Source organism: Orcinus orca, chromosome 5 (genome assembly GCF_937001465.1).
Source record: "Orcinus orca chromosome 5, mOrcOrc1.1, whole genome shotgun sequence".
In the NCBI taxonomy this organism is placed as follows: domain Eukaryota; kingdom Metazoa; phylum Chordata; class Mammalia; order Artiodactyla; family Delphinidae; genus Orcinus; species Orcinus orca.
This window is the reverse complement of record NC_064563.1, coordinates 31,997,678-33,151,110: the sequence shown is the minus strand read 5'-3', so window position 1 is coordinate 33,151,110 and position 1,153,433 is coordinate 31,997,678. Positions and strand designations below refer to the sequence as shown.

At 38.9% G+C, this 1,153,433-nt stretch overlaps 4 protein-coding genes and 1 non-coding gene across 10 annotated transcripts; 3 read left to right on the top strand and 2 right to left on the bottom strand.

The window, feature by feature from the left end:
• Positions 1-292,263: 292,263 nt before the first annotated feature.
• PPP2R3A (protein phosphatase 2 regulatory subunit B''alpha) lies at positions 292,264-514,005 on the top strand. Of its 5 annotated transcripts, none has more exons than XM_033404081.2 (15): positions 292,264-292,396; positions 323,632-323,786; positions 347,500-349,962; positions 377,666-377,932; positions 386,246-386,349; positions 392,592-392,694; positions 423,888-423,962; positions 431,781-431,867; positions 435,742-435,898; positions 447,408-447,456; positions 447,915-448,004; positions 486,164-486,339; positions 487,622-487,740; positions 489,419-489,525; positions 511,380-514,005. In XM_033404081.2, exons 3-15 carry the CDS (start codon positions 347,968-347,970, stop codon positions 511,504-511,506), a joined length of 3,456 nt encoding a protein of 1,151 aa, XP_033259972.1. In that variant the 5' UTR covers positions 292,264-292,396; positions 323,632-323,786; positions 347,500-347,967; the 3' UTR covers positions 511,507-514,005. The 5 variants fall into 5 exon arrangements, with proteins under 5 accessions (XP_033259972.1, XP_004278985.1, XP_033259973.1 ...); XM_033404082.2 differs by lacking the exon at positions 292,264-292,396 and adding an exon at positions 303,774-303,920; XM_004278937.4 differs by lacking the exon at positions 323,632-323,786.
• Positions 514,006-515,759: 1,754 nt separating this feature from the next.
• On the bottom strand, positions 515,760-552,550 carry MSL2 (MSL complex subunit 2). The gene is made up of 2 exons (XM_049710100.1): positions 551,232-552,550; positions 515,760-519,126 (listed from the first exon to the last, which is right to left on the bottom strand). Exons 1-2 carry the CDS (start codon positions 551,371-551,373, stop codon positions 517,535-517,537), a joined length of 1,734 nt encoding a protein of 577 aa, XP_049566057.1. The 5' UTR covers positions 551,374-552,550; the 3' UTR covers positions 515,760-517,534.
• A 32,051-nt stretch (positions 552,551-584,601) lies between these two features.
• Positions 584,602-675,182, top strand: PCCB (propionyl-CoA carboxylase subunit beta). The gene is made up of 15 exons (XM_004278939.3): positions 584,602-584,859; positions 587,550-587,669; positions 588,662-588,730; positions 591,477-591,533; positions 593,601-593,714; positions 608,196-608,306; positions 623,057-623,165; positions 624,431-624,551; positions 626,201-626,282; positions 646,018-646,141; positions 671,983-672,090; positions 672,331-672,431; positions 672,844-672,942; positions 673,772-673,871; positions 674,892-675,182. The coding sequence occupies exons 1-15, from the start codon at positions 584,671-584,673 to the stop codon at positions 675,011-675,013; spliced, it is 1,626 nt and encodes a 541-aa protein (XP_004278987.1). The 5' UTR covers positions 584,602-584,670; the 3' UTR covers positions 675,014-675,182.
• TRNAE-UUC (transfer RNA glutamic acid (anticodon UUC)) lies at positions 643,856-643,928 on the top strand. The gene has a single exon. It is a non-coding gene; the product is annotated as a tRNA-Glu (tRNA).
• A 3,754-nt stretch (positions 675,183-678,936) lies between the features above and the next one.
• Positions 678,937-1,107,249, bottom strand: STAG1 (stromal antigen 1). Of its 2 annotated transcripts, XM_033404083.2 has the most exons (34): positions 1,107,019-1,107,249; positions 980,138-980,255; positions 973,447-973,549; positions 953,934-954,098; positions 924,680-924,776; positions 877,429-877,505; positions 844,326-844,530; positions 828,716-828,867; positions 826,433-826,506; positions 803,970-804,093; positions 780,099-780,197; positions 779,504-779,583; positions 774,000-774,107; positions 770,924-771,038; positions 756,173-756,290; positions 746,909-747,012; positions 731,003-731,095; positions 730,814-730,903; positions 730,450-730,653; positions 729,390-729,460; positions 727,866-727,953; positions 719,127-719,207; positions 704,794-704,886; positions 702,614-702,788; positions 700,756-700,895; positions 697,340-697,441; positions 694,525-694,673; positions 693,631-693,759; positions 689,526-689,731; positions 685,596-685,770; positions 683,310-683,420; positions 682,642-682,756; positions 681,061-681,141; positions 678,937-680,973 (listed from the first exon to the last, which is right to left on the bottom strand). In XM_033404083.2, the coding sequence occupies exons 2-34, from the start codon at positions 980,164-980,166 to the stop codon at positions 680,950-680,952; spliced, it is 3,777 nt and encodes a 1,258-aa protein (XP_033259974.1). In that variant the 5' UTR covers positions 980,167-980,255; positions 1,107,019-1,107,249; the 3' UTR covers positions 678,937-680,949. The 2 variants fall into 2 exon arrangements, with proteins under 2 accessions (XP_033259974.1, XP_033259975.1); XM_033404084.2 differs by lacking the exons at positions 844,326-844,530; positions 877,429-877,505; positions 924,680-924,776; ... (2 more) ...; positions 980,138-980,255; positions 1,107,019-1,107,249 and adding an exon at positions 841,309-841,452.
• Positions 1,107,250-1,153,433: the final 46,184 nt, after the last annotated feature.

The window sequence follows — 1,153,433 nt, the reverse complement described above, 5'->3', positions numbered from 1 at the left end:
AATAGGAATAGGAACATACATATTGATAATTACCTTAAATGTAAATGGATTAAATGCTCCAACCAAAAGACATAGACTGGCTGAATGGATATGAAAACAAGACCCATACATATGCCGTCTATAAGAGACCCACTCCAGACCTAGGGACACATATAGACTGAAAGGGAGGGCATGGAAAAAGATATTCCATGCAAATGGAAATCAGAAGAAAGCTGGTGTAGCAATTCTCATATCAGACAAAATAGACTTTAAAATAAAGACTATTACAAGAGACAAAGAAGGACACTACATAATGATCAAGGGATCAATCCAAGAAGAAGATATAACAATTATAAATATTTATGCACTCAAAGTAGGAGCACCTCAATACATAAAGTAAATGCTAACAGCCATAAAAGGGGAAATCGACAATAACACTGTACTAGTGGGGGACTTTAACACCCCACTTTCACCAATGGACAGATCATCCAAAATGAAAATAAATAAAGAAACACAAGCTTTAAATGACACATTAAACAAGATGGACTTAATTGGTATTTATAGGGCATTCCATCCAAAAACAACAGAATACACTTTCTTCTCAAGTGTTCATGGAACATTCTCCAGGACAGACCATATCTTGGGTAACAAATCAAGCCATGGTGAATTTAAGAAAATTGAAATTGTATCAAGTATTTTTTCCAACCACAATGCTCTGAGACTAGATATCAATTACAGGAAAAACACTGTAAAAAATACAAACACATGAAAGCTAAACAATACACTACTGAATAACCAAGATCAGTGAAGAAATCAAAGAGGGGGCTTCCCTGGTGACGCAGTGGTTGAGAGTCTGCTGCCGATGCAGGGGACACGGGTTCATGTCCCGGTCTGGGAAGATCCCACATGCCGCGGAGAGGCTGGGCCCGTGAGCCATGGCCGCAGAGCCTGCGCATCCAGAGCCTGTGCTCTGCAACGGGAGAGGCCACAGCAGTGAGAGGCCCACGTACCGTAAAAAAAAAAAAAAAAAGGAATCAAAGAGGAAATCGAAAAGTACTTAGAAACAAATGACAATGAAAACACAACGACCCAAAACCTATGGGATGCAACAAAAGCAGTTCTAAGAGGGACGTTTATAGCAATACAATCCTACCTCAAGAAACAAGAAAAATCTCAAATAAACAACCTAACCTTACACCTAAAACAATTAGAGAAAGAAGAACAAAACACCCCCAAAGTTAGCAGAAGGAAAGAAATCATAAAGATCAGATCAGAAATAAATGAAACAGAAATGAAGAAAACAATAGCAAACATCAAAAAAACTAAAAGCTTGTTTCTGAGAAGATAAACAAAATTGATAAACCATTAGCCAGACTCATCAAGAAAAAAAGGGAGAACACTCAAATCAACAGAATTAGAAACGAAAAAGAAGTAACAACTGACACTGCAGAAATACAAAGGATCATAAGAGATTACTACAAGCAACTATATGCCAATAAAATGGATGACCTGGAAGAAATGGACAAATTCTTAGAAAAGCAAAGCCTTCCGAGACTGAACCAGGAAGAAATAGAAAATATAACAGACCAAACACAACAGACCTATCAAACTACTAATGGCATTTTTCACAGAACTTGAACAAAAAGTTGCACACTTTGTATGGAAACACAAAAGACCCTGAACAGCCAAAGCAATCTTGACAAAGAAAAGTGGACCTGGAGGAAACAGGCTCAAGGACTTCAGACTATATTACAAAGCTACAGTAATCAAGACAGGATGGTATTGGCACAAAAAGAGAAATATAGATCAATGGAACAGGATAGAAAACCCAGAGATAAACCCACGCACATATGGTCACCTTATCTTTGATAAAGGGTGCAAGAATATACAATAAAGAAAAGACAACCTCTTAAGTAAATCGTGCCTGGAAAACTGGACAGCTACAGGTAAAAGAATGAAATTAGAACACTCCTTAACACCATGCACAAAAATAAACTCAAAATGGATTAAAGACCTAAATGTAAGACCAGACACTATAAAACTCTTAGAGGAAGCATAGGCAGAACACTTGATGACATAAATCACAGCAAGATCCTTTCTGACCCACGTCCTAGAGAAACGGAAATAAAAACAAATATAAACAAATGGGACAAATGAAACTTAGAAGCTTTTGCACAGCAAAGGAAGCCATAAACAAGACCAAAAGACAACCCTCAGAATGGGAGAAAATATTTGCAAATGAAGCAACTGACAAAGGATTAATCTCCAAAATATACAAGGAGCTCATGCAGCTCAATATCAAAAAACCAAACAACCCAATCCAAAAATGGCCAGAAGACCTAAATAGACATTTCTCCAAAGAAGACATACAGATTGCCAACAAACACATGAAAAGATGCTCAATATCACTAATCATTAGAGAAATGCAAATCAAAACTACAATGAGGTATCACCTCACACCAGTCAGAATGGCCATCATCAAAAAATCTACAAACAATAAATGCTGGAGAGGGTGTGGAGAAAAGGGAACCCTCTTGCACTGTTGGTGGGAATGTAAATTGATATAGCCACTATGGGGAACAGTATAGAGGTCCCTTAAAAAACTAAAAATAGAGCTAACATATAACACAGCAATCCCACTACTGGTCATATACCCTGAGAAAACCATAATTCAAAAAGAGTTATGAACCACAATGTTCATTGCAGCTCTATTTACAATAGGCAGGACATGGAAGCAACCTAAGTGTCCATCAAGAGATGAATGGATAAAGAAGATGTAGAACATATATGCAATGGAATATTAATCAGCCATAAAAAGAAACAAAACTGAGTTATTTGTAGTGAGGTGGTTGGACCTAGAGTCTGTCATATAGAGTGAAGTAAGTCAGAAAGAGAAAAACAAATATCATATGCTAACACATATATATGGAATCCAAAAAAAAAATGGTTCTGCAAATTCTTAGAAATGCACAACCTGCCTAGACTGAACCAGGAAGGAACAGAAAATATGAACAGACCAATCACAAGCACTGAAATTGAAACTGTGATTAAAAATCTTCCAAAAAAAAAAACCCAGGACAGATGGTGCCACAGAAGAATTCTATCAAACATTTAGAGAAGAGCTAACACCTATCCTTCTCAAACTCTTCCAAAATATAGCAGAGGGAGGAACACTCCCAAACTCATTCTACGAGGCCACCATCACCTGATATCAAAAACAGACAAAGATGTCACAAAGGAAGAAAACTACAGGCCAATATCACTGATGAACATAGATGCAAAAATCCTCAACAAAATACTAACAAACAGAATCCAACAGCACATTAAAAGGATCATACACCATGATCAAGTGGGGTTTATTCCAGGAATGCAAGGATTCTTCAATATATGCAAATCAATCAACGTGATACACCATATTAACAAATTGAAGGAGAAAAACCATATGATCATTCAATAGATGCAAGGAAAGCTTTCAACAAAATTTAACACCCATTTATGATAAAAGCCCTGCAGAAAGTAGGCATAGAGGGAACTTTCTTCAACATAATAAAGGCCATATATGACAAACCCACAGCCAACATCATCCTCAATGGTGAAAAACTGAAACCATTTCCACTAAGATCAGAAAAAAGACAAGGTTGCCCCCTCTCACCACTATTATTCAACATAGTTTTGGAAGTTTTAGCCACAGCAATCAGAGAAGAAAAAGAAATAAAAGGAATCCAAATAGGAAAAGAAGAAGTAAAGCTGTCACTGTTTGCAGATGACATGATATCTACATGGAGAATCCTAAAGATGCTACCGGAAAACTACTAGAGCTAAAAAATGAATTTGGTAAAGTAGCAGGACACAAAATTAATGCACAGAAATCTCTGGCATTACTATACACTAATGATGAAAAATCTGAAAGTGAAATTAAGGAAACACTCCCATTTACCATTGCAACAAAAAGAATAAAATACCTAGGAATGAACCTACCTAAGGAGACAAAAGACCTGTATGCAGAAAATTATAAGACACTGATGAAAGAAATTAAAGATGATACAAACAGATGGAGAGATATACCATGTTCTTGGACTGGAAGAATCAACATTGTGAAAATGACTCTACTACCCAAAGCAATCTACAGATGCAATGCAATCCCTATCAAAGTACCACTGGCATTTCTCACAGAACTAGAACAAAAATTTTCATAATTTGTATGGAAACACAACAGACCCTGAATAGCCAAAGCAATCTTGAGCACAAAAAATGGAGCTGGAGGGATCAGGCTCCCTGACTTCAGACTATACTACAAAGCTACAGTAATCAAGACAGTATGGTACTGGCACAAAAACAGAAATACAGATTAATGGAACAGGATAGAAAGTCCAGAGATAAACCCATGCACATATGGTCACCTTATCTTTGATAAAGGAGGCAAGAATATACAGTGGAGAAAAGACAGCCTCTTCAATTAGTGGTGCTGGGAAAACTGGACAGCTACATGTCAATGAATGAAATTAGAACACTCCCTAACACCATGCACAAAAATAAACTCAAAATTGATTAAAGACCGAAAAGTAAGGCCAGACAGTATCAAACTCTTAGAGGAAAACATAGGCAGAACACTCTGTGACATAAATCACAGCAAGATCCTTTTTGACCCACCTCCTAGAGAAATGGAAATAAAAACAAAAATAAACAAATGGGACCTAATGAAACTTAAAAACTTTTGTACAGCAAAGGAAACCATAAACAAGAACAACAGACAACCCTCAGAATGGGAGAAAATGTTTGCAGATGAAGCAACTGACAAAGGATTAATCTCCAAGATTTACAAGCAGCTCATGCAGCTCAAAAGCAAAAAAACAAACAACCCAATCCAAAAATGGGCCGAAGACCTAAATAGACATTTCTCCAAAGAAGATATACAGACTGCCAACGAACACATGAAAGAATGCTCAACATCATTAGTCATTAGAGAAATGCAAATCAAAACTACAATGAGATATCATCTCACACCAGTCAGAATGGCCATCATCAAAAAATCTAGAAACAATAAATGCTGGAGAGGGTGTGGAAAAAAGGGAACCCTCTTGCACTGTTGGTGGGAGTGTAAATTGATACAGCCACTATGGAGAACAGTATGGAGGTTCCTTAAAAAACTAAAAATAGAACTACCATACGACCCAGCAATCCCACTACTGGACATATACCCTGAGAAAACCATAATTCAAAAAGAGTCATGTATCAAAATGTTCATTGCAGCTCTATTTACAATAGCCAAGACATGGAAGCCACCTAAGTGTCCATCAACAGATGAATGGATAAAGATGTGGCACATATATACAATGGAATATTACTCAGCCATAAAAGGAAACGAAATTGAGATATTTGTAGTGAGGTGGATGAACCTAGAGTCTGTCATACAGAGTGAAGTAAGTCAGAAAGAGAAAAACAAATACCGTATGCTAACACATATATATGGAATCTAAGAAGAAAAAAAAAAAAAGGTCATGAAGAACCTAGGGGTAAGATGGGAATAAAGACACAGACCTACTAGAGAATGGACTTGAGGATATGGGGAGGGGGAAGGGTAAGCTGTGACAAAGCGAGAGAGAGGCATGGACATATATACACTACCAAACGTAAGGTAGATAGCTAGTGGGAAGCAGCCGCATAGCACAGGGAGATCAGCTCAGTGCTTTGTGACCGCCTGGAGGGGTGGGATAGGGAGGTTGGGAGGGAGGGAGACACAAGAGGGAAGAGATATGGGAACATATGTATATGTATAACTGATTCACTTTGTTATAAAGTAGAAACTAACACACCATTGTAAAGCATTTATACTCTAATAAAGATGTTAAAAAAAAAAGAACAAAATAAAACCAAAAAAAGATTAAAGTAAAAAATAAAATGGTTCTGATGAACCTAGGGGCAGAACAGGAATAAAGACACAGACATAGAGAATGGACTTGAGGACACGGGGAGTGGGAAGGGTAAGCTGTGACAAAGTGAGAGAGTGGCATGGACATATATACACTACCAAACGTAAAACAGATAGCTAGTGGGAAGCAGCTGCATAGCACAGGGAGATCAGCTAGGTGCTTTGCTACCACCTGGAGGAGTGGGATAAGGAGGGTGGGAGGGAGAAGCAAGAGGGAGGGGATATGGGGATATACATAGGCATATGGCTGATTCGCTTTGTTGTACAGCAGAAAGTAACACAACACTGTGAAACAATTACACTCTAATAAAGATGTTAAAAAAAATATATGAGGTCCGTGGACCAGCAGCTTTAATGTCACCTGGGAATACGTTAGAAAAGGAAAATCTCAGCCCCCTTAACAGGCCAACTGACTAGGAGTCTGCATTTTAACACAGTAAAGTTTGAGAAGCATCACTATAAATGTCAGCCCTGACCAAAATATCCCCCAGTTAGCCAGAGTGCTTTCCCTTCCCCACCTGAAATTCTACCATTCAGAAATCTATTGTGGTTAACAAGCCTTTAAAAAGGAAAATACCTCTGAGTGGGTTAATGGCCCAGGCCTAAGGAGAATTTGTTCAAGGAGATTGCTTTCTTCCCTTCGAAGCTTTACCTGAGATGAGATGCACAGTGCTTACAGAATAGAGGTTTTATTTGGAAAAGACGGGGCCAGTGAAAGCAGGGAGAGGCCAGTCTCTCTCTAGGATCATTGCAATAACCTTCTAGCCTGCTTCTCACTTCCTCCTTCACCCACTACCGTCTAGTCGCCACTTAGCAGCTAGAGGAGCTTTAAGAAATGCAGATCAGGTTATGGAATTCCCTTCCCACTGCATTTGGAATAAAACCTGAACTCCTGATATGGAAAAGAAGACCCAGGAAAATCTCCCGCAGGTTGGCCGAATCCCACTCTTGTGCTCCCAAACCCAGCCCCGCTGGGCTGCCTCCTGTCTCCAGGCTTCCTCTGCCTTCAAGCTCTGTGCCTGCTATTCCTTCTGCCTGGAACCCTCTGCCCTGGATCTTCCCTGACCAGCTGGCTCCTGATCACCCAGTCTACACTTAAACGTCTCCTTTCTGAGAGGCCACTGCTGACCAGACCCAAACTATCATTCTATCCCATCATTTACTCTCTTTTCTTCATTGTAGTCATCATGATTTGAATCTGTCCAACTTACTTATTTGCTTATTTATTTTCTGTACACCTCACATACAGACACACACACACACACACACACACACACACACACACACACACACACCACTCATCCATAGACACAAACTAGATGTAAACTCCATCAGAACAGCTCGTGTCAGCACCCAGAGTGGTACCTGGCCCAGAGTAAATGCTCAATAAACACTGTGGGGCAACTGCAAGTGTGAATGAAGGTGAATGCATGGCAAAGTGCTTCACCACACACCGCCACCACCAAGATCAGCCCTGCACCCTGAAAAGGAAAAGAAGCCCTCTCACTTTTCCTTATTCTGCTCCCCACACTCTGTGGCCTGTCCCCACTCCCTCCCTGGGTACACTCCTGTTTTGGGTACTACGGGTATCCAAGTGTGAAGAAGTTTGCAGAAGACCCATGAGGGCAAGCTGGTCTGAGGGCTTGGAAAGCCCACCGATGACAGGTCCTAGGGTGAGTCTGAACTGAGGATGACAAGCACACCTCTAGAGATTCATAAAGTTGCCAGATATCAATTTGTCAAACCGTTAGATGCTCGTGAGCATCTGCTCAGGGCAGAGCTTCCTGTGAGGGGCCACATTACTGAAAGTGTGCTTGCTCCGCAGGAGGTCCAAGAAAAGAAGGCTTTTGGACACAATGCCCAGCCTCCACATATACACGCACCCCAGGCCCATGCAGGTGTGGATGACTGCCAGGCAGACGGAATGACTGTCAGGGAGGCAGAACCCCACTGCACTGCTCAGCTCTGGGATGTGCCCCACTGGGTGACCCCTCTCCATCTGGGATTGCACTGTAAGCAGGAGCCCACATAACTGCTGGGTCATTTTCTAGACACAGGCTCAATATGTTCAGTCAAGCCACCAGGTCAGGAAGTTTCTTTGCCAGCTATTTTCTACACAGGTCTCCCCTGTGGCAAAGGCACCTCTCCAAGGATAGCACCGTGCCCCCATGTCTAGGTTCCTGGGGACACCTTGCTGTATCCCAGGACCACCCAGCTACCTGGGCCATGATGGGACCACTTGTCTTTTGTAGGCTGACCTGGGAAGCCATCCTCCACATATCACATTATTTTTATGGGAGCAAGGACTCTGGCTTCACAAAAATCCATTGACAAGATAGATCATGGGGCTGCTGTACTCTTGCCATACCTGCTAACAGTGCATCCCAGAGGCGGAAGTACTGTGGGGCTTTTTTCCTCCTTCCTCCCCATTAAGTATCCTTCCTGTCATCTCCTTTCATATTTACCGTTGTCTTTACCAGTGTGGACAAATCACTTTTCCTTCTTCCAGCTCTTTCTCCATTTCAGGCTCTTGTCTCATACTTTGCAGGTGCCTGCCCAGCCCTTCCCATCCCCCACTTCTTAGACTTGTCCCCTATCTCTGAGAATGTCCACTAGAATGGTGAGAGAAGAAGGAGGCTGCAGGAGAGGAGACCTGCAAAACAATGAGAAAGCGTCATCCTGTCCTGTTCCAGCTCCTGGCTCTCCACCCCTGGGGAGCTTCCCTGGTGTGAGGCCCGCCCATCACTGCACATCTGGTAGTAACGGCCCCTGCTTGAAAGGGTTTTCTCACTCGTGACCAGAACCAATCTAGGGAACCGCTTCTACATCCTCTGGCCCTCTTTGCTTTTTTTTAATGTTTCATATTTTTTTATTGAAGCATAGTTGATACTGATATATAAGTTACAGGTGTAGAATACAGTGATTCACAATTTTTAAAGGTTATGCTCCACTTATAATTATTATAAAATATTGCCTTATATTCCCTGTGCTATACTATATATCTGATATATCCTTATAGCTTATTCTGTACATAATAGCTTGTACACCACTTAGTCCCCTACCCCTATCTGGCCCCTCCCCTCTCTGCCTTGCTTGGACTCACTTTTTATTCCCTCCTCATCATCCACCCTCAGCACTTCCTCTGGTCTTTTTGCAGCCATTGTAAGACCCCTGAGATTAACAAATCGGCCCCTGGGTATCCTCACCTCACAGGTCCCAGCTGCCAGTGGGCTTGAAGCAAAGGCCCAGGAGAGAGGGGTCAGAAAGGGCATATGTGGGGTCTTAGGCCCAATCTCAAGGAGGGCCTTTGCCCACTTGTGGCAGGTGACAGATCTGGAGGACCTAATATACTCTGTGTACTGAATTCAGTGGCAGGGACATCGGGGCACAGGGGTGGGCTCTGCTCCCCTGGGGACCTTGGCAGGCTCAGACGGCCCTCTGTTCAGACCCGACCCCAACCCCTGCTCCCTCCCACCTCAGCAGCCTCCTTCCACAGCCTCCAGGCTCCTCTCCACATTGGTCCTCCACTCCTTCTCCCCAGTCCCAGCTCCCTTTAAACACAAGCAGAAACAAATTATTTATGAAGAGCCCTCATTTATGATGCATCCATAATGCCAGGGAAGACACCGATAATTTATTTAATGAGCCCAGACATGATGGTTCACAAATGATGATTCCAGTCAGAAATGAGCTTCATTAATTTGCTGTGAGCCCTCCGCTTTGATTTAGAGCCTCAAGTGTAACTCAGACCCACAAATCTCCTCGGCGTCTGTGTCACTCCTGCTTGAGGCAGGCTCAGGTGAGGCTCCAGCACAATCACCTTGCACTGTGGTCCTTCACTCCCAGCCATGCAGAGCAGCCACTTCCCATCACCCAGCCATGCTTAGCTGTCTCCCCACATCCTCCCCCTGGGCTGCCGACTCTGCCCTGCAGGAACCTCCCCAACCCACAGTGTACCTGGCCTACCTGTGTGGGATGGCAGAAGAGCATCCCCAGCCAGACTTTCCTGAGGGCCTCACCACAAATGGCCACCCCACCCACAAGTGACAGCCACACTGGGGTTTGTGTCAATCACCGTTGGCACCAGGACAGGTCGCAGACCTGGATGCCGCTGGCATAAGCCCAACTGTAGTAAGTTAACAGGTGGAGATGTTTTCCAACTGCCAGTGTGCACCTGTCCACATGCCTCAGGGTGTACCCCTGGGGGTGGAGAGAGGCCGCTGGAAGTGGTTAAAACTCTGTCTGAGCTTCAGCATCCCAAGTCCCCTCCTCCTGCTATCCCCGGTGACCTCATTGTTCTTTATCAGCTAAGCAAACATGGATTACAGTTTGCTGCCCGTGTGTGAGTTTTAATTATTTTAATTTTTTAATTTAGCTATTTTTACACAAGTTACACAAACACATGGGTTAAAGAAACAAACAGTTCTACAAAGCTCATATTCGTACAATAAAGAGCAGTCTCCCACTATGACCACCCCCATTTTCTTTTGGTTTTTATCTCTATATCCCGAAAGTAGATTATTACTTTGGGGTTTTTTTTTTCAATTTCAGGTATGAACTCTTGGCTTTCCCTTATGAAATATGACAGCTTAGTTCTCTTTCACCTCACCTCCTCTACACAAATATTTCTAGTCCAAGGGTCAGTACACAATGGCCCCTGGCCTGCCTGTTTTTGTAAATAAAGTGTTATTGGAATATGACCACGCCCACTTGTTCATGTGTTGTCCATGGCTGCTTTAGTGCTGCAACAGCAGAATTAAGTAGTTCCCACAAGGACGATCTGGCACACAAAGCTTAAAATATTTATCTGGCTCTTTACAAAACAGTTTGTCGATCTCTCTTTGTCTTTGCATCCTACCAATACAGTTCCATTGAATTTTGTTTATAGATCAATATCCAGGGTTTCCATCATTAAAACCATCTAAATGCCATGCTCAGCTGAGCCATAGAGCGTACTATGAGTACTTTTTCTTTCCTGTACATTTTATTTTCACTTGCATTTGTAATTGCCTTTTTTGTCTGTTTGCTTCAATTTCTTTGTACTTAGTACTAACTCAACAAACTCATCATTGGGTGTGTAAATATGTTTGAACAGAAGGTATCAATCTTATCCACTTGAAGATATTGCTCTAGGAGCCCGCTGACCTGCTCCAATCTCGACTGGTTACCCTGAAATGCCTGCTTCACAGCCACCATCCTGCTGCAAAAGGGGTTCCTTTTGCATCTATACTGTAATTAATTCCCTATTTCCAGGATCTGGGTCTTTCACTTTCTTGATTTAACCTAATTTTAAAGGAACACATAGATTAAAGGAACATTTAATCTAATTTTAAAGGTATATATATATATATATATTCCACTATCATCTCAAGAAAAAATACAGACGTGGTACATTTTTTGAGATTGCATCTCTGAAAATGTCTTTATTCTATCCTGATAGTAATTTATTGTTAGAATGAAAATAGAACTAATGGGTGAAAATTTTTTTCCCTTGGAAGTCTAAGGGCCTTTTCCACTGTCTTCTATCAGTCTTGCTGTTGAAAAGTCTGATGCCACTTTGATTTCTGATCATTTGTGGGTTTTGTATGTTTCTCTCTTGGGAGTATTTCACTAGTGTTGTCAAGTTTCACAGTGTGCCTTGATCAATTTCTACCCTGTAGGCAGGGTGCTAGGTAGGCCCTTTCAGTCTGGAAACTCACCTTCTTTCATTCTGGAAAATGTTTAAATTATTCCTTTGATTATTTCCCTCCCATCAATTATCTATTCTTTCTTTCTGGAACTCAAGTTATTTTTATGAACCATCCTGTAATCTTCTTATTTTTTATTTCTTATTTTTCATGTTGTGTTTTGCCCTTTGTTCTGGGAAATGAACATGATGGGCAGGTAAGAAACATCAGTCTGTTGAGTAAGTCTAATATGACAGTCTGAGACCAAAACACATAAACCTAAAGCTACTTGGAAGAAGCAGAATATTTGCAAAACGAAAACTTGGGGGAAATTATTATTAATGTTCTCACAGAAGTAAGAAAAGAATAGGAGGCTATGAAAAAGTGGCATTCAGAGAACACAACAGCACAATGACAGCAAAACTAAAATTTCAATGGAAGGGGAACATTCAGAAACCAATGAAAGTTCTGGGTGGACCCAGTCAGCCATGACAGTGTGGCTGGACCATTTCTAGAGGCACCTCTGATGTTGTTATCTTTTGGTCCTTCCTTTTGGAATGAGCAGAATCTACAGCAAGGGCAGGGATGAATCTGGCTGCCGGTGGGAGGGAAGGTTGGGATCTTAATACCCAAGGTGGGAATATTCATTTAACCACCCTATATTCACAATGGTACCCCCACCTTCAACGTGCCTGATGTTACTCCAGTCCAGAGACCTTCTGTTTTTAGTCTCTCCAGAGAACAAATCTATGACCCTCCAGTCTATTGTCTTGCTGTGTGCAATGGTAAAGAGGATGGAGAACAAAAGGCGTGCAGCTTTTAATCTCATCTTAAACTAGACTTTCAACCAGTTGTATTTTAACTCTACCTTCAGCTCCACTTAGGGGTACCTTGCATTCCCAATTATAGAGACTTTGTGGGTCCTGGGACAAAAGTTGAGTTACTTCTTGACTTTTCCTACTTCTGACTGAGGATTTTGCTTTATTGCAGCTGCTAAGTCATTTATCACTAATACAGTCTGCCCAGCTGCCACACAGTAGGTAGTTCTCCTGTTCTCCTTGTCCTTATAAGGATTTTTTTCTCCTTTTGGGGATCCTTTTTTAGTGTCTTCTGAGTGATGTTTCAGGATAGATAAAAACTAAGTGCTTATGTTCAATCTACCACCTTTCAAAGAAGTCTCTCAGTATAAAATGTATGAATTCCACACCTTTCTCTATGTCACAGACCTTACTCCACACAATGCTCATAGCAGCTACTTAGAAAATGGTAAGCTGGCCCAAAATTACCACTTAAGGTACATTTGTGGAATGGCTGATGAATCTCCTCACACTCTCATCATTTTTAAAATAATTTTTAGTCTTCACTTTATCTTGTTTTATTATTTTTTCCAGGTGCACAACATAGTGATTTGATATTTCTATACCTTACAAAATGATGACCATGATAAGTCTAGTTACCATCCATCAACATATACAAAGTTATTAAAATATTATTGACTGGATTCCCCACACTGTATATTTTATTCCCGTGACTTATTTACTTTACATCAGGAAGTCTGTACCTCTTAATCTCCCTCACCCACTTCACTCATCCCTCTACTCCCTCCCCTCTGGAAACAACCTGTTTGTTCTCTGTGTCTATGAATCTGTTTCTGTCTTGTTACATTTGTTTTGTTTTTTAAGTTCCACATAGAAGTAAAATCCTATGGTATTTGTCTTTCTCTGCCTCACTTATTTCACTTAGCATAATACCCTCTAAGTCCATCCATGTTGTCTCAAATGGCAAAATTTCATTCTTTTTTATGGCTGAGTTGTATTCCATTGATATATATATATACCATATCTTCTTTATCCATTCATCACTCTATAGACACTTAGGTTGCTTCCATATCTTGGCTATTGTAAATAATTGTGCTGTGAACATAGGCGTGAATATGTCTTTTCAAATTAGTGTTTTTGTTGTCTTCAGAAGAAATACCCAGAAGTGGAATTACTGGATCATATGGAAGTTCTATTCTTAATTTTTTGAGGGAACTCCATAATGTTTTCCAGAGTGACTGTACCAATTTACATTCCAGCAACAGGGCAAGATGGTTCCCTTTTCTCCACATCCTCACCAACACTTGTTATTTGTAGTCTTTTGAATAATAGCCATTTTGACAGGTGTGAGATGGTATCTGGTGGTTTTTATTTGCATTTCCTTGATGATGAATGATGTTGAGCATCTTATCATGTGCCTGTTGGCCATCTGTATATCTTCATTGAAAAATGTCTATTCAAGTCCTCTGCCCATTTTTTAATAAGGTTGTTTGCTTTTTTTTTTGAATTGTTTGAGTCCTTTACATATTTGGGGTATTAACCCCTTATCAGATATATCGTTTGCAAATATCTTCTCCCATTCAATAGATGGCCTTTTCATTTTGTTGAGAGTTCCCACTGCTGTGCAAAAGTTTTTAGTTGGATGTAGTCTCATTTGTTTGTTTTTGCTTCTGTTTCCCTTGCCTGAGGAGACACATCCAAAAAAATATTGCTGAGACCACTGTCCAAGAGCTTACTGCTTATGTTTTCTTCTAGGTGTTTTATGGTTTCCGATCTTACATTTAAGTCTTTAATCCATTTTGGGTTAAATTTTGTATGTGGTATGAGAAAGTAGTCCAGTTTGATTCCTTTTCATGTAGCCATCCAGTTTTCCCAAAACCATTTATTGAAGAGACCATTGTATATTATTGCCTCTTTCATCATAGATTAATTAACCATAAAAGTATGAGTTCATTTCTGGGTTCTATTATATTCCATTGACTTATGTGTCTGTTTTTGTGCCCATACTATATTGTTTTGATTAGTGTAGCTTTGTAGTATAGTTTGAAATCAGAAAACATGATACCTCTAGCTTTGTTCTTTCTCAAGATTGCTTTGGTTATTTGGGTACTTTTGTGTTTTCATACAAATTTTAGAATTATTTGTTCTAGTTCTATGAAAAATGTCATTGATATTTTGATAGGGATTGCATTGAATCTGTAGGTTGCTTTTGGTAGTATGGTGACTTTAACAATATTAATCCTTCCAATCCATGAGCACAGTATATCTTTCATTTTGTTCGTGTCGTCTTCAATTTCTTTAATCAATGTCTTATAGCTTTCTGAGTACAAGTCTTTTACCTCCTTGGTTAGATTTATTTTTAGATATTGTATTCTTTTTGATGCAACTGTAAATGAGATTGCTTTCTTAAATTCTCTTTCTGATAGCTCATTGTTAGTGTATAGAAACAGAACTGATTTCTGTAATTTTGTATCCTACAAATTTATTGATTCATTGATTAGTTCTTATAGTTTTTGATAGTGTATTTAGGATTTTGTATATATAGTATCATGTCATCTCCAAAAAGTGACAGTTTTATTTCTTCCTTTCTAGTTTGGATTCTTTTTATTTGTTTGTCTTGTCTCATTGTTGTGTCTAGGACTTCCATACTATGTTGAATAAAAGTGATGAGAGTGGGCATCCTTGTTATGTTCAGATAGTGCTTCCTGGACCTGATTGTCTGTTTCCTTTCCCAGGTTAGGGAAGTTCTCAGCTATTATTTCTTCAAATACATTCTCTGCCCCTGTCTCTGTCTCTTCTCCTTCTGGAACCTCTATAATGCAATGTTTGTATGCTTTATTTGTCCCAGATGTTTTTTAAACTATCCTCATTTTTTAAGTTCGTTTTTCTTTTTTCTGTTCAGCTTGAGTGATTTCCATTACTTTGTCTTCCAGTTTGCTAAGCTCTCCCCCTGTACATCTAATCTACTGTTGATTGCTTCTATTGTATTTTTTATTTTAGTTATTGGATTCTTCAGTTCTGTTTGGTTCTTCTTTATATTTTTTAACTCTTTTTTTAAACTCCTCAGTGTGTTCAACTATTCTTCTCCTGAGTTCATTGATCATTACCTTGAACTCTATTGCAAAGATTGGTTATCTCCACTTCATTTAGTTCTTCTTCTGGGGTTTTACCTTGTTCCTTCATTTAGAATATATTCCTTTGTCACCTCATTTTTGCCTAATTTTCAGTGTTTATTTCTATGTATTAGATAGGTTGGTTATGTTTACTGATCTTGGAAAAGTGGCCTTATGTAGGAAATTTGTATGGGACCCAGGAGCATAGGAATACTCTATGGTTACCATGGTTACCAAAGCTATATGCTCTAAGGTGCCCCCTATGTGGACTGTGTTCATCCTTCTCTTGTGGTTGGGATGACTACTGTGGGCACACTGGTAGGTAAGGCTGGACTCCAGCCAGGTTTGCTGCCAGGCCCTGCCTCATGCAGAGGCTGCTGGCAGGCAGGGCCAGGTCATGGGGTGGCTGTGTGCAGAGCCAGGGGGGTCCTGGAGTTGGGGCTGGCCCACTGATGGGCAGGGTCGGGTCCTGGAGCATCTGGATGTGGGATCCAGAGGGTTCAGGGCTGGTACCAGCCCATGGGTTGGTAGGGATGGGTCCCAGGGCATCTAGCAGTGGGACCCAGGGGGTGTCCTGGACTGGTGCCAGCCCACTATTTGGCAGGGTCAGGTCCCTAGGTGGCTGGCTGCAGGGGCTGGAGGGTCCCAGGACTGCTGCCAACTGGCTGGTGGGCGGGTAAGTCCTCAGAACTAATAGACTATAGGGAGGACTTAGTACCAGTGTCCCTGTGGCAGAATGAGCTCCCAAAAATTGCTGCCACCAGCATCTATGTCTCCAGGGGTAGTCATAGACATTTGCCTCCTACCTCTCTGGGAGGCTCTCTGTCTGACCCAGGCTCCTTTCAATTTACTGCCTCTGCACTGCAACTTGGAGTATGTAAGATTTTGCCTGTGCCTTTTACCAGTGGAGTCTGTTTCCTGCAGACCACCAGCTCTCCCATACATAAGTCCCATTGGCTTTCAAAGCCAGATATTCTGGGGGCTCATCTTCCTGGTGCAGGACCCCTGGGACAGGGAGCCTGATGTAAGGTTTGGACTCCTCGCTCCTTGGGAAAAACCTCTACAATTTTATTATCCTCGCACTTGTGGGTCACCTGCCCAGGGGTGTGGGTCCTGACTATACCACATCTACACTCCTCCTACCTTTCTCTTTCTTCTTTAGACCTTTAATTGTGGAAAATCTTTTCTGCTAGTTTTTGGATCATTCTCAGCAATAGTTGTTCTGTAAATAGTTGTAATTTTGGTGTGCCCATGGGAAGAGGTGAGTTCAGGGTCTTCCTACTCTGCCATCTTGGCCACACTGTCATCATTTAAAACCTCATCTTTTCCCCTCTTCAATCTTCCTTTCTCCAGTCCAGGTTCCATCCACACTGAACTTGTCTCTGTGTTGTCCAATATGGTAGCCACTAGCCATATATGTCTAGTGATAGGTCTCCAGATAGAGCCCTGCCCTCTCCCGCAACTTTTACATATGTCTTTCCTTCCATCTGTAATGTGATCTTTTTCGCCCTCTCATTTTGAAATTAAGGTCTTTTCTGGACTTTCTATAAATCACTCATCCCTCTTCAAAATTCTGGGTTAGATGTCTTTCCTTTGTACACTCAGAGAACTATAAATTTATAGTTCCCTTTTATAATTTTGACATGGTTGTTATAAATATATGTTTACAATTTTTTTCTGCACTAGGCTATGAATTCATCCAGGATGAGTATTCATATTATTTACCTCTGTTTCCTCAAGACTTATTTCAGTGTCTAGAATTGGATACACTTTTGTGGAGTAAAGAATGAAGGAGGAAGCATGCAAAAAATGAAGAGGGGAAGAGAAAGGTAGAAAGAATGAGAAGGATAAGTCCTGGCATTCACTTCCATTTGACCTGTGCCTTCATCACAACTCATTTTCCACTAACATTTGACTTCTTTCCATTAACTTGTGTGGTAGATTTTATTATTGCTCTCAAGTATATGCTGCCCACCCTTATAGGAGGATTATAATTCCCACCCCACTGACATCAGATTTGGCCATGTGACTTGCCTTGTCCATTCAAATGTGAGTGGAAGGGACGTGTGACATTTTAGAACTGAAGATTCAAAGCTATTGTGTGATTCAGCCATATTTCCATTTATTTTGCCACAAAATCAGTGATGTCCCAGATAAGAGCTGATTCTTCTTCCTGGATCTCAAAATGAAGACGATGTGGAACAGAGCTGTAGCTAACGTGCAATGGAACTGACCTCCATGTGGATGGAGAAATTAGTCTTTGTTATTATAAACCACTGACTGAGGGTTGTTTATTATTGGCCAATAAGTTAGCCTAAGCTGAATGATAAGTACAACTGGTGATAATCCCATGGTATACAATGCAAGAAGAGCCATAGGATTTGAGAATATAATAGAAAGTCATCCTATTAGCCTCCTCGCCAACACAGAAATCTTCTGTCCAGCACCCTGGGTCTTTGAAATTCTACCTGAACTCCTTTGGTGCCAGGGAAGGGAACTCATTAGATTATGTGTCAATTCATTTCATTGTTGGAATTCAAATTGTTAAAATATTTTTCAGTTGGTTCTCCCACACAGTTCTAGTCCTGCCACCTGTAACCATACAGATCAATCCACTCTGTATTCCACAAGAACAAACTTGAGTTATTAGATGCTTAGTCAAGTCCAGGCTAAACATTGCCAGTTCTTACTTTATTGTAAGATTTGGAAGATGAGACAGAAGCTATTCTGACTCTTTATGACAAATAAAGACATTCTTTCTAGTCCAAAGATACCATAATTCTTTGTATATTCCACAAATGGAAATGGTACTTTTTAAACAAATTTTCCTATTTTACATCTTTAAAATTAACAGAAACATTCAATCAATGAGCTTGATGCTTAGTAAAATATACTATCAGTATTTTTCCAGCATGCTTTTTAAAAATACACATGATTTGGTAAACAGGTCTTGAAAATAAAGCGTATTTTAAATGCTTCCAAGTAGTCAAGAGATGAATGTAGCCCTACATAGATGCCACTACATTTCCGAAATCCATCATGGTTTTATTCCAATGAGTCTTTCACTGATTTATGCATTGTGTTGCTATTAAAAAATCAAAATGACAGTTGTTAGGAGAAGTAGATTCTGAGTGACTACAGAGGGTAGAAGAAAAAACACTATGGTCAATTAGCAGGGGGTGAAAAATGATTTCCACTTGGAATAAACAGTTTTCTTTTTATATCATTGATCCTTCTTATTTAATTACAAAAGTAAATCATGAATACATACATATTATAAAAAATTCAAACACTATTGAACCCTACAGAGCACATGTCCAATAGAACTTTCTGTGATGATGGAAATGTTCTATACCTATTCTGTTCGGTAAAGTATCCATTAACCACCTGTGGCTATTGAGCATACTAGAAATGAACTACTGAGATGGAGAAACTGATTTTCATATTTATTTACTTTTAATTAAGTTTAAATATTTATATGTAGCTAGTGGCTACCATACTGGACAGCACAGATACAGAATAAAAAATAAAATCACATACATTTTCAAAGCCCATAAGAAACCATTATTAATGGTTTGGTGTATTCTTAGGACAATTTTGGAGGAGGAGGTATGCTATATGTCATATGTAATGAATACAGTAGTTTACAGCATGGCCTCTGGAGGAAGATAGCCTGGATTCAAATCCTGAGTCTGTAGCATACTACATGCATGATCTGAAGCAGGTCCATTAGCTTCTTAGTTTCCTCATATGTAAAATGGGCCTAATCATGATAACTACCTCTTAGGGATCTTTCAGGAAGCAAATTATCTAATACATTTAAAGCCCTTAGAGCAGTTCCTGATACATCATAAACATTCACTAAATGTTAGTTGATGGTATTAATATTATTTTATGCATGTTATTCTGTGACTTATTTTGTATTTCTTGCCATAGAAAGCTTTCCATGTCACAGTGTATAGATCTTCCTTACTTTTTAAAAAAATAAATTTATTTATTTGTTTGTTTGTTTATTTTTGGCTCTGTTGGGTCTTCGTTGCTGCACACAGGCTTTCTCTAGTTGTGGCGAGAGGGAGCTACTCTTCGTTGTGGTGCGCAGACTTCTCATTGCGGTGGCTTCTCTTGTTGCAGAGCACGGGCTCTAAGCACGCGACCTTCAGTAATTGTGGCGTGTGGGCTCAGTAGTTGTGGCACATGGGCTTAATTGCTCTGCAGCATGTGTTTATCTGCCTGCCAATGCAGGGGACACGGGTTCGATCCCTGGTCTGGGAAGATCCCACATGTCACGGAGCAACTAAGCCCGTGTACCACAACTACTGAGCCTGCGCTCTACAGCCTACAAGCCACAAGTACTGAAGCCCACGTGCCTAGAGCCCATGCTCCACAACAAGAGAAGCCACAACAATGAGAAGCCCACACACCGCAACGAAGAGTAGCCCCTGCTTTCCGCAGCTATAGAAAGCCCATGCACAGCAACAAAGACCCAACACAGCCAAAAATAAAAAAGAAACAAATAAATAAATTTATTAAAAATAAATAAATAAAAACAATAAATGCTCCATGGTGACCTAAATGGGAAAGATACCCAAAAAAGAGAGGCTATATGTATATGTATAGCTGATTCATTTGCTACAGTACAGTAGAAACTAACACAACATTGTAAAGCAACTATACTCCAAAAAAAATTAATTTAAATAAATAGTAAATGTACATGGTAAAAAAATAAACAGAATAGTAAGAATCTACTGATTTTCACTTGCTGAAATGATAGACTAGGTAATTCAGATTAATCCTCCCCTAAGATACTCTAAGAATTGGACCAAACATTTTTTTAAAAACTGATTAAAAGAATTAGAAAGTTAACAAAATAGTGAAGAATTGCCAAGAATTAGGGGAAAACAGAAGGCCAGGAGGCTAGCCCTGTTCTCCATCTGATTTTTCCCTGACAGAATAATAAGGGATCCAAATATTGGGGTTATCAGATACAGACTTTGAAATAACTGTACTTATACTCAAGTAAATAAAAGGTAAAATTGAGAATTTCAGAAGAGTACTAGAATCTATAATTTTAAAAAATGGAAATCTTAACACATGAAACGTGCAGGGAATGTTTCATTGTTTTCAATTATCTAGAAAATTTTATAAAATCAATATTATCTGTTACTTTAAAATTTATAATAATTCTCCTATAAAACTGCCTGGGTCTGCTTATTTATTTTGTGGAAATATTATTTTCTGTTGTCACTGATTCTGTTTTGTTTAATTATGTTTCCTAGATGTTTTAAGAAAGTAATGTGATGGGCACAAGCCATCCGTATTATTCTCTTACTACCTTTTTACATATGTGCTATACCTTTAAATTGTACCTCTTTTCAATTCTAAATTTGTTTTTGTGTGTGTACTTTATTATTTTCTGGATTCATTTCAGAGGACAAACTTTTGCTGTGTTGATCTTCTTTCTCATATATTTGTTTTCTGCTTCTTTAGTTTCTGCTTTTATTTTTTTTATTATCTCATTACTTCTTTATTTTGTATTCTGTTCTTTTTTCCTAAGTCCTTAACTTTGTATAACTTTGACAGGTCATTAAACTTAAGCCTTTCTTCTAATATAAGGCCTTTTTAAATATTTATATAATTTCTCTTTAAGTACTGTTTGAGCTATCTCATAAGCTTTTTTTTTTCTTTAACATCTTTATTGGAGTATAATTGCTTTACAATGGTGTGTTAGTTTCTAATAAGCTTTTATATGTAGTATTTTCACTACAACACTGTTCCACTTTAAACAGTGTAATATTGTTTTTGTTTCCCCTTGTGGTCTTCTTCTGATCAATTTAGAAATGTCTTATATTTCCAAAGACACAAGTTTTTATCCTAAGTTTAAATTGTGGGCACATAAGGTGGTGTGCACGATACAGATTCACTGGTATTTCCGAGTTAGTTTGCAACCTAGAACATGGCACCGATATTTATAAATGCTCTGTGTATGCTTAAGAAAAATATGCATTCTAGAATTAATTGGTAAAAGTTTCTAAGCACATCTATATTAAGTCAAATCTGTTAACTGTATTATTTAAAGAACAATTTACAAAATCAATTACATTGCCGTACACAAGCAATAAACTGTTAGAAACTGAAATTTTTAAACGACACTAACCACTTACAATAGCATTAAAAAAAAATCAGGTCCCTAACAAAATGTGTTAAGACCTCTATGTTGAATATTATAAAACTTTATGGAAAGACAGTAAATAAGATTTAAATTAATGAAGAGACATATATTACTCATACTTTAGAAGACTCAGTGTTATAGAGATTTCAGTTCTCCCCATTATGGTTGTGTGTGTGTGTGTGTGTGTGTGTGTGTGTGTGTGTGTGTGTGTGTAAATTGACAAATGGCTCTAAAGTTTACACAAAAGTACAAATAATCAAGAATATCTAAGACACTTAAAGAAGAATCAAATATCAAGATTTATTTTGAAATATGATAATTATAACAATATGGTTCTGATGCAGGGAGAGACAAATTAAGCTAATGAAACAGTATAGAAACCCAGAAATAGACCCATTCATATGTGTATATTTGCTTTATGACAGAGATGATGCTGTATATCAGTGGGGAAAGGAAATTTTTTTTTTTCAGTAAATAGGGCTGAACAAATGGGTTATCCTTATTGGAAAAAGAAAGAAAGAGATTAAAACAGAGTTTATAGTATATACAAAATTTATTTCCAAGTAAATTAAAATACCAACTAGAAAAGTTAAACTGTAAAACTTTAGTAGAAAAATGTCTTTATTACCTCAGGTTAGGAATGAATGTATTAAGATGCCAAAAGAAAACAAGACAAAGTTAAATAAATTCTACTAAATTAAAATAAATAAATTCTGTTAATCAAAAGATAGCATTGAGAAAGAAAAAAAGATAAGCCACAAATGGAAGAAGATAGTTGTAATATATATAACTAATAAAGAATCTGTATATAAAGTACTCTTACAAATAAACAAGAAAAAGGGAAAAACCTGATGGAGAAATGAACAAAAGATGTGTTAGTCACTTCATAAAGGATGAAATCTCAATAATCAATGAGCACATAGAAAGATGCCCACCCTCATTAGTAACCAGAGAAATAAAAATTTAAACCACATTGATATACAAATATTCATTCAACAGATTGAAGAAATTTTAAAGTCTAACAGTGCTAAATGCCAGTGAGGATGTGAAGCAAAGGGAGCTCTCATATACTGTCAGTAGACATAAAAATTGGCTCCGCCATCTTTGACAATGGGGTTTCAAAGCTGAACATGTGCATATGTCATGACCCAGCATTTCCACTCCTAGATCCATACCTTAGAGAAAGTCTTGCACACATGCACCAAAAGATATGCACAGGAAACTTTCATACAACTCAGATAGCCGGCAACATGGGAATGGGTGAATAAATTATGATACAGGCTAATAATCTTTTATACAAAACACAGTGAGTTTTTTTTAATTTCAAAAAGACAGTAGACTATTGTGTATACATATATATACACATATATAAACATGTACAAATATACACATATACATAGGTACATACATATACATGTGTAATATACATATATGTACCTATGTATACATACATTTATATATACATAGATATATGATGCAACACCCCAGATTCAAACACATAACATTTACTGAAGCAAATACATGAATTTTCACACTAAATTGGATCAATAAATACCATAAACATCAGTTCAAGTTTTTTACTTTACGAATTTCAGAAAAAAGATATTATACATTCACATGATGAAATAGCATAGAGCAAAGAAAGTGAATAAACTATAGCTACACGATCATCATGGATGATTCAGAAACATAATGATAAGTGGAAGAAGTTAATCAAAAATAGCAAAACTATATTATTTAGGGACACATAATTGTGGCAACATCATAAACAAAGCAAGGCAATGATTAACAATGGATATTACTAGGGGGAAGTCCGGGACATGATCAGGTAGTACTCTATTTGTTACTCCCTTAATTTTAAATTTTATATATATATATATATATATATATATACACATATATATATTTAAATCATATTTATACACACACATACTTTTGTATATATCATACATTAAGACATTAAGACATTAAGGCTATTGATTTTTATATATTGATTTTACAACTAAGCCACCTTATTATTCTTGTACTGTTTCTAATACTTTTCCCACCAATTCTTTTGGTTTGTATATGATAGTATCAACAGCCTATAATGATAATTTTGTTTTCTCCTTTCTAATATTGATAGTTATTTCTTTTTTCTTATAATTGCATTAGCCAATGCTTCTAGATCAATGCTGAAATAACAGTGATGGTCTTTTTCTCGGCACCGTTCATGGATCTCCCCTGCAGTGTTCCCCCATTAAATGTGTAAGGAACTTTTGCATGGTCAGAATAGTCTGGGGATGAACTAAACCACTTGGAAATACAGGCAGTGAGCCTCTGTGAACTAGAGCTTTAGTTTGTTGCTGGTTTGTCATTGCACAGTTGTGGGAGACCCTGACATCATCCCACAGCTCCCCATGGAGCCAAATGGAAGGGGCCAAAATGAAACAAGCACGGCCAATGGGCAGGAAGGCAGACACACCATCAGTGATGAGCTCATGCAAAGGCCAGACTGAGTGCCCTGCAGAGCCCAGGTTCACATCCGGCTCACCTTCAATCACAAAATTTATCACAAACAGGCTGGAGGGAGTCCTCCGCCTCAAACCAGACACCTGCCTGCCTGTGACAGATCTATCCCCACAGGCCATTCTCTGAGCTGAGCACAGCTGAATCCAGAACAAACACGTCTCTCAAAGGGCCTGTGTTTCACTTAATAGAGTTCAAATTGAGTGTCCAGAAACTTTGATGCTTATTTCCTTGATGTCTTCTGCGGCAGGTGTAGGGATTCCCCGTTCCCCTTCCCGCCCACATCTCAGGACCTCCTAAACGGAGAAGGCTGCCTCTACCAGAACTTAACCAATTATTTAAAAACAGTGCCCGAGATGAGTTGCTGAAAGGCTGGCTGAAAACATTAGGGGTCTGTATATATAATACACCTGCAGAACTTCCAGGTGGGAGGTGTGTTAATAATTGCTTCCAGAGCCTGGGTGGGCAACAACACTGAAACTTTAAAAACAAAAAACAGCTTTGGGGGCTTCCCTGGTGGCGCAGTGGTTGAGAGTCCGCCTGCCGATGCAGGGGACATGGGTTCGTGCCCCAGTCTGGGAAGATCCCACATGCCGCGGAGTGGCTGGGCCCCTTAACCATGGCCACTGAGCCTCCGCGTCCGGAGCCTGTGCTCCACAACGGGAGAGGCCACAACAGTGAGAGGCCCGCGTACCGCAAAAAAAAAAAAAAAAAAAAAAAAAAAAAAATACAGTTTTGGGCTTCCCTGGTGGCGCAGTGCTTGAGAATCTGCCTGCCAATGCAGGGGACATGGGTTCAAGCCCTGGTCTGGGAGGGTCCCACATGCCTTGGAGCAACTGGGCCCGTGAGCCACACTACCGAGCCTGCGCGTCTGGAGCTTGTGCTCCGCGATAAGAGAGGCCACGACAGTGAGAGGCCCGCGCACCGCAATGAAGAGTGGCCCCCGCTCGCCGCAACTAGAGAAAGCCCTCGCACAGAAACGAAGACCCAACACAGCCAAAAATAAATAAATAAAATTTAAAGAAAAAGAAAATAAACTTGTTTTTTAAAAATAAATAAATAAAAATACAGTTTCAAAAGTCCCATCCCAGGCTAATGGAATTAGAATCTCAAGATGATAGGGCATGGGAATGAGAGTTTTTAATAAGTGATATTAGTTAGCTATTACTACAAAATAGCTCACTATTTTGAAACCACCGCAAAACCCAGTGGCTTAAAGCAGTAAGCGTTTATTATTTCTCATGAATCTACAGGTCAGCTGAGCAGTCCTCAGCCTGACTCACGCATGCATCTGTGGTCATCTGTACTTTGGGTTGGTGGTTTTACTGACTTGGATGGGCCCTCTCATTTGAGGATGTTGGGCTGCCTAAGGCTGGTCTACAATGAGATGGACTGAGACAACTGGGTTCCCATGCCTATGGTCTTTCCTCTTCCTGTAGGCTAGCCTGGGCTTGTTGAGGGCTCTGAGAGAGTTAAAGCAAGCAAGACTTCTTGCGGCTTAAGCTTGGAACAGGTACACTGTCACTTCCACCTCATTCTATTGGCCAAAGCAAGTCATAAGGCCAGTCCAGATTCACAGGGAAAGGGTGTAGCTGCTACTTCTTCATGGGAGGAGCTCAAAGTTCCACTGAAAGAAGCTTAGGTGTTGGGAGGGATGAAAACTGGGGACAATTTTGCAATCAATCTTCTATACATCTCCTCTAATGAGCCTAATGCAGACAGCCTGGCCTCAATCTACACACCGTCCGTGTATTCCAGGCAATCAATGCCTACAGAGAAAATACCTACAGGGAAGGCTACTCAAGGCCTTCCATTGTATCATGCATCCATGGGGCTTAATTAATTCTCACAATCCAGAGCCTGTGCCTTGTTACTAGGACCAGAACCTCAACCTTGTCAGCACTGCAAAGGTAGTCTTAGGCCTGGTTGACCCCAACCAACTCACAAAAGCCTCAATTCTTACCAACCAAAGGCCAATCAATTCCTTTACATAGAACATGTAAGCAGCCGCCCAGACATTTGGATCAGTGTTCTTTTCCTATAAGCAGAGACATGGGAACGCAAATGAGAATCAGAGAGTTGCTCTATGTATCATGTAGGGCCATTGATAGAAAAACCAGCTCAAACTGACTGAAGCAAAGAGAGAAGTATGGGTCACACAGTACATTTATGTAGGTCTGGCTATAGGTCCATCTTGACCTAGGAGCTCAAATCATGCCTTCCTGCTCAGCCACTCTACCTTTTGGCTCCGGCTTCTGTTATCTGGGCTTCAATCACAAGCTGCATTAGGATACTCAGCAAAGCCAGGCTCACAACTTCATAGGCTCAAGGTCAACTGAAAAATAGAATATGCTTATCTCTCAATATTCCAGCAAAATCTCGTTTCTTCCTAGTGACTCTTACTGGATCATATGCCCATCTCTACACCAATCCCTGTGGGGGGAGAATGTGCTCTTCTATATTCTAATGGGGAGAGACTGACAATAAATAAGAACTGCAGTACGTTAGATGGTGATATGGTTACAGGGAAAAATACATAGACAGAGAGTAGAGAATGTTGGGCTAGAGGCCCAATTTTACATGAGGTGACCACAGAAGACGTCCCTGAGAAGCATGGAGTGAACATGGGGCTGGGAAAGATGTGCAAATGCCTGGAGAAGGGCATTCCAAAAAGGGAACAGCTGGTGCAAAGGCCCTGAGGCAGGAGTGGCTGGTCTCATTGGATAAGACAGCCAGCGGCCTCTGTTAGATTCTAAGGGCAGACCTACCAAGAGGTGCAGACACTGAGCTGGCCTGACCCGAGTCGACCATGGAGGCACTTCTCACATGTAAACTCTCTGGTCCATACATTCTGAGACACCTTCCTGGCCCTTCAGAGGGACTATGGTTGGATCAAATGTTTTCACCTCCTCCTTGTATAGAAGAAACCAGAGACACTTTAATCCTCAGTCTTTCTTAGTCTTTGTCAATCATAACATTGAGATTTTTGAGGATCATGCACCAGGTATTTTGCAGAATATCCCTTAAATTGAGGTTTATCAGATGTTCCTTATTATCAGATCCAAGTTACACATTTTGGGTAGAAATACCACAGCAGTGATGGTGTGTCTTGCTGAGGGTGTCATATTAGGAGGCCCATGACATCAACTTGTCCCATACAAGATATTAACTTTGATCACCTGGTTAAGGTGGTGTCCATCGGGCTTCTCCTCTGTAATGTTTCTACTTTTCTCTTTATATCGTTAGGTATCTTGTTGAAAGATACTTAAGGATTATATTAATACCCTATTTCTTATCAAACTTTCACCTACTACTTGTTTCTTTATTGGAGTAGAATTGCTTTACAATGTTGTGCTAGTTTCTGCTGTACAATGAAGTGAATCAGCTATATGTATATATATATCCCCTCCCTCCTGGGCCTCCCTTCCACCGTCCCCCCATCCCACCCATCTAGGTCACCACAGAGCACCGAGCTGAGCTCCCTGTGCTATACAGCAGGTTCCCACTAGCTATCTGTATTACACATGGTTGTGTATATATGTCAATCCCAATGTCCCAGTTCATCTCACCCTCCTCTTCCCCACCATGTCCTCATGTCCTTTCTCTACATCTGCGTCTCTATTCCACCCACTACTTTTAAGAACTTGTTTGAATTTCCCAGGTGATTCAAATGTGCAACCAGGGCTCAGGACATTCTCTGGAGCTTCCCTGGACCTGGATCCCACTTTTAAAACTAAGAGAGAGAAATATTACACAGTGTCCTCACAGAACTCTGGCTGCTGTGGGCACAGAGAAATACAGACTATTGCAGCATTACCCACTATGGCTTAGCATTGTGGGAGCACTGTGGGGAGAGGCATCTGACCCAGACAGAGGACCAGAGTCTACAACACTTCTGGCCCAGTGGCTCTTAGCCTGGGACACTTCCTCATCAGAGTCTGACCTGCCACAAAAGGGGGCTTCGTGCTCACTGCCCTGGGGAATCGCCCAAGACCTTGTGCCCTTCTGGCTTCAGCAGGTGAAGCAGGACAGAGCAGCCAGGAAGTGGGTGCCATATAGGGTGACCAACTGTCCCAGTTCTCCTGGGACTGATGAGATGCCCTGGACATGGCATCTGGTTTCAGTGCTGAAACCAGGAAAGTCCCCAGCAAAACAGCATAAACTGACCACCCGAACAAGCTACTTTAGCTTAGACATACCTGGTGCTCGGCAACCAAGATCTATGCCCAGAGGCGATCCAGAAATCCAGATTGAAAATAACTGACCTAAGAGATTGGGACAACTCTGACTGCTTTTTAAGAAATTGATAGAAAGTACATGGCAAGATTGCTGGGAAGGGTGGGAGTGTGTGTGTGTGGGCGGTGTGGGGGGGTGGTCTGTGTTGGAGACAATTGGGACGCAGAGGCCAAGTGAGACTGAAAGAAATTCATGGACCCAAATTGACCGATGACTGATGTGAACCAGAAAATGGAGATGAGGTGCCCTCCTTCCTCCAAGTTCCCACAGGCTTCTCTCCTCCAGAGCTCTGGCAGCTATTAGAGAATTTAGGCACTAAAATGATTATGGTATCCAGCCCTCTACCCTCCTCTGCACACATCCACACACAATATATGATTCCAAAAAATAAAATGTAAGGAATTCCAATAAAATTTGCATTTCTCCCCCTTTGTCATGGCACATCTGCCGGTGTTCTAAAGGTGCACTGGACCTGCCCACAGGGTCATCCAGCCCTGCCCCTCACAGTGTAATGGCCTGCTGACCTAGGTGTCTTCTGCTCAATACTGGAAGTTCCCACTGGGCAGGCATTCTGCCTAAATCATCTTCATAGGCCCAGCCAGGGCTGGGCATAAGCACCAACTAGATGGCATTCTCCAATGAGGTGATGTGAAGAGAGTTTAATAAAGGGTTATTTACAAAGGTGTGCAAAGTGGTTCTCAACCTTGCCACACATAAAATGTCAAGAAGAGTCTTAAATATTACTGCTGCCCAGGTCTCGTCCCCAGAGAATCTGATCCAATTTGTCTAGAGCTGCACTGTTGAAATTGAAATGCATTTTAAGTGTAGGATATGCACCAGATTTAGGAGGTTTTGTAGAAAAAAAAAAAAAAGAATGCAAAATATCTTATTAATAATTTTTAGAATGACTTCTTGATGAAATGAAAATATTACAGAAATTAATTGTATCTGTTTTATTTTTTACTTTTAATAATGTGGCTACTAGAAAATCTAAGATTACATATGTAGCTCAGATTCTCTTTCTGATGGACAGCACTGGTCCAGAGCACAGCCTGGGCATCAGGCTGGAATATTTGAAAAACTCCTCAGATGAGTCTAATGTGCAACCAAGGTTGAGAAGCATTGGCTCAGAGAAATCAAAAGAGACAATGCAGTAGCCTGTGACTAGCAACAGCAAGGAGCAGTTAGCCTGCAAGGGCAAGGGGAGGAGGTGATTACAGGAACAGAAGGAGGGTAGCTCTATGAAGAGAACTGCTTGGCAGGAGCTGTGGTCTTTAGTGGAGGAATGAGGTAGCCTCCTGTTCAGTAGGGGAAGCCAGGGAAATAAACACCCTGATCCCTCTCTCCTCCTGCCTTGATCCTCCACTGGTAATCCCCATTGTCTGAACCCAGTTGACAGCCAAATGACAGGGAAGCAAAGTTGATGCAGCCCATCCAGGTCAACCTCCCTGGCCAGAAGCAAGACTGGAAACGGTGGAGAGTGTATTTGAAGGGGCAAAGCGAAGAGATCCAACTCAGGCACTTAATGCATGTTCTGGGTATAAATGAAGAGCCCACAGATAAAACACATAAACACTTAGAGTACTAATACTGACCACAGGTAGACTGCATACCTTCCATCTCTCCAGTCCTGAGCTCTGGATTAATATCTAATGGGAAATGCAATCAGCAGCATTTGAGTTGCTCAGAAGAGTTTTCAAAGCTAAGAAATTCCTAGTCATCCTCTTTTCTCAAAATCTGTAATTTTGAAGTTCTTGGTTACTTCAGTTCCTGCAGGAAAAAAAAAAATGTTGACTAATAATACTAATAACCACAAGAGGTTTCTATGTATTGAGTGCTTACCATGTGCCAGGCCCAGGGCAGGGCACGGCACGTAAATCATAGCACAGTGTGCCTCTATGCCTCATCTCAGTTTCACAGTGGAAAATACATATTTTGCATCAGGATGTAAAAATGGAACTGTGTTTGTCTCAATTCATCCTGAGGTCCCAAAGATGGAAAAGAAAAATATTTAATACAAGTTATCCTTGCATTCAAAAGGATGCAATGTTTTTATAGGGTATACTAAGTTATCATTAATAGGGTCTGCCTGTATTCTGGCTGCAGGGACAGTGGACACCGGGGCATGGCCTTCTCCCTGTCATCACAAGAGTGCAAGAGACCAAGCCAAACCATTCAGGCACCTATGAAGCCCTGCTTGTGTCATAATTACTATTGTTCCATTGTCAAATCCAAGATCAACAGGGTAGCAAACTATACTCTGCCCATTCTAATGCACTGAAGGAACACATGGCAGAGGGAGGGAATGCAGAACTGTGATCAGAAGCCAATCCAAGTGATCATAGTAACAACCCAATAACCAAAGAGAAAAGAAGCAGTTGACATCCCCAACCCCACATCAGGCCCCCAGCTCAAAGCAGGCTGGGAATATTCACAGAGAGGAGATGCTTTCAACTCGATAAGAGTGTGAAGTTATTTGATTATGGCACTGGATGGGACATTGTAATGATGGAAATGAAAACTTCCTTGAGATTAAAACTGGTCAGAGGACATGTTGTCATCTGAGAGTGACCTACAAAGAAAAGAGTACAAATTTATCCAAAATTCCAGCTAAGGCGAGGGAAAAACACACCTGCATGTCACGTTGAAATGCGCCATGGAGGAAAGTATGAGTTTCCTGCTAGAATCCCCGCTGAATCCAGGTCATGCGGCAACCAACCACATACGCTATATTCCAACCTGCAACTTGACCATTTGTTTGACGTTATTCACATAGAAAAACCAACATCTTTGTCCTTAGAATATTTATTTAGTTTAATACGCTATAAACACAGTTTGAGAAAGAATATTCCTAAGAGCAGCCTTTAAAAATTGTCTTTACCCACCTCCAAAATATTTACAGAAAAGATGAAAATCAGAATGTTTTCAACCATGCCTAAAAGAAATCTGTCGTGTTCTAGTTAAGATTCACAGAAGGGGAAAGAAAAAGTCTGTCACAATTAAATTCAAAGCAAAAAAAAAAACAGCCCACTCCGCTGTTCAGAAGCCAGAAACTATGAGGTTCATTCTTCATGGACTCGGAGAAACATTCCCTCCTCAGCAAAGCTCTTTTTAGGTGAAAGGAACTGAGGCCCTTCTGGGACTTGTCTGATAAGACACAGATTGTGAGAAAATCAAGTTACTGGGCCGTGTCTCTGCACAGGCCTGTGTGCAAAAGACCACCCTCCCCATGTTCCTCCCCACCCTGCCAGGACAGTCGTCCTGAGGTGGAGGCCACTCCAAGGAGGCCACTTGGTAGCCATTGTTTCACAAATGGCACCATCACAACTGCTAGGAGTCAGATTCTAGGAAGTCGCTGAGCCCCTTCCCCAGCAGAGCCCACCTTCCTCTGAGGGTCTTATAGTCTTGACGTGTTAAGGTCAATTTACTTTTCCCTACCCACTCAAACCCTTTACTAAAGGGTTTGTGCCTTTTCATGTGACCCTCATCCCTGAAAACGGATGTCAACTGAGCTGATATTTTGTTCTATCTGAAAATGACAACTCACATTCCCCTACTTTCCTGCATAAAATGTAACTCTGCAATTTCTCAGATAAAAGTCAAGTTCTCTCATCTTCTCAGGGATGAATACCTTGTCTTGTTCATCTCCATGTTCCCGGTCTCTGGCACAGTGCTCAGCACTGTATGCATTTAGTGTTTGAGATCACATGAATAAGTAAAGGATCCAGGGGTCAGAGGAGACTCCTGCATGTGTAGTTGACTAAGGGATAACTGAGAAAGAAGGACAAAGCAAGGCATGATATGATTTCTGCATGTGCTTTCCCCCTTCTTTCCTGTGTGCCCAACATCTTTGGGGCCCCAGGGCTGGTAGTAACCAGTAAGAAGAGTAAAGAGGTCCTAGTGTAAGACAGGTTGGAGCCACTGTAGTCCCTGCTTTCCTCTTTATAGTCGGGCCTGGCTTCATGGGCAGTAGCACAGGGCCCTGTATTCAGAAGGCCCCCGTGCTTGGCTTAATGCTCTGTGCTGCCTTCTTGAAATTATTAATAATTTTGGATAAGGGGGTCCTGCCTGCAGTTTCATTCTGGGAGCCTTGTAAATTATGTAGCTGGTCTCTTTATAGTATAACATAGGGAGGTCTGGGGGAGGGAGTGGGGGAGGGTGGGTAATACTAAGTTTCTGCCCAACAGGGATGTTCCAAGAGTCTGTTGCCTTCACTTGCCTCCTAAAAACAGATGCAGGCATCCCCCAGGGGACGTCCTCAGCTCAGCACCACCTCCCTCCCTCCAGCATGTGAACTTGAACTGTGAACTGATTTTCAGCATCAAACCCACAGGCTTGAGTGGAGAACAAAGAAGTCTAGTTACCTTACCTTTGACTTTGATGCTTATATTTATTTATTATCATTCTGTTTCCTGCTGGATAAGAATACTCTATTGGAATTTTTAAGGTCAAAACATTTCCCCAAAAGTGTATACGTAATACGCAAAAAAACTTCCATTTTTTTGGTTAAACTCTGCCAACAATCCCACTTCTCCTATATCTATTTTGACTTCATTTTTCTTAGAATTGTCATAAACAATTTTAAATAGAACTTGTTCATTCTCAGTAATTCTTTGTTCTTTAACTGTTGCTTCAGAGAATCATATTTCCAGGGCAACTTCTCATGTGGTCACCCTTACAATAATGTAATCAATCAAATGTAGGCTCACAGAAAAATTTATTAACTCAGCAGAGAGAAGCCTCCTGCCAGGTGCTTAGCTGAATTATTAATATTGGAAATGAATGCTGAATTGATCACTAGAAAAACTTCTAAGTAGACATTGGTTTTAAAACTTGATTTCCCCATCCCTAATGAAAGAACTGCTCACACTATATTTCACTGTATAGAGATGTGTCGAAGCTGTACTTTCATTCTAATATCTGCTCTCATGAAAGCCCAATATGTCTTTATTTGCTCTGGGGTGTTTGAGCCCTGCTATTTTAACATATCAGTCTGGAATCAGAAGCTACATGGTTAATATTTGTTCAAAAATCATTGTTGCTGTTATTTGTGCTTTCATTCGGCTTAATGTCCAGAGTAGGTGATTGATATCCACAATTGGCAATACATACACACATTGGTTTCAAGGAGTTTTTCTCTGTTTTGGGGCTGGTGTTGTGAAGGGCTGTAGCCATGAGCAGGCGGCCCTGGGGCTCTGTTCAGCCATCTCTCCACTGCCAGGTCTAATCAGGCAGGAAACTGTGGCCATTTCCTCCCCTTCCGGAAGGGGCAGCCATGGTCTAGGGCAGGCAGAGCAATGGGGGTTAAGGCCAACGAGGCCACCTGAGGAGCTCAGCGCTCTGAGGGAAGGCTCCGAGAAAGGAAGGGCTAGGCTGTCCTTCAAGTTCATTGCCTTCACAGCAGTCCAGGCCTAAGGGTGACCACGTGGAACTGGAAAGACTTGAGCGAATGTGCACCAGCCCATCTGTTACTTTTCCCACCTCACCTCATGCCAGAGTCTCAGATCCACTCAGTTTCCAAGTCCTAAAGCCCGTTTATACCCACAGAGATTGTAGGAAGTTAGGGTCAGCATCTCACGGAAAAATACTTTGGGGAAAATGTATCCATCATTATTAGTTTCTGGACATCATTCCTGTCTCACACATTGGTTATGTAACCCACCTATATGGGTCTCACTGTCCCAGTTTTCCCAGCCCAGTATGAATTCATAGGAATATTTTGTTATCTGTAAAACAGTCGAAGGCTCTCCAAAGTTTCCTGTGAGCCTTAAAATGCTATGATTCTGCGATTCGAGGGGAGAGGAAGAGGTTTTTCTGTCATTTTCTCTTTCTCGGGGAGGAGAGGGCACATGGAGAACAGGCTGGGGCAGAGACAGCCAGGAGAACCTGCAGGGGCAGCTGTAGTGAGGTAAGGAGAGTGTGGGGTTTGACACTTGGTGTGTGCCGCGGTATGTTATTTTATGCACATCTTGACGAAACTGCCTCAGGTGTTTCTGTGCATTGGAGTTTCAGAAGATCTGTTTCCCAACTGTTTTCTAATTTTGACAGCTCTCCAAAAGTTTACTTCAAATTGCCAGAATTCCTTTTGCTTTCTTTCAGCAAGTGCTTCAGCAGCATCACTTTTATCAACGAAAGTGATAACGACAACAATAATAATAATTAAGGATGTGTTGTCCATAGAATTTTTAAAAGATTTTTGTGTTTTATGAGTCTATGAATCTGTGAGTTCTAGAACCCCTTTGTTTTGCAATCTTTCTCCCTTCCTCTCTCTCTCTCTGATGGTCTCCCCTCTCCCCCACCCCTCATCATTCTAAGGAGAGGGAGTTGTCTAGAACAGAGGTGGCCAGAATTTGTAAGCCATTTGCTCTCTCTTTCTGTAGCAGCTGAGGTGAGGCTTAGAGAAAAGAATCTGAGAGAAAATTTTGACCAGCATTTTACAAAGAAACTGAGGCCCAGAGAGTTTATTCTTCCTTAAGCACTGTTCCCATCCTCCACTGCTCACCAGCCTCCCGTGCCCACATTTCATAAAGATGCAATGAAGCACAGCTGCAAGTAGCATGTTTGGGGCTCTCTGTGATTCAGCTCCAAACTACCTTTCCAGGGCTTTCCCCAACTACAGCCCATCATGTACCCTTAAGTTTCCCAAGCTAACTTTCTCTCTATTCCTCATGTATCTATCATATTTATCTCTTTTGATGACATTACTTACAGAGTTTCTTCTGATGAAAATGCCCTTCCTCCTTCCCCACATCCTGCAGTTTCAACTTTGTCCATCCCTCAAGGTCCAAGTCAAGGGCTTTGTCTCCCATAGGCCATCTGTGTCTCTCCAGACTCCCTGGAACGGCTCTTCCTTCAACACGTGCCAACCCCAGTGCTGGGTGGGTGGATTCAGAGCTGAATTGCGTGCTGTCCTTACATGTGACACATTCCCATTTTCATAACAAAGAATACCAGCTGGGCTCCCATGAAGTATCTGTAAAATTTTTAAATAAATAAATAAATAAATCCATGCTCTTCTAATCCTGAAGCAGCCTCCATTGGGTTGTCCATGTACGAAGCAGCTTGACTTCAAAACAAAACCCAAATTCAGTTTCAGCCTTTGTAGTTTTCACTGTGGACTCCCATTGGAATCATTTTCCTTGGTGCATGATTGCTGAATACAAATGTCTTGTCGCTCCCAGTCAGCAGTCATACAGGCCTCTTTGGAACCTCAATTTCAGCTTCTCTGGAAGGTGGCTGCCCATCAGTGTGAAGGGCCCAAATCTGGCTTCCCAAAGTGCTCTTTGCAGGTAGCCTCGATGTTAAGTCAGACCATCCCAAACACGCCCTGCAACATCATAAATTTTGAGCCACCAAGTGGAACTTTAGAGAATGCCTCTTGCCTGGGTGAATTGTAAAATGAGTGCTCTCCAGTGCAGAGGGCCCAGGGAGGCCTCCAAGGAGAGCAGGTATATGTTCTATCTTGGCACCAGTCCACCTGAAAGGGTGCCTGCTGCCATCTGGCACGTCCAGGCTGCAACAAAGAGATGGGTTCTTGTTATGTCACAAGCCATCAAGTATTCTGTGTTTAGCTTTCTCACCTGGAGCCTTAGATGCTCTTAACCCCAGGATGTAGTCACTAGTGGTTTAAGTGATAAACCATATTATCCACCATGGCCCCATTTGGCTCTTTTTTCTGGCCAGTTATTTTTTTTCCTTTCTTTCTTTGTGCTTCAAAGAAGACAGGATGGAGAGTCGGTATTATACCTCCTAAACACCCAGGGGACCACAACAAACTTTCCTGGTCTGTGTTCCATTATCCAAAAAAGGAACAGGAAGGAAAGGACTGTAAAAATAAATGCATACCCTTCTTTCAAAATTCATGAGGAATGTTCATGATTTTTAACCAAAAGATGGCAAAATGTGATAAGTTGATAAACAATGCAAACAGTACTGTTAACTGTTAAAGAAAAAAGAAAGAAAGAAATGCAAAGAGAAAAAGGAAATTCAACTCTAGGAATCTTAAATTCTGAAAAAAAAAAAAAAAGAGCTCAAAAAGATCTAGCAGGGAAAAGGCCTTCCAACTGTTGTCATCCTGCTATTGTAACCTGAGCGCCTCCAAGTTTTCAGACTCCCAAATCAGATCTAATTAAAAGAAAATGGAAAAGGACTTGGAGCCTTTTCAGCTCTGGAGAACATGCAGACAAATAAATTAAAAAGTGGGAGAAGTGGAACTAACCCAATAATCCATGAAAAGCTCATTTCCCTCCCCGCCGCCACTGATGCAACAGTGTCCTTCCTCCCTCCCTGTTCTCTGGTTCAGGGGCAGTGAGTGAAGAAATTGGCTAACAAGATCAGAAAATTTAATTACAGTTTTGCCGTCCCCTTCCAAGAAGTTGGCTGTCACACTTCCCTTTGCCGATCTTCAGAAGGCGCTGTCTCTGATGAGCTTCCCCTCTGCTCCGTCCCACTTATCTCCCTACTTCGGCTCAGGACGGTGGACACAGACACTTTCATTTGGGGCTTTAGGAGGATTAGATACAAAGATTAAAAGGGGCAGTTGGAAAAGAGAATGTCATTATCCCCTCATTTCCTTTGGTCTTCCTGAGCAACTTTGACTTGGTCTTATCCCAAAAGAAAGGCGCCCAAAAGCTTAGCATCCTTGCCTTCCAGACCTAAAGAAGGCCTGAGACCTTTTAGAAAAAGCACAAAAACCTGCATTCAAGTGTCATTTTGCAAACCAACTCAGAGGTACAAGAAGGGCTTCCTTGAGCGAGATTTCTAACAAGATTCTGAAGTGCTCAGGTCTCAAAATGAACAAACAAAAGAATAATGTGATCAAGTCATGATTTCCAGCAGGTATTAGAATGCAGAATGGTGTCAAAAAAAAAAAAGCTATTTACCTTTTCCGTCCTAGGGTAGCCAGAGATGTATGATCAAATCCAGGATGCAAACCATGGGAGAGTGACATGGAAAAGATGTCTTCAAAATTCAAAATTCAGCTTATTAAAAAAAAAAAAAAGACTTTGCTTTTCCGTTACTAGGTAAAGTAAGGTAGCCAGACAAAATGTGTAGAGCTTCCTGGCATTCATGGGACTGAGATGCTATTTCTCTTCACAAAATGTAGTAATCCCTGACATAATTGAACCACCACAAATCACCTCCTAGATTAGAGCAAGACATATAAGCCCAGAAAAGGTAATAAGGGCAGCCTGCCTGCAGCAGCTTTAGGGATGTCTTGACTTGGCTTGGTCAGTGGTGGTGGGAAGACAGTGTGTTGGCAAGAAGAGGAGCCAGTCAAGGGCAGACAGGCAACAAATCCATAACTATAATCAAGAAAGATGAGAATGTTTCTTAAACTCTCCTTCTTAAGAGGTTGTATCAGTTTGGATTACATTTGACTGCATACAATGGAAACCCTCCTTGCAGGCAACAAGGAGTCCAAAAGCAGGCAATCCAGTGCGGCTGCAACGGCTCAAGGAAGTGTTCAAGGACTCAGGCTCCTTCTGGCTCCCTGCTCCTCCAGTTTCAGCTTCTGATTTGCATCCTCAGAGTCACAAGGAACAGTGCAACCCCTGTGTTCCGGACAGAAAGAAGGGGAAGGGCAAAAGGGAAAGGTCAACTGTTGGCCCCATTGGTAGGAATAAAATAGCTTTCCTGAAAGTCCCAGCCAGTGGACCCTGCTTACATCCCATCACCTAGAACTGGGTCCCATGGCCACCTCTACTTCAAGGGGTATGTCTTATTAGTCACATTGTTGTCCTTCACTAATCGGGGATCTGTCCGTAAGGAAAGAAAAAAGAGCATGGAACTATTCACAATAGCCAAGACTGGAAGCAACCTAAATGTCCATCGACAGAGGAATGGATAAAGAAGATGTGGTACATATATACAGTGGAATGTTACTCAGCCATAAAAAAGAATGAAATAATGCCATTTGCAGCAACATGGATGCACCTAGAGATTATCATATTAAGTGAAGTCAGAAAGAGAAAGACAAATATCATATGATATCACTCATATGTGGAATCTAAAAATAGATGCAAGTGAACTTATTTACAAAACAGAAACAGATCCACTGATTTAGAGAACAAACTTATGGTTACCAGGGGGGAAGGGTGGGGAGGAGGAATAGATTGGGAGATTGGGACTGACATGTACACACGGTTATATTTAAAATAACCAACAAGGACCTACTGTAGAGCACAGGGAACTCTACTCAGTATTCTGTAATAACCTTTATGGGAAAAGAATCTGAAAAAGAATGGGTATATGGGGCTTCCCCGGTGGCGCAGTGGTTGAGAGTCCGCCTGCCGATGCAGGGGACACGGGTTCATGCCCCGGTCTGGGAAGATCCCACATGCCGCGGAGTGGCTGGGCCCGTGAGCCATGGCCGCTGAGCCTGCGCGTCCGGAGCCCGTGCTCCGCAACGGGAGAGGCCACAACAGTGAGAGGCCCGCATACTGCAAAAAAAAAAAAAAAAAAAGAATGGATATATGTATATGTATAACTTAATCACTTTGCTGTACACCTGAAACTAACACAACATTATAAATCAACTATACTCTAATATAAAATAAAAATTAAATTTAAAATAAAGAAGAGCATGGATGTGGACCGGATGACTAGCAGCATCTGGCACTGAACAAGTAGTCTAACGTGCCAAGTGAAGTGAGAAATAAGGAAAACAAAGGAATATGTCAGTCAGGGCACAGGTAGGCTTCTAATGCCATTGTCCACTAGGAACAAGGAGTGAATGATGCAGAAACCAAGGCTGTGAGGTGAGCCCTGCATCCTGGAGGCCTGGATCCTTGCACCTGGCATAGAGGTCTACCCTGGCCACAAGCAAAATTGACTGTTTCCTGGACGTACTGCTTCCCACCCAACTGTATCAGTGCACGGTGGGGAAGACACAGAGATGGTGAAGATCCTGACTGAGCTGGAATGTCACAGCTACAGCCCATGTCTCCGGGAACTTCCCCTTTCCCTAGAGAGTGCCCTTAGGACTGGGCTGCAGGCCTGGAAGGGCATCACCTTGCAGATAGAAATGATAGTGAAAAGCAGACAGAGAAACCAAAGCAGAGAGAACCATTAAACAAAGGTCTTCAAAGTCCCCTGACGTCCCCTTGGCCTCCTCAGACATTTGCGCCCAAAGCACCCATTGGGCCAGAATACGGTCTGAAGCTGAGTGTCTGCCACTCCAGGAATGGGCTCCTCGTGGTGGTCTTAGAGTTGTAAAGGCCAGGGCGGGACACCCTCTCAAGGACAGTAGATTCCCTCATCTCCTCTCTTGGTGTGAGGGCAACTGGACAGCCACATAATCTCATGCACAGCAGCTCAAACAGCACTTGGAGCTCCTGTCACTATGGAGGTCTGTGGCCTGACCCACCTTGAGTGTTTGTGCCTGGAAAAAAGAAAATACAGGGAGTGATTTATTTTTCAAGAACTTGACAAAGGGGCATAAACAAGTAAATATGAACTGCTGGGAGATGTTCTTCTGATTCTTTCCACAAAGATAAGAGTAGCCTAGGACCACCTCCTTCCATCCACACTCACCAGGGAACAGACTTAAGACTGAGATCTCATCAAGCAGTGGCTTGTTTGCACATCTGTGTTTCATTCCACTGTCCCAGTGTTCATTGCCATGAACTGAGCTTGCTGTGTACTTGACAATATGCTAGGGGCTGCCAGATGGAGTTCAGTTATGAGACTCCGTCCCAGAAGGGTTGCTTATGGAAGTACCCAAAAGGCAAACCATTAATAGTAATGATACCTCAGAGCCATAGAGGTCTTCAGTGTGCACAGAATGTTTGCAAATCCATTACCCCATTCATCCTGTACCACAGCACTGTGAGATAGGCTGAGCGACAACATCTTGTGTGGTGGCTAAAGCTCAGACTCTGGATCCAGGCTGCATGGATTCAAAGCCTGGCTCTGCCACTGACTAGCTGTGTGACTTTGGCCAAAGTTATTTAATCTCTCTATACCTCAGTTTCCTCATCTGTAAAATGGGAACAGAAACAACTGCTATCTAATTGGATTGTTGGGGGGATTAAATTGGTTATTCCACATAAAGTACATTCAACAGTACCTGGTACACAGTCAACTTTGGCTACATGTTAGTTCTTAATACTCTCATTTTCTAGATACAGAGCCTATGTGATGCTCAGGGTAGAACCTTAGAGCTAAAGGAAACTTAGCTGTCATCTTTTATGGACAAAGAAATTGGGGCACATCATTCATCAGGGATACAGTCCAGGCCAGGGTCCTTGTCCTCAGGGTGACAAGCAGCAGGCGTAAAACCCCAGTATGCTCCCTCTGATAAGGTGTTCTGAAATCCTGTCCAAACCGCAAGGAAGCCATATGATGCACCTTCCAGTCGCCTGCAGACTCCCAAAAAGTTCCTGCAGGGGTTAATTGTACGTGTCACCTTGGCTAGGCTATGGTCGCAGGTGTTTGGTCAAAAACCAGTCGACGTGTTGCTATGAAAGTCTTTTTCAGATATGATTAGTATTTAAATTGGTAGACTGTGAATAAAGCACATTACCCTCCATGATGTGGGTAGGTCTCAAACAATCAGTTGAAGGCCTTAAGAGCAAAGACTGAGGTTTCTTAAAAAAGAAGGCGTTTTCTTTAAGACTGCAATGTCAGAACCCTGCCTGAGTTTCCAGCCTGCTGCCCTGCAGAATTCCAACTCAAGACTGCATCATCAGCTCTTCCCTGAATTTCTAGCCTGCAGTCCTGTCCTACAGATTTCAGACTTGCCAGTTCAAACAATTACATAAGCCAATTCCTTAAAGGAAATCTTGCTTTCACTCAATAGAAAGATAGATAGATAAACAGATGGATAGATGATAGATAGATAGATAGATAGATAGATAGATAGATGATAAATGATAAATAGATAGATAAACTGTTTCCCTGGAGAACCCTAATATAGTTTCCTTCCTAGAAGGACAGGGTAGTAAATTTTCCCAGTGATTTCTTGAGCCCAGAATGCTACTGGTGTTGTCTGCTGTCAATTTTGCACCTCTTGCTACTGTTTAAACATAATTAGCCACTCCAAAAATATGAGTCAACCTCAAAATATGTAATGGATGCCTGAAAGATTCCTGTCCTGCTAGATCCCATAAGGGACATGAAAGACCTGTGGAATGTATGGTGCCCTTCCCCAAAAAGTTTATACCCTAGTTAGGTAGTTAGGGACTGAGAGCACTGTGGTGACAGTGGACAGGCCAGCTGTGGGGTGGTGTTAACCTCTGGGGGAGAAGGGGCAACCTCCATATGAAACCCTCAGGGGAGAGGGATTTACACCTGGCTTTCAAGCCCTAAACTAAGGAGTCTTTTCTCAGTCTGGAGGCCATGTGGAGATTCAGGTGATGTGAGTCCAAGCATGAAGTGTGCATTTGGTTCCATGGGCACAAGGAAGACATGGTATGTTTTGAAGAAATGTGATGAAGGAGATTGTAACACAGGTGGGTATAGCAGCTATGTGCTAGAAATTCACAAATATGGTGCTCATCCGGGGAGCGGCAGATGTGTGGCATGAAGCAGCAGGAGCCTGGGACTGAGTCCTAAGAGAGGATGGAGAGGAAGAGGGCCAGAGATTGTATCAGGTTTGGGCATTTCACTGTTGAAAGGATAGAAGAATGTCCACAGGGTAAAGGGCTCTGGAAATCTAGGTCCCAGCAAGAAGTCAAGGCTAAAGATGTTAAACTAAGCTGTGTGGAAGTCCTGGTTTAAGCCTGACAATGACGAGCACACAGAGGGCGCACAGAAAGAGTTGAGGACCTGTTTTGGACCCTTAGTCATCCCCACAGATAGAAGCTGAGGGGGGAAAAGGAGGTGCAAACTATTGTCCGAGAGCAGAGGAACCAGGACATGCTTGTGCTCCTGAAACCTGGGAAGAGATTTCAGTGCAAGAAGGATGGGTTGGGAAACAATCACACGTACTTTTGTGATTGTGGCCCCTGGTCATTCACAAAGCACATTCACATAGCAAAAGATGTGAGAGGTTCTGCAGTGAAAGAACTCATTTAACTTGGTTTAGCACGACTCTCCCCAAGCTCACTGGACATAGCAGTCTCCTTCCAGTATTCTCAGAGCACAGTCAGAAACACTGGTCCAGCCCAACCTCTATTAACCAGCAGAACTAGACTTAAATCCCAGGTCCCCCACCAATTAACACAGCGTTTTCCAATGTATCACACCGAACGCCTTGAACTCTGCAGGAGAACAGCGTCATATAAATCTACATGTCGGGAATGCTAAACAGCCTGGACAGCTGGAGCCCAAAACCACCATGAGGTCAGGCCACATCTGGTCTGTCTCTGAGTCTCCGGGAGCAGCTACCCACGCCCCCTCCCCAGACTCTCAGGAAGAAGAGCAGAGAGATAAATAACTCCTTGAAAGCATTCCTACTTTCTCCACTTCTGCTGTCTTCGGCCTCTTCTCTCCCGGGCTTTCCTTGATGAATCCACCATGTGCCTCAAATTATTTATTTCTCTTTCCAGAATTTCAACAACAGATGGATTAGAGTACTACATTTTTTTACAGCAGACTCTTGCAATGCCAGAGGTCAGAGTCATTATGTGCTGGGTCAAAAGACAGGGCCAGGGGCTGGAGGGGAAGCCTTGCACCTGGAGTGGGGTGTTCCCCAGGAAGCCCTGGCAAGCTCCAGGCAGGGGCTGCGCCCTGCACCTTGCTGGCCAGCTGGGTCTGGGTGGCCTGCATGCATTCACCACCCACCTCACCCCATCACCTACCCAAGATGAAGTAGTCCTTCTTGGTGCCTCCTTCTTTCTGGGAGAAGTGGTGTCAGCTTTTGTAATCTGGAGGAAAGGACCACCCAGCAGCCATGATCCTTGTAGGACTTAGAGGTACCGTACCTTGAAGATCCAGAAGAGACACCCCAGTTTATTGACTATTTAGAGCTGGGGTCACAAACTATGGCCACTGGGCCAAATCTGGCCTGCCACCTGCTTTTATAAATAAAGTTTTATTGGAACACAGTCTGCCCAACCTTTAAGATATTGTCTGTGGCTGCTTTTGCTCTCAACAGCAGAGTTGAATAGTTGTGACAGAAGCCAAATGGCCCACAAAGCCTAAAATATTTACTACCTGGCCCCTTACAGAAAGTTTGCTGACCCTGGTTTAGAGGGAATGGCTTAGAATACCACCCTTGCCCTTGTTCCCATCAAATCTACACACACACACACACACACACACACACACACACACACTCTCTCTCTCTCTCTCTCTCTCTCTCTCTCTCTCTCTCTCATCCTCCCATCTCTGGGCCATGGCTTATCTTTGCTTCTACTCTGGGTCTCTCTCTGTATCTCCCAATCCTCGTGTGTCCCTGTCAGTCTTTACTTTTCCATCTCTGGCCCTTCCTGGGTCAATTTCTCCCTACCTCTCCCTGCCTTATCTATTTCCATTAATAACTGATTATATATAAACAAAGGGGTGTTCTTTTCTCATTTGTCAGACTTACTTAAGGACCTGCTCTAATTATGAAAGTGAATGAGTAGGAGCTTTGTATTTCTCCGGGAGAAAAAAAAATCTAATTGCTCTTTAGTTCCATGGTCCTCAATCTTCCCCATTGTGGTTGAATGGCTCACCATAGAAAAGGTTCCTCCCACACACATCCTTATAGTTTTTAAACCATCCTTAAAGAATGTCATTGTGCATAGACTTCAGTTCCAGTTACTTGAGAAACAGTTGGCAGCGACCCTGAGAAATTCTAGCCCACATACGTAATCCAAGTTAGGAGACATTAATTGGAAGCATGATCCTGTAATATCTTTGTCTGGGAGGTTTTTGGTCACTTGAGAGGTTTTTCACAAGTGAGCAACTCTGGGGTCAGGAGAAATTCAGCTGCGGTGGTTTCATTTATTACAGCACTCATCACAGCCTGACTTACGTGATAATTGTGAAGTTATGAGCAAAATGAGAACTGAGAGTTTATCTTACTCATTTTCATAAACACCCCACCTAACCTGTCCAAGGACCTTGATTGGTAGCCAGCGCGTGGTGATAATGAGCCACTGTTAATTAGAACTGTTTCTTTGTACCATGAATGTGTTAAATGATTTATAGAGCTTCCTTGACAAACAACGCAGTTATGTCCCAATAAACCCATCGTAAGTTGAAAATATTGTAAGTGGAAAATGCATTCAATACACCTAACCTACTGAATGTCATAACTTGGCCTAGCCTGCCTTAAACGTGCTCAGAGGGCTTCCCTGGTGGCGCAGTGGTTGAGAGTCCGCCTGCCGATGCAGGGTATGCGGGTTCCTGCCCCGGTCCGGGAGAATCCCACATGCCGCGGAGCAGCTAGGCCCGTGAGCCATGGCCACTGAGCCTGCGCATCCGGAGCCTGTGCTCCGCAATGGGAGAGGCCACAACAGTGAGAGGCCCGCATACCAAAAAAAAAAAAAAAAAAAAAAGCCTGCTCAGAACACTTACATTAGCCTACAGTTGGGCAAAATCATCTAACACAAGCCCTATTTTATAACAAAGTGTGGAATATCGCATGTAATTTACTGAATACTGTACTGAAAGTGAAAACCAGAGTGGTTGTCTGGGTACAGAATGGTTGTAAGTACATCAGTTGTTCATCCTCGTGATCGCAGGGATGACAGGGAGCTGTGGCTGCTGCTGCCCCAGCATCACAAGAGGATCAGACTGCACATCACCAGCCCTGGAAAAGATTAACATTCAAAGTGCGGTTTTTAGTGAACGCATATTGCTTTTCCACCATCATAAGGTCAAAAAATCGTAAGCTGAACCATCATAAGTCAAGAACCACCTGTACATTCAATTCCTATCTGACAACTACTCAACCAAGTAGAAGTTATTAGTCCCATGTAATAACATATGAGGAAACAGAGGCTCAGAGATGTTAAGTGGCTTGTCCAAGCTCTTGTCATGCCAAGGCAAGAGTGGCAGGGCTTTCTGTAGTAGGCTGGCTCGGTATCTGACTTCGGGTCCCCATGTCTGAGTTTGCCCTAGATGGTCTGACACTGACCCCTGCTTCCCCCGCTGGTCTCTGGCCCTGCACTCCTCTCCCACCCCATGCTCCAGTCACACCTGGTCCTGGCTCCTTAGAGAGATGGGTGCCTCTGGGCCAACCAGGCAGATCTGCTCAGTAGAGCATCATGCCGCTGCCCTGGGAGAGGCTGTCAGTGTGTGGGAAGGTGGTGGAGCACACCCTCTTTCTACATTTCTAGAAGGAGAAAAGAAAGGAGTCAGGATCTCACCCCAGGAAACCCATCTTGGGGTGCAGCCTTGTGAGGTTTTCCCAGCCTGGCTGGTGACAATCTGACAGGTTGGGAAACAGAGGTTCCGTTCTTACTTGACCCATCCTTCTCTGACTTTTAGGGCAAGATGGACATCCCAGCGGCAAGACACGCTCCACCCCTGAGGAAGCGTGTCTGGGAAATTTTCTGCTTCCCAGAGGTCTTCCTGACTGCTGCCCCCCATGCTCAACCACCAAGCCTCCATGCCCTGTACAAACACAACCCTGATGAGCATGGTCCACTAGGTGTCCTACGTGTCTTCCTACTCCCGCTCCAGGAGCTTTGCCCAAGCAAGGTCACATGGAGTCCCACGGTGTCAGCTGCTAGATGCAAACCATGCCGGAACCTCGTGGGCCCCCAGATGCATGCAGCAGATATTTTTGACTGCAGGCAGGCAGTCTCCCCACCACTGGATCAGCTGCAGCCCACACTGGTACATGTCCCGTCTCCGGGGCGTTCTTCCTCCAAAACTGGCAGAGAATGCTGCCTGCTCTGCACACCTGCCAACCCCATGCCCAGAGAATCTGAAAATGGTTTATTGCTCTCATCAATCTGCATTCTAACATTCCAGTACCTCGTGTGGATGTGGTGTGGCTGCCAGGGACAAGCACTTGGGGTTCTGGCCGCAGACGCTGGCTTCCATTAAGTAGATCTACCCCCAACCAGCCACCAACCACCAGCCGTCCCTTCCTCCATCCTTCCCACCCTTTCTCTATAGGAGAATCAGAGAAACTGAAATTTGGAGGAATGTATACATCACCTAATGCTGGGGTTTTGTGCATAAGATCCATGGATGGATTTCAGTAGTTCATGAATCTCTCAAAATCATATGAAAAAATCTACCTACCTACATCACACACACACACACACACACACACACACACACACACACACACACACAGGTGTGAACTGTTCTACGGCAGGTGTCCATAGTTTTCAATGACTTTTCAGAGGAGTTTATAACAAAAAAGAAAAGAGTTAAGAACCAGTGACTTAGTGTGGTCTCCTCATTTTGCAATGCAAAAACTAAGACCCAGAGTTGCTAGAGATTGTGATTTACTGAAGTTCTCTAGCTTTCTTTCCTCTTCCTTTTTATTCCTACCTTAGATGTCAAAAGGGGATGCAACAAGAGGAGATCACTGAATCAGGGTCTGGGCAGAAGCTGTCCCTTTCTGCAGGGAAGCTCCTGACCCTGAAATATGCTCCTTTGGTCTGTAGAAAGGCCTTTGGACCATGGGGCACCTGCAAAGGGCCCCTTGTCCATCAGACCCAACTGGCCAGCTTGCCTTGTCCTCACCAGCTATCACTTTCCTCACCATAAATGACACTACCCTTGGGAAATCAGCACTAGGATGAAAGAAAATAGAGAGGAGAGGACTCTCCTGCCTCATAGGAAAACAAAGTCAGGACACTAAGCTTCCCATACCTAGTATGTCTGGTCTGGCTTCAGTTGGCCTTGAGCCAGAGCAGCCCTGAACTCACTCCCACGGGCAGCAGCCATCCTGCGCTGCTCCTGTGGGCCAATCATTTGCTCCAATGCTTCCCGAGGCTGGCTGGTGCATCCCAGGATGCAGCAGTTCTCTGGATAGGAGGACCATAGGAGGCTACCTCCTGCTAATCCTCCCCAGGCAAGACCAATTTTGGGGGGTGCACCCCAGGCTGCAGCTGTCCTGCTGGTGCTCCCCAGGCCAGAGTTTTACCTTCACCCTTAGCTCATGGCTAAGGTGCTTCTGAAATTCACAAAGAAGAGATAAAGAATATTCCTTCAGGAAGTATACAGTTTTTGAATTAGAAATTCTTAGAGTCAAATGGAATATGGGAGATTAACTAGATGAACCCCCTACATTTTATAGATTCTCAGAGAGGCAAGCTTACTTGCCCTAGGCGGTACAGTGACAGAAGAGAAGATGGATGGATGGATGGATAGATCAATATAGATAGATAGATAGATATGAAATATATGAAATGGAGGAGGGAGAGAGAAACAGATGAAGAAAAGTAAATACGTTTTTTCCTAGCTTCACCCCTCTGGCATCATCGTGAGTTTTGGTCGTAGTGGTGTTGTTGCTGCTTTGATACTTGCATTCGTTTTTTTCTTCATCACATCTCCAAATGTGTTCTTTGGAGAAAAACAGCATATCTGTAAAGGAAAGATGGAAAGGACATTCTAGTGGGCAGGACAAGATGGAAAGGAGAACAAATTCAGTCTTACTGAGCAGCCACCCTGAACATATGTCCTGAACCCCACTGCTTGGTGGTCACGGCAGTAGCTCATCCCTGATCCACTTGTTTATTGGACCCTCTTGTCAAATGGCAGAAACTCAGCTCTCCTCTCTTGTGTCTCATGGGTGACCTCAAGGTGGGGAGGAGGGCTTTTCACATGTAGTTTACACCGCTGTCTATGCATCTCCTGCCCCCCACTCCAGCTGCTACCCTCCTTCTTGGCCACTGCTGGGGCCACCCTCCTCTTCACTTTGATCCTGTCTACATTTGTCCATCAGTGCTTCCCTTGACCAATGCAACCTCAGGGCCATCTCTCCTCTCATGACTCCCTCCTGGAGACCCCTCTCCACCTGGCACTGGATCCCGATCACTCCAAGGCTTCCACTCCTGGTGCATCATCACTGCTCTATTCAAGTGGCCCACACCACGGCTGGCACCAAGCCTTGACTGCTTTGAGCTCTCTATGCCCACCTTAGACTCAGTGAGGTTGCCAAAGAGGGTGACCAACTGTCCTGGTTTGCCTGGAACTAATGGGCTTCCTGTCATGAGACTTTCAGTGCTAAAACTTGGACAGTCCTGGCCAAATCAAGATGGTTGGTTACCCTATGAGGTCAGGCTGTAAGTGGAGGAGCTGGAATGCAAATGCAGGCCTACTCAGCATCTACACTTTGTTCTTTCAAAGCATCAGCCTGAAAAATCCTGTATATGTGTTCAACACACAGAACAGAAACACGTAGGAAGTGACGCTCAACTGACACCTGCTTTCCTAGGAAGAATGATATGTGGAGTGAGCCTATTCCATGGGCTTCTAAGAATTAATTGATAAGGTTAATATATTACCTTAGGGTAACCCTATGTCCTGGTTTGCCTGGGACAATCCCGATTTACACCTGTTCTCCCGACATCATTATTAATAGCATTCTGTTTTCAGTCTCAAAAGTGTCCTAGATTGGACAATAAATCATATGGTCACCCTCACCGTCATATCACAGAGCCAGCTGATTAGCCTCTTGATTAATGGGGTGCTTCCCCATGACTATAACTAAAGCCCAGCATGGCTTCCCTGCTACCGACCGGGCAAGTTTGCTTTGCAGACCAGTCACCTTGAAAAAAGCAGCGTTTCTCCAGCCCCGTCTCTCTCAGCCGATTGGAACTTGCTTGGCCAAAGGAGCAGGCCCTCCCCTGGCTGCCAAACAGAGCCCAGCCTGAGGAGTCAGTCCTCACATCACTTCAAAGAAGCAGCCCAGGCATTAATTGGCACTCTGCGAAGATTTATGCACCATACATCAATATCTCCTGCCGAGAAACAAGACAGATATAGGGCAGAAGGCAGGTCCTTTAGAAAAAGGTGTCTTGACAGAGCTTTGAACCTAAAATACCTTAAGTAATTGGGACACCCACTCAGGGATGTGCAAAATAAATGACCCAGTTTGTAAAGTACCCACGCCCTTAGCTGCCTGCCCCACCCCCTCCACTTCCTCCTCTTCCGCATCCAGTCCTCCTCGAGAGCCTCCTATGGCCTCTCCCTGCTCATTAGTAGCTCCACAAAAAGACAAATTGGGGCGGGGAGAGGAAGGGCATATCAGTCACTGGGAGTAGGTTGGATGGGAGAGGAAATGAATGGCTCGAATGAAGCTGGAGTCGCTGGTAGATTTCACTGCAGGCTCTACCTGTTATCTCGTCCTCTAATTAGCAGAGGCGAGAGCTTTAGAATTAACATACAGATGCGCAAGTCACCCAGTGTGTGGTTGGAACACAGTAGGTACTTAATACATGGTGGGTGGCAGCAGCCTTGAGCCCTGTTAAGGGAGTAACAAGATCAGAGGAGCCCATCACACCGGGCACGGAGGGTCACCTGACACTTAGTCCAGCTCACCTGTCTGATCAGAGCATCCAGAGCTAGCTTCCACTCGTCTCTGTACTGCGTCCCTCCCCAGCTCTTCTCTGTCTCTGTGCCTCTGTGTCTGTCTCTGCCTCTCTCTCTCTCTCTCTCTCTCTCTCTCTCTCTCTCTTTCTCTCTCTGTCACACACACACACACACACACACACACGCACACTTTCTCTCTCTGTCACACACACACACACACACACATGCACACTTTCTCTCTCTGTCACACACACACACACACACACACATGCACACATGCTTCTCCCCAGGGGGCTGTAAACTCAAAAGACAACTTGGGGCAGGGATGGGAAGAGCACCATCCCAGGAAGTCGCAATCCTGCTCCCACTGCAGTTCCACAAATATTTTGGCCGTAGGATGTGCGCAGGATACAAAGCTGAGGGCGAGGACACCATCACGGTCTGCTGGGATCTCAAAGTGAGGTGGGGAACATATTCAAGTCAACAGCCAGTCTCGGTCTGAGCTCATAAAGGAAATAATAGAGGGAGCACAGGGCACTTCGGGAGACAGAGGCAGGGCCCCAGGCCTCCTGAGCCGCCGTCTGGGACAACCTCCTGGAGGAACTGGAGCCCTTCAGCTTGAAGACCTGTAAGAATGAGCCAGACGAGGGGTAGGAAAACAAACATCCCAAGGCCCAGAGGTGGGACATTGCATGGCCTTATGGACAAACCAACATTCTGCGTGTGTCTGAAAATTAACCCAGCAGATATTCTTATTGTTTTACTTGTAAGATGTTTCCAAAGAGAAAAGCCCTTAGGCTCATTCCTGGTTCTTAAGAGGACCTTTTATAATGGTTGAGTTCATTATATTTAATCAATAAGGTCATGGTCACAGGTTAATTATCACAAGGTTGGTGAAAAAATCAACGTCCTATAGCAATCATAGATTACAACTCTCAAGAAATAATTGCAATGTTTTACATAAGCGCTCTGCTATTCTAAATGATTATATACTTTTTCAAGGTTATCAGGTAAGAGTCAGCAGCCCTTAGAACAATTGAACAAACCTATTAGTACGATAGGAACGCTAGTTTTTGCCTCTTTTAGTAAACAAACTTATTTAGAAACTCAAGTTTATGATAAGATACAGAATAAGAACAGATTAACTTAAAAATCTTGGTAACTGGTATATAAATATTCACTAATCATCTGACCTTTCTGAATGAAGAGTCATAGTCTTTCCACTGATTTACCTTTTCAAAAACACATATCAAGAACTTACCACCCTCTCAAAGTCCCTATTAAAAAATTCTGTCCACTGGCAGTAACTTAATTTTAATCAAAGCTGAATCAAAGATCTGGGGGACTTACACTAATTTTTTTTTCCATAATAGCATAAACAGGGACACACCTGCTCACTTGCCTGGCCCTCTGCTTCCTCCCTGTGAGCTAAGGATAATTGCCTGCCCCTCCCTTTCAGAGGGCCTTGTGATGATCCAAAATGCCATGACATAGGAACTTGAGCCCTGGCTATCTCCTGGCCTGGTTATGCCCTTGCCCTATGTTAGGAGTGGGGAGAACACCTGGCACAAGGCAGGCCCTCGGTGGGAAAGACAGGACAGTTCTGTGGGCAGTCAGAATTCCAGAAAGCCATTCTCTTGACTCCCAGAGCAAAGCCACTAAGCAGCCCTTGGCAGATTCCTACTCCAGACACACATTCCTCTCTCCCTACCATGGCCTGATCCCTTCTCTCCACTCCCTTATCCTGGGTCCACTGTGGCTGAAACCCTCCAAAAATCCCTCTCCCCTACTGAGTGCTCCTCACTGTCAGAGCCCTCCCACCATTCCTCAACAGTCCTGCTGTTCTCAGCTGTCTTCAACGAGAATTAACCAAACCACCAGCCCTGCCTCTTGAGTCCCAGGTGTGTGAACTCAGTGCCCACATTTTGGAGCCTTTTAGCCCTTAGAATTGGGGTACTGCTCTCTGGTGTGTCCCCAGTGTTACCCTCACCACTTACCTCTGTGGGGAGCTGGGAGCCAGTGCCAACATATGATTTGTTTCCATAGTTCAGAACCTGAGAGAGCCTGCAAGCCCAGAGAAACTCCAGGTAGAAAATTTATTTCTCTGTACTGCTTTCACAGGCCTTTACAACTCTGACCAATGAAATCCATCCAGGGCCACTGAGGTTATCTTCAAACTGAAGACACAGGGACCCAGAAAATGTTTTAGAAATGAAAAATAAAAAGGCAAATGGATAAAGTGGAGGAGAAATAGGTGGACACCAGATGGATCACAGTAACAGTGGATGTGAGAACTGGAGATCCAGCTTACCAAAAGATGGAAAAGAAACCACAATGAGAACAGCACAGTGGGTTGGGAGTTTCAATGAGGGAAGCCAAGCTAACACAGTCTTCCTGCCTGCAGGACAGCTTGGGGCCACACCGAAAGCTGGACACCAACAGCCATGCTGTCATGTTTAAAGGCCGACTGTGGGGACTGAAAATGTTTTTATTGAGATCAGAAAGAAGACACTGCAAAGGACCCTACCTTCAGGGAAACCTACAGCTGCTATGGTTAATTTCATTAAGTCATGCTTAAGCAGTACACGCAGTTCTTACGTATGTCTGGTGGACTCGAAGGTGACTAACTGCACGCTCCCATAAGAATCCCATCCTGATTGAAGGAAGTCATTGACAGGTGGGAGACAAGTTGTCACAGTGCGGAAAAGAGATACAGCATAATCTTTTTCTCCATCAAGTCTTCTTTTCTGGACAAGGAAGGATCAGAGAAACCACCTGAGGAATAGGAGCTACATGCAGGGTACAGATAACCTAGAAATGTAATGAGAGCAGCGTTAGGAGGCAAAGGTCTTCCCTGTGCTGGGGCAAACAAGCAGGATGTTCACACTTCCCAGAGACCAGGTCCTTTGTAGAGCAGGAACCAGCAGGGCAAGGCAGAAGCATGAGCCTGAACACAAAGCCAAGCTGGTATGTGGCAAGGACTCGGCGCTCTAACTGCTTGGGCAACAAATATACAGCCCTCCCCACCAGGCCCGCAGGATATTATCACTCTTCCCATTCTCACTGGCCCATAGAACTTTCTTGCTTTGCCTTATCTTTGGGTCAGTGGCTCTCAACCTGTGTCACCATATGCCAATAGATACTGTCAGTTATCAGGTTAAGTAGAAAGCATTTTGCTACTAATATTAAAGTACCTAAGTGTGTGTGTTTTCTAAATATAAATTGAAGGAGACCAAGGTGATTTCCACAATAATATCACTTTCACTCTTTAGCTCTATTAGTCAGGTCTTATTGATTGGAAAAGACAAAAATTAACACAAACTAGCTTAGGTTGAAAGGGAGATTTGTTGGAAGGTTACAGAATATTCCAGTTACTATTGCTGTGTAACACATTATCCCCAAAGTTAGTGACTTAAAACAACCATTTTATCATGTTTATGACTTGTATGGTTCAGGACTTTGGACAGGGAACGGTGAGGATGGCTCTGCTCCATGATGTCTGGGGCTTCAGCTGGGAAGACTCTATGGCTGGGAGTGACTCAATGGTTGGGGGCTGGAATTATCTGGAGCTTTCTTCACTCACATGCTTGGGTGGCTGATGTTAGCGGTCATCTGGGACCTCAGCTGGGGTCATCAACCTGACCTTCTACACACAGCCTCTCCATATGGCCTGAGCTGCCTCATAGCATGGCAGTCTCAAGGAAATGGGGCTTCTTACATGGTGGCTCAAATTTGCAGGTCTCCAGTGCAACTTTTCCAGCTAACAACATTGAAATGTATCACATTTTATGACCTGCTGTCAGAAGACACATTATGTCTCATCTGCTGTCTTCTATTGGATATAAGCAAGTCACAGGCACACTCAGATTCAAGGGAAGGGGAAATATATCCTACTTCTCACTAGGAAAAGTATCAAAATAAATTGTAGTCATGTTTTTAAAACCACCACACTGAGCTATCTTGTGTAAATGTGAGAAGTAGGGACTCAAACAATGCCAGGACTCTCTGCTTCTCTTTGCATGATGAATTCTTTGGTTTTCTTCTCTCTTACTGCAGACTGGCTTCATCCAGGGAGCAGAGAGGGGAACATCTAGAGCCACAGGCATGGCCCCTGGAGGCCCCTCTTTATATTTCCAAGCCATTCTCAGAGGGTAGATAACAACTGAGAGATAAGCAGCATCTGCAAAATTTGTGATCTAGTACATGCTCCTAAGTACGAGAGCAACGGTGGACTGACTGCCAGCTACTATGGAATTACCCTTATACTATAGTCTACCTTATTTATGTCCAGGTAATATGCCAATGGTGGGAAAATAAAAGGAGAGAAGTTGAAAGCCCTGCTTCTTGGCACTAATTGAATTTTACCCTAAAATGTAACTGTGTATATGTTATTTCCTTCTCTAAACTTTGAGTGTCTTGAGGAGTGTATGGCACGAGAGTTTAATATACACTTGATTGAATGAATGAATAAATAAATATTCTAAGTGAATATAAATTAATTACAATTTAACATGATAGAAAACCTCAAGTTATACAGATGATAAATATGTTCAGAATTAGATAAAAAGATATCAGTGTATACCTAAATATTTAGTATATTTCTTTAATATCATTTAAAATGGTATTTTCTTTAATAATTAAAAATTTTTAATGACTAATTTGTGGTTTATATACTTATTTAAGTTCACTTTTAATATAAAATACATGCAACTTGGTTGCAAGTCATTACAGTGCCTGGCTTTATCTCCTAGCAGAAGAGAATGTAAATCCTCTGGAGAATTATAACATCAACATAAGTTCATCAGAATATTCTAATCTAGTAATGAAAATTAAATAGAAATTACTTGTAAAATCAGAATATATAATATCTCAAAATAAGTAACACATTAGATGGACTTACCAAAGATTAAACACAGCAGAAGAGTGTATTACTGAACTAGAAGATAAAGTAGTAGAAAATAAGACTCAGACTTGAAGAGAAAGAAAGAAAACGGACTTAAGAAAATTAAATACAGATCAATAGAAAATCTGTAAGTACATAAATGAAAAACTCAGGAAAATACAGAAAAGATCATTAGAGAAATGGTGAGAATGTTCCATATACATGCAAATGGAGGGTAAAAAAGAGAGGATGGGACAGAACAATATGAGAAGAAATAATGACCAAAATGTTTCCATAGTAATGAAAGACAAATTCACAGATTCTAAACACTCTACTAATTCTTAACAGGAAAACGTCAAAGAAAAGTACACATAGGCACTTCATAGTAAGACTGCAGAAAGAGAGGGAGAATATCTTAAGAATGGCCTCATCCATGAGCATGATATATCTTTCCATTTATTTGTGTTATTTTCAATTTCTTTCATCAGTGTCTTATTGTTTTCAGAGCACAGGCTCTTTGTTAAAATGTCCATACTACCCAAAGCAATCTATCGATTAAATGCAATCCTTATCAAAATGTCAATGGCATTTTACACAGAACTAGTACAAATAATTCTAAAATTTGTACAGAACCACAGAAGACCCCAAATAGCCAAAGAAGTTTTGAGAAAGAAGAACAAAGCTGGAGGCATCAAGCGTCCCTGATTTCAAACTATGCTACAAACCTATAGTAATCAAAGCAGTATGGTACTGGCACAAAAACAGACACCTAGATCAATGGAAGATAGTAGAGAGCCTAGAAATAAACCCATTCTTATATGGCCAATTAATCTATGACAAAAAAGAAAAAGGACAAGAAAATACAATGTGGAAAGGACAGTATCTTCAATAAATAATGTTGGGAAAACTGGACAGCTATATGCAAAAAAAATGAAACTAGACCACTTTCTTATACCATATACAAAAATAAACTCAAATGGATTAAAGACAAATGTAAGACCTGAAACTATAAAGCTCCTAGAAGAAAACATAGGCAGTGAGCTCTTTGACATCAGTCTTAACAGTATTTTTTTGGATCAGTCTCCTCAGGCAAGAAAAACAAAAGCAAAAATAAACAAATGAGACTACATCAAACTAAAACCTTTTGCACAGCAAAGGAAAGCACCAGCAGAAGAAAAAGGCAACCTACTGAATGGGAGAAGATAGTTGCAAATGATATGCCCAATAAGAGATTAATATACAAAATATACAAAGAACTCACACAACTCAATATAAAAAGCCAATCTTATTTAAAAATGGGCAGAGGACCTGAATAGACATTTTTCCAAAGAAGACATATGGATGTCCAATGGGCACATGAAAAGATGCTCAACATCATTAATCATCAGATAAATGCAAATCAAAACCACAATGGAAAAAAAAAACACACAATGGTAAATGGCTATTATCAAAAAGAAAATAAATAGCATATGTTAGTGAGGATGTGAAGAAAAGGGAAACCTCCCCTACACTGTTGGTGGGAATGTAAACTGGTACAGCCATTATGGGAAACAGAATGGAGGTTCCTCAAAAAATTAAAAATATAACTATCATATGATCCAGCAATTCCTCTTCTGGGTATTTATCCAAAGAACATTAAAACACTAATTTGAAAAGATATATACACCCCAATGTTCATGGTAGTATTATTTACAATATCTACTTAGGAAGCAACCTAAATGTCCATTGATAGATAAACAAATAAAAAAATAAAATGGATATTTATATTATATATTATATGCATAATTTATATATTCAATGGAATATTACTCAACTACAAAAAAGAATGAAATCTTACCATTTATGACAATGTGGATGGACCTAGAGGGTATTATGCTAAATGAAATAAGTCAGAGAAAGACAAATATCATAGGATTTCACTTATATATGGAATCTAAACACAAAACAAATGAACAAAGATAACAAAATAGAAACAGACTCATAGATACAGAGAACAAACTGGTGGTTGCTGAGGTCAGGAGTGGGAATCAGGGGAGATGGGAATGTGTGAAATACGTGAAGAGAATTAAGAAGTACAAACTTCCAGTTATAAAATAAATAAATCGCAGGAATGAACTGTACAGCATAGGGAATATACTCAATAATATTATAATAAATTTGCATGGTGACAAATGGTAACTAGACTTATCATGGTGATCATCTCATAAAGTATAAAAATATCAAATCACTATGTTGTACACCTGAACCTAACATAATATTGTAAGTCAATTATACTACAATCAAAAATAACAAAAGAAAGAATGGCCTGAAAAAAAGGCACATTACCTTCAAAAGAGTAACAGTAAGATGGACATTTGATTTTGTAACAGAAATGATAAAAGCTAGAAGAACAATGGAATGATTTTCAATTATACCAGGAAAAAAAATTTTTAAGTGAATAAATAACGGCCAACCTGGCATTCTAAACCTTGAGAAAATTTCCCCGCAAAATTAGCACAAACCAAAAGTAAGAATAATCATGGATATCAAACCTGCATAAAAGAAATAAAAAAGAGATTTCTTCTACAAGAGTGAGCAGTGGAGGAAAAAAATAACCCTGGATTACAAAAGCAAAGTATAGACCTCTCTGGAAGAACACATTTTTAACACAGGTAAAAATGTTAGAGTCCCACATATAAAATGCTGCCAAATATGAGTTCACACAAGGAAATAAGCCACAATTTGAAATAATTAGAAATAAAAAGCAGTAGAATTAGACAAGCTATTAATATAGATAACTAAGAACTGTGGGCTATAGACTTATAGAATAAGCATGTATAAAACAAAGAAATAAAAGTTGAAGCTTTTAAGAAGAAATAAAAAACAAGACACTATAAAATACTAATTTTTTTAAAGAATTAAAAGGAAATTTTGGAAATGAAAAATATCACTTAATCTAAAATTTTAAGCATGTGTTAAACAACATATTAGACATAGAGAGGATGAGAGAACTGAAAGATAAATCTAAAGAAATTACCCAGAAACTACCACAGAGGAATTGACAAGTGAAAATATTAGAAGTGAAGTTAAGAGAAATGGGGGATAGAATGAAAAGATTTAACATAGCTCCAAGGATATCATACATGAGAAGAAAGAGAATGGGGGAAGGCAATATTCAAAAAGATAATGGCTTAAAAACTTCTAGAACTGATGAAAGACATTAAACCTCAGATTCAGAAAGCATATGAAAGACATTAAATCTCAGATTCAGGAAGCATAATTTATTTCAAGCAAAATAAATAAAGATGAATCAACAAGCTGACTTATCAAAGGGAAACTGTAGAAAAGGGGGGAAAAATATCTCGAAACAAAAAGAGATAGAAGACAGGTTACCTCCAGAAGCAAGCAAAAATGTACTGACTGTACTATCAGCAGCAGAAGTCAGAGACAATAGAATAGTATTTTCAAAGTTCTAGAGGAAAATAACTGTCTGTCTAAAATTTTGGACCATGTTAAAATTTGTTAATGCTCTTCAGCCAAAGACTCAAAGAATATATCTTGAGTAGTAGAATAAGTTGGGTTTAATACTTGTGGCAAGAGGGGGACCATGGTGTATCTCAGTAAGAGGGTGCTAGACATGACCTATTATAGCATCTGGGCTATGATTGAGTAATCTTGGGGAGGGTCTAAAGAATCAGAGGACTCTTTTTGGATGTGGGTGTTTTCAGCAAGTGAGAGCAATTCTATGATTGTGTATCTCAATAATTATCAGGAGGGAGGACTAGATTGAGGATAAGCTGTAATTGGTTAAAAGTTTCAGTCACTCTTTTAGCAAGAGAGGGAGATGTTTGGGGTTTTGTGAGCTGTACAGTGACCTTGTCTGAGTGAAGTATCTGTGAGACTGTTTATGTTCAACAAGAGAACAGCATGGCTTAGCTGTAAGCATCAGATTTGTCTATAATAATATTGAGACCTAACTGTGAAGTTAGATCAGTCCCAGATGTCAAGAGCTGCCTTTTTTATCCTTAACGTCTATTCATAAATGAGGATGAAATAAATAAGAATGAATTAGTGAGTTTGACACTCACAGTCCCTCACTGAAGGTAATTCTAAAGGGTATAACTTCAGGAAGTAGGAAATTGAACCCAGAAGGAATGGGATATGAGAAAGAAGAGTGAACAAAGGAATTGGTAACCATGGCTGTCAATCAAACCTCACATTAACAGTATGAAACAATAATAACAATAGTGATGGGAGAGGTTAAAAAATAAGGTTGGACCACAATTCTGAACAATATGTAAGATCAGAGGGGAAAGATTAGGCCAAGCATTCTATGACTCCTGCATTAAGGAAGAGGTAGCAATTCTGATTAACCATAAGGCTTTGCTAAGGCAAGAATGCATGTTAAAATTTAAGAATAACTCCTAAAAAAATAGAAATAGGCCATATAAATTTGGTGGGGGAAGGAATGAAAAAATTCATAAGGAAAGAAAAGGGAGGGCTTCCCTGGTGGTGCAGTGGTTGAGAGTCCACCTGCCGGTGAAGGGGACACAGGTTCGTGCCCCGGTCCGGGAGGATCCCACATGCCGCGGAGCGTCTGGGCCTGTGAGCCATGGCTGCTGAGCCTGCGCGTCCGGAGCCTGTGCTCCACAACAGAAGAGGCCACAACAGTGAGAGGCTCGCGTACTGCAAAAAAAAAAAAAAAAAAAGAAAGGGGAAAAATGATACCAAGAAATATCATGAAAAATGGAATATAAAAATGAATCCAAACATATCAGTAATGACTACAGATGTAATCAGATTAAATTTATCAGTTAAAGGGCAAAATTTACCAAAGTGGATTTTTTTAGTGAGCTCTGTGCCTTTGCAACTGGCACACAAAACATAAGGACAAGAAGGTTGAAAGTTTTTAAAAGGATAGAAAATGAGCAAATATCATACTAGTAAAAGGAAGCTGATTTCTCTAATTAACCATCAGTCTCAGATCCTCTCTCTCTCTCATCACTGCCTACTGCTCCATTTTTTTTTTGTTTTTTAATTCAAAGCAATTCTTTCTACCCATCATAACATGTCCCCAAATGGGCCTTCCAGCCGTTTTTACAATATGAACTTTCAGTTCCAGATACAACCACTAACAGATTCCCAGTCTCTTAAAAAAGAAAATCTTATTGATTGGAGTGAGGAAGGTTTAAGACATTAGAAATAACCCTTAGAAGAGAGTAGAAGGGTGGTTGCCCGGGGCTGAGGAGGGAGGAAACGGGGAGGTGATGGTCAAAGGGTACAAAATGTCAGGTACCTGAGATGAGTAAATTCTAGAGATCCTCACGACAAGGTGCCTGTGATTCATAAAGCCATGTTATATACTTAGAGCTTGGCTAAGAGGGTAGATCTCCCATTAAGTGTTCTTATCACAATAATAGAGAGGGTGGAGGAAACTTGGACCTGATGGATGTGTTTATGCTGTAGACTGGTGATGGCTTCACAGATGTATACTAATCTCCAAAGTCATCGGGTTGTATATATTAAATATGTACAGCTCTTTCTACATCAAAAAGAAAATGGAAAAGAAATATGGGAAGGCTCTGAAGAACTGGAAAAGTACTTGCCGATCCCGATTGCAATAATTATTTAAGTTAGCTACTTTGTTTGATGGTCAGAACAATGTCATTAAGTCATCAAGAAAAGCTTAAATGATGTTTATAAAAAACTGTTCATTAACACATTGTGTCAATTCAGTTCCTGCATGAAGCAGACACCAAGATGGAATTACACATGTAAAAGATTCACTAGGAGAAATACCTGTGAAGGATAAAAGGAAGAAGGAGCAGAAGAAGGCAGAGAGAAGTTTAGACCAGGGATCCCCAACCCCTGGGCCACGGACCGGTACCAGACCGTGGCATAGGAGGAACCGGGCTACACAGCAGGAATTAAGCAGCAGGTGAGAGAGTGAAGCTTCATCTGTATTTAGAGCCGCTCCCCATCGCTCGCATTACTGCCTGAGCCCCGCCTCCTGTCAGATCAGCAGTGGCATTAGATTCTTATACGAGTGCAAACCCTACTGTGAACTGCGCATGCAAGGGATCTAATTTGCGTGCTCCTTATGAGAATCTAATTCCTGATGATCTGAGGTGGGGCTGAGGCAGTGATGCTAGTGCTGGGGAGTGGATGCAAATACAGATTATCATTAGCAGAGAGGTGTGACTGCACAGAAACCATAATAAATCAATTTCTTGCAGACATATTAAAATCCTATCAGTGGGAGGCAAATGACAATTAAGTTGCATCTGATGGCAGGTTTTATAGTGGCAAGTGAGTTGATGTACTTCAATTGTACAGCTGCATCTGATGGCAGTCTTTAAGTCAGAATCTGACACTTATTTTAGTCTGTGCATGACTTGCCCATTATTTTATTTACCACTTCCATCCTCACCTCTTTCCTGCACTGCGTGCTTGTCTCAGTCACAGTTTTGATAAGCTCACAAGCTAACCATAACCAAAATGAGTAAAAAACAAATGTCACTGGAGAGCTTCTTTGAAAAGGGGGAAAGACCCAATGATGAGACAGCAGAAGACTCTAAGACTGACAACAAAAAGAAGCTGCGTTTAAAAGAAAATACCAAGACTCCTACTTAAATTACAGGTTCATTGCAACAGGTGATTCACATTCTCCAAGCCTGCTTTGTATAATATGTGGCAACTGGCTACCCAACAAAGCCATGAAACCTTCAAAACTGCTTCGCCACATCATCATTCTAGTGGCTAACCGCATTGCTGAGGCTAAGAAGCACTTTACTATTGGTGAATATTTGGTCCTGCCTGCTGCTAAGGACTTTTGTGGTGAACTTTTAGGAGTGGCTGCAGTTCAAAAGGTGGCACGTGTTCCTCTTTCGGCTAGCACCGTAGATAAATTGATGAAACAGCAGAGGATATTGAGGCACAATGTTAGAGAGGATTAATGAGTCACCATTGTATGCAGACTCCAGGTTGACGAGTCTACCGATGTTGACAACAAGGCAACAATGCTTGTTTTTGTGCGATATATTTTTCAGGAGGATGTGCATGCAGATATGTTATGTGCACTTTTGTTGCAGCCAACACTACAGCTGCAGAACTATTCAAGTGTGAATGATTACATATCAAGAAAATTGAATTGGTCATTTTGTGTTGGTATATGCATGGATAGAGTGGCTGCCATGACTGGACAGCTTTCTGGTTTCATTGCTTGGGTCAAAGAGGTCGCTTCTGAATGTGAGTCTATGCACTGTGTCATCCATAGAGAAAGGCTGGCTAGCCGGAAAATGTCACCTGAACTTAACAATGTTTTGCAGGATGTGATTAAAATTATCAGCCACATTAAAGTACATGCCCTTAACTCACGTCTGTTCGCGCAGCTCTGTGAGGAGATGGACGCAGAGCACACACGTCTTCTCTTATACACAGAAGTGAGATGGTTTCTAAAGGTAGATCGCTGGCCAGAGTTTTTGAGTTACGAGAGCTGCTCCAGAGATTTCTTTTAGAAAAACAGTCACCACTGGCAGCACATTCCAGTGATACAGAATGGGTCTCAAAACTTGCTTACTTGTGAGACATATTCAACCTGCTCAACGAACTCAACCTGTAACTTCAGGAGAGAAAAACAACTGTGTTCAAGTCGGCAGATAAAGTGGCTTCATTCAAAGCCAAACTGGAATTACTGGGGCGACGAGTGAACATTGGGATTTTTGACATGTTTCAAACATTAGCAGAGATTTTGAAAGAGGCTGAGCCAGGGCTTTCTTTTCTCCCATGTGGTGCATGATCACCTATCTCAGCTTTCAAAAGAGTTTGAGCATTACTTCCCAACCACAAAAGACCCCCGTACTGGGAAGAAATGGATCTGCGACCCATTTGTGAATAAGCCAGGTGAATCAACTTTGTCCATGCAAGACGAGGATCAACTGCTTGACATCACAAATGACAGTAGCCTGTAAAGTATGTTTGAGTCAACTTCAAATCTCCATACAATCTGGATTAAAGTCAAGGCGGAATATCCTGAGATTGCCACAAAAGTACTGAAAAGCCTGCTTCCATTTCCAATATCCTATCTTTGTGAAGCAGGGTTTTCTGCCGTGACAGCAACCAAAACAAGATTATGGAGTAGACTGGACGTAAGCAACACACTTCAGGTGTCACTGTCTCCCATCACCCCCAGATGGGACCATCTAGTTGCAGGAAAACAAGCTCAGGGCTCCCACTGATTCTACATTATGGTGAGTTGTATGATTATTTCATTATATATTACAATGTAATAATAATAAAGTGCACAATAAATGTAACGCACTTGACTCATCCCCCGACCCCAGTCCATGGAAAAACTGTCTTCCATGAAACCAGTACCTGGTGCCAAAAAGGCTGGGGACCGCTGCTTTAGATCATGAAGCAGATCTAACCCCTGTGTAAGGAGAAAGGGATGGAAGTATTGAGTTGGAAGAGTCCCACACTAAAGCACATTTCTGAAAAGATCTCTTTCAGGCCAGTGGAGTTTCCAGGCAAAGTTGCCCATCAGAGGAATTCCTTGTGGGACAGGAATGGGTTGGCACTATTCCAGAATTCCTGTTCCAGAATTCCATACTGGATAAGAATGAGCCTGCCATGCTCATTCATTGGCTAGAAATGGTGCCAGGGAAGCATGGACTCAGTATTTATAGGGCAGCAGCTGGAGGCTGTCTGTCAACTATGCCCCTATAGCAGGCTCACATGAAGGAAATCTGAATGGCATGACCCATGGCCACCACGTGCATAACTTACACCACACAGATTCATTCCTCCACTCATGTTCAAGGGACAGCTACTCCATGGTCCCCTTGGGTCTCTCTTTATAAGAGAAAACTTAGACGAGGGAGGTTAGTGAGATGAACCATAGTTCCTAATACTGTGGTTAATCTTGGGGCCACAATTGATCCTCATCCTCTCCCCTCTACACCATTCATCCTAAAGTCTCCTCATCCTCACCATTGCCTTAGCAAGCCTTGGTGGCTTACGTGGTAATATGACCCAAATCTTCGTTCTCGAGAGGCCTGAACAAACCACTGGTAGCCATACAGTTTTCAAGCTGGAGTTGCTTCACAGGTCCATTCAATGGGAAGTACCAGGATGCACCTAATTGAATCAACTGGGTTCCACAAGTAGTCCCCCCTGCCCCCATCACGTAAAAGCAGCCTTCCTGCTGATCAGAGCCAATTATCCCAGACTCTTCTTCCTGCCTGCTAGTCCCTGGGTACAGGAGTCCAGAGTGCTCTGACTACAGTATAACCTATAGTTTAATGGAATTCTTACTCTGTCCACTGACAAAGTTTACTATCTCCACTGGGGATAAAGATTTTTATCTCACAGTGTCCATAGTTCCAAGCACATGAAGCACAAAATTCCCACAGGGTCATTGAGAGTGATGTTGAGTGCAGCCACCCATACTTTCAGGCATTGGTTCCTAGACTCATGTATCCTTCCCACTGAGGACATAGCACCACCTCGAGGTCTCTGATTTAATACATTGTGCGTTGTGTCCTGAGGAGGGCATCCCGCCATCCAGACTGCTAACTCTGCACTCACAGGGCAGCAGCTGAGCCTGCCACTGATCCACACGCCCAGCAGCAGTTTCTCTTGAAGGGGGTCCAAGGGGGTCTCCAAGGGGGTCCATGACCACCATAGACAAGGAAAGGTCAAAAGTGATGTAGAGGAGTTTCTAGGCGAACACCTAAAATCTAACTATTTCCACAGTTGTTCCAACTATCTTGCTGTATAACAAATTATTCCAAAACTTAGTTTCTTGAAACAAGTGTCATGTTATGATATCTAATGATTTTGAAGGGTAGGGATTTGGGCAAGGTTTGCTGGGTGATCGTTCCATTGTGCAAGGTGTTGATAGGTCACTTGGTGGTATCAGCTGGGGTGTGGTCTGGAGGGTCCAAGATAGTTCAATCGCCTGCCCTGGCACCTTGTTATGGATGAATGGAAACCTGGGCTTAGCTGGGACAATTGGCCTGAGGGTCCACACATGGCCATTCCAGCATGGCAGCTCCAGAGTCGGAAGACTGCTTCTGTGGTGGCTCAGGACTCTGGTGAACAAGGCAGAAGCTGCATGGCCTTCTCTGATCTAGCCTCAGAAGTCACGTAGGATCTCAGTCACTGTACCCTATAGGTTGAAACAGCCAGACTAAAGGGGAGGGAATATAAAATGCACCTTTCAAGAGGAAGAGAGTCAAAAAATTTGTGACCTTGTTTTAAATGTATCCCAGAACTAAACTTTCTGTTAGCTGGGATAATTTCTTACACAGTGGACCTCAATTTCCATCACTGCCGGAAATGCAGTATGTCACAATAATTTACACAAGGTAGGAACAAAATTATCTATTGAATGATTGCATGTTTAAATGTTTATTACAATCTGGAAGACAAGAAATGAACTAGCTGGAGACAATAATGCCTGCCTCTTTCATGGCAAGAAACCCCCTCCCCCACTTTCCCTGTTCCCTTGAGTGAAGGAAAGACTCATAACTAGCATCACCCCACCCCCACTCCCCCACCTTCTCATACATATGCCCTTGTAAAGCAGAGCTGCAGAGCTTGCTCTCAGATGGGACTCCCTCAGTCTGGCCGTGCACTCAGGGCCTGAGCCTCTTCCACTGCTGTGTGCACAGCCCGAACACAAACACACTTCATTCTCTGATTCCCAATCCTCCCTCAGGAGAGGCTGCTGTCCTCAGGTACTCCAGCTATTGCTGTTGAATTATTATTCAAATTAGTATTCTTTTAATAATTTGAATATTTAGATAATGTTAATTATTTGAACTAAATAATTTGAGTAATTATTAAAATTATCATTGTTATTTTTATTCCTGGGAGATGAGACCTGGGAGGTAGTTTGCCCAAAAGGCTGATAGCTCTCCCTTGAAGAAGTGCTCTCTGATCTCCCACAAAGTTCTCTTCACTGCAGGGCAGGGGGATTGTGGGGAGGAGAAACCAAACTCAATATTTGTCAACTTACATGTTTTCCACCGTCCATGCTGCCTTGCACAGTCTCTTTTGGGAAGTACATGCTCCAGTTTAACATTCTTTCCCCTTCTCCTTCTCTTCTCCAAAATGGTGCCAGTTTGTAGAGGGAGGGCTTAGTCGACCTGTGGGTGTGGGGAGAGGAGATGATCCACTCACCAGGTGTGAAAAAACTCAAGAGTCTTTGCACTGAGCATGTCTTCACATTGCCCTTACACTGGAATGTAGCTAAGCATCGGATGTGTATGTGTTGGGTTCCTCCAACAGCTGATCCTGAGATAAGGACCTGGGTGGAGGTAGTTTATTTGTGAGGTGATCCCAGGCAGCAGGATGGAGGGTGGAGCGATCTCAGACAGGGCAGGGAGTGAAGTCCGTGTAAGGGTATGATACAGAGGAAGTTCCTGCAGGTTGGTGGCTCCACGCTGCCAGGACCCCCTAGAAGTGTGTAGAATACCCTTCCAGAATTGTCCCCCTGAAGAACACTGGGCTAGGTGGTTGTCCCCCAGCTCCCATTACCAATCAGTTGAGAGTTGGAGGGTTGCCCCCGGGGGCAGTAACTCACCCCACTGCAGGCTGAGCTTCAGGGTGGCCATCAGAGAAGACCCTGGGGCAGGAAGAAGACTCACAACTTGAGCTTGAGGAGGGAGGCTGGTAGCAGGAGGTCAGTGAGCTCGTGAGAAATCTCCACTGCAGCCTCACGGGGAAACCAGAGGTGGGCAGAGGGACGACGTGGCCACAGACACCTGCACAATGCAAAGGAAAATGATTTCCCCTTAGAAACTAGAGATATGATACCACTGACTTTGAGCTCCCAGGATTAGCAAAGAAATGTAATGCCCACCTGTTCCCTCATAGGCAAATTGTTACCTTTCTCTGCGGAAGCTTTTAGTATTTTCTTTTGTTCTTGATGTTCTACAATTTCACGAGGATGTATCCGGTTGTGAGTTTTGGGTCCTTTATTTTGCATGTTTCTCCGTGACCTTTTCCAATCTGAAAATCTGCAGAGTTTTTTCAGTTCTAAGTTTTCTCATATTGTTTCTTTATTTTCTCTTTTCCATGCTCTCTGATCTTTTTTTTTTTTTCTAACTAATTCATGGATTCTGTCTTTATCTGTGCCCATGCTGCTATTTGGCACATCTATTAAATTTTCAAAACTAGTTGGTGATCATGGAATCCTAATTAATTCTTTTTCATACCACTTGTTCTTAATTGATGGTGTACCAGCCTTTCATATCTGAATATTAATTACACTTCCCTTAGCTATTTCTCCCTTCTCATGGACATTAGCTATTTTATTTGTTGATGTTGGTTCTTATTTTTAATGATGTTTGTTTTTCTTAAATGTTTGGACATTCTTAACTATTGTTTGCGCTTGAATCTGAAACTCCTGTTTGCCTGAGTACATAAGTGCTGGTTCCATCTTCCTTCGGTGACTTGGGTGGGAGAGGGGCATGGAGGTGGAGGACAGAAATTGCAAACTAGTAGCTTGTTTGCCTTCTGAGAAGGGAACTAACTAACCCCTCCAGGAGTGTAAGTAAGTCATCTGGAGTCATTTCTCTCCTTCAGTGGCCCAACTGCCCTTCTGAGTTTCCTGGGTCAGGACTCCTCCTGCTTCAGATAGCTATGCTCAGAGTTTATTCTGGGGACAAATGCATGAATCAGCCACCCTCTTTCTTCTTCCTTTCTTTCTTTCTTTCTTTGTTCCTTGGATGTCTGGGGTTACTTCCAGTTCTGTTCTGCCTCTCTGGGTTGTTTCTCCCCTTCTGGAGCTTTTATCCTGGGTCTGAACCTCATCCATGCTCTCTGTTCAGTAGGTGTGAGGAGGGAAAGGGGCCTGGTGGGCTCAGCTGTTCCGAATACTGAGCTTTGTTAATTAACCTGATGGTTGCCCCAAAGCCCCTCCTGGTCTCTCTGTTGACTCTGAGCTTAAAATATTTCTGAAATTTCTATTACTTCCCTGGTAGTTTTCTGTTGTCTGTGTGCTATGGCTTTTTATTCTGCCCTTATATTTCTGCAGACTGATCCCATCTGCTTTCTATCTTCCAAGAATTTTTCAAAATCTGTCTAAGGATAGATCCTTTTCTTGCCGTGGTGGATTCCTTTACCTCCTCCTCCTTTCATCCATTTATCTTATTTAATCCTCACAATAATTCAATGAAAGATGTATTCATGATGACCTTATTTTTTCAGAAGGAAAACTAGGGCTCAGAGAGGTAACTTCTCTGAAGTGTCACAGCTAGAACTTGGTGGTGTTGGAATCTGAACCCTGGTTCAACTAACTCCAGGTTGTAATTACAAGTATTCTCACCACTTGTCAGGGACTTTCTCTATGTCTGCTTCTTACTTCCTTCCCCCTGTGGCCTAAGAGCTCCTTGAGAAGCCAGGGTTGTTCTGGAACCCCCTTTGGGTCCTCTGCAGCACCTTGCACTGTGCAGAGAACACCAAACACTGGGAGCATGGGTCGATGGCAACCTGCCCAAGGTCACCTGACTAGGAAGTGGCAGATCAGGATTTAACCCAGGAAGTCGGGCCCCAGGGACTGTACCCTGATGCGATCTTCCATTCAGATCTGAGGTCTCATTCACAAACTTCCTCTCAAGCATCTCTTTCCTGTCACTAGGCCAACAGACAATTTATGCTGAGGGAAGACTGCCCTTGGGGAGCTTCCACTGCTGTATTTCATGACAAGCATCATGGCACTATTTGACTCTCAAAACCAAGACCAAGTATCATTTTAATGAAACAGAAGAGAAGAGAAACAAAAAGAAAAGAAGAATCAGAATATGGGTTGTATGTCAGAGCTATTAACAAACTACACAGACACAACAGAGACTGAGAAAGTGGTAGAGACCGTGTCTGGGCAAGGAAGGGAGTGGGGACTGTGGAGGTGGCAAGACCAGGCTAGAGGAGGCGAGAAGCTGTTGTTCATGACCTGCCCCTAATGAGTGGTGTCACTTTCAGAAGTGGACCTCTGTGGGCTTCAGTGTTTCCATTTGTAGGATAAGGTCATCTCTACAGTCCCACTAACACTGATATGTAAGGTTCTAAATAAATAGCAAAGTCACTTTTATCAGAACTAAAAACTTAACTCATGAATCTTCCTAGCCTCTCTACTTACCCTTGTCTTTCAGAGCCCTGGGTACTTCTCCAATGCTATGCCTCATTATCCTTCACCTTACACTTTTCCCCTCTAGCCCACAGACCTAGGCATGGCTTTCTTGTGTTAAATGTCATTATATTTTCTGCACCCAAGTCCTTTCTCATGTCAGGTTGCACCATCCCCTTTCTGACCACCCACCCACACACCCACACACCCACACATGCCCATTTTGGGCCAGGCTAATTATATTTGCTATTTTTAAGACTCTGTTTAGGTATAATTTCCTCCAGGAAGACCTTTCTGATACCCCTCCCCAGGCTCTGTGCTTCTCTCTGCTGCCTGAGGGGGGCCTATGATGGACCACAGCACTAATCTAATTTAAACCTAACATCCTGGGCAAGCAAACATTAGCTCTGTTTTTACAGATGTGGAAACTAAGACTCAGCAAGATTGAGGAACCCACCCAACACTGCACACCATCAAGTCTCAGAGCCAGAAGTCAAACCCAGAGTGTGTGCTCTGGCCATCTTTGTAGCATCCGTGTCATAAGGCTGGGGCACAAATGGGATGATGCCCCAACACCCCAAGCTGGGGTGGTGAGGATGGCAAACTTGCAAAGGCCAGTGCACAGGTCATGGAGAATAGAAAAAGGCTGGGCTGAGAGACTGATGTAGGGAGGACCTCAGGCCCCACCCTGAAAGGGGAGGGGAGCACAGGGGCAGCCTGCGAGTCCCACTTCCTGGGCACATAAACTAACCATCACAGTTGGGTTGGAGGAAAGGAAGTATGTCCTAAGAAAGGGACAGTGGGTGCCAAGGCACAGAGAGAAGCTACAGAACTATGCATGTTGGGATGTGTGTGTGTCTGAGTGTGTCTAAGTGTAAGTAGGTCTACATGTGTGTATGTTTCTGTGTGTGTGAATGTGTGTGTGTGTGTGTGTTTTGGTGGAAGGGCAGGGGAATACACAGAAGCAAAAGTGTGCCAAAAGACAGCAGAAGCTGAGTCTACAGAGGTGGGCAAGGTCTTACCTGCCACGCTGAGGAGCTTTACTTTACACTGAGACCCAAATCAGGTTGATCATCAGAATCATCTAGAATCTCCTAGGCATCATTTTTGAAAACAGATTGTGTGGCCCCCTCCAAGGTCCAATTAATCAGATTAAACCAGAAACTTATATTATTAAAAAGCCCCATCTTGTCCCCCAGTCTTATGACTATGTTTGAGAATTCCTTCTTTAGACAATGGAAGCCACTGAAGTATTAAATGGCAAGGTCCAAATTTTGTTGACATTTAACTCTCTTCCTGGTTTAAGTGTTTGTGATTTTCACATGAATAGGATAACTTTTCCATGGTGGCTCCAAGTATCAACGCAAGTAGAATGTGCCTGGGATTAACTTGGCTGAGATCCTCCCCGGTATGCTTATCTTTGCAGACACAACCTAATTGGGATCAGAAGGGCCAGGGAGCTGAGAGGCAGAAAGATGGAGTTCTCTGTCACTGTCAGCCCCATTTCCATAGAGATCCATTCATTCATCAAGCATTTATGTGAGGCTCACAGAGTACCCAGTCCATGCCAGGCTCAGTGAGGGACAGGAAGACAGCAGAAGCCAGCTTACAATTTTGCAGACTCGTGTACCTGAAACACACAGTTTTGAAAAGAACAGAATACAGAGCTCTTTCAAGCCAATGTTTAAGATAAGTGTGAGGCAAGATGGTACAGATGCAAAACATATATGTCAAAGACCTCATCTTATTTAACAAGGCAACTCACACAAAGTGGCTAATACACACCTGGCACATAGGCAGCATTAAATAAATGTTGGTGCCTTGCCTTCCTGAGTTATTATTAAATCTAGCACCCCCTTTTCAGGAGTGATAGTTCTTGAGATCCTGAAATAAATTTTTAAAATGAAATAGCATGTCTGGCTTCTAGAACTGTAGGAGATTTTATTACTATCATGGTATTCATCTGGTTAACATAGTAGACAGGACACTGCATGGGTGTAAGCTGAGCTCCAAAACAGATATTCCAGATAAGACTTCCATAGGAAACAGAAATATCCTTTCCTCAGGATATTTGTTAGTCCTCTTTCAATTTAGACCCTTTGAAGCACACCCAGGGAGACGATCAGAGTCATCACCACCACCTCCAACCCCAGAGAAAAATGTTTTTCTGAGGGAGGCCCTTCTTCTTTGTGAGCTTTAAATGCCTTGTGACATTCAATACTAAAGTTCTTTAATCATCTCTCACATCCAGTCTCAATAGGTCAAATGCTCAAATTCACATGTATCTTGCATGTCAACTAGGGGGGAAGTGAACCTTTCTTAGAGAGTAGGCTGCAGGTTATCCAAGGATGGTTTTTAAGATGATAAGAAAGTACAGGAGCTAAGGATGGAAAATGTCTTCAACCTGCAGCAGCTCTGACCTCAGACACACCCAGGCCCAGCGTTGCTCTCTCGACTCTAGAGGAAACCATTCTCAAAACAGAGGTCCTGGGCTTCCCTGGTGGCACAGTGGTTGAGAGTCCGCCTGCCAATGCAGGGGACGCGGGTTCGTGCCCCGGTCTGGGAAGATCCCACATGCCGCAGAGCGGCTGGGCCCGTGAGCCATGGCCGCTGAGCCTGCACATCCGGAGCCTGTGCTCCGCAACGGGAGAGGCCACAACAGTGAGAGGCCCACGTAGCGCAAAAAAAAAAAAAAAAAACGGAGGTCCTACGTTATGAAGTGACGCTGTGTTGTGTTTCTGAATTTCCCCATCTTGTACAGAGTGTGTAGATATGCCCCCTCATCTCTCACGCTTAGTTAGTTCCTACCACCACATACTAAAAGGGACTTCACTCTTCCACTATTGGGTAAACCAAGCATCACCTTAGCCAACTGGTTTGCAGCCCCGTGACCTGTACTGGCCCTCTTCTGACCATGTTCACATTTACCCTCCCCTCCACATAGCTGTGATTCTTTGAGGGTCCAACATAGTGAGCCTGAATTAACAGAAAGTAAGAGTCCAAGGACTGAATTAAATGACTATAATTTAGGAAATAACATCAGCTAAAATCTGACACTCAAGAAAAGAAGAGAATAAAACCCTGATAAATTTTAAATCTTGATAAATTAATTCTTGGCTGTTACTCTTAGAGAGATACACCTTGAAACACAAGAGAATTCCCCCAATATAATATGTAGGCTTTTTGCTAAGATGCACCTGAGCTTTGGCCTGAAAGCTGGACCAAAGGAGGATTCAGACGCTAAGACTCAGATATGAGTACATATGAACCACATTCTCTTCTCAGAAGAGCAGGTCCCTCAATGCCTTGAGCAAAGTCCTGGTCAGTGAGAAAGGCCTAGAAACACTTACTGTGAAAGGAACCCGACTAGCTGACAACACAGCTGTGGCTACCATGACATAGAGCTGTGTCCTATATTATGAGGAGACTGTCCCTCCGCTGGTCCTCACTGAGAATTCCAGCCTTTATCTCAAAACTGCATTAGATAGATATGGAGAGACATATGCTCTGTTGTAGCACACCAACTTTCCTGCCAAGAGCAGCTAAAAATAATAGGGGAAAAAATCAATTTTAAGACACCAGAGACCCATCAGGCCCTAGGACTTAAAGGTTCATGATCCTGGAGAGAAGAGAAATTCACTGAGGTGAGTTCTAATATTCTATTCCAGTTTTTCCTTCAAGGCATTTGCCACTTCTTAAGTGATGTAGCAAGTCAAGCAGAAAGCAGCTGGAAGCACCTGAGAACCTGAATAGAACTTTAGGCAGTGTCCTGGGCATGAGGAGATCACATTGGGAGTTCAGGACTACCAAGATAGGCAGGACATATGGTTCCAGAAACACAGAGAATAAAGAAAAGAAATGCAGACTGTGAACCCAACATCAGGTACAACTTTTCCACTCAAGGCCTTGCTCATTCCTGAAGAAGGCAAACTGGGCAGAAAGGAGCATCAAAGAGGCTCAGAAGGTAAGCAGAGCTTTGGGCAGGCTCATCGGGCAGGGAGGGGAGGGGAGATTAAACATCACCAGGATTCCTCCACAGAGGAAGCTCCTCTCACTTGAGATGCATGAAGGGCTAAATTCTAGGGGCCAATGCAGTCAGGGATTAGGCTTTTTAGAGGTTTGGTGTCAGCCTTCCACACTGACAAGAGAAGAATTAGTAATCTAAAAGACAGATCAGTTGAAAATATTCAGGGAATTCCCTGGCGTTCTAGTGGTTAGGACTTTGAGCTTCCACTGCAAGGGGCATGGGTTTAATCCCTGGTCAGGGAACTAAGATCCTACATGCCGCAGGATGCAAATATATATATATATATATATATATATATATATATATATATATATATATATATATATATATATATATATATATGAATAAATGAAAAGAAACAGACCCCTCACCACCAACACCCTTTCCCCACAAAAAAAATCCTTTCCCCTAAGTTTGGGAAGAAAGCAAGAGTGTCTGCTTTCACTTCTTTTAACATCGAACTGGGTGTCCTGGCCAGTGCAATAATGCAAGATAAAAAAATAAACAGCCTACAGATTGGAAAGGAAGGAAATCTTTATTCCTAAATAACACGATTATTTACAGAGGAATTTCTCCACCCATGTCCTCACTACAGAACCTGCATGGCACCCTTTTCCTCCACACCTCCAATACCTCTCCTTTTTAAGGACCAGCTCAAATATATCTGCCTCATTAAAGCCTGCCCTGATGCTTCCAGCCTCAAACTCTCTCCCCTTCTCTTAAGTTTTTACTTTAGTGCAATTCAGTAAACAATGTACTAGGCACTGGGGACTCCCATAGAATTTTATTTACCCATTTCTGTGGTATTTACCACTCAAGAAAAATTTTAAAATATAAATACATTTCCTTAAAAAAAAAATGTCAGTTAAGCTAAGATTTCCTTTCACAAATATCCTCAATCCCAGCTCCTCCAAACCTACCCAGCAGTAACCACTGTTATCACTTTCATTTGTAGCCTTTGGAACTTCTGGTCTTTCATTGTTTTGTATTTTACATAAATATCTTTGTCCCCTAGAAGATGTATAAAATTATTTTGTGTCATGCTTTCTTTTCCCGTTGCTTTACATTTTTCATAAAAGAAAGGACAACATACATAATTACTTGTCACTTACTTAATTCTAAAGTGTACCCTAAAGATCTACTGATAGATCTAACTCCTTCTTCTTAACCTTTGTATAATTTTCATTGTATGGCTTTAACCGCTGTTTATTTAGATACTCACCTATTGTGCATTTGCAGTATTGGTTGTTTGCAGTATTATGATATTATGAACATCACTGCAATTACCGTAATTGTATATGCCCTTTCTGTGCACATGAATGAATGTCCATCTTTGGTACAAACCAAGAAATGAAAATTCTGTATCAGAGTATGTCCACTTTTCTTCTTACTAGATATTTCCAGATTGCCTTCCAAAACTTCCTTGAAAGCAGGATCTTGGTTAAGTACATCTCAGCATTCTGCCTCTAGCCCTAAACTGTTCACACAGTAGGCACTCAGTAAGTATTTTTAAGTTGATGGATGAAAGAGTGCATGGTTATACTGAAAATATTCTGAATCATTTCTCTGACCCCCCATGTAAAGACTTGCAGTATTTTTTTTTCATTAGGTCTGTCACATTTGGGTGTTTCTCTGTGTGAAATTTTTTTTTGAATTTTTAAATTTAATTTTATTTTTTTTTTATACAGCAGGTTCTTATTAGTTATCCATTTTTTGCATATTAGTGTATATATGCAGTATTTAACTTTTTATAAATGCCTTGTCTAGTCTTCAATTTCTAAACCATAAATGCTATGTCTTCTATTTTTCCACATCACACATAGCAACTAGCACCTAGATGGGTGTTTAATAAATATAGGTGTTTGCTAAATCAGTGAGTAGATTCAATTTATGTTTATAGTGAAATAAGTTGGGGAAATAATCATTGTGATTATAGCAACACACAGTGAACATCAAGTAAGAGTGACACTGCACAGGCCAATTACTGTGAGAAAAGCTCTAGGCAGTGGACATGTTTCTCTAGACCAAATGACACAGTAATGGTGGTCATTAACTGAGAACACAAAACGATTGGCTAAGGGCCATTCCTCTTCAGTAGCAATATGTCAGCACTGAGAGATGGTGGAATTGTACTAAGGAGGGGAATGTGGTTCCATTCCACATTAACAGAGCTCTCAATATTCTGATGATGTGCAAATGTGCCACATAAAACATTTCAAGGCAAGGACATTGGTGAGAGAGAGACCTAAGCTTGTCCTGCTTTAAGGATCTTAAGAAGCAGTGTCTCAGAGCTTGGTGATGAGTCTGACTTGTTTTATGCCCAGACGAATAGGGCTTGGGGCCACCACACATCTCCAAAGTGGCCTCCAAAAATCCATCATCTGAACCTACCTCATTCTAATAGCATCGCTTCTCAGAAACCTCATCCTCAGAGGTGAAATAAATCCCAATCATTAAAGCAAAAGAAACGCTCCCCTCTCATTTCCACAAGTGTCCATTTCTCCCAAGTTTTTCTAATCATTTTCTCATTAGTCTCATTCTCTATCGCACTATCATTATTATTCTGTTTATGTAACATCATTCATTGAGCACCTTCCAGACTCCTTCCCACCAGCATGCACAATACATTCAAATTATGTAATTATGCCATTGTAATCAAATCATTAAGATTCACATTAAACATGTATTAAAGTTCATAAGAAAAAAAAAAATAAGCACTAGACACAGGCAGTAAGAGGGAGGGAAGCAGACAAACATGCTTGTAATGGTAACTTGCTTTTAAAAAGCCCATGACTGCAGATTTAGGGTCTTGGAAGGATTGTGTAACTGAGAAGAGGTTGTTGATTTTTAAAAATGAAAAGCAGCTCTCCTCTTTCTACCCCTATGATTCCATTGAGTTAATCCCTTGATTATAAAATAACTAATAGAAAACAACTCAAGATAAGGTCACTGCATTTGGGGCACACACACACACACACACACACACACAGTGAATAAAACAAAAAGGGCTGTACAAGAGATTTGCAAGTACTCACTGGCTTGGGAGAAATAATACCATACCTGTGAAGAATGTCAGTTTACTAATGGATTTGAGTCATGTGTGATATCTACACAATAAATTTAGGAATACAAGACCAGACTTACTGATGTTGGTTATTTCCTATTAGAGATGGCTCCTACAGTGCTGCCAGCTGAGAACAGCCAGATGATAATTGTGCCCTGAGTTGGGTTGTGTGGTTGTGTAAGTCCAGTGGTAATGCCAGTAATTTGCACCTCATATTAGAGAGATTTGGTGGAGGAGGGCTTTAAAATAATACTCAAGACTACAGTCCAGGTCCTGCCCAGACCTACTGAGTCAGAAACTTGGTGTGGAGCTACCAATCTGTTTCAACAAGCCCTACAGGAGATTCTCAAGGACACTGTAGTTTGAGGACTACTGGGCAGGACCATGCCCAAGACTGGGTGATGGAAAGAAGGAGAAAGACACATTTAAGGGGTACTCACCGCGCTGTGGCCACTGGGTTAGACACTTTAGGTATATGATTGCATTTAATTTTCTAATAATGTATTTATTCACTCAATAAATATATCCTGCCTAAGTCAAGATCTTGTTAGGGTCTGGAAATATAAAGATGCATAAAGCATAATGCCTACCTTCAAGGAGACGTGCAGTAAGTCAATAATTATAAAGTAGTAACAATAATTGTCATCACATATTGAGTGCTAATTGTGTGTCAAGGACTCTGCCAAGTGCTTTACCTGTATTATCTCTAATCCTCACAGCAACCTTAAGGATGCTAAGGTGGTGTTACTGCCAGTTCCCATTTGAGGAAGCTGAAGACTTAAAGAGGTTAAATAACTCACCCAAAGGCACATAGCTCACAAGTGGTTAAGCTGGGATTGAACCGTATTCTTAATCACTCCAGCACTAGTTTCTAACCTACAGGTCCAATTCTCATAAGTACCATCTCATGAGGAATCCAAAAAAATTCACAAGTGCCCAGGCATTTTCTGCAGCCTGATTAAATTACAGGTCCAGCTCTTATATATAATGTTATTTTTCAAGTGTTACTAATGCTATTGCATTTAATAAAATACTGGTTACATAGTCATTGTTGTCGTTTGTAATTTTCTAAAGATACTACAAGTAGAGTTACTATTTTGTGGGATAAAATGTGGGGCTGTCAAAGAGAGCTCTTATTTGGAAACATAGGGAACCATATGTTTCCATATGGCACTATACCATACAACATTGAAAGGGTCTGAAGTCTCCTCCAAATTTGAATAATGTATGATCTAATCTCCATTAAAATAAACAAAAGGGTATGTGTACTCCCAAAATCTATGGATACTCTCAAAATCTAGTTTGAGAGCCACTGCAATAAAAACTAAACACTTTCACATAATGGGACCAGTTGGTGACAGTTTTATTTTAAACATAATTACCAATGTATTTCCACTAAAAATTCACTTTAAAAATTACCCAGGGACTTCTCTTGTGGTCCAGTGTCTTGTACTCCATGCTCCCAATGCAGGGGGCCTGGGTTCAATCCCTGGTCGGGGAACTAGATCCCACATGCATGTCATGACTAAGAAGTCTGCGTGCCACAACTAAAAGATCCCACATGCCACAACGAAGATCCCATGTGCCACAACTAAGATCCAGAACAGCCTAAATAAATAAATAAATAAATAATTTTTTCATTACCCAAATTCTATGACAAAGAGACCACGCAAATGATTCAGAACACTCCTGTTGCAAGACCCTTGTTTTTGCCTAGGAATTCTTTGAGGAACCATCCTTTACTTATTGCTGTTGTGGTTCAAGTGGTGCTGACACCACCCTAAATTTCAGGTTTGGGCTCATGGCCCCAACCTGGTCAATCAGAGAACCTGAACCCCAGACCCTGGCCACAGTGTTTCATTCAGGAATGGGCATATGGCCAAACTGAGCCAGGTCAGTCAGAGCCTTTCCCAGGGCTTCTAATGGAACTGTTAGAAAGAAGTATTCTATATTTGCTGTAGTACCAACTATTACATAAGCATAAGCCAAGAACTACAGATGACCATCTTTCTACCACATGGAGAGTCTGCTTGAGAATGAAGCCAACACTGAGGACAAATAAACCAAGAGATAAGAGAAAAATATGCAGATTCCTAATGATGCTATTTGAACTTCTGGATCCAGGATCACCTAAGGCCACCTGATGCTGAAAACTCAGCCTCTGTGCACTGGTGCCAAACCGAATCTCAGAGACAGAGTTTTGGGTGAAGCAGAAAAGAATAACTTTATTGCTTTGCCAGGCAAAGGGGGACACAGCAGGCTCGTGCCCTTAAAAGTGTGTGTCCCAACCCAGGAGGATTTGGTGAGGAGTTTTACAGCAAATGGTTCAAGGGTGGGTTGCTGATAAGATTAGAGTGTGTGCAGGGCCTGCACTCCTTTAATCTGGTCTCAGATAATATCTTGATGAGCTTCTCTGGTTCCTTTAATCTGACCTCCAGTGGTTTTCTCTGGAATGAAGAATGCTAACATCTTCCATTTGTTGGGTTTTTTTCTTCTGTAAAGAGCTCAAAGATATTGTTGTGTGTATCCCTTGAGGCAAAACCAGGACCTGCCCCAAGGCTGCACTGTTGTTTCTTGGCTGCTCCTCCCTTGTCTCTGCATCCCCTCCCTTCCCTGATTAGCAACAGTTCAAATCTGTGCTTTGGAACTCAGGGAAGGTCATGGAGGCTGGATTCTGTTCCCTACAAACAAGAAATGGGGGACATGGGAAGGTTTCTGTGCCCAGGAGCCCCACAGAGTACGGCTTGGTTTCACACCTATACTTCTTTTACTTACTAAACATGGGTCAGTATCGTCCCTGGGGCTTTTTTAAACTAGTCTGAATTGTTTTTCTTTCTCTTACAAGTGTCCTAACCAATACATCAGTACTAGGTGTGTGATGCTGTGAGTTACAGACCTACAGGGAAGTGGCTGAATTTAGGTGGACTGAGATATAGTGAGGATTCCCCTTCCACATATTCAAGTTGGTAATTGTTTTTATGGATTTACAAAAGAGCTGGTTAAACCATCATGTTATGCTTTGAGATTCAGCTTAGAAGAAAATATTATCATGATGTTAGAGTGAGTTCCTATTTCAATGCAGGCTGGCCAAACTACAAGCAGAAAGGGAAGGCTAGAGAGCCTTGCTAAGAGACAGTGGCCAGCAATATAAGAGGGCTAAGAGTCAGATACTGTCTTCCTAAAGCTAAAGTTAGTGTAAGTCAAGGTAATTAGATGGGAAATGCAGAGGCAATTAAGATTGAGACCTAGAAGAAGCCAGGAATGTGGAGTGAGCCTAATGGCCCAGGCCCCTTCCAACACCTCCAATGGTTCGCTTGCTGCTTGAAAAATACAATTACCCCCATTGCAAAGAGCTCCAGAATGAGGGTCACATTAGCCTTGCTTCAATCCATTGTTTGAGAGGACAAGATGGAAGCAGTTAAGCCCAGGGCTAGGAGCATGAACAGAGCTCTTGAGCCTGTTGCTAAGAGACAGACACTGTAAAAACAGGGTCAGAATTCATAGACCATGACTCCATAAGATCTCTGGCTTTGGTTAATATCCCTTGAAGGTTCTGGAAAGCTACCAACTGGCTAATTGGTCCAACAACAAGTCCTGAAAATAAAGGCCCATGATTGCTCTGTTCCTAAGGTCAGCCCCAATGCCCTTGACTCCCTACAACAAGAAATGAACTATGACAATAAATACAGCTCCTAGAAAAGAAATATATCCCACTGCCCACCTCACATGTGGTTGTGGAGAGCAATAGATAAGGGAAATGCTTTCAAACCAGATCGAGGACAGCTATTTTGACCCAGCAAGGAACTCCCTCCTCCATCAGGGTGTCCTTGGAATGTTCATCCAGGAAGGCATGGTACATGATATTCACTAGTGCCAACAGCATTATTTCCTCATTCCCTATTTTTTTCCAAAAAAGAAATCTCTTATTATGGCTATATTCTTCTGCCTTCACCACTTCCTTCCTGGTATGTTGGGAGTGATTAAATGTATGATTTGACCTTGGTTTGCATTTGAAGAGGCAACAGACAGCATACAAAAACAAGGGAGTGAAGGGTGGACAGAATTGATATATAAATGAAGCTTCAATGGATTCCATAATGCATTGTTTCTTTTTTTAAAAATTTACAGAAAAAAAATATTGGGGGAGGGTTTTTATTTCCATAGTAAAAAACAAAACATATTGGTTTTCAGGGAGTCCATATGGTATAGCTTTAGTATTGTACTGGTTTAAGAGTCAGACCTAGATTTGAATCAAGTCTTTCACCTTCCCTACCACACAAAAGGAAGCTACTTTTCTTAGACTGATATGTTTTTTCCCTGTTTTTATACTTTTACTACCATTGCACATGTTCATAAATAATACATAGTATTTACATAGCATTTATTGATTATTTTAAATTTACATTAATAGTATGCTATACTTGTCCTTGAGAAACTTGGCTTTCACTCGACATCATGTTTTTAAGATTTATACATTTGGATATGTTCATTCATTTTAATGACTTGATAGTATCCTAACATACAGATAAATCACCCTTTACTTATTTATTCCCACTCTGACCTTTTGGAGTTTTTCTATTATTATAATTTGTTTTTACAAACAATGGGACAGTGAACATCTTTGGGCACATCTTATATACGTGTAAGAGAATTTTCTAGAGCAGGGGTCCCCAACCCCCAGGGCCGTGGACCAGTACCAGATCACAGCCTGTTAGGAATCGGGCTGCACAGCAGGAGGTGAGTGGCGGGAGTGAGTGAAGCTTCATCTGCCGCACCCCATCGCTCCCGATGGAGCGAATTCCTAGGCTCGAATTACTGCCTGAATTACTGCCTGAAACATTGCTCGCATTACCACCTGAGCCATTCCCGCCCCCACCATCTGTGGAAAAATTGTCTTCCATGAAACCAGTCCCTGGTGCCAAAAAGGTTGGGAACCGCTGTTCTAGAACATATACCTATACAGGAGTTTGCTGGGTGTAGCACGCACCCATCTTCAAATGTACTGGGTCTTCCCCTGGTGTGGTTTTACCATTCGACACTCCAGCCAGTAGTGGACAGGAATTCCTGTTTGTGGTGTCTCCTGAGCCTGATGTGTGGTAGTTTGATTCATGATGTTTGTCTGTTTTTTATTATGAGCCCCTCTTCATCAGGGGTGTTAGGTCTATGGAATTCTGTGTGCCCTGGATTGTGAAAGAATTGCTGCTGAGAAGTTTTATATTTGCTTTTACTGTAGCCTATAGGGTTTCAATGGTCCTTGACCAGGTTTATGATAAATTCTGAGCTTGGGCGTCCCACACCAGACAGGTAGTGTAAATTTGGATCACATACCTCTATGTAGTTCAGGCCTAGGAATTAGGTTTCTCAAATGATTTTTTTTTTTTTCTATCTGCCTAAGTCTCTGGATATATGACAGGCTTCCACGTTGCTTTCCTCGGCCAATGGGTACAATTTTCCAGTCCACATTTTATGAACAGGGAAGCTCTGATTTTTCAGGCTTTATACAGAACTCCTCCTCCTTCCATTACCTGTGGTTTGGAAGCCACATAACTGATCCTCATGTAGACACTATAGGCCAAGGCCCAAGTCTCATGTGGAACCCAAACCCCCATGAGTCTCCTGGGTGTGGGCTTCCCCTTATCCACCCACTCACAGTAGCTTTCATTTCCCCTTCTTTTTCCCTACATCTGAGATTAGCTTTGCTTTCAAGTTCAGCAATGCAATTTCACCAAAATTTTGTTGTTGTTGTTTTTTAATCCAGCATTTTTATGTATTTGAATTAAAGCAGGATGGTCAATTCCATTAACATAGTCTGTCATGTTACTAAGAGTCCTCTGAAGTGATTAGGGTCACTTCCTATTTTAAAACTCCACAATTTTAATTAATCACTTTATAAGCAACAAGTGAAAGAATAGATACATTGTGTAGCAAGATCCAAAGAACCAAGCATACCTAGGTATACATAGTACCTGGTTCCCCTTAACATTCCACTCCTGTAATCTGTTACTTAATCCTATATTCAGCCCTTCATTGTAAATACACTCTTAGGTCAGAAGATTTCCCAGGGCAGGCACTTCTTGATTCTTCAGTCTTTGGAACCATAGGGGTGCTGCAGAGTGAAAGCTAACATCTTATGCTCCACACATCCACCCCACCATCAATACATATGCACACTCTCTCGGGAATGGTCAGTGTGTAGGGAAATGCTTTACTCAGGTTCTTCCACCCAGGACCTTACTTCCTCCTGAAACCAGAATTAATCTTATTTCAGTGAAGGTGCCACAATTGACTTCCTACTCTGTCCTCCACCAACCCCTTGATCATACCAAAATGAAGCTTGAAAGCATGGCGCCTGATATGCAGAGATTCTTCTGCGAGGGTTTATATTGCTGGCATATTGTGATCCCTTTTTGCCCTTCCTTCTGTCTTTGTAACATTTATTCAAAGATCTGTCATTTCCCAACAAGCTGTAAGCCCTTTTATAGTAGGGTTTACCTCTGTATATCCCATCATACCCATCACGTTGGCTAATACACATAAGTACTCAATAAATTATTCTTGGATCTATTATAGTCATTTAGACACATCAGTTGTGGGGATCTACTTTTCAAATCCCCCTCCTAGGACCCTGGTTGGCCCACAACCCTTTCTCTCATCATTGCCCTCCTGTCTTCAACATCTGCTGAACTTCCACTGTGGTGAAGGACCAAAGACCATCTCTTTTAAACACATCTGCTACAGCATGGAGACCATTTGCAAGATAAATGAGGCTTTTCTTGGCTTCAGACTGGGGACAAATGATAAGAAATCTATGAGGGGAGGCTGTTCTCTACCTTTGTGGAAGGAGAAAAAATGAGGGGGAGAACCACAGTGAGGGTGTGCAGTGGATCCTCCAACCTGGGTGATGAGGACTCCATGGGCACAGGTGCGTTTAGTTCAAATTGTGAATCAGGCACCTTAAAATGTCCACGGGTTTTGTCTGGTCATCTGACTTCTGCAAATAGAACCTCATAAAATAATGCAAAAGTTGGGGGGGGTGGGAACATATGCTTTGAACAGTATCAATTCCACGATACAGTGAAATTTTTCAATTGCAAACAGTCTAAATATCAAAACAATCAAGGAATGGTTATTTAAATTGACATTTTTTTCACTGGAGGAAACATTATGCAATCATTAAAAACTATGGTTTTAAAGGCCACATACCACCATGAAAAATACTCGTGGCTTAATGTTGAGTGAAAAAAAAAAGAGAGAGAGAGAAAATTTGTATATACAATAGGATTGCAACCAGATTTTAAAAGTGGTGCTAAGCAGAAAGACTAGAAGAAAATATTCCACCCTGCTAATAGGAATTCTGTTATGTTGCTAGTATTATGGGGGTATTTTTCTTTTCCTTTTTCCAGCTTTTCTGTACTGTGATTCTATTACCTTTATAATGAGCTACGTTACACATAAATGTCCAATTTTTCTTTTAACTGGGAAAAGATTCAATCCTAGTGAAAAGCAGAAATGTGTTCCTCTGTCCTCACTCCTTTCTTTCTCTCCTTCTTTCCTTTCTTCCTTTTTTCTTTCTTTCATGGGACAAAGAGGAACAATTGGAGTTTTAAGAAATCAGAAAGAAGAATATTCTATTTTACTAAAAGTTTAAATTCTTGGAATAATTCTTCTTCCCTTTTCTATTGACAAAGGTGGGAAAGGAACCAAGAGGGAAACAGGCAATGAGAGGACCAGAGGAAAGATTGTTCTGGGAGGTGGCCAGAGAGCACAACAGGTACAATCAGGCAGTTGCAGGGAAATGCAGCAATCAGCCACTTTGTGGAAACCAAGTTTCATGGGTATGCAAGATGATGGCAAAAGTTAATTTGGGAAAATGAGGAGCAAACATGGGCTAATCAGCACTGACCGACCGGGCAAAATACTATTTACAAAATACCAAGGATACCTTCCTGCTTCATTTAACCAGAGTACAAAAAAAGCCCCCACTGAATTTTTCTGGACTGTTGTTAGCCACCAATATGGCTTAAAGGATGAAGTGGGGATTGATTGTTGTCTCTTGTGAGTCTCAGGCTTGTACATGTGAACTGCCCCCAGACACTTAGTTCAATCTTTGGTCATCAGTAGGGTCATTCGCACACCTGGAAACTGATGTCTGATTAACCGCTCCCCAGTGGTGCTCCCATAAGCTCAGCCTGGATGCATGGCAGGCCCACAGCTAAACTGTGGTTAGTTTGGGGATTAACTCTTTCCTGTCCATCTGCCTATCAATCACCTGTGTGTCCTATACAGCTCCATATCCACACAGGTTTCCTGAAAGCTCTGCAAGAGAAGAGACCACATGTCCAAGGTAGCTCTTCTATGGTATATAGGGCTATGTTTGGGATAGTTGGCCAGAGGTCTTCACCTAGTCACAAGATGGTAGAACCTCAGGGACTGGCCAGAGCAGGAGAGATCATCACCTTAAAGTCTGGCAGTCCTTGTTCAGGATAATCACCAGAAGCACAGAGCCAGAGACTGGCATGGAAGAGGTTACTATGGCAGAGCTCTGGGTGCCTGGGATTATAGGTACCTAGAAAAGCTCAGAGCAGAAGTTTCTCTGACAGCTGTCAGGGGCCTTTGCTACCTCTAAATTAATGCTTTTCAGCCCTAAACGCTCAGTCTTGTTCATCTGATTTTGGTTGTGGGGTTTTGTTTTTGCATTTAAAACAACATATATAAACACATATAAAGTGGATTTATAATGGAGCCACTTTTCTTCGGTGAATAAGATAGTCTTGACAGAAGGCTTATTTCTCCAACACTTGACACTTGCCATCTTGGGCCATACTCGCCTCCTCTTCATGATGCTGGTTGATTTGTGTTCCTGACCAGTATGGACACTACTGGGTTGAACACAATCTTGTGTGTGGTGTCTATTGGGATACCCCCCCATGAGGGTTGGTTCTCTCTGAGGGGTCCATGCTGTGAGCCAGCATAGAAGAGGCAAGAAGAACCCTCATCCCATAGTCATAAGTGGCTAAAACCACAAGTTTCTGAACATATGCTATGGTTCATGGTCTCACAGGGGTCCCGGTGCTCCTCTAGTCCTAGATCTCACCCAGAAAGGTGGTAGTCAAGATGTCTCTGGCTCCATCTTACTCATCTAAGTCTGGCCAGGAAGAGATGATGCCTTGGACAGGACTGCTCCTCACCTCCCTCTCACGTCTCCTTTCTAAACGTTTTTATAGATTTTCCTCCCTACCCTTTCCAGGGATGTGATTGTCCATCAAAAGCAGCCACCAAGAAATGATGTGTGCTAGCAGTGTATACTTCAGTGAGAACTACTCTAATGGTTTTCAAACAGGATGTTTCCTAAATATCCATAGGTATCACTCAAAATTATTTTAGATGGTGCTCAGAAAACAATATTAATTGTTATATTTTTAAATCTCAACTACAGTAAGTCCCCTACATATGAATCTTCAAGTTGTGAACTTTCCAAGATGCAAATGTGTATCTGATTCCAGCAAGGAACCAAAACCTGTACCATCAGTGTCAGGCATGAGTGAAATTGCATCTTGCCCTCCGTCTCCTATTGCTGACGATCCTTCAGCTCTACCATCTCCCACCTCCTCTCCCTCCTCCAGTCAGCAACTCTTCCTGCCTGTTCACTCGATGCCAGCCCCTGCATGCCAGCTATTGTACTGTACTACTGTGCTTTTCAAGGTACTGTACTGTAAGATTAAAATTATTTTCTTTATTTTTTGTGTTTGTTTTCTATGTATTATTTGTGTGAAAAATATTATAAACCTATTACAATATAATACTATATAGCTGATTGTGTTAGTTGGGTACCTAGGCTAACTTAGTTGGACTTAACGAACAAATTGGACTTACAAACGCGCTCTCAGAACAGAACTCTTTTATATGTAGGGGACTTACTGTAGATATAATAAAATAAAAGAAGCATAAAAAACGTGTGATTTTATCACTTTTATTAGTTAAGATAAGGCTAAGATAGGTAGTTAAAATAATTTAAAGAAAAGTATTAAGGACTTCCCTGGTGGTGCAGTGGTTAAGAATCCGCCTGCCAATGCACGGAACACGGGTTCGGTCCCTGGCCCGGGAAGATCTTACATGCCACAGAGCAACTAAGCCCATGTGCCACAACTACTGAACCTGTGCTCTACAGCCCGCGAGCCACAAGTACTGAGCCCGCATGCCACAACTACTGAAGCCCACGCACCTAGAGCCTGCCCTCTGCAACAAGAGAAGCCACTGCAATGAGAAGCCCATGCACCACAACAGGGAATAGCCCCTGCTCGCCGCAACTAGAGAAAGCCCATGTGCAGCAACGAAGAGCCAACGCAGCCAAAAATAAATGAATAAATAATAAATTTCTTTTAAAAAAAATTAAACTACATTTTTTAAAAGTATTAATTCATAATATTGATATAACAAAAATCATAAAAAAGTGGAACTTGATAACTGAAATTTGGGAAATACTCTATGGATTACTTCCTTTAAGTAACCTCACATTAAATCTAAATCTGGTTGGGAATGAAAGGATTTGCCCTTTATTAATTCACATCAAGCAGCTTGGGAAGGTGGTCTTAGGGGAGGGTGGTCTTCTGGCCCTGCTGAATTGTGCCCTCGGACCGAAGCCCACACCGCTGAGATGCAAGGATAGCCCTATTTCAGCAGCACAAAGATTGGGAGTTCTGCCAAGAATGAAACAGACTATCCTGCAGCTGTTATCTCATTTGTATGAGTAATATGAAAAATGCTGCACAATTTAATATGCCATCTAATGCTTTTATTCTTATCTCACCAGTAGGGCAGGTGGTAGCATACATGTTTGAAAGCCAGTGTAGATTGGTACGGGGGAGGGCCCCAAGAAATGATGTTAGCTGCTATCTGAGCTGAGTAAAATGATATGAGCACAGATATTATTTTATAAAGGCAATCTCACTTGTATCTTCGCCAGTGAGATCTTAATCACAACACGAAATGGGAGTGGATACCTCCTCTCCTAGTTATCTAGGTGTGGGATGACAGCATTGTTATCACTGGGAGAATGGTTATCTGTTATTTCACTTGTGAGATACCAACAAGAACAGTATCAGGGTGTTTGTAACCACACGTGTGCAGCTCAGAGTGATAAAAGAGTAAGGAGGAGGCTCATCGCCAAGGGTGTGGAGATAATGCCACTTGCACGGGGATGAGATTGATGGTATTGTTGAAAGTGGTTTCAAATATTGGGAACTGACTAAAAATCTCTCTCAGATGCTCAAATTTTGGCTCAGGAGCAGAGGAAAATAAATAAATAAGAGGACGTGGGTGAAGAAAGGGAGCCTGGATGAGAGAGTGATCATCTCAACTCCTTCGACCTTAAGAGAAATGTGGGTAAATAAATCTTTCATGACTCTCTGTATTTGAAGATGAACTACAGCAATCTTCAAACTACTGAGGGGCACAGATAATATTTTTTTTCTTTCCCACATTCTCCGTCTTATTTATCTTTTCTGATTTTCTGTTCTTTTTAAACAACCAAGATCTCAGATAAGCTTCAACAAACAAAACTAAGACATTAACAGCAACAAAAATCAGGGCACAAATTCTTCAATGTAAAAGAGAGACCAGGGACTTCCCTAGTGGCACAGTGGTTAAGAATCCACCTGCCAATGCAGGGGACATGGGCTCAAGCCCTGATCCTGGAAGATCTCACATGCCACAGAACAACTAAGCCCGTGAGCCACAACTACTGAAGCCCACGCACCTAGAGCCCATGCTCCGCAACAAGAGAAGCCACCACAATGAAAGGCCCATGCACAGCAATGAAGAGTAGCCCCTGCTCTCCGCAACTAGAGAAAGCCCACGTGCAGCAATGAAGACCCAATGCAGCCAAAAATAAATAAATAAAAATAAATAATATTTTTAAAAAAAGAGAGACTAGAAAGAGCCTCACTACTGTAACACTGAACATTAACCCCAAAATAGTCCATATCTGTAATTTATAAGAAAAACAATGTCAGGTTAAAGAGGCAATATTCTATAGTGGTGTTTCTGTTAGCTCTAACAGCCTTTGACTTTTTTTTCTTTTTTTTGATGAAATTCATTATATCCAAACACCTATTTTAATTAATTTATTTATTTTTGGCTGTGTTGGGTCTTCGTTTCTGTGCGAGGGCTTTCTCTGGTTGCAGCGAACAGGGGCCACTCTTCACCGTGGTGCGCAGGCCTCTCATTGTGGTGGCCTCTCTTGTTGCGGAGCACAGGCTCCAGATGCGCAGGCTCAGTAGTTGTGGCTCACGGGCCCAGTTGCTCCACGGCATGTGGGATCTTCCCAGACCAGGGCTCGAACCCGTGTCCCCTGCATCGGCAGGCAGACTCCCAACCACTGTGCCACCAGGGAAGCCTGGCCTTTGACTTTTGACCACTTTTTCCTGTGGTTGGCAAAATCATTTTCTTCTTTCCCACGTGAAGACTGACGTCTATAATGTTAATGCTCTACCCCACTCTCTCTCTCCCTCTCTCTCTCTGTCTCTCTCTCTCCCCCTCTCTCTCTTCCTCTCCCCCTTTCCCTCTGTCTTTCTCTCTATCTCTCTGTTGGAGGACAAAAGTAATGAAAAGTGCCCACCAAACTGAGAAGGCATATTGAAACTGAGAAACGAGCAGGCAGCTCCACAAAATCAGTGGGTCAGTTTATTTTAGGGCACTTACTCACAGGGTAGGATGGGGGGGATTGGGCGGACAACAGACCGGAAACATGCGCAGCTGCACTCTGCACCACCAAGGGGCTATGGGGACAATTTTATAGTTAACCTAGGGCATGGGGGTAGGTGCTTGGAAACAGGATGTACATTCCTAAGTCAAAATTTATGAATGGGTAACTAGTCTTGTGGGTACCAGGAATACGTCAGGGAAGGTTTTCATCATTGTTTGGGGACCAACAGAGCATAGAGGCTACCCGGTCCTAATGATTATTAAATAATATCTATTAACTACAAAGCCCTTGGTGACAGAGAAGTGACTCACTGAACAGTACAGTCCTGGGTAGGGTCAGGGGAAGGACAGGGGAAACTATAAGGGCCCAAGATGGCGTCAGTAATGCTAACAGCCACTCATCCTCTCTCTCTCTCTCTCTCTCTCTCCCCCTCCCTCCCTTCATTTTTGTTTTTTTAACTTTACTTCAACTCAGTGAAATCATTAATCATGAAGGTATTGCTTGTAATGCTTTCAAACAAAACAGAAATGTATAACAATGACAATTATTAGTCTCCTATCCTCAAATTCACCCCCTTTGAAATAATCAATCTAAATAGTTTGAGGTTTTTGTTTCCATAGCTTTTCCTAGGCCTTAACAATATACACACATTGTGCCAAACAGCTATAATGTGAATACTTTCAAGGCAATAAATATAAATCCAAGTCATGCTTTTTAATGGCTTTATAATGTTTCATATTATATATATATATATATATATGTTATTCAATTATTCCTAAATTGATGAACATTCACATTTCCTACTCTCCAGTCTCTATTTTTTACAATCACTGCTGCAATAGTTACCTTTATACATCTCCCCTTATGTATTAGCACTTTATTTGCTGAAATAGTGGGATTATTGCATCAAAGAGTATGTGCATCTTTTATTTGTTAAATATGTTTAAATTACTTTCCCAAAATGTTATAGCTACTCACATTCCCACAAACAACAGATGAAAGAGCCTGTTTCCCCACATCAACCCAAGATCTGGCAATCCTCAACCTCTTCATGTTTTGCTGATGACTGAGTAAAGATGCTATTCCATTCTTTTAATTTTCATTTCCTAACTTCCTTTGAGGCTGCACATCTTTTTGTATGTTTACTTACTTTTGTTTCCTTAGGTATGAGCTGCCTTTGTGTTTCCTTCTAATGGCTGTATGCCTTTTTCTTAACATTCTATAGAGCTCTTGAGATACGAACCTTTTGTCTACCACATGGGTTGTGGGTATTTTCCCCCATGTTTTGTTTATGAAATCATTTGACATAGAAGTTTTAAATATTTATCTCATCTAATATGTCAATGTTTTCTTCTTTGGATTATGGGTTTCCAGGCTTATTTTAGAAAGTCTTCCCCACCTCAAGGGCCAAGGGTATATACTCTTCTAACATTTGGGGTTTTTTTTTAATTCTTAATTTTACTTTGGTAACAAGGAAAAATAGGATATACCTTAACATAATTAATTACTTTACTGTTTGAGACAGGACTTCTTGATATCACTTTGTCATAACCTGGTCTTTTTCAGCCCCAACAAATGATCCTTCCATCACCACCACCACCCAAAAAAATTCAATTAGGAATTATCAATAAAATAATTGAACTTAATAAAGTATACAATATTTAATGAATATGCAAGAAGTAACATCCAGAATAGAAAAAGCAAACAGTCAAGTGTCCAGGAGGTTGATCCGCAGCCTCTGAAATAGTGCTATACCTGATTCATGGCTGCAGTCCCCCAGGACCTCTCCCAGGCACTTGTACAAATTAAACACTTCAACAAGTATGCTTTTACTGGTTGGATGGGTGGATGCATGGATTCATGGGTTTCAAACAAGCCTTTAACAAATACATCTCCAATCCAAAAACTAACCAAGGGCCAGTGTGAAAGCATTAGTGATCAAAATTAAACTCCTACAGGTATAGCCCATATGCAATTAGTAGTTTACATTTCACTCATCTGTATAATGAAATACCTCTTTTAGTTTAACCACAGAGTGATTAAATTGCTTTCAAAGAAAGTTTTTCAGCTTCAAATGCCAATCAAAGAACCCTTAAGTAGTAATTATCTGAGGCAGAAACTATTGAGCTCAGAGGAAATCAACTTACCGGCATCTGGTCGCTGGAAGGCACAGATTAGCTGCTCCTAATGTGATTTTCATGACAATAATTAACAACCATGACTTTACAGATGACAAGGAGCTCTCTATACATTATCCCATCTGATTCTCACACCCATTCTACAGATTTAAAAAAAAAACTGAGTTTCAAAGAAGATAAGTAAATGTCCTGACAAACTAAGATTCAAACCAAAAGTCCTCTCCCTCTAAATCCCATTCTGTTGTCACTAGAGCAAATATATCCACCACCACCACCTTCATTCCCCACAAAGATGGAAAGCAAGACTATATGATTAGGGACTTCCCTGGTGGTCCAGTGGTTAAGATTCTGTGCTTCCAATGCACAGGGCGTGGGTTCGATCCCTGGTCAGGGAACTAAGCTCCCACATGCTGTGGCCAAAAAGTAAAAAAAAGAAATTATATGATTATTGTCCCCCAAAGGAGCAGTTACTCCTTACCTCCCAGGGATCTACACATTGAGATATCTTCTCAAAGATTTTGTTTCATAAAACCCACAGACTATCTTCAGACAGCCCCAGAATCTTCATCTTCCAAGAGATGAGCATAGCTGGATTATAAGCAGCAGGGATTTGTGCTTCGGCAATGTGTCATCAGCCATAGACATCAGGGGAGGTGGGAGGGAGGCCAAACTCAGGCAAGTGAGGGAATCTTCTGAACATCATTGCAGCGAGCAAAAATGACTCCATTTCTATCAGTGAGCTTTGAGCAGGGTGGGGTTGGGGTGCAGCTCTATATCTACACCGGCATCTGCTGAGACAGCCTCACTCCTTCTGGTTTGAGTGGTGAGGACATGCAGGTCACTGATGGGCCATTCTTCACTCCCAACACAAGGCTCTTTTGGATCTGCCTTCTCTTTTCCACCTTCCAGCCCCTCTGCCACATCTACTTCGTGATCATGTCCCAGATACGCAGCGTGACCCTGCTACATCCCAACTCTGCATTTGGCAGTTCCGAGGACCCTCATGAATGGACTCTTTCTGCAGGTTTCCCTAGGCCCTTCCCAACCCATCCCACAGCTACTCCCGGTCTGGGGTCATGCCCTTTCTCGCTTCCTATCCAGGAAAGAAAACCCCTAAACCAGTGATTCTCAACCAGAATTGGTCCCATTCCCCATGGGGTACTTTGGAAATCTGTGGACATATTAAGTGGTTGTCACAACAGCAGGAGTTACATTAACCATGAATTTCATTTTATTTCAGGATAGTAAAGAAGACTTCACAAAATATTTACTACATAAAGCAGTCATTAGTTTAAATAGGACTGAGGATCACTGTCTTCAACTACCTCCCTTCCCTTCTTCTCAGGATGAGTTGAAGAAGGGTGGCCACAGAGTACTGTGTTATTGGGACCCTCATCTCTTTCCTCTTCCTGTTTTTCTGGCTCTGCCTTCCCTCAGTCCAGGAAAACACTATCCAATCCTAGGGTTCAGAAAACCTGTCTGTGACTCCCTCTGACTTCACTATTCCCTGAGATCCCTCACAGTCTCAGCTTTTTACAGCCAAAACCTGAAGCTAATGCTTCTGCTGTCATTGCCCTTCCCTGAAGCAAGGATGCTCCAGAGTCCAGCTGCCCATATATGATAAGGGTGACCAGGTAAGGGATGTACTAGGGAAAACACATCCACTAGTATTTCCAAATGTTATCCCAACACATTATCAAGAAAGACCCGCTTACTAAGTGGTCATTTGAACCAGCCTCCAGAATGGTTTTGTTACACCGTCATAGGCCACAGAACAAGGCAGTAATTCCAGAGTGTACAAAGCTGCTAGGTGGACCTCACTACTGCTCAAAGCTGCAGCACCATCAAAACACAGCAGACCCCTAAAGAAGAGGATTCTACTCAAGCATCTGCTTTACGCCTTCCCACCCTCTACACCCAGAGAGCTCTACTCACCTTATGGCTTTGCCATAAATTCCCCTGATTCTGTTTGTACAGAACCAATGGCTCCTGCTTCTGCATCTCCATGGTGCATTTTACAGATTTCAGTTCTAATGTGCTACGTAGGGTAAGAGCTGTGGGTTACCTCCACAGGTCCCACCAGACTCTGAGCTTCCTCTGGGGAGAGGCCTTGTCATATTCAGTCCTATATTACCAAAATCCGGCACTGTGCCCTCAGTTCATCCAAGGGCTAAAAAAAGAAAAGCACAATCAACCTAGTCCAGTACCTAAGACAGCTCTGCACTGATCCAAAAACAACAGGTTTCTTAGTGTTCCTGACCATGTGACTCTGAGTCAGCCCCACCCACAGAGTTTGGTGGGAAATTTTGAAGGATCCCTCTTCACAGTCCTTGGTATTGCACAGGAAGCCCTGTGAAAGGTTATGCAGCCCAGAACAATTGGGGCAGGTCTCTGGTTGTCAGTTCCCAGTGGACAGGACCGGCTACATCATTGGTACAGCCCAGTCAGTGCAAAATCAAAATACATGTCTCTTTGTTCAAAAATTGTTAAGAATTTCAAAACAGTGTGAGCAGAGCGTTAAACCAAGTACAATGCACCGGTCACATGATGTCAGTCCTGCCCGTGGGTGTTTCTCCCATGCTCCCATCCCCAGAGCACAAGTGGTCTGCTCAGTAATATGTAACTTCCCTATGTCCTTGCCTAACTTTCCTGAGGCCCCCAGGCTTCAGTGCCCAGGGTTCACCCCATGGACATACAATTAGGACACTGTGTAACTAGGGGCTGGGTATCTGCCACACAAGGGATTCATATCTCCCGCCTCCCAGAATGAACTCTTCCCCTCCTTGGCTCAACCACATACATCTAGCCACCCTTTCGCCTAGCACAAAGCTGACTTTCCCTTTCTCCCCTTCAGAGACAATTTTGATGAGGCTATCCTTCCAAATGAAGGTCTAGGGTAAGGGGTTTTCTTCATAGAGGCCCCTGTAACACAAAGAAGTTATGTAAGAATATCCTAAACTCAGGATCTAAACCCTGGGAACAAGGCAGGCAACTCAGCCTCATTGTAGGGAGCTGATGGGGAGGTGCAGCTGTGAAAATGCACACCCAGCACACCCATCTGCAGGGGTGGCCACAGTGGTGTGCTGGTAAATATTTAACAATGGGGTCCCTGAAAGGATAAAAAATAACTTGTAACATTTGCCGGTTTTCGTGAGATATGTACCTCCACTATGGCTGAACTCAGTGATCTCAAGCTACCACCATGAAGTCACTGGACAGAGGTGAGAAGATAAGCACACAGGCCCTCTCCCGAGCTGGTGCTAGCCCATTCCTGCACACCACAAGAAGGCCAGCGCTGGCTCCAGCCCAGTGTTGCCATGTGGGCCGGGCTCGGCAGATCTTCTGAACTTTCAAGAGACTGGAAGTCAAATTTTCATATTTGATGTCTCCATTTTCAAGTTGTGCAGGCCCATGAGTCCCTGAGTTCGGAATCCTGGCCGAGGCCAGAGAACTCTTGTGGTGTTGAGGTGTGGAGGGAAATTTTGCCTTTTAGGCCTTCATATCTCCTACATCATGAAAATAAAACAATAAATTTCAGAAGGTCACCTACCCTACCAGCCTCTCTCTCGTGCATTCCCCCATTAGCCTCATAGAACATTCTGAGGCTTATGATTGCTCACCCAGGACATTTCCAGTAATTACACTGAAAGAGTTCAGATAGAGACCAGTTCTTTGGTACCTTCTCAGTGATATCCCAATATCTGGAAAGTATGGAAATAACTAATGGCAACAGTTGATGGTGATGATCAATGTTGATGATATACTTTTAAAAGCATGGGCTCCAGGTTTGCTGGACCATTTAGGCCTCTGTTTTACCCTTTTCCTCCTCTCCTGTTCTTTTCGATGATACTTTATGTATATTCCATGTCACTCAGCAGCTACAGGAGACGGATGACTATGGAAGCAAAAGATAACAGGCAGAAGCAGTGAGAATTTTCTCTTGCCTGCGGCAGGCAGTTGAATACATTTTTCAAGCCTGAAACATCATAGAAACAATGATTTTAAGTGCCCTTTCTTTTATTTTCATTCGTTTGCTTTGTGTGTGTGTGTGTGTGTGTGTGTGTGTGTGTGTGTGTGTGTGTGTTTAATTGCTCATTTTGCTTAAGGAGCCTCAAGGCATGAGCACAGCAAAGTATCATTAATTAAAATATTTAAAATTACAGCAGCGGTAACAAAGCTTCCGAAGAAGCCCAGGCAGCACAGACAGCAAACACAATTATTATCCATAATAACAGCCAAATCATCACTACTGCTCTCTACTCAGAGACAATGCATGCTTCCCGGAGCGCTCAGTGACTGTGACAATGAGTAAATCGTGACTACCTAAAATGGGACTAGGTGGGATTTCTGGGGCTGTTCTCAGTCTACACACAAACCTTGCCATGCCTCCTCCCCCAGCCTCACCGCTTGTGAGGGTTTTCTAGGCGAGAGCTGCTACATGGCAGCCACTCACGCCCCGTCCCCAGCTCATCTCCCAGAATCCAGGGGGAGGTTCAGCAGTGAATCAGCCAGGGCCTGATGTGCCAGCTGCTACACCATAAACATGTTAGTGCTCTTCCTGCACCTGGAAGAACCCTCTGTAGGAAATTATTCCCCTAAAATAAGTCCACAAGAGAGAAATGGTAATCACTTATGATAAAGCTTTTAGACACAAGAACACATAGAGCATTACCCATGCTACTCCAAATGATGAAGAGAAATCCTTATTCATTCATTCATTCATTCATTTAAGATTTATTGAGCACCCACCATGTGCCAGTTTCTGGGTCAGGACTTTCTCTAGGGATACTGAGATAGAAGACAGTCTGTATCTTCAGTTTGCTCAAATTTTAGTGGGAAAGATGCAGACAGTTACAATAAAGTGAAGGACAGCTGGGATGGGAGCAAAACAGGGAGACATCCAACCCACTGGGTGAGAGAAAATGAGGGGCCATGGAGTGCTTCTCATGGGAGATGATGCCTGACTTGAATTCTAATGGTACTCACAGAAAATGCTATTGGTGCCCCTCCCATATCTCCTTGGCACTTAACATGTCCCTGCAGGCCCAACTTCCAACTTCCGACTTCAACTGCTAGCACCTGAAACTCTGAGGCCGAGGACTTCATCCAATTGCTGTATAAGCTCTGCCTGCTTGAGTGGCAAGCCAACATGCCAGAGAATTAACTCCTCCTGGCAGAGCCCTTGACCAACAACAGATGGAATTTGGTAGATAAGTACTCCAGGAATCTCATCTCTCAGGTAGGATAACTCAGAGACCAGTTCTTCACTGCTCTACTCTATCTCCCAGAGTTCTCCAGAGGGATTAAGCTAGTCACCCATAGGACTAACCTGCACTTCCCTCATCTCCTGCCAGAATCTCATGGGATCACCTTCCAAATGAACTGCTTGCACTAACAAGCCTTGTCTCATGGGCTGCGGCTAGGCCATCTCAAACTAAGACAATGATCCAGTTAAAGAGAACCATATGGGAAAAGTCCAGAGGCAGGACAGTTACCCACTGTAAATAGTTATCTGGGTAAGGTTAAAGCACAGAGGTGGGTAAGGGAAGAGCTAGTCTCTGCAGTGGTGACAGCCAAGATTACAGACCCCTCTTAAGGTCTTTTTGTGTTTGGATCTCTCCACAAGGAATACTCATACACACACATTCAGGTTAAATATACAGTACTTACTCTGCTCCCTGTACCACTCGGGGTCTCATCTTGGCTTCCGCCTCTGATTTTGTCTTCTTTCAATTAAGTGATCTGACTCCAAACACTTTATCTTGGCACAACTGACCTGGAAGCCGCATAGCATACTCCCTATAGCCATTGTCTCAGTTCTAAAACCAGGGGCACAAAAATGGTACCTGTGGTCACCAGTCTCCAAGATGGCTCCAAATGACCCCTCCTTCATCCCCATAGTCATGGCTTTGTGTGTGACTATGTTTCAAGGCTTTGTGTCCACTTTGTTTCAAGGTTGATCTGCATGACCAAAAGAATATGGGAGAAGTGATGGCATATGACTTTCAAGGCTAGGTCATCAAAGACATTGCAGTTTCTGCCTTGCTCTTGGATTGCTCACTCCAGAGAAAGCCAGCTGCCATATTGTAGGTTGCTCAAGCAGCTCTCTGGTGAGGTCCATGTGGTGAAGAATGGAGGCCCTCTTCCAACAGCCATCAAAAACCTGAGATCCAGCCAACAACTATCTAAGTGAGCCATCTTGGAAGCAGACCCTTCACCCCCAGGCAAGTCTTCAGAATACTGCAATCCCAGACAACGTCTTGCCGGTAACCTCATAAGAGACTCTGATCCAGAACCACCCAGATAATATATTCCCACATTCCTGAATCTCAGAAGCTGTGCAAGATAACAAATGCTTGTTGTTTTATGCCACTAGTTTCAGGGTAAGTCGTTTCCCAGCAATAGATAACAAATGCAGTGTCACATGCCCACTTCCCACCCAGCCTAGCTCCACCTCTGAATCAAGGCAAATAAGAAAGAAGGAAAAGATTGTAACAGGAGATGATAAACTTCATTTTGGACACCTAAGTAACATCAAAAAGGAGATAATAGGAGGTGAGCAGTTGGAAATATGAGCCAGATGCCTATGCAGGGAAGAAACTAGGGCTAGAGGTCCAATGAATATTAATGAGTTGTCAGGATATGGAGGTTAATGAAGACCTGTTGTGAAGGGAAAGGACCAAGAAGTGTGTATGTGGTTCAAATTATCCCTCCATAAATACTGGTAGAGTTAGTCAGTGCTAAGAGTTGGGTTACAAGGAATCAAACTTGTGGTAGGTTTTCCTACTTTAAAGGTGAAAAACCCAAAAGTCCCAAGGGGTCCTGTATTAGCTACTAATTGCTGCATAAGAAATTTTCCCATTACTTAGTGGCTTAAAATAGTAAACATTTGTTATTATCTTACACAGTTTCCATGGGTCTGGAATACAGAAGATGCTTAGCTGGGTGGTTCTGGTAACATACACAAGAACATTTATCATAGTATTGTTTAATAGAAAAAATTAGAAACAATCTAAGTGTGCAATAATAGGAAATGGACAAAAAATATATATCTATTAAAAATGAGGTTTAAGAAAAACTTTCAGTAACATACGAAACTGATCATAATGTCACCCAAAACTCATGATGTAAAATCAGAGTATGATTCCAATTTCATTAAAATATTTAAATTATATAAAAAGACAAAAAATGTATCTACCAAAATAGTTATATAAGTTATCTCTTACAAAGTAACAGACCACACCCAAAAGTAGTGGCTTAAAACAATAACCATTTATTTGTTTATGATTCTACAGTTTGAATAGTTCTTCTCCTGGTTTATCCTGGGGTCACTTACACAGCTGCAATCACCTGGTGGCATGACTGAGACTAGAAATCCAAGAGGGCTTCACTCACCTATCTGGCCCCACAGCCAGGATGACTGGAACAGTTAGGGGCTGCCTGAACCTCTCTCTCCCTCTCCCTCTCTCTCTCTCTCTCTCTCTCTCTCTCACCATGGTCTTCCAGCAGGGCAGCCAGATCTCTTCGCATGGTGGTTCCAGGCTCCAAGAGGAAATGTTCCAAAATAATAACCTCTCATATGCAAGTATTTATTAAGTCTGTGCTGTGTTACATTTTCTAATTCCCCATTAGCCAAAGATGGCAAGTCTGAAATGAATAGGGCAGGCCGACAGACTGGAAATTAAGGTAAGAGTTGACGTTGCAGTCTTGAGTCTGAATTCCACAGGGCAGCAGACTGGAAACTCAGACAGGGTTTCTATATTGCAATCTTGAGGAGAATTCCTTCTTCCTCAGAAAATCTTCTTCCTCAGAAAACCTTCGTCATTGTTCTTAAGTCTTGCAACTGATTGGATGAGGCCCACCCACAAAATAAAGGGTAATCTGCTTTTCTCAAAATTGACTGATTTGAATATTAATCACATCTTTAAAAAATGCCTTCACAGCAACAGCTAGACTTGTATTCAGGAAAAAAAAAAAAAAAAACTGGGCACCATAGCCTAGCCAAGAGGGCACATAAAATTAACTATCACACATGGCCAAGCCCAGAGTCAATGTGGGAGGGGACAGCACAGGGCATGAAGACCCAGAAGCACTGTCTATGGGGAGCCACCAATAGAACAGGCTACCATGGTAGATATATGTATATGGCAGGCTTTTTCCTTTTTTATCTGTATGCTTGAAATTATCTGCAAAGAGCATGTATAACATTTTGGAAAAATAACAAATGTTTTATAATGATTCATACTCTTTATTTTTAAATGCAAGACATGCAGAAAAGTACAAAAAAGAAATCAAGTCCCTGGAAATCTTACCAATCAGAAATAATCAATGTTATCATTTTGTGATCATCTTTGCAGCCACTCTCTGATATTTACACAGGTCAGGAAAAAGAGAGAATAAGAAAGATGGGGAGATAGAGACAGACATTTCTAAAAATGAGAAGATTCTATGAATGTTATTTGTAAATCTAATATTTTTCTTGAATTTAGCAGAAGAGAAAGAAGCTGAAAGAAATTTGAAAGATTCATAGTACATCAAATGTTTCTTCATTAACTTAAAAATTAAGGCTAAAGAAATATTTTAAATGTTACAAAAACCCTGAAGAGGTTGTACTCATATTTAATAAGAATTTGAAGTAGTATTGGCTAACTCGCTGCTCCAAGCAGCATGGAGGTGATAATACTCTCACACTTCCTCTCACCTTCCCTCCCCCACCCCCCAGTGTCTACTGATTAGGTTGGTTCCCTTTGCCATAGTTTATAATAGTGACATTCGATGCTGCAACCACACTCTGCTGAGAAAAAATAGTTTTTTATCCTAATGAATTCATTGCTCACTACTAGTCCCTTTTTACAGCCTCACCAAACCTGATCTCATCTGCCAAAGAGCTCTGGATTTATGCAAGCAGGTCATATTTAAGACTTGTGTCTGTTGCTTTCATATGTGGGCAACTCCTTGGCTGCATATACTTTTCTTAGGTCTCAATTTCCAAAGCTCAGAACTTTATAAACAGTGTGCCATCATCTTTGAACACAGGAAGTTATCACAGAGTATAGGAGGGTAGCCTACTCTTTCCCACTGTCAGGAATTGCTTTGTGCGTAGATGCCTGGGGAATTCCTTCTTTATTCTTTAAGTTCAATCATTTAACCATGAAAAATCTTTGCTGTCAGTCATTCTCCATCTTTTTTCCTTGGCGTGTGGTACACCCTTCCACATGCGGATTTGCGGGTTGGAATAGTCTCTGAATTCTTCCTCTTTGTTGGATTCTCTACTACCGGGACACCCATTACCTTGTTTTGAATCATCTTTGTCTCACTTCCTCTTCCTTCTAATTATTTAATCTTTTTTTCTTCTTCTTCCTCTGCATTCAGTATGATTATCTCTAGCTTTCCCTTCATGCCATTAATTTATTTTTTAGCTATGACTACTCTGTTCCTTGTTATTTTGTGTTACTTTATTCAAATCATTTCCTTAGGTCTGCAATCTCCTTTTATAACTCATTCTGTTGTTTTATCATCTCATCTTTCAGCTCTTGTTCTATCACATTTATAATCCTACTAATTTTTCTCTAAAGGAAAACATCGGTGGGGAAGCCACTTCTTATCACCTGATTAGTGTTTCTTCCAGGCTGGGTTCTTCACCTGACTTTTCCAAGGCCACACCTGACTTTTTGACTAATTGATTTTCCTGTGGTATTTTTGCCTATCTCCTCTTGCTTGTGCCTAATGTGAGCAGCTCAATCCATAACACTGTTCCCTCCTTACCTGGGGCCAGTTTGCCTTCCCCTGGGTATTGCTGGTCCAGACACTTTTCTGTAGCCTAAGAGAGGACAGAGCTCAGGCAGAAATTACTTCAGCCCTTGTTGAGGAAGCTTTGCTCCAAGATCTCCTTTGAGAAAACATTAATGCCTAAGGCTAGGACCCAACCCTCAGAGCTGAGAGCATGGCCCACTTTGTGGGCTAAGGTTCATCCTCCAATCCAGTCCAATGTCTTGGCAGATAACAAGCTCTTTACCCTACTGGTGGGACCGTAAACTGATATCACCTTTCCAGAGAACAATTTGGTAATAGGTATCAAACCTTTATATATGACAATCTTATATATCATGATCCATATTTATAAATTTGATTCAATAATATCTCTTTTGAAATTCTAGTTGGGAAAAAAAAGGGAAACAAAGACTCATTTGCAAAGAAACTGTTTGGAGCATTACGTATAATAGCAATAAACTGGAAATACTTTAAATGTCCAACACAGAGGCATGTTGCGGTAAAGGTTGTAGCAAATAAATATAAGGTTCATGAAGAGATTTTAATGATATGATTAGATGCCTACAATATAATATTAAGTAAAAGACCAAACTACAGAATTAAACATACAGTAATATCTCAATTATGTTTTTAAAATGCATAGGAACCACACCTAGGAAGAATCATAGACCCAAAGCTCCAGGAGGGCAAGAACCAGGACTGTTTGGTCATTCCTATGTAACCAGAACCTAACACAGTGCTTGGCACATAACAGATGTACTATGAATAAATGATTTAAATTAATTCAACAAAATTAATTTATCTCAGGATTCAAGAACAGGAATAGTTGCATTTCTGAATGACTGATTTTATAGATCTTCTGTCACACTTTGACTAGTAGAAACCGACACATTGGGTCTAACGGAGATAGAGGTTCTCAAGAAGGCATTTTGTATATCACTATCTCATTCCCCACCCTTATTTATTCTTTGACAGGGATTTTTTTAAAACAGTTTTATTGAAGAATAATTTGCATACTGTATAATTCACCCATTGTAAGTGTACAATTCAATAATATATGGAAACTTCCTATGGAATTATACAACCATCACCACAATCCAGTTTTAGAACAGTTTCATCACCCAAAAGAAATACCTTCAAGCTCATTTGCAGTCAGGCCCCATCCCTACACCAACCTCTAGATAACCACTGATCAGCTTTCTGCCTATATAAATTTGCCTTCACTGGATACTTTGTATAAATGAAATCATACGATACAAACTCCTTGGCAACCAGTTTATTTCACTTAATGTTTCAGAGGTTCATCTATGTTGTAGCAACACTTCTTTTTCTTGATGAATAGTATTCCATTGTGTGGATAATACAACATTTTACTTATCCATTCCTTGCTAGCCAGTTGATGGATATTTGGATTGTTTCCAGTTTGGGGCCATGAATAAGATTGCTATAACCATTCTCACATAGGTCTTTGTATGAACACATGTTTCATTTCTCTTGGGTAGACTGCTAGAAGTGGAAATGCTGGGTCATAGGGTAAGTTTTTGTTTAACTTTTTAAAAATGCCAAAGTGTTTTCCAAAGTGGTGGTACCACTTTGCATTCCCACTTGGAATGTATGAGGGTTCCAGTTTCCCCACATTCTGGCCAACACTTCATATAAACTGCTTTCTTGATTTTAGCCATTCTAGTGGTTGGTACAGGTATCACATTGTACTTCTAATTTGTACTTCCCTAATGACTAATAATGTTGACCACTTTTTCTTAAACTTAATAGACACTCATGTATGTACTGTTTAGTGAAATATCTATTTAAGTCATTTATCCATTCTCTAATTGACTTGCTCTCATTATAAACTTTTAAGAGGTCTTAACATATTCTGAATAGAAGTCCTTTATCAAAAATATAATATGCAAATACTTTCTCCAAGTCTGTAACTTGTCCTTGCATTTTCTTAATGGTGTCTTTTGAAGTGAAGAAGCTTTTAATTTTAATGAAATCCAATGTATCATTTTTGTTCATTTTTGCCTTAAGCTTTTGATGTCATATCCCAAAACTCTTTGCCTAACCCAACACCACAAAAATATTCTCTGATGTTTTCTTCCAGAAGTTTTCCAGTTTATCTCTTACATTCAAGTTGTTGATCATTTCAGTTAACTTTTCTGTGCATGGTATAAGGTAAGTGTCTAAGTTCATTTTTATTTTTCCAGATGGATATTCAGTTGTCCCAGCATCATTTGGTGAACGGACTGTTCTTTCCCCCATTAAATTATCTTAGCATCTTCTCTGAAAATCAGTTGACTCTAAATGTAAGGAGTCTCAATTCTGATCCGTTGATCCATATGTCTTTCTTTATTCCAATACCACACTAGTTTGATTGCTGTAACTTTATATTGAGTTTAGAAATCAAGTGGTATAAATTCTCCAATTTGGTTCTTCTTCTTCAAAATTCTGTTTGCTATTTTAGGTCTTTATATTTCCATATAAATTGTAGGATTAGCTTGTCAATTTCTACAAAATTCTGCTGGGTAATTAATTAGGATTGCATTAAATCTATAGGTCAGTTTGGGGAAAATGAGATGTTAGTAATATTGAGTCTTTCAATCCCTGAGCATGGAATTTCTCTCCATTTACTAAGATATGTTTTAATTTCTCTAAGCAATACTTTGTAGTTTTCATTGAACAAATATTGCATTTCTTTGCTAAATTTAGTCCTAAGTATTTTATCTTTGTTGTTGTTTCTGTGACTGGTATTAAGAAAAATTTCATTTTGGGGATTGTTCATTGCTAGGATATATAGAAATACAATTAATTTTTATATCTTGATCTTGTTTCTGTAAACTTGCTAAGCTTGTTTATTAGTTCTAGTAGTTTCTTGGTGGATTCCTTAGAATTTTCTACATATGGGATCATGCCATCTGTGAACAAAGACAGTTTTACTTCCACCTTTCCAATTTAGATGCCTTTATTCATTCATTCATTTGTCCTTTCATTAATTCTTGCCTTATTGCACTTGTTGGAACTGCCAGTACAAAGTTGAACACACAAGGCAAAAGTGAATATTCCTGCCTTGCTGCCAATCTTTGGGGGAAAGCATTCAGTTTTTCAGCATTAAATATGGAGTTAGTTATAAGTTATTTTACCCATTATAAGTTTAAGGCAGTTCCTGTATTTTGTGGAGTATTTTGATCATGAAGAGTGTTGGATTTTGTCAAATGATTTTTCTGTATCCATTGAGATGATCATCTAGTTTTTTTCTTGTAATATATTAATATGATGTATTACATCAATTGATTTTTGGATGTTAAACCTTGCATACCTTAGATAAATACCGTTTGGTCATGGTTTATAATGCTTTTTATTTATGTATTTTTTTACATACTATATTGTTCCATTTATATAATATTTTTTCTTTTTTTTACAGTAGGTACTTGTTGGTTATCTATTTTAAATATAGCAGTGTGTACATGTCAGTAATATACTGCCAAATTCAGTTTGCTACTATTTTGTTAAATTTTTTTCATTTATGTTCATGGAGGACATAAGTCTTTTCCTTTTTTGTCTTTCTCTGACTTTGGTGTTAGGGTAATGGTAGCCTCATATAGTGAGTGGGGATTGATTCTCTATTTATTTTAAGGGTTTGTGAATTCTTTAAATATTGAATAGAATTCACCAATGAATCCATGTGGACTTAGGCTTTTCTTGGTGGAAAAAATGTTTTATTACTAATTCTATTCCTTTACTTGTTTCTGGTCTACTCAGTTTTTCTATTTCTAGTCTCAGTTTTCAAATTTTGTGTCTTTCTAGGAATTTGTTAATTTTACCTAAGTTGTCTAATTTGTTGGCATTAAGTCCTTCATAATATTTCCTTATAATCCTGTTAAAACCTTTATGGTCAGTAGTGATTTCACTTCATTTACTCATAATTTTGGTAATTTGTGTTTTCTCTCTTATTTTCTTGATCAGTCAAATTAAGGGCTTGTGGTAGGCAAAATAATGGTTCCCCCAAGTATGTCTACATCCTAATCCCTGGAACATTTGAATATATTGTGTTACATGGCAAAGAGAAATTAAGATTGCAAATGGAATTAAGGATACTTATCAGCTGATTTTAAGATAGGAAGATTATCCGAGTAAACAAAATGCAATCACAAAGGTTCTTAAAAGTAGAAGAGGGAGGCAGAAGAAGGAGACCCAGAGAAAGGATAGTGTGAGAAGGACTTGGTCTGATGTTGCTTACTGACTTTGAAGATACAGGAAAGGAGCCATAAGCCAAGGAAAGAAGGTGGCCTCTTAAGTTGGAAAAGGCAAGAAAATGGATTCTCCCTAGAGACTCCAGAAATGAATGCACTCTATCAACAACTTGATATTGTCTCAGTGAGATCCATGTCAGACTTCTGATCTCCAGAACTGTAAGATAACAAAATTGTGTTTTTTAAGCCACTAAATTTGTGGTAACTTGTCACAGTAGCAATAGAAAACTAATACAGATTTTTTTCAACTTTTTTAATCTTTTCAAAGAACCAAAGTTTAGTTTCATTTATTTTCTATTTTCCATTCCATTGATTTCCACTCAACTCTTTATTATCTACTCCCTCTGTTTGCTTTGAATTTAGTTGCTCTACCTTTTCTAATTTCTTAATGGGGAAGCTTAGGTTATTGATTTTAGACCTTTCTTCTTTTCTAATATAGGCATTTAAAGCTATAAATTTTTCTGTAAGTGCTGTGTTATTTTCATCCCATAAACCTTGTTATAAAATGTGTCTCTATTTTCATTTAGATCAAAATATTTTCTAATTTCCTTTTCTGATTACTTATTTGACCCATGGGTTATTTAAAAGTATGTTTAATTTTCAAACATTTACCATTTCCAGAGTTCTTCATTTCTTTTGGTGAATTCAAGTTACTGTCTGCGGTCACTTCTTTTCAACCTGAAGGACTTCTTTTAGTACTATTTGTAAGACAAGTCTGCTAGAAACAAAGTCTCTCAATATTTGTTTATCTGGGAATGTTTTTATTTCACCTTCATCTTTGAAAACTAGCTTTTTTGGATTTAGAAATTTTTTTCTTTCTTTCAACACTTTGAAAATGTAATTCCATTGCCTTCAGACTTTATTGTTTCTGATTAAAAGTCAACAATCATACTGTTTCCCTGTACATGAGAAGTTGCTATTCTTTCTGCTTCCAAGATTTTCTCTTTGCCTTTGGCTTTCAACAGTATCACAGTGACATGTCTTGTTGTGAATTTCTCTGTGTTTATCCTTCTTGGCATTTGATGAGCTCCTTGAATCTGTAAATTAATGTTTTTTAAATCAAATTTGGGTAGTTTTAACCATTATTTCCTCTCTTTCTGAAACTACCATTACATGTATGTTGATATACTTGATATTGGTCCACAGATCTCTGAGGCTCTGCTGATTTTTCTTCAAGCTTTCTTTTTTCCCTGTTATTCAGTTTGGATAATTTACATTGATTTATCTTCAAATTCACTTATTCTTTCTTCTGCCATCTAATATCTGCTATTTAGCCCTTCTGGTGAATTTCATTTAAGTTATTACACTTTTTCAACTCCAGAATTTCCTTTAAAAAATTGCTATCTTTTTCTTGAGATTTTCTATTCACTGGATCCTTGTTATTCAACTTTTGTTTAATTCTTTAAATGTGATTTCTTTTAGTTATTTTAACATATTTATAATAGCTAATTTGAAATATTCATCTGTTAATTCCAACATCTGGGGGAAGTCAGAGACAATTTCTACTGACTTTTTTTTCCTTAGTATAAATCAGACTTTCTTGTTTATTTGCATGTCTTACAATTTTTACTGAATCCTGAACATTTTAGACCATATATTTTAGCAATTCCAGATTCTGATTCCACCCCCTCCCCAAGAATTATTGTTGCTATTTTTTAATTTGTTTGCTTGTTTGTTGAGTAACTTGTCTGGACCAAATCTATGAAGTCTGTCTCCTCCACAGTGTCTGGCTGCTGCTGTCTCTGCTCAGTTTTATTTTTAAGCCTAGCTTCCTAGAGTTCACCCTAATGTCTATATACCTTAATGTTCAATGAAACATTAGTTAGAGGTTGTGCTTCAACACCCTGAGTCAGGGATTCTTGCACACTCTTCTGATGGATCAGTGTATGGGCTAGGGAGCTCATTCAAAATTAAGGTCATTTTCATGTCTCTCCTGGAGTTTACTTTCTGCCAAGCCCCATTGGTATATTTCACATACTCTTCTGTGCACAAGCACAGTCTCTATTGACCAGAGATGTGTGGTGTGCTTCTGCTGTTCATACTCACAGTCAACTGTGGTAGGTGGAGAGCATATCAAGCCTACTATGGTTGCCTCACTCCCAGAAAAATTAATGTATATAGTCTCCCTTTCAGTCTTTTAAGCCATTCATCCAATTCTTACTCCATCCTTCTATAGGTAATTTATTTTTTTTAATTTTATTTATTGTGTGTATTGCCTGAATCTCTTTATGTAAATAGAAGCATATATGAAAATATGTTCTTGTTTCTCCTTTTTCTAATAAAAGTCAAAATATAATATATCCACTGCTCTGCTCTGTTCTTGCTTTTTTTCACTTAATAATGGATCTGGGAAAGCTTTCCATATCATTCCAGAGTTTTCTCATGATCTTATATAGCTGCATTGTATTTCATTATAGATGTAGCATGATTTATTTGAACAATCCTTTACTGATGAAACATACACAGGAAATCTCTGCCCACAATCTATGTGAACCTAAACAAAAACCCTTCTGCTTCCAATACTCCCCTAAGCCATTGTTCAATTATCTGGAAGAGGGAGTGTCACTCCCTCCAGTTTTTTACCCAATAATTTTACCCCAGCCCCAATGTTATTGTCCATTAGAATGTAATAACAATGGGTGGATTAAGAGAATCCTGAGAACCCACCGTCTCCAACCATGGAGAGCTTACTTCTTGGTAGCCTAGCAAATTTGAGATTGTCCAGTTCCTGCGCACGCCTGTGGATATGTTTCCTGATTCCCAATTATAAAAGAATAAGGATCATATTATAAAGGAAGAAGACATGTTAAGATTTTTAACTTTATAATAATAATTTTTTAAAATATGCATTTCATCCCTGAAGTTTTAAGTTGAAGGTTAAGATAGGGGTCTTAAAGCAAAGGTATTTGGGGTAGCCTGACACTGTATCTCTTTCTCTCAGAACTTATCCCAATCCATATTTGTTATTGAGGGGGTGGGTAAAGGGTCATGTTAGAACCATATGTACTTGGCCACACACCCTTCATCTGATCCAGGAATAGATGATCAACCCACAGGAGCACCAAGCTTTGATTGGTCAGGGACAAGTAAATTTTTCTTGATTGATAATTTACTCCAGGGACTTCCCTGGTGGTGCAGTGGTTAAGAATCTGCCTGCAGTGGAGGGGACATGGGTTCGATCTCTGGTCCGCAAAGATCCCACATGCCATGGAGCAACAAACCCATGTGCCACAACTACTGAGCCTGTGCTCTAGAGCCCACAAGCCACAACTACTGCATCCCATGTGCCTAGAGCCTGTGCTCTGCAACAAGAGAAGCCACCACAATGAGAAGCCCAGGTGCCACAACGAAGAATAGCCCCTGCTGGCTGCAACTAGAGAAAGCCTGCACAGAGCAACAAAGACCCAATGCAGCCAAAACTAAAAATTAATTTATTAATTAAAAAATAATAATTTACTCCAGGCCATACTACCTAAAGCAATCTACAGATTTAATGCAATCCCTATCAAAATACCCCCATGACATTTTTCACAGAATTAGAACAAGTAATCCTAAAATTCATATGGAAACCCAAAATACGCAGAGTTGTCAAAGCAATCCTGAGGAAAAATAGCAAAGCTGGAGGTATAATCTTTCCAGACTTCAGATTACACTACAAAGCTACAGTAATCAAAACAGTGCAGCACTGGCACAAAAACAGACATATTGATCAATGAAACAGAATAGAAGGCCCAGAAAAAACCCACACACCTACAGTCAATTAGTCTATGACAAAAGAGGCAAGATATACAATACAGAAAAAACAGTCTCTTCGACAAGTGGTGTTGGGAAATTTGGACAGCCTCATGTAAAACAATGAAATTAGAACATTCCTTCACATCATATACAGAAAGGTACTCAAAAGGGTTTAAAGACCTAAATGTAAGACATGACAGCATAAAATTCCTAGAAGAGAACAGGCAAAATATTCTTTGACATAAATTGTAGCAATATTTTCTTAGATCAGGCTCCCAAGGCAAAAGAAATAAAAGAAAAAATAAACAACTGGGACCTAAATCCAACTTAAAAGTTTTGCACAGCAAAGGAAACCATCAACAAAATGAAAAGACAACTTACAAAATAGGAGAAAATATTTGCAAACAATACAACCAAAAAGGGGTTAATATCCAAATTATACAAACAGCTCATACAACTCAACGTCAAAAGAAAAAAAACAACGCAGTAAAAAATGGACAGAAGACCGAAATAGACATTTTTCCAAAGAAGATAAAAACATGGCTAATGGGCACATGAAAAGATGCTCAACATCACTAATTATTAGAGAAATGCAAATCAAAACCACAATGAGTTATCACCTCACACGGATCAGAATGGCTATCATCAAAAAGTCTACAAATAGGATGCTTTGTGGAAGGGCTGGAAAAACTTGCTGCTGCAGGTGACCTGGCTTTAGGAAGATTACCATGTGGCTGACAGGGTCTTGGTGCTCTGGCTGGGTGTTAGGCCAGAGCCTCTGAGGTGGCAGAGCCGAATTCAGGACATTGGACCACCAGAGACCTCACAGCCCCACATACTATCAATTGACAAGAGCTCTCCCATAGATCTCCATCTCAACACTAAGACTCAGCTCCATTCAACGACCAGCAAGCTCCTGTGCTGGACACCCCATGCCAAACGACTAGCAAGACAGGTACACAAGCCCACACATTAGCAGAGCGGCTGCCTAAAATCACACTAAGTTCACAGACACCCCAAAACACACGACTGGATTTGATCCTGCCCACCAGAAAGACAAGATCCAGGCTCATCCACCAGAACATAGACACCAGTATCCTCCACCAGGAAGCCTACACAACCCACTGAATCAACCTTACCCACTGGGGACAGACACCAAAAATAACGGGAACTACGAACATGCAGCCTGCGAAAAGGAGACCCCAAATACAGTAAGTTAAGCAAAATGAGAAGACAGAGAAATACGTAGCAGATGAAGGAGCAAGGTAAAAACCCACCAGACCAAACAAATGAAAAGAAAATAGGCAGTCTACCTGAAAAAGAATTCAGAATAATGATAGTAAAGGTGATCCAAAATCTTGGAAATAGAATGGAGAAAATACAAGAAACTTTTAACAAGGACCTAGAAGAACTAAAGAGCAAACAAACAATGATGAACAGCACAATAAATGAAATTAAAAACTCTCTAGAAGGAATCAATAGCAGAATAACTGAGGCAGAGGAACGGATAAGTGACCTGGAAGATAAAATAGTGGAAATAACTACCTCAGACCAGAAGAAAGAAAAAAGAATGAAAGGAATTGAGAGCAGTCTCAGAGAGCAACATTGAACATTAAACACACCAACATTCAAATTATAGGAGTCCCAGAAGAAGAAGGGGAAAAGAAAGGGTCTGAGAAAATATTGGAAGAGATTATACTTGAAAACTTCCCTAACATGGGAAAGGAAATAGTCAATCAAGTCCAGGAAGCGCAGAGCCCATACAAGATAAATCCAAGGAGAAACATACCAAGACACATATTAATCAAATTATCAAAAATTAAATACAAAGAAAAAATATTAAAAACAGCAAGGGAAAAGCAACAAATAACATACAAGGGAATCACCATAAAATTAACAGCTGATCTTTCAGCAGAAATTCTGCAAGCCAGAAGGGAGTGGCAGGACATATTTAAAGTGATGAAAGGGAAAAGCCTACAACCAAGACTACTCTACCCAGCAAGGATCTCATTCAGATTCGACGGAGAAATTAAAACCTTTATAGACGAGCAAAAGCTAAGAGAATCCAGCACCACCAAACCAGCTTTACAACAAATGCTAAGGGAACTTCTCTACACAGGAAACACAAGAGAAGGAAAAGACCTACAATAACAAACACAAAACAATTAAGTAAATGGTAATAGGAGCATACATATCGATAATTACCCTAAATGTAAATGGATTAAATGCTCCAACCAAAAGACATAGACTGGCTGAATGGATACAAAAACAACACCGGTATATATGCTGTCTACAAGTGACCCACTTCAGACCTAGGGACACATACACACTGAAAGTGAGGACATGGAAATAGATATTCCATGCAAATGGAAATCAGAAGAAAGCTGGAGTAGTAATTCGCATATCAGACAAAATAGACTTTAAAATAAAGACTATTACAAGAGACAAAGAAGGACACTACATAATGATCAAGGGATCAATCCAAGAAGAATATATAACAATTGTAAATATTATGCACCCAACAGAGGAGCACCTCAATACATAAGGCAAATGCTAACAGCCATAAAAGGGGAAATCAACAGTAATACAATAAACTAGGGAACTTCAACACCCCACTTTCACCAATGGACAGATCATCCAAAATGAAAATAAATATGGAAACACAAGCTTTAAATGACCCATTAAAAAAGATGGACTTAATTAATATTTATAGGACATTCCATCCAAAAACAACAGAATACACATTCTTCTCAAGTGCTCATGGAACATTCTCCAGGATAGATTATATCTTGGGTCACAAATCAAGCCACGGTAAATTTAAGAAAATTGAAATCATATCAAGTATCTTTTATGAACACAATGCTATGAGCCTAGATATCAATTACAGGAAAAAAGTTGTAAAAAATACAAACACATGGACGCTAAACAATACACTACTAAATAACCAAGGGATCACTGAAGGAATCAAAAAATCAAAAAATGCCTAGAAACAAGGAAAATCAAAAAATGCCTAGAAACAAATGGCAATGAAAACACAACTACCAAAAACCTACAGGATGCAGCAAAAGCAGTTCTAAGAGGGAAGTTTATAGCAGTACAATCCTACCACAGGAAACAAGAAAAGGGCTTCCCTGGTGGCGCAGTGGTTGAGAGTCCGCCTACCTGTGCAGGAGAAGTGGGTTCATGCCCCAGTCTGGGAGGATCCCACATGCCGCGGAGCGGCTGGGCCCATGAGCCATGGCCACTAGGCCTGTGCATCCGGAGCCTGTGCTCCACAACGGGAGAGGCCACAGCCATGAGAGACCCACATACCGCAAAGAAAAAAAAAAGAAACAAGAAAAATCTCAAATACACAACCTAACCTTACACCTAAAACAATTAGAGAAACAAGAACAACAACAAAAAAAAAACCAAAGTTAGCAGAAGGAAAGAAATCATAAAGATCAGATCACAAATAAATGAAAAAGAAATAAAGAAAACAATAGCAAACGTCAATAAACGTAAAACCTGGTTCTTTGAGAAGACAAACAAAATTTATAAATCATTGGCCAGATTCATCAAGGAAAAAAAGGAGAAGACTCAAATCAACAGGATTAGAAATGAAAAAGGAGAAGTAACAACTGACACTGCAGAAATACAAAGGATCATGAGAGATTACTACAAGCAACTCTATGCCAGTAAAATGGGCAACCTGGAAGAAATGGACAAATTTTTAGAAAAACATAACCTTCTGAGACTGAAGCAGGAAGAAACAGAAAATATACACAGACCAATGATAAACACTGAAATTGAAACTGTGATTAAAAATCTTCCAACAAACAAAAGCCCAGGAACAGATGGCTTCACAGGCAAATTCTATCAAACATTTAGAGAAGAGCTAACACCTATCCGTCTCGAACTCTTCCAAAATATAGCAGAGGGAGGAACACTCTGAAACTCATTCTACGAGGCCACCATCACTCTGATACCAAAACCAGACAAAGTCGTCACAAAGAAAAAAAACTACAGGTCAATATCACTGATGAACATAGATGCAAAAAACCTCAACAAAATACTAGGAAACATACTCCAGCAGCACATTAAAAGGATCATACACCATGATCAAGTGGGGTTTATCCCAGGAATGCAACGATTCTTCAATATATGCAAATAAATCAATTTGATACACCATATTAACAAACTGAAGGATAAAAATCATATAATCATCTCAATAGATGCAGAGAAAATTTTGACAAAATTCAACATCCATTTATGATAAAAAAGAAAAAACCTCCAGAAAGTAAGCATAGAGGAAACTTACCTCAACATAATAAAGGCCATATATGACAAACCCACAGCCAACATCGTTCTCAATGGTGAAAAACTGAAACCATTTCCACTAAGATCAGGAACAAGACAAGGTTGCCCACTCTCACCACTATTATTCAACAGTGTTTTGGAAGTTTTAGCCACAGCAATCAGAGAAGAAAAAGAAATAAAAGGAATCCAAATAGGAAAAGAAGAAGTAAAGCTGTCACTGTTTGCAGATGACATGATACTATACATAGAGAATTCTAAAGATGCTACCAGAAAACTACTAGAGCTGATCAATAAATTTGGTAGAGTAGCAAGATACAAAATTAATACACAGAAATCTCTTGCGTTCCTATACATTAATGATGAAAAATCTGAAAGAGAAATTAAGGAAACACTCCCCTCTACCATTGCAACAAAAAAAGATAAAATACCTAGGAATAAATGTACCTAAGGAGACAAAAGACCTGTATGCAGAAAACTATAAGACACTGATGAAAGAAATTAAAGATGATACAAACAGATGGAGAGATATACCATGTACTTGGACTGGAAGAATCAACATTGTGAAAATGACTATACTACCCAAAGCAATCTACAGATTCAGTGTAATCCCTATTAAACTACCAATGGCATTTTCCACAGAATGAGAACAAAAAAAATTCACAATTTGTATGGAAACACAAAAGACCCCGAATAGACAAAGCAATCTTGAGAAAGAAAATGGAGCTGGAGGAATCAGGCTCCCTGGCTTGGACTATACTACAAAGTGGCAGTAATCAAGACAGTATGGTACTGGCACAAAAATAGAAATATAGATCAATGGAACAGGGTACAAAGCCCAGAGATAAACCCACACACATATGGTCACCTTATTTTTGATAAAGGAGGTAAGAATATACAAAGGAGAAAAGACAGCTTCTTCAATAAGTGGTGCTGGGAAAACTGGACAGCTACATGTAAAAGGATGGAATTAGAACACTCCCTAACACCATACACAAAAATAAACTCAAAATGGATTAGAGACCTAAATGTAAGGCCAGACACTATAAAACTCTTAGAGGAAAACATAGGAAAAACACTCTGTGACATAAATCACAGCAAGATCCTTTTTGACCCACCTCCTAGAGAAATGGAAATAAAAACAAAAATAAACAAATGGGACCTAATGAAACTTAAAAGTTTTTGCACAGCAAAGGAAACCATAAACAAAACGAAAAGACAACCCTCAGAATGGGAGAAAATATTTGCAAACGAAGCAACTGACAAAGGATTAATCTCCAAAAATACAAGCAGCTCATGCAGTTCAGTATCAAGAAAACAAACAACCCAATCCAAAAATGGGCAGAAGACCTAAGTAGACATTTCTCCAAAGAAGATATACAGACTTCCAAAAAACACATGAAAGGATGCTCAACATCACTAATTGTTAGAGAAAAGCAACTCAAAACGACAATGAGGTATCACCTCACACTAGTCAGAATGGCCATCATCAAAAATATCTACAAACAATAAATCCTGGAGAGAATGTGGAGAAAAGGAAACCCTCTTGCACTGTTGGTGGGAATGTTAATTGATACCGCCACTATGGAGAACAGTATGGAGGTTCCTTACAAAATGAAAAATAGAACTACCATATGACCCGGCAATCCTACTACTGGGCATATACCCTCAGAAAACCATAATTCAAAAAGAGTCATGTACCACAATGTTCATTGCAGCACTATTTACAATAGCCAGGACATGGAAGCAACCTAAGTGTCCATCAACAGGTGACTGGATAAAGAAGATGTGGCACATATATACAATGGAATATTTCACAGCCATGTGGCACATTTATACAATGGAATATTACTCAGACATAAAAAGAAACAAAATTGAATTATTTTTATTGAAGTGGATGGACCTAGAGTCCGTCATACAGAGTGAGGTAAGTCAGAAAGAGAAAAACAAATACTGTATGTTAACATATAAATCTAAAAAAGAAAAAAATGGTTCTGAAGAACTTAGGGGCAGGACAGGAATAAAGATGCAGATGTAGAGAATGGATTTGAGGACACGGGGAGGGGGAAGGGTAAGCTGGGACGAAGTGAGAGAGTGGCATGGACACATATACACTACCAAATGTAAAATAGATAGCTAGTGGGAAGCAGCCGCATAGCACAGGGAGACCAGCTCGATGCTTTGTGACCACCTAGAGGGGTGGGATAGGGAGGGTGGGAGGGAGACAGAAGAGCGAGGGGATATGGGGATATATGTATACGTATGCTGATTCACTTTGTTATACAGCAGAAACTAACACAACAATGTAAAGCAATTATACCTCAATAAAGATGTTAAAAAAAAATGTCTACAAACAATAAATGCTGGAGAGGGTGTGGAGAAAAGGGAACCCTCCTGCCCTTTTGATGGGAACGTAAATTGGTGCAGCTACTATGGAAAACAGTATGGAAGTTCCATTAAAAACTAAAAATAGAACTACCATATGATCCACCAATTCCACTCCTGGGTATATATCCGGAACAAAGAAAAAATCTAATTCCGATAATTTACTCCAGAAGACACAGAGCACATAAGAGTATAGTGGGCATTTGAACTGAAAAGTGATATACAGCATGTCTGGGGAAGGCATCTGCCCAGAAGCAACATTTCTGAGCCCTGAGCCCAAACTGAAGAAAAATCCTTCTCCTTGATAGCAACCTAAAGGCAGCTCTCCCATCTGGATCAATTTCAAAGCTGTTCTCCATTAGCTGAAGCCACAAATGACCCCACTGCTCAAGGCAAAGGGTGTTTGTACGGACAGTAATATCACAAGCTATCACTGAACACAGTGTTTGTTCTGTGTATCAAGATCCTAGTATAGTGAGGGCTTCTTAGATGTAGCCTCTATCCCTCACCCCAACCCCCCCAAAACACCCTCTCACCAAAGTGGTCCTCCTCTGCCCTTCAACTGTCTCTCCTTTTTGCACTCCTTTAATTACACTTGTTTTTGAAGCCCATAGAATTTATTATTCAGAAAACAACCTTCTCTGCAATATCAACCTTAATTAACTGTGTTCTTTTTCTATCGCCTCCCACCCTCCACTTCATGCATTTGAATTAAGGCACGCCAGAGCCCCCGGCCAGTACCCCTCCCCCATCGCAGACCCATCAGTGTCTACCAGCCAACCATGACCAGATAAGGGAAAATGGAATTCCTTATCTCTGGCTGCCAATGTGAAAGGGTCAAGGTTACCAAGGAGAGACCTTCCAAAACGAAGGAGAGGAAGAAAGAAGCCAAGCCTCTCTGGTTTCCATGGAAACGGAAGGGTGAATCATGGCGCATCCCCGAGAGCCTGGCCCACTTAGCTCTGCTGACATCTTTCCACCTCATTAGCCTCTTTATCAAGTGACTCTGCATAGGACTAAGTGTATTTTGGTGTCAGGGTGCACTGGAAATGATTCAGAAACAGAGTGACCTTTTCCGCAGATCCCCAGTGCCTCCTGGGACCCCCGATGTCTGCACCCCTCCCCTCTCTGTCCTTTTTATGGCTCCGCTCGCTCACTCTTTCTAATCAAAGCTCCGGCACCACGAGGCCGGGAGGTGCCCCTACCCAGCAGCCCAAGAAGCCGGGACCCTGGCTGTCAGTGACGCACAGCACCCAAGCCAGGAGGAAGATTAATGACTTTGCCCACAGAAAGTAGATAAAACGGGCCCCAAAAAGACAATAAACGAGGGGTGGATGGAAGAGGAAGGCTCTGACAGTAACAAATACTGACTGACATCACATTGTGTTCCTATTCTAGATGACTCTGAGCTGCCAGTGGAAACACAGATTCATTTAATAAGCACTTCAGTGGGACAGAGGGGCCTTTGGGGGTTAGAATTGATCTCCATCGCAGGCATGTATGTATGCACTGAAGTCTGTGTGTGCGTGAAAAGGAATGTCCGCGTTCAGTATCTGTCCCTTTGGAAATCCAGGAACGTGCTGTAATTTCCCAATCTTGTTTCCACGCTTCAGCAGATTTGTCACTAGCAGGTCCTCTCAGCCATGAAAATTCTCCTGCAACCAAGAGCCTGGGGCTGAAAGGAGATCAGTTAGGGGACTTAAAACTCCTTTGATAAGGTTGACCTCTCTTTCAGGAACCCTTACAGGTTGGTGTCCAGGGAGGGGATGCTGTGGCTCTTGTACGCAGGCTGCAGTGACCTTTCCAGGAAGTGTGCTTGCCCAAGGAGCAGGCAGGGGAAGCTGGGAGCTGCAGGAATGAAACTGACCAGTTTCTGGGAGGGCTCGGGGCTGCCTCCTTTTTATTTTGTTTTCTTCTTTCCAAATTAACTTACAAATGCTGTGTCGTGGAGACCAGGGGATCTGAGTCCCAGGTTCTGGTGGCAGCATCAAGTCTGTGTGATTTTGAAGGGGTCATTTGCTCTCTCTGGCCTCACACTGCCCATCAGAGGAATGAGAGGTCTGGACTACGTAATGGCTAAGGTCCCTCGCAACTCTGTCATGACAGGTCATCCTAATGCTGTCCTGCCTCATACACCCACACCCCAGCAGTGCCTCCTAAGTCTTTACCAAATCTCATCCACTCCATGCTCACAACCCTGAATCAGAGCCTCAATAACTCCTGTTACACTGGAACCATGGCCCCCTTCGGGTGCACAGTCTTGCTCTCCTCCATTCATTCCCCAGAGCAGCAGTTCTCAAGGTGTGGTCTCAGGCCAGCAGTATCAGCATCACCTGGGAACTTGTTAGAAATGCAAATTCTTGGGCCCCACCCCAAATCAGAAATTCCAATCTCAGCCCAAAGATCTAATTCCTCCAGTTGGGGATGGTAAAGTCCTCTTTGACTTGACCCCTCTGGGCCTTGTCATGTCTTTGTCTGACCACCCCCTCCCCTGGAATTTACTCTCTAGCAAACCCAAGCTTTCTGTTTCCAAATACACCGTGCTGTGTCATAACCCCAGCCCCACAGGAGTCATTCGTTCTAGCGAGAATGGTCCTATGGCTGATCCTCACTTTGCAGGACTAAGTCCTTCTCAACCTTTAATATAGTGCAGATGATACCCCTGCACAAAGATTTCCCTGACTTCTCCTACCTCCAAAACTAGGATCGGTATCCCTCCCTTGTACTCCCGTCATTCCTTGTGTATACCTCCATACTTTGCACATGTCACCTAGTGCAGGAGATAGGATTCTAAGATATCCCTTAAGGTTTCCCACCCGACCCCAGCCCTCAGTGTACACACCCTGCATAGTCTCTGGGACAGTGAGTATGATGGGTTTTACTCCCATAATTCTTTATTGTATATGCTAAATGGTTGACCTTAAAATAGGGAGATTAACCAGGTAGTCCTAACCTGATTACAAGAGCCCTTTAAAAGCAGAGTTTTCTTCAGCTGGCCAGAAAACAGGAAGTCAGAGAAATTAAAGCATGAGAGGATTCAACCCAAGGAGGTTCTCCACTGCTGAGATGGAGGGCGGCGGGGTGGGGGGGGGGTGCCCAGGGCAAGGACCGAGGAGCAGCTCTAGTTGCTAAGACCAGTCTCCAGCTGACAGTCAACATGGAAATAGGGACTCTAGTCCTACAACCTCAAGGAATTGAATTCTGCCTGCCAGGATCAGCTTGGAAGTGGATTTTTCCACAGAGCCTCCAGGCAAGAACTCAGTCCAGCCAACAACTTTCAGCCTTGTGATATGCTGAGCAGATGGACTTCTGACCTACAAAACTGTGAGCTAACTTTATGCCATGAAATTTGGAGTAATTTGTTACACAGCAGCAAAAAAACGAACATACCTTATACTATAATTGCCTGCTTATATAGCAGCTCCCCCACTGACTGAGCTCCTTAAAGTAGAAACTGCCTTATTGGTTCATTTCTGCATCACCAGCACCTGTCTGGGGCATGCCCAGAGGAGGTGCTTAGTAAATGTTTGCTAGAGGATGGATGGGTGGATGGATGGATAGATAGATCTTAAAGCTTTAGATTTAGGAAAAAGAAATACACTGTAATAAAAGGGATAGAATATGCAAATAAACAATGAAATTGTGGTGGGAAAGAATGAGTTTTTGTCTCTTCATTGATTTTTGCAGCATGAACACCTCTTCATCTGCTAGGTGTTTGTCCTCCATTTATCTCTTGCAGCTCAACACCTCATAGCACCAGGAGCTAAGGATATGTGCCTGGATACAGACGTCTATTATTGTTCTATCAAATGCCCCTTCTCTTTGAGGTAATGCTGCTTTGTGTGTAACACTGGTGGGCTATACTGCCCAGCCTCTCACTTCAGAAGCCCACAGGGGGTAGATTCTCCCTGGCTCTACTCCCTGAAAGTTCAGACAGTTGGACTCTCCCATCCAGATGCTGGGAAGTGGTATGACGACACTGGGACAAGTCATGTTTATTCCTGAAAGCCACAGGGGTGTCTAATTCCTGGTGTCTAATGGCAGGTCCAGTGCTATCCTGGAGGAGCAAAGACTGTGCCCTGTTTTAGCAGGACTCTTGACTCACGCACTTGATTCCTGCACATATTGCAAGCTGCTTCTCTAGCCTCCCATTGAATCTCTGAGCCTCCAATAAATTCTTTTTCTGCTTAAAATACCCAGGGTTGGTTTCTGTTGTTCACAACCAAGAACACTGACTGATACAAATTCTGATCATGCTGAACTGCCAGCTGAATGCTTTTCCTGTTTCTAAAAGTCTCAAAGACTTATAAGCTCACTCTGTAACCTGTTGTACCAGTCAAGGTTCTTAGTTGTGAACAAAAGAACCCTCCCTAGCTGATTTAAGTGGGAAAGAAATTTATGAAAGAGTACTGCTAGCTCTCAGCATCTCTGGGAAGTCCTGAAGCCAGGAACAATAGTCAAATCATGCCACCCTCCAGATTGCTCCCACAGGGTCCACACCAGCACACCCACCCCACCCCGGCGCAGAAACCACATGTCCCAGCCGCAACACTTCATACCATGTATTTCCACCAGACTCTGACATAGCCAACTCTGGATGCTAAATGGCTCTGGTGTTTCCCTGGTCACAGTGGACTCCTTTGGACACCTGCTTTCTAGCATCCCTGGCTTCTTAACTGAATCCTGACACAGGTTCATCTAGTTGGAAGGACCTTAAGCCTACACTCTGCTCAAGAGAAACTGGGAAAGCCCATTTCTGGCTTCTTTCTTGGGGAGACACAAACTCAGAGGTGAGAAATTCTCCAAATATAGGAAAGGTGTCCAAGAGTGCTGGGTGCCCAGATATCAAGTTATCAAGTGGCTTGACAGATATCCTATTGACTACAAGTAGCTTGACTACATCTGTTACTGTGTTAGAAACACCTTGCATCCAAGAAATCCTTCCTAGAGGCTAACAAAACTCCCACTTGCTGCAAAGCCCTAAGTTAGCCAGAGTCCTCTGTATGCTGTCTTCGGTGGAATTCTACAAGAGCTTGCCACCACCTTTCAAATGTTTCAACACTGACCTTGAGTCCCCCTGCAATTTCTTCTTATGCTGGTTAAGAAGCAACAATTGTTTTCTCCTTTCCTCTTCCTTATGACTCCTTGGAGCTTTAGTTGCTTCTAAAGCCATCCTCTCAAATATTCAGACCTCCCTCCAATGCTCTAAAAGTTTCGTTCCTTGTATTGTTCTCCACGAGATTACATAACTGTTCTCATTTTCCCTCTTCTTGCTGTCTCCCCAGTTCAGACCCTTAGCTACCTGCTCCAGTGAACAGCATCCCATGTTCCCCAGGCTCATCCAACACAGTGAGGCATGCTGTCCTGTGTTCAGACCACAAAGGAATTTTGCAGTGACCTGGTATTATGGGGGGTCCAGAGCTAAAAGCTCAGCAGCCCACCCACCCCTTTGTCACCACATAGCAGTAGCCCATGCCCAGCTCAGAGGTCGCTGGCATAATTAGGGTTCAAAGAAGATGCAAGTGAGCACACTACTGCTGTGGAACTGAATCCTCCCCCAAAGACTTATGCTAGCTGTGTGACCTCAGGCAAGACACTTTACCTCTCTGACCTTCAAATTCCTCATCTGAAATGTTTAAACAATAATAGTATTTGCCTCATAGAATTATTGAGAGGGTTAAGTGGAGTGACGCATCTAAAGTACATACAGTAAGTTTCGATATATGCCACCTCATAGACATGACGTAGAGAACCAGAGTGATCAATGTGTAAAAACACTGTGAACTGGAAAAATCCCATATAATTTCAGAGTGTTATTGACATCATAGTCACTAATATTATTTTCACAAACTAATTTAAAAAATGTGGGTATAGCCTTGATAAAATGCACTTCATGGGAGGATGCTAGTGAGTTTCCATAAATCACCAAAGAAGGAAGAGTGAGTATGATAGTTAATTTTATGTGTCAACTTGACTGGCCTAAGGGATGCCCAGATAACTGGTAAAACATTACTTCTGGGTGTGTCTGTGAAAGTGTTTCTGGAAGAGATTAGCATTTGATTCAGTAGACTGAGTAAAGAAGATTTGCCCTCACCAATGTGGGCACCTGGAAGGTACCTGCCTTCATGGATTTCATAGCATTCTGAGCCTCCTCATCACGGTACTTCCATTTCACTAGCTGTAAGCTCTTTGAGGGCAAAATTAGGTCCTGTTGCATCCCCAACATGCAACAGAGGGCCTGGCAAAGACTACTGACTGCTTTATGGAGAACACCTCAAGTCCAATCGATCTGCCTTAATACATTCGCAAGCCAGACTTGGAATAAGGCCTTTTAAGCCAAGGCTATTCCTCCTGAGATCTAGGACCCCCACTGTCCTCATAATTCCTGTAAATCCAAAGACAAACTCATGGAGTACATCAGTAGGAAGATGAGAAGACCAGAAGCCCTCTTCTCTGGTTAGTCCAGGAGCCTAAAGCTCAGTTGCAGAATTCTGAAGTTCTAAATAGAGAATGGATAGGAAAGTGTGGCAACCTGTGTGAAGAGGGGCTGGGCCACTTATCATGGAGCTAGCTTTGCATAGCTGGCATTCAGTTTCTAATGGAATCACATGTTTCAGATCAATTTATGTAAACAAAATCTTATTTTAAAATTTCTTTTGTTAATACTTAATATAAGATCAGTAGTGCCTCTCAAAGAATACATATGTATACATAAATGATGCCTACTGAGGGAGGGAAGAGGTCTGGGAAGCCCCTAGGGACAAAGGGAAGGCTATGCCCCTGTGTCCCCACTACAGAACTGCCACTTCTGAGGACCCCCAACCTGTTCTCAAGTCCTTGTCTCCCACTTGCTGCCTTTTACTTGAGTCACAAAGAATCTTCCAGCTCCACCGTGGAAGCCCATGGCTTTTCACTAAGACCTCACAGCAGGGTCCACACAAAGGAAAACTGAAGCAGAAAGAAAACATCACATTCGAACGTGGACTTTTCAGTGAGCCCTACTGTCTGCAACGCCAATTCAGGAAGCTGCTATGGATTGATTTTTCCATGGGAAAGAGAACTAAGGAAATAAAAACCTTGCGGCGGAGGCAGGCCAGACGGAGGCTCATATCTCATCTCTCTGTGTTATCTTTTTCCACAGTTCAAAAATCAATTAGTGATGAATTTCTCTGGAAACTTCTTAAACAATGTTATTTCATTAAAGATCGGTGCCAGCGCCATCAGATTTGCTTTCCAGGTGTGAATTAGAAAATTAGCCTCGTCCTTTTAATAATTTCCTCCTTGGTAACATTGCATCAGTCTACACAATGTCTAGTACCAGCAGAGCTGGAGCCAGTGGGAAGCACATAATTCCTTTTTCCCTTCCAGTAATAGAAATAAAAGTAGGCAGGATGGAATATGTGGACACTTCCTAGGATAGGAGCAGGAAATAAAATAGGGGAAGGCCCTAGAGAGACCAGGAGGAAGAGACTCAGAAGACAAACCTTCATGGCTCCTGGGAATAACCTGCCGGCAAGTAGCAAAGGAAAGGAGAGGAGGGTCATTAGGGAGATGGCAGTACTTGCAGAGGCCAAAAGGCAGGCCTGGGGACAGCCTGATGCCCCAGTCACGGGCTGCCTCGGCGAGGCCAGTTGGGGCACTTTCTCACGCTGTGTAGCTCCTGACCCCAGACCTCTCCATCTTGATGGGCAGCATGTGCCGCAGGTGATAGGCTGGAGAGGCGTGTGCTGCTCTGCCAGTGGGGAGAGCAGTGAATGTGGCAGGCACGGCACCTGGCCAGACACAGCAGCAGGCAACTGCCTATGCCCTGCTTCCCTCAAGAGAGGGAGATGAACCCTCATTAATTCAGACTCATTTGCTAGAAGGCCAACCCAATAGACAGTACTCAGATGCTCTTAAAGGATTCCATTTTATAGCTTTCATTTACACATAGTAAAAGGAACTGAGTTTGCCTTGGATGAATAGATAAAAATGATTCGTAGTTAGCTCATTAAGGCACAATTTAAAAGCAAATTAACTAAGATTTTATCAATTGAACACAGATACTTTAAAACTACACTGTGCCAGGTGGAGAAAACAACCAAGTCGCCATCCCTGTCCTCAAGGATTGTGCCATCTGGATACAAGGTCCGTACCCAGGACAGGAAGTAAATTATGGCAACGGAGCAAAATTTGTCTTATTAGAGGTCAGTGATGGAGCACAGAGAGGGGCACCTTACCCAGAGGTAGCAAGCTGGGCAGCCAGGGAAGACTTTTTGGAAGTGCTCCTGGAATGGGGTCTTGAAGAACAGTTAGAATTCAGCCAGGAAGCAGGGAGGTAAGAGGAGGGGGGAAGGGAGATGGGACGGGATGGGCCCACATAGTACTCTGTAGTTTGCAAACCTTATAGTTTCCCTGTATTTCTCATTTTGACTTCAGAACAGCCCATTATAGATGAAGACAGAGCTCTAATGTCTCCCCCAACCCAGCTGACAAAGAAAGGAAGCAAGGAATGGAATCAAGTCCCCTGCACTTCAGATTCTGCACCTGTCAGGAATCTGATGATAACCACAGACCCTCTTCTCAAAAAAAGAAAAAAAAATGCACATATGCTCACACTCACAAAAAGAAAATTCACGTGCAATTGGGTGGCACTCAGAAACCCTCTAAAGCTGGGATCAGCCCAAGGTTCCCAGTGAAAACCTTCTTCTCTGAACAGAGCTAGTCTGTGCTTATACTCTAATCACCCTACCTTGTTTGTAGGTCAGTGCAGACTTCTGAGCCACCCTGGTGATTCCACTTTCAAGCAGGTAAAGGGCTACTGCTCTTGTAAAGCTATTTACACTAGTGCTTGTGAACCTGGTGTCCGTGGATCAAGCTGAGGAAGCCTTCAGCCCTGCAACATCTGAACGATCTCAGATTCAACAAGACTTGGACGGAGCAGGTCATATCTTATGATGACTGTGTCTGCTCAAAATGGATTCTGTCTACAGGGGCCCTAGGGATCCAGAGTTCCAGGCTCACAGTTTGAGGGGAGGGTCTGGGTAAGAAGAAATAAGAAATCAGGGTTGACAGGGCTGGAACTCTGTGAGAGAGGCAGGTGGGCATCTGAGGAAAGAAGACCCTTAGCTCCTTCTCCCAACTTCTATGTCTTATAATATTGAGGTCAGTTCCCAGGCTGATCTCCCAAGCTCTGAGACCCTGCAGGGAAAATTCTCTTAGCAGCAAAAGAGAATTCTGAGTGTAATCTAAAAATGTTGGGTGTAACAGTCTCTCCCCCTCACCCTAACTGCAGGGTCAGGGCAGGGGCACACCTTCCTGCCCACCTCATTTGCAAGATGTGGCTTGGTACCTGGCCCACATCAGGTACTTACTAAATATATACTGAAGTGATGTATGAATGATGTTCCATATCTCCCCATCATTGATTCAAGATCATCTCTGGAAGTGACAAAGAAGAAAAGGAATAGAAAAAAAACCTCTCCTCCCCTGCAGGTTACATGTCAACACAGCACATCTTCAAAGGCTCCTCTCCCTTACCTGGGTGTCCACAGACACAACACTCTAGTGGGCTTGTTCACGCACCTGCTTACTTGCCGCAGGACAGCCCTCTGCCCACAGCTAACGAGGTCCCTGTGGGTCATGTCCAGGCTCCCAGGAGACCAAATGGCCATCCTTTGCAGCTTCTGGTGAAGCAGCAGCCAACAGGCCCCGCCCATAGCCTTTCTCCCCTCGAGTAAGGGAATCAACTGGGAAACTGAAGACTTTAAATGATCCCACAAGAAGAAAATCAACATTTCTTAGAGACCAAATTCTAGGACCAGAGTAGAAACTGAACATTCTGGACGCAATAATTAGTCTCATTTATCTAAATTTAGAAGGTCTAGAAAGGGAAAGAGTAACAATTAAGACATGTTATTTAGAAGATAAGCCTTTAATCAGAGATGAGTTAAACCTAAACTCAAACCAAAATCCTGCTCAAATCAGGGGTTTGAAATATAAGTTCTTTCGGGGATAAAAGTCAGATCTTATTTAACTTGAAAACGAATAAGAACTTTCACAGAGAGCTTCCCCGGTGGCACAGTGGTTGGGAGTCCGCCTGCCAGTGCAGGGGACACGGGTTCAAGCCCTGGTCCGGGAAGATCCCACATGCCGCGGAGCAACTAATCCTGTGTACCACAACTACTGAGCCTGCGTGCCTAGAGCCCGTGCTCCGCAACAAGAGAAGCCACTGCACTGAGAAGCCCACGCACCGCAATGAAGACCCAATGCAGCCAAATAAATACATACATACATACATACATAAGAATTTCACAGAAAAAAAAGAACTTTCACAGAAAGAATAAACTCCACCAACAAAAATAGGCCATCTGATAACCGTGATAACCACCAAAAATCATTAGCTGCAAATCAGAAGTATTTTGAACAAAAATGATGCCTGTGGGCTGAGAGACTGGCTGAGCACTGAAAGTTCACAGTGCTTTGAAATCAGTCTAGATCAGGGGGATTAGGTGCCCAGTACCTTGCACTCTGATATCAGCCTCACTCAGCTCTCCCCGGATAACATTAGTCATGCCACCCACCCTCCCCAGCATGCCTTCCTCTTACCTTCCTCGGTCTCCTCAACAGCAAAATGAGGTTGATGACGCCTCATTTTTCCCCATCTTCAATTCAGTTTAGTTTATTTCCTGAATGTATTTATTTCCTGAACATATTTCCTGAATGCCTGCTCTGTGCCTGGGACTGTACTAGGTGGTATAGATACGAAACCGAGTAAGACATTGTTACTGTCACGTTGGAATCCCACCAGGAATATGTAAGAGGGAGGCTAGGGAGATGTCCAGGGTGCTGAAGTAAGGCACCCCGCCTGAGCCTTGGAGGAAGCAGCACCTAAGACAAGTCTAAGGCCTAAACAAAAGTTGGAAGGTGAAGACAAGGGAGGAGGACATCCCACTCAGAAGGAACATCAGGAGGACAGAGAGGTAAGACATAATCTAGTGCAAGAAAGTAGCATAGGTAATTTGATCCTCTTAGAACCCAAGGGCAGAGCAGAGCAGGGCAGGGCATAAGGCTCGACAGCTGGGAAGGCAGCAGACCAGGAGGCTGTGAGAGCTGGGCTCAGCATTTGTACTTGATCCTGTGGATAGAGGAGTACCATCTTAGAGTTTCCAATATGAAAGTGACTTAGTAATTTTGACATTTTGGAACCATCATTTCTCCACCAAAGAATGTTATGAAGATAAAATGAAATAAATAGAGGAAATAGAGATTAATCTAAAAATAATAAACAGCCATCATGAAATTTACTGCACAAGTGACCTCACTTAAGGACAATGATCCCTGTTAATAGTAGCCCAGAGAATAACTCTGGACTGGGGAAGAAGCTGAGGTCCTCCTAGCTCTTCTATCCTCAGCTCAACGGCCACTGCAGATCCACTGCAGACCCATGCCTGGATATCCTTTGCTGGGTCTGGATACTGTGGTCTCTGGCATGTATCTTCATACCTAGTTGACCACTTGGTAATCTGTTCCTGGTGCTGTCCATAGGGTGAATTCAGTGTTCTCCACCAATTCTTAGCCTATCTTCATAAAATTCAGAAAGATAACACTCCTTGAGTCCTGTCAAAGACACCTGAACTGGGAGGGTCCCAGGAGCTATAAGAGTCAAAATTCTGGCCCAGCAGGGACACATCTTCAGATGCACACACAATAGGTCTCAAATAGAACATGGTTAACCACTTGTTATAATGAAATTCTAAGTTCTGTGGTAGTCACTATTTCTACCCATGGAGCTTCTAGAAACTCTACATCTTCCCAGATATGACATTCAGAGCTGAAAAGTAGATCAGTCATTAAAAAAACAAAAAAAGCTCTGAATGCTACAAAATCTCAGTGTCTTTATTTATTCCTCTTTATTTTTCTTCATAACACTCATCAAAATCTGATACATCTGCATCATCTGTATATTTTCTCATTGTCCATCTCATATCTGCACATTTGCTCATTGTCCATCTCATATCTGCACATTTGCTCATTGTCCATCTCATATCTGTATATTTGCTCATTATCCATCTCATATCTGCACATTTGCTCATTGTCCATCTCATATCTGCACATTTGCTCATTGTCCATCTCATATCTGTATATTTGCTCATTGTCCATCTCATATCTGCACATTTGCTCATTGTCCATCTCATATCTGCACATTTGCTCATTGTCCATCTCATATCTGCACATTTGCTCATTGTCCATCTTTCAAACTGTGTAGAAAGAAAAATATTCTTTCTGTTCATCTCAATAGCCTCAGAGCCTAGAACAGTGTCTGGTCAAAGTAAAATCTCAATAAATATATTTGGAAGAAATGAATGAATGATAAAATATCTTCCATTAGCAGCCTTGATTTTTTTTCTACCTGTTCACTACTTCACAGAATGAAGCAATGGTGCAGATTAGGGGAAAGCATGAATGACTGATAGATTTCTATATTGTTTTCATTTCACCAACAACAATAACAAAATATTTCTTCAGAACCCATGATATACCAGGCATTTAAAATATCTTCAAAATGTGTGCACAGGTTAAAAAAAAATACTCAGATGGTTTCAAACAAGAGGAAGGAATATTGGGGGAATCCATAGCCTTCCAAATAGAAGGTTCAGATCTCATGCATCCTGGAATGTGAAGGAATTTCACCAAAATTACTTACTCAACCACAATAGCAGACATGAGAAAGATGAAAGCTATCGATTGCCATAAATAGCTCTCCAAATTCTTTCTTTTATAACATCAATCATTTCAAAATAAGCGAAAAATTAGGAGAAAGTCCCTAGTCAGTACAGAGGATACAGTGACTTTTAAAGAACTAAAATGCCAGGCAGAATTGAGAGCTTTCAACCTGAATACCAAATAGAAACGTAGTGGGACACTATTGATGAAATGCATGCAACTATAAGAAAAGCATTTGATATAGTGGTATAAAGTGTTACACTCAAAATTAATTCAAATTGGCTTAGTAAGGAGTGCTGCCACATAAATTTAAAACTGACTCCAAGTCTGCAAACAAAGGGTGATGGCAAATGGAAATGTATGGAGTTGGGGGGAGGACGGGTAAGGTACACAGGGGGTCATCTTTATTAATGATCTAAAAGAAGTAGTGTAAACAGCATGTTAATGAAACTTGCAAATGATGCTAATTTGGAAGGTGTTGCTCTGATCACTGTGGACAGAGAGGGAATGTAAATGAACCTTAAGTCGTAATAAATATGAAGAGGAAACAACACAATGAGATTCAAGTGAGAAAATGCAAAGCAGGCCCAGTTCAGTGACTCGCCCACTCCCACCCCAGAACTCTTTGCCCCTTGCATTTCTGGATGCAGCTGTGGAGGAAAAGAATATAACCCTAATTCAGAAAGGTTTAATCTAACAAAGTGTTCCTCACTTGTGCAATTTTCTTTCACTGGTCCTTTAAAATTCCACAAAAGGCTTTCCTGGGACTCAGAGCAGGAGTGGTGCTCGCCTTTGGATGATGGGGTCCCATAAATTACAGTGCAGGAGAGGCTGTTAAAAGAAAACAACCAAATAATGAGGGGAGCTGAGAGATTGATTTATGAGAAATGACCCAAAGAGGTAGACTTTTGTTAATTGATGGCTAAGTGGTAACACGATAATGACCCACTGAGATCTCTCCATGACAGATAACCAAGGGAATGAAATGTTTAGTACCAGAGGAGAAACTTCTTCATTCTGCCTAGCAGACAGTGCCTCTCCCTTGGAGCTACCCCTCCACTGAATTTCACTGGCGCAGTTCTGATGGGCTTCCCCTCTGAGCAGCATCTGGGCACTCCTCACCCCACCCCACCCCCACTAGCGCCACACCGCTGGTCACGCCCTCCTCACTTTTGCCCCTGACCTGATCAATAGCATGAGTACAGGGGCCAGAGGAGCACACACTGGAGTGGACACCGACCCCCACAGAAGGGCAGGTGGGGGAGATGAGGTCTAGAGATGCACTGCTCTTCTCAAACAAGTCTTTTCCCACTGCAAGAAAATGAATGCGGTGGCTCAATGCAAACAGATATGATTGTATGTAAATTGGAGTATTGATACTATGTTTATTTCCCCAGCAGGTTCAGCCACCCAGATTTATGACTTCCAGCCAAAGCTCTGTCTGGGGCTGCGCCAGTGGCAGCTTGTGCCACCAGAGAATGTCTCAAGCTTCAGTTCAACCCAGAATCCTAGGATGTCAAGGTGGAAGGAAGCTTCGAGCCTGTCCATCCCACTTCCTTACTTTACACATGAGGACATAACTTAATAAAAATCTGTGAACATGTTTGCTTAAGAGAAGCTGCCCAAGGTCACATCACATTGTTTTAGTGGTAACAGTGAGAGCTTAACAAATGTCTCAGTTCACACCTTGGAGATGAGAAACTGAGGCCAGACTGATCCAACTCTTGTTCGGGTCACAGAGCCAGGTCCTCTGCCTTGGGTTTGGTCCCCACCTGGTTCTCTCAGCCTACCCAGGCCCTGCCCTATCAGGTCAGAAAGGACCCAGACACCTGGGCTGTTGACACGGCTTAGGTGACCAAGCCCTTCAGGCTTTCTCACAATTCAGGGTCTCACGGATCTCTTTGGTGTCTGAATTCAAACAGGAACCTGAGACTCTGTAGGACTAGGACCCCCACTGCCATTCTAAACCTCCAAATTTGTACCGGCCTTATGCTTTCAGACAGCAGCCTTGTGAGTCGATGCTGAATCTCATGGCTCTTTAAAAATCTGTCCCAGGATTTGCACTGGATCTGTAAGAAACTGAGAGAAGCAGCCTGTGTTCTGGACGGGGCATCTCCTAAGGCCAGGGCATCACATCACCTTAGGCTGGGTCAGCTCATCCCCTCCAGAATCCTCCGGGAAGTTGGAGGCAAACCAGAGAGAAGGTTTTACAGTTCCAGAATTCTCAATTCCAGAAGAGCTAACCTCTTTGGTGAGCTCTGGGGCTCCAGAAAATCCAGTGCAGACACTACCAATGGTCCCACAGCGCCAGCTGGGCAGCAGAATCAATTGCGTTCAGAAATATCAGCCCTTTGAAGCACACTGATCCCATAGGGATGTCTGCACCCAGGTCAGAATGTAGCAGTAGAAGGCCTGGAGTAGCATGCACCAGCCTTCCCTGGAGTATGACGGGAAAGCGACCTTGAACCCTGAGTACTCCATGAAATGAGTCACAGGTTAACAGCATCTTCAGCCCTGGAAGTGAGAATGGGTTCAAAACAGCTATCTCACTGCAGAGCCCCCAGCCTCATCTGCCTCACCGCCCCCTGGTTAGGCCCCTGCAAGCTCCCTGACATGAGACTTCCATTTCATCAGAAGCCACCTGTCAAGTTCCAGGGCCCTTCTTGCAATGTGCCCATGGTCACCTCTCTAGCAGGAGCTGCAAGACCCAGCCAATTCCTGGCAGTAGTTTCAGACCTTGGCTCAGGGACCGGCACCTCCTGGAACCTAAATAAATGCCTAGTGAGTGAATGGGTAGTTGAAATAGCCATTTGGCCACCGTCTCTTATCCATGTACCCTTATCTGCTTGCCCCTGGTAGGGGTGCTCCTGAGGTCAGATGCAGCAACGGTCAGAGGTGCTCACACCGCAAAGAATCCAACAAGGCCTTCATGACTGGGGAACACAGGCTGGGGGCCAGGGGGCAGTCAGAGGACTTGAGTTCTAATCCTGATGCTGCCTCTTATTCCCTGTTTCTGAGCCTAGGCAAGTCACTGCCCCACTCTGAGCCTCAGGCTTCTCACCCATAAATTGGAATGAGATACTATTTCTATAATTCCTGATATATTACAGGTGCCCCATTCATGTCTGGTCCTTTCTCAGACCTCCCCATTTTGGAGACTGAACACCTTTTTCTGTGCCCCATCTCAGGGCTCATCACTGTTTAGGAGTTGACAAGTAGAAACTGGCCACAGAAGCTGAGCTTAGACCTTTCTGAGAATATAGGGATTGAGGAGGTTGATGGGACCTCCAATATAGCAGCTACAAGTTGAATTTCTCATGTCTCCTGGGCTGAATGCTCAGAACAACTCTCAGGTGGCCTCATTCCCATCCCCTCTAGGCACCTGGACTCTGGAGAGGAAAGGACCTTGAATTATATCACAGCGTCACTAGCACTTGCCTCATAGAATCATAGTGAAGGTTAAATGAGATACTGCGTGCAAAGCATCGCACCCATTGTGAATGATCAATAAACATTAGCTCGGATCATTTCCTTTCCAACTTCATTTCCCTGACACACTTTCTCCAACTCCCTCCTCTGTTCATCCCAGCACTCTTGGTCTTCTATTCTTGTGTGTCATACTACTGTTGTGACAGCACCAGTTTCCCCTTTGGGGCCCTTAGACTTAAGGTCAAGGGCAGCTCCTGGTTCTTCTCTGAGTCTCAGGCCCAACCCAGGGCTCAGCACTTGAAGGAGATGCTTTTTCTTGAGCCTGTCCTGCTTCTCACCTGCTTCCCTAGTCATCACACCAGAGGAAGGTGAAGGTTTCAGAAGAGGAAGGAGAACTGGCATTTTGGTTGTCCATCTATAGGCAAGACCTGTACTTACTTTATGCTTTCACACACTTTATCTTTTTCCATGCCAGGGTGAAGGGACATGTGACCAATGGCTTCATTACAGCCCCACACCTAGAGAAGCTTAAAACCTGCAGCACGACCAAAGAAGATGCACAGACAGCAAATACCTTTCTGGCAGGTATGAATCTAGTCCACAAATTTGGGTGTATTGGAAATCATACTCTATTTTCTGCAGTGTGACTTAATTTCTAACTTTTCCAGGTTGGGTTTTGCTGCAGTGAACAAATTAAGCCTGAAATCTCAGTGACTCAACCCACCATTGACTTATTTCTCCTTTTGTTACAGGACCAGCACAGGTCAGCTGGAGAGTGTGCTTTCCACAGTCACTCGGGGACCCAGGCTGTGGAAAGCTATGTCACAAGACCTTGTCATCTCAACACGTGATGGGAGAAGTAAGAAACCAGAAGGTGTAACATAGGGGCTTTCCGCAGCCTTCGCACAGAAGTGATTCACTCCACTTCCACTCACAACTCTTTGATCAGAACTAATCATTTGTCCAGCCTTAAACACAAGTGTGGAAGGAAGTGTGGTCTTCCTTATGTGCTTGGGAGGGAATGAGACAGGACTCAGTCTCTCAAACACTAAGCACACCTCAGGCCCTGGGACTATTTCAAACATAGATTGTGACACATTTATATTTCATTTCTTACCCTGTGCCAAGATATTGAAAAGGGAGATTCGCACTGGCCCTTGATCATCTGTATACATTGGTCAGCAGCAAGATGGCTATTAGCCCTGTCCGTGTGGCCCCTTCATGATTCACAGCTCCCTATTTCTATTCCACGTGTGGTACATGAGCCTCTTCCTTAAATGTGGCCAATGATCCCCTTGGTATCACATGGCTGCTTTCACTGAGACATCTCACCAAGGTATGGCCAAGAAGTTGGGCCCAGCTCTATGTCCTTCTGGGCTCCATCAGCCTCTTTCCCCTCCTACTCTCCAGACTGAGGAAATAAGTTCTAGACTAAGACTGGGGGCGAGGAGCTTCTCCCCTTTTGTTTTTTTCAAGAGACTTTTTAATCTACTCTCTCCCTTTAAGAATTAGTTTCTAGAACAATGTCCTAGAAGAGTTGTTTTGCCGTCATCTCCCTTTTACTCTGCCCTAAACATTCTTTTTTTTTTTTTTTTTTTTTTTTTTGCATATGTGGGTCTCTCACTGTTGTGGCCTCTCTCGTTGTGGAGCACAGGCTCCGGACGCGCAGGCTCAGCGGCCATGGCTCATGGGCCCAGCCGCTCCGCGGCATGTGAGATCTTCCCGGACCGGGGTACGAACCCGTGTTCCCTGCATCAGCAGGCGGACTCAACCACTGCGCCACCAGGGAAGCCCCCTAAACCTTCCTTGAGGCAATAAACATAGAGCTAGTATGAATAAAGAGAAGAGATAGGGGAAAAATACAAGAAGGAAAAAAAAAACATAAATTAGAGCCTCAAAATCTTATCCGTACACACAAATAGCACCTTTCTGGGCTTGAAAAAGAGAAGCACTGCCCCACAGGTCAGCCTTGGTCTTCGGAGACAATGAGTATGTGCCATCTGCCCCTCTGCCTGCCCAGTCCAGCAGTGGCCAGAGGTATATTTCAGCAGGCTGATTCCAAGGCAGTCATGGACCCACAAGTAATGGGAGGCTCAGAGCTCTCCATCATCAATGGATAGAACACAAAACACACAACACTGACCCCTGGGGCTGGGAGCACACAGTCAGGTTCTCCCAAGAGCATCACCAGCAGCAGAGATAGCCACATAGAGATCTCAGGGGTACGAACTCAGTTCCTCTGGTCGGAAAGGGTGAGGTTTTAGCTGCAACACACAGCATTAGAACCCCCCCAAAGGAGAGTACCAGTGAGGAGCAGCTAGGATATAGGAGGCAAGGCACAGGGTCAAGAGGGAGGGAGCCCCAGCCAGAAAACCTTATGGCTCTTTGGTCCCTAAGAGCACTCTTACTAGAAGAGAAGGAGGCCTCCTGCCCACAGTGGTCCATGGCTGCCCATCAGAGGGCCTTTTGGGTACTGAATTCTTCCCACAGGCCTGGAAAAGGGATGACTAAATGCATAGCCACTGAGATATTTCAGCTAAACCTAGTTTGTTATCCTCACAGGAATTCGGTTTCTTTAAAATTCACCTTGGATGGCTTAAATTCCCACATCTGTTTTATTATTGACATGGAGTTCTGGGTGTGGCAGTGGCTTTTAATGTTGTTTTGTTTATTTTAAACTCACAACTGGCTTTCGTGTGGATTTAAATTGAATCACTCTACCCAACAGTGCTCCTCTTTATTGTTTAAAAGCTGATCACATCTCTTTCTGAAATGTGCAGTGTACTTGTTACCCTTGCTATGAAGCAACCACAATTTACTGGGCTGAAAAATCAATATCTGATTGAATCCAACTCGTGCTCCTCTCTGGAATTCTTATTGTCTCTCAACTGGCAGCCTCACATCACTGTCCCACCCAGGCATTTACTTTCAAAATCTGGAGGGAAAAGAATCCATTTTCCAATGAATGAAAACAACACTAAAGGAATGATTTTAAACACCAAAGAGAAATTCAGCCTTACTTGGGAGCTGAGCAGATGATCCTTGGGCAAGAAAATAAATGACAAGTTTCAAACTCAACCAGAGGTCTATTCTGTAATGCTCAGATAGCTGCAAGGAGTCACTGTTTGGAACCCACTATGAATTTGCTTTAAAGATGTGTTATCTCTTCTACATGTTTTAAAATACATGATCTGGAAGAATTAGCATCCCGTCTATAGAGACATCCTTCTAGAACCCACCTGGTACAGAAAGTGGAGCTGTTGAGAAGTGCTGCTCTCTCCTTTGGCCATGAACTTCAGAAAAGAGGAAGAAGAAATTAGATTGTCATCATCTGGGTGGCCCCAGCATTTGGAGACAAACCCAAAGTCAGGCAGATTCACCTGTACTCAGCCCCACTTTCACTGAATGAGAGGTTTTGCAACAGAAGAGCAGGACTGGAGAGTTGCCAGATTTGACTTTTTTTTTCCGTGTGTGTGTGTGTGTGTGTGTGTGTGTGTGTGTAGGTTGCCAAACCTCGGAAATGTCTGAAGGAAAAGGTTTTGCTCCCTCTCCCTCTGTATGGGATGGGAGAATTCCCCTGAGAGGTCAGCTAGGCAAAGAAGAGAGTGTATTTAAAGGACATTGAACCAGTATACATCATTTCTGGCTAATTAAAGAGCCAAAAGAGAAGACGAAAATGCATGAGGAGAGTTTTTGAAGACTCCTGACTTTTGAATGTGTGTGTTAAGGCTGGGGGCAGGCAGGGGAAGAATTTAACTCAGGTTGGCAAACATAGTTAAAGGCCAAATAGAGAGCCAGTGTGTTGAGGAGATAACATGACAAAAGTGCAGAAATTGACGGTTTCTAATTCCTGCATGGTATTTCATGCCAAGTATGCCTCATATAACTATTGTTTAATTTATAGTTTTTCACTCTTCTTTTTTTCAACATATAAAACCAAAAAGTACCTCTAACTGATATGCAGTAGCCACCGTTTGAGGAGGACTTTAAGACCTTCACCACCTAGGGAGAGATCACCTTATGGAGATGACTACTTCAAATTGTCTATAGGTCGCCCAAGTTGTGTAGATGGAGCAGGGAAAGATAATTATGGACATTGCAAGAGAATACAGGCAGAGTCGGCCAGACTACTTAAGTTGAGGACACAGAGTTGAAAGTTCAAGAGACCAAGAAAGTGAGAGCTTACAGTATCAGAGAGGAAAGAGCAGCAAAAAAAGAAAACACTGGAGATATGCAGAAGTTCCCCTGTGAGTGTTCACCAGAGTACTAATCAGCAAGTGCATGTGAAAAAAAACTATCTGAGGCCAGGAAAAGAGCCTTTCAAAAAGATTAGAAGGGGCAGTATTTGGTGGTCACACAAAGCCAGGAATAGTGCCTGTTCCCACCAGTCAGACTGGAAAACCTCATCATCCCTGAAAAATTTGGTAGAGTACTCAGAAATATCTTGCCTCAGTGGGGGTGAGGAGGTGGGGAGGGATTAGCCCTAGGTTAAATGATGCTCTGATTTTGTCTGACAAATCTTAAAAGTGAGAATGATCAAACTGTTTCCAAGTGATTTAACTGCATCTCAGATAAAGAAAAGACTATTTACAGAAGCATAAAAATACCAACACCTTAACAAGGTAAAATTTACAATGTCTAAAATCCAATAAAAAAATAAGTATGAATGCAAAGAAGCAGGAAAATATGACTTATAATAATGAGGAAAAACAGTTAATTGAAATGGCCTAGAACTAAAACAGAACTGAATTAGCTTAGAGGGTCATTAAAACAGTTGTTTTAACAGTATTCCATATATTCAAAGAGCTAAAGAAAAGAGTAAGTATGGAAGATATTTTAAAAGACCCAAATAAAACTTCTAGATATAAAAACATCAGTGTCTGAGATTTTTAAAAATAATAATGCTGGATGGGCTTAATGGCAGATTAGATGTGGCAGGAGAAAATATTAGCTAACTTGAAGATGTTGAAATAGAAACTATCCAAAACGAAACCCAGAAAGAAAACCTATTTCACTAATCATATTAAATGTAAATGGTCTGAAAATCCCAAACAAAAGGCAAAGATTGTCAGAGCAGATAAAAATATCAAGACTGACACGTAACTGCCTACAAGAAATCCACTTTAAATGTAAAGACACAAATAGGTTTAAAAAGGTTTTTTTCGGGCTTCCCTGGTGGTGCAGTGGTTGGGAGTCCACCTGCCGATGCAGGGGATGCGGGTTCGTGCCCTGGTCCAGGAGGATCCCGCATTCCATGGAGCGGCTGGGCCTGTGGGCCATGGCCGCTGGGCCTGCGCATCCGGAGCCTGTGCTCCGCAGCAGGAGAAGCTGCAGCGGTGAGAGGCCCACGTACCGTAAATAAAAAAAAACAAAAAAACTTTTATTTCAAGGGAAAGGATATACTATACGAAAACTAATTTAAAAAAAAAAGCTAGAGTAACTATATCCATAAAACATATTTTAGAGGGAATAATATAACCAGAGGTGAATACAATCACTTTATAATGACAAAAGGGTCAATTCATCAAGAAGAATTAACAAGCCTAAACATTTATGCACCTGATAACATAGCTTCAAAATATATAAAGCAAAAAATGATAGAAAAGCAAAGAGAAATAGATAAATCCACAATTAGAGTCAAAGATTTTAACAGCTCTGTTTCAATAGTTGATAGAGCAGTGGACAAAAAAGTCAGTAAGGATATACAAGACTTGAACAACATTATCAACAAACTTGACCTAATTGACATTTATAGAACTCTCCAAGCAACAGCAGAGGACATATTTTTTGAGCGCACACAAAAAAATTACCAAGATAGATCATAGACAGACCTCAAAACATTTTAAAAGATTAGACTTATACAAAGTATGTTGTCTGAACATACTGGAATTAAATTAGAAATCTTTGTGTCATTATTCAGTATGCCTGCCAAGAAAAATAGTGTGGCCTGAGGTCAAGGGCTAGAGTGGGAATGATGAAAAGGAAATGCTCACCAGAGATCACTGTGGTGACTAGTGACTGCAAACCTATAAGTAGGGCATTATCCAGAGAGGCAGGGAAACTATGAAGAGTTTGAAAATAGATAACTCCCATATGAGTCAGGTTGAGTCTGAGTAAGCATGAAATCTCTGAAAGGAAGTAAACAGACTGCTAGAGGTATGCAACTAGAGACTCAGAGATTAGGTCCAGAATTTTAGATATGAAAGTTACTAGTGTGGTTTAAGCTCTGGGAACAAGGGATGGGCCAGAGTAAAAACAATAGGGAGAGAAGAGAAATGGGTCAAGGATAAAGGCATCCAACCACAGCTGAGGTCAAAGAAGAAGCTGTAAGGAGGTAGGAGACATGCAGATTGTGTTATTGTGAAAGCTAAAGAGAAAGGCAAGAGTTTCAAGAAAAAAACTGAGCAATATGTGGGTCAGTATCAAATAACACAGATCAAGAAAATGAGGGTAGAGAAAACTATTGGCTTTGGGACCAAAGAGTTTATTTGTGTCCTTTAAGGAGATCAGTCCCAGCAGAGTGGTGAGAAGAACTCTAGAATGCAGAGAGCTTAATACAAGAGGATTGGAGCCACAGGTGTGGGTCATCCATCCTGGAAGTTTGACAAGGCATGGAAGAATCCTGCCTGCCAAACACATCAGTCCTTAAACCCATCAGGTCCTTTCACTTCTCACTCTCTTCCCACTGCCTGTAATCTTATGAGAAAATGAAGTTCTTCCCCTGCTTAGTAATCCTTTCACCTTCTGAGTACTGAGTCTTTTTTTTCTTATCACACATCCATCCTACTGGACAGAGTAGGTGTCCAGGGATGGGCACATGGATATATAGAGTCAACTGGAAGATGGATTGAATCTGGAAGAGTCCATCTCACCTTGTGAGACTGGAAGTAGAGCCAAGACAGAGGAGATGAGATGAAGAGAGAGATGATCAAGTTGGAGATAGAGTCAGAGGCACTTTTAAAAGAAAGATAGAGATTCTCAATAACATTAGTTGAACCCCTTGTTCCAGCCATGCCTGCAACCACCCCCCTTCCTTATGACATGAGCTAATACCATCCTTTTTTTCCCTTGAGTTAGTTTGAATTAAGTTTATATCACTTGCAACTGAAAAAGCCCCAGCAAAAAAATGTCCTCCACAGTTTCCTCTCCCCACTTTCATTACCTAGAAGTCTGCTGCCTATCTTTCAAGTTCCAAGAAAAATGTTATTTTCTCTGTGATGCCCTAGAGGTGTGCTGGTAAACCGGCTTTCAAAAAAAAAACAAAACAGGGCTTCCCTGGTGGCGCAGTGGTTGAGAGTCCACCTGCCAATGCAGGGGACACAGGTTTGTGCCCCAGTCCAAGAAGATCCCACATGCTGCAGAGTGGCTGGGCCCGTGAGCCATGGCCGCTAAGCCTGCGTGTCTGAAGCCTGTGCTCCACAATGGGAGAGGCCACAACAGTGAGAGGCCTGCATACCACAAAAACAAAACAAAACAAAAAAACCCTCAGTTTTTGTAGTGTTTGCTGATTTCCCTGATGTAAATATTTCCACGATGGCTAATTTCAAGCTACCAACATGAAGTCACCGAACACAGAGTGGAGAAAATATGGACAGAATCAGAGTAAACTGTGTCACATCTCCAGGTCCTGAGGGCAGAACTGGATATAGGGTGGTAGCTATAAGAAGTTGCCTTACCTTGACAGGACACAGTGCAAAAGTGTCTATGTCCTGAATGACAAAGCCCACTTGTCCTCATTGGGTTTTCTCAACTGATCTGTCCATCCACCAACCTCACCTCTGCCCCTCCGAGTCCGTGTTTACTGCTATCCCAGCATATACCCTGTGCATCATACCCGCTGGCCACATTTTTTGTCCCAGCGCTCAAGTGTGAGCTCCTCAAGGACGGAAACTATGTATGCTTCATCTTTGTCTCCTTGGGGCTGGACTTCCAGAAGGTGCCAGGAATATGTGTAGAATGAGGAAGGTAGCTCTGGTGGCAACAGAGTCAGGTGAAGGTGGAGGAAGCCTGTACATATCTGAAGGCAGAGGATTTGCTAGTGGAGAGGAAAATATTAGGAAACATTCTCAAACTTTGGAAAAGGAAGGAAGCAAGGTGCTGCAGAGGTTAGGAGAGACAGTAGGAAGAGGTAAGATGGGCAATCTGGAAGGGAATGATAAGAATTCATCTGGGCATGGAAACAAAAATATGCCAAGGTGAGGAGGGAGTAAATGCAAAAAAAACTGTGCCCCCTTCTTCCAGGGAAGTCAGAGACAGGGAGAGGGAGACAGAGGCGAGGGGCTGGAATCAGGACATCAGATCCAGAGGAGCTACAGGGGTTCCAGATAGGATAGAGCAAACCTTCAGCCTAACTGAGCATCTTCAAAGTCAGCCTTTCCCACATGTGTGCTTCTGCACCATGTTCAACCTCATGATTTCCAGCAATGACCCATGAACCACACTAGAGGCTGCAATTACTCTCTGAGAATAAAGAGCTAGGCAGTTTTCCATCTCTTCCCTCAAACACATCTCATTCTCCTGACTTACTTTTCCAGGGCCATGACCGACATTGCTTCCGAAGCAAGTACTCGGGGTGACCATGCCCAGCCAGCAGGGGCAGCAGGGGAGAATTAAACTCAGCCAACTGCAGCAGGCCGGGAGTTACACCATGTTGCCCTGACAACTAATGGGCAGAGTTTGGGAGAGATAGATGGAGATGGCTGAGGTCAATGTGTAATAAAATCCTAGTTAAAGGCTGGTTTTTCTCTCCTTCATTTCTGCTGATATAAACATGAGAAAAAAAGAAAAAGTTAATTGGGAAGCATATTCCCTTAGAGATGTGCCAGGGCAGGAACCGCAGATTCTAAGCCTAAGGCCCTGAGCTGAGCTGAGGGTCAAACCAGGACATATCTAGAAACTCAAAGAGCCTTCTTGGAAATGATACCCTGAAAATAAAAACCAAAGGCATGAAGAAGGAAAGATCCAAGCTTTTTCTGAGAACCTACTGTGTGTAGAATATAGCCCCAGGAAAGAGGTATAAACAAGAAGCTTCAAGAGACAGAATAGGCTCTGGCTGTTCAGCCTTAAATCTCATCTCAGACATTTACTGTCCAAGGAACCTGGGGCCACATGCCAGTGACAAGCCCTAGATCTGATATGCAATGGGATGTCCTTGCTTTACAGGATTATTGGGTGATCAAGGAGTTAATGAGCATTAGCAATGGATGAATGGCAGCCCATAATAATAGCTGAAATCACTGTGCCCTTCCTCTATGCAAGCAGCATTCTCAATGCTTTATACACATTTCCTCATAACAATCCTACGGGACAGTTACTGCTACATACCCATTTTACAAATGAGGAAACAAGGCACAGAGAAGTTAAGTAACCTGCCCAAGATCACACAGGTGCTAAGTGGTCGAGCCAAGGCCCGCACCCAGGCCATCTGGCTCCAGAACCTGAGCTATACAACTACATCAACAACGCAGACAAGTCATCAAAAATGGAGGAGCAAAAAGAAGATTGACAGACTATTTATATATCTTTGCGCACTCACACACGAATAATAGTTCTGGAAGGAAACACAGTTTAAAAATTATAACATCGCTTGCCTCTGGGGAAGAGAAAGGCAAAGAAGGGAGAATTTTTACTGTATATTTACTGTGGAGTTTGAACCACAGGAAGGCAGTGCCTGTTTTAAAAATGAATAAATTAAATTAAAATTTAAAAATAGAGGAGCAGCGCAGGAGAAGCCATTTTCAATAGACTTATTTCAAGCATTCACTGAATGCAAAAGAACAGATTCCTGCTCTCTAGTCCCTGACATGACCATGGAGGAGCAGGTCCACAGACAGGTGATAAATGTCCATACATGTGAGTATAACATGCTGCACAGGCCCCAAGGAGGACAGGAAAGATTCTGCACGTAGAGAAGTGTGAGAGGCTTCACAGCGGAGGGACTTCCAGGCTGAGATCTTACCAGAACCCATGGCCTTGAGTCCAGTCATATGTAAAATAATAACGGCCCATGTGATGAGCCCTTACTGCCAGGCACTGTGCTCCGGCCTCCATACAGATGATCCAACTGAATTCAACATCCTTATGAGGTGGGTACCATTATCATCGGTTCCCTTTCTTTTCCGGATGCGGAACTGAGGTTTAAAGAGGTTGAGTAACTGCCCAAGGGCACACAGCTGGATGACAAAGCTAGGATCTAAAGACAACCTTCCCCAGAAACCACTGCCCCATCACCCTAATCCCCCGGCGGCAGCTCCTAGAGACTGAGGAAAGAACGGGTGCACTGAGGCAGTCCTTGAAGGCAGGTGTGGTCCCTGCCGAGAGTTTAGGCAGCAGGCGGGTTGCGGCCAGACGCGCTGTCAGGGAGGGGACACCAAGTGCAGGGTCAACCCCGTCCCTGTGTTCCCACTGTGTGATGTCAGGGCCAATTTTTCCAGGCTTCACTGTCTGCTCCTACAGAGCAAGGAGATAAAAGAGATGCTTTCTAAACAGCCTCACTGCTTATCCTACAAAAAAAAGCAATTTCTGGTTGCTTTATAGGCTTTCTGACGACAGGCCTGATGGGTTCTGGCCTTGGAAAACTCATCTGATTCTGGGCCTGCATCCTCAACTCTGCAGCAGCCCCTCATACCTGCCCTGAGAGTACCTGCTGGGTGCAAAGAGCTGAGCTAGTTGCAAAAGCAACAGAACACCTGGACCCTGCTCTGGTGGGGAGGAGGGGGCGTAAAGGACTTAGCGTCTAAATGAGAGAAGAACATCTGCAGAAGACGCTGCAAGTTCACCTGGCTGTTTGTGAACACACTCCAAGTGGTGTCCACAAGGCTAACGTGTGTCATTCCCAGAACACCTGGGTGATGCTCTCCAGAGGAGCTCTGAGTCTACTTTTGAAGGTGAGAACCTGGCTTTGGTGAGGACAGGTGGGAGGACATCACAGGTGGAAATGGGAATGAGACAGATAAAGACAAGACCTAGACCCTATTCTGGGATGTAACAGAGAGTCTGTGCTGGTGCTGCATACGAAAGAATCTTGATGACACAAGCCTGGCAAGAGGCAGATGGGGGAAATGAATGCAGGAGGGAGGCTCAGCAGAAAAGGGGATAGACAGCCACAGCAGGTTCTTGAGAGAAGGAATAGCTTGAGAAGAATCACCTAGAAGGAAGACTAACAGTTATTCATGTCCTAAATGGATGACAATCAAAATGTCTGAGCCAAAACCCAAGGTGAATGAACTAATCACAAGGAGAACTCTTTGAAATTATGGAAGTATATATTGAACACATCCTATACTTCCTTCTCTTGTCAGGATTCCTCCACATCGGCATTTCCAAAAGTAGCATTTACATAATACTCATTTCAGAGAATGAAAATAGGTGTTATCAAAAAAACAGAAAAATTAACAATAGCAAACTACAAGCCAGACACTATTTTAAGTGACCCACAAACATCCTTTATTTAATCCTCTCAGCAAACCATGAGGTAAGTCCCATTCACATTCCATTTCACAGTAGAAAAAACTAAAGTGCAGGTAGTGTTAGTAACTTGCCCAAGATTACTATGAAGGAGCACAGTTTATTCCACGGAGTCTGGCTCCCAGCCCTGTGCTCCTAACCATCAGGCTATACCACCTGTCACAGTTTAGAAATACCCGTTTAAACAAAATTCAACAGTTTCCCTTCGCAGAGGCTGTCACCCATTCTTCCTCCCTCCTTCCCGCCTCAGCTGTGAACCAAAGGAGATGGAGGGAGCCTGGGGGCGGCTGAGGATGTGAACAACCCCATAAGGCACCAATAAGAGCAGCAGGAGATATTACCTTTGCCCCTCCCCCCACCCGGGGCAGGCCACCTCCTGGTGAACACTGGGATTTAGGGAGGGCAAAGACAGGTAATGGGGGAGAGGAGGGCCATTCTGGGCCCGTAGGAAGAGGTGGGAGATGGGGGCAGCTGGAGCTGCAATCATTTCCCTAGGTGACCTTCTCTCCTGTGACCAGGGTCAGGCATTGCTCCTCTGCTTGCTGGATTGAGGGGAGGTCCCAGAAGTTCCAGGCCCAAGGGCTGTGGGGAGGAACCAGAGAGGTGGTAAGGTGGGCAGAGGTGGAAGCCGTTTACCACCCAGTATGGAAAAAACTGCATCACTATTTTAATAACCAGCCCTGGTGACCATCACATTTTGCACGTCTTCAGGTCTCTACCATTTCCAAAGCCCATTCCTTCTTGATGTCATTTGACTGACAGGACATCTCTGGGATCTCAGCAGGACAGGATTCATCATCCTCATTTTGCAGATGAGGAGGCTGGGACTCAACTGGTGAGTAAAAGAATTGGTTCTGGAAATGAAGTCTGAATCGAGCGCTCACGGTATTGCCACAATACCAAGGCTGCTCCCAACCAAGGGCATTATCATCACCTTATAGGAAGCAGCGGGCCCAAGGGGTATGCAGTTCGGCCCCACTTTCTAGCTGTGTGACCTAAATACAGTAAGTCCCTTCAGTCCTCATCTGTAAGATAGGTGCGCTGGTACCCAACTCCTAAGGAGGTTGTGAAGATTCAGGAGATAATTTCAGGACTGCCCTTGGCCCAGGACCTGACATACACAGAAAGTAATCATGCACAGCTTCATTCCCTCTCTGAGTCAAGGCCACATTCACACCAACGGGAAGCCCTCAGTCAAGAGGAAGAGGCATTGGCTGTGTCTGCTCACCCTCCACTGGCCCCTCTGGCACCAGCACCCCAAAGGTCCTTTGGGGATGGCCCACTCTCAGAGGCGCTGGACCTCACACACCTGGCTGGCAGCTGAGCATGTGACCTGGGCAGCCAACCAAAGCTTCCTATCTCAAGGCTACAGGGGTTGGTTCAGAGACAGACACACGACCCAAACCCAGCCAGTGAGATTCATTCTGGGTTTTGTGTTGAAACTATAGGTACAAAGAAGTTCTCCTACTGGGCTTGAGGCTGGGAAGTTACAAACCTGGGCATATCCTCCTAAAAGCTGTCACACACTACCACGCAGACAGAGCCTGCGTGTGATCCAATAGCACGACGACAGAGCTGGAAGACCAAAAAGGCTACATCCCAACAGCACTGTGTGAGTTCCTGAATGCAGCTATACCTGGTTCTGAGTTAAAAGTGTGTGTTAAAATGTCTGTTTTTATTTAACTTGGTTAAATAAATCCATGATCCTACATATCTAAGACTAAAAGGGTTAACACGGGACAGGGTGTATTGAGGGAGAGGGGGAGTGGACTGTGCCTTTCCACAGGTAAGAAAAGACAGAATACCATAAACCTGCAACTAGCAATTTTCTGATGTGCCTAGTACCCTATCTGAACATACACACCTACATCGCACATTACACACTCCCTCAGCCACAAATACCACACACACCCTCATCCCACATACACACACACACACACACACACACCACTCACATACACACCCAGACCCCCATGTACACACACACTCACACACACACACCATACACACATACCCCACATACGCACATACACCACATACACACACACACCATACACATACACACCCGGACCCCACATATACACACACACTCACACACATACATCACATACACACACACATATACCACATAAACCCATACTCCAAACACACACACACACACACACACACACACACAGCTCTGGCCCTGGAGACAGTTAATCAGGAAAAGGCCTCCCTCTCCAGTTCCATCCTGCTGTCTCCTTGCTCCTGTCCACAGCCCACCACTGCAGGGGCTGCATGGTGTGCCCCCTGCCAGGCCTGCAGTTCCCCCCCATTGCTCCCCTGCCTGCTGTGCTCCCTCTCTCAGCCCCACAGAACAGCTCTCCTACCTCACAGAGCTGTGCCTGCCTATGCCCTCATGCCACTCCATCCTGCCAAGCTCCTGTCACCACTTGGCTATTTTGCACTTCCACAGAAGGAATAATTTGCACTTGCACACTGTATCACTGATATGTATTTTAACATTATTTTAGAGTCAGCATGTTGAGGGGGGTGACGAGGGTTCAAATCCACCCGCACCATCTCATGCTCTGGGAACTTGGGCAAGTTACACCCATGCCCTGATCCTTGGGGTACCTCATCCGTGGGCAGGATGATCTGACCACTTCCCACCCTCCATCCTCCTGAGCTTCCTACCAGGAAAGAAAGAAAAGGTGTGGAAGCTCCTGTCAAACAGCAGAGCTGCCGTTGTCAGTGGTGAGGACAGGCGAGAGTACAGCTGTGTGGCAGGACTGTGACCTCCTCCGGGCTCTCTCCCAACTCCTTCACCCTGTCCCTCTCCAGGCACTTTCCTCTGTCGCTGTATTGAAGGGCCCCGTCAGGAGGCTGCCTGGTCAGGAGCTGGCTCAAACCACCACACTCTGCGAGCTGGGAGGGCCCAGGGAGCTGCTGACTCCTGGCCACCAGGTGGAGTTGGAAGGCTGAGCTTCCCTCTCAAAACCTGTTCGGGTCAGGTCCTTGGAGCATGGAAAACACACAGGAACCGGAAGGAGACACTTCCACCTTCTGCCCTTCGCCTTGCTAGCTCTCCATGAAGAAAGTAGGAATTGTCCACCTGAAGAGAGCACGTGTTCCCTGTGACTTTTATCTGGAGTGAGGTGCTCATGTTGCTGGCCAGGGAAATGAAGACACCAATGACCTGTTGGGGATATTAAGGAAGTGACCAGCAGTGCTCTCCCATGGGACAGTGACCAGAGGGGAGTCCTTTGTCTCCCTTCTTGGGGAGGAGACCACCTCCAGGAAGGGTGTGGCTGATACCCTGGGCTAGAAGAAGGGGCCCTGGTTCTCAAGTGTGTCTGCATTCATGACCATCAATCCCTGGTTCCTGTATCTTTTCACTCAACAAACGAGTATCTACTCGGGTGCCTGCTCTGGGCTGGCATTGTCCTAGGAGCTTGGAGTACAAAATCAAATAAGACCTGGTTCTCTATTCCAAGAAAATCCACATATAGTGAAGGAGGCAGATAATACAATCAACAACTGTGAAGTGATGGGATCAGAAAGTAGGAACAAGGGAAGGGTGGGGGTTGGGGGGGCGGAGTGCTACCCTAGCCTCAGGGATTCAGGACGGGCTTGGGAGGCTTGGGGAGGGAGGTAAGGTTTGAACAAAGCCAGAAGTAGAAAAGGGTGGAGCAGAAAGAGATAAAAAATAAATAAAAAGAGACTCCTTTCCTGAGGGAATTCTAATCTAATCTTGCTGAGTAGGAGCTGTGAAATGAGGAAGAGAAAGGGCTCAGACTCCTAGCAGAGGCAGGGAGGTACAAGAGAGCAAAATTCACTAAGGATCCGCAAGTAGGCTGTGATGCCTGGAGCAAAGGTTCCGGGGAGAGAGGAGGGAAGGAGGCCAGCCCTCTGCCTCTACCCTGCAGGGCCTTGTGTGCTGAGCTAAGGCATTTGGGGGCTTCATCCTGAATGCAGGGGAGGGTGCATGTGGATGATCAGATATAAAATTTCCAAGCAGTGGTTGTTGAGAATCAGGGGTGCTGATTTCTTCACCAAAAGAGGGAGACAGGAACAGGATGAGATAAAGCCTCCAGGTGTTAATAATCTGGGGGAAAGACCCCAGAAAGAACCCACTGATGAAATAGAAATTTGTATTTTGGGCTTCCCTGGTGGCGCAAGTGGTTGAGAGTCTGCCTGCTGATGCAAGGGACATGGGTTCGTGCCCCGGTCCGGGAAGATCCCACATGTTGCGGAGTGGCTGGGCCCGTGAGCCATGGCCGCTGAGCCTGTGCGTCCGGAGCCTGTGCTCCGCAACGGGAGAGGCCACAGCAGTGAGAGGCCCACGTATCGCAAAAAAAAAAAAAAAAAAAAATCATATTTTAAGGCAAGACAAGAAAACTTTAAAAATAAAATTTTTCTCTGCCCCTTTGGGCCTCCTCCCTCCCCTCTAGCGTGCACTGTGTATCTGCATTACATGTTAACCAGACCTCCGCAATGGCAGAAATACCTGCTCAACCATAAAGATCAATTTTTTTTTCCTGGCGCCAGCCATGCAGCTCCATAGAAAACATTCTTTCTCAGACCTGTAAAGGGTCATGATGACCCACCACTCGCCTTGTACATGCAGACATCTTTGGTGAACTTTATGTACAATGCTAATATATCATTTCCTTTAAAGATAGAGATTGGTGCAGAACAGACTGAGTCAGACGGCCTGGAGAGACAGGGGGCCGCACCTAATGGAAGTTCTTAGCTTAAATACTTCCTTATGGCCTTATTAATGTTCCTAGCTGTATTACTTGTATTCTGTCTATTTTACAAGATTATTGTTTCCTGCATCACCACATGTGTGACTGAGCCTCTGATAAAATGAATGATGACTAGGCGACTTGAAACGATTGACCAAATACATAGTTCTGTAAGACCAATGATTGTAATAGTGTAACTCTAGATATGGGAAGAAGCAACAAGAGGGAACCATTTCCTGGACCAAAACAGACTAGTAAAACAGGTGGTCCAGAGGCTTTGGGCTATTGTTAACAAGGCCTAGTCCAGAACATTGAGTGTCTTACCAATGAAATCCTCACCTGACCTGGGAATGACCATTCCTAGCACCATGGGACAAATCAGTCACAAAATGCCTCCCAAACCTTGGTCAAAATTAAGACCAAAAGGGAAGGGATTGTACAATAAACAATGTTGCCCACCATCCAGGTCTGTAAGAATCAAGTCACCAGCCGCTGCAGTCGCTGACCTATAACACACCAGGGCGGAGATCAGGGTGTTGCACTTGGTGCTCTGGGAAAACTGATAGAACTGGCCCTCAGATAGTCTGACATATTCAGGAGAAAATTTTAACCCAGTTTCTTGCATCTTCCCAGACTCAGAAAAGCATTAAAACCGTTAACTAATATATCTGTTACTCGTGGGTCAGAGTAACCTTCTACCAAGATGTGTCCTTGATTGCTCATGCCCCTTCTCCAAAATTACATATGTACTGGCCTCCCGCTCCTGTTCAGAACAGTCCTCAGAGCTCCCTGTGAGACTGCCTCCCAGGTTATAATCCTCAGGTTGTCGCGAATAAAATCTTCCATTTTTTTCTTAGATTGACTACTGATTAAATTTTTTTGTCAATACCACTTTCCTGGTTTGCCTCCCACATCTGAAGCCTTTCCTTCCCTTTCCTGGCTCCCTCTGCTGACCTCTAACTGTTGGTTTTCCTTGGGATTCTAGCCTGGCCAGTGGTTCTCAAAGTGTGGGCCTGGGACTGGCAACAGCAGCTGGGAACTTGTTAGAAATGTAAAAGTTGTAGGTCCCACCCCAGGCCTACTAAATCAGAAACTCTGGGTGTGGTGCCCAGCCATTTGTGTTTACCAACCCTCCAGGTGATTCTAGAGCTCATTCACATTTGAGGACTGATTCATACTAACCCTGGCTGCACATTAGAATCACCTGGGAAGTTGTTTAGAAAATAATAAAGTCTGGGCCACACCACAGGCCAATTGACTCACAGCCCAGGGACAGAGGATTTTAAAGAGCACAAATCTGGCCTTGAGCAGTGGCTTTAATGTGCAAAGGAACCCCCTGGGGCCTTGTTAAAATGCAGATTGTGATGCCCCAAGCCTGGCTGGGGCCCATGATTCTTCTTTTCTAATAAGGAGATGTCAGTGATGCTGGTCCACAGACCGCACTTGGAGGTCTGTAAAGAGGGTCTACCTTCCCAGGCTCCTTGGACAGTCAGCTTCAACTACCACCTGTGTGTTAGTAACACCCACCACATCTAGCCACCACACCCCACCCCATCTTGAGCTCCTAGCCTGTAAGAAAGATTTCCAGCTGAAGGCCCCACCCAAGCCTCAGACTCAGCACTTCCCAAACTGACCTTTTCCTGTCCACCCTCCCAAATTTCTTCCTACCTTCTGTGTTCACTGTCTCAATGAGTCAGTTGAGTCATCCCAAACCAAGAAAGACCGTGTCCTGAAGCCAAAGTAGGACAACGTTTTAAGAAGACATTACCCAAAAAGGGCAACCCAAATGCTCAGGCACTTGCCCCATTCCCTTACCTGGGAACTCCAGCTCCCTGCAAAGGACCCCCTCTCTTTTATTTGGGGGGTTGTCACAAGAGGCCTTGCGTGTGCTCTGTCAAGACTTGGGGGGCTCTGTCACGGCTCAGGGTGATGACGAATCAAAAGGTCATTGGATGGGAGAGTGGAAGGGTCCCAGGATACTTTGGGGGCAGCTGGCCATGACAACTTTCTTTAACTTAATCATACTTCCTGCTACAGTACAGACAGCGCTGAGCTCAGACTCCCTGGTTCTGTGGGATTTCTGAGGGTGGCCTGCAGGTGGCCCCACCAACCCAGCCCCTGGCAACTCTGAGCGAGCAGAAGTGTCAGTTAAGTGGCCCTAGTTCCAGCCAGGACCTCTCACTGCTCTTCACACACATGGTTAGAGGTCCATCCTCGGGGCTCCCTTCTCTAGGGTTCTTGACTCAGTCTCTGTATTTGCTTCCTAGGGTTGCTGTAACAAAGTACACAAACAGGGTGTACTGTACACAAACAGGTGTTAAAGCAACACAAATTTATGATCTCACTCTTTTGGAAATCGAGGTGTCTGCCAGGCCACATACCCTCCAAAGGCTCTAGGAGAGAATCTTTGCTTGCTTCTTCCAGATCTGGTGGCTCCTGGCCTTTCTTGGTTGTGGTGGCATAACTCCAATCCCTGTCTCCCTCTTCACATGGCCTTCTTCCCTTGTCTGTCTCTCAAATCTGCCTTTCCTTTCTCTTATAAGGATACCGGTCATTGGATTTAGAGATGACCCTAAACCCAGGATGATCTTGTCTTAAGATTCGTAACTTAATTACATCCGCAATGATCCTATCTCCATGCAGCATCACATTCATAGGCACTAGAGGTTAGGACTTGGACATATCTTTTGGGGGACACAATTCAACCCATTACAGTCTCCATCTCTGTTAAAATATGGTGACCAAAAGAAAGCTCAATATTCTACTTCCAAGATAAGGGTAAAGGGGTCCATAGGGAGGACCCTCACTTCCTGTGATCTGAATGCCATCTTATCAATGCAGCCTAAACTGTGTCCCCTTGTTCCCACCTCCTGTCTCCTCTGATTGATCTTATTACCAATAAACTGCATTCAGGCAAGGTCTTCCCCACCTGGCACATCTGCAGTTGATGCTTTCAAACCTAAATATAAAACCTTACATACATCTCTATTAACTTTCATCTTATTGGTTTCAACCAGCATTCTAACCTGTCAAAATCACTTTGAACCACTATTGTACCTTCAATTGTGGAATTTTCCTTTCCAACTTTCTATTATCTACAAATTCAATAAGCATGTCTGAGACATGCAGCAGGGAAAAAAAGCACAGAATCGGGAGTCAGGGAGCTAGACATTAGTCCTAACGTTGGACATGACTGTAGGAAAGTTCTGTTACTTCTCTGGATCTCGATAAGATGACCTCTACAGTCCCTGCTAGCTCTAAATCCTACAGCTAGTGAAGTAGTTAAGAGTTCTAGCCCTGGAAGCAAACTTCTTGGTTTAAAGCCCAGGTCTGCCACTTATATAATGTATGACCTTGAACACGCCACATAACCCCCTGGGTACAGGTCAGTTCCCTCACCTATACAATGGGTGACATTATAATATCAGTATTTTGTAATTATATAAGCACATAATTATACTATGTAAGTATATATTATATATTTCTATACTATATACAGGTATTTTTATAATAAGTAATAAGCATAAAGTATATTATAATTACAATAGTAGTATCTACCTCATGAGGTTGTTAGGAGAAGTAAATGAATGGATTCATGTAAAGTGCTCAGCTCATGGCTGGCCTGTTAACAAGTGCTCCGTGCACGTTAGCTAGTTTATTCAAGACAAGCAATTAGTTACAGAAAAAAACCTTAACAGGAAAGAAGCAGGATAGAATAACAATCAAAGACTGAATCCTATAGAAGTTCTCTGGAAATACAATGGCCGATGTCCTGGTTTTGGAGGGAAGGTCCTGGTTTACTCCTATGGTCCCAGCATAATCATTAACAGTGCCCTGAGTCAGCCACAGAGGCATGCTCCTTAGGTGCCCACTCATGGAAGGACACGCTGTCCCCCTGAGAGGACTGTGGTTAGCTGACAGCCTACATCCCTTATGTCCTCAGGACCACTTCAGCTTTTGAGCCCAAGTCATCCCAGCTGATGACTGAAGCAGGCGGTGGTACAAGGGTGCAGCCATCTCTACCCAACATAAGACCCCTCTAATGGTCAACATTGTCTCCCCGTTGGACTGACATACTCTGGCAGGTCTGCATCATGGTTTCCCAGCTCCCTCTATCCGATCCTACTTCCTTCTCCTTTCTCCTTTCACAGGTGTTCCTCCAGAATAAACACTTTGCCTTCCTAACTCCTTCTCAGAGTCTGCTTCTCAGAGGACCAGCTGACTCAAGTCCTCTTTCACTTTCAAAAGTGAACCCATTTAGATGACGGGCTCGCCTTGACTTTGCCCCCCACCCCCTGCTTCAACCGTGATGGCTCCCCCAGTGATGCCTTCACGTACAGCACACATTTTATCATCTTAACCACAGATCTAACAGGAGAACGCAAGGTCTCGGACTTGCTCCAGACAAGGCCACGTCGGGATCTCATTTCTGCTGATCTATCTGGAAGATGACCTGACTAGCTCTGGCCAAAATATGAGGTGAATTGACAAAACTCAGTGAATCTGTAATAAGTTCAAATGATCACAACATCTTTTCTAAGTTTTAATAAACCAAATGTCTTATACTTTATTGTGGGATTTTTTCCTGGCTTCTGAGTCTGTGGCCTGAGTTCACATTTCCCCGTACTCTCTGCAGGGCGTGCGGAGTTGTCCCGGCTGCAGGCTCCCACCACCTCCTTAACCTCCAGTCCTCAGTGCCAGCTTCATACCTTCCTCTTCAGTGTCCTGCATCTCCATCCCACAGGGAGGACTGCCCAGTTCCAAGCCTCTGGAATCACAGCCCATCTCCACAGCCCTTCCTCAGGTACAACAGACCTGCTCTCAATGAATCTTCTCTCTGTCTCCTTTCCCCTGAGCCCCTGTGGCCCCTCCTCCATCCCGTCCTTACAGTCTGCTCTCCCCTTCCAAGCTCCCCTGCCCCTCTGATCCTCCAGGATCCTCTCAGGGCCCAGATCAAGCCCCATCCCTCCTCTTGAGGGCTTCCCCACACCCAAAACAGCCATGGTGATGGAATACAAGAGATCCAGCCCAGCAAACTCCACGAAGCCCTTCTTTGTAGGTCACACGTCCCCCTGGGCAGTTTCTCTGCCACCCACACCTATATTTCCTAGACTCCCAGTAGGCTTCTCTCCGACTGAGGCCCTGCCCACTGAGACCACGTGTGCAGCGGGCCCCAGTGGAGGAATGGTCCAGGGGACGGAGAAGCCTTTCTTGCCCATAAACTCCCGGTAATCTCCTTTTCTGGAGGGAAGGTAGTTCTGCCGATGGCTCCTCCAAGAGTTTCCCTCTCCACACCCCAGTACTGACTCGTTATGCTGTCCAGTCCCACCACACCTGGAGCCCAGAGCGATGGCCAGACACCCTGGCTGCTTCCTTCTGGAAGGTTCTGAGCCAGTAGCTGGTCGCCTCAGGCCAGAGCACAGGAAGGAGAAGGCAGGCTAGGGAGTTGAATGCTCCACTTCTGGAGGTGGTGAAATGACCTTGGGAACACGGGGACGGTGATCAAACTCTCCCGCTCCCTTTTCGGCAGGCTCTGGCAGCTCTCCTCCCAGCCTCACCTACTTTGCTGTCCACAGAAACATTCTAGCCTTTCTAACCTTTTCTCATTCACTTATTATGTAAGTGTTGAGTGCCCACCGTGTGCCCGGCACAGAGTTGGCCATCTGGGCTTCAGGGCCCAGAATCTATTCTGTTGGCCTCTGAAAGCATTTTGGGGTCCTTCCTCCCTCTTTCCAACCTTAAATCACCAGCTAGCAAGCCCATCATGAGACACCCTCTCAATAGAGCCTGAGGGAATTGTTCTCGAGGAGAGAATGACCATCACTCGATAACGATATTCATTCATTTGTGCACTCAACAAATATCTATTGGGTATTTGTTATGTGCCAGGCACTGTGCTGATGCCTGGAATACTGCCACACAAAACAAATATCACCCCTGTGTAGTCTCGGGTCTGAGAGAGACATTAAACCAATAGACCCATAAATAAGTTTATCATCACAAATGGAGAAAAGTGCTGGGAAGGAAAATAACGGGTTGAGAGAGAGAGAGTAACAGGACTGGAGGGTCAGGGAAGATCTCTTGCAGCTGAGATCCAAGGGAGGAACAGGCCTACGGGGACAGGATGGGGTGGCCTCCCCCCCCGACAACTGACCTCTCCCCCACAGGCCCGGCAAGCTCCCTTCTTCCATGGCACTCAGGACCCAGAGCAGGCAACTTCCTACCGCCGCTGCCTGGAGCACTCCCCACTCCACCCAAAGTCCTGATCTCAACCCAGGGGAAAAGGATCACCTTCAAAGTAGGTTTTATGGCATTACTTGTCTTCTAAAGAGCCAGTCCATGGCACCCGCAGAAGTGCACTATCGGGCCAGGAGGGAGGGCTAGATGCCAGTGGCCCTGCTCCCCACACCCAGGGACTGCTGCCCCATCGCAGGAGCTGAGCTTCCAGACAGGGGCTTTGGAATGGTCACATTAAGGATAATTGTGGCAATAAAGTTCTATTAGCCATCTGGAGCAATGGCGCACTCTCCAGGGCCAGCGCTGGGTCGCCGATGGCTGCCGACAGATGCAGGCAGAGAGGGGCTCTGAGGGACAGGGGCGGGTGACTGTCTGGGATGGAGGTCAGTTAGAGGGGGACGTCAGCCATGGCCAGTCTGGGCAGCAGGGCACCAGAATACCCCAGCCAAAACCCCTGGATGAATTCTGTTTCTATTTTAGATATGATCCTCAAGAAACATTAGGGATATTATCATTTAGAAAACAGCTTGCCTCTCCTTGAATAAATGTGAAAGACATACATGAGGTGCCAGGGATAATTAAGAGGAAAGCTCCCTCCTCCTCCCCAGGCTGTTGCTCTCTGACTCTCCCACAAAGGCTACACCTTGTGGGAGTCATTCAAACCCAAGTTCAAACTCCAGCGAGGCCACTTAACCAGCTGTGTGATCTTGGGACTTACCTACAATCTCTACGCCTCAGTTTCCCACTTGTAAAATGAATACAATAACGCCTCTCTCCACCAGCTTCGATGGAAGAGATGAAGTGCTTAGCAACACCCCTGCCCCACCTAGACTCCTTTAATGGGCGTTATGAGTACCCATAATCAGCAGCCCCTTTCAGGATGAGACTGCAGCCGAGGCTGAGGAGGACGGCGAGGGAGAAGCACCGTGAGCCCTGGTGTCCCCGTCCCATTTCAGGTCCCTCCGTCCCACAGCTATGAGCCCAGTTATTCTTTGGCTGTGAGCTTCCATCCCCCACCTTGTGAGAGTGGATTAACAGGAGCACAAACACAGGTGTCACTATGATTTATGGAGTAATTAGTAAACAATTAAGGTGTCTTGGAGCACAATTACACATTTTATTTCAGCCGTCTCGCATGGGGACGACTTGGCTTGCCCATACTCAGCATTGAAGGCAGCGCCCGGCCCGTGGTGGTGGGTGATCGGAAAGGCTGTGTGGGTTTTATGTCAAACCAGCACATGGGGCAGACACTGCCTGAGAGACATAATGTCACATGTGTTGCCCTAAAAGGCAGCCGGCCCTGAACCTGCCTGGCCCGTGTCAGGTCTCTGTATGGCTTCTGCACCACCCAGGAGCAGGAGAAGCCTCTGGGGAGATCAGCTCACAGGCTCCAGGGCTGGCCTGGAGCTCCTGAGGCACCCAGAACCACACTGTCACTGCCTGTCACTGCTGTGAGTGGACTCTCAAGGCTGGCATGGAGCCCTGTGTCTAACCCACCACCTGTCTGTGCCCTGCGCAGGGAGAGACACCCCGTCCCCTCCTCTCCTGAGGGCAATAGAGTCCCCAAAATCGAAGCCATCAAGGCTCCTCCTCTTCACTTCCTGGGTTCCCTCCACTCGGGGGCACTGCCCCATGTTCACTTCCTGGGTTCCCTCCACTCGGGGGCACTCCAGTTCACTTCCTGGGTTCCCTCCACTCGGGGGCACTGCCCCATGACCCTGCTGGGCATGCTTCCATCATCCCCTCCCCACACCCATCTCCGTTGCCGAGTCCCGTCTAGTTACCTTCTAAATGTGGCTAGAACCCACCCCCTCCAAACCCAGCCCCTTCACTCCTATCTCAAACCCTTTTGTGGCTTCCCGTTGACCTTAAGACAAAGACCAAAAGCTGACACAAGACGATAAGCCATGCACCCTGACCCATGCACTGTCAAATCATGACAATTCACCCATCCTCTCACCTGTGACGTGGCTCCTGCCCTTGTCTTTGGCCTTACGGTGCACCTCTGTCTTGGTAACTCTGTGGACACAAACTGGACACAAACACTCTCTCGGGCTAGGCCGACTCAACTCTCCTGTCTCTTCGGACCTGTTGGGGCACCAGCTGAAAACCTACCCCACCCCTACCCCTACTGCCCATCCCACCAGGCTCCCTGCCCCCACTAGCCCAGGCTGATGGTCTCACCACTCACTCCTTTCGCCATCCCAAGTCCGAACCCACCAGGGAGAGCCCAGTTTCTCAGTTTCTTTTTCCAAGCAGTTTCCCTGGTTGATGTGGCCAACGCTGACTCCTCCCCGGCCACCTCCAGTGCCTCAACGCCTGCACACAGCGTCAGCTTTTTTAGTTTTGCTTTGCTTATTTTTGGGTTTTGCCTGCTGTGAGGTAGCATGGCATAGAGGGCAGGAGCACAGCTGCCAGAGTCAGGCAACCCTGGGTTCAAGTCCTGGCTCTGCCACTTGCTGGCTGTATGACCTTAAGCAAGTAACTTAAGCTCTCTGCACCTTTTTCCGCATCTGTAAAATGGGGGTTATTGTTCTGAAAAATAAGTGAGCTAAAGTGCTTAGCACAGTAGCTGGTGTAGGAAAAGCTCAGTGAAAATTGACCTTTATTATCACACACACACACACACACACACACACTCTTTATAATGAAATTCTAAATGCCACAAAGGCAAGGACCTGATCAAGTACATTTCAAATCTCTCTAGAGAGACAAGTTATCTTTCAGAAACTACTCCTCTGTCTCCCACATTTGCACTCACCCCATTTTTCTCTTCAAGGTTTCCGTTTTTTCCTTCCATTGAAACTCTGGTCTTAAGCATCCATCTGTAGCCCATGTCCCAAGCTCCCTGACAACTGTAGCACTCTATGGGTCCAGGCTGAGCGTGGAGGTGAGAATAGAGTTGCCAGGTAAAACACAGAGTGTTCATGCAATACTGGGGACATATTTTTACTAAAAAAAATCATTGTCTACATGAATTCAAATTTAACAGTGCATCTTGAATTTCTGTTTGCTAAGTCTGGCAACCGTAGAAGTCTGGGAACTTCTCAGGGACCTCCAGCCATGCAGCACTGTCTCATTTCGCCCACTGGAAAATTCCACTGTGACCAAATTGGTTTCCCTGGGGCCTCTTGTACAGACCTGGGATTATGTTTATTATGGCCAACCCGATTCTTCAGTAAACACTTCTAAATGTGAATAAGCATTAAATCTCATATAGTGGTTTTAACAGTCTTCCTGACTTTCTCTCCACTCCCTGCCCTTACAATCCCTGCTTTTATCACACCAGGAACACACACCAAGGAAAAATAAATACGATGGATGGGGGGAGAGAAGTGGCTACAATAATCTCTAAGTTCCCTTCCAGTTTTTGACCTTGCATGTAGAATGTGGGTAGAATGCTCACTGGCAGCTTGTGTGTCCAAAAATGCCCTGAGAGGTGATCATTACCTTCACTGGAAATAGAATTCTTAGATCATAATCCTTTTCTTTCAATGTTGGTAAATGTTGTTCCGCGCTCTTCCGGCTTCCTGTTTTGTGAATGAGTCTAAAGGCCTTTCCTGTGGAAATGACCCACTTTTTCCATCAACAGCCTGTAAAATTTTCTCTTTTTCTTCGGTACACAGTGATGCCACCTGATGCTGTCTTAGGGTACGCCTGTTTGCAACTATCCTGGAACTTTCTGTGAGCCCTTCCACACTCAAGACCTTGTCTTTCTTTAGTCAGGATATGTTTCTTCTGTGATTTCTTTCATTATTATTCCTCCATCTACCCTTCTAGAACCCCTGGTTTGTTTGGGTTTTTTTTCATATTATATTACTTGGTTATATTTCTTAGCTTTTGTGTTCCTGATCGCCACATCTTTGTGGTTTTATTTTGTTTGTGATCCATTTCTCCCATATCCATTCAGAACACAAATTTGGTTCCCAGCAGTGACCAGTCTCTGTTACAGTTTGCCTATCAATTTTTTAAATCCAGAAATTGCTTTCTGTTGTTTTAGAAAATCAATGTTTTCCCTAGTTTTCCTTGAGAGTTCTTCCTTCTGTTCTACAAAAGCTCTCTACTTCTATTCTGCTAAAGCTTCTATTCTACTAAAGCCTCATCATTTTGTTCTACCTCAGTAAAAGCCACCTGTTCTAGTTGTTTACTAAATTCCCCTAAGTGGGTGATGAGTTCTCTTTTTCTACTCATGATTATATGTTCCCTGGGCATTCAGACAGTTGTAGCTGTTGAGGGTCTCTAGAATCAGAAAGATGGTGGATTTTTGCCTCCTAGTGGGCTGGCAGTGAATGAGCTGTCAAATGATGACCAGCTCCCTCTGCGCAGTGCGGGCAGGAAGCAGCCTTGCCCACACGTCTCCCCTTACAGGACAGAGTGGTGGTCCTCTCCTACCCCGCACCACTGCTCAGCAGGCTCAGGCTACATTTCCAAGGACCACACAAATCTAGCAACCAGTACAAGTAGCTCTCTGCAGGTCCCTCTGGTCCAATTAGCAGTTGGGCCTGTCAGAGATTTGTGAAATCTTCTGTCTTCACCCTGAGAATAGAGGGCCTTCTCTACCCTGGTCACTCTGCCCTCACCTAAGCCAGATACCCATTGTTACACCTGCTTGGACTCACCAGCTGGCCCACCCACCGCTCCTTTAGACCACGGAGGGAATCGCTATGGAAAGGGCCTGCAGGCCGCAGGGCCGGAGGCTATCCTCAGGAAAGCAGCTTTCCCAACCTCCACTGTAAGTATTACTATTCCAAGACCTCCTCATCACTGTCCTGGAAGAAACCAGAATTCCTCTGGGACGGCTGCATGAATAGTTCCTTTAAAGGCAGTTATGGGAGAGCAGGAAGTGATCTGAGCTTGGAATCAAAAGACTTGGGTCTGAGATCCAACTCTAAGCATTTTGTAAGTGTTAAAGTGCGTATGTCACCATGAATTATCTCTGTAATCATATTACTGAGCCAGACTCATTCCAGGCCTGGGTCCTGAGCCAGGCCCTCCCAGTGCTTTCCAGGGAGGCAGACAGTTTTCTGCCAAGCACTCCACTCAAACTCTTTAGGGAAAGGGAGCCATGATAAATCAAGACTAAATAACAGTAGCAGAGGCTAGAGCATATTTTCACAGTGTGTTGATGAGGACATCATATGGAACAGAGCTAAAGGGCTGACTGAAGTCAGGATATTTTACGTCTATTGCTTTTGCCTTATCTTCCAGACCTGTCATTCTGATATTGGAGGAAATTAAATTGGTCTGATGTGATTGGTCCCTTCCACAGTCACGCTGGTTTTCATCCAGTACCCTCTGGTTTTCTGGTATTTGTAAATTACTTATTGAATGGTGTGTTGCAATATCTCCCATAGGATAAAAGTGCCTGTCACAGCACGACATTTATAATATGCTTTTGAGTTTCTTGGCAGTGCATGCTAAGTAAATGTGAACTATTACTGTTGGTCTCTAACAAGGTGTCAGATGACCAGGCATGAGGATGAGTGGACAGGTTGGGCTCTCCCTCTGAGCACGGTATCCCGCTCATGGAGAACTCCCTCTGGGAACAGGAACTGTAAAAATTATCCTTATCCTCATTTAATTTGCCAAGTTAAGCCACTTGTCCCTTCTTCCTTCCCTTTTCTCATTCCTTTGGTTCACCAGGTAATACACCTGTCCAAGAAATATTCATTCAGAGGGAAGATACCTTAGAACGCACCTGACCATTGACCCAGGAAAGATGTAAGACATCTTTACCTTGCCCCGAAACCTACTGTCCAATTCAGGGATGCGAGAAGCCAAGACCAGAGCCCCAAGTTCCAATCAGTAACCACAGACAGTAGTTTGTGGCACCTTTTGGGGGTTTTTTATGAAAGAGGGAGATAAAAGTCAAGGCAATGGGGTCTCAGGCTCAATGGCCCATTGAATGCCTGGAGGAGGTCACAGAGTCTCTCAGGATCTCACCTGTCCAATGAAGAGACTTGACTAGATGAATTCCAGAGAGTGGCTCTGCCTGATACCAGGTTCTTAGGCCACAAACATGGCAGACACACTCTTAGACCAAAGGAGAACCAGATTCTCTGACCATTGACCTAAAAGCTTAATGACCATAATGCCTGCTGAGACACCCCATGGATTTAGCCAAGAATGGCAGCAGGGATGAACCCCAGAAAAATTTTGAACTAGGCAGTGAAGTTCTTTGGTGCTGCTACTCCTTGCCACGTCCATTTTTTGGTGGTTCTCTCCCTCCTCCTTCTTGCTTCAGGCTCTTGGTGCCTTTATATTACCTCTGATGGCCCATAAAACTCCCAAGTAAGTCTTCTCCAGGCAATATTCACTACTCACATATTTCACAATCCCCCTCCAGCCATCAAACTTACCTGTCCTCTATCCTTATCAGAAGATCTGCTTGTTGATTCAAATTCATCAAGAAAACAAAATTGGAAATATATATGGCCAATATAGCTTATTGCTTTACATCCTAACTAGGAACACTGGGACCTTATAAACAGAGGTCATTTTAGCTGTGTGGCAGGAAAATGGTTTGGGTGTTTCTTCAAGCACACAAAGCTCACCAGCCCAATTGTAAGGCATTCTATTTTAACTAACAGCTCATCCTCCCACCCATGGAAGCAGTATGGGATGGGATTAAAAAAGAGGTTTAAAATTGAAAACTTATCACATTAGAAGTGAGAAAATGCCTAACCTCTATTTGCATTCTGGGTCCCATGTTCCAGGGAGCTGCAAGGTGGCATGATGGCACAAGCCCAGACTGAACAGGAGGAGCCCTGGGTTCTAATTCAATTGCTGCCACTTATTCACTGAGTGATGCCAGACAAGTCTCTTCCCTCAGAGCCTGGCTTTTATGTTGTAGATCGTGGGGGACCAGAGGGGTCTCTTAACTCTTACAAGTGGTGTTCTCACCTTCACTTGCCTCCTCCCACATGAAGAGCTTATACTGTCAGTTATCATCAAAGGGCTGCAGGACTGGGGGATATTCCGTTAGCAGTCACTTTTCCTGCTGGCTGAGGATGAAATATGTCACTCCAGAGATCCCCTTGTTCTTTCTATCAAAAAGACACATCCTGGGCTTCCCTGGTGGTGCAGTGGTTAAGAATCCACCTACCAATGCAGGGGACATGGGTTCGAGCCCTGGTCCGGGAAGATCCCACATGCCGCGGAGCAACTAAGCCCGTGAGCCACAACTACTGAGCCTGTGCTCTAGGGCCTGCGAGTCACAGCTACTGAGCTTGAGTGCCACAACCACTGAAGCCTGTGTGCCTAGAGCCCGTGCTCCGTAACAACAGAAGCCACCACAATGAGAAGCCCATGCACCACAACGAAGAGTAAACCCCACTCACTGCATCTAGAGGAAGGCTGTGCACAGCAACGAAGACCCAACATAGCCAAAAAATAAATAAATAAAATAAAATAAATTTTAATTTTTTTAAAAAAACTTAAAAACAAAAAGACACATCCTATTCTCCACACCTCTCCAGCATCTATTGTTTGTAGATTTTTTTGATGATGGCCATTCTGACTGGTATGAGGTGATACCTCATTGTAGTTTTGATTTGCATTTCTCTAATGATTAGTGATGTTGAGCATTCTTTCATGTGTTTGTTGGAAATCTGTATATCTTCTTTGGAGAAATGTCTATTTAGGTCTTCTGCCCATTTTTGGATTGGGTTGTTTGTTTGTTTTTATACTGAGCTGCATGAGCTGTTTATAAATTTTGGAGATTAATCCTCTGTCAGTTGCTTCATTTGCAAATATTTTCTCCCATTCTGAGGGTTGTCTTTTGGTCTTGTTTATGGTTTCCTTTGCTGTGCAAAAGCTTTGAAGTTTCATTAGGTCCCATTTATTTATTTTCGTTTTTATTTCCATTTCTCTAATAGGTAGGTCAAAAAGGATCTTGCTGTGATTTATGTCATAGAGTGTTCTGCCTATGTTTTCCTCTAAGAGTTTTATAGTGTCTGGCCTTACATTTAGGTCTTTAATCCATTTTGAGTTTATTTTTGTGTATGGTGTTAGGGAGTGTTCTAATTTCATTCTTTTACCTGTAGCTGTCCAGTTTTCCCAGCACCACTTATTGAAGAGGCTGTCTTTTCTCCACTGTATATTCTTGCCTCCTTTATTAAAGATAAGGTGACCATATGTGCGTGGGTTTAATCTCTGGGCTTTCTATCCTGTTCCATTGATCTATATTTCTGTTTTTGTGCCAATACTATACTGTCATGATTACTGTAGCTTTGTAGTATAGTCTAAAGCCAGGGAGCCTGATTCTTCCAGCTCCATTTTTCTTTCTCAAGATTGCTTTGGCTATTCGGGGTCTTTTGTGTTTCCACACAAACTGTGAAATTTTTCATTCTAGTTCTGTGAAAAATGCCATTGGTAGTTTGATAGGGATTGCATTGAATCTGTAGATTGCTTTGGGTAGTGTAGTCATTTTCACAATGTTGATTCTTCCAGTCCAAGAACATGGTATATCTCTCCATCTGTTTGTATCATCTTTAACTTCTTTCATTAGTGTCTTACAATTTTCTGCATATAGGTCTTTTGTCTCCTTAGGTAGGTTTATTCCAGGGTATCTTATTCTTTTTGTTGCAATGGTAAATGGGAGTGTTTCCTTAATTTCTCTTTCAAATTTTTCATCATTAGTGTATAGGAATGCAAGAGATTTCTGTGCATTAATTTTGTATCCTGCTACTTTACCAAATTCATTGATTAGCTCTAGCAGTTTTTTGTAGCATCTTTAGGATTCTCTATGTATAGTATCATGTCATCTGCAAACAGTGACAGCTTTACTTCTTTTCCTATTTGGATTCCTTTTATTTCTTTTTCTTCTCTGATTGCTGTGGCTAAAACGTCCAAAACTATGTTGAATAAGAGTGGTGAGAGTGGGCAACCTTGTCTTGTTCCTGATCTCAGTGGAAATGGTTTCAGTGTTTCACCATTGAGAACGATGTTGGCTGTGGTTTTGTCATATATGGCCTTTATTATGTTGAGGTAAGTTCCCTCTATGCCTACTTTTTGGTGGGTTTTTATCATAAATAGGTGTTGAATTTTGTCGAAAGCTTTTTCTGCATCTATTGAGATGATCATTTGGTTTTTATCCTTCAGTTTGTTAATAGGGTGTATCAGATTGACTGATTTGCATACACTGAAAAATGTAAATTGATACAGCCACTATGGAGGTTCCTTAAAAAACTAAAAATAGGGGCTTCCCTGGCGGCGCAGTGGTGGAGAGTCTGCCTGCCAATGCAGGGGACACGGGATTGGTCCCTGGTCCGGGAAGATCCCATATGCCATTGAGCGGCTGGGCCCGTGAGCCATGGCCACTGTCCAGAGCCTGTGTTCCGCAACAGGAGAGGCCACAACAGTGAGAGGCCCGTGTACCGCAAAAAAAAAAAAACCACATTTTGGGCTTCCCTGGTGGCGCAGTGTTTGAGAGTCCGCCTGCAAATGCAGGGGACACAAGTTCGTGCCCCTGTCCGGCAAGATCCCACATGCTGCGGAGTGGCTGAGCCCGTGAGCCATGGCCGCTGAGCCTGCGTGTCCGGAGCCTATGCTCTGCAACGGGAGAGGCCACAACAGTGAGAGGCCCGCGTACTGCAAAAAAAAAAAAGAAGATGTGGCACATATATACAACGGAATATTACTCAGCCATAAAAAGAAACAAAATTGAGTTACTTGTAGTGAGGTGGATGGACCTAGAGTGTGTCATACAGAGTGAAGTAAGTCAGAAAGAGAAAAACAAATACAGTATGCTAACACATATATATGGAATCTAAAAAATAATGGTTATGAATAACATAGGGGCAGGATAGGAATAAAGACGCAGATGTAGAGAATGGACTTGAGGACACGGGGAAGGGGAAGGGGAAGCTGGGACGAAGTGAGAGAGTGGCATGTACTTATATACACTACCAAATGTAAAATAGCTAGTGGGAAGCAGCCGCATAGCACAGGGAGATCAGCTCAGTGTTTTGTGACCACCTAGAGGGGTGGGATACTGAGGGTGGGAGTGAGACGCAAGAAGGAGGAGATATGGGGATATATGTATATGTATACGTATAGCTGATTCACTTTGTTATAAAGCAGAAACTAACACACCATTGTAAAGTAATTATACTCCAATAAAGATGTTTAAAAACAAAATAAAGAAGAAAGACACATCCTGGGCTTTAAAAGTTGGCTCCAGCCAGATTCACTTCCAAGCAGCAGGCCAGCCTTCCTCCCTGGGCAGCACTTTTGAAATGTAAAATGAAGGTTTGTTTTGTTGTTTTTTCACCACTGACCTACATTTGGAGGAATGGAGCCTAGCTGTTGCATTTGGAGATGTGCTGTGCATCCTTAATGACCTCAGCATTCCCACCAGAGGATGTGTCACCTTCACAACCCAAATTCAGCTGAAACTTACAAGCTATTCAGACAGGACAATGTCCCTATGTACACAGAAGGTCCCAGCCCCAGAATCTCCCTGTCCCAGACCCTCTGGACCATAAAGCTACCAACACAGTCCAACCAAACATATGCCAGTCACAGCCTCAAGAATGCCACAGTGAAGGGAGTGGCCATGAGATCTTCACAGAAAGGAACATGCCTAATGATTTCTAGAGCAGTCAGAAATTCCTGGTTCCATGTGAGTCTGTCTGCCTAGTTACTTAACCTCTCTGTGCTTCAGATTCCTTCTCTGTGAAACAAGTGTACTAACACCTACCTTGCCCTTTGCAAGAATCAACTGAGGTGACAGATGCAAAATAAAACACTTGTAAACCAGGGGTCTTTGGGGAAGGTGCATTGTAATTGTCAGAGAATTGTTTCAAAATAGCCATGCCAAAATCCTTTCCTCACTCTGGCCATATGTATTCTGGAAAGGTCCACAGAAGATTCTTTGATCCACACTGCCCCATCCTCCTACATGACTGGGCTCTCTGAACCCCCTCCTTATGTCAGAGATGCCTGGGGCTCAGCAACCAGCCAACCCCAGACTCTGGACCCTTGACTGTTGTTCACATTGACTAATAAATCCCCAGCTTGCTTGTGGTCTCCCATATTCACATATGCATCAACCCAACACAAGGCCCTTAGCAGCCATCATGTTCATCCAGCAGGGTCTTTAGACACTTTCTCAGACAGCTTCCCGTGAACATTTGAGTATCATTGATAGTGATTTGTCACTAATATCATGCAGACCATGCTCACATGTAAAATATCTTCTTGTCAGTTTTCAAAAAAGGCCCCAAATCTTTGACATTTCTCCCATTAAAAAGTAGAGTCTATGTCCCCTCCACGTGAATCTGCACAAATGTATGAGTGCTTCAACCAGTAGAGAATGGTACAAGTGATGCTGTATGACTCCCAGTTTTGGTCAGAAAAGGCAATACAGCTTCGACTTGGATCTCTTGGAATACTCACTCTGGTGGAAGCCAGATGCCATACAAGAAGCCCAACTACCCTGAGATCACCACGCTGGAGCAGTCCCATGTGGGACTCCAGTTGACAGCCCCAGCTGAGCTCCTAGGCAGCAGCGAGCGCCAAGAACAGCCATGTGAGTGAGCTGTTTTGAACGTCCAGCCTTATCAAGACTTCGGTGATTCCAGCCCCAGCCAGCTTCTGACAGTAATCACTTCAAAGACCTCGTGGAAGAAACGCCCAGAAAAGCCCTTCCTGAATTCCTGCCTCACAAAATTGTGAACAAATTAAGTGGTGGTTTTAGATTGCTAAGTTTTGGAGAAAGTTGCTACAAAGTGAAACACCTTCTAATTCCAATTTTTAAACAATACGGTGGTGAACATGAGAGGTGGACATTTGCTCGGGTTGCTGGATCCCATCACACGTAGGCAGTCTTATACTCCATGGATGGGAATAAAAGTTGGTGAACTTCCCGGAAGCAATTTTGGCAACACCCAGAGAGAGCTTTGTTTTTTTATTTTTTTTTTAGGTGGTAAATTTTGTTATTTTTTTAATTGTTATTGGAGTATAGTTGCTTTACAATGTTGTGTTAGTTTCTTGCTGTACAGCAAAATGAATCAGTCATACGTATACATATACCCACTCTTTTTTAGATTTCCTTCCCATTTAGGTCACCACAGAGCATTGAATAGAGTACCCTGTGCTGTACAGTAGGTTCTCATTAATTATCTATTTTATACTTGGTAGTGTATATATGTCAGTCCCAATCGCCCCAAGGAGAGCTTTAAAAGACACATGTCCTTTGACCTCTCAACTGCAATTTAGGACTCTGCTCTAGTGAACTGATTACAGATATACACAAGGAATTATCTGAATCAGCTGTACAGATGTTCATTCGGTACAAAATGAACAAAATAGCAAAACACTGGAAATAACCTAAGTGTTCCACTGAGAGATTGGTTAAATAAACTTTAATATATTCAGTCAAGAAACTACTTTACACCTGTTTAAAATTATGTTTTTGAAGTATATTTGATGACAAGATATTCATGACCTATTGGTAAATAAAAGTTGAGATTACAAATGGTATCTTCCTTATGTTAAAACTACATGTATCTGGAAGAAAACATCTCAGATTATAAAGGTGAAATGTCTGAATACTGGCATTGTGCTCAGTTTTTACTTATTTTTTCCATATTTTCTACATTTTCTATTATCAATATGCACTACTATAATCAGAAAAAAAAAGATATTTCAAAGAGAAAGAAAAAAATGTGATGTTCAAATTGCCAAGAATGTGAAAGAGGCTGTGTACCTAAGTGCCAGTGACTTCTAGAAGGCTAATAGGACCGCCAATCATAGCTACAGATAGAACTGAGCTGGCAAACTGGAGACAGATTGAAGATCAGAAACCAAAAGTTAAAGGGGAGCTGGGAAAAGAAACTACCAGATGGAGAACCATCCAGTCCAGCAAAAGAACCCAGGGCCCTGGCCATATCTCTATGAGCAGAAGGTGACATACAGTTTACTACAGAACGATAAGAAGGCAGCCACTCAGTGTGTATACGTGGTGGTGAGTTGGGAGGAGCTTGAGTGGGGGCCATAGATTACAAGCTCCTGGGGTCTCCTGAAGACTCACCCGAGCAAAATGCAGGCTCTGGCACTGCACTGTCTAATAGGGCAACCACTACCCACGTGAGCTATTTAAATTTAGAAATTAAAATGAAATAAAATACAAAACTCAGTTCTGTCACATTAGCCACATTTCAAGTGGCTAATGGTTATTGTATTAGACAGAGCAGAGTAGGAATTTTCCATCATCGTAGAAAACTTTCTAATAGACAGCACTGCTCTAGGGAATCACTTAACTTGGATTCTTTGGTTTCTGCAGGGACAGCAATGCATGGTGGAAAGATGGAATTGGAAGTCAGAAGGCCAGTTGAAACTCAAATCTCACATTTATCAAATGTGAGATTTTGGACCCATTATTAACCTCCCTGAGTCTCAGTTTCCTTATTCATCAAATGGGAATAAAAATATCTGCCTCGTAGTGTCACAATAAAAATTACAGGACACACACACACACAAAAAAAAATTACAGGACACAAAGAATGCAATAGATCAGTGTTTACTCCAGAAGGTGCTCAAAAAGCAGTAGCTATAATACTGATGAGGATCCACGGGATCATTCTAAGAACACCTCAGAATATCCTACCCAACCAGACCTACTCAGAAACCAGGACCCTTGGCACCCAGGATCAGCTTAAAACTAAGAGGTTCTCTGGCTTTTTGCAAGGTTTCTGTAAGGTCACGTGGTCTCAAACCTAATATAAGCCCAAGCACATGAACACTGAAAGAAACAGGTTTGAAGATTCCTAGAGCTCTGTAGCTGTCATCCCTCCCCACAGCACAGCCTCTTGTCCCCATTCTGTAAATAGGGAACTGGGGGTCAGCAAGGTTATCATTGGTGTAGCTTGGGACTCAAACCCAGGTCTCAAGTGCCCTACACCTCCCCTGCCACCTGCTAAAATGTCTTATGACAGTGGCATATTCAGGAGGCTTTGTGAAACTCAGTCTAAACCCCTCCCTGGGCTAACATATGACCCAGCAATACCACTCCTGGGCATATATCCAGAGAAAACCATAATTTGAAAACGTGCATGCACCCCAATGTTCATTGCAGCACTATTTACAATCGCCAGGACATGGAAGCAATCGAAATGTCCATCAACAGAGGAATGCACGAAGAAGATGTGGTACATATGTACAATGGAATATTACTCAGCCATAAAAAAGAACAAAATAATGCCACTTACAGCAACATGGATGGACCTAGAGATTGTCATACTGAGTGAAGTAAGCCAGACAGAGAAAGACAAATATGTGATATCGCTTATATGTGGAATCTAAGAAAAGGGTACAAATGAACTTATCTACAAAACAGAAATAGAGTCACAGACATAGAAAACAAACCTATGGTTACTGGGCAGAAGCGGTAGGGAGGGATAAGTTGGGAGATTGGGACTGACATATACACACTACTATATATAAAATAGATAACTAACAAGGACCTACTGTATAGCACAGGGAACTCTACTCAGTACTCTGTAATGGCCTATATGGAAAAAGAATCTAAAAAAGAGTGCATATATGTATATGTGTAACTGATTCACTTTGCTGTTCACCTGAAACTAACACAATATTGTACATCAACTATACTCCAATAAAAAAATTTTTTTAATTAAAAAAAAAAACAACCCTCCTTGGGCAGGACAATCCTGACTGCTAGAGGAAATGAGATGAGATTCCTGGTCTGCGGGGAGTGGGCAGCAGACTCCTGCTATTCGCACGGAGGATGAAGAATCAGAACAAGCCGTCAGTGGTTGGAGGACATAAAAAGCACTCCCAGGCTTCGCTTAATGGCTAAAGAGGAAGAGAACTAGAACACACAGCTTGTGGAAATGGAATCGGGTGTCCACTCCGATGGGGATAGAGTACCAATCTCAGGATGGTGGAATGAGGAAGAATCGGCCTGCCATGGGGCAGGCAGCATGCGTAAACACCCAGACCGCTCTGCCCACTTAGCTCCGACAAGAAGCACAGTCACAGAGTGAGGGAGCCAACTTCAGCCTGACAGGAGTAGGCATAAAGGAGCAGGACAGGAACAAAGACGCAGATGTCGAGACTGGACTTGAGGACATGGGGAGGGGGAAGGGTAAGCTGGGACAAAGTGAGAGAGTGGCATGGGCATATATACACTACCAAATGTAAAATAGCTAGCTAGTGGGAATCAGCCACATAGCACAGGGAGATCAGCTTGGTGCTTTGTGACCACCTAGAGGGGTGGGATAGAGAGGGTGGGAGGGAGACGCAAAAGGGAGGGGATATGGGGATATATGTATACGTATAGCTGATTCACTTTGTTATAAAGCAGAAACTAACACACCATTGTAAAGCAATTATACTCCAATAAATATTTTGTTTAAAAGGCTATGTGGAACTGGATGCCTCCTCCCCAGCACGGCACAACCACGCTGTAACTACACAAAGTGCTCAAAAGGGCATTGCAGCTAATCAACAGTGACCCCTTTAAAAAGAGAGCTCTGCTTACTTTTATGGACGTGCTGAACATAACCAGCAGGATTTAAAATCAGGCTCCCCTAACTCATTTACTTTTCCATATAACTTGAACTGTGTTTTCCCCAGGTTCCAAACTAATGAAATGCTAATTTAGAAGCTGTGGTCATCTGCGGCTGGTGTTCCTGTGTTTATTTCTGCTCGCGCCTGCAGGGTGGTGAGCTTCTGGGGCATGGGGAATTTCCCTGGATGCTCAGTTGTGTGGAAAGGGATTCGCTGGGAAGAAAGGTGGGGCACCAGCGCTCCACTGCTCCAAAGGGCTCCGGGCTCCTCTGTCGGGAGAAACTGACATCTGGCAGGCTGGCGGCCTCACCTGCTTCTGGGCATGTTAAGCTGCACAGGGAACTGGAAGCCTCGCTCAGCACCAGCTACAGGCAAAGGCTCTGCACGCCAGGGACCCGAGAGGCCCAGGGTACCACTCCCATCTGCCCCCCACCTTACTTTCTCCTTCCGTTGAAGGGAGGATGCAAACCTGTGATGCTTCATCCTTACTGTTTTATTGTATGCTCAGTGACGGTTTCCCTCCATTTACCAATGTGATATTAAAGAATCCAGTGCATTACACTCCCCTCAATTAGTAAAGTCGGCACCAGGGCCTCCTTGCCACTGCTGTTCCATGTGTGCCCTCCTGATAACCATTCTCCCTCCCAGAGACCTGTGTCTGTGCACAGTGGTGGCTGGTATAAACGGCTGGCAGGACACTTGCAGCCACACCCTTGGGTGAGCCCTGCAGAGTTCAGGCTTCTGGTTAATGCTGTCCCTGAAGCAGCCTAACCTGCTGGACCCCGGCTCCAGCCCACCTCAGCCTCCTTGTTTCTGCTCACCTCTCTCCCTTCCCAGTACTGGATGTTAACAATAAGACATCAACTCCCTAAATGTGCCTCCATCTCCTGGCCCCCTTCTCTGCCCAGCCTCTCCAAATACCACACCCTCAATTCCACTCAATGAACATTTGATGTGAGCCTACTGTGTGCCTGGCATTGTCAAGGCCATTCATCCTCCCACTTGGCTCCATGATGGCCTTTCTTCACGCTTTCCCACACCTGGCAAAGATGCTCAATGAGTATCTGTGGGATGAATGCCTATATAGGAGGAGACAGTCATGCAAACAGCCAATAAAGCACAATGTAATCAGTGCTATAAAAACCTGAGTACAACGTCTTTTGGGAACTCAGAAAAGAGAGCAATTAATTCTGCCTGGGTAGGATGCGTTCCAGGCAGAGGCCACCGGATGTGCAAAGGAATGAAAGCGCACTAGTGCCGTGAGGCTGGTGAGGTGGGCAGCTCTGCTGTCCATGATCATGCTCAACAGCAAAGTTATGAAGCCACAGAAGGGCTGACCTTGATGCCTCCATGCAGGGGTCCATGTGGACCCCGGTGAAGGTAGCACTGGGCTCCTCAAGAAGACCAGTCCCTGGGCTCTGCTCTGTGCAGTCTCCTGGGATAGGCCCTGGGGACACCAGGATGAATCAGACCAGTTGCTGACCTCAAGGAAGTGAGTGCAGAGTGATGGAGAGAGACAGGGTGGGCAACTGTCATACACAGTATGTAGTACAGTAAAGCCTGGTGGTTCTGTCGGCCCTGGGCACCAGCTGCTGTGAGCTCTGAGATGGCGGGAATGGCCAGAAATGGGAGATGGAGACACAGTTAGGGAGTTGATGTCTTGAGGGAATATACTCAAGACACTGGTTTGTTGTTAGAAGGATTGAGAAGGCCAGAGAAGGGATGGAATACATCTAGCTCAGGTCCCACTGCCACCAGGGAATAGCCTCTGGTGTTCCAGATGGTCTGCACCCCAACCCAAAAACTGCCACAGCGGGTGACCTGCAGAATACGGCTTATGCAGGAAGGCAGGTACTTCTACGGGCACTGGGTAACCTCGTCTAACTCCCCTTCCCTTCTACCCACGATGGTTTCTACTCCATTCCTTTCTTCTAGTCTTATTCCTCCTGAAAAAAGAGGCAAAGTAGAAAGAGATAAGGACTAGAAAGCAAGACTGAAGAAAAAAGAAAGAGGAGAAAGAAACAAGGGTGGGTGGGAGGCGGTAGCATCGTGAAGACCCCTTGGCATTAAATCAGTGACACAGCTTGGCTTTTCCAAGGGTACAGTGGAGCCTAGAGGCCTCTGCTCCAGGGTCAGGCCAGGAGAGGGTCTTCCCAAGAGCCTGCTGAAAGGTCCTGGGGAGGACCAAGGTCTCTGCCCTGGGTTCTATCCCCCAGGCCCACAGGCCTCCTTCCCAGTACAGGTGACATTCTGAGCCCAGAGGGCCAGCCAGGAAGGGGCAACGGCCAACAAAGCCTGCTTTGGATTTCTCCCCTCATGAGGCACCCATCCTGCATAAATATTCTAGTGAGGCTACTGGTCTCGCTTGACTCTGAGTCTGGGAGGATTCAGAGACCCAACTGTTTACCGACTTGTCTTCTGCTTCAGACGATTCTGCACTTCAAATTGCTTCGGTTCAAACTCCTTGTGATTTTTTCTGGGCTGCTGGGAGGAGAGTATATCGATTCTGTGTTTTGATAAGGTCAGCAGTGATCAGCTCTGACAGTCAAGTGGATGGCCTGTCCCCTTCCCCCTCCACTGGATGTGGTTCCACACACAGAAAAGGAGTGAGAGCAACAAAGATGGGGGAGGAGGAGGCAGCGTCCTTTGTCTCAGTGCTTTGGAAAACCTCTTCAAGCCCCATCAGCAAAAGTGGGCTCCTCTCAGGTTGCAATCTCAGAGACACAGTAAGGACACACTTGGTCTTTTCCATGTGCAATGTTGTTTTCCATTCCCTCTGTGCATTCCTTCCCCCCAGCCTACCCTCCTAGGTGGTGACTCACTTTCCTCCAAAGAACGAATTAAGTGCCACATAACATCGGCAGACTCCCAATGACACTGATAAACGCTCTGAACCTGCAGGGTTGTTCAGACAGAGATGACTAGGAGGCCACAGGGAAGTACCCTCTGAGGTTTACACAGCTGATTTGAGCTTGATGAGAAAAGTGCTTGGATCGTCCTCACTTTGCTAAGGCCACAGGCACGGAGGTTGCCTGGAGCATCCTGTCAAGCAAGAGTCCACAGCTCCCCAGGAAGAGCAGGCATGCTCCCAGCCCAACCCTGCCAGCCAAGGGCCGATTCTCTTCTGAGGCCTTCCAAATAGTACGCAAATCACTGCGTCTATAGGTGTCTTGATATCTTAGTAGAAAGAAGATCCAGAACTTCCATCAAATTCTCCAGAAGACCCAAGATCCAAGAAAGGTGAAGAATGCTTCTTCTATAAAATCCTTTCAAAGATCCTTTAGAATGTGCCAGGCTCCCCAAAACACCTCCCAGCTGGCAGTGCCATGGGAGGTACCCCGAGTTGTTAAGACCTAGGACAAAGAGTGATGTCTTAAGAAGACCAGGTGTGTTGGTACAATGCTACTGCCCTGATGGTCTGAGGGTCCAGCTGAGAACAAGCTCCTTGACAGGCCTGCTAACCAGAGGAAAGGAGCATGAATACAGTACCCACTTCACAAGAAGCAGACGTCCCATGCACTGATGTCAGTTGGATACCAGCTACAGAACTGTTTTCAATCCAAGTTCCACGGGATTTGAACCAACCTCAGTATATTCAGAGCCACTCACCAGGTTGGTGAAAGGCCTGAAATCACAACAGCAAACACAACAGAAATCACAGCTACAGCTGAGGAGACGCCGACTCTACCAGGCACATTGTTGGGTACTTCAGGCACTGGATCTCGTTAACTACTCACAACAACAACCCTGTGAAACACCTCCATCTCCAATGGACAGATGAAGACGTTGGGATTCAGAGAGAGAACGATCACAAGGCCACTATGTGGAGATGGTTGAATTTGAGCTGATGTCGTGTAACTCCAAAGCCTGTGCTTCAGGAACTAGGCCATCAAAGGAACCAAGTCAGAACTGGGGAAGAGCTGGGAGAAGAGAACCCCTAGAAACATGACAACAGAGAAGAGACTAAACTATTGCTGCAAAGAGAAGAACGGGGAATAAGAAGGGAAGTTACCAGAAGGCAGATTTCAGTTATATAGAGGTTTTTTTTGTTTTATTTTGTTTGTTTTGTTTTGTTTCCCAACAGCATTAGACAGTAAGTCATGGTAACTGCCATGCTGTCGGTCCCCTTCCAAGAAAAATTTCCCCACTGAAGCCCCTGCTGAGAGGGTATTTCTTCAGAGATAACCATGGTTTGCTCTATGCAGCCCCATTACCACACTGTCTGGACAAGAAGTAGACTCCTGATTCAGCACAGTTAGACCTGACTAGGGGAGAAACTCAAGACTAACAGTGTTTCAGTTAAGGTACTACTTGCTGCTGCAACAAACAAACCCGAACAAGTATGGTGGTTCAGACCTGATATAGACTTATTCTTACTTGTGTAAAGCCCCAAGTGGAGGTTCCTAATTGCCAAGCAGATCTGCTTTGAGTGGTGATTTAGGGACCCAGGCTGTTTCCATCTTGTGTTTCCCTACCTTCAACATGTGGCTTCCAAGATCGCCATGCTGATCTATATCAAGCCAGCAGAAAGGGAAAGGTCATGGAGCACTGTACTTGGGATGTTTTATGCCAGGCCTGGAAACGGTGCACATCATTTCAGTTCTCATTCCGTTGGCAGAAACTTGGTCACATGGTTACACCTAACTGCAAGGGAGGCTGGGAGCTGTAGTTTCGGCATGTGCCCAGGAAGAAGAGGAAATTGGCCTCTGCTAGGAGGAGAGAGAAGCCAGGTGCTCAGCCGAGGTACCGCTGCAACAGTATTTACGGTCCTCTCACACTTTTGTAATTCTCTCCCTGAGGCCCTGAAGAAGGAAACAAGTGTTCCTTTTCTGAAAACAATAATCCTCCTGAGAGCTGTGTACCAAACAGGAAGCCCATATGACCCAGGTCCCCACTAAATAGTGAATCATACATATGGCCATTTTACAAGTTTGTCCCCAAGTCCCCTATTGGTAGACCAATAGGCCTCCACTTACAAAATAGTAACACTTCCGATGTCTCTATTTTGGTGCTTTTCTAGAAGCCTCCCAAAGGAACTGGTCTGTCTTATCTCCATGAGTTCTTGCTCATTCTCCTGTTGGCTACTGTCCACCATCACCCTGCTTGTCACATTAATGTCTGGCAATGCCATTCTGCCATGTCAACAACACACAACCCACCCCCCTGCACTGACTCATTCTGGACCTCCTATACCACTCGGAGCATCTCTTCCCCTCCTGCCTACCTCCTAGAATTTAGTCCCCACTTGCCTCCAAACACCACCCTCAGAGCCACCTGCACCAGGGCTGCCTAATTGCACAGCTCAGAAGCACCATCCACAATGTAATCTATGTAAATGACGCCCCCTGAGTTGTGCCCTAGGCAGCCCTAAGTAAGATACCAGGAGAGGAATCACCAATCTCACGTGCCAACATCTCCAAACCTTAGCTCTTCCTATGTTAGGACCTCTGAAAAACACAGAATATTCTAATTGTTCTGACTGAAGTTTAATATGGAGAAACTAAGGCACAACCTTAAAAGCACGGAATGGAGTAGATTAGATTGCATTTCTTTTTTTTTAAATTTTATTGGTGTATAGTTGATTTACAATGTTGTGTTAGTTTCAGGTGTATAGCAGAGTGATTCAGTTATACATATACATATATTCTTTTTCAAATTCTTTTCCCATATAGTTTATTATAGAACATTGAGCATAGCTCCCTGTGCTATACAGTAGGTCATTGCTGGTTATCTATTTTATGTATAGTAGTGTGTGTATGTTAATTCTAAGCTCCTAATTTATCCCTCCACTAGACTGCATTTCAATTGGCCTGTCTGTTCTCACCTGGGAAGGTGAAACACTGGCCTTAGTTTCAAGACCAGTTGCTATGGGTGTCCGTCTGTCTCAAACCACCTTTGACATAGTAATCAAAGTCCCTGATAAAAATAGAAAAGTTATAACTGTTACAATAGAGTCATTTGCTGAAAACACTTACTTTATCTGTGACCATATATTCATTCTGGCATCCTGGTCCCTAACTATTTGCAAGAAGGCTGTATCCTCAGGCCCTACCATAGTGCCTGACACATTTTTTTTTTTAGTCTTAGGATAGCCATTTATTCAACAAATTTGGGTGCCTACTGTATGCCAGGGAACGTGCTCAGGGCTCTTAATAAGTGCCTGACACATATTTTTGATGAATGAGTGAACAAGTGAAGCCAATCTTTTACACGATGTGTCGAAACCTGCCCTTGATGGATGGAAAGGAATTATCAGTGCTCTTTTTACCCAATGGAGAAAAAGAAGACAGGTAAGATTGCTGTACTCTGAGACTAACTAGAATTCAATTGGTCCACACTGATGGCCTCCTTCAAATCATAGATGTGCTCAGATCCCCCCACTAGCCAAAGTCTCCTGTAAGCTACCCTAGTGCCCAACTGCACTCCAGCGCCACCTGTACTCTCTCCATTTCCTGCTTCTCCTCCCCTGCCCCAGCCGGGCAGCCAGAGCTGTGTGGTCTCTCACTGCCAAAATTGGCTCCCAGGAGCAGGCATAGAGCCCTGTCTACTCCTGTCTGAGGGCAGGGTGTCCTGTGAGAAGGTATGAACACAGTGATCTTGGAGCCTTCCCAGGTGAGCAAATATATCCTTGAGGAACTTAACCACCAGGAGCCTATCAGATCCTCATTTAGAAAATGTGTCCTCGGCACAAAAATCAGGCAAAGGACCAGAAGTGGCCAAGAAGCACAAGAGTCCACACTTCTGGGCTCCAGCTTCATTGATCTGAAATATCAACTCCGAGATGTCACCCCATTTCTTTTCAGACAGAATGTGTTATCCACTCTACAAGATGCAGCAGATTAGGAAAACCAGAAAGGATTGGCATGTCCATTTCAAGTGGACTCTCTGGGGCAGCCAATCTAGAGACTGAAAACATTTCTCTTTCATTTACGGTTCAGTTTTTATTTAAAGAGAAAGTCCCCAAATAGAATTGAGAGTGTGCAAGTTGTTTTGAGGGCATCTTTCCTTTCTGTGACATGGTGAGCCTGATCTCCATTTTTCCAAGCTCCAGAGAGAAACTCTGCTTGCCAACACTTGAGTGATTTCACCTCTAGCGTTTCCATGGTGATGCACATCCCCACACAGCCTGGAGAAAAGGTGCAGCTCCAAGTGATGATGAATATGAACGAAGCTCAGCAGCCTCCCTGGGCCTGGGGGGCTCTCCTGGAAGAGCTGGGTTGCAGGGAGCACTGGATCCATGTGGCCTCTGCTTCAGGTAGCCTGAGATGAATTTCTTCTACCTAGGAGAATGTGGGTGTATTCCTGGAAAACTCAGCTGGCAGGGGCCCCAGGGCCCAGGAAGGAGAGGAACCAGTTGTCCGGGAAACATGCACAGAGCATCTCAAACAGAGTAAGCTCTAAGCAGCATGCATTCAGGGACCATTCAGGGTCTCCATGGCCCCTTGAATCTATGGGGCTTTGGTCTTCCTCCTTGCCCAGCCCAGGCCAGGTGACCTGCAGACTGCCATTACATTGTCCAAACTTAGCTATAAAGCAAAAACAAAACAAAACAATCCCTCAAGAAGTTAGCAGGCTGACCCCTGCTACCTGGTGAGCTCTACAGGTTGGGGTAGGGTTTAGGGTGGGGATGCCCCTCTTACCCTCCCTCAAATAATAGTAGTAATAAAGCTACCATTTACTGAGTGCTTGCTATGGGCCAGACATGGCACTAAGTGCAATTATACATTCTCTTACTTGAGCATCACAATAAAAGCAACTCTTTGTGGTGGATAGTATTATTATTTCCATTTCGGGATGAAGAAACTGGAGCTCAGAGAGGTTGACTTACTCAATGCTACCCAGCTAGTAAGAGATAAGCCATGATTTGATTTCAAGCACCTAACTTAAAGCCCAGCATCAGGCATGTTCCTAGGTCTCTGTGTCTAGAGCTAGGCTGATCTTAATCCAAAAATGAACAGTGGCTCACCCATCTTCAGACCTCACATCTGTTCAGCCCTCCACTGTCTCCAATAAGACCACAGATTCCACTTCTTCAGCATCTTTATATGCTCAACATTTTATATACTTGATATAATCTGATCTGCACAAGAAACTTTTTTATATAAATATTTATTTTATTTATTTATTTTTGGCTGTGTAGGGTCTTCGTTGCTGCGCGCGGGCTTTCTCTAGTTGCAGCAAGCGGGGGCTACTCTTCGCTGCAGTGCGCATGTTTCTCATTGCGGTAGCTTCTCTTGTTGTGGAGCACGGGCTCTAGGTGCTCGGGCTTCAGTAGTTGTGGCGCACAGGCTCAGCTATCGTGGCTCATGGGCTCTAGAGCTCAGGTTCAGTAGCTGTGGTGCATGGGCCTAGTTGCTCTGCAGTATGTGGGATCTTCCCGGACCAGGGCTCAAACCCGTGTCCCCAGCATTGGCATGTGGATTCTTAACCACTGCGCCACCAGGGAAGCCCTGCACAAGAATCTTATGAGACAGACATCAATAGTTTCACATGTCATTTGAGGAAACTCAGGCTCTGAGAGATAAGTCTGCCCAAAGGCAGATGAGTGTCAGAGGCTAGTTTTGAACCCAGTTCTGACTACAAAGCCAGAGCTTCTACATCATGCTTCACTTTTCACATTATCTCATTTAATCCATACCTACCAAGTCCTAGGTTGAGTGCCCAGCTCTCCAACTTGGGGAGGCAATCCATGAGCCTAAGCAGGATGGGGACACTAAAGGCAAGGCCACTGCCCCTTTACTGGTCACATTTAGCCGATTCCCATGGGTGCAATTATCTCTATCTTAGTCTAGTGATTCTTTCTCCTCTTTCACTAACATCAATTGAATACCTACTGTGCACAGACCCTGTGCCAGGCACCCAGGACACAGAGAACAAAAGGTCCCGTCCCTGCATTCCCCTCCGTACCAGTCCCCACGTAGGGCCTGAAGGGCAGGCTCTCACTGAAGTCTCTCAGCAACCCTGTGGGGCAGATCCTGTGATCACACTCACTTCATCAGCAAGGAAACTGAGGCTCAGCATGGCTCATCCATCAGTCCACAAGGTCACATGGCAAGTAAATGGGGAAACAAGAACAGGAAGCTGGGCAGCAACTGCACTCCTGACTCTGGAGACTAAGGCTGTGTCACCTGCCATGCTTTGCTGTGCAGCCAGGCTCCGTGCATGTGAGCGCTGGGGAGGGAGCCATTCCTCCCAGGGCTTCCAGGGTGAGGCTGATCCAGGAGGGGACTTTGGTGCAGGAAGGACCAGGAGCGACTAAAAGTGGGGATTCCTTCTCAGCAGTCCATAGGCTTCTATGGGTTAATGGATAAACTTCGGTGATTTCATAAAGCACCTGAAATGAGACCAAAAAGTATGCATCTATGGGAACTGTTCCTTTTTCTGGGGAGAATTACTATCATTCTCTAGGATTCCCAAAATGGTCCCTGATCACCTGAAATAGATGAAGGACCACTGCCTTAAAGTGATGCATTTGGTCTGAGGGGTGGCTGATGGGAGAAAGCGGACCCTTCGACAGGTGCAACGTGGGGATCTGGCTTCACAAGGGATCAACGTCCACACAACTGCTCCAGGAAGCTCAAACTTTTCCTTGTCTGTCTCCTGGACCTCCCCTTCCTGATGCATCCTGGACAGGCCAGGAGCCGCAACTACAGGAGGCAGGGAGGTGGAGAAGTGTAGCTCTTTTCAGGTCACGCAGTAACATTTCTTTGCTCTGTTTTCTCTTAGCATCTGCAAGTGGGCCCCCAGTGGCCTAAAGACCAGTGTGCCCCTCAGCCTCTCCCTCTGCTTTGATGCATTTCCAGGTGCATAGCTAATGCTCTGTGCTTTCAAGTCAGGACCGCTGACTCACCTGGACGTCACTCACTGGGAAAGGCTTGTACCTGGAGCACTTGGCACAACACGTGACTAGTCTGGATGCAACGGTCTCCAGGCAGAGCTGATCCTCCCGGCAGGCTCTCACCAAGAGCGGCATGGCAGAGTTCTGCCAGGTTCCCAGGAGTGCAGGGTCAGGCTGCTTAGCTGGGGGAATCAAAGCATTTTCAAAACGATTCTGTTTGAACTGTGCTCTGCTCACTGCCTGTGCACACATGTACAAGGCCAGTCAGACCCAGTGCCGTCATCCAATTAGCACATGCCAGCATCCACCTCCCCAGGGCTGAAATGAAACAAGCAGGATGAGATCAAACCCCAGTCCCACTACTTGTAGAGTAGATGTCCAGATGCACATGAAGAGGCAGAATACACCTGCTCCAGACACAGTGTCACTGTAGCCCAGCAACCCCAGCAAAGGCAGAGCTGGTTCTCCCCCATCAGGACGTCATGACTACGCCCCTCCTCCAGGACTGGCAGTCAGAGATGAAAGGCAATCTGTCTTTTGAACAAGCTCACAGTCTAGCGGGAGATGCAGCCTGGTAAAAAGGCAATTACAACACAGTGAGATAAGAGCTGTGACAGAGCGAAGCACAGGGGACTTGAGAGCACAGAGGAGGGGGTGCCTATCTCAGCTAGAGAAGTGGCAGGGAAGGCTTCCTAGAGGAGGTGATATACTGGTTCAGGAGTTAGCAGAGGGAGTCCTGTAATGACCAGAAAAGCTGCCCAGGGTGAGCAGAGCAGGGCAGGAGGCAGATGTGCTATCAGGACAATTGAGGGAACTACAGATGTGAATGGCTTCCTAAGCCACTGATACTCACATTTTAGCCCACATCACCTGGAAAGCTTGTTAAGCAGATTGCTAGGCTCCACCCCCAGAGTTTCTGATTCAGGTCTGGGCTGGTGCCTGAGAATTTGCATTTCAAGTAAGTTCCCAGGTGATGCTGGTGCTGCTGTTCCAGGGACTCTTCTTCCCCAAACCATTCTGAGATGTTTGGATTGAAGGGTAGAGGGAAAGCTATTAAAAGGGGCTGGTCAGGAGAATTATACCGATTTGTATTTCAGAATCACCCTGACAACGGGTTCAAGGATGGATTGAATGTGGTGGGATTAGGAACAGAAAGACCAGTCAGGAGGTGACTGCAGTGACCCAGGCCAGAACAAAGGCAGCTCCAGCAAGAATGGAGACAGTGGTCACATGAGACTGGAGATTGGCTGTGGGTCGTAGAGCAACAGAGGGCAAAAGAAGAATCAAGAACAAAACCAAGGTTTCTGGCACAGAGATTTTATCCACAGTTAGGTACCATGCCCTAAGACAGAAAATACAAGAGGACATTTTTTTGGGGGGGGGGTAAGGATTTGGGGTTGATGTGGGATTTTTGCACTTGTTAAGTTTGAGATGCTTACAAGACATCCAAATGGAGATATTGTCAAAGCAGAGGTACACAGACTTGAAGACTGGAAAGTAATATGATCTGAGAAAGAGATGTGAATTTCTTCACTAGTTGGGGGGTGGGAGAGAGAGTGAAAAACAGGGAGGAGAATAAGACAGTGACCCAAGAATAGTGGGTAAATTGAGAAGAGAAGAGGGCCTATACCAACACTTTTGAAACATCATCATGTAAGAGGCTGGCAGGGCTTCCCTGGTGGCGCAGAGGTTGAGAGTCCGCCTGCCGATGCAGGGGACACAGGCTCATGCCCTAGTCCGGGAAGATCCCACATGCCATGGAGCGGCTGGGCCCGTGAGCCATGGCCACCGAGCCTGCACGTCCGGAGCCTGTGCTCCGCAACGGGAGAGGCCACAGAAGTGAGAGGCCCGTGTACCGCAAAGAAAAAAAAAAGAGGCTGGCAAACAGGAATGCAACAGAGGAGTAGAAGGATTGTGTCATTTGGGTCCTCCAGGAAACAAACACTGAGACAGAGTTAGAGAACAAAAGGTTTACTGGGAGCAACACCTATGAAAGGGGAAGGGAAGAGGCAGGATTGGGCAGGGCGGTGGTCAGATGGGTGCATACCTAAATCTCCACCACCCAGCTGGGAGCTGCGAGGCAAAGATTCCTGTTAGAGGGTCCCAGGTTGCAGGCCAGTGGCTGGGCCCTTCCACGGCTTTGCTCAGTCATTGGCCAGGGGCCGCCCAAGAAGACCTTGACCCACAGACGAGGGGAATCCTGAGGGAGCCTCAGTTAGGCAGGAAGTCCTTTCTCAAGGGGGCGGTCTGAGCGTTGCATCTCCGTAACTGCCACAAGGGGTAAGTGGGAAAGCAACTATCAAGAGCTGTCACAAAAGCCAAAGGAGGCGATATGAAGGAGGGAGTTAATGAACTTATTTACAAAACAGAGGCAGACTCACAGACCTGGAAACACACTTATGGTGACCAAAGGGAAAGGGTGGGGAGGGATAAATTAGGAGGTTGGGATTAACATACACACATTACTCTATATAAAATAGATAACCAACAAGGAACTACTGTATAGCACAGGGAACTCTACTCAATACTCTGTAATAACCTATATGGGAAAAGAATCTGGAAAAGAATGGATATATGTATATGTATAACTGAATCACTTTGCTGTACACCTGAAACTAACACAACATTATAAATCAACTGCACTCCAGTATAAAATAAATTTTTTTTAAAAAAAGAGTTGTCACAAAAGCCAAAAGAGATGACATGAAGGAAGGAGTTATGGACAATTTCCAAAGCTTCCTGGCAGGAAGTTGTATCACATGATTGTGGATTAGATTTACCCCCCAGAGGAGTGAGATGAGTTTGTCACCAAGGAACAGCTACAAGTGAATCATGAAAGCCCGGACTGGGAAGTGTCAGGACATAGGAGGGGAGGTAGAGATGGTGGGTGTAGATGATTCCTCCAAGGAGCTCTGCAGAGAAGAGACGGAGAGAAAGGGGGTGGTACCTGAAGGAACACATGGCAGGGAAGGGGACTGGGGCAGGATGAGAGATGGGGAAAGGTTTGGGACACTGAGGCAGCTACTCATCCCATCTTGATGGCTCTCCCTCCCACCTGGGTCCACCTGGAGACCTTGGGTGGGGGAGGAGTTGGCTGGCTGGTGAGTGGGGATAGGAGCAGCAAAAGTCCCACCGGCAGAATGGCTAAGACCACTTTCTCTGTCATTGATCCAAGCTCAGAGCTTCTGCTAATGCCCCCACCTTTGCTCCCAGAAGGTCTCACTGAGCCTCACAATCATAATTCATTTTTCTAATAGCTTTATTAGAAAAAAAAAAAGCATTAAAATCCAGCTTAATGAAGAGAGGACTAGGAAGGCAGCAGGCAGCCCACTCTCATCTCCCGCTTCCTCTGGCCTATTAGGAGTCCACCAGAAAATGCTTGCATCTTCAAGTCTGGGGTGATTAACCTCGGACAGAAGCACTGCGAGCCATAGACACATTGTGAGCTTGTTTCGCTCCTTAAAGGCTTTATAATAGGAACAAGTGTCTTGTGGTAACATGTCATCATGGGGCAAACATGGTCTGGTTGGAGTGAGTGCCTGAAGGCTTCCTCCTCTCAAATCTCTGCCTTGATCAATAAAACATCACAATGAGGCAGCTTAGAGCTTAATTATTTACTATTTCTGTGCTTTCGTGTAACAGAAATTTTCTAAAGAAATCAAACTGCCTGCTCAGTGCCACACGGAGTCAATATCCTGTGCTCTACTAGGTGTTAATGAAATAATTAATCAACTAATGGCAGCAAAGGTCTTGAGAGACCATGGAGGCTCAGCTCCCAAAGGGAACACTTTTTCACTCATATTGGTGATAATTTTTAATCATTCTTTATTTCCTAATAACCCTGGATAATTTCTTAGCCAAGAACTGCATATTTTCAATGTTGATTATGTGGATAATGTCTTTCTATTTTGTTATTCTTGTCATTTCCACTTTATATAGCCAACTCCCAATTATCTGTGTAAAGAGAAGAATGTGATTCCACAGAGAATGGAAACACCTCATTTTAGCCAGTCAGAGACAACAACTTCCCCTTGGCCGAGTCTTTGTGCTATGTCTCTTCCCGGGCTTCTCTTTCTCCTTGGGTAGGATCAACAAGGAGCAGGGAAATCACAGGGGGAATGCAGGAAACACAAGGAAAAGAATCAGGGAGCCAGGTCCAAAATACTCCACACACTAAGTTATGAATCCTCAATATAGTATCAATAATAACCAAAGGCAAGAAGCATAGTTTAAGGTCTTCCTAAGAGCAGTAAAGGGCACACAGGGAGACAGTTAACAGGGTAACAGGAGAAATGAGAACTTGCTTTTAAGCAAAAGGGGTGGGATGGAACTTGCTATCAAGGAAGTCTACAAAACCTGGTTGGGAGATTTTTTTTAATATAAGAAATAAAGTGATAGTACATTGGATGAGATGCAGGCCCACTGGAGGCCTTGAGACAGCTTGACTGATTGTACAGGATTCCCAACACTTTCAGAAGCAGTAGAGAAAGAAGAGATTAACCTGGTGGGAAGAGGGATGGCAGGTCTAGATAGATATCTCTCTGTCTCTCTGTCTCTCTGTCTCTCTGTCTCTCTCTCTCTGCTATTGAAAAGAAAATTAGAGAAATTGGAAGGGCAAAGGGGGACTTTAGCTGCCAGGGCTGAGAGATGTGATCTTGGCATTGCCATTAGAATTTGGAATGCATTTTTTCACAGAAACATTGATGCAGATGGTGATTGAGACCCATCAGGAGGGCAGAGTGAGTGTGAAAACAACAAATTCTAGGGCCAGAGAGACCACAGGGTCCTTTTTTTTTTTAACTACATACATGCTGTGTGTCCTTGGGCAAGTTACTTAAGCTATCTGAGCTTTGGTTCCCTTCGACACAGATTTGTTGTGAGAATTAGATCAAGCTAACTTATATAAGGATGGAGTAAAGAGGCAGCCACACAGTAGTGGCTCAGCTAGCGTTTAATTGTATTAGTATGGTTAGTAAATGACAAGTCTGCAGCACATTATGAAGCGTGTGGGCTTTTGCAGTCTAGACTTGGAACTCAGCTACCATTGTTTCCGTAAGAAAAAACATTCTGAGTTCAAGCAACTACTTAAAGAAGTTACACCCCAAAATCAATTGTACAAATTGGGCACTGTCTGTTCTTGTTTTTTAGCATCCTGTACAGATCTAAAATCACTTGATACATTTAAGAACATAAAATGTATTATGTATAACTTGGTTATTCATAAAATTTATCATGATCCATATATTTAGAGATGTGAGGACTAGGGAAGAAAAGAAAATCAGAAATATGCAGAGGATTTATTTTCCTGTTTATTTTCAGTTTGGGGAAGAAAAAGCAAAAAGTTCTAAGAAACAAAAATTCTTTAGGTCGTCTGAATCTTACAGTGACCTAACTCCCCTTTCCCAGGCAAGCAGCATACTGCAGTGTGAGACAATGTTTCCCCTTTCAGAGGACCAGATGGGTAGACAAGCGAAAATGGGCCACCATGAAGAGCTCTGCCAAAGAGCCCAAGTCCTTGTCATTTTTCTGACGTTTCATGAATGTCCACTCCACCCTAAAGGAAGAATGGATCTGGCATTTATCAGGTTGCTGCTTTAAAGGTGTTCCTTTCTAAGCCATTGAGCAGGTTTCAAAGAAGGTTTGGAGAACCCCTGTCCCATACAGGTACTCAGAGGGGACCAGCTGTTGTGGAATCTACATGGATGCCTGAGCTTGTAAGCCACAACTATCTATTAAGAAATAAGTCTTCACATACAGCAACATGGATGGACCTAGAGATTATCACACTAATTGAAGTAAGTCAGACTGAGAAAGACAAATATCATATGATATCGCTTATATGTGAAATCTAAAATATGACACAAATGAACTTATGTATGAAACAGAAGCAGACTCACAGACATATAGAACAGACTTGTGGTTGCCAAGGGGGCATGGGGGAGGGATGGATTAGGAGTTTGGGATTAGCAGATGAAAACTATTATATATAGAAGGTATAAACAGCAAGGTCCTGGGATATAGCACAGGGAACTATATTCAATATCCTGTGATAAAACATAATGGAAAAGAATATGAAAACGAATGTATATATATGTATAACTGAATCACTTTGCTGTACAGCACAAATTAATACAACATTGTAAATTAACTATACTTCAATAAAATAAATTTTAAATAAAAGAAAGAAGTCTTCATAAAAGAGGGTAAGATTAGGAAAGGGGAGGCAAAGATGGTGGAGGCAAAGTTTGGAATCCTTTCAGCCACATGTAATGGAAGACACAACTCAAAAAGTCTTTTGAATAAATAAGAGCAAATCAAATAAGGGCGTTTATACCACATATCATGAAGTTTGGAACTGGGGAAAATTCAGTTTAATTCAGTGGCTCAATCATGTCACTGGGGATCCAGGTTCTTTCTATCTTTTGGCTCTGACATCCTCAGCTCGTTGCCCTTTGTCTTCAGGCTTGAACTCTCATGGCAAAATGGCTGCAGCAGCTCCAAGCATCATGTCCTCACACAAAAATGTCTAAAGGCTTAGAAAGAACATGCTTTCCTTGTGTCAGCTTTTAAGAGTAAGGAAAACATTCCCAGAATCACCACCACCCTCATTCACTTCTAACTCATTGGCCAGAATTCTGTCACTGGGAAGCAGAATGTCTGGTCAATTTGTACTGATAGAGATTTACCTCCTAGGGCTTAGATGAGGCTCAGTGCATGACAACTGGACACCTAAACAAAATCAGTTCTGTCATAAGTCAAGGGATGCATGTGGAACCACTCCCAAGCAATCCAAAGATGTGAAGAGAGCCAGGGAAAGATGGCTCACCCCATTGGAGCATGGCTCCTTCTGTAAAGTCACTGCAGAGGAGAAAAACCCTTTCTGAAATGTTCATTCAGGGCAGGAGACCAGAGTGGGAACTGATTCCTCACAAGCCTGTCCCTAGGACACTGTCCCCGGTACTGTATGATCTGAGGGTCTCGTTCAGCTAGAAAGACCCAGTCCCTGGGTTGTTCCAGGATCCATTACTACAGGCTAAAAGGTCTGAGAGCATTTAAGGGCCAGCGCACAATATTTTTTGCTTCACAATCAAAAATAAAGATTCAGTAGTTTCAGAGGCATTTCTTATTAAGGTCTGAACTCATTCTTCCACACATCTTTCAGAGCCATTAAATCCTCGGAGATGAGGCATTGAATGATAACTGCTTTCCCTGGATGGTTTCTGATGTCACTGGCAGGAGCAATCCTGCACTTCCAGCCACTCTGTTCATTACTCTGATAGGCATCATATTTAAGACTAATTCATTAGGATGATATTTCATATTCCATTAGAAAATGCACTATATAATCCGAATGTGAAGGCAATGAAGATTTCTCCTCCTCTCTTACCTGCTGCTGCAAAATGAAAGAGTGCCATCGACGTGTAAAAGGCAACGGCCTCATTCACTTTAATAACCTCTCCCCTTTTGCCCGTGGTATGTTCATTCTAAACCAGGGCAGAAGAATTTATGGGTCCACTTAGGTTCTAGTACACCATCACCTTTAGCAATCTCAATTAATCTCTGAGATAATCATTCCCGTTGCTTAAAAATGGGCCAAGTTAATTGGCATGACGATCTCTTAAAAATTCTCTCCCCCTTCAGATGTTCTACATGTTTCTGAAAAGAGCCGCTTAGCATGAAAATGAAGATCTGAGGTTTCCCAGCTGGTGGAGATTTGAAAGAGACTCTAAAAGGTGACATAGATTTATTTTCTTTAGAGTTGTAGGTTAGTACAGCTTTATTTGAAGAGACTATGGATTGTTTAGAGTTGGGGAAGGGCACCAAGGAGGCAGCCATCAGCACCCCTCCAGTCAGATAGATGGAGAAGTGTTGTGGTCGACGTGGCACAATGCCAAGAGCGCCAGAAACTACGTCCAAATACCTCTGCCTGCTCTAAAATGCTGTAATTGTCTTCCATGCGGAAGAGTCATTTTTTTCCGAAATGCAGCTAGGGTTCAAAGAATGTTCCCTGAGAGATATAAAACACTCCAATAATGTAAATTAACACTAGGGGGTAACTGACCATTGATAGGTTCTTTCATGAAAATGGGTTTTCATTATAGAAAGGGGGCATCTAGGAAAGAGAAAAGGACACAAAAACAGGATTCGAAAGGAGATGACAAGTTTTCCTGAATCCCTCCCCGCCATGGCAGCCTGGCCTGTCCCTAGCAAGACTGAAGATAGGTCAAGCAAAACTACTTTTTTTTTTTTTTTTTGCGGTACGCAGGCCTCTCACTGCTGTGGCCTCTCCAGTTGCGGAGCACAGGCTCCGGATGCGCAGGCTCAGCGGCCATGGATCACGGGCCCAGCCACTCCGCGGCATGTGGGATCTTCCCAGACCGGGGCACAAACCCGTGTTCCCTGCATCGGCAGGCGGACTCTCAACCACTGCGCCACCAGGGAAGCCCAAAACTACTATATTAAATAAGGCAAGAAGATAGGGCTAAGTCTTGTTTCATATTAAGTGAAAAACTTTCTTGTGACGCCTAGAGACAGAGTGATCTGGCATGGCCATGCCCCTGTGCTCTTCTGTCCTTCCCCATGGTTTTGACCTGCTAGGGCAGGCCTTTTCTGATCTGTCACATGCCCACGGCCTTCTTCACACTCTCTGGGCCAAGGATGGAAAATTAGTTTCATCTTATGTGCCAACTCCAGCTTGGTAGTGGCTCCTTGGAGTGCGTCAACAATTGAACAGTGTCTGAACACAGACGTAGAGAACAAACGTATGGACACCAAGAGGGGGAAAGAGGGGGTGGAGGGGTGTGGGATGAATTGGGATATTGGGATTGACATATATACACTACTATGTATAAAATAGATAACTAATGAGAACCTACTGGATAGCACAGGGAACTCTACTCAGTGCTCTGTGGTGACCTAAACGGGAAGGAAATCCAAAAAAGAGGGGATATGTATAGCTGATTCACTTTGCTGTACAATACAAACTAACACAACATTGTAAAACAACTACACTCCAGTAAAAATTAATTTAAAAAAAAAAGAATTGAACAGTGTCTGAGATTTTCTCTTTCTTGCAAGTTAGTAAGTTTGTCTGCCACAGTTTTATGGAATTTAGTAGAAAACATGACACTCCTGGGTCAGAGATGAAGGATCATTTATTACTCACAACAATTGTAGCCAAAGTATCAGCATTTTGCACCAGTTCCCCAAGCCTCAATTTTCACAGCGTGACATGAAGAGGGCCAGGTGACCACTGCAGACATAATGGGTTACATTACAAAAGAGGAACCCTGAGCTTAGGGAACCCAAATCTTTTATAATGAATTTAAAGCATGCCTGCTTTTTGCTCTAGAGAGAGGCACAATTTTCCTTTTTTTTTTTTTTTTTTTTTCCCAACAAAGGATCAAACCCGTGCCCCCTGCAGTGGAAGCATGGAGTCTTAACCACTGGACCGCCAGGGAAGTCCCGAGAGACACTATCTTCTCTATCTTCCAAGAAGGTAAGCAAACTTGTCCTTTGCTTGGAAGGAGACACTCTATCTTGCAAGGCTGATCACTATACAGGCATCCTTGAAAAGATAGTCCAAAGCAAAGGACAGTGAGTATCTTTCTCAGGCAACATACAGAATTACAGGAGACCCATGGAGGATTGTCTCAGAAAAATATCCCTTATTTACACAGCATCTTGTCTTCTGGAGATCTTCCTCACTCTGTTGGCCACTTCAATCAATCAGACGAAATGAGGCTGATTCCAAATCCATTCCATTTGTCTCATACAGCATTAATTAAAGCCAGTATCCATAGGACTCCAAGTAATAGACCCAGCCAGCTGAGCAAATCCCATAAACCAGCAGGGTATACCTTAGAGAATCAGGTGGCTTTCTCCTTAAGTTTTTGTGTTAACCTTTCAACTCAGGTCAAGATATCGATCCAGCCATAGAAAGGTAGTGATTGTTCAGACTCGATCTTGGCCTACAAGGAGGAAGACTAAAACAGTTCTACCAACAACCCTGGCCAATAGGCTGAGTCTAACCCCAATGCCTTTCAGGGCCGAGGTAGGGTCACTAATCACTTGAGCTAACATCAGGGATGGGGTTTATCCCAATTGTCTTTTGGTGACTCCCATCCTAGGGATAAATACCCGCAGGGTGTGCAGAAATAACCAGTCAGCTGTCCTCTGGGAAGCTCCCCCTAGTGACCTAGGCTAGCTTTCCTGTGGAGAAATCAGTGCAGTTGCCTGGGGTCTCCATTATCTACTGGTGATATTTCCTTAAACATTTGAAGGTCTCTTATGACCACTCATAAGGTGAAAGTCTCTGAGTACAGTAGGATGCTGGGCCTTCTTTTAATGATGGGAGGCAGAAGAGACAGCAATCTTCCCTTTACTGTTCCCCTCGACAGAGAGATTGAACACTGTAAATCCACCAACACAGTCCCAAGAATCTTTACTTTGGAGAACACCCCTGACTTTTTCAAGGTTCATCATCCACTCCTGCTGACAGAGATGTAACAGTCATGGCCTTTGAGTCTGAGGCCTCTGACTTGCCAACTGTATTAGTCTACTAGGCTGACATAAAATACCACAAACTGGGTGGCTTAAACCATAGAAATTTATTTTCTTACAGTTCTGGAGGCTGGAAGTCCAAGAACAAGATGTTGGCAGGTTTGCTTTCTCCTGAGTCTTCTCTCCTTGGCTTGCAGATGGCCACCTTTTTACTCATCCTCATGTGTTTTTTTTGTTCTTGTTTTTTTCTGTACACATTGACCTGTGGGGTCTCTTCCTCTTCTTATAAGGACACCAGTCCTATTGGATCAGGGTCACACCTTTATACCTCATTTAGCTTTAATTACCTCTTTAAAGGCCCTCTCTCCAAATACAGACACTTTGGAGGTTAGAGCTACAACATATGAATTTGAGGGGAACACAATTCAATCTATAACACCAACCAATGGGACATCATCCAAATAGTGAAAGCTGTGGTTATGGAAGGGAAGGGGTACATTCACTAAATTCTGGTAGCAAATGGCACAGGGTACACCTGGGGAAAAGGAGACCTAGACGTGGTAATAGGAGTTGATCTTAATCCCCAGATATCAGTGGTAGGAAAAAAAAGTTTTAACAATATCCAAGACAACGTACCAAGTGCGAAGTCTGTGTAATAGATACAACTCTAGCTGAATCTAGGTGCCTTTTCCTCCCACAGGTCTAAGTGACTTGTGCACTCTTTCAACAGAGTCATAAAATCTTGAGTCCTTCCTCTTCCTGAAATTCCCTGGCTTGCTCAGGTGGGTGTGTATGATCTTTGATCCCCCTTGAAGACAGAGAGATTTTGGCCCTACCTTTAATCATGTTTCTCCTTAAAGGAGCTGAGGTCAGGGTTGATAGGGAGAGGGGATCAGGGAGAATGGAGGGATAGAATGGCTCCATGACATTAAATAAGGTTTCTTACTTACTTTTGGTTTTGTGCATCATGGTAGCAGCTCATGGCTCCACCAAATGAACTTCCAATGTTTTCTGCCCACATAACACCTCTGTGTCAGGCAGCCAGGTCCTCATGGCTGACACCATCCATATCAGTTTTGGGAACCTCCTCGCTGAGAAGCTTCTTTTATTTATTTATTTATTCATTTATTTATTTATTTTTGGCTGCATTGGGTCTTCATTGCTGCACACTGGCTTTTTCTAGTTGCAGTGAGTGGGGGTTACTCTTTGTTGTGGTGCGTGGGCTGCTCATTGCGGTGGCTTCTCTTGTTGTGGAGCACAGGCTCTAGGCATGCTGGCTTCAGTAGTTGTGGCACGTGGGCTCAGTAGCTCTGGCTTGCGGGCTCTAGAGCGCAGACCCAGTTGTGGCACATGGGCTTAGTTGCTCCACATCATGTGGGATCTTCCCAGACCAGAGCTCAAACCTGTGTCCCCTGCATTGGCAGGCGAATTCTTAACCACTGCACCACCAGGGAAGTCCCTAGAAGTTTCTTTTTGACGTCGCTTTTTGGCTGGAGTCACAGGGTTTGCACACTCTTGCTGACTCGGGCTTGGCTAGCACAGAAGCAACTTTCTTTGAAGATGCCACCTTTATCCAAGGCATCTGATATACTAGGGGTCAACAACCAGCTATGGATCAAATCCAGCCTGCTGTCTGCTTTGTAAATAAGGTTTTATTGGAACAAAGTCACATACAATTGTTTACATATAGCCCGTAGCTGCTTTTGTGCTATAGTGGAAGAGTAGACTAGTTGCAGCAGAGACAGCATTGCCCACAAAGCCTAAAATATTTACTATTTGGCCCTTTACAGAAACAGTTTGTTGATCCCTCTGCTACACCATTACCAGGGTAACATCCCTGGAGATCTTGCCCAGTTTCAACAAAAGGGCTAGGGAGATTTTTCCAGGGTGCTGGAGCTGGTCACAAGAATCTATCTAGATTTCTCTGGTTCAGTTTCTCATTCTCCAATGGGTCATCTTTATTAGCATTGTAAACCCAAATCAGGGCAGTAAGAGCTGAAATACTAGTCAAAAACTAGGGTTTTCCACAGCAATTTGTCTTTCTCAGGAAAGTCTCCCTAAGAGGGTGAAAGCTCCCTTATAGCAGCCAGAACCCATTGCAAAAAAAAAAAAAAAAAGAACAAGCAAACAAAAAAAAACCTCTAAGACCTTTCACTCTTGTCTCCAGTGGATCTGTTTGAAATATAGCCAGCAGGAGAGCTTGAGCCATAAGGGTCTCCGCTATTGCCATTCTTCCTAATACACACCAACCCTCCTCTTCAAAGTGGCCAGCCAAAATTTTAATGATTTCTGCCCATAGCAATCATAAATTTCCCTCCTTTAATGCTCAGTGTAGATGTGCATCTCTATAACTGTTCTCTGAAAGACATGAAAACTCTCCCCACTCAAACCTTAGCTGTTAAGTGAGGTGGATGTGAGGCTGACCACTGGTTTAGTGACAAAGTCCTGAGGGAGAATTAGGAACAACCAGACACCATTCGGGCTGGTATTTTTGAACTTATTTCCTGGTACTTAACCTGCAACCACCGCCCCAATTTTTCCTAATGGAAGACTATTTATTGTCCACTTGACCATACGATTTAAGTGAACATGTTTGCTACCAATTCCATGGACTTTCCTCAGATCCCAGTCTTAAACACATAAGACTCTCATATTTCCTCTTCCAGAAAACCATGTTTCTGGAACATCCCATCCTCATCACCAAAACTGTCAAGAAACAAGAGAGTCTGAGATTTTACCCTACTTATAAGCTAACAAGTTAGCTTAACACAGTTTCACAGATGCTGGTAGAAAACAAGAGACTCCTGCGTCAGAGATAAAAGACCATTTATTACTCACATCAGTAGCAGTAGCCAGAGCATCAGCATTTTTACCATTTTTACCAATTTCCAGGTAATGTGAAGAGAGCCAGAGGACACCAGCACATGCAATGAGATGTGTTACAGAAGAACTCTGACCTTAAAGAATCTGTCTTTTATCCTTCCTAGCAAATCTTCGCTTTGCTCACAAGGGAGACACTACCTCTATCTTCCAAGGCTGTTTGCTATACAAACAACTTTGAAAAGATAATTCAGAACAATGGGCAGTGAGTGCCTCTCTCAGAGTATGTGCAGGCACATGACAAAGCCATAGAGAATTGTCTCCCAGCAGATGCAGATTGAGGATTTACGGTACCCAGCCTCGATCAGATGACCAATTAATGATTTCTGACACTGACCTTGGAGAAAGTACTTGCAGCATTTATGCACATTACATATCTGTATATGTATATTTGTATAAGTATATTGCACATTACATCATTAGTTACCAAAAAAGATATAAACTATAAGAACTATAAGAGAGTTCAGTGGTAATATACAAAATCAGTATATATGAAATCATGGGAAACTTTTGAAAATTGTAAAGCACTACAGAATTTAAAGAATCATTCAATTTTTTAAAATTAGCTTTCTAATATACCAGTAAGAACTAGTTAACTAGTTGGAAATTATAGTAAAAAAGATGACATTCAAAATAGCATTGAAAAATATGTACTATCCAGAGACAGAGTTAATAAGAAATATGCAGGACAAGATAAAAAGGGCCATAAATTTTCACTGAAGGACATAAAAATTAGAATTGAATCAGCTGAGAGGCACCTTGTGTTCCTGGGTAGGAGAATTTGCTATAATAAAAATGTCAATTCCCCCCCAAATTCATTTATACAGTTAATGCAATTCTTGTCCCAAAGATTTGGGTGTTAGAGTTTGCAGAGGGAAGGGGTGATTTTCCAGGGGAAACACTTGCTTTTGTTGCTTGAGACCTAGATTGATGGGTTGTTCTAATCATTAGTTGGCCATCCTATCTAGTTTGCTGAGTTTACAGAGCAATTTCTTGATCTACAAATCTCTGTGACTTAGAGTGGACATTAATACAATAGATTCCCTTGAGTTCCGCTTCCTCTCCCACTAAGAGCAAGTTCCATAGCTGCAGTCTCTGAATCCTTTGCTAAAAGGCCAAAGCCAAAGTGCAAAGACAAAGCCCTAATTTTTAAAGCTTGCTTTATTGGACTCTCCCACTGTACCCAGAGTCCCACAGTTGAGACCTCTGCAGCAGACCGTATTTATAATGAATAAAGGAGCAATAGAAATAGAATTAATTATGGTTCCAGCACCAATGAATCTCTCGGAGAGGTTCAGTGAGGTCCTTTTAGTAGCTTTGCAGCATCCTCTGTTTTGATCTTGTAGTGCCAAATGAAATGCATCTGTAAAACTGTTCTGATGCCCAGTGCACACCCAACTCCTCAGCAACTCCAGAGTTTGCTGACCTGAAAATGATCAGGGAAACATTTGAGTCTCGTGGCTCTCCTACCCGTGGGATGTTTTCTATTCTCCAGAATCCTCTCATGCTAACACAACAGCTGTCCCCACAGTTAATGCCATGCCCACCTGCTCCTCCTTTGCCTAAAAGCTAATGCTGATCCAGCACCTGAGACAAGAGAGAAAAGCCTTGGGAAGTGGACACATCATGGAAAATTGACCCTTTCCCCACCCTCTCTACTCAACACAAAGCAGAGGAGAACATCCTCATCTTTCCTGATGGTCAGGAAAGCATGTTCCTGCTCCCTGATTTTCGTGGGTATTTCCTCAACTCACATAAAAGTGTAAACTTATCTACTTGTAGCAGGTTCTGACCTACCCCTCCACCTCTCCTACCCCCACCCTGCAGAAAAAGAATTCCACTTATGTGGTCTGGTTCCAACTCTGGTCACATTTATGCAGGATGGCTATATAATTTGCAAGGCCCTGTGCAAAATGGAAACACAGGACCATTGTTCAAAAAAATGTTAGGAATTTCAAGACAACAAGAGCAGAGCATTAAACCAAGTGTGGGCCCTTCTTAGCGCATGGCCCTGTGCAAATGTATAGGTTACATTACCAGGCAGCCAGTCCTACATTTACGTTTTAGCAACATCCAGGGTTTGCTTCTTCAAGTTGACTCCTGTTTTCTGCAGCTTTTAAGAGGTTAAGCCCCAGCTTGTGTCAGCAGTTAGGTTGTAAACAAGAGGAACACTAACCCCCCTAGTTGCTCCAACATGAGTCCAAACCTGAGGTAGTGATGCTGGGTAGAGGATAAGAATCTGTGTCCAATCCAGTTATTGTTGAAACAGCAGGTAAGCAATAGCAGGTGGCTACAGTTACACACCTATCGACCTGGCCCTGTTTCAGATTTGCAACTTCAGAGACTTGTAACACTGCCATACAGGTAGGACATAGAAAGGACAATCAGGCCATCCTGCAGGGACTTCACTGGATGACCATGGGGCAGGAGGGCCCTAGAAGGCATTCTTGCTTCAGAGAAGAGCATCCCAGACTGACACTGAACAGATCCCATACAGCCTACAGACACATTTTGTTTGGTTCACTGTATTTTTTTTTTTAGCTGTCATAAGCCAGTTTATTCATTAAAGAACATTTTTTAGGTATGCAAATTGGGGTAAATGTACACACATAATACTGAATGGTATGGGATTGTCATTAAGTCAGTCAGAATGCAAACTGGCCAACTGTCACACTTTCACATAATCAGCCACCATTCCAAAGGTTTAATTTGACATCAATCATTTTAATAGAACATTAGAGAAGAAATTATATTAGAATATTGTCACTGGCTCACCATATTTCTGAAACTATAAAATTTTACCTTAAAATCTGGACTTCTGTCTTTCATAAATGATCAGAAGAGCTAGAATCCCTGGGCCCACATCTCTGCCTGGCAACAACTAACTAGAGTTGAGGAGCCACTGTCCTTAGACCTGGCATATGGCCCCCGGGCCCCACAGTCCCCAGGCTTCTCTATTATTCTACACCAACCTAAGTAACACCTGAGCCCTACCTGCCTAGTCCTGATCTTGAGTATATGCCCCCCAGTTCTTCATGGGCTCTTCCAACTCTGGGAAGCCACTAATGGCCCAGCCTCTACTATGGACCAACAGTGGACTGAGTACAATTATAGAACAAGTTACTGTAATTTCTATAGCCAACAATCAGATTTTCTGAAAGCAACGTGAGCATAAGTGTAAAGTACTATGCAAGATGACAATGAGGAGGAGAAGGATGGTAGCGGTTGCCACTGTTAAGCACTTACCAGGCGGAGTATAAAGGCTATACTCTATATTATCTTGTTTCCTCCCGATAAATGGTGTGGAGCCCTGACACAGATACCATCTGACTTAGGCGTCACATACTTTCACCCAACTTCAGCCACCAGGTGAAAAACTCCCTCCCTCCACTTTACCAGCACTCACCAAACCCTGCCATGCCAACAGGACACTATATAATGCACTGCCTTAAAAGCCAGGCCACCCAGCTTCTACCCCTTCCCCACCTGTCTGGGTTACTGAGTGCCAGCAAGCCAGAATCCTGGGTCCACTCACTGGCTCACTTAGTGACCTCTTCATGATGGAATCTCAGAGAGCTCCATCCACTGAGTAGGGATCTACTCCCCCAACCCAATCTATCTCAGTGCGTTGCCCACAATGGGTGGGAGTGGGGAGGCGTCCTGCCAAGGCTAGGTGAGCAGACCATGGGAAGAATGTCTACAAGGAGCACCTGGAGCCAAATCTGACTGGCATCCTCACCAGCCAACTTCCCAGCCTCCAGACCAGCAAGAGATTCCCCTTCTCCTCCCCCTGTGCTGCCTCCTGTCCGTCTGCCCCAGGCCCTGACAAGCTGTTGCCCAAAAGATATACTTCCATGTTGCCTCCTGAGACGCTGCTCTGTCCCTTCAAGCTACCTATGTGAATTGCTTCCTTTAAAGCCTCAGGACACCATAGGCCCAAAGGGGCCTCTCAGGCACCTGTCCTGGTAGTAAGGAGGCTACTCCATCTCTATCTGAGGTACAAACCTGAGTAAGTTTGAGTCCCTCACAGGAGGCTGTGTTTAGGAATGCTTCCGCAAGATTCTTGTTCAAACACATACCCATGTTCTTCAAAACATTCTTTGAAGCTTTAGGACTAGAAGGACACGCTAAGTGCCTGGACAAAACAAGATTATGGGCCCCAGAAGCTACCAAGGCCACATAATGAGTTTTCTTCAGGTGAGGGCCTCCCAAGTATGGCTGCACCAAAGTAGGGACCCAAAGCCCCAAATCTGCTCAATATCTGAGCAGACTCAGGGTCTTATCAGTTCCAGCAGAGGGGATCAGACAACAAGAGACTGAATCATGGGAGCTGAACTCACCAGGGAGTGACTGATAGACTAATATCCCTTATTAGTTCCCAGAAGGAGGGTTCTCACTGAGAAAACCCACACTGGTCATCAGCACTCAGGATGCCAAGTTGCAAGTTCTCTGCTGGGTGAGCAGAGAACATGAGCCAGGCAACTGGATGTTCTTTCAGAGAATTACTTTCCAGCTCTGGTTGCCTTTCTCCACTGGAGGGATATTTCAGTCTGAAGAAGCAGTACAGGTCATCTGAAGTCAGGTCACGCTCTCTTCGGGCAGCATTAGAGGAAATCTTTCAAAGTCTTACCCTCCTGTGTTCCTTTCTCAATATTCCTTATCAGTTTCCTTAACTTTCAAAAGCCACTGCCATTATGTGATCTCATGTTACAATTTCCCAGATTACTGCTTGTTCTACATTAGCTACGTTTGTGATGGCTCCTTCCCAGAACATGAGCGAGGAAAGCCATCTCCCAATCACAATGACGTATGGCTTACTGCTCCAAGACGTCATGGTTTCATTCTTATAGCTTCGGTTTCCCAGAATGGCATTGCTTAACCTTGTTCTCCAAAAGAGGCAGCTAGAAGGTAATAGAAAGAGACTGGGTACCAGAACTGGAAGACCTGGTAAGACAATTTTCCTTGAAAAAATTCTGTGTCCACAGTTGTAAATGGACATAGAAATGTCTTGCATGCCTAGGTTATTATCAAATAAAAAACTCTTTGTAAAACAAATGTGCTGGGCTTCCCTGGGGGCTCAGTGGTTAAGAGTCCGCCTACCGATGCAGGGGACACGGGTTTGTGTCCCGATCCAGGAAGATCCGCGGAGCAGCTGGGCCCGTGAGCCATGGCCGCTGAGCTTACGCGTCCGGAGCCTGTGCTCTGCAACGGGAGAGACCACACCAGTGAGAGGCCCGCGTACCGCAAAAAAAAAAAAAAATGTGCTAAATAAATGTTGGGGAAGCTCGATGGATTCCAGGTTGAGCACACAGACTCTGAGGCCCTGGTTTACATCATAATCTTTTACTGCTTCTCTTAAGTCTTGCCAGCAACAAAGTATGTGCTCCACTGCCAGCCCACACTATACTCTAGCAGTTAAAGGGGCCAGAGGTAGGCAGCGATGGGAGAGGGGATGTAGGGGACGTAGAAAGTAAAACAGCAAGCCCAGGGCTAGCAAGTTCTCCATCATGACCTGTTTGGAGAAGCAGGTCTTAGCCAGCACCCCAAGACACAAACAGAAAGTAACAGAAAACCATTGGATGTTGGCATCTCTCAAATCTGGGCCCCACTACGTATTACCTGTGGGACATTGGAAAAGCCAGTTAACTTCTCTCAGTCTCATAATAAAGTAGAGATAAAACACCTATCAGGCTCTCCTGAGGATTAGATAACTAATGAGCAGCCCTGAACCACAGGGGCAGTGCTCCCTGTTTTAGTTAGAACTAAAGTCACCTTCCCAGGGTCACAAAACCAAGCACTCGAATTCCCACAGGCTTCTTTAACAGACTCCAGTGTCTATTGTTTATAGTAACTAGGAACACTCTAAAATGGCACGCAAAGTGTTGTGGGAGAATGGGTGTGTTCATTTTTCTGGAGAGGAGGTCCACTGCTTTTAAAAGTATCCATCAAAATGCCCAGAGTCTCTGCTACAAATAATGTCCCTTCCAAAAAACAAAGACACCTCCAACCAGGGAAGGGATGGACCTTTCTCTCCAGACTTGAGGCTGTGCCACAAACCAGCCCACCCAGTGGGCTCTCTGTTTAATATCTGGTCTCCATGCTTTGCAAATTTCCTTAGACAAATATAACCATGGTGAGAGTTGGAGTTGTTTCTTGTTTGTTTGTTTGTTTTAAATTAACCGTATTTCTTTTTTATTTTTTGTAAATTTTGAGATAATTATTTCTTTAAATGCAGTAGCAAGACATAATACAGAGCAATCCCTTTTACCCTTACCCAGTTTTCCCAAAGGTCACACCTTGCAAAATGAGAGTAAAATAACACAGGTAGAACACTGACATTGATACAGTTAAGGTACTTAACATTCTATCCCCAAAAGGATCCTTCACGTTACCCTTTTATACCCACTCCCATTTCCCTTCTAATTTCAACCCCTAATTTGGATTTGGTTTTGGTTAGTTTGCTTTGATTTGGTTGTTGCTGTTGTTTTCCAACCTCATGCAGTGATGGATGGGCCATAAGGACATACAGTCATTTATCCAGCAGAGAACAGACGGTATGTGTGCACCCACATACACACCAAACTCCCTCTAAGAACACTACGCTACTCTCAGAGCAATGGGCTTTGGACAAATGGGAAACTGAGGTTTGGGGTTAAATAACTTGAATCTGAAGCCTTCTAACACTAATTAACATTTATCTAGGAGAGTCTTCCTGTGTGCCAGGTACTTTCCCTACAGTACCTCTAATCCTCTTAACAATGCTGTAAGGTAGATTTGACTCTCATTATCAAGGCAGCTGAGACTCAGGGTTAATAACTTGCCAGAGAGGATTTGAATCCCAGCCACTTTCAACTGAGATTGAGCGAAATTTTATTAAAAACCAGTAAACACAAAGAGTGTAGGGTAAGACATATAAGTATAAAATAGAAACTGAAAAAGCATACGAAAGGGGAAAAAAATAGGAGGTGGATATTGTATAGATCCTTAAGGCAAGGAGGGAAAAGGCTTTCCTCCAATTACTATTGCTACTTCATAAACCAAACCAAATTGAGTGGAATAAAGCAGTAACCATTTTATTATGCTCACAGCTCTTGCGGGTCAGAAATCTAGAAAGGGCACAGCAGAGATGGCTTGCCTCCACTCCAGCATGTCCGGGCCCTCCTCCAGGAAAACTTGAAGGCTGGAGGTGACTTGGTGCCTGGGGTCTAGAACCATCCTCGGGCACTTTCACTCATGTCTGGTGTGGTTGCTGGCTGCAACCTGAGATCGCAGCTGGAGCTGTCAACCAGAGCACCTCTACTCGCCTTTCCATGTGACCTGGGCTTCCGCACAGCATGGCGGCCTCAAGCGGGCTGACAGTTTTACAAGGCAGCCCTGGTACTCAAAAGCAGGTGTACCAGTGGACAAGGCAGGAAGTGCAACGTCTCTTTTGTTTTAGCCTCAGAAATCACACAGCATCATTCCTGGTACATTTCATTGGTTAGAAGCAAGTCGCAGCCATTTAAAATAAACCCACAGCATTCTATCCATTATCTAGGCTGTGAGATAGATAACTAGAAAAGAAAAGTGATCTGGATGGGATTTTGACATTTTCAAATCTACTGAGGTCCTGGGTGGTGGCTGAAGTCAGGAATGGGGGATAACGGCAGGAGGACGACAAACATACGTAATTTAAACATTTTTTTAAAGTGTTGATTTGGAAAATCAGATTATAATAAATTCTTCATAAATGGTGCTCACTTATTCCAAATCAGGGCTATCCGACCAAGGCTGAGTTAAATTTCCTCATGTGACATCTATAAAGCAAGCCTTCCTCAGCAATATAATCATGTAAACAAGATGCAGGGTCAGGGAGGGTTTGTCTACAACCTACTTAGGAAAAACTGTTCTTAAGAACTTTAGCACTTTAATCATTTTAATTGTTTGCATGCCAATTAATTGGCACTGCTAATTATAAATGAGTTATCTGTTCATTAAAGCAGACTTAAACGAATGTCAGCTTAAAAGCACTTAGCCGTTAGTGTGGATTGCTTTGTTATCTGCAAGTAAAAACTGCATCCTTTTAAAAATGTCTATATTATAAGCAAGAAACTACAAGTTATTTTTCACAAATTCTGATTCATTCCACTATGGTCATGTAATAAGATCTTAGTAAATAAGATGTGATAAGAAAGGTAAAACTTCCAATGAGAAGAATAAAAGACAAATTTCAGTAGACTGAGGCAAAAGCAAAACCATGGGGAAAATGTGTTGAGCCGTGTTTGTAATCTAAGGGTAAAAGTGTGAAGAATAAAGAGAGAGAGAATTTTTAAAATACTAGAAAAGACAAAGGAAGCTAAGTGGTGATGGGAGGTCCTAACAGTGGCTCTGGGGTCCCTGTAGTGATTAGTCTTTGAAAGAAGCAGTTGTGTTCTGATTCTCTATTGCTAGGTAACAAATTACCCCAAGATTGAGAGGCCTAAAACAATCTTCTTATTCTCCTCTTTTTCAGTACTGTGGATGAGGAATACAGGAAGAGTAAGCTGAGCCATTCCCCTCTGGTCCACTTATTTTCAGCTGGGGCACCTGGAACAGAATGAATCACAAGATAGTTTCTTCACTCACATGAGTGGCACCTCTGTGCTTCTTGGTATCTCTCTCTATATGGAGTTTCATCCTTCATGTCCTCTCCATGGACCTGGTTTTAACTTCTCACAGTGTAATGATCTCCAGATAGCTGGACATCTTGCATGGTGTCTCAGGGCTCCAAGAGAACAAGGCAGAAACTGCCAGTCTCCTTAAGCTCTAGACCTAGAACTGGCGTAGTGCCTCTTATGCCCATCTCTATTGGTCAAGGTTGTCACAAACAAGCCCAGCTTCGAGGGGAAGGAAATGGACCTCATCTCTTAATGAGAGGAATATCAAAAAATTGGCAGCCTTGATTTGCATTTCTCTAATGATTAGTGATGTTGAACATTCTTTCATGTGTTTGTTGGCTATCTGTATATCTTCTTTGGAGAAATGTCTATTTAGGTCTTCTGCCCATTTTTGGTTGGGTTGTTTGTCTTTTTGATATTGAGCAAAAACTAAAGACAGAACTACCATACAACCCAGCAATCCCACTACTGGTCATATACACTGAGAAAACCGTAACTCAAAAAGAGTCATGTACCACAATGTTCATTGCAGCTCTATTTACAATAGCCGGGACATGGAAGCAACCTAAGTGTCCATTGACAGATGAATGGATAAAGAAGATGTGGCACATATATACAATGGAATATTACTCAGCCATAAAAAGAAACAAAATTGAGTTATTTGTAGTGAGGTGGACAGACCTAGACTCTGTCACACAGAGTGAAGTAAGTCAGAAAGAGAAAAACAAATACCGTATGCTAACATATATATGGAATCTAAATTTAAAAAAAAAAAAGGTTATGAAGAACGTAGGGGCAGGAGGGGAATAAAGACACAGATGTAGAGAATGGACTTGAGGACACAGGGAGGGGAAAGGGTAAGCTGGGACGAAGTGAGAGAGTGGCATGGACATATATACACTACCAAATGTAAAGTAGATAGCTAGTGGGAAGCAGCCGCATAGCACTGGGAGATCAGCTCGGTGCTTTGTGACCACCTAGAGGAGTGGGATAGGGAGGGTGGGAGGGAGACGCAAGAGGGAGGAGATATGGGGATATATGTATATGTATAGCTGATTCACTTTGTTATAAAGCAGAAACTAACACACCGTTGTAAAGCAATGATACTCCAATAATGATGTTAAAAAAAAATTGGCAGCCATTTTTCATCCACCACAAGTCCACCATGAGTCTGGATGAATATGATATTTAAAGTAGAGGAGAAAAATAATGGTATCCTTTTTTTCTTTTTAATAACGGTTCAAAACTCCTTTTTTATTTAGAAAATAAAGTTAGAGTAGTATAAGTGATGACACACTAAGCATTTATATCCATCAATAAAAAGACAAGCAGTGACTGATGTAAACCAGGTCTTTGGAAGGAAGTTCTATGTCTTCTCCATCTTAAAGGTTCACTTTAAATATGGCCTCAATGCAAACAATCCCCTCTATTAGTCTCCCCAGAGTTAGTCTCTCTTTCCTCCCTATGCTTCCCAAACATGGACACCCACATTCAGTCCTCTGCTCTTTCTTCTGCTCTCTCTATCCTCTTCTTAGTAGATGGTCTGATTCCTTTCCACTTTTAACAGTCGGTTGCCAAACATTACTACTTAAACACTATCTCCAAATGTGTGAAACCAGTTTATCAACTACTCCTAACGTCTGCCCAGCCCTTTGACTTTGAACTTTATCACCCTCATTTTCCTTGTTGGCCTGACTAAATACCTTGTAGTGCTATGTTTGGAGTGGAGTTGTCCTCTCTCTGTTATTCCAAATACATACCCTTAGCAAATTAGCCACCAGATCACATTAGTTCCTAACTTGTAGCATCTCCTGCAACTGCCCGACCCCCTCCTACTTCCACTGCCCTTATCACCAAGTGCCTGATGCATGTCATTAAATTTGTTATAGACCTCCCTACATTCTACATCCCCTTTTCATAATCCTGCCAAATTAATGTCTCTTCCAATTTACAAAGTACATATTACAGTCCTATTCATTTAGTGTAATACCTTACATTTTTAACCTGTTTACTTAAAATTAATCAATATACCTACCCTCCTCCTGAGTAATAAAAGGACCTTACATGCCCTGAACTTCCAATTACCTCCCTCTCTTCTTACATATTATTTCTGTCCAGAAATCTAGTTTGATGATGATTTCATATTCTCCTAGCCAATACTATTATTTCTTTATTCAGTTAATAAACATTTGGATTTATCCACATACTTAACAAATATTTGTTCATCATTACTTCTTGGGTTCAATTTCACTTTTCATGAAGTGCATCCTTTTTATACCAGTGGTTCTCAAACTTGATACACACTAGAATCATCTAGGGATAGTTTTAAAATCCCAATTCCCAGTCTGTACCACAGAACTATTACATATAAATCTCTGTGGGTATAAGACAGGCAAGTCTCTCCTGATGATGCTAACATGCAACCAGATTGGGCAACTTATCTTAGAAAATCCTTCAGCAAAGTTCTCTTAACAGTAAATCATCTATGTTTTTGTCTGAAAATGTTTATAAAAATATTCGCCTTCATTATGAAATTATAATGAAGCTGAACATAAAATTCTAGATAAGCAGTTTCTTTCTTTTAACGCATAGAATATATTATTCCACTGTCTTCTGGTTTCTATAGTCCCTATAGTAAGGTCTTCAGTCAGTTTAATTTCCTTCCTTAGTAGGTAATCTTTATTTACTTTATGGTTGCTTTTACAATTTTCTCTTTGTCTTTGAGGTTTTCAAATTTCTTAATATGTATCTAAATAGGGAATTAGTTACTATAAAATAAAAATGTTTGGAATTTACTGTATTTCCTGAGTCTGAAAATTCATGTCTTTCAACATTTTGGAAAATTCTCAAGGCCCTTGAGAATTATCCCTTCTAGTATTACTTTTCCCTCATTCTTTCTATTACATTCTCAAAAAATTCTAAAATTCTATATTATGCATCTCAGTCTTTCTCATTCTATTCTCCATGTCTCTTAATCTTTCTTTCATATTTTCCTTATTTTTACCACTCTTCAAAGATCTTCCAATTCACTTGTTCACTCTTCATCTCTGCCTAATCTGCACTTACCCTGTCTTTTGAGTTTTCATTTTCAATTATTTTATGTTTTAACCTCTAGAAGTCCTATTCTATTCTTTACAAAACCATCTGATAATTATATAGGTACTATTTATGTATCATATTTTTATTTCTTCTTTTGTATGTTTAACAAATTTGAAGAACTTCATTTTTTAGAGAATGTATCCAATAATTCTGTTATCTGAAGCTTTAGGGACTTAATTCTTTTGTCCCTTGTAGTGGGTTGTCCACTTGTGGTGCATTGGTTCCTTGTGTATGTTGTAATTTTGAATCATAATCTTAAGGTTTGGCAGGGCTTTCGCTGTAGGAATCTTGTGCAATTTGGATTTAAAGGATGTCCTTCCAGAGTGGTGCCCCATAGGTTTTACTAGTCTGGGATCAACCTCATGTTAATGCTTCTGCTTGAATTTCCTGGATCATGCAAGTAAGGATAATAGGATGGCCTTATGAATTCTCATGGGACATTTTTTTCCTTAGGTAAAGCAAACCAAGTATCCATATAAAGTTTTGTTTTGTTTTGCTTTGCTTTGTTTTTTTGCCAGTAGGGGGATATTTTCAACCACTATTTCACTGAGAGTATAGCCGTTTGAGGTCTTTATATGGGTGAGAGGGGTCTCAGTTCAAACATCCTGCCACAGGAATGTCCAAGGCCTCAACTCCTTGTGGTCTTTAAACTGAAGCCACCTGCTTACTTAGACTAGCAACACATCCTAGGGCAGCTGAAGTGAGTACCTACATGCCACTCTGATTTTCCATTTTATTTTCATGTTTTGGTCCCAGAGTCTTTTCTTTCCTAACCTCCTGAAAGCTCTGCTATGCACTTAAAAGAATTTTCATTTCATTTTATTCACTGTTCTAGTTTTGTTGTTGTCATTGTCAGAAGAAGCTTTTCAGGGTAATTAGCTCACCATCCTGCCATAAAAGGAAATCCCCATGCATATTCCTTCTAACTTCTGGGAGGAATGGATTGTAATTTATACTGTTGCTCACATTATTGGACATCAACATTATTTATTAATTAGTGTTAGTTAAACAAGTGAGTAAGGACATTATTAATTCACAAAGTATATCTCTTTTTTAAGAATCTACCAAAAATTGTTTTAGTCTTGACACCAAAAGTTCTTTTCAAACTACATTAAATACTGACAGATTTCTTTGAAAGGGAAATTGTGAACTTTCCTCCTGTCCTTTATTCTTTAACAATCAAACAAGGTATCTATTGGGCCAGTGCAGTGAAATCACTCTCAGAGTTAAAGCAACATAGGAAATGATCTTTGAGCATACATTCTATTCTAGTATTAAAGCTCATAAAACCAGGATAGGGTTTTTTGTATATTTTGTTAATAACCCATGATTAATAGCTCTGATCAAATTTAACTTTATATTGTTGATGGTGAGATATAAACCTGGGTGGACTTAATTTATCTTCTATTTCATAATTCATTTAGTGAAACATCAAAAGTGCAAATAAAATTTAAGGGAAAAGTAGTGATGTGAGCAAAAATGAAGTTCTTATAATAAAAATATGTGGATTTCAGTTGTTCAGATTATTTGTCATACATATCAACCTGGCCCACTGGAAGAAAAGAAAAATATTCTAGTTAGTCAAAGCATTCTCTGAGTTATTGATAGCTCCCACGTTCCCCTTTCATCTTCCTGTTCCTCACTATAGCCATATCTTCCCTTTTTGCACTATCATATCTTCAGCTCCAAATTCTATAGGGTTTCCCCCCTTTTCTTCCCTCTGATATGTTAAAAAAGCTAGCCTCAGCACTGAATTAAGAGCAAAGATAAATTGCAATGGGGCTGTGGAATTTTACCCTACAGAACCCATGCAAAAGTGTGGCACAATTAATTCCCCATTGCTGTCTGTGTACTGTTCCTCCAACCAAACCCTCAGCCCTGTGAGAAAGGAAGCCAGGTTCTCATGCCTCCTGTAGGTCCCTGTGCCTGACCCAGGACTTGGTACAAGCTCCAGTCTAGATGAATAATTGATGATAATGTTTGTCTTGGTCATAATCATTATTATCATCAAAACTCCTGCCACCTATTGAGCACAAGCTTTTCAGATTCAGTTTTGAGTCCACAAAATAATCCTGAGAAGGAGGAGGAGGAGTGTCTTCTTTAACATGGGAAAGCTGAGTTTCAGAGAGAATAAGTAATTTGATCAAAGTCACACAGAGCAATTAAATAGTGGCCTATATGACATCTTTATAAAATATTCTGGGCAGATAAATTTTATAAATCATTCCCATGGAGTAGACAAGTTGGAAAAAAAAGTACCCTTCCCCTGAGTGGGTGCAGCCCGTGAACACACAGCTTGGTCTGGGGCACTGGTGGGATGTCAGCCTCGACTTGTCCCCTCAGTGGGGACAATTTGTGCAGTATACAAGCTGCACAATCATATGTTCAAACCCACAAGTCTCTGATTCCAAACCCCACAGTTTGGTCTTTCCAGCCTCTGTGATCGGTCAGTGATGATGATTCATGATCCCTCAGTGTTGGTCCTAAAATAGGTGGATGATTCTTGCTTCCACTCAGTCATTTCCAAACAACTTGAATTTTTCCTTGTGGATACTTTGAATTGCCTGAGCTTTGGATTATGATGCTCGTCTCTACTCATTCATTCATGTCAGCTGCTAAAAAGGACTCCCAGTGCGCTCTGTCCTTGACCCCTGGGTCTTTTGGTGATTGGGAATTGGTAAGAAAAGCACAGATGGTACCACACCAGCCTTCGCCACCATAATGCTAAGTTTTTTTGTTTTTTAACATCTTTATTGGGGTATAATTGCTTTACAATGGTGTGTTAGTTTCTGCTTTATAACAAAGTGAATCAGTTATACATATACATATGTTCCCATATCTCTTCCCTCTTGCATCTCCCTCCCTCCCACCCTCCCTATCCCACCCCTCTAGGTGGTCACAAAGCACCGAGCTGATCTCCCTGTGCTATGCGGCTGCTTCCCGCTAGCTATCTATTTTATGTTTGGTAGTGTATATATGTCCATGCCTCTCTCTCACTTTGTCACAGCTTACCCTTCTCCCTCCCCATATCCTCAAGTCCATTCTCTAGTAGGTCTGTGTCTTTATTCCCATCTTACCCCTAGGTTCTTCATGACCTTTTTTTTTTTTTCCTTAGATTCCATATGTATGTGTTATCATACGGTATTTGTTTTTCTCTTTCTGACTTACTTCACTCTGTATGACAGACTCTAGTCCATCCACCTCACTACAAGTCACTCAATTTTGTAAGTTTTCACACCATTATTACAATGAAGCAAACCACGCCTGCCGCCTCTCTAGTACAAACAGTGGCAACTTGGCTGCACAACTCCAGCCCTAAACAAGCATGTGCTAACAGAAACCCCAACAAATCACAAAGCATAAGTAGCAATAGCAGGCACCAGGGTAATAATTTATTTCTAATGCCATGCTGTCTTTAACAGTGCAGTTTCCTCCAGGGTGTTTGCTTTGAAATTGCAAGATAATTACATCTCAGAAACCAGGCTAATTACAGTTAATAGCCTGAAAACCAAAGGAACCCTTCCCTCCACCCCCACCTTCTTTTTTCCACTAGAATACTACAGAAATTCCACTTAAAACATGCAGCATCATTTAGGAAACCAATATGACTGCGGCTTAGAGGTTCATTTTCCCCTCCTCACAACACATGTATAACTCACGTTGATGTTTATCAGAGGGACCTGAGTAACACAGCCTCAGTGATTAGAATAAATAATGGCACTATAGAAAGGAAACGACAGCAATTTACCAATGGAGAAAAAGTCTCAATGTTTCTGGTGGAAAACCAGGGTGTGAGTGTGGATATGTGCTGCAAAAATGAAATTACTTGTGGCCTCTAGATACTCTGTAGGGTGTAGAGTAAATAATCAACCAATTTGGGCCATTTTTAGAATAAAAGAGCTGGAAGGGATGCAAGAAATCATCTGGTCAATTTTCATGATTGCTAAATATCAAAAATGCAAAGCAATGTGTGTTGGTTGTAAAAGTTTTCAAGAATGATTCCATGACCTGATCTCAAAAAACATTTTTTATCACCACATAGGCACCACACTCTGGGGTGAGGATATGCAAGTGGATTTCCTGATTTTTTAATAATCCTTATCAGAAAGTTCCCCCAACCTGAATTTATCTTGATGCAATTTCAGACCTTTTCCTCTGCTGTGTTTTAGCTGAAATAAAGACTTCCCCAAATAAATAGAGCTGTCCCCACCATCTCCTTTGGATGATGGCATAACTTCCACTCCAAGTACTTCTGAACTTTTTATTCATTTGCATATTTTTTCCTAATTTGTCTCCAGTTTCCATTAGCTTTTAAAATGCGTAAGCCAAACATCACAACTAGTTCAGTTTGGCATCTCATAGGAAGTAGGGCCTAGCTTTTCTTTCTTCCATTTGTGGGGAAAAGGAGACCAGATTGGAGAAGAGAATTGGAAATCAAATATTCTGAACTTTCACATGAAATCCATTCCTGTTTCTATAGTGCCTCCGGAACTTATCTACGTGACATCACAGTCTTAAATGTAACATAACTAAAGCCAAGCTTCTCCTTCAGGCTCTGCAGAATACCAGCGGTGTTCCTCTCCATCCATGTCTTATTCAGAAAAGCAACATATCGGCCCTTCCATCAGGCTCCTTGCTAGAGGCTCCTAGTTGCTAATAATGAAAAATTTGCATGCAAATTGTATTTCTCATAGTAACAACTCCCTAGCAACACTGCCTGACTTCATTCGTTCTTTTAACAAACACTACTGAGTTCTCACTCTGGGGGTGGGGACTCTACCATCTTTGTTCCCATTCAACTGCTCCTTTTATTAGCTCTCCCCTTAAAGAGGAGGAATTGTTAATCTTGATTGATCGGGACATTCGATGGGGCCACTTTTTTCTAGCAGGCAGGTTTACTTTGCTCTAAAAGTCAGCCTCCAGGCATACTACTTACATTTCTGCCTCAGACCCAGGTAGGTCCTGGTGCTAGATGTGGGTCAGCCATCCTTATTAGTCTTCCTCTTCTACTCTGAGAACTGGCTGGGAAATGTTCCCAGAGACTCTCTTGGGACAAGCCACCTTTCTCTGCTCTTTGTCTGTATCTCTTCAGGGGCATGCCTGAGCATTACAGTCCTAAGATTCAGGTTAGGGGGCGCTGGGGAGATGAGAGGCCCCATTTTCTCCTTCCCAGTTTTATCAGAGAGTCCTAAATTGGGACTTATGTTGCTTATCTGAATAGTACTTTCAATTAACATCCCCAGGAAGACCTTTGGAAGATAGGGAAGACTGGCAGAGTATGACTTGAGTATCCAGGCTATGAAATCATCACATTACTCAACCATCTCACCTCCAGTCTGTAAAATTTACTACATATCATGCCTGGAGCTAGGTGCCAATGAGACAGTCATACAAAGCATAACCCTGTCCTCCAGGGGCTTACAATCTAGTGGAGCATTTTATCTGCCTTGGAAATGGGGTTTCCATTGTCATTATCTAAAAAAAATTAATCCTTTACAAGAGAACATTTAAAATGAAATCTAAGATTTTAAAGGGATTTCACTGAAGAAATTTGGGAATTTGCCACAGTGAAGTCAGGCACCTGTGTCATGCACAGTTAGGATTCTTTTGCTTTTTGGTACTGCCCCAGAAACTTTACTAACTAGTGAACAGGTAGAAATTAAATAGGCAACTAAAGGATATAATTCTACCTCAACCCCAAAATGCCCAGGCACAATTCTGGAGAAATGGAAACTACCAGCTGGTGATTGGCTGGATTTTTTTTTTTTAATGGGAGAAGAGAGCTCAGAACCAATGAATGTGTGGCTATGAGAATGTCCAGACCCAGGAAGGCGTTCTGACCCCCAACACACACAGCATGGTCCCCACCCCCCAGCACACTTCAGCCTCAAAATGGGAGGGCGAGAGCAAACGTGTGTGAATAAACTCATCAGAGTACATCTCAGTCATAAGGAGAAAAGTTCCTACTTGAAAGGAAGCTGTGGGGACAAATGACAGGAGGGATGTTTAAAGCTGTTTCTTTCTAAAGAGTTTTCCTTTCTAGTTCTTCATTCTTTTGAACAACTCATTAGGGCTAGTAAAGGGCCGATATCACTGTGTAACGAGAAAACTATTTCTGAATTGTTCTCATAAAGTTGGGTCAACAGTCAGCCATAGCTAGCCTGTACTTCCATGAGCTGAGACAATCCCATTACTGGGGTCTCTGCTGGTCACATGAAGTGGGCAGGCCACAGCGGGGGGTTCAGATGAAGCAGCCTAACTGCAACATGACAAGATTCAGGAAGAGAGAGAAAGAAACAGTCTAATAAAACACTAGGGATAGAATCTAAGTTGGTTTAAATTTTAGTTGGTAATTGTGGTGTAAAGGAAAGTGATTTGTATAAAATTTAAAATACTCTGAAAGTACCGTATTAGAAATGTGGGGTTTTGTTAATTCTCTGGATGCTTTCACTATTTTAAACAATCAGAAATAGAAAGATCATGTTTTAAATATATCTCCTTTGGTCCACATGACTTAGATCATATAACTCAATTGCAAATCATCCAATAGCAGTTCACTTTAATTTCAGGGCAAAAACACAGGAGGAAGTGTAAAAGGACTGTATCCCTAAAGCTATACAGGGATGACAAATGGTATCATCTTTAAGAATGACCCAGGAACATTTTTAGACAAGTCATAGCTTACCTAATAACTTGTTTTTCCAAAATTTCCTCGAGTTTACTTATAATCCCCTAAAGAGATGCCGTAACAAGGACATTCTATTATAGAATTCAGTAGTGTGATAAAGATCTGCCTGTATCAGGTTTCTCTCTGATCACTGTCACTGATGATTTTCTCTTCACTCATTCATTCAAGAAAATCATTTTTCTCTAATTGGACCTCAGATGCACAGTATTGGATTCATCATAATCCTTGATCGATGATTCTCTCATCATTGGTCCAGGCCTGAGCTACTTTTATTTAGTTATTTTTAATAATGTATTAAACATTCATCAATGCACCATCCAAAAAATAAAACTAGAACCTTGACAAAGATCTACTTCTAACCATGTGCTTTCCCCCTTATTCCATCCTCCTGCTTCCTTTCCCGGCCTAAGATAAGCATCCTTTTGAATCCCAGGTTCGTTCCCTTCCCTTCCTTTGTATATAGTTTTACTGCATTTATATTTATTATATACGTACATATATAATGGATATTATATGTAAAATGTATACTGTACCTACGCATTGTGCATATATATACACATACAATATATAGAGAGATATACATATATATCAGTATTTTTACTTTACTTTTTTAAGGAGGAATCATAAATAACCTTTGGAGAATTACTTTTTCTCCTTAAGGTGATGTTATTTAGATTCATCCATACTGTTGCAAGTTACTATGGTCCATTTATTTTTGGATAATAACAGATAATAATCTGTTGTGTGAATATATTACCATTTGTTCTCCCACTCTCCTAATGTTAGACATTTAGGTTGTTTCCAGGTTTTTCCTATTGTAAACAATGCCACCATGATCATTCTTCTACATGTATCCTGTCATACATGTACAAGAGTTTTTCTGGGGTATACACTTATGAGCTGAATTGCTGGGGCTACAGGAAATGTGAATATTCTACGTTAGAAGAGAATTTACACTCTTTTCTGAACTGATCACATGTTCCACTTTAGGAGATAATGTCAAACTCTTTTCCAAAGTTATTGTACTCCAACTTGGCATTATCAAACATTTTAATTTTTACCTAATTAATTGAATGTAAAATGACACTTCATAGTGGCTGTGATTTGCATTTCCTTGATCACTAATGATGCTGAGCATCTCTTCACAAGTTTATTGGTCATGTGGTAATTTTTCTGTTTGCGTATTTTTCCCATTTTTCTACTAGGGGATGTGTGTGTGTCTGTGCTTTTCTTACTGATATGTAGGAGTTTTTTTTACATATTTTGATGTTAATCCTTTATAGTTCTGTATATATGAATATTTACCTAAGCTTATAACTTGTCTTTCAGTTTCTTTAAGGATATTTAAATCTTTAATCCATTTGGAATTCATATAACATGAGGCAAAGATCTAATTTTATGTTTTTCCACATGGATAATGGATAACTAATTTTTCCCAACTCCATTTATTGATTGCTCTTTCTTTCTTACTGATCTGATAATGTCACCTCTGTCATATGAAAGCAAAGTTTCATCTGTGTTTCTCTAGTCTATTCTTCTGGTCTATTTTCCTATTACTGTACCAATTCACACAATCCTTCCTCTCCACTCTTCCTTTTTCAGAAATATCCTGACTACTTTTGGCCTTCTATCCCTTCATGTGAATTTTGAAATAATTTTATCAAGTACCATGAAAAAACCTGGGATTTTGTTTGGAAATACACTGAATCTGTAGATAATAATTGAAATATTTATAATATTGTCTTATTCATAATATAATATCTTCCTCTCTTATTTAGGTCTTTTTTAGTTGTTCTTAATAAGCTTTTATAATTTTCCCTGCAGAGGTCTTTCATGTCTTATGTTAGATTACTCCTAGATACTCAATATTCTATGATAATTTTTGTAGATTTTGTTTTCTGTTTAATTTTGTTTTATAGTTTTTACTGGTATAGAGAAATGCAACTGATTTTTATATTAATCTTATACCCAGTCACATTACTAAACTCTCCTATTATTTCTAATAACTTATCTTTAGGGTAATTTGGATTTTCTATGTAAATTATTATATGATCTGCAAATAAAGACTGTTTTGTTTTCTCCTTTCCAATCCCTATGCCTCTAATAATCTTTTCTTACCTTACTGAACCACCTAGAACCATCAATATAGTGTTAAAGAGAAGTGGTAGTAGAAAGCATGCTTTTCTTATTTCTTTTCATTCTACACTCATCCTCAGTGACCTCTTCTAGTTCCACGGCTTCAATCACTGTCTAGATCTCTATCCTAACTCATATATCCAACTGTGGTTGTTGGACCTTTTGATCTGAATGCTCCACAAACTCAGCACGTCCAAAATTCATCATCTAGTCTCCTCTCTCAACTCATGCCCACTCCTCCTTTATTTTCTGACTTTATAAATGACACCACCATCATGTGGCCCAAGCCAAAAAATGTGGAGTCATTTTTGAGCCTCTCTCTCTGACCACACACCCTCTCAGCCAATCAATCCTATTGATTCTAACTCATTGATATAACTTTACCCCAACCCTTCTTTCCACCCACTCTACCAAGGCCTGTCTTCTCTTACCTCTCTTACTGCCATAGGTTCCTAAATCATTACCTGATTCCAGTCTTGCCTTCTACCAAACCCTCTTCCAGGCCGCAACCAGGAATAGTCTGTCTAAACTTTAAATATTCTCACACAATACCCATGTTAAAATCCCTTAGTGGTTCCCCATAACTTGTAGAAAAAGCCTAAACCCTTTGCATGGGCAAATGTCTAAAAGTTAGGCCTCTTTTGACCTGGCCGCCATGACACCTCAGCCTCATCTCCTGTTTTACCTGTCCTAAGACTCTATCCTCTGCCATCCTGGGCCCTTTGCAGTTCCACAATCACCTGGTTCTCTCTCTCTTCAAGGTTTTTGTACCTGCTGTTTCCTCTCTCAGTAGTGTGTTTTCCCTTCCCCACTTCCTTCCATCTTTTTCTGAATAAGCCCCACTCATTCTTTAGGACCCAGCTTAGGACTTCCTCCAGGAAGCCTTTGCCGCACTGTAATTTACCTTGCCTGTTTTCCCCATTCCTTGAAAGCAGGAAAAAGTCTTACTCATGTTTATATCCCCAGAACCCAGTGTAGTGCCTTTCATAAGGTAAGGGCTCAATGAATGCTTTGAAAACATATAGTGAATCCGTTCTGCTCCCTTTACCCAAATTTCTGATCTCCATTTGCAAGTATCTTATCTTCCAATGCCTTCCCAGTCTCCCCCCTGCCCCCATGATGTGCCCCACCACTTTGTCTACATCTTTCCCTGGCGTGTGTCCCACCCGACTTGGGCTTTTATCTGATCCTCTCTACCAGCTGCTTGAAGGCTGAGGTTGTGCCTCATCTATCTTGGTGTTCCTGTCACCTGTAGCCCAGAGCCTAGCACATGAGGGATGCCAGATAGATATCTAAAGTAATAAAACTGAATTCCCTCCTGGAGCCACAAAACAAGTAGGGAACGTGCTTTCAATTCTTCTGTGAGCTGCACTCACGTTCAAAGCAGAAGGACTTCTGCCATCATATCCACCTGCACCGCCTTCCACCTCCACCTCCCCAAATGTTTCTTCAGTCTTATAAGGGAAATCTCTGGAACAATGTTATTCATTTTACGTAATGTTATTCATTTCACAAGTGATGCTTCGTCATCTTCCTATCCTGTACTGGGAGGTGTACTGGGCGTGTTTTCTTGGCTTCGTTTAGGGCGTTTTTTAAGGAAGAAGACTTGAGGTGGCATTTAGTCCAGGTTTTCCTTCCTAGGAATATTCCTCTCCTCTGTAGCTGTTTATGAGTATCATACTCTGCCATTTAAATATTAATGCTATGGAAACAAAGGAGAAAAATCGCTCTTTCATCTGATATGTGATGTTGAGGGGAATTACGATTAATAAATGGTGACAAGCTCTATAGAGGAAATAAAAGTTAAATTGCCTTGGACTATTTTCATAAGTTGTTTGAGCAATGAGTATTACACTGAAAGCCCCATAACTGTGATCATTCTAAAACCCTGATTTCTGACTGTACATCTAAAATGATAACTCAAACCTTAGCACTTCCCTCAGAATACTTGCATGCTGCAAGTTCATATGTAGGAGAAATCCTTTAAGGGGCAAAACTGAGAAATATCTGAAAATTAGGCTTTCTTTATCAAATCTCAAGCAGCCACTGTACTGGGGAAAGGCAAATTTTAAGTCTAAAAATTTAAGTAATAAACATGTCTGGCAGGTAAAAATATCTAGATAATTAACTACAATTTTTCACATCTTCAGCAAGATAAATCATGTCATAGGCACATTGATATATCAGCTCGACTCAGTTAACTGCAGAGGGAGGGGCCCTCCAGCTCCCCTCCAGGTTTGGTTCCACAGCCTTCACTCTGCTTAACCTGCTAGGGCTATTAGTGAACATATAAGGCAGTGATTCCCAAAGTGTGATCCCTGGACCAGCAGCCTCAGCATCATCTGGGAACTTGGAGATACAGATTTTCAGGCTCCAGCCCAGACCTGCTGAATCTAAAACTGTGGAAGTGGGGCTCAATAGCGTCCATTTAACAAGCTCCCCAGGAGATTTTGATGCATTTTCAAGCTTGAGAACCACTGATTCTTAACCCTAGTGGCACATAAGTATCACCGGGGGAAATTTTTCTTAAAAAACTGATGCCAGGGTTCTATCCCCCCCACAGAGATTCTGATCTAATAGGTCTGGGGTGAAGCCAGTGTGATGGTATGTTTTAAAAGCTCCCCAGATAATTCTAAAGTGCAGCTCATGTTGCGAATCTGATTTCAGGCTCTGAGTTCTCATTCTGGCAATGGCAACAACCTCAGAAATGGGCTGCTGGCCTCCAGTCTTTCCCTCCGATCTGGTCTCCACCCCTTCCTCCACACACACATGCACCCCGGGTTGTATCTCAAATCCGATAATTCTAAACTTTACTATGCATCCGAATCACCCAGGGGGATTGTGAAAAACAGTTTGCTGGGCCCCAACTCCAGCGTGTCTGATTCAATAGGTCTGAGGCGGGGCCCCAGAATCTGCCTTTCTAACAAGTTCCCAGGTGATGTTGAAGCTGCTGGTCAGACTTCTAACCCATATGTTCTCCAGTTACTCTGGCCTTGGTGAGTAAAGAAAAATTATGACAGTAATGAACTTACCCTGCAGGACCTCCAGCCTCTGCAGATCCCCCAGGCTACTGCATAGAGCCCCCTGCTCTGGACCAGAAAGCAGTGCAGGGTGGCAGTCAAGAGTGCAGCCCCAGGGTCCAGGCTGCAATGTTTGTTTAATCCCATAAATTCTCTATGCCTTAATATCCTATTCATAAAAAGGGAGATGATATAGGACCTACTTGAAAGGGTTGCTGTGAGGATTACATGCACTAATACATGTAGCATAAAAGGTGCCTAGACATATTAAAGTGCTCGAAAAGGTTTATAATTAATCACAAACTTATAAAGGCATAATTAGCTTTAACTGTTAAGTAGTCATAATTACAGACAAAGACAGTTCTTTCTAATTATTGTACAGCCCCTCCCTCCCTAGAGTTTAGACACTAATGCCTGGGGGTCTATGCAAACAGGGGAATCAAAAGGACACATGCTTTGCCATCAATATTCAGAATCATTTGTCCTTCTCCTCCCCTCAAAAATGGAGGGACCTTAATTGCCTGCCATGAGTTGAATAAAAGGTTCTCTCCAGAGAGGCCCCACCCACTAGTCATGCTGAAATATAGCAGCATCTCTTGGAAGCAAATGCACACAGCCCCTAAACAAGGTGAAAAATCCTTCGCTACAGTTGTTAAAATCAAATATGATCACATCACTCTCCACTTAAAATTATTCTGTGATTTCCAACTGCCTTAAGAATAAAAGCCAAATTGTTTATCCTTATGTAATGGGTCCTGGCCCCTTTCTGGCTTCTCAGCCCATAATGAACCACTTAGACTTTTCAAAGAAACACCTTGCCCTATGAAGTCACCGTGCCCTTCCCCCTGTGCTTTCCTCTGCCTGTGTGCCCTTCCCCCTCCTTGCACTCCTTACACAGAAATTTGCTAATTAATATTTATTTTTCAGGCTCCCACACAGTCACCTCTGCCTTAAAGCTTTCCTGACACACCACCCCACGTCCCACCCCCCTGGGCAGTGCTGATCATCCCCTTCTCTGCATCATTTCCACACCCTCTACAATCCACTGTTGTGCTGAGTGTCTGGGCTGCCGCTGCTTATTCACAGCCTCTCTCCACTGTTCAGGTGTGAGTCAAACCAAAGTAGACACCGTGTTCTGGTCATCCTTGACCTCCACACCTAGCACAGCCCTAGCCCGTATTAGGGGCTTCATTATTGAGTGAATGGATGAAGCAATGAAGGATGAAGGAGGAGGGAAGAAATACTCAGTGGATTCTGTGTCAACTGAAGTCAATTCCTGGAAAATCAAAGGACACCAAGGAGAGAAGAGAGCAGAAGCAGTGTGCAGAAAGACGAAGGAGTGGCAGCCACCCCAGCTGATCCCAAAACGACAGGTGCACAAGACCTGGAGCTGGTAACTGTTGATGAACAGCGAATGTCTAGCTGTCTGGATTAGTTAGGACAGTGGTTCTCAAACATTTTGGACTTTGTTATCAGCAATTCCTAAGTGCTTTTATATATGTGGGTTTTTTCTCTCCATATTTACCATTAGAAATTAAAATGGAGAAAAATTGTTTCTTCATGCATTTGTTTTAAAATAGCAATAATAAAGATGTAAACATAAATATTTTCAGAAAAATTTTATTGAGAAGAGTGACTTTTTTTTTTACTTTTGCAAAGCTCTAATATCTGGCTTAGTAGAAGACAGCTGTATTCACATATTGGCTTCTGTGTTCAGTCTGTTGTGATATCACTCATCATGTAGCCTCTGGAAAACTCAGCTATATACTCATGAGAAAATGAGAATAAAAAAGGCAAATAAAGTGTCAGTACTGTGATGAGTCTAATGAAAGAGTCTCAGAGACACAACCCCCTGCCCCAGGGGTTCTGGAACCACACTTTGAAAACTACTGAATTAAGATACAGTATAGGTCATCTGTTGTTGCAGAGACTAAAATAACAGTGACTGGAATAAGATAAAAATATATTTCTCTCTTGCTTAACTTTCCAGATGTAAGCAGTCCTCATCAGTCATGATGCTCTTTCTGGTTGTTTTGCCATCCCTGGTACACATGGTCCAAAACAACTCCCCAGTACCACCTCTATATTTCAGCCAGCAGGAAGGGGAGGGCACTCCCTGTTCTTTCATGTTCATGTCCAGATACTGTAGGGACTTCCCTAGCGGTCCGGTGGTTAAGACTCCACTCTCCCAAGGCAGGGGGCACGGGTTCGATCCCTGGTCGGAGAACTAAGATCCTGCATGCCGCATGGCACGGTCAAAATAAAACAGAAACAGATGTTGTATGTATCACTTCCCTTCGAATTCCATGGGCCAGAACTTGGACAAAAGCCTATTACTGAACTGCAAAGGAGACTGGGAAATACCTCTAATCTAGTTGACGGTGTGTTCTATGACCGTAGAAGAAGGTGAGAACAGATATGGGGATAAGTCCCAGTCTCTGCTCCGCTGACCTTTCCCCCTAGGCTCAGCTGGGCCCAGGCCCAGAGAGCAGCTTGGACAAGCCAGGGCTCACCTTATCACTGCCCGGAAGGACAGGGAAGCTGGTCCTGGCATAGAACAGGACATAGAGCAGGACTCACACAGCAAGCCTCACAAAAACAATGGCAACAGAAAATGAGGAGTTCTCAAAGCAGGTAGGCCCACAGATAGGCTGTAAGCAGCTCACATAAAGAGGAGCAGACAGGAGCTGGAGACCAGTCACAATGGAAATGTACTAGTTAAGAAGAAAACTCCCAAGGATCAGCCATAAATGATGCTCTGGTTAGGAAAAAGGCCAAAATCATCAACACAGCTCACAAGGCCTTGCAGGATCCCAACCCTCCCTGCAAAAACCCTATGTCCAGCCACATCTCAAGCCAGTCTCTCCCACACCCTCCACATTTCAGTCATGTTCTACTCATCAATTTGAAAAGTGTGTCTTAGTCATTTTTTAATATATAAATTTATTTACTTATTTTATTTATTTTTGGCTGTGTTGGGTCTTTGTTGCTGCCTGTGGGATTTCCTCTAGTTGCAGTGACCAGGGACTACTCTTTGTTGCAGTGCACGGGCTTCACATTGAGGTGGCTTCTCCTGTTGCGGAGCACGGGATGTAGGTGCGCAGGCTTCAGTAGTTGTGGTGCGTGGGCTTCAGTAGCTGTGGCTCGTGGGCTCTAGAGCGCAGGCTCAGTAGTTGTGGCACACGGGCTTAGTTGCTCCGTGTCATGTGGGATCTTCCTGGACCAGAGATCGAACCTGTGACCCCTGCGTTGGCAGGTAGATTCTTAACCGCTGCGCCACCAGGGAAGCCTGCCTTAGTCTTTCTTATCTTAGAGTCTTTGCATGTGCTGTTCCATCTCCTGGAACACTCTTTTCCCCACCACCATCTGGCCCACACGTGCTCATTCTTCAGGTCTGTGGAAAAAAACAAAGCCCAACCAAATGAGAACAAGCTATGTATCCAGAGCTTGCTACAGCAAGAGAGCCACTACCTCTTGAGTTTTGACAGTCTCAAAGGCAGGCAGAGGAGTAGGAAAGCTTTATAACAGAAAAAGGGAAGGTTTCAGGTATGCCCTTATTGGAGGCTGTTGGCAAGGGAAAGCTGTAGGTGGGAAAACTAGAAGTAGGGCATTCTATGTGATTGGTTAGGAGTACAGATTTGACTTTCTCTGGTTGATCCTACGTTGGAAGTAAGGACAAAAAGTAGGGAAGCTGTCAGTTATTAATCAAGTCCTGGCCATTTGGGGCCAATTGTTATATGAGTTATTGTTTGGCTTCCTGGACTGGTTGTTAGAGAGAGTGGTCTGACTTCCTATAAGTATGACATAGATAGCAGGCTGGCCGCCCAGGCTGGTTACTGTAGATAATAGGCTGGTTTCCTGGGCTGATTGCTGCAGATGATGGGTCAGAGTTCTATTTTACATAGGATTTGACAATGGTCTATTTGTATATTTAGTCTCTCAGGTCTCAGTTCACAGCATCTCCTCCTGGAAGACTTCCCCAACCCCCAGATCAGGGTAGGTCCACCTGTAATATGTAACTGCAGCTTCCTGAATTTCTCTTTCCTAATTCTCAGCAAACTTGTAATTAGTACTTGCCCAATAGGTTATAATCTCCATGAGGGTAGGGACTATATTTTTTTATTATTCATTTTCTATGCTCAGCACCAAACAAAGGGCTTAGCATAGAGTAGGGGCTCAATAAAAAAAAATTATTACATAGATGGATGGATGGATGCACGGATGCATGGCTAGGAGGATGGTTGAATGGATGTCTGACCTTTGCAGAGCTGAGGGCAATGTTCTGCTGCTTATCAGCTGACAAATTTCCAGAACTTTCTGCAAAGAGTCGCTGAAGGCATGAGTTCCATATTGGTTCTGCCCCCTGAGCCATTATGCCATTCAAACAAAGCCACCTAACAGCAAAAATAAGGTCCCATTCCTTATTGAGCCACCAAAGGTGTGACATTCAAGTTTAGCTATCAATAATTTTCCAACCATGGGTCCAACCTATCTGGGATCTGACATCTACCTTGGTGTCTCCATCTTAAGCTACATTTCCTCCTAAGCATGGATCACCGACAATATCCTACAAAATACTCCACTGGATCCTGGTGCTCCTCATTTAGGAAGGCTACCATAAACCTGCCAGCTGTAACATATCTTGCTGATCTGACCAAATGGTGACCCACAGTGCTCTCTGTATGTGCTGTTTTCTTTTATTTTCCAACCTCTGAAGATTGTCAGAATTCTGCCTGCCTAAGCAATAAATCCATCGTTTCAGGGATCAATTGCAGTGGCTGGCTGCAAAAGCTGGAAATCCAATTAACTGCAAAATAAATAAAAAATGAAAAATACACTGAAGCCGTGGCATAAATCAGCTAGAAAATGTTCTGCACATTAAAATAAACAAGGAGAAATTTCAACTTCATTTGTCTTCTTTTTTTAAACCCCATTATTGATAAATTTAGCCTTGGTTCCAATTTTGTCATAGCCACGATTTGCTCAAGTGTAGATCTGTGGGGATGGCTATCTCTGTTCTAATTATACCCTGCAGGCGCTCTCCGGAGAGGAGCCAACTCGGCTAGGATTACCTTGGTGCCATATGTAAAACTTTAGGCCCTCTCTCCCTTCATCTTTTTGCACCACATGTGTTCTTAAAGGGGCATAAATCTGCTCTAACGTTGCGTGGGAAATATGAGTTATTTTAGCTTTCTGGGACATTTTGAAAAGGACAGAGTTTTCATCAGTTGGCTAAGTGAAAGGCCTTATGCCTCACTGCTACTAGGTCTGCTGGGCTGCAGCCGTGACACACAGAGCCCATGGGCACTGGACAACCTTCTCAATGTGGACAAGTGGGTTGAGTGTCTCATGGCAATTAACCTCCCTCCAGGCTCTATCCCCAGGCTTCTTGTCAATGTCCTGGAAAGGGGCCCCCCAAGGTACCCAGCAACCTGAAGAAGCCACTTGGAGAAAACAGACCAGCAAAGGCATGGAGGGAAAGGCCACTTGAGTCCCATCTGTAACTGGAACACAGATTTGTTTCCTGCGGATGTTCTGATAGAGGACAATCGAGGGTGGCGATCCCTCTTCACAACGTGTGGCTGGAGTCCAGAGTGGGAGGGCTCTGTCACTGACTCACTGTGTGACTTCAAACAGTCCTGAGCTGCTCTGGATCTGTTTCCTTGTGTGTAAATGAGCAGATTGAAAGAGAGGCTGCCAAGGCCCTTCCAGGTCCCAATGTCTGTGATTCCATATTTGGTGAGTTAAAGCACATGTTTTATTCAAGGAAGATAAGAGTATTCTTACTTTGATGAACTATAAACTAGCTCTTCTATCCTTCCCTTTTCCTTGATACCCTGCTGTGTCATCACTGAATTTGCCATTTCTGAATTCTAAGCATTATACAGACAACAGGTGTTTGTCAGTGATGTCCCCATAGAAAAGAGGAAAACCAAAAGCCGACTGTTTCTCAACATTTCTTATCAGAAAAACAAATGACTCAGCATCGCTCAAAACACACACACACACACACACACACACACACACACACACACACACACACACACACACACACTTTCACTTCACCCTACCTCCAAATGCTCCTTGGTTAAAACCAATGATATCAACAAATGTGAGAAGAAACCTCTGCCATCCTTCAAAATGCACCCATGTGAACAGTTTTCTATTCAAATCACAAATTTTCTGTTATCCTTAGCTGGTTATTGATTTGGTTTTACTAAAAAATATTGCCTTATTTTCTAAACTTATTTAGAAAATTCTATTTACCCAAAAACAAAACCAAAAGAAAATGAATAGGTTGATGGGAAGCCATAACCATTGGAAACACAGTCATTACTACCTAGAGGTATTTCCACGGTCGTAAACTAAATTTGCTGCCGTAGTAAACACAAAACACACAGGACCGGGGGTCTCTCCTTAACTGTAGCTGGAGAGATCAAAGTTATGCAAGGAAATTCCTAGAAACAAGTCTCAATATAACAGAGACATAAATTCACCCTCTTATCGTCAATCCTGATAGCTCTGTTATTTTTTCCTTAACACTAACTCTAGGCTAGGCACTGTGTTTGGCACAAGGCAAACAGCCAAAGCCTGCCTTCTTGAAGTTTACAGAGGGTGATACATATATCCAGGGAACAAGGAAACAATGGGTTAACTTCATGCAAAGCAATCGGTTATTTAGCATAGTGTAGTCAGTAGTTTTGTTAACCTATGACTGCATTTTTCTATTTTCATCTATTGGTGTTGCCATCAAGAAGGCAGCAGGAGGGACTTCCCTGGTGGCGCAGTGGTTAAGAATCTGCCTGCAAATGCAGGGGACACAGGTTCAAGTCCTGGTCCAGGAATATCCCACATGCCGCGGAGCAACTAAGCCCGTGAGCCACAACTACTGAGCCTGTGCTCTGGAGCCCACGAGCCACAAGTACTGAGCCCACACACCTAGAGCCTGGGTTTTACAACAAGAGAAGCCACCACAATGAGAAGCCCGCGCACCGCAACAAAGAGTAGCCCCCTCTCACCACAACTAGAGAAAGCCCACGCAACAACGAAGACCCAACACAGCCAAAAATAAATAATAAATAAATTTATTTTTTTAAAAAAAAGGAAGAAGGCAGCAGGAGCCTAAGGCTCTTATCTTTCCAATCCCTCTCTCTTCTCCAAGGCAGGTAGTTACAAGTACCAAATAAGTTTCTATTCTCACTGTGGAGTTTTTTGGTTTAAAACTGTTTATTGGGGGCTTCCCTGGTGGAACAGTGGTTGAGAGTCCGCCTGCCGATGCAGGGGACACGGGTTCGTACCCCAGTCCGGGAAGATCCCACATGCCGCGGAATGGCTGGGCCTGTGAGCCGTGGTCGCTGAGCCTGCGTGTCCGGAGCCTGTGCTCCACAACGGGAGAGGCCACAACAGTGAGAGGCCCGTGTACCACTAAAAAAAAAAAAAAAAAACAAAAAACTGTTTATTGATCAATAAAAAAGTAGAAAATCAAAAAGTCATTGTCTGGGGGAACTGTACTAGTAATTTTATAGCCGGCTAGATAGTAAGGAGAGATTACAAATGTTAGTAGGCGGGAGACCCAGCTCCTGCTGAAAACAAGTCAATTCTGACAAAAATCCAACCACCATTATTGACCTTGGAGAGCACTGCGCAAGGTCAGTGGCAGAATGAATATGATTATATTGGTCCTGATCCCAGTCTGTTTACCAGCTCTAAAAAAAAGTGGACAGACATCATATGTACTCCCATATGCTTAAAAGTAATAAACACTGTAAATAACAGACTCGAGTCCTCAAAAGAATGCAAAAGAAAATGCACATAGGATTTAGAACAACATTTTTAAATAGATTTTTAATTTAATTTTTAAAATAGGACTGTCACTGGGACATATTGTTGCCACCGTAACTATTTATATTAATAACTCTGACTCACCCAGCAAGTCTTCGTAAGCTCAGAGAGTCTACTGGCAGTGTTCATTCATTCTTTCAGTCATCCTTCCTCCCATCTGCTCAAAACAAGGACTGCTGGGAGCATGAGTATCTGGAACTTCCAGAGCAGTCCCTTTGCCCTTGTCCTTAAATCTAACAATGACCTTCACCTTGATTCCTCCAAGGAGAACGTTCATTCCAATCTACTCAGTACCTTTCCCTCCACCTGCTTGCCTTATTTCTCCTTAAACCTCTCTGTGTCCATAACCCAGATCTCCCTAAAATAACTGGGCTCAAATGTTTCCAATACCCTCTTCTGTCTGTTTGTATCCTCACCCACTTCTCTTGCCTCCATGGCTTCCACTAGTCACCATTTTAATTCTATTATATCCACCTTCAACTCCTCTGTTGCCTACTGAATGAAGCCCCAGACTTGATCTCTTCTGTCAGCTTTCCTTACTCTATAGCAGACAGATTACATGAATTATCGTAAATATCATCAGGCACAAGTGCCTTCCCAGAGAGGCAGCACGCTCTGGGTCTAAACAGTCAGCCAGGGCCTTCCCTTGTGGCCCAGTGGGTAAGACTCTGCGATCCCAATGCAGGGGACCAGGGTTCAATCCCTGGTCAGGGAACTAGATCCCACATGCTTCAGTGAAGATCCCACATGCCATAACAAAGACCTGGTGCAGCCAAATTAAATAAATAAATAAATAGTCATCCAACCATAAGTTTTAGTTATAACGATCCCTGGAGGATGGCAATGGGATAAGTGAAGGGCCACCTCTGTGGATTGTCTCAACAGGCAGGGTTCCCACCTATTCCCAGGTGAGCTATCATCTTCACGTTTATGGCAAGGCTCTTGGTCTTCAGTGCTGAAACCCAAGAGGTAGGTATCACCTCTCGGCTCTGATCACATTCCATCAGGAATAGCTGGCTAAAGAGGTAGGGTATAGTCATGATCATTATCCAACATCTCAGCTTATCATTTTCCAGGAAAGATCAGCTCTTGATGGAGTGGCACCCTGGACAGATGGGGAGGAAAGGAAGAGGAGAGGCTCCCAGCACAAGGCCCTGTCTATGGCGGCCAGGCCAAGATAGGCAGCATGATGGAGAGTCCTAGCAGGCATGTGGAGCTTAAGGACACACCATACTTCCAGTAACAGGCATTGAAGAATTGAAGAAGAAGAGAAAGATGAGAGGGTCATTACAGAGGCAAGTTCTCCACTTTTTTCTTTGGTCAAAGGGAGCCTGGGATGTGTTCTGGGAGGGCAGCAAGCCACAGAAGTGGGGACCAAATACCTTCCTCTCCTCCTGTCTCACCAGGGAGACAGGCTGTCCCATCAGGGGGAAGAGCGAGCTAACTGAGGGTTCTCCTTACTGTCTTTGGGCGTCATGGACCCTGATATCAAGAGCTCGAGGGCAGCTTTGACTCCACATCTAGAATCCATGGAGGTGAGGACTTCAGCTTGAGCCTGAAGATTCAGATATGAGGGGTCTCTTCATGTGGAGAACTAAGGACCCTCTAAAGCAAGTCCTATCCTAGCGATTGTCATACTGAGTGAAGTAAGTCAGACAGAGAAAGACATATCAGATGCTATTGCTTATGTGTGGAATCTAAAAAAATTTATTTACAAAACAGAAGTAGAGTCACAGATGTAGAAAACAAACTCATGGTTACCAGGGGGTAAGAGGGGGTAGGGATAAATTGGGAGATTGAGATTGACATATACACCCTACTATGTATAAAATAGATAACTAATGAGAACCTACTGTATAGCACAGGGAACTCTACTCAGTACTCTGTAATGGCCTATATGGGAAAAGAATCTAAAATAAAGAGTGGTTATATGTATGTGTATAACTGATTCACTTTTCTGTATACCTGAAACTAACTCAACACTGTAAATCAACTATACTCCAATAAAATTTTTTTAAAAATCAATATAAACATTAATGTAAACTATAATTAAGGATGATAAAAAATGAAATAAAGTAAGTCCGACCTGAGAAAAGAGAGAAAGGAGGTACAGAAGTTTGGTTCAAGCGTAATGGACTGCAACCAGAGATGACACTCTCAGTCATCCTTAGCTCCAGGCCCAGCGACTTACACCAAGACCTAGAACGGCAGTGACAAGAGTCAGCAACCTATGAGTCAGAGCTGGAGAGAGAAAGTGGTGAAAGTATCAAATACCCATGTACCAGTCATACCTGAGATTCCCCCAGGAGCTCCCAGAGCCATTGGCAGGACTTGTGGCAGGGACCTGGAGCAGAGAATACTGACTGGTGGGGACAAGAAACATGGGTGGGAGCTGCCAGCCAAAGATACATCCTTGCAAAGGGCCCCAAGTTTTCAGCCCAATATGTCTCTTCGCTCAGACTTTGGAGACAGCCCTGGTTGGGAATGTGGAGAATGGGTGTCAGAACATCCTCCAGGGAAGGAAGTTTGTGATATATGAGTTGTCCCCACATACGCAGGTACTCACGTCACATCCCTAACCCCACAGATATAGCAAAAGATGACATCACTCACATCCTGGTATCTTTAGCTACAGCTACTGTTGATGGACTCTGGTCAAAGAACAAAAAGGCCAGAGAGGCCTGATGAGGAGATGGAAAGACCCATATGACTGAGTTGATGTGACGTGGTTAATTAAGGAAGACACCATACATCAAATTCCATCAGAATCTTTATCATTTTCCATGCAATTTGGGCCTGAATGTCTTAAGCTCTGGGCTGAAGTCAGGAGTACAGCTCTTTATCTTCCTCTGAAAGATGGCAAGGTCACCTTGTGCCTGCCAGTAAACTTCACTGACTCTCCATAACTCCAACTGCAATAAGAAGAAACTAATACCTGTGAATTATAGAGAGGTTTTAAAGGCTGACAGCATTTTCCAAATTATTTAGGGGTTAGAAGAGGAGACATTTTCTGAATCCAGAGTATTATTACAGCAGAATTGAGGCTTTTTAGAGCTGGAAGTGTTCCTTCCATTTTACAGATCCTAGGATACTGAGGCTCAGAGCAAGAAAGTGACTTCTCTGAGATCACCCAGTCTGTCAGTGACAGTCTGAGAATAAGGAGCTGAATCTCCTTATTCAGCATCTGAATAAGGATGCATGTCTCCTGGATTCAGCTGGGGCATGCAGATTGACCTGCTGGATTTTTTGACAATGAACAAACACACAAACAACAAATATGAACCATTTACTATGCCCAAAGAATGCAGCTCTCCAGAAAAAAAGCATCTTCTTAGAAGCCTTTCAACATTGATTTTCCAAACCCTTCTGCCACTGAAACTTCTTCAGGCAGGCCCACATCATTTTTTTGGTCTTTTTTTCCAAAGGAATAACAAGTTCTTTCTTCCAGTTTCTACTTAATAATGCTGCAGTAGTGAACTTTTTCCTTCCCTCATTAAAGTAGCCCTGGGTTGGGTCAGAGGAAAGCTGATTTGAGGTCTCCGCCTTTGTAACCAAGCCCTGGTTTTTTTGTTTTGTTTTGTTTTTTTTGTGGTACGCAGGCCTCTCACTGTTGTGGCCTCTCCTGTTGCGGAGCACAGGCTCCAGACGCGCAGGCCCAGCCGCTCCGCGGCATGTGGGATCTTCCTGGACCGGGGCACGAACCCGTGTCCCCTGCATCGGCAGGCGGACTCTCAACCACTGCGCCACCAGGGAAGCCCCCAAGCCCTGGCCTTTAACTGGGATCTCCTCGGCAGCATCCCTGTTGCCCGTAGCAGGAAGACATCTTCCACTGGGTTATGAATTCTGATTTTTTTACCTTAAGTCTTGAGCACTCCCTACAAATAAAATTTTAATATAATTGGTTTCGGTGCACGTAGGAGCCTTTTAATTACCCTCTGAAAGATGCTTAGGCAACAGCTTGCTATTAGGTTAAACAGTGTCAGCATCTGTACTGTAAATACAAACTTTGCACACCCATATTTGCCTTTCACTGTTTTTTCTCTAAGGAGCCTTCTTTGGGAGTACAGCTTCAATCCAATGGACTGAGTGGACATCATTCCCTTTGGAACACCATCTTTTCTTCTCCTGACTCCCCTCAAAGCTGGATCCTGGCCATTTCAGACACCTTCATAAAACCATGGGGCACCTTGTGATAATTCAGGAGCCGATTACAAAGCGACAGGCTCCCCAGGCAGAGCGTCCTCTCCTCTGCAGCTCATGCCTGGCCATTTCACTGCTCATTAGCCCCTTTTCCAGAGAGTGAGCAGGGAAAACAAAAAGAGCTGAAATTCAAACCCATCCATTTGTTTCCTATTAGCTGCTCTAGTTAAAAGTTTAGTGCAGGAGCAGGCTGAAATGATTAATTAATATAAAGTTTGAGGATCGTATCTGCAGCTCATTTGTTTAAGCTCGTCCTTCCTCTTGGAATCATCTATAGTACAAAATGTACTGGCTGCAGGACCAGGCTAAGAAAGTTACTATGATCATTTTGGCCCCAGGAAAGATAATCATGGCAAGCAACTGAGGGAAAACTGACATCAGACTTTCTAAAGCATCCAAAACTTTATGTTATCTCATATAAACTTTTAGAGTTTTTTTAAATTAAATTGTAAAATAAACTATCCCATGGCTAGTAAAAACCAAAATAACTGCTTCCCTCTTTGTCTATTCCACTTACAGAAACCCAACTGCAGAGAAAGTCATACTTATAGAAATAATAAATCTTAATAATGCTATCAGGAAAACTGACTTTTAACGACAACGAATTTACACAAGATACTAAGCAAACATTGCAGCAAGCTAATCCAGGCTGTTAAATAAACAATTAAAAGTAATCATGCAAGATAAACCCCTCAGAGAGCAGAAAGATTTTCAAGAGGAATATTTACCTGTGGATAGAGAAAAATGTATATTCAATTTAAAGAAATAGGCTGTATCTTCCTTTAGACAAAAAGATTGTTATCTCACGCATTAATATGTGTTGGTTTATTCTGAACATTATTTGAATATTTCATCAGAAAATTATTTTCCCTCTAAGCACATGGGTTTTTTCTATTATATCCATGTGTATACCCAAGGCTGAAAGCTTTTACAGAAGGAATACATCTCTAATCTTTGCAAGACATGATAGAATATATAAGTTACTGAAATTCACTTTATTATCAAATTTGCAAGAATATACCCAAGGCATGCAATGAGGTGTCTCTACACATATGATACAGACTCTACTTCCTGAGTCATTTTAACCAAAACTCAAGGACAATTCACTCATAAAGCATAGAGAAATTGAGAGACTGAGCTGTTATAGAAGGCAGCTGGGGACTTCCCTGGCAGACCAGTGGTTAAGACTCCATGCTCCCAATGCAGGTGGTGCAGGTTCGAACCCTGGTCGGGGAATTCAGATCCCACATGCCATGCTGCGCGGCCAAAAAATTAAAAGAAAAAAAAAAAAAAAAGAAGGCAGCTGGGTTCTAGCCCTGCCTTGTCACCACCAACTGTGGAACCTTGGACCAGCCCCTTCCCTCCCTGGGCCTCTGCAAGAAATGGTCTCAACATGTCCTCTAACTCTAAAGTTTTGTGGTCTGTGAGATAGAGGATCACGCAAGATCAGAAGAAAGCCCAGTCAAGTTAGAGAAGTGCACATTCAAAGTTCAGCTGAGGATAGGAATGATCCTACATGACAGATCCAGGGCTGGAAACCTCTAATTAACTGGAGGTGATGAGGGTGGGTGTGGAGAGGGCATGCTCAGCCCCGAGACTGCAGCTCAGTACTGCTGTTTTATGAATTTCATTATTTCACCTAGATATCATCAGGCTCTAAAAACTCTTTTGTAAGGTGGGGAAAGGATTTAGAAGCCATAATGCTCATCTATTAACCTACAACTGAGGATAGATATTTATAGAAACTGAAATACTCCCCCTAGCTATTCAGAGTAACTGTTCCTGTCATGAGGTAACTAGAGCCCTCAACCAGTCATACAAACATTGCCCAACAAGTACAGAATTAGTTAGAGCTGAGCTGGTGCTGAGAGAGTAAGGAATAGCATATAAAAACCTCTAAGGTCAAATTAAAGAACGTGTTCTTAGCCAAGGCTCTCAGACCTGGGCCTGGGCTTCAAGGGATCTGTGACCTTCCCAAAACAGTCAGCAAAACTACATAATGAATATGGCCATGTGCATTTTCCTAAGAAGAGTGTCCATAGCATTCATCAGCTTCTCAAAGAGGTCTGTGATCTCTAAAGGTTCGTGAACTATTGGGATATACGGAAGAATAGACTCAAGATAAACAGGGAGGAGACTGAGGCAGCTCTGAAGAGTCTGAAATCAGAGCCAGCTCTGAGGATTCTCTAAGAAAGGTCAAGTTTGGAAGGAAGAGCCAAGCAGAGGCTTGGTCCAGGCCAAATGGGATGCTATAGCACCATCTCCAGGGATCCCTGAAAGGGTCAGGTCCACGGGTCGGACACAATGACTCAGTGGCCACCACAAGAGACTTCACTCACATGTGAGGCTGTAAGGCAAGTAGGTCACCAGGGCTCCTGTAAATCCCGCTGAACAATGAAGACAATTCTACAGGATTACTCACAAACAGATGGAAGGCATCAGACTGATTCCCATTCACCCCAGCTTCAGTCTAGCTCATACCCACCTCCTCTGATTGAGCACTGCCCCTCTATCCCATGTTTTCCTTTTTTTCCAAAATCCACCCCTGATTTCTCTATGGGCAAAAGGGACACCATGGGAAGAGAAAATAGGTTTGGCCCCAGGAGGCCAGTGGGAACACATGAGTAGTACCTCTTACAAGAGCTTTTATCAGGGTAGATGGTGGACACTTTGGGCCAAGGTGCCATTCAAATGTAAAGTTGAATTACTTCACTCAGTATGACAATCTCTAGGTCCATCCATGTTGCTGCAAATGGCATTATATCATATGATATCGCTTATATGTGGAATCTAAAAAAAATGGCACAAATGAATGTATTTACAAAACAGAAATAGAGTCACAGATGTAAAAAACAAACTTATGGTTACCAGGGGGAAGAGGGGGAGGGATAAACTGGGAGATTGGGATTGACATACACACACCACTATATATAAAATAGAGAACTAATAAGAACCTACTGTATAGCACAGGGAACTCAACTCAATACTCTGTAATGACCTATATGGGAAAAGAATCTAAAAAAGAGTGAATCTATGTATATGTATAACTGATTCATTTTGCTGTACACCTGAAACTAACACAGCATTGTAAGTCAACTATACTCCAGTAAAATTTTTTTTAAATGTAAAGTTGAATTAATTAAAATGAAAAACAATTTAAAATTAACTCCTTTAATAACACTAGCTGCATTTAAAATGCTCAGTAGCCACATAAGTTTAGTGGCTACTTTTTGGACAATTCAACTATAGAATATTTCCACCATCACAGAAAGTTTTTCTCTAATCCAGTACCAAACTCTGTGACACAAACAGTAATTACAACAGTGATTTAGAGAACAGTAGAGCCTACAGTGAACAGAAATGGGCTCACTGTAAAGGGCTTCAGGGAGGAAATGGGACTTACGCTGAGCCTCAGAGGGTGAGATGAAAGCATGAGAAGGGGCTTTTCATCCGGAAGCCATAGTAAGAACGAAGGCGAGAAGGAGAAGAAACGGGCACAGGCCTAGCTAGAGACAGGTGCAAGTTCACGATGAACAAATACAGCAGGAATAAATGGATGAATGGCAGGAAACAAGATAAGTAGGCAGGCTGGAGACAGATTGCACAGGCATTTCAATACCAGGCACTGTAATTTAGGCATGACAATAATAGCTCCTAACACTGGCCACCACTTATTTAATGCTTATTGTGTTTCAAGCTTTGTACTATGAGATTTACATAAATTATTAAATTTACTCCTCACAGCACCAAGAGGTAAGTGCTATGAACTCTATGATGAGAATGGCAAAAGCAATGACTGGAGAGTTTAGGTAACTAATACCCGAGATCACGCAGCTTGGAAACGGTGGGCTACAATTCAAACAATATGGCTGTTGTGGCCAGTGCTTCCACCTTACACTTTCCTGCGCCCTGCCTGGCTTCCAAACAGCTTTCTTTTTAATTAAAAAGGGCCTTTCGGACTTCCCTGGTGGTGCAGTGGTTAAGAATCCGCCTGCCAATGCAGGGGACACAGGTTCGATCCTGGTCCGGGAAGCTCCCACATGCCATGGAGCAACCAATACTGTGTGCCACAACTACTGAGCCTGCGCCCTAGAGCCCGCCAGCCACAACTACTGAGCCCGAGTGCTACAACTACTGAGCCCACACGCCTAGAGCCCATGCTCTGCAACAAGAGAAGCCACCACAATGAGAAGCCCGCGCACTGCAACGAAGAGTAGCCTCCGCTCGTTGCAACTAGAGAAAGCCTGTGTGCAGCAACAAAGACCCAACACAGCCAAAAATAAATAAATAAAATTTAAAAAAAAAAAAAAAAAAAGAAGGGCTTTTGCCTCCACCCTTTGCACTGTATATCAACGGTTTCTAAGGCATCTCTTCTGGAAGTCTCTTTACTTTTTCTAACACTTTGGGGAAAATACTTTCTTAACGGGGCCCCAGTCCTTAGTAGTTTAGACTGTGTGGCATCAGCGAGGACAGGAACATGGTGGAAGGGATTTGGAAAATGGCACAGATTGGCCCAATTATGAAGATAAGAGACATCTAGAAGAAGAGGCTGGTGTATTCAAGGCCTCACCAACTTTTCAATTGATCTCTAGGCCACAAGTCATCTCCCTGACTTCAGAGCCCCACACACCCATCAGGTGCAGGGCAGGATTCCTGGCTCCATGGGCTCCTGGCCCCTTCATGGCCCCTGTCATCATCTCTCATTCCTCCAAGGAACTTGTTGGCTACCTTCTTTTGCAGGTTTGGGTTTCGGAGTTTGCACATATGGACCCTTCCCTCTTATAACCATGACTACAATCTGAGCTGGCTGCTCCTGGGCCGACCCAGCCTTGGACTGTGACCATAAATTGGAACAAAAGGCTTCCCACGGGAGAAAGACGTTAACATGCTTTTCCATGCCTCTGTGCTTTTTCTATAGAAATAGAATACTTTATTATGTTAACAAAGCGTGACAATTCATCTCAAATTATTATAGATAAAAATTGATTACAGCATTTAGAGCTAGATTAAAGAAATACATATACCTCATTGCTACTTTTAACAGCAATCATTCACTACTTAATCTAATCTTGGCACTTGCCCAAAACTTCATCTAGAATTCAACCTGTGTCTTTCCTGAGAGTCTAAATCCTGTTTAGGGTTGGTACTTGGTTTTTTTTTTTCTTCAGGGCGTTAGAGATTTGGGCACCAGTAAATATTTCACGTGGTTTCTCTCCAGCTTTCCACAATCTTAGCTGCCTTCATACAGCTTCTCAATGAGGTGGTGCCCTGCTATGTTCTAACATCCTAATTAACAGTCTTGCTGTTTAATTATTCTGCTCTTCTGTGTGAGAGACTGATCTTCTACTCCACACCATTTGCCAACAGCCAAAAAGAGAAAGTGGTTAGATTCATGCCACATACCCATGGTGTGGAGCATACACACACACACACACACACACACACACACACACGAGTAGTTTTTCTTTTCATCTAGTGAGAAGGGTATGATTTCACACAAAGAGGAAGTCCTTCTTCAACCAGCCCTTCTGTCCATGAAAGTCAAATGTTCGTTTTCTTACTTGCTTGTTTAATAAGGGCTAAAGACCTCCAATTCATTCACAATCCTTGTTCTACCTAAACCATATTTAAGCAGAATATAATATTTTAAAACCAAGATGGAGATGTTTTTCTTTAATATCTTATTTTAGTAGGTTGTCAGGTATAAGGGTAAAACATCCTATTCCTATATACAAAAATAGAATTCAAATTTGTACATCATGAGAATCAGTTCCTTCTGAGTTCTATAAAGAAAGGTGCTCTTATAACAGAAACAGAATCACAGGGTGTGCCAAATTCTGACTGACAAATGAAGGGCTGGAGGTGGGAAATCATCATCTTGCAACCACCAGAGCAAAAATTGGTCCAAGCAAGAATCATCAATGGTTGCTAAATCTGGAGGGAATTGTTGATGAGGAACAGAATGTCTTCATGGTCTTAAAGGGTCTCCTGAGAGGTGGATGGGGAACAAAATTACCATCACCAGTGAAAGGCAGCTGGATTTTGTGTGCCTCCAGATGTGATGCTATCTGAAGATTATGCCTGTATTATAACCTGAAGCTGACCATCAAGAAACATCAGACAAAGTAAAAATGAAGAACATTCTGTATACATATATTAAAAAGGACTGAATTCTTCAAAAAGGCCAATGTCTTCAACAACAAAGAAAGGCTATAGAAATGTTCCAGATAAAGAGACTAAAAACATAACAACTAATTGGAATGCTAGAGCCGTGGGGAGAAAATGCCACAAGGGACATTACTGTGTCAACTGAAAAAATCGAAATATAGTAGGTAGATTAGATCAAAGTATTGTATCAATGTTAAATGTCATGAAATTGATAACTGTATTGTGGTTACGAGGCTATTCTTAGTCTTAGGAAATACACACTGAGGTATACCACCTTCATTCAAATTGTTCAGAAAAGAAATTATGTCTGTGTATTTATGTGTTAGAGAGCACATCTGCACTCACAAGCGATAAAGCAAATCCAGCAAAATGTTAAGATACGTGAATATGGGGAAAGAGTATATGGGTGTTCTGTGTTCACCCCTTATTCTTGCAACTTTACTATGAGTTTTAAATTATTTCAAATAAAAAGTTAACAACCACACACACACACACACACACACATGAAAATCTTGTGAGGGAATACTCAAGGAGAGAAAGAGGACAAACCATCTCCATCCTTAATGTTCTCCCAGGGAGGACCACTGTCTTCACTTACCCCATCCCCCTCCCTCCTCTAGGAGAGATGACCACTGTCACCACAACTGTTCTGGTGGCAGTTTACTCTTCCTACCAATCTTGGCTTAGATTTTAATAAGTATCTTTTTTATCTTGGTCTAGCTGAGACAAAAGTGAAAATGTTTTTTGAATTTTTGTCTTCAAAAATATTCTATGGAAAAAGAAAAAGAGTAGAAAACACAAGTACAAACACAAGTGAGGTTACAAGCATATTTCTCATCTTTAAATTACGAAACACTTGTCAAAAGTTTGATGTCATCATTTACTACACTCACCTAAATTCACCTCAGCTCTAACATGTTTGACTTGCCCAGAGTTAATGTGCCTTCATCTATTTTTCTCAGCTAAGTCTGAGCCCAGATTCACTAGTGACCATTTGACCTTTGTGGCCAGTGTCATCAGCCCAGAATTCTCTGCCTCATACAAATAACCACTCTTTCCATAACAGCTGGTTTATGTGATCAAAAATGAGGTATAGCACCTCACTCCCTGCCCTCAAGAGCTAAATAATTATCTTAACATCCTAATGTAAGGTGATGGGAGTTTTGCCTTAACTCGTGAATTGTGCGAGAATGAACTACTGTTCTGTTTGATTGATCATGGCTTGATTTTGATGAGGTGAATTTGAAAATTATTTAATGCTGCTTACAGTGCCTAATAAAAATCTTTATTCTTTTAGTTCAAAAAAAAGTCAGTGTGCTATTGAACCAATAAGTTCCCATTTACAGTCTACTGAGGGGTCTGCAATCCTAAGCACATTGGAAGAACAGAGATGATGGACAAACTCAGGACCCAGTGACCCTCGCCAAGTCAGGTCCCATCTCAAGCCACTTGTCCAGGTGCTCCTAAACACACATTCAAGGGCTCATCCCCTGCCCCATTACCACTGCCACACCCCCACTACCACCCACACCTACCCCTTCACCTCTACTGTCAAGGGCGCAGAAAAAATGGAAAGATCTTTAGCCATGCAATACCAATGCATATGACCAGAGAGGGGAACCATTCGATCCCAGACCTCCTCAGTCCAGATGTCTCTTTCTCAGATCCCAATTTAACATTGTTCTCAACCCTAGTCCCCTTAAGTCTGGCTTTCCAAGTAGTCTATTTTTTGTCTTTCTAAGTTGAATTTATATTAGAGTAAGTCCCCTGCATATGAACGAGTTCCATTCCAAGAGTGTTTTTGTGAGTCCAATTTGTTTGTAAGTCCAACTAAGTTAGCCTAGGTACCCAACTAACACAATCAGCTATATAGTACTGTACTATAATAGGTTTATAACACTTTTCACACAAATAATACATAAAAAACAAACACAAAAAATTTTAAAAAACATTTTTAATCTTACATTACAGTACGTTGAAAAGTACAGTAGTGCAGTACAAAAGCTGTCATACAGGGGCTGGCATCGAGTGAACTGGCAGGAAGAGTTACTGACTGGAGGAGGGAGAGGAGGTGGGAGGTGGTAGAGCTGAAGGATCGTCAGCCATAGGAGACAGAGGACAAGATGCAATTTCACTCACGCCTGACGTTGATGGCACAGGTTCTGGTTCCTTGCTGGATTCAATTCTATCTACCTTCTTGAAAAAACGATCCAGTGATATCTGGGTAGTAGCTCTTTTTTTTCTCGTCATAGATGACACGGTAGCACTGGATTGCATTCTGCACAACTGCTGCTACCTTTGTGTACCATTCTATGTTTGGGTCCTGTGCCTCAAAAACTAACAGTGCCTCCTCAAATAAAGAAAATCCCCTTGCCATTTCTTGCGTCGTGAATCTCTTCAGTTCTTCAGTTACTTCTTCCTCTTGTCTCTCTTCATCTTTCTCTGCGTCTCCAATTCCATCAGGTCTTCATTAGTAAGCAGCTCATGTTGCACAGCAAGTTCCATCGTTATCGCTTGGCACTTCTTAGCAGTAGCAGCTACATCACTGCTGCTTTTACTCTTGCTTCCGAACATCCTGGGCTTGAAATAAAGATGCCATACTACTGTACCTCTATACAGTACTGTACAGTAAAGTACACAAAAGCACAACCACTTGTAGAGGATGCATGCACGTAACAATGTACACCAGACACGTGAACTAACTTACGTGATTGGACATGCAAACGCACATTTGTGTCTTTGAAAGTTTGCAACTTGAAGGTTCGTATGTAAGGTACTTACTGTAGTTATGGTAGGTTAAATTGCTTTAGCAAATGTATTCACGAATGTAATAGCTCAAATCACATAACAATCCAAGGCAAGAACTTCTGAGTCAGCAGGAAGCTCTTCATCACATAATGACTCAGGGAATCCAGGCCCCTTCCAGTTTGTGGCTACACCATCCTCTAGAGCCCCATCATTCTCTGCAACCTCTGCATCCAGCTGGTGTAAAGGGAAAGAACCTAGAGAAGTTTCACCTGCCTCTTAAAGGCCACAGCTTAGAAGTGGTTCACATCACTTCCACTCATATTCCACTGCTGAGAACTGATCACATGGCCCAAACTACTGCAAGAGGGTATGGGAATTGCAGTCCCTGTCTGGGCAGCTTCCTATTACCCAGTTGTAGAGGAAAGATTCTTTGGGCAGCCTGCAGACCTGGCCATGGACCTTAAACAAAGAAAATGGGAAGGTTTGATTAATGGAAATCACATTGGAAAACAAAGAAGGACTCTGAAAGTTTATTTCAATTACTTTTTTCTTTTGAATTATTTTAATGTTTGTCTGTTTATTTATTTCCAAGGAAATCTATGCCTTAGAATTATGTTCATACAATTATTTGTATTCTTTATTCTTAATTTTTTAAAATATTTATTTATTTATTTAATTGCACCAGGTCTTAGTTGCAGTTCGCAGACTCCTTAGTTGCGGCTCCAGGGCTCCTTAGTTGCAGCTCGTCAACTCCTTAGTGCGGCAGGCAGACTCCTCAGTTGCAGCACACAGGCTCCTTAGTTGTAGCATGTAAACTCGTAGTTGTGGCATGTATGTGGGATTTAGTTCCCTGAGCAGAGATCAAACCCGGGTCCCCTGCATTGGGAGTGCAGAGTCTAATCTGCTGCACCACCAGGGAAGTCCCTATTCTTAATTTTTTTGCTAAAAGTTTTGAGGCAGGTACTAGATTCATTGGGGAAGAAAGAATGGTATTGATTTTTGTTCAAGGTCAATGCAAATATTGTAGGGAAAAATGCATTCTCAGACAAAAGATCAGAAATTTGGGGAAGTCTGGTTTTCCCATGACTACCTCTCCAACATCATTTTCCACGCACCTTCCCCTCATGTGTCACACTCTAGCCTCACTGCCTTACTTACTCTTCCTAGAAGAATCCAAGCACACTCTCACTCCATGACATTTGCATTTTCTCTTTCCCTGCCTGGAACACGTCTTCCAGATATTTACATGTCTTGCCTCCTTATGTAATTCAGGTCACTGAAAAAATGTGGCCAATTTGGAGAGGGATTCCCTGACTTTCCTACTCAATATAAAACAGCATTCTTTCCCCAGCCGTCACATCACTTCTATCCTTCCACTCTGCTTTTTCTTCATGCTTATCACTACTGCAATATACTATATATTTATTCATTTATTTTGCTTATGCTCATCTTCCTCACTAGCAGGTAAGCTACATGTAGGCAAGATCTTTGCTTTATTTGTTGCTGTATCACCAGGAACTTAGACATGCTTGGCAAAAAGTAGATGTTCTGAAAGTATTTATTAGAGGAATAAATGTACTTGATCAGGTATGAGCAAAGCCACAAAAATAAATACTGTTCAAACCACATCAATATTCAAAAGTTCCCACAAAAAAAAGAGCTCTTTTGTTGTTCTAGTTTTTTTTTTATTTACCATATTTTAAACGGGTGACAACTGGATACCCACATGCAAAAGAATGAAGTTGGACCCCTTCCTTACACCATACACAAAAATTAACTCCAAATTTATCATAGACATAAATGTAAGAGCTAAAACTATAAAATTCTTAGAAGAAAACACAGAAATAAATCTTCATGACATTGGATTAGGCTGTGAATGCTTTCTTAGATATGACACCAAAAGCATAAGTGATAAAAGACAAAACGGATACACTGGACATCATCAAAAATTTTAAAAACCCTTGTTCTTCCAAAGGCATCATTAGGACAATGAAAAGACAACACACACATAGGGTGAGAAATGTTTTTGAGTCGTATCTCTGATAAAGGATTTTATATATTATAGAATATAAAGAACTTTCACAACTCAACAATAAAAAGATTAATAACCTAATTTAAAATGGACAAAGGATCAGAATAGACATATCTCCAAAGAAGTTACACAAATAGCTGATAAGCACATGAAAAGATGCTCAACATCATTAGCCATCATGAAAATACACATGAAAATAACATAAGCTACCACTCAAGGCCCACTAGAATGGCTTTAATCAAAAGACAAGAGTTGGGCTTCCCTGGTGGCGCAGTGGTTGAGAGTCCTCCTGCCAATGCAGGGGACACGGATTTGTGCCCCGGTCCAGGAAGATCCCACATGCCGCGGAGCAGCTAGGCCCGTGAGCCATGGCCGCTGAGCCTGCGCGTCCGGAGACTGTGCTCTGCAACGGGAGAGGCCACAACAGTGAGAGGCCCGCGTACCGCAAAAAAAAAAGACAAGAGTTGGTGAGGATGTGGAGAAATTGAACCCTCACTGCTGATGGGAATGTAAAATGTAAAATTTCAGCCACTTTGGAAAACAATTTGGCAATTCCTCAGAATGCTAAATATAGGGTTATCATATAACCCAGCAAATCCATTCCTAAGTATATACCCAAGAAGGATAAAATTATTTATCCACACAAAAATTTGTACATGAATGTTCATAGCGGCATTAATCATAATAGCCAAAAAGTAGAAACAACCCAAATGTCCATCAGCTAATGAATGGATAAATCAAATGTGGTATACACACATACAATTAAATATTATTAGGCAATATAAAGAAATGGAGTACTGGTACATGCTACAACACGGATGAACTTTGAATACATCACGCTAAGTGAAAGAAGCCAGTCACGAAAAACAACATATTGTATGATTCCATTTACATGAAGTGTCCAGAAGAAAGTATTAAGTGGTGGCCTATGGCTCAAGGAGTTGGGAGGAATGGGGAATGATTGCTAATAGGTATGGGGTTCCTTTTGGGGTGATGAAAGTTACACAACTCTGTGAATATACCAAAACCTATTAAGTTACACACGTTCAATTGGAGGAATTGTGTGTTGTGTGAATTATAAGTTTTTCTTTAAGTAATGAGCCCTCAACTAGTTTTCTGTTTCAGGGACAGAATTAAATCCATGTCACACCTACATTGTTGATACTTGACCTAAACCACTTACAGTGTTCTAGAGCTGTGGTTCAAAAAGCATGGTCCCTGAACCAGTGACATCAGCATCCTCAGTAATTTGTCAGCAGATTCCTTGGCCTCACTATAGCCCTTCTGAATCAGAAACTGAGGTGGAGCCCAGCAACGTGTGTTTGCCCCCTAGGTGATTTTGATGCTCACTAAAGTGTTAAACTCACTTCTCTGGAAAAGGAGGAACCTAAGATCTCTCGTCCCGGGAAAAGTTTGACTGTACAAAATTCCTACCCACCTCCACTCTCATGATACTGAATGGGACACTTTCTTTTTAAATAATAGTCAGGGCTACTCTGCTCTTTTCCTCTCTTCTCTCCCCACACATACAGTTAAGCCATGGCTTCCTCTGTGTGATGCTACCCACCCCCACCTCTCTGAATTCCTTTCTCTATGTGTCCATAAGTAACAAACAAATATTTAGGTTCAGAGGGAGCTAGGAGAGCCCATTTCTTTGTCTTGAGACCTCAAGCACATGAACAACTTGGTCTCTTACCAAAGCATGCTGCATTGTCATTATTGGGTATTTGAGTCCCAAATTGTTATTGTTCTTTGCGAATACAGCTCCCTTGAAACTCTGTGGGGATAAGGCGTGCGTGTCAGGCCAGGATGGGGGCATGACCTCATAATAGCATCAAAATTTCACTCTTAGTCCTGAGCACCTACCAGCATGATATTTACCATATCCCCAGGGCAAGTACCACATTTACTTAACTTACCAAACATCTACCCCTCTTACACCAACCTACTTTGTTTACCCACACCTCCACCTACATGATCAGCATGGTCAGGGCACAGCTGTGTATAATGGCCTTTACGTGCTCACTGAGGTTTTCTGGGAAGCTCAAGGGCATGGGCGGTTGGTCTAAGGTCTCAGAGAGTCAGTGGCAGGACCCTGTGGCCTCAGGCAGCATGGCTCCACGCCCTACAAGAAAGTAAGCCCCTTGTCTAAGGGCTAAATATAGGTCACCGGCCCTCACGTGGGTCACACCAGGGATGAACAGGTGACTCTATCAGCCATGCTAGATGTGCACGCATACGTGTGTATATAATAGATCCAGAGATATAGAAATATATCCTCTCACAGGCTCCCTTTCTTTCTGCAACAGAAAACAGAAATAGAGAAAAACTTAACAACTGCAAACCCAGAGCCAATTTATCAGAAACCAAATTAAAGCTGTTGGGTATTTTTGTTGAAACATCTCTACGTCTGAAATCTAATTTCTTGCAACTTTCCATATAGGATCCTATGTTGTATTATTTATAAGAAAATAATATTCTGCCCTCCCTTGACAGCATCTCCTGGCTGCAGAAACTACTGCAGCCATGAAGTAACAGAATGATTTGGGTAATGTTTCCATAGCTACCTTGCTTCGAAGTGAGGTTTATTCTGTTTTAAAGTCTACTGACCTGTTCACATCCCTATTTAGAATATTTTTCAATCTAATCCCTTGTCTGGCTATTATTGTATAATGTTCCTGTTATTCCTACATTTAAGGAGGTTCTGGATGCATAAATAAAAACCTGGTAAGCAGGCCTTCCAGTTAGACATAACAATATGATGAAATTTTTTTCTTTTTTCTTTTTCTATTCCTTTCGAATCCAATGTGTATTCATTCTATCCTACCCTTGCACTGGGAAACCTTCCCAGGGTTTTTGGAGGTAAAGGCTGTTGAAGGTGCACTGGTGCCCTCTTGTGGTCATTTTGGCCTTATGGTTTCTTCCCAGAAGCCTATTCTACAGACAACTGATTTTGCCAAGAAGGTAATGAGAAAGCCAAATGCCATTGCTAATTGTCATAGGTGTCCTTGTGTCTGTGTCTTTTGACCCCTGCAGGCATGAGGGTCTATCTAGAAGGACAGGCAGACTCTCTCGAGTGGCAGTGTAACAATGAGGGTTACAGACCTCTGCTCTTTCTTCCAAGGCAGAGGCCTCATTACTAAAGAATACTGGTTCAACGGGTAAGCCACAGGAAGTGAACTGGGACATACCTCCAGGAAGATGGCACACCAAACAACTCTCGGAAAGGCCTTGTAATGAAGGCAACCCACAGAAAGAGGAGACGGCTTCATCTCAAGAGAACACAGGGACTTCCCTGGTGGAGCAGTGGTTAAGAATCAGCCTGCCAATGCAGGGGATATGGGTTTGAGCCTTGATCTGGGAAGATCCCACATGCCGCAGAGCAACTAAGCCCATGCGCCACAACTACTGAGCCTGCACTCTAGAGCCCATGAGCCACAGCTACTGAGCCTGCATGCCACAACTACTGAAGCCCGTGCGCCTAGAGCTTATGCTCCGCAACAAGAGAAGCCACCGCAATGAGAAGCCTGCGCACCGCAACGAAGAGTAACCCCTGCTTGCCACAACTAGAGAAAGGCCGTGCACAGCAACGAAGACCCAATGCAGCCAAATTAAATAAATAAATAAATTTATTTTTTTAAAAAAGAACATAGACCATCCTTAAAAAAGACAGCAAGGAACAGGTAGTACCACATGCCTTTTTTAGAAGCTGAAAATATAAAGCTCCAGTTCTGGGTGAGAAATCAAGATAAAATAACCAGTAAAATTCTAGTTAATTCAATGTAACTGACTTTTATTCAGTAAGTATAACAGAGGGACGTCCCTGGCGGTCCTGCGGTTAAGACTTCGCCTTCCAATGCAGGGGGTACGGGTTTGATCCCTGGTCCGGAAACTAAGGTCCCATACGCCTCGTGGCCAAAAAAACAAAAACATAAAACAGGAGCAATACTGTAACAAATTTAATAAAGACTTTAAAGGTAAAGGTGGTCCACATCCAAAAAAACCTAATAATAAATAAATAAATAAACAAACAAATATAAGAGGGAGTGAATGATATATGGTCCCAGTGTTGTCCACTAGAACTTTCTGCAATAGTGGAAATGTTCTCTATCCTTATTGCCCAATACAGTGGTTACTAGCTACATGGGCTATTGGATACTTGAAATGTGGGAAACTAAATTTTAAATTTTATTTCATTTTAATTAATTTAAATAGCCACAAGTGGCTAGTGGCTACCATATTGGACGGCACAGGTCTTGAAAGACAGATAAGACTAAGACAACTACAGTATCAGTAGAGTTTGTAGTACAGGGAAGTACAAATAAAGTTCCACAGTGGGAGGGATGAGTAGAGATGACCATAGAAGTTTCCTAAAGGGGAGGCATTTGAGCTGGCTTTGAAACATGGGTTGATCTTATTAGACAGAAGCGGTAAGGAGATCATTCCAGGTGGCAGGAACTGCAGGTACAAAGGCATGGAGATGGTGTACTGTAAGTAAATGTCCAAGGAACAGAGGTGTGGAGTATGAGGTACATGTGGCTGGAAAGAACACTAGAAGCATAGGTTGAAACAAGGACTATGAAGCCTTGAATGTCTTGTAAGATATTTTGGTTAAAATCTATAGTCGATGGAACATTTAACAATCCTTCCACTAAAAGAGGCTTGGAGGGCACATGAGAGCCTATATCACTAGGGAATCTGAGGTGCCAGGGGACCAAGGGCTCTATGGCAGAAGCCACTGAATGCTAGCTATTGTTATCAGAATTCCAGTTTAGGCTGATTAGCCTAATGACTGTGTGTGGAGGAAGAGGGAAGAGGGCCTCAAGGTGGGGTAACAAGAGGAAACCATTGCAACAGCTGGCCCAGTGAGAAACATGGAGGGTCTTAATGAGGATGAGGGACTGGGTGGTCCCACCTGGGGCCCCCAGTGTCGCAAATGTGATGCATCAGAACTATCATGCTATTGTAACCCTAGTGAAGCCAAAGACTCAGAGCAGTGTCACACCCTAAGACATGCCATCCAACAATCAAAAGGTAACTTCAAAATAACTTGAGTTATTTCCTGCATTTCTCAAATACCTGTGGGTTGCCTCAGATCACACTCTGGCACCCTGAGGACTAAGGAACTCAAAGAAATTCCTTTCTTCTCTCATCCACTTCCCTCATTCCCCACAGCTACTCCCACATCTCTCCTCAAAACTGCCTAGAAAACTCGTCCTCCATCACTGAGCCCTAAGCCTCCTGTCTCTCCACCCTTTCCCTCTCCAGCTCTCTCTTCATCCCCTGGTCTTCAATTTCTGCCCCTCTAAACTCTAAGGAACTAGTCCCCTCAGTGTGCAGGGGATAGCAAGAAGCAGGATGCAAAGCCAGAACAATCTTTATGTGGCAAGGGAGAGTAAAAGTTGGGAATTTTCATAGATTCACCCACTCCCCCCCAGAAAAAAGAAAACTCTCTCTCATATACAAATACATGTCTCTCATATACAAATACATGCTGTAGGGACTCTGGCAGTTCAGTATCTCCCTCCCTCCACCACCACCCCCAGGCTCCCACTTTTTTTTCCATCTTTTTTTATGGTAATTTCCAAGTCAGATCCTCAGACCAGTGGCACTGCATCAGCCGGGAGCCCCACTCCAATCTACTGAATTACAATCTCTGGGGAAAGGGTCCAGGAAACTGTCTTAATGTGCCTACCAGGAGAGACTACACATTAGATGTTAGGAATCACCAGTCTAACAGAGTTGAGAGCCATTACTCTCTTGTACCTGTTTACAAGAGAGTAAACAGCCAACTGAACTTGCCTGGATTTATCAGCCCCTTCTAATAAATCTTAGGACTAGGTAATGGGAAATTTCCCAGGCAGAGATATATCCATATTCATATAAGCCTCCTTCACTAAAAGAGACTTGGCTTGGGTAATGTTTCATAACTTCTTGCACATCATGGTTCATGAGGAAAGTGAGAGGATATGGAGTCACACCAGAATTAACATAAGATGATCTCCAGCAGAGGGGCTTGGCTCTGGACTAGAGAGAGGACAGTATGTCTGGAGATAAACAATCATAAGATTTCCCTGTTTTCCTTAAAGGAAGCAAGTGTGAGGCCATCTCCTAACAGCAAAACATTAGGTTCCATCTCACCCATACTGGGGCCCTGAAACACCAGGAGAAAGAGGCAAAATTACTGCCACCATCCTGCTGGTGGCCCATTCTGCCTTATAAGCAGCACATTAGATGGATGCAATTTCTAGTTCATACCCTAAGCTGCCTCTGAGGTGAGAGAGGGGGTCCTTGGATGTGGATATCATAATCTGCTTCTTTCCCCCAAATGTGAGCCCAGTTAAGGACTTCCTCTAAGTTATGGATGAAGCCATAACCATACCACTTTCTGCATCTAAATATAGCCTCAGGCTCTCAGATCTGTACTTGGTTACTTAATCCTGTTCCATGTTAACTGTTAATCTACCATTGTGTTCTAGTTTCCATTGTAATGGTTGAGAAGTCTGCTGTCATTCTAATTATCATTTCTCTGTAGGTGAAGTCTACTTTCTGCATTTATGACATTTTCCTCTCTAATGTTTTTCATTTTCATATGTCTAGGTGTGGATTTTTCTTTTTGTTTATCTTATCAAGACTCATGATTCCTGAATGAGAGAATTCCTGTCTTTTATCAACACTAGAAAATTGTCAGCCATTTTCTTCAAATATTGTTTTTCTGGGCTTCCCTGGTGGCGCAGTGGTTGAGAGTCCACCTGCCGATGCAGGGGACATGGGTTTGTGGCCCAGTCCGGGAAGATCCCACATACCGTGGAGTGGCTGGGCCCGTGAGCCATGGCCGCTGGGCCTGTGCGTCCGGAGCCTGTGCTCTGCAGCGGGAGAGCCCACAACAGTGAGAGGTACTGCAAAAAAAATTTTTTTTTAATTTAAAAAATAAATAAATATTCTTTTTCTACAATTTTTACTTTAGTCTTTCTTGTTGTGTGCACACGTGTGTATATATGTCTGTGTGTGTCTTAAACTCTCTTTCATGTTTTCTATGCCTTAGCTTCTCTGTGCTGCAATTCAGTTCATCAATTTCCCTTTGAGTCTGTCTGATTTGCTGTTTATTCTGTCTGTTAGGTTTTTTATTTTAATAACTATAATGTCATTTCTAGAAAGTATATTTAATTCTGCCTTTTGGGTTTGTCTGCCTTTTTAATAGTGTCTCATAAATTTCTCATGTTTTTTGTTGCTTGTTTTTTATCTTTAGTCATAATCATCCAGGAATTCATTCAACACTTATTGAGAGCCTAGTATATATCAGTTACTGTGGGCATTGGAAAGTGGATAAGACATAATTTCTATTGTCAAGGAGGTATAAGGGTGAAAACACAGTACATAAATTATGACACAATATGTAAGGACTAGGATAGCTATTTGATAATTTGAAGGGAGAATCTGATCCAGCACAAGGGGATCAGAAAAGATTCCAAAAAGATGTAAGGCCTGAACTAAGTCCCAAAATATTAGGAGGTATTAGGCAGGTGATGTGAGAAGAGACAATATTAGCAAAGAAGGTGAATATATGCATAAGAGTGCCATGAACCACCCTAGCTCTTATGGCTGAAACTTAAAGTTTAGAAGCTAGAATAGATGGAAGAGTGGGCAGGGGCAAGAGAGGAAGATGGAAGTGTGATCATGGGCCAGGTCATGGGGGACCTGGTAAGCACTGGTGAGAAGCTCAGACAGTATTATATGTTCAATGGGGACCTAGGGTAAGAGAAGAGTTGCAGAGGAGCATGTAGCCCACCATAACAAAAAAATCTACTAATGACAAATAAATGCCAGTATTAGGTGAAATTGTTGGTGAGTTGAATCTAGAATAGGGACATCTGTCTGCTCCAGCAAGTAACAAATGTATCAATAGATTGCACAGTACATGCCCTGACTAAAAGTATTGAAATTCAGATAGATAGATAGATAGATAGATAGATAGATAGATAGATAGATAGATAGATAGATAGATACCACCAAATGGATAACATGCTGGCCAAAGAATCTACTTACTGGCTTTGGCTTAGATCATTTGTAATTAGTGTGTCTAAGAAAGTACTGAACTCCAATTGCTGAATTTTCTAGGACTAGCTTACCCTAGTCCTAGAACATACCATAAGGTATGTTCTTGTGTGTGCTTTCAGGTGCCTAGGAATTCTTAGAGGATCCCAGGCTTACTGAAAAGAACTGCAGACATTTTCTTCCATGTCTGCAATTGGAAGGCAATCTAAAAAAGATAGTCAACATTTATTAAGTGCTGGCCATGGGCCAGGCTCTGTTCTATGCACTTTACATGCATTATCCCATTATATGTTCACAGCATCCCAGTGGGTTAGGTACTTTTATTATTCCCACTTTACAAATGAGGAACAGCCCATGCTCTTAACCTCTATGCTCTGCTGCCTTCCAAAAATTCTACAGATGAAAAGTAGTGACATCTATGTCATAGCATTTGTTGGTCTTCATCTGTACCACTCCAGAGGGCACATCTCCTTGTCTACAGAAAAACTTCATCTAACCTGTACACTCAGGTGTATGAAGCCAGGAGGAAGCAGCTTGATCCTGTCCATGTATTCTCTGGAGGACATCACTGGGAGAACCCTTTCTCCCACTACCACTTGGTGCAGTCTCAAAGCTGTGGAAATTCAATCATTGATTAGCCTGAGAGTATAAAAAGCTGTAATGGGGGAAAGTACTATTGAATTTTCATTTTTGACTTGTTTCAAAAATACTTCAGTTCTGAGTGGAATCTTGGTTTACTAAGCTTGATGGAGCCACAAATGCTACATCCTATTGCATCAAAGCTCTGCATTTATCCTCCCTTCATCATCAGGTGTCAACTTCAAACCACTTCTCTCCATCTCTATGATTTTCTCCTTCTCTCTTCCCTCTCTTCTTTCTCTCAATTATTCTCCCTTTCCATTTTTTCCCATGGGTGAAAAATGTCTACTACATTAGCTGACATGGAAAGAACACCAAACTTGGAATCCAACTCCATAGATTGAAATGTCAGTTCTCTAATGATATGTCTTTGAATGGAGATAATAATGCTTTTTCTCAGAGTTCATATTTAGTAAACAGCTACAATGCATTAAGCACTCTGGTAGGTATTGGGGATACATCAGTGAACACTAATAATGATATGCCAACAATTGCAAGAGGTGCTATGGAAGATACAGTGTACTATCACAGCATCCAGCATGAAGGTCCAACCTTTCTGGAAGGGGACTTAGAATTTCCACAAGCGTATGAAAGAACACTGTAAACTGTAAAATCATACATAAATGTAAAGTATAATAATTCATATTCTGGGACTTCCCTGGTGGTGCAGGGGTTAAGACTCCATGCTCCCAATGGAGGGGGCCCGGGTTCAATCCCTGGTGAGGGAAATAGATCCCACACGAAAGCTGCAACTAAGAGTTCACATGCCACAACTAAGGAGACCATGTGCTGCAACTAAGGAGCCAGTGAGCCACAACTAAGGAGGCTGCCTGCTGCAACTAAGGAGCCCACCTGCCACAACTAAGACCTGGTGCAACCAAATAAATAAATAAATATTAAAATAAATAATAAATAAAAAGACTTCACTGTCAATTCACACACAAAAAACCTTTATATTCTATTATATATCTCCTCTCCCTCTTTCTTTTCCTCATTCTTTTTCCTTCTCTTCTTCCTTTTTTGGTGCCCTAAGGTCAACTCTAGGTTATCAAAAGATGATTAAGAGCTGCTAGATACCCAAGACCACCTATAGATTCAATGCAATCTCTATCAAAATGCCAATGACATCTTTTACAGAAATAGAAAAAACAATCCTAAAATCCTAAAAATCCTATAGAATCACAAAAGACCCTAAATAGCCAAAACAATTTTGAGAAAGAAGAACAAAACTGGAGGTATCACATCTCCTGATTTCAAACTATACTACAAAGCTACAGCAATCAAAGCAGTATAGTACTAGTACAAAAAAAGACACACAGACCAATGGAACAGAATTGAGAGCCCAGAAATAAACCCATGCACATATGATTAATTAATTTACAAAAAATGAGCAAAGAACATACAGTGGAGAAAGGACAGTCTCTTCAATAAATAGAGTTGGGAAAACTAGAAAGCCACATGCAAAAGAATTGAAACTATACCATTATCTTGCACCATACACAAAAATTAACTCAAAATGGATTAAAGACTTGAATGTAAGACCTGAAACCATAAAACTCCTAGAAGAAAACATAGGAAAAAACTCCTCGACATTGGTTTTGGCAAGGATTTTTTAGATATGACATCTAAAGTACAAGCAATAAAAGCAAAAATGAACAAGTGGGACAACATCAAACTAAAAGCTTCCATGCAGCAAAAGAAATGGTCAATTGACAAAATGAAAAGTAATATACAGAATGGGAAGAAACATTTGCAAATCATACATATGATAAGGGGTTAATATCTAAAATATATAAGGAATACATACAACTTGATAGCAAAAAAGAATAAAAAACCCTCACATAATCCAATTTTCAAATGTGCAAAGGACCTGAGTAGACATTTTTCCTAAGAACATATATAGTCAACAGACACATTATAATGTAATCACCATCACTAATAATCAGGAAAATGCAAATCAAAACCACAATGAGATAACACCTTACACCTGTCAGAATGGCTATTATCCAGGAGACAATAACAAGTGTTGGTAAAGATGTGGCAAAAAGGAAACTCTTGTGCACTGTTGGTGGGAATGTAATTTGGTGCAGCCACTATGGAAAACAGTATGGTGTTTCCTCAAAAAAATTACAAATAGAACCATATGATCCAGCAATTCTGCTTCTGAGTATATATCAGAAGGAAATGAAATCACTATTTCAAAGAGATATCTACTTTCCCATGTTCATTGCAGCATTATTTACAATAGCCAAGACAAAGAAGCAACCTAAAGGTCCATTGATGAATGGATGGATAAAAAAAAGTATATACAGGTATGTATATAATGGAATATTATTGTCATAAGGAAGAAACAAATGCTGCCATTTGCAACAACATGGATGAAAACTGAGGGCATAGTGCTAAGTGAAATAAGTCAGACAGAGAAAGACAAATACTGTATGATCTCACTTTTTATTGGGTTGGCCGAAAAGTTCGTTCAGGTTTTTGTGTAAGAGCTTATGGAAACCAAATGAACTTTTTGGCCAACCCAATAAATCTTAAAAGTTCTCACCACAAAAAAACCCCACCAAAATATCTATGTGAGGTGTTAGATGTGTTAACTAAGCTTATTGTGATAATCATTTTACAATATATAAATGTATCAACTCATCATGCTGTACACCTTAAACTTACACAATGTCATGTCAATTATACCTCAATAAAGCTAGAAAAATAAGATTAAATAAATAAATAGAACTACAAGATGCTTATTTAATCAGAAAAACTCTCAGTAAATGTTTAGGGGGAATAGGATAGAATACACGGTATGGAAATAGAGGTGAACATTCAAGAATTTTTAAAATAAAGTAAGCATGTATTCAGCATCTATGGAATGTCCACATCTGCGAGGTACAGCATCAGGCACTGAAGATACAGTGGGAAAAGGCACACGCCCATACCCTCAGGGAGCTTACATCTGGAGGGGAGGCAGCAGAGCACACAGTACAATGTGACAAGAACTTTGACAGGGAAAGGACTGAGGGGAGTAACAAGGCGAGGTTCTTAAACTAGACTGGAATGTCAGAGGAAGCTTTGCAGAGAAGACAAGGTGTGAGCTGAGTGCAGGACAGGGTTACTCAGCTGGTCAAACAAGGGGGACCCATATCACCTCAAAACAAACTTAGAAACAACTACGGAGGAGTGAAGATCTTCAGAGGAATGTAGGGAGAACGTTTCAAATAGTCCAGGGACCAGACGTTTCCTCTCTCCTAGAAAAGCCACAGAGGGAGAACACAAGATGGCAGTGGTGCGATGGGATTGCACAAAGCAGGGAGGCCTCTCAGACAGAAACTACAAATCTAATAGCAGTTGACAAGAAATGGGCACTGGCTTGCCCATTGGGGGAGTGTGAAAGGACACAGCCTTCCTGAAGGACAAGGCTGCAATATGTATTGAAAGTCTTAAAAACGTCCATGGTCTTTGAACTAGAAATTCAACCTTTAGAAACTGATCCTAAGTGAAGATTTCCATGTAAGGCTGTTTATAATGGCATTATTTTCAAATGGTAAAGAAGTGGAAAGAAGCCAGATTCCAACACTCCAGTCTAATGGTTAGATGAACTGTGGCTAATTCATCTGGTAGAATAGCAGGTGACCAATTATAATCATGTTCTTGAATAGCAATTAATGATAAAGAAAATGTTCATGATATAACATTAAGTACAAAAAATAGGATACAAAACTACATATACTATATGATTTACATTTTGTTTAAAATTTACGTGTGTGTGTGTAAAGAAAAAAGACTGGAAGGAAAAAGATTAAAATATCAGTAACAGTGGAATTACAGGCAATTTTATTTTATTCTGTAAGCTTTTCTCTATATTCCAAATTTGAATCCTATGTATGTCCCACTATTATCAGAGAAAAATAATAAACATTATAAAAGAAAGTATTAACAAAGTCTATTTCTAGAAAATGAGGTCAAATTTGGTTTTTTAATTCTGTGTGTTTTCCAAAATGTTTCCCCAAATTTCATACTATGACTATGTATGTCTCTTTAAAACAAATCATTGAAGAGCCTTTTTTTTTTTTACTGGGAACCCAGAATGCTTAGGGAACACGCTGCTATTTTAAGGGATTAGTGATTAAGTCACCTGCTGAGAACAGGTGTCAGCTTAGCAGAGAATGACATGGTAGCCCCCTCCCCTGCCCCCAGAACCAGAGGACCTCCTATCGCTCTCCCACTGTTTCTGCTCCTACCTTTGAGAATGGGAAGTTGGCAGGAATTTTAACCTTGATCGTAAGGTGCAGTTTTAACTCTGTTATGCCCTTTCTCTGTAATCTGGCATTAAGAGGGTTTGCAGTTGGGAGGGCAAGAACACCCATTGAGCTTGGCAGATATTCCTCAGAGTGCTAGGAGAGGATAGTCCACATAAAGAGAATCTTCTAAAATAAGTACTCAAATCCCTTTGTGTAAAGGTCTCTTTCATCTCCTCGCCATGCTTCATCTTTTGCACCAAGTTAATTAACAACAATTTTTCATCAAGCACAACCCTGACAGGTAAGTATATGGAGACTGTATCATTTCTCTTATCTTTCCTTCTCCTCTGGGTATTGTTGGGCTCTATGAGCTTGAAAAGCGTTCTCTTGTTGGAGGACACGGAAGCAACACTCAGACAGTGTATTCTTCCGTGGTTGTTTTTTTAAACTAAGAATGAGTTTATTTCAGTATTTTAAAATCGAACCATTAAACTCATTCTGCTTTGCCTGATCAATTTTTAAAGTGTATTTATTTATTTGTTTGTTTGGTTGGTTGGTTATTTTGGGCTGCACTGGGTCTTCTTCGCTGCATGCGGGCTTTCTCTAGATGTGGCGAGAAAGAGCTGCTCTTCGTTGTGGTACATGGGCTTATTGTGGTGGCTTCTCTTGTTGCGGAGCACGGACTCTAGGTGCGCGGACTCAGTAGTTGTGGCGCACGGGCTTAGCTGCTCCACACCATGTGGTATCTTCCAGGACCAGGGCTCGAACCCGTGTCCCCTGCATTGGCAGGAGGATTCTTGACCACTGCGCCAACAGGGAAGTCCCTAAAATGTATTTTTAAATGTTTCTTTCAGTTAAGTAATATATAAAACACATTCTTGTAAAAAAAAAATTAAAGAATATAGAAATATGTAAAGTGAAAACCTTCCCATACCCTTCACCTTCCAATTCAACTTGTCTCCCTGGGATTAACCTCTTTTTTATTATATTAGTTTCAGGTGTACAGCATTAAAATTCAACATCTGCATATACTACGAAGTGATCACCACCACAAGTCTAGTTACCATCAGTCACCTTACAGTTGACCCTTTCACCTGTTTCACCCACCCAACCCCCTTCCCCTCTGGTAAACACTAATACCTTCAAAGTCCATCCACAAATGTCACAAATGGCAGAATTTAATTCTATTTATGGCTAAGTAGTATTCCATTATATATATACCACATCTTCTTTACCCATTCATTTATTAACAGACACTTAGGTTGTTTCTCTATCTTGGCAATTGTAAATAATGCTGCAATAAACATAGAGGTGCATGTATCTTTTCAAATTAGTGTTTTCATGTCCTTTGAATACCCAAAAGTAGAATAGCTGGGTCATATGATAGTTTTTTTTCTTAAGTTTTTGAGGAATCTCTGTACTGTTCCCCATAGTGGCTGCACAATTTACAGTCTCACCAACAGTGTACAATGGTTCTCTTTTCTCCACATCCTCTCCAACATTTGTTATTTCTTGTCTTTTTGATAATAACCATTCTAATATGTATGAGGTGATAACTCACTGGGTTTTGATTAGCATTTCACTAATAATTATTGATGTTGAACATCTTCATGTGTCTGTTGGCCATCTGTGTGTCTTCTTTGGAAAAATGTCTATTCAAATACTCTGCCTTTTTTAATTGGCTTTTTGTTGTTCCTGAGTTGTATGAGTTCATTGTATTTTTGATATTAATCCCTTATTGGATATATGGTTTGCAAATGTTTTCTCCCATTCTGTAGGTTGCCCTTTTGCTTTGATGATGGTTTCCTTTGCTGTGCAGAAGCTTTTTAGTTTGATGTAGTCCCACTTGTTTATTTTTGCTTTTGTTTCCCTTGCCTTTGGAGTCATATCCACAAAAACATCACTATGACCATTGTAAATGAGGTTACCACCTATGTTTTCTTCTAGGAGTTTAATGGTTTCAGGACTTGCATTCAAGTATTTAATCCATTTTGAGTTAATTTTTGTGTGTGGTGAAAGATAGTGGTCTATTTTATTTCTTTTGCACGTGGCTGTACAGTGTTCCCAACTCCATTTATTGAAGAGAATATCCTCTCTCCATTGTATGTCTTTTGCTCCTTTTTTTTGTAAATTAATTGACCATATGTGCATAGGTTTATTTCTGGGCTCTCAGTTGGTCTGTGTGTCTGGTTTTGTGCCAGTAGCATACTGTTTTGATTACTATAGTTTGTTGTATAGTTTGAAATCAGGAGCATGATGCCTCCAGCTTTGTTCTCGTTTCTCAAGATTGTTTTGACTATTCAGGATCTTTTGAGGTTCCATACAAATTTTAGAATTATTTGTTCTATTTCTGTTAAATATGTCATTGGAATTTTGATAGGGATTGCATTGAGTCTGTAGATTGCTTTGGGTAGTATGGACATTTTAACAATATTAATTCTTCCAATCCATGAACACAGATTATTCTTCCATTTATTTGTGCCTTCTTCAGTTTCTCTCATCAGTGTCATAGTTTTCAGTGCACAAGCTTTCTCTCCTTTTAAATTTTTTTGAAGTGTTTGAGAAGGATTAAATGTTCTTTGAATGTTTTGTAGAATTCTCCAGTAAATCCATCTGGTCCTGGGCTTTTGTTTGTTGGGAGATTTTTGATTACTGTTTCAACATCCTTACTAGTAATCAGTATATTCAGATTTTTTATTTCTTCATGATTCAGTCTTGGAAGATTGTATGTTTCTAGGAATTTATCTACTTCTGGGTTGTACAATTTGTTGACATATAATTCATAGTACTCTCTTATGATCCTTTGCATTTCTGTGGTATCGGTTGTATCTTCTTCTTAATTTCTGATTTTATTTATTTGAGTCTTCTCTCGCCTTTTCTCTTCCCTTACCTTCTCTCTCTCTCTCCCTCTCTCTCTCTCTCTCTCTCTCTCTCTCCCTCTCGATATAGCTAAAGGTTTGTAAATTTTGTTTATCTTTTCAAAGAACCAGCTCTTACTTTCACTGATTATCTTCTCGTTTTCTTAGTCTCTATTTCATTTATTTCCACTCTGATCTTTTATTTTTTTTAACATCTTTATTGAAGTATAATTGCTTTACATTGTTGTGTTAGTTGCTGCTGCATAACAAAGTGAATCAGCTATATGTATACATATATCCCCATATCCCCTCCCTCTTACGTCTCTCTCCCACCCTCCCTATCCCACCCCTCTAGGTGGTCACAAAGCACCAAGCTGATCTCCCTGTTCTATGCAGCTGCTTCCCACTAGCTATCTAGTTTACATTTGGTAGTGTATATATGTCAATTCTACTAATTTTGAGCTTCATTTGTTCTTCATTTTCTAGTTCCTTTAGGTGTAAAGTTAGATTGTTTATTTGAGATTTTTCTTTTTTCTTGAGGTAGGCCTGTATTGCTATGAACTTCCCTCCTAGAACCACTTTTGCTGCATCACTTAGATTTTGGTATGCTATATTTCTATTTTCATTTATCTCTAGGTTTTTTTTCATTTATCTCTAAGTTTTTTAGGAGATTAATTTCTCCTTTGATTTCTTCAATGACCCATTAGTTATTCAGTAAAATGTTGTTTAATCTCCACATTTTTGCGGTTTTTCTTGTTTTTTCTTGTGACTGATTTCTAGTTTAATACCATTGTAGTCAGAGAAAATACTTGATATGATTTAAATCTTCTGGAATTTATTGAGACTCTTTTTGTGACCTAACATGTGGTTTACCCTGGAGAATGTTGCATGTACAGTTGAGAAGAATGTGCATTCTGCTGCTTTTGGATAGAATGTTGTGTGTGTGTGTGTATGTGTGCATGTGTGTGTGCATGCATGTGTATAAAGTCAATCTGATTTAATGTGTCATTTAAATTCCATATTTCATTATTGATTTTCTGTCTGGATGATCTATCCATTTGGTGTAAGTGGGGTGTTAAAGTCTGCAACTGTTATTTATTGCTTTCAATTTCTCCCTTTAAATCCATTAATATTTGCTTTATATACCTTGGTGCTCCTCTGTTAGGTGCATATACATTTGTAAATGTTATATCTTCTTTCTGGATTAACCGCTTTATCATTAAGTCTTTTTTTTTTTTTTTTTTTTTTTTTTGGCGGTACATGGGCCTCTCACTGTTGTGGTCTCTCCCGCTGTGGAGCACAGGCTCCAGGCGCATAGGCTCAGCGGCCATGGTTCACAGGCCTAGCCGCTCCACGGCACGTGGCATCTTCCCAGACTGCCTGCATCGGCAGGTGGACTCTCAACCACTGCGCCACCAGGGAAGCCCATTAAGTCTTTTTTTTAATGTTTATTTTGTCTGATATGAGTATAGGTACTCCACCTTTCCATTTGCATGGAATATCTTTTTCCACCCCTTCACTTTCAGACTGTGTGTATCTTTTCTTCTGAAGTGAGTCTCTTGGAGGCAGCATATAGATTGGTCTTGTTCCTTACCCATTTAGCCACTCTATGTATTTTGATTGGTGAATTTAGTCCATTTACATTTAAAGTAATTATTGATAGAAATGTGCTTATTGCCATTCTGTTAATTGTTTTCTGGCTGTTTTGTAGTTCTTCTTTGTCCCTTTCTTCTTCTCTTTTTCTCTTCCCTTGTGTTTTTGTGATTTTCTTTAACATTATGTTTAGATTCCTTTCTCATGTTTTGTGTGTACCTACTATAAGTTTTTTCCTTGTGGTTACTGCATGGTTCACATATATCATTCTATGTAATTAGTCATCTCTTTTAAGCTGGTAGCAACTTAAATTTGAACACATCCCAAAAAGGTGATGGAACACATTCCATCATTTTACCCCCTCCACATTTTATACTTTAGATGACATATTTTACATCTTTTTATTTCATGCATCCCTTAACTAATTATTGTAATTTTAGTTAATTTTGCTACTTTCATCTTTTAACTTTCGTGCTTGCTTTATAAGTGATTGATCCACTATCTTTATTATATATTTTCCCTTGGTCTTTCTCATCTGCAAATATTGCACTAAATTTCCCAAACAGCAAGCCTACACCCTCTATATACTTCTTGCTCCAAACATCATTCTTTAAAAAATATCTTGCTTGTCTTTAGTCTTTTTTTCCAACACGTTTTGGCTCCTTCTTGGCCTTAGCCTTTCTGACGCTCTTCTCATGGGTATAACAGGCCTGGACTAGCCATTGGTTCCCACTGCAGCTCATATCTATGGGATTATATTTACCTCACTGTTTACAAATGTTAACTACATTTTGTTTGTTTCCCTGATTCTGCACTTTACGGACTAGATCTCAAGGTCTATGGACACTGCTTCTAACCCATTTACTGGATACTTCCACCTGAAAATTTCTCTGATTTCATATTCCCTTTGTGCTATACTGGTTATCTTCCATGATACTTGGTTCCATGGTGTTATTAGACCAATTTCTCCCCACTCTTTCCAATTTTGGGTGGAATCTCTCAATTAAGTAGGCATTTCCTGTCAAACAGGTCTTCCCAGATTTAGTGCAAAGCACTCAAAATCTCTGCCAGAAGTTCTGGTATCAAAAACCACAATCTAGAAAACTAAAGCCTGCTACTTAATACCAGGAATAGCCAATACTTCAGTTTTCACTCCTCATTATTCTTCACAAGTGGCAACCTTTAAAATGCAGTGTGACATGATTATGACCTCTGCCTACCTCTACTTTAGCCTTCCATGGATTTTATAAGGGCCTTCAAAGCCAATAAAGATATACATGGCAGGGTTCTTCCGCCTCACTCACTCCTTTATATATAACTCTGTAGGTATGAGTATTGATCAGTAGGACTGATATATACTGGTGGGTGTCAACCATGTCCTGCTTGCCTGAATGCTCCAGCATGACAATTCACCCCTGCTGTCTGTGTCATGCCACAGGGTTGCCCCAAAGGGAGTTGTTCACCAACATCTGTGACTCATCTCTTCCTTACTGGGTAGGAACAGCCTTGCTCACTCCTGCTCCTGCCAGGGCTTGGCCTGCCATCTGACTGCAGATAAGTGTGGAGCACTGCTGGGCAGGAGCACAAAACTGCCTCCTTGGCCCCAGGTAGAGATGTTTCTCCTCCACCAGCCCCTCCACTGGATCACTGGTTTTTTTGTTGTTTTTTGGGTTTTTTGGCTGCTTTAGGTCTTCGTTGCTGTGCGTGGGCTTTCTCTAGTTGTGGTGAGTGGGGCCTACTCTTCGTTTCAGCACACGGGCTTCTCATTGTGGTGGCTTCTCTTGTTGCAGATCACGAGCTCTAGGTGCATGGACTTCAGTAGTTGCAGCACATGGGCTCAGTAGTTGCAGCACGCAGGCTCTATAAAATGCAGGCTTCAGTAGTTGCAGCATGTGGGCTCAGTAGTTGCAGCAGGCAGGCTCTAGGGTGTGCAGGCTTCAGTAGTTGTGGCTCATGGACTCTAGAGCACAGGCTCAGTAGTTGTGGTGCACAGGCTTAGTTGCTCTGCAACATGTAGGATCTTCCCGGACCAGGGATCGAACCCCTGTCCCCTGCACTGGCAGGCGGATTCTCAACCACTGCACCACCAGGGAAGTCCCTGATTACTGTTTTTCTATCAAGCCTCCTGAAACTGGCTAAACCCCTGCCTCTCTTAGGAAGGTTTTCCTTCTGACTTCCTGCCTGGTATGTGTCTTCCCCACTGTCTAGGTAAACTTTCTCCTCTACAGGGATCAGGAAGCCCCAGATGAAGCCTTTCACCTTCTCTGGAAGCAGGGGGAACACCCTGTGCTTGCAGCACATACTGCTTGCTTAAGCAGGAAGCTGAACATGGTGTACTCTGCAGCAATTCCCTCGGCTTTCAGACTTCCTGGGTCAAGAGTCCTATGTGGCTCTCCCTGTAAAAACATGCTTGTTCACCAGTTGGTTCCCTAGAAAGCCTGTTCATAGTTCTCTTAAGAAAACAGCTCTTAAATCAGCTTAATCAGCATAAATCAGCTGCCTCTCACGTTAATAATAATTAACTCCAGCAAGTTCTCAACTTTAAATGTTTAAGAAGTAACAAACTCAAAACACAGGGACAGCTTAAACACACAATGGTTATGATTTTCCTCAAGCCTCTTCCCACTCAGGCTCATTTGCTGGGTCTCCTGTAACCAGGCACTCAATAGGGGTTTTGAAATATTCTCACTGTTGTCTAGCTCGTGTCTTACTTTTCCTTTCAGGGCCTCAAGCCTCATCTCTATAGCTATGGAATTGTCAGTGCAGAAGGGACCTTGGAGACATTCTCATCAGTCCCGTTTTTTAATCTGTAGTAGGAACAAATTTTTACTCCCAGACTTAGATGTGAAAATGTGACTTGATTACATTATAAATGAACTTATTTCTTAAATTCTCATGTCTATGCAATCTTGCCAATGCAGAATAACTCAGTCACTTTCATGTTTCCCCCCCCCGGGTCTTTTTGGGTTACTACCCACCAGTTAAGGATTCTCTCTCTGTTCTCCTCCCCCTCCCCGCCCCCCACAATCTAAGTTCAGGTGTAGTTTATGTCCCATCCTGACAACAGGAATGAGGATATAGAGGTTCAGCTGGGCCCACAATCCTCTCTCCGTGCTGGTCTCTGCCGAGATAGCCAGCTTCTTGCTCAATCCTTATTGCCATGCACTGGGGTCCACTGCTGCCACCAGGGGTCCTTCAAGGCCTCCACTCACCACAATCAATTGGTTGCATTCTCCTTACCTAGGGATGCCAGATTTAGCTAATAAAAATATAGGATGTCCAGTTAAAGTGGAATTTCAGGTAAACAATGAATGATTTTTTTTCTTTTTCTTTTTCTTTCTTTTTTTTTTTTTTGGTCCAACTAACCACCAGCCTTCTCTCAGTACTTTCTCATAGAAGTAGAAGTGGAGGGACCAAGATGCCCAGGCCTCCTCCAGGGACGGGGCCTTGACTCAGCCCATCCTCTTGCTACGTGGGTGGAAGGAAAAGCCAGAGAGAGAGAGACACCCCTTTGTGTATGACATTCAAACACACTGTGACCTCCTCCTCCAGGAAGCAAGAGCCCAGTCTATACCCTGGAATCCAGTGGGATTAAAAGTCCCTTTTCAGGAACCCTCCTACACTGTTGGTGGGAATGTAAATTGGTGCAGCCGCTATGGAAAACAGTATGGAAGTTCTTCAAAAAACTAAAAATAGAGTTACCATATGATCCAGCAATCCCACTCCTGGGCATATATCCAGAGAAAACTCTAATTCAAAAAGATACATGCACCCCAACGTTCATAGCAGCACTATTTACAATAGCCAAGACACAGAAGCAACCTAAGTGTCCATCGACAGATGAATGGATAAAGATGATATGGTACATGTATACAATGGAATATTATTCAGGCATAACAAAATGAAATAATGCCATTTGCAGCAACATGGATGGACATAGAGATTATCATACTAAGTGAAGTCAGACAAAGAAAGAGAAATATATGATATCACTTATATGTAGAATCTAAAATATGATACAAATGAATTTATTTACAATCCAGAAACAGACACAGACATAGAAAACAAACTTATAGTTACCAAAGGGGAAAAAGGGGAGGGGGTGTAAATTAGGAGTTTGGGATTGGCAGATACACACTACTATATATAAAATAAATAAACAACAAGGTCCTACTGTATAGCACAGGGAACAAGATATCAATATCTTGTAATAAACCATAATGGAAAAGAGAAAGACTATATATATCTATATATTTATCTATATAGGTAGATAGATAGATAGATGTAAAACTGAATCACTTTGCTGTACGCCAGAAACTAACACAACATTGTAAATCAACTATACTTCAATAAAAATAAATAAATACATACAAACACACATACTATATAAAAGTCCCTTTTCATGTTTAACATGTATAGAGTTTCAGTTTGGAATGATGAAAAAGTTCTGGAGATGAGCAGTGGTGATGGCTTCACCACAATGCAAATGAACTTTATGGCATTGAATTGTACACTTAAAATAGTTACCATGGGAGAAAAGGGAACCCTCTTGCACTGTTGGTGGGAATGTAAATTGATACAGCCACTATGGAGAACAGTATGGAGGTTCCTTAAAAAACTAAAAATAGAACTACCATACAACCCAGCAATCCCACTACTGGGCATATACCCTGAGAAAACCATAATTCAAAAAGAGTCATGTACCACAATACTCATTGCGGCTCTATTTACAATAGCTAGGACATGGAAGCAACTTAAGTGTCCATCAACAGATGAATGGATAAAGAAGATGTGGCACACATATACAATGGAATATTACTCAGCCATAAAAAGGAACAAAATTTGAGTTATTTGTAGTGAGGTGGACAGACCTAGAGACTGTCATACAGAGTGAAGTAAGTCAGAAAGAGAAAACAAACACATATGTAAAAAAACAAACAAATATGTATGCTAACACATATATATGGAATCTAAAAATAAAAAAAGAAAATGGTCAGAAGAACCTGGGGCCAAGATGGGAATAAAGATGCAGACCTACTAAAGAATGAACTTGAGGATACGGGGATGGGGAAAGGTAGAGTAAGCTGGGACAAAGTGAGAGAGTGGCATGGACATATATACACTACCAAACGTAAAATAGATAGCTAGTGGGAAGCAGCCGCATAGCACAGCTCAGTGCTGTGTGACCACCTAGAGGGGTGGGATACGGAAGGTGGGAGGGAGATGTAAGAGGGAGGGGATATGGGGATATATGTATACGTATAGCTGATTCACTTTGTTATAAAGCAGAAACTGACACACCATTGTAAAACAATTATACTCTAATAAAGATGTTTAAAAAATAAATAAATAAAAAATAAAAGGTTACCGTGGTAAAATTTTACGTTGCGTATATTTTACGGTAAGTTTTTCGTTCACTCTTCATGGAGGAAAGGAGGTAGGAAAAGGACAAAGACTGCCTTCCCAAATTATGGATGAAAAAGCAGGGATGCCTTCACCTCCTCTGCCCTCCATCAGTGTGCTCCTCCGTGCTTTGACTTCCTCCTCAGGCTGGAGGTCTCCCAACTGTGAGTAACAACAGCTGTAGGAACAGAAAGCCAAATGCTGCTAGGAGCTCTTCCTGAAATCGAAGAAGTCCTTCCCCAGAAGTCACAGTAAACCTCATTGGCTCACTACCCACTTCCTGACACAGGGGATGAGAGTCCCATTGGGCCAATCAGGTGCAGCCCTGGAACCGAAGGAGGGTCAGCTTCCTTGAGGCAGTGAGCTGTGGGGGGAGTGGGGAAGGAGAGATGGGTGCCTAAATGAAAGTGGGCCTGTGGGGAATGGGGAAGGGAGAAATGGATGGACAATTCAGCATCTAGTACATAGGCTGTGAGTAGGACAGAACTACACTGTCTGGCACTTACATGGGTGTTCCCAAGGTCCTCAGGAGAGAAGCTGAGAGGCAGAAGCCAAGTGCTCCATAATGTGGCACGTCCCATGACCACCCTCCCTCGCCCCAACAAAGTAAGAATGTTGAGTAAATTCTATTGACATTTCAGAAATCGATGTAAGCTCTTCCTGGCTGTACTCCTCAGATGCTCTAGCCCTGCTCATTGTACCCCATCCCTACCCCAGCCACCAGGAGCCCTTTTGGCTCGGGGTCTGTAGTGGTCCCTGGTAACACGCCCTGCTGGAGTGATGCTTTCTGTGTCCTCAAGCTCGAACATATGTTAGGCCAATGTGCTAGTTAAATAAAGGAAGTGCTTTTTAACTCTAAAAATACCAACATGCAGTTGGATTGATGGATGGTCACTAAACATTTGGAATGAAGTCTGAGTCAAAATTGTATGGATTTGAGAGACTTAAAATGAATGTAGGAAATGAAAAAGTTATGACCCACTAAGAAGCAGTAGGACAAACTGGAAGATGAAAGTATAATTGAGTTTAGAGGGTTTTTTCAGGTCTGAGAGCCCATGATGGAAGAAGTTTTATAAGAAGTTTTGAAAAGCCAGAGAAAATTGTACAAGTGCATCTAATCCAACAGAGATTCTTTCTAAAATAAGAAGTGAAAACTGTGGCTTCCCTAGGGGAAGGATGGAACCTTTCTAATAATATTGGAGTTTAAGTTCACAGGTGCAGAAATGGGAGGGGGTCTGGAAAAGGTGGTTAGAATTGACATGCTGTGCAACAAACAGATGTGAGGTCACATTTGTCTGAGGACTTTGTGCCCTACTCCCTTGAGTAAATATGCCATACATCATTAGAATACTTTTTTAATGTTTAAAATTCCATGATTTTTAGAGAGTATGGGTATGACATGATAATGTGCACTTATTTGCTTGATAAAGTGTATTAATCCCTTATCAGCAAACATTTCCTAAGTACCTATTATGTACCAGGATATGTGTGCTCATACTTAAATATGGTACTATAAATATTTAAGAATCATCTGAAGCAAGAATATGTTTTTCCACCCATACACACTCATTAAATATGTTCATACTGATGCATTGTGATTAGTTTTACCAGCTTGTTTCTTTGTTTACTGAAAAATTGAACATCAAATTGTTTCTAAATTAATTTCAAGGTTTGTAGCAAAAGTAAATCTTTTACAGACATCAAAGCAATAACACAGCGATTGTAAAATAATAAACAAATACACTAAACTAGGAAAAGAATATGGCCATTTTTAATTGCATGTTCTTATTCATTATTAAATATAAGAAGAGGTTAGGGACTTGCCTGGTGGTCCAGTGGCTAAGGCTCTGCGCTCCCAATGCAGGGGCCCCAGGTTCGATCCCTGGTCAGGGAACTAGATCCCACATGCAGCAACTAAGAGCCCGCATGCCACAACTGAAAAAAAAAAAAAAAAGATCCCGCATGCCGCAACAAAGACCTGGTGCAGCCAAATAAATAAATAAATTTTTTTAAAAAAAAGAAGAAGAGGATAAATAATATAAATTCTCATATCAGTCAGTTTTATTTATGAAAAAATTATTGTGATAATCTTCAGTTCTGTCTATTGATCAGTTTGATAAGCTGGTATTATATCATATTACTTGTATTAAGAATTTCTTTGCAAACTATATAAGCCAATTTCCATGTGTTATCTGATCTGTACTTATAAATTTGCCTCATTTTACTGTGCTTTATTAACCTTTCATAAATTGAATTTTTCATTTTCAAATTTAATCAATTCGAATTATTTATGGTTATAATTGTGTTGAGTAAGAAAGTGATTGAAGTGAGGATTTTGTAAAGCTGGCCATCAATTGAGCAACATTAGTTTTAAATGGAACTATCCCATCGTGGATTTTACTATTCACCCATATGAATAGGGCCGATAGAAATCATCCATGGTGAGCGTAATCGTTTTTATTTAATTACATTTTACCTTCGTCAATACACAATGGCCACTCCCGTTTAAATATAATATACTTATAAAACATACTATTCTCGGGAGGGCTGTGGATGCAATTGTGCAATCTTCATTGCAATATCAAGCCAGGGAAAGCAATGTGGAGTATTTTTTTTTTTTTTTTTTTTTTTTGCGGTACGCGGGCCTCTCACTGTTGTGGCCTCTCCCGTTGCGGAGCACAGGCTCCGGACGCGCAAGCTCAGCGGCCATGGCTCACGGGCCCAGCCGCTCCGCGGCATGTGGGATCTTCCTGGACCGGGGCACAAACCCGTGTCCCCTGCATCGGCAGGCGGACTCTCAACCACTGCGCCACCAGGGAAGCCCAGTGTGGAGTATTAAATACATGGAGTTTTGATGGATACTTGCAACCAGAATTAAATTGTGCTTATTGGGTTCTTGTTGGCAACAAAAGCTTTCATACCTACAGCTTTAAATGTAGTTCTGGGATATACCACTGGTGTCTGGGAGTGCAAGCTAGCAGGAATCAGAACACTGGGAACAAGAGCCCCAACCTCAGGATCCTTGGAGTAGAGAAAATTGCAATCTGGTGGAGGCTGCAGTTGGATTACTTAAGGATTCAGTTTTATCCTCACTTTGACCTGTGGTTAGTAAATGATGAAAGGGGATCAACAAAGATCTATTAGATATAAAAGGTCTGGATTTTCCATCATACACTACCTTGGCTATGTTTGACCAAGAATTCAATCCAGGTCACAAACAACACAGATCTGGGGTCCATCCTTCCTACTTTGCCTGTTCCCAATGATTCTAGACCCAGTTTGGACTATGTGTGCAAATAACTTTCATTTTCATCTTTCCCTGTTAATATATATCCCTCCTGTTCTCCATATCTCTCAAATCGTCCTCTTCTGCCTCACTCCTCTGATTATTTCTAATTCAGTGGAAAGTTAACTTTTCTCAGTTAAGTATTTATTGGCAGTGAGGTGTAGTAGAGACAGCACAGACTTTGACTTTTTATCATTAACACCTGGATTTGGATTTCAGTCCCTCCCACTTGATCTTGGGCAAATTACCTAACTTCTTAATTTCCTCGTTGACAAAATAGAGATAAACGACAACAGTAGTATTGGGGGATGATACTACCACCAGCCTGTGGTAGAAAGGAGAACCCAGACCCCAGTAACACTAGCCCACACCCCACCCCCTGATATCATGCTCCTGTGTCACCATGCTGAGTCAGGGAGACTTTTCCCAGTTTGTCTATTGCCTCACAAATGTGCTTATAGTGATTTTTGATGCATAATTTTTTTAATATAAAAAATGCAACCAGGGCTCCCCTGGTGGCGCAGTGGTTGAGAGTCCACCTGCCGATGCAGGGGACACGGCTTCGTGCCCCAGTCCGGGAAGATCCCACATGCCGCAGAGCGGCTGGGCCCGTGAGCCATGGCCACTGAGCCTGCGCGTCCGGAGCCTGTGCTCCGCAATGGGAGAGGCCACAACAGTGAGAGGCCCGCGTAGAGAAAAAAAAAAAAATGAAACCAGAAAAAAATGAGAATAATATTTCATGGCTGTCAGAATTAGGAAGTCTTCGAATCATAAAAACATTGGAAGAAACAATAAGGAAATTACTTTTGTATAATCCCTGCCCTCATAAAGCTCATATTCCAGCTATTCTCACTTGTGCCTTCTTCCAGATAAACTTTAGAATAATTTTGCTGTCATCCCCACACACATTAAAAATCCCATTAATACGCCGACTGAGGTCATGTTACACTTAAGTAGTCCTATGATCCAAGGTGAAGCTGAGGCCTTTATCAGGAAAGCAAAGATTTTTCCAGAAACCCCCAGCAAATGTCTGCTTCCATAACGTTACCCTAAACTGTCCCACACATAACTACGCTCCCCTGAAAAGAAGGCTACAAAATGATGTTTAGGTTCCAGCCTCTGAAATGGAGGTGGGAGAAGGAAGATGAGAAAGGGGAGGGAGCCCACCTGCAGGGACTCCCACAAAGTCACCATGGAAGAGGGATTAGAGGCAGGAGCTGCAGGAGCTGTTTCTGGGAGCACATGTGCAAGACTGGTCGCAGGAGTGTTGCCGTGGGATCCAAACAACACACTGCACACTGCTGAGAAGGCCACCCTGCCCCTCCTTGCTTCAGGTGGCCATGCAGCCTGGACACTCCGACTGGGAGCAACCACTTGGGAGAGTGTGCCCTGCAGATCCAAGAAGAGTCTGGAGAAGCCAGCAGAGCAGTGCTCTTGTGAGGGGCCTCTCTAAATGCCTGTGGGTATTGATTCTTTGGGCAAATGCTGTTGGCTGCCTACCCAACAGCCACAACCCGTCCCCTTCTTCATAGCTTACAGAACCACAGTTTTGTTCCAGCAGCCATGCTCCCAGCAGCCATGAATAAATCATGTTTGGTCAAAGCCCATCACAGCAATTGCAGTCCACCTTGGCCAGTGATTGTTCTATTCTGACGGGCAGCATGACCCAGCTTTAGGCAATGAGATGTAAGGGGAAGTCTGCTGGGAGTGGTTCTAGAAAATTCTGTATGTCTGATAAAAAGACACAGTCTTGTGAAAAGAGATTCCTTGTCCCCTGACCCTTCTTCCTGCCTTGAACATGGTTACGTGTGGACATCTTGCTTGGAGCTGTGGTTCTTCCAACAAAAGCAATTTTCGCAGGTTGGCAAGTGTGGAAACAGAAAAAGCCTAGGTCCTTGACGATTTTGTTCAGTAAGCCAGTGCATCACACCTGGAACTGCCTGTCTCTGGTCTAATGATGGAGATGATGAAAATCTTTATTATTTAAGCCACCGTTGGTGGGGTTGTTTTAGTACTTGCTACTGAAAGCATTTCTAAATGATAGAGCCCTTGAAAAAGGAGATCAAGCAGAGCATTGTAAGTTGGTTTATTCTTCAGTAAAGACCTGGGAGGCAGAAGATGTCAACAGGAGGCTAGCAAATCTCAGTAATAATAAGAATGTGACCTCTTTCCAGTACCTACAGGCAGTGAGGCTTAGAGGCAGTCAAGTAATGCTTAAAATGTAATTTGAGAAGAAGTGACATTTTTTTTACAATACGGTTTTCCTTTGTGGGAAGAAAATGTATTTCTCTCGATTATTTAAATCTCTTCTATCCCTAAGTTTTATATTTTTGTCGTATGTGCCCCACCTATTTCTTGTTAGGTTTATTCCTAGGTATTTCATGTTTGGGGCTCTCAGGCGGTTAAGGTTTCCTAAGGATCAGTCTTTTGCCTCTTTTCACCCCACAATTGCCTGAATGACACCTCCTTTCCTACCCTTCCCCTAAATACTACTTCAAGCTACTATTTCTCCATTCTGAGCAAATACACTTAACCTCCTAGGTACACAGACTTTTGCCTGGACTGTTTTTTGGAGGTCATCCAACCCTGATTGACAGGAAAAGGTAACATTTGGAATCCAGTGAGCTTGAGGTTAGAACATGTCATGTCAGCAATTGCTAAACAACAGTACATCAGATTAGGTCAAGAATTTGTGAAATGTTTGTGCCAAGTGAAATGTCAAAGCACATAGTGTGTGAAGGAAAAAAACCTCTGTTCCAGTCAAAATGTCATTCTGTCTTGCAGTGAGTAATTTATTCCTTTCTGTCTTTATTGCTGTTCTTGTTTCACACTTATTAATGTTGCCTCTAAATAATTGAAATTAATAGTGGCATTATCAGTGGCTAAGGGTAAAAACTATGGAGCTAATTTAGAATCACTCAGTCAGTTTGGGCTTGTTTTGAAAATGGAAGTTGTTAACCTTAAAAAAAAGCCTTTACCTGAGTATCCAAAGCGTTTACACTGCAGCCATTATTTGTTCTGCTAATTTCTGTAACAAGTAAAAAGAAGGCACAGAGATAGTGGAGAATAAATGTTTTTTAAATGCTGTATCTGAGGAATTGCAAACAAGATAGAAATGCCATAGATAGAATGATTAGATCCAGGTAGCCCTCAACAAATGGAATGCCAGTGGCTGTTGAGTGGATTACAAAGCAAAACTCCATAATGTTTGTCACCATTTTCCCACTGGTTTTAATGTCTAAATTGGCAGAGCTTCCCAGAACATGGCTCCTCTCCATGCCATTTGCTTTCTCTGAGAGCAGATTTCTGTTGCACAGTCATGGCCAAACAGTGGGGAACTGGTTTTGCTCTTGATGCTACAGCTGCCTGGTTAATAAACCAAAATGCTTCTCTGTAGGCAGAAGGGCCAGGACTGGAGTGAGGTAATTGAGGTGCCCAGATCACAACGTCTCAGGTGGCCCTCATTCCCATGTGCCCACCTGCACTTACGTGACCTTGAGAGTGAGCAATTCCTTAAATGCTGCACCCTAGGTTCCTCACTTACCTCACCCTTGTCCTGGCCCCGGTAGGCATTGTTGCTGCCCTTGGAACTGAAGAAAAGGACTTGGAAGTAAAGAAGAACTCTATAAATCTCTGATAATGATAACTGGGTTTCTACCCAATAATATTATTCCACATATTAGAAATTTAACAATATGAGTTCGAAGAGTCATGAGAAGCATGTATTGCTAAAATGAGAGAAGCCTCTCAACAAGGATTCCAATTAATGGGTCAGAATGGGCCGACGGTGTAAAAGGACCGTGTGGGACCACCATGCTCCAGAGTGTGGGCTTCAAATTTTCAGACTTGGAGCTCAACTTTATCAGCATAAAGAGAGATGGTCCAATTGAGGGAAACTGGCAAGAGAATTACAAATATACAGAATCCCAATTTACTAAGTTAGAGTTGTAGATATTTTCCAGTGACAATATCCCAGTGTTCAATGTTTAGGACATCCCTCCCTAGAGTCAGGGGATGTGGAACAAAGTAGTCATCAGAGGGCTGCAGATAATCATGGAGAGAGAGCAAAGGGTGTGGGTGTCAATGGCCAGGATATTTCATCCAGGTCAGGGAAAAGTCCTGCCTCACCCCAGAATACACTGTGTGTATCCGTCACTCAACAAATATAAGTTGTGCACCTACCATGTGTTCAGCAAACCCTGTCAGCTCTCCCTTCAAATGAATTTTAAATCCAGTACTTCCTGCTACCTCCACAGTAACCATTTAATTCAAGTACCATCTTCCTGCACCTGGATTAATGGACTAGGCCCCCTAATTGGTCTCCTGGTTTCCACTGTCTCCCTGCCACAGATCGGGTTGTCAGGCTGATCCTTTTAAATGTAAAGGACCATCATGTATTTCCACTCAAAACACTCCATTGGCTTCCTACCTGTTAGAATAAAAGCCCAGATGTCTTTCTTGGGCTGCTACACCTGCGTGCTCTCACCCCCACTCTCTCTCTGATCTTGTCGTGTCCCACCACTACCCTCCTCACTCACTCCGTAGATTCTTTCATCCTGCTCCTGGGACACCCGAAGAGTGCTTTTGCTTAAGGACCTCTGCACATTCCCCTCCTGCTTGAATAATCTATTCCCAGATATTTGCAAGGCTCACTATGCTGAATGCCTAAATATCTATGCCTAACTGGAATCTTATTGCAGGAGTCATAGATGACCACCCTACCTGAAACAGCACCCTGACTTCACTTTATGTCCCCTTACCCTGAAGTATTTTTCTTTAACCATCTGACAAGTTTTCTGTCTCCCTGCAGTAGAAGCTAAGCTCCATGAAATTTTTTGTTCATTGTTAAATCCCTATCACCTAGAACATTGCCTGGAATGTGGTAAATGTCCCAAATATATTTGCTGAATTAAGGCTGAAGACACCTAAGTTATGTATGTAATAATTCTAATCACTGGAGGGGAGTATTCTCTGGTGACTCAGGACTTTTCTCTGGCCTGGTTGAAATAGCCTTTCCAGATTCTTGATCTCCCTTTGATTTCTAATGCACTACATGAGGTATGAGAGAGAAAAAGAGGGACCAAGGAGAAACTGAGATTTTTAATATGCACAAATGGAAGAACAGAGTTCCATTTATTGATTCACGGACAACTATGGAAGGAGTAGATTTGGGAGTTGAGGGATGAAAATCCACAGTTCACTTTTGAACATATTAAATTTAAGATGCCTAATGGGTATCCGGTAGAGATGTTAAGAAGGCAGTTAGATATAAGAGTCTGCAGTTCAGGGGAGAGGTCCAGGCAGGACATACAAATGCAGCAGCACATGGAAGGTGTTTAAAGTCATGGAACTCTGTCCATCCCCCGGGAACGAGTGTAGGCAGAAAAGAGTGGAGTTCCGAGGACCAAACAGTGCAACACTGACATTTAGAATTCAGGGGGATGAGAAAACACCAGTGAAGGACACTATAAAGCAAGCAGAGAAAAGAGGTAGCAGCTGAAGAAGGATAGGGATCTAGGAAGGTTTTTTTTTTTTGAAGTACGGTTGATTTACAATGTTGTGTTAGTTTCAGGCATACAGCCCAGTGATTCAGTATGGATGGATGGATAGATAGATTCTTCTTCAGATTCTTTTCCCTTATAGCTTATTACAAAATTCTGAGTATAGATCCCTGTGCTATATAATAGGTCCTTGTTGGTTATCTATTTTATGTATAGTGGTGTGTATGTGTTAATCCCAACCTTCTAACTTATCCCTCCCATCCTTTCCCTTTTGGTAACCATAAGTTTGTTTTCTATGTCTGTGGATCTATTTCTGTTTTGTAAATAACCTCATCTATATCTTTTTTTTTCAGATTCCACATGTTAGCAATATCATATGATATTTGTCTTTCTCTGTCTGACTTCACTTAGTCTGATAATCTCCAGGTCCATCCATGTCACTGCAAATGACATTATTTCCTTCTTTTTCATGTCTCAGTAATATTCCATTGTGTATATATACCACATCTTCTTTATCCATTCATCTGTTGATGGACATTTAGGTTGCTTAGGAGGGATTTTTTTTAATATAAGAAATATTAAGGTATATTTGATGCAATGGAAATGATCCAGTGAAAAAGAAAAAAAATTAAAGATATAGGAGAGAAGGATAATTGCAGGAGTGAAATTCTAGAGTAGGGAAGAGGGGCTGGATCCAGTGCAGAGGTGGTGAGGCTGACTTAGACAGAAGCACACACAGTTCACCCATCACAACAGGAGGAAAGGCAGAGTCTATGTGCACAGATGCCAGAAGGTGGGAAGATGTGGTGGTAGGAGCTTGTGGAAGTTCTTTTCTGGCTGCTTCTATTTTTCCAGTGAAATAATGGACTGGAGGTATTAGTGATATGCGAAGACCATAGGGAATCAGATGTTCAGAGGAATGCATTGAGTAGAGGTAAGCGAGTGGGGTGTTTGAAATTGTAGGGTTTTTGGTGAGGAGTACAATTGTCAAATTGCCTCATGTGAGGCTCTAGTCATAGGAGCAGTGATTGAGGTGGGAACAGAGACAAGACCACATATGTAACTGGCCGGGGTATTGGATGAAGGGTCTTTCCTGATGTAACCTGGGGCTGACACACGTGTGAGTAACCACATTGGCTACTATTCCCTGAGCAACTCCCGTGTCCCATACAATCTATGCAATTCTCTCCTTTAATCCTCACAATAACCCTACAACAGCCCCAAGAATCAGAAGTTGTTACCCTCCAATTGTTTCATCTGTGTCCCAGATGAAAAAAGTGAGGTTCACAAAGGTTCATTAACTAGCTCAGGGTAACAAGCAATATGGATACAGGATTCAGACTCAGGTCTTCTAACCCCAAAGCTAGGTCCTTTCCCTTGGCCTGTACCGTACCTCTCCAACTGCATCACCTGCAAGCTTTAGTCCACAACCACCAGTTACAAGGGAGTTTGGCCACGAAGTCTTATGGCTCAGCTTTTGTTGTCTGAGCCTGAGGCAGAAGATGCTTCAGTCTCCTGAGAGAATAAGGCTCTTTTTCCCCTTTAGGTTAGTGTCATTTGGGGGCATTGCAAACCAACAGAAGGAGGAGAGTCTAACAGCTATAGCCTTTTGGGGTTTATTTGTTTCAGGGGGTATCTTATTGGCCTGCCCCAGCAGCTACCTTGTCTTACTATACAGGAGACGCTTAGAAAATCCTGCAGTCAGAGCCAGGGGCCTTCTGGCTGTCTGTCTCACGGTAACCCCTCCTCCATCCAGAAAAAAGTGAGGCCTAATACCCTGTCGTTAATATACTTAAAGTGTTCTACTGAAAGTCCAGGGCTTTTTATCTCCAGGAGATAATTTATGCAAGTGATAAGGAGAGTAGAGACATGAAAGTTTTCACAAACTTCATCCATTTCTTGCTGCAGTTGGGAGAAATTTGCATGCATCTACTTTGTGGTAATTCTACGAAAGAGGAGAGGAATCCTACTTCTCAGTGCTCCAAATGAGAAAAAGAACAGTTGCAGTTGAATGTCATCACTGTTAATCATCTAGACCAGAACCGTCCAATAGAACTTTCTGCAATAAAGGAAATGTTCTGTATTTGTGCCTTCCAATTCAGTAGCCATTAGCCACATAGGGGTATCAAACACTTAAAACACAGCTAATACAACTGAGGAACTGAATTTTAAATTTATTTAATTTCAATTCATTTAAATTTCAGTTTAAGCCATCTATGGCTAGTGACTACCATATTGGACTGCACAGATCTAGATTATAAAACAAGAGGCCAAGCCACCAAGCCCCTCTGAGCATGGTAACCAAGTCTGCCCACAAAACCTTGCCATGAAGACCCTTGCTTAGTCAGCTCCTCCTAAGAAATTAGAGTCCTCACTGCTCACAACTTTTGAACAAAAAAACAGAAACTCCATGTAATCATTTTCTATTTCTGCAACAAATTTCCACCAACTTTGAAGGTTAAGCCAACACATATTTGTCTCACAGTTTCTGTAGGTCAGAAGTCTGCATATGGCATGAGTCAACTGAGTTCTCTGCTTAGGGTCTCACAAGGCTTAAGTTAAGGTGTGAGCCAGGCTGCATTCCTTTCTGGAGGCTCTGGGGAAGAATCCACTTCCAAGCTCATTCAGGTTGTTGGCAAAATTCAGTCTCTTGCCGTTGTAGGACTAAGGTTTCTCTGCTGACTGTCAGCTACCCTTAGCTCTGAAAGGCCTCTGCCTGGTCCTTGCACATGGCCCCTCTATCTCAGAGCCAGCAGCAGCACATTAAATCCTTCTCATGCTTGGAATCTCTCTGCCTTGCCCTTCTGCCTCCAGCTTTTAAGGGCTCCCATAATTACACTGAAACTACTCAGATAGTATCCCTATTTTAAGGTCAATTGATTAGTAACCTTAATTACATCTGCAAAGTGTCTTTGGCCAATTAATATAGCATAACCACAGGAGTAATATCAGGGAGCAAAAATCTGGGGGCCAAAATTCTGCCTATCACAACCAGACAGCAGAGGATGGAGAAACCAGCGAGGCAATAGCTGGCAATTACTTAGTGCTTTCTTGAGTAGATAATAGAAAGGACTTGTTGGAAAAAATAATTTTTAAAAACCTCTTTCGACTATTTTCTGTCTCTTAGAATCTTGAGGTATTTGTCTTACTTCATGATTACAAGAAACTGGCAAAGTGGTGGCCATCCCTGATCTCTGTTAAGGATCCCCAAACATTTCAGGTTACAGTCCTTGGAGAGTCTTAATCTTCAGAATAGCTTCCAGCCCAGAAAAGAGAGCTGCTACCACCTTAGAGGTCCTTCCCAGCATAGCAGCAGCTGCGAGCAATTTCCAGCACTCTTTCTGGTTTAGCCAGTGCTGAGTTAGATATTAAGTACTGATAAGGACAACCTGGCCTGGAGGCTGTTAATTAATGAACAACTCAGTGTGCAAACTAAGCTCCTCAGCTCCAGTTAGCAAAATTTCCAATGAGAAAATGAAGTGAACGGAAAAATACTTCCTTCCAATTAGGTGAAAAGAGACACTGAGTTTTCAAGCCTTAAACAAAGAGCTGCTTTGTGTCTGTCCTCCTGGAGAGAAAGGAGGAAGATATCATTGAGCTAGGAGTTCAGAGAAAGAGAGAGAGAGAAAACTGAGGGAGGACCAGTCTGCTACCTGAAAGAGAGTGAATAAAAGACAAGCTGATGCATTTCCCAAGAGTAAGCACACAGGTGGTCTGGAAGTTCCCATGAGAGAAGTCGCTCAGGGGGCCACAAAGTTGAGAACGTGTAAGAGCCAATCCCTGGTTGAGAAGGTCACGGGAACAGCCCAGCGCTAATAACCCCTCCTCTGCCCATCATATCAGGAACCACTTAACATGTACCTGTACGTTAAGCCCCATTGCAGACTCTGGGAGCCAGGTGTCTTTCAACAGGGGCAGTAAAAATAGAGAAGTAAGGAAAATCTTTTAGCCAGCTTTCTGCAGAATTCCTCTTAGAGAACCAACTACCTCGTTTAGGAAAATACCTTGAAAAGCCAGGTGGTGCTAAAGGGTGAGCCCTGGGACAGGGGCTGGCAGGAGTTAACAAGGAAGCAGATAAACATCTCTGCTTAAAAAAAAAAAGAACAAAAAGGGACTTGGAGTGGGAGAGAGTGAAAGAGAAAGGAGATGGGAGAGAGAGGGGAGGAAAAAGAGGCTTAGGCAATGCGGTAGGAAGTCTAGAATCTGGGAGTTGGGAGAAAAGGCAAAGGGGATTTTTCAAACAGCCCTATCTGATGTTAACTCTGTGTCACCCACCATCTAGTGCTGATCTGGAGGGCCACCAGGAGTTCTCCAACGTGCTGCTAACTTCTATGAGTAGTACTTTAGGAGGGAACCAAGGAAAAGGAGCTAGATCCCGTGACTAGGTCCACTTGGGGGTGGAGAACTCAGCCAAAGTTGGGCATCACAGCAGGAGGGGCTGTGTAGAAACCCGAGGAGGGTGCTGAACTTCCCCAGGATGGGCTTGAGACAATCCTAACAGATACTACGTGGCAGGGTGACTACAGCTGATGTCTGAGTTACATAAAGATTAGATCAGCCACTCGCCAATTCAGCACTGCATTTATCTTGCTGCTTTTCCTGTTTTAATTTAATATCAATTTTCCCCAAACCTGAATTTACAGTTTTTCCCTCTTGGACCAAATTCCCAGTTTCATACCTAAATCCCCAGCAACTGGCCCCCTACCCACTACAGGGTTGGGTGAGGTGTGGTCACCCTAGCAAAGGGAAGCAGTGTTGGGGAGACCCACTGTTATCATGATGAAAACTCTTGGGAGTAGCTTTATTTTCTGGTCACCTGGTCAAGTTGGGTTGACCAAGGAGTTTAGGTGCTGATTTCTTCTCTCTCCTAAGCCTGAAGACTCTGTAGCTGAGGCCCAAGGCTTCTGAGGGGACACCAGGGTTGAGGGTGTGTCACCAACATGAGGAGAGGCTTAGCTAATTTGTCAGGACCCATGATTAGATGCGCTTCAAAGGCCTGGGAACATGTATAGTTCTATTCCTTTGATTCAGGTCTAACAATTCTACCCTCTTTATTTGAGGCTGGTTCATGCAGAAACACAAACAACCGTATAGCCATGTTGCAACCCTTTGGTGCCCTGGGCAGAGGCCTCTTGTTGCTGACAAGACCGAGAGGGTGGGCAGCACCTAGCCTCAGACACCACCTGGCACCCTCTCTGCATGGGCTTAGAAACCCCTTATGCCAGAGGCCCAAACAGATTCTCCAGGCTAGTTAATTCTGCTTTACCTATCTCTCCACTACTGGCAAGCTTGCTGCCACCCTGAATACTAGCCCCTCTGATGGCCTGTCTTTTTCTGTTACTATTACCTCCAACCTCCCTTGGCTCATCCTTACTTTTCCCTCCCCACAACCCCACCCTTTCCACTGGCCCTCTGGAACCCTCATTCATTGACAAACTCCCTTCTCTACAATGTAAGGCTTTCCTTGGGCTCCTTCTCCCTCCTTCCTGGACTGAAACACAACACTTGTTGAAGGATACTGCCTTTCCCGCAGGCCCCTGGGAGTGACGTTTTATTCTTCCATTCTTCACACACCCCATGGCTATTTGGGAAAAGGAACATATTTATATCTTCTGGCTCCCTATGACACTTATTCAAACACTTATTCTTCATTCAGTTAGAAAAACTCTCTACCCTTTGTTGTGGCCATCATTGTCATCTATCCTTCTCTTGGTCACTCCCTCCACATTCACTGGACCTCAGTCTAACTCTCTTCCCCAAGTCTTGCCAAGGTTACAGGTGACTTTCACCTCCTCTCTCTTCACCAGCCATTCCTGTGGCTTCACCCTGAATGTAACCATTACCCAGAGCTCTTTCAATTCTGCCAACTTAAAGTCCAATATCCCACCAAAACCCATTACCAGTCCATTTTCCAGTTCCCTCTTTTAAGACAACTTCTCTTTGACCTCCTTTAGTGTGCTAACCCATGGGTTCCTCTATTTTATTCTAATCTCTCTCCCATCTGCGTTCACTGTCTCACCTACTTGGGCCCTATGTGCTGTTCATTAAACCAGTATTTTACCACTATCTTTTATCGGTCCATTCAGAGATAGAAACCCCTGAGAATCGGCAAGCTTATTTATAAATGAAACACTAAAAACAATGAACAGTGTTCTACATAAAATAAATATTAATAAAATAACACTTCTACTAGTATTGACATTATCCAGGTAATCTTAAACTTTTCCACAGGGCTCTGGCTAATATTTAATGACTAGTAAGTCTGAACAAAAGTCAGAGGCCTATAGGTAAACTCTACTTGGATTTAAATAGAGCCAATTCACCTCCCAGTTGGATTTTGAGCAGTGTTGGAGCAGTAGAACTCAGAGGATTCTATCCAGGAACAAATTAAAATTTTATTATCCAACAAATGTTTCTCCTCTCAGCACTATCCTGGTGACTTGTCTTTTTAAAGAATTGTCATAATGTCTTCAGAGAATTATTGCCATTTCAACCTAACTCTCCATCCATCTTATATCACGTCTCTTCTTTTATCATAATGTAGAAACACTTCTTAACGTCAAACTATGAAAAGTCACTTATATCCAATATTCTTGCAAAAATGTATTAATACTAACCTTCAAATCAAGTCTCTGCAGGAAGTCTTGGCCATAACAGGTGGGCCTTGCTGTTCAGATAGCAGGCACTGTTTTCTTCTTCCTTCTCCACTTCAAGCCAGTGGAGTTGACACCCACAATCTTATAAGAAGACTGTCAACGTTTGCATCCAGCAAAGGGTTAGGAAAACGGTTGCCAGGAGATTGTAAAAAGGAAAAGAAATTGCAGGCAAAAACAACAGAGATGGATGTAGAGGTAGGTCAGGCAGAGATCAACAATAAAAGACAGAAATCTGAGCCTAATGCAACAGACTCAACCCAGGTACAGACAGGGGTTGAGGGGCCACAGGAAGAACCCACTCAAAGAACTGGGGTCAAAAGAGTGAGGGGCACCGGGTAGAAGAGGTGTGTTGAAGCATTCTGTTCACTGAGGCACAGGGGAGATAGGAGCATGGGCCCAGTCTTAGGAAACAGGGCTGGCAGGATCAAGGTGTGAAGCAGGCCCCATATACCTGGCAGACATGTCAGGACAAGGGTTTTTTTTTTCTCTCTTCTTTTTTTTAACTTTTTTTTTTTTAATTTTAGAATCTTATTTATTTTTTTATACAGCAGGTTCTTATTAGTCACCTTTATTTTTTATTTATTTTTTTTTTTTGCAGTACGCGGGCCTCTCACTGTTGTGGCCTCTCCCGTTGCGGAGCACAGGCTCCGGACGCACAGGCTCAGAGGCCATGGCTCACGGGCCCAGCTGCTCTGCGGCATGTGGGATCTTCCCAGACCGGCGCACTAACCCGTGTCCCCTGCATCGGCAGGTGGACTCTCAACCACTGTGCCACCAGGGAAGCCCCTCAATTCTTTATTATATCATCTCCCCTCAATTATTTCAATCTTCTTTCTCACCCATTCTCCTGATCAACACAGCACAGCTCCAGAAGTGGAGTATGTGAACAGAAGCTGCCATAAAGGAGCTGGGAGTGAAGGGGAGGTGGAGGCTGTGAATACACATATGTTAATCTTTTTGAGCCAGAGATGATCAGAGGAGAGGAGAGCAGAGATACAAAGGAGCTGAAGAAGGGAGGGAGGGAGAGGGAAGGGTAAGAGGAGAGATGGAGAGAGAGACAGAGAGAGAGAGAGACACAGAGAGAGAGAGAGACAGAGAGACAGAGAGAGAGGAGAGAGAGAGAGGAGAGAGGAGAGAGAGAGAGAGAGAGAGAGAGAGAGAAGGAACTGAATGAGGCTGGAGTTGAGGTGGTGAGAAAACTGGGAGCGGGTGGGTCAATGAATGGGCCTGGGAGACAGACCTGCAAAGGCCAGAATAGCACAGGGTGTGTGTGTGTGTGTGTGTGTGTGTGTGTGAGATTGTAATTTCTGCCCATGGTCTCTTGGAGATTTTATGAACTTCTTTGCAGTTGGAATCGTGTTTTACTCTTGGATGCCACACAATGATAAAACTGGCTGCAAGGTGGCCCAGATCTCAGGGGATTACAGTATAAGACATGGCCCCTCCTCTCTAGATGTTCATAGTCCAATAGGGAAAACAGCCATTTAACATAAAAGAACACAATAAAACATTGCTGAGTGCTGTGTCACACCTCTCTGTAGGGCATGGGGGTGGCAAATGGGGAAGAGGTCATCTAGTTTACCCCTAGCTCAAGAAAGGTATGTGCTCTCTCATCAGTAAGGTCAATGGAGCTTAGGAGGGGATATTTTCTAGCTCCCAAATTGATTACCAAGAGCAACCTATGCCTCAGTCCTGGACAAGAAGAAGCAGAAGATCCAAATTCCCTCCTCAGACTGATCAAAATTCTGTCACCTCTAAGGCTTACCTGGGTGTCAGGCAGCCAGCAGCCCACTTGGGCTAATTGAGGGCTTCCTTTCCTTTTCTAACTAAGAGCTGTGTGGATAGGGCGTGTCTTCCTTTCTACTCCAATATCACCTAAACAAAGGAAAACGTGTGTAAACCGGGGTGTTAGCATAAGAGAACACTGTACCAAATCACATAAACATGGAAGGAGAAAATGGGTGAATGCTCAACGAAGCCTGAAATTATGTAAGTGAAACACAAAGTCAGCCCCAGAGCAGCTGCAATATTATAGCTGTGGTTTTCATTGAGTTTGCTTCCCCCAGGCCAAGGGAGTTTCCAAGCAGGGCTGAAGCAATCACTTTGCTGCTTTGTGCCAGCCAAATGACTCACTCCCAAACCTGTTTAATATGAAACAGCATTAGGAGACTGGAGATAGCCTCAGGGAGATCAGCTGCTAACCAGCTCAGATTATAGCTGCAATCCCTCAGACACGGCCACTTAAGAGTGTCTCTCCGTATGTCTTCAGGGGCATACGACACTAAAAGAAAGGGACTGTCCTTGAAGCAGAAAGATCAGGGTACTGGTTCCCATTCGGTAGCAGTTCATCATGTGATTTAGGTCAGCCTCACCTGAAAAATGAGACTGATACCTTGTGCATAAAATAAGTCAATACCTACCCCCTGTGGTAGTTTTTGAGAATTGAATAAGAAATATTACGAGAATTAAGTGAGATGAGGGAAATGGTAGAGACCTGTAAACCAGGTATTATCATTACACACAGGTGTCATAAATCTCTTTTTACACTTTCATTGGAACTAGAGGGAATTTCCTTAAATAGCAGGAATGAGGAGATAAACACAACAAGAACTTTGCTTCCTACTTTAATATCAGCGGCAGTGAAAGCACCAGTTTAGTGGGTTATTGTGAACTTTTGTCATCCAGGCAGTAAACTGGAGTCTTCTCAAAGAGATTAGAGCTCCTCTCCTCAGTGTTATCTGGGGCTATCAGTTAGACCATCTCTGATATTTTCCAGCCAGAATTTTAATGAGATGTCTGAGAAATTTATGAAACTATTTCTCCCATTTATAATTACATGGGCAAGAAAATAAGCAAAAGGATCTTTCATTCTTTTTTTTCTTTCTTTCTTCCCTTCTTCTTCTTTGTTTTCTACCCCAGAGGAACTGAGCGAAGCAGGTAAGATGAGTGAGGCACTTGTCTCAGATGAAAATTTTTTTTTAATTTAATTTTATTTATTTTTTATACAGCAGGTTCTTATTAGTTATCATATTAGTGTATACATAATACACTAATTACATGTATATATAGTAATTTATACATATTAGTGTATATATGTCAATCCCAATCTCCCAATTCATCACACTACCACAACCACTTTCCCCCCTTGGTGTCCATACGTATGTTCTCTACATCTGTGTCTCTATATCTGCCCTGCAAACCGGTTCATCTGTACCATTTTTCTAGGTTCTGCATATATACGTTAATATACGATATTTGTTTTTCTCTTTCTGACTTACTTCACTCTGTGTGACAGTCTCTAGATCCATCCATGTCTCTACAAATGACCCAATTTCGTTCCTTTTTATGGCTGAGTAATATTCCATTGTATATATGTACCACATCTTCTTTATCCATTCATCAGATGAAAATTTTAACTGAGTGCCAAAACCCTCAAAAATCAACATAGGGACTTCCCTGGCGGTCCAGTGGTTAAGACTCCACACTTCTACTGCAGGGGTTGCAGGTTTGATCCCTGGTCAGGGAACTAAGATCCCGCAAGCCGCAAGGCATGGCCAAAAAACAAAATCAAGATAAATATACTTTAATGAATATTTTCAAAAATAAAATTAATGCCAAAAAAGATGAACAAAATATCACATTTTTAGATAAACATCAGTGACAATGCCATACCAAGACATATTGAAGCCTGAGGCAAAAGGAAAAATCAGCACTCCTGATCCTGTCTGTTTAAAGCTTGGTATTTTGTTCATCATTGATTTTTGCCTTAATCTTGATGTATCATGTGTAGCAATTTTGTTTCATTCTTAGTGGCATATAAAATTATAGTTTGCCTTAGTATTGATGGCATCTTAGATTTGGCAAAGTGCTTTCCATGTGGTATGTGGAATAAGCATGACACCTGGCAATGAAATTCAACTTGGCTTTGTTTCCCTCTGTTTCCTTTACACATTTATCCAGTGGAAGTCACCTTCCCTGTTCCTGAGCAAAAACTCTGTGAGTCCCATGGCTTTTCTGTTCCCTCTTAAATAATGAACAATCCCACAATCATTTTAAATCACAAATACAGTCTCAGTTTAGCAATCAGAATACATAATCCCCTGAAATAATCAAAACTCACAACTTCACTTAGTGGTAAACCTTCTCCCCTCCACCAGACCCGGGGGCTGGCAGCCTGCAGTAGGAAAGAGGAATAGGGTCTTCTGCTCTCTGCTCTCCCTGGATTTCTTCTTCACCAACTAAACACCTGCTGTTTTGTTCTCCTCCCATATGGTAGGGGGTTAGCAGCAAGGATAGGAAGGGGATAGAACAGTTCTTACCTGGCTGGGTGGCTTCACACTCTCTGAGCCAGGAAGATGGTTAACGGTGACTCTTTCTCTTTGGGCATCTTTCTTGGCTCATCAGAGTTTCCCTCTCCTTTCAGGTGTCTGTAACACTTGTCCCATCTGGGTGGTGACTCCATGGATGTTTATTATGTAATGAACTCTGCCCTTCTGTATGCTTTATATATTCTAAAATTTCTTAATTTAAGAAAAAAGAACTGTGAGAGAGAATAAGGGGGAAGAAAACTAAATCTACATGAAAACAACCTTTACTGGATAGAAACTTGCCTTACCTCTCTCTCTCTCCCCCTCCTCTCTTGTTTTACTACCAGCCATATCTTCTCTCCTGGTCTTCATTTTTATCCCCTCAATAGACCTATATAAATAAAAGTTTGTCTAGATGAAGATAAACTTCCTTGCCCTTGTCACATGCTAGTTTATTTCTTACTCCTTTTGAATAAGCAGAGCCATATCCCGCTGGTTTCTAATTTCTTCAAGAATAAATGGCCATGGCCAGAATCCAGTCCACTCTCAGTCCCCTGGGAACTCCTCAGGAGAGCTGGAACATGTCTGCCCTCGACCTCTAGGGCAGAAATCAACAAGAGTCCCAGAGCAAGAAAAGCACTGTAAAAACAGCAGTGTCACCAAAGGCAGAAAACACATCTCATTCTCACCATTGAGAGTCCCACTGTACTGCTGGTCTCCAAGCACTGGAACTGAAGAGAGAAGAATGTTGCAGAGGCTAAACAGTTGTCCCCACTTTAACAAAATAATTGCCTTCATTGTTTAACTTCACAGTACTGGCAATATATTACTTATGTCCTTGAGGGCTCATTTTCCATAGCAAATTCTTCAGTGTTCTGCTTTTTTGGTGGTATTTAAATGTGTGGTTCTATTTTGCCTTCTAGGATCTATAGAGGCTGGAACTGGAAAACACATTCTCACACATTTCAAAGGGCCTGCCCAGATTCAGGATGTCTGAGTCAAAACACTTTTCCAACAGGACAAGTTTCGGGAGGATAAGGAGAGAACAACTTGCTGTGGGTAGGTCTTGCAGATAAGTCAACAAAGCACAGAGGGGAATCAATGCAGAGTCCAAGCCCTCTGTGACTAGGGCTGGTATTTATGATTGAGGAGTTGCTTGCAGCAGCCAGCTAGGCTTGGGGGTGGGGGGCTTGGGGGAAGGCATCCATTCCAGGAGGCAAATCTGTACTCGCTGCTATCCCTTGCTCCCTTCAATCTCCTTCTGAAACTCATCCCAGAGGGGTTAATAAAAATGAACAGAAAATGCTGGTAGATGAGACAAATAAAGTAAAATGTGAAAAGGGTGAAGAATCTCACAGAACAGAAATGGGATTCCATTAAGCCATGAACTCAGAGGAAGAAAAAGAAAATTGCATCTTTATTTTCACCAACCTCTAACTGAAAATCTAGCATTTCCTTCAATAATGAATGGAGGCAATATACCAGAGCAGTTTCACGCCACCAATGACTTTGTCACCAATAGAATTCACAGATATCTTCAATTAGCTTTATGGCTGTTGCCAGTATCTTGAAATATCATTTTTGTTCAACGTTACTTTGAAATTGTGATGGCAAATAAATTTGTCACTAGATCTTAATATTTAACCTGTTAATAAAGAAGTGTATAGAAATATACTGTACATCTGTTTTAATATTTTGATAACTATATTTCAATACTTGGTTTCCTTTGTGATCCTATGTATTTTATGAAATAGATTTTAGAACACTATTCTCAGAAGAGACCCATAGGCTTCATAAACTGCCAAAGGGGAAAAAGGTGCAGAATCCTTTCATAAGGCAGTTGCAGAGTAGTTGGAGGGTACAGTTCCTTCCCATCAACCCAAATTCAAAAACATTTGAAAAAGACTTTGGTGAAAAAAAAGGAGGAGGGGATAAAGATATAACTTTAGCTATGCCTAGGGACTATGCAATTCACTAGGGTATGAAAGAGGTTAAAGGCATGGACTTAAGAGAGTCTCTTGGTTAAAAACAAACAAACAGATGGTTCAGGAGGAATAACCTAGGTGACCCTAGATCCAGTGTCCTGTGTCCTGATAACCCCAATCTGGAATATATGGTAGACCCACAACTTCTCCAAGAAACTGATGTTAATTCAGTTGGGCGTCCTTACAACCCTGGGAACCAATGTAGAAATAAATAGAATTAGAAGCTTTTTTTTTCTTTTTTTTTTTGCGGTACGCGGGCCTCTCACTGTTGTGGCCTTTCCCGTTGCGGAGCACAGGCTCCGGACGCGCAAGCTCAGCGGCCATGGCTCACGGGCCCAGCCGCTCCGCGGCATGTGGGATCTTCCCGGACCGGGGCACGAACCCGTGTCCCCTGCATCGGCAGGCGGACTCTCAACCACTGCGCCACCAGGGAAGCCCAGAACTGAAGCTTTTACAGCCAAGTTTCACTTCTCCATTGATTTACAGAAAAATTAAGCAGATAGTCCAAAGAGTTCCCATATACTCTGCACCCAGTTTCCCTTATAATTAATGTCTTACGTTAGGATGGTTCATTTGTTACAATGAAGAAACCAATATTGACACATTATTATTAATTAATGGTCATAGTGTATTCAGATTTTCTTAGTTTTTGGTTGTCATGTCTCCTAGGCTGTTCTTAGCTGTGGCAGTTTCGCAGACTTTCCTTGTTTTCACAACCTTGGCAGCTTTGAGGAGTACAGGTCATATATTTTGTAGGATGCCCCCAAATTGGAATTTGTCTGATGTTTTTCTCCTGATAAGACTGTGGTAATGGTTACTAGGAGGAAGATAACAGAAGTAAAGTGTTGTTTTTATCACCTCATATCAAAAGTGCATATTATCAGCATGATTTATGACTGTTGATGTTGTGTTTGATCACCTGGCTGATCTAGTGTTTGTCAGATTTCTCCACTATAAAGTTGCTCTCCTCCTATCTCCAGACTGTACTCTTTGAAAGGAAGTCACCATGCACAGATCACACCCAAAGAGTGAGGAGTTATGTTCCCCTCCTTGAGGTCAAAATATCTGCATCAATTATTTGGAATTCTTCTGTATGGGAGATTTGTCTATTCTCTCCTATCTATTTATTATTCAATCATCTACCTCAGTATGGAATCATGGGTATTTATTTTGTACTTTGAGCTTTAATCCAATACTACTTTATTTATTTTCTTGCTCAAATTGTTCCAACTTTGGCCACTGGGAGCTCTTCCAGTTGGTTCCTGTGCACCTTTGACGTACCCCCATCAGTGTGTTTTGTTTTGTTTTTTAATCACTTCCTTACTTTCTGATACTATAATATTCTCCAGTATCATCTTATATATTTCCTGCCACAGCCCTAGAATCAGCAATTTCTCTAAGGAGTCCTATTCCTTTTATTGGAGAGTGATATTAGAAACCACATTCTGGACACTAGGTGTACTCCTTGTTACTGGAATGCCCAACTGATTATTTACAAACATGTAAAAGGTAGTCAGTGTAGGAAGGATTACCATTTCAACAAATGGTGCTGTAGCAACTGGACATACATGGGGGTGGGGGTGGGGCAGGGAGGAATAACCTTAACCTAAAATTCACATTCTGTGTAAAAATTAACTAAAAATGAATCATAGATGTAATGTAAAACATAAAACCATAAAACTTTTGAAAGACAATACAAAATCTTCAGGATCTAGGATTCGGTGAATAGTTCTTAGACTTAAAACCAAAAGTATGATCCAAAAAAGAAAAACTGATAAATTAGACCTCATCAAAATTAGAAACTTTTGCTCTAAAAAAACCAAAACTCTATTAAGAGAAAGAAAAAACAAACCACTACAGACTGGGAGAAAATATTTGCAAACCTCATGTCCAATAAAAGACTACTATTTAGAATATACAAAAAATCCCAAACTCAACAGTGAAAAAATAAGCAATCTAATTAGAAAATGGGCAAAAAACATGAACAGACATTTCACCAAAATGGATATACAGATGGTAAGTAAGCATATGAAAAGATGCTCAACGTCATCAGCCATTAGGGAAATGAAACTTTAAATCACAAAGACATATCACTACACAGAGAAATGAAAACATATGCTCACACAAAAACCTATACAGGAATGTTCCTAGTAGATTTTTGCATAATAACCCCAAACTGAAAACAACACAGATGTCATTCAACAGGTGAATAGTCAAATAAACTGGAGTATATCCATACCATGGTATACTACTCAGCAAGAAAAAGGAACAAAGTAATGACATACACAGCAATTTGGGTGACCCTCCAGAGAATTACACAGATGTCAGTGGTTGCCGGGAGCTGGAGCTGAGTGATGGGGTGGGCAGTGGGAGAGGGATTGACTATAAAGGAGTGGCACAAGGGCATTTGGAAGGTTGATAGAAATATTCTATTCCTTAATCATTGTAGTGGTGGTTACACAACTGCAAACATTTGTCAAAACTCAGGATTATACACTCAAAAGGGTAGATTTTATTGTCTGTAACAATTCTAACTCAGGGGACTTCCCTGGTGGTCCAGCGGGTAAGACTCCGTGCTCCCAATGCAGGACCCAGGCTCGATCCCTGGTCAGGGAACTAGATCCCACATGCATGCTGCAACTAAGAAATCCACATGCTGCAACTAAGACCCGGCGTGGCCAAAATAAATAAATAAATATTAAAATAAGTAAAAAATAAAATTAATTTCGATGATGATTGCACAACTCTGTGAGTATACAAAAAATACTGAATTTCACATTTTAAATAGGTGAATTATATGGTCTGTGAATTATGTCTCAATAAAATTGTCACAGGAAGGAAGAGAGGGAAGGAGGGTGGGAAGGAGGGAGAAAACAAAAAGAAAACCAAAAAAGAAAATCAAACACAAACTTCAAACTTTTCAGATTTCCCAAAGTAATCACATTCCCCCTGCAAGGAAACAATGTCTCAAGAAACTTCTGCACATATATCTAATGATTTTATTCTGTTGTAGATGTCCTGCTTCTGCATATTGTGCTCTTCTAATTAAAATCTTGTGTGATACATCTGACTGAGCCTAGATCATACCCTCCCATAGCTGCAAAGAAAGTGGGGAGAGTGAGTTCTGGTTTCAGCCTGGGAGTCAGAACTCCTAAAGATGGAGATTCCCCAAATAAAGGAAAGCTATTCACAGATGCTAAGAAACTATAAGAATATGATATGATATGATAGAATGTTCACTATGCTCAACCACATGCGGAAAGTGAGTTAAAGCAGGGCAAGGTGGGAGGCAGAGGGACCAGTTAGGTGGCTGGTTCAGGCCCACAAAAGAGAGATGGAGATGATCTGAACCACTGATGGCTGAGGCAGCAGTAATTGAGGCAGAGAGGAGCAAACAGATTTGAGAAACAGTTTGAAAGAAAAGTCAGCAGAATTTGGAGATTTATTCCACAAGAGAGATGAGGAAGAAGGAGGAATTAAGAATTTCTGTCTTATGTTAAAAAAAAATTTCTGGCTTATGTAACTGGGTGGATAATGGGATTTTGATGGAGATGAGCAAGAAACATGGGGGGAAGAGCAGGTTTGGGAGTTAGGGGAAAGAGGAGGGAGTACCCAAATTCTAGATATGTTACTGGTTTCTGGTATAATTCCACTGTGGTCAGAGAACATACTTTGTATGACTTGAATACTTTTACATGTATTGAGCTTTGTTTTACAGTACAAAATCTGGTCTATCTTGGTAAGTATTCCATGTGTATCTAGAAAGTATGTGAATTACTTTATTGGATGGAGTGTCCTACAAATGTCAATTAGGTGAAGCTGCTTGATAGTGTTATCCAAGTCTTATATATCTTTGCCAATTTTCTGCCTATTTGTTCTACCAATTACTAGGAGAAGGGTTTGAAATCTACAACTATGATTGTGAATTTGTCTATTTCTATGTTTGCTTCATGTATTTCAAAGCTCTATTATATTAAGTATATAAACATTAGAATTGTTAGGTCCTCTTGATGAATTGACCCCTTTATCATTATGAAATGACTTTCTTTACTTCTGATAATATTCTTTGCTCTGAAATCTTTTCTTCTGGTTAATTTTTCTTTTGTTTGCATAGTAAATCTTTTTCCATACTTTTACTTTTAACCTATTTGTGCCTATGTATTTAAAGTGCATTCCTTGTAAGCAGCATACGGCTGTGTCTTCTTTTTAATCCAGTCTCTTCCTTTTAACTGGGGGTGTTCAATCCATTTACATTTAATGTGATTATTGATATGGTTTGGTTAAAGTCTATCATCTTGTTAATTGCTTTCTACCTTTCCAATTGATTATTTGTTGCTTTCTCCTCTTTTTGTATGTTCTTTTGGATTAATTTAAAAATTCTGTGTTTACATTTTAACTCCTTTGTTGCTTTGTTAGCTCTTATTGTCTGGTTATTTTAGTAGTTGCTTTAGGGTTTATAGTATGAATCTTTAGCTTATCAAAATTTAAATTCGAGTGAAATCGTACCACTTCATTTATCCATACAGTATAAGAAACTTACAGCAGCATACTTTTATTTCCTCTCTTAGCCTTTTTGCTGTTTTTGTCATACATTATAAATCTCAAAATTGGGTTGCCAGATATAGCAAATAAAAATGAATGACACCAAGTAAAATCCAAATTTCAGATAAATAACAAATAACTTCATTAAATAAGTATGTTCCATGCAATATTTTGAAATACTAAAAAGGTAACAATTATTTGAAATTCAGAGTTAACTGGGCACCCCATATTTTATCTGGCAATCATACCCATAATACATTGTATTTTTTGTTTAAATAATAAAGCATCTTTTAAAGAGATTTAATAATAACTTTAAGATTTTATGTATTTATAATGCAGTTACTATTTTTTGTTCTTCCTTCCTTTCTGTAGATCCATAATTCCATTTGGTGCCATTTTTCCTTATGCATGGAGACTTCCTTTAGCATTTATTGTAGTACAGGTCTGCTATGATTAATTTTTTTAGACTTTGTACATCTGAAAAAGTCTTTATTTTGCCTTCATTTTTGAGATGAGAATATAATTCTAGATTGATAGTTCTTTTCAGTACTTTGAAGATGTTATTTCACTATCTTCTTGCTTGCATTGTTCCTAACAAGAGATATGCTGTCATCCTTTCTTTGTTCCTCTATATATAACATGTCTCTTTTCTCCTGCTACTTTTAAGATTTTTCTCCTTACTGATTTTGAGTAATTTGATTTTGATATGCCTTCATGTGGCTTTCTTTATGGTTTTTTGTGTTTGGATGTGTTGAAATTCTTAGATCTGTGAGTATATAGTTCTCATCAATTTTGAAAATTTTAGGCCAACATTTATCCAAATATTTTTGTCACCATCTCTCTCCTTTGGAGACTTCATTTACATATGTTAGGCTGCTTAAAATTGTCCCACAATTCACTGATTCTCTTTATGTTTTCAAAATATTTTTTTCCTATGTATGCTTCATTTTGGAAATTTCTATTGGTGTGACTTCAAGTTCACTAATCTTTTCTTTGGCAACATCTAATTTGTCACTAATCTATCCAGTATATTTTTATTCAGACATTGTCATCTTCATCTCTAGAAGTAGAATTTGGGTCTTTTTATGCATCTCATGTCTCTGCTTAACTTTTTGAACATTTAAAACACAATTAGAGTAACTGTTTTAATGTCTTTATCTGCTAATACTAACATCTATGACAGTCCTGGGTTTGTTTTTGATTGATTGACTTTTCTCTTTATTATGGATTGTATTTTCCTAAATCTGATCAAGTTGCTAGTTCTATTATCTGTTTATGAGAAATACAGGGGTAGAGGAACATGTTAAACAACACCTCAGGGGTGTAATCAGTAAAGTGCAGAATGTGGAAAAATCCACAAGACCAACTGTTGATTTCTTCAGTATATAAAGTGCACAGAAAGAAAAAGGTTTAAGAGTTTTCACTAAATACAATGTGATGGGAATTCCCTGGCAGTGCAGTGGTTAGGACTCCTTGCTTTTACTGCCAAGGGCCCAGGTTAGATCCCTGGTTGGGGAACTAAGATCCCACAAGCTGCTTGGTGCAGCCAAAAAATAAAATAAAATAAAATTTAAATTTAAAAATAAATAAATATAAAAAAGAAGCATTATTTTTTAAAAAATACGATATGAGGACCTTGTCTGAATCCTGATTTGAAGAAGTAAACTATTTAAAACATTTATGAGAAAATTGGGGAAATTTGAATACTGACTAGATGTTAAGAAATCATTAATTTTTAAAGATAAATGATTTTGTTGTTTTTAAACATAGACCTTAGTTTTTAGCGATACATAGTAAAATATTTATGGGTGAAATAATACGCTGCTGTGACTTGCTTCAAAATAATCCAGGGAGGGAAAGAGAAGGTGAGGATACAGATGGAACAAATTGGCCATGGGATGGTAACTGTTAAAGCTGAGTAATGAGAGCATGGTAGGTCACATATTATTCTCTCTGCTTTTGCAATATTTGATATTTTTCCATAATTAAAAAAAATCAGATGTTCTCTTCTCTGAAAAGAATTGCCATACTGTCTCCCTACACCTAATAGAATTAATTGTGCTCAGGAATGTTCCCCTACCATCCAAATAAATTAAACTCTCATTTATTTTCAAATTGTTCTCCCTAATTCGCCCATAAACCCCTTGAGAGCAAAAATGATGTCTTACTCATTTTCTATTCTTTGTATTTCCATCACCAAACCACAGAGCTGGGATGCTCAGTAAACAGTGGCGAATTGGCAGCTCTCCACCCTAATTCGCCAAGGTGTTTACGACAGAGATGCTGACTCTGTCGTACTGAATCAAATTTCAAGTTAGATGTTGTGTCCTTTATAAATTCAAGTCATACTGCATATAAATGTATGGCAAAGGAGCCCAAAAAGCTCTAATGTTAAAAATTCAGGTAGTAAAACTGTCAAGGCAAACCAGGAATCCAGCAGAGATTGTCAGGGTCAACAGTACTAAAATTGTTGTATAGTTCATTGTGTACTTCCCTTCCTTACAGGTATGCATTACACTGTGACCTTTGCAAAGTCCTTCCGTCCTGCCCTGCCTTTCTCACATGACTACTCTAAGTCTCAAGTAAGATACACTAATGCACACGAAAGGGCTTTTTTTAAACTGGAAAGCAGTATAAGGTTTAAAGTATAATGACCTCTTTCTAAGGCATGAAGGCATCTTACAGAGCACATCATTTTAGCTATTGGAAGATCTGACCTTAGATAAAATTGTTCAGTAGGCAAAGCATGTTTTGCGTGATTATACAGTTGACCCTTGAACAACAAGGGTTTGGACTTTGCAGGTCCATTTATATGCAGATATTTTTCAATAAATACAGTACTTGGATTTTCATGTTACAGACCTTTAAATGTGGGGAAAAGTTTTGTTTGATTAGAGATTGCAGTATGTGGAGTCAAAACAACTAGGGTTTTGAGTCCTGATTCTATCCACTTTTTCAGCTTCCTGCCCTTAGGTGAGTCATTTATCAATTCCTTTGTTTTTGAGGTAGAGATAGCAGTACAGAGGACTTTCCACTGCAAGGGAGGTGGGTGGGTGGTAGACGCCCCTAACCTGCCCAACCTTGTTCAAGGGTCAACTGTGTATATATATAATATTTTTCTTTCCTTGAACTATAATACACACACAGCACCTATTATATGCCTGGTGCTGTGCTACGTGCTAGTGACACAGAGTGAGGACAGCTAGGTGTCCAGGACCTGTCCTTGCAGGCCACCTAATCCCTGGCTATTTTTAAGTCTTCACATACCCACCTACCTCCCACCCCTAGGTGCTCCTTACTCATGCTGTTCAATCTCCTGATTGACTTATTTTTTAAGTTGTTTACATATTTATGTATTTATTGATTTACCTTTTTAATTAAGAATTTCACTGTTTCACATTTTTCATATGTGCTCTTAGCACATGATTGTGGGCAGGTGGCCTATGAGTTCCTGTGTCAGTTACAAGGAAGGCAATTTTGGGAGGACCTTCCCAAGTTGAGTCCCCCCAGCGCGCGATGAGATTTATGTTTTAAACCAGACCATTTCACATGGTGTTAAATCTCAGGAGTGGTTATAAGGGTGTTATGTCTCAGGATAATTCATAAGTTGTACATTGGTTTTATACGGCTTTCTATATTTGTGTTATATTTAACAATAACTGTTAAAAATAAATATCTCTTCTTTCAAAATTCACACAACTTGTTCACTATATCATAATGACATGTGGCGCAGGTGCTGGCCACAGGTAGGTAGGATCGGAATGACAGGGAGTGTCTGGTCAGCGGTGAGGGCTACCTGTCCACCGCCTCTGGCCTCAATGGAGCCATCCAGTCGGCTACAGGAGGGCAAAACAACTAAATGAAGATAACAACAACGATAACAGTAATAATAAATCAGAGAGTGAAACTCTCATCCGCCAAATCGTAGTAAACACTACGAATCGCATCCCCGCAGGCCCACCATACAGGGGACTGCACGGACAGCGGCCCTGGCGGCTCTTGCGGCGCCCCTGAGTGCCCCCTTTCACTCTCTGGCCGGCAGAGTGGGCGGGGTCCGCTGGGAGGGGCGGAGCCTGGCGGGAGGGGCGGGGCGCCGAGCCCACAGCAGAGGGTGGGGCTGAGGGATGGGAGGGGGTGGACGGGCGGCTGGGCGGGGCGCGCTTGGGCCTCAGCTCCTCACGCGCCGCTTTCCCAGCCCACATCCCGCGCCGCCCGGAGCCCTGGCGGCCAAGGCTGTGCGCGAGCGGAGGCAGCAGCCAGAGGAGGAGCCGCGGGCGCTGAGGTAAGCGTGGGGCCGCCCGCCGCGCGGCCCGGAGCCCTCGCGTCCCGCGTTCGGCCCGCGGGTTGTGGCGAGGGAGGGGGGCGGTGCGCGGAGGCCCGGGCGGGCGGGGCCGGGGCCTGAGGGCGGGGACCGGCCTGGCCCCAGGGGCCGGCGGGGTCGGCTGGGCAGCGCGGCGCTGGCCTTGCTGGCTGAGCCGCGCAAGTCAGGGTTCGAGGCGGTGCGGGCGCCGCCGCACGACCGGCTCGGTCCCGGGCCTTGTCAGCCCGGGAGGTGTGGAAACGGCCTGTCCCGGGGGCGCCCACGGAGGAGGGAAGGCGGGGGACGGCCTGGTCCCTCCCACTTTCGGGGGGCTGGGGGGCCAGTTCGCCCGTACAACCCTCGGGAACTTGTTAATAGGAAAGCTTGGCAGAGAAACAAATGCCAACGTTTTGGAAGAACTGAGAGTCACGTCGTTAGGCGCTGAGCCTTTATTTTCCTTCCCCGCCCCCTGACCAACCTCGGCCCGACTTGGCCAAAGAAGGATGTGTCACCAGCTCGCGGCCTCGGGCGGGATCCCGGGCCCGGCTGGGAAAGGGAGTACCTGAAACAAAGGTAAACAGGGGTCGGGCTGACCCCGGCCTTGCCCCGCGGCCGCCGCTGGGCCGCCCCGGTGGGTCTCACTCCCGCGCCGACCCCGGCCGCCGCCTCGGAGGGGCTTTCTCCTGGGGGACCTCTCGATGGAAACCAGCTGGCCGGCCTTGGAGTTGATGTTGCATATGAACTCTGCTATGCTCACATTATTCCCAATCCTCTGACTCTGGTAAAGCTTAAGGAAACTGTATCCAGTTTTAGTGGTCAGCAAATGTAAGGGAGGATAAATTGCTCTTTGTAAATTATAAGGTATTTTCTTATTAGGAAGTGGTCTGGAAACACGAAATAAAAATTTTTAACACGTAAGCAAAAAAAGTGATTAGTATGCCTTCCAAAATCTGAGGAAGTCTTCCTCCTCAAATCTTTTATGTACAAAACATCGCCCAAACCTTCCGAGCCAAGCATTTTTCTTTGTTCTTCGTTAGTCTCAGGCCTCAGTTTCTCATAGAGAGAGCACCCAGTCTGAGACCCTAAGAATAGCCGTACTAGAGCAGAGTGTGTTTCCAGCTCAGTAGGCAACAGGCTTGTGTTATAGTAAAACACCGTTTTCTTTTTTGGTCATACTATTTTAAATTACCTCAATTTCATTTCTTCCAGGAGTATCCATGACTTTTAGTGAAAGCCTTTTAAAAAATCTATAGACTAATTTATACATACAGTTTATTCACACTTATTGCATCCTGTCCTCTCTGGCAGAAGAACTTATAGCATGAGATACTTGTGGAAAAACTTGAATCTTTTCTAACTCTGGGAGCTCAGAAATTGAGGACAGAGGAAAGAAGTTTTTTTTTAAATGGAAAGCTTTGGAGAAGTCTTTACCAGGACCAACCTGGCTGTTGAGTTCAAAAAATAGCTTTATCTACGAATAATCTGAACTTTAAGCAGTTAAAGATTTATGTGTATTCATAAGTATTTGCATATTTTAAAATACAGCTAACATTCTGGAGATTGAAAGGGCTATACGACTTTATCTTAGTCTGACTTAATTTGGCCTTAATGTTTAGCTGAAACCACTGCCCTAAGAGAATGAAAGGTTCGTTTCAGCAAGAAGGGAATAAAGGAGATGAGTAATATTGGGGTATGGGCTACTTGAGGTGGGTACCTGTTCAAACCATAACTTTGCTTTTAAACGCTTCAGAGGCTTCGCATTACTTCTGGCAAACAGTCTACACTGATATGGTCCATACCACCCTTCAACACACAGCTTAAAGCTTTACTTCCTCTCTGAAGTTTTTCTTGACATCCTCCTCACCCCACCTCCCCCCCCCCCGAAAAACCCCATTGCCTGGAATAGAATTGATCACCCTTTTGAGTATGACCGTCCTCTAAATTAGACGTACCACTGACATTTTGGACCAGATAATTCTTCTCGTGGAGGCTATCCTGTGCACTATAGGATGTTTAGCAGCATTCCTGACCTCTAGTTAATAGTTACCAGTAGTCCGCCTGCATACACACACAGTTGTGACAGTCAAACAGTCACACACCCCACACCACCCACACTCAAAAATGCCTCTAGACATTGCCAGATGTCCCCTGGGAGGGCCAAAATCACCCCCAGTTGAGAACCACTGTTCTAAAGGGACTGCTTGTCTTAACACTAATGACACTGCATTGTCCTCATTTGCTTCTGTGTCATTTTTTCTACTCTGCTGGGTTTGAAGGTAAGAGCAGTCATTCATTTAACAAACATCTGAGAGAGAGCCTACCTTGCCAGCCAGACCTTAATTTAGGGCTGGGAATACAGTGGTAAAAGCCACGGATGTGGTCTCTAAACTCCTGGACCTTACAGTCTAAAGAGAGTGACAGACACATACATGTATAATTATACAGTTCCTCGTTACAATTGTGATAGATTCTGGAAGTACAGCGTTCTCTGAGTACATCAAAAAGGGGTACTGACCTAGTTTGGAAACTAGGGGTTTCTTTGGGAAGTAACCTATAAGGGGAGGTAGACTGAAGAATAAATAGAAGTTACAAGGTAAAGCTTTGGGGGACTGTATTCCAGGCAGAAGGAGCAGGACCTTTTCTGGGCATTCAGAGGCCAGTATAGCTGGAAGATGGAGAGTGATAGGGGCCGGATGATACAAAATGAAGCTGGGAAAGTAGGTGAAGGCACGGTGAGCAGCAGTTCTCAGTCCAGCCTGTTTATCAGAATCACTAGAGGAACTTAAAACAATACTAGTGCCTGGGCCATGCTCCAGGCCCATTAGATCAGAATGTCTGCAGTGGGTCTTATTTCCTCCCCCAGCTGCCACTTTCCTCATACCTTCCAGCAGGATAACCACTGTTAGTAGTTTTATGTATCATTCTAGACATTTTCTGTGGCATTCAAGCAAATGCATATTCTTTCCTCCTGTTGTTTACACAAATGGTAGCATACTGTACACACTGTTCTGTTCCTTGTTTTGTTCTCTTAACAATATCCTGGAAATCTTTCCATTCTAATATATAGTTTTCTTATTCTTTTGAATGACTGTATAGTATTCCATTGTATAGATACACAGATTGTTTAATGGCTCCTCTACTGCGGGACATTTAAACTGTATTCCTCTGTTGAGGGACATTTAAATTGTTTCCAGTAATTTACTATAACAAATCATACTATGCATATGCTAGTTCACATGTGTGTGAATATATTTGTAGGATAAATTCCTAGAAGTGGAATTGTTGGGTCAGATATATACACACACACATTTGTAAATATTTGTGGTTGTAAAAGATTACTCTGGTCATATTGGAGAGAATAGCTTGGAAGGAAATGAGTGGATGTTGGAGAAAACTGATTCTAACTAAGATTACAGTGTGTTATAAAGTGAATTGTGTCCCCCTAAAATTGCTCTTTGAAGCCCTAAGCCCTAATGTGACTATATTTGAAGATAGTCTTTAGGAGGTAATTAAAGTTAAATGAGGTCATAAGGGTTGGGGCCCTAATCCAATAAAATTGGTGGCCTTATAAGAAGAGGAGGAAGGGAAGGCCATGTGCTCACAGTGAGAACATAGCCATTTACAAGCCAGGAAGAGAGTCCTTACCAGAAACCAACCTTGCTGGACCTTGATCTGGGACTTCTATCCTCCAGAACTGTAAGAATGTTAATTTCTGTTGTTTAAGCCACCCAGTCCATGGTATTTTATTATGGCTACCTGAGCTGGCTAATACAGTCAGCCTTTGGTATCTGCTGGGGATTGGTTCCAGGACCCCCCTGGATACCAAAATCCACGGATGCTCAAGTCCCTTATATAAGATGGCGTAATACAGTCAGCCCTCCGTATCTGCAGGTTTACATCCATGGATACAGAGGGAAAACTACACTGTGGAAAGGTAGAGAAAAACTGATAGCTGGGACCAAGTTGGTAGCAGAGGAGATGGAGAGAAGTAAATGGATGCAAGGGATATATTTAGGAGGCATAATTGATAGGATTTGTTGATTGATACAGTACAAGCAGTGAGAGGGAGAAATACGTGTATAGAATAAAGCCCAGGATTCTCACTTACCCAGCCAGGTGAATGGTGTTACCTGAGCTAGAGGACATTGGAAGAATAAATGGTTGAGGTGGTTTAAATTACAGTTCACTTTGGGACTGGTGAGAAGTGGAGATGTCACATAAGCATTTGATAATTCAAATCCAGAGCCCAGAAGGGTGTGATGGACTGGGGATATAAATATTTAGGTGTAAATTGAAGGGTGTAGATGGAATTACCCTGCACAGAGGTTGTACACCCACAGCCCAGAGCTGAATCTGGTTTACAGATGTGTGTTGTTTTTCACATACAGTGGTTTTTGTTGTTGTTGTTTAATTTTGAGTTAGTTGCCAGTAATTTAAAATCTGAAGATTTCCCATGAAAATCCAGACTTTGGAGGTTTTCTTTAAAAGTGAGAAGATGTAGCACTACTGAGCTGGCTTTCCCATATGAGAGCAGTTGATTGGAGCTCTGTCACAGCTGATCCCAGCTGCTTTCTAGTCCACCAAAGAGCCTACCACTCCCTAAAACTTATTCCTGGCCTGCTTTGTTTATTTTCCTCTCTGACTGTGTAGGCATATGAGTGTGTGATGCCTGCTGTAGGGAGAGAGTATAGAATAGTGATTCTCATTTTGGCTACACATTGGAAACATTGAATGGTTAAAAAATACTGATGCTGGGGCCTACCTCAATTTCTCTTTCTGTTTGCTTGCTCTGAATTGCAGCCTGGGATTTTTAAAAGGTCCTCAGGTGATTCCACTGTGCAGTGGAAATTGAGAACCATCTACAGAGATTAAGAAGAGAAGAGGGCTCAGGCCCAGCATTTCAAAGTTGGGTCAAGGAGGGTAACCCCAGGAGAGGGATGAGAAGTGGCCAGAGGTACAGTGGAATGACACCTTGCTTGCCCTTAAGGTATGCAAACTTAACCGAATATATTTGAAGGTGTTTCTAATTCGATGAAAGAAAGTGTTCTATTTTGCAGGTATACTTACTGTTGTTGTTTTTTTTTGCATGCATGCATACATATATGCTGTTCATTACTGTATAGAGTTATGCATACAAAAATCAGTTAGGCTTTACTTAATAGGCCATTTAAAGAATTTTCGAGAGTAATTTAAATATACTCGGTTTTTGTCTTAGAAACTCACTTTCAAATTTAATTCCAGTTTAAGATGTGTCATGAAAGGCAAGGGAAGAGAGTATTTTAAAAAGAGGAGTCATCAAGTAAAGATGTAGACATAAAATGATGTACTGAATTTAGCAAATGGAGTCTTTGACCTTAGCAACAACCGTTTTAGATTGAAAAAGGCAGAAACCAGATTGAAGTGGATAGAAAGTAAGGAAATGGAAATGGTGAATGTTGGAAAAATCTTTTGAGGTTTTTAACCAAAAGGGGAGTGATGAGGCAGGGGGAGGTGTCTTACATGTCTCTATGGTAGGTGCTTAGTCTGTGTTGGTTACCCAAACGCTTCTCCTGACTTTTCAGGGACGTATCTCAGTCGTGCCTGATTACCTGTCTACCCCATTTCAGGGAGGTCTTGCTTATATTTATTTTGGAGACTTTGTGCTTTTCACTGAGGAGATATTTTGCCAGGACCCTTGAGGCTCAGATGTTGGTGATTAGGCCCTTAGTCTCTTTCTTATCTGGAAAGCCATAGAACTCCTAAGGACCAGCAGGGCTCCAGTGACCCTGACATCATCCTTTCAGTGAACTGATGAACAAAGACCAGATTGTTGGCATGTTGAAAATGGAATACTTGGCTATGTCAGGGAATATGTATCTAGCTGTCATTCCTAGGGATAGTTTTTTTTTTTCTTGCGGTACGCGGGCCTCTCGCTGTTGTGGCATCTCCCGTTGCGGAGCACAGGCTCCGGACGCGCAAGCTCAGTGGCCATGGCTCACGCGCCCAGCCGCTCCGCGGCATGTGGGATCTTCCCAGACCGGGGCACGAACCCGTGTCCCCTGCATCGGCAGGTGGACTCTCAACCACTGCACCACCAGGGAAGCCCCCTAGGGATAGTTTTTGCAGCTGTGTTTTTTTCTAATTAACTTGATATTGCAGTTTGGTTTTCCAGTTGCGTGTATGTAACATTTCTCATACTTTGAAATCTTTATCATTGATGGTGATTAAAGGGTATGGATATAAGTTGGAGAATTAGGCCCTCATTGAGCTCAGAGAGAAGCAGAAGAAGAGAACACCAAACAAACTTTGGTTTCCAAAAGGTTGTATGAATGCTGTTACCTTGAAGACTTTGGATTAGAATGACTCTCTGGAGTGGGTTGTAATGCAGATGTTCACTACCAATCTGTCAGTTATCCATTTCTGCCTCACTGGCAACCTTAATCTGGCACAAGAGAGTTTAAAGGTCAGTTTTACACTTCATGTTTCTAAGAGTTGTGATCTACCAGCAAAACAGAAACCACAGGGGTTGGAAAATGCCAAGGATTATTAGTGAAGAATGGTATTTATTAGTTGAAGGCATAAGCCCCATTGCTGTACTCTTTTTGCAAACAGGAGTATCATCTTGTAAGGGATTGTCCTTCATAGCTGTCATTGGTTCATCAGGTGCATGATGGTTAACTTCTAAATGAAGGATGACTTTGTGACATGAATAGCAGACTTTGGTTTAAGGTTTATACTGGGAGTTTATGATAAGAAAATACTTTGTTTAGAAACTTTTATGTGCTTAGGCAATTGTAGGAATTCTTTTATCGCAAATATAGTTAGGTACTATGCCTGATGGTGATAGATGGAGGGAAAAGTTCACTGCCAAAGTTGTCCAGAGCTCCTTTGGTTTGTAAAGGAGACAACAGTGGTTGCATGGTAATAGGATTTAGAGTCAGTTCGTGGGTGCATGACCTTGATCTGTCAAGTGTGAGCTGTGTAACTTGCTTTTATTGAGTTAAAATTCACATAACATAAAATTAACCATTTTAATCATTTTAAAGTGTACAATCAGTGAATCTCAATACATTCACAGTGTTGTGCAACCATAACCATTATCTAATTCCAGAACATTTTTTATCACCCCAGAAGGAAGCCGTGTACCCATTAAGCAGTTATTCCCCATGCCTTTCTCCCCCTATTTCCTGGAAACCACCAGTTTGCTTGCTTTCTCTATGGAGTTGTTTATTTTGGACATTTCATATAAATGGAATCACACAAAATGAGACTTCCTGTATCTGGCTTCTTCTTTCATTTAGCATGATGTTTACAAGGTTCATTCGTGTTGTGGCATGTGTTCCTTTCTTTGAATAATATTCATTCCTGTCTTTGAATAATAATTCCACTGAAAGGATATACCACCTTTTGTTTATCCGTTTATCAGTTGATGGACATTTCAGTTGTTTACACCTTCTGGCTACTGTAGATAGTGTTGCCAAGAGCTTTCGTGTGCAAGTTTTTACTTGAATACCTGTTTCAATTCTTTTGTATATATACCTAGGAGTGGAATTGCTGGATCATATGGTGATTCTATGTTTAACTTTTTGAGGAACTACCAAACTTTTCCACAGCAACTGCACCATTTTACATTTCCACTATCAGTGTTTGAAAGTTATAGTTTCTCCACGTCCTCGTCAACACTTGTTATTTTCTGGTTTTGGTTTGGTTTTGGTTATGGCCATCCTCGTGGTTGTGAAGTGATATCTCACTGTGATTTTGATTTGCATTTTTCTAGTGACTGATGATGTGCATCTTTTAATGTGTTTGTTGGCCATTTGTATATTTTCTTTGGAGAGATGTCTATTCAAGTTCTTTGCCTGTTTTTTAATTGGGCTGTTTGTCTTTTTTGTTGTTGAGTAGTTAAGAGTTCTTTATATATTGATTACTAGACCCTTGTCAGATACCACCAAGAGTGGTATGATCCTTCAGCAACCACCAAGGGTCTTCCATTCTAGTGCATAGTGAGTCATGACATAACTAGAGGGCTGGGATCCAGCCAGTCACAGAGTCCCAGGTACAAAAGGTATTTGGATATGTTGTACCCATCCAGAATTAAAGATATATTTTCTTGTAGAGCATGCATTTGTCAAATTCTGTTGCTATTCCTCTCAAATTTATTTATTTTTTAAATAAATTTATTTATTTATTATTATTATTTTTTTGGCTGTGTTGGGTCTTCGTTGCTGCATGTGGGCTTTCTCTAGTTGCAGCGAGAGGGGGCTACTCTTCGTTGTGGTGCATGGGCTTCTCATTGTGGTGGCTTCTCTTATTGTGGAGCACGGGCTCTAGGCACGCAGGCTTCAGTAGTTGTGGCACATGGGCTCAGTAGTTGTGGCTCTCGGGCTCTAGATTGCAGGCTCTATAGTTGTGGCACAGGGGCTTAGTGGCTCCGCGGCACGTGGGATCTTCCCGGACCATTGCTTGGATTCTTAACCACCACGCCACCAGGGAAGTCCCTCTTCTCAAATTTAGGGATAGCTGTTCTAGGTGTGTGAGTCATAGTTTTCAAAACTAAAGAGTTTTCAAGCTTTGAAGGAGAATAAAGGCAGTTCTTTTTATTGAACCAAGAATTCTCACATATCAATGTATCAGCCTTTAAACTTCTAGAACTAAGACTATTTCCTGATTCAGTGGTTAGTGATCTCATTCACCTCCATCAACAAATATTTATTGAGTTACCACTATGTGCTTCGCACTTTGCTAGATACTAGAGATACAGTGCCTTATGATACAAGTCCAAACTCTCTCTTGACCCTGCATCCTCCTCCAAATCTGTTCCTCTCTGTTGTCTAACTGACTCAGTCCAGTTCCTTTCCACCAGTCTCTCTTGAGTCCTCTCTCTTGAGTCAGGCCTTTACCCTCCACATTGCTAACTCCAGTGAGTAAGTTTTCAGTCTTTTTCTTACTTGACCTTTCAACAGCATTTTGCACAGTTGATTATTCCTTTCTTTGAAATGCTTTCTTCACTTAGCTTCCAGAGTACTACATTCTCTGGATTTCCTCCTACCTTACTGGTGATTCCTTCTCAGTCTTTTTGTTTTCATCATCTAACTGACCTCTGAAAATTGGAGAGCTGTTTATTCCTCAAACCTCTATTCTTCCTTATCAACCCTATTTTCTTTTCATTTCACCCAGTCTCATGACCTTAAATATACACCAATCCTACCACCAAGGACTACCAATTTTTTTCTCCAAGTTAGACCTCTTCTCTGAATCTCATACTCTGATATCAAAGTGCCTACTTGACCTCTCCATTTGGATATCTAACAGACATCTCAAAACGGAACTCCTCTTCCCCTCTAAAACCCACTCTTCCCACAGCCTGTCCCATCTCGGTAAATAGCAGCTCCATTCTTCCAGGAACCCAGGCCAAAAACCTTGGCAACATCTTGACTCTCTTCTTTCTCTTTCACCCCACATTCAGTCTATCAGCAAACCCTCTTGGCTCTACATTCAGAATGTATCTAGAATTGGTCACATCCCAATATCTCTACTGCTTCTACCTTGTCCAAACCACCATTGTATCTCACCTGGATTACTGTCATAGCCTCTTTTTCCCTGCTTCTGTCCTTGCTCTCCTAGCAGCTAGAGGGACCCTGTTAAAAGTAAGTTCTCTGATCAGAGGCTTTACACTTACCTACAAGGCCCTATATAATCTAACCCCCCTTTTACTTCCCTGACCTCATCTCCTACAACTCTCCCCTGTGCTTACTTTGTCCCAGTCACAAATGGTTCTTGTTCTTCCTTCAACAAAGCAGCTACATCCCTGCCTCAGGACCTTTGCTTTCCCCTAATATCTACAAAGCTCCTTCTCTCAGGTCTTTGTTAAAGTTCATTTTCCCCAGCACTCCCTTTCATTTCAAACTCTTCTTCCCAGATCTGTCAATAATCTGGGTGTTCCTCCCATCCCCCCAAGACTGAGTATTGAGGCTATTTCTCTCCCATGCCCCCATATGTTTATTCATCTTTAAGCTTTCTTTTGAACTGAGTCCCTCCAGTTTTGTTTTGTTTTGTTTTGTTTTAAGCAGTTTGAAAACTGCTTGTCTGTGAGGTTAGAAATAAAAAGCAGAGATTAGTGTCTGTGAATGGGTATGTCATTAAGGACTTAGAAATCATAGCAAAGGCACACTGAGCCCTTCCATTTCGTGATCACAGGCATAGTCCCTGTTTCACAGCCTTGAGAATGGAGCCCTGGAATGCTCCTGCTATGAGTACTGATGAACACAGCACTCCTACCAGTGCCAAGCCCCGAGCACTGTGGCTCAGGTGTCAGCATTTTGTCTTCTGTCAGCATGGTACGTCTTGGCAATCTTGGCATTCTCCTGGCATTCTAGTTGATACCTTTTTCCCATGGCAGGCCCGGCTCAGTGAGTGGAGGTTCACTCAGTGTTGGCAGCAGTATTGAAATCCATGTATTAAAGGCAGTTAAGGGTTCCACATAATGAAGAGAGTGTGTTGATTCTACTGTGAAATGCCTCAGAATCTAAAGAAAAGGGCAACAGATCATGTCCAATGACGGTCTCTCTGGATAGCAGGTTAAGAGGTTTCATCTGGGTCATTGTTTCTCAGCTTGTCTGTAAACCTGCAGGCCTTCATGAGGGCCTTCTGGCGGGATCATGTTATTAAAGGCTGGAATGGTGTCTGTTTTGATTCATTATTTTAAAAGACAATGCATTATTTCTAATGAATTTTTAACCAAATAAGTATTATATAAATATGTTCTCCTTGCCTCTACTCTTTTCCTAGATGAGCTAATTTCCTAGATGACAAATAAGTAGATAAATAAATAATGTAATTTCAGATAGTGGTAATAGTGCTATGAAAAAAATTAAGTAGGTCTATTCCCCTGATGATGAACACTTGGGTTGTTTCCAGTTTTTCCTCTTTTAAACATTACTGTAATGAACATCCTTGTACTATGCAAATGTGTGAATGTTTATATTGTATAAACAACTGAAAGATGGAATTACTGGGTCATATAGTCATATAATCAAAATTTTAATAGATAATGCCAAATTGGTCCCCAAGGTATCTATACTAATATTATTTAACTATATAATATGTAATATAATTAAAAGCAGTAATGTGTTTATGTTTTTTAATAAATAAAATATTTTTATTACTTTTAGTTACACTAGGAATATAGAATACATTCTCTTTGTTAAAAGTAAAAAATTAACAGAGGACAAAAATCCTCATGCCTTCACCAACTTGCAAATTTTTGCCTCTCTCAGAAGTTTTTTAAACTCCTCTCTCCTTGTTTTAATTTTTATTTCCATGTGGTTGAGCATCTTTTCTAGTTTTTGACCATTTGTATTTCTTTTTTTCTTTTCTATTCGGATTGCATAGCAAAGACTGCTGGTTACCTCCTGTGATCCATTCTTCCTTCATCTTTAGTAATAGGAACCCCAGTTTTTAGCCAGGTCCATTGCTGCCCATCCAGAAGACTATATTCTTTGGCTTCCTTGGAGCTAAGTATAACTAGGTAAGTTTTAGCTAACAATACATAAGCAGAAGGGTTTGATATGACTTTCTGAAGGCTCCTTCAAGAGAGGAGGCACTCCCTCATCCCTTCACACATTCTATATATTGGAACACAGATGTAATGACTGGAGCTTTACCAGCCATCCTAGACTATGAGGACCATGGTGGTAGCTCAGTGAGCCAGAAAGTCTGGGTCTCTGAGCATTTGGTCAAGCTGCTGCACCAGCCCTCAACTTCTTTTGCATAAGAGAAATTTAACTTCTGTTTTGTTTAAGCACTCTTATTTTTGTTTTTTCCTGTTATATGCAGATAGTGAATACTTTTTATTTATTTATAGGAGTTCTTTGGCTTCTAGATATTCATTCTTTATTTATGAAAATGGTACATTTTCCTCCAATCTGTTGTAGTCCTCTCCCTTTGTTAGTAATGGTTTTTAATTTTGATGTCAGATTTACCTATCTTTGCTTTCATGGCTTTTGACTTTACTTTTTTTTTTTTACTAACTTTTTTTTTAACTAACTTTTAAATGGATGTCTTTCCTGCCTTAAGATATAAACATAGTATCTTACATTTTCTTATACTTTTATATAAAATTTAAATCTTTAATTCATCTGGAATTTATTTTTGTGAATAGTGTAAGGGAGGACTCTTGTTCAGTTGGCTATCCATTTGAATAATAATTTTTCTAATAAGTGCCATGTCAAATTATCAGTTAATAGATTCTCATATATGTATGGGTTGGTTTTAGGACTCTATTTAGTTCCATTGATCTTTGCTTCTGTGACATTAACACACTTTTAATTACTATAGCTTGATAATAAATTGTGATTTTTGGTAGGCAAGGTCTTCTTTCTTTGTTCTTTTTAAAAATATTAAACATCAGGCTTCCCTGGTGGCGCAGTGGTTGAGAGTCCGCCTGCCGATGCAGGGGACAACGGGTTCATGCCCCGGTCCGGGAAGATCCCACATGCCGCGGAGCGGCTGGGCCCGTGAGCCATGGCCGCTGAGCCTGCGCGTCCGGAGCCTGTGCTCCGCAATGGGAGAGGCCACAACAGTGAGAGGCCCGCGTACCGCAAAAAAAAAAAAAAAAAATTAAACATCTACAGCACAATATTTATAAAACATATGTAAGATGTAAAGCATAGCAGTACAATGAACACTTGTTATCCACTGCTCAGTTTAAGGAAAAAATATTGCTACTACTTTGTCTTTGTTGCTCCCGCCCCCCCGCCAAGGTTCTCTTGGCTCTTTCACATTTCCACTTCCATGTGAAATGTTAGAATTAGCTTATAAATTGATCTTAGAATCAATTCATATAATTGAAGGCAATAATAGTTTCTGTATCAGTAATTGCTTTTTGGAAATTAATAAACCAGTTATTTAAATGTTTTTCCCATTTAAAAAGCAACTTGGGTTGTTTCCATGTCTTATCTATTACAAAGCTTCAGTGAACATGGGAGTGCAGATACCTTTTCAAGTTAGTGTTTTCATTTCTTTCAGATACATACCCAGAAGTGGAATTGCTGGATCATATGGTAGTTCTATTTTTAATCTTTTGAGGAACCTCCATATTGTTTTCCATAGGGGCTGCACCAATTTACTTTACCTTGCACAAGGGTTTCCCTTTCTCCACATCCTGGCCAATGCTTATTACTTGTTGTCTTCCTGATAATAGCCATTCTAACAGGTGTGAAGTGATAGCTCATTGTGGTTTTGATTTATATTCCTCTGATGATGAGTGATGTTGAGCACCCTTTATTCCTAGGTATTTTATTCTTTTTAATGCAAGTGTAAATGCTGTTGTTTTCTTAATTTCTCATTCTGATGGCTCATTATTAGCATATAGAAGTGCAGCTGATTTTTGTGTATTGATTTTGTATCCTACAAGTTTACTGAATTTGTTTATTAGTCCTGACAGTTTTTTAGTAGAGTTTTTAGAGTTTTCTATATGTAATACTGTGTCGTTTGTAAATATAGTTTTATTTCTTCCTTTCTTTTTTTTTGGTACGTGGACCTCTCATTGTTGTGGCCTCTCCCGTTGCGGAGCACAGGCTCCGGACGCGCAGGCTCAGCGGCCATGGCTCACGGACCCAGCCGCTCCACTGCATGTGGGATCTTCCCGGACCGGGGCACGAACCAATGTCCCCTGCATCGGCAGGTGGACTCTCAACCACTGTGCCACCAGGGAAGCCCTATTTCTTCCTTTCTGATTTGGATTCCTTTACTTCTTTTTCTTCCTGAATACTCTGGCTAGGACTTCAAATACTATGTTGAATAAATGTGGTAAGAGTGGGTCTCCTTGTCTTGTTCCCGATATTAGAGGAAAAGCTTTCAGCTTTTCACTGTTGAATCTCATGCTAGCTGTGAGCTTGTCATATATGGCCTCTCTTATGTTGAGGTATATTTCCTCTATTCCCAGTTTGATGAGAGTTTTTATCATGAATGGATTGTGATTTTTGGCAAATGCTTTTTCTGCATTTATTGAGATGATCATATGCTTTTTATCCTTCATTTTGTTAATGCAGTGTGTCATTTTGATTGATTTGTGGGTGTTGAACCATCCTTGCATCCCTGGAATAGATTCCACTTGACCATGGTATATTATTCTTTTACTGTATTGTTGATTTCAATTTGCTAATATTTTGTTAAGGATTTTCATCTCATCTTTGTTCATCAAAGATATTGGCATGTAATTTTCTTTTTTTATAGTGTTGTTGTCTGGTTGAATTAAGGGTAATGCTGGACTCATAAAAAGAGTTTGACCCACGTACCTATGGTCTTCTAATCTATGACAAAGGAGGCAAGAATATACAATGGAGAAAAGACAGTCTCTTCAACAAGTGGTGCTGGGAAAACTGGACAGCTACATATAAAAGAATGAAATTAGAACACTCCCTAACATCATACACAAAAATAAACTCAAAATGGATTAAAGACCTAAATGTAAGGCTGGACACTATAAAACTCTTAGAGGAAAACATAGGCAGAACACTCTTTGACATAAATGACAGCAAGATCTTTTTTGATCCACCTCCTAGAGTAATGAAAATAAAAACAAAAATAAACAAATGGGATCTAATTAAACTTAAAAGCTTTTGCACAGCAAAGGAAACCAGAAACAAAACAAAAAGACAACCCTCAGAATGGGAGAAAATATTTGCAAATGATGCAACTGACAAGGGATTAATCTCCAAAACATACAAACAGCTCATGCAGCTCAATATCAAAAAAAGGAAATAACCCAATCAAAACATGGGTGGAAGATCTAAATAGACATTTCTCCAAAGACATACAGATGGCCTAAAAGCACATGAAATGAGGCTCAGCATCACTAATCATTAGAGAAATGCAAATCAAAACTACAATGAGGTATCACCTTACACCAGTCAGAATGGCCATCATCAAAAAAATCTACAAACAGTAAATGCTGGAGAGGGTGTGGAGAAAAGAACCCTCCTACCCTGTTGGTGGGAATGTAAATTGGTACAGCCACTCTGGAGAACAGTATGGAGGTTGTTTAAAAAACTAAAATTAGAAATACCATATGACCCAGCAATCCCACTACTGAGCATATACCCAGAGAAAACCATAATTCGAAAAGATACATGCACCCCACCCCGGTGTTCATTGCAGCACTGTTTACAATAGCCAGGTCATGGAAGCAACCTAAATGCCCATCAACAGAGGAATGGGTAAAGAAGATGTGGTACATATATACAATGGAATATTACTCAGCCATAAAAAGAGCAAAATAATGCCATTTGCAGCAACATAGACGGACGTAGAGTTGTCATAATGAGTGAAGCAAGTCAGACAGAGAAAGACAAGTATCATATGATACCACTTATATGTGGAATCTAGAAAAATAGGGTACAAATAAACTTATTTACAAAACAGAAGTAGAGTCACAGATGTAGAAAACAAACTTATGGTTACCAGGGAGTGGGGGTGGGGGGGGATAAATTGGTAGATTGGGATTGACATATACACAGTACCATATATAAAATAGATAAGTAATAACGACCTACTCTATAGCACAGGGAACTCTACTCAGTAATCTGTAATGGCCTATATGGGAAAAGAATCTAAAAAAGAGTGGATATATGTATATTTATAATAATTCACTTTGCTGTACACCTGAAACTAACACAACATTGTAAATCAACTATACTCCAATAAAAATTTTTTTAAAATAATAAAATAAAATGAGTTTGGAAGTATTCCCTCCTCTTCTACTGTTTGGAAGAGTTTAAGAAGGACCATTATACTGTTTTTAAGTGTTGTTCTTAGTTTTAAGTATAGTTTAATTTGTACTCATAATGGATTGTTGGTTAAAGATGGAACATGTGTGAAACACATGTCAAGATATCATAGATTAATGAGGAGCATGAAAAATGATAGTTCTGCAAAACTATTTCAAGATGCTCTTTATGAAATACGTAATTTGCATTCATCTGATCAAAATTTTTATGAAATATCAAGATGTTTCTAATACTTAAAAAACTACATGATTAAAGGAAGCTGGGTGAAGGGTATAAGGGAATTCTCTTTGCAGTTCTTCTGGAAATCTATAATTAACTCAAAATAAAAAGGTTTTTTTAATCATTTTAAATATAAAAACATTAGCCAGGCATGCCTTAGTTTAAAGTCATGTGTATTCATACATGCTTATAATTGGCATTTGCTATTTCCTATTCTTAAAGCTACTCTAGAGAAAATAATTTCAGGTTGGTTAACCAAATACAAATAGCAAGGTAAAGATACTGTATTGAATATCATGAAACATAGAAGGGGTCTAATCAAATTCAGATGATTTCATTTCTAAAATGAATTGTCAATTGAGAGACTCCATGTGGTATGAAATAAGGAAGAGGTTTGCTCTAAAAAGAATTCATTTTCAACTTACTATACAACTAGTGTTATAGATAGCTGGATGTTTATTTTATTATCATTGATCTTATTCTGTTTAGGTACTCCAGATTCTCAAAAGGAAAGATTTAAATACTTGAAAATATGAAAAAGAAAAAATATACAGGGTTATTCTGTCCAACTGGCTTTTTGTTTATTGGTGATAAAGATCTGAAGTATATGTTTGCTGAGAACTTCTCTCAAAGAGCAGCATGAAACCATTTCTTCTACCTTGATTAAACTAAACCTCCAGGGCTTCCCTGGTGGTGCAGTGGTTAAGAATCTGCCTGCCAATGCAGGGGACACGGGTTTGAGCCCTGGTCCGGGAAGATCCCACATGCTGCGGAGCAACTAAGCCCGGGCACCACAACTACTGAGCCTGCGCTCTAGAGCCCATGAACCACGACTACTGAAGCCCGCATGCCTAGAGCCCGTGTTCCGCAACAAGAGAAGCCACCGCAATGGGAAGCCCACACACCGCAACATAGAGTAGACCCCACTCGCCACAACTAGAGAAAGCCCGCACTCAGCAACAAAGACCCAACTCAGCCAAAAATAAATAAATGAATTTATTTAAAAAACAAACAAAAAAACCCCTAAACCTCCAAATTATCAAAATAAGAGTTGATTTTTATAAGCTCAAAATGGAAGAATTCCAAGTATCAGGTTTTTAACGTTTGTTTGTTTTGGCTGCTATAATGTGGATTAAATTTCTGCCTACATCTCAATGTATACTTGGTGCCAAGTCCATTTATTAAATTTAATTTTTATTTTATATTAGAGTACAGTTGATTTACAGTGTTCTTTTAGTTTCAGGTATACAGCAAAGTGATTCCGTTATACATACATCCATTCTTTTTTAGATTCTTTCCCATATAGGTTATTACAAAATATTGAGTAGAGTTCCCTGTGCTATACAGTAGGTCCTTGGTGATTATCTATTTTATATATAGTAGTGTGTATATGTTAATCCCAAACTCCTAATTTATCCCTCCCTGCACCTATCCCCTTTGGTAACCATAAGTTTGTTTTCGAAGTCTGTGAGTCTGTTTCTGTTTTGTAAATAAATTCATTTGTATGTTTCTTTTAGATTCCACATGTAAGTAATATCATAGGATATTTGTCTTTCTCTGTCTGACTTATTTTGCTTAGTATGATAATATCTAGGTCCATCCATGTTGCTGCAAATGGCATTTCATTCTTTTTTTATGGCGGAGTAATATTCCATTGTATATATGTACCACATCTTCTTTATCCATTCCTCTGTTGATGGACATTTAGGTTGCATCCATGTCTTGACTATTATAAATAGTGCTGCAGTGAACACTGGGGTGCGTGTACCTTTTCGAACTATGGTTTTCTCAGGATATTGGTTGTTAATCCATCTTTTAATTTTTTGACAATTTTATTTGACAACATGTGATTTTCTTTCCATGATAAAACAGTTCATCTACTGTGAATAGAAGTCAAAATTTGTCCTTAAATATTAACAGTATAATTAAAGACTTTGCCACATGAGCTTTATAATAAAGCTTTAATAATATGCTGAACTAAAACTCCTTTATCTTGTGTCATAAGAAATTTTTTAAAATAATTTTTTAAATTCCTAAGGAGGTTCACAGTATTATTTTTTAAAAAACATTCATTATTCAAGAAAGGTTGGGAAACACTGATCTGCATTGTAGGCCTGATCACTGAAATTGTACTGATTGATGTCAGATTGGGCCTGGATCCAGAATGGCCAGCCTGGAAAAGACATACCATCCTCAGAATGTAGGGACAGGATGTGTCATGGGATGAGGCCCTTTAACTGAAGAGCACAACATTGCCACTCACTTTCAGAAGGGTAATGATTTCCCCCTTTCAATATATGTTGTTGCTTTTGTCTTAAAAGTAGGCAGATGGACACATGTATTGCTCAACTGCCCCATTATAATCAAAGATTAGAATGTCCAAAAGACTCTAGGCTGCTAAAAAAAAAACCAAAAAAACACATTACGTATCCATTACATATGGTGAAGTTTTTTTGGTTACAGATTAAATGAAGAAAGACCAGGAGAGGGAATGCAGTAGAGTATTATGAAAGCAAGAGGAGAAGAAAAATGGAGAGAGAATATCAATGAAGGTGTATGTTTTCATGTCATAGAAAATGATTGGTTGTAAGGAATAAATATCCACTTAAAGATATATTTGTGGGCTTCCCTGGTGGTGCAGTGGTTGAGAGTCTGCCTGCCAATGCGGGGGACACGGGTTCGTGCCCCGGTCCAGGAGGATCTCACATGCTGCGGAGCGGCTGGGCCCGTGAGCCATGGCCGCTGGGCCTGCGCGTCCGGAGCCTGTGCTCTGCGGCGGGAGAGGCCACAACAGTGAGAGGCCCACGTACCGCAAAAAAATAAAAAATAACATAAAAAAAGATATATTTGTAAAAAGTTTATTTATAGGAAAAATACACAGGGAGCACATCAGTTCACTGCAATTTTAGAAACTGAACATACTCCTCTCTCTCTTTCTCTCTGTGTTATATGTGTTCTGTTTTCTTGACACCAGCTTCTCCTGCCACGTTGCTCATTGTGGGATGCCCCAAAACAGTGGTCTCAGCCATCAGTTCTGTAGGACTTTAAGACCCAGAGCTCTCACCTAATTGACAGTATTCCAGTGCTTCAATTCCAGGTTCCTAGGAGAGAAAACATGATTGGCCTACCTTGAGTTAGTGTCTCAACTAAACTTGACCAGGGATTGGAAAACAGTTGTGACTCAATAAAGTTGTGCCGCCTCGCCTGTGAACAAGGCAGGTCCCTAAGAAGTAGGGATATCTCTTGTTCAGTACATAGGAGAGAAGACTTGTTTAAGAAGGAATGGATTGGTGCCCTGAGCTCTGAAAAAAAAGAGATTATAAAATATGTACGCCCCCACAAAAAAAAAGACAAGAGTGTAATAGTCTCCTAAATGTAATCTTCCTAGGAAGATTAGGTCAGTTTACATAAATCGCAACAATATCTTTTTGGATCCATCTCCTGGATTAGTGGGAATAAAAACGAAATGAACAAACAAAAAAACAAATGGGACCTAATTAAACTTAAAAGCTTTTGCATAACAAAGGAAACCATAAACAAAACAAAAAGACAACCTACAGATTGGGAGGAAATATTTGCAAACTATGCAACTGACAAGGGATTAATCTCTAAAATATACAAACAGCTCATACAGCTCAATATCAAAAAAACAAACAAACAACCCAGTCAAAAAATGGACAGAAGATCTAAATAGATGTTTTTCCAAAGAAGACATCCAGATGGCCAAAAGGCACATGAAAAGATGCTCAACATCGCTAATTATTAGAGAAATGCAAATCAAAACTGCGAGGTATCACCTCACACCAGTCAGAATGGCCATCATCAAAAAGTCTACAAATAATAAATGCTGGAGAGGGTGTGGAGAGAAAGGAACCCTCCTGCACTGTTGGTGGGAATGTAAATTGGTGCAGCCACTATGGAGAACAGTATGGAGGTTGTTTAAAAAACTAAAAATAGAGCTACCATATGATCCGACAATCGCATTCCTGGGCATATATCCAGAGAAAACTATAATTTGAAAAGATACACGTGCCTCAGTGTTCATTGCAGCACTGTTTACAATAGCCAAGACATGGAAGCAATCTAAATGCACTTCAACAGAGGAATGGGTAAAGAAGATGTACATGTATACAATGGAATATTACTTAGCCATAAAAAAGAATGAAATAATGCCATTTGCAGCAACATGGATGGATCTAGAGATTATCCTAAGTGAAGTAAGCCAGACAGAGAAAGACAAATATCCTATGATAGCACGTATACGTGGAATCTAAGAAAAATGATACAAATGAATATATATATAAAACTGAATCACTTTGCTGTACACCTAAAACTAACACAACATTGTAACTCAACTATACTTAAATTTTAAAAATTTTTTAAAAGAAAGAAAATAAATAAAAACAAATGATACAAATGAACTTATATACAAAACAGAAATAGACCCACAGACAAGAAAAACTTACTGTTACCAAAGGAGAAAGTGGGGGGAGGGATAAATTAGGAGTTTGGAATTAACATATACACACTACTGTATATAAAATAGATAACCAAGAAGCACCTACTGTATAGCACAGAGAACTGTACTCAGTATTTTTTAATAACCTATAAACGAAAAGAATCTGAAAAAGAATATACATATATATATATATATATATATGTATGTATAACTGAATCACTTGAAACTAATACAACATTGTAAATCACCTACACTTCAATTAAAAAAATCAGGTCAGTTTACAAAGTGAACGACCCACTGTCCATTCTATAACCTTAGGCAACTTTGTTTCCCCAATAATCTTTACAGCTGATTCCCATCCAACAGGAATGAGGGCCCTAGAAGATGAGATAAAGTAAATGATTAAAACTTTAGGAATTTAACCAAAATTTTTCCTAAGACCTGTACTGTAATTTCCGTCAAGGTATGGATAGATACCTTGGTCTGCAGTCTGTTTCCCAGCTACAGTCATGATAAAAATCTGTTTAGGCAGATGACAAATCAGACTGGGGAGCTCCATTAAGTTCCATCCAGCTCACCTAGCTTGGTTACCGCCAACATTCAAATGGCCTAGTCCTCCCACTCCAAAGTGGTGGGGTTGGGTTTGTCTTGAGCCATTCATGCGTAGCACAGGTGAGTAGTAGCAAGGGCATTCATAAGGAGGAACACCACTAGGGGTAGATGTACTGAGTGGCAATACTACCAGCAGAAGCTCTTAATGGTCCCCATTTATCAGTGTGGATGTGTCACTTTTCTTAAAGGACTAAGACCTGGTTGACAGAACGTTCTCAGATGCTTTGGTAACCAAATGCCTATACAGGAATACATTTTCTAGGGATTTGGACATGTGTCAGCTAAGTTTGGAGATCAGGGTAGTACAGAGCCCCCTTACAGGTGAACCAGAGATATATTGATGAGTAGACTTGTATAAAAGAAATTTCCTAGCCATAGTACACAAATAATCAATCCTCCTTTGGTAGGCAGTCTTTCTCAGTGTGTATTGGAAGGGAGTCATGCAGTTCTAGTGGATCGTCTTCTGTATGTTGCCTCTCAGTGCTAGGGCATTTGTGATAGGGGCCAGGGATACTGGTCTTAGGTACAAGGCATGTGCTAAACCTTCTCATTAAGTAAAATGAAGGTTAGGATAAGCAGTTATCAGAAATGTCCAAGAGGGCCTCTTCATCCTAGATGGTGTCAGTCAGTCTGTCCTGAAACTAGTTTTAAAAGGTGACTTTTTTTCTAGTCTCATCTAAAGAATCAGAAATGGCAGTATATTAGCAAATTGCTTCCTTCCCTTTTCCCTTTCCTTCCTCATTAAGTTCTTCCTTTATACCAGGCACTGTACTGGTGTTGGGATACAGTTATGAACAAGCAAACAGGATCCTTACCTTTGTGGAGCCTACATTCTATTGCAGGGAAAATACAGTAAATGTGTAAACAATAAATAAAACAATTACAGGTACTGATAAGTGCTGATACAGACAGTAAACTGGGTAATGGGGTAGAGAGTAATGAAACAGGGCCTTGGTCAAGGGAGAAGAGTCTATTGGAGGAACCAAAACAAAGGCCAAGGAAGAGCAGTACAAGATGAGGTGAGGGAAGTGGTAGGCAGATTCTGGAGCTATATTAGGCCATGGTAGAGGAGTTTAGATTTTGTTCAAAATGGAGTAGGTAAGCACTGGAGCATTTTAAATAGGAGAGTGATTCACTCTGGTTTGTTTTCCTCTAGTTGTGCTGTTTGGAAAATGACTGGAGTATGGAGGGGCTAGAGTGGAAGCAGAGAGACCAGTTAAAAGGCCATGATGATAGTGCAGGAGAGAAAGCTGGATAATTTGGGCCAAGACTAGCAGGATTCTAATGAGAAGTGGTCAAAATTGAGAGAGATTTTGGAGATAGGGTTGATAGCCCTTAGTGAGTTTATATCCTGGGTATGGCCTACAAATATGTCAGATGGCCATTCCACTTTTGGGGCCTTACAGACACCTACCAAGGTATCTGTAAAAAGATCTATTGCCCCCATAAGGTACTCTGGTTGTGTATATACCAGGCTATACTGGGTTGTCTGTCTGTACAGTAAGTAATTAATAACAAGTAAACCCTTGCTAGACCTCATCTACAGGAACACAGAGGTCCCTTAGTCCCACATGCAGAATGTCAACTGAATGAAGAACTTTGGGAGTGTCTCAGGGTTCTCATCATATCCCTCAAGGTACTTGAGGCTGAATGACAGGTTGGTGAGGCAGGCTTGGTGGCTGCCCTGACCCTAGACTTGGACCTGTCAGCTCAGTCTGACATACCACATGTATGACTAGCAAATACAAAGCAAGTCATGAACAACCTCACTTGTTCTATTATAGCAGATAACTCTGTTTATTCTCAGCTCTCCTGCTCTCAAATTTCTGACTCTGTGCTCAACCTCCATACCTGCTTCTAGCCTTTTGGTTCGGATGCCCATCATGTCACCCTTTGAACCTTGTTCTCAGTTCTGCTTTCCTGTCTGATCTCAGCATCCTTTTTTCCAGCTCCCTGCTCTCCCAAACACACCTATTATTATATTGAATGAAAAGTTTTCTGCTGAAATTGTAGCCACAGAGCCCCACTAGAGGTGGTGACTCAGACTTGTACTCCAAGGGTTGTTTTATTTAGTTAGGTACTACTCTTGAGCCCACAGGGCCACAACCTTTTGCCTTAAATTGTCTTACAGACAGACAAGTGCTTCCTACGCTCTTCCATTGGGCAAGCTCAGAGATTCACTGGATTGGAGCAAAAGTGAATGAACTAATGATCTTATTTGTGATACAACTTCAGCTAAGATAGGTCAAGGTTGATTAAATAGAAGGGATCAGTTGGCTCAATAAGTAAGATACCAAAGCTGTATCCAGGGCAGAAACAAAGAAATGGGGAAGCAGTGCATTCTGTTGAGGGACATGTGAAAACCGTGAAGGTTGTCAGCTCAAAATAGTCTGCATTTCCTTCTTGCCTGTAGATATTTCCATTGGGCTTTTGCCCTGTTCCCCTACCCCAGTTGAATTTTGGGGTGCTTCACAGCATCTGACACTTCATACATTAAGAAAATAACACTGAATTCCTATCTTATGCTGTGCACTGGCTCCACATTGGGGATATAAGGATGAGTAAATTGCAGTGGCTTTCTGACTCACCTCTGCTTCTGCTTCCCTGATCCATCCCCCTGCCACCTGAATCCCATCATTTCCCTTCCTGAGAAACTGTAGCAGTGCTATAAATGCTTAATAAATACCTCATGAATAAATGGAAATTATTTCTAAGTTCCTTTTGTTCAGAGACTCTTTGCACTAAATCTTTGTATTTATGTTTCCTCCAAATCAAATCTCATGTTTTACACTTACATTAATTTTTTTCTTGCCCTGATGTTTGCAGCTCTTCCATGTTTAGAGTCTTCTGCATTTTTTATTTCCCTCCTGTTGATTTAATCTCATAGGTCACTTGTTCTAAAATAATAAAAGTTAAGCTTTGTGCTTGGTTCTATGGCATGTCTTGTATATAGTTCTATTTCTGGATATGATGCCATTTGTGAATATGCTTTTAATTATTTCTCAGTTTTATTATTGAACAAGCTCATTGTCTTAATTATGCTTACAAAGTTTGGTAATATATTTATAGTCTGACGTTCAAATAAGTAGCATTAACATTATTCATTGTTTTTTAAGGGTCTAAATTTTACTCAACTTATCTGTTATGATTTTATTTTATATGGCTATTATATGTGTCACAATTTAATCATTCACTAATAAATTTATTAAGTTTTCAAGGTTTCTGAAACACAAAATTGGGGTTAAAAAAAAACTTGTGTTCTTGCTGTCCAGGTTACTACAAAGAACTTCACTGTTCTGTAGATTTATATTCATCCGTCCTTCCTTCCTTCTGTCCTTCCATCCTTCCTTTCTTTTTCTTGTGCCTACTGAGATTTGAGACAATTCCTTCTCTAGATGTTGAGAAATATGGAATTATGGCAGGGACTCAGGTACTGACTATTCCAGCTCCTTTGGCTTTAATATGGACAGAGGGGCTTCCATGTTAGAGAAAATTGTGCTCAAATCAGTTTTTCCACTTTCTAAGTATGTAATATGAGCAAGTTTTTTTTTAACTTCCCTTAGCCTCAGTTTCCTCATCTGTGAAATGGAGATAACACTGTGCTCAATGCTGGCATAAAAATTAAATTAGATAATGTGTTTAAGTGCTCAGCACAATACCTAGCATATCAATACTTTTAAAATGATGGTGTAGTAATGCTAATCTTCCCTCTGCAAGCCCAGTACAAGAAGGATCAGTCAGTATAGCAGCATGCCTCTGCCTCTCCCACAGTCCTTCACACACACCTCTCCCCTGCATCTAAGGAATACAAGCCCAAGATAAGAGTCCTCAAAGAGGAAACATGTCTAGTTCTCCTCCTTGCGCTCTCATTATCTGCTGATGATGCTGGCATGAATTCCTGCAGAGAATGGTCTTATGCCGTATGTATGACCATTTTCTTGACTCTGCCAGTGGAGGCCTAGGGAGGGTATTCTTACTCTGACTCACCAATAAACTTTTGGTAAGTGATAGGCCTTGAGATGTGTGGTTATTAAAATATACTTTTAAATGTTCTAAAGGTGTAGGGTAGGATCATGGGAGAAAGTGGCTGAGACAGGGTAGTAAACAAGATCAACATATTTAACACTGTGGAGAAAAGGTCAAGAACCTAAGAGGCCAGGACATCAGACGGACTATCTATTTGAATGTCAAAATCAATAAGAATTACGCTAGAAATAGTGTTGGAGTGACAGTGAACCAAAAGGTAAAATCAAGGAATGAAAGGGAGTGACCTTGGGGAGCCTTCAATCCTGCAATAAGGAAGGGTGGTGGGTGGTAAAGTCTAATGTTATGTGACTCAGAGCAGGGGATTTGGGTAGAGGGCAGGTGGAGAATGGTGTGAAAGTAGCAATGAGGAACCAGAATGACACCAACCAGGCCTCATGTTTGAAGGGTGTGGAAGAGAAAAAGAGTTGTCATCTAAGAGAGCTACAGGGAAATCAGCATCCTCAGGGGAAAGTACAGTTTCAATTTAAATAAGAAGGTAAAGGAAGTTGAAGAAAGCTTCAGAGAAGAGACCCAGGATCTGGGGATCCAGGATCTGGGGATTTTGCTGTTGTCTACCCATGAGTCCACAGGGCTCAGTGGAAGGGTTAGGATTTCTGGAGATGGTATAGAGGCTTGGAGTTCCCCCTCCTCCTCCTCTTCATCATCATCATCATCATCATCTTCATCTCTCCCTTGCATACATCCTCAGTTCTTTTGCCTCTTTCTCACTTCAGCAGCCTTGCCTGGCTGAACCACAGCACTGATTAAATCCAATTCTTTGCCTATTCCATGCCTGTAAAATCATGCTGCTGAGCTTGCATTAAATTAATGATCATAACCTTGAGTGGGCCCATAATGCTGCCTGGCAATCATACTAGATTTCTCCAGTCATTTTCTGTTTCATTTCCTCCTAGATGATTATTGCATGTCTTCAATCTCCTTACATGTTCACCATCTCCTCCCCAGTCTTCACTTTCAATTGATGACCTTGATTCCTAGTTACAGAAAAGAAATAGAAGAAAAAGAGCTTTCACAGGCTTTTACAACTATACCTACCTACTACTTGTAGTAGTATCCGTATCCTCTGCTTTCTTTCCTCTTACTGTGAAAGAGCTAACCTAATAAGTGCTTCGTAATTCTTTGTCTTATATCAGTTTTACCCTCTCTGAATCATTGTCTTATACACGAAAATATGCTTGTATTTTCCCCCATCTTAAAAATAATCCTCCTTGACTCCACTTTCCCCTCTTACTATTGCCTTGTTTCAGTTAAACTTCACAGCAAAACTTCTTGGAAGAGTTGTCTGTAGTCTGTTGCTAGTTTTTGTCTTCCCATTCTTTTTTTGTACTCAAGCCAGTCATATTTCTGCTCCCAAAATTCCATCAAAACATTTCTCTACAGTTATCTGACTTAACATTCAGGAGCAGAGTTAACCACTGTCTCCTCCTTGTAATACCTTCTTCACTTTATTTTAAAATACTTGTCAAGAACTATGCAGATCTAAGATTTTACCCTATTTGTAAGCTAACAAGTTAGCTTGCCAGTTTCATGAATAGTGGTAGAAGACACAAGACTTCTACATCAGAGATGAAAGACAGTTTATTACTTACAGCAATAGCAGTAGCCAGAGTAGGAGTCTTTTTGTACTGGTTCCCTTAGCACTAGTTACTCTGAGACAATGTGAAGGGGGCCAGACTACACCTTTCCACATAGTGAGTTGAGTTATTAGAAACGAAACCTGATCTTAGAGAACCCAAATATTTTATAATGGTCAATAAGCATGCCTTCTCTTTGCTCCAGAGGGAGATAGTACCAAGTTTTCCAAGGCTGTTTGCTATACAGACATTCTTGAAAAAGATCATATGGAACTATCATATCATATAAAATATTATATCACTGACTATCAAGACAGGCAGTGCCTTGCTTGCAATGTGTACAGAAACACGAGAGACCCATGGAGAACTGTCTCACAATTCCTCCCTCTCTGACCACTTCTTTTCTCTCTCCTCTCCTTCACTTCCCCAGACTCTAGGTCTGGGCTGTCTAGCACTATAGCCACTAGCTCATGTAGCTATTTAAATTAAGTTTTCAGTTATTCAGTTGCATTAGCCATATTACAGGTGCTCAATAGCCACATGAATGGCACAGATATATAAATATTTCATCATCTTAGAAAGTTCTATTAGACAGCACTACTCTGCATGTTTGAGTGCTCCTAAGCTCAGCCTTTGGATGTTTCTTTCTGTATTCTATTCCTATATAGAAATAGAGATTTCTATAGAATCTTGTAGAATAAGATTTATTATGGAATAAATATTTATATATATTTATTTCCTTTCTATATTCCCTCCCTTGGTGATCTCATCTAGTCTCAAGGCTTTAAATATAACTCTCAAATTTGTATAATCCTAAATTTCTCCCCAGAAGTCCAGATTTAATTCTTTAATAGCATTCTGCACACCTTTACCTGACTGCCTAGTAGGCACCTCAAAAGTAACGGCCAAAACTGAACTACTGACCTTCTTGCCACAGCTGCTCCCTCTCCCACCAACAAATCTGTTCCTCCTGCAGTCTTCCCAGTATGAGTTAAGTCAGTTCTCTTCTTCCAGTTGTTCAAGCAAACAAACAACAGTTTTAAAAAAATCAACCCTTAGATTCATCCTTGACCTCCCTCTTTTCCACAAAACCGACACATCTGTCCCACTGGCTCTTGTTTCAAAATATATCCAGAATCTGACTTTTCACCCTTCCCCTGCTACCACCTGGTCCAAGCCAACATCATCTTTTACCTGGATTATTCGAGGCAAATTTGGCCCCCTTTTTGGTCTCCCTGCTTCTACTCTTGTCCCCTGTGGTCCATTCTCATAAGAGCAACTAGAATGGTCTTGTTTAAAAAGTAAGTCAGATCATGTATTTCTCTGCTCAGAATTCTTTAGTAGCTTCCTATCTCACTGAATAAAAGTCAAAGTCTAGTCACACTGGCATTCTCACTCTTGCTAAAATATTCAAGACATGCTCCCACCTCAGAGCCTTTATAGTTGGTGTTCTTTCCACCACTTCCCCCCCCCAACGCAGCTCCACACATGTGCTTTTTCCCTCATGATACTGACTTATTGAAGAGACCAGGCCAGTTGTCTTATAGTGAGCCATATAATGAATTTCTCTGTTTACTTATGGTGGTGTGTAGCTTATTTCTCTATTGGCCTGTATTTCCTATAATTGGACATTAAATCTGAAAGTTTGATTAAAGCTAAATATTCTTGGCAAGAAAAATCCATACATGATATTCAGTCTTCATATTACATCGAATTGGAAGGTACATATCTGATTATCCCACCATTAGTGATTCTAAGTTTAACCAAGGTGTTAAGGTGGTAACTTTCAGATCCGTCCATTATAAATTTATATTTTTACCTTTGTGATTAACAGTCTGAAGGGTGAATGTTATTTTTTTAATCATGTGATTTTTAATAATGTTTTTTAGCTATATAAGTTTGTTTTTTCAAATAAAATATTTTTTAGAGATCCATCCAATATATAAAACAGATAACAGCAGAACTATTCTAGTTGCAGTGGGAAATGGCTAGTATTGGCAGCTTCCAAGGGAACTGTGACGAGCGCAGTTTGTAATTCACAGAGCCCAGCCAAGTGCTGGAGGAAACAGAGGCCCAAAGAGGATCCATGAAGTCTTAAGGCGGCCTAGCATCTCATGAGAAAGGCTCAGTGCGCTTTGTGTTAGAGCACAGTGTGGGGAGCTCTCACTTCCTGGGAAAGCCGTGGTTATGGATGATCACTAGAATGGCACTTGGTTTTTCCCTGGCAGTCCACCCACTGTTTTTAGTTGTCTGAGTGCTGTCTTTGACATTCTTTCTATCTGTTCTGCAGATGTGAAATTTGAAATTACTTCATTTTTAGCGTGTGTTGGGCTGCAGACTCTTTTTGTTTCCCTTTTGGAAATTCTTCATCCACAAAGAATTCCAGAATCAGACATTATTCATCTTATGTCTGGAACACTAAAATCTCATGAGCTTCCATATGTCTTACCTCTTTCCACCTTTAGAATATTGAAAATGCTGCCACAACTGAAGTCAGTTTTATCATTTCCTTGCTGCTTGCTTCCTTTCTGCACCTAATTTATCGTACAGCCTTAATGTGCCTTTGTAAAGAATTGAACAAGTAAATTTGGTATATCCACAGAATGTATCTAAGATGTATGGTATATATTTTTATTTTCATGAAAAGAGGTCTCCCTATATTAAGTGGAAAAAGCAGATAATAAACTATAATTGTCTCACTTTTGTTAAAAAATTAATATTCACAAAAATCCCATGTCTATTTCTGTGAATGTTTATGTGTGTGTTGGAAGTCAAAAAAGGCAAAAATGTTCATATTGATATTATCTCTGGGTGTGATCTTTATTTTCCTCTTTGTATTTCTCTCTTTTTTTTCCCCCAGCAGTCGTGTCTTATTTCTACAGTCATTACTTTTATAAAGATTAAAATTGTTTTTTTAAAAAATAAGCAATAATAACTTTGATCTGTCAAATCCAAGCTATGTTGAAGGCGATTCCAGGCTCATCCTCTGCTTACTCCATCCATGCCATCTGTTGGGATTTTTCCCTGTTCTCTTATTGTCCCATTCAAGCAAGTTTTCCCCTGACCCAAGCTTGTATTTATTTTACTCCAGGTTCCTGGTCCTCTCCTAGAATTGCTCACTTGGCTCTGGAGAGATTCTCTGTTCTCTTGTACCCAAATAAACTTGTCAGAAAAGGAAAGGAGGATGCAAAAATTATGTTCTAAAAGGAACTGTCACTAGAATGTGATCAAGGCCCAGAAGTGCCCCAATATACACCTGTTGAATGAATTGATCTATTCTTTTTTGTCTCATTTATTTTATAAGTTCCTATAATCAGGAGCTTTGCTTGTTTTCTATAATGCCCTAAACATTTTGGGTACTTAATATACATTAATGAATAGTCCTTTCTTTTAAAGACCCATAATTTACCTAATAAAAGTGAATGTAGGATCTGTTGTCAACTTTGACCAGAATTTGTGCTTGCACAGGGTTACAGAAAAGGACAGGATTTAAAGATAACTTACATTCAGCTCCTACTCATAGATTTGTGATCATGGGTAGTCACATAAGCCTCTGAGCTTCCTTCATTTATAGCCTTACTGATTCTCTTCTGGACTGTTTCTGCAGAGGCCTTCTGCCTGGTCTGCCTGGCTTTGGTCTTGCTTCCCCAACTCTGTCCTCTGCAGTGCTACACAGTGATACACCCACAGTGTAAATCTGACCTGGTCCCCACCACCCCCGACTGAAATCTCTCAGGGACTCTCTGATGCTACATTGCCTCCCACCCAACCCCCACCATTTAGCGGTAGCACCTAGAAGCCTCTCTTCAAACTTGCCACTGGAATAACACCAAACTCCCAGTAGCTCCTCACACCTCCCAGGCCTCCTGGGGCTACCTCCTGCCTTGCTCCATTTGTCCACAAGGTATCTTTCTGCAGCCACTGCTTCTGCTTAACTCCAGGCTGGGCTTGGCAGCCCTCCTCTCTGGGGTGCCTTCCTTGATGTAAAAGATACTCTGTTTCTCTGCCCACTCACACTGCAAGCTGTTTGAGGCAAAATTATAGGATCTGTAGTTCCCTTGTCTTGAAGAGTACCTGGCAGCATTCAAATGTTTATTAAACTGTATTGTATATATGTTCTTCTAAACCATCCAAATGATTTTTATTTACAGAATGTGATTTCATTTTTATATAATCTCCTCCAAAATAAGAAAAAGGCTTAGAAAAGGAAAATATATGAATTAAAGTAACTTAAAATACTACCAGCAGTCAGAGATGACTATTTTTTGGAATATATTATAGAGAATTTTTTTAAATTATAAAATGGTCAAAGTTTAACCTCCTGATTTTCCTTTGGAGCCAGTACTCCAAGAAATCAGTAGCTTTGCAAATTACATGCATTAAAAATTAATAACCAGTTCATTGTGCTTTCCACATCAAAGAATACAAAATAGTTTTCTGGTAAATATATAGCTTTTTTGTAATTCAAAACAAGAAAGAATTTTTTGCTTTTCTCGTGTTCCCTAGACCCCAGAGCCATCTTTTGTCCTATTTTTCCAGAAGAGAAGGCGAATCCCAGTGAGGGAAGTGACTTGACCATCTTACTGAGCTGGTCAGTACAGAAGCAGAAGCTGGGAGGAGGAGCCCCTGACTGCCCACCTGGTGCTTTTCCCCTCAGGCACATTTCCTCTTTCTCCACTGGAGTAAAGATAAAAGTAAGTTTTTAAGCACTTCTAATTCCTGTATGCTCAAATTAGACCTGCTGCTGAGATGTTCTTATTTTACTTTTAGTCTCATTAAGACATTAGCCCTAAACCTAGAGCATTAATTGTTCTTTCATGTTCATATGTATAATTTCTTTGAGCACAAGAAAAATATTGCCTTCTAAGAGATTTCTTAATTTGTTTTCTCAACTATTTTTGAAGAGAACACAACAAATAAAATATTCCAGGTCTCCTTTCTTATCCTGCAAATACATATAGTATATGTTTTTGTATTCCTCTAAATTGTACTCTCGGGATCAGTTTCCATACTGAGTCATCCACCACCGAGCACCCGTGTTTTCCAGGCAAACTGTTTTATTATTTCTAAATGACTCATTCCTTCTGAATCATCACACCTATGTATTCTGTTAAATAAAAAGTTTTAGGCACTTTTCTACAATTTTTCTTCTTCCAGACTTCAAAATGTCCATTTAAATGACATGGCTATTCAACCAGTTTTACCTTGCATCTACGATTTATGTGGATCATTTTCTTCTTGAATCCTTTCATAATTTGAGATAAGCAGAGGAAGTTCTTTACCTCATACCCTCTGCTCCAGATGTTTCCTGAAATAGAACACATAAATAGCAACATAAAAATATGTGTAACATCATTCTCTGTTTTCCATCATCATATTTATGCTGTTTAAGGTTTTATTAACTTCCCAAATTTCTACATGAATTTAGGGAGAAACACCTGTAAAAGAAAAGTATAGCTTTAATGTTTGTTGGTACACAAAATCTTTGGAATTCAGCTTGTTGGAAGAATGTAGCACTTTCCTCCCTTGACTTCCATGTCATATTTGGCTGGTTCTCTTCCTGCCCTTTGGAAGTTCATTCTCTATCTTCTTCCTTGAATCATTCTCCTCACCCTATACATACCAGCCTTCCTCAGAGTTTTTTTTTGTTTTTTTGTTTTTTTGTCTCATTATTCTCATATTCTTTTTTTTAATTTTATTGGAGTATAGTCGATTTACAACGTTGTATTAGTTTCAGGTGTACAGCAAAGTGAATCAGTAATACATATACATATATCCACTCTTTTTTTTTTTTTTTTAGATTTTTCTCCCATATAGGCCATTACAGAGTATTGAGTAGAGTGCCTTGTGCTATATAGCAGGTTCTTATTAGTTATCTGTTTTATGTATAGTAGTGTGCATATGTCAGTCCCAATCTCCCAGTTTATCCCTCCCACCCCCACATCCCCTGGTAACTATAAGTTTGCTTTCTACATCTGTGACTCTACTTCTGTTTTGTAAATTAAGTTCACTTGTACCTTTTTTTTTTAGATTCTACATATAAACGATATCATATAATATTTGTCTTTCTGTGTCTGACTTACTTCACTCAGTATGACAATCTCTAGGTCCATCCATGTTCTGCAAATGGCATTATTTTGTTCTTTTTTTATGGCTGAGTAATATTCCATTGTATATATGTACCACATCTTCTTTATCTGTTCTTCTGTTGATGGACATATAGGTTGCTTCCATGCCCTGGCTATTGAAAATAGTGCTGCAGTGAACACTGTGGTGCATGTATCTTTTTGAATTACGGTTTTCTCAAGGTATATGCCCAGCAGTGGGATGCTGGGTCATATGGTAGTTTTACTTTTAGTTGTTTTTTTTTATGTCTATTCTTATGCTAATACCACATTGTATTGAGTACTGTAGCTTTATAGTAAGTTTTTTTTTTTAACATCTTTATTGGGATATAATTGCTTTACAATGGTGTGTTAGTTTCTGCTTTATTAACAAAGTGAATCAGTTATACATATACATATGTTCCCATATCTCTTCCCTCTTGCGTCTCCCTCCCTCCCACCCTCCCTATCCCACCCCTCCAGGCGGTCACAAAGCACCGAGCTGATCTCCCTGTGCTATGCGGCTGCTTCCCACTAGCTATCTGCCTTACGTTTGGTAGTGTATATATGTCCATGCCTCTCTCTCGCTTTGTCACAGCTTACCCTTTCCCCTCCCCATATTCTCAAGTCCATTCTCCAGTAGGTCTGTGTCTTTATTCCTGTCTTACCCCTAGGGTCTTCATGACATTTTTTTTTCTTAAATTCCATATATATGTGTTAGCATACGGTATTTGCCTTTCTCTTTCTGACTTACTTCACTCTGTATGACAGATTCTAGGTCTATCCACCTCATTACAAACAGCTCAATTTCATTTCTTTTTATTGCTAAGTAATATTCCATTGTATATATGTGCCACATCTTCTTTATCCATTCATCCGATGATGGGCACTTAGGTTGTCTCCATCTCCAGGCTATTGTAAATAGAGCTGCAATGCACATTTTGGTACATGATTCTTTTTGAATTATGGTTTTCTAAGGTTATATGCCCAGTAGTGGGATTGCTGGGTCATATGGTAGTTCTATTTGTAGTTTTTTAAGGAACCTCCATACTGTTCTCCATAGTGGCTGTATCAATTCACATTCCCACCAGTAGTGCTGGAGTGTTCCCTTTTCTCCGCACCCTCTCCAGCATTTATTGTTTATAGATTTTTTGATGATGGCCATTCTGACTGGTGTGAGATTATATCTCATTGTAGTTTTGATTTGCATTTCTCTAATGATTAATGATGTTGAGCATTCTTTCATATGTTTGTTGGCAGTCTGTATATCTTCTTTGGACAAATGTCTGTTTAGGTCTTCTGCCCATTTTTGGATTGGGTTGTTTGTTTTTTTGTTACTGAGCTGCATGAGCTGCTTGTAAATTTTGGAAATTAATCCTTTGTCAGTTGCTTCATTTGCAAATATTTTCTCCCATTCTGAGGGTTGTCTTTTGGTCTTGTTTATGGTTTCCTTTGCTGTGCAAAAGCTTTGAAGTTTCATTAAGTCCCATTTGTTTATTTTTGTTTTTATTTCCATTTCTCTAGGAGGTGGGTCAAAAAGGATCTTGCTGTGATTTATGTCATAGAGTGTTCTGCCTATATTTTCCTCTAAGAGTTTGATAGTTTCTGGCCTTACATTTAGGTCTTTAATCCATTTTGAGCTTATTTTTGTGTATGGTGTTAGGAAGTGATCTAATCTCATACTTTTACATGTACCTGTGCATTTTTCCCAGCACCACTTATTAAAGAGGCTCTCCTTTCTCCACTGTATATTCCTGCCTCCCTTATCAAAGATAAGGTGACCATATGTGCGTGGGTTTATCTCTGGGCTTTCTATCCTGTTCCATTGATCTATCTTTCTGTTTTTGTACCAGTACCATACTGTCTTGATTACTGTAGCTTTGTAGTATAGTCTGAAGGCAGGGAGCCTGATTCCTCCAGCTCTGTTTTTCATTCTCAAGATTGCTTTGGCTATTCGGGGTCTTTTGTGTTTCCATACAAATTGTGAAATTTTTTGTTCTAGTTCTGTGAAAAATGCCAGTGGTAGTTTGATAGGGATTGCATTGAATCTGTAAATTGCTTTGGGTAGTAGATTCATTTTCACAATGTTGATTCTTCCAGTCCAAGAACATGGTATATCTCTCCATCTGTTTCTATCATCTTTAATTTCTTTCATCAGTGTCTTATAGTTTTCTGAGTACAGGTCTTTTGTCTCCTTAGGTAGGTTCATTCCTAGATATTGTATTCTTTTTGTTGCAATGGTAAATGGGAGTGTTTTCTTGATTTCACTTTCAGATTTTTCATCATTAGTGTATAGGAATGCAAGAGATTTCTGTGCATTAATTTTGTATCCTGCTACTTTACCAAATTCATTGATTAGCTCTAGTAGTTTTCTGGTAGCATCTTTAGGATTCTCTATGTACAGTATCATGTCATCTGCAAACAGTGACAGTTTTACTTCTTCTTTTCTGATTTGGATTCCTTTTATTTCTTTTTCTTGTCTGATTGCTGTGGCTAAAACTTCCAAAACTATGTTGAATAAGAGTGGTGAGAGTGGGAAACTTGGTCTTGTTCCTGATCTTAGTGTAAATGGTTTCAGTTTTTCACCATTGAGGGTGATGTTGGCTGTGGGTTTGTCATATATGGCCTTTATTATGTTGAGGAAAGTTCCCTCTATGTCTACTTTCTGTGGGGTTTTTATCATAAATGTGTGTTGAATTTTGTCAAAAGCTTTCTCTGCATTTATTGAGATGATCATATGGTTTTTCTCCTTCAATTTGTTAATATGGTGTATCACGTTGATTGATTTGCATATGTTGAAGAATCCTTGCATGCCTGGAATAAACCCCACTTGATCATAGTGTATGATCCTTTTAATGTGCTCATGGATTCTGTTTGCTAGTATTTTGTTGAGGATTTTTGCATCTATGTTCATCAGTGATACTGGCCTGTAGTTTTCTTTCTTTGTGACATCTTTTTCTGGTTTTGGTATCAGGGTGATGGTGGCCTTGTAGAATGAGTTTGGGAGTGTTCCTCCCTCTGCTATATTTCGGAAGAGTTTGAGAAGGATAGGTGTTAGCTCTTCTCTAAATGTTTGATAGAATTCGCCTGTGAAGCCATCTGGTCCTGGGCTTTTGTTTGAAGATTTTTAATCACAGTTTCAATTTCAGTGCTTGTGATTGGTCTGTTCATATTTTCTATTTCTTCCTGGTTCAGTCTAGGCAGGTTGTGCATTTCTAAGAATTTGTCCATTTCTTCCATGTTGTCCATTTTATTGGCATAGAGTTGCTTGTAGTAATCTCTCATGATCCTTTGTATTTCTGCAGTGTCAGTTGTTACTTCTCCTTTTTCATTTCTAATTCTATTGATTTGAGTCTTCTCTCTATTTTTCTTGGTGAGTCTGGCTAATGGTTTATCAGTGTTTATCTTCTCAAAGAACCAGCTTTTAGTTTTATTGATCTTTGCTATCATTTCCTTCATTTCTTTTTCATTTATTTCTCATCTGATCTTTATGATTTCTTTCCTTCTGCTAACTATGGGGTTTTTTTGTTCTTCTTTCTCTAATTGCTTTAGTTGCAATGTTAGGTTGTTTATTCGAGATGTTTCCTGTTTCTTAAGGTAGGATTGTATTGCTATAAACTTCCCTCTTAGAACTGCTTTTGCTGCATCCCATAGGTTTTGGGTCGTCGTGTCTCCATTGTCATTTGTTTCTAGGTATTTTTTGATTTCCTCTTTGATTTCTTCAGTGATCACTTCATTATTAAGTAGTGTATTGTTTAACCTCCATATGTTTGTGTTTCTTACAGATCTTTTCCTGTAATTGATATCTAGTCTCATAGCATTGTGGTTGGAAAACATACTTGATAAGATTTCAGTTTTCTTAAGTTTACCAAGGCTAGATTTGTGATGCAAGATATCATCTATCCTGGAGAATGTTCCATGAGCACTTGAGAAAAATGTGTATTCTGTTGTTTTTGGATGGAATGTCCTATAAATATCAATTAAGTCCATCTTGTTTAATGGGTCATTTAAAGCTTGTGTTTCCTTATTTATTTTCATTTTGGATGATCTGTCCATTGCTGAAAGTGGGGTGTTAAAGTCCCCTACTATGATTGTATTACTGTCGATTTCCCCTTTTATGGCTGTTAGTATTTGCCTTATGTATTGAGGTGCTCCTATGTTGGGTGCATAAATATTTACAATTGTTATATCTTCTTTTTGGATCGATCCCTTGATCATTATGTACTGTCCTTATTTGTCTGTTATAATAGTCTTTATTTTAAAGTCTATTTTGTCTGATATGAGAATTGCTACTCCAGCTTTCTTCTGATATCCATTTGCATGGACTATCTTTTTACATCCCCTCACTTTCAGTCTGTATGTGTCCCTAGGTCTGAAGTGGGTCTCTTGTAGACAGCATATATACGGGTCTTGCTTTTTTATCCATTCTGCCAGTCTGTCTTTTGGTGGGAGCATTTAATCCACTTATATTTAAGGTAATTATCGACATGTATGTTCCTGTTCCCATTTTCTTAATTGTTTTGGGTTTGGTATTGTAGGTCTTCTCCTTCTCTTGTGTTTCTTGCTTAGAGAAGTTCCTTTAGCATTTGTTGTAAAGCTGGTTTGGTGGTGCTGAACTCTCTCAGCTTTTGCTTGTCTGTAAAGTTTTAATTTCTCCATCAAATCTGAATGAGATCCTTGCTGGGTAGAGTAATCTTGGTTGTAGGTTTTTCTCCTTCATCACTTTAAATATGTCCTGCCACTCCCTTATGGCTTGCAGAGTTTCTGCTGAAAGATCAGCTGTAACTTTATGGGGATTCCCTTGTGTGTTATTTGTTGTTTTTCCCTTGCTGCTTTTAATATGTTTTCTTTGTATTTAATTTTTAACAGTTTGATTAATATGTGTCTTGGCATGTTTCTCCTTGGATTTATCCTGTATGGGACTCTCTGTGCTTCCTGCACTTGATTAACTATTTCCTTTCCCATAGTAGGGAAGTTTTCAACTATAATCTCTTCAAATATTTTCTCAGTCCCTTTCTTTTTCTCTTCTTCTTCTGGAACCCCTATAATTCGAATGTTTGTGTGTTTAATGTTGTCCCAGAGGTCTCTGAGACTGTCTTCAGTTCTTTTCATTCTTTTTTCTTTATTCTGCTCTGCAGTAGTTATTTCCACTATTTTATCTTCCAGGTTACTTATCCGTTCTTCTGCCTCAGTTATTCTGCTATTGATCCCTTCTAGAGTATTTTTAATTTCATTTATTGTGTTGTTCATCATTGGCTGTTTCCTCTTTAGTTCTTCTAGGTCCTTGTTAAATGTTTCTTGCATTTTCTTTATTCTATTTCCAAGATTTTGGATCATCTTCACTATCATTGTTCTGAATTCTTTTTCAGGTAGACTGCCTATTTCCTCTTCATTTGTTAGGTCTGGTGGGTTTTTACCTTGCTCCTTCATCTGCTGTGTGTTTTTCTGTGTTTTCATTTTGCTTATCTTACTGTGTTTGGGGTCTCCTTTTCGCAGGCTGCAGGTTCGTAGTTCCCGTTGTTTTTGGTGTCTGTCCTCAGTGGCTAAGGTTGGTTCAGTGGGTTGTGTACGTTTCCTGGTGGAGGGGACTGCTGCCTGTGTTCTGGTAGATGAGGCTGGATCTTGTCTTTCTGATGGGCAGGTCCACGTCTGGTGATGTGTTTTGGGGTGTCTGTGGCCTTGTTATGATTTTAGGCAGCCTCTGCTAAAGGGGCTGTGTTCCTGTCTTGCTAGTTGTTTGGCATAGGGTGTCCAGCACTGTAGCTTGCTGGTCGTCAAGTGAAGCTGGGTATTGCTGTTGAGATGGAGATCTCTGGGAGATTTTCACCATTTGTATTACGTGGAGCTGGGAGGTCTCTCGTGGACCAGTGTCCTGAAGTTGGCTTTCCCACCTCAACGGCACAGCCCTGACGCCTGGCTGGAGCACCAAGAGACTGTCCTCCACACGGCTCAGAATAAAAGGGAGAAAAAATAGAAAGAAAGAAAGAAAGAGGATCAAATAAAATTAAGTAAGATAAAATAAAGTTATTAAAATAAAAAGTAGTTATTAAGAAAAAAATTTTTTAAGTAAAAAAAAAAAATGGACGGACTGTACCCTAGGACAAAGCAAAGCTATACAGACAAAATCTCACACAGAAGCATACACATGCACACTCACAAAAAGAGGAAAAGGGGAAAAAATAATCTATCTTGCTCCCAAAGTCCACTTCCTCAATTTGGGATGATTTGCTGTCTATTCAGGTATTCCACAGATGCAGGTACATCAAGTTGATTGTGGAGCTTTAATCCGCTGCTTCTGAGGCTGCTGGGAGAAATTTCCCTTTCTCTTCTTTGTTTGCACAGCTCCCGGGATTCAGCTTTGGATTTGGCCCTGCTTCTGCGTGTAGGTCGCCTGAGGGCTTCTGTTCTTCCCTCAGACAGGACGGGGTTAAAGGAGCAGCTGATTTGGCAGCTCTGGCTCACTCAGGCCGCGGGGAGGGAGGGGTATGGATGCGTGGGGAGCCTGCGGCGGCAGAGGCCAGCATGAAGTTGCACCAGCCTGAGACGGGCAGTGCGTTCTCCCGGGGAAGTTGTCCCTGGATCCCGGGACCCTGGCAGTGGCGGGCTGCACAGGCTTCCCGGACGGGAGGTCTGGAAGGAGACCTGTGCTCGCACACAGGCTTCTTGGTGCCTGCAGCAGCAGCCTTAACGTCCCATGCCCGTCACTGGGGTCCGCGCTGAGAGCCGTGGCTCGCTCCCGTCTCTGTAGCTCCTTTAAGCAGCGCTCTTAATCTCCTCTCCTCGCTCACCAGGAAACAAAGAGGCAAGAAAAAGTCTCTTGTCTCTTTGGCAGCTCCAGACTTTTCCCGGACTCCCTCCCGGCTAGCCATGGTGCACTAACCCCTTCAGGCTGTGTTCACTCGGCCAACCCCAGTCCTCTCCCTGGGATCTAAGCTCTGAAGCCCGAGCCTCAGCTCCCAGCCCCAGCCCGCCCCGGCTGGTGAGAGACAAGCCTCTTGGGCTGGTGAGTGCTGGTGGGCACCCATCCTCTGTGCGGGAATCTCGCCGCTTTGCCCTCCACACCCCTGTTGCTGCACTCTCCTCCGCGGCGCTGAAGCTCTCCCCCTCCGCCACCCGCAGTCTCCGCCCGCGAAGGGGCTTCCTAGTGTGTGGAAACCTTTCCTCCTTCCCAGCTCCCTCCCACTGGTGCAGGTCCTGTCCCTATTCTTTTTGCCTCTGTTTTTTCTTTTTTCTTTTGCCCTAACCAGGTACGTGTGGAGTTTCTTGCCTGAGGTCTTCTGCCAGCGTTCAGTGGGTGTTCTATTGGAGCAGTTCCACATGTAGATGTATTTCTAATGTATGTGTGGGGAGGAAGGTGGTCTCCGCGTCCTACTCTTCTGCCATCTTCTTCTAGCTCTTCTGCCCATTTTTTTAATTGGGTTATTTGATTTTTTTGGTATTGAACTGCATGAGCTGTTCGTGTATTTTGGAGATTAATCCCTTGTCGCTTGCTTCATTTGCAAATATTTTCTCCCATTCTGAGGGTTATCTTTTTGTTTTGTTTCTGGTTTCCTTTGCTGTGCACAAGCTTTTAAGTTTAATTAGATCCCATTTGTTTATTTTTATTTTTCCTCAGAGTTTTGTCCTTGACTCTTTTCTCACCTATGCAGGTTCAGTCTTGTCCTCTCTTGTGGCTTTAAAACCTTTATCTGGTGCTTACTCCCAAGTCTTTATTTTCAACTCCTATCTCTACTGAATGGGAATTCAGTATATTCATCTGAATGGGAAATATGTCTCCTGGATGCCCCACCAAAATAACACATGCCTGCAGCTGAGTCTGTCTCCCCTAGACCCTTGCCCCCCATGCCTTAGCACACAATAATCAGCCGCAGCGTCATTTTTACATCTCCCTAGAACCCAGTTTTTAAAATTTGTTATCAAATATTACATATTCTCATATTTAAGGTGTCAATCCTTAAAAGACCTTTTGAAAATATCAGTTTCTCCTCCCAACTAGGCCTGCTCCTTAGAGACGACTGCCAATTTTTTCTTAGCTATTTCTTCCATTATTTACCTTCATATTTATAAATGCATATATATTGCAACTTCATCATTAATTAATTTTAAACCTTATGTCTTGCTTTCCTGATATGAATTTCAGTTCTCTCACCCCTGTTCCACCACATTAACAAAATAAAAGGTAAAAATTATGTGAGCATCTCAACAGATGCAGAATAAATATTTAACAGTATTAAACCACCTTATGAATGGATTAAAGACCTAAATGTAAGACCAGACACTATAAAACTCTTAGAGGAAAACATAGGCAGAACACTCTTTGACTTAAATCACAGCAAGATCTTTTTTGACCCACCTCCTAGAGAATTGGAAAGAAAATCAAAAATAAACACATGGGACCTGATGAAACTTAAAAGCTTTTGCACAGCAAAGGAAACCATAAACAAGATGAAAAGACAACCTCAGAATGGGAGAGAATATTTGCAAATGAAGCAACTGACAAAGGATTAATCTCCAAAATACACAAGCAGCTCATGCAGCTCAATATCAAAAAAACAACCCAACCCAAAAATGGGTGGAAGACCTAAATAGACATTTCTCCAAAGAAGACATACAGATTGCCAACAAACACATGAAACGATCCTCAGCATCACTAATCATTAGAGAAATGCAAATCAAAACCACAATGAGGTATCACCTCACACTGGTCAGAATGGCCATCATCAAAGAATCTACGAACAGTAAATGCTGGAGAGGCTGTGGAGAAAAGGGAACCCACTTGCACTGTTGGTGGGAATGTAAATTGATACAGCCACTATGGAGAATAGTATGGAGTTTCCTTACAAAATCAAAAAAAGAACTACCATATGACCCAGCAATCCCACTACTGGGTATATACCCTGAGAAAACCATAATTCAAAAAGATACGTGCACCCCAGTGTTCACTGCAGCACTATTTACAATAGCCAGGACATGGAAGGAAGCTAAATGTCCATCAACAGAGGAATGGGTAAAGAAGATGTGGTACATGTATACAATGGAATATTACTCAGCCATAAAAAGGAATGAAATTGGGTCATGTGTAGAGACATGGAGGGACCTAGACTCTGTCATACAGAGTGAAGTAAGTCAGAAAGAGAAAAACAAATACCATATGCTAACGCACGTATATGGAATCTAAAAGAACGGTACTGATGAACCTAATGGCACGTAGGGCAGGAATAAAGACGCAGACGTAGAGAATGATCTTGAGGACACGGTGGGGAGGGGAAGCTGGGATGAAGTGAGGGAGTAGCATTGACATATATGCGCTACCAAATGTAAAGTAGATAGCTAGTGGGCAGCTGCTGCATAGCACAGGGAGATCAGCTCAATGCTTTGTGACCTAGAGGGGTGGGATAGGGAGGGTGGGAGGGAGACTCAAGATGGAGGGGATATGGGGATATATGTATTCTTATAGTTGATTCACTTTGTTGTACAACAGAAACTAACACGATGTTGTAAAGCAATTATACTCCAGTAAAGATACATATTAAAAAAAAAAAGCTTATGAGATTTTTTTTTAACTTAACAAACTAGAAATAGAAGAGAACTTTCTCAATCTGATAAAGGGTATCTACCAAAAACCCTGCAGCTATCATCATATTTAATGGTGAAAGACTTTTCCCTAAGATCAGGTACAAGGCAAGGATTTCTGAACTCACCACTTCTATTCAATATTGTTCTGAAGATCCCAGCCAGTGCAGTAGTCAGTAAGGCAGTAAATATTGGAAAGGAAAAAGTAATAACTCTGTAGTCTCAGATAATATCATTGTCTATATAGAACATCCCAAGGAATTTACCCCTCAAATACTATAAGTGAATTTAGCCAGGTGGCAAGTGACAAGATCAATACACATAAGTCAAATGTATTTCTCTATACCAACAACAAACACAATGGAAAATGAAATTAAACTAACAGTACCATTTGTATTAGCATCAAAAAACATGAAATACTTGGGAGTAAATTTAATGAAAGGCTTACAGACATTGCTTAGAGAAATAAAAGAGCATTTAAATAAATGGAGAGATACACTACATTCATGGATTGTGATGACTGGAGACTTGATATTGTTAAGGTCTCCATTGTTACCAAATGGAGATTTAGATTCAATGAAATTCCAATCAAAACCCCAGCAGGTTTTCTTTGTGAAAATTGGCACACTGATTCCAGTATCGATATGGAAGTGCGGAGGACCTAGAATAGCTAAAACAAAAAGAAAAAAATGGAGGATTTACATTATTATTTTAAGGCTTACTATAAAGCTACAATAATTATGACAGAATGGCACTGGTGTTTATAAAGACAAAAGAATAGAGAATCCAGAAATAAATCCATATATATAGTAATTTGCTTTTCAGCAAAGGCTCCAACATAATTCAGGATAGTCTTTTGAACAAGTGGTGCTGGGTGATGTTCAAACTCAGCTCATACCATACATAAAAATTAATTCAAAATAGATTGTAGACCTAAACATAAAACTTGAGACCCCCAGAAAAACCTTAAGAGAAAACATCTATGTCCTTAAGATAGGCAGAGATCTTAAGACAGGATACAAATGTATTAACTATAAAAGAGAATTTGATTAATTGGATTAATAAAATTAGAATTAAAACCAAAAGCTACTGCTAAGAAAATGGAAAGGGAAGCCACAGACCAAGAGATATCTACATCTAAAATATGTAAATGAACTTTAGAGCTCAGTAGTCAAAGACAACCCAAAAGATTTGAATAGAAACTTCACAAAAAATGATACATTTGAATTGCTAATAATAAGCATATGAAAAATACTCAATATCATTAGTCGTCAGGGAAATGCAAATTAAAACCACAGTGGGGTACCACTTCACACCTGCTTTAAAATGGGTAAAATTAAGGAAACTGACGAGTATCCAAAAGGTTGTAGAGCCACTAGAGCTCTCAGGTGTTGCTGATGAGAGCGTAAAATGGTAGAACTACTTTGGAAAACTATTTTACAGGTTTTTTAAAATTAAAGTACACTTCTCATGACTCAGTATTTCCATTGTTAATTACCCAAAAGAAATGAACACGTATGCACAAAAAGACTTTTACTTGAAGGTTCACAGCAGTTTTAATTCATGATAGTCCAAACTAGAAACAACCCAGATGTCCGTTAACTGAATGGATAAGACAAATTTGGGTATATTTAATTATACATCAATAGAATATCTACTAAGCAGTAAAAAGGTATATACAAATGATGCATGCAATAACATGGATGAATCTCAGAACCATTGTTTGAAGTGAGAGAAGCCAGACTAAAAAGTATACATCTCATGTGATCACATTCATGTGAAGATCTAGAACTGGCAAAATGAATGTATCGTGATAGGACTCCGATCAGCAGTTGTCAGATATTGCAGCATAGGAGAACTGATTTGGGAAAGGGCACAGGAATAGTTTTAGGGTGATGTAAATGTTCTTTCTTTTTTAGGACAGTGGTTACTATACAATATGAACATTTTTACTGTATGTAAATTATACATCAGTAAAGCTGATTTAAAATAAAAGTGAGGCGCTGAAGAGCTGAGAGGAAGCTCTCTGTTTTAGAGTAGCATTTGTCAATTAGTGGGCTTCATGAAAGGTGATCATGTGGATAGATGGGATTTCCAATCTCCAGAAAAGGATTCTTTAATCCATAGTGGGGACTGGGAGCTGGAGGTAATAAGCCTGGTTTCTGGTGACCTGGACTTGGGCAGGGGAAAGGGGGCTGGTGGACTTACTCAGAAAGTAGACTTTTACTCAACTTTAAGTCCTTTACCACCCTCTCCTTCATATACAGCCCTGGGGTTGGTGCTTTTCTGGTTCAGTTTTTTTCACCAGCAAATAAGATTTCTGTCTTAGCAGGATGAAGGAGGGATGATTTTCTGAGTTTGTGGAGTAGTGGTGGGGAGAACTCTATTCCTTTGCATACTTTCCAACAGTCCCCTGTGTTCAGTCCTCTACCCTAGCCCATTTTCTGTGGTACTTGGTACCTCCTAACCTGGGCCTTTGGGGGTTGTGCAGGGAGAATTGGTTTGTTTGTCATTAGTATCCTTTCCTCCTCTAGTCTGCTAAGTCATTGACCATTCTGCTGCTGTTTTCTATCTTCATATACAGTGATTTGGGGTTACAGGTGTCGCTTAGGGTCTTTGAAGACAGAGTTTACATTCCTATTTTTGTTCTTACTGTTTGGAGGAGGACCTTAGAACAGTAAAATCCATACTGTATATTTTCAACTTCAGCAATACCAAACTCCTGCTAAGTCTCCAAACACACAAGGTTTTTTTCATATCTCTGTACCTTTGTAGAACTCTTTTTTGCTTATAAGGTCCCGTTTAATTTCTTCTTCACCTGCTAAGGCTTTTATCTTTCAAAATCCAGTTCTCCCTCCTAACTTTTCTTGTCGGCTGCCTCTGTACCTTTATTTCACAAGAAATCCACTTCATCAGGAAGTTTACTCTGGAGGAATACCAGGAGCCACTGGAAAGTACTTGTTAGACTAATCATACACTGATTAAAGTGAAAGTGATAGGAAGGGTTGAATGAACTCTGAAATTGCATATGAACCACTTAGATAGAAATTGGGAAAACAGACTCTGGCCCATTGCAGGGATGAAAGAAGCAGGGAAGATGAAAGCCTTGGGGGAGGTGGGCAGGCAGTGTGCAACAAGACCGGAGGAGGAATAAATGTAAACATTCAATATTTATTTATTTTATTTTATTTTTTTGGCTGCATCAGGTCTTAGTTGCAGCACGTGGGATCTTCGTTGAGGCATGCAAGATCTTTCATTGCGGCATGGGCTTTTCTCTAGTTGGGGTGTGTGGGTTTTCTCTCCCTAGTTGTGGCACGCGAGCTCCGGATCACGTGGGCTCTGTAGTTTGCAGCATGCGGACTCGTAGTTGTGGCGCATGGGCTTAGTTGCCCCATAGCACGTGGGATCTTAGTTCCTGACCAGGGATCAAACCTGCATCCCCTGCATTGGAAGGTGATTCCTTACCACTGGACCACCAGGGAAGTCCCATAAACATTCACAATATAAACTAATTTCCCTTTCTGCTTTCTACCCCTGACATACATGTTTAGACCGATATTTCGTCAAATTGAAGATTGTAAAACACTCATTGCATGTGCCATTAAGAAAAAAAAAACTCAAACTATGATACAATGCTTTCTTATTATTTAGAACTTTTTTACTTATTAGAAGAGTTCTTTTCACAGATATCGTTTAGACAGATATTTTTAATTATACATAACTCTTGTGCATACATAGTCTTTGGGACTATGCCATAGTCTTTGGGATTTTTTTTTGAAATCTCACTTGCCAAGGTTACCAGTGACCTTCACATTGGCAAAGCCAGTGGGTAATTTTTGTTTTTCCTTAACCTCTCAGCAGCATCCAACACTAGTGACCTCCATTTTGAAAGTTTCTCCTTCAGCATCCTTGAAATTGCTTCTTAGGATCCCTCTAAGAATTCTGTTCTTCTCTTTAACCCAGAAATGTCAGTGATCCTCAGCCCAGAGCCCTTCTCACTTTATGCACTCACCCTGAGTGACCTCTCAGGGCTGCCTCTTCAACCCAGATCTTGCTGCTGACATGCAGGTTTTTATATTCACACTTCATGCAGTCATCACCACTTGGATGTTCCACAGGTTCCTCTTCAAACAACACATTCAGAATAAAACTCTTATCTTTTCTATGGCCACCTCCCATAAGACAAAAAAAAAAGTCTGTGTTGGAAGTGACAACATTAGTCCCCCAATACCCAAGCGAGAAACCCAAGATTCCTCCCTCTTACTCTCTTCTCCTTTTCTGTGAATTCTTTCTCACTATCTAATCAGTGCCCTTCTCTTTGTTAGTTACTGCCACCTTCCTGGTTTAGGGTCTCACCACTTCTTGCATGGATTATTACAGCCTTCTAATTGATTTCCATGCCTCCACTCAGCTACTAGAGTCGTCTTTCTCAAACATAAACCTCATCATGTTACTTCCCAGCCTAAATGTCTTTGTTTCTTTTCCCATAGTTTTCCAAATAAAGTTCAGACTGCTTAGGTTAGCACACGAGACGGTCTGTGGTCCAGTTCCTGCTGCTCTCTGGTTTCCTCCCCTCTTGCATGTCTGTACACTTCCTCCGGTGAAATCAGCTGGAACTATCATAGTTCTGAACTCACTGTGCCATGTTAGGCCTCTGAGCCTTCACATGTATGTCTCCCTCTGCCTAGAGTATTCTTCCTTTCCTTTTTGTCTAAATAATTCTCATTAATCCCTTAAAACTAGGTATATACATCCCTTATTTGGGGAAGCCTTTCCTTACTCTTAGATCTGATTTAAATACTCTCTTTCAAAATGGACAAAGGGCATGAAGAAAGGCTTTGTGAATGAACAACACAAAATGCCTACTAGGTAAATAAAAAGATGTTCAGGCTCAGATTAAAACTGTACTTCATTTATTCACCTATCAAATTGGCAAAGATTTAAAGAGTGGTATCACTCAAGGAGAACGTGGGGAGATGAGCCCACTCCTACACTGACATTGGAAGTATAAATTTGCCATTCTTCTGGAGCACAGAAAATGGATGTGTATATTTATCTAAGAACCATTAAAAAGTATATGCATACACATACACCCCTTTTGACTCAGCATTCTCCTCCTTGCAATATATCCTAAGAAAATAAGTTTTTTTGGTAAAACATATTTTCACAAGGAAAATTTCAGGATGTTCATTCATAAAAATATTAACAGTGGTTATTTCTGAATGGTAATATGAGTAATTAAAGTGTTTTTCTAACTTTTCTGAGAAGAACATGTATTAATTGTGAGAGCAAAACGGGAAAACAGAGGCCCCAGCCTAGTGCTCCTGATACCCTGTTGTGCTTGCCTCCCCTGTTGCCCTCATTAAACAGTGAGTGTGCTGAGGGCTATCACCATGAATTATTCAGTATCATCCCACCAGCCCCTGGCTCAGAGTAGAAAATGCTGGATGAATGAGTTACACCAGTAACAGCTAACAGTTATTGAGCATTTCCTGTGTCTTGGGCATTGTTCTAAGCATTCGACATATTAACCTCACTCTCATGAGATGGGTACTATTATTATCTCTGTTTTGCAGGTGAAGTAGGCTGACAAAAGTTAACCAACTTCTGTAAGGCCACACAGCTGTAAGTGGCGGGGTTGGGATTCAAACCCATGCAGACTGGCTTTTACTAGTGACACAAGATAGCATCGTGGTTCTGAGTTAGATTGTATCTCTGATTGAGAATAGTTGGATTAGATTCCAGGTCTAGGATTCCAGCCAGACAATTGGGCATCAGTTGAATCATGGTCTAAATAAAAAGGCAGAATTTGACACCCACAGATCTGAACCAAATACCAGGGAAGTAATCTTCATTTCTTTGGCCTTTAAAAAAACAAAAATCATTTTAGACTGTAAACTTCTCATTGAAATTGGTATCACCCCTTGGGATTTAGCTTTGTTATATGTTCCCTCTCTCTGCTATTCATGTCCCTTCAAAACTTAAAGACCTAAATTTTTAATTAGTTCTTTAACTCTTCTTCCCACCACTTCTCTTTCTCAGTAAGATTACTTATGACACGTTCATCAAATTATATTTTTAAAACCTATCAATCTTCATTTTTACCATATCTTCTCTTTTTTTCTTTTAAAGTCTCAGAATTTCTGAAAGCTGCATTCCTATTATCTGGAACTGTACTGAATAATATGATGGCCACTAGCCATATGTGGCTTTCTAAGTTAAAATTAATCAAAATTAATTTGAATAGGCAAAAGATTTAAACAGCGCTTCTCCAGGGAGATACGGGGCTGGTCAGTAAGCACAGGAAAAGATGTTCAACATCATTAGCCATGTAGATGTAGGTTAAAGCCCCAATGAGATAACACTACACACTATTAGAAAGGCTAAAACAATCACAAATGTTGAAGAGGATGAAGAGGATGTGGAATCAACCATATCTCTCATACATTACTGGTGGGAATGTAAAATGGTATAGCCACTCTGGTAAACAGTTTGGCAGTTTCTTATAAAAATACACTTAACGTTCAACCCCACAATCAGACTTGTAAATAACCTGTGGTTAATTACCATAGAGAAATGAAAAACATGTTCACACAAAAACCTGCACACTAATACTCACAGCAGCTTTATTTGTAATAACCCAAACTGCAAACAACATAAATATCCTTTAATAGGTGAATGGGCAGACAAGCTGTGGTATATCCATACAATAAACTCAGCAATAAAAAGGAATGAACTGTTGATACATGCAGTAAAGTGAATGACTCTCAAAATCATTGTGTTCAGTGAGAGAAGCCAATCTCAAAAGTTTACATACTGTGTGATGCCACACATAAAACATTCTTGAAATGACAAAATCGTAATGATGGAGAACAGTTCAGTGGTCTGTTGACTGTATGACTACAAAAGGGTAGTATGAGGGGTTTTGAGGGATGATGGGGTAGTTCTGTATCATGATTGTGGTGGTACTTACTATAAAAGGAAGGGAAGAAGGAAAGAAAAGGAAGAAGTGATTCATGTAAAACTGGTGGTATCCAAATAAGCTCTGTTAATAGTCAGTTTCCTGGTTTGGGTCACTGTGGTGATATAGGATGTTAACATTCGAGGAAACTGGGGGAAGGGTACACAGGAACTCTCTATATTATTTTTGTAACTTCTATGTGAGTCTACAGCAATTTCAAAATTAAAATTTTTTAAATAAAGTTACAATTCAGTGCTTCAGTTACACCAGCCACGTTTTAAGTACTCAGCAGTCCCATGTGGCTAATGGCAGCCATATCAGTGCAGATATGGAATGTTTCCATCAATGCAGAAAGTTTTATTAGACAGCACTGGTCTAAAAGCATACGTCTGACTCTGGCCAGTGTTCTCTCCTCCTTGAGTATTTCAGATTCTAATATCACATGAATATTTTCTTGTATTTTCTGTCATGTTACTTTATCAACTTGTTGTTTTGCTTATTTTCAAACCTAGAGAAATACTTCTCTTTACTTTCTCAAATTTCATGTCAATTTAGGAATTTATTTGACATGGGTTATAATAGGTATCTGGATATTTAAATTTTCTAACAGTTCTGCATTTTGCTTCTGGACCAATTTTATCACCTGTATTAAGATATAGTCCTGGGACTTCCCTGGCAGTCCAGTGGTTAGGACTCCGAGCTTCCACTGCCAGGGGCATGGGTTTGGTCCCTGGTCAGGGAACTAAGATCCCGCATGCTGCACGGCGCAGCCAAAAAAAAAAAGATAAAAAAAAAAAAGCTCTCATACAGTTATTCTAATATACTTTCTTGACAGTATCCATTGTATTTTCCTTCTCTTTTACCCTTACCCAAAAGCTTTTTCAAAATGTTGGATTTCTGAAAAGGTGCGTAGTTTTTCGTGTTTGGTGCTGTTTCTTCCCTGTCTTCTGGGTGTACCTCTTTTGCAAAGGTAATTCCTTCGATTGCCATGTTCTAGTCTTTTGTCCCGTAACACTTATTCCTCTTCGGCACCTTTGTATTTTCACTTAAAAATTAATGGGTACTCACTTTATTGTGGAACTTTACTATGGAACTTTATACTTGAGCTTCATCCACCCTGCAGGATACTTTGCTTTATAGTTTTATATGAGCCACCATCTGGGATTTGAAGACAAGGCAGTAGAGGATGAAACAACAGCTCAAGATCCATTCACATAGCAACAAAGTTGAGACACTGAAGGAAAAAAAAGAATAGGGGTGACTCACCTGAAGAAAGCCACAAAAAAAGAAAAAGAAAGGAATATTGGAATTAAGATTTATATATTTGTGGAAGGAAAATCTGAATATTATAATGATATCAGTGTTCCTTCAAAATAATTCACAAGTTTATTACAATTATAATCAAATTCCTATAGGATTTTTCTTAAAACTTGACAATGCAGAAACTCATCTGGAAGACCATCAAAGAATATTTGAAGTGTAAAAACAAATCATAATTAGAAATAGGAGGGAAAAAAGCCAGGTAGTAAAACTTAATAAGACAACAGTAATTATGATAGTGTAGGCTTGGCATAAAAACAGAGTAATAATCATTGAATCTAAAGAGCCAGGAAATATACCCTAAACAGTAAAAGAATTCAACAAAAGAAAGGGTTCTTCTTGAATTAATTGTATAAATTATATCTGATTTCACTGTCTCTAATACATAAATAAACAAAGGATATGAATAGAAAATTTACCAAAGAAGAAATATAACAAATAAGGAAAATAAACAGAATTTTCTAGGATTGAAGAAATAAAAATGAAAACAATGAAGTTCTGTTTCTCATTATTAAATGGATAAAGGTTTTTATCATTAAAATGCAGATGCAATTGATGGTACAGTTAAACTCATGCTCTCCTTCTCTGCTGTCATCATCTCCTTCCTATCGTGGCCTTACTGCACCTTTCTTGGTGCAGTAATATTGCACATTCTATCATTCAACAAATCATATCAGCTCTACCTTTGAAATACATACAGTTTAAATGTCTCCAGTGTTCCTCTCCTGGTTCAAGCCCCCAGCCTTCTTGCCTGGTTTATTGCTATAGCCCCTGACTTGTTTCTTCTTATCTTGCTCCTCTGCAATCTCCTCTGAACACAGAAGCCAAAATTACCAATTTAAAATGTAAGTCTGCCAGCAATCCCACTACTGGGCATATACCCTGAGAAAACCATAATTCAAAAAGAGTCATGTACCACGGTGTTCATTGCAGCACTATTTACGATAGCCAGGACATTGAGGCAACCTAAGTGTCTATCGACAGATGAACGGATAAAGAAGATGTGGCACATATATACAATGGAATATTACTCAGCCATAAAAGGAAACGAAATTGAGTTATTTATAGTGAGGTGGATGGACCTAGAGTCTGTCATACAGAGTGAAGTAAGTCAGAAAGAGAAAAACAAATACTTTATGCTAACACATATATATGGAATCTAAAAAAAAAAATGGTTCTGATGAACCTAGGGGCAGGACAGGAATAAAGACACAGATGTAGAGAATGGACTTGAGGACACGGGGAGGGAGAAGGGTAAGCTGGGACGAAGTGAGAGAGTGGCATCAACATATATACACTACCGAATGTAAAATAATTAGCTAGTGGGAAGCAGCTGCATAGCACAGGGAGATCAGCTCAGTGCTTTGTGACCACATAGACGGGTGGAATAGGGAGGGTGGGAGGTAGATGCAAGAGGGAGGGGATGTGGGGATATACGTATACATATAGCTGATTCCCTTTGTTATACAGCAGAAGCTAACACAACGTTGTAAAGCAGTTATACTCCAATAAAGATGTTACATAACTAACTAAAAAAATATATAAATCTGATCATGTCATTTCTCTGCTCAGTAGACATCAGTTGTATCCCAGCTCACTCAGAGTAAAGCCAAATTCATCTTAATAGTCTACAGACCCTGCATGGTTTAGTGTCCTACCTTTCCTTTCTGACCTCATCACTCACACTGCCCCCCTTGCTTTCTCTACTCTGGTCATGTTAGTCTCCTTGTCATTCTTGTAGTAAGTCAAGCATACTCACACCTCAGAGCCTTTTTACTTATGGTTATTCTGCCTGAGATGTTTTAGCCCAAAATACCTCCTCAACCTGCTCTCTCTCTTCTTTCAGATCTCTGTTCAGATGTCAGTGAGGTCTTCCCTGACTGCCCTTTGTAACACAGTACCCTCTCATCCTTTCTAAGCCCTTGCTCCACTTCATTTTTCTCTATTGCACATATCACCATCTAAGTTATATGTTTACTTATGTGTTGTTTTTCTTTTTCCAGCTAGATTGTCAGTTCAGTAGGTACAGGGACTTTATTCACTGCTGTATCCCTAGCACTTAGCAAGTGCCTGGCACATAGTAGGCACTCAGTATTTATTGATTAAGTAGGAACATTGATTGAACCTTTCTGTTTTGTTTCTTTAATTTTTTTCTTTTATTCTTTTTTCTTTTTTTAATTAACTTTTTTATTGGAGTATAGTTGATTTACAATGTTGTGTTAGTCTCTGCTGTACAGCAAAGTGAGTAAGTTATACGTATTTTATGATAGTTTGTGTCCCTCCATCTGGCAGATATAACAATTAGAAACATATACACATCTAACAACATAGTATCAAAATACAGAAAGCAAAACAAATTAAGGGAGCAATAGAAAACTCAACAATAATATTTGGAGACTTCAATAGCCCCACTTTCAATAATGGATAGAACTACTAGGCAGAAGTTGATTGAACCTTTTTGGACGTCAACTTACAGCATGGTTTAAAAGCCTTTTTTTTTTTTTAAATAAGAGAATGTTAAATTCTATCCATTGATGACTAGAGAGAGAGGTCTGCATGTAGCAGGGTCTGAGAGGATGAGATCAAGAGCAGTAATAAAGGTTGTTTTTCTCTCTCTCTCTTAGAGAGTAAGAAAAGAGATGATGGTAGTGTAATAATTTCCAAGTATAGAGGAAGTTATACAATCAAGAACAAGCACTATGTGTTGGCCATCTTTAATAAACTCAAAATGGATCAAACACCTGAACATAAGGCCAGACACTATAAAACTCTTAGAGGAGAACATAGGCAGAACACTCTTTGACATAAATCACAACAAGATCTTTCTTGACCCACCTCCTAGAGTAATAAAAATAAAACCAAAAATAAACAAATGGGACCTAATGAAACCTCAAAGCTTTTGCACAGCAAAGGAAACCATAAACAAGATGAAAAGCAACCCTCAGAATGGGAGAAAATATTTGGAAATGAAGCAACTGACAAAGGATTAATCTCCAAAATATACAAACAGCTCATACAGCTCAATATCAAAAAAACACAACCCAAACACAAAATGGGTGCAAGACTAAACAGACATTTCACCAAAGAAGACATACAAATGGCCAACAGATGAAATGCTCAACATCACTAATTATTAGATAAATGCAAATCAAAACTGCAATGAGGTGTCACCTCACACCAGTCAGAATGGCCATCATCAAAAATTCTACAAACAATAAATGCTGGAGAGGTTGTGGAGAAAAGGGAACCCACTTGCACGGTTGGTGGGAGTGTAGATTGGTATAGTCACTATGGAAAACAGTATGGAGGTTCCTTAAAAAACTAAAAATAGAACTACCATATGATCCTACAATCCCACTCCTGGGCATATATCCAGAGAAAACTATAATTTGAAAAAATACATGCACCCCAGTGTTTATTGCAGCACTATTTACAATAGCCAAGACATGGAAGCAACCTAAACGTCCATCAGCAGAGGAATGGATAAAGAAGATGTGGTAAATGTATATAATGGAATATTACTGAGCCATAAAAAGGAACAAAATTGGGTTATTTGTAGAGACATGGATGGACCTAAAGACTGTCATATAGAGTGAAGTAAGTCAGAAAGAGAAAAACAAATATTGTATATTAACGCATATATGTGGAATCTAGAAAAATGGTATAAATGATCTTATTTGCAAAGCAGAAATAGAGACACATAGAGAACCAATGTACAGATACCAAGGGGGAAAGGAGGGGAGTGGGATGAATTGGGAGATTGGGATTGACGTATATACACTATTGATACTATGTATAAAATAGATAACTAATGAGAACCTACTATATAGCTCAGGGAACTCTACTCAGTGCTCTGTGGTGACCTAAATGGGAAGGAAATCCAAAAAAGATGGGATATATGTATACATCTAGCTGATTTACCTTGCTGTACAGTAGAAACTAACTCAACATTGTAAAGCAACTATACTCCAATAAAAATTAAAAGGAAAAAAAAGAAAACTAGGTTGATGGAAGCAAAATGTTGATGCAGGTCAGTAGCAGAAAATAAGGCTATAGGTGACGAATAGATGTTAAAAGTGTTGAAAATGAGTCAAAGGAGCTAGGCCTGCCATGATGCCTGATAGAGATCAGTAATGTGAATTCTTGAACTATGAGAGGTGTGAAAGCTCTCTAAATCCAGGCTAATTAGTGTCATGTAAGATAGCAAGGAGGGTAGGATAAGAAATACCAATTGAGAGGCAGTTGTAACAAGGCAGAGTTGAGGTATCACTACTCTAGGTTAGTAAGGAGTGTATGAAGCAAAGGCATGAATCAAAGATAAGCCATCAGTGATGTGGCAAAGAATGAGGTGATTAACTGCATATGGGATGCAAAGGGAGAGGAAATAAAAGGTTCTCTCAGTATTAAGAGATCATATTCCCTTTTAATTATTTTCTTTTTTCATTATAGGTTTTCCTGTCATTCACAGAAAAATGGATCATTTAAACCTTTGGAGGACTCAGTTATCACAATACTTCTATACTACCAACTGAGATTCATGACAGTAAATTTATGACCATAAATGTCTGCATCATAGAACTGCTGAAGAACTAAAAGAGAATATTCTTTAATCTTCTTAAAATTTATTCCTAAAAATAATCCTATAGTGTCATGATATTACTAAATTAAACTAGAAGGCACAGTTATTAAATTATTAGACTTGTTAATAAGAGCACACATGTGCAACGGCTACTGTATCCTGACAGTTACCAAACCTCAAATTTTGATGATTTCCCTTTGTGGGAAAGGTCATTATATTTGCAAGAAACCACTGAACATTGTCATCAAATATATTTTCAGCTGAGTGTCTTTTAGGAGAATTTACTTGAAACAAGTTCTAGAAAATTCCATGCCCCACCACTAAGTGGATTTGATATTATGGCAGCAACTTACAGACTTGTGGTTAGTACTGTGAACCACTACAGCAGTGTGGTGATAGACCGGCGTTTTGAGCAAGCTGTACATTATTGCACTGGAACCTGCCACACCTTCACCCATGGAGTTGACTGCATTGTGGTCCATCATAGTGTTTGTGCAGACCTCTTACACATCCCTGTGTCTCAGTTCAGAGATGCAGATCTGGACTCTCTGTTTCTACCCCATGAAAATGGGTTTTCCTCAGCTGAAGGTGACTATCCCCATCAGGCCCTCACAGGCATACCCAGGGTCAGGAAAGGATCTACATTTCAGAACACCTGTAACTTAAAGGACATTGCAGGAGAAGCAATCAGTTTTGCCAGTGGGAAAATAAAAGAATTTTCCCTTGAAAAACTCAAAAACTCTAACCACGCAGCTTACAGAAAGGGAAGGAAAGTTAAGTCTGACTCATTTAACAGGAGGTCAGTTGATTTTGACTTGCTCTGTGGCCATTATAACCATGATGGGAACTCCCCATCCTTTGGTTTACTCCGGAGTTCCTCAGTCGAGGAAAAATCTTTATCCCATAGAAACTCACTCGATACGAACCTGACTTCATTGCTTCTTCACAACTTCTCTGAAGAAGACCTGGTTACTCAGATTTTGGAAAAACATAAAATAGATAATTTTTCTTCTGGAACAGACATAAAGATGTGCTTAGACATCTTGCTAAAATGCTCTGAGGATTTGAAAAAATGCACAGACATCATAAAACAATGTATAAAGAAAAAGTCAGGGAGTAGCATCAGTGAAGGAAATGGTAATGATGCAATTTCTAGCTCTGAAACTGTCTATATGAATGTAATGACCAGGTTAGCATCCTATCTGAAAAAGCTACCATTTGAATTCATGCAGTCTGGGAATAATGAGGCTATAGATTTAACAGAACTGGTCAGTAATATGCCTAGTTTACAACTGACTCCCTTCTCCCCAGTATTTGGCACTGAACAGCCCCCTAAGTATGAGGATGTTGTCCAGCTCTCAGCCCCTGACTCTGGACACTTTCAAACTATAGAACTGCAAGATGACAAGCACAGTTCTAGGAAAACAGACACTGTAAAATCCATTCCAAACAGCTCTACAAATTCCTTGTGTAATTTAGAGATAAGTGATCCCAGACCTCTAAAAAATGTCCAGCTTCAATCACAGTCATTAACCATGAACGCTTTAGAAAATGTTTCTTCTGGTAATCTAATGGAAACCCTTTATATTGAGGAAGAGTCAGATGGAAAGAAAACATTAGATAAAGGACAGAGGACAGAAAATGGACCCAGTCAGGAGTTGTTAAAAGTAAATGAAGATAGAGCAGAATTACCAGTTCGTGGTACTCATCTTAAAAAATGCCCTGCCTCAATGCAAAATGAAATTGGTAAGATATTTGAGAAACCAGTTGTTAATCTACCTGAGGAAGATCTTAAATCAAAAGTTCCTAAAGTTGAAGAGGGAAACCACAGAGATTTTATGAATCCTAACAGTCAGGAAGAGATAGATAAATTGTTAATGGATTTGGAATCTTTCTCACAGAAAATGGAGACCTCTCTAAGAGAGCCACTTGCCAAAGGTAAAAGCTCTGTCTCTCTAAATAGTCATAGTCAGTTGACTGGTCACCTCCCTGTAGATCTTGAGCCTGAATCTAAAGTTTCTTCACCCACGGAAAAAGTCTCACCTTCCTGCCTAACAAGGATTATTGAAACCAACGGACACAAAATAGAGGAAGAGGATCGAGCCCTCTTACTGCGAATTCTAGAAAGCATTGAAGACTTTGCTCAAGAACTGGTTGAATGCAAATCAGGCAGAGGGAACCTATCACAAGAAAAAGAGATGATGCAAATTCTACAAGAAACCTTGACAACTTCCTCGCAGGCCAGTTTATCAGTCTGTAGAAGTCCTGTTGGTGATAAAGCCAATGACACTACCTCAGTGGTTTTGATTCAGCAGACCCCAGAGGTGATCAAGGTAAGACCCGACAATCTTCAGTTCTGAGATGTCGCCAAAGAAATGTTCTAATGTTTGCAAAATTTATAAACAAAAACTTTTTTTGTTACTCATTTTATGTTCTACTAAAGCTCCTGCCCTGCACTAGGCACGGTCTCACTAAGTTCAGTGGGGAAAGCCAAAAAGCAAAATCTTTAGAGTCAGTCAGACTAGTTTTAGTTGCCTTCCACACATCCTTTATCATCTTCCTAGCTCTGTGACCAAAGGAAAGTTACTTAGCCTTAATATTCTCATCTATATAATGGAAATAATAACGATCAAGATAACTTATGTGAAGCACAAGCAAGGTGCCTTACACAAAGTAGGCATTTAATATTAGTTCTTACCCTCAGTCAACCAGTAGGCCACTTATTACTGAATGCTGTGTAGAGTGCAAGCCAGTGTAGAAGTTAAAATCTAGTTGGGGAAACAAAGCTAACATACCAGAAACAGTATGTGAACATGTAAGCATGTCTCTGAAAGTTTTGTTAGTGCAGTAGGTCTTCAAAGAAGGTAAAGACTAGAGGATGTGAGATTTCCTTCATCATGCAAGTGGGAATAAATATCCATCTACAGTCATAGGGTAGAAGTATTTTCAAAAGGCTTTGAATCTACCCTGCTAGTGATAGCATTGTTTTTGAATAATCCCATAAAGGGAGTTATCTGCCCACTTGTAGGTATGTGTGTGTGTCTTAGCACAACAGGATTATTTTTGTTCATTTTACATGTCCAACGCAGTTGGTAAGAGGCTCTGCTCCACCTCACTCAGGGACCCAGGCTGATAGATGCTCCATGTTCCTACAGCTGCCCCATTGCCCCATCTGGAATATGTGGCCTGTGAGTTCACCAAGGAAGGCGAAGAAAGGGATGGAGCTTTTAACTGCCTTGTCCCACACATGACACACTTCCCATCTGCTCACAATCCAGTGATTCCAACCTGAAGTCTAAGAATCATAGGGGAGCACATAAAATATTTGGTGAGCACTGTCTCTACCATATGAATATACCATACATGCCAACATGTATGAATTCAGACATGAAGCCAAAGCAAGTTGTAAAATAATGATATGAATTATTTAGAGATATTTACATTTGTCCAAAAAGTATGAATAAATACATGGATACATCAAATACAGTATTCAGAACGATGATTAATCCCTAGAGGAAGGAAGAGAGATGGAACTGAGGAAGGGTGTCCAGGGCCTCAGTAAAATTAGTAATGTTCTATTTCATAATCTGGTGATGGATCGTAAGTATTTTGTCATATTATTTTATGCCATGTTGTATATCTTTAATGTAGTAAATTTAAAAAACAAATGGATATTAGAGATGGCATAAATATGGCCAAGTTAAAAAACAAGTTACTTATTATTTTAGCATTAATGTTTTCATTGGAACAGGAAAAAATGCATATTGTGGTCAGAATAAATTTTACCTCGTATTTGTTTTGTGGCTGTTGTTCTCCTGTGCACGTTTTTAGTTACTAGTGACACTAAAGTTTAAAACAATAACTACTTAAGGTTATTAAATAATTTAGGTCTAAAGATCCTCAAGTGTTCACTGAGGATTTCTGTGAAGTCTCTGTGTGAGCCTCCTCATTCATTGATTCACAGATGGTAATATCTTTAGTTAATGTGAGTCAGTGCTGGGGGGAGGAACTATGGAAATTAATTATAAAAATAAGAAAAAAATCCTTTCATGTACATAAGCAATTCTGATATGCTTAATATTTTATAAAGAAAAGAAAATGCCTATATAGCAACCTCAAAATGGTAATAACAGAAGATCTAACAGTATTTGTGATCTGAGCCTTGCCAAGATATTTAGATGTATTTTCTCACTATTTCCCCATTAAAAAAAAAAGAGTCTACTTTCTCTGATGACATATTCCAATGTCTCACAGCCACTCTAGCCAGAAACTCTTACTGTAACATAGTGTTTTGAATTTTATTTAACCCTCTTGCCCCATTATCTTCTGTGAAAAAAGGAGACAAAATTCTTCTAGGAGAGGTGGGCTACAGAAAGCAGAAAATGTGAACTTGAAGCCAAGAATAGGTCCTGTGCGGCATCTCTCCTGTGTCCCTGGTTGACAGCTCATAAGTGGGTCTCCAATCTACGTACAGCTACCTGAAAATGACACAATGGCCTCTAATGAGCTCCCCAGTTTTTTGACAAGTATGGACTGAAGTCAAAATCATATTAAAAGACTCTCCCATAGGTCTTTTAAATAAGTTCCATTATCATAGAATAAAATTTGATGAGATTTCTTCTTTTTTTCCCCCCAGAGGTACATAATTTTTTTTAATTGAGGTATAATTGACGTATAACATTATATTAGTTTCAGGTGTACAACATAACAACTTGATATTTGTATACACTGAAATAATCACCACAATAAGTCTTATTACCATCCATCACCATTATAATTTTTATTTCTTTATTGAGATATTGAGATTTCTTCTTAATGAAAGTTGAAAAAGTAATTCATGAAAAGCTAATTTAAAGAAACAGGTAATATAAAATTTTTAATTCAGGAATGTACTTAATGCAAGAAAACAAAACCATTCTTCCTTGCCTCCTACCTTTTCATTTTTTTTATCTTTCTTTTCTTCTTATGAAATATTTTAAATCAGGAGATGGCAAACGTTTTCTATAAAGGGCCAAATAGTAAATATCTTAGGCTTTGCAGGTCACAAGTTCTCTGTCACATAGTCTTCTTTGTTGTTTGTTTGTTTAAACAACCTTTTAATAATATAAAACCATTCTTAGCTCCAAGTCTTAAAAAATGGGCAGTGGGCCAGATTTGGCCCACAGACTGTAGTTTTTCAACCCCTATTTTAAACAAATAGAAAAGTATTGTGAATGGTAGAAAAAGCATTCTTATTACTCACCACTTAGCTTTGTCAAATCTTAATGTTTTGCCATAGCTTTGTTTCAGATCTTTATTTTACTTAATATTTTCATTAATATTATCATCAGCGTTTAATAAAAGGTCATCTCAGATATAGTTGAAATCCCTAGGGCTCCCCTCCCCAGTATTCTCTCCCCTTTCCAGAAGTAACCACTTCCTGAAGTGTCAATATTTATCTCCTGCAAGCTTTTTTTTAAAAAACGTTTTTTAAATTTTATTTATTTATTTTTGGCTGCATTGGGTCTTCGTTGCTGCGCGCGGGCTTTCTCTAGTTGCAGTGAACGGGGGCTACTCTTCATTGCAGTGCGCGGGCTTCTCATTGTGGTGGCTTCTCTTGTTGTGGAGCGTGGGCTCAGTAGTTGTGGCACACAGGATTAGTTGGCTCGTGGCATGTGGGATCTTCCTGGACCAGGCTCGAACCTGTGTCCCCTGCATTGGCAGGTGGATTCTTAACCACTGTGTCACCAGGGAAGTCCCATCCTGCAAGTTTTTATACAGTATTGTTGGTCATGTTTTTATTCTTGTATAAAAAAAATGAACAGAAAGTAGCAGAAAATAAAATCAGAGAGGTAGGTTAGGGCCAGCTTACGAATGACCTTCCTTGTATGCTATGCTAAAGAGTTTGTTCTACAAAAAAGAAGCAGACTCTGGGCCTCCCTGGTGGCGCGGTGGTTGGGGGTCCGCCTGCCGATGCAGGGGATGCGGGTTCGTGCCCCGGTCCGGGAGGATCCCACATGCCGTGGAGCGGCTGGGCCTGTGAGCCATGGCCGCTGAGCCTCTAGAGAACTAGTGGTTGCCAGTGGGGAGAGGGAAGCAGGGAGGGGCAATATAGGGTTGGGGGAGTAAGAGGTATAAACTCCTAGGTATAAAATAAGCTACAAGGATATATTGTGCAACACGGGGAATATAGCCAATATTTTATAATAACTATAAATGGAGTATAACCTTTAAAAATTGTGAATTACTATATCATACACCTGTAACTTACATAATATTGTACAGCAACTATACTTCAATTTTTTAAAAAAGAATTTGTTCTAGGGGAGTGAGGAGCTAAAGAAGACTTTAAAGCAGAGGAGTCCCACAAGTACAGTTTTTTAAGAATAATAATTTTTTAAAGAATAATAAATTAAGGCTTTTATTTTTTCAACATTTTGGACAGTCAGAAATTTTCCAGTTGTTCAAAACATTTCAAGTAAAAGACTTACGTAAGGGGCATGTAGGAATTGCTTTTATATGACATTGATGATTATCCCTGAGAAGAAAGATTGACTTGACAATATTATATATAATTAATATTTTAATACATATGTATTTCAAAATAATTTCTCACAAGGAACAGTATTTGTTGTCCAGAAATACTATTCAAACCTATATTGGGAGAGGGAGTCAAATAGAAAATACTAGGAGGATGTTGAGAGATTGATAAAGAGGATATTGGTCTAAATCAGGGGTCAGCAACCTGTGGCCCATGGACCAAATGGGACCTGCCACCTGTGTTTGTAAATAGTTTTATTGGAACACAGCTACAGTCCTTCACTTACATATGGTCTATGACTGCTCTTGTGCTCTGCCTACTAAGCTGAGTAGTTACAACAGAGACCTTAAAGCCTAATATATTTACAATCTGCTCGTTTACAGAAAATGTTTGCTAATTCTTAGTCTAGATATTATTTCATAGTAGATCAGCAAAACAGACTTTTGATAAGGTTCAGTGTGATATTTTGTTAAAGACATTGGAAATCTTGGAAACATCATTAAATATCAATAGCAAAAACTACCAATGATGGATGGCAGTAAAACAGTGTACCAGTAGAAACAGAAAAGTAAGTAAGCCCAGAGTTTCAGAATCCTTCATCATGGGTTCTGATCTACACAGCTTTCTCCCCTTTCCTCTCCAGCCACTACCTATCTCTGACTTTTCCACTTAAGATAGATTCCTTTTTTTTTTAACGTCTTTATTGGAATATAATTGCTTTACAATGTTGTGTTCGTTTCTTCTGCATAAAAAAGTGAATCAGCTATACATACACATATATCCACATATCCCCTCTCTCTTGCATCTCCCTCCCACCTTCCCTATCCCACCCCTCTAGGTGGTCACAAAGCACCGAGCTGAACTCCCTGTGCTATGTGGCAAAACAGATTCATTTTCATCCCCTGTCTTATTGCCTGTTCTTTTTTCCTTTCTTTGGTCATGAAGTCTCTCACTGTGTCAAGTTATCTATATCATTGGTCAACAAATGAGTGTTTGCCTGTGTACATACATTTTTCACAAAGACTCTAAGTGACAGGAAACAATCCTGTAGGTCCTAGAATAGCTGAGATGTTATTCAGATGGGTCTGAAATGAGTTAAACAGAAGAGAACAGTATGTTTTCACTTATATGTAGAATCTAAAAAATTAAAGCAAATGAATGAATATAATGAAACAGACTCACAGATATAGAGAACAAACTAGTGGTTACCAGTGGGTGGAGGGGTGGGAGATAGAGCAAGATAGGGGAAGGGGGTTAAGAGGTACAAACTACTAAGGAGAAAATAAAGAAGCTACAAGGATATATTGTACAGCATCGGGAATGTAGCCAATATTTTATAATAACTAAGTGGAGTATAATCTATAAAAATACAAATCACTATGTTGTATACCTGAAACTAATATAATATTGTAAATCAACTATACTTCAATTTAAAAATAAAAAGAACAGCTTGTAGAGGAGAGAAAGGAGGTGTGGCTGAGGTTTCAAAGGGTTTCATAATAACAAATGGGTGAATTACTTAGGACATGTTTTGACATGGGACATTAAAAATTTTTTTAAACACTGAGAAAAATTGTACTGCTTTGGAAGTTCACGTAATAAATGATATTTTAATTCCATGTTTTATTACCTCCAGCAGATGGTATTACAGTTGTTTCTGGTCTGTTTTTAGCCTTATGGGGCAATAACCTGTTGGCTATTATTCACAGGTTAAAATAATAAACCCTAGCCTCCCCTGAAAATTATTTACTTTTACTTAATTTTAGTAAAAACAAAGCCGGGGAAAATTTCCATTACTGCTTGTCTCAATGGAAAGAGTGGAGGGCAAGGGGAAGAATTCTTCAATGAAAGAGGAAGATTTTTTTTTAAGCTATACTATAATATTTAAGTCTAGTGAAACCTTACAAATTTCACTAATTGAGGGGGAAACCTGTCTGAATTACTAGAAAGTACAAATTAAAATTTTAATGTTTAATTTTTTTAAAAAAACTATTAATTTCAAGATTAAAGAGTAAAACTATTATCAGAGTATTGCCAGGTGTGAACTTTAGCTGGATCTATCTTAATAATGTGGTAAAGATCATTCATAGTTGTTAAAAATTGATTAAAGAAGACAATTTAGGTGATCAAACAGGCTTTATTTAACACTTCATGAAGTAGAATCTCCTTTTGGAGAGTGGCAAAATGGAGTGGAAGGCAGGAAGCTTTTATAGGATAAAAAATGAAGAAAAAGGAAGAGGCAAATATCTGATTGGCTGGGGCCCCATAGTCAACCTTGTTTGGGGTGAGAAGGCCCACAGTTGGCTTGGCATTTGGGGATTAGCTGACTGAATATACAACATTTTTGGTCAAGTGGACCATTTACAGGGACACATAAGTTATCCAAGTTTTGGTTTGATGACATGGCAGAAGCAGCTCCATCTTGAGCCTAGAAGTTTATTTCAACATAGTTAATACATTATTGGTATGCAAAACGGAGGTTGCTAAAATGCTTTAAAATGCTTTTAAAAAGATAGTTTCTAAATAGCTTAACATGTACTGTGTACAGCACACAGTTGGGGATAAAGATAAATCAGACATCATAAGCTTTGTGGAGCTCACAGTCTAGTAGGAGAGATGAGCTATTTACTGTGATGCAAAGTAGAAAGAATGGATTCCATGAAAGAGATAAGTGAAGTGCTACAGAGTTCAGAGGATGGAGAGAGAGATCCCAGCTTGTGGAATTCAAGGAAGTTTCTCTGGAGGAAATAGCATTTGGATGTGGATACCCTACTCTTATCCAATTAATTTACTTAAGGTCCTAAATGTTGGTGTTATTACAGTGTTAATGATACTAAGGGTAGAGGTTTATTTCTCACATTGGCTTAGACCATTTCCATACTGTTCCAAGACATCAAAATGTACCTTAATCTTCTCCATCTATCTTACAAATATAAGCCTTTGGTCCTAGGAGAATCCAGTAAGGGAGGCTAGATGGATAGATCGTAAATCCATTGTTTCTCTCAAACCCAGGCTCTCTGGTAGTCTAATCTTGATGATCAAGGGCAAACGAAATGGTCTTAACAGAACTCCCCTTCCAAGAGAGTATAAAGGGAAATATCAGGCCGCTGTGCTTATATTATTTCAAATTCCAAGTTAGTAGAATTCACACTAATAAAGTAAAGGGTTAAATGGGTGGGACCCATCTCCCATCATTTTTCTGCAGTTTTTAAGTCAGACTTTAAGCAGACATTCTATCTCACAACCTAATTCGTACCTTATCTTCTCTTTTACCACTTCAGACTCCAAAATTGTAATCTCCGGCTCCCAAACATACCCCTATTAAAAATGTAAGCACATGCAGAGAGATTTATGAATTCCTCTCAAGTTTCTTTGCCTGAGCCACTATCCTCTATTGGCCTTTATTTAGCAAATGGTAGTGTTAAATAAGTATTTATTGAATGAATAAACAAAACAGTGAATGAATAATCAGGTGAAGGGATTTTTGCTTGTCTGCTTTGCCCCCTTCTCAAATGGAAACTCTGCCCTCTTGCCTGAAGGCCATCTCTTTCCCGGCCCTTGGCTTCTCAAGGGTGCATGCAAAAGGACCTGACATAAGGTTCCCTTCTAGGACTTGAGGGTGGTGCCTCAGCAAGACTCAAATATCTCACCCAGACCTCTGGCCTCTTAATTCCTCTAGCTTTTAACACCTAAAAACCTATGGTGTTCTGGGGAAAATCCCATCACCTTCCCTGGCAAGAGGGGAGAACCCCATTAAAAGTGTAGATCATTTTACCTTATCGCAGGATGGAAATTTCTTGATTATAGACTGTAGGCATTTTGAGGAGAGGGTGCTCCCTTATTAACCATTGCACCCTCAAGCCCTAGTGTAATACCTCCGTATACAAGCTGTTTGTTTAAATCCTGAAAATTCCTTTTCCCCATTCTTAGAAGTCCCATCTTCATCCCCATGGATTTAGGTTGGAAAAGAACTTTTCTGGACACTTAATTTCAGTACAGTTGTTTGTTTTTGTTTGTTTGTTTTTGGATGCCCAAGAGGGTCAGAGTAATCTTTTAAGGTGGGAAGGATTTACACTTATTACTAGCACTCACTTTGTTTTTTCTGACCCTGATCAGGAATATGTGTCTGAGATACCATTCCAGGGGCAATAATGGGCCTTCCTAGGTTAATGATCTAACATTACGGGTTTTTTCAAAGTTTAGATATTATATTCTATAATTTCATATATATATTTAAATGCAGAATAATTATGTAAATAAATAAAATTGTATCAAAGCACACTTTTGGAACCTTATTAAAAGTTTCTTCTGGAGCATTTCTCTTTTTACTTTCTAGGTTTATATCCATGCCTTCATTAAGATGAACCAGCCATGTCATTGAGGGAAAATGTTTCTTCTCCCCCAGCTTTATAGGTGCTGATGGTTTCTTGAGTTCAGTGCTGGGAATGTTTGACTAGAAATCAAAACACTCAAATAGGAAACCATTCTCCCTTCTACTTCATTAACCACCATGTAGATTAATAAAAGTAAAAAGGGATCTGGCCAGGGGCAAATATAAATTTGCAGAATGAGTTCAACCAGTGCTCCCCCTCCACCTTTAATGTCTTCTGAGATCAGGTCCTTTTGCACCTCCATCCGTTCTAATTAATCAACATCACTTATCTCAGATATGTCCCCACCTGTATTCAAAAGAATATGATAGATATGTATGTACTAATGTAGAAAAATGGTCAAGATAAATAGATAAAAATATAAATTGCAAAACAGATGTACGAATGTGATCCCTTTTTGTTATTGATATGTCTGTGTGTACACAAAAAAATGGGGGGGGGTAAATATACTCCCAATTATGCATGTTCCTCTAGAAGTAAAATGCGAGACCCAGATATCCAGGTACTTCTGCTAAGTATAGCCCCCCCTACAGCCTCCAGAACAGGAGCAAAAAGGAGCTCCCAGAGCTCAGATTGCTCCTGGTAAGCAGTCCTCGGTTCCCCTCACCATTTCTGCCTTAAGACCATCAGGACTAATCTGATATGCCCTTCATCCCTGTTTACATTAGTCACCAGGGAAGTCTAGGAATCCAGATCATCACTTTCCTCCTCACCCTACTCTTGTACATCCCCTTTTCTGAGCCCAGCCCTGAAATCCTTTCACCATGCCCTCTTGATCATCCACTGGCAAAACGTCCTAGGTCATCAAACTCTTTTCTAAACATTCCCTTTACCTTCTTGTTCTAACTGAAACCTATTTCTCCCTAAGAGTACTATAGCCATGTGAAATGATGGCACTTTTCTTTCCCACTCCACCCCCTGTCTCACTGGATCTAGAGGGAGCAGTAAATGTTCTTATGTTTCATTGCAGCTTCCAGGCTATTCTTTTTCCCACCTCTCTGAAACTACCCTCCCCCAACTTTGAGCTAATGTCATCAGACTTGCCACCCACTACCCCTCCTTGATTTTAGTCATCTACCACCCCCAGGTCCCTTCCCTTATTTCTTGAAGATTTTAACTCCTGGCTGTACTTTCCAATACTACTTGCTAACATTCTTGTGAGTTTTCAGTAGATGAGGCATTCAGTACATGGGCTTCTCAGTTCTTTGATCTCTCCTCCAGTGAGCTTGTCCTCTGCCCTTCTTTAGCTACTCATTCTCTGGTCCTTTGTTTATGTCAGTGGCTTTAAAAGTATGGTTCCCGGGCTTCCCTGGTGGCTCAGTGGTTGGGAGTCCGCCTGCTGGCGCAGGGGACATGGGTTCGTGCCCCGGTCCGGGAGGATCCCGCGTGCCGCAGAGCGGCTGGGCCCGTGAGCCGTGGCCGCTGGGCCTGCGCGTCCGGAGCCTGCGCTCCGCAAGGGGAGAGGCCACAGCGGTGAGAGGCCCGCGTACCGCAAAAAAAAAAAAAAAAAAAAAAAAGTATGGTTCCCAATTAACAGCCTTAGCATCACCTGGGAAGCTGGATAGAAATGCATATCCTCAGGCCCCGGCCCAGGCCTACTAAATTAAAACTCTGAGGTTGAGGCCCAGCAACCAGTGCTTTAACAAGCCCTTTAGGTGATTCTCATACATGATCTTGTTTGAGAACCACTGTCATAGTTCATCATTAAAATCACTCTCTGAATGTACTCTGTTTCCATGCCTTGCCTTCATTTTGTGGTACTCATCTGGGAAAACTCCAACTCATGTTAAATGTGTTTCTGTCTACTCTGGGCTTTTATTTGTGCAGCTGACCTTGGCTGGAGAATATCACACAACCATACTGAGTGGTCTTGTGTTAAATTTATGACTGCCAACATACAGTGTGCCTTTAGCACTCTGGCAGTCCTACTACATTTCCCTACTCCCTCACTTTCCCGCTCTGCAAATGACTCTTTCGTAGTTTCTTCTCTGTCCTCTAACATCTCCTCTTCCATCCTTGCCCTCAGCGAGTTACTTTGGTTCCTGTTTTACTGAGAAAACTGAAGCAATACGAGGAGACCTGTAGCCACCCACCTAGCCATATCAGTACCTATATACTTTCCCTTCCCTTCTGTTGCTGTGCATATACAGTCCGGGCACCTTTCTAAGACCATCCTCTATACTTGTGCTCTAGATCCCCTCCTTTCCCATCAACCCAGGGACACTCCTCCAGTGATTGACCCTTTTCTCCCCTGAAGTCATCAGTTTTTTCCCTTTGATCATTCTGTCAGCAGATAAACATACAACAATTCTGCCCTCTTTATAAAACCAGGCTTCCAAAAGGCACTTTGACATCCAAGAGACACAGCTCCATCAGCTGTTATATTTGCAACATAATGCTCAGCCCTAGGGTCCTTGACCATCAATTCTAGCCTTCTCTTTTTTTTTTTTTTTTTTTTTTACATCTTTATTGGAGTATAATTGCTTTACAATGGTGTGTTAGTTTCTGCTTTATAACAAAGTGAATCAGCTATACATACATCCTCATATCTCCTCCCTCTTGCGTCTCCCTCCCACCCTCCCTATCCACCCCTCTAGGTGGTCACAAAGCACTGAGCTATGCTATGTGGCTGCTTACCACTAGCTATCTATTTTACATTTGGTAGTGTATATATGTCCATGCCACTCTCTCACTTCGTCCCAGCTTACCCTTCCCCCTCCCCGTGTCCTCAAGTCCATTCTCTATGTCTGTGTCTTTATTCCTGTCCTGCCCCTAGGTTCTTCATAACCTTTTTTTTTTTTTAGATTCAGATTCCATATGTATGTGTCAGCATACAGTATTTGTTTTTCTCTTTCTGACTTACTTCACTCTGTATGACAGACTCTAGGTCCATCCACCTCACTACAAATAACTCAATTTCGTTTCTTTATATGGCTGAGTAGTATTCCATTGTAGTATTCCATATATGTGGCACATCATCTTTATCCATTCATCTGTTGATGGACACCTAGGTTGCTTCCATGTCCGGGCTATTGTAAATAGAGCTGCAGTGAACATTGTGGTACGTGACTTTTTTTTTTTCTTTTCCTATGGTGTTAGGGAGTGTTCTAATTTCATTCTCTTAACGTAGCTTTCCAGTTTTCCCAGCACCACTTATAGAAGAGACTGTCTTTTCTCCATAGTATATCCTTGCCTTCTTTGTCATAGATTAGTAGACCACAGGTGCGTGGGTTTATCTCTGGGCTTTCTATCCTGTTCCATTGATCTATATTTCTGTTTTTGTGCCAGTACCATACTGTCTTGATTACTGTAGCTTTGTAGTATAGTCTGAAGTCAGGGAGTCTGATTCCTCCAGGTGCATTTTTTTCCCTCGAGACTGCTTTGGCTATTCGGGATCTTTTGTGTCTCCATACAAATTTTAAGATTTTTTTGTTCTAGTTCTGTAAAAAATGACATTGGTAATTTGATAGGGATTGCATTGAATCTGTAGATGGCTTTGGATAGTATAGTCATTTCACAATATTGATTTTTCCAATCCAAGAACATGGTATATCTCTCCATCTGTTTTTATCATCTTTAATTTCTTGGATCAGTGTCTTATAGTTTTCTGCATACAGGTCTTTTGTCTCCCTAGGTATTTTATTCTTTTTGTTGCAATGGTAAGTGGGAGTGTTTCCTTGATTTCTCTTTCAGATTTTTCATGATTAGTGTATAGGAAAGCAAGAGATTTCTATGCATTAATTTTGCATCCTGCAACTTTACCAAATTTCATTGATTAGCTCTAGTAGTTTTCTGGTAGCATCTTTAGGCTTCTCTATGTATAGTATCGTATCATCTGCAAACAGTGACAGTTTTACTTCTTCTTTTCCAATTTGTATTCCTTTTATTTCTTTTTCTTCTCTGATTGCCGTGGCTAGGACTTGCAAAACTATGTTGAAGAATAGTGGCGAGAGTGGATATTCTTGTCTTGTTCCTGATTTTAGAAGAAATGCTTTCAGTTTTTCACCATTGAGAATGATGTTTGCTGTGGGTTTGTCGTATATGGCCTTTATTATGTTGAGGTAGGTTCCCTGTGTACCCACTTTCTGGAGAGTTTTTATCATAAATGGGTGTTGAATTTTGTCAAAAGCTTTTTCTGCATCTATTGAGATGGTCTTATGGTTTTTCTTCTTCAATTTGTTAATATGGTGTATCACATTGATTTTGAGGATATTGAAGAATCCTTGCATCCTTGGGGTAAATCCCACTTGATCATGGTGTATGATCCTTATAATGCATTGTTGGATTCTGTTTGTGAGTATTTTGTTGAGGATTTTTGCATCTATATTCATCAGTGATATTGGACTGTAGTTTTCTTTTTTTGTAGTATCTTTGGTTTTGGTATCAGGGTGATGGTGGCCTTGTAGAATGAGTTTGGGAGTGTTCCTTCCTCTGCAATTTTTTGGTAGAGTTTGAAAAGGATGGGTGTTAGCTGTTCTCTAGATGGTTGATAGAATTCACCTGTGAAGCCATCTGGTCCTGGACATTTGTTTGTTGGAAGAGTTTTAATCACAGTTTCAATTTCATTACTTGTGATTGGTTGGTTCCTATTTTCTATTTCTTCCTGGTTCAGTCTTGGAAGGTTATATACATTTCTAAGAATTTGTCCATTTTGTCCAGGTTGTCCATTTTATTAGCATAGAGTTGCTTGTAGTAGTCTCTGATGCTTTGTATTTCTGCGGTGTCTGTTGTAACTTCTCCTTTTTCATTTCTGATTTTCTTGATTTGAGTTCTCTCCCTCTTGATGAGTCTGGCTAATGGCTTCTCAATTTTGTTTATCTTCTCAAAGAACCAGCTTTTAGTTTTATTTATTTTTACATCTTTATTGGAGCATAATTGCTTTACAATCGAGTATTAGTTTCTGCTTTATAACAAAGTGAATCAGTTATACATATACATATGTTCCCATATCTCTTCCCTTTTGCGTCTCCCTCCCTCCCCAGCTTTTAGTTTTATTGATCTTTGCTATTGTTTTCTTTGTTTCTATTTCATTTATTTTTGCTCTGATCTTTATGATTTCTTTCCTTCTGATAACTTTGGGTTTTGTTTGTTCTTCTTTCTCTAGTTCCTTTAGGTGTGATGTTACATTGTTTATTTGAGATTTTTCTTGTTTCTTGAGCTAGATTGTATTGCTATAAATTTCCCTCTTAGAACTGCTTTTGCTGCATCCCATAGGTTTTGGATTGTCGTGTTTTCATTGTCATTTGTCTCTAAGTATTTTTTGATTTCCTCTTCGATTTCTTCAGTGATCTCTTGGTTATTTAGTAGTGTATTGTTTAGCCTCCATGTGTTTGTGTTTTTTTATGTTTTTTTCCCTGTAACCGATTTCTAATCACATAGCGTCATAGTCAGAAAAGATACTTGATATGATTTCAATTTTCTTAAATTTACTGTGGCTTGATTTGTGACCCAAGATGTGATCTATCCTGGAGAATGTTCCGCGTGCACTTGAGAAGAAAGTGTAATATGCTGTTTTGGATCGAATGTCCTATAAATATCAATTAAATCTATCTGGTTTACTTTGTCATTTAAAGCTTGTGTTTCCTTATTAGTTTTCTGTTTGGATGATCTCTCCATTGGTGTAAGTGAGGTGTTAAAGTCCCCCACTATTATTGTGTTACTGTCAATTTTCTCTTTTATAGCTGTTAGCAATTGCCTTATGTATCGAGGTGCTCCTTTGTTGGGTGCATATATATTTATAATTGTTATATCTTTTTCTTGGATTGATCCCTTGATGATTATGTAGTGTCCTTCCTTGTCTTTTGTAACATTATTTTAAAGTCTATTTTATCTGATATGAGTATTGCTACTCCAGCTTTCTTTTGATTTCCGTTTGCATGGCATATCTTTTTCCATCCCCTCACTTTCAGTCTGTTTGTGTCCCTAGGTCTGAAGTGGGTCTCTTGTAGACAGCATATATATGGATCTTGTTTTTGTATCCATTCAGCGAGCCTGTGTCTTTTGGTCAGAGCATTTAATCCATTCCCGTTTAAGAGAATTATCGATATGTATGTACCTATTACCATTTTCTTAATTGTTAATGGGTTTGTTTTTGTAGGTCCTTTTCTTCTCTTGTGTTTCCCACTTAGAGAAATTCCTTTAGCATTTGTTGTAGAGCTGGTTTGGTGGTGCTGAATTCTCTTAGCTTTTGCTTGTCTAAAGCTTTTGATTTCTCCATTAAATCTGAATGAGATCCTTGCAGGGCAGAGTATCTTGGTTGTAGGTTCTTCCCTTTCATCTCTTTAAATACATCGTGCCACTCCCTTCTGGCTTGTAGAGAAATCAGCTGTTAACCTTCTGGGAGTTCCCTTGTATGTTATTTTTCCCTTGTTGCTTTTAATAATTTTTCTTTGTCTTTAATTGTCAGTTTGATTACTGTGTGTCTTGGCATGTGTCTCCTTGGGTTTATCCTGCCTGGGACTCTCTGCACTCCCTGGACTTGGGTGGCTATTTCCTTTCCCATGTTAGGGAAGTTTTTGACTATAATTTCTTCAAATATTGTCTCTGGTCTCTTAGGCTGTCTTCATTTCTTTTTATTCTTTTTACTTTATTCTGTACCACGGCAGTGAATTCCACCATTCTGTCTTCCAGGTCAGTTATCCGTTCTTCTGCCTCAGTTATTCTGCTATTGATTCCTTCTAGTGTAGTTTTCATTTCAGTTATTGTATTGTTCATCTCTGTTTGTTTGTTCTTTAATTCTTCTAGGTGTTTGTCCTTTAAGTCTTCTAGGTCTTTGTTAAACATTTCTTGCATCCTCTCGATCTTTGCCTCCATTCTTTTTCCGAGGTCCTGTATCATCTTCACTATCATTATTCTGAATTCTTTTTCTGGAAGGTTGCCTATCTCCACTTTATTCAGTTGTTTATCTGGGGTTTTATCTTTTTCCTTCATCTGGTACATAGCCCTCTGCCTTTTCATCTTGTCTGTCTTTCTGTGAATATGGGTTTTGTTCCACAGGACACAGGATTGTAGTTTTTTTGCTTCTCACATGACTTTTTGAATTATGGTTTTCTCAGGGTATATGCCCAGTAGTGGGATTGCTGGGTTGTATGGTAGTTCTATTGTTAGTTTTTTAAGGAACCTCCATACTGTTCTCCGTAGTGGCTGTATCAATTTACATTCCCACCAGCAGTGTAAGAGGTTCCCTTTTCTCTACATCCTCTCCAGCATTTATTTTTTGTAGATTTTTTGATGATGGCTACTCTGACTGGTGTGAGGTGATACCTCATTGTAGTTTTGATTTGCATTTCTGTAACGATAAGTGATGTTGAGCATTCTTTCATGTGTCTGTTGGCAATCTGTATATCTTCTTTGGCAAAATGTCTATTTAGGTCTTCTGCCCATTTTTGGATTGGGTTGTTTGTTTTTTGATATTTAGCTGCCTGAGCTGCTTGTAAATTTTGGAGATTAATCCTTTGTCAGTTGCTTTATTTGCAAATACTTTCTCCCATTCTGAGGGTTGTCTTTTCATCTTGCTTATGGTTTCCTTTGCTGTGCAAAAGATTTTACGTTTCATTAGGTCCCATTTGTTTATTTTTTTCTTTCCATTTCTCTAGGAGGTGGGTTAGAAAGGATCTTGCTGTGATTTATGTCATAGAGTGTTCTACCTATGTTTTCCTCTAAGAGTTTGATAGTGTCCGGCCTTACATTTAGGTCTTTAATCCATTTTGAGCTTATTTTTGTGTATGGTGTTAGGGAGTGTTCTAATTTCATTCTTTTACATGTAGCTGTCCAGTTTTCCCAACACCACTTATTGAAGAGGCTGTCTTTTCTCCATTGTATATTCTTGCCTCCTTTATCAAAATTAAGGTGACCATATGTGCGTGGGTTTATCTCTGAGCTTTCTATCCTGTTCCATTGATCTGTATTTCTGTTTTTGTGCCAGTACCATACTGTCTTGATTACTGTAGCTTTATAGTATAGTCTGAAGTCAGGGAGCCTGATTGCTCAAGCTCCATTTTTCGTTCTCAAGATTGCTTTGGCTATTTGGGGTCTTTTGTGTTTCCATACAAATTGTGGAATTTTTTGTTCTAGTTCTGTGGAAAATGCCATTGGTAGTTTGATAGGGATTGCACTGAATCTGTAGATGGCTTTGGATAGTATAGTCATTTTCACAATATTGATTCTTCCATTCCAGGAACATGGTATATCTCTCCATCCGTCTGTGTCCTCTTTGATTTCTATCATCAGTGTCTTACAGTTTTCTGAGTACAGGTTTCTTACCTCCTTAGGGAGGTTTATTTCTAGGTATTTTATTCTTTTTGTTGCAGTGGTAAATGGGGGTGTTTCCTTAATTTCTCTTTCAGAGTTTTCATCATTAGTGTATAGGAATGCAAGAGACTTCTGTGCATTAATTTTGTATCCTGCTACTTATGAAATTCATTGATTAGCTCTAGTAGTTTTCTGGTAGCATCTTTAGGATTATCTATACATATCATGTCATCTGCAAACAGTGACAGCTTTGCTCTTCTTTTCCGATTTGGATTCCTTTTATTTCTTTTTCTTCTCTGATTGCTGTGGCTAATACTTCCAAAACTGTGTTGAATAATAGTGGTGAGAGTGGACATCCTTGTCTTGTTCCTGATCTTAGTGGAAATGGTTTCCGTTTTTCACCGTTGACAGCGATGTTGGCTGAGGGTTTGTCATATATCAGCCTTCTTTTTTGACATCTCTTAATTCAGCCCTCACCCAAAATTCCTGAGACATCACACACATGTAAACCGCCAACAAAGACATTGGAGCAATTGATTTTATAGTAGTGTCACCATGCATTCACTGATATTCAACATGGCAGTGTTGGTGGATTGGAAACCCTCTATTCCTTCTAACTTGAGTTGTCTAACATGTTTATAGGCCAAAATTGAATTCTTATGCTCTATAATGAACAGTCTCTACTTGAAGTAATTACTGAAGGAAGAAGAAAGGCAGACTAAGAAGTACAGAACTCTATGAACCAGAAATTCCAGTTATCCAAGAATTATAATATGTAATAATTTTAGGTTCTTAATTATCTCTGCCTGCCCCAGATCCTAGAAGAGCATCTACCCCTAAGTATTAGGAACACTGAGAGTTAAAAATATTAGATTTATGGGTTCTTTTTCCTATGGAATGTGTTCCTGTCATTTGGAGGAGTTGAAGCAAGACACAAAAATGCTTAATTAGATGTCCTCCTGTTTTGCTACAACCAATGAAGTTAAGGCTAGAGGAGCAAAGAAACCATGGATCACCAGCAACATCAACCACCAGCCTCCTTCCCCCACTCCAGTGTTGCATTACTAAAAGTAAAATAACATTCGTGACACAAAGCAAGCTATTAATAAGACAATGAGAAAACACCAAGTTGGAGCATAAAGGAGGATATAAAAATTTAGTATTAAGAGTAATTAGCTTATAAGCAATTTCCTCTATTAAAGCTTATTTACAATGATATTTTAAACAAAGTCTATGATTCCAAGTTATTATTAGCTTTTTTAACTGCTCTGCCAGTTAGAGCCAAGATGAGAAAGGCTTTTTTAAGTTGAGATATAATAGTATAAAATTCACCCTTTTTAAAATGCCTAATTCAGAATCACTATATTTGATACCCGTTACTTATATAATATTGTACATCAGCTGTACTTCAGTTAAACTACATGCCCTATAGTGTTCATTGTATCACTTTATGTTTCTACATCAATAAAATACAATCACACACACAAAAACTGCATAATTCAGTAGATTTGAGTATATTCAACAAGATTTTGTAACCATCAGCACCAACTCCAGGACGTTTTCATCATCCCACAAAAAAATCTGTATTCATTAGCAGTCACTCCCCATTCCCCCCTCCCTCCAACCCCTGGCAATCACTAATCTTTCTTCTGTCTCCATAGATTTGCCTGTTCTGGACATTTCACGTAAACAGAATCATACGATATGTGGTCTTTTGTGTCTGGCTTCTTTCACTTAGCATAATGCTTTAAAGATTTATCATGTAGCATGTATCAGTACTTCATTCCTTTTTATGGTTAAATAATATCCCATTGTATGAATATACCACATTTTGTTCATCCATTAATCAACTGATGGACATTTCAGTTGTTTCCACTTTTTGGCTACTGTGAATAACACTGCTCTGAACATTCATGTACAAATTTTTGTGTAGACAGAAAAAGCCTTCTGATTTAGCTTTTTTTTCCAAAACAGCCAGCTTCCTTTTTAAAATCAGAAGTACCCTGTTGATGTAGCGTAACTTCCTCTTTCATATGTAACTTTTTTTTCCCCTGTAGCATCTTATGAGCAAAATCTTTTGATGTCACTTCAGAGTGACTCTCATGTCTTTCTGGACCTGATTCTTCTCACCTCAACACAGGTCCTCACAGCTGAGCAGATTTCCCAGGCTTGCTATGCTACGTGTTTCTGTCACTCACTCAGATGTTCGCAGTTTTGCTGCCTTGTTTATCCCAACGGGTCTTCTTAACTCTGTGGTCTTGATCAGTGCTATTATCTCAGTCTCCAAAGTCATCGTCACCTGAGGCTGGTATGACTTTACATGTTAGTTTATAAAATAAAGGCTAGACTTATTTTAGGACAACACATTGCATATATCGATACAACATTAACTGTTTAGCAGTTTTATACAAGTCAAAATAAGTGATTCATGTCTTCAGCAAATGTTCAAAATTTTCTCTATCCTGTGTAATCAACCCATTTTTTCCTTAAAACATCCCATAGAGCTGATGCTTTCCGAAGAGAGTGAATTAATATTGTATATCACCACTGTCTTCATTTTCAGAGGGGGAAGGGCAGGGAGTTATGAGAGGATTTGGAAAGCTCTAGAAAATCCATTCTGAGTTCCAAACTAAACTTCAAAGACTGAATCCTACAAAAACAATATGTTGGGTGTCACACACAGTTTTATCCTATCTCCTTCCCACTGTCACCTTCCTTTAGGGTATAGGCTCTTTCTGGACTCACGCCTCAGTTCTGTAGGTCATTTCAGGACATGATAAGGGAATATCTTTTCTTGCTTGATATATTGGAGGCTATCCTTAAAACAGTTCTATAGTTTTTAGTCATTTCAGAGAGGCCAGTCTCTCTCGTATGTACCCCTGCCAGGGAACCTGTAAAACCCTGTATACCCAGGAATCCACCACTGAGCTGGTTCTCTTAGAGAAAGGTTATCCTCCTTGCTCAAGCATGGAACATATACGGAATGGTAACACAAGAAAGGAACCCCAGTCAAGGCAGCTGGATCTTAAGGTAACAACTGATATATCCCAGTCATTCCCACAGCAAAAGAGCACCCATCTTTTCCATCCTGTAGTCAAGCTGTCTTAACACAGTTGCCCTGAAGACCAGGTTGGGCCCATGGTCCAGACAGGACATCCTCTGTCTGCAGGCAGTGTATGTGCATGAATGATCTGCAGGCCAAAAAGAGATGCAGGTTGCTGTGCAGGAAACACCTACTATTGGCTAGCTGTCTTGTTAGGATGGACTTCATGTATGCTGCAGAGGGCAGGAGAGAGTATCGCACGGTTTATTCCAGAAGGACATTGGGAAGACCCTTACAATCGACTCTTTCCATTAAAACTGACAAACTTTCCATCTTTGCAAATTGAATTTATTAACTATATGTTTATAGTTTTCTATTCTTCCTCATTCTGTTTAGTTCCTCCCTGGAAAACCTCTCACCTAGAAACAGCTTTTCCCTTCCAGCCCCCAGCCCCAAGGATTGTACCACTTTCTCTGTGACTAAAGTAAAGAGAGAAGAGAGTATATCATAGGCCGTGTTTGTGTCAATAGTGAAATTCCTTGTTTGATCTTTTTCCAGTAAAGAAGAGGTCACTCTAAAAGCCATGTTCTTTGCTGCTATGTTTCAGTTATCATATACTTCTTGAAACTAACTCACATTCTCAGACTCTTTCTTGAACCAAGCAGGTATACTTCCATATAGACACAAGTAAATATGTAAAAAGCAAATAAACAAACTTCATAATAATCTTTCTCCATCAATAACTCATTGCCACAGACCAGTTCTTTCCTAACCCCCTTTAGGGGACCTGGCCTTTCTCCCTGTGAATTTTTTGGAAAGCCATTGGATAAATAAAAACTTAGAGCTTATTTCACCATCAAAGGACATGGAGAAATGTCTTCTTCCTGCTTAAGAGGGGTAGCAGGACAGCCTCTTAACCACTGTTCTGACTTTGAAACTCCAGAGATTTATAAGAAGTAAATGAAAGTATTTGCTGTCCTTTGCTCTAAACCAACATTGTGCTAGGTGCAATGAAGAAAAAAAGGGATCACTTCTTATCTTCTTCGTATCCTCAGCACCCAGCAAAGTAACTGCACATAATAAGTGTCAGAAATATATTTGTTGAGTGATTGAATGACTTTACAATTGACCTCACCCTGAAAAGTTTAGACACTGTTGGAAAATATTGCTGGATTATAAAATATTGCAGTAGAAGCCCTTTTACCTGAACATGATTGGGATGGATAGTTACTCAGTAGGGAATTGTAAACTCTATCCATGTATTCTGTAAAATGTGTATCTTAAACATTTTATTTTAACTTGGAACATTAATTATTCAGATCTTTTAATGTAGAGCCAAGCCTTTTCTTTGGAAATGAGTGTCATAATTGGAAATTGAAGTTTCATGACATCTTTTTGTAGTAAATCACACTCAGTATATTTGTTAACTGATTTCCAGGAACTTAAGTCAGTAGTGAAGCAATTTGAATGTAGTTTACCTTCTAGATTTTAATGACTTTTCTCCTTTATCTCACCGATAACTAATTTTACAGCAGAAAAATTTTAGTAGTTTTTTGCCTTTACTGAGTCTTTATAAAATATTCAACTTAGGGTTTTAGTTTTAGAAATATCAACTCTCTTTTTTCCACATTCATATTTCATTAGTTTATGTAATTGAATTGAATTATTACTGTAAAAAGTACAACCAGTATAAACAGATGGGGACAAATACAACCAACTCTTAGTAAGCATAGATAGAACTCAACTACTGAGATAAGAAACATGAGAGCATAACAGAAACTAAACTATTAGCCATGAATCAGTGTGTCCCAGGCATTGGTGGTTCTCCTATAGGTAAAATGGAGAACATTGGTTTGTCCAGAGAATAAGTTAAGTGGAAGTCATTCAACAAAGACTCTACAATATTTTATTAAGAGAATTGCAATAAGGGGGCTTAAATAGATAATCCTTCATGAAATAGGTAAAATTTGAGTTGAATTTCGAAGGATGGTTAAAGTGTGTATAATTTGAGGAGAAGGAGTATTCTCAGGAAGGGGATGAAAAGTCACACCCCTGAAGCCATAGGTTGTTGTAGGAAGGGGAGAAATACAACTAAGGTGTGGCTAAAGTGAAAAAGCATTAAATCACAAGTCTAAAAACCCAGCTGCATTCATAACAGACTTTTTTAATGTTTTAATTTGGTGGTAAATAATGAAGGAGGAATTAGAGCGTTATAGACAAGAGTGTAGGGAAAGCCACCTAGCTCAAAGAGTTAACCTGAATGAGAGAAAATTGGGGAGACAAAGGAAAGGCCCAGGTTGAAGCATTAGACCAGTGGTTTCAATGTAATCCTCTTTCAATCATAGTATATATTGAGAGCTTTCAGGTAAGATTTTGTATGAGTGGAGAATTCTACAGCTTAAAAAGAAATTTGAAAACTACAGGTTTAGGCATATAAGCCCAATATACATGTTATAAAGTGTTACCAGAATGTCTTAAAATCGAGAAAAAACTTAAGTTGTAGGAAACAATGGAAAACCAAAGAATTTAATTCCCAGTAAATTAGACAGAGGTTCAGCAGAAGAGAATCGTAAGCTGTTATTGGTTTTGGGGTTTATTTGGTAATATTTGGTTTATATTTTCTAGAAGTAGAAAATCAGTATGGATTGAATAATATGGATGACTGAAAATAAATATTGAATTCTAAATATTAAACATGAGATAATACTTGAAGATTTGCTTGTAAATAACTATGAGGCAGCTATTCAATATATGATAAAATAATAGAATTTTTTTAAAATCTGAGATTTCTTGAAAGCTTAAGAAAAACGAGTCTCACAAATTCAAGATGTATTATGTCATTGCTATTTGATCATCTTTTGTACCTTTATTATAACCAAATGTCATTCACTTCTGTGTATCTAAATCTGCTTTCTTTTAGCATTCCATCATTCCTCTTTCTTAACTAACCAATGCTTTGACAATAAATTTTCAAATGTATCCAGATTCATAATCACTTCAAAAAAGTATGCTTGATCACTAGATGGTCTTCTGCAAACTAACCAAAAAAAAAAAAAGAAAAAAAGATTTGATTTTAAAATCTGAGACTAACAAATCTCTGTATATTCCTGTTTGAGGATGATAGTGTTTTTCTCCATATTTTGACTGGTTATATCTAGAAGGTTTTAAACATTTGCTTCCCTTCAAATAAGAATTTTTTAAAATTATTCTTAAAATAATAGTTTCAAATTTGAAGTGCAGCATGTTCTTTTTTTCATAAAATATTAAATAGCAAAATCAAAAATGCTCTACATGTTCTCTCCTAGCTTGAGGAGAAACTGTTTTATGTGGCTTGACACCTCATGTACTCTGAGTTTAAGAAGTTAGCATTATCTGAGAAGTCACTATTTTTAGGTCCAGCTGTAATGTTTCTAACTTTGGTGCTCAGAGTAGTGGGTGCTTCCTTTCCCAGAAGGCTCTGTATTCTCCACATGGGCAGGTCAGTTTGACTTAAAGCTACCTACAAGGAGCAACAGGCCCATTGCAGCCCGTGTTTCTTACTTGAAAATTATGAGCAGGTCTTGGGAGCCACAGGCTGTATTTGGGAAGCAGCTGCATGTCAGTACAAGCATGGATTGTGGTCCCTGGAGGCTGGGAGAGCACAATGCTTGAACTTAATTTCTTTGGGAGATAAGAAGAAAAAAAATACCTTTCTACCTGACGAGATTGACAACTTATTAAGTCTGACTATCTTCAGAAGTGTGCTGGACAGTTTGATAAGTAAACATCCACTTTTCAAAGATGATGATCAAGGAAACATCTCTACGAAGGGACCCGGACTTAAGGGGAGAGTTAGCTTTCCTGGCAAGGGGCTGTGATTTTGTTCTCCCGTCACGGTTTAAGAAGCGGCTGAAGTCATTTCAGCAGACACAGGTTTGAAACTTGGGTGTTTCTTTTAAAATATTTTTATTACTAATAAAACCACCCAGTGAACTAACTTACAAATAATTTTACAGCTCACTTGATATTAGATCAAGGAATTAATCTGTGTCCTCTATTCAGCTATTTCCAGAAAGCTATTTGTAGAGAGATTCCAACAGGTTTAAAAATAGACCTTCTGGACCTGAAGTACAGTACTCACATTTTTCTCTTGTAGAGAGGGAATCCAGTTTTAGAGACAATTAAATACAACTTAACAAATATTTTACAATTTAGAATTTTTCATAGAAATATCTTTGAGAAGTTAGAATTTCCATGTTAAAATCCTTGTTTGCACTTTGATTTAGTAGACTAAATTTGTATTAACATACATATATCTGTAATGAATCTTTTTTAAAAAAGAATATTGATCCTGATAGTCTTTTTTTTTTTGAAAGAACTATTTTTATACATATAGGCAGTTGTGTGTGTGTGATATACTGTGTGTAGGGAGCAAAGGATGGCAGTTACTACTGGGTTGTGAAAGAATGTCTTCCCTCAGCTGTGAGGTTGAGTCATTTCTGCCTGCAGGGGCTGCTTGCAGAGATCGTGCTTATTTGCTTACAACTGTAGAGCCAGTGTCTCATCAAACAAGTTACCTAGCACTGAATGCAATACAGATCAAGGGCCACATCAATGATGGACATCAAGAATCCAGCAAGAAACCATAGTTTTGTAGTTATTCTGACCTAAAGTAATTTCAAATTATTTGAGTGAATGATATGAAATTGCATTTTTAAAAATAGGTCAAAAATGGTCAAATATTGGAAATGCTACAGTAACATAAGGGTACTGTTCAGAATGAATATCTAAATGATACTGTATAGGGAAAGACTGTAATGGAGAATTGAGATACTTTACACAGCTAATTCTGTTTTAATGCTGTTCCTAGATTTGAATGAAATAGTTTTATTTAAAGTGGGCAGATGCTAAACTTGGTAAATCTGACGAACTTTATATTACTGTTTTATTCTATAATGTTGTAAAGCGTCAGTTTTATTAAACTACTTTAAGACTTAAATTATATGTCTCCTATTGAACCCAGTGGAAAGTAAATCAATACACCTGAAAAGTTCAAAGTAAATGCATTCTTTTTATCTTCCCTTTAAGTATTAACATCAGTTTTATTAAATATGGACTTAAACAGTGAATTAGTAAATACTTCCCTATTAGTGAACTGCTCTGTGTAAAGTACACTGATGAAAGCAAAGTAGACTATTATATAATTGAATATTTTCCCATTCAAATTAAAACTTTGACAAATAGCCAGGGTTTCTTCTGAATGTCACTTATTTCTGTCAAAGCAAAAGTGTAGAGTTAACACTGAAGGGCTTGCTCTAAACCTTCTCCAGTATTGTGTGTTCACTAGAATATTGAGTTTCATTCCCAGTGGCACCAGTGGTCTCAATCCTATGGTTATAATTGCCCTGAAGTTATCCATAACTACCCTGGATGTCACACCATGGGAAACATTTTTGAGAAACAAAAAAGAATTTTGGTAACTGTATATTTGTAGTCTCACAACTCTCTTTCAGCATAGAATAATAGAAAGGAAATGACACTAATACAAGTGACCTAAGTAAAGCCCCTGAAGAATTATATGCCTTATTTTAGAAATTTAAGAACAGTTTCTACTGTTATTGACTCATAGGACTATGTAATAATAATTGCAGATTTAGCACTAAGGCAGAGACAATTGTTTACTTAGAAGAGATTATCAGTTTGTTAAATCAAAAGTAGTTTGTAAACTTTAAATTGCCTTACAAGTGTAAGTGATTATTTTATTTATTATTGAATCTGAAGAACCATGCCAAGTTATGTTTAATCTTTTTTTTTTTTTTTTTTTTTTTTTTTTTTGGTGGTACACGGGCCTCTCACTGTTGCGGCCTCTTCCGTTGCGGAGCACAGGCTCCGGATGCGCAGGCTCAGCGGCCATGGCTCACGGGCCTAGCCGCTCCGCAGCATGTGGGATCTTCCTGGACCGGGGCACGAACCTGTGTCCCCTGCACCGGCAGGCGGACTCTCAACCACTGCGCCACCAGGGAAGCCCTGTGTTTAATCTTTTGAGAACCCCATCCTTTGGCCTTGTGACTCATTTTCTTAAATAAGACATATCTCTGCCCAGCACAGTTTTGAGCCTCTTCCCTATGTTACATCCTGTAATTTCCTTTAATCCTCACAACAACCTTCTAAGAAGAAGGTTGTTGTGAGGATTAAAGGAAATTAATTGGTGAGGATTAAAGGAAATTAATCTGTTTTATTACTGAAATTCTAAAAGGTTAAGTAACTTACCTGAGGTCACAGAGCTAGTAAGCCATCACTGATTTTTGTTAAGTTTTTCATATTTCATTGGCATCACTTCCCTCTGCAATGTCTTCCTTGACTATTGCTTTATATGAGTGATATCCTGATACTGCAGCAAAGGCTTGGTGTGACCAACTGGCCTTCGTATCCCCAACAGTATTAATATATGAGCAGATTCCACTCTGTATTAATGTCAGATATTAACATGAGAAATGGGCCGTGTTTAATAAAAGTAGGAGATTAAATCATATTTATCACATATTTGTATGAATGAAGCCTGTCTTCCTATAATACTTATGCTTTTCAAAGGTAGCTAAAATTTTTACCCTGAATTTAAAAATCATGTTATAAGTCCATATGTCAAAAGGGAATATGATATTCAGATCTACTTCATACTGATAAATCATTGTTCAGACTTTAGGAATGGCATTAGGATATAATTTAAGGAAGAAGAACACTCGAGTAATATTTTGTGTTCACAGTGAATTTAAAATAAATTTAGCTAGTCAACAGTCATGTCCATCTTTCATACCTTATGTAGCATTTAATAAGGCCATGCTCATGAGCCTTGATAGATAATTTGGTCAAAATTAAGAATAGAAATTAAACTCTGAAAATCTTCATTGAATCTTTTTTGCTTTTTCTATTATGAATCTCAGAACTAAATTTAGTCTTCATTGCTAAAATAAACTTCTACCTGAATATTAGTGTACCTCCCTTCCCCTTTCCCTAAATCATGGTTACCCTTAGTCTCCCTGTTGCCCCCCAACCTTTTAATACTGTCCTTTCTATGTCTCTTTATGGTACACCACATCAAATCCTTTTTGGAAAAAGGAATGATATAAACTATTAAAGAATTAATAAACTGTAAAGAGAGTTTGGCTGTGGTGAAATTAATGACCATGATCCTTGTCTATTAGAGTATACTAAAAATGAGAGAATTGTGTATCTCAGAAAAAATAGCATGCCTCTCAGTCAGCCTGGTAGAAGACATTCTAAAACTAAAATGCTTTAATTTTCTTAACAAAGACTTTCTTTGCATCAGGGACTAGCAGTGATTTTACCTAGATAAAGTCAAACTAGGGAAGAAGGTAGAAGGACAGCCCCCACAATACATTTTAGATCTACATATTTAAAAAGAACTCATTCTGTTTGCCTACTGAAGGACAGGTAGAAATGCATAGAAACACCAAGAACAGTCTTCAAGAAGAATTTACTAATCCAGGTCCAACAGACTGAGAATTCACCTTAAGGTCCTTAATATGTCAACTGACCTTGCTCTTAAATGTCTCGCTCATCACTGGTGGGAAAATGTACTGTAGGATTTTTTAAGCACAAATCTATGTAGACTCTAGTATTGACAGATGAGTAATGTACTGATTGATTCAGTGTAGATAAGCATTCCCTCAGAGCATGCTTACCCCTGTCTATAGTTGAGTGAGCTCTTCATCTGTACTGCTTCTAATTGTGGTTTCTTGTATTTATACCCAACTTCCTATTACTGGTGAGGACTTTCCAGTAATATATACTGTTTAGAATATTTGTGTCTCATAATCATATTTTCTTTCCAGATTCAAAATAAACCAGAAAAGAAACCTGGGACACCACTTCCACCTTCAGCCACCTTTGCAAGTAGTCCCCGACCTCTCTCCCCTGTTCCTCATGTGAATAATGTTGTGAATGCAACATTATCCATAAACATTCCACGGTTCTACTTCCCTGAAGGACTCCCCGATGCCTGCAGTAATCATGAACAGACTCTAAGCAGAATTGAAACTGCTTTCATGGATATTGAAGATCAGAAAGCAGACATTTATGAAATGGGAAAAATTGCAAAGGTAATATAACTACTAAATGATGTATAATCTCCCTTTCTCTAGCAATCCCAATCTCCCTCTCTTTATTGCCTCCTTGCTCTCTGTTTGTAAGCATACATCTTTTTTTTCCATATTAGAAAAATGTATTTGATACTGATATATTAGCTATGGTTCTACTTTATGGAACTCTTAAGTGTGAAAAAAGCCTTAGTGGTTTCGTAGTCCATCCTCCCATTTAATACAGGAATTCCATCCATGGCATCACCAACACATAAATTCATTATCTGCTTGAATGCCTTCAGTGACAGGAAACTCACTACCTTGTCAAGCAGCCTGTTCCATCATTAAATAGCCTTCCTTGTTAGAAAAATTTCCCTTGTGTTGAATACAAATCTCTCTTTTTTGTTCTCATTCATTGATCATAACTCCTTGCCCTCAAACCAGACAAGGAACAATTAGGCCAGCTCAACACTGTAATTCTTCTCAGAAATAAATGGATTTGCCACCAGGAAGCAAGTCTGTGATACTTTTCAATATATCCAACTGCTTCTAATTTAAGGTCTTAGTCCCTAATGCTAAGACTACTGTAATATCTTTAGTAATGGATTCTACACCTCCAGCCTCCTCCTAGAACAGTTACTACTGAGCATAATCATCAGTTTATATTTGATCATGTCATTCCCCAGCTCAGCAATATTCAGGGATTCCTACCATCTATAGGAGTGCTTTGTTTCGTTTGGGTTCTGTTTTTATGATGCATGTATACTGAAGAGTCAGATCATACCTCAGGATTTAGCAGTGGTCTCAAGCTGTGCTTCAAGAGACAGAGGGGCTTTAGTAGGCTAAGGGCTGCATGTGGACAACTAGACACCAAGTGGGAGTTCCCAAGACCCCATGCACCCTTCCACTGGGAATGCTTCCTCTGCTTTCAGGAATAATATTTGAAAGTTTGAAGACTACTGCTTTTGAGGATAAAACCCAAACTGCTGTTCCCTGCGTGGGCCTGACCCACCTGCCCTCCCACAGGCTTGCCTCTGCATTTGGGATCTCATAGTTCTCCCCTCCAAAGTGGGCTTCCACTCTGCCACTCCCACATCACCCATCCTCTAAGACCTAGCTTCCATTGTGTCCTGAGAGACGTCCCTGAATCCCTGCCCTGTCATGTCCCATCTTCTCTCCTACCTCTAACCTCAGAACATTTGTTACTGCTGTTAAATAATTTGTAAGTAGAGTGATTTTAAGGAAAGTGAAAAAGAATCCTTTTTTTATTCCTTTTTTCATCAACCCCCCCAATCTTAGAACTTGCTTTTTGACCCCTTAGAATGTTTCTAGTGAAAAACAACCTCTTTCATTCCAGAAGTAAGAGCTCACCTTCTTCTCCTCTATTGTACGTATGAGGAAACTGAAGTCCTACAAGTATGTACGTGAAGACACAGAGTTTGTCCATGTCAGGAGACATGTCCTCTGACTCCTGCATCGTGCTGTTTCTACCCTATCTCCCCTGGACGTATGCTAACATACCATCAACTGACTTCCAAGCTATATCCACCCAAATAAGTTATAAGTTCTTTCAGGACATTGGCATTTTCTTACCCCAAGCTTTGAGAGATGACTATTTTATGAATCAAGTGATAAATTATCTGAGTGGACTAGAATAATGAATCTAAATCCAAAAGATAGAATTTAGCAAGGATGAATGAAGTCTAATTTGGAGATAACATGTTAATCACATAAATGCCAAACAGGGTATATCTAACATGGTAACAATTTGTGTGAGAGAGACATGAGGTTTCATGGACCACTTCGGGCAGGCAAACAGGAGAGACTGCAGATTGCAGGACATGGTAGTTCCCCGGTGGTCTGCTGGGCTCCCCACATCTGGAGAGCCAATCAGTGACTAGTGCTTCACTGCCAGAGACCTGCAGCCTGCTCTGTCTTGAAGGTCTCTGGGTCGACCTTCATCTAAGTATTCCCAGAGCCTGACTGAGGAGCCTTCCTGCTGTGCTGCCTCCACCCTCCTGCTCTGGCTCTCCCACCTGGCTGGTGGTAGCCCTGCCCTGCCTGTGGCTCAGTGGCCGCCAGCACTCCCCAGTGAATGCACAGTGAGAGGAGAGCAGAGAGCCTGAGGACTCCACATGGTCACGAGATGTGTAGGAGAGAGCGTAGTCAAGTCAGGGAAGGGGTTTACATGCTGGGGAGTCAGACGGAGGACTTTCCTATTTACAGGCAGTGAGGATCAATCTGTAGGTGGCATCAGGAAAAACTGCCAGTGTGGAAGCTGACAACATAGAGAAGTTTAAAAAGATAGAAAACTATTTTTTTTTAGTAGCCATAGTAACAGGCATTTACGTGACAATTTACTGTTTATACCAAATTATCATGTGGCACAATAGCCAGTATACACATACATGTCTGATTAACTTGTCTGAATTGTACTTGATTATAGCCCTAACTTCCATTCGGGGTGCCAAGCATTTGTGTTCACTGCTCTTAGACCTTAATTGTCAGCTCAGATAGCAAGGTGAACTGCTCATACTTTTTAAAAGTTAAAACTAACATTGCATATAAAGATGAGGATGTGTGTATAATGACCTCGGAAGTACTGTATCAGCTCGTTTTATTGGATTTTGCCTCTTTATTCTTAAAATCATTTATTTTTTAAAAAATTCATTTAATCATGTCTTCCAGTTAGCTAGGCTCATGTAATCCAGCTTTTCCTTGGCTACGGCCAGTCTTTTAGCACTCACTAAATCAGTCTTACTTTCCACCGTTCTTTGCTCTACAGACCGTCCTCATCCTTTGGCAGTGCCTGTATCACTGACCCTCGTGTGCTTGTGTTCTCACGACAGGTTGGCTATAGGAAAGGAGAAGACAACCCCTGGGGGACAACAAAGGAGGATGTGGTCAGAGCAATAAATGAACGTTTTTATGGATTCTTATAGTTTATAAAGCTACTTGGAGGACCTTCCCTGGTGGTCCAGTGGTTGAGATTTTGCCTTCCAATGCAGGGGGTGCGGGTTCGATCCCTGGTCAGGGAGCTAAGATCACACATGCCTCACGGCCAAAAAACCAAAACATAAAACAGAAGCAATATGGTAACAAATTCAGTAAAGTCTTTAAAAATGGTCCACATCAGGGCTTCCCTGGTGGCGCAGTGGTTGAGAGTCCACCTGCTGATGCAGGGGACACGGGTTCGTGCCCCAGTCCGGGAAGATCCCACATGCCGCGGAGCGGCTGGGCCCGTGAGCCATGGCCGCTGAGCCTGTGCGTCCGGAGCCTGTGCTCCGCAACGTGAGAGGCCCGCGTACCGCAAAAAAAAAAAAAAAAAAAGAAGTCCACATCAAAAGAAAAGAGAAAAATCTCTCTCTTATAAAGCTACTTGGAAGGCCAGCTTGAGTTTACAGTCTACTCTCCGTGATGCTTAAGTGTAGCTGTAGAGACTGGGGTCTGTTTTTTAAGTGCAAAGAAAACTCTGTTTATGAAATCTGCATCTGTTGGTGAAGTTTAGCTCATTCATCTTCAACCTCAAACAGCGTGGAGAGATTAATGTCCATTTCTGATTAAATTCTCAGTGTGTAGTTTGTACTTTTTTCCACAGCTTTAAGTAGTGATGGAGAAGAAATGACTAGAGAATGAATCTAAGAGGAACAAAAGCAGCAAAGGATGGGCTTCCCTGGTGGCGCAGTGGTTGAGAGTCCGCCTGCCGATGCAGGGGACACGGGTTCGCGCCCCGGTCCAGGAAGATCCCACATGCCGCGGAGCGGCTAGTCCCGTGAGCCGTGGCCACTGAGCCTGTGCGTCCGGAGCCTGTGCTCCGCAACAGGAGAGGCCACAACAGTGAGAGGCCCGCGTACCACAAAAAAAAAAAAAAAAAAGCATAGGAACAGAAACTGAGGAACAGCAAGGGAAGTATTTGTCACCACTGAGTTTTAGCCTCTAATTGAAAGTTGAGAGAAAAGAATGAAAGTCTTCCGAACTGAACAAAGCCCTCCAGCTCCTCTAATTGGCTGATACAGTACCATCTTGACCCATTGTTCCTGTGGCCTGTAAGCTAGCCTCTCTGTACCTTTTTTTCTTCATCTGCAGAACTGGATAAAAATACCCACCCTCTTCTGTATGGGATCATGTCAGGGCCAAATGAAATAACGAGCATGAGACATTTTAAAAATGTTAAAGAACATTACAAATATTGGGTGATCATCTCTTCCTGTGTATCATTAGACAATCTTGCTTTCAGTTCTTTATGTTGTTGGGCCATTTTTAGATCTAATTATAGGTGTCAGTCAAGCTTTCTTTGCTCCAGCAACGCTGACTCTTGTCTCCTCCTCTAAACCTCAGTTTCCTAAACCCATTTTCAGCACGTCCTGTACTTCCTTACTTGTCATCCAGTCTTTTCCTTTGTAAAAAGCCTTGACATGAGCTTGTTCTCTCCTTCGTTATAAAAGTTTCTATTCTGTTGCACTCAGGTTGATATCATTTACTTTTTTTTTAGGTTCTTATTGATCTCCTGACTCCCTTTATCTTTTTTTTTTTGTCTGCAAGAAACCCACTTAATTTTTAAAAAAATTTTTTAACATCTTTATTGGAGTATAATTGCTTTACAATGGTGTGTTAGTTTCTGCTGTATAACAAAGTGAATCAGCTATATGTATACATATATCCCCATATCCCCTCCCTCTTGCATCTCCCTCCCACCCCTCTAGGTGGTCACAAAGCACCGAGCTGATCTCCCTGTGCTATACGGCTGCTTCCCACTAGCTATCTATTTTACATTTGGTGGTGTATATATGTCAATGCCACTCTCTCACTTTGTCCCAGTTTACCCTTCTCCCTCCCCATGTCCTCAAGTCCATTCTCTATGTCTGCATCTTTATTCCTGTCCTGTCCCTAGTTTCTTCAGAACCACTTTTTTTTTAGACTCCATATATATGTGTTAACATACAGTATTTGTTTTTCTCTTTCTGACTTACTTCACTCTGTATGACAGACTCTAGGTCCATCCACCTCACTACAAATAACTCAATTTCGTTTCTTTTTATGGCTGAGTAATATTCCATTGTATATATGTTCCACATCTTCTTTATCCATTCATCTGTTGATGGACACTTAGGTTGCTTCCATGTCCTGGTTATTGTAAATAGAGCTGCAGTGAACATTGTGGTACATGACTGTTTTTGAATTATGGTTTCCTCAGGGTATATGCCCAGTAGTGGGATTGCTGGGTCATATGGTAGTCCTGTTTTTAGTTTTTTAAGGAAACTCCATACTGTTCTCCATAGTGGCTGTATCAATATACATTCCCACCAACAGTGCAAGAGGCTTCCCTTTTCTCCACACCCTATCCAGCATTTACTGTTTGTAGATTTTTTTGATGATGGCCATTCTGACTAGTGTGAGGTGATACCTCGTTGTACTTTTGATTTGCATTTCTCTAATGATTAGTGATGTTGAGCATCCTTTCATGTGTTTTTTGGCAATTTGTATATCTTTGGAGAAATGTCTGTTTAGGTCTTCTGCCCATTTTTGGATTGGGTTGTTTGGTTTTTGATATTGAGCTGCATGAGTTGCTTGTAAATTTTGGAGATTAATCCTTTGTCAGTTGCTTCATTTGCAATTATTTTCTCCCATTCTGAGGGTTGTCTTTTCGTCTTGTTTATGGTTTCCTTTGCTGTGCAAAAGCTTTGAAGTTTCATTAGGTCCCATTTGTTTATTTTTGTTTTTATTTCCATTTCTGTAGGAGGTGGGTCAAAAAGGATCTTGCTGTGATTTATGTCATAGAGTGTTCTGCCTATGTTTTCCTCTAAGAGTTTTATAGTGTCTGGCCTTACATTTAGGTCTTTAATCCATTTTGAGTTTATGTTTTGTGTATGGTGTTAGGGAGTGTTCTAATTTCATTCTTTTACATGTAGCTGTCCAGTTTTCCCAGGACCACTTATTGAAGAGGCTGTCTTTTCTCCATTATAGATTCTTGCCTCCTTTATCAAAAATAAGGTGACCATATGTGTGTGGGTTTATCTCTGGGCTTTCTATCCTGTTCCATTGATCTGTGTTCCTGTTTTTGTGCCAGTACCATACTGTCTTGATTACTGTAGCTTTGTAGTATAGTCTGAAGTCAGGGAGTCTGAATCCTCCAGCTCCATTTTTCTTTCTCAAGATTGCTTTGGCTATTTGCTCACTCTCTTTATCTTAATCCTTTGTTTTTAAGCAGATGCAGACCAGCCATACATTTTTTAAAAATGGTCAAAGTGTATTGTCTGAAGCCCTTGCCATCCACTGCCCTTCCAGTTTTTTCTTTTGGCATTTTCTCCAAGGGCCCGATACCCTCATGTTGACCAACCTTTGGCTGCTCAGGGTGACCCACTACAAGAAAAACAATTCAGCCCTTTCCCATCTACTTCAAAACATATCTATTCTGTACTTTATCTCTTAGGATTCTGCCTTTGGGTCATAAAAAATTTGTAAATGTTAATCCCAGTGATTTACTACTCTTTATGAGCTGATGTGTACACATTTTAACCGGAGTCTTCTGAATAAAAGACTGTAATCTAAGGAAATGAAAGTTTTTAATAGTGGAAGTAGCCCCACCGGAGATAGTAAGTGCACAGTCCCTGGAAGTGTTTCGCTGAGCTGGTGACCACTTCCCAAGGATGAACTAGAAGATTCCTGATCCCTTTCAATTCTGAAAAATCCGTAGTGGCTCTAGTGGTGGGAGCTTCAAGCACCTTGGCAAGCCAGTTCCAGTCTCTCCTTGTATTTTCTCCCTTTTTGTGGCTCTGCACCCCCCACCTCCATAATACAGGCTATTCTTCCAACTTTTCCAGCAGTTACCAACAGCCTGTCATATTTAAGAGCATTTTCTTGGCAAACCACCATTCTGCATGAAAGGAAGGATTGGGATTGGGGAAAGTGGATTTGACAGTTACCACCCAAAGTATGTTAATTGTAAGCTTTGTACCTTGGCAGTCATAATTTATACAATAAACAAAATCCATTTGTTTGCTAAGCAACACCTTTCCCTCATTCTTGACCTCAGTGGAGGTATTTGACCTCTGGACTTAAGAAATCTTAAATTCCATCCTGCTTGCAGAACATGCTTTAGTGGCCCTGGCAGAAGCAATCTCATTTCTGCCCTGTACTTACCTCCCTTGGCCTGAATCTCACCATCCATATCCTCATCTCTGACATGAACCCAGCAGCCCTGGGCATTCTCTCAGCATAACTGATCTCAGATGAGGTACTATGCAGGCTTCTGTGGGGATCCCCCATGCACCGAGGCCTCACATCAGGAGCAGCTTCACTTCAACCTATTGTGGGTTCACATCCAGTCATCTGTCAGAGGGGAAGCTTCCCTTTGTAGAATAAGGCTCAACAGATCCTATATCTAATATGAATAATAAGAATATCTTTATCCAATGACAAAATGTGACTCTCTGAAGAGCTTCAGATTTGGGAATACATTTTATGTGTATATATAAAATTGGGATCATTTAGAGACTATTTCTCTGCTAATATTTAGATATTATTATTACTTGGAAGAATTTTCCCTCTAGAAAAAAAGCAGGTTAATTTGGTACAGACTGTCTCTTATAAGAGTATAAGAATAATTTTTCTTAATTGAAAGAAAGAGCTTTTTTATTGAGGAGAAAAAAATTATTATCTTTTAGGGTATTGTATTTAATTCTTTCTAAGGCTTTTATAATATGTAGCCATTTGTGGTATCTTCTAAATAAATAATAGCATTTTAATTTTTGCCTTTCAGCTTTCACCTGAATTGTATCCATTTAAATAGATTTATAGCTGTTTTCTTGAACAGTCCAGGCTTTTCTGGTTCTTTTTGCACCTGGGGCTTAATAACACAATAAGCAAAGGAGAGAGAGGGAGAGAGGTGATAGAGTGTATTGACACCAAGTGAGTGAGCAATAAAGGTGGCTGTATTTTCCTGCCATAGGAGGGAAGGGCATATACAACCATGATGTTCAGTCACTTCTTTTTTTTCCTAAAGGTAGAAAATATATGATGTAAGAGTGGTAGGAAGGGAGGGAGACTCGTTGCTTTTTCAGGTTAGGGGAAAGAAACATCACTATAAATGCACTTGAAGAAAAGGCAAATGGATTTTCATTTTCTTCATTAAACATGTCATCTTCTTATTTTGTTTCCCCTCTGTCTTGCTGAATCTACCCCAGCTGATGTATCTGCCTCTGCCCCAGTTTTGCTCCTCCAAGGGCCCTTCTGTCCACTGTGGCATGAAGGGTAAAAGCCACAAAGGCCCTTTCTTCGGTCATGTCATCTCTTCACTGCCCCTTGGCTTACACTGTATTTGTGCTTTATCTGCAGGTCTGTGGCTGTCCTCTTTATTGGAAAACCCCCATGTTCAGGGCTGCAGGGGGAGAGAGGACAGGATTTGTGTCAGCCCAGTCATTCATTGCCATGTGGAGAAAGTAAGTATGAGAGCAGTTACTCTGGGGCTGGGCAAGGAATTGTCTGGCCCTCATGACATGCTTTATAAAAGTCACTTATTTTACTCATTTATTAATTTTCCCCTTATCCTTTGTTTCAACAAGTAAAATTCAATGACTCACAGTTTATTATGCCCACACACAAATTCTTTCCCTAAGCCTTTATCTTACGTCTCTAATCAGTAAAACAGACCTTCAGAAATACTTCTTTAATAAGTATTTGGTAGTTCTTAGTTTCACTTGTTAACAATTTGAGTCTTAGGATTTGACTCTTGCAGCAGTGACATAAATGCTCCTTTAAGGGGAGCAGACCACACTTGTCACATGCTTCCATTCTCATGTGATCAAATTTAGAATTGTATGTAGTTGATTTCTTAAAAATAGCTGAATTCTAGTAGATTTTAGTTACTACTTTTTGAAAGCTCCAGTTAAGTAACAAAGGAATAGAACATCTATCAAGATACTCCTGGATTTTAACATCCTGACAAGTTTTCTTAAACTCAAATCCAACTTTCTTCTCTCTTTTATTTTTTTCTCCCTTCTTTCTTCTTTAGAAGTTATTTCTTGATATATTTATCAATTTAAGAGACTGTTATAGCATGCCCCTTCTACCTCTTTTAACTGATCAGCCTTCTTTAAATATGCTTTTCTCATCTTTTCTGGGCTAGATACCCTTCCTGATGAACTATCGGGAAATGCTGTTCACCTGATGTCACTATCATCATCATCATTATTTAAAATCAACATATAATAGCAGCAAAATTCAGCTTACAGATTCTTCTGATTCTTTCATGCCACCTCAAAGCCGTTAGTAGTATAATGCTTGAGAACATGATAGGTGATGAATAACTGTATTCTTATTTTGAAAAATCTAGCAGCAAGTTGAGTTCACCAAGTTCTTCTTGCATTACAATAGAACTAAAGTGATCAGGGGATATAAGACTACCAGTTAATGGACTTCTTTTAAAGAACAACATCAAAGCTAAAAGTTATAAATGCTTCATGTTTTTCAGGTGAATTTTAGTCATTTTGTTACAGGGAATAGTTCTAAGTTGTTCAAATACCAAGGACTAGAATGGCCCTAGGACTAGAACCACTCCTCATACACCAGCAGGATGACTCTCCAAAGTCAGGGCCATGGTCACCGTTCCACTTCTCCTATCGCAAATAGGAAACAGCTAGATAAAAATCTTAAAAAAAAATTTTTGTGTGTGTAGTCGTAAAAGAAGAACTCCTTGGAGTCTAGAATTAGCAAAAAAGCACTAATTAGGAGTAAACCAGTAAAAGAATTGGCATTTGCCATTCTGGCTGTCTCTGGCACCCTAGAACCTGAGGGAAGAAAATAGAGCCAAGGGCCTGAACAATAGGGGGGTCAGCTTGGATTCCCTCTCCTTTCCCTACCAGTAAAGCCAGGACTTCAGCTGGGTGGTCTGCTTGTCTATTATTAATTATTATTGTTGTTATTAGAAATCAGTGTATAACAGTAGCAGAATTGAAGATCTTGAAATGTGTAGATGTTCTAGCTTTCATTCAGCTAGCTTCTCTCCCCCTGGTAGGTGCCAGGCCCTGAAAAATGCCTCAGGTGGAGTGTGAACAAGGGTTAGAAAGAATAGGGATGTTACACAGCTCTTGTCCTGGGTATCTTCAGCCATTGAGTTCAGCATTGTTGGCAAAAGCCATCTAACAATCTGGGAAAGCAGCAAGAAGTGAGTTATGATTATTTCAGAGAACGTGTTGAAGAAGCTGGGAGATTAAAAAGGGGTGGGGGGAGTAGTTCATTCTATAAAAAATTAGAGCCAGAGAGAAGAACTATAACTACTTACATTCTAAGTTACTTTGAATATGCTAGGACCGTATGTTTGTGAGCCTGAGGCTGACTATCAAAGAAAAACTAGTAATCAACTTGTTTATCGGCAGTTAACTGCATAATATTAAGGAAAGTAACAGCCAGTTTTTTTGTCTTAGACTTCATGTCACCGGGATAGGGTGGACATTTCTGTTGGTGGACAGAGCAGCAGCACCCGCAACAGCTATATTCCTTTATTGAAATGAATCATTTTCATTTTATCTCTAAGAAAAAGAGATTATTTCTGCAAAGGCAAAAGGCAAAAAGACTTGAAGCACAAGTCTTCATTTTCAGTTACTATAGGACACTGCTTATGAAGTTATACAGTATGAGCAACTGTCCCTGTCTTTTTTCATTAAAAAATTTTTTTTTAAAATTCTGTGAACAGATAACTGATGTCTCTGTATCAAAGCTTTATTTTCTGCCCAGATACTATAACGACTGGAGCGCCCTCTAGCGGGAGCTCCTTTTTCAGCACTTAAAATGCGTGCTTTAAAGGAGACTCAAGTATGGCTATTTTGGGAGAAAAAGCAACTAAGCAGGATGGTTTGAATTACCACACTGACCTTAAAGAAGACGTGTGTTTATTTTTATAATTTTTTACAAATTGTACCCTTTGCATAAAGTGACTTGGGTCCAAGTATAGTATATAAAACTTTCAAGTACAAAAAAATAACTGGCAGGACTTCCCTGGTGGCGCAGTGGTTAAGAATCCGCCTGCCAGTGCAGGGGACACGGGTTCGATCCCTGGCCCTAGAAAATCCCACATGCCGCGGAGCAACTAAGCCTGTGCGCCACAACTACTGAGCCTGCGCTCTAGAGCCCACGAGCCACAACTGCTGAGCCAACACACCACAACTATTGAAAGCCCGTGTGCCCTACAGCCCGCACACCGCAACTACTGAAGCCCGTGCGCTCTAGGGCCCGTGTGACACAACTACTGAGGCCCACATGCCTAGAGCCCATACTCCACAACAAGAAAAGCCACCGCAAGGAGAAGCCTGCGTACCGCAACAAAGAGTAGCCCCCGCTCACCACAACTAGAGAAAGCCCACGTGCAGCCAAAAAATAAATTTTTAAAAATTAAAAAAAAAATAACTGGCAGATAATGACACAGAATTAAAACATATTGGCATATACATACACATGCTGACTTGCTCCAATAATAGGCTCTATATAATCTTGGGGGGAAAGTCAAATACAAAAGTTAACAGCAAAACAGGAAATAGTTTGCCTCCTGTCCCAGTGTTTATGGGGTGGAGGCTTCTGAGCCCTCCTCTGAGTGGTCTGAGCATGAACACCTTAACAGGCTCTTGTTCCCCTGCCTCTGCTCCCCTTCCCTTCCCTGCTCTGCTGCCCATTTCGTATCTGTACTTTGACATCTGTTTCTCTTGCAGTCAAGACATTTTTAGGGGAAAGGCATTGCTCCACAGCTTTTCTTTTTGAGTTCCCAGTTTACCAGCTTTGTGACAGAGCTCCTCTTACACAGAGTCAGTTATATTGTCCCAGCTTTTTTATGCTTTACTTCCTCTTACCTTTTCATGTCAAAGTGTCATTTTTCCACTAACAAAACAATATTTCATCCTAAGAGCTCTGGATGATAGTTTAGAATAGCTATGTTTACCTTCTTTCTCCAGCTTTCACGACTTTTTTTAATCTCTTTCTCTCCTGCCTTATAGAGTTCACCAGCCACTAGCATTGGCTGAGAATCAGAATTCACCTTTTCTCTCTGATTCATGCTTCTGTCGCAAAAGGCCATACCTAATTTGACTTTTCCCTCTTAGAGAGTCTCTCATCTGTCAGTGTCTGTGCAGTTTGTACTTAGAGGTGCTATACCTCACTGCCTTTTGTTGTGATCATCCCACCCATTTTCTTATCCTAAGAGGTGATTCCCATCAACACCTATTTCAGTAATCTTTTTCTGAAATATATATTTATTTAATTTTGGGGGTCCTGAGCATGCTGAAAAATGATAAGGAAAATAAATATAAAGATCATTCTATGGCTTTAATAATCACAAATGAAGTCAGTTAAGGGTATATCTGTTAGATCACAAACATTTTTTGAGAATCTTCAATGTGAAAGTCACTATGTCTATCTAGTGTTAAGGGAAAAAAAGAGCTATAACTTTGCCTGCCCTTTAGGTGCCAGAGAAATAAAAGAAAGTTCGTGGTACAATGGTGTATGTAATACATACAAATTAAATAGTACAAAGATCAGTAAGGAATTTAGTTGTCAGAGAAGGTTTTTTGAAAGAGGTAGTTTATTAGCTGGACCTTAAAGAATAGCCAGCGTTCAGATAGCAAAGTTGGGAGAGATGGTATTCTAGGAGAGTAAAACAACATGAGAAATGGCACCGAGGCAAGAATGCACACAGCACGCTCAGAGAAGAGTGGTTCAGGCCAGCTGCCCGGAGTGGACGTTTCATTTAGCATAGTAGTGAGATAGGCAGACTCTAGCCTAATTAAAGAGGGCCTTAAATGTCCAACTTAGACATCCAGACTTACTCATATAAGTGGTAGAAAACTGTTGAACATTTTTGGAAAAGGGAATTATATAATCAAAGAATGTTTTAGAATGATGAATTGTCCATGATGTGAGGTTGTATGGACACTGAAGCCTGTTATGACCCTCTTCCCTTCTAAAGGTCTCAGCATGAAGTAATAAGACCCCGGACTTGATGATAAAACAGAAATAGGAAGGAAGGAATGGTTGTCTAAAATGTTTTGAGGAAATATTCCTCAGGACTCTAGTATTCCCATCCCAAATTCCAAGCACCTAGTGATCTAAGATAGAAAGCTGGGAGTCATCATGGACTTCCCCCCTTTTACCCCTCCACACCTATCAACTACCATTTCCTTTCACTTGAACCATATTTGCCCCTTTTTCTTCGTCTCCCACTGCCAGTATCCATGCTCAGGCCCTTGGAAAGATTTCTGCTTGATATTTATGAAAAACACATCTGATCATGTCACAGTCCAAGTTAAAATTCTTCTGCGAGTAGGCGAAAGTCCAGGCTTCTTGACCTAACATAAAAGGGCCTCCAGGGTCCAATCCTACCATGTCCCCTTCCCTTACCACCCCAGTGCTTGCAGCTGCTCAAATAATCTGTGCAGTCTCACACCAGGTCTTTGTACATGCATCCCTCTTGATCTGCAGTAGTCCACTTTCCTACTTCACAACACTTAAGGGAATTTCACTGGTCCTCCTGTGTCTTTCCATGACACCCTGAGTTTATTACTTCTGTAATAACATTATACAGGATTATACATCTTATTGGTGTAGCTCTTTCACTAGACTGTAAGTTCCTTACAGGGCACAAAACTATGTCTTGGGCTTCCCGGTGGTGCAGTGGTTGAGAGTCTGCCTGCCGATACAGGGGACACGGGTTCGTGCCCCGGTCCGGGAAGATCCCACATGCCCCGGAGCGGCTGGGCCCGTGAGCCATGGCCGCTGAGCCTGCGCGTCCAGAGCCTGTGCTCCACAACGGGAGAGGCCACAACAGTGAGAGGCCCGTGTACCGCATAAACAAACAAACAAACAAAAAACTATGTCTTATTTTCTTTGTATTTCAAGTATTCACAAGGCCAGACAGTATCTGGCACACAATTAGCATTCAGTAAATTATTAAGGAAGAAAAGCAAGAAAGGTTGGAAACTAATTGGATGTGGAGAATAAGGAAGAGAAATAAGTTTAAAATGACTTCAAATTTTCAAGCCCAGATAACTTGGAGTGGTACCACCATTAACAAAAATAGACATCCATGACTTTGAGGGAAGATTTTAAATTTGGTTTTCGCTATTTTGACTTTGCTGTCAGAGTATAGCATCCAGATGGAAATGTCCAGCAATTAGTTGGATGTGAGGAATTCTTAGAACTTGAAGATTTAATAGGGCCTTCATTTTCTTCTTAAGCCTGGTGCTTCAAAGTCTAATTTCAAAAGCCCCCTATCATGTTAGTCCTGAATATGTCTGCCAGCCTGGACAAGCAGAAGTTCATGTCTTACGTGGTATGTAGTGGTCCATCAGATGTGTTCCCTCCTAGTGGGCAGCTCTGGAGTTCTGGTTCCAGATGCCCTAAGCTAACCTGAACAGACATTCTCCTTCAAGTGTATTTTTACATGCATTAGTTCAGTTGACTCTGTGGTCTCAGAAGCATTCTACAAAAATAATGTACCGTCTTGTTGTTGAGCTTTTATTAAGATGGCCCTTTGACAAAATCAAGAGCATGGAAAAATTTCCTTGTTTTTAATCACTGAAAAGAGAGCACTTGATTCTTGATCTAAATGGCCTTCAGATCAGACTGAAATTACCAACTATTGATGTTGTAGTCATTGTTCATAGTAGCCAGTCTTCCTAAGCAATTGTTTCTTTTCTAGGTTGCTGAGTAACCATCATGATGATGCCTCTAAGTTTATCTGTCTTCTTGCAAAGCCCAGCTGCAGCTATCTAGAACAGGATGATTTTGTTCCTTTACTTCAGGTAATTTTCATTTCCTTTTAAAAATGGGTTTTATTTTTAGAGTTTCAGAGGCTTTTAAAATTTTTTCAACTGTGAGATATGTCAACTGAGATATACAAATTTAGAGGTCAGATTTCTAGACGAGTTGTTTCCAAGCTTGTTTTAGCAGCAAAATCCTTTTGTTTAGAGAAAATTAACACTGATAATAGTATAAACAGATAATAGTATGAAACAGATAAAACAGGGCTACTCCCACTGAAGCAGAAGAGAGAGGCCTTACTCAGCCTCTCCTCTTGCCCACCCACAGCAGTCACAGAAGCACCTTCTGAAACCAGGAAATTGGCCTAGTTGAGTAGACCTTTGTTAAGGTTAAAGAGAAAGAGATCTCCAACAGAAAGAGCCCACTTGGGGAATATTTATATCCAGGCCTTCTGATGAGAATCAATTGCATGCCAATACTGGATCTGTTTTTATTATAGCATTCTTCATAGCCTGATACATTACTTGTGAATATTCTTAATTTCATATTTAAATATTACATTTTTCTAAGTAGTTCACAAATTACTTGAAGCTGAGACCTGCCTTTCATTTCTGTTGAATGCACATCATTTTTTTAGTTGTTCTAGTAAATCCTTGTTTACTGTTAGTTAGGATACCTAAAGAAGGGCAGAAAGATGCATTAATGTAGTGCAGGTTTTTTTAAGTTGTATTCGTGGCTACCATCAATTTTTTAATAGATTTTTGTTGAATTGCAACATACATACACAAAAAGACACATTAATCACAGTGCATCAATTAATTTTCACAGTGTGAGCACATCTGTGTAACTAGCACCCAGATGAATAACCAAAAATTACCAGTACTCCCAAAGTTCTTCATGCTCCCTCCCAGTCACTGCTGCCCTAGGGGAACCACTATCCTGACTTCTAACACTGTATGACATAGATTTCTAGTTGTTGGAACAGTTTTACATGTTCAGAAAATGAAGTTTGGTTGTAATTTATTTTGTGTGCAGGGTTTTGAGCTTGTCTTAATTTGCATGGTAGCCTTGATTATCCTTAGACTCATCTGCTACATGTTTTTGTTCCCCTTTAAAAAATGTTCATGGGAATGAGGATTGTTAATCGTTTCTTACATTTAATCAAGATCATCATACATAATATCCAATATTATGTGTTCCTATTTATGTTTTGTGAAAGTTCTCCAGCTACCCCTCACCCTCACCAGCTCAATCCATTCGCAGTCGTGCTCTGTCTCCTACAAACTGCATCTTTTTGGCCCCCTTCCCCTAAGAGCTTCTGGTTGGGTCTGGCAGATGGATAGCACCGCCAGGAGGTGGGAGGGCAGAAAAGAAAGAAGTTAGCATTTCTTCCCAACTCTTTGCTTCAGCACAGTAATGTATTTCTCTATAATACAGCTTCTGCTGGATGGCCGCTTCTCCACAGTTGTAGTGCCTACTGGGCTCCTGTAGCTCTGTTCCTCCCCTTGCCCTTTGGCCCTAGGGATTGAAACAATATCTTTCTGTTGCTCATCCCCGGTGCCTTCCACTCCCTTGTTTGTTCCCTTAACCTCCCCACGACTCCACACATAATTGCTTCGTGAAAGGTTCATATGGGTGAATTCTTTTTCCTATGGGGACCTGCCTTGACTGAGTTTTAGCAGAAGCTTTAATAAAAGCTTTGACAGGAATATAAATGAAGCTGTACCAAGAGAATTATGAACAAACAACAAAATTATGAATTAGTGGACATTTTTACTTCCGTCCCTTAAATGTAAGGAGAAGTTTTATTTTCATATAAGAAGTGGACGTATGGAGTCTTCTGGTAAAAGATGACAGACTGATACATTCTTCTCCCATTCTTTTCCAAACTCCTCCAGTTAAAATATATTTAAAAGGAATAAATCCATGAAAGTTAATGGAATGGCATAGAGGAACAGAGGAGGAAAAAAATCAGTATACAAGATACGTAGTATTCCTTGGAGATAGAAAGCAGAAGCAGGCTAAGGAGACCACAGCCTGGAACGAGGGGCTGTGTATGGGCTGCAGTGGAGAAGTGAGCTACTCTGTTCCACTCTGCTCGTTAGGATCCCAGAGAGGCTGTAAACTTGGAGTTGGCAGAGCTGATGAGAAGTATTAGAAATGGGGAATCATTGAAGGCTGGTATACAGAGCAGTTGACCAGTTGACTCCTTACCTGGTTCCCAAATGTAAAGTGCAGCCTGACAAATTAACAAACAATAGAGCATGTTAAGACAAATTCCAGTAGAGGAACATCCTAGATAGTGTCTGGCCAGTACTCATCAAAACTGTCAAGATTGTCAGAAAGAAGGGAAGTCTGAAAAACTGTCTTAGCCGGAAGGAGCGTAAGGAGGTACAACAGCTAAATGTAATATGAGATCCTAGAACAGAAAAAAATACATTAGGTAACAACTAAGGAAATGTGAATTAAGTATGGCCTTGAGTAATAGTAATAATAATGTATCAATATTGGCTTATTAATTATAGCAAATGCTAATGTAAGATATTAATAATTAGGGATCTGGGTGCAAATATATGGGAACTTTATACTGTCTTCTCAATTTCTCTGGAAGGCTAAAACTGTTCTAAAAAGGCATTTTTAAAAAATAATTACTATATTCAGGGAGATTATATAAAACAAGAATAGATGCTGACACAAGAAAGAGCTGTTTGAATTTTAAAATGTAAGTGCCAAAATTTTAAATTTCAACATAAGGCCTGGAAACTAAAGTTAAGGATATCTCTGGCACACACAAACTCACAGATGGGGGAGAAAGAGAGAGACAGAAGAGAAGACATAAAGGACCAATTCAAGAATTTCAACATCTAACTAACTGAAATCTGAGGAAGAAAGAAGGGAAAAAACGGAGAGAAGGAAATCATCAAAGAAATAATATAAGAGTCATCAAGGAAATAATACAGGATGGAGAGAATTGGAAAGACTGGAGTGATAGGATGGGTCCAGAGAGCAGGAACCCAGTGGGATTCCTGTTTCCTTTCTTGAGGAAGTACAACATGCCTGTGTAACCATCATCTGATCAAAAACAGAATGTGACCCTCCCATCCCAGCCTCTCATGTTCCCTCCAGTTACTGCCCACAGAACCAGAATACACAGAATATAAATCTTCTGGTTGAGAGGAGCCTCTGAGTGCCAAACACAGTGAATAAAAAAAAGATATACATAAACCAGTCCTGTTGAAATTTTAGAAAGCCACTGGAATCCCCCAGAGAGAAAAACCAGGTCACCTTAATAAGAATAAGAATCAGGATGGTATTAGATTCTCATTGGCAACTCTGGGGAAATGGATTTGAATTCAGATTTCTACATCCTGCCAAGCTATCAATCGGATATGAGGTTAGAATAAAGTCATTTAAAAATTCAGAAAGTTTATCTCCTGTTTTCTTAGAGAGTTATGGGAATATATTCTACAGCAAATTAAGTAAAACAAAAAAGAGAAATGCATGAGATACAGGAAAGAGTGGATTCGATCCAGAGAAACAGTGAAATAAAGTCCCAGGTTGGCAACTGAAGAACAGCCAGTCCAGAATAGAGAAGGTGGAGGATTTCTCTGGAAAGGGAGGTAGAAGGGGATAGTTGTTACATGTGAGAACAGGGAAACTGGAGAATATGATGAAGATGCAGCATCGTGTATCAACAAGCTAAAGAAAAGCAATTAGAAACTCCTTGAAAAATGAAAAAACTGTGTAAGACAGTCATGTATAAACACGAAGCAAACTGAAATGTGACATGATTATAAACAACTGATGGAGGGTAAGAAAAGGAAGTTCATCTAACCTCAATGCCTGGAACATTCTCCTTTGAATGCCCCCAAGGGACATGATGTTGGACCAATAAGAAATGAAATGCATTCCTTATATGCTGCTTAACTTAGCATTCAACAGTATTTATATAATCAAAATGTCATAAAATATTTTGATGTATAACACCTAAAGTCACTCTATGGATTAACTGTAGAAAATTTTATTATGGTTGCAGAACAGTATTTAAACAACCTGAACAATGTAAAAGTCAAAATATTGCCAACAAAATGTGAAAGAGAAAAAGAGGGAGAAGAGAAAATAAGGGTAGGGGTGCTATAATCATCATCCTATGTAAAAGGAAATTAAGGCACTAAGATGAATGGGGTGAAAAATGTATAAATAGATTATTTGCAGTTTACAAAGATAACCAATACAAGAACTAAAAATCATAACCTCAAATATTGGGTAAGGTGAGTAAAGTGGGACAGTTTAAATGAGCTAAACCCTCATCTTCCCTAGCAAAGAATAATAGATATTGTCTAAAGTTGATAGAGCTATAAAGAAAAGTAATTGTAGGGACTTCACTGGTGGTGCAGTGCTTGAGAACCCACCTGCCAATGCAGGGGACACGGGCTTGAGCCCTGGTCCAGGAAGATCCCACATGCTGCGGAGCACCTAAGCCCATGTGCCACAACTACTGAGCCTGTGCTCTAGAGCCCGCGAGCCACAACTACTGAGCCCATGTGCCACAATCACTGAAGCCCACACGCCTAGAGCCTGTGCTCCACAACAAGAGAAGCTACTGCAATGAGAAGCCCGCACGCTGCAATGAAGAGTAACCCCCGCTCTCCACAACTAGAGAAAGCCTGAGTGCAGCAATGAAGACCCAGCACAGCCAAAAATAAATAAATTTTTAAAAATAAATTAATTTTAAAAAGTGATGCCTATTAAAAAAAAGTAATTGTAACATAGTATTTAATTATACTTAAATAATAATTAAATTTTATGTTTAATTATAGAGCTAAGCAGCAAAAGAAATAAAAATATAAATGATTCAAAAGAAGTGGGGCTAAAGGTGCATGGATGGGGTAGGTTGGTAGAATGGTTCTTCCACCATAAGTTCTTATATACTCCTTGATTTTATACCATGTGTATATGTAATTTCTCTTATTTTTATTATGGATAATTTTGAGCATATACAAATGCAGGCAGAGTGATCTACTGAACCCCCATGTACCCATCACCCACCCCCAATAATAATCAGAAACCAAAGAGATAGAGAATTTTAAAAACAGTAGCACTTTCAGTAAGTTGAAATCTTGGTATGGGGAAAACTTTAACAAAATAGACGACCAATTAACTAATTTCATCAAGAAAAAGGAGAAAGAACTAATAGACAAAATAAGAAATGACAAGGAGGAACAGAAGAAATTTTTTAAAAATCATAAAAGACTATTTTGCAGGCCTCAAATTTATTTGGAAATAAATTTGAAAACCTAGCTGAAATGGAAAATTTCCTAGGAAAATACATCTGACCAAAATTGATCCCATTTTATTTATTTATTTATTTTATTTATCTATTTTTGGCTGTGTTGGGTCCTCGTTGCTGTGCACGGGCCTTCTCCAGTTGAGGTGAGTGGGGGCCACTCCTTGCTGCAGCGTTAGGGCTCCTCATTGTGGTGGCCTCTCCTGTCACAGAGCATGGGCTCTAGGCACACGGGCTTCAGTAGTTGTGGTGCATTGGCTCAGCAGTTGTGGCTCATGGGCTGTAGAGCTCCGGCTCAGTAGTTGTGGCGCACGGGCCCAGCTGCTCCGTGGCATGTAGGATCCTTCCGGACCAGAGCTTGAACCCATGTCCCCTGCATTAGCAGGTGGACTCTCAACCACTGCGCCACCAGGGAAGCCCAACCCCATTTTATTTAGAAAGCTTAACAAAGTAATTTCCTTAGAAGAAGTAGAGATCTTTATTAAGGAACTACCCCACAAAAAGCACCAGGCCCAGGTAGTTTCACAAGGGAATTCTACAAAACCTTCAAAGACCAGATAGTCCTAATGCTTAATAAATTATTCCAGAGAATTGAAAAGGAAGGAAAACTCTATAGCTCCTTCTATGAAACAACTGATACATAAACCAGGTACAGACAGTACAAAAAAGAAAATTGCAAATGAATATAATTCATGATTAATAATAAAAAGTAATAAATAAAATATTAAAAAGATGCATACAACCTGGTGGGATTTATTCCAGGAAGTCAAGATTGCTTCAGTATTAGGATCTTTTTTAATATCACATATTGTTTCTAAGAAAAAAATTATGATTGTCTCAATAGATGCTGAAATCACTTTGGACAAAATTTAACACCCATTCATTAAAAAATGCTCAAGAAAGTAGATATTTGAGATACTTTCTTAACATGATTATAATATATATACCTAGCGCTAAAGCCAGTATAGAAAAACATTAGAGGCATTTCCATTAAAATCAGAGACAGGGCAAGGATGTCACAATATCCATTACTGTTCAGCATTGTACTAGAGTAATTATACTGTACAAGAGAAAACAATTAGAGGCATAAGAATGGCTGAAGAAGTAAAGTATTCATAGATGACGTGACAGTAAACCTGGAAACCCAAGAGAATCAGTGATAAAACTCAAAACAATAAAATAATTCAGTAAAATAGTAGGAAATAAAATTAACATATACAATCATCAGATCTTCCATTTCTGACCAAAATGGAGTAACTGGGATTGGATTTGCCTTCCTACCCGAAACAACAAAAACGTCAGGCAAGAAATACAAAATAATGGTTTTCAAGGTGCCAGACATCTGGCAACAAAAGATAGTGATTCCTGAGAAACAGTAAACAAACAAAGTGATCCTTATGATCGCCTTGAGAGAGTTTCCAAGCCACAGTGTGTTGATGGGGACCCTAGGCAGAGTTCAGGGAACTCCCTGAGTTTAGGAGACAGAGCTGAGAATCTAGAGGGACCAAAGTAGCTAGAATTCTTGGGACAGAGCACCAAAGAGGAAAGAAATGCACAGAGAGAAAACTCCAGAGAGCTTCAGAACTCCTCCATGAGTATTCATCAGAGGTACTGATCAGCAGATATATGTGAGGAAAGTAACCAAAGCTGAAGAAAGAGCTACCCCAAATTAGAGGGAACAGTACCCATAAGTCACACAGGGCCAATCAAGAATAATATCTGTCTCTACCATCCAGACTGGAAAACCTCATAATACACGGCACTTTAGGTAGAGTAGTCATAGGAGTCTTGCCTCAGTAGTGGGGAATAATTAGCCCTAAATTAGATAGCACTCAGTCCTGTCTAACAGATCTGAAAAGCAAAATCTAGAAGGATGAGAGGGTTTTTCAAAGTAACTTAACAGCATCGCAGAACATAAAATATTTATTCTATTCAGAACTTGAGAATAAAAGAATATAAAAATATCCAGCACTCAAAAAGGTAAAATTCAAAATGGCTGGCAACACCAGGCATGCAAAGAAACAAGAATACAATTGATGATTAGGAGAAAAATCGATCAATTGAAACTGACTCAGAACTGACACAGATGTTAAAATTAGCAGACAAGTATATTAAAACAGATATCAAAAACTGAATACTTTTTTAAAGACCCAAACTGAACTCGTAGAGATGAAAACTAAGGTGTCTGGGGTGAAAAATATACCAGATTAGATTAACAGGAGATTAAACATTGCAAATTAAATGACTAGTGAACTTGAAGACATAGAATAGAAACTATCCAAAATGAGACATAGAGACATAAAAAAAGAAAGAAAAATGAAAAGAGCATCAGTGAGCTGTGGGGCCTAACTTCAAGCAACTTAACATACTTATAAATGGAAGAGAGGATGTTGTTAAATAAAGAATTTGTCAGGTCTTAGTCGCAGTTTCCTAGGACGGAACTTCTAAAGCCTCGGAATTTCCCGAATGATGAGTGTCTTTGTTTTTCATGGTGGGCTCCTGGGACATGCCTGAGTTTATACTAATGAGGTGACTCATTGTGGGCCCCTATATAGTTCCAGGATGAGGGCTTCCCATGCCAGAAAGGCCAACCATGTGATTACAGGTTGAGACTTTCAGCCAGGTGATATCAGCCTGACCTCCAAAGAGGCAGGGAGCCTGGAGATTGAATTCAGTCGTGTGACCAGTGATTCAATCAATCATGTCTACATAATGAAACCCAATTAAAAAGTCTGGACACTGAAGCACAATTGAGCTCCCCCTGGTTAACGATACACGGTAATGTGCTAGGAGGGTGACACATCTTGAGGACACAGAAGTTCCACATTTTAGACCTTCCCAGACCTTGCCCTATGCATCTCTTATTTGGCTGGTCCTCATTTGTATCCTTTATAATAGAATAGTAATCATAATACATTACTGTCCCCAGTTCTGTGGGTCATTTGGGCAAGTTGTTGAACCTCAGAGGATAATGGAAACCCCCAAATTCATGGCCAGTTAGTCAGAAGTATGGGTAGCCTGGGAACCCCAGAGTTATGGCTGGTGTCCGAAGTGAGAGGAGTCTTGTGGGGGACTGTGCCCTTAACCTGTGAAATCTGCACTAACTCTGCATAGTTAGTGCTGAAATTGCATTCCAGGGGGACAGAAAATTATTTGAAGAGATAATGGCCCAGAATTTTCTGTACTTGGTAAAAACTATAAACCCATGAAACTAAGATGCTCAATAAGCCCAAAGCACAAGAAACACAAATCTATACTAGGGCACATCATAATAAAGTGGCTCAAAACCAGTAATAAAAAGAAACTTTGAAAAGTAGCCAGAGAAGATAGTCACATTTCATAGAGTGGAACAAAGATAAAGATGACAGCGGATTTCGTGTTGGAAAAGTCCAAGCCAGAAGACAGAGGAGCAACATCTTTAAAGTACTGAAAGGAAAGAACTATCAACCTTGAATACTATACACAGTGAGAATACCATTCAAAAATGAAGGTGAATTAAGGATTTTTTTGGACATAGAAAAGCTCAAAGAATTCATCACCAACAGAAATGCACTACAAGAGATGTGTTTTGTTTGTTTTTTATTTGTTTGTTTGTTTTAAAAGTTGTTTAGGCAAGGAAGAAAGTAATACCAGATGGAAATGCAAATCTACACAAAGGAATGAACTCCAGAAGTGGTAACTACATGTATGTGATTTTTTATTATTCACATCTCTTTAGAAGAAAAGTAACTCTTTAAATGAAACTATCAACAATGCATTATGGTGTTTCTAATATATGTTTAAGTACAATTTGACAACAATAGCATAAAGACTGGGAGAAGAGAAATGGAAGTATATTGTTATGACTTGCATGTAATCCATGAAGTTGTATAACATCTCTTGAAAGTAGATTGTAGTAAATTAAAGATGTATGCTGTAACCTCTGATGCACCTCTAAAATAAGAGTTATAGCTAATAAGCCAAAAAAGGAAATAAAATGAAAGAATCATAAAGAACACTCAGTTAACACAAAAGGAGGCAGAAAAGGAAGAAAAAAAAAAGAACAAAGAATGGATGGGACAAATAGCAAGATGATAGATTTAAACCTAACCATATCAGTAGTCACATTACGTATAAGTGGTGTGAATACCCCCAAAAGCAAAGATTAGACAAAAAACCAAGACCCAAATATAGTATGTTGCCTGAAAGAAATATAAAGACACAAATAGGTTAAAAGTAAAAGGAGGGAAATATATATACCATGCTAATATTAATCAAAAGAAAGCTCTTACAGAAATGCAAATCAAAACTACAGTGAGGTATCACCTCACACCAGTCAGAATGGCTATTATCAAAAAGTCTACAAGTAACAAACGCTGGAGAGGGTGTGGAGAAAAGGGAACCCTCCTACACTGTTGGTGGGAATGTAGATTGGTGCAGCCACTGTGGAACACAGTATAGAGGTTCCTTAAAAAACTAAAAATAGAGCTACCGTATGATCCAGCAATCCCACTCTTGGGCACATATCCAGACAAGACGAAAACCCTAACTTGAAAAGATACATGCACCCCGGTGTTTGTTGCAGCACTATTTACGATAGCCAAGACATGGAAGCAACCTAAATGTCCATCAATAGATGAATGGATAAAGATGTATATAATGGAAGCCATAAAAAAGAATGAAATAATGCCATTTGCAGCAACATAGATGGACCTAGAGACTATCACACTAAATGAAGTAGTAAGTCAGACAAAGACAAATATCATATGCTATCACTTATATGTGGAGTCTAAAAAAATGATACAAATGAACTTATTTACAAAACAGAAACAGACTCATGGACATAGAAAACAAACTTACAGTTACCAAAGGGGGAAAGGAGGTGGGGGTGGGGGGGAGGATAAATTAGGACCTTGGGGTTAACAGATGTACACTACTCTATATAAAATAGATACACAACAAGGACTTACTATATAGCACAGGGAACTATATTCAGTATCTTCTAATAACCTATAATGGAAAACAATCTGAAAAAGTATATATGTATAAAATAAGTAGCAAGAATATACTGTATAGCACAGAGAATTATTAGCCATTATCTTGTAATAATCTATAGTGTAGTATAATCTGCAAAAATACTGAATCACTATGCTGTACACTTAAAACTAACATAATATTTGTAAATCAACTATACTTCAATAAAAAATTAAATGAAAAAAAACTGATTCAAATTTGTAAAATAAATATCTATATTCCAAACGATAAATAAGTAAAATACAGGACTAATCCCATAAGGGACATACAGTTAGTAGACAAACAGTGGGAAAATGTTAATTCTCACTAGATATCAAAGAAATGTAAATGAAAGCAGTCTGAAGATGACAATTTACACATTCTAAAAGAAACCCCCAAAAAAGTTGAATGTTTATATCCAGTGATGGTGAAGTTGCCCAGAAATTGACTCATACATTCTTACAGCCATGTTGTTCCCACCCTTTAGCCAGAAATGTTACCACTAAGAACTTAAGAAAGCAACAATTTGGCAAAAGTAGAAAGGTCCCTCCTCATCCTCCTGACTTCTAAATGTTGGAACTCCCACAGCTGAGCCCTTTAACACCTTCTCTTTTCCATCCATATGCACTGTTTGGAGGATCTCACCTATATACCCAGATCTCTCTCCTCGTGGATCTCCAGGAAGAAAGCAGACCCCAGCAGAGATTTTCCTGGGGGTGGGGTTTGGGGAATTTTTTAAGCACCTCAAGGGCTCTGAACTCAGTCAGAAGGGGCCGTGAAGACAGGAGGGGCCAGAGAGACCCCTAAAGCAAGCTTCTTCATAATATTACTCCCTTACGTTGTTAATAACCAAATGTCCCAGGCTTTATCTGATGGGGAGTAAGGATGAGGTCCCCAGGAATTCCCTCATTGCAGTAGCCCTTAGCTCTCCTGCAGGCCACCAGATCTCAGCTGCCCTTGACCCCTGCCTCAAGTCTGTGAGAATATTTTTGTGAGATAGCCCATTCATATTTTGACTTCCTCACTGAAGCCCATGTAGGAGAGCAAAATTTGCCACCCCAAAATGTCTCTTTGGCATGTAGGTTATTTCAGGCTGAACACAAAGCCCAAAAGACTCAGGAAAAAACTTTGACCTTCTCCCTAATTGCCTAAAAGAATTTAGATAGAGGGACTGTTCCTGGAAAAGAGCTATCAGCAGAGATCTCTGCAAAGAATATGGGCTAAGTATGGTGGGGGAAACTGGGCAGGGCCTAGAAATCAGAGTCCACTCTGTTCTATTGTCTCTGTGTAGCCCAGCGAACATTTGTTTATCAAACACTTGCTTTTCCATCTTCATGTGAATTGCCTTCCTCCTCTTTGAAGTCCCAAACCACTACCCACAACATCCACTTGTGTCTTTAGCTGAAGATGGTATTTAAGGTAAGGGCTTTGGCCATTTTGGCTAGTTACTCAGTTTTCCTGGGTCTCTCCCATGTATACACATTTAACTTTTGTTTAATTTTTCTCCTGTTAAAAAAAAAAAAAAAACTCTTACAAATAAATGGAAAGACATTCCATATTCATGGATTGAAAGACTTACTATTTTTAAATACCCATACTATCCAAAGCAATCTATAGATTGATGCAATCTCTATCTAAATCCCAATGGTCCCATTCCCCCATTCCCTGGCAACTACCATTTCTGTTCTCTGCTTCTCTGAGTTTGACTATTTTAGATACCTCATATAAGTGGAATCATGGAGACGTTGTTCATTGGTTATAAAGTTTCAGTTATCCAAGACAAATAAGTTCTAGAGATCTGCTGTACAACATAGCACCTATCATTAACAATACTGTATTGTGCACTTAAAATTTTGTTAGAAGGTAGATCTCATGTTAAGTATTCTTACCAAAAAACAAACAAAAGAAGCAGCACAGGGAAAGTGTTGGAGATGAAGTATATGTCTATTACCTTGATTGCACTGATGGTTTCCTAGGTGTATGCATGTGTCCAAACTCATCAAATTGTGTATATTAAATAGGTGCAGTTTCTGTATATCAGTTATACCTCAATAAAGTTGTTTAAAAATACCAATGGTATTTTTTGCAGAAATAGAAAAAACAATTCTAAAATTCATATGGAATTTTTAGGACTTGGAATAGCCAAAACAATCCTGTGAAAGGAGAACAAAGCTGGAAGCCTCACACTTTATGACTTCAAAACATACTACAAAGATACAGCAATCAAAACAGGATGGTACTGGTATAAACACAGATATACAGACCAATGGAACAGAATAGAGAACCCAGAAATAAATTCTTGCTTATATGGTCAAATGACCTTCAACATGGGTGCCAAGAATAATAATGGGGAAACAATAGTCCCCAACAAATGGAGCTGGGAAAACTGGATATCCACATGCAAAGGAAAGAAGTTAGAATGTATCTTACACCATATAGAAAAATTAATGCAAAATGGATTAAAGACCTAAACATAAGACCTGAAACTATAAAACTCCTAGAAGAAGACATAGAGGAAACTTCACGATATTAGATTTGACCATGACTTTATGGATATGACACCAAAAGCACAGGCAACAAAAGCAAAAATAGACAAATGGGATTATATTAAACTTTAAGCCTTCACAGCAAAGAAACAGTCAACACAGTGAAAGGCAACCTACAGAATGGAAAAATATTTGCAAACATATCTGATTAGGTTACTATCCAGACTATATAAAGAACTCCTGTGACTCAATAACAACAACAACAAACAACCTGAATTTAAAATGGGCAAAGGACTTGAGTAGATATTTCTCTAAAGAAAATAAAACGTCTGATAAGAATATGAAAAGATGTTCAACATCATTAAATAAGTAGGGAATGCAAAGCAAAAACCACAGTGAGATACCATCTCACATCCATTAGGATGGTTACTTTTTTTTTTTTTTAAGCGTTGGTAAGGATGTGGAGAAATTGGAATACTGGTAGGAATGTAAAATGGTACAGCCACTATGGAAAGTAATATGGAAGTTCCATATGATCAGCAATACTACTCCTGGGTGTACATCCAAAAGAATTGAAAACAGAATCTCAAAGAGATATTTGTACACCCACGTTGATAGCAGCATTATTCACAATAGCCAAGAGGTGGAAGTAACATAAATGTCCATCAGTGGATGAATGGATAAAGAAAATGTGGTATATACATGGAATGGAATATTGTTCACCTTTTTTAAAAAGGGAAATTCTGTCACATGCAGCAACATAGATAAACATTGAGAACATTATGCTAAGGGAAATAAGCCAGTCACAAAAAGACGTATACTGCATGACTCCACTTATATGATGTATCTAAAGTGGTCAAATTCATACAGATAGAAAGAATGGTGGGTGCTAGTGGCTGAGGGAGGGTGAGGTAAGGATTCATTGTGTGATGAGTGTAGAGTTTTAGTCGTCCGGGATTGAGTGGGTGGGGAGTGGGGGGAATCTGGAGATCTGTTGCCCAACAATGTGCAAGTCGTTGACAGTATTGTACTATATGCTTGGAAATTGTTGGGAGGATGAATCTTATGTATTTTTTTTGCCACAAAAAGAAAAGAAAAGGCAGGGTGGGTGGCTATATTAATGTCAGACAAAGTAGTTTTTAGAGAAAATAATGTTGCTAAGGAATGATAAAGGGATCAATTTATCAAGAGGATATAACAATTCTAAATGTTTACACACCTAATAACAGACCTTCAAAATGCATGAATCAATATCCGATAGAACTGCAAGGATAAATCCACAATTATAGTGGTAGGTTTCCACGTGCTGCTCTGAATAATGAATAGAACAAGTAGAGAGAAAATCAATAAGGATATAGAACACTTAAACAAGACTATCAACCAACCTGACCTAATTGACATTTGTATTACACTTCACCCAACAACAGCAGAATACACATTCCTTTATTTTTTTTCTCTGAAATCTTGATATATTTGATTATATTTTTCCCCACATGTTATCTTTTCTACTTTATATTGAAAACCAGAAAGGGTATTAGGAATCTGAGTAAGAAGGTATGGGTTCACACATACTTTTGTCATACAGTATACACATTCCTTTAACATGTACACAGAATATTTACCAAAATAGACCATATTCTGGGCCATAGAACAAATCTCAACAAATTTTAAATATTCAGCTCACAAAATATATTCTCTGAGCATAATGGAATTAAATTAGAAATAATAAAAGATCTGTGAAAAATTCCTAAATATTTGATAACTAAATAACCTATGGGTCAGAGAAGAAGAAATCAAAAGGAAAATTAGGAAGTATTTTGAAATGAATGAAAATGAAAATACAACATATCAAAATTTATGGGATTCTGCTAAAGCTGTATTTATTTTTTTACTTCCTATTGTACTTTTTTTTAATTTAAAAATTTTTTTATACACCAAGTTCTTATTAATTATTTTATACTTATTACTGTATATATGTCAATCCCAATCTCCCAATTCATCCCACTCACCCACCCCCATGCTTTCCCCCCTTGGTGTCCATACATCTGTTCTCTACATCTGTGTGTCTATTTCTGCCTTGCAAACCAGTTCAACTGTACCATTTTTCTAGATTTCACATGTATGCATTAATATACGATATTTGTTTTTCTCTTTCTGACTTACTTCACTCTGTATGACAGTCTCTAGGTCCATCCACATCTCTACAAATGACCCAATTTTGTTCCTTTTTATGGCTGAGTAATATTCCATTGTATGTATGTACCACATCTTCTTTATCCTTTCGTCTGTCGATGGGCATTTGGGTTGCTTCCATGACCTGGCTATTGTAAATAGTGCTGCAGTGAACACTGGGGTGCATGTGTCTTTTTGAATTATGGTTTTCTCTGGGTATATGCCCAGTAGTGGGATTGCTGGGTCATATGGTAGCTCTATTTTTAGTTTTTTAAGGCACCTCTATACTGTGTTCCACAGTGGCTGTATCAATTTACATTCCACCAGCAGTGCAAGAGGGTTCCCTTTTCTCCACACCCTCTCCAGCATTTGTTGTTTGTAGATTTTCTGATGATGCCCATTCTAACTGGTGTGAGGTGATACCTCAGTGTAGTTTTGATGTACATTTCTCTAATAATTAGTGATGAGCAGCTTTTCATGTGCCTCTTGGTCATCTGTATGTCTTCTTTGGAGAAATGTCTATTTAGGTCTTCTGCCCATTTTTGAATTGGGTTGTTTGTTTTTTTAATATTGAGGTGCCTGAGCTGTTTATATATTTTGGAGATTGATCCTTTGTCTCTTGATTCATTTGCAAATATTTTCTCCCATTCTCAGGGTTGTCTTTTCATCTTGTTTACAGTTTCCTTTGCTGTGCAAAAGCTTTTAGGTTTCATTAGGTCCCAATTATTTATTTATTTTTTTATTTCCATTACTCTACGAGGTGGGTCAAAAAAGATCTGGCTGTGATTTATGTCAGAATGTTCTTCCTATGTTTTCCTCTAAGCGTTTTATGGTGTCCAGTCTTACATTTAGGTCTCTAACCCATTTTCAGTTTCTTTTCGTGTATGGTGTTAGGGAGTGTTCTAATTTCATTCTTTTACATGTAGCTATCCAGTTTTCCCAGCACCACTTATTGAAGAGACTGTCTTTTCTCCAAGGCAAGGTATCCTTGCCTCCTTTGTCATACATTAGTTGACCATAGGTGCATGGGTTTATCTCTGGGCTTTCTATGCTGTTCCATTGATCTGTTTTTCTGTTTTTGTGCCAGTACCATATTGTCTTGATTACTGTAGCTTTGTAGTGTAGTCTGAAGCCAGGAAGTCTGATTCCTCCAGCTCCATTTTTTGCCCTCAAGATTTCTTTGGCTATTCGGGTTTTTTTGTCTCCATACAAATTTTAAGATTTTTTGTTCTAGTTCTGTAAAAAATGTCATTGATAATTTGATAGGGATTGCATTGAATCTGTAGATTGCTTTGGGTAGTATAATCATTTTCACAGTTTTGATTCTTCCAATCCAGGAACATGGTATATCTCTCCATCTGTCTGTGTCATCTTTGATTTCCTTCATCAGTGTCTTATAGTTTTCTGAGTACAGGTTTTTTATCTCCTTAGGGAGCTTCATTCTTAGGTATTTTATTCTTTTTGTTGCAATAGTGAATGGGATTGTTTCCTTAATTTCTCTTTCTGATCTTTCATTGTTAGTATATAGGAATGCAAGAGGTTTCTGTGCATTCATTATGTATCCTGCAACTTTACCAAATTCACTGATTAGCTCTAGTAGTTTTCTGGTGGCATCTTTAGATTATCTATGTATAGTATCATATCATCGGCATGATAGTTTTACTATCATAGAAAACAGTGACAGTTTTACTTTTTCTTTTCCGATTTGTATTCCTTTTATTTCTTTTTCTTCTCTGATTTGTGTGGCTAGGACTTCCAAAACTATGTTGAATAATACTGGTGAGAGTGGACATCCTTGTCTTGTTCCTGATCTTAGAGGAAATGCTTTCAGTTTTTCACCATTGAGAATGATGTTTGCTGAGAGTTTGTCATGTATGGCCTTTATCATGTTGAGGTAGGTTCCCTCTTATGCCCACTTTCTGGAGAGTTTTTATCATAAATGGGTGTTAAATTTTGTCAAAAGCTTTTTCTGGATCTATTGAGATGATCATATGGTTTTTATTCTTCAGTTTGTTAATATGACGTATCACATAGATTGACTGGCATATATTGAAGAATCGTTGCATCCCTGGGATAAATCCCACTTGATCATGGTGTATGATCCTTTTAATGTGTTGTTGGATTCTGTTTGCTAGTATTTTGTTGAGGATTTTTGCATCTATATTCATCAGTGATATTGGTCTGTAATTTTCTTTTTTTGTAGTATCTTTGTCTGGTTTTGGTATCAGGGTGGCCTCGTAGAATGAGTTTGGGAGTGTTGCTTCCTCTGCAGTTTTTTGGAAGAGTTTGAGTAGGATGGGTGTTAACTCTTCTCTAAATGTTTGGTAGAATTCACCTATGAAGCCATCTGGTCCTGGACTTTTGTTTGTTGGAAGATTTTTAATCACAGTTTCAATTTCATTACTTGTGATTAGTCTGTTCATATTTTCTATTTCTTCCTGGTTCAGTCTGGGAAGGTTATACCTTTCTAAGAATTTGTCCATTTCTTCCAGGTTGTCCATTTTATTGGCATAGAGTTGCTTGTAGCAGTCTCTTATGAGGCTTTGTATTTCTGCAGTGTCCATTGTAACTTCTCCTATTTCATTTCTAATTTTATTGAATTTAGTCCTCTCCCTCTTTTTCTTGATGAGTCTGGCTAATGTTTTATCAATTTTGTTTATCTTCTCAAAGAACGAGCTTTTAGTTTTATTGATCTTTGCTATTGTTTTCTTTGTTTTTATTTCATTTATTTATGCTCTGAACTTTATGATTTCTCTCCTTCTGCTAATTTTGGGTTTTGTTTGTTCTTCTTTCTCTTGTTCCTTTAGGTGTAAGGTTAGTTTATTTGAGATTTTTATTGTTTCTTGAGGTAGGATTGTATTGCTATAACCTTCTGTCTTAGAACTGCTTTTGCTGCATCCCATAGGTTTTGGATCGTCGTGGTTTTTTGTTATCATTTGTCTCTAGGTTTTTATTGATTTCCTCTTTGATTTCTTCAGTGATCTCTTGGTTATTTAGTAGTGTATTGTTTGGCCTCCATGTGTTAGTGTTTTTTACGTTTTTCTCCCCTGTAATTTTTGTATGTTTCTTTTTTTTTTTTTCTTTTTGCGGTACATGGGCCTCTCACTGTTGTAGCCTCTCCCGCTGCAGAGCACAGGCTCCGGACGCACAGGCTTGGCGGCCATGGCTCACGGGCCCAGCTGCTCCGCGGCATGTGCGATCTTCCCAGACCAGGGCATGAACCCGTGTTCCCTGCATCGGCAGGCGGACTCTCAACCACTGCACCACCAGGGAAGCCCTCCCCTGTAATTTATTTCTAATCTCATGACGTTGTGGTCAGAAAAGATGCTTGATATGATTTCAGTTCCCTTAAATTAATCAAGGCTTGATTTTTGACCCAAGATGTGATCTATCCTGGAGAATGTTCCGTGTGCACTTGAGAAGAAAGTGTAATCTGCTGTTTTCTGATGGAATATCCTACAAATATCAATTAAATCTATCTGGTCTATTTTTTCATTTAAACTTATGTTTCCTTATTAATTTTCTGTCTGGATGATCCGTCCATTGGTGTAAGTGAGGTGTTAAAGTCCCCCACTATTACTGTGTTACTGTCGATTTCCTCTTTTATAGCTGTTAGCATTTGCCTTATGTATTGAGGCGCTCCTTTGTTGGGTGCATAAATATTTATAATTGTTATATCTTCTTCTTGGATTGATCCCTTGATCATTATGTAGTGTCCTTCCTTGTCTTTTGTAGCATTCTTTATTTTAAAGTCTATTTTATCTGATATGAGTATTGCTACTCCAGCTTTCTTTTGATTTCCATTTGCATGGAATATCTTTTTCCATCCCTTCACTTTCTGTTTGGATGTGTCCCTAGGTCTGAAGTGGGTCTCTTGTAGACAGCATGTATATGGATTTGTTTTTGTATCCATTAAGTGAGCCTGTGTCTTTTGGTTGGAGCATTTAATCCATTCACATTTAAGGTAGTTATTGATATATATGTTCCTGTTACCATTTTCTTAATTGTTTTGGGTTTGTTTTTGTAGGTCCTTTTCTTCTCTTGTGTTTCTCACTTAGAGAAGTTCCTTTAGCATTTGTTGTAGAGCTGGTTTGGTGGTGCTGAATTCTCTTAGCTTTTGCTTTTCTGTAAAGCTTTTGATTCCTCTCTCAAATCTGAATGAGATCCTTGCCAGCTAGAGTAATCTTGGTTGTAGTTTCTTCCCTTTCATCGCTTTACATATATGGTGCCACTCCCTTCTGGCTTGTAGAGTTTCTGCTGAGAAATCAGCTGTTAACCTTATGGGAGTTCCCTTGTATGTTATTTTTCCCTTATTGCTTTTAATAATTTTTGTTTGTCTTTAATTTTTGTCAATTTTATTACTATGTGTCTCAGCGTGTTTCTCCTTGGGTTTATCCTACCTGGGACTCTCCGCACTCCCTGGACTTGGGTGGCTATTTCCTTTCCCATGTTATGGAAGTTTTCGACTATAATCTCTTCAAATATTTTCTCTAGTCCTTTCTCTCTTCTCCTTCTGGGACCCCTATAATGCAAATGTTGTTGCGTTTAATGTTGTCCCAGAGGTCTCTTAGGCTGTCTTCATTTCTTTTCATTCTTTATTCTGTTCTGCAGCAGTGAATTTCACCATTCTGTCTTCCAGGTCACTTATCTGTTCTGCCTCAGTTATTCTGTTATTGATTCCTTCTAGTGTATTTTTCATTTCAGTTATTGTATTGTTCATCTCTGTGTGTTTGTTCTTTAATTCTTCTAGGTATTTGTTAAACATTTCTTGCATCTTCTCAATCTTTGCCTCCATTCTTTTTCTGAGGTCCTGGATCATCTTCACTATCATTATTCTGAATTCTTTTTCTGGAAGGTTGCGTATCTCCACTTCTTTTAGTTGTTTTTCTGGGTTTTTATCTGGTTCCTCTATCTGGTACATAGTCCTCTGCCTTTACATTTTGTCTATCTTTCTGTGAATGTGGTTTTCGTTCCACAGGCTGCAGGATTGTAGTTCTTCTTGCTTCTGCCGTGTGCCTTCTGGTGGATGAGGCTATCTAAGAGGCTTATGCAAGCTTCCTGATGGGAGGGACTGGTGTTGGGTAGAGCTGGGTGTTGCTCTAGTGGGCAGAGCTCAGTAAAACTTTAATCTTCTTGTCTGCTGATGGGTAGGGCTGAGTTCTCTCCCTGTTGGTTGTTTGGCCTGAGGCAGCCCAGCACTGGAGGCTACAGCCTCTTTGGTGGGGCTAATGGCAGACTCCTGGAGGGCTCATGCCAAGGAGTACTCCCCAGAACTTCTGCTGCCAGTGTCCTTGTCCCCGTGGTGAGCCACAGCCACACCCCCGCCTCTGTGAGAGACCCTCCAACACTAGCAGGTAGGTCTGATTCCGTCTCCTATGGAGTCACTGCTCCTTCCCCCTGGGTCCTGATGTGCACACTACTTTGTGTGTGCCCTCCAAGACTGTAGTCTGTTTCCCCCAGTCCTGTCAAAGTCCTGGAATCAAATCCCTCTAGGCTGAGAAGTCTGATTCTCTGGGAATTCCTCCTCCCGTTGCCTGACCCCCAGGTTGGGAAGCCTGACATGGGGCTCAGAACCTTAACTCCAGTGGGTGGACTTCTGTGGTATAATTGTTCTCCAGTTTGTGAGTCACCCACCCAGCAGTTATGGGATTTGATTTTATTGTGATTGTGCCCCTCCTACTGTCTCACTGTGGCTTCTCCTTTGTCTTTGGATGTGGGGTATCTTTTTTGGTGAGTTCCAGTGTCTTCCTCTGGATGATTGTTCAGCAGTTAGTTGTGATTCCGGCACTCTTGCAAGAGGGAGTGAGTGCACGTCCTTCTACTCCGCCATCTTGAGCCAATCACTTTAAAGCTGTATCTAATAAGTGAGTTTAGCAAGGTTACAGTTACATTATCAATGTACAAAACTCAATTTTCTTTCTATATGCTAGCAACAAATAATTGGAAATTGAAACCTTTTAAATACCATTTATAATACTACCCCAAAATATCAAATACTAGAGGCAGATCTGACAGTAGATGTGCAAAACATGTATACTGAAAACAGTAAACATTGCTGAGAGAAATTAAGATTTATATAAATGGAGAGATTGTCTTCTTTATTGATGGGAAGACTTGATATTATTAAGATGTCAGTTTTACGTTAGATTTGACTCTTAGAACCATAGTAATGTTTTGCATACTCTCCCTGCAAAAAATAATGAATTATAATCAACCAAGACCTGTAGGCAAGAAACCCAAAATAGAATATAAACAGTAACAAATGAACTGAACTGTATTACAAATGGACAGCACAACCACATTAAAGAGGATAAAGGAAGATTAGGAAAGAGCTAACCTAAGTAACCTTGGAAAGAATATGTTAACTGGATACTCTTAAGACTAAAGACAAAAGGTACTATACACAAATACTGTAGCCTACTTAGTAAATTACTTTCTCAATAGGGTAGGTGTTGGCAAGTCTGTTAAAGTTACAAAGGAAAGGGGGAAGTCATGAATGAACCTTGTGGTATTGAATTGAAATCAGTTATCTGTATGATTACATAGTTTTTAATATACACAGATAGAAAGAGAAAGAAATATATGTGTACGTGTGGACTGATATACACACATATATATATTCCTAGTTCTGTCTGCCAAGAGGGTCCACTAGCAATGACACCCTAGTAGTAACAAGCAGCCCCCAGATGTGGTTTCTCAATACCATTCTGCAGTAAAAGGAATCAGGGCTGCTTGGAGAAAAGGTTGATTCTAGGGCTGGAGCATCAAAAATATAAGATGAGACTGGACCATCTTGTGATACCAAAAAATACAGAAGTGCTTACAAAAGGATGGGACATGTCAAGAGGACACAGGAGCCAATTTAAAAGAGTTCCCAGTGACCAAAGCTAGCTCATAAATTGAACAAATAAGTACACCGGAGAGAAAGGACAGATCTTCCTTATAGAAGGAAGGGGGAGACTTAGGTAGGGGGAGACCTTCAAGATGGCAGAAGAGTAAGACGTGGAGATCACTTTTCTCCCCACAAATACATCAGAAATACATCTACATGTGGAACAACTCCTACAGAACACCTGTTGAGTGCTGGCAGAAGACCTCAGACCTCCCAAAAGGCAAGAAACTCCCCACGTACCTGGGTAGGGCAAAAGAAAAAACAGACGAAAGAATAGGGATGGGACCTGCACCAGTGGGAGGGAGCTGTGAAGGAGGAAAAGTTTCCACACACTAGGAAGCCCCTTTACTTGTGGAGACGGGGGGTTGGTAGGGGGGAAGCTTGGAGCCACAGAGGAGAGCGCAGCAACAGGGGTGCAGAGGGCAAAGCAGAGAGATTCCCACAGAGAAGATTGCTGCCGACCAGCACTCACCAGCCTGAGAGCCTTGTCTGCTTACCCGCTGGGACGGGTTGGGGCTGGGAGCTGAGGCTCGGGCTTGGAAGGTCAGATCCCAGGGAGAGGACTGGGGTTGCCTGTACGAACACAGCCTGAGAGGGCTAGTGCGCCACAGCTAGCCAGGAGGAGGTCCGGGAAAAAGTCTGGAACTGCCTAAGAGGCAAGAGACCATTGTTTCGGGGTGCATGAGGAGAGGGGATTCAGAGCACTGCCCAGATGAGTGCCAGAGACAGGTGCAAGCTGCAGCCATCAGCACGGACACCAGAGACGGCATGAGACACTAGGGCTGCTGCTGCAGCCACTAAGAAGCCTGTGTGCGAGCACAGGTCACTCTCCACACCTCCCCTTCCAGGGAGCCTGTGCAGCCCACCACGGCCAGGGTCCCAGGATCCAGGGACACCTACCCCGGGAGAACGCACGGCACGCCTCAGGCTGTTGCAATGTCATTCTGGCCTGTTGTGGCAGGCTCACCCCGCATTCCTTACCCCTCCCTCCCGCCAGCCTGAGTGAGCCAGAGTCCCCTAATCAGCTGCTACTTTTAACCCTATCCTGTCTGGGCAGGAACAGACGCCCTCAGGTGACCTACACACAGAGGTGCGGCAAATTCAAAGCTGAACCCCAGGAGCTGTGTGAACAAAGAAGAGAAAGGGAAGTTTCTCCCAGCAGCCTCAGGAGCAGTGGATTAAATCTCCACAATCAACTTGATGTACCCTGCATCTGTGGAATACGTGAATAGACAACGAATCATCCCAAAATTGAGGTGGTGGACATTGGGAGCAATGATATATATATTTTTTTTCCTTTTTCTCTTATTGTGAGTGTGTATGTGTATGCTTCTTTGTGTGATTTTGTCTGTATAGCTTTGCTTTTACCATTTGTCCTAGGGTTCTGTCTGTCCGTTTTATTTATTTTTTTTACTATAACTTTTAGCGTTTGTTATCATTCGTGGATTTGTTTTTTGGTTTGGTTGCTCTCTTCCTTCTTTTATTCTTTTTTTCATTTCTTTTTCTTTTTCTTTTTTTTTTTTTTTTTGCGGTTCGTGGGCCTCTCACTGTTGTGGCCTCTCCCATTGCGGAGCACAGGCTCCAGATGTGCAGGCTCAGTGGCCATGGCTCACGGGCCCAGCCGCTCCACGGCATGTGGGATCTTCCCAGACCGGGGCACGAACCTGTGTCCGCTGCATCAGCAGGCGGACTCTCAACCACTGCGCCACCAAGGAAGCCCTATTTTTCATTTTTTTATTTTCAATAATTGTTTATTTTAATAACTTTATTGTATCTCTCTTTTTTCTCTTTCTTTCTTTCTTTTTTTCTCCCTTTTCTTCTGAGCCGTGTGTCTGACAGGGTCTTGGTGCTCTGGCCAGGTGTCAGGCCTGTGCCTCTGAGGTGGGAGAGCCAAGTTCAGGACATTGGTCCACCAGAGACCTCCCAGCTCCACATAACATCAAATGGCGAAAGCTCGCCCAGAAATCTCCATCTCAACGCTAAGACCCAGCTCCACTCAACGACCAGCAAGCTACAGTGCTGGAAACCCTATGCCAAACAACTAGCAAGACAGGAACACAACCCCACCCATTAGCACAGAGGCTGCCTAAAATCATAATAAGGTTACAGACACGCCAAAACACACCACCGGATGCGGATCTACCCACCAGAAAGACAAGATCCAGCCTCATCCAGCAGAACACAGGCACTGGTACCTTCCACCAGGAAGCCTACACAGCCCACTGAACCACCCTTAGTCACTGGGGGAAGACACCAAAAACAACAGGAACTACGAACCTTCAGCCTGTGAAAAGGAGACCCCTAACACAGTGAGTTAAACAAAATGAGAAGGCAGCAAAACACACAGCAGATGAAGGAGCAAGGTAAAAACCCACCAGACCTACCAAATGAAGAAGAAATAGGCAGTCTACCTGAAAAAGAATTCAGAGTAATGATAGTAAACATAATCCAAAATCTTGGAAATAGAATGGAGAAAATACAAGAAATATTTAACAAGGACCTAGAAGAACTAAAGAGTAAAGAAACAATGATGAACAATACAGTAAATGAAATTTAAATTCTCTAGAATGAATCAATAGCAGAATAACTGAGGCAGAAGAATGGATACGTGACCTGGAAGATAAAATAGTGGAAATAACTACTGCAGAGCAGAATAAAGAAAAAATAATGCAAAGAATTGAGGACAGTCTTAGAGACCTTTGGGACAACATTAATTGCACCAACATTCGAATTATAGGGGTCCCAGAAGAAGAAGAAAAAGAGAAAAGGACTGAGAAAATATTAGGAGAGATTATAGTTGAAAGCTTCCCTAATATGGGAAAGGAAATAGTTAATCAAGTCCAGGAAGCACAGAGTGTCCCATACAGGATAAATCCAAGGAGAAACACGCCAAGACACATATTAATCAGACTATCAAAAATTAAATGCAAAGAAAAAATATTAAAAGCAGCAACAGAAAAACAACAAATAACATATAAGGGAATCCCAATAAGCTTAACAGCTGTTCTTTCAGCAGAAACCCTGCAAGCCAGAAGGGAGTGGCAGGATAGTTAAAGTGATGAAGGAGAAAAACCTACAACCAAGATTACTCTACCCAACAAGGATCTCATTCAGATTCGATGGAGAAATTAAAACCTTTACAGACAAGCAAAAGTTAAGAGATTTCAGCAGCACCAAACAGCTTTACAACAAATGCTAAAGGAACTTCTCCAGGCAGGAAACACAAGAGAAGGAAAAGACCTACAATAACAAACCCAAAACAATTAAGAAAATGGTAATAGAAACATACATATTGATAGTTACCTTAAATGTAAATGGATTAAATGCTCCCACCAAAACACATAGACTGGCTGAATGGATACAAAAACGAGACCCGTATACATGCTGTCTACAAGAGTCCCACTTCAGACCTAGGGACACATACAGACTGAGAGTAAGGGGATGGAAAAAGATATTCCATGCAAATGGAAATCAAAAGAAAGCTGGAGTAGCAATACTCATATCAGATAAAATAGACTTTAAAATAAAGAATGTTACAAAAGACAAGGAAGGACACTAAATAATGATCAAGGGATCAATCCAAGAAGAAGATATAACAATTATAAATATATATGCACCCAGCATAGGAGCACCTCGATACATAAGGCAACTGCTAACAGCTATAAAAGAGAAAATCAACAGTAACACAATAATAGTGGGGGACTTTACCACCTCACTTACACCAATGGAGAGATCATCCAAACAGAAAATAAATAAGGAAACATAAGCTTTAAATGACACATTAAACAAGACAGACTTAATTTATATTTATAGGACATTCCATCAGAAAACAGCAGATTACGCTTTCTTCTCAAGTGCACACGGAACATTCTCCAGGATAGATCACATCTTGGGTCACAAATCAGGCCTCAGTAAATTTAAGAAAATTGAAATCATATCAAGCATCTTTTCCGACCACAACACCATGAGATTAGAAATCAGTTAAAGGGAAAACAAACACAAACTCATGGAGGCTAAACAATATGTTACTAAATAACCAAGAGATCACTGTAGAAATCAAAGGAAATCAAAAAAAAATCTAGAGACAAATGACAACAAACACGTGATGATCCAAAACCTATGGGATGCAGCAAAAGCAGTTCTAAGAGGGAAGTTTATAGCAATACAAGCCTACCTCAAGAAACAATAAAAATCTCAAATAAATGAACCTTACACCGAAAGGAACAAGAGAAAGAAGAACAGACAAAACCCAAAATTAGTAGAAGGAAAGAAAACATAAAGTTCTGAGGAGAAATATATGAAATAGCAATAACAAAATTAATAAAATAATAACAAAAATTAATAAAACTAAAAGCTGGTTCTTTGCGAAGATAAAGAAAATTGATAAACCATTAGCCAGACTCATCAAGAAAGAGAGGGAGAGGACTCAAATCAATAAAATTAGAAATGAAGTAGGAGAAGTTACAGTGGACACTGCAGAAATACAAAGCCTCATAAGAGACTACTACAAGCAACTCTATGCCAATAAAATGGACAACCTGGAAAAATGGACAAATTGTTAGAAAAGCACAACCTTCCAAGACTGAACCAGGAAGAAATAGAAAATATAAACAGACCAATCACAAGCACTGAAATTGAGACTGTGATTAAAAATCTTCCAACAAACAAAAGCCCAGGACCAATTGCCTTCACAGGTGAATTCTTTCAGACATTTAGAGATGAACTAACACCTATTCTTCTCAAACTCTTCCAAAATATAGCAGAGGTAGGAACACTCCCCAACTCATTCTATGAGGCCACCATCGCCCTGATACCAAAACCAGACAGAGATGTCACAAAGAAAGAAAACTACAGGCCAATATCACTGATGAACACAGATGCAAAAATCCTCAACAAAATACTAGCAAAGAGAATCCAACAGCACATTAAAAGGATCATACACCATGATCAAGTGGGGTTTATCGCAGGAATGCAAGAATTCTTCAGTATATGCACATCAATCAATGTGACACAGCATATTAACAAATTGAAGAACAAAAACCATATGATCATCTCAATAAAGTCAGAAAAAGCTTTTGACAAAATTCAACACCGATTTATGATAAAAATCCTCCAGAAAGTAGGCATAGAGGGAACTTATCTCAACATATTGAAGGTCATATATGACAAACCCACAGCCAGCATCGTCCTTAATGGTGAAAAACTGAAAGCATTTCCTCTAAGATCAGGAACAAGACAAGGGTGCCCACTCTCACCACTGTTATTCAACATAGTTTTGGAAGTTTTAGCCACAGCAATCAGAGAAGAAAAAGAAATAAAAGGAATCCAAATTGGAAAAGAAGAAGTAAAGCTGTCACTGTTTTCAGATGACATGATACTATACATAGAGGATGCTACCAGAAAACTACTAGAGCTAATCAATGAATTTGATAAAGTAGCAGGATACAAAATTAATGCACAGAAATCTCTTGCATTCCTATACACTAATGATGAAAAATTTGAAAGAGAAATTAAGGAAACACTCCCATTTACCACTGCAACGAAAAGAATAAAATACCCAGGAATAAACCAACCTAAGGAGACAAAAGACCTATATGCAGAAAACTATAAGACACTGATGAAAGAAATTAAAGATGATAGAAACAGATGGAGAGGTATACCATGTTCTTGGACTGGAAGAATCAACATTGTGAAAATGACTATACTACCCAAAGCAATCTACAGATTCAGTGCAATCCCTATCAAACTACCAATGGTATTTTTCACAGAACTAGAACAAAAAATTTTACAATTTGTATGGAAACACAAAAGACCCCGAATAGCCAAAGCAATCCTTACAAAGAAAAACAGAGCTGGAGGTATCAGGCTCCCTGACTTCAGACTATACTACAAAGCTATAGTAATCAAGACAGTATGATACTGGCACAAAAACAGAAATATAGATCAATGGAACAGGATAGAAAGCCCAGAGACAAACCCACACACATATTGTCACCTTATTTTTGATACAGGAGGCCAGAATATACAATGGAGATAAGATAGCTTCTTCAGTAAGTGGTCCTGGACAGCCACATGTAAAAGAATGAAATTAGAATACTCCCTAACACCATACACAAAAATAAACTCAAAATGGATTAAAGACATAAATGTGGGGCTTCCCTGGTGGCGCAGTGGTTGAGAGTCCGCCTGCCGATGCAGGGGACACAGGTTCGTGCCCCGGTCCAGGAGGATCGCACATGCCATGGAGTGGCTGGGCCCGTGAGCCATGGCCGCTGAGCCTGTGCATCCGGAGCCTGTGCTCCGCAACGGGAGAGGCCACAACAGTGAGAGGACCGTGTACCGCAAAAAAAAAAAAAGACATAAATGTAAGGCCAGACACTATAAAACTCCTAGAGGAAAACATAGGCGGAACACTATGACATAAATCAGAGCAAGTACCTTTTTGACCCACCTCCTAGAGAAATGGAAATAAAAACAAAAATAAACAAATGGGACCTAGTGAAACTTAAAAGCTTTTGTACAGCAAAGGATACCATAAACAAGACGAAAAGACAACCCTCAGAGTGGGAGAAAATATTTGCAAATGAAGAAACTGACAGAAGATTCATCTCTAAAATTTACAAGCAGCTCATGCAGCTTAATTTCAAAAAAACAAACAACCCAATCCAAAAATGGGCAGAAGACCTAAATAGACATTTCTCCAAAGAAGATATACAGCTTGCCAACAAACACATGAAAGAATGCTCAACATCACTCATTAGAGAAATGCAAATCAAAACTACACTGAGGGGCTTCCCTGGTGGTGCAGTGGTTGGGAGTCCACCTGGGGAGTCCGCCTGCCGATGCAGGGGACAAGGGTTCGTGCCCCAGTCCAGGAAGATCCCACATGCCGTGAAGCAGCTGGGCCCATGAGCCATGGCCGATGAGCCCGTGCGTCCAGAGCCTGTGCTCCACAACCGGAGAGGCCACAACAGTGAGAGGCCCGCGTACCGCCAAAAAAAAAAAAAAAAAAAAACCTACACTGAGGTATCGCCTCACACCAGTCAGAATGGCCTTCATCAAAAAATCTACAAACAATAAATGCTGAAGAGGGTGTGGAAAAAAGGGAACCCTCTTGCACTGTTGTTGGGAATGTAAATTGATACAGCCACTATGGAGAACAATATGGAGGTTCCTTGAAAAGCTAAAAATTGAGCTACCATACGACCCAGCAATCCCACTACTGGGCATATACCCTGAGAAAACCATAATTCAAAAAGAGTCATGTACCACAATGTTCATTTTAGCACTGTTTACAATAGCCAGGACATGGAAGCAACCTAAGTGTCCATCAACAGCTGAATGGATAAAGATGATGTGACACATATATACAATGGAATATTACTCAGCCATAAAAAGTAATGACACTGAGGTATTTGTAGTGAGGTGGATGGACCTAGAGTCTGTCATACAGGCTGAAGTAAGTCATAAAGAGAAAAACAAATACCATATGCTAACACATATATATGGAATCTTAAAAAAATGGTTATGAAGAACCTAGGGGCAGGAGAGGAATAAAGATGCAGATGTAGAGGATGGACTTGAGGACACGGGGAGGGGGAAGGGTAAGCTGGGACGAAGTGAGAGAGTGGCATGGACTTATATATACTACCAAATGTAAAGTAGATAGCTAGTGGGAAGCAGCCGCATAGCACAGGGAGATCAGCTCGGTGCTTTGTGACCACCTAGAGGGGTGGGATAGGGAGGGTGGGAGGAAGCTGCAAGAGGGAAGAGATATGGGGATATATGTTTATGTATAGCTGGTTCACTTTGTTATAAAGCAGAAACTAACACACCATTGTAAAGCAATTATACTCCAATAAAGATGTTTAATAAATAAATAAGGTAAACACCAGTATATCAATGCCACAGTCAGTTTCCGTCAATGGCTGCTGAAATCTGTGGGCACAAGTTTTCAGAGAAACAGGATATTAGCAGTGTCTTAAAGTATCTCCCCCATGATATTTATCAGTTATTAAATGGTAATAAATTTATGGTGGCAACCCAGCAGATACCACTTTAACCAAGTGTGTTCTAAAATTAACACAAGTTGTAAAACATATCAGCATCACATACTCCTTGTAAGACTGAAAAGGACACAACATCACTTCTGTGGTATACCCATTAAAAGTGTGTAACTTTAATGATGAGGAAATACCAGACAATGCCACATTGAGAGACATTCTACAGAATAACTAACCAGAACTCATAAAGTGTCAGAATCATGAAATAAAAGGAAAGACTGAAGAACTGCCACAGATTGGAAGAGACCAATGAGACACAAGAACCAATGCAGTTAGGATGCTGGAACAGAAAAAACAGATTAGGGGAAAAGCTGGAAATTTTTGAATAAGGTCTGTAGTTTAGCATTACATCAATGTTCATTTCCTAGTTTTGATAATTGTACTATGGTTTGTAAGTTGTTACCATTATGGGAAGCTGGGAGAAAGATGTAGGAAATCTCTCTATAAAATTTTTGCAATTTACTGTAAGTCTAAAATTATTTCCAAATAAAATTTAAAGAAATAGTAAGGTCCATTGGTTTTAGACTGTATTGGTAGGTATGAATAGCTAACTGCTCTGAAGAAACAAAGGAAAGAGATATAACTGATGTCTGTCCATTCATGACTAGCCAATTAATAGATTATATCTATGTTAGCATTGCTGTTGCCTCTGGTTATTAAATTAACAGTAATTATCTCCATTAGGTTCTCTAGGCTCATTCAAAGTGCTTTTAAAACCTAATTAGAAAATAAAAACAGTATTTCAAGGATTTAATATTCTAATAGTCTTCCATGAGAACAAAATATCAGATTTTAAAATAAATAAAATCCTAAATTGGAAAACAAATTTGTCAACACAGTTATTTTGATGAACATTAGCTGGTTCATAGAACTTAACATAGATTTAAAGCTATTTGGCTACAAGGCTATTTTTTTCCCCCCAAATTTCCCATGTCTGTAGTTTGAGAAAGAATCGTTCTAGTGGGCTTGTGTCTATCATCCTTTCTGTGTAAATTTCACTTAGCAATCCCTACCAAGATCTGTGGGATGAATTTCCCGGAAATACATGTTAGAATTACAGTATGTACCTGTAAGACATTTGATTCATAAATCACCAAATATAGCTAAATTAAAATTTTAACTTTTTATTGACATATACTGTGAAAAAACACACATAAGTATGCTTGTGAAATATTTGAATTTAATAAAGTACTAATTAAATTTTAAGTACATTGTTCAATATTCTGAAACAGCGAGTTTGCTCAACTGGCAAGTATTCTACAAGAGGGAAAAAAATTCTGTAGGTGTCTTGGGGTTTTTTGGGGTATGTTTGTTAATTTAGTTTGGTTTTGTTCTTTTTCAGGATGTGGTAGATACACATCCTGGCCTCACGTTCCTGAAAGATGCTCCAGAATTCCACTCCCGCTACATCACCACGGTAGGCCGAGTCCCTTTTTGTCTTAATATAACTCTATAAGTCTCCTTTTTGTCATTATCTAGTATCCAGGCTTTCAGATCTTTATGCAAAATGGGCTATAATGATTATTTTAAGTGGAAGGAAGTAAAATTGAATTAATTATTTCTATCTATTTGCCTTCTTATATGTGTCCAGCGCTTAAGAGGTCTCTTGTATATAAAATTTAAGTGATATGCTCATTCGGTCTGGTATTATGAGGTATACCTTTTTCTGTATCATTAATATTGATACCCAGTTGATCTTTAGCATTTGCAAATAATACTGAAAAGAATCTTCAACATCCTTTTCCAAAAAAAGATGTATCTATAGTGCCTCAAAGTTAGAACTGAAATGATAATGAAAAATAGATTGTATGTAATCAGAAAACAAATCATGTAAGAATTTAAAATAACATGATCACAATCTCCTATTTTGTGGGGTGTTCTCATTCCATGTTTCTCATACACAGCCTCATTTGGTCAGTCACAGGCAGGGCATGCAGTATGAGTGAGAGCACACAGGCCTACAGCTCACACTGCAGCCACACCAGGCATTCTCTGCCCTAGCTTCCAGATTATCTTTGGAAGAACTCCACAGCTGAACCAACCTCAGGGCACACCTCACATTCACAGCCATACCCGGGGGAGATGATCCCTGCCTCTGGTAAATAGAACAGTCTCCTCTGAGGAAGGCCCTCTCATTCTTAGGGCATTTTTTGTTGGCTATGAATTTGTTGGTTTCTGTTGAGTTACAGAATACCACCATTCTTTTTCTACTGTAGGAACTTCATTATTTGCTTTTACATTGATTCTCTTCTGTCATAAAACTTTATAAGACTTTATTTGAACCATAAGGTGTCACTGTCATCCAAGACTATCTCAGAAGTTATTTTTGCCTGTTAACCACAACACTCTACTAAACTACCTCTACTACAATCACCCTGGCCCAGCCACTCATCCTTGTTTTTCACATGGATTCCTTCTAATTGGTCTCCCTACTTACACCCTCATTGCCCTACAGTCTAGTCTCCACAAAGCAGAGTTATCCTTTGAAAATATAAGTCAGACCATGTCATTTCTCTGCTCAGACCCTCCAGTGTTTCCCCATCTCATCACTCTGCTTCAGCAACAACAGCCTGCCTTCTCTCTGTTCCTGGAATAGACCAAACCTGCTTCTGCCTCAGGTGCTTTGTTCTTACTCTTTCCTCTGCCTGGAATGCTCTTCCTACAGATTTCCACATGACTCACTCCCTCACTTCATCCAGATGTGTGCTCAGACATTCCCTTCTTAGTGAGACCTTCCCTGATCACCCTCTGCCTTCTTCACCCTTCTTCTCCCTGTCCCCTCCCTCTACACTTCTGTTCCTTTGTTCTGCTTTATTTTCCTTCTTAGCGCCTATATCACTGATATGTAATTTTTTTGTTTATTGTCCATCTCCTTCTCTATAACATAAACTCCATGAGAGGAGGGACTTTGTCTATATTTAGATGTTGCTATATCTCCAATACCTAGAATAGTGCCTGGCACATAATAGATACACAGTAAGTATTTATTGAGTGAATAAGTGAAGTTATTCATGCTTAAGAATTCTATACATAACCCTGGTTTCAATTCCAATAGGAATTATTGGGTTCTGATTGCTGACTGTTCTATAAACTAAGGACGTATTAATAGTATATTAGAATCTCAAGAATTAGAAAAGATGTTAAAGATAATCTAGTCCAACCTTCTACCAATTCAGAGAATGCTGTCTACAGAGCAACCTTTTATTGGAATTTGTTCTTAGAAAAGATATTAAAGAACAGAATTATAAAAGAGATAAATTTTCCTTCTATACACTTTCTAGTTTGGTATTTATTGAAGTATGATCGCTGGACCTATGATGGTCTATAGTCATCTAGCAAGTGGCCCCCAGGAAGTTTTAGGAAGAGTGCAAAGCCATGAAACCATTTTGTTCGCATATAATTCACATTTTCTGAGAAATGCTAGTATGTTAGTCGTTGAACAAAAAGAACTACATAGGTCAATTAACAGGATCCAATTAATTATTGCTGCTGACATATTTGCATGGCATTTGCATATTATTGTTTACATTTCTTAAATTTATGCTTTATTGTTAGTATTCTGCTGCTTTATCCCCAGTTCACAAAAATGAATCCAGTATAGCTGATTCACTTTGTTGTAAGCAGAAACTAATACAACTTTGTAAATCAACTATACTCCAATAAAAATTTTTTTAAAAATGAATCCATTGCTCAGTAGTAGTCATTAAAGTGTAAAATACTTGTGAAATAATGATAATGGGGCAACTCAAAACATCATAACGTAAGTAGTAAATAAGATCTAACTGAGAATACAGAATGTGAATCTGTATGTCCTGAGATAAGTGTACCTACTGTTGTGATAATCTCATACTACCCTCCAAAACAGAAAGATGCAAATTAAAAGCATCATACTGAATACCTAGAAACAATTTTATTGGACTGGTTATCTGTTCTACCCAGTGCCTTTTCTATTATGAAATTTGGTCAGATAATGACATGAAGTCATTGAAAGTTTTAGGTTATTTCAGAGTACAGTGAATTTTTCTATAAAAAAATACAAAATAAGCTTTCTAGTATGAAATTAATTAATTTTGTGGCATAGAAGTAACCAAATTAGAGAAGTGTCATTCTCTACCCTGCTCATGGCAAAGATAACAGTATTTCCAAGAAACTTACAAAGATCAGCCTCAGAATTAATGACAGATATCTCAAAAAAAGCAAAATTAATTTATCATATGACCCTATTGAATATATACTCTCAGTGGCATACAGTATAGGACAATTAACATATTTTGTTTGCATGGTAGAGTTATTCAGTTATTTCACTTTACAGTTGGAAGAAACTGCTTACACAGTGTATGACTCAAGTATTAGCTTATGTGTGGCACATATACAATGAAGAAAATTTGGGCAACTTTTATTTTCCATTTATCACTGAAAACCTATGCTACAGGAAAAGACTTTTTATTTGTTTGTTTAGTTAAATATTTTGTCAGCTGTTTTAGAATGGAAAGGCAGAACACCAAATTTACATATAGCGAAAAAGGACATCACTACCTAAATAAGGGATTATACCCAGAGTCACTCCACGTTCTCCTTTATTTCCAGAGAAGAGTTGGCAAGTGAGAAATAAGCCTCTTGATATCAAATGAAAATGAGAATTGGAAATACCAGCAAATTGTAGCCCTTGAGTTTGCAGGTTTGCATACCATGCAAAGAAATTGCCAGTGAATAAGGCTCTGCTTATCCTTACTGGCATATGCTGACTTTTGAGGAAAGAGGTACTCATGTGAGGTTTTAAAATTAGTGATAATATTGAAAATACTTTTTTGTGATATTCGTGCTGGCAGTAAAGATATTTCTGTGGCTTGCTCAGATGGTGTCTTAGTGGTGTATTCAGTGTCTTGATTGGCCTGAATCTATCACTCCAGGCTGAAATGTCAGGATTTTCATTGTTGAGGACAAGGTAGTGATATTTCCTAAAATGGCTAAACTGGTGGAAACTGCTCATCACTAATAGCTTAACTCTTTCCCCTTGAGAACGTTTCCTCTTGACAGAGAAAGAAATCATTTTTATTAGATAATTTTGTTTAAGTCCAAGTTCTGCAGAAGACCATGAAGAAATACTTTTCAGAGCCATAGTAACTAGAGTGGATCAGTAACCCATTCACACACACACACCCACACCCACACCCACACCCACACACACACACACACCGCCTAATAGAAGAGCCAGGCTTCCAGCATTGAGTTGTTCATGTGCATTAAAGTCATCTACAAAGAGCAATCTCTCTGTAATTTCTGTGTCTGCATTTGATCTGCTTATCAAAAACTCTGACAGAACCACCAAACACATACTTCTATTCCTGGTGACCTCTACTTGTGAATTAGAGGTTTCCACTTCAGTAGATATAAAGAAAAAGAAAGGAGACTGACTTACAATTCAAATTGTCAAGTTGACTAGAGATTCCTTGGTGAAAAATTATCAAATTTCATTTCTCTCACTGATAGTAAACAGTTATTCTTAGTATTATTAATTTTTACATTTTTTTTGATATTTTTAAATTTTTGATTAATTTCTTTTTAAAAACCTAAAACTGGTAGACCAAAAAAGTTAGGGGGGAAAAAAACAACTGTAATTAATGTAGAACCAGCAGTTACATGCTCTCACCACTAGATGGTGCCCCTACCTCGATAAGCTAAAATGCTGAATCAGTTGTGTGGAAACCAATAAATGTGCTGATGTAAGGGGCCACTGAATAAGGAGATTTAGGCTATGGAAAAATGGAATACAGGTACATTTTATTACAGTATGAGACAAATAGGTTAGCAGAGGCTAAAAATAGGAAATTACTTAACATTCAAAATGTTTATGAATTTTAAAAATTCTGTCAAAAGAACAAAAGATGAAGAAAAGAATAAAATAAAAATAAATACAGATTAAAGTTTTATAATTTTAAGTGTTATATAGTACCTCCATAAGTAATATAAAATATTTGAGGGGTATATATATACAAAATTTAGACAGACAGGAAACTTAGACTTTAATATAAATTTACGTTCAAAATCAAGAAATAAGGACAAAAATCTAATAATGTGCAACAAAGAAAAGTTTGGTGTAATAATATGTATTGAAATTGACTTTAACTTGAGAGCGAAGACATGGAACTATGATAAGAGATATTCTTAATTTTTATTTTCATATATATAATTTCTGGCCTAAAATCCTCCATCTTTTTTATAGGAACTTTTGTGAAGCTAGTGCTAAAAATACAGTGTTGAATAAAACACATTCTCTGCCCTGAAGCACCTCACTCAGAGTCTGAGTGACTGGGGCCAGTAGAGAAGTTGTAGACACCAGCTAGTCCCAGCTCCCACCTAACACGGAATCCTGTGAGCTTCTGCCTAAATAATTATGGTGAGAAGAAACCTCACTACTTCATACAACCCATTGCTTCATAAGGCTAATGTTAGGAAACTCTTGTTTACATTGAAGCATTTCTAACCAGTAAGGGCATTTCTATCCAGTAATTCTAGTAGTTCCAGTTCTATTTCTACCCTCTGATGCAGTACAAAACAAATCAACTTCTTATTCCACCTGATAACCATTCAGATCATGGTCACATCCATACTGTAGTCTTATTTTTTCCTCAAGAGTAAACACAACTACATTAGTAGTATCTTTCACAATAATTTTGTATACAGTTCCCTGTTTTATATTTTCTGTACATCTTATATGCAATCTATCTATAAATCATAGACAACAGTACTGATTTTATGTAAAATATTAATTAGAGAACTTTCCTAGGTTAGTATCCATCTGCTGTTCAAAACTCTGGATAGAGTTATTCAATTAGCTATGAATCCAACCCATATGTCTCTATCACAAATATAACATGAAAGTCTTTGTCACACAGCTTTCCAATCTCATTAATTTATCAAGCAATTTTCCAAAGAAGATATACAGATGGCCAACAGGTACATGAAAAGATGTTCAACATTACTAATCAGGGAAATTCAAATCAAAACTAAAGTGAGATATCACCTCACACTTGTTAGAATGGCTATCATCAAAAAGACAAGAAATAACAAGGATGTGGAAAAAAAGGGAACTCATGTGCAGTCTTGGTGGGAATGTAAATTGGTGCAGCCAATGGAGGTTCCTCAAAAAAACTAAAATAGAATTACTGTATGATCCAGCAATTCTGCTTCTGGGTATTTATACAAAGGAAATGGAAACAGTAACTTGAAAAGATACATGCACCCCTGTGTTACTGTGTCATTATTTATAATAGCCAATAAATGGAAACAACCTAAGTGTTCATCCACAGATGAATGGATAAAGAAGATGTGGAATACAATGGAATATTGCTCAGCCATAAAAAAAGAGTGAAATCCTGCCATTTGCAACACCATGGATGGACCTTGAGGGCATTATGCTAAGTGAAATAAGTCAGAGAAAGACAAATACTGTATGATATAAATCTTAAAAAAAAAAAAAAAGAACGCTCACAAACACAGAGAACAGATTGGGAGCTGCCAGAGGCAGGAGGTGGGGAGAAGGGAATCAAAAGGTATAAACTTCCAGTTGTAAAATAAATTAGTCATGGGGATGTAATTTACAGCATGGTGACTATAGTTCATAATACTGTACTGAATATTTGAAAGTTACCAAGAAAGTAAATCTTAAAAGTTCTCATCACAAGAAAGAAAAATTCTGTAACTGTGGAAACGGATGTTCACTAGACTTATTGTGGCGATTATTTCACAATATATACAAATATCAAATCATTATGTTGTACACCTAAAACTAATATAATGTATGTTAATTATACCTCAGTTTTTTAAATTATCATGCAGTTATTGACCACCTGATGATATAGGCAGAGCAACATATCAGGCACTGGGATGCAAGTGAAAAGAGATCAGGTTCCTTAGAATTTGGAGGTGATGACAAGCAGGTGTACCTGTGTTGAGAATATAACCACAGGATGACCGAAGGAGACTCAGGTGACATCAGGAGCACAGAAGACAGCTCGACCCAAGTGCCTGTGCTGGGGCTTCCTATGGAGTTGGTAACTGAGCTAGATGCTGAAGGGTCGGGGGGAGTTAGCACTGGTAGCGAGATGGGGTGAGGCGTGCCGGGCAGCACAAGTCTGGACCTTCATCCTGAGGCTACTTTTTTCCTGTTATTTTTGGGAATCACTCTCTTTGATAAGGAATCCAGAAACAGAATAGTGGTTTGGTTCCTCATTAGGCCTACTCTTAGGATAGATGTCCAAATGTCTTCTCTTTTTTGTTCTTCTTGCACTAAAATAGCCTAAAAAGGGGATCTAACCTCTTCTATGATTAAAAACCACCAAGGTTACAGGATTTCCATATCATTAGATAATCAAAACTAAAGCCGAAGTACTAAAAAAGCTGCTTAACTGCTCTTCTCACCCTTGCTTCCTTTCGAAGAAGAAAAGAAAAAAAAGAAAAAAACCCTAATAGGTCAAGTGCAAATTAAATGGGTGGAAATAACCCCAGGTAAAACTGTTAAGAATGCACTGTGGCCTCCTACCTCCAGGATTGCAGCCTGTCTTCCTTCTCCAGTCCTCCCCTACACAACAGCACATACATCCTCAATTTCAGACACCTTTGCTACCCATCCTCCTTCTCTCCCATCTTGTCCAGGGTCTTCTCCAGAGTTTCACCTTTGTTAAACTTATTAAAACACTAGTTAGTAACAAAACTGTTCATGCCTAAATAAGGACTCGGGATATAAACTATCCCAGATGTATCTGAGTTTCCAGAGAGAGTTCAGAAGTCTTCAAAACTCCAATGGATAAGGCTATAATAACCAGAATATGCCCTCTTGAATCATACCATGTTGGCAGCCATTCTTCTGACCCAGTAATTGTTAAGCCACCCCAGTGCAGATTTCCCACCTCATATGCCTTCCAGAAACATCTAGCCTAATAAGCACTACTTGAATCCCTATATGAGAGGTAAAAATGAAAGTGACATGTAGGCACCTGGGAAATGCCGACTTGTGAGCAAAGAATTTTTTTATTCTCAGAATTATAAGGGCAGATGCAAACTATATGGATGTAGACTTTTTTAATATAGTATTAATTTTTACTAGAAATTACACTTGATATAATCAAAAGGCCAAAACTTAGCTTGGTTCAAAGAATGTTCATAAGATGGCCTTTGATAAAGTAATAGATATCTTTAATGTTTTTATTTGGTTTTGTTTTCCTTTTGGAACCAGGTTATTCAGAGAATATTCTACACAGTCAACAGATCTTGGAGTGGAAAAATTACTGCAACAGAGATAAGAAAAAGCAACTTTTTGCAAGTATGCCTCTCATTGAAATTCATACATAAGGAGCAATTTAAATAATAATCTTACTTCATTTAACAAATATTTGAGTGCTTATTATGTGCAAAGCCCTGTCACTACTTTCAGTCATTAAGCAGTTATCAGATACCTGGAAGGTGTTGGGGGAACAAAGATGAATAACAAGAAATTTTTGCATCAGGGCATGCACTGTGGAGCAAAAGAGAAAAGGGCACAGACAGCCACACCTGACTTGAAAAATTCCACAGAAATATATCATAAACATGCAGTGAAGGCTTCACAGTAGGACTGGCATGTGATCTTGACCTTAGAGATATCAGGAGTTTACCAAGATAAAGAAATCAAAAGAAAAGGGGATTCCAGATAGAGGAAGCAGCATAAACAAAGGCCCAGAAGCATGAAAGTGGCCCGTTCAGGAACTGCAGAACAGTCTTAAGTGGCCACAGGCTCCAAGGAGAGTGACCAGTGATGAGGCCTGAGGGGTGAGACAGGGCCAGGTTGGGAAGGGCCTTGCAAAAGAAATGGAGGAATTTCAACTTGTTCCTTTTAGCAGTGACTCTTTATCCATCTCCTGCTAGAGAAAAATACTAAAAATTCCTTTTAAGAAAGAATGCATTTCATTCAATTATTTTATTTATTTTACCAAATGAGAAAGTACTGACCACTAGTGGGAGCCTTTAACCGAGGCAATCTTCATGCCTGATTGTTCAAGATCTTCTATTAACCTAAAGAAAGTAGAATTGGTCACACTTGAAAGGAAATGAAATATTTTACTTTAAGTAAATCATACTAAATGAAGCTTAAGCAAATAATACAACCTTATTTACACTCTGTTTTTCCCATCTTCATCTGGGACAGACAAAGTAATGAAGACTTGGCAAAATTAGCAAACCATAATAAATATGCAAACACTTTTTATTCTAATAAATGAAAAGTCATCATCACGGTCATTATTAATATTTACTGAACACCTGGTGTCTGCCTGGGCTCTCAAGAGGTAATGTGGTATGGGTTGAGATGGCAAGAATTCCATTAAAAAGGCCTTCCTTACACCTTAAGAATGATAGGGGCTTCCCTGGTGACACAGTGGTTAAGAATCTGCCTGCCAATGCAGGGGACACGGGTTTGAGCCCTGGTCCGGGAGAATCCCACATGCCGCAGAGCAACTAAGCCTGTGCGCCACAACTACTGAGCCTGCTCTCTAGAGTCCCATGAGCCACAACTACTGAAGCCCGCATGCCTAAAGCCTGTGCTCCACAGCAAGAGAAGCTCACACACTGCAACAAAGAGTAGCCCCCACTACCCACAACTAGAGAAAGCCCACGTGCAGCAACAAAGACCCAATGCAGCCAAAAATAAATTAATTTTTTAAAAATGATAATAATCCCTCACATTCCTGAAGCACATTAGAGTTTTGTATTTCTAGATCATTATTATAATCCATATTTTTTTTACTGATGGTAAAATTCATATGGTTGAATGACTTGGATAAGATCACACAGCAAAATAAGTGGTTGAACTGGAAATAGAACTCAAGTGTTCTGCTTCCCTCTATTTTCTTCCCTACCCCTCTCCTTAGTCTTCCTCTTAGTACATGAAGGTATGCTCATAAAATATTCAAATAACATAAACATATATAGAATAATAAGCAGAGGTCACTATCTCTTCACCCTGCCATTTCACTCCCTTTACCAGAGGGAACCCATGTTATCTGTGGTTTTATTCCTCTGTATATGTGTGTGTGTGTGTGTGGAGTATATATTGTATGTGTGGAGTATATAGTTTTGTTCTGTGTGGCTGCTTTTTTTAATTATTTTTAATATGTGAGACCATACTTATTATTCTGTTAACTTTTTTTAACTTAACAGTATGTCTTGATGTTTTTTCATTTCCATTCATATAAATCTATCTCATTCCTTTAACTATTGTGTAATCTGGCATGGCTGTACTGTAATTACATACTTCTCTACTGAAGATGTTCAATTCGCTTTCATTATCTCCCTATTACAATAATGCAGTGAACATCCTTATACTTTCCTCTTGTGTGTATATGAGTAAGAATTTCTCTAAAATAGAGTACTGGAGGGAAAATCCTGGATCAAATGGCATGTGCTTTTTTTTTTTTTTTTGCAGTACGTGGGCCTCTCACTGTTGTGGCCTCTCCCATTGCGGAGCACAGGCTCCGGACGTGCAGGCTCAGTGGCCATGGCTCACGGGCTCAGCCGCTCCACGGCATGTGGGATCTTCCCGGACCGGGGCACGAACCCATGTCCCCTGCATCGGCAGGCGGAGTCTCAACCACTGCACCACCCGGGAAGCCCGGCATGTGCATTTTTAATTTGATAGATCCTGCCAAGTTACCCTACTAAATGCCTGCACTAGTTCATACTTAAATGTACATACTCACCAACAGCAGAAGTTATTCATTTTTTTCATTTTATGACAGTCCAGTAGATGAAAATGAGAGCTCCCTGCTTCTCAAGATATTTGTTTTATTGTACATATTCTGTGTGTACATTTATACACATTAAAGAGCATCTTATAAAAAAAAACATTACAAGCAAGTTTGGAAAACAGAAGAAAAAGCATATTTTACCACCCTAATAAAACTAATATTCTTGTATGTGTTCGTCTAAGTCTCATTCATATGCATATTTGGATTTTAGAATATAATATAGTTCTTAATGTGTACAATCTTATATCCTGTATTTTGCACTTACCATGTCATGATTTTCCTTTGTTTCTATATAGACTTTGTAATTTTTACTGGCTGCAAAATCTTTCATTGAGTGGCTTTTACCATAATTTGGAATTCAAGGTGAAAAACATTATAAGAAAGATGACTATTTCATAATACAAGAGTATTACTTTGATAAAAATTATTTTCTAAAATGTAAATACTGGAAATCCAAAATTCCATTTTATTTTCTTTTTAAGATTTAGCTAGTACATGTTTTAACCTTGCTTTTAAATTTTACTTCAGACTTCTCTCTTAATGGACAGCATATACCTAGATCTGCTTTTGGGGTTTGGGTTTTATTCTCAATCTGAAAATCTTTTAATAGGGAGATTTAACTCATTTACCTTTGTTGTGACTGTTGATATATCTTGTCTTATTTCTGTCATCTCACTTTGTTTTTTCTATTTCCTAAGTTTCCTTATGGTTTATCTTTTTTCTGACTCTTCCTAAAAACATCTTCATTTATCTGCCCACTTACATGATAATTTGGCTTATTATAAGAATTCTGGGCTCAAAAATCACTGTTTCTGGTGTTTTCCCTAGGGGCACACAGTGAGTCAGGGGAGACCGAGGCTTATTTCCAGCTCAGGGCCCTGCAGCTCTACCCTCCATGCCTTCTATGCCAGGCTACCCCACACTATCACAGTGGTATAAATAAGTCACCTTTATGGTAAACTTGATGCCATTACAAAACCAAACCCTGCATGTGGATGCCCACTCTTCATAATAGAATAGATAGAAGATCAGTCTTTTAACTTTGAAAAGTTAAAAGTAATGTGAGTTTATGGCCATGTAATTAAAAGTCTGTTGTCTGATTGTTCTGTGCTTGCTAGTCTGGGGACCTCTGATAGGCTGCAGTCCCCTTGGTGATAGCTCTTCCCTTTCCCTGCTTTTAAATCCTCCGTAGCATCTAAGTCTTTGCTAAGAATATTACAGAGCACGTAAATGCTTATAGGTTGATCAATTGATTAAAAGGTAGGATGAGGTTGCCTACTAAATTTCCTGGTTTGGTACCAAAACCAAAATTTTTAATTCAGTTTAGAGTAAAACTTAACTGGGATCTATATAATGGCCAAAGCTGGGTCTTCATATTTTTAAAATAAATTAATCCTTCTATTCATACCATTTCAGACTCTAGCACTTTTGGAAGAAGAGGAAGATATAAACCAAATCACAGATTATTTCTCCTATGAACACTTCTATGTTATTTATTGTAAATTCTGGGAACTAGATAGTGATCATGACCTCTACATCAGCCAGGCCGATCTGTCTCGATACAATGACCAGGGTGAGTGTTTCTATGGATGTTGACTTTACTATTTTGAAGAAGGCAAGAGTTAAATTGTGCTCATTCATTATGGGGAATTCCCATTTCTTAAATCCTGTATCTAATCAAGTCCTCTTGAAAGGGCCAAGAATTTTTAAGTAGAAGTGAGTGAAGGTACTAATTTTTTATTTAGAAACCAGATTTAGGAGAAGGGGTTTGGAGGTAAGTAAGAAATTAGAGTCTTAGTTTTGATGAATGGGTGAGTCTTTATAGTGATGCTTATTTTCTGATGATGAACTGAATAAGAACCACATCTATGTAAAGTTTATTTGAAAGAGAATGTATATACACCTTTATAAATTCTCATTTTACAGTATTTATAAACCACCAAGGATGAAAATGATGTTTCTAACTTGCCAGTGTTTTAAAGGATTCAAAAAACCTTTTCTGGCATTTAGTTCTAGAAAAGGTATTTTCTCTGCAGGTGAATTTTGTGTGCTTTCTTTTGTCAGAAAACAAAAAATTACATATTACATGATATTACCCTTCTTACTTCATTTTGATCAGTAGTAAACTTAGAACCTGTTTCCTGCTGATTTAATATTCTTAACCAAGCACCAAGATACATTGATTCATTCTTCTCTCATAAGATTGTCCCTGTTCTGTTCTTAAATGTCTTCTCAGATACTGTGGATTTTTTTAATAAGCCCTTAGCCTTTTAGATGTAGCAAAGTACAAATCTTAAATAAATACTTTGAATTTTGCTTCTGATATTTGGTATATCTGTGACTAGTAGTATACATCTTAAGAAAAGGTTCATTCTATATGTCAGTTTTCATAGAACTTTCCATTTTAAGAAACAGAGTTCTAGCTCACAAAACTCAGGTGCCAACCAGGCATCAAGAGGAAATACTAAATTGTACTTATTTGATAAACAAGCATTTTAGTATTGTATTCTTCCTTCAAGGACAGATGTACCTCGTTTTATTACACTTTGCTTTATTGAATTTTGCAGATAGAGCATTTTTTACAAATTGAATGTTTGGGGCAGCCCCGCATTGAGCAAGTCTATCGGTGCCATTTTTCCAGCAGTATTTGTTCACTTCATGTCTCTGTGTCACATTTTGGTAATTCTCACAATATTTCAAAACGTTTTCATTATTGTTATATTTTTTATGGTGATCTGTGATCAGTGATCTTTGATGTAACTATTGTAATAGTTTTGGGGGACCATGAACCACACCTGTATGACAGCAAGCTTAATTGATAACTGTTGTTTGTGTCGGGCCTCCATATTCCCTGAGACACAACAATATTGAAATTAGGCAAATTAATAGCCCTACAGTGGCCTCTAAGTGTCCAAGTAAAAGGGAGAGTGGCACATCTCTCACTTTAAATCAAAAGCTAGGAAGCTTAGAGGGGAAGGCACGTTGAAAGCAAGGACAGGCTGAAAGCTAGGCCTCTTGTGCCAACAGTTAGCCAAGTAGTGAATGAATGTGAAGGAAAAGCTCTCAAAGGAAATTAAAAGTGCTATTCCAGTGAACACATGAATAAGAAAGTGAAACTGGGAATTCCCTGGCTGTCTAGTGGTTAGGATTTGGTGCTTTCACTGCCCAGGTTCAATCCCTGGTTGGGGAACTAAGATCCCACAAGCTGCATGATGTGGTTAAGAAAAAAAAAAGTGAAACAGCCTTGTTTGCTGATACGTAGAAAGTTTTAGTAGTCTGGATAGAAAAACACACCAGCTACAACATTCTCTTAAGCCAGAGCCTAATCCAGAGCAAGGCCCTAACTCTCTTCAATTCTGTGAAGGCTGAGAGAGGTAAGGGAGCTTCAGGAGAAAAGTTTGAAACTAGCAGAGGTTGGTTCATGAGGTTTAAGGAAAGAAGCCATCTCTATAATATGAAAGTACACGGTGAAGCAGCAAGTTACCCAGAAGATCTAGCTAAGATAATGAAGGTGGCTACACTAAACATCAGATTTTCAATGTAGATGAAACAGGTTTCTATTGGAAGCAAAAGCCATCTAGGACTTTCATAGCTAGAGAGGAGAAGTCAGTGCCTGGCTTCAAAGCATCAAAGGACAGGCTGACTCTCTCGTTAGGGGCTAATGCAATGCAGGTGGTGACTAAGTTGAAGCCAGCGCTCACTTACCATTCCAAAAACCCAACAGCCCTTAAGAATTATGCTAAATCTCTTCTGCCTGTGCTTTACAAATGGAACAACAAACCGTGGATGACAGCACATCTGATTACAACATGGTTTTCTAAATATTTTAAGCCCACTGTCGAGACCTACTGCTCAGGAAAAAAAGATTCCTTTCAAAATATGACCCTGATTGGAGAGGACTGGCGGTGTGAACACAGCATGAAGGGGTTAGTGCACCACGGCTAGCTGGGAGGGAGTCCAGGAAAAAGTCTGGACCTGTCGAAGAGGCAAGAGACTTTTTCTTGCCTCTTTGTTTCCTGGTGCGCGAGGAGAGGGGATTAAGAGCGCTGCTTAAAGGAGCTCCAGTGACGGGCACAAGCTGCGGCTAAAAGCGCAGACCCCAGAGATGGGCATGAGACGCTAAGGCTGCTGCTGCCGCTACCAAGAAGCCTGTGTGCGAACACAGGTCACTCTCCACACCTCCTTCTGGGGAGCCTGTGCAGCCCGCCACTGCCAGGGTCCCGGGATCCAGGGACAACTTCCCCAGGAGAACGCACGGCGCGCCTCAGTTTGGTGCAATGTCCTGCCAGCCTCTGACACCGCAGGCTCGCCCAGCATCCACACCCCACCCTCCCCCCGGCCTGAGTGAGCCAGAGCCCCCGAATCAGCAACTCCTTTAACCCCGTCCTGTCTCAGCGAAGAACAGACACACTCTGGCAACCTACACGCCAAGGCAGGGCCAAATCCAAAGCTGAACCCCGGGAGCTGTGTGAACAAAGAAGAGAAAGGGAAATCTCTCCCAGCAGCCTCAGGAGCAGCGGATTAAATCTACACAATCAACTTGATGTACCCTGCATCTGTGGAATACCTGAGTAGACAATGATTCATCCCAAATTGAGGAGGTGGACTTTGAGAGCAAGATTTATTATTTTTTCCCCTTTTCCTCTTTTTTTGAGTGTGTATGTGTATGCTTCTGTGTGAGATTTTGTCTGTATAGCTTTGCTTTCACCATTTGTCTTAGGTCCATTTTTTTTTTTTACTATTTAAAAAATTTTTTTTCTTAATTGTTTTTTTATTTTAATAACTATATTTTATTTTACCTTACTTTATTTTATTTTCTTTTATGCTCTTTCTTTCTTTCTACTTTTTCTCCCTTTTATTCTGAGCCATGTGGATGAAAGGCTCTTGGTGCTGCAGCCAGGAGTCACGGCTGTGCCTCTGAGGTGGGAGAGCCAACTTCAGGACACTGGTCCACAAGAGACCTCCCAGCTCCATGTAATATCAAATGGCGAAAATCTCCCAGAGATCTCCATCTCAACACCAACACCCAGCTACACTCAACGACCATCAAGCTACAGTGCTGGAAACCCTATGCCAAACAACTAGCAAGACAGGAACACAACCCCAACCATTAGCAGAGAGGCTGCCTAAAATCATAATAAGTCCACAGACACCCCAAAACACATCACCAGACGTGGACCTGCCCACCAGAAAGACAAGATCCAGCCTCATTCACCAGAACACAGGCACTAGTCCCCTCCACCAGGAAGCCTACACAACCCACTGAACCAACTTTAGCCACTGGGGACACACACCAAACAGAACGGGAACTACGAACCTGCAGCCTGCAAAAAGGAGACCCCAAACACAGTAAGATAAGCAAAATGAGAAGACAGAAAAACACACAGCAGATGAAGGAGGAAGATAAAAACCCACCAGACCTAACAAATGAAGAGGAAATAGGCAGTCTACCTGAAAAAGAATTCAGAATAATGATAGTAAAGATGATCCAAAATCTTGGAAATAGAATAGAGAAAATGCAAGAAACATTTAACAAGGACCTAGAAGAACTGAAGATGAAACAAGCAATGATGAACAGCACAATAAATGAAATTAAAAATACTCTAGATGGGATCAATAGCAGAATAACTGAGGCAGAAGAACAGATAAGTGACCTGGAAGATAAACTAGTGGAAATAACTACTGCAGAGCAGAATAAAGAAAAAAGAATGAAAAGAACTGAGGACAGTCTCAGAGACCTCTGGGACAACATTAAACACACCAACATTTGAATTATAGGGGTTCCAGAAGAAGAAGAGAAAAAGAAAGGGACTGAGAAAATATTTGAAGAGATTATAGTTGAAAACTTCCCTACTATGGGAAAGGAAATAGTTAATCAAGTCCAGGAAGCACAGAGTGTCCCATACAGGATAAATGCAAGGAGAAACACACCAAGACACATATTGATCAAACTGTCAAAAATTGAATACAATGAAAACATATTAAAAGCAGCAAGGGAAAAATAACAAATAACACACAAGGGAATCCCCATAAGGTTAACAGCTGATCTTTCAGCAGAAACTCTGCAAGCCAGAAGGGAGTGGCAGGGCATATTTAAAGTGATGAAGGAGAAAAACCTACAACCAAGATTACTCTACCCAGCAAGGATCTCATTCACATTTGATGGAGAAATTAAAACCTTTACAGAAAAGCAAAAGCTGAGAGAGTTCAGCAACACCAAACCAGCTTTACAACAAATGCTAAAGGATCTTCTCTAGGCAAGAAACACAAGAGAAGGAAAAGACCTGTAATGACAAACTCAAAACAATTTTAAAAATGGGAATAGGAACATACATGTTGATAATTACCTTAAATGTAAATGTATTAAATGCTCCCACCGAAAGACACAGACTGGCTGAATGGATACAAAAACAAGACCCATATATATGCTGTCTACAAGAGACCCACTTCAGACCTAGAGACACATACAGACAAAGTGAGGAGATGGAAAAAGATATTCCATGCAAATAGAAACCAAAAGAAACCTGGAGTACCAATTCTCATATCAGACAAAAGAGACTTTAAAATAAAGACAATTAGAAGAGACAAAGAAGGACACTACATAATTATCAAGGGATCAATCCAAGAAGAAGATAAAACAATTGTAAATATTTATGCACCTAACATAGGAGCAACTCAATACATAAGGCAAATACTAACAGCCATAAAAGGGGAAATCAACAGTAACACATTCATAGTAGGGGACTTTAACATCCCACTTTCACCAATGGACAGATCATCCAAAATGAAAATACATAAGGAAACACACGCTTTAACTGATACAGTAAAAAAGATGGACTTAATTGATATTTATATGACATTCCATCCAAAAACAACAGAATACACATTTTTCTCAAGTGCTCATGGAACATTCTCCAGGATAGATCATATCTTGGGTCACAAATCAAGCCTTGGTAAATATAAGAAAATTGAAATTGTATCAAGTATCTTTTCTGACCACAACGCTATGAGACTAGATATCAATTACAGGAAAAGATCTGTAAAAAATACAAACACTTGGAGGCTAAACAATACACTACTTAATAACGAAGTGATCACTGAAGAAATCAAAGAGGAAATCAAAAACCACCTAGAAACAAATGACAATGGAGACACGATGACCCAAAACCTATGGGATGCAGCAAAAGCAGTTCTAAGAGGGAAGTATATAGCAATACAATCCTACCTTAAGAAACAGGAAACATCTCGAATAAACAACCTAACCTTGCACCTAAAGCAATTAGAGAAAGAAGAACAAAAAACCCCAAAGTTAGCAGAAGGAAAAAAATCATAAAGATCAGATGAGAAATAAATGAAAAAGAAATGAAGGAAACTATAGCAAAGATCAATAAAACTAAAAGTGGTTCTTTGAGAAGATAAACAAAATTGATAAACCATTAGCCAGACTCATCAAGAAGAAAAGGGAGAAGACTCAAATCAATAGAATTAGAATTGGAAAAGGAGAAGTAACAACTGACACTGCAGAAATACAAAAGATCATGAGAGATTACTACAAGCAACTCTATGCCAATAAAATGGACAACCTGGAAGAAATGGACAAATTCTTAGAAATGCACAACCTGCCAAGACTGAATCAGGAAGAAATAGAAAATTAGAACAGGCCAATCACAAGCACTGAAATGGAAACTGTGATTAAAAATCTTCCAACAAACAAAAGCCCAGGACCAGATGGCTTCACAGGTGAATTCTATCAAACATTTAGAGAAGAGCTAACACCTATCCTTCTCAAACTCTTCCAAAATCTAGCAGAGGGAGGAACACTTCCAAACTCATTCTACGAGACCATCATCACCCTGATACCAAAACCAGACAAGGATGTCACAAAGAAAGAAAACTACAGGCCAATATCACTGATGAACATAGATGCAAAAATCCTCAACAAAATACTAGCAAACAGAATCCAACAGCACATTAAAAGCATCATACACCATGATCAAGTGGGGTTTATTCCAGGCATGCAAGGATTCTTAAATACACGCAAATCAATCAGTGTGATACACCATATTAACAAATTGAAGGAGAAAAACCATATGGTCATCTCAATAGATGCAGAGAAAGCTTTTGACAAAATTCAACACCCATTTATGATAAAAACCCTGCAGAAAGTAGGCATAGAGGGAACTTTCTTCAACATAATAAAGGCCATATATGAGAAACCCACAGCCAACATCGTCCTCAGTGCTGAAAACCTGAAAGCATTTCCACTAAGATCAGGAACAAGACAAGGTTGCCCACTCTCACCACTTTTATTCAACACAGTTTTGGAAGTTTTAGCCACAGCAATTAGAGAAGAAAAGGAAATAAGAGAATCCAAATCGGAAAAGAAGAAGTAAAGCTGTCACTGTTTGCAGATGACATGATACTGTACATAGAGAATCCTAAAGATGCTACCAGGAAACTACTAGAGCTAATCAATGAATTCGGTAGAGTAGCAGGATACAAAATTAATGCACAGAAATCTCTTGCATTCCTATACACTAATGATGAAAAATCTGAAAGTGTAATCAAGAAAACACTCCCATTTACCATTGCAACAAAAAGAATAAAATATCTAGGAATAAACCTACTTAAGGAGACAAAAGACCTGTATGCAGAAAATTATAAGACACTGATGAAAGAAATTAAGGATGGTACAAATAGATGGAGAGATATACCATGTTCTTGGATTGGAAGAATCAACATTGTGAAAATGACTCTGCTACCCAAAGCAATCTACAGATTCAATGCAATCCCTATCAAACTCCCACTGGCATTTTTCACAGAACTAGAACAAAAAATTTCACAATTTGTATGGAAACACAAAAGACCCCAAATAACCAAAGCAATCTTGAGAACGAATAACAGAGCTGGAGGAATCAGGCTCCCTGACTTCAGACTATACTACAAAGCTACAGTAATCAAAACAGTATGGCACTGGCACAAAAACAGAAATACAGATCAATGGAACAGGATAGAAAGTCCAGAGATAAACCCACGCACATATGGTCACCTTATCTTTGATAAAGGAGGCAGGAATGTACAGTGGAGAAAGGACAGCCTCTTCAGTAAGTGGTGCTGGGAAAATTGGACAGGTACATGTAAAAGTATGATATCAGATCACTCCCTAACACCATATACAAAAATAAGCTCAAAATGGATTAAAGACCTAAATGTAACGCCAGAAACTATCAAACTCTTAGAGGAAAATATAGGCAGAACACTCTATGACATAAATCACAGCAAGATCCTTTTTGACCACCTCCTAGAGAAATAGGAATAAAAACAAAAATAAACAAATGGGACCTAATGAAGCTTCAAAGCTTTTGCACAGAAAAGGAAACCATAAACAAGACCAAAAGACAACCCTCAGAATGGGAGAAAATATTTGCAAATGAAGCAGTTGACAAAGGATTAATCTCCAAAATTTACAGCCAGCTCATGCAGCTCAATAACAAAAAAACAAACAACCCAATCCAAAAATGGGCAGAAGACCTAAATAGACATTTGTCCAAAGAAGATATACAGACTGCCAACAAACACATGGAAGAATGCTCAACATCATTAATCATTAGAGAAATGCAAATCAAAACTACAGTGAGATATTATCTCACACCAGTCAGAATGGCCATCATCAAAAAATCTAGAAACAATAAATGCTGGAGACGGTGTGGAGAAAAGGGAACACTCTTGCACTGCTGCTGGGAATGTGAATTGGTACAGCCACTATGGAGAACAGTATGGAGGTTCCTTAAAAAACTACAAATAGAACTACCATATGACCCAGCAATCCCAGTACTGGGCATATACCCTGAGAAAACTATAATTCAAAAAGAGTCATGTACCAAAATATTCATTGCAGCTCTATTTACAATAGCTAGGAGATGGAAACAACCTAAGTGTCCATCTTTGGATGAATGGATAAAGAAGATGTGGCACATATATACAATGGAATATTACTCAGCCATAAAAATAAACGAAATTGAGGTATTTGTAATGAGGTGGATGGACCTAGAGTCTGTCATACAGAGTGAAGTAAGTCAGAAAAAGAAAGACAAATACCGTATGCTAACACATATATATGGAATTTAAGAAAAAAAATGTCATGAAGAACCTAGGGGTAAGACAGCAATAAAGACACAGACCTACTAGAGAATGGACTTGAGGACATGGGCAGGGGGAAGGGTAGGCTGTGACAAAGTGAGAGAGTGTCATGGACATATATATACACTACCAAACGTAAAATAGATAGCTAGTGGGAAGCAGCCGCATAGCACAGGGAGATCAGCTCGGTGCTTTGTGACCACCTAGAGGGGTGGGATAGGGAGGGTGGGAGGGAGGGAGACGCAAGAGGGAAGAGATATGGGAACATATGTATAGCTGATTCACTTTGTTATAAAGCAGAAACTAACACACCATTGTAAAGCAATTATACTCCAAGAAAGATGTAAAAAAAAAAAAAAATGACCCTAATTGACAATGCATCTGATCACCCAAGAGCTCTGATGGAGATGTACAATGAGATTAATGTTGTTTACATGCCTGCTGACACAACATCCATTCTGCAGCCCATGGATCAAAGAGTAGTTTCAACTTTCAAGTCTTACTCAAGAAATACGTTTCATAAGACTATAGCTACCATAGGTAATGATTCCTTTGATGGATCTGGGCAAAGTCCACTGAAAACGTACTGTAAAGGATCACCATTCTAGATGCCGTTAAGAACATTCATGATTCATGTGAAGAGGTCAAAATATCAACATGAACAGGAGTTTGGAAGAAGTTGATTCCAGTCCTCATGGATGTCTTTGAGGGGTTCAAGATTTCAGTGGAGGAAGTAACTGCAGATGTGGTAGAAACAGAGAGAACTAGAATTAGAAGAGGAGCCTGAAGATGTGACTGACTTGCTGCAAATCTCATGATAAAACTAACAGATGAGGAGTTGCTGCTCATGGATGAGCAAAGAGAGCAGTTTCTGGAGATGGAATCTGCTCCTAGTAAAGATGCTGTGAAGATTGTTGAAATGACAACAAAGGACTTAGAATATTATATAAACTTAGTTGATAAAGCAGCAGCAAGTTTTGAGAGGATTGTCTCCTATTTTGAAAGAACTTCTGCTGTGGATAAAATGCTATCAAACAGCACTACATGTAACAGAGAAATCATTTGCGAAAGGACGAGTCGATCTATGTGGCAGATTTCATTGTCGTCTTATTTTAAGAAATTGCCACAGTCACCCCAGCCTTCGGCAGCCAGCACCCTGATCAGTCAGCAGCCATCGACATTGAGGCAAGACCCTCCGCCAGCAAAGAGATTACAGTTTGCTGAAGGCTCAGATGATGGTTAGCATTTTTTAGCAATAAAGTATTTTTAATTAAGTTATGTGTACTGATTTTTTAAGACATAATGCTGTTGCACACTTAATAGACTATAGTATAGAATAAACATAACTCATATGCAGTGGGAAACCAAAAAATTCATGTGACTCACTTTATTGTGACATTCACTTTATTGAGGTGGCCTGGAACTGAACCCACAATATCTCTGAGGTATGCCTATAGTCATACCTTCCTGTTACAAGAATAGCATAAAGATGGAGATATTTATAGGGTTGTCAGGCCAACCTTGTTAGCTATGCACCTTCTAATTACCAGTGGCCAGATCATCTGTATAACGTGAGCTAGTCTCCAGAGGTCATACAAAACCTGTGGGCTCTAAAGCGCCTTCTCTGGCTGGCATAACCAAGTTCTCATTAAGCCCTAAAATATTGTATATACACATACAGTAACTCATTAGAGGCATGTTAAAGGAATGAAGTCCAGAAAAGCAGGCATCTAGGCCTGCATAATGCAGGAGCCACTGAAACTCTGTGTAATTGCCCACCCACTAATCTGTCCTTAATAGGACAACATGATCTTAAGTTTTAGGAGCTTAAACTTTCCAACTCTAAAGAAATATGTTCAAAAAGACTTTAGCTTCAGAATTAAATACCATTGCCTTTCCTATATAGCCCTCTTCTGTTCTATTTCCTCTTATTTTCAAATTATTAACCCCATAAACCAGTGCTCAACAAACTCTAGGGGGCCCTTATTCAACATTTGGTATGTGGCCAGGAATGGCAGTTCTGACACTCATATTCTCAGCATTCTTCAACCAAATTAATTAACCTTTATGTTGACTGTACCTAACGCTGTGCAGAAGAGTTAGAGCTGGTAGCTGTTAACTCTAATGATACCAACACTGGTTCTGAAGTTTTAGTGTGCATGCCATTGCCTGGGGCACTTGTTAAAAAGAACAGATTCCTATCCTCACTACATCCCTAGGTCTGAGATCCACTGTTATCTCCCTTTTTTTAACTAATGATTTTGGTTACTTTGAACTCACAATGAGGTATGCTGATATAGATTACCTAGGATCTATCATCAAAAGCAACATACTATCTTAAGATATAATCATCCCTCTGAATAAAACTTACTGATGGAATTTATTTAAAAATTGTATGTTATATCATGTTATATCCTGGATTTTTATAGGATGAGAATATAAGAAAAGTATTTGTGGTATGTTTTAGTATCTTTTATAAAATTCTACCTGAAAAACAGTTCTCCGTTGTTTTACTCAAATTCCCCAACAATCAGTTCCCCCCCTTGGATTTAATGCTAGGATAAAATCTGTCTTGTTTTAGGGGAAAAGTTGTCTGGTCTCATTAGATAACAAGATCAATACAAATTTTGTACATTTTTGTCTTAGTTCTCAGGATATTCGGAACCAATTCGATGCTCAACTATATTAATATATCCCACCTGTCAGGCACATCCATTTGCCTGTTCTTTTTTAAATGATTGATTGATTGATTGATTGATAGAGTAAGCCATCTCAAATTCCTGCTTTCAAGAAGTATGTTATACATAAGTAAAAATTTACTCATATTCTCATCATGGAAGATTATTAAGTTTTAGCTTGTGGCTACTTGAAAATAAATTTGCCAAAAATATTGCCTTTTGGAGCATGTTTTAACTAGCTTTGTACTTTTTATTTACATTTAGCTTCATCAAACAGGATTATTGAAAGGATATTCTCTGGGGCAGTAACAAGGTAAGAAAAAGCATCTGAGTTTTAAAATGAACTACAAGTAATGCTTAACAATGTCATTTTAGCAAGGCTTCCTGCATAATTTGTCAGTGCTGTAGGTCAGATAATACCCTACAAAACATGCAGTTGTGGCTTCATACAAGATGGCGGTAATTCTTTAATACATGGGCATTAGTCCTTTATCTAAATACAGGTAAAAGTATTTAACCTGCTGATTATTTGTATTCAAATTAGAAACCAGATTTCTTTCTTCATATCTACAAATACTTTCTGATTTCATCCTCTAGGCATTTGAAAATAAGATAGGCAATGCAAGGGGTTGCCCTTTGTGAGGTTTCCAGCATTCTATTTTTTTTTAACTTAATTTCCAAAGAAATGTTACTTTATTTCTTAGTCTCTCATAGTACTAAATTTACCTGAGTAATTGCTCAGGAAACTTTATAACCATGTGTTTTCTTCAGGGGAAAAACAGTACAGAAAGAGGGAAGAATGAGCTATGCAGATTTTGTTTGGTTTTTGATTTCTGAGGAAGACAAAAGGAACCCCACCAGGTATGACTTCTGAGTTTCCTTTGCCAAGATTTTAAACCCATGAGCAAAGCTTGAAAAATTCATGGTGTATACGAGTGAGTGCCAGCTCAACTAGGGGTGCCAAGATGGGTTTGACTTAGTCTCTGCCCTCAGACTGAATGTAACCACAGTGTATCAAGAGAAGTGCTCTTACCCCTGGAAACAAAGGTGAAGTGACATGTGAGCTGGCCCTGAAGGATATTAAGCATTTATATGGAATATGGGAATAGATGCTGTGGATTTTAGTTGTTTCATGATATTCCTTGTTCAGTAGTAAATTGGACAGGAAAGAAGAGCAAACTGTGGATGACTAGTATATGAGAACATGCCCTCATTCTCCCAGTTAGAATCATCTCTCCCTTTGCTTGGCATACCTTGATTTGTCGCTGTGAGTTTATCCATCTGTTTCTTACACCTCTTTAACACTGTGTTACACAAGCTAGGAACAAGAAGAAAAGAGGGACATAGATTTTTGTGTCCCTCTCTTCTTTTTATTCCTAGCTTGTGTAACACAGTGTCCTGCACATAGCTTCTGCTCAGTACCAAGGGAGGGAGAGTCTGCAGTCCCTGATGCTGCCTGCTGGTATTACTGACTCAGCTGTCTGCATGTTAGTTCAAAAAGTTATCTAAATGTTGGATATATGGTTTTTGGAAATCATTGAAATGGAAATAAAACTAATTTATTTCATGGCCAGCATGTTGTCCATTTCAAAGATAGTAATTTGTTGTTCATGTAGACAACTTAGAAAACATGGCTAAAGCAGAAGAAAATAAATTTTAATACTAATAATTCTAACACTCAGAAAAAGACACTTAAAAATTGGTATGTGTTGTACAGTCTTTTTCATATAAACTTTTACATTCTCTTTGGACATGTAGGTTAATTAATTCCATAGGATTAGATTTAATCCTTTGGAATGTTATCTCCTAATATCCTCTAGTAGTTTTAGCTAAATAGTTGTAACATCCACTATATTTTTCCTTAAAATAAATTCCGCAGGAAAGGAATTGCTAGGTTAAAGGATGTAGACATTTTTAAGAGCATTTATAAAAGTATTAAATTGATTTTCAGAAGAACTATCATTTTGTACCTTTATCAACAAAGTATTGAGCATATTTTCTATAACCCTTATTCACACTGGGTATCTTCCTCTTAAAAATATTTTCAAATTTGATAAGTAAAGAATTCAGTATTATCTTTTTTGCATTTCTTTGATTGCTAGTGAGGCTGAATTTTTTTTAAGACATACTGAATTTTTTTTTTGGCTGCTTTGGGTCTTCGTTGCTGCATGTGGGCTTTCTCTAGTTGTGGCGAGCGGGGACTACTCTTTGTTGCACTGTGCGGGCTTCTCATTGTGACAGCTTCTCTTGTTGCGGAGCACGGGCTCTAGGCACGTGGGCTTCAGTAGTTACAGCATGCAGGCTCAGTAGTTGCAGCATGCAGGCTTCAGTAGTTGCGGCGCATGGGCCCTAGAGTGTGCAGGCTTCAGTAGTTGCAGCACACAGGCTCTAGGGCATGCAGGCTTCAGTAGTTGTGGTGCACAGGCTCAGTAGTTATGACACACAGGCTTAGTTGCTCTAAGCAACATGGGATTTTCCCAGACCAGGGATTGAACCCATGTTCCCTGCATTAGCAGCAGGATTCTTAACCACTGTGCCACCAGGGAAGTCCCGAAGCTGAATTTTTTTCATACATTTTTGGCCATTTTTATTTCATCTTAGGTGACTTGCCTTTTCATGTTTTTTGCTCATTTCTGCTGGATTAATTTTTTAAGTTTATCATTTTATCACAAATATACATCAAGTATTAAAAATTTTAAAATACATACATTCAGAAACCTTAATATAAAATTCATTCATAATTCTTTACTCCATAGTTAACATTTAGGTATATGTCCTCCTACCTCCTCCTCCTCCTCCCTCCTCGTTCCCCTCCGTCCCCTCCTTTCACTCCTCCTCCTCTCTCTTTCTCTCTGCACCAAGTGAGAAATCATTGTATCATTTAGTGTACAGTTCTGTGATACACTTCTTCATGTAAGAGTATATTTCTATGCCAGTAAGTGTGCATGTTTATAATTTACCATTAATCCATTATTTCGAATGTTTAGATGTTCTTTTTAAATTTATTTTATTTATTTATTTTTGGCTGCTTTGGGTCTTCATTGCTGCATCGGGCTTTCTCTAGCTGCAGCGAGCAGGGGCTACTCTTCATTGCAGTGTGCGAGCTTCTCATTGTGGTGGCTTCTCTTGTTGTGGAGCATGGGCTCTAGGTGCCTGGGCCTCAGTAATTGTGGCACATGGGCCCAGTTGCTCCGCGGCATGTGGGATCTTCCCGGACCAGGGCTCGAACCCATGTCCCCTGCATCGGCAGGTGGATTCTTAACCACTGCACCACCAGGGAAGCCCTAGATGGTTTTAATTACCTAAATTTCCGAAGATTTGAAGGCTGTGCATCTTTCCGTTTCTTGCCTTTTTGGTGTTCTGTTAACGCTCTCAATTTCAATCTTTTATCTTTCATGTTTACTTAATTATGAAAAAGCTTTCCTCAAATAGTTCCCATCTTTTCCTCCTATTATCCCATAGGAACAAATGATATAAATGATAATAAAGAAACTTTATATAACAAACATGAATATATACTTGTTCGCCTTTCTTCTATCAGCTTCTTTAAAAAACATAAATTATATACTATAATAATTAGGACAATATATTATTGGGTTTGTAGTATATAGAGATGTGATATACATAACAATAGCATAAAAAAGAGGGATGAGGGAATAGTTATATAGGAGTACCGTTTCAGTATCTCACAGGAATTAAGTATAAATCTGAAGTAATTCTAAGAAGTTAAAATGTATATGGTAAGCCCTAGAGCAACCAGCAGAAAATTAACTCAAAAATACATAGTAAAAAAAAAATCATTAAAAGAGTTAAGTGTCCCACTTAGAAAATATTCAGTTAACTGTAAAAGAAAGCAATAAAGGAAAAATAGAGGAAAAACTCCAAGACACATAAAAAACAAAAAGTAAAATGGCAGACATAAGTCCAACTATAACAATGATAACATTAAATGTGAATGGATTAATCGTTTCATCAAAACGCAGATTTTCAGACTGGATTAAAAAAAAAACACGTTTTCTGGATACAATTCTGTGCTGTCTATATGAGACACAGATTAGATTTAAAGATACAAGGGGGGAAAAAAAGGAAAAGGAAGGATCAAGATATGCCATGCAAACAACAATCATAAGAAACCTGGAGTGGCTGTATAAATATCAGAGGACATAGACTTCAAAACAAAAACTGTTACTAGAGACAAGGACATTCTATTTCATAAAAGGGTCAATCCAACAGAAAGACATTAAAATTATAAACATATATGCATGTAACAACACAGAACCCTAAAAACATGAAACAAAAACTGACAGAATTGCAAGGAGAAGTAAATAATTCAACAATATTTGGAGACTTCAGCACCCCACTTTCAGTGATGGACAGTCAGGAAGAAGATCAACAAGGAAATAAAAGTCATGAACAATACTATAAACAAAACTATAAATCAACTGGACCTAACACATATCTATAGAACTCCCCACCTAAGAACAGCCGAATATATCAATATATTCTTCTCAAGCATATGGAACATTCTCCAAGATAGAGTATGTGGTAGGCCATATAATAGCCTCAAAAAATATAAAAAGTGAAATTACACAAATTATGTTCTCTGACCACAATGGAATAAAATTAACAGACAGAAACTTGAGGATTCACAAATATGCAGAAACAACGCACTGCTTGAATAACCAATGGATCAAAGAAGCATACCTAAAGGAAATTAGGAAATAATTTGAAATGAATGAAAATGAAGGAACAACATACCAAAACTTTAAGATGAGCAAAAAGGAAAACATAGTATACCAAGACTTATGGGATGAAGCTGTAAATCCATCTATTGAAAAAGAAAAAATGTCTTAAATCAATAACCTAACCTTCCATTTTTAGACGCTGGGAAACAAGAGCAAATGAAGTATAGCAAACAGGAAAAAAAAAGATTAAAATTGATAAATGAGAGAATAAGAAAACAGTAGAGAAAGTCAATGGAGCCAAAAGTCAGTTCTTTTGAAAATATCAGTAATGTTGATAAGGCTTTAGCTATACTGATCAAGAAAAAAAGAGAACATACAAATTATTAAGGTCAGAATTAAGAGGGAACATGACTACTGACCATAAAGGAATGAAAAGGATTATAGTATATATATATTATATATAACAACTTTATGCTAACAAATTAGGTAGCAGACAAAATGAACAAATTCCTAGAGAGAGCCAAACTACTAAACTGGTTCAAGAAGAAATTAAAAATCTGAATAAGAAAAACAGTCCTGGGCTGAGGTAGCTTCACTAAAGGATGCTACCAAACACTTTTAAAAAATAACAGTTTTTTACAAACTCTTTGAAAAAATGAAAGAGGAAGGAACACTTCCAAATTCATTTTATAAGGCCAGTGTTACCCAGATACCAAAACCAGACAAAACATTACAAGAAAACTGTAAACCACTATCCTTTATGAATATAGATACAAAAATACTCAACAAAATTAGGAAACTTAATCTAGCAAAATATGAAAAAGATTATATACAATGATTAAGTGAGACTTATCCCAAAAATGCAAGGTTAGTTTACCATCTAAAAACCAAGCAATGTAACACATCATATTAATAGAACAAAGGATAAAAACCACATGATTGGCCCAGTAGTCTCAGCAAAAGCAGTTGAAAAAGTTCAACATTGCTTCATGATTTTAAAAAAAAAAAAAAAAAACAACACAGATTAAACATGGACAGGAATTTCCTTGACCAGATAAAGCATAATCTATGAAAAACCTACAGCTAACAACTAGTTAATGGTGAAAGTTTGAATGCTATTTTCCAAAGATCAGGAAAAAGACAAGGTTGTCTGCTCTATTCAACATTGGATCCTAGACAGGATTATCAGGCAAGAAAATGAAATAAAAAGCATACAAATTGGAAAGGAAGAAGGAAAATTATTTTTTAATGTAACTTTTAAAATTTATTAATTTATTTCTTTTTGGCTGTGTTGGGTCTTCATTGCTGTGTGCAGGCTTTCTCTAGTTGTGGCGAGCGGGGGCTAGTCTTTGTTGCGGCATGCAAGCTTCTCATTGCAGAGCACGGGCTGTAGGCTTCTGAGCTTCAGTAGTTGTGGCACAAGGCTCAGTAGTTGTGGCTTGCGGGCTCTAGAGCGCAGACTCAGTAGTTGTGACACACGGGCTTAGTTGCTCCACAGCATGTAGGATCTTCCTGGTCCAGGGCTCGAACCTGTGTCCCCTGTGTTGGCAGGCGGATTCTTAACCACTGCGCCACCAGGGAAGTCCCCAAAACTATCAATTTAAATATGATATTATATACAGGAAATCCTAAGAAATCAACCAAGAAACTGTTAGAACTTAATAAAGGTTAATTTCAATTTACAAAATCAGTTTACAAGATTGATAAAATACATAATATCAGTTTACAAAAATCAATTGTTTCTGTGCATGAAAAATCCAAAAATGAAATTAAGAAAATAATTCCATTTATAATAGCAGCAAAAAGAATAAAATACCTAGGAATAAATTTAACAAAAGAAGCATAAAACTTACACCGTGAGAACTATAAAATATTGTTGAAAGAAACTAAGGAAGATCTAAATGAAACAAAGATATCCCATGTTCATGGATCAGAAGGCTTAATATTGTCAGCATGGCAGTTACTCCCCAAACTGATCTGTAGATTCAAAGCAATTCCTAACAAAATCTCAGCTACTTTTTTGTTGTTGTTTTTGCAATAATAGAAAAACTGAATCTTGAATTCATATGAAAAAACAAAAGGATCAGGGTAACCAAAACAATCTTGAAAAAGAATAAGATTATAGGACTCATACTTTGATTTCAAAATATACAAAGCTGAAGGAAAGACCACGTAATACTAGCAATAAAGACAGACATACAGACAAATGGAATTGAATTAGGAGTCCAGAAGTAAATCCTCACATTTATGGTAACTGATTTTCAACAAGGATCTTAAGTCACAATTCAATGGGGGGAAAAACGTCTTGTAACAAGTGGTGCTGGACACTGGATATCTACATGCAAAAGAATGAATTTGGACCCCTACCTCATGTTATACAAAAACATTAGCTCAAATGGATCACAGACCTAAATGTAAGAGCTAAAACTATAAAACCTTTCAGAAGAAAGTATAGGAGTAAATTTTCATGACCTTGGTTAGATGCAGTTTCTTGGATGACACCAAAACCACAAACAACAGAAGAAAAAAATGAATGAATTGGACTTCATCAAAATTTTAAAAATTTATGCTTCAAAAAACAACATCAAGAACATGAAGGATAACCCACAGCATGGGAGAAAATATTTTTAGATGATATATCTGATACATAACTTGTATCTAGAATATATAAATAACAAACTCAATAATAAAAAGACAGATTACTCAATTTTAAAATGAGCAAAGGATCTGAATAGACATTTCTCCAAAGAAGATACCTATACAGCCAATAAGCACATAACAAGATTCTTGATATCACTGTCATCAAAGAAATGCAAATCAAAACCACAGTGAGATACCACTTTACACCCACTGGGATAGCTATGAATTAAAAGTCAGATAATAAACAAGTGTTGGCAAAGATGTGGAGAAATGGGAACCCTCATACACTGCTATTGGGAATGTAAAATGCAGCAGCCGCTATGGAAAACACTGACAGTTCCTCAAATGGTTATAGTGTTACCATATGACCCAGAAATTCCACTGCTAGGAATATACCCAAGAGAAATGAAAACATATCCACACAAAAACTTGTACACCCATACAAGTTTCATAGCATCACTATTTTCAGAGAGAGGGGGAAGATGGCGGAAGAGTAAGACACGGAGATCACCTTCCTCCCCACAGATACATCAGAAATACATCTACACGTGGAACAACTCCTACAGAACACCCACTGAACGCTGGCAGAAGACCTCAGACCTCCCAAAAGGCAAGAAACTCCCCACATACCTGGGTAGGACAAAAGAAAAAAGAATAAACAGAGACAAAAGGATAGGGACGGGACCTGCACTATTTTCAGTAGCCAAAATATGGGAACACCCAAATGTCTATCAATTAATAAATGGAAAAACAAATGTGATATATCCATATAATCTAATATTCAGCAATAAAAAAATATGAAGTACTACATACTATAACAGTTGAATCTTAAAAACATTATGCAGATTAAAAGACATCAACCACAAAAGACTACATATTGTATGAATACATTTATATGAGTTGTCCAAAATAGGTAAATCTATAGATACAGAAGGTATGTTAGTAGTTGCCTAGGCCATGAAGGACGTGGGAGAGGCAGGGGTGGGGCAGGGAATGATGTATAAGTGCTACTAGGTATGGAGCTTCTTTTTTGGATGTGATAAAAGTTAATTGTGGTGATGGTTATACAACTCTGTGGATATACTAAAAAGCATCTGACTATACATTTTAGATGGATGAATTGTATGATATGTGAAATATATCTCAATAAAGCTGTTTAAAAAGAAGAGTTGAGATAATACAAAGTATATTCTCTGACCATAATGGAATTAATGTAAAGATCAATAAGAGAAAGATGACTGGAAATTAAACAACACAATTCTAAATAATCCTTGGGTCCAAAAGAATTTTTCAAGAGAAATTAGATATTCAAAAGATAAAGGAATACTATGAATGACATACACACACATGTAAATGTGGTGACTTAAATGAAATGGACCAATTCCATTAAAGTCACAAGTTAACAAAAGTTGTCCAAGGAGAAATACATAACCTTAATAGTCTTGTATCTATTAAAGAAAATTGAATTCATAGTTTAAAACTTTCTGAAAAAGAAATCTCTCAGCCCAGATAATTTCACTACTGTATTCTTCCAAACATCTGAAGAAGAAATATCAAATTCTGTACTACTTCTTCCAGAAAATACAAAAGGAGGGAACAATTTCCAGCTTATTTTATGAAACCAGCATTACCTTGATACCAAAACCAGACAGACACATACAAGAAAATAAAACTACAGACCAACATCCCTCATGAAGATAGACCCAAAAATCATTAACAGAATACTAGCAAGTGAAAGCTCAACTTCTCAACCTCTCAGGCCCGGCCCCTCTTCCAAAATCAGCAGATGCCCCAAGGGAAAGATGGTCACAAATGCTAGGCTCCTCCTTTCTGGATTTCCTTCTACATCTGGACACCATAGTTCTTCACTGCCCTGTTAATAGTCCAGTGCCTTCAAAAAGGATTTTTACTGCAGATTTTCTCAGTGGGAGGGTTAATCCAAAACACTTAGTTCATCATTACCAGAAGCAGAACCCTTCAGATCAACTTTTCATATCTCGAGATACATAACTGGATCTTTACTTATAGAAATATTGCCAAAAGAGGTTTTTAAGTCAAAAGCTTTCTTTTCTGCCTTGCATGTTGCCTTTCTCCTACCTAACAGCTAACATGTTGCTGAGGCCTTATTCTTTGCCAGGTAACAACTGTTTCATATGTGATGGCTTGTTTAATCTTCATATCACTATGAGTTTAGGTGTCAGTGTTCCCATTTACAGTTGAGGAAACAGACGCTCCGAGAGATTGTACATCTACAAAGTGACCTAGCTTGGATTCAAGTCCAGGTCTGTATCACTCCAAATTCTGGACTGTTTATCACTATAAGGTATGGCCTATCATGTGAGACAGCATGTTTGCATGTCTGTCTTCTTACCAGCTAGGCTATGGAATCCCTAAAAGAGCATTCTCTTGGTGTCCTGAAATTCCTTATTGCTTAAGAGACTCAAAATTAGGCATTGGCCTAATTTGTCTCCTTGGCTTCTACAGGCACTTACTAGGCACCCAGAGTATTTGTTCTCAGTGCTTCACATTATCTTACAAAAGCAGAATGTGATCAGAAGACAGTTAAACCTCACTGTTGTAAAGTAATGAAGAAAATATCTATACATCAAAATCAAACACTTATTTAAAACGTAGTAGAAATCAGATTTGTGGCTTACGAATGACATGGGTAGAAAAAAATGTATTTCATGAAAGAAGTAATATACTCACTGAAGTGTGATAAGTGCTGTGTAAAATACTACGTAAAAAATTGTGATCTTGAGTCTTTCCTGTGCCTGGTTCTGTCAGGGTTAGATATGGAAAGTGTCTTTGGATAGATTATTTTTTGTGGACAGGCTTTTGCAACCAACCCTCTTTTGGTATGTCCTTTAACCACCCCTCTGGTCTGGCTGTTTATCCCGTTCTGCTTCTGCCTTGGTCTTCTGACTAGGTGTCCTCTCCAGCAACTATCTCATGCATCTTTATGTCTGAGGACACTAGGCCAGTGCCCTTGAAGGTAGTAGGTGCTAAAATATGTATACTGAATATGCAAAGGAATATACATTTAGTTAATCCCTAAGTAATAACGAAGTTCCCCGTAACTTGTTTCTGCAATAGCTTATAGGAGTTTATATCAGGAATAAGACATTTCTGGTCCAGAAGTTAATTTCATTCAGCCTGAGAACAAGGCCAAAAGGTAATCTTGTTTATGTCTATAATTGTACAAATACAATCTTTAATGAATATAATTATGCTTTAAAACCAAAAATTGGTGGCAAATATAGCAAAAATTTAACACTGGTTCTCTCTGGGTAGTTACTCCTTTTGTGTGCTTTTCTGTTTTCCAGTTTTCTTGCAATGAATAGTCATTACTTCTAGACCTAAGAAAATATTACCTTTGTTAAAAAGAACAGAGGAAAGAAAAAAAATTAAATCTGCATTGGAAAAAACTTTAGAGAGTATCTATTATTTTCAATAAGAAAATTCCCTCTGAACATGTCCTATAAGTATTTAACCATCCAGTAGCCCCTGCTTCTAAACTTCCGGGGACAAATAGCTATCTACTGAGGTATATTATTTTATTTTGCCAGCTCTGAGCCTTAAAACATTTTCTCTTCTTTGTGCATTGATCCTTTTTATGCTCTCTAATACTCACAGAATTACATCAGATTCATCTACCACACGATATTCTTCGAAACATTATATTTAAAGGCAGCTCTTATGTGACTTTGGCAAATATTGAGGCAGTTTATTTGTCTCTTTCTTTGTGTTCTAGCTTTGATTCTCTTTTATGAGCTATTACAAAGAACTGAAGTATATGCTTTAGCTTTATTTATTTTATAGACTCTTTTATCTTAGTTCTTAATTGAAAATGCAACTGACTTTTATATTTCTTAGTAAAGTAAGTTGCCTTTCACTAAAGTCCTATTAGATAATTGCCAAAATCAAGAGGTACTTCCTTCCTATTGTCCTAATTTCTATTATCCTAAGATACGTAAGCAGGAATTTCAAGACACCAAGAGGCCTTAAAGACCACAGGACAGTCTACTGCTTCTTTCTGTACTATTCAAAACATTACTTAAAAAGTAATGATACAGTGGCAAAAGAGCCACATATTACCACATTTATTGTAGCCCTCTGCTCATGAAGTCTGTGTCCTCAAGGTTTTTCTCACAATCAAGATATCAGGTCTGTCTCCTCAAGGTTTTTCACAAATCATGAAATCACGTTTCAAAGTGGGACAATATTAAAACCCTGAGAGTAGATGTGATATGACAGCCAAACTCTATTACCTCATGTTCATTGGCTCCAGTGAATGTCTCCTCTGTTCTTTGATGGTAATGTTAAACATCAAGCTGGTACAATTTTAAAAATAGATTTCTCAAAAGAATTTTGCAAGTATTACAGTTTAATTTGTTGCGGTAATGTAAACTTTATCTTTTGGAATACAGGTGCGTTACAGATCTTAGTGTGGCTTACTTGAAACAATTAATAGTGATAACTTAGTTATTTTCACCTTTTTCTCCTCAAAAGAGATTTTTTAAAACCATTAAGTGTATAGAGTTTCTCAGTATAGCTTAAGGCCTACAAATGGTAATTTAACCAAGAGTCTCTTAGAACCTTCTCTTGAGAAGTTTTAAATTACCGTGAATCAGTGGCTCTTTATAGAAAAATATTGTTCCCTGTTACCAATTAATGCTATTAGCTTCATATTCTATGATGAATTAGTGACATGGCTATACTTGCTACTGTAAGTGACATTGCTAAATGATAAAGTGGCCATAGTAGAGTGTGGGTAAGCTTCTAAATGAAGATAGCAACTTACCCACATATAGTACTTTTAGTCCCTCTTGAAATTCCACTAAAATGACAGTACAGAGATTTTTTTAAGGAATAAATCCATAATAACAAAGGAAAAAAGGAGAAAAAAATAAGGATTTGGAAACCAGAAAGTAAATAAATTTAGCACACTACCTGAAACCTAAGCCACCATAGGAAAAGACAAAGAAGCAACTGGATATATCGCAAAAACCTCCAAACATTCAGGACTTTGGGGTACCGGGAACATTGGAAGTAGGGGTGGGATAAAGATAGAACCAAAAATGAGGAGAGTTTATAGAAAGTTTCTTTAAGGAAACAGCTGATCTCCAGATCATCTCCTCTACCCAGGCAGGAGACTGGTGCTTTATTCCCTCAAGAGTATAAAATAGAGGGCCTCTGGACTGGGGAGCACTGGGCACAATTGAAGGTAGGGCTACCATATTGAAAACAGATGAAATGAGTGTATGCTTACTGAAAGCTAAGGTGCCCAGTCTTCATTCCTTACTCAACTTTCAGAATCTTGGCAACCTGTCCTTAACCTCTAGGCAGGAGACAAAAAGATGCTTTTCTGGAGAATCTGGCCAGCCCACGAATAAAGACCTGAAAATTTGACATTGGCTCAGCTCCAAGGAAAGAACTCAGGCAGATCGTTTTACAGTAAAGCTCAGAGTCAACAAACCCATAAGCCAGAACTTCCAGTCAGCTTTTTAGCATCTACTCTTAAATATGAGCAGAGAACAAAGGATCAGTAAATACCTAAGTAAAGCTTCTTACATAAAAGATAGAGACCAAACAGATAGAAGTGGGAGGAAAGTAACTTGGATGAAACAGAATTCAGGGAGAAGAAACCTTCAGCAAAAACAACAAATACACTGTTACTAGTAGCCTCAGAGATAAGAGAAAAAATGAAATTCATAGAACATGAACAGAATGGTACTTTTTATAAAAGAAACAGCGTGGAACCAAAAAAAGAACTCTGGAAAATCAAAATTATGATAGCAGGAAAAAAAAAATGTTCAGAAGATAAAGCTAGGTAGACCTCCCAAAAATAACCCCAAAATTGAAGTAATATAGAGACAAGATATGAAAATTAGAAAGCCAATCCAAAAAGTCCAACATAACTAGAAATTGAAATATAAGATTTACATGGTAATTTTAAAATTCAGCCATAAGAGAGTGATGGCAGCAAGATGGTGAGTTATAAGTTTCCATTGCTCATCCCCTAACAGAAATACCAATTGAACAACTATCCATGAACAAAAATACCTTCACAAGAGCTAAGGATTCCAGGGCAGCACCAAAAGACCCAACCTTTGGGCCCACCTCAGCACCAGTTCAGCCCCTGTGTCCCCAGGCTTCAGACTCAATGCTGTATTCGAGTTCCAGCCTTACCCCAGCACCAGGCCAGCCCCTGCAACCCCAGACTCCAGGTAGGATATTGCCAACCCATCCTCCAGACTCACCCAGCACCAAGCCAGCCCCTGTGGCCTCAGACTCATCCCAATGCCAAACCAACCCTGGAAACCCAGGTTCCAACAAACCCCAGTAGACCTCAAAATTGGCCAACCCCCAGAGACCCAGGATCCAAACTCACCCTTGCAGATTCAGGTTTTAGGTACCACAGGCCCATCCCAGCACTAGGCCAGTCCCTACAGGATCAGGCTCAAGACCCACCTCTTACCATCAGCGCCCATGGACCCAGGCACAGGCCCCACTCACCTGCTGACCCAGGTACCTGAGCAGCCTACCCAAGTACTCCAGCAGTAAACCTGCTCACAGACCCCCACTAGACAACCTGTCCAAAATCTCTGAATAAGGAGACTGTTGAAAGGATTTCCCTGCCAAAGCCAATCTGTAAAGACTGAAATAAATGCCTACTTCTTCAGAGGCAGAAACACCAATGCAATGTGACAAGAATCACAAATAATCAGGGAAGCATGACACAATCAAAGAAACAAAATAAAACACCAATAACTTACTCTAAAGAAATTGAGATCTGTGAATTACCTGACAAAGAATTCAAAATAATCATCTTAAAGGATCTCAGTGAGCTACAAAAGAACACAGACAACTAAGCAAAATCAGGGAAACAATACATGAAGAAAATGAGAAGTTCAACAAAGAGAAATCATAAAAATGAACCAAACAGAAATTCTAAAACAAAAGAACAAAATTACTGCACTGAAAAATTCTATAGAAAGCTTCAACAACAGAGCAATTAAACAAAAGAAAGAATCAGTGAGCATGAAAACAGGTCAATTGAAATTACCCAGTCAGAGAAAAAATAATGAAAAGCCTCCAAGACTTACAGAAGACCATGAAAATAAACAATATATGCATTATGGGAGTCCCAGAGGGAACAAAGAAAGAGAAAAGGGCAGAAAACTTATTGAAAGAAATAATGACAGAAAACTTCCCTAATCTGGAGAAGAAAATGAACATCCAGATCCATGTAGCCCAAGGAACCTCAAATAGATAAAAATATTAAGAGATCTTCACCATAGCACATTACAATCAAATTCTCAAGTCAAAGACAATTTTGAAATCAGCAGGAGAAAACCAACTCATCACATACAAGGGAACTCTTATAAGACCAGCACTGTATTTCTTAGGATACACTTTGCAGACCAGGAAAGAGTGGCATGATATATTCAAACTGCTGAAAGAAAAAACTGTCAACCAAAAATGCTATGTTTGGCAAGGCTATAGTTCAGAAATAAAGGAGAGATAAAAACTTTCCCAGACAAAATCTGTGGGAGTTCATCATCACTAGACCTGCCTTACAAGAAATGCTAAAGAGAGTTCTTCAACCTTTCCTTAAAGGATGCCAACTAACATAAAAACATAGGAATTATAAAACTCACTGTAAAAGTAAGAATATAGTCAAGTTCAGAATATTTTAATACTATAAAGATGATGCATAAATCACTTTTAACTCTGCTATAAAAGTTAAAAGGTAAAATAATTTAACAGTAACTACAATAATTTTATAGTGAATACACAATCCATGAGTTATAAATTGTGACGTCAACAACATAAAATGTGACAGGAGGAAAAGTTAAAACATAACAGATTTTGTATGCAGTCAAATTTAAGCTGTTGTCAACTTCAAATACTTTTATAACTATAAGATGTTTCATATAAGTCTCATGATAACCAAAAATAACCAAAACAGTCAGAAACAAATTAACAAAATGGCAATAGTAAGTCCTTACCTATAAATAATTACTTTAAATGTAAATGGATCAAAATCACCAACCAAAAGACACAGAGTGGCTAAATGACTACAAACAAGATTGTACAGTATGCTGCCTACAGGAGACTCATTTTAGCTTTATGGACACACAAAGCCTAAAAGTGAAGGGATGGAAAAAGATATTCCATGCAAATGGTAACAAAAAGAAAGCTGGGTTAGCTCCTTATGTCAGACAAAAGACTTTAAAATAAAGACTAATAAAAGAGAAAGAAGGACATTGCAGAATGATACAGAGATCAATCCAACAGAGAATATAACAGTTGTAAGTATTTACACACCCCAACATGTAAGAGCACCTAAATATATAAAGCAAATATTATCAGACTCAAATGGAGAAATAAACAGTACTACAATAACAGTAAGTTTCTTTACTACTGCACTTTCATCAATGCATAGATCATACAGACAGAAAGTCAATAAAGGAAATACCGGCCTTAAACAACATGTAGACCAAGTGGAACTAACAGACCTATACAGATCATTCAGATCATTCCATCCAATAGCAACAGGATACACATTATTTTCAAGTGCACATGGAACTTTCCCTAAGATCATATTTTAGGCTACAAAAAAGTCTTACTAAATTTTAAAAGATTGAGTTATATCAAGTATCTTTTCTGACCACAGTGGTGTGAAACTAGAAATCAATAACAGAAGGAAAATTCACAAATGTGTGGGAAGTAAAAAACACTCCTGAATAATATACAATGAAGGAAAATCAGTTCTAAGAAGGAAGTTTATAGCAATAAATGCCTACATTAATAAAAAAAGAAAGATCTCAAATAACCTAACTTTACACCTCAAAAAAGTAAAAAAGCAGACTAAACCTGAAGTTAGCAGAAGGAAGGAAGTGATACAGATCAGAACAGAAATAAATGAAATAGAGACTAGAAAAGATCAGTGAAACTAAGAGATGTCTTTTTTAAAAGATAAACAAAATTGACAAACATTTAGCTGGACTAAGAAAAAGAGAAGACTCAAATAAAATTATAATTGAAGAGGAAGCATTACAACTGATACAGAAACACAAAAGATCATGTAAGACTACTGTAAATACTTATATGCCAACAAATTGGATAACCTAGAAGAATGGATCAATTCCTAGAAACATACAACCTACCAAGACTGAACAGGAAACCTGAATAGACCAATAACAAGTAAGGAGATAGAATCAGTAATCAGAAACCTCCCAAAAAAGAAAAGTCTGAGACCTAATGATTTCACAGTTGAATTCTACCAGTGAAAGAATGAACTCAAATTATTCTCAAACTCTTCCCAAAAAGTGAAGAGGAGGGAATACTCCCAAATTCATTTTATGAGACCAGCATTACTCTTGTACCAAAGTCAGATAAGGACACTATAAGAGAAGAAAATTATAAGCCAAGATCTCTGATAAACATAGATACAGAAATCCCCAACAAAATACTGGCAAACTGAATTCAACAACACATTAAAATGATCATACACCATGATCAAGTGGGGTTTATGTCTAGGATACAAGGATGGTTTGACATGCAAATCTATAAATGTCGTATACCACATTAAAAGAATAAAGGACAAAAGCTATACGATCAACTCAATAGATACAGAAAAGCATTTGACAAAATTGAACACCCTTTCATGATTTAAAAAAAAAAAAAACTCTTATCAATTTAGGTGTAGAAGGAATGTACCTCAACATAATAAAGGCTATGTATGACAAGTCCACAGCTAACATAATATTCAATGGTAAAAAGGTGAAAGCTTTTCCTCTAAGATCAGGAACAAGACAAGGATGCCCCACTCTTGCCACTTTTATTCAAGTGGAAGTCTTAGCCAGAATAATTAGGCAAGAAAAGTAAAGAAGAAGTATCCAAACCAGAGAGGAAGAAGTAAATTTTCTTCTTTGCAAATGGCATAATATTATATACAGAAAACCCTTAAAGACCACAAAAAACTGTTAGAAAAAATAAATGAATTTCAGAAAGTTGCAGGATACAAAATGAACCTACAAAAATCAGTTGCATTCCTATACAGTAACAACACTGAAATATATAAAATCTTAATGAAAGAATATGAAGAGGACAGAAGAAAATGGAAAGATACCCCATCTTCATGAGTTGGAAGAATATTGTTAAAATATCCGTGTTACTCAAAGTGATCTACAGAGTCAGTGCAATAACTATCAAAATTCCAATGACATTTTTACAAAAATAGAAGAACAATTCTAAAATTCATACAGTACTAGAAAAGAACATGAAGCAATGTTAATGAACAAAAACAAAGCTGGAGGCATCACACTACCTGATTTCAAAATATACTACAAAGCTATAATAAAACAGCATAGTACTGGCATAAAAACAGACATATATACTAATGGAACAGAGTAGAGAACCCAGAAATAAATCCATACATTTATGGTCAACTGATCTTTTTCTTTTGGCTGTGTGGGTCTTTGTTGTTGCATGCAGGGGCTACTCTTTGTTGTGGTGTGCAGGCTTCTCATTGTGGTGGCTTCTTTTGTTGTGGAACACAGGCTCTAGGCATGCAGGCTTCAGTAGTTGTGGCATGTGGGCTCAGTAGTTGTGGCATGCAGGCTCTAGAGCACAGGGTCAGTAGTTATGGCACATGGGCTTAGTTGCTCTGCAGCATATGGGATATTCCCGGACCAGGGCTCGAACCCATGTCCGCTGCATTGGCAGGCAGATTCTTAACCACTGCACCACCAGTGAAGTCCCTGGTCAACTGATCTTTTTCAAAGGTGCCAAGAACACACATGAGGAAAGGACAGTCTCTTCAATAAAGGGTGTTGGAAAAAAATAATAAAAGGTGTTGGAAAAACTGGTTATCCATATGCAGAAGAATGAAATGGGACCATTTTCTCACTCCATATAAAAAATCAACTCAAAATGGATTGAAGACTTAAATGTAAGACCTGAAACTATAAAACTACTAGAAGAAAACATAGGGAACAAGCTTCTTGACATTGATTTGTGGGGGTGGGGGAATATATCCCAAAAGCACATGCAACAAAAACAAAAATAGACAAATAGAATTGAATCAAACTAAAAAGCTCCTAGTAGGAAACAACAGAGTGAAGAGAGAACCTATGGAATGGGAGAAAGTATTTGCAAACCATACATCTGATATTGAAAATATTATAAGGAACTCTAACAACACAATACCAAGAAAACAACTAATTTTAAAAATAGACAAAGAGGAGACTTCCCTGGTGGTCCAGTGGGTAAGAGTCCATGCCCCCAATGCAGGGGGTCCAGGTTCAATCCCTGGTTGGAGAACTAGATCCCACATGCCTGCCACAACTAAGAAGCCTGCAAATGCAACTAAGAAGTCCACATGCCACAACTAAGAAGTTTGCATACTGCAACTAAAGATCCTGCATGCCACAACTAAGACCCGGCACAGCCAAAATAATAGAAAGAAAGAAAGGAAGGAAGGAAGGGAGGGAGGGAGGAAGCAAGCAAGAAAGAATAAAAATAGACAAAGGACCTGAATAGAATTTCTCAAAAGGAGACATACAAATGGCCAACAGATAAATGAAAAGATGCTGAATATCGCTAATCATCAGGGAAATACAAATCAGAACCACAACAAGATTTCACCTCAGAATGGCTTTTATCAAGAAGACAAAAGGTAACAAATGAGGATGTAGAGAAAAGGGATCCCTGGTACACTGTTGATGGGAATGTAAATTGGTACAGCCATTATAGTAAAGAGTATGGAGGGTTCCTCAAAAAATTAAAAATAAAACTAACTTATGATCCAGCAAATCTACTTCTAGGTATATATCCAAAGGAAATGAAATCAGTGTCTTTTTTTTCTTTCATTTACTGAATACTGTTTTATTTCTGAGCAAAAATGGAAATATGCTAGTGGCATGTGACATTTTCTGGGCTCTAAAGAAACTCTCCTTTCTCAAATGATGACTGATTTAGAACCAAATGTAATGGTCTTTTTAACCACAGTAAATTATTAAGATAATTTTTGTTTCTAACTCCAAGCCCTTAAAAGTACAGGCTTCAAAGACTAGCCCCTTAACTTAAGCAAAATATTCTCTGACATAAATCGTAGCAATATTTTCTTAGATAGTCTCCCAAGGCAAAAGAAAGAAAAGCAAAAATAATCAAATGGGACTTAATCAAACTTAAAAGCTTTTGCACAGCAAAAGAAACCATTAGCAAAATGAAAAAACTTATGGAATGGGAGAAAATATTTGAAAAGGTGGGACTAACATGGGGTTAATTTCCAAAATATATTTTACATACAACTCAAAATCAAAAAAACAAACAACCCAGTGAAAAAAAGGGTAGATCCCGAAATAAACCCATACATCTATGATCAATCTATGACAAAGGAGGCAAAAATATACAATGGTGAAAAGAAAGTCCTTCAATAAGTGGTGCTGGGAAAACTAGACAGCTACATGTAAAAGAATGAAATTAGAACATTCTCTAACACCATAAACAAAAATAAACTCAAACTGGATTAAAGACCTAAATGTAAGACCGTATACCATAAAACTCAGAGGAAAACATGGGCAGAACTCTGTTTGACAGAAATAGCAGCAATATCTTTTTGGATCCATCTGCTAGAGTCATGGAAATAAAAACAATAAACAAATGGGACCTAATTAAACTTAGAAGATTTTGCACAGCAAAGGAAACCATAAACAAAACAAAAAGACAACCTACAGAATGGGAGAAAATATTTGCAAATGATGTGACCAACAAGGGATTAATTTCCAAAATATACAAACAGCTCATACAGCTCAATATTAAAAAAATAAATAAACCCAATCAAAAATGGGCAGAAGACCTAAATAGACATTTCTCCAAAGAAGACATACAGATGGCCAGCAAGCACATGAAAAGATGCTCAACATCATAATTATTAGAGAAATGCAAATCAAAATTCCAGTGAGGTATCACATCACTTTGGTCAGAATGGCTATCATCAAAAAGTCTGCAAACAATAAATGCTGGAGAGGGTGTGGAGAAAAAGGAACCCTCCTACACTCGCACTGTTGGTGGGAATGTAAACTGGTACAGCCACTACAGAGAACAGTCTGGAGGTTCCTTAAAAAACTGAAAATAGAGCTACCGTGTGATATGATCCTGTAATCCCATTCCTTGGCATATATCCAGAAACGATGAAAACTCTAATTCAAAAAGATACACGCACCTTAATATTCATAGCAGCACTGTTTATACTAGCCAAGACATGGAAACAACCCAAGTGCCCATCAACAGACAGTTTAAGGAGATGTGACATACATATATATGTATATGATTTAGCCATAAAGAAAGAATGGAATATAGCCATTTGCAGCAACATGGATGGACCTAGAGATTATCATACTAAAAGTGAAGTAAGTCAGACAGAAAAACACAAATATTGTATATGTGGAACCTAAAAAATAATACAAATGAATCTGTATACAAAAGAGAAACAGACTCACAGACATAGAAACAGACTCACAGGTTATTTGTAATAACCTGTAAAGGAAAATAATCTGAAAATATATATATATCTGAATCACTTTAACACAATATTGTAAATTAACTATACTTCCATTTAAATAAATAGATAGATAAATAAATAAAATAGTCACTTTACCCACCTCCCCCAAAGAAAAAAGACTGGCCTTTTCTCAAATTACTACAGTTGCAACTTGTGTCTTTTCTTTCTTTTTCCTTTTCTACCTCTTTTTTCCCCTTTTTTAGGTATAACTGACATATAACATTATACTAAATTTATATTAGTTTCAGGTGTACTTCATGATTTGCTGTTCATATGTATTGCAAAATGATCGCCGCAATAAGTCTGCTTAACATCTGTCACCATACATGGTTACACTTTTTTTTCTTGTGATGAGAACTTCTAAGATATACTCTCTTAGTAACTTTCAAATATGCAGTACAGTATTATAAACTATAATAACCATGCCATACATTACATCCCAGGACTTATTTATTTTATAATTGGAAGTTTGTAGTATTTGACCCCCTTAACCCATTTCACCCACCCCCTACCCTACTCTGGCAAATACCCATCTGTTCTCTGTATCCGTGATCTCTCAGTTTGGGGGTTTGGTGGTGGTGGTGGTAGTTTTTAAATTCCATGTGTAAGTGAGATCATATAGGATTTGCCTTTCTCTGACTTACTCACCTACATAAAGCCCTCAGGGTCCATCCATGTTGTCACAAATGGCAAGGTTTCATTCTTTTTTATAACTGAGTAATATCCCATTGTGTATATATACCACATTTTCTTTACCTATTCATCCATTGATGGAAATTTAGGTTGTTTCCATATCTTGGCTATTATAATTAATGCACAGTGAACATGGGGGTGCATACATCTTTTTGAGATGTTGCTTTTTCTTTTGATAAATACCCAGAAGTGGAACTGCTAGATCATATGGTAGTTCTATTGGCAATTTTTTAAGGAGTTCCCTGCTGTGTTCCATAGTGCTGCACTAATTTACATTTCACAGCACACAAGAGTTCCCTTTTCTTCACATCCTTGCCAATATTTGTTATTTCTTGTCTTTTTGATAACAGTCACTCTGACAGGTGTGAGGTGTCTCACTGTGGTTTTGATTTTCATTTCCCTGATAATTAGTGATGTTCAGCATCTTTTCACGTACCTGTTGGCCATTTGTATGTCTTCTTGGAAAAATGTCTATTAAGATCCTCTGCCATTTTTTCAGTTTGTTTTCTTACTGTTGAGTTTTATAAGTTCTTTATATATTTTTAATATTAACCCCTTATCAGCTATATAATTTGCAAATATTTTCTCTTATTCGGTATGTTGCCTTTTTATTTTGTTGATGGTTTCCTTTGCTGTGCAGAAACTTTTTAGTTTGATGTAGCTTACTTGTTTATTTTGTTGGCTTGCTTTTGGTGTCAGAGCCAAAAAAATTCATTGCCAAGACCAATGTCAAGGAGCTCACAGCGTAGAAGCTAGAAGTTTTACAGTTGCAGGTCTTACATTCAAGTCTTTAACCCATTTTGAGTTGGTTTTTGTATGTGATGTAAGACAGTGGTCCAGTTTCATTTTTTTGCATGAAGCTGTCCATTCTTCACAACACCCTTTATTGAAGAGACTATCCTTTCCCCATTGTATATTCTTGGTTCCTTTGTTATAAATCAATTGACCATATATGTATGGGTTTATTTCTGGGCCCTATTCTGTTCCACTGATCTGTGTGTCTGTTTTTATGACAATCATACTGTTTTGATTATTATAGTTTCGTAGTATATTTTGAAATGAGGTAGTGTGATGCTCCAATTTTGTTCTTCTTGCTCAAGTTTGCTTTGACTATTTGGAATCTTTTATAATTCCATACAAATTTTAGGATTATTTGTTTTATTTATGTGGAAAATGCCATTGGAATTTTGATAGGGATTTCATTTAATCTGTAGATTGCTTTGGGTAGTATGGACATTTTAACAACATCAATTATTCCAGTCCATGAGAATGAAATATCTCCATTTATATGTATCTTCAGTTTCATTCATCAGTGTCCTGTGGTTTTCAGTGCACAGATCTTTCACCTCTTTGTTTAAATTTATTCCCAAGTATTTTATTTCATTCTTGATGCAGTTGTAAATGGGGTTGTTAATTTCTCTTTCTGTTAGTTCACTGTTACTGTACAGAAATGCAACAGATTTTTGTATATTGATTTTGTATCTTGCATTTTTACTGAGTTTATTTATTAGTTTTCTTACAGTTCTTTGGTGGATTCTTTAGGGTTTTCTATATATAATATTATATCATCTGCACATAGTGACAGTTTTACTTCATTTCAAATTTGGATGGCTTTTATTTCTTCCTCTTGCCTAATTGCTCTGGCTAGGACTTCCAGTGCTACATTGAATAAAAGTAGCAAGAGTGGGTACCCTTTTCTTGTTCTTGGTCTTAGAGGAAAAGCTTTCAGCTTTTCACCATTAAGTATGATGTTAGCTGTAGACTTGTTATATATGGCCCTTATTATGTTGAGGTATGTTCCCTCTATACCCACTTTGTTGAGCGTTTTTATAATAAATGGATGTTGGATTTTGTCAAATGATTTTTCCTTATCTGTTCAAATGATCATATGTTTTTTACCCTTCCTTTTGTTAATTTGGTGTATCATGTAGATTGATTTGCAGATGTTGAACCATTCTTGCATCCCTGGAATAAATCCCACCTGATCTTGGTTTGTGATCTTTTCACTTTATTGTTGAATTCAGTTTGCTAATACTTTGTTGAGGATTTTTTCATCTATAGTCATCAGGAATATTGGCCTGTAATTTTCTTTTCTTGTGGTATCCTTGTCTGGTTTTGTTATTTGGGGGTAATGCTGACCTCAAAATTAGTTTGGATGTTTCTTCCTCTCCTATTTTTTAGAAGAGTTTGAGAAGGATTAGTATTAATTCTTTTCAGATGCTTGATAGAATTCACCAGTAAACCTGTCTGGTCCTAAGATTTTGTTTGTTGGGAGGTTTTTCATTACTGATTCAATCTCCTTACTAGTAATTAGTTCAGATTTTCTTTTTTTCATAATTCAAGTCTTGCTAGGTTGTATGTTTCTAGGAAGTTATCCATTTTTTTCTAGGTTGTCAAGTTTGTTGGTGTATAATTGTTCATAGTAATCTCCTATAATCCTTCGTGTTTCTGTAGTATCACTATTACTGTTTTTTCTGTCACTTCTGATTTTATTTGAGTTCTGTCTCCCTCTCTCTCTCTCCTGTTTGGGAGTATAGCTACAGGTTTGTCAATTTTGTTCATCTTTTCAAAGAACCAGTTCTTAGTTTCATTGACTTTTCATTGTCTTTTTAGTCTCTTTTTCATTTATTTCTGCTCTGATCTTTGTTGTTTCCTTCCTTCTACTACTTTTGGGTTTCATTTGTTCTGCTTTCTCTCATTGCTGGTGGAGTAAAGTTGTTTATTTGAGGTTTTTCTTGGGTTTTGATATAGACATTTATTGCTATGAATTTTCCCCTTAGAACACTTTTCACTGTATCCTCTAAGTTTTGGTATGTTGTATTTCCATCTTGATTTGTCTCAAGGTATTTTTTTACTTTCTTTTATTTCTTATTTGACACATTAGTTGTTCAGCAGCATGTTGTTTAATCACTACATATTTGAGAATTTTCCAGTTTTCTTCTTGTAATCAATTTATAGTTTCATACAGTTGTGCTCAGAAGAGATGCTTGATATGATTTCAACTTTCTTAAGTATACTGACTTGTTTTATAGCCTAACGTATGATCTGTCTTGGGGAAAGTTTCTCATGCACTTGTGAAGAATGTGTATTTTGTTGCTTTTGGATAGAATGTTTTGTATGTATCTGTTAAGTTCATCTGATCTAACATGTCATTTAAGGCTGATGTTTCCTTATTGATGATTTTCTGTCTGGATGATCTATTCATTGATGATAGTGTGGTATCTAAGTATCTTACTATTATTGTATTGCTGCTTATTTGTACATTTAAGTCTGGTAATATTTGCTTTATATATTTATGTGCATAAATATTTCCAAATGATGTGTCCTCCTGTTGGATTGATCTCTATATCATTCTGTAATGCTCTTCTTTCTCTCTTATTACAGTCTTTATTATAAAGTTTTTTTTCTGACACAAGTATAACTAACCCAGCTTTCCTTTTGTTTCCATTTGCATGAAATCTTTTTCCATCCCATGACTTTTAGTCTGGGCGTGTCTTTACAGTCAGTGAGTTTTTTGTATGCAACATACAGATAGGTCTTGTTTTCTTATCCACTTAGCCACTCTGTGTCTTTTGAGTGGAGAATTTAGTCCATTTACATTTAAATTGTTGATAGGTATGTACTTATCGCCATTTTTTAACTGTTTTCTGATTGTTGCTGTAGTTCTCTGTTTATTCTTCTCATGTTCTCTTTATGGTGTGATGACTTTCTTTCATGGTATGCTTAGATTCCTTTCTGTTTATCTTTGGTCTGTCTTTTATGGGTTATTGCTTTGTGAGTACCATGAGGCTTACATATAACAAATTATACTGAGTCAATTTTAACTTGATAGGAACTTAAGCTTGAATGCATTTTAAAGCTCTACATTTTTGCTGTCTCCTGCCATGTTTTGCTTTTGATGTCACATTTTACATCTTTTATCTTGTATATATCTTAACCAATTATTATATAGTTTTACCACTTTCATATTTTAGCTTTCATACTAGCTTTATAAGTGATTAATTCACCATCTTTACTATATATTGGCCACCACCAGTGAGATTTATACTTTCATATGTTTTCTTGTTACTAATTAGTACCATTTTTAAAATTTTTTTATTATTTTTTTTAATTTTTGGCTGTGTTGGGTCTTCGTTGCTGTGCATGGGCTTTCTCTAGTTGTGGTGAGCAGGGGCTACTCTTCGTTGTGGTGCACGGGCTTCTCCTTGAGGTGGCTTCTCTTGTTGCAGAGCGCGGGCTCTAGGCACATGGGCTTCAGTAGTTGTGGCACGCAGGCTCAGTAGTTGTGGCTCATGGGCTCTAGAGCGCAGGCTCATTAGTTGTGGTGCACGGCTTAGTTGCTCCATGGCATGTGGGATTTTCCCGGACCAGGGATAGAACCCATGTTACCTGCATTGACAGGCAGATTCTTATCCACTGTGCCACCAGGGAAGTCCAGCACTGTTTTCTTTTTTTCAATTCAAAAAAAAGTACCTTTCTTTTATTTCTTGTAAGGCAAGTTTAGTGGTGATAAACTCCCTAAGCTTTGCTTGTCTGGAAAACTCTTTATCTCTTCTATAATTCTTGATGAAAATGTTGCCTGGTAGAGTACTCCTGGCTAGAAGTTTTTTCTTTTAGTACTTTGAATATACCATCCTGCTCCCTTCCAGTCTACAATTTTTCTGCTGAAAAATCAACTTATAGGGGTTTCCTTGTATGTAGCTAGTTGTTTTCCTCTTGCTGCTTTTAAGATTCTCTCCTTGTCTTTAACTTTTGACACTTTAACTATAATATGTGTTCCTGTGGATCTCTTTGGGCTACTCTCTTTTGGAACTCTCTGGGCTCCCTGGATCCAGATGTCTGTTTCTTTCCCCATGTTAGGGATATTTTCAGCCATTATTTCTTCAATTAAGTTTTCTGCTCCTTTCTCTTCTCCTTTTCAGACCCCTGTAATGGGAATGTTGGTCTGTTTGCTGTCCCATAAGTCTTTTAAGCAGTCTTCACTTTCTTTCAATATTTTTGTTTTGTTTTTGCTCCTCTGATTGTGTGAGTTCCACTACCCTGTCTTTGAGTTCACTGATCTTTTCTTTGCTTCATCTAGTCTGCTGTTGAACCCCTCTAGTGTATTTCAGCTCAGTTATTGTATTCTTCAGTACTGTGACTTCTATTAAGTACTTCCTTATACTTTCTGTCTTCGTTGAAGTTCTCACTGTATTCATTCTTTTTTTCTTCTGAGTTTGGTGAGCATTTTTATGACCCTTATTTTGAACTCTTTATCAGGCAAGTCAATTATCTCCATTTCATTAAGGATTTTTTTCTGAGATTTTTTTTTCTTGTTCTTTAGTTTGGAACATATTCCTCTCTTTCTTCATTTTGCTTGACTCTCTGTGTTGGTTTCTAGGCATTAGATAAAACAAACACCTCTCCCAGTCTTGAAGTAGTGGCCTCACATAGGAGATGAACCTTATGGTTCAACCCTGCCCCAGCTCGTGGTTGTCTGTCAAATCTCTGTACTTATCCAAGCATCCTATTTTAAGTTTGATGGTTCCCTGTAGTTGAGGGTATGCAAAGACCGGTCAGTGTCCCAAAAGGAAGGATCTCAGTCAGCACCTAGATTCAGGCTGATTACAAGCCAGACTCTCATCAGCAGCTCTTAAATTATGCAAATATATACAGTCCTGTGGAACCACAAGTATAAGCCCCACTGGCCATCAGAACTAAGTAATTGGGAGGTATTCCTGGGCAGCAATCGAAAAACATCAGGGGTGCCAGATGACTATATAAACTCCTTTCTGGGAGATGCCAGCAGGCTGATACAAGGCAAAGTAAGAGTGCAGAGATGGCATCCATCAGCCTGTGTTCCCTGAAAGCACCTCCATAGGGCCCTAGATGTGAGCCAAACCTGAGGCCTGTGACTAAGGCCAGTGACCCAGCACACACAACTAGGCCTCTTTCACAGAAAGACTAGGTGGGGTTATATTTCACTCTGTTGTTTGTGTAGTGCTCTGAGCATGGTCGCTTACTATGAACTGTCTCTCCAGTCGTTACAGCCTCATGGTACCTGGGAATGCAAGCCTCTCTGGCCACCAGAGCCAGGTGATCAGAAGGTGTCCCCTGGGTGGCAGCCACAAAAACCAGGGCTCCAGACGTATATAAAAACTCCCCTCCAGGAGATACTGGCATGCTGGAGTGCAGCAGAGGGAGAGTATGAAGGGACTTTGAGGTCTCTGGAAGGGATTACCCTTAGATCTGTGATTAATTAAGAATTCTACCTCTCTGACTGCAGCTTTGATGGTAAGCTAATAGGCTTCTTTAACAGAGAGACTGGGCTCCTGGGTGTGTTGCCTCTTGCTGTGCCCTGGGATTGGTAGCTCTTTAAGAATTCTTTCTCCATTGGTTACAGTCCTGTGGAACCCGTGAGTATAAGCCCTGGTGGCCACCAGAGCCAGACAATCTAGAGATGTCCCTGGAGGCAGCCACAATAACTAAGGAGTCAGACAAGTTTATAAGCTCCTTCCTGGGAGATACTGACCAGCTAGAATATGGCAGAGGGGAGCTCGAAGACTGCATCCATCAGCCTTCATTCCCTGAGAGCTCCTCCACAGGCCTCTAGACGTGTGCCAAACCAGCAGCCTGCCCCTTAGGCCCAAGTTCCTGGATAAGCAAATAGGCCTCTCACTGAAAGACAAGGAGTGTGTTTCAGTCTGCTATGTGTGCTGTGCCCTGATGTGGTGGCCTGCTAAGAACTGTCTCCAATTGCTATGGTCCCATGAAACCCAGAAACACAGGCCCTGCTGGCCTCCAGAGCCAGGCAATCAAGTGGCATCCCGTGGGTGGCAGCAACAAAAACTGGAGCACCAGCCTTATGTAAAAGCTTCCCTCTGAGAAATACTGGTGCTCTGTAAGGCAGAGGTAGAGTGGGAAACTGGTGCCCTGTGGCTGGAGTGAGGCGCAGAGGGAGAGTGTAAACATGGTGCCTGCTAGTCTGTCCTTTCACAGTAGCCCAGCAGGCCCCCAGATGTGTGTTAAATAAGACCTTGCCCCTTAGGCCGAGGCTTTAAGATAAGGAAATTAGCCTCCTTAACAGAAAATCTGGGCACCTCTATAGCGGCTGCTTCTGTACTTGGCCCTGGGGCAGGTGAGTCCAAGCATGCAAGCCCTTTAAGAGCCTTTTCTCACTTCACTAGAGCATTGTAGATCTCATGGACTCAAGCCTCATTGGTTTTCAAAGCTAAGTGTTTCAGAGAGAGTCCGGATCAAGATGGCAGAGAAAGAAAATCTAAGCTTATTTCCTCCCACAGAGCCACTAACACTACTTCATATGGAACAACTGTCTCTGAGAACAGCCTGAAGACTAGCAGGACAGATCTTCTACAACCATAGATATAAATAAAAGGCCACATCAAGACAGGTAGGAGAGGCAGAGATGCAGTCCAGCAGAACCCATACCCCTGGTGTGGCAATCCCACAAGCAGGAGGGATATCGTAACCAAGGAGGTTTCCCCTGAGGAGCAAGGGGCCCCAGCCCCATGTCGGGCTTCACAGCCCACAGGCCTGCTCAGGGAAGATGAGCCCCTGCAATGTCTGGCTTTGAAAATCAGCTGGGCTTATGTCCAGGAGAGCCTAAGGCTCCACTCTCTGTGTGTGTGTGTGTGTGTGTGTGTGGTGTTAGGAAGTGTTCTAATTCCATTCTTTTACATGTAGCTGTGTGTGTGTGTGTGTGTGTGTGTGTGCGTGCGTGTGGTGTTAGGGAGTGTTCTAACTCCATTCTTTTACATGTAGCTGTGTGTGTGTGTGTGTGTGTGTGTGTGCGTGTGGTGTTAGGGAGTGTTCTAATTCCATTCTTTTACATGTAGCTGTGTGTGTGTGTGTGTATGTGCGTGTGGTGTTAGGGAGTGTTCTAATTCCATTCTTTTACATGTAGCTGTGTGTGTGTGTGTGTGTGTGCGTGCGTGTGGTGTTAGGGAGTGTTCTAATTCCATTCTTTTACATGTAGCTGTGTGTGTGTGTGTGTGTGTGTGTGTGTGTGCGTGCGTGTGGTGTTAGGGAGCGTTCTAATTCCATTCTTTTACATGTAGCTGTCCAGTAAGGCTCCACTCCTGAAGAGCTTGCACAAACTCACTCTGAGTCCCAGCACAGAGATAGCAGCTTGGAAAGAATCTGAATCATACAAGAGGGAGATTCATTGACTAATTTTAGGGCATGTGCCAGAGGGGCAGGTTTCTGGTGAAACTTTCTCCAGGGATAGAAGTGCTGGTGGGCTCCCTTTTTGTTTTTGCTCTCCTTCCACAGCTGGCCTGGCTCTGGCAGGCACCATTTCTGTCATTCTCCATCAACCTACCTAAAACCTGGCATCCATCCCCAGCATTCCTCTGAGAACTCACCCCACCCAACCCACCAACCTCAGCCATCCCCTCCAAAGCAACTCCCACCCTGCCCCACCTGGCAGGTGGCCCCAACCAGCACCAGTGCCCCTCAAAAGTGGCTCCTGCTAGAGGGGACCATCCTTGCACACTAATGTGCCCACAGCAATCGCAGCCAGGCCTCATGAATGGCCAGGCTGGGGACTAGCCCTGCCCACCAGCGTGTCAACAGCAGTTGCGGCCAAGCCACTCAGCTAGCCAGACCAGGGACCAGCTTCATCTACCAGTGCACCCACAGCACTTGCAGCCCAACCACAACAAGAGAACATACACAGCGCATACAGGGGATAACCAGGAGCACCTCGCTCTGGTGACCAGGGGTGATGTTGCCACTGGGCCCCACAGGACACCTACATAAGACCAGTCTTTCAAGACTGGGAGATGTAGCTGATACACATATTATGTAGAAACAAACACAGACAGTTAGGCAAAATGAGGAGACAAATAAGAAAACAAGACAAAACCAAAAGAAAAAAATTAAACAAAATGGAGATAAGCAATTAACCAGATAAAGGGTTCAAATCAATAGTCTTAAAGTTGTTCACTGGACTCTGGAGAAAAATAGATGAACTCAGTGAGAACAGTAACAAGATAGAAAACACAGAAAAGAACCAATCAGAACTGAAGAATAAAATAACAGAAATTAAAAATACACCAGAGGGAATCAGCAGACTAGAGGATGCAGAAGAATGTATCAGCAATCTGAGACAGGGTAGTGGAAGTCACCCAATCAAAACAGCAAAAAATAATAATAATAATTTGTAAAATGAGGATAGTTTGGGACTTCCCTGGTAGTCCAGTGGTTAAGACTCCACACTTCCACTGCAGGGGGCCCAGGTTTGATCCCTGGTCAGGGAAGTTCCCCATGCCACATGGTGTGGCCAAAAAATAATAATAAATAAAATTAGATTAAATTTAAAAAAAAACTAAGGATAGTTTAAGGGGCCTGTGAGACAACATCATGTGTACTAACATTCACATTACAAGGGTCTCAGAAGGAGAAGAGAGAGCAAAAGTTTTCTTCAAAACCTATTTGAAGAAAAATGACTGAAAACTTTCCTAACCTGGCTAACAAAACAGACATCCAAGTGCAGAAAGCATAGGGAGTCCTATATAAGATGAACCCAAGACACCCATACCAAGATACATTATAATTAAAATCTCCAAAGTTAAAGACAAAGAGAGAATCTTTAAGGCAACAAGAGAAAAGCAACAAGGGACTCCCACATAAGACTGTCAGCCAATTTGTCAGCAGAAACTTTACAGGCCAGAAGGGACTGACATGATATTTAAAGTACTAAAAGAAAGAAAGCTTACAAACAAGAATACTCTACCTGGCAAGGTTACTGTTCAGAATTGAAGTAGAGATAAAGGGTTTCCCAGACAAGTAAAAGCTAAAGGAGTTCATCACCGCTAAATAAGCCTTATTAAGAAATGTTAAAGGGACTTCTTTAAACAGAAAAGTGAAGGCCATAACTAGAACCAAGAAAATCATGTAAGAAAAAAATCTCATTGGTAAAGGCAAACATATAGTAAAGGTCAGTCACCTACAAAGCTAGTACAAAGGTTAAAAGACAAAAGTAGTAAAACAAAAAGATGCAAAATATGTCAGAAACATAAAATATCGGGGGCAGCAAATGTAGTGCTTTTAGAATGCACTCAAACTTAAATGACCATCAGTTTAAACAGACTGCTGTATACACAGACTGTTGTATATGAACCTCATGGTAACCACAAACCAAAAACATATAACAGATACACAAAAAATAAAGAGAAAGGAATACACACATAACATGGAAGAAAGTAATCAAATCAGAAAGAAAGAGAACAAGAAACAAAAGAAGAAAGGAACAGAGAAGAACTACAAAAACAGCGGAATGGCAGTAAGTACATACCTGTCAATAATTACATTAGGGGCTTCCCTGGTGGTGCAGTGGTTAAGAATCTGCTGCCACAGGGGACACAGGTTTGAGCCCTGGTCCAGGAAGATCCCACATGCTACAGAGCAATTAAGCCTGTGCACCACAACTACTGAGACTGCACTCTAGAGCCCACGAGCCACAACTACTGAGCCCACGTGCTACAACTACTGAAGCCCGCGCACCTACAGCTGATGCTCCACAACAAGAGAAACCTCCGCAATGAGAAGCCTGTGCACCACAACAAAGAGTAGCCCCTGCTTGCCGCAACTAGAGAAAGCCCGCACGTGGCAATGAAGACCCAACACAGCCAAAAATTAATAATAATAAAATAAATATTTTTTAAAATAATTACATTAACTATAAATGGACTAAATGCTCCAATCAAAAGACAAAGCGTGGCTGAATGGATTAAAAAAACAAGACCCATTTATATGGTTCACAGAAGACTCACTTCAGATCTAAAGACACACACACAGAATGAAAGTAAAGGGATAGGGACTTCCCTGGTGGCGCAGTGGTTAAGAATCCACCTGCCAATGTAGGGGACACAGGTTCGAGCCCTGGTCTGGGAAGATCCCACATGCCGCGGAGCAGCTAAGCCCATGAGCCAGAACTACCGAGCCCACGTGTCACAACTACTGAAGCCCGCACACCTAGAGCCCATGCTCCGCAACAAGAGAAGCCACTGCAATGCGAAGCCCATGCACCATAATGAAGAGTAGCCCCCACTCGATGCAACTAGAGAAAGCCCACATGCAGCAATGAAGACCCAACACAGCCATAAATAATTAATAAATAAATAAAATTTTTTTAAATGGAAGTGAAGGGATAGAAAAATATTTCATGCAAATGGAAATGAATACTAATGATATTAGTATTAGATGGAAATGGAAATCTAATATTAATGATATTAGTATTAGAATACTAATATCAGGCAAAACAGACTTGAAAGCAAAGACTGTAAGAAGAGACAAAGAAGGTCATTACATAACGATCCTTGGGGTCAATCAAACAAGAGGATATAACACTTCCAAATATCTCTGCACTCAACATAGGAGCATCTAAATACATAAAGCAAATATTAACATACATAAAGAAAGAAACTGATAGTAATACAATAATAATAGGAGGCTTTAATACCCCACTTACATCAATGGATAGATCATTCAGACAGAAAAATCAATACGGAAATATTGCCCTTAAATGACACAGGTGCACTTAACAGAACATTCCATCCAAAAATAGCATAATACACATTCTTTTCAAGTGCACATGAAATATACTTTGGGTAGATCACATGTTAGGCCGCAAAACAAGTCTCAATAAATTTAGAAAGACTGAAATCATATCAAGCACCTTTTCTGAAAGTAGAAATCAATTACAAGAAGAAAACCGGGAAAAACACAGACACATAGAAGCTAAACAACATGCTTCTAAACAACCAATGATTCAATATAGAAATCAAAAAGGAAATTTAAAAATACCTTGAGACAAATGAAAATGGAAACACAGTGTTCCAAAAACTGGAGCACAGCAAAGCAGTTCTAAGAGGGAAGTTTATAGCACTACAGGCCTACCTTAGTAAACAAGGAAAACCTCAAATAAACAATTTAAGCTTATACCTAAAGAAACTAGAAAATGAACAAACAACACCCAAAGTTAGTAGAAGGAAATAATAGAGATCAGAATGGAAATAAATGAAATAAAGACTGGGGAAAAAAAGATCAGTGAAAAAAACTAAATGAAAGAGAAGTTACAACTGACACAACAGAAATACAAAGGATCATAAAAGATTACTACAGTTATTTGCCAGCAAACTGAACAGCCTAGGAGAAATGGATAAATTCCCAGAAACATGCAACCTTCCAAGAGTGAATCAGGAAGAAATAGAAAATCTGAAAAGATTACCAATAATGAAACTGAATTAGTAATTAAAAAAAAAAAAAAGCCCAACAAACAAGCCCAGGACCAGACAACGGTAAATTCAAACAAACTTAAGGAAGAGTTAATACCTATCCTTCTCAAACTATTCCAAAAAATTGAAAAGGAAGGAACAATTCTAAATTCATTATACTGATATCAAAACCAGATAAAGACACTACAAAAAAAATTACAGGCCAATATGTCTGATGAACATAAAATGCAAAAATCCTCAACAAAATATTAGCAAATTGATTTCAATCATATAGTAAAAGAACCATACACCATTATCAAGTGTATTCCACAGATGCACGGATGGTTCTGTATGCACAAATCAATCAACATGATATACTACGTTAACAAAGTGAAGGATAAAAATCACATGATCATGTGACTAGATGCAGAAAAAGCATTTGACAAAATTCAGTATCCATTTTTGATAAAAACTCTCCAACAAAATGGATATAGAGGGAACATGTATCAACATAATAAAGGCCATATATGACAAACCAGCAGCTAAGAAAATACTCAACGGTGAAAAGCTGAACGCTTTTCCTCTAACATCAGGAACACGAAAAAGATTTCCACCATTGACACTTTTATTCAACATAGTATTGGAAGTGCTAGCCACAGCAATCACCCAAAAAGAGATAAAAAGTATCCACATTGGAAAGGAAGTAGTAAGACTGTCACTATTTGCAGATGATATGATAATATATATAGAAAACCCTAAAGACTCCACCAAAACACTATTGGAACTAATAAATGAATTCAGTAAAACTTCAGGATACAAAATCAATATACAGAAATCTATTGCATTTCTATAGACGAATAATGAATTATCATAAAGAAATTAACATAACAATTATATTTATAATTGCAACCAAAAGAACAAAATAGCCAGGAACAAATTTTGCCAAGAAAGTGAAAGACCTATACTCTGAAAACTATCAAACACTGATGAAAGAAACTGAAGACAATATAAATGAATGGAAAGATATAAGAATTAATATTGTTAAAATGTCCATACTATCCAAAGCAATCTACAGATTCAGTGCAATCCCTATCAGAGTATCAATGGCATTTTTCATGGAATTGGGACAAATAATCCTAAAATGTGTATTGGAACCACGAAAGACTGTGAAAACCAAAGCAATATTAAGAAAGAACAAAGCTGGAGGTATCATACACCCTAATTTCAAACTATGCTACAAAGCTACAGTCATCAAAACTGTATGGTCTTGGCAGAAAAACAGACACATAGATCAATGGAACAGAATAGAGAGCCCAGAAAGAAGCCCACTCTTACATGGTCAATTAATGTACAGCAGTGGAGCCAAGAATATACAATTGGGAAAGGACAGTCTCTTCAATAAATGATGTTGGGAAACTTGACAGCTACATGCAAAAGAATGAAACTGGATCACTTTCTATGCTATATACAAAATATAAACTCAAAATGGATTGAAGACTTAAATGTGAGACCTGAAACCATGAAACTCCTAGAAGAAAACATAGGCTGTATACTCTTTTACATTGGTCTTAGCAATATATATTTTTTTGGATCTGTCTCTTCAGGCAAGGGCAACAAACAAAAATAAACAAATGAGACATCAATCTAAAAAGGTTTTGTGCAGCAAAGGAAACCATCAACAAAACATAAAGGGAACTTACTGAATAGAAATACTTGTAGATGATATATCTGATAAGGGGTTAATATCTAAAATATATTTTAAAACTCACACAATATCAAAAAAAACCAAACAGTCTGATTAAAAAGTGAGCAGAGGGCATGAATAAACATTTTTCCAAGGAAGGCGTACAGATGGCCAACAGACACATGAAATGATCTTCAATGTCACTAATCATCAGGGGAATGCAAATCTAAACCACAATGAGATCCTCACATCTTTCAGAATGGCTGTTATCAAAGAGACAACAAATAACAAGTGTTGGTGAGGATATGGAGAAAAGGGAACCCTTATGCACTGTTGGTGAGAATGTAAATTGGTGCAGCCACTACAGAAGACAGTGTAGAAGTCCGTCAAAAAATTAAAAATAGAACTGCTATATGATCCAGCAATTTTACTTCCAGGTATTTACCCAAAGAAAACAAAAACACTAATTTGAAAAGATACATGCACTCCAACGTTCAGTGAAGCATTATTCACAATAACCAACATATGGAAGTAACCTAAGTGTCCATCGATAGATAAGTGGCTAAAGATGCTGTGATACACACACACACACACACACACACACACACACACAATGGAATTTTACTCAGCCATAAAAAAGGAATGAAATCTTGCCATTTGAAACAACATGGATGGGCTTTAAGGGTATTATGCTAAGTGAAATACGTCTGACAGAGAAAGACAAATACCATATGATTTCATTTATATGTGGAATTTAAAAACCAAACAAACAAAATAAGACAGAAACATACTCACCAATATGGAGAACACAGTGGTGGTCACCAGAGGGTAAGGGGGTGGTTGGGTGAAATAGATGAAGGGAAATTGAGAGGTACAAACTTCCAGATATAAAATATATAAGGCATATGGATGCACTGTATTGCATAGGGAATACAGTCAATAATACGGTAATAACTTTGGTGACAGATGGTTACTAGATATGTTGTGGTGATCAATTCATAATATGTATAAATGTCAAATCACTATGTTGTACACCTGAAACTAATATAATATTACATGTCAACTATACTTCAATTTTAAAAAAGGAGGGGAAAGAATCTAGACTTGGGGGGAGTGGTCTCGGTTGTATGTCTTTAAAAGTTTGGGTGCACAATGTGGGGTTCAAACTCTTTGCTCCTCAGGGAGAAGCTCTGGATTTTGAGTTTCTACCTGATTGTGGGTCACTGTGCTGGGTTGGGGTTTACAGCAAGATTGTGTCTCAGCATCTCCTACCCACTTAGGTGTGAGTTTTTTCTCATTTGCCCAATATGTAGGAGTCACTCAGCTAGTTTTTAGTTTTTTTCAGAGGAAATTGGTCCATATGTAGCTATAGATTTGGCATGTCTTGGGAGGAGGTGAGTTCAGGATCTTTCTACTTGACCATCTTGAACCATAACTCTGAAGTCAGTCTCTTGAAGAGATATCTGTACTCCCTTGTTCATTACAGCATTATCACAATAGCCAAAATATGGAATGAACCTAAATGTTCCTCAAAGAATAAATGGATAAAGAAAATGTGGTATATGTATACACACACAGTGGAATATTACTCAGCCTTTAAAAAGAAGGAAATCCTATCATTTGCAACATGGATGAACCTGGAGGACATAATGCTAATTGGAATAAGCCAGGCACAGAAAGACAAATAGTGCATGATCTCACTTATATGGGAATCAAAAACAAGTCAAACTTATGGAAGCAGAGAGTAGAATGGTGGTTACCAGGGGCTGGAGGTGTGAGGGAAATGGGGTGATGCTGGTCAAAGGGTACAAAGTTGTAGTTATATAGAATGAGTAAATCTAGAGATCTAATGTACAATATAATGACTATACATTTAATATAATATTGTGTTAAATACTGGAAATTTACTTAGAGAGGGTAGAGTTCAGGTCCTCTCATCCCTACCCCCCCCAAAAAAAAATGGTTAACACTGTGAGGAGATGATATGTTAAGTATCATCTTTACTGTAGTAATCGTTTTTACTGTAATCGTTTTTACATCTTTACTGTAGTAATCGTTTACTGTGTAATCGTTTTTACATCTTTACTGTAGTAATCGTTTCACTGTGTATATCACATTATTTTGTTATATATCTTAAATACATACAATTTTTAGTTAAAATGTTTTAAAATTTTTTAATGAAATTAGCTACAGTAAAAAAGTAAAAAGAAACATAAGATTTAAATTAATTATGTATCTTATTTAACCCAATATATCTAAAATGTTATTTCAACATGTACTCAGTATAAAAGTATTGATGTTTTACTGTTTTTTTTCTTCCTAAGTCTTCAAAATCTGTTGTGTATTTGCACTTAAAGACATCTCAGATTGGACTAGCCACATATAGCTAGTGGCTACCATATTGGACCATGCAGATTTGAATTATAAGAATGCCACAAAAATAGAATGGATAAGGGGAAACAGAGGCAGGGAAGAAACAAAATAATTTGAGAAAATGTCCAAGAACTAAAGAATACTAGTTTCCAGATTGAGCCCAGCAAAATAAGTGAGTTAGATACAGACCAAGGCACCTCATCATATTATTTCAAAACACCAGAAACCTCTATAGGCTTCAAAGGAAAAAAACAAAAAAAAACAGGTTACAGTCAAAGGATCAGTGGGTTTAGACTTCTCAACAACAATGGATAAATGGAAGACAATGGATCAGTGCCTTTAAAATTCTGAAGGAAAAGAACCACCAACCTATAATTCTATAAATATCAACTACATTGGGAGTAGATAAAAGGTATTTTCAATGATCCAAGATCTAAAAATGTAGCTTTTAGGAAGCTACTGAAGGATGTGTTACACCAAACAAGGAAGTAAACCAAGAATGAGGAAAATGTGATATATAAGAAACAGGAGAAAGGTGAAGGGAATTCCTAGAGTGAAACTGTGAACCAGGCCTAGAGATCAACCAGTCTAGATGAGAGTAAGTCAGAAGGAACCAAGAAAGACTTCAAGGAAATGCAATTGATAGAATACCTAATGGGACTGATTATGGATGTAGAAAACTGGTAGAGGTTTTGGGGTTGAATTAGTAACATGTACTGTACCCCAAAAACTAAGCAAATAAAAGAGAAAAGGAAAATGTAGTTATAAACTCTGAATGTTGAGTAATTTATCTATATATTAAGAGGCTGGGGAGGGCTGTGGGTAAGGTGGAATGAGTGGCAAAACAGCTGAAACCTCATCTTTCATAGTGCAAAATTAATCCACTCCTTAAAACAGAAATATGAGAAAGGAGCAACATAGACATCTTAACTGAAATGTAAAGATAAAAACCAAAATCAGGTGTTGAAAATGGTTGGATCTGGGGAAGAGAAAATAAAGGTCTGCCATTTTTTCTGATAAATTTTGTAAAACTATGTCTAAGTCTAAAGTATACACATATGTAACTTTTAAAAGAAACATGAACAATAATAAATCTGAGTGAATAAAGGACCTTTAACGGGCCATTGCTAATGAGTATCCTTATCTCCTAGCATTGAGTACTGGTTCCGCTGCATGGATGTGGATGGGGATGGTGTGCTCTCCATGTACGAGCTGGAATACTTCTATGAGGAGCAGTGTGAACGGATGGAAGCCATGGGCATTGAGCCCTTGCCATTCCATGATTTGCTGTGCCAGATGCTTGACCTGGTGAAGCCAGCCAACGATGGTAAGATTGAATAAAGAGCCATTTGCATTGTACACCTAGGTGTACAATGCAAACTCCGTTGCACTGTAACGGAGTGTGGGATATAATCCTGGATGGTCCTAAATTATTTAACTTCCCAGAGTCTTCCATACAGGCTTTCCAAATACAGAAGTATTTAAGTTTCTCCTTTATTGTTAGCATAGAACCAACAATTGATGGCAAATTCTGTTTAAGAAATAGGCTTTTTCAACTTAAAATAGAACTACCATATGATCCAGCAATCCCACTCCTGGGCATATATCCAGAGAAAACTGTAAGTTGAAAGGATACGGGCACCCCCGTATTAATTGCAGCACTATTTATAATAGCCAGGACATGGAAGCATCCTAAATGCCCATCAACAGAGGAATAAATAAAGAAGTTGTGGTACGTGTATACAATGGAATATTACTCAGCCATAAAAAGGAATGAAATAATGCCATTTGCAGCAACATGGATGAACCTAGAGATTATCATAAGTGAAGTAAGTCAGACAGAGAAAGACAAATATATGATATCACTTATATGTGGAATCTAATTTTTTTTAAAAAAGATACAAATGAACTTATTTATAAAACAGAAGCAGACTTATAGATATCAAAAACAAACTTATGGTTACCAGAGGGGAAGGTGGGGAGGGATAAATCAGGAGCTTGGGATGAACACATGCACGCTACTATACTTAAGCTAGATGACCAATGGGGACCTACTGTATAGCACAGGGAACTCTACCCAATATTCTGTGATAGCCTATATGAAAAAAGAATCTAAAAAAGAATGAATACGTGTGTATGTATAACTGAATCACTTTGCTGTACACCTGAAACTAACACAACATTGTAAATCAACTATACTTCAATAAAATTAAAATATATAAATTAAAAAAATTGTTTAAAGAAAAAAAAAAGAAATAGGCTTTTTCCATAGAAACAGAAAGCAGATTAGTGATTGCCAGGGGCTGAGGATTTGGGAGGGGAGATGGAGTTGGACTGCTTGATGGGTACAGTTTCCTTTGGGGGTGAAGAAAATGCTATGAAATGTGACAGTGGTAATGGTTCTGCAACATTGTGAATGTACGAAAAGCCACTAAGTTGTACCCTTTAAAATGGTTAAAATGGTGAATTTTATGTGAACTTTACCTCAAAAAAAAAGAAATCAATTTTTATAATCAAATAAGCATATGCACATACTTTTAAACTTCAGTAAAAGTTTTTTTCACTTGCCAAAACAGCTCTTGAAATTTACCAGATTTGTTCTTACACAGGCAAAATAACTCTACGAGATCTGAAGAGATGCAGAATGGCTCACATCTTTTATGACACTTTCTTTAATCTGGAGAAATACTTAGACCATGAACAGAGAGATCCCTTTGCGGTCCAGAAGGTACCAGTATAGTTTTAACTTCTATTTGAGGGCTGCAGTATCAGGGGTTGTGTGCTACAGATAAAAATGGTCTCTGTCTGCAGGAATTCTGGTATTTAAAGAGGTAACATTTAAAACATTTCATCACATACTGAAATGAGAGAATAAAGGACCTAGAGCACATATCTTCCCATAGTATTAGAAAGTATATTAGGCTTGATTTAACTGTACCATTCAATTTCGGGATGACAAGGTAATAAAAACTAGATGCTCTCCAAAATAAGACAACCTTCAGATAACGTAACACTTTTTCAAGTAGTAATGATCACTGTACATGACTATCAGTTTGAAGACATTCTACAGCTGAAGAGGGGTGAGCTGCCTTCCCCATACACAAAAACCTGTGGACTCTCAGAAAACCCATGTCCAGAAAAACACCAAACAAACAAAAAGCAGAATATCACCACTTCTTCTAATCTCCTGTTTAAAGAGTAAAAATTATATTGATGGAAAAGAACTGTTTCAGTTGAGTCCTATAGGAGTACAAGTACAGGAAACTTTCTCAGTCTTTTCTTTGTCTTCCATATGTTGCATAACTGTACTTGTAAGAATATAAAGATCAGCTCCTAAAACCAAATACTCTGCACTGGAACTTGGGGCATATCAAGATGCATTATCACTAGCCTGAAGTCAGTATTATATCATTGAGTTTAAGATGCCCCATTATTTTATATACCTTTAAGCAAGAAAAATTATTGCCAATTGTAAGTCTGAGATGCATGCCAGTTTCAGAGATGTTAAAAGGGTGGGGTGAAGTTCTTAAAGTGGATTAAATACAGTAATTAAGGCATTGTGTAGTCAATATTTAGGTACTTGCATTCTTCTAGGCATAACTAACCTTACACCCTAGGGCAATACTAACTCAATTTCATCATGGAAAAACATCATTTTACCTAGAACATATAATCCAGGATGCTGCCTGTATTGTAGAAGGAAAAGAAAATATATGCCCTTTTTCCCCCTTCATTTCTTTTATTTATGTTATAAATTTTACTTTAAATTTTTTACCTTTAAATTTTCCTTTTTTTTCTGAGAGGTGGTAATTATCAACATTCTGAAAGTGCAGAAAGTGCTCAGTAAATTCCAAGCACTGTGTTGAAAAGACACTGGTTATATAGAGATGATTCAGTATATAAAGAATGGGTATACAGAGATGAAAAAAGACAGAAGAGCAAAAGGTGGCAACCAAGCATAGTATAGCGAAGGAAATGATTGGGGGGAGAAGGGCAGTTTCTAAAAGATAACACAGATAACACGGTATCTGAGCTGGCTTTGAAAGAAGCAATAAAAATTTGTCAGAGGAAGGATGGTACATTTCAGGTGGGCATAAGCAAACCACAAGTCACTCCAGATAGCTGCTGTGCAAAGTGCCAGAGGAGAAGGGGCTAGAGAAGAGCCTCTGATAACAAGGCTGAAGAATCTAGACCTAAACAGTCTAGCTGCTGAACAGCCTTATAATTTTGTAATTCACGGTGTAGAAAATCACTTTAGGAATGTTACTTTAGCACCACTTTTAACATGTTTAAATGAAACATTTTTCAGATAGGTTTTTTTTCAGTGATGTAAAACATTTGTAATGACCTATCTCCAATTCTTTGTCTTTGATTTTGTTTCCTGTGGCTGTCCTCTTCCCAATCAGGATGTTGAGAATGACAGTCCTGAGCCCTCTGACTGGGACAGGTTTGCTGCTGAGGAATATGAGACCCTTGTAGCAGAGGAGTCTGCCCAAGCACAGTTCCAGGAAGGGTGAGTGAGTCTGCCTTGGTCTTGTAGAACTTTTTTTAACAGGGGTAATAACCACATTAGGACCACCTTAAAAAATCAAGCTAGTAATCCTTTCCTATTTCTACCATTTTTGAATATCATAAAAATGAGTGATTTTAACCAACTTCAGTTAAATGAATATTTCCCCAGCAGTCTTCTCTTTCCTTCTTCACTAATTTCCTGAAAAGTCTTCTCATGTGCCATTTCCTTTAATGGAGTTGTACCTTTCACTGAAAACTGAGATCATTGTGCAGTCATACTACTTTGCTAGGGATGTTAGTACACCCTGTTTATAAATACAGGAGGAGGCTAGAACTGAAGCTGTTTTAAGTAGTAAAGATCATCATGTTTAAAACAAATCTTTATCAGACATGGTTTGGTGCTTTCAACCCTGAACAGGAAGTAACTTCTACAAGGATTTATAATAGGGTATAATTCCATAAAGGGACTGTGGTAAGAAATTAAATTATTCAAGACTTTTACTGCTTAGAACATTTCAGTAACTATAATTTGCTGGCTCTTTTCATCTTCTGGCGATTCCTTTAGCAGTTCCTATGATTCTTCCTTAGTCATTGTTTCTCTAAGCCTCTCAATTAATCTTTATTATTAATGTAATGCATTGTAATGCATTTTGAATAGGCAGTATATTAATTTGATTTAATATTCAAATAAAAGAATAAATAGTAAGTTTCCTGCTACCCAGTTGTCCCCAGAAGCAACCACTGTTATCATTTTCTGTGCACCCTTCCAAAGACACTCCATCCCCACTCCCTCCCACGTGTTCTCACACTCTCTCTCTCTCATACACAAACACACATATATACATACATATGTGTATATGTATAAAAGCAAATACACATATACATTCTTTTATTTCTTTCTTCCTCTTACACATATGGTACCATACTCATTATTTAGTTTCCTGCTTTTTCCACACTTTTATAAAGTTTCTGTTATAGAAGATGAATAAGTTCTGGAGATCTGCTGTACAACATAGTATCTATAGTTAAAAAATGGTATTGTGCACTTTAAAATATGTTAAGAAGATAGATCTCATGTTAAGTGTTCCTACAAAAGAAAAAAAAAAACACAAGGAAATGTTGGAGGTAATGGATATGTTTAGTACCTTGGTTGTGGTGATGGTATCACAGATATAAGCATATATCCAAAATCATCAAGATGTATTCACTAAATGTGTACAGTTTTTTGTATCAAACTTCAATAAAGCTAAAAATGATAACAACAAAGATTGGGAGAGCAGCATGGTGAACCAGATACTTGTATTTTATGATCATTGAGGTATAAATGAGGCATCACAAATATTTGGGGGGCCCTGAGGTATATGAAAAAATTAATAAAAGAATAACTGAAGGTTGGAGAAAAAACAAATCAATAAATTGGAGATTATTCCATAAATATATTTAATGAATGTGCTAAGCTTTTTATAACTGCATAATATTCCACTATATAGTTATACCATTATTTTACATTCCTCCGTTCACAAACATTATAGTGAAAATAGTGAAATATTAGAGATATAATGTTGCAGTGAATAATCTTATGTGTCATTTTATACATATGCGGGATAAATTTCTAGTGTGTAGCAAACAGATAGCAAACTTGCAAAGACACAGGAGGATTTTAGAGAAACCAACAAGAAATGATGCAGACACCCAGAACTAGGTATGGTGGGAGCATTTCATCCCTAGGCCTAAAAGGACAAGTAGGTGAAACCATCATCAGAACCCAAAGAGAAGAGCTATATGGAGAGGGTCACCTGACAGAACTTGTGACCTTCGTAATGGGATTTAGCCAACCTGTGACAACCCAGCTGAGGGAGAGCTGCTAGAATATCCCGTTTCATTCTCATATCCTTCAGTATCCTGCAGGCACTTCGCTTTAGCTTCCAACCAGAAACCAGAAGACAAGAGAGCCCAATGGTGTGGTCCATTTGGGTCAGCCTCCTGGGGCACAGAGCTAGGGGAAGAGTAGATCTAGAGGGATAAACAGAAAATACCCAGCTCAGTAGATAATGTCAAATAGTCCTCCATAGAGATTGTACCATTAAGTCTTGAATATCTTTTTTGAGAGTACTGAAGAAGCCATCACCAAACCACCTTCTTTAATCTAGAGATTTCCTTAATATGCTTAGCCACAAAACTGGGACCTCATTTTTATGTCAAAGACCCAGAGGAAACCCTTAAAATCATTCATCATTCATTGATTATCTTAAGTCTGAGTGCATCAGAAAAGACAGGCAAGTTGATTCACAGGCATGATTTAGTTTTTTGGCAGGGAGCTTCATTAATACGAATTGGGGTAAGTGTACTGATCTTATGAAGCAATATCACTACTGTTAAGAAGATGTGTAGATGTTTATAATAGTGAAAACTGGAGACAATCTAAGTATTTAATAAGAAGAAGATTAATAAAATTATCCTACATATACACAGTGCAATCCCATGTAACCATTAAAAATCATTTTGTGGATGTATAATTCTTAACTAGCAAAGAAAAAACAGAGATGTGAAAGAAGGCTTTGAAATATCAAGTAAAACTGAATAGAAAGGAACAAAATAAAGTTATCAGAAAATTAGGTATATATAAGGAAAACAAAAGGGATCTAACTTAAACATACTAGACAGTGGAGCAAATGAAATAGAAAAAAATATTCAAAGATAACAGAAAAGCTTTTTTGAAATAAAAGAAGACCTGAATCTGAAAGGTCAGAAGTCACACCATATCCAGGAAATACTGATGATGACTGGCCCCATAGATGTGTGGTGAATTTAACAGAATTCAAAGATAAATAAAAGTTTACTTTGGGGGCTTTTTCCATTTTTAAAAAATGCAAGTCACCAGACAAAAGAGGAAAAAAAAATCAGCCTTGCCTCAGGTACCTCCACAGTAAAAATAAATACTAGAAGATCATAAAATAATATTTATAACTTTCTCAGAGAAAGAAATTCTATATCCTAAAATTTTATACTAACCCAAGATGGCATTCAAACATGAAAACACAAATGGATATTTTCAAACATACAAGAACTGAAAGGAATAAAGCACCCATGAGCTCTTCTTTAAAAAGGACATAATCATAAAACCAAGAGATGAACCAAAACAGAGAGCCCAGAAATGGAATGGCCATGGTGGAAAAGAAATAATAGTGAGTGTTCAATCCATTTAAATATAAAAGGATAGAGGCAGAACATAATATTCTGGAAAAAATAATATAACTAAAAGTGGGATGTAGAGAGGAGGAAGAAATATATGTGTAAGTTTCATTAGCAGGGCCTCAACAGCTACCCTCTAAAGCTGATAAGTCAAGTTGAGGGTTTAAGGCTATTAATTAAACACTTGAAAAACCAAAGCCAGACTCTAAATATTCTAATTCAATCAGAAAACATGTACACACAAAAAAGAAAAACACAGACCACGCAGCATAAAGATGAGAGAACTAAAACAAATACTTTTAAGTCAGTGAATATAAATGGAACAAACTCACTTATTAAAAGTATTCAACTACAGAATGACAACAAAAGCTGAATTAAAAAAGACTAAACACCCCAAAAAAGCTGTCCTGATAACATCAGATTCTTGAAGCAGAAACTCCAAAAGGAATAAAAAGGAGAAATTGAAACCTGTTATTTGCAGCCATAATAAAATATTCCCTGAAAATGGATACCTTTGTGGTTTATTGTCCAGAGACCATTTACAAAATACATATTAGGCCACAAACAAAACTTCAGTGGACTTCTAAAAAGTAACAGTAATACAGACTAGCTTCTCATTTCAAGGAGGTAAACAAAGCATCCTGTAGTTTTCAGTCTCTGATACCATATAAAAATAAGAAATACAGAGCACCACTTGAAGTAATAGGAGAAACTTTCAGTGGACTAAAAGAAGGAAAGCAGATGGAATCGGATTGAAGAGGGAGCCAGAGCTTAGGTTCTATGCAGGAAGATGAGGAAGATAATTGCCACAGATAAAGGGAGCAGTACTTACAGATGATTCATACCTTAATTTGACTGAAACCAAGAGCAAGAGAGAAACCAGAAGAAGAAGCATCCCGGGACGTTGAACCCTGTACATCCCATCCTACCCATAAAGGAAAGACAAAAGCAGTGAGTATGGGATCTTGGGGCAGCATGGCCCATCCATCCCCCCATTCCCATTTAAAACACTAGCAACCCCACATTGCTCTCTCCTAAGCAGCCAGTGCAGAGGCAACAGTCTGTTCTCTACTACATAGTAAAGTGGACAAATATCAACCAATAAAATACTCAACAAATGGAAGAACTTTCAACCCTGGAAGGAGACTCACTACAACAATCAGAACAAGACATCAAAATGGGTATATTTACTTTTTTTTTTTCCTGCACCGCACAGCATGTGGGATCTTAATTCCTCAACCAGGGATCGAACTCGTGCCCCCTGCAGTGGAAGCGCAGTCTTTAATCACTGGACCGCCAGGGAGGTCTGACTATTTTTAGAGAGATAAGAGAGAATATTACACTCTTCAGGCAAGACCAGCCAAGTATCTTTCCAGTATCTGGAAATGAGAAGAAAAAAAATCTTAATGAAAAAACACAATCATTGGGCTAAATAATAGAATGGACACATCTGAAAAGTTTTTGATTTGGAATATTGATTGTGATACAGGAGTAAGAAATCCTTGTAGAAACCAGTAGAAATAATAGCCAAATAATTCCCAGAATTTTAGCTGTTTAAACAAATAAAAATATACACAGAAACAGGAATCAGCAAATTTTTTCTGGCCAGGTAGTAAATATTTTAGGCTTTGCAGGTCTCTGTCACAATTACTTAGCTCTGCCATGGTGGTGTGAAAGTAGACATAATGTGTAAGCAAGTGAATGTGGCTGTGTTCCAATAAAATTGTAATAATAGACACTGAGATATTAACTTCAGATCATGTTCACATCACGAAATATTCTTTTGATTTTGTTTTCAAATTTAAAAAGGTAAAACCATTCTTAGCTCATGGGCTGTACCAAAACAGGTGGTGAGACAGATCTGGCCCACCGATTGTAGTTTCCCAATCCCTGTAGTAGAGTGAAATTTCAGAACATAAAAGATAAAGAACTGAAAAGCTACCAGAGAGGGAAAAGGAAAGATTACCCACAAATTAAACACAAAAAGAAATAGATACACTAACTAATATGTATAAAATAGATAACTAACAAGAACCTGCTATATTGCACAGGGAACTCCACTTCACTTCACTATACAGTAGAAACTAACACAACATTGTAAAACAACTATACCCCAATTTAAAAAAAAAGAGAGCACTTCACTGAAATACTGAAAAGAAAAAAACTTTGAACCCTGAATTCTGTTCCTATTTAAATGTGAGGGCCAGATAAAGACATTTTTAGACATTCAAAGATGCAAAATGGTTGCCACCCACAGATGATCTCTGAAAGAAATATGAAAGGGTATTCTTCAGCAAGAAGGTAAATATATCCTAGAGGAATAGTGGGATACAAGAAACAACAAAATTAGTAAAATTTATCCTTAGAATTAGGGAAGTATTGATTATAGATACTGTTAACAGAGAGAGTAAAAGAAGGTCGGGGTAATATGCTATGAATCTTTATTAGAGTGAAGAATATAGACACTGATAAATTTATATTTAACAATGACTAGAGTTAAAGTATGTCTGTTGGGCTTCCCTGGTGACGCAGTGGTTAAGAATCCGCCTGCCAAGGCAGGGGACACGGGTTCGAGCCCTGGTCCAGGGAGATCCCACATGCCACAGAGCAACTAAGTCCATGCACCACAACTACTGAGCCTGTGCTCTAGAGCCCGCGAGCCACAGCTACTGAAGCCCGCGTGCCTAGAGCCTGTGCTCCACAACAAGAGAAGCCACTGCAATGAGAAGCCTGCGCACCGCAACGAGTAGCCTCTGCTCTCTGCAACTGGAGAAAAGCCCGCACGTAGCAACAAAGACCCAATGCAGCCAAAAATAAATACATAAAGCAAATAAATTAAAATTTATTTATATATGTCTGTTAAAAAGTTTAAGGACGGGGCTTCCCTGGCGGCGCAGTGGTTAAGAATCTGCCTGCCAATGCAGGGGACACGGGTTCGAGCCCTGGTCCAGGAAGAACCCACATGCCATGGAGCAATTAAGCCCATGCACCACAACTACTGAGCCTGCACTCTAGAGCCCGTGCTCCACAACAAGAGAAGCCACCGCAACGAGAAGCCCACGCAATGCAACGAAGAGTAGCCCCCGCTCACCACAACTAGAGAAAGACCACGCACGGGAACTAAGACCCAATGCAGCCAAAAATTAAAAAAAAGAAAGTTTAAGGAAAACCACTAAAAGAATAAATATTAAATAGAAAACTTTCTAATCATTTTTAGAAAGACAGTAGACTATTAACTGGAAAAATAGTTGTATAAAGAAAACTCAATCTACTAAAAGACAATGTGTTTATCAGTATTCTTTTGGTGAGAAGTGACTTTAACTCAAATTGGCATAAGGGGGGAAAAGCATTAGCAAAAAGGAAATTATTGAACTTTTATTGAATTCAATAATTATTGAATTATAGAACTGAGAAGTCTAGGGATAGTACTGACTTTAGAGACTTTGATTTTATCTCTTTCATCTCTTAGATAATGCTTTCCTTTCACTCTTTCACTCTTCAGCAAGTTTTTTATATGTGGTGGCAAGATGATACCTTCAAGTTCAAATAAAAGAGAAAATCCCTTTCCCACAAGGTCCAACAAGCTGCCCAGGACTTGTGTTGGCTCTGATTGGCTTGGTTTGGGTCTAGTCCCTGAACCAGCTCCTGAAGGAGTTAGGCCTAGAACTTAGCTTGGACAGGAGTCAAGTTCATCCAAACCATGTGTATTCCCAAGGAAAATTTGGGAATTTTGAAAATACGGCCCCAAAAAAGGAAATGCTATACTGGTAAAGGAACACCAGATGTCCACTACAGTAAGAAAGGAGACAAGAAGACAAAGACAGACAAAATAAATGGACAAAGTAAGTCCAGATAAAGTATGAATCACAAAACTCAGAATGGATTAAAAATCCAACTGTACACCATTCTTTTAGATTCATACCTAACACAGAGGTAACAGTCAAATAAATAGTAAACAAGAGGAAATCAGGTATAGCAATGTTAATGAGACAAAGAGAATTGAAACCTTTAAAAGAAACTTACCAGTATTTCAGCAGCTGGCCATGAAAATAAGTTACGAACTTTATGCAATACATAAAACAAATCTGATATAAATACAAGGAAAAATTCACAATCCCATAGTCATATAAAAACCAACAAATCAAACAGGCTAAAAAATTCATAAAGAATATAGAATTAGTAAACTTTCATAGAGGTACTCAAAAGTATACTTGGTACCCAACAAATACACATGGAACCATCACAATAAAGTACCTATTTATTAAGGCATGAAGGAAACTGCAACATTTTTTAAAATTACTAGCATATAGGGCACATTTGTTACTTAAAATGTAACCTGAAATTAACAATAACAACAAAAATGCACATATCTGGAGAGTTAAAAATAAAATTTTGAAAAATTAAATATATCTTAAAATAATTGTTAAGCTAAAGAGAAGATCAAAATACCAATTACAGTTTCTTTTAGAATCAGGCAATGAAAGCATTATATTTATTAAAATCTGTGGGATATGGACAGGGGAAAATTTGTAACCTGTAGACAGAAATAAATGAATTAGGCGATGCATGAAAAAGGATGACAGAATAGACCCAAATAAAGTACATGAAAGGAAGAAGTTCAACAACTGTATTTCAAACAAAAATAAATCTATTAACTTATCCATACATACCCATATTCTGTGCCAAGCACTATTCTAAATATTTTAATTCATAAAACTTCTATTTTGTAGGTGCTGTTATCCCTAGTTTACAGATATTAAAACTGAACTACAGAAGATTAATTTGTCAAATCTACCAACATATATAAAAGAATACATCATCAGTAAGGGGGTTTTATCCCAAGATTGCAACAGTGGTTCAACTTTACAAAATCTGTCATTAACAGATGAAAGGAGTAAAAAAGGAAACAAACTATAAACTGATTCTTTGAAGGCATGTGATAAAATATATCTTCTGGTTTGGAAAAAAATCATAAAACTAAGCAAACTTAAGAGCACCTCCTTAATGGGTAAAGGGTATTAATCCCATGCCCCAGAAACAACCAGCTAAAAATATAATAGAAAAAAATCCTATTTGTGTATCAACAAAAAAAGTGACTCCAAAATATATGTGAAGAAAATATAAAATTTCACTAAAAATTATAAAGATCATTCCCCATGTTAAAATTAATTTATTAATTTGATATAATCCCCCCAAATATGTTGTAGAACTTGATCAGCTAATTCTAAAACTCATACTGAACAATAAATACAAAAGACTTGCAGTGAGTTCTGAAAAGAAACAAAGGTATGGTGGGGCACAGGGGACATGTACTATAAAGCCATAGTAATTAAACTCATTTTAGAATCCATGCCAAAACAGAAGATTTATGCAAAGCAATACAGTATATGATAAAGATAGTGTGTCAAGAAAAGTCTAGTCAGTAAAATGTTGGCTCTCTGGTGGAGTGAAGAAAGTACATATTAAGCTAATATCTGCATGCAAATAAAGAGTTTAAAAGCAAAAAAGTGATGGGAGAAATTTATAGGGAAATTATTTATAGATTTGAGTATATTTTAAAAGTGACAAATTCTACATCACAGTCAAAAGCAAACACATAGGGTTGAATAGTCTTTCATAAATTGGATTCTTCAAAATCAATAGTTAAGAACATGAATATTAACCAATTCTACAACATCAAAAGATAGAAATTTCACCCAGGAAATAACAATGAAAATTCCCACTTTACCAACAGTTAAAACGTAGTAGCCAGATATAACAATTTTAAGTGTTATCTGTACCTAACAACAAAGCCCCAAAATACATGAAACAAAAATTGCCAGACAATTCAACAATTATAGCTGGAGATTTCAACACTCCTCTTACAGTAACTGATAGAACTAGAGACAATCTCTAAGGATACAGAAGACTTGAACAACACAGTCAATGTATTTGATCTAATCAATATATACACTCCACAAAACAGTAGCAAAATACACATTTTTCTCAAATGCACATGGAACTTCTTCAGGAAAGACCATCTGTTAGGTGAATAAAACAAGATTCAGTAAATTCAAATCAAGTATGTTTTCTGACCATTATAGAATAAAATTACAAATCAATAACAGAAGGAAATCTGGGAACCCCAAAATGTTTGGAAATTAAATAACACACTTCTAAAGACGCATGGGTCAAAGAAGACACTGCAGGGAAATTTAATACTATCTTGAAACGAATGAAAATAAAAGAACATATGAAAATGTATGAGGTGCAATTAAAGCAGTGCTTAGAGGAATATTTATGGCCCAGAAAGGTCGAACATCAATAATATAAGCTTCCATCTTAAGAAGGTAGAAAAAGGAAGAGCCAAATAGACCCAAAATAAGTAGAAAGAAGGAAATAACAAAGATCACAGTAGAAATCCATGAAATAGAAAATAAGAAAATAATATGAAAGAACTGATGAAACCAAAAGTTGGTTCTTTGGAAAGATTTTAAAAGAGATAAAGCTTTAGAAAAAACGAGAGAGAGAGAGAGAGAGGAATAAATTAAAATCAGGACGAAAGAGGTTGCATCACTATGGACACTATAGAACTTAATTATAAAGGAATATTATGAACAACTTTATCCCAATAAATTTGACATCTTAGATGACATGGGACAAAATCCTCAAAAAACTCAAATTACCAAAACTGGCTCAAGTAGAAATGGAAAATCAGGATAGACTATATCAAGATACTAAAGTTATTAAGTTTTCCCCAAAAGAAAAGTCCAGGTCCAGATGGTTCCAATGGCAAGTTCTGTCAAATATTTAAGGGAAAAAATAATACCAATCTTTCATTAATACTGTCAGAAAATAATAGTAGGAGGGAACACTTCTAAATTTATTTTAGAAAGCCAATATTACCTTTATACCAAACCCAGACAAAGATCACGAGAAATGAAAACTACAAACCAGTATCCCTCATGAACATCAATATAAAACTTTTCACAAAATATTTATCAAATCCAGCAACATATAAAAAAGATTATACACTCCAAGTGGGGTTTACCTCAGGAATGGAAGGCTGTCTTAACATCTGAAAATCTATTAATGTAATACACCATATTCATATAATAAAGGACAAAAACCACATAATTTCCACAGACACAAAAAAAGCATTTGACAAAATCCAACATCCATTCACAGTAACTCTTACCCCAGTAAGGATAAAAAGGAACTTCCTTAACCTGATAAAAGGCATCTATAATTAACATCATACGTATAGTGAAAAACTGAATGCCTTTCCACTAAGATCAGGAACAAGGCAAGGATGTTTCTGTCCCTCCCCGTTTCTACTCAGCACTGTAACTGAGGGTCCTATCCTGTGCAGTAAGACAAGAAAAAAAAAATTAAAAGTGTTCAGATAGATTGGAAAGAAAAAAGTAAACCTATTCCTAGATTATATATCCTTTAAGTAGAAAATACAAAGAAATCTCTGTAAACGCTACCAGAACTAATAAATGAGTTAGCAAGGTCTCAGAATACAAGCTCAGTATACAAAAATCAGTTGTATTTCCATGTACTAGCAATGAACAATCAAATAGTGAAATTCAAATAAAGAATTCTATTCACAACAGCATCAAAAAGAAAAAATACAATAAATATAACAAAAGAACTATAATACTTGCACGCTGAAAACTGCAAAACAGTGCTGAGAGAAATTAAAGACCCAAATAAATAGAATTAGAAAGCTCAGTATTGTTAAAATGTCAGTTCTCCCCAAATTGATCTACAGATTTAACCCACTCCCTATCAAAATCCCTGCAGGCTTTTGTTATAGAAATTGGCAAACTGATCCTAAAATTTATATAGAAATGCAAAATACCTAGAATAGCCGAACACTTTTTTAAAAGAACAAAGTTGAAGGACTTAGGCTACCTGATTTCAAAACTTACTACAAAGCAAACAACCATCACGGCATTGTAGAATTGCTAAGTATACACAATCAATGAAACACTCTAGAAACAGACCCTCATATATACAGCCAATTAATTTTCAACCAAAGGAGAAAGGGTGGTCTTTTCAGAAATGATGCTGAAATAACTGGATGTCCATGTGCAAAAACAAGAACCTCAATCCACATCTCACACCATATACAAAGATAATTATCTCGAGTTCCCTGGTGGTCTAGTGGTTAGGATTTGGCACTTTCACTGCCATGGCCTGAGTTCAATCCCTGGTGGGGGAACTGAGATCCTGCAAGCCGCATGAAGTGCCAAAATAATAATTATTATTATAATTATTAATAAATATTAATTAATTATTATCTCAATAAATTTAAGAGCTGAAACCCTAAAGCTTCTAGAATAAAATATAGAAAAATCTTTGTGACCTTGGGTTAGGCAAGAGCAATAAAAATATTGATAAATTGGACTTCCTTCAAAATTAAAAACTATTGCTCTTCAAAGACACCATTAAGAAAATGAAAAAGACACACTGGGGGAAAACATTTCTAAAACATCCTGATAAAGGATTCTTCCCAGAATATATAAAGGACTTACAGCTCAATAATAAAACGACAACCTAATTTTTTAAGTGAACAAAAATTTGAATATTTAACTAAATTAGAGGTACAAACAGCAGATAGATATATGAAAAGATGCTTTACATCATTAGACATTAGGAAAATGTAAATTGAAACCACAATGAGATACACTACACAGCCACTAGAACATCTAAAATCACCAGTTGGCAATGATGTGAAGAAGCTGGAACCCTCATATATTGGACTGATGTGGATGTAAAATTATGTAGCCTCTTTAGAAATGTTTGGCAATTTCTTAAAAAGTTAAACATACATTTATCATATGAATCAGCAGTTCCACTCCTAGGAATCTACCCAAGAGAAATGTTTACCCAAGACTTGTACATGAATGTTTACAGCAGCATTATTCTTAGTAGCCCAAAACTGAAAATAATCCAAATATCCACTAAACTGGTGAATTGAGAAACAAAATATAGTATATCCATGTAATGGAGTGCTCTTCAGCAATTAAAAAAAAAAAAAGGAATGAACCATTGACAAACACAACATTGATGAATCTCAAGCCAAGTGAAAGAAGCTAGACAAAAAGAGTATATTCCAATCTTGTCTGATTCCATTTATGTAAAATTCTAGAAAATGCATCCTAGGGACTTCCCTGGCAGTCCAGTGGTTAAGACTCCATGCTCCCAACGCAGGGGACACAGGTTCAATCCCTGGTTGGGGAACTAAGATCCCGCATGCCACACAGCACAGCCAAAATTAAAAAAAAAAAAAAAAAAAAGGCAGGCTTGCCAAAGGGGAAAGGGGCAGGGAGGATGGATTGGGGGGTTTGAGATAAGCAGATACACACTACCGTATGTAGGGTAGATGACCAACAAGGATTTACTGTATGGCATAGGGAGCTCCATTCAGTATCTTCTGGTGACCTATAGTGGACAAGAATCTGAAAAAGAATATATATGTATAACTGAATCACTTTGCTGTACACCTGAAGTACACAGTATTGCAAATCAACTATATTTCAATAAAAAAGAAAATATCACAATTTTTTAAAATTTTCTAAAAAATTCTAGAATGACAGAAACCAAATCAGTGGTTAGCTGGGGAGGGCAAAAGTGATTCTAAAGAGGCATGAGGAAACTTTCGTTGGGGGGGGCGGGGGGTGGAGATTTACATGATCTTGAGGTGTTGGTTTTACAGGTGTATACAAAAGTCAAAACTTATTAATTATACACTTTAAATATGAGCAATTTATTCTATGTCAAATATACCTCAATAAATAAAAGGAAAGAACTACTAATACATGCAACAACACGGATGAATCTAAAAAAATACCATTCTACATGAAAGAAGCCGGACACTAAAGACTACATATTATATGATTCCATTTATATGAAATTTCTAGAAAAGGCAAAATTATAGAGCCAGAAAACAGATCAGTGGTTGCCTAGTTCCAGGATTGAGAGTACAAAGTGAATGCAAACAAGCACAGGGAGAGGAAAGGCAGATGGAGAGATGAAAGTATTCTACAATTGAATTGTGGTGATGATTTCACAATTACTAAAACACATTAAACACTTGAGATCAGTGAATTCTATGATATGTAAATTAAACTTAAATAAAACATTTGTAAAAAGCAAGCACCCAAAAAAGTTTAGCTTATTAAATTGGCAGGAATTTTTTAAGAGATGGTATGAATTCAGTACATTTGCATTCCTGCTGTATACTAAGCACTACTGGATATTGGTGAACACAGACAGGATCCCTGCCTTAGCAGGTAAAAACAGGCAGGTACAATTAAAATAAAGTGTCTTAACTGCTCTCTCATAGAAGCAGCACATTGTAGTAACATATTGCTGGTAGAAGCAAATTGGCCCAACCTCCCTGGAAATTAATTTGACAATATGCTGTAAAAGCCTGAATTCATACCCTTTGACTCCCAATTCTAATTCTGGGTATCGATTGTAAATAATCAGAAATTTAGATAGAACTGTTCTATCCAAACAGTTGGCATTGGTCACAGGTAATTATAAAATTAAAAAATTCAAAGCAACACAAATGCACGATAATAGAATAGTTAAGTAAGTCATGGTATCTATGTGTCATATTTTGCAGACATTTAAATTATGTGTTGCACAAAAATGTAACATGGAGAAATCAGGGTTACAAACTTGTGATATAATCTCAATATTAAAAATGTGTATCTATATAAACATGCTAAATGATAAGCCTCCAAAATATTAACAGTGGTTAACTCTGGGCTGTGGGATTGCAAGTACTTTGGTTTTTTATACTGTTTTATAATTTATAATGTTTGTATAATGAACATGTACTACTTTAATAAACAGGAAGAAGTTATTTTTCTCCTTTATCTGTTTACATAGCTGATATGTATTCACTGCAGAACAGTTAGAAATGAAGATAAAAATCTTCACCTAAAATCTACCACCCAGAGATAGTCTGACTTATCATTTGGGAGTATATCCTTCTAGACATTTCTTTGCAAATAGATAAGTAATTTGTTTTACAGAAATGGAACTTTATACTACATATTGTTTTATAACCTGATTTAGAGGAAGGAGAAAATAGAGATAGCAGGTCTAAACACTTAGAAGTTTATTAGTCTAAAAAGGAGAGAAAATAGATGGCAACTAAAGAGAATAGGTAACTGGCTCAAGCAAAAGTTTTTCTCAAGTTGTGGTAGTGCTCAAAGAAGGTGCCAGTGTGTGTGGAGGGCAGAGAGGGGAAGCAAAGGGATACAGACAGAAATACAGGTGAGGGGTCATGAGAGGAGATGCGGAGACCAGCTGTAGTGAAATTTGACCAGTGCATATGAGAGGCTTCTGCTGGACACCCATCTTCTCATGTTGTGGGAGATAAGATAAGGCCTACACAGAGCACATGTGGGTGATGAGATCTCAAGGGGAGAGGAGAAGCCTTACAACAGCCATGGCCTGTAGGGTGAGCACTAGAATGTCAACAAAGGAAAAGAAAGGCCTCTTTATTACAGTTGTTAGTAACTGACTGACATGGTTCAAAAGCAAAGCCAGACCCAGAATTCCAAGGCTACATCCCCTAGGGCTTCATCTCAAGAGGAATTACAAATAAATTAGGGTGAGTTTGCCAAACAGAAATTACCAGAATCAAATATTAGAAAGGGAGGAAGCATGGTAGTGCCATGGAAAGAGCATAAGCTTAGGAGCCAGACAGATCTGGTTCTACCTCCCACTCACCAGCTGGGCAGGTTATCTGACTCCTGAGGCTAAGTTTCAGAAGATACCAGCAACTACCTTCCAAGGTGGTTGTGAGAATCAAAGATAATACATATAAACACCTGGCACATCGTAGATACCTGACAAATAATAGCTATTACTGCTCCCTGAAGGAGAAGAGATACAATATAACATCATGGTTAAAAGCACAGAATTTGGATTTAGACAAATTTAGTTGCACAGAAATTGGATTTAGACAAATTTAGTTAACTTCAAAGCCTTGCTCTATCAATCACTAGAGCAAGCCTCAGCATCCCCTATACAATGAGGATACCACCTGCCACACCAAGCTGTTTCTGGATTAAATAAGACAATGTACATAATGTATTATGCCCTTAGGCATAGTGCCTATGTAATCAATAAACAATGGCTATTATTACTACCACTTCTGTGATCTTGGCCACATTACATAACCTCTCTGAATTATAATTTAGTCAGGTCTTACATTAGCATTCCACTGTCTACCTTGTTCCCTTCATTCCCAGGGCACAGAACATGGCACACAGTTGGCAACAGTAAATATCTGTTGCATGAACAACAGGACTGTACTGAGAATTAAAGATAATGTATATAACGTATCTAACAGTGTCTGGCATATAAATCCTGGGAAAAATGGACCTATTTGTGTTTCCACTGGAACATGGGCTCCTTCAGGGCAGAGCACCTTGTTTTATTCATCTTGTAATACCAGCACCTGGCAAACTGTTAGGGATGTAGGAGATCCTCAGCAAATGTTACTGAGTGGCACAGAAGGCAGCAGTAACCTGGCAGCCACCCTCACTACAAGGATAACGCAGGAGCCCAAACAACTTGACCCTCCAAAATCAACTTGAAATTCTCTATCTACTTTACTATCTAACATCATAGGTCACCTCTGGGCCAAGTGCCTGTACCTCCTGATTCAAGGCTCGTACTTAGGTAATGCCTTCAATAAGCAACCTAGTAATTAAAAAATAATAAGTAATCTGGTAATGACTCCATATTTTAGTGAGGTGAAAGAGGGTAAATGGTCTCCATAAGTATGAGTTTGCAAACATTGTGAAGTATCCCATCTAGCATCAAAGTAATGAACGGTCATAGGGGAAGCCAGGGTACCAGTTACATATACCTAGTCAACTAAATGACCATGACTATGTGTCACCTATATGAAGATAACAGGTTATGACACCAAACTTATAGTTAACATTCTTATGGTTTCTGCAATAAAGTTTAAAACTCCACAAAAACTGTGAAAAGCAGGCTAAAGGGTCCTCTATGTTGCTATCTTAAGAAAACGCAGCCTGTAATAATTAGAAACAAGATTCTCTGCCAATCTGACAAATACTTGATTACTTCAGATTTTTAGTTAAGAGTCTTTTACATTATCTCAAAAATACTTTCTTACCGTATATTCTGGTGTTTCACCAACAGCTTTACATTTGATTAACTTAAACACAATTTTCTTTTTCATTCTGAGAGTCATTATCTGATTAGTAGAGAAAGATAAGCTTACTGCAGAAAAATTGCAAAATATAAAGAGATTAAAATCATCCTCGGTTCAGTCATCCAGAGGTAACCATTATTTATACTTTGGTATATTTCTTTTTGATGCTTAATGTTACTAGTGTATTCAAAAACATGACTTTTAATGCTTCAGAGTATTCTCTCAAGCAATAACACATCCATTTTCCCTATCATCGGACATTTAGATAATTTAGAAGAACTGTTTTCTACTGAATGTTTTTAAAGGTGGATTTCTCCTTTATACTAAATATAAACATGTACTGACTTACACCTTGTATGAGATCTACATTTACTTCATTCAGCACTGGAAAATAAGACACTGTAGGCAAAGAAGGCCCATCAGAAACCCACTGGAGCAGTCCTCCGGGAATGTATGCTATTGAGAGTCAAGTCTGGGGTAAGGGGCTGTATGGAGCCTGGCTGTCCTGAGTGAGGTGGGAGAATTTAGCAGAAGAGCAGGGATCGTGGCGGGTGGGGTACGTGTGTGTATACATTGGGGCATGAGTTATAATCTTACAAGTCCAATAGTTCTGAGTCATTATTTTATAATCTAAAATTTATTCTAAAATTTTATACTATCTACATCCAAAATAAGTAAGAATTAATAACTGATGACTCATGACCCTAGAACTGCAAGAGATCCCCAGCCATCAAAAATGTAGTATCAGGACTTCCCTGGTGGTCCAGTGGTAAAGAATCCGCTTTCCAAAGCAGGGGACGCGGGTTTGATCCCTGGTCGGGGAACTAAGATCCCACATGCTGCGGGGCAACTAATCCCACGCGCCACAACTACTGAGCTCGCGTGCCTCAACAAGACAGCCCACACGCCCTGGAGCCCACATGCCACAACTAGAGAGAGGAAACCCGGGTGCCGCAACGAAGAGCCCACACCTCAATGAAAGATCCCGCACGAAGACTCCACGTGCCGCAACTAAGACCTGATGCAGCCAAAAATAAAGAAAAAAAAAAATGAAGTAGGATCAACTTTCTGAGGCAGGAAAGGAGGTGGTACATATTAAGAAATTTTAACAAAAGTTGAAGCAAAAGATTTTCTATAATAGTTACTGAATGGGTCAATAAGGAAATTCTCTGAACCAAATATCTAACTTCTAAAGTACTGATATTTCAGGTAATCCATTTTATATAAATGACTTAGGTTATCTGTTCTTAAAAGTATAAAGGTAAAATTCATCCACTCCTATTTCTAGTGTTATAGACTCCAATTCAGAGAACTATTTAACAGTTTATTTTATACATATAGCCAGCATATATCTTAGATTTCCTCAGATAAGCCCTGAATCAAATATTCTATCCCTTTGCCCCTGTAGTCAGAATCCCAGAAGTGGAATCAAACCACAACTCCCAGACAACACCCTGAAACTGCATACAAATTCTTTGTCAGACCACATATGTGCCAGTCATTATTTCTGCTCATTCCAGCTATTATACTTCCATCCCAGGAATCTGCAGAACTAGCCCTAATACTTTTGCCTAGAAATTGCTCATCTGAAAGGGGAAACTTACTTAGGGAAACAGGTTTCTAAAGGCTATCATATTGCTAGCAAAAATATGATATTTGATATTTTGCAAATTGCAAAAGTATATGAACCATCATTTTCCCTTATGCTAACTATGAAGTTACTAGTAGTTGCTACTATGTTACTACTAAGTTAAAGAATTTGTTCTCAATTTGATATCTAGGGTTTCTTAGTGAACTGTTTGTGAACTCTATGAGTTCTGCTTTAAAGCTCTGACCACTCTACTCATTTAAAAATGGCCAATTAACAGAGAATACCTCATAAAATAATTTCATTTGAGCCCAGAGGAATCCCAGTGACCTACGAGTAAACCTGGAAGTGGTCATTTAGAAGGAATCAGTAAACATTCTCTCTCCCTCAGGAATTCCTGGAGAGCAGGATAAAGATTAAGGCTCTTGCAGTTCTGACTTTAGTGACTTCAAGGTGACTTCTGCACCCTCACCATTTTACTGACTCCAGCCTTCCCCAACAACTCAACACATAGTTTTACAAAAGCATTAGGACATCATTTTTCATTCAACAGTACATTTTAAGCACCTAGCACCAGGCACTAGACTATATAGCCCAAGAAAATTAGTGAGTTATAAAATGGACACTTTACAGTTGAGTAGGGATGACATTTATTTAATTATACAGTTATGAAAGAAATAAACAGGGTAAACCGATAATGGAGACAGGCTTGCAACTTAGGATGCTGAGGGAAGAAGAATCTCCTAGGGAGGTGATGAGAACCTAAAATGTGAGAAGGAAAGTTATACAAAAAGCAGGGAGCAAAAATGTTCTAGGCAGAGGGAAAAATATAAGCAATGGCTCTGAGGCAGGAAACTGTGTTGAGGACATTTTAAAAGGCCAGTGTAGCTGGAGTATAGTGAGCAACAGAGGGAAATGTGGCTGGAAAGATTAGCAGGGGCCAGATCATGCAGGGCCTAGGGGAGAAACTGAAAAAAGTTAAACAAGGTAGTAGTGTAACCCCACTTGTGTTTTTTGAAGATTACTCCGCTACATTGGTAGAGGGGCAATAGAGGCAGGAAGACAAATAAGGAGGCCATTACAGACATCTAAATAAGAGATGGTGGAAGCTCAGGCACTGGGAATCAAGAACCTTTTAAATGACATCTCAGATTAAAAGATGAGCACAAGTTAACCAAAGGGGGAAGGGCACTGCAGGCCACTGAAAAACAGGTATTGTACCGTGGCATTAGGTCCCAAGACCTATTCTGACACTGTAAACAGTCTGGTATGGCAAAAGCAAAGGGTATGTGATAGAAGCGAAGGCAAGAAGACCAAGTGTTAGAAAACTATTGCAATAATCCAAGCAAGAAAGTATAGCATCCTGAACTAAATCAGCGGCAATGGAGAGGAAGAAGCAGGACTGCATCCACGTGGTATTGAAAGTGGTAGGAGAGAGTGGCTGGATTTGAAGAGGGAAGGGGAAAGGCAGGAAGAGGAGCTTGGAATAACAAGGTTTATGGCTTTGAGTAGGTAGATTATGGTGCTATTTGCTAAAATAGGGAGAACCAGGGGTATGGGAAGGACGAGTCCAGGTTTGTACACGCTGCCATATGGGAAGAGCCACATAATAGACAGCTGGATATGTGGCAGTCTCCAACTTAGAAAGAGGCTGAGGCTAGACATGTACATTTAGAAACCACAGGTGAACAAGTGGTGGATAAAGCCATAGAAAGACTGATTGCTCAGGGAAGTACAAAATGAGAAGAGCTTAGTCCAGAATGCTGGGATGCACTAACCGTAATGGGGCAAGAGTTAGAGCAGGGTTTCTCAACAACAGCACTGATATTTTAAGCTGGGTAATTCTGTTGTGAGGCACTTTCTGTCACACTGTAAGATGTTTAGCAACACACCTGGACTCTACCCACTAGATGCCAATAGGACCTACCCAGTTGGGACAATCAAATATGGCTCCAGACACTGCCAAAAGCCCCCCGGAGTGGGGGGAAGCACCGCCAGCTGAGAACTACTGAGTTAGGGTAAAAGGACTCACCAGGGCACCGACAAGAGGTTCTGAATGAGCTCCCTCCAACTTAAGATTCCTCCAAAGTCTCTGTGTATATTACTGCTCTTGGTGCCTTGAAAGTACAAAAGAAATGCAGGTGACATTCTACTACATCCAACCCACAAAGCATTGGAATACTTTTAGGTACTAGACTGGATCAAATCCATTGCTGGAAATCCCATTTCTGTATGAGGCTACAGTGGGGGAAAAATACATACTCTTTTGTAAAAGATTTTTTATTCACAAATTACAAAAAAAATTGTGACCCTGCCCCCCAGTATAGGATGAGGTGTCACCATCCTGCTTCAGTAAGCCCCAGCACTTCTCCATCACGAGAATAATATGTGATATTTTCCAAGAGTTTATGATGTGTAGGCCCTCTCACCTAATCTCTTTTCAACCCTTATAAGGGGTAGGAACTGCTATTAGTCGAGGAGGCTGATGCAGGGGGGTTAAGTTACATGCCCAAAGTCATATTAAGTGACCTGAGATTAGAACTCAACTTCCAAAGTCCATGCTCTAAGGCTAAACCACTTAGCCACTATTCCAGATGACTTCCATTAGGCTACAAGCTTTGTGAGGAAGGGGCTGGTCGGTCTTTTTCACCATTGTATCCCTAGCATTTGGCTCATGCTTAGCAACAGGAGCTCAAATAGTTACTGTGAATGAGTCTCAGTTCAGACTTCACTCTTTAATTCATTCCCAGATCTGCATTGAGAGCTCACAGACAGCAAGTTAGGTTACCAAAAGGAAGAAAATGCCTTCCATTCTGACAGGAAGTAAGCAGCCAGTGTCTGACACTGCATTTCTAGAATTAACTTTTGAGAGTTTTTCCGCCCAGAAATGAAGCCTCTACCATCAACCCTGCTTCAGTTGCATTAAAGCAAACTTACTCTCCTTATTGCCTCCTTATTCAACATACACCATAACTGGCGTATAACTATTGAGGCCTCAAGGAGATGGGGGAGGAGTGGAAACAGAAATTAAGTATGGAATATTTTTGCAAAATGACAGTTAAGTAATTTCTGACAGGATCATAAATGGTACTCAGGGCAACGTTTTCCAAACATCAGATAAGCTTTTTAATAAAAATGTAATATTCTCTACTCTCTATGAATAGGTGCCACCTACTAGGTATTCCTGCCTCAGCATATTTTTCATCACCAGGCAGTCTTGGAACCTTTTTTAATAAAAGGACTATATATCCAGAAATTTCTGCACAGATGAAGCAGCCATCATTCTGAGATAAAATATTTTGTCATCCCTACCTGGAATAGCCAGGAGGGGTGGCCTGGAGGATATGGAACTCAGGAAATACAAGTAACCTCTAAAGAGGGAATATGCTGTGGAGTTCTGCAAAGAATGGAGGGAAACCCATGAGTGGACTTTAATCTGCTCTATGTACACACAGATATACATCTTCAACGTACTTCTTGGAAGCCATGGAAGCTATAAAACTGTTTGAGAGAAAGTTCCCCACTCCGCATGGAAGCCACTTCAATGAAAGCATTCATGTAAAATTCATACTTTCCAGACCTCATACCCTCCCTAACCTAGCTTCATCCATAATGCTCTCATTCCCATCAAAGCCTCTAGGGAAGGCTTGATTCAGCCCGTTTTCAACATAAGTAACAGGGAAGGGAGAAGAATGTGTTTTCTGTTCCAGAGCACTGTCCCCTCCAGGGTGGCTCAGTTGTTCACAGCTACCATTTAGCAACTCAGGGTATTTCTGCTAGCTGGTCTTGTCTCTAGTTTGCTATACTGACTTCTACCCAAACATTAAAACTTTCTTTTAAAAAAATCAGTAACTCACTTTTGCTGTTCTTTCAGCTCCTTTGAAGATTATATAACAGAGGAACCTGCCTCTCCCTCTGAAATTGGAAACAAAGGCAATAAAATAGTGACCTCAAGCCTTTCAGAGAAATGTGGAAAGCTTCAGTCGGTGGATGAAGAATAGCTGCCAATGTCTACATGAAAGGGAGATATGTATTTTAAATGTTTTTTTCTTGTGAAGAGATGCTGTAGTTTGCATATTGCTTTTTAAAGGCTTTGATTTCTGCAAGTGCGTTATCTGCAGCACTAGGAATTTTTTTAACGTTTTTGAGCAATAGCTCTGGATACACATACCCAGTTTGGGAGACTCCTCCAATTTGCCTCAAACCTCTTACAGAGCTTTTCCTCAGAAGCAAGTAAGATATACATCACCTTCCAACGTCTGTGAATCAGCACTCTTCACCCCTGAATGTACCAAGGATCTCTTGGGGACAGTGCCAAGCACAGTCTCTGCACAAAAGCAGGCGTTGCCTCTGTTGTCCAGCATCCCTGAGGCCCATCAGGGCTCCTATGGAGCCCAGAAGAAACCTTCACTTGCAGAAAACTTGAGTCAAAAAATTCTGGAACTTGAAAAAGCAGTCAGGGCCTCCAGCACTGGATTAGCCCTGGTAATAAAAGCACTGCCAAAACATCTCAGAGACTTCTTTTAATTGTATGTGTACTGGAGTTCAAAGATCTTGAACTTAATCTAATTTCACAATGACCTGCCAAACTGCTAGTCACTTTACATCCTCAGGTATTGTAACCACTGGGCCTTCCAACCTTGCTGGCAAGCTCTAAATAATCCCTCCCCATCCTGACTGTGGATCTTATATAAAATCTGAAGAAAAACTTGTTAACTGAAGACACGTACAGAATATGACTCACACTTGGGGGGGGAAAAGTTTCCTTTTAACTCATCTAACATTTGTAGAGAATTATTGAGTGATTAATCTAAAAATTAGTTGATGTCCCATCTATACTTCATATCAGAAGACCTACTTGAAGACTTAAATAATTATATATGAAAATTCTTACTAGACATATTCATCACTAAATATTAGACTAGGCCAACAGTAAAGGCCTCAATCTAAACATTATTCCTTAACTTCATGTTGAAAAGAAACTATTTCAAATATTGCATCCACTTCAGTATTTATCACAAAAATGGAAGAAAACAGTGATGCCACCCATAAAGGAAAGCAACTTCATGTTTACTATAGTGGTAGATGTGGTCAACACAGAATACATTTTTCAGCAAGCCACAATGCAGCCAAGCCCCGCAATACTGTTGAAGATAAAATTGAAAATAAACTATTAAAAAGGATGGAAATTTGACACTATAAAAGAAACCCCCAAGAAACTTTTTAATATCCACTTCTGTCAAAGTCATCAAGTTTGCTCCTGGATTTTTTGTTTTAACCTCAAGTCCTAAATGTCAGAGTAGCTTCCTTTGCACCCCACATTGGTTCCCTTGCTGGTGTGATGGCCAGACTTTGAAACAATCAAACCTTGGGCTGTGGTAGGCAAAAAGTGGAGAAAAGGAGAATTTAGGAAATGCACCATCAACTAGTATAGTTATTAATAGAGTTAGCAATCCTTCCTGTCAGTATCCTCCCAGTTTCCTGTTATTTTACCTTCATGATCAGAACTGACCTTCCATTTAACTATTACAGAAAGTATTAAAAGTTAGTTTCTAACAGTTCACAAAGAATAAATAGAAGCTTAAAAGTGACTAAATTTTTTGGAAACACTACAAAAAATAATCTAAACACACTGGTAAATTATTAGGATTAAAAGTGTTTATGTGGTACATGAAATTTACCATCTATCCCATCCAACCTTTACCAGGGAACAAAAGCAACTTTACATTTTCAGATAAAAATGCTAAAAAGGTAAATTTTGTTAGAAGCCAGATATGGTTTAAAGGTTTTATTAGCCATAATGATCTAAACTATTTCTAAGACTCAGCAAAAATTCAGTTTTCCAATATACATTTGATTTTGGTTTTTTTACTACATAGCTGTACTTGACCTTGTTTCTACTTACTGAAGTCCTCTTTCACTTTGGTCAATAATTGGTTTCAAAAGTCTACAGTTATTATAAAAGTACAGCTAACAATATCATTCCACTTAAGATAGTGCTTTTAATTTAGGTTACCCAAAGTATCACATTTTCAGACGTAAGAATGTGTTTCACTGTACTCCCTTCTTAGTATTGAATGTAAGAAATGTGAATTCTGAGGAACTAAGATAGTATATATTTGACTTTCTGGTAAAGATCATGCAGAATATAATCATTACTGCCCAACTGGAAATTTCAAGTTATTACAATATCCAAGACTCTTGATAAAAGTTAAATTGAGGGTATGATCTTAATGCTAGTCAATGAAAAATGAGTTTCATAGCATAACATTGCCAAGGTAATCGAACTAATGAAATTCTGTATATTTTCCCTGCATCTTATCTATGTCATTGTGTACTGTTCAAAGTGTTTATAAAACTCTAGATTGATCAAATGAGAGAAGTCATTTGCTCAACTTTTGGAAATGTTATGGTGTGTTTGGGTGGAGAAGCCTGCATGATTTAACTTTTGTTTTTGTTTTTCCCTTTTTGCAAAACTAAATAAAGTTGTCAAATATGAACTAAGATAATCACTACACACTTTTGGTTTTAATCACACTTGCAATTCATTTTTATGTTTGAAAGAGTAGCATTAGAAACAAACTTGAGTTTCAAAGAGAATAACTCTTTGAACCCCTGGGAAAACTTTATAAAGAAAGATCTGGGGGCTTCCCTGGTGGCGCAGTGGTTGAGAGTCTGCCTGCCAATGCAGGGAACACAGGTTCGAGCCCTGGTTTGGGAGGATCCCACATGCCGCGGAGCGGCTGGGCCCGTGAGCCACAATTACTGAGCCTGCGTGTCTGGAGCCTGTGCTCCGCAACGGGAGAGGCCGCGATAGTGAGAGGCCCGCGCACCGTGATGAAGAATGGCCCCCACTTGCCACAACTAGAGAAGGCCCTCACGCAGAAACGAAGACCCAACACAGCTATAAATAAATAAAATTAAAAAAAAAAATTCACTTTAAGAAAGATCTGGAAGGATAACACCTCATAATGAAAAGTGATTTCCTCTGGGGATAGGAATTTGGGTTTGGAAGTGAGAAGTTCACAGGGATCAAAGGAGACTTTAAGCCTTATATATAGTATATTCTTTTAAAAGAATGTGTAATTGTTATTTGGATACCTAAAACTTAATTTTTTAAAAATGAGGGAGAAAAAGTACCATCCACACATTAGATTCCCATTCTATACTCTGAACTTAGTATTTTCTAAAGCATTTTATATTTGTTGCCTATGATATGGGAAAAGAAATTTTACTTTTCATCGGTTGTTAAACTTTTACTTTTCTTCAGCGAGGTCACCAACGAGTTATTTTAAGAAAACTAAGAACACAGTGAAGGAATTCTTTATCCTAGAACTGTATTACATCTCTGCTTAGAGATGTAGACCTATGGAAACTAATCAAAAAGATTAGCTCTAAAACTGTCAGCTTTAAAACTTCTGTCACCTAAGGTGAAAGATCATTGGATCATTTATGGTAATTACAAGGACTCAAAAGAACAAGTGAAGATGAGTCATATTAAATGCTGTTATTGTTTTGGTGGTTTCAAATCCTGTTGAAGTAAATCCAGTTACTTCAGTAATAATTTCTCAATCATCCCTTGTTAGCCATTGGTCAGCATTCCTAAAATAACTCACGGTATAAAGAAAAACAACGCAAAAATCAAGGCACTGTAATTAATACTCTTCCCCAAATGCATATAATACAGGCCATTCAGAGCGTGCTATCCCAAACTCCTCAGTATTCTACAACACAGAATTACAAAACTAACATTTATTGATAGATTTAAGGTGTAATACAGGTTTCCAAAAGTGTGGCAGTGAGAATACCAGCATAAAAAAGAGAAACTTGTGCTAAAAAAAACCTGAATTCATCATTGGCAATATTACATAACAATCAAGGCCCTCACATACTAATGATTTTCACTTTATCTATATTGCCAACCTCCCATGCATCAAAAAACACAAAACTAAGATTTTCAAACTTGGGAATCAATAAAGTACTCAAGGAATTTTAAAATCATAATATTAGGAAAATTTGGGAGATTTGCAAAATTTATCCTAATCATCCATGTGTACAATCTCATTTCTAGTCATTTTTGCAGTGATCATTAGTGAATAAAGAACAGATTTACAAGTTTATATAGCAGGGCATCTGCGTCCAACACAAAATTGTTACAAACTTTAGGCAAATACATGTTTCATAAGACACTGCTAACACTTAGAGGAATTAAATAAAATTCCGAAACTTGGAAAGCAAATAAAGACAAGACAACTAAGAAGCATTTTCCACCATTTACTCTTGTTATCAAAAATAGTTCAACTCTTCTCGCAAAACAAAAACAAAATAGTACATACTGGACACATACATCACATTTTTCTTCCTATGGCTTTAGCCCACCCCCACCCACCAAAAGAGACAAAAAAAAAAAAAAAAAAACCCAACAACAACAACAAAAACAACTCTACCTGACCACATTCACAGAAAATGACACCAGGATACACTACAAAACAGAAGGTGTCATCTGCTCTGTGTCCAAAGGTTTCTTCTCCATGTCTTGTACTAGGTGAGTAACCATCATTGAACATGCTGTGTGCCAAATCAAAACATAACTTCAACATATGTCAGATCTCAGGAGAGATGGTGAACGTAGTAGAAACTGAAAATTTTCCAGCAGTATTTTTCTTTAAATAAGCACTGTCAAAGCAGCAACTCTTCTTTTAAATCATAAGGTCATTTCTTTACAACCTAGTCAGTCCTTGTTTTATTTGGGCTGTGCTCTTTCAAGCAACTGACTAGATTTCCCTTCAACAGAATGTTGTGACTCACTTATCTCCCCCATAAAAATTACAGGGAAGAAGTGCATTTAAACTGAAACATAGTTTGTGCTTTACATGCAAAAGAGTATTCTAAAGAATATCCTCCTAGCTTCAAACCCAACTAAACACACAGGCTTCATAAAAAGGCATTTTTATTAGGCCTCTATAAAGAAGTCTCCACAATGAATAGCACCCTAAAAAAAAAAAAAAAAAGGAAAGAAAGAAAAAAGCATATTCAAAATAAAGTCTGTGGCAAACAGAGGAAACGAAAATCACTTTGAAGTGGCCAATGGCAATAGGTATAATGCATAAATCTGAGTAACTTTTGGAGCAGTATTCTAAAATTATTTTAAATAAATCCCAATTTCTAAATAAAACATTTAAATAATTTTTTAAAAATTTCTGTCACATACCATAGTCTAAATTCAATTACCTTCAGAATAGAACTGTTCTTCTCCACTTCATTTATCTTATTAGAACATTGCTCAAAGTGAAGGATTTGTTTTTTTCCCTAGAAATGAGTCAGACTTAACTAAAAATGGGGATCAACTCAGAAGAGTTTTGTGGCATAAACAGCTAAAAACATCTGCAGTCTGACAGAATTTCAGTTTGTTCACTTTTAAAAGACAGATTTCTTCAACATTCTAATGAGGGGCAATTTTTCTTTCATAATACTGCTGATTTAAGAACTGCTACATACACCAGTAGCCAATTTTCATGATTAGAAATGGTATTATGTCAGCACAAAGGTTGAGCTGGACACATCAGCTTTTCAACAGGAGAAACATCAATGGCATCTGAAGGTAGCACTGAGTCTCCTGAACAAACTAATGGTTACTTTTTCACAAAATATGAGCACAATCTTTATGGACTGACTAGATACCACTTCCTTACATTTAATCATAAACTTTGATTATGCACAAAGCATGACCATAAACAGTGAGGTTAATGTTATTTTCCTTGCCAAAGTTCGTTTTGTATAAATCAGTTGCATCAGCATTTGTTCTCAAACTATGAGGTTCTGTAAGAACTAAGGACATATAGTTGTAGGGTTACTCCTCCATTATCTGCAAACTATTTCCCCGACACTAACACATATAACTTAGCAATGAAAACACTTGATACAAGTGATCTATATGCAGGAGCTCCGGCAAGTTAAACCAACAAAACCATAGCTGCCGTAAAACTGTAGCTATTTCCCTACCAGAGGTAGGTTTAAAGACCCACTGATTTAACAGTCGAATCTCATGTCTATAGCTTCATCCAAACTTTTATCATCATGTGTACTGGCAGCTAAAAACGTTGTTACTGGGGACCCTGTGACATTAATTACACTGGTGCTGGTACTAGCATTGCGCACAGCAATGCTAGTCACGTTAATGCCCAAAGTGAGCCTGGTCTGCTCCAAGGCCTTTTCTGGCACAGCAAATGCCTCCAGCTTCTTCTCCCCATTGGCCATATAGGAGTTTTGGCAGCCACGACATATACAATCTAAGCAGGCTTTGCGGTTAGAGTAGCAAGGGCAGCGTTGGCCGCGGCATGTAAGAACACTTGGATTTTGAGTAGCACGCCCACATTTACACCCTTTCTTTTCCTGGGGTTTTTTATACACAGTCTTGGTAGGACTTCCTGGCATAAAATGATGACTAGGAATCTTTTCCTTTACTGTTTTGTCTTTTTTAAGAATACCTGGCTTGGTTTTAGAGTGAGATTTCTTGGATCCATGTTCATGACTCTTTTTCATGCTTTTAGCAGATAAAAGTACAGTTTTGCTGATTTTGGGTGTTGTGCCTCCATTGGGAACAGTTGCTATAGGTTGAAGAGAAATTTTGCTCTCCCGTTTCACTGTCACAGGAGCAGATGCCCCCAATGTTGGGCCTCGGATAATGGTAGAAATTGGAAGTGGCTGAACTTTCTCACTGTCGCTTTCTGATCTGGATCGTTTTCTATTCAATTTTGCTACCTTCGGAGTTGCTGCTGTACATGATAACCCATGAAGTGCAGGACTGGTGGACATAAAAACATTATGGCTAAGAGACTGGGAAGAAAGCTGCAGAAAAGGTCCATTGGATACAGTGGCTTCCAAGTTGGGCTGCAAATTAGGGCAACAGACTTCTGTGTTTGAAACAGTTTCTAAGCTGCGGAGTACTTCCTCAACACTCAGTAACAAAGAGTCACCAGGTTTTATATCTTCACTGAAACTGCAAATATCAATGCCTGTGGAGCATAAGTCAGTGGCTACCGTGTCACAGACAGGTGGCAAACTGTCAGACAGATCCTCAGTTTTTATGTCAACAGTGTTACATACATCAATTGTATTTGAATGTTCAGGTGAAGGAATATTTATACCAAATCTATCTATTGAAAGCCCATTATAAGTAGGCAAACCATTGATAACAGAACTGCCAATAGCAATGCTGAGGGTGCTTTCAGATACTGGAGATAAACTAGCTTGAGGATCAGTTGTGGGTTCTGAGGTCGAAGGTAAAGGGGAATGTGTCAAACACAAAGTAAAGGATGAATCTGAGGGTTTTTCCGTCTCCTCACAAAACAATGATCCATCATTAAGCAAAGCCAAAATATCAGAAGAACAGTCGACTGCTTCTATTATATCCCGTGCCAATGTAGTCTGTGTTATATATTCACAGAGTTTTTTGTAGCAGTTCACTAGGATGCTTAACTGCTTGTTTTCCTCAAACTGCTCATAGTCTTTGCACCAGCTACATGAAGGCTTCATCATCATTTTCTTGCCTTTACAACTTTTGCAGACATAGTGTTGGCAGGTGGAGTTGGTGGGTGCAATAGGATCTTGTAGCAAATGTCCTAAGAAGGAAAAAGGAGGAAAGCAAAGATTTTAGTAAAATAAATTTATAATTTCATATACTGAAGTTGAGATTATAAGTAATCTATTAAAGTTAAGATGGATTAAACTCACCAGACCAGATAACAAAACATGTATCTTACAGGAAACAGAAAAATACTCAATAGCTCACTTCACTTCCATGCCATATTCCCCATTCCTTTATCTCAAACAGAATCTTCCTCAGTCTGCGTTTCTCCCCCAAATCAGTATGTTCTGGTCCACTTTCTTATTCTCTTCTCCAAAGGCTAGAAAGAGGTGGTGATCAGTCACTAAAAGCACAAACTAGGCTTAAAACCCTTGGGACCTCAACCTAACCCAACTGTTGGTAATGCCACAACATACTGAGCACAGTCATACTGTTTATTTTGTGTTAGACATGGGAAAAAGATAAGAGCAAGAGAGAGTTAGTCCCTGCCCCCATTAAACATCCTTTGAGGGCATTAATCATTTAGTACAATGGCATCTTCACAGAAAAAAGTACAATTTCAAACCATTTCATTGTATATACCAGTCATAAACTAAGAGAAGACCAAAATATAGTTATGATGGAAAAGAACTATATTCATTTATTAAAAAAGGAAATATTACTAAATTCTTTTATAGAAAATCAAAATACAATGACAATGGAAAGAAGTGTTTAAATGTAGTTAAAAAAAAAAAAAAACAGAGTATAATACTGGGCTCAAAGTCTTCTGACAGAATACACAATGACCGTGGTCATGAACCACAAGTATCCAAAGTATAGCAATATAGTATAAAAGTGAAAGTGATCCCCCAACTTGATATAACTCCTAAACTATAAATGATCTATACATATGAATTAAAAAGGAGAAAACAACTAGCTCCCCAAAGAAGCAACTGCTCATTGGTTCCCAATTCAGGACAAATAGTAATTAACTCAAAGCAGCACCTGTTTTCTTATATACATTACATAATTTAAGACTGGGACAGAAAGTACTTCTGGTTATAGCTAGTGAAATCAGCAAACCCTCTCCCTTAAAAGCAACTATAAACCTGAAAATTTTTGACAAAGAGTCGTTTTCACAACCAAAGACATAAAACCATCTGAGAAGCATTTATGTTTGAAAAACTGATTTCAGGTAAGGACAGTGGGAATCTGTGGTGTTCTGTTCCAGGGCTACCCAGGTTCTACGCTACCACCCAGCTCTATCAGTGTTACCCTGTGAGAACCGGAAGCTGCTGTGATGGAAGGGGACTCATTCCACTTAGTACAGAAGACAATGCATAAACATGGAGGCATTATCACTGGAAGTGACTTGTCAGAAGCTGACCAGTTGGGGAGGACAAACGGCTCAGCTCTTACTAGCCTGAGGTTACACAAGCTCAGGTTAGACAGAGAGGCCTCACACAAGATGGCAATTTTCCCCTAAGTTGATCTATAAATTCAATATAATCCCTTTGAGAATCCCACATGGCTTTTTCTTTTTTAAGAAATTAACAGAATGATTCCAAAATTCATATGGAATCACAGAGGACCTGGGACAGCCAAAACAGTGTTGAAAAAGAACAAAAAAGTTGGAGGACTTACACTACTAACTTTACAATCTTCCATAACCATAGTAATCAAGACAGTATGGTAATAGCAAAAGGATAGGTACATAAATCAATGGATCAGAATAGAGAGTCCAGAAAGAAATTTACATTTATGGTCAACTGATCTATTTGACAAGATTGTCCAAATAATTCAACAGGGGAAAAGAGTATTTTCAACACACTGTGTGAGACACTTTGATATCCCAATGCCAAAAAATAAACATATACAATATACACAAATAGTAATTCAAAGTAGATCATACACATACACATCTAAGAGCTAAAATTCAGAAGCAAAGCAAAATGCAGGAAAAAACCATGACTTTGGGCTGGGCAGTATTAGATGCATCATCAAATGCACAAAAGGGGAAGAAAATTGTAAAATGGATATTCACAAAATAAAAAACTTGTGCTTCAAAAGTCACCATTAAGAAAATGAGAAGATAATCCATGGACTGAGAAAAAATATTTGCAAACTGTATATCTGATAAAGGGCTTACAACATGATACATTAAAAACACTTTATGCAAATCAATAAAAAGACAACTCAATTTAAAAATTGAACAAAAGATTTGAATAAACATTCCACCAAAGAAAATATATAATAAGCACATGAAAATATGCCAGTATAATTAGTTATTAAGGAAAGTGAAACTATGGCATACTGCTACACACCTACTAGTACGGATAAACTCAAAATGAGGGATAATACCAAGAGTTGGCAAAAATGTGGAGAAATCAGAACCCTTCTATATTACTGGTGGGAATAGAAAATGGAAAATCACACTGGGAAACAGTTTGGTAGTTTCTTTAAAAGTTAAACAGGGCTTCCCTGGTGGCGCAGTGGTTAAGAATACGCCTACCAATGCAGGGGACACTGGTTTGAGCCCTGGTCCGGGAAGATCCCATGTGCCGCAGAGCAACTAAGCCCGTGAGCCATAACTACTGAGCCTGGGTGCCACAACTACTGAAGCCTGCGTGCCTAGAGCTCCTGCTCCACAACAAGAGAAGCCACCGCAATGAGAAGCCCGTGCATCGCAACAAAGAGTAGCCCCCGCTCGCCACAACCAGAGAAAGCCCACGCACAGCAACAAAGACCCAATGCAGCCAAAAATAAATAAATTTATTTTTTTTAAAAGTTAAACATTTACCATACAAACCAGCAACTCTACTCCTAGGAGCCTATTTGAAGACAAATGAAAATATACATCCATATAAAGAGATGTTTGTGAATATGCATAGCAGCATTACTCAGACAAAAACAATCCAAATGTCCATCAACTAGTGAATAAACAAAATGTAGTATATTCATACAAAAGAATACTGCTCAGCAATTAAAAGAACTATTGGTACAAGCCAAATCATGATGAAGTGCAGAAACACTGTGTTAAGTGAAAAGCCAGATGCAAAAGAGTACATATTATCCCATTTATATAAAATGTCTAAAAATGACAGAAAAGCAGAAATAGTGATTGCCTAGGTCTGGGGGCAGGAGCATGGGTTAATTGTAAATGGGCACAATGGAACTTTTGGGGGGTGATTAAAATGTTCTAACATCATATCGTGCTGATGCTTGTACAACTCTAAAAATAAATAAATAAAAACGCCTTAAGACAAGGCCCCAGTAGTTACAGAGTCCAACCTTCTTTCTACCCAATACAGGAATCCCTTAAAGTACCCTTGACTTAATCTAAGGAAGGCTGTAGGGGATATTAATACATACAGAGAGATGTGTACACGCTTAAAAGGATAAACCGTAAGGTTAAAAAGAAATACGTTATCTACTGGAAAGGAGAGATTGAACGAAGTGAAAAGGGACAGACAGCATTTCACTATTCTAGGTTTAATCTGTTTGGTAGCATTTAACTTTTAAACCATGTAAATATTTTACATAATTATATAACAAAACTAAAAAATTTAAAGGAAATTCCTACAGATCAAAAGTAAAATGTACCAAAACTGTAATTTCTTATCAAATTGATGGTATAACTATTCAGTTAACTACTTCAAATGACTTTAAAACAGAAAATTGACTCTAACGTTACATCCTTGTTTTGTTTTCAGAAATTACATTTATTGGTGGTAGTGCTGATAGTTATTATAAAGTGTTAGTGTCTAATTGTAGGATAAAGTAAATGCTGATGTCCTTGAGAATCTAGATATTTTTTTTAGTAGGAGGAAGGAAGTCATAAGATGTGAAAAGTAAAAAATCCTGTAGTCCTGAATTTCAATTGGATTTATCAGTATGAACTCATGTTTTCATCTTAAAAGTACATATTATACACTGAAAAGGCGTGGCAACAGTGGCAATAAACTCAGATAACCATGTTGAAAAACAATTTCTTGTTCAAAGGAATCAGAGCTTCTTGGACAAATGGCTGATTCTAGATCTGTGGCATAAGTTAGACGAGATGAGTTTTGATTACCTTCTTATGCCGGAAAGCAAGGAAACTATCAAAGATCCGGATAACATTAAAGGGACTCAGGAGCAAACCTAAGAGGTTTCCAGTGACCAAAGATGAGAAAATCTGAGCATGCATAAATGCAATGGAATATAAAGCACACCTAAAATGTTCAAATCTCTAGAGTTCATTTAAAAAAAGGAAAAAAAATCAGACGCTAGTGAACCAGCTCATTAGTTTGAAAACTGGTAAATAAAGAGCAAGAAGCAAGTATTTATTCTGATTTACCTTACCTATATATAAGCTAAACCACCAAATAACCAAATCACAGATGAGAAGTTTCTCTTTATGGGAATAATGTAACTAATAAATGAAGAATGACATAATTTGAATGTCATCATTTTATAAGCAAACTGTACAAGCTAAGTGATAAGTAAGGATTACCTCTTCTGGCCTTCATTCCATCACTGATTTTCTTTTCACCAGTCATGTCAATCAAAACCTCCCGGGAGGTACCAAACATCTTTAAAGGACTTACACCCTCCACATCTGTGTATTCTTCTACGAGATTTTAGGAGACTATGCCTAATACTAAGAACTGAAAATAGGTTAGAAAACACAAAAATTATCACTTATTGATTCATAATTCCACCACCAATGAATTCCTAAGAACTTCCACTATGTGGTCTCATATTACCTACTGGATTGCCCAACCATTCCTCAACACAAATATTTGAAATTTTAATCTATCATTAAAGATGCCTATAGGCAAACTTGTTTTATGCACTCAGCTAAGTATCCTAACCCTCAAAAGCGTCCCAGAGGGTTCTCTTTACACCTCACAACAAAGGCAGCTCCAGTGATACAGGAACAAAGAAAAAGTTCAGAGGCTTCTTAGAGCTGGGGTAAGTGTTAGCCATATACTTACTACATGTCCCTAAGGAAACTCCTCCCTGCAAAATTAAGAAATGTCAGATAACACTTTTAAAATTGTAAATATACATCTTATACTAGAAAGTAAAATGGATGGGCAATCTTAGTCAAGCGGAAGTGCATCACTTACTGGCAGACTGTACTATAAAAACTGGGTAGTATTTGGGGAAAGGTTTAATTTGCTTTAGCTTACATCATGTTCGCTATAGTTTCACACTCAAGTACAAAAAGACTTGCTCAAAACACATCTTCAGACCTTAAAAATTTATAGTTCATGACAAAAAGTTTTCCCACTGCCCTGCCTTGAATTCTTAATCTGCAATATATCACAGGAATTATCTTCCTTTACATAATATCAATACAAGTTGTCTTCTAACTAAATGAATTTGATATTATGTGCCCTGTTTAAGTAATACTAAATGATGCTATACTGACCCTAAAAATACTAAAGACTAAATTTCATTTTTACTCTTCACTTTAATAGAAGTTACTAATTCCTTTTTTATTCTCCCTCTCCTTCACTTTTCCCATCCCCAAATCACCCAATTATAATTTGAGACTAAAATTTCATTTTAGATTACCACAACAGTCATTCTGGGAATTTCTGGGAATACATAAATATTGGCAAGAAATTTGCTAAGATATTTAATATCAGATTTTTTTAATGCTCTTACCTTGGTGAAACTTTTTATTATAGTAGTTTCATAAAGTCAGAAAGTAGTGTAATTAATCTTCATATACCTATGTATACCAGATTCAATAATTATCTAGATTATGCCACATTTGCTTCATCTACCCATCTTTTGTTCTTAAGTATTTCAAAGCAAATCCCAGCAAACCTCTAAATACATCAGTATATATCACTACAAAGTACATTTTCTTATGTAATCGCAATGCCATTATCACACCTAACAAAATCAATTATTTAAATAAATTTTAAACCAAATTTAGGTTTAACTTAAGGGAAAAAAATCTTAAAGCCCTAGAAAAGGGCTTTAATTCTGACATTAAAAAAAAACCATTTCCAAAGTTATGTTCTTCTCAGTAAACATACTTTTTAGCCATAAAACGTTCCTTCTATTAAACAGATTTAACATAGACATTCAAATCACTACTTTACAGTATTAATAGACCAAAGGTAGCACTTGGAGTGGTTGCCACGCACTTTATCCTTACCCCTGCGAAGAATAACTGACAGCATCAAGAATTACAAAGCAGCCTAAGTTTGAAAGAGAGACCCACAGCACCAAAATAAATAAGCAAACTGTAAGTAGGTCTCAAATCAGCTTTCTCCATACAAGGGATAGGCACAACTCCTTAGTATAAGCAAACAAAGATATGATTAGTTTTGGCAAACTCTTCTAAATACATAACTGATTCCAACTTCGAACAAAGCCACTGGTAATTCATTCACTTCAGAATACCATTGGTAAAAGTGGACCATACTATAAATGTTATGCTGACATGCAGACTACCAAGTAAATTATGCCTTAACTGCTTCTGAAACAAGATCTTTTATTCTCCTTTGTACAGTGATTGTGTTTAACCCCACTAATATCCTGACCAGATGACTGGGGGAAATTAAGTTTAAGAAGTGAGGAGAGAGGACACAAGAAAAAATAAAACCAATAATGGCTAAAATGCTTAGCAAAACTTAGTGAATGACTAAAAAACGATCTTGTGAACACTGGACCTGGCAATAATAATGATCATAAAATAAAACCTACAAAAGGTTAAAATCTGACAGGGACAAACTAGATGTGAACAGCAACAGAGAGACTACAAAATCAATTCCTCATTCTAAAGCTTACATGGAAAAGAAATGATCCCAATGAAAATAATTTCAGTAAAATGAAAACTGAAAAAAGTAGAAAATGGTTTAAGGAATTAAACTATCTCAATGGCTTAATTTTGTCATTTGACCAAAAAAAGCATTATATAATTCTAACAGGCACAAAAAGAGCACTGATCAGAATCAAAACATTCTGTATTTACCACCACTCGTCCAGAATTCCTTCTCCTGGTAATGCTTCTATTACAGCAACAAGCAATGCCTAATCAAAAACCTCAGATAATGCAAGTAATTTTTTATAAGCCTTATTTGTTGGTGATGAGATGACACTTCAGGATCAGGGAAAATTAGCCAAGTCTCATATAAACAAATCCTAACGTCACTATCAGAAAGCAAAAAATGCACACAGGCAGGTCACGGTTAATAATTAAAACCATCATACCATTTCTCCAAGAAGCATTCTTGGAAACCAGAGTATTAAACAGTCGAGGAATTCACAAAAAGAAATAAATCTTATGATACTCAGATATATGGTATATACGGAAAAGTATCTGGAAAGGGAAAAAAATCAGTATAGAACTCCACAGCTGTCAAATATGTGGTATCCTACAAAAGAGAGAAAGCAGTTTTCTGCTTTTACTGATAATGTAAGCAACATGAAACAGAAGGGATATCATATAAGATACATTTCTACATACTAACTCAATAAAATATGCTTTCCATCACAGCTTAAATTTGCTTCCCAACAAATGGACCCACATCAAAACTGATTAGCAAAATTAAAGGTTACCAGATACTTATATTAAAGCTCTAAGGCAAAAGGAGGAAAAGAATAAAAATGAAAAATTTCACTTGCTAAAATATAATAATTATATTCATTGAGATTTTCTTAAAATCATTACTAAAGGAACTTTAAAAAAATAGTACTAACTGGTTATCTTAAAATACTCAAAAAAGTAGAATTCTTAAATAAGAAGTTTCTAGGTTCACTTATGTTACTGATTCTAAAGCCGATTTCCTCAGCAATCACTACTGAATAAGATAATGTACTTTTCATCAGCCACTCCTTTCCAAATGGCCTAAATAACTGTACTGACCACCTAAATACAGACAGTCACACAGAAAGAAATACAGAAAAAGAAGAGGGAGGGGGAAAAAAAAAAGCTTTATTAGCAGCAAAAAGAATTTTGTTGCCAGCCAGATCACATTGCTGTGAAACTCCTGAATCCAAGAGAGGACAGTAACTTAAGCAATGACAAAACATTTCAATGAATGATGACAAGTAGCACACTTGGTCTTGGAAAGGCACTCTCAAATGTTGCAGACATAAAAACTTCAAATATTTTGTTCAGACATGCAGTCTTGGATTCTTCTGCTATGCAAATCTCTCCTGCACCATAAGGGCAAGGCTCTTTTTTTATAGACTCAATCTGACTCAATTTGTTTCAAATATACGTCATACGTTTCCATTTTCTACAGTATGACCAAAAAAGAAAAAAATTCTTTGTCCAGATTTTAAATTTTCTCAAGAGAAGTCAATAAAGGGACTTCCCTGGTGGTCCAGTGGTTAAGACTCCATGCTTCCACTGCAGGGGGCATGGGTTCAATTCCTGGTCAGGGAACTAAGATGCCACATGGCAAGGCCAATAAACAAAAAAAAAAATCAATAAAAACGTGTGAGCCTGATCTCAAGGCGGGGCGGGCAGCGGGTGGCCTTTAATTTACAAAAGGTGATAAAAATGAAACTGCAGAAACACTAGTAATGAATGATTGGGCGGGGAGAGGTCAATTAAATGCCAAGATCTTTGTTCAACATGTTTGAGAAGGTTCCTTTTTGTTCCATTACAAAACATGTTCTTTCTAATAAGAATTTTTTTCTGTATGTTTGGCACTATACAAATTGATCATTTTCTTTCATTATATTATTACGTGACTCTTTCAACATTTACCTGAATATTTCTCATAAACATGAAAAACTGGTAGATGTTAAATCCTTTGAAGCCTGCTAGGAACCTGGCCACAAAGCAAGAGGTGATCAGCGAGCGAGCGAAGCTTCATCTGCCGCTCCCCATCACTCCCCATCACTCGCATTACCATCTGAACCATTCCCCCCTGCCCCCAACCATGGAAAAACTGTCCTCCCTGAAGCCGGTCCCTGGTGCCAAAAGGGTTGGAGACTGCTGCTTTAAACTTTACAAATCTGTTACAAATCAAAGAAGTTTTAAAGTTCATCATTGTTGGAAGTCAGGTTCCTAGGCAGTGAAACTCTTGGGAGAGAGGTCAGTGTGCTGAAAGTTTATCAGGTGAGGAAGGAAGGGGCAGAAGAACAAATTAGGCTGGGATGTATCACAACAAAGGCCTCAGATGACCCCACAGGGAGCTCTGAAGCTGGGAGGGCTCTTCAAGGTTGTCCTATGGTGGGATATGGGAGCCAGGTCTTTAATGGACTAGTCTTTGAATGCAGGCTACTCCAAGGAAGGGGATGTGAGCTTGGGTGAGTGGCTCTCTTCAGCCAACAGCAATTCCCAGGGAAGTCTGACAACCCCAGCAACACTCCCACTAACTAAGAAAATGAAGTCCTTCAGTCCTGAAGTGGGGATTTGGGTAGTGTATACATAGCATCCACTACAATTAGTAATTTTAACTGTCCAAATCTGATGAATATGAGTAAAAAAAAATGTAATAATGATGATGTACCTTTAAAAATGACTAGCCCTTGGGCTTCCCTGGTGGCGCAGTGGTTGAGAGTCCACCTGCTGATGCAGGGGACATGGGTTCATGCCCTGGTCCAGGAAGATCCCGTATGCCGCAGAGCGGCTGGGCCCGTGAGCCATGGCCACTGAGCCTGTGCGTCCGGAGCCTGTGCTCCGCAACAGGAGAGGCCACAACAGTGAGAGGCCCGCGTACCGCAAAAAAAAAAAAAAAAAAAAAAAGACTAGCCCTCCATTCCTTGAAGCTATAAAGTGACTAAATATCTAAGTTCTTTCTAGCTCTAAAATTTGATGATGCTAAGATTTTATGGCAAGATCTACAATGTATCAGAAGTCTTGCATTTGAATACCATTAACTGTTTAGGTGATAAGTATTATCAATATATTAGAGTTCTATCTTGTATACTGAAATTTTCGATAAAAGTTTCATAATAAAATCCAATGAAAGCCTGCATATTTCCACTTCCCTGTATATTTTCATAATTTCAAACTTACCGACTTAACATATTTAAATATTCTCAAGTCTGATGATCTTTCTTCTTTTCAAAACCCTTCCTAAAGGTACAACTAAAAACTGTCCAAACAAACCAAAAAACAAAAAATACCTTCAACCTTCAAGCAGCCTTTAAAACCCAAATTCTTTCGTTTGTTTTTTTGTTTTTTGTTTTAAATATTTATTTAGTTATTTAGCTATTCATTTGGCTGCGCTAGGTCTTAGTTGCTGCGTGCAGGATCTTCATTGCAGCGTGTGGGTTCTTTTTTTTTTTTAAGTTGTGGCATGCGGGATCTAGTTCCCTGACCAGGGATGGAACCCAGGCCCCCTGCACTGGAGCACAGAGTATTAACCGCTGGACCACCAAGGAAGTCCCTAAAACACAAGTCTTTGGAATGACATACGCGGCCTTTCAGAATCTAGCCCACACCCACCTTCCCCCCAAAATTTTGTAACATTAAGCTTTCTCCACAAACTCCATACTCCATTCTCACCTGGCCATTCCAAAACAAGCAATGCTTGCTTACTCATTCCTCTGTGATCTGCTCTTCCTAGAATGTCCTTCTTCCTTCCTTGCATGGTAAACTATTTATTTATTTATTTATTTATTTTTTTCTGCGTTGGTTCTTCGTTGCTGCACGTGGGCTTTAGTTGTGGTGCATGGGGGCTACTCTTCATTGCGGTATGCGGGCTTCTCACTGCAGTGGCTTCTCTTGTTGTGGATCACGGGCTCTACGCTCGCGGGCTTCAGTAGTTGTGGCACGCAGGCTCAGTAGTTGTGGCTCCTGGGCTCTAGAGCACAGGCTCAGTAGTTGTGGTGCACGGGCTTAGTGACTCCGCTGCATGTGGGATCTTCCCAGACCAGGGCTTGAACCCGTGTCCCCTGCATTGGCAGGCAGATTCTTAAACCACTGTGCCACCAGGGAATTCACTATTTACTCTTTAAGGATTGACTCAAATATGACCTCGGAAAGGAAGCCTTCCTTAATTCCTAGCCCTCAAGTTTGTTCAAAAAGCACTTTGCACATTCTCCTATTATAGCACTTATCACATTATATCGTCACCATTCACTGGGTCTCACTCAAGGCCGGAAACTTATTTATCTCTGTATCCTTAAACCAGTGTTGGCACATAAGCCAGCAACTAATAAATGTACAGTGAATGAATCATAAAAAGCACACTAGAGTTGGGAGTGACCTTGGAAATAAACTTGTCCCATGGCCTCATTTTAACCAAGATGGCCTTTCATAAGATTACATAGCTAGTTACTAGCAATGAGAAATAGTAGCTTAGTCTATTGATTCCCAATCTAGTATTCTTTCTACTTAACCAGCAGCATCCCTACTTCCGCTACTAAGTCCATGGCATCCACTGAGACAATTTTAGCTTCTTTTCACTTATCAAAAAGAATGATCACTGAAACTGGACCATAACAGAAATCAACATATTAACCACAAGATGTAAAACCTTTTGGGGGAAGGAGACAGAAGAACAGGTACTGGCAGTAACGAATAGTGAGTGGGTCAGGAAGAGTGAAACGAAGGGGAGAATGGATGACCAATAATAGTTTTGTGAGGGTCAGGAAATCTTTACTGCATAGAAATTGGAGCTACAAGAGTCCTGCCTGGATTCTCTACACACCAAGCTCAATTTTTAAAGTCAATCTTAAATGTTTTAAGTGAACATATATGCTATAAAGCACTGTACTACCTCCTCTGTAAAGAAAGCCCAACAAAAAAACCCTCAGCCTGCATATCAGTCTATGAATTTACAGCATGAGAAATCTTAGCTAAAGACTGTATATATATGTGTATATATATATACATATATATGTATATATATGTATATATATACATATATGTATATATATGTATATATATATTAAATGGGTGTTATATATATAATATTAAGTATAAAATAATTAAAATATGTACAGTTGGTTTTCGTAAGTGATATCACTTTAGAAAGCATTATTAGTAGTAGCAGCATTAAACTGATGCTGATCAACCCCAATATATACATACACCTTATTCTTCCTGTGGTGTGATAGTAACTATGCTGACTCCGAGTCATATCCATTCAGCTTAGATTCAATCAATCTGTAACAGCATTATCAAGGCACATATAAAGACTGGGAGAATATACTTCTACTGATGTCAAAAGTCTGACATAGGGCCTGAACAATAACCCTTCCATAATCCAATCCATTGATCTAAATATCCCCATTCTCCAACTTTTCCAAATGAAGAATTGTTTAGGCTATCGTCATTTAAGAAAATATTCCTCTTTCCTCAATCACTTCAACGAGTAACTTCTGAGGCCCTGCTATATGCCAAGCACTGTGCATTTAACAAAGGATACTTGGACCTTTTTTACATCACCGAATTACAGCACCAAAATTACACCTCAAAATTAAAGATGTAAAGTATGTCTTGAAACAATAGTAAGAAATCTCCTAGATACATAAACACATGGAAATAATAATCTGGATTCAGCTAAGAACAAAAATGACAATACCATAAAAAGATCTTATGTATCACTTAGCAAATGGGCATAGATGAATCAACTGTTTTAGACAATTTAAACTGTCCTTTTTAAAGCTTGTTTTTAGTTTTACAAAACCTGTGCCCAATATACTTTTTTGCAGACATACGTTGAAGTCTAAACCTCTTAAAAATCTTTTCATTAGGCGAAATTCATGAGTATGAATGCTACTCATTGGGTTTGACATATATACACTAATATGCATAAAATATATAACTAATAAAAAACTGCTGTATAAAAAATAAAAAATTCAAAAAAAAAAGAATAAGCTCAAATCAAAGAGAAATGAATTTGAAATCAGAGAACCCTCTTAAGAAGACAGCACTATTTTCCTCTTGGCAGAGCTTCCTAACCCAGGTCTGTTCTTTTTAAATTTTTGACTAAGCAGCACTTTAGAATATGTTCCTTTAAACTTTAACACAATTTATTTTAGTAGTAAACCAAAAAGCAAATACATGCCTCAAAAAATCAACAGGTCCAAACAACAAACTAAAGTTTCAAGGAAATTATTAGCTCTCTAATTAAATATTCAAGCAGCTATGTTCTAACCCACTATTAGCCCCTGATCATCTGGATTCCACAAACCTGTAAACTTTTCTTTAAAATATCTAGCACAAATAATTTCACAGTATGACAGGAAAATGTGCATTTTAATTTAAAATAAGGGAATATTATAATATATATGCTCTGGTCACTAAAAATGGTGACACAGAGAGGTATTTTGACCACGTGACCCAGTAATTATTTTAAAGTTCATTGCATCACTTTAAATAACTAAGCACTACTATACTGAGAGACCAGTGATAGCTAAACATGTATACCAGGGGAGTGGGTGGTGAAAAAAAAAGACAAAATCCGTGTTTCCAGTTTGGGAAAAAGATTACAACCAGTCTGCAGAAAAATGAAAAATGGAAATTGACTGTTAAATATCGCAATTTTAAAAGTATGAACGTTACTCAAGCCAAGCTATTTACTGCACATCTGAATGGTTAAATTTCAGAGTTTAACTTTTATGTCTTTGGTCAACCTACAACTATGAAAAATACTTCCTGATACTCTTGGATGTATCAACAGTTTATACAAAGTAAGCTTCACCAGTCAAGTACTATTATAACTAAAAAACCAAACACTGACCGTACATTATTAAATGGATGATATATAAACCACAACACATTCATAAACTCAAGTCATGCCTCATTTCACATTCTAGTAAGAATTAAAAGAGAATGCCAGACACCATTTATCTTAATAATTATGCAGGGGAGATTTTGTACAGTGTTTTGTGGTTACAGAGCACTTCTGTAATATTCTGTTATTTTCATATTTTAGCAAAGCCATGACGGTCTCTCGTTAAATTATTACCAATACGATAAAACAGGCTAGTCAATTAGGCACAATTAAATCGATTCTCAGCTGAACAACAAACGTTAATTGAATAAATCAATATTAAGCTAGTTCCAAATTTCCCAAACTGGTGTTCCACTGTACCAGAATGCATTAACAGGTTTGCTTTAATATCCTCCTGGAGAGTCATCCCCAAATTTACATTAGTGTCTTAAAACTGAAAACTACCAATGTCAAGAAACTTGCTTAACACAGCATTACTTAAATTTATTGGCACATGTTTTTTCGTTTAAGTACACCTATAAACCTCACATAAGGAGTATTCAAAGACAGCACTACTGTTATCCATGGATTAGTATTAGAATCACCTAGATGGCCTGCTTCAGACTGACTCAATAACTGCAGATACTGCCCAGGAATGTGTATTTTTAAAAAGCTTCCCAACAAATTCTGATCCACAACTGGGATTAAAGTTACTTTAACCTTTTTTGCCTTGATGAACTGGGACTTTTTTTTTTTGCGGTACGCGGGCCTCTCACTGTTGTGGGCTCTCCCGTTGCGGAGCACAGGCTCCGGACGCGCAGGCTCAGCAGCCATGGCTCACGGCCTAGCCGCTCCGCGGCATGTGGGATCTTCCCGGACCAGGGCACGAACCCGTGTCCCCTGCATCGGCAGGCGGACTCTCTCAACCACTGCACCACCAGGGAAGCCAAAACTGGGACATTTTTCTAATCAGTTAAGTAAGAAATGTGATTAAAAGATTTCAAGAAATTTTTAAAATAAACGTATTATCAAAGATTATACTATAAAGTTCATTCTAATAAAACAAAGAAATTTTGACTTTCCACTAACAAGGGCTACATCTTGCTTTATTTAAATAATGTAATAAACGCATTTTGGCAATATATCTATTTTTAAATGACCTCTCTTGTTTATAAACTCATGAATGTTAAAAACATAGGCTAAAATCGAATATATTATGCAAGGACAAAGCTGTAAATGTGACTTGGTTATCTGTAATTCTTGTATCTTTTACAAAAAAAAAATTTTTAGTGTTCTGTTACTAAATGATAAACTAAGGGTGGCTTTAGACTGGTATTTGCAAACACTTCAAATAACACACAGCAAGTGGAGTTAGTCTTTATTCTCTAAAAATAAAAGGCCATACTGTATATCACTATGTATTCTCCTGCTAACACTGCTTTTTGGATAATTACCTACACCTTGTTGATATGGAGAATATTAAGAGAACAAAGACAATTTACACAGAAGGATAATAATAATCATGAACCAGATATTTGGAATCATTAGTATTTTTATGTTCCTCATTACCTAGTATTTCAATAGCAACCTAATTTTCTTAATGTTTCTTGTCCCCAACCAATGATCCATTGAATGGATATATGAAGAATTGAGAAAACTAAAACAATACGACTAAGAATTAATAAAATACGTGACTGAGTATTAAAACAACTTAAAACCCTCACGGCAGAAAGGATTTGGCAGAATTATTAACTGGTATGGCATGTGATTTGGTCCAGTAGTCATTTGACATCTCAAATTGCCTCACTTTAGAGGAAGAAAAATAGTTAAATTATCTTCTGTTTTTTAAATAACGGAAACCTTTTACTACATGAACACTATGGAACACCTTCTTGAACCCAATTCACTAACACTGATTTGGGGGAGTTGTTTTTCAAGTCTATAGTGGTGAGCTCCAGTGATCTGTTCATAACTCTATCCAGCTCAATGTTTTAAAATCAAAACCTCAGATGCAAACACTGAAGGCATCTTTCAATGCTCCCACAGGTTTCAGGAACAAATCTAAGTTCTTTAGTTGTTATAGCACTGTCCAGTAGAACTTTTTTATGCAATGATGGAAATCTTTTACATCTACAGTAAGGTAGCTATTACCCACATGTGGCTACTGAGCACTTAAAGAAGTAGCTCAGTATAACTAAAGAACTTTTTAAAATTGTCACAACAGCTAAGTGGCTGCTATATAGGACAGTGTAGGTTTAGAATATAATCTGATTCTGCTTCCAGACAAAATGGAATAATTATATTTTGTTTCATTTTTGTTTCAGTTGGGAGACTTACTCTCCCAACTGAAACAAAAACTGGACAAAACAATGGTTTTCAGATATACTGGGCAACAGACACCACACATCAGTGATCCGTGCATGGAGGAACAAATGAGCTAAGCCCTACAATTGCCCCAGCTTGCTGTCTGGAGACAATCTTCAGGCCACAGCACAAGGAGGGAGAACCAAGACAAAGCCCAGTAGTCTCCCGGAGTTGAGAAGACAGAGTCGCGAAGACAAGGCAGCTGGACTTCTCAGGGCAGAGTACTAGAGATGACAGAGCCGCACAGAGAAAGAACACCGTATTTATAGATGGTCTCTTTCAAATCTTCAGCTGAGTACTGAATGATCAGCACATGTTTATAAGGAAATTACCCCAGGATGGAGAAAGAATCCCCAGAAAGGAACAAAAAAAACAATCCCTATAACTCAAAGGCAGCAGAACAATTCCTATTCCCACCACCTAGTGTGTGAAACCTCATTAATTCACGAGGCATCAGATAGAGTAGTCAAAAGGTTCTTGCCTCAAGTAATGCAGAAAAATTATCCCCTAAAGGCTGCTCTGGTTCCACCTAAAAAAACACTTAAAAACAAGCCTTGAAAGGATCAAGGATCAAACTATCTGCAAGTAACTTAACCAAATTCCAAGAACAAAGCTCAAGAATATTTATAGTACAAAAATACCCACCCACAAGGTTAAAATTTTACCAACAAGGTACCATTCACAATATCTAGCATCCAATCAAAATTAACTCGGTATGCAAAAAAGTAGGAAAATATGACCCACGCAGAGAAGAAAAACCAAAGAGCAACAAAACTTCTACAGGATTACAGCAGAACAGTAAAAATTAACTATGTGACTATTACATTATACATTCTCACTATATTCCATATGTTCAGAATTATTTTATGCACCTAAAAACAGAACTTCAAAATACATGAAGCAAAAAGTGATAGAAATTCCGAAGAGAAACTGATAAATCCATAATTACAGTTAGAGATTTCAACATCTCTCAAAACATGAAAATAGAAAATCAGTAATGACACAGAAGATCTAAACAACACCATCAACCAACTTATGAAAATGTTTTAATTGACCATAAACACTGTGAACCAATAACTATTCTGACTGCAAACAAGATAAATTAACGCTGATTCTTATACAGGTAAGGTCTCATAAAATAATTCAAGATCCCAACGACATTAGAATTCTACGGTTAAAAATAGATAGGGCTATTTCGCAGAGTAAAATTTAGCTCCCTACCCCAGAGGTATTCAGGAAAAGGCTTAGGTGAACTTTCAAGAATATTACAGAAAGAGTTATTTGATGTGAAGAAATGACTGTATGATTTATGGTGCTTTCTGTCTAAAGCTTTATAAATTCTCATCATGAAGAATAATCTAGTAATACCTTCCTTGTAAAACATATGTAAAAATTGAGCTGGCAAGCTCAATGACGCTATAAAAGGATCCCTGAAACAGCTCACAGCTTCTGGTGGATAGACTATGCCAGTCATATCCTATGTCACATCCTGAATAAATTCACTCACAAGCTGGACAACCAACTGATTAACTGTAGAGGGGATTCAGAAATCCAACACAAAGATACCTGAATTGGAATGCTCCCTTCTAACCCTAGAATCCCATATTATATATGGCCAGAGTCCCAAATTTCAGAAGAGCAGACAGAGATTTAAACTTCAAGGGAATGGCATTTAGCAGGATTGAGAGGAGGTCAAAAGCTATACCCCGGACCGCCCACCCGCACATGCAGGATCTTAGTTCCCCAACCAGGGATCAAACCCACACACCCTGCAATGGAAGTGCAGGAGTCTTAACCACTGGACCACCAGGGAAGTCCCTAGGTATGCCTTTAATTGTTGCAAAAAGAATTTTAAAACTACTTGACTTTGCCAGAAAACCTAAGTTATTTCCAAATTTGACGCCAGACAACATTTTAAGTGCACATTTTTTGTGGTTTGTAACAATAAAAATAGACAAATGCTAATTGATAAGACAAACTAAATTCAAAACACAAAATATATGCTGGCTATAAAACTAGATTAAATACAGGTTTAGATAGGCAGATATTCCAAGTCTGCAAAGATTCAACATTTCTGAACAGAAAGGCAATGAGCTAGAATAATTCTGTTAAAATATTACGGAGTCAGAAAAAGGAAAAGATGAGGAAAATGGTCAGACATACACTAATTAAGGTGAAAAAAATTATCTGAATTAATTTCCTAACATGGGAACAACAAAAAGAAATCTTTAAAAGAGGAAAGCCAATAACAGAAACTAAACAGTTAAGAAAAAAAGTCAAAGGTGATGGACAAAGAGAAAAATATAAATTAAAATAAAGATTCTGAAATACCACCTTTTAAATTAAAAGATAAAATTTAATCAGACCTCACAAAAACAGATTAAATCATACATTAAAATGTAGCCAGGTGGACTCTGAGGGAAGGTGTCAACTGAGAAGCTAATACAATAAGGCATTAACCAATTAGTGATAGTATGCTATCAATGCAATGAAAACAAGGAGTGCAAACACAGGAGGAGGACTAAATGTTCAAATTAATTTGAAAGAATGAAAACCACAACCCCAAGACTCAAAAAATATGTTGTTTGTTTTACTATATCAAACAGTATATCCTATGATTTTAAAATCAAGGTTTCCAGGAAGGGGCACAAAATTAAAGTTTTTAGATTTTAGCCTTTCCTAAACATATTTCCAATAACATTTCCTCACTAATCCCAACTCCCAGGCACCATCAAATTACTAAACACTGTCTCATCCTTCTCTTCATTCTCCTCAGGCCCACACTAGATCCGGTCTATTTCCTCTCTTAACTGAATCCTCTCCCAAGCAACTGATAAGCCAGGTTTTATCGGATCTTCCATACAATTCAGTACTTTCTGTCAAGTATATACCCTGTGAAAGCACTGTACTAGACATGTATATAAATTTAAGGATAGAAAATATTTAATCTATTCATAGTGAAATACACCTAACCAAAGACAAATTGTAATACAGTATACCAAAAAATTAAGCTGTTAGATAACCATAAAGAGGACAAAATTTTCCCTTTGCGTTATCTTATGTTGTTTCCTTTTCACTACCACCATTATTCCGGCCTCTATAGTATGGATACATCTGATATCCTTCCTAACTGGGTTTCACCACATTCCAATAATCAATCCTATATTCTATCCCAAAACTAACCTTTTTTAATACAAAATCTATGTATAACATCACTCTCCTACTTAAAATATTTCTCAAACACAACAGGGATTTGCAAATTCCCCTACCCATATCAGGACAGGGGGGAGGGGAGCGGGGGGGGGGGCATAAAATGCACATTACAAGGCCCTGCCCACAGAGATTCCAATTCAATCAGCCTGATATGATAATTGGGAATCTGAATTTTAACAATCCCTTTAGGTTTGATTTAGGTGGGCTATAGAGCACACTTCGAAAAAGAACAGGTCTACGAGGTAAATGTCAAATTCCTTAGCCTGGCATCAAGGTTCCCTGTAAAAAGGCCCCGAGTTACCACTATAGGGCAAGAATGGACTCTCTTCATTAGAGATAAACTTGATTTTCTGCAGCCTCAACAAGCCAATGTTCTCTCCCTCAAGTCTTGCTGAAAATGTTCACTTTTTACCATTCCTCCTGGCCTAGCTCAAGCACCTAGCTTTTCACCAAATTGTGAAAAGGAGATTTTTCTTAGGAAAAGAAACCAACAGTTAAATTAATATATCTGACATAAAAAAAGTAGCTGCCAGAACACAGTACTAAATAATGTTCTTCCTTAACCAACCTACTAGATAAATGTTCCCTAAAGAATTCTTCCCAGATCAGAGAGAACAGGTAAACTTAAGTCCCAAGAAAAAACTGGTAAACCAAACTGCTTTAACCCCAAGTGAGGGTTGCCCAAACTTTGACCCAAACAGTTATTCAAAAACGAGTTACGTGGGGGGAAAATCTCACTTACTGTTAATTTCTGAAATTTTTACACATGTGACAAACTTAACTTACGAGTAAGTTAATATTACATCAATATTGGTAATAACATAAGTGCCTCTAACACACAATAACTGCTGGTTTACTTATGTCTTCCCCATAACACTGAGCAACATATGGGTAGGGGCCATGTGTCTTAATTCATCTTTTTATTCCAGCACTGAGAACACCACAGTGATTAATAAAGATTTTGTGAGCAAAAAACAAAATTTTTTTCAAGATAAAAAATGATAGTGATTCTCCAAAGATGATATACAAAAAGCCAAGAAGCATATGCAGGAGACTGGGGGAAGATGGCAGAAGAGTTAGACGCGGAGATCACCTTCTTCCCCACAGATACATCAGAAATACATCTACACGTGAAACAACTCCTACAGAACACCTACTGAACGCTGGCAGAAGACCTCAGACCTCCCAAAACGCAAGAAACTCCCCACGTACCTGGGTAGGGCAAAAGAAAAAAGAACAGAGACAAAAGAATAGGGATGGGACCTGCACCAGTGGCAGGGAGCCGTGAAGGAGGAAACGTTTCCACACACTAGAAGCCCCTTCGCGGGCGGAGACTGTGGGTGGCAGAGGTGGGGGAGCTTCGGCGCTGCGGAGGAGAGCGCAGCAACAGGGGTGCGGAGGACAATGCGGAAAGATTCCCACACAGAGGATCGGTGCTGACCAGCACTCACCAGCCTGAAAGGCTTGTCTGCTCTGGGAGCTGAGGCTCGGGCTGTGGGTCGGAGCACAGGGAGAGGACTGGCGGCCTGAACACAGCCTGAAGGGGTTAGTGCACCACCCCTAGCCGGGAGGGAGTCCCGAAAAATGTCTGGACCTGCCGAAGAGGTAAGAAACTTTTTCTTCCCTCTTTGCTTCCTGGTGCGAGAAGTGAGAGGAGAGGGGATTAAGAGCGCTGCTTAAAGTAGCTCCGGAGACGGGCGCGAGCCGCGGTTAAAAGCGCGGACCCCAGAGACGGGCATCAGAAGCTAAGGCTGCTGCTGCCGCCACCAAGAAGCCTGTGTGCGAGCACAGGTCACTCTCCACACCTCCCCTCCCGGGAGCCTGTGCAGCCCGCCACCGCCAGGGTCCCGGGATCCAGGGACAACTTGCCCGGGAGAACACACGACACGCCTCGGGCTGGTGCAACGTCACGCCGGCCTCTGCGCCGCAGGCCCGGCCCACACTCCGTACCCTTCCCTCCCCCCGGCCAGAGTGAGCCACAGCCCTCGAATCAGCTGCTCCTTTAACCCCGTCCTGTCTGAACGAAGAAAGGACGCCCTCCCATGACCTACATGCAGAGGCGGGGCAAAATCCAAAGCTGAACACCAGGAGCTCTGCGAACAAAGAAGAGAAACGGAAATCTCTCCCAGCAGCCTCAGGAGCAGCAGATTAAATCTACACAATCAACTTGATGTACCCTGCATCTGTGGAATACCTGAATAGACAACGAATCATCCCAAATTGAGGAGGTGGACTTTGAGAGCAAGATTTATTATTTTTTCCCCTTTTCCTCTTTTTGTGAGTGGGTATGTGTATGCTTCTGTATGAGATTTTGTCTGTATAGCTTTGCTTTCAACATTTGTCCTAGGGTTCTATCTGTCCGTTTTTTTTAAAAAACTTTTTCTTAACAATTATTTTTTTATTTTAATAACTTTATTTTACCTTACTTAATTTTATTTTATTCTCTTCCTTTCTTTCTACTTTTTCTCCCTTTTATTCTGAGCCCTGTGGATGAAAGGCTCTTGGTGCTGCAGCCAGGAGTCAGGGCTGTGCCTCTGAAGTGGGAGAGCCAACTTCAGGACACTGGTCCACAAGAGACCTCCCAGCTCCACGTAATATCAAACGGCGAAAATCTCCCAGAGATCTCCATCTCAACACCCAGCTTCACTCAACAACCAGCAAGCTACAGTGCTGGACACCCTATGCCAAACAACTAGCAAGACAGGAACACAACCCCACCCATTAGCAGAGAGGCTGCCTAAAATCATAATAAGTCCACAGACACCCCAAAACACACCACCAGACGTGGACGTGCCCACCAGAAAGACAAGATCCAGCCTCATCCACCAGAACACAGGCACTAGTCCCCTCCACCAGGAAGCCTACATAACCCACTGAACCAACTTTAGCCACTGGGGACAGACACCAAAAACAACGGGAACTACGACCTACAGCCTGCAAAAAGGAGACCCCAAACACAGTAAGATAAGCAAAATGAGAAGACAGAAAAACACACAGCAGATGAAGGAGCAAGATAAAAACCCACCAGACCTAACAAATGAAGAGGAAATAGGTAGTACCTGAAAAAGAATTCAGAATGATAGTAAAGATGATCCAAAATCTTGGAAATAGAATAGAGAAAATGCAAGAAACATTTAACAAGGAACTAGAAGAACTAAAGATAAAACAAGCAATGATGAACGACACAATAAATGAAATTAAAAATTCTCTAGAAGGGATCAATAGCAGAATAACTGAGACAGAAGAACGGATAAGTGACCTGGAAGATAAAATAGTGGAAGTAACAACTGCAGAGCAGAATAAAGAAAAAAGAATGAAAAGAACTGAGGACAGTCTCAGAGACCTCTGGGACAACATTAAGCGCACCAACATTCGAATTATAGGGGTTCCAGAAGAAGAAGAGAAAAAGAAAGGGACTGAGAAAATATTTGAAGAGATTATAGTTGAAAACTTCCCTAATATGGGAAAGGAAATAGTTAATCAAGTCCAGGAAGCACAGAGAGTCCCATACAGGATAAATCCAAGGAGAAACATGCCAAGACACATACTCATCAAACTGTCAAAAATTAAATACAAAGAAAACATATTAAAAGCAGCAAGGGAAAAACAACAAATAACACACAAGGGAATCCCCATAAGGTTAACAGCTGATCTTTCAGCAGAAACTCTGCAAGCCAGAAGGGACTGGCAGGACATATTTAAAGTGATGAAGGAGAAAAACCTACAACCAAGATTACTCTACCCAGCAAGGATCTCATTCAGATTTGATGGAGAAATTAAAACCTTCACAGACAAGCAAAAGCTGAGAGAGTTCAGCACCACCAAACCAGCTTTACAACAAATGCTAAAGGACCTTCTCTAGGCAAGAAACACAAGAGAAGAAAAACACCTATAATAACAAACCCAACACAATTAAAAAAATGGAAATAGGAACATACATATCGAATATTACCTTAAATGGAAATCGGTTAAATGCTCCGACTGAAAGACACAGACTGGCTGAATGGATACAAAAACAAAATATATATATATATACATATATATATATATATATATATATATATATATGCTGTCTACAAGAGACCCACTTGAGACCTAGAGACACATACAGACTGAAAGTAAGAGGATGGAAAAGATATTCCATGCAAATGGAAACCAAAAGAAAGCTGGAGTAGCAATTCTCATATCAGACAAAATAGACTTTAAAATAAAGACTATTACAAGAGACAAAGAGGGTCACTACATAATGATCAAGGGATCAATCCAAGAAGAAGATATAAGAATTGTAAATATTTATGCACGCAACATAGGAGCACCTCAATACATACGGCAAATACTAGCAGCCATAAAAGGGGAAATCGACAGTAACACATTCATAGTAGGGGACTTTAACACCCCACTTTCACCAATGAACAGATCATCCAAAATGAAAATATATAAGGAAACACACACTTTAAGTGATACATTAAAGAAGATGGACTTGATATTTATAGGACATTCCATCCAAAAACAACAGAATACACAGTTTTCTCAAGTGCTCATGGAACATTCTCCAGGATAGATCATATCTTTGGTCACAAATCAAGCCTTGGTAAATTTAAGAAAATTGAAATTGTATCAAGTATCTTTTCCGACCACAACACTATGAGACTAGATATCAATTACAGGAAAAGATCTGTCATAAATACAAACACATGGAAGCTAAACAATACATTACTTAATAACGAAGTGATCACTGAAGAAATCAAAGAGAAAATCAAAAAATACCTAGAAACAAATGACAATGGAGACACGACGACCCAGAACCTATGGGATGCAGCAAAAGCAGTTCTAAGAGGGAAGTTTACAGCAATACAATCCTACTTTAAGAAACAGGAAACATCTCGAATAAACCACCTAACCTTGCATCTAAAGCAATTAGAGAGAGAAGAACAAAAAAACCCCAAAGTTAGCAGAAGGAAAGAAATCATAAAGATCAGATGAGAAATAAATGAAAAAGAAATGAAGGAAACGATAGCAAAGGTCAATAAAATTAGAAGCTGGTTCTTTGAGAAGATATACAAAATTGATAAACCATTAGCCAGACTCACCAAGAAAAAAAGGGAGAAGACTCAAATCAATAGAATTAGAAATGAAAAAAGAGAAGTAACAACTGACACTGCAGAAATACAAAAGATCATGAGAGATTACTACAAGCAACTCCATGCCAATAAAATGGACAACCTAGAAGAAATGGACAAATTCTTAGAAATGCACAACCTGCCAAGACTGAATCAGGAAGAAATAGAAAATATGAACAGACAAATCACAAGCACTGAAATGGAAACTGTGATTAAAAATCTTCCAACAAACAAAAAGCCCAGGACCAGATGGCTTCACAGGCAAATTCTATCAAACATTTAGAGAAGAGCTAACACCTATCCTTCTCAAATTCTTCCAAAATACAGCAGAGGGAGGAACACTCCCAAACTCATTCTACGAGGCCACCATCACCCTGATACCAAAATCAGACAAGGATGTCACAAAGAAAGAAAACTACAGGCCAATAGCACTGATGAACAGAGATGCAAAAATCCTCAACAAAATACTAGCAAACAGAATCCAACAGCGCATTAAAAGGATCATACACCATGGTCAAGTGGGGTTTATTCCAGGAATGCAAGGATTCTTCAATATATGCAAATCAATCAATGTGATACACCATATTAACAAACTGAAGAAGAAAAACCACATGGTCATCTCAATAGATGCAGAGAAAGCTTTCGACAAAATTCAACACCCATTTATGATAAAAACCCTACAGAAAGTAGGCATAGAAGGAACTTTCCTCAACATAATGAAGGCCATATATGACAAACCCACAGCCAACATCGTCCTCAATGGTGAAAAACTGAAAGCATTTCCACTAAGATCAGGAACAAGACAAGGTTGCCCACTCTCACCACTCTTATTCAACATAGTTTTGGAAGTTTTAGCCACAGCAATCAGACAAGAAAAGGAAATAAAAGGAATCCAAATCAGAAAAGAAGTAAAGCTGTCACTGTTTGCAGATGACATGATACTCTATACAGAGAATCCTAAAGATGCTACCAGAAAACTACTAGAGCTAATCAATGAATTTGGTAAAGTAGCAGGATACAAAACTAATGCACAGAAATCTCTGGCATTCCTAAACTTTAATGATGAAAATCTGAAAGTGAAATCAAGAAAACACTCCCATTTACCACTGCAACAAAAAGAATAAAATATCTAGGAATAAACCTACCTAAGGAGACAAAAGACCTGTATGCAGAAAATTATAAGACACTGATGAAAGAAATTAAGGATGATACAAATAGATGGAGAGATATACCATGTTCTTGGATTGGAAGAATCAACATTGTGAAAATGACTCTACTACCCAAAGCAATCTACAGATTCAACACAATCCCTATCAAACTACCACTGGCATTTTTCACAGAACTAGAACAAAAAATTTCACAATTTGTATGGAAACACAGAAGACCCCGAATAGCCAAAGCAATCTTGAGAACGAATAACGGAGCTGGAGGAATCAGCCTCCCTGACTTCAGACTATACTACAAAGCTACAGTAATCAAGACAGTATGGTACTGGCACAAAAACAGAAAGATAGATCAACGGATAGAAAGCCCAGAGATAAACCCATGCACATATGGTCACCTTATCTTTGATAAAGGAGGCAGGAATGTACAGTGGAGAAAGGACAGCCTGTTCAATAAGTGGTGCTGGGAAAACTGGACAGATACATGTAGAAGTATGAGATTAGATCACTTCCTAACACCATACACAAAAATAAGCTCAAAATGGATTAAAGACCTAAATGTAAGGCCAGAAACTATCAAACTCTTAGAGGAAAACATAGGCAGAACACTCTATGACATAAATCATAGCAAGATCCTTTTTGACCCACCTCCTAGAGAAATGGAAATAAAAACAAAAATAAACAAATGGGACCTAATGAAACTTCAAAGCTTTTGCACAGCAAAGGAAACCATAAACAAGACCAATAGACAATCCTCAGAATGGGAGAAAATATTTGCAAATGAAGCAACTGACAAAGGATTAATCTCCAAAATTTACAAGCAGCTCATGCAGCTCAATAACAAAAAAACAAACAACCCAATCCAAAAATGGGCAGAAGACCTAAATAGACATTTCTCCAAAGAAGATATACAGATTGCTAACAAACACATGAAAGAATGCTCAACATCATTAATCAATAGAGAAATGCAAATCAAAACTACAATGAGGTATATCACCTCACACCAGTCAGAATGGCCATCATCAAAAAATCTAGAAACAATAAATGCTGGAGAGGGTGTGGAGAAAAGGGAACACTCTTGCACTGTTGGTGGGAATGTGAATTGGTACAGTCACTATGGAGAACAGTATGGAGGTTCCTTAAAAAACTACAAATAGAACTACTATATGACCCAGCAATCCCACTACTGGGCATACACCCTGAGAAAACCGTAATTCAAAATGTTATAACACACCATTGTAAAGCAATTATACTCCAATAAAGATGTAAAAAAAAAAAAAGCATATGCAAAGATCACCAACATCACTAATCATTAGAGAAATTAAAATCAAAACCACAATGAGATATCATCTCACACCCATTAGGATGGCTACTATCCAAAAAACAAACAAACACACACACACCCCAATAACAAAAACCAAAAGAGGAAACACAAGTGTTGGCAAAGATATGGAAAAACTAACTGGAAACCTTGTTCTGCTGGTAGGATTGTAAAACGGTGCAACCACTATGGAAAACAGTATGGAGTTCCTCAAACAATAAAAATAGAAATACCACACAGTCCTGCAATCCTACTTCTGGGTATATATTCAAAAGAACTGAAAGCAGGGTCTCAAAGAGTGTTTACACACCCATGTTCTTAACACTATTCACAACAGCCAAGAGGTGGAAGCAACTCAAATGTCCAACGTTGGATGAATGAATAAACTAAGCATAGTGTATACATACAATAGAATATTATTCAGCCTTAAATAGGAAAGAAATCCTGTCTCATTCTACAACACGGATGAACCTTTAAAACATTATGCTGAAATAAGCTAGTCAACAAAGACAAGTATTGCATGATTCTACTTATATGAGGAATCTACAATAGTCAAATTCATAGAGGCAGAAAACAGAATGGTGGTTACAAGGGGTTGGGGGGAAGGAAGAAAATGGTGGTTGCTTGTTGGGTACAGAGTTTCAGATTTACAAGATCAAAAAGTTCTGGAGGGGCTTCCCTGGTGGCGCAGTGGTTGAGAGCCCGCCTGCCGATACAGGGGACACGGGTTCGTGCCTCGGTCTAGGAGGATCCCACATGCCGCGGAGCGGCTGTGCCCGTGAGCCATGGCCACTGAGCCTGCGTGTCCCGAGCCTGCGCTCCGCAACAGGAGAAGGCACAACAGTGAGAGGCCCGCGTACCGCAAAAAAAAAAAAAAAAAAAAGTTCTGGAAACCTGTTTCACAATAATGTAAATATACTCAACACTACTGAACTGTACACTTAAAAATGGTTAAGATGATAAATTTTACATTATATGCTTACTACAATAAAAAATTTAATTATAGTGATTTTAAGTACAAGAAAAATAAAATCTTAAGTATCAAATGAACTCACACTTGAGAAGAATATAAATGTAAAACATTAGTATAACGCTTAACGTACGATTAAACAAATGGCCTTTTAATTTAGCCTCTAAAAGGTATGTGGTTTAAAATAAATCACGCTAAATGTTCAAATTTCATTTTAGAAGATTCTTGCTATTTATAAATTGTTTGCTCAGTCAAAAACAAAGTATTTCTGCTAAAAGAATCAGAACTCCAGAACTGGAAGAGATTCTTGAGATAATCTACTGCACTAATTCCAAAGTGGGCCCACAAACAATGCCAAAATGAGAAAAATAAGGAAAATGAAAGTAGTCTTTCATAAAGCTAAATCTATTTAATTTTAAGGCATATACTTTATTCTGAGAGCACATCCTTCCTACTTGGAACCTTGCTCTTTTTATCGGCAGCTTCGTCCATTCAACAATGCTTGTTCAGCCAGGAACTGTCAAGTGCAGGGCTACAACAGTGAACAAGACCAGCAAGACTCTCACCCTCAGGGAACCACGTACCTTGTAGTGGAATGTGAGAGTAGCAGTAGTAAGAAAAGATGTCAGGATTTGCTTTTTTAAGTCCTTAACATTCAAAACAAAAACTTGGTCAGCTTAGGTCAGTGGGAAACACTATTCTCCAGCTCTTTCCTATTTTATAAATAAGAAACTGGATATCCAAAAGTTCCACAACTCTTCAGTAAAAGCCAAAACCACTTTGTTTCTAGAATTTAAAACATCAGGGAGGGGCTTCCCTGGTGGCGCAGTGGTTGAGAGTCCGCCTGCCGATGCAGGGGACACAGGTTAGTGCCCCGGTCCGGGAAGATCCCACATGCCGCGGAGCGGCTGGGCCCGTGAGCCATGGCCGCCGAGCCTGCGTGTCCGGAGCCTGTGCTCCGCAACGGGAGAGACCACAACAGTGAGAGGCCCGCGTACCACAAAAAAAAAGAAAGAAAAAAAAAAATCAGGGAAATATTCATGTCCCTGAGATTTGACCATGATTAATTTACAGGACTCCAAATATCTCAGAGAATACTATTTTTCCACTTAACATGTCCTTCCAGTTCTAACAGTATTTGATTCTACATATCAAACTTGTTATGTCATTTGAGGATATAAAAGCTTAATAAAAAACTTAAAATCCCTAGGGCAGAATTTATTGAGTTTCATGCCATCAAAAGAAAATTCATTCTACATACTTCGTGATAAAAATAAAGCAAGTCCAACGTTAAGAACAAGGGGAAAGAACTGACAAAGAAATAGTACCCACAGTAATACTGTCTTGGTCACTGTTTCTGTGGCCTAGAAAGTACAATAACTCTCTGGAGCATTGCTATCCCATTCACCAGAAACTTCAGAAAGTTTAAACATACAAAGCAACTGAAAAACAAGCAGTGATAATCAGCTAATTAACATTTCAAAGAACAATGATAACAAAACCTGTAGTTCCAGTGAATAATCTAGGTTTGACAATATTTGACCGGACAGTTCAATCTCTTCTCTCACTTCCCCCTACCTTTCTCCATCTCTGCGCAAGGGTGGCACAAAGTCCACAGACTTGTTCTCATGGGTTCAAAAGGTTTTTCCCACTTAAAAATAAACTCACATAAAACAGAAATTTGGAAAAACAAACTTAAAGAAGATATTATCCCCTTTTGTGGATACAAGAAATTTAGGCAAAAAGTTAAAGTAACTTGCCTAGACAGAAAGTAGAAAAGTTAAGATTTGTACCTAACTGAGTCTGTCATAAACACCTACATGCTATTCACTGAACAGGAGAGAATGAGGCAGAAGGAACACAGAAATGTACGAAAAAATAGTATTTTCCCTAAGATAGAATAATTTGAAAGAGTTAAAAGCACCTGTGACAGAACAAAGAATTCACTGAGGGAGGGAGGGAGTTGATGAGTTAGCCCATACACAGAAAGAATATATTTTAGGCAGAAGGAACTTCAAAGAGCAAAGGTGGGGAAAAGAGAAGGAAGACATAAGGCATGTATGTTCAAAAAGACAAAAATATCAAACTGACTGAAGCTGAGAAATTATTAGAAATTAAGAGGGCAGTTAAATACAAAGCTGAAAGGGGAGGTTTGGGTCAGACACTGGAGGACCTGTTGAAACAAACTCCCTATTTACAGCGCCAAGATAGGATTAAAATTTAACTTTTACATATCTATTATCCTAATGAAATAAGACTGCACATGCCCTATTAACTGAAAGGAGTTTATGCTTTCCAGCTAGGAAAAAGAGTCCAGGACAGTATCTGACACAAAGATGAAAACTGTTGGATCTGAATTCAAATAACTGGGTTTTTTCCCCCATCTCTTCATAACCACAGACTTATGTCCAAAGAGATGAGGGGAAAAAACTGAACCTACATCCATATTGCTGAAATTTTATGCCAGCTACTCAATTATAAGGGAGAAGTAGAACCCATAAATCTTTTGCATAGGATGGTGGGGAAGAGAAGCTTGAACAAGAAGGAATAATTAAAAGCCCCAATGTCACAAAAATTCCTTTGAGTTGTCAAGACTGATTTAAAAAAAAAAAAAGCTACAGTTGGACTTTCTAATGTAGCTTTATCTTTAATACCAGTTTTTAAAATGCAGGTTAGATTCTTGGAAAATGTTCAATTAGACCACAACTGTCCTGAAGCTACTGATAACTTAAAATTCCAAGCATCTGCAAAACTACCATTTCCCTCTTTGAGAGCTAAGTCCCATCCACCATGTAAAAAGCAGACCTACCAGATCTTCAAGTGTTACCTGGATACTGACATCACTCTCTACTGCAGTTCTAGCAGGCCAGGATGGGCTGGTCTATGCCCTCTACATCACCACAGTAGCAATTCCCCCACCAAAAGAAAGGTTTGTATTGAAAGAAGTTATAGTAGCCCCATCTCCTCATTCCACAAACTATCAAAAGCTATGAAGACATTAAAAAAAAAAGCACTCCATTAAAAAAAAAAAGTGAGAGTGGGGTGGCAGAGTTCGCTGAAACTAAGCAAATTCTTATACTATATTTGTAAAATGTAAGCGGAAAAGAAGCTTTGAATCTAGCCCAAAGCTCTCATTTTACACGTTAAGAAACTGAGGCCCAGGGCAATTAAGTGATTTACCAGGGCAACTGCTTCTCTATAAAGGTGTTAAGTGTCAGTTACCAGTCAGTGTAGCACTTAATCGCTTGTAAGAGTTACTTAAATGTTTATGAGATTAAGAACACGATGTGCAAAAAAAACACTCTTCACCTCTTCTGTACCCCTCAGGGCTTTGCCCCAAAGCTATACGGAAAATGCTGAATGAATCTCAAATGAATACCATTTCTCCCTTCAGCCACTACAGTCGCAAAATTTCTCTTAAGATAAAGCTGAAATGCCTGAATTTCTCAAATTCTGACTAAACAAGTAAGTGGACCAACAAAACCTCAAAAGTTTTGGCGAAGTAAGAATATGAAGTGGAGTATTACTGTTTTGGTTTTGCCAGTTACCCTTTCCTTTATGTTAATGTTTTCAGTCTAAGTTTTTTCAAAAATAAATTATTATACGCATACAATTAATCACTGAGATAATAATCACAAATTATTATCACTTTTGAGACATGGATTTATTAGACAATTTAGCATATCTTCATCTCTCAAAAATAACTTGAAAATATCCTGCCCAGCACAAAGTAATACCTCTTGAACAAAAACACCGAAAATAACCCTCTACCAGGCCACAATATAGTAAAACCACCAAAAAACGTAATCCTGTAAAAAATCCCACCAGCTAAAATACACTGAACCATCAGTCTGCCCTGGCTCACTGTTTATCGTCAAACTGTCAAAGCATTAGAAGAACCCGGGGGAAAAAGTTCTGCAGCGACTTCACCGGCTATACCACCACCCACACACAACACGTTTGGGGAAATGCAAACACGCCACATGTAGGTGTTTTAACCAGGTTTAACCACGTTTAAACAAGGTAGGTATTAAGTCAGCTTTGGTATCAAAAGCTTTAAAAAAAAAAAAAGAAGAAGAGGGACAGCAACACAGATGCATATTTCACCTCTTTAAAAAAAAAAAACACCAGAAATGACCCAAGGCGAATTTAACAGTTTTGAACGAGGCCGCTGTACAGAGCGGTTTGGAAGGGCTCTGTCTTTCTGAAATGCCGGAAAAAAGTCCTCTGCCGAGTTTCAAAACTAAAGACCGCAAACAACCGCACAAATAATAAAAGTTTAATACAAACTACCCCTCCGTCAAACCGTTTCTGCTACCATCGCCCTGAGTTTTTTTTAAAACAAGCACTGAAAGGGGAACAATAAAAAGCGTCTCACCGCAAACGCAGCACGAGAGGGACTGTCGGAAGTAAGGCAAGAGCCTGTTAATCTCTGTAAACGCCTTGGGGTCTCCGGGGTCGTAGTTGAGCACTAGGCGGCTCGCGGAAATGTAGAGAGCAGTAGCATTCACGGGGTTCATTGCAGACACTTCGACACTGTTGGCTCTCGGTTGAAGAGAAATTCCGGATCCAACTTTGTAAGCAGCCAGGAAACAATGGCGAATTTGCAACAATTCGGAGGAAATCGGGGGAGAACCACTGGCCAAAGTTGTAACCAAAATCCGTACAAGTTTGTAGAGCCGTAGCAGTCCTCCCACACATGGGGCCTTGGCGCCCCTCCTCCGTCCCTGAGATTTGCAGACCAAGGGGGAAAAAAAAAAAAAGAGAGAGAGAAACCAGCGTTCGAGTTTGTCCCGAGCGGCCGCGGGGCGCAGAACGCGGCGGCTTCGGCGCTCAGTTTAGCCCCGCGGCTCGGCGGGCGGCCTGCGTTCGAGCTGCATCTCGGGACGCGAAGGCACCTCCTGTGGTCGAGCTGGGCGGTCGCGGGAGCAGGCCCCGGCCCGGTCCAGGGGCGGGCACGCTTCTCACGGGCTGCAGGGCCTTTACTCCATCACAGCGCCCGGCGCGGAGGCAGCGGCGACGGCAAGGACTGCGGTGAGGTCGTCGGATTCCTCGATCTAGTGCACCGAGCCGCGGCGGCGGCGAACGTGGCTGCTGCGGCTGGCGGAGGCCGCCGCCGCTCTCTCCATATCGGACACGCCTGGCTCTCCGCCCCGGCGATTACAGCCCGGCAGTTCCCTGAGGTGGCGAAGCGGACAGGAGAGGCCCCCGCCCGAGAGGGGAGGGCCGGGGAGGAAGTGCGCTGGCCGGCGGCGGCGGGAGAGGGCGGGGAGCAGGCCCGGCCGGGCCGCGGCAGCGGCCCTAGCTCCTCAGTCGCTTACTCCGAGGTCACCAGGCGCAAGCGCCGCCCCCTCACTGCCCGGCCATCTTCTCCGCGCGGCACACACGGACGCCTCCTCCGCCAAGCACCACGGTCGCCGCCGCCCACGGCGCCCACCCGGCCGCGGCAGAGGCTGAGGCGAGCGCTCACACCGACAGGCCCCGCCGCCGCCCAGCGCACACAGCAAGGCCCCGCCGCAGGCCCCTCCCCCCGTGCCTCGCCGCCCTCACCCCGACTCCACGCGCCACTCTAGCTCGGTAGGGCCCGGGCTGCTGCGGCCTTAATGTATCCCGCGGGCTGTGCGGCGCCTCAGACCCTGCCGGCGACGACGACCGTTACCCCAACGGGCAAAGCCACTGTCATCCCCGAGACTCCCCCGCCGCCGTCGTCGCTAGCGCTCGCACGCATGCGCAGACCACACTCTCACCCCTCCCCCCCGCCCTTTGCTTTCCCTTCGCTTCCCTTTTCCCCTGCTTCTCCTCTAAGAGCCCCCTCCACGCCCTCCCAGAGCTACCGGCTCGCTCTGCGCATGCGCACTCCACTACCCAGCTCCACCGCCTTTCACCCTTACGCGTGCGCTTTGACCGCCCACCCAGAAAACCGGATAAACACATCAGCCCGCTCACGCCAGCCCCTCCCCACTGCCAACCCACCCTGAGCTCATTGCGCATGCCTGGCTCTCCACTTACGGCTCTCTGTACAGAGCATGCTCCCGGCGAGCCGCCTGCTCTTTCCGCCCCTCCCCCATGCGCTCTCAAATTCCCTCTTAGGCGTGTGGGTTGTGGTGAAACATTCGTTAGTTGTCCCATCTTTCCCCAGTGTGAGCTGTAGGCTTCTCGCACCACACTGCTTCTTCGGTGTCCGCCAACGCGGAGGCCCTGCTGGGTCGCGCCATGTGGCTCTCTGCGCTGGCGCAACGCGGCCTTTCCTCGCCCTGGCTGACCGCGAAGTGAGGAGGAAGCCCCGCACCGCCTGAAGCCCCGCCCTCGCGGCCTTTCTCCTGGAACCGCGCTTCCCGGCCGCGGAATGGGCGCTGTCGCCCCGACACTCGCCCAGCCCAGAAGGGAGGCGACGAGTGACGTGGCTGTACGCCCAGCGGGCGTTCGAGCTTCAGGGTTTTGGTTGGGGCCGCGGCCCGCGTCGACGGCAGCCTGAGGCCTCTGAGGCCCGGGCAGGCCGTCTGAAGCGGCGGTGCCCGGACCCACCTGCCTCTCCCGCCCGTCCGAGCGGGCTCTGCGGCCTCTGGTCCTTGGAGTCCGACTGACGCGGACAGCCCGACCTTCCAGGGGCACCGGCCGGGACTGCACAGAGCTCTCCACGAGAACAGAGTGCAATTTAAAAACAAAACGAACCTCTATTTTAGCTCCTTTAACAGACCTAGCCCCTCTGTGTGAACAGATCTCTTAAAGAACCTATGGTCCTGCTTTAGAACCCAAATCCTTGAAAGTATTATCTTTTTTTTAAACAAGTTTTGGCCTTGTGTTTTTGCAGGAGACCAAGGACACTGAGATATAAATAAACAAAGCCTAAATTAACGTCTGATTCCCCTCCCCTCCAAAAGGACAAAACCTTCTTTAAAAAAATAGAAACAGCGTAGGAATCATTATCTCTGGATACACCAGAGCTCTTCAGCATAATTTTTGGCCCATAGTAAATGCTCTACACATGTTTGCAAAGTAAGATTTATGACGTATGTAAATCTTCAGCGGCACAAATACCTGTTAGTTTTAGAGGCTTGCCACTTAGAGTAGAAATGAAGAGTTAAGATAAGGCAACCCATGTAATCTGATATATAATTTTTATTACCGTTTGAGAATAGGTTTATTTTCTTTACAAGTCCTAGCATATTATCAGTATGTATTAAGCAAAAATAATTATTTTCCTAGTTTTGTAAAACGAACAAAGCTGTGCAAAATATATTTGGTCGTCATTTATCTAGAAAATGACAGTCTATAAAATTCACTCTTTTTTAAAAGCCTCATCATTTTTTTTAATAAGAGATCTTAGTTCTAAGTTCACTTTCAGATAAAACTGTTATAATATACAGTTCTATTTCTATTCCAGACTCTTAAGTTCTACAACACACAGGTGGTTCTTCCCCCAGAGGACCAACACAGAGAGTAAAATAATCAGCACTGTTTCCATTCAGACAGTATAAATTAGCAGTCACCCTAGGCAAGTGATTACTTGCAGGCCCTTAACATTGCTGATTTTCTCATAAACTAACTTTTTAAAATCTCTTGAGATGTGCACATCAAATTAAGATTAATTCTATTGATGGTTCGTGTGTGAAAGAGAGACAGAGAGAGAGGAGACAGTTCTTTTATAGCTTCTGAAATTGGTTGCAACAGGTGATAGACTATGGCACTTAGAGGCAAAGCCTCTCCACACTGAAGTATACTCCCTGTCTAGTAACTATTCGCTCACTTGAGGTTTGCCTAAAAAGAAAACAAAAGAACGGTTTATATAAAAAAAGTGCTTGGATCAAATAGGAGAAATCATACATAACTCAAATTCCTTAAACTATCAACCTAGGGTAATTTTTTTCATAGTTTGTGTTTAATTATTATTCAGAAGTAAAAGTGTTAAAGTTGCCAGATCTAACAATAATATGAAATGCCAGTTTAAAAAAATTTTTTAACTTTTTATTTTAGAATAGGTTTGAAATTACAGAATTATTGCACAGATAGTACAGACAGTTCTCGTCACCCAATTTCCCCTATTACTAACATCTTACCTTAGTGTGGTACATTTGTCACAATTAATGAACCAATAGGAATACATTATTATTAACTAAAATCCATATTTTATTCATATTTGTTCAGTTGTTCCCTAATGTCCTTTTCCTGATCCAGGATCCCATCCAGGATAGCACATCACATTTAGTCATGGCTCCTTAGGCTTCTCTTGGCACTCAGTTGAATTTTCATTTCAGAGAAACAACAAATACTTGTTTCCTTCTTATTATCGTCTTTCCTACCCATTTTGAATTAAAGCTTCCCTTTCTGTCTTCCAAGATTTCCATGTGCTTACCTCTATCATTGCACTTATCACACTAAGTGGCAGTTGTTGGTTTAGCCCTGTCTTCTCCCTATTATACTATAACTGTTTTCTGCTCTTCTCCCTCTTTGCCTTTTATCGTCATTGCCTAGCACAGGGTTTGACATATAACAGGTACTCGGTAATTGTTAAAATAATGACAGGGACTTCCCTGGCAGTCCAGTGGTTAAGACTCTACGCTTCCAATGCAGGGGGCACGGGTTCGATCCCTGGTCAGGGAACTAAGATCCCACATGCCACAGCGTGGCCAAAAGATTAAAAAAATAGTAAAAATTTAAAAAAATAAAGTAATGGTGAATTACTAGAAACGCGATAATGTAAGTAAACACCCCAGTACAGTGTGTGGTGAATAATAGGCATGGACACATGTTGGCTTCTCCTTGGGGAAAGACATAAAATGTCTTACAAATTTAAAGACGGTTCTTACATCAGCTAGATCAACGTCAATTCTAAGATCCTTAATAAAACAAGAAGTGTGGATTGATTTGAAACACTCAGAATAATCAATCAACAAGTATTTATTGATTGTACTCTAGCACTTTGGGGATAATAAAATAAATGCAGAAGTAGTTGTAGTTATACTTTCAAAGAACAAAGATCAGGCTGGCAGCAACTCAAAGGGATTTTCTGAGGGGTTAAGCCCTTTACAAAATTGTGAAATAGTTGTTTACCTTCTTTTCTCTTCCTCTTTCACTCTCCTTCCTCTGCCCCCTCCTTCTTCTTTCTACACCAAAATCTACCTAGAAATAATGTTCCCTCTTCCCTGGTTGCATTCTCCCTCACTACCTAGGGTCTCCACTCCAGTGCCTTTGCCATTATAACCATCTGTTGTCTGTGTCCCCACCAACCCAAATTTATATGTAGAAATCTTTTTTTTTTGTCCGCGTCCCTTGGCATACGGGATCTTAGTTCCCTGACCAGGGATCGAACCTGTGCCCCTGCAGTGGAAGTACAGTCTTAACCACTGGACCGCCAGGGAAGTCCCTATATGTATATAGAAATCTTAACCTCCAATATGATAGTATTACAAGGTGGGGCTTTGGGAGATAATTAGGTCATGTGGGTAGAACCCTTAAGAATGGGATTAGTGCCGTTATAAAAAGGACCCCAAGAGAGCTCTCACTCTCTCTGCCATCTAAGGATACAACAAGAAGTCAACCATCTTCAGCCCAAAAGAGGGCCCTCACCAGGTGATCATGCTGGCACCTTGACTCACACTTTCAGCATCCAGAATTGCAGAAATAAATATTTATTGTCTAAGCGGCTCAGTTTCAGTTTATGGTATTGTGTTATAGCTGCCCAGGCTCACTAAGACATCATCCCTACCAAATTTTAACAAGTGCTTAATCTATTGTCATCTGGAAAGAAATCAATCCAATTAACCTCAATCTATGGAGAGTGATAATAGCTTAATCTAACTTCCAACAAATCTTTGAAGACTGGCCAGAGCAAATACCTCTTTATGGGGAACAGCAAACCAGATGCACTTAAACGAGGACCTAATCCAAACCAATCCTCTTCTTTCCGACCTCCTCCTCAAAAGGTGCCCCTCAAAAGAACCATATCCCTTTGCCTATCAATTCCTGTTGATATTTTTTCAATGAATTCTTTTCTAAATCCATACATATATCCATTCATTTCATCCAAAACATTTATTAAGCAAGTCTAGCACCTATTTATTTTATATCTCAAATATTAAAATTGCCTTCAGCTTTTTCATCCCTAACTCCAGCCCAGATAAAGCAGCTGCTTTGTTGTTCATCCGCCTAGCAGAGTGCCAGACACATACTAAGGTACCTACTAAATGTTACTGTTTTTATTCCTTAAGACACTTTCAACGCTATTCAAATGCCTATTAAATTTGTCCATTCATTTATGCAACCAACATTTATTGCCAGTTATATGCCAGGCATTCAGAATACAAAAATGAATAATTCAACAGTTTCCAGCCCTCAAAGAGTTCACAGTCCAGTTGCAGTGGCAGCTATGTAAACAGCTAATTTATAATTCAGAGTGGTAAGGATTTAGGGATGCACTTGATGCAAATCTGAAGTATCTTAGTAGATATTTCTGTTACACTATGGGTTAAACAAGCTTGTGTAGACTTTCCTGGGAAAATAACTGCAATTATTCACAGCATTGTTTCTAAGAGAAAATGTGTTCTGCGTTCCAAACAGTCAATTTAAAATTGAATTTTTGGAATACAGCCTGTTTGTCCCTGGGGGCTGTCTATGTGGCCATTATCTAAGATCCCTATTTGTCTTAGGACAATTTGTATCTCTTTACAATTCCCACCTGTTCCATATGGCCTATGGTACTACCTGAAGGTTGCTAGTCTCAGGGCCACCAACTTACTCTACAGGGTTCAGCACTACATGACTGAGAGAGTTCTCTGCTCAAGCAAGTTGAGTCAAGAAGGTAGGACTAAAGGAGTCTCAGTCCTAAATTTGACTGTTCAAAATTTTACTGTTAGGGAAGGTAGTGAAGTTCATCAAGAGAGTGATGAGAGTTTGGAATCACTGCTATGTGAAATGAGAGCAGGAACTGCTTAGGGACAGAAAAAGGGATTGCAAAAATGGTTTCCAAAAGGGTATACCTCTTGGATAAAATAGGATCTGTAAAGATATCTTAGTAGACACTCCTGGACAATAAAGGCTTAAAAAATGGTCTTTGAACCACGAAAGACCCCAATGAGCCAAAGAACTCTTGAGGAAGAAGAACAAAGCAGAAGGCATCACACTTCCTGATTTCAAGCTGTACTATAAAGCTATAGTCATCAAAACACTATGGCACTGGCATAAAAACAGACAAATAGATGAATGGAACAGAATTGAGAGCCAAGAAATAAACCTAAGCATATATGGTCAACTAATATTTGACAAGGGAGCCAAGAATACTCAGTAGAGAAAAGACAAGTCTCTTCAACAAATGGTGCTGAGATAACTGGATATTCACATGTGAAAGAATGAAACTGAACCCATATCTTACAACACTTAACAAAAATTAACTCAAAATGGGCCTTCCCTGGTGGCGCAGTGGTTGAGAGTCTGCCTGCTAATGCAGGGGACACGGGTTTGAGTCCTGGTCTGGGAAGATCCCACATGCCGCAGAGCAACTGGACCCGTGAGCCACAGCTACTGAGCCTGTGCATCTGGAGCCTGTGCTCCGTAACAAGAGAGGCTGCGATAGTGAGAGCACTGCGTACCGCAATGAAGAGTGGCCCCCGCTTGCCACAACTAGAGAAAGCCCTTGCACAGAAACGAAGACCCAACACAGCAAAAATAAATAAATTAATAAACTCCTACTCCCAACATCTAAAAAAATAAAATAAAAGTAAAATCCTCACTGGAAGTAAACCTTTAAAAAAAAATTAACTCAAAATGGATTAAAGACTTAAATGTAAGACCAGAACTCATGAAGCTCCTAGAAGAAAACATAGGAAGAAAGCTCCTTGACATGAGTCTTAGCAATGATTTTTTGGATATGACATTTAAGTCACATGCAACAAAATCAAAAATAAACAAGTGGGAGGACTTCCTTGGTGATCCAGTGGTTAAGAATCCACCCTCCAATGCAGGAGACGCAGGTTCGATCCCTGGTCAGAGAACTAAGATCCCACATGCCACAGGGCAACTAAGCCCATGGGCCACAGCTACAGAGACCATGCCCTCTGGAGCCCATGCGCTCTGGAGCCCACGTGCCACAAATAGAGAGAAGCCCGCACGCTGCAACAAAGAGCCTGCGTGCCGCAATGAAAGATTCCGCCTAACACAACTAAGACCCGACTAAGCCAAAAATAAATAAATAAATAAATATTAAAAATAATAAAAATAAATAAACAAGTGGGACTATATCAAACTAAAAAGCTCTGCACAGAAGAAAAAACCATCATAAAGTGAAAAGACAACCTGTGGAATGGGAAAAAGTATTTGCAAACCATATATCTGATAAGGGGTTAATATCCAAAATATAAAAAGAACTCATATAGCACAATAGAAAAAAATCCAATTCAAAAATGGTCAAAGAACCTGAATAGATATTTCTCCAAAGAAGATATACAGAAAGCCAAGAGGTACATGAAAAGATGCTCAACATCACTAGTCAGAGAAATGCAAATTGAAACCACAATGAGATATCACCTCACATCTGTTAGAATGACCATCAACAAAAAGATGAGAGATAACAAATGCTGGTGTGGATGTGGGGAAAAAAGGAAACCCTGATGCACTGTTGGTAGAATTCTAAATTTGTACAGCCACTGTGGAAAACAATATGGAGGATCCTCAAAAAATTAAAATTAGAACTACCATATGATCCAGCAATCCCACTTCTGGGAATATATCCAAAGGAAATGAAAACACTAGCTCAAAAAGATAACTGCACCCACATGTTCACTGCAGCTTTAATTACAATAGCCAAGACGTGGAAACAACCTAAGTGTCCATCCATGGATAAACGGATAAAGAAGTTGTGGCCTATGTATACGATGCAATATTATTCAGCCATTAAAAAAAAAACAAGGAAATCCTACCATTTGTGACAACATGGTTAAACCCTGAAGGCATTGTGCTAAGTGAAATAAGTCAGAGAGAGACAAATACTATATGATCTCATTTATATGTGGAATTTCTGAAAATAAAAACAAACGAACTCACAGAAAAAGAGATCAGACTTGTGGTACTAGAGGCGATGGGTGATGGAAGGAAGTATTGGAGAAAGGTGGTCAAAAGGTACAAACTTTCAGGGCTTCCCTGGTGGCGCAGTGGTTGAGAGTCCGCCTGCCAATGCAGCGGACACGGGTTCGTGCCCTGGTCCGGGAAGATCCCACATGCCGCGGAGTGGCTGGGCCCATGAGCCATGGCCGCTGAGCCTGCGCTTCCGGAGCCTGTGCTCCGCAACGGGAGAGGCCACAGCAGTGAGAGGCCTGCATACAGCCAAAAAAGAAAAAAAATGTACAAACTTTCAGATATAAGATAAATAAGTACTAGGGATGTAATGTACAACATGATGACTATAACGCTGATATGTGATAAACAGGAAAGTTACTAAGAGAGTAAACCCCAAGATTTTTCATCACAGGGAGAAAATATTTCCTTTTTTCTTTTTGTTATTTTCTTCTCATTGTATCCATATGAGAAGATGAATGATAGCTGAACCTATTGTAATCATTTTGTAATATATGTATATCAAACCATCATGCTGTATGCTTTAAACTTATACAGTCATATGGGTCAATTATTTCTCTATAAAACTAGAAAAGCATGGTATTTGCAACTCAGAGACAGACTACAAGCTAAGAATGAAGATTTCTAACCTAATATATATATATATATATATTTGCTGTACACCTGAAACTAACACAACGTTGTAAATTAACTATATTTCAACTTTAAAAAATGGTTTAAAAAAATATTTCTAACCTGAAGTTGAAGAAAATAGACTTTGTGGACCATGTTGTCCTTCTTGTTATTCCTGAGCTTTGGGAGGTAGCATGGAGTAGTGGAATTAGTGTGAACAAATCTTTATTCCAATACTTACTATGTAGATTTGGGGAAAATATTCAAGCTTTCTGAGCCTTAGTTTTCTCAACTGTAGAATGGGGATAAAAATACTTTCCTTGAAGGGTTACCATGGAGAGTCATATATTCATCAAATGTGTTTCTAACACAGGCACTATGGGTACACAGGTGAAAAAACAGTCTCAAGGAGTTCCAGTCTACCAGCTAAGACAGAAATGGACATACAGTTATAACACAATGAGACAAGTATTTCAATATGGTGCTGTAAAAACATGAGAAGGGACACCTAACCAGACATCAAAACTCAGGAAAATATAGAGGAAGTGATATATAAAATGTGACCTGAAGGACAAGTAGGAGAAGCAGGGGAAGGGCAGGAAGAGTCTCTAGGCAGAAGGAAGAGAATGTAGTAAGGCTTAGAGGAAGAAGCTTTCCTATTTGGGAAATTTCATGTAGTTGAGTAGGGCTAAAACATATATATTATAAGAGGAAAAGTTATGAGATATGAAGGATTTTATGGACATTATAAGAGTCATCCTAAGAGTAATGGGACATCATAGAAAATAGATTTTGGATGCAGGTGCAAGATTAGAAGCTGAGAGACCAATTAAGAAGCCACTGCAGTATTTCACCAAAAGATGATCTTGCCCAGGGGTCGTCAATTACAGTCTGAAGGCCAAAGGCCTATTTTTGTATGGCCTACAAGTTAAGAATTTTTTTACTCTTTTAAATTTTTTAAAATAATAATAATATTTTATGACACATGAAATTTATATGAAATTCAAATTTCAGTGTCCATAAATACAGTCTTGTTGGAACACAGCCACACTCAATCATTTATGAATTGTCTACAGTATCTTTTGCACTGCTACAGGAGATTTGAGTAGTTGTGACCTGCAAAGCCTGAAATATTTACTAGCTGGCCTCTTTTTTGGGGGGGAGGGGGGGCTGCACTGGGTCTTAATTGCAGCATACAGGATCTTTTAGTTGCAGCATGCGGACTTAGTTGCGGCATGTGAACTCTTAGTTGCAGCATGCATGTGGGATCTAGTTTCCCGACCAGGGATTGAACCCGGGCCCCCTGCATTGGGAGCGTGGAGTCTTACCCACTGGGCCACAAGGGAAGTTCCTAGCTGGCCTCTTACTTTAAAAATTTACTGACCCTTGATCTTGGGCATTAAGCTAAGGTGGTGTCAGTGAGGGATAAGAGATATTAGGAGACTGAATCAATAGGAGTTGGTGAATGGTGGAATGTGAGAATGAGAAACAGTCACAGATGATGTCCAAGTTCTCTTATTTTGCCAACCATAATAACAAACACTTACATGGCCTTACCATGTGCCGGGCACTGATCCAAGTCGTTTAAGTATATTAACTCATTAATCTTTTCAACAACCCTGTGAAGTATTATTTTTATCATCCCCATTTCACATATGAGGAAGCTGAGGCACAGAGGTCCAGTAATTTGTTCAAGGTCACACAGTTAATGTGAGGTGAGAATTGAACCCAGGCTCTCTGGTTCCCCAGTCTCTACTCTTAAGATTATTCTATAAGTTCAGAATAGGGAACTCAGCAGGAAAAATGGGTTTGGAGGGAAATGATGAATGCAGGTTTTAGACATATGCAGTTTAAAGTGGCTGTGGAACTTCCAAATTAAATGTCCTATAGGCAGTTGGATAAATGAATCTGGTGCTCTGGGTGTAGGAGGGAAGGATCTGGGTTGTAGATATAGACTTGGGAGTCAGATGGCAAGAGCAATCATGGGAGAGATAAAGATTACCCAGGGGAAATAAGAAGAGAAAAGGGCTAAGAATGAAACCCTGAGGACCACCAATATTTAAACAAAGAGTAGAGAAGAGCATCCCACAAAAAAAGACTGAGAAGGAGTAGTTATAGAGATAAGCAGCAAACTGGAAAGATTTTTCATCTTCAGTCTGGTGGTGTATGTAAGTACTAGCATAACAACCAGCATACAGTAGGCATCACAAATGGTAGCTCCTTTTACTATTGAAGTCTTATTTGAAAGTTCTAGCTCTTTCTTAGCCACAGTATGGGGCTGTTCCAAACCTTTTCCACATTCTCATGTCTTTGAACTCCCATCCTTCCTTGCCTTCCAATTCTTAGCAGCGGACCTTACGTCTACTTTAAGGAGAAAATCAAGATCTCCTTCTTCTCTACATCAAAATATTCCATAATTCCCCATCATTCATTCTTCCCTTCTCTTTCTGGCTTCCTCCAGGACTTTGCTCCATGGTTTTTCCAAGTTTTACTTCTTCAGCCCTCCATCCATCATTGCTATATTTCTCAGTTCTATCTAGCTATGCCATATGCTTCTTTCAGACCATCTTTCAGACCTCATCTTCTCTCTCTTCCTTTAATCTGTCAAACTTTTGGTAGAATTCAAACTTATTTCAATTTTTTCATTAGCCATTAATTTTTTCATCTCTTGAAATCAGATTTATGCCCCCACCATTCACAGAGGGCCCCTACTGTTTGACTTATGTATTGTCCAATCACTACTTTCAACAATGCTATATTAAATTGTCCTTTCTTGTTCTTGTATTGCATCTTAAGTAGAGCCCATAATTTTCTGGTTAATAAAGTCCAGTCTAGTTTAAAACTTTGAATCAAGAGTAGGTTTGACTGAAATCACAGAAAACCTAAAATAACTATGGTTAAACAACATAGAAATTTATTTCTTTCATGTTTAAAAACAGTCCAGAGGTAGGCCACGCACAGTTGACATGGGAGTTCCACTGTCATCCGAGACTCAGGCTCTGTCATTATACCCTACCATGCAAATACATCTACCTTCAAGATTATCTTATAGTCCAAGATGGCTACTGAAGCTTCAGCATTTCAGAAAACAGTAAGGAGGAAGGGAAAACAAAAGGGCCCACTTCCCATCTGAATCAGAGCCTTTTAAGCAGTCTCCAATTTTAAGCAGCCTGCATAACATTTCTCTTATGTTTCTTTGGCCATAACTTAGTCACTTTGCCATGCCCAGTTGGAAGGGAGTCTGGAAATAGCCTTTTAGTAGGTGCATGAACTTGCCAAGTAAAATGGAAGTTCTACTATCAGGGAAGAAGGAGAGAATAGACTTTGGATGGCAACTAGCAGTTTCTGCCACAAACTATAATCTCAAAATGTTTTAAAATCTTATCTCTTCCTCTCCCTTCACTCTTCAAGATCTAGCTCCTCTTGGTGTGTAGGTACAAATAGGAGAGAAAGAGCGACAGGGCAGTAGCACCCTTAAACCCAGACTAGCAAGGGCAACTCTGGGGAAACCTCTCCTCCTGTCAGGTAGAGGGGTCCACAGAGCCAAGGAGATTTGCCCAAGAGTCTAAGAAATGGCCAAGGGACAGCAGTTGGTAATAGAGATTTGATGTTTAGATTGAGGTGAGCATGTTAGGAACCTTGAAGAATGAGGAAAATCCAAGGTAAAAAGAGAAGGGAGGTGGGCCAGGAGCCATATTTGGGAGACCAACTCTACCTGTGCTGCCACATTCTGGTGTGAAATGCCAAGGACTTCAAAACTTCTAAATTGTAACCTGGCCTTCCATGCTGTTTTGAAAATATATTTGTCAAAGTAGGAAAATGAAACATATTTTATTTAAAAGTTTTTTGTTCGTTTGATTTATAACTTATAAATATTTAGATATATGGTATGTAAGCTGCCATTTATACTCTTGTCCTGGGCCCTGCTAATGGTTGCGGTGCTAAGGGTCTGCCCAACTGGGAAGGATCGAAGTTCTTACCCTGACGGTTGCCACTGCTTCTCTGGCTAACATTAACTGGCAACTGATGTTCTGAGTGGCAGGCATCCAAGTTCAAGGTCTCTCTTGGGTATGTGTTTGTATTTCTCTAGGACTACTTCTGGGTGTTCACTCACATGCGCCCAGATATTCATGGGAGTATATCTCTGGGTTTGCCACTTCCAGGACCTCTTTGGTTCACACTCCCAGCGCTCTATCCCATAGTCTCCTACTGCCAGCACCCCCTGGCCTGGTGATAGCTTCCTGAAGTGGGGTACAGCCAAAATGGTTCAATCGTGGCTACTTTCCTCAGGGCCCATCTAACAGGAATTACTCATTCTTGCTATGAAAAATGGTGGGAGTTCAGACTACTCCATAGCCTACCTCCATTGCCCATTTGACATCTCTCTTCTGTTCCTTTCCCTTTGCTTACATCGTCTCCTACTCAAGAATACATTCAACCAGGAAATCAGCTTCCCTTTCCCACACACCCTGACTCCAATCTCACCTGGTGGTGAGAATAGAGGAAAAGCATGTTTCCCTGGGAGGGGAACAAAAAGCCTCTTGCCATAAACACACAACCACAAGACTAGACTCTGATCTCCTATTTCTTCTCTCTTTTCCTATGAACTGGGAAGAGAGAGAAGGTTGGGGTGGTGTCTGGTAGTAGCAGGACTGGTTTGGTTGCCTCAGTCCTGAGTAAAATGGCTGCAACATTTGAGGTCCTGTGCTACATTATCCTCAGCTATGGGCCCTCAGTCCCACTTCTGGAACAAAGGAAAGGTACAATTCAACAATATCAACCTACTTTAATAAAGCTTAACCCTTCTTTTCCTTGACTGCTCTGAAAAGAATTTTTTAATCATTCATTACATCTTTCTTCTGAAAACATTCTTTCTCCATTGTTCCGTGATTTTGCACTGAGTGTTCCTATGTCTGTGTATTCTCTTTTTCACTAGTGGATTATTTCCTCCTATTTCAGTTTGACATTTAAGATAACCTTAAATTGAAATCAGCTATTTACATCTCTCACTTATCAGACCATAAGTTTTTTGAGGGCCTGAAGTATTAGTTCATTTATTTTTGAATGGACACATGAGTGGTTGAATGAATGAATTCAGGCCACAGTTGTTAGCTCTTCTTATTTCATATCCCCGCTCTGGCAACTCATCCTCTCTAATGGATTAAGCGACCCCTTCTTCTTGAATAATTGTTGTATCTGTATCTCTACTTTGACATCTCTTCAAGCTTCAGATTCACATCTCTAGCTTCTTGCTTTCTTCTTCACCTAGATGTGCTGTAGTCACCTTAAAATGTATATATCCAAAACTGAATACATCATTTCCCCAATATTCAGGTCTCGCATTGCTCTTCTCTATTATTTCATTATGCCATTGTTCTCTCTTTCTCTAAAGCTTATAACCTTGGGGTTACCACTTCCCCCAACAAGTGTTATCAACCCTTTTTCTTCAAAACAATAACAAACCAGCTTACTACGATTATTATGATTCTATTTTTATGGGGTACTTAGAATAGCCAAATTCATAAAAACCAAAAATATAATGGTGGTTGCCAGGGCCTGAGAGAGGGGATAATGGAGCATTATTATATTTCACGGGCATAGAGTTTCAGTTTTACAAGATGAAAAGAGTTATGAAGATGGATGGTGGTTGCACAACAATGTGAATATATTTAATACCACTGAACTGTACACTTAAAAATGGTTAAGCTGGTAAATGTTATGTGTGTTTTACCACGATAAAAAAATTAAAAGCAACGATAACAAACTCCCTTATTACAGATGTTATACATCTGCAAACAATTTATTATTTTTAAAAATTTTTTTAAATTTTATTTTATTTGGCTGTGTTGGGTCTTCATTGCTGTGTGCGGGGTTTCTATAGTTGCAGCGAGTGAGGGCTACTCTTTGTTGTGGTGCGTGGGCTTCTCATTGTGGTGGCTTCTCTTGTTGTGGAACACAGGTTCTAGGCATGCCGGCTTCAGTAGTTGCAGCACGCGGGCTCAGTTTTTGTGGTACATGGACTCTAGGCACGCAGGCTTCAATAGTTGCAGCATGTGGACTCAGTAGTTGTGGCTCACAGGCTCTAGAGTGCAGGCTCAGTAGTGGTGGCGCATGGGCTTAGTTGCTCCGCAGCATGTGGAATCTTCCCCAACCAGGGATCAAACCCATGTCCCCTGCATTGGCAGACAGATTCTTAACCACTGCACCACCAGGGAAGTCTTGCAAACAATTTATAAATGCAAACAAAAAAGACCACCTGTAAATCCATGTGTTAATAATTTGCATGTCTTTACAGCCTCTATATGTACACAAATACATATATATTTTCCACCAAAATGAGATCATGAATGCAATTCTATTTGGAAACTGTTTTTGGAACCTATTTTTTTCACTTGACAATATGCCATAAGCTTTTCCCCATTTTGTGAAATTTTCTTCTACCACAGTGTTTCTCAAATTATGGTCCCTGGCAGCATCAGCATCACCTAAGGACTTGTAGATGCAAATTCTCACACACTACCCCATGCTTACTGAATCAGTAACTCTGGGGGTGAGCCCAGCAGGCTGTATTTTGACAAGCCCTCCAGGTAATTCTAATGTACACAGAAGTGTGAGAGCCACTGTTCTACAATATGACTTTTTAACAGCTCATGATATTCCATTGAATAGTAATACTGCAATCTACTTAAGTATCCTGCTATTGTTGGACATTGAGGTTATTAATTTTTCACTATTTAAATAACACTCAGTGAATGTTGCTGCAAGTAAACTTTGAAGACATCCCTGAGAGGGAAATAAACCGCTATTTTATTTAGGCCATTGTATCTAGGGGTCCTTTTATACAGCATCTTAGCCTTTGCCCTAGTGTACCTTCTTTACCTCAAACTTACAGTTGACTTCTAGCCAGACCCTCTAATGTAAGTCTCCTAGACCTATAATTTATCTTAATCAGTATTGACTTATTAAGCTATTTAAGTCTCTAATTTGCACAAATCTCACCACCCTCCTCTGCTCAAGAACTACTACTGTTTATTCATTCATGCATTCATTATTTAAGGTACACTGTCCGAAGTGATATTAGAAAAATAACATGGACACAGTCCTTACCCTCATGTACCTTTATAGTATTGTTGGAGACTTTGACAAAACGGATATTAATCAAACATTCACACAAATAAATATAAAATGACAACTTTGATAATTACAAATAAAAGGAGAGGATATAAGAGACATATAACAGAAGCATTTGATTTAAAGAAGTCAGGGAAGTCTTCTCTAAGGAAGTGTCAAACTGAAATTTAGGGATGAGTAGACCTTAAGTACTGAAAAGGGAAGAGATGAACCTTCTACGCAGTGAAGGCAAAGACCCTGCAGAAGAGAAGCATGGTGATTTTGAGGAGTTGACAGAAGACCGGTTTGGCTGGAGCAGAGAGATGGGGGGATGGTACTAGAAGAGTCATAGAGACTGGTAGGATCTAGGCCATGCAGGGTCTTAGAGACAATGTTAAGAATGTTTGTCGGGACTTCCCTGGTAGTCCAATGGTTAAGAATCTGCCTTCTAATGCAGGGGACACGGGTTCGATCCCTGGTTGGGGAACTAAGATCCCACATGCTGTGGGGCAACTAAGCCCGTGTGCCGCAACTGCTGAGCCCACACACCGCAACTAGAGAGCCCATGTGCCGCAACTACAGAGCCCATGTGCTCTGGAGCCCACGTGCCACAGCTAGAGAGAAGCCTGCATGCCACAACTAAGACCTAATGCAGTCATAAATAAATAAATAAATAAATATTTTTAAAAAGAATGTTTGTCTTATCATATGAACATTGAGAATCCATTGAAGAGTTTAGGTTTGAGAATGGCATAATCATGAAATAGTTGCTTAGATGAATTAACTAACTAACTAACTAGCTAATTCTACCCTTAGACTTTTGCTTTTCCCCATTTATATTCTCCTCTGGGCAAACCACCCAACTTCAAGTCATGAGTAACATCACAAGGGATACTGAGAATGAGTGGCCAATGATACAGGAGAAAAACTAGGAGTATGTGATGTCAAAGAAGCCAAGAGAGGGCTTCCCTGGTGACGCAGTGGTTGGGAGTCCGCCTGCCGATGCAGGGGACGCGGGTTCGTGCTCCGGTCCGGGAGGATCCCGCATGCCGCGGAGTGGTTGGGCCCGTGAGCCATGGCCGCTGACCCTGCGTGTCCGGAGCCTGTGCTCCACAACGGGAGAGACCACAGCAGTGAGAGGCCCGCGTACTCCAAAAAAAAAAGAAGCCAAGAGAATTTTTCATGAAGGAGGAAGTGAAAAAGAAGAGAGTGATCATTAGTATTCAAGGCTACTGAGAAGGTGGTTAAAATGTAGATTTAATATGTCCATCACTTCCCAATGCCAATAAGATAGAGTCTGAATTTCTTACCTTGGTATTCAAGGCCCACAACAATTTTATTTTTATGTACACTTCCATCATTTTTCCCATGACATCGCTAAAATGAGCCTTTTAGACATGGTGCTCTTCAGATAAAGTGCCCCATTTATTTTATCTAGAACACTCTGCCTACCAATCACCATTGGATGTATCTTCTGCCCACTGCTACTTATCTAATTACTACCTATTTTCTAGACCCTGACCCTATTTCACCTGCTCTACGAAGATTGCCGTGGAGGCCACTAGAATGTACCTCTCAGATCTCTGATTGCAGTGAGCATAATTGAATGAGGGCACCAGCTATTGCCCTCTGCAATTCATCACTGTTTGCACCAAGGTTTTGCTTCCCATGGACTGCTCCCAGACAATGACTGAGCATGGCACAGATACTAAGGTAGGCCCATTCCTGGGAGATGCCAGACTCCTCTGACAGATGACTCTGAGAAATACTAAAACAACCGTCCAAGCTGTCCTTAGAACTGCACTGGGGTGTAAGATGCTTACATCCAATCTTCCTTCTCTCATTCTTTCACTCAGAATCAGACTTGCATTGTAATCTGATGGCTCTCCCAGTCTCCCTTTTTTGCCGCCCCATTTTCTCCAATAGTCATTACCTCTAGCACATTTCTTGCATGATTAATCTTGTTTTGCATCATTTCTCAGGGACCTGGACTTACACAAGTGGTATCAGAAGTGGTCCAAGAAAACAGGTGGTAAGATAGAAACTTGGACTGACTCATCTACTGCCATCCAAAGAGAATGCCAACCTGGTTTGTAGGTGGGGCATAGGTAGTTCCTGGCACAAGATGGTAGCTCAGTTGCTAAAGATTCCACCAACGTTAACCTGGGAAAATGGCCCAGTGGAGGGGAATGCTGTGGCAGATGTGATGACACAGGCATTTGAAAAACATGGGAAGGAACAATGCCTACAAAGATAGTAAAATTGGGTAGTTACTACCAAGTTGTATTGATGCCTGCAGAGAAATCATGAAAGACTGAAGGCCATTAACAACAAGCAATTTTTGGTTAAGTGAGAGAGCCATAGGCCTGTGGGATAGGTTACAAAGAGACCTTTATCTCCATCAGGGGAAGGGAATACACAGCTGAGTGGCAGGATGAAGACCTAATTGTTAGAGTAGCAGAGCTCCAGAGACATTAAAATGCTCAGCTAAGGCAGGTCTGCAATAGCCTTCCAAGGGCACTGAAGTACTGGATAGAGGCAGCAAGTACAGTATAGTGTTTGGGTGGATGGGGTGCCTGCCTTCAAGACACGGTGTATGTATTAAATCAGAGACCTCTATATGGCACTGTGTCCTCATTAGGAAGAATACATGGGTCTGGGAACCAAGCAGAAGTGACCCCACTTACTATGACACCCAATGCCCCACCGAGGAATTTTATGCTTCCTGTACCCACAACTCTTGATTCTGCAGGTTAGACATCCAAGTCCCCAAAGAGGGCACACTTGTGCCGGAGGATATAACAAGGACCGCATTGAATTACAAGCTGCACCTGCTGCCAGGGTGCTTTGAGTTGGGTGCGTCCAGGCACCAGCAAGCGAGAAGAATCACTATCCATCAAGAGTAGTTGACCTTGATCAGCAGGGGGGCTGCTTTTACACAATAGGGACAAAGGGGAACACATGTGGAAGCCAGCGATCCACTTGGGTGCCTCCTGGCGCTCTCTGTTGTAGCCATGAATGGACATACAACGCAACCCGGCCTGGGAAACGTATGATTACCAATGGTTCAGCCCCTTCCAGAATGAAAGTTTGGGTCACATCACCAGGTAAGTCAACAAGACCAGCCAAAGTGATTGCTGAGGATGAGGGGATTTGTGAATGGATGGTCAAGGAGGGAGAGGATGAATACCAGTTGTGGCTCTGAGATCAACTCTAGCGACAGAGACTATAGCTTGTGCTACTAAATGCCCTCTTCTGAGTTTCCTCTCAGGAAGAAAAGCCCACAGAAACAGAGAGGAACTGCTTCTCAAACCTGTGGGAAGAGGCAGATCTGTGTGAGGCTAAGGGTAGACTGTGGTGGCTGTGAGAATGTACCTTTCAGATCTCCAACTGCAAGGAGTATAATTGACCAAGGGCCCCAGCTACTGCTCTCTGAAATCCATGGCTGGATTCACTCTGAGGCCACACATCTTGCAGGCTGCTCCCAGCCAATGACTGAGTGTGGCAGAGAAACTGAAGTTCCTGGGAGATGTGGGACTCATCTGGAGGGTGACTTTGCTTAAGGACTCCCTGATGGTCTTGCTCTGGTCCTTTCCTCTCTCCTTCACTCAGGGTCAGATTTACCTTATGCTCACAGTCTAGAGTCTCTCCCAGACTCCCCTGGCTCCCTCCCCATTTTCTCTCACAGGCATCACATTAATACATTTCTTACATATTCAATCCTGTCTGGTGTAAATTTCTTGGAGGACCTGGACTAAACCCTTGCCCTAAGCCCTCAGCAGTCGGTGATAACTTCCTATTTGAACTTTTTTTTTTTTTTTTTTTGCGGTACGCGGGCCTCTCACTGTTGTGGCCTCTTCCGTTGCAGAGCACAGGCTCCGGACGCGCAGGCTCAGCGGCCATGGCTCACGGGCCCAGCCGCTCCGCGGCATGTGGGATCTTCCCGAACTGGGGCATGAACCCGTGTCCCCTGCATCGGCAGGCAGACTCTCAACCACTGCGCCACCAGGGAAGCCCCTCCCTATTTGAACTTTTATAGCACTTGCCCCCACTGCTCACCTGACACTTCCCAAATGCTACCTAGTCTCTTGGAGATAGCTACCATTATGTCACACTTGTCAACCTCTGCACTTCACCAAGTGCCCTATACATAGAAAGAACTCAGTGCAACAGTCATAGGAAAGAGGTTGTCAGGGGTGCTGAGTTGTTCAGACTATCTTGCACCCCAGGATTGATGTTCCACACTTACTTCAAGTTCCTGGTGTACTATATCTTTCTCCACTCTCCAAACCTCCTACTCAAAGAGTTCCCCATCTTTACAGGGTGGTTTCATCTTTAGTTTCCTGTCCCCAAACCCCATACATTTTACCACATGCATTGACTCAGTAGAGGATGTGGCATAGACAGCTACCTGGCAACCAGATTTTTGTGACCCCCTTTCTGTAGTGTGGAGTTGTTGCTAAAAAGAGGCTGGCCAGGCGGGGACCACACTGCCAAGCTTGATCCTGTATCCAGGGGTAGCTGGGATCTTTAAGAGGCAGGACTCCTCTTCCACTTGTCTCCTTCCGTATTCTCCAGTTGAATACGGGTAGGGATGGTGAGGCCACAAGTCAGAAGAGGCCTGGGTCCCTGAATCACCATGTGGAGGAAAGCTGCCCACCATGTGGAGGAACACCTACACTGGAATGTTGGATGAGTGAACAATAAGCTTCTATTATGTTAGGTTACTGAAATTTGGGGGTTGGTTTTTTACAGTTGCTAGCATTATTCTCAATAATACAGAAATCATTTGTCCTTTTCTTGGACACTCACCATCTTACCACTCACCACTCACCATCTTAACTCCCTTTTATTTAGAGGGAGTGTCCTTTTATGGGACTCTTGAGGACAAACGGATTAGATCCTTCTCATGCTAGGGTGTGGGCATGTTACTTAGTCTCTGACAATCTGACACATTCCCACTCAAGACTCTGAATGTGGGAGTAATGCAAAGATACATGACAATATAGAAACCGTTCACAGTGGTGGTATGGCCTTGAGAATCCAGGGGCAGTGGCAGCAAGGCCTGGCAACAGTGTTTTTTAGGTCAAAGTCCTAACAAGACTGTTCTTGTGGCATGACCTTTTCTGTGTTTTCCTGCTTCTAGATTCACTTGCTTTTTCACTTCTCTTCATTCTTCCTGACAATTCCTTCCTTGCAATAATTAATTATCTTCTTCAAAGCTCCAGAATTTGTTTCATCTACACTATCTCCTATCTACACCGGCCTCTCCTCCCAAGCTAGAGTCAACAGGATGACCATTTATTAAGCACCCAGCACTGTGAAAGGCACTCTAAATATGCTGTCTGACAATTTAATCCTTCCATTTCTTCTATAAGGTCAGTATTATTATTGCTGTTAATAAATGGGAAAATTGCAGCTCAAAGAGATTAACTGATTTTTTCAGTGCTTGTGAGTGTTACTTGGAATTCAATTTGGATGGCGTCAAAGCATGTTTTTCCATTGCACCAGAAACCCTTCACCAACTCCTAATTACTGCAGTGCTTCTTTCTAGGGCCTCTTATAGCCTACGATCATCTGATTCTGGAAGTACGGAATAATATCAATATTTACTTAATCCTTTCCTATACATAGAAGTGGTTGTAAAGAAAATTTTCTTGTTGCAGCTGTTTTCTAAGGCTTCAAAGAATATGTGTTCTTCTTTTCCTTTCTTGTCCTTCCCTTCTCTTTTCTTCCTTTTCCTTCCCTTCCCTTTCATCCTTCCTTATTTTCTCTTTCTCTCTTACCCTCCCTCCTTTCCTTTCTCCCTCCCTCCCTCCCTTCCTTCCTTCCTTCCTTCCTTACTTCTTTCCTTCTTCCTTGACAAAACAACAAATCATGTAGTATAGCAGATAGTACATGGTGGCATCACTTCAGTCAGCTCCAGGGGAGCTGACTTTCCTTAGAATGCACTGCAATCTAAGATGCTTCTTCCCAAACTTCCTTCCTTGTTTCTCTCATTCACTTAGGGTCACTCACGCTAGCATCAACCATAAGGTTGGGTGCACCATACCCTAATGGAAAGTGATTATCTTTATTACTTTTGATATTCCTCACTAAGTATGTCTCAAATATCAACAACACCCTTGGGAAACTGTATAGGTTTCCTGTGCTCCACGAGAAAGAAGCTGCCTCTAATGATGGAGCTGAGGGTCAGATAGTTCCATTTTCCCAGAGAAACTGGAGTAGGGAGAGACAAAGTCTTTCAGTGATTGAATACCTCCCCTGTATTAGGGACCATTGGTGCTAGAAACATAGAAATAAAAATTATAGAATCCTTACCCTAAACAACCCTATAGTCCAGTGGAGAGTCATACATTAATAGTTATCTTTTCCAGTTTCTAGATGTTAACTTTAATTGCTTTAGAACAGCATAATTCATACCAAATGCTTTAAACCATCCATTATAATAGAAATAATTGTGAAATTAGCATAGATCATATAACCTGTTAGAATTATAGCAGGAATTATAAAAGAAAAAGAAGTGAGGAGAAGCCACTAATTAAAAGAAACATTTCTTAATCCAGTACTATGACTCTTGTCTTAGAATTTTCTGAACAGTTGAAAGAGGGCTAGAAAGGAGGAGGATGAGGGGAAATGAAAGAATATTTCTTGTATCATGGCTGCATTTTAATTTAAATGCAACCCAGAAATGGGGAGAATCATTAAAACTTTTTTGTTTGAAATGGAAAAGGCCATCCTCAAGGGTAGTAGAATCAGTATACTCAGAAGGCAATACTGGAACTGTTCTTGTGAGCTCAAGGACTCTTTCTTCGAATCCACATCGTTTTTCTTATCTTCTACCATCCCAGTTGGATGTCTGTACCCAGTATACCATAGTTCTGAACACATACATCCCAAACCGATTGCCAGGTATAAGTACAGATAGAATTGGAGTGTAATGTGGGTGGGAAGGGCGAAGTTAGCAAAACCTGAACAAGTAATTTTAATGCAACTGATCAAGAAGGTACTGGCATAGAAGTAGGGACAAACCATGGGAACACAAAAGAAAAATGTAGTAATTTTGTGGGATGGAAATCATGTTGGATATTAGAAGGAAGGGAACTAAGGCCATCAGGAAAAGCAAGAAGGGGAAGGGAGTGTTCTTAGAGAAAGTTAAGGCTATCTAGTGGGCCAGGTGGAGGGGGTAGGAGAAAGCCCCAAGCAAAGGACTGAACTGGTAGAGGAGAGAAAAGGGAAAGCCATCAGCGGCCTAAGTGTCAGATTTTTGCTTCATAGGGCTGAACAAGGTGGGCGATTGAGAGGTGGAAGTAGAAAAGTGACAGGTTTCTGAGCGGAGCACTGAGGGAAAGCAGAAGCAAAGAGGTAGGAAGACAGAGAACTGGTTAGAGAATTAGAATCACTAAGAATCATAAGCCTCTTTTTGTTGAGAAAGACAAGGACCTTTAGGATAGAGGGGCCAGGGCAGCATGTTCAATGGCGGCAGGAACAACATAAATGATTCAAGCCAGAGCTAAGATTCCAAACTGAAGTCTGCTAATGAGACACTTTCTGCAACCCAGGTAACCAGAGAAAGTATAAGGCTCTCTTACACAGATATCACCAATAAAATGTAGAAATTGATAAAAGCTATAAATTAGGAACAAAAAGCAGATGGGAGTTTAGAGAAAGAAGAGGTTGCTTATAATGGGAAATTGTGGAAATGTTTTGCAGAAGAAATGGTGTTTGAAACTGGAGGCATTAGATTTGGACATGCAGAGATAGCATTGAAGAGAACAGCAAGGCAAGAATCTTCAGTGACCTAGTGTAGTGTTGGGAATGATGTCCTCCCAAAAGGTATGTCCAAGCCCTAACCCCTGACACCTCTGTGAATGTGGCCTTATTTGGAAATAGATATTTTCATATGTAATCTTGTTATTGATCTCGAGATGAAGTCATCCTGGATTTAGGGTGGGCCCTAAATCCAATGACTGGTACCCTAACAAGAAAAGGAGGAGGGAGATCATAGACAAGGAGACACAGGGAAGAAGCCCATGTGAAGATGGAGATTGGAGTGATGCTACCACAACCTTAGGAACACCAGGGCATGGACCAGATTCAGTATGAAGAAAGGGTATGGGAAATGTAGGAGGAAAGGGGTGGTAGAGAGAGCCTCCGGGTTCCAGGTCCTGGAAGTGGAACAACCAGGAACCACTGGAAGCTGGGAGAGACAAGAAAAGATTCTCCTCTAGAGCCTTTGAAGGCAGATTGTCCCTGCTGACACCATAATTTTGGTCTCTTGTCCTCCAGAACTGTGAGAAAATAAGTTTCTGTTGTTTTAAGGCACCAATTTTGTGATAATTGGTTGCAGCAGCTCTAGGAAACTAATGAACCTGGTATGATTTTTCTGACTTCTTCCAGCAACTGTGGGCAGTCTGATAGCAGAATCAGAGTGGTCCAAAGGAAGTGGTGACCCAGGGTTGGGCCTTGGCACGGTGATCTTTTTTTAAGTTTTAAAATAAATATTTATTTATTTTGCTGTGCCGAGTCTTAGTTGCAGCACGTGGGATCTTCATTGCGGCATGCAGGATCTTTAGTTGCAGCATGTGGGATCTAATTCCCTGATCAGGGATGGAACCCTGGTCCCCTGCATTGGTAGTACAGAGTCTTAGCCACTGGACCAAAAGGGAGGTCCTGGCATGGTGACTGTGATAGAAAGGAGTTGAGGGAGGCTAGAGTGCTAGAGTAGGTAGAGTTTAAATAGTTATACTGTGGGAATTAAAAGGTTCTATTGAGAGAATGGACCAGATTCAGTATGAAGAATGGGTTTTGGGGGAAGGTAGGAGGAAAGGGGTGGTAGAGAGAACCTCCGGGTTCCAGGTTCTGGAAGTGGAGCAATTCTTGGTGATTACAAGGCCCAGCTTGTGGGTGGCTGAAGTGGAACAGAGCTGAAGGCCCTTCTTGTTGAGGAAGCTGAGGCATTCTCAGGACAGCTAGCCAGAAGATATTGGTATAAAGGCTGAATAAACTCTCTGAGAATAGCGGTGGAAGGCAGGTGTGATGGTTAATTTGATGTGTGAGCCTAATTATGTTTAGGCTAAGGGATGCCCAGATAGCTGGTAAACATTATTTCTGGGTGTGTCTGTGAGGGTGTCTCTAGAAGAGGTTTGTATTTGTTTGAGTATACTAGGTAAAAAAGGATCATCTTGGGGCTTCCCTGGTGGCGCAGTGGTTGAGAGTCTGCCTGCCGATGCAGGGGACACGGGTTTGTGCCCCGGTCCGGGAAGATCCCACATGCTGCGGAGCGGCTGGACCCCTGAGCCATGGTCGCTGAACCTGCGCGTCCGGAGCCTATGCTCCGCAACGGGAGAGGCCACAACAGTGAGAGGCCCGCATACCAAAAGAAAAAAAAAGGATCATCTTCACCAATGTGGGTGAGCATCGTCCAATCCATTGGGGGCCTGAGTAGGTCAAAAGGGCAGAGGAAGGCCAAATTCCCTGTCTCTGCTTGAGCTGAGACATCCATTTTCTCCTGCCCTATGACATCTGCATTCCTGATTCTAGGGCTTTTGGACTCAGATGGAGACTTACATCATTCACTCTCCAGCCTCCTTTTCTCAGACTTTTGAACTCAAACTGAATTGCACAACAGGCTTTCATGTTTCTCCATCTTTCTTTCTTTTTTTTTTAAATAAGACCATATAATCTTTAATATTCATTGATACATGTGTAAACATGCAATAAACTATGAATATTATAGAGTGCTTTCTTTTTTAATTGAGATATAATTGACATATAACATTATATTAGTTTCAGATATACAACATAATGATTCTATATTTGTATATATTGTGGAATGGTCACCACAACAAATCTAGTTAACATACGTCACCATACATAGTTACAAATTTTTTTTCTTGTGATGAAAACTTTTAAGATCTACTCTCTTAGCAACTTTCAAATATGAAATACAGTATTAGTAACTATAGTCACCATACTGTACATTACATCCCCATGACTTATTTATTTTATTCCTGGAAATTTGTACCTTTTGACCCCCTTCACCAATTTTGCCCCCACTTCTCTCTCTGTCTCTGTCACCAATCTGAGCTCTTTTTTTTTTTAAGATTCCACATATAAATGAGATCACACAGTATTTGTCTTTCTCTGACTGACTTATTTCACTTAGCATAAAACCCTTAAGGTCCACCCATTGCAAGATTTCATTCTTCCTCATGCCTGAATAATATTTGTATATATATATATAATATACATATATAATATAATATTTTATTTATCCATTTATCGATTGGTGGACACTTAGGCAGTTTCCATCTGCCTAAGCTAGTTTGGCTATTGTAAATAATGCTTCATTGAACATGGTGGTACATATACTTTTTCAAATTAGTGTTTTCATTTTCTTTGGATAAATACCCAGAAGTGGAATTGCTAGATCAAGTGGCAGTTCTATTTTTAGTTTTTTGAGGAACCTCCATACTGTTTTCCATAGTGGCTGTATCAATTTACATTCCTACCAAGAGTGCACAAGTGTTCCCTTTTCTCCACATCCTCACTAACACTTGTTATTTCTTAACTATTTGGTAATAGCCATTCTAACAGGTGTGAGGCTAAAACCTCATTGTGGTTTTGATTTGCATTTCCCTGATGATTAGTGACGTTGAGCATTTTTCCATGTACCCATTAATCATCTGTATGTTTTCTTTGGAAAAATGTCTATTCAGATCCTCTGTCCATTTTTTAATCAGATTATTATTATTATTTTGTTGTTGAGTTATGAGTTCTCGCTCTCTATTTTTTTAATATTCATGTTATTTTATTGTTTAAAAATTCCATCCACCTTTAATATTCATTGCAAATGCTGACTCCTCCGTTTTAAAAAAAAATTATTTATTTATTTTTGGATGCATTTGGTCTTTGTTGTTGTGCACGGGCTTTCTCTAGCTGTGGCGAGCAGGAGCTACTCTTTGTTGCGGTGCGTGAGCTTCTCATTGCAGTGGCTTAGCACAGGCTCTAGGTGCGTGGGCTTCAGCAGTTGTGGCTCACAGGCTCTAGAGTGCAGGCTCAGTAATTTTGGCTCAGGGGCTTAGTTGCTCTGCAGCATGTGAGATCTTCCCAGAACAGGGATCAAACCCGTGTCCCCTGTATTGGCAGGTGGATTCTTAACCACTGTGCCACCAGGGAAGTCCCTTTCTATATATTTTGGATGTTAACCCCTTATCAGATATATGATTTGCAAATATTTTCTCTCATTTGGTTGGTTGCCTTTTCATTTTGTTGATTGTTTCTTTTTCTGTGCAGAAGCTTTTTAGTCTGATGTAGCCCCACCTCTTTATTTTGCTTTAGTTGCCTTTGTATTTGGTGTCAAATCCAAAAAATCATTGCCAAGACCAAAGTCAAGGAGCTTACTGCCTATGTTTTCTTTTAGAAGTATTGTGGTTTCAGTTCTTACAGTGAAATCTTTAATCCTTTTTGAGTTAATTTTTGTGTGTGGTGTAAGGTAGTGGTCTAGTATCATTCTTTTGCATGTGGATATACAGTTTTCCCAACACTGTTTATTGACGAGACTGTTCTTTCCCCATTGCATATGCTTGGTTCCTTTATTATAAATTAATTGATCACATATGTGGGGTTTATTTGTTGGTTCTTGATTCTGTTCCATTGACCTACACGTTTGTTTTTATGTCAATACTATACTGTTTTGATTGCTATAGCTTTTTTTTTTTTTTTTTTTGCGGTAAGTGGGCCTCTCACTGTTGTGGCCTCTCCCGTTGTGGAGCACAGGCTCCGGACGCACAGGCTCAGCGGCCATGGCTCACGGGCCTAGCTGCTCCGCGGCATGTGGGATCTTCCCGGACCAGGGCACGAACCCGTGTCCCCTGCATCGGCAGGCGGACTCTCAACCACTGCGCCACCAGGGAAGCCCCCTATAGCTTTTTAATAAAGTTCGAAATCAGGAGCACAATGACTCCAGCTTTGCTCTTTTTTCTCAATATTGCTTTGGCTACTGGGGTCTTTTGTGGTTCCATGCAAATTTTAGGATTGTTTGTTCTATTTCTGTGAAAAATGTCATTGGAATTTTGATAGGGATTGTGTTGAATCTATAGACTGCTTTGGGTAGTATGAATATTTTAACAACATTAATTCTTTCAATCTATGAGTGTGGAATATCTTTCCATTAATTTATGTGTTCTTCAGTTTCTTTCATTAATATCTTATCGTTTTCAATGTACAGGTCTTTTACCTCCTTGGTTAAATTTATTCCCAGGTATCTATGTATGTATGTACGTATTTATTTATTGGCTGCAGCACGCAGCATGTGGGATCTTCCCTGACCTGGGATCGAACTCATGCCCCCTGCAGTAGAAGCGCAGAATCTTAAACACTGGACCACCAGGGAAATCCTATTTCCAGGTATTTTACTCTTTTTAATGCAATTGTAAATGGGTTGTTATCTTAATTTTTCTTTCTGATAACTTGTTATTAGTTTAAAGAAATGCAACACATTTTTGCACATTGATTTTGTACCTTGCAACTTTGCTGAATTCATTTATTAGCTCTAATGTTTTTCTGGTTGAGTCTTTAGTGTTTTCCATATATAATATTTTATTTGCAAATAGTGACAGCTTTACTTCCTTTCTAATTTGGATGCCTTTTTTTTTTTTTTTTCTTGCCTAATTGCTCTGGTCCATCTTGCAGACAGTAGATAGTGGGACTTCTCCTCCATAACCACATGAGCCAATTCTCTTTTTTTAAAATTAATTTTATTGAAGTATAGTAGATTTACAATGTCATGTTTAATTTCTGCTGTACACTAAAGTGACTCAGTTATGCATATATGTATTGTTTTTCATATTCTTTTCCATTATGGTTTATCACAGGATATTGAATATATTGATAGTTCCCTGTGCTATACAGCAGGACCTTGTTGTTTATCCATTCTATATATAATAGTTTGCATTTGCTAATCTCAAACTCCCAATCCTTCCCTCCACCACCCATACCCTTGGCAAACACAAGTCTGTTCTCTATATTTGTGAGTCTGTTTTTGTTTCATAGATATGTTCATTTGTGTCATATTCTAGATTCCACATATAAGTGATATCATATGGTATTTGTCTTTCTCTTTCTGAGTTAACATCACTTAGTATGATAATCTCTAGGTCCATCCTTGCTGCTGCAAATTACATTATTTCATTCTTTTTAATGGCTGAGTAATATTCCATTGTGTATATATACACCACATCTTCTTTATCCATTCATCTGTCACGAAACATTTAGGTTGTTTCCATGTCTTGGCTATTGTGAATAGTGCTGCTATGAACATAGGGGTGCATGTATCTTTTCATATTATAGTTTTGTCTGGGTATATGCCCAGGAGTGGGATTGTTGGATCACATGGCAACTCTATTTTTAGTTTTTTGAGGAACCTCCAAACTGTTCTCCATAGTGGCTGCACTAACTCACATTCCCATCGACAGTGTAAGAGGGTTCCTTTTTCTCCACACCCTTTCCAGCATTTGTTATTTGTAGACTTTTAATGACTGGTGTGAGGTGGTACCTCATTGTTGTTTTGAGCCATTCTTATAATAAGCCTCTCTATCTATCTATCATTTATCACCTAAAAGTTCTGTTTCTTTGGAGAACCCTAACCCTGACTAATACAGCAGGAAAGAGGGAAAAAGTGAGCCCAACACAGACATCATGAGAGAAGGGAGAGGAGGGTGTGTTGTGGAGGTCAGGGGATGCTGAAATGTGGTACCAACAGATGGCAAAAACTTCAAAGGGGGACTTCCCTGGTGGTCCAGTGGTTAAGAATCCACCTTCCAATGCAGGGGATGTGGGTTCAATGCCTGGTCAGGGAACAAAGATCCCACATGCCACAGGGCAACTAAGCCCACGCACCACAACTACTGAGAACCCGCGTGCCGCAACTACAGAGCCCATGTCCTCTGGAGCCCATGCGCCACAACTAGAGAGAAGCCTGCATGCTGCAACTAGGACCCGATGCAGCCAAAAAAAAAAAAAAAAACTCAAAGCAAGAGCAGCTCAGCAAGGGTGGAAGGGATGTCTGGAATTGCCTCTGGAAAAAAGGATAGGGCAGTTCTGTTCATTTCTCACAGAGCCCAAGGAGCCAGAAAAGACAAAGATTTTCCAAGATGGTGTGAAAAATGTGTGTGGTCTGGGGAAAACCAGGTTCCACATCTTGATAACAATTTTAACTGGAATTTAAGCCAGGTCTCTTGTAACCCAATCTTAGTAGCCAAAGAAACACAGTTCAGGGGAAATAATGTGAATTTAAAATACTTCTTTTTTTTCCTTCAATTTTTAAAATAAAACACTAAGGGCGAAGTGCATTCATAATGCACAAGAAACATTTAAAAAATCCTCTCTCCCCACGTGGAGGGTAGCTGCTCTCCAAAATTTCCTCCAACATCCTTTACTCCTACCACACAAACCTCACTAAGGTGAGAAGACACCGGTACTGCACTACACCTAATTGACGGAGAGCTCTGGCCCTTATTCTGAAATTAACTGCTGAATTTGCACTGAGGCCACGCCTCTCCCAGGCTGCTGCCATCCAATCAGGGGCAGAAATATTTTGGCTCCAGGACTTAACAGCCTTGCTGAACTTTCCTTAAAACTGCATAGTAGTCTAAAAAGCTCCTAGTCACCCTTCTTCCTTCTCTTTCTCCTTGACGGGGGTTCAGAGTTGGATTGCAACCTGACTGATAGTTCTTCCAGCTTCTCCCAGATTTTGCTCCATTTTCTCTCACAGGTGGTCCCCTAACTGATTTCTTACATGTTTAATGCCCCTCTAGGCAGCTGCTTCTCTGAAGATTCAGACTAACACATTCTCCCAAATATGGCACCTCTTCCAAATTTACTCCTTCCTTCTATTTCACCCATTTTTGCTGACAGTGGTCATTGACAAGAATAGGATGGCCAGATCAGGGTGACTCCTGTCTTGAAGTATAGAAATAACTCAGACATAGGAATTCAATGAAGGGGCACTAGGGACAGGAAAATAGGCCAGAGCATGCAAGGATTCCAAAGGGCAATTGTTGGGTAAATACATTCTCCCTTTTTACTCCTCCTCCCACCCACCCTAGGCTGGGTCTTGCATCTGAAGTAGGAGAAATAACATGATAGATCTTTAGAATTCTGTATTGAGCACCCATGGGTCGGGCACTAGTACAGCAAAAAAGAAGACTGGGAGGAGAAAGAAGGGGAGGGAAAGAGAACTACCTGGAGGGAGCACTTAGGTTCAGTCTAACAGTTGTCTCTGGATCCCTTCTGTGCTGGGCTTTCTGCTAAATGCTGGTTACTCAAAGTTAAATAAGAACAAAATCTTCCTTGCTTCCCGAGGGACCGATAGTTTCCCTAACCCAGGTAGAGGGAGGATCAGTGTAGACTGCCTTGAGGAAATGCCTGAGTAGAGCCTGGAAGGATGAATAGGCATAGGAGAAAACATGCTATTGTCTATTTGCTAGCTCAGTTCAATTCCACAAATACATTCTGAAGGCCTCCTGTGTGTTGAGCCTTGTTCCAGGTGCAAGGGCCACAGTGGTGAGCAAGCTGCCACAGTCCCTGCCCCCTGGCTTGGGAATTTAGTTGGGAAGAGTTCTAAACAATGTTAACACCAGGTGAGATGTGCCACAGGAGAGGCATCTGCAAAGCATCTTAGGACAAAGGAGTTCCAATGCCCCAACCCGAATCAAGTCCCAATGCTGAATATGGCAAAATTCTTCACACTAAAACTACATCCCTGCTTTTCAGGCTCATGTACCACCATTATCCCAAAAGTTGGGGACTCAACCATGTGTGTGAATCTGAACAGGCCATTATTCCTGGCATGCAGCTACCTTCTCAGAGATAACTCTCCTTTACACACCCAGCCTTGCCTAAATTCTCCACTGTGCTACGAGGCTGGTCCTTTGTCTACCTCTCTAGATTGGAAAGGTCCTTAACGCAGGGACCCAGATGCAGGGCCAAGAGCATCTACTATGGAGTCAGAGAGATGCAGGTGGGCTTTGTCCAGCCACATGTCTTCAAGCCTTAGACCCTCAGCCTCACTGCATATGTAGGTGAACAATTCCTACTCCAGGAAAGTAATAAGTACTAGTGGTTAGTTCTTGGCACATAGCAGCTGCTCAAAAATGTTTGCTAAATTGAGTTCTATTAACGTTGAAGTCTCAGGCCAGAGTTTGGACTTTACGAAGGCCCTGGCTGTGAGCTGGAGCTCGGCGGGGTTAATGATCAACTTTAGCAGTTTTCTGTGGCTAAGAATGTGAAATATACACCTTGTTCTTTGCTTTAAAGAGCTGACTATTAGCTGGGGAAACAGATGGACAAGCTCCCAACAGTTCAGTTCTAAATCCCTAGAGCAGTGGTTCTCAAACTCGAGCAAGCATCAAAATCACCTACAGGCCATCTGTTGAGACAGATTGCTGGCAACATCCCCAGAATTTCTGATTCAGTAGGTCTTGGATGGAGCCTGAGAATTTGAAAATTTGCATTTCCAGCTCGCTTTCAGGTGATGCTGAAGCCTGGTGCTCAGTAAGTGGTACATAATACGTCTGTGTTTGAATCCTGGTTCCACTACATCTCTAGTCTTGGCTGATCAAATCACTCTACCTCTCTGTGCTTCATTTGCTACATCTTTGAAATCAGGATAGTAAGCTAATGCAGGTAAATGCTTAAAGCAACACTTGGTACAGTGTTCAACAAACGCTGGTTAACTTTACTTTCTAAAGAAAGTGAGAGGACAAAACCAGGGGTCTAGATAGCCAGAGAAAAGCAAGGGCTAAGTCGCTCTTCTGTGCAGCCTGGCGGGCACAACATCGGTTGACCACACGACTCAGGGTGACGCCCTAGCGCAGCCTCGGGTCTCGAGCTCTCCTGCCTTTCTGCTAAACGCGCTCCGCATTCCAGCCCACAGGCTCCCTACATGCCGCCGACGCTGCGCAGGCGCAGACCCCGCGGTGTGCACACGACGCACATGCGCACTCAGAGGCGCTGGTAAAGCAAAAATGGCGGCGGCGGCGGCTATGCGCGTGGCGGCACCCGGAATCAGGCTCAGTGCTGTAGTGAGAAGTCTCCGGGCCGCGGTGCGCAGCGTGTGCACCCAGCCTGTCTCTGTTAATGAGCGCATCGAGAACAAGCGTCAAGCCGCACTACTGGGAGGAGGGCAGCACCGCATCGACGCGCAGCATAGGCGAGTGAGTCCTAAAGGGGCCCCGGCCAGCCCGCTTCCGGCGGTCGCGACCTATCACAGCGTGAGCGGCTCGCGGCGTACGGGGCCTCCCAGCCAATCCGCGCGATGCCGCGAGGGGCGGGGCGGAGACGAGGATGTTCACCTTGTGAACGTGTTGCCTTTCTCTGGGGCAGGTAAAATCAGGACAAGCACCGTTGTGCTTTGTCACTGTCTGCTTTCCCTTTGGAATTTTAGACGGGTCTGGCTGGGCTCCAGCGGCTTACCAGTTAATAGCTATGAACTTTTGGACAAGTTACCCCTTTGGAGTCAATTTATTCTAAATAGAAGATGGTAATAATTCTCCCCTTGTAATGTTACTGGAATAAGATAGTGAAGCAATGATAGGCACTTAATTAAAAAAAAAAACCTTGTTCTTCTCATGCCCCATGAAAGAGTGGTGGTAGGTTCTTGCTCCATTATGGAAGCAGGAAAATCAAGGCGTTTGGCAGGGGAAGTTACATGGGCAAACTCACATTCACCTGGGGTGGCTGTGTGGTGTGCGCAGGGAACTTGTGGAAACTCTGCCCCCCGAATGCCAGCCGAACCTCCTTTAGGATATCAGCGTGCTTGCTGGGTAGGAAAGACACCTTCGGAAGCAGGTGTTTTTTCCTGGGGTTGCTCAGGTTACTCTGAGAGTTTGGCTGGAGTGAGCAGCTGAGGCACTGCGACCCACTGCCCGGGGTACTGCGAGGCCCAGATCGGTGACTTGGGACTTGAAACGAGGCTCGCTCAGTGTGTCCCGGACACGTGTGAGTCTGGCCTGATGTGCTGGATGGGTTAAATAACCAACCTGGAAGATGCAAAAGTGAAATTTTTAGAGGTGAAGGATACTGAAGCATAAATTTACAGACGTGGGGGTAGTGGGGTCTTTAGTGAGGACATTTGCACTGGTCCTTTATTAACTCTGATTTGAGTGTTAATGTAGATGTTGTAAATGCCCATTTGACAAGAGCCTGAGTGTGACAGTTCCTTTTTGCCATTTGGGAGTGAGATGTAAATTTGGTTGAGAGTGTGTGGTGCCCGGAGTGCTTTTCCTCCCTCCCCTGAGGTCCCTGGGTGGCAGTGTCTGGATTGAGGGAGCTTTATTATTATTATTTTTTGGCTGCATTGAGCGGCATGCGGGATCTTAGTTTCCCAACCAGGAATCGAACGGGTGCCCCCTGCAGTGGAAGCGGGGATTCTTAACCACTAGACCTTCAGGGAAGTTCTGTGAGGAAACTTTAGATTATCCTCTGGAAAGGCCTGTCAGTGCTCCCTGCACTCTTTCTGTTGGGGCCCATGGCTCAATCCCTCCCTGGAAGATCATCCCACCCATTTCCAGGCGGATCTTACTGGATTTAGATGCAGCCTCCAGAAACTGTTTTTCTTTTGCCAAGGCTGACTTAGTCAGGAGGCTTACTTGGTTTAAATCTCCTACCCCATACCCTTTTACACAATTTTTGGACTACTTCCACAGGATAGATTCCCAGAAATGGAATTACTGGGTCAAAAGATACAAACATTTTTAACACTGATATATATTGCCAAATTGCTTTCTTTCTTTTTTTTTTTTTTTTTTGCGGTACGCGGGCTTCTCACTGTTGTGGCCTCTCCCGTTGCGGAGCACAGGCTCCGGACGCGCAGGCTCAGCGGCCATGGCTCACGGGCCCAGCCGCTCCGCGGCATGTGGGATCTTCCCAAACCGGGACACGAACCCACGTCTCTTGCATCGGCAGGCAGACTCTCAACCACTGCGCCACCAGGGAAGTCCACCAAATTGCTTTCTTGGAAACTTATTTTATTTTACACAGTAGTGTAGAGGATTACCTTTCTGTTTTAATACCACCTCACTGGCTTTGGCTTCCTTCTTAAGGGGAAAATATAGCTAGTTAGAGGTTTTTTTTTTTTTTTTTTTTTTAACAGGGGTCGGGGATAGACAATGGGCCCCGTTATTGGTCTTGGTCTAAGGGCTTGGGAGCCCAAACAATGGAGGCTCTTGACAGGTTGAGGTCTCCAACGTCACCCTCTCCAAGAACCATTTTTTAACTCCTCTCAAGTGAGCTCTTTAGCACTCTCTGTCCCACTCTTTTTCTACTAAGCCACTCTCTGCTGTGGGGTTGTCTGTGTATCACAGTCACTGTCAGGGGTAGGGTCCCTAAGCAGGGCCCCCAATGTAGGAGAGGACCCTGGAGGAGGCAGGAGAAGTGTCCTTGGGGCTGGACCCTAGTGAGGTGAGCTTCTGTGGGGCTTCTTAGAAGAAGCTTGTGAACCTAGGAGTGTAGCCTCAGACCCTTCGTGAAGCCTGCTTTAGTTTTCTATCTCCTGCTTCTCCGTTCTCCTTTTTACTGCTCCTTGGGTCTCCAGTAAATGTTTGTAGAACTCGTTATCTTGTTCCAGGGTCAGGCTCTCCTTACCCCCACTTCTCCTCTCTGCCTTTCCCTCCTACTCCCTTAATTTGCTTCCACAGTTAGTGGCTCCTGGAACAGCCGGTCTGCCCTGATTTCCTTACTGGCTGAATTCTACTGATAACACCTTTCTCTTGGGCAGGTTTATGGAATAGAGGCTTTCACATAGGGTGAAGGCAAAAGCTAGCCCTCCTGGCCCTCCCATGAGCACTCCTTGCTTACTGACTTTTGTCTATGATGACATCACTGAGCGATTTTTGTTGCATTTTAGGGAAAGCTAACGGCCAGAGAGCGGATCAGTCTCTTGCTGGACCCTGGCAGTTTTGTTGAGAGCGACATGTTTGTGGAACACAGATGTGCAGATTTTGGAATGGCTGCTGATAAGAATAAGGTATCTGTTCACAGTGGTGGTGCAGGCCTCCAGGTTTCACTTACCAGCTGTGGCCCTGCTGTTCGACACACTAGATTAATGAAGTCCTTTCAGGATTCAGGATGCATTGAAACATTTTCAAGTGTGGGGCCCTGGAATTGCAGAAGTGCCTCTTGAGAAGCACTGCTGGGGCCTCCAGGTTCCCCACTCACCTTTGTCTACAGATGAAGGAATGTGGGTGCACTACTCATACCTTGTGCAGGGTGACTCTGGCCCAGCTCCTAAGGCTCTGGTGTGGGTTCACAGGTCTTGCTGGTATAGGATGACAAACTTAGAAGGAGAGTTGGGAATTTTTTTGAATTGTGTTCTGGTCTGCCTAGGCACCAGGAACCCCTAAAGGCTAACCAGTCACCTCTTTTGACATACTTTAAGTTTATGCCTTGGAGTTTTGGAGGTCAGAGTTACCAACACTTGTTCCTTCAGTTGGGTGTTCTCCATGGTGCACAGAGTTCTTTGGACTCTCTTTTGGTCCATTTATTTTCAAGACTATGATCAAAGATTTGTAACCTTGGCACTAAACTTGCTGGCTCCATTTGAGCCATTATGGGCCACACAGTGACTATCAGAATTCCAAGCAAAATGATAGGTTTGCCTTTTTAAGGTTTGGGGGTGGGATGTGTGGCTCTGTAGAAGTTGCCATGTTTTGTTATATATTCTCCTTCCTGCTGTGAGGGTTCAGTAGTGGCATCCCTAGGGGGTCCCCTGATTATTCTGCTGAGGCCCACTGAGGCCCAAGACTACAGTGTTCTGTTGATGAAACAGTAGCCCAGTGCTTGCTGTTGCAGAACTGAGGGGGGAAGCGGGGATTCCTTCATGTTCTTTATTCATATTGAATTTTAAGGAATTTGGGGTGTGGTTTTTTTAGGGGGAGTCTTTCCTTGGGGCATAACTGGGAAATTAATTAAGAGAAGTATTTGGTTTTTTTAACTTTCATTTTTCTATTTTTCTGGTAGTTTCCTGGAGACAGTGTGGTCACTGGACGGGGCCGAATCAATGGAAGATTGGTTTATGTCTTCAGTCAGGTATTTCATACTCTAATTGGCTGAGGTTTCCTTGAGGGCAGAGCCAGGAACAAAATATGGGAGAAGAAAACAGTCCTGGGGAATGAAAACTTGCCTGTAGTTGGGGCAGGTGAAGGAATTACTTTGTTTCTTAGTGCATATGTCCAGAGTATTACACTATTATAATGTAATAGGGTGTTTTTAATTAGGGAGAAAGACTCCCTAGTCGGTGTGGGGGAGGATCACAGGGCAGTAGTCATCTAAGAAGTCCCAGGAACCAGGAGTTTATCCAAGTGAGTGAGAGTCCTCTTGGCAGGTTGGGTGCGTGCTGGGAGGGCAGCTGTGTCCTGGGCAGATTGTGTGGACCTGAGGGAGTGCAACGGATGCAGCTTGGGCAGAGGGGATTTGACTCTCAGAGCCACAGGCCCCTTGAGTTTTAGGCTTTCGTGAAAGAGTTCAAACAGTTTTTGTTAGGCTGCATCAAGACATACAGTTTCTTCACACGGACACCATAGGAGAATGTAGTAGGCAGAATAATGGCCTGCAAATATATCCAAATCCTAATCCCTGAAACCCGTGAATATGTAATTTTACCTGACAAAGGGGAATTAAGCTTGCAGATGGAATTAATGTTACTAATCAGTTGACCTTAAAATAGAATAGCTTGGGTTATCCAGGTGGGCCCAGTGTAATCACAAGGGCCCTTAAAAGTGGGAGAGAGGCAGAAGGGGAGGTCAGAGTAATGCTATGTGAGAAGGACTTGGTCTGCCTGTTTCTGGCTTAGAAGAGGGAGGAAGGGGGTCATGAGGTGAGGAATGTAAATAGATGGTCTCTAGAAGCTGGAAAAGATAAGACAACAGATTCTCCTCTGGAGCCTCCAGAAAGGAGCATAGCCCTGCTAACCTTGATTTTAGCTCACTGAGACCCATGTAGGACTTCTAAATTACAGAACTGTAAGATAATGAATGTGTGTTGTTTCAAGCTGCTGAATTTGTGGTAATTTGTTATAGCAGCAGTAGAAAACTAACACAAAGAACATGTTGTATCCTATTTTTTGTTTCATTTTTTTTCTCCACTAAGAGACAGAAATATGTATATAATTCTAAATATTTAGTTTCTTTTTACAGATCTTAAAGGTATAGAGCTTATTTAGGAACCTAGAATGTTTTCCAGGTTTGAGAGTAAAATAATTATACTTGATTATTTTAAGAGTTATTTAGACAGTACTCATTTGCTAATAGAATTACTTTTAAAATATTTAAAAACTGTGTTATAAATGTGTCTGCCAAGTGCCTAACTAGAAGGGATCATCTCTCTTTTTTGTAATTTACGAGAGCTAGGCAAAGAATTGTATAGAAGGAACCATTAGTAAGATAGCTAGAACAAAGAAGGCTATTGTGCTTTCTGGGCACAATGTTCCCTTAACTATTAAGGAGATAACAAAAATTCATTGAATTGATGCTTCGGAGCACCCCTTATGCCCGTGGGTTTGGGTGGGAGTGAGGGGGAGGTGGAGATGACCGAGACAGTTCTTGCCCTGGAGAAGCTAATCATTTTGTAGGTAGAATGGGACAGAACAGGGGTGGCTACAGTTACCGATAGTCGGTGAGAGGTTCTGGGCAAGTGCCATGGGCTCAGGACAAGGGAAGGTCACATCCGGATCCAGGAAAGCTTTAGGGAAAATGGGGCATGTGAAGTAGGCCCTGAAGGATACTGAGGGGGAGGAGTGATGGGTCAGATTTTTTGTAGTGATCTGATCCCCCAAATGTTAATATCTGCAGACACTGTTTTCTGCAGGGAGCTTCTGTTTTTCCAGAGAAGCAGTCGCAGTCTTTTGCGTGATAATTGGCTTTAGATGTGTTCTGGGGGAAGGGGGTGGGGGGAAGGAGGGGCCAGCAGTGGCTCATCATTCACTGTACAGATTAGGCATCTCACCTGTTTTCAGCCTTGCCTTTGCTGCCTTTTGTGCCTGGGGATTGTGACTCCAGAAGCCCTCTGGTTAAGTTTCTTGAGAGAGTAAACCTCCTTTCTCCTCTCCAGGTGAAGAAGAGGCCCTGTGAGGTCTAACTGCTCCCAACACAGACTTCCTGTCAGTCTGCTTTCCACCGCACTTTCTGTGGTTCCTGGGCTGTCCCCTCCTGTGGTTACTCCCTCGGCAGGTGTAAAGGCTTCCATTTGCTCCAAGTCAGATATTCTTGTGCTTTCACTTCCCTCATTTGTTCACTCTCTCTTCTGCTGTTGTTTCCTCTTCCTTTTTTGTCCTCATGGGCTGAATGTGTTTTTAATTCCCTACTATCTTTTTGATGGGGATTTAGGAAGGAGGTCATTCCTACAAGAAGCTTTTTCTATCAGAAGGTAATGAAAATCCAGAAGCAAGAAGAAGCAGTGAGGACTCATTCACTTCTTTCACCTCCTTTATCAAAACAGCAGATATTTCCTAGTAATAGAAATGTCTGTTTGACCTCCATAGAATCTGATTTTTTGGGGTTAATTCTGCCTGAAAAATTTTCCTTCCCTCAGAGCTACAAGTCATTTTTGTATACAAAGACTAGGTCTTTTGCTCTTCACATTACATGAACTCCTTTTACGACATTTTATTCACTATTCATTCTATGGAATACTTTATGTCACACTCTCCCCCTAATCTTTTAAACTTCTGAAAATCCTTTAAAAACTTTTATCTATGAATTTTCCATTTCCTCCTCCTATTGGGTCTTCATCTCTGGCTAGTCACTCCATATTATTTTTTGATTTGTTTTCTTTTTAGGATTTTACAGTTTTTGGAGGCAGCCTGTCGGGAGCACATGCCCAAAAGATCTGCAAAGTAAGTATTTATTTTTTATAAATTTTCTTTTTTTAAAAAAAATTTTATTTTATTTTTGGCTGCGTTGGGTCTCCGTTGCTGTGTGCGGGCTTTCTCTAATTGCGGTGAGCAGGGACTACTCTTCCTTGTGGTGTGCGGGCTTCTCATTGTGGTGGCTTCTCTTGTTGTGGAGCGTGGGCTCTAGGCGCATGGGCTTCAGTAGTTGTGGCACACGGGCTCAGTAGTTGTGGCTCACGGTCTCTAGAGCACAGGCTCAGTAGCTGTGGCACACGGGCTTAGTTGCTCCGCGGCATGTGGGATCTTCCCGGACCAGGGCTCGAACCTGTGTCCCCTGCATTGGCAGGCGGATTCTTAACCACTGCACCACCAGGGAAGCCCCCAAAGTAAGTATTTAATATTGAAAACAAACTCAATACTTTCATCAGTCACGTGGGGTGGGGCAGAGGTGTGCAGGATGTGGTGCTGACCTGAAGGTGCCTTCAGTAAAGGGCAGGAGGTCTTAACATTTTTTGTAGCATGGATCCCTTTGGCAGGCTGGTGAAGCCGGACCTGCATTTTTTATATATTTTTAAAATTTAAAGTCTTTATTGAATTTGTTACAATATTGCTTCTGTTTTATGTTTTGGTTTTTTGGCACGAGACATGTGGGATATCAGCTCCCCGACCAGGGATTGAACCTGCACCCCTTGCATTGGAAGGTGAAGTCTTAACCACTGGACTGCTGGGGAAGTCCCTGGACCCGCATTTTTACACATGCATAAAGTAAAATGTAGGATTACAAGAGGTTGAAAATTAAAAAATCACATTTGTAATATATATGCTTCCTTATTAATGAATTAAATCGAGATTTAGCAGTGGATAAACTGCTATACTTTCAAAGTTGGCATGAGTTGAAAATGATATTTCAAGATATCTGCCAGAAAGTGGGACCCACCAGAAAGTGGGACTTTCCTGGTGGTCCAGAGGTTAAGACTCCACACTTCCATTGCAGGGGGCACGGGTTCGATCCCTGGTTGGGGAACTAAGATCCCACATGCTGTGCGGTGTGGCCAAAAAAAAAAAAAAAAAAGATATTTGCAGCAACTTTAATGTGGCATAAAAAATCTGTGGCTTCTATTAATGACAAAGTCACAGGTATTTCTAATACTGCTGTGGTTAATAAAATGTAAAATTTTCCAAGTTCATGGACTCCTTGAAATCTACTCACAGGCTTCTTACGGTTCTGAGGATCCCAAGTAAAGAACCCATGGTCTAGGTGGAGAATCCAGGTACTAAAAAAGCAGTACAAATGATGGCATTTAAAAAATGCTGCTACAGATGAGATGCTCTGGTGGTGAATAAAAGTGTAGATCATATTTGGGGAGTTTTGGAATAAAGGTAGAGTTGATCTTTAGTAGCTGGGCAGGGCTTCCCTGTGTAATGGAATACCTAGCTTCTCCGTGTGGTCCTGTCATGTGTTACTCCTGAGACCTTGGGCCAATCCCTAAACTTTTAAACCTTCCTAATTTCCTCCACAATTTATTGCCTCTGTTGTGATTACTAAATGAGATAATGGAAGTGAAAGTGCTTTGTAAATTCTCAAGGATTGTTAGAAATGTTGCTCATTAGGCTGTCAACTACTGACCCATGAGGAAAATCTGTCTTATTAGAAGTAAAAGGGCTGGGCCTGGCCTCCAGTTAATAGATGGGTCCACATTTACTTTCACAGAAATACTGCTTTGCCATTCTATCAGTTCAAAATATTATTTTGTTCAGTCCCAGGCTGAAAAAATACTACAGCCTGGGCCTGAGGCTCTAGAAGTGGTTGCCGTGAACAGTCTTCGCCTCTGCAAATGGGAAGTGCTTTGGCTCTTGGCTGCTTGGGGGACTTTAATTAGAGGTTTAAATATCTGATTTTCTGTCTTCCACGAGGTACCCAATCATCAGGTGGAATGGAGCCAGTGTTATGGACTCCTGTTTTGAAAAGTACACTCAGAACATTTTCCAGAAAACCACCATGGTGCTTTGTAAATGCTGTTTTTCATAACAGGGTCAGTTGTCTCACAAAAGATTTTTCTGCTATCTCAGATCATGGACCAAGCCATGACAGTGGGGGCTCCGGTGATTGGACTGAATGACTCTGGGGGAGCACGGATCCAAGAGGGAGTAGAGTCTTTGGCTGGCTACGCAGACATCTTTCTGGTGAGAAACCGTTAATAGAGAATGGAAGAGTACAGGGAGTTCTCTAAGCTGTGTCCTGGTCAGAGCTTCCCTATCTTACCTCATTGTGTCCTGTAGCTCCTTCTTGTGTCATTGGGGTGGCATGAAGGGTGGATGAAAAGCAAGAGAGATGGGGGTTCCTGATTGCCTAGTGGTTAGGACTCTGCTGTGGCCCCAGTTCAATCCCTGGTCGGGGGAACTGATAAGGTGGGGAGGGTTATCTTTCTTTTTCTTTCATAGAGGCCACTGATACTTATAGGGGAAAACAAAATTAAAGATTATTCAGAAGGGAATGTCACTTAAATAATTTTTTTTCAAAAGCAAGGAGTAGGGAATATAAAAGATTAAAATGAACTGACTTGCTAAAAATTAGGAATTTTATTATTTTAACTTTATTTTATATCAGAGTATAGTTGAACAACGTTATGTTAGTTTCAGGTGCACAGCAAAGTGATTCAGTTATACATATACATGTATCTATAGAATTAACAGTTTTTAAAAAAAGCAGTGTGTTTTTTTTTTTTTTTTTTTTGCGGTATGCGGGCCTCTCACTGCTTTGGCCTCTCCAGTTGCGGAGCACAGGCTCCGGACGCGCAGGCTCAGCGGCCATGGCTCACGGGCCCAGCCGCTTGGCGGCATGTGGGATCTTCCCGGACCGGGGCACGAACCCGTGTCCCCTGCATCGGCAGGTGGACTCTCAACCACTGTGCCGCCAGGGAAGCCCCTGTGGTTTTTTTTTTTTGGTTAAGACATTACAAGATCATTATACAAAGTTCAAGCTGTAGTACAAAGAAGAAAGAAATCTCACCATCACCCAAGATCCCACCATTCCAAAGCATTTGGTGAACATCATTTCAGATATCTGCTTTCTTACAAACCAAAAGAGAAAGAAATGAAAAGAAACACAAAAATTAAATACATTATTTGAAGTAGGAAGTGCATTGTGAGAGTATAGTAAGGGAGGTTGGGGTGAGGGAGAGATACTGCCAGATGTAAACTTGAGAGAAGGGACAGATCAGCATTTCCAGGGAGGGGAGGAAAGAAAGGACAGAGACAGGCAGACATTGTTTCTAATCAGGCCAGCTGTTCTTGTCATCCCCTGGCCTGCAGGCTTATGAAGGTTTTTATTCCCTGCCACTGCCCTTTGTGTTCAGTCAGAAAAATGTGTGTTTACTTTGTGTACGATACTCTGGTAGTTGTGGGAGCACTTGTGTACGTTGAGAAACCACTTTGTAGATCTTAAACCTACTTTTTAATCTTTAAACTTGAGCTCTAGGGGTAGCACACTGGGGAGTAAAGGCACTCCTTTATGTCTTTTACCCACATTCACCAGTTGTTTACATTTTGCCTGTTTGCTCTATCATTTTCTCTCCGTATGCACATATTTGCACGTTATATTTTTCTGAAACATTTGAGAGTAAATTGGAGATTGTGCCTCCCTTATCTCTTAAATCCTTCATTGTATATTTTCTAAGAACAATTTTATATAAACAGAGTACAGTAATTGGGAAACTTAATATTGATTCATCAGTATTATTCTTATTCATATTTCATCAAATGATCCTAATAACGGCCTTTATAGTTATCCCCCCCCAATCCAGGATTAAGTACTGCCTTTAGTTGTCATATAACTTTAATCTCCTTCAATCTGGAGCATTTCCTCAATTTCTCTTTGTTTTCTATGACTTTTGATATTTTTTTAAAACAGCTTTATTGCGGTATAATTTACGAAGCATAAAATCCATCCATTATAAGCATACATTTCAACGATTTTTAAGAAACTTGTGCAGCCATCACCACAGTCTACAATTTAGAATCTTTCCCTCCGAAAAGATCCTTCCTGCCTGTTTTCAGTCAATTCCTACCCAGCCTTAGGTAGCCACTGATCAGCTTTCTGCCTCTACAGTTTTTTCATCTCTCTTCACTTAAAATAATGTTTTTGAGGTTCATTCATATTGTACTGTGTATCAGTGATTTGTTTTTATTGCTGAATAATAGTATATAGATATACCATATTTTGTTTATCCATCCACTAGTTGATGGACATTTGGGTAGTTTTTACATTTTGAATATCATAAATAATGCTGCTATGGACATTTGTATATAGCTCATCGTGTGGACATATGTTTTCATAACCCTTGAGTAGATTCCTAAGAGTGAAATTGTTGGATCAAGTTATCGAACCCAAGTTCTTGTGCCCAATGCACAGTGAAGCCAAACAAACGGGAATGTCGGAGATTGGAGCGGGGAAAAGTTTATTGTAGGGCCAAGCAAAGACCTGAACTCCTCCATGGGTTTCAGGGAAGAGTTTTTAAGGGGAAGGTGAGGGAGGGTAGTAGGAGGGTGTGTGTGTCTGATTGGTTGGTGGTGAGGTAGCAGGGTGGTGTTTCAGGAATCTCAGTCATCAGCCTTCTGGTTCCAACCAGTCTGGGGTCCACATGCCTGTGCTCAGGGGGCCTGAGTTCCTGTAGAAGAACTCAGAGATATGTATCGAATTGTTATGCACATCCTCTGAGGAGGAACCAGGCCCAGGCCCCATGCCGCACTATTATTTCTTTCTGCATTCCCTCAATCCCCTAATTAATAACTATTTGAGTCTGCCCTTTGGAACTTAGGGAAGGTCTAGGAGGCTAAAACCTTTTTCCTACAAACAAGAAATGGGGGACACAGAAAGGCTTTTGTACTTGGGAGGGCCTCACAGGGTCCTTCTCGGCTTCATTATAAGTTTATGTATAACTTTTTAAGAAACTGCCAAATTTTTTCCCAAGGTGACTGTACCCTTTTATATTACCACAAGCAGTGTAATTGGGGGTTTCAGGTTCTCCCCATTCTTGTTGACACGTAGCATCGTCAGTCTTTTCCATTATAGTCATTTCAGTGGTAAGTAGTGGTATCTCTCCGTGGTTTTTTTTTTTTTTTTTTTTTTTTTTGCGGTACGCGGGCCTCTCACTGCTGTGGCCTCTCCCACTGCGGAGCACAGGATCCAGACGCGCAGGCTCAGCGGCCATGGCTCACGGGCCCAGCCGCTCCGCGGCATGTGGGATCTTCCCAGACCAGGGCATGAACCCGTGTCCCCTGCATCAGCAGGCGGACTCCCAACCACTGCGCCACCAGGGAAGCCCTCTCCGTGGTTTTAATTTGCATTTCCCATCTCACTAATCCTGTTGAGTATCTTTTTACGTACATGGTAGTCATTTGTATATCTTCTTTGCTGAATGTTTGTTCAGATCTTTTGCTCATTTTGTAATTGGATTTTGGGTAAGAGTTCTTTATATATTCAGGATACAAGTCCTCTATCAGATATATGATTTTCAAATTTTTTTTACTAGTCTGTGGCTTTTTATTTCTTTTCTTTTTTTTGGTAAATTAATTAATTTATCATTTATATTTGGCTATGTTGGGTCTTCATTGCTGCGTGTGGGCTTTCTCTAGTTTCAGGGAGCGGGGGCTACTCTTCATTGCAGTGCGCAGGCTTCTCATTGCGGTGGCTTCCCTTGTTGCGGAGCATGGACTCTAGGCACGCGGGCTTCAGTAGTTGTGGCCTGTATGCTCAGTAGTTGTAGCTTGCGGGCTCTAGAGCACAGGCTTAGTAGTTGTGGCACACGGGCTTAGTTGCTCCACGGCATGTGGGATCTTCCCGGAGCAGTGCTCGAACCTGTGTCCCCTGCATTGGCAGGCGGATTCTTAACCACTGCCACCAGGGGAGTCCCTGTGGCTTTTTATTTCTTAATGGTGGCGTTTTAAGTGCAAAAGTTTTAAATCTTAAAGTCCAGTTTATCAGTTTTTTTCTTTTGTAGATCATGCTTTTATTCTCATATAAGAACTGTGCTCAATACAAAGTCATGAAGATTTTGTCTAGTGGTTTTGTTACCAACCAGGGTTCTTGGCCTCCTTAATCAATAGAAATTGGTCAGAGGCCAGACAAGAAATTCAGGCAAGGCTTTATTGGGGCCTCTGCTGCAGCAGGAGGGAGCGAGAACAAACAACAGGTTCCCTTGCTTGCTTGCTCACTGAGGAGGGTGCAGGCGAGCTTTTTCATTACATGGGGTGAGGATGGGGGTGTGTCTGGGAGTCGGGCTGGAGGGGTGGCTTAGGTGGTCTGCCCACCCCTTAGGTGGTGTGGTGTGCAGGGGGCATGTGCAGTGCCCTGCTTTAGCTCCGGGCTCTTCAAAAGTGGCAGTTGCGTTTTTTGGTCTCTTTGTATCTCTTGTCCAGAATTTGCCCTGATTGCACCTGCATGCAGTTACTTTTAGTCCCATGTAGTTTTCTTTATTTTGTTGCTCGAGGAGAGGTGTGTCCAGGTGCAAGCACTGCAGCACTGCAGCAAAGGGTCCCAGCTCCCAGCCTGTCTCAGATTTTTTTCATGAGGTTTTATAGGTTTTTGGCCTTCATATTAGGTCTGTGATCCCTTTTGAGTTAATTTTTGAGTATGGTCTGAGGTCAGGGTCCAAATTCATCCTTGTCCCACCACCATTAATTGACATGACTGTTCTTTCCCTACTGAATGGTCCTGGCACTTTGGTGGAAAGAAAATCAATTGACCATAAATATAAGGGTTTATTTCTTGACTCAGTTTTTTTCCATTGATGTATATGCTTAACCTTACATCAGAAGCACACTTTCTCTTCTGATAGTCTTATGATGTGTATGTTGGTACATTTGATTTCCCACAGGTCCCTCAGCCTCTGTTCTTTTTTCCTTTTTTTTTGCTGTTCCTCAGAGTTGTGGACTTAAAAACTGTTTACAAACTAAAAGTTGTGTCAACTTAAAAATAAATGCACAATGTGAGAGTTGTGAGTTAAGTTTTACTTGGGGCAAAATGAGGACTGCAGCTCAGGAGACAGCATCCCAGATAGCTCTGAGAAACTGCTCCAAAGAGGTAGGAGGGAAGGTCTGAATATATGTGATTTTGGTGAAGGGGGAATACATGCAATCAAGCACATATTTCTTGTAGAAGTTTTCTGCTAGTCTCAGGAAAGTTACTGCTAGTCACAAGGAGCAGATGTCACCATGAAGGATTTTAGTGTTTTTCTAGATATGAGGAGATACAAGAATTAGGCTCATAAAATTGGCTCCTGAAAATATCTAACTTTCTGAAGACCTGTTCTGCCTGTTTTTCCCATAGCACAGAGTTCCTAATTTCAGCTTTCTACCCTGAACTCCTTTCGGTGGGGTGTTGAAAGTCAGCAGCTGCAAATGCACAAGACTTAATCCTTGTAGAGGTAGATGGCAAGTGCCAATTGTAGTTGACATTTAAAAAAAAAATTGTTTATTTATTTGGTTGCACCAGGTCTTAGTGGTGGCAGGCAGGCTCCTTAGCTGCGGCTCGCTGGGCTCCTTAGTCGTGGCTTGCGAACTATTAGTTGCGGCATGCATGTGGAACCTAGTTCCCTGACCAGGGATCGAACCCAGGCCCCCTGCATTGGGAGCACAGAGTCTTATCCACGTGCCACCAGGGAAGTCCCTAAACTTAGACATTCTAAATGTACAGTTCAGTTGTATTGAATACGTTCATAATTTTATGCACCTATCACCATTGTCCATCTCCGTAACATTCTTTTTTTTTTTTTTTTTTGCGGTATGCGGGCCTCTCACTGTTGTGGCCTCTACCACTGAGGAGCACAGGCTCCGGACGCGCAGGCTCAGCGGCCATGGCTCACGGGCCCAGCCGCTCCGCGGCATGTGGGATCTTCCTGGACCAGGGCACTAACCTGTGTCCCCTGCATTGGCAGGCAGACTCTCAACCACTGCGCCACCAGGGAAGCCCATCTCCATAACTTTTTAAGTGTCAATTCTTTTTTTTTTTTATGTTTTTTAACATCTTTATTGGAGTATAATTGCTTCATGATGCTGTGCTAGTTTGTGCTGCACAACAAAGTGAATTAGCCATATGCATACATATATCCCCATATCCCCTCCCTCTTGCATTCCCTCCCACCCTCCCTATCCCATCCCTCTAGGTGGTCACAAAGTGCCAAGGTGATCTCCCTGTACTATGCAGCTTCTTCCCACTAGCTAGCTCTTTTACATTTGGTAGTGTATATGTCAATGCTATTCTCTCACTTCATCCCAGCTTACCCTTCCCCCTCCCCGTGTCCTCAGGTCCGTTCTCTACGTCTGCATCTTTATTCCTGTCCTGCCCCTAGGTTCTTCAGAACCATTTTTTTTAGATTCCATATATATGTGTTAGCATATGGTATTTGTTTTTCTCTTTCTGACTTACTTCACTCTGTATGACAGACTACAGGTCCATCCACCTCACTACAAATAACACAGTTTCGTTTCTTTTTATGGCTGAGTAATATTCCATTGTATATATGTGCCACATCTTCTTTATCCATTCATCCATTGATGGACACTTAGGTTGTGTCCATGTCCTGGCTATTGTAAACAGAGCTGCAATGAACATTGTGGTACATGACTCTTTTTGAATTATGGTTTTCTCAGGGTATATGCCCAGTAGTGGGATTGCTGGGTCATATGGTAGTTCTATTTGTAGTTTTTTAAGGAACCTCCATACTGTTCTCCATGGTGGCTGTATCAATTTACGTTCCCACCAACAGTGCAGGAGGGTTCCCATTTCTGCACACCCTCTCCAGCATTTACTGTTTCTAGATTTTTTGATGATGGCCATTCTGACTGGTGTGAGGTGATAGCTCATTGTAGTTTTGATTTGCATTTCTCTAATGACTAATGATGTTGAGCATTCTTTCATGTATTTGTTGGCAATCTTCTTTGGAGAAATGTCTATTTAGGTCTTCTGTGCATTTTTGGATTGGGTTTTTTGTTTTTTTTGATATTGAGCTGCATGAGCTGATTGTATGTTTTGCAGATTAGTCCTTTGTCAGTTGCTTCATTTGCAAATATTTTCTCCCATTCTGAGGGTTGTCTTTTCATCTTGTTTATGGTTTCCTTTTCTGGGCAAAAGCTTTGAAGTTTCATTAGGTCCCATTTGTTTATTTTTGTTTTTATTTCTATTTCTCTAGGAGGTGGGTCAAACAGGATCTTGCTGTGATTTATGTCATAGAGTGTTCTGCCTATGTTTTCCTCTAAGAGTTTTATAGTGTCTGGCCTTAAATTTAGGTTTTTAATCCATTTTGAGTTTATTTTTGTGTATCGTGTTAGGAAGTGTTCTAATTTCATTCTTTTACATGTAGCTGTCCAGTTTTCCTAGCACCACTTATTGAAGAGGCTGTCTTTTCTCCATTTTATACTCTTGCCTCCTTTATCAAAGATAAGGTGACCATATGTGCATGGGTTTATCTCTGGGCTTTCTATCCTGTTCCATTGATCTATATTTCTGTTTTTGTGCCAGTACCATACTGTCTTGATTACTGTAGCATTGTAGTATAGTCTGAAGTCAGGGAGCCTGATTCCTCCATCTCCATTTTTCTTTCTCAAGCTAACTTTGGTTATTCGGGGTCTTTTGTGTTTCCATACAAATTGTGAAATTTTTTGTTCTAGTTCTGTGAAAAATGCCAGTGATAGTTTAATAGGGATTGCATTGAATCTGTAGATTGCTTTGGGTAGTAGAGTCACTTTCACAATGTTGATTCTTCCAGTCCAGGAACATGGTATATCTCTCCATCTGTTTGTATCATCTTGAATTTGTTTGATCAGTGTCTTATAGTTTTCTGCATACAGATTTTTTGTCCCCTGAGGTAGGTTTATTCCTGGGTATTATATTCTTTTTGTTGCAATGGTAAATGGGATTGTTTCCTTAATTACTCTTTCAGATTTTTCATCATTAGTGTATAGCAATGCAAGAGATTTCTGTGCATTAATTTTGTATCTTGCTACTTTACCAAATTCATTGATCAGCTCTAGTAGTTTTCTGGTAGCATCTTTAGGATTCTCTATGTATAGTATCATGTCATCTGCAAACAGTGACAGTTTTACTTCTTCTTTTCTGATTTGGATTCCTTTTATTTCTTTGTCTTCTCTGATTGCTGTGGCTAAAACTTCTAAAACTGTTGAATAAGAGTGGTGAGAGTGGGCACCCTTGTCTTGTTCCTGATCTTAGAGGAAATGGTTTCAGTTTTTCACCATTGAGGACGATGTTGGCTGTGGGTTTGTCTTAAATGGCCATTATTATGTTGAGGTATGTTCCCTCTATGCTTACTTCTAGAGCGTTTTTATCATAAGTGCGTGTTGAATTTTGTTGAAGACTTTTTCTGAATTTATTGAGATTGTCATATGGTTTTTATCCTTCAATTTGTTAATATGGTGTATCACATTGATTTGCATATATTGAAGAATCCTTGCATTCCTGGGATAAACCCCACTTGATCATGGTGTATGACCTTCTTAATGTGCTGTTGGATTCTGTTTGCTAGTATTTTGTTGAGTATTTTTGCATCTGTGTTTATCAGTGATATTGGCTTGTAGTTTTCTTTTCTTGTGACATCTTTGTCTGGTTTTAGTATCAGGGTAATGAATGAGTAGAATGAGTTTGGGAGTGTTCCTCCCTCTACTATATTTTGGAGGAGTTTGAGAAGTATAGGTGTTAGCTCTTCTCTAAACGTTTGACACAATCCGTCTGTGAAGCCATCTGGTCCTGGGCTTTTGTTTGTTGGAAGATTTTTAATCACAGTTTCAATTTCTGTGCCTGTGATTGATCTGTTTATATTTTCTATTTCTTCCTGATTCAGTCTCAGAAGGTTGTACTTTTCTAAGAAATTGTCCATTTCTTCCAGGTTGTCCATTTCATTGGCATATAGTTGCTTGTAGTAATCTCTTACGTTCCTTTGTATTTCTGCAGTGTCATTTGTTACTTTACTTTTTTTTTTTTTTTTTTGTGGTACGCGGGCCTCTCACTGCTGTGGCCTCTCCCGTTGCGGAGCACAGGCTCCGGACGCGCAGGCTCAGCGGCCATGGCTCACGGGCCCAGCCGCTCCGTGGCATATGGGATCTTCCCGGACTGGGGCACAAACCTGTGTCCCCTGCTTCGGCAGGCGGACTTTCAACCACTGCGCCACCAGGGAAGCCCAACTTTACCTTTTTCATTTCTAATTCTGTTGATTTGAGTCTTCTCTCTTTTTTTCTTGATGACTCTGGCTAATGGTTTATCAATTTTGTTTATCTTCTCAAAGAATCAGCTTTCAGTTTTATTGATCTTTACTATTGTTTCCTTCATTTCTTTTTCATTTATTTCTGATCTGATCTTTAAGATTTCTTTCCTTCTGCTAACTTTGGGGTTTTTTTGTTGTTATTTCTCTAATTGCTTTAGATATAAGGTTAGGTTGTTTATTTGAGATGTTTCTTGTTTCTTGAGGTAGGATTGTATTGCTATAAACTTCCCTCTTAGAACTGCTTTTGCTGCATCCCATAGATTTTGGTCCATCGTGTTTCCATTGTCATTTGTTTCTAGGTATTTTTTGGTTCTAGGTTTTTTTCCTGTAATTGATATCTAGTCTCATAGTGTTGTGGTTGGAAAAGATACTTGATACGATTTCAGTTTTCTTAAATTTACCAAGGCTTGATTTGTGACCCAAGATAGGTCTATCCTAGAGAATATTCCATGAGCACTTGGGAAGAAAGTGTATTCTGTTGTTTTTGGATGGAATGTCCTATAAATATCAATTAAGTCTATCTTGTTTAATGTGTCATTTAAAGCTTGTGTTTCCTTATTTACTTTCATTTTGGATGATCTGTCCATTGGTGAAAGTGTGGTGTTAGCGTCCCCTACTATGACTGTGTTACTGTCAATTTCCCCTTTTATGGCTGTTAGCATTTACCCTATGTATTGAGGTGCTCCTATGTTGGATGCATAAATATTTACAATTGTTATATCTTCTTGTATTGATCCGTTGATCATTATGTAGTGTCCTTCTTTGTCTCTTGTAATAGTGTTTATTTTAAAGTCTATTTTGTCTGATATGAGAATTGCTGTTCCAGCTTTCTTTTGATTTCCATTTGCATGGGATGTGTTTTTCCATGCCCTCACTTTCAGTCTGTATGTGTCCCTAGGTCTGAAGTGGGTCTCTTGTAGGCAGCATATATATGGGTCTTGTTTTTGTATCCATTCAGCCAGTCAATGTCTTTTGGTTGCAGCATTTAATCCATTTATATTTAAGGTAGCTATCAATATGTATGTTCCTGTTACCATTTTCTTAATTCTTTTGGGTTTGTTATTGTAGGTCTTTTCCTTCTCTTGTGTTTACTGCCTAGAGAAGATCCTTTAGCATTTGTTGTAAAGCTGGTTTGGTGGTGCTGAATTCTCTTACCTTTTGCTTGTCGGTAAAGGTTTTAACTTCTCTGTCGAATCTGAATGAGATCCTTGCTGGGTAGAGTAATCTTGCTTGTAGGTTTTTCCCTTCCATCACTTTAAATATGTCCTGCCACTCCCTTCTTTGTTGTGGAGTTTCTGCTGAAAGATCAGCTGTTAACCTTATGGGTATTCCCTTGTATGTTACTTGTTGCTTTTCCATTGCTGCTTTTAATATTTTTTCTTTGTATTCAGTTTTTGATAGTTTCATTGATATGTGTCTTGGTGTGTTTCTCTTTGGGTTTATCCTGTATGGGTCTCTCTGCTTCCTGGGCTTGATTGACTGTTTCCTTTCCCATGTTAGGGACGTTTTTGACTATAATCTCTTCAAATATTTTCTCAGACCCTTTCTTTTTCTATTCTTCTTCCGGGACCATTATAATTCGAATGTTGGTGTGTTTAATGTTGTCCCAGAGGTCTCTGAGACTGTCCTCAATTCTTTTCATTATTTTTTTTTATTCTGCTCCTTGGCAGTTCTTTCCACTATTGTATCTTGCAGGTCACTTATCCATTCTTCTGCCTCAGTTATTTTGCTATTGATTCCTTCTAGAGTATTATTAATTTCAGTTATTGTTTTCATCACTGTTTGTTTGCTCTTTAGTTCTTCTAGATTCTTGTTAAATGTCTCTTGTATTTTCTTCATTCTGTTCCTGAGATTTTTGAACATCTTTACTGTCATTATTATTTTATTTTATTTTATTTTTAAAAATTTTTTGCGGTACGCGGGCCTCTCACTGTTGTGGCCTCTCCCGTTGCGGAGCACAGGCTCCGGACGCACAGGCTCAGCGGCCATGGCTCACGGGCCTAGCCGCTCCATGGCATGTGGGATCCTCCCGGACCGGGGCATGAACCTGTGTCCCCTGCATCGGCAGGCAGACTCTCAACCTCTGCACCACCAGCAAGCTCTGCTGTCATTATTTTCAATTCTTTTTCAGGTAGGTTGCCTATTTCGTCTTCATTTATCTGTTTTTTTAGGTTTTTACCTTGCTCCTTCATCTGTAACGTATTTTTTTGTTGTTTCTTTTTTGTTTTTTTGTTTTTGGATAGGTGGGGCGGTATTCCTGTCTTACTGGTTGTTTGGCTTGAGGCATCCAGCATTGGAGTTTGCAAGCAGTTGGATAGATCCGGGTCTTAGTGCTGAGATTAATACCTCCAGGAGACCTCACTCCGGTTAATATTTGCTGGGGTCTGAGGTTCTCTGTTAGTCCAGCAGTTTGGACTCAGAGCTCCCACCTCAGGAGTTCGGGCCCAGCCTCTGGCCGGGGAACCAAGATCCCGCAAGCTATGTGGTGTGGCAAAAAAAAAGAAAAAAAAAAAGAAAAGGAGCAAAGAATATCAAAGAATAAAAAACAAAATAAGGGCTTCCCTGGTGGCGCAGTTGTTGAGAGTCCGCCTGCCGATGCAGGGACACGGGTTCGTGCCGCAGTCTGGGAAGATCCCACATGCCGTGGAGCGGCTGGGCCCGTGAGCCATGGCTGCTGAGCCTGTGCGTCCAGAGCCTGTGCTCCGCAATGGGAGAGGCCACAACAGTGAAGACCCGTGTAATGCAAAAAAAATTAAAAAAATTAAAAAAATAAAATAAAATTAGAAACGTAAAAAATATATTAGGAAACATAAAAATATAATTGAAACAACTACAACAAGGTAAAATAAAACCACAACACAAAAAATAGAAAAAAATTGGGGGCACGGGGGGAACAAGCCAAAAGGAGAGAACAGTAACAAAGTATGAAGAATAAAATAAAATTGGAAAATAAAAAATTTATTAGGAAATATAAAAATATAAATGAATCAACAATAGTGAATCAACAAGGTAAAACAGTACCCCAATCTAAAAGAGGAAAAAAGAAAAAGAAAAAAAAAGACTTGGCTCTTGGGGCGGAGTTTAGGAGGGGTGGAACTTAGGCAGGGGCAGGGTTTAGGGTGGGGTGGAACCTAGGCCGGTGGCGGGGTGAGGTCTGAGCATGAGGCAGGGCCTTTGCTTAGGACCGTGTCACTGGGGGTTCCTCCCATCTGCTTAGGTGTCTGTGGTCCCCCACCGGTGTCTAGTAGGTGCCCTAGTTGTGCAGAGACACGAGTTCTGCGTCCTCCTAGTCTGCCATCTTGACTCCCCCCTCTGCCGAGTACTTTCTTGCTTCAGTTTCTGACATATCCGTTGCCCCGGGCCATCGGGTGGGCTGGTTCCTGACTGGCGTGCATACTCTGTGCTGGTGGTAGCCTGGAATTCCGCACCTGGAGAAACTTTTCAGCTAGCGGGGCAGCCGTAGGGAGGTGGACAGGGGCCATCTCCATAACTTTTTGTCTTGCAAAACTGAAACTCTATACCCATTAAACAGTCACCCCCCATTATCCCCTCTGCCAGCCCCTGGTAACCACCCTTCTACTTTGTCTCTATTATTTTGACTAAATAACTTAAGTAAAATTGTACAGTGTTAGACTTTTTGTGACTGGCTTATTATTTCACTTAGCACAATGTCCTGAAGTTTCATCTATGTTGTAACATGTGACAGGATTTCCTTCCTTTTCAAGGATGAATAATATTCCATTGTATAGATATACCACATTTTGTTTATCCATTTATCTGTTGATGGGCATTTGGGTTGATTCCATGTTTCACCTACTGTGAGTAATGCTGCTATGAATGTGGGTGTACAAGTTATCTCCTTGAGACCCTGTTTTCCATTCTTTTTGGTATATCCCCAGAAGTAGAATTTCTGGATCATTTGGTAATTCTATTTAAAATTTTTTGAGGAACCACCCTGCTGTTTTTCACAGCAGCTGTACCATTTTACATTCTTACCAATAGTGCACAAGGGTTCCACTTTCTCCACATCCTCACCAACACCACTTGTTTTCTGTGTTTTTGATAGTAGTCATCTTAATGTGTGTGATGTGGTATCTCATTCTAGTTTTGATTTGCATTTCCCTAATGCAAGTGATTTTGAGCTGGAGGGGTAGGAGCTTGCAACAATGGGGGGAGGTGTAACAACAATGGCCGCCTAACTTCCTAACTTCACCTCTGATCAGAATCAACAGCCAGCTGTCGGAGCATAGATTTGCGATATTTGGAGGGCAGGGTCCTTTTTGTCTGCCTCTGTGTAAGCCACTCCAGGAACACATGCACAGCTGCATGCCTCATGGCTGGGGGTAGAGGGTGGGTAGGGGTAGCTGCTACAGTGCTACCAGTTGAAATTGACTGAAATTAACCGCGATTTGCCCTCCAAATCTTCCTATGAATGTTAAGCCTTCAGTAGGCTTAACAGAGCTCCAGAAAGTTACATCAGACAGATTCTGCCAGTGTAATTTTTGTCCAGGTGGGGAGACAGATTCCTGATGCTTCCCATTCTACCATCTTCTCAGAATCCTCTCTGTGGATGCCTTTTTGTGCTGTCCTGAGCAATGTCCTGTGAATTATAGAAATTGGTCTCAGACCCAGGTCAAGGCTAAAAGTGGACATACTTCTCTTAAGCTGATGGGGCTCAGGGAAGGATAGAAGCTGGGGGATGGGCAAGGAGTCATTGGGCTCTTATCTTTCCTGGGTCTTCCAGCCCCCTGGGAAATCTTGTTTTTCCTAGAAGGTGGCCTGAGGCTTGGCTCTTCACAACACCTTTGTCCCTATGGAAGCTTTTTGCCTTCTGCCACCTCCCTATTGCCCATCTGCCCTGTGTAGGGGTGGGCAGACATTGAAGACTGAGTAAAGTAGCACCTGCCTCTTAGCCTTGCCTTGTAACTGTTGGGCATCCTCTGTGGAGGGTGTGAAGGGGCTCCAAGTAGAGGTTATGGATCCAGGGTAAGTGTTGGCCCTGTATATTCCATCTAAGGTTTTCATTCATTATTCCAGCCAGTTTTGTACAGACAGGGGTCCTTGCCTGAGGTGTGTTTAGAGCTGGGGTGAGAGTGGTAGGATTCTCTCTGAGCTCATGTCCTGGTGGAGCTTTTGGGGAACTACTGCCCTGCCAAGGAGAGAAGAGGTTTTTACTTGCCCCAGAAAGTAATATGCCAACCATCCCACCAGCTATGGGAAAAGTTGCATATACAATATTCTGGAAGAAACTGTACAGACTAGGCCTCTTGTCTCTAGGATAGAATTTCTGTGAATAAAAGCCAAATGTACTTTTATTGTTGCCTCTGTCTTTCTGCAGGTAATGCCTTGAACACCTCTGTAACCAGATGCCTTTGCCTTTCTCTTTTGGCAGAGGAATGTCACGGCATCCGGAGTCATCCCTCAGATTTCTCTGATCATGGGCCCATGTGCCGGTGGGGCTGTCTACTCCCCGGCCCTAACAGACTTCACGTTCATGGTAAAGGTAAGAAAAGGACCTGGTTCTCCTGCCCTTTGAGAGTTGTGCAGTACCTCACCTGCAATAACAATAATTCCTGACCCAGATCTGGGTTGTTATCTGCACGCTTATTGGATTTCAGTGCAGTGCTGATAAGGTCTTGGTGGAGAGAAGGTTTTGGCATGAAGACTGTAGCTTGTGTGGGTTCAGTGGCAGAATGTGCTTGTCTACTTCATTGGTGGGTGATTTTACTTGTTGATCTGAATTGCAAATGATTTTCAGGTAATCAAAGGTCCTATCCTCTGCCCAGACAGATGATCGTTTACTGAATCCTATTCAGAAAGTTTCTCATGGAAAGCTTTTCTGTAAACTGCTTCACTAGGAGGTTGTTTCTTGTGTCTCATCTTTATTTCTTCAGCTGTTTGCCATTTTATTACATTTTGTCTATGATGGTAATGGTAAATCTGATCTCCAGCTCATTGTAAAGAGGTCCATATCTTTATTACATGATTTATATGAAATGATATTTTAAAATGATTTTTAAAAGAAGCCTATTTGAAATCATACATGGGTAATTACCTTTAACCTGATACTTAAAAAAGAAATCAGTCTTTTCCTCTTAAATATTTTTAACCATAATGAGCAATAAATGTCAAGACAGGGCTTTCCTGGTGGCGCAGTGGTTGAGAGTCCGCCTGCCGATGCAGGGGACATGGGTTCGTGCCCCGGTCCGGGAAGATCCCACATGCCGCGGAGCGGCTAGGCCCGTGAGCCATGGCCGCTGAGCCTGTGCGTCTGGAGCCTGTGCTCCGCAACGGAAGAGGCCACAACAGTGAGAGGCCCGCGTACCGCAAAAAAACAAACAAAAATGTCAAGACAAATTACGGGGCAAAAAGGAAAGAGATTCATCCAGTATGAAAACAGTGTAAATAGAGGAGCGTAAATAGAATAGGAAATACTTTTCTCTTTGGCAGTAGGAATTAAAGTTTAACAAAGTGCTTACCCCTTGACTCAACTGTTCTTTCTTGGTGACAGATTAAAAGCAACTTAAATGTTCAATGTTCAGTTTAGGGTGGACTTTAAAAATTAAGATGAATACATCTCTTATTTCCTGAGCAAAGCAGGATTCCTTGAACTTTGCCCACTAAATCTATATATGCCATACCTACGTGGTGCTACCCCAGTTGTCTTCCTACCTGGCAGCAATGGAGGTGTGGGATCAATTCCTCTGGCCATTCTTTCCTCCTCTCCCTACATACATGCTGGAAAATTCTAAACTGCTCATTTTTTTTAAAATTAATTTATTCTTTTTTTTGGCTGTGTTGGGTCTTCATTGCTGCACATGGGCTTTCTCTAGTTGAGGTGAGTGGGGGCTACTCTTCATTGCAGTGCGCTGGCTTCTCACTGCGGTGGCTTCTCGTTGCAGAGCACGGGCTCTAGGCGCGTGGGCTTCAGTAGTTGTGGCATGTGGGCTCAGTAGTTGTGGCTTGCAGACTCTAGAGCACAGTCTCAGTAGTTGTGGTGCACGGGCTTAGTGGCTCCACGGCATGTGGGATCTACCCGGACCAGGGCTCGAACCCGTGTTCCCTGCATTGGCCAGGCGGATTCTTAACCACTGTACCACCAGGGAAGCCCTGCTTTGTCTTACTTTTAAAACATTTTTTCCCAGTTTTATTGAGATATAATTGACATATAACATTGTTTAAGTTTAAGGTGTACATTTTTAAAAAAATAAATTAATTTATTTATTTTTGGCTGTGTTGGGTCTTCATTGCTGTGCGCAGGCTTTCTCTAGTTGCAGTGAGTGGGGGCTACTCTTTGTTGCGGTGCACGGGCTTCTCATTGTGGTGGCTTCTCTTGTTGCGGAGCACAGGCTCTAGGCGCGCAGGCTTCAGTAGCTGTGGCTCGAAGGCTCTAGAGTGCAGGCTCAGTAGTTGTGGCACACAGTATTAGTTGCTCTGCTGCATGTGGGATCTTCCCGGACCAGGGCTCGAACCCATGCCTCCTTCATTGGCAGGCGGATTCTCAACCACTGTGCCACCAGGGAAGCCCCCTTAAGGTGTACCTGTTGATTTGATACTTACATATTGTAAAATGATTACCCCCATAGTGCTCTCATAATTACCATTTCTTTCTTGTGGTGATTAACATTTAAGATCTACTCTCTTAGCAGTTTTCAAGTATGTGATACAGTACTGTTAACTATAATCTCCATGTTATACATTAGATCCCCAGAACTTCTTCATCTTATAACTGGAAGTTTGTATCTTTTGACCAACATCTCCCCTCACTCCAACACCACCCCTGCTCTTAGTAACCACTATTCTTTTTCTGTGAGTTCAGCTGTTTTAGGTTCCACGAATAAGTGAGATCATACAGTATTTCTCTTCCTCTGTCTGACTTATTTTACTTAGCATACGCTAAGTGAAATGCCCTAAGGATCCATTCACGTCACGAATGGCAGGATTTCCTTCTTTCTCATGGCTGAATAATATTTCTCTGTGTTTGTCTGTGTGTATGTATGTGTCATGTTTTTTTTATTGATATGGATATCCAGTGGATAATTCTATGTGTATTTGTATGTATGTCACATTTTTTTTTAATCCATTCATCCATTGATGGACACTTAGGTTGTTTCCATATCTTGGCTACTGTGAATAATGCTGCAGTGAAATGGGAATGCAGTCATCTGTTTGAGGTCCTGATTTTATTTCCTTTGGATATATACCCAGAAGTGGGATTGCTGGATCATTTGGTAGTTCTATTTTTAGTTTTTTGAGGAACCTCCATACTGTTTTCTATAGTGGCTGTATCAATTTATATTCCTACCAAGAGTGCACAGTGTTCCCTTTTCTCCAGAACTTTACTAGCACTTGTTATTTCTTGTCTTTTTGATAACAGCCATTCTAAGAGGTGTGAGGCTAAAACCTCATTGTGGTTTTGATTTGCATTTCACTGATGATGAGTGATGTTGAGCATCTTTTCATTAGCCATTTGTATGTTTTCTTTGGAAAAATGTCTATTCAGATCCTCTACCCATTTTTTAATCAAAATTTTTTTTTGCTGTTAAGTTTTACGAGTTCTCTATATATTTTGGATATTAATCCCTTATCAGATATATGATTTGCAAATATTTTCTCCTATTCGGTAGGTTGCCTTTTCATTTTGTTGATTATTGCTTTTGCTGTGTAGAAACTTTTTAGTTTGCAGTAGTCCCACTTATTAATTTTTGTTTCTATTGCGTTTGCTTTTGGTATCATCCATAAAATTATTGCCAGGAGCAGTGTCAGGGAGTGTTTCTCCTATGTCTTTTTCTAGGAGTTTTACAGAGTCGGGTCTTTAAGTCTTTAACCTATTTTGAGTTAATTTTTGTGAGTGGTGTAGGATATGTGTCCAGTTTCATCTTCTGCATGTGGTTATCCAGTTTTCCCACCATCATTTATTGAAGAGACTATCTTTTCCCCATTTAGTGTTCTTGGCTCCCTGGTCAAGTATTCGTTGATAGTATACGTGAGAGTTTGTTTCTGGGCTCTTGATTCTGTTCCATTGGTCTGTGTTTCTTTTTGTGATGCCATACTTTTGTAGAAAAATGACATTGGAACTTTGATAGGAGTTGCATTGAATCTATAGATGGCTTTGGGTAGTACAGACATTTTAACAATATTTTTATAAACATGGGATTTTTTTCCCACTTGTGTCATCTTTGGTGTTTTTCATCAAAGTTCTATAATTTTCAGTGTTTAGATCTTTCACCTCCTTGGTTAAATTTATACATAGGTATTTTGTAATGTTTGATGCTGTCGTGAATGGGCAGGTTTTATTTCTTTTTCAGATATTTTCTATATAGTGTATATTTTGTACATAGTGTATAGAAATGTAACTGATTTCTGTATGTTGACTTTTTGTACGCTGTATCTTTTAATCCTGTGTTTTCATCCTAAGCTATCCCATCCTTCACTTGCAGAACTTTAACTAATACCTGCATATTGGCATCACCTCCTCTTTCTTGTCCTCCGCAACTAATCATTAAGCCTTAACCATTCTACATCTTAACTATTCCATGTGTTTAATGAGAGTACAATAAAAATGCTAACAGATTCTTTCTTAAAGATCTAGACAAGTTCATATTAACAAGAAAACTACAATGTAAGAGTAGACATTTCATGAAGGAAGTGCAATGAAAGGCTAGTCCTGCCAGGTGAGAAAATATGTTTTAAAGCTAAAATAACTAAAACTATTTGTTCAGTTTGTAAATAAATAGACCAGGGAACAGAACAGAATTGAGTAACAGGACAGAACTGAAAGATAGATCTAAATATATTTAGACATTTAATTTATGATGGAAAGGATATTATTCTATTCAGAGTCACTGATAATGGCAGTTTCTTGTATCAAAGACACCAACGATTTCTATATCATTAAATCCAGTTGACATTTCTCAGTCCTATCTTACTTGACCTTCCAGCAGCATTTGACCTATGTCATCACTTCTTCCTCTTTGAAACATCAGGGCACTATACTCTCTTGGTTTTCTTCTAGCAATTCTCTCATTCCCTTGGTGATCTTATCCTACCTCAAGACTTTAAATATCCATCTATGTATGTGCTGACAACTCTCAAACCTATTTCTTCAGGATGGAACGGTCTCCTGAACTCCAGGATTAAACCTTCAGTTGCCTATCAACATTTCCATTTGGGCTTTAATGGGTTTCTCATCTCTAATGAGGCCCTCCCAAAGTGCTCTCTTACAGCCTTCCCCATCTCAATAAATGGCAAGACCAGCCTTCCAGTGGCTGAGGTCGAAAACACTGACTCATTTTTCTGTTACATTCCGAGTTCAATCAGTCTAAAATCATATTTGCTCTATTTTAGGATATAACCTAAAATATAATAAAATTCCTATGTACTTCTTATTACTTACACTGCTATTACTTTGATTCAAGCACCTCACCTGGATTATTGCATAATCCTTCTAACTGGTCTTCCTGCTTCTGTCTCTGCCTCCTCTCCCAGTTAATTAAAAAATTTTAAACAATTTAAAATTTCTAATGTAATACATACTCAGGGAAGTACATAAAATACATAAAGTTTAGCAATTATTATAAAGTACAGATCCATGTAAATGACACCCAGATCAAGAAATGGCCCTCCAGGAGCCTGCCCCCATTACCCTCATAATGAGTATTGTCTCCATCCATCCTGCCTAGAAGTATTTGTCTCAACTTTTATGGTAATTTTAAAATTTGCTTTGCTCTACAGTTTAAAATTTTAATTATGCCTCACTAAACAATGGGGTTAATGCTGCCTATTTTACCTTTAATGTAAAGTGAAACATAATATGCATTCTTTTGTGCGTGACTGTGACGCATGTTTATAAGATTTATCCATGTTCTTTGTAAATGTAGTTCATTTCAGTAGCTGTGTAGTATATTATCTTAAGATCCTCATCCTTTCTACTGTTGATGGATATTTGTGTTTCAAGATTTTTGTCATTGCAAATGATTCTGCTATAAGCATTCTTATACATGTATGTTGGTGCATACATATTTCAGTTTCTCAAGGTGGGGCAATGTTAGGTCATAGGATATACATGTCTTCAGCTTTTCTATGTAATGCCTGTTTGCTGAAGAAGTTGCAGCAATTTACACTTCTACTAGCAGTGTGTGAGAATTTCACTTGTTCTACATCCGTGCCAGCACTTTTATTGACATAATTTAATTATGCCAGTTTGCATGTGGTGTGATCTCTCTCTTTTTTCTGTTTTGTTTTTAATTTTAATTTTATTTATTTTTGGCTGCATTGGGTCTTTGTTGCTGCACGCGGGCTTTCTCTAGTTGCAGTGAGCGGGGGCTACTCTTCGTTGCAGTGCGCGGGCTTCTCACTTCGGTAGCTTCTCTTGTTGTGGAGCATGGGCTCTAAGCACGCAGGCTTCAGTAGTTGTAGCTTGTGGGCTCAGTAGTTGTTGTGCGCAGGCTCAGTCGTTGTGACACACTGGCTTAGTTGCTCCGCGGCATGTGGGATCTTCCCGGACCAGGGCTCGAACCCATGTCTCCTGCATTGGCAGGCGGATTCTTAACCACTGCACCACCAGGGAAGCCCTCTCATTGTTTTAATCTGCATTTCCATGACTAATGAGGTTAAACACCTTTTCATATGTTTCTTTTTTCTTTTTTCTTTTGGTTGTGCTGTGCAGCTTGCGGGATCTTAGCTCCCTGACCAGGGATTGAACCTGGGCCTCAGCAGTGAAAGCGCTGAGTCCTAACCATTGGATCGCCAGGGAATTCCCTCATGTTTCTTTCATGGCATGGCTGTTCATCTATTTTACCCATTTTTAAAAATTGAGGTTTTTGTTTTCTTCTTACTGATTTTTAGCAGTTCTTTGTATATACTGGATGTAAGTTCTTTATCAGTTATATATATTGCACCTGTCTTCTCCCACTCTGTGACTTCAGTTTTTTCTTCTCAATGCTATCCTTTGAGCAGAATTTTTAGAAAATCTTTTTATCTTGAAATTTCAAATTTACAGAACTCTTAACTGTTTGAGAGTGGGTTATATATATCATGTCCCTTTACCTTTTTATTGCTTCAGTATATAATTCTTTTTTAAAAATTAATTAATTAATTAATTAGACTGTGCTGGGTCTTAGTTGCGGCATGCAGGATCTTCATTGCCGCTTGTGGGATCTTTGCTGTGGCATGCTGGATCTTTAGTTGTGGCATGCAAACTCTTAGTTGTGGCATGCGAACTCTTAGTTGCAGCATGTGGAATCTAGTTCCCTGACCAGAGATCGAACCTGGGCCCCCTGCATTGTTAGTGTGGAGTTTTAGCCACTGGGCTGCTAGGGCAGTCCCCAGTATATAAGGATGTTTTCTTACATAACCAGTTGTTAAACTCCAGAAGTTTAACACTGATACAGTACGTTTTAAAAAAAATTGTAGAATATACATAAGAAATGGTTAAGTGGTAAGATTTAAGTTACAGTTCTGTGGCCTTAGGTACCTTTACATTTTTTGTGCAACCATCGTCACCAGTCATCTCCAGAACTTTTTCATCTACCCCAGTTGAAGCTCTGTATTCATTAAACATTAGTTCTCCATTCCCTACTCCCAGCCCCTTTCTGTTGCGGAATTTGTGGACTCATACAATATTTGTCCATTTGTGACTGGCTTATTTCACTTAGCACAATGTCTTCAAGGTTCATCCATATGGTACCATGTGTCAGAACTGCCTTCCGTTTTGAGACTGATTATGCTGTAATAAACGTTGGTGTACATGTATCTGTTTGAATCCCTGTTTTCAGTTCTTTTAGGCATACACGTAGGAGTGGAGTTACTGGGTATTTTGGTAATTCTGTTTAATATTTTGAAGAAACATCATACTGTTTTCCACAGTGGCTGCACCATTTTACATTCCCACCAGCAATGCACAAAGGGTTCCAATTTCTCTACATCCTTGCCAGCGTTTGTTTTCTGTTTTGATAATAGCTATCCTAATGTGTGTGAAGTGGTATCTCACTGTGGTTTTCATTTATATTTCCCAAATGATTAGTGATGTTGAGCCTCTTTTCATATTATTTGCCATTGGTGTATCTTTTTTGGAGACACGTCTGTGCAAGTCTTCTGTTCATTTTTTGATTGAATCATTTTATTGTTGTTGTGGAGTTGTAGGAGTTCTTCATATATTCTGATATTAACCCCTTATCAGATCATGATTTGAAAATATTTTCTCCCATTCTGTGGGCTGCCTTTTCATTCTGTTAGTGTTCTTTGCACAGAAGATTTTAATTTTGATGAAGTCCAGTTTGTCTACTTTTGTAATCTCTACTATTGTTATCATACCCAAGAAATCTTGCCAAATCCAGTGTCACATACTTTCCCTGTATGTTTCCTTCTAAGTTTTGTAGTTTTAGCTCCTATGTTTAGTCTTTTGATCCATTTTGAGTTAATTTTTGTATATGATGTAACATAGGTCCAACTTCATGTTTTTGCACATGGATATCCAGTTTTCCTAGCACTGTTTTTTTTCTTTTCCATTATAGTTTATTACAGGATATTGAATATAGTTCCCTGTGCTATACAGTAGGTCCTTGTTGTCCTATTTTATATATAGTAGTGTGTATCTGTCAATCCCAAACTCCTAATTTATTATAACCATAAGTTTGTTTTCTATGTCTGGGAGTCTGTTTTTGTTTTGTAAATAAGTTCATTTGTATCATATTTTAGATTCCATATATAAGTGATATCATATGATATTTGTCTTTTTCTTTCTGACTTGGTTCAGTTAATATGATAATCTCTAGGTCCATGCATGTTGCTGCATGGCATTATTTCATTCTTTTTTATGGCTGAGTAGTATTCCATTGTATATATATATACCCATCTTTATCCATTCATCTGTTGATGGACATTTAGGTTGGTTCCATGTCTTGGCTATTGTAAATAGTGCTATAAATATGAATACTGAGGTGCACCTATCTTTTTTGAATTAGAGTTTTCTCTGGATATATGCCCAGGAGTGGGATCCGGCACCATTTGTTGAAAAGACTGTTCTTTCTTCATTGAATGGTCTAAGTTTCATTGTTGAAAACCATTTGACCAGGTATGGAAGGGTTTATTTCTGGGCTCTCTATTCTGTTCCATTGGTCTATATGTCTGTCTTTATGCCAGTACCACACTGTTTTGATTTCTGTAGATTTTTAGTAGGTTTTGAAGTCAGGAAGACCTCCAACCTTGTTCTGTTTCAGAATTGTTTTGGCTGTACACAGAGTCCCCTGAGATTCCACATCAACTTTAGGATGGATTTTTCTATTTCTGCAAAAATGTCATTGAGATTTTGATAGGGATGATGTTGAATCTGTACATTGCTTTTGGTAGTTTTTACATCTTAACAGTATTGAGTCTTTGAATCCATAAATGGAAGATATCTTTTCCATTATGTCTTTTTTAATTTCTTTCAGAAATGTTTTATAATTTTCACTGTACAAGTTTTTTTTGCCTTTTTCGCTAAGTTATACCTAAGTACTTTATCCTTTTAGAAACTATTGTAAATGAAATTGTTTTTGTAACTTCCTTTTCAGATTGGTCATTGTTAGCGTACAGAAATGCAACTGATTTTGGTGTGTTAATTTTGTATCCTGCAACTTAATTTGTTTATTCTAACTTTGTGCGTGTGTGGAATCTTTGGGGTTATCTACATATAAAATCCATGTCATCTGCAAACAGATAATTTTACTTCTTCCTTTCTGATTTGGGTGTCTTTTTCTTTTTCTTGACTAATTGCTCTGGCTAGGATTTCCAATACAGTGTTGAATGGAAGTGGAGAAAGCGGGCATCCTTGCCTTGTCCCTGATCTTAGAGGAAAAGCTTCCAGTCTTTAACCATTGAGTATCATGTTAGCTGTGGGTTTTTCATATGTGGCCTTAATCATGTTGAAGTAGTTTCTTTCTAGTTTTCTGAGTACGTTTACCATGAAAGAGTATTGAATTTTGTCATGCTTTTTCTGCATTGCGATGATCATGTAATTTTTTCCTTTTGTTCTTTTAATGTGGTGTATTGATATTGGTGTGCTCAACCATCCTGGCATTTCAGGAAAGAATTCCTCTTGGTCTTGGTGTATAATTCCTTATAAAATGTTGAATTAGATCTGCTAGTATTTTGTTAAGCATTTTTGCATCAATATTTATATGGGATATTGATGTGTACTTTTCTTGTAGTGGCTTTGTCTGGCTTTGGTATTAAGGTAATGCTGGGTCTCAGAATGAATTAGGAGGTATTTCCTTCTCTTTAATTTTTTGGGAAGAGCTTGAGAAGGATTGGTGTTTAATCTTTCTTAAAATGTTTGGTAGAATTCACTGGTGAAGCCATTTGGTCTTGGGCTTTTCTTTGGGAGGTTTTTGATTACTGATTCAGCCTCCTTACTAGTTACAGGTCTATTCAGATTTTCTATTTTTTCATGATTCAGTCTTGGTGGTAGGTTGTGTGTTTCTAGGAATTTGTCCATATCATCCAGGTTATCCAATTTGTTATATAGAATTGTTCATAGTACTCCTATAATCTTTTTATTTCTGTGGAATTGGTAGTGATGTCCCCACTTTCATTTCTGATCTTAGTAATTTGAGTCTATTTTTTCTTAATCCATCTAGCTAAATATTTGTCAATTTTATTGAACTTTTTGAGGAGCCAAGTTCTGGTTTTACTGATTTTTTTTTCTCCCTCTGTTTTTTCTATTTTTCATTATCTCGGCTCTAATCTTTATTTTCTTTCTTTTGCTAACTTTGGGTTTAGTTCTTTTTCTTTTCTTTTCTTTTTTGTTTAGTTCCTTAAGGTATAAAGTTAGGTCGAGAACTTTCTTTTTCTTTTTTTTTTTTTCTTATTGATTTTTTTGGCTGCATTGGGTCTTCGTTGCTACGCACAGGCTTTCTCTAGTTGCGGTGAGCGCGGGCTACTCTTTGTTGCGGTGCGTGGGCTTCTCATTTTGGTGGCTTCTCTTGTTGTAGAACATGGGCTTTCAGTGCACAGGGTTCAGAAGTTGTGGCACATAGGCTCAGTAGTTGTGGCTCGCAGGCTCTAGAGCGCAGGCTCAGTAGTTGTGGTGCACAGGCTTAGTTGCTTGGCGGCATGTGGGATCTTCCCGGACCAGGGCTCCAACCTGTGTCCCCTGCATTGGCAGGCAGATTCTTAACCACTGAGCCATGACGGAAGCCCTGAGAACTTACTTTCTTAGTGTGTTTAACAGCTTTAAATTCCCCTCTTAGCACTGTTTTTGCTGCATCTAGTAAGTTTTTGTATGTTTTCATTTCTCAATATTTTCTAATTTCCCTTGATTTCATCTTTGGTCCATTGGCTGTTTTAAGAGTGTGATGTTTGGGACTTCCCTGGTGGTGCAGTGGTTAAGAATCCACCTGCCAGTGCAGGTGACACGGGTTCGAGCCCTGGTCCTGGAAGATCCCACATGCCGCGGAGCAACTAAGCCCGTGTGCCACAACTACTGAGCCTGGGCTCTAGAGCCTGCAAGCTACAACTACTGAGCCTGTGCACCACAGCAACTGAAGCCCACGTGCCTAGAGCCTGTGCTCTGCAATAAGAGAAGTCACTGCAATGAGGAGCCCACGCACCACAGCGAAGAGTAGCCCCCACTCACCGCAGGTAGAGAAAGTCCATGTGCAGCAAGGAAGACCCAACGCAGCCAAAATAAATAAATTTATGAAAAAAAAGTGTGATGTTTAATTTCCACATATTTGTAAGTTTCCAGTTTTTTTGTCTCTAGTTTCATTCCATTGCGATCAAACAAGATAGTTTGTATGATTTCAATCTTTTTAAATTTATTAAGGCTTGTTTCACATATGCCTAACATGTAGTCTATCTGATATAATACTGTTGTCTACTCTACCATCTAGATTACAGTTTGGTCACTTGTCCCAAAAATGTCCTTAATGGCATTTTCTTTCTCCAGTACAGGATCCATTTCAGGATCACATATTGCATTTAGTTGTCATGTTGCATTAATTTCCTTTACTCTGTGACAATTCCTCAGACTCTTTGTCATGACATTTTGAAGGCTACAGAATGAATTATTTCATAGATTGTTGCTCAATTTGGGTTTATCTGGTATTTCCTCACGATCAGAATCAGATTAGGTAGCCCAGCCTCTCTACTACATTAGTGATGTTGTATCCTGCTCAAATGATCACATCTGGAGACAAGTGATGGCCATCTGCCCTTCACTGGTGACATTAATTTGATCATTGTTGAAGTGTTGTCTGGTTTCTCCACTATGTAGTTACCATTTTTTCTTTGTAACTGATACTCACTGGGGAGTTGCTTTGAGACCATACAAGTATGCTGTTCCACATTATACTTTTGGCCTTGATTTAGTATCTATTGATGATTCTTGTCCAAACCAATCTTTACAAGATGGTTATTTTCCAGCTCCACCACTTGCTTCATATCAGTTGGTGATCTACTCTAAGGAAGAGCCCTGCTTTTCTTGGGCATTTGTTTATTTCATTGACTTAATATGGGTTCATGGATTCCCTATTTTACTCAATGGTTGATATTCCATTACAGTACTATCATTATTTTGATGCTCAAATTGTCCTTCTTTTAGCCAATGGGTGTCCCTGTAAGCTGGCTTCTGTGCTCTTTTGATAGGAGAATGAATGTCAAATGTATACTTTATGGGTAGTGTGTTTTAGTTCTTGAACTTTTTCCTACCCTGAAGTCAGGAAGATACTTTCTATTTTCTAAATGTTTTATTATTTTGCCTTTTATGTTTGCATCTAAAGTTGGAGTTGATTTTTACACATAGTATGAAATAGAGGCTAGTTTAATGCTTTAAAATTTTTTTTTCCAGTATTGACACCTAGTTGACCTAGAGCCTTTTATTGAAAAGAACAATCTTTCCTGCTCTGTGATGTCATTTATATTGTGAATCAAGCGTCCATATATCGAGTGTTTCACTGAGCTTTCTTGGTCTGTTTGCTTATCTCTGTGCCAGTCAGTACCATGCTATCAATTACAATGGCTTTACGACAAATGCTGATACCTGGTACAGCAAGTTGTCCTTCCGTAGTTTCTTTAAGTGGTATGGATATGGGATATTCTTGACCCTTTGCATTTCTACAATTTTTTTTTTATACAACTTTGAGATATAATTGATGTATGGTGAACTGCACACACTTTAAGTTGTGCAATTAGAGCTTTGATGCGTGTATACAACCATGAAGCCATGACCACAATTAAGATAATGAACATAACCATCACTTCCCAAAGTTTCCTCATGTGTTGTTGTAACTCATTCTTTCCTACCTCCCAGCCCTGTCTTTAGGTAACTGTCCATCTGCTTTTTTTTTTAAATTAAAAAAAATTTTTTTAATTTTACTTTTGGCTGTGTTGGGTCTTCGTTGCTGCATGCGGGCTTTCTCTTGCTGTGGTGAGCAGGGGCTTCTGTAGTTGGCAGCTAGCGGGGGCTATTCTTTGTTGCAGTGCACGGGCTTCTCATTGCAGTGGCTTCTCTTGCTGCGGAGCACGGGCTCGAGGTGCACGGGCTTTGGTAGTTGCAGCATATGGGCTCAGTAGTTGTGGTGCATGGGCTTAGTTGCTCTGTGGCATGTGGGATCTTCCTGGACCAGGGATCGAACCCATGTCCCCTGCATTGGCAGGCAGATTCTTAACCACCGTGCCACCAGGGAAGCCCTCATCTACTTTTTATCACACAGGATTAATTTGCATTTTCTAGAATGTTATATAAACAGAACCATACAAAATGACATTTTGTATGTACAAAATATATACAAAAAGTATGTACTTTTTTTTTTTTTTTTTTTTACGGGGCTGGTTGCTTTCACTTAGGATAATTATTTTGAGATTCACTTGTTGATGGAATTGGGCTGTTTCTAGTTTTTTTGTTTTTGGCTGTGTTAGGTCTTTGTTGCTGCACGCACGCGTTCTCTAGTTGCAGTGAGCAGGGGCTACTCTTTGTTGTAGCGCGTGGTCTTCTCATTGTGGTGGCTTCTCTTGCTGCAGAGCACAGGCTCCAGGCACGTGGGCTTCAGTAGTTGCAGCACTCAGGCTCAGTAGTTGTGGCATGCAGGCTCTAGATCATAGGCTCAGTAGTTGTGGTGCACGGGCTTAGTTGCTCAGGCATGTGGAATCTTCACGGACCAGTGGTTGAACCCGTGTCCCCCGCATTGGCAGGCAGATTCTTAACCACTGCGCCACCAGGGAAGTGTCTGTTTCTAGTTTTTGATTGTTACAAGTAATGCTCTTATGAACATTTGTTTGAGTCTTTGTGTGGAGTGGGGAAGATAGACCTCTCTAGCTAGGCCATTCTAGCAAGATTCCAAACCAAGGAGCCATAAAATAAAGACTGATACAACACAGATAATAGCCTGAGGACTAATGTCCTTAGTATATAAAAACAACTATCTAGTAGGAGAATGGGCAAAGAACATGAACAATGAGCCGAGAGAGATGACTGTAGTAAGATACTTATTGCAGCATTGCTTGTTGTAAGTAAAACACTGGCAACGGTCTAAAGGACCATCAGTAGGTGGCAGTTAAGTAAGTTGCGATACATATCCTACTATATTGATACGGAATAGTCTTCAAGAAGTTTGAGAACAGTGTGTGTAGGACAATGTGCTAGAGAGAAAATAAGAAGGAAAAATATATAAATGCTCATATGCATGGATGTCAGAGAAACTGACAGTGGTCGCCTTTGGGGATGGAAATTAGAGGGCTGGAAATAAGGGCTTGCATGTAGACTTACTTTCTACTGTATCTCCTATTCTGATTAAATTTTTTACAATATGTCTTTATTATCTTTAAGTTAGAAACTAAAAATTAAAGCCTGTCACTCTCTCAGAACACCAAACATTGATTTTCATTGTCTCCAGATGGCTTCACTTAAAGTGACCGATTAATTTTAGGCAAGCTGCACACTATCACAGTGCCTCAGTTTCCTGATCTGTAAATGGGGTGATAATAGTACCTAGGCTTTAATGACACAATCCCATGAAATGCTTAGAAAAATTCTTGGTGTGCAGCAAGCTCTGAATAAGGGTCACCTGTTAGGGTGTTCTACAGATGAATGACTGGTAGCCACACTGCAGGCCATTTTGCTGAGAGAGAACCAGGCAACGAAGATTTTTTGATAGAGAGTGAGGCAGGGAAAACGTGGGTCTTTCGTTTGGATACGCATCTGTGAGCTGTGTCCTAACCTGGTTTTGCGAGTTCTGGTGCTCTGAGATTGAACTTTCTGAAATTCTCTGGTTTCAGGACACCTCCTACCTGTTCATCACTGGCCCTGATGTTGTGAAGTCTGTCACCAATGAGGACGTTACCCAGGAGGAGCTCGGGGGCGCCAGGACCCACACCACCATGTCAGGTTAGAGGCCTCGAAGCTTACCTTACTGTTGTCAGACACTGAGAAGAGGAATTGCTAGAAGTGACAGTCTGTACAGATATCACTTCATAGACAGAATTTCTTTGAATAGACTGTAGTGTCATGTATTGTCTACAGATATAGTAATAAAGGTGGATTTATATCTCAAACTCATTAAATTAAATTACAGGCTACTACTAATGCTTTCATAGTCTTTGAAATTTTTGAGCAAATTAGAATGATGGTTACAAGAATTATGATTCATAAAAATATGTGTGCTGTGGAAAAAGTAGCACAGGGTAAAGGGGGTTGGGATTGTTGCAGTTTTAATGAGGGTGGTAAGGACAGACCTCACTGGGCAATAATTGAGCAGATTTGAAGGAGTGGACTGAATGCATACCTAGGGGAGAAGCATCGCAGGCAGAGGCTTCTGAGGAAGGAGAGGGGCTGGTGTGCTCGGTGAGTGGCGAGGAGGGTGGTTGGATTAGGGACATGACATTATTTGACTTTAAAAGCTCAGTTGGGCTGCCTGGTAGAGAAGAGACTCTGGGGGCAGCGGTAGAAGCAGGGAGTCCGGTGGGGTGAACCTGAGAGGGAGTTTCCTGCCCCACTTTCTCTATCATGTCTATGGCCCTGTTTGGCTCTTCTGTGATTTCAGAGTGTTCTTGAGGAATGATGGCTTGATTCCTTACCACGTGGTTCCCCTTCTTTCCTCCTTTGTTCTGCCATTGCTGAGTACCATGACATGTGCCAGCAGTTTTCCTTTTATTTTTTATTGTCCAGCTTTCTTGAGTGTTAATGGACATATAACCAGGCATTATTCCAGTTGCTGGGCTGCAGTGATAAGACAGGCCTAGCCTCTACCCCGTTGGAGCTGATACTCTCGGGGAGATGTCAGGCAGTAAACAGGGAAATAGGTGCTGCAGGGAAAAGTGTGACGAGAATTCCCACCTGGTCCAGGGATGGAGAGTGAGGGGTGTGGGGAAAGTTGTGCTCTGGAGAGGGGCAGGGAAAGCCTCGGCAAATAGGCGACACTAGGTCAAAGACCTGGATAATGAAAGGAGTGACCCTTGCAGAGAGAACAGGCTGCATGGACTGAGGGTCAGCCTGAAGGTGTGTGGTGTGGTACCATCCTCAGTGGAGGGGGCGGCGACAGGGCTGTTGGCACAGTCTGCTGCAGACCTGCCCTAGAGGGGGCAGGTGGGCATGAAGCTGCATCTCTGGGCTGACAGGCGCCCTGGCCCATTATATACTCCCTGTTTTCTCAGGCGTGGCCCACAGAGCTTTTGAAAACGACGTGGACGCCTTGTGTAACCTCCGGGAGTTCTTCAACTACTTGCCTCTCAGCAATCAGGACCCCGCCCCCGTCCTTGAGTGCCATGATCCCAGGTGAGTTGCAGGCCAGAGCTCCTCTCGTTTTGCAGGTTGGCTTGTCCTTCTCTGGCCTGTGTGCCCTGGCGGGACCTCCAGGGTCTGCCCTGGTGGGCAGCTTGGAGTAGATTGTGCACTGGAGTCAGGTGTAGGCATGGTGGTGGCATGTCTGGGTATAGGAGCCCCAAAGGATTTTATTTACTTATTTAAAAAGAAATTAAAAAAAAATTTTCTGGCCACGCTGTGTGGCATGCAGGATCTTAGTTCCCCCACCAGGGCTCAAATCCGTGCCCCCTGCAGTGGAAGCTTAGACAGAGTCTTAACCACTGGACTGCCAGGGAAATCCCAAGATATTTTATTTTTATTCACGTTTTTTCCTCTCTCTAATATCTGACAAGTAGCTTGGGAGTAAAAAGTGGCCAAAAAAAATATTATTTCTGAGTCTTTGTCTAGAATTGAGATATATATATATGTGTATATATATATATATATATATATATATATATGTATATTTTGTCTTAAGATGAAATAAATCAATGTGAAATGATTCAGACAGCATGCCCTTTAGGAAATGTGCTTATGCATACCTGCTTGTGGCCAGAAGCTGGGACATTCCTGGGGAAGGGTGTGTTGCTGACCACCTAGTGAAGACCTTCTTTCCTTCTTGCTCTTCCGGCCACTGCCTGATGTGGGGAGCACCGCAGAATAAGCCAGAAGCCCAGCTGGGGAACTATAGCTCCAGACCACTGGCTGCTGTCTTCTCCATTTTGTTTCCTCTCTGATTTTGAAGCACTCACTTGGCCTGCAATACTTCTGCAGAAGGACTTGAAATTGTGTCCCTCAGGAAGAAGCCGTCCCTCGGGAAGAAGCCGTTTGCAGACACTGCCCTGGGCTTCTACCTATGGGGCTGTGTCTGGGCCAGGGATGCTCTGAAGTGTCATGTCCCCAGGGCCACTCCTTGTCTGCCTCTGCCTCACTCCTCAGGGGATACAATCAGCGGCCCACTGTGTGTAGTCATGAGAGGGAGGGTGGTCCCAAGGCCCAGAAGCGATGGGCACAGCCTCCTTTTCCGAGCTGCTGTACTGTTTGGGGTTCTTGAAAGGTTTAGGACATCATTTGAAGGTGTTACGGTCCGAGGGCCCAGACATGTCTGAACAGCCTGCTTTGGCCCAGCCATACCTCCTCGTCATTCAGTCCCAGGGAAGCTGCATGCATATGTGTAAATAGCACATGAAAAGTAAGGGAGGACTTTGTTACTGGGTGGGGCTGTACCCAAGACGCTGGTGCTGAGCTTTCTGGGAAGCTGGGCTTGATGGTACAGTGGCTTGTTCACTATAATGTCCTTTGGTACTCCATACAATACCTAGAATGTAGGAGGTGTTCAGAGAGGATAAATGAAGGAATTTCCACATTCAGGGGAATAAGCTCATTTTTTTTCCCTCTAAATGAAAACAGAAAGATCTTCTGGGTTAATATCAAGCTCAGGTTCAGTTTAATATGGTGGTAACAAAGGAATGTATCTTTGGGGACTGCTTTGCTAGCCCAGCAGGGACAGAATCAGTTCAGCCCCCATGCTGTGTCTCCCCCATTTCCTCTCCCATTCCCCACCCACAGAAGGCAACGGGCTCTTCCATGTTGATTATATCTGCTTCTTTTTCTATCCAAAGTGACCGTCTGGTTCCTGAGCTTGATACAATTGTCCCTTTGGAATCAACCAAAGCCTACGACATGGTGGACATCATACACTCTGTAAGTGCCACATCTGTCTGTCTTGTCTGTGCTGGCTCAGCCACGTGCATGTCATTGTGCTTTGGCTCAGTGAGGAAGTGCTTTACCCACAGGCCTTACCATTGGGCAACAGAGGCAGGGCACGGGGTGGCACAGAATAAGGGCACTGAGTAGTGTGCTATGGGAAGAGCTAGTGGCTGTGGCCACCCTACTGGCTTGGACAGGCTTGGGGGCATGGCAGTTGGGTCCGCAGAGCTCAGGGCTCTTGAGCTGGCACTCTGAGGCCCGTAGAGAAAGGGCCGTGTCTCCAGAGCCTGGAGTTGAGGCAGGATGCCTCTTCATGTACCTCTGTTTGGAGCCTCATGCTCAGAGGGCATTTTTTTTTTCTCTAGAGAAAGGAGAGTGAGTACATAAGGTGTCCTGTGACAGGGTTGAGGGGTGTGTGTGTAGGTCGGAGGAGGACGCGAGTCATTTGTACCTTTTTCTTGGTGTAGCAGGTTCCTGGGTCATTAAGTGAAGAGGACAGTGTTGGGGTGAACTGGGGGCATCTGTCGATGGCCATTGTCTCCCTCACACTTTCCTACGCGCACTGTGCTCTTAGCTCTTCTCGATTAACTGAACCCAGACGGCTCTGTGGGCGCAGCCTCTCCGGGGCCCTGGCTCTCCCAGTGACCTGTTCCTCCTCCCTGTACTGTGGGGAGTCAGCGTGAGTCAGCAGCCATGGCTGGGCTCTGCCTCTCCTCATTGCTGGATTCTTAGCCTACTGAGCACCATTTGAGCCCGCTTCTACCAGCATGCCCTCCTCTGACCTTAGCCTTCAGTACTCTCTACACCCTCACAGTTGTCCTGTCCATCTCTCACCACCTCTGCTCCTGGACTCCCCAGCCCTCAATCATCCCGTCCTGTGGAGCCCTCTGCCCCTCCTGGCCTCTGCCTTCCTGGCCCAGCTTGGACTCTGCCATTACGCCAGATGTTAACAGCCAGGCACTGTTCTCAGTGTTGGTGCTGTATGACACTGTGATGGACAAAAACCCTGCCTCAGCGACCTCACATTTGGGTGAGAGATTCAGAGAACAAAAGCATACGTGGCGTGGGTAGTTTTAGGTCCAAAAGTAGTGTGAAGAAGGTAAAATGGGGTCTGTGTCATCCATGCTCCAATTCTCCTTTTGCCCTGTGGAGTCCCATCCCTGGTTCAAGGCTGCAGCCAGCCAGCCATCCATCCATCCATCCATCCATCCATCCATCCATCCATCCATCCATCCACACACCCATCCATCCATTCATCCACTCATCCATCCAGTCACTTATTCATCCACCCACCCATGTTGCCAGTGGGGCCTGAGCCTGCCAAGGGAAAGCCCCGGAGCCTTGCTCCAGCCTGAGCTGGGTCCTCGGTTCACCTCTCTGGTCTCCGGCTTGAATATGTGCCGTGAACCTCCCCTCAGCTCCTGTTTTTATCTTCTTCACTTTCCCTGATCGAAACCCTAACTTCCTTCTCTATTCCCCACTCTGATCAGATGACATCAGCATTTCCTTCGTGGAGAAAATTGAGAGCATCAGGTTCATCACTTTCCATAGGTGCCTGTTTCTCCCTCCCCACCGTCCCTCCGTGTCTCCCCAGGCTGAAAGAATGAGGTGCCTCACCTGGGCTCCTCACTGCATTGCTTCCTGTCTGGCATCTTGCTTTCTTGACTGGTTTAACTTCTTCTCCCTCTGTTAACTCCTTCCTCTGGGCAATAAATGTGTTTGAACATGTATGAACTTCTTGTCTGCTAAACCAAACCCTTCTTAACCTGAATCTCTGTTTAACTGACATCCACAGTCTTTTCTACCTTTTTCCTTAAACTCCTCTTGTCTCTTCTTCCTTTATTCCTCTCTGGAATCTGGCTTCTGCTTTCATTCTGTTGAATGACAGCTCTCCTAATGACCTCTCCAAATTACTAAACTAGGGAACTAAGGGCATTAAAGAGGTATAGTTACAGAAGTAACCATTATTAAAATAAATATAAATCCTCCTAAATAACAAACATTTATATAGAATAGATCAAATCAATGCATCACATAGAGAAACAGACAAGCCTCCCCGGTGTTCTCTTCCAGGCACTGTTTTCCCACCAAGTCCCTGAGGGAAACCACCATCTTGACCTTTAACAGCATAAATTAGTTGTTCTTGGTTTTGTGTACTATATAAATGGAATCATATAGTGTGTGGTCTTTTCTGTCTAGCTGCTTTCATTCAATGAGATGACTGAAATTCGTCCATATTGTTGCAATGTGTGTTATTCTCGTGGTTCTCCTTAGGCTTTTTTTTTTTTTTTGAACTTTTGAATTTTATTTTTTATACAGCAGGTTCGTATTAGTTATCTACTTTATACATACTGGTGTATACATGTCAATCCCAATCTCCCAGTTCATCCCACCAGCAACACTTCCCTCCACCACTTTCCCCCCTTGGTGTCCATATGTTTGTTCTCTACATCTGTGTCTCTGTTTCTGCCCTGCAAACCGGTTCATCTGTACCATTTTTCTAGGTTCCACATATATGCGTTAATATATGATATTTGTTTTTCTCTTTCTGACTTACTTCACTCTGTATGACAGTCTCCAGATCCATCCACGTCTCTACAAATGACCCAATTTCGTTCCTTTTTATGGCTGAGTAATATTCCATTGTATATATGTACCTCAACTTCTTTATCCATTCGCCTGTCGATGGGCATTTAGGTTGCTTCCATGACCTGACTATTGTAAATAGGGCTTCAGTGAACACTGGGGTGCATGTGTCTTTTTGAATTATGGTTTTCTCTGGGTATATGCCCAGTAGTGGGATTGCTGGATCATATGGTAATTCTGTTTTTAGTTTTTTAAGGAATCTCCATACTGTTCTTCATAGTGGCTGTATCAATTTACATTCCCACCAATAGTGCAAGAGGGTTCCCTTTTCTCCACACCCTCTCCAGCATTTGTTGTTTGTAGATTTTCTGATGATGCCCATTGTGACCGGTGTGAGGTGATACCTCATTGTAGTTTTGATTTGCATTTCTCTAATAACTAGTGATGTTGAGCAGCTTTTCATGTGCTTCTTGGCCATCTGTATGTCTTCTTTGGAGAAATGTCTATTTAGATCTTCTGACCATTTTTGGATTGGGTTGTTTGTTTTTAAAATATTGACCTGCATGAGCTGTTTATGTATTTTGGAGATTTATCCTTTGTCTGTTGATTGGTTTGCAAATATTTTCTCCTATTCTGAGGGTTGTCTTTTCGACTTGTTTGTAGTTTCCTTTGCTTTGCAAAGCTTTTAAGTTTCACTAGGTCCCAATTGTTTATTTTTGTTTTTATTTCCATTACTCTAGGAGGTGGATCAAAATAGATCTTGCTGTGATTTATGTCAAAGAGTGTTCCTCCTATGTTTTCCTCTAAGAGTTTTATAGTGTCCAGTCTTACATTTAGGTCTCTAATCCATTTTGAGTTTATTTTTGTGTATGGTGTTAGAGAGTGTTCTAATTTCATTCTTTTACATGTAGCTGTCCAGTTTTCACAGCACCACTTATTGAAGAGACTGTCTTTTCTCCATAGTATATCCTTGCCTCCTTTGTCATAGATTAGTTGACCATAGCCATGTGGGTTTGTCTCTGGGATTTCTATCCTGTTCCATTGATCTATATTTCTGTTTTTGTGCCAGTACCATACTGTCTTGATTACTGTAGCTTTGTAGTATAGTCTGAAGTCCTCCAGCTCCGTTTTTTTTCCTCAAGACTGCTTTGGCTTTTGGGGTCTTTTGTGTCTCCATACAAATTTTAAGATTTTTTGTACTAGTTCTGTAAAAAAATGCCATTGGTAATTTGATAGGGATTGCATTGAATCTGTAGATTGCTTTGGGTAGTAGAGTCATTTTCACAATATTGATTCTTCCAATCCAAGAACATGGTATGTCTCTCCATCTGTTTTTATCATCTTTAATTTCTTTCAACAGTGTCTTATACAGGTCTTTTGTCTCCCTAGGTAGGTTTATTCCTAGGTATTTTATTCTTTTGTTGCAATGGTACATGGGAGTGTTTCCTTAATTTCTCTTTCAGATTTTTCATCATTAGTGTATAGGAGTGCAAGAGATTTCTGTGCATTAATTTTGTATCCTGCTACTTTACCAAATTCATTGATTAGCTCTAGTAGTTTTCTGGTAGCATCTTTAGGATTCTCTATGTATGGTATCATGTCATCTGCAAACAGTGACAGTTTTACTTCTTCTTTCCCAATTTGTATTCCTTTTATTTCTTTTACTTCTCTGATTGCCGTGGCTAGGACTTCGAAAACTATGTTGAATTGTAGTGGTGAGAGTGGACATCCTTGTCTTGTTCCTGATTTTAGAGGAAATGCTTTCAGTTTTTCACCATTGAGAATGATATTTGCTGTGGGTTTGTCGTATATGGCCTTTATTATGTTGAGGTAGGTTTCCTGTGTGCCCACATTCTGGAGAGTTTTTATCGTAAATAGGTGTTGAATTTTGTCAAAAGCTTTTTCTGCGTCTATTGAGATGGACTTATTGTTTTTCTTCAGTTTGTTAATATGGTGTATCACATTGATTTTGCGTATATTGAAGAATCCTTGCATCCCTGGGATAAATCCCGCTTGATCATGGTGTATGATCCTTTTAATGAGTTGTTGGATTCTGTTTGCTAATATTTTGTTGAGGATTTTTGCATCTATAGTCATCAGTGATATTGGTCTGTAGTTTTCTTTTTTGTAGTATCTTTGTCTGGTTTTGGTATCAGGGTGATGGTGGCCTCATAGAATGAGTTTGGGAGTGTTCCTTCCTCTGCAATGTTTTCGATGAGCTTGAGAAGGATGGGTGTTAGCTCTTCTCTAAGTGTTTGATAGAATTCACCTGTGAAGCCATCTGGTCCTGGGCTTTTGTTTGTTGGAAGATTTTTAATCCCAGTTTCAATATCATTACTTGTGATTGGTCTGTTCATATTTTCTATTTCTTCCTGGTTCAGTCTTGGAAGGTTATACCTTTCTAAGAATTTGTCCATTTTTTCCAGGTTGTCCACTTTATTGGCATAGAGTTTCTTGTAGTAATCCCTTAGGATGCTTTGTATATCTCTGGTATCTGTTGTAACTTCTTGGTTTTCATTTCTCATTTTCTTGATTTGAGTCCTCTCTCTCTTGATGAGTCTGGCTAATGGTTTATCAATTTTGTTTATCTTCTCAAAGAACCAGCTTTTAGTTTCACTGATCTTTGCTATTGTTTTCTTTGTTTCTATTTCATTTATTTTTGCTCTGATCTTTATGATTTCTTTCCTTCTACTAACTTTGGGTTTTGTTTTGTTCTTCTTTCTCTAGTTCCTTTAGGTGTAAGGTTAGATTGTTTATTTGAGATTTTTCTTGTTTCTTCAGGTAGACTTTATTGCTATAAACCTCCCTCTTAGAACTGCTTTTGCTACATCCCATAGGTTTTGGATTGTCGTATTTCATTGTCATTTGTCTCTAGATATTTTCTGATTTCCTCTTTGATTTCTGCAGTGATCTCTTGGTTATTCAGTAACGTATTGTTTAGCACTCCATGTATTTGTGTTTTTACGTTTTTTTCCCTGTAATTCATTTCTAATCTCATAGCATTGTGGTCAGAAAAGATGCTTGATATGATTTCAATTTTCTTAAATTTACTGAGACTTGATTTGTGACCCAAGGTGTGATCTATCCTGGAGAATGTTCCATGTGCACTTGAGAAGAAAGTGTAATCTGCTCTTTTTGGTTGGAATGTCTTATAAATATCAATTAAATCTATCTGGTCTTCTGTGTCATTTAAAGGTTGTGTTTCCTAATTTTCTGTTTGGATGATCTGTCCGTTGGTTTAAGTGAGGTGTTAAAGTTCTACACTATTATTGTGTTACTGCCGATTTCCTCTTTTATAGCTGTTAGCAGTTGTTTTATGTATTGAGATGCTTGTATGTTGGGTGCATATATATTTATAATTGTTATATCTTCTTCTTGGATGGATCCCTTGATCATTATGTAGTGTCCTTCTTTGTCTCTTGTAACATTATTTTAAAGTCCATTTTATCTGATATGAGTATTGCTACTCCAGGTTTCTTTTGATTTCCATTTGCATGGAATATCTTTTTCCATGCCCTCACTTTCAGTTGGTATGTGTCCCTAGGTCTGAAGTGGGTCTCTTGTAGACAGCATATTTATGGGTCTTGTTCTTGTATCCATTCAGCAAGCCTGTGTCTTTTGGTTGGAGTATTTAATCCATTCACGTTTAAGGTAATTATCAATATGTATGTTCCTATTCCCATTTTCTTAATTGTTATGAGTTTATTTTTTCTTTTAAAATAAATTTATTTATTTTTGGCTGTGGTAGGTCTTCGTTGCTGTGTGCAGGCTTTCTCTAGTTGTGAGCGGGGGCTACTCTTTGTTGCGGTGCATAGGCTTCTCATTGTTGTGGCTTCTCTTGTTGTGGAGCAGGGGCTCTAGGCACGTGGGCTTCAGTAGTTGTGGCACGTGGGCTCAGTAGTTGTGACTTGCGGGCTCTAGAGCGCAGACTCAGTAGTTGTGGGACATGGGCCTAGTTGCTCCGTGGCATGTGGTATCTTCACTCCGCCATCAGGGAAGACCTATGAGTTTGTTTTCGTAGGTCCATTTCTTCTCTTGTGTTTCACACTGAAAGAAGTTCCTTCGGCATTTGTTGTAGATCAGGTTTGATGGTGCTGAATTCTCTTAGCTTTTGCTTGTTTGTAAAACTTTTGATTTCTCCATCGAATCTGAATGAGGTCCTTGCTGGGTAGAGTAATCTTGGTTGTAGGTTCTTCCCTTTCATCACTTTAAATATATCATGCCACTCCTTTCTGGCTTGTAGAGCTTCTGCTGAGAAATCAGCTGTTAATGTTATGGGAGTCCCTTGTATGTTATTTGTCGTTTTCCCCTTGTTGCTTTCAGTAATTTTTCTTTGTCTTCAATTTTTGTCAATTTGATTACTGTGTGTCTCGGCGTGATTCTCCTTGGGTTTATCCTGCCTGGGACTCTCTGTGCTTCATTGACTTGGGTGGCTATTTCCTTTTCCATGTTAGGGAAGTTTTTGACTATAATCTCTTAAAATATTTTCTTGGGTACTTTCTCTCTGTCTTCTCCTTCTGGGACCCCTATAATGCGAATGTTGTTGTGTTTATTGTTTTCCCAGAGGTCTCTTAGGCTGTCTTCATATCGTTTCATTCTTTTTTCTTTATTCTGTTCCGTGGCAGTGAATTCCACTATTCTGCCTTCCAGGTGTCTTATCCATTCTTCTTCCTTAATTATTCTTGTATTGATTCCTTCTAGTGTATTTTTCATTTCAGTTATTGTGTTGTTCATCTCTGTTTGTTTGTTCTTTAATTCTTCTAGGTGTCTGTTCTTTAATTCTTCTAGGTCTTTGTTAAACATTTCTTGCATTTTCTCGATCTTTGCCGCCATTCTTTTTCCGAGGTCTTGGATCATCTTCACTATCGTTATTCTGAATTCGTTTTCTGGAAGGTTGCCTATCTCCACTTCATTTAGTTGTTTTTCTGGGGTTTTATCTTGTTCCTTCATCTGGTACATAGCCCTCTGCCTTTTAATTTTGTGTGTCTTTCTGTGAATGTGGTTTTTGTTCCACAGGCTGCAGGATTGTAGTTCTTCTTGCTTCTGCTGTCTGCCCTCTGCTCTCCATAATCTTTTGTATGAACAAACCACAGTTTATCTACTGTTGGTGGGCATTTGGGTAGTTTCTAGTTTGGAATTATTACAGATAGTTCTGATATCATTCTGTTATGTGATTTTGGTAAATAAACAAAACAAACTTCCACGTTTCTGTTGAATCTGTAGTGAGGAGTGGAAGTACCGCCTCATAGCCAGGCATACATGGAGCCTTAGTGGACCCTGCCCAAGGGTTCTTCAAAGGCTGTGTCAGTTTGCACTCCCACCAGCAGCATTTGAGAGTTCTGGTGCCTTAACATTGTCACCAACACTTGACCAATACCATACTGCCTTAATTATTCGGTTGATAGTACGCTTTCACATCTGGTAGAGATAGTTCCTCTTGATTATTCTTTTCTTGGAGTTTTCTTGCCTAGTCTTGTTTATTTTTCCATATGAAATTTAGAAATCAGTTTGTCTTGTTTTAGGGTGAAAGCGGGGGGGGGTGGTGGTGGAAGTAGGGCATCCTTTTGTTGTTTTTATTGGGATCCCATTAAATTTATGCACTAACTAGGGAAAATTGACATCCTTATGAATCTGAAACAATCTAAAAACACAGTTTGCATTTTTATTTGTTAAAGTGTACTTTTTTCTCCTTGACTGTTTTAAAGATTTCCTTGTTTATTCCTAAGTATCTTTTTATTGTAGATGGGGTCTTTTCTATCTTCTGTTGTTTTTTAAGTATATATGAAAGCTTTTGATTCTGTTTATCAATTTTATATCCAATTACCTATTAAGTTCTCTTATTATTTGTTATAGTTTTTCACTGTTAATCCTTTTGGCTTTTTCAAGTATATTAGTATATTGCCTACATACAAATAGTTTTGTCTTTTCCTTTCCAGTTATGTTATATCATTTCTTTCTCTTGTTCAGTTGCATTGATGTACCTCCATATTTTATCAAATGCAGTGATAAGCAGTGGTTGTCATAGTGGGCATCTTTGTTTTGTTCCTGACTTTAGAGAGACTGTCATTAGTGTTTCCTAATTTTATATCTTTTTCTCATGTTAAGAAAGCTACCACTGCTTCCTGTTTTTTTTTTAACATCTTTACTGGAGTATAATTGCTTTACAATGTTGTGTTGGTTTCTGCTGTATAACAAAGTGAATCAGCTATATGTATACAGATATCCCCATATCTCCTCCCTCTTGCATCTCCCTTCCACCCTCCCTATCCCACACTGGTTTCTATTTTAATTTTTGTTGTTGCCTACTTGTTTTCTTTGTAAATCATGGGTGGGTATTGAATATTGTTAAGTGCCCTTTAAGCATTTATAGAGGTAATCACATTGATTTTTCTTAATTCTATTTGTAAATATATCGTAATACTTGTTATATTTTATAAATGTTTTATTTTGAATGTTTACCTCAATATCATGGAATGTTACCTGATTTTGGGGGTATTTTATTTATTTTAAACTTTTTATTTTATATTGGTGTATAGCCGATTAACAATGTTTTGATAGTTTCAGGTGCACAGCAAAGGGACTCAGCCATACATATGCATGTATCCATTCTCCCCCAAACTCCCCTCCCATCCAGGCTGCCACATAACATTGAGCAGAGTTCCCTGTGCTATACAGTAGGGCCTTGTTGGTTATCCATTTTAAGTATAGCAGTATTTACATGTCTATCCTAAACTCTCTGACTATCCCTTCTTTAGGGAGGTGGTGTATTTTAAAATCAGATTTTGGTGTCAGTGCTCTTGCATCATTTATTAGTTTGCTAGGGCTGCCATAACAAAATACCACAGACTGAATTGCTTAAACAAAAATTAATTTTCTCACGGTTCTGGAGGCTAGAAGTCCAGGATTGAGGTGCCAGCAGAGTTGGTTTCTGTTGAGCCCTCTCTTCTGGTTTGCAGATGGCTGCCTGCTCACTGTGTCCCGATGTGGCCTTTCTTCTCTGTGCACAAGAAAGAGAGATCTCTGATGTCTTTTCCTCTTAAAAGGACACCAGTCCTTTCAAATTAGGGCCCCAACCTTTATGACCTCATTTACTTTATCTCCTTAAAGGCCCTGTCTCCAAACATAATCACATTGGGGGTTAGGCTTCAATGTATGAATTTTGGCGGTGGGGATACATAGTTCAGTTCATGAAGTGCCATAATGAGAATTTGCAAGTTTTCTATGCTTTGGAACAGTTGAAATAGCATTGGGATTATCTGCTCTTTAAAGATCTGGTGGGATTTTCCTGGTGGCGCTGTGGTTAAGGGTCTGCCTGCCAGGGCAGGCGACATGGGTTCGATCCCTGGTCCAGGAAGATCCCACGTGCCATGGAGCAGCTAAGCCTGTGTGCCACAACTACTGAGCCGGTTTTGGTAGACTATATATATTTTTTCTATGAATTACCTATTCCAGATTTTTAATTTTACCTGCATAGGATTATGCAGGGTATATAGTCTTAGAAGATTAGCAAAATCTGTTTCAGTGGTTTTCTCTGACATTTCTTGTTTTATATTTTCTTGATAGTTACCTAGTAGTTGAAATATTTTATTGATGTGTTTCAGAGAATCAACTTTTTGTTTAATGTTTGTTTCTTTTTAAAGCTATGTATTTTCTGCTTTTTTATTGATTAATTCCTTTTGTGCTTTCTTTCAGTTAATCATCTTTTTTCCTTCTCGAACTTTTGAGCTAGAAGTTTAATAAATATATTCTGTTTCATTTTTAATACTGTATTTAAGTCCATTGTAGAAAACATAGTCAAATAGCCACATCTAACTGTAGGGGAGGTTAGGAAATATGATAGCCGTTTGCCCATCGTTTCTTCTACAGTGGTAGAAACAGAAGCTGGATTTTTGGTGGATACTTAGGAGTCTCTGCTACACTCTCTAAATCCTTTTTAAATAAAAACAAATAATATGTACAAACGAAAAAACTTAAGTATAGAAACATGTAAAATGAAATGCAAATATTTTCTCTCTCCTTCTTATCAGTCTTTCCCAGAGGTAAGCACTATTAAGTTTCTTGTGTATCTTTCCAGAAAAATATTTATATGTCAAGTATATATCAATATATTTACTTTTAACTAAAAAAAGATTGTATTATAGACACTTCCACATCTTACTCTTTTTTCACTTTCTTTCCCTGTCATGGCATACAGGTCTACCTTATTCATTATAATGACTGTATAGTACTCCATTGTATGGATGGAACATTATTTAAACAGTACCGTGCTGATGGACATTTAGATCGTTTACAGTTTTTGTTGTTATAGCAGTGCTGCAGTAAACATCTGTGTGTATTAGTATGTTTTTGTGACTATATCCATTGGATCAGAACTTAGTAATGGAATTTTGTCAGTGGCATGAATTCTTAAAATTGTTTAAAAGAAAAAAAGAGGGGGAAGGTGGTATTTCTGGGTAGTCAAAGTCTCCTGAATACAAAACTCTACACATACTTGAAAAACTATATGTAGGCCAATAAGAAGAAAAAATAAAACTACCATTTCCATTCCTTTATCATAATTGTAAGACAGGAAACTACAAACTTCATATAACAATAAGTAGAACAATAAATACCACTTTTTAAAAAAATTATTTATTTTTGGCTGTGCTGGGTCTTAGTTGTGGCACGCGGGATCTTTAGTCATGGCATGTGGGCTCTTAGTTGCAGCATGCAGACTTCTTAGTTGTGGCATGCATGAGGGATCTAGTTCCCTGACCAGGGATCGAGCCCAGGCCCCCTGCATTGGAAGCTCAGAGTCTTAACCACTGGACCACCATGGAAGTCCCTAAGCACCACTTTCTAGTAGGACTGTTTCTTGAATTTTGGCAACAAGTCTCTGTGGAGAGCTGGAAGAAGTGTTGAGACACTGCTCAGAAGAAAGAGAAGGGAATTTAGAAGAAACCACTCAGGGAGAGAAAGTTCACTATAAGAGTGAAAATACTGGAAAAGAGTCCTGTTAGGTCAGAAGAGTTACTTAAGAGGAGGGACTTAAACATACACAAGAATCAAGAAAGCATGGAAGGGCATTCCTTCTAGGGAAGAAAGATTAAAAAAGAAGAGAGAAGCACCTTTGGAAATTGTGAAGTGAAGGAAAAATGAAGAAAGGTAAATTTATGTGTCTACAAGATAAAAAAAAAAACACTGAAGGTCATACTACCCCTTTCCCTACCACCCTCTTCTAATATCAAGACACCCATTAACTAAGTGGCACTTTGTTATACTGACAGAAGAGGGCGCTCTTGAACTGGGAATCTTGTTCACCATCCCAGACTGTCAACCCTGTCCACAAAATGCAGATACAAGTAGTTTATCTATACAGAGCTACTAAGATAAGAAAACCAAAAATGAGAACAAAAAACTTCAATTGACAAAACGCCCTTCATTGTAAAAGTTAGTCATTCAGCAGATGATCACACTGCAGTAGAGTTCAGTAGCCTCAAATCATCACCTGAGTTATGAAAATCAAATTCAGAAACTAATGACAGAATGGACATAAAATAGGAAGAAGTAAAGTTAGAGGTGACTGAATTAAAATGGTGGGGGACAAAATCATATATGAGAAGTGAAGACAGAATTATAAAGTGCTCTAGGGAGATTGTATTTGAATGAAATTTAATAAGGAATGTTGAAGAAAAGTGGGAAAACAACCAAAAGCATAAAGAAAAAGGTAAAAATATCAGAAAAAAGTGACTAAAATGGAAGATAGGCAAAGAAGACTGAACATACATATAACTGGAGTGTCTGACGAAGGACAAACAGGAAGAGAATTAATGTTTAAAACTGTAATCCAAGAAGACATCCCAGAAAAAGACCCAGAGCTACATAATGAAAGAGCTCACTGAGTGTATGGGAAAATTAACCAAGAATGATCAAACTCGAGTATATATCCACATATAACTACTAGATTTTTTTTTTTTTTTTTTGGCTGCACTGGGTCTTAGTTGTGGCATGTGGGATCTTTGTTGTGGCATGTGAGACCTTTAGTTGTGGCATGCAGACTTCTTAGTTGTGGCATGTGGACTCCTAGTTGCGGCTTGTGGGCTTCTTAGTTGTGGCATGTGGACTCTTAGTTGCAGCGTGCATGCAGGATCTTGTTCTCCAACCAGGGATCGAACCCAGGCCCCCTGCATTGGTAGCGTGGAGTCTTACCCACTGGACCACCAGGGAAGTCCCACTACTAGATTTTGAAAAGAAAAATCTTCAAGACTTTGGGGCAAAAAGATTAAATAACTTACAAAGATGGGAGAATTAGAGTAGCATCAGACTTTTCAAAAGCAACAACAAAGCAAGGCAACAATAGAGAAGCACTTCCTGGAGACTCCAGGAAAGACTAAAGATTTTATATCTGGCCAAGCTGATGTTCATGTATTAAGACTAAAGAAAACCAGCTAAAACTGAGGGAATTCTGTGTTCCCAGCCTCTTCTTGAGGAAGCTTCTAGAGGATGAGTTTCATCCAACCAAGAGATTACTGGACAAATTTTAGGAAAAGGATTGATGGTGCTTATTTAATTATAAGACTAGAATAAGGTTGGGAATGAGGGTAGAGAACAATGTATAAATGCTATGTTTCAGTTGCAGGAAAAAATGCCACTGAAAGATGGAAGAGAAGGAAGAGTGAAAGAGTATAGCAGAATAAGTATACTGATTGTTGTGACTCAACAGATATTAATAGTAGACAACCCAGTTAATAAGACATTAGATGAGGAAACAGACTAAGGGCATTAAAAAGGTATAATTACAAAGGTAACCACTAGACCAAAAATATAAATCTTTATAAACAGCAACATAAAACATATTACTTAAACAGTAAATATAACATGGTACACAGAATAATTACAAGAATAAAAAACATCTGAAATACCAATAAATATGAATGGCCAAACTTATTTATTAAACTTGTTTATCTCATTTATTAAAAGAAAAGGATGTTCAATTTCCCTCATAAAGCAAGACCAACTATATGTGGTGTAAAAGAGACAAAGTGATTCTGAAAAGTTAAACGTAAGGGATGGGGAAAGGTATGTCAGGAGAACAGAAACAATGCCGTGTGTGTGAGCCTAATATTGGGTGATGTGAAATTCAAGTATTTACTGTGACAAGGAAAGACATTTTCAAATGCTAAAAGCCATAATTCACAGTGATGATGTAAAAGATCTATGCCCTAAATGATAAAACTACCATCTTTAAAAAGGAGAAACTATAGGATGTCCAAGGAGACATAGGTAGAAACAAATAAAAATAGATTTAAATGTACCATAATTAGTACAAAGTAGGTCAAATGGACAAAAATAAGTAAGATATAGAAAACCTCAATAACATCACAGATAGATATTAAAGATCTATTTCAGACTTTACAGTCTGGTAATAGGCAATGAATCTTATTCTCAAGTGTACATGGAACATTCACAAAAGTTGATCACATATTTGGTCAGAAAGAAAGCATCCTAGCAGTCCATAAAGCAAAAATATTACAAAACACAATGATTAAGACTAGAAATTTATAGCTACAACAATAAAAGCACTGTCTCATTTAAAATAAATCTGTTAATTCTTGAATAAAAGGAGAAAATATAAACCAAATGACAGAATTCTAAGAGAATAAAGATAATGAAAACACTACATATCAAAATCTATGGAATACTGTCTATGAGAGGAGGAAAATTTATAGCCTTAATTGCTTAGTGAAAAATGAAAGAAGGAAAAGAAACTAAATTCTCCATTCAAAAAGCTGGGGAAAAAATATTCTAAAGAATAACAAGACAGGATTTAATAAGGATAAAAGCAGAAATTTTATGACTTGGGAAATAGAAAAATAGCTGTAACTAATGGAATAGAGTAACTACTAGCTAACTTAAAAAAAAAGGCACAAGTAAAAAGTGGAAAGGAGAAATGATAGAGATAGAAGAAATTTAAAAATCGTAAGAGGTTAGATGAACTGGACATTTTATTTGGAAAATACATTTTACCCAAAATTGACCCCATTAGAGGTAGAAAGCCTAAGTGGACCAAATTACATAGTAGTTATTTCACAAAAATAGCACTAAACCCAGATAGTTTCATGTGGGAATTCTATGAAACCTTCCAAGACCAAAGAATCACAGTGCTACATAAATTATTTCAGATCATAGACAGTAAACACACACACACACACCCTGTACAAATTCTTTTTATGAAACAAGTATGACATTGATATACCTGAACCTGATATAGAACTGAAAAAGATTTCAGATTGGCATCATTTACCAATATTGATGTAACAATACCAAATAAATGTTAGCTAACAGACTCCAACACCATGTTAAAATTATATACCATAAGCAAGTGGGATTTATTGTAGGAATGCAAGGTTGGTTCTAGAAAATCTATAATGTACTGCATTAATAGATAGACCGGAGAAAGATTATATGGTTGTTTTCATACAATGCTGAGAAAAGGCTTTAAGAAAGTTCAACACCCATTTCTAATAGGAACACTCAAGAAAGTAGGAATTGATGAATACTTAACATGATAGTTTAATATACACTTTTTCAAAACCAAGCATCTTAATATGGAAATACTTACACTAAGATCTGGGACAAGGCAAGGATGCTCTCTATCTCCACTATTATTTAACATTGTACTGGAGGTATTAGCCAATGCAATTAGATAAAGAAGAAGATCAATTAGAGGCAAAAAGCTTCACAAAAGTTGACCTATGGTTGTGTATGACATAATATGCTAAAAATCCTAGGGAATGCGTGATAAAACTGAAACAATAAATAGGGAACAGGATATAAAATTAACCTAGGAATAGTCTTCATATACACAAACAGTAACCAATTATATTGTGGTAATGTAAAAACTCATTTTGCATAGCAATAAAGATAAAATATTTAGTAATAAACTTATGGGGCAAATTTTAAAACTTCTGAAAAACATGAAAACAGACTTGAACAGATGCAGAGACATCCCTTGTTCCTGGATATTGAATTAATATAAGAACATCAAAAGAAAAGCTGTGGCCATATCCTTTATTAAAGCATGCTGTAGTTAAAACAGTGTAGTCCTGGCACATAAATAGATCAGTGGAATAGAATAGAAAAGCTAGAAGTTGATTCAAGTACCTATAGAATTCTGGTACATATGATAAAGGTATTATGTCAAATTCCATGGGCAAAGATTAGCTCTTCAATAAATGGTGCTAAGGAATTGCCTGGCAGTCCAGTGGTTAGGACTCTGCTCTCTCACTGCTGAGGGCCCGGGTTCAATCCCTGGTTAGGGAACTAAGATCCCACAAGCTGTGCAGTGTGGCTCCCCGCCCTGCAAAATAAATAAATAAAGAAATGGTGCTAGACACCTGGATAGCTGGTTAGGAAAATATAAAATTTTATTTGTAGTTTATACCGTATGCAAAAATAAACTAATAATAGATCAGAGAACTAAATACAATAAGTGAAATATTTAAAGAAAGCATAGATGAATTTCTCTAACTTTAGGAGAAGGTAAAGAATTTTGAACTATGATTTAAAATTCAGTTTCAGTTAAAAAATTGATAAATATGACTATATAAACATTTAAAAATTCCACTCTGCATAGCAAAAAAATACATGAAGTTAAAAGACACCCAGGGGGACTTCCCTGGTGGCACTGTGGTTAAGAATCCACCTGCCATCGCAAGGGACACAGGTTTGAGCCCTGGTCCAGGAAGATCCCACATGCCACGGAGCAGCTAAGCCCGTGCATCACGACTACTGAGCCTGCACTCTAGAGCCTGTGAGCCACAACTGCTGAGTCTGCGTGCCACAACTGATGAAGCCCGCGTGCCACAATTATTGAAGCCTGAGCACCTAGAGCCCGTGCTCTGCAACAAAGAGAAGCCACCACAGTGAGAAGCCCATGCACCGCAACAAAGAGTAGCCCCTGCTCGCCGCAACTAGAGAAAGCCCGCGCACAGCAGCGAAGACCCAGTGCAGCCATAAATGAATGAATGAATGAATGAATGACAACCAGGAATTCCCTGGTGGTCCAGTGGTTAGGACTCCATACTTCTACTGCAGGGGGCACAGGTTCAATCCCTGGTTGGGGAACTAAGATCCTGCATGCCTCGTGGTGTGGCCTCCCCCCAAAACAACAACAACAACAACAAACAAGACAACCAGCAAACTGGGAGAAAATATTTGCAACATATATCACAAGTAAAGGACCAATATCCCTAATACGTAAAGAACTTTTTTAAAAATTGAAGGAATAAAGACTAAAACTGATAGAAAAGCAGGCAAAAATCATGAATAGATAGCTCACAAAAGAAGATACAAAATGGACCTTAAACATATTTGAAAGATGTTCAGCTTTACTCATAATGCTAGAAATGCAACTTAAAATTATACTGAGTTATTTCTCTTTTGTCAGGTTGGCCAGTGATTCAAAACTTGAAAATACTTTCCATGGCAAGTCTGTGGGGAAGCAGACACTGTCATGTGTTGATGGTAAGAGCTATCTGAGAGTTTGCCCCGGCAGTCCCACTTCTAGGAATTTACCCTGAAGATACACTTCCCACTTTACACAATTATAGATGCACAAGGTTCCTACTGTTACAGTGTTATTTATAATTGCAAAGTATTCTAAACAACCTGAATGTAAGTGTCAAAATAGTGTACACAACACAGGAGATTGGTTGAATAAACTTTGGTACGTCCACACAATGGAGTACTATGCAGGAGTGAAAAAGAGTGAGGAAAAGCTCTATGAACTGATATGGAGTGATTTCCAGGATATATTGTTAAGTGAAGAAACTCAGAGTGCAAGAGAGAAACTCAGAGTGTGAGAGAGTATCTATAGTTTGTTACTTTCCATCTAAGGTGGAAGGGGAATTAAAAATCTATAAATGTATCTACTCATTTTTGCAGTGCACACACAAAGGATAAATCAGAAAGTGATGACATTAATAACAGGGTGAGGGAGTTCCCTGGTGGTCCAGTGGTTAGGATTCAGCACTTTCACTGCTGTGGGCCCGGGTTCGATCCCTGGTTAGGGAACTAAGATCCCGAAAGCTGTGCAGCACTGCAAAAAAAAAACCCAAAACAAAAACATTGTGAGTGGAAGGGATGGGGAGTGACACTATTAACCTATATTAATGTTTACATACTAAAAATAAAATCAAGACAGGGTGGGGGTAAACCTTTGAAATAAAAACAAATGAAACTGTGTTTCAAATGAATAACTTTTGAACGCAGTACTTTGACTATATACCTTTAGTCTAATGACAGAACTAGTCATAAAGAAATACTGAATATTAGGTTTTTGTTGTTTTGCTGTCATATGGGTTAGCAATTCTGAAACCATTTCATTTACATTTGAGGATTGAATAATAACTACGTTTTGAGGATAATGGGAGTTAGATGTCCACTATAGGAGAAAGGAGTTATAGTATGGAAAGGGGGATACTAGAATGAACCCTGTAGTTGAATTGGAAGTTGGAATTGGAGTTATCAGTATGAATTCCTGGTTTTCATATTACTTACAGAAATGTGTGTGTGTGTGTGTGTGTGTGTATGTAGATCTCCTAGCTCTGTGCTCTGGGCTAGCTTCTTAGAAGCAGCCATTTATTCTACCCCCCACCCTTGGGGACCTGGGTCCCTTGGAGAAATGGCTGATTCTAGGCCTTGGGGCAGGAAAAAAATACAAGATGAACCTGAAAGTAAGGTAATTCCAGAATGTAAGGTAATGCTCAAAGAATGATGGAGAAGCATCAAAAGGGCATAGGATCCACCTTGAATGAGCTCTCACTGTCAAATGTGGGACACTTTGAACATAAAATAAATGTTGGTGGTAAAGATTATAATCCACATAATAAAAGAAAAATCTATACCTTCATACTGTGGATTTCCCATAAGTAAATGGGAAAGGCAAAGACATTTTTGACAATAGAATACCAAGTAATAAATGGAGAAGGAAAAATGGAGTTAGAAAAATTGTTTGGCAGTTATCATGGCAGTAATTGGGTTAATAATCAAGGATCATCTATGAATGCTAACTAAGCCTACTAGGTAAAAGCTTGATGAAGCATAGGATTTTTACATAATTCAGAATATTTCCCTACAAAAGACTTATTAATTACAAGTGGAAAAATAGTAACTTTACAGGGGAGAAACCTGACATATATCACCACCATTAATGGACAAATTGACATCATGTGCCTTTTGATGTGATGCACTTGAGAGGGTCACTTCTGTGATATTCTGCCAAAAATGCTTTACCTGAAATTAAACATGAACAAACATGAAACCCAAATAACCAAGTAACTGACCTGTAGTCTTCAAAGACGTTATGAACATAAAAGACAAAGATTGAGGGGAAAGAATCAAGGCAGGCTAAAGAGACCACGTGACCACTCAGTGCCAAGTGATCTTGGGTCAGGTTCTAGAGCCAGATTTTTGTTGCTATAAGGGATGTTATTGGAATAACTGGTGAAATTTGAATAAGGTTTTGTAATAGATAATAATATATTAATGTTAATTTCCTGATTTTGATACTATCACTGAAGTTATAGAAGAGAATGTCCTGTTCTTAGGAGGTAGACACTTAGGTACTTAGAGGTAAAGAGGCGTCGTGTCTGTAACTTATTCTCAAAACAGTTCAGGAAAAAAAGTTGTGTGTATGGACATATATATAGTTAGAGAATATATATACAGACACATACTTAAGAGACAGACAGAAAAGCAGGGTAGGCAGGTTGGGAGAGGGAACTATGAAGCTTACATGGTAAAACGTTAATAAATGGGGAATCTGGGTGAAGGATATTTAAATTTTTTTGTATTCTGGAAATTTTTATGAAAGTTTGAAATGATTTCAAAGTAAGGTAAAAAAAAAAGTGTATTAAATATGCCAAGTTCAAATAGAACCTTTAAAAAAGACTGTACTGGTTTATCCTCTTCCATTTGTGTACGAGAGTGTTTTCCCTTCCAGCAGGGAGGAGGTACTGCCTCTGCCTGTTGTCCTGCTTCCTGGGAGAACCTGTGGTAGGGAGTAGCTATCCAGCCTGTAATTCTGTAAATGTCTGTCATTCTATAATGGAGTTGGATCTTGTTTATCATTTTGAGCTCAAGAGTAAATTTATCCCTGCAGGTTGTTGATGAGCGAGAATTTTTTGAGATCATGCCCAGTTATGCCAAGAACATCATCGTTGGTTTTGCAAGAATGAATGGGAGGACTGTTGGAATTGTTGGCAACCAACCTAAAGTGGCTTCAGGTAGGAGGGAGACACTCTCATAGACCTTGGGGGGTGGTTGGGAGCCAGGGCTGCCTGGGCCCAAGGTGCCCATCTTCTGCCTTTTCCTCAGACACAGCCTTCAGTGGCTAGAGAAAGACTCAAATATCAATAGCTGAAGTTGCGAAAGCTCCTTTGTCTCTTAATTTCTCAAAATTAACATAAGCATCTGAAAATGCTTCTTTCATGCTTCTCTAATTTTTTAAGGGTTTATAGATAACTTTCCTCCTCAACTTTTAAGGTCTTTACTTTTTCAGAGGCCTGCTTTCTGTCCCCCTAGTTACATTATGTCTCACCCACTAAACTGTGAGCCCCATGAGGCCAGGGGTGTTAGTGTCTTATTCACAGTTTTCTTTCTAGTGCCTTTGATGGTGCCAGGAGAACAGTTGGTCCGTGACAAGTTATATACGCTTTTAAAAATAATTAATTAATTTGGCTGCGTTGGATCTTCGTTGCTGCACACAGGCTTTCTCTAGTTGCAGCGAGCAGGGGCTACTCTTTGTTATGGTGCGTGGACTTCTCATTTTGGTGGCTTCTCTTGTTGTGGAGCATGGGCTCTAGGCGTGTGGGCTTCAGTAGTTGTGGCATGTGGGCTCAGTAGTTGTGGCGCAAGTGCTTGGTTGCTCCGTGGCATGTGGGATTTTCCCGGACCAGGGCTCGAACCCGTGTCACCTGCATTGGCAGGCAGATTCTTAACCACTGCACCACCAGGGAAGTCCCTGATCCATGACAAGTTAACAGCATCTTGCTGTGTCTGTACCCCACAGCTTTCTGGTGAGATGGTCAGACTTGAGTAACAGCCAGGGTGTGGGGACTCTTCCATGGTTGTGCTCTGGGTGGGGTTGGGGTCTCTGGATAGTGCTTCCCTCCTTACTATTTTCCTTCTTAGGTTTCCTTTGAATCCCTATGTGGGACGCATACACCCTCCCTTTTTGACCTAGCCTCATCTTTTATTTCTGCTGTGACAGTTTCTCCTTGTCTTTAGAAAAAGGTTTGTAAAAGTGTTTTTTATTGTGGTAAAATATATATAACATAAAATTTGCCATTTTGACCTTTTTTTTTTTTTGTTACTAAACTATGGTTGATTTGCAATATAGTGTTAGTTTCAGGTGTATAGCAAAGTGATTCAGCCATATGTGTGTGTGTGTATATATATATATATATATATATATATGTACATATATAACTTCTTCAGATTCTTTTCCATTATAGATTATTACAAGATATTGAATATAGTTCCCTGTGCTATACAATAAATCCTTATTGTTTATTTTATATATAGTGGTGTGTATCTGTTATTCCCATACTCCTAATTTATCCCTCACCCCCTCGCCTTTCCTCTTTGGTAACCATAAGTTTGTTTTTTATGTCTGTGAATCTGTTTTTATTTCGTAAATAAGTTCATTTGTATTATTTTTTAGATTCCACATATAAGTGATAACATATAATATTAGTCTTTCTCTGTCTGACTTACTTCACTCAGTATGATAATCTCTAGGTCCATCCACATTGCTTCAGATGGCAATATTTCATTCTTTTTTATGGGTGAGTAATATTCCATTGTGTGTGTGTGTGTGTGTGTGTGTGTGTGTGTGTGTGTGTATACACACCATATCTTCTTTATCCATCCATCGATGGACACTTAGGTTGCTTCCATATCTTGGCTATTGTAAATGGTGCTGTTATGAACATTGGTGTGCATGTATCTTTTCGAATTAGAGTTTTTGTCTTTTCTGTATATGTACCCAGGAGTGGGGTTGCTGGATCATATGGTAGCTGTATTTTTAGTTTTCTTAGGAGCCTCCATAGTGTTTTCCACAGTGGCTGCACCAACTTACATTCCCACCAACAGTGCAAGAGGGTTCCCTTTTCTCCACACCCTCTTCAGCATTTATTATTTGTAGACTTTTTGATGATGGCCATTCTGACTGGTGTGAAATGTTGCCTTATTGTAGTTTTGATTTGCATTTCTCTAATAATTAGTGATGTTGAGCATCTTTTCATGTTCCTGTTGGCCATCTGTATGTCTTCTTTGGAGAAATGTCTGTTTAGGTCTTCTGCCCATTTTTTGATTGGGTTGTTTGTTTTTTTGATATTATTTTAACCATTTTTAAGGGTACAGTGCAGTGACGTCAATTACATTCACAATGTGTGAACCCATTACCACTAACTTTCCCCCCCAAATTTCAAATCGTCCCAAACAGACAATTCATTTCCATCCTACCTCCCACCCTTGGTAATCTTAATCTACTCTCTGTGAATTTACCTATTCTAGATATGCCATATAAGTAGAATCATACAATATTTGTTCCTTTGTGTCTGGCTTGTTTTACTTAGCATAATGTTTTCAAGATCCATTCATATTGTAGCATGTATCAGAACTTCATTTTAATTTTTCATGTCTATATAATATTCCATTGCATGTGTATAACTGCATTTTGTTTAATCATTTATCTGTTGATGGACACTTGGGTTGTTTCCACCTTTTTGCTATTGTGAATAATGTCACAGTGAACATTGGTGTACAAGTATTTGTTTGAAACCCTGTTTTCAATTCTTTTGGGTATACACCTAGTTGTGGAATTACTGAGTAATATGGTAATTTTAGGATTACTTTTTTGGGGAAACATCACACTGTTTTCCACAGTGGCTGCAATGGACAGGGTTCCAATTTCTTCATACTCATCAACACTTGTTGTTTTCTGGTATATTTTGATAATAACCAGTCCTCATGGGTGTGATGTATTATCCCATTATGGTTTTCATTTATATTTCCCTAATGATTAGGGATGTTGAGCATCTTTTCTTAGGCTTATTGGCTATTTGCATATCTTTGGAGAAATGTCTATTCAAGTCCTTTGCCCATTTTTTGATTACTTAGAGTTTTGTTGTTGTTGTTGAGTTACAAGCATTCTTTGTATACTCTGGATATTAAACCCTTATCAGATAAATGATTTGCAAATATTTTCTTCCATTCTTTAGGTTTTCTTTACACTTTCTCGATAACATCATTTGATATACAAAAGTTATAAAATTTGATGAAGTCTAATTCTCTTTCTCTCTCTCTCTGTTTTTGGTTGCTTGTGCTTTTGGAGTCATATATAAGAACTTATTTGCAAATCCAATGTCATAGAGCTTTTCCCCTATGTTTTCTTTTAGGAGTTTTATGCTTTTAGTTTTCACATTTAGGTTTGATCAGTTTTGAGTTAATTTTTACATATAGCGTAAGTTAGGGGTTCAGCTTCATTCTTCTTCTTTTTTTTTTTTTTTTTGGCAGTATGCAGACCTCTCACCGCTGTGGTCTCTCCCGTTGTGGAGCACAGGCTCCAGACGCTCAGGCCCAGCGGCCATGGCCCATGGGCCCAGCCGCTCTGTGGCATGTGGGATCCTCCCGGACCGGGGCACAAACCCGCGTCCCTGCATCGGCAGGCGAACTCTCAACCACTGCGCCACCAGGGAAGCCCCATTCTTTTTTTTTTTTTATAGATCTTTATTGGAGTATAATTGGTTCATGATACTGTGTTAGTTTCTGTTGTACACCAAAGTGAATCAGCCATATGCATACATATGTCCCCATATGCCCTCCCTCTTGAGCCTCCCTCCCACCCTCGCTATCCCACCCCTCTAGGTCATCGCAAAGCACTGAGCTGATCTCCCTGTTCTATGCTGCTGCTTCCCACTAGCTAATTATTTTACATTTGGTAGTGTATATATGTTGATGATACACTCACTTCACCCCAGCTTCCCCCTCCCACCCTGTGTCTTCAAGTCCATTCTCTATATCTTTATTCCTGCCCTGCAATTAGGTTCATCAGTACCATTTTTTTTAATATTCCATATATATGCATTAGCATTTGTAGAGAGCTTCATTTCTTTTGCATGCGGAAATTCAGTTATCCCAGCACCATTTGTTGAATAGACTATTCTTTCCCTTTTGAATGGACTTGGCATTTTTGTCAGACATCAGTGGGCTGTAGATATATGAGTTTATTTCTGGGGTCTCAATACTATTCCTTTGGTCTGCAAGTCTATCCATGTTCTAGTATCGCACTGTTTTGATTACTGTAGGTTTGTAGTAAGTTTTAATATTGGGAAGTGTGATTCTTCTCATGTTCTTCCTTTTCAGATTATTTTGGCTTTTTTGGGACCCTTGCTATTCCATATGGATTTGACTGTTGGCCTTTCCATTTTTGCAGAAAAGGTTGTTGGAATTTTGGTAGTGATTGCATTGAATCTGCTGATCACTTTATGAAGTATTGACATTTTAACAATGTAAAGTTTTCTAACTCATGAACACAGGATGTCTTTCCATTTATTATTTATTTATTTTAAATTTTTGGCTGTGTTGGGTCTTCATTGCTACACGTGGGCTTTCTCTAGTTGTGATGAGCGGGGGCTACTCTCTGTTGCGGTGCATAGTCTTCTTATTGCAGTGGCTTCTCTTGTTGCTGAGCATGGGCTGTAGGTGCGTGGGCTTCAGTAGTTGCAGCACGTGGGCTCAGTAGTTACGACATGCAGGTCCCAGAGTGTGCGGGCTTCAGTAGTTGCGGTTCATGGGCTCAGTAGTTGTGGCTTGCAGGCTTTAGAGCGCAGACTCAGTAGTCATGGTGCACAGGCTTAGTTGCTCCGTGGCATGTGGGATCTTCCCAGCCCAGGGATCAAACTCATGTCCTCTGCATTGTTAGGCGGATTCTTAACCACTGCGCCAAAAGTGATGTCCCCTTTCCATTTATTTTGGTCTTCATTTATTTCTTCAGCAGTGTTTTGTAATTTTCACTGCACAGGTGTTTAACGTCTTGGTTAAATTTACTCCTGTTTTATTCTTTTAGTTGCTATTGTAAATGGAATTCCTTTCTCAATTTCTTTTTTGGATTGTTCATTATCGGTTTATAGAAAGACAACTATGCAACTGCTTTTTGTTTGCTGATCTTGTAACCTGCAACTTTGCTGAATTTATTAGCTTTAGTAGCTTTCTTATAGATTCTCTGGAATTTTCTACATATAGGATCATATTTAATGCATATAATGATAGTTTTACTACTTCTTCTCCAATTTAGATGCCTTTCATTATTATTTTTTCTTGTCTAATTGCTCTGGCTGGAACTTCCAACACAGTGTTGAATAGCAATAGTGCCATTGGGCATCCTTGTCTTGTTCCTGATCTTAGGGAGAGAACTTTGTGTTTCACTATAGAATATGATGTAAGCTGTGGGTTTTTCATATATGGTCTATGTCATGTTGGGGAAATTTCCTTCTATTTGTAGTTTTCTGAGTGTTTTATCATGAAAGGTGATAGATTTTGCCAAATGCCTTTTCTATGTCGATTGAGTTGATCATGTAGCTTTTGTCCTTTGTTCTATTAATGTGTTGTATTATACTGATTGATTTTTTTGTATATTGAACCACTTTTGCATTCCTGGGATATATCCCATTTGGTTATGGTGTCTAATCATTTTTTTTTTAATAAACTTTATTTTTTAGAGCTTCTTTTAGCTTCACAGTAAAATTGAGTGGAAACAACAGAGCATTCCCATATATACTCTGTTTTCACACATGTACAGCCTACCCCACTATCAGTATTCTGAACCAGAGCACTTTGTCTGTTACCATTATGGAATGTACATTGACACATCATTACAAGTCCATGGTTTACTATAGGGTTGACTCTTGGCGTTGGATATTCTGTAGGTTTGGATAAATGTGTAATGATATGTATCCACCATTTGCAGCATCATATCAAATAGTTTCACTTGCCCTAAAAATCCTCTGTGCTCCACCTATTCATCACTCCCTTCCCCCTAACCCTGATAGCCTGATAAACCCCTGGCAACCACTCATCCTCCTACTGTTTCCATAGTTTTCCTTTTCCAAAATGTCATATAGTTGGAATCATACAGTATGTAGCTTTTTCAGATTAGCCTCTTCCAGTTAGTTATATGGAGGAAGCTGGTCTGAGAAGGCCACATACTCTATGATTCACGTTTCCTCTGTGTCTTTTCACGGCTTGATAGCTGATTTCTTTTTAGTGTTAATATTACATTGTCTGGATATATCACAGTTCATTTATCCATTCACCTACTGAAAGACATCCTGGCTACTTTTAAGTTTTGGCAGTTATTAATAAAGCTGCTAAAAACATTCGTGTGCAGGTTTTTATGTGGATGTAAGTTTTCAACTCATTTGGGTAAATACCGAGGAGCATGATTGCTGGCTCAAATGGTAAGAGTGTGTTTAGTTTGTAAGAAACTGCCAAACTGTCTTCCAGAGTGGCTGTACTAATTTGCATCCCCACCAGCAGTGAAGGAGACTTCCTATTGCTCCACATCCTTGTCAGCTTTTGGTGTTCTCAGTGTTCTGCATTTTGGCTATTGTGATGTGTGTAGTGGTATCTCGCTTTAATTTGCATTTCCCTGATGACGTATGATGTGGAGCATCTTTTCATATGCTTATTTGCCCTGTCTGTGTTTTCTTTGGTGAGGTATCTATTCAGGTCTTTGGCCAGTTTTTAATTGGGTCGTTTTCTTATTGTTGCGTTTGTTTGACCTAAACAGAGGTAAACTCAAAAAGATGAGTTTATTCAGGAATAGCAGAGGAACTGTAATTTAGGACAAGCAAACCGTAGCAAGCTACAGGTGAGTCCATTGAGGGTTTGGGGCAGGTTGATTTATGGACAGGAAATGTAAAAAGAGGAGAGTCCAGTTAGAGTCAGTTAAAATAAACAACAAATGGAGACCAGCCTTGAAAACTTCCTGAGCAGATAAAATCAGTCCAGTCACAGAAACAAAACTCAATTCAGCCCACTTGGTGAGTCCATCCTGACCTGGGTCATCTCCCATTCATGAAACTTCCCAAGGTTGATATGAGATAACCCCTGATCAACCCCCTGTCATCTGAGAAAATTTTGGCACTATCAGTGTTCTGTAAATCAGGCCTTTAAAGGAAATCAGTTTCTTAGTCCTTAAGTTTTTGTCTTCCTGAGGGCACTGTGTGAGATTTTCCAATTACATCCTCCAGTTCTATTTTAGATTGAAATTCTTTCACAAGTTTTGAGAGTTCTTTGTATATGTTAGATAGCAATCCTTTATCGGATTGTGTGTTTTGCAGATACTTTCTCCCAGTCAGTGGTTGTCTTCTCATTCTCTAGACAGTGTCTTTCACAGAGGAGAAATTTTTAATTTTAGTGAAGACCAGCTTACCAATTATTTCTTTCATAGATCATGCCTTTGAAAGTAGTGTATCTAAAACGTTGCTGCTATTTCCAAGGTCACCTAGGTATTCTCACATGTTATCTTCTATGAGTTTTATAGTTTTGTGTTTTACATTTAGGTCTCTGGATCCATTTTGAGTTAATTTTTGTTAAAGGTATAAGGTTTGTCTACATCAGTTTTTTTGGATGTGGATGTCTAGTAGTTCCAGCATAATTTGTTAAAAAGACTGTTTTTCTTCCGTTGTATTACTTTTGGTCCTTTGTCAAAGATCAGTTGATTATATTTATGTAGGTCTATTTATGTAGGTCTATTTATATTATGTAGGTCTATCTGGGCTCTTTATTCTGTTCCATTGATTTGTTTCACCAATACCATACCCCTGGATGATATTGAGTATTTCTATCCATGAACATGGAATATCTCTACTTACTTAGCTTTTTTATTTTGTTCATCAGAGTTTTGTAATTTTCCTCATATAGATCTTGTTTTGTTAGATTTATGCCTATGTATTTTTTTGGGGGGTGGGAGTGCGCTAATGTAAACGGTATTCTATTGTTAGTTTCAAATTCATTGCTGGTATACAAGTGATTGACTTTAATAAATTCACTTTGTGTCCTGCAGCTTTGCTATAATTATTAGTTTCAGCAGTACTTTTGTTCTTTAGGATTTTCTACATAGACAGTCATGTCATCTGTAAACAAAGAAAGTTTGATTTCTTCCTTCCCAATCTGTATGCCTTTTATGTATTTCCTTTCCTTGTTCCATTGTATAAGCGAGGACTTCCAGTACGGTTTTGAAAAGGAGTGGTGAGAGGGCACATTCTTGCATTATACCTGATCTTAGTGGGAAAGCTTCTGGTTTTTCACCATTACGTATGATGGTAGCTATAGGTTTTTGTAGATGTTCTTTATGAAGCTGAGAAAGTTCCCCTGTATTTCTAGTTTTCTGAGAGTTTTTATCATGAGTAGGTGTTGGATTTTGTGAATGCTTTTCTAGATCTGTTGATATGTGGCCATGCCACGCAGCTTGCAGGATGTTATTTTCCCAACCAGGGACTGAACCCAGGCCCTGTCAGTGACAGCATGGAGTCCTAACCACTGGACCACGAGGGAATTCCCTGCATTTGTTTTTTAAATCATGTAAGAAATAAAAAGTGGTGTTACAGGAGACAGGAGAAGATGGCGGAAGAGTAGGACGCGGAGATCACCTTCCTCCCCACAGATGCATCAGAAATACATCTACACATGGAACTGCTCCTATAGAACACCCACTGAACGCTGGCAGAAGACCTCAGACCTCCCAAAAGGCAAGAAACTGCCCACGTACCTGGGTAGGGCAAAAGAAAAAAGAAAAAAACAGAGACAAAAGAATAGGGATGGGACCTGCACCAGTGGGAGGGAGCTGTGAAGGAGGAAAGGTTTCCACACAGTAGAAGCCCCTTTGTGGGCAGAGACTGCGGGTGGCGGAGGGGGGAAGCTTCAGAGCCACGGAGAAGAGCACAGCAACAGGGGTGCAGAGGGCAAAGTGGAGAGATTCCCGCACAGAGGATCGGTGCTGACCAGCACTCACCAGCCTGAGAGGCTTGTCTGCTCACCCACCGGGATGGGCTGGGGCTGGGAGCTGAGGCTCAGGCTTCGGAGCTTAGATCTGAAGGGGTTAGTGCGCCATGGCTAGCCAGGAGGGAGTCTGGGAAAAGTCTTGAGCTGCCGAAGAAACAAGAGACTTTTTCTTGTCTCTTTGTTTCCTGGTGCGCGAGGAGAGGGGATTAAGAGCGCCGCTTAAAGGAACTCCAGAGATGGGCGCGTGCTGCAGCTATCAGTGCAGACACCAGAGACGGGCATGAGACGCTAAGGCTGCTGCTGCAGCCACCAAGAAGCCTGTGTGCGAGCACAGGTCACTATCCCCACCTCCCTTTCCCGGAGCCTGTGCAGCCCGCCACTGCCAGGGTCCCGTGATCCAGGGACAACTTCCCCGGGAGAACGCATGGCACGCCTCAGGCTGGTGCAACATCACGCAGGCATCTGCTGCCGCAGGCTCGGTCCGCACTCCGTACCCCTCCCTCCCCCCAGCCTAAGTGAGCCAGAGCCGTCGAATCAGCGGCTCCTTTAACCCCGTCCTGTCTGAGTGAAGAACAGACGCCCTCCCATGACCTACACGCAGAGGCGGGGCCAAATCCAAAGCTGAGTCCCGGGAGCTGTGCGAACAAAGAAGAGAAAGGGAAATTTCTCCCAGCAGCCTCAGAAGCAGCGGACTAAAGCTCCACAATCAACTTGATGTACCCTGCATCTGTGAATACCTGAATAGACAACAAATCATCCCAAATTGAGGAGGTGAACTTTGGGAGCAAGATTTATTATTTTTTCCCCTTTTCCTCTTTTTGTGAGTGTGTATGTGTATGCTTCTGTGTGAGATTTTGTCTGTATAGCTTTGCTTTCACCATTTGTCCAAGGGTTCTGTCCATCTGTTTTTTTTTTTTTAAAATTTTTTTCTTAATTATTTATTATTTTAATAACTTTATTTTATCTTCTTTCTTTCTTTCTTTCTTTCTTTCTTTCTTTCTTTCTTTCTTTCTTTCTTTCCTCCCTCCCTCCCTCCCACCCTCCCTCCTCCCTCCTCCCTTTCTTTCTTTTTTTTCTCCCTTTTATTCTGATCCGTGTGGAGGACAGTCTCTTGGTGCTCCAGCCAGGTGTCAGGGTTGTGCCACTGAGGTGGGAGAGCCAACTTCAGGACACTGGTCCACAAGAGACCTCCCAGCTCCACATAATGCCAAATGGTGAAAATCTCCCAGAGATCTCCATCTCAACAACAACACCCAGCTTCACTCAACGACCAGCAAGCTACAGTGCTGGACACCCTATGCCAAACAACTAGCAAGACAGGAACACAGTCCCATCCGTTAGCAGAGAGGCTGCCTAAAATCATAATAAGTCCACAGACACCCCAAAACACACCAACAGACGTGGACCTGCCCACCAGAAAGACAAGATCCAGCCTCATCCACCAGAACACAAGCAGCAGTCCCCTCCACCAGGAAACCTACACAACCCACTGAACCAACCTTAGCCACTGGGGACAGACACCAAAAACAACGGGAACTACGAACCTGCAGCCTGCGAAAAGGAGACCCCAAACACAGTAAGATAAGCAAAATGAAAACACAGAAAAACACACAGCAGATGAAAGAGCAAGGTAAAAACCCACCAGACCTAACAAATGAAGAGGAAATGGGCAATCTACCTGAAAAAGAATTCAGAATAATGATAAAGATGATCCAAAATCTTGGAAATAGAATAGAGAAAATGCAAGAAACATTTAACAAGGACCTAGAAGAACTAAAGTGGAAACAACCAATGATGAACAACACAATAAATGAAATTAAAAATATTCTAGAAGGGATCAGTAGCAGGATAACTGAGGCAGAAGAACGGATAAGTTACCTGGAAGATAAAATAGTGGAAGTAACTACTGCAGAGCAGAATAAAGAAAAAAGAATGAAAAGAACTGAGGACAGTCTCAGAGACCTCTGGGACATTAAATGCACCAACATTCAAATTATAGGGGTTCCAGAAGAAGAAGAGAAAAAGAAAGGGACTGAGAAAATATTTGAAGAGATTATAGTTGAAAACTTCCCTACTATGGGAAAGGAAATAGTTAATCAAGTCCAGGAAGCACAGAGAGTCCCATACAGGATAAATCCAAGGAAAAACGTGCCAAGACACATATTAATCAAACTATCAAAAATTAAATAGAAAAAAAACATATTAAAAGCAGCAAGGGAAAAGCAGCAAATAACACACAAGGAAATCCCCATAAGGTTAACAGCTGATCTTTCAGCAGAAACTCTGCAAGCCATAAAGGAGTGGCAGGACATATTTAAAGTGATGAAGGAGAAAAACCTACAACCAAGACAACTCTACCCAGCAAGGATCTCATTCAGATTTGATGGAGAAATTAAAACCTTTACCGACAAGGAAAAGCTGAGAGTTCAGCACCACCAAACCAATTTTACAACAAATACTAAAGGAACTTCTGTAGGGAAGAAACACAAGAGAAGGAAAAGACCTACAATAATAAACCCAAAACAATTAAGAAAATGGGAATAGGAACATACATATTGATAATTACCTTAAATGTAAATGGATTAAATGCTCCCACCAAAAGACTCAGACTGGCTGAATGGATACAAAACAAGACCCGTATATATGCTGTATACAAGAGACCCACTTCAGACCTAGGGACATATACAGACTGAAAGTGAGGGGATGGAAAAAGATACTCCATGCAAGTGGAAATCAGAAGAAAGCTGGAGTAGCAATTCTCATATCAGACAAAATAGACTTTAAAATAAAGACTATTACCAGAGACAAAGAAGGACACTACATAATTATCAAGGGATCAATCCAAGAAGAAGATATGACAATTGTAAATATATATGAAGCCAGCATAAGAACACCTCAATACATAAGGCAAATGCTAACAGTCATAAAAGGGGAAATCGACAGTAACACAGTCATAGTAGGGGACTTTAACACCGCACTTGCAGCAATGAACAGATCATCCAAAATGAAAATAAATAAGGAAACACAAGCTTTAAATGATACATTAAACAAGGTGGACTTAATTGATATTTATAGGACATTCCATCCAAAAACAACAGAATACACATTTTTCTCAAGTGCTCATGGAGCATTCTCCAGGATAGATCATATCTTGGGTCACAAATGTAGCCTTGGTAAATTTAAGAAAATTGAAATCATATCAAGTATCTTTTCCGACCACAACGCTATGAGACTAGATATCAATTACAGGAAAAGATCTGTAAAAAATACAAACACATGGAGGCTAAGCAATACACTACTTAATAACGAAGTGATCACTGAAGAAAACAAGGAGGAAATCAAAAAATACGTAGAAACAAATGACAGTGGAGACACGATGACCCAGAACCTATGGGATGCAGCAAAAGCAGTTCTAAGAGGGAAGTTTATAGCAATACAATCCTACCTTAAGAAACAAAAAACATCTCAAATAAACAACCTAACCTTGCACCTAAAGCGATTAGAGAAAGAATAACAAAAAAAAAACCCATAGTTAGCAGAAGGAAAGAAATCATAAAGATCAGATCAGAAATAAATGAAAAAGAAATGAAGGAAACGATAGCAAAGATCAATAAAACTAAAAGCTGATTCTTTGAGAAGATAAACAAAATTGATAAACCATTAGGCAGACTCCTCAAGAAAAAAAGGGAGAAGACTCAAATCAATAGAATTAGAAATGAAAAAGGAGAAGTAAAAACTGACACTGCAGAAAATACAAAAGATCATGAGAGATTACTACAAACAACTCTATGCCAATAAAATGGACAACCTGGAAGAAACGGACAAATTCTTAGAAATGCACAACCTGCGGAGACTGAACCAGGAAGAAATAGAAAATATGAACAGGCCAATCACAAGCACTGAAATTGAAACTGTGATTAAAAATCTTCCAACAAACAAAAGCCCAGGACCAGATGGCTTCACAGGGGAATTCTATCAAACATTTAGAGAAGAGCTAACTCCTATCCTTCTCAAACTCTTCCAAAATATAGCAGAGGGAGGAACACTCCCAAACTCATTCTACGAGGCCACCATCACCCTGATACCAAAACCAGACAAAGATGTCACAAAGAAAGAAAACTACAGGCCAATATCACTGATGAACATAGATGCAAAAATCCTCAACAAAATACTAGCAAACAGAATCCAACAGCACATTAAAAGGATCATACACCATGATCAAGTGGGGTTTATTCCAGGAATGCAATGGTTCTTCAATGTATGCAAATTAATCAACGTGATACACCATATTAACAAATTTAAGGAGAAAAACCATATGATCATCTCAATAGTAGCAGAGAAAGCTTTTGACAAAATTCAACACCCATTTATGATAAAAACCCTGCAGAAAGTAGGCATAGAGGGAACTTTCCTCAACATAATAAAGGCCATATATGACAAACCCAGAGCCAACATTGTCCTCAGTGGTGAAAAGCTGAAACCATTCCTATTAAGATTAGGTAGAAGACAAGGTTGCCCACTCTCACCACTTTTATTTAACATAGTTTTGGAAGTTTTAGCCACAGCAATCAGACAAGAAAAAGAAATAAAAGGAATCCAAATCGGAAAAGAAGAAGTAAAGCTGTTACTGTTTGCAGATGACAAGATACTCTACATAGAGAATCCTAAAGATGCTACCAGAAAATTATTAGAGCTAATCAATGAATTTGGTAAAGTAGCAGGATACAATATTAATGCACAGAAATCTCTGGCATTCTTATACACTAGTGATGAAAAATTCGAAAGTGAAATTAAGAAAACACTCCCATTTACCATTGCAACAAAAAGAATAAAATATGTAGGAATAAACCTACCTAAGGAGACAAAAGAGCTGTATGCAGAAAATTATAAGACACTGATGAAAGAAATTAAAGATGATACAAATAGATGGAGAGATATACCATGTTCTTGGATTGGAAGAATCAACATTGTGAAAATGACTCTACTACCCAAAGCAATCTACAGGTTCAATGCAATCCCTATCAAACTACCCCTGGCATTTTTCACAGAACTAGAATAAAAAATTTCACAATTTGTATGGAAACACAAAAGACCCCGAATAGCCAAAGCAATCTTGAGAACAAAAAATGGAGCTGGAGGAATCAGGCTCCCTGTCTTCAGACTATACTACAAAGCCACAGTAATCAAGACAGTATGGTCCTGGCACAAAAACAGAAATATAGATCAATGGAACAGGATAGAAAGTCCAGGGATAAACCCACGCACACATCATCACCTTATCTTTGATAAAGGAGGCAGGAATATACAGTGAAGAAAAGACAGCCTCTTCAATAAGTGGTGCTGGGAAAACTGGACAGGTACATGTAAAAGTATGAAATTAGAACACTCCCTAACACCATACACAAAAATAAACTCAAAATGGATTAGAGACCTAAATTAGAGACACTATCAAACTCTTAGAGGAGAACATAGGCAGAACACTCTATGACATAAATCACAGCAAGATCCTTTTTGACCCACCTCCTAGAGAATTGGAAATAAAAACGAGAATAAACAAATGGGACCTAATGAAACTTCAAAGCTTTTGCACAGCAAAGGAAACCATAAACAAGACCAAAAGACAACCCTCAGTATGGGAGAAAATATTTTCAAATGAAGCAACTGACAAAGGATTAATCTCCAAAATTTACAAGCAGCTCATGCAGCTCAATAACAACAAAACAAATAACCCAATCCAAAAATGGGCAGAAGACCTAAATAGACATTTGTCCAAAGAAGATATACAGATTGCCAACAAACACGTGAAAGAATGCTCAACATCATTAATCATTAGAGAAATGCAAATCAAAACTACACTGAGATATCATCTCACACCGGTCAGAATGGCCATCATCAAAAAATCTAGAAACAGTAAATGCTGGAGAGGATGTGGATAAAAGGGAACACTCTTGCACTGTTGGTGGGAATGTGAATTGGTACAGCTACTATGGAGAACAGTATGGAGGTTACTTAAAAAACTACAAATAGAACTACCATATGACCCAGCAATCCCACTATTGGACATATACCCTGAGAAAACCATAATTCAAAAAGAGTCATGTACCAAAATATTCATTGCAGCTCTATTTACAATAGCCAGGAGATGGAAACTACCTAAGTGTCCAACATTGGATGAATGGATAAAGAAGATGTGGCACATATATACAATGGAATATTACTCAGCCATAAAAAGAAACGCAATTGAGTTATTTGTAGTGAGGTGGATGGACCTATAGAGTCTGTCATACAGAGTGAAGTAAGTCAGAAAGAGAAAAACAAATACCGTATGCTAACACATATATATGGAATCTAAGGGAAAAAAAAAGTTCATGAAGAACCTAGGGGTAAGACGGGAATAAAGACACAGACCTACTAGAGAATGGACTTGAGGATATGGGGAGGGGGAAGGGTAAGCTGTGACAAAGTGACATCGACCCATATACACTACCAAACGTAAAATGGATAGCTAGTGGGAAGTAGCCGCATAGCTCACGGAGATCAGCTAGGTGGTTTGTGACTAGCTAGTGGGGGTGTGATAGGGAGGGTGGGAGGGAGGGAGACGCAAGAGGGAAGTGATATGGGAACATATGTATATGTATAACTGATTCACTTTGTTATAAAGCAGAAACTAGCACACCATTGTAAAGCAATTATACTCCAATAAAGATGTTAAAAAAAAAGAAAAAAAAGTGGTGTTACAAACCAAAAATACAATAATACTGGCTTTTTATATTTCCCCATGTAGTTATCTTTACTGGAGATTTTTACTTCGTCATACAGTTCTGTGATACTATCTACTACCTTTTTATTTCAACATGATGGGCTCCCTTTACCATTTCTTGTAGGGCAGGCCTAGTGGTAATGAACTCCTCAGCTTTTGTTTATCTAGGAATGTCTTTATTTGTCCCTCATTTTTGAAGGACAGTTTGCCAAGTATAGAGTTGTTGGTTGAGTTTTATTCTTTCAGCATCTTGTTTTTTAATTTTTTAATTGAAGTATACTTGCTGTATAATATTATATGTTACAGGTATACAGTATAATGATTCAGAATTTTTAAAGGTTATACTCTATTTATAATTATTATAAAATATTGGCTATATTCCTCATGTTATACATATATCTTTGTATCTTATTTTATGCCTAGTAGTTTGTGTCCTTTACTCCCCTACCCCTATATGGCCCCTCCCCCGCCTTATTGCTCCTCACCGGTAACCTGTAGTTTGTTCTCTATGTCTGTGAGTCCACTTCTTTTTTGTTATATACACTAGTTTGTGGTATTTTTTAAATTCCATATATAAGTAATACCATACAGTATTTGTCTTTCTCTGACTTACAGTAAGTCCCTTACATATGAATCTTCAATTTGTGAACTTTCAAAGATGCGAACATGTGTTCGCCTGTCTAATCACGTAAGTTAGTTCACGTGCGTGGCGTACATTGTCACGTGCTTGCATTCTCTACAAGTGGTTGTGCTTTTGTGTACTTTACGGTACGGTATAGAGTACAGTAGTACAGTATCTTTATTTCAAGCCCAGTATGTCCGGAAGTGAGCGTAAAAGCAGTGGTGATGTAGTGGGTACTGCTAAGAAGTGCCAAGTGATAACAGTGGAAAGAAAAATGAAAATAATTGAGAGAGTGGAGCGAGGCAAAAAGATGGTAGACATCACTCATTCTTATAACATGAATTGTTCAACCATCGGCACAGTTCTAAAGAACAAGGACAGGATCATGAAACATGAAGTCTGCTGTGCTGATGATGTCAACAATACTATCGAAGAAGCGTGGAAAAGTGATGGAGGAGATGAGAAACTCAGTGTGTGGATGCAGGATCAGCACCAGTGTCGAGTCCTGTTCAGCTTAATGCTGATTCAAGAGAAAGCTAAAAGCCTTTATGAAGACTTGACGAAGAAACACGGTGAAGAATCAGAGGGTGCATCTTTTAATGCCAGCCATGGCTGGTTTCATTGCTTCAAGACTAGAGCCAACCTTCACAATATGGTAGCTGCCCAGGAATTTCCTGAAATGCTTCGGGAAATTATTGATGAAGGCATGTATTCACCCAAGCAGGTTTTTAATGTGGATGAGACAGGACTGTACTGGAAGAGCATGCCAGACCGAAGTTACATCAGTAAGGAGGAAAAGTTGATGCCAGCCTATAGAGCAGCAAAGGATAAGCTAACTCTGCTGTTTGGTGGCAATGCTTCCAGTGATATGAAGCTGAAGCCTCTCTTAGTTTATCATTTAGAGAACCCAGGAGCCCTTAAAAGCATAGCCAGGGGCTCTCTTCCTGTTGTATGGAAGAGTAACCCCAAAGCCTGGTTACACAGGCCATTTTCCAGGACTGGTTCTTCCACCACTTTATCCCGGACGTGGAGAAATATTGTTTGGAGAAGGGTGTCCCATTCAACATTCTTTTGCTGCTCGACAGTGCTTTGGGCCATCCCCCATTCATAGACAACTTTCATTCCAATGTCCTGTAGTGCATCTGCCACCGAATACTATGTCGCTTATCCAACCTATGGACCAGGGGTTATAGCGACTCTCAAGAAATATTATTTATGTCACACTTTTCCTCAGGTAGTAAAGGTGAGTGACGAATCAGGAACAAACTTTCGACAATTTTGGAAGGACTATAACATCTACAGGCCATAAAAAACATTGACTTTGCTTGGCATGAGGTTACGGCCATCACTGTGGAAGAACTTTTGTCCGCAGTTTGTTCACAATTTTCATGGATTTGAGAAGGTGGATGAGGAGTCTAAAGAGGTCTTCAGCAACTTGGTGACCCTCAGCGAGAAGCTGGAGCTAGATCTGCAAGAGGATGACTTCACTGACTCCTTGCTGTGCAACATGGGAGCTTACTAATGAAGACCTGATGGAATTGGAGGCCCAGAGAAATGATGAAGAGAGACAAGAAGAACAAGTAACTGAAGAACCTAAGAGATTCACGAGGTAGGAAATGGCAAGGGGATATTCTTTATTTGAGGAGGCACTGTTAGTTTTTGAGGCACAGGACCCAAACGTAGAATGGTACACAAAGGTTGCAGCAGCCGTGCAGAATGCAATCCAGTGCTACTGTGTCATCTATCACGAGAAAAAAAGAGCTACTACCCAGACATCACTGGATCGTTTTTTCAAGAAGGTAGATAGAATTGAATCCAGCGAGGAACCAGAACCTGTGCCATCAATGTCAGACGTGAGTGAAATTGCAGCTTGCCCTCCGTCTCCTATTGCTGACGATCCTTCAGCTCTACCATCTCCCACCTCCTCTCCCTCCACCAGTCAGCAACTCTTCTTGCCTGTTCACTCGATGCCAGCCCCTGTATGCCAGCTGTTGTACTGTACTACTGTGCTTTTCAAGGTACTGTACCGTAAGATTAAAGATGTTTTCTTTAGTTTTTGTGTTTGTTGTTTTTTATGTATTATTTGTGTGAAAAGTATTATAAACCTATTACCACAATTACTATATAGCTCATAGTGTTAGTTGGGTACCTAGGCTAACTTTTCTGGACTTAACGAACAAATTGGACTTACGACCGCACTTGAACGGAACTCGTTTTTATGTAGGGGACTTACTGTATTTCAGTTAGCATAATGCCTTCCAAGTCCATCCATATTGCTGCAAATGGCAAAATTTTGTTCTTCTTATGTCTGAGTGGTATTCCATTGTATATATACACCACATCTTCTGTATCTGTTCATCTGTTAATGGACACTTAGGTTGCTTACATATCTTGGCAATTATAAATAATGCTGCTATGAACATTGGGGTGCATGTATTTTTTCAAATTAATGTTTTTGGGTGTTTTGGATATATTCCTAGGAGTGGAATTACTGGGGCAGAAGAACTGAATAGACATTTTTCCAAAGAGGAAATGCATATAACCAATAGGCACATGAAAAGATGTTCAATCTTGCTAATCATCAGGGAAATGCAAATCAAAACCACAATGAGATATCATATCACACCTGTCAGAATGACTATCATCAAAAAGAACACAAATAACAAATGTTGGCAAGGATGTGGAGAAAAGGGAACCCTGTACACTGTTGGTGGGAATGTAGATTGGTGCAGCCACTCTGCAAAATGGTGTGGAGGTTTCTCAAAACACTAAAAATAGAACTACCATAAAAAATAGAACTTTCAGCACTTTAAATATGTATCCCATTTGGTAATCTTATTGAAGATTCTTTTTTTAAAAAAAATTTTATTTATTTATTTATTTATTTTTGGCTGTGTTGGGTCTTTGTTGCTGTACGCGGGCTTTTTCTAGTTGCGGTGAGCGGGGGCTACTCTTCTTTGTGGTGCATGGGCTTCTCATTGCAGAGGCTTCCCTCATTGTGGAGCACGGGCTCTAGGCTCACGGGCTTCAGTAGTTGCAGCACGCAGGCTCAGTAGTTGTGGCTCACGGGCTCTAGAGCACAGGCTCAGTAGTTGTGGCACACGAGCTTAGTTGCTCTGTGGCATGTGGGATCTTCCCGGGTCAGGGATCGAACCCGTGTCCCCTGCATTGGCAGGCGGATTCTCAACCACTGCGCCACCGGGGAAGCCCTGAAGATTCTTTGTGTATGATGAGTCACTTCTCTCTTGCTACTTTCAAGATTCTGTCTTTGTCTTTCAATAATTTGACTATAATGTGTCTCGGTATGGGTGTGCATGAGTTTATCCTACTTAGAGTTTCTTGAATTTGTAGCTTCACGTCTTGTGCCAAAATTGAGAAGTTTTTGGACATTCTTTCTTCAAATAATCTCTCTGCCCCTTTCTCTGTCTCTCTTCCTCTGGTACTGCCATGCGGTGTATGTCAGTTCTCTTGATGATATTCCATAGGTCCCTTAGTCTCTATTCACTTCATTTTTTCTTTTCTTTCTGTTCCTCAGACTGGATTGTTTAAGTTTTCTTATCTTCAAGTTTCCTTATCCTTCTTGTCTACTCAGGTCTGTTGTTGAACCCCTGTAGTGAACTTTTCATTTCAGTTATTGTACTTTTCAGCCATGGAATTTCTGTTTGGTTCCTCTTTATAATTTCTCTTTATTGATATTCTCATTTTGTTCATACTTTTTTTTTCCTGAGTTTTTTAGTTCTTCATGTTTTCCTTTACTTCCTTGAGCATATTTAAGACAGTTGATTTAAAATCTTTGTTTAGTAAGTTTATTGTCTGGGCTTCTGTGGGGTGGATTCTTTTAATTTATTTTGCTCATTTGAATGGCTGTACATTCCTGTTGCTTTGTATGCTTTGCTATTTGTTGGAAACTGAACATTTGAATATTATAATGCGATAACTCTGAAAATCATATTCTCCCCTTTTTCCAGAGTTTGAGGTTTTTTTGATTGTTCAGTGCTGTAGTAGTCCATTTTTCTAGTGACTTTCCCAACTGTTTTTGCAGAGGCTATATTCCTTGTTGTTTTCCTAAGCTTGTGTCCAGCTATTGTTTTAACAGAGATTACCTTGAACACCAGGTGCCAAAACAGACAAATAAGAAAACATCTCTCCTAGTCTTTGCAAATTGGCTTTGTACTGAGGCTGTCCTTCAACATGTAGCCAGACTTAAACTGAGTTTAGGTATCAGCCCAAGGTTAAAGCCTAAGGTCTTCTCAGGTCTTTTGTAATGTTATGTTTTCCTTTTAATTCATCTCAAGGTATTTTCTTTTTTAAAATTTTTTTATTGAAGTATAGTTGATTTACAATGTTGTGTTAATTTCTGCTGTACAGCAAAGTGACTCAGTTATACACATATATATTCTTTTTCATCTTCTTTTCCATTCTGGTTTATCACAGGATATTGAATATATTGTTAGTTCCCTGTGCTGTATGGCAGGACCTTGTTGTTTATCCATTCTCTATATAATAGTTTGTGAATCCCAAACTCCCAATCCTCCCCCACCCACGCTTGGCAACCACAAGTGTGTTTTCTGTATCTGTGAGTCTGTTTCTGTTTTGTAGACAAGTTCATTTGTGTCATATTTTAGATTCCACATGTGATATCATATGGTATTTGTCTTTCTCTGCCTGACTTAATTCACTTAGTATGATCATCTCTGTGTCCATCCATGTTGCTGCACATGGCATTATTTCATTCTTTTTAGTGACCGAATAATATTCCATTATATATATACCACATCATCTTTTTCCATTCGTCTGTCGATGGACATTTAGGTTGTTTCCATGTCTTGACTATTGTACATAGTGCTTCTGTGAACATAGGGGTGCATGCATCTTTTTGAATTATAGTTTTGTCTGGGTATATGCCCAGGAGTAGGATTGCTGCGTCATATGGCAACCACCTGTGTAGCAGGATTCCCTTTTCTCCAAACCCTCTCCAGCACTTATTACTTGTAGACTTTTTAATGATGGCCATTCTGACTCATGTGAGGTGGTGCCTCATTATAGTTTTGATTTGCATTTCTCTAATAATTAGCAATGATGAGCATCTATTCATGGGCCTATTGGCCATCTGTATGTCTTCTTCGGAGAAATGTCTATTTAGGTCTTCTGCCCATTTTTCAATTGGGTTTTTTTTTGTTGTTGTTGTTAGTGAATTGTAGCTCTTTGTATGTTTTGGAAATTAAGCCCTTGTTGGTTGCATCATTCGCAGATATTTTCTCCCAGTCTGTAGGTTGTCTTTTCATTTTGTTTATGGTTCCTTTGCTGTGTGAAAGCTTATAAGCTTGATTAGGTCCCATTTTTTATTTTTGCTTTTATTTCTGTTGCCCTGGGAGACTGACCTAAGAAAACATTGGTACAATTTATGTCAGAGAATGTTTTGCCTATGTTCTCTTCTTGGACATTTATGGTGTCTTGTCGTATATTTATGTCTTTAAGCCATTTTGAGTTTATTTTTATGTATGGCGTGAGGGTGTGTTCTAACTTCATTGATTTATATGTGGCTGTACAACTTTCTTAACGCCACTTGCTGAAGGACTGTCTTTTCCCATTGTATATTCTTGCCTTCTTTGTCGAAGATTAATTGTCCCTAGGTATGTGGGTTTGTTTCTGGGCTCTCTATTCCGTTCCACTGATCCGTTCAAAGTATTTTCTAATTTCCCTTCTCAGGTCTTTTCTGAACATGCATCTGGCTCTAGGCACGTCTGTGTCTTTCTGAAGTCCCTTGTATACACAGGTGATCTTGAATGCCCTAACTCCCCCCCCAAACCCACCCTCTCCCTGTTTTTTTCCTCCCAGGCCTTAGGAAATGTCAACCGTAATCTTTCACCCCAGATGTCTATAGGTGGTTCTTTTGCCTTACAGTGAGCAATGCCTGCCACTTTTCTGGCCTGAGTGAGTTCTGAGTTAGGTGAAGTGATGAAAGGCTTGCATCCATCTTTCAGGTAGCCCCCAGACAAGGCAGAACAGACCTACATGGTGATTTGTGCCTCAGGTCTTCTTTGCTTCCTCTAGAACCAGGGAAGAGTGTGGGGCAAGTGTAATTCAAAACGCCACAGAGCTTTCCTACAGTTTCTAAGTTGCCTTTTTCCTGATTCAGCTTTTATGTAGTTGTACATTTTGCCTGTTCCAGAGTTTTGACAAAGTTGGTTCTGACAGTTTCTGCATGTGTTTTGATGTTTCTGTTTGCAGACAGGAGCTTGGAGCTGCCTATTCCACCATTTTGTTGTCTAGAAATAGTGTTTAAAGTTAGGAATTTACACATACTGAAAATGCATTTTGTTCCTACAGTAAGTTCTCGGCTGTTCACGTATCTTTTTAGTTCCTCCTCTTTGCTGTGTCTGTCCCTGGTGTGGACTTCACATGATCTTCTGTGTCTGCTCAGAGATACTTCTTGTCCCATGACTATGTCTGCAGGTTCTGGCGCCCTCCAGTACAGGTGCACTTTGACAAGCTCACTTGTTAAGAAACTGCTTGGCTCATTGTGGAAACTTTATCTACAAATACTTAGAATGTCTATCCCAGGGGCCTGCCCTAGCCCTGGCTGGAGTCTGAATACCTGGTTCCATTGTGGTTCCTCAGCTTCCCTTCTTCTTGACTCAGTAATTCTTTGTGATGTTTATGGGGTGTCAAAAAAGGCAGCTTTAGAGGCTCACAGAGGAGGCCTCTTTTCTGGTTCTCATTTCTTTTTCTTTTTTATTGAAGTATAGTTGATTTACAGTGTTGTGTTAGTTTCTGCTGTACAGCAAAGTGACTCAGTTATACATATATATATTTTTTTCCATTATGGTTTATCACAGGATACTGAATACAGTTCCCTGTATTCAGTATCCTGTGATAAACCATAATGGAAAAGAATATATATACGTATATATTCCCTGTGCTGTACCCTAGGACCTTGTTGTTTATCCAGCCTGTATATACTAGCTTGCACCTGCTAATCCCAAACTTCCGATCCTTCCCTCACCCACTCCTCCTCCCCCTTGACACTGGTTCTCATTTCTTCCTTGTAGGAATTAGCCAGGGCTCATTGGGCTCTCTGGGTGCCAGGTGCTCTGTCAGGCCTGAACTAGGGCCTAAGATGATGAGGCCATCATCTGAGTAGACCTGGGGCCCACTCTTGGCAGCTCAGGGCCACAGGTTTTCCATTTCTGACTGTGTTCATTTCCCCAACGATTTTATCTTGTTTTGGTTGTCATTGCTTGTATTTTTCTTCATTTTGATTTTTATTCTGGCCTCTTTGTACTTCTTGTGGTTTCTTAATTTAGAATTGTCTTCATCCCAGGACTCATCACTCACATTCTTTATTTCAAGTCATTAACATAGATTTTTCTTCTATTGAGTTACAATTGAGGCACAGTAAATTACATGTTCATTGGGATGGGTTTTGGCAGTTAATACAACTTTGTATTCACCATTCAAAATAAGATATGGAACATTTCTATCATCTCAGAAAACGCATTAGGCAAGAGGGAAGTTTTGCCTATTGCTATTATTTTTTGAGTTGTCTTTTTATTATTGATTTGTAGGGTTCTTTATATATTCTGGATGTGAATCCTTTGCCAGATATGTGTATTTTAAATATTTTTTTCCTGGTCTGTGACTTGTTTATTCATTTAATTAATGGTGTCTTTTGATTCACATTATTTTAAAAACTTGGTAAAGTCCCATTTATCAGTGTTTTTACTTCTGATTAGAACTTTTTGTGTCCTGTCCAGGAAATCTTTGCCTACTACAAAGTTTCAAAGATGGTCCACATCATCTTCTAGGAGCTTTGTAGTTGTGGGTTATGTTAAGATCTACAATCCATTTTGGGCTAACTTTTGTGTATAGAGTATAGAGTGAAACAGGAGTCTACTTCCGTTTTTTTCCATACAGATATTTAATTGTTCCATCACCATTAGTTAACAAGACTTACTTTCCACACTGAATTGTTTTGGTGCCTGGTCTAAAATCAGTTGTGTGGGCCTGTTTCTTCACGATCTATCCTGTTTCATTGCTGTTTTTGCCTACCTCTATGCCTCTGCCATACTGTCTTGATTACTGTAGCTTTGTAGTTCTTGGTGGTTCTCACCAGGGACAGTTTCAATATCCTGGGAACATGTGGCAGTATTGGAAACACTTTTGGTTGTCACAGTGGGGATGAGGGGTGGAGGGGTGTGCTACTGGCATCTAGTGGGTGCAGGCCAGAGATGCTGCTCTACGTCCTACGTGCACCCACAGCAAAGAATTATCCTGTCCAAATTGTTGATAATACCAAGACGGAGAAACCCTGCTTTTGTGAGTCTTCAAGTCAGTTAGTATAAGTCTTCCTATACTGATATTTTAAAAAAGAAAATACCGTTTTGACCATTCTGTCTCCTTTGTATTAACCATGTGAATCTTAGAATCCGCTTATCAGAAATTCCTATGATTTTGATAGGAATTGCTTGAAAAATACAGATTTCTCCACTATACTTGCTATTAAACTTTAAATCTAAAATAATTAAAATAGTATAAGTAATTAAAATTAAATACAATTAGGAACTTAGCCTCTCACTTTTACTAGTCATGTTTCAAGTATTCGGTAGCCACATGTGGCTAGTGGCTACTATGTCGACAAATAGCAGAGCCAGAGAACATTTTCATCATCATAGAAAGCTCTTTCAGGCAGCACTGGTATAGATCAGTTTGGGGATTGATTTATTCTTCTAATCCATGAGTATATAAGTTTTTTTGTAGATATTCTTTATCAGATAATGGAAGTTCAATTGTACTCCTAGTTTACTGCTAGTTTTTAATTGTGAATGTTGGATTTTCTCAGATGTTTATATCTACTGAAGTGACCATATGGTTGTTCTCCTTTAATAATTTCATTGCTTTTCACACATTAAATCAAGTCCGAATTCCTGGATATAACTGCACTTGGTCATGATGCACCAGTGTTTTTATTTAATGCTGGAATTGATTTGGTAATATCTTAGGACTGTTTGTATCTATGTTCATGAGGGATTTTGGTCTGCATTTTCTTGTAATGTCCTTTTCTTGTTTTGGTATTTAATGCTGGCTTCATAAAATACTTTGCAAAGTGTGGTAGGAGAGGGTTTACTAGTAACTGAGCTCTCATTCTGTGCCCTTTCACAGATACCATCTCCTGTAATCCTTACAGCTGTGGTAGGAGGGGGATAACACCCCTGCCTTTCAGGTGGCAAATCTCAGGCTCAGAAAGTGAAGTAATTAACCTGACACGTGGCTATAGCTGGTGAAGCCAGAATCTGATTCCAGGGTACAGGGACTCTCTAAGACCAGCCCCTGGATGTCACCTCCCATGACTGGCTGCAGGGGCGAGGCAGGCTGTGCATCAGGTGGCAGCAAGCAGCCCTTCAGGTTACGAGGCTGAGACTGGCTGCCTGCCCTGGGCTTTGCTGCCGGTCCCTCAGGGGCGGCGCCACTCCTTGGCCCTCTGACCAGTGCCAGGTGGGTTCTCCTGTCTTCCCAGTTTTTCCTGGAGTGTGAGGATCCCCTTAGCCGTTTTCTGAGGAGGTAACTTTGGTGCCTCCTTAGTAACCAGCTCTGCATGGTTGCTGGGGGCACATTCCCAGTGTGGGTGGGACTGGGAATTGCCCAGAAGCTCAGCCTGGATGATCTTTTTCTAGGATGCTTGGACATTAATTCATCCGTGAAAGGGGCTCGTTTTGTCCGATTCTGTGACGCGTTCAATATTCCACTCATCACGTTTGTGGATGTCCCTGGCTTTCTCCCCGGTGAGTCATTGACAGAGGTGGGGGCCAGGAGAGGCGGTTTTGCCCAGCAAGGCACCCACTTTATTTGGAGATCTTGCAAAATTCCCTCAGGATTTGTGACGTCTCCATATTCTGGGTGTCTGGATGGTGCGGCTGTGTGAGGGGTGGCCCTTTGGGGAGGGGGAAGACCTCCCAGCTGAGAGCAGAGGCCGACCTCCTGAGGATTCTGTGGGTATCCAGTAACTCTTCCTCGTGACCCAGGCACTGCGCAGGAGTACGGAGGCATCATCCGGCACGGCGCCAAGCTTCTCTATGCGTTTGCCGAGGCAACTGTGCCCAAAGTGACAGTCATCACCAGGAAGGTGAGGAACTCACGCTGGAGGCTGTGAGCTCACTCACTCCCACGGCAGGGCCGTGGCTGGAAGTCTGGCCGAGAGGTTCAGCAGTGCTGGAGGGAGACTACGCCTCTCTCCCCTTAAAAAGCTCTGGAGGACAGCACGGCAGACATGCCCTGCAGGGGTGTCCCTGGTCATCTGGGAACTGAAAGCAGCAGTGGGAAAAAGCAGCCGGGAAAGACCGTGACCATGAACTGTGAAAGGCCTGTGGGCTGCGCCCTTGTGCTCCGGCTCCCTGGCCTCACAGACACTGGGCCTTTAGCAGCCCAGGAGGGCTCTTCTTGCTTTCTGTCCTCATTTTGCTTGGCTTCCTGGGGTCTTGCAGGGATGTGACATGGGTGACTCAGGCACTAACATTCAGCATTTGGGTCTGTTCTAGGCCTATGGTGGCGCTTACGATGTCATGAGCTCCAAGCACCTTTGTGGTGACACCAACTATGCCTGGCCCACAGCAGAGATTGCAGTCATGGGAGCAAAGGTGAGGCCCCCTGGCTTTCCCTTCTGCGTCTGGGAAATGTTGGAGAGGGGCCAGGGCTCCAGGGAGTTGGGGTCTAGGCCCTGGCAAGCCTGCCTCCTGCCCTCACTTCAGGCGTGTGCCGCCGTCTCCGTGCCCGGGTGGGAGGAGCCTAGAGTGGGTTTTGAGACGTCAGTAAAGGGGAGAGGGCTGAGTCAGCTGAGCTGGCCTTCGGAGGACTGGACGTTTCCCCCGGCCCCAAGCTGCTGACTTAGGGCAGGTGCTTCCTGTTGCCGAGCCCGCTCCCCACTCCTTTTCTGCTTCAGAACAGCTGTTGTGGCTGAACCAGGTAACTCCCATGCCCCCGCCTCTCCAAGCTGACTTTCAAGGGTTCTGACGTGAAGGCTCATCTTTCAGTCCTCATTTTTCTACATTTGCATTTCAGTCTTTCCACCTCTGGCCATTGAATTGTGTGCTCAGGGCTCAGAATCATGAAAAAGGGAAACAGCAGTCTGCGTCCCTCAATGAGGGAACTGTGGATTTAACAGTGGAAACTGGGCCAAATATCTTGGCCTCAGAGAAGGATAAATGCAGTTGGAGAGAGCAGGACAGAATCTGGGGAGGCAAACACCTGGCTTAGCCTGGGCTGCTCGTCATTGGGGCCACAGCTGAGCATCCATCCCAGCTCCCGGAGTCACGGAGGTCAACTCCAGGCACCTGGACCTGGCACTTGTCTCTGGTACACTTTGATTTACCAGGACACTGGCAACCATGCCCATGATGATGAGCTGAGGGAGGCCTGCCCAGGTCTCCAGGGGCCTCCAGGGGCGTTCACTAACTCCTCTCGTGACAGGGCGCTGTGGAGATCATCTTCAAAGGGCACGAGAATGTGGAGGCTGCTCAGGCAGAGTACATCGAGAAGTTTGCCAACCCTTTTCCTGCAGCCGTGAGAGGTAGGGCCTGTGGTGGGGAGGGCAGCTTCGTTCGTTTGTTGGGTCACTTGCTTCTTATTTCACTCCAGAAAGTCTGCCTTTGTCCTTCCAGTTTAATCTGGAGACCAGTGAGGGCTGGTTTGTCCCTGAGCAGTCATCACTTAAAGATGCTGCTTTGTCACCAGAATCAAAACAACATTGCTGAAATGGCTGAATCTCTTAGCGTTGTTCCAGTCACCCTAGTGCTGTGAAAAATCTACCCAAAACAAAGTGACTTAAAACCACCACCTTTTGTTTTGTTTTGTTTTCCCTCATAGTTCTGAGGGTCAGCGGTTTGGTCTGGGCTGAGCTGGGTGGCTCTTCTGCTGGCTGGGCCTGGGATCAGTCATGCAGCTGTGTCATCTGGCGGTCTGACTGGGGCTAGTCCACGATGGCCTCACTCACATGGCTGGTGCTGGCTGTCAGACTCTCTCTCCACGTGGTTTCTTATTCTTAGGGAGGCTAGTCCACACTGCTTTACATTGTGTCCTGAGGGCAAGAGGGAGAGTGGGGCAGCTGCAAGGTGCCTTGAGGCCTAGGTTTGGAAGTTGCAGTGTTACTTTTGCCACATTCTGTTGGCCAAGGCAAGTTACAAGGCCAGGTGAAGAAATACAATCCATTTCCTGATGGGAGGAGTGGCATAGTAACATTGCAGAGGGGTTTATGTACAGGATGGGAGGAATTGTTGTAGTGATTTTAAAAAAAGAAAAGTGCACTTTCTTAATTGGATTCCCTGTTGAATTCATCTTGGTAGGGAGAGGGTCACATTTTCCTTTTCTTGCCGAGTGTTCCTAGGCCAGAAGTTTGGGACCTGCCAGAGGAACAGGGGGCTCCTGGGATCAGGGGAAGGTTCACAGGACCCAGCTCCTTTTGTGTCAGGTTGGGCCCTGCTCACACTGTTGGCCGCAGAAGATAGTGCCCTGCCTGAGCACCATGTGGTGTTGGGTGGGTGGCAGCATCTGGGGCTGCAGATGATTTGCTTCCTTTTCTGTGCTTCCCCAGGGTTTGTGGATGACATCATCCAGCCTTCCTCTACACGTGCCCGAATCTGCTGTGACCTGGATGTCTTGGCCAGCAAGAAGGTACAGCGCCCATGGAGGAAACATGCAAATATTCCATTGTAAATGTACCAAGGGTAATTACTACCTGGCCATTTGCACCCATCCCTGCCTTTTTCAGTCATGAAACCTGGGAATCTAAATACCAGTAATAACTTGGCTAAGTTTATTAAATTCTAGAAAGATTTCATTTGTGCCTTCCTATAAAATTGTTTTATTAAATATCCCAGCAGTTTTTGAGCATAAATCTTATTTTTTTGTGGTAAAAATCTGAAAAATCAAGAAAACTAAAGAAAACACTGTAGTATTCACTTAGCGCTGACCCTTATTTAACACCTCTGTGTATTGCTTTCCTTTCTTTTCCCAAGAATTAATTTTTTTTCTCTAAAGGTGAGATAATAAGCTTTTAGGGTGAAGTACTTGTCTGCTTAGGCTTTTGGTTTTCTTACTTTTAAATAATATAACAGTTAAATGATATGTCCTATCCTTTCAATTCCTTCAGGAATTGTTGAGGATTAAAGATGATGTTTGTAATTGTGTGTGTGTGTGTGTGTGTGTGTCTACCAGAATAGATGCTCAGTAAGGCACACACCCTATATTAATTTCTTACCCTATATTAACTTCTTTCCAGAAACGTGTTCTCACATTTTAAAAAACTTATTTTGGAAAATTTCTAACCTGTGGAAATGTTGCAAGAGGTGTATACCCTTCACCTAGATTACCCAGTTCTTAACATTTTCTACATTTGCTTCATCTTTTATATAAATATATAATTACTATTTTTACTGACCTATTTGAAAGTTGCAGAATCATGACCTTTTGTCCCCCCAAATGTCAATGCTTATTTCATATGAAACAAGGCTCATTGTCTTACATAGTCTTTAATGACACTGACATTGTTGAAGCATGTTCGCCAATTATTTTGTAGAATGTCCCTCAATTTGGGTTTGTCTGATTGTTTACAGACATTTAGATCCAGGTAGGAGTAATACACAGGAGTGTTCTTTCCTTGTATTACATTAGGAAACACGTTAGGTTTTTCCATTATTGATGAAATTGTGTCTGATAGGCATTCTTTAAGCCTGTCAGCACACTTTCATCCACTACTTTTTAGTATCCATTATGATTCTTGCTTCAATCAGCTGTTCTATGTTGGTGGTAAAATACTGTATTTCTAACCCTATCATTATATCCACAAGGAAAGAAGAGCTTTCTCTTCTTTAAGTTTTTAGTATCAATTTAGATGCATAAATTATTTTTTCATTTTTAAACATTTTTTCCTGAAATAATATATTTTTCTTACTATGCTATCACCCTATCAAATTTTCAAACGCACATTATACTAGAATCATATATTATTATTCATAACTGAAATCTGGGCTTAGTACACAGTAGGTGTTTCATAAATGTTTTAGTGAATGAATATATTCAGTCATTCAATCAAGAAAAAACAGAGACTGATGAGTTCTTTAAAAATTTGTTACTTATTTTGATGCTCAGAATTTCGTGATACAGCCAGAGGGGCGCTCTTTCAAGCTGGTTCCTCAGTCCTTTTGATATGTCACAATAATTTTTTGTGCACTTCCTTATTTTTTGACACAGGGTAATGTACCAGGTTCATCTTATATTTTCCTCACCCAGCTGCAGATTCAGTGATTTCTCTAAGAGCCCTGGTTTCTTTTAGTAGATGAAATTTAGAAGCAAACATATGGCCTGAAACATATTTTTGTCTTCCTAACTAGGTGGTTAGTTCCTAGGGGGCAGAGATGTTTGGCCAGAGGCTCCTTGTACTTCTCTTTGGCACCAGCAGTAAGACTGTAAGCCACTGGAGCTGGGAAAGGAGTGGTGGCAGACTCCTGGTCTTTTAGAGGCCTCCTGGCTAAGGAAGAACCATACGGATTGGTTAGCATGTGGCTCAATAGCTTAAAGTTGCCTGGCCAATCCAATTTCTGGGGTCTGTCAAGCTAGGATTTGGCCCATCTGAAAACCAAGCTGGTGGCGGAGACACGGAGCTGCAAGATCTTGGAAGCTCTGTCAAGTAGACCAGCCTCAGTGTATTGCAGAGCAGCAGTCAGTTTTCTCATCAGCTGCTCTTAGGAATGCCTTTCCCAACTGTGGTCTCGTCTTAAAGGGACAGAGAAAAATGATGAATCTTGTAACCAGAGAGGACTTGGGTGTACTGAGTGGAGCGCTGGCAAATGTGTTTAGACCGAGAGCAGATAATACAGCGAGTTGTAGTGGAGGTAGGAGGCTCTATGAGTGTCCTGCTGTAACTGTCCCTGCCCTAAGTATGTAAACCGATTTGTCCTGAACCACACAGCTAATGAGTGGTGAAGCTGGGATTTGAACCCAGGCAGTACTGTCTGATCCCAAAGGATTGGAGTGAGAAAGGTGGTGGTCTGCTCCACTTGGGATTGTATCAACCCAAAGAGCTACTAAATTTGGAAAACTTTCCTACCTTATGCATGATGGCATCCTTTTGAGTTGCTGGAATAATGGGAGCACGCACATCCACGAGCAGCCTTCCAGTGCTTGTTTGTGTAAAGTCTTTCCAGCTTCTCTCCTGACCATGTCTTGGTCTCCCCAGCCCAATCCTCTGCTTCTGGATGCACTGATGCTTTTTGCTGGCACGTGAGATGTGGTTTGCCCAGAGTAAGAGAAGCCTGTGAAAGACACTCACCCAGTACACTGACTTAACACCCTTGATGGAGTTGTTGAATCAACACAGACTCCACCTGTTTGACAGATGTGAACTTTAGGTCCTTCTGGTTTCAAAGGATTTCTGGCGAGCTGTGGCTTTATTATATATATTTTAGTGAAACTACAGGTCCTCATGCTCTTGCTTCCCTGTCAGCATGGGATCTCCACCATTCCAAGCAGAAGCTGTGGCTACTCAGTGGGCGGAGCCTCAGTCTGGGGCCTGTGTGGAATCCAGCCAGCACATTTGGGCAGATGTGGCAGCCTTAGTAGGTAGGTACTGACCATGTCCCTACTGTCCTGGAGATGAGAAATGCCTCATTTATGTGTCCTTGGGAGCAGAAAGCTATCCTTCAAGACGTGATGCCCAGTGTAGACCCCTACAGAGCAAGGCACTTAGGAGGGCATGGATGGAACCTTACCTGAGTTTGGTCTGATATGTGGAGCCTGAGCAGGCACTAAGCCTTTGTTTCCCATGAAGACACTGCGCCTTGTTTGATAGATTCTTTTCTGAGAGCAGGGCCAATGGAGAGTCACAGTCAAGTCACATCTGGGAGGTTTGCAAGCTTGTCCGAAGGTAGAGTCACACGTGGGTAAAGCCCTGGTCTAATCTCATAAACACATAACCTTCAAGATGAGCTGCTACAGAGATCCGTGCTCATCACATTCCCTCCTGGGCTGCCTGGAGAGCTCACCTGCCGATTTATCCCCTGCATTCCTGCCTCTTCTGCACAGCCATCTTAGGCCATCTAATGAACACGGCCCAAAGAACACAGTCAGGCCCATGAAGTATAGGATACAGTTTTGTTCAGAGTGACACCTGGCAGCAGTGTCAAGAGAAACCCTCACTTCAGCAGCCATGTAGAACACAAGTGATCTTTACAGGGCACTGCTATGGGGGCAACCGTGCAGAAGTGCTGGGTCTGGATCTCGGGTGGGGGAAGGACCCAGGCTTCAGACCAGTTGATAATACCTGAATGCCTCTTCCAAAACGCAGCCCACGAGAGGCTTCCTCTTGAATCACAGACCACTTGGCCTAGCTAGTCTCTCACTCTCTCCAAGGAAATACAAAGAATGAAAGAAAACTGATGAGCTAGTCCTAAGATTCTGCTTGCTTAAAAAAGTAAAGCCTCATTTGATACAGGAATTTTGCCATCATTTAACAAATGATCTGAAAGAGCAAACTCTCAGTTTTTGGTAAAAAGGGAAAGCTTCATCATTCTGTCGACAGGACAAGAAATCACCCCTTTAAAGCTTTACCTAGTAGGAACAATAGGATGACTACCACAAGCCTGATTTTGAATAGTTTATTAAAGGAAAGGTGAAGCATCAGTTTCAAATTGTACAAAAGGAAAAAAACCTCATATTGCAAATGTACAATTTACAGAATTACTAGCAAAACCAATCAAGGAGACACTGAAAATACAAAAATTCGATTGACTTCAAACTGAACTGGAAACCGATTGGAGTCGATATTACGCCTTTTCTGTTGCATGGTAGTCCACAATTCTAAGTCAGCATCTGTTTGTTTTCCACGTGAAACTGTCAAGCCAAGGATCAATCTGTGCAGGTGCCAGGGCACTTCCCAGCCTGCTCCCTGGCCAGAACCACAGGCGGGCAGGGCTGGCGTGGTGGACAGTCCAATCATCCCCGCCCCTTCACTTCCAGTGAAACCCACATTTCTGGAGGAAAGCGAGACCCCAGCCCCAACTGGAGCCCAGGAATTGCTCAATTAGCAGATAAAACATTTTTGGTGACCAAGTTTTTTTCAGAACTGTACAAATGTTGAGAAAAGTTTGTCTGTTTACTAAAAGGATGAATAAAATAATCCATTTTGCTTTCCCACATAGTCACTGGGTGCACAGATTTTTTTTTTTTTAAATGCTTTTGTTTTTTGGTAAAAAGGGAAAGCCTCATCACTCTGTTGCAGCTACTTTACTTTAAAAACCAGCCCAGAAACAGCTGTAAATGGATTGGTTTGGAAGTTCTGAGGCTTACTTTAAAAATCAGAAAGGAAGAAAGTGGGCTTTTTAAAATAACAGTAGCAGCAAGTCATAAAAGTCTAAGCAGAATGTAACTCTAAACCATTAAAGGCTGTCCTGAAGATTCATAATTTCTTTCCCCCAAAGAATTATCCTTAATATGCACATTTAACACTGAAATGTTGCTGTATTTCAAGGTAAGCATAAGACCTTCACCCTCTAAGCACAGACTTCTATGCAGCACATACGTCTATAATCGGTAAACTTAATTAATTCACAAAATTAGTGCATAAGGGTATTAAGTGCATGGGAAGTAGACACGGTTATGTTACACTTAAAATTACGTTTGAATGGCGAAGGAGTTCTTCATGATTATCTTTTTAAGAAAATGGAAGTCCATGTAACTTGAATTTGGCAGGGCATGAACTAAGTGGTAAAAACAGCAAACTGATAACTTGAGAACCGTTTTTGTTTTACTGAGAATACTTTATTTGCTGGTAGAAGTTGCTAAAAATGCACAGAACAAATACCAATAGAAAATGTACTGTATTTGAATCTCCCTAATCTATATAAAATGAATGGTGTACAGCATCTGTTGGAAAAATGGCTGCTTGGGCATGTCTTATTTTATGCCCCCTTATAAATAAAAATAAACCTTTTTATTCAAGAGTATATAAAATCGGGGAATTCATATCCATGTCCACAGAGGGTATATGGTTTTTGGCAGAGATGCACTGTCAGAGTTTCATCTTAGCTTGTCAGTATTCTGCTCCTCCATATTTCTGTGTTCCACAAGGTCCAACCAAATCCAGTGAGCTCCAAAACACTCTTCGGCAATTAGGATGAGCTGCTTTACTCATAGGTTTAATAAAAATGGTTAGCTTTTAAAACATAAAAAGGCAAAATGTTAAAACGGTTTTTAAATTGTACAACAGGAAAATAAAGTTAAAAATATTTTTTTTTACTCAATGCTGAGCTTTCATAAAACAGGTGTATTACAGTGTTTATCTTGACAGCTGTTTTAAAAATTTAAAATTTCTTCCTCCCTCCAGAAAAACACACACATCTGTATTGGGATAAGTCCAATAATAGGACACAAATGATTTTTCAGGTCAGTCTTTCTGAGGTGACATTCACCAACATTCTCTTGGGTAATTTACATGCTCCTCTTCTGTCACTGCAAAAAGGGATTGACCTCAATCATTTGATTAAAAAACAAATCAGATCACATCAAAAGTGTTTTTTCCCCATACAAGCTATCACAGTATATAGGCCTCTAGCTCTAAATAATAGAGTTCCAGATTTGTAAATTTTCTTCAGACTTCAGAACATAGGCATTCCAAATCCCTAGAAAAAGTGAAACACAATTATTAAATTCATGTATAAACAAGACCCAGAAACCATAATAAAGAACAGTAATAATTTAACATTTACTGAATCGTCTTCTATGATAGCTGCAGAATCAAAGAAATCTGGCCTCAGCTCAGCTCTCTCTCGCCGATTTCTTGATGGGGGCTGGAAAGAGAAGCCAGATACTTAATTTTTTCCTGAGATACATTAAGACAATGAACTGTGATAATCAGCTAATATTTCTAATAGTATCATAAATATAAAGAACTGTTAAGGGTCAATTTGAAAGGAAAAGAATCTGGCTTTTACAGGAGCATACATTAAAGAAAAATGTAACAGTATTTGGCTTTTAATTATCACTTAGATAAATTATAAATTAGATAAAAATAAATTTCAAATTACAATAAATGTGTAAATGCATATAAATAATTTTTGGGCCTATAAACAAAGAACATACCTCTCAATCATGGAATAATTATAAGATTGATCAAACACTAGGTGACAAAACTTCATTAAATTCCCCAGAGCAGGTAGATGGACAGCTACTGATGGGTGGGTTGAGGGAGGGTTACAGATTGGATATGGTCTCATTTACATTTCTTACCAAACCTTTTCATTATGGAAAATTCAAAACATACAAAGCAGAACGCTATGGGGTAAATTATGTCCCCCCAAATTAATATGTTGAACTCCTAACCCCTAGACCACAGAATGTGACCATATGTGGAGACAGGGCATTTAAAGAGGTAAGTAAAAGGAGATCGTATGGGTGGGTTCTAATCCAATGTGATCCATGTTCTTATAAGAAGAGGAGACACGCACAGAGGAAAGACCAGGTGAAGACAAAGGGAGAAGATGGCCACCTACAAGTCAAGGAGAGAGGCCTCAGAATGAAATCAAACTTGCTGACACCTTGCTATTTGACGTCTAGCCTCCAGAACTGTGAGAAAATACATTTCTGTTGAAGCCACCCAGTCAATGGTATTTGTTATGGCAGTCTAGCAAATTAGTACATAGAGAAAGCAGTATGATGAACTCCCATACACCCATCACCCAGCTTAAACAATTTTCAAACATTTGGCCAATCTTGTTCCATTGAATTCCTGTTTTTTTCTTCTCCATGTTATTTCACGTATGACTACTTCAGTATGTATCTCTTAACAGATAAAAACTTTTAAAAAACATAACTACCATGTATTACTATTTCTGACAAAGAAAATTTCTTAATATCACCTACACTTAGTCCATATTCAGATTTCCTTATTTTAAACATGTCTCTTCACATTGAACAAATAAGGTCCATATTCTGCATTTGGTTGCTATGTTGGAATGCAGTGTACACAGACTCCAATTTAAAGTACAAGAGGCCAGATGAACATGCTATACTGAAAGATCTAGTGTAAGCTGTTTTTCATGAAGGTAATAAGGAGCCAGTTCCTGTTATTGCCAGAATTGAAAATCTGACTGCTTTGAAAACAGGCTTGAAAAACATAAGCTCATCCAAATGCCCACAAGTGCTACAAGCGCTACACGGGCCCTGCCCACTGTTGGTCAATGTTACCTCCTCCTCCTCTTCCTCTCACGGGGTTCTGAAAACAAGAGCATCATCTTACACCAACACCTTCACATATTTTAACAGAAGAAAAATGTATTGAACTTCCTTACCAGGTCAATAACCATAGTATCTTCAAATTCTTCATTCATATCTTCTAACTGACTCCGGGACGACATCATTACATCTTCAAAGATGGGCTCAGCATCTTCCTCCATTAGACCCCGACTGATATAGAAAAAGCATAGTCAGAAAGCTGTTCAGACTGATAGAACCTGGAGTTCTGGCTCTTACACTGCGTCTTTTAACCAATGAAAGCACACCTTCCAATTATAACCAGTAGACTGCACAAATTATGATATTGAACTCTAAGGGAATTAAGAATCATTCATTTGGTTAACTCAAGATTTCATCTCAACTCATCAGAAGGAAGTATAATTTAAATGCAGTAACAATATTACTAGCTAGCTATGTATCAATTCCCACAGAACTCTTAAGTGATTGGTGCCATTATTATCCCAAATTTACAAATGAGGAACCAGAGGCACAGAGGTTTTAGAGCTTATCCAAGGCCACATGGCTGGCAAGTTGCACACTAGGATTTAAATGCTGAAAGCCTCAAGCACCCATGTCCTCCATTCCTATCCTACGCTGCATAGCATATCCTAAATTATGATTTTAACTCCTCTTCTAAGACCAAACATCAGAGAAACCCAAGTCGTTACACAAAATGACCATCACACAGTGATCATGTTCTTGTGACACTTGATGTAACACTTACACGGCATGCCTTACTCCAGTTCTCACTTTCATGTAGTTCATTCCTGTTCTGTCCTTCCGATTTAAGTCTTCTAATTTCGGCTGGCCTAACCAAGAGATCTGCATCTGAGGACTAAGAGAGGGTACTATTATTCATTTTGTGGCAGCAGATGAGGAATTTAGGTCATCAGTCCCATGCTAAAACAGCCATAGTTGGTTGGCCTAATCCCCATGTAAGGGGAGTTAGCTGGATTTATTCCAGGGTCAAGGTTGAGATCATTATCAAAGGACCTGTCTTTGCAGAAATGGCAGTAAACTGGAGATCCCTAAGTCTCCAAGAGAAGCTGGCTGTGGAGGCTAGTTGTTAGGTGTGAAGGCAATCAGAATATGTCACCCCAAAATATGCTTCTTTGAGATAAAAACTGTTTTGAGCTGAAGGCAATTAAGAAGTAGTAAAACACAGAAAAAGTTCCCCCTTTTCTGCCTAAAGGCAGGAAATAAATTCTCCTTTTACTGGAGACAGACTCTTATCAGCCCAGAGATGGCAGCAGAGGAACGTGCAAACAAATCCTGTTAAACGAATGCTTATCTTCCTAGTTAAGATGAGGACTACCTAGCCCTAGTTGGACTACCCCAGTCCAAACTCATTTGCCTTGTCATTTCTTCACAATTTTGTCTAAAGGGCTTAAAAGCTTCCTGCTCTGGTCACTTCTTTAGGTCTTCATTCTCTTGTGAAGGCTCCCATGTACATGTAAAAATTTAATAAAATTTGTATGCTTTTCTCCTGTTAATCTGTCTTTGTCAGTTAAATCTTTAGACCCAGCCAGGGGCCCTAAGAAGGTTGAAGAAAACTTTTTCCTCCCCAACAGGTGCTTAAATTATCAGCTTCTTTCCCCAAATCCCTGCTAAACAAGAGCGCTTCTCACACTTCTGTATCCAGCTGCTGCCCTACTTACAAGTGTTCCTAGCTGCACACTCAGTCCCCGAAGGGACAGGAATGATGCTGGCTTCGTTGCTCAGAGCTCTCCAGAGCTGAACAAGGGAGGGTAGATCACATTTTTTCTCAGTCCTTCTGAGGAAGTTTGGACTCAGGTACATGCTGAGCCAAATCACCTGTACTCTATCCTTACTGGCACGTGGACACTTGCATAAAATCAACATGACTCTTGGGATGGAAACTTGAACGATTTTAGGTAGCTAAAATCTGCCGCATAAAGTTCTCTCGAAGCAGCTGTCTTTATATCATGTTAGGCTGCCACCTTGATTCAACCTATAAATCTGTAGCAGGAAAAAGACGACAGACCACAGCCAGGAGGGACTGACATGGTAAGGTCAGGGAAGCAAGGCTCCAATATGGAGGATACCCCCCCTCCCCCAGTAGGAAATGGATTGGGAGTGCTGGTCATAAGGCAAACTACCCTCTAAGATGGCCCAGTTATGCAGTGGCTGACAAAGATGATCCTTTCAGCTTTGAAGAAGGCAGATCCTCAGAGCAAAGATTCCTTATGAAAACCCAGGATCTGAATTCTTGTAACACTGCCCCTTTCTATTTTCAACCTGCTAAATTTGTTGAGTTCTAGTGAGAATTCTCTCTTATCCATCAGAGTAATTCACAGCATTACTCTAATATGAACAGAAACACAAGTGAGGAGCTTACAGACTTTCAAAGTTGAATGGAAAATAACAAAGAAAAAGTTAAGGTTTTCAAAGCAAAAGTCATGCCATCACCCTGCCTTTTCCAAGATTTTCAGAGCCGTGGTACTAGAAAACAGTTTAATCGCTAGTGCAGTAAAAAAAAAGGTAAGAGCTTGATTATCCTACAGAAAGGACCGCTATTCTCAGAATTTATCACTGCTTTAACAATTCTTAATCTATGAACAGTTCAAGTTTAAAATATAAACCAAGACAAAGTACTATTAATTAAATGGCTGATAAAAGTAATAGTCTATTTGGTGTTCAGACTAGGAACAACCTTAGCAGAGACTCTTCTAGGCTCTCTCGCCAAGGAAGTAAACCTGCATGTGTTCTTGGCAAATCTCTGAGAAGAAACAGACCTGCCCAATGAATCTGCAAACTCCAAATGAAATCAGCACTTAGTAAGACACCATGCATCTACAGGTCTCTAGACTTTGAGGAACTGAGATCCACAAGTGTTTGCAGACTTATTATACATCTTCTAATATAAGTTATTTAAACTCTGGTTTTGTTTTCTCATTAACTGAGAAAACAATACGCTCAGATGAAATAATTTTTCTTACTTTAACAGTTGCAGGTTTTATGCCAAGAAAACAATTTTTTTACTACTTACTTGTGTAAAAAGTCAGGTTCAGAACCATGTTCAGACTCAGGCTCCTGAATCTGCTCTCCCATGGGCCGGCTATTCTCTCGCAGAACAGTGGAAGTGAGCTGTGGTGCCGGCAGGGGGCCAGGAGTCTGAATCATGGTGTCAGTCCTGTTCAGCCACGTATTATCCAGACTTTCATCTGTAAAATTCCAGTTAATGAGTGTCACAGAGTGTCATGGGTGGAATGAACTCTGGTAGAAGTTATAGCATAGATTTAAAGAGCATGGCTCTGGAGTAGACTGCCTAGGTTTGAATTCCAGTTACACCACTCACTTGTGTGACTTTGTATAAGCTATTAAATTTCCAAAATTCAGTCTGCTCATATACAAAAGGGGATATTGGTAACTGACCTCATTGAGTTGTAAGGCTTAAATAAGGTAATGTATGTAAACATCAAATGTTAGCTATCCTACATTATCATCTCTTCCAAGTCCCTCCATCCCTACAGAAGGGGAAGAATGTGGCCAGTCAGAGAGACCCCTCTAACCTTCCTTTTGCTCAAGCAATAAAAGGCCTATTTACTGGGTCTTAGAGGGGCGCCAGGCAACAGCACTTAAAATCTGGCTGGCCTTTACTGAGAAATCAGCAAATCCTGTTACACAATTAGGCACTGGTCACCAGAGAAGTAACTCTTTGGCCAGGTTATACTTGCGGGGCTGGATTGAGGGACTCACTGATTTCATGCCTCTAACTTCTACCTCTTTAGAGAAGTCTTCTCTGATCACCCCACTCAGCCCCCAACTTACCATTCTTTTTTAGCTTCCAGAGGAAACAAAATCATTCTCGCTCACTTAGGGCTCAATTATACACTGTCCTGCATTGGCAGGTGATCTGTCATGTGTATATGTTATCTCTGTAATTAGATTTAAGTTTCTTCAAGAGACCAGGCACTATTTTTTCCTTCTTCTAAAGATCATTTATAAAGATTTGAACAGATTAAATTACTATTTATAGCATTATTTGCATATCTAAATCCTGATAAAATGCTACATGAAGTTCTACCTACAAAATTCTAAATTACAGTTGACCTTTGAACAATACGGTTTGAACAGCATGGGTCCACTTAAACGCAGATTTTTAAAAATAAGTATGTACTCCAGTACTACACGATCCACAGTTGGCTGAATCCACGGATACAGAATCAAGTACATGGACTGTAAAGTTAGATACGGATTTTCAACTCCATAGGTGGCTGGTGCCCCTAATGCTCCCCCTCACCCCACTGTTCTAGGTCAACTACATTTTCTTGATGTGGGAAGACTTTAAAAATAGTATTACTGCTATGTGTTTCCTTCTGAAGAATTTTAATCACAAAATGTAGTATGAATCCCATTGTTTTTCCTCCCCCAATAAGTCTCAGAGACATGTGCATGTGAGGCTCCTCCTTTGCCATCAAGCATTCTCTCTCTCTCAGTGTATTCTCCAGTTTCTAAAATTTTGTCAGACACATGTATGTTCTGGATAGGCTTTTCTGTTCCTGGAAATACCTACCTATTGTCTGGTTAAGGTCATTCCACTGATCTGAAGCTCACTACTGAATCTCTTCAGCAAAGATATGTTACATCTTTTCTTCATACCACTTTTCATTCAACATTTAATTCAAAACTTTTATTCTCTGCTGCACTTAAAATTTTATGATCATAGGAATGGTCTTATTTAGGTTCTTAACCTGGTAAACCATCTTTCAGCTTTCTACTACATGTCATCCTTTCCAGAAAAATTTTCCCTGATTCATTATGAGTTTGGTCACTCCCTGTATGTTTCCAAAGAACGTTTTTGGCCCATCAGAGCACTCACCATGCTGAACTGAAATTGCCTGCTTCTCAGTCTCCCTTTCTTCACTGGGAATTAATACCCAATCTCCAGCATCTAGTACAGTTCTTAGGAAGGTGCTTGGTAAAAGAGTAACTTCAGGAAGAACTCACTCTTCTTGAAGAGATCCTCCTAACCCTCAAGATTCCTCAATGAAAACACTTCTTGCAAAGCTCTCTCATCTTCATTCCAAACAGATGAAACTCTGTTGCTTAAGGGTTCTGGACATGTAACTTACCTTAGTTACTTGGTAAATTTGAAACTGATATGGAGCAAGTTTTCTTTTTTGCAATTTAATGATTACCAAATTAGGTTATCTGGTCCATATATGCTTCTCCGTCCTGAGGACGATAATACTAACTGCTCCATTAATGTATAGATAAATGGTTACCTAAATTCTCTAAGCCTTTGGTTTCTTCTGTGTAAAACCTGGATAATACTGTTGAACTCAGAATTGATTTATAAAACATCTATACAGCATTTATTATGTGCCAGGGACTGACCTAAGTGCTTTACAAATATTAGTCAAATAAATGATTAAGTGATGTAATGCACGTAAAACACATTCTTGGTATAGCAAGGATTTGATGAACTCTGGCTAAGATGACCATTACATCTAAGAAAAGCTGTGAGCAGAAAAGAAATACAGATAGAGGAATAGATGTGGGGTGCCCTGATAAAAAGGGCACCCTGCTCTAGAAGACATTTCCGAAAGGAAATGACTGGCATCATTCTTTAGAGAACAGTTCAGGATCTTATACTATAACGACAGGGTTCTGTATTTTCATTTTCTGGGCCAAAAAGATTTTAAGCCCCAAAACTGAAACTTGAAAGGTAATCTTAAACTTTACTATCAAGTCTGTAAATATTTTCAAATCTTTTATTCTCTTCAAAATATACATTCAGCCTAATCTACTGACTGATGCAAGAAAAGGGGCATTACTATATGATGACAACAGCAGCTAACATTTATCAAATGCTGCCTATGTGCCAAGCACTGTGCTAAGTAATCACTGTGTGTGCGCTAAGTTTTTTTGGGGAAGTATCTAATTTAATATTCACAATAGCTAACAGGACAGATACTCAGATCATCCTTCATCTGATCAGTGATTGAGGCTTAGAGAGGTTCAGTAACATGCTCAAAGGTTACACAGCTGAAAAACGAGAAAGCCAGGTCTGAATTCTAGAACTCTGAATTTAAGAGTTTGTGCTCTTCATCAATAGTTAATACTGCCTCCCCAATGATGAAAGAAACATTAGACTTAAATTCTAATTAATTTTGCTGCAGATCTCAGCAAAGTCTTTGATGAGTCACTATTTTTTAGCAGCAGAGGTAAACAGAAGGTTGTGAACAGGGGCAACAGAGCGTGATGCAGATCACTGTCCTCTCTTGCTTTGGAGAGATTCTATTAGGAGAAGCATGGAGATGGAGCAAGATTATTTGGGGAAATAAGCATTTTTACTTTGAGTTTTCTTAGTTTAAGACTAATGCTTTGTTTAATAAAGCAATCTTTAGTCTTTTTGGATATAGGAATATCTATTATTGATCGCATTTTCATGACAGTTCAACTCCCTGTTCCCCATAGCCTATGAGGGTTAAAAAACCAGATCTGGCCATCACTAATTTAATATACAAAAATAAATTATCCAACCAAGTGGTGGAAATGGAAAGTTGTTCTGGTATATTCATTGTGCTGCAGAGTTCCATCCTCAATTTACCAAAATCTCTCCTATATTAGGATGCATTTTGATAGAATAACATTATGACTGTCTTATTTTAAATTTTAACGTATTAGAGATCTATGGTAAGGGGATCAGTTTTATAAACCTTCCTGTCTCCTCTTTTTCTCTGTGCCTATCTTCCTCTGTGTTCAATGCTTTTTCAAGCTCTTTTTCCTTGACCCGCTTCTGTCCAGTTTTGTCTGTTACAACCTTTGTGGCTGAACCTCTCAGTGTATATGAAACATACAAGGAAATAATGTGCTTAACAGTATTATCTTGCTTCAACGGATTATTTACCACTTTATTTTTCTTGATACTATCAGGCACACTATTTGCCTCATAGTATAAAGGCACACTTACCTTCTACTCGTTTTTTGTGAAGTGGAGGTCGTCCTTTCTTATTCCTTACTGAGGAGGTTTTGCTGCTGCTACTTCCACTGTTCACGGACATTCTATCATCTTCACCTCCAGTGACTAATGAATTTCTATAGGAGATGAGTGGAAGCCATACATCCTCCCTCCTTTCCATCATCTGTTCCGTTAGGAATTTTTCTAGGTATGAGTGACTAGAAACACAAAAGAAGCAGTCATTTTTATGGAAGCAGTTCATGCATCACTTATTTAATTTTTTTTTCATAACCTGAGGCTCTCTCTCTCTCTGAAGGTTCTGAAGAATCCTTAAGGACACACATTAAACTATTAACAGTGGTTACCTTTAGAAAGAGAGGGATTGAGAATTTAAGGTTTTGCTTCACAAATTCCTGGAATACTTTTTTTTTTTTTTTTTTTTTTGCGGTACACGGGCCGCTTACTGTTGTGGCCTCTCCCGCTGCGGAGCACAGGCTCCAGACGCGCAGGCTCAGTGGCCATGGCTCACGGGCCCAGCCGCTCCGCGGCATGTGGGATCCTCCCGGACCGGGGCACGAACCCGTGTCCTCTGCATCGGCAGGCGGACTCCCAACCACTGCGCCACCAGGGAAGCCCCTCAGGAATACTTTTAAACAAGCAAATGTATTACTAAGGGTGTATGTGTATTTCTTCCTTTACTCCTTTCTTTGTTTTTAAATACCAATGTTTAAAAAAAAAATCAGAAGTCTGGCTCAAAAAGGTTATTGAATTTTCTTTTAAAGTGTTCAAACCAGGGCAGGATTTCTAGAATGGTGGCGTGAGGAGCTTGGCATACCCTCTCCCCAGCAAAACAACCTGTTTGGTGTTGGTTGTTGATAGTGGGGGAGGCTATGCACATGTAGAGGCAGGGGGTCTATGGGATGGCAACTCTCTGTACCTTCTCCTCATGTTTGCTATGAACCTAAAACTGCTCTAAAAAATTAAAGTTAAAATAAATAACATAGATAAATTAAATCACATGTTTTCCTGTTAGTCTGGAAGACTGTACATGGCCCAAGACTGCCCTTCTCAGGAGCAATCAGTGAGGGACCTTCTAAGCTGCCGGTCCCCTGGCTGACCATGGGGCAAAGTAAACAACCTGAACTGTGATAGCAGCTTTCAAAAGCCACACCCACATCCGACAGTAAAAATCTAACTTGCTAAGGAGGTTTAAGCACAACCTTTGATTAATAAGGGGCTGACACAGGCTAAATAATAAAAAAACAAGGGAAAAAAAGATCTGAGTAGGGACAGCAGAGGCTGCATACTGCAAGAGAACAGACCTCACAGAGTTTGTTACTCCAAATAAATGACCAAGCAATCAACAACAACTATCTCTAGGAGGATAAAGAATGAATATCAAGAGTAGCTAAATTATTATTTTACAATGTATCACATATGCAATATATTATCTAAAATGGTCAGTTTGCAACAAAAAATTATGAGACAAAGAAACAGGGAAATGTAATCCATATGTAGGAAAAAAACCCCAAGCAATAGAAACTTGGCCCACAACTGCAAAGCAATTATTACACATATGTTCAAAGAACTAAAGAAAACCATGTCTAAAGAATTAAAAGTATAATAACACTATCTCTCATTAAATAGAGAACATGAATATGAAGATAGAAATATAAAAAAAAGAATCAAATGGAAATTCTGCAGTACAACAATGGAAATTAAAAAGTCACTAAAGGTGCTCAACAGATCTGAGCTGGCAGAAGAGAAATCAGTTATCTTGAACACATATCAATAGAGATTATGTAATCTGAAGAGCAGAGAGAAAAAAAAAATGAAGAAAAATGAACAGTGCCTGAGAGAAATGTGGGATTCATTAAGTACACTGACATGTATAATGGGAGTACCAGGAGAAGAAAGGTGTAGAAATAAATTTGAAGAAATATGGCTAATCACTTCCAAATTTGATGAAAAACATGAATCTACACATTTTCAAAGCTCAACAAAGTCCAAGCAGGATAGCTGCAAAGAGATCCACAACCAGATGTATCGCAGTGAAAATGATGAATGCCAAAGATTAAAAAATCTTGAAAAGTATCAATAGTAAGAGAAAAGTAACTCATTACACACAAGGCAACTCCCAATAAGTTTAAAAGCTGACTTCTCATCAGACACAGTAAAGGCCAGAAGGAAGCAGGATAACATAGTCAATGTGCTGAAAGTAAAACGCTATCAACCCAAAATCTTGTATCTAGAAAACTGTATTTCAAAGCTAAAGATGAAACAAAAACACTCTCAGGTGAACAAAAGCTTAGAGAATTTGTTGCTGGCTTACTTGCTTTACAAGAAATACTAAAGGAATTTCTTCAGGCTAAAAACAAATCAGAGAGTAATCTGAATTTACAGGAAAAAACAGAGTGCTGAAGGTAATTACCAGGTAGTCATAAAGGACAATATAATTGCATATATACTTATCTTTTGTCCTTTTCACTGATTTTAAAAAGCAATTGTATAAAACTATGCATTGCTCTGTCACTGGAACAATAACATAGAAATGTGTATTTGACAATGTACACAAAAAAAGTGTGTGACAGCAAAGATGTATTAGAGTAAGGAAATGATAGCAGATGGTATTTCATACCCACAACTATGAAAATAACTAAAAAATATAATTAAAGATCTCTGAAGGAATTAAAATGTTACACTAGAAAATAGCCATTTAATATAAAAGAAGGCAATAAAAAGGGAAAAACAAAGGCACAGACATATAAAAAATAGAAATTATTATGGCAGAGATTGTTTCAAAAGAAAAAACGATCTAACTACAGGCATGCCTCATTTTATTGTGCTTTGCTTTACTGTGCTTTGCAGATACTACATTTTATACAAATTGAAGGTTTGCAGTAACTCTGCATTGTCAAGATGATGGTTAGCATTTTTAAGCAATAAAGTATTTTTTAATTAAGGTATGGACACTGTTTCTAAGACATCATGCCATTGCACACTTAACAGACTACAGTGGAGTGTAAATATAACTTTTCTATGCACTGAGACACCAAAAAATTCGGTGACTTGCTTTACCTATTACAATATTTACTTTCTTGTGGTGGTCTGGAAGTGAACCTGCAATATCTCTGAGGTATGCCTGTATATGCTGTCTACAAGAAACACACTTTAGATTCAAAGGCAAAAAGACAGAAAGTGAAAGGATGGAAAGAAAGCTATACCATGCAAATAGTAACTAAAATAGAGCTGGAGTGGTTACACTAGTATCAGACAAAATAGACTTTAAGAGAAAAATTACTAGGGACAGAGGAGAACATTTTATAGTGATAAGTAAGAGTCAATCCACCAGGAAGACATAACAATTATAAACATATATACAACTAACAACAGAGCCCCAAAATACACATGAAGTGAAAACTGAGAACTGAAAGGAGAAATAACAATTCAGTAAAAATAGTTAGAGACTTTAATACCCCACTTACAGTAATGGATAGAACAAATGAACAAAAGAAAATAGAAGACTTGAACAGCATCCTAAAGAAAACTATAAGCGAAATGGACCTTCAATCTTCTTGAAACCAGTCAAAAACAAAATAAAACTAAAATATAATTAATATAAAAGGAAAGAAGAAAGTGTTCCACAATAGTTAAGCCAGTGTTCATAGATCTTTGAATTAGAGAATAAGAAATCATTTCCACTTGCAAATTCTAGGGTACTGAAAGGTAAACAATCAAAGAAAAACTATACAAAAGTTTGAAAGAAAATTATAGTCCCCTAAAATAGGGGTCCCCAACCCCCAGAGTCTGTTAGGAACCAGGCCGCACAGCAGGAGGTGCGCGGCGGGTGAGCAAGCAAAGCTTCATCTGCCGCTCCCCACAGCTCACATTACCACCTGAACCATTCCCCACCCCCACCCCCCATCCATAGAAAAACTGTCTTCCACGAAACTGGTCCCTGGTGCCAAAAAGGTTGGGGACCGCTGCCCTAAAACAACCAATCAGAGCCTGAGTTACCAAGAGTAATTATATCTAGATGATTTTTCTCAAAAATTAAACATTTAAAATTATAATGGTGTCATGATAAAAGCCACTTGTCCTGCAACATGCAACTTACACAGTCTTTTTGTCTTGTCGAAGAAGTTTAGATGAAAATTCACTTAGTACTTCTAGGAAAGCCAGATTAGGAGGCGGATATTCTTGTCCTTTCTGATTTTGGTATTTAAAGGCAAATTCTATGCCATCCCTGAAATAAAAGAAAATATTGTCTTATTCTTCCAAATAGCTAGTATAGTTCTTCAATGGGCTAGAATTTCAAAAATAGTTGGGAAGGCAGCAAAATCATCACTGAAGGTAGTAAAATCTGACAAATTCAAATGGTAAAATAATGTTAATTTGTACGACACAGTTGCATAATAATATTTAATTTTATTATTTACAGTGGAAAACAACTTATATTGTGAACATGTATTTCACAACTTATATTGGGAAAAATAATAAGAAATAGCTAAACACCCACAAAGCTAAATTCCTGTGTAGCTTTTAGAGATAACAGAATACCCTGGAAAGATACTGAGATTGTTAGAAAATTTGGTTCTTAGAGCTGGTCATGGTACCAAGCAGGTGTCTGAGTTTTTGTAAGATACTTAAAATTTTTTGTCATTCAGTTTTCCATTATGAAATGAGGTTTCCATTATGAAATGAAGTTGCACAGTGCTTTTAAACAGATGTCTCCCACAACACTTTCTCACCAATAGACCAGATAAGAACATCCTGTTAAACTTTCCTTTCTATACTTTATAAGATGAAAAAATGTGTGAAGTAAGTAACTATTTTTCAAATTAAAAATACCCTCCTGGTTGAGAATCACTAGATTAGACAACCTCTAAAGTTCTCATAACTTGAAAATTCTAAAATTTGTCACTTTAAAAATTGGTCATATAATAGTTGTTTCTGGTAAATTCCAGTAAACCAGACTGTATATAACAGAGTGTTTATTTAGCTCACTCACTTGTGAAGCGTGGCAACTGCTTCTCGTGTCTTGATCTGGTCCAATCCGAATGTAAGGGCAAAGCGACGTGCCAATTCTTTAATGCCACTTACATGGGCAGATGTCCTATCTAGGTTGGGACCTTGCTCTTGAACAAGTTCATTAAACAACTGGTAGAAAGAAAAAAAAAGAGGAAAAAACCTATAGTTAAGAAATATTTATTTATTGTTAGAATAAGTAATATAATTTAAAAATATTTAAAAGCCATATGGTAAAACACATATTTCCCTCCTTGTACTAACAGTAGCCACACTGTTCCCGTTCTCCAAGTCATCTACTATTTCTTGAGCTCATTTTCATGCTAGTTGTGTGATTAAATGCAAACCGAATTTTTTACCAAAAAGGAACACATTTTGGGTTGGGAAAAGGAAATATGTTTACAAAAATATACTACGTATTCATAAACATCTATGTATTCTTTTTGTTGTTTTCACAGGAATGGTAATATATGAAATACAGGGTTCAGAACTTTGTTTTTTGACAAGAACATTATGTAAAAGAAGACCATTAAGATACAGGGGGTGATTTTTCCCACCCAATAAAACAAAATATACAAAAAAGTTCTTAAACTGAGTGAAGAGGTTTTATAATTACATAGACATTACATATATTGTATCAAAATAACAGAAACAAAACTCTGGAGTACTAAAGAATATAAAAGCAATCATCATTCTGTCATCAAAGTCAGACACTTAGATTATCTGCCTTCCCTTCTATTATGAAAGACGGATAACCCAAGCTTTCATCTAAAGCCACTCCCTGCTTATGTACTGAATCTCCCTGTCCTTTACCTACTTAGTGGTTTGGTCCTGAGCTACTGCTTTCTCCTGAATCCATTAACTATTCCCTCTCTGTTAGATGCATGCACCTTAAAAATCAAGCAAACAACCCTAACTTCTTAATTCCATCTCCTCTGCCAGTTACCAACACGTTTTTCTCATTCTCTTTACACAAAGATCCTGAGTATTGTTTACATTTGTTTTCTTCCTCATCTCCCAATCTCTCAATACACTTTAATCACACCATTTCACTGAAATAGCTCTTATCTTCTATTAATTATGTTGTCTACCATTTTAGGTTTCTTTAGCAATAGACCAGCTTAAACTACTTACTCTGCCATGACTAGAAACAGCAGTTCTTCCAGAGATTTTCAAATTTATACATAGATAATTGTTAATAAATTCTTAAACTTTAAAATGTTTTCACAGATAATTGTACACAATAGCCTTAAACTTTAAAATTTACATTTAAAATAAATTACAAAGAATATATTTCACTGTACGAATATCAAAGTAAAAGTTCTCTTTTCTCTTTCCCATTATATATCATTCTTCTCTCCAAAGATAATCAAGGTTAAAGTCTGAAATGTGACTAATTTAGACACATTAATATATAAAGTGACTAATTTAGACACATTAATATATTACATATATAAAGTTTTAACTTTTACATAAATGGTACTGTACGATATATTTTATCCTGAAACTTGCTATTTGTCACTTAATATTTTGTCTTAAAAATCGTTTAGCTACTTCAGAGTATCAGTTTATTTTAACCATTCCTCTGTTGATGGACATTTAGACTATTTCCAATTTTGCAATATTACACAGACTGTTGCAGTACAACATTTTTCACATATACGTTTTTGTGCACACCTGCATGTATCTATGTAGATACCTAAGTAGCAAAAGTACTGGTTTAAAAGGAATGTATACCTTAAATTTTGAAATATACTGCAAAATTATATTCCAAGAAGGTAAGAGCAATTGCTTTCACAAGGGACCTTTTCTTGCCACATCTTTAGCAATCACTGGTATTATCTATCATTTTAATTCATGCCAGTCTATTTGGCAGTGATAAATGTCTCCTTGTTTCAATCTGTATTATATTAATTATTAATTAAGTTATGCCTCTTTTCATGTGTTTACTGCTTTTTAAATTTTCCTCTTCTGAAAAGTGGCTTTTCATTTGCTCACTTTTCTACGGGATTTATTTACCTTTGTTACTGATTTGTAGGATTTGCTATGTATCATTAAAAATATTTTCCCACAATCTGTCACTGTTTTTTAAATTTTGTTCAGAGTGCTGGCTGATGTATAAATCTGTGTAAGTATATATATATAATCAATTTTTTACATTGTGGCTTCTTTCCTTGAGGACTTCCCTACTCCAGGACATAAAAATATCCTTTTATTTTCTTATAAACTTTTAATTTTTAACATTTATATGTAATCCACCTAGTAGTTATTTTGGGTGCATGTTATGTAGGGCTATCACCTATTGAATAGGCCCGATCCTTTCCCCACTGACCTTTATCATAGGCTAAATATATACATACATACCTACAGCCATCCCCAACTCTCCCATCTCTACGTTAATCCTAGGCATTTACTAGAAATCTTATTTAGGCAATACATGTGACGTATTTTCTTCTTTGGATACTATTGTTGCCCCTTCCCTTATTAAATACTTTAAAAATGTATTTTTAAATTTTTTCTTTAAAAATGATTACTTTTAAAATATCCAATTTGGCATTTCATCTGGTCTAAGAATAGATCACCTTAGGATTTCATCTATTTGAAATGTGAACTATAGGACTGTCTTCCTAAAGAAAATACACATAACACATCTTTGTACCAGAAAGTATCCATAGTAATGTATTAATGCAATGACCTAATTTAAATGAGGTAAGATACCTAGCACATAATAATAAGCACATGGAAGTGCCCAATAATATTAATTTTACTCTTCATCTCTTTCCCTTCAAATTTCTTACCTGCTGTAAACTGAGAATGAGGGTCTTGGCACACTGAATTTTATCAATCTGCCTGGTTTTACTCAGTGTTTCCTTAATAATATCACCATAGTCATTGTAATACTGTGAGAAAAAGAAAAAAATATAGTTTTAAAACTGTTGCTATTTAATGAGATAAATAGGCTGATGAAAGAAATGGAAAGGTGAGTACAGAGGTGTTTAATTTTTCATCTTAAAAACCTAATGAGAGTTAAAATATATTGTCTAAAGTTAAAGGAATACACATTTGATATTTAAAATTATGAAATAACTAATAATAATTAAACTAAAAAATTGGTAATTCCAAGAGGAGAAGAAGTGATATAGGTGAGCAAAATTCCTCATTCTTTACAACATGGATTCAATAGATTTAAAAGGTGACAAATCAAGAAACAGAACTCTGACAGAAACATCTTAAAGAGCTAAAATCAAAACAGTTAAAATTGCTTGCTTACTTCTGGGGAGTAGGCCTAAATAAGGGGAAGGGCAGATTACAGTAACGGATTTAAGTTTTCACTGAATACTTTTGTGCACTCATTATCCCCCATAACATGTCTATATTTTACCATTATAAAAAATAAAAACACTGATTTCTTCAACAGTGATTAAGAAAAATTCAACTAATTTCTTTATAATTCAACTTTTGGATACAGGATTTAAAGAGTTTTCCTTGTGAGTAAATAATTAGGAAAAACTTTGAGACCATTAAATCTGGATGTTACTTCCAAGCTAGAGCATAAAACCTATAACCTATGTAAAGAAGTGAGTATATTAGCTTGACAACTGGATTTTTATAATCTTTAAGAAGATGGGTATACTTCCATGATGTGAAGTGCAAAAAAAAAGGGTAAATGTCTCGAAAGAATCATCCTTTCAGTGCAATTAAAAATTATCTCAATGCAGATAAAAAGAGAAAGATATATGAGAACACTAAAGTGGTTCGACAGGTAGATCAACAATAAATTCAGATTTTTAATGATCACATAGAGAAATGAGGCAGAAAGCCAAATAGACAAGGATGTATAATAAAGAATAGCAAACAACTATTAAAATATTCACAAAAAGATTAAAGCCTAGAAAGAACAGAGGAGTGTAAAAATTGCTAAGGATGATAAAGCTTATTTCTTGAAACCAAGACAGTATTGCTAAGGGATGACAAGGAAAACCATATTAAGCTCATATTCATCTAACCAAACCCCGTTTCGACATTACTTTTGGAAGCCTTGTCTGGTTGCTCACTTAAGTCTCTATTTGTGCTTGCTTTGTAATTTATACATCTATCTCTACAGTAATCATGATGAGGCTTTATGGTTTAGTGGAAAGAGCTAAGCTTTGAAGCTAGGCAAACCTAAAATCGAGTGCCAGTTTTTGCTACTTTAATAGTTGTGTGGGGACTTCCCTGGTGGTCCAGTGGTTAAAATTGGTCTTGCAATGCAAGGGACACCAGTTCGATCCCTGGTCAGGGAACTAAGATCCCACATGCCGCGGGACAACTAAGCCCGCGCACTGCAACTACTGAGCCCGAGCACCACAACTAGAGAGCCTGTGTGCCGCAACTGCAGAGCCCATGCACTCTGGAGCCCTTGCACCGCAACCACTGAGCCAGTGCACTCTGGAGCCCGCATGCCACAACTAGAGAGAAGCCTGCACACTGCAATGAAGAACCCACACGCTGCAACGAAAGATGCTGCATGCTGCAACTAAGACCCGACGCAGTCTGTAAGCAAGTAAGTAAGTAAATAAATAAATAATAAAAAAAGGTTGTGTGGATCTTCGAAAGTTAACCTCTCTGAGCCTTAATTCCCTTATCTGTAAATGATGATATTATTTCCTAACTCACAGAGTTACTGTAATCAACAAAGATAATATAAAAGCTTTAGAACAGTGTCTCAAATATAAATGGCATAGAACACAGGCAGCTATTCATTATTAGCATGTTATATTATGTTTACATTTCAGTTTCTCTGTTAATCTGTAACCTCCTTAGTGCAGAAATCATGTCTTATTTAAATCCCTGGCTACTAACACAGTGCTCATCACACTGCAGTTGTTTAGCAAAATATGATGACTTAGTTACTATGTCATAACTAGAATTGGACATAAACATGTGAATCAATGGAATACACAATATTCTGAACATGGGCAAAATAAAGTACTGTGTCTGACACAAGAACAAGGCCAAAATACATAAACTGAGAAGTGTGCCTCTTAGGCTATATCAAAGATTTTTGAGCACTGCTTTTTTTGTGGTTCAGAAACAAAATGTAGCTTCTGGAAAGGAGAGCAGCCAGGAAGGCAACTACCTATCAAAATCTTGTCATATAAAGAATGGTATAAAACCTTTCAACATCTCTTTACCTCCCTCAGGAAAAAAATCCCAAGTTCTCACACAGCATATAAGGTCTACCCTGTCAGTTTCTTTAAATCTTACCTCTGGCTCCATTCTCATAAGCAATCTATGTTACTATATCAAATTACTTGCATTTCCCCCAAACAATTCATTGCTTTGTACACGAAGTCCGATCTGCCTAAAAGTCCTCCTACTACTTTTTTGCTTGACTGGCTAATTTATGCTTATCGTCTCAGACTTAGTTCAGAAGGCACTTCTAAGCAGTTTTCATTAACCCTCATATTTCTTAAGAGTGGGGTATCTGTTTTATATATTTCCAGGAACCCCTATACGTACCTCTGTTATACTGTATAAATGCAATTGTCTAATTATTTGACTATTTCCAGCTTTAGACCACTTTGGAGCAGGAATTTAAAAATCTTTGTAACTTGAGTGCCTGGCAACACAGTAGTAGGCATACTTATAAATATATCTGAAGAGATTTCATAGGGAAGAGAGTTAGCTTTCTTCCGTAAGAGTCCATGGCCTCATGCAAATAAAAAGGCATTCTTTCATATAAATGTAAGCAACTCCTACTTTATGGAACTGATATAATAGTATAGAGTGATAAAAAGCTCATATATAAAAGAGAGGAATTTTAAATATGTCAGAAAATCATCAATAATATTTAGGTAGGAGCTGTCAATTTTAGCTTATTCATCATTCTTTCTTTTTTTTTTTTTTTTTTTTTTTTTTGCGGTAGGCGGGCCTGTCACTGTTGTGGCCTCTCCTGTTGCAGAGCACAGGCTCCAGACACGCAGGCCCAGCAGCCATGGCTCACGGGCCCAGCCTCTTCACGGCATGTGGGATCTTCCCGGACCGGGGCACGAACCCGTGTCCCCTGCATTGGCAGGCGGACTCTCAACCACTGCGCCACCAGGGAAGCCCCATTCTTTCATTTTTAATTGCAAACTTCTCTGCTACTAAAGTGGAGGGAGAAAAATAAGAATATGAAACTACTATCTTAATAAATAAATATCCCATTTAAAAAAAGACTGTAAAACTATACCTTCATGTAGTGTTTAAAGATGTCTGCAGCTGCATGCATGTCAACAATATCGTAGATGATAAGTTTGCTGAAGGCAGCAAGTAGATTCCTTCTCTTATGTAAGGCCTCAATTTTATTAGCTTCGTCTTCTTCATCACCCTCTAACCACAGAAAATAAATTACTTATGAACTTTGGCCCTTTATCCAAGGTAAAACAATGTAGACAATCTGCATAATAAAAAACCAGCCTATAACTTTACAAATAGGTACAATTCAGTTTTAGATGGGCTAAAAACTGTTAGTTATACTGATTATTTTAGGGTGCTATATTTAGTTAAACATTTATTAAACACTTAGTAGGCACTAAGGTTTCTGTCTTCTAGGAGACTGTCATAGCAAAGATTGAGTAAGGTAAACAAACCATATAGATTTTTTTTCTGATACTTTTGTCATAATAATACTGTTGTTCTGTTTACCTTTAAAATGCTGTCTTCTCTTATCTGAATATTCCTTATGTGCTAATGTATTTCTACAGAGAAGAAATTTCTAGAAATTTTTAAGACACAGGGAAAAAGTTTTCTTTTAGAAAAATATATGGGGAGTAATGGAAATTATATGGAAGAGTTAGTTTTCAGTTCTTGTCCTAAACATGGTTACACTGTAAGCTGAGAAGGTATATTTTGCAAACTATGTTAATGTACATATGCATTTTTTTAAACAAAACCTTACCAAATGCTTTCAAACAAGTAGTCTTTATTCCTCAAGTTTTAGATTCTCAGGCCCTATTGGCTTATCTATTTCTAATCCCAAGAAAAATTTCTCCACAAGGCCATAGACAATAAAAGTTAACACATTTGTTTCAGGCTCTGTACTGACTCTCTCATGTTTTGGCGTGCCCTTATTTAGGGACAGTGTTCTTCCTTCCCTTCTTTGCGTGTATATATTCATAAAAAAACTTACTCTCAACTTCTCTCTTCCCTTTCTATTAACTGGTCCTGCTGTGAAGCATCAATGCTTTGAGAAGTTGGAAATCTTTTTGCTTAAGATAAGTAGAAGGTAAATTTTATCTCCTGAGATTAATATGAGCTCAAAATAAAGATCCTTTGTTCACAGCCCAGTATTTTCTAAAATGTTCTATTAAATAAAGAATATTCTAATAGCACCAAGTAGATCTGTGGATCTGATATGCCACAGATCTTAGAGATTATCTATTTCACAAATAACCTATATAATATTTATTTATAATTATTTATATTCAGTCTAATTTTACTAAGTTTTCATTCTGCAGGCTCAGCACAATTTTGACTGGTGAGGTTTGATAACATTCTTTTAGCACTTAGTATCTTAGAGTCACATTTTGTTAATTTAAGTAATATATGATCACTACTCAGAAGGAGAAAGGAACTCAGATGCTTTGCTTTAGAAAAATTGTGAACCTGGAAGCAGTTCAATTAGAAAAAAACCATCTATCCTAAATATACATTTTACATATGTGGGAAATGACAAATGTACACAATTATTTATTATAGCATAGATTATAATAGCAGAAGATTGGAAACTAGCCAAATATCAATATGAGATGAATAATATAAATTATGCTCTATTTAAATAATAAAATACTATGTAGCTATTAGAATAAGGAAGCTCTGTATGTAGTGATGGGGAAAGATCTTTAAGGTACTATGTTAAAGTTAAAGCAGGGACACCTCACTGTGTATATTTTTATTCTTGTTGGTTTCTTAACTACATGAATGTATTAACTTTTTTTTTTTAAGAAAAAAACTGTAGTATTTTTTAGGATTGAATTTGAAATTTTTTCTCATATCTTTTGGGGTTGGTAAAACAAGATCAATATTGACAAAATGATAGCTACAAATACCCATGCTCTGGTTCTCCTCATCTTGGTCAATGAAAACATGATCCATCACAAAACTGAGGAGTTCAGACTGAAGTCCAGTATCTGGATTAAACACCAAAGGCTGAAGGCCCTCCCTGCCACCTGTCATTAATTGGTGGCTGAAAATCATCAATAGATCACAGAGTAACATGAAAGCCTGGAATGCAAAGGAAATTCATCAGTAAAATATTGTACAAATGTAGCTATAACTACAAATCAATGTTAATGAAACTATACTAAATTAAATACAGCTCAATAACAGTACCATAATAGAAATTCTGAGTATTCAAATTGCAGCTACTTAATTTTAATTTCCAAACTGAATAAAATTATTTTGTCTCATTACAAACTAGTCATACTTAAGACTCTCCACCCCCCTAAATATAACCTGCTTCTTTTACTTGGCTGTATTAACTCAAACCAGTTGATTAAGAGATTTTTGACTTGAAATTATAAAAAATGAGTTAAACTCAACTCTGGAAATACAAAATTGATATAATAAATTAATGACAGATGTTACAAATCAATCTTATACTGCATAATCAAATAATAAGCATAAATCTTAAGACAAACTGTATAATTCAACAAATTACAATGTAGTACTTTAAGTCTGTAAGCTCCTATTTTGGATTCTTCTTTAAAAAATCTATTGTAAAATGAAATTTTTAACAGTAGGTTAAATTGAATTCAAGGTCATTCACATAAAAAACAGTGTCTGAAAGCTTCCCAACAAATGTAATCACATAAAGAAACTTTCAGTATATTTCCCCATAGAGAAAGTATTATAGTTATGTTGCCAAATTTATCCTATTTAATGGATGGTACAAAATAAACTTGTATCACCAGTTTATTGAAACTGAAAGATTTTGTTATGGAATAACTGAGGGCTCTGATGCCTCAAAACAATCCACTCACCCCCTTCTAAAAATTGACTTCTATGGGAAAACATAATTTTGGAATGTATCTGGAGATGGCTGTATACTTGGTTGTTTACCTCCAGCAAGACTCATGGCAGTTCATGCTCTAAGTACACAACCATGAAATACATTATTTGAGTCACTTGAAAACAGGAGAACATGAAAGAAATCCAGGAAAATATATATTTTTAACTAAGGCCATACTTTTGCATGTCACCAAACGGTGAGGATGCAGAAACACTGAATTTTTGGCTTAAATGTCCTGAGCTAGGTACTTTTTAGACAGCACTGGTTGAGTTCAGAAGGTTTAGAGAATAAGGTTTAGGAAAGACCATTTCTGTTCCCATTTACGTTAGATGCTGATAACTCAATAAAGAAGAGACCTGGATAACCTATTTGTAGGAAGAGATAGCGAAGGGTAAGTACTGCTGTACTCTTTTTAGATATAGACTCGTTTTCTAGCCCAACATCATAAAAAAAACCGACATGGAAAAGGTATATCTGTTTTATATAAAAGTATTTCCTAATAGAACAGTATAATTAAATAGATTACAAAATCACTTTGTGAAAATGGTATTGCCTTGGGTTCCACTTTGACCCTCTTTGGTCTACGACCTTTCCCAAGGGGTGAGGAGTCTGTTGGACCAATGGTATATGCCCACTTGCACCTCTACTTTACATCACTGCCCAGGTACAGGGATTCAGGAATTCCTTGCCCTCACAGACCTGATTCTGCTACCAGGGGGTGCACAGACATCTTTCCTAGACACACTGCATCCCCAGTGTGTACTCCTAGGCCCCAGGGTAATCAAGGAGCAGCTGTCTGAAGAAGTGATGTTGATAGTTTGGATATGTGGGCTGAATTGTTCATATGCATGTGTGAGGAGTTCTACCTAGTGTGGGAAAGAGCTGAAGGTGAGAAGAGAAGGTGGACCCTATGCCAGCTCCCCAACCCTCCAAGTTCTGGTAAGGAATCAAAAATTCTAAATCTGAACCTGCCTTCCAGGCCATTATGACAGTATACTTGTTAAGGTACAAAGATGTGTAACAGGTTAGCTTACTTTATAACTTAAATATTCAGACATCTATATTCTTGTCCCAGGTGCCACAAATGTTAGGGATAAACCTGCATGCTAAGAACTGTCATAAAAAATTACATCTTCTTAAAAAAATTTACATCTTACTGTTCTTCAGTAACTCATTTGAGTTATTTTTATTGAGAGCTCTTAACTGACAATTTCTTACCTGTTCCTTCACTGGAGTATTAACATTAGATAGGCACTGTTGGCAAACAGCCAAAAAGGATTTCACTGTTTTCCTCAATACCAACAAATCCTCCTGTAAGACATATTCAAATTTACAAGCATGAATTACAATATCCTAGAAAACTGATCCAGAAGAAATAATAAATGGAAAATAGCCAAACTAGTTTATTGTTAAGGAAATTCATAAAACCAAATATATTGTTGGGAACCAAATCATATAGTTATTTCCTAGTTATCTTAATGGAAGGGTCAGCGAAACTGATAATCCTGAATACTCAGTTCTATTTAGCTTTGAAATGCTCAGTATGATTTCCTCCAACATATTTGCCTTTATCAATATGGTTTACTCAGGTTGATATTAAAATTTTTAGTCATTCCTATAGCAAATACTAGCTGGTAGTAAAGTGAGAGAGTGCAGCAGCATACTGAAAAAAATCAATTAAGCAATAAACATGTACTCCCATATTCTCAGGACTCTGCAAAATGTCAAGGGGAAAAGATAACTTTAAGATAGTGTCCATGTTCTCAAAGAGTTAACATCTTAGCAGGGAGTTAGACCAATTAGAGAGTAATTAAGTGTTTAATTTTTTGGTGTTAACTCTAACTGTAGCAGAAGGAGCTGAGTTGGAGGCAGCTTCATAGAAAGATGGCCTTTAATCTAAGATTGGATGGGTGAATAGGATTTAATCAGATGGCCATATAATATTCAAAATGAAACATCTGAAAAGTATAAAAGGAAATTTAAATTTATCAAGTACCTATAATGTGCCAGGCACTGGTATGAGGGCTGTTACATAATTTCATATTTATATTGATTAGAAGAAGTAGTTATTACTAGCAAGTGTTTGAAACCAGCACTGTCTGATATCAGAGTTCACGTTCTTTTCACTGACTAATAAGCAAGACGCATGCAGATGACTCAGTATGATATCAATATTTAAAATAGTAATGAAGAGTAATTAAATGAGCATAGGCTGATGTAGGAATCACTTTTAAAAAGTACTCTGTGAAACTAAAATTCTTTAAACTACTCTATTTTGTACAGATGAGCGTACTTATTCCTTTTTGGGATCTTCACATCCCAAATAATGATACTTTAAAAATTATACATATTTCCTTTTGCTAAAATGAGTGCAATATTCAGAAGAAGGAAATAAGATCATCTTGTGCAGAGTAATAGAAAGGACACTGCCTCCAGGACCTTTAATGTTCCTGCAGATGAACATCCAACAACCAAAACTCAACATTCCTTGACCTTTTATTTCAAAGACTCACAAAGCAGTAGGGGAAATAGACAAGAGAACACGCAACTGCAACAGAATGTAAGGAGTGCTATGTTGGAAAGCCTAACCCAGAGTCAAAAGTAGTCACAGAAGGGTTCCCAAACAAGACTACATGTAAGCTGAGTTCTGAACAACTAAAAATTATCTACCTATATGGAAAGGTGTTCCAGAGGGCACAGAATGTTCAAAAGCCCAGAGGTGCTTTTGAGAGACTGCTAATTTATTGCAGTTGAGGCACAAACAGGGAGGAGAGTGGTGAGAGAAAACTGAAGAGAAAAAGAGGACCCATTTTCCATTTAAATGGAAAGTACTTAAAATGCCATGCTAAATTATTTGGCTATTATCCCGTCGGCAATAAAGGAACTAATGAATAGGATTTTTTTTTTTTTTTTTTTTTTTGGTATGCGGGCCTCTCACTGTTGTGGCCTCTCCCATTGCGGAGCACAGGCTCCGGACGCGCAGGCTCAACGGCCATGGCTCACGGCCTCAGCCGCTCCGCGGCACGTGGGATCCTCCCAGACCGGGGCACGAACCCGCGTCCCCTGCATCGGCAGGCGGACTCCCAACCACTGCGCCACCAGGGAAGCCCTGAATAGGATTTTTATCATGAAGTTGCTAATAATTTATGTTAAAGAATCATATTCTAAGCAGAAGGGAGAATGATATAAAATAGGGAAGCTAGTTAACAGTAAATACAATCTTCTGTTGAGGGCTTATTATGTGCCAAATACTGTGTTCTAAGGGGAATAAATTTAAGTCTCACAATCACTCTATGAAGTAAGTGGTTAATACGCCTATTTTACAGATGAGGAAACTGAAGTTCGGAGCACATATAGATTCTAAGCGATAGAGTAAGGATCCATACCTAGGGTTATCTGACTCTAAAGCCCATGCTTCTAATCATTATTCTACATTTCATCACATATTAACAAAGGCCGTGGGAATAATCTAAAATGAGGGCCTGAAAATGAAATGTTGGCAGAAAAGATGTAAATAGATTGAAGAGAAATTAAAGCAGCAGGATTGATAGAATTTAGGAACTAATCAGAACAGGGGATGTTGATGTTACGCCTAAATTTCTAGGTAGTTGCCTATTAATGGCTTACGGTATAAGGCACCAAGATAGTTAACACAGGAACAAATGCTAAGGTAACAAGTTGGGCTTTAGAGATGATGATCTGCGATCTCTGAAAGATATGCTACTAGAGATGTCTAGTAGGCAGCTGGATGAATTCAAAGTCCATGGTAAAGAATCTGAGCAAGAGTAGAGACTTGGGAGTCCTCTGTATTTAGCTGGCAGCAGAAGCAATGGAAGTAGATGAGACTGTTAAAGGAGAATATGTAAATAAAGAGGGCTGACAAAAGTATCCTGGGGAACACCGATATTTAACAGATGGATGAGAAAGAAGAGCATATGAAGAAATCTAAGAAATGGTCTGAGAAGTAAGAACAAAACCAGAACGTGGCATCCCAGAGGTAAGGTAAAAATGAATGGAAGGACTTCCCTGGTGGTGCAGTGGTTAAGAATCCACCTGCCAAGTCAGGGGACACGGGTTCAAGCCCTGGTCTGGGAAGATCCCACATGCCGCGGAGCAACTAAGCCTGTGAGCCACCACTACTGAAGCCTGCGTGCCTAGAGCCCATGCTCTGCAGCAAGAGAAGCCACCGCAATGAGAAGCCTGTGCACTGCAACGAAGAGTAGCCCCCACTCGCCGCAACTAGAGAAAGCCTGCGTGTAGCAATGAAGACCCAACACAGCCAAAAAGAAAAAAGAATGGAATAGTTTAACGATGACAAATGTTACCAAAAGACAAGATAAGGATTAGAAAGCATTGCAAGGATAAAGCAACTCAAGGTTGTGAGTAACCTTGGGTCGAACACTCTCAAAGTAATTAAAAGGGCTAAAGTCAAACCACAATGGATAGAAAGGAGATAAGAAAGAAGGCAACTCTTTCAAAAAAGTTTGACTGTAAAAATTAAAAACAGAACTACCATATGACCCAGCAACCCCACTACTGGGCATATACCCTGAGAAAACCATAATTCAAAAAGATACATGCACCCCAATGTTCATTGCAGCACTCTTTACAATAGCCAGGACATGGAACCAACCTATATGTCCACTGACAGATGAATGGATAAAGAAGATGTGGCACATATATACAATGGAATATTACTTAGCCATAAAAAGAAACGAAACTGAGCTATTTGTAGTGAGGTGGATGGACCTAGAGTCTGTCATACAGAGTGAAGTAAGTCAGAAAGAGAAAAACAAATACTGTATGTGAACACATATATATGGAATCTAAAAAAAAATTTTAAAAATGGTACCGATGAACCTAGTTGCAGGGCAGGAATAAAGATGTAGACATAGAGAATGGACTTGAGGACACAGGGTGGGAGGGGGAAGCTGGGGCGAAGTGAGAGTAGCATCGACATATATACACTACCGAATGTAAAATAATTAGCTAGTGGGAAGCAGCAGCATAGCACAGGGAGATCAGCTCGGTGCTTTGCGATGACCTAGAGGGGTGGGATAGGGAGGGTAGGAGGGAGACGCAAGAGGGAGGAGATATGGGGATATATGTATGCATATGGCTGATTCCCTTTGGTGTACAACAGAAACTAACACAGTATTGTGAAGCAATTATACTCCAATAAAGATCTATTAAAACCAACAATAACAAAAACCAAAAACAATAAAGAGTGAGAAAAATAGGACAGCTGCTAGAGGTCTTTTGGCATCCTTTTTGACCTTTTCAACATAAAAGATTTGAGAATATTTGTTGAATAAATAACTGAAAGAAAAACAAAATGCAGGCCATGCTACTAACTAGCTATGTGACCTTAGAGAAATTATCTTATATCCCAGAATTACAGATTTTAAAAATCTATAAACAAGAGGGTTGAACTATGTATTCTCTGAGGTTCTATTGCATTCTGTGATTCTGCTGAATTAATTTAGGCACTCAAACGAGAACACACAGGTGCTAACTGGTAAACCTAGTATGCAAAGGATGAATGTTCAGTTCCTGCTAGTACCTAGACTAGTGCTTGGCACATGGGCAGATGTTTAGTAAATATTTGCTGAATGAAATCCAAGTACACATAATACAGATGATACCACAATCCTAGGGAGAAATATGTAATGTGTTCATTTTATCACACAATAAATATAATTAAAAAATGATGCTAGGAGGTATTAATGCTCCTTTATTCCCTTAAATTTCATGGTTAGTGTGCAGTTTGACGCAGTCTAGTGAATCAGCTATCTTTGGAGTTGGAGGCAAAAGATTCCTTTAAAGGTCAATCATAAAGCAAATGTGTCTTATGTAAAATGATTACTTGCCAATTCATCTGAGGAGTTGTAAATTTAACATCACAACTAAGTAAGCAACCTACTGATTGTAGCATTTTAAGAAGAAAGTGGAAATGGGAAGTAACCAAGGAAATACTGAGAGAAGCTAAAGGCCTTCTTTAGCAATAAGTTTAGCATAGATTTGGATGCAACCTAAATATTGAATGCTCAAGAAAGTTAACTTAATTGTAATCAGTTAGAATTCATTGAGAGAAATATAAGTACCAATCAATAGGTTTAGGTAAATAGGCACAGATACTGTATATTTAACAGAGTTAGCTAATCTCATATAGTAGATTCCTTTGAACAGCTGGGAATGGAATTTAGGTTTTTTGGATTTCAGAACACAATTTTCCTACAAACTTCATTATGCTGGCATCTTACACTACATAAAGTTAACGTTTACTTGGCACTTAACCGTGTACCAGGCACTAATCTAAGCTTTTGACATATTAACTCAACTAATCCTCTCAACTGTGATGGGTATTGCTATTATCACTCCCATTCTACATATGAAGAAACGGGCACAGAAATGTTAAATGCAGGCCCAAAGACACAGTTAGTAAGTGGAGTAATAAATTAACCAGAGCAGTCTGCTTCCAGAGTCTGTGCTCTTAACCATTTTGCTATAATGACTCTTTTTATAATGCGGGAAAATTAACATATTGAAGAAACCAGCAGCATTATGGAGGTAAGAAATTTGAAACTCCAGTCAAATATATTTATATATAAACAAAAATGCCAGTCAACCCAAAAGACACTGAAAAAGAACAACCCAAGAACAAGGTGTGCTAATTATCTAGACTGCAATTTTAAGCAACTAGAATGTTGCTTAAATGTTCCTTTCAAATGTGTTTTCCTAGATGAAACCAATATTTTCTCTTATTTTCAGAAAGCAGCTCGGCGTTAAGAGCACTTTTTCCTAAAGTAGCTATGGAAAGGAATTCAAATGGGTCAGGTGAGAAGATTACACTGAAATTTAAATTATTAACATCTTGGCTATATTCTTTTGTATGCCTTTTGCAAGTTGCTTCACTAGCCTGGCTAAAATTTTTTTTGCTTCCCCATAGATCTAGTGAAACCAAGAATTAGACGACTGAAACCCAGTACGCTCTAATGTGAAAGGGCTAAAATAGTTTCAGTTTTTCAGTGATCTACTGACAAAAATAAGAGAAATATCTCTTAGTGAGTTAAGATGATGTTTTAAAAATACACCCCGACCAGAAAAATCTCAACAATGAAGACTCCCAAATAAGGCTGGCACAATTAAGATGGTGAATTTACCATATAAGCTATATTAGAAGTTTTCTCAAAGGTACAAAGGCTCAAAATACCCTAACATCTTGGGAAGAAAAAAAAAGATCTTAAATGTAGATTGCCCCTTAAGAGCTAAGTACTCCATATGATTATAGTCAGTGAGGAAAGATAAGGATTTAATTCCAAAACACACAGAACATGCAGATTTTAAATGGGTGATTTCTTTTCATTTTGTATCACAATTTTATGTGTCTAGAGGAAGACTAAATTTAGCTGTCCTTTTATCCACAACTATGAAATACCATAGAGATAATCATAGCCAGAAACTGAAGCCATGGAAAAACCAGCAGTAAACACATAAAACTAGTTCAACATTATCTGACAAATACACATTTTTAGAATGGGCAGAAATAAAACAGGATAAAGGTGTGAAATAAGGACCTAGATCACGCCAAAGATCTTCGATTATGAAAATAAAGCCTGTTAAGAATTTAGTGATCAGTTTTTCATGATAAAAATGGGGCACAAAACTAAACTAGTTACAAACAAGACCAAGGGGTTACCTTACTAGGCCAGGGACTGGCAAACTTTTTGTATAAAGGGTCAGATAGTAAATATTTTAGGCTTTGTGGGTCATAATGTCTCTGTTCGAACTACTTAACTCTGCCACTGGAGCAAGAAAGCAGCCCTAGTCAGTACATAAATGAATGAGCATTACTGTGTTCCATTAGAACTTTATTTACAAAAACAGGTGTCTGGCCAGATTTGGCCCATGGGCTATACAGTTTGTCCAGTCTGTATTGGGCTATAAAGCTCTTTGGAGGTATAAACTGTGTTATGCTTATCTGTACTTAGCATCATTACTAACATATAACGAGGCTCATTTAATTATTTTTCAGCTCAACTAAGTCATTCTATCATAGTAAATATGATAGAAACACATGTAACTAAATTCATTCACTTGGGATGCATCGGTGTCACCATTGTGGTAGGGTAAACCTTATGGAATATCTTTGAAATTGCTTTCTTATATGAATAACTGCTACTAGCTTCTCTTTTGAGGCTAAGGAGTGAGTGTGCCACTCTTGTTAATACACAGTAAAATAACTACTGGATTTTTAAACCCCAAATGTAATACCTAGTTTTCAATGTTGTTGCTGTTCTTGGCGATCTGAATCCCCACCTGCTTGACTCCTGCCATTGCCTCAAAGGCTAATCCACTTATGATCCAGGAACCCTTAAGCTGCCTACTGTAGTTCCAAAACATCTTCTGATTTCTCTTTTCTGTGGTGTACAAAGATGAAGAAGCTAAAGGAGGAGTCAGAGGAACAGGGGAAAAGTAGTGACTGTTAGGACCAAAGCGAGAGATTTGAATTCCCAGATTTTCAAAACACAGATGGAGGACAAAATCTACCATGCTATATTCCAAACCTACAGTAGATACTGAGCATGTTTACATGCTCCCGTAACCTTATATAATAGTTCATTTAGTATTAATTTTTGGTTTTGGCAGGGGAGAAGATTAGGAAAGCACAGAACTAGGACTGCAATTTAATGCCATCAAAACAACAATTATTGTTGACTGAAACATTTCTTTTAATCTTCCCAACAACCCTATCCAGCAGTGAATATCACATATTAGGAAACTGAAGTTCAAATGTGAAGTAACTTGCATACCTTTGTCATAGGTGGTAAGAAATGGAGTCAAAATTCAAACTCGGATTTAACTCCAAAGACCATGCTCCAACACAAAATTGCTGGAAATATATCCTGTTTATAAACTGGGAGCTTCTTATATATATAAATTAGGTGAGCAACAATAAGTCGTTTAAACAAATACCTAGTAATTACGGAATGACCACTGGAAAAAAAAAATTTCAAAATTAAAAACCTACTGTGGAAAGGAAAAGGCATTACTTTATCAGGGAATATTAAATAGGTTAAAACACTTATTTCCTTTTACTCAAATAAAAGGCCTGACAGGAAAATAAACTTTTATCATTAATTTTGGTGGAGAAAGATCTCCAATCTCTGTACTGAAAAGTGGGAAGTGTTAATGTTTCATTTAAATATTCTTAATGTTGCTTTAGGCCTCTAATAAACTCAGTTAAAACACATTTTTACATTATAATAATTGTTATTTAGAAAAGATCGTCTCAGTCCTGGCTCATTACTTAGATTCTGAGGTATTAAATATCTTAGGAGTTAAGAATATTTATAAAGTGGTACTTTAAAGATCACCGTCCCTGTGTAAGTAAAAACAGCATCCAACTGGACAGGTTAGGGAAGCTGAGGAAGCCTTATGCTGTCCTTCAAGGGGTGGGAAGGTATTCCTTACCAGATAGAAAGCTCCAAAAGTAGAGGCCCAGGAATAGGGTTGCAAACACAGCATAGAATTCTTAATAGAATGTTGGAATCGTGACTTGTAAGTTCTCTTTTAAGTTGAATATATTTACTTCTGACTTCCACAGGTTTTTAGAATGTTAAGAGTTGGATAAAACTTTGGACAAGTTCAGAGTTCAGTATAAACAGCCATCTACTTATGTATTCCAGATTTTAAAAAAAGAACATTCTGAGAGCTGAACAAGAAATGAATAGAAAACAAGTCCTGGATCTTTCTCTCCTAACTTTCCTAGACCAGTCAATCAGGCACTTGAGATAGGATATATTAATAGAAACAAAGCTATCAAAGAATGACTCTGAAGTCATGGACCAATCAAAAAGAAATGCTTAAAATTAACTCGATAGTTAGTGAGGATAGTCTTCTCAAGAAATAAAAGGTAGGGGGAAAAGATCTAGAAAAGAATGAAGTAAAATGGTTATAAACTACTAAAAATTCATTCCTAGAGGGATAGCTATTATTTCCAACTCTTGGCCCCATTCCCTTCCCCTTCAAAGCAGTTAACTCTGCAGATGGAGAGGTACTATCTATGTTTTGTTACTATAGGAATTTGGGGGAAGGACCTGAGTGAGCTATCTCTTTTCTTATTCATTGCTATTCTAAAGGACTGGGAAGGGGAGAGGAAGAGGTCTAGAAAGCAGCCTGTAGATTTTTATACACAGCAAGGTTAAACATGTCTCTTCATGGGGCTTGGCCACCACCAGTCCCATGTTCACCCTAAACTTCTCCTTTCCCCAGTTTGTTTGGAGGTAAACAAGTTGAAATTTGCAGAGGAGAACCTTTAGTCAAGAGGGTAACGGAGGACCAAATTTCACAGTAAACATGCTATACTCCTCAATAATAATTTCACTTGTAGCTCTCTGGGGGATGTAGACTTTCTTTAATTTAAAGACTTAGGGATAAGGCCTGGGTTCAGAATGCAGCGATGTTTGCCCCAGGCCATTCCCACTGCTGTCTAGAATAGAAACATGCACGGTAAGGTAGAGAGCACTACAAATTTAGGACTACAGAGAGTAGGACAGCTCCTCCCAGGAGGAAAAAAAATTGAGGATAAATTCTAGATCCCCAGGCCAAAAAAGGCAATAGGGGCATTAGTTTAGCCCTAACTCTTATTTACCTGGCTCTTTAAATGTCTTTGTATATGTCCAGAAGGAGCTGAAGGAAGAAGGATGTTTTCTGCTACAGAGAAGAGAAACGGAAGGCTGCTTCTACAGGACCAGCACTAGGGGGCACCGGAGCAAAGTATACTGAGCATGACCTGTGAGACTGCCAAAGAGCTTCAACTCTGGAAATTAGGGGAACAGAGGAAATACCCATTGGTGAAACCCAGTGCACTTCCATTTCAAATAAAGATCTAATCCTGTTCTTGATACAGTCATCTCATATACTCAATTTATAGAATACTGCTTACTGTTGAGTTAAATTATAATTTGAATTTAAACTTCAAATATAACTACCATTCATAATCCCCTGAATGACAGTGTTCATGACAATAGGGAAGAAAAATAAATTTTAGAAAGTACTCTCTAAAGAGCAATTTAGCAATATGTATTAAGCCTTAAAAGTATGTACAGTCTTTGATCAAGCAATCCCATTTCTAAGAATATAAGATGTAACAATGCAAAACACAGAGCAAGCTTTTGCACCAGAATGTCCACCACAAAATTAATTTTATTAGTTAAAATGTTTAAACAACCTAAATATCCAAGAGAGGAGAGTGGTAAAATAAATTATGGTATAGCTACACTAGGGACTACCATGCATACATTAAAAATATTATCTATAAACATTTAATAAATGAAGAAAATGTTATGTTAATTGAAGAGGAGACAAAATTATAAATACATCATGATCTCAGTAAGACTGAAAAATATGTAAGAAAAAGTACTGAAAGAAAATACACCAAAATATTAACAGTGGTTATCCACAGGTGGTAAGATTTGGAAATTTTATTTTATGTATATAGTCTTTACAATGAACACATACTCAAGTAAGAAAGCTCAAATTTAAGAAAACCATTCTACCTTATACTTTACACCAAAAACAAATAAGCATAATTTATTAATTAAAAATGTAAGTGACCTCTTCAGAGATTTAAATGAATTTCTATAAATGTAGCAATGAGTAGAGAAAAACAGAGCAGTCAGGTGGCCAGCTCCCTCACTAGATAAATGGCTCATTCTATATTAACATAATTATTCCACAACAAAAAAAACAAAATTAATTCATGTGATAAGACTTTCAAGTTGTCTCTACAAAATCAATATTACAAATGTTAAATATATAGACCCCAAGGGTCTGCTGTATTACATTTAAATTTCAGGAAACAAAGGGAAAAAAAGGATAGAGAATTTCAGGTGCATCATTAGCAAAGTCTTCCATATACTTTAACTAAGCCACTGACATTACAAACTCAGCCATTTAAAATCACAGTAACTTCTCATTTAAATACCTTTAGGGATACAGAATGATGAAAGAAAACTGCCATGTGACATAATTTTTCGATACCCAACTAACTGATAACTGATATTGCTAGTCTGTGTTCAGTGAGGAGTCAACCAGTGTCCTTAGAAAATCTGTTTTTAAAAAAACACCACCAACAAAACTCTAAACGTAGTTGTATTAAAAGCTTCACAATACAAGATTTTAAAGAGTACTAACAGAAAGACACTAGGATTGAGATTCAAAAGACTTGTGCTGTAAGTCTGTGATTTTAGATGTCTCAATTTTTGTTAAGTATAAGGTTCCTTATCTGTAAAATGGGATTATAACATCCACTTTATAGGATTATTAAGCAGATTTAATTAAATTAGAGCATTTAAAGTGATTAACAAAACGTAAAATATCAACAAGGTAAAAATAACAACGTCCCCTTTTAGGCCTTACCTAAAACAAACAGGTTTCATCAAGTTATTTCCAAATTCCTTTATAGCTCTAATATTACATTTACAAACAACAGAAGAATGCTGCTACACCAAATAAGATACAGAACATACTAAGCACTTTTCCAGTATTCATTCAGGCCCAACAACTCAATGAGTTATATGTGATAAACCAAAACCTATGATTAGAAGATGGAGAATCAAGACGTTTTCATAGTAGTAGTTTTTCAAAATTAATTTTTGTGATATTAATATTCACTTTAAATATCAACAACAAAAACAATCCCTCAAAAAGTATCAAAAGGTATAAAGGGAAAAGTAAATTTCTTTCCTTCGTATGCTTGCCCCCAAAGAATTTCTATTTCCCAGAGGTAACCACTGTTAAGATTCTTGTATATTTATCCAGACATCTTCAGTATAGCAGTTATTGTTAACCTTAGCATAGACTGCAGAATTCTAGAGCTAGAAAGAATTGGCCCAATACAACTTTAAATTTCATAAAATGTAACCTGAGACACAGATAAGTGATTTTTCACTTGTTATTAGTACCTGGAAAGCCCTTTACAACTGATAAAATGCTTTGATATAAATTATCTATTTTAAAATTATTTAAGTGACTTCCCTAAAGGTTATTTACACAAGTTAATGATGTGGCTGAGACGATACTTAGGAAGTTGATATCTTATCAAGTGGGATGTTAATAATATAGATTACATGTGTACAAAGCTGATGTATGTGGCTCTTACATTTTCAGAGATATCCTATATCATATAGGGGATTAGAAAGTTTGGCAATTCCTGATCTTGTGATTATTATAAGTAAGAATCATTAAAATAATTATTTTAAAAGGAGGAATATTAGCAACGAAAGATTAATTTTTCAAGTTTGCATGTATCCTGAAGATTCATGTTTTTCAAGATTATCTCTTTGAGACAACCACTTTTAAACTATAGATGCAACTGATACACGATTACTAAATATACTTTGGTTTACAAAAATTATCAACAACTTCAAAGTGAGAAGAAACAACTTGAGAGACACCTAAGTAAGGAGAAGTTCACATGTGATATAAATGCACACAAAACTACAAATGGAAATCAACTGAACAATAAAGCACCTAAAAGATGCTATGGCATTCTTTCTGGAATGAAGAAAATCAGTGTTGCCTGCAAAATCTGCATTGCCACTGTGGCAATGACAACAACAAAATCTGTAGAATGATTAATGACAAAAAGGAAGTTTTTTTTATTAGGAGAATGTATCAGATGAAAATTAAACAGAAAGGCAAGGAATCTCAAAATAATTCTGCTGTAACAGGATTAAAAAAATAGAAAATATTCAAAGAAGTAGGTCCAAGAATAGAGATTCTCACTCTAATTATGGAACATAGTTGTAAAAGGACAAAATTTAAATTAAATGGAGGAAATAACCACTAATTATGCTAAAGTTTTAGGCTAGTGTATATTCCAAATTTACTAAAATGTAGTCATCAACATTCAGTTAAAATACAAATAACTCAGATAACCAAAATGATATCAGTGGAGAAAACCAATATAAAAGTCAACCAGGTGAAAAAATCAGAATAAAAGTAATTGTGTATAATATATAAACTCTTGCTTTCAAATTTGAACTTACATATATTCAATCTCCTTTAATCTTACCATATAAAATAACATTAAAAAAATATGAAACTGTAATATAGTTTTAAAGTGGTTTTGTTTTTCAAGACTGAAACTGTTAATAAAATAGAAAAAAAAACCCAATTACTTCCAAAGGCAAAGAAATCCTCAAATTATTCATAGGAAAGGACAAAAAGAAATTCTTTCTCCGAGAAAAGAACGCTCCATATCAAGCAGTTGTTTATATATGAAAATGTATTATTTACATTCTTTACTGGTTGAATAGCTTGTGTTTTGTTAAGCTGAGGATATGTAAACATCATAGTATTTTTATTTGGTTCTTTATCAAGTGTTTGCTCTTTACTCATATATTCAAGACTCTTTGATTTCATAAAACAATTGAAACATATTTGTTTTATATTTAAGTCAGATAATTCCAATGTATAAAATACTTTTTTAGTCTGATTCTCTTCATGGTTTCTAATTTTCTTTTTAGTAGTGTTTTTTTTGTTTTTTTTTTTTTGCCGTGAGCTCATTTTTCTTAAAACTTTGTAGAAAACTCTTTGAGGCAAGTTCCTTCAGAAAGGATTTATATTTGATTGTCTTAGGTTGCTTGGGAATACTACCACTACAGAACATTTTAAATCAAAATCTTATTTTGTTTTTCTGTTTGTTTGTTTTTTTTTCTAATGGACCACAGAAATAGTATGGAATTAGGGTGCAAACCTATGTGACAGTTAGCTCATGGTTATAAACTTTCATGGGTGACCTATTTTCCCCCCTTTAATTAATGACAAATTTTAAGACAGGCTGTTTCCCTTATATTCCCCCATGAATGGAACTGGTATGGATTTATTTCTAATTTACCCTCATGCTGGTGTAGCTCTTTAGGATCCCAAATTTATCAAGGAGACATGCTACCTATTAGACTTTCCTCCTCGAGAGGGCCTTGGGATTCGCCTAGATTAGAAAATATCCTCAAGGTTAAGTAGGCTTTAGTACTATGCTTAACTCTCTTGGATTCTAGTTTCACTTAACTTCTGGTTTGTATTTTCCCTTTTGTTTTGCATGGTCACGTGTAGATTAAAAATTAAAAAAAAAAATTTTATCCAACAATGTAAACTTAAAAAAAAAAAAGTATTCTTTAGTTTGGGCCCCAAGGTGCCAAAATTGCAGAACTGAAAGCTACATACTTTTGTCTTTCAATATTATCCTCTTTTTTATAGCATGTCGCCTATCAGAGCTCTTGTGGTTTCAACAACAGTTACCTCTTATAAGAATTTAAACTTTGTATACACATATAACTCTGTGTCTATTGCTCGAAAAACTGTTTGTCTTCCAAAGAGGTAAAATATATATACAGGATAAAGCAATAATTGATAACATTATTATATATTTTATTAAAATTATAATTTATTACAATAACTGATAAAAATAAATTATTAAATAATGAGTTAAGCAAAGTTATTTTGCTTTAATAGTACCCCTTCTGCCTACAGAAACTCTTACTTACTTTGGAAGGAGAACCATCAGTAATTTTCACCAACTGCCAAAGAATCGAGTAATGGGAACACTGCAGTGCCTGTACGACTATCTGTATCAAATAAAAAATTCAAACAAATGAGACATAATTTACGTTTGTACAATATTAAGAGAACAATATTTATCATAGTTTTTATCTTACAATAAGGTTTCAAGTTCAAATATTTGTAGAATTAATGAGAATGTATAAAATAATATTTAGTTAAAAAAAGACAAAACCAACATATCAGTCTAGAGAATAAAGATATAATGTATCTCGATAAATATGGACCCAAATGATACTACACTTTAAACAAAACTGCACTGTCAGAATACTTTGCTCAGTCAGATTTTTAAGGGGAAACTGAAGAAATTGTTTTTATCCAAATTTTATACCTAAATGATTATTTTGCTTTAAAGAATTTTTAATATAAAATACAACACATACAGAAATGTGCATAAAACATATACAAAACAATGATTGAAGTATATGAAGAAAATACTGTGTCACAGATTAGTCTTTGTAGAAAAATGTGGCTATTCTTTGATATGACACCAATACTCCAATTTACGTTTGTGAGAGAAAGCAAAAGACATCTTCCTCTTATTATGAAAATAGTATGACCTTATGAGCCTGCCCTGGAAATTCCCCCAAGCTCCCTGGACCACACTTTGAGAATCACTGCTCTGGGAACAGGATTGCTGGGTCATATAGTATGTGTATATTTAACTTTACAGTAAATAGTACCAAATTTTTGTCCACAGTGGCTGTATCTAATAGTCTGACAGTTCCTGCGGCTCCATGTTTTTACCAACATTTGATATCATCAGATGTTTTAAATCTGGTGATTTTATTATGTATGAGTAGTATCTTAATGTGGTATTAATTTACATTTTTCTAATTACCAATGGAGATGAGCACCTTTTCATGTTTTATTGGGCCTGAATTCCTGTTCTGTGAAATGTTTATCCATATTTTTCAGAGAGACAAATAGAAGAATTTAGGAAAATAAACACTGGTTAAGAATCATAATAAAAAAGAAAAGTTCATTTTGGATAGGTCTTTTACTACATTTTTGTTTGAATACATGGTACATCTTTATTGCAATAAAGCATGTCTGATAATATGATATTCCATTATTATAGTGTCTCTATTATTTTCTCCTCTTGATAAACTAAAAACCCCAAGAGAATGTAGAGAATAAATCAAAAGAGAAATCAGTAAGTGGAATGCTTCAGGAAGTACAACTTTGGCTGGTTTTACTTTAAAAATTTCAGGTTTCAGATCACGTAAGTAAAAGATATCTCCAATGCACCTACTCAGCACTGAAAATAACTCATCAGAATTAGAGGGATGAGTGGTGCTGCTTTTCATACAAAACTAATGAGATGTCAGGGTTTTATTAAACATGATAATTAAATGATTGATTCATGTCAGAATGCCAGAAACAAGACTACTGAAACACTGTCAACTTATGAACATTAATGTTAAAGAAATCATCTTACTATACTTAGGGGATACTCAATATGGTACACCTCGGGTTCTGAGACACCTTGTGATAACCTTTACTTTATACTAAGAAGTACTAAAGTGGTTTGTGTGATTTAAAACTTTTTCTTGAATTTGAAACAATCTGCATTGTTAAATTACTAGAAGAGTGATATACAAATGAACATTAACCAACGGGAAATTAAGATATGGAAAAAAGTAATGTTGAAGAACTGCCTGATTTTGGTTATATCTATCCTAATCATTACAAATATCATTTCCTTTCCTTCTACATTTCTATGACCTATATACTAGGAATTATTCAAAGTGTGTTCCAAAGTTGTGCACACAAGTTTCTTAGATGTGGTTATAAGAGAAGAGAGAGATTGGTCACTTCAATACCTATTTCCAATACAGCATCTCCATTTTAATTTTCAATATACTGGTATTCATCATACATTTACTTTAAAAGGGCTCCACTGTATTATTTTAAAATAAAAAGCTCACTCTCATTGACTGGGAAATATTTTGCTTTCTCACAGGTATAATTATACAACAATACAGTTGATCAAACTTCAAAAGAAAATTCAAAACTCTTCCTTCCAGGCTTTACATCAGTCATATTGATTTTATCCCCTATACTAGCAATGTTATCCTAACTCGTCAAAAGTCGTTTATTTAGCAACTTCATCTTTCTGTAGTACATGTAAAACAAGAAGGACAAGCAATAAAACAACAAAAAAGCCAAAAGAGATTATTCTAACCTATTAGCACCACAGTCCTTCTGCCTTTTCTTGACTAACACTGCTCTGACCCTGGAAAGGATCTTCAAATAATTCCAATTATTAGTCTGATGACTAAGAATTTCTTCCAACCCTACTCTTCTGACCTCATTTTTCCACAAGGTAATGATGTACCTGGAAGGACACAGTAATGTATATTGCATACTTCTGGGCAAAAATTACTTAAGAAGCAGGACTGCCTTCTCCATCTTCTCCTTCCCTATCCGCCAGCAGGATACCAATAACCCAAGAGACCATGGGTCCCTGAATGACTTGGCAGTGCAGTGACACGCTGCTTCCTTTAATTGTGCCTTAATGTTATGTAAGTGAGAAATAAATTTCTATTGTGTTAAGCCTCTGAGATATTGAGATTAATCTATTATAGCAGTTAGCATTACTTTAACCAACATAAAAATTATTTTTTATTAGCCTTTTTTCTTAATAATTACTTTTATCTATTTAAAGGAGTTAGCTCTACCTTTGATTAGCAGACTGAATCAATGAGAATCATTCAACATACAGCTAATGATATATCTTGAAAATGAAGATGAACTGTATTATTACATCTAAGTTAAGACCAAGGGATAAACTCTTAGAATGTTTAAAGTTTAGAAAAACTGAATTTGCCTGAAGATAAAACCTGACAGGAAACTAATAAATGCATGTGCAGATATATGTTATCTACACATATAGGACATGTTTAAAATTCTGAAAATCCACATAATGACTGGGATAAATTTAGGCTCTTTTACTTTTCTGTTTGCAAGAGACTTTAAGGGGAAGGAGGCTCAAATTTTTTAGTGCACAAGTACATGACAAAAGAGTGAACTAGGGCTTCCGTGGTGGCGCAGTGGTTGACAGTCCGCCTGCCGATGCAGGGGACACGGGTTCGTGCCCCGGTCCGGGAGGATCCCACATGCCGCGGAGCGGCTGGGTCCGTGAGCCATGGCCGCTGAGCCTGAGCGTCCGGAGCCTGTGCTCCACAACCGGAGAGGCCACCAAGAGTGAGAGGCCCACGTACCGCAAAAAAAAAAAAAAAAAAGGGTGAACTAAACTTAATACTAGTCTGCTTCTAATATCCAAAACTGATCTTTTTATCATATTTAGACTTGGTTAACATGAGTGACATTAATATTCCCTTTTAAAAAGAGCCTTTAGGTACAAATTAATAATCAACATGGTTTCACCAAAAAAGGCATAAGCCTGGTAAATAAGTGCGTGAAAAGATGTTCAACATCATTAGCATTAAGAAAATATATATTAAAAAGCACAGTGAAACACCACTACATATCTACTTGGATGGCTAGAGTAAAAAGTATCGACAATATCAAGTGCTGATGAGGATGCAGAACAACTGGAACTCTCATACGTTGCTGGAAGAAATGCAGAATGGTACAGCCACTCTGGAAAATGGTTTGGCAGTTTCTAATGAAGTTAAACATACACTTATCATAAGACCCAGCAATTATACTCCTGGGCATTTACTTTAGAGAAATGAAAATTTATGTTCAAACGAAAGACTGTATACTAATATTCATAGCACTTTTTATCGTGATAGCCAAAAGCTGGAAACAACCCAAATATCTTTCAACAGTTGAATGAATAAAACAAACTGTGGTGTATCTACACAATGGAATACAACTAAGCAGTAAAAACAAACCAACTACTGACTCACACAACAACGTGGATTAATCTCAAAGGCATTATGCTCAGGGTTTACATACTGTACAATTCCATTTATTTGGAAATCTCAGAAAGACAAAATTATAGTGATGGAAAACAGATGGGTGGTTTTCAGGAGTTGTAAGTAGCTCAATCATATGACTATAAAGGGATAATATGAAGAAGTTTCGGGGATGATGAAACTGTTTTGTATCCTGATTGTGGTGGTGACTACGTAAATCTATACATATGTTAAAATTCATAACTTTACACAGGAAGGAAGACAAGTCAGTTTTACTGTATAATAATTAAAAAAATAAGAATCAGTGTGGCAAAGAGCAGAGTTTGCAGTAATAATTTTGAGTAAATGCGAAGAAAAGCACAAACACTGAAGCTAGTAACAAATAAGCCTTAATATAATCATAAGCAAAAACTGGACTAAAATTAAACAACTCCTGTATTATGTTCTGTCTAAAGAAATGTGTTGATTTCCAGTTCACAATGATAGGTTAAGTACCAGCATCTAATCTCTCCCCACAATTCCCAATGAAACAATACAGTGCAAAAGAAGTTTGGAAAAAATACAAAATAATAAGAGTTTGACATGGGGCAAACATCAGAAGGCATGGGATACTATAAAGAGCAGTAGCAAATTAGCAGTAGAAAATTTGAAGAGACAATGAAAATAATTTAAAAGCTTGGTTAAAGTGGGTACGCCAACAGCTATGAGACTTTAGGCAAGTTATTTAATATCTCTATGTTTCAGTTTCATAATCAATAAAATGAGAATAACGATGTATATTCTATAGGGTTGTCATGAGGCTTCAAGAAATGTATGCACATAAAGACTTAAAATAGTACCTGGTACATAATAAGTACAAAACTTAAATTTTCTATTATTGATGGCTTGATAGGTCTAAAGTTACTGATATGATTACATTTCCTTCTTTATGGGTTTAATCACACTATTTTGTTATACAGCATATATTTACCAAAATAATTTATGAATTGTTCTTTATTGGCTTTCAATTTTTAGAATCTGGAAAGATATTCTTGGAACTATGTATTGAAGCAGAATTTTAATATTTAATTTTTCTTAGATGTTGCCTAAGAGAAGGTTTAAACTTACAGATATACAGATATACCAACAGGAAATTGGCACAAAGGCCACAAAACAGGATAAGGAGAATTTAATATTTTTTTGCTTTCATTTTACAAAAAAATGTATGAAGAAATACTACAATAAATTCTGAAATGTGGGTTCTTTACAAACGAATGACTATTGTGTTAGGGAACTGCAGTAAGTTTTATATTTTCCATAGGTTAAGAATTCATTAGCATAGGGGTAGGCATAAACAGACTCTGGAACATATTCTTGTGCCAGAAAGTATGGAAGTGCTCAAAAAAATATTTAAAGCACATAGGAACAGGCTGGAAAGAAATTCTCCCTGGCTAAATCTGCAACAATTTCAGCACCAAAATGAATAACAATAGTACTGTTTTAACCAGATGAACAGAACAGGAATAAAACAGAAACCCATGAGTCCACACTGATACTAAATTTTAAAAAATAAATTTGAAATTTAAAAAGGTAAACAAATTAATAAATACATAAATAACCAAAGGGAGAAGGGAAAGTTCTTCCTTAGAGCAGAGGGCCAACAAATAAATATAAAATAAATGACAGAGTTAGGAAATCGCCACTTCAGTTACCATTTTGTGACTATCATAATAATAAACGAGTCAGGCAAAATCGCAAAAGAATGCTCAAATTATTATGTCAAAGTTTGATAAGAAACAGGATTATTTACACAGTCTTAAAAGAATATTCCCACAGATTACTTATTCATTAAAAAAGAAAATGGTAACTCTACAATGGGATATACTCAGCAGACCTTACTTACTAAAGTGATCAAAATTAATTATCAACGATACTGAACAAACTGCCATCATGTGCTTTCTGATGTGATTCACTGAAAGCAGAATATCATTTATGTAGCATTCCTGCCACGAATGCATAATCTCAATCTAAACGTGTAGATCAGACAAAAGTAAATGGAGAACATTCTATAAAATAACTGGTCTGTACTCTTCAAAATGTCAATGTCATGAAAGGCAAAGCCTGAAAAACCATTCAGATTAAAGGAGAACAAAAAAAAGACATTACAAAAATGCAATGTGGGACTTCCCTGGTGGTGCAGTGGTTAAGAATCCACCTGCCAGTGCAGGGGACATGGGTTCGAGCCCTGGTTGGGAAGATTCCACATGCCATGGAGCAACTAAGCCCGTGTGCCACAATTGCTGAGCCTGTGCTCTAGAGCCCATGAGCCGCAACTACTGAGCCCACGCACCACAACTACTGGAGCCCATGCGCCACAACTACTGAAGCCCACATGCCTAGAGCCTGTGCTCTGCAACAAGATTAGTTACTGCAGTGAGAAGCCCGTGCACCTCAATGAAGAGCAGGCCCCGCTCGCCACCAACTTGAGAAAGCCCATGTGCAGCAACGAAGACCAAACACAGCCAAAAATAAATAAATAAATTTATTTTAAAAAATTTTCTAAAAAAAAAGAAATACAATGTGCTATTATGGCTTGGATCCTGGGCTGGAGAAAAATTGCTATAAAAATATTATTAATACTTATTGTACACATGCATATTAATATTATATGGGGAGGAAGAGTGAAAGGGAGAGAGCGCGAGAGGCGCGCAAGCATGTAAGAGTACACCTGGGAAAAATTATTGACAATTGATGAAGGAAATAAGAGTTGAATTTTCGATTAAAACTTTTCTATAATTCAACTTTAAAAAAAGTATTTTAAGAATAGCTAAATTTTTTAAACTTTGGTTTTACCTATTCTACTATAATCGTTAAAATAGCACTGACATGAGAAAAGGTAGATCATAGAAAGAGGAAGGAAAAAAGAATTCAGTTAATCCTGAAGAGTGGGACTGTGAAACTTCTAGTTGAAATGGTTACCATGGAAAACAAACAGTCAAGCATATAAGGACAATACAGTTCCCCCTAAATAGCTAGAAAGTTTTAAGGTATCTTCAAAATGTTAAGCATAACTGAGGGTTAACAAACAGCAAACATTTTGGCAGTTCTTTGATATCCTTGCTCTAAAAGAGTATTTTCTTGGATTCTAATTAAAAGGAACAGAGTTGGAATCTAAAAAAGTAAGCTTGCATGGTCCTATGAAGAAATGGCTGAATACGGGTTTTGGAGTCTCAGTACTGGGTATCTAAAGATGTTTCTAAGAGGTGCTAAATGCTAAATCATTTCTGATTGCTAAAATGAATAAGAGTACAATCTAGTAGTGAGGTATTCAAACTTCATACACATGTTTAAAGTAATAAAGAATGTGTGTCTAAGAAGTTAACAAAGTTAAAGCAAATCTCACATAAATGCTCTCTTACTCAAAGAAATTAAAATAAAATTGGGTAGATAATGCATATGCAGTAAAAATAAATAATAGAAAACCAACATAATCACAGAACAACATTGTGAGACTGTAACAAGTCAGGTCTAAGACAATAAATGATGGTATGGAGAATTAAAAATAAATTTAGATATAGTTATAATCTCCAGATAAAACAGAGAAGTGTTATTCTTATTCTCTTCTTGAGGAAAATGTGAAAATCAAAAAAAAGATTATCTTAACTCTATCATTCCCTTTCAACTCTGAAGCACAGCTTAGAATATCAGTGAATTGCATTTAGGCTACTGAAAAGTTTGAGACGAAAAGAGGATCAAAGCTGAAGAGTCAACAATAAATGAAGAAAAACAAGGGGTCAAATTTTCAGCATTTTTCCACAAACTATAATAAAACACCTAACACAATCAGGGATATTTGTTATTAAGAGCGGCTACAAAGGATAGATCAAAGACATGAATTAAGGCAATTTAAGAGTTAATCATAGCAATAATAAAGCATTGTTTCTATGATGAACTTTTAACATGAAATTATAATTTTGTTATATCTATTGATTACTTTAGTATAATGAAGTGTCATCTAAGCATCCCATATTACCAAAACAGGAATGGATGAGCTCACACCTAAACACCACCTTATACCTAACTTATGGGGTTGGTGTTTTGGTCTACATGAATGAGTGTCTGCAATGTATAAAATAACTCCTAATTCTTAATAACAGATTGTTACTGTTAATTAGCAATAATTATAATTGTTAATTAGTAAGTAACAAGTTAGTTCTCATACAGAAGTATTAAATTCTTAATTCTCTGTATGATAATTAAGTTGACTATTCCAAGTCTCTTCCAGACTGGAGAGAGTTTGTTGAATTCCTGCCCTTTTCACTCCAACTTATATGAATGCAAAAAAGTCTAAAATCTGCTAAAGGCCTCCAAACTTATGTAAGTATGATTCACCACAAAAACTAAGCCATATCTAAGGCTTACTATTATCATTACCTAGAACAGTGCCCGAAATACAGCCATGATCAGAAATTTTCATTATATTAAATTGATGAAGTTTTGAAATTGCTACTATAGTAATGGTATTTTCCCTAAAATAGTCATAATGTTTATGTCAAAATTAAATATTAATATTAAACTTTTGCTACATTATAGCAAACTTTTTCTATTCTTTTCTGTTCAAATCTGAAGATATAATATATCTATCTGTAACACTGAATCACTATGGCAATAATTCTCAAAGGAAGTGGCTGCGTTTAAGAATTATCAACTATGTTCCATGAAAGGCTTTTGATAATCCTACACGATATCAGAAAAGCTTTCTAAAATGACACAGAAAGAATATCAATAAACTCCTACCTGTTCTGGCATAGCTCCATGTTCAATTCCAGTCTTCAATAATCTGTAGCAATTACCAAACAGATCCCATTTTGTGAGATCATGAGCGCTAAAATAAACAAAAATGCATTAACTTTATTCTAGAGTGGAGGAAGGTTTAAATTTGTTGAGCTCAGTTTCAATGAGGGAAGAATAAAGTAACTTCATTTTCTAGTAGAACTGTAAAAGTTCCATAAGGAAATGTTCAAGTCCTCAAACTTAGAAAGAAAAAGAGAAAGAGGGAGAAGGAGAGGAAGAAAAAAACAAAGAAAGAAAGAAAAAAAGAAGGAAGGGGGGAATGAGAGGGGGAGAAGAGAAGAGGGAGACGGGTAGAGAAAGACAGAGTGGAAGCTGATATTAGGAATTCATTAAAAGAAATCAAAAACAATAAAACTTCATATGTTAAAGTGAAGGTTACCATTTCTTTCTTTCTAGTATGTTTTAAAGCACATTTAAACAAATTCATTCAGAATTTCAAAGTATAAATACATGCATATTTTTGAAAAAGAGATTTGTATTCACGAGATGGAGATAAATAAAGACAAAGTCAGGGTAAAGGAAATATGGCACAGTTCCAAAACTTTAGTGTAGCTATTTACATGTGCTGAGGACTTCTGAATGAGATAACACTGACAGTGTAAATTCTCATGAGCTCTGCTACTAAAAATAGCACAATTACTCACTGTCAATTTTTATTTTCAAACGTCAAAATATTTTCTTAAATAGGAGTTTTGACACTGGTTGTCAACTTTTATTTTCAGATGTCAAAATATTTTTTCAAATAAGAGTTTGTTTCTCCATGGAATTCCAAAAATGTACTTGTGTATACAGAAAAGGCTTAGATTTTAGACACTGCTTTTGAAATCTGAAGTATTCATCAAAGTAAGGGCTACGCCTAAACATGCTTTTTCACAACAAAGTTCTTTATTTTCCTTTCTTTATGGAGAAGATAAGCATGTTTCATTACAAGGGATATGCAAATTACAATTTGAAAATGACACCTATTTCATTGATCTGAGCCTTTTTTTCCTTATTCAAATCCAGCAGTTCTGTCTACATAGTAAGAACACAATAATAAACAAACTAGACAAACAAGGACAATTCAGGAAAAAAAGCTTATAGAAATAATTTTGTGGCTTTCTCCAAAGCTGTGATTTTTATTTAGTAAGATTTCTAAGAGCTATCAACTGAAAATTATACCTTTAAAAACTCTAGCTTGCAGAATAAGCCCATCTAATTTGTTAATTATACTGATTATCTTAAACTTTTACAGTGTACAGTGTACATTCATTACACTGAATGATAAATCTTACTCCTTAAGTAATCAAATTATAATAAAAACTCATAATTTATCTGTAGGAAATCTGAATAATAAAAACATCACAACATCTCAATATTTCTCTAAAATTTCCCAGTGTTACATGGATGTTAAACATTAAAATCAGTTTGTTTTATGTTGACTAATATAGGTTATTCATTAAATCTACTTTAAATAAAATGACATACTTGTGGAAAGAGGTTAACCGCTTTAATGTAGAAAGAACATTGTAAATATCATCATCATCAGCTTCTTCTCCCTATAAAAAAAACAGCAGACAGTACCTTAATACCATAAATTTACTCACCCTCAAATTCACATGGAAGTCTATTAATACTTACTGCCTAAAGAAAAATTCTTTTTTATTATATAAATAGTATATATTCACTGTTGATAAATGAGAAAATACAAATAAGCAAAAAAAAACAAAAAGTAAAAAACACCCATAAGCCCAACACCCAGAAATAACCACTTTTGCATTTTAAACAATGTCATAAATGTGACTTCGTACAATTTTCTGATTAATACCTTTGGATAAATTCCTTGAAACTGCTGAGTGAAAGGATAGGTAGTTTAAAGATTTTATTGGTTATTTCAAAGATTTTACTGATTGTCAGTTACATCTGCAACTTCAAAATCACAATGAAAATCAAAAAATGGTTGAAAAAAATTAAAAGTTAAAATTAAAAATTAAAGTAGGGGAAAACTGATTACATGGATTAAAAGTAAATCCTATCAGCCTGGCCGTCAGGACATACAAAGCTGTGGGAATTCCAGATTGCCTTACATAGATTGAAAGGAGAGGGCAAGAGACAGGAATCACAGAAATAATTATAAAAATAACCAGTTGGAGATGCTTGCTGCTATCTTAGGCACACCACTGGTAAGCAGCTATCCTTTATAAGCACACAATTTTTATGTTCTATTCATTAGCACGTAATAGTTCAATAATATTAAAATGCAAATTAGGCCCCAGGAATAGAAAATGAAAAAATGACTTAAGAAAGTCAGACCTTTTTTAAAAGAGAAAAAAAAAGTCTGTCTTTTATGAAACAGATTTTTAAAATAAAAATGAAGTGTAACTGAGGCTGATCTTCATAAAATGAACAACTGCAATAATGCTGCTAAGTTTTGAAAGTAGAGAATTCTACTAGATTTTATTTTAAAATGGAAACAATTTAAAACTCAGCTACCTTGAAAAATTATTAGCCAAAATCATTATATGTACACATTAACTTTAAAACAGACCTCTTGCAATAGATCTTCCACAGAATGATTGAATCGATCTACAAACTCATCAATCAGTTGGCTTCGAGCTATGTCAACTCTGTTCTGGATGGTATACTCTTCACTGCATAAGATGCTATAGGTTTTACTGCAGGCTTCTAGAACATCTGATTCTATGTGTTTCTCCACAACAAATTTAATCTGTTTTAGTAAAGCATCTAGATGCTGAGGAGGAAAAAAAGAAAAACTATGATATTTAGATTAACAAAAATTTAAAAAAAGCATCTGTCATATAACAAGTAAGCCTATATATTACATGAAAATAAAATAATTCAGTTAATAAAACTGACTATAATAGCAGAATTTCAATTTTATAGTGTCTTACCTTTTCCATTCTACCTGTGCTATAAATTTCTAGATCAAAATACTGTGGGATTTGTAGCAAGTTTGCTACCTTCTCTGCATCTGCAGAATACTAGAAGGAGAAGCAAAGAAAACAAAGTAACTACTTTAATAGTACAGTGTAATAAGCAAACTCAGTGGCATATTATCACAAAACTAAATGAAACTGTACCTTTGATAGCAACATAGGCAGTGTGATGATAAAATGCTCAGTCAATTTGTTTCTATCATCAATCTGAGTTTTCCTTTCTTTGGCAGTTAGCACCTAGAAATAAATTTAAATGGGCAAAGAAGAGTGTCATGTACTAATTTATAAATCTAGAATGTTACAAAGATGATGAAGCACTGGCAGATAATATAACAGAGAATTTTCAGAAAAGCTTATTAACAAATTACTAAAATAAATGTATCTAGTTTTATTCAAATTACTTTATTACTATTACTTTATTAAATAGCTACTTATTTTAGATAAGTTACTACTTGTTTAAGTAAAAACAAAAACATTTCTAAAAAACCAGTTATGAATATAAAAATACTGGAACCAATGGAGAAATAATTTTTCTAGAGTTTTAATCTCAATATGTTAACAGTTATCTCCCCTAGGTTAAATAAACTATTCTAAACGTACTTTAGCAAGTAATCCTTTTTTAATACCATCAGCAGCTAGTAAATTTTCACTTATTTTTAAAGCATATACTAACGATGTCTCTGGACTCATTTATATTTGATTGTTCTTGTAATTAAGCCATAAATCTGTTAGGCAATAATCAAGACAGAGGGGTACAGCCTGTGATCACTGAACAGATTAGAGCCCTTCACCTTAGCCTGTATTCAACTAGCTAAACTATAGGTGGTTCCAAAAATAAAATACTAAAATGCAGGCTCAGTTAGGATAATTATTTTCCCAAAGTATTCTGCAGTTTATTATCTTGAAGGAATTTACCATCATAATGTTGAATGGTTTTATGGGACAGAAACATTCCAATGTAAATTGCCACTTTATAAATGTAAACCCCAATGTTTGAGAATGTATGAAAGAATAGGGCCTCCTATCTGATTCTTCTTTCAGGTTGCTTTTCAACCTCTTAAACATATAAAGTAAACATTTTGGAATGATCTACCACCAAGTGCCATGTTTAGTTCTGCACAAAGCAATTAAAGGGGCTACATGTAAAGTGAAATATGTACCTAGAAATGTATGCAGGATATTGAGAAGTCTTGAAATTCATTTGACAATGTAGGAAAGGTCTAAGGATGTGGACCTTAGGGTAACAGCTATTTTGATTAAACGGTCATTGTGTCAGGCACTCTACACACATGAACTCATTTAATCCTCACAATATCTCCGATGGGACAGCAAAAATGGCATAATACCTATGAAGGGGAATTTGCCAATATCCAACAAAATTGTATACATATTTTTCCTTTGCCCCAAGCAGTCCCACTTTAGCAATCTACCCCACCAACACACCTGGTACAAGTACGAAATGACACACTATTATTTGCTGCACATTATTTCCAGCAAAAGACTGACCCAAAAGACTCTCAATATTATATCCACATAATAGATCATATATAGCCATAAGAAAATGAAGCTCTCCAAATAAAGTTATGGAGTAATACCCAGGATATACTGTTAAATTAAAACGTAAGGCACAGAACACCATATAAAGTATGCTATTCTTTGTAGGAGACAGGAGATTGAAACGGAGGAGAATGGAGAATAAGAATACACATATTTGTACGTGTGCATGCATTCATCTATATTTGCAGAATGAAACACTGGAAGGATAGACCAAAAACAAATAAAAATGGTTACTGGTAGGTAGCAAAGGGGTGTAGAGGGAGGCATATAAGAAAGACATCTCTAAATATATATATATTTTTTAACATGGTTTTGACTTTTTAACTATGTAAATTTTTTACATATGTCCAAAAAATAAAAATAGAAAACATAAAAGTAAAGAGGTGAAAACCCTCTTATGCTAAATTTAAGTCAGAAATATCAATATGAATGCGTGATTTAAACATATGTGTATATATATAGAAATATATATATTTCTTAGCTCTGTGTACGAATGGTGCCTAGCAGAAATGATAACCAATTGACAATGAGTAACCCTAGTAACAAGATTTTGATCTTTACACATTACTCTATATCAAAAGGAACAAGGGCTCGTGGGAGATTCCTGTGCTAGGGTAATGTAGTATCAGCCTACAAGGTGACTCCCAATTGACCATTGTCTCCTGGTATTCATGCCCTTAATATAATCTCTTCTGAAAATGAATAAGGCTGACGTGTAATCTAAGGAATATTGTGGGAATTATATTGTATGACTCTTGAGGTCATAAAACACACACAAGTGTCCACCTTACTCTCTTTTGGACCATTCCTTCTGGGGGAGGCTGGCAGACTTGAAACAGTCCTACTGAGAGGTCAACATGGTAAGGATCTAAGGCCTCCTACCAACAATCAACACTAACTTGCCAACCATGTGAAAGAACTGTTATGGAAGAAGCAAATTTACTATCAAGACTTCAGAGGTTAAAGCTCTGCCTAACATCTTAAGTGCAACCCTATGAGAGAATCTAAACCAAATTAACAGCTAAGCCACTCACAAATTTCTGACCCACAGAAACTATATGAGACCATGAATACTTTAAGCCTCTAAGTTTTGAAGTATGGTAGTCCCCCTCTATCCATGTGGGATACATTCCAAGACTCCCAGCAGATGTCTGAAACTGCAGATCATTCCGAACCCTATATATACTGTGAATTGGTACAGCCACTATGGAGAACAGTATGGAGGTTCCTTTAAAAACTACAAATAGAACTACCATATGACCCAGCAATCCCACTACTGGGCATATACCCTGAGAAAACCATAATTCAAAAAGAGTCATGTACCACAATGTTCACTGCAGCACTATTTACAATAGCCCGGAGATGGAAACAACCTAAGTGCCCATCATCGGATGAATGGATAAAGCAGATGTGGCACATATATACAATGGAATATTACTCAGCCATAAAAAGAAACGAAATTGAGCTATTTGAAATGAGGTGGATGGACCTAGAGTCTGTCATACAGAGTGAAGTAAGTCAGAAAGAGAAAGACAAATACCGTATGCTAACACATATATATGGAATTTAAGGAAAAAAAATATCATGAAGAACCTAGGGGTAAGACAGGAATAAAGACACAGACCTACTAGAGAATGGACTTGAGGATATGGGGAGGGGGAAGGGTAAGCTGTGACAAAGCGAGAGAGTGGCATGGACATATATACACTACCAAACGTAAGGTAGAGAGCTAGTGGGAAGCAGCCGCATAGCACAGGGAGATCAGCTCGGTGCTTTGTGACCACCTAGAGGGGTGGGATAGGGAGGGTGGGAGGGAGGGAGACGCAAGAGGGAAGAGATATGGGAACATATGTATACGTATAACTGATTCACTTTGTTATAAAACAGAAACTAACACACCATTGTAAAGCAATTATACTCCAATAAAGATGTAAAAAAAAAACCATGCCTATGATAAAGTTAATTGATAAATTAGGCATAGTAAGAGATTAACAAAAATAACTAATAAAATAGGACAATTATAACAATATACTGTAATAAAAGTTATGTGAATGTGGTCTCTCTCTCTCTCTCAAAATATCCTGTATAAATTTAACACCTTTTCCATCTTAACTAAGAACTCATCAAGCACTGTGGCTATCACTTTTGCAGTTTGAGGTGTGACAGCAAAACTAATAGGAATTTCTTTTTCCTTCCTCACAATTTCAGATAGAAATCTATTCTTAACGAAGATCTTAGCAAACTCAGCATATGATTTTTTTCTTTCCTTGTTAAGTCTAGAACTTTCACCTATTCACTTAAAGGAGGCACTTACGGCTTCTCTTTGATATATCCGAATTGCCAGCATCACTACTCTTGGGCATTCAGGCGATATTAAGTAAAATAAGGGTTACTTGAACACAAACACTGCAATACTGTGACAGTCAATCTGATGACCTACAACAACCACTAAGTGACTAACTGGTGGGATACACTGGACAATGGTATGATTCAACGTCCCGGGCAGGATGGAGAGGGACAAAGCTGGATGGCATGAGATTTCATCATGCTTCTCATAACAACATGCAACTTCAAACTTATCAACAGATTACTTTCGGAATTTTCCATTTAATATTTTTGGATCATAGCTGACTGGTAACTGAAACTGTGCGAAGAGAAACCATGGGTAAGGGACCACTACTGTAATTTCTTTTACGCAGGAATAGATAGCTAACATAAGCAATAAAGGTAGAAAGTGAGACTGGGACATTTTGCTCTGAAAGAAAGCATTCAAAAAATGATGACATGTCAAAATAATAAGAAATTAGCCTGAAGGGGCTGTCATTCAAAATTGGGACATAACATATTCTTAAAACTTTTATTTTGGAAAATTTCAAAAACACTCATTTTGTCATTATTGTTTCATCAATTTTCCTAAAGGTTTTTTTCTTCCATAGCATTTTAAAATTTTAAATGTCTTTATTGGAGTATAATTGCTTTACAATGGTGTGTTAGTTTCTGCTTTATAACAAAGTGAGTCAGCTATACATATACCTATATCCCCGTATCTCCTCCCTCTCACCCTCCCTATCTCACCCCTCTAGGTGGTCACAAAGCACCGAGCTGATCTCCCTGTGCTATGCGGCTGCTTCCCACTAGCTATTTTATACTTGGTAGTGTATATATGTCAATGCCACCCTCTCACTTCCTCCCAGCTTACCCTTCCCCCTCCCCGAGTCCTCAAGTCCACTGGCTATGTCTGCATCTTTATTCCCATCCTGCCCCTAGGTTCTTCATAATTTTTTTTTTTTTTTAGATTCCATATATATGTGTCAGCATACGGTATTTGTTTTTCTCTTTCTGACTTACTGCACTCTGTATGACAGACTCTAGGTCCATCCACCTCACTACAAATAACTCAACTTCGTTTCTTTTTATGGCTGAGTAATGTTCCACTGTATATATGTGCCACATCTTCTTTATCCATTCATCTGTCGATGGACACTTAGGTTGCTTCCATGTCCTGGCTATTGTAAACAGAGCTGCAATGAACACTGTGGTACATGACCCTTTTTTGAATTATGGCTTTCTCAGGGTATATGCCACGTAGTGGGACTGCTGGGTCGTATGGTAGTTCTATTTTTAGTTTTTTAAGGAAATTCCATATTGTTCTCCATAGTGGCTCTATCAATTTACATTCTCACCAACAGTGCAAGAGGGTTCTCGTTTCTGCACAACCTCTCCAGCATTTATCGTTTGTAGATTTTTTTGATGATGGCCATTCTGATAGGTGCGAGGTGATACCGCATTGTGGTTCTGAGTTGCATTTCTCTAATGATTAGTGATGTTGAGCATCCTTTCATGGGTTTGTTGGCAATCTGTACATCTTCTTTGGAGAAATGTCTATTTAGGTCTTCTGCCCATTTCTGGATTGGGTTGTTTGTTTTTTTGATATTGAGCTGCATGAGCTGCTTGTATATTTTGAAGATTAATCCTTTGTCAGTTGCTTCGTTTGCAAATATTTTCTCCCATTTTGAGGGTTGTCTTTTCATACTGTTTATGGTTTCCTTTGCTGTGCAAAAGCTTTTAAGTTTCTTTAGGTCCCATTGCTTTATTTTTATTTCCATTTCTCTAGGAGGTAGGGCAAAAAGGATCTTGCTGTGATTTATGCCATAGAATGTTCTGCCTATGTTCTCCTCTAAGAGTTTGATAGTGTCTGGTGTTACACTTAGGTCTTTAATCCATTTTGAGTTTATTTTTGTGTATGGTGTTAGGAAGTGTTCTAGTTTCATTCTTTTACATGTAGCTGTCCAGTTTTCTCAGCACCACTTATTGAAGAGGCTGTCTTTTCTCCATTGTATATTCTTGCCTCCTTTACCAAAAATAAGGTGACCATATGTGCGTGGGTTTATCTCTGGGCTTTCTATCCTGTTCCATTGATCTATATTTCTGTTTTTGCTCCAGCACCATACTGCCTTGATTACTGTAACTTTGTAGTATAGTCTGAAGTCAGGGAGCCTGATTCATCCAGCTCGTTTTTCTTTCTGAAGATTGCTTTGGCTATTTGGGGTCTTCTGTGTTTCCATACAAATTGTGAAATTTTTGGTTCTAGTTCTGTGAAAAATGCTATTCGTAGTTTGATAGGAATTGCACTGAATCTGTAGATTGCTTTGGGTAGTATAGCCATTTTCACAATGTTGATTCTTCCAATCCAAGAACATGGTATACCTCTCCATCTGTTTGTATCATCTTAAATTTCTATCATCAGTGTCCTATAATTTTCTGCATACAGGTCTTTTGTCTCCTTAGGTATGCTTATTCCTAGGTATCTTATTCTTTTTGTTGCAATGGTAAATGGGAGTGTTTCCTTAATTTCTCTTTCAGATTTTTCATCATTGCTGTATAGGAATGCAAGGGATTTCTGTGCATTAATTTTGTATCCTGCTACTTTACCAAATTCACTGCTTAGCTCTAGTAGTTTTCTGGTAGCGTCTTTAGGATTCTCTATGTATAGTATCATGTCATCTGCAAACAGTGACAGCTTTATTTCTTCTTTTCCAGTTTGGATTTATTTTATTTCTTTTTCTTCTCTGACTGCTGTGGTTAAAACTTCCAAAACTATGTTGAATAATAGTGGTGAGAGGGGCAACCTTGTCTTCTTCCTGATCTTAGTAGAAATGGTTTCAGTGTTTCACCATTGAGAACGATGTTGGCTGTGGTTTTGTCATATATGGCCTTTACTGTGTTGAGGAAAGTTCCCTCTATGCTTACTTTCTGGGGATTTTTTTTATCCTAAATGGGTGTTGAATTTTGTTGAAAGCTTTTTCTGCCTCTACTGAGATGATCATATGGTTTTTATCCTTCACTTTGTTAATATAGTGTATCACATTGATTGATTTGCCTATATTGAAGAATCCTTGCATTCCTGGGAAAAACCCCACTTGATCATGGTGTATGATCCTTTTAATGTGCTGTTGGATTCTCTTTGCTAGTATTTTGTCGAGGATTTTTGCATCTATGTTCATCAGTGATATTGGCCTGTAGTTTTCTTACTTTGTGACATCTTCATCTGGTTTTGGTATCAGGGTGATGGTGGCTTCGTAGAATGAGTTTGGGAGTGTTCCTCCCGCTGCTATATTTTGGAAGAATTTGAGAAGGATAGGTGTTAGCTCTTCTCTAAATTTTTGATAGAATTTGCCTGTGAAGCCATCTGATCCTGGGCTTTTGTTTGTTGGAATATTTTTAATCAGAGTTTCAATTTCAGTTCTTGTGATTTTTCTGTTTATATTTTCTATTTCTTCCTGGTTCAGTCTCAGAAGGTTGTGCTTTTCTAAGACTTTGTCCATTTCTTCCAGATTGTCCATTTATTGGCATATAGTTGCTTGTAGTAATCTCTCATGAACCTTTGTATTTCTGCAGTGTCAGTTGTTACTTCTCCTTTTTCATTTCTAATTCTATTGATTTGAGCCTTCTCCCTTTTTTTCTTGATGAGTCTGGCTAATGGTTCATCAATTTTGTTTATCTTCTCAAAGAACCAGTTTTTCATTTTATTGATCTTTGCTATTGCTTCCTTCATTTCTTTTTCATTTATTTCTGATCTGATTTTTATGATTTCCTTCCTTCTGCTAACTTTGGGGTTTTTTTGTTCTTCTTCCTCTAACTGCTTTAGGTGTAAGGTTAGGTTGTTTATTTGAGATGTTCCCTGTTTCCTGAGGTAGGATCGTATTGCTATACACTTCCCTCTCAGAACTGCTTTTGCCGCAACCCATAGGTTTTGGGTTGTTGTGTTTTCATTGTCATTTGTTTCTAGGTATTTTTGATTTCCTTTTTGATTTCTTCAGTTATCTCTTCATTATTTAGTGTATTGTGTAGCCTCCATGTATTTGTATTTTTTACAGAATTTTTCCTGTAATTGGTATCTAGTCTCATAGCGTTGTGGTTGGAAAAGATACTTGATATGATTTCAACTTTCTTAAATTTACCAAGGCTTGATTTGTGACCCAAGATATAATCTATCCTGGAGAATGTTCCATGAGCACTTGAGCAGAAAGTGTATTCTGTTGTTTTTGGATGGAATGTCCTATAAATATTAAGTCCATCTTCTTTAATGTATCATTTAAAGCTTGTGTTTCCTTACTTAGTTTCATCTTGGATGATCTGTCCATTGGTGAAAGTGGGGTGTTAAAGTCCCCTGCTATGCTTGTGTTACTGTTGATTTCCCCTTTTATGACTGTTAGCATTTGCCTTATGTATTGAGGTGCTCCTATGTGGGGTGCATAAATATTTACAAATTGTTGTATCTTCTTCGTGGACTGATCCCTTGATCACTATGTAGTGTCCTTCTCTGTCTCTTGTAATAGTCTTTAAGTCTATTTTGTCTGATATGAGAATTGCTACTCCAGCTTTCTTCTGTTTTCCATTTGCATGGAATATCTTTTTCCATGCTCTCACTTTCAGTCTGTATGTGTCCCTAGGTCTGAAGTGGGTCTCTAGTAGACAGCATATATACGGGTCTTGTGTTTGTATCCATTCAACCAGGCTATGTTTTTTGTTTGGAGCATTTAATCCATTTACATTTAAGGTAATTATCGATATGTATGTTCCTATTACCATTTTCTTAATTGTTTTGGGTTTGTTATTGTAGGTCTTTTCCTTCTCTTGTGTTTCCTGCCTAGAGGAGTGCCTTTAGCATTTGTTGTAAAGCTAGTTTGGTGGTGCAGAATTCTCTTAGCTTTTGCTTGTCTGAAAAGGTGTTAATTTCTCCGTCGAATCTGAGTAAGATCCTTGCTGGGTAGAGTAATTTTGGTTGTAGGTTCTCCCCTTTCATCACTTTAAATATGTCCTGCCACTCCCTTCTGCCTTGCAGAGTTTCTGCTGAAAGATCAGCTGTTAACCTTATGGGGATTCCCTTGTGTGTTATTTGTTGCTTTTTCCTTGCTGCTTTTAATATTTTGTCTTTGTGTTTAATTTTTGAGAGTTTGATTAATATGTGTCTTGGCATGTTTCTCCTTGGATTTATCCTGTATGGGACACTCTGTGCTTCCTGAACTTGATTAACTATTTCCTTTCCCATCTTAGGGAAATGTTCAACTATAATCTCTTCAAATATTTTCTCAGTCCCTTTCTTTTTCTCTTCTTCTTCTGGGACCCCTGTAGTTTGAATGTTGGTACATTTAATGTTGCCCCACATGTCTCTGAGACTGTCCTCAATTCTTTTCATTCTTTTTTCTTTATTCTGCTCTGCAGTAGTTATTTCCACTGTTTTATCTTCCAGGTCACGTACCCGTTCTTCTGCTTCAGTTATTCTGCTATTGATCCTTTCTAGAGAATTTTTAATTTCATTTATTGTGTTGTTCATCACTGTTTGTTTGCCCTTTAGTTCTTCTAGGTCCTTGTTAAACATCTGTTGTATTTTTCCATTCTGTTTCCAAGATTTTGGATCATCTTTACTATCATTTCTCTGAATTCTTTTTCAGGTAAACTGCCTATTTCCTCTTCATTTGTTTGGTCTGTAGGTTTTTACCTTGCTCCTTCATCTGCTGTGTTTCTCTGTCTTCTCATCTTGCTTAACTTACTGTGTTTGGGGTCTCCTTTTCGCAGGCTGCATGTTCGTAGTTCCTGTTGTTTTGGTGTCTGTCCCCAGTGTCTAAAGTTGGTTCAGTGGGTTGTGTCAGCATCCTGGTGGAGGGGACTAGTGCCTGTGTTCTGGTGGATGAGGCTGGATCTTGTCTTTGTGGTGGGCAGGATCGTGTCCGGTGGTGTGTTTTGGGGTGTCTGTGACCTTATTATGATTTTAGGCAGCCTCTCTGCTAATGGGTGGGGGTTGTGTTCCTGTCTTGCTAGTTGTTTGGCTAGGGTATCCAGCATTGTAGCTTGCTGGTCATTGAGTGGAGCTGGGTCTTAGCGTTGAGATATACATCTCTGGGAGAGCTTTCACCATTTGATACGTGGAGCTGGGAGGTCTCTTGTGGACCAGTGTCCTGTACTCGGCTCTCCAACCTTAAAGGCACAGGCCTGACACCTGGCTGGAGCTCCAAGACCCTGTGAGCCACACGGAAAAAGAGAAAAAGGAAAAAAATATATGTATCATTGCTCCCAAAGTCCACCGCCTGAATTTTGGGCTGATCCGTTGTCTATTCAGGTATTCCACAGATGCAGGGTACATCAAGTTGACTGTGGAGATTTAATCCGCTGCTCCTGAGGCTGCTGGGAGAGATTTCCCTTTCTCTTCTTTGTTTGCACAGCTCCTGGGGTTTAGCTTTGGATTTGGCCCTGACTCTGCGTGTAGGTCTCCTGAGGGCGTCTGTTCTTTGCTCAGACAGGGTGGGGTTAAAGTAGTAGCTGATAGGGGGCTCTGGCTCACTTAGGCCAGTTGGAGGGAGGGGTACGGAATGTGGGGTGAGCCTGCGGCAGCAGAGGCCAGCATGATGTTGCAACAGCCTGAGGTGCGCCTGTGCTCTCCTGGGGAAGTTGTCCCTGGATCACAGGACCCTGGCAGTGGAGGGCTGCACAGGCTCCTGGGAGGGGAGGTGTGGATAGTGACCTGTGCTTGCACACAGGCTTCTTGGTGGCTGCAGCAGCAGCCTTAGCGTTTCATGTGTGTCTGGTGTCCGCACTGATAGCCGCGGCTTGCACCTGTCTCTGGAGCTAGTTTAGGAGGTGCTGTGAATCCCCTCTCCTTGAGCACCCCGAAACAATGGTCTTCTGTAGCATTTTAAGGCAAGTTCTTTTTATATCATTTCACCCCTAATATTTAATTATGTCTCTAACAGATGAAGATGCAAGAATAATTAAGCTTTGCATCTCCAACAAAATTAAACAATAATTCCTTATTATCATTTCATACCCAGTCCTTTGTTTTCTCAGTCTCTACTTTTTGGAGTCTTCCCTATATTCGTATTTAATGTAATGTTTAATATGGTTAAATTTATGTCAGCCATTGGGCTATTTGTTATCTCTATATCTTATGTCTTTTTTTCTCCCCTCTCTTCATCCTTTACTGCCTTCTTTGCAGTTAAACATTTTTTAGTGTGCTATTACAATTTCTCTGTTGGTTTCATTCCCCTTTTTTAGGTATGAGTAGTTACTCTAGGGATTACAATATACTTCTTCAACTTATTACAACTAACTTCAGATTAATAATGAATTAATTATAGCAAAATACAGCAATTTTACTCCAAGAGAGTTCTATTTCCTTTACCCTTATTTGTGCTATCTCACATATCTATATATATTATAATCTTAATACTACAGTGCTATAATTGTTGCTTTAAATAATCTCATGTCTCTTTAAAAATTAAAAAAAATATACTATACAAAGCCTTTTTTTTTTTTTTTTTGCAGTATGCGGGCCTCTCGTTGTGGTCTCTCTCATTGTGGAGCACAGGCTGCGGACGTGCAGGCTCAGCGGCCATGGCTCACGGGCCTAGCCGCTCCGCAGCATGTGGGATCTTCCCGGACTGGGGCACGAACCTGTGTCCCCTGCATCGGCAGGTGGACCCTCAACCACTGCGCCACCAGGGAAGCCCTACACAGCCTTTTATATCCACCCACATATTTACCATTTCTGGTACTCTCTATTTCCTCCTGTGGATTAGAGTTTCCATTCTTTATAGCTGGAAGGACTTCTTTTAGTATTTCTTCTAAGGCAGGTCTTCTAACATGTCTCTCAATCTTTGTTTATATGGGAATGTTTTTATTTTCACTTTCATACGTGAAAGATAATTTTACTGGATTTAGAATTCCTGGTTGGCAATTTTGTTGTCTTTTGGTGATTGTCATTCTACTGTCTTCTGGGCTTAACTACTTCTGATAAGTCAACTGCTAATCCTATTGCTGTTGTCCTCCACATGAGTTATTTTTTTTCTCACAGCTTTCAATATTTTTTGTCTTTAGCTTTTAACAGTGTGACTACCCTGTGTCTAGAGGTAGATATTTTGTGTTTATACTATTTGGATTTTCTTAAATTTCTTGGACCTGTGGATTAACATTTGCCATCAAATTTGGGACGTTTTTGGCAATTCTTAAAATGTTTTTCCTTCCTTTTCCTTCTCTCACTCCTTTTTGTAGGACTCCATTACACAAATTTGGTGACTTGATGTTGTTTCACACATTTCTTAGGCTCTGTTCATTTCTCTTCACCTTTTTTCCTGTTTTTTTTCCAGAATGAATAATTTCTATTAATCTTTCATGTCCACTGTTTCTTCTGTCATCTCAAATCTGTTGAGCTTATCTAATAAATTTTAAATTTCTGTTACTATACTTTTCAACTCATGAATTGTCATTTGAAAAATTGGAATTACTGAGATTCCTTATTTGTTATCTTTTCCTGTAATTCTCTGAACATATTTTCCTATAATTCTTTGAACATATTTATAAAAAAGGGCTCTGAAGTATGTGCTAAACCCAACAATTGCACCTACTGAGAAAACATTTCTACTGTCTACTTTTTTCCCCTGAGTATGGCCACATTTTACTGTGTTTTTTTTGCATGGTTCCAATTTTTCTGGAAAAGTGGACATTTTTTGATAATATTCTGTAATAATTATGTATTTAAAAAATATTTTTCTAAGTGTCATTTTAATAAATTAAACTGTGTAATTTGTCTCTCCCATGATGTGTGGCTTCTGTTGGGAATTTTTATTCTTATTTTTGTTTTTTAGCCTGTCTTCCTGGGAGTCTCCTCTGTGTTTCAATAGATCACTAGTCAGCCAATGATTTGGGTAGAGGTGGTGCTCAAATGATCCAAATTTATAAGGCTCCTCGCCTCTGAGACCTGATCTGTTGTGGGATAGAGAGCACATTCAAACTTCAGCCACTATGTAAGTTTGCTTGACTTTTATTTTCCATTGGGTTCTCTCTCTCAGGTTTCCCAGTCAGCCAGGGATGTATGAAGAGTTTATTAATCCTTTTATAGCTTTCTCATTTCTAGCATTTTTTGTTAGATTCTTGGCTGGTTCACTATTCTTACCAACTTGCAGACACAATCTCTGAATACCACAGGTACAGGATTTCCTTGTTTCTGCCATTTCTAGTTGACAAAGCTGTGGATTTTTTCCCATTTGTCCCATATTGAGTCTGCTCCCTTGACAGCAAAGTTGCTGGTTTTTACATACAGTGCCACTCTGGTAAAATTACAGATGTCACCAATCAAGCCTGTGGGTTCTGTGTATACTGTAACCCTAGGCAGGAAGGCTGTAGACTCACTCCTACAGCTTTAACCTGAAGCTTCAGCAGTTTTCCAAGAATACAAGCACACCTCATTCTTATGTTTTGCAGATATTGCTTTTTTGAAGAAAACAAATTGGAACTTTGTGACAACCCTGTGTTGAGCGAGTCTGTTGGTACCATTTTCCCAACAGCATTTGCTCATTTTGTGTTTGTGTGTCTGTTTCTGTGCCACATTTGGTAATTCTTGCAATATTTCAAACTTTTTCATCATTATTATTATACCTGTTATGGTGATCTGTGATCAATGATCTTTGATGTTACCATTTAATTGCTTTGGGGTGCCAGAAACTGCACCCATATAAAATGGGGAACTTACTTGATAAATGTTGTGTCCCACTGCTCCACCAACTAGCTGTTCCCCCATCTTTTCCCCCTTCCTGAGACTCAACAGTATTGAAATCAGGCCAACTAACAACCTTACTAACCCCTAATAAGCCTCTAAGTGTTCAGGTGAAAAGAAGAGCCACACATCTCTTGTTTTAAATCAAAAGCTAGACATGATTAAGCTCAGTGGGGAAGGCATGTTGAAAGGCCAAAAGCTAGGCCTCTTGAGTCAAACAGTTAGCCAACTTGTGAATGCAAAGGAAAAGTTCATGAAAGAAATAAAAAGTGCTACTCCAGTGAATACATGAATGATAAGAAAGTGAAACAGCCTTATTGCTGATATGGAAGAAGTTTTAGTGATCTGGATAGAAGATCGAACCAACCACAACATTCCATTAAGCCAAAGCCTAATCCACAGCAAGGCCCTCACTCTCTTAAATTCTATGAAAGCTGAGAGAAGTGAGGAAGCTGCAGAAGAAAAGGCTGAATCTAGTTCATGAGATTTAAGAAAAGAAGCCATCTCTATAACATGAGTTCAAGGTGAGGCAGCAACTGCTGATGTAGAAGTTGCAGCAAGTTAACCAGAAGATCTAGCTAAGTTAATTAATGAAGGTGCCTACACTAAACAAAAGATTTGCAGTATAGACAAAACAGCATTATATTAAAAGAAGATGCCACGTAGGATTTTCATAGCTATACATTTGGTGACTTTAAGTTGAAGCCAATGCTCATTCGCTATTCTGAAAGCCCTAGGGCCCTTAGAAATATGCTCAATCTACTCTGTCTGTTCTCTATCAGTGGCACAACAAAGTCTGGGTGACAGCACATCTGTTTACAACATGGTTTAGTGAATATTTTAAGCCCACTGCTGAGACCTACTGCTCAAAGAAAAGATTCCCTTCAAAATATGACTGCTCACTGACAAAGCATCTGGTCACCCAAGAGCTCTGATGGAGGTGCACTATGAGAATAATGTTTTCATGCCTCCTAACACAATATCCATTTTGCAGCCCATTGATCAAGGAGTAATTCTGACTTTCAAGTTTCATTAGTAAAGAAAGAGATTTTGTAAGGCTATAGCTGCCATGGATAGTGATTCCTCTGATGGATCTGTGCAAAGTCCACTGGAAACTTTCTGGAAAGGATTCAGCGTCCTAGATGACACTAAGAATATTCATGATTCAAGGAGAAAAGGTCAAAATATCGACATTAACAGGAATTTGGCAGAAGTTGATTCCAATCCTCATGAATGACTTTGAGGGGTTCAAGATTTCAGTGGAGGAAGGAACTGCAGATGTGGTGAAAATAGAAAGAGAATTAGAATTCAATGCAGAGACTGAATATGTGATAAATTTCATGACAAAAACTTTAACAGATGAGGAGTTGCTTCTTATGGAGGAGCGAAGAAAGTGGTTTCTAGAGATGTAATCTACTCATGGTGAAAATGCCGTGATGATTGTTGAAATGACAACAAAGGATTTAGAATATTACATGAACTTAGTTGATAAAGAAGTGGCAGAGTTTGAAAGGTCTGACTCCAATTTTGAAAGAAGTTCTACTGTGGGTCAAATGCTATCAAACAGCATTGCATGCTACATAGAAATTGTTTGTGAAAGGAAAAGTCCATCAATGAGGCAAACCTCATTTTTGTCTTATTTTAAGAAACTGCTACCAGCAAAAAGATTGCAACTCGCTGAAGGCTCAGATGACAGCATTTTTTTTTAGCAATAAACTAGTTTTAAATTAAGGTATGCACATTGTTTTTCTAGGCATAAGGCATTGCGCACTTAATAGACTACTGTACAGTGTAAACACAACTTTTTATGCATCAAGAAACCAAAAAATTCATGTGACTAGCTTTATTGCAATATTTGCTTTATTATAATGGTCTGGAACGGAACCTACAATATCTCCAAGATATGCCCATAAATGCTTCTCAATTTGTTGTTTTATCTCTGGCTAATTTCCAGAGCCCTGATATGGGTTTTGATAGTTTTTCCAGTTTTACACTTTTTTTTTTTGGCAGAGAGGAATTGCCTACCTTTTCACACTACCAGAGCCAGTCTTTCCATCACGATTATCTCAATTCATCTTAAATAGCAATAACACCCGCATTATTAGCCCCATACTACAGGTAAGGAAATTAGCAAAGAAAATAGTCAATTGTCCAAAGATTACATAGATGTTAAGTGGAAGAGCCTCCAAAACTAGGCAGTTTGCCTTCAGAGCCTTTCTGTACCTTTAACAAATATGAATGTGAAAATTCGTAAGATACTAGACTAGAAGCAGGCACAGGTGCTATAGAAGCATGGATGCAAAGAATCTATTTTGGTACCTGAGTAGACAGAATATAAGATGAACTACCACAGCATATATCATTTACAAAAAATATTCAAATATTTAAGACAGTTAATTACATTAAAAGCTTTCTTTTTTTTGTAGATTTCTAATATAACTTACTCTCTTGCCGGTACCCCTTCCCACTGGAGGATGTGCCTCAGCAGCTTGACGAATCGTACAAACCATTAGCTCTATAAGAGCACTCTCCTGACGGTCAGACATTGCTAAAGTGAAACAAAACACATTAGTATGAGTAGGTAGTTTTACAATAGCCATGTATCAAAACTGAGCACAATTATAAAAAACTGTAGTCTATTACTTAAAGACTAAAGTTCTATTCTTTGTCCTTTCCTTGTTTTAAGAATAATATGTGCTTGTCGTAAGTCAAACAAGAAAGAGATATACAAAGTAAAAAAGACAATAAACTCTGGTTTCTTCTAATACTTGGTCTCTTGTAATATACTTCTGAATTAGGCAATGCCAAAATTTTCCTTCTGTATCACTTCAAAGCTTATATATCTTTCTTTTACTTTTAGCAAAAAAAGAACATGCTATATCTTTTCAAAAAATTAATAGATTTTGAATATCTTTCAAGTCACATGACATGTACAAATAATTATGTTAAATAATTACAAGTTATTACATAATTTGTGTTCCACAATTTATTCAGCCTTCTCCTATTAACATGCAAATTTCCCCCAAATTTTTGTCACATTTACAAACAATGCAGTAATAAATATCATAAGTACACATGTATTTATGTAACTGATACTTTTATTTCTATAGAATAAATTTCAAGAGAGGGAGCAATGACTCAAAAGTTAAAATCTTGGTACTGACAAATCAAAAAGGTTACTTACTGCAATCCACACCTCCAACTGCAATGATGAGAATGTTTGATTCCTCATATCCCTGCCAGCACTTGATGTTACAAGTCCCTTTAATGTTTGCCAATCCAATGATTGAAAATGGTATGTTATTTTGCTCCTGCCTAACTACTAAGTAGTGGAGTGTATTTTCTTGTTTATTAGTTTAAAATTTTTTGGAGATTTTTAATGTTTATTCTCTGCTAATTTTTCTATTGTTATTCACCTTTCTTGGATTCTTCTTTTTTTACATTTATTTATTTATTTATTTTTGACTGCGTTGGGTCTTTGTTGCTGTGCGTGGGCTTTCTCTAGTTGCGGCAAGTGGGGGCTACTCTTCGTTGCAGTGCACAGGCTTCTCATTGCAGTGGCTTCTCTTGTTGCGGAGCACGGGCTCTAGGCGCACGGGCCTCAATAGTTGTGGCATGCAGGCTCAGTAGCTGTGGCTCATGGGCTCTAGAGCGCACGCTCAGTAGTTGTGGTGCATGGGCTCTAGAGCGCAGGCTCAGTAGTTGTGGTGCATGGGCTTAGTTGCTCCGTGGCATGTGGGATCTTAACGGACCAGGGATTGAACTAATGTCTCCTGCACTGGCAGGTGGATTCTTAACCACTGCATCACCAGGGAAGTCCCTAACTTTGTCTTAAATGATGCAAATATTTTCTCCCAGTTTGTTCTTTTGTTTTTAGACTCTTCATGGTATCTTTTGTCAGAAATTATTAACTTCTACAAAGTCATATCTGTATTTATTTATTTATGGCTTTCAGATTTCTCTTTTCTTTCCAGTTTTTTTGAGAGATAACTGACATACAATACAATATAGGTTTAAGTTGTACAGCATAATGATTTAACTTATATATATCGTGACATGATTATCCCAGTAAGCTTAGTTAACATCTATCATCTCATACTGATTAAAAAAAAAGGCTTCTGGGTTTCTTGTATTGCTTTCAAAGATCTCCTTTCTCCTAGAGATTACAGAAATATATTTTCTTCTCTCTCTGTCTCCATCTGTTGCTTGCTTTTACATCTTTAATCTGTCTGAAATTTATTTCTGCCGATAGTATCAAGTTTGGGTCTGTTTATTCCCACCAGATGAGCAGTCAATTATGCCTCTACCATTATTAAATAAAACCAGCTTTCCCTGGTTTATTTGAAATGTCACCTTTAAACATGTTTTAGGTGCTTATATATACTTAGATCTATTTCTGGATTTTTTATTTAGTTTCACTAATCTATTTTTCTGTTGCAAGGACACACTGTTTTGATTATAACAGCTTTATAATGTTATAATATACCTTAATGTGTAACTTAATTCAACTAATTTGAATATTTAGTTGAACAAATTTCCCTTATCTAGTCCTTTTCCTAAAAAATTTCTATAAAGCTAGTAGCAAACAATTAAATATTTTCTATGTGTAAGGCACGGTTATAAGTGATTTATATGTATTTATTTGTTTTATCCTCAAAACAATTCCAAGAGCTAGGAATTAATATCTTCACACTTTGAAGATTGGGAAAATGAGCCACGGAGAGGTTAAATAACTTTTCAAAGCACTCAGTAGTAGAGCCAAGATATGAACCCAGGTAGTCTGACTCCAAGGTCTATGCTCTTAAGCACTATGCTATACCACCTTTTTAAAATAAGCTTGAAATTCTACATTAACTTTTATTTTTTAATTTTATTAGAGTATAGTTGATTTGCAATGTTGTGTTAGTTTCAGGTGTACAGCAAAGTGAATCTGTTATACATATACATATATGCACTCTTTTTCAGATTCTTTTCCCATATAGGCCATTACAGAGTACTGAGTAGAGTTCCCTGTGCTATATAGTAGGTCCTTGTTAGTTATCTATTTTATATATAGTAGAGTGTATATGTCAATCCCAATCTTCCAATTTATCCCTCCCCCACCCACCCCACTGGTAACCATAAGTTTGTTTTCTATGTCTGTGACTCTTTTTCTGTTTTGTAGATAAGTTCATTTGTACCCTTTTTTTTAGATTCCACATATAAGCAATATCATATGATATTTGTCTTTCTCTGTCTGACTTACTTCACTCAGTCTATGTAATACCCTTTTTTTAAAAAATAAATTTATTTATTTTCTTTTTGGCTGCGTTAGGTCTTCGTTGCTGCACACAGGCTTTCTCTAGTTGCAGCAAGCGGGGGCTACTCTTAGTTGAGGTGTGTGGGCTTCTCGTTGCAGAGCATGGGCTCTGGGCACACAGGCTTCAGTAGCTGCGGCACGCAGGCTCAGTAGTTGTGGCTCACGGGCTCTAGAGAGCAGGCTTAGTAGTTGTGGTGCACGGACTTAGTTGCTCCACGGCATGTGGGATCTTCCTGGACCGGGGCTCAAATCCGTGTCACCTGCATTGGCAGGCGGATTCTTAACCACTGTGCCACCAGGGAAGTCCCAGTCTATATAAACTTTAAAATCATTTTGCTTAGTTCCTTCTCTCACCTCCCAGAACTCTCTCAAACCTACTGGAATTTGAACTGGTATTTTTAAGAAAATTATACATTACACTGGGAAGAACTGACATTTTAATAATCTTTTCAGCCAGGAACATGATATAGCTCTTCATTTATGATATCTTATTTGACATTATTTAATGAAACATTATGATTTTATTCACACTGATTCTGTACTTTTCTTGTTGAATTCATTCCTATGTATTTTTAAAGATACATTTTTGAGACTAATTTGAATAGTTTAATTTTATCTTTCTGTCTCCCTCTCTCCTTCCTCTCTGTTTTCTCTGTATACTTATTTATGTTAAAGACCAATTTAAAAAAAAAGACCAATAGATGTGGGGATTATAGAACTAGGCATAAATTAAAAGAAAAAAATATTAAGCTTTAGAAATTGAGAAGTTTGTACTGATTATTTCAAAATAAACTGGGACAACAGCAATGAAAAGGCAAACAAAGGCATAACATCTTATCCCTTATTCTGTACCAAAATCATCCTAAGCAGGAATATATATGTACATCTTAATTCAATCATTTTTTGTTTCACATTTTAATTGTGATAGAAAAAGCACATGAACTTTAGCTTGTCTTAGGAAAACCACAAGAAACAGCTTCAGCTTTCCATTTATACTCCCTGATCCAATAAAACAATCAAGTTTCTATTTTATGATTCTAGAATTTCATATTTTTTTCAATTTGGCTGGGGATAGAGGAATGACAAGATTGTCTATGAACTAAATGCATTTTCTATTATTTATGAAAAAAAATCTAGTTCTATGGAAAGTGAGGAGAGAAAAACTTACCTAGTATAGAAACATTCCACTATTATATACTAAAATCCATACATTAGTGTTGAAGAAAAACTCAACCTTATACAGTGTCCAATGCCATCAATTTTATTAGTTTATAATTTGAAACCATCCATTCAGATATGGTAAACTCAAAACATTTGAAATTTAACTGAAATCTCTTTGGGGATAAAACAGCAAAATCAAATAATAAAATTGAAAACAAAGCAAGCTTTAAGCCACACACAAGAGCCAAACAGCCACAATGATAGAAAGGAAAGGGTGGCTGTTCGCACTATGAATTACCAAATACCTACACAACTTTCTAAGTCTGCAGAAACCTCTTTACACATCATCCCCATTTTCTCATTATTGATTTCAGTCTTATCACCCTGAACTCTGGATTTTCTCCTTAATATCACTGAAAAGAAACACTAAAAAGTCACCAACAACCTAAATCTTCACTTAAAGCTGATGGTCTTTGCATAGTCCTTTTTCTCCTCTGCAATACGTGATATTATTAACCATAGCTCTCTTGAACACCCTCTTTACTGGGCCTTCTATAGTGTACAATGAACTCTTACTATCCTTTTTATATAGCTTGCTCTCACTCTTTCTTGCTCTTCCTGCTTTTGTCCCCTTCCTATCCACAATCTTTAAAACTCACCATGGGCTTTTTCTTTCTATAATCTATTTTTATCTTTTACATTTTTATCATATCCCATAGAAACCACTCCAAACCATGTTGACAAAAAGCATTTTTTTTAATACGAATTTGATCACATCCCTCCCCTGTTTAAAATCCTTCAGTGGCTCCCTATTACACTTAGAATGAACTAAATAAATCCACTTATGATTATGGACTTAAATGTTCTACATCATCAGGCCTCTGCCTCTATCTCATCTAGTGCCACTGGCCCACTGTGCTCAAGCTACTGCAGCTCCTGGAATATAACAATATCATTCATGCTTCAGATACTCTGCAATTGCTATTTCCTCTATCTAGGCAGCTCTTTTTTTGACACTTCCCCTGGCTAGCCCCCATATCCTTTAGATTCTTGGCTCACAGGTGGCCTCCTTAGAGAGATCTTCCTTTTGGGATTCAATCTAAAGATGGACCCTTTCTTACTGTTATTATCCATCACAGATACTTATTAACTTTTGAAATTATTCTGACCACTTAGTTTTGGTCTGCCTTCGTCACTTGAATGTAAGTTCCATATGGGCAGTGAGCTGACCTTGTTTAAGACTGCACCCTCAGTGCTTAGTATAACAGCACATAGAAGGTGGTCAATAAATATTTTAAAATTATGAGTGAATTAATGATTCCCTACTTGAAGAATTCCACTTATATACATTACTTCACCCATCAACTGGATCACAGAATTCTAGCATTAGAAATGATCACAGGGCTTCCCTGGTGGCACAGTGGTTAAGAATCTGCCTGCCAATGCAGGGGACACGGGTTCGAACCCTGGTCCGGGAAGATCCCACACGCCGCACAGCAACTAAGCCCATGTGCCACAACTACTGAGCCTGCATTCTAGAGCCCGCGTGCCACAACTACCGAAGCCCACGTGCCTAGAGCCCGTGCTTCGCAACAAAGAGAAGCCACCGCAATGAGAAGCCTGTGCACTGCAATGATGAGTAGCCCCCGCTCGCCGCAACTAGAGAAAGCCCATGCGCAGAAACGAAAACCCAACACAGCCAAAGATAAATAAATAAAAATAAATATATTTAACAAAAAAGAAATCATTAGCTTTCATTGCAAGCTATCAAATGTTTCAAAAACTGTTTAAAAAAAAAAAGAAATGATCACATAAGTTTATCTAATCAAAGAGCCTTCTTTATAAATGAAGAAGCTAAGACCCAGAGAAGTTAAATGACTCAGTTACGGCCCTGTTTTTGCCTGATTATTTGTTACCCAGACCTTCACATTACACTAAAAATTTATCCAGCAATTTGATTTTGCTGCAGAATACACATACACCCCCAAAAAACCCTGTCCCTTAAAAACACTGCAAGGCAGTCTTACAGCAGCTGTGATTTATTATTATTTTTCTTTTCCATCATGGTTTATTACAGGATATTGAATATAGTTCCCTGTGCTACACAATGGGACCTTGTTGTTTATCCATTCCAATATATAATAGTTTGCATCTGCTAGTCCCAAACTCCCAATCCAACCCCCTCCCCCGACCAGCAACCACAAGTCTATTCTCTGTGTCTGTGACTCCACTTCTGTTTTGTAGATAAGTTCATGTGTGTCATATTTTAGATTCCACATATAATATCATATGGTATTTGTTTTTCTCTTTCTGACTTACTTCACTTAGTATAATAATCTTTAGGTCCATCCATGTAGCTGCGAATGGAATTAAGTCATTCTTTTTTATGGCTGAGTGGTACACTGTATATATGTACCACATCTTTTTATCCATTCATCTGTTGATGGACATTTAGGTTGTTTCCATGTCTTGGCTACTGTAAATAGTGCTGCTGTGAACACAGGGGTGCATGTATCTTTTCAAGTGATAGTTTTGTTCTGATATATAGCAGTTGTAATTTAAATTGCTATTGGTAGTCTTTGACAATGTGTCTGTTTTCCCAAATTTTAGTCCTATATTTGCAACTGCTAACTAGACTTTCATCCACTGGAATATCTATCACACTTCACTTATGTAAAGTATAACTAAATTTCTAATTAGTCTTAAGGAAATAAGTAAATCACTAATGGCATTTTGTTATCATAAAATATAGCAAAATAGTAGCTCAGAATATTGATTTGGATACCATTCCATACCAGAGCTTATATGTGGCACAGCAAACATATGGACAAATGTATGAAAAAAAGTTGAATCATGATTTCAAAACGGTCCTGGACTTGTTACACATGAATTCTCCAGCCTTGCCTTCCCAGATTCAATCATACCCTAAAACTGTGGTTGACTTAAAATTTTTTCCCCATTTTACAACTCACTTTTCTAGCTAAAATCAAACCAACCAAACCAAGCCAAACCAAACCTAACCAATCTCTTGACTGAAAGTTAAACCCAATGTCAACTAAACTTAAATCACAAAGAAAACCTAATAATACATAGTTATTTTAAGAAGGTAGATCCAGGGCTTCCCTGGTGGCGCAGTGGTTGAGAGTCCGCCTGCCAATGCAGGGGACACGGGTTCGTGCCCTGGTCCGGGAAGATCCCACATGCCACGGAGTGGCTGGGCCCGTGAGCCATGGCTGCTGAGCCTGCGCGTCCGGAGCCTGTGCTCCGCAATGGGCAAGGCCACAACAGTGAGAGGCTCGCGTACGGCAAAAAAAAAAAAAGAAGGAAGGTAGATCCATCTAGAACACCTTGATGACTGACAGAGTAATTACTATTTTCTGACTGACACATCTTATTTAAATGAGAGTAAAAAGTTAACAATACCAAATCATAGCACCTTGGCTCTTCTTCCCGTAATTTATTATGTCCCCTGCTTCCCTTCTCCTTGGATATAACCTTATAGAGCATACTTGACAAAAAGAAAAATGGCCTGGGATCATAAATAAGAAGCTCTAGCCTACTCTGATAATTTGCTGATTCTATGGCCACAAGCAAGGAAGGAAAATGGATGAAATGTACTATTAAATACTATGCCAAGCGTTTTGCTCAAGTGTTGACTGGGCTGTAGTGATTAGAAAGGAAATTGATTTTACTAGATAAAATATTAAGATTAGTTAGAAATAGATTTATGAGGTCAGGGAACTTAGCAGGAACATGTATGAGCAAAGTAAAGACAATGTAGAATGTATGTTCATGTTCCTCTGATCACTTCAAAAGTGAAAGGAATCCAGAGTACAGGTGAGAGTTTGACCTAGTGAGCAGAAGGTCCTGTCAACTTAATAATAGACCTGTCTTCTTACCAAAGATATGGAGGGAAAAAAACACATGCAAATATAGTAGATAATAATCAGAGGTGGGGTCAAATATACTATAATAAATTCTACCTTGAAAGAAGGTCTGGGAAATTTTGGGGAAGGATTTGTGTTACAGATTAAGAATGAGGGGAAAAAAAAAAAGAATGAGGTTGTGAGGCAAATATCTTGAATTTAAAAGCAGCAATTTCAGCCAGTTTACTGGAGTGTATTTGGGTACGATGCATAGCTATTGTTTCTCTCACTGAATTTGGTCAAAGCCAGAGCAGATAATACCAATTAGCATCACTGCTTGGAAAGAACACTGGGGGATGGTCATTAAACTGTTTAGGTAATCTACTGCAGGTGATGGCTCATTCCGCTCTTATATCCCAGAGGGTTGAACTACATAGAAAAGCAGGGGAAACAGAATAGGGAATCAATAGTATACTATTTTATTTAATCCTCACAACAACTATATAAGGTAAATAAGAAAAAGAATCCTTATATTATAAAGAAAAGGAAGCTAAGGAGCAGAAAAAATGAGGACATAAGTCACAAAGGACAGAGTTAGAAATCTGAATCTGTTTCTTTTGATTCTAAAGTCCATGTTTAGTTCATTACAAGCCTCACTTACATCAAGGTATCATCTACATTTTAGGACTCTGTATGGATTAAATAGTAGTTCTTTAAACTACTGTTGTGGGCTAGATTGAAAAACAAGCTATACAGAGGAAAAAGCATTGCTAGTTTTAAGGAGCTAATATTCATATAATCTTTTAGAATATAAATGCTTTATTAAGTATCCATTTTGCTGTTCATGTTATTACACAAAGTGTAATGTAAGATGCATACTTCAGAAATTATCAATATAGTAATTATTTCTCCCTATTTCTTGAATAGCTAGGTAAGTGACTTTATTTTTGATTTATTTTAATTTTTAAAAAGATATAACAAAAGAGGGGATGATTATGGTCTAATTAAATCATTGTATGTGAAAGGTTAAGTACACATACATAGCAAAAAGATTCTGCACGTGCCTTTTTTTTTTTTTACATTAAGTGTGTCAGTACTTTGTGTCTCAAATCAGCATAAAGAAAACTTTTTTGAATGCTACATAACATTTACAGGATTTTAAAAACTTGTGTGGCATGAATGGTAGTAGTCCTAATACAGAAAGATGTTATACACTATTGAGACATCCTTGCTTGTTATAGGAAACAAACTGTTCTCTTTGCAAAAAAAGACACACAGTACGCTTGCATATACTCATTTGTAAGAAGTGATCTATACAGGGTGGTATGATAATTAATGCAAACCCAAAACAATATGTAAATCAACTTATCGAAATACTATACCTTCCTCTCCTTGAACAGGTTCTTCTAATAACAATTCTGTCATACATTCCCAGTCTTTCAATAGTTCTTGAGAGCTCTCCCACAAACTGTCCACCAAGTAGGCAGCATGTTCGTGTAACTAAAAATAACAAATCAAATGTGATTGAAGAACATTTAATGAAGAAATTAGTAATAATATATTGAGTTGTTAAGCCATTTTCTTCATAATTAAAACTGCTTGGTCACAATGTTTCCAAGAGCCACTCAGAGAACTATGTATATATATATACATACATACATACATACAAACACATTTGCATTCCACTGTTGATAATGGGGATGCAATATATAGACTTAATCATTTAAAAACAGTAGTAAGGTTAAGAATCTCCTAGTTCAATGAAATCATATATTGATGAAGAAACTGAGAGTACAACTAGTTAACAATTTTCCTGAAGTTATAAGCTGGATTTAGGGTACTTTTCATTATTCTTTATTTGTCTTTCTCTACAACGATTTTTTTTTTTTAAGAAAATGAATTACTTTCTCTCAGAATTCCATTTGACACTTTGGTACCAGCCTTACTTACTTTTTATCTCTGTTACTTGGTTAAGGTCAAAATGTACGTTACTCCATCTCTCTGTTTTTCCACTCTCATTTCCACTTAACAAATTCCCCATCTCACCTCACCTCCACTTTTTGCTGCTCATTACTCTTGACAATTTTCTTTGGAACCCATGTTCCCACAATAAACAACACTCTCAAGTTCCTCAACAAACATTTCAGATGGAACGCTTTACCATCTGTCAGTCATTGAACTGTGAAGAATATTAATTACTTTAGTAAAGTTCTTTAGAAAAGGTAAGTAGAAGTGTTGGCCATGTTCTGGTTTCTGCTACTTACAATTAACTTCTCTACCCTTGCATAAAAGTTCTACCACCTCTGAGTCTCATGACAACCAGCTAAACCACTTTCAAACTTTACATTGCAACCCGTTCACTGGCTGTTAAAATAATTTAATGTATTGAGACCAAAGTTTCAAAGAAATGAAACGGAGAGGATATGTATAGAAGATATAATCCACCAAAAATATAATTGTGAACTTTTTTATACCTATTCTAAAAATGAGTGTATAGCACACAGAATGTTAAGTACTATTTCATATTTCAGTTATATGTTCTTGTATTTGTGAGAGAAAATGGTTTTTGTATCATGAGGAGTGGCCTGAAAATGTGTGAAAGTCACCTTGGTAGACCTACTGATTATCTACTGATATCTTAGCACATTTGGCACGTGAGTTGCTTTTCTTCCTCATTCCTAATTCTACCATTATTCTTAACTTCTATGAAAATTTTGATGATCTATTTAAAGCTCTGCCTCATTTGACCTCTTGAATTCTATACTTCATTTCCACTGCATTTCAAATCTCACATTCTGGCTTCTGAAATGCCTCAGGAAAACTACGTACACACGCATACACACACAACACCCCACAGTTTCCCAATGTTTTTTGTCAAAGCCAGAGTAGATAATATTGATTAGCATCTCTGCTTAAGGAAGAAGATGGACAAACGTTTGCAGCCAGGTCTATTCAAACTTTCTAAACCACACATCCTAGGAAAATATCCCTAGACCATAAGTAACATCATTCCAACAGTGACAGGCACAAGTAGTGCACAACCTGGTGTCAAAAATGAAAATTAACAGCAGAAAACAGAAAAACCAATAGTTTCAAAAAAATAGGCTATTAAGCCTATGCTGAAATGGAGTTATTATTTAGTGGGTACAGAGTTTCAATGTAGGAAAACTTTGAAAAAGTTCTGGAGATCAATGGCAGTGACAGCTGCACATCCATGTGAATGTACTTAATGCCAATGAAGAGTACACTTAATAATAGTTAAAATGGTAAATTCTGTTATTTCACCAAAAATTAAAAAAAAACTATACTGAATAAACTTGCTTTTATGCCTGATATACTTAAATATGTCTGTAGAATAGGTATAAAAAAGTTCACAATAATATTTTTGGTGGATTATACCTTCTATACATATCCTCTCTGTCCCTCTTAATGCTTCTGGTCCTCAATTCTGGTTTATCTTATATGATATTGTCCTTTCAGCTTTTTGTAAGCCTTTGTTAACTACATCCAGCATTTATCCAGTTTGTTTACTTCCTGTGTTAAATTTTTGATTAAGGTGTGTTTGTAAACATTTTAATTTCTTTATTTCAACCCTAAATGACAATCTGCTTTTTTAATAAAGCATGTTAGTCTCTTTACATTTATTGAGATTACAGATGTTGGCATCTGCTTCCCTGTGCTTTCCTGATGACATTTTCTTTTTTTTTTAAGTTGTGCTTCCTGCAGAGTTTTATTTTCTAACTTATATTTTCTCCATCACCAAGATCACCAAAAATAATTTTCAGACATCTGCCTTAAGCTTCACAGCCATATTATTTAGGCTTAGTTCTAATTTTTTTCAGATTTATTTGCTCACCAATATTTCTTATATTTCTTATTTTCCTTTTATTGCATGCAGTTTTCATTTTGCTAGAAAACACCCTCAAGTAATACCCTGCATATAGGGTACATAGGTAGTAAACATTTTAATTGCCTTTCCTTTGATTAGTTCCTCTCCTCCATTCTCTCTGTTTTCTTTACAGAGTTTCTACTAGATAATATAATAAACTTTCTTAATCTGTACTCCTTGTCTCTTAATTTCTCTCTCATACTTTTTTTTTTTTTTTTGCGGTACGCGGGCCTCTCACTGCTGGGGCCCCTCCCGTCGCAGAGCACAGGCTCCGGACACGCAGGCTCAGCGGCCATGGCCCACGGGCCCAGCCACTCTGTGGCATGCAGGGCATGCGGGATCCTCCCGGACCGGGGCACAAACCTCTGTCCCCTGCATCGGCAGGTGGACTCCCAACTACTGCACCACCAGGGAAGCCCTCTCTCTCATACTTTTCATTTCTTTCCTCTTTTGCACTACTTCCTGCAAAATTCCCAATCTTTGGTTATGTCTATTCATGTCATTTAATAATCCACCTCTCACCTACATTTTGGAATTCATGTTTTTAATTTCTAAGAAGTCTCTTCCTCTTTCATAATTGCTTCTTCTTATATTTGGGGGCATTAATCAAAAATTTTCATCAGGGGCTTCCCTGGTGGCGCAGTAGTTAAGAATCTGCCTGCCAATGCAGGGGACACGGGTTCAAGCCCTGGTCTAGGAAGATCCCACATGCCGCAGAGCAACTAAGCCCACGCACCACAACTACTGAGCCTACGTTCTAGAGCAGCGAGCCACAACTACTTAGTCTGCGTGACACAACTACTCAAGCCTGTGCGCCTAGAGCCTGTGCTCCACAACGAGAAGCCCATGCACCGCAATGAAGAGTAGGCCCTGCTCGCTGCAACTGGAGAAAGCCTGCACGCAGCAACGAACACCCAACTCAGCCAAAAATAGTAAATAAATAAAAAACAGATACCTAAAATACCTAAAATTAAAAAAAAAAAAAATCATCAGTATGTTGGCCTTGCGCTTCTTTTTCATGATATTGATTTTTTCAAGTTTCAGTGTTTCTTGGTTGCCAGTACATATATATTAATGAGTCCAGACTCAAGAATACTGGTAGCTAGAATCCTTTTCTTGAATCTGGTTGCAATGTCCTGGCTTCCTTGGTTGTGTAGGAAAGTGGAAAAAGGGGATCTATAATCAGGTAGGCTTTTCCTCTAATTGTAGGTATGCACTTTGCATTTTGAATGCAGAAGTTCCCTCTCCCTACTGATGGCCATACATATCTGGGGTAGTTATTCACTACTTTGCTTCTCAGACCAGTGTCCACATCCCAAATGCCTGGACCAGCATTTCTGAAAAGAGGAATAAGCTCCTCAGGGCAGACACTTAATTACTACTGACAGCTTACTCCTTTCACCAGCCTCTGTTGCTCTGATCTTTAATGTATTTCAGATTTCTACCAGAAAATCTCGAAAAAATTTTCCCTCTTTTCGTCTCCTGTGGGGGTATGGGTTACTTAACTGGAATTCACAGTCATTTACTTTACAGTTTCCACAAATTCTTCACTGTCCTGGTCAACTGGTGATATCTCATTCATTTTGACTTTTTTATCATGAGGTTTTCAGTTGTATGAGTTGCTGGCACAATTCAAGGCTTTAAGTTGTATAATTTCACTAGCATTGGCATTTTTAAGAATGACTTTTCTATGCCTTAAATCAAGGCATATTAAAATTTAACTCAAGAATGTTTTCATTGTTCTAGAAATTTTTTTTGTTTATATTCTCAATATAGATGCTAACTTCTTTGAGCATTACCTCTTCCTGACTGTAAGGCGGTGGCTTAATAGAATGCTTTCTGTTAACACTAATAACCACTTGCTTCAAACTCAATGTGTATACCAGCAGGACATGATAATGTGTTGGCCTATTTTCTGATTAAGAGTTTCAAATTCACCAGTATGAGTGACAACAATCAGTATAACACGCTCTGTCAGGAACTGGCTTGATATAATATTTATGAGACAGTCTTCCTGTCTTGGGGCATGTGTGATGGCCACATAACTTGCTACTCTCAAATCTCTACAAGAAAAGATCGATGTCTGAGAAAAAAAATTTTTAACGTGGCCAATAGGGTAAAAGGTTACAATCGCCTTTCAGACATTTCATACCAAGGACCTTCTATTGGTAGCAAAAGGTGAAGCTATAAGAAGGAAGGCCTTGAAGCATTCTTGATGGCTATAAAAAAAAACCTGGGATTCAAAAGGATCTGGAGGGCTTCCTTGGTGGCACAGTGGCTAAGAATCCACCTGCCAAGCTCTTTGGTGGGGCTAATGGTAGACCTTGGGAGGGCTCACGCCAAAGAGTACTTCTCAGAATTTCTGCTGCCGGTTCTTTGTCCACATGGTGAGCCACAGCTGCCCCCTGCCTCTGCAGGAGATGTTCCAACACTAGCCACCCAGTTTCCAGATATATGCAGATCAATGGACTGACTCAGCCTGACCTCCTGGCACATCCCCCTGGGGGTCTGTGCCATTGGTCAGCACTTTGCTCTGAAGGAGGTGGGCTCACCATCAGTCTAGGTGTGTGTAGTGGAAATCAGGACAACCATCCTGCCACAGGTACATGTACCTGCCACAGGTACATGCCAGGTACATGTGGCTGACAGGGCCTTGGTGCTCCGGCCGGGTGTCAGGCCTGAGTCTCTGAGGTGGGAGAGCCAAGTTCAGGACACTGGACCACCAGAGACCTCCCGGCCCCTTGTAATATCAATCGGCAAGAGCTCTCCAAGAGATTTCCGTCTCAACGTGAAGACCCAACTCCACTCAAGGACCAGCAAGCTCCAGTGCTGGACACCCCATGCCAAACAACTAGCAAGAAAGGAACACAACACCATCCATTAGCAGAGAAGCTGCCTAAAGTCATAATGAGTTCAGATACCCAAAAACACACCAAGGGACGTGGTCTTGCCCACCAGAAAGACAAGATCCAGCCTCATCCACTAGAACACAGGCACTACTCCCCTCCACCAGGAAACCTACACAACCCACTGAACCAACCTTACCCACTGGGGGCAGACACCAAAAACAACAGGAATTATCAACATGCAGCCTGTGAAAAGGAGACCCCAAACACAGTAAGTTAAGTAAAATGAGAAAGAAATATGCAGCAGATGAAGGAGCAAAGTAAAAACCAACCAGTCCAAAAAAATGAAGAGGAAACAGGCAGCCTACCTGAAAAAGAATTCAGAGTAATGATAGTAAAGATTATCCAAAATCTTGGAAATAGAATGGAGAAAATACAAGAAACGTTTAACAAGGACCTAGAAGAACTAAAGAGCAAACAATGATGAGTAACAAAATAAATGAAATTAAAAATTCTCAAGAAGGAATCAACAGCAGAATAACTGAGGCAGAAGAACGGATAAGTGACCTGGAAGATAAAATAGTGGAAATAACTAATGCAGAGCAGAATAAAGAAAAAAGAATGAAAAGAATTGAGGACAGTCTCAGAGACCTTTGGGACAACATTAAACGCACCAATATTCGAATTACACGGGTCCCAGAAGAAGAAGAGAAAAACAAAGGGACTGAGAAAATATTTGAAGAGATTATACTGGAAAAATTCCCTAAGATGGGAATGGAAATAGTTAATCAAGTCCAGGAAGCATAGAGAGTCCCATACAGGATAAATTTAAGGAGGAACACGCCAAGACACATATATATCAAACTGTCAAAAATTAAATACAAAGAAAAAATATTAAAAGCAGCAAGGGAAAAGCAACACATAACATACAAGGGAATCCCCATAAGGTTAACAGCTGATCTTTCAGCAGAAACTCTGCAAGCCAGAAGGGAGTGGGAGGACATATTTAAAATGATGAAAGGGAAAAACCTACAACTGAGATTATTCTACCCAGCAAGGATCTCATTCACATTCGACTGAGAAATTAACACCTTTACAGACAAGCAAACGCTATGAGAATTCAGAACCACAAAACCAGCTTTACAACAAATGCTAAAGGAACTTCTCTAGGCAGGAAACACAAGAGAGGGAAAAGACCTACAATAACAACCCAAAATAATTTAAAAAATGGTAATAGGAACACACATATCAATAATGACCTTAAATGTAAATGGATTAAACGCTCCCATGAAAAGACACAGACTGGGGCTTCCCTGGTGGCGCAGTGGTTGAGAGTCCGCCTGCCGAGGCAGGGGACATGGGTTCGTGCCCTGGTCCGGGAGGATCCCACATGCTGCAGAGCGACTGGGTCTGAGAGCCATGGCCGCTGAGTCTGTGCATTCGGAGCCTGTGCTCCACAACGGGAGGGGCCACAACAGTGAGAGGCCAGTGTACCGCAAAAAAAAAAAAAAAAAAAAGGACACAGACTGGCTGAATGGATATAAAAACAAGACCGGTATATATGCTGTCTACAAGAGACCCACTTCAGACCTAGGGACACATACAAACTAAAAGTGAGGGCATGGAAAAAGATATTCCATGCAAATGGAAATCAAAAGAAAGCTGGAGTAGCAATTCTCATATGAGACAAAATAAGACTTTAAAATAAAGACTATTACAAGAGACAAAGGACAGTACATAATGATCAAGGGATCAATCCAAGATAAAGATATAACAATTATAAATATTTATGCACCCAACATAGGAGTACCTCAATACATAAGGCAAATGCTAACAGCCATAAAAGGGGAAATCGACAGTAACACAATAATAATAGGGGAGTTTAACACCCCACTTTCACCAATGGACAGATCACCCAAAATGAAAATAAATAAGGAAATACAAGCTATAAATAACACATTAAACAAGATGGATTTGTTATTTACAGGACATTCCATCCAAAAACAACCTAATACACTTTCTTCTCAAGTGCTCATGGAACATTCTCCAGGATATACCATATTTGGGATCACAAATCAAGCCTTGGTAAATTTAAGAAAATTGAAATCGTATCAAGTATCTTTGCCAACCGCTTTGCTATGAGGCCAGATATCAATTACAGGAAAAAAACAGTAAAAAGTACAAACACAAGAAGGCTAAACAATATGCTACTAAATAACCAAGAGATCACTGAAGAAATCAAAGAGGAAATCAAAATACACCTATAAACAAATGCAGCAAAAGCAGTTCTAAGAGGGAGGTTTATAGCAATACAATCTCACCTCAGGAAACAAGAAGAATCTCAAGTAAACAACCTAACTTTAAACCTAAAACAATTAGAGAAAGAAGAACAAAAAAACCCCCAAAGTTTGCAGAAGGAAAGAAATAAAGATCACATCAGAAATAAATGAAAAAGAAATGAAGGAAACAATAGCAAAGATAAATAAAACTAAAAGCTGGTTCTTTGAGAAGGTAAACAAAATAGATAAACCATTAGCCAGACTCATCAAGAAAAAATTGGAGAAGACCTAAATCCACAGAATTAGAAATGTAAAAGGAGAAGTAACAAACGACACTGCAGAAGTACACAGGTTCATGAGAGATTACTACAAGCAACTATATGCCAATACAATGGACAACCTGGAAGAAATGGACAAATTCTTAGAAAAGTACAACCTTCTGAGACTGAACCAGGTAGAAATAGAAAATATAAACAGACCAATCACAAGCACTGAAATTGAAACTCTGATTAAAAATATTCCAACAAACGAAAGCCCAGGACCAGATGGCTTCACAGGCGAATTCTATCAAACATTTAGAGAAGAGCTAACACCTATCCTTCTCAAACTCTTCCAAAATATAGCAGAGGGAGGAACACTCCCAAACTTATTCTATGAAGCCACTGTCACCCTGATACCAAAACCAGACAAAGATGGCACAAAAAAAGAAAACTACAGACCAATATCACTGATGAACATAGATGCAAAAAGCCTCAACAAAATACTAGTAAACATATTCCAACAGCACATTAAAAGGATCATACACCATGATCAAGTGGGGTTTATTCCAGGAATGCAAGGATTCTTCAATATAGGCAAATCAATCAATGTGATACACCGTATTAACAAAGTGAAGGATAAAAACCATATGATAATCTCAATAGATGCAGAAAAAGCTTTCGATAAAATTCAACAGCCATTTATGATAAAAACTCTCTAGAAAGTAGGCAGAGAGGGAACTTATCTCCACATAATAAAGGCCATATATGACAAACCCACAGCCAACATTGTTCTCAATGGTGAAAAACTGAAACCATTTCCACTAAGATCGGGAACAAGACAAGGCTGCACACTCTCACCACTATTATTCAACATAGTTTTGGAAGTTTTAACCATAGCAATCAGAGAAGAAAAAGATATAAAAGGAACCCAAATCAGAAAAGAAAAGTAAAACTGTCACTGTTTGCAGATAACATGATACTACACATAGAGAATCCTAAAGATGCTACCAGAAAACTACTAGAGCTAATCAATGAATTTGGTAAAGTAGTGGGATACAAAATTAATGCACAGAAGTCTCTTCCATTCCTATACAATAATGATGAAAAATCTGAAAGAGAAATTAAGGAACTGCTCAAAAAGAATAAAATACTTAGGAATAAACCTAGCTAAGGAGACAAAAGACCTGTTTGTAGAAAACTGTAAGACACTGATGGAAGAAATTAAAGATGATACAAATAGATGGAGAGATACACCATGGTCTTGGATTGGAAGAATCAACACGGTGCAAATGACTATACTACCGAAAGCAATCTACAGATTCAATGCAATTCCTAATCAAACTATCAATGGCATTTTTGAACAGGACTGGATAAAAAATTTCACAATTTATATGGAAACACAAAAGACCCCAAATAGCCAAAGCAATCTTCAGAAAGAAAAATGGAGCTAGAGGAATCAGCCTCCCTGACTTCAGACTATACTACAAAGCTACAGTAATCAAGACAGTATGGTATTGGCACAAAAACAGAAATATAGATCAATGGAACAGGATAGAAAGCCCAGAGATAAACCCATGCACATATGGTCATCTTCTCTTTGATAAAGGAGGCAACAATATACAATGGAGAAAAGACAGCCTGTTCAATAAGTGGTGCTGGGAAACTGGACAGCTACATGTAAAAGAATGAAATTAGAATACTCCCTGACACCATACACAAAAATAAACTCAAAATGGATTAAAGACCTAAATGTAAGTCCAGAAACTATAAAACTCTTAGAGGAAAACATAGGCAGAACACTCTATGACATAAATCACAGCAAGATCCTTTTTGACCCACCTCCTAGAAAAATGGAAATAAAAACAAAAATAAGCAAATGGCACCTAATGAAACTTCAAAGCTTTTGCACAGAAAAGGAAACCATAAACAAGAGCAAAAGACAACCCTCAGAATGGGAGAAAATATTTGCAAATGAAGCAACTGACAAAGGATTAATCTCCAAAATTTACAAGCAGCTCATGCAGCTCAATAACAAAAAAACAAACAACCCAATCCAAAAATGGGCAGAAGACCTAAATAGACATTTCTCTAAAGAAGATATACAGACTGCCAACAAACACATGAAAGAATGCTCAACATCATTAATCATTAGAGAAATGAAAATCAAAACTACAGTGAGATATCATCTCACACCAGTCAGAATGGCCATCATCAAAAAATCTAGAAACAATAAATGCTGGAGAGGGTGTGGAGAAAAGGGAACACTCTTGCACTGCTGGTGGGAATGTGAATTGGTACAGCCACTATGGAGAACAGTATGGAGGTTCCTTAAAAAACTACAAATAGAACTACCATAGGACCCAGCAATTCCACTACTGGGCATATACCCTGAGAAAACCATAACTTGAAAAGAGTCATGTACCACATTGTTCACTGCAGCACTATTTACCATAGCCAGGACATGGAAGCAACCTAAGTGTCCATTGACAGATGAATGTATAAAGAAGATGTTGCCCATATATACAATCAAATATTACTCAGCCATAAAAAGGAAATGAAATTGCGTTATTTGTAGTGAGGTGGATGGACTCAGAGTCTGTCATACAGAGTAAAATAAGTCAGAAAGAGAAAAACAAATACCATATGCTAACACACACACACACACACACACACACACACACACACACATATATGGAATTAAAAAAAAAAAGGGTCTGAAGAACCTAGGGGCAGGACAGGAATAAAGACGGAGACGCAGAGAATGGACTTGAGGACACGGGGTGGGGAAACAGTAAGCTGGGACGAAGTGAGAGAGTGGCATGGACATATATACAATACCAAATGTAAAACACATAGTTAGTGGGAAGCAGCTGCATAGCACAGGGAGATCAGCTCCATGCTTTGTGACCACCTAGAGGTGTGTGATAGGGAAGGTGGGAGGGAGATGCAAGAGGGAGAGGATATGGGGATATATGTATATTTATAGCTGATTCACTTTGTTATACAGCAGAAACGAACACAACATTGTAAAGCAATTATACCCCAATAAAGATGCTAAAAAAAAAAAGAATCTGCCTTCCCATGCAGGCGACACGGGTTCGAGACCTGGTTTGGGAAGCTCCCACATGCCACGGCGCAACTAAGCCCGTGCGCCACAACTACTGAAGACCTTGTGCCTGGAGCCCGTGCTCCGCGACAAGAGAAGCCCCTGCTCAATGCAACTAGAGAAAGCCTGCGGCAGCAACGAAGACACAATGCAGCCATAAAGAAACAAATAAATAAAATAAATTTATTTTAAAAAAAAAGGATCTGGAACCCTAACAACAACATGAAAGTTTACTTTCTAAACGCAGTTTTTTGTAACATAATTTCATAAAAGCAGCATGAAAATCAGGCATTTGCAAGCATTCTTTGTACTCCTTGGGAATTGATGAACAAAAAAGGTAGCTCATTAATGGAGAAAGAGTCATTGTACAGCAAATAAATAATCAGAATTATATTAAAATTTATGTATAAATTATATAACATAAATTAAAATTATATTTATTGTCTAGGTGAACTTTACCTTGCTATATCTAAGTATAATTTATTTTATAGGGTGTCCTCTAATCCCGTATATAACAAACTAATCTCATTTTCCTGACTTTATTTACAATTTTCTGGGTGTGTTACCATTTATCTCTAATTGGCTTCAAGGTTGCTCATAAATATTTTACCTCATGTTTTTTCTGCCCTGCTCACTTCTCTGTCGAATAGTTAAATACACTAAAGGAGTTCACTGTATAATGGAATCTTATATTTATTCCTTTTATGGAAAATCATTTACAGTGCAAATAACCATTCCAAATTATTAAGCCTAAAATTTCTAAATACTGTTATATTGGCTTTTATTCTCTGCAGAAGCAGAGCCAGTTATTGGTGAAGCTTGAAGAACATATTAAAAAAGAACCCCCAAAAGTTAATACTCTGGGGAGATTTCCTGGTTGTATCAATAATATGTCTGTTAACTTTCTGTCTTAAATTACTGTCATAATGCACCTCATCATTTTATATGCCTAAAAGGACAGTTACCATACTTCTAGATTGTCCAGAAATGTTCTGGGTTATGATTAGTGCTTTGGAATAATTATCAATAGCATCCTTGTCACTCTGAAAAGCATCACAGTTTGTACAGGAAATATTATGGTCACACTGCATATAGGGAAATATGGACTCATCACATGCAAGTACCATTTATCCTACTATATGGCATGTATCTCAAATACACAAGGTATTTTTTCACTTGAAACCAATGACTACTAAAAAGGAAAGAAAAACTAGTTTAGGCAGATCTCTTAATCTCCATCATTTCACCTATAATTCCCATATAAAAGAGGACTACTACTCCATGGACTACAAACCTCTCTCAATTCAACATTTTAGAATTCTATTACTAAAATGTTACTATTTAACATCCTAGTAAAACAAAGGAATAGGAATGATTTTCAATTCAGTTAATTCTAGTTAACTGATCAGTAATCATCTATAAGCTGGACTTATTTTACTTTATGATTTCTAAGGTCTCTTTCTATTCAACTTTTTATGAGTCTAAAATATTACTGAAACACACATTAGAGTAAAACAAGAGGAATTCAGAATAAGACAATCAGAATCCCACCGTATTGTAAGAATATGGCTTTAATAAGCATTCAGCTCCAGGTGTACACAAGAAACCCTTAAGTATGATTTGCAGTTGTTTTTGCAGCTGACAAGAATGCCACAGAGGAGAACTGGGAAATATATTTTAATGTTCTTGTAACACTTTAGTAAACAGCAGCAAACACACGAAACAGCAGTACCATTTGAAATATAGAGCAGTAATACACATCACAAATTATTGCTTTATATAGAAGATGAAACTGTGTAAAACTAACTACTTATGGATTTTAATATATCAAAAAGTAAAGTCCTTGGGCTTTCAGAGATCTAAAACATTTTCTTTCAATTAATAATCAAGTTAAAATAGCCTAATCATCATATTCCCTAAACTTTTCAGCAGTTTAAATAGTATATATGTGTCTCATCCCTATCAAATTTTGAAATTACTGTTGCTGTTAAAGTCAAATTTTTAAATATGACTTGATTGTTGCAAAATACTTTTAATCCCATTTCTTTAAAGCCTAAAGGGCTAAAGATTTAATTTGAATCGTCTACCATAAGTGTGATATTTATTAAGTACTTAGTGTTTTACCTTAAACATTCACAAACATCTGTATTTTACTTCATAATATATCCACACTTGCTTTGTTAAGAAAATAATGCTTTAAACCCTTACTATGGAAAGTGTGGTCCCTGGACTTCTGGTCCAGAAGCATAAACATCACCTAGGAGCTTGTTAGAAAGGTAGCATCTCAGACCCCAACCCAGAGCTACTGAATCAGAACTGGCATTTTAACAAGATCCCACGTAATTTGTATACACATTTAGAACAGTGTTCTTAAATTCTTAAACACGTCCTTTACTCAAACGCAACTCTCCAACTGGTTTTGTTTCTGACTTTATTCTTTCTCTATCTGTTCCCAACTCACTTAAAAGATACCGGGAATTCCTTCACCACTTTACCACTTTTCTGGCTTTGCTTTGCCCGAACGCCACTCTTTCCACTGAGTAAGTTCTTACATCTCTCTCTGATTTTAATTTTCTTATAGACTGCCTGTTTGTCTCTCTATTCCTCATTCCTACAGGGTTTCTCCAGCACTTTCAAACTTGAGCATACAGTCTCAAGTTTTTCTTCTTCCTGGACATGCCAATACAAACCAAAAATACTCTTTCCCCAAGTAAAGTTCAGGGTCCTAGATTTCCAGATTTTCGCCACCTTTTTTGCAACTCTGTTCTCACTCACTTATAAGCCAACAAGTTTGTTCATTCAGGGGGTCTTTAGGTTTAGTTTGCCATTCCCCCAATGTCATACCAGCAGTAGGAAATACAGTTCTAATATCAAAGAACATTTAAGTGGGCAAAACAAAGTTCACTTGCGCAAACAGACTTAGATAGATAATATGTTATGGATGTTAACTGTTTAATTGATAAACTGACATGGAAATGTCACATGGAATTACTACTATGGATTTGTACAACTACTAATTTACATCTAAATTCATATTTTTCTTTCTCCTTAAATAACATAATTTTCAAACAAGATAAAACTAATGGTTTTAATAGCTTGACAATGTTCATGAACTGTTTAAATAATATAATGTGGTTTTTTTTTTTTTGGCCATGCCACACAGCTTGCAGGATCTTAGTTCCCTGACCAGGGATTGAACCTGGGCCTTCGGCAGTGAAACCACGGAGTCCTAACCACAGAACTGCCAGGGAATTCCCTAAATAATATAATTTAAAAGGCATGGGCAAAAATTCAAGAAAAAAAAAGCAACAATAAAAAGTATGTAGTATTACAATGCAATACTATAAAACTTTAAAAATTGCTAGCCTATATTCAGTGTTAATCCACACCTGCATACATATTCCCACAAAAGGTAGAGTACTGATTCCATAATCATAAAATCAAATCCATGGAGGCAGGGAATTCCCTGGTGGTCCCAGTGGTTAGGATGCAGGCTTTCACTGCCGTGGACCCTGGTTCAATCCCTGGTTGGGGAACTAAGGTCCCACAAGTCACGTGGCACAGCCAAAAAAAAACCAGAAAAAAAAAAAACAAACAAAGAAAATATCCATGGAGTCAGATTTGTAAGAAACAGGCTTGTCTTCATTTGATTAAAAAATATCATTAATTACAATGAATTAAACAACAATTTTATTTAAAATGTAATCTAATGTTAAAACAAAAACAAAATAAAGAATTATGTTAAAAATTTACCTCACTTTCAAGAAAGAAAAGAACCAGCATCCTAATAAGGTTCCCATTTGGACTGTTCCTCCCCCTCCTCTTTGCTAATGCTTCTTCTGCTTGTGGGTCATGTCTGCTAAATAGCCTGGAAATAAGTAACAAAACAAGAACTTTACAAATTTACATGGATATGAATTTTAGTCTTTTCCTTCAATGTATAAATTATTTCAGTGTTAAAAGAAGAAAACAGTATTAGAGATCAGGTTACTGATTTGTTTCAACACAAGTATGTAACTGATGTTTTTATAGGTCAAAAAGTGGTTAGATCTAAACAATTTCATACAGTTCAACTATACATAAAGTGTAAAAGAAAGCTTTTTTTACTGATGACTAATCAATGTTCAAATCTTTATGAAAAACATAAACTTTTTATTCTCTATGATAGATACTAAAGTATGTAATTTTAAATAGAGTTCTATTTTCTTAAATATCCATTTTACAGTCATGTAATTATAGAATTTAACCAAAGGCTCCAGCAATAATGGTAAAAATTCAGACTTTTAATCATGATTTATTTCTTCCACTATCTTCTGTTTACTAACCTATTACCTAGAAACAGTATTCAACAACCCAACAGTATTGAGTAAAATGAAAGAAACATTAAATTTATAAAAATACTACTTAGTGGCAAAACTTCTAGAATATGGCAAAGAAATGACTTGAAAATTTTAATTTGCTAAGAAGACTTATTCTAACAAAACTTAAGGACTACTCAAGGTGCCTTACTCCCACGTATTGCTCCAGGTAAAAGGGATATAATACTGAACAAAGAAAAAATCCCTATTCTCATTGAGCTCTCACTCTAGTGGTTGGAGATAAACAGTAGATCAATATATACCACCTCAGGTGTTACAAGGAAATACAACCGTCTAGGAATAGGAATATAGAGTGCTAGTTTAGACATGGAAGTCATAGTAGGCCTCTCAGATGAGAGGCTAAATAATTGAATAAAATAAGAAAAACTTCATGTGACATAAAATATAAACCAATTTCAAGCAGAAAATGAGTATTGAGAAACTATTTTTGGAGGGAAGGGGAAAGTATATGGCAGGGGTATAGAAGACTAGAGTATTATCTTGAAGCTATATCTGCACAGCTATCAGACTGGTTTAAGAGAAAGCTTATTTGGGTGGCTTTCAGAGGTGGGGGGCAAATGGAAAATATGAGGGTCCTTTACACTAAAACGTACAAATTTAAATAACTGCATTCACTGTATATAAGGCACTGAGTAATTAGCTTAATTTTTCTAATATTAAAATGTAGAATTTTCAATGACATTAAAACATTCATTTCAGATACATTTTACCGTTTTTTGGATGCTTGGTATAGCTTAATACACTAGACTAAAAAACAGACTAAGTCTATGTGCATGCACACATTTTTTTTTTTTTAAACTTTATCGTGGAATTCTGGGGCTAGTCTACAGTTTACTTGTTAAGATTTTAACAGATCACAATATTAAATGGTGGGAAAATGCTGAAAGAGATCATTAAGAATCAAAAGTTCTCAAACTGAATATTTTCAGGGCAGGGGCATAAAACAAGCTTATGAAGTGAAGCTTTCATTTGCATAGGAGTTGACTTCCTTTGCACAAAGAAATAAAAAATAATGGCAGCTTACATTTGTCAATTTTTACGTAAAATATTATAATTTAAAATTCTTTAGCAAGTGTTTCAAACTTACAAAAACACAATACAAATAAAATTAAATATATCCAAAGGTTCTTTCTGATTACAGTGCTGCCAGTTTATGGCCTCTATTCTGTAGCTGACCAGGCTTTTTAGTCTATCTTTTCTTTGAAACTATAGAAGCAATAATTCTTTCTAAAAAAACACAAAGCTTTTTGAAAAGTTAAGTAGAGAACAGATTAGAATTTATTACTAGAATACAATAAAAAAGGAAGGGAAGTGAAGACTACAGTATACCCTTGATATTTGTGATAGACAACACCTCAAGATAAATATGGAAATAGCATTATTCTTTATTAGCCAATGATGTCAGAGTCACTGTCAAAGTCAATATCTTATTTTAAAAGTCATGCCTAAAAATTCTGACTTTCTTCCTCACTTTCATTACCAGCATGCCCTACTAGCCAGCTTCCTTCTTAAAGATTTTTCACATAGAAACAACTTTTTCTCACTTTGAGAGGTACCACTAAGTAAAGAGCAGTTTGTGGCTGCAGCACTGAGCTGCTGATGCTGGATGGAGGGCCAGGCCTGCTCATTATCAAAGTTAATCATCCATGTACAACAGTTGCCCAGTGCATGATTTACATCTGTGCTTAGCATAATTACAAATCACAACATGTAATGGACTTCTGGGTTCACCTGTCAAAGTCACTAAGTTAAATCTATGAACAAAAACAAAAACAAAGCAAAACATCCCCTTGCCCAAGAATATGTTTACATTTTAAGAATGAATTAATCTACTAATAAATTATGTAACATATACAGTAGACCATGATCAAAAATATATTTCATAAGAATGTTTAATTATATTCATAAACTCTCACTAGCGCTATGCTTTGTCAAAAAAATAGATGAGATTTTGCTTTTAAACTGTAACTGCATATATAATTTTTAGCATCATTATGGATTACTGATTAAAATAATCCTCATCCTGACAGAATGGAGAAAAATGAAAATTTGGGAGGCGTTTTGAGGATATTTAAATTACCAATGTTGAGAAGATGAGAACTCAGAATTTTAAAAGGGAAAAAAATTTGGTGAAATAAAATATCAGTTACTTAGGGGAGTCTTTATAAACTTCAAGCACTTCTCCTTTCTCCACTCACACGCCTAAGCTGACTAGCTGAGAACCATCCTTTTAGATTTCAGGCCAAAGGAATATATCACAAGGGACATCATTCTCAGGGATGTGATTCATGATGTGCACGTAGGTGTGAGAATATTATAACCCCCAGAACTTGGGGCAATGGCCACTTCTAGCACTGTTTTCAGTCACTATTACTTTCTTTCATTAACTGTAAAACAACGACAAAACAACATATGAAAGTGGAACCTGGTTTCAAAGAGAATTAACTCACTTTTTGTGAAGGAATTCTCCAGCTGCCACAGCAACAGGGCGATGTGCTGAGTACACCAAGTGGTAAACATTTTCACAGTCTTCATTGGAAAGAGCTTCTTCACTTCCACTGAAAAATTCAGAAAGTAACACTGAGCCAAAAATAGTTACTGTCAGTTCTACCTTGATTAACATTTTGTAAGGTTCTTTATAAAAGCTCAAGCATGCCGACTTTATTTTCGTCTCTTTTTAGTCTGACTTTGAAAATAATATTTCTCTTTAACTATAAAAGACACTTAATTGTTATATAAAATTCAGAAAATACAGATAACACAAGAAAATAAAATGTCCACATTTCTTCCCATACACACCTATGGACAATGAGTATTAGTACCTTGGGATATATATTAGCCCAGTTTAGCTCAGTTTCTTTAAATGTGCATAAGATTTTTGTTAATAGGCACTGGTCATATATTTGCCCCTGTTTTACAGAGTTAAATTATTATTGTACTATGTAACTCTTTCCAGAACTGTCTATTTTAAATTATAGTTTATCACAATATTTACAATACTATTTAGTCTTCTTTCTATGTAAAATGGATTCACTAGTCATAACCACTCCTCTATTAACACAAATTTCCCACCTTTCTATTCATGCATTCTTAAAGTTTGAAACTTTTTTTGGTTTGCTGGAATGTATCTTTAAGTATTTTTTTCCCAAAGAGGGAACATCTATTTCCTGATTATTAACATGATTAAAAATGTCTGACAGGGTTATAGATTAATGACTAGATGACTACAGAATTCTTGGGCTATACAGGTTCTTGACAAGATGTAGGGGTATAAATTCATTCTCTGGAGATGCCTAGAGGTTAGGAGGAGATCGAGGGATCTGACAAATATAAATTAGAATGACCTTTGCAGCAGAATAAGGTAGCTGCATCATAGTGTAAGGGAGAAACTTTAGTTCTGAAAGAAAAAGAGCTGAATATCAAGGATGGGAGACAGACAGAAGCATTTTTTAAAGTACACTTTTTCCCCCCTCTCAACAAGGCCTAAGTTTTAACCTCTTCACTTAATTACATGTATATCATCAACTCAATTAGCTAATACCCTCAGGATAAAGTTAAACTCATAGGAAAAAAAATTTAACAAGATATCTCAGTAATCTAAGCTCATAAGTGAAAGGAAAGTAATCTATACCAAAAGAAGAATTAACAGATGCAGAGAAAAAGAATTTAAAGATGGTATAACAGGATGTTAAAGGTGACTTAACTTGTTGTTTTGGGGAAGTTCTGGTAGAGAGTCCACAAGCCAAGAAAAATAAGGCCAGATCATTTCATGCAATGCTATAAGAGACTGGAGAGTTAGTTTTGGGAACCTTAGCTCATTTCTCAACAAAATAATATATAAGTAGACATTAGGAGATTGAGCAATATAATGAGTAGAAATCCATACTTCTTCCATGTTTCCTTTAGGCCAGATATGGAATACTTAAAGGGAGCCAGCCTGGATAGTTTTAAAAGACATTTTGCCCAACAAGACCACCTAAAGGGCAAGCAACTCAAACAGAGGAAACCTGAAAGTCAGGCGCTGAGTCACACAGTAAATAGCCAGAGGAGGCACTGTCCACTCTGGGGAACTTCCCATTGTCATAAATACCTAGAGTGGGGATGAGACAGGAGGGAAAGGGACAGGACACAAAATGCTAGATAATGAAGAAGGGGAGCAGCTGTTGGGATGCTAAGATAGGCTAGAACCAGCTCAAACCAAGGTGGCTTTGAGAACAGTTGGGTCACTGACCTTTAGCTAATTATACCTTCATTGAAATACTAAAAATCACTCCCTCTTACACCATGACAGTTCCGAGGAGGACCATAAAAGGTCAAAAAGTAGGCAGTGGTCCAATTCTTGGGAAATCCCCACCCTTCACCAAAATAGCAAGAATATTCCTCCCACTCAGCCTATGAAATTACTTAACCCATAAAAACCTATGACCCCATGCCCCTGGGCAGAGCTCACCTTCCCAGAAGACCCTGTGCCCTGGAGCCGCTCTTGCCTTCTGAGACAGGCCTCATTCTGCCTATGGAATGTGTATCTCTCTAAATAAACTTGCTTTCCCTTTACTATGGTTCGCTCTGGAATTCCTTCCTGTGGGAAGCCAAGGACCCTCACTTGGAGGTCCATCCTAAGGACTTCTGTGGGTTCCAGGATGACATCTCCCTCTTCTGCAAAAGGGAGAGCTCTCTGAGGAATCCATAAAAGGACCAATATACCTAATGAATTATTAGGTCATCTGACACAGCTGGAGGGCCATAACTATACTTTTATATAAGACATGTTTTTGCCCTTATTTCCTCCAATGAAAACATAGAAAAAAACCTTAAAAATAGACTTTTGAAACTAGCCAAACCATTTTCTAAATTCATGATGAAAGTATGATTTTTTTTAGCCAAACAAGGTCTTAGATGGTTTGAAAATACTCTTTAAGGAAGTAAACTAGCCTGAAAAGACAATACTGGAGGAGTCTATGAGAGAATTACTCTTCCTTGGAAGTAAGGGAAGAAGTACTATCAAAGCAAAGTTTACTCCTGTCTAAATGAGCAATTACTGAAACTAAATTAAAAAAAGGAAGCAAAAAAACCCAAAAAAGGGTAAAAAAGTAATCCTTAACAATAGATTTTAAACTCTAGACAATTCCGATGAAAAATACAAGTGGTTGCAATGTGGGTATTTTTTGTTCAAGGGAAAGACATTGATAAGCTTGTGAAATTTACAAGTAAACTATAACTAGGGGGCATAATAATTTAAAATAGAATTTGAAAAGGAAAAAATTCTTCATAAATGACAAGGAAGAATGAGATGTAAGGATAAAGTGAATATTATCAGAAGATGTACAAATCATGAATAGAGAGGTACTGATCTATATACTCTGAAGTATACCAAGCAACAACCGAAAAGGAAAGACAAGTGAACAATAGTAGTTCAAGACTTTAACACATCCTTCTGAAAAAGTAGACAAAAATAAGCAAAGGTATAGATAATTTGAATGACTCTAAATAAATTCAAAGTAATGAATATAAATAACTATATACACAACACAGATATGTATTGTTTCTAAACATACTTAGAAAATTCAGAAAATTGACCAAAGTACTCAGAACACATTCTCAAATAATACAATAAAATAGAAAGATCAGCTTTAAACAATCCGATCTAGGGAGAACAAAAATTACTACTGAATAATTTTGATTTAAACTGAAAATCATAAAGGTAATCAAAATACTTATCATTGATTGTCTATGAAAATATTCTATGTCCAAATTTTTAGGAGACTAGTAAAGTAGTACTTAAAGGTATATTTGTTACTTTAAATACGACTGTTCAAAAACAAGAAAGAAATAGCTAAAAGAAGCTAGTTCTTTGAAAAGAACAGTAGGATGGACAAACCTCTGCCATGACTGATCAAGAGGATACAAATAAAATGAACGATGTAAATAACAAAAGAAATAATAGTTTTATGAATAAAAATATCATAAGCTATCAAATAATAAAGTTGAAAACTGTGATAAAACTGATATACTATAAAAATCATATGAAAAGCCAAAATTATTACAAGAGGAAATAAAGGTTAACTTAGATAGATAACCACTGAAGAAGTAGAAATGGTAATCAAAGACCTTTCTCTCAAAAACTTAAAACTGACATGGCTTTAACAAAAGAATTCTCTCAGAATTTCAAGGAGGAATTAATCTGTCATAGCAAATTTATGTCAGAACAGAAAAAGGGTGAGAAACTACTGAAGATATTTTACAAACAGTATATATCTTGATTTCAAAGTTGGGTAAGGAACAAAAAAATTATGTCAAATTTACACACAACACAGATGTGAAAATCCTAAATAGGATATTAAATGTAACATTGCATTTAAACAAAATACAATGAAAACAAATATGTCATGTTCAAACAGGATTTATTCTAGAAATGCATGGGTGTAAATCACCATTAGACAAATCTACCAATTTTATTCAGGCTCAACAATGTATGAAAGGAAAATCCCAGAAAACTGAGAATACAAAAGAACTTCTATATATCAAAAACCTATCTCAGAAATAACTTTAGATGCCTTCCTAGAACAAGAACAAAAAAATCCACTATCAGTGATACTTCCATAGTGTTCAAAGTCCTGGCTAATGGAAGTAGACAAGAGAATGAAACAAAAGTTTTAAGGTTAGAAAAGGAGAAGACAGAACTGAAATTGTTTGCAGATCATATAATAATCTACGTAGTAAATTCAATACAATCAAACCATCAACATGGATAAAAGTTCTAATAAGCTGCACATAAAAGACCAACATAAAAATTAAATGTTTCCTTGCCTTAGGAATAACTAAGTAGAAAATATTTTTAACACTAAATACTAATCAAATAACAATAAAACAATAAAAACATACAGTATTTAAGAATTAACCTAGTAAATAATGTACAATACCTCTAGGAAAAAATTTAAACCTTATATAAAAGACCTAATGAGATCTAAATAAAGCAATACATCATTTTTATGTATAAACAATACATAATTGTAAAAAATTCCATTCTCTCCTAAATTTTTCATAAAATTAAATGCAGTTCTTTGTTTTGGCCATGCTATGCAGCCTATGGGATCTTAGGGGCCCCAACCAGGGATCGAACCCGTGTCCCCTGCAATGGAAGCATGGAGTCTTAACCACTGGACCGCCAGGGAAGTCCCTAAATGGAGTTCTAATATTTAAACTCCCAACCAAAGTTTCTGAGGAATTAGACAAAAGTACTTTAAAAATTCATAAAGAAGAAAAAACAAATCCACAAGTAGCTAAGTGGATTTTTAAAAGAAAGGCAAAGAAGAAGGAACAAACCACTAAGAGGCCATATTTATAACATACAACATATACTAGAGTATAAAGCCACAATAACAAAGAATATGGTAATAGAGCAGAAAGAGGTAAAAAGAGATCAAAACAACAACAGACCCTGGCATACATGATGTTTGGTGTATGACAGATATAGCCTCACAAAGCGGGGAGGGGAGGATTTGTAATGACTTTGCCGGCACTTGCATTCTCTCACATAGATTCTTCCTAGTTTTTAGTCAAAGCTCTATAGATGAAACTAACTATTCCTATTTTAAAATCTCTATCATATTAATGACACAATTTAAATGCCTTATTTCCTTTCTCCTACTTCTATACCATTCCAAAGAAGCCTATTTGAAAAACCTATCCCTTTGAAGCCTTCTCTCTCTTTAAACAGAAGTATGTTACTTCTCTGATACTGCATAAAAGAACTTTTATGTAAAGAAAATAGACAATATTCAAAATAAAAAACAAAGAGAAAACAAAACATTTTGTTTCAAACCTAACCTTAAAATGTGAAAGTAAAACCTAAAGTGGTAAGAATATATATTAGGGTTATATATGCGAAGTACATCAATAATGCTGGGAAAAAACATTAATATATTAGCAGATTAAATTAAAATATTATACTTACTGAAGTATCAGAGTAACCAATCGAATAGCTTCCACAGCAACATCATATTCCTTATCAAGTGTCATTGATACAATGCGATCCTGAAGAAAAGTTATACATCAAACCAACCATGAACAGAAAGTAAATGGAGACAGATCTGAGGTAATGTCTTTGGGGGAGTTCATGGAAGACTAATGATAGATTAGTCTAATGATGATTAGGTTAAATGGAAAGCTTTACTATTGAAACCATATTATCATAGTCCTATGCACACACCAGGAGGTGTCATAAATGTTTATAATATAAAATTTTTTTCATCAACTGGCATTCTCTAACAGAGACAAACCTTACCTTGCAAAATTAATATAACTATAAAAAAGCTGTCTATGAAAAAAATCTTATTTTAAGCAGGTGAGCCTTCTATTGAAGGTAATGAATAAGAACTCATGTTGGTAATATCTTTTGTAAAGCAGAGATTCATCTATTTAATACAGGTTCATTTAAAGAATATGCAGTAAAGAATATGACCTAAACACTTGTTATGGTAATGCCATTTGCTAAACTAGCTAAAACGAGCATTTTTAAAGTGAAAAAGAAAATACGCTAAGCATCTTACCTTGAATCGGTTAGTGAATAGCTCCAATTTGGGGAATAGTTCTCTATTGGTATACAGACTTTGTAGAGCTTTCAAACACTTCAGCCTGACTTCTCCTTGCTTCAGAAATACAAACAAAAACACAACAGAAGCAGTCAATTCTATGCCATAAAAGTTGAAAAGATTTTCAAGTCTATATGAAGACTAAAGTCATTTTCAGCTTAATCATTCAATTTACTTCATATTGTAATTCAACATAAGGTGGAACCAAGCAATTCTATTTGCACTTACATTTAATTAAAAATGCATTAAAAATTCCTTAGTTACTTGAGAGTAAGCTACACCTTTTTCAAATGTGTATCAACTCTGGTTCAACATGAAATACCTCCCACATTATACTGTGGCACTTCGAGAGAATTTCTGACCTATGATTTTAATTAAAGAAGGGTATGTTAATTTGTCCTTCCTGTAGAAAAATCTAATTTCATATTAAAGGGTCATCATTTATTCATTTCACAAATATTTACTGGATACCTTTTACTTTCCAGAAAGAGCAGTTAAGAAAACATGATAAAGGGAAGAATGTTTAAAAACAGAGGCAAAATGATAGAGTGATGTGTCCTGGGGCTGCTATTTACTAGGGAAATATAATAAAATCATTAACTTGGAGTAGAAGGTGTTGGTGATCAAAGTGCATTCCGGGTCATCTAGAAATTTAGCCAACTCTCAAATGATTAAAAAGAGAACGAAGTTTCTGTGTTCAAAAAGCAACATGCTGGGGACTTCTCTGTGGTCCAGTGGGTAAGACTCCACGTTTCCAATGCAGGGGGCCTGGGTTCGATCCTTGGTCAGGGAACTATATCCCACATGCCACAACTAAGAGTTCGCATGCTGGGACTGAGTCCACGTGCTGCAACTAAGAAGGCTCCATGCTGCAACTAGGAGTCCGCATGCCGCAACTAAGAAGCCTGCATGCCGCAACTAAGAGTCCACATGCCCCAACTAAAGATTCCCGCATGCCCCAATGAAGACCCGGGGCAGCCAAAAAAAAAAAAAAAAAAAGCAACATGTTGTAACAGTAGGAGTCCAAGTTTTGGAACCAGACAAAGCTAGATTTCCAATTCTATAGCTTAGTAGCTACATGAGAGGTGACAAGTATATTAATCACTCTGATACTCAGTTTTCTCATTTATAAAATATGATACTGACTTCATAAGGTTGTTATAAAATTTGAATGCTGGTAAAAGTTTTAACAACTAGCTCTGGGGGACGGGGCCCTGAATTGTTGCACTTGCAGATTTCTGTGATGTGATTACTCCCTCCATGGCCAATTTCAAGCTACCAATGATACTGAACTCATATAAGTGAATGGATGTGCATAATCACTCTCTTGAAAGCTGATTCAAGGTAGCTCGAGCACACCACTGAATGAGATAATGCTTGCTGGTAAAGTTTCTAGCACATAGGAGGTACCTCTGGTAGATGCTGTTGAGGCCCCGCCCAGATGTCCAAATCCTAATATACAAGGCTAATCTTCCTGCTTCTTCCTGTATTGACAGTTAATGGCGCTTACCTGCATCTTTCTCTGGAGAATTGACCATGGCTGAAAAGAACCACCTGGTACAAAGATTCCTATGCTCTACCTTGCCTCTCCTGTCCACACCCTTTCCCTCCTTCAGAATGAGGCTCATAGCCAGTGGGGAATGATATAGGAGGGTAAAAGAGCCCACCCTCCTTGCCTCAGGACAGTACAACCTCTGAGGTGCAATTTACTTTTCAAAATTCCTTCTGAGACGATGCTCAGACAAAATTTCTTCTGAAACCACATTTCTGTTAGTGTGTCTCCTGCTTAATCCTATATTCCTCACTTTCTTAGAGGCTTCTCAGGAGAATACAAACTTCAATGTATCACTAGCACAAAAATCTCTGACTAAGGCTGGGCTTCTAAGGAATGTGACCTGAACAGTTGGTACCAAGAGTAGTCCTAAGAAGCAGACCTCAATGATGGGATTCTGAGGTTGGATCACTTGAAGGAAGGACTACTATGAGGAAGGACTCAATTTCTGGTTGTAAGTGAAGTTAACGATAGTCTCTGACACAGAATAGCAGCCATTTGCTAATTCACTTGCGGGTGAATGGAGATGTGCACTTAGCTTGTACAACATGCCAAGCATTTGAGGGATGAGGGTAATTAATAACTATAAGAACTATGGACTAAGGACTATGGCTGTCACTGAGATGCTAAACAGAGAAAATGACAGGCTAATTAATCACCAGTTTAAATCAACAACTGGCAACATTTAATGAGATCCTTATCTCCTGCAGATAAAGAGCTGAACATATTGAAGACCAGACCCAGAACTCAATTTTAAGGGTGGCAGAATTTAAGGGACTTTGCATCCCAGGCAAGTCTACGCCAAAATCAGGGCCATATAGGAAAGAAGTGCAATTTCAAAGAATAACTGGTGGATGCAGCTGATAACCTTCAACTCCAAGTTTCCCATGAACTTGTGGGTCTGCAAATAAGTTTCATGTTAGAGGGTAGCATGCCTCCTCCACCCACCCCTCCCCTCGAATATATGGAAACCTCAAGCGAAGCAAGTACCTTAAGGACAATGCTAGTAGCCCTCCTCATGCTCTATACTAACCTTCCCTTGTAGCTCCAAGCTAAGGTCAAATTTCAGCATAGCCCAAATGGGGAAGTACTGGGTCTGCTAAAGGAGGAGAAGGATTATATGCTATAGGTGCTGCAGGAATGGGCCAACTTGAACCAGTAAGAACCAAGAGAGTGTCTGCTGAAGGTACTGGACTGGAAATGGGAATATCAAACAGGATACGAGAGAGTTTTTGGATATAGGGCACTCTCCCTTGTCTCAGGATTTAAGGCCCATGGGAATGGCCTAACGCATTGCTGGATGACTCCTGGAAAAAGCAACGTTGCATATTAATGAAATAAGAGATCCGAGAATCGTTGTGGCAGACTGTGAAGAAAGGCATTTAAAACACAGTAAAGTATGCCATAAAGGATCTGTTGTATAAACTCAGAAGACCTACTAGTTGAGTATGTTCCTCAGGAGGGCCCAGAGAATATTGTTTACCAAGGCAATAAAGAAAAGACTGGTGATGGGGGCACAGGCATTGCTGAGAAACTCCATAACAGCTGTATTCTGTAGGCTAGAGCTGGCACTAGGAGATACTCAAACAGAATTCGGCTTCCAGTACAGTGAAGATGATGAGATCACAGAACAGCAGAAAGAAAGTAGCATCAACTAACTAGTAGATGCAAGGTGGGCATAATAATTATAATGGGCAGCAATGTTGAAGAGCAGCCCATGGGGATCTATGGAGATGACTCACAAGATATGGTCTTCCTGGAGGCAAGATGTGGAAAGCCAACAAAAGTATTATGTAATATGTATCTATAATCACAAGAGATCAACAACAGATAAGCAAAAGACTAAAGACAGCTGACCCAAAGTAAAATCATAACCCCAGATGTAAGACAGCATGTAAGAAGTTTCCTTACTTGTAACTCTAAATTTAAAAACAAGGCCAGAAAAGATGAAATTACTCTATCCATTCAAGTTCACACAGCAAATTATAGGTAGAACAAAGACATCAGTCGAGTTTTATCTACACCTTGTCCAACGATGCCTCCCAATCAACTACTTCTCCTCCCAAATCTTGGTTCTTTAATGTACCAAATCTTGGTACATTACAGGGACTTAATTAAATAACTTAATAATAATGTCTAGCAATAACTTAGATGAAAAATCACTTGTATTTTTGTTAATTTCTCTATTTGGGGGCTCTACTATACTCTGAAGGTATTTCTACTACAAAACATAAATGTTTTGTTGTTTTGCTATTACACAAAATCTTATTCAGATCTGAATGCTATTTAACAGTGCCTAACCCATAGCTGCTGCTCAATAAATATTTTTTGAATGAATAACTATATAATATAAAAATAAGAAAACAAAAAAGAAACACAGAAAAATAAAATAATTTGTTGAGGGAGGGAGCTGGGCATATTTGTCAGAGACACTAATCTATCAGCATTTTTGCAAAATTATTTTTGAAAAAAATGTTAAGAGCTATAAAAAGTATTGTGTAGCATAATGGCATCATTTCATAATGAGTTGTATTTTAAAGGGACAATTTTCATGCTTCTAGGAGAAAATGCTGATTGTTATTAAAATGCCTATGTATAATGTTAACACCACAATGGGAATAAATGAACCAAATTCAGGTGGCCTGTCAAGGAGCAGATTTTTTTTTTTATGTGGTGGGGTGAAGGGAGTACAGAGAAGATAGTCTTTGTTGTTATGTTTTGACAATTTAATTGAGACATATTTGACATGCAAAAAACTTCACGTTTGTTTGATGCATTTGGACATATTCATACATGCATGGTACTATTATAATCAAGGCAATAAACATACTCATCACCTTCAAAAGTTTCCTTTTAACACCTCCCCCCCCTTTTTCATTTGGTAAGAAGAGAAGTCTTGAGAGGGACATTGTTATGTACTATTAGGAAAGAGAGTCTTGTTCATGTAGTCTTTAGACCTCCACTTGGCTCCATAAGAATAGGCCTTAGCCTTGGAACACTCCCTTACCAAGAGATACAGTAGCCAACAAAAAACACCATGGCATCGTAGAATGAAAGGGCTAGGCAGCTGGCTCTGGGGGTGGGGTGGTGGTGATGAACTGACTGATGTGCTGGCCTCCCTCTGGCCATATGGGGATAAATAGGGATATTGATAATCTCTCTGTTAACAGGGAAAAGCTGGTGCAATGCATGAGGGTGGAAATGTGAAATGGGTCCTAAAAAGTGTAGGGAAACAATAATCTGGGCTCTTGGTCACATTTGCGCTCCCATTTCACGCCCCCCAACTCTCAAGGTGTCTTAAGGGTCACAAATGATGTCTGAGAGAAGTAAAGGGGTCCCATGCAGGAAATTTTACCTGATCCAGGTGGCTTACAGGCCTCAGATAAAACCTGTTTCACTCAATGCAAAACCACCTATGGCACTGCTGAAAACAAGTGTTGAAATGAAGTCCTTCTTCGAAAGTGAAATATGGAAACTGAAGGACGGATATGAACAGGAGCCAGGGGAGTCTCATACAGCCTGGTTGGTGCATCTGTTTGATGAAGGGGCACTGCAGACTTTAACTATCTAGGGCTGAATAACACAGTTAGGGATGGGGCCAAGATCTCTGGGTCCCCGTTGGGGACCAGAGGCCCTATGCCCCTGTCAAGATAGAAGGGAAAAGGGGAGAGGGGAGCTAAACTTTTATGGGGCCTTTGGATACTGGTGCCCAAATGACAGGTCCCCATAGAGGCAGAATTAAAATAGTAGGTCTGGGAAGAATGTAGTTACCCATGGAAGACAAGTCCACATGTATTTGTGGATGAGATTCTTTGGACCATTTCAGGTACTGATGATCCTGGTTCCTACTATTGAATACGTAATAGGCATTAACATTTTGGCTGTGTACGGTACTGAAAACCACCATTGCCTCAAGCGGTACGTACCACAACAAGGACAAATTCAAGCTTAATGGGCCAGCTGCATTCCTAGCCTGCTCCAGAGCTGGCCAAATCATGGTGCGTTGTTCAACAAAAATACTGTATCTACGGTGGGGAAAAGGACATCGCTCTGTTAATTCGAGACAATACAAGCAGCCCAATCAGGCCAGTAAGGAAGGCCTCCAGAGTTTGGAGGTTGACAGATTACCAAAGGATAAATGTAGAAGTTTCAGCTTTTGCCCTAGCAGTTTCTGATATTATCACCATCACTGAGACAGTGCAACCCATATGGAAAACAAGTATGCTGTTGACTGATCTGGCTAATGCCTTCTACTCGATCCCTCTGAAGAATGAGGTCATGACCAATTTTTGTTCTCACTGAACAGCCTACAATATACTTTTACTGTACTCCTGCAGGGATACCTAAATTCTTCTGTAATATGCTACCAGAGGGCAGGGCTTGATCTTCAATAAGCTCAAGTACTACAGAAATTTTATTCATCCCTTATATTAACGACATGGCTACAATGCTAATTTCATGGTGGCTACAGTGCTGCACTTAGTCACTGACAGAATGATTAGTACCAATTTGACTATAAATCCAGATAAAGTCCAGGCCCTAGGCACAGCAGGTGCAATTCCTAAGGCCCAAGATTCAAAGGTGACATTATGGCATGGTTTACTGACAGCTCTGTGAAACTAAAGGCAGATGAGGTCTGCTGGGTTGCAGCTACCATCTGAACCAGTAAATGGCCATCTTTTGACTATCAGGTGTGGGCATTCTAATAGGTCAAGCTCTGCACTGTGGTAATGGCAGTGCAGGCCACCTCTACTACCATTCCTTGATACATTTTTCACCAACAAATGGGCTGTTGCCAATGACTTAGCCATCTGGTCAGGCAAATGGCAACTAAAAGACTGGACTATTAATGGATCCCCCATATAGGGAAAAGAACTATGGCAGCAGCTTGCTCCCTGGGAAGAAAAAAACATATGTCACTTATGTAGATACTCATGGCAAAGGACCTTTTTTTTATTTTTAAATTTTTATTGACGTTAAGTTGGTTTATAATTATTACTTTCAGGTGTACAACATACTCAGTATTTTATAGATTTACCCACCATTTAAAGTTATAAAATATTGGCTATATTTCCTATGTTGTACAGTACATCCTTATAGCTTACTTATTTTATACATAGTAGTTTGTACCTCTTAATCCCTACCCCTATCCTGGCCCTCCCCACAGGTAACCACTAGTTTGTTCCCTATATCTGTAAGTCTGTTTGTTTTGTTATATTCATTCATTTCATTTTTTAGATATAACATATAAGGTGAAAATGCAGAATTTGTCTTTCTCTGTCTGACTTATTTCACTAAGCATAATACCCTCCAAGTCCATCCATGTTGTTGCAAATGGCAAAATTTCATTCTATTATATGGTTGAGTAATCTTCCATTGTATGTATGTATGTATGTATGTATGTGTGTGTGTGTGTGTATATATATATATACACACACATATATATACACACACACACACACACACAATGTATATATACCAAATCTTCTTTATCCATTCATCTGTTGATGAACACTTAGGTTTCTTCCATATCTTGGCTACTGCAGATAATGCTGTTACAAACACTGGAATGCACATATCTTTTCAAATTAGTGTTTTCGTTTTCTTTGGACATAAAACTAGGAGTAGAATTGCTACATCACATGGTAGTTCTATTTTTAGTTTTTTGAGAAACCTCCATACCGTTTTTCATAGTGGCTGTACCAATTTACATTCCCACCAACAGTGTATAAGGGTTTCATTTTCTCCACATCCTGGACAACATTTGTTACTTGTGGTATTTTTGATGACATCCATTTTGACAGGCATGAAGTGATATCTCACTGTGGTTTTGATTTGCATTTCTATGGTGATTAGCAATGTTGAGCATCCTTTCATGTGCTTGTTTGCCATCTGTATGCTTTCTTTGGAAAAATGTATATTCAGGTCTTCTGCCCATTTTAAAATCAGGCTGCTTGGTTTTTTGATATTGAGCTGTATGAGCTGTTTATATATTTTGGATATTAACCCCTTATCTGCCATATCATTTGCAAATATTTTCTCCCATTCAGTAGGTTGTCTTTTCATTTTGTTGATGGTTTCCTTTGCTTAAAAGATTTGCAAAAGATTTTAAGTTTAATTAGGTCCCATTTGTTTATTTTTGCTTTTGTTTCCTTTGCCTTAGGAGACAGATCCAAAAAAATACTGCTACAATTTATGTCAAAGAGTGTCCTGCCTGTGTTTTCATCTAGGAGTTTTATGGTTTCAGGTCTTACACTTGGGTCTTTAATCCATTTTGAGTTTATTTTTGTATATGGTGTGAAAAAATGTTCTAATTTCATTCTTTTACATGTAGCTGTCCAGTTTTCCCAAACCACTTATTGAAGAGAGTGTATCTTCTCCACTGTACAGTCTTGCCTCCTTTGTTGAAGACTGACTATATGTGCATGGGCTTATTTTTGGGCTCTCTATTCTGTTCCATTGAACTATGTGTCTGGTTTTGTACTAGTACTATACTGTATTGATTACTGTAGCTTTGTAGTGTAGTCTGAAGTCATGAAGCATGATACCTCCAGCTTTGTTCTTTTTTCTAAAGATTGCTTTGGCTATTCAGGGTCTTCTGTGATTCCATATATGTTTTAGGATTATTTGTTCTAGTTATGTGATAAATGTCATGGGTATTTTGATAGGGACTGCAATCTGAAGACTGTTTTGGGTAGTATAGCCATTTAAACAATATTAATTCTTCCAATCCAAGAACAAGGGATATCTTTTCATTTTTTTGTATCATCTTCAGTTATTGTCATCAATGTTTTATAGTTTTCAGAGTACAGGTCTTCCATCTTGCTTAAGCTTATTCCTAGGTATCTTATTCTTTTTGATGCAATTTAAAAAAGTTTTTATTCGAGTACAGTTGATTTACAATGTTGTGTTAGTTTTAGGTGTAGAACAAAGTGAATCAGTTATACATAAACATATATCCACTCTTTTTTTAGATTCTTTTCCCATATAGTCTGTTATAGAGTATTGAGTATAGTTCCCTGTGCTATACAGTAGGTCATTATTAGTTATCTATTTTATATATAGTAGTGTGTATATATCAATCCCAGTCTTCCAATTTATCCCTCCCCCACTTACCCCCGGTAATCATAAACTTATTTTCTACATCTGTAACTTTATTTCTGTTTTGTAGATAAGTTTGTTTGTACCCTTTTTTAGAGTCCACATATAAATGATATCATATGATACTTGTCTTTCTCTGTCTGACTTACTTCATTCAGTATGGCAATCTCTAGGTCCATCCATGTTGCTGCAAATGGCATTATTTTGTTCTTTTTTATGGCTGAGTAATATTCCATTGTGTGTGTGTGTGTGTGTGTGTGTATATACACACACACACACACACACACACACACACACACACACACACACACACACACACACACACATATATATATACCACATCTTCTTTATCCATTCCTCTGTTGATGGACATTTAGGTTGCTTCTATGTCCTGGTTACTGTAAATAGTGCTGCAATGAACACTGTGGTGAATGTATCTTTTCAAATTATTTTCTCTGGATATATGCCCAGGAGTGGGATTGCTGGGTCATATGGTAGCTCTATTTTTAGTTTTTTAAGGAACCTCCATACTGTTCTCCACAGTGGAGGTACCAGTTTACATTCCCACCAACAGTGTAGGAGGGTTCCCTTTTCTCCCTCTCCAGCATTTATTGTTTGTAGATTTTTTGATGATGGCCATTCTGACCAGTGTGAGGTGATACCTCACTGTAGTTTTGATTTGCATTTCTCTATTAGTGATTTTGAGCATCTTTTCACGTGCTTTTTAGCCATTTGTATGTTTTCTTTGGAGAAATGTCTATTTACATCCTCTACCCATTTTGTGACTGGGTTGGTTGTTTTTTGGATATTGAGCTGCATGAGCTGTTTGTGTATTTTGGAGATTAATCCCTTGTCGGTTGTTTTGTTTGCAAATATTTTCTCCCATTCTGAGGGTTGTCTTTTCGTCTTGTTTATCGTTTTGCACAGCCTTTGCTGTGCAAAAGCTTTTAAGTTTAATTAGGTCCCATTTGTTTAGGAGGTGTATTGAAAAAGATGTTGTTGTGATTTATGTCGAAGAGTGTTCTGCCTATGTTTTCATCTAAGAGATTTATAGTATCTAATTTCATTCGTTTACATGTAGCTGTCCAGTTTTCCCAGCACCACTTATCAAAGAGATTGTCTTTTCTCCATTTTATATTCTTGCCCCCTTTGTCATAGATTAAGTGACCACACGTACATGGGTTTATCTCTGGACTTTCTATTCTGTTCCATTTGATGCAATTTTAAATGGGGTTGTTTTCTTGCTTTCTCTTTCTGATAGTTCATTACCAGTATATAGAAAAGCAACAGATTCCTGTATATTAATCTTGTGTCCTGCAACTTTACTTAATTCATTTATTACTTCTAATAGTATACTGGTGGTCATTTTAGGGTTTTCTATATATAGTATCACGTTATCTGCAAACAGTGACAGTTTTACTTCTTCCTTTCCAATTTAGATGTCTTTTATTTCTTTTTCTTCTCTGATTGCCATGGCTAGGACTTCCAATACTATGTTAAATGGAAGTGGCAAGAGTGAGCATTCTTGTTTCTGATTTTAAAGGAAAAGCGTTCAGCTTTTCACTGTTGAGTATGATGTCAACTGTGGGTTTGTCATAAATGGCCTTTATTATGTTTACATATGTTTCCTTGATATCAACTTTGATTAGTGTTTATCATGAATAGGTGTTGAAATCTGTCGAATGCCTTTTCTATGTCTATTGAAATGATGATGTGGTTGTAGTCTCCATTTTGTTAATGTGGTGTATTACATTGACTGATCTGTGGATATTAAACCATCCTTGCATCCTTCTAGTAAATCCCAGTTGATCATGGTGTATGATCCTGTTTATATATTGTTGAATTAGGTTTGCTAATATTTTGTTGAGAATTTCTGCATATTCATCAGATATTGGTCTGTAATTTTCTTTTTTTTGGTAATATCTTCGTCTGGTTTTGGTATCAGGGTAATGGTGGCCTCATGGAATGAATTCAGAAGTGTTCCTCAATTTTTTGTAATAGTTTGAGGATAGATAGTAGCTCTTCTTTACATGTTTGGTAGAATTCCCCTGTGAAGCCATTGGGTCTTGGACTTTTATTTGCTGGGAGCTTTTTGATTACTAATTCAATTTCACTACTAGTGACTCGTCTGCTCAGATTATTTCTTCCAGATTCAGTCTTGGAAAAGTGTACGTTTCTAGAAATTTACCCATTTTTTTCTAGGTTTCCAATTTGTTGGCATATAACCGTGCATAATATTCTCTTATGAGTTTTTTGTATATCTGAGTATCAGTTGTAATTTCTCCTCTTTCTTTTCTTATTTTGTTTATTTGGGTTCTCTTTTTTTCTTAACGAGCCTAGCTAAACGCTTATCAATTTTGTTTATGCTTGCAAAAGACTAGCTCTTGATTTCATTTATCTTTTCTGTTGTCTTTTTTGGGGGGTCTCTATTTTTATATTTCCTCTCTGATCTTTATTATTTCCTTCCTCCTGATGACTTCGGGCTTTGTTCTAACTCTTTCAGATGGTAGGTTAGGTTGTTTATTTGAGATTTTTCTTGTTTCTTGTAGGCCTGTATCACTATAAACTTCCCTCTGAGAGCTGCATTTCTGCATCCCATAGATTTTGGCAAGCTGTATTTTTATTTTCATTTGTCTTGAGGTGTTTTCTGATTTCCTCTTTAATTTCTTCATTGACTTTTTTTGTTCTTTTTTTAGTAGCATGTTTTTGTAAAGGACCACATGCTTGTGTTTGCAAAGGAACTTTTAAAATAAAAACATAAATGGACTCGTGTCAATCAAGTTTGTGCCCAGTGGGCTGCAACAATTGCCTGGTGGGTACATCGATGGAAAAAGGAGTCTACTTCAGATGCAAAAATGGGCCAGAGCCCAAGAGATAACCCAGAAGTCTAAGGATGTAGTACAATCTTGTGATTCTTGTCAATATACTCAAATCATCCAGAGAGAAGAACTGGGACACATTAACCAAGGACTGGGACTCACCTGGATCTGGCAGATTGTTCACATCAAACCCCTGACCACCTGCCACAGGCAAAGATGATGCCTCACTGCCATAACACCTAGTCAGGCTATTGTATAGCTACTCCAGTCTGGCATGTGGATGCTGAAACATAGCTGTCCTTGAATAAAATTTATGTCATATTTTTGGATACCCCATGGGACTTCACTCTGACCAAGGAACATCCTTCACTGCCCAAGCAAGACAATGGGCACACTCTCAGGGACTATGGCTACTAAACACTCCAGTGCAAGGAAAACAGGCACTGCAACACACGTTGGGAAATACTGAGTTTGGTTGTGGTGGAAGTGGACTAGGCAGCCATGTGCTTAGGCTGTGCCTGCAAAATCACAATCTCAACATGTCATTCATTCTTCTTTTTTCCTGTTGGAGTGTACGTCTTTGGGGTGATCTGCAGTTCTGCCTACGATTGTACCCCAGACAGGGCCCCTTGATTCTAGTCTGGATATGATACTTACCTTGGGGAACCTCCCTCCTATGGGATACCACGAAGGTGGGAGATGAAATCAAGGAGTATCAGGGTGCTAGCGAGGGTCCTTCTAGTAGTACTGGGCACACTGACCCTTTCAATCAGGTGGGTGACGTTAACAGACATGTCAAGTTTGTGCAGTCCTTCCCTAGACTGGTCAACTGAGGCCAAAAAGTTTGTGTCAAGCCACAAAGGCACTGGGTGCCCACAGAGGAGGTAACATCTGGCTTGGGTTGCAATACCAGGGCAGCTAGTATCACAAGCAGTAGACCAGAGTAGCTCTGGCCTGAGAAGATTCATGAAGTGGGAGAGGAGTAGAAACATTAATCTTTCCTCTTCTCACTCCTACAGAATCATCTGCTGTGTCTGTTACAACAACAGCCACAGTCAGAGGAGGCAAACTTAAACAATGCTGGGATTTGTCATCACAGAATGAATTCCTTCTTGTTCCGCATTCCCACTGTAATGGCCTGGCTGACACAAAACTCCTCAGAACTTCCTCAAGTTGTCAATGGGTCAAATAGCTGGGTCACTCATTTGATACAGGCCCAGAAGCAGGCATGCTCCGGAGTCCCTTACTTTAATATTTCCTATGATGTGACAGAAAAAAAACCCTGTACAAGAATGCTTATTACTGATCTATACCGACATTTTGGACTTGGATGCCCAGTATGTAACTTTTCTCTCCCTGCAGCCACATGGTAAAAGCAAGCCAAGGCTGTATATAACTGGACTAGTCAGCATTATCCGAACAAAATCCCTGACATGTGTCCCCTGCACCCCTCAGGGTTATGTATTTCTCTGTGGACCCCAATGGGCAATAGAATGTCTGCCTCCAGGGGAAGGATTGCTGCCTCAGAGTTCTAAGGCTGACTGTCCATGTCAGCAACTGCAGAGAGGGCTGAAAAGGACCCCTTCTGCTGATGTATTACAAAGTGGCTCACAGTATCCTCCTGGGAAGACAAACTAACCACTGGTTTCATTCTGCTATCCAAATTCTAATACTGGGAATAGGTATGCAGGCCCTAGAAAAAAATGGGTGTACAACCTGTCCTCAACCATAGCAGAAATAGCTAACACTATGCCCAAGCCATCCAAGCCAATGAGACTCACTGAACTCACTAGTCAAGGTGGTGATGGATAACTAAATAGCCCTCAATTACCTGCTGGCAGAACAAGGTGGTGTTTGTGTTATTGTCAGCATTTCTTACTGTGTATACGTCAACAATTTGGGGAAGCTGAAAACTGAGCTGATGAACATCCATGCTCAGGAGGGATGGTTATCAGCTGTACACACACAGTCTCCCCAAACTCACAATTTGACCTCTTTAGCTGGCTTAATGCACGTTGAAGACCACCCTATAGGGTGGCTTGACTGTCTTCCTGGGTCTGGCTCTCCTTACGGGCCTGGTAAAGTGCTGTTTCCTAATGACAGGAAGGCTCTATGAACACTCCACATCCAAACAGATTGTTCTGGGACCCTGGTGAACCCAATTCTGCCTTCAAGTTTGGGGTGGGTGATTGACATGCTTTATCTGCCATGTCAGTGGTCGAGCAGGGGTGAGGGGTAGACTGTTGGGAAAGGCAGTCTCCTGTACAGTGTTTTGACCCACACTTGGCTTCACAGGAAGAGGCCTTGGGTCTGGAATACTTCCTTATCAAGTAATAAGAGTCTTCATGGACTGTGCTGGGTTTATCACCTTGTGTGGGAATATCACTCCTGTTTTAGACCCAATGTGCGTTCTTTTGTTCTGCTTAAGTGTGTGCATCATATGGCACCTGGCCAACCCCACTATTAAATCTGTCCCCTGTGAGGACAGAATAGGGTCCTTAGTTCTGTGGCACAAGAGGGGTGCATGAAGGGCAACTGCTGGACCATGGGGGACTGACACTACTGAAGCTAATCTTGCTCTGTCCCTTCTCCATATGAGTAAAGCATTGTTCCATCCAATGCTTGACTGTGTTGTGTTTTCCTTGGTGATCAGTATGCAGTGCGCAAAGAATTTGAACTTCTACTTCTAGTGATCGGCAACAGATGTCATTTGCTTGACATATACAGAGCTAAAAGGTTTTTGGTAAACTTGAGAAACAGAATATGGGATGAGTGAACACAAAGATGAGGAAATGAAATGGACTAGCTGAAAATAAATCCCACCCAAGCACTGAGATTTTGATATAAGTAATCAAGCATTTGCAAGAAAGTAGAAGAATTGTACACATAAGCTAAAAGCAAAAAACAGTACAGTCATATTTACAAACTGGAAAGGACAAAGAAAGGTAATCTAGTGTCATGAGCATAAATACAAAAAGAGAGTAAGATACGTAGTGCAGAGCACAGAGATTACTAAAGCTGTATCTAAATTAGACCTATTCTGTGTCACCCTCAATGTCAGAACTAAAACCAATGGGTAGGAATTTAGAAATAAGTTTTGGTCAACAGAAAGATGAACTGAATTTCTAATAACTCCTTTAGCTGTTAGAGATTGTCCGTCTTTCTAATGACCAAAATTTAATACTGCAGAACTTATACAAATTGGCAGTATGAAAAAAGTTTGTCTTATTTATAGGAGGGTAGACTAGGTTATAACCTCTAAAATTCTAAAATCAAGACAGAAAGAATATCAAATCATTATGTTGCATACCTTAAACTAACACAATGTTAAATGTCGATTATATCTCAACAAAAATGGAAAAATGCAATTGATAATTAAAATGTAATTTTTTTAAAAATGAGAAGAAATTTTATCAGCTCATTTGAAAATGCACAGGATGAGTCTGAAGACAGAGGTTACAGCCTATACAATGAACACTTTCAACCAGATGATTAAAAGGAGAGAAAGGAAATTACTTCAATCTTCAGAGAAAAAAAGTACAAGGTGATCAGAAAGGGAATGACAAAAAGGAAAGTTTAGAAATAAATATTTAATACTTACACTCTTTTCTAAGTAAAGCAATTGGAGATCACAGGAGAGGTTTATAACATCATCCTATTGAAAACACTACTTACTCCTTAAATCATTTTACCAACAATGTACAGGAGAAACCTACCTCTTCCTTTATCTGGACAGAGGATTTCTACAGACAGACACAGTTTAGTGATTTGTTTTAAATTGATGTTTGTTTATTTTTTGATAGGCCACATCAAATTGGTGTTTTCCCCAGAATTTGTGGACATACATAAGTTCTGTTAAAACTGGTAATTGTTACTGTTATTGAAATTCAGTAGAATACTCTATTAGGGAGGTGAGGAGAGGAAGAAAACTGGTATGGTAGTAGTAGGGAATAAAAATGAAAGACTTTTAACTTATTTCTACTAAAAAGCTTGTCTGCTTGGATTTAGTAGTATGGATATGCCTGCATGAGGGCACAAGGTGTAATTCTAATATCTCTCACACCAGTAAAATTTAATTGGATGCATCTGAGATGAGGCTTAGATGTAAAGGTCCCCAGTACCACATGAGGACTGGAAAAAGAAAACAAAATCGAGTTTGGGATTTATTACTATAGACAAAAGAATCTGAATTGATAGGGGAAATAAATATATTCAGGAAAAAATTCACTATGTACACACTAACTGGATTTTCCTTCAAATGAGGTGGGAAATAAGAATCCCTTTTAATCCTCAATTAAAAATTAGTCACTGAAACTGACCAACCAACTTATGATGATCTCCCTACACTCTGAACGCTCTTTTATAGCAAAAATGGCCTATAAAATTCCCTTGGGAACTTTCATTATAATTTATGTGATTTTGTGGTTTTCTTTGATAATACTTAGCACACTACTATTTAAAAAATAAATGCTCGGGGAACCGGATCAACATGGCGGAGGAGTAGGACGTGGAGCTCACCTTCTCCCCACAGATACATCAAAAATACATCTATGTGTGGAATGACTCTCACAGAACATCTACTGAATGCTGGCAGAAGAATTCAGACTTCCAAAAGAGCAAGAGAATCTCCATGTAACTGGGCAGGGCAAAAGAAAAAGAGAGAGAAAGGAATCGGGAATGGACCTGAACCTCTGGGAGGGAGCTGTGAAAAAGGAAAGGTTTCCGCACACTGGGAAGTCCCCTCAGTCCCTCTGTCCACTGGCGGGGACAGAGGGGTAGCTTCAGAGCCTTGGAGGAGAGCACAGCAACAGATGTGTGGAAGGCAAAGCAGAGACAGATCTGCACAGGTCGATGCTGACCGGCACTCCCCAGCCCGAGACGCTTGTCCGCTTGCCTGCTGGGGCAGGTGGGGGCTGGGTACTGAGGCTCGGGCTTTGGAGGTCAGACCCCAGGGAGAGGACTGGGGTTGGCTGTGTGAACAAAGCCTGAGGGGGGTAGGGTGCAGGGTGCCAAAACTGAGGGAGTCTGGGAAGAAGCCTGGGCCCACCAGAGGCAAGGGACCATTGTTGGGGGGCATGAGAGGAGAAGGGTGGGCCCGCCATAGGAGCTTCTTTCTCTGCATGCTCACAGGCAGCAGGGCACTGCCTATATGAGCTCCAGGGGCAGGCGTGAGCCATGGCTGACATCTTGGACTCCAGAGGCAGGTGCAGAACGCTGCCATTGCTGCTGCCACTGCCAAGGGTCCTGTGAGCGGGGGTGCAGATCACTGCCCTCACCTTTCCAGGAGCTGGCATGGCCCGCCACTGCAGAGGGTCCCATGAAGTGGGACCAACTTCCCCGGGAGTGCGCACAGCCAACCACCGCTGACAAGGGTCCTGCAACCCGGTGCCAACCACTGCCCCCACCTCCAAGGGGTGCGCAACACACCACTGCCGCCTAGGGTCCCAAGATCTAGGGCCAACTTCCCCAGGGACACATGACACACATGTGTCTTCCCCAGGGACACATGACCTGCTGCCGCCATTGCAGAGAAACCTGCGACCGGGAGCCAACTCTTGCTCCCGCCTCCCTGGGAGCGTGCACCTGCACACCCCGATCAAGGGGATAACAGCCAGCACATGCTAAGAAACAGACAGCAAGCATCCAAACCAAAAACAGCACTCATGTCAAAAAAATACTGAACCCACACAAGCTACACAGGGATTCTCCTGCTTATAAATAGCCCTCCAAGACCACAGTAGATAATTTTTTCTCCTGAACTCACAGAGTAAGAGAAATATAAGCAAAATGAAAAAGCAGAGGAACCACTCTCAGTTAAAAGACCAAAAAAATTTGCCTGCAGGAACAACGAAAAAGACCTCCTCAGTCTAACAGACACCGAGTTAAAAAAGGAGGTAATGAAAATACTGAAGGAATTAAGAAAGGCTATCAACAGAAAGGCAGATTACTGTAAAAAGGAACTTGAAACTACAAGGAGGAGACAATAAAAATTAGAAAATTCATTTGCTGAGACAAAAGCTGAGCTCAAGGCAATGAACAGCAGAATGAATAATGCAGAAGAAAGAATAAGTGACCTGGAAGACAGACTAATGGAAATTACCCAATCAAAACAGAAGAGAGAAAGCCAAATGAAAAAAAAAAAAAAATGAAAGCAACATAGGAGACCTACGGGATAATATAAAGCAGGCCAATCTATGCATAACAGGGATTCCAGAAGGAGAAGAAAGAGAAAAGAGGATTGAAGATGTATTTGAAAAAATTATGGCTGAAAATTTCCCAAACTAAAAGAAGGAAACAGATATCCAGATACAGGAAGCACAGAGGGTCCCAAAGAAGATGAAGCCAAACAGACCTACATCAAGACATATTATAATAAAAATGGCAGAAGTTAAAGATAAAGAGAGGATTCTAAAGGCAGCAAGAGAAAAACCAAGAGTTCTTTACAAGGGAACCCCCATAAGGCTATCAGCTGATTTCTCTACAGAAACACTGCAGGCCAGAAGGTCATACAAAATATATTCAAAGTCTTAAAAGAGAAAAATCTGCAACCTAGAATACTCTACTCAGCAAGATTATCATGTAGAATAGGAGGAGAAATAAATAATTTCTCAGAGAAGCAAAAATTGAAAGAAAACAGCAATACTAAACCTATCCTGAAAGAAATATGGAAAGGTCATCTCTAAATAGAAAAGAAGCAGCAAGAAGAAATAGGAAGGAGGAAATCACAATTGGAAAGTAAATCACTTAAATTAGCCAGTATAGAGATCAAAAAGAAAAAAAAAAACCCTATTTGTGAAAGCAATGATAAACACAAGGAGCAGCAAAGGGATAAACATGAAGATGTAAAAAGGGACATCAAAATCATAAAATGTGGAGAAGGAGAGTAAGAAAATGCAGATTCTTTTTGTTTTTTTTAAATGTGTTTGAGCCTATATGACTACCAGTCTAAAGCAAGCATATATGGGAAGGGGTTAACATACTTGAAAACAGGGCAACCACAAATGAAAAACATACAATAGATTCAAAAAACTGAAAAAAGAACACAAGCATAAAATAAAAGGAAATCATGAAACCACAAAAAGAAAAACAGAAAAAGGAACAAAGAAGAAACAAAGAATCAACTGGAAAACAAGGTTTTAAATGGCAATAAATACATATATATATCAATAATTACCTTAAGTGTCAATGGACTGAATGCTCCAATCAAAAGACAAAGAGTGGCAGACCGGATAGAAAAAACAAGAGTCTACAATATGCTGCCTATAAGAGACCCACCTTAGGGCAAAGGATACACATAGATTGAGAAAGAGGGAATGGTAAAAGATATTTCATGCAAACGGAAATGACAAGAAAGCAGGAGTTGCAATACTCATATCAGACAAAATAGACTTTAAAGCAAAGGTTATAAAGAAAGATAAAGAAGTACACTACATAATGATAAAAGAATCAATACAAGAAGACGATTTTGTACTTATCAACATATATGCACCTAATATAGGAGCACCTCTGATACATAAAACAAATACTAACAGATATAAAGGGAGAAATTGATGGGAATACAATAGTAGGAGACTTTAACACCCCACTCACATCAATGGACAAATTTTCCAGACAGAGAATCAACAAGGTAACAGAGGTCCTAAATGATACAATAGTTAAACTTAATTGATAGTTTCAGGATACTACATCCAAAAAAAAAACAAACACCACCACCACCCCACAAAAAACAGAATACACATTCTTTTTGAGTGCACACAGAACATTCTCTAGGGCTGACCACATCCTAGGTCACAAAACTAACCTCAACAAATTTAAGAGTACAGAAATTATTTTAGGCATTTTCTCTGACCACAATGGCATGAAATTAGAAATCAACCACAGGAAAAGAAATGAGAAAAGAACAATTAGTTGGAGACTGAATAACATGCTACTAAAAAACCAATGGGTCAATGAGGAAATCAAAAAGGAAATTAAAATATACCTTGAGACAAACAACAATGAAAACACAACCATACAAAATCTATGGGACACAGCAAAAGCAGTTCTTAGAGGGAAGTTTATAGTGATACAGGCCTTCATCAAAAAACAAGACAAATCTCAAGTAAACAACCTAAACTATCACTTAAAAGAATTAGATAAAGAAGAACAAACAAAACCTAAAGTCAGCAGAAGGAAGGAAATAATAAAGATCGGGGAGGAAATAAATAAAATAGAGATTAAAAAAAAAAAGGAAAAAATAACAAAACCAAGAGCTGGTTCTTTGAAAGGGTAAACAAAATTGACAAACCTCTAGCCAGGCTCACCAAGAAGAAAAGAGAGAGAACCCAAATAAACAAAATGAGAAATGAAAAAGAAGAAATATCAACTGATACCGCAGAAATACAAAAACATAAGAAAATACTATGAACCATTATATGCTAACAAATTTCACAACTTAGAAGAAATGGATAACTTTCTAGAAACATATAGACCACCAAAATTGAATCAATAAGAAATAGATAATTTGAACAGATCAATCACTAGAAGTGAAATAGAATCTGTAATAAAAATACTTCCTACAAACGGAAGTCCAGGACCAGATGGCTTCACAGGTGAATTCTACCAAACATACAAAGAACTTACACTGATTCTTCTCAAACTCTTCCAAAAGACTGAAGAGGAGGGAACACTCCCAAAGACATTCTATGAAGCCACCATCACCCTGATACCAAAAGTAGACAAAGACACCACCAAAAAAGAAAATTATAGGCCAATATCTTTGATAAATATAGATGCAAAAATCCTCAGCAAAATATTAGCAAAAAGAATCCAACAACACATAAAAAAGATCATACACTATGACCAAGTGGGATTCATCCCAGGTTCACAAGGATGGTTCAACATATGCAAATCAATTAGTGCAATACAGCACATTAACAAAAGAAAAGTCAAAAACCACATGATTATCTCAAAAGATGCAGAAAAAGCATTTGACAGAATTCAACATTCATTCATGATAAAAACTATTACCAAAGTGGGAATAGAGGGAACATATCTCAACATAATTAAAGCCATTTATGAGAAACCCACAGTCAATATAATAATCAACGATGAAAAGCTGAAAGCCTTCCCACTAAAATCTGGAACAAGACAAGAATGACCACTCTCACCATTTCTTTTCAACATAGTATTGGCATTCTTAGCCACAGCAATCAGACAAGAAAAAGAAATAAAAGGTATTCAAATTGAAAGGGAAGAGGTAAAATTGTCACTATATGCAGAAAATCCTAAGGACTCCACACAAAAACTACTAGATCTAACAAATAAATTCAGCAAAGTAGCAGGATAGAAGATTAACATTCAGAAATCGGTTGCATTCCTTTACACTAACAACGAAATATCAGAAAGGGAATGTAAACACCTTTTAAAATTGCACCCCTCCCCAAAAAATCGAGGAATAAACCTGACCAAGGAGGTGAAAGACTTATATGCTGAGAACTATAAAACATTAATAAAGGAAATGAAAGAGGATTCAAAGAAATAGAAAGATATCCCATGCTCTTGAACTGGAAGAATTAACATTGTTAAAATGGCAATACTACCCAAAGCATTCTACAGACTTAATGCGATCCCTATAAAATTATCCATGACATTTTTCACAAAACTAGAACAAATAATCCAAAAATTTATATGGAACCATAAAAGACCCAGAAGTGCTAGAGCCATCCTGAGGAAAAAAACAAAGGCATAACTCCCCAGACTTCAGACAATGCTACAAAGCTACAGTAATCAAAACAGTGTGGTACTGGTACAAAAACGGGCATATGGATCAATGGAACAGAATAGAGAGCCCAGAAATAAACCACACACCTATTGTCAATTAATCTTTGACAAAGGAGGTAAGAATATACAAGGGGAAAAAGAAAGTTTCTTCAGCAAATGGTGCTGGGAAAGTTGGACAGCTGCATGTAAATCAATGAAGTTAGAACACACCCTTACACCATGCACAAAAATAAACTCAAAATGGCTTAAAGACTTAAACATAAGACAACATACCATAAAACTCCTAGAAGAGAGCATAGGCAAAACATCCTCTGACATAAATTGTACCAATGTTTTCTTAGGTCAGACTCCCAAGGCAATACAAATAAAAACAAAAATAAACAAATGGGGCCTAATCAAACTTGCAAGCTTTTGCACAGCAAAGAAAACCATAAAAAAAAAAAGAAAAACCTACCAAATGGGAGAAAATATTTGCAAATGATGCAACAGACGAGGCTTAATCTACAAAATATACAAAAAACTCATGCAACTCATCAACAAAAAAACAAATAACCCAATTGAAAAATGGGCAGAAGACCTTAATAGACATTTCTCCAAAGAAGACATACAGATGGCCAATAGGCACATGAAAAGATGCTCAACATCACTAATTATTAGACAAATGCAAATCAAAACTACACTGAGGTACCACCTCACACCAGTCAGAATGGCCATCATTAAAAAGTCTACAAATAACAAATGCTGGAGAGGATGTGGAGAAAAGGGAACTCCTACACTGTTGGGGGGAACTGTAAGCTGGTACAACCACTATGGAGAACAGTATGCAGGCTACTCAGAAAACTAAAAACAGAATTACCACATAATCCAGCAATCCCCCTCCTGGGAATATACCTGAACAAAACTATAATTCAAAAGATACATGCACCCCTATGTTCATAGCAGCACTGTTCACAATAGCCAAAACATAGAAACAACTTAAATGTCCATCGACAGAGGAATGGATAAAGAGGATGTAGTAAATATATACAATGGAATACTATTCAGCCACAAAAAGAACAAAATAATACCATTTGCAGCAACATGGATGCAACTAGAGATTGTCATACTAAGTGAAGTCAGAAATAGAAAGACAAATATATGATACCACTTATATGTGGAATTTAAAATATGGCACAAATGAACCTATCTACAAAACAGAAACAGACTCAAGTTGGGCAGGGAGAAGGATGGACTGGGAGTTTGGGATTGGTAGATGCAAACTATTACATTTAGAATGGATAAACAACAAGGTTCTAATGTATAACACAGGGAACTATATTGAATATCCTGTGATAAACCATAATATAAAATATAAAAAAGAATGTACATATGTGTATAACTTAGTCACTTTACTGTACAGCAGAGATTGGCACAGCACTATAAACCAACAATACTTCAAAAAAAAAATTAAAAAAAAATGCCAAACCTATAAAAAAAAAAATTGCTCTGAGCTGTCTAAAAAAATCAATCAATCAATCAATCAATCAATAAGTAAAAAATGCTCCACAGGCTAATAATGGTAATATATAGAAAATAAGTCTTAGACTATTACCAAAATTACTGTAAAAGTCTAAGAATATAATTGCATTTAAAAAGATAAAATGAAAAAAAAAGATAAAATATCTTCTAATAGTTATGATACTTTTAACAATTCGAATAATGGAATATAACATCTTTTAAAAGAAATCATTGTTAAGATTTCTTTTTTGTGTGTGAAAATCTGGCAATTCAAGTTATAGAATGTCAGGTCATTCAATATAAAAATTCCAGCAATTTATCATTCCTATCCTTGGTTATTTAAGGATTACATACTCAGGACTTAATAATGTGAGATTCCTTTTAAGTCAGAGCCTTTTCTAAGAGAGTGGAAGTAGAGACAGATTTTAAGACCAGATATTCTAGAATCCAACAAATCTATTCAACTCTGCTAAAACATTCTACTATGATATGACCTTAGAGAATTCAAAATAAGAAAGCTTATTTAGTTCCTATATATTAAGAGAAACAGGAATCTCTTTTGATTCCAAACTAGAAAAAAATTATAATTAGCTTATTGAGATATTACATTCTCTTAAAATTTAGATGTACCAGGTTGCCAACCTTGCTTTAAGACGGCATTACAACTAAGTAAGACACGGTTTTCACACATATGCTGATGTCTCAAGTTTCATCATGGCCACAAGTAAATAGTATTCAGCTGTATCATCTTAAATTTCCATATTATTATAAAGCTTGAGAAAAACCAACCAATGCCATCTTTTTTTTTTTCTTTTTCTTTTGCGGTATGAGGGCCTCTCACTGTTGTGGCCTTTCCCGGTGCAGAGCACAGGCTCCGGACGCGCAGGCTCAGCGGCCATGGCTCATGGGCCCAGCCGCTCCGCGGCATGTGGGATCTTCCCGGACCGGGGCACGAACCCATGTCCCCTGCATCAGCAGGCGGACTCTCAACCACTGCGCCACCAGGGACGCCCCCAATGCCATCTTAATTCCTAGCTTTCTAGAATTAATATTAGGACAAGTACATCTTCTATGAAAGCTGAGAACAGAGTAACTTACCCTGTCATGAAGAGTCCAGCCAACATATTTTAGGTAACTGTCATTTAGGAAGGCATCACTATACATTTTCATCCATACTCCAATTTCTTCAATACAAATGGCTCTAATCTCAGCAATAGCATCACTAGAGAAGGAAAAAAAAGAGTCAAACCTCTGATTAATATCCAAAGCTAGAAAGTACTTCATACTCATTTTCAGCAAGCAATAGATATAATATTATCCAAATACCATTTTTATATCTGCCCTCGCAAAGGTCTCCAACTTGAATATCTTCTATTTTTTACATGGCTTCTATGAAATAAAAACCACCAATACCAAACAAAAAAAAAAGCTTCTGGAAATCATCTTATTTTGACTCAACTGCTCTATTTTCAATGGACTAGGAAATGACATTTGGAGCTTTCTGAAAGCCTCACAATTATTATGGGATCAATACACATGTTAAAACTTCTGAGGAACCAGAGTATCAACATCCAAATACAGGATAATGGAGAACTCAAAACGTGTTTCTCTAAATAACTGTGACTCTTTCTAAGCTAGTACACATCTAAAGAATTAAAAAATAATTTTCATGAACAAAAAATTAGTATCTATGAGGCAAAATTGTAGCAGCCTGTATTATTTGAAAATGTACAGTAGTTTACAAAACCAAGTCCTTGAAGTAACTGCACAGGGAAGAAGAATAATTCACATTTAGTCACAACAGAACAATCCTGGTGACCACACTATGAAGTGGTAGCAGAACGAACCCCAAAAGTCAGGTCTCTGGCTCTGTGCCCAGACAGCTTTTCACCTCACCATAAGCATCTACTACAACCCTCCTGGAATTACTTCTACTCTAAAATCTGTGAACCATGAACAAATACAGTGTTAATATTTTTACCTTATCTTTCAACAGGATAATAACTCTGGCTAAAAACACCCCGTATTATACAATTAAGATAAATCCTTTCTTTTGTAGATCAATCTTAAAGGTTTCTGAGTTACCATACATGAATAATTTTTAATTCTCCAATTTACACAAGGCAATCATCTGTCAAGGAGCTTTCCTTAGTTTCTCTTTTGTGATAAAATGAGTGCTAGTATTCTAATATTTAATTCTCTGCTCTAATAAATCTTAGTTCCTTCTAAGTCCATGTCATTGCTTAAAGAATAAAAATGTGAGAAACTTTCTCTTTCAAAACCATACTACCAATTACAGTCTTTAGTTTTCCTACACTTTTGCTGTTGTTTATACCTTTTTCTCATGGAGAGATTCTATAGCACAGAGGCTAATGATACAGACTTTGGAGTAAGACATCCTGAGTTCAAATCCTGACTCTGCTATTTACTAGCTGCAAGTTATTTCCCTCTTTCTTAGATTTCCTCACCTGTAAAACAGGGATAATAACTGAACCTAGACCTCACAGTGACTGTGAGGATGAACTCACTTAATAAAAGTATCAATAAAATACTTAGAACTGTGCCTGGTACCTACTAAAACTTTCCATCAATGTTCATTATTATAATCTTTTAATTGTCATCAATCTAGACATTCATAGATGATACAATATAAAAAGTAGCTTAAAAACTGTGAAAGAATGTTCCTTGACCTTTAAAATAATGAATGTGAATGGTTCAAGGGTATTTCTTTTTTTCTAAATATGAAAAATTTCAGACATTACAAAGTTATTATGCTTTAACTTCATATATATTGTTTTACATATTTTGAAACTTTACATACATTATATCTTATAGGCTTCCTCTCCAATCAGATTTTTTCACAAACCAGTTTTGCAATTTATACACACTGATTCATATAGCTCCAAGTCCAATATATTAACTTTAACAGATGTTCAGTGTTCCTTTCTATAAATAAATTACAAATTACTTATACATTCTCTCAGTGGCAGATATTTAGGTTGTTTCCAAGTTTTTGATTTTATTAACAATGAATGGCATAAGCATTCTCGTACATGTCTGCTTGTGTAAGCGTTTCCCCTAGGGCAGTGTTTTTAAAACAGTGCATTACTACCTACCAGCACATTATGAAATAAATTTAGTGAGTGGGGAAAAAAAAAGTATTTGGGATAGAAAATACTAAAATGCTTCACATGGGGTAAGGCAAGTAAGTATTTTTTCTTGGAACATCTGTGTACTTGATATAGGAAATGGTCAGTCAAGTCTGTGAGACACTGTTGTTATACTTAGAAGTGAAATTTACTGGGTGAGAAGGAATACACATCTTCACCTGAATTAGATATTAACAAATTTTTCCATATAGTGCTTTCATCCCTACCTGTCACTTGGTATTGTTCTACTATTTTATATAAATTTCCACTTCTAAGAACTACAAGTTCATATACTTTGTCTTCTACTGGGCTGTACAAATTAAAAAAAATAATAACAACAGCAAAAATAAAACAAAATAAAATAGCTCCCCTCCAAAACCAAAACATAACCACAAAATCCCCAAATCCCAAAGATCAATTACACTTATTCTCTGCTAAAATACGCTTATACAAACCAATCAAAAAAATTAAAGCAAACAAAACCAGGCTGAGTTTTTTATTACACAAGCTCAGAGAAGTAGGGTAAGGACACAATGAATAGGTATGGTATTTTGATTAAAACTATAGTGACTACTAAGTACAGTAACTCATAATACATAGCTCAATCATTCTTCCATTCATTACCATTGGTATTACCATTACCTCTGGTATTGAGATTATAGGTGGCTGATTCCTAAGGCTAGAGAATATAAAGGCTTAGCTTTATTTCAGTAGGAAAATATTGCTCAAAATCTTTTTTTATAACCATTTCTATGTCTAAGCCTAACCTCTAATACCTTTTTCTCATGCTTATTAGACTGCCAAAAGCTCATGTTCTTGAAACACAGCTCTTCTCTGTAAGCACTGCCAACATTTAGATACAGCTTATCTTCTTGGAATCCCAGTCCTTGTCTACTTCAGATGCTAGTCTGATGCCTCCCACTTTAACTTAAAATTTTTTTCATATCCTTTTTAGATCTACAATTTGACTATGTATGTAAGACAGCCCATTCTACTACTATTAAAAGTCCCTAGGTGATTTTTCTCCTATTTGGGTTTTGGAGCTCTATAATCTACTTTGCTTGCTGATACTACCCTATTAATCATTCTCTACATGTAACTATATTATGTAATTACAGACTATACAGTAAAATAAGAATTTCTTTGTGGTGGTCTTAAAATGTCCACAAATTTTCTGTTACTATTCCTTTGGTGGAGACACATGCTTCTTTTCTTGAATATGGGTGTACTTATTAACTTGTTTCTAATAAATATAATTCAGTGGAAATGATGAATTTTGGCATCTGAAGCTAGGTCAAAAAAGACATAGTGACTTTTCCTTTGCTCTCTCTCTTGGATCAATCTCTCTCAGGAAAGCCAACTGCCATGTCTTAAGGACATTCTAGCTGCCTTATAGAGAACTCAATGTGGTGAGTAACTAAGTCTTCTTCCACCAGCCATGTGAGTAAGCCGTATGAGAAGCAGATGCTCCAACCACAGTCAAGCCTTCAAATGACTGCAGCCTCAACCAAAGTCTTGACTGCAATCTGATGAGAGAACTTAAGCCAGAACCCCTTAGCTAGGCCACTCCCAAATTCTTGACCCATAGTAACAATGAGATAATGTATAGTGCACCAAGTTTTGGGGTAAGTTGTTATATGGCAAAAGATAACCAATAGTCTTAGTTTTACTGTTACTGAAGGCCTTTTACCAATTGAGCCATAACCAATCTTCTTTTAGTTTGGTCTATGAATGAGTTCTTTAGTCCAAATAGCTCAACTGCACACATTACATGTCTGTGGTGACTCCTACACTCACAGTGCCCTTATTCCACTCTGATTACCTACAATGATTATTCTTTCAAGCTCTAGTAAACTTTCAGGTCTTCCATGATTCATGGCACATCCTCTTATTACCATAGATAGCTTTCTTCTTGCCTTCTAGGAACTAACATTCTATTTAAGTAAATGAAGTACAAAATGAAAATGCAGTATATTTCTAAATATCCCTGACTTACTATATATATATATATATATATATATATATATATACACACATACACACACACACACATATTTTTCCCCCCTTCAGTACACGGGCTTCTCACTGCTGTGGCCTCTCCCGTTGCAGAGCAACAGGCTCCGGATGCGCAGGTCCAGTGGCCATGGCTCACAGGCCCAGCCGCTCTGCGGCATGTGGGATCTTCCCGGACCGGGACACGAACCCATGTCCCCTGAATTGGCAGGCGGACCCTCAACCACTGCGCCACGAGGGAAGACCCTACAATATATTTTTTGATATACAGATATTTTTCTCATATTTTAGAGATCTTCAGTCTTTGATTTTTATATTACATTTATTTTTAACACCTTAATCTCTATTTCCAAAGGTCTCACTCCATTTAGAAAGATAACGTTTAGCTGCAGGTGTTTGGAAGTTTCCAAAGCAAAGATTAAGTAGGGGGCAAAAAAGTTAGTAAGACAAGAGGAAATGTATAAAGAAAATCACAAGATGAACGAATTTTCATAGTTCTAGTACTGGGGCCTTGAAATGAACAACTAAAAATGAAGTTAGAATACACTTTACTTGCAAACTCAAAGAAAGAAAAAAACTAGAAAAGAATAATTCTGGGGCAATTAATCCTCTGCTGTAGCTCTTTTCTAAAGCATAAAAGAATAATTATGTTCATTTCTATGGAAAACTTACCTAATTTACTGATCCTCAGTTAGTATGCCTTTACTTTAATATCTAACAATAATCTAACAATTTAAATCTAACAATTAATTTAATTTTAATTAATATTTAATTTTTGAAGTTGGGGTGGCAGGAGAGAAAAAGCATTAACTTAAAGTGTCATCTCTCCACAGCACTTCTATTTCTAGTAGGTACATGCAGTAACATTTTCCCTTAATCAATAAAGTGGACTAAGTGATACTTCTGGAAAAACCAATGATTGGTATCCATGACATGCCAATCACTTTGGCAGGCAGGTCATACTCTCACCTATATTTTCAACCCTCTTTTGAGGAACTGAAATTTTTTTTAATAAATTTATTTATTTAGTTTATTTTGGCTGCGTTGGGTCTTCATTGCTGCACATGGGCTTTCTCTAGTTGCAGCGAGCAGGGGCTACTCTTCGTTGCAGTGTGCAGGATTCTCATTGTGGTGGCTTTTCTTGTTGTGGAGCACAGGCTCTAAGCACGTGGGCTTCAGTAATTGTGCCTCCTGGGCTCTAGAGCACAGGCTTAGCAGTTGTGGCACAAGGGCTTAGTTGTTCCACGGCATGTGGGATCTTCCTGGCCTAGGGCTCGAACCCACGTCCCCTGCACTGGCAGGCAGATTCTTAACCACTGCGCCACCAAGGAAGCCCAGAGGAATTGAAATTTTAGTGTATCAAAAGTGAGCTATGACAGATTCAATACTTGTATGCAAGGTCTGATTAAATTAAAAAATCAATAAGGTAACAGTAGGAAATTAAAGAATTGTTGCTTTTATGAGAATAATAGGTTGAAAATTTTGGCAAGACTCAGAAAGGGTGGGTCACTAAAATGAAATAAAGGCTGTGTTATTTTGGTGTTGAAGATTGAGGTAAAATCATAAAAAATGATATGGATTCTGCATTCAAAATTGTGTGGCTGAGCCAAGATAGATAGGATTTATGCTTCTTCCACTTGAAAAAACTAAAAAAACTGCATAAAATACATAAAATAATATTTTTTAGGTGTTGGATATCAGGCAGAGCAGGGCAGTGGTATAGGCAGGGGAACGTATACAGAGCCTGGGTATTTCCCAAAGTTGAGGAAAAGAAGCTGGGACTCTAGAGGACAAGGTGGTTAGATTTTACAAGGCACAGTACCAGAGATGCACAGAGAGAGTGAGCGCTGGGCATCTGCAGAAAGACCCTATCAACTCTTCAGCTGAGTATAAAGAGCATGTACATGTGAACAAACCACTCAATGCTGGGGAAAGAATGGCAACAGCAGAGAGGGCAACCTCTGGAGCAAACATAGGGCTTGGAATACTTTGTGTTCCAGTGAGGCAGAGCAGAAAAACCTTGTAATTCACAGGGCATCAAGAAAAGTACAAAGAATGGTTTTATCTTAGTATCTGGGTAAAGTTAACCTTAGACTAAACGCTGCCCTGGTCCACTTAACAAACCTTAAATAAAGTCTTGAAAAGATCAAACATTAATTATGTCCCAGAGAAAAGTGGATGAATATCTTAAGAATACATTGTTTGGTACCCAACAAAACAAAACCCACAGTGGTTGGCACCTAATAAAAATTGCCAGGCATTCAAAGAAAATGACCCATAATAAGGGGAAAATTAATCAAAACAAACAGAATCAGAAATGACACAGATGATAAAACTAGTGAAACAGAACATTAAAAGTTACAACAAAATATATATATTCAAGAGGCTTGAGGAGAGCCTGGAGGTAATAAAAGAAAAATGAAGAAAACGACCCTGAAGAACATGACAAAATTGTTAAACTAGTTACAAAACAAAAAAAAATTTAAATGTAACCAAGAGCAAAAGATAAATTAACTACAAAGGACACAAGATAAGAATGACAGCAGTTCTAGTTGGAAACAAGCCAAACCAGAGATAATGGATCAATTCCTTTAAAAGACTGAAAAAAAAAAAAGGTCAACCTACGATTCTATATTAAGAGAAAACACCTTTCTTCCCGTCCCCCCAAATAACTCAAAATACAAAAGCAATCTTTTTAGTTTTCTGGAAATAGATTCAAAATGTTGATAAGCATTTACTCGTAAAAAGCTGATGAAATTTGGGCCCAAAACAGCAAAAATCTATGGCATTCTTGAATGGACATAACCCCTTCAAACACCCTAAAACTCACAGCAGCAGGTGTAGTGGAGGTAGCAGGATTGGGAATGCCCATGAAAACCATGGTTTTAAGATGAGGAAGCTGACTTGATTGGTAGCAACATGCTAAATACCAACACCCAGGGAAGATTTCAATAAAAAGAGCAAACTCTGTAAGAAATGAATGGGGAAATAGCAGAGTTCTGCTAGCCTAAAGCTACAGTCCAGGAGAGATAAATTCCTCAGATTAAGTCCAAGTAAATTATTCAAAAACAAAACCCCCAACAATACGACAAACTTCAGGGGAAAAAAATCAGAATCCATATTTGCTAAGATATATTTTGTAAAATGCACAGTTTTTAACAAAAGATTATATGATGTACAAAGAAAAAGCGAAGTAATACTTATACTTGGAAATTGAAACAGTCTAAAGAAACTGCTCCGAGTGGGCCCAGCTGTTAAATTTAGCAACGTTTTTAAGGAAATCCAATAAATATAATCAGATTATATTTAAAGATGCTATATTCAAAGAACTAGATGAGAACATGACAAGGCCTCAACCAACAGTGGATTATGATAAAGAAACAGCAACTATAAAAATAGGACCAACTGAAAAGTACAATAACAGAAATAAAAAACTCACCATATGGTTTCAGCAGCATACTTGAGTTGACAGAAAAAAAACACTGAACCTGAAGATAGGTAAACAGAAATTACCCAAAGAATAGAGATGAAAAACATTGAGGAAGGAAAAACGAGAGAGAGAGAGTGTGTGAGAGCGCGCACATGCACGTAAGCTCCAAAAGCCTAGGAAACAATATCATGTATACCAGTATATGTGTGAAAGGAGTACAAACAAAGAGAAATGGGTAAAAAATACTTGAAGAATCAACTGCTAAAAGCTTATGAAATTTGATGAAAAACATGAATCTACAGATCCAAAAAGGTCAACAAAATATTAGTAGGATAAACACAAAGAGATCCATATCTAAACACATAAGCAAACTGTTGAAAGCCAAAGAAAAATGGGGAAAAAAAGAAGAAAAGAAAATAAAAGCTACAAAAAAAAGTGACTCATAAATGTACAGGGAAACAGCAAGATTAACAACTAATTTTTTACTCAGAGACAATGAAGTCCAGTAGGTGGCAGAAAGGCAGTAAAAGTGTTAAAGGAAAATAGAACTGTCCACCAAGAATTCTATATCCAGCCAAACTATCTTTCAAATATGGAAGATGAAATAATGACATTTCCAGATAAACAAAGACTGCTAGGACACTTGCCTTATAAGAAACTGTAAAGAAAGTCCTTCAAACTGAAAGGAAGTAACTCTATACAATAACTCAAATTCATAGAAGAAAATGAAGAATGCTGGAAATGTTAACAACAGGGTAAAAAGAGAAGATAGCATGAATACTTCTTTGTTTAATTTCATTGAAAATCTTAATATTGTATATACTGATAATAGTTAAAATGGTAATGTTGGGATAATACCAAATAGAGATAAAAGATATTTGACAATAATAGTACAAAGGAAGAAAAAGAAAATGGGGCTATACTGGAGCAAAGATGCTACATTTATGTGAAATTAGTCATGCTAATGGGATGTAGTTTCTGTAGCAACCATAAAGAAAATAACAGAGATTGTTCAATGGATAAAAACACAAGATCCAACTCCAGGCTGTCTATAAGAGATATATTTCATATTCAAAGACACAAACAGTGAAAGGATGATAAAAGATACATCATACAAAAAGTAACCATAAAAGAACTAGAGATATATTATTATCAGGCAAAGAAGTCTTTGAGACAAAAAAAAAAAGTCATACTAAAAAAGAACATTTCATAATGATAAAAAGGTTTACAGGAAGATGTAACAAAACAGCAGAATATATCCTTTTTATATGCACATGTAGTTTTTTTTTTTTTGGATAATCCAACTGATTAAGAAAAAAACAAGGCCCATAAAGTATAAAATGATTTAAATATCAATACCTGAAAGTGTGTTTACTAACAACAATGCAATTAAACTAGAAATTAAGAAGAGAAATTAATTTGGAAAACCTCCAAATATTTTGAAATTAAACAAGAAAACTTAACAACCCATGAGTCGAAGAAGAAATCACAAATAAAATAAGGAAATACTTAGTTCTGAATAAAAATTTAAAATACAACATATTTTTTGTATAAAAAGTCATGGTATGTCACTAAAGTGGTACTTCGAGGGAAATTTATAGCTTAGCATGCCAGATAAGAAAGGAAGAAGGCTATACAAATCAACAATCTACCATAGGAAACTAAAAGAAGACAAGTAAATTAAAACTAAAGCAATCACATGGAAGGAAATATTAAGGTTGAAGCAAAAATCAATGAAATAAAAAAATACATAAATAAAGTCAATGAAAGCAAAAGTTTATTCTTTGAAAAGATCAATATAACTGATAAACCTTTAGCTAGGCTGACTGACCAACACAAAAAAGAGAGAAGATACAAATTACAAAATCAAGAATGAGTAAGGAGACATCCTACAGAAATAAAAATGATTATAAAGAAATATCATAAATAACATACAAACAAATGTGCAATATGCATGAAATAAAGTATTGTCTGAAAGAGACAAATTACCATAAAGAATCAACAAGGAATAGAAAATTTGGATAGATCTATAATAAGTTTAATTAGTAAATGAAAATCTTCACACAAAGGAAAACCTAGGCTTAAAGGACTTCCATGGTGAATTCTATCAAATTAATAAAACAAGACAAAACCAAAAAAAAACAATCTTCCATAAACTCTTTCAGAAAATAGAGCAGGAGGGAACATTTTCCAGTTCTCTGAGGCTAGTAAGCATATTAATACCCCTTATGAAAGTAGACACAAAAATCCCTAACAAAATATTAGCAAACTAAATCCAGTAGCATAGAAAAAACATTATATCCCATGACCATGTGGAATTTTCCCAGATTGCAAGATTGGTCTAATATCTGAAAATGAATGAATATAATACCTTATATCAATAAAAAAGCCTGTATTTTTATCTCAATTGAAGCAGAAAAAATGAAATCAAACAATCAATCACAATAAAAACACCTAACAAAACCAGAAGGGAATCTCATCCTACTAACGGGTATCGACATAAAAAACTTACAGCTAATGACATTATACTTAATTTTAAAGACTAATTATTTTCCCATTAAGATCAGGAATAAAAGTAAAGCTGTCCTCTCTCACCACTTTTACTCAACATTGTACTGCAGATTCTATTCAGTACAATAGGCCAATAAAAAACTTAAAAGTGCCTTTGTTCACAAATGGCATGATCCTTTATGAAAGAAGCTACAAAAACAAAACCCCCAAACTACAGAACTAATGAAAGTATTTTATAATTTTGCAGTAATAAAATAATATTTTACATATTAATAAGGAAGAGTCTAGAACAAAAATTAAGGACACGATTCCCATTATAACAAAATAAAAATGAAAACAAAAATAAATTTAACAAAAGTAGTATAAGACGTACACTGAAAATAATAAAAATTGCTAAGAGAAACTACAGAATATGTAAATAAATGGAGATACAACCTATATTCACAGAATGGAAAATTCAATATAATGAGGAAGGAAATTCTCTCCAAATTGGTGTACTGATTCATTATATTCTCTATCAAAATTCCAGCAAGATTTTGTGTAAAAATTGACAATTTGATTATAGAATTTATATAGAAATGTAAAGAATCTATAATAGTCATAACAATTTTGAAAAACAAAGTAAAAGGACATAACACTACCTAATTTTAAAAACTTACTCTAAAAGAAAAATACTGTATGCTCTCACTTATATGTAGACTCTAAAAATGCTAAACTAATAGAAATAGAGAGTAGAAAGGTGGTCACCAGATGCTGGGGTGGGAGGAAACTGGGGAGATGTTGGTCAAAGAGTACAAACTTCTAGTTATAAGATAAATAGGTTCTAGGGACCTAATGTACACCATACCATGGTGACTACAGTTAACAATACTGTAGTACACAGTTGAAAGTTGCTAAGGGAGTAATTCTTAAATGTTATCACCACCTAAATTGTAAAAGGTAATTACTTGAGATGATAGAGGTATTAACTAGCCTTACTGTGATAATCATTTCACAATATATTATGTGTTTCAAAGAATCTTGTTGTACACCTTAAACTTACATATGTTATATGTCAATTACATCTCAACAAAGCTTTTAAGAAATACCTTAAAAGTACTGTAATCAATACAGCTGGTAAGAGTTTAAGGACAAATTAGAAAATCCAGAAATAAAACTTTGCATTCATGGTCATTTGATTCCCAAGAGAAGTGCTAAAGCAACTCAGCTGAAGAACAGCCTTTCACCAATAGTGTTTGTAAAAATGAATATCTATATGCAAAAAGTGTCCTTATATCGCACCATAAACAAGAATTAACTTAAAAAAATCATTCATATAAATTAACTTAAATGATTAAATGATTAAACTTCTAGAATAAAACACAGAAGAACAGTTTGGGTTAGGAAAAATGTTCACAGATATGACATCAAAAGCATGACCATAGGAGAAAAATTGATAAATTACTGCATTCAAATTGAAAACTTTTGTTCTTCAAAAGGTATCATTAAGAAAATGAAAGGAAAGCCAAAGGCTGGGGAAAAATATGAAAATCATTTATGTGATAATGCACCTGTATCAAGAATACAAAAAGTACTCCTACAAAATCCCTCTTGATAATTGTTAGAATAAAAAGACAGACAATCAGTACGGATAAAAAAGACTTCAACAACAACCATCAACCAAGTTTGACCTAATTGACATAAAAACAAAACCATGATACATACTCTTTTCCTATGCAAATAAAAAATTTATCAAGATAGAACATACTATGGGCCATAAAACAAATATCAATAAACTTAAAAGCATTCAAGTCACATAAAGTATGTTCTCTGACTAGAATGAACTTAAGTTAGGAGACAATAACAGAAAGTTCTGAGATATTTGCAAATATATACCAAACTTCTAAATAATCCATGACCCAAAGAAACAAGTCCAGATGGAAATTAGAACGTATTCTGAACTAAATAAAAATGGAAACACAACATATCCAAATTTAGGGGATACAGCTATAGCACGGCTAAGAAAGAAATTTATAGGAGTAAAAATTAATAGGAGAGAAAAAAGTAAGGCCTTATATCAGTGATATCCATTTCCCCCCTGAGAAACTAAAGGGCAGAGGAAGGAAACCCAAAGAACAGTAAAAGAATAGTAATCAAGTGAAACAGAAAACAGAAAAATAGAGAAGTACAATTAACCAAAATCTCATTTTCTAAGAAAATATAAATATAATTGATTAGCTCTAGACAGACTGATATGTGAGAGATGAAACCACCAATACTATGAACAACTTTATGCTGATATTTCTTGAATATACTTCAACAACTTAGATGAATCTATCATTTTTTTGTAAGACAAACTGAACAGTCTTATATCTACTAAAGAAATTTAATTTGTAGTTTAAAACATCCTTACAAAGAAAACTCTAGAACCCAATGGTTTAATTCCTATCAGAGGAAGAAATAATACCAATTTTATTCAACTGTTCCAGAAAATTAAAAAGGAGAGAATACATCACAACTCATTCTACAAAGCCAGCATCACACTGGTACCAAAAACAGTCAGAGACACTCAGTAAAATAAAAGAGTTATAGACATATATCCCCCTTAAACACAGATACAAAAATTCCTAGGGAAATTTCAGCAAATGACATCCAACAAGATAAAAAAAGAATAATAGAGAAAGGAGTGGCCAAGATGGAGGAGTAGAAAGATGCTAAACTCACCTCCTCTCACAAGCACACCAAAATCACAATAATTTTCAGAACAATCATCAATTGTTGTAAGATGTAACTTACATCACTGAAGACTGTAACTTACCAGAAAAGGTTTTGTACAACAAAAGACATAAAGAAGGAACCACAACAAGACCAGCAGGAGGGGCAGACTCGCAATATAATCAAATCCCATACCTGGGTGGGCAACCCACATACTAGAGAATAATTGTATTGTAAAGGTTCTCTCACAAGAGTGAGAGTTATGAGCCCCACAACAGGCTGTCTAGGTTGGGGGTCCAGCACTGGGCAGAGAAGCCCCAAGAGCATTTGGCTTTAAAGGCCAGGAGGGCTTGATTACAGGAGGTCCACAGGACTGGGGAAAATAAAGACTTAACTCTTAAAGGGTGCATACAAAATCTCACGTGCACTGGGTCAAAGGGCAAAAGCAGTAATTTGATAGGAGCCTGGGCCAGACCTATCTGCTGGTCTTGGAGGGTCTCCTGTGGAGGCGGGGGGCAGCTGTGGCTTACCCTGGGGACATAGACACTGGTGACAGACATATCAGGGAGTATTCATTTGAATGAATGCTTGGGGAGGCTAACATCTGGCTTCGGGCATCAGCACAACAGCTGGCCCCATCCAATAGCCTATAGGCTCCAGTGCTGGGATGCCTCAGGCCAAAAAACTAACTGGATGGGGACACATCCCCATCCATCATCAGACAGGATTCCTAAGATTTCCTGAGCCAACATCCACCTGAAGACAGGCCTCTAGACAAGGCCCTGACCATCAGAGAGCCAAAACCCAGCTTTACCCCTCCCACTAGGAAGCCTGCACAAGCCTCTAGACCAGTCTCACCCACCAGGAGGCAGACACCAGAAACAAGAAAACTACACTCAGCTTGCAGACTGAATTTGGAAATGCAGGCCAGACATTACCCTGGGACCAACTAGGCCCTGGTCCTTGGATTACAAGACGGGAGTGCACTGCTGGGAAGCATAGGATGTAACCTACAGAGGGGCACTTCTACAAGGTCGAGACATCACTGAAGACATCAAACAGGAAATCAGAAATTACCCTGAGACAAATGAAAACAAAAACACAACAATCCAAAACTTATGGGACACAGGAAAAGCAGTTCTAAGAGGGAAGTTTACAGCCATACAAACTTACCTCAGGAAACAAGAACAATCTCAAGAGAAATGTAACCAACTTACCACACACATAAAAATACAAATAGCAATTTAGACAAAATGAGGTGACAGAGGAATATGTTTCAGATGAAGGAACAAGACAAAACTACAGAATAACAACTAAGTGACGTGGAGTCAGGCAATCTACCTGAGAAAGAGTTCAGAGTAATGATTGTAAAGATGATAAAAGGTACTGGGACGAGAATGGATGCATGGAGCGAGAAATTAGGAGTTTTTAACAAAGAATTAGAAAATATAAAGAAGAACCAAACAGAATTGAAGAATACAATAACTGAAATGAAAAACACAATAGAAGGAATCAATAGCAGACTAAATGAGGCAGAAGAATGTATCAGTGAGCTGGAAAACAGAGTAGTGAAAATCACTGCCACGGAATAGAAAAAAGAAAAAAGAATGAAATGAGCAAGTTTGAGAACTAAAGCACACTAATATTCACATTATAGGGGTCCCAGAAGGAAAAGAGAGAGAAAGAACCTGAGAAAATATTTGAAGAGATAATAGCTGGAAAGTTCCCTAACCTAGGAAAGAAAACAGTCACCCAAGTCCAGGAAGTAGAGAGTCCCATACAGGATTAACCCACAGAGGAACACACCTAGACACATTGTACTCAATTAACAAAAGTTAAAGATAAAGAGAGAGTATTAAAAGCAACAAGGGAAAAGCAACAAATTAAATACAAGGGAACTACGATAAGGCTACCAGTTGATTTTCCAGCAGAAACTCTGCAGGCCAGAAGGGAGGGGCACAATATTACTTAAAGTCATAAAAGAGAAAAACCTATAACCAAGAATACTCTACCAGCAAGGCTCTTGTTCAGATCTGATGGACAAATCAAAAGCTTTACAGACATGCAAATGCTAAAAGACTAGCTTCACAACAAATGCTAAAGGAACTAGGCTGAAAAAAAAGGCCACAACTAGAAACAAGAAAAGGACAAAATTGAACAGCTCACTGGTAAAGGGAAACATATAACAGGGGTAGGAAATCATCCATATACAAAGCTGGTAGGGAGATTAAAAGACAAAGGTAATAAAATCATTTGTATCCAAAAAAAACGACGACAGTTAAGGGATACATAAAAAAATTAGATATAAAATATAAGATCAAAAACAGTTATTGTGAGGGGAGGGGAGTACAAATGCAGGGTATCTAAAATGCATTTGAAATTAAGATATCAAAAACTTAAAACAAAAACATATATATAGACTGCTATACAAAAACCTCATGGTAACCACGAACCAAAACATGTAATAGATATACACACAAAAAAGAAAAAGGAATCCAAACATAACACTAAAGACAGTCATCAAGTCACAAGGGAAGAGAACAAAAAAAGAAAGGAGAAAAAAAAGACCTACAAAAACAAATCCAAAACAATTAACAAAATGGCAATAAGAACATACACATTGATAATCACCTTAAATGTAAATGGATTAAATGCTCTAACCAAAAGACACAGACTGGCTGAATAGATGCAAAAAACAGTATCCATATGTGTGCTGCCTTCAAAGAGACTCACTTCAGATCTAGAGACACATACAGACTGAAAGTAAGGGGATGGAAAAAGTTATTCCACACAAATGGAAATCAGAAGGAAGGTGGAGTAGCAATACTCATATCAGACAAAATAGACTTTAAAATAAAGACTGTAACAAGATACGAAGAGGGACGCTACATGATGATCAAAGGATCAATCCAAGAAGAAGATATAACAATTGTAAATATATATGCATCCAACGTTGGAGCACCTAAATATATAAGGCAAATGATAACAGATGCAAAAGGAGAAACTGACTGTAACAAAATAACATTTGGGGACTTTAACACCCGACTTACACCAAAGGACAGATCATCCAGATAGAAAATCAATCAAGAAACACAGGCCTTAAATGACACCTCAGATGGACTTAATTGATATTCAGAGCACATTCCATCTGAAAGCAGCAGAATACACATTCTTTTCAAGTGTACATGGAACATACTCCAGGACAGATCACATGCTGGGTCACAAAGCAAGCTTTGGTAAATTTAAGAAAACTGAAATCAGATCAAGCATCATTTCTGACCACAACTCTATGAAGCTAGAAACCAACTTCAAGAAAAAAACTGTAAAAAACACAAACATGTGGAGGCTGAACAATATCCTACTGAACAACCAATGGTTCACTGAAGACATCAAACAGGAAATCAAAAATGACCCAGAGACAAATGAAAACAAAAACACAACAATCCAAAACTTATGGGACACAGGAAAAGCAGTTCTAAGAGGGAAGTTTATAGTGATACAAACTTACCTCAGGAAACAAGAACAATCTCAAAGAGACAACCTAAATTTACACCTAAAGCAACTAGAGGAAGAAGAACAAACAAAACCCAAGGTTAGTAAAAGGAAAGAAATCATAAAGATTAGAGTAGAAATAAATGAAATAGAAACGAAGAAAACAATAAGACAAGATGAATGAAACTAAAAGCTGGTTCTCTTAAAATATAAACAAAATTGATAAACCTTTAGCCAGATTCATCAAGAAAAAAAAGAGAGGGCCCAAATCAACAAAATTAGAAATTAAAAAGGAGAAGTGACAACTGACACCAAAAAAATACACAGAACCGTAAGAGACTACTACAAGCAACTCTATGCCAAAAAAATTGATAACCTAAAAGAAAGGGACAAATTCTTAGAAAGGTACAATCTCCCAAGCCTGAACCAGGAATAGAAAATAGGAACAGACCAATTACAAACACTGAAATGAATCTGTGATTAAAAAACTCCCATCAAACAAAAGTCCAGGACAGAAAGCTTCATATCAAATATTTAGAGAGGAGTTAACACCTATCCTTCTGAAACTATTTCAAAACATTGCAGAGAAGGAACACTTCCGAGCTCATTCTATGAGGCTACATCACCCTGATACCAAAAACAGACAAAAATATCACACACACAAAAAATTACAGGCCAATATCACTGATGAACATAGATGCAAAAATCCTCAACAAAATACTAGTGATCTGAACCCAACAATACATTAAAAGGATCATACACCATGATCAAGTGGGATTTATCCCAGAGATGCAAGGATTTTTCAATAACCTCAAATCAATCAATGTGAGACACCACATTAACAAACTGAAGAATAAAAACTGTATGATAATCTCAATAGATGCAGAAAAGCTTTTGATAAAATTCAACATCCATTTATGATAAAAACTCTTTAGAAGGTGGGCATAGAGGCAACACACCTCTACATAATAAAGGACATATATGACAGACAGCTAACATCATACTCAATGGTGAAAAACTGAAAGCATTTCCTCAAAGTTCAAAAAGAAGACAAGAATGCCACTCTCGCCACTTTTATTCAACATAGCTTTAGAAGTCCTAGCCAAGGTAATCAGAGAAGAAAAAGAAATAGAAGTAATCCAAATTGGAAAAGAAGATGTAAAACTGTAACTGTTTGCACATGACATGATGCTATACATAGAAAATCCTAAAGATGCTACCAGAAAACTATTAGTCCTCATCGATGAATTTGGTAAAGTTCCTGGATACAAAACATATAGAAATCTGTTGCATTTCTATACCCTAACAACAAAACATCAGAAAGAGAAATTAAAGGAACAATCCCGTTTGTTATTGCTTCAAAAAGAATAAAATACCTAGGAATAAACCTACAAAAGGAGGCAAAAGACCTGTACTCTGAAAAGTATAAGACACTGGCAAAAAGAAATTGAAGACAACACAGATGGAAAGATATACCGTGTTCTTGGATTGGAAGAATATTTTTTTTAATTAAAATTTTTTTTATCTTTTAAAAATTGAAGTATAGTTTATTTACAATGTTGTGTTAGTTTCAGGTGTACACAATAATTCAGCTATACACGCAGACACACACACATACACATATATACATTTTTTTCAGATTCTTTACCCTTGTAAGTTATTACAAAATATTGAGTATAGGTTCCTGTGCTATGCAGTAGGTCCTCATTCGTTATCTACTTTATATATAGTAGTGTTTATATGTTAATCCTAACCTCCTAATTCCTCTCTCCCTCCATTCCCCTTTGGTAACCATAAGTTTGTTTTCTATGTCTGTGGGTCTATTTGTTTTATAATTAACTTCACTTGTATCTTCCATTTATCTGTCGATGGACATTTAGGCTGCTTCCATATTTTGGCTATTGTAAATAGTGCTGGTATGAACACTGGGGTGTATGTATCTCTTTAAGTTATAGTTTCCTCTGAATATATGCCCAGGAGTGGGATTCCAGGATCATATGGTAACTTTATGTTTAGTTTTTTAAGGAACCTCCATGGTGTTCTCCATAGTGGCTGCACCAATTTACATTCTCACCAACAGTGTAGGACGGTTCCTTTTTCTCCACACCCTCTCCAGCATTTATTATTTGTAGACATTTTGATGATGGCCATTCTGACTGGAGTGTGGTGATACCTCACTGTAGTTTTGATTTGCATTTCTCTAATAATTATGATGTTGAGCATCTTTTCTTGTGCCTGTTGCCATCTGTATGTCTTCTCTGGAAAAAAGTCTATGTAGGTCTTCTGCCCAGTTTTTTTATTTTTTTATTTTTTTTTTGAGCTGTATGACCTGTTTGTATATTTTGGAACTTAATCCCTTGGTGGTGCACTGTTTGTAAATATATTCTCCCATTCCATAAGTTGTCTTTTCATTTTGTTTATTATTTCCTTTGCTGTGCAAAAGCTTTTAAATTTAATTAGGTCCCATTTAAAAAGTATTTGTTTTTATTTCCATGATTCTAGGAGACAGATCTAAAACAATCTTGCTGCGAATTATGTCAAAGAGTGTTCTGCCTATGTTTTCCTCCTGGAGTTTTACAGTAACTGGTCTCACATTTAGGTCTTTAATCCATTTGAGTTTAGCTTTGTATATGGTGTTAGAGAATATTCTAATTTCATTCTTTTACATGTAGCTATCCAGTTTATCCAGCACCAATTCCTTTTTTTTAAATGATTCACTTTTTTATATAAATTTATTTTGTTTATTCATTTGGTTATGCCAGGTCTTAGTCACAGTTCGCGGGTTCCTTAGTTGTGGCATGCATGTGGGATCTAGTTCCCTGACCAGGGATCAAACCTGGGCCCCCTGCACTGGGAGCATGGAGTCTTAACCACTGCACCACCAGGGAAGCCCCTGGCACAACTTCTTGAAGAGACTGTCTTTTCTTCATTGTATATTCTTGCATCGTTTGTTGTAGATTAATTGACTATAGGTACATGGGTTTATTTCTGGGCTTTCTATCCTGTTCCATTGATTTTTGTGCAATACCATACTGTTTGGACAACTGTAGCTTTGTAGTATAGTTTGAAATCAGGGAGCCTTATTCCTCCAGGTCCGTTTTTCTTTCTCAGAATTGCTTTGCCTATTTGGGGTCTTTTGTATTTCCATACAAATTAAAATGTTTTTTGTTCTAGTTCTGTGAGAAATGCCATTGGTAATTTGATAATGATTGCTTTGAATCTGTAGATTGCCTTGTGTAGTAGAGTCATTTTAACAATATTGGAAGAATCAATAAAAAAAGAAAGATATAAATGAACTCACTTACAAAACAGAAATAGAGTGACCGACACAGAAAACAAAGTTTTGGTTACCAAAAGGGATGGGCAGGGAGAAGATAAATTAGGAGGATGGGATTAACATATACACATTACTGTGTATAAAATGTAACAGATAACCAGGAAGGACCTAATGTATAGCACGGGGAAGTATACTCAATATTTTGTAATAACCTACAAGGGTAAAGAATCTGAAAAAAATTGATATACATTCATATACAGTAAGTCCCCTACATACGAACCTTCAAGTTGACAACTTTCAAAGACGCGAACGTGTGTTCGCATGTCTAATCATGTAAGTTAGTTCACATGTCTGGCGTACACTGTGATGTGTGTGCATCCTCTTCAAGTGGTTGTGCTTTTGTGTACTTTACTGTACAGTAATTTATATAGTAGTAGAGTATCTTTATTTCAAGCCCAGGATGTCTGGAAGCAAGTGTAAAAGCAGCAGTGATGTAGCTGGTACTGCTAAGAGGCACCAAGAATTGGAGGTCCACAGCAAAGACAGAGAGACAAGAGGAAGAACAAGTAACTGAAGAACTGAAGAGATTTACGATGCAGGAAATGGCAAGGGGATTTTCTTTAGTTGAGGAGGCACTGTTAATTTTTGAGGCACAGGAGCCGAATGTGGGACAGTACAGAAAGGTTATAGCAGCCATTCAGGATGCAATTCAGTGCTACTGTGTCATTTATGACGAGAAAAAAAGAGCTACTACCCACACATCACTGGATTATTTTTTCAAGAGGGTAGACAGAACTGAATCCAGCAAGGAACCAGAACCTGTGCCATCAATGTCGGGCATGAGTGAAACTGCAGCTTGCCCTCCATCTCCTGTTGCTGACGATCCTTCAGCTCTACCATCTCCCACCTCCTCTCCCTCGTCCAGTCAGCAACTCTTCTTCCCTGTTCACTTGATGCCAGCCTCTGTAAGCCAGCTATTGTACTGTACTACTGTACTTTTCAAGGTACTGTATTGCAAGATGAAAAATGTTTTATTGTTTGCGTGTTTGATTTTTATGAATTATTTGCGTGAAAAGTATTATAAACCTATTGCAGTACAGTACTGTACTGAAAAACCAATTGTGTTAGCTGGGTACCTAGGCTAACTTTGTTGGACTTAACAAATTGGACTTACGAACACACTCTCGGAATGGAACTCATTTGTATGTAGGGGACTTACTGTATATATCTATATATCTATACATACATCTATATCTATCTATCTATATCTATCTCTATATATATATCTGAATCACTTTGCTGTATATCCGAAATTAACAGGACATTGTAAATCATCTACATTTCAAAAAAAATGACTTTATAGCAATAAAAAGATTTAAATGAAGAAAAATAATATATCATGATTATGTGTGTGGGTTTTATCCCAAGAATTTCAGGTTGAGTTAACGTTTAAAAAATCAACCAATTTAATTCACCACATTAACACTCTTCAAAAAGAAAAACGACATAATGATCTCAAAAGATGGAGAGAAGTATTTGACAAAATTCAATATGCATTCCTAACAAAGTGTCAGAAAACTAGGGATAGGAAACTTCCTCAACCAGATAAAGTTAATCTACAAAAAACTTACAGTTAAGTCTTAAGGATGAAAGACCTTAATTTTATTAGTGAAAGAAGCCAGACCAAGACACGAACAAAAATCAGGAGTACAAAGTGTAAATTCCATTTCTATAAAATTCTAGAAAATGTAAACAAATCAGTTAGGAAGGAGATCATTGATTGCTTAAGGATGGGGAAGGGGGAGAGTGGCAGCAAAGGAGGAATTACAAAGTGGTAGGAGAAAACTTCTGAGGATAATGGATATATTCATTATCTTGCCTGTGGTAGTTTTACAGGTAGGGATTTGTGTGTTGTGTGTGTGTGAAAAGTCATCAAATCATGCACTTAAATGTACTGTTTATTTTATGTTAATTATACGTCTATAAAGCTGTAATTTAAAAAAAAGACTGCATGGCACGTATATGGAAATTTTTGTTTTGAAAATAAATTTGTTGATAATTCATTACATGCATGGTTTATGTAAGAAAGAGGATGTGAAATTCCATTCAAAGAATTCATATTCAAAGTAAAAGGCTTGGTTCTATTTCAAAAGAGTTTTACATTTTCAGTTAAAATAAAATGTTTTAAGGTAAGTTATCAAAGTTACAAATTTTTCCTTTTTTAAAAAAATAATCTCCCTGTTTTAATTAACTTTTAAAACTAACTGGCCAATTAAAGTCTTAAATGTGTCTAAAAACACATCTATTATCTGTGTCTATCTGCCTAAACATATCAAATCACGCCTAATTAATAGAAGGCAACAAGCATATGTATATGATTCATTAATTCTCCATGAAATACGCTCATGTAGTATTTTAATAGGTCACACATTTCACAGAAGGACAACTTGCAATGGAGCATGACAAAAATACTTCAGAAATACTTTGACCCTATTTTCTTGTGTATAGTTGAAGGTAAAGAAGAGTGATGTTATAAAGATGCTGCATTATCTGCAGAGGTGCCCTCTACTGTACTCATTTCTCCCATCTTAACCAACACATTTTTAAAACACTGTTGGTTAATTTGATTATATAACAAGATGAGTACAAAAGGGCCACAAGCAGGGAATTTAATTTTTTCAAATATGAAGACAATCAAATCTTATTAAGGTCACATTAACTTAATGATATCTTATTAATATTACATCAGTACAAATGCAAGTACATAGGATCTCTAACAGTATATGTTCTGAATCTGGAAGAGTGTGGCAATGATGGTGGTGGTACAATTTTGACCACAGTTAACAGTACACTTATTTAGCTTTTATACCCAAAGCTGTTTTCCAGCTAACAAAACAAATAATTAGAAAGTTTATATTTTTATTGCCTAGGACTACAAAGAAGCAATAAATTATTTAAGTTAAAAATGTTCTAAATGATTTTTAAAATCCCTTACCGGTATCTATGAACAAATATACCCTTAAAAATAGAGTTCATCATATTTTCGATTTCATCCTGATTTTCTTGTAGCTGAAATGAAAAATAAATAAAAATATAAATTAAAATACTGATCATTTTATTTGTAATAAAGAGTTCCAATTGTTTTTAATTCCTGATTATTCTCATTCTGGGTAATTTTCAATCTTTTTTCTCATATATTGTGCAACAGATGTCTGAAATTAACAGTATTCTTTCATTATTTCTATAGCTTTTCTACATTGGCTTAAAACCACTTTCTGTCTCTCTCAACATGTATTACACAATGACTAAAAAGGAGTGGTGTGGTTAAGTGTGACCAGATTACTACCACAAAATATCACCTGCTTTCGGAATAGGCCTCAATTTCTTTACCTCTCCTGTCCAAACCAGGTCCCCTGCTTGGTTTTACATTTCTTGGTAACAGATCATCCTCGATTATCATATTTGCCACTGTGTAAGAAAGTTCCTATTCCACCTAAAGTATCCAAATATTACTCTGCGTCTGATTAGCAACAAACTGAGCATTGGTCAAATTCCCAATATAGGAGGAACAGCAGAAGATAGCAAGGACACTAGCCATTAGTGGTGAAATGCAGCAACAAAATAAAATACTATAGAAAAGATATAAATAAACTTCAGGCAATACTACACATCAAAGTTAAAGTTTGAGTTTACTACTCAAAAGGAACAAAAGCACTGATACAAAATCACATTCAAGATGATAGTTTTTATTTTAATTTGTTCTGCAGTGAAATATTTGCTTTTAGTGCATTTATACAAATGTGACAATAAAATTCCTTCAGACTTTCTCTTTTGCTATATGCTTTGTTTTGGGTTTTACTGAAATAACTTTGGGAATACCTTTATAGTAAATCATTGAAATTACTGAAACTTACTATAAGTTCTAATTTTGCTGCATTTATTATATAAAAAATTAAATAATTTATAAGAGATACAGTTTGGTTAGCAGTTCTTACTAAAGTATAGTTCCAAAACTTACTTACAATTATTTCTAGTATAGAATGTGCTATGAGTTGTACTGTGTTCCTCAAAACTTCATATGCTGAAGTCTTAACTCCCAGAACCTCAAACCTTATTTGGAAATAGGATTGTAGCAGATGTAATTAGTTAAGATGGGTTCATACTGGAGTAAGATGGGCCCCAAATCAAATATGACTGTCTCCTTTTTATAATGGAGAAATTTAGAGACACACACACAGTGAGAAGGCCATGTGAAGATTAGAGTTATCTGCCAGTTCTAACCTATACAACTGTGAGACAATAAATTTGTGTTCTAAAGAAAAATCAGGGACTTCCCTGGTGGTGCAGTGGTTGGACTTGAACCCTGGTCTGGGAAGATCCCACATGCCACAGAGCAACTAAGCCCATGTGCCACAACTACTAAAGCCGGTGCACCTACAGCACATGCTCTGCAACAAGAAAAGCCACTGCAATGAGAAGCCCCCGCTCTCCGCAACTAGATAAAGCCCGCGTGCAGCAATGAAGACCCAATGCAGCCAAAAATAAATAGAATTTTAAAAAAATAATAATTAAAAAAAAAAGAAAAATTAGTTTGTGGTATATGCTACAGCAGTCCTAGCACTCCAATACAGCACAGACCATAATTTAATCATAAGTTTGTTGCTTCCTGCTGCCTGTTATAACCCATTATTTATTGACAGCAATATATTTATAGCATTGAGACATTATTCTTTTCTCAAGTTAAAATACAGACTAACACTGTACATCTAAAATTTCATTTCTGATTGGATGAATAAAAATGTTGCCTACTAAAAATCCAGTTTAAAATCTCTTTCAACACATTTATAAGAAAATTTCACTGTAAAATTGGAACCAATCTTATTATTAACAGAAATGTCTCATACATCTACTAATATATAGTCTTTGGCTTTCTCCTGCAATGCATCTTTGCTGGCCCCTAGTTCTGATGTTAGTATTTACTGTGCTTTCTGGGCCCACAGCTTGATAATCTTTTTGAGTTATCTAATTCCCAGACCACCTTCTTTCTAAAGTATGGTTGTTCTGTGTTTCTCTTCTGCCCTCAGACAGCACTCAGATAATCAAACACTGGCTGGAAGCAAATTCCAGTTTCATTTGAAAACTCTGAGCTCAAATAATCAAACTTAAAAAAAAAACTTTTAAAAATACACACAAACCTTTTTAGAGAGAGTAAAAACACATATGATATATTTACTACACATTTACAGAACATAAGAATCACAGTTACTGTGAACCTTACCTCTTTGCGTTTTTGAAGTAGTAACTCCAACCTTTCGTTGGCTCTCTTCCCAATCATTTTATTTCTCTCAGCTTCATACTGTCTCTGTGTATTATCCTGATGAATACTGAGGTTTAAGGCAACATTCACCAGAGCAGTCATGAGCTTCATGGCTATGAAATAAAGTAAGATTACAGTATTTACTTGTGAATCAGAATTTCATCCATAAGATTACAAATTTATAACAGAAATGGATGATGGAAGGAAACTAGTCAACTTCTATGTTTTACAATCTAGGCATAATTTAAATAAGAAAGACGAAAAATTATTTTATAGAAATAAACTCCCCATTTTAGCCTGTGACAATTTTCTCTGCCTCAGTGTCCCTATAAGCTTGGCTCATTAACATTCCCACTTAAAAACAGACTCATCCTGGGAGTTCCCTGGTGGTCCAGTGATTAAGACTTGGTGCTTTCACTTCCGTGGCCCTGGGTTCAATCCCAGGTCGGGGAACTAAGATCCCAAAAGCTGCTCGGTACGGCCAAAAAAAAAAAAAAAAAACTCCAAAACACCCAAAATGGACCCATCCTAATTATCAGCAGGAAGGATTTATGTAGTCTCCTCAACAACCCCTTTCCCTCACCTTCAAACATACACAACCTAAGTAAGAGCATACTAACCAAACCTTTTAGACCTTTCTTCTGGCCACCAATTCTGTGTATATAATTGCTTCCTTAATACCTTTACTTAGATGCGTCAAAGTGTCTTATTTGCTTACAATCAGTTCATGACTTTTACTCCCAAAGATGGTCCTTTCCCTGTGTTCCTCACCTCAATGAATGGCATAACCTCTGATCCCTGAAAAATAGACTGAACCTACCAAAGTCATTAAATTCATTAAAAATATATTCTGTGAATTTCTGACCGGTTTCCCCAGTCACAGTGTTAATGTATTTTTAAACACTCACTTGTATTTGTAAATCTAATTAAATATTATCAAACTTCTCTTTCAAGTCCTCTGAGGAACAGGTATGACACAAACCTTAACCTTTTGTCTATTCAAATTTACTTTCATCATTGAGATGATAAGAGTGTAGGGAATTCTGGTAAAGGAATAAAAGTTTGTGATGGCAAAATGATCTCCCTTTTTTTTCATTTAGTTTATTTATCTGCAAATACGAATGTTCAGTTATTAATGAGTGTTTTGGAAGAACCAATCTAAACATCTGCAAACATATACACAACTAAAGATGAGCATGCATTTCTTTTAAAGCTTCTAAAATTTCCCTTTAATTACATATATAAACATGTATACATAATAGTGTAACTATAGCTATCTATCTACACATACACATACACACACACACACACACACACACACACAATTTGTTATTCGGAAACTCTATCTACATTTTGGTCAAATCCATGTTACTAGCAATGCTACTGCCCTCAAACCAAAATATAAGACAAAAATCCTAAAAACAAAATGTAAGTTAGTGAGTAGTTAGAAATGCATTTAAATGAGAATGTTTCCCTTTTCCTGAGATATGGCATCTAAATATAATAAATTGAAAAATCTTCTTGTGTTTCAAAATATAGGCTAGTGATTTTATAGCATTTTACAAATTGTCAGTAGAATACCTCTGAAGGTTAAAAGTACTCTTAAAATTAATCTGTATAAAAAAGAATAGCTCAAAGGCAGAAGGGATCTGGTGCATTCAAATTGCCCAAGTCAGGGATAACAGATAACAGTTTAACAGAGCTTGTCCTAAGCATACAAAGTCATACCCAAATGGACCTTAATTCAGTTTCTACTTCTAGATCTCTAAAATAAAATGACTTGAAGATCAAGGAATTGGAAAGCATTAAAATTAACACCAACTCTGGCTGGAATTCACCAGCAGAAGCTGAAATACAAATTTTCTTGAACTTAATTGTTTTTTGTCTTCAGCTATATATCTCCTTGGGAACCCAGAACCCAAACTCCAGCTGTCATTGTGTAATGACCCTCCTCCCATCCTAGGTATATATAAACAACAAAATATATCAACATACTAAAAAAAAATGCAAAATGATCAATATATTTTCAGAAACATATTAGATATGATAGAGCAGTATTTACTGAGATGTTTATGGACCTGTAAAATTTAAACTTCACTGAAATTTTCACTTTACATACTAACATATAAGCAAATAAACAGCTATTGAGGAGAGACTTCTAACTTAACGATATAGATACAACATGGGGATTGTGATAGGGATTATTGAGTCCACTGAAAAAAGACTCATTCCTGCATAGACTGAGCACTACTTAAGTTTTACTGGTATTATTAACAGAATTTTATAAATCCAGTAATTCAGCCTGGTTTCTATGATGTGGGCTTTGAAGTGCCTTCTCTTTGTCTACCAAGGAGAATACTTAATTTAGCCTTCATATTTTAACTGTTGGCTACAGAATGGCAAACTTGTTCTACTGCTGTGCTACTAAGAATGTGTTCTGCAAATATGTGTTGACCACAAATGGCTTGTTACCAGTTCATTAAAGGTATAAATTTGGAAGTAAGTTTTTAGAAATTTTTATAACAATCTGACAGAATAATCTTATGTCTACTGAATCTAGTAATAAAATGACACTAAGATCATAATCAAAAAACTAGTCTTTCACCACAGAGAGTTCAAAAAACACTTATTTAGTGCATCCCCATTCATTTACCAATCCATAAGTACTGAGCATTGTTTTGTGTACTAGAAGCACAAAAGTGAATGAGACAGAGTATCTGTTTCCATGATTTTTATCTTCTAGTGAGGAGAAAATAATATATCAATAGATAATATACAAATGAAAACATCTATCAGTTAAAGAAAAAAAATATCGTTAAAAAAAGTAAAGTATGGTAAAAAGGACAGAGAGCAAATGGGGTGGCTAGGCCTCTCTGAAGAGCTCATATTTAAGCATGCATGAGGCAATGAGCATGATTACATGACAGAAAGTGTCCCAAGGAGAGGGAATAAAATGTGCAAAGGTTATGACGTAAATTGTTATGAGAGGGGACTCATAAAAGAGCAAGGTACTTAGTGTGGCTGAAGCACAGAAATAGGCAGAAGCAGGAGACAAGGTTGAGGAGGAAATCAAAAGGCCAGGTTGTAAGAGTTTTACTAGGAACTAGTTAGGACTCAAGAATTAAATCTAGGGCTTCCCTGGTGGCGCAGTGGTTGGGGGTCCGCCTGCTGATGTGGGGGATACGGGTTTGTGCCCCCGCCCAGGAGGGTCCCACATGCCACGGAGCGGCTGGGCCTGCGAGCCATGGCTGCTAAGCCTGCGCATCCGGAGCCTGTGCTCCACAACGGGAGAGGCCACAACAGTGAGAGGCCTGCGAACCGCCAAAAAAAAAACAAAATCTAAATGAGATAAGACCCACTGGAAATTTTGGTGTGGGTGAGAAATAGTCTGATTTATACTTTTAAATGCTATGTGAACAGACTAGCGAAGAGTAAAAGTGGAAGAAGGGAGACCAAATAGAAGAACATTGAAAGAGAACTGAACATATTTTGCCAAAAGCTTACAATAATGATTCTCGAGTTTTTGGCCTTGAGCAACTCAGTAAAGCAATGCTAGCTTGGATTGAAGTGGTAGCAGTAGGTGGAGAGAAAGTTAGATCTGAAATATATTTTCAAGGTAGAGCTAAAAGAATATGATAATATAGGAAATGAGAGAAATAGGAAAGGCAAGGGTAATTAGAATGTCTTGTGCTTATTAGTTATCTAAGTGGAGATGGTTAATAGATATACATCATAAAAATATTGGTTTTTAGAGCCATTAAACTGGATAACATATTGATTCAATGGACGACTATTCAGCCACTAGAAAAAAATGAGGCATGATTTATATATGCTGTAAAGTCTGCCAATAAACTTCTTGGTGGAAAAAAAGGCAAGATGCCTGTCACTGTGTATATTATAATATCATTTACGCATGAAGAAGGAATGAATTATTTATTATTATGTGCCAGTCACTCTTCTAAGCTCTTTACACACACTTATTCATTTATACCTCACAACTCTATCAAGTTAAGTACTATAATTATTTCTTTTATACATAAGAGAAAACTGAGGTATAGATTGGCTAAGAGACTTGGCAATTACACAGCCAGTAACTGGCAGAGATAGAATTTGATTACAGCCGTCATGCTCCATAGTCTAAGTTCTTAACCACTACACCATACTGTCTCTCACTGAATATGTATGTGCTATCATATTCATAAAATCTTTGGAAAGATATAAAAGAAACAGGCAACTTTGGTTGTATTCGGAGAAGGGAATTTGATGGCTGAGAGCCATGGGTAGAACACTGACATTTCACCATATAACATTTTTAAATCTGGAATTTTAAATCGTATGACAGCATTACTCTCTCACCATCATTTTTTTAAATTAATTAATTTTTTATACAGCAGGTTCTTATTAGTTATCTATTTTATACATATTAGTGTATATATGTCAATCCCAATCTCCCAATTCATCCCACTGACCCCCACTTCCCCCCCTTGGTGTCCACTTGTTTGTTCTCTACATCTGTGTCTCTATTTCTGCCTTGCAAACCGGTTCATCTGTACCATTTTTCTAGATTCCACATATATGTGTTAATATACGATATTTGTTTTGCTCTTTCTGACTTACTTCACTCTGTATCAGTCTCTAGGTCCATCCACGTCTCTACAAATGACCCAATTTCGTTCATTTTTATGGCTGAGTATATTCCATTGTATGTATGTACCACAACTTCTTTATCCATTCATCTGTTGATGGGCATTTAGGTTACTTCCATGACCTGGCTATTGTAAATAGTGCTGCAATGAACACTGGGGTGCATGTGTCTTTTTGAATTATGGTTTTCTCTGGGTATATGCCCAGTAGTGGGATTGCTAGGTCATATGGTAATTCTTAGTTTTTTAAGGAACCTCCATACTGTTCTCCATAGTGGCTGTATCAATTTACATTCCTCCCAACAGTGCAAGAGGGTTCCCTTTTCGCCATACCCTCTCCAGCATTTGTTGTTTGTAGATTTTCCGATGATGCCCATTCTAACTGGTGTGAAGTGATACCTCATTGTAGTTTTGATGTGCATTTCTCTAATAATTAGTGATGGTGAGCAGCTTTTCATGTGCCTCTTGGCCATGTGTATGTCTTCTTTCGAGAGATGTCTATTTAGGTCTTCAGCCCATTTTTTGATTGGGTTGGTTTTTTTTGGCAGTGTTGGGTCTTCCTTGTTGCACGGGGGCTTTCTCTAGTTGTGGCGCATGGGCCTCTTATTGCAGTGGCTTCTCTTGTTGTGGAGCACGGGCTCTAGGCGTGCAGGCTTCAGTGGTTGTGGCACGCAGGCTCAGCAGTTGTGGCTCGCAGGCTCGGTAGTTGTGGCACACGGGCTTAGTTGCGCAAAGGCATGTGGGATCTTCCCGGACCAGGGCTTTAACCTGTGTTCCCTGCATTGGCAGGTGGATTCCTAAACACTGCACCACCAGGGAAGTCCCAGGTTGTCTGTTTTTTAATACTGAGCTGCATGAGCTGTTTATGTATTTTGGAGATTAATCCTTTGTCTGTTGATTCGTTTGCAAATATTTCCTCCCATTCTGAGGGCTGTCTTTTCATTTTATTTATAGTTTCCTTTGCTGTGCAAAGGCTTTCAAGTTTCATTAGGTCTCATTTGTTTATTTTTGTTTTTATTTCCATTACTCTAGGAAGTGGGTCAAAAAAGATCTTGCTGTGATTTCACTACCATTATTTTTTAATAGAAGTAATAAAAACATGGAATTGGTTTTCACTTTATTCACTGAGGAGTGAATAAAGATAAAAACGTCTTTAGATTGAGTCTGAGATAATTCAATATTTACAGTTTAGCTTTCTACAGTCCACCAAAACAGTGCTTCAAGAAGGAAGAAGTAGTTATGTCTTTCAAGAAAGATGACACTAAGAAGGTAACTGCTGACCTCAACAAGAGCAAAGGCAGTGAACAGGTAGATAGAAACCTGATTGGAGTGGGTTTAAAGAGAATAAGAAGAGAGTGAGTAGAGACAGTAAATAGAAATAATTCTTTAAGATTTGCTATAAAGAAAAGGAGAAAAATAGGACTATAATTAAGGAGCATGTGGAAACAAGGGAGGGTGTGATGGTCAGTCTTATGTGTCAACTTGGCTAGGCTACGGTATCCAGTTATTTAATCAAGCACTAATCCAGGTGTTACCGTGAAGGTATTTTGTAGATAAGATTAACATCTGTAAGTAAAGGAGACTACCTTCAATAATGTGGTGGCCTCATCCAATCAGCTGAATGCCTTAAGAGCAAAAACCGAGGTTTCCTAGAAAACAATTTCTGCCTCAAGACTGTACAACTCCTGCCTAAGTTTCTAGCCTGCTGGCCCGCCCTACAGATTTTAAAATTGCCAGCTCCCAAATTGTGTGAGCCATTCACTAACATAAATCTTCCTCTCCCCCAATATATATATCTGTGTGTGTGTATGCAAATAAGAAAATAAGTACCTAAGTATATCTCCTGATGAGTCTGTGTTTCTGAAGAGCCCTAACTGATACAGAGTGTTTCTAAAAGATAAATGCTGTTATAGCATATTAATATAATGATAAAGGGGATGGGGGAACTGAAGCAGGACAGAGAGAAAAAACACCCTGAAGAGTAAAGTTCTTGAACAGGAATTGGATCCACTGCACAAGGGCAAGGACTAACCTTAGATAGATAGTACTGTAATAAAAGAAAAAGCAGAGTATATGTGTACTGGTACACCTAGATAAGTAGGTTTAATCACTGAAGGATTCTCTTCTGTCTCTATAAAGCTAGCAAGATAATCAGCTAATTGTGAAGAAAAGAGGATAGCAGATGCTACAGGTTTGAGGAGAAGGTGTGAAATAATCTTATAAGAAAGTAGGAATATCCATGGCATAGAATACTGTAATAGGATTGCTAGGCAGCACTAAAGGTCCACTTGAGAGAAAAATGTAAAATGCCCAGCCATTATAACTATGTGTTGTTCTATAGCCACTTTCAGCTCCACTTGCGTAGGTATGGAACAGGTAGTAATATGAGGTTTTCCTAGGGGGTATAATGGAGGGCAAGGATGTTGAGGATCCTTCATGAGAAGGACATGATTAAAATAAACCTGAATAACAGAATCTATGCTAGGAAAGTGGAGGCAGTGAGGACATCAAGAACACTAAAAAACAGAGTATCAAAGAATTTAAAGCCCCAAAAGAAGAAAAACAATGTTGGAGCTGGGAACATATAAAACAAAAACTGGAACAAAAGAGATTATTGGCAACTGGGATGGTTAAAATTAAGATTATGGACACTGGCCCTTTTATTTACTATTCAACAATTTGCATTTATGTGTTCTTCAACATAAAAATGAAAACTAAAAAGCTGTCTTTATATTTAGTGATACCTACTATACTTTTGAAAACTATTACTATAAACCCTGGAAATATATATGATAATGGGACAAAACTAAATTTTAAAGAGAGGTATGATTATATTCCCTCTTTTTTTTTTTTAAATTGAAGTACAGTTGACTTACAATGTTGTGTGAGTTTCTGGTGTATAGCAAAGTGATTCAGTTATACATATATACATATTTTTTTCATAATGGTTTATTACAGGACATTGAATATAGTTCCCTGTGCTATATAGTTCAACACTGTTATCTGTTTTATATATGGTAGTTGGTATCTGCAAATCCCAAACTCTTAATTTATCTCCCCCACCCCCTTTCCCGTTTGGTAACCATAAGTTTGTTTTCTATGTCTGAGTCTATTTCTGTTTTGTAAATAAGTTCATTTGTATCATATTTTAGATTCCACATATAAGTGATATCATATGGCCTTTGTCTTTCTGACTTACTTCACTTAGTATGATAATCTCTAGGTCTACCCATGTTGCTGCAAATGGCATTACTTCATTATTTTTTATGGCTGAGTAGTATTCCATTGCAATTATGTTCCTTCTTTAGTTTTAAAAAACTTATTTAAAAAAACAAAAAGGCTTACAATAAACTTCCTCTTTCCAAATAATAAACATTTAATCAATCCCTGTCTCTTAAAAACCCAACCAAAATAATGAGAAAACAATTTTCTTCTTCAATAAATCCAGAAAATTACCTGCAACCCCAAACCACAATGTATCAATATACGTATATGGAAAGCAGAAGGATGAAGCATGCAAATCAAACCAAATGGTTGAAAAAGCTTGACAACTATATCTAAAGAAATACAAAAAGAAAAACAATTTTGGTGTGTAGAACCCAAAAGCATTAAGGAATTGGAGAAGTATTGGTGTCCACAGAAGATGAAGTGAAATAAGGTCTGGAAATAGGAGCATTATTTCAAAGTTTGTATAGTAAGTAATTAAATCTCCACTCGAACCTAGGCAGTCAGGCAATTCCCCCAACATACACTCATCTTGGAAGTCCAGAAAGTTTATTCCCTGAAGAATATAAACCAGAGATTTGGACTCATCAGACACAGAGGAGGGATACAGGTGAAGTGCAGAGTGCCCTGGGTGCTCCTTCACCCTGTATTAACTCCCAAATGGCAGACAGCAAACAGACTTAAGGAGATTGAAAGATCCTTCTGCAAAGAAGCTAAACTTCCCCAGGGAAAAATAATTATCAAGAGTTTAGGGTCCACAGTGAAAATGGTATGTGACCACAGGACCACCCTACAGTGATGCTCACCAAAGAGGCCAGAGCCATTGCCCCTCCCTGTCAAACACAACACACACACACACCCATGCCACCCCCAACCCCCACCCTCTCTGGCAATCTGCTCTTTAGTGTCTCATTGTCAGCAATGACTAGAAAGCCAATGAATAGATACTTAAGGAACGTTTCCAACATGAAAGACACTGATAAAAGCAGAGAATTGGAAAAGAGGTCAGAGTAGGGTGTAAAAAAAAAAACACTTCAGAGTAATAATTAACGTTGTCAAAGAGAGATAAAAGAAAATGTTACATCCATGAAACAGTGTTAAAAAAAAAAGACTTGGATAATGCAAAAGAACTCTTAGAATATTTAAAATGATAATGAAAATTAAGCTCAATAAAGCTGAAGAAATACAAGAAAAGTGAACAAAAAGACTAAGGAATGGAAGCTAAAAGAGAAATAACAAGAAACTCAGGATTGATTCAACAGATTAACATCCAAGTAATATGTATTCTATAAAGAGTGCCCAGCATAATGAATGGGAATTATATACACACATTAGGGTATATCACCATGATATTTCAGAAAATCAGGAACAAAAAGAACATAAAGCTTCCAAAGACAAGAAACAGGATCAGAATCAGAACTTTGAAACAGGATTGGTCTTCTCAACAGCAATATTGGAAACAAGAGGAAAAATTCTGAAGAAAATTTTCAATAAGTTCCACATTGGTTCAATTAAATGTAAGAATAATTTTTCAGGCATGTAAAATCTCAAATATATACTTTTCCAATACTCTTTTTCTCAAGAACCTATCAGAAAACATGCTACCCAAAAAGGAGAGAATAAATTTAAAAAGAAAAAAAGGGCAGGCCAAAGATAGAGGTTTCAACAAAAGACAAAGGATCCAAATAATGGCAGAAAAGTTAAATAACTTAAAGGACATAAAGATTTTAGAAAACAACACAGCCTTATCAAACATAATTGTAAAAAATTAAAAGTACAGAAAATGTACCCCACAAAATTGATTATAACATCCTATTATTTGTTTAAAAATAAAATAAAAAATCCTCACATAAAAGGAAACACCGACATGTCATGACAAAATTAAGAAGTGGTATGATTATGGCTAATTTTTATTTTTGTACTTTTCTCCTATTCTGAATTCTTTGTAAGTTGTATATGTAATTTTATATGTACAGAAAATGTTTAAACATACAACATGGAAGTATTAATGAAAAATCTACAAGAAATTTTCTCAATTTCTCTATCCTCTTTAGAGCCAAACCAAGCAAGCTCTGTCATTCTATCACAGTTATAATATCAGACACTTACTGAATGACTTGTATATGTGAAACATTTAACACGAATTATTTCATTGAAGCCTCACAACACTCCTATAAAATGGGACTATTAGTAGCAACACTATACAGATGAGGAAAGTGAGGCCCTAAAGTTAAGTAACTTGTCCAAGGTTACCAAGTTGATACATAAAAGATATGATTATAAAATGATTTTAAAAATCATAATTTCTTTACAAAAACTAGCCCCCAAAAGAAAACTAATTTTCATACCCGATGACAGAAAGTAAAGGCGATAAATCTAAGAAAATGATACTTCTGTAACTAGAAAACGTAAAACATTACTCTAGATACCTATATTTACATTTGAAAGAGTAATTACATTTAAAAAGTTTACTGTATTTTATGTGTACAGTTATAAGATATAGTGGCACTCGCAAATTTGGTCTATTATTGGGCATTAATCTCATGAGAACACCAAAAGTCTACTACATACAAATTCTAGAAAGGTGAAAAAAAAGTGTTATATCTAGAGGAGCAACGAGAAACACAAAGGTATTAAAGTTAAAAAAAATGCACTGGTGAAAATACAAAGCAATGAGAAAGTAAAAATTTCTTTAATGAATAAAAGGAAAATATAAAGAAATTAAGGAAGAGAGCTTATTTATACTCTAACAGTCTGCTCTTTGATGATGCCAGATTGACCTAAAATTTTGAGGTTCTAACCACAGCAACCAGAAATATTCAGTCTGCTTAAGAGTTATAAAATACCTACTGAATTTAATAAATAGAATTTGGCATGTGAGAGCCAAAAAGATATGTAAAAAATGAAAGTGCATGCTGTTAGTTTTCTTAATAGCAGTTTCTGAAAGATCTGTTTATTTACTTGTTTCTGATTTCCCCATTTGCAATGTCTTCTATTACGAAAATAGTAGGTGTTCAATAAATTCTGAGGAAAAAAAACACGAGTGAAGGGAAACACTGCACACACTACTGGCTCTTACTGTCATTACAGAATAACAGCCGCAGTTTACTAAATGTCAGGCACTAGTTCAAGCTTTCTTAATTTCTTTTAATGAGGTAGCTATCATTATCTTTCCCACTTTGCATATGAAGAAAGTGAGGCCAAAAGGACTTGTCCAAATTACCCAATTAGTAAAAGGAAGAAAGGGATATGTATTCAGACAGCCTGGTCCAGAACCCATTCTATGAACCCTATATTATATGGTTTCAGCAACCAAAAGCCAAAGAAAAGACATCAATTTACTGAGACAAGATTATTTTCAGTCTGTGATGGGAGAACAAAGAAATTTCTTACAGCTTTTCTTTTCTCAGAGTAAAAGTCCAGAGATGCTGACTTGGTAAAAAAATGTTAATCAACAACAAATCATATGTCAATATAAAATCAACCATATACCAATATAATAATGTTCAACAATGAGATACAAAGAAATGTTTACTTCCGCAAGAATCTGAGAGTGACCTACTATTGTTAACTAGTGGTAAAGACTGGCCTCCCAGCATAATGAGCCACCTGACTGTCATATGATGATCTTAACCACATTTTCTAATTTTTTCAGAATTCATTTTAGAAAAAAATAGAACAGAATCAATCACCATGCTATATTAATAAAATTTTGTAGTCTTAATCCCCCTTTGTTCAAATCAGCATTTTCACTTTAGAAGTGAGAGGTAGCCAGTATCAATCTATTTGTAACATAGAAAATTATGCAGGTGAGAAAACATCAAAAGATAAAAAAGGTAAACCAACATTATTCATCTCGCCATCTAACAAAAATTTGAAGTCACCAACTTCTAACGTATTGGCATACATTTTAAAAACAAATGCCTAAGTATAACTATAAATCTAAAAAATAGATCCTTTGAGATTAGAATTATCTTTATAATACCAAACAACACAGTGGTAAAACAAAGGGAAACCTACTTGTTTTTGAGCTGGAGGAGGAAAATATTTTTTCATGAAGATTCCATGAAATTGGGGAAAGAAAATATGTCCAGCCTCAGATTGTAAATCCACCAAAATAATAATGACAAAATACTACTTATATAAATTAAATCCACAAACTATGTTCTATTCTAATATGTCTGAGATAGCTATTTAGAAAAGCAACAAAGGCACTTAATTCTGAAGATAAATCGGTAATGAAAACTTTATTACAGCGTAAAGCTTCTTTATTAAGCTGAGTCAGACATATAGGAGAGTATGCTTTACAATTCCAATTAAAAGAATAGAAAAAAATAAGGAAAATATAATACAAAATGTAATTGCTAACAGTCTGTTTCAATTTAATGGTAAAAAGAATTCCAAAAAGAAGGGAGAAAGCACAGTTTACTGGGAAAATGAGACTACTTCTACCTGGAGAATAAACAAACCTGAAGAACTACAAAATGATGAAAATTTTAGTAAAAATGTGACAAAAGTATACAATTAAATGCAATGCATAAACACTGACAATTGGGACATATTATTAACTAATAACAAGAAAATGGGATATTTGGAAAATAGATTAAAAGTACTATTGATAAAACCACTCTGATGATTTATGAAGCTCTAAAACTTATCTTGTCTGTACCCTACAAAACAACTAACCTGATTGTCTCTCTTCTCAGCTAAGATATAAGCAATGTCAAGGAGCATTTTATTCCAAAGCCGATAATCATATCTGGCCATAACTGCCTTGTAACTGTCCATGCACATAGTCTTTGAAGCAGAGGATTAAATGTTCCTGCCCATTTTATCTAGTCCCCAAGACTCCTCCTGCAAAGTGAATAAAAATGATTATCTTTTAATCTACCCCTTATACACATACCATAAAAGAAAAAAAGGGAGGGGGTACCAGAGAAGAGAGCAAAGATGAAAAGAAAATAATCCTTGAAAAGATGGATAATTATTATCCAGCCTGGAATTAAGTTCTCAGCAAGATCTCTGTGCTTTGTTGTTGGGTAGGTGACTGATGTCTCACTTTTTATGAAACTGAGCTTTGGAAGACATGATCATTAATGTACACAGAGAAATTACAGTAATATTTTGAAATAAATTTGAGAATAGGTTAGCTTTTAAAAAATAAGTATAAACATAACATTGATCTATTTTTCTTGATTTCTGATTTTGAAAAGTAATTAACAAATACAAATAGGCTAGATGATATAAAAAAAAGCTGAGGAGAAAACCAAATGGCATTTATCAGGCAGTTTTAAAAGCTATCATGATCACAGGTAAATTGTGAGAAAAGAAAGACAGAAAGGCACTGGAAGGAGGAGGGAGCAACTCAACTCAAAAGAAATAGGAGGAAAGCCATAATTAAAATATGTTTAAGCACACATAAAATTAGCAATGTATAGATTACCAAAGGGATAAATATACGAAAAACAAGAAAATAATAAAAGTCACTGAAAATGGGCCAATGGAAAGAAGAGCTGAAATGGACCATCATAAAGTCAGTAAAATACAGTAATATTTCATTTACATGGCAGTGAAGCACAAATGCAAATGAATTAAACTGCATTTTTCAGGAAACTGAAATGTTTTAAAACTCAAAATATTCTGTCTATTTCTATAATATACTATTCCTTCTCTTGTGTTCATAAATAGAGTATGTGGCATATATTTAGTCTTTTATATAAAATGCACACAGGTTTCTGCATTAAACAGAGGTAGCTGGCCGCTACAGAGGAGCCCCAGATTGCTCTGTATCTTGATATCTGTAAGCAAATTTTTTTTCTCTTTTTTGTTATAAATTATCGTTTCACAATTCTGTCAGCAGGACAGAATCTAACACTTGTCCTCCAATCTAACACTTGCTTCTCTTTCTCTCTTGGCATTGGGAAACTAGATAATAACTCTTTATGGCAGTAATTTTGGCTATTCAGAAGTAACTTCTATCTTATGTTTAAGTTTTGTTTATTTCAAATCACTGCATTTACTATGCATCTGAAAACCAGCTAAACAAGAATTACCGTACGTAGATAAAAGAAAGATGAAAAGTAAACAGAAAACATAAAGAAAAGAAAAAAAGCAAACGTAAAGGGCAGAAGATTCTAAAAGTGATGAAATTAGAAAGAAAAATTGTATAGCATCAGATAACTTTTAAGTAATAAACAGTATATTTACAGTACCTTTTCAAAAAGTTACAACTGGGTACAAGATCTCTTTTTATTCCTAATAATGAGGAAGAGGATACTCTCAAAACACAGAATAAAATATGTTTGATGTTTGTTCTATATAGAAAATTTTTTCAACAATAAATTGTGTGATTTTACCTTTTTAAAAAAGATAAAATTAAGTAAAAGATCTTCCTCTTTTCCCAGTGAGAAAAAGGACACCCTCAAAAGAATAACTGTGTGTCATGTTTGCTCCATATAGAACTGCAACTAAGGGAATAATGGACACTAATAATATGTATTAACCACATTAAGGAAGGAAAAAGGAGTGGAAAAAAATATGGATGACTCTATATAAAATTATCACATTGGCTTTAGGCAACAGGTTAAACCAGAAAATGATAAAATTTTAAATCCAGGGTTTGCAATGTGTAGTCCCCAAAGTATCAGTGTCAGCAACAGCTAGAAACCTGTTAAACTCGGGGGCAAGGCCACACAATCTGTTTCAGTAAGGCCTGGAGGTGATTCTGATGCATGCTAAAGTTTAAGAATCAATGCATTCAATAAATTAGATAAATGAGAAATTTAAATTCAAGATGAAATGCAATTAATTAAATTAAATCTCATTTTTTGTCATGGTAATGTGCAAGATGAATATAGCCAGAGTTATTGCTATTAAAAAGGATGTAATTTGGGAGTATTTAAATATATGTGTATGTACATACACACACATTCTCTCTCTCTGTATTACAGGAGAAAAAGAACAATCATTTAGTCATTTTAGGTAAGCACAGTTAAAATCGTTGAGGAATTGAGAACGATGGCTAAATTAACAAAATTACCTTGTTACGGAAAAACAAGGGGAAAAAGAACATACTTGACTCAATTTGTCTACATAATTCTAAAATAAAAGCAAAAGTGAAAATTATAATGTCAGTTCTTCAGGACTCAGCCTACCTACCTGAACTGATTTTAGAGACATTACATTTAGGTTATTACAGCACTAGGAATAGAAAAAATGCCAGCTAGGTCACACTTACCTATTACAATTGGATAGAATTGTTTAAAAATACATATATATAAACAAAATTTACACACTTTATGTATAATAACAATGAACTATGAAGCAATGTAATTAAGTAGAAAAACTACTATGAATTTGGAATTTCAACTATTATTTGGGTTTACCAAAGAACATGGCCTGGTGGACTCTTAAAATTTATTTGGTTATAAAATAAAAATGCAGGAAAATACATGTTCAGAAAGAGATTTGGTAACACTCGCCAGAAAATTTCAATTTTCATTCTCAAGACTATCAAATGCCAGTTATCAAAATAGGCACACATTTTACTTAGAGAATACAAACCATTCATGTGAATTTTGGAGAAAAACTATTTTTCAAGAGCAAAGTAATGAATTTAATATTTAATCTAAATAAAACTTAACTAGAATAGAACATATTTAACAAAACTAAATTGAAAAGGAAATAAAATGTTGGTTACTTACCAGCAAGGGTACTTGTATGTCTAAAAGCTCTGACCTGGGAGTCTGACAAACCAGTCAAAAGGGAGATTACTGTGTCCATCATATACTCATCATAAATTATGCTATACTGACATTGTCGAATCAGGACTCCAATAAATTCACAAAAGTTTGAACGAAATTTTTTCCACTGAGGTCCAGGCATGGTAAGGGGGTAATCACCACTGTCCTAAAAGGGATAAAAAAAGAACATATTAAATATGACATCAAGTTTGATCAGTATTTTTTCCTCCTACTGGAAAAGGAACATTTTTCTCAAAGTAGATATGGACAGAAATCAAGGGGCACAAGATGTCTTTCTCTTTTTTTGCTTGTTTTGATCTTCAACATCTAAATTGTTAATGTGCTCAAAATTATTATTTACAACCAGTAATTTAATCCATTATTCTAAGCCATTCATTCAAAATAATAGTTCCAGTTTTGCTGTACTTGGGTCCTAGTTGAGATAATTTAAAGTAGGAAATTAAAAAAGAATTGAAGTTTAGACTAGAAAGGATATTTGCTACTGAATTCAGATCAAACTAATGGTGATACCTGTGAAATATAGCATCTTTCAATTATTTTAAATAGACACTTTAAAGAATTGACAGTTTCAAGAGTATAAGCACTTCATTAAGAAGTCCAAAACCAACTTTTCACATCTGAAACTGCAAACCTGTTTTTTCCAATTTTACTATGAACTTTCAATTAACTCTATTTTATGGAGTGAATTTATTAACTTTTCAACGAAAAATATCTAGCATGGGCTCTTGGTATCACGAGATGTGTGTTATCTTGTTTAAAATACGAAACTGACAGTTGAACCCAGCAGAGGTTTCCCACTCCAGCCTAAAACATTTTGGTGGAGGAATGGAAATTCACAAGGCAGAGAGTGCGAAATTCTGTGAACATAGTTATCTGTATACTCTCAATTTGTGGCTATTTGTCTTTTCTAGGCCAAACTGCTGTTAGGAAAATTGGTTATAAATGAGGTCTTGAGCTCTGTTGGTGTCCCAGGAAAGAGAACTAGTGTGACACTTAGAACAGCAAGAAATCCCAAGAGCAAGGAACAGAAAGCAGAGATAGGGAAGAGCTTGGCAGTCAGTCAAATATCCCCAAAGAAAGTTAATTTTGGCACTACATGAGTATTATGTGGGTTACTAAGCTCTATAGGACATCAAAAAGGAACTGAAGGGGCTAGCTGAATCCTCCCTGCTCTTTAGACTGGGGGTGTGGGAGCACAGACTGGAGAGGGTAGCAGGATGGAGAGGGGAGACGCTTCTCAAAGGTATCTCTGAAGGCTGCCTGCTGCGTCCATTTCACAAAAGCCCACCAGGGTAGAGTCTCTTTTGCTTTGTACCAACTGTGAGATTCAGCCATTTAGTGCTCACAACCAGATCTGGGCCCCAAGGAAAGTACAAAGAAAAGAATCTATCTAAACAGCCCCAACAGCAAGAGGAAAGGAAGCCAGAAAAATCACCATTTAGGAAAACCTAAATAAAACATAAGTATACTTCAAAGATTCAAATGCAGCATAAAACAAAACAAAACTCTAGGGAACTGAAAAACACACTTTTTTTGAGGTATAATTCACATATAACATTAGTTCCAGGTATAAAATATAATGATTCAATATTTGTATATATTACAAAATAATCACAATAAGTGTAGTTGACATCTGTCACCATAAACAGTTACAAATTATTTTGCTTTTCTTGTGATGAGAACTATTAAGATCTACACTCTTAGCAATTTTTCAATATGCAATACAGTATTAATAACTATAGTCACCATACTTTACATCCCCAGGACTTATTTATATTACAACTGGAAGTTTGTACCTTTTGTCCCACTTCACCCATTTTGCCCATTCCCCCCAAACCCTGGCAACTACTCTGTTCTCTGTATCTATGAGTTCGCTCAGAGTTCTTTTGTGTTGTTTTGTTGTTGTTGTTATTTTCATTTCACATATAAGTGAGATCATATGGTATTTGTCTTTCTCTGACTTATTTCACTTAGTGTAATGTCCTCAAGGTCCGTCCATGTTGTCACAAATGGCAAAATTTCCTCTTTTTAACAACTGAATACTATTCCTCTGAGTGTGAGAGTGTGTGTGTGTGTGTGTGTGTGTGTGTGTGTGTGTGTGCGCGCGCGCACGCACGCGTTTACCACATTTTCTTCACCCATTCATCCATTGATGGACACTTAGGTTATTTCCATGTTTGGCTATTGTAAATAATGCTGCCATTAACATGAGGTTGCAAATACCTAAAATACTTTATTTCTTAAAAAATTCAGTTGATGAACTGAAGGAAAGGATGGTTACTGATAGGAGATACATTAGTAGCCTAGAAAATAATGTGCAAGACATATCAGAGAAAAAAAACATGTAAATGCTAGATGAGGCCTGTGGAAAAAACCTTTTAAAATGGACCAAGTAGGTTAGTATTACCTTTTAAACCTTCTGTCCTTTCCTTTTTCATTGATTTGGAACTCATATGTGGTGCTGATGGTCAACAGCCATTTTGCAACCATGAGGGGACAGTATGAAGATAAAGAATGGTACAGAGAAAGATGGAAAAAATGTAGGTCTTTGCTCTGTTGAGGTGTAGTATCAATACCAACCATGTTCTCTCTACTCCCAAATTTATTTTGTGTGAGACAAACTCCTGTGAATTAAAGCCACTGTTGGTCAGATTTTCTGTTACTCACAAACAAATCCATTCCTGTTATAGTAGAATTACAAGCAGTGGGAAAAGATGAATTATTCAGTAGATGACTTTGGTACAGTACAACTGGCTTTTCATTAGAAAAAAATCAGATATGTATTGCACCATACACTAAAATAAATTCCTAATGAAATCAAAACACTTAAAAATACTCAACCAAAAAAAGAAATAGCAGAAAACATGGAAGAATCTTTAACCGTGGTCATTTTTAAGTCTTTTGTCATTTACAGACAGTTCTGGGTATACTCTGATGCATTTGCAAAAATGTTCCTATACAAGGGTTTCATCTTCAAGGAATTCATGGAAAAGACTCTGACAAGTACAGGTTTCTGGTAACTGACTATACTGCTGAACTGAATGAATAAGTATTTTCAGAACTCTAATGGAAAACTGATGAATTCATTAAAGTGCTAACAAAAGATCAAGATGAAAAAAATATTAATTACATGGGACTGAGTGAGCTGATGAGTATGATTATAATTTTTGTGACTTTCTCTTTAAATAAAAAATCCCACAAGGACACAGAGGCAAAAAATATACAAATCAATTTTCACTGCAAAGTAAAGGAGCTGTTACAGTGGAGGATTACTGGACTGAATGTCAATATTATGACATAGTATGAGTGTTTCATGTTGGTAATTGCAATCATTGTTGCTTTCATTGTGGTCATCCATTTACAATGCTTGGTGTCAGTTTATCTCTCTCAGTGTGTGTGTGTGTGTGTGTGTGTGTGTGTGTGTGTGTGTGTGTGAAAAAAGAAAACATGGAAGAGAGTCCCTCCCATCAAGCCTCTTAGATAGCCTCATCCACCAGAGGGCAGACAGCAGAAGCAAGAAGAACTACAATCATGCAGCCTGTGGAACAAAAACAACATTCATAGAGATAGACCAGATGAAAAGGCAGACGGCTATGTACCAGATAAAGGAACAAGATAAAACCCCATAAAAACAACTAAATGAAATTGAGATAGACAACCTTCCAGAAAAAGAATTCAGAATAATGATAGTGAAGATGATCCAGGACCTCAGAAAAAGAATGGAGGCAAAGATCGAATGGAGGCAAAGATCGAATGGAGGCAAAGATCAAGAGGATGCAAGAAATGTTTAACAAAGACCTAGAAGAATTAAAGAACAAACAAACAGAGATGAACAATACAATAACTGAAATGAAAACTACACTAGAAGGAATCAATAGCAGAATAACTGAGGCAGAAGAACGGATAAGTGACCTGGAAGACAGAATGGTGGAATTCACTGCCACAGAACAGAATAAAGAAAAAAGAATGAAAAGAAATGAAGACAGCCTAAGAGACCTCTGGGACGACATTAAACGCAACAACATTCGCATTATAGACGTCCCAGAAGGAGAAGAGAGAGAGAAAGGACCTGAGAAAATATCTGAAGAGATTATAGTCGAAAATTTCCCTAACATGGAAAAGGAAATAACCACCCAAGTCAAGAAGCACAGTGAGTCCCATATAGGATAAACACAAGAAGAAACATACCGAGACACATAGTAATCAAACTGGCAAAAATTAAAGACAAGGAAAAATTACTGAATGCAGCAAGGGAAAAACGACAAATAACATACAAGGAAACTGCCATAAGGTTAACAGCTGATTTCTCAGCAGAAACTGTACAAGCCAGAAGGGAGTGGCATGATACACTTAAAGTGATGAAAGGGAAGAACCTACAACCAAGATTACTCTACCCGGCAAGAATCTCATTCAGATTCAATGGAGAAATCAAAAGCTTTACAGACAAGCAAGAGCTAAGAGAATTCAGCACCACCAAACCAGCTCTACAACAAAAGCTAAAGGAACTTCTCTAACTGGGAAACACAAGAGAAGAAAAGGACCTACAAAAACAAACACAAAACAATTAAGAAAATGGTCATAGGAACATACATATCGATAATTACCTTAAAAGTGAATGGATTAAATGCTCCAACCAAAAGACACAGGCTTGCTGAATGGATACAAAAACAAGACCCATATATATGCTGTCTACGAGAGACCCACTTCAGACCTAGGGATACATACAGACTGAAAGTGAGGGGATGGAAAAAGATATTCCATGCAAATGGAAATCAAAAGAAAGCTGGAGTAGCTATACTCATATCAGATAAAATACTTTAAAATAAAGAATGGTACAAGAGACAAGGAAAGACACTACATAATGATCAAGGGATCAATCCAAGAAGATACAACAATTATAAATATATATGCACCCAACATAGGAGCACCTCAATACATAAGGCAACTGCTAACAGGTATAAAAGAGGAAATTGACAGTAACAGAATAATAGTGGAGGACTTAACATCTCACTTACACCAACGGACATATCATCCAAAATGAAATTAAATAAGGAAACAGACGCTTTAAATGACACAACAGACCAGATAGATTTAATTGATACTTATAGGACATTCCATCCAAACACAGCAGATTACACTTTCTTCTCAAGTGCGCACGGAACATTCTCCAGGACAGATCACAACTTGGGTCACAAATCAAGCCTCAGTAAATTTAAGAAAACTGAAATCATATCATGCCATCTTTTCTGACCACAAAGCTATGAGATTAGAAATGAATTACAGGGAAAAAACGTAAAAAAGACAAAAACATGGAGGATAAACAATACGTTACTAAATAACCAAGAGATCACTGAAGAAATCAAAGAGGAAATCAAAAAATACCTAGAGACAAATGACAATGAAAACACGACCATTCAAAACCTATGGGATGCAGCAAAAGCAGTTCTAAGAGGTAAGTTTATAGCTATACAAGCCTAGCTAAAGAAACAAGAAAAATCTCACAAAAACCAATCTAACCTTACATCTAAAGAAACTAGAGAAAGAAGAAAAAACAAAACCCAAAGTTACCAGAAGGGAAGAAATCATAAAGATCAGAGCAGAAATAAATGAAATAAAAACAAAGAAAACGATAGCAATGATCAATAAAACTAAAAGCTGGTTCTTTGAGAAGATAAACAAAATTGATAAACCATTGCCAGAGTCATCAAGAAAAAGAGGAAGAGGACTAAAATCAATAAAATTAAAAATGAAAAAGGAGAAGTTACAACAGACACCGCAGAAATACGAAGCATTCTGAGACTACTACAAGCAACTCTATGCCAATAAAATGGACCACCTGGAAGAAATGAACAAACCTTAGAAAAGTATAATCTTCTAAGACCGAACCAGGAAGAAAGAGAAAACATGAACATACCCATCAGAGTAATGAAATTTAAACTGTGATTAAAAATCTTCCAACAAACAAAAGTCCAGGACCAGATGGCTTCACAGGTGACTTCTATCAAACACTTAGAGAAGCGCTAACACCCATCCTTCTCAAACTCTTCCAAAAAATTGCAGAGGACGGAACACTCCCAAACTCATTCTATGAGGCCACCATCACCCCGATACCAAAACCAGACAAAGATACTACAAAAAAAGAAAATTACAGACCAATATCACTGATGAATATAGATGCAAAAATCCTCAACAAAATACTAGCAAACGGAATCCAACAATACATTAAAAGGATCATACACCATGATCAAGTGCGATTTATTCCAGGAATGCAAGGGTTCTTCAATATACGCAAATCAATCAACGTGATACATCATATTGACAAACTGAAGAATAAAGACCATATGATCATCTCAATAAATGCAGAAAAAGTTTTTGACAAAATTCAACACCCATTTATGATAAAAACTCTCCAGAAAGTGGGCACAGAGGGAACCTACCTCAACATAATAAAGGCCATATACGACAAACCCACAGCAAACATCATTCTCAATGGTGAAAAACTGAAAGCATTTCCTCTAAGATCAGGAATGAGACAAGGATGTCCACTCTCACCACTATTATTCAACATAGTTTTGGAAGTCCTAGCCACAGCAATCAGAGAAGAAAAAGAAATAAAAGGAATACAAATTGCAAAGAAGAAGTAAAACTGTCACTGTTTGCAGATGACATGATACTATAAATAGAGAATCCTAAAAATGCCACCAGATAACTATTAGAGCTAATCAATGAATTTGGTAAAGTTGTAGGATACAAAATTAATGCACAGAAATCTCTTGCATTCCTATACACTTATGATGAAAAATCTGAAAAAGAAATTATGGAAACACTCCCATTTACCACTGCAACAAAAAGACCTACCTAAGGAGACAAAAGACCTGTATGCAGAAAACTATAAGACACTGATGAAAAAATTAAAGATGATGCCAACAGATGGAGAGATATACCATGTTCTTGGATTGGAAGAATCAATATTGTGAAAATGACTATACTACTGAAAGCAATATACAGATTCAATACAATCCCTATCCAATTACCAATGGTATTTTTTATGGAACTAGATCAAATCATTTTAAAATTTGTATGGAGACACAAAAGACCCCAAATAGCCAAAGCAGTTTTGAAGGAAAAAAACAGAGCTGGAGGAATCAGACTTCCTGACTTCAGACTATACTACAAAACTACAGTAATCAAGACAATATGGTACTGGCACAAAAACAGAAACATAGATCAATGGAACAACACAGAAAGCCCAGAGATAAACCCACGCACCTATGGTCAACTAATCTATGACAAAGGAGGCAAGCATATACAAGGGAGAAAACACAGTCTCTTCATAAGTGGTGCTGGGAAAACCGGACAGCTACATGTAAAAGAATGAAATCAGAACACTCCCTAACACCATACACAAAAATAAAACTCAAAATGGATTCAAGACCTATATGTTAAGACCGGACACTATAAAACTCTTAGAGGAAAACATAGGAAGAACACTCTTTGACATAAATCACAGCAAGATCTTTTTTGATCCACCTCCTAGAGTAATGGAAATAAAAACAAGAATAAACAAATGGGACCTAAAGAAACTTCAAAGCTTTTGCACAGCAAAGGAAACCATAAACAAGATGAAAAGACAACCCTCAGAATGGGAGAAAATATTTGCCAATGAATCAACGGACAAAGGATTAATCTCCAAAATATATAAACAGCTCATGCAGCTCAATATTGAAGAAACAAACAACCTAATCCAAAAATGGGCAGAAGACCTAAATAGACATTTCTCCAAAGAAGACATAGAGATGCCCAAAAAGCACATGAAAAGCTGCTCAACATCAACAATTATTAGAGAAATGCACATCAAAACTACAATGAGGTATCACCTCACACCAGTTAGAATGGGCATCAGAAAATCTACAAACAACAAATGCTGGAGAGGGTGTGGTGAAAAGGGAACCCTCGTGCACTCTTGGTGGGAATGTAAATTGATACAGCCACTATGGAGAACAGTATGGAGGTACCTTAATAAACTAAAAATAGAATTACCATATGATCCAGCAATCCCACTACTGGGCATATACCCAGAGAAAACCATAATTCAAAAAGACATATGCACCCCAATCTTCATTGCAGCACTATTTACAATAGCCAGGTCATGAAAGCAACCTAAATGCCCACTGACAGACAAATGGATAAAGAAGTTGTGGTACATATATACAATGGAGTATTACTCAGCCATAAAAAGGAATGAAATTTAGTCATTTGTTGAGACGTGGATGGATCTAAAGACTGTGATACAGAGTGAAGTAAGTCAAAGAGAAAAACAAATATCATATATTAACGCATGTATGTGGAACCTAGAAAAATGGTACAGATGAACTGGTTTGCAGGGCAGAAGTTGAGACTCAGATGTAGAGAACAAACATGTCCACCAAGCGGGGGAAACCGCGGTGGGGTGGGGATGGTAGTGTGCTGAATTGGGTGATTGGGATTGACATGTATACATTGATGTGTATAAAATTGATGACTAATTAGAATCTGTAGTATAAAAAAAGAAACAAACAAAAAAACAACTAATACTAAACTTTCTTTGGGTTATTTGTACGGAAATATGTTAATATAAATGTTTCAGACATTACATAAAATTTCTAAAAATCTTATATGTTGTGGTATAATGTTATAAGTCATAATTCTACTTATTACTTTAAAATGTATATCTCAGAAGTAAGTAAAAAAAAAAAAAAGGAAGAATAGTCTCAGAGTGGGGAAATCTTTTTTCCAAATATAATAAAAAACTCAGAAGTCATAAAGCACGAACAGATTCAATCAACATAAAAGTAATTTTTTTATATAAAAAAACACAACACTAAAAGCAAAGTCAAAGAAGTAACAACAGGATTTGGCTTCCAGTTAGAATATAGAAGGCTACAAACAATGAAAATAAGCTGAATCAACATAAAAAAATCATAGTTTTTCTTAAGCCCATCTTGAACTGAAGTAACCTGAATTCCAAAGAATGATAAGCCTTGCAAGAAAAGATGAGACATACAAACTTTGTCATCTGTGGCAGAACCAAGGAAGAGAAAGGTAAGGTGAAATCAGGCAAAATGTTAACAAACTGTCAAAGATCAAGTGTCAGTGTAGAATAACAAGGAATTTGCACTCGCTCCAAAGCTATTTTTTGAGGTGACCACAGGTTTCAACTAGGTAATTAAAGCCTGAGACAGAAGAAAAGACAAAACCTTTATTAATGCAGGCCTACAGGGGATGATCCTCAATTGCTGGGGGACAGGTAAAAAACTCAGCTCACTTCTCCAGACCTTTCTCTCCTAAAAGCCAGAAACCTTAATCTGATGGGGGAGGATCAGTACACTAGGTCACCACTATGGCACAGCAAAGACCTACCACAGCTAGGAGAAGGGTAGAAGAAAAAATCCTTTAACTATGGGAGAGAGGGAGACAAAACACTGTCCTGGACCCTGAATCCTATACCAATACCAAACAGAGGTCTGCTGGCATTGGGAGGTGGATAGGAAATTCCCACCCAACGCCAACCACAGACACAGGCAAAGTTTAACTGCCATAGGAAGGAGGGTCAGGAAAGCTGAGAAGGTCCTTAAGTACCTCCAGGTACAGAAGACTTGCTTAAGATTTAGGCAGGACTAGGACAAAAGAGAATCCCCATGCCCTCATCATAGCACCAAGCAACAAGCCACACCACTCAGAAGTGTAGAGCAGGAGTACTCTGTGGCACAGGAGTGCAGAGAGAGCTGAAAGCTGAGGGTGCAGCATAAACGCTGAGAAAAAAAACCTCTGGTATCCTAAGCACAAGGCAACAGCAGCCTACAACTAGAAAAATCTGAAGCCTGTGGTATACTAAAGATAATGATAGCAATAATAGAACACCTAGCTCAATTCCTAACCACACTGAAAATGTATACTGTTTTGTCCTTTTTTTTTTTTTTTTTTTTTTTTTTGCGGTACGCGGGCTTCTCACTGCTGTGGCCTCTCCCATTGCGGAGCTCAGGCTCCGGACGCGCAGGCTCAGCAGCCATGGCTCACGGGCCCAGCCGCTCCGCAGCATGTGCGATCTTCCCAGACCAGGGCACGAACCCGTGTCCCCTGCATCGGCAGGCGGACTCTCAACCACTGCGCCACCAGGGAAGCCTGCTTTTAATTTTTATATCATGTGCAAATATTGTGATTAAAAGGAAAAACATTTTGGGAAAAGGAAAATCTCCCATATCTACTTCAAAAGGCAGTTTCTTGCCTTACTCTGATACTAGTTATAAATTTCTTCCTGTTATATACACTTATACATGCCATGTGAAAAGAACAGTCTAGTCTAGTTAATGATGGACAGTAGGGTAATGAAAACTAGCATACTTCACAAACCAGTAATTTCTTTTCTCAATATAGCTAAGAAAATGAAATAACAATAATAAAATGAAGACAATAACCAAGTAGCCTAAATGGCTTATCCACACTAATATTTAGGTTCTTTGAGGACAGTCTCATTATAATGCTTTGCATAAGAAGTTTATTGATAAACTAATGAAAAGGTAAACCATATCAAATAAGTAACAGGTACAGAAAAGCAGAAAGAAACTTAGAGTAGGAAGAATATCAGGCAGAGACATGCAAGAAGGATAACATAGAGCAAACCAAAAAGGTCCAGTAAGAAAGCAATTCCTCTACGTATGTTCAGAAGAATAGAAGGGGAGAAATCTACAGCAAAATATAACATAATATAGCTAGTATTCATATGGTATGTGCTTTTCACGTATATGATCTTGTACTATCCATACACTGTGGTGACTCTTAGTATGTATAAAGATGAGAAAAATAAGTTCTAAAGAACCTGTCTTCCATCATAGAGCTACAGGGTTCTGGTTCTGGGATTGTAAAATCCATATATTCTCTACTCTACAATGGGGCTTCACCTGGTTTACTCCAGTAACCCTGGAGGACAGAAAGGTTGTCTAGTGAATATTCTTCCATGGGAGGAACACTTTGTTTCTGCTCCCAAACTAGAGACAAGAAACTAACGAAGTCTATTTTGGAAGTTTTGGGTACACTGATGGGGGGTGGGATAAAGGGTGTCAAGCTTCAGAGACAAGAGCCAACAACAAAAACTAGAAGACTGAGAGCCTCTGACTGGGATTAGAATAACCATCTTATAAGAGGTCCACTGCAAGGTAGAGCCATGCAGCTAACAGAGGTAGAAGGCTAACTGCCTAATCCCTAAGCATTTGATATTTGGGAACCCAATGTGGTCACAAACCATAGATATCTAAAGAGATAAAACACTCTCTAGGAATAAATCCAAGAGGCTTGATTTTTAACCCAGCGGATGGGCAATGTCACAAAAAAAGTTACCTATTTTTGGTGAAACATGGCTTTTGGTTCCCTAATTTCAAGAGACTTACCCAAAGATATATACCACTATTGCTTAAAACAGTAATTTGCAAACACTTCTTTGAAGAAACTATACATCCACCCAAACATCTACCCGCCCATTTATCTATTCATACATTTATTAAGCAACAAATATGCTCTGGCACTACACCAGGTCCTTGGGCACATAAAGATGAGCAGAACAAGGGTCTTCTTCTAAGAATCTCTATTTTTTTTTTCCAGCTTTATTGAGATATAATTGATAGATGACATTGTGTAAGCTTAAGGTATACAACATGTCGATTTAATACACATGTACTGCAAACTGATTACCATCATTGCATTAGCTAATATCTCCATCCCATCACATTGCTTTTTTTTTTTTCTTTTTTTGGTGAGAACATTTAAGGTCTACTCTCTTACCAAGTTTCAAGTATGTAATACGTACTACTACTGTACATTAGATCACCAGAACTTATTCATCTTATAAATTGAAATTTATACTCTTTGACCAACTTCTCCCCATTTCTCCCATCCCCTAAAGAAACTCTATTTTAATTGAGAAGATGAACATGTAAAAAAATAGTAAGTGAATTAAATACAATGATAGGAACTTGACAAGCATACGTAGTACTTAGAAAGGAGTGTCAATTCTCTGCAGAATCAACTGGGAAGGGGAAACAGGGTCAACAGCATTCTAGGCAGTAGCATTAGCGAAGGCCTATAAACAAAGATACAAAAAAGGGAGCACAGAGCTACTTTAAGTTTGGAATCTAAAACAGATTTTGTAACCAAGAAGAAAGATGGGGCTGGATCAAAAAAGGCTTAGGAAGCCAAACTTTATTCTAGAGACAGTAGATGGTCACTGAAGGATTTGCATCAACAGCTATGAGTTTTAAAAAAATATTTCTGGTTCCAATATGGAAAATAGAAGAAAAGGTGAAAGAAATGGAGCAAAGGTGACTTACCACTGCAGTCAATCCAGAAACAGAAGGGTGAGGGCAGAGACAGTTTAAGATAGTAACAATAATGATAGACGAAATGGCAGGGTCATGATAAATATTCAAACGTTAAAGAAATAAAATCTACTGAAGTAAGTGACTGATGGACAAAAATGACTTCTGTTTCTGGTGTGGTCATCTCGGTGGGTTTATTCACAACAGGAAGCAAAGAATTCTTTTCCCCTGACTCCTGTAGGAGGCATAACTCTTTTGTTTAAGAATGCCTAATTAGGACTTCCCTGGTGGTGCAGTGAATAGGAATCCGCCTGCCAATGCAGGGGACATGGGTTCGAGCCTGGTCCGGGAAGATCCCACATGCCGCAGAGCAACTAAGCCCGTGCGCCACAACTACTGAGCCTGTGCTCTAGAGCCCGAGAGCCACAACTACTGAGCCAATGCACTGCAACTACTGAAGCCCATGTGCCTAGAGCCCGTGCTCCACAATGAGAAGCCACAATGAGAAGCCCGCTCACTGCAATGAAGAGTAGCCCCCACTCGCCACAACGAGAAAACCTGCGCAGCAACGAAGACCCAATGCAGCCAAAAATAAATAAATAAATAATTAAAAAAAAAGAATGCCTAATTAGTATGTCCCATTAGAAGAGACTGACATCCTTTAATTCATAAATGATTGATACAGAATATCCTATTTCCACACCTCAGACCACAGTGGTATCTACATCAAATAAATACAAAATTTCAGGAACACATCGTCAACAAATACCAAAACCTTTAAGTGGCAAGTTGACATAAGCATAATGTTAATAAAATGCCAAATTACTTGAGACTTGAAAAGGGAAAAGTAGTTTTACAAAAATTCAATAGTTTTCACCTTAAACAACTGATCAATCTTAGCATCACTAATAAGTGGACAACCTGACATCATGAGCTAGCTGTGACAAAATGTAAAGTACACAGCATCACCTACGAAATTATCTTGCCAAAAAATGTAAATGTAACCTAATGAAGTCACTAGACCTAACTTTCAGGTACAAAATACAGGAGATATAGGGATAAGTTAAATGATACCATGAGGGGGAAAAAAATTAGATAAATAAAAATGTGAGGTATTTTTTAAGACAACTAGGTTGTCACCAAACGTTAACGTGATACAAATAAACACCAAAAAAAAGCGGGGGAACTGTTTCATATTTCAAAAAAGTCCTGAAAACACAACAATCAAATGTGATATGTAGGGACTTCCCTGGTGGCGCAGTGGTTAAAGATCCTCCTGCCAATGCAGGGGAAACAGGTTCGATTCCTGGACTGAGAAGATCCCACATGCCGCAGAGCAACTAAGCCCATGTGCCACAACTACTGAACCTGCGCTCTAGAGCCTGTGCTCTGCAACAAGAGAAGTCACCAATGAGAAGTCTGTGCACTGCAATGAAGAGCAGTCCCTGCTCACTGCAACTAGAGAAAGCGCAGGTGCAGCAACGAAAACCCAAAGCAGCCAAAATATAATTTTAAAAAATGCAATATGTAAATTGGTGTGCTTTACTTCTCTGTTGTCTCTCTAATATCCTAGGTATGCTTCTACCAAGGGGCCACTTGCCTTTGTTGTTTTCTCTTCCCCTGGATATATGCATGGATGCTCCATCACCTCCTTCAAGTCTTTATTTAAGGTCACATTCTTACAGGGTTTTCCTGACCATCCCATTTAAAATAATCCTTCTCTTCCCAATTTCTTCATTCTTCCCTGTTTTATTATTCTGCATAGCATTTATTATTTGTCATACTATAATAGTTTGCCTATGTATGTTATTCATTAGCTTTTCCCCCAAACTAAAATGTAAAGTCCAGGAGGGCTGGGATTTTCGCTTGGTTTATTCAGTGCTATATCCTCCATGCTTGGAATGGTTAACAGACAGTCAAGTATTTCTCGGTCAAATGAATGAATCACCACGAAAACAATACTGTCAAAATGGGTCTAAAATAATGGTAAAAGCATATCTAAATGATCCCTACAGGTATTTTTTTCCTTAATCATAAATCTTGACAATCTGTGTTTCTTTAGGCACAGACAGAAATGAGGAAAATAGGTAAAGTCAAACCAGCAACGGGACTACCAATATCACTCCTTTTAAATATGTCCTACTAATAATTGACATCAATTATTTACATGAAGTGCTACCAAATGTCAGGCCACTACTCTCAACCATGCATCTTCACAAACATTTCATGAAGAGTGGTGAATGATTAATGGGTTTATAAGAAAAAAATGTTTACAAAATTCAAGACATTGATTACCTCTGAGGTGAAGCATTTTAGTATTCTTAGTAATATTTCAGTTGTTAAGCAGGGGGGTGGGAGATTTACATATATTACATGTTACACACATTCTTTTATTGTAGCAAATGACATGTAATTTTTTTAAGTGGGTGCATTAAAGTATTTGAAACTATCCACATTAACATCTTCGAGTTCCTGAAATCACCAGAAGAAATCCCAAATTCTGGAGTACAATTATCTGAATTATCACAATGTTACAGTCCCTGTTTAACATCTGTTAATTTACATATCACAGTGATTAGTAGAGTTTTTCATTTTAATTTTTCCTCAGAAAGTCAGAATGCATAATAACTGTGTGTCAGGGGAACAAAGAAAAGGATATACTTCTTATCTTTGGAAAGATCCAGTAGAAAACATTTTTATGAAACAAAACTGAGTGGCTTATATAAATTTTATCATTAAATATATCCTTTGAACTTTTAAAATAAGTCCTATTGTACATTTAAAAAAACCAAAAAATAACTATAAAGATTAATTATTTAGATAGATTATTTTGGCTGACTGCCATGATGCACTTAAAGAAAAACTGTTCTTTACTATCAGACCTCTGCGAATTAAGCCCAAACTAATTTCCAATTTTGGCAAAACCTCAGACTTTTTTAAAGTATCAGGAAATTCACTTGGCCCACAGAGACATATGTACACCAATTAAGAAACACTATAAAAATACATTTGGAAAGAACAATTTTACAAATCAATTCAACAAAAATGTCACTATAATCTTATCTCTGTATCTCTAGCATTTATCTAGGACACTGTCTCATGTACTTAGGAGGAAAACAATGTTTTTGGACATGGCTCATTTATTAGTATTAAATCCAATCTCCTTAGTCTAGTCTACAAGGCTATTATTCACTCTCTCCAGCTTTGTATCTTGCTGTTCCTTCTATACATCCAAAACTCCATCTTCTCTATAAGCTCCTTCCTGGTTTTACTGCTGAACTTCGATTTATTTTTGAAAATCTAATTTCACACCTAAATAATCTGTGAAGCACTCACACCTCAAATAATGAACTCATCCTTTGGGTTCTCAATGGGTCTTATATTTCTTAACTATTGAACTTGTCAAGGTATTACTGCTATTAGTTTACAAAGTTCTTTCCTCATTTAGAACATGAACTCACTGTCTAGAGCTATAACTTTGTTGATCTCTAAATATATAGTTCCTAACTAAAAACTGGACATACATTAAGTATTCAATAAATGTATACTGAACAAATAATTAAAAAAATGAATCCCATATAAGTTTGAAAGATCAAACAGTTCATTTGTTTAACACTTGTTAAAATAGAAAGTGCAATAAATGTGTATCATTTATGTCACAGTAAAATAATGTTTTTGTAGGTATGTTTTAAAACTGAAGGATACCAATGCTTGAAATTACCATGAGGTAATTATAACCTCAATATACAGTTGATCATGACTAATCCAGATGGGGAGTTAATCTACTCCCCACTGATACAAATGTTATTGTTGAGTTATACTTGGGTTTATGACTATCTCATTTAAGCATTTCTCATAATAAGAGTGATGCCTCAGAAAACTCAATCTAAAAAGATTTAATATTAATCAACAGAATATAACTGGTCCTTTAAAAAATACTAGTTTAATTCCATAACTCAGTCAGTCAGTCCTAAGACACTGGTAATAAAAACCACCAGAAATTTATTTTATGACTGAAGGTGTGAGTAGAAAGAGCACAACTGTTACTTGAGTACCCTTCCCCAGCTACTTCAGATTATACACTTATACCAGGCAGAATACAGTAGTGGCTATCAGTATGAACTTAGGAGCTAGATGATCTGGGTACAATTCCTGGCTTTGCCATTTACTAGCTGTGTGACCTCAGGCAAGTTTCTTAACCCTTTTTGCCTCAATTTTCTCATCTGTGAAAAGGCGGTAACAATAATATAGAAGACATACCTCATAAAAATGTTGAGAATTGCATATATGTAAAGTACTTACAATGGTGCCTGGCACATAGTAAATATGATATCTGTATTTGCTACTATTACTGTTCAACATATTTCCTGCTGGCTCCAATACATTACACTGCAAGCTTCACAGCTGTAATACTATTTCCTGTCTTACACCTTTTCACATTACAAATTGGTTACAATTTCTTGAGTTTTCATTAGTTTTCTACATGATTGCTCCTTTGTCTTGGCATTTTTCATATCCAACTTTGCTTCCTTTCTTTAGTATTCTGTTTACCTTCCTCAACTTGGAGTAGTCTCCAAAGTGATACAGACAACACAAACTGAGAGGTGCACTGCAAAAAATATTAGAACTTCTATTTTTATCTAAAAATCAGAAACAAGATATTAAAATATAGAGAATAAGATTGGTATGCCCTCGCTAGGTTCATATTTCAGATTGTTTTTGTCACAGATGGTATTTGAGGTATCCCAGGAGAATAAGAATAGATCAGTGCTCTAAAGGATTGACATTAGAAATGGAACTCTTCACTGGTTTGTTCATTTTGTAAGTTACTTATGACCACTGCAATAGATTTATGATTTATACTATTTATTTTTAACTCTTCACAAAATGGAAATGCAGATTTCTAGAGAAAACAGACACAAAAACAAATATCTGAATATGTAATCACAAGTGAATAACAGAAATGAGGAGACACTGACACTTCTTGCACAAGCTCTTCTTAGACCACTGATTATGAGCTAATGACATTCGTCATTAGAAACTGACTTACTCATACGTGTACTCATACGTGCAAGTAATTATATATATATATACATGCTTCAACAAACACTAAACGTTAATGAACAAGGACTACACACTCAGTCTACTCATAAAAGGATGAAAAGAAAATAAAAATTTATTTTTATTTATTAGGTATTTAGGAAATAAACTTAGTTCAGAACTAAGAAAGTCTGCAACAATCGCCAGGCAGCAACTTCTTAAGCACTTTCCTTACAAGATAAGAACTCAAGCCTTTTGAGAAAAAGTATGGGGAAGAGGGAGACATGGACAGAATAATTTAGCCTTTTCATAAGTTTTCACTATTAGGAATTTAGGATAAAAATGCTTTACTGATGGAATGTACAATCAAAAATATTTAGAGACTTTAATTTGGGACTAGAAGTAAATTCAGCTTTACTCTACCACATTTTGGCATCTCTTTACATTTTCTCAGTTTGTACTATTTAACCATTTTTACATTTCATAATATTTTTAATCCTTTGATTAATAACTGCTCAAATGGATAAGCAACTGAAAAGTTCTATACTTAAGGTTAAATAAACAAATTCACAGAAGCATGTATGATTAGAAATGAGAAGAGAAAAAAGCTACAAGATTAAGTCATATCATTATAATAGAGCACAATAAACAAAATTTCTATTTATAATTGTGAGCAGAGCAAAACAAAATAACAGACAAGAATGAAAGGCACTAAGTGCATAGAGTTGATTCGTGAACAATACAGGTTTGAACTGTGCAAATCCACACAAATTTTTTCAATAAATATATTGGGAAATTTTTTGTAGCTTTGCGAAGATTTGAAAAAACTCGCAAACCACAGCCTGCCTAATAAAAAAAAATTAATAAAAATAGGAATGTCATGAATACCATTTATTTTATCACAACCATAAAATATACATATATTATAAAAAGTTAAAATGTATCAAAACTTACCCACACAAACACTTACAGACTGTCACATGGCGCCATTTGCAGTTGGGAGAAATGTAAACAAACGTAAAAATGCAATATTAAAACATAACTGTGTAAAATTAACTACAGTATATACTGTATTGCTGTCATAATTTTGTAGCCACTTCCCGTTCCTATCTTTAGTGAGCACCGGCTTACAATGCTATGTGAGACTAATCATCTCCATGTAAGCAGTTTATTTCTTCAGTAAATTGCATAATTGCAGTAAAAAGTGATTTCTTGAGATTCTTGCATATTTAACATCATATTTAGTGCAATTCCGTAAACCTTAAATAATACCATGGGACCCACATGAAGTGCTACTAATGATGATGAAAGTGCTCCCCCAAAGCAGAGAAAAGTCATAACATTACAAGACAAAGTCGAGTTGCTTGATATGTGCCATAGATTGAGGTCTGCAGCTGTGGCTGTCCACCATTTCAAAATAAATGAATCCAGCATAACGACCATTTTAAAAAGAAGAGAAAATTCGTGAAGTCATCAGTGTAGCTACACCAGCAGGCATGAAAACCTTGTACTTTTCTGATGTATCTTTTTATTTCATATTAAATCCAGTTCTTATGTTGGTGCTGGACTGCTTGAAGAAAGGCATACCTATAGACTCTTATATGAGTGGAGGAAACGCAGTCATTATATGAAAACTTAAAGCAAAAGCAAGATAAAGGGTCTAAAGCTGGAGAATTTAATGCCTGCAAAGGATGGTTTGATAATTTTAGAAAAAGGGTTTGCTTTAAAAAATGTCAAGATAACGGGCAAAGAAAATTCTGCTGACCAAGAGGCAGCAGACAACTTACAAGTCACCATTAAGAAAATCATTGAGTAGAAAGGATATCTGCCAGAAAAGATTTTTATTTTTTATATTTTTTGTTGAAATATACTTATTTCCAATGTTGTGTTAGTTTCAGGTATACAGCAAAATGATTCCAGTATATATATATATATATATATATATTTATATATATGTAAATATACCTGCATTTATTACTTATATATATGTTTCTTTCTTTACATTCTCTTCCATTACAGGTTATTACAAGATATTAAGTATGGTTCCCTTTGCTATACACAAGGTCCTTCTTGGTTATCTATTTTATATTTAGTAGTGTGTATATTTTAATACCAAACCCCTAATTTATTCATCCCCCCTTTCCCTTTGGTAACCATAAGTTTGTTTTCTATGTCTGTGAGTCTATTTCTGTTTTGTACATAAGTTCATTTGTATCTTATTTTTTAGGTTTCACATATAAGTGATATCATATGATATTTGTCTTTGGTTTACTTCACTTAGTATGATAATCTCTAGGTCCATCCATGTTGCTGCAAATGGCATTATTTCATTCTTTTTTATGGCTGAGTAATATTCCATCTCTCTCTCTCTCTCTCTCTCTCTCTCTCTCTCTCTCTCTCTCTCTCTCACACACACACACCACTCTTCTTGATCCATTCACTTGTCAGTGTACACTTATGTAGCTTCCATGTCTTGACTATTATAAATAGTGCTGCTGTAAACATTGGGGTGCATGTATCTTTTCAAATTATGTTTTCCTCTGGATATAATCCCAGGAGTGGGATTGCAGGATCATACGTTAGCTCTATTTTTAGTTTTTTAGGGAACCTCCATATACTGTTCTCCATAGTGGCTGTACCAATTTACATTACCACCAACTGTGTAGGAGGATTCCCTTTTCTCCATACCTTCTCCAGCATTTATTATTTATAGACTTTTTGATACTGACCATTCTTTTTTTTGTTTTGTTTTTGTTTTGAGGTATGTGGGCCTCTCACTGTTGTGGCCTCTCCCGTTGCGGAGCACAGGCTCCGGACGCGCAGGCTCAGCAGCCATGGCTCAAGGGCCCAGCCGCTCCGAGGCATGTGGGATCTTCCCGGCCCGGAGCACGAACCCGTGTCCCCTGCATCGGCAGGGGGACTCTCAACCACTGTGCCACCAGGGAAGCCCTGATATTGGCCATTCTGACTGGTATGAGCTGATACCTTATTAGAGTTCTGATTTGCACTTCTCTAATAATTAGCAATGTTGAGCATCTTGTCATGTGCCATGTGTATGTCTTCTCTGCAGACATGGCTTTTTACATCTTCTGCCCATTTTTTGATTTGGTTGTTTTGTTTTTATGAACTTGAGCTGTGTGAGATCTTTGTATATTTTGAGGATTAATCCCTTGTCAGTTGCATCATTTGCAATTTTCTACCATTCTGTAGGTTGTCTTTTTGTTTTGTTTATGGTTTCCCTTGCTGTGTAAAAGCTTTTAAGTTTAATTAGGTCCCATTTTTTAATTTCTGTTTTTATTTCCATGACTCTAGGAGATGGATCCAAAAAGATATTGCTATGATTTATGTCAAAGAGTGTTCCGCCAATGTTTTCATCTAGGAGTTTTATAGTATCCAGTGTTACATTTTGGTCTTTTTAAAAATAATTTATTTATTTTATTTTTGGCTCCATTGGGTCTTCATTGCTGCGTGTGGGCTTTCTCTAGTTGTGGTGAGTGGGGGCTACTCTTCACTGCAGTGCATGGGCTTCTCATTGTGGTGGCCTCTTGTTGCAGAGCATGGGCTGTAGGCACGTGGGCTTCAGTAGTTGTGGCTTGCAGGCTCTAAAGTGCAGGCTCACTAGTTGTGGCGCTCAGGCTTAGTTGCTCCACAACATGTGGGATCTTCCCAGACCAGGGCTCCAACCCATGTCCCCTGCATTGGCAGAAGGATTCTTAACCACCAGTTAAGTCCTACATTTTGGTCTTTAATCCACTTTGAGTTTATTTTTGTGTACGGTATTAAAGAATGATCTAATTTTATTTATTTACATATAGTTGTCCAGTTTTCCCAGCACCACTTACTGAAGAGACTGTCCTTTCTCCACTGTATATTCTTGCATCCTTTGTCGTAGATTAATTGACCATAGGTGCGTGGTTTTATTTTTGGTCTTTCTATCATGTTCCATTGATCTGTATGTCTCTTTTTGTGCGAGTACCATACTGTTTTGATAACTGTAGCTTTGTAGTATAGTATGAAGACAGGGAACCTGATTCCTCCGGCTCTATTGTTCTTTCTCAAGATTGCTTTGGCTATTTTGGATCTTCTGTGCTTCCATACAAATTAATTTTTTTTTATTCTAGTTCTGTGAAAAATGTCATTGGTAACTTAATAGGAATTGCACTGAATCTGCAGATTGCCTTGGGCAAATAGTCATTCTGACAATGTTGATTCCTCCGATCAAAAAACATGATATAGCTTTCCATCTGTTTGTGTCATCTTCGATTTCTTCCATCAGCGTTTTATACTTTTTGGAGTACAGGTCATTTGCCTCCTTTTCTAGGTTTATTCCTAGGTTTTTTGTTTTTTTGTTTCTTGGGGTTTTTTTGATGCAATGGTAAATGGGATTGTGCTTTCTCTTTCTAAATTTTCATTGTTAATGTACAGAAATACAACAGATTTCTGTGTATTAATTTTGTATACTGCAACTTTACCAAGTTCATTGATGAGCTCTAATAGATTTCTGGTTATGTCTTTAGGATTTTCTATATATAGTATCATGTCATCTGCAAACAGTTACAGTTTTACATCTTCTTTTCCAAGTTGGATTACTTTTATTTCTTTTTCTTCTCTGATTACCTTGTCTAGGACTTCAAAACTATGTTGAATAAAAGTGGTGAGAGTGGACATCCTTCTGTTCCTAATCTTAGAGGAAATGCTTTCAGCTTTTCACCACTGCATATGACAGTAGTTATGCATTTGTCATATATGGAGTTTATTATGTTGAGGTATGTTCCCTCTCTGCTCACTTTTTGGAGTTTTTATCATAAATGGATGTTGAATTTTATCAACAGCTTTTTCTGCATCTATTGAGATGATCATATAGTTTTTATTGTTCAATTTGTTAATGTAGTGTACCACACTGATTGACTTGCAGATATAGGAAAATCCTTGCATCTCTGGGATAAATCCCATTTGATCATGGTGTACGATCTTTTTAATGTATTGTTGGATTCAGTTTGCTTGTATTTTCCTGAGGAATTTTGTGTCTGTGTTCATCAGTGATATAGGCCTGCAAATTTCTTTTTATGTGGCATCTTTGTCTGGCATCAAGCTGATGGTGGCTTCACAGAATGAGCTTGTAAGTATTCTTTCCTCTGCAATTTTTTGAGATAGTTTCAAAAGGATAGGTGTTAAGTCTCCTTTAAGTATCTGATAGAATTTGCCTGTGAAGTTATCTGGTCCTAGACTTTTGTTTATTGGGAATTTTTAAATCACAGATTCAATTTCAGTACTTGTAACTGGTCTGTTCCTATTTTCTGTTTCTTCCTGGTTCAGGCTTGGGAGATTGTACCTTTCTAAGGATTTGCCCATTTCTTCTAGGTTGTCCAGTTCTTTGGCATATAGTTGCTTGTAGTAGTCTCTTATGGTCCTTTATTTCTATGGTGTCAGTTGTAACTTCTCCTTTTTAATTTCTAATTTTATTGATATGGGTCCTCTCCCTTTTTTTCTTGATGAGTTTGGCTAAAGTTTTATCAATTTTTTTTTTTTTTTTGCGGTACGCGGGCCTCTCACTGTTGTGGCCTCTCCTGCTGCGGAGCACAGGCTCCGGATGCGCAGGCTCAGCGGCCATGGCTCACGGGCCCAGCCGCTCCACGGCATGTGGTATCTTCCCAGACCGGGACACGAACCCGTGTCCCCTGCATCGGCAGGCGGACTCTCAACCACTGTGCCACCAGGGAAGCCCAAGTTTTATCAATTTAAAAAAATATTTTCAAGGAATCAGCTTTTAGTTTTGTTGATCCTTTCTATTGTTTTTATAGTCTCTATTTCATTTATTTCTGCTCTGACCTTTATACTTACTTTCCTTCTACTAACTTTGGGTTTTGTTTGTTCTTCTTCCTCCGGTTGCTTTAGGTGTAAAGTCAGGTTGTTTATTTGAGATTGTTCTCGTTTCCTGAGGTAAGCTTGTATAGCTATAAACTTCCCTCTTAGAACTGCTTTTGCTGTGTCCCGTAAGTTTTGCATTGTCCTGTTTTTGTTTTCATTTGTCTTTAAGTATATTTTCTGATTTCCTCTTTGACTTCTTCAGTGATCCATTGGTTGCTTACTACAATATGTTTAACCTCCAAGTGTTTGTGCTTTTTGCAGTTCTTTTTCTTGTAGTTGGTTTCTAGCCTCATAGCATTATGGTCAGAAAAGATGCCTGATAAAATTACAACTTTCTTAAATTTACTGAGGCTTGCTTTGTGGCCCAGCATGTGACCTCCCCTGGTGAATGTTCCTTGTACACTTGAAAAAAATGTGTATTCTGCTGATTTTGGATGGAATGCTTTATGAATTTCAATCAAATCCATGTAGTCTAAGGTGTCATTTAAGGCCTGTGTTTCTTTATTGATTTTCTGTCTGGATAATCTGTCCACTGATGTTAGTGGGGTATTAGAGGATCCCACTATTATTGTGTTACTCTCAATTTTTCCTTTTATGTCTGTTAACATTTGCCTTATACATTGAGGTGCCCTTATTTTGTATGCATATATTTACAGTTATATCATCTTGGATTGATCCTCTGATCATTATGTGGTATCCTTGTTTGTCTCTTGTAACTGTCTTTATTTTAAGGTCGATTTTGTCTGATATGAGTTTTGCTACTCCAGCTTTCTTTTGATTTCCGTTTCCATGGAATACCTTTTTCCATCCCCTCACTTTCAATCTGTATGTGCCTATAGATCTGATGTGGTTGTCTTGTTGGCAGCATATATATGGGTCTTGTTTTTGTATCCATTCAGCCAGCCTATGTCTTTCGGTTGGAGCATTTAATCCATTTACCTTTAAGGCAAATACCCATATGTATGTTCTTATTGCCATTTTGTTAATTGTTTTGGATTTGTTTTGGTAGGGCTTTTTTCTCCTTTTGTCTTTTGTTCTCTTTTCTTGTGATTTGATGACTTTCTTTAGTGTTGTGTTTTGATTACTTTTTCTTATTTCTGTGTATATCTACTATAGATTTTTGGTTTACCATGAGAGTTTGATATAGCAATCTATACATATAATGATTGTTTTAGGCTGTTGATCTCCTAATTTCTAATGCATTTGAAATATCCTGCATTTACACTCTCCTCCTTTCACAATTATTGGTTTAGATATCATATGTGCGTGTGTGTATAATTTCCTACCTTTACTGTATGCCTTTATTGGTAAGCTTTCCCATTTCATAATTTTCTTTCTTCTACTTGTGGACTGTTCTTTTCTGCCTAGAGAAGTTGGTTAGCATTTGTTGTAAATCTGGTTTGGTGGTGCTGAACTCTCTTAGCTTTTGGTTGTCTGTAAAGCTTTTGATTTCTTCACTGAATCTGAACAAGAGCCTTTCTGGGTAGCATATTCTTGGCTGTAGGTTTTTCCTGTTCATCACTTTAAATATATTATGCCACTCCCTTCTGGTCTGCAGAATTTCTGCTGGAAAATCAGCTGATAACATTATGGGGGTTCCCTTGTGTGTTACTTGTTGATTTCCCCTCATTGTTTTTTAATATTTTCTCTTTATGTTTAATTTTTGTCAATTTGATACAATGTAGCTTGGTTGTGATCCTCTTTGGGTTGATCCTGTATGGTACTCTCTGCTTCCTAGACTTGGGTTACTGCTTTCTTTCCCATGTTAGGAAAGTTTTCAGCTATTATCTCTTCAAATATCTTCTCAGGCCCTTTCTCTCTTTTTTCTCCTTCTGGGACTCCTATAAGGCGAATGTTGGTACATTTGGCATTGTCCCAGAGGTCTCTTAAACTATCCTTTTTTCTTTCGATTTTTTTTTTCTTTATTCTGTTTCACAGCAGTGATTTCCACCACTCTGTCTACCAGTTCACTTATTTGTTCTTTTGCCTCATTTATTCTACTGATTACTTCTAGTGTATTTTTCATTTCAGTTATTGTATTTTTTTTAATTTATTTTTATTTTTGGCTGTGTTAGGTCTTCGTTGCTGTGCGTGGGTTTTCTCTAGTTGCAGCAAGCGGGGGCCACTCTTTGCCGTGGTGTGCAAGCTTCTCATTGTGGTGACTTCTCTTGTTGGGAGCACGGGCTCTAGATGCGCAGGCTCAGCAGCTGTGGCGCATGGGCTCAGCTGCTCCGCAGCATGTGGGATCTTCCCAGACCAGGGCTTGAACCTGTGTCTCCTGCACTGGCAGGCGGATTCTTAACCACTGTGCCGCCAGGGAAGCCCCAGTTATTGTATTCTTTAACTGTGTTTAGTTGTTATTTTTTCTAATCCTTTGTTAAAAACTTTCTTGTAACTTCTCACTCTGTGCTTCCATTCTTTTCCCAAATTCCTGGATCATCTTTCCAATCATTACTCTGAACTCTTTCTCAGGTAGATTGCCTATCTCCATATCATTTCGTTGTTTTGGGGTTTTACCTTATTCCTTCATCTGGAACATATTCCTTTGCTGACTCATTTTGTCTAAACTTCCGTTTGTATTTTTATGTATGTGGAAGGTTAGTTATGTGTCTTGACCTTGAAGAAGTAGCCCTCTGTAGGGGATGTCCTATGTGTCCCAGTAGTACAGCTCCTCTCGTAACTCAATGGCCAGTTATCAGCTGGTCCCACGGTAGGTTCTGACCTGTGTTTGTGGACTCAGTTCCACAGGTTTGGGGACTGTGCATTTCTTGCTTCTATTGTCTACCCCCTGGTGGGTGAGGCTAGTCTAGAGGCTTGTGGGGGCTTCCTGGTGGGAGGGGCTGGTGTCTGCCCCCTGGTGGGTAGAGTTGGGTCTTGGCCCTCTGGTGGGCAGGGCCATGTCAAATGGCATGCCTAGTGGTGGCTATGGGCTCAGGAAGTCTTTAGGAAGCCTGTCTGTTGATGCGTGGGACCACGTTCCAGCCCTGTTGGTTATCTGGCCTGACGTGTCCCAGCACTGGAGCCTACAGGCTGTTGGGTGGGGCCAGGTCTTGGCACTAATGTCCCAAGCAAGATGTCAGCCTTCAGATGATTTTTCCCGGATATGTTCACCACCAACTTTTATGCCCCGAGAGAGCCACAGCCACCCCCTGTCTCCCCAAGAGGCCCTCCAAGACCAGTGGGCAGTTCCGGCCCAGGTGCCTTTGAAGTCACTGCTTTTTCCCTGTGTCTTGGTGATCAAAAGACCTCGTGTGCATCATCCAAGAGTGGAGTCTGGTTTCCCGAGTTCTGTGGAGCTCCTGTGGCCAAGAGATGCTGGCCTTTAAAGCCAAATGCTCTGGCAGCTCCTCCTCCTGATGCCAGACCCCCCCCCGCTGGGGAGCCTAATGTGGGGCTCAGAACTCTCACTCCTGTGGGAGAACTTCTGTGATATAATTATTCTCCAGCTTCTGCGTCACCCACCCAGGGCATATGGGATTTGACTATATCATGAGTGCACCCTTCCTACCATCTCGTCTTCTCTGTCTTTGAATGTAGAATATCTTTTTCATAGGCTCCAGTCTTTTTTATTGATGGTTGTACAGCAATTAGTTATGATTTTGGTGTTCTCATGGGAGGATGTGAGCTCAAGGTCTTCTACTCTGCCATCTTGTTTTCTCTCCTGGCCTGATCAGAATGGGGTGCTGGCTGGGACTAGGCAGAGCTGCAGAACCCAGCTTGGCATCAGCAGTGCCAGCAGCTGCTCTCCAGGAGCATGGCAGATCCCTCGCTGCCTGTAGCCAGGTGTTTTTATACAAATCCTGGTAGCAGGCGAGGAGCTCAGCTTTGCTGGACTGGTGATCTCAGCTGCAGCCTCAGTCTCTGGAGTGAGCTGGGAGTCCCAAACATCCTATCCTAGTCAACAAAACTGCTGAAAAGAAAAACTTTTTTCTCTTCCAGCTTGGGTCCTGCAGAGACAGCCTACAAATTAACTGACAATTGACAAACTTACTGGAGAAGAGACATTTACACTTGCACGTGGGAGTTGCTCAGTGATAGGTAAGTCTGCCTCAACAGGTTTTTAATGCAGAAGAAAGCGCCCTACTTGGGAAAAAATCATCACAAACAACATTATTAGTAAGGAAGATAAGCGAGCACCAGGACTTAGGTAAGAAGGCACAGGCTAACTCTACTTTTTGTGCACATGCAAGTCAGGTTTATGATCAGGACTGCTCTTATCTGTAAAGCTACAAACTCCCAGGCCTTGAAGGGAAAATATAACACCAGCTACCAGTCTTTTGGTTGTAGAACAAGAATCCATGGACAATGAGAACCCTTTTCTGGATTGGTTCCATCGATGCTTTGTCCTTGAAGTTGGGAAGTACCTTGCAAGTAAGGAACTGACTTTTAAAATTCTTTTTATAATGAACAATGCCCCTGGCCACCCAGAACCCTATGAGTTCAACACCAAAAGTGTCAAAGTGATCAACTTGCTCCCAAACACAGTATTTCTAATTCAGTCTCTAGATCAAGGAGTCATAAGGGTCTTTAAGGCTCATTACACACAGTACTCTATGGAAAGGACTGTCAGGGCTATGGAAGAGGACCCCCATAGAGAGAACATCATGAAAGTCTGCAAGGACTACACCACTGAAGCTGAAGATGCCACTGTTGTTAGAGAAAAAGCCATTGTTGTTAGAGAAAGCTACCAGGCCCGAAATAATGAATTCCTGCTGGAGATAAATTTTGCCCAGATGTTGTGCATGACTTCACAGGACTAAGGACAGAGCCGATCAAAGAAATCATGAAAGAGACTGTGGATATGGCAAAAACGGTCGGGGTGGAGTGGAGCGGGCAGTGAAGAGTTTTAAGATATGAATCTTGAAGAAATTCAAGAGCTAACAGACACTACACCAAAGGAATTAAGAGAAGATGACTTGATGGAGATGAGTGCTTCCTAACCAGTGCCGTACAATGAGGAAAAAGACATAGAAGAAGCATTGCCAGAAAACAAATGACATTAGACAATCTGGTACAAGGGTTCTGCTTACTCAACACTGCTTTTAACTTCTTTTACAACATGAACCCTTCTGTGATATGGGCATTGAAACTGTAGCAAATGGTGGAAGAAGGACTGGTACTATCTTAGAGAAATGAAAAAGCAAAATTCAAACAGAAATTATGATGTATTTCCATAAAATTACACCAAATATGCCTGCCTCTCCTGCTTACCCTTCCACCTCCTCCACCTCTGCCATCCCGGAGACAGCAAGACAAACCCCTCCTCTTCCTCAGCCGACTCAATGTGAAGACGATGAGGATGAAGACCTTTGTGATGATCCACTTCCATTTAATGAACAGTAAATAATCACCATGCCATACACTTAATAAACATATCTGTTGTATATGTGTGTGTCTCCATGTGAAAATATAGTAACTGGATGGCAAGAACTGTATGAGACACTCGTGTCATCATCATCATTGCCTAACTATTCATTGTGTAGAGCTTCGTGTGCAAGACTTGTATTGAAGTGGATAGCCTACCCATACATAGGCATAAGGTGAGTGATATTTAATATATACTGTTCTATAACTTTGCTTTCAAAGAATTACATTACTGTACAGTATGACACACACTCACTCTCATAGTTGGAGAAACTGCATATCAGCTTATCACACCACAGGTAAGTGATTTTTCTTAAAAAAAGTAACAGTGTTTCCAATATTGTATTATGAATATGACAGTAATACTGTATGCCATAAAAATTTTATAACAATTCATTCACTAGTATAAAGGCTAGGCTACCATGAAACAATTGTATCAGTTACACTAGGCTAGCAAAAAGCAATCAGATTGCTGGCTTCTTCATTATCAATGCATAAATCATCATAACTGTAAGAAAATATAAATTATTCACATTATCTTTTCATTTTTTATGTCTACTATTAATAATACATATAAGATCTATGGTATTTTGCATCATATAAGACAATATTGATATAGGTACTAAGAGACAGATGATTTAGCTTATAAACAGATGACAAACTTACAGTAATGATACAGTACAGTATTGTAAATGTACTCTCCCCTTTTTATGCTTTTCTTAATAACATTTTTTCTCTAGCTTACTTTATTGTAAGAACACAGCATATAATATATATAAAATACAAAATGTGTGTTAATTGACTGTTAATGTTATTGGTAAGGCTTCCAGTCAACAGTAGGGTATTAGTAGTTAAGTTTTGGGGGAGTCAAAAATTATATGAGGATTTTCAGCTACAGAGGGCTGAGAGTACCTAACACCCGTGTTGTTCAAGGGTCAGCTGAATATTAAATGTGTTGTGTTGCAAAGGTTTCCCTACATAGATGTCATACTGAAATATATGAAAACTATACAAATTGACCTTTGGGAAACATATCTAAGAATTGATACATGGAGATCTGATTGTAATAACCTGGGGAAGAAATACAATTACAGTGTGCTTTACCTCCTGGCAACTGGCTCCAACAGGAACCAAGTATATCTATTGACTTTGAAAAGCTATAGGCTGCTCTGGGAATTAACATATTTCTAAATTAGGCTGATATTACAATTACAAAGGACATGTGGCCAGGTGCAGATCTGTAGTTATAACCAATTTGTAACAAGGAATAGAAGCTACAGTATACTACTTTTTCCGGCAATAACATACTCTTGGACTACCTTATTCAATTTAAACACTTTCAACTGAAATGACTTCTAACTCATCTCACCTTTACTTTAGTTTGCTATAATACAATATATTCATTCATTCAAAAGAATTTTAATGGCTACTCCGTTAACTAGGCACTTTTCTAGGATCTTGGGATCTAATGGTTCTTTGATATTTCAGAATTTTATCACAAAATATAATTCACCAAAACTAACCTCCTCCCACTCCCAAGGAATTAAATAACCTATACAGTATTTTGAAGAAAAAAAAACTTAAAATACTGTATATTTAACAATATGAAAGCATCTAAATGCATTCTTGAGTGTATACAGAGTAGCAAAAGATCAATATCTTGCTAAAGAGTTTAAGATAAATTTTTTTGTATCTGCATCTGAATTATAATTTCATTAAATTCAATACAGTGAACAATATGTGACACAATCCCAGTATATGTTTATGATGTATTCAGCTCATAAGTTTTACCACTCCGTATCAACAATGGCTTTTGCAAATACAGAGTCTGTCCCTCCAAAATACGTAATACCACCTTTCAAATAGAATTTCCATTTGTTCTTGCTTCGATGAATCTTGTCATACTTGCAGACAATTTAATTATCAGTGTCAAACAGGTCTGGCACATCCTGCTCACTAACATCATCTCTGGAATTTTTATTTGATTGTATGTTTATTTATTTTGAGTTTAAATTTTTACTTTTCAAACTGGTTATGCAATAAAGTCTCAAGCAAAGTGAGTAAGCATCCTATTTATGACACTGTTTTAAGCCACCTAATTAAAAGCATTATATAGATATTTAAAACTGAAACTGACAGTATTTATTAAAACTTCTAATCATCACAATTATATTTATTTATTTCTAAGTAGCTTTAGAAGATATTAAATTCTGCTTTAAATTAATACATTCTAATAATCCAAACTGTATTAGATATACTGTTTAAAAAATAATAGAATGATGATTTTAAAAGTCTTCTTTGATTAGGTCAATAATCTCAAATATTGAGACAAAATGTTTAGGAATATGAAATGAATGCCTTCTGAATAATTTCATTTGCTACATTTTATTCATTGTTGTTTCCCCCTCATTCTGTTTTCATATATGAAGTGTTTTTATAACAAATCTTGGCTTCCTCTTTTTATTTGCCTTAGAACAATAGTTCTCAATAGTTCTTATACATTAGAATATCACCTGGTGAGCTTTAAAAAAATCTCTATATCCAGGTCACATGCCTTACAAAGTAAATCAAAATGTCTGTGGGATGTGAAAGGGAGCCAGGAGTCAGTATCCCCATGAGATGTTAATGTGCAGCAATGTTTGGAAACTACTGTCTTAAACTTTTAATAATCATTCCATCACGTGTTAGTGCTGTGAAGGTCCAAGATATATACTACTTTTAAATCTACAATCTGAATCACCTGTATTGCAAGCCTGGCATAGTAGTTAGTATAGTAGCTGGTGAGTAAAACTACTACTTGCACCTTAACTTATATCTTATCTGGCTTTAACTTCTATTTGCAACATATAAAAACACTTGTAGTAACAACAAAAAAATTATTTTTTAGTGAACAGGAGTCCCACAGAAATGTTTCAGAATCTAGGATTTTTTGCAGTTTAGAAGTTAATACAGTGCATATACCTTATATTTCATCATACCCCAAAAGAATCTGGGGCAGCCCCCTGTAATCAAGAACATGAACGTTTAACAACAATGCATATAGATATTCACACTGACTGTGATAAATAAAAATTTTAAGTAGTCTCATGTTATTTTAGGCCAGGTTTTGGAATTTCAGAGCTTTTTGGATTACAGAAATGAAGACAAGTGATTATGGAGTATATCTGCATAGGTGACAATTTAAGGTCTCCCCTACCTCCCATAAAATGTGAATAAATAGTCTGAAAGCCACTGACAGAATGTTTCTGTAAAATGTTTTCATACTGCTGCTAGAGTAAAGGTGACACCTGATGAGAAAGACATATATTGAACAGCCTGTGTTTGAATGTCTGCTTTGACATGTGTTTGTAGTACTTTTTTAATTAAAAATAAACACTACTTACTGCTACTACTAATAAAAAGCCTAACCCCATCTTACTAAGAGTGGACCTAGAAGAAAACCAATCTTTGTTGTTAGTGTTGAAAGTCAAGAAAAAGGAACACCTAATTCAGAAAATAGAAATCTTAATTAAATCAAAAGGCAGAACGTTAAAACTGGAATTGATGGTGGCCTAAAGCATGACATGAATTGAGTTCACCATAAATAAAATAAAGAAATAAAACTGTAAAAGTATCTCAACATTTACAGTGTAAAACTGCTTGAGTATTTTAGTGAAAATGGAAAATCATGCAGAAAAAAATGGTTTCTGCATGATTAATTTGTGAAGACAATAAAGAAAACTTGTATTCTTAATGGAAATCAGATTATCTCAAGTAGAATGTCCCAAATAGAAGTTCAAGTTTTACACACACACACACACACACACACACACACACACACACACACAAAGAAAATGGGAAAGGGGTGGGAGTGGGGGAGATGTGTGTGTGTGTGGGTATGTCAGTGGTGGGGATCCATGTAAAATAATTTTGGGAATTCTGGATTGAATTAAGTTAAGGAGATTTTTCTCCATTAGGACTTCTAAGAACCTTAAATAAGTTAATATGCTTTCACAATCTCTAAGGTAGGTATAATAGGCAGCCTGCTCACACTTCCTTGACCTCCAAACCCTTTTTTCTTTAAAGCATTTAACAAGACTAGTATTCCACAGAACATGAAATTGCTGGAGATGTATTTATAAATTCAGGAATTTTAGATGGTCTTCAAGAATGACTATCAAGAGTCAACTTCTACTTCACACCATGAATTTTCTTATCCTTATCAGCTATCAGTCACTATTCAGTGCTACTACCTCCATGCAATGTAATAAAATTCCCAAATGAATGAGATTAATTTTGGAATTAACAGCATGGATTATCATATAAATGAGAAAACAGTGTATCTTCTCTTATACTAAACACCAAGTCAAAACAAAACTTAAAATAACATATTCATCATTTACAAGTGTAAGCAGGCAGTTTGTATAAATATTGAAATGCTATACCTCATCAAATTCTTCAGTCATTTTTCTGATGATTTCTGCATTCTGCATATTTCGAAACATCTCTATTCTCACAGTACCTGTGGAACAACAGATTTTATATAGTTAATCTTTTTCTATCCCATGCTAAAAATTAAATTTAACCTGAGCACTGTTTGAAAAGTTTTATATGAAAGTGTTTGGGTTTTTCTTACTTCCCCCAAACTTCTATCTATTCTAAAGGAATCCCTTGTTTAAGAATTTAAAAGTTCTTTAGACATTAAAAAAAAACCCTGAATATCCTATGAATTAGATAAGTATAAGGAAAAATATTGAGAGAAGTGTTGAAGAAGGAAAAGACAAAGACATAAAACAATGAATTTATATGGTAAGGAAGCCCCTAAAGATTGACTTAAATATATACTGGTGCTAACCAGACATACAGCTGGTTGCCTTTGTCTGAAAAACATCCAAGTATAGAAAGTGTTATCTCCCTTAAAGGCTCCCTCTGATATTTTTTAATCATCAGAATATTCTTCGATAAATTAAAACTAAATGTCCCATAATCTAACAACACATTTCAGTTATATCTGTTTTTTTGAACATGAAGAGTTGCTCAATAACTTCTACATAAGGATCAGACAATCAAAGAAAAAGTTAACCTCTTTCAACATCTCATTCTTTCGTACTACTTTTACCTTACTTTATTTTTATCTCAAATATGGTTATGTAAATATTATCACTCTTATGAGAATGAGTGGTTTATATTGAAAACCTGTGTTAAAAATAACATTTAAAGAAACTGAAATAAGGTTCAATTTAAAGAAACTGAAATAAGGTTCAAAATGAACTTAGGTACAAAGAATTCCGGCCTAATAATTAAATGAGGTTCAGTTTCAACTGTATAAGTGTAAAATACTCAAGTTAAAAATCACAAAAATAACACTCAATGAATCAGTAAGAAAATAATTACTGTATAACCTCTGACAGGCTCCTTGCCAGTGATTACCAGCTCCAACTCAAATCACAACTAGGAATGTAGGTGGGAAGAGTCTCTGAAATGTACTGTACGCTTACAGGAAAGACCATGGAAGCAGTAGGATAGCCACTAAAAGTCAAAGTATGATCTTAATTCTGAGTCCCAACAAAAACTACAATGGAACATGTGGCACTTATTAAACTCGATTTAACTGAATTAAAATCTATAAAATGAGAAAAAAGCCCTATCTGCCCTATCTTTTAATCAGGATCATTTAAAAGCACAGTTTATTTACTGATACATAGTTCTCATTCATTTTCTGGATGATGAATTAAGTACTACCAACAGATATTCCCAATATTCACTTTAGAGATGACAGTCTAGGCTGGAATGTGGATGAAAAGGAAAAATATTTTTAAAGAGTTCTTCCCCAACATGCAATTTCTGAAACAAAATGAGAAACTTTTTATCCTGATTTTATTTTTTTATGTGAAAAACAGTAACGTAGAGAGGATTCAACAGTGTTGAAGACAGGTTGTTTATGTACTACAATACAGCCTTTATTTTCAGAGGATTTTAAAAAATTAAATAAACAAGAAATGTGCTCAACTGATAATTGTAACTAATCTCAAATAAAAGTAACTTTCTGTTAGACATTCTTAAAATCACTCAAAACAAAATTGTTTCTATTTAACCTTGTTTGGGTCATGAAATATTCTGTCAATCTGAAATAACATTCCCATAGATAAAAAGCATGTAATTTCAGGGGTTAATTCATGGTACTCTTGATAAGTAAAATTACATTCATAAGTACTAATAAAAAAGCAAAAGAAGTAAAATTAGATGTTAAAATTTTTGAACATGGGAAGAATTAACTGTTCTTCTTAGGGAGATGGAAATATTTTATATTTTGAATGGAATGTCATTACATGGTTGTACGCATTTGTCAAAAGCCACCTATCTGTATAGTGTGTGTGAATTTTAATGTATGGAAATTAGATCTTGGTAAAGTTGATTTTTTAAAAATTCAAGAAAAGGGACAACATTAATTCTACTACTTCATTAATAAGTTGCACATATCACTCTTAAAATACTCCCAGTGTAAATAATGTTCAACTACTCTATATCCATGATTGACATGGCAGTTTTCATATTCAGTGGAGTCTTAACTATACTTTCAATAAAATAGCTATGTTAGTTCATAAAGAGAGGACTATTTCACTGCATCTATTTCATGTGGTAAAGTGAAGAGCAACAAAACAGTAACTAGCATTAAAAGCAATATGAAAAAAACCTCATGCTTAGCATCTTTAAAGATGACTACAATATACAAATATCAATTACTAATAAAATAAAATCAGATGTTTAAAAGCCATAATTTTGAAAATGAACAGAAGCTTGTTACTGATTTTTCTTTTAAGGACGAAATTCCTTCTCCTGCCACAATGACTATTCCAAAGATTAGCCTATTTACTTATTTTCCAACTGTTCATTCTCCAATTGGGTACCACAACTCTACAGAAACTGCTTCCTCATACCAGCTGTCTCCGAACTGCTACATCAAACAGTTTTTCCTTAGTAATAATCTATCTAATGTATTTAAAGAATCTGCTTATTTTATTGGTTCCCACAGCAGTATATATTTACACTATATTCTCTGATGACTTATTTTTATTTCTTTCAGTTACTTTTAGTCATTTAACCTAAGTACATACAGGTAATTTCTAAAGCTCAATCCAAGCATTCTTTTTTGCCCTTTTTTTACATTTTCTAACCCAGATGTGGTCCCTACCTATCTAGCTCACCCACTAGAATAAAGTATGGCAGAGACCACTACTTACTGAACTTTGTATTCCCCCATGAACCTTGAAAAATGCCTGACAGTTTAAGCTCCTCTGCCCTTTTAAGCTTTCTTTGACAAAGAAAAAAATCTTGTCTTAATTCAACAGTAATGTTCAAAATAAATTAAAAAGCTAATCTCAGTTCATCTTTGGATTCTTGGTTCTTAAAGATGCATATTTCTAAAAGAAGATTATCCTAAGATTATGGATAGTAAAGGTAAATAAAAAATCTGAAATGATTCAGATTCATGGAAACATAAATATCTGAAAATAAAGAATAAAAGAGAAAAGATCACCTTCCACTCTCTTAAATACTAACAAGTTATCTATGAGAATCCTAAAAGAATAAGCCACCAACATACATATTTTATATTAAAAAGTAAAAGTTTGCTTGAGCAGGCCCTCCTCACAAGATTGTACTTTTTTAATAAAGCAAAAGGAAGAACTTTCAAAACTGTCATTTTAAACTATGAATAATTTTAGAAATGGAAGTAACATCAGAAAACTACCATCAAGTTCTTAATCATTTAAACTATGTCAAATGCTGGTAACAGCAGAAATTGATACAATCCCTGTGGTATGCAATTCGGCAAATGTCTACCAAAACTAATTTACATCCTCTTTTGTCTTGATATTGTACTTGTTGCAAAGTATCCATAAAATCACACATGTGCAAAATAATGAATATACAAGGTTATTCCCTGAAGCACTGTCTGTAACAGTAAACTAGGAAAAAAACCCCTATGCCCATAAATAAGAATCTGATTAAATAAGTAAAAATGGTGATAATAACAACAATGGTGGTGGCAGCCTACATCTGGGTGCTCACCATCTGCCAGGTATTGTGCTAAGTAATGCTTAAACTTCCAAACAACCTTATTCAGAATACAATTTTTCTCCCATTTTACAGATGAGAAAATTGAGGCACCTAGAGATTTAGCAACTTGTAAAAAGGGTTTTCCAGCAGCACATCCATGGCCTGCATGAAGGCAATCTGGCTATATAGGTCCATGAAAACCACTACTTTTAATTGGCTCTTAAAGTCAATGGAAGCCATGGAGACAAAAAACAATAAAGCCATCTATGACTGATATGAAAAGACCTGTAGGATACATTTATGCCTGAAAAAAGAAGGGATAGGTTCCAGTTCAAGATGGTGATATAGGAAGACCCTGAACTCATCTTCTCCCATGGACAGAATTAGTCTAGTTACATATGGAAAATTTTCCTCTTAAAAAAACGTATTCAAAAAAAAAAAAACATAAAGGCTGGCTGAATGACAATTATACATCAGGCAAACGAGAAGAAAACCACATCAAAGCAGGTAAGAGAGGCTGGCACAAAATTTCACCAAATATGGCACAAAATAAACCCGACCTACAGCACAGGGAAACACAAGCGAGAGGGAACTCCAAATCAGAGCTTCTCCCTGAGGACTGAAGGGCTCAAACCCCACATCAGGCACCAAAAATTTTAAAGACATGCACTTGAGAGATAAGCCAACACCCGCCCCCCCACCCCCGCCACCAGCCAAAACATTTAATTTTGAAAACCAACAAAGCCTCACATCCTGAGACCCACAGGACAACACCAATCTGGTAGAAAGCTCTTAAATGGCCTGCACAACTTGGACTCATCTACCCAGGGCCCAGCTCAGAGGCAGCCTAAAGCAACTCAACTTGAACTGAATCCGGATCACCTGCTTACATTAAAACCATGGCCTAAGGGGCAGGCATCCAATTTAACACACACATCTAGGAGCCTGCTGAAACACTCTCTGGGGATGGAGAATGGCACCATCTCACACTTTCCCTTTGCTGTGCTCCAAAGCACCAATATTTCCCGAAAGAGAGAAGACTACATGTGCCTGGTGCCCCAATTTTTCTGGCTGCTACCCAGGATATGATTCTTGATCGCCTGGCTCTAAAGGCTAGGGGAGCTTGCATTCCTGATCACATGCAACTGTAATAATCAGTGTCACCCAGAATGGAGCTCATACCCATCTGGGGCCCTGATTTTTGTGACTGCTACCAGGGATCACCTTTACTACACCTGGCTTTCGTGGTCAGTGGGGCTGACATTTGTAGGTACTGCAACACTGTAACCAATGAAGACAGAGTTCTAAACCAGCTACCACCTCCAGGGCACAGCAAGAGGCAACAGATCCAAGAACTCAGTCTTTCTGTGAAAGAGACCTATTAGCTAAACATTATGATTGTGGCTTGAGGGGCAGGGTTCTCTTTAAACATGCATCTAGGGGTTGACTGTAATCCTTTTCAAAGATTTCAGAGGATGGGCACTATCTTCACACTCACTCTCTGCAGTGTTCCAGAGCACCAGTGTCTCCTGCTGAGAAGCTTTACATGCATCTGGTACCCTGGTTTTTGTGTCTAATACCTGGGACATTTTGCAACTGGAGCCCAGGGCTCCCTGATCACTGGGATCTGGTTGCAAAAGGGGCTTGGGTACCTGGGTTCCATGGGACTGTGGCAATTAGAGGGATGGTTCTGGGCAGGTTACCACACGTAGCCCACTGCACAGACAGCTGGCTGAAGCACATTTCCCGGTCTATGAAAGAGGCCACTTTGCTTCTCCTGCAGCTTTGGATTGAGAAGCAGCCTTCAAGGGTTTTTTAAACATCTTTATTGGAGTATAATTGCTTTACATTGTTGTGTTAGTTGCTGCTGTATAACAAAGTGAATCAACTATATATATATATATATATATATATATATATATATCCCCTCCCTCTTGCATCTCCCTCCCACCCTCCCTATCCCACCCCTCTAGGTGGTCACAAAGCACCGAGCTGGTCTCCCTGTGCTATGCGGCTGCTTCCCACTAGCTATCTATTTTACACTTGGTAGTGTATATATGTCAACAGGATTCAGGTTTGACACACATGCGGTGGCATATGGAGCGGCTCTAAAGGAACATAGACTGTGGATGTCATTTTGGCACTCTCCTTTTGCCTTGCTCCAGCTCACTGTTATCTCCTACAAAGAAGTTATACACTCATCTGAAGTTCTGATTTTTCTGACTGCTGCCCAAGGTATACTTCCAGATTGCCTGGCTCTGGTAACCAGTGAGGCTTATGTTTGCAGCCTTTCAGGACTGCATATATTATATCTACATACTTTTAAAAACGGCTAGCTGATGGCTTGGCTTCTAGTCAGCCTGAATCTAGGTGCTGAAATCTTCCACTCTGGGACAGTGACAGGCCTTGGCTCATCCTCAACTACTGGGAGCTATTAAAAATATATTAGGATGCTTAGACAAGCAAAGAGGTTTGAGAGACGACCAATAGCTCGGGCAAGGCTGAACAAAAAGGTTCACCTCCTACACAAGGCCACTCCTTCAAGACTGGGAGGGGGTGGTTGTTTCATCCACTGTGTATAAACCAATAGAGAGAGTTAAGCAAAATGAAGAAACAGAGGAATATTTTCCAAATGAAAGAACAACAAAACTTCAGGGAAAAAAAAAAAAACTTTAATGAAACAGAGATAAATATTTTACCTGAAAAAGTAATGGTCATTTGATATCCACCAAATGGGTGGTAATGGGAGTAATGGATAAGTGAGAACTTCAACAAAGAGATGGAAAACATAAAAAAGCACCAATACAATTTACAGAGATGAAGAATACAATAACTGAATTGAAAAGTACACTAGATGGGTTCAAGACAAAATGAAACAAAAGAAAAAATCAAACAACTTGAAGACAAGGCACTAGAACTTACCCAATCACAGCAGCAAAAAGAAGAAGGTCAAAGACAGCTTAAGTGACACATAGGATGATACCAAACATACTAATATTCACATTTTAGGTCTCCCAGAAGAAGAAGAGGGAGAGAAAGGGGCAGAAAACAGACATTCAAGTCCAGGAAGCCTAGAGAGCTCCAAAAGAGATGAACCGAAAATGGCTCACAGTAAGGCACATTATAAATAAAATGTCAAAAGTTAAAGACAAGAAGATAATATTTAAAACGAGAAAAACAACTAGCTATATACAAGAACTCCCATGACACTATCAGCACACTTTTTAGCAAAAACTCTGCAGGCCAGAAGGGAATGCATGATATATTCAAAGTGCTGAAATAAAACTTCCAACCAAGAATACTATACCTGGAAGAGCTCTCATTCAGAATTCAAGGAGGGAGAGTTTTTCAGAGATGCAAAAGCTAAAGGAGTCCATCACTACTAAACCAGCCTACAAGAAATGTTAAATGGATGTCTTTAAGCTGAAAGGAAAGGGCACTACTTAGTTATCAGAACACATATGAAAGAATAAATCCCACTTAAAAGTAAATATATAGTGAAGTAGTGGATTAATGACTTATGAAGCTAATATGAAGGTTAAAAGACAAAAGTAATAAAAATAAGCATGACAGTAATTAGTTAAGGGATACATAAGATTTTTAAAATGTAACATGAAAAATATAAAATGTGGACAGTGCAAAGAGAGTAAAAACGTTAAGCTTTAAAACAGGATGGATGAAACTTAAGTTGTTACCAACTTAAAATGTGGTTGTAAGTGTCATGACAGCCCAAAGCAAAAACCTACAGTATAAATACACAGAAGATAAAAAGAAAGGAATATATACATATTGCTAAAGAAAGTCATCAAACTATTCCGTTGGCCAAAAAGTTCATTATGGAAAAATGTTACAGAAGATGTTAACATGTTACAGAAAAACCTGAACGAACTTTTCAGCCAACCCAATACAAAGTAGGAGAGGCAGAGAAGAAAAAAGGAACAAAGAGTAACTATAACAACAACTAGGAAACAATTAACAAAATGGTAATAAACACAAACCTATCAGTAACTACTTTAAATGTAAAAGGACTAAATTCTCCAATCAAAAGACATGGAGTGGATAAATGAATAAAAACACAAGTCCCATCTATACGCTGCAAACATGAGGCACAGTTTAGATGTAAGGACACACACAGACTGAAGTAAAGGGATGGAAAAAAGATATTCCATGCAAACGGAAACCAAAAGAAAGCTGCAGTAGATATATATATATATATATATATGTATACACACATCACACGTAACAGACTTAAGAGAAAATTAATGGTATAGATATAATAAAAAATAATAGTAAAGGAGTTGTCCAACAAAAGGATCAACATTTGAAAATATTTACGAACCAAACATATGAAGCAAATATTAAAAGAACCAAAGGGAGAAAGAGAAAGCAATACAATTATTGAAGACTTTCATACCCTACTTAAACCAATAGACAGATCATCCAGACAGAAAATCAATGAGAAAACAACTGCCTTAAATGACATTAGACCAGATGGACGTAACAGATATTTATAAAACATTCCATCCAAAATCAACAAAATACATATTTTTCTCTAGTGCACAGGGAACATTTTCTAAGATAGATCATATGTTTGGCCACAAAACAGTCTTAATTAATTTAAGAGGACTCAGTTTTGGCTGAAAAGATGGCAGAGTAGAAGGACGTGAGCTCACCCCTTCTGACAAAAACACCAACATAACAACTAAATGCTGAATAACCATTGACCAAAAAACAGAAAAGAAAAAAAAAAAACAAACCCAGAACACTGGAAGCTGCCAAAAAAGATACCCTACATCCAAAGACAAAGAAGAAGTGATGGGACAGTAGGAAGGGCACAATCACGATAAAATCAAATCTCATACCTGCCATGTGGGCGACCCAGAAACTGGAAAATAATTATACCACAGAAGTTCTCTCACAGGAGTAAAAGTCCTGACCCATGTCAGACTTCCCAGCATTGGTACCTGGCGAAAAGAGGAGGAGCCCCCAGAGAATCTGGCTTTGAAGGGCAGCAGGGTTTGATCGCAGAAATTTCATAATACTGGGAAAACAGAAACTCCTCTTGGAGGGTGCACACAAGGTCCCGTGTGCAACAGGACCCAGGGAAAAAAGCAGTGACCTCATAAGAGACTGGGCCAGACCTGTTAGTATTAGATGGCCTCCTGTGGGGTCGAGAGTGAGGCTGTGGCTCACTGCTGGGACAAAGACACTGGGAGTGGTGGTTCTGGCGAGTACTCATTGGTGTCAGCCCTCCTGGAGGACACCATTTCCTCCCGAAGATCTAGCCCCACACAAAAGCCCATAGGCTCCACTACTCGGAGGCCTCAGGCCAAACAACCAACAGAGCAGGAACCCAGCCCCACCCATCCACAGACAGTCTGCATAAAGTCTTCCTGAGCTCAGCCCTTCCCACCAGAGGAACAATACCCAGCTCCACCCACCAGTGAGCAGAAGGCCCACAAGGATGCATGCACAAGCGTCATAGCCTCATCCACCACAGGGGCAGACAGGAGAAGCAAAAAGAACTACAATCCTGCAGCATGCAAAACAGAAACAGCAATCACAGAAAGTTAGACAAAATGAGAGGGTAGAGGGATATGTCCCAGATAAAGGAACACGATAAAACCCCAGAAGAACAATTAAGTGAAGTGGAGATACTCAATCTATCAGAAAAAGAATTCAGAGTAATGAGACTGAAAATACTCCGAGAGCTCAAAAAAATAATGGAGGCACAGATTGAGAAGATACAAGAAATATTTAACAAAGACCTAGAAGAAGTACAGAACAAACAGATGAACTATACAATAAGTGAAATGAAAAATACAATAGAAAAAAATCAATAGGAGAGTGAGGCAGAAGTGAGCTGAAAGACAGAATGGTGGAAATCACTGCTGTGGAACAGAATAAAAAATAAAATGAAAAGAAATGAGGACAGTCTCAGAGACCTCTGGGACAACATTAAACACACAAACATTGGCATTATATTACAGGAGTCCCAGAAGGAGGAGAGAGAAAGGACATGAGAAACTATTTGAAGAGATAATACCTGAAAACTTCCCTAACAACGGAAAGGAAACAGTCACCCAAGTCCAAGAAACACAGAGAGTGCCAGGCAAGATAAACCCAAGGAGGAATAAGCCGAGAAACACAGTAACCAAACTGACAAAAGTTAAAGACAAAAACAAAATGTGAAAAGCAACAAACAACATACAAAAGAAATCCCATCAGGTTATCAGCTGATTTCTCAGCAGAAACTCTGCAGGCAAGAAGAGAGTGGCACGATATATTGGGTTGGCCAAAAAGTGCCTTTGGTTTTTAAGTAAAAATGAAAGACACACTTTTCATTTTCACCAACAACTCTATTGAACAACGGAGTCATTCCTTTGTTCCACTACCTTCTGCCATTTTTCAGGCAACTTAACTCCATCTTCCCAAAACTTTATATCTTTTTGAGCAAAGAACTGTTCCAGGTGCCTTTTACAGTCTTCCAGGGAATTGAATTTTTTTCCATCAAGAGAATTTTACAGTAATCCAAAGATGCAATGTCTGGTGAATACAGTGGGTTAATCAGAACTTCCCATCCAAGCTGTAATAGTTTTTGCCTGGTCATCAAAGACACGCACAGTCTTGCGTTATCCTGATGGAAGATTATGCGTTTTCTGTTGACTAATTCTGAACACTTTTCATCGAGTGCTGCTTTCAGTTGGTCTAATCGGGAGTAGTACTCGTTGGAATTAATTGTTTGGTTTTCTGGAAGGAGCTCTTAATACAGGACCCCATTCCAATGCCACCACATACACCACATCACCTTCTTTGCATGAAGACCAGCCTCTGGTGTGGTTGGTGTTGGTTTATTTCACTTGAACCGACAATCTCTTCCACTCCACATTATTATCTAGTAACCAATTTTCATTGCCCGTCAAAATTAGTTTTAAAAGTGAAACGTTTTCATTAAATTGCAGTAGAGAATCACATAGGGAAATAGGGTCAAGATTTTTTTCGCTTAACTTATGTGGAACCCAGACATCAAAGCGATTCACATAACCAAGCTGGTGAAAATGATTTTCAACGCTTGACTTGGATATTTTGACTATGTCGGCGACCTCCCGTGTGGTATACCGTTGAAATTTCCAGCACAAAACTTCGCAAACCACCTTTGACACGTTCAATCAGACACAGCATCTTCTCCATACACTGCACAATTTTTTTGAGTGTTTCAGTTGTGTTTTTACCTTTCTTGAAATAATAAACCATAATATGCAGAAAATGTTGCTTTTTATCTTCCATCTTCAATATTAAAATGCGACACAAAAATTCACCAAATTTGATGTCTTTTTTAAAATGCACGCTGATATAACAGCTGTCAAATACAATCTACCAAAACTGTTTTGAATGAAGTTAAAGCCAACTAAGTACTACTACAGCAATCTTACAAAAAAAACTGAACAAACCTTTTGGCCAACCCAATATTTAAAGTGACGAACGGGGAAAACCTACAACCAAGAATATGCTACCTTGCAAGTCTCTCATTCAGATTCCACAGAGAAATCAAAAGCTTTACAGACAAGCAAAAGCTGAGAGAGTTCAGCACCACCAAACCAGCTTTACAACAAATGCTAAAGGATCTTCTCTAGGCAAAAAACACAAGAGAAGGAAAAGACCTACAATAACAAACCCAAACCAATTCACAAAATGGTCATAGGAACATACATATCGATAATTACCTTAAATGTAAATGGATTAAATGTGCCCACCAAAAGACACAAACTGGCTGAATGGATACAGAAACAAGACCCATATATATGCTGTCTACAAGACACCCACTTCACACCTAGGGACACATACAGACTGAAAGTGAGGGGATGGAAAAAGATATTCCATGCAAATGGAAACCAAAAGAAATCTGGAGTAGCAATTCTCATATCAGACAAATTAGACTTTAAAATAAAGACTATTAGGAGAGAAAAAGAAGGACACTACATAATGATCAAGGGATCGATCCAAGAAGAAGATATAACACTGTAAATATTTATGCACCCAACATAAGAGCACCTCAATAAATAAGTCAAATACTAACAGCCATAAAAGGGGAAATTGACAGTAACACATTCATAGTAGGGGACTTTAACACCCCACTTTTACCAATGGACAGATCATCCAAAATCAAAATAAATAAGGAAACACAAGCTTTAAATGATACAGTAAACAAGATGGACTTAATTGATATTTATAGGACATTCCATCCAAGAACAACAGAATACACATTTTTCTCAAGTGCTCATGGAACATTCTCCAGGACAGATCATATCCTGGGTCACAAATCAAGCCTTGGTAAATATAAGAAAATTGAAATTGTATCAAGTATCTTTTCCAACCACAATGCTATGAGACTAGATATCAATTACAGGAAAAGATCTGTAAAAAAATACAAACATATGGAGGCTAAACAATACACTACTTAATAATGAAGTGATCACTGAAGAAATCAAAGAGGAAATTAAAAAAATACCTAGAAACAAATGAAAATGGAGACACGACGACCTAACACCTATGGGATGCAGCAACAGCAGTTCTAAGAGGGAAGTTTATAGCAATACATCCTACCTTAGGAAACAGGAAACATCTCGAATAAACAAGCTAACCTTGCACTTAAACCAATTAGAGAATGAAAAACAAAAAAACCCCAAAGTTAGCAGAAGGAAAGAAATCATAAAGATCAGATGAGAAATAAATGAAAAAGAAATGAAGGAAACGACAGCAAAGATCAATAAAACTAAAAGCTGCTTCTTTGAGAAGATAAATAAAATTGATAAACCATTAGCCAGACTCATCAAGAAAAAAAGGGAGAAGACTCAAATCAACAGAATTAGAAATGAAAAAGGAGAAGTAACAACTGACACTGCAGAAATACAAAAGATCATCAGAGATTACTACAAGCAACTATATGCCAATAAAATGGACAATCTGGAAGAAATGGACAAATTCTTAGAAATGCACAACCTGCCAAGACTGAATCAGGAAGAAATAGAAAATATGAACAGACCAATCACAAGCACTGAAATTGAAACTGTGATTAAAAGTCTTCCAACAAACAAAAGCCCAGGACCAGATGGCTTCACAGGCGAATTCTATCAAACATTTAGAGAAGAGCTAACACCTATTCTTCTCAAACTCTTCCAAAATATAGCAGAGGGAGGAACACTCCTAAATTCCTTCTACGGGCCACCATCATCTTGATACCAAAACCAGACAAGGATGTCACAAAGAAAGAAAACTACAGGCCAATAGCACTGATGAACAGAGATGCAAAAATCCTCAACAAAATACTAGCAAACAGAATCCAACAGCACATTAAAAGGATCATACACCATGATCAAGTGGGGTTTATTCCAGGCATGCAAGGATTCTTCAATATACACAAATCTATCAATGTGATAAACCGTATTAACAAATTGAAGGAGAAAAACCATATGATCATCTCAATAGATGCAGAGAAAGCTTTTGACAAAATTCAACACCAATTTATGATTAAAAACCCTGCAGAAAGTAGGCATAGAGGAAACTTTCCTCAACATAATAAAGGCCATATATGACAAGCCCACAGCCAACATCATCCTCAATGGTGAAAAACTGAAAGCATTTCCACTAAGATCAGGAATAAGACAAGGTTGCCCACTCTCACCACTGTTATTCAACATAGTTTCGGAAGTTTTAGCCACAGCAATCAGAGAAGAAAAGGAAATAAAAGGAATCCAAATCAGAAAAGAAGAAGTAAAGCTGTCACTGTTTGCAGATGACATGATACTATACATAGAGAATCCTAAAGAAGCTACCAGAAAACTACTAGAGCTAATCAATGCATTTGGTAAAGTAGCAGGATACAAAATTAATGCACAGAAAATCTCTGGCATTCCTATATACTAATGATGAAAAATCTGAAATTGAAATCAAGAAAACACTCCCATTTACCACTGCAACAAAAAGAATAAAATATCTAGGAATAAACCTACCTAAGGAGACAAAAGACCTGTATGCAGAAAATTATAAGACACTGATGAAAGAAATTAAAGATGATACAAATAGATGGAGAGATATACCATGTTCTTGGATTGGAAGAATCAACATTGTGAAAATGACTCTACTACCCAAAGCAATCTATAGATTCAATGCAATTCCTATCAAACTACCCCTGGCATTTTTCACAGAACTAGAACAAAAAATTTCGCAATTTGTATGGAAGCACAAAAGACTCCGAATAGCCAAAGCAATCTTGAGAACGAAAAACGGAGCTGGAGGAATAAGGCTCCCTGACTTCAGACTATACTACAAAGCTACAGTAATCAAGACAGTATGGTACTGGCACAAAAACAGAAAGATAGATCAATGGAACAGCATAGAAAGCTCAGAGATAAACCCACACACATATGGACACCTTATCTTTGATAAAGGTGGCAGGAATGTACAGTGGAGAAAGGACAGCCTCTTCAATAAGTGGTGCTGGGAAAACTGGACAGGTACATGTAAAAGTATGAGATTAGATCACTCCCTAACACCATACACAAAAATAAACTCAAAATGGATTAAAGACCTAAATGACATTAATCATATGGAGAAAATATTTGCAAATGAAGCAACTGACAAAGGATTAATCTCCAAAATTTACAGGCAGCTCAATAACAAAAATACAAACAACCCAATACAAAAATGGGCAGAAGACCTAAATAGACATTTCTCCAAAGAAGATATACAGGCTGCCAACAAACACATGAAAGAATGCTCAACATCATTAATCATTACAGAAATGCAAATCAAAACTACAATGAGATATCATCTCACACCAGTCAGAATGGCCATCATCAAAAAATCTAAAAACAATAAATGCTGGAGAGGGTGTGGAGAAAAGGGAACACTCTTGTACTGCTAGTGGTAATGTGAATTGGTTCAGCCACTATGGAGAACAGTATGGCGGTTCCTTAAAAAACTACAAATAGAACTACCATATGACCCAGCAATCCCACTACTGGGCATATACCCTGAGAAAACCAAAATTCAAAAAGAGTCATGTACCAATATGTTCATTGCAGCTCTATTTACAATAGCCAGGAGATGGAAACAGTGTACGTGTCCATCATCAGATGAATGGATAAAGAAGATGTGGCACATATATACAATGGAATATTACTCAGCCATAAAAAGAAATGAAATTGAGTTATTTGTAGTGAGGTGGATGGACCTAGAGTCTGTCACACAGAGTGAAGTAAGTCAGAAAGAGAAGGACAAATACCGTATGCTAACACGTATATATAGAATCTAAGAAAAAAAAATGTCATGAAGAACCTAGGGGTAAGACAGGAATAAAGACACAGACCTACTAGAGAATGGACTTGAGGATATGGGGAGGGGGAAGGGTAAACTGTGACAAAGTGAGAGAGTGGCATGGACATACATACACTACCAAACGTAAAATAGAAAGCTAGTGGGAAGCAGCCACATAGCACAGGGAGATCAGCTTGGTGCTTTATGCCCACCTGGGTGGGATAGGGAGGGTGGGAGGGAGGGAGACGCAAGAGGGAAGAGATATTGGAACATATGTATATGTATAACTGATTAACTTTGTTATAAAGCAGAAACTAACACACCATTGTAAAACAATTATACTCCAATAAAGATGTAAAAAAAAAAAAACAACATGACCATCTCCATAGATGCAGAAAAAGCTTTTGACAAAATTCAAAACCAACTCTCCAGAAAGGGGGCATAGAGGGAACATACCTCAACATAATAAAGGCCATATATGACAAATGTACAGCTAACATCATACTCAATGGTGAAAAGCTAGAAGCATTTCCTCTAAGATCAGGAACAAAACAAGGATGTCCACTCTTGTCACGTTTATTCAACAGTTTTGGAAGTCCTAGGCATGGCAATCGGACAAGAAAAAATAAATAAAACGAATCCATATTGGAAAAGAAGACTTACAATGTAACTGTCTGCAGATGACATGATCCTATACATAGAATATCCTAAATATGCTACCAGAAATCTATTAGAGGTCATCAATGAAATCAGTAAAGTTATAGTATACAAAATTAATATGCAGAAATCTATTGCATTTCTATACATTAACAATGAAAGACCACAAAAAGAAATAAAAGAAACAATCTCATTTACCACAGCATCAAAAAGAATAAAATACCTAGGAATCACACTACATAAGGACACAAAAGACCTGTATTCTGAAACTTATAAGACGCTGATGACAGAACTGAAGATGACACAAACAGATGGAAAGATATACCATGTTCTTGGATTGGAAGAATCAATATTGTCTGAACGACCCAAGGCAATCTATAGATTCAGTGCAATTCCTATCAAATCACCCATTGCATTTTTCACATAAACTAGAACAAAAAAATCTTAAAATTTGTATGGAGACACAAAAGACCCTGAATAGCCAAAGCAATCTTGAGAAAGAAAAATGGACCTGGAGAAATCAGGTCCCCTGACTTAAGACTATATTAGAAAGCTACAGTCATTGCCTACACAGAAAGAAAAATAAATTGCTTAGGTATTTAAAGTTACAAAAATAAAGAAAGAAATAATAAAAATACCAAGCCATGGTGGAAAAAAAAAAAAGGACTAGAGACCTAAATTTAAGACCAGATAGTATAAAACTCCTAGAGAAAAAAAAAAAGGCAGAACACTGTCTGACATAAATCACAGTAACATCTTTTCCTAGCTGTCTCCTACAGTAATGGAAATAAAACAAAAATAAACAAATGGGACCTAATGAAACTCAAAAGCTTTTGCACAGCAAAGGAACCATAAACAAAATGAAAAGACAACCCACAGAATGGGAGAAAATCTTTACAAATGATGTGACTGACAAAAGATTATTCTCCAAAATTCACAAACAGCTCATGAGGCTCAACATCAAAAACAACAACAAATGAACAAACAAACAAAACACCCAATCAAAAACTGGGCAGACCTAAATAGACATTTCTTTCTCCAAAGAAGACATACAGATGGCCAATAAGCACATGAAAAGATGCTCAACATCGCTAATTATTAGAGAAATGCACATCAAAACTACAATGAGGTATCACCTCACACCAGTCAGAATGGCCATCATCAAAAAATCTACAAACAATAAATGCTGGAGAGCGTGTGGAGAAAAGGGAACCATCCTGCACTGTTGGTGGGAAGGTAAATTGATACCGCCACTATGGAGAACAGTATGGAGGTTCTTTAAGAAACTAAAAGTAGAACTACCATATGATCCAGCAATCTCACTCCTGGGCATATATCTGGAGAAAATCATGGTTCAAAAGGGTACATGTACCCGAATGTTCACTGCAGCACTGTTTACAATATCCAAGACATGGAAGCAACCTAAATGTCCATCGAAAGAGAAATGGATACAGAAAATGTGGTACATACATACCATGGAACATTACTCAGCCATTAAAAAAAATGAAATAATGCTGTTTGCAGCAACATGGACAGACGTGGAGATTACCATATGAGTGAAGGAAATCAGGCAGAGAAACAGAAATATACAGTATCACTTATAACTCGAATCTTAAAAAAATGATACAAATGAACTTATTTACAAAAGAGAACAGACTCACAGAGAACGAACTTCTGCTTCTAAGGGGGAAGGGTTGGGGGAGGGACAGATCGGTAGTTTGAGACTGACATGCACACACTGCTACATTTAAAATAGATAACTAACAAGGATCTACTGTATAGCACAGGGAACGCTGCTCAATATTCTGTAATAATATAAATGGAAAATAATTTGAAAAAGAATAGATATGTGTGTGTGTATGCACACATAATTGAATCACTTCGCCGTACAACCGAAACTAATACAACATCGTTAACAACTATGCTCCAATATAAAATAAAAATTTAAAAAAATTTAAGAGAACAGAAATCATATTAAGCATATTTTGCGACCACAATGGTATAAAAGTATTCATTAGTTACATGAAGAAAACTGGACAATTCACAAATATGCAGAGATTAAATAACTTATGCTCCTGAACAACCAATGGGTCAAAGAAGAAATTAAAAATACCTGAGGCAAGTGAAAATGGAAATGTAACATACCAAAATTTATGGGATACAGCAAAAGCAGTTCTAAGAGGGAAGTTCATTGTGATAAATGCCTACCTCAAGAAACAAGAAAAACCTCAAACCTCAAAAACCTTTCACCTCAATGAAATAGAAAGAGTAGAAACAAATGAAGCCAAAAGTTAGTAGCAGGAAGGAAATAATAAAGATTGGGGCAGAAATTAATGAAACAGATACTAAAAAGACAATAGGAAAGATTAATGAAACTAAGGGCTGATTCTTTGAAAAAATAAACAAAATTGTCAAGCCTTCAGCTAGACTCACCAAAAAAAGGACACAGAACTCAAATTTTTAAAAAAGAAACAAAAGAGGAGATGTTATATCTGATTCTACAAAAATACAAAGGATCATAAGAAACTACTATGGCCAAAGATATGCCAACAAATTGGACAACCTAGAACAGGGGTCCCTAACCTCCAGGTCGCAGACCGGTACCAATGCTTGGCCTGTTAGGAATGGCCCACACAGCAGGAGGTGAGCAGCGGCAAGAGAGCAAAGCTTCTGCTGCTCGCCATCGCTCCCCATCACTCACATTACCGCCTGAACCATCCTCCCCGCTCCCCATCAATGGAAAAGTTGTCTTCCAGAAACCGTTCCCTTGTGCCAAAAATGTTAGGGGACTGCTGACCTAGAAGAAATGGATAAATTCTTAGAAACATAGTATCTAATTAGAGTCAATCATGACAAAACAGAAAATCTGAATAGACAGATTACTAGAGTAAAGAGATACAAGTAATCAAAGACCTCTCAACAAACAAAATCCAGAACCAAATGCTTCACTGGTGAATTCTACCAACCATTCAAAGAAGAATTAATGCCAAACCTCCTCAAACTCTTTCAAAAAACAGAACTGGGGTGAGGAGAGCAGGGAACTATTCCAAACACATTTTACAAGGCCAACATTACTCTCATACCAAAAGCAGACAAAGACGCCACAAAAAGAGAAAATTACAGGCCAATATCCCTGACGAACACATATGCAAAAATGGTCAAACAACAGCAAAACAAATGTAACAATACATTAAAAGGATCATACACCATAATCAAGTGGGAATTATTCTAGGGATGCAAGAATGGTTCAACATAGCTAAATCAGTCAATGTAATACACCACATTAACGAAATGAAGGATAAAAATCACATGATGATCTTAACAGATGCAGAAAAAGCATTTGATGAAATTCAACATTCATTTATAATAAAAACTCTCAACTTAGCAGGCACAGAGGGAACTTATCTCAACATAATAAAGGCCATATTTAACAACACTACAGCTACCATTATACTCAACAGTGCACAGCTGAAAGCTTTTCTCTACGATCAGGAAAAGACAACAAGGCCTACTATTGCCACTTTAACATAGTACTGAAAGTCCTAGCAGGATCAATTAATCAAAAATAAATATATAAACAAATTAAAATGTATCCAAACTCAAAAGGGAGAAGTAAAACTGTCACTGTTTGCAGATGACATGATCTGATATACAGAAAACCTTAAAGACTCCCCCCACCCAAAAAAACTGTTAGAAATTCAAAAAATGTTGAACGAAGAACTAAGGATGATATGAGATATTAAATACAAAGTACTTAGTATAGTACCTATAAGATATTCAGTTAGTACTGGGTTGGCCAAAAGGTTCGTTCGCTTTTTTTCCGTATGGTGGCTCTAGTAGCGCTTAGATGTCTTTAACTTCATTCGAAACAATTTTGTTAGATTGTAGATGACAGCTGTCATATCAGTGTGCATCTTAAAAAAACTTATCAAAACTAGTGAATTTTTGTGTATCCCTTTTAATATTGAAGATGGAAGGGAAAAAGCAACATTTCTGGCATATTATGCTTCACTATTTCAAGAAAGATAAAAATGCAACTGAAACAAAGATTTCTGCAGTGTATGGAGACGGTACTGACTGACTGAAAATGTCAAAAACAGTTTGTGAAGTTTCGTGCTGGAGATTTCTCGCTGGACGATGCTCCATCGTCAGGTAGACCACTGAAGTTGAGAGCAATCAAATTGATATTAAATGAGAACAATCAATGGTATACCATGCGGGAGATCGCCAACATACTCAAAATATCCAAATCAAGCGGTGAAAATCATTTGCACCAGATTGGTTATGTGAATTGCTTTGATGTTTGGGTTCCACATAAGAGAATAAAACCTTCTTGACCGTATTTCCCCATGCGCTTCTCTACTAAAACGTAATGAAAACGTTTCGTTTTTAAAACTTTTTTTTTTTTTTTTTTTTTGCCGTACGTGGGCCTCTCACTGTTGTGGCCTCTCCCCTTGCGGAGCACAGGCTCCGGACGTGCAGGCTCAGCGGCCATGGCTCACGGGCCTAGCCGCTCCGCAGCATGTGGGATCTTCCCGGACCGGGGCACGAACCCGTGTCCCCTGCATTGGCAGACGGACTCTCAACCACCGCGCCACCAGGGAAGCCCAAAACTATTTTTGACAGGCGATGAAAAGTGGATACTGGACAACAATGTGGAGTGGAAGAGATGGTGGAGCAAGCGAAATAAACCACCACCAACCACGCCAAAGGCTGGTCTTCATCCAAAGAAGGTGATGTTTTGTATATGGTGGGATTGGAAAGGAGTCCTCTATTATGAGCTCCTTCCAGAAAACCAAACAATTAATTTCAACAAGTACTACTCCCAATGAGACCAACTGAAAGCAGCACTCAATGAAAAGCGTCCAGAATCAGTCAACAGAAAACGCATAATCTTCCACAAGACTGCACGTTTCTTTGATGACCAGGCAAAAACTGTTACAGCTTAGCTGGGCAGTTCTGATTCACCCGCAGTATTCACCAGACATTGCACCTTCGGATTTGCATTTATTTTGGTCTTTACAAAATTCTCTTAATGGAAAAAATTTTAATCCCCTGGAAGACTGTAAAAAGCACCTGGAACAGTTCTTTGGTCATGAAGATAAAAAGTTTTGGTAAGATGGAATTATGAAGTTGCCTGAAAAATGACAGAAAGTAGTGGAACAAAATGGTGAATACGTTGTTCAATTGAGTTGTTGGTGAAAATGAAAAATGTATCTTTTTACTTTAAAACCGAATGAACTTTTCGGCCACCCCAACATTAAGTTCTCCTACTTTTAGCATTCATTTTTGGATAGATTATTCTGCCCATTTTGGAGGCAAGCCAAAAGCTCTAGTTCCTTATTTGAGCACTAATGGACGCCAGATTCCTACTTGTGCATGTTGCCAGGTTAATGCTCTTTGGAGAATGAGATCCGTCACCTCTTTCATTCCAGAACCAAGGAAAGTCATTCTAGCAATTTTCCCATCACCCAGACTTATAGCCTCCACCTCCAGAGTGGAACTGGTCAGAGACAACAGCACTAGACATCTGGGCCCCAAAAGCCTAGAACCCACGACAGGGATGAGTTAAGGCAATAAAGAAGTCATTCTTAGAGAAGTCAAGCAGGAACCAGCAAACTGTCTTATTTTCATATATATGAAGCCATGGCTTAGAGAACTGTCTCACCTTATATTCTTCACTCCTTTTCAATTCAACCCCTGCTCTTTTCTATAATGCCAGCCACAGCAGGAACCCTAGCCTTCTTTGTATCCTTACAACAAGATACAGAAGCAGGTGGAAGAGAAGACTGAAGGCAGACAAGAATTTTACTTAGGAAAAAAAAATTTACCTAAATATAACTAAAGATTTATAGCTTTTATGACATAGTAACTTCCTGGCTCAATCAAAATTAAACCTGGTTGTTGGGATTTCCTGGGAGTAGGACACTAACACTGCCTGAGAGCACTTAACAGACAGCCTTCCAAACAGTAGATGTTTTTTAAGCAACTGTTCCATGTATTGAAAACTTTTAATTTTAAGACTTTTCTTTTGAAGAGTGAATATAGAGTCTAAATAAATAAAATCTAATCTGGTGATGGACCAGAAAGAATCCAGGCACATAACAGGATGTGTTGGTTGTCTTTTATTTTTTGTTTCATTTCTGCTGTATGTAATAGCAGGTTGTAAATCAAAATGAAATGGAGAAAGACTGAACATAAATATGGATAAATTAGTAGAGAAAATCTGAGTCAAAAGAGGGGAAGTAATGCTGAGGCTACTAAAACGAAGAAAGACTCACTAAAGAAACATCTACATATCAGAAATGTAGGACTTGCCAGTTACCTAGGATTCCAGTGACCATATGTAAAGTCTTTCTCAAGATTTAAGGAGAGGGAGTGGGAAAAAGGTAAAGAGAGACAGACACTTTGCTTACCTTTTGATGAGCATTTCAAGCTTAATTATAAATATCTTGGGATGTATTTGTTCTGTCTAGGTAATACATGTAAAAATGGAAAAAAATTTACCTCACTCATTACTATAAACATATAGTTTCAGAAACTTATAAACCCTTTAGAATTCCTTAAAAATAAAAATTGTTGTGATTATATCTCCAGTAACAAGTCTGTCTCTAGATGGCAGACTGTACTTTGTAACATTCCTTGTTTTAAAAAAAAAAAGCTAATATACTTCTTCCTCTGTAAATATAAAAAGTAAATGAAACATCAAACTAAATGCTCAAAAAGAAAAATCACACATTTGATTTTTGAGTACCAAGTCTTTCAAAACTGCATAGAGTTTATTTACTAAATACTAGAATTTCAAATTTTGGAGCTTGGTTGAGCCATGCTAGAATAGCCCAGGGCCAAAGCAAGCAATGTCCTAGAGCTGTAACCTTTCAAACTATTTTCATCAAATCTTCATCAATATTATAAAAACCTCATCTTCAGTGCTAAAGCTGTTAACACAGACAAGAATTAGAGGAAAGGACAGTAAGGAAAATGAACTTGTTTTTTAAAATGCCTGCCTGCTACTTCAGGCTCTCTTACTGTTGTTAATATAATTCAGGGTTTCTTAATCTGTGGCACATGGATTCCTAAGTATCTACAAACTTTCTCAAACTGTATGAAAATTTGGGTTTGTGTACTTTTGTGGAGAAAGGCCCCACATTTTCAGGACATTATTAAAGGCATTTGAGAACCCCAAAAGGTAAAAATTACACATTATAGGAAAAATAGCAACCAAAGATTTTTAATCTTAGGGAAATAAAGGGAGAAATAAAATTGCGACAGTAAATTATAGCTCTGGAGAAGATTCATCCTTCAGAGCATGATATGGAAAAGCAAAGACTGGACATGGAAATGGGGAGAAGAAAAGGCTGAACTCTTTCCCATCCTAATAAATCAGGCCATGAGCGAAATGGTATCGTTTAAGGAGAACCAGGTTTCATCCCTAAATGGCAAAGAAAAAAGCACAAGGGAACTTACCCATTATGTTACAGGAACCCATAAATTACTTGGTGAAAATTTTTATTTATCAAGCATCCTGTTTACAGACAACATGATACATTTCACTCCAGTTACATAATATATGTAAGATAATTTAGGATTTAAATATTTGAGATTATTTAGGATTATTTGGCAGTTTCTTATCAAACTGCATGTAAATGACCAAGTCCTGTTTCTTTAACCTGTTTTGCAAAGCTGTGTCAACAGAAGATCCTAAATAATCTCAAGCTTAGTTTTGTGAAATCCTCTTATAATTTTTTTATGTGCCACTAAGACTTTCTCAACCCATCTTTGTCTAAAATGTCTTTTTTTCTATTTTATCTTTTATGTACGTGATCAAAGAGAAAAAAAAAACTAACTGGTCTTAATAAAAGGGTCTCAAAGAATTTTTCTTAAACTAAATTCCCCAGTATTTTTTATTATTATTATTATTTTGCTGTACGCGGGCCTCTCACTTTTGTGGCCTCTCCTGTTACGGAGCACAGGCTCCGGACGCGCAGGCTCAGCGGCCATGGCTCACGGGCCCAGCCGCTCCGCAGCATGCGGGATCTTCCCGGACCGGGGCACGAACCTGTGTCCCCTGCATCGGCAGGCGGACTCAACCACTGCGCCACCAGGGAAGCCCTCCCCAGTATTTTTTTAAAATATACTTTTTATTTCAGAATAGTTTTAGGCTGACAGTAAAGTTACAAACATAGTACAGAGGTTCCCTTTTACACCTCAACCCGTTTCTACTATTGTTAATATCCGACATTAGTATGGTACATCTGAAACAACTAATGAGCCAATATTGATAACATTATTTTCTCATTAATGATAAGATTATTATTTTATTAAGAAATAATTGACATACATCACTGTATGTAAGTTTAAGGTATAGAGCGTGATGGTTTGACATATATATATTGTGAAATGATTACAATAGGTTTAGTTAACATCCATCATCTCATATAGATACAAAAAAAAGAAAAAACAATTCTCCTTATGATGAGAACTCTTAGGATCTACTCTCTTAACAACTTTCCTATGTATCACACAGCAGCGTTAAGTATATTGATCATGTTGTACACTACATTGCTAGCACTTATTTATAACTCAAAATTTGTTCCTTTTCATCAGCTTCCTCAGATTCCCCCTCCACCTACCGTGATAACATTATTATTAACTAAAGTCATACTTTATTCAGATTTTTTTAGTTTTTACCTAATATCCCTTTCGTGTTCCAGGATCTTCTCCAGAATACCACAAAAGATGGTAGCTGTCATATCTACTTAGGCTCCTCTACATCGTGACATTTTCTCAGACTTTTGAGATTTTGATGCTTTTAAGGAGCAATGGTCAGATATTTTATGAAGTATCTTTTACTTTGGGTTTGTCTGATGTTTTCCTCACGGTTAGATTTGGTTTATGGGTTTTTGAGAGGAAGAACAAAGAGATAATGTGTCATACTCATCACATCAAAACTAGTGTACATGCTATCAACATGACCAAACAATACTGATTAACAAATCATGATCATCTAGCTGAGGTAGTATCTGTCAGGTTTTTCTACTGTAAAAGTTACACATTTTTCCTTTTTTCATACCATACTCTTTGGGAGAAAGTCACTATGTACAGCCCACATTAAGGGGGTGGGGAATTATGCTCCATTTCCTTGAGGTTTATGTATGTAACTACATTATTTTAAATTCTTCTATGAAGAATATTTGTTTATTCACACCTGTTTGTTTCATTAGTCAATCATTATCAGCATGGACTCATGAACATTTTATAGTTTGAGTTATAAGCCAATTCTATGATATTTATTTTATTGCTCAAACTGTTCCAGGTTTGGTGTTGAGGGCTTTTTCACAGTTGGCTAATATGTCCTTCTGACATATCCTCATCATAGTTTTGTTTTCTTTGAGCACTTGTTTACTTTCTGACACTATGAAATGTACCAGGCTTACCTTACATATTTCCTGTCCCAGTCCTAGAATCTAACATTTCTTTAAGGAGCCCCAGTTTATTTTAATGGAGAATGGAATTAAAAACCGAGATTTGGTTCTAGGTGATTCGTTGGTACCGGCTCATTACTAGTGGGATGTCATTTCCCTTAGGCCCTCTTAGCTGAAAGAACATATATACACTTAGCTATATATGAGTTATACTAATGCCTTCAACAGGATTATTCTAGCGTCCTCCCCTTGCTTATCCATAAAATCTCCTCCTCCAACAGTGAAAAATCCGGTTCCCACCATTAACCATCTATTTACTTAATATTCCAACCTGAGTATACATGTATAGTGACCTCAGAATTGGTAACCCATACCCACATGGGAAACAACTTTGCCATTTAGAGTACAGTGCTTACATACGCTTACTTTTTTTTTTTAATTGAAGTATCATTAATTTACAATACTGTGATACTTTCAGGTGTACACTGAAGTGATTTCAGTTATACATATGTATGTATATGTCTATGTATGTATATGTCTATATTCTTTTTTCTCAATTCTTTTCCACTATAGTTTATTGCAAGCCAGTGACTATAGTTCCCTGTGCTATACAGGAAGTCCTTCTTGTTTATCATATACAGTTCCTTTTGTCATTAGTCATGAATCTCCACTCATTTCTTTAGTTACTTAGGACAACACCTTTTCCCCAAACCCCTTCAGTGAGGTTATTTCATGTATTTTTAATACAGTTAGATCCTTCTGTCATAGTCTGCATTCATCCTGGGATGACCTAATAAGTAATTTTTTTTTTAATTTGCAGGCACTGATTTTTATTCTTTGTGCTATAAAGTTCTACGGGTTTTGAAAAATGTATAATATCACGTATCCACCATTACAGTACAATACAGAATAGTTTCATCAACCTAATTCCCCTACTCAACACGCACCCTTCCCCGAAATCCTGGCACTGATCTGTTTACCATCTCCATAGTTTGCCTTTTCCAAAATGTCACATAAACTGGAATTATACAGCATGTAGCCTTTTCAGACTGGCTTCTTTCACTCGGCAATGCCCATTAAGATTTCATTATGTTTCTGCATGGCTTGAGAACTCATTTCCTTCTTATCGTCAAGTACCTCAAGTAGTATTCCTTTTACGGATGTACTACAGTTTATCCATTTCATCTACTGAAGGACATCTTCATCGTTTCCAGTCTTTTAGCAATTATAATTACTATAAACACTGACATTAAGGTGTTTGTATGGACATAAGTTTCAAATCAGTTGGGAAAATACCTAAGAGCATGATTGCTGGAAGGCTGTGTTTAGTTTTGTAAGAAAATCTTAGACTGTCTTCCAAAGTGGCTATACCATTTTGTATTCCCACCAGTAATGAATTCCTGTTGCTTCACATTCTTGGCAGTATTTGGTTTTATCAGTTTTTTTTGAACTTAGCCTTTCTTGTACAGTGATACTTTAATTTGCACTGCCCTAATGACAACTGATGTTGAGTGTCTTTTCTTATGTTCATTTGCCATCTGTATATTTTCTTTGGTGAGATGTCTGTTCAGATCTTTTACCCACTTTTTTAAAGAACTGTTTATTTTGTTACTGTTGATTTTTTAAGAGGTCTCTGTATATTTTGGATACAAATCATTTATCATATATGTGTTTTGCAAATATTTCCTCCCACTCTGTGACTTGTCTTTTGAGTTTCTTCCCATTATCTTTTGCATCAGAAAAAAATTTTACTTTTAATAAAGTCCAACCTGCCAAATTTTTCTTTCATGGATCATGTTCTTGGTGGTTATATCTAAAAACCTCATCACTAAACCCAAGATCGTGTGGACTTTCTTCTATGTTTTCTTTTAGAAGTTTACAGTTTTGTATTTTACAGGATTTATTTTGAGTCACTTTTAGTGTAAAGGACTCTGTGTTTAAGTTCATTTTTTTCCATATAAACATCCAATTGTTCCAGCACCATTTGTTGAAAAGATATTTCTTCATTTAATTGCCTTTGCATCGTTATATATGTTTTAAAGAAATCAGCTGACTATATTTGTGTGATTTCTGTAATATTTTAAAAGAATAATTTCTGGTATACAAATTTGATACCTATCTCCAGGAACCCACTGGAAAAAGAAAGATAAATATATACCAAAATATTTCATTTTCCATTCTCTCCGTATTTTAATAATTTTTATCCTGTGCTCTGGACATCCAACAGTTTCTCATAAACGATAAATCTGTCAGAATTATCTGTGGTTTTCAATGCACTCTACCCAAAATAGTACCTGTATACATCTATATTCAAAAGCTCTTCCAAAAACATGAGTAATAAAAAATTAAGATTTTTCATTAGTCCTTAGAGATTTCAAAGTCCACAAAAGTAGAAATTACTTTACAATATAAAAGATAAATATGCAAAATGTGAAATGCAAGTGTTAAAGTATCAAAATTACATGTTACATTTATACACACGCACATACACATATGAACTTATCATTATCCAAAGAAAGAAATCACTTTAAATTGATATATAAAGGTTCTGATTATGTGACACTGTAAACAATATTAATAATATAAATCCTCTTTGTGAAATGCTAACTAAAATATGTAAAACATCTGAAAAGCATCTGAAACCTTATGAAGTTGTACGAAATTACTAGGATAAATAACTAAAAGTAGAAACCTGAAATACAGAAGAAGCACCTTTCTCTGATAACACTGAGCCTACAAAGCACAAACTGGGAATTCTGAGGTGAAGGGTCAGAAGAAACAACTCTTTCATGAAGTGGGGGCTCAAAGAATTTCACCTCTAGATTAAGGTTAAATTAGCAGTAAATCTAACACTCTGGGGAGTACAAAGAAAGATTTTTCTTGTGTTTGTTTGTTTTCTTCATACTAAGTACAAGGAGGTAAATGTACCTGGGAGTTAGTAATCAAAAACTGGTGCTCTCACAAATATCCTGAATTCACATAATCTGAATCAGGAAACTGCAAAGTGTACTTAGTTGCAAATGGTCCTAGACTGGTAGTATTCCTGGGCATCTGTCAAGTAAATGATAAATCCTCACTAGTGGATTGTACCTTTACCCTAGGCCTCAAATAAATTTGAGAGAAAATATGGAGTTTGAAATTAAAAGTAACTAAACATATCAAGAAGAAGAGCAATACACAAAATGAGAAGCAAAAAAACACCACAGAAATAGACTGAAATATTAGAATTAAGACTTAAATATTAGAATTATTGAAAGCAGCTGTTTTGCCCCTTTCCTGTTTAACCATTTCTGCCCCCTCTAACCTTAAAAACCTAATTATAGGAATGAGATCACTAAGCAACTGAAACAAACTCCTGACTTACACTCTCCTGAATGCACGTTATGCCTTTTCTAACCTGTTGATTCTTTTCCTAGATAAAAAGTAGTAAGAATAAAGAATTAAATAGTTAAAGAATGATTAGCTCTCTATCCCAAATAGCCCCCTAAGGAATACTGCAGGCAGATGATGTAGGCAAGATAACATCTGAAGAAAGAGTCAGCCAGCCTGCACTTAATGGTGAATGATACAGAACCCAACCTCCTGCCTCAAAGATTCGCTGAGATTCTTCTGCCTCCATTTATCCCTTTAAAGACTGTCACGGCTGAGCAGAATCTTTGGAGTTGGTCTCTGGAGACGAGTCCACCATCACCTCAGATTGCCAGCTTTTCAGATTAAAGCACCTTTCCTTTCTATTGACACCTGTCTCTCAAATTATTTGCTTATGAGCAGTGAGCAGCCAAACCTGGGTTCAGTAATATTATGAAATACAGATATAAGTTAGAATTATACTTAAATATTGGAATTATCAGATACAAATTATAAAATAAAAAAATTTATTTGTTAAATGAGGAAAATACAAGACTGAATATACATGGAGAACAATTCCATGAACTTCTTTTTCTGTAAAAAGAACAAAGTAGCTATAATTTCTACAAACGGGCAACAGAGTAACTAAAATAGATTGGCAAAGATGAAAAAAGAGTAAACTGAAGTGGAAGATGGGAAAAAATACGCAGAAATCAGCACAGAAATTTTAAAATATAGAAATGTAAATAGAAGACAGTATGCAAAGTTCAAACAGTTACTAGGGAAGAAGTGAAATAAAATGAGAACAAGCAATATTTAAAGAGATAACTGATGAAAATCAGCAAACAAAAGAAACACATTCTATACCTAGAACATAATATAGTTAAAACTGCAGAATACCAAAAACAAAAAGAAATCTTAAACTTTGGGAAAAACAAATATTAAAAAAGAGAAAAATGATTATTCCAAGTTCTCAACAACAATACAATCCAGAAGACAGTGAAAGTCTTCAATGTGCTGAAAGGAAATAATTTTTAATATTAAATTATATACCCATCAAAATGTATTTTAAAAAATTAAGACAACTTAAACACGTATCAGACAAAATTCAACACAGTCTACAAAATCTCCAACAGAACTTCAAAGGAATTTCTAAATGGTGCCCATCAGGCAGAAGTGATCCCAGATACATATGAAATGAAGAAAAAATTAAAAACATATGAAGTCGCATGAACATGCATAAAGCAAAATAAATAATAATTCTTAAAAAAAATAATTATAATCGGAAAACTAACATTTAAGTTACAACACAAGAAAGAAAGTAATCCTTTCTTATCAAAGAATTATGATATTCTAGGTGCTTCTACTGTCTGGGAAACGGATAAAGGTGGTAATTACCTTTAGATTTGCATATGTTAAGTATTACTTCTATAATTTTTAGGGTAACCATTTAAGTGAATGTGAAGAACATAAAATTGTCCAATGTAGTAGAGGATAAAAAAGGAATTCTTTTATATCTAAAGACCTAAAGGCAACAAAGAAGAGAAAAATAAAGAAATAAACCAAATATCCAGTGATTATATTAAATGTAAAAAAAGGATTAAGTGATACCGTTAAAAAAAAAAAAACAGGGCTTCCCAGGTGGCGCAGTGGTTGAGAGTCTGCCTGCTGATGCAGGGGACGCGGGTTCGTGCCCCGATCCGGGAAGATCCCACATGCCATGGAGTGGCTGGGCCCATGAGCCATGACTGCTGAGCCTGCGCGTCTGGAGCCTGTGCTCCGCAACGGGAGAGGCCCACATACCGCAAAAAAAACCCCAAAAAAGAACAGTTTTTAGACTGAATAAAAACATACAATTCAGGTTCATGTTGTTTACAAAAGGTATCTAAGAGGTAAAGATACACAGAAATAATGAAATCAGAAAGGCAGAAAAGGTTGGACCAGAAAACCGTAACAGGTAGTGGGCTTCATTAAAATTTAAATAAATAGACTTTTAGAAAAAGGCACTGCCAGAGATAAACAAGAACATAAAGTAAATATAAAATATTTGAGTTATAAGAATTATTTCAATATTTGTATGAGCCTAAAAACATAATGAGGATGTGTGAAGGAGAGGATCTGGAGGGGAGAGTGAGGGAGTGGGGAGGCCTTCAAGGACAAATATATAAATCTACAATCATGATGTGGGATTTTATATATATCTCTCTCAGAGATTTCGAGAAAAGCGAACAGTAAGTATAAAATACTTTAACACTATTATTGAACAACCTTAACCTAATGGACACAACTGTACCTAGAAAATACATAATACACATTAATGTCAAGTACACATGGAATATTTGCAAAAACTGACCATAAAACTTTAAAACAACACTACACAAATAAGAAAGGACTGAAATCATACAGAACATTTTCTCTGGTCTCAAGTCAATTAAGCCAAGAAGCAAGCAATAACAAACGTTAACCAGAAGATCTCATGTTTGAAAATTAAGAAATATGCTTTTAAGTAATCTATGAGTCAAAGAAAAAGAAAATTAAAATACATTTGGAATTAAACTAGTGAAAGTAAACATCACAAGAAGATATAAACATTAAAAATATAAGGGAGGGGCTTCCCTGGTGGCGCAGTGGTTGGGAGTCTGCCTGCCAATGCAGGGGACACGGGTTTGAGCCCTGGGCCGGGAGGGTCCCATGTGCTGCGGAGCGGCTAAGCCCGTGAGCCACAACTGCTGAGGCCCGTGAGCCTGGAGCCCGTGCTCCGCGGCGGGAGAGGCCACCGCGGTGAGAGGCCTGTGCACCGCGGCGAGGAGTGGCCTCCGCTCACCGCAACTAGAGAGAGCCCACGGGCAGCAATGAAGACCCAATGCAGCCAAAAATAAATAAATTAAAAATATATATATATATAAGGGAATATTACAAACAACTTTATTTAAAAAATTTGAAAATTTAGATGAAATGGGCAATTTTCTAGAAAAATATAACTTGTCAAAATAATAAAACACCTGAAGAGTGCTAAATCAGTTAAAGAAATTGAATCAATAAAGTCTTCCAACAAAAAAATTTCAGGCCCATATAGTTTCAATAGTGAATTCTATCAAATGTCTGTAAACAATTCATTTAGTTTTCCAGAAAACAGAAAAAGAAGATATTCCATATAATTCACTTTGTGTAGTTAGCAAAGCCTTGATAATATAACCTGAAAAGGAATGAATAAAAAGGGAAAATAGCAGGCCAATCTAATTGATGAATACAAATGTAAAAGATTCTGAACAAGATATTAGCAAAGCAAAGCTAGAAATAACTTCAAAAATATAATACACCATGACTGGAGACTAAACAATATGCTACTAAATAACCAAGAGATCACTAAAGAAATCAAAGAGGAAACCAAAATATTACCTGATAACAAATGGCAATGAAAACAGGACCACCCAAAACCTACGGGATGCACAAAAGCAGTTCTAAGAGGGAAGTTTATAGCAATACGATCCTACCTCAAGAAACAAGAAAAATCTCAAATAAACAACCTAACCATACAAATAAAGCAATTAGAAAAAGAGGAACAAAAAACACCAAAAGTTAGCAGAAGTCATAAAGATCAGATCTGAAATAAATGAAAAAGAAACGAGGGAAACAACAGCAAAGATCAATAAAACTAAAAGCTGGTTTTCTGACAAGATAAACAGAATTGATAAACCATTAGCCAGACTCATCAGGAAAAAAAGGAAGACTCAAATCAACATAATTAGAAATGAAACAGGAGAAGTAACAACTGACACCACAGAAATACAAAGGATCATGAGAGAATACTACAAGCAACTATATGCCAGTAATATGGGCAACCTGGAAGAAACAGACAAATTCTTAGAAAAGTATAACTTTCGAAGACTGACCCAGGAAGAAATAGAAAATATGAACATACCCATGACAAATAATGAAATTGAAACTGTGATTAAAAATCTTCCAACAAACAAAAGCCCAGGGCCAGAATGACTTCACAGGTGAGTTCTATCAAACGTTTAGAGAAGAATTAACACCCATCCTTCTCAAACTCTTCCAAAATATAGCAGAGGGAGGAACACTCCCAAACTCATTCTACGAGGCCACCATAACCCTGATACCAAAACCAGAAAAAGATCTCACAAAAAAAGAAAATTACAGGTCAATATCACTGATGAACATAGATGTAAAAAACCTCAACAAAATACTAGCAAACAGAATCCAACAACACATTAAAAGGATCATACACCATGATCAAGTGGGGTTTATCTCAGGAATGCAAGGATTCTTCAATAAACGCATATGAATCAATGTGATACACTATAATAGCAAACTGAAGGATAAAAACCATATGATCATCCCAACAGAGGCAGAAAAAGCTTCTAACAAAATTCAACACCCATTTGTGATAAAAACTCTCCAGAAAAGTGGGCACAGAGGAAGTCTACCTCAACATAATAAAAGCCAATATGACAAACCCACAGGCAACATCATTCCCAATGGTGATAAACTGAAAGCATTTCCTCTAAGATCAGGAACAAAACAAGGGTGCCCACTCTCAACCACTATTATTCAACATAGTTCTGGAAGTTTTAGCCACAGCGATCAGGGAAGAAAAGAAATAAAAGGAATATAAATTGGAAAAGAAGAAGTAAAACTGTCACTGATGGCAGATGACACGATACTATACATAGAAAATCCTACCAATGCCACCAGAAAACTACTAGAGCTAATCAATGAATTTGTAAAGTAGCAGGATACAAAATTAATGCACAGAAATCTCTTGCATTCCTATACACTAACAACAAAAAATCAGAAGGAGAAATTAAGGAAACACTCCCATTTATCACTGCAACAAAAAGAATAAAATACCTAGAAATAAAACTACCTAAGGAGACAAAAGACCTGTACACAGAAAACTGTAAGACACTCATAAAAGAAATCAAAAAGAATACAAACAGATGGAGAGATACACCATGTTCTTGGATTGGAAGAATCAACATTGTGAAAATGACTATACTACCCAAAGCAATCTACTGATTCAATGCAATCCCTATCAAATTGCCAATGGCATTTTTCACAGAACTAGAACAAAAAACTTTACAATTTGTATGGAAACACAAAAGACCTCGAAGAGCCAAAGCAATCTTGAGAAACAAAAAAGGAGCTGGAGGAATCATGCTCCTTGACTTCAGACTATACTACAAAGCTACAGTAATCAAGACAGCATGGTACTGGCACAAAAACAGAAATACAGCTCAATGGAACAGGATAGAAAGCCCAGAGATAAACCCATGTACCTATGGTCACCTTATCTTTGACTTAGGATGCAAGAATATACAATGGAGAAAAGACAGTCCCTTCAATAAGCAGTGCTGAGAAAACTGGACAGCTACATGTAAAACAATGAAATTAGAACACTACCTAACACCATACACAAAAATAAACTCAAAGTATATTAAAGACTTAAATGTAAGGCCAGACACTATAAAACACTTAGAAGAAAACATAGAACACTCTATGACATAACTCACAGCCAAGATCCTGTTCGCCCCACCTCCTAGAGTAATGGAAATAAAAACAAAAATAAACAAATGGGACCTAATGAAACTTAAAACCTTTTGCACAGCAAAGGAAACCATTAGCAAGATGAAAAGACAACCCTCAGAATGGGAGAAAAAATTTGCAAACGAAGCAACTGACAAAGGATTAGTCTCCAAAATTTACAAGCAGCTCATGGAACTCAATATAAAAAAAAGCAAACAACCCAATCTAAAAATGGGTGGAAGACCTCAACAGGCATTTTGCCAAAGAAGACATACAGATTGCCAAAAAACACATGAAAAGATGCTCAGCATCACTAATCATTAGAGAAATGCAAATCAAAACCACAATGAGGTATCACCTCATACCTGTCAGAATGGGCATCAACAAAAAATCTACAAACAGTAAATGCTGGAGAGGGTGTGGAGAAAAGGGAACCCTTTTGCACTGTTGGTGGGAATGTAAACTGATACAGCCGCTATGGAGAATAGTATGGAGGTTCCTTAAAAAACTAAAAATAGAACTACAATATGACCCAGGAATCCCACTACTGGGCAGATACCCTGAGAAAACTGTAATTCAAAAAGAGACATGTACCCCAATGTTCACTGCAGCACTATTTACAAGAACCAGGTCATGGAAGCAACCTAAAAGTCCAATGATAGATGAATGGATAAAGAAGATGTGGCACACATATACAATGGAATATTACTCAGCCATAAAAATGAACGAAACTGAGTTATTTTGTAGTGAGGTGGATGGATCTAGAGGCTGTCACACAGAGTGAAGTAAGTCAGAAAGACAGAAACAAATACTATATGCTAACGTATATGTATGGAATCTTAAAAAATAGTACTGATGAACCTAGTGGCAGGGCAGGAATAAAGACAGACATAGAGAATGGACTTGAGGACACGAATGGGGAAGGGGAAGCTGGGATGAAGTGAGAGAGTAGCACTGACATATATACACTACCAAATATAAAACAGATGGCTAGTGGGAAGCTGGTGCATAGCACAGGAAGATCAGTTCGATGCTTTGTGATGACCTAGTGGGGTGGGATAGGGAGGGTGGGAGGGAGGCTCCAGAGGGAGGGGATATAGGGATATATGTATACATATAGCTGATTCACTTTGTTGTACAACAGAAACTAACACAACATTGCAAAGCAATTTTACTCCAATAAAGATGTAAAAAAATATATACATAATACACCATGATCAAGTTAAATTCCTTTCAAGTATGCATATTAGATATAACATTAAAAGATCAGGGACTTCACTGGCGCAGTGGCTAAGACTCCATGCTCCCAATGCAGGGGGTCTGGGTTCGATCTCTGGTCAGGGAACTAGATCCCACGTGCATGCCACAACTAAGAGTCCGCATTCAACAACTAAGGAGGCCACGTGCCACAACTAAGGAGCTGGTGAACTGCAACTAAGAAGCCCGTCTGCCGCAACTAAGGATCCCACATGCTGCATCTAAGGAGCCAGTGAGCTGCAACTAAAGGAGCCCTGGAGCTGCAACTAAGGAGCCCATCTGCCACAACTAAGGAGCCCGTGAGTCACAAATAAGGAGCCCGCCTGCACAACTAAGTCCTGGTGCAAATAAATAAATAAATAAATTTTTTTTTTAAAAGGATCAGTGGTAGCCAGGGATGAGGGGTGTAGAGTTGGCAAGGGATAAATAGGAGCATAGGAGGGATTTTTAGGACAGTGAAACTATTAATACCATAGTAGTAGATACCTCATGCATTTGTCCAAACCCACAGAAATTTACAGTGCACCTGCAGACTAAGAAATTCTCCTATAATATGAGTAAACATAGATGTTATGGCCATCAAGCCACGAGGTGCTGCCATGGCTCCCCACTGTGCACCCTGAGGGGAATCAAGATATACAAAAAACAGGACACTGGCCTAAGACAGTTAAGGTGCATATCAAAGGAATGATTTCAAGGAGCCTAGACTCTTGCATCTTCCCATAGATAAAATGTGCTAAATTCATTAACTTAAGATGTCTAGTTTTTCTTTAACAGTAATATTTTGATGTTCTGACTACTTGGTTTTTGTTGCAAAAACTCCTATATACCCTGGTTCCTCCCTTACCTCTTCGAATCAGTCCCTCAGAGCTATCTGAGAGGCTATCTCCTGAGCTTAAGTCCTCAGCAAGTCCTCAAAATAAAACATAATTCTCAACTTTTAGGTTGTGCATTTTTTTCAGTCGACAAACCCTAATTTAAACTATGAACTTTAGTTAATAATAATGTATCAATATTGGTTCATCAATTTTAACAAATGTACAAGGTGTTAATAGGGGAAACTGTGGGGAGGAAAGAAGGGTATATGGGAACTTTGTAATTTTCGCTCTATTTTTTATAGGAGTTTGTGGTTTACAAAAAAAATTAAGTCTACTTAAGAAAAAAAAAGATACTATTTATAAGGAATTTTTTAAATGCCTAAAGTCCAGAAATAAAAATTTTGGTAACACATATATAACACCTTTTCACTCATACACAAAACTATCCTCTAAAATGTTGAATGAAAATAAAGACCTAAATAAAGGGAGCAATATATACAGTGATCATGAACTGGAAGAGTGGATTTTATAAAGATGTAAATTCATCCCCCACTGATGTACAGCAATGGTTCTCAACTTCTGCCCCGCCCCCACCCAGATATGAACAATGAAGGTTGGGGTGGTTGGACAGTGGCAACAGGTACCTATATCCATTAATAAGTAATTGTGATTATTTAAGAATAGAAATTTTAATTTTTCTTCCAAAATTATGTTTATCATTTTGACTAATAATTCTAAGTTGTTAGGACGTAATTAAATTGTTTGGAATTAACTACTTCGAAAAGAAACTTTTAGGGGCTTTTTTTGGCCTATTGATACCATGAAAAAATTACTGAGACAGTAATCAGCCCATGAGATGCAACATTCAGGAAACTCTTGTCGTCACTGTTCCTGAGTGAGATCAATTCTTTAGCAATCCTAACCTCCTAGAAAGCCCTCATGCATTTGGAAATCCACTGTTAGGAACAAGCACTGCAACACAGAACCATTACTTAGTATAACCAACTAAGAAGGTATTTCTAACCCATAATAAGCTTAAGAAACATCCTTAATAACTAAAAAAATCACATTGTCACTGAAAACTATTTATCAATACCTCTGATATATATTTCTTAAATCTGTTATATACTGATGCTAGAATATACCCAAATATGTATGCCTTTACCAGTGGTGTTTTAAACAATAATACTTTGAATATAGAGATAACATATCTTTATTTTGTTATACATAATATCATAAATATTATCATTGTGTTCTTAGTTTCCTCAGAATTTATTTCTATGAAAATTTATGAAGTTACATAGCTTTAAAAATGCATAACTGTAAGTGAACAGTGTTTGAATGAACTTCTCCTTTGTGATCTTTTCCTACTCGACACTGAAAAAACCCTATTATCACACACTGATTTAGTCAGTAGTATATTTTAACTAAGGGTTCCAGAAGTAAAAAGAATTCATTCCAGATGGTTTAAATAAAGAGATTTTAATGAGGAGAACACAGATGTATGAGCAAGGTTAAGGAAACAGCCAGGGCTGCTGATGCAACTTAAAATAGCTAACGCAGGAAACCAATACCATACCCCAGACTCAAGGATCGAGATGAGAAAATAGTAATAAGAGAGCAAAATAGAAGAGGGGCTGCTGAAACTCTACTCACAACATGGTGTTCCAATCTGTCGTGTCATTTGAGGGATGTCCCTTCTAGTCAAAAAGTAGGAAAATAAGTTTTGTAACTTTTTCCTCCCTTACTTGGTTCTCATCTCGCTTTAGCCAAATTTTTTAACATCTTTTTGTTCTTGATTCTTATGTAGTGTTAGAGGAAAATGGGCTGATATGAAAGAACACCAATGTGGATATTGGAAATTACTTTGCAACACAAGGAGTCCTTATAAAATGCAAATCTTATCTCAATAAATAATATAAAGAAATTTCCCCATGTGTCCTTCGCCTTCTGAACTTTCCCTGTAATGTGCCACCATGCAAATGTTTCCAATATTGTTTGAACTGTAGTTTAACCCATCAATCATTTTTATAACTTACAGATTTTGACTTACACTTAATTTTTGTTTTTGTTTTTGTTTTTGTTTTTGTTTTTTTGCGGTACACGGGCCTCTCACTGTTGTGGCCTCTCCCATTGCAGAGCACAGGCTCCGGACGCGCAGGCTCAGCAGCCCAGCCGCTCCACGGCATGTGGGATCTTCCCGGACCGGGGCACGAACCCATGTCCCCTGCATTGGCAGGCGGATTCTCAACCACTGCGCCACCAGGGAAGCCCCTACACTTAATTTTGAGTCACATTTTATTACCACTCCAAGGTAATAAAAAATTTATTCCATGTTTTCTTCTAGTGCTTTTATTATTTCTTTCTATCTGGTATTTATTTGTTCTTTCTTAAAAAAAATTTAGTTTGTTTCTGCTATTTATTGTTGTTTTTATATTTAAACTCCTGATGCACTGGGAATTTATCTTGGTGCACATTATCAAGTAAGGTGTAGATCTGAAATAATTTCAAACATTTTCCACATTTTTATCTTAAAAAGATTTTTTTTTAAACATTTAATTTTATTTATTTTTGGCTGTGTTGGGTTTTCATTGCTGTGCACAGGCTTTCTCTAGTTACAGCGAGAGGGGGCTGCTCTTTGTTGTGGAGCACAGGTTCCAGGCACGTGGGCTTGAGTCACTGTGGCATGTGGGCTCAGTAGTTGTGGCTCACGGGCTCTAGAGCGCAGGCTCAGCAGTTGTGGTGCACGGGCTTAGTTGCTCCACGGCATATGGGATCTTCCCGGCCAGGGCTCGAAACCGTGTCCCCCGCACTGGCAGGCAGATTCTTAACCACTGCGCCACAGGGAAGCCCCTTACAAAGAAGATCTTTTATTCTATCTCTTCTAACTGCCTATTCTAATAAAAAACAAACATACTAATTTATCTATAGTATCTCCATCTCAATAACTTACCAAATTACTGTTTTGTGACACTTTTATTAAAGTACAGTAGTTTACAATATTATATTCCTTTCAAGTGTACAACATCATGTTTAATATTTTTATGGATTTTAAGTTATAAAATATTAGCTATACTCCCTGTGCTGTATAATATATTGTTGCATCTTATCTATTTTATACATAGTAGTTTATCTAACCTTCTACTCCTATTTTGCCCCTCCCCCACCCCTCTTCCAACTAGTAAACTTGAGTTTGTTCTCTATGAGTCAGTTTGTTTTGTTATATTTATTCATTTATTTTTTAGAGTCCATATATCATTGATAACATAGAACAGTTTTCTGTCTCCACCTGAATGATTTCACTAAACAAAATAAATCCTGGTTCCATCCAAGTCCTTGCAAATGGCAAAATTTCATTCCTTTTTATGACTCAGTAATATTGCACTGTGTATATATACCACAACTTCTTTATCCATTCCTCTATTATTGGACACTTAGGTTGCTTCCATATCTTGGCCATTGTAAATAATGCTGCTGTGAACACTGGGGTACATATATCTTTTCAAAATAGTGTTTTCATTTTCTTTGGACATATACCCAGGAGTAGAATTGCTAAGTCATATGGTAGTTCTATTTTCACTTTTTTGAAGAACCTGCATAGAGTTTTCCACAATGGCTACACCAAAGTACATTCCCACGGATGTGGGTCTTTTTAATGATAGCCATTCTGACAGGTGTTCAGTGATATCTCACTGTGCTTTTGATTGGCATTTCCATGATGATTAGTGATGCTGAGCATCTTTTCATGTGGCAGTTGGCCATCTGTAAGTCTTCTTTGCAAACATGCCTACTCAGTCCTCTGTCCAATTTTAATTGGATTGTTTGTTTCTTCAATGTTGAGTTTTATGAGTTCTTTATGTATTTTGGATATTAACCCCTTGTCAAATATATTGTTTGCAAATATTTCTCCTATTCAGTAGGCATCCTTTTCATTTTGTTGACAGTTTTCTTTGCTGTGCAAAAAGCTTTTAAATTTGATGTAGTCCCATTTGTTTATTTTTCCTTTTGTTTCCCTTGCCTGAAGAGAAACATCCAAAAAAATATTACTAAGACTGATGTCAAAGAGAGGACTGTGACTTCTTCCAGAAGTTTTATGGTTTCAGGTCTTAACATTTAAGTGTTTAATCCATTTTGATTTTGTTTCTGTACATTGTGTGAGAAAGCAGTCCAGTTTGATTCTTTTGCATGTATGTGTCCAGTTTTCCCATCACTACTTTTTGAAGAGACTGTCTTTTTCCTATTATATACTCTTGCTTCCTTTGCTGTAGATTAATTGACCACATGTGGGTCAGTTTCTTTCTGGTCTCTATTCTGTTCCAGTGATCTATCTGTCTGTTTTTGTACCAGTACCATACTGTTTTGATTACCATAGCTTTGTAGCATAGTCTGAAATCAGGGAGCAAGATTCCTCCAGCTTTACTCTTTTTAATCAAGATTGCTTTGGCAGTTAAAGGTCTTCTGTGGTTCCATATACTTTTTAGAATTATTCTTGTTCTGTAAAAATCGTCATGGGTATTTTCATATGGATTCTAGTAAATCTGTAGATAGCTTTGAGTATTACGGACATTTTAACAATATTTATTCTTTCAATCTATGAACACGGGATATCTGGTTTTTTGTAACATCTTTAGTTTCCTTCAACAATGTTTTATGAGTATAGATTTTCCACCTCCTTGGTTAAGTTTATTCCTAGGTATTTTATTCTTTTCAATGAGATTTTAAATGGAATTGTTTTCTTGTCTTCTCTGACAGTTCATTACTAATGTTTCGAAAAGCATCAAATTTCTGTATATTAATCTTGTATCCTGTAATGTTACTAAATTCATTTATTAGTTCTAACAATATTTTGGTGGAGACTTCAGGGTTTTCCATATATAGTATCATATCATCTGCAAATAGTGACAGTTTTATTTCTTCCCTTCAAATCTGGATTCCTTTCTTTCTTTTTCTTCTCTGATTGCTGTGGCTAAGACTTCCAATACTATGTTAAATAGAAGTGGTGAGAGTGGGCATACTTGTCTTATTCCTGATTTTAGAAGAAAAGCTTTCAGGTTTCCACTACTGAGTATGATGTTAGCTGTGAGTTTGTCATAAACAGACTTTATTATGTTGCCATGTTTCCTCTATACCAACTTCAATGAGAGTTTTTATCACGACTGAATGTTCAATTTTGTTAACTGAAATGATTATGTGATTTTTATTCTTTTTGTGAATGTGGCATATCACACTGATTGCTTTACAAATGTTGAACCATCCTTGTGTCCCTATATTAAACCCAACTTGGTCATGGTGCATGGTTCTTTTTATATATTGCTGAATTTGGTTTACTAATATTTTCTTGAGGTTTTCTGCAGCTATACTCATCAGAGACATTGGTCTGTAATTTCTTTTTTTCTTTTTTCTTTTGTAGTCTTTGTCTGGTTTTGGTATCTGTGTGATAGTGGCCTCGTAGAATGAATTTGGGGATGTTCCCTCCTCTTCAATTTTTTGGAAAAGTTTGAGAAGGATAGGTAGTAGCTATTCTTCATATGTTTGGTAGAATTCCCCTGTGAAGCCATCCAGACCTGGACCACACTTGCCCTGTTCAGAAGTAAGGCCAGGTCAGAGCCAGCTCTAGACCAGTATGTGGTTCAAACCTCTCATTCCCCAAGGAGGATCCCCGAGCTTCTGACATCCTCTCCTCACTAGGGTGCAAGTCCAGACCTGATCATTTCTCCTCCCTTCCTATCCAACTCCATGTGGATCTTTCTTTAGTCTTGGTTATAGAAAAGCCTTTCTCCCAGCCTACACTTTGTTTCAACGACAGTAGGCACACATGTACTGTATTTCTGAGGTGTTCATGGGGGGGGAGGGAGCTCAGCATCCTCATATTCTGCCATTTTGATCTCCCTCTTTCAGAATTATTATATTGCCTTTATTAGTTTTGCAAACTGTTTCTCTTGAAATTTCTAAACTTTCAATATCACTCCCAAATAGTAATCATACTTCATTTTATTATCCAAATGTGTCAGCTTATATTGCCAATATTAAAGAGGAGTTGTGAGAGTGGACATCCCTGCCTTGTTTGACTTCAGTGAAAATGACTCTACTAGTTTCCCTTGAGCATTATGTTGGCTTTGGGGTTAAAAGGCTTTTTCTTCCTTCCATTTTCTACTTTTCACTCTTTACATATCCCTTTATTCATCAATACTCCTCTGTATACTTCCCCCAAAAAACAAAACTCTTACACAACTACAGTACAATGATCAGAACGATGAAATTAACAATTATGTTCTAACCCACAGAACTGATTTCGGATTTCAGTATTTGTCTCAATAATGTTCTTTTTACCAAAAAAAATCTAAGATCATGCACTGCATTCAGTTCCTTTAGTATCGAATATGGAACAGTTCTCGGAGTCATTTCTTTGTATTTCATGATACTGACGCTTCTAAAGAGTACAGTATATTGTGAAAAATATATCTCAATTTGAGCTCGTCCAACGTTTCCTCATGAGTAGGTTTAGACTCTGAACTTTTGGTAAGAATACTACAAAAGTGAGGTTGAGTTCTTCTTCTAGGTGCATAACACAAAGTACATGCTATTAACTGGTTCTATAACTGGCAGTGTTCGCTTTCATCATTTGTTTATGGTAGTGTCTACCAAGTCTGTACAGGTAAAGTATCAATACCATTTTACCCATAATAGATATCTTGTAAGGAGACAATTTGAGGAGGTAAATACTGTGTTCTTCACTTTCCCCCACTAGTTTTACAGTGCGAGCACTGAGTTAAAAATTTACTTTAGTTTATACTTTTTACACTCGTCAGTGTGGTTATGTTATTTATGCTATGGCATGGCATGGTTCATCTGTTCTGACAGCATCCAGTTTTAGGATTTTCCCTCCATCTTTACTGATTTTTTTTTTCTTTCTGAGTATGTGAAACATGAAGATAACTCCAAAGTCAAGATTATTCAAAAAGTATATTCCAGTAAGTAACATCCCTTTACCTCAATTCCCTCTAAGCTTTCCACTTCATTTACATACACACACACCCAACGGGTAGCCAATCATTCTATCTTATCTTTTTTTTCTTTTTGGTCAAGTGACCAGATACATGTGTATATTCTATTATTTCCCTTTCTTTCTTCTAAAAAAAACCTCGAATACTTTTAGACACTCTTTTGCACTTTGCACTTAAAAAAATGTATCCTGAAAATCTCCTTGCATTTGTCCACAGAGATCTTCCTCATAATTTTTTGCAATGACAAAAAAATCCATTGTATAAGTTGTACCACAGTTTATTCAATCATTGTCGTATATCTCAGCATTTAGGTTGTTCCCAGTATTTTACAAGTACAAACAATATGGTATTTAGTAACCCTATGAATTTGTTTTCATAAAACTGGAGGTATATCTTCATGGCAAATTCCAGAAACAGGATGGCTAGGTCAAAAGATAAAAACATATGTAATTTTGGTAGATAATGTCAAATTTCTTTCCATGAGAATTGTATCAATTTGATTTCCAACAAACAATGTAATAGTGCCTGTTTCCTCACAGCCTAAAAAACAGAGTGTTGTTATAACTTAATTTTTATCAATCTGATAGGCGAAAATGGTATCTTGGTGTAGCGGTATTTTGTAGTTCTCTTCTTTCATATGTTTTAATATCTGCTTACTACAGTTTCACAGGTACTTGGGTCTATTTTAGATTTTTACTATACTGCACTGATGTGAGAGACAGTAAGTTTTCTCTCTTAAACATATTAAGAAAATATGCATCTATGTCTGTTTTATTAGAATGTTTTAAAATCCATTTTGTCAAATGTTTTTTCAGGAACTATGAAAATAGCTGAAAGGAAGTGGCAAGGGATAAGAACAGAAAATTCAGAAATGGCTCTTAAGCCACACTCGTAAGAGAAATACAAATTAAATCATCCAAATACAAAAATTAACCATGGATCAATGACCTACATATAAGATCTAAAATGATAAAACTATTAGAAGAAAACATAGAGATAAATATTCAGGCTCTTAGAATTTGCAATGGATTCTTAGATTTGACACCACAAGCATGAGTAAAAAAATGAAAAAATAGGTAAGTTGGACTTCATAAAAGTTTAAAACTTTTGTTCATCAAAGAATATCTTTAAGAAAGTGAAGAGACAACCTACAGAGCAGGAAGCCAATAGCTGCAAGTTATTAACAGTTGCATGTTGTATATCTGATAAGGGTTTAATATCCAGAATATATAAAGAACTCTAATAACTCACAATAAAAATAAAATCCATCTAATTTTAAAATAAGCACAGGATCAAATACACATTTGTTCAAGAAAGATATACAAATTGCCAAAAGTACATGAAAAGATGCTCAAGATCACTGGTGATTAAGAAAATGCAAATCAAAACCATAATAAGAAATCACTTCATACCCCCTAGGTCAATAAAATTTAAAAATCAGAAAATAAAAGTGTTTTAGAGGATGTGGAGAAATAAGAATCTTCATACATTTCTGGAATTTAAAATGGTGCCGCTGCTGTGAAAACAGTTTGGCAGTTCCTCAAAAAGTTAAAATAGAATTACCATATGATCCAGCAATTTCACTCCTAGGTATTTACACCGAAGAATTAAAAAATAAGTACTCAAGCAGATATCTGTCCACGAATGTTCACAGCAATATTCACAGCAACCAAAAAGTGAAAACCACCCAATGTCCATTGACAGATGAATGGATAAACAAATTGTAACATATACATAAAATGAAATAAATTATCAGTACATGCTACTACCTGGATAAACCTTGAAGACATTATGCTAAATGAAAGACATCAAAAACAAAAGGTCACATATTGGACAATTCCTTTTATATAAAATGACTAAAACAGGCAAATCCATAGGAGTAGAAAGCAGATCAGTGGTTGCCAAGGGTTGCAGGGAAGAAGGGAATGAGGAATGACTACGTAATGAATATTAGGTATTCTTCTGGGGTGATAAAAAGAAGTTTTGATACTAGAGAGAGGTGGTTGCACAACACTGTTAATGTGCTAAAAACTACTGAACTGCCCACTTTAAAATGGTTGTTAATTGTTTAAGTGAATTTCACCTCAATTTAAAAAAATCATACTGACATATTTTTAAATCATTCCTAAGAGCAATACAAAAATTTGATAAAAACGCTTTGTTGAAAAGACCAAGAAGAAACAGACATTTTCATATATTAATGATAGGAGTAAAAATGGGTACAATTCCCATATCAGGAAATTTGGCAATATCTAATATAATTACAAATATATTAACCTACAGACATTCTTCCACCAGGAGCAAGTAAGGTACACACAAAACTACTCACTGTAACAGAAAAAGACTACAGATAATGCAATGGTCTGTTAACAGAAGACTAATTAAATAAATTGTTGTACATACACACAAAGAAATGAATGCTACGATGCTGGAAAAGGGAGGGGAGGGGAGGGGAGGGGAGGGGAGAAGGGAAGGAAGGAAGGAAACCAAGAAAGCTCTCTATACACCAGTATCTTTTTTTGGGGGGGGGTGCGGAAAGAGCATATATTTCCTATTTATATAGATAGACGAATATACAACAAAGTAGTTAAGAGCAATTAACTCTGTGGACATAGATAGGAAGGCAAGAAGTGGTAAAGGCTTTTTGCTTTACATATCTCTTTTTTTTTTTTTTTTTTTTGGTTTTTTGAACCATGGGAATGAATTACAAAAGGAAAAATTTTTAAGACTACCAGTTGTTTTAAAATCAAAACTCAATCTAACAGGACAATTACAGTTTAGACAAGATAACACATGTAAAGCACATCACTCAGTGCTTGCCTTTCCCATTTTAAGACTGTAAAATTAACAAACTCACTTTCCTTCAAATAAACTAATCTCTTGCCAATCCTCACCTGTCTCTATGCTCTAGGATTCAGCCATAAACTCTCTTTATGTCCTACAGTGTGCTGTATTTTCTTGTCTTCCGGAATTTTTACACAGTCTGTTAACTTTGGCCTTTCTCCTCCTCCTTAATTTTCTCTTACTCAACCTCAGTCCCAGGGTAGAGTTTCTTCCTCTGAGATGCATTTTCTTACAAATATCCCCACATTCACACATACACAGAAACACACAGCCTAGGTTGGATCAGAAGCCCCTCCTTGTTATTCCAACACTACCTTCTGGTTAGACATATAGACTTCAGATTGAGACAAGCCTGAATCTAAATCGTGAATTTGGCACTTACAAACTGTATGATGTCCAAAAACGAACCTAAGCCCTGTATTCTCAGTTTCCTGAACTACAGAATAAAAATCACATCTGACTGATAGTAGTGTCAAACCAATATTAAATGAGCTAATGTATGTAAAGCACACAGCTTGGCACATACTAGTCATTAAACTGTAACCAGTTTTATTATTATTACTTTCATGGCACTGAGCACTTTAGTAAACTTTAGTAAACTAGTGGTATATTTCCCTCTTTTTCTTTGCGATAAAGCCTTCTTTAAAAATTAAACTTACTCTTAATACTGGGGCAGAGACTGTCTTGATAATATCTGTATACTTTGGAACAGTGCTTAGTATAACTTAGGTACTCTGTAAATATTTGATAAACTTATGTCAATATGGTGAGCGATAACTTAGAAATAAGAAAACCTTCAAGAAATCAATTTGATCAGTGATCTCAATAAAAGACAACCATTCTTTCTGTATCAGTAAGTAAAGAACGGTGTTTACCAACTGATTTTCCCCATGTAGCACATTTAACCTGTTAATATTTATTCTAGAGAAAAAAAGTATCTATCAGTTATCTATTAATATGATAAAAATAAAACTTTACTTTTAACAAATTGTCTATGGATTCCAAATGACTGTAAACTTAAGAAAAACTGATTTTCATACTTATGTTACCTTGAATTATTTAAGCTTCAAGCATTTCATCTATAACATGAGGACTCAATGAATTTTAGCAACTAGCACAGTTTACAATATGGAGCACAGATACAAATAATATCAGTAAATATTAATTATAAAATCTTATGATCTAAAAAGCCAATTCATTAATTTAAGATTTCCTTCAAAATATTAAAAAATTCAGAAGTCTGTTGAGTAAAACTGAACCAGAAAAAAAAGAGAAATATACTTAAATAAAAATAATTTTATCAGAAAAAGATGAGCACATAATTCCAGGATCAATTATAAAATGACTAACACAAGGTAAAGTAAAATTGACACTGCTGGACTGACAGTCTTAATGTACATCATTTATTCCAACATTCTGTACCTCGACATCCTGAACACTGGATAAAAAAGTTGATTAAATCCAGAAGTGCGATGTCCCTGTCTTGTTTATATGATTCAATCCAGTCATCAACCACAGACTGTGGGGGGGAAAAAAACCATAAAATTAAAAATTAAAAAATTTATATTATAGCAAATAAATTTTCAAAAAATTCCTGTTTTTCCATGTGTATCTATTTAAACAAGCAAACTACTTACCTAAAATTATCTCTCTGTAGCCAAATAAAACTAGAGATTCCCTCATGTTGAAAGGCAATTCAAAGGTAAATTACTAGGTTTCAGAAATTTGTGCAAAATAGAGCACAATATAAGCCTGACTTTACCAGTCACATTAAGTCCAATAATTATTAAACAACTATAGATACTAATATTCAAACCATACTATGAAAATAACTAAAAAAGTAACTTCACTTATACATAGATATAAGCTTTCTGAGTATCAGAAAACCCAGCAGAGAATAAAAAGAATACACACCATATATAATAAAATGCATTTTTTTCCCAGGTATACAAGGATGACTCAATATTAGGAACTCAATTCAATTTATCAACAATGTAAAGAAGAAAAATAAATGATTTTAATACTAGATCTCAAAAAGGTATCTGATAAAAATCCTGCAGCCAAGCTTAATAAAAAATGTCTAGAAAAACTAGTGTTATGTGATATGTTGGTAAACAACATAAAGACAAAGACTACAACATATTTGTTGTTGAAATCCTTAACACTTTTCAGCTCTAAAAAAGAATGAGGCAAGGATGCATCCCTAAGCATTCAACACAGATTTTAAAAGTTTTTAGTTTGTGCAAAAATTAGTAAAGTATCAGGAAACACAATTCTCCTTTCCTATAGTTGATAAGAAAATTTGAGTCTCTACCAAACTGACTTGAAAGATTAATAAAAAAATTTGACAAGACAACTGACAAAAGATAAATGTACCAAATAAAATTTTAATATTGGCAATATATAAGAAATATAAATAGATTGAGAAGGCTGTTCACAATGAAAATCATCTAAAAACAAACTCAAAGACTGTATAAATTTTAATGATGAAAATTATAAAAAATTTACAGGATATGGAAAATGACCTAAATAAGTTTCATATACTGAATTTTTTAAAAAAGATTTAGTGCTGTATCAATAAAGTCTTTCCAAATTGCTAGATAAATTTAATGTGATTCCACTTAGCATACTACCAGGCAGAATTGTTGAGGGTCTTTCTGGGGGTGGGAGGTGGGAAAGCACAGGAGACCAATAAAAATAATTTTTAAAACAATTTTAAATAAATTTTTAGTTTTGTACTTAGGTATAATTATATACAGTAAATGCGTAAATCTTAAGTTACTCCTTGATGAAAGTTTACATATACATACACCTGTATAACCATAACCAAAATGAAAATATAAAAAAATTTCCAGAACTGAAACAGGCCACCTCATGTTCCATTCCAGGCAGTAACCATCACAAATGTCAACAGTTTAACTATTATTCCTTTACAGTAGATATGTTTTTAAAATTCATATAATACTGTGCTTTGTGTTTGATTTCTTCCAGCCAATGTTTTATCAGTGAGATTCAGTCATGTTATAGTATGTGTTATCAGTAGTTCCGTGTTTGTACTGCTGGATAGTATTTCATTGTATTAATATAGCATATTTTATAACCCATTTTACTACTGATGTACATGAGAGTCGTTTCCATTTTAGGGCTATCACAAATAAAATTGTTATGACCATACCTGTACACATTGTTTGACATAAACATTTTTTCTGCAGTATATATACCTAGTAGCAGACTTATTAACAAACAGAATACATATATATTGAGGGCCAGTACACAATGTCATCCAATTTTCCAAAACAGATGTATTAAATTATACATCCTCCAGCAATGTATGACATTAGGTGCTCCACATCCTCACCAATACCAGGTGTTGTCAGCCCTTTTATTTTAACCCATTCTGCTGGAGCGTACCCCTTTCCCTTCTTTAATGATCTCTTCTGAGGAGCAATCGTATTTCCTTTTCTAATATGAAAGGGGGACTTTATCATTAACTGCTGATGTATATAACACTGTTTCTCTGTCTCATCACATTAGTGTCTGGAAGATTTTGTTTTAAAAGTACAAAGAAAATACAACGGTGGTAGGAGAGGCTAAAAAGAAAAAGAAAGAACAGCATGGTATCTGTTCAGGGTTCACTTCTGTTGCATAATGTGTTCAGGCCCTCTTGGCTAAAAATGGTGGTGAGGCCTAAGAATGGATAGAGCAGGTTAACAATGACTTTGAGACTCAGGAGCAAAGCAGAAATGCTTTGTGACCCAGGTAATGAAGTATGGCACAAAGCAGAGAAGGAAGCCATTTCCCCACTTCTATATGGGGCCCAGCATTGTGAACACACTCTGAACATGGTGACCAAATTTTTCTTTAGCTCCCAAAGCACAAATATTAATTTATAATCCCACCAGTTGTATATGAAGAGCACAAAACATTCTGAATAAATAAGGCTAATGAGGAGGGACTTGCAGTAGAAATATTAAAATAATACAAAAATACTGAAAACAATATAGATTGAAAGTAATGTAGGCCTAGAAAAGTAATACAAGACAGTAGAGCATAGAAACAGATCCAGGTATATTTAAAACAAGCTATAACAGAGGAGATATTTCAATTTTAGATGGAAAAGGGTGGTTTATTTAATAAATAATACTGATATAATTGGTTATTCACCTGGAAGGAAACAAAGTTATACCTTTTAAAAGTTATCAGAGACGTGTAGGGGCAAAGGTATCTAAACAACTAATACAATACCGTAGTGAAGAATTCAATACAGAATGTATTTATTATTTATTTACCCATTCAACCATTCTGTATCTTTTGATTAGAGAACTTAGTGAATTTACATTTAAAGTAACTACTGATAGGTATGTGCTTATTGCCATTTTGTTAATTGTTTTCAAGCTGTTTTTGTAGTTCCTCTCTATTCCTTTCTTCTTCTCTTGCAACAAATGAACATGGCAATGTAACATACCAAAATTTATGGGATGCAGCAAAAGCAGTTCTAAGAGAGAAGTTCACTGTGATAAATACCTACCTCAAGAAACAAGAAAAATCTCAAATAAACAACCTAATTTTACATCTCAAGGAACTTAAAAAAAAAAGAAAAATGAAGCCCAAAGTTAGTGGCAGGAAGGAAATAATAACGATTAGAGCAGAAATAAATGAAACAGAGACTAAAAAGCCAACAGAAAAGATCAATGAAACTAAAAGCTGGTTCTTTGAAAAAATAAACAAAATTGACAAACCTTTACCTAGACTCATCAAGAAAAAGAGAACTCAAAAAAATAAAATCAGGGCTTCCCTGTTGGCACAGTGGTTGAGAGTCCGCCTGCCGATGCAGGGGACGCGGGTTGGTGCCCCGGTCCGGGATGATCCCACATGCCGTGGAGCCGCTGGGCCTGTGAGCCGTGGCCGCTGAGCCTGCACGTCCGGAGCCGGTGCTCCGCAACGGTAGAGAGGCCGCAGCAGTGAGAGGTCCACCGCAAAAAAAATAAATAAATAAATAAATAAAATAAAATAAAATAAAATCAGAAATGAAAGAGAAGTTACAACTGATTCCATAAAAATGCAAAGGGTCATAAGAGACTACTATGAACAATCATATGCCAACAAATTGGACAACCTAGGAAAAAAATGAGTAAACTCCTAGAAACATACAACCTAGTAATACTATATCATGATGAAATGGAAAATCTAAACTGACCCCAATTACTAGCAAAGATTTTGAATCAGTAATTAAAAACCTCCCAACAAACAAAAGTCCAGGACCAGAAGGCTTCACTGGTGACTTCTAACAAACATTCTAAGAATTAATGCCAGTCCTTCTCAAACTCTTTCAAAAAAAGGAAGAGAGCGGAAATCTTCCAAACACATTTTATGAGGCCAGTACTACCCTGATACCAAAACCAGAAAAAAAATGCCACAAGAAAAGGCCAATATTCCTGATAAACATAGATGCAAAAATCCTCAACAAATATTAGCAAATCAAATTCAACGATGCATTAATAGGATCATATACCATGACTGAGCAGGATTTAGTCCTGTGATGCAAGGATGGTTCAAGATGCAAAAATAAATGTGATACACATTAACAGAATAAAAGATAAAAACTGCATGATCATATCAATAAGTGCAGGAAAAGCTTCTGACACAATACAGTATTCATTTATGACAAAAACTCTAAAACAAACTGGGTATAGAAGGAACAAACCTCAACACAATAAAGGCCATATATAACGCCCACAGCCAACATTACTCAATAGTGTAAGGCTGAAAAGATTTTCTCTAAGATCAGGAAAGACCAGAGTGAACAAACACTCTCATCACTCCTAGTCAACATAATACTAGAAGTCCTAGCCAGAGCAATCAGTCAAGAAAAATAAAAGGTATCCAAATAGAAAAGGAAGAAGTAAAACTTTTTTTTTCAGATGATATGACCTTCCATACAGAAAATCTTAAAGACTCCATCAAAAAACTGTTAGAAAAAATAAACTTATTAAGTTGCAGGATACAAAATCAACATACAGAAAGCAGTTGCATTTCTATACTACATAAAATTGCATTTCTATATTACATCAAATTTAATAAATCACTAAATTTAATAGCAAAAACTCCAATTTAAAAGTTGGCAGAGAAACTGAATAGTTTTCCAAAGAAGGAATACAACTGGCCAAGAAATACGTGAAAAGACGCTCAACATCACTAATCATCAGGAAAATGTAAATCAAAACCACAATGAGATATTAATGTCACACCTGTTTGGAACAGCTATTAAAAAGATAAGAGATAACAAGTGTTGGTGAGGGTGTGCATTGCTGGTGGGAATGCCAACTGGTACAGCCACTATGTAACACAGTACAGATGTTCCTCAAAAAATTAAAAAATAGAACTACCATATGATCCAGAAATCCCACTTCTGGGTATATATGCAGAGGAATTAAAATCAGGATTTTATTAAAATATCTGCACTTCCATGTTCACTGCATTCACAATAGCCAAAATATGGAAACAACCTCAGTGTCTGTTAAAAGATGAATGGATAAGGAAAATGTGGTGTGTATATATATATATATATATACACACACACACACACATATATATATATACACACACAATGGAATACTAATTCGTCCATGAGAAAGAAGGAAATCCTGCCACTTGCAACAACTTGAATGAACCTTGAAGGCACTGTACTAGGTGAAGTAAGTCAGAGAAAGACAAATACTATATGATAACACTTATATGTGGAATCTAAAAAAAAAGCCAAACTCAGAGAAATAGACACAGAGTAGTATTTACCAGGGCTTGAGGGTAAGGGAAATGGTGAGAAGTTGGTCAAAGGGTACAAACTTCCAGTTGAAAGATTAACAAGTTCTGGGGATACAACATACAGAACAGTGACTATAGCTAATAATACTGTATTATATACTTGAATGTTGCTAAAAGAGTACATCTTAAATGTTCTCACCAGAAAAAACAAATGGTAATAATGTGAAGGGATGGAGATGTCAGTTAAAGCTATGGTGGTAATTATTTTGCAACATGCAAATGTATCAAATCAACACACTGTACACCTTAAACTTACACAATCTTATAGTCAATTTTATCTCAATAAAGGTAGAGGAAATAAAAAAGAAAAAACTGCCCATCTAGAATTTTGTTATCTGGCCAAAAGGTATCTTTCAAGTAAAAGCAACATAAAAACTTTTCAAAGAAAACTAAAACAAAACCAAGCAGATAGACTAATAAACACTCCTCTTGAAAGAAAACTACCCAGACTGAATAAAAATCAATCACATGATATTTACAAGAAACACACTTTAAATATAATAGCACAGATAGGTTGCACTAAAAGGGAGAAAAAATGTATACCATGCAAACATTAACTATAAAAAAAGCTGTTATCACTATGTTTACAGCAGACAAATCAAAACAAGGAATTACAAACATAAAAAAAAAACATACTTTATGGGACTTCCTGGTGGCGCAGTGGTTAAGAATCTGCCTGCCAATGCAGGGGACACGGGTTTGAGCCCTGATCTGGGAAGATCCCACATGCCATGGAGCAACTAAGCCCGTGTGCCACAACTACTGAGCCTGTGCTCTAGGGCTCACGAGCCATGACTACTGAAGCCCGCACCAGCCCGCACCTAGAGCCCATGCTCCACAAGAGAAGCCACCTCAATGAGAAGCCCACACATCACAAGGAAGAGTAGCCCCCGCTCACTGCAACTAGAGAAAGTCCACGCACACCAACGAAGACCCAATGCAGCCATAAATAAATAAATAAATTTAAATAATAAATAAATAAATGTCAGTGTTTACATTATTAAAAAAACATACTTTATAATAATAAAGTGCTACATTCATCAGAAAGATAAAACAATTATAATTTTTTACATACCAAATAACAAGAGTCCCAAAATACATAAAGCAAAAAACTGAACTGAAAGTAAAAATATGCAAATCGATAACCACAGTTGAGATTTTTACTGCATGTCTATTGGCAACTGATAAAAGAAGCAAACACACAAAAAATAGCAAACACACAGAAGATTTGAACAGCACTGCTAATAAACATGACCTAATCAACATGTGTAATTACAACACCAACAATTAGAGAATACACATTCATTTTAGGTACACACTGAACATTCACCAAAAGATCAAAAAGCAAGTCTTTATGAGTTTTTAAGGATGGAAAAAACACAGGGCACATTCTCGGACCATTTTAGATTTAAATTAGACATCAGTAACAAAAACGTTACCTAAAATATCCCCAAATGTTTTGGTAATTAGGGAATATTTTGAAGTGACTGATAATGAAAATACAACATATCAAAATTTGTAGAATGCAGGTAAAATAGTGCTTAGAGGGAAATTTATAGCTTCACATACTTTATAATAAAAGAAGTTCTAAATCAATGATTTAAGCTCCCACCTTAAGAAACACACATTACATTTAAATGTTGGTTGTCCTCAATTAGGGAGCAGGGAAAGATATTACTCCAAGATTACAAGAAGAAACATTTCTAATAACATATCCACAGCCTCTCAAAGAGGTCATAGCCTTAGAACATCTAAAATACGAGGTATAGTCACACAGTCATTCTGGGACCTAAGCTGACAGAGGCTCTATTATCCTCTCTAAGAGGTTTCTAAGGTTGATCCTGAAAAGTCAATATCCAGCTGATGAAGAAGTAAACACAGAAAAGCATGGCAGATTTTTGTAATTCAGCTTTGGAAGTAGTACATGTCACTCTCTCTAATACTTCATTGGCTAAAACTTGTAAACTAGCCACATCTAGATAGAAGGGGAGCAGAGGGCTTCCCTGGTGGCGCAGTGGTTGAGAGTCCGCCTGCCAATGCAGGGGACACGGGTTCGTGCTCCGGTCTGGGAAGATCCCACATGCCGCGGAGCGGCTGGGCCCGTGAGCCACGGCCGCTAAGCCTGCACGTCCGGAGCCTGTGCTCCACAACGGGAGAGGCCACAACAGTGAGAGGCCCGCATACCGCAAAAAAAAAAAAAAAAAAAGTGGGGGAGCAGAAACATGAAGTCTGTTTTGGCCAGTACCCTCCTGGAACTTTCTCCACGATGAAAAAAGAAAAATAAATTTTTGATAAGTGGCCAGTCATCTCTGCCAAAATCTGCCCCTGTGGCTATAAATATTTATATGCAGCCTTCTTCCTACACAGAAATAATACTCACCTGCATGGATACTGTAAGTACTGTTTACTGGGGCAAAAATACTATCAATTTAAATGTCTATAAAAGAAGGTTTCACCAAACTAGAATAAAATGTAACTATACAAATGAGCTGTACTGATACGTTAGCACTAATGATACAGTAAGTTATTTGTGACATATTAATTAAAAAGAGAAACATATGATTCTTTTAAAGTAAATGGTATCACACACATGCATTTATAGTAGCATACAAACAGATATACAAAAATTCAAACTGTGACACTGACAGGCTTGCCCTTGATTCATTCCAAGAAGTTTAAATCTAAGACTTTACTAAAATGAAAATCTCTGAGAACTTAGCCACAGATCCTTAAAGGGAAACCATAAGCCAGCATCTGAATCACAGATAACAGTCAAATGATAAATATCATGACATTTGCTATATGATTTTATCATATTACAGTATAAGAAGAAATTTGTAGTTGTTAGAAGTATAATATTTTTAAAACTGAGAAAGAAAAACTAAAGAGAAAACAAAAGAAAATGTCAAGGATAAGAAGAGGAAATAGAAATATGTGAAAAAGAACAGTCAATGTCGTGGTTAAAAATGAGTTTTAAATCTGCCTCTAAGCTTCTTATAAACTAAACCTAAAAAAAAGATAATCAATTCAATATGGATATCTACACAGTACACTGAGTGCACATTCTTCAAACTCTATTAGATAAATATACTTCTTTTGGCAGACCATTTGATAGGACCTCGGTAAAACAGACAAGGTCATAGAGAATTAGTATTCTATATTGTTGCTTAAGAGTAGATTCATTTGCTTTGGAGAAATACAAGCAGATGGCAATATAGTTACTTCATAAACTAAAGACCCTAACTAGGAATCTTAAATGAATAAAGGGCCCTCCCTCTTCCCAACCAAGAATCACTATATAATAAATTAATATTTAGATGATTTTTTTCACCATAGCCCTTAGTAATATCATATACATGTTTTCTGTGAATGCAAATAAAAAAATAAATACTACATAGGTAGACTAAGAGTTCTTTATTACTCCATGAAACTAGACTGTTATTTTACCCTCAGATATGAGCTAAAATGTTCTTGGTTTTCAGAGTTCTCTAAAGGCTGCTTTTTCTTCTTGTTGATTTTTGTGTTTTAACTAACTGCAGTTTCTGGCCAATCTGATCATATCACTGTCCTTTTACACAACTGTATTATCGCCTAAACTTAGAGAATTTGTTTTTAAGCTCAGATAAATGGTGTGACATCACATGACAGGCCAGATTTTATTCCAGAGTTACGAACGGAATCACAGATTGTAATATCATTTAAATGCCATTTTCAGAAAAATAACTCCCATTTCATACTTTTACTTGATGCTAATCTTAGTTTTGTTTTTCTTTTGTTTTGTATTATTCAGACTGTGAAACAGAAAGCTTCTGTCAACAAGTATACTTTTCAGTTTAATCTGATAACCTAACTAGGTCTGAAGCTGAGTACTGTAATAGTGATGTCTAAATAAATTGGTACAGATAAATTAAAATGACATTTTAAATATCAATTCTCTTAATGTAAAGTTTTTATATTCTTGGCCTCAGAGGAATTGCAGGGGACTATTACAATAAGCTGAGTTGCCTCCTACTCCTAAGCCTGGGAAAACATTATCCAATTAACAGAACTGTTGGTTAGTGTGATACAGGAATGGAGACCATGTCAACACCTATTATATATGAATTTGTGCCAGTGGAGGGATCCTAATAATTTGGATTTGACCACCCAAACTGAAAAGAGCCTTAAGAAGTCAAAGCAAAATAATATGCCTAAAAGACTCAGCAATCAAGAAGGAGAAAAGAAAAAGTAAATTGGGTATATATGAAACAGATGGGAGATTTAAAGCATAAAAAGACTTTCTGGAAGTCTAAAAAAAAAAAGACTATCAAATTTAAATATTCATTGGATCAACCTAAGAATAATCACTATAGAGAATGAATTTAACATCCTGGAAGTTGAATGGGGAAAAAAATCTCAACACAAAATAAAAATACAGAAATGGAATTCATGAGGTAAGGGATAAAAGATTTGGTAGATATAGCTAAGACTAACAAGTACAGGTGTTTGAGATGGGGAAAAAAGAGAATACAATTAAAGTGATCATTTTAAGAGGAAAAACCACCTGATCAGTGAAAGATTTACATCTGTACATTAACATAGCTTATCTAGTTGTTGCCAGAATTAATGGGAAAATGACACATATAAGCAAGTCAAGATAAAATTCATAAATTCCAAGGAAAAAGAGAAAATCTCATAAATGTCAGGACCAACAGTTAAAGTCAGATAATCTATACAAACTCCACCTCTACATACAGAGCATCCAATCTGCATTCAATGCCTCTCTCTTAAGAAAGCAAATAGCTGCCAACACCAGACATTTAAGGAAAGCCTCTTCATCAGTTATCAATTTACTGTGCCTTGGCTCCAAAGCTACTCTTCAGTATCTGCTCTATAATAATGAACGGGACTTTATAAGCATTTCTCTTTCACAGTAAGCACTATTTAAGCTTTATTAGCATAGAGCTCTGGAAGGACACTGCAGAAGGAAAGGGGTTTTCTCTTCCTGATTTTGGTATGTCAGAGTCTAGCTTTTCTTGCTCTTGCTACATAGTCCAATAGCAGCAAGTGCATAAAAGGAAATCCAGTGGTGTTTGTCCCAGGCTCACGCCAAGAGTATGCAGTCCTTTGGCAACCTTGTACTCCAGCCTGGGATTAGTGATTACCCTCCTAATGCAGCCCTACTGACATAGACACTGGCAGGCTTCAGGTCTCATGCTGGCAGCAGTGCTGCATCTTTCTCTGTACAACTGTCTACCATGCTGAACATGACTGTACCTCAGAATATTGTTTCCTGCTGCCCAGAAACTGTGAACCAGCTCTGGTTAAGGCAATCCAGTGAACTTCTCTGTCATTCAGCAGGCTGTAACTCCACTTTCTCCAACAAGGTCTGAACCCCCGCCTGGGGAAGGGAACCCCTCTCTTCCAAGGCTGTCTTTCCTTGAGAAATCTCCTTCAGCCCTAGAAGATTTAGTGTTATTTTTACATCTTTATAGTTAACTCTTCTATCATAGTTTAGCAATTATGTATAATGCATTTTACCAATTCAAATTACTCTGTAGTTTCGACTCCTGACTGAATCCAGACTGGTACAGAATTAGTCCCAGGAGTGGTTCCAAATGATAAACCAGTAAAGATAAGATTTGGGGACTGGTTTGGTCATGCCCTTGGGATTAAGCACAGGGCTGAGCTGCTCGCCAAGGAAATGGGATGCTAGTAATCTATGGCATACAGTAGTTTCAGAACAGTGACGCTAACACCTGTGGTACACTGTGATGAAGTGTCAACTCAAGCACATGCCTTGGGAACTTAAGTGGCTGCTATGTTTGCTATTACAGCAGTAGTGAGAACTGTGAGGACAGCAGTATGAGATAGATACTTTTGTGTACAATTGAGCACTTAGAAAATGACAAGCTCAAGTCCATTAACTCTCAGCTTAAGTCACAGTGTGAGAACCAGAGAGCTTCCATGATTCCCCTGGAAGAATCTCTTCTTTCTTATACGTATGGGGCTGATATTGCCGAAGGTCAAGCTAAAAATTTAATTGTGTAGGTTGCTGAATTACAAAAACAGCTGAATTCAATCTCATCAAGTTTCTCATTTGAAAATTAAAACCTTGATCGGGAAAGACTGAGATCCTGAAATTAGAATGGAGATATCTAGTTGGTCTTAGACGAAACTAACAATTTTGAGCTCTTTCCCACTCCCTTAGCCCCTCACCACTAATTGTGAGCCTTCCACACCAGTGGAAGTAGCTTGCTTTCCAGCATCTAAGAACACTAGCCTCCCATGGCTTGAAAACCTTCTGATGATCTCACATGGGCAGATGCCTTGAAGGGGGTTGCTCATTCTCCTGAAGACCCACCACAATCAACTCCTTTTGCCATTAGATCCGTAACTAGGGTCAAATCTCAGCATGCTCCAGGGGGACAGGTACACACTATGACCCAAGAGGAAATAGCTTACATACCCAACAGAAATTGGAGAACCATGTGTGGAGTAGATTCCTGAAGTATTTGACCAAAGAGAATGAAATATAATGCTACATCAGGGCAAATTAATTGACATGGGTGCACTCAGTAGAGATAACAGATTTACTACATTAGTCCATGTACCTGAAAATGGCTCTAATTATTAATTATCTAGTTGGTGCACTAAAAGTTGGATTTAAAGGCTGAGATGCCAGAGCTTTCCTGGCACTGATATGGATGGAGGGAGGAAAGAATCTAATGATTTAGGGAATTGGACTGGATTTATCACGTGAGAATTTCATACTGCTATTCCTCAACTATGTTATACAAAAGGGCCCAGAAAGCAATTAGTGAAGGGAGGAGCTACATCTCCCATTCTTACAAAGGTCTGTGGTTACTCTCCTGTGTGAGCCTGGTATGAGTGTAGGGGATGTGGTCATTAAGAAGATCATCAATGGAGATGATGACAGCCAAGCTAATACAGCCCAAGTGGCTATACTTAATCGTCAAAGACAAGGTGGGTTCATTACCTGTAAGGGGAGGCAGGGATGTACTTGTCACCAGAATGATTTGGCCCACAGAAATTTTTGATAGCAGCTAACTGATTACAGTGCCCCTGGGAACAAAACAGGTGGGCAGCCTAGTAGAATACTGTTTAATTTATATAACAGGAAAAACTCTAGGTCTGGTAGCCAGAAGTCTAACTTTGTCTCCAACACATTGGAGAGTTATAGCCTTCTCACCAGTTACTAAACCTGGGTTAGCTCACAGATCCAGAGTCAGTTGAACAAAGTGGAAACCAGGTCCCTTGAAAAAGGAGCCTGCACAGCTATTGCAAGTCACACCATACACCTCTAATTCTTCCCCAGAGACTTGCAGCCATTAATCAGAGGTACTACGTACTGTAAAAAGGAAACACTCACTCTCATTAATAGACACTGTCTCTGAATCGCCCTTATTTCCTGGCACTGAGGTCCACAAGTTAAATTAGAGGCTTATGGTGATACATGATACATGGGTCAGGTGATACATGGGGTTTTAACTCCAGTCTGACTGAAAGTGAGCCCAAATGGTCCAGGGACTCACCCTGTGGTTATTTCCCTGGTTGCTGAATAGATACTTGGAAGAGAGATACCTGGCAACTGAAAGGACCCCACATTAACTTTCTGACCCGTGGGATAAGAGGCATTATGGTAGGAATGTCTAAAGCAAAGTTCATGGAACTTCCTCTCCTTACCAAGATAATAAACTAGAAGCAATACTACATCCCCAGGGGAATTACAGAATTTAATCAAAGACCTCAAAGAGGCAAAGGCAGTGAAACCTATCATACCCCTATTAAACTCACCAGTTTGGCCAACAGAGAAGTCAGATGGATCCTGGAGAACAACTATGAATCATCATAAGCTTAATCACGTGGTGACCTTCACGGCAGTTGCAGACCCTGGCACTTGATAAGCAGCTACTAACCTGGCTAATGCCTTTTTCTCCAATTAACAAGGACCACTCAAAGTAAGTTGTTTTTACCTGGAATGGACAAAAGTGTAACTTTCACAGTGTTGCTTCAGCACTACGTTAATTTTCCTGCTTTCTGTCATAAACAGTTGTCTTGGTTATCTACATCTCACAATCTGTGAGAGTCAGGAATCTAGATACAGCTCAACTGAATCTTCTGCTTAGGGTCTCACAGGGCTGCAATCAAGATATTCACTATGCTACATTCTCATTTGGAGGCTCAAATGGGAAAGAATCTACTTCTAAGCTCACTTATGTTGCTGGGAGAATTTCTTTCCTTGCCGTTGGTTGTCGACTGAGGGCCCTGACCTCCTGCTGGCTACTGGCTGGAAACAACTCTCAGGGCCAAGAAGTTCCTTGCTACATGGGCTTCTCCAACATGATCAATTACCTGTCAAGCCAACAAGGAGAATCCTGAGAGCAAACCTGCTAGCAAGATAGTGTCTTGCATAACACAGTGTAATCACAGAATTGCCCTCCCATCACCTGTGCTATAATTGGTGGTTAGAAGAAAGTCACAGGTCTCAACACACTCAAAGGGATGGGTCAAGGACATGAATAGCAGAAGGTGGGGGCCACCAGGGGCAACACCTGAGTCTGACCACCAAAACAGTGCACAGATATCTTGATCATCTTTACAATCCATAAAACATCACACTAGTTCACTATTTTGATGACATGCCCCAACCACCGAATGCCCAAATACTTAACTGAGGTGGCCATGGGGCCCCTAATGTTTTTAGAGAGTTACTGCCCTCTATTTTGTATGTCTTTCTAAGATTTGCTTGTACTTAATACTTTCTGTTCATCATATTCAATTAGCACAATGCTGTCAAAAATAACACTAAATAATTATGTAGAATAAATATCAGAAGAAAAATCTAAAAGAAATAAAAACATTACTCTGAGGAGCAGGACTGGGAATGGGTAGGGAAAGACATGACCGACTGCAATTTTGGTCACTGTACTCTTTGATTTTTCTAAAAAATCATGTACATATATTACTTAAATAAAATTTGGCTTCTAAAAAGAAGAAAATAAAGATATGGATCAAGAAATACTAGGTGAATAAACAAAACCAGAAATGCTGAAGTGGCAATATTAACATAAAACTAGCATTTAAGATTAAAAGCAATAAACAGAAAATAGATATTATATAATGGGTAAAAGGCTAAATACTAAAGGCTTTTAAATAAGTGAAATATTTGCTTTAAGTTTGCTTTTTAACTTTTATAATTCTCAAATCCAGTAATTTTTCATATAATTTTTTCCTAATAGTTCTATGACATCATTGTTTATATTTAATTTTCTACTACATTTAGACTTTGGTGCATGATAGGAGTTAAAGTTCTACATTTTTTTCAAGTTGTTAATCAAGTGACAATTATGAAGAGAAAGAAACAGGCACGACACATTTTTTAACAAATTAAATTTTCATATATACGTAGGTCTGTCTGTGTTCAACTGATCCATTTGCCAGTTGAGCCAATCACATGCATTAAAATTTTCTGTAGCTTTACGTACAGTCTATTAATTGGTAGAGTGAGTCCCTTGTTACTTTTCATTTTCAGAATTTTCTAAGTGTAATTTGTTCTTCTCAATCACTTCAGCAATTTCAAAATCAATCCCTAAGATTTTGAATGGTGTTGCATTATATACATAAATGAATTTTAAGACTTTTAAAGGAAATACTAATGAACAATAAATATTTCAGAAAAATACTGATTTACTTCTAATCAAAGAAAAAATCCTGAGGATTCAAAATTCCACCATTAAAAAAAAATTTTTTTTAACTGAAGTATAGTTGATTTACAATATTGTATGAGTTTCAGGTGTACAGCATAGTGATTCAGTTTTTCTTTTTCAGATTATATTCCATTATAGGTTACTACAAGATATTTGATATAATTCCTTGTGCTATACAGTAAATCCTTGTTGCTTATCTATTTTATAGACAGTATAATGGTTTGCATCTGTTAGTCGCACACTCCTAATCTGTCCCTCCCCCACTCCTTCTCTCCTTTGGTAACCATAAGTTTGTTTTCTGTCTGTGAATCTGTTTCTGTTTTGTATATAGATTCATTTGTATTATTCTAAAATTTTTATTGAAATACAGTTGATTTACAGTATTACATTAGTTTCAGGTGTACAGCATAGTGATTCAGTATTTTTACAGATAAGTCTCCATTAAAAGTTATTACAAGATAATGGCTATAATTCCCTGTGCTATACAATATATCCTTCTTGCTTATCTATTTTAGACATAGTAGTTTGTATCTCTTAATCCCATAGCTCTACCTTGCCCTTCCCCCCTTGGCAAGCACTAGTTTGTTTTCTATATCTGTGAGTCTGTTTCTGTTTTGCATATACATTCATTTGTATTACTGTTTAGATTCCACATTACAAGTGATATCATACAGTACTGCCTTTCTTTGTCTGACTTATTTCACTAAGCATAATATTCTCTAGGTCCATCCACGCTACTGCAAATGGCAGGATTTCACTTTTTTGTGGCCAAGTAATATTCCACTGTGTATATACACCACATCTTCTTTACCAATTCGTCCATTGGGCATTTGGGTTGCTTTCATATCTTGGCTATTGTAAACACTGCTGCTAAGAACACTGGGGGGCATGTATCTTTTCAAATTAGTGTTTCCATTTTTTCCACATATATACCCAGAAGTGGAATTGCTGGATCATATGGTAGTCCTATTTTTAGTTTTTTAAGGAACTCCATACTGTTTCTCACAGTGGCTGCACCAATTTACATTCCCACCAACAGTGTACAGGGTTTCCTTTTCTCCACATCTCCAAAGACTTGTTATTTGTAGACTTTCTGAGGATAGCTACTCTGACTGGTGTGAGATGATTATTTGTCAGCTATTTACTAAATGTTGAACATATGCATTTTACTGTGGATGGTGGTATAGTGGATACAAAAAGTGCTTGCCATAGTTCCTGATATCCAAAACCATTTAATCTTGGGGGGTTTTTTGGTGGGGGGGGGCGGGACAGGGAGGGACACAAGCCTATCATAAGGGGGGACGGGACAGGGAGGGACACAAGCCTATCCTAAGTATCTAGCTAGTATCTCGTATGAGAGGAGTTCCTGCATTAAATGTGACTGGAAGAAGCTGTACATACTTTAAGGAAAGCTAAGGGAGTTTACCTCACATTGAACAGATGTTTTTCAAATAATAGTTAACTTCGACCACCTGTTTTTCGGTAAGCCATCAGCAGGAGCTGATAATGGAAAACTGAAGAGCAAATGTGGTCTGCTACTTCCTAATGATGTCAGATTTTAAGTTAAATTAGTGATTCAAGAGGTTTGTATTTCATGAGCCAGCAAATATAAATATATAATTTGAGAGATACGCAAAGAGTTGCCAACAATTTAATAGTAAAAAAAGAAACAACAAAAAATGAGAAAGAGACACTCATTACATGCCTTTATTTTTCTCTTTTGTGTGAATTAGTGTCAGAGAATATGTGGAAATATTCTGAACTGCTATGCTTCTTTGTATGGTCATACCACTCCCCAGCTAGAAGAGATACTGGTATCAAAAGAAATCAACTAAAAATGTCCAAATGAGTTATTTTTATTTACCTCAGCACTTTATTCTAAGCAGCATCTTCTTATGGTAAGTTCTCTAACACACATTTTAAGAGAACATGATTAATTTGTGGTAAGGGACATTACATATGCCTGGCAAGGTCTTTCTTGGCTCAAAACGTGACCTCTCAGAATCCTTCTCCTTGTAACTTTCTCCAGCCTTAACCTAAATTTTAACATGATGTATTCTAGAATTCCATACAATATCTACAAATACAAACACAAAATACAGATTCAAAACCACATTAAGCCTCACTGAAAGGTGAGCTTTGAATTTTATCATAAACCAAGCATGACTAAAATATTTTGTATCACAATACACTGACATAAATCAGCCTCATTTGATTCTCATAAGAAGCCTCATGGGCAGAACATCAATTACTGATAAGGAAATTACAGGTGAAAGATGTTTGGTGACTTTCCCAAGACCATCCCAGCTAAATAATGACAACTCTGTCTTCTAACAGTGCAGTATTTTCCCCACTATTAAATAATAGGGGTCCATTTTAGGTCAATCAAAGCTAAAAACACCTGGACAGCATACACTGAATTTTCAAACCATTTTAAGCCAAGTTTTTTCTGAACCCTGAAGTCAGTAAATCTCTTAAAATGACTATGTAATCTGTATCATCTACAACCATTAAAAAAACAGTTATCCCATTTTTTTCCTGCTCTAAAATACTACACAGTTCTTGGTTTCTTTCTCTTAATTCACTCTTCCACTGATTTTCCTTCCCAACTATTTCCTCTGAAAACATCCTGAACTAGCAGTTCACTGTAAAATTACTCTACACATTAAAACCAATTCACAAAATCTGTCTCTACCTCCTTGGCCCAATCTGAAACTTGGATGTTTTCCCTATGGCCTCAGAATACTACAGTACTTCCTTTTTTGTGCTTTATGATAACTGCCTCTCCTAGCTACTGTCATATCCGAGCCACACTATATGTATCAGCATTCGAAACTCATCAGCCTTTAAGACCCATGCCAGGTGGCTTACCGTCCTACCACCACCTTCCTTTTTGTGATACATTAAGTAGCCTCTACAGTCACCCCTCTCTCCACCCCCAGTCACTGAACTTTGTTTCTTGGTTCAAAGTCTTCCCCTCTACCCCAATCAAGCCATCCAGAGCCATTTCAACAATGTTAATAAAGATATATCTGATATCTTAAGATACACAATTTTTACTTCTGTTGGTCTAAAAGACCATCAATGTTTTTACTTCAGACTCTCCATTCACATCCTAGACATCTAAGAACTATTCCATCTTTGAAATCATTTCCATACTACCTGGAATGATCTCTGTCCATTTAGTACAGAACGTCTTACACTCACACTTTGCCTTTTGAGCCTCATCAAGAACTTCAGTCCTCTAACGTCTTTATCTTGCATTCATTTCTTTACCAATTCTTACAATGTCATTACAATTTATCATACAAACTAGAACACTTAGAGGGTGAAAGAGGGTGCTATTAATAATTATGCTAGAAAAGTCTGTCCTAAATCCTATTATACATCCTTTCAATCTCTTGCCAGGACTCTCAGAGCTGCTTTGTGTTGACGATGGCTTCAACTACTAATAGAAGGTTATTCTGGAATTTCTGCACAAGCAGCAGAAAAGTGGAGTTAAAGTCATCCTAGTTATTTTTTCTCTTCCATTTTACTCTGGGATTCATCAATTCCTTCTGTAATTTATGAAATGACTAAATATCAGAAACATTTTATAAACCGAATAGTTCTAAAAGGATTTCTAAAATAACATCTTTTAAAAAAAACCTTCCCAGTGCTTAATATAACTGAAGAATAATCTGCTATTGTATGCAGTGTGGGGAAAAGGTGTGAAATGGCTGGTTCTGAATGACCAGGAAGTGATATCATAGCATACAAATCTAAGATACATGGGTGGATACGATGACATGGATTATTAAGACATAACTGTAGTGAAAATACACCTGTTTTGCTGTTAATGCATGAGTTGTCATAAAGTTGGCAACAACTCTTTCAGAGTACAGAATATTTGTCTCTAATGTGTCTTCTAAAATCAAGATACCTAAATTATGAAATAATGGTGTTTCATAAACAAAGTTAGGCTTGTGGATATTATAGGTAAATAATTTCCTATCATATCGCCCAGAATAACCCTGTCTAGTCCGGTTAATCACACTCTTCTCAGTTAAAATACTGGATGTTAGTAAAAATACAGATTAATATTTGTCAGACCTACTTAAAACGGACAGGAAGAAAAGACCTAAGCACAATCAAGTTTAATGTCATAAGACAACAGAGTTCACAAGGAGAAGCTAGAAAGAAACACACCAAGGCACGTATCTCTGAGTGAAGAGTGAAAGATGGAGTTTTAACAGAGAATACGTAGTTTTTAACTTTCTTGAAAATGTGTGTTCACATAGTCCAGAATTTCCACAGCCAGTTAGGAAACATTCATATCCTAGCCCAATGATGCTGCAAACAACACAACATCTATATACACTTTCTAAGACTGTGCATGTCAGATTAGTCTTTGTCTTGTTTCAAGCAATTCAAAACCCTCAAAGGACTATAACTACTGAGAAGGAGTTCCTGGCACAGATCAAAACCTACATTTTTGTTCCTTCTAGTAAACAGTAAATTCACATTTCTAATATCTGGTTACAGGGCTGCAGGAGGAAAATCAAACAATTATATGAAGTTATACTGCTACAAATTTAGTCTTCAATGCCATTAACAATCCTTTTAAATGTCCCAGATCAGTTTTCTCTCTGCACTTATTTTTTTTAAATCAATTCCAAATTTTTTTACCACTCTCCTCATTTCTGTTCATGCTTATCAAAAATTCTAGCATTGACTCCAGGTTAAGAAATCCTGTACTAGATCAAAAGTCCTCACCAGGAGGAAAAGCCTTCTCATCTCAAAGGCTTAGGACCAAAGCCCAGGAAATGATAAGGAATTATATCAACATATATATAGTTTTCTTCAGCAGTTTGGACACAAATCATGAAAAAAAATTTCTGAAGGGTTCTGCTTTATACATGATTAAAGTTAGTGTACAGGGTAAGAAACTGCACAAGCACACTCAATCCAAATTTACTGAGGTGGACAAAAGAAGAAATTCTAAAAAAGTCTCATAGTTCAATATGTCTTTATTCATATAATATTTTCTGTATTTCAATTCTTACTGAAGCTGTAAGTAAGGAATTTTGACCAGAAGCATTAAAATAAGTTAGGTCCTCTCTGTGAAAATAAAGCTAGTAGAAAGCACCATATTCCATATATTCAAATATCTATAAACAATTCATAAACACAAATAAATATGTAAAATAAAGGCTATTTTTCCTTAAAATGACTTCATAAAGTAAACCCATTATATACATAATCTTTTATAAATATTTCACTATCATAATCACAAATACATCAACAGTCATATCTCTATTTACTTGACATGTCCTAGACCATCTATATAAAATGTGATATACCTGTGGATGATATCTTTGGAAGGTTAGGGGATATCATGAAGACGACTAATAATATCTGAAACACCTACGTTAAAGCCACAAGCTTGACATCAGCAACAACACAAAAAAAAACAACAGCAATGTGTTTACTGAAGCTAAATACATGAAAAATAGTAGGTATCTTTGGATGTAACTGAATATAGGCTGTGGAAATTCCTAGAGTCCCTAACTTCAACTTAGGACTTTAGTTCTAAATAACTTATAAGGAGTTAATGCTCTTATCTTAGCACTAATCAGCAGCTTTTATAATCTCTGTATTGAAGAAATTAAATCAAAATATTTACTGTATACCTTCCCTCTAATTATCTAAAAGTAACCAGAGTATGACAATTACGTGTTCTCCCTTTCACAGTGTATACCAAATTGGGTAACAACTACCCAGCCACTGACTCCATTACCTGGCTCACTGTAGTACTGGTAAGTTTCCATCAATGGAATGTAAACAGGGGGACCAAAAGCGTCTAAGAAGTAGGTAGTGCTCCATTCTCTCTCCCCTTCCAGCCACTGAATGCAAACAACATTGAGGCTCTAAGGGAAAGAGGAGCCAGAAAATGGAAGGAGCATGGATCCTTAAGTCACCATATGAAGGAAAGACACCTACCACTAATTCTTATATTACATATATAAGAATGGTTACATATATGAGAAATTAATGTCTATCATGATATGTCACCAATATCTGAGGTTTATTTTTTACAGTATATTACTCTAACTATGTAGATGCTAGAATTGTTGGGGACAGGTTAAAACATCCACAAATTTCAGAGAGTCATTCTAACTAAACAAAAAATCAAAAACTCACTCTTAATATTAAGCTATCATTTGAGGATTTTCAAATACCTATGAAATGAAAAAAGCAATTTATATCTTCTGCCCTAAAACATTCTGTATATTTTACATATTACTTTTCATTCTAGGAAAATGGGAGATATCAGGACTAAAGCACTTTAAAACATTAGCTTACAGTTAATCACACATGTTATTAGGTTGTTATTAGGTTAAAGCAAGAGTTAAAGAGAGGCTTCCCTGGTGGCGCAGTGGTTGAGAGTCCGCCTGCCGATGCAGGGAACATGGGTTCGCGCCCCGGTCCGGGAAGATCCCACACGCCGCGGAGCGGCTGGGTCCGTGAGCCATGGCCGCTGAGCCTGCACGTCCGGAGCCTGTGCTCCGCAGCGGGAGAGGCCACAACAGTGAGAGGCCCGTGTAACGCAAAAAAAAAAAAAAAAAAAAAAAAAAAAAAATTCACCTACACAAATCTTAGGGGAGAACTCCTTTGCATTTGATACCTTGAGATTTGGCATCTAACTCATTTGTAAGTTGGGGACTAGAAGAAATCAATGTCCTATAAAAGTTCATACTTTTCTTTAACATCAGAACAAAGTTTCCTCCCTAAAAGAGAGAGAATGACTAATCACAGACTATCCCGCTAAGATACCTATGTCTTTCCCAATCATAATTTCAATGGACAAAATCAGTTTTACCCACATAGTCACCTGTCAAAAGCAAACAGGAGACCAAACTGTGCTATTAAGTATACTTCATTTATAGGCTGAATCCAATTCCTCATTCACATAAGTTATTATTATCAGTACATTAAGACCAAACGGAGTTTTCTTAGCATTAATCAACAGTTTATAATAGTATATTAACAGATCATTTGATTAGTATGGAGAATTTCCTTTCCCTTCGATGATTAGCAAGTCTATGAAGGGAAGGGTCAGGCAAGTTTAGTTCATATTCTATCTCTTGTACCTAACCCAATGCCTGAAACAAGAGCTCTCAATGAATTTTTGTTGAATGAAGCAACTGTAGTCCAACATTTTTAGTTGAAGTCTGGAGGAACAAAATGCAAATGCCAATGGATTATAGAAATTCACTTAAATGCTAACTCATAACTACTAAAGCAACAAATACCAGATTAATAGCTTGAATGTTCCAAAATTCAACATATAGTCAGTGTCATGCACCTAGAAGTCAAAATGTCCAAACCAAATTATTCCCATACCCATCTACTAACACCTATACTCTTAAAAATTTCCTTTCAGTGAATATCCCCAAGTCAAACAACTAGGAATTATCTTAGATTCTGTCCTCTTTCTCATCCTTCAGAAGCATCCTACAGCCTTAATATTTATAGAATCGGTCACTTCCTCTTCCTTTTCACCCTCACTGACACTATAAATGTAAACTCATTACTTCCCAACTGGATCACTGGAAGGGGAGAGAAAAAAAAAAAAAAGTCTCCTAATTGGTCTTTCTTCCAGCCCTACACACCCCAAATCACTACCTGTACTGCTTCCAGAAAGGTATTTCTAAAAACGCTAAGTATGATGTTATTTTCTTTCAAAAATGCCACCAATTTCAAAAAAAGCCAAAACGTTCAATGTTCAGAATCTAGCTTCTCTCAGCTCTATTTTTACTGGACATCTATGCCCTCTTTGTAGGGGTAGAGATTTCATTTTTGCATGACCTGTTTCTGCTATAAGAAGTGCCCTCTGCTACTGCCTAGCTAACTCCTACTCATCTTTCAAGTCTCAGGTCAAGTTTTAGCTATACAGGCAAACCTTCCACAACCCTGTCCTCTAGACGTGCCCAAGTGAATTTTCAGAGTTTTCAACCCACTCAGTATATCTGTTTTATTAAAGTATTCTGTAACACCTGTTTCCCATGAGGGCAAAACTGTGGTTGTTTTTCTGTACATTGAGGAACTATCTAGCACAGCATCTGATTACAGGAGGTGTGTAACAAGTATCTATTAAGCTAGTAAAACTGATTCTTTACAATTCTGATAAGGAGAAAAGACTTAAAAGAGAAAACGGTCATAAATAGTTGTAGGAATCAAAGGTTTCTCGAATGCTGGAGAAATAAAAGCAGCCAGGTTCTTTAACACAAATCTTATCAAAGCCTTCACATTTCACACTTCTCCAAAGGGGAAGGGATACGGTCATTTTCCAAATATATGGACATTATAAGCCCTCCTTTTGGGGGGCATTTCCGAAATGCTATCCATTTTTATTTCAAAAAATAAAATAAACAAGATAGACAAGAAGGTATCCAGCTTCAACAACATTTAATACTTTACAGCCATATTTGTTTCTTTCTGCTTCTTTTTCAGTAACTGCTGTAGTACCCCACATACACCCATCTGATCCCATTCTCCTTCTCCTATCTCCTCAGTAAGTAACCAATAATATAAACTTGATGTTAAATAAACTTAAATATGTGTTTATATAAGCAGTACAATATACTATGTATCATTATGTAGCTTGCTTTGTCCCTTAAAATCCATTTCTGAAATTTATCTGTAATGGTACCTAGAGCTCTAGCTCACTCATTTGAAGTGTTTGAATATACCACATTTTATTTATCAATTGTCCTGTTCATAGACATTTTTTACTTCCTTTTCTTCTCTTTGCTATTACAAAGTAGCAATAAAAATTCCTGTATTTGCCTCATTTATAAAAATACACAAAAATTTCTCTAAAGGTTACAACTAGGAATTGAATTCCCTTTCTTCAAAGTATCTCAGTTAAAAAAAGAAAGACATAAAAAAGAGAAAAAGGTGTTGCCCACCGTGTAGGCACTCATTAAATATTTGCTAAATGAATGAAAAATAGGTCAACTTTTCTTAATACTGTCAAATTTTTCTCCAAAGGGGTTACACAGATTTGTACTCCCACTTGTTGTTATTCTACATCCTTATTGACTCTATCTTCCAGACATTTTTATGTCACTCAATATGAAGAGTATGAAACAGAATTTTATTCTATTCCACTCAAAATTGTATTCATTTTTCCTTACTATTTTCTTACATGGGCTATTGTTTCCTCTAACACGTTCAGAATGCTGTTTTTTTTTTTTTTTTTTTAGTGTTAATTTTCTCTCTAGGAGTTCTGCTGATCACTCATTAGTTCTAATACCCTAGTTTATGTTGAAATTCCTACATAGACAATTGTATATTCTGCAAATACGGAAAATGTTGTATTTTCCTTTTCAATTGTTATACTCTAGTGCTTTTTCCTGGGAATTCATCTAAATTTCCCTTTTTAAAATGCCGCGATGTGAGGGACTTCCCTGGTGGCGCAGTGGTTAAGAATCCACCTGCCAATGCAGGGGACGGTCTGGGAGGATCCCACATGCCGCGGAGCAACTAAGCCTGTGCACCACAACTACTGAGCCTGCGCTCTAGAGCCCGCAAGCCACAACTATGGAGCCCAAGTGCCACAACTACTGAAGTTCATGTGCCTAGAGCCCATGCTCTACAACAAAGAGAAGCCACTGCAATGAGAAGCCCGCGCACCACAACAAAGAGTAGCCCCCGCTTGCCACAACTAGAGAAACCCCACACGTAGCAACGAAGACCCAATGCAGCCAAAAATAAAAAATTAAAAAGTGCCGTGATGTGAGCTATAAGGTTTTTGTGTGATAACTTTATCTAAGGAACTTCTCTCTTGTTCGTTTATTCATGAAGAGTTATTGTTCATTATGAATATCAGCTATATTTTATCAAATGATTTTTCTAAACATTCTATATCAATTTCCCCCCAGGATTATCTGCTATATAACAGTAAAATATTTTCTAACATTAAGCCACCCTTGCATTCCTAAGATAAAACCTCTAAGTCTTAAAAATGTACTGAACTGAAATTGCCAATATTTTGAATTAGTTGACCGTTTCTACCATTTCTTTTTCTATTTAATTTCCATTTCTACTTTTATTATGCCTTTCTTCCTAATTACTTTAGTTTTCCTATTTTTCTTTCTCTAAGTTTGTACTACTTTTGCTAATAGTAATACATTTAAGACTGTATATTTATTCAAGTAGTGCTTTAGCTGGCCTCAATTTTTCACTAACATTACTTTCACTAACATTCACATTTCAACTCTGTTTATTTCCTCTTTACCACATGAATTATTTAAAAGCGCCTTTCCAGACTTGTGAGTATAATGTAGTGTAGAAGGGGAATTTATTTTGTGTGTTTCAACCTTATTGCACTGTAGTCAGAGAAAAGGGTCAAGCATTCTTTAATGAAATATTTCAAGACTTTCTTTCAGTCCTCAATATTTTACAGTTATACTATACAGGCATCCCTTAAGACATATTGCAGGTTTGGTTTCAGACCACCGCAATAGAGCAAACATTGCAATACAGAGAGTCACATGAATTTCTGGTTTCCCAGTGCATATAAAAGTTATGTTTACACTATACTATAGTCTCTTAAGTGTGCAATAACATTATGCCTAAAAAAACACTGTACATACCTTAATTAAAAAATAATGCTGTTGGAAAAATGGTGCTGATAGACTTGTTTGTCGAAGGGTTGCCACAAACCTTCAATTTGTAAAAAATGCAGCATCTGTGAAGTGCAGGAAAAAACAAAAAACACAAGGAATGCCTGTACTATTACTAGCTGTGTGATGATTTTCACTTATCTTGTTGACTCCTGAGAACGAACTCTAGATCCAAGGAAATGTGACTGTAAATTTCTACAAAACTACCTCTTCAAAAACTATGTCTCTACTATTCCCTCAGGATTCTTCCCCTGCATATTTTGGAACCCTTTTAATCCACATCAAAGTCACTCAACTGCTCTTTCATATTTACTTTTTTATTTCTCTGGGCTACATTCTAAATGAATTCCTAATGAATGCCAATTCCTCAATTCTCCCTTTGATGGCATCTAATGTAGCTTTTTATCCTCAGTAAAACCAATTTACTAAGTTTATTTCCTATTTGGTATTAGATAGAATTTCTTCTTTCATCTCTCTAGAATCTTAAATATACTTATTTCTTTTATTATTCATCCCTCCTTAGCCAATGATTTTGTGATTATCTCTGCTCATTCTACTCACTCCACTGCACAACTAGATCATATAGTGGACTTAGAAAGAACTTCCTGGTCTAAGATGATACAGGGGATTTTTACAGACCCAGTCTCCAACCAAGAAAGTAGCCATTTTAATTCAGGACCTGGTTATAAGGACTATGTCTGTCCTCTCCCTTCCTTCAGCCCATGATTTTCTAAAAGTGGGGTTTTAGTATAAGGTATTACCCAAACTAGGACCCTCTTGAGTATTAAAGGAGTCTCTACTAATAACTACATGGATGATAAGCATAAACTAGAGTCTGAAGGGTAACCTGAGATATACAATCCCCCTAATCATAAGCCTTAGCCTATGCAGCAGTTCTCAGCGGCTTTCTTCAGTCTCCTTTACAAGTATGGAGTCACGTGTTAGGCCCTGGCTTCATGTAGTTTAAGCCTAACTCTATTCCTCTACCCTTCATGAAGCACCTTTCATCTTTTTAACACACAAGAGCCAAACTCTTGGCTACAAGTGCCTGCTTCTGCTACCTTAAGCCCAATCCTGATCACCAGGTAGTTTTTCTTCTACATAAACCACAGAAACATTTAGTTTCTAAATTCATTAATGTCTATCCTCTTTTTAATATTTTATCTTTCATTACTTTATGTTTGAAGTGAAGAGGTAATAAACACTTAAATTAGTGTGCCAGCTTCAATAAAAGACCTGCAACAGAGTTTTTTAAACATGCATTCCTTTTGCTCAGCAACCACTTTCAGGAATTTATGTTACAAAGGATTCCCACGTGCACATTTCAGAGGGATATATAAGGATATTCAAAGAAGTACTATGTTTAATAGAATAACTACTCTTAAATACTCTTAAACTACTCTTAAATAACTACTCTTAAATACTCTTAAATAGTTATCTTAAATATACTTATATTCTTCTTTAACAATAAAGCAGCCCAAATGAAAACTGGTTAAATAAATCACGGCCCAGCCACATTAGGGAATAGTATATAACTATTTAAAATTATAAGGTTAATTCATGGGAAAAAATGCCTACAACAGAACGCTGAGTAAAAAAAAAATTACAGAAGTTTGTAGATTAATTTGAATATAGCTAGGAAAGAAAAACATAAAAGAATAATAAAAAATTACAGCAAAGTAGAAAATGCTTAGGGTCAACTTCAATAGAAGAATAGTGAGAAAAAGTTGAAAAAGTGACTTAAAACCAAATTATGCAAGTAGCAGTAGGCTCTGACTACTAATCTTTACCTTTCATAAAACATGAATCCAAAAGAATTTAAGCAGAGAGTAAAGTATGGAAACAGCAACAGGGAAGAGTAATGTGGATGAAGAATATAGAAGATACTGGGCAAAAAAGAAAAAACGTACACTACTCACTAGTGTGTATCAAATACAGATGACTAGATTTTGTTCATATTAAATATTGAAGATTTTGTTCATATTAAGTAAAAGTTGGAAAAATAAAGTTCTGCATGAAAAATGAAAAGCAAAATACTGAAATGCAGTTTTTAAATTTAATTTCCTTCATCTTTCTGCTTGTGTTTCCATGTAAGGGTGGGAGGCAATAAACAGAAATCAAAAATAGTATTTCTGTAGCTTGTTAACAATTTTTCTATTACAGTATAATAAAGAAACTGTCAAGCTTAATGGCTACACGTCACTTAATATATTTTAAAATTATACTTATGTAATCTAAGGTTGTCCATTGTTCTGGGTAACTGGGAATTCAGTATTTCTTTTACTATTTAGCATCATCCCACCACTCCACCTCCTTCCCTTCCCATACAAATTCCAGGATTCTTGAACACATCAATCTGGTAACATACATAAAAAGCAGTAAACACTAAACTCCCTTAAGGAATTCAAAGGGAAATACAGGTTAAAAAATAGAAGGTATTCTAATGAAAACTTGCCTGCTTTTAGGTCTAAAAATAAATCTGTTTCATCAATTACCTAAATTTCAGACTTAAATTGAAAATGAAGTATCAAAAATGAGCAGATATCAAATTAAAAGATTTAACATATAATCATCAGTAATCAAAAAATGCAAATTAAAATAATGAATTACCATCTTTGCCTATGTTGTCAAATAATTCTTAAATATAAAGTATCCAACTGCTAGCTACACTTCTGGTGAAAGCTAAACTAGTACAACTTTTGGAGAGTAAAAATGGTATTATTACCACACAGTTAAGAAATATTCTATAATAAAATAATTTTACCTCTAGTACTTTAAAATGAAAAAATGATGTGGGGAAGTAAATACAAATGATAAGTTTTAAAATAGTGGAAAAAAATGTAAAGAAACACATAATCATGGTTTATCCTTGTAATGAATTAGTAAGAAGCCAATGAATATATGCTCTTCTAAACTATTTAATGGTATTTGTTGAGTCAATGAGGAGAGAGAAAAGAGTAAGAAGGTTATAAAAGATCTCTCTCTCTCTCTCTCTCTCTCTCACACACACACACACACACACACACACACACACACACACACACACAAATAACCATAAAATATTAACTGTGGTTATTCCTAATTCACTCTTAGGAATGTTTTTTATACCTTTTCTTCTTTCAAATATTCTTCAATACACATGTTACTTATATTAAGTCAAACTTTTAAAAAAACACATACTATTAAGGCAATAAAAATTCTTAGGCAGCTCCTGTTACATGCAAGTTACTTTACTCAGCACAATGTAATCTAAACTTTGTAATCTTAAACTCACTATTAAAAAAAATGCCTTTCCTGACACCTTTTACAAAACAAGCAAAGAAAAACTTTTAAGTTAATAAAATTCTTGATTACACAATCAACAAGAGTATATAAAATGTCAATATATACACGAATAGGTTCCATGCTATTGACTGTATTGCTTTACTAATACGATAAAAACACTTAAAAAAAAAAACACTTAAAATTTACCTGCATTGCACTTTTCCCCAGTTTCACCACTTCAAATAATGTGACAGGCTCCCCTTCACCATTCTGTTGAGGATGCCCATTAGCTCTTCCACGGCCTGTTCCTCTAACTCCAGCTTCAATTCTACTCTTCTCTCCTGGAGATTTTCGAGGTTTCTTATTTGTAGACTGAATAAAAAGATGAGGAAAAGTTAAGTTAAATGCAGGCATACTTTGCTTTATGCAAGAATGATCTCAAATTATGTTTGATCTTGTGAAAGGGAAGTTAGCACTGTTATAGATAAGAGACATAATCCCAAAGGAAGCTTTACAATGTTTTCATTGATAAAAACAAAGCGCAAACAGCAAAGTACAAGTTAATTTATACAAGGCATGAAAATAAAGTCAAAAGAAAAAGATTTAATATTTTGTACAATAATGCCAATGCTGAACATTTTAACCATGCCCCAACCATGCCCCCTTCTTGACATTTTCTTCTTCCTCTCTTCCTCAATATTCTGTTTCCTCAGAAACCTTGTTCAATAAAACATTACTTAGGGCTTCCCTGGTGGCACAGTGGTTGTGAGTCCACCTGCCGATGCAGGGGACATGGGTTCGTGTCCCGGTCCGGGAAGATCCCACATGCCGCAGAGCAGCTGGGCCCGTGAGCCATGGCCGCTGAGCCTGCGCGTCCGGAGCCTGTGCTCCGCAACGGGAGAGGCCACAACAGTGAGAGGCCCGTGTACCGCAAAAATAAAAAAAAAATAAAAATAAAACATTACTTGGAAAAAGCTACATATTCAACTTCTCCCTTGACTTAAGTGCTCAAATATTTCTTATCCAGTCATGCAACAAATATATATTGAACATATTTGGAACCATTCTAGATACTAGAAATACAGCAAACATTTCCGCCTTGACAGTTTACATTCTTCAATTGACAACCCATCCCACACCCCCAATTTTTTTTAAAAAGTCAACACTAGTTATCACCTTATCTGTGTCTCACCTTTAGAGTCAAGATAGAATTGCTTGCAGTCACTGTTATTATTCCCATAAATTTCATTCATATATAAACTCATCAGGGTTGCTGCTTCACCAAGCCCACCAGTAAAAGTAATGTTGCTAAACGCAATAGACATTTTTTGAAACTCTCTCAACAGGCAATGTTATCCCCCTTGTCTTTCAGATATCTTTTCCCTCCCTATACTCCTTACCTGTCAGTTACCTTAGGTCTCTCCAGAGCATCTTCTCAATCTTTATAGTCTCTCTTGAGTGATTTACTTCACTCTCATAATAGCCTGTTTCAGTTATCAATTTACTGTTCCTCATCTCCAAATGTATTCTAGTTTGCCCCACTCTGTAAACATTTCTCTTTTGTCATATGCTGCACAGGTAGGCTTATAACCAGAGGGCCCTGGAGGAACATTACAAAGCATAACATGGAGGGGCTTTTCTCCCTGCTCACAGGACCTGCTCCCTTCATTCTGTATTCCTGTATTCTTCACAGTACTCTTTCACTCCTCTTAATAGTTAACAGCCTGACAACCATTTGTGTGTGTGGATTAATATATAATGAATTTACTGCTTATTTTTAAATAAATTATTTTTAGAACAGTGTTAGATTTACAAAAAAATGTGAAGATAGTACAAGGAATTCCCACATATATCACGTCTAATTACACCTATTATTAACACCTTACTATTTGTATTGTACATTTGTTATAATTAATGAACCAAAATTGATACATTAACAAAAGTCCATACTTAAATCAGATTTTCTTAGTTTTTGTCTAATGACCTCTTCTGTTCTAGGAGCCCATCCAGGGCACCTAGACATACTCACATCATGTCTCCTTAAGCTCCTCTTGGCTCCAAGTTTTTATACTTTCCTGGGTTTTGGTGACCTTGACAATTTTGAAGAATCTTGTACAGGGATTTTGTACTGTACAGATATTTTATACAATGTTCCTCAACTGGGGTTTGTCTGATGTTTTTCTAATGACTAGACTGGGATTATGGGTTTGGAGAGGAAGATGTGAGAGACAAAGTATCATTTTTGTCACCTCGTATCAAGTGTATATACTAACAATGTGATTTATCACTCAATGTTGACCTGTTAATCAGTTGGCTGAGGTGGTATTTGTCAGGTTTCTCCACTGTAAAGTTACTTTTCCTCTCCTTTCCAAACTGTACCCTTTGGAAGAAAGTCACTGTGTGCATCCCACCATTTAAGGGGTGGGGAGTTATGCTCCACCTCCTTGATCCACCTCCTTGAAGGTGGAGCATTTACGCATACCATTTGAAATTTTTCAGTATGAGAGATTTGTCTATTCTCACTCATTCACCCAATCATTTGTACTAACGCAGACTCATCGACATTTATTTTATATTTTTGGATTATAATTCAATACTATTTTTTTTTAAGATGTTAGGGTAGGAGTTTAGTAATTTATTTATTTATTTTTGCTGTGTTGGGTCTTCGTTTCTGTGCGAGGGCTTTCTCTAGTTGTGGCAAGCGGGGGCCACTCTTCATCCCGTTGTGCCGGCCTCACTATCGCGGCCTCTCTTGTCGCGGAGCACAGGCTCCAGACACGCAGGCTCAGTAGTTGTGGCTCACGGGCCTAGTTGCTCGGCGGCATGTGGGATTCTCCCAGACCAGGGCTCGAACCCGTGTCCCCTACATTAGCAGGCAGATTCTCAACCACTGCGCCACCAGGGAAGCCCATTCAATACTATTTTATTTTGTTGTTCAACTTGCTTCAGCTTTGGCCATTAAGAGATCTTTCAGTTGGTTCCTGTGTCCATTTGACATATTCCCATCATTGTGTGTGTTTTGCTTTTTATTTTTTTAGCACTTGGTTACTTTCTGGTAGCACATCATTCTCCAGGCTTATACTGTATATTCTCTTTTCCAGTTTTAGAATCAGGGAGTTTAGAATCCAAGGAGCCCTGGTTCCTTTTATTAGAGAATTTTACTAGAGATGAAGATCTGGGCACTAGGTTTGGCTCCTTGATACTAAGTGCCCTTGCTTCTAGGCCCTTAAGCAGACAAAACAAAGAAATGTATGTTCCATATATATACACATAACTATAGATGTTTCTGTATGCAATGATCTGTTACCTATATTAAGCTAAACATAAGCTGGAACTGGTATCTCCAACTCTAATCCATTACCACATGGATGCTTCTTCCCCTTGCTCATCGACAAACTCCCACTCCAACAATGAGAAATCTGGCTCTCCTCAGTATTCACGTAGAGCAGTATTTTAAGCCCTACCCCATGGGAAACAACTTTATGAACTAGACTGCAGTTCTTATATACACTGTGTACAATTTCTCTGACTTTAGTCTTACAGACTCATTTCCAAAGTTACCTAAGTCAGCAACTCTCTCCCCACTCCCTTCACTGCAAAAGAGATTACATTGTTACACTCTACATTCCATCCTGGTATTCCCCCTACCTTATAAATGATTTTTTTTAAACATCTGTATTAATAAAATTCACTCTTTTTCTGAAAAGTTTGGTGGGCTTTGACAAACGTATACTGTCATGTACGCACAACTATGGTATCACAGAGAAAAGTTTCACTACCTTAAAAAATACTTGTGCTTCACATCCATTCAACCCTCCCACTTCGCCTTGGCAAACACCAAATTTTTTTTAATCACCACTACAGTTTTGTCTTTTACAGAGAGTCATGTAATTGGAATCGCACAGCATATAGCGTTTTCATACTGGTATCTTTCATTTTAACAAAATGCATTTAAGATGGATCCGTGTCTTTTAGTGGTTGAACAGCTCATTTCTTTTCATCTCTAAACAATATTTCATTGTATGGATGTACCATGTTTTGTCATTCATTTACCTAACGATGGACATCTTGGCCACCATTTTTGGCAATTAGGAATAAAGCTGCATAGGCATTCACATGCAGGGTTTTGTGTGGACAAAACTTCTAAATCAGTTGTGTAAACACCTAGGATAACTGGATCATATGGTAAAACTATGTTTAGCTTTGTACAAACCTGCCAAACTGTCTTCCAAAGTGGCAACACCATTTTGCATTCTGACCAGCAGTGAATGAGAGCTTCTGCTGCTTTGCATTCTTGCCAGGAAATTGGTACTGTCAGGCTTTTAGATTTCAGCTACTCTAACAGGCATATGGTGATATCTCCTTGTTGTATTAATTTGCAATTCCTGAGCGATAAATGATTAAAGACTTTTCAATAAATAATAATTCTTCACAGTAAATTTTTCTGTTTGAATTACTGGTGAGAATTTGTCTCCTGATTAAAATCTCCATACTTGCATTATCCAATATCATGGCCTCTAGCCTCACATAGCTAACTGAGCACTTGAAATATGGCTACTCAAAACTTAGATGAGCAATGTTTTGACTATCCACAAGGTTGTGAAGATTTAGTATGAAAAACAGCATATAAAATATCTCATTCTGGGCTTCCCTGGTGGCGCAGTGGTTGACAGTCCGCCTGCTGATGCAGGGGACACGGGTTTGTGCCCCAGTCCGGGAACATCCCACATGCCGCGGAGTGGCTGGGCCCATGAGCCATGGCCGCTGAGCCTGCGCGTCCGGAGCCTGTGCTCCGCAACGGGAGAGGCCACAACAGTGAGAGGCCCGCGTACCGCAAAAAAAAAAAAAAATCTCATTCGTATATTGATTACATGATGAAATTATAATATTTTACGTATACTAGGTTAAATAAATTATATTATTAAAGTTAATTTCACCCACTTCTTATAATCTACTAGAAAATATTAAATTACAGATGTAGCTCAAGTCACATTTGTTAGACAATGCCATTCTATTCTAATACTATAACCACAGTAATCCTTATATTACAAATTTACTCCAACACTTATTTTCTTCTTTCTTTGATCTCTAATCTCCAATGACTCTCATAACCATCAAGTTAAAGTTCAAAGTCCTCAGCACAGCAAGTAATGCTATCAATTATTACCTGTTCGGTCATCTACCACACCAGCTCCCTATTTATAGGCTACTATCTTCCCATACTGACCAATTTAAAATTGCTTGAAAATATCATTATTTCATGCATTCATCCTGTTTAGCTGATAGATCCTGGCTCTTCCTAACAAGTCTTGTTTCTGTGCTCACTCTTTGGAAAAACAGGTGTCTTCCCTATGGCAGGTATGTGCATGAGCACTTGTGTGTGCATATGAAGAGGGGAGGGGGGAATGTTATTTTTCTTTATTGAGTAACACATTCCCATGGCTAAAAATTCAAAAGGTAATTAAAGTTACACAATGAAAACTTGCCCACTCTTACTCTCAAGCCTTAGGAAAGAAGATTGGTTCTTTCAACCAAAATTATTCATTCCTATGTGTCATTCCAGAGACATTTAAACATATTTAAAAAATACACATGACAAAAATTAAAGAAGACGTAGATAAAGAGAAACCCATCCCATGTTCATAGGTTGGAAGACTTAATATCATTAAGATATTAATACTACCTAAAGTGATCTTTCTACAGATTCATTGCAGTCTCTATCAAAATGCATACGACCATTTCTGCAGAAACAGAAAAATCCATTCTGTAATTCATAAGGAATCTCAAAGGACTCCAAGTAGCCAAAATAATCTTGAAAAAAGAACAACATTGAAGGACTCACACATCCTGATTCCAAATCTTACTACAAAGCTAGAGTAATCAAAACAGTGTGGTACTGGTATAAAGATACACAGACCACTTCTGGGAAGATGGCGGAAGAGTACGACGCAGAGATCACCTTCCTCCCCACAGATACACCAGAAATACATCTACGCGTGGAACAACTCCTACGGAGCACCTACTGAACGCTGGCAGAAGACCTCAGACCTCCCAAAAGGCAAGGAACCCCCCACGTACCTGGTTAGGGCAAAAGAAAAAACTAAACAGAGACAAAAGGATAGGGACGGGTCCTGCACCAGCGGGAGAGAGCTGTGAAGGAGGAAAAGTGTCCACACACTAGGAAGCCCCTTCGCGGGTGGAGACTTCGGGAGGCGGAGTGGGGGAGCTTGGGAGCTGCGGAGGAGAGCACAGCAACAGGGGTGCGGAGGGCAAAGCGGACAGATTCCAGCGCAGAGGATCGGGCCGACCGGAACTCACCAGCCGAGAGGCCTTTCTGCTCGCCCGCCGGGGCGGGCGGGACTGGGAGCTGAGGCTCCGGCTTTTGTCGGAGCGCCGGGAGAGGACTGAGGTTGGCGGCGTAAACACAGCCTGCAGGGCGTTGGTGCTCCGCGGCTGGCCGGGAGAGAGTCCGGGGAGGGGTCTGGACCTGCCGAAGAGGCAAGAGACTTTTGCGTCCCTCTTTGTTTCCTGGTGCACGAGGAGAGGGGATTAAGAACGCTGCTTGAGAGAGCTCCAGGGACGGGCGCGAGCCGCGGCTAAGAGTGCGGAGCCCAGGGACGGACATGGGACGCTAGGGCCGCTGCTGCCGCCGCCAGGAGGCCTGTGTGCGAACACAGGTCACTAGCCACACGCCCTTCCGGGGAGCCTGTGCAGCCCGACACTGCCAGGGTCCCGGGATCCAGGGACGGCTCCCCTGGGAGAACGCACGGCGCGCCTCAGGCTGCAACGTCACGCCGGCCTCTGCCGCTGCAGGCCCGCCCCGCACTCCGTGACCCTCCCTACCCCCCGGCCTGGGTGAGCCAGAGCCTCCGAATCAGCGGCTCCTTTAACCCCGTCCTGTCTGAGCAAAGAACAGACGCCCTCCGGCGACCTACACGCACAGGCGGGGCCAAATCCAAAGCTGAGCCCCTGGGAACTGTGAGAGCAAAGAAGAGAAAGGGAAATCTCTCCCAGCAGCCTCAGAAGCAGCGGATTAAAGCTCCACAATCAACTTGATATACCCTGCATCTGTGGAATACCTGAATAGACAACGAATCATCCCAAATTAAGGAGCCCTGTGGATGAAAGGCTCTTGGTGCTGCAGCCAGGAGTCAGTGCTGTGCCTCTGAGGTGGGAGAGCCAACTTCAGGACACTGGTCCACAAGAGGCCTCCCAGCTGCACATAATATCAAACAGCAAAAATCTCCGAGAGGCCAGCACCCAGCTTCACTCAACGACCAGCAAGCTACAGTGCTGGACATCCTATGCCAAACAACTAGCAAGACAGGAACACAACCCCACCCATTAGCAGAGAGGCTGCCCAAAATCATAATAAGTCTACAGACACCCCAAAACACACCACCAGACGTGGACCTGCCCACCAGAAAGACAAGATCCAGCCTCATCCACCAGAACACAGGCACTAGTACCCTCCACTAGGAAGCCGACACAACCCACTGAACCCACCTCAGCCACTGGGGACAGACACAAAAAACAACAGGAACTACGAACCTTCAGCCTGCAAAAAAGGAGACCACAAACACAGTAAGATAAGCAAAATGAAAAGACAGAAAAACACACAGCAGATGAAGGAGCAAGATAAAAACCCACCAGACCTAACAAATGAAGAGGATATAGGCAGTCTACCTGAAAAAGAATTCAGAATAATGATAGTAAGGTTGATCCGAAATCTTGGAGATAGAATGGACAATAGAATGGACAAAATGCAAGAATCAGTTAACAAGGACCTAGAAGAACTAAAGATGAAACAAGCAACGATGAACAACACAATAAATGAAATTAAAAGTACTCTAGATGGGATCAATAGCAGAATAACTGAGGCAGAAGAACGGATAAGTGACCTGGAAGATAAAATAGTGGAAATAACTACTGCAGAGCAGAATAAAGAAAAAAGAATGAAAAGAACTGAGGACAGTCTCAGAGACCTCTGGGACAACATTAAACGCACCAACATTCGAATTATAGGGGTTCCAGAAGAAGAAGAGAAAAAGAAAGGGACTGAGAAAATATTTGAAGAGATTATAGTTGAAAACTTCCCTAATATGGGAAAGGAAATAGTTCATCAAGTCCAGGAAGCACAGAGAGTCCCATACAGGATAAATCCAAGGAGAAATACGCCAAGACACATATTAATCAAACTGTCAAAAATTAAATACAAAGAAAACATATTAAAAGCAGCAAGGGAAAAACAACAAATAACACACAAGGGAATCCCCATAAGGTTAACAGCTGATCTTTCAGCAGAAACTCTGCAAGCCAGAAGGGAGTGGCAGGACATATTGAAAGTGTTGAAGGAGAAAAACCTGCAACCAAGATTACTCTACCCAGCAAGGATCTCATTCAGATTTGATGGAGAAATTAAAACCTTTACAGACAAGCAAAAGCTGAGAGAGTTCAGCACCACCAAACCAGCTCTACAACAACTGCTAAAGGAACTTCTCTAGGCAAGAAACACAAAAGAAGGAAAAGACCTACAATAACAAACCCCAAACAATTAAGAAAATGGGAATGGGAACACACATATCGATAATTACCTTAAATGTAAATGGACTAAATGCTCCCACCAAAAGACACAGATTGGCTGAATGGATACAAAAACAAGACCCATATATTTGCTGTCTACAAGAGACCCACTTCAGACCTAGAGACACATACAGACTGAAAGTAAGGGGATGGAAAAAGGTATTTCATGCAAATGGAAACCAAAAGAAAGCTGGAGTAGCAATTCTCATATAAGTTATATATATATATATATATGTAGTTTGCTTGAGTGCAGTGTTCTTTGTTTTCTGTACTGAATTCATTAGCATGGGTCGGTATAAAATTTAGCATAGGTCAATATGTAATTTGTAAACTAATAAGGTCTTAAAAGTGAGGAATTAAGTCTTTTAAATTTAATTATTTATTGTAAAGAGCAGAATAGCATACATAAACAGGTGCCTAAGGAAAACTTGTATTCTAATATGGAAATCTCATGAACACCTTTTTTTTTTCTTCTAACGGTATGATAGTAGGCCATTTGATTATTTTTATGGCTTTAACTTTACAACAATGAAATATTCGTAAATTTTAAAAAGTATTATTCTTTATTTGATGCGGGTGGGATACTGGAGAAATGAAAGGTCAAACATCTATTGAGGAATCCATACTTGTCTATATATTGTGTACTTTTATTTCAAGAACTGATTTAAAATTCCTAAAAGGATGCTATAATAAGTTATTATGCCATTTTACAGACTGAATTAAGTGAATTTCAGGGAGGTATGAAACTTGCCTAAGGCTATCCAGCTACCAAGCGGTAGAAGTGAGAATTAAATCCAGGTATACCTATAAAAAAAAATAAAAAAAATAAAAAATAAAAAAAAGAAGGCGAGGGCAGCACCAGGGTATGGGGTTGTTAGTTTTATAGGGGTGAGTAATTTCATACGCTGATGAGTGGGAGGAGTATTCCAGCTATTTTGGGGAAGGGGTGGGGATTTCCAGGAATTGAGCCACCGCCCACTTTTTGACCTTTATGGTCATCCTTGGAACTGTCGTGGCACCTGTGGGTGTGTCGCTTAGCTTGCTGATGTGTTACAATGAGTGTATACTGAGGCTCAAGGTCTAGTGGAAGTAGACTCGTCCGCCATCTTGGACCTATTTTGTTCTAATCAGTTTATGTTGTGTCCTCGGGCTATGTAATTCTTTTAAAGGTTGTGCCCTGCCCCCTTTCCTCCTGTTTCATATTGAATATATAATATTTACCAGAGTATGTTTTAATAATTAATACATGATATATTGTATAATTAATTTATATATCATATATATAATGATATCTATAGGTATTTGTTCTAATAAGTCATTAAAAATAAATGAATATTCAAAAAAAAAAAAAAAAAAAAGATACACAGACCAATGAAACAGAATAGAGAGCCCAGAAATAAACCCTCACATGTATGATTAAATAATTTTTGACAAGGGTACCAAGACCATTCAATGGGGAAAGAGTAAAAATGAAACCCACAGAATGAGAGAAAATATCTGTAAATCATATATCTGATAAGATATTAATATCCAGAATACAAAGAGAACTAAAACACAACAACAAAACAACCTGATTCAAAAATGGTCAAAGAGGACTTCCCTGGTGGCACAGTGGTTAAGAATCCGCCTGCCAACGCAGGGGACATGGGTTTGATCCCAGGCCCGGGAAGATCCTACATGCCATGGGGCAACTAAGCCTGTGTGCCACATCTACTGAGACCATGCACCACAACTACTGAATCTCATGCACCCTAGAGCTCACGCGCTGCAACTACTGAAGCCCGCGTGCCTAGAGCCCATACTCTGCAACAAGAGAAACCACCGCAATGAGAAGCCCACACACCACAACAGAGAGTAGCCCCCACTCACCGCAACTAGAGAAAGCCCGCACACAGCAACGAAGACCCAACGCAGCCAAAAATAAACTTTTTTTAAAAAATGGGCAAAGGACTTGAATAGACATTTCTACCAAGAAGATATGCAAATGGCCAATAAGCATGTGAAAAGATGCTAAACATCTAATAATTAGGAGAAATGCAAATCAAAACTACGAGATGCCATCTCACACCTATTAGGATGGCTACTATCAAAAAAAAAGAGTAAAGTCTAGGCAAGGTTGTGAAGAAACTGGAACTCTTATGCACTGTTGATAGGAATGTAAATGGTACAGCTGTTGTATAAAACAGTATGGCAGTTCCTCAAAAATTAAAAATAGAATTAATCATATGACCACCAATAACACATCTAGGTATGTACCCAAAAGAATTGAAAGCAGGATCTCAAGGTTATTTGTACACCCTTATTCACAGCAACACCGTTCACAATAGCTAAAACTTGGTAGTAACCCAAGTGTCCATCGGTGGATGAATGGATAAGCAAATGTGGAATATAGATACAATGGAATATCATTTAGCCTTAAAAAGGAAGGAAATTCTGGGATCTCAAGAACATTATGCTAGGTGAAATAAGGTAGTCACAAAAAAGACAAACACTGTATGATTCCACTTACATAAAGTACTTAGTCAAAATCATAAGGGACAGAAACTAGAATGGTGATTGCCAGGGGCTGTGGGGAGTGGAGAATGAGTAGTTACTGTTTAATGCGTGTACAGTTTCAGTTTTAAAGATGAAGAAAGTTATGGAGATGGGTGGTGGTGAGGACTGCATATGAATATATTTAATGCCATTGAACTGTACACTTAAAAACGTAACTTGGTAAATCACACGTGTATTTCACCGAATTAAAAAAATTTTTTGAAAAAAAATGCACATATATTTCCATGTATATATTATATTTTATGTTATGTATGCACAGTTATGCACCATTCTATTTTCACTATCAACATATTTTATACTTAATCTATAGCGAAGACCTACAGAATGTCTTGACTTTTCCGAAAGCTGCAGTGTTCCATTACATAAATATACATTAACTTATTTAGCCATTAACCTATTGATAAACATTTATTTTGTTTTGGATCATTTACTATTACAAATAATGCTGCAACAAGTAAGCTTGTGCACATGTAGGAATGTTTGCATGTGTCATAGACACATACATCATTACACATATTTAGTACATATATAGCAAGAACTAAACTCCATGAATAAAGAGAAAATAAACCATAATTCTCAATCCTGGGAGCCTATTAGCACTGGTTATAAAGGGTGAATAAGAAGGTAAAAAAATCCACTTGATCTTATCTAGGGTCTAACTGTATTTTATCCCATTATCCAAGAATGATTTTTCCTATTACAGACCTATACAGTAATATACAGTAAAGATGCCGAAAGATAAACCAAAAAGCTGATGTTCAGAAAAACTGTGCCCAATAAAAAGAGTAAGGAAGAGGAAAGGTCACAGCATAACAGAATATATGCAATCTTTAGCTTACACCCAAGGGACACAATTTTTCAGTCCTGATAATAATAATTCTCTCAGAAAACAGGTATACTTATTCCATTAAATAAAATAACACATTTGTATAGAGATTGGGGGCAGTGCTGTAAGGGGGATTTGAAAACTAAGAACTGTGACAGTTATTTCAAAGGGTAAAAATATATACATTACTCTTTAGTTACTTGTGACTTTCCAGGCTCCCTTCGCTACACTTTTTGTGCTACAAAGGTCAGGACACCTGTAGATGTAGTCTCCTTCCTGGACAAAGGAACCATGGTGCTCTCAAATGAAAGAAAAGGGTGATGTTCTGTATCAAACTTGCTTGTTGGACCAGTTTTGAGTTTGTGCCACCTTAAGAACTGAGTCATAGTGACCAGTGTGAAATACTAACTCATTTGTGGTTTTGATTTGCATTTCTGTAACAATTAGCAATGTTGAACATCTTTTCATGTGCCTGTTGGCCATCTGTATGTCTTCTTTGGAAAAATATCCATTCAAGTCTTCTGTCCATTTTTTTGATTGAGCTGTTTGTTTTTACAATATTGAGTTGTATGAGCTGTTTGTATATTTTGGGTATTAACCCCCTGTTGGTCACATCATTCGCAAATATTTTCTCCTGTTCCTAGGTTGTCTTTTCATTTTGTTGATGGTTTCCTTCCCCGTGCAAAAGCTTTTAAGTTTGATTAGGCCCCACTTGTTTATCTTTCCTTTTATTTCTTTTGCCTTGGGGGACTGATCTAAGAAAACATTGTTACAATTTATGTCTGAGAATGTTTTGCCTGTGTTCTCTTCTAGGAGATTTATGGTGTCATGTCTTATATTTAGGTCTTTAAAACAGTTTTTAGTTTATTCTTGCACACAGTGTAAGAGTATCCTAATTTCATTGATTTACATAGTTGTCCAGCTTTCCCAACACCACTTGTTGAAGAGGTGGTGTTTATCTTTTTTCCGTTGTATATTCTTGCCTCCTTTGTCATAGATTCCTTGACCATAAGCATGTGGATTTATTTTTGGGTTCTCTATTCTGTTCCATTGATCTATAATGCCAGTTTTTGTGCCAATACCACACTGTTTTGGTTACTGTAGCTTTGTAGTATAGTCTGAAGTCTGAAAGGGTTATGCCTCCAGCTTTGTTCTTTTTCCTCAGGACTGCTTTGGCGATTCTGGGCCTTTTGTGGTTCCATATAAATTTCAGGACTATTTGTTCTAGTTCTATGAAAATGTTATGGGCATTTTGATACGGATTACATTAAATCTGTAGATTGCTTTGGGTAGTATGGACATTTTAACAGTATTAATTCTTCCAATCTAAAAGCATGGATACCTTTCAATTTCTTTGAATCATCTTCAATTTCTTTCATCAATGTCTTATTGTTTTCAGCATATAGGTCTTTCAACTCCTTGGTTAAGTTTACTCCTAGGTATTTTTTGACACAATTTTAAATGGGAGTGTTTTTTTACTTTCTCTTCCTGACATTTCATTCTTAGTGTAAAGAAATGCAACACAATACCTCACACTGGTCAAAATGGCTATCATCAAAAAGTCTAGAAATAATAAATGCTGGAGAGGATCTAGAGAAAAGAGAATGCTCCTACACTGTTGATGGGAATGTAAATCAGTACAGCCACCATGGAAAACAGTATGGAGGTTCCTTAAGAAAATTAAAAATACAGCTACCATATGATCCAGCAATCCCACTCCTGGGTATATATCCAGAAAAAATGAAAACTCCAATTCGAAAAGATACGTGCACCCCAATGTTCACAGCAGCGCTATTTACAATACCCAAGACATGCAAACAACACAAGTATCCATCAACAGTCAGACTGGCTTAAGAAGACGTAATATACATATACAATGGAATATTACTTAGCCATACAAAGAATGAAATACTGAAATTTGCAGCAACATGGATGGACCCAAAGAATATTAAATTTAGTGAAATAAGTCAAACAAGAAAAATATTATATGATATCACTTCTATGTGGAATCTAAAAAATAATACAAATGCATCAATATACAAAACAGAAACAGACTCACAGACATAGAAAACAAACATGGTTACCAAAGGGGAAAGGGAGGGGGGAAGGGATAAATTAGGAGTATGGAATTAACAGATACAAACTACTAAAACAGATAAACAACAAGGATTTACTGCACAGCACAAGGAACTATATTTAATATCTTATAATAACCTATAATGGAAAATAATCTGAAATATATAATCTGAATCTCTTTGCTGTACACCTGAAACTAACACAATAGTGTACATCAACTATGCTCCAATTTAAATAAATTAATAGCAAAAAAAAAAAAAAAAACCAGAAAAACTGAGCCTTTGTCTTAATTGGTAGGTTACTAATGCCTTAGTAACCTAGCCAGTAACCCAGTTCCTCTGGAGCTAGAGTTCTGTCCATTATCAGTTTGTCTCAGGGACAACTAGCTCTAGCCCAGATGTAGCTCAGCACAGATCTTTGCATGCTCACTCATCCTAGAGATATAGTCTCCCTGGTAGAACATGATCAGCTTACTCCATCTACCCCAACTACTACCTGCCTAGGAAATCTTTCCTCCACTAACAGAAAGCGGATCTCTTCCCTAATATGTGCCTCAACTTAGGAAGACAATAATACAGACTCCTATAAAGTGAGGCCTAAAGAAAGGAACTTGGGAAATGTAAAAGGGACTGATGTACAAGACATTGTGAAATAAAAATTCATGAGATTCGGAATCTCATTACATATAGGAGAGACGGGGAAGGGACTTGGGATGAGGAAATTAAATAGTGACTCACATTTTAATTCTAGATTCCTGGAAAAATTATGGTATCTTTTAGCAAAATTAAGGAAGTCAGAAGTAAACTCTAGTTAAATGAAAAATTTTCAAAATAAAACAAGCTAATTGACAGAGAAGAGGAGATACAAGTCCAACTGATAAATATATTTCCAAAAGGGATCATAAAAGTATGTAGGTTTAAGCCACAAAAATTATTTTGAGAAGAGATTTCTATTTCTTAGAAAAATAAAAATAGAAAAAGTGGTATGGAAAATGACCAACAGACAATTCGGAACACAAATGACCAATATTTCAGAACATACTGATGAAATGTTACAGTACTTAAAAATTAGAAAATATTTAACAATCAGTGTACTCAATTCAACTTACTATAAAACAGGTAATGCCATATATTTTGCTGCGTAAAAGGCAACGCTACACATCAAAAACTTTCAAAACATATGGCATATCTTTTGAGTAATCAATTCTACTTTTAAGAATTTAGGATAAAAAGTATCTATGGCTCTAGAGCAAAATTTATTTTTGAGATATAAGTTTATGTCAGCATGGTTTAAATCAGTGAAGAATTTTTAACATAAATGTTCAACAATGGAGACTATTTAAATAAATAATTTCACACAGAATACTATGTAGCCATTAAAATTATGTAAAATATATAAATGATATCATGAAAATCATGATTATAAACAAAAGTACCAAGTAATTTAGAATATCCAATTTTTATAAATTCACCTGTTAACCTCTCCTTCTGATACTCATTGTTAATATTTTGTTGTGTATGCTATCCTCCATCTTCTATGTGTATGAATACACAGACATAAAAGTAAAAATTGTACCTCTTTTTATTTACCCTTCTTACTCAGCCTACATAAATATGAAAGTTAAATAATGCTAAGAATATAAGTGCTGGTTCTCACTTAAATAGAATAAAGAGAACAAAACCCTTAATGAAACATTAAACGAGAGACTAAAGATGGGTTAGCTTACAGATGTGCTGATTTGCATGGCAACTAAATGCAACATGAAATCCTGGACTGGATTCTAAACCAAGGGAAAAAAATATTTTTTCTTTTGCTTAGGGCATTATTAGGACATTAGGCAAAATCTGAATGAAGTATATGTACATAAGGTCAGTATTATATCAATATTATTTTCCTGATTTTCAAACATGTACTGTTGTTGTGTAGAATATCTTTGATTTTATGAAAATGCATACTAAAGCATTAAGAGTAAAGTGGCTTCGTGTCTGCAACTTTCAAAAATAATAATTGGTATCAAATATAAATTTTTATATATAAATATATATTTACATTTATGTGTCTGTGTATACATAGACAGAAAAAAATATGATAAAGCAAATGTAGTAACATGCTAACATTTGGACAATCTGCATGAAGAATCTGCATAGGAATTCTTTGCAGAATTCTTGGAATTCTTCTGTGTATGAAATTATTTCAAAATAAAAAGAATTTTAAACACTTGAGGGTAAAAAGAGTGATGATTTAACAAAATTAAACACCATTCATTCATTCAATAAACGCTTACTGAAAGTTGAACACTACTATACAGCAGTAAACAAACCAGATAAAAATCCCTGCCTTCATGCAGCTTACCTTCTAGTAGGGGGAGACAGACAAAAAGCAAATAAGTAAAGGTATACTACGTTAGATGGCAATAAGTACTATAGAGAAAGGGGAAAACACACACACACACACACACACACACACACACACACACACACACAGAGGAAGGGGACAGTAAGTCCCTTTGGGTAGGAGGGAAGATACGCAATTCTAGATACCATCCACAGGGAGGCCCCAGTGAGAAGATGACACAGGGCCCTGAGACAAGGAGCACACCTCGTAAGTTTCAGCAAAGGCACATGATGGTGGCTGAATCCAGTGTTGTAGTAAAAAATGACTGATGCAATTTGCAAATCAATTAGACAGGATGTGTTGATAGTCTAGATATAGGCTGAGAAAGAAAGACTCAAAGATGACTACAAGATTTATAGCTGAGCAGCCAGAAGCACGAAGCTGCCATTATGGAAAAGGGGTGAGCAGGGGATAGGAAGCTTGAAAGTTTGGGTATTTTTAACATCCTGGGCCCATTAAATATCTAAATGAAGATTCTCAATGGGCACTGAATATGAGTCTGGAGTCCAGGGGTAAAGTCCAAGCTGGAGACAAAATCTGGGTGACATAAGCTTAGAGATGGTGTTTAAAGTCATGAGATTGGACATCACCAAGGGAGTACTGTGTAGACAGAGAAATAATGTCCATTATTTGCTAATACAATCACAGGGGTAGAATAAACATGATACTATATAGTGTTTGTTTAGAGATCAATAATCATTTGGATAGAGAGCCACAATAATAACAAATATGAATTAGGACATCTGCAAAATAAGAGTGGTTTAATAAGAAACAAACCTCTCTGAAGTAACAGTATACTGAAAAGAAATACCAAAGATGAGATGTCTCCTAAGAATTTAGAAATAGAGAAAATAATACTGTGCAAAACAGAGGTCCTTATATTATTTGTTTTCATTTGACTGAGTAAATTAATAAAACCAGAGATCCATGAAGTCCTCTTAACAAGTATGAACAATATTAAAATAGCTAAACAAAGAGTGTATCAGTCAAAACTTAGAATTGTTCAAAATGGAGCCAGTCAATAGAAAATGTCCAAGCAATCTTCAGAACAGGTACTGTGGAATAACTCAAATATGATCATTCTAACAATTATACCTCTCAATTTTAATTAACAGCTTGGCATTTTGGCATTCTTGAGGAAAAGAGTTTGGGAGGTAGGTTATCAATTGAAATCCTAGCTTTGCTACTTATGCAATGTTGTGACCTTATGCAAAATACCACTTTCTATTTTTGTTTTCTACTTTGTAAACTGCATATAAGACCTATTTCCTAGTATTGGTGTGAAGATTAAATGACATAAAAAGCTTCAGCTCAGTACGAACCCCAGAGCAGAAACTCAGGAAGTTCTGTTGTTTCCAAGATCAAGAAATAGGTCTGAGTCAGTTGGAAGTATAGCTAGCCATGTGAACTAATGAGTGTGAAAATATAGACTAAAGTCTAATACAAGTCTCTAGAATGCTACTATCCTATGCAGGCTGACATTTTTTCAATAAACATGGGATGAACATGTACTATTTACCTGCTAGATTATGTAGTAGCAATTTCACTAAAAATAAAATCTAATTTCTAACCAGAAAAGAGCTAAGCGTTTGGATACACAGACTCCTTTGCATCAGGAAAGCAAAATATTACAAAGATACAGCTGTAGACAAGTCAAAATTAAATAGATTATAAAAAATAATACAATAGCCTGCTGAAGGGGTGATAAATTCTCTTTAAGGGAAAAAAAAAGGTTTTCTTCAAGAAGACAGCACTTAATCTGAATCTTCAAGTGAAGAATTTTAATTGGAGGGGAACAAATTCAAGTAAGCAATCATGTAGGCAGTTTATTTTACAACCTTCAAGCAACTTTAGTCTTATTTCCAATTTGGTACCTATAAACTATGAATCCTAGAGAAAGCAATGCAACTCACCTATAGTCTTAGAAAAATCACATACTAGCAAGGGGAACTAAAATAGTCTTCAGCTTCTAAGTACAAGACTTTTTCACTTTTCCCAAAATGTTTTTTAAGGAACACTGTACCACCAAATACTTCTAAAAATTAAGAAGGATTATAAAGAGTGACTATATGTCTTTTCCTCCACTATTTTTCTCCCTTTAAATAAAGGTGGAGGATAAAAGCAAGTGTAGAGAAAACTGTAGAAGTCATCCTTCTATCCGTTTTGTTGTTGTTGTTAGATTGTCCTGGAAAAGTAAAAGTTACGGAGTTTCACTGAAGCTAATTGAAGACTGTGGCAAACAGATAAATACTGATAGAACAGCAATAACATAAAAAAAAATTTTAAGTCACTACAAAGGACATACATATATAAGAACTGGTTAAATAACATAACCATCAATTGCAATAAGTAGATCATGATTCAAACTACAAACTGTATTTTTTAAAAGATAATATTTATGAAATGATTATAAACTTTAAATGTGTTAATCAGTGATGTTACTAAAATACTGTTATCTTGCATTATGATAATGATATTGGAGTGATGTTTAAAAAAGAGAGAAAGCAAGCCCTTATCTTTTAGGATATATTCTGAAATATTTAAAGATGGAATTATGTCTAGAATGACCTTCAAAATAACATGGGAAAGAAAGACTGGCCATGACTTGGTAACTGCTAGGTAAGAGTTATATGGAGGGTTTATTATACTATCATGCCTCCTAGAGAAGGAGGCTAAAATTTTTCATAATAAATTTTATAAAATAAAATTTTAAAACTATGAATAGCAAATCCCACCATAAAGGTGAGTGTAACATAGTACAAGCCTTAACCCAATGACACATTGATACTACTGTCTCTGACAGTTTATACCACCTTCAATTAAATGACGACTTGTGTATTCAGATTACATAAAGATATACCTCAAAGTAAGGATACCTAGAGCTTTTCTAAATTTCTCAATCATGTATAAATGAGAATATATTCTGACACTGGACCCAAATACTACCAAAATGCATACTTAGGAGCTCACAGGAAATCTGAGTTGCATCTAAAAATAAAAGGCAAAGAAATCATAACTAACTACACCTCATTCCATGTTGATCATCTTCTCAATGCCTTCACATGGACCACCATTTATTTACAAGAGAAGCATGGAAAGCAGAAAAGATAATTAATTTCCTTTTTCTAACCACTACTAAGCCAATTTATGAAGCAAAGTTTCCAAGAATTTCTGATGTGTCAGTGAGATTTGAAAAAGTGTTAACAATACTAGAATTAACAACTCATATCAAGCCCCTTTACTTGGTAACCGTTAAAGGAACAAAGACGACAAGTATATACATACTGGAGGCCGGCCAGGTCGACCCCTTTTTCTTTTTCCTTTGACCTCTGTTTCTTCAAGTTCACTGCCAGCATCAGAATGGGCAGTAGTTTCATTAGTTGAATCCCTAGAAAATATGATATATTATTTTAGTGAACAAATTAATAATATATACATATTTATAATGCAGCTCTGTTCCACTGGTTTCCTTACCTCCTGCTATATGTACACATATGGCTGATTAGAAGTGGTTTATACTTCCACTTTCAGAAAAAATCTTTAGCAAATTGAAAATGTTACCCTCCCTGCTAATATCACATAACACTGAATAAAATGATTCCCCAAATAGAGAAATACAGACAAGGAAATGACTGTGGAAATGGCAGCTGCTATACAACATATAAATGCAAAATAACAATTGCAAAAGACTAATTCTTCAATATAAAAAAGACAAAAGCTTAGGAGAAATTTTATTTATTTTATAAAATAATAAAAGTGTGCTGGTCAATGTTTAACAACTGGCTCTTCAAAAAATATATGCATAAATTATTAGAAATGTTAACAATATAAAGGATGCATAGCATGCAGCTTACAAAGAATAATAAAATGCACAATATTCTTTATTGTAAATTCTATCCAGCTAATTGATTCATATAAAATGATTTTGATAATTTTGCCAAACTCTTGTATCCCTAGCTAACCTATGGTTGCAACTGATGAACAAATAGGGTTTTGACATGAAAGACAGTTGATATCTTTGTTCACTTTAATGAATAGAATGCAAATGAAATGACAAAGACATTTGTGGGAACTTCACTAATTGGTCAATGTTGGGAGCAACTTTTTTACTGAACGGAATACGTAATAGTTCTCGAACACTAGAAGGATACATCCTCAATTTTTTGTGGTATCATAATGTAATGACTATAGACTTGATACACCTTTAAGTTTAATCTGTTATTAACAATTTCTCCATCACTTTATTGAGTCCACAAACAACAAAACAATAAACTGAGCCCTGATGTGTAGCGTTTGCTGATTTTCATAATGTGAATGCTCCCCCCGCAGCCAAATTCAAACTACCAAAGTGACATCACCAAATACAGAGTTGAGAAGTAATTAACAGTAGCAGTACACTACTAAAAAGTATTTCCACCATACATACAATAATAGGTGTAAATAAAAACCTCAAGAACACAGAAAATAGTAGGATGTAAAATAATTAGGAAATGATGAGTTTTGAGTATTTATTACTTTTGTTTTTAACATGATTTAATTAATTTTAAGTTTGCATAATTTAACTTTTTATAATGGCTATGTTATACTGAACGAGGTCACAAAATTCCTGGAAATTTAATATTCAGCTCTCCAGGCCAGTACAGGCTGGCCCCAGCATGGCACTAAAAAGGTATAGATAGTATTAACAAAAACATCCTCACTGAGTTCTACATTACTAACTGTATAAAGGATCTGCATAAAACTGCAAATAGCAGGAAGGGTACAAAGCAAATAGAAGTAAGGGTAAGCTCAACTCACAACTTACTGAAACTGCACCACTGAAGGCTCTTAGTTCCATTCCCTCCTTGTGTTGATTCCTCAAAGCTCATTTCATTACTGTTTGCTCTTCTCCCTTTAAACTACCCTCTCTTGGAGAGCTCATCCACTCGATGTGTAACTTTTATGCAAATGACTTCAGTATATTATCACAGACCTAACTATCTGTAATTCAAGATTTTCAACTGCACATGTAACATGCTTCTTTGCATGCCACCTCAAATTCACCAAATAACACATATAAAATTAAGTCCAATTCTGACTATTTCTAGCTCTCTGTTCATGGTAATACCACTGGTTAACTGATTTAGTAAGTTAATGCCCAAGTGTGCTTTGTTATATAAATTTGTTATTGTCTTACTCAAATTCCTATAATCACATCAGTCTTCCTTTTGTGCCGTCAGTTAAAGTCCTCCTGAGTTGTCCTCTGTATACTAACTCAGTCTCTCATTCTTTTCATGATTATTACCATAATCACAACTTCCTGAATTAATCACAACTTATCTCCCTGCTTCTACTATTCCCCTTGTCCAAGACACTCTACACACTACTGTCACTAATATTCTCATATCATGTTCCTTCTCTGCTTGCAAATCTTCAAAGGTAATCTGGTATTTAAAACTATAAGTAATATTGATCTAGTCCAAGGGTCAGCAAACATTTTCTTAAAGGGCTATATAATAAATATTTTAGGCTTAGGGGTCTTAATGTCTCTGTATCTACTACTCAACTCTGGGACCATAGCATGAATGCAGCCATAGATAAAACGTAAATGAATGGATGTTGCTGTGGTCCAATAATATTTATAAAAACAGGCTTCTGAGGGCTTCCCTGGTGGCGCAGTGGTTGAGAGTCCGCCTGCCGATGCAGGGGACATGGGTTCGTGCCCCTGTCCGGGAAGAGCCCACAGCTGGGCCCGTGAGCCATGGCCACTGAGCCTCCGCGTCTGGAGCCTGTGCTCCTCAACGGGAGAGGCCACAACAGTGAGAGGCCCGCGTACCGCCAAAAAAAAAACAGGCTTCTGAGCCACTATCAGTAAGTTTTTCAATCACTGATCTAGTTGATCTTATTCATTTCTACTAAAGAACAATAAATCATTCTGCTTTTTCTCCTCACTACAGTCCAAATAGACTGTTTAGCATATGCTGTGTGCTGGTTTATATACATTATCTAGAATAAATATGCACAAAACCTTGTAAGAAAACATACTGCTGTCCCAATTTTACAGATGAGGAAACAAAAGATCTGGAAACTTGATCATCTTGTCCATATTTACACAACTAGCAAGTGGCAGGGTCCACTTAGATCTCAAGGTAAACGTGAATTCTCTATCTCCACAGCAGGATACTAGAATGCAAATAATATGTTTTGTATTTCTCTTACGTGGACAGAATACACTAGTGCTTTTGATGCTTATTGAAATCTCCAGGCAACTACGAAAGCAGGTTGGTTCCATCATATAATATGTGACCCATCAGTGAAATTAATTTAACCTTGAGCAATATAGTTTACTGACAAAAGAAAAAAGTACAATTGTCTTCTAATTCCGCAAACTTCAGCCAGCTTAGAAGGTGACAGCTATTACCAACAGATAACTAACATACTCCAATTAGTATATATATGTACATTTATTTGTTTATTAGAATCTGATACATAAATTTTTGTTTTTTAATTTCAAGCAAGAGAAGATATAAGAATACAAGGAAGAGTTTCACTTCACCATACCCTAACTCTGAACCTCAATCTGCAGAACAAGATTATTTACAGTTTCATCAATACTCTGTCATAAATATTTATGTTCTGGTACATATATACATAAATACAAAACAATATATTTTAATTTTTAAAATTTAAATTAATAGGAATTTTCCATACAAATACATAGGATTCCTGAATGGTACTCCATAATACATTCCCTATCTATGAGCACTTAGATTGTCTCTACTTTTAAGCTATCACAAACAGAGATGTAACAACTGTCCTTGCACATTAATTCTAATTAATTCTTATTACACATCAACAAATCTCTCTCTAGATTAGACAGAGAATGCTGGAGTATGCAAATTCAAACGTCAACCAACTGCTCTACAAAAAGCACATTTATAAGACTATCGGACATAAAAGAAGAGAATGGAAGAATCAGATCGAACCTTATAAATGATTTTTTTTGCTCCCTAAAACTCTCTAAATTCTGTCTTCCTCTCTCCATTTCCTCTGTAATCATTTTAGTTCAAGTTGTTATCATCCCTGGCCTGGACACTGCAACACCTTTCACCTAACAGGACTCCTTGCTTCTTCTGTTGCCACTTCCAATCTAATCGCTATACTGTACTAACAGTGATTTTCATAGTGTATATCTTATTATATATATATCCCATGCTTAAAACCCTACAGTGGTTTCCTACTGCTTCTAGGGGATAAAAACCTCAAAATTCTTAATATAAGACCTACCAGGTCCCTGTATGATACAGCCCTACCCTACTTGCAATCCTTATTTCACACCACTCTCCATCCTCAATCCTGAAAAAAGAAAAATAACAAACAGCTTTATTTCAGTCCCTCAAACATACCATGATTCCTCCTACCTCAGGGTCTTTGCACATGCCATTCCTTAAGTCTGGAATTAACACCCTGATCCCTTCTTCTTCCCCCAAATTCCCTCCACTTCAGGTTTAAGAATCATGTCTCTTCCTTAGAAAAGTAGACTAAATCAAGGCATGTGTTAAAGTTCTAATAAAATCCTCTATCTTACCTTCATAGCACCAAGGGCAGTTTAAATCCATACATTTGTGATTATTTGATTAATATCTATCTATATAAGCTTCATGGCAACAAGGACTGAGTCTTTTCCACTTGCTCTTTCTCCCCAGAGCTTAACACAGTTCCTTGTACTACAACATTTGGTGGAATATATAATATGTGGTAATTGACAATATTTGATGATGCTTAATATTGGGCTGGCCAAAAAGTTCATTCGGGTTTTTCCAACAATGTAATGGAAAAACGTGAACGAACTTTTTGGCCAACCCAACAGTAAACACGCTAAGGTAACAAATTCATTTGTCATTATAATGACTAAGCAAGCCAAGAAATAATAAGGTCATTCACTAGAGTGACCTTTCTAGTATCTCAATTAGAAAAATCACTACTGAACACAACATTAACAATCATGGGATCAAAAGATTTGTCTGTTTTTGAAGAGACTTTAGAAATTAATTTCCAATATGTTATCTTCACTTTACAAATGACAGAAACTGAAGTTTACCAATACTAAGAGACATATCATGTTTCCTTTCCTCTACAATGTAGACATGGTATAGTTAGATGGATCGATGAAGATAATATCCTCAGAAAATTGTTTTATGTACTCAATAAATGCTTCTTAGATCTCAACTTCACCAAGAGTACATCTCCAGCTGACAGATTAAAAGCAAATTTCATTTACCCATCTCGCAGATCACTACTATCCATTATCGTATTAAAAGTTTACATTTTTATGAAAAATACAGTTATCCACAAAACATGTTAAATACTATCATGCCCATGCAATCGCTTGTTAAATATAATCTATTTAAATACAACCTATGTTTTATATTTAATCAAAGAGATATTTTACAAAGGGTGTGCCTAATACCCAGCAGTGTGCTAGGAGCTGGCCATACAAAAATAAAGCACAGGGCTTCCCTGGTGGCACAGTGGTTGACAGTCCGCCTGCCGATGCAGGGGACAGGGGTTCGTGCCCCAGTCCGGGAAGGTCCCACATGCCGCGGAGCAGCTGGGCCCGTGAGCCATGGCTGCTGAGCCTGCATGTCCGGAGCCTGTGCTCCGCAACAGGAGAGGCCACAACGGTGAGAGGCCCACGTACCGCAAAAAAAAAATAAAGAAAAAAAATAATAAAGCACAAAGGTACAAAGTTCAGACAAAAACAATAAGAAAGCGTTATAAAACATTATGTTAAGTATGATACTATTAAAAAAAGGGTAGAGTATGACAGGAGCACAGGAGGGAACCTACCCAACTTTGAGGAGTCAGAGGAGCTTTGCTGGAGGCATACTTTAGCCAAGACCCACAGGACTACCAAGATGGCCAGGTAAGGAAAGATACACATAGGCATTGCAGGCAGAATTAAGAAAAACAAAAATACAAAGAACAAATACTATATGGAGACCTCCACACTTGGTATTATGTTCAAGTTAAGGCTAATAAAGAGGCTTGAAGTTAAGTAAATAGAAAGGGCTTGTATCTCCTATATTTGGACAAACAAAGGAGGGTAGGTATTGATGGGTTTTTAGCACGTAAAGTAATTTGGATAGCTTTTTGTCTTAGAGCTCCAGAGGAAAAACAGTAGGCCAGGAGACCACTGGAAGGTGACTACAGTCTCTTGGAGAAGACACATATAAATGATCTGGGACTATAAAAACATATAAATAATTACATATACTGTTGGTCACTTTCATTATATCTAAAGCACTGTTATCATAAAGGATCACAGTATGCAGATTCCTAATTTGTAGCTTAATGACACGTATAAAAAGAAAAGTATCTGCCATTACCCTGATCACATCTCCCAGAGAATTCACAATAAGATCAAATTCTAGATCTGTCCTACAACCCTAAAAAAATCTAATAATGAGATGCCACCAGAAATGCCAAGGACTCACCAATCACAATCTCAATCTCAGGGAAAAGAAGTTCTGGCATGGGGGTGAGAGGGTTAGACACACAGTGTGATACAGGATAGAGGTCTACAAACTTTCTCTGTAAATCGTCAAACAAAATATTTATGCTCTGCAGATTAATTCATTCTCTATTACAACTTATAGTCATAAACAGTCTGCAAAGGAATCAGTGTGACTCTATTCCAATAACACTTTATTTACAAAAACAGTCAGCATGCCAGATTGGCCCATGTTCATAGTTTGCTGACTCCTAATATAAGACAGTGTAACATGTTTTTTGTTCAGTAACACAGAACATGCTGACATTATGATGCAAGGGCTATAGATGGATATAGTAATTACATCCTCTGATAGTTCTTTTACTTCAAACATATTACCCAACTATCAGAGAACATATTTGATGTCTTATTAATGAGAGCATTTTGATACAGAAAAGTGTTACATGCATTTTAAAAAAATAAAAAGAAAGCTATAATACTTACTGTAACACTGGTAACTCTGAAGTAATCATTGCTGTAAAGCTCTTTCCACAATGGAGCAAAGAATCAAGTGCTGTACAACTCAAAACTTTCAAAATAACCTCAAAGGTAATCCTGTTAACTAAAATAAAAAGAAAGAAAGAAAGGAAGAAAGAAATTATTTTTTCCAGCTTTACTGAGGTACAGTTGACAAATGAAACTGTTACTTACAGCGGGATGATTTGATATATGGATACATTATGAAGGGCTTCCCCCATTGAGTTAATTAACAAATCCACCACCTCACATATTTACTTTTCCTTTTTTTTTGGTCCCAACATTCAGTAAGTTCTACTCTCTTAGCAAATTTCAATTACACAAAACAGTGTTATCAACTATAGTCACTATATTATACATTAGATCCTCAGACAATATTCATTTATAACAAAGTTTGTACCCTTTAACCAGCCTCTCCCTATTTCCCCTACCACTTGGCCCCGGCAACCACTTTTCTACAAATTCCCCACCCCCGCTTCAAGATTCCACATATAAGTGATTCCACACACATAGACACAACAAGTTTTCTTTACTCATACATCCATGGACACATAAGGTTGTTTCCATATTTTGGTTATGGTGAATAATGGTGCTATGAGCATGGGAGTACATCTATCTCTTTGGGATAATGATTTCATTTCTTTTGGATATATACCCAGAAGTGGGATTGCTATGTAATATGGTAGTTTTTAATTATCTGAGGAACCTCCACACTGTTTTCCAGAGGCTTTACCAGTTTACATTTGCACGAACAGTGAAGGGGTTCCATTCTGCCCACATCCTCAACCAGAATATATCTCTTAACTTTTTGATAAAAGCCATCCTAACAGAGGTGTGAAGTGATACATCATGGCTCTGATTTTCATTTCCCTGAAGACTAGTGATGTTGAATACCTTTTCATGTAGCTTTTGGTCATTTATATACCTTCTTCAGAAAAATGTCTATTCAGGTCTTTTGAAAATTACTTTAGAATAAAATGAATATGCCAGAATACACAGACTACAATCAACCAGTACTACCAACAAGCACACTCCTTAGTATTTACCCAAATGAATTGAAAATTTATGTCTACATAAAAGCCTGCACAAAGATGTTTACAGCGGTTTTATTCAAAATTGCCAAAACAGGAAAGAAAGGTGTGCTTTAAGAGGTGAATGGATAAATAAACTGTGGTACATGCAGACAATGGAATACTATTTAACACTTAAAAGCAATGAGCTATCAAGCCAGGAAAAGACACAAAGAAAGCTCAAATGCATATTACTAACTGAAAGAAGCCAATCTGAAACCACTACATACTATATGATTTGAACAATATGGCATTCTGGAAAAGGCAAAACTATGGAGACAGTAAAAATATCAGTGACTGCCAGAAGTTATGGGGTAGGAGAGATGACTAAGTGGGCACAGAAGATTTTTAGGGCAGAGAAGATATTTTGTATGATACAAGAATGGTGGGTACATCTAACTGTACATTTATCAAAAACCATAGAATATGTAACACAAAGAGTGAACCCTAATGTAAATTACAGACACTAGGTGATAATGTCAACATAGGTTCATTGATTGTAACAGACATACCACTGTAATGTGGGATGTTAATAGTGGGAGAGGCTATATGTATGTGGGAACAGGGGTTATAGGGGGAATCTCTCTACCTTCTGTTCAATTCTACTGTGAACATAAAACTTCTCTAAAAAATAAAGTTTATCAAACAAAAAAAAAAGTAGCGGAGGAAGTGGGACAAAAGAGAGCATCCAAGACAGGCCATGGCACAATACCTAATAGAATAACATAGGTATAACTAGAATTCCAGAAGGAGAGAGAAAGATCAAAGCAAAATAAATATTTGAAGAGATAGCACAGGAGAACTTTCCAAAAATAATTTGACATTAAAACACAGATGGAAGACCAGAGAATTCCCAAGAATAATATCTAAAATATAATATTGCTAAAAATGAAAGAGAATTCAAAAGGAAGCTAAAAAAACATAATTCCTCACACACAGAAAAACAAAAAATTTTATCAGACTTTTTGGTAGAAACTATGTAAGGTGAAAGACAATGGAATAAAACTGATGAGTGGAGAGGAAAAAACCATGAACACTGAATTATCAATCTTTCAAAAATGAAAAAAAGAAATGATGTCATGGAAAATGGAGGAGTAAGAAACCTCAAGAATGAGGCCCTCCAATGAAGCAACTCTTAGCCTGCCAAAAAAAAAAAATGACAAGACATCTTTTATGGACATCTGTAATCTAATAAAAACGTATAACAAAGAGAGAAGTGCCTAACAGTCTATTTTATTTGATAAGAGAGCACAATAGTATTTTTGCTTACCTGTATGCCGTCTCCCCTCCCCCAACTCTATGGTGCCCACACGGACAGCAGACAGAGTTACTAGTATGGCTTGCTGGTGCCAAAGGGAACACCATGGACCCGATCTCAAAAACTGTGGCAGAGTGTTTTGAAGGGCTTCCCTTTTTTTTTGAAAGAGTATCATCTTTCAAAAAGATTTAAAGACAGACAATAAAAGTAGTTGCCAGGGGCAAGACAATGGATTACATAAATAACAGACAATCTAAAAAGCCTCAAAATAAAAAGGCAGAGGAGTTAAGATATTTGAAGAATAAGTACTTCAAAGGGATATCACACATACTAGGAAATGTAGACTGCTACTTGAATGCCCAGGGCTGGATGAATTCTTAGAGAAGACCTGAGGGGCACAGGCTTGCAACTCTAGCTGATCTTTGCTCTCTGTGCAAGCACAAGGTGAATACTAAGGCAAAGCTGTAGGTAGCCTGCCTAACCTCTGAAGAAGTACCTCAGCTAACAGACAATCTGCAAAAAAACAAGAAATTACATTTTTCCAACTCCCATTAACTAAGGAAATCTGGAAGATCACTGCTAAACACCCAGACAACAAAATTTCAGTAACCACACATGACAAGGAATACAGTCCTTGAGAAAACAGTTTAGAAAAAAGTAAATAAAGAAATGACTGCAGCCCTTGAAAAGACAACAGTAAAGCATGAGGAGGAGAGGAGAATCTAGTATTACAAAACTGTAATATTCAAAATGTCCAGTTTTTAAAAAACAACAAAAAAAAATCAAAAGGCATACAAAGAAATGTGAAAATATGACCCATTAACAACAACAAAAAAGAATTTCACACAAATCATCTCCATGTAAGCCCAGATATTGAAGTCTGACTTCCAGAGAAAACAGACTTCCAAAAGTATATCAACAGAAAGGGGAAGAAAGAATATCTGAAGACACAATGGCAAAAAACTTACCAATTTAAAGTTAAATACAGAAATCTACACAATCAAGAAGGTAAATGAACTCCAAGTAGGAGAAACTCAGAAGTGAGTCACACACAGAGATATAGAGAACAAGCTAGTGGTTACCAGTGGGCGGGGGTGGGGGTGGGGGGATAGGGGTGGGGTTTGGGTCGGTAATATAGAGGTGGGGGAGTGGGAGGTACAAGCTATTGGGTGTAAGATAGGCTCAAGGATGTATCATACAACATGAGGAATATAGCTAACATTTTGTAATACTGTAAATGGAAGATAATCTTTAAATTTTTAAAAAAAATTTTAAAGAGTCACACAGATAAAACTATAGTTTACCCTTGAACAACACCAGGGTTAGGGGTACTGACTCCCTGCACAGTCAAAAATCCACAAATAACTTTATAGTCAGCCCTCCGTATCCGTGGTTCCACATCAGTGCTCAACTAACCACAGACTGTGTAGTATTTTAGTTTTTGTTGAAAAACACCTGTGTAAGAGTGGAAAGGTGCAGTTCAAACCTGTGTGATTCAAAAGTCAGCTGTATAGTTAAACTGTAAAAGCCAGAGATGAAAGAATCTTGAAGGAAGAACAAAAACAATCCACCTCATTATATACAAGTAATGCACAGAATCCACAGTAAGACTAACAGCCAATTTCTCATTAAATATCATGAAAGCCAGGAGACAGTAGGATGACATATCTAAAATGCTGAAAAAAAAACTGTCAAATAAGAATTCTATACCCAGCAGACTATCACTCAAAAATGGCAGAGAAATTAAAACATTCCTAGAAAAATAAAAACTGAGGAAGTTTGTTGCTAGACCTGCCCTGCCCTACGAGAAACACTAAAGGAACTCCTTCATGCAGAAATAAAGAATAAACAAAACTTGAAGCCACAGAAAAAAAGGAGAACACTGGAAAAATTAACTACACAGGTAAATATAGAAGCCAGTATTATTTTATTTTTCGTTTGTAATTCCTGTATTTGTTTCCTTTATGATTTAAAAGTAATAAAATAGTATTTATATACCTATGTTAATGAACACACAATGTATAAAGATACAGTTTAATTTTTAATTGAAATATAGTTGATTTACAATATTGTGTTTGTTTCAGGTGTACAGCAAAGTGATTCAGTTATACCATTTTTTCAGATTATTTTCCATTATACATTATTATAAGATATTGTAGCTTTGTAGTATAGTCTGAAGTCTGGAAGGGTTATGCTTTGTTCATTTTCCTCAGGATTGCTTTGGCAATTCTGGGTCTTTTGCAGTTCCATATAAATTTTAGGACTATTTGTTCTAGTTCTATGAAAAATGTCATGGATATTTTGATATGAATTGAATTAAATCTGTAGATTTCTTTGTCCAAAATGTATGGGCATTTTAACAATATTAATTCCTCCAATCCAATCCATCTTTCCATTTCTTTGAATCAAAAGATGTAATTTATTAACAATAATATAAGTGAGGGATGGGGATGGGAGCAAAATTTTACAAGTTATTACAGGTACACCTCATTTTATTGCACTTTGCTTTATGAGCTTCAAAGATATTGCATTTTTTACAAATTTAAGGTTTTGTGGCAACCCTGCTAGTCTATCACTGTCATTCTTCCAACAGCACTTGCTCATTTCATGTCTCTTTGTCACATTTTGATAATTTCCCAATATTTCAAACTTTTCATATTATTATTATGTGTCCTATGGTAATCTGTGATCAGCAATGTTACTATCATAATTGTTTTAGGATGCCATGAATGACATCCACATAAGCCAGCAAACATAATTGATAAATGTTGTGTGTGTTATGACTGCTCCACTGATTGGCCATTCCTCTGTCTCTCTCCCTCTCCATGGCCCTCCCTATTCCTGGATACATAACAATATTGAAATTAGGCCTATTAATAAACCCACAATGGCCGCTATGTGTTCAAGTCAAAGGAAGAATTGTATGTCTCTCACTTTCAATCAAAAACTAGACATGATTAAGCTTAGCGAAGAAGGCACGTCAAAACCTGAGACAGATAAAAAGCAAGGCCTCTTGCACCAAGCAGTTCGCCAAGTTGTAACTGCAAAGAAAAAGTTCTTAAAGAAAATTGAGAATGCTACTCCAGTGAACACATGAATGATAAGAAAGCAAAACAGCTTATTGCTGATATGAGGAAGTCTTAGGAATCTAGATAGAAGATCAAATCAGTTACAACATTCCCTTAAGTCCAAGTCTAATCCAGAGCAAGACCCTACAAAGGCTAAGACAAGTGAGGAAGCTGCAGAAAAAAAGTATGAAACTAGCAGAGGCTAGTTCATGAGGCTTAAGGAAAGAAGCTGTCTCCATAACATAAAAGTGCAAGGTAAAGCAGCAAATGGTGATGTAGAAACTGAAGCAAATTATGCAGAAGATCTAGCTAAAATAAGTAATTAAGGTGCCTACACTAAACAAAAGATTTTCAATGTAGAAAAAACAGCATTACTTTGGAAGAAGATGACATCTAGGACTTTCATAGGTAGAGAGAAGTCAGTGCCTGACTTCAAAGCTTCAAAAAACAAGCATACTTTCTTTATAGGGTCTAAGGTAGCTACTGACTTTAAACTGAAGCCAGTGCTCATTTATTATTTCAAAAATCCTAGGGCCCTTAAGAATTACACTATATCTATTCTGCCTGTGCTCTAGAAATGGAAAAACAAAGCCCGGATGACAACACATCTGTTTATAACATGGTTTAGTGAATATTTTAAGCCTACTCTTGAGATCTACTGCTCAGAAGATTCCTTTCAAAATATTACTGCTCATTGACAATGCACCTGATCACCCAAGAGCTCTGCTAACAATGCACCGTGAGAATTATGTTGCTTTCACACCTCCTGACACAGCATCCAACCTGCAACCCACAGGAGTCATTTCCATGTTCAACTTTCATTAGTTAACAAATACACTTCATAAGGCTGTAGCTGTCATAGTTAGTGATTCCTCTGATGAACCTGGACAAGGTCAGTTGAAAACATGGAAAAGACTCAGCATTCTAGATGCCATTAGTAACGTTTGTGATTCATGGAAAGAGATCAAAACATGAACATAAACAGGAGTTTGCAAGAAGTTGATTCCAACCCTCATGGATGACTTTGAGGGGTTCAAGTTTTCAGTGGGGGAAAGAACTGTGGGTGTAGTGAAATAGCAATGAACTAGAATTAAAAGTGCAGTCTGAATATGTGACAGCATTACTACTATTCTCATGATAAAAACTTTTACAAATGAGAATTGCTTCGTAGGTATGAGCAAAGAGAGTAGTTTCTTGAGATGAAATCTACTCCTGGTGAAGATGCTGACAAGACTGCTGAAATGACAACAAACAGTTTAGAATATTATGCAAACCTAATTGATAAAGCACTGGCAGGGTTTAAGAGGACTGACTCCAATTTTGAAAAAAGTTCTATTACGGGTAAAATGATCTCAAACAGCACTGTATGCTACAGGAAATTCATTCATGAATGGAAGAGTCCACCAATATGGCAAACTTCACTGTTGTCTTATTTTAAGAAATTGTCACAGTCACTCCAGCCTTCAGCAGCCATAAACACTGAGGCATGACCCTCCTCCAGCAAAAAGACTACAAGTCAACGAAGGCTCAGATGATGGTTAGCACCTTTTAGCAATAAAGTGTTTTTTATGTATGTACATAAAGGTATGTACATAGTTTTTTAAGACATAATGCTAATGAATACTTAACAGACTACAGTAACTCAAGTGACTCACTTTGCTGTGATGTTTGCTTTACTGCAGTGGCCTAGAACCAAACCCGCAATGCATTTGAGGTATGCCTGAATAAATGAATAAAAACCAAGTTACTATCATTTCAAACTAAATTGGTATAAACGTTAAGATATTAATTCTGATCACCAGGATGATTACTAAGAAAATAATTTAAAATATTTAAAACATGAAAATGGTACACGAGAAAAAAATCAAACACAAACAAAAGCAGTGATAGAGGAATTGGGCAAGAAAGGATATATAAGACAACTAGGGACTTCCGGGAAGATGGCGGAAGAGTAAGATGCGGAAATCATCTTCCTCCCCACAGATACATCAGAAATACATCTACACGTGGAACTGCTCCTACACAACACCTACTGAACGCTGGCAGAAGAACTCAGACATCCCAAAAGGAAAGAAAGTACCCACGTACCTGAGTAGGGCAAAAGAAAAAAGAATAAACAGAGACAAAAGGATAGGGACGGGACCTGCACCAGTGGGAGGGAGCTGTGAAGGAGGAAAGGTTTCCACACACTAGGAAGCCCCTTCGCGGGTGGAGACTGCGGGTGGCGGAGGGGGAAAGCTTCGGAGCCGTGGAGGACAGCACAGCAAAAGGGGTGCAGAGGGCAAAGCGGGGAGATTCCCGCACAGAGGATCGGTGCTGACCAGCACTCACCAGCCCGAGAGGCTTCTCTGCTCACCCGCCAGGGCAGGCGGGTCTCGGAGCTGAGGCTCGGGCTTTGGTCAGAGCGCAGGGAGAGGACTGGGGTTAGCGGCATGAACACAGCCTGCAGGGAGTTAGCGCACCACGGCTAGCCGGGAGGGAGTTTGGGGGAAAGTCTGGACCTGCCGAACAGGCAAGAGACATTTTCTTCCCTCTTTGTTTCCTAGTGCGCAAGGAGAGGGCATTAAGAGCACTGCATAAAGGAGCTCCACAGACAGGCGCGAGCCGTGGCTAAAAGTGTGGACCTCAGAGACGGGCATAAGAGGCTAAAGCTGTTGCTGCCACCACCAAGAAGCCTGTGTGCGAGCACAGGTCACTATCCACAACCCCCTTCCGGGGAACCTGTGCAGCCCGCCACTGACAGGGTCCCGGGATCCAGGGACAACTTCCCCGGGAGAACGCACGGCGCACCTCAGGCTGGTGCAACGTCACGCTGGCCTCTGCCGCCGCAGGCTCGACCCGCACTCCGTACCTCTCCCTACCCCCAGCCTGAGTGAGCCAGACTCCCCGAAGCAGTTGCTGCTTTAACCCCGTCCTGTCTGACCGAAGAACAGACGCCCTCCGGTGACCTACACCCAGAGGAGGGGCCAAATCCAAAGCTCAGCCCCAGGAGCTGTGAGAACAAAAAAGAGAAAGGGAAATCTCTACCAGCAGCCTCAGAAGCAGCGGATCAAAGCACCACAATCAACTTGATGTACCCTGCATCTGTGGAATACCTGAATAGACAACGAATCATCCCAAATTGAGGAGGTGGACTTTGAGAGCAAGATTTATTATTTTTTCCCCTTTTCCTCTTTTTGTGAGTGTGTATGTGTATGCTTCTGTGTGAGATTTTGTCTGTATAGCTTTGCTTTCACCATTTGTCCTAAGGTTCTATCCGTCCTTTTTTTTTTTAAACTATTTAAAAAACTTTTTTTCTGAATAAGTGTTATTGTATTTTACCTTACTTTATTTTATTTTCTTTTGGCTTATTTCTTTCTACTTTTTCTCGCTTTTATTCTGAGACGTGTGGATGAAAGGCTCTTGGTGCTGCAGCCACGAGTCAGGAGTGTGCCTCTGAGGTGGGAGAGCCAACTTCAGGACACTCGTCCACAAGAGACCTCCCAGCTCCACATAACATCGAACGGCCAAAATCTCCCAGAGATCTCCATCTCAACACCAGCACCCAGCTTCACTCAACGACCAGCAAGCTACAATGCTGCACACCCTAAGCCAAACAACTAGCAAGACAGGAACACAACCCCACCCAGACAGGCTGCCTAAAATCATAAGTCCACAGACACCCAAAAACACACCGCCAGACGTGGACCTGCCCACCAGAAAGACAAGATCCAGCCTCAACCACCAGAACATAGGCATTAGTCCCCTCCACCAGGAAGCCTACACAACCCACTGAACCAACCTTAGCCACTGAGGACATACAAAAACATCCCCAAAACAACGGGAACTACGAACCTGCAGCCTGCAAAAAGGAGACCCCAAACACAGTAAGATAAGCAAGATGAGAAGATAGAAAAACACACAGCAGATAAAGGACCAAGAAAAAACCCACCAGACCTAACAAATGAAGAGAAAATAGGCAGTCTACCTGAAAAAGAATTCAGAATAATGATAGTAAAGATGATCCAAAATCTTGGAAATAGAATAGACAAAATGCAAGGAACATTTAACAAGGACCTAGAAGAACTAAAGATGAAACAAGCAATGACGAACAACAAAATAAATGAAATGAAAAATACTCTAGATGGGATCAATAGCAGAATAACTGAGGCAGAAGAACGGATAAGTGACCTGGAGATAAAATAGTGGAAATAACTACTGCAGAGCAGAATAAAGAAAAAAATGAAAAGAACCGAGGACAGTCTCAGAGACCTCTGGGACAACATTAAATGCACCAACATTCGAACTATAGTGATTCCAGAAGAAGAAGAGAAAAAGAAAGGGACTGAGAAAATATTTGAAAAGATTATAATTGAAAACTTCCCTAATATGGGAAATGAAATAGTTAATCAAGCCCAGGAAGCACAGAGACTCCCATACAGGATAAGTCCAATGAGAAATATGCCAAGACATATATTAATCAAACGGTCAAAAATTAAATACAAAGAAAATATATTAAAAGCAGTAAGGGAAAAACAACAAATAACACACAAGGGAATTCCCATAAGGTTAAAAGCTGATCTTTCAGCAAAAACTCTGCAAGCCACAAAGGACTGGCAACACATATTTAAAGTGATGAATGAGAACAACCTGCAACCAACATTACTCTACCCAGCAAGGATCTCATTCAGATTTGATGGAGAAATTAAAACCTTTACAATCAAAGCTAAGAGTTCAGCACCACCAAACCAGCTTTAAAACAAATACTAAAGGAACTTCTTTCTCTAGGCAAGAAGCACAAGAGAAGGAAAAGACCTACAGTAACAAACCCAAAACAATTAAGAAAATGGTAATAGGAAAAAACATATCGATAATTACCTTAAATGTAAATGGACTAAATGCTCCCACCAAAAGACACAGATTGGCTGAATGGATACAAAAACAAGACCCATATATATGCTGTCTACAAGAGACCCACTTCAGACCTAGAGACACATACAGACAGAAAATAAGGGGATGGAAAAAGATATTCATTGCAAATGGAAACCAAAAGAAAGCTGGAGTAGCAATTCTCATATCACACAAAATAGACTTTAAAATAAAGACTATTACAAAAGACAAAGAAGGACACTACATAATGATCAAAGGATCGATCCAAGAAGAAGATATAAAAATTGTAAATCTTTATGCACCCAACATAGGAGCACCTCAATACATAAGGCAAATACGAACAGCCATAAAAGGGGAAATCGACAGTAACACATTCATAGTAGGGGACTTTAACACCCCATTTTCACCAATGGACCGATCATCCAAAATGAAAATAAATAAGGAAACACACACTTTAAATGATATATTAAACAAGAAGGACTTAATTGATATTTACAGGACATTCCAACCAAAAGCAACAGAATACACATTTTTATCAAGTGCTCATGGAACATTCTCCAGGATAGATCATATCTTAGGTCACAAATCAAGCCTTGGTAAATTTAAGAAAATTGAAATTGTATCAAGTATCTTTTCCAACCACAATGCTATGAGACTAGATATCAATTACAGGAAAAGATCTATAAGAAATACAAACACATGGAGGCTAAACAATACATTACTTAATAACGAAGTGATCACTGAAGAAATCAAAGAGGAAATAAAAAAATACCTAGAAACAAATGACAATGGAGACACGACGACTCAAAACCTATGGGATGCAGCAAAAGCAGTTCTAACAGGGAAGTTTACAGCAATACAATCCTACCTTAAGAAACAGGAAACATCTTGAATAAACAACCTAACCTTGCACCTCAAACAATTAGAGAAAGAACAAAAAAACCTCAAAGTTAGCAGAAGAAATCATAAAAGTCAGATCAGAAATAAATGAAAAAGAAATGAAGGAAACAATAGCAAATATCAATAAAACTAAAAGCTGCTTCTTTGAGAAGATAAACAAAATTGATAAACCATTAGCCAGACTCATCAGGAAAAAAAGGGAGAAGACTCAAATCAATAGAATTAGAAATGAAAAAGGAGAAGTAACAACTGACACTGCAGAAATACAAAAGATCATGAGAGATTAATACAAGCAACTATATGCCAATAAAATGGACAATCTGGAAGAAATGGACAAATTCTTAGAAATGCACAACCTGCCAAGACTGAATCAGGAAGAAATAGAAAATATGAACAGACAAATCACAAGCACTGAAATGGAAACTGTGATTAAAAATCTCCCAACAAACAAAAGCCCAGGACCAGATGCCTTCACAGGCGAATTCTATCAAACATTTAGAGAACACCTAACACCTATCCTTCTCAAACTCTTCCAAAATATAGCAGAGGGAGGAACACTCCCAAATTCCTTCTACGAGGCCACCATCACCTTGATATCAAAACCAGACAAGGGTGTCACAAAGAAAGAAAACTACAGGCCAATATCACTGATGAACATAGATGCAAAAATCCTCAACAAAACACTAGCAAACAGAATCCAACGGCACATTAAAAGGATCATACACCATGATCAAGTGGGGTTTACTCCAGGAATGCAAGGATTCTTCAATATATGCAAATCAATCAATGTGATACACCGTATTAACAAATTGAAGGAGAAAAACCATATGATCATCTCAATAGATGCAGAGAAAGCTTCTGACAAAATTCAACACCCATTTATGATAAAAACCCTGCAGAAAGTAGGCATAGAGGGAACTTTCCTCAACATAATAAAGGCCATATGTGACAAAACCACAGCCAACATCATCCTCAATGGTGAAAAACTGAAAGCATTTCCTCTAAGATCAGGAACAAGACAAGGTTGCCCACTCTCACCACTCCTAACCAACATAGTTTTATAAGTCTTAGCCACAGCAATCAGAGAAGAAAAGGAAATAAAAGGAATCCAAATCGGAAAAGAAGTAAAGCTGTCACTGTTTGCAGATGACATGATACTATACATAGAGAATCCTAAAGATGCTACCAGAAAACTACTAGAGATAATCAATGAATTTGGTAAAGTAGCAGGATACAAAATTAATGCACAGAAATCTCTTGCATTCCTATACACTAATGATGAAAAATCTGAAAGTGAAATCAAGAAAACACTCCCACTGACCACTGCAACAAAAAGAATAAAATATCTAGGAATAAACCTACCTAAGGAGACAAAAGGCCTGTATGCAGAAAATTATAAGACACTGATGAAAGAAATTAAAGATGATACAAATAAATGGAGAGATATACCATGTTCTTGGATTGGAAGAATCAACATTGTGAAAATGACTCTACTACCCAAAGCAATGTACAGATTCAATGCACCCCTATCAAACTACCACTGGCATTTTTCACAGAACTAGAACAAAACATTTCTCAATTTGTATGGAAACACAAAAGACCCCGAAGAGCCAAAGCAATCTTGAGAAAGAAAAATGGAGCTGGAGGAATCAGGCTCCCTGACTTCAGACTATACTACAAAACTACAGTAATCAAGACAGTATGGTACTGGCACAAAAACAGAAATAATGATCAATGGAACAGGATAGAAAGTCCAGAGATAAACCCACGCACATATGTTCACCTTATCTTTGATAAAGGAGGCAGGAATGTACAGTGGAGGAAGGACAGCCTCTTCAATAAGTGGTGCTGGGAAAATTGGACAGGTACATGTAAAAGTATGATATTAGATCACTCCCTAACACCATACACAAAAATAAGCTCAAAATGGATTAAAGGCCTAAATGTAACGCCAGAAACTATCAAACTCTTAGAGGAAAACATAGGCAGAACACTCTATGACATAAATCACAGCAAGATCCTTTTTGACTACCTCCTAGAGAAATGGGAATAAAAACAAAAAATAAACAAATGGGACCTAACAAAGCTTTTGCACAGAAAAGGAAACCATAAACAAGATCAAAAGACAACCCTCAGAATGGGAGAAAATATTTGCAAATGAAACAACTGACAAAGGATCAAGATTTATATGCAGCTCATTCAGTTTAATAACAAAAAAACAAACAACCCAATCCAAAAATGGCCAGAAGACCTAAATAGACATTTCTCCAATGAAGATGTACAGACTGCCAACAAACACATGAAAGAATGCTCAACATCATTAATCATTACAGAAATGCAAATCAAAACTACAATGAGGTATCATCTCACACGTGTCAGAATGGCCATCATCAAAAAATCTACAAACAATAAATGCTGGAGAGGGTGTGGAGAAAAGGGAACACTCTTGCACTGCTGGTGGGAATGTGAATTGGTACAGCCACTATGGAGAACAGTATGGAGAGTCCTTAAAAAACTATAAATAGAACTACCATATGACCCAGCAATCCCACTACTAGGCATAAACCCTGAGAAAACCATAATTCAAAAAGAGTCATGTACCAAAATGTTCATTGCAGCTCTATTTACAATAGCCCTGAGATGGACACAACTTAAATGTCCATCATCGGATGAATGGATAAAGAAAATGTGGCACATATATACAATGGAATGTTACTCAGCCATAAAAAGAAATGAAATTGAGCTATTTGTAATGAGGTGGATAGACCTAGAGTCTGTCACACAGAGTGAAGTAAGTCAGAAAGAGAAAGACAAATACCGTATGCTAACACACATATATGGAATTTAAGAAAAAAAAAGTCATGAAGAACCTAGGGGCAAGACAGGAATAAAGAAAAAGACCTACTAGAGAATGGACTTGAGGATATGGGGAGTGGGAAGGGTAAGCTGTGACAAAGTGAGAGAGTGGCATGGACATATATACACTACCAAGTGTAAAATAGATAGCTAATGGGAAGCAGCCGCATAGCACAGGGAGATCAGCTCGGTTCTTTGTGACCACCTGGAGGGGTGGGATAGGGAGGGTGCGAGCGAGGGAGATGCAAGAGGGAAGAGATATGGGAACATATGTATATGTTTAACTGATTCACTTTGTTATAAAGCAGAAACTAACACACCATTGTAAAGCAATTATACTCTAATAAAGTTGTAAGAAAAAAAGACAGAAGAAAAACAGCAAAATGGCAAAAGTCCTTCCTTGTCAACAATCTCCTTAAATATAAATGTATTAAACTAACCCATTAAAAGACAGACTGGCACAATGGAATGTTTTAAAATGATCCAGGGACTTCCCTGGTGGTTAAGAATTCACACGCCAATGCAGGGGCATGGGTTCAAGCCTGGTCCAGGAAGATCCCACATGCCACGGAGTAGCTAAGCCTGTGCGCCACAAGTACTGAGCTTGTGCTCTAGAGCCCACGAGTCACAACTACTGAGCCCATGTGCCACAACTACTGAAGCCCATGAGCCTAGAGCCCATGCTCCGCAACAATAGAAAAGTCACTGCAGTGAGAGGCCTGTGCACCGCAACCCTGCACCTCTCGCTGCAATGGGAGATAGCCCGCGTGCAGCAAAGACGACTCAAGGCAGCCAAAAATAAATAAATAAATTTTGAAAAAAATAAAATGATCCAATGACACGCTGTCTACAAGAAATTCATTTTAAATTTAAATACACAAAGAGATTGAAAACAAGAAGATACAAAAAGGTATTCTAAACAAAGGGTAACCAAAAGAAAGCTTGAGTGGCTATGTTAATATCAGACAAAAAAAATTTTGTCACATTTATTTTGTGAGACATAATAACACTGAGTAAAAATGATCAATTCATCAGGAAAATATAACAATCAAAAAGAGATATACACCAGACAGCAGAGTCCCAAAATATATGACACAAACACTAACAGAATCAAAGACAGAAATAGATAATCACTATAGTAATAGCTGGTGATTTCAATATACCACTTTCAAAAAAACATAGAAGATCCAGACAGAATATCAATATGGAAACAGAGGACTTGAACAATACCATAAACTAAACAGATGTAATAGACATATATGGAACACCAAACCCAGCAACAGTATACACATTATTCTCAAGTGCACATATGAAATTCTCCAGGTTAGCTGACTAGGCCACAAAAAAGTCTCAGTAACTTTTTTAAAAGACTGGAGTCATAGAAATTATCTTCTTTGAGCACAATGGAAAGGAAGTGGAAATGAATAACAGGAGGGAAACCTGGAAAATTTACAAATACGTGCAAATTAAACAACACACTCTTAAATTACTAATGAGTTACAGAAAAAATTACAAGACAAATTAGAATACTTTGAGACCAGTGAAAACAACACCACATACCAAAATTGATGAGACGCAACAAAAGCAGTGCTCAAAGGGAAATACAGCGGTAAATGTTTACATTAAAAAAAAACTGAGGGAGCCCTTCAAGATGGCGGAAGAGTAAGATGTGGACATCAACTTCCTCCCTACAGATACATCAGAAACACATCTACATGTGGAACAACTCCTACAGAACACCTACTAAACGGTGGCAGAAGACCTCAGATCTCCCAAAAGGCAAGACATTCCTCACGTACCTGGGTAGGGCAAAAGAAAAAAGAAAAAACAGAGAAAAAGGAATAGGGACAGAACCTGCACCAGTGGAGGGAGCTGTGAAAGAGGAAAAGTTTCCACACACTAGGAAGCCTCTTCACTGGCAGAGGCAGGGGGCAGCGGGAAGCATCGGAGCCACTGAGGAGAGTGCAGCAATAGGGGTACAAAGGGCAAAGTGGAGAGATTCCCGCACAGAGGATTGGTGCCAACCAGCACTCATCAGCCTGAGACGCTTGTCTGCTCACCTGCCGGGGTGGGTGGAGGCTGGGAGCTGAGCTCGGGCTTCGGAGATCAAATCCCAAGGAGAGGAATGGAGTTGGCTGCGAGACCACAGCCTGAAGTGGGCTAGTGCGCCACAGCTGGCCAGGAGAGAGTCCAGGAAAAAGTCTAGACCTGCCGAAGAGGCAAGAGACCATTGTTTGGGGGAACGCGAGGAGAGGCAATTCCTGTTCCATGTACCCACAGAAGGTAGAGCACCACCTAAGCAAGCTCCAGAGATGGGCCCGAACTGAGGCTATCAGCTCGCACCCCAGAGATGGGCATAAACCGCTAATGTTGCAGTAACTGCCACCAAGAATCCTGTGTGCAAGCGCAGGTCACTACCCACCCCCTCCCAGGAACCTCTGCAGCACACCATTGCCAGGGTCCCGTGATCCAAGGAAAACTTCCCAGGGGGAACACACGGTGCGCCTCAGGGTGTTGCACCTTCATGCTGGCCGCTGCAGGCTTGCCCCACATTCCGTACCCCTCCCTCCCCCAGCCTCAGTGAGCCAGAGTCCACTAACAAGCTGCTACTTTAACCCCATTCTGTCTGAGCAAAGAACAGACGCCCTAAGGCAACCAACACGAACAGGTGGGGACAAATCCAAAGCTGAATCCCAGGACCTATGGGACAAAGAAGAGAAAGGGAATTCTCCCCTAGCAGTTTCAGTAGCAGCGGATTAAATCTCCAAAACAAACTTGATGTACCCTGCATCTGTGGAATACCTGAATAGACAACAAATCATCCCAAAACTGAGGCAGTGGACTTTGGGAGCAACAATATATTTTTTTTTTCTTTTTCTCCTTTTGTGTTTGTATGTGTATGCTTCTGTGCGTGATTCTGTCTGTATAGCTCTGCTTTTACCATTTGTTCTATGGTTCTGTCTGCCCGTATTTTTTTGTTTTTTTGTATAGTTTTTACAGCTTGCTATCATTGGTGGATTTGTCTTTTGGTTTGGTTGCTCTCTTCCTCATTTTTCTTGTCACTTTTTTAATTTTAATAATTACTCTTCATTTTTTAAAATAACTTTTATTTTCTTCTTTCTTTTTCCCTTTCCTTCTGAGCTGTGTGGCTCACAGGGTCTTGGTGCTCCGGCCGGGTGTCAGGCCTGTGCCTCTGAGATGGGAGAGCCAAGTTCAGGACATTGGTCCACCAGAGACCTCCCACCTCCACATAGTATCAAATAGAGAAAGCTCTCGCAGACATCTCACTCTCAAAGCTAGGACCCAGCTCCACTAAATGAATAGCAATCTACAGTGCTGGACACCTTAGGCCAAACAACTAGCAAGACAGGAGCACAACCACACGTATTAGCAGAGAGGCTGCCTAAAAACATAATAAGGTTCACAGACACCCCAAAACACACCACCAGACACAGACCTGCCCACGAGAAAGATGCAGCCTCATCCACCAGAACACAGGCACCAGTCCCCTCCACCAGGAAGCATACACACCCACTGAACCAACCTTAGCCACTGGGGGCAGACACCAAAAAACAACAGGAACTACGAACCTGCAGCCTGTGAAAAGGAGACCCCAAACACAGTAAGTTAAGCAAAATGAGAAGACAGAGAAACACATGCAGATGAAGGAGCAAGGTAAAAACCCACCAAACCAAATGAAGAGGAAATAGGCAGTCTACCTGAAAAAGAATTCAGAGTAATGATAGTAATGATAACCAAAATCTTGGAAAGAGAATGGAAAAATACAAGAAACATTTAAAAAGGACCTAGAAGAACTAAAGAGCTAATAAACAGTGATGAACAACACAATAAACGAATTTAAAAATTCTCTGGAAGGAATCAATAGCAGAATAACTGAGGCAGAAAAACGGCTAAGTGACCTGGAAGATAAAATAGTTGAAATAACTACTGCAGAGCAGAATAAAGAATGAAAAGAATAGAGGACAGTCTCAGAGACCTCTAGAACAACTTTAAATGCACCAACATTCGAATTATAGGGATCCCAGAAGGAGAGAAAAAGAAAGGGTCTGAGAAAATATTTGAAGAGATTATAGTTGAAAACTTCCCTAATATGGGAAAAGAAATAGTCAAGTCCAGGAAGCGCAGAGGACCCATACAGGAAAAATCCAAAGAGAACGCAAGACACATATTAATCAAACTATCAAAAATTAAATGCAAAGAAAAAATATTAAAAGCACCAAACAACAAATAACATATAAGTGAATCCACATAAGGTTAACAGTTGATCTTTCAGCAGAAACTCTGAAAGCCAGAAGGGAGTGACAGGACATATTTAAACTGATGAAAAGGAAAAAACTACAACTAAGGTTACTGTACCCAACAAGGATCTCATTCAGATTCGACGGAGAAATTAAAACCTTTACAAACAAGCAAAAGCTAAGAGAATTCAGCACCACCAAACCAGCTTTACAACAAATACTAAAGGAACTTCTCTAGGCAGGAAACACAAGAGAAGGAAAAGACCTACAGTAACAAACCCAAAACAATTAAGAAAATGGTAATAGGAAGATACATATTGATAATTACCTTAAATGTAAATGGATTAAATGCTCCCACCAAAAGACAAAGACTGGCTGAATGGATACAAAAACAAGACCTGTATATACGCTGCCTACAAGAGACCCACTTCAGACCTAGGAACACATACAGATTGAAAGTGAGGGGATGGAAAAAGATATTGCATGCAAATGGAAATCAAAAGAAAGCTGGAGTAACAATTCTAGTATCAGACAAAATGGACTTTAAATTAAGACTAATACAAGAGACAAAAAAGCACACTACATAATGATGAAGGGATCAATCCAAGAAGAGGTAACAATTGTAAATATTTATGCACCAAACACAGGAGCACCTCAGTCGGTAAGGCAAATGCTAACAGCCATAGAAGGGGAAATTGACAATAACACATAGTAGGGGACTTTAACACTCCACTTTCACCAAAGGACAGATAATCCAAAATGAAAATAAATACGGAAATACAAGCTTTAAGTGATACATTAAACAAGGTGGACTTAATTGATATTTATAGGACATCACATCCAAAACAACAGAATACACTTTCTTCTCAACTGCGCATGGAACATTCTCCAGGATAGATCATATCTTGGGTCACAAATCAAGCCTTGGTAAATTTAAGAAAATTGAAATCGTATCCAGTATCTTTTCCGACCACAACGTGATCAGACTAGATTATCAGTTACAGAAAAAAATCAGTAAAAAATACTAACAAATGGAGGCTAAACAATACACTACTTAATAACCAAGAGATCACTGAAGAAATCAAAGAGGAAATGAAAACATACCTAGAAACAAATGACAATGAAAACACGACCACCCAAAACCTATGGGATGCAACAAAAGCAATTCTAAGAGAGAAGTTTATAGCAATATAACCATACCTTAAGAAACAAGAAACATCTCAAATAAACAACCTAACCTTACACCTAACGCAACTAGAAAAACAAGAACAAAAAAATCCCAAAGTTAGCAAAAGAAATCATAAAGATCAGATCAGAAATAAATGAAAAAGAAGGAAACAATAGCAAAGATAAATAAAACTAAAAGCTGGCTCTTTGAGAAGATAAACAAAATTGATAAACCACTAGCCAGACTCATCAAGAAAAAAAAGGGAGAAAAACCAACAGAATTAGAAATGAAAAAGGAGAAGTAACAACTGACACTGCAGAAATACAAAGGATCATGACAGATTACTATAAGCAACTACATGCCTATACAATGGACAACCTGGAAGAAATGAACACATTCTAAGAAAAGCACAGCCTTCCAAGACAGAACCAGTAAGAAACAGAAAATATAAACAGACCAATCACAAGCACAGAAATTGATACTGTGATTTAAAATCTTCCAACAAACAAAAGCCCAAGACCAGATGGCTTCACAAGAAATTCTATGAAACATTTAGAGAAAACCTAGCATCTATCCTTCTCAAACTCCTCCAAGATACAGGAGAGGCAGGAACACTCCTAAACTCATTCTACAAGGCTACCTTCACCCTGATATCAAAACCAGATAAAGGTATCACACACACACAAAAAAACTACAAGCCAATATCACTGATAAACAAAGATGCAAAAATCCTCAACAAAATACTAGCAAACAGAATCCAACAGCACATTAGAAGGATCATACACCATGATCAAGTGGGGTTTATCACAGGAATGCAAAGATTCTTCACTGTATGCAAATCAATCAATGTGATACACCATATTAACAAACTGAAGAATAAAAACCATATGATTCTCTCAATAGATACAGAAAAAGTTCTTGACAAAATTCAACACCGATTTATGATAAAAACTCTCCAAACACTAGGCATAGAAGGCACTTATCTCAACATTATAAAGGCCATATATGACAAACCCACCGCCAACATCATTCTCAATGGTGAAAAACTGAAATCATTTCCTCTAAGATCAGGAACAAGACAAGATTGCCCACTCTCACCACTATTATTCAACACTGTTTTGGAAATTTTAGCTACAGCAATCAGAGAAGAAAAAGAAATAAAGGAATCCAAATTGGAAAACAAGAAGTAAAGCTATCACTCTTTGCAGATTACATGATACTATACATAGAGAATCCTAAAGATGCTACCAGAAAACTACTAGAGCTAATCAATGAATATGGTAAAGTAGCAGGATACAAAATTAGTGTACAGAAATCTCTTGCATTCCTATACACTAATGATGAAAAATGTGAAAGAGAAATTAAGGAAACACTCCCATTTACCACTGAAACAAGAAGAATAAAATGCCTAGGAATAAACCTGCCTAAGGAGACAAAAGACCTGTATGCAGAAAACTATAAGACACTGATGAAAGAAATTAAAGATGATAGCAACAGATGGAGAGATATACCATGTTCTTGGATTGGAAGAATCAACATTGTGAAAGTGACTCTACTACCCAAAGCAATCTACAGATTCAATGCATCCCTATCAAACTACCACTGGCATTTTTCACAGAACTAAAACAAAACATTTCACAATTTGTATGGAAACACAAAGGACCCTGAACAGCCAAAGCAACCTTGAGAAAGAAAAATGGAGCTGGAGGAATCAGGCTCCCTGACTTCAGACTATACTACGAAGCTACAGCAATCAAGACAATATGGTACTGGCACAAAAACAGAAATATAGTTCAATGGAACAGCACAGAAAGCCCAGAGATAAACCCATGCACATACGGCCACCGTATTTTTGATAAAGGAGGCAAGAATATCCACTGGAGAAAAGGCAGACTCTTCAGTAATTGGTGCTGGGAAAACTGCACAGCTACAGGCAAAAGAATGAAATTAGAACACTCCCTAACACCATACACAAAAATAAACTCAAAATGGATTAAAGACCTAAATGTAAGGCCAGACACTATTAAACTCTTAGAAGAAAACACAAACAGAACACTCTATGACATAAATCCCAGCGAGATCCTTTTTGACCCACCTCCTAGAGTAATGGAAATAAAAACAAAAATAAACAACGGGGACCTAATGAAACTTAAAAGCTTTTGCATAGCAAAGGAAACCATAAACAAGATGAAAAGAAAACCCTCAGAATGGGAGTAAATATTTGCAAATGAAGCAACTGACAAAGGATTAATTCCCAAAATTTACAAGCAGCTCAATATCAAAAAACAAACAACCCAGTCCAAAAATGGGCAGAAGACCTAAACAGACCTTTCTCCAAAGAAGATATACAGATTGCCAAGAAACAGATGAAAGAATGCTCAACATCATTAATCAGTAGAGAAATGCAACTCAAAACTACAATGAGGTACACCTCACACCAGTCAGAATGGCCATCATCAAAAAATCTACAAACAATAAATGCTGGAGAGGGTGTGGAGAAAAGGGAACCCTGTTGCACTGTTGGTGGGAATTTAAATTGATAGAGCCACTATGGAGAACAGTATGGAGGTTCCTTAAAAAACTAAAAATAGAACTACCACATGACCCAGCAATCCCACTACTGGGCAAATACCCTGAGAAAACCATAATTCAAAAAGAATCTTGTACCACAATGTTCACTGCAGCTCTATTTACAATAGCCAGCACATGGAAGCAACCTAAGTGTCCATTGACAGATGAATGGATAAAGAAGATACGATACATATATACAATGGATTATTACTCAGCCACATAAAGAAACGAAATTGAGTTATTGTAGTAAGGCGGATGGACCTAGGGTTTGTCATACAGAGTGAATCAAGTCAGAAAGAGAAAAACAAACACCATATGCTAACACATATAGATGAAATCTTAAAAAAAAAAAATGGTTCTGAAGAACCTAGGGGTACGACAGGAATAAAGACGCAGACCCAGAGAATGGAGTTGAGGACACAGGGACGGGGAAGGGTAAACTGGGACGAAGTGAGAGAGTGGCGTGGACTTACATACACTACCAAATGTAAAACAGATAACTAGTGGGAAGCAGCCGAATAGCACAGGGAGATCAGCTTAGTGCTTTGTGACCACCTAGAGGAGCGGGAATGGAGAGGGTGGGAGGGAGACGTAAGAGGGAGGAGATATGGGGATGTATGTATATGTATAGCTGATTCACTTTGTTGTAGAGCACAGGCTGACACGCCACTGTGAAGCAATTATACACCAATAAAGATGTTAAAAGAAAAATTTTTAAATGAATTCAGTAACTTACCTCTATACCTTAATAGGAAAAAGAAAAGCAAACTAAATGTAAAGGCAGCAAAATTTAAGAAATAATAAAAATAAAAGAAACAAGAGAGACTAGAGAAACAACAGAATTAGTAAGACCAAAAACTGTTTTTTTTTAATGTATCAACAATATTGACACACTTTTAGACAGACTCAGTAAGTAAAACGGACAGAAAATGCACATAACTACAATCATATATGAAAGCAGGAATATTACTATCAACCTTACAGAAATAAAAATATTGTGGAAGAATAGGACGGAAAATTGCATGCCAATAAATTGCATAACCTGAATTAAGTGGCTCAAACAAAAATTAAAAAATCAGAACAAACCTATAACATGCAAAGAGATTGAATCAGTTATTAAAAATCTCCCAACAAAAAAGTCCAGAACCAGATGGCTTCACTAGTGAATTCTATAAGCAATTAAAAGAAGAAGTAACACTGATCCTTCTCAAAGTCTTCCTAAAAATGATGAGGAAGAAAAACTTTGTAACTCAATCTATGAGGCATTTCTTTTATACAAAAGCCAAAGACACCACATCAAAAGAAAAAAAACAAACCAGAAACCAATTTTCCCTCTAAGTGCAAAAATCCTATAATATATATATATATGTATATATATTAGCAAACAGAATCAACTACATATTAAACGTAATATGTATACCCTGGCAGTGGTTCAACATTAGAAAATCAATGAATGTAATAAAATATATTACATGGTTCTTTTTTCCTTTTTTCTAATAATCATCTCAAATTATGACAAATAGCATTTGACAAAATCTCAAGGGACAGCAAAGAGCCAAAACACTCTTTCCTGATAAAACATGCAAAAAACTACAAATAGAAGGGAACTTTCTTAGTATAATAAAGGGCATTTATGAAAAACACGTAAGTAACTTTACAGTCAATGTTAAATGACTAAAATAAAAGCTTCCCCCCTAAAATCAAGAAGTCAACAATGTCCATTTTCACCACAGCTTTCAACAAATTACTGAATGTTCAAGCAGAATTAGGCAATAAAGAGACATAAACTGCATCCAAATAGATAAAGAAATAAAACTATTCAGACAACATAATACTTCATATTTCAAAAATATCAAAGAATCAACAACAACCAAATACTAGTAGAAAAAAGTTGCAGGTGCAAGATAACAACATAACATACAAAAATCAATTGTGTTTCCTTTTTAGAATAAGTTTACAATGTTACAGGATACAAAATCAACACACAAAAAACGGCGCTATTTTGGTACAGTGACAATAAACCAAAAAGGAAGGGAAAAAATTACATTTACAGTTGCATCAAAATAAGCTAAATACTTAAAAAGAAACTTAACCAAGGTAAAAGATTTGTTCATGGATGGGAAGACTTAATATTATAAGGATGTCAATACTATCCAAAACAATCTACAGACTCAATACAATCATCATCAAAATCTCAATTAGTTTTTTGTAGAAACAGAAAATTCCATCCGAAATTCTTATGGAATCTCAAGAAAAGAACCCTTAAAAACCCGAACAATCTTGAAAAAAGGAACCAAAGTTGGATGTCTCAGACTTCCTGAGTTCAAAATTTATCACAAAGTAAAAGTAATCAGAACAGTGTGATACAATGTGATACTAGCATAAAGACAAATATACAGACCAAAAGAATAGAGAGCCCAGAAATAAATCCTCACATATTTGGTCAAATGAATTTTGGCAAAGAAGCCAAGATCATGCAATAGGGGAAAGACTGTCTTTTCAAAAAAATGGTTCTGGGAAAAGTGGATATCACATATAAAAGAATGAAGTTAAACCCTGACCTTACACCATACACAAAAATCAATTGAAAATGGATCAAACACCTAAGTGTAAGAGCTAAAACTATAAAACTCTTTAAAGAAAAACTAGGGCAAAAGTTTCATGACACTAGATTTGGCAATGATTTCTTGGATATAAGACGAAAAGCACAGGCAACAAAAGAAAAAATAAGTTGGACTTCATCAAAATTGAAAACTTTTCTGCATCAAACAACATTATCAATGGAGTCAAAAGGCAACCAAGGAATGGAAGAAAATAAAATCTGCATATCATATATATGACAAGAATCTAGTACTCAGGATACACAGTTGACCCTTGAACAACATAGGGGTTAGGAGCACCAACCCCCCACACCGTTGAAAATCCACGTATAACTTTACAGATGGCCTTCCATATCCACAGTTCTGCAGCCACAGATTCAATCAACTGTAGATTGTGTAGTACTATAGTATGTATTTACTGAAAAAATTCCATGTTTAAGTGGACTCACACAGTTCAAACCCATGTTGTTCAAGGGTCAATGTATTTTCTTACAATCCAACAAGACAAAATATTCCAATTTAAAAAATGGTCAAAGGACTCAGACACTTCTCCAAAGAAGATATATTATTGGCCAAGAAGCACATAAAAAGGGTTGAGGCTCAACATCATTAGAGAAATGCAAATGCAAATCACAATATGATACCATTTTGCACTCATTAGGATGGCTATAATCACAAAATGGAAGATAAATCTAAGAAAATCTCTGTCATCTTGGGTTAGGTAATGAGTTCTTAAATATGACACCAAAAGCATTATCCACAAAAACGCAAACAAAAAACATTAACTGGACTTCATCTTTCTTCTCTGCAAAAAACACTGTTAAGAGACTGAAAAAACAAGTCATACACTGAGAGAAAATACTTCCAAATCACAAATCTGACAAAGAACTTGTAGGAAGAATATTTAAAGACCTCTCAAAACTCAAATATAAAAAAGAAAACAGTTCCTTTTTTTTTTTTAAATGGGTAAAAGATTTGAACAGACACTTCACCAAAGAAGATAAAAGGGTGACAAATATTCCAATGAATGCTCTTTACCATTAGGGAAATGGAAATTAGAACCACAATGAGATACTGCTACATACTTATTAGAATGACTAAAATTAAAAAGACCATTTCAAGTGTTGGTGAGGAGTCAGAACAACTGGAAACCTCATACATAGCTAGAGGGAATACAAAAATAGCACAATCCCTTTGAAAAACATTTTGGCAATCCTTTTAAAAGTTAACCACACACTAACCATATGACTAATGCCACTCCTAGATATTTACCAGGTACAAAGAAGCTTATGTTCTTACAAAAAATATGTACTCAAATGTTCATAGGAGCCTTATTCATAATTGCCAAAAACTGGAAACATGCCCAAAACCGTCCTTAATTGAATGACTGTATAGATATACAATTGGCATATCCACAAAATGGAATACTACTCAACAATTAAAAGGAATGGACTGTTAATATATGCCACAATATTGATGAGTCTCAAGTACACAAACTATGTACTTACTGTAGAATTCCATTTATGAGGTAATTCTCGAAAACCACGAGACAAAGAACAGATCAGTGGCTGTTAGAGGTTGGGGGAAAAAAGGATTGACCACAAAGAGACAGCATAATAGAATCTGGTGGGTGAACTATGTATGCAAATTAAAACTCTTCTTTTAAATCCAACCAGGATCTTTTTCAGAAATTGAGATAATTCTCAAATAAATATGGAAACAAAAAGGAACTGGAATAGCCAAAACAATTTTGAAAAAGAAAAAAGTCAGAAGACTCATAATACCTAATTCCTATATACAAACTTACACAAGCTTAATAAGAAACACAAATATGAAATGTTTTACATATTCATAAGCAATTTACATTTTTCACTTGGAAAAGCACTATGGACATTCTATATCATCTCTTAATACTTGTGTCATAAGTATATTTAACCCATTCCTTGGGTTAAATTTAGCCTGTCTATAATTTTTGACTGCTGTAAACAATGCCATCATGTATTCTTCCTCAATCACACAAACATATTTGTAGGACGGCTTCCTTGTAATGAACACTTTTAACACATTCATGCAATCTTTTACTGCCAAATTACCATCTAAAAATACTGTACTAATTATACTCCTTTTACTAATATATGTTGTATTAAATATAAAAACATACTTACTATGTATTGAAACTAGTACAGTTTTAGTTTCATACCACTACAACTTTAAAAGGCAGAACACATCAGCTTACCCTTCCTGCCCCTAACCCTCTTGCTTTGAAAATAAAGTCCACTGCCAGGTTTTTGGATCATATACCAAGATGTCTAGTGATGGTTTCAAGACACTTGCAAAATTTTGAGAATCTCAGTTCATGGATATTTTACTTAAATAAAATAATCTGGTGCCTTCTTATTTGCTTTTTCTCCTTTTAATTGAGTCTCATTTTATTAAGCACATCCAACTTTGTCTTAGAAACCTGTACATTTTGTTCTGGGTACTCTCTACAGCTTTAAAAATATTTCCCTTGGTGGAGAAGGTATAAATAAATGATGAGTACCAATCTTTCACTTAACATTTTACCATCCCTTAGCCTTTATTTTTGTTCTTAATCATAGCTTTAAAAGTCTTGTTTGTACTTAGTATATTTTTCATAAGCCATCCTAAACATTGTTCATATAGTTCTAGCAATCTTGGAATTCATCATTGGTCATACATCCATCTATTCCATTTTTATAGACAGTCTTCCATAAATTGGTATCACTCTGTAACCAACTTGCTTTTGCTTTTTTTTCTTTATTGAAAACATCTAATATTCATTAAATAAGTACCTACCGAGTACTGCCTACATGCTAGACATTGTGCTAATTTTCACTTTCAAGAATGAAAACTCCCCATTCTTTGAGTTATGTTGGTTTTGAAGATACTCTACCTAAAAGAACATATATGTCTCTCACTCACTCTGAAAGTTTTTCTAATTCCTAAGGTACACCTCTCATCATCACCAATGTTGTCTTCTAAGCTGACCTGATTACTTCTCAGGGCTCCTGACTCTTCCACTTCTCCCATCAGTTCTCACACTCAAAATAAAATGCAAAAGAGCTGTTTCTCTCATTTTGTCAAACTTCTGAGGGGTAAAAAATGGCAACAAAACTAATAAAAAGCCGAAAATCAATAAAGACACAGGTGAACTCAATAACACCATCAATCAACTGCACATAATTGACATGTATAAACTACTTCTTCCAACAATAGCAGAATTCACATTCCTCTCAAGCTCACATGGAACATTCATCAGGACAGATCACATTCTGGACCATAATACATTCCTTAACAAATCTGAAAAAGCAGAAATCATACAGTGTAAGCTCTCAGACTACAACGGAATTAAACTAGAAATCATTAATAGAAAGATAGCTGGAAAATCCCAAAACACCTGGAGATTAAACAACACACTTCTAAATAACACAAGTCAAAGAAGAAATCTCAATAGAAATTTAAAAACATTTCCAACTAAGTGAATACGAAAATACAACTTATCAGACTTTATAAGATGCAGCAAAAGTAACAAAGAGACATTTATAGCATTGACTGCATACATTAGAAAAGAAAAAAATCTAAAATCAATCATCTAAGCTTCCATCTTATGAAACTGGAAAAAAAAGAACAAATTAAATAAAAACTAAGTATTAGAAAACAAATAATAAAAACTAGAGAAGCTGGGCTTCCCTGGTGGCACAGTGGTTGAGAGTCCGCCTGCCATGCAGGGGACACAGGTTCGTGTCCCGGTCCGGGAAGACCCCACATGCTGCGGAGTGGCTGGGCCCGTGAGCCATGCCCACTGAGCTTGCGCGACTGGAACCTGTGCTCCACAACGGGAGAGGCCACACAGTGAGAGGCCTGAGTACTGCAAAAAAAAAAAAACTAGAGAAGCTGAAAAACAGTAAATCAACAATATGACTGGAATGACTAAAACCAAAAGATGGTTTTTTGAAAAGATCAATAAAATCAGTAAACCTCTAGCCAGGCTAACTAAGAAAAAAGGACACAAATTACTGATATCAGAAATGAAAAAGAGAATATCAGTACAGAATAGCATTACATTAAAAGGATAATAAAAGAACACTATGAATATGCTCACAAATTCGATAACCTAGATGAAATGAACCAATTCTTTGAAAGATACAATGCGCCAAAACTCACAAGAAGAAACAGACAATCTAAACAGGCCTATTATCTATAAAATAAATTGAATCAATATTTTAAAACCTTCCAAGACAGAAAGCACCAGACCCAAATGGGTTTACTAGTAAATTATACCAAACATTTAAGGAAGAAGTTATACCAATTCTCTACAATGTCTTCCAGAAGATGGAAAGAAGTAGAGGGAATACTTCCTACCTCATTCTAGGAGAAGAGCATTACCCTAACACTAAAACTAGATAAAGACATTGCAAGAAAATTGCAGACCAATATCTCACATCAACCCAGATGTAAAAATCCTCAACAAAATACTAGCAAATCAAAATTTTTAAATGTATTAAAAGAATTATGCACCACAAGCAAGTGGGATTTATCCCAGGTATGCAAGGCTACTTAAAACTTGAAAATCAAATAATGGAACCCATCACATCAAGAGGCAAAGTAAAACCACATGGTCATATCAATAAATTCAGGAAAAACATTTTATAAAATCCAACACCCATTCATAATTTTTAAAAGAACTCTCAGCAAACTAAAACAAAGGGGAACTTCCTCAACTTGATAAAGAACATCTACAAAATTCCTACACCTAACAACATACATAATGGTGAGAACCTAGCCCTCTAAGAACAAGAACAAAGCAAGGATGTCTCTTCTTGCCACTGCTTTTCAACACTGTACTAGAAATCCAAGCTAAAAGGGAAATAAAAGGTATACAGACTGGGAAGGAAGAAATCAAAATTTCTGTGTATGCAAATTACACAATTCTCTATAAAAAAAACTGAAAGAATAGAAAAGTCATGAACTTTCATATATACAAACAATGAACAAGTGAAACTTGAAATTAATAAAACAGCATTTATATTAGCACCACAGAAAAGAGAAGTATTTGGATATAATTCCAACAAAATATGGACAAGATCTAGACAAGGAAAACTCCAAAAGTCCAATGAAAGAAATCCAAGAACTAAATAAGTGGATAGCTATTTCATGTACACAGGAAGACTCAATCTTGTCAAGATATCAGTCCTTCCCAACTTGGTCTATAGATTCAATACAATCCCTATCAGTTTCCTAACAAGTTATTTTCTGTATATCAAAAACTGATGCTAAAGTTGATATGGAAGAGAAAAAACCCAGAATAGCCAAAACACTATTGATAAACAAGAACAAAGTTGGATGACTGACATTATCAGAATATAAGACTTGCTTTAAGTCTATAGTAAACAAGACTGTGATAGTGGAAAAAGAAGAGACAACTAGATTAATAAAATAATACACAGCCCAGAAGTAGACCCACACAAATACAGTCAACTGATCTTTGACAAAGGAGCAAAGGTGATATAGTGGAGGAAACAGTATTTTCAAAATACAGTGCTGAAACTGGATATCCATGTTGGGAAAAAAAAAAAGGAGGAGAATCTAAACACAGATCTTCCACTCTTCACAAAATTAACTCAATATGGATCAAAGACCAAAAAGTACACTCAGAAGCAAAACTTTTAAGATAACACAGGAGAAAATCTAGATGACCTTGGCATATGGTGATGACTTTTTAGATACAACCTCAAAGGTACAAGCTATGGGGGAAAAATGATTGATAAACTGGACTTACTAGAATTAAAAATTTCTGCTCAGCAAAAGACTGTCAAGAGAATGAAAAGACAAGTAACAGACTGGGAAGTAATATCTTTCCAGACATTTTTGTCTTTCTAATATTTTCAAGATATTTTTGTCTTTCTAATATTTGAAGTATCCAAAATACACAAAGAATTCTTAAAACTCAGTAAGAAAACAAACAGCCTCCTTAAAATATGGGTGTAAGACTTGAACCAACACCCCACAAAAGAAGATACACAGCTGGCATATAAGAATATGAAAAGATACCTAACATCATATATCATTAGGGAATTGCAAATTAAAAAAACAGTAAGATACCTCTACACACCCACTAGAATGGTGAAAATCCAGAAGACTGACAAAACCAAATGCTGACGAGGATGTGGAGCAACAAGAACTCTCATTCACTCCTGGCGGGAAGGTAAAATGGTACAGCAACTTTGGATGAGTTTGGCAGTTGCCTACAAACTCAACATACTCTTACCATATGATCCAGCAATCATGCTCCTAAGTATATAACCAAAGGAGGTGAAAACTCATCTCCACACAAAAACCTGCATATAAATGTTTATAGTACCTTTATTAAAAATTGCTAAAACCTGGAAGGAACCAAGATGTTCTTCAGGAAGTGAATGGATAAACTGTGTTACATGCAGACAATGTAATATTACTCAAAACTAAAAAGAATGAGTTACCAAAACATGAAAAGACAGAGGAGGAACCAAAACATGAAAAGACAGAGGAGGAACCAAGATGGAGCAGAAGGACGTGCTCTCACTCCCTCTTGCGAGAACACCAGAATCACAACTAGCTGCTGGACAATCATCGACAGGAAGACACTGGAACTCACCAAAAAAGATACCCCACACCGAAAAACAAAGGAGAAGCCACAATGAGATGGTAAGAGGGGCACAATCACAGTAAAATCAAACCCCGTAACTGGTGAGTGGGTGACTCACAGACTGGTGAACATTTATACCACAGAAGTCCACCCACTAGCGTGAAGGTTCTGAGCCCCACGTCAGGCTTCCCAATCTGGGGATATGGCAAGGGGAGGAGGAATTCCTAGAGAATCCGACTTTGAAGCATAGTGGGAATTGACTGCAGGACTTTGACAGGACTGGGGGAAACAGAGACTCCACTCTTGGAGGGCAAACACAAAGTAGTGTGCGCATCGGGACCCAGGGGAAGGGGCAGTGACCCTGGGCAAGACGGAACCAGACCTACCTACTAGTGTTGCAGGGTCTCCTGCAGAGGCAGGAGATGGCTCTGTTGCACCGTGGGGACAAGAACACTGGCAGCAGAAGTTCTGGAAAGTACTCCTTGGCATGAGCCCTCCCAGAGTCTGTCATTAGCCCCACCAAAGACCCCAGGTAGGCTCCAGTGTTGGGTTGCCTCAGGCCAAACAACCAACAGGGAGGGAACCCAGCCCCACCCATCAACACTCAAGTGGATTAAAGTTTTACTGAGCTCTGCCCAACAGAGCAAAAGTCCGCTCTACCCACCACCAGTCCCTCCCATCAAGCCTCTTAGATAGCCTCATCCACCACAGGGCAGAGAGCAGAAGCAAGAACTACAATCCTGCAGCGTTTGGAACAAAAACCATTCACAGAAAGATAGACAAGATGAAAAGGCACAGGACTATATACAAGATGAAGGAACAAGATAAAACCCCAGAAAAACAACAAAATGAAGCGGAAATAGACAACCTTCCAGAAAAAAAATTCAGAATAATGACAGTAAAGATGATCCAGAACCTTGGAAAAAGAATGGGGGCAAAGATCAAGAAGATGCAAGAAATGTTTAACAAAGACCTAGAAGAATAAAAGAACAAACAGAGATGAACAATACAATAACTGGAATGAAAAATACAATAGAAGGAATCAATAGCAGAATGACTGAGGCAGAAGAACGGATAAGTGACCTGGAAGACAGAATGGTGGAATTCACCGCTGCGGAACAGACTAAAGAAAAAAGAATGAAAAGAAATGAAGACAGCCTAAGAGACCGCTGGGACAACATTAAATGCAACAATATTTGCGTTATAGGGTCCCACAAGGAGAACAGAGAGAGAAAGGACCAGAGAAAATATTTGAAAAGATTATAGTTGAAAATTTCCCTCACATGGGAAAGGAAATACCCACCCAAGTCCAGGAAGCACAGCGAGTCCATACAGGATAAACCCAAGGAGAAACATACCGAGACACATAGTAATCAAACTGGCAAAAATTAAAGACAAGGAAAAATTACTGAATGCAGCAAGGGAAAAACGACAAATAACATACAAGGAAACTGCCATAAGGTTAACAGCTGATTTCTCAGCAGAAACTGTACAAGCCAGAAGGGAGTGGCATGATACACTTAAAGTGATGAAAGGGAAGAACCTACAACCAAGATTACTCTACCCGGCAAGAATCTCATTCAGATTCAATGGAGAAATCAAAAGCTTTACAGACAAGCAAGAGCTAAGAGAATTCAGCACCACCAAACCAGCTCTACAACAAAAGCTAAAGGAACTTCTCTAAGTGGGAAACCCAAGAGAAAAAAAAGACCTACAAAAACAAACCCAAAACAATTAAGAAAATGGTCATAGGAACATACATATCGATAATTACCTTAAACATGAATGGATTAAATGCTCCAACCAAAAGACACAGGATTGCTGAATGGATACAAAAACAAGACCCATATATATATATGCTGTCTACAAGATACCCACTTCAGACCTAGGGACACATACAGACTGAAAGTGAGGGGATGGAAAAAGATATTCCATGCAAATGGAAATCAAAAGAAAGCTGGAGTAGCTACACTCATATCAGATAAAATAGACTTTAAAATAAAAAATGTTACAAGAGACAAGGAAGGACACTACATAATGATCAAGGGATCAATCCAAGAAAAACATATAGCAATTATAAATATATATGCACCCAACACAGGAGCACCTCAATACATAAGGCAACTGCTTACAGCTATAAAAGAGGAAATCGACAGTAACACAATAATAGTGGGGGACTTTAACACCTCACTTACACCAATGGACAGATCACCCAAAATGAAAATAAATAAGGAAACAGAAGCTTTAAATGACACAATAGACCAGATAGCTTTAGTTAATACTTATAGGGCATTCCATCCAAAAACAGCATATTACACTTTCTTCTCAAGTGCACGCGGAACATTCTCCAGGACAGATCACACCTTGGGTCATAAATCAAGCCTCAGTAAATTTAAGAAAATGAAATCATATCAAGCATCTTTTCTGACCACAACGCTATGAGATTAGAAATGAATTACAGGGAGAAAAACATAAAAAACACAAACACATGGAGGCTAAACAATACGTTACTAAATAATCAAGAGATCAGTGCAGAAATCAAAAAATACCTAGTGACAAATGACAATGAAAACACGATGATCCAAAACCTATGGGATGCAGCAAAAGCAGTTCTAAGAGGGAAGTTTATAGCTATACAAGCCTACCGCAAAAAACAAGAAAAATCTCAAGTAAACAATCTAACTTTACACCTAAAGGAACTAGAAACAGAAGAACAAACAAAACCCAAAGTTAGTAAAAGGAAAGAAATCATAAAGATCAGAGTAGAAATAAATGAAATAGAAACAAAGAAAACAATAGCAAAGATCAATACAAAACTGATAAACCATTAGCCTGACTCATCAAGAAAAAGAGGGAGAGAACTCAAATCAATAAAATTAAAAATGAAAAAGGAGAAGTTACCACAGACACCGCAGAAATACAAACCATCTTAAGAGACTACTACAAGCAACTCTATGCCAATAAAATGGACAACCTGGAAGAAATAGACAAATTCTTAGAAAGGTATAACCTTCCAAGACTGAACCAGGAAGAAATAGAAAATATGAACAAACCAATCACAAGTAATGAAATTGAAACTGTGATTAAAAATCTTCCAACAAACAAAAGTCCAGGATCAGATGGCTTCACAGATGAATTCTACCAAACATTTAGAGAACAGCTAACACGCATCCTTCTCAAACTCTTCCAAAAAACTGCGGAGGAAGGAACACTCCCAAACTCATTCTATGAGGCCACCATCACCCTGATACCAAAACCAGACAAAGATACTACAAAAAAAGAAAATTACAGACCATTATCACTGATGAATATAGATGCAAAAATCCTCAACAAAAATACTAGCAAACAGAATCCAACAACACATTAAAAGGATCATACACCATGATCAAGTGGGATTTAGCCCAGAGATGCAAGGATTCTTCAATATACACAAATCAATCAATGTGATACACCATATTAACAAATTAAAGAATAAAAACCATATGAACATCTCAATAGATGCAGAAAAAGCTTTTGACAAAATTCAACACCCATTTATGATAAAAACTCTCCAGAAAGTGGGCATAGAGGGAACCTACCTCAACATAATAAAGGCCATATATGACAAACCCACAGCAAACATCATTCTCAATGGTGAAAAACTGAAAGCATTCCTCTAAGATCAGGAATGAGACAAGGATGTCTACTCACCACTATTATTCAGCATAGTTTGGGAAGTCTAACCACGGCAATCAGAGAAGAAAAAGAAATAAGAGAAATACAAATTGGAAAAGAAGTAAAACTGTCACTGTTTGCAGATGACATGATATTATACATAGAGAATCATAAAAATGCCACCAGAAAACTACTAGAGCTAATCAATGAATTTGGTAAAGTTGCAGGATACAAAATTAATGCACAGAAATCTCTTGCATTCCTACACACTAATGATGAAAAATCTGAAAAAGAAATTATGGAAACACTCCCATTTACCACTGCAACAAAAAGAATAAAATATCTAGGAATAAACCTACCTAGGGAGACAAAAGACCTGTATGCAGAAAACTATAAGACACTGATGAAAGAAATTAAAGATGACACCAATAGAGGGAGAGATATACCATGTTCTTGGATTGGAAGCATCACTATTGTGAAAATGACTATACTACCCAAAGCAATCTACAGATTCAAAGCAATCCCTATCAAATTACCAATGGCATTTTTTATGGAACTAGAACAAATCATCTTCAAATTTGTATGGAGACACAAAAGACCCCGAATAGCCAAAGCAGTCTTGAGGGAAAAAAATGGAGCTGGAAGAATCAGACTCCCTGACTTCAGACTATACTACAAAAGTACAGTAATCAAGATAATATGGTACTGGCACAAAAACAGAAACATAGATCAATGGAACAACATAGAGAGCCCAGAGATAAACCCACGCACCTATGGTCAACTAATCTATGACAAAGGAGGCAAAGATATACAATGGAGAAAAGACAGTCTCTTCAATAAATGGTGCTGGGAAAACTGGACAGCTACATGTAAAAGAATGAAATTAGAACCCTCTCTAACACCATACACAAAAATAAACTCAAAATGGATTCAAGACCTAAATGTAAGACCGGACACTATAAAACTCTCAGAGGAAAACATAGGAAGAACACTCTTTGACATAAATCACAGCAAGATCTTTTTTGGTCCACCTTCTAGAGTAATGGAAATAAAAACAAAAATAAATAAATGGGACCTAAAAAAACCTCAAAGCTTTTGCACAGCAAAGGAAACCATAAATAAGACGAAAAGACAAACCTCAGAATAGGAGAAAACATTTGCACATGAATCAACGGACAAAGGATTAATCTCCAAAATATATAAACAGCTCATACAGCTCAATGTTAAAGAAACGAACCCAATCCAAAAATGGGCAAAAAACCTAAATAGACATTTCTCCAAAGAAGACATACACATGGCCAAGAAGCACATGAAAAGCTGCTCAACATCACTAATTATTAGAGAAATGCAAATCAAAACTACAATGAAGTATCACCTCACACCAGTCAGAATGGGCATCATCAGAAAATATACAAACAACAAATGCTGGAGAGGGTATGGAGAAAAGGGAACCCTCAGGCACTGTTGGTGGGAATGTAAATTAATACAGCCACTATGGAGAACAGTATGGAGGTTCCTTAAAAAACTAAAAATAGAATTACCATATGACCTAGCAATCCCACTACTGGGCATACACCCAGAGAAAACTATAATTCAATAAGACACATGCACCCCAATGTTCACTGCAGCAGTATTTACAATAGCCAGGTCATGGAAGCAACCTAAATGCCCACTGACAAATGAATGAATAAAGAAGTTGTCGTACATATATACAATGGAATATTACTCAGCCATAAAAAGGAATGAAATTGAGTCATTTGTTGAGACGTGGATGGATCTAGAGACTGTCATACAGAGTTAAGTCAAAAAGAGAAAACAAATATCGTATATTAACGCATGTATGTGGAACCTAGAAAAATGGTACAGATGAACCAGTTTGCACGGCAGAAGTTGAGACACAGATGTAGAGAACAAACGTATGGACACCAAGGGGGGGGAAACCGCGGTGGGGTGGGGATGGTGGTGTGCTGAATTGGGCAATTGGGATTGACATGTATACACTAATGTGTATAAAATTGATGACCAATAAGAACCTGCAGTATAAAACAAACAAACATCAAACAAAAAAAACAACTAATACTAAACTTTCTTTGGGTTATTTGTACAGAAATATGTTAATATGTTTCAGACATTACATGAAATATCTAAAAATCTTATATGTTCTGGTATAATGTTATAAGTCATACTTCTAGTTATTACTTTAAAATGTATATCTCAGAAATAACTAAATTTCCTTGCAAATTGCATTATTATGAACTTTCATCAAATCTTTAACCAATCAAATCTTTAACCAATCTTTAAGTCTTTTGTCATTTACAGAGAGTTCTGAGTGTACTCTGATGCTTTTGCAAAAATGTTCCTATAAAAGGGTTTCATCTTCAAGGCATTCATGGAAAAGACTCTGACACGTACAGGTTTCTGAACTCTAATGGAGTTTTCAGAACTCTAATTTTCAGAATTAGAGAACTTTTTCAGAACTCTAATGGAAAACTGATGCGTTCATAAAAGTGCTAACAAAAGATCAAGATGAAACAAAAAATTACATGGGACTGAGTGAACTGATGAGGATGATTATAATTTTTGTGACTTTCTGTTTGAATAAAAAAAAATCCCACAAGGACTCAGAGGCAAAAAATATACAAATCAATTTTCATTGTAAAGTAAAGGAGCTGTTACAGTGGAGGATTACTCGACTGAATGTCAATATTATGACATAGTATGAGTGTGTTTCGTGTTTGGTAATTGCAATCATTGTTGCTTTTGTTGTGGTCATCCATTTACAATACTTGGTGTCAGTTTATCTCTTGTAAAAATAAAATACAGTGTGTGTGTGTGAAAAATAAAATAAAAATTTAAAAAGAAATAAAAATTAAAAAGAAATAAAAAAGTAAAAGCATGGAAAAAATTATAGTATGATAACACTAATCCAAAAAAAAAAAACATGAAAAGACATAGAAGAAACTCAAATGCATATTACTAACTGAAAGAAGCCAATCTGAAACTGCTACATACTATATGATTTCAACTACATAGGATTCTCGGAAAGGCAAGACTATGAGACAGGAAAAATATCAGTGGTTGCCAGGGGTTAGCGAGCAGGAAAGATAATAGGTGGAGCACAGAGGGTCTTTAGGGCAGTAAAACTTTTCTGTATGATACTGTAATGATGGACACATATCATTATACATTTATCAAAACCCACAGAATATACAACACCAAAACTGAGCAGTAACATACAACTATGGACTTTGGGTGATAAGAACATGTCAATGTAGGTTCATCAATTAAACACATGTATGTACCTCTATGGTGCAAGATGTTGATAGTGGGAAAGAATGTATGTACATGGGGACAAGGAATATACGGGAAGTCTCCGTATCTTCTGCTCAATTTTGCTGTGATCCTAAAATTGCTCTTAAAAGTAAAGTCATTTTTAAAGAAACAATAAATAATTTATTGGCAGATTAAAGTTTTCCACAGATGTTAATTCATATCCTTGATCAATTTTATGATCCCATATGGATTTAAGCACGTCTGTGCAAGAGTGCATGTGTACACAACAGATACAGAGGCACAATGCCCCATCTACTTAAACATGCAGTACCCCTATCTTTTTGCCATGCACTGTGCCACAAATGAGAGGAAGAAAAATAAAATGCAGAATATAACTCCCAGCCTGTACCTTTCCCAAATAACACCGTTTTATAAATTCTCGTTAACTGAAACAAGAACAAGGGTTAAAGAGCAAAATGTAATGCATAATTTCCAATTACATGCGGTATCACCTGTGGAGTACGAAGTCCTATTCTTTAATCAGAGGAATTCACTCTCTAGGTAAAGACTTATATAATACAATCTAATTAATTCAGGCCCCTCTTTTATCATTCCTAAAATTTTACCTGAGTTGTCTTAAAGAATCTCTTAGCAGTGAATGTGTACACACATACACACATGGGTAGGTGGTAGTGGGGTGCAGCATGATTTGCAAAGCAAAACAATGATTAAAATGATAATATTTCTAAAAGTGCTTTTTAACAATTTTGATAAGTACTACTCTGTAACTACATACAAGTATTACATTCATTTACTCTTTTTACCAGAATTGTGTTTGTTACCTATGTTTATAATAGCAAATAAAAGGTACTAAGAGAAAAAGTTTTGTCCAATACAACATACATAAATGTATACTTCATAATATAGAGAATTTAAGTAGATTTCAATCAAGAAAACAAAGTACCAATCTCTCTTCCCAGTAAAATTTAGCCTACAAATGAGAAAGATTTTCTAGTTCTTTCAGTGAATAAAAAGAATGCCAAATAGAATTCAAGCCTCCAAGTTACATAGCAATTCCTACTATAAGATGACCCAAATAGGAATTGGGCAACATTATGACACAAGAAATGGGGAAGTAATAAACTTCAGAAAACATTAATCCTGAAAATCTCAAATATTAAAGAGACAAGATAATTTATACCAAAACTGAATTACGTGCTCAATGGGACAGAGATAAAAAGTTCATTGGTAACAGCAAATTGGCTCATTATTCCTCTTTTCTAATAAAGTATTCTAAAAAACTATCCCCTTCTTTTACTATTGCAAGGTAACAGAGCCTTAAAATCAAAAGGAAATACAGCAGAGGGCTTTAAGAGTTGGGGCTCTGGAGCCAGACTGTCAGGACCTTTAGAATGATGTGCTTTCTAACTCTGCAGCTTACTATGCCTCAGTATTCCCACCTCTCAAACAGGAATAACATTTAAAAAAAGCATACTTCATATGGTTGCTGAAAAGAGTAACTGGAAGAATGCCTATAACTCTTTAATAAATATTAACACCTAGCTACGGAAAGAAGGAGCAAATAAAAATATAAAGGAATGTCAGCTCTACGAGGGCAAATATTTGTTCTTTTTGCTCACTGCTATATTCTTAAAGCCTGAAACCTAATAAACATTTGTTGAATTAACAATGTATGTGTGTATGCATATACATTATGTAAATATAATTGAAAGCAGATCATGCAAAACTGAACATGAGGAGAATTCTCCGAGCTAACACACCAAAATCAGCAGCTTTTTCTTTAAAAGAAAACACAAAAATAGTTGAGGGCTGCATTCTCAGTAACTGTGACTTATTCAGCAGTGACATTAAGCATTAAGATGGCTGGAGGGGGAAGGTGGGAGGCCAAGCAAGGAGTTAAGGGATAAGATGGAGGAATAGAGTATATGAGGATGGAAGAAAGTTTGGAAAAAACCCCACAAATGATCTTATACACACATACAACACAGATGAATGTCCTTACACTAAAGGAAAATGACAAGCCTAAATAAGACTCTTGTCACATCCAGAGAACTTTGAACTTATTCTGTTTTTACCAATCTCTGCCAAAGCTTTACATGTTAACCTCTGAAAATGCAATTCCATAATAAACCTCCTCAAACTATTTCCCAAAACACTGCCTCCATATCTTCTTCACATCTAGTCACACTTTCCCTTTACTTTTAGTATTCCCATTACTTTATGTTCTTATATTCCAAAACCAAGAGATAACACCAAGAATCTTAACGCTCTCCTACAATCGCAACTTCCGCTGCTCCTCTCCCATTACTCTACTCCTAATTCCAAAGTGCTTGTTATTTCTTTTATAAAACCAATTCTCTTCTGCTTCTGTGTATGTGCAAATACTACCTCATGACCAATACCCCACTCTTCCTGGAGCAAACTGGAAAGCTCTAACCTTCTTGAAATCTAGGAAGGGTTAGGTCTCACACTTACTGATGTAATAAGCTTCACACCACCTTGTACATACTGCTGAGAGTACCTTTTGCCTTGTATTGTGTGTGTGTGTGTGTGTTCATGTATTATTTTGTAAATAGTAAGTGTCACAAATTTCTTTCAGCTCCTTATTTTTGTCACCCCACTCTATATTGTTTTTTTTTAATTAATAAACTTCATTTTTTAGGGCAGTTTTAAGTTCACAGGAATTTGCCAAATAATTTAAGTGATTCATTTGCATTTCTAGTTCTTTAGGAGATTTTATCATCTTTTAGGAAGAACTGTCTTCTCTTTCTGTTCCTAAGGAAACGTCTGTACCTGGCACCCATAAAGGGTGTAAAACATAAATATAGCACGTGTAAAAAATAAATATATACCATGACACTGATGTAACAATAAACTGGTAAATAAATACCTAATTCATTAGTAAGTTTGTTTTTAGTGCTATTGTGCATGGGATCTTTTTCTCATTATAATTTCTAACCAGTTACATAGAACTGGTTAACATATAAATTACCTTCTCATTTCTGGAAATCTGTACAGCACTGGAGCTATGAAAGGAAGATTACAGCAAGCTCCACCACTGGTTCCTCTCTAGAGAAGAATGAGGCCTCCTGAGTTAGGTTTCAAGAGTTCAACAGGCAGGTGTACTATGTGAAAAATGTAGAAAAATCTAAAAGCATCAATTGAACAAATTCAAACTAGAGCTTTGATAAAGGATCAGAATCCGAAGTCAGATGCAAAATAACAAATCTAAGAAACAGGAGTAAAATTATACATACAAAGTGGAACCAAGAGAAAAGAATCTTATATAAAGTACTATATCAAGACCAAAGCAGATTAGAAACAAACAATAAAACTTCAAAGACTACAGGGATATAATACATGGATTTGTGGCAGAATCAAGACATTCACTCATCTTTATTATTAGTCTAACTTAATCAAAATTTAAGAAAGCATTACAGATAAGTATCCATTATCATTTTTAGAAAAAATTAAATTCAAATAAATTTAGTTAAATACAAAGCCCTCCAAAATGATCTTAAACCATATTAAATTATACAACTAAATGACTACAAATAAATATGTTATTGACTGGCCTGCTCTAAATTTAAATAGCATTAAAAATGCCAGCAGGGACTTCCCTGGTGGCAGTGGTTAAGAATCTGCCTGCCAACTCAGGGGACACGGGTTCAATCCCTGGTCTGGGAAGATCCCAAATGCCGTGGAACAACTAAGCCCATGCGCCACAACTACTGAGCCTGCACTCTAGAGCCCCTGAGCCATAACTACTGAGCCCGCATGCCACAACTACTGAAGTCCGTGTGCCTAGAGCCTGTGCTCCACAAGAGAAGCCACTGTAATGAGAAGCCCGCGCACCACAACAAGGAGTAGCCCCCGCTCGCCGCAACTAGAGAAAGCCTGTGTACAGCAATGAAGACCCAACGCAGCCAAAAATACATAAATTTTTTAAAATAAAATTTAAAAAATAGATCAAGTTTAAAAAAAAAATGCCATCAGCCTTTAAGATAGCCAACAAGTAAAAATGAACCCCAAGGAAATTAAGTTCCTTACACTGAATCATCCTCTACTAAATATACAATAGAGAATATGCTTACAAACAGATAACTGACCTGTCTATCAAAATTACAGGAATTTATGTTCCCATGTGCTTTATATGAAAAATACATTGTGGTTTTTAAAAATTAAAATTTTCCCAAAATTCAAATACCACCACCATTTAACTTCTCCCCAGCTAAACGTTACATTCTTTTAAATATTTTCCTAATGGATATACTTACTCACACAAATAAGAATCGTCTGGCAACTAACAGCTTCAATAAGCAAAACAGATCACCAGTTTAGTAACTGCACATGAGGATTAATAAAAACATTCCAAATATGTCCTTTGGCTGAAGTAAATAAACATCTACTGTTAAAAGTTTCTGAAAAAATAAAAATACTTATGGGAATATAGTCGTATGATTTTCATATAAAAATTATTTCAGAAGTGTGGAAACAACAACCACACCTTACCACCATCCTAAGAAAAAATTTATGGAATTTAACAAAAACATATAGGGTAATTTTTTTTTAACCTGGTTAAGAAAACATCACTAAAGGGCAACCTTTTTTTCAATTCCCCTTAAAATATGTGCATTACTCCATTATTAAAGCTTTCCATAAACAAAAATTTTTAATTTATGCATAATTTATAGCTCAAGTTTAAAGTCTTACTTAATCAACTCTCTTTCCACATTAATCACTGCTTCAACTTTCACTAACTCAGCTTATACAATATTAATTTGCAAAACTGGCTTTCTAATACTAATTCTAATTTCCAAAACAAGAACAACATAATAAGCTTTTCTCACTGCAGCATGCACACTTCTGTTCTCTGGGTTAGGGATGAATCTGTAGTCTCCAGGAGGCATTCTAGAATAGTTTTCTATATGCTTAGTTTCACAGGGGAAAAAAACCCACAAACTTAAAAAGCCAAGACCATCGTCTTCTGGAGGCCCCCATTCCATACCCCCACTGGTATTTAAAATCTACTAAAGGCAAGGCAATGTGAGACAATGTTGGTATCCAAAAATGTTTAAATTATGGTGCCTTCTCTTAAGGAACTTAAAATTCAGTCAAACAGAAAAAAATACACAGAATCCATGACAGGTTCTTAGTTTTTTGAGGGAAGAATATGTGCCTACTAAGTTTGATGAAGCAGTGAAAAATAAGGTTCTATGGGACCATGATCAGGAAGAAATGGGTTCTTAATAAATCCTTATAACTAAATAAACTTTAAAGAATGAGGTCCAATTTTTCCAAAGACGACACGCAGATGGCAAACAGGCACATGAAAAGATGTTCAACACTGCTAATTATTAGAGAAATGCAAATCAAAACCACAATGTGGTATCACCTTCCACCTGTCAGAATGGCTGTCATCAAAAAGTCTATAAATAACAAAAGTTGGAGAAGATGTAGAGAAAAGGGAACCCTCGTACACTGCTGGGGGGAATGTAAATCAGTGCAACCACTATGAAAACAGCATGGCGGTTCCTTAAAAAACTAAAAACAGGAACTACCATATGATCCAACAATTCCACTCCTGGGTATATATCTAGAAAAAAAGGAAAACTTGAACTTGAAAAGATGCAGGCACCCCAGTGGTCATAGCAGCACTATTTATAATAGCCAAGACATGGAAGCAACCCAAGTGCCTATCAACAGACACTGGGTTCAGAAGATGTGGTATAAATGTACAATGGCATATTACTCAGCCACAAAAAAAAAGAATGAATTACTGCCATCTGCAGCAACACGGATGGACCTAGAGAGTATTATGCTCAGTGAATTAAGTAAGATAGAGAAAGATAAATACTATACATCACTTATATGTGGAATCTAAAAACGAATACAAATGAATGTATATGCAAAACAGTCTCACAAATACAGAAAACTTGTGGTTACCACAAGGGAGACGGAAGGGGGGAGAGTCATTAGGGGTTTAGGGTTAACAGATACAAACTACTATGTATATAAAATAGATAAGCATCAAGGATATACTGTATAGCACAGTGAATTATACCCATCATCTTGTAATAACCTATAATGGAATATAATCTGCAAAAATACTGAATCACTATGCTGTACACCTGAAACTAACACAGTATTTTAAATCAACTATACTTCAATTAAAAAAAAAGAAGAATGAGGTCCAAACCAGATAAAAGATATAAAATTGCAGTGGTTCACTGCTTTGTGGGTTGGTTTAGGAAAAGTTCTTTTATAACTGGAAAATCTGAACATTGTTTATTGAACAATAATTAAAGTATCTAATTTTGTGTTGTTACTTTAAATCCGGAGAGAGCTATGTGTGAGTTTTCCTCAAATCTACTACTCTACCAGTAACAAGTAACATTTTATCTTAAATTCTGAAAAATTCTTTACAACTTGAACACCGATATAATTAGAAAAACCTGAACTATAATGGATTAGAACCCAAAAAATAAGGCAATCATCTAAGAGTCCATAATGATATAAATAAAAATTGAATGAAAAAGTAAATAAGGGGAAAGGGAAAGTTTTTCCTTACAGCAGAATAAATAAATGTATAAGGAATGATAAAAGGAGAAAAATCACCACTTAAACATAATTATTTTTTCAGGCAGGAATCATTAATGGATACCAAAACTGGTAGGCAAAAGTATAGTGAGAAACTTCGGTATAGTCTCAAAGTATCTCCCCACAAGATATTGATACAAATTAATTACAAAGAGGAAAACAGTAATATTATAGTGGAGAAAACAGGCAAGCCCCTCCTTAACCAGGGGATCATAGTTATCACCGCTAATAATGAGACATTTCAGCAGAGGTCTCCTGACATGAGGAACAAAGAAGGGTACAATTTCAGTTTCGCCGTATTCTTGCCAAAAAAGAAAAACTTGAATTTAATCATAAGGATAATCACATGAACCCAAACTGAAGAACATTCTACAAAATAACTGGCCAGTATTCTTCAAAAGTGTCAAAGTCACAAAAGACTTTATAAGGTTGAGAAACTGCCACAGTCGAGAAGAGGTATGACAACTAAATGCAACGTGTGATCCTAGATTGCATCCTAGATCAGAAAATGGACATTAGCGGGACAACTAATGAGATATGAATAAGGTCTGCATATTAGTTAAAAATATGGTATCAGTTAATTTTCCAGTTCTGATAATTGTGCTGTGATTATGTAAGGTATTGGCATTTGGAGAAGCTAGGTGAAGGATACAGAGAATAAACCTCTGTATTACTTTTGGAACTTAACTGAAATTATTTCAGGAGGGAAGGAGAAAACTCCAAAATAACTCCCAAACTGTACACTAAAATACACCTCATTAAAAGATCTAAGAACATGAAGGAAAAAACCAGTGAGGTATTTTCTCAATTTTCCCACTTTCTGCCAAGGGTTCAAAACATTCCTTCATTCTTAGTAATTCACTTACAAAAGCTGAGCATGAGTGCTATGTAGGTTCTCCCTCCCCTCCCCCTACTCAACATAATCTATGTCTCTTGAAGATTGAGACAACAGTAACTATTCTAACTCACTATAATCAAATTGCACTTAAACTATTTGCATATCCCATAGAGTTCCATGGGACTGTACTGTGCAACAAATGGAATTTCAATAAATCCTTAAAGGGGAAAAAAACTCTGATAAAACCAATGATATTTTTACATGCCTCAAAATGCCATAAATGTTCAATCCCATTAAGAAAATTACTAACCAAAGAATGCTAAAAGCCAGAGGTTACAACAATGGTAGTAAGTTCTTTTATCTTTTATGCTTATATTTTGCACTTCCAAGGTTCTTCCCTTGTATTAGTTTCCTAATATAGCAGCCCTAATATAGCTACGGTTGCTATAACAAAGTGCCATAAACTGGGTGTCTACAAGCAACAGAAATTTATTCTCTCAGTGTTCTTGAGGCAAGAAGTCCACAATCAAGATGTTGACAGGGCCATGCTCCCTTCCAAAGCCTCTAGGTGAGGATCCTTCCTTGCCTCTTCCAGCTTCTGGTAGCCCCAGGCGTTCCTTGGCTTATTACAGTGTAACTCCAATCTCTGCCTCCACCTTCACATGGTTCTCTTCACTGTGTCCATAAGTCTTTGTGCCTTCATACGGCATTCTCCTTCCTATGTCTCTGTTCTCTCTTCTAATAAGGACATCAGTCAAACTGGATAGGACTCATCCTAATTGAGTATCATGTTAACTGAATTAAATCTGCAAAGACCCTATTTCTAAATACTAAGGTCACGTTCTCAGGTAGGGGTTAGGACCTCAATGTGTCTTTTGAGGGGGGGGACACAAATCAGCCCACAATACCCCTCTATTCCATAAAAGTATCATTTAGAAGTTACTCATGCAACACCGTTTTAATAAATGTTTACTGAGCAACTCCTATATTCTATGCAAACTCCTTATGCTCCAAATAAGTGCTGAACATAGAGGGGTAAATAAATTAGATGAAATCCCTTTTTTTTTTGCGGTACGCGGGCCTCTCACTGCTGTGGCCTATCCTGTTGCAGAGCACAGGCTCCGGACGCACAGGCTCAGCGGCCATGGATCACAGGCCCAGCCACTCCGCGGCATGTGGGATCTTCCCGGACCGGGGCACGAACCCGCGTCCCCTGCATCGGCAGGCGGACTCTCAACCACTGCACCGCCAGGGAAGCCCGAAATCCCTTTCTTTAAGAAGCTGGTATTTCCAATTCATAGAATCAGACAATAAGAGATAAACATAACTTCAGATTGTGCAAAGTGATAGGAGGTGGTAAAGTACTTTAAGAGGATGGTTTTAGACTTTCTGAGGGGATAACATTTGAGCAAAGACTTGAAGGATGTCCAAGTGTAATGGCCAATGTAAAAGGTTGGAGCAGAGTGACCATTCTTGACAACGGAGGGAAGGTATTTCTTTACTTAAGTGTTATGGCCATATGGCAATGGTGCGGACAGTTTACAATTCATTAGGCATACCAACTTTGAAATTATGATCCTTACTTTAATAGAATCTTCTATCAAATTCTGTACATCAAAATGTCAGACACTTAATTTTTTAGATTATGCTATTTCAATTTAGGATAATTTAAATTTGTGTAGCCCGCAACCATACCATGAAAGTTTGATGATCACAAATAGTGAGTTTCAAAGGACATTTAACTTAATAATTGTAGGTTAAGTCAAGATGCCGTGCTGTTTTAATGCAAAATTATAGGTTATACAGATGTATTTTTTAAAATTAATTATTTTTGGCTGCGTTGGGTCTTCGTGGCCATGTGCAGACTTTCTCTAGTTGCGGTGAGAGGGGGTACTCTTGGTTGCGGTGCGTGGGCTTCTCATTGTGGTGGCTTCTCTTGAGCCCGGGCTCTAGTCGCACGGGCTTCAGTAGTTGTGGCTCACAGGCTCAGTAGTTGGGGCTCACGGGCTCTAGAGCGCAGGCTCAGTAGTTGTGGCGCACGGGCTTAGTTGCTCGGCAGCATGTGGGATCTTCCCGGATCAGGGCTCGAACCCGTGTCCCCTGCACTGTCAGGCGGATTCTTAACCACTGCACCACCAGGGAAGACCTACACAGTTGTATATTTACTGTTAATAAATACTACGCTCCACAATTAGGAGAAAATTAACTTAAGAAGGAAAAAACTTCAGCAGAGATTGAAGAACAGACTAGAGTACTCCCCCAATAGAAGGCTTCTCGGTATTCCACTGAAACTAGGGGTGGAACAAAAAGTAAGGTGAAGTATATGTATAAAAGTCCCAGAATAATCATAACCATACCCTTTCATCACTGCTCACTGGAGCACCAAGCCTGCCAGCTACCCCAGGCAATCACCTGGATTAAATATACTCCAGGAATGCCTCTGATCAGGTTTCTCCTCTTTATTTCTCTAGTGTTCCCCACTGCCAAGCTCACTATCTTCAATGGTAGTGATTCAGGGAATTAGTGAAGAGGCAGAAACTACTGTACTAAGTACAAAATTCTAAGGTATTATCATTGTGGTAGCTTAATACAGTTTAATACAATGATCAGGTTTAATGCAGACTGTTACATTTAATTAACGGTTTACTAGACTCATTTCTTATGTCTCAGTTCTCACAAACATGCAGTATTTCTGTCATATGCTCTTATTACACTGGGTACTAAAGAGACTACAGCAAAATCTCTACTAACTAGAACCTGTACAGTATGAATGATTTCATGTCTGGGACACATATCTGGACAAACAATGTTTTGCATTAAATCCCAAAATTACTGAGCATGTTGAATGGCAAACATAAATTATACTGAACACTCCCTTGATATCGCTGCTCAGAACTGTATCTTTTATTCTCCCCATGCCCAAAGAACTAGGTTTTAGTTGCGAGAATCTGGTGAAAAGGCTAAACATATGAAGGTGGGATTTTTTTGGTGCTAAACCTACTACCTTTCCTCTCCAACTACCCCTACCCCCATGATCTATTATAGGTAAAATGTTAAGTTTTGTTGTCTTCAGCCCCCATTGCCTGTGCTCATACCACTCTCCACCTCCATTTCACCTACACCACCACCACCACTACCACCCCACCCCCTTTTCCATATTTCTATATCTCTTAACATCTCAAATGTTGCATTCACAGAATGAAGTGATAAATCTTTTTTTCAAAAGTTTCCTAGAATATTATTGCCCATGCTATTCATGGCACCTATTTATAAAACTGCCTTGTTTTATATTTATACATGACTATTTTGAAATTTATGGTAAGGCCAAGATCTTGAATATCTTCGTATAGAGATATCTTAGCTATCTAGAACTCAGCTGAAAACTAGGACAAATATTCTCCCACAATCTGAATTCTCTTAGTTACCCACTGTCTCTCCTAAACCACTATCACTCCTGCCCTCCAAGTGTGTAAAGGCTCTAATCTTCCTCCATCAGTGTCATCTACTCACTTCTTGATTACCTACCACTGCTCTTCACATTCACTGAAGATGTTTGCATCTTGGTCAGAATTCTGCCCTTATATGTCCTACCAGCATGGGCAACATCTATCTAAAACCCAAGTCTCAAGATTCCTGAACCTTTTCAATTCCAAAGACCTTCACACACAGCCTTCGGACTTTATCTACCAATTTCCACAGCCAAACACTTAATTAATCTGACCCAATCTTCCAACATTCACAGCTCTCTCATGCCCACACTCTCCTTATATCTGCTCCTCAACTTCACACACACAACCTAGTACCAACCATTGCCTACCTGGTCCCTTTGTCATCTTCTTTCCTTTATAAGCCTACATGTGAATGATCTCCTAGACCAATTCCTTATCAACACCTTTTACCACTGGTCCTTCTGTAGGACCTATCATGTAAAAATCTAAGCCTAAAACAATCCCACAAACTATCTTCTCTTAAACATCCAAACTATTGAGCAATGTTGGAAAAGGATCAGAGACATGAAAATTAATACCACTCTAAACTGTGGTCTACAATTTCTGATGGAATTGTAATTCCACTAAAGCAATGTTTTTATTTGTCCATGACAGACTCCCTCTTTTATTCTCTTCAACAACTACTCCAAATTTTAATCTTTAGACCCTTTCCCATGGCCAACCTGCACCCTCCCTGAAGTTCATTTAAAAAAAAAAAAGAGATGCAGTCATTAGTAATGAACAATCTGCTCAGCTTTTTGCCTCTCCCTTACTCATTGTCTCTTCTTTAATATTATCTCAGAAAATAAGGTATCCTTCTTCTTGTTCTTGCTCTATCCCTTCATATCATTATTTCATTCTCTACTATCTCTTTCCCTAAGCCTACAAACCATTCAAGTGTCCCCTTATCACTTAAAACAAAGATTGCAGCTCCCTATCTTGGTAGGTACCACAGTCTCTATTTTCCTTCCTAGAAAAGCAGCTTATAACCACTGCTCCCATCTCCTGGCTTCTCATTCCCCTCTCTTTTGTTTTTTTTTTTTTATCTTATTTTAGCCCTAATTCTCTGCTGAATTACTCTTTCAAAAAAATCACTAGGATATTACAAAATTATCAATATTTTAAATGTTTCTTCAGGTTATTATTATTTTTTATAAATACATCCTAAAATATTTACAGATGAAATATGTCAGGGATTTGCTTCAAATGAATATAGGATTGGAGATACACAGATGAAACACTATTAGCCATGAGTTTATAACTGCTGAGGCTGGGTAACAGTTACATATGGGTTCACTATACAATTCCATATACTTTTGTATGAAATCTTCCTTAATAAAAGGTTCATAATAGTAAAGAACACAGGTCTACATTATAGTATCCTTTTCAACTAGAGCATAATTTTTAACTACCACAGAAGTCACTGAGTCACCTGGGTTGGGGGAGTATTCCCCTCCCACAACCTCCCCAAAATTCCCCAATCCTTGACCTCATGCAACAACAAATAAAATAACCTATGGGATGTGATACATCCTTTAGACATGTTGGACAGGTTTAAATGTTGTTTATGCCAATATTTAAAGTACCTGATGATTCCAAAATCTTATTTCAGATTTGATTTTACTACTTCTTCCTGTATACATTTTCTTAGCTGCAAAATTGTGACTTTTGTCACCACAGTCCATAAACTGAGCTTCTCTTCTCAAGAGTACCCCCACCTCCCAGTCTTTCAAAAAAAGAAATTAACTTATTAATAAAATTAAACTTTAAAATTCTGTTTTTCCTCCAAATTATTCATCTCATCTAATGGAATCATCTTGTCACCCAAGCTGGAAAATCAGAAACACTGAAATCAGTCTTGACTCCTTAAAATCTTGCCCATTTTACCAGCAAAATGTATTTTAAATCCACCTCTTCCTCTCTAATCCTTCTCACACTGCCCTAATAAAGGCCCCCCACTGTCCCCATGAATATCTCAATAGTCTCCTACTCTTCTTGTTTCCCTCAATTCAATACACCATCCTAGAGCCAGACTGTTTTTTTTTTAAATATTAATTTAATCACACCAGATCAGTTTCAAATAACTCCCTATCATTTCTAGGATGAAACTCAAGTTCCTAAGCATAGCAAACAAAAATCTTAATGATCTGGCTCCTCCCTAGATTCACTTCCAATCTCTCCCTGACATTTTAATTTATGTCTCTGGTAATACCAAACTACTTGTCATTCACTGCAAACACCTTTCTGTTTTACACTTTCATGACTTTGCTCATGCTATTTTCTCCCTCAAACATTCATTCATTTTGTTCGTGTATTATTGAAAGACTCCAGTTTGAGTTAATAAAGACTTCAGTAAGGAAGCCAATAAAACAGAGAAAAATGAATGTGCTTTTATAAAAAAAAAAAAAAAACCTGAATAAAAATAGCAGAAAATAAAGATTCCAAAGTTCATAATAACACCACCAAAATTAAAAGTTATATATAAACTTACCAAAACATACACAGGATACATATGAAAATAAACAGTTGACTCCTATGAAGTTCATTTTACAAGATGTAACTAATGAATAACTCTGAATAGTGAAGTTACGAACAATGTTTATTCCTCGTTTTTGCTTCTCTGTACTTACTATGAACAACTGTTACACATGCAATAAAAGATAACTCTAAGATTTTTTAAATTATAATATAGTTAATTTACAACGCTGTGTTAGCTTCAAGTGTACAGCAAAGTGCTTCAGATATATACATATATGTATACATCTGAAGTAGGAAGGTGGGAAGCCTTGAACCCTGCCCATTTATCAAGCTCACATCTCAGTGCAAAGTTCCAATGGCCCCTGAGATACCTCCATAAAATGCTGACCTCTATGGAAACCAATGAGGAGGGGGAAGAGCATGTAAGGGGGACAGTGAATACTTACGATCACCTTCAATTCTGGCACTTCAGGAGAAGTAACACCTGAAGTCAGTTGAGTGATTCAGAACAAAAGGGAACAGATTGATAAGAATACCCCTGTTTAACCAGGAAAATATCACAGATGTAAGTGGAAAGATCACAGGAAGGTCTCAGAAGAAAGTTTCAGGAAATTAAGGGTCATCTTGTGCATCAAAGCAGTAAATGATCTTAATAAGGCAAGATAAGTAGATTTGACTTCAGAAAAATGAAAACTCTGCACATCAAAACAAACAAGCAAGCTACAAAACTAACCACAAAAAGACAAAGTGTTCATATTAACATCTGAAAAAGTGGTAACTTACAGAAACAGTGAAACCAGTAATAAGCAAGCAAACTGGTAAAGGACAAAGTTACAGAGGAAAACTGGCTAATGCACTTGTAGAAAAATTCTTGACATCACTAGTGAAATACAAAACATCATTTCATTATTACTTTAAATTATATTTCTTTGATCAATAGTGAAGTTAAGCATTCTCCCCTCAAAAACATATTTTAAGTGGTACTACTCAATAATGGCATCGTAAAATGACATGGACACCCCCTTATATTTCTGGTGTTACTTAAGATTAAGAAATTTTCAACTCATTCTACAAAGTTGGAAACACTACAAAGATGCCCACTATCACTGATACCATTTAACCATAGTAAAGGTCCTAGCCAATGCTACAAGAAAAAAGAAAAGGAGAAAAGTGGGAGAGGGAGGAGTGGGGAAAGAGAAAGAGAAGGGAAGAGACCAGATCACGTACACCAACAAATAACCAGAATCTATAGAACTAAAGAGTCCAGCAGTATTGCCAGATACAAGGTAACAGAAAATTCATAACATTTCCAATTAGAAAATAAAATACACAATTTTCAATGGCAACAACAACAAAAAACATTATATCTTAACAGTTTCTCAACCTCAGTATTTACTGACATACTGAGTTAGATACTTTGTTGTGGGGGCTAGTCTGTGCATTGTACAATGTTCAGCAGCATCCCTGCCTTCTACCCACGAGATGCAGTAGCAACTCCCAAGTTGTCTCCAAGACAACCAAAAATGTCTCCAGACAATGCAAATGGTCCCTGGGGGACACAAAATGACCCTTATTAAAAATTAGTCATCAAGAATAATGAATATTGGGCTTCCCTGGTGGCGCAGTGGTTGAGAGTCCGCCTGCCAATGCAGGGGACACGGATTCGAGCCCCGGTCCAGGAAGATCCCATATGCCGCGGAGCGGCTGGGTCCGTGAGCCATGGCCGCTGAGCCTGCGCGTCCGGAGTCTGTGCTCCGCAACGGGAGAGGCCACAACAGTGAGAGGCCCGCGTACCACCAAAAAAAAAAAAGAATGAATACTATGGAGTAACAAAAGAAAATCTAATGTTATTAAAAATACATTAAAAGTTTTAATCAACGAGTGCCACTCCATGCTCTTGGATGAGGCAACTTACCATGCGATTTCTCCCTCAAATGTATCAATTTGATGCAATTCCCTTCTAAATTCCAGCTGGATTTATTTTTACTTTGGTAACTAACAGTAACCCACTTAATGTAGCATCTAGTCTGTGCCAGCCACTATTCTAACACTACACATATATTCACAAATTTAATCCTCCCAAGGGCAGGAAATTTCTCTTAACTTCATTTTACAAATTACAAAACTGAAGCATCCAGTGATTAAGCAAGCCCAGGGTCACACAATACTAGGTGACACAGCCAGGATTCATCCCCAGCTGACTGGGTCCAGAATGTACACTCTTAACCACTTCACTATCTTATCTGGCAAAACAATGCAAAGACAACCCTGGAAAGACTGAAGTGAAGTGCCTGGAAATCAATTACACTCCTGGAACCTGGAAGTAGTTGGCTCTTTCCTACTAATTTTGATAGAACTGACCACACCAGGAATTTATCTGCAGTGGAAAAACAGAAATCCTCATGTACTCCTGGTGGGAGTACAGGCTGGTGCAATTATTCAGAAGAGTAATGTGGCACTGTTTAGTGAAACTGAGTATATGCACACATAACCCAGGAATCCAGGTCTTGAATATGTATCCATAAGTGGACATGTATAAGGATGCTCTTTTTCAGCACTGTTTGTGCTAGCAGAGAGCTGGAGGAATTACAGTGTCCATCACTGCACTGAGGTAATGGTTAAGTGAAACATGGCAGATGAACACTATGGAATACTAAGAAGCCATTAGATTCAATGGACAAGACAGGCATAGAGCAACATGAATAGATCTTTAAAACTGAGTGGTGGGGGAGCTTCCCTGGTTGCACAGTGGTTGAGAGTCCGCCTGCTGATGCAGGGGACGCAGGTTCGTGCCCTGGTCTGGGAAGATCCCACATGCCGCAGAGCGGCTGGGCCCGTGAGCCATGGCCACTGAGCCTGCGCGTCCGGAGCCTGTGCTCCGCAACGGGAGAGGCCACAACAGTGAGAGGCCCGCGTACCACAAAAAAACACAAAAAACAAACAAAAAAACTGAGTGGTGGGAAAAAGAGCGAAGAATAAAATGATGCCAATTCTGCTTCATGTCTGACTTGGAAAAAATCCACACAAGACAGCAATGTATGTTTCACAAGAATGCACACAAGGGACTTCCCTGGTGGCGCAGTGGTTAAGAATCCACCTGCCAATGCAGGGGACACGGGTTCGAACCCTGGTCTAGGAAGATACCACATGCTGCGGGGCAACTAAGCCCAAGCGCCACAACTACTGAGCCTGTGTGCCACAACTACTGAAGCCCGCAGGCCTAGAGCCCGTGCTCCACAACAAGAGAAGCCACCGCAATGAGAAGCCCGTGCACCACAACGAAGAGTAGCCCCCGCTCAACGCAACTAGAGAAAGCCCACGTGCAGCAACGAAGACCCAACACAGCCAAAAATAAATTAATTTTAAAAAAAAAGAATGCACACAAATAGACGTATATATATCAATCATGTTAAATAAATGCCTATGAGAAGAGAGGGAAAAGAATGGATAATGCAGATAAAAGGAAATAAATAAAATGACAGCAAAACCTTAAATGAGTCAATAATTATCATGTGCCATGAACTGAGGACAGGATTAATTCAATACTCTGCACTTGGGGTTCAACAAGTATATTTAAAATAACTTCAAAAGACAAAAAACTTAAAAATTCTTCTAGAAAGCAACTAACATATATTCAGACCTTTAAAATATCAATAACCTTTGATTTAGTATTTCTTATTCTCTGAATCTATCCTAAAATAAAAATAAATGTAACTATTTTTACACGTAAAGCTGTTCACTTGTCCTGAACCATTTATAATATAAAAAAATAAACATAAAACTGGAAACAGGGCTTCCCTGGTGGTGCAGTGGTTGAGAGTCCGCCTGCCGATGCAGGGGACACGGGTTCATGTCCTGGTCTGGGAGGATCCCACATGCCGCGGAGCGGCTGGGCCCGTGAGCCATGGCCGTTGAGCCTGCGCGTCCGGAGCCTGTGCTCCGCAACGGGAGAGGCCACAACAGTGAGAGGCCCACGTACCGCAAAAAAAAAAAAAAAACTGGAAACAACAATGCCCTATAAATGGAGAGCAGTTACTCATGAAATATTTTATATACCACTAAAACAATGATTATAAAATATTAAACATGAAATGTTAATGATATTATATGGAAGGACAATATATGAAGGATGACCTCTACTATGCATGTTTCATATACAGTCTTGTACACAGAAAAAGACTGAAAAGGAAATGCACTAAAATGTTAATAATGGCTATCTATGAGCTACGGATTTATATGTGATTTCCAGTACTTTTCTTTATATTTCCTTGTATTAAACATAAAATAGAAGTGCTATTAATATTTTCATTAAGGTAACAGGATAATTCAGTACTACCAGAACAGCCCAAAGCAGACCAGGACCTATGGTCATCAGGTCACATGGTCACTATCATTTAAAAACAAATGATTTTTTAAAATATTTCCAAAGGTCATACTTATGAGGGACATACAGATTTTAGTATTTAGAACTCATTTATTGAACTTCCAAAGTGTTTTGTCAAAAAATTAATGGGAGTACCCTACATTTCTATGTAATCTATTATGAAAAGTTTTTCTTTAATATCCCAAAGTATTTCCTTAATAAAGGAAACAGTAATACCCTAAATTACCTTTTATTTATTAAGTGCTAATTAATTTTTATCACGAGTTATTTTTTGCTAGCAAAATTAGAAAATCTAATATAACTATACAAACCAACATAGCTATAACTTATTTAGTGTATCAATTTCAGCACTACCACCATAATCAAAATTTTTTAAAACCCTAAGTAGAAACAGCAGATACTTAAATTAGTAAAACTGCCCTCATTCTAACACCACAGTTACAAAAGAGGTGGTAAGTAATGATGAAAGTTCCATCATGTAATAAGACAGATATTATTGTGCCAATTTGCATGGCTCTATTAATTTTTATTATGGAGTTCTTAATTAGACTTGATTTTACTTACTTTACAGACCTCAAAATCCAAAGTACGCACCACCACCTCCCTTTTCACACCATTCCTATAACCCTAAGAGAGGCAGGTTCATGGGACTACCTTAAGAATCCAAGTGAGAGCAGCCTCTAATCTAACCAGAGTCAATTTAGTCTTTATTCCTGGTTTTACCATTCTTTCTGACCCTGCACAATTAACAACCTTTCCATGTCTCAATCTAATTAACTCCTCTGAGATAGGTACTACAGAGGGTAGAATACAGAATGTAACTGATAGCTTTGAGAGTGTTTCTTTAAACAATAGTAAAATTAGGAAAAGTGACAACAAAAGCTTCCAAGATGCTTTTTAAAAGGGTTTGGAAAATTATTTTTTCAAATATCTTTCCTGTCTCATTTTCATTATTCGTAAAACTACTTCCAGTAAATTGTTTAACAGTAATATAAGTGTTAAATTTTTGTGTGCTAGTCTGTTAAACTTCAAGAGGTTTAAGAGGATTCCTTCAAAACCCTCTTTCATTTGCTCAATTCTCTTCTCAAGCATATTAGACTCCATTAACAGCCAATCATGTAAGCTGAGCTGCAAGTGACCCGAGAGTTACCATAGCAACAGCTGCTTTCCGAAATACGTGTTATGCATTTTAAAAGCTCTCACAGAGAGGATACCACATCTATCAATTAACAACCTAAGCTCAACAGAGCACATTACCCAAATGAAATGAAAAACTCACCTACCTTTAACAGGGTAACTACTCTGTAACTAAAGGAATATCTGATATTCTTTAATCAAAATGTTATTGTGTTCTATAGATGTCAAAATCAAGCTTATAAATAATAACACAGAATACAAAAAATAGATGCACAGCTTGTTTATTAATGCACAAAACTGATACAGGAAAGGAAATAATAATCAGAACTACATTTAGCAATGGGCCATCAAGGGTAATGAATGAACATAATATGCTATAATAAAAACTGCCAAATTTTCACACAATTTTACTAACGAAAAAGTTGACCCTAAATGTGGTATATTAAAACATTTTTCAATGCACATATGGTACATGCATGTGTGTATGTGTCACACACACTACATAAAGATGTGCAGGCACAGTAAATACAAAAGACATTCTACTGTTTTTAAGAAAGATCATTCTTTTGGCAATTCATCAGAGATAGACATCTTTTCTTCAAAGACTATACTGGGGAAATTCATTCTCATGAAGAGATGCACAGCTAGCCAGGGTTAACCAGCAAAGTCATGGAATAGTGTGCAATTCTGCAATAAATAACTTTCAAAAACAAACTTGTATCTTCAAAGTAACTTCAAAATTGATATTTAATGAATGTACATGGCTAAAGGAAAAAATAGGACACAAAACTTAGCAGTCCTGAAAAACCTATTTCTAAAACTATCCTCAAACATCTAATTCACGTAAATAAACAGAATGCATAAAAAGTATTACCCAAAGCATTTTTAATCAGGAAAAAGTTGCTACAAATAGGATAACTAGGTAAAACATACTGAAATTACTAAAAATCTAGGGACTAGGGGAGGGAAGGAATGGGAGTCTGGCGTTAGCAGAGGCAAACTATTAAGTATAGGATGGATAAACAACAAGGTCCTACTGTATACCACAGGGAACTATATTCAATATACTGTGACAAACCATAATGGAAGAGAATATGAAAAAGAATATGCAACGGAGAAAAGACAGCCTCTTCAATAACTGGTGCTAGGAAAACTGGACAGCTACATGTAAAAGAATGAAATTAGAACACTACCTAACATCATACACAAAAATAAACTCAAAATGGATTAAACACCTAAATGTAAGACCAGACACTATAAAACTCTTAGAGGAAAACACAGCAAGAATGCTCTTTGACATAAATCACAGCAAGATCTTTTCTGACCCACCTCCAAGAGTAACGAAAATAAAAACAAAGATAAACAAATGGGACCTAATGAAACTTAAAAGCTTTTGCACAGCAAAGGAAACCATGAACAAGACGAAAGACAATCCTCAGAATGGGAGAAAATATTTGCAAACAAAGCAACAAAGGATTAATCTCCAAAACATAAAAACAGCTCATGCAGCTCAATATTAAAAAAAACCAACAACCCAATCAAAAAATGGTGGAAGACCTAAACAGACATTTCTCCAACGAAGACATACAGATGGCCAAGAGGCACATGAAAAGATACTCAATACCACTAATTACTGAGAAATGCAAATCAAAACTACAATGAGGTATCACCTCACACCAGTCAGAATGGCCATCATCAAAAAAATCTACAAACAATAAATGCTGGAGAGGGTGTGGAGAAAAGGGAACCCTCTTGCGCTGCTGGTGGGAACGTAAATTGATACAGCCCCTAGGGAGAATAGTTCCTTAAAAAACTGAAAATAGAACCACCATATGACCCAGCAATGCCACTACTGGGCATATACCCAGAGAAAACCATAATCCAAAATCTTTTGGATTATGTACCCCATGTTCATGTAGCACCAATGTTCGCTGCAGCACTATTTACAATAGCCAGGTCATGGAAACAACCTAAATGCCCATTGACAGATGAATGGACAAAGAAGATGTGGTACACATATACAATGGAATATTACTCGGCCATAAAAAGGAACAAAATTGGGTCATTTGTAGAGATGTGGATGGACCTAGAGTCTGTCATACAGACTGAATTAAGTCAGAAAGAGAAAAACAAACATCGTGTATTAACGTATATATGTGGAACCTAGAAAAATAGTAGATGAACCTACTTCCAGGGCAGGAATAGAAATGCAGGTGTAGAGAACGAAGGTATGGACATAGGGTGGGAAGGGAAGGGCAGGATGAATTGGGAGATTATGTTTGACATAAATACACGACCGTGTGTGAAACAGATAGCTAGTGGGAACCTGGGTATAGCACAGGGAGCTCAGCTCCATGCTCTGTGATGACCTAGATGAGTGGGATTGGGAACGGGGATGGGAGGGAGGCTCAAGAGGGAGGGGATATATGTATACATATAGCTGATTCACTTCGTTGTACAGCAGAAACTAACACAACGTTGTAAAGCAATTATACTCCAATAAAATATATATATGTATAACTGAGCCCCTCTGCTGTACAGAAGAAATTAACACAACATTGTAAATCAACTATACGTCAATAAAATCTAAATAAATAAATGGGCTAATTACTGTTAATTACTAAAGCAGAAATTCAAAAAATAAGGCATAACAAAAATGAAAAAGAAATGTTTTAATAGCTATTAAATGAGACAACTAGCAGTGACCAGGCATGGCCCCAGACACCTAAGAACAACCCTAGAAGGTCCAATGATTGAAGTATTATTGTATTAATGAAATATTCATTAACTTAGATAATTCCTTTGTTCCAAATGCTATTCCATCTCTAAAGAGTAGAAAACATAGTACATTTCTCCTTTCAGTATAAAAATCTCACCCTTATCTCAACCCTGTATTTCTTAACTTACACAAACCCTGAACACCAAACACAATTCAAAATCCCAGCAACATATTAAAACTACTAACAGCTTAACTCTTCTAAGCAATTTATATGTGTTAATTCATAGGATCTTCACAATATCCCTTATTATCTCCACTTCACAGATGATGAAACTGAGGCACTGAAAAGTTAAGCAACTCACCCCTACTCAAATGGCCAGTAAGTTGTGTAATCAACATTCTTACCCAGACAATCCGACTCTATGTCCCCTACCTTTATCTATTATCCACAATGCCCAAGTAACTGAATATGGTTTACAATCTCCAACCCTTCATCCTAACTGATGTTTCTCCAGTCACCTCTCACCCTTTCTCTCCTTAGTTTAGTTAATTTATTCTTAGCTATGTCAATTTCCCAGCTTAATAATTCAAGCAAAGCAAAAAAGAATTAGATTTTTTTAATAAAAATCAAGTAGGTTGAAAACAACCCCCCCAAAAAAGGAGGAACTTGTTCATCTATGAAACCTAGATAAAAACTGTTCAAGAGGATAAAATAAAATGCCATTTATTTCTTCTTATGCAAAAAGACACATATGTATAGATGAGTATGGTTATGTGATGATATAGACAAATAACAATTATTAAATGCTTACTACATGCTAAGCACTGTCTTAAAAGGTTTTTTAAAAATATGCCCTAACATTTAATTATCACAACACCCTAAGAGGTACATATTACTAACCTTGCTTTAAAATAAGCAAACAGGTAAAGAGAAATGAGGTAACTTGCCCAAAGGTAGAGAGCTAATAAGTGACAGAACTGGAATTCAAAAACCTCTGGCAGCTTCACCAGTGACAACCTATCTTATCCATGACTCAATCAGTTAGCATCAGTGAAAGGGGGAATTAAAGATTTTACAGGTAAGTAGATCTGTCACACAGGCAGTCAACATGTTATAAACATTCTTAAAAGTAATCATGGCTATGCACGCAGATTTAACAATCATAAACTTTTAGAAAAATTAGAAAACACCAAAATATAACATTTGAGGCCTGTTAAATAAACTAAAGGACTTCCAATTCAAGATGGCAGACTGAGCACACAAATGTGCCTTAAGAATATATATCAAATCACAAACGTATGGAAGAAAAAGTATTCCATCATCATATCGGAAATTTGGGGTGTACCTGGAAAATAAAAAAATCAGATTAATAAAAAGTGAGCAAAGGGAACCACAACCAAGATAGCAGTTTGTATCTTTCCAACCAAGTCAAAGAGAGGCTCCAAGCTTAAAACACAAAGAGCAGGAGGTAAAGGGCTATCATCCAGAATATAAATCAGTATATCAGTAATTAAAGAACTGCATTCCAAATGATTTAGTCAACTCTCCCTGCTTAAAGAAAAAGCTGAGAGCAATGGCTGTTAGCCTCAGGATTAAGCCCAGGCACTAAAGTGCTCTTCAAATAGGTTTGAAATAATTTTGCTGGGTTACAACTAGCAATTTTTAACAGTCAATAATGAATAGAACAGAAAATACAAAGCAAGGGTATATACCATTTCATGGAACTTTTACTCAGTTATATATTTATAAATATATTTATAAATGTGTGTGTGTGTACTAAGTTTCAATGTAAATTATACTATGAATCACAGTTTTTAAAATCAGAAGTCTGTTACTCGAAATTAAGTGTGCAGGTCTGAGGAGGGCTCCTAGGGTGGGTGTTGAAGGCTGAAAAAAAAAGTGGAGAAGCAGTTGAAACACTAAAGCATTCCACTCCCCACATAAGCTATGATGAGTTTGGCAATTGTGGCTACCTAACAGTCTGCCTCCTCCTCAACCATATATACCTTAAAGGACTTTTCCCACCTTTCTTTCCATTATCAACCCACTAAGGAGCTTTTTAAACATTTTCCCCGATCACCCCCTCTATGAAATTTTAGTACCACAGATATACTGTGTATCTATCTGTTTGTATACTATATCTGTGATATATACTTAAAAGGGGCCACTTTTTTTTTTACCCCCATAATCAATTTTTACTCCTTTGAGAATTCATGCCTTAGGGTAAATAAAGAAGCCTACCACATGCCACAGTCTAAGGAAGGAACCTATGAATGAAACAAACCTACAGGAGAGAACCTCACTGACCAACTTAATCTTTCTTTCATGAGTATGGATAGACAGCCAAAACTCAACAAATCTAAGGGAAAACAAAAGATGAAAAAACAAACAACAAAAATAACCAAAGAGAGGGCAGAGATGCAAGCCCAGAGGGTAAAGGTCCCAACCACAGAGGATTATTCCCAGGTCTTAAAATCTAGTGGTATTTCCCCAGCTGGTTTTTAAAGTTACTTGGGACTGTGACTGCTTTCTTTTCTTTCTATTTTCTCCCTTTTGAACAGAAATGACTAATAACTGTCATCCTAAGGCTGTCCCACCACTGTATTTTTGGAATAGATAACTATTTTTCTGGTTTCACAGGTCCATAATAAGAGAGCTTCATCCATACTTGATGTATATAATTTATCAATAGATATGAAATATGGGACTTCTGAGCTGATGAGATTTAGATGAGACTCTGAACTCTGAATTGATACTGTAAGAAGGATAAGACCTTTGGGGACCTTGAGGTGGGGTTAATGTATTTTACATGTGAGATGGATATGGATCACAGAGGCCAGAGCGAGGACTATAGTAGGCAAGATTTTGGCCCCCATCCTCTCTACTCCCTGCAGTTACTCCTGTACACATCTCACTACATGGGAAACGAGTTAGGAACTTTAAAACAGGGAGATTATCATAGATTATACGGGTAGGCACAAATGCAAATCACATGGGCCCTTAAAAAAGAGGAAGGCAGAAGATCAAGGATCAGCAGAAGAGGCAGGAGAGATTTAAAGCTTGAGAGGGACTCAACCTTCCATTGCTGTTTCTGATATGAAGTGGACCATAACCGAAAGAATGTGAGTGGTCTCTAAAAGCTGAGAATGACTCCCCTCTCCCAAGTCAATAGCCAGGAGGAAAAGGGACCTCAGTCCTTACAACCACTTGAAAATCAATTCTGCCAACAATATGCATAATCAAGGAAATGGTTTCTCTCCTAAAGCTTCCAGCAAGGAACAGCCCTGCCAATAGATTTTGGCCTTGTGAGACTGCACAGACTCGGCCTAGCCCACTGAATTTCTGACCTATGGAAACTGTAAGATGCTAAACCCGTGGTAATTTCTTAATTGGCAATCAAAAGCCAACACAAGAACTGCTACACCAATTTTGCAGATCAGAAATCTTAAGCACAGAGAGTTTAAGTAACTTGCTCAAGATCACATTACCAGTAACTACTGATGCTGAGATTCAACCCCAAGTAGTGTGGCTTGTGTTCTTAACCATAAAGAAGACAACATGATCAAGAAGGAACAGAGATAGCTGAGCATCTAGAATGAAACTTGAAGACTTTCTTTGGCAGAAGCTAAAACACACAGAACAACATTCCTCCTTTATAGTTTCAACAAATCACTTGGTTCACAACTAAGTTATAGTTTTATATATATATAATTATAATATAGCAGATGCTATTGTTTAAAATCACTTTTAAAATCAATTTATAGTCAAAACAGTCTAAATTATAGATATATAACTAAGTATAAACAAAACTCTGATAAGGTAAAAATAATAACATCACAAGTTAACAAAAATTAGAAGATGGAGGAGGAAAGATAAAAGGAATGTTAGATACACTAATTCCCTGATCTTTGAAAACAGTAAGATACAGATACTACCTAAAGTTGATAAATCAAGAAATAATGATATAAGTGAGAAAATGACATTGGTATAAAAATTAACTTGTAAAGATGGTTTTCTGAGGATTTTGGAAAGGGATAGATATTTTACTTTTCATTTTGTGCGTTTCTCTGCTTTTTTTTAAAACCATGGACATGTATTACATCTGTAACTCTTAAATATATTTAGTAAACACGCCTGGATGTGCGTCAGGTCAGGTTCTCTGGGAATCAGACCCAAGACTGAGTTAGAAGGTGAAGAAATTCATCATGAAAAATGCCTATTAAGTATGAAGGGGAGGGACTTCCCTGGCAGTCCAGTGGTTAAGACTCTGCACTTCCAATGCAGGGGGCACGGGTTGGATCCCTGGTCCAGGAAGTAAGATCCCACATGCTGTGCAGTCAAAAGAAAAAGAATTAAGGGGAGAATGAGCAGGAGCTGAATAGGCAGAGAAAGCCTTCAGGCTGCAATGCAGGTCTGACTATAGTGCCTGAGCCTCAGACCAGTGCAGCTCCAGTCTGCCAGCCCAACAGGGAGCTTAGGCACAAAGACTGCCTTAGAGAAGTCCCACGTTGGGAAGAAACAGCTAGACCCTAGTATCCTGCTGTGCTCAGTTACTGGCAGGGAGCTGCCCAGGAAGAATGTGGCTATGGCTTAATGCTGCAGCATATCCCAAAGGCTCTGTGGCCTGGAGGCTGACAGTTAACAACATTCCTTAAAGGTAGGTTTCCTCCAAGGGAGATCTAAGCAGAACACCTATAGGGCTGTCACAGACGCCATATAAGGGAATACTTTGCAGCCATTAAAAATGTTAGCGAGTGCTAATTTTCCATTACACTTCCTATAAGAAGCCCTAGAGTTCTTCAGAGGTATCTCAAAGGCAGATTTTTCAGGCTAGTGAAGAAAGCCAAATACTGAAGTTTTGTATTTCCATCCCACTTTCAACAAAGCAGCTCCACTTTTATCTGCTTTATTTACTACATTTCTCCCTAAAATCAGTTTGAACAAATGACTGCAATGCTAAAAAGAATTCAAAAAAACCCAAAAATTCAAAAAACATCTCTGAGACTTCCCTGGTGGCGCAGTGGTTAAGAATCCGCCTGCCAGTGCAGGGGACACGGGTTCAATACCTGGTCCGGGAAAATCCCACATGCTGCAGAGAAACAAAGCCTGTGCACCACAACTACTGAGCCTGCGAGCCCCAACTACTGAGCCTGTGCGCCACAACTACTGAAGCCCATGTACCCTAGAGCCCGTGTGCTGCAACTACTGAGCCCACGTGCTGCGACTACTGAAGCCCACATGCCTGGAGCCCGTGCTCCGCAACAAAAGAAGCCACCGCAATGAGAAGCCCGTGTGCCGCAATGAAGAGTAGCCACAACTAGAGAAAGCCGGCACGCAGCAACAAAGACCCAAAGCAGCCAAAACAACAAAAAAAAAGCATCTGTCACAAAAAGTAACTTTTAATTGAAAAAAATAACCAATGTGTGTTTAGAATTAACACTTGTGCTTGTGTGTAAACCTGTAACACAAACAAAAAAGACTAGAAGGATAAACTTCAAAATGTTATAATAGAAGTTACCTACTGGATAGTGAGATTATAACTTTTTCCTTTTTTGCTTACTTGTATTTTCTATACTTTTTACGATTCCCATTACAAGATCTTGGTAATCAGGAAAAGTAAGCTCTCTTAAAAATTTGTTTAAAAAAAAGCCCTGAACTGAAAACTTGTCTCTTCCCACAACCTCAGATCTATATTACTACAAAAAAATTATTTGGCCTCTTACTAATAACAAAAAAAATCACATTTACAAGGCCAGACAAAGACAAAAGCGCTTATATGTGGAATCTGGGAAAAAGACAAACAAGAAACAAATGAACCTCTATACAAAAAAAGAAATAGACCCACAGACTTAAAAAACAAACTTATGGTTACCAAAGAGAAAGGGTGGGGTGGGGGGGGCGCGTGCGGTAGATAAAGTAGGAGTTTGGGATTAACATATATACGATATTGGGTTGGCCAAAAGGTTCCTTCGGTTTTTAAGTAAAAATAAAGACACATTTTTCATTTTCACCAAGAATTTTATTGAACAACATATTCACGGTTTTGTTCCACTACCTTCTGCCATTTTTCAGGCAACTTTGTAATTCCATTCTCCCAGAACTTTTTAACTTTTTGAGCAAAGAACTGTTCCAGGTGCCTTTTACAGTCTTCCAGGGAACTGAAATTTTTGCCATTAAGAGAATTTTGTAAAGACCGAAATAAATGGAAATCCAAAGGTGCAACATCTGGTGAATATGGCACATGAATCAGAACTTCCCAGCCCAGCTGTAACAGTTTTTGTCCGGTCATCAAAGAAACACAGGGTCTTGCATTATCCTCATTGAAGATTATGTGTTTTCTGTTGACTAATTCTGGATGCTTTTCGTCAAGTGCTACTTTCAGCTGGTCTAATTGGGAGCAGTACTTGTTGGAATTAATTGGTTTTCTGGAAGGAGCTCATAATAGAGGACTCCTTTCCAATCCCACCATATACAAAACATCACCTTCTTTGGATGAAAACCAGCCTTTGGTGTGGCTGGTGGTGGTTCATTTTGCTTGCCCCACAATCTCTCCCATTCCACATTATTGCACAGTATCCACTCTTCATCACCCATCACTATTTGTTTTAAAAACGTTAACGTTCACATGTCAGTAGAGAATTGCATGGGGAAATATGGTCAAGAAGATTTTTTTCACTTAACTTATGTGGAACCCAAACATCAAAGTGATTCACAAAACCAAGCTGGTGCAAATGATTTTCAACGTTTGACTTGGATATTTTGAGTATGTCGGCTATCTCCCGCGTGGTATAACATTGACTGCTCTCAATTAATGTCTTGATTTGATCGCTATCAACTTCAACTGGTCTACCCGACCTTGGAGCATTGTCCAGCAAGAAATCTCCAGCACGAAACTTCAAAAACCACTTCTGACACGTTCGATCAGTCACAGCACCTTCTCCATACACTGCACAAACCTATTTTGTTTCAGTTGTGTTTTTTTACCTTTCTTGAAATAATACAGCATAATATGCTGCAAATGTTTTTTTTCCATCTTCAATATTAAAATGGCTACACAAAAATTCACCAATTTTGATAAGTCTTTTTTTAAATGCACACTGATATGACAGCTGTCACATACAATCTAACGAAATTGTTTCAAATGAAGTTAAAAACAACTAAGCTCTACTAGAGCCATCTTACAGAAAAAAATCAAACTTTTTGGGCAACTCAATACTATATATAAAATAGATAACCAACAAGGACCTACTGTATAGCACAGGGAACTATACTCGATATTTTAAATATTTCCCAATATTGAACCAATACAGGAAAAGAATCTGAAAAAAATAGATATATATCTATGTATAACTGAATCACTCTTCTGTACACCTAAAACTAACACAATATTGTAAATAAACTATACTTCAATTAAAAAAAAAAGAAAGCAATATGCTTATCCTCCCAAAAAAATCATATTTACAAATTATAACATTCACTTCAAAGAACACTCTACCCATTAAGGAACAACACATGCATTTAATTATTCCAAATAATATCTTTACGTTCAACTAGTGAAATCATAGCACTTATTGCTAGCACACAAATAACTAAAACATATTACATAATTTTCAGGAAATTTTCAATGATTTGAATATATGTGTCAGCAACAATTTACAGTAAAATTATTCACTAATCATTTCAATTTTACAGATTCATTCAACATTAGCAGCAATGTATGTAGTAAAAAAGCACATAATTTCACATTACTCTCTTGGTTTTTCCACCCCTGTAGCCAAAAAAGATTCTAGTATTCCCATTTAATAAATGCAGAATTTGGTGTATGAGGCCAAGGTCACCAAGCAATTAAGTGGCAATGCCAGGGGAAAACACTGATTCATAATTGATTTTTAGACTACACTGGTAAGGCTCTTGCAAAATTCACGCATTCCTCCCGTACTCTAATTTACCCAAATAAAAATACATTCACTTTAAAGAAAAAAGCTACAACTCTAGATTTTTTCTTTTTTTTTTTTTAATCAACTTGCACTTTGAAGAAAAATCATGTATCCCAGTACATGTTGGGATAAATGTTAACTGACACCACAAAGAGTTTCAATAATGGATGGATTTTCCAGCTCTTGGTGAACTGTTTATTTTTGTTTTGCATTTATAAAGACTATGCCAGAAAGAACACAAAAACAAAGAGGCTCAAGTTTTTAATGGGATTTTTTTCTCTTTAAAATAAATTACCAAAAATGTGTATATACCTTATAGCTCATGTTTTTTTCTCTTCCAGATGCTTCATATATCTATGACAGGTACTATCTCATACTCTATTTGGTTCTCAATACAGCCTACTATTATCTTCACTGATGCAGATGGATAGGAAGTAAAGGACAAAGCTAATGTCTGGACCCAACATATCTCTAGATAACTCCTTAGAACTAAGAAAAATGTAAAGATAAACTAAGAAATACTTGAAAAACAGAAGGGCTACTGAAGAAGAATTTTAATGAGAAAGTAATATACTGAAATGGTGAACAAATACAAATGATGTCAAGTGCAGAAAAAACGAGATAAGGGAATAAATTAATATTCTCATCTCCAGTGCTTTATGAGGTGGTAGGAAGTTGAGCTGCTGAAACAAGAGCTGACTCACATAACCCATTCAAATAAAACACATTTCTATAATTTCACTCAAATAAATATGCAGAAACACTTTTTTTTTCCTCCCCTCTTTGGTTACTGCTTACCAAAGCAAAGATCTCCCTGACCTGGAGCTGGCATTCTAGCCAACATACATGAGCCTAACCAGAATAATAGAAATGTCATGAGAATTCAGATTAGCCCACAAAAATGAAGTCCACAAACTGAAAATCATTGCTCCTGCTAAACGTATCAGTTAAGACGGAAACAGCATTTTTAATGGATGTATGTGCACACACAGATATGTGTGTTTCAATACAAAAAATATCTTAAATTTCCGAAGTGAGGGTTAAAAAGTAAATAAGGATACATAATGAAAAGTAAGACTCCTACAACCCCTTATCCTAGAGGCAATTAGACCCACAATTGTAACCAATTGTGTCGGTTATCTTTTCAAATGCATTATATGCCTAAACAGACATATATGTATATATTAGGAGTAATTTTTTTAAGCACTGCAATTTAGAGAGAGAAAAAAATTGTGACAAAATTTTGCTATTTTGTATTTTTGACATCCACATACTTCTGTTAAAACTTTACCACAAAACAGAAATTAACAAAGTGTTATCACCAAGATGTAAAAATCAACAACTGGAGAACTTGGAACAAGGTAAGCACTGAGCAAGTGTACCAACCACTCCACTCCACCCCAAAACATACATACACACCAGCCTAGGCAAAAGAAGAAACAAAGAGAATTAGTATAGCAGATAAACTTCAGATTTGGAATACAAGAGCACTGTTAGACAAAGGAGATAAACTTCAGATTCTGAATACAAGAACATTGTTAGACAAAGGCCACAGTGAAGAAGCTGCCTAAACTAGTAATTCCGATAAAAGGAAAAACAGACTACGCAGAGCATACCAACATGGAGTATTCAGGTCCTGAGAAATGAAAATTATCTTAAATGCTTCATTAATTTATGGTTAAACATTTTTTGCACAGTTTATAAGTAATGTTGTGTACTTTATATGTTCCCACTAAAGTAGAAACATAAATTCAATTTTTTTCCACTGTTAGTGATGATGAATCTGATCATTTAGTTAATAAGATGGTAAGATTTACCAGATCTTTCCCTTTACAATTTGTGGAATGATATTGTTGCCCAAAGTATCTTTCATGTAATGGTGTTAGAATCCATTGATGATCCTTATCTGAATCAGTTATTTCATTAGTGATTGCAAAATGGTAATTTTCTAATTCTTTTTTATTTCTTTCCCATTTATTCACTGGCATTTTTCTATTAAAAAAAAAAAAACTTCCACCGACAAGCAAGGATAAACTATAGCTCTGCCTAAAAATGCAGCAGAAATGCTTAATTCTTTACCTTTACTTAACCGTTTTTTCAGAATAAGGAGTTTCTCCTATGTACATTCCTAGAGTAGCAAGTCAGTTTCTCTCTCTTTCTGTCTTTCCGAGTAGCCCTGTGGATCCACAGATTTTCTATAATCAATTACAGTTATTCTTTTTGATGTTAAAATTGTTCCAAATTTACCCAGTGGGTTTTTTTCATGCACAGGGAAAAAATTGGAGACCAAGAACTGTGTCATCTAATGGGCAGGCTTTGAAGTGGAAAATTTCCCCCTTTCTCCTTAGATATTAGTTATGAAAAAAGATTAAAATATTGAGGTAGTGACACTGTAGCATATACATACAACTTATAATAGGGGCTGTGGGACCCAATTACATTACAATTTTCTAAATCCTACATCAAGCAGTCATTTCTGATGACCTAAATTCATCTTTGTTTAACCTTCTACTCCTTTTAGATCTTACCACATGTGTTCTAATGTATTATAAAATGTATGATCTAATAATTATATAATTATAATGTATTATAATTAGCACCGTTTTTCCTCCCAAAAATGAAATAAGAAATGAAATGTCTCTTCATCCTGGGCTCAGAATATACTCGACATTATCAGAGGATGAAGAGATTTTACAGTATAAACTAATTATAACAAGATTTTCAGCAAACACAGTCATTCAATGTTTTCAGTTCACAAGGAATACAGAAAAGAGAGGATCAAGTTAAAGAACATCTCTGAAACAAAGAAAAAACAGGTTGGGATGTTTTAAAAATAAGCAGCCTTGTCTAGTAAAGAAGTCAATATCTTAGAGGGAAAAGAGCATGAGGTATTCTAGATTACAAGAGAACAAAGACATAACAACCATGGGCCTTGACGTGGTCCATTACTCATACAAGGGGAGGAAAAGACACTATGAAAGACTTTTGGAATCAACTGGGTAAATCTGAACACGAACTAAGTATCATAGTAAAATATCACTCTTATTTTTCTTAGACATGATAATGGTAGTCATATACAGAAATGACATTTTTAGGCAATGTAGACTGACATATTTATGGCAATGAAAACTTATGTCCAAAGACTTCTAGACAAATTTCAAGAAGTTTATTTCTAATAGCCAAAAATCGGTAACAACCTAAGTGTCCAACAACAGGTGAATAGATGTACTGAATATATCCATACAACAGAATGCTACGCACCAATAAAAAAGAGAGAACTCCTGATACATGCAACAATGTGCATGACTTTTAAAAGACAATGCCTCACCAAAAGAAACCAGAAGCAAAAGTATATACTTATGATTCTATATATTCTATTTAAAAATTCTGTCGCATATACTGACAGAAAGCTGAACTGTAGATGCCTGAGATAAGAGTGGTGGCGTATATGACTGGGAGGAAACATGACAAAACTTTCTGGAGGGCTAAAAACGTTTTTCATCTTGATTGTGGTGGTGGTGGTTAGAAAAACCTATATATTTGTCAAAACTACAACCATGCACTTAAAATTCAAACATTTATAAACACTATCCACAATAAAGTTGATTTTAAGAAATAAGTAACAAAAAAAAATCCTATTCACAATTGCAACAAGAAGAATACCGAGAAATAAATTTAACAGAGGAAAAAGACTTGTACATTTTAAACTACAAGACACTGATGAGAGAAATGGAAGATGACACAAATAAATGGAAAGATATACCATGCTCATGAATTAAAAGAATTAATACTGTTAAAATGTCCATACTACTCAACGCAAGCTACAGATTCAGTGCAATCCCTATCAAAATTCCAATGGCATTTTTCACAGAAATAGAACGAACAATCCTAAAATTTGTATGGAACCACAGGACACCATGAAGAACCAGAGCAATCTTAAGAAAGTATAACAAAGCTGGAGGCATCACACTCCCTAATTTCAAAACAGTATGACACTGGCATCAAAACACACACACAAATCAACGAAACAGAATACACAGCCCAGAAATAAACTGAGGAATATACGGTCAATTAACTTATGACAAAGGAGTCAAAAATATGCAATGAGGAAAGAACAATCTCAATAAATAGTGTTGAGAAAACTGGACAGCCACATGCAAAAGAATGAAACTGGACCACCATCTTACATCATTCACAAAAATTAGCTCAAAATGATTAAAGAATTGAATGTAAGACCTGCAACCGTAAAACTCCTAGAAGAAAATAAAGGTGGTAAGATCCTTGACATTAGTCTTGGCAATGATTTTTTGGATTTGATACCACAGGCAAAGGCAACAAAAGCAAAAACAAACAAGTGGGACAATATCAAACTAAAAACCTTCTATACAGCAAAGGAAACCATCAACAAAATAAAAAGGCAACCTACTGTATGGGAGAAAATATTTGTAAACCATATTCTTGATAAGGGGTTAATATCCAAAATATATAAAGAATTCATACCACTCAATAGCAAAAAAAAAAAAAAATCCAATTTAAAAATGGGCAGAAGATCTGAATAGATATTTTTCCAAAGACATACACATGGCCAACAGGTACATGAAAAGACACTCAACATAACTAACCATCAGGGAAATGCAAATCAAACCAAAATGAGATATCACTTCACATCTGTTAGAACGGCTATTATCAAAAAGAGAAAAAATAAGTCTTGGTGAGAATGTAGAGAAAAGGGAACTCTTGTATACTGTTGGTAGGTATATAAATTGGTGCAACCACTATGGAAAACAGTATAAACGTTCCTCAAAAAATTAAAAATAGGAACTACCACATGATCCAGCACTTCCACTTCTGGGTATCTGTCCAAAGGAAACGAAAACACTGTCTCGAAGAGATCTACATTCCCATGTTCATTGCAGCATTATTTAGAATAGCCAAGGTATGGGAGGAAGCAACTTAGGTTGCATGTTACATAAAGAAAACATGATATATACAGACAGATATGACTGTACATGTATATATGTGCACACACATATATATCTATATATATGCAATTAAATATTATTCACCTATAAAAAAGAAGAAAATCTTGTCATTTGTGAAAAATGGATGGACTGTGGGGGCATTGTAAGTCAGACAGAGAAAGACAAATAATACTACACGATCTCTTAAATGTGGAATCTAAAAAATTAAAAACAAAACAGAACACCAAACTCATAAATATAGAGAGGGGATTGGTGGTTGTCAGAGGCAGGGGGTCAGGGTGGGCAAATGGATGAAGGTCACCAAAAGGTACAAACTTCCAGTTATAGAATAAGTAAGTCCAGGGGATTTAATATACAGCATGGTGACTACAGTTAATAATGTTGTATTATATATTTGAAAGTTACTGAAAATTTTAAAAGTTCTTATCACAAAAAAAAAATTGTGTAACTATTTCTGTTGATGTTTACTAGACTTATTTTGTGCAATATATACAAATATCAAATCATTATGTTGTATATCTGAAACTAATATAATGTTACACATCAATTACATCTCAAAAAAGGGAGCACTAATAAAAAATACTTTCTTAATTGCAGTGATTGATGTTTTCACAGATGTACACTTAAGTCAAAATTTAATAAACTGTACAATTTAATACGTACACGTTATTGTTGTCAATTCTAATTCAATAAAGCTGTTAAAAACAAAGCTAAATGAAGTCTTGAATAATTAGTTCCCTCTTCCCCTTTCCATAATAAACAAATGCTACAAACAACCCCTGAAAATGTAGACTACTTTAAAAGAAAAAAACTAAGTGAACTGGGAAAACAACTTGAATATAATTGAGACTACGAAAGCAACAACAGATGTCTTTTTTATGAAACGCTAAATGATATTAGTTTAAATAAGGACCTAGATGGGAAAGCTGATGTGCCAGGAAGTTTCAGACCCAAATCTCACTACCCACCACTTCCTTTTCCCCAACCAACTTCCAGCCAAGAGTGACCATTTAACAAGGTCCAACCTTGAGATCTGAAGACTACTTTGGAGTTACTGATACAATCACTGTTGCTTCCCCTTCCTCTATCTTCCAGTGCTTGGAGCCATATCAACCATATGCAAACATGAAAAAGAAGCCAAAAATTAATCATGGAGATACCTTTTCTGATATCACTGTACCAGTGAAGCAATACAAGCCAATTATGTAAGAAAAATGAAGCCTTAATTTATCAAGCCAGGGTAGTCTGGTTTTCTGTTACCTAATACCAAATTCAATGCTAACTGATACAAATAAATACAGTCACCGTTTCTTTTTAAACACTGAGATATAATTGACACATCATAAAATTCACCCTTGTATACTTTAAATACACAATTCAGTAGTTTTTAGTTTATTCACCAGGTTGTATAATCATCACCACTATCTAATTCCAGAACATTTTCATCATCTGCAAAAGATACCCTACACCCATTAGCAGTAACTTCTCCTATCCATAGCCCCTGACAATCATTAATCTACTTTCTGCCTCTCTGGATTTGCCTATTCTGGTTTTCATATAAATGGAATCATACACTATGTGAACTGGGTTTGGCTCTTTTTACTTAGCATAATGTTTTCAAGGTTAATCTATATTAACTAAAGCATGAATCATTACTTCATTCCTTTTTATGGCTAAATAATGTTTTGTTGTATACCACATTTTCTTTATCCATTTACCACCTGATGGTTGGAGACAAAAGCAATATACAAAAGTCAATAGTTTTTGTGCTGGAGAAAGAAATGGAAATGAGATTAAAACGTTCTCATTACAACAGCAGCAAGACCTATATAATACTTTTGAATGAATTAAATAATTTGGCACTAAATATAAATTTAAGGAAACTATACATTCTTATCAAAATCATAAGCACTATCATATATTTAGAAAGCACTATCATAGGCATGTCAGTTGTCCCCTATATTAAGTAATGAATTTCATGTAACTCAAATTAGCATCCAAATAATTTTTATATTATTATATTTTTAAGGAAGAAATGACCACATTTATATATAAGAACTAATGCTGCAAACCAGACAAAGATGAAAAACAAGGGTAACTTGGAACGTGCTTCAAATATGAAAACATTATTGTCACAGAAAACAACTCAATAAAGTATTAATATAGAAACAGAACAGTATCAATAAAATAATAAACTGAGAAAGAGTGCCATAAAAATGAAAATTTTGAATAAAATAAGGGCAATCATTCAAGTCAGTGGGAATGGATGGCTTAATTAAATATTTTTAAAGTGCTGGTAATATTGAAGAAAAACTGGGTGCTCTAATGTTATAAGACATATAAAAATAAACTCAAGACAAATGTGAAGTGTAAAAGATAAAAATCTTGCAGGAAAAAAAGCTGAGAAACATTCACAATTCAAAACTAAAAAGTATAAAGGGGTTCGCATAAAAAAGTTTTTGGGAAAAATAAAAACATTTGCAACAGAGGTAATGAAGTATTAATGTTTTAACACACAGTGAGCTCTTACAATCTGTAAAAGACAACCCAAATAGAATTTGGGCAAAGGATATCAAAATAACAATTCACAAAAGAGGAACATTACATGTCCACACATGTAAGAAAAGATGCCCAATCTCATCAGTACTCAGGGAAATTCAAATTAAAAATAACAATGAGGGCTTCCCTGGTAGCGCAGTGGTTGAGAGTCCGCCTGCCAATGCAGGGGACACGGGTTCGTGCCCCGGTCTGGGAAGATCCCACATGCCGCGGAGCGGCTGGGCCCATGAGGCATGGCCGCTGAGCCTGCACGTCCGGAGCCTGTGCTCTGCAACGGGAGAGGCCACAACAGTGAGAGACCCGCGTACCGCAAAAAAAAAAAAAAAAAAAAACAATGAGATAAACATTACACCTATTGGGCTGGCAAATGTTTAAAAAGCTATAGCCCAATTCCTAGCAATGAAGTAGGAAAAAGTATTCTCACACACTGCTAGTGGAAAATTTTGGTAGAAAGCAATTTGGCAACATCTACTTAAATAAAAAATATAAAAACCCTTAAACCCAGCAATTCTACTTCTGGAAATCTATCCCACACAAATAAAAGCATCTGGAAGTAAGGACATATATTCAAAGATGCAACACTGTTTAAAGTGGCAAAAAACTAGAAAGACAATATTGGATAAATGTGGGAATGGCTAAATAAATTTTATATAACACACCATGAAGCAGTCTTCTGGCGTCATGAAAATAATGAATAAAAGTTATGGACAGACAGCAGAGTTATTCCTTAGATGGGGGATTTCTCTAAGGTACTATTAGTGAAAACGGAAAGATGCAGAGAAGTATATATAATGATCCCACCTTTTTAAACTCATCATCACAGCAAGCCTATATATGTAATTGGGAATACAAATATCTGTATAAGCTATACGAAAAGAGACATAAATATGGAGCAATATATTATACTGTGCTATATACACAGTTAGAATGGAAGTAGTTCTGATGCAGTGAGAAGGGAAAGTTTAGAGCTAAGCCAAAAAGAATGGCACAGGAGGATAAATTCTCATTTGTCTTTATGTAAAAATTATAAAGTATGTTTTATTTTAAGCAGACCTGTCAAGATACAAATTTTATCCAATATAAGAATTAAAGAATTACACTTACATATAATAAAGAAAACTAAGCATTGCTTGTTGTAACACACACAACAATTTAATACATGGTAAAAATATATGAATAAGAACTATCAATTAAATTATATAGAGGAAAATAAAATCATTTAAAGTTGTAATCTGACTAAAAATATATTAACCTGGGAATTATAGTTCAAAATGCTACAAAATGACAACTTTACCCATGCCCTACTTGCAAAATATGCCTCTTTTATGCTAGAACTGAAAAGTGTATCAAACTCACCAATATTTAATTGTATGATTTAAATGCAGCTTTCATATGTGAAATTAAGCCATTCAGTTATACTATGGATCTGCCTGTAGCCTTAGGGGAACAGCATACTCCCTTAAATCAGGCATAATCCAAGCAAGGCAGTATATAGGCATGAGGTCATAAAATACGAACTGAAATACCAGGTTATACAAACTTTCTATAAAATTAATATAGCCTCTGTCATTTACTAACACTGGCACTATATAAACAAAGATAACTTCATCTTTTAAAATGTTTTAAGACTCAGCTAAACAATGGCGTACTGAAAGAATTATACACCTTAACCAAATGGGATTTATTCCTAGAAAGCAAGAATGGATCAACATATTAAAATCAATCAATGTGGAACTTCCCTGGTAGCACAGTGGTTTAGAATCTGCCTGCCATGTCCAAGGGGACATGGGTTCAAGCCCTGGTCTGGGAAGATGCCACAGAGCAACTAATCCCATGCACCACAACTACTGAGCCTGAGCCCTAGAGCCCGTGAGCCACAATTGCTGAGCTCACGTGCCACAGCTACTGCAGCCAGCATGCCTAGAGCCCATGCTCCACAACAAGAGAAGCCACTGCAATGAGAAGCCCACACACTGCAATGAAGAGTAGCCCCCACTTGATGCAACTAGAGAAAGCCCATGTGCAGCAACGAAGACTCAACGGAGCTAAAAATAAATTTAAAAATTTATTTTAAAAAATCAATCAATGTAATACACCACATTAACAAATGAAAGGGAAAAATTACATGATGATTTCAAATGATATAGAAAAAGCACTTGACAAACTTCAACACCATTTCAAATTAGAAACTCAACAAACTAGGAATAGATGGAAATATCTTAATATGATAAAGGCCATATATGAAAAACCCACAGCTAATATCATACTTAATAGTGAAAGGCTGGAAACTTTTCTCTAAAATCTGGAAGGAGTTAAGGATCCCTACTTTCACCACTTCATTTCAACACAGTACTAGAAACCACAGCAATTACGCAAGAAAAACAAATAAATGGCATCCAAATAGGAAAAGAAGTAAAACTGTGTGTACATCACATAATATTATATGTAGAAAATCCTAAAGATTCCACACACAAAAAAAAGCTTTCAGTACTAATTTTAAAGACTTAGGGCTTCCCTGATGGCACAGTGGTTGAGAGTCCGCCTGCCAATGCAGGGGACACGGGTTTGTGACCCGATCCGGGAAGATCCCACATGCTGCAGAGCGGCTAGGCCCGTGAGCCACGGCCACTGAGCCTGCGTGTCCGGAGCCTGTGCTCCGCAACGGGAGAGTCCACAACAGTGAGAGGCTCGCGTACTGCAAAAAAAATAAATAAAAATCTAGCAAACTTACATGATACAAAAAAAACACACAAATATAAGCTGTGTTTCCATATACTGAGTATGAACAATTTGAAAATGAACAATTCCATTTACAGTATCATCAAAAATAAAATAATCCTTAAAAAACTAATATCAGAGCTACCTGCAATCCCGCTCCTGGGCATATATCTGGAGAAAAACATAATTTGAAAAGATACATGTACCCCAATGTCCACTGCAGCACTACTTATAACAGCCAAGACAGGAAGCAACCTAAGTGTCCATTGACATATGAATGCATAAAGAAGATGTGGTGTGTGTGTGCGTGTGTGTACAAAATGGAATATTACTCAGCCATAAACAAAGAATGAAATAGGGGCTTCCCTGGTGGCGCAGCAGTTGAGAGTCCGCCTGCCGATGCAGCAGACGCAGGTTCGTGCTCCGCAACGGGAGAGGCCACAACAGTGAGAGGCCCGCATACAGGAAAAAAAAAAAAATGTAATAATGTCATTTGCAGCAACATGGATGAACCTAGAGATTATCAAACTAAGTGAAGTAAGCCAGAGAAAGGCAAATGTTATATATCATTTACATATGGAATCTAAAAATAATGATACTAATGAACTCATTTACAAAACAGAAATAGACTCACAGACATAGAAAACAAACTTATGGTTACCAAAGGGGAAGGGGGGAGGGATAAATTAGGAGCTTGGGATTAAAATATACACACTTCTATAAATAAAGTAGATAACCAACAAGGACCTACTGTATAGCACAGGGAACTATACTCAATATCTTGTAATAACCTATAATGGAAGAGAATGTAAAAAATGAATATATATATTTATGTATGTATAACTGAATCACTTTGCTGTACACCAGAAATTAACACAACATTGTAAATCAACCGTATTACAATAAAAAAAATTTTTTTAATTTATTTATTTATTTTTGGCTGCATTGGGTCTTCGTTGCTGCGTGCAGGCTTTCTCTAGTTGTGGTGAGTGGGGGCTATTCTTTGTTGCAGTGTGTGGGCTTCTCACTGCAGTGGCTTTTCTTGTTGCGGAGCATGGGCTCTAGGCATGCGGGCTTTAGTAGTTGTGGCTTGCGGGCTCTAGAGTGCAGGCTCAGTAGTTGTGGCACACGGGCTTAGGTGCTCCATGGCATGTGGGATCTTCCTGGACCAGGGCTCGAACCCGTGTCCCCTGCATTGGTAGGAGGATTCTTAACCACTGCACCACCAGGGAAGTCCCTCAATAAAAAAATTTTTTAAATAAAAAATAAAACTGGCAAACTGAAAAAAAAATAAAATACTTAAGAACAAATGTAACAAGGAAAGCAAAAGGCTTATATACTAAAAACTACAAAAAGTTGTTGAAAGAAATTAAAGAAGAAATGAACGATCCAGCAATTCTACTTCTGAGTATACACCAAAAACAAAAGCAGGCTATCAAAGAGATACATGTATACCCACATTCAGAGCAGCATTACTCACAACAGCACTTGGAAGCAATCCAAGTGTCCATTGATGGGTGAATAGATAATGATACAATATATACATGTAATGGAATATTATTCAGCCTTAAAAAGAAAGAAAATTCTGACACATGTTATAACATGGATGAACCCTGAGGACATTATGCCAAGTGAAACAGACTAGTCACAAAAAGACAAATAGCATATGATTCCACTTATATAAGATACTTAGAGTAGTCAAATTCATAGAGACAGTAAAACAGTGGCTGCCAAGGGCTATGGAGAGTGAGAAATACAAGGTTGTTGTTTAATCTATATGGAGTTTCAGTTTTGCAAGATGGAAAGAATTCTGAGATTGATTATACAACAATATGGAAGTACCAAATACTATTGAAATGTGCACTTAAAAATTATGATGGTAAATTTTACATTATGTGTACTTTAACACAATTTTTTTTAAAAAACCTACAGCTAATCTCATACTTAATGTTGAGAAAGCAGACACTTTCCCACTAAGATCAGGAACAAGGCAAAGATGTCCTGTCATCACTCTTTTTAAACACTGTTCTAGAAACCCTGGCTAATGCAATAAAACATGGAAAGGAAATAAAAGGTATATGGATTGGGAAAGAAGAAACAGAACTGCCTTTATTCACAGATGAAATGATTGTCTATGCAGAAAATCTGAAAGAATAGACAAAAAACTCCTGTATAATAAGCAATTATAGCAAGGTTGCAGGATACAAGGTTAATATACAAGTCAATTGCTTTCCTATATTCCAGCAATGAACAAGTGGAATTTTAAATTCAAAACATAATGCCATTTATATCAGCACCAAAAAATGAAATACTTAGGCACAAATCTAAAAAGCTATACACAAGATCTACATGAGGAAAACTAATCATGATGAAACTGATGAAAGAAATCCAAGAACTAAATAAATGGAGAGCTATTCCATGTTCATGGATAGGAAGACTCAATACTGTCAAGATATCAGTTCTTCCCAACTTGAGCTATAGATTCAACACAACCCCAATCAGAATCAACAAATTACTCTATGTATATCACAAACTCATTCTAAAGCTTAAACAGGTAGGCAAAAGACCCAGAAGAACCAACACAGTATTAAAGGAGAAGAACAAAGTCAGGGTGACTGACACCACCCAACTTTAAGACCTGCTTTAAATCTACAGTAATCAAGATAGTATGATACTGGCAAAAGAACAGACAGCTAGATTAAGAAAATATTACAGAGAGCCCAAAAATAGACCCACACCAATATAGTCACAACTGATCTCTGACAAAGGAGCAAGGGTGACACAATGGAGAAAAAAGTAAATGTTTTCAACAAATGGTGCTGGAACAAATGGACTTCCACATGCCAAATTAAAAATAAATAAAAAATAAATCTAGACACAGATCTTACGTTCTTCACCAAAATTAACTCAAAATAGATCACAGGCCTATATCTAAAATGCCAAAGTATAAAACTCCTGGAAGATAACATAGGAGAAAATCTAGATGATCTTGCATTTGGAGAGAACTTTTTAGATACCACACCAAAGGCACAATTCATAAAAGGAAAAAATTGGTAAGTTGGACTTTGATAAATTAAAAACTTCTCCTCTGCAAAAGACACTCTCAAGAGAATAAGCAAAGTCACAGACTGGGAAAAAATATATGTAAATAATGTATCTGATAAAGGACTGTTATCTAAAATATACAAAGGACTCTTAAAACTCAACAGTAAAATAGACAAACAATCCAATCTAAAAATGGGCAAAAGATTTGAACACCTCACCAAAGAAGATATTCAGATGGCATATTAGCATATGAAAAGATACTCAAGAAGACACATCTATTGAAATGGCCAAAGTCTGGAACACTGACAATATCAAATTCTGATGAGGATGTAGAGCATCAAGAACTCTCTTATATTGCTGGCAGGAATACAAAATGGTATAGCCACCTGGAAAACAGCTGGGGGGTTCTTACAAAACTAACATACCCTTACCATACAATCCAGCAACTGCACTCCTTGAAAGTTATCCAAACGAACTGAAAACCTGTGTTCACATAAAAACATACACACAGATGTTTATAGCAGCATTATTCATAATTGCTAAAACTTAGAAGCAACCAAGATGTCCTTCAGCATGTAAATGAATGAACTGTGGTATTATTCAGCAATAAAAAGAAATGAGCTATCAAGTCAGGAAATGACAGCAAATGCATATTTTTAAGTGATGTAGCCAATCTGAAAACACTACATACTCTATGATTTCAACTAAATGGCATTCTGGAAAAGGCTAAGCTATGGAGTAAAAAGTGGTTGCCAGAGGTTAAGAGGATGGGAAGGATAAACAGGCAAAGCACAGATTCCGTTTAGGGCAGTTAAACTATTTTGTATAATACTATAATGGCCGATAAATGTCATTATACTTTTGTCAAACTCAAAAAATATACAATAAAATGAACACTAATGTAAACTACTGACTTTAGGTGATAATGACGTGTCAACGCAGGTTCACTAATTATAACTACTGAACCAACTCTGTTGCTAGTGAGGGAGGCTGGGAATGGTGGGGGGAGCGGGGCGCAGGGTAGGGCTATACAAGAACTCTCTACACTTTCAGCTTAATTTTGCTGTAAACCTAAAATGCTCTTACCAAGAAAAAAAAAAAAGGAAAGAAAGAAATGAAGTATTGATAAATGCAACAACATGGATGAATCTCAAATGCATTCTGCTTAGTGAAAGAAACCAGAATCAAAAGGCTGCATGCTAGATGATTTCATTTATATGACATTCTGAAAGAGGCAGAACTATATGGGGTTGGAGGAAGAGGTGACCACATAGGGGCATGAGAGAACTGTTAGAACTCTTCTATATTTTGATTCTGTTGATAGTTTCACAACCAATGCATTTGTCAAAACTCATGAAAGAGTAATTTCTACTATATGTAAACTACACCTCAATAAACCTGACATGAGAGAAAACTTTGCTTTCTTCAACATCTCTAAGGATATTCTTTTTGATAAGTTATTATTTATAATGTTTGGGATTTTTTCATTGTAAATAAGCTTTAAAGGTTTTAGAATATAATGAATATAGTAATAACCTTTCTGCTTTACAAATTAAAATTTAGAGCTTACCACGCAACACTTTTTACTTTGAAATCTATTATAATTCCTATGCTCCTTATGGACTAAGTTTCCTCATTTAATATTACATATCCTCCAAAACAGGTGGTTCACAACTTCAATCAGAGTACAGTTCTCAAAGTGTGGGCCCTGGACTGACATCAGTATTGCCTGGGAACTTATTAGTACTGCAAAGTATCAGGCCCCAAACATGACCAAATAAATCACAAACTCTCAGTTTGGGGCCCAACAATCCCAGAAGAGCCTTACAGGTAATTCTAACACCGTTTTAAGAACGCCTAGCCACAACTCCAGATGAATTAAATCAGATTTTCTGGGGTGGGGTCCAGCCATCAGTATTTTTTTAATTCCCCAGATAATTCTAATGTGTAACCAAGGTTTATTTTGATTCAATAAGTGTTGGGTTGGCATCAGAGGTCAGATTTTTAACAAGCATCCCAGTCATTTCTAATGTCAGTAGCCCAAGGATCTCTGATTTTAAAAAAAAAAAAATCATGCAATCACAAATAATGACTACAATCTACTACCAGAATGTACTGTACTTTTTTATTACTGGTAAAACTCATCTACTTGAACATTTTGAAGTTAGACACAACCCAGACATTTTAAAATCTGGAGTTATGCAACTAAGAGGAATAGAAAATGAAGAAACCAAAATTTCCACAGCCTGACTGCATTCCCTAGATCTGTATCTTGTTTAATAGAGAAGTTAGAGCATATATTTATAGAAACTGGACTACACAGCAAATATTTAAATAAATAAACATGAGGTATATTTGGTGCAGGTGAGATAGCCACAATCATTTTTTTTTAATTGAAATACACATTACAACTATAGAAAATCCGATGATTATCAAACTTTAGCACTAACACAGGTTCTGTTTGTTTTGGATTATTTTTAAACATTTGTTGAAGAAAAGTAAATGATAGGTGAGCCAACTGTCTACTTCTATTAAAAACTCACTTTAGTATTAAATACACTGTAAAACTTAAAAACTAAGATAAAATTTTATTTGAGTTTTAGTATTATAAGACTCCACTTTTGACATTTTTTTTCCCATCTTCCCCTGGCTTTCCATTTACAATCTTTAAAAGCAGAATATATATAACAAAACATATATATATAGATAGATATAGATATATATATATCACCTGACAGTTTACAAATCACTTTCAGATACATTCTCTCAGCCCCATTAACAGGCATCATTGTCAATTTACAGAACAGGAAACTGTGACTAAAGGAGGTATATGACTTACCCCCAAAAATCAAATAAGCCAAGACGTAAACCTATATTCTTCTGCTTCTCAATGCTATTTTTAATTGCTAAAGACCAGTGATTGACCCACACCTTAAGACCCACTGATTCCTGAAACAATAGGTGTAAAGTAATTCTCCTTAAGATGATCCCTTACTTCCTGAATGTATCATTTTCTCTTCTTAGAATCCTATTTCACATAATAAAATAGTAAACAAGTTTGTGGAGAACACACTTTCTTGTTTTCTTATTATTTTAATCTATATATTTAAAAGCATGGGAAATCACTGCTTCAGAAACGTAGAATTTCCTATAAAACTGGGGTTCCTCTTTCTAAAAATCTCCTGTGATGAGAAATCATTTTAGAAGGTATGAGAATAATAAATGAGGACAGAATGCTGTTCCCATAGAGACTCTTAAGCAAAAATCTTCATTCCTGAGTTTCTGTATGTAACAATTCAACCACACTTGCTTTACAGTCAAGAATCCAGTTTCCTATTTTGCTCACATTAGAAAATACTTTGATACTAGTGTTATTTGCTAGCCAGCTGCCTTACTGGAGAGATCAAACCATCTTTTTGCTCCTACTTAAAATATCTCCCTTTAAGGTCCCACCAGCCTACTTAATTTTATAGGGAGACAATGCCTCTGCTGAGATAACTGCTTTATTCATACACTTAAGGATTCTGTGTTTGACTGTTTACCCATTGTTGTATTGTAATTTATAAGAAATATATATTTGGTCCTCCTGGCACAGAGCTCCTAAAACCTATGTAATTTCCTAAGGGATCAGAGCGATAATGTCTTTTGTTATTCGTAACAAGCCCCTTTCACACACCTGAGTTTATGTTAATGAGATGATTTTTAGAAAGCCTCTAAGGATGGGAGCTGGTTGCCAGGGAACCAACCACATAGTTAGAGGATCAGACCTTTCAACCCCATCCCCTGACCTCCAGGGAGGGGAGAGGAAAAGGGATGAAGATTGAATTAATCACCAATGATCAATGATTTAATCAATCATGCCTGTGCAATGAAGTCTCCATAAAACCCCAAAAGGAAGTTCACAGAGCTTCTGGGTTGATGAACTCGTGGAGGCGGGGGTGCCACGCCCCTTCCCCCACACCTGGCTCTATGCCTCTCTTCCATCTGACTGTTCCCGAGTTGTATCCTTTTTATAATAAACCTATAGTCTAGCAAATAAACTGTTTTCCTGAGTTCCATGAGCCACTCTAGCAAATTAACTGAATCCAAGGAGGAAGTCGTGGGAACCTCCATTTACAGCCAATTGGTCAGAAGAACAAGTAACAATCTCTGGCCAAATGCAAAAAGTAAAGAAAAATAAAGATTAAAATTTTTTCAAAATTTGAACAAAATTCACAAATTTATAGAGTATTCTGAATTAAATGAATATATTATAACAGTAATTTAAGACAGAGCATACTGAATCTGGGCCATCTTTCCCAGACCTATGAATCAAAAGACACCAGTCTATCATAACAGTAGGAGACTTAGTTAAAGGAACAGCCAAGGGATGAATCAAATCCTCAGTGTTGGAAGAGGTAGTTTATATAGGAGTTTCTTGATTAAGTAATTTTTTAATTAAGTAATTTTTTAACTTCAGACTGGGGATCAAGTTGCAATTTAATTCACTAGCTGTATTTTCTGTTTATGACAATAGGAGCAATAAATCTTTCTTCTTTGATTATTTATCTTCATTTAAAATAACCTAAGATGCTCTGAATATATTTAATTTCAGTAATTAAGATCATTATGATGATTTCTTTGATTTTCACAAGATACCAAAATATTTTACTATGAAAGATCTATGTCATGGTTTACATGAAAAAAAAAGAAAAGAAGAGGGGAGGGGAGGAGAGAAGAGAAAAGAAATCTAGGCATAGGGTTTAAAGAAGAATGGTGTGAGGGGCTTCCCTGGTGGCGCAGTGGTTGAGAGTCTGCCTGCCGATGCAGGGAACATGGGTTCGTGCCCCGGTCTGGGAAGATCCTATGTGCCGCGGAGCGGCTGGGCCCGTGAGCCATGGCCACTGAGCCTGCGCGTCCGGAGCCTGTGCTCCGCAACGGGAGAGACCACAACAGTGAGAGGTCCGCATACCCAAAAAAAAAATTAGAATGGTGTGAGAAGTTATACCTAGAACTCATGATTTTAAGTGGTAAGAGTTAAAGTTCATAACAAAAGTAGTTTTCTAATGGTTACAAAATACCAGTTTTCTGTGAGCTGAACAATTTCATATTATGCAGGCTTACCTGTATTTTATACAAGTTCAACATACCAAACTACATTCACAAGATTCTATTTTTGTCTTCAAAGGTTACAAAGCCCCCCACACCCTCCCCTCCTTTTTTAACATTTTATGTTAGGGTAGGCTTATTCTTAAATTTGATTAAACTAATAAAGGAAGATAACTGTCAACTGCAAAGAAAAGAAAAGTATACATTTGTCTCTTAAAAATATAAAGTTAATTATACTTTGATATTTTCTTTTAAACAATGAGTATCATTTTTAGGCAGCTTTACAAATGGTCAAGCATGACAAAATATTCAATTTCACTAGTAATTAGAGGAAAGCAAAACAAAACAATATACTATTTTTTAACCATCAAATAAGAGAAATTAAAAATTCATCATATTCAGTGTTAGCAACACTCAAACTGAAGATAAGAATATAAATTAAAACAATCTTTTAGGAGGGCATATTTGGAAGATCTTGTAGGAATTTGACAGAAATATACTTAACAAAGATCTAAAAACAAATTTGTTTATTAAAAGGCTATAAATTAGAAATAAGCTAAATGTCCATACTATACCATGCATGGACATGCTATGCATAGTAGATTCATCCTATGGAAATACAATGCAGTTGCTATAAAAGAACAAAATCTATCCTTATGCAGTAATATGAAAGATGTTCACAATAAGAAGTTAAAAGCTATAAAAAAAGATGTATAATATGAATATTTGTTTCCTTGGGCTGCCATAACAAATTATCACAAATTTGACCGCTTAAAACAACAGAAATTTACTCTTCACAGTTCTAGAGGCCAGAAGTCCTCAAGGTGTAGGCAGGGCCCTACTCTGCACAAAGGCTCTAGAGAAAAATCCTTCCTTGCCTCTTCCAGTTTTTGTTGGCTCCAAGTGTTCCTTGGCTTGTGGATTCAAATCTCTGCTTCCACCTTCACATCACCTTCTCCCCATATCTGTTGACTTCACATGGTCTGCTTCTCTGTGTCTTGTCTTCTCTTCTAAGGAGATTTGTTATCGGATTTAAATTCCACCCTAATCCAAGATGACCTTACGTCAAGATCCTTAATTATATCTGCAAAGACCCTTTCTCCAAAAGTCACATTCACAGGTTCCAGAGGTTAAGACGTGGACATTTACGGGGGTCTATTCAACGTTATCCAGCCCAGTTACATTTTGTTAATTGTATACATGTATGAGCATACATTTTTAAGTAGCTAGAAAAAAAGGGGTAACGAAAGGATACAGAGAAAACCATTAACAGTAATTACCTCTCAGGAAGGGGAGGCAGATAATAAAGAGAATGGGAATTCTCATACTCTACTTTACATACTTCTGAAAAAAAATTAAATAATGAGCACTTTACTTTCCCACTGCCCTAGACAACCATTTCACACACATCCACATTAAGTCTCTCTTCAATCCTACAACAAATCTTTTCCCATCTTTGCTCAGCTTCCCCCTTCACTGAAAAGACAAACTGTCACAAAACTTCCACAAACTAAAAACCCTACATTTACCCACTCATCAGCACCTGCACCCACATACTTTACCTCCCTTCAGTGAACTTGTCAAGGTTATATTCCCACAATTCCTCAACTTTTTTCCTACATCAATTTTTCACACACAAATTGATCATTCACCTCAGCAGAGAAAAACATTTTCAATTTCTTTTTTTATAAGTTTTATTATAAATGTATTTATTTAATCTTTGTCTGCATTGGATCGTCGATGCTGTGCACGGGCTTTCTGTAGTTGCGGCAAGTGGGGGCTACTCTTCCTTGCGGTGTACAGGCTTCCCACTGCAGTGGCTTCTCTTGTTGCGGAGCGTGGGCTCTAGGCACGTGGGCTTCAGTAGTTGTGGCACACGGGCTCAGTAGCTGCAGCTCACGGGCTTAGTTGCTCCACGGCATCTGGAACCTTCCCAGACCAGGGCTTGAACCCGTGTCCCCTGCACTGGCAGGCGGATTCTTAACCACTGCGCCACCAGGGAAGTCCCCCTCAATTTCTTTTAAAAATCTTCTCTGGAAACAATTTTATATGTCCATACTTGCTATTTCCAACATCTCTCATCCCATTCTTTCTTAAACTCACTCCTATAAGACTTTTTCCCCACTATGCCACCAAAACAGCTAGTCAAGGTCACCATTAACTCCTTTTGGTAAACCCAATGGTCAATACTCAGTCCTCGACCCATCAGCAGCACAGTCAAAATTAAAAACATTTGTTGTCTTCCAGAATACCTTACTCTTCTACCTGTCCTCCTTTGTTGGTAACTTCACTGGAACCTCCTCTCCTCCCCAACCATTTCATATTTGAGTACATACCCCAGTGCAAAACAACCCAATGGGCTCTTCTCTATCTATGCCCAGTCCCTACAGATGACAACATGTAATCTTACAGCTTTAAAGATCATCTAAACTAATAATCTCAATTTTTTATCTTTAGTCTAAACATCTTTCCCAAGCTCTTGGTTTGTATTATGCGACTACCTACACTGACATCACCACCAGGTATCTGCGAAGCTAAATTTCCCTACCATCAAATATCTACAGCAGATATTTACTTCTTCAGGTCTTTGGTTCTCAATAGCTTTATTCTTACCATTCTAATAAAAATTGCAACTTTCTACCTCTCAACACTCTCAATACTCTTACTTTGCTCTACTTTTTTCTTTTACAAGAGTACTTACCACTTTATTTACTTACGTTTAGCTATTGTTTATACTGTGCCCTCCTCCTCAAACTGAAATGTAACTTCCATTAGGATAGGGATCTTTGCCTTCTTTGTTCACTGATTTATCTAGAATACAGACTGTCACATGGTGAACACTCACATATTTGCTAAACTGATTTTTTAATTTAAAAAAATTTTAAATAAGGAAGCCGTTCCTCATTCTGCTCTCATTTGTAGTTGATTTGCTACCGAAATTTCACTTCTGTCTACCTATGATCTACCTCTGACCTCTTCTAGCTTTATTTCTAAAGCTAACTGAACAAGTCCTCCTCTGTGACACATCATTCTGTGTCACATCTCCTATCCAAAACATCAATTCAGTTTCAGTTTTAACATCCTCGGTTAAATAAACATATTTTAAAACTCATCCTTATTTTAAAATTCTCTTGATCAACTCCAAATTCAGACTCCTCCAAATTCCTGTCTTTGACACAAGATTTTAGTTTGACTTTTTTTTTTTTTAATTTATTTTTGGTTGCATTGGGTCTTTGTTGCTGCACACGAGTTTTCTCCAGTTGCAGCAAGTGGGGGCTACTCTTCGTTGCGGTGAGCTGGCTTCTCACTGCAGTGGCTTCTCTTGTTGCAGAGCACGGGCTCTACATGCACAGGCTTCAGTAGTTGTAGCACACGGGCTCAGCAGTTGTGGCTCGCAGGCTCTAGAGCACAGGCTCAGTAGTTGTGGCGCACCGGCTTAGTTGCTCCATGGCATTTGGGATCTTCCCGGACCAGGTCACAAACCTGTATCCCCTGCATTGGCAGGCAGATTCTTAACCACTGCGCTACCAGGGAAGCCCTAGTTTGACTTTTCAAACCCTCTTTTGGGAGAGCAGGTAGGAGGCTGATGCAGAATAATCACTTGGGTAGTTTTTTCCAAAATATAAATAGTATCTTCCTCTCTACTCTGACCCTACATTTGCACATTCTGATTTATCAGGGGAAGTCATAAATAGATATATGCTTTCCAAAAAACTTCTCTAGACACTTCTGATGTTATATAATCCCAATCACTATACTGACAACCAATGAATTAAAATATAAAAAATACTACAGGTTGTGATTCATAATCTTTAAGTCTTCACATCCATGTTTCTCTAAAAGAAAAATACTTTCAGAGGAACAAAAAGTTAATAGTTAATTAACAGATTAATCAATAGATTTGATTAATCCTAAGAAATAAGGAGTGCCCTACGAAGTATCCACATCATGTCTACATACTCCACCTTCAGAATTCTAAGCTTGTTACCATGTTACATGCCCCCAATTCTTCCTTTTGCCTGCTAATGCCTATAAATTTACTTTAGAATATTCAAAACTGCCCAATTGTTGAAAAGGAAGAGTTCACTCTTCCCTTTGATATGCTACGTTCTTCTACACTCCTAAAATTTGACAATGTCCTTCCAGCTTCTCTTTTTGCCATACCTCCCAAATTATTTCTTCCTCCCTGTCTAGAAAGCTTTGCCTAGAACTAGTAATTGTAGAAAATGATCTCTGGATGCTCATGCTAGTCTCCATTCCTAATTCTGAGCAACTAAGCACCAAGGGGACTTGAAGAAAAAGGATCACTCAACTGGGTTTCTAACCTTAGAAACTTTGCAACTCAGTTTTCTCATCTACTAAATGCACATACAGAAGTAGATTATTTCAAAAGTCCCTTCCAGTTACAGGATGTATGATTCAATGATTCTGTCACTTACAATGGGATTGCTAGAAAAAAATTAACACAAGGTCTCTCAAGAACAATTTAAAAAAACATTTTATGTGCTTTCTCAACTATTTTAAGTAGATTTAACAATCCCTATCTTGAATTACTGAATCTTCAAAAACCTTTAAATATACTTTATTTTTAAAATATCCAATTTGCCTACAATATATTAAAATGGACTTTAAAAAAACTGACTTTTATCCTTGAATATTTTGGTTCCTGACTAAAACTTAACCCCTAGCTGACACACCACCACCACTATTCTATCCTCAAATATCTACATGTGTATACAATTATAAAAAATCTTATTAAAAAAGAACCTCTTCTTCAATGAAAACATCAGTACCCAATACCTCATTATAGGAAAATTACCTCTCCAGAATAAGTAGTGTTCGTTCTACTTTTTCAGAGAAGTCCTAGAAGTCACTGTATCCCATAATCAAAAGCAGCTCAGTGAAACAGATCCAGAAGCACCTGAACTTGCTTCCTACCTCTGCCACTTAATAACTGGTACTAGCCACCCCACTGTGTAAATATACCTAGCCTCTCTGAGCATCAATTTTCCCAACTGAAAAGATAAAGAAAATACCTATCTTGTGGGGATGCTCTGAGGATTAAAATAGATCATATAATGCATCTTTCAGTGTCCTAGGAATATAGCAATCACTCAGCAAAAGGTAGCTATTACTTTTGTGAGAATCATTTAACAAATCCATTCTTTCTACCCACTGAAACTTCAAATGAAGTCTGCTAATTAACATTGTAATATATGAAGAGCTATTTCTTTGCCCCCAGTTTCACTATACGAATTAACTAGATTTTAATTAGTGATTCAAACCTAATTTAACTACTCTTTCACATCTTTTTTTTTTTTCTTTTTTTGCAGTACACGGGCCTCTCACTGTTGTGGCCTCTCCCGTTGCGGAGCACAGGCTCTGGACGTGCAGGCCCAGCAGCCATGGCTCACGGGCCCAGTCACTCCGCAGCATGTGGGATCCTCCCACACCAGGGCACAAACCCGTGTCCCCTGCATCAGCAGGTGGACTCTCAACCACTGCGCCACCAGGGAAGCCCTACATTTTTTTAAATGAAAATCACTAATTGTTAAAATTATTTACAACCAATAATGACCAACATTAAATTAAATTATTAAATTAAATTAGCAGGTATAACTTATAAATTCAACTACCAATTCATTCATAATTCACTTCATTTATCCAGGTTCAGTTACTGATTTTAGGTCAAAAAATTGAAAATGATTATAAGCAAGCAAAAAAGCCCCAAAATACACATGCAAACACTAAGAACTGAAAGGAGAAACAGGCAGTTGAATAATAATAGTTGGAGACTCTAAAACTCCTACTTTCAACAATGGCTGGAACATCTAGACAGAAGATCAATAAGAAAATAGAGGATCTGAGTAACACTATAAATCAACTAGATGTAACAGACATATACAGAACACTCCACCTAACAAAAACATACGCTCTTCTCAAATACACATGGAATATTCTCTGGGATAGGCCACACGTTAGGTACCCAAACAATCCTCAGTAAATTTAAAAAGACTGAAACCTACAACGTATTTTCTTGGACCACAATGGAATGAAACTACAAATCCATAACAGAAGGAAAACTGGAAAATCAGCAATATAAACCCACCCTTAAACAAGAAACAAGTCAAAGAATAGATCACAAGGAAAGTTAGAAAATAACTTGAGACTAATGAAAATGAAAATACAAGTTACCAAAACCTTGTATACAGCAAAAGCAGTGCTCAGAAGGTAATTTATAGCACATAGAAACACCTACATTAAAAAGCACTATTTCAAATCAGTAACCTAACTTTATACCTTAAGGAACTAGAAAAAGAAGAGCAAAACAAAACCCAAAGCCAGCAGAAAGGAAATAATAAAGACTAGAACAGAGATAAATGAAACAGAGAATACAAAAACAATTAAAATCAACAAACCTGGCCAACCTTTACCTAGATTAAAAACAAAATGCAAATAACTAAAATCAGAAATTACAATGACAGTACTACTAATGTCACAGAAAATAAAAGGACTGTAAGAGAACACTATGAACAACTGTATACCAACAAATCAGATAATGTAAATGGAACAATCCAAAACTAACTCAAGAAAAAAATCAATCTATTTATAACAAGAGAATCCATCACCAAAAACCTCCAGACAAAGAAAAGCCTAATCCAGATAGCTTCACTGGTGAATTCTACCAAACATTTTTTAAGAATTAACACCAATACTATCAAACTCTTCCAAAAATTACAAGAAGTAATACTTCCTAACACATTCTATGAGCACAATATTATCCTAACACCAAAGCTAGAAAAAGATACAAGGAAAAAAAACTACACGCCAATATTCTTTATGAATATACATGCAAAAACCATCACAAAATATCAGCAAACCAAATGCAACAGCACATTAAAAGGACTGTACACCATGACCACGTGAGACTTATCCCAGGAATGCGCAAGGGTGGCTCACATAATTTCATCAATAAATCATATTAATAGAACTTAGGAGGGAAAAAAACACACAATCATTTCAACAGACACAGACAAAAAGCATTTGTCAAAGTTCAACACCCTTTCATGCTAAAAACAACACTCAGAAAACTAGGAATCGAAGGGAGCTTCCCTAACATGATAAAAGAAATTTATGAAAAACCCACAGTTAACATCAAAGCTTTCCCCTTAAGATCAGAAACAAGACAAGGAAGCCCACTGCTAGTCAACATTGTACTGGAAGTCTTAACTACAGCAATTAGGCAAGAAAAAGAATTAAAGGCATCCATATTGGAAAGGAAGAATTATAACCACCTCTAGTTGTACATAACATCATCAGACAGATATAAATAGATTATACCAAAGAATCCACAAAAAAAATTACTAAGCTAATAAACAAACTGAGCCAAGGGCAGGGTGCAAGATCAACATACAAAAATCAACTGTGTTTCTACTCACAAAGAACAATCCAAAAAGAAAATTAAGAAACAATTCAATTTACAATAACATCCAAAAAATAAAACATCCCAAAGTAAATTTAACCAAAGGGGTTAAAGACCTGTAAACTAAAAACTACAAAACACTGCTGAAAGAAATTAAGAAGACCTAATTAAATGGAAAGGCATCCCATATTCACAGACTGAAAGACTGTTTAAAATTGCTGAAGTGGCACTACTGCCCAAAGTGATCTACAGACTCAGTGCAATCCCTTTCAAAATTCCCACGGCCTTTTTTGCAGAAATGGAAGTCAACCCCCAAATTAATATGAAATTGCAAGGGGCCCTGAATAGTCAAAACAATACTGAAAAAGAAAAAGTTGGACAGCTCACACCTCCTAATTTCAAAACTTCCCACAAAGCTACTGTAATCAAAACAGTGTGGTACTGCTACCAGGATATATATATAAACCAAGAGGAAAAAAAAAGAGAATCTAGAAATAAACATACTTCTTCTATGGTCAAATGATTTTTGACAAGGATGCAAAACAATTCAGTAAAGGAGAAACAGTCTCTTCAACAAAAGATACTGAGATAATTTGATAGCCACATGAAAGAGAATGAAGTTACACTCTTAACTAACACCATACAAAAGTTAACTAAATATGGTTCAAAAACCTAAATATAAAGGCTAAAACTACAAAACTCTCAAGAGAAAACATAGAGGTAACCTATGACCTTGCAGTTGGCAATGGTTTCTTAGAGGTAACACCAAAAGCACAAGTACTTCAGGGAAAAAATAAACTGTACCTCATCAAACTTAAAAACTCTGGACACTATCAAGTGAGTTAAAAGTTCACAGAAGGTCTAGTATTCAGAATATATAAATAATTCTTATAACAACAAAAAGACAACCTAATTTTTTAAAATCAACAATGGACTTAAAAATACATTTTTCCAAAGATAATACACAACTGGCCAACAAGCATATTGGGAAAAAAAAAAAAACTTCACTGGTCAATAAGAAAATTCAAGCCAAAGCTACAATGAGATACTACTTCACACCTAGTAGGATATGGAAATGGAAAAGCCAGTCCTCTGATTCATATGGAATTGCAGGGGCCCCAAATAGTCAAACAATATTGAAAAGGAAAAACAAGTAGGAAGGCTCCCACACCTCAATTTCAAAACTTCTACAAAGCTACAGTAATCAAAAGTGATTTTTTAAATCAAAACAATAAGAATAAAAATAACAGGTATTGACAAGGATGTGGACTAATAGGAAGTCTACCTTGCTGGTGAAAATGTAAAATGGTGCAGCCACAATCAAGAACAGTTTGGCAGTTCCCCAGAAAGCTAAACACAGAATTAACCATATGATCCAGCAATTTCACTCCTAGATATACACCCAAATGAAAACATAGGTTCACGCAGAAATTTGTACACAAATATTTATAGCAGCATTATTGACAAATTAGCCAAAATGTGCATGAGATGAACAAATTGCGGTACAGCTGTCCCTCGGTATCCTCAGGGGATTGGTTCCAGGACCCCACCACGGATACCAAAATCCACAAAGTCCCTTATATAAAATGACACACATAAAATGGAGTTATCATTCAACCATACAAAGGAATAAGTACTGATACAAGCTACAACTTCAATGAACTTTGAAACATTATGCTAAGTGAAAACTAGACATATATTAAATGATTCCATTTATATGAAATACCATGAATAAACAAATCCATAGAGAAAGAAAGCAGATAAGGGCTTACCGGGGGGACTGATTTTTAACAGGTGTTGGGGGGAGTGGTGAGTGATTACTTAATGGATATGGGGAGTGCTCTGGTGTTATGAAACTGTTTTTAAACTAGAGAGGTGTGGCTGTACAACAGTATGACTGCACTAAATGTCACTGGATTGCACACTTTAAAATAGTTAATTGTATGTTACATGAATTTCTCTTCAATTTTTAAAAAAGGTAAAGAATAATGGGAAACCAATATGAACTATGAAACACTAATTTGAAATAAACAGTTTCACTGCTTACTATATTGGTATTTATACCATTCTTAAGTGCCTAGTTCAATCCTCCAACCCTCCAAAAAATAATGTGGAGTAAAGAGTCACAGAATCTTTTAAATGTGTCGTAAATTCTTACAATTATTTTAGGTATGTGTATGTTTACAATTACCTACTTTATAACCAACCCTGATGGAGAATTTATGATCTGGGAAAATCAGATTACAGTATGATTTACATAAACGATCTATGGTTATTTCTGAGAGCTTAAGTGAACTTTGTCCTAATTAAGGAAGAGTTTAAGAATTCCATATAAGTATCACAGTATCACAGAATTTTTTCATAAAATGTAATACAACATTTTTTGGCCTATTTACCCCTAGAAATATGCTGGGTTTAGGAAAGTTCACCACACAAAATTCCAAAACATAAGTTTTTATCAAAATGTTTATTTCTGAAGATCAGTTTTCTCACAGTATTGAAGTCTGAATTCATAATGGTTTTCCAAAAACGTTTAAGCTGTTAAAATATTATTTTACCATTCCCTTCTGCAAGATATTTTATTTTACACTTTTATTCTCTGATACGTTTCTCTCTTACACTCTATTCCAGTGCTCCAATACCAGGGTTCCTGTCTAATTTTTTCTCTCTCTCTCACACACACACCACAATGCAAAATTAAACCTACACTGTATTTTGTTTCCTTTCCACAGTCCTAAAATTTCAAAAAGTCTTTTTATATTTCGTATTCATTGCAACAAGGTAGTTATTTGCATAATGACTTCACTTTAATGTTTATTTAGGTTACAGCCCCTACCCCATTATAACCACAGACTAGAAGAAACTATTTAATGCAAAGTAAAGTTTGCCAAGAAGAAAAATCTAAAACTAAAAAATGGTAAAGGGCTTCCCTGGTGGTGCAGTGCTTAAGAACCGCCTGCCAATGCAAGGGACATGGGTTTGAGCCCTGGTCTGGGAAGATCCCACATGCCATGGAGCACCTAAGCCAACGCACCACAACTACTGAGCCTGCGCTCTAGAGCTCGCGAACCACAACTACTGAAGCCCTCGTGCCTAGAGCCCATGCTCCACAACAAGAGAAGCCACCGCAATGAGAAGCCCGCACACCACAACGAAGAGTAGCCCCTGCACGCCACAACTAGAAAAATCCCACGAACAGCAACAAAGACCCAACGCAGCCATAAAATAAATAAATGTATTTTTTTAAAGTAAATAAACCATTTTATTTAAGCAACTATTTTTACAAGTAGCTTGAAACTGTAAATGCAACTAAAAGCCAAATACAAAAAAAAAATACAATCTACTCAACCAAACTGAGTTAAGTGAAATGGTCATATGAAGTGTATTTTTATCACAACACACAATAATCACTTTGTCCAGCTTCTTTGAAAACAAAAGGAAAATGTCGTTATCAGAAGCAATTATTCTGGGTAGAATCTGGAACTCTCTCAGGCTTTAAAGCTGCTGGAGATGCTTTGAAAATTTCGACTTAAAACTAAAATGAAATTCTGTTCACAGAAAACTGTACTAAGGACTTCGCTGGTGGCACAGTGGTTCAGAATCCACCGGCCAATGCAGGGACACAGGTTCGATCCCTGGCCCGGGAAGATCCCACATGCCATGGAGCAACTAAGCCCATGAGCCACAACTACTAAAGCCCTCGTGCCTAGAGCCCGTGCTCCACAACAGGAGAAGCCACTGCAATGACAAGCTCACGCACCACAACGAGTAGCAGCCCCTGCGCATCACAACTAGAGAAAGCCCACACACAGCAACGAAGACCCAATGCAGCCAAAACTAAAAAAATTTTTTTTTTTAAAAAAAGTGCACGTAAAAAAAAAAATTTACTGTAAAACTCCTGATACGACCCAAAACCTATGGGGTGCAGCAAAAGCAGTTCTAAGAGGGAAGTTTATAGCAATACAATCCTACCTTAAGAAACAAAAAACATCTCAAATAAACAACCTAACCTTACACCTAAAGCAATTAGAACAAAAAAAAACTAAAAAAACCCCAAAGTTAGCAGAAGGAAAAAAACCATAAAGATCAGATCAGAAATACATGAAAAACAAAAGAAGGAAGCGATAGCAAAGATCAATAAAACTAAAAGCTAGTTCTTTGAAAGCATAAACAAAACTGATAAACCATTAGCCAGCCTTATCAAGAAAAAAAGGGAAAAGACTCTTTTCAATATAATTAGAAATGAAAAAGGATAAGTAGCAACTGACACTGCAGAAATACAAAGGATCATGAGAAATTACTACAAGCAACTCTACGCCAATAAAATGGACAACCTGGAAGAAAAAACAAATTCTTAGAAATGCACACCTTCCGAGACTGAAGCAGGAAGAAACAGAAAATAGGAACAGACCAATCACAAGCACTGAAATTGAGACTATGATTAAAAATCGTCCAACAAACAAAAGCCCAGGACCAGATGGCTTCACAGGCGAATTCTATCAAACATTTAGAGAAGAGCTAACACCTATCCTTCTCAAACTCTCCCAAAATATAGCAGAGGGAGGAACACTCCCAAACTCATTCTACAAGGCCACCATCACCCTGATACCAAAACCAAAGATGTCACAAAGAAAGGAAACTACAGGCCAATATCACTGATGAACATAGATGCAAAAATCCTCAACAAAATACTAGCAAACAGAATCCAAGAGCACATTAAAAGGATCATACACCATGATCAAGTGGGGTTTATCCCAGGAATGCAAGGATTCTTCAGTATATGCAAATCAATGTGATACACCATATTAACAAATTGAAGGAGAAAAACCATATGATCATCTCAATAGATGCAGAGAGAGCTTTTGACAAAACTCAACACCCATTTATAATTACAACCCTCCAGAAAGGAGGCATTGAGGAAACTTTCCTCAACATAATAAAGGCCATACATGACAAACCCACAGCCAACATCATCCTCAATGGTGAAAAACTGAAAGTATTTCCACTAAAATCAGGAACAAGACAGGGTTGCCCACTCTCACCACTACTATTCAACACAGTTTTGGAAGTTTTAGCCACAACAATCAGAGAAGAAAAAGAAATAAAAAGAATCCAAATCGGAAAAGAAGAAGTAAAGCTGTCACTGTTTGCAGATGACATGACACTATACACAGAGACTCCTAAGGATGCTACCAAAAAAACTACTAGAGCTAATCAATTAATCTGGTAAAGTAGCAGAATACAAAATTAATGCACAGAAATCTCTAGCATTCCTATACACTAATGATGAAAAATCTGAAAGGGGAATTAAGAAAACAATCCCATTTACCACTGCAACAAAACTAAGGAGACAAAAGACCTGTATGCAGAAAATTATAAGACACTGATGAAAGAAATTAAAGATGACACAAATAGATGGAGAGATATACCATATTCTTGGACTGGAAGAATCAACATTGTGAAAATGACTCCACTACCCAAAGCAATCTACAGGTTCAATGCAATCCCTATCAAACTACCACTGGCATTTTTCACAGAACTAGAATAAAAAATTTCACAATTTGTATGGAAACACAAAAGATCCCGAACAGCCAAAGCAATCTTGAGAAAGAAAAATGGAGCTGGAGGAATCAGGCTCCCTGACTTCAGACTATACTACAAAGCTACAGTAGTCAAGGCAGTATGGTACTGGCACAAAAACAGAAATATAGATCAGTGGAACAGGATAGAAAGCCCAGAGGTAAACCCAAACACATATGGTCACCTTATCTTTGATAAAGGAGGCAAGAATATACAGTGGAGAGAAGACAGCCTCTTCAATAAGTGGTGCTGGGAAAACTGGACAGGTACATATAAAAGTATGAAATTAGAACACTCCCTAACACCATACACAAAAATAAACTCAAAATGGATTAAAAACTTAAATGTAAGGCCAGACACTACCAAACTCTTAGAGGGAAACAAAGGCAGAACACTCTATGACATAAATCACAGCAAGATCCTTTTTGACCCACTTCCTAAAGAAATGGAAGTAAAAACAAAAATAAACAAATGGGACCTAATGAAACTTAAAAGCTTCTGAACAGCAAAGGAAACCATAAACAAGAGAAAAAGACAAGCCTCAGAATGGGAGAAAATATTTGCAAATGAAGCAACTGACAAAGGATTAATCTCCAAAATTTACAAGCAGCTCATGCAGCTCAATATCAAAAAATCAAACAACCCAATCCAAAAATGGGCAGAAGACCTAAATAGACATTTCTCCCAAGAAGATATACAGATTGCCAACAAACACATGAAAGAATGCTCAACATCATTACTCATTAGAGAAATGCAAATCAAAACTACAATGAGATATCATCTCACACCGATCAGAATGGCCATCATCAAAAAATCTACAAACAACAAATGCTGGAGAGGGTGTGGAGTAAAGGGAACCCTGTTGCACTGTTGGTGGGAATGTAAATTGATATAGCCACTATGGAGAACAGTGTGGAGGTTCCTTAAAAAACTAAAAACAGAATTACCATATGACCAAGCAATCCCACTACTGGGCATATACCCTGAGAAAACCACAGTTCAGAGTCATGTACCAAAATGTTCATTGCAGCTCTATTTACAACAGCTAGGATGTGCAAACAACCTAAGTGTCCATCAACAGATGAATGGATAAAGATGTGGCACATATATACAATGGAATATTACTCAGCCATAAAAAGAAACGAAATGGAGTTATCTGTAGTGAGGTGGATGGACCCAGAGTCTGTCCTATAGAGTGAAGTAAGTCAGAAAGAGAAAAACAAATACCATATGCTAACACATATTTTTAAAAAATGGTTCTGAAGAACCTAGGGGCAGGACAGGAATACAGGTGCAGACGTAGAGAATGGACTTGAGGACACCAGGATGGGGAAGGGTAAGCTGGGACGAAGTGAGAGAGCGGCATGGACATATATACACTACCAAATGTAAAATAGATAGCTAGTGGGAAGCAGCCGCATAGCACAGGGAGATCAGCTCCGTGCTTTGTGACCACCTAGAGGGGTGGGATAGGGAGGGTGGGAGGGAGGGAGACGCAAGAGGAAAGAAAGAAATATGGGAAGATATGTATGACTGATTCACTCTGTTGTAAATCAGAAACTAATACACCATTGTAAAGCAATTATGCTCCAATAAAGATGTAAAAAAAAAAAAAACCTCCTGATTAAAGTATCCCAATTTCTGTGAGTCCACCTAAAAGAAAAGAAAATTAAAGACAATACTTATAATAGCGTTAAAAAATTCAAATACCTAATAATAAATCTAACAAAAGATATGCATAACTTCTGTCCAGAAAGCTATAAAGGATGTCATTTCTCCCCACCCCAAAACTTATCTAAAGCAACAATGCAATCCCAATCAAAATTCCAACAGGTTTTATGGTTTGGCTGGGGGTTCTATTTTCGTTGTTGTTTTTGGGGGGGCAGGGGGGAGGGAGAAACTGACAGGATAGTTCTGAAATACACATAAAATGTAAAGAAACAGACTAAGAAGTCGGGAAAAAAAAAAGTGGGAAGACTTGCTTTGTAGAATATTCTGAATCAACATTAAATTCAATAAATAAGGCAATGATATTACGGCAAAAATAGACAGATTCAGGATGGAGACCCAGAGACAAAGCATGCATATACAAACATAAATTATGAAAAGATGACTGCTGAGCAATAGGAAAGGTTTCTGATTTTTTTGTTTGATTGTTCCTAAGTGGTGACAGGACAACTGAATATCCATATTAAAAAACATTAGGGGCTTCCCTGGTGGCGCAGTGGTTGAGAGTCTGCCTGCCGATGCAGGGGACACGGGTTCATGCCCGGTCCGGGAAGATTCCACATGCTGTGGAGCAGCTAGGCCCGTGAGCCATGGCCGCTGAGCCTGTGCGTCCAGAGCCTGTGCTCCGCAACCGGAGAGGCCACAACAGTGAGAGGCCCGCGTATCGCAAAAAAAAAAAAAAAAAAAAAATTAAAACTTGACCTAATACACACACAAAAATCATTTCCAGTTAAAGTATATGCCTAAATAAGAAAAGTAAATAAAGCTTCTAGATGATTTAGAAAAGTAACTTAGTAAACTCCGAGCAAGGAAAGGTTTTTCTAAACAGGACACAAAAAGCACTAAGCATAAAGGAAAAGACTGATAACTATAACTATATAAGAACTTCTTGGCACCAAAAGATACCATTTTAAATGGCACCTTAGGCAACTATAGAATGGAAGATACTAAGGATCTATTTAAACTGACAAAGGACTCAATATTCAGAATATATAAAGAACCCCTATGAATCAAAACAGAGACAATCCAATAGAAAAACGGACAAGTGACAAGAACAATCACTTCACAAAATAGCTTGTAAAAAGAGCCAAAACTGAGGTGCTTAACCGCATTAGTACCCAGTGAAAATACAAATTAAAACCCTCAAAAATGGCTAAAACTTTAGAAGACTGCAGTAAGCGCCGGGGAGAAAAATAAAGGAAAGGGAATTCCCATATACTGCTGGCAGAAATAAAGTATGGTAAAAACACTCTGGAAAACAACTTCGCATTTTCTGATTACATACATTAGGACCAGCAGATTTCACTCCTAGGTATAGATACAACAGAAATGGTAACACGTGTGCATTAAAAATATATACAGGAGTGTTCTTAGAAGCGTTATTGGTTATTTATAATGGCCCCAAACTGAAAATAATCTAATGTACATCAATAGTAGAATGGATAAATTGTGGCATAATCACACAATTGAAGTCTGAATAAAAATGAACTACAGGGCTTCCCCGGTGGTGCAGTGGTTAAGAATCCACCTGCCAATGCAGGGGACATGGGTTCAATCCCTGGTCCATGGAAGGTCCCACATGCCACAGAGCAACTAAGCCCGTGCGCCACAACTACTGAGCTTGCACTCTAGAGCCCGCGTGCCACAACTACTGAAGCCCACGTGCCACAACTACTGAAGCCCACGTGCCACAACTACTGAAGCCCGCGTGCCTAGAGCCCGTGCTCCGCAACAAGAGAAACCACTGCAATGAGAAGCCCGTGCACCGCAATGAAGAGTAGCCCCCGCTCACCGTAACTAGAGAACGACCGCGTTCAGCAACAAAACCCAAAGCAGCCAAAAAAGAATTAATTTTTAAGAAAAATGAACTATAGGTCCGCACAACCTGGAGGAATTTCACAAATGCACTATCGACTGAAAGAAGCAAGACAAAAAAAATAGTGTGATTCTGTCCACGTGAACCTCTATAAAATAGACAAAGCCAAGCTATAACATTTAGGGATAAAGACTTAGGAGGTAGAAATATTTTTAAAAACAAGAAAATTATAACCAAAAAATTCAGGGTAATTGTTCATTTAGGATAAAGGAATGGAGCTGTAATGCAAACGGGCATGCAGTGGAGGAGCTTCTCCAGTGTGGACAATGTTCTGGGTCTTGACCAAATCAGTTTCACAATGTTTACTTTATAATAACTAGGCAGTACATTTATGTTTGATGCACTTTATGTGTTTTATTTCACAATTGAAAGCTCTTTTCAAAAGGCAAATACATGGCAAAAATCTACTAGACATCTTAGACAATTACTGTAGCTAAAAAAGGTATGGAAGGTATACATAGGGGCTTCCCTGGTGGCGCAGTGGTTGAGAGTCCACCTGCCAATGCAGGGGACACGGGTTCGTGCCCCAGTCCGGGAAGATGCCACATGCCACGGAGCGGCTGGGCCCGTAAGCCATGGCCGCTGAGCCTGCGCATCCAGAGCCTGTGCTCCGCAACAGGACAGGCCACAACAGTGAGAGGCCCGTGTACTGCAAAAAAAAAGAAAAAGGTATACATAAATTGATATGAATCATATCGCTTAGATAAAGAAGTCACTTTGGGCCTGGTCTCATGGTTTCTGCTCTGGTCTTGCTCTTGCTTAGTATGAATGCCTGCACCTTCCTTAGCTCAATCTTTCTCTATCGCTTATTTTATCTTGAAAAAAGATAAAACCGTTAGATTAAATCTTCCAAATCTGAGTTTTCCAATGAGTGCTATGCAAACCACCAGTGGCTAAGAAATAGTTCCAGGTGCAACACTAAACAAAAGTTTTTAATCTAAAACTGGCAAATGACAAAACTGCTGACATTTGTACCTGAATAAGTGAAGTTCTGAAAACAACTCGATGACCCATTGCTTTGACCATGTGCTTCTGGGATGCTTATTCCACAAACCCAATTTAGCCATGCAGATAAAAAAAATAACTCAAGCTCTACTTTTTTGTAAAGCCTAAGTAAATTACTAACCAAATCCACAAACGTGGCTATATTACAACAATATTCTAATTAACTAATTGGCCAAAGCAGCTCTTAACATTATAATGCTTAAGACAAAAAAAGAGTAAAAACGTCTGTGCATTCTCTCCCTGGTATACAACTGCCCACAGTAGAAAGAAGCATAAACTTTCAAATCAAGACTGCCTGCCCTAGACTCAAATTATAACACTAACTAGTTATAAGACTTTCTGCAAATTACTACACTTTTTCAAGCCTTAGTTGTCTCACTTATAAAGTAAGGATAACAATCTATATCTTTTGCCAAACACTTCACATTTCTGAGCCTTGGTTCAGAATGAAGATAATAATACATACAACCCTTCCAGTATTGTCGTAAGGATTAAGCAGGAATTTATATAAATGGATTATCACAATGAATTGTATATAACAGGCACTTAATAAAATAGTTGCCCTCTGTTTTTCCCTTTCTCGTTGCTCTCCTTTGTAAATGCATGGAGTATAATGCCACACAGTCTTATTAACCCTACCCAACACCCACATCCCCCAAAAAACCCACATGCACTTACTTAACCTCATTTTATCCCTTAGACAATCTTAAAGCCCACATTTATCATAAAGTTACCACTGACTTTGATGTTACAGGTATTTCAGTATTAATAAGAAAAAAAATTCTATGTACCAGGAAAAGAAAAATTGTAGTCTTTTCAGAAAACAAAACAAAAAACAGACTATGAATCTGGGAGTACCCAGTGGATCTATAATCCTAGTCAGAAATCATAATACAGAAAGTTAAAACTTAGGAATTCAATTTTGAATGTAAATGACAAAAACAATTTCCCTAAAGCTGCAATAAAGTGAATACAATGAGAAGCGGCAAATTCCTTCTAACCTAACCCTATGTTCTAAAGATACTTATCCTCATGTAAATGGACCAAATGAAAACATAACCCCAGTCTCTACACCCTCAAAACTTTGTTATGACTTTTTTCTAGGGGGGAGGAGAAGAAAACATAGGACTGAAAAATCCCTAAAAAGGGAGACATTTCTTTAAAACACACACACACACACACACACACACACACACACACTCACTCTCACACTCTCTCTCTCTCACTCCAATTCCTGAGTTGGAAATCTATTTTTAAGTATTTCCATTTTTAAATGTAGACATATTTAAATTTTTCTTTCTGCATCTCACTCTTCTAAAGCAATAAATTCTTGGTAAAGAGTTATTACTAATGGCTTTGGGTATGACAATGGCTTTATCTTTAAGATGTCTAGGGTTTGCTACAAAGTAATATGGGGGAGAGGGGAACAGATATGGGTATAGATGAAAAAAGACTGGACAAGAAAACAATTTTGAAGCTGGGTGATGAGTATATGAGGATTCACTGAACTAATCTGTCTTCATCTGCATGTTTTAGGTTTTTCCACAATTAAAAGTTATTTTAAGAAAGTAATAAATTTTTGCCACAGTTCTACAGAATGCTTTGTCTTGCTGTGTTGAAATTTTTCAAATAATTACATTCACCTAGTAAAAGTTTAGGTTTTTAAACATTCGGCACTATATTTTTGCATTTAACGTAAGTGTAATTTTAATATTTTTTTCTAGCTAGAGTAGTAAAATCCTGTGATGCTCTGATTCTTGTTTGCTGATGGCAGTTAATATCATATGTGATATTAAAATCTAATCCAAGGGGCTTCCCTGGTGGCGCAGTGGTTGAGAGTCTGCCTGCTGATGCAGGGGATACGGGTTCGTGCCCTGGTCTGGGAGGATCCCACATGCCACGGAGCAGCTGGGCCCGTGAGCCATGGCCGCTGGGCCTGCGCGTCCGGAGCCTGTGCTCTGCAACGTGAGAGGCCACAACAGTGAGAGGCCCGCATACCACCAAAAAAAAAAAAAAAAAATCTAATCAAAAAGACATCCAAAATATTCAGAAACCCTCATACACTGATAAGGAGAAATGGAAAATGGTATAGCCATTTTGGAAAACAGTTTGCCAATCTCTTTAAATGTTAAATATAAATCTACTATATGACCCAACAATTCTACTCCAAGGTATCAGTGGAAGAGAAATGAAAATGTCTACACCAAGACTTGTACACAAATTTCACAACAGCATTGGTCACAACAGCCAAAAAGTGGAAACAACCAAAATGACTGTCAACTGGTGAATGGATAAACAAAATGGAAAGAATGCTCTTCAACAATAAGAAGGCAAGTACTGAAATGTGCTATAATATGGATCATCCTTCAAAACCACTTAAATGTAAAAAGCCAAACACAGAAGACCACATATTTTAAGATTCCACTTATATGAATTATCCAAAAAGGGCAAATTTATAGATACAGAAAATAATTAGTAGTTTCCTACTAGGGACTGAAATTTCATTAGGGATGAAAATGGGAAGTGACTACAAATGGTTATGGAGTTCCTTTTGGGGGTGACAGAAATCTTCTAATCTAACCTAACTGTCCATTGACAGATAAATGGATAAAGAAGATGTGGCACATATACAATGGAATATTACTCAGCCATAAAAAGAAACGAAATTGAGTTATTTGTAGTGAGGTGGATGGACCTAGAGTCTGCCATACACAGAGAAGTCAGTCAGAAAGAGAAAAACAAATACCATATGCTAACACATATACATGGAATCTATGTATAAAAAAAAAGAAGAAGGTTCCGAAGAACCTAGGGGCAGGACAGGAATAAGGACGCAGGCGTAGAGAATGGACTTGAGGACATGGGTATGGGGAAGGGTAAGCTGGGACGAAGTGAGAGAGTGGCATGGACATATATACACTACCAACTGTAAAATAGACAGCTAGTAGGAAGCAGCCACATAGCACAGGGAGATCAGCTCAGTGCTTTGTGACCACTTAGAGGGGTGGGATAGGGAGGGTAGGAGGGAGACGCAAGAGGGAGGGGACATGGGGACATATGTGTATGTATAGCTGATTCACTTTGTTATAAAGCAGAAACTAACACACCATTGTAAAGCAATTATACTCCAATAAAGATGTTTTAAAAAAAGGAAATATTCAAAATTAGACTGTGGTGATGGTTGCACAGCTTTGTAAATTAACTAAAAATCACTGAATTATATACTTAAAAACAAGAGTATTTTATGTTACGTAAATTATACCTCAATATAACTGTAAAGGAGAAGGGAAAAGACGGGAAGGAGGAGCAGGGGGACTACAGTGCCTCTGAGATGATGAATGAATGGAAAGATTGATCTTTAAGAAGTAACCTGACCAAAATCTTAGCTAAATATATGTCAGAGCCAATACTGAAATCCAGGCTTGACTACAAAATCCTTATTCTTCCTACATCCAGAAGTAAGGGGGCACTAGAAGCAACGTATGCCTTACTCAACTTTGCAAGGATAGATTAAATCCACTAGTGAAGCAGTATATGGGACACACAGAAAAAGGCTCCTTTAAAACTGAGGTAAAGTCACTGTGAGAATTAAATTAGAGAATCAAACATCAAGAGATAAATCATCTGTAGAATGAAAAAGTAAATACACAAAATACAAACAAGGTGGCATGGGAATCTGGACCTAGCTCTTGTCCATAACTATATGAAAGCTGAAACCAAATTAACTGAAGAGTGAAGAGTGTTGAAACAAATTAAATCTCGCAGTTTGTCTCCAACACTGTCTCTGGATAGTGTTCTGACCCGGATCTGCTGTAGTTCAGACATATATATCAGGCTATCACAGCTCAATAATACTGACAACTAAGATGATCCAACTCACTTTGGGTTAATTCCAGGTTTACTGGTCAATCTTCAGATTATAATCTGTGTCTGATATAGGTCTTCCGACAGGAGGAAAATGAAATGACTGATGAGCATGGACAGTCCATTTCATTTGAAAATTACATTTCTCAATGTGTATCAATAACCTGACGCCCTGATTCATACCTCAGACTTCACCTGCAACCTAAATCACTCCTACATTTAAATAATAAATTGAACTTCTAAACATATCAATTCTGAGAACCAGAGTCTGCTACATAGTTCATCAGTTCCTGCCACACTTAAGAACTGACTCATCAGGCAGTCAGCCTTCCCTAGAGACACTCTTCTGCCCTGCTGCATGCCTCTGAAAACTGCAATTTGTATTTTGTTTGTTTTACAAACTAGATGAATGCTGCTCAGAAATCTGCAAACATACAAAATGTCCCCCCCCAAAAGACAACTGCTTATATTCATATTTCATAGTTTATAGAGCACTATTACAGTAGCCCATTTACTAATCCAGCATCCTCTGAGATGACCAGGACATACATGCTTATTCCCAATACTAGTAAGTCCATGAGTTAAAAAGTTATTCACAAAAAAACATGCTGCTAATAAACAGACTAACCTGGATTAGAATCCAGGTCTCCAGTCTCCAAATCCAGTTGTTCCTTCCACTTTAGACACTGCAAGTGTCTAAAACGCCAACCCAATAAAACCAAGAAAGCCTGTGCTTCTACCAGAAAAATCAATGATTATTTTCTGCAGTCTTAAAAACAGTCAGAAATCCTTTAATAAATAAGATACATAATCTTACAGAGATCAAGATAAACTATAGTAGAGAGAAATGCTCAAATTTGAATAAAGGAATGAAATTTATAAACAAAGGCTTATAAACAAGGACTTCCCTGATGGTGCAGTGGTTAAGAATCTGCCTGCCAATGCAGGGGACATGGGTTCGAGCCCTGGTCCAGGAAGATCTCACATGCCGTGGAGCAACTAAGCCCATGTGCCACAACTACTGAGCCTGCACTCTAGAGCCCACGAGCCACAACTACTGAACCCATGTGCCACAACCACGGAAGCCTCCGCACCAAGAGCCCATGCTCTGCAGAAAGAGAAGCCACTGCAATGAGAAGCACGCATAGCGCAACGAGAAGTAGCCCCCACTCGCTACAACTAGAGAAAGCCCGCGTGCAGCAATGAAGACCCAATGCAGCCAAAAATAAATAAATTAAATAAATTAAAGACTTATAAACAATATTGAAGCAAGTACTGACAGAAACAGTTCCATTTGGATCCAAATGAAGAATTTTAATTTTATATGTTAATAAAAACAAGGAAGTGCCTTCTATTAGAATGTTAGAAAATCTAATGCTCTTTTTGTATTCTTTTTTTTTTTTTTAGAAGATGTTGGGGGTAGGAGTTTATTAATTTATTTTATTTATTTTTGCTGTGTTGGGTCCTCGTTTCTGTGCGAGGGCTTCCTCCAGTTGTGGCAAGCGGGGGCCACTCTTCACCGCAGTGCGCATGGCCTCTTTTGTTGCAGAGCACAGGCTCCAGACGCACAGGCTCAGTAGTTGTGGCTCACGGGCCTAGTTGCTCTGCAGCATGTGGGACCCTCCCAGACCGGGGCTTGAACCTGTGTCTCCCGCACTAGCAGGCAGACTCTCAACCACTGCGTCACCAGGGAAGCCCTCTTTTTGTATTCTTTACCAAAAGAAATGAAATCACTTATAGATAGACGGGGGTGAAGTTAGTGATTTGGTTCCATTACAAAAGAGGTACTGAGAAGTATACTATGACCCAGCAATTCCACTCTAGGATATGTATCCAAAGAAATAAGGGCGTATGTTCACCAAGAGACTTGTACAAGATTGTTCACAGTAGCTTTATCATAATAGCCCCAAACTGAAAAGAACCCAATTGTCCATGCACAAAAAAAAAAGGATATACGTTTTGGTATATTCATAGAATACTACATAGCAATAAAAAAGGAACTGTGGGTATATGCCACAATACGGATGAACCCCACAAACATCACGTTGAGCAAAAGAAGCCAAAGTACAAGTAACTGATGGCTTACAAAAGCTGGAATAGGTTGGGGGAGGGGAGGGAGAAATAACTGAGAAGAGAACCTTTTGGGGGTGCTAGAAATGTTTTAGATCTTGATCTGGGAGGTGGTTACGTGGTAAAAATTCATCAAACTTACAAGCAGTGTACTTTATGTATTAACATGTTATATGGCAATTTTAAAAGCTGGCATATTTATTTGGAACCTTTAACACAACACAGAAGAATGTCTTTTAATCTTAAATTTCAAAACATAAGACTACTCCAAGAATGTAAGTATAACTGGAAAAGTGATTTTATACTAAAATTAGCCCACAGTAGATTCAACCAAAATTATTACAGATATGTATTTCAAATTTTGTTCTAAAATTTCTTAGTTTGTTGTATGCCTTCAAGGGTTGGGCATAGCAAATGTCAGAGTAATCTCTATCCTAGCCTCGTTTCAATCATTTCAACATCTTCCAAAAATAAAATAGTAATTAAATCCAAGTTTATCAATGAATAGATAAGGTCGTCTACTGAGAAAGAGAGGGTAAGTGGTTAAGGGGGCTACAAGAGAGTAGAAATTTTTAAATAACTGCTATGAGAAATGAAAAAGAACTAACTAGGAAAAAAGAAGAATTACTGGGTAATGTTGAGGGTCCAATTAAGATTGGTGAGCATGGATATTTAGTGGCTCCAGTCTGCAAAGTTAAGGTTTTCTCCAGATGTGCTCAGCAGGTCAGAGCCAGGTACACAGAAATGAAAAAGATTAACTGATCTGTGGCTAAGTATGGGTTAGACAGATGCAATGAAGAGACAAAAGTGCAAAGCAGCTCAGCATTTTCCAAAAGTTACATAAGGTTCCAAGCTACTTAAGAAAATTAAGGCAGGAAGGGGACAAAAGAGGTGTCAAAGGACTAGAAGGCTCTATAAGATTGAAAAGAAACTGTCAATGTCTATGTTCAAAAAGAAATCAAAAAATTGAACATATGCAGAAATTCATGAATAGGTCTTTTACAGCAAAGTACCATTTTTTCTTATTAGTTTAGAAAATGGAATGCTCCTGCCTAACAATTCAAATTTCCTTTTTTAGAGGAACTAGAAAGGTTCCAAATGGAAAAGGTCAAATGCTTAAAGTATTATAATTGCAAATTTATACGTTCCTCAACATTTCTATGTAAATCCAAAGATTTTTTTTCCAATGATATTTTGATTTAACTAAGGAAGTTTCCAATCTTAGTGAATCAATGAACCTTTACCAAAAATCTTACTGTAAGCAAATTGCTCACCCCATACATCAGTATACCACCCTTTAATAGTGTGTATCTGTTTAAAGTGAGGTCATATGACAAAAGAATTATTTTCTATTTCCAAGCTCTGTCTAGCTTGACCTTAAAGTAAAACTGGTCAGTAACAATATGTAATGAGTGAATGGAGTAACAAAGTCAACTGGAAAAAGGTGGCTGGAAAGATTTAGGAACAAACAGCATAGTAAAGGCATTAATTTCAGCAAAGAATGATGTTTTCAGCACATCTGAAGCTGTAATGAAATAATCTCTAATAAAAAGGTTTAAAGTATAACAATCAAGCTTAGTATATGATATGAATCTAAATTATTTAATTTGGTTGAATTTAAGTATCATTTATTGAGTGTCTATTATTTTGCCCAGCAATGTGCTTGCTCTGCTGCTATGGAACATGTTCCTACCCTGAAGACACTTCATAGTATAGAAAAGAAACCCACATGTGAATTATCACAGTTTATCACAATACAAACAGTATTTAATTAAGTGCCAAACAAGTAAGATAAAGTCATAGTAGGGTATTTGCAACTTAACCAATATGGTTATTAGCTGGGGGTTGGGGGGGAATCACTATCACACCTCACAGGAATACCTGATGTTTCTGAGATGCCTGGCTACAGTTTGGACTAAAGATCCACAGCTGTTTTCATGGTGGTAGTAAGAGATTTGGTTTTTGCATGTCAAAGAAACATTACTAACATACATATGCACACATCATTTATACACACAGGAACTTTGTTTTGGTTAATAAACTTTCAGTATCTGTTTTAGGTGATGGTTACTGTTCTCTTAATATGATGCAGCAAAACTTAGCAAACTGTTTTCCAAAGCTTATGTAAGTTAAACTAGAAATTACAGTGCAATGTGAAAAGAACGGCAGCTAGGTTCTCTAGCCAAAATTAAGACGTATTTGCCTATACCTCTACTCTGTAAAACTGTGCTGCTAGTACTGGCATACAGCCTCAAAACACACAAACACATGGAGTTTCATTGCTTTAATTTCATCACTTAGCTTCTACAATATTGCCTAAGAACTATTTCTTACTTGTCACCCTCTGTATCCATTCTTTCAACAAATTCTACCACTGTCTAAACAGCTCGTTGCAAATGCAAATTTTCACCTGCCAGTGATCTTTAAAAGGTGAGCTTCCATACACAGAAACCATTTATACTATTAACACTAGGACCATCAGTAGTGCTATCAATCCATTTCAACCCATATCATACGTTTAATGGGCTGGTATGGGATGCTTCTCACCATCTACTGTATTTTACCCACTCTAATATATACATTTTCCCCCATTTCTGAGGTAAAGATGCATCTCACAATCTATCGCATTTTATAATTGTGCTGGACAGTAATTAAACTTAGCTGTCATTGTCCATACATAACCTTGTCATAAACTGTGTTATCTGCATTGTTAGTTTCATGCATGTTGAGTTTAACTACCTTTAAAACGTCTTGACACTGAAAAGTTATTGTGTACAAAGGTACAAAAATTGAGATCAGCAAATCAAATTTCATTATTGCTAGTAATAATCCCAATTCCATGTTTTCTCGCAAAGCAACGATAAAAGTGATTTATGGGATATGAGAACAGCCACAAGTAGATGAAGCTGTATTATGCTTTGTTACTGAGATACATGCCAAAGGATAGCCTATCACATGCCAAGCAATGCAAATGAAGACAGAAGAAACTGTCAAGTCTCTGGGGATAAAAGATTTCAAAACAATGAGTGGCTGGTATGACCAATTATAGACTGCACAGGCATACAGCATGTTCCTTCTTATTGTACATAAAATAGTGCTGTGTTGTCTCTTAACGGCAACTCAGGTTCCATGAAATTAAGATTTTAAAAATTAGAACCCTTCATTCTTGCTCTTTGCCATCTTAGGATGGCACCACCATTCACTCAGTTATTAAAGTTAGAAACCTGGAGATCATTCTTGACTTGTCATTTCCAAAACACATAAAGGATCACAACACTTCTCATTATTACCTCTATTGCAACCATAGCCCAGGCACCATCACCTGAATACTGCAACGACCTAACCCTCCCCTCTTCCATTCCACCCCCAGCACAATCCAACATTCACACCTCAGCTAGAGGTGTCGCAACCTTGGCACCTTTGACATTTTGGGCCAAAAATACTTTGCTGGAGGGAGCCTGTCCTGTACTACTGCAGAATATTTAGCCATATCCCTGATCTCTACCCACTAATGCCAGTAGCATACACCATCACCCCCAGCTGTGGCAAATGAAAATGTCTGCAGATTGCCAAATGTCCCCTTGGAAGCAAAATATAACCCACAGTGGAGAATCACCGAGCTAGAGGGATGTTTTTTAAACATTTCTCTGCTTAAAACTCTCCAATGGTTTCTCACTTTACTTATAATAAAATCTGTGCTCCTTAGAGCCTTGCTCACCCAAACGTATCCTATGTAATCCAGATTCTGGCCTACCCCTCTAACCTCAGGTGAAGCCACTATATTCTTCCTGCATTATGCTCCCTCCGTAACTACCTTTCAGTTCCTAAAATACCACAGCCATTTCTGCTATAGAGATTTTGCCTTTGCTCTTCCTTGTGCCTGAACCATTCTTGCCAGGTTATGTGCAAGCTCAGCTTAAATTTAACATCCTCGAAGATGCCTTTCCTGACTCTGTTTATGCATCTCACTATTACCCATCACAGTACCTCACTTATTCCCTTTACAGCTTTTAACACAGTGTACAGTTATTTTGTTTACCTGATTATTGACTGTCTCTCACATGAGGACAAATACCTTGTCTGCCTTATTTCCAGCATCTAGGCAAAATGAAACGAACAAATTTTTAACTCGAGAACCTTAAGTACTAGATAAGTTGGTATCAATAACTTCAACTCCACCCCCCTCTCATTTCCCACCTATATTTATGATCATTCCCTTGAAGTGGAGGGAGGAGAGTGGAGGGGAAAGGAAGAGACTAACAAAGCCCTCATCCATAAAGTATCTTTGTCATCATCATGTTCTCTGAAGCACTGGGTGCAGATTAAATGACATATGTAATGAATCTAAAGCACTTGGATGGGTGTGATAAACAACCTGTATTCAATAACTGATGGCTTTGTATGTAAAGCACCAAGCACAACACCTATACAGATAACTGAAAAATGACAGTTCTCTTGCCCCTTTTAATATCACTCTACCACCAGCTCGCCCCGAATACAGTAAGAATGTAATTTTGTACCTAGGAGATGCCTCTCCCCTTCCAGGCCTCCAGGAACATAACATACCATACTAGGTGTTAACACAGGCTAGTCATTCATATATGTATGTTGACTGAGGAAAGCAAAATATCCGTTAACCAAAGCCAATTTATCATAAAATGACTTCAGAATTATACTTCAATTAGCTTCAGTAAACAAAATAACCATATGAATATTCAATTTCTGAACCCAGCTTTAAATTAAATTCAGGAAAAATATAAATTACTGTTTAACAATATCAGTGTTGGTTACTAAAAATACCTATATGTCTAATACAAATACAAGTCTACTTATAGAAAACTGCACAACTTTTACCTAATAATTAGAAGAAAATGATTTATCTTAAATTCCTTTTTAATATACTGTTTCTGACAGCATTCTGTATATGCATTTGGGGCGGGGGGGTCCTGAGGAAAGTGGTAAAGCAATATATTATAAAGGAAACATAAAGGCAGCCAGACTGCCAGGGTCTGAATCCCAGTTCTGCTAATTACTAGCTATGTGAACTCTGGAAAATCACTTAACTTCTCCATGCCTCAGTTTCCTCATCTGTAAACTAAGACTTAACAATACTACCCACCTCATGGGGTTGTTGTAAGGATCACCTAAGTTAATGTATGTAAAATGCTTAAACAGTGCCTAGTATATAGGAAATACTGTAACTATTAATGTTATTGTTATTTTGTTTCTTTGCATCATTATGGTTAACAGCTGCCATACTGGATAGCACATATACAAAACATTTCCATCACTGCAGAAAGTTCTATTAAACAGCACTGTAACAGACTACAGGATAGTTAGAATGCCTGATGAGATAATGCTTATCTTCTCTAATTTTTTAAGAAGTGCTTAGGAAAAAAGCACTCTAAACCCAAAGTAGTTTTTAATCTAATAACTTTGACAGGTAACGGAGAACTTGGGTTTTGATCTATTTAACAAGTCAAATAAAAGAGAAGTGGTGAAGGAAAGAGAGACTTTTTTAAGGATCTCTATTCAACAAGATAACAAAACAAATGAATTTTTTATTTCCTGTCTACCTTATCCTACTAAACACTCTCTGCCAAGGCTACCATACTTAGAAAAGGAATTTGTTATTAATTATATTCAAATATAATTATCAACATATCAAAAAAAACTTGTGATACAGTATTGTATGTGCTTCTTTAACACAGTAAATAAAAGATCTAGAGGTGGGTCTAACAGCCCAATTTTAAAGCACTGATTAGGATAAAAGATATTTTGAGATATCTGTATCTGCAGATACAGATCTGCAACATCTGTAATTTAATATGAAAATATTTCTCATTTCTATTGGTAACAAAGTTACAGCATTGCTCATACAACTGTGATTTGTTGCCTACATTCAAAGTTGAAGAAAATGCTAAATCTTACTTAGAGGTTAGGGAAAATGAAAATATTATTTTCCCATCTAAGTTTATGAACTCCAGGTTTTAAAAAAAAGTTGCTTAAGAGATTAGACTTCAGAGTTATAAAAACCTGGACTCAAACCCACCGCTTCCTAGCTAGGTAATATTGGGAAAAGGTACTTTACCTCCTCTGTGAAATGTGAGTAATACCTATATAAGATAGCTGTGTTTATTATCATGCTACTCAACATAGTATTTGCCACATTCTCAATAAACCTGTGTACTATTAAAATCAGTAACCAAGTTCTGACAGTTATGTACTTCAGAACCCTCTGTGCATCAGAAAATCAGGGATTTGATGTCAGTTGGTCTGGGGTAGATCACACCCATTCTTTGGTATATTTTTAAAGCTCCCAGGTGATTCTAATGTGCAGCCACTAGCCTAAGGACAAAGTTCAAACTCTAGTTTGGCACACTAGGCACTCTGGTCACTGCTTACAGCCCTAAATTTTAATCACTCCTCTATAGGTAACCCCAAGCTCTTCACACACACTCAAATAATGCTTCCTCAAGAAGTGGGCTATAGTAGTGGCTCTCAAACTTCAGCCTGCATTAGAATCACTGTTAAAACACAAATTGCTGGTCTCTATCTCAAGAATTTCTGATTCAATTGGACTGGGGTGAGGACCAAGAACTTGTATTTCTGACAAGTTCTCAGGTAATGTTAATACTGCTGACGCAGGGAGCACAATTTAAGAACCACTGGGCTCTAGACTACATCACTACATTGTCCCTGTATATTCACCTGGAATGCCATTCCCATCTCCATCATCCCATTCTTGCTTGGCTAACTTTCACTTTTCTTTCAAAACTTATATAAGAATTTGCCTTCAGGAAGCATTTGCTCACTTCAACAAACCACCTCAAGGCATTTATTACCTACTATAAAACTTATCTGCCAGAAAAAACACACTACAGAATATTCTTAATGGTATACTAATGCACAGGTTAAATATCTACTACCATATACAGGCTGTTTTGCAAGAACTGAGGGAAAAGGCCTCCTTTGGGCAGGCGAATTAGAAAATGCTGAAAAAGCAAATGGACAGTTGGTCAAGCAGAATGAAACCTGGATTTCAGCCCCCACCTAGCCCCTTGGCCGTGGCACCTTTATGCAGAGCACCACCAATTCCTAACCAGTCATGGCAGCCCTGGCACAGCCTACCACTAAAACACAAAGGAAGAGCCCTTAGATCAATCCTGGACTCGAGAAAGGGAGAGACGATGGGAGGAAGGGGCAATAAGGCTGTCAGGAAAGGATTTTTGGAGAAGGTTATATCACACCTAAGTTCTGAGTCTTGAATCGCCTTCTCTGTACATCAGGAAGACAAGAACTGTGCTTTAATGTTTTTATACCCACAGTGTATGGCTCACTGTAGATGTTCAATAAATGTTTGAATGACTCACAATGACTAAAATTATATGAAGACACTTGCTAATCTATCTCTTTCTCACCAAATAAAGAAGCAAACACACACCCATCGCTGGAACCAAAAACCATAAATACTATCTAAATATTAACGTATTTGGCCTGTACACTAATCAGCTAGGGGAAAGCATGAATTATTCTAATAACCTGTTGGAAGATGAGACAAAAGGGCCTGCTGATAACACACTTAGGTTTTTCAAAACTAAAGTCTTTAAAATCAAAAACTTTGCATTACCTGATTCAGAACTGATTTCCTGATTATTTCAACATGGACTAAAAAATTTACAGGAATCTTGGAAACTAATTTTACAACAAAGAAACTGAGGCTCAGAGAAGTAGTGACTCAAAGGCACACAGCTAGTTAGTGGTAAAGCTGTAATTAAAACTCAAGTCACCGGCCCTATACTAGTTTTCTCTCTCCTATATCACACTCCCTTTGCATTTATAAAATAAAATATTAAATATCCAAAACTTTTTTAAAAACTCAGATTAACCCAGGTTTTGTTCTCTCTACCCCATTTTAATGAGAGGAAAAGCAGCCATCTAACCATCTTACTTTGTCTAGGAACTTAAAGAGGTAACTTTCAAGATTATGTTTTGCTTTTGGTAAAGATTCATTCCTAAGTCTCTTTGTTTGCAAAATTATACATGCAAAGCTAATATTCATAAATAAAAATCCTGATACAGTCTTCAAATTTTCTCAATTACCAAGGAAGCATTACAATGGCTTTCCAAGATACAGTACTTTCTAAAGAAAGAGCCTGATTTTTAAAATACGTTTAACAATAAGCAGAAAACTGGCTATAACTCTCACCTCTCTATTAACCTGAGTACCTCATCCTCTGACCTCTCTCATTAATAGTTTATTAAACTAGCTTTATGTGCTAATAAGAACCAATTAATTAAAATTCTTTGCTTCTGGAAAGTAATCTTATGACTTATCTGGATTATAATTTTATTCACCTTTTAAATTTAAGATGAATGTCTTTTGGATTTATATACAATGCAACATAGTCTAAGAGTTAAGAGTTAACTTTTTAACTGACACAGCAATCCACGAGACATGCTTGGTTTTTTTTCTTCCTTTTTTTTTTTTTTTGCAGTACACGGGCCTCTCACCGTTGTGGTCTCTCCCGTTGCGGAGCACAGGCTCCGGACGCGCAGGCTCAGCGGCCATGGCTCACGGGCCCAGCCTCTCCGCGGCATGTGGGATCTTCCCGGACCGGGGCACGAACCCACGTGCCCTGCCATCGGCAGGCAGACTCTCAACCACTGTGCCACCAGGGAAGCCCGAGACATGCTTTTATTACTTCCAATTATACAGGTGAGAAAACTGAGATTTAGAGAGGTTAAAGAATTTGCCCAAGTTTACATGCCTAGGAAGGAGATGAGTTAGAATTTGACATAGGCTGTGTAACTCAGGTGTCAGGAACTCTCTTGGACAATATATAATGGCTTTCTTAGCCCTTAATCATGTGATAATGCTTCCTTCATCTGTGAACATACAAACTTTTTAACTATCCCTAACACTAGAAGGTAAGTAACGCATTTTCTTCCTGAAAGTTAATTTAGGCTTTAAAAATAAAGCAGAACACAGCTTAAGACATTCTTTAGCTTTTGTATCTTGCATTCTGTCGTAAGAATTTCTGCACGTATGCTACCTTGTATCTCTACTAGAGAAAAGAGAAAGCCTACCTCTCAGTACTCTAAATGAGATAAGAAAAAATAACAACATGATATAATAGAATCGACAGACCTTTAGAATAACAGAGGGAATAAGGGACCTCAAAAGAGACAATCAGGTCATGTTCATGCTTGACTATGTATAAAACTTTTTTTCTGCCTAAGATTGAGGAGACAAGCAGTGGTGTCTCAAACCTCTACCTGAACCTTTAAACCAACTCAACAATTATGCAGAGAAATCTTGTCAAAGAGCCTAAAAAGGTAATACTTAAATATTGTTATCTCAATTAGAAAATAAAAGGACTACCCTGAAAAACTCTTCCAACTCTTCCTGACCCATTAAAAATAATCTATCATTTGGGGGGACCTGACAAGGAGAAGGGCTTGTCCTCTTACCTCTGCACTTTATGCTTCCAAAGTATCCTGAACCTAAAGCCCTCACAACATTTCAGGTAGTATCCCTATTTGTTTTGTTGCTTTGGGGTTTGGTTTCAGTTTTTAATCTCTCCCCATAAAACAGAAGTTGTTTAAAAGCAAAGTCGATGTATTTAACAACTTTATATACTCACTACTAGTCATGGAGTTAAGCACTCATATTAATATTTGCTGAAAAAATTTTAATTGGATTCCCATCACAGAGATAAGACAACTGAGGCCTCTAGAAATTAAGTGTTCTACTCAAGACCTCATGACTGTTATATGATAGAAAAAGAAAACCAAATCTCTGTAAAATAAACTTCAAAAGATTACAAAAAGCATAAATAAGGCTGAGATAAAAATGCCCTTTTAACAGATTTAGAGTGTGGGTTCTGAAAGTAAGTCTGGATTTAAATCCTGGCTCTCTCATTTATTAGTTGTCTGGCCTTGCAACAATTAGTCTACAAAATACCGTGCCTTATGAACACCACCACTTACCAAATCTTATGGTGCCAACAATAAATGCAATAATGCATTTGCAGTAAATGAAAATACAAAGACGGTGATAACTGTTGGCTGAAGTTATCAGGAAAGATTTTACACAGATTCTACAGCTCAGTGTTTGTTTTTTCTGTTTTTCCTTTCTTTGTGAGCTATATCAATTATACAGCATAATACATAAAATCTAGATAACAGTTTAAAGAATTATCAAGTGAACACTCCATGTAACTACTACTAACATCAAGAAATAGAATACTCCAAAAACTTCTCTACAATGTGTCCCTCCCTCATCACAAACTTGAGAGGTTTAAGCAAATCTAATAAACTTAATTTAGTTAATTTAAGATTAAATAAGTTTAATCTAACCTGTAAAACAGATAGCAGCAACATAATAACAACAATTTCCTCACAGGGTTACTGTAAAATATTTACTGGTATACAGTAAACACTCAATGAGTGTTTCTTACACACACATTATACCCCAGAACAAAGACATGGGGTGGGGGGGCGGGGAATATAACTATGTAATCAAATTGGTGAGAGCATAAAACCTACAGGGAAGTACAGCACAGAGACAGAGCTAGAAAGCTAGGTTAGGGCCATGTAAGAAATAAAAGAAAAATCTAAGCTAATAACATAGAGGAAATTGAGAAAATTCACTGGGCAGTTTTGAAAGACAATTCTCCATGGGTCTCTTGTTTTTCTGCCTGTCTGGAAAACAGAGGCACCGACTGCCTTTGATCCAATCTTTTCAAGTATATTTGTAGAATCTTGGAAAAAAGAAATAGCATCTCTCCCTCAAGAAAAGGAGAGGTATGCTTACAACCCATTATAAAGATTCCAGTTTCTCTAAGCTTGGGATTCCCCTCCTCTAACACAACCCAATGCATGTGCAAGTGTCACATCTTCACCCTACCGTGTACAAACTGGGGCTCCAAGATCTGACACTAATAACTGTGGCTACTGCTCTTGCTGTAATGCACTGTTCTTCATCTCTGACCAAGGAGTCTCATGACTCCAATAAACTGTAGCAGGTTAACTTAGTCTGCAAGTAGGGTAAAATCTCAGAACTTTCACAATGCTTGACAGGCATTAGCACATAATCAATGTTTATTATAACTGATAGATTCCACTTCCACACTGTCAGAAAGGATAAAAAATGCAAAACCCAACTATATGCTGCCTTCAAGAGGCACACTGTAAATATAAAGGAAAAAAGAGTTTTAAGTAAATGGATGGAAGAAAATACATTACAGAAACAGTAAGCTCAAGAAAGTTGGAGTGGCTATATTAATATCAGAAAAAGCAGATTTTAAGACAAAGACTATTACCAGGGATAAAGAGGGACATTTCATAAAGCCCAATTCATCAGAAAGACCTAATAATCATAAATTGTATGTGCCTAATAACAGAGCTTCAAAATACATGAGGCAAAAATTAACAGAATTAAGGGAGAAACAGATAATTCCACAGTCATAGTTGGATATTTTAATATCCCTCTCAGCAACTGAATAGAACTAGAGTAAAAAAAAACAAAACAAATAAAACAAAACCCAAGACATAAATGATTTGAAAAATGCTACCAAAGCACTTTAATCTAATTGATATTTACAGAATAGTACACCCAACAACTGCAGAATATTCTTTCAAGTGTGAAAGGTACATTTACCAAGATAAACCATATGATGAACCATAAAACAAGGTTCAGTACATTTAAAAAGATTAAATTCATACAGAATATATCTCAAGACCTCAAAATAAAATTAAGTTGGAAATCAATAACAAGATATCTAAAATAATCCCAAATACATGAAAATTAAACAACACGCTTTTAAATAATCCGTGGGTCAACAAAGAAATCACAAAGCAATCAGAAGCTATTTCAAACTAAAAGATAATAAAAATATCAAAATCTGTGGGATGTTGCAGTGCTTGGAGGAAAATCTATAGCTTTGAATGCTTACATTAGAAAACAAGAAATATCTGAAATCTATGACCACTTTAAGAAGCTAGAAAAAGAAAAGCAAAACACATGGGGGAAGAAAATTATAAAGAACAGAAACAAATGAGAGAGAAAAGACAAATGGAGAAAATTAGCAATGTTATTTTTGAAAAGAGATACAAATAGATAAACCAAGAATTAGACTGGCCAAGAAAAAAAGAAAGAACACATTAACAACACCAGAAATTAAAGAGATATCACTACAAATCCTACAAGCAAAGGATAACAAGGGAATTATATAAACAACTAATGTCAACAAATTCCTTTAAAAATACAACAAAACTAACATAAGATGAAACAAAATCTGAATAACTCTATGTCTAGTAAAAAATTGAATTTAAATTTACCAAAAGTCTTCCCACACACACAAAAAAATGTAAGTTCAAATGGTATCACTGATGAATTCTATCAAACAGTCAAGGAATATTGCACAGTGTTTCAGTCAGTAGAGGGAACACCTCCCCGGCTTATCTTATGAGGCCATCATAATCCTAATACTGAAAGCTGAAAAAAAATTACAACCAAAGAAAACTACAAAATAATATCCCTGATGAAGAAATATCCTCAAGCCCTAACAAAATATTAAACATAAAAAGGATAATACACTGTGATCAAGTGAGGTTATCCTAGGCATCAAGATTAACATTTGAAAACCACCACTGGTGTTTGAAAACCTGTGGTAGAATGATGAGCACTTTGTTGCTAAATTTGGCTACTGCAAATATTTTTGTTCACCTACCCCAACATACAAGAATATCTCTCATCAGAAATATAAAGACATAAGTATAACTGCTAGGTTTATGGTACATGTATTCTTCAACTTACTACAAGTCATTTTCTTTTGCAAAATGACTATGTCCCTCCAAAAGTGGGAGTCTGATTTCCCCACATTCTCATTAACACTTGATATTATCAGAATTTTTAATGTTTGCCAATCTGGTAGAAGTGAAATGATTTCTTCTTATGGTTCTACTTTGCACTCTCCCAATTACCAATGAGATTATAATTCGGCTGTGGGTTGCTGTAAGTCATGATAGCACATAGGTGAGTTGCAACCAGCATTCTTAATTTAAAAAAAAGAAAAAATTAAAAAATCAGCGTGTACCACATAAAGGTTAGACATTATTTCCATGGTTTGTGCGTTTGTACTGGGTCACAACATAAAATGTTTTTGTAACTTTGAGCTTCTAGCAAGTTAAAAGCCACCTCTAGAGCTGTTTAATTACAGCAAAACTCCTTAGAGAAATTTGGGCAACTAACTGGTACATCATTTAGGCCCATAATACTAAGGATGTATCTTATAAAGAAGGCAGGATTGAGATGTCCTTTAAGCACTAACTGGCTTAAAGAATTAGAAGAGGGAGAAGAAACCTGAAAGAAGAAATAAGGAGTGAAACAGAAAAAGGATTCTATAAAACAAACTGGTCTATGACCTACTTAAAGCTCACTTAAAAAGAATCACATTTGTCAATAAGACAAGGTTTCTCTCAGCACTAAAACATAGGAAGTTGGGATCCCATCCTCTTGACTACCAAAATGACAGAAAACTGATCCATCCTTCTCTGTAGACACATCCTAATTCCCACCTCAAGAATCATCTCTTTCTTGGGCTTATGCAAGAGCATCCTCTTAGGTCTCTGCTTCCTACCTTTCCCTACAGAGCGTCACAGCACCAAGAATCATCTAAATTCTAGAGATTCATATTTTAATTCAGCTAACAAAGATTTTCCAAGCGCTTACTATATCACCTCTCTATTAAGAAATTAAGCTGTACCTCCCGAACAATTTTAACTCCTGGTTATAGTCTCTAAATCTTGTTATTCTTAACTAAAACTGTCCTAATTGCCTCCTCTTGAAGGTGTTTTGCTTCTTGGACTGTTAAACCTCCCGCATACCATGACCAATTTCTGCTACCCTCTTTGTCCACCAATAATATCCCTACTCTATTTTAAATAACTATTCTTTTTCATAATCCCTTCTTCAAAAGTTGCTGGACCAATCACACACAGCAAATGTCTGGTGTAATGAGTTTATGAATCTACCTGTCACTTAATAAGAGTGTGATCTTAGGCATTTAAATTTCTTAACTTCCCTGAGATTCAATCTCATCCCTAAAATGAGAAAACAATAGGTATCAAGCAGTAATGAGAATTACATAATCTCTATTGCCTTTTTTCTTTTTACTTAACTTTTTAACTTTTATTTTTAATTTCCTCTAAATGCAATTAAATGCTTTTATAGAGGGACGCACTTCAACTGAGGTACCATGAAATACAAAACGGAAAAAGGATGAAGACAAAACCAGTATGAGTAAACTCACCAGGTGGGGTTACACTGCTCTGCCTATGTGCTCTTCTTGTACATCCAGATTCTAAAGAAGCAACTGTAAAGATACTTCTTTCCCCATAGCAAGCAAAATTCTAACAACCCACAATGACCCACACCCTAGTATATAACCCTCCCCTTGAGTGTGGGAGAGACTTGTAAATATAATGGAACATCACTCCTGGGATTGTTACATGGCAAATAGATTTTTGCATATGTATTTAAGTTCCCTAATCAGTTGAGTTCACCAAAAAGGAGATCTTCCTGAGTGGGTCTGACCAAATCAGATCAGCTTTAAAAAGGGGTCTTAAAAGGGAGTCCAAAGGACAGAGACAGAGGAAGCCAGAGCAACTGACTTCTGCTTGCCTGGATGAAAGCAAACAACCATGATGTGAAATGCCTACGTGAACATTTGGTAAGGAACTGAGAAAGGTCCTTGGCCAACAGCTAGAAAGAAGATGGCAACATCAGTCATACAGCCACAAGGAAATTCTGCCAACAAGTAGTGAGCATGGAAGAAGGTCATGAGCCTCAGAAGAGAACTGCAGCCACAGCTAACACCTTGATTTTAGCCTGGTGAGATGATGAAAAGCGAGCCCAAAGTACCCAGATTTCTCACCTACAGAAACTGTGAGCTAATAAATGGGTGTTGTTTAAGCTAGTACATTTGTGGTACTTCGCTATACATAAAAAGAAAACTAATACACTCCATCAACATAGAACAAAGCAGAAAAGGATAAAAAGGGGGAAGAGACATCTTTTTCTCCAGAGTGCACTGTATCTCCTCACAGCACTGATTATGAAGATATACAGATCCAGAATCAAGGAAAAAGATTAAAACTATAAAATTACATAAATTTTTACAGTTTTAATGATTAAGAAGGGCTTTTCCACACACAGCTTGTTATACAACTACCATATAATTTATTACCTTCATTTTAGTGATGAGGAAAGAAAGGCTGGAAGAGTGACACCCCAAAGATCACAAACCTAGGGTATGTTTAAAGTAACTTCAGTCCAGGGCGCTCTTCTCCCCTACCACAGCCCCCTTAAGGCTTTAAAAGAGCCATTCAAATCAACAGTACCTGCATACTGTCTTCAAGGGAAGCGTTCCTAGTAACATAATTTCCCGTATTTCAAATCTACTTAAATACCCCTTGGCTTTGTCAGAATGTCAAAACTAAAGTGGATACTGAAAAATTTCCAATCAAAAGTAGTTTGGTTGTAAAAATGACCATGGGTAGACCATTTGAAAAAACAATGTACATTTTGAAATGTAATGAAAACTTTAACAAAACGCTTGTCGGTTTTCTAGTACTTTATTTAGATAGCAAACAAATTGTGTTATAACTATTCTCAAAAATCCAAAGCAAGTAAACAACCTTTCCGAATCTTTCACTATTTCCCCCCTTGGGCAAATTTGTTTAGCCTGAACATTTCGTACGTTATAAATATGAGAACGTGGTACAATATATCATACAATACACAGGCTGTTTTTATTTTCACTGTTATATGTATTTTCCTAAGTGCTTCACCATCAGAATTTGTAATTTTCTTAAAAAGATACAGGAAAATCTAAAAGGTGTAGTCAAATTCCACGTAAGTTACAAATCACACAACTTTCTTCATGCCTAGTCAAATACTTTCCTAAACACTATGTTTGCTAAGAGATGCAAAATAAAGTCCTTTCTAGTCACAACCACGAGAAGGAATAAACTATATATTCATCATCTTAACATCGACTTTAACAGCAAATAATTCGCTGTCGTCACATACAAACAGCATCGTTTTGAGTCTATAAGCGTCCAAAACCATCCCGTGATTTATACGCCCGGGGCACGATTCTCTGCAATGTGAAGAAAATCGATAAAATTTCAAATGTTGGTGGAAGGGGTGACGTGACAATCCTAAAACCTGAAAATTTCTTAGTCCCTACAGCACACAAGAAGCACCCCGTTTGGACTCTCCAATCGAGGCCCAGGTCCAAATCCAGGCACTCCAGTTTCCCAGCTCTTCACCACCACCACCACCCCGAGAAAGGAGGGAAAACAACTTTTATTGGCCTCGTCTCCTGGGGGGCTGGCAAACTAGCGGGGCAGTGCTCCGGCCTGGACACGTTTCACAAGGAGGCCTCCGTCGGGGGCGGGGAAGGCAGATAGCGGGAAAGCCCGGCTTCGACGTCCCCTCTGCCCCAAGCGCCAGCCCCCCACTCCACCCCACCGAGAAGAGGCCTGGGCCGGCCGCCACGCCGAGCGACCCCCCGGCCCCTCCGCCGAGGCGAGCTTGTTGTCATGTGACGCTGCCACCGCCGCTAAAACACCGCAGAAACGCAGGGCGGCGGGCGGCATTCGCACCAGCCCGCCTCGGCCCGGCCCCGCCGGGCGCGGGCAAGTCCCGAGAGTCCAGGTGGGGGGGCGGAGGGCGGGCTTGGCGGCGGGCCCGAGCGCGCCACAAAGGCTTCCGCGCCCGTCGCCGTAGTGCCTGAACGGGCGGGGGCACAATTTTCGGGGCCCGCGAGAGGGGTGCGGAGCGACCAGGGCTCCGGGGCGCCCGCCGCACCCACACTCGTTCCCCCCGGCTCCCGGACGGCCGGCGACCGCCGCGCCCCGCACAGGCCCGCGCGGCCTCCCTCCCCCGCGCGGGGCCCGCGCCCGGCCCGCCCGCTCCCCGCTCGCGCTCTCTCGCTCTCTCCCGGCCTCCATCTTGGATCGGCGCTTCCAGCCCCCGCGCCGCTGCCGCCGCATTCCCCCTCTTTCCCGCCCCCCGCTGCCGTCGCCGCCGCCCGCACTCACCTCAGCTGCCCATCCGGGCGCAGCCGGCCGTCGACCTAGTTTCCCCCCAAAAGTCTCCGGTGTGTTATTCCCGATGTGGGGGGGTTGTTACGGGGTGGTCGCCGGGGGTTCGGGAGCGGGGGCCGCGCCTTCAACGGAGCTGCAATCCTAACCCGCCATCTGGTGGCATTTTCCACACGCCAATGGCGCCGCTGCAGACTTGGGTCCGGACCGCCCTCTGCTGGCCGCCGTGCTTACTGCCTCGCTGACGGGACGGACCTGCCCGGAAAGGGGAGGGAGCTGAGGCGCGAGCAGGCGGCCGCGGCGGGGACGCGCGCAAACGCTTTCCTGTGGGCATTACGCGCACGCGCGCCAGCGGGGCGGGAAACGTGGCCGCTGCGTGGCGGCCCGGCCCCCGCACGGAGCGCTGGCCCAGCTCAGCCAATCGCGAGCGGCGGATACCTCTCCGTGAGGGCCCTGTAGACTGTTCGTGGCCGCCCGAGGCGGGCGGAAGGATGGCCGCGGCGGCGCTTGCGCGCCCCGCTAGCTGAGCTGCTGCCCGCCATTTTTGGAGCTTTTCCGAGACCTGGGAGGGAAACCCGCCCCCGGCCCCTCCACCGAGGCCCCCTCCCCGGGTCGCGGGACTGGCGCTTCCCCGCAGCCCCGCCCGGCTCCTGCTACCCCCATCCCCCGCCCGGGACGAGCTCTGCGGAAACGCGAGGGGGTGGCGGCACAAAACTCTGCTCCCGCCTCTCTTGGGTTTCATGAGGGCCTCAGAGTTTAGCATTGTACTAGCGATTTATTGTTGACTGTTGACGAGCCGCTTCCCCCGGCGCGGGTGTAAAGGTTTCGAGAACTGTTTGGGACCTCCCTCGCCGCCGATCTAGACCCAACACTGCTCGCCGCAGGCCGATTGGCGTCGTCCCTGCGTCTGTAAAGCAGATCCTCTCCGTGGTGCCGGCTTTGCATAAGGCGGCAGCATTGGCTAGTTAGTGAGTAAAGAATGTAGGTAGACTGGGAAAATATAGCCTCTGCTTTGGAATCAGATTTCACCTTCCACAGCCTAGGACTACTCTCAGTAGCTGTGAAATGGACGTGAAAATCCTAGCCTTTTAGCTGCCAAAAGGGAAAGTTGATTAACGTGAGATCATGACCAAAATATGCCGCTGAACGTCGCCTTTCCCTACTCTCCACCCGCCTCTCTGTGGCCGTGGCTTCTACCTTTCACCCACTCACAACTTTCAATACAAAAGTGAATCAGTCTCCCAGGTCATCAGCCCCATTTATGACTAAATCTCTGTTACTATACCCAGCTCTATTTCTGTCTTGCCTTAGAATCGCTCAACTCTTTTTTAGTAGTCTTAACGGCCAGTCTCCAGTAGATTACCCGTATTTCTGATTTCTCTCCCAAGGGTCACAGGTATGTGGGTTTTCACTGGAGGAAGTCACAATTCTACCTGCTTGGTATAATTTGTGACTGCACTCCCACTTACAATTTTTTTCACTCATCTTTGGTTGACTTCCTATCGTATTCTCCCCAAGGACTATTGAAGCTTTCCTTGTTAAGGTGCCAGTCCCAATCCATACTAATAGATAAAATCATCTAGTTTCCAGGGATAAAAGCTATGGAATTCCAATTCCGGTTTGATATTCTCTCCGTATTAAAATATCTGTAACCACACCCTGTTCATGACCTCTCAAATTCTCACCAAATTAACCCATTCCCCCCCTTCTCTCCAAAGCTAGTCTTTCTTCCTGGACTACGTATGCCGTCCCTTCCCATTTCCACCTTCCACCACTTTCCTAGGTGGTTATATCTTCAACATCTTGCCATTGGCTTCTGTTTTTCAGCAGTTTCCATGGTCATTTTAAAAATTTCAGTACTACTACTCCCTCCAGTTACAATACTATCAACCTTCTTTTCACTGTCACATTTCTCAAAAGAAGCAGTCTCCCACCTTCATTACCACCTTATTCCTTAGCTTTTATCAATCTAACCGATAACAACAAACTGAATTTACACTTTCAGGTCACAACCATTTTCTCATCCTCTTTTTCTTGGCACACCCAATCCTACACCCTCCTTGAAACCCTATTTCCCCCTTTTTTAAGACAATTCCTGGGATCTACAACCTACCTGGTTTCCTGGTCTTCTGATTCCTTGGCTAGCGCCTCCTCTTTTTTCCAATCCATAGTTCAACTCCTAGCTCTCTGTTCTCCTCTACTATCCTTTCTCTTCAAAAGTCTCTTTATATTACTATCTGTTCCTGATTGTCTCTTAACTAACATTCCTCATATTCAGCTTTCTTGCCCAAAATTCAGCTCCAGCCCAAAATTCAACATTTAAGGTAATGCATCTTTCTTATTCAAGTTTCCTGATTTCTCTTAATAGCATTGTAATTTCAGATACATTCAAGCTTTAGCTATTTGGTAAGATAAAGTAATAGGTCCTATAACAAGTTAACTTTATTGCAGAATCACACATTTCCCAGGAGCCTCTGCTTTCATGAAATTCTTAATCAAGATTCCAAAGTTCTTGGCAAAGATTTTCAAACACCACAGTTTTCATTAACAGCTTCAAGTCAGAGGTATGAACAAAATGTCAGAAAGAATACCTGGAACTAGTGTAGGTAGGTGCTAAGGGTTCTTAAGTATTATTTGGGATAGGGAATAAAGTATCAATAGAACAAACATTTGCTTAGTCCAAGTTTTCTGGTGCCCTTTGGAATTTCTACCTCATTGTTCGTTTCAAATTATCTGAAATGAGACCGGGCCCACTTTGAAGATTCAGGTTGATAGGTTAGATGTCTAAAGAAGCACATGCTGAGGGCTTCCTCCCTGGTGGTGCAGTGGTTGAGAGTCCGCCTGCCGATGCAGGGGACATGGGTTCGTTCCGCTGATCCGGAAAGGTCCTACAGGCTGCGGAGCAGCTGAGCCCATGAGCCATGGCCGCTGAGCCTGCGCGTCCGGAGCCTGTGCTCCGCAACGGGAGAGGCCACAGCAGTGGGAAGCCCGTGTACCGGAAAAAAAAAAAAAAAAAAAAAGCACATGCCCCTTAAGCTTTTATTTCAACTCAATCTTTTAGCCAACCTGGTCCAAAAATATAATATTAAATTTAATATTATAAACTTAAAATTGCATTTACAGAATTACACATTAATGTAAATGTAATATAAATGCTTTACAGACTAAATGGCTAACATTTATTAACCAATAACGTGAAGATCTTTGCCTTATAACATAAAAAGCTAGTTTGTGACTATTTAGATGGCAGAACTCCTTTTAAAATTTGGCTGAACTTATGTCTTTTTCCCTTCTGGATAATTTTAGCATGAAGAAGATTTCAAAGTTATTCCATTGACCTTAGAGTCCTGCTTAAAGTAAAAGACGATCAGCCAACTTGTTTCATGACAATAATGATGGCATTCCTTTCACAGAACCTTTTTTTTTTTAATGACTTAATTTTTTTAGAGCAGTTTTAGGTTCACAACAAAATTGAGAGGAAGGAACCAAGATTTCCCATATACCCTCTACCTACACCCATTATAGCCTCCTCTGCTGTAATCAGCATCATTCAACCAAAATGATACAGTTGTTACTGAGGAAGAACCTATATTAACACATCATAATCACCCAAAGTCCATAGGTGATTCCTTAGGGTTCACTCTTAGTATTGTACATTCTGTGGGTTTGAACAAATGTATAATGACATACATCCATCATTATAATATCATAATAGTTTTTTCATTGTCCTAAAAATCCTCTGTGCTCTGTGTATTCTTCCCTCCTCCTCCCTCATCCCTGGCAACCACTGATTTTTTTACTTGTCATATGGTAGGTAGGCTTTTCAGACGGGCTTCTCTCACTTAGTAATATGCATTTAAGCCTCTTCCATGTCTTTTCATGGCTTGATGGCTCATTTCTTTATAGTGAATAATAATGCATTGTCCAGATGTACCACAGTTTATTTACCCATTCACCTACTGAGGGACATGTTGGTTGCTTCCAAGTTTTGGCAATTATAAATAAAGCTGCTATAAATATTCCTATACATGTTTTTGTGCAGACATAAGTTTTCAACCCCTTTGAGTAAATATCAAGGAGTGTGATTGCTGGATCATATGGTAAGAATATCTTTAGTTTTCTAAGACACTGCCAAATTGTCTTCCAAAGTGGCTGTACCATTTTGCATTCCCACTGACAATTAAGAGAGTTTCTGTTGCTCCACATCCTTGGTGTTGAAAGTATTCCAGTTTCTGGCCATTCTAATATGTATATAGTGGTATCTCATTGTTGTTTTAATCTGCACTTCTCTGATGGCTTGTGCTGTAGAGCATCTTTTTATATGCATATTTGCCATTGTATATCTTCTTTGGTGAGATGTCTGTTAATGTCTTTGGCCCATTTTTAAATTGGGTTGTTTGTTTTCTTACGGTTGAGTTTTAAGTGCTCTTTGTCTATCTTGGATAACAGTCCTTTATCAGATGTGTCTTTTACAAATATTTTCTCCCAGTCTGTGGCTTGTCTTCTGATTCTCTTAACATTGTCTTTTGCTGAGCAGAAGTTTTTAATTTTTCTGAAGTCCAGCTTATCAATTATTTCTTTCATGGATTATGTCTTTGGTGTTGGGTGATACCTAAAAAGGTATCACCCTACCCAAGGTCATCTAGGTTTTCTCCTAAGTTATCATCTAGGAGTTTCATAGTTTTGCACTTTACATTTAGGTCTATGATCCATTTTGAGTTAATTTTTGTGAAGGATGTAAGATCTATGTCTAGATTCTCCTTTTTTTTTTTTGGATATGTGTGTCCAGTTCTTCCGGCAACATTTATTGAAAAGACTATCTTTACTCCACTGTATTGCAAGATCTATTGATTATATTTATGGTGGTCTACTTCTGGGCTCTCTATTCTCTTCCATTGATCTATTTGTCTATTCTTTTGCCAATATCACAACTGTTTTGATTACTGTAGCTTAATAATAAGTCTTGAAGTCGGGTAGCATTAGTCCTCTACCTTTGTTCTTCTCCTTCAGTATTATAGGGCTATTCTGGGTCATTTGCCTCTCTATATAAACTTAAGAATCAGTTTGTTGATATCCATAAAATAATTTGCTGGGATTTTGATTTGGGTTGCATTGAATCTATTGATCAAGTTAGGAAGAACTGACATCAATGATATTGAGTCTTCCTATCCATCTCCTCATTTATTTAGCTCTTTTCTGTTTGCATTCATCAGAGTTTTGTAATTTTCCTCATATAGATCTTGTAAGAAAAACTTTTCAAAGTAACATTTGATTCATGATTGTTCCCTTTTCCATGACTTTTACAGAGTTCTAGACACAGCTACTGGATATTTAGACTACAGAAAAGTCTTCTGATTATGCTTTCTCACACTTCACTTTGACTACTTCCACATACCACATGAATATCTAAAACATAGTATTTTGGGGATCATGACCACTGTCCCATTTTACTCTCCCAAAATCAAGTATTCTTCCTTTGCATTTTTCACTTGGCTACAGGATATTTACTGTTGTTTATCAGCCAGACTTTCGCAAAAATCAGAAATGGTTTTCCCTTCTTTTCTACTCTTGCAATTAAGGTGTGCTGCCAATTGGTGGCAGTAATGTGCCATAGTGTCCTACCTATCAGATTAAACCATGATTTTTCCATACCATTTGTTTTCAATTCCTTCTAAACATGAGCAATTAATTCTGTCCCAAGATGGGTAATAAGACAGAGCCAGAAGACCTCCCCTTTCAGAATCAGTAACCTGGGTTCAGGCAAAATGCTATCCCCCCAAAGTGGAGGAACAGAACTACTCAGACACTTTAAAAAAGAAATCTCATAAGAAGAGGGCTGGAACTCATGAAGGTAGAGTTAAGAGCTCTTAAATATCATTTAGGGTAGAGAATAAAGTATCAGTGGAACAACCATTTGCTTAGTCCAAGTGTCTTGGTATCCTTGGAATTTCATTTTAAAAGATCTAGAATAATGCCTGACATATTTTAGGGAGTCAACCTTGATAAAGGTAGATGTCTGAAATATTGTTTCCATATAAACAGAGCAACCAGCCTCTAATTTCTTTTTCCAGTCAAAGAAATGCACATATGACAACAAATAAAATGAAACAAATTAAATTGTAACAAATCAGATAGCACAAAAGAATTTATGATGAAAAGCAACAAATCTCATGCTAATCCTTTCTACCTCTAGGACCAGTCCCCAGGGACAACCTCTTTTGCATATTTTTGTTTGTGATTACTTCAGTATTTCTAAATATGCTTATATCAGCTTTAGACAATATCTAACAACTCCTTGGTACAAAAGATAAGGATTATGTTAACATCCATTCTTCCAATATTTAAGAGTTACATTAATTTTAGCTCTTTTGTTGGTTATCTTTGTAACTTTTAGTAGTACACTGTGAAACTCTAGACAATATTTCAACCTTAGATAGTATTTCGACTCTCTGATATTAATACCACCATTCTTCCTTCCCACCTACTCACCTCCCTTAAACACAGTCAATATCTTTTGTGTTTTGTCTATTAGTTGACTCAAAATTAACAGCCAGCTTCCAGGCTATGGAGAGTGCCAGGATTACATTTTCTTCTCTTCAAGACATCTGTCACATCCACTAGAAAGCCACTCAAAGGAAAATGTGCAGAGTATCAGGATCAAACGGATTCTCTTTCCTTATTATCCCCTGCCCAAATATTTGTGCTTCACACTTGAGCGGTAAGCTGCTTTGTTTGGCTTTATTTCTTGTAGAGTTTCAAATAGCCGTTGCGGAACACGGTCTCTAGGCGCGCGGGCTTCAGTAGTTGTGACTCGGGCTTAGCTGCTCTGCGGCATGTGGGATCTTCCCGGACCAGGGCTCGAACCCATGTCCCCTGCATTGGCAGGCGGATTCTTAACTACTGTGCCACAAGGGAAGCCCTAAAGAAAATCATTATTTCTTAAAAAGAACTTTTTTTTGCATGTTTCATACTAATTTAATCAGACTTACATAAGTGATATCTGGACTGTGAGATGAACTGGGGTCTAATATTAGTTTCCTATTGCTGTTGTAATACACTGTCACAAACTTAGTGGCTTTACAGCAACACAAGTTTATTATCTTACAGTTCTGGAGGTCAGAAGCTCTAAATAGTGTCCACAGGACGGAGTTCTTTTGAAGGCTCTACGTGAGAATCCACTTCCTTGCCTTTTTCAGCTTCTAGAGGCTGCTCGCGTTCCTTGGCTCATGGCTGCTTCTTCAGATCACTCCAGCTTCTGCTTCTGTGGTCATATCCTCTCTCCTCTCCGATGTGCCCTTATAAGAACCCTTGTTATTACACTGAGAAAAAGAACTTTTTTTTTTTTTTTTTTTGGTGGTACAGGGGCCTCCCACCGCTGCGGCCCCTCCCTCTGCAGAGCACAGGCTCCGGACGCGCAGGCCCAGCGGTCATGGCTCACGGGCCCAGCCGCTCCGCGGCATGTGGGATCCTCCCAGACCGGGGCACGAACCCGTGTCCCCTGCATCAGCAGGCGGACTCCCAACCACTGCATCACCAGGGAAGCCCGAGAAAAAGAACTTTTTTAGTATAAATATTACATGCATGTGACCAGTTCAAAAAGTTACTTACCTATCATTTTCCCTTACCCTCTTAGTTCTCCTCTCAAGAAGCAGCCACTGTTATCCATTTCCAGAAGCTTTTGGATTTTCTCTTTAATCTTAGTGTTATGATATTTCTATGGATCAAAATTTAATAACAAGTTACTAGGACCAGAACTGCAATTTTTTTTCTGAATACATGTAAACAATTAGTGAATATAAGCATCTTCTGTCAATGGTATTTAGGGAGACATGCATTGAGCACTTACTAGTATACATGGCAGATACTTGGTGTTTTGTTTGTTTGTTTCGTTTTGAGGGTTTAGTTTTATTTTGCTACAGTTGTATTGAGGTGTGATTGACATATAATAAACTACACATATTTAAAGTGTATGGTTTAATGATCTGTAACCTATATAAACCTATGGAGCCATCACCATAATCAATATAATAAATATATCCATCAACTCCAAAAGTTGCCTCATAGATCTTTGTAATCCATCCCTCCCTGCCTTTATTCGTCCATTCAGGCAACCACTGATCTGCTTTGTCACTAAAGGTTAACTGCATTTTCTAGAATTTTACATAAATGGAATAATACTTTCTTTTTTGTTTTATTTCTTTACTCAGTACAATTATTTTGAGATTCATCCATATGGTTGTGTATAGCAATCATTCATTCCTTTTTAGTGCTGCTGTAGTATTCCACCATATGATTAGACTACAATATGTCCATTTACATGCTGATGCACATTTTGTACATAATTTTTTCTTCTTATGGTAAAGCTGTTATGAACACTCAAACACTGTGATTATGTTTTACTGGATTTGATCTTTTGTAGGTAGACTAAAAAGGCCGTCTGTAGAGCAAGGACCAAAAATTCAAATGCCTACAGGAGCCAGACAGATAATATAAATAAGTAGGGAGGAGGGGAAAATTTGACGTAATAAAAGCAACAGTTTAAGCTTTATGGTGAGTGGCAAACTGACATTTGGTATCCATGTTGGGATGGGTGGAGATTATGACAAACGGGAGAGCTTGAACCCAGTTTAAAGCAGGTAGCTTCTCAGAATCATCTGGTTCTTGCCAGGCTGTCCAGTGTTGCCAGGGTTTCCTTTTTTCTTTTTCTTTTCCCCAAGGGCAGTCACAAATCCAGATTGTATGTGAAGTTTCTTAATTTTTTTTTTAAATATGGAAACAAATGAAAAATAAAATTCAGGAATCAAGACAGGAGGGAATCAAAATATTGACTTGAATAAAAATCCTGCTATTTGTTCAATTAGATACTGAATATATTCATTGTATTATTCTCTCTTTTTTGTTCGTTTGAAATTTTCATAATAAATACAATTTATAAAAATTAGCTTGGGGGCTTCCCTATTGGCACAGTGGTTGAGAGTCCGCTTGCCGATGCAGGGGACACGGGTTCGTTTTCCGGTCCAGGAGGATCCCACATGCGGCAGAGCAGCTAGGTCCGTCAGCCATGGCGGCTGAGCCTGCGCGTCCAGAGCCTGTGCTCTGCAACGGGAGAGACCGCGGCAGTGAGAGGCCCGCGTACCGCAAAAAAAAAAAAAAAAATTAGCTTAGATAAAGCTAATTAGAGAAATACCTTTGGGTTGGCAAATGGGCTTGCTAATGGTCCCCTCATGCAACGGAATACACCCATCACCCAGTCATAAGCAAAACTGGACAACCTCAGGCTTTCCCGTGAGATTCAGGCCTTCCCCATAAGCTTATAACATTGAGGAGCAGAGAATTTGTTGAATCCTACTGACAAGCCAGGGGATACAGAAACAGAAAGGAAGTTAGACAGAATCAGAAACAGAGGAAGCCCAGAAAAGGTTTAGTCTTTTAAGCTTGATTCCTTCTAATCTCATCTACCAGAGAAGTCATTCCTACTTCTCTGGGAAGAGAAAGATGCTGAATTCTTCTCATTCTTTTTCCTTCTGGGGAGTAGAAATTTTCTTCCCTCTATGAAAACAAAAGGAGCGAGAAATTTAAATGCTTCACCCCTGTGGTGGGCATTTTGATGCACTGCCCAGATCCCCCTACTATAAAGACTTGTCCCAGGTACTGGGTGCTGTTGGCAGAATCTTTGGAACCTTCAGGATTGCTACATTTGCAGAAAGCTACATCGCTCAATGTTAGGCCCCTTCCCAGGTTGCCCCACATTCAATTACTGAACAAAGTTGGGGTATAAGAGCCTGACCATCTTAGCCAACTTGGGTCAACTCTGAAGGTCAATTCTAATCTCCTGACCTCACTACGGGACCTGCATACAGCTCAGTTCTCCCTCTGCCCAATCCTGCTTCCTTCTTCTCTGGTTCACAAGTGTTAGTTCCAAGGGTACTCCTTAATAAATATCCTGCCTGTTAAACTCTATCTCATACTCTGCTTCCCAGGAACCAACCTGTGACGTTTAGTGTCAGGAGTGAGATCTGAGAAAGTAGGCCCTAAGATGGGGTCTTGGAGTTTGATCATTAGCTGCCCACCTGACAATAAGGACACCATCACACAATTACAGTCCAATTGTTAAAACTTTCATGGATGGTAAATCAGGTTGGTAATTAGTGGAAGGCTATGTATTAATGGATATGATGTATCAGGTACTTGAGACATATGGGGAAAATAGTAACTATAAGGACAATGAAATTAATTGGTCCTGTAGAGTGAATTGTGTCCCCCTCCCCTCAAATTCATATGTTGAAGTCCTAACCCCCTACAAGATTGCATTTAAAGATAGGACTTTTAGGAGGTAATTAAGGTTAAATGAAGTCTTATGAGTAGGATCCTGATCTGATAGGATTGGTGGTCTTATAAGAAGAGGAAGACACCTCTCTTTCTCTCTCTCTCTCCTTCCCTCTCTCCTTGCTTTTCCTCTCCTCTCCCCCTCCTCTTCCCCTCTCTCCCCACCACACACAGGGAAGGAAAGGTCATGTGAAGATATAACCAGAAGGCTGCTGTCTGCACACCAGGAGGGGAGTTTTTATTAGGAACTGAATTGGCTTGCACCTTGATCTCTTCCCAGAAATCTGAAAAATAAATTTCTGGTGTTTAAGTCACCCAGTCTATGGTATATTGTTATGGCAGTCTAAGCTGACTAAAACAGGTGACTATTCCTTAGCCAGATTAATGCACTGTAAAAAGATAATGAAAAGCTGAGTGATTAACCACCAATTGAAAGCTAAAATGAAGACTACAGGGTCTCTTTTGTAGTGCATAAAGTGGTTCTCATCTCCTGCAGTGGGAGACCAGAATAAACTCAGGGTGGCTAAGCTCCAAAGATTAAACTTTTAGCCAAGACAGATATACTAAGCCAAGGTCAGGGCCCTGGTTGGAAAAGAATGTGGCTTGACACAGTAGATGAGGATATTTCCAGAAGAGGCCTGCCCTCCTCTGCTAAGACCTATCACTTCCCTCCATTGTTCAGAGATGGTGAAAAGACCTCTTCACATCAAGACAACAACTGCTCTCCCTCTCAAGATTTGTTTTCAGGTTGCCTCCCATCCTATAGGCCTTAACTGATGATAAGCCTCAATGTGCTGGATATAATAATGTAAGAAAGGGATTATACCCAAAAGGAGCTTTAATATACAGTCAGCATAAATTGAGAGACTATATGTAGGATTGAATTTTGAGGGTGCTTGATGAACAGAAAGGGAATATAAAGTTGGATAAGGGAGAAATTGGGAGCACTCTCCTAGTACTAATGATTTAACAACATAAAAAAAAAACCCCAAGAGTCCCTCCCATCAGAAAGCTTGCACAAGCCTCTTACATAGCCTCATCCACCAAAGGACAGACAGCAGAGCAAGAAGAACTACAGTCCTGCAGCTTCTGGAACGAAAACCACATTCACAGAAAGATAGACAAAATGAAAAGGCAGAGGACTATGTACCAGCTGGAGGAACAAGATAAAACCCCAGAAAAACAACTAAATGAAGGGAGATAGGTAACCTTCCAGAAAAAGAATTCAGAATAATGAGAGTGAAGATAATCCAGGACCTCGGAAAAAGAATGGAGGCAAAGAGCGAGAAGATGCAAGAAATGTTTAACAAAGACCTAGAAGAATTAAAGAACAAACAAACAGAGATGAACAATACAATAACTGAAATGAAAAATACAGTAGAAGGAATCAGTAGCAGAATAACTGAGGCAGAAGAACGGATAAGTGACCTGGAAGACAGAATGGTGGAATTCACTGCCATGGAACAGAATAAAGAAAAAAGAATGGAAAGAAATGAAGACAGCCTCAGAGACCTCTGGAACAACATTAAACTCACTAACATTCGCATTATAGGGGTCCCAGAAGGAGATGAGAGAGAATGACCTGAGAAAATATTTGAAGAAATTATAGTCGAAAATTTCCCTAACGTGGAGAAGGAAATAGCCACCAAAGACCAGGAAGCGCAGAGAGTCCCAGGCAGGATAAACCCAAGGAGAAACACACTGAGACACATAGTAATTAAACTGACAAAAATTAAAGACAAATTATTAAAAGCAACAAGGGAAAAATGACAAATAACATAAAAGCAACTCCCATAAGGTTAACAGCTGATTTCTCAGCAGAAACTCTACAAGCCAGAAGGGAGTGGCATGATATATTTAAAGTGATGAAAGGGAAGAACCTACAACAAAGATTACTCTACCTGGCAAGGATCTCATTCAGATTCGGCAGAGGAATCAAAAGTTTTACAGACAAGCCAAAGCTAAGAGAACTCAGCACCACCAAACCAGCTCTACAACAAATGCTAAAGGAACTTCTCTAAGTGGGAAACACAAGAGAAGAAAAGGACCTACAAAAACAAACCCAAAACAATTAAGAAAATGGTCATAGGAACATACATATCGATAACTACCTTAAGTGTGAATGGATTAAATGCTCCAACCAAAAGACACAGGCTCGCTGAATGGATATAAAAACAAGACCCATATATATGCTGTCTACAAGAGACCCACATCAGACCTAGGGACACATACAGACTGAAAGTGAGGGGATGGAAAAAGATATTCCATGCAAATGGAAATCAAAAGTAAACTGGAGCAGCAATACTCATATCACATAAAATAGATTTTTTTTTTTTTTTTTTGCGGTACGTGGGCCTCTCACTGTTGTGGCCTCTCCCATTGCAGAGCACAGGCTCCGGATGCACAGGCTCAGTGACCATGGCTCACGGGCCCAGCCGCTCCGCGGCACGTGGGATCCCCCCGGACGAGGGCACAAACCCGTGTCCCCTGCATCGGCAGGTGGACTCTCAACCACTGCACCACAATCTAAAATAGATTTTAAAATAAAGAATGTTACAAGAGACAAGGAAGGACACTACATAATGATCAAGGGATCAATCCAAGAAGAAGATATAGCAATTATGAGTATATATGCACCCAACATAGAAGCACCTAAATACATAAGGAAACTGCTAACAGCTATAAAGAGGAAATCAACAGTAACACAATAATAGTGGGGGACTTTAACACCTCACTGACACCAATGGACAGATAGATCATCCAGACAGAAAATTAATAGGGAAACACAAGCTTTAAATGGCACAATAGACCAGATAGATTTAATTGCTATTTATAGGACATTCCATCTGAAAACAGCAGATTACACTTTGTTCTCAAGGGCACACAGAACATTCTCCAGGACAGATCACAACTTGGGTCACGAATCAAGCCTCAGTAAATTTAAGAAAATTAATCATATCAAGCATCTTTTCCAACCACAAAGCTATGAGATTAGAAATCAATTACAGGGAAAAACACGTAAAAAACACAAACACATGGAGGCTAAACAATACATGGCTACATAACCAAGAGATCACTAAAGAAATCAAAGAGGAACTGAAAAAATACTTAGAAACAAATGACAATGAAAACATGATGATCCAAAACCTATGGGATGCAGCAAAGGCAGTTCTAAGAGGGAAGTTTATAGCAATACAATCCTACCTCAAGAAACAAGAAAAATCTCAAATAAACGATCTAACCTTACACCTAAAGGAACTAGAGAAAGAAGAACAAACAAAACCCAAAGTTAGTAAAAGGAAAGAAATCATAAAGATCAGAGCAGAAATAAATGAAATAGAAACAAAGAAAACAATAACAAAGATCAATAAAACTAAAATCTGGTTTTTTGAGAAGATAAGCAAAGTTGATAAACCTTTAGCCAGACTCATCAAGAAAAAGAGGGAGAGGGCTCAAATCAATAAAATTAGAAATGAAAAAGGAGAAGTTACAATGGACACCGCAGAAATTCAAAACATCATAAGAGACTACTATAAGCAACTCTATGCCAATAAAATGGACAACCTGGAGGAAATGGACAAATTCTCAGAAAGGTATAACCTTCCAAGACTGAACCAGGAAGAAATAGAAAATATGAACAAACGAATAACAAGTAATTAAATTGAAATTGTGATTGAAACTCTTCCAACAAACAAAAGTCCAGGACCAGATGGCTTCACAGGTGAATTCTACCATTTAGAGAAGAGCTAACACCCATACTTTTCAAACTCTTCCAAAAAATTGCAGAGGAAGGAATACTCCCAAACTCATTCTACAAGGCCACCACCTCCCTGATACCAAAACCAGACAAAGATACTACAGAAAAAGAAAATTACAGACTGATATCACTGATGAATATAGATGCAAAAATCCTCAACAAAATACTAGCAAACAGAATCCAACAACACATTAAAAGGATCATACACCATGATCAAGTGGGATTTATCCCAGGATGCAAGGACTCTTAAATATATGCAAATCAATCAGTGTGATACACCATATTAACAAATTGAAGAATAAAAAACATATTTACAAAAACCCAGGAGACAGTGTGAATTTGCTACTAGGATGATTTCTAGAAGCATGGAAAAAGTGATGGCTCATAGGAAGTTGGGTTAAAATGCCATAATTACCATGAAAACAGTGGAAGAAAGAATTCAAAGAATCCGACAATTGGTCATGCTACAGACCATATACTATGTAAAGATGAAAACCCACAAGATGATCAAATTACTGAAGGCCAGGAGGCTACACCATATGTAAGGACATAAGAAATGTACTGTTGTGAGGGGCACCAGTCTCATTAAGAAGCTCCATGGTGACTTTCTATAAGCCAGAGCTGATGGTAAAGGAAGCCATTAAGGAACTAGGTTTAATGATAGCAACAGGGATAATAGGACCCCCAAATGATAGAGGTCAGGTTATGTTGTTTAATGGTCAGAAGCCAAGTTGGACAATTATTGTAATATAAATTCAGAGGAGCAGCCAGTGGGAAGTGACCTACACAGAATTACGCAGACAATTAATAGAATATGATGTCCCTAGGGGAAAAATAAATGGGCAGTCAATAAAGGTACCACTCAGTTTGTATCATCAGTTGTATTCAAAACTGCATAGTCAGGAGACTGAGGTAATCGCCCCAGTTAAAATCATGATTCCTTGCCAAGTTTCCAAATATGAATCTGTGTTTAGACCTGGAGCTCACTAACTTAAGAAGAGATCAGGTCCCCAGGAGGAAGGAAACCTGTAATACCATGCAAATGTACTCAGTAATGATTTCCTCAGTTTTTCGCCAAAGGTTGTTCCAGAACCCTTGGACCTAAGGCCATTTACTCAGATAACTGTGCACAGGGAAAATGAGAATACATAAACATTTCAAGGCCTGTTGATCATAGAGTCTGAATTGACACTGATACTTGGAGATCCAGAGAATCATCATGGTCTCCTTTTCAGAGTAGGTGCACATAGGGACCAGGTAAAATGAAGTCCTATCCAAGGTCCAGCTCACAGTGAGCCCAAATGACCTATAGATTCACATGTTAGTCATTTCTTCAGTCGTCATCGTCACATATACAAGCAGAATAGATATACATCACAGTTGGCACGACTCCCACATTGGGTCCTTGCTCTATGAAGTAACAGCGATCATAATGAAAAAAACCAACCTGAAGCCTCTGAAACTTCCCCCTCCCTTAGTAGACATAAATTTTAAAAAGTATTGCTGGGGAGAATGATGGAAATTATTGCCACTTCTAAAGATCCACAGGATGAAAAGTTGGTGATCCCCATCATACCTCCATTTTTTAAAGATGAATTTTATTTATTTACTTATTTATTTAGACCACTCCACAAGGCTTGCCATTCCCTGACCAGGGATTGAACCGGGGCCCCGATGGTGGCAGCATGGAGTCCTAACCACTGGACTGCCAGGGAATTCCCCATACCTCCATTTTATTCACCAGTCTGGTCCCTGCAAAAACCAGACCGATTCTGGAGAAAAATACAAGATACAATTCTTTGCTAAAGCAGAATAACATAGACGCAGGTACATGGTATGCGACTATTAAACTGACAAGTATGTTCTTTTCCATCTATCTCAGAAAAGAGAATCAGAAACAGTTCTCATATACATGTAATGGATAACATTTCTGCCCCAGGGCTGTTAATTTTCCCACCCTTAGTAATAACATAGTTGTCAAGAACTGTGAAGGGTCTGAGATTTTACCCAGTTTGCAAGCTGACAAGTTAGCCTGCCACTATTGTAGATGCTGGCAGAAGACATGAGACTCCTGGGTCAGTCAGTAGACTTAATTGTTCACAGCACAACAAGCAGCGTGAAGCTTACATTTGCACTAGTTTCCCTTGTTCCCCAGGAACCATGAGGAAGATGTGAGGTGGTCTAGATAGAGCTGTACATGCAGTGGGTTTGCTTCATGGCTGAGATACTCTGAGTTTAGAGAAACTTTTATCAAACAACCTGCCCAAACTTTTCCCCAGACAGAGATATTATCTTTATTATATCAAACACCAAACAAAGCTGTCTTTTGCAAAATCATAAGCTATCACTTATAAGTGGAATAAGAAAAATGACACCAATGAACTTATTTACAAAATAAAATCAGACTCACAGACATAGAAAATAAACTTATGGTTACCAAAGGGGAAAGCGGGGGAGGGATAAATTAGGAATTTGGGATTAACAGATACACACTACTAGATATAAAAATGATAAACAACAAGAATCTACTTTATAGCACAGGGAACTATATTCAATATCTTGTAATAACCTATAATGGAAAATAATCTGAAATAAAATATATGTAACTGAATCATTTTGCTGTACACTAGAAACAATATTGTAAATCAACTATATTTCAATTTTTTACTTAATTTTATTTTTATTTTTAATTATTTTTTCCACTGTGCTGTGCAGTATGCAGGATCTTAGTTCCCCGACTAGGGATCGAACCCACACCCTCTGCAGTGGAAGTGTGGAGTCTTAACAACTGGACTGCTACAGAAGTCCCTGCTATATTTCAATTTTCTTAAAAAAAGAGTTGTCTTTTGTTCTGAAGAGAGATACTATCTCTATCTTATAAGGTTGTTCCTATACAAACATCCTTGAAAAAATAGTTCAGAACAAAAGCTGTTGGTGTCTGCATGTAAGATGAGCAGAAACACAAGAGATCCATGGAAAATTGTCTCCCAATTCTGCAGAATTGGAGGTATAGGTCTCCAAAGGCAACACAGTTTCACCAGGGAACACAGCAAGACTCCCAGTGAGCTACAAGCTATGGCTGCTAACCCAACTTCTTTGTGTTCTTTGACTCCAGGGACCTTTGGGCAAAAAGAGGAGTCACGATTCTGGCATCAGAAGGTTACACATGGAGGTAGAGAGGAACATGTTTGGCGTTCAGGTGATCCAAATGCACATCTCTTGGTGAACTCTTGTCCAATTTTGACCATAAGTGGACTAGTGTAGCAATCTCAGAGCAAGAAGGACATAGTGACAGGGTTCATACCATTCAAGGTTGAGGGTCTGGGTCATGCCACCAGCCCAGCAGGTATGATAGTTTAGGGTAAGGGGAACACAGAATGGATGGAGAAAGAAGGAGACAATGAGTATCAGTTGAAGCCAGAGACTAACTGGCTTCAGTTAGGGGTTTTAGTTTGTGCCATTAACCTTCTTTTTTAGTATTTCCCACAGAAAAAGAGGCCCATCCTAATTATGGTGTTTCTGCTCCAAGAACATAAATGAATAAGTATATCTGAATAGAACAACAGGTAGATTGTGTTACCTAACCAAACTCAGGTTCAGTTGCCCAATGCACAGCAAAGCCAATCTACGGACACTGGGTTGTAGTGAGGGAAAGTATAGCATTTATTGCAAGATGCCCAACATGGGGCCATGCAAGGAAAATGGGCAGCTCATGCTCAAAAGACTTGAACTCTCTGATGGTTTTGGGGGAAAGTTTTTTAAAGGCAAGGTGAGGGAGAGAGTCCCATATGCCTGATCAGCCAGGGGACATTCTTTTGATTGTTGCTGGTGAGGTGACCGGGTGGTATTTTGGGAATCTCAATCATCAACCTTCTGGTTTGGTTCTGACTGGTCTACGGTCTATGTGCTAGCAGTCACTATGCAGTTAACTTCTTCCATCTGGAAGATAAGTAGAATTGCTGGGTCAATGGGTATATGGATTTTAAATTGTATCATTAATTTTAATTGCCCTTCAAAAGGATAGTACCAATTTATACCCACAATCAACAAAACAACTCAAGGATATGGGTCAGGATAATATCTATAGCCCCTGAGGAGGAACCAAAGGTCCTTAACTTCGCTTTATGGCTAAACTATTATTATTTTGTCTTGCTTGACCTTTTCCTTCCTTTCTGCATTTTCTTCCTTTTCTGATTAAACTTGTTCTTTGGAATTTGGGGAAGGCCTAGGAGGCTAAAGCTTTTCTATGAATAAGAGGTGGGGGATATGGGGCCCCATCTCCAGTAAGGCCCTGCAGGGTCCTGCTTGGTTTCAACTGTAGTGGGCAATGTGACATGCTGCCCAGATCTATGTTCAGTGAAGGATTTGTTACCCCGACTTCCAGGAATTCTATTAACTCCTTTGGGGATTGCCTCCACTGTGGAGAGGCATGTCCCTTCCCAGGATGGCCCATATCCAATGACTAGTTAGTGCCAGGGTCCTGGTCATCTCAGTCTAATCTGGGATAACTCTGCACCAGAATTCCTTGTGAGGTCAGCTGAGGCTCTCATCTGTTTGCATCCCAGTTTAACTTTTCCCTCTGTTCAATTCTGCTTCTTTCCCCTTCCTTCCACAGATTTTGATACCAAGGGCACTCGTAATAAATATCCTGCCTATTAAAATTCACCTCAGAGTCTGCTTCCCAGGGGACATATTCTGACACAGCCATTTATAGTATATCCTCCTAATAGATTACAGTGTACCTATTAAAAAGATACTGTACCTCCATATGATGAATTAGCTTGGAAAGAAACATTAAGTTAAACAAAATCAAGTTAATATGTAGTAGGAAAAAATCTGGATGTATGCCTTAGTATTAATGGTGAGTATCTCTGGATAGTGGTTTTTATTTTCCTTTTTATTACTTTCCTGTATTTTCTGAATTTCTCTATTTATTATATGTTGATTTTATAATCAGAAAGTGCAACAAAGCTATTTTCATTTTGGAAAATCAACTTTGTCATAAATAGACAATCTCTTCCACAGCTGGGGCAGTAAACTGGTGTAAACATTCTGGAAATTAATTTAACCATATGTATAAAGGCCCTTAAGTCCCAGTAATTCTACTTTGAGGAATTTATTCTTAGAAACTAATTTAAAATAGAATTAAATAAATTAATGTAATTGAATATATACAAAGATATTTGTTACAGCTTTACTTATATTAGTCAAAAAAAAAAATAGAGAGGGACCTTCAAGATGGCAGAGGAGTAAGACATGGAGATCACCTCCCTCCCCACAAATATACCAAAAATACATCTACATGTGGAACAGCTCCTACAGAACACCTACTGAATGCTTGCAGAAGACCTCAGACTTCCCAAAAGGCAAGAAAATCCCCACATACCTGGGTAGGGCAAAAGAAAAAATAAAAAACAGAGAGAAAAGAATAGGGACGAGACCTGCACCTCTGGCAGGGAGCTGTGAAGGAGGAAAAGTTTCCACACACTAGGAAGCCTCTTCACTGGGGGGGACGGGGTGGGCAGGGGGTACACTTCGGAGCCACAGAGGAGAGTGCAGCAATAGGGTGCAGAGGGCAAAGCGGAGAGATTGCCGCACAGAGGATCAGTGCCAACCAGCACTCACCAACCTGAGAGGCTTGTCTGCTCACCCGCCGGGGTGAGTGGGGCCTGGGAGCTGAGGCTTGGGCTTCAGAGGTCAGATCACAGGGAGAGGACTGGGGTTAGCTGTATGAACACAGCCTGAAAGGGTCTAGTGTGCCACAGCTGGCCAGGAGGGAGTCTGGGAAAAAGTCTGGACCTACCTAAGAGGCAAGAGACCATTGTTCTGGGGTATGCGAGGAGAGGGGATTCCTGCTCTGTGTACCCACAGAAGGCAGAGCACTACCTAAGCGAGCTCCAGAGACTGGTGCAAGCCGCGGCTATCCGCTTGCACTCCAGATATGGGCATGAACCGCTAATGCTGCAGCTGCTGCCACCAAGAATCCTGTGTGCAAGCACAGGTCACTACCCACACCCCCACCACCACCAGGAACCTGAGCAGCCCACCATTGCCAGGGTCCCGTGATCCAGGGACAACTTCCCTGAGAGAACACACAGTGTGCGCCAGGCTGTGGCAATGTCAAGCCGGCCTCTACCACCACAGGCTCACCCCACATTCCAATTATGACTACCATACTCCTCTCTCCCTGGGCTGAGTGAGCAAGAGAGCCCTAATCAGCTGTTGCTTATACCCCTCCTGCCTGGGTGGGGAACTGACTCCTGAGGGTGGTGTATACACAGAGGGGAGGCCAAAACCCAATCTGAATCCCAGAAGCTGTGCAAGCAAAGAAGACAAAGGGAAATTTCTCTGTGCAGCTTCAGGAGCAGCAGATTAAATCCCCACAATCAACTTGATAAACCCTGCAACTGTGGAATACCTGAATAAACAAAGAATGTTCCCAAAATTGAGGCAGTGGACTTCGGGAGCAACTGTAGACTTGGGGTTTGCTTTCTGCATCTGATTTGTTTCTGGTTTTATGTTTATCTTAGTTTAGTTTTTAGTGCTTGTTATAACTGGTGGATTTGTTTATTGGTTTGGTTGCTCTCTTCCATTTTTAATTTTTTTTATTTTTTTATTATTTATTTTAATTTTTAAATATTTTTCCTTTTTTCTCTTTTTGTGAGTATGTATGTGTATGTTTCTTTGTGTCATTTTGTCTGTTTAAGTTTGCTTTTACCATTTGTCCTACTGGTCTGCCTGTTTTGTTTTCTTTTGTTTGTTGTTTGTTTTCTTTTTTTTGTTTTCTTTTTATGAATGTGTGTGTGTATGTTTCTTTGTGTGATTTTGTCTGTTTAGTTTTGTTTTTACCATTTGATTTCGGGTTCTATCTGTTCATGTTCTTTTCTTTTTTCCTTGCTTTTCTTCCAAGCTGTGTGGCTGGCAGGGTCTTGGTGCTCCAGATGGGCATCGGGCCTGAGCCTCCAAGGTGGGAGAGCCAAGTCCAGGACACTGGACCACCAGAGGCCTCCCAGCCCCATGTGACGCCAATAGGCAAGAGCTCTCCCAGAGATCTCTGTCTCAACACTAAGACCCAGCTCCACCCAATGGCCAGCAAGCTCCAGTGCTGGACGCCCCATACCAAACAACTAGCAAGACAGGAACACAATGCCACGCATTAGCAGAGAGGCTGCCTAAAGTCATACTAAGTTCACAGACACCCCAAAACACACCAGCAGACGTGGCCCTGCCAACCAGAAGGACAAGATCCAGCTCCACCCACCAGAACACAGGCACAAGTCCCCTCCACGATGAAGCCTGCACAAGCCACTGAACAAACTTCACCCACTGGGAGCAGACACAAAAATAATGGGAACTACGAACCTTCAGCCTGTGAAAAGGAGACCCCAAACACAGTAAATTAAACAAAATGAGAAGATAGAGAAATATGCAGCAGATGAAGGAACAAGGAAAAAACACACCACACCCAAACAAATGAAGGTGAAATAGGCAGTCTACCTGAAAAAGAATTAAAAGTAATGATAGTAAAGATGATCCAAAATCTCAGAAATAGAATGGAGAAAATACAAGAAACGTTTAACAAGGACCTAGAAGAACTAAAGAGCAAACAAACAATGATGAGCAACACAATAAGTGAAATTAAAAATACACTAGAAGGAATCAATAGCAGAATAACTGAGGCAGAAGAATGGCTAAGTGACCTGGAAGATAAAATAGTGGAAATAACTGCCAGGGAACAGAATAAAGAAAAAGAACTGAGAACAGTCTCAGAGGCTGCTGGGACAACATTAAATGCACCAACATTCACATTATCGGGGTCCCAGAAGAAGAAGAGAAAAAGAAAATGTCTGAGAAAATATTTGAAGAGATTATAATCGAAAACTTCCCTAACAGGGGAAAGGAAATAGTCAATCAAGTCCAGGAAGTGCAGAGAGTCCCATACAGGATAAATTCAAGGAGAAACATGCCAAGATACATATTAATGAAAGTATCAAAAAGTAAATAGAGAGAAAAAATATTAAAAGCAGCCAGGGAAAAGCAACAAGTAACATACAAGGGAAGCTCCATAAGTTTAACAGCTGATCTTTCAGCAGAAACTCTGCAAGTCAGAGGGGATTGGCAGGACATGTTTAAAGTGATGAAAGGGAAAAACCTACAACCAAGATTACTTTACCCAGCAAGGATCTCATTCAGATTTGACAGAAATTAAAACCTCTACAGACAAGCAAAGGTTAAGAGAATTCAGCATCACCAAACCAGCTTAACAACAAATGCTAAAGGAACTTCTCTAGGCAGGAAACATAAGAGAAGGAAAAGACCTACAAAAACAAACACAAAACAATTAAGAAAATGGTAATAGGAGCATACATATCGATAATTACCTTAAGGGTAAATGGACTAAATGCTCCAATAAAAAGACATAGACTGGCTGAATGGATACAAAAACAAGACCCACATAAACACTGTCTAAAATAGACCCCCTTCAGTCCTAGGCACATATGCAGACTGAAAGTGAGGGGATGGAAAAAGATATTCCATGCAAATGGAAATCAAAAGAAAGCTGGAGTAGCAATCCTCATATCAGACAAAATAGACTTTAAAATAAAGACTATTACAAGAGAAAAAGAAGGACACTACATAATGATCAAGGGATCAATCCAAGAAGAAGATATAACAATTGTAAATATTTATGCACCCAACATAGGAGCACCTCAATACATAAGGCAAATGTTAACAGCTATAAAAGGGGAAATTGTCAGTAACACAATAATAGTAGGGGGTTTTAACACCCCCATGTTCACCAATGGACAGATCATCCAAAATGAAAATACATAAGGAAACACAAGCTTTAAATGACACATTAGAGCAGATGGACTTAATTGATATTTATAGGACATTCCATGCAAAAACAACAAAATACACTTTCTTCTCAAGTGCTCATGGAACATTCTCCAGGATAGATCATATCTTGGGTCACAAATCAAGCCTTGGTAAATTTAAGAAAATTGAAATTGTATCAAGTGTCTTTTCCAACCACAACACTATGAGACTAGAAATCGATTACAGGGAAAAAATGTAAAAAATACGAACACAGGAAGGCTAAACAATATGCTACTAAATAACCAAGAGATCACTGAAGAAATCAAAGAAAAAACAAAAAATAGCTAGTAACAAATGACAATGAAAACACGATGACCCAAAAGCCATGGGATGCAGCAAAACCAGTTCTAAGATGGAAGTTTATCGCAATAAAATCCTACCTCAAGAAACAAGAAAAATCTCTAATAAACAACCTAACCTTACTCCTAAAGCAATTAGAGAAAGAAGAACAAATAAACTTAAAGTTAGCAGAAGGTAAGAAATCATAAAGATCAGATAAGAAATAAATGAAAAAGAAATGAAGGACACAGTAGCAAACATCAATAAAACTGAAAGCTGATTCGTTGAGAAGATAAACAAAATTGATAAACCTTTAGCCAGACTCATCAAGGAAAAAAGGGAGAAGACTCAAATCAACAGAATGAGAAATGGAAAAGGAGAAATAACAACTGACACTGCAGAGATACAAAGGATTGGGGACTTCCCCGGTGGTGCAGTGTTTAAGAATCTGCCTGCCAATGCAGGGGATATGGGTTCAATCCCTGGTCTGGGATCTCACATGCTGCAGAGCAACTAAGCCTGTGCACCACAACTACTGAGCCTGTGCTCTAGAGCCCACAAGCCACAACTACTAAGCCCGCATGCCACAACTACTGAAGACTGTGCACCTAGAGTCCATGCTCCACAACAAGAGAAGACAACACAATAAGAAGCTCATGCATTGCAACAAAGAGCAGCCCCTTCCTGCCGCAACTTGAGAAAGCTCACGCACAAAAACAAAGACCCACCACAGCCAAAAATAAATAAATAAATTTATTTTTTAAAAAAAGGAAATTCAAAGGATCATGAGAGACTACTATAATCAACTATATTCCAATAAAATGGACAACCTGGAAGAAATGGACAAGTTCTTAGAAAATCACAACCTTCCAAGACTGAACCAGTAGGATATACAAAATATGAACAGGCCAATCACAAGCACTGAAATTGAAACTGTGATTTAAAATCTTCCAACAAACAAAAGCCCAGGACCAGATGGCTTCACAGGTGAATTCTATCAAACATTTAGAGAAGAGCTAACACGTATCCTTCTCAAACTCTTGCAAAAATGTAGCAGAGGGAAGAACACTCCCAAACTCATTCTACAAGGCCACCATCACCCTGATACAAAAACCAGACAAAGATGTCACAAAAAAAGAAAACTACAGGCAAAATAACTGATGAACATAGATAGAAAAATCCTCAACAAAATACTAGCAGATAGAATGCAACAACACATTAAAAGATCACACACCATGATCAAGTGAGGTTTATCCCAGGAATGCAAGGATTCTTCAATATACACAAATCAATCAATGTGATACACCATATTAACAAACTGAGGGATAAAAAACATGATAATCTCAATAGATGCAGAAAAAGCTTTTGACAAAATTCAATACCCATTTATGATAAAAAAAAAAAAACTCTCCAGAAAGTGGGCATAGAGGGAACCTACCTCGACATAATAAAGGACATATATGACAAACCCACAGCCAACATCATTCTCAATGGTGAAAAACTGAAACCATTTCCTCTAAGATCAGGAACAAGACAAGGTTGCCCATTCTCACCACTATTATTCAACATAGTTTTGGAAGTTTTAGCCATGGCAATCAGAGAAGAAAAAGAAATAAAAGGAATCCAAATCAGAAAAGATATTAAACAGTCACTATTTGCAGATGGCATGATACTATACATGGAGAATCCTAAAGATGCTACCAGAAAGCTACTAGAGCTAATCAATGAATTTGGTAAAGTAGCAGGATACAAAATTAATGCACAGAAATCTCTTGCATTCCTATACACTAATGATGAAAAATATGAAAGAGAAATTAAGGAAACACACCCGTTTACCACTGCAACAAAAAGAATCAAATACCTAGGAATAAACCTCCCTAAGGAGGTAAAAAACCTGTACTCAGAAAACTATAAGACACTGATGAAAGAAATCAAAGATGACACAGACAGATGGAAAGATATACCATGTCCCTGGATTGGAAGAATCAATATTGTGAAAATGTCTATACTACTCAGAGCAATCTACAGATTCAAAGCAATCCCTATCAAACTATCAATGGCATTCTTCACAGAACTAGAACAAAAAATTTCACAATTTGTATGGAAACACAAAAGACCCTGAATAGGAAAAACAATCTTGAAGAAAAAAATGGAGTTGGGGGAATCAGGCTCCCTGACTTCAGACTATACTACAAAGCTACAGTAGTCAAGGCAGTATGGTACTGGCACAAAAACAGAAATATAGATCAGTGGAACAGGATAGAAAGCCCAGAGATAAACCTATGCACATATGGTCACCTTATCTTTGGCAAAGGAGGCAAGAATGTTCAATGGAGAAAAGACAGCCCCTTCAATAAGTGGTGCTGAGAAAACTGGACAGCTACATGTAAAAGAATGAAACTAGAACACTCCTTTACACCATACAGAAAAATAAACTCAAAATGGATTAAAGACCTAAATGTAAGGCCAGACACTATAAAACTCTTAGAGGAAAACATAGACAGAACACTCTAGGACATAAACTACAGCAAGATCCTTTTTGAGCCACTTCCTAGAGAAATGGAAGTAAAAACAAAAATAAACAAAGGGGACCTAATGAAACTTAAAAGCTTTTGAATCGCAAAGGATACCATAAACAAGATGAAAAGACAACCCTCAAAATGGGAGAAAATATTTGCAAATGAAGCAACTGACAAAGGATTAATCTCCAAAATATACAAGCAGCTCATGCAGCTCAATATCCAAAAAACAAACAACCCCATCCAAAAATGGGCAGAAGACCTAAATAGACAATTCTCCTAAGAAGATATACAGATGGCCAACAAACACATGAAAGGATGCTCAGCATCACTAATCATTAGAGAAATGCAACTCAAACCACAATGAGGTATCACCTCACACCTGTCAGAATGGCCATCATCAAAAAATCTACAAATAATAAATGCAGGAGAGGGTGTGGAGAAAAGGGAACCCTCTTACACTGTTGGTGGGAATGTAAATTGATACAGCCACTATGGAGAACAGTATGGAGGTTCCTTAAAAAAATAAAAATAGAACTACCACATGACCCAGCAATCCCACTACTGGGCAGATACCCTGTGAAAACCATAACTCAAAGAGTCATGTACCAAAATGTTCATTGCAGCTGTATTTACAATAGCCAGGACATGGAAGCAACCGAAGTGTCCATCAACAGATGAATGAATAAAGAAGATGTGGCACATATATACAGTGGAATATTAGCCATAAAAAGAAATGAAATTGAGTTATTTGTAGTGAGGTGCATGAACCTAGAGACTGTCACACAGAGTGAAGTAAGTCAGAAAGGGAAAAATACCGTATGCTAACACATATATATGGAATCCAATAAAAGAAAAAGAAGATGTTCTGAAGAACCTAGGGGCAGGACAGGAATAAAGACACAGACATAGAGAACGGACTTCAGGACATGGGGAGGGGGAAGGTAAACTGGGATGAAGTGAAAGAGTAGCATTTACAGCTATACACTACCAAATGTAAAATAGGTAGCTAGTGGGAAGCAGCTGCATTGCACAGGGAGATCAGCTCGGTGCTTTGTAACCACCTAGAGGGGAGGCATAGGGAGGGTGGGAGAGAGGTGCAAGAGGGAGGGGATATGGGGAGATATGTATACATGCAGCTGATTCACTTTGTTATACAGCAGAAACTAACACAACATTGTAGGGCAATTATACTCCAATAAAGATGTTAAAAAAAAATAAACAACATAAATGATTCACACATGTACATGTTATATGTTTGTGTGTATAAATTTCATAGCCATTCAAAATAGTGTTTATTTTCAAAGAATATTTATTGACATGAAAAATATCGCAATATAATGCTAATAAATGGTAGAAATTAATATATAAGATTATATGTACAGTTTGATAATTTTGACATTATCTTGGGGGTTGTTTCTTATCAGCATATATACACATGAATGTATATGTATCTACACACACATACATGTGCTCTCACAAAGGAAAAGACTGGGAGAAAATATATCAAAATATTAACAATAAATATTCCTGAATATTGGAATTTCTGGTTCTTTTAAAAATCTTTCATCTTTTCTAATTAAAAAAAGTAATATATGGCTTCCCTGGTGGCTCAGTGGTTGAGAGTCCGCCTGCCGATGCAAGGGACACGAGTTCATGCCCCGGTCCGGGAAGATCCCACATGCTGCGGAGCGGCTGGGCCTGTGAGCCATGGCTGCTGAGCCTGCGCGTCCGGAGCCTGTGCTCTGCAACGGGAGAGGCCACAGCAAAGGAAACCATAAACAATATGAAAAGACAACCCTCAGAATGGTAGAAAATATTTGCAAATGAAGCAACTGACAAAGGATTAATCTCCAAAATTTACAAGCAGCTCATGCAGCTCAATAACAAAAAAACAAACAACCCAATCCAAAAATGGGCAGAAGACCTAAATAGACATTTCTCCAAAGAAGATATACAGACTGCCAACAAACACATGAAAGAATGCTCAACATCATTAATCATTAGAGAAATGCAAATCAAAACTACAATGAGATATCATCTCACACCAGTCAGAATGGCCATCATCAAAAAAATCTAGAAATAATAAATGCTGGAGAGGGTGTGGAGAAAAGGGAACCCTCTTGCACAGCTGGTGGGAATGAGAATTGGTTCAGCCACTATGGAGGACAGTATGGAGGTTCCTTAAAAAACTACAAATAGAACTACCATATGACCCAGCAATCCCACTACTGGGCATATACCCTGAGAAAACCAAAATTCAAAAAGAGTCATGTACCAAATTATTCATTGCAGCTCTATTTACAATAGCCCGGAGATGGAAACAACCTAAGTGCCCATCATTGGATGAATGGATAAAGAAGATGTGGCACATATATACAATGGAATATTACTCAGCCATAAAAAGAAACAAAATTGAGCTGTTTGTAATGAGGTGGATAGACCTAGAGTCTGTCATACAGAGTGAAGTAAGTCAGAAAGAAAAAGACAAATACCGTATGCTAACACATATATATGGAATTTAAGAAAAAAAAATGTCATGAAGAACCTAGGGGTAAGACAGGAATAAAGACACAGACCTACTGGAGAACGGACTTGAGGATATGGGGAGGGGGAAGGGTGAGCTGTGACAGGGTGAGAGAGAGTCATGGACATATACACAATAACAAACGTAAGGTAGATAGCTAGTGGGAAGCAGCCGCATGGCACAGGGATATTGGCTCGGTGCTTTGTGACAGCCTGGAGGGGTAGGATAGGGAGGGTGGGAGGGAGGGAGACGCAAGAGGGAAGACATATGGGAACATATGTATATGTATAACTGATTCACTTTGTTATAAAGCAGAAACTAACACACCATTGTAAAGCAATTAGACCCCAATAAAGATGTTAAAAAAAAAAAAGTGAGAGGCCCACGTACTGCAAAAAAAAAAAAAAAAGTAATATACATGCACATGATTATTAAAATAGAAAATTACATTGCAAAAAGGTATATGCAAGGGAAACTAAACTTTCCTCGCATTCCAGATCCCCCAGATCCCAGAGGAAACATTTTCACAGATCTCTTATGTCTGCATCCAGACATAAGAAATACTTTGTGTCCATATTGCCCTTTTTACATTTTTTACACAGATGAGAGCATACTATCAATATTAACATTCTCCTACATCATCCTTTTTCTCTAACAACTGAGTTTGGAGATTATTTATCTATATACATCTACTTTCTTTCTAATGGCTGAATAGCATTTCAATGTACCATGTGGACATTTAGGTTATTTTTAGTTTTTTACTGTTGAAACATTCATTTTTTTATATACGTTTTAAAAACTTTTTAAATTTTATTTACTTCTGGCTGTGTTGGGTCTTTGTAGCTGCCCGCGGGCTTTCTCTAGTTGCGGTGAGTGGGGGCTACTCTTCGTTGTGGTGCACAGGCTTCTCATTGCGGTGGCTTCTCTTGTTGTGGAGCACGGGCTCTAGGCACGCGGGCTTCAGTAGTTGTGGCTTGCAGGCTCTAGAGCACAGGCTCAGTAGTTGTGGGGCATGGGCTTAGTTGCTCCACGGCATGTGGGATCTTCCCGGATCGGGGCTCAAATCCATGTCCCCTGCATTGGCAGGCGGATTCATAACCACTGCGCCACCAGGGAAGCCCAAGGGTGGGACTGTTTTTGCAGCTCAGAGTCAGGCTGACTCAGGGCCTTCAGTGGCCAAGGTCATAAGGTCCCCTTAAGGGCTTCCCTGGTGGAGCAGTGGTTGAGAGTCCGCCTGCCGATGCAGGGGACATGGGTTCATGCCCCGGTCCGGAAGATTCCACATGCTGCGGAGCGGCTGGGCGCATGAGCCATGGCTGCTAAGCCTGTGCGTCCGGAGCCTGTGCTCCGCAATGGGAGAGGCCACAACAGTGAGAGACCTGCGTACGGCAAAAAAAAAAAAAAAAAAAAGGTCCCCTTAAAAGCTCTAGCTACTGTCCTCTTCAGCTGAGTGAACTTCTCAGGCTGCTTTATTTTTTTATCTTTTTAAATTTGGCTGTGCCGTGCACCTTGCGGGATCTTAGTTTCCTGATCAGGGATTGAACCCATTCCCCAAGCAGTGAAAGTGGGGAGTCCTAACCACTGAACTGCCAGGGAATTCCCACCAGGCTGCTTGTCTTTATTTGATTTTTCTTCTTCTGCCTGTTATCTTTAATATACATTCTCTCTCTTCATTTTTCCTTTAGATAGACTTAGGTGATCCATCTAGCTATTAACCTTTTCCATTAAATTTTTTTTACTCTGGAAAATTTCAAATATGTACAAATTTTGAGGAAACTGTAAAATGAAGAGTATACCTTCATATATCCATGACCCAGCTTCAAAAATACAGTGTATATACCCCTACACATTTTCCCAACAGATTTGCTTTTAAGCAGATCAAAGAAGTCTGAAAGTAAACTTTTTTTTTTTGTAGTTTGAGAACAGATCATAATATGCAAAACTGTCTCCCCATCACCTCATCCTTTGTATGCCACTCCTTAGTGAATAGCCGCATCCTCCCCCTGGAAGCCCAGGTCGCCTCCTCCTCTGAATCCCCCACCATCCAGTTGATAAAATCTAGCTGGTCCTGCTTCCTACTCTTCCTATGCACTACTCCTCTCTATTCCCCTTGTCACTGTCCTAGTTCAGGCTTCTGCATCACTCTTCTGGATTGGTCCTTCTGCATGTCTGGAGCCCAACACTTGAGACTTTAGACACTCTGAGACAACCAGCATTAGGGGTTTGGTATGTGTATTAGTTATCTATTGTTGTGTAAAAATTTCTCCAAAAGTTAGCCACTTTAAACCATACATATATATCATGTTACAGTTTCCGTGGGTCATGGATCGGGGCACAGCTGAGCTGGGTCCTCTACAGTCTCTCACAAGGCTGGAATCATGATTTTAGCCCAGGGTCTGTGATCTCATCTGAAGGTTCAACTGGAGAAGAATTGGCTTCCAAGGTAACAACTCATTGCCTGTTGGACAGAGGGCTTCAGTTCCTTGCTGGCTATGAGCTAGAAGCTGCCCTCGGTTCTTTGCCACATGGTCCTCTACTACATGACTGCTTACCTCCTCAAAATGTTCAAACCCAGAGGCAATAGAGAATATCTGCTAGCAACGTAGAAGTTACAATATTTTATAACTTAATCATGGAAATGATGTCCCATCACCTATTGCATAGAATCAACTCACTAGGTCTAGCCCACACTCAAGGAGAGGGAATTATGCAAGGGCATGAATACTAGGAGTTGGGGGATCATTAGGGGCCACCTTAGAAGTCTGCTTACCACAGTGAAACAGGAGAAGGTTTCCACAATGGCTAGAGGGCAGAACTGAAAAGAAAGCTGAGGCACAGGGAGAGCTTGTGGTCCCCACATGTGTATGTTGGACTTGAGGCCCAAACTCCAGCATACAGAAACTCAGAGTAGGAGACTGGTGAATAAGAGCAAGCAACAGAAAATTCTGCAGTGGAATATAGCACAAAATGTATTTATGTTTGCTATAAGTTTTCTTGTCAGTAGAAATATTGGCTGCCAGGTATATTTATATTGCATTTTTCACGGGGAAGCAGGGTTTATATATCATTAAAATACAGAAGCATTTCTCAACTTTTCTTACCTCACTGACTATTGCATTTGTCTCCTTCAAGGGCTAGCTTTCCTTGGCTACCTCTGAAATGTGGATGTTGCCTAGGGTTGGGAATTGTGCTCTTTTTTCCTCTACCTCTCATTTCTCTCCCTCATAGTTCCTTCACTCTCATACCATTAACAATACGGAAAAAAAATTTCCAGATCTACCTCATTAGTTCTCACTTCTCCAGCTGCCTATTTAAAATATCCAGCTGTTTCTTGGAACATTGCCACCAAGATGTAACATCATAATCCTCAACTTAACGTGTCTCAAGCCAGAGTTATCATCTCTCTCATAAAATTAATCCTTCAGATACATACCCAGAGGAAATCATTAACCACAGTTACTGATTAACTATGGGGTAAGGGACTAGGGCTTCACAGTGGGGGGAATTCTTACTTTTCATGTTAAACTTGTCTATGCTATTTTTACTTTTCACAAGGAACACGTTTAATCTAAAAATAAAATGAACAGCTCTTCCTCCTGACTTAAGCCCTTGTGTTTCTGGTCATGGTTCCCCATCCTTGCTCACCCATAACTCTGCCTCCTCCTTGATCCTCCCTCTTTCAGGGTCTATTCAAGTGTCTGAGGTGATAAGCAATGGTGTCACTTTCTATTGTGACAATACTGAGGGATAATTAGAATACAAAATAGAGAGACTCAGGAAGAAGACCATGATAAACCTAAACTGGATGGGGCTATGGACAGGAACATAGGGCAGAAATTCTTGAAGGAGCCATTGACTTTGATATTGTTATGGCAGAATTTTACACTGATCTGAGAGGGATGAGATCAGCAAATTAGGTAAGCGCTAGGAGTGGGAAGGTCTGAGGACCATGTAGGAGTTCCCGATTGGTGTTAGGGTGAAGGGTCTCACAGTGGCAGAGGCAGATTTAGAGTGAAATCATTAGAACTTAAGCTTCAGGGATCTGACATGCCCACACCTCTTCCAGAGCTTCAGGGAGGACACTAGAAGAATTTTCTAATACTGATATATTTTTGTAAACTTTGCAAAAATAAGAAATTGATTTCCACTTATAATTCTCCTGTGTCACACCTCGTGAGTTGTGTAGCATTGGAATGGCCATGAACATTTTGGGAATCTGATTAAGGGGAACTCAAGTAGGAGAAACATTTAGTTTGGATTTAGTGAAGGGTATTTATGTACTCATCAGTCAATTCTATACATAGTAATTTATTTCTTGCTGTCCTTTGGATAGAAATGCCTTCCAGGAGAACTCCTATTGTCCAATACACTGATTTACCCGGGATCATGACGTGAAAGTACGAAGTTAGAGGATGGATTGCCTTATGAAGTTGTCCATAGAACCTGGCAATGGAAGTATATGAGGAGTGGAAATATGGTTTGAAATATACAGATCCAGATGTTAATTTGTGGAATATTTTAGCAATCATAACACATGAACAATTATAAGCAGGTAATTCTGTTCTTATTCATGCCTTTGGGAATATACTTAGTGACAAAACATTTATAACTATAAATACTTAATACATTCTTAAACTTTTTTTGATGGGATTTCCATGAACTAGAACTTGTCAGGATTTCTGTGTTTAACTTTCTGACTGATTTGATGCCACATATTGATATGGACAAAAACAATATAAAACTCAAAATGTGCCACTACAACTGGAACATTAACAACATACCAATGAGTGAGCATCATGAGTTCAAAACGTGTTTAAAATTAGTCCTTGTGTTAGTTTGCTAAGATTGCAGTAACAAAGTACCACAGAGTGGGTGGCTTAAACAACAGAAATTTATTTTCTCACAGTTCTGGTGGCTAAGAGTCTGAGATCAAGGTGTCAGCAAAGTTTTTTTTCTTCTGAAGCCTCTCAACTTGGTTTGCAGATGGCTTTAGATGGAGGAAAAGCATCTGACAAAATCCACACCCATTCATGATAAAAACTCAATATTGTCAAGATGTCAGTTCTTCCCAACTTCATCTATGGGTTCAACGCAATCCCAATAAAATTCCAGCAAGTTATTTTGTGGATATTTACAAACTGATTCTAAATTGTATATGGGGTGATGTCACCAAGATGGCAGTGTAGGAGACCCCAGTCTCTGTCCTCCCACAAAAATCAACAATTAGATGGGTATCCACAAATAAAAACAGCCTGGGAGACCTCAGGATTCCACTTAAGAAACTTCAGCAACACAGTAGGAAAAAAAAAGTTTTTTAACCTGAGACTAACTCACAAAAAGGGAAGAAAGAACAGCTTCATTTTGCCTGTATCATCCTATCCCCCAGGTCAGCACTGCTCAGCTCCAAGAGGGAATTCCCCAGCTAGAAAGAATTCTCCTCATCAGTAAAGGGAGAGCAGGATGAACAACCAGCCTTTGGGGGCAATACACAAAGGACCTGGTTCAGTTTTACCCCACCCAGAGACTGGCAAAGCTGAGACATATAGAGCTATGTAGACATATAGAGATATAGAGACATAAAGACATATACAGACAGCTAGGAACAGGCGCTCGCAATATCAACCATATGGTGGGAGCCCCTGCATTTTCCAGTGACCAGATTTTCAGGGGACCCCAGCAGCTTTTCCCACACACCACTATGATTGTGTCTGCAACATCCCCTGCCACTAAACAGACACCTGCAGCTGGCTCCCACAGCCAAGTGTGTGCACACAACTGGCTCCAGCCACCACCAGTGCCTGCCCTGATCTCCAGCTGCTAGACCCAAAAGCCACTGCAACCATTGTAGACTCCCCACAACAAAAGACCACACACTTGTCAACGTCGTGGGCCCCATCAGCCTGAGCCATTGTCAACACACACACCATAGACCTGGAGCTGCCACATGTCCCTGCACATTACACCTTACACCTCTAAACCCCAGGTCAGAGCATTCTCCTGTGTACCCCACTCACAGGTGAATGTCTTTCTTTACCAAAGCTGGTTCATAAAGTCTGGAAGAGGTGACTTCTTTCTCAAATGTGTAGACTCCTATGAAAGGCTACAAAGATGACAAAGAATCAGGGAAACATGACACCACTAAAGGAACACAGTAAACTTCTAGTAACTGACCACAAAGAAGTGGAAATACATGAATTTTCAAAATAATTGGTCTAAAGATGCCCAACAGCTATAAGAGGAGACAGATAAACAATTTAATGAGATCAGGCAAACAATATAAGAACAAAACGGGAAGTTTAACAAAGAGATAGATAACAAAAAAGAACCAAGCAGAAATTTTGGAGTTGAAGAATTAAATTGAAGCATTAAATTAAAGAATTAAACTGAAGAATACAATAGAGAGCTTCCACACTAGACTGGACCAAGCAGAAGAAAGAATCAGTGAATGTGAATGAAGACAGATCATTTGAAAACATTCAGTTAGAGGAGCAGAAAGAATGAAAAGAAAAGAAGAAAACCTGTGGGACCTATGGAGATGAGATGTTATATATGGACCTATGGAGAGGAGATGTTATAACTGATATCACAGAAATACAAAGGATCATAAGAGACTACTGTGAACAATTATGTCAACAAAATGGACAACCTAGAACAAATGGATAAGTCCCTGGAAACATTCGACCTACCAAGACTGAATCATGAAGAAATAGAAAATCAAACCAACAACAAGTAAGGAGATTGATCAGTAATCAAATCCTCCTAACAGGGGAAAGTCCAGGTGGCTTCATGGGTGAATACAACAAAACTTTTAAAGAACTAATGCCATCCCTTCTTAAACTTTTCCAAAAGATTGAAGAGGAAGGAACACTCTCAAACTCATTTTACAAGGCCAACATTACCTTTTTACCACAGCCAGATAAGGATACTACAAGAAAAGAAAACTACAAGCCAATATCCCTGATGAATATAGATGAACTACATGAAAAATGAACTATCTGGAAAAGAAATAAAGAAAATAATTCTACTTAGAATAACACCAAAAACAATAAACTACTTAGGAATCAATTTAACCAAGGAAGTAAAAGGTCTATACACCAAAAACTGTTAGATATTGGTGAAAGAAATTGAGAAAGATACAAAAAAATGGAAAGATCTCTCATGTTCATGGATTGGAAGAGTTAATATTGTTAAAGTGTCCACACTATTCAAAGTCATCTATAGATTCAGAGCAGTTCCTATTAAAATTCCAATATCATTTTTTCACAGAAATAGAAAACATGATCCTAAAATTCATTTGCAATCACCCCAAAAGACCCCAAATAGCCAAAGCAATTCTGAGAAAGAACAGAGCTTGAGGCATCACGCTTCCTGATTTCACACTTTTATTACAAAGCTATAGTAATCAAAACAACATGGTATTGCCACAGAAACATACACGTAGACCAATGGAAGAGAATTGAGATCACAGAAATAAACCCACACATATGTGGTCAACTAATACGTAATGGGGATAATATACTCTCTTCAAAAAATAGTGTTGGAAAACAGGATATTCACATTAAAAAGAATGAATTTAGACCCTTAACTTACACCAGTCACAAAAACTAAGCTACAATGGATTAAACACTTAAAAATAAGACCCCAAACTATAAAATTTCTAGAAGAAAACAGGGAAAAAACACCTTACCATCAGTCTTGGCAATGATTTTTTTAGATATGACACTAAAAGCACAAGCAACAAAAGCAAAAGTGGGGGTGGAGTCAAGATGGCATACTAGGAGGACATGGAATTTGCATCTTCTCACAACTAGGGCACCTACCAGGCACCGGTGGGGGACCACGGACACCTAAGGGGACGGGAGGAACCCCCAGCAACTGGGTAGGATGTGGGGTGTGGGGGGAGTGAAGGGGGAGGAGATGTGGAGGCGGGACAGGACTGGCACCCCTGAGAGGTGACTGGGGAAGGGGAAGGGATCCCATGCCAGAAGGGGGAAATTGGGGAACCATTAGGAGGGCAGAGGATCAAAAGGGAGCATAGCCAGGTTTCCCCTGCCCACTTGGGCCCCCAGGAACCTGCTGAGATCCCAGGCCTGATCCTCTGCCCACGGAGGCCCCCTCGAGCCACGTGGGTCCTGAGGGAGTGGGAGGGAGGGAAGGGGGTGCAAAAGTAAAGTCTGGACCACCAGGACTGGCACCTGAGGGGTGGCTGGGGGAAGGGAGGAGTTCTTACACCCAGAGGGACCCACCCACGGTTAGGGGTCCAGTGATGATGGGGGAGACCCTGGGGGAGATGGTGGGAGAGGGGCGTGAAGGAATGGAAGGGAATGCGGCCAGTGCTTTCCCGGTCCATTTAGGCACTGGGGAGTCTGTTGGGATCCTGGGTCTAATCCTTCTGCCCTCGGAGCCTCCCTCCTGCCGCGAAGAACCCTAGTCCTGCCCCTACACTCCACCCAGGGCCCTACCTCTACACTCGGAGACACCCTCCAAAGCACTGGGCCTAAACCCCGCACACACACCCTCACTCAGGGCCCTAACTCCAAACTCCGGAACTCCACACTGCAGAGGCCCTCCTTTCCCCGTGCTGCCTCTCTCCTTCAGCATGCAGGTCCTAAGCAGAGGCCCGCCCCACGCTTGAACATTACCCGCCTAGGTCCCGCCCCATGCTCAAACTTCACCCCTCCACCAGCCTAGGCCCCGCCCTACCCTAAACCCCGCGCCTGCCTAAGTTCCACCCTTGCCTAAACTCCACCCCCATAGCCAAGGCTTTTGTTTTTCCTCTTTTAGACTGGGGTTCTGTTTTACCTTGTTGATTCATTGTTGTTGATACTTTTTTTGCGGTACATGGGCCGCTCACTGTTGTGGCCTCTCCCGACGCGGAGCACAGGCTCCGGATGTGCAGGCTCAGCGGCCATGGCTCACGGGCCCAGCCGCTACGCGGCATGTGGGATCTTCCCGAACCAGGGCACGAACCCGTGTCCCCTGCATCGGCAGGGGGACTCTCAACCACTGCACCACCAGGGAAGCCCTGTTGATACCTTTATATTTTGATTTTTCCTAATAAATCTTTTATTTTTCTAATTTTATTTTATCCTTTATACTTTGTTATTGTTCTCTCCTTTTGGCTTGTTCCCCATCCCAGCCCCTGCCCATTTTGTTTTTTCTGTTGTGGTTTTATTTTACCTTGTTGCAGTTGTTTCAATTATAGTTTTATTTTTCCTAATATATTTTGTATCTTTTAAATTTTATTTTGTTTTTTATTCTTTGATATTCTACTGCTCATTTATTTCCTTTTATTCCTTTTCTTTCTTTTCTTTACCATGCCACTAAGCTTGCGAGATCTTGGTTCCCAGGCTGGAGGTTGGGCCCGAGCTCTGTGGTGGGACCCCCGAGTCCAAACTGCTGGACTAACAGAGAACCTCAGACCTCAGGGAATACAAATCGGAGTGAGACCTCCCAGAGGTCCTCATCTCAGCACCAAGACCCGGCTCTATCCAACTGCCTGCACACTCCAGTACTGGACATCTCAGGCCAAACAACCAGTAAGACAGGAATACAGCACCACCCATCAAAAAGAGAAAAAAAAAATGAAATAACAAAAAACTATGTTACAGATGAAGGAACAAGGTAAAAACCTATAAGACCAAATAAACGAAGATGAAATAGGCAACCTACCTGAAAAAGAATTCAGAATAATGTTAGTAAACATGATCCAAAATCTTGGAAACAGAATGGAGAAAATACAAGAAACATTTAACAAGGATCTAGAGGAACTAAAGAGCAAACAAACAGTAATGGACACAAAAACTGAAATTAAAAATACTCTAGAAGGAATCAATAGCAGAATAACTGAGGCAGAAGAATGGATAAGTAAGCTGGAAGATATAATGGTGGAGATAACTACCAAGGAGCAGAATAAAGAAAAAAGATGAAAAAAATTGAGGACAGTCTCAGAGACCTCTGGGACAACATTAAACACACCAACATTTGAATTATAGGGGTCCCAGAAGAAGAAGAGAAATAGAAAGGGACTGAGAAAATATTTGAAGAGATTGCAGTCAAAAACTTCCCTAACATGGGAAAGAAAATAGTCAATCAAGTCCAGGAAGCATGGAGAATCCCATACAGGATAAACCCAAAGAGAAACACTCCAAGACATATATTAATGAAACTATCAAACAGTAAATACAGAGAAAAAATATTAAAAGCAGCAAGGGAAAAGCAACAAATAACATACAAGGGAATTGCCATAAGGTGAACAGCTGATTTTCAGCAGAAACTCTGCAAGCCAAAAGGGAGTGGCAGGACATATTTAAAGAGATGAAAGGGAAACACCTCCAACAAAGATTACTCTACCCAGCAAGAACCTCATTCAGATTTGATGGAGAAATTAAAACCTTTTCAGATAAGCAAAAGTTAAGAGAATTCAGCACCATGAAACCAGTTGTAGAACAAATGCTAAAGGAACTTCTCTGGGCAGCAAACACAAGAGAAGGAAAAGACCTACAGTAACAAACCCAAAACAATTAAGAATATGGTAATAGGAACATACATATCGATAATTACCTTAAATGTAAATGGAATAAATGCTCCCACCAAAAGATATAGACTGGCTGAATGGATACAAAAACAAGACCCATATATATGCTGCCTACAAGAGACCCACTTCAGACATATGGACACATACAGACTGAAAGTGAGGGGATGGAAAAAGGTATTTCATGTAAATAGAAATCAAAAGAAAGCTGGAGTAGCAATCCTCATATCAGACAAAACAGACTTTAAAATAAAGACTATTACAAGACACAAAGAAGGACATTACATAATGGTCAAGGGATCAATCCAAGAAGAAGATATAACAATTGTAAATATTTATTCACCCAATATAGAAGCACCTCAATGCATAAGGCAAATGCTAACAGCCATAAAAGGGGAAATCGACAGTAACACAATAATAGTAGGGGACTTAAACACCCCACTTTCACCAATGGACAGATCATCCAAAATCAAAATAAATAAGGAAACACAAGCTGTAAATGACACATTAAACAAGATGGACTTAATTGATACTTATAGGACATTCCATCCAAAAACAACAGAAAACACTTTCGTCTCAAGTGCTCATGGAACATTCTCCAGGATAGACCATATTTTGGGTTACAAATCAAGCCCTGGTAAATTTATGAAAATTGAAATCATATCAAGTATCCTTTCTGACCACACACTATGAGACTAGATATCAATTACAGGAAGAAAACTGTAAAAAATACAAACACATGGAGGCTAAACAATGTGCTACTAACTAATCAAGAGATCACTGAAAAAATCAAAGAGGAAATCAAAACATACCTAGAAACAAATGACAATGAAAACATAACAAACAAAAACTATGGAATGCAGCAAAAGCAGTTCTAAGAGGGAAGTGTATAGTAATAAAATCCTACCTCACAAAACAAGAAAAATCTCAAATAAACAACTTAACCTTACACCTAAAGCAATTAGAGAGAGAAGAACAAAAAAACCCCAAAGTTAGCAGAAGGAAACAAATCATAAAGATCAGATCAGAAATAAATGAAAAAGAAATGAAGGAAACAATAGCAAATATCAATAAAACTAAAAGCTGGTTCTATGAGACGATAAACAAAATTGATAAACCATTAGCCAGACTCATCAATAAAAAAAGGGAGAAGAGGGCTTCCCTGATGGCGCAGTGGTTGAGAGTCCACCTGCCGATGCAGGGGACATGGGTTCGTGTCCCGGTCCGGGAAGATCCCACATGCTGTGGAGCAGCTGGGCCCGTGAGCCATGGCCGCTGAGCCTGCGCGTCTGGAGCCTGTGCTCCATAATGGGAGAGGCCACAACAGTGAGAGGCCCACATACAACAACAACAAAAAAAAAAAAAAAAGGAGAAGACTCAAAACAGCAGAATTAGAAATGAAAAAGGAGAAGTAACAACTGACACTGCAGAAATACAAAGGATCATGAGAGATTACTACAAGCAAGTATATGCCAATAAAATGGACAACCTGGAAGAAATGAACACAGTCTTAGAAAAGCACAACCTTCTGGGACTGAACCAGGAAGAAATAGAAAAAATAAAGAGACAAATCAGAAGCACTGAAATTGAAACTGTGATTAAAAATCTTCCAACAAACAAAAGCCCAGGACCAGATGGCTTCACAGGGGAATTCTATCAAACATTTAGAGAAGAGTTAATATGTATCCTTCTCAAACTCTTCCAAAATATAAAAGAAGGAGGAAAACTCCCAAACTCTTTCTACGAGGCCACCATCACCCTGATACAAAAACCAGACAAAGATGTCACAAAAAAAGAAAACTACAGGCAAAATCACTGATGAACATAGATGTAAAAACCCTCAACAAAATACTAGCAAACCGAATCCAACAGCACATTAAAAGGATCATACACCATGATCAAGTGGATTTACCCAGGAATGCAAGGATTCTTCAATATACGCAAATCAATCAATGTGATACACCATATTAACAAACTGAGGGATAAAAACCATATGATAATCTCAATAGATGCAGAAAAAGCTTTCAACAAAATTCAACACCGATTTATGATAAAAACTCTCCAGAAAGTAGGCATAGAGGGAACTTACCTGAACATAATGAAGGCCATATATGACAAACCCACAGCCAACATCATTCTCAATGGTGAAAAACTGAAACCATTTCCTCTAAGATCAGGAACAAGACAAGGTTGCCCACTCTCACCAGTATTATTTGACAGAGTTTTGGAGGTTTTAGCCATGGCAATCAGAGAAGAAAAAGAAATAAAAGGAATACAAATCGGAAAAGAAGAAGTAAAAGTGTCACTGTTGCAGATGACATGATACTATACATGGAGAATCCTAAAGATGCTACCAGAAAACTACTAGAGCTAATCAATGAATTTAGTAGAGTAGCAGGATACAAAATTAATGCACAGAAATCTCTTGAATTCCTATACATTAATGATGAAAAATCTGAAAGAGAAATTAAGGAAACACTCCCATTTACCACTGCAACAAAAAGAATAAAATAACTAGGAATAAACCTACTTAAGGAGACAAAAGACCTGTATGCAGAGGTCAGATTGGCCATGATCAAAAAATCTACAAACAATAAATGCTGGAGACTGTGGGGAGAAAAGGGACCTTCTTGCACTGTTGGTGGGAATGTAAATTGATACAGCCACTATGGAGAACAGTATGGAGGTTCCTTATAAAACTAAAAATAGAACTACCATATGACCCAGCAATCCCACTACTGGGCATACACCCTGAGAAAACCGTAGTTCAGAAAGAGTCATGTACCACATGTTCATTGCAGCACTATTTACAATAGCCAGGACATGGAAGCAACCTAAGTGTCCATTGACAGGTGAATGGATAAAGAAGATGTGGCACATATATACAAAGGAATATTACTTAGCCATAAAAAGAAACAAAATTGAGTTCTTTGTAGTGAGGTGTATGGACCTAGAGTGGGTCATACAGAGTGAAGTAAGTCAGAAAGAGAAAAACAAATACTGTATGCTAACACTTATATATGGAATCTAAAAAAAATGGTTCTGATGAACCTAGGGGCAGGACAGGAATAAAGATGCAGACATAGAGAATGGACTTGAGGACACAGGGAGGGGAAAGGGTAAGCTGGGACGAATTGAGAGAGTGACGTTGACATATATACACTACCAAATGTAAAATAGATAGCTAGTGGGAAGCAGCTGCATAGCACAGGGAGATCAGCTCTGTGCTTTGCGACCACCTAGAGCAGTGGGATAAGGAGGGTGAGAGGGAGATGCAAGAGGGAGGGGATATGGGGATATGCATATGCATATAGCTGATTCACTTTGTTATACAGCAGAAACTAACACAACATTGTAAAGCAATTATACTCCAATAAGGGTGTTAAAGGAGAAAAGAAAAGAAAAAAAAAAGCAAAAGTAAGTAAGTTGGACTACATTAAACAAAAAGACACATCCAAAGAATCAATCAACAAAATGAAATGAAAAGGTAACCTAGGAATGGGAGAAAATATTTACAAACCATATATCCAATAAAGGGTTAACATCCAAAATATATAAGGAATTCATAGAAACTCAATAGCAAAAAACCAAATAATCTAATTTCGTTTTGGGTAAAGGACCTGAATACATATTTTCCCAAAGAAAACATACATATGGTCAACAAGTACATGAAAAGGTGCTTAAAATCACTAACCATCAAGGAAATGAAAATCAAAACCACAACGTGATATCACCTCACACCTGTTAGAACGGCTATTATCAAAAAGAAAAGAGATAAATAACAAAGGCTGGCAAGGATGTGGAGAAAAGGGAACCCTTGTGCACTGTTGGTGAGCATGTAAATTGGTGCAGCCACTATGGAAAACAGTATGGAAGTTCCTTAAAAAATTGAAAATAGAACTACATATGATGCAGCATTCCCACTTCTGGGTATATATCCAATGGAACTGATATCACTATTTTGAAGAGATATCTGCACTTCTGTGTTCATTGCAGCATTATTCACAGTAACCAAGACAAGAAAACAAAGTGTCCATCCATGGACGAATGGGTAAAGAAAATAAGACAGAGAAAGACTAATAGAGTATGATCTCACTTATACGTGGAATCTAAAAACATTAACGTCATAGAAATAGAGAGCAGATTGATGGTTACCAGGGAATAGGGGGTAGGGAAAAAGGGAAAATGTTGACCAAAGGTTACAAACTTTCAATTACAATGTGAATAAGTTTCAGGGATCTAATGCACAGCATGGTGACTATCGATAACAATACCTTATTGTATACTTGAAAGTTGCTATGAGAGTAGATCTTAAATGCTCTCACCATATGAAGAAGAACAACAAAGATGGTAATTATGTGAGGTGAAGGATGTGTTAACTAACCTTATTGTGGCAAACATTTCACAATATATACATATATCAAATTGTCACTGTACACCCTACACTTACACAACCTTATATATCAATTATATCACAATAAAGCTGGGAAAAAATAAAATTAAGAATTTTAAACAATAAACAAAGTTTACATAGAAAGGCAAAAAATCCAGAGTGATAAATATAATATTGAAGGAGCAGAACAAAGTTAGAAGATTGACATAACTCAGATTCAAGACTTACTATAAAGCCACAGTAATCAAGATGGTGCAATATTGGCAAAAGAATAGGCAAATAGATTAATGGCACAGAACTGAGAGCATAGAAATAGACCCTAATATAATCAACTAATCTTTGACAAAGGAGCAAAGATGATACAATGGAAAAAATATATTTTCAACAAATGGTGCTGGAACAACTGGACATCCACATGCAGAAAAAAAAATCTAGACACAGATCTTACATTCTTCACAAAAATTTAACTCAAAATGGATCATAGACCTAAATGTAAAATGCAAAACTTATTATAAAACTCCTAGGTGATAATATAGGAGAAAACCTAGATGCCCTTGGGTAAGGTGATACCTTTTTAGCTACAACAAAGATACAATCCATGAAAGAAATAACTGATAAGCCAGATTTCAGTAAAATTAAAATCTTCTGCTCTGCAAAAGACAATGTCAAGAGAATCAGAAGACAAGCCACAGACTGGGAGAAAATATTTGCAAAAGGCACATCTGATAATGGGCTGTTATACAAACTATATAAAGAACTTTTAAAACTTAACCATAAGAAAATAAACAACCCAAATAAATGGACTTTGGTCCTTAACAGACATCTCACCAAAGAAGATATACAATGGCAAATATGCATATGAAAAAATGCTCTACTGCACAAGCCATCAGAGAAGTGCAAATTAAAACAACAACGAGATACCACTATACACCTATTAGGATGGCCAGAATCTGGAACACTGACAACACCAAATGCTGATGAGGATGTGGAGCAACAGGAACTCTCTTACGTTGCTGGTGGGAATGCAAGAGTACAGCCACTTTGGAAGACAATTTGGCAGTGTTTTACAAAACTAAAAATACTCTTACTATATAATCCAGCAATCACACTCCTTGGTATTTACCCAAAGGAGCTGAAAACTTATGTCCACAGAAAGACCTGCATGGGAATGTTTACAGCAGCTTTATTCATAATTGCCAAAACTTGGAAGCAACCAACATGTTCCTCAGTAGGTGAATGGGTAAATAAACTGTGGTCCATCTGGGCAATGAATTATTATTCACTATAAAGAAATGAGCCATCAAGCTATGAAAAGACATGGAAGGGGCTTAAATGCATATTACTAAGTGAGAGAAGCCAATCTGAAAAGGCTACCTACTGTATGATTCCAATCATATGACAGTCTAGAAAAGGCAAAACTATGGAAGCAGTAAAAGATCACCAGTTGCCAGGAATAAAGGAAGGAGGGAGGGGTGAACAGGCAGAGCACAGAGGGTTTTTAGAGCAATGACACTACTCTGTATGACACCATAATAGTTGACACATATCATAATGCATTTGTCAAAACCTATAAAACTCTAATATAAACTATGAACTTTGGGTGATAATGATGTGTCAGAGTAGGTTTATCAACTGTAACAAATGAGTCACTCTGGTGTGGGATTTTGATACTGGGGGAGGCTGTGTGTGTGGTGGGCAAGGAGTTACATGAGAAATCTCTGTACCTTCTGCTCAGTTTTGCTGTGATCCTAAACCTGTTCTAAAAATCATCTAAAAGTTGAAAAAAATATTGAAACAATTTATCTCAAATTATGTTCTCCAGGAAGCAGATCTGAGATGGAGTTTAGTGAGCTGGATATTCATGGGGAAGTACCCTCGGGATCGACTCTTGCTGAATGAAGGGGAAAGAAGCAGGAGTTGACAGAAACAGGAGTTGACAGCGAGAAATCAAACTGTGATGCAAGCCCAACGGTAGGCTTGGCTCCCTCAAATGGAGTTTCAGAGTGAGAGTGGCCCTTCAAAGTTTTCCCAAGTCGGGTTGAGGTGGCTAGGTCTTTATTTCCTGCATCTTTCTTCATTGGATATGGCCAGTCCTGAGACTGACCTTGGGTGAATGGCCAGCCCTGAAAGACTAACCTTAGGTGACGCTAATCTCTACAGATGAGACAACCCCTGAAGGAACTTATGACCAAAGGTTGTCTGCTAACAGCACTCCTAGTAGTTGGGGCAGCAATCCTGCAATGAAGGGGATCTGAGTGGCAGATTACCATGTTCATGACATTCACCAAGGAGAAATTCACCAGAGCTGAATGGCCCAGCTGTCCAGATGGAAGGAGGTAGCCTTTGACATTGTATTTCAGAAAAGTACAAATGCAGTTGGAGAATCCTAACTTCAAGTTTTAAAAGTTCTATTCTAATTTCTGATGCATCACTAACTAGTCCCACAAAAGCATTGCTAATCCTTGGAGGATATTTTTCAGAAATAACATAGCTTTGGAATATGGAGAAGGGCAGAGGAATCGCTCCAAGGTAGACAACTAGCCAGCAGCTTGAAACCTTACAGTCTCTTCAAGTTTGGATTTTGTAATTTTAAAAAAGTTGCTATTTTCTCTTGTACACTTGATTCTGGCACTATCCTTGTTCACGTCCAGAAATTCATCCATGCTTAATTCTTCAGTCTTCTTGTCTGACAGCAACAAAGGAGCAGTGAAGCATATGTTTCATACTCCTTAATGAGATCTTCTTCTGGCCCTCAGCCTGCCGGCACTTTTCAATGCAAGAAATGCAGAGCCAACAGAGGCTGAGGGTGAGTGCAGCCAGCCTGCATTCACAGTGTGCAGCTGCAGCTTCCAGGAAGGGCCTCTCTCAGCCTGCATGTAGCTAGGAGGCAGAACAGAAGCTGGCCCTCATCCTGTCCCAGTTCTGTTTTGAGTGGAACACTCGATCACTCTGAGTTTCCAGGGAGACATGGCAGAGGGCATAGGACTTGGTGACCTCCAGGGCTGGTGGGAGTCTCAAGGGATATCTTAGATGTGAAAATGCTCCATAAACTGGAATACACTGGACAATCACCAGGCAGAGTTTGTGCTTGTGTTTCTCTTACAGTTTGACCTTGTAAAGTAAATACTCTTTCCTTGGCAAAAGAATTTTAGTCCCTTCCAAGAACTGGGACAGCTTAGTGCCCTGAACATGCCCTC

Excerpts from the sequence above, each read along its gene's own strand:
- PPP2R3A (XM_004278937.4), top strand. The coding sequence starts at position 347,968 with ATGGCAGCAACTTACAGACTTGTGGTTAGTACTGTGAACCACTACAGC. Across the intron at positions 392,695-423,887 it reads ATTTTGTTCCTTTACTTCAG|GATGTGGTAGATACACATCC; the intron begins GTAATTTTCATT and ends GTTCTTTTTCAG. Across the intron at positions 487,741-489,418 it reads ATCCCTTTGCGGTCCAGAAG|GATGTTGAGAATGACAGTCC; the intron begins GTACCAGTATAG and ends CTTCCCAATCAG.
- MSL2 (XM_049710100.1), bottom strand. The coding sequence starts at position 551,373 with ATGAACCCCGTGAATGCTACTGCTCTCTACATTTCCGCGAGCCGCCTA. Across the intron at positions 519,127-551,231 it reads CCTCTCGTGCTGCGTTTGCG|GACATTTGCTACAAGATCCT; the intron begins GTGAGACGCTTT and ends TTTCCTTCTTAG.
- PCCB (XM_004278939.3), top strand. The coding sequence starts at position 584,671 with ATGGCGGCGGCGGCGGCTATGCGCGTGGCGGCACCCGGAATCAGGCTC. Across the intron at positions 626,283-646,017 it reads TGGTGGACATCATACACTCT|GTTGTTGATGAGCGAGAATT; the intron begins GTAAGTGCCACA and ends TTATCCCTGCAG. Across the intron at positions 672,943-673,771 it reads TTGCAGTCATGGGAGCAAAG|GGCGCTGTGGAGATCATCTT; the intron begins GTGAGGCCCCCT and ends CTCTCGTGACAG.
- STAG1 (XM_033404083.2), bottom strand. The coding sequence starts at position 980,166 with ATGATTACTTCAGAGTTACCAGTGTTACA. Across the intron at positions 828,868-844,325 it reads ACATACAAGTACCCTTGCTG|CCATGAAGCTCATGACTGCT; the intron begins GTAAGTAACCAA and ends TTTATTTCATAG. Across the intron at positions 826,507-828,715 it reads TACTTCAAAAACGCAAAGAG|CTACAAGAAAATCAGGATGA; the intron begins GTAAGGTTCACA and ends TTTTCATTTCAG.